The sequence below is a fragment of the Columba livia genome, chromosome 2 (assembly GCF_036013475.1).
Source record: "Columba livia isolate bColLiv1 breed racing homer chromosome 2, bColLiv1.pat.W.v2, whole genome shotgun sequence".
In the NCBI taxonomy this organism is placed as follows: Eukaryota; Metazoa; Chordata; class Aves; order Columbiformes; family Columbidae; genus Columba; species Columba livia.
In genome coordinates, this window is record NC_088603.1 from 140830921 (window position 1) to 141984353 (window position 1153433).

The window sequence follows — 1153433 nt, forward strand, 5'->3', positions numbered from 1 at the left end:
TTTTCTGAGTAGAAACAGATGCCTGAGCAGCAAGTTACTGAACAGCACACCAGAAACACACAAATAATGAGAAAAGGTGGTTTCACACTAACAATATCTGCTCTTACCTGATGACTGCTCTGAGTCAGCCTCTAAGTTTTATTAATGCAGAGATACCCATGCAAGTTGCTCAATATTCACATCCAACAACAGCTCTACTCACTGGCATCCTGACTACCAGGGATTTGGGTTTTGGCCCAGAGCAAACAATTAGATTGACGTAGAGTAAACCCACCTGACCCATTAACACTGACAAATTATATGATGTGTGTAATGCAGAGTGTGCTGACAGCTTGAGGGACATGTGTGAGTTTCTGGGCCAAAACCAACAAGCAGCAAGGCTCAAGCATACTTAAATGACATTGACCTGCCTATCAGTTGTCTTAGCCTGCTAACCTGATTACCCTGGCCGCTGGTTCAAAATTCACCAAATAAGGGATTGTCCTATTTGACAAGGTTTAAGAACTATCACAAATCAATATAATTAGCAATAGAAAGGCATTCAAGTACTTGGGAATAACTTCTTAAAGTCACACCTGCCCTTTTACAGATGCACAGCAAACATCTACTTACATGGTGCCTAAAGATTACAAGAATATACAAAGGAAAAATAGGGCAAAGGAAACGTACCACAAGGGTTAATGAAACAGCAGTTGGCTGTTCTTGCACCTCCACAAAAATCCACCAATTACTGTTAGCTTTGTTTTATAGAAATTAATTACATCATGTACATGATACCGAAATACAGAAAAGCACTTGTGGAACTGTAAAATAGTTTACAAGCAGAATAACCATGCATATGAAATACAGCATTATGCAGGACTTTGCAGGATTTCAGATTACTCAGGTTTGCCTGTGATGTCGGGTTTAGAACAAGCTCCCTGGCGGGTGGTGGGAGCTGCATTCATTCCTCAGCTCCGCCCTGCCCGCTGGTGTGGCCGCTGTCCTGCTGTCCTGCCGCCTCCCCACGGCTCCTCACCCAAAACACACGCGCCAAGGAGCTGGGGAGGTGTTTATGCATGGGGGGGACTCTGATTAATTGCAATTAATGGAGGTGCAGCAGCAGCACACACCTTTAGGATGCCATCGGACAGTCCTAGACCCTATGGGCTTACTAGCACAGCTTTGCATCCCCAAAGCTTGCTCTGTCCAATGGAGCAATTTTGACCCACTCAAAAAAAAAGGCCTGTCCACATTCTCCTTTGGAAATACATGAACGAGAACAATCCGCAAGTTTATGCTGTATTTAGTAGTTCTGAAAATAATAAAAGCAATGAAAAAATGCACTCTACACTAGCATCAATTACAACTTTTTGGGAAAAGTACTCTTTCATGACAAGGCAAAGAATGTTACTGATACAAATTGTGTCCCAAAATTTAATCTTTTAAGGCATCCAAGATGCAGGTATCACAGCTTGAACTACAATGCCTCTTTCCTCCTTCCCCAAAAGATGCTACTTATTTTGGGAATATGTAGCTTACTTTCAAAAATGCTTTATAAATACCTTTCTTTTTTTTCCTATGAAGAATGCTATTTCAGGTATATTGAAGAATTTTAGTTTATAAATTAAAGTGAAATCTGCTTTTTCATCTTAAAACTGTTCACTGTATGAAAATCAATTTATGAATCATTTCAGTGGGTCCAAAATGACTATTTTCCTAAAAGAGTGTCCTTGTGGAGAAAGAAACCTTACCACAGGTTGTGGCAGCAACTTATTTTCCAGCAGGCTCGCACAACTACAGTACTCAAACATTTGCATTAGCTGCCATTGTCACTGCACAAGGGATACCAAAAAGTTTCACCATGATGGAAAGAAGTCCTGAAACACTTGGGAACAACTGACTGCTGCTTACTATAATAAATGGTGCATTACTCTAACAGTAACTTGTGGTGACATGTAATGACAAAACATACCTTTATAGTAGGAAAGCCATGAACAAAGGGGGAGAACAGAAGTCTCACTTACAGGCTTGTGTTTCAAGCAAGACAAAGTTATCCTAGTAAAGGCAACTCCACAGATAATCCTTAAAAGCTATATAAAAATTTAAAAGCCCTCTGCGCTTCTCAGTTCAGCAAATCCGCTCAATGACAAGATTCTCAAATAGCCACAAACGAAAACCACGACAGCAATTTCCCACCAGGTAAGGGCCGGCAGGTGCTGCTGCTGATGCAAGAGGTCCGGCCGGGCAATACCTGCGCTGTGACGGAGTCCAGCTGTGACGCCATTCGTGTCCTCCCCACGCAGACCCTGCAGGAACTCCGGCACCGTGAGTTCCAGAGAGACGCTGAAGCTTCCCATGACCAGTTCACCTACACATTTCAATCTGTGTGCGGACATTCAGACCTCGGGATAAGCAAATGCCAAACGCACTGAAATGCAGTTAATACAGACTTGCAGAATTTTCTATTTGATTTTGGCAGAACTGTTCTTAAAAAGGAAAACTGAAGAGTTTATAAAAAAGGTCAAATCATACAAAGCTTAAAAAAGAGGGAATCAAAGCTACTAAGCTAGTTATCTGCAGTTTCCTTAGAGGAAGCCAGAGAAATGCAAGTGTCAATGAAGCAAAGAGTACGAATACAGAAAAAGCTCAGAATGGCATTTACAGATTCACAGAGAGAGACATGATCCACAGCTTGTAAGAGCATTATGAAGTTAGAGTGAGGAGCGCAGGGAGATTCCTCCGAGAAGGCTACCACCGATCTGCTGAACAACCATCCCCACGGTGCCAGGACTGCCAAAGAGGGGTGCTGATGGGGGTCCCCGCCAGCCGCACAGTGGGTGCTGGGGGTTGAGCGCAGACCTCTCCCGCCCCTGTGCCAGACACCCCCAAGGGCCCGCACCCCAGGTCTCTGCACAATCCTCTTCGGGTGCACGTGTGCAAGTACACTTCCAAAACACAGCAGCTCTGCATACAATTGTGCAAATGATACAAAGATAAAGGTAGGTTAAGAGATTAGAAAATTTTCTTTCCTCCGCCACCCCGCACAACTGCTGCCCTACAAGAAGGGTTATTGCCTTTGATTCACGAATCTGCCAGTTTACAGCTTTTACACTGCACATTGTCTGATGACCAAATGACTAACTTGCAGGAAAGAAAAGTCACTCCCAGACTAACCAGACGACAAGTCCATACAATTTTTCACTTCTGGAAAACTAACAACACTGGAGCAAGCGATCTACCTTCTGTGTTGGATACAGTCAGCTAAGGAACAGAAACCAGTGCCGAGAGTTAGCCATGGAAGTTAGCACTAAGGTGTCAGTGTTCCCTAGATTCAGAATAGGAGCTAGTTTAGTAGGTGGTGATAATGTTTTATTAGTAGCTACCTTTATCTCCTGTTTCAGCTAAGGATTTAGACTATTAAAAACATGTAAACATTACAGAATTTTCCTTTTAACTAGTTTCTCTACCACATCTTAAAAGTGAACTAACAGAAGGGCTTAAGTCAGAGGGAGATGAAGTGTATGATTTTAATAAACATTTTTCTTATTAAAATCTTGATATAGTTTAAATATACCATACAGAGGAAAAAAGCTATTTATAAAGCTACATACACATTTCAAGTCAATGACGACAGCACAAATCATTCTAGATTCCCTCTCCACTTATCAGAATGCCTTGTGTGTGTATATATGGTGGGCTACGGTTAGTTACCTGCGTAATTTTTGTCTAGCTTTACATTACAGGACTTAAAAAATGTTTAAGCTATATACAGAAATATATATACATATAACATATATTTATATGTTATACATACACATACACTTATATACAATATACACACAATACATATATATATACACACAGTACTTTACATTTATATATGGCCTTTCATCCAAGGGCCTTGGATACTTTTTAATACATCAAGCCTCACAAAGCTTTGTGAGGGAGGGAGCTTTATTTTTTACAGACTGCAGACTTGATGCCTATTCTAGACAGTTCCTTTGTTGCTTTATACTAACTTCACACATTTCAATTAGAGGCGTTTTTGGTAATGGAAATAATTACACCAGTTAGAAATCCAGGCATAAGGTATACGTTGCTTCGTACCTTTTAAAACTATCCTCCTTAGCATATGAGAACAGCCGTACCAGTACACATTTTCTCTATACTAACACACCTATAGCTAGACTTGTGTAGCTGTACTGCTTTTTGTTTTTAATTGATACTAGCATAGTAAAATCTAATAAAGTCTTGAACTTAAAATACACTGGAGGTCACAACAGGAAATCCAGAACAGACTCCAATCCTCATACATTCAAGCTATCCTTTTCTAGGACAAGTGATTTAGGAAGTATTAATACATGCAAAAAATAATCCTACATCTGTTTACTTGATTTATCTGCAGTTGAACTACACAAGCCCGAAACAGCCTTATTTAGAAAATAGGATTTTCAGCATCAGTGCTGAAAACAATGAGAACTGCTGATCTCAACTGTCCTCTGTACCTCTAGCAACTAGATAAATGACGAAAATAGAGGCTTTTTTGAAAATCACAGCTGTAGGTAACTTCTGGTCATCATCGACTAGCTGACAGAAATGAAAACCCAGTGGAGTTCTGGCAAAGGTGAATTCTGTTGTAAGTTTAGCTTGTCCCAACAAAAGGAAGAAAGAAAACAAAGTATCACTAACATGGACTCATGGGGTTGGAGAAGCAAGAAAGACAGAGAACACCACAACAAAAGGTTTAACCTTCAATACTTTCGTCTGCTAAGCTCTTAGAAATTTGTTTTGACGCAGAAAAAGCAGCTCCTTCCTTTTTTAATCACTTCCTAACTCTCAAAAAGCCTCTCAAGCATTAGGGAAAACACGTCCTAGGTTACGGTCAAAGACTGCCCCCCCAAAAGCAACCAGCCACTTCCAAAGTGAACATACAGTAGAACCCCCTACAAAGCAGTTTAAGAATTTTATTCTAAGCTAATTACCTCGAGGTTTTTCAGAACAAGCCACTTTCCCTTCAAACCAATTCTGTGAAAAGAAGGGGTTGCCTGGCCCGTTTCATTCAGGATTCTCTGCTAACTGTAAAATGTGGGCTGAACGTCTTCTGCAGGTCAATTTTTCAGTTACAAAATTCAGAATTTTAATGAACAACTGTGTTTAGTGTATGCTGTTAGATAAAGTATAAATGGCTAAATAAATAAAAACTATTGTTTCTTCAGTATGACTTTGTATTTTGTCTGTAATTTCTTTATTAAAAAACTGTAACAAGATACTTAAAAAAAGGCTAGATACAAAAGAAGTTAAGCTGCTCACGAACATTGAAGTTTCCCAAAATGTATCTTCAATAATCATGATCTTATAAACATTTTACAGTTACCAGAAAGTGCCCAGGCTGAGTTTACATAGTTAGATAATGTAGTACAAGTGTCGGGTTAGAACTGGTAGTGGAACAATCTCCTGACTGTCTGTTCACTGAAACAGGGATACAAAAATGTTGATTGTGAACTAGGAAATACTGTGCATTGGCCTCATCATATGTACAAAAAAAAAAACAAACCCAACACAACCCCACTAAAGGTACAGATTACATGCAAAATATTAGTGATGGTATCTGATGCACCAGAGTTCAATGCAATCAGAACAAAAATTGCAAAGAAAGTGGTTTCGTAAGTGAACGATCCCAACTCCAGGATCTGAGCTGTCAGGAACTTTTTACAAGTTCAATATACATGATACACAACTGCAGCCAACCACAAATTAAACACCATAAAAAAAGTTAAAATAAACCACAGAACATACTTAATTTTTTATTTCGAAATTCCCTACTCCCTCTATACAAGAACCTTTGCTGAAACACTTTCCACAAAGGCAGCAGTGAATTTTCAGAACATTTTACATATTTTCCCTCAGCAAAAAGATAAATCACAGTGTAAATTATATTGTTCTGCTGTCATCTTTGGCTGGGGTTAGGCAAAGGAGGTACTGACCAGCAAACTGTTGCAATCAGATATTGCCAGAGCTCCTTAGGCCTTTACGTTACAAATTTAGTACAGGAATGTTTGCATTTAAATCTTTAAAGTACCACCAGGGGTATGACAGCATTAACTTTCATAAACTTTTATAGACAAATGGAAAAATCTACAAAACTTAGCTAGTAATATTACACAGCAATACACACTTTTTATACTCTACACAAAACCAAAATTCTTGGTCTTAATGGCGAGTAACAATTTCTGTTTCAAAATCTGCTTAGAGGAATAGAGTGGGACATAAAGGCGAGAAATGCAAGTGTTTGCTGTAGGAAGATGTTGGTCATCTGGTGGTCTTATTGTGATTGACGGCATAGGCTGGAATCCCTCCTCACTGGCAGGCAATGATGGACTTGAGGTCCAAAAATAAACCTGAAAAAAGAAGACAGCATTTAAAATTCACGTTACCTCCATGTTGTCTAGAGATGGGATAAAGAAGAACTGCACAGTCACAGCAAGCTGGATCACACGACATTGCGTTCAATACGCCAGCGAAACTCAGTGCTCGTGCTACGTGCTTTTGTGGTAGCTTCCTTCTCTTCCTTTCCTCAATTACTCATTACATTATATACTTCTCTTAAAACTGACAAAAGCAGCACTCAAAATGATCCTGTCTCAAAAAATCCTCTGTAAATGAAATGTCCCCAAATCCATCACGGAAGATGGTGAGTGCAATCAATACAAAATGCAGGAATCTCTCACAAATAAAGTACTTGTACAGACAGAAGGCAGCAACATACAATGTTTGATTTTTGTCTCAAGTGTGAAATATTGACTTGCATAGCATAGTCATTACCAAAGTGTAACCATAGATACTCCTTAACAAATGTGCTCTAGATTTTCTGCTTTTCAAATTAGTCCTTGTTTCCTTTTATCAAACTGTAAAAGAAAGATAGCACCTTAAGTAGAAGGAAGATAAAAGCAAATAGTTTTAAGAAGCATGCAGTGAAAACAATTTACAGGCAAGTTTTCCAAAATGAAACTCCCTGAACAGTATCTTGATCTTTCATGCTTCTCATCAACTATTCCTGAAGGGCTCCAAGAAAGAGACAGTATCATTACCAACATCTTACAGAGAGGACACGGGTGTTGCCCTCAGGATACACAAGTCAGGAGAGCAGGAGATCCAGAGAGAAAACTCAACCTCAAAACTCTCCTAGCCCAAAACACAGTTGACTAACCAGAGTTACTCAGCTCAAGAATGACTGTGCAGACACTGTAACTGTGCTTCCATCACAGACCTGTCAGTGTGGACAAAGACACACCACACTTACTTTCAGTTGCAAGGAGGTCTAGGATTCACACCTTGTGTTTCCAGAACTGAAAGTCTAACCAATCCCTACTCCCCTGCACCACCACCTTAACTCTTCACATACAAAGTCTCTGCAGGTAGACACAGTTAAAAACAGTAGTTATGTCAGTTATTCTTCTGCACATTTCCACTGAGAAACGACAACTTACTAGATCTTGTCTTTCTGTCATACTCATCTTCTCAACAATGGACCAAAACCAACGCTTGAACTGCAAAAGCTTCTCAGCATTTTCTCCTGTGTGAAATAAAAGAGATATGTAATTCAGCTGGTACACTGAACAAGAAATATTAAGAGATCTATTTTACATGTACTGCAAGTTGGATCTCAGCTATAATCTTATCATAAAGTTCTGATATTGGACACAACAGTAATTTCAAAACTAATACACATACTTCCGAATGTAAAGACTAACTCTGACACACCTCAGTACAACTCCCATCCTCTCCATCCCCAAAAGCCCACCAACAGCAAAATGTATATAAGAAATTAGACTGCATTCAGCACATTTATAGCTCTAAAGTTAGGTCAGAACTTTCAGAAGGAAAGATATGGTCCCAATAATACAACCATTGTATTTAACATCAAGTGACAACGAAGTTGGAAAATGTGGCTGTCCCCCCCAACTGAGGGTAAATATTTTCAAAGGTATGTAAAAAACACAGTAATAATTTTATTAGGACTTTCAGTGATTAGCTTATGTCAAATTAGAAGAGGTAGTTTAATGCTAGTAACTCTACTCAACACAAAACAAACATTGTGTTTGCAACGCTGTTTCTGAAGAAGTTATTTCATACCTGACTCATCATTGAAAGAGGTAAAGCTGATTAGCATTTGCACATTTACTTCACCACAGCCATTTACCAAAAGTCTGAAATCTTCTGCTGTCAAATCTTCTAGTGAATTCTTTGGAAGTACATCCAGGAGACCCTTCCTCATTGCCTTAAAGTGAAAACAACAAGATTTGCATTATAGCCGTATCACTTTCAGACTGGGTTTAAATACATCACCGAGAAGTTCCATGTGAACTCCCCTATTAACTTCAAAATTCATTATTCTCCTAGCTGTTCTGTTCTTTCAAAGCTTTGCCATCCGAGATGCAAATTTTCCAAAACAAAGGACTGCACCAATCTGCTAAACCCTACCTATTATTGCAAAAGAAAGCAATAATGTTTTGAACTAATATTTCACCAGGAGCAGAAAAAAAATGCACTCACTAGTGCTAAAACGTTCAGGTATTTTCCTGAGCTACGCTGAATCTGATGAGAATTACAAAACATGCATCTTGCATGTTACTATCGCTTTGCTTCCTCAGACACTTACATGACAACTCTGCTTGAAAAGATGTTATACACAAATACATATATTTTATATAAATAAGCTGTATCCTGAAAAGACTGGAAGTTCCATTTTCAAATGGAAAAATATGAAAAAATTTGTTTTAGTAAATTCCCAAATTAATACAAATGTTATGGTGATCAACTCTTTAAGTAAACAAGAGTCAAATATTAATGTAGGCAGACATTGAGACTAAGTAGCTTGACTCTAGGAACATGTTCTGTGACAATTTTGGACCTGAACTGCAGAGAGGTAATCCAGCAGTCTCCTGGCTTATCTCAGAAATGCAGCAGGAAACCACAGTGAACAGAAATGAACGAGTTTAGATGTAGTATCCTATGACAGAAAGTGGTTCTAAGTACTGGACCTTCATTAACTATTTACAAAAATATATAATTCCACAGCTCTTAATTAAAAATGTCTTCAAAAATAAAATAATTTTAAATATAGTTTTATAGTCAATTGTTAGGTTTCCTGCCAGGCTAGTAAAATAAGAACAAAGTTGTATGTTTCATAACTGATTTTTCCTTTTAAAACAAAGACATAAGTCAAACATTCAAGGTGATTTATGTAAATATTTTGAAATTTCTTTTAATCTTTGTAAGGCTAAATAAATCAAAGGTGACAGATTATTAGAACAAAGTAGCTGCTAAATACAAAGCAAAAATTCCAAGAGGATATATGCCATTTGAGCTCAATAAATGAACATTTATGTCTAACCAATTCGATCAAGTTTGAAATACATTATCTTTCATTCTATAAAACAGCGGATTTGCTCAAAGTACTCATTCTTCACAGTACTGCATAAACAGCTATACAATTATAAAAAAATTAGAAAATTAAATATTTTTAATCAAGCTGTCAAGACTTCAAAAGAAACCTCATTAGCAATAGCAGAAGAATTAACTGCTTGAAATCTTACATATTTAATTTTTTTTTAAAAAAACACTCCACCAAAGACTTACATGTAGAGGCTGCTCTGCTACTACCAACATTCGGTGTTCTGCGTATTTCCGGACATACTCATATACATTCTGAGGAGTGACTGGTATATTTACACCATTGGAAATAAGTTCAACCTATGGCGAAGTAACAAGGACCATTAAAAAAATAAGTTGTTAAAAAAAAAAAAAAAAGAATACAAGGAAATGAGATTATTACAACAGCCACAGTATGCTGCACAGTGGTTTACTGCTTAATTTCCCTCTAATAACAGACAACATTTACTGCGACAGGTTAGCTTTAAAGGTCCCCTGGGACAGGGGACGTCAAACTCATTTTCACCAGGGGCCACATCAGCCTCACAGTTGCCCTCAAAGGGCTGAATGTGATTTTAGGACTGTAACTACTCCTCCATTTATACAGTCCTAAAATCACATTCAGCCCTTTGAAGGCAACCGTGAGGCTGATGTGCCCCTCAGTGAAAATGAGTGACAGCCCTGCCCTAGGATTAACTATACTATCCAGGCTTTATGGTAGGCTCTACATCACCTTCAAGGAAAAAAACCCACACCTAGTTATCTAAGTAGAGAACTATATTTGAATCCAGGAAGGGTAAAACATTATCTCTGCCATCTGAGAAGAGCATGGATGATGTGTACATTATAACGCGCATAAGCTGTGGCATTCTGAAACTGCAGAGAGACAGAGTTTTAGCTGTGCTTACCTGCCCTCCACCCTCCTCCTTACACAGGTCTATGGCAAAGGCCAAGTCCATCGCTGCAAACACCGCATCAGCATCTGTGCTCTGGGAAGCCAGGATGAGTTGCCGAAGGCTTTCATACATAACCGGGTCAAAAAAAGCAAAGTCATGCCAGTTCACCTATAAAAAAAGAGATGTAAATCACGTGATCTGCGCCTATTCTATGCACTAGCATACAGCAGCGCATAGCCCAGGGAACCAGGCATACAAACTCTTGGAAATAAAAGCAGTCGAACTCCTGTTTTCAACCTACTTTTGAAGGTCCATTAGAATACTCAACTGAAGTGCATTATCAGAATGTAAAGACAGACCTGTAAAGCCTTTCTTGCTATAAAGGGCATTGAGGTTATAAAGAAAATTTACACATAAAAAAAAAAAATCATCTACATATCACCCAGTTCAATAGAGATTTGATGGAGGTTGACTGAAGCTGGAAACTATTTGCATTGGTGCTCCAAAATATTGAAAGTTCCCCTCCACTTAAGCACATGCATACTGCTCCTATATGGACACATTAAATGACTGATGGCGCAGTAGCTGCATACCAGTTCCCAATGGTTCAAATACAATGTCTACTTCTTGCTGTTTTCTATAGTTTCTTCCTTCTTTGTTCACTATCGTCCTGGAGAGAAAAGAGTACTAACTAAACTAAACTAAATCTAACTAAAATATTCTTTGATGTATCCAACATTTAATGGGAAAGAATACATATTCAAGAAGAAAAACCCAAATAAAAGAATTAGAAGGTAATCTCTCTTGGAAAATATATGGGGATATTTGGAGGCATATCTTTCTGCCATGAACCCTTTTTCATTTCATATGTATGCTGGATAACTGATTATGTGATCTACATAGTCTTTAAGGAAAGACTAGCAGTAATAAACCTCAGTTTAAGTTTGTTGCATCAGGTAGAACTGACAACACTATTGACTAATGCATGAAATGTGCAGTACATAACTAGTGTTTATATAAGGAAGCATTTTTACCAGAAGTTTAGGTAATTATTACCCTAAATTAAATTATCCCTACACTTAAGAATAACTTTTCATTACAACTGAATTCAATGAGTTCTCTCAAATATCATTAAGCTGAGATGCTATTGCCTAGTACTGTCCAACACTGTCTTTTAGAGCCTTCGGTCTCAGGAAGAGGAAAAGGAAAGGCAGTAAGCTGTTTCTGAAGAGAGGCAAATGCATTTAACCTGTAACAAATAATTCCATCTTAGTCAAATACCTGACCTCTACTCACTTCAAAATTTAAGTGATGAAAAAATTCATACTCCTCAAATTAAATTTAACACACCCTTACCTTCCAATATCAGCTCTTCTTGTCAATACATGCACGTCAGGAAAAAAAGCCATTTTTAAATATGAGATATTATGTAATTAAAGGAAATGCAAGTTTCTATATTCAACTTACCTTTCTGCCAAGAAGAACTTTGATTACATGTCTATTTAGCGTGATGGGACATAGTTCATTCTGCAACAAGCACAATCCTAGGATTCTGAAAATAAATGTTTGGGTTTTGTTACAACAGAAATTACATTGGAGATCTTTCAGCAAACTCACATTTTAAAAGTCAAAATATTCTAAGAAACAATCTGCAGGTAGCTTTCCAGCCCTATCAATCCCCAAAAGAAAATCATGGACATCTATCATTTCAATAAAATATTTCCTGCAGTGTAAGAGTTCTAGACTGTAAAAAAAGAAAATAATAAATATTTAACAGGAAAAGAAACCTCAAGATGACATGTGCAAATTCCCCACTATTTAGCTCCACGTGAGAAATACAGAGCATAAAAGTAATGAAGTTTTTGCAGCTTGGATCATTGATACTCTCCGTGGTATTTCGCATATTCATCTTTTACAGTTTGTCAGACTAGAAAGTCAATAGTAGCATACCTGCCAATGTTTCTGAAACAATTCAGCCTTGCTTCTGTGTTTTTACCAGGTCTTGGTGTATAAAACCCTCGTTTTCCAGGTTGGTAGAAAAGTGGTGCATTATCATCCCCATCATCTGTATCATCTAATTCCATATCTACTACGCTGCGGCTGGAACCATGTCGCTTTCTATTTTCCTGTTTTGAAAGTCAGAACAGCAATTAAGAAACATACTTCTAGTTACTGACACACATCCACAACCTATTTGCTACTAGACCCAAAGATTCAAGTTCCATTGGTTAAGAATTTCCATGATATTTCCTAATGGTAAAATGTAATACTTTTGTGTAATTGCTGCTTAATCTTTTCAAAAGAAAAACAGAAAGAAAACAAAAAAGATAACTCCACAAGATAATTAAACAGAACTTTGTTTTGCATGATAAAAAAATGATATAAAATTAAAATGATATAAAATTAACTGATACAACTGGATCTTATGTAAATTTAATTTCTGCAACAGCTTGTTACCTGCACTTTATCTGAAGAGTCCAGCAAGCCAAGATCCAATATACTGTCAGCACCATTCTCCCTTGACAAGGGAAAAAAATAAAGGCAGATTTAATTTCGCAATAAGGAACTGTCATATTCTGAAACTAGACAGATTAAACCAAAGCCAGCAAGTCATTTGTCCAAATAAAAATAACTAAAACAAAGCAAATAATAAGTTTCGTGTATCAGAGTTAGATGTAGCACAGTACAAGTGCTGTGGACACAAAATTGGTTTTCAGTTCTTATCTAAATCCTTGATACCTTACCTGCCATGTGCAATTATGAGTTCCATTGCTTCATCAACTCTTGCTCTAAGGGAATCTTCACTAGCTAGTAACAGAAGCAGCTGAGCAGGGGACAATTCCAACAACATTCCTGTGATTTTACTTGCAAATGCCTGAGGATAAGGAATGACACGTCTTACTGTTCTCATCCAGTTCTCTCATTTTCAAATACAATTTTATGAAAGTATTTTAAATATATAAGGCATTACAAGATAACTCCTAAACTGCCAAAGAATATGAAAATAGCCCTACATGTTCAAATATTTTCAGTCATGTTAAAGAATAAGGGACTTTTTAAATGAAAAGATGACAAGAACAATGTATCATTAAATGTACAGACAGATCAGTCTTACTGGTTGCATTGCCTGCACTCGAGGGTAGAGCCTTTCTCCAAGGGCTTGTCTGTGCGCTGGAAGGGGGTCAGGGTCATCGCTGGGATTTCCTTCTGATGCCGGTCTAAATGGCCGTGTGTCAATGGAAAGTTGTCTTCTAAAGTCCCTTAAGAAAATTAGAGCAGTTTGTACTCATTTCAGAGGAAATATGCAAAAAAAATCCTCTGGAACAATATAATTTGCACACAGATTGAAAATAGCGTTAGGTTTTATGCTGGAATAGTAGTGTTGTTCACAGCTGCTTGGAGAGCATGATTCAGAAACAGAGAATCATAATGAACCAGTGATTTTAATAGTACGAGTATTTTGGATACAGCAGTCAGACATGCCACCAACAATGTTGTTTCTAAACCACCTCACAATTTTATTGTAGCACACGTTTTCATTGTTTTAGCAAGAGAGATTGATGGCATGTGGTTGAGACATAACCTATCAATGCTAAAGTAAACATAATTATTCTTTGAAGAATTAAAGTATATATTGAATTTAAAGAAATTACCCTGTAAATTGCTCCTGAAAATGAAAGAGACAGACACATTTACTTGAGGAAGTATTTTTCCTGAAGATAACCAAGGTAGTTGTTCTATTTGACAAAGTATCTCCAACAAATAAAAAAATGTATCACTTACCTATCCCTATCTCTCCGAGAACCAGCTCGTAAGCCACTACTTCTCCGCATTTCTCTCTCTCGCTCCCTTTCCCGATCTCTCTCCCCTCTATTTCGCAATCTCTGCATCAGACCTGAAGGGGACAAAACCTCATAAGCTTAAACATCTTTGTACTTCTCTCTCCTACCCAAGTTTCAGTGTAAGGAGGACAGCTTGAAAGACATCAATGAGACAGAACCACTCCACTTAAAGTAGTGATCAGAGTGCAGTCCAACTTAAGAAAGGAACCTGAACTGTTTGTACCAACTTTCAAATGCCAAAATTCTTCAAAAGTTAATATATACTTTAAGAAACATGAAAATGTATTTGTAACAAGCCAGATAGAGCAGTCATATTAAAACGTATAGGCTCTCACTAGCTAAAATCTTGACAATTATTACCTACTGGAGAGAACGATGCTCAAAAAAGCTGAGAGCATCCAAAGTAGACTCTTGTTTCGAGAAAAAACAAGATTGTTTCTGAAAGCAGAAAAAGCCATTTCTTTGTCTCACAGACGTAACATGCACAATTTTCAGTTCTCATTATGAGCTAGCAAGAGAAATCTCTGAGACAATGCCAAGTATTTAAACGCAAAAAAGCATACAAGGCTTTTAAAGTTGTCTGTAGATTAACAACCATGCTTCACTTACTTGTATGAGTACCCTTGTTGGCATTCTGAATACAATCTAGATTTGGCAGTTTCTCATTTGACAGAAAAGCCTGTGCAATAGCAGTATAAAAGCTTCGTGCTACACCGCTGCCTTCGCCTGGCTCATCCTTAAAAGTAACTTTTACTCTGTGTACAGCCATGGGAGTGGTAGCACACCTGCGACCAAAATGATTGTTGAGCTGCCTCATGGTCTGCTGGATTAGAAGATCTCTGTCTCGATCAACCTAGTAAAAACACAAAAAGGTTTTCTTCTCTTTACCAATCATCATACAGAGAGAATCTCAGCTTCACAAGAAGTTTCTGGACACTTTTTCATAGACTCGAAAATACCAATTAGACTGTGGAAAACCACAGAGTAATTGCAACACCGCTTAACACAAAGTAAAGTTTAAGACACCTGCTTGCAAACTCTGAAACATAACTTCTATCAAGTTACTGCAATGTGTGATGATTCAACTTCTAATGAAAACAAATTCAGAAGATAAACTAACATTTTTTACCTCCAGCGTTAAATCCCTGGATTGCTGGTTTCTAAGTTTTTCCATCTCCCTGCGGAATTTTGATTCCTTTACTTCAAAGCCACCTAATTCAGTCAAGATCTTAAAATAAAAAAACAACAAAAAAGTCAGAATAATGAGGGAAGTAGACAATTTTGTTGTAAGAGGAACTGTCCTTGCACTGGGAAATACATACCGATCCAGGCTCTGCTCCAACATCTTCCATGAATACTCTACCGAACAACTCTAAAGAAAGGCGCCAACGTCCCAGCAACATGTCATGAGATATAACCATGCCCATGAAGCTACACTGTGGCCTGCAGGAGGGATAAAAAGGACAGACAAGCAAAATCAAGTTAAATTTCAGACGTTTTGTGTACTCCTGCTTTTTCTCACTCTCTGCCTTCAAATAAGTTATTTCTGAAGAACAACACCACAATACAGTAAGTTTGTGGACAAAAGCACAAGAAGCTGCTTAGTCACAGTTGAAACACAAGTTTTGCTTCCAAAGAGAAATTACTCTCAAACCATGTATCTTCACTGCCACATGGAACTCACTGTTAAGGTTTTGATTGATGGGAGACCAGTAATATTAAAAAAAGCTGTAATTCAAAGTGTGGGCAGTTCAATCCCTAACTGCACAAAGTGTGGTCAGTACTACCAGACACGGACAGCAAGCTGTCAATCCTAATTTTTAAAACTTGGCTACCCAGGACATCATAGTAGGTCTGCAGCAGGAGTCAGGTAGTGAAGGACATTCACTACAGTTTGCACAGACCTCTTTGAAGACTGTTCAATTGTTCTTTTTAAAAGCTACCAACCACAAACTACAAATTCAAACTAAAGTAACCTACTCAGTTTAATTTAAAAGAACTTTTCAGACTCCCAAATATCCTTTTATTGGTTCAGTAATACTTCATAAAGTAATTTTTAACTCAAACTACCTGAAAGATGTGAGAGGTGGCCCTTCACTTTCTGTCAATCCTATCTCTGCCAACAAGCTGCTTTTCAGTTGTGCTGCAAGATCATGAGCTGAGGGCCCTGGCTTTGAACTCTCAGATTCTTCCGTAGGCACATTCTGTTCCTCCCCTTCCTTCTTCTGCCGATTTTGCATGCTCATAACATTTTTTAAGTTGGCTGCGTAAGACATTTTAGTTGGAAGAACCTAAACAAGTAGAAGTAAAATTTAATTGCACTTTCAAAGCAGTCTAGAAAGCTTTTTCAGGAGATTATATATATATATAAAATTTTTAAACCACACAAAAGTGACCTGTTAAAACACAATAAACTCAATCATTTTAACCAATACAGAAATCCATCTTCCTACGTCATCTCTGCATTTCATAAACTTGCCATTTAATGCTCAGTCTGTAGGCAAGTCAGATCTACTGGACTGTAAGGAGAGTCAATTCTATTTATCACAAATAATTATACAACGGGCATTCCACAATTAACTCAGGATTGTACTGTAGCCTTAAAAAATATTGCCTGAAACCTGCTATACATCAGTAAACATAAAAGTTCCTACACTTTAAAAAAAAAAGTCAAGCATACTGTTCATAAAAAGTCCAAGTTTTCACACTTACTAGGCTTTTAGATTATCATTCTGAAAGCTACTTAAAACTATCTCTGAAAACATCCAAGTGTCTTTTAAAGGAACGAAGGCACTGGCTTAAATTACTCTATTATTTAAAATAATAAAACCTCTACCTCAAGGCAGTTTCTATCCACTGTAACTTCCATTAAGCATTTCCCGCTGTTGGCAGAAGATGAATACAGACCCTGGCTTGGTCGGCCAAACAGATCTTCTTTGCGAGCATTTGGCTGAAAATTAACAAAAGCATTCTGGGTAAATAATATACTTCAGTTAGAAATGAAAAAGCAAACTGCAGCTTTCTTCCAGAACGCCCTCTCTGATGTCACCTGCAATAGATGGGGCTGGTCTGCCAAGGGGATGGCCTCTGCCAGAGGAACCTCAAAAGGGTTTGGTGGAATGCAGCCAAGGAACGTCATGGAGTCTGACCGTCTGAAAAATGGATGGTTTTGGCCAGTCTCTGCTGGGAGGGAGTCATCATCTTTGTCATTGAGTGTAGCACCTAAAGATCAGAGAAAATTTAAATTTGACTTTCACAGTTATAAAAGCAAAAGATTTTAAATAGCAAAAATAAATATGCTTCCCTCTTAGCTATCTGACCAGAGGAGCATCTCTGCAAATTTAATAATTCTACGGGATACTTCCACAAATCCCATATTTTTAAGTTGCTTAGTCATCACTTTTATTCTTTTTATTGTAACTAGATTTACCAAACATGCACTCCTACACTATACGTACATAGTATAGATTATATATTCTACCATTTTCGGCAGCAGTTTCATCAGATTAAAAAAAAAAAAAAAAAAAAAAAATCAGTTTAACTCCAATTCAAATTTTAAATTCTGTCACTCTGTAGAATGGTAAGGGCAGGCACAAATTCTGCAGTTTAGAGGGAAAGGAGATAAGAAGTGGGCTCCAAAATGAGAACAGGGCAATGGCAGGAAACATTTGATAAAGTAACAATTTTAAGAAAATCTTACTAAAACCCAAGTTTAAAAGGACATTTTTTCATTGTTTTAACATAATATATACAAATAGCAAAATTTATTCAAAGTCTCAGCCAGCTAAAGCAGAAAATACACTAAGTGTTACATTCTGGCACACTACAGAAGTGTTTCTGTTTACTAACTTTGATTGGTGTCATCATCGTTTTCATGTTCTGAATCTTCATTGTCAAGACCCAGTTCTAAAAGTTCCCTAGTTCTTAAAAAAAAGAAGAGGGAAAAAAAACAAAAGAAAGGAAGAAAGTCAATCCTCTTGAAAAAAAACAGTTACACTCTAGCAATCAATAAAAGCAAGAGTATCATCAGTAAGCGTACTTGAGAGTTATACACCACAAGAATAAACTCACTCTAAATCCAAGTACTATAGAGTACTTCGCATTCCATATTCACTCTCTACATCACTTGCAGTTATCCTCATAGCCATCTGGCCACCTACCAAATTTGATTTTAGAAGTTTCATCTTCTGACAGTGATGGGTATGCTAGTTTTTAGAGTCTATGTCAATATAAAAAACCTCAGAACCCTGCATTACTGGAAGAAGTACGTACGTAAATACTAATTAAAAATTCACTGGTGTAAAATATGTTTAGTCCTATAAAAACAATGTCACTGATCACATTTCAGAAAGTAAGTCTACAAGCTGCATATTAAATAAATGTATTTCACTGTATCATAAAAGGGATCAAGAACTTTGATCAGTATTAATTTCTGGCAGTTTGTGCATGTTCTGAAACTAGATGAAGTCCAACAAAATTTCATTTCATACAGGCTACTAAAATGTCATCTAACTAAAGCAAGTGACTGTTTGAATTTGAAACACTCACTTTTAACTTAAAAGGTCTAGCCCTTCATAGTTTTATAAGCATTTCATGGGAATTTTGCAATTCTTTCATGAACAGCTGTTTGACAGATTTCAATATGTGAATTTCTGGGGACAAAGCACATTCCAGAAGTATGTTATTGCCTGGAAAAGGCTGAAAGCCACAGCTCTAACTACTCAAGTCAGCCAGCACAAAAACTCCATCAGTTACTGTATTCAATCTTCTCTACTTGTGAGGAAACTACAGCAACATCCTCCAATATACATTTTGAGGCCATAACAAGCTTACATTTCCAAGATATACTGAACATAACATTGGAACTAAAGCAGCAGTCCAATAAATGTCTAGAGTATCACTACTTTGTATTTTAGAGTCACTGATTTGTAGAGAAAAGGAAAAGTTAAGTTTGACCTGCTATACTGAAAATTAGGGGCAGGAAAGGGCAAAGATTTGCATTTATTTATCTGTTGACTAGGACTGTTTAGGTAGATTATCTCAGAACTTAGTAAGAAATGAGAAGAGATGGTGTAGCCTACCAACATGAGGATATTTCTATGATCATTAATTGCCATGTCAGATTAAAGAACACTTCCAAAAAAAAAATCTTACAACTTTTAAAAACTAATCAATGCACCTTGAAGAATATTATTTTCAACTTAGGAACATCTTCAACAATTTATTTCCTTATGGTGCTTTAGATCATCAGGTAAGTCTCCAATATCCACAACCAAATGGAAAACAGAACTACTATGCCTATCATACCAGACTTTGACATTTTCTCCCGTGTCATCCTTAACATGTTTGACAGAATTCTAAATAAGTTATGTTAAATGTGAGAAGCAGATTGTATTTTTCAGCCATATAAGTTGTCCCAGCTACATCTTTTAGAGGCACTACCCTGGAGTTAAAAATCATACTAAGAAAAACTTTTACAGCCATCAGCATAAACCCATTTGAACGGGATACTGCAACAGGCTTATCAAACATACGTGCACTATATACAATTACAGATATTATTTTTATAATATGCATGTTACTACACATAGATATATGTATATATTTGTATTAGTCCTGAATAACAACACCAACGACTAAAACAAAAGTGCATATAGCGCTTTTGCAGAAGTTTTTGTTTCTACAAGTTGGTGACGATACCTTTTCCGTTCCAGCTGAGGAGTGTCCAATGTTGTCTGTTGATTCATTGCTTTAATCCAATAAATAAGGGCTTGAAAAACATATGCAACGTGCTTCAGTGAACAGACATCTAGAACCGGAAGAACATCTGAGTGCTCATCATTGTGAGAACGCATCAAAGACAGTGCGTAGTTCAGGAAATCACCGCGTGCTGACATCATTCCCTGACGGGCACTGAGCAAAGTAGCGCGTCTGGTGAAAGAAAAGGATTGAATAGAGATGGATTAAGCATCACAGCAGAATGCATCTTTTACATATTAGTCTCTATATTTGAAATATGGATGTAAAAACTCAAAAAGGCCCACAAAAACAGTGTGATAATAGGAGTAACAATCATAGTTTTATGCTTTACTACAAGCAGCTCAGGTGCAATATCTTATAAACAGTTAATACTCAAGATGAATCTAGCCTGTCAGAATAAACCAAACAGTAGCAACAACACAGAAAGCCAAATTAAAACAGTAACTACACTGCTGCATTACAAAGTTGGATTCCTAAAAAGTCAGTGAACAAGAAGATTTGACTGTAAAACTGGTAATTCATATCACATGCAGTAATCAAACTATTTTCTTACCGTCTTCCCTCAAGTGTTCTCAAGCTGGCTTCCTCGCGGGCTGTCATCCTTTCCCTTCTGGCTGAGTTCTGAGAAGCATGGAGAGGATGATTTGGATGCCCAGGATCACCAGCAGATGCTAACGCAGAACCATAACGCAGTTGAGCTTCAGTAGAGTCCATGATACTAACCATCCAATTCCAAGTAGGAATAAGCTTTTCTTCTACATAATTCTATGGAAAATGAGATTTAATGAGTTTTGCAAACAATACAAGCAGATGATGAGAATGTAATCTCAACATAAGCCTCCATCACAGATTTTACAGTTACACCCAGTTCACTACAAAGAGGCTGTAAAAACACATTCAGGAATGACCAATGAACAGTCTTTGAAAGCTTTATTGAGATTGCTGAGTTACTGTAGCTCTCTTCACTTAATACCTTGGTGTCTGCAAAGCATTGTCATCATTCCTATCTCCCTTTGGGGCATCTCTTCTCCTCCTCACCTTATGACCACCCAGCACCTCTCACATGTGCAGATCTTGGGGATTTTGGTCCAATTTCTGACTTTCTGGTAGCTTTAACAGCCCTCATCCTGCTATGCCATGCACCAGACAGATCTTTCGCAATTCTTCATCCCTTGCCACTTACTCAGTGAAGGTGACAAAGTTAAAACCTGCATATAGAACTATTTTTGCATATAAACCTCTCCTCCTGGTTCAGTCTTTTCCTCATCTGTGCCCAATACTGGCTCTGGAGCCTGCTTTTCTTGCCATTTGCCAGCTCCATTGACCTGTTCTTTTTGGTTGGTTGGTTTTTATCCAACACTAGTTTGCTTTCTTCATTCCTCTGCATCCTGGTCTTCTAAAACATCTCTCATACTTCAAATGTTCTTGTATCCACTAAACTACTAAAATGCTGTCTCAACTCCATATCTGTACCCAAATGACACCTCCACTGTCAGACTTTCACATGCGGATACAAATCTCTTGCTGTCTGAGCTCTGCTGTGCACTCATATGGCAAAAAGGTAACCTCTACTCAGCACAGACAATATCTTCCCACTAAGAATCTCCTGAACAGAAATTGATTTCAGCCTCCTCCATAATAAAACTATTTTGTCTTATTTCTTTGCCTGCATATTTTTCCCTTTTTCTCCCATCACATTGTGAAACTAGAACCATGCAAATAGTTTGTGGGTCAATTACAAGTAAATATATTGTCATCTGTTTTTCACACCTCAGCACACAGTTTTACTAACAGAAAACAGCATCACCTGACTTCTTGGACTCCCCAAAGCAGCGGTATTATTCTGACAGTTGATTTTTGCACTAAATCCAGTGGAGATGATTTCACTTTATACACTATGCCCACATTCAAGTTGATACATACTTTCTGAACACACTGAAGTTCCTTCCGTGTCCCTGTAACTTCTTTTTATACATGCCAGATACCAGTCTCCCCTTTCACCTATTTTCCCTGAAGACGCATTTTACATATACTTTCAAAAACCGACAATCAAGAGCACTGTGCCAAAAAATATGCAAGTAACAGGGAAAGAATGATCATGTCCCTGAAAAAAGGACAACAAACACTACAATCACCTGTACAAATCTTTTCTCTCATTTTATTATTTAGCCCTTACTAACTTTCTTCTCCTATAGACTCAACAGTTCAAGTCAAAAAGAACAGAATTATACAATGTCCTGAGTTGGAAGGGACCCACAAGGATCGTCGAGTCCAACTACTGTCCCTGCATCTGGCAACCCCACAGTTCACACCATGTGTCTGAGGACATTGACCAGTCTTTTCTTGAACACTGTCAGGCTTGGGGCCCTGACACCTCCCTGGGGAAAAAAGGCAAAACATGTCTAGTAGAGATCACTAGTATCTCCAAAGCAGTCGATACTGACTTAACTATTAATTAGGTACCAACCAGACTTGGTTGAAAAAAATAATCAACTGAAATTCACTTTTAAAAATAATACATGATATATGACCAATTTAATGGCATCAGTAATTACAGATACTTCAGCCTACACTGTCTCTCTTCTGAAGAGAGTCTGAAAGAGCCAGGACAGTTTAGACTCCAGAAAGGCTCAGTAAGATCTTATTAGTGTGTATAAATACAAAAAGATATAAAGTATAGTGAGCCAGACTGTTCTCAGTGATATCCAGGGATGGACAAGAGGCAATAGGCAAAAATTAAAATACACTGAAAGTCCATTTAAACTCAAGAAAATAAAATTTTACTATCACAGTTGTCAAACACTTAACAGGTTGCTCAGGGCTGTTGTGGAGTCTCCATCCTTGGAGATATTCAAAACCTAACTGGACACAGTCCTGAGCAGCCTCTTCCAGTTGACCATGCAAGGAATTTGGACTAGACGATCTTCAGAGGTCACTTTCAACCTCAGCAATTCTGTGATTTTACCTAAAAAGCCTAACTGTAATGAAATCATGTTTCTCTGTGGAGATCTGGATGTTCTTACCTGCAAGTTAACTGCATCTTGATAAGTCAGCTTCACAGCAGCTGGGATCTGGGAGTACACTAAGTGATTGTACTTGGGAATCAGCCCCATCAGATCAGATATCTGCCGTATCACAATACTGTATGCTCTTGCTAAACTGCTTGCAGATGTTAAATAGCTGCTCGCGTTGCTGGCTTCAAGTGCTGCAGCTGCTGCTGCGGCGCTCGTACTGATGGTACCGCTCCGACGTAGGTTTGATGGATCAATGTAAATCAAGCCTGCTGAACTTGCTAAACATAAGAGAAGGTATGATAACGAATTTATTTCATCTTTGCTGCATATTTTCTGTATTGACTTACATAATTAACGTTTATAGAAATAAACTTGTAAATATTACTGACATCACAACTGTAGCTAGCAAAAAATTACTAGCAGTAAGCATATTCATATCTTCTTAAGAACTAGAACAGATCCTTCCTTTTTTAAAATTTAAAATCAGAACTGGAACAGTCAAGATAGGACAGCAGTGTCCTTCTAAGACAAACAGATAACATTTCATCCTTAAGAGAACAAATAAAAACAGAGGAAGGAACAAAGCCAGAGCTAACTGACATTCATGCATGCGTTTTACTCAGACTTGCCTGCTGGGGCTGATGTACTAGAAGGAGCAGTGCTGGTAGTCCTCTGGTTTTGAGTATTCCGTACAGCCCACTGCATGGAACGGGGAGCCTGGGCAGCACCATTGGCATGAGAGCTATTTGTGGTTCGTTCCAGAGGCTCATCGAGCATGAAGGTCTCCTGCTCTATGTCATCACTCTGACTGCTGCTGCTGTCAGAGTCACTGGAATCATTTGATTGAGAGTCGTCTTCAGAAAAAAATGCTGGAACACTGCTAGCTCCTATTGAGGAAAATTAGCAACAAATAGTAACTGACAATTGCGCTGTGTGTACATATACATGTATCACCTTAGTGTTGTAAACTTTTTCCATGAGAAGAAACTACACTAGTTTCTTCTAAACTACTTCTAAACTAAACTACAGTTCAAGTACCACTACTGAAAATCTTTTCTAACTTATCCTTGTAACATACTGCTAATTTTCCACAGGTTTCACAAAAAAGCAGTAAGATTAATTACATTTCAGAAGATAAATTAAATAATAATTTGATTTGAAAATTTTCCACTGATTCTGCCCCCAGGCAAAGAATTCTAAAAGCTATGCTTCCAAACTGGACCATAGAGCAGCTGCTTTCAAAGTCTTAAAATGATTCATCAGGTTTTGTGTTTTAAACCATATCAAACTTTTATATTAAAAATGAACGAAAACATTTCACTTCACAAGAGCGCAGAAGCTACATAAGAGCAAAAAAGATAGGGCACATCTTGGCACATCTCCTTGTCCAAAAAGTCAGTGTAGTACCTTACAATTAGAGGCAAAGGAAAAGCAACGGAAAAACAAGAAATGCAGGGAAGGTGGAGGCGGGACGGAAGCAGCTGGATGAAGAGAAAAAGAAAAGGAAAATAAGATTACAAGGAAACCTATTTGTTAAAACGTCATAACCAGGTAATCCTTGCTCTGTTCAATCTAGTTGGGAAGCAACATTCTCCAGTATACCTCTGGAGTGCTGGATACAGTCCAGATCCAAAGGCAAAGAATAGTATTTTTTTTAGATGAAGCCAGTTCTGCCCTAATTAAAGCCATAGTCAATCACTGACACATTTCTTTTCCCTGTACAACTTCATCCTAACATCTAAATTTAAACAGCTAGGCTAAACACAAGATCAAGTGGCATACCTGCTTCTGACCCAGCAGTCGCTGCAGTGACGACACTTCTGCGCCCACTAGCATTGTCCTGATTACTGTGGTTGCTCTCACTGTCACTTTCTGTTTCAGCAGCAGCTAGCAAATCCAACTCCATATCGCTGCCTATGAAAACAACATACAAAACATCCCACGTTTAGAAAGAAGTCACTGCTGTGACTCACGTAAGACACATTAAGCAAAACTCAGAGCCTCTTACTATAGCAAAGGTTCCTGGATATGCAGGGAGAGGTCATAAAGGCAGAGCAAACATGCACCAATACTTGGAACATATTTTCTTATTTTCTACCAATTAGCAACCCCCTCTCTCTGTACTGCACATACATTCAACACACACTGAAAATTAAGACTTCAAGGATTCACTATTAGTCACCCAAGACAAAAGATTCCACAACTCTTCATGCACAGGTATTAGGACAATTAACCATGTGCTGCTTCAAGTGAATATCTAAGGAATAGTGGAAAATTAAAAAAAAAAAAAAAAAAAAAAAAAATCTAATTAAAAAATACAAGCTCTATCCAAGCTTAAATTTTAAAAAATAAATGTTCTGAATACTCAGTAAATGAATATACAGATTTCCTGTACTGTAAATGGGTTGGCTGGAAATACAAGGCATAGTCAGAAAGAGAATAAGCTATTTTTTTAAAAAAATCATAGCTTTGACCCATCTAATCCCAAACAAATACAAGATAAGTCATATTAATGGCAAGAATTTTCATACATAATGGATTCATTTCATCCACAAAATACTGAACCATAATTTAATAGTTTGTGATTGGATTGAAAACTGGCTCGCTATGATTCAGATCCCTTTTGATAACAACCTATCATAACCACTATTCTGTCATTAGCCATACAATAGCTAGGCTAGTTTTTAGTCCTTCAAATGGCTTATGTCAATAACATGTTATGGTAACAAAGACAAAAGGCAAAATAGGTATTGTTAACCAAGCATATAATAACATTTGGGTTTGTGGTTGGTTGCTGTTTTATATGTGGTGGGTTTTGTTTTGTGGCGTTTTTCTGTTTGAATAATTCTTTGGTACCTTAATATTTTTTACTTATGCAGAAAGAGAAAAATAAGAATGTTCATGTATTTGCTTGCTACAAGTTCTCTATAATTGCACCATCTCCTTTTGTAAGATGTGTAGTCTGAAACCCTTTGATTCTCTCTACTCATGCAAGTCTCACAAATCCTCACTGGTGACTCCAAAGATGCCTTTTGTTTTTGATGCACAGTTTGTTAGTCCAAGCAGTAATGTCCATGGTGTACGTTATACACACCGTCTTCATCATGCTCATCATGCTGTCCTTCTGCTTCAGCATTTTCTTCACCGTGTTCTTCCTGTTCATCATGATGGTCTTCTTCACCAGCTACCCCCTCAACCACCTCCACCTGGCAAGAGCAATACAGTTTAGTGATAGAATATCTTCTACATCAGAGATAAACTACACATTTTTAAAAACTCAGTGCAAAATTCTATTTTAAAACTATGACATAAAAAACACATGTAAGAAAGATGACCTCATAACTGAACTGATGTGAACAGAAAATAAATTTACAGCCATAGCAGTTGTACATGATTGTACAGCCCACAGTCTTGTGGAAAAAAATCAGGCCCACAAATAAAATACAGCCTTGGACATTAGATTTTGATGCTGAAAGAGTAACACTGGCTACAAAACCAGGAATTAGTTCTGAAATATTGAAGAGCTAACATTGCAGTAAAAGACCCTGTAGTTCTCTAATAGAAGCCACATCATAGCACCCATGTGCTGAAAGACTTAAGAAGTGTTTTAACAGTAAGTTATAATATAGCATAAGATTATATCTAAAGGAAATTACAGATGTATTTATCAGCATTCTAAATCATACTGTAATTATATCAAATGCAAGGCACTTAGCATACTCTGAAATGACTAAATATCACTGAATACAAAACAATTACAAAGCTCTTTTAAAACAAAGTGCTTATGGCACAGTAGGACTTCACAAAATACTAAGCAATGTCTTCTGCAAATGGGAGGTCTTGATGCATGGATTTCTGCTTCAGACATTAAACCTCATGCTAATGCATTACATAACACCCTGAGAAGAAAAAAAAAAATACGAAAAAAAAAAAGAACAACTGACCTCTTCCACATCTGCTGAAACGATATCATCTTGTTCTTCATCCCTGCCACGAACTGGCTGTGACTGGCTGATTCGTCTTTGCTGAGGATTCCTTATGATGTAGGATGACTGAGATTGACTAGAACTTTAAAAAAAAAAACAGAAAAAGTGGATTTGGACCTCTGGACATCATCAAACCTAAATTATTATACAAATTTGTCAGTAGGCAAATGCTTCCAAAATGCCTGGCCAGAATAAGAAGCCTCACCATACTTCTGCTAATGGAAAGCTAACAAAAACAACAAACAAAGACCACTTTTAAGAAGTCTTTGAAAAGAAGGATTAGAGAGATTTAGCAAATTTTACCTGCTAGACTGGTCAGATGATGGTCTGGGTGGCAGAGGCTCCACAGAAAACAGTTCTTCACTTCCCTGCATGGCATCTATACTTGTGCTAGCAAGAGTAAAGGGTGCTGTAGGACGTGCAATTCCCATCCTGACTGGAATAATGAGAGATTCTGCTACATTGCACAACTCTTCAACAGCATAGGGCAATAATGCCTGGAATACACGTTTACATTTTCCAATTGGCTGTGGAATGAAATTGCTACAAGAAAAAATATTAAGAAAAAAAAAGGTCATACATGTATTTTTTTTTTACAAAAAAGATTTATGGCAATATTAATTCTTTTTCAAAAAGTCAGGACAATTATCCTTAACAGATACATGCATTTGAGCATGTATAGTAACAATATGCACAGCTATTCAAGTCAGTTAACAACATTTATCATTTAATAATTCAAGTCTAAGGCCGGATATCTAAATCTACTACTGGCAAACAACCACAGATTGTAATTTTGATTAACATGTTAAAAAACTCTCCTTCCAAAAATCCTAACATTTTAAACAGAAAAGCTCAGTACGAACATGTAAGTTTACTAAGGGTTGTATTAAAAAACTACATGACACACCAGCAGCTATTGTGCAATCTTGAAGTTTGCACGTTTGCATCTTTGCACACAATGCTGCCTACAGACTGCAAATTGATTCAGATGTTTCTTCCTATTGTTGATTCGTATCAATTAATTTATTAAGAGAATAAAGATTTAAATTTAAAAAACCAAAACCACTATAACCAAAACACACCAACCCCCACCACTCACTTTTTCTTTTTGGAGGAAGCCATTTCCACACTAAGAATGACAAACACTCTTGCCACAGAACGCAGGAATCTCATTGTGACAGCAATAGCTTCTTCTCTGCGTCCTGGAGTGTACTTGTTTTGTAATTCCTTTACCAGAGTACCCAGCAAAGTATCTAAGAGCTGTAGAAACACGTCATTACAACCCAATAATGGTGTATAATTTAGAAGTATGAAACAAGACAGATTAACATTCAAAGGGAGACCACGGTCATAACAGTATAAATTCACAAAACCACAACTAATTCAAAGTTATTTTCAAATTAGGCTCCAAGAGTATCAATTGAGATATGCTACAATATCACACTATTCAGAAAATCTATGTAAAACACCACTGAGTGCTCACCAAAATATCTGCTGTACACTTGACAATAAGGCAGTGCGTGAAACAGTCCAGGCGAATAGTTCCACTTTGCTGATTAAGATAAACTTGTTCTTCAGGTAGAAGATGACCTATCCTACTGCTTGCACTAAGACTTGGAAAAAACAAAAAGAAGGGAAATAAATTTTATTTAAGTCAACAGGTCTCAAATATCAGATCAAACTTTGCATTGACAACTATTTGTAAATACACACGGGTCTTTATTTTCCTGGGAGCCAAACATGATCATGGACTTCAGTGCATTCCAGTCTTGCAAAACACGTTCCAAAGCAAGCTGGGCAAATCGAGGAGGTTCTAAATCATGATCAGGCATATCAGAATCTAAAGAGACAAAAAAGCAATATAAGAAAGAGATACCGAAGTATGGGATTTGCCATTTATTTCACTGTAATAGCTCTTACCTTCAGGATTTGCAGTTTTACGATTACGATCTTCCCTAATTCTAGGTGGCCTGTACTGGCAGTGTTCCACAGTTTGCCTGGCAACTGTCTGCACTAAAAACAGCAAAAGATGTTCTCCCCTGCAATGAAGAATTAATTAGTGGGCATACGATACACCACATATTTAAAAATAATAAAAATTATTCTGCCATTGTAAATAAGAACTTGCCTGCTATTTGGCATGGTAACAAGATTAGTGGTGGTAAGCAGACGGTAAAGGAGATCGAGGCGAGCAGACTTTTGTCCAGCAATTAGTGTTTTACATTTGCACTTTTCCCAGCAATCACAGTAGGCTGTTGGAGATGTTCGTTTGAGCCTACAAGAAACGGAAATGGTGAGATGCACCACTGATCAGTAATGCACCAAGTATTTCCTACACAGGCTGAGGGTGTCTGGGTACACAATCAGATTCCCGCTAGATTCCTGTTTATTATAGTAGCAAGATGTCAAAACCTAGCTTAAAAAAGAAATGCAGAGTTTGTATGTGGCAACACTTGGCATTTGCTATTCTTGTTGCCTATTCTTGTTTTAAGATGGCAGTTTCACTACAGAGCAGAGGTGTCAAACTCATAATAAATGTAGGAGTAGTTACATTTGTACAGTCCTAAAATTACATTGGGCCCTTTGAAGGCAACTGCAAGGCTGATGTGGCCCCCGGTGAAAATGAGTTTGACACCCCTGCTATAGAGCTTTTGATAGCGCCTTAGTAAAACTCACCCATGACCATTCATTCTTCCCCAAAATAGCCTCCAGCCAAGAAAGTAAAGTTGGAAATTCTTACAATATGCAGTAAAATCTCAGCAATAGTTACAATACTGAGAATATCTTTATAGTTGTGTCTGTTAGCTTCTTATGGCTAGGGTATTAATGCTGTAACATTTACACCCCCTAACAGTGGCGCAAAACATCTGCAGCTTAAAAGCTTTTGCCATATTGATCAGATATATCCTGAGTGTTCATGTGACTGCTCACTCACTTCTCCCTTTATTACAGTTGATTTTAAGAGATTAATATGCTATGCTTCTTCCAGAGAAGTTTACAAGAATGGTCTGTCATCAGGATTCACTGGCTTCAGCAGACTCCTGGAGGCATCCAAAATGAAAACGTGGTATAATTTAGATAAATTATTTGTAGAATATTAAGCACTTTGAGGGTATTGGACTTACTCATTTACTCTAACTTCTACAAAGTGAAAAGTACAAGACTGCTTCAGGTGACTCTTCCAACTCTGACCCATAGAATAAATCTTACACAGCAGAGGGGAAAAAAGATATTTTAAATATTTTATTAATCTACTGCTCTCTAATAGCTGAACACTTCAACCAAGGAAAAAGCCTATTAACTATCAGTAAATAAATGAAACCACAAAATATTAATTTAATTAAAAGAAACAGAACACAATACTTACTTGCAGTCATGTCCTTTGTGACAGACCCTTGCACATTCTGTACAACAACAAAGAGATTCCAATAGGCCACATGTTCGGCATTCAAATATATCCTAAAAAAAAATTACCAAAAATATTAGAGTTTTCTCCCTACAGTGCTGGCAATATCACAGCATTACAGGTTATAACAAAATTACACTTGTGAAAACTGATACGTTCACTTAAAAGAAAGTCAATTCTAGAAAGTGAAAATCTGTTGTTATTTAGAATACTCAGTGTTTCCAAAGAGCTGTTTCCATAAAAATTTTTGCCCAAGCTAGCCAGAGGGAAAAAGCCACACTCACAAACAGCCGTATTCTGACCAGCACAGCCAGCTTTGAGCGTGCAAAGCAATTACAGGAGGCAATAGCTACACCAGACTTAAATGTTACAGTAATTAAAACAATGCAACATTAATAATTTAAAAATTAGATTAGTAGACTAACACAATACACAGTTGAAACACATTACTATTTACTTGAAAAAAAAAGGCGCCTTACTTGATTAATATGTTCTGCACCAGTCCATGTAAAACTGCATGTGTCATTACAACACAGAACATACAATGGAGAGTCATCTGGATTTGTACCAGAAGGACAAACCATTCCCATAAACACATCGTCTTCTTTTTCACTTGAAGTTGCTTCAGCTAAAAGAATAGAATACCAGTGTTTAAAAAAAAAAACACAAAACACCCAAAATAAGAAAAACCACCAACAGAAACCATACTTGACAGATGTTTGCCATTATTAAATCCCATACAGACTTAGAAGTTTGAATAAAATATCTGTCAGTTTTTTTGCGAAAGCTTTCTGCTTGTCATGTTACAGGTATTTCTTATAGAAAGTGCTGCAAATTCCTGACTGAAAAACACAACCACCAACTCTTTCCCAGTTTCAAATTCATTGATATTCTAATCAACTCAGTGAATCACCATTTTGATGGATTAAAAAATAATTTATGGGTAATATCCTTATAAGAAACACGCACAGTCCTACCGACCTTGTTAGGTCACAGTTCTAATCATCTTAAGTTTCTCCCTCAGTTCAACTTCACATATTTCTCCTCAACAAATACCAATGTCAAAAGAGAGTCTCAAAACGTGTTTGTTTAGAAGTCTTTTCAGGAACAGGTTCTAGCTTGGCATACTGCTTTATCATATCTTTTTTTGCCAATCCAAAGAAGTTCCAGGCAATACCTTTGTGCTACTGAAAAATGGTACCTCTATCCACTGATGTTTGTAAAGCAATGAAACATGAAAAGATTATAAAGAACACAAAAATAGTGATATTCATAGAAATCTATGATAATATACACACTACAGAAGAGGCAGATACTCCATAACAGCAAATTTTCCAAAATATGCAGCAACACACAGTGTTTTGGAAAGAGGTGTTTATCACCATCACCAGTTGCTCAAGCACACAATTTCACACAAAAAAGCAGTGCTGTTAATAATGAATCTCCACACATGCGAAACTTTAGAGGGAAACCACACGCTAATAATCAGTGAAACTGGTGTACCTTTAGCAATTTTCTGTGCAGTTTCTAGAATTGTAATTGCAGCAGGATATGCCCGGCCACTAACTGCTGACATAAACGGTGTCATGCCTCTTGCATCCCTATGAATAAAAAGGACAGACAAGTCAAAACACACTGAAAGTTTTTGTTATAAACAGGAGAGGCAGGAAACAGACATGTGAAAACTTAGCACTGCTAATCCTGTGCAAACAGAAAAACCATGGCCTGAATAAGCATCCTTATGTGTTTTACACATTAGACCCAACTTTAAGGGATGGCAGGATACAAACATGGCCATTATTCTAACATTTTCCATTTTAACTAATATGCCTTCAAATAACCTTTTCAAAAAGGGTTCTATGCAATAAAATTCAGGTGATAAAATATTACAAAGGATAGTGAGAATTCATATGAAAATCCTTACTTGGCTGACAGCAATTCTCGAAGATAAGGTTGTAAAACAACACTATCACATAGTAATTTCAGTATGAAATGAGCATTTGCCTTCCGATCCTTTGATTCCACTACAGATGGTTCAGTAGAAGGACCTGTAATGAGAAAAAAAATTGCAGAGAAACTGTTTTTCCTTTAAAAAATGACTACCTATTAAAAGCAAGTAATTCTATGTTTCACTGGAGTGATTAATCAGTAGCTTGACTATTCAAGGTTTGCCATTTTCAGCAACATTTCACTGAAGTACTGTAAATTTCATTTGCAAATCATATTCTGAAATAGAGATGGCAATCCCAATTTCATGCTGATTACCATATTTTACATATTTGTTGTTCCCCAGGTAAAAATAGTTTTTATATAAAACACAGCATGGGGCTTCATGTACTTTCTGCACAGTTGTGAAATTCTGCTTCAAGCCAACCTTCATTTGGTAAGAGGCATTTTCATATGCAGAAAGTCCGTTCAAGCAAAGAGAGCTTTTGAGATCATTCTCCTTCTAAAACATAATCAGAGAAGCCGTATGTCCTCACCTGGTATCGTGGAGGTGCTAGGTCCTTGGCCGGTGCCAGTCGCTGCTGTGGTAAGAGATCCCACAGCGGGGGCCAGGATAAAATCAATGTCACCATCTTTCAGTAAACAGAACAGCAGGATGTATATCAATACATAAAAACATCCCTAACAACATGCGCTTTCTGCAATGTCTAACACACTGCAGGTTGTCTGTATTTCATTGGTACTCTGTCCTACAAACGGCAACATTCCTAGATTAGTAACATAACTCGACTTTACAAAATACACTTTAGAGAAGTTTGACCCCAGTGTTAGAAAGACACATACTGGATTTAAAAATAGCTTTTAAGTCTTCAGTAAATTCATAAAGCATGTCTTGCTAACTCAATGACAATAGGTATTTTAATCTCACACTGAAATGTAAGTGATTCACCTTAAAAGCTATTGATTCCTTTATTAAATCTCTTATTCTACAGTTTAACGTGATACATGAGCAGACTTACCCGGATCCATTGCTGGAGGATCTGGAACCCAGCTGGGAGGAGCTATTGGTGGAGAAACCGGGTCCTGATGATCACTCGACGAAGCACCAGCTTCATGTCTGCCCAATCCAGCAGCTCTCAAGGATCTCCTCATCATTTCCCTTAACCGCAAACTGAATACAAAACCAATGTAAAAATACTATCTCATTTTCATTTACAATTAGAACACTGAAAAAAGTAAAACAAACTCTTCTCATCTCAACTTTTCTTCAGCATGGAAAAGAATAAGCAAAGAGGTATTTTTCATTCCTGTATTCCATTTTGTTGCAAGAGAAAATAATGGCCTTGGAAGAAGAGTCAGCCAGCAACATATCAAGACAGATTTGAGCCCAGAACACACCTCTAGTCACCACAGCATCATCTCTTGCAGGGAGGAGCACCTGATGGGCATTATAACCACTATTTGACATTCCTTTTACCCTAGAATGAGGAGCATTTCCACTTTACCACTGAGGACACAATGCCCCAGCCCCAGAAAACAGAAGTAGTTTAGAAATAGCCCACTATCAGGTCTCATACTAGAAAAGGCTTCAAAAAAACCCACTAGAGCTCTAGTTCGGTGCTTGAAGAACTGAAATTTGACCTTAAACTAGCAATAGAGTCCATTCTTAAACTAGAATGAAGGAAAAAATAATAAGAGATCGGTAATTCATAGGGAAATGGGCGCACACAAAAAACAACAAGAAAGCATTAGTCATTTTACCTTCTACTGCTTGAAGATCCTGCCCTGTTTCCTGGACCATTACTCGACACAACAGAGATTGCATTTGCAATAGCTTCCACAGCTGAAAGCCTTTCAGCAAATGTATTCCTCTCAGAGCGCTCTGCTTCTGAAACATTAAGAAAAGCACTAGTGGCAAAATTTCATTTGGGAAAATTATAAAGGAAGGAGTATAAAGAATGAAATGTCACTAATCATGAAATGTTCCCACTTTTTTTTTTTTTTTTTTTTTTTTTTAATTTTATTTTAAGATTTAGAGGGACAGAGTAGGTTCACATATGAATTTTTTTTTTTGGATGAGCTTAACCATGATTCTGACTGGGTTTTGTTTCTAAAAGGCCATCAAGGAAAGAAATGCAAGGCACCTAAACTCCAGAACAAGCTTTCAGCTTTCACTGTCATTGAGAGACGAGGATTTACACATAGCTGAGTCCAGGAACTTGCTGAGTCCAGGCTTCAAAAGTAATGACAACCAAAAAAACCCCAGACCACCACAAAAAACAAAACAAACCACACACACATACACCACACTTTACCATGAGCAGCTATGAACAACAATGCAAAGTTGTGGGCTTGTAAGATGTACAATCTACATACGAGCATGCTTAGGAAAACTGTGTTATGAGTATAATAAGGCAGCACAATCAGTTTACATCAGAAGAAAGACCATTTCTTCTAACATTTCAAACCCTAAGTACCGTAACAGGTAAAGGTCCTAGTCACAATGATGGCCAAATTGTACCAAGTACTATACAGAATACAAAAAAATGCCTAGTTGTACGGTTACAGGACAACTTGAAGCAGGCACATGAATCAAAGACCTAATCTATTCATCTGCAAGATAAATGCATAGATTAAGCAGCAGTCAGCTGTGCAAGGTTTGCACAGAGTAACAGTCTTCTTTAGGAGTTATTGACAAAAAGAACGCATAGCCACTACACAGCAAATTATGAATCACTAAAGCCAGGGATCCAAGAAGAACCAAAAGAAAATTAACTTTCAGCATGATACAGGCCAGGAGAGAGGCAATCTTCCTTTCAAAAGTTAACAATTTTTGGTACAAAATAGAAGGAAAATGTATATATCTGAAAGAAGAAAAAAATTCCTTAAGTGACTCCACTTATTCTTTCTAGACATGTCTCAAGGTTGCTACGCCTAGTGCTCACTTTGCCTTTAAAGGGTTTTCAAACTGACAGTCAACATCTGCATTCAGATTTCCTCCACTGCCAGTACTAAGACCTGAATAATTTGCCTCCCCCATCCATGTTTGTTGAACTGGAATGCACCTATTAATACCTTTGAGTTGATAGAATAAGGTAATTTGATGGTGCTTGTCAGCTTTTACAGCATGTTTATTCTTTAGATCTTTCTATTCATCACCACCTGAAGTAGCAGAGATCTTAGGTTTTGCTTGTTCTCAAGCATGTGCAGGTTTCATAAACAAAAATCACCTACTATCCACACCAGGTGACTATCAGGCGCTCAGCATAATATTACTCTTGTGCTCCCCACTTCTGTACTAGTCAAACCTGTCATTCTAAATGAGTCGCCATTCTATCTGTGTCATATTGCTTTCTAAGATCCACTAGTTCTCTTAACTCATGACCCATCCCATCGTACTTCTGGACTCCTTGCAGGGGGTCACAGCTCTTTGAGAGTGATTCCTCAAGCAACACAACCGTTCTCTGCAATGGAGAGATTTCACCTACCCTTGGTCCCACACTGAACTGCAACTAAATTTAGCTGTTCCACTTCTGAAATTAGTATTTGTTTTTGGAGACCCATCAGCTGTAATTTGCTGTTCTGTTGTCTTATGAAATCTGTCTCAATTCTCCAGAAAAATCTCAATTCATAGGTAAAGTTCAGTAAAGTTATCTGAAACTTAGTATCATAACTCTTTAACTATTTCACATGCTATAGACGTTTTTTTGGACCTGTCTTTTCCAAGATCCTCTCTATTGGTAAGATGGAGGAGATACCAAATCACAGAGAAACAGAGCAGCCTTCCCCCAGCTCTGCAGGTCTGGGGCCACTCTTCCTGCAACTCCTTTCTCCAACACTGCACATGGCACAACTAGGGACAGGATCAGAGAACAAAAACACCTTAGGCCTGCCCTCAGTATTCCCTTTCCAGCACTTCAGGAAGAATCTATACAAAGCAGAGTGAAGGATCTCAGGCAGGGACTAGCCCGGAAGGGGCAGTATGTTCTCTAAGTCTTAAGGAACATCATATTTGGAGTCTGGAATTGAAGCCTTTACTCCTAAATCAAACATCTCTTACAGTTTAACAGATAACTGTATAACTTACAGACAGTAACAGTAGTCTCCACTGACCTTCAGGTGATACACAGAAAATAAGCTTGTCCTAATATCCATCACTAACAATTACAGTGGAAGGTGACTATAATTTGGACCTAAATGTATGAATCTCTTTTAAAACAATTTTTGTGAGGTGAAAGAGAGAGGCAGAGGGATGTTAAAAGTATCGGGTTCATATTTTTCATTTTTCAGAAAGTTAAATTATATCCAAGGTTGCAAAGACAAGCACTCAAATTAGGAAAAGTCAGATTACGTTTGCCCATGCATCCTTACTTCAGCTCCCTTGTGTGCTTATAGTAAAACAATCTTCAGTTACACAGCTGGGTTTTGTTCGTTTGGGTTGGGTGGGATTTTTTGGCTTGGGTTTTTTGTTCCCCCCCACAACAAGACCCCTGCCTCAATCAGTGCACAGGATGGACGACACACTGAAGATGAAGAGTTGTACAATGAGCAAGCTGTTCATGCCTTGTTTGCTGCAAAATCTGGAAGGCGTGTAGTAAGGTAGCAACAGCTTGGCAAGGAGAGGAGAAAGCATTGTCTTGTGGTAAATGCCACTGGACATCACTTTGGAGAACTGGAACTTATTTCTGCCACATTTAACAGCACACAGAACTTTGTGAAACAGGTTTTTACAGATGATTGCGAAACATTTTACTCATTTCTGAACACCAAAAGGTGTCTGACACACAGAAATAATTAACATTCACAGAACAGCTCTGAATAAAAGGTTTTGAAATAACATCTACTCCAAAAATGAGATCAGGCCCTACACTTCTCAAACAGAACCCTCAAAAATCAGTTAATAGCTTTGAATATACAAAAACTTCAAGCTGTACCACCTTCAAGAGATGAGGAAGCTGCAGCATTACCCCCATTTTATAAATAGGGATATGTGAAACAATTAAGGTCTATAGATGACTAAACTTCAATGACAGCACCATACAAAAGTCCCACAAGGAAGTTCATTCATTATTCAGTGCAGGGTTTGTATGGTGTGCAGTAAGTAAGGAATGGGGCCACACACTGAATGATGAGGATAAAAAGAAATATTGAATAGCTACCCATTCGGTGAGCACCGTCCATCTTGTGCACTGAATGAGGTAGTCCTGTGGAAAAAATAGTATGATGGTGTAATTAACGACCATTTCACAATGCATACCCATGCATAGCACATGGGTAAACTTAATTCTGGCATTTCCTAATTTTTGAGTGCTTGACTTAGCAACCTTGTTCTGCTAACATAGTTTTTACGTAATGGTATTTAATTGACATTTTAAAATGGTGTCAGTAACTGGCATTAACAGAAAGTCATTCTTTCACATTTCTTAATACATGACAACTGCAAGTAGCACTTCTTATTGGAGGAATTAACATACGTTATAACACCTGAAAAACATTAAATACCATTTATCTGAAAAGTTTACTAGAGATATAATGAGGATACTAGTGATATCAAGGCAGAAAACTACTGGTTTTAACCTAAAACTAATATGTGGATGTGAAAAGTTTGTCTTTTACAATCACTAAAAACAGCTTAGTATTCTTAACAATTGAATTCTTATAAAACTTCATAAGAGTAATAAAAATGTCTCAGCACCTTTGAAAGGCTAGCACACATTTAGGTGCTAAACTTTGACATAACCATATAGGAAGAATGCAGCCTTTATTTCAAACACTCTTGAAAACGCATAAAATCTTTATTTTCAAATTATTTTCATGATATTGTTGAGCTCACCCTCTTCCTCTTTAGTTTCTTTGTTGCTGGTTGGAAAGCACACAGAAACACAAGCATGCAGAATATTACGGTTTCCGTCACATCTATGGCCAAGGAACGTCTGCAGCATTTGTGGATTCTGATCCAAGACAACTGCTTGTTCAAGATTCATCAGGTACTGTCTGCAAGCCTCATAGTCACATCGGAGAATGTGCTGCATTAAAGTTTGTTTCTGTACTCGAAAGAATAAAACATTTTAACAATTTAAAATACATAATGCAGACATACAATTTTCCTAAGTACTTCTAGTTTTCCTTTTTTGAAATTAATGGCCAGGTCTAAATCTAGTACATTCACTGGAACTCAGTACAGGAACTGCTGAGAATACACATCACCTCAATTATAGCACTGGTTTTTAACAGAAAACAGCACACGTTCAGGCACAGGCAAGTTAAAAGTCAGGCTTAAGCAGCAGAAGCTACTGGGCTCACAAAAGTATGCCTTTGGCTTCACAGCTGGGTTCTTAACATAGATCAAATCTATTTAATGGCTCCATGTAACATGGGAAACATGGTACAACTGAAAAATCTAAGGTGTTTACATTAAGCAGCTTTTACGTATTTATCTTAAAGAAGTCATACACAGGCTGAGAAGTGAACAAATTGAAGCTGTTCAAGGTCTGGGAGGCTCACTCCATATATAAGAAGCTTTTCCACAGTGGTTGAATACTCCTCTGTGAAAGCAATCTTGGTCTAACAGGTACACAATACCTCCTGGTGGCAGCACAGCACACAGTAGATCTAACTGAACTGCACCAAATCACTGACAAGTTTCTACAAGCGTGATATAAACATTCACAGCAGAACAACTCATACATCACCACATATGAGTACAGAACTCTACAGGTGATCAAAAAAAAAATTTCACTTGACTCTCAGGTTTTCCTAATATATGGTCCATATATAAGGTAAAAAACAAGAGGTAAGTAAAAAAAGCAGTTTAAAAAAGTTTTTAAAAAATAATGCATTCAGAAGAAAACATGTTGGATTTCTCAGAAAAACTGTGCACCTATAAAACAAATAAAATTGTGTACTGCTAGTACCCATAAAAAGGTAACCATTTTAAAAGTAATGCCTACAAAAAATACTACTGTTTAAAAGCCTGATATAGAAGTCATGTACTGCCAAAAAGGAACTTTCATTTTACTACATAAATTTGTTTGTTCTTTCATGTTTCTAAGGGAATCTTCTGCTGAAATTAGCTTCTTTGAAACCATGAAAATACAATTCCCTATCTAAACACAAAGCTGCTTTAAGCATAACTTTATAAAAGCAAAAGGAAAAGTTCTGCAGGAAATATTTTACCTCAACAGCCATAATGATAATAGCAGCTTTCTTTTTGATGGTCGAGTTAGCAGGAAGATTTGTTAAGGAATGAACACCCATTCCAAGACTACTAATAGGTGGAAGATCAAGCCAGTCAGGGTCTCGTATCCCACCCATACAATCTTTTGCCATTGGATAGATTGTACCGTTTCCATCTCTAAGAATAATAGGAGATTCCTATATTTGGGGAAAAAAAGTTTTAACATTGAGTCTCCACAATTTATAAATATTAACCTTCCCAAAAGGGAAGTTCCCAGTTCTGTTTGACTGACAGCAATGAGAACCGTTTAGCTATAATTCTCATTTACACCATTACCTCCTACCATTACAAGTGGCACAGCATATCAGATCCCCTTTCTGAAATGCCTGAAATGTGCTCAACATAGTAAATACTATTAAGAATATCATCTTTATGACATTAATTACTAAACAGACAGTGCCTATACTTTTAACTTACTTAAATGCTCCAAAGAAAGTTGAATATATGGAAATGATACACACAAATTAACTACTTTTGCCAAAAAAACATTTCCTTCAACTATCCTAAGCAAAGTATATTGCATTTGTGAAAGTTACTAAAATGACTTTGTATTTTTCTCAGCTCTTCACATGGATGCCTGAACTATCAAGCTACATAATCAGATAAAACAGGATACTTAACACTGGATAGTAGAAAGAGTTGCACAAAACCTTGATATATCATTTTTAGTACCAAATACAGAAGCTTTTTGTTAACCCTTCCATCTGTTCTGAAGAGTGGATTTTGATCTGACCCAGTTCCAAAACATAGCTACATAACAAGTCTACATTAACACAGGAACTACTCGGTCAACTTTTTTTTTTTCCCCTTTTTACCTTTAATTCAAAGTAGAATTTGACTAAGGTTATTAAAAGTGCTTAAGTGACTTAGATTGCTATTGCCCTTGGACCTTCAAAATATCACTTGTAGCATCACATCTTTCATGACCCATTTGAAGAACTACTCTTTGACAGTCTTTGGAAAAGCCTTAGAAAAGGCTGTACCATCCCATTCAAAGATGACAGAAGTGAAGATAAATTATTTGAGATACAAAACCACAAACCTGACCAGCTGTGAAAATAGCGACACTTCTCTCATTCTGACCCAGGAAAGCAATGCTACTAGTAGGGAAGTTATTCTCCTGTTCAGCCTTTCCTGTGGCAAGGTCAAATATGCAGTATCGAACCCAGTTCCCAGTTTTCAGAACAGCATGCACTCCTTCAAAGATACACAAAGAAAAAGTTAATGTCTTTTACTGATGGCATCCAGTAAAAGAACCCTAGCTAATACACTTCTAAGGACTTACTAGTAATATCAATGGAAATGACTGTTTATGTTTGACAGTAGTTGTTTTCCACTAAGAGAGACAGGTAATAAAGGATCCAACAGAGTATCTTACAGGCTAAGTCCTGCTTACCTTTTGAATCTACATTTACTGCTAGGATCTCTGTTTTTTCAGGAATACACAGCTTTTTAGGTGTCCTTTGAAAACAGTCAGGAACCTTTGGAGTTCCACCAGTTTTTACAACCTGAAAACACAGGTAAGATTTTAAAGATGCAATTAAGCACGCAGTGCTGATGTTTCAAAATACTGTTTGTTTTCTCAATGTTTCACAAAGATGTACCTGCAATTCATCTATTCTGAGCAGCCTACAGTCTTGAAGAAGAGAAGAAGGATCTGGATCTGAATTAGAACTGCTCTGACAGTTTGCATTACTGGACGTGCCTGGAAATTTCACAGCAACGTAAGCACCATCCACTTTTAGCACCTACAAGAAGAAAACATCACAGTTTTACCAAAAGCTTTGTATAAAGACTGTTTAGGTCGATTTGCCTCAAAACAAACCAGACCATCAGGAAAAGAAAAATTAATACAATGATCAGTGATAAAGTTCTACAGCTCTTGGTCATTAGCCTTGTTGTTTTGCTCAAACTACTGAGCTCTTAAAAACTTGAATTTCTTAATGACTTCATAGGCATCATGAAACAGATCAAAGGTCCCTCCACTTTAGTATCCTAAATCCAACAGGAACAAACATCAATTGACTAGAGAAGCTCCTGCTGATATTCCTCTGGTATCTTTCCAGGTTCCACCTACCAGAAACAGCAGGACAACTTCATGTTTAATAACCTGGATAAACCTTTCTCTTATTAATTTGTCCAGTCACTTTTGGAAATAAACACTCTTCTCACAGCAATGAGTTCCAAACATGAGCTAACAATCAACAAAAAATATCGACGCTGAGCCTCTTACTTCTTTAAGTGCCCATTAGTTTTGTACTACAAGAAACAGGAAATCACTCTTTTAATCTTTACTCCTTTTCTTAAAGCCTCTGTTGCAGAGTCCTAATGCTCATTCCCCAATATGACTGTGCATAGTGAAAAAGTGTTGGTTTATGGGTCTATTACTTACTCCTTACACTTGATAATAAAGTTCTCCACGGTCCCTTAGGACTGGAGGATACAGACAACTCTATCCAGACACACGCCATGCATCTGTGTCTTTCTCTGCCCCTCAAGGAAATAGAAGTTATTCAACCCACACTGACACAGTCATTTCTGAGACTGTAAGCCTCTCTAAAGAGTTGCTGCCATGCATATCTAATCAGAACTGTCAAAATAGGTTTCCTTTATATAGAAACATCTTATGCTATCACCAAACGGCAAGGCCCTTAGAGTTTCCAGGGGAGACTGTACTTTTCTCAAAAGGAAAACAAAGCTAAGAGGGGAAAAAGTGGGGTGAAGGACAGAATGTTTTGAATATAAATAAGACCTCACTATGCTCTCAGTCTTTATCAAAACCAGATGAAAGCAACTATCAGTCTTGATTAGATCCTAATTTCTCAGTAGTTTCTACAGAGAAAATGCTTACAAAGCAATATTAATGATCTAGATGTAATCAAATTCATCTACAATGTGCCTGACAATAAAAAACATCTCTCAAATTTTCAAGACATTGTAAGTAATAGAAATCCAGGCATTTCCATGTTTTCTCCCAATTTCTCTAGCTAGGTGCAGCCTACCAAGTGTGCTAGAGAAAAGGATGTATTGACAGTATTAGCAGATTTTTGTAACAAAGATTACAGTGGACAGTCAGAGCACTTGCTCTCCATATGCTGAAACCTCACTCTAGTAGCAGAGTTTCTCGTTCTAGTAGTAGAGCATCACCAGTGGCTGTAATACTACCCAAATTTTCAAAATTCAGATCTAGTCAAAAGATTCATGAAAACGAACTCTGATCTAGACTATACAAAGACATTTCTATTGAGACCTGCAAGACAACACTCTACTGAAAAATTCTGATTTGGTCTCAAAATTCAGTTAATGTACACTTAGATTTTTTTAAGGTAATCAGACTAACTTGTAACAGCCTGAAGTCTCATGCCAATAATTCAACCAGCTTCTAGTCTGACATGTGGAATTTTTTAGGGTTTTAATGATAAATGTTGCTACAAAAGCTTTGTAAATTTGGGCTGCTTCTGAAAATGGAAGATTCTAAATGGTCAATGTCTAGCAGGGCATATGAAATCTTGTTTATGAAGTTTCACATTTATAACCAGGGGAAGGGAAGAGAAACAAACCTTAAGAAACAGCACAATCCCCAAATATTTAACATATCCTAGGAGACCCAGAAGCTAATATAGTCAAGTAGAATACCCTGCTTTATTTACAATGCATTCAGTCTATTACTACCATTGTGTTAATGGACAAATAAAAGTGCAACAACAGTCATTCTAGTTCCAAACATTCTCAAGCATCTGCAAAACTATGACTCTTTTTACACTCAGCTTATCTAAAAGTAACTTTTTTTGCTGCCTCCCCAAAGAGGGTGGGGCAGCGTATTTTAGACAAACCTTGCCAACGGGAACATTCTTAACATCTTCCACAAATACAACTTCCCTCAGGGACCACTGCTCTTCATTCACCTTCTCCTCCTCTTTTGGGGCAGGAGTAGATCGTCGTCGCTCTGAGACAAAAAAGAGTAATTAGCAAAAAAAAAAAGCTTGAAATATTTAATCAAAACATCAAAATGCAATGTTCAGGAAACACCACACCTTCATACCCAACAAAAATTATCAACATTCAAGTCTAGAAATTAGCAAGAGGTTAACAAGAATCTCACCTTAAAACTATGGAAAGTCAGAGCTACCTAACAGTATACCACACCACTTTCATGGTTTTGTATGAAATCAGCACTAGTAAAGCCTATCTGATAAATAAAGGAATCTTTAAGAACATTTAAGCAAAATCATTAGAATACAAGAAACTGTTTTCGCAGGGCTCAGACATCCATGCTGTCAGTGACAAGCCTGACACAGTAAGACCTTTCATCCAGCCCTGCTACGGTGCTTCATATCACCCTTACAAAAAGTCTGCTTGCCCACTACATATGGATTTTTTTGGTAAATGCTAGAAGAGTAGCAAACGAGGCAGAAAATAACTATTTGGGCTAATAGCAATACAGTTAGATTTGCTACAAAGACATGATCTGAACAGTAACTGTACTATACTCAGGATCAAATTTAAATACATAAAATGGCTACAAGAACTTTTAATCTCCTGAATTGAGCACATGATATCATTATCAATATATTTGAAGTAAGAAGCAGAGAGCTCCTAAGCTAACTGTGAAGTGAACTTCAAACACTAGTTTAAAAGCCCAAACGAAGTTATAGTCAGTGAAAAATGACAGGTGAAAAAACTGCAAAAGGGGAGAAATCGGTAGCAGAGGACTCTATTAGTAAAATTAATTAGTACTGCAGTTTTAGGCATATGAGATTCTCTGTCATGGAATGAGGCCATTTGATTCTCTAGGTGAATACTTTTCAAAATTGCTGCATGCGAACAATTTGAACAAACAGGAGCAGAGAGAAGATTTCTTCAAATGACGGCATTGTAATTAACTCTTTCTAAGTGTATGGGTTTAAATGGAGAAAAAAGTGCTTAAGAGGTCAGCTACATGAATTTTCATGCAGCCTTTTAAGTTTTCAGTACAACCTGTACTATAAAATTTCTCTCACTGCTTTTGTATGTTAGTAAAGAACGTCTGGTTTTGAACATTTTATTTAACAGACAACTAATGACTGCTTTATGCACTGAAGTCCCCCTGCAAGGCAAGCTGCCCAACAACAGCTTAATCTGAAAAGAAATTTTCCCAAACAAGTCCAACTTCGGGGCTGTAAAGAAACACACTATCATACTGCAATTAAATGTAAACAAATTCATCTTCTGACTTCCCCCTGATCACCTCCTGAAAGATACTTCTGATTCTGAGAACCAAGTGTTATGCTGGCTTAAATATCCATTATACCAAGTAGTCACTGCTTACACTACATTTAACACTGACAATTCACTGATTAGTATCTAAAGTCTATTACAGAAGTCTTTATCGCAGTTCAGAATGAAAGACCAAAAAGGATTCTGAAGTTAATAGAAAATCTTTGTAGAATTGCCCTTTATGAAAACTTCTTATATATACAAATATTTTATGTTACTATGAGCTACACATTACTTACTATATGGCATTGATGCACTGCTTGCTATTGAAGACGCATCACTACAAGTGGAAGCTGGAGATGGCGGAGGACCCATCTCAGTTTTCACTGGTTCCTGTTTGCTTTCAGGTCTAGAATAAAAGGCATTACTTACAATAAAGAAAGAAAGAGGTGAAATCTTTTCCATGACAATGGACAAAGTGTCAGCATCCCAGCCATGGTCCTTTAATAATACTCTTATGAAATAACTCCATACTTGTGAACAACCATCCTAACTGACAAGGCTATACATCCAATGCTGGGAATGGTGCTATTCTGCTTCATCAGGGATTAGCTTCATAACATAAACTGAGCAAAGATACAATACTACAGAGAAAAAACATTCTTAAGTGTGCTTCATTTGAAGTTTGGAAGAAATATTACCTTTATAGAGTAACCTGAAATTCTAGAACTGCTGAACTTGTTCAAGCTTTTGTTTAAATCTGTTTTAAGAAAAATTTAACTGACTATTGTCAACCCAATGATTTTTTGCAAACTATGGAAGGGCTGAAACAGGTCACTCAATGCTATGAAGAAGGGTCTGAAAACAGTTCCATAATAAAACCACTTTCAATTATTCAAATACAGAATCTTGGAAAATTTATTAAATGCTGCAGGAAAGTCTTCATTTAATATTCCTTCCGCATTTCACATTTCCATCATTGTTTCACACAACGAAGATGCCTCTCCTGCACTGAGCATTTCTGCATATTTAGCAGCATTTAAGAGAAAGCTAGAATCTTGTAAAGAAGTTCAAACTGATAAAACCTAAATAAATGTTCTGCTTGTACGCATTGTGTTCTCCAGACTTACTTTGCCTCAGTAGTTTTGCTAGCTTTCTCCATGTTTTTCAAGCTCTCAGGTGACCGAAGTTGAAATCGACAGCTGTCATTCATGTTCCAAACAGACTCCATTAACACACCCACTTTAGGAATTCCAGCACTGATTGAAAAAGCAACTGCTCCAGCATGATAGAGGGGGTTATTTCTTAAACACACCTACCGACAGAAATATTTATGTCTATGAGAACAATGGATTATACTGAAGGAAGTCATATATGCATGCATTTTCTTGGTGACATATGTAGTAGTCAAAAAATAAGACAACTTATGGAACTAGATAAAGCGGAAACTCAGCCTGATGTACTATGCACTTTTCTAGGAAAAAAAGAGGCTGTTATGCAATTTGCAGCCGAGAGCAACAGCTTTAGCAGGGCAAGTGTTTAATATATAGTGTTTAGCTGCTGAATCACAAAAGGAACAATTCATCCAGTTAAAAAAAAAAACTCATCCCATAGCTGATCAGAATGGATGGGGAGCCAGAAGAAATATTCTCCCTGGGAAAAAAACTGGATTGCCTCACACTAGTTCTAATACTAATCACAAAAAGAATCTCAGCACCTCTGTATCAGCTATTAACCTTTTTGGTAAAGGCTTCAAATCAAAGGCCTATCCCACTCCCTAAATAAATCAAACCCAGATGCTAACAGAGCAGGGACTTAAATGCTAAATCATTTACTAAGCTATGTGCTCTACTGAGGATTGTATTTCTACGCTTCCTCTCAAAATACAAAATCAGTAGGTAAGTTAAAACAGAAGTTTTTTGCATGAGCACATTGTTTCTCCATGTTTGCAGCAATAATCATACTTGTAAAACAACAGCAACACTAACAGAACCTTTTAAGAACAGGCTGTAAGCTCATCATCATATAGCAGTGTAAAAACGCCAGTTGTGACAGTTGCACTTGCCTGGGTTCCAACAGTTATGTTTGGCATAGAGGAAATACCAGCACTAGACTTCGGCTTTTTATTTTTCGCTCTGGCCTTTTCTAGCATTTTCTTCCTTTGGCTGAAAGGAACTACCCCCCTGTGGAAAAAACAGTATTTTAAAAACGGAAAGAAATGCTTTGTTTATAAGTTTGAGCAGTTTATTCCTTCCGCTTAATGTAGTCATGATCAAACATACATGACTCTGTGCCACCTTCTCCAAAATCTCAAAGCACTGTAGAAATGACACCTTTTTCTAAATTCACCTCCACTTTTGAAATTCATCTCAACTGGCCAATTAATTAGGAGGAGGAAAAGGGGCAACATGTAAAATATGCCACTTCCAAATGGCACTCCTTCTAGTCCAAAATGCTTCAAGACCCTTCTCACAGACGGTACACTCCAGTCACAGCTTGCAAGTTGTGAATTTTCCCCTCTGAACTTGAGGACACCTTTCCTGTGACTACTGACAATTTCCAGAATTTGTAGTCATTGGGGCACAGCACGAGCATTTTTATTTTTAAAGTCTATAGGCCTCACTTTCTCTCCGGGAACATGGCTGAAGGAATCTAGGACTTCTACGACAGACTTAAGCAGCCAAAGGGGGAAAAAGGGACACTTCTTTTGAAACTGGATCCACGCAGTTTAGCTGAAAATAATGCTTACGCACACAGTTAAGCACATTCATTATTTTGATACTTCATGTTTTAGCCAGTGGGTTACATAGGTGAAAGCTTTTAAAAGAAAACTTCCTTCGTGTTAAGTAAAGCAAAAAAAGCATCAATCCTGTGCAACACTGGAAACTGAAATCCTCTCCCAGGGTGCTACAGACCATTGTAATTAAGGATATCGATAGTTACAGAAGCTTCTGTCTACATCCATCTGATTAACCACTGCTGACATTCAACCCTTCCCAGAAAGGACAGGTTGGTTAATAAACTGCTTTCAAAGACTACATATAAATGCTAATGTCTTTGTATACATTAAACAGATTGTTCTAAAAGTGGTAGAAATGGCAGGTTTTAATAGCCAGGTATCTCCAAAGTTACAGATCATTTGCTTCCACATGAAGAGTAATTACTCTTGAGGTATGTCAGTCTGACATAACAAAAGGGCCAAGAACCAGAGAGCTGTAATTTAGAGATTTGGGACTAGGTGTTAAAATAAAATATGGCTGTGTTTAAGTTTACAAGCATACGTACAATTCTACTTAAATATTTTCCAGAGAGTTATTAGAATTTAATGAGAAAGCTGTTTTATAGAATCAGTTTTCAGTGCTCTGATTTTCAACTCATCATCGAGTATTAACTCACCCATGCCTAAAAGCTACTTGAGCTTTGGGCATCATATGTAATACGACTCCTGACACACTGACCAAAAACAATGAATCCTGACAATGCATCAGTAATACTCAATTCATTCACTCGAATTCAAAATTAATTTCCGAACTCTTTTGGAAGTGTTATTTTTGAGGTTTGGTCTCTCTTTTCACTTTATAATAGGCTTATTAATTATAAAATTGTTAGTTAAAATATTTTAACTAATGTTTCATATTTTACAACATTTTAAAGCATTACATTTTAACAAGCAGCTCCAGAGGAAGCATCTGACATTATTTCTCCCTTCTTTAAGATTTGGATCATAAACCAACAGATGAAATTTTCCTAACAGAGACTGACAGAAGAATGTGGACCTCATATGTGAGTAAATTTGTTAATCTGTAGATATTTATAATCTGGAAAAGGCCTGAAAGGCATAAAGAAGGTTTTTCTCTGATACTGTGTAGTACTGATATATTAGAATGCTAAAGCATGTATACACATCTCCAGAAAGAATAACCTTATTCTCTTAAATACGTTAAAGCATTGAAGGAGATAATAAATATACTTTAAACCACAGTATTAAAAGAACTCAGAACAACTGTGGTTCAGTAGTTTTGCAAAGCTTCTCAGAGCCAAGGACACGAAGATGTCCAGTGGATCTGCACTGTTGTAAGTGAACACGGTATTTACTTACCACCAATACAAGTTGTTCTCTAGCTGAGCACACGTATAGAGAGCACAACAATGTAAAGAAACAATCCGTTCTCCCTGGAGCTCCGAATATGTCTGTGCAGTGTGTTCTAATTTAGAAGCTACGGAACTTAAAGTTTCATCTACCCACGTAGCAACCTAAGCCAGAATGGAAAAAAGGAACGGGGGAGGGAAGGGGGAAGAAAGAAAAGTTGCACCTTAGTCGCACCTTTAATGTAGTATTTACTGATTTTGAAAAGGGAAAAAACCCAAAACAAATGACAAAGCAAAAACAAAAACAAAAAACAACCAAACAACAACAAAAACAACCAAACAAAAAAGAAAAACAAAAAAAACAACCAACACCAAACAAAACAATCACAAAAAAAAGCCACTAACAATTATTCCCTGTGGGATTTTATCCCCCACCACCTTTTCCCAGAAAATAGCTTTCCAGGATTTTTTTTCCTGTTTCCAGTCCCAAACAAAAACATGAAAGCTAAATAAAAGCAGAGAGGTGTCATAAAAATACTTCAACAAGTGCATATGCTTTACCAGATCAGTTTCAAGTTTTACTCTTAACTGGGCAGAAAAACATATTTAGATAACTTATGCTCTTAGTTTTTCTAGTAAATATATACAGAAATTTAACAAGCTTCTCTATTCTTAACACAGTGTCACGTTCTATTGTAACAGCAAAAAGTCAAGTATTTCAGATAATGAGGTAAAACAGATGTCGCTGTTTCAGCTGTAAATCTGCCAGACTTTTTTCTTCCCTTTTTGCATTTTTACAAAACACCATTTGGGTTTCTGTTTGTTTTTTACATCTGTATATAGAAGCAGAATGAATGAACAAGTGAGGTACTTTCTACTACTGATGAAGATCAAGAATTAACTTCTCTATAACATACTGCAAGTAACTGAAAGTAACTGTCAACTTCAGCAACCAGTTCTTATCTCATACCTTGTTATTTTCAGTGGCAACAGTTGCTCTAATACTATTTGCAGAAAGGAGCACTATCTTTTCATTGGTTAATCCCAAGAACATGGCTCGTGGATGATGTAGCGAAGGATTCTTTGGAAACAAAAGAATATTTTAGATATTCAAAGCATATAAATAATTCGGAAGGTGAGCATTTAAAGAGGTACAGTACCTGTGCATTTCTGTAAGGCTCTGATTCGCTCCACTTCCATTGATAGAGTTCTCCTTTACTGCTAACAGCCACAAGCTCAGAATACAGAGCTCCAATAGAAATAAACTTTGTTCCATCCTACAAATACAGAAATATGAAGCCTAAGACAGCAGTATTATAAAACCTGCATATCACAACTCTAAAATGGCAAATATAAATACAAAAAAAGAAACTTGTAACTGTTAGGTTTTCTTTAGAGTTCCCACGAATGCGAATGCTGAACTTGAAAATAAAGATATACTCAGTTTGTTTCAAGTTCAGCATGCCCTCAAACACACATACACAAAAGCATTATTGCTGCTGAAAGAGTGAAGGAATAAAGAGATATTATTTTCCTGAAGTTTAGCAATGACATATAGATGCCAGTTAACTTGGACAGTCTACTAAGAGCTTCCACAATATTTTAAGAATACAACATTGGTCACAAAATTAAAGATGGGAAGATCTCTTGACTTCTGACATTAAAGTTTCCCTCTAAAATTCTGGCTTTTAAAAATGAACAAAGAAGCAAAATAATTCCATTGTTCCATTCCTAGGCACACCTCTGAAGATATCTTCCAGCTACCAGAGAAATCAATTATCAAACTCACTACCTCATCAATATGACAAATACTTTAAAAAAAAAAAAAAAAGTCATCACCATGCAGTGTGTCCCATTAATGCATCATTATGGCTAGATATGCTGGAAAAGCTCCTCATTGTGGGTTATTCTTTTCTCCTTTTTCTCCTTTTCAACGTTTTACAAAACTCAGATGGCATCTTTCTACTCATGAGACTGTGCCACTTTGCTCAACTGCTTCATCCTATACCTCATCCGGATCTCACAGGCCTGTCTCCCCTCTCTGAGATTTGGTTATGTATCAATGTTGCACCAACTATGCAACAGTTACAATCTCACTTTTTCCAAGTTCCTGCTCCCCCTTGCATGGAAACAAATCTCGAACTACAGACCTGTGAATTTGTGTGATTTCACAAAATATTTACCTGTGTTTACTGAGAAACCCTTGCAAGGCCCATCCATTTGCTGCTCCTCAGCAAGTGCAGCTATAGGACAACCATGTTCTTTCTAAACTTCTTTACTGGTAACAACTAATAGTACCACTCCACTTAAGGGAGAATTACAGCTTTAAAAAACGAAATAACTTAAACTAGTACAAAATCAAATGCTGTATTCTACAGCTACAGATCTGAAATACAGGTATATGACAACCAGTCTTCTCTGTGAGCGTTATCTCCCAGACCAATACTTTCAGCTGTCTCCTTTAGACTACAATATACCACACTTAAGCAATTCAGCCATCTGAAGAGAAACTGAACTCTATTAATAAAGCCCCTAACCAGTACATTTAACTGTCCCCTAAATTATAAGGCTTTTCTTTGAGCTACAGAAGTTCACAAGTGGAAACATTTTTAGCTTCATAAATCTGTATTCGCACTATTTTTTACAATTTCCATGGCCAGAAGTGCATATTTCAAGAGGTGCCAGTGTGTCCTTGAATAACCCAGGATTCAGTAGATGTCAGGAATAGCGCAAAATTTTTAGTGATATTTTGGGAAAGAAGATAAAGAAGGCAGCAGGAAAGGACAGAAGCAGTTACAAGTAATTCTCTTTTATACCCTGATAAAAGAATCTAGAATTAGTTAAATCATAAGAGAATTATTTTGCTCTGGGAGAGCACCTACCAATGTCGTGCAGAAGTAGCATGAATGCTAATCTGTGTCATGATTAATACTTGCCATAGTATAAATATTGCTTATTCTAAGAAAGCACTGCCATCAGAACCTACTGTAGTCTAATGAGATGAATGTCTACTTCATCAGCATAAATGAATCTTCAGAAGTTATCTGGCCTAATGCCTCAAAGTACAGGAAGCAATTAATTTTTTGCTCCAAGACAGTATCATTATGACTTTTAATCTTGCTAATAACTTTTTATAAACAAACAGTTTTATACCACAAGCTCAGCACTAAAGAGACCTGCCATTCAAAATTGTTCTCTCCCTTCTATCAAAATATTAGCAGTTGTGATCTAAATGCTACAGGACCAATGCTACATAAAGCTCCATAAAGCCATTCAAAAGACTCACAGCACAAAGACGCACAACTGATGTGACAGCTCTGGTCCTGTAAGGGGAGTCTTACGTGTTCAATTATAAACCCTGACTTCAGAGAAATCATATACTTGAAGATGATGCAGATTGATGACAAAATCTTAATAGCTCAATAGCTAAACAGAATATACCTACTCCAAACAAAATAAAGGCTCAGCTTGTACCTAACTACAGTCTACCAGGGAAAAACCAGCCATACTTGCCATGCTGTAGAGTGGCTCTGATACGCATGGTACAAAGTTGATGCGTGGCAGTGCAGACTCATACTGCTACAGTCCAATGAGACCTGAACTATCAGAGGAATTCATTCATTGACTAGAATTCCTGAGCAGCTTATTTCACCTATTTGGTGGAGAAAACTCAGTACCTATGCACCACGTCTCAGCGTCATTAGTTTCAGACTGTGGGTGAAATTGGTGCACTTGGGAACACTACTAGCTTTGCAAAAGTGTTGTCCATTCTTCAAGTTGGTATTTTACCTCCCATAAACGCAAGTTAACCATCCTCATCACGGACTACTACAGTTCTGTGTCAAATGCTAAACACCGAAATAACGAAAAATGAAGGAAAAACATTTACAAACAAGATGGTTATTTTGTAGCAGTTCTTCACACACTTTAAATCTCTCCCCTAGCTTACTTTCATTTTAAATTAATATTTCAAGATCTCCCTTCCAATTTTCAAAGTAGAAGCAGCATCTGAACTGGTGTCTCAGCTAAATCATCTCCTTCATGCTTCACCTGAGAGAATTTCTGTTGGAAAATACCACCAACAAAGCTTCAGAGTGGGGCTACAGCAAGAAAGATGCTGAACAATTTCTTACGAATGTTGAGTTGAAAGACAGGGTGAAAAGTTCAACTGCTTTTGGATAAAGATGAAAGGCCCTTCCAGTAAGACACTTTAATTAACTGGAAGCTAGGGTTTACACAAGTGCATATGAAAACAGGTACCCTGGAAGCAAGTTCAATTGAACAAGCATGCAACTGGATATCACAGCAAGTTAATTCCATAGAAGATGCCCAATTAAAGACTGCAATTACTGTCCTAGGGCAGGATCTGCTGAGTTTGCGAATAACAAAACACCCCATCCAGGAAAAACAAACAAAAAAAAACCCAAACTTCACTTAGTAACTAAGTTTCAGGGCCAGAGAGAAGAATGGGGTTAACAGGAAAAACATTCCTGAAGTAGTGAAGTAAAAAAAAAAAACAAACAACAAACAAACAAAAAAAAGAAAACCACAAACACCCACACACAACAACAACACACCAGAACAAAACAAAAACCAGAGCAGTAATAATCGTCATAATAATGTCAGCAAAACACAGCAGTGGAAATAAAAAAGATAAGTTAGTATTCCAAATCTAAGCTATATTTATTTTTTGAAGTCAAAACCCCTGAAATCTCTCTCTACCCAAGCAAGATGACTCTCTCATTCTGCCATTATAACAATGCAAGAGACACAAAAGCTGTCAGTTTTAAGTGACACAGAAGTTCTATGTTACTGGCTGGGGAAAAAAAAGGAGGGAGGGGTGGGGATCACACTTTACACCTAAAAGGTCTGGTTAAAAGAGCAATTATTAGACTGACATTCTATTATTTTTACATATCTTCATTTCTCAGTTTGAATGCCACAATGAAGACAATAGTTCCTAAAGGTGAACTGCTGTAAGCAGAAATAAGCCTCTAAACTCACCACCCTCTTCAAGCTCTCTATCTATACTTAGCCTGAAAGGAAAAAAATGACATAGAGAAGGAAAGCATGACATATCAAAATAGTAATCTCAGATACTGTGGACAGACAGAAATGGGAAGACTAGAAAGACTAATCTAACAAACACAGATGTTTACTTCCATTCCTGAAAAGACTGATTGATTGTTTTGGGGTTTTGTTTTGCTTTTGAGACATTTCCCAGAGCATCTTTGGTAATTCATGAAGAAAATGACCTGAATGGGTTACCCAGTTTGCAACATATAGCTAACATTCCTATTATTCTTTTTTCTCATGTGGGACTTATTTCTTGCCTTGAAAATGGAAATAGAGTTACAAAGAAAACCAACTAATCAAAGCCAAAAGGATTCTGAAGGAGCAACCAATACTCACTAACATCATTGGTCAACTCAAAACACAACTGCAAATAAATGTCAGCTTTCACTGTTTTGGCTTAAAAGTCCAATCCACTCAAACTGAAAGTATCTCCTCAAATAATAATGACAATCAAAAAAAGGGTTCCTTGATAAAGCATAATTGTGTTTAATGAGTTTCTTATTGCCTAGAAAATGCTTTGAGAACCTAAGTAAGAAAAGAAAAAAAAACACAGTAGTGCCTTCAAAACTCATGAAGGAGAAAAACAAACAAAAAACAGTAATAACAGAAGCACAGCTATAAGGGTATAACTAGTTATTTATAATTTTCCTATGTGCATAATAAAGAATATGCTTTATTACATTATCTCACGAACTGAGACGCAATATTCAAAAAGGAAACACAAGAGTACTTATTTGAAAAAATACCCACAGATCTACTGCACAGCATGCAAATAAAGAGTAAAAAAAAAAAGTCAATACCTTATCTGGCCACCACTGCAAGTCTTCTCCTAAAGAAACAGGACTTTGAACCGGTGTGTTCTTCTTGTCCAGGTTCGGTTCCCCTTCCTTACTTGTAGAGCCTCTTTCATTATCAAATGAGGCTCCATCAAGCCACCTTCGTTCACGCAAACGTAAAACGGACTCACGTTCACGCAACAGCTCAGAGTCTCTCTCTAAGGGAAGAAGGAGAACTGGTATGCAATTGGGTCACACCAGTGGGATAAAAGTAAGCCACTCTCTAGTAAAGACCCTTCAGGATGCAACTAACAGCAGTTAAATCTACTCACACAGATTAAAAATAAAGTCCTGACATGCAACATTCCATGTATTATCCCTTTCAAGCATATGTACTTTAGAATTACTAGACATAAAAATAAGCTAGAAATAAAGAAGTCTTACAGTTTTGCGCACTATTAAAATGCTAAAGCATTTTCACTTACGTTGTACGAGGCCAAATGCATTTAACATTGCAATTTTAATTTTTATAGTACAATATGCAGAGTTTCGAAGAAATGTTTTATCAATGTGGTAACAACAAAAATGTCTGAGTCTATATAGTCCATTAGATATCTTTATGCAAACCAAAAAAGAGTATTTATTAGAGAGTTTCATAACAAACTTTCCCCAAAAAAACACTGCTTTGAAAAGGTTAAAGAAGCAAGCATTAAAAAAAGCTCTCGTATACATGTTTGATAATCCAACCCCTTTTGTTTAAGGCAATATTCCATAGGACTGGATTTAATAAAGTGTATTTGTTTTGAGTAGATCAAATGAAAACTTTTTAAGAGTCAGACAAGTTTTAAAAAGGATCCTTTGTAGGAAATGTTCCTTACCAAAATGCTTCCCCTCCAATTGGCCTACAAACTGTCTAAAGCCAGTACTCTGCAGTTCGCTCATGCAGACAAATTTTTTAAATCAGGTAATCAAACTAACTTTCCAAGAGTCAACTATGCATGGAAAATAAGGACTATTAAATTCGTGGTAACGTCTTATATAGAATAACCTTAGGAAAGGAAAAAAAAGGAGGAATTTAGAAGGAGTTACGTCAGATGCTGAATATTCGTACATGCACATAATGCATTTAACCTATTAAATACTTATGCTCACAAAAATCAACTGGAATTACATGTATGAGATTAACCACATTACTATATCATAGTTTCAACAAAATATGCCACGTCTTGGGTCTCCTGTTGTATTAGACAAATGGGAAAGTTTTTACAGAAGCCAAACACGACAGCTTGTCTTAAAGATACATTTCATAAATTACTGTACTCATTTGCTAGCAAACTTCACACTGACCTCTAATAATTTTGTAACAGGAACTTATGTGTTCAGCAATTAATATACTAAAACATGTTCACGAAAGGCAACAAAACTGCACTAAACAAACAAACACAGCAGAGGTTGGATTAACAGTTTGGAAATACTCTAAGCATTCACGCAACAGCTTCAAAAGATAGGAAATTGCTGCATGGTCTGTTACATATCTTTTCAGGGTAATGCGCTTTTTAAAAAGGAAAAAGTAAAATGCCTTAACACTGTTCAAGGAGGGGGTTTTTTTTTATCAGCTGCCAATAGTTCTCTTTATCCAACTATAAATATGCTTCCAAAAAGTAAAATTTAGATTTCTTCTCTCTCTTTAGTACCTAAAACTTCTCATTCCATAAAGGTAACTTCTGTCATGGAACAATTAAGGAAATGTTGAGAAAAGTGAACAAAGGGAAAAAAAAAAAAAAAAAAAAGATTAAGAATGCTGCATGTCATCAATTGTTACTCATTTCTGAGCCAAATATTTGTAATGCAATCTACGTATTCATAGGTACTTACACTACAGTTCAGAATAAACTTAGCATGCAAAAATTGTATAACACCTTGCAACACCAATGATCAACAATCATTTAAAATACATGACTATCAAAGTTCTTGCAGAACTTACCTGCTAATATTCAGAATTCATTAATAATTTTGATAATGAGTAACAGTCTACTAGTCTACTCTATATTTGATAACATATCACAGTCTACTTTTGCATTAAATCAGAATCTAAACCACCAGTGTGTACTATCACTAGCTTTTTCCACAGCAAACTACTTATTACAAAGAAAAAAGGTGCAAAATTACCTCTGGATGAGCCTAGCCTGGAAAGTGATGAGCGCCGAAAGGATGGATAACCAAAGTAACTAATATCTTCTGAAAACATAGCATCAGCATCAATAATGACACTTGGGTGAGCAGAATGTATGTCAGCATCCAGAAGAGACATAAGATCCTCTATAAGAGGAGACAAGGGTCTTAAGTGAATAATCAGCTACTTAAAACATCAGCTAGAGAGACCATCAACTAAACAAATATCAAATCAAAAAAAGGTCCTATCTATTAATTGAATTTCTGCTCTTCAGATTCACCAGTGCAAACTCATGTGCCTCCTATGCAACCACATTTACAATCAAGCTTGGCGAACTAGTGAACAAAACCAGTTTCCCTACAAGAACTGCTCTGTCACTTTATCTAACCACATTTCCCAAACAAGACTTGCCCAAACCACATTTTTCTGTGACCTAGAAATTCAAACTTTAGCCTGTCGCTTGAAAGAACAAAGCGCTAGGATAAGATAGATACATATACATACATGTGCACACACACTCATGCACCTAATGCAGAACTCTAAAGATGACCTAGAATTCAGGGAGGACAGAAGTGATGGTGAAAGCTGTACTGCACAAAGCCACTTCTTTCATGTCAAAGACCATGTTCACCCATGGAATGCTTCTTTCAGAGAATGATGCACTTGTGTAATTCACAGGCTAGCAGCTTGCAGCTCTCAGTACTAAGATTTTAGTGGCAGCCACATTAAGAACAACAACAGTTATCTGGTAAAAACATTTTTTGATACCATGTATTTAAAAAAAAAAAAAAAAAAAAAAAGGAAAAAGATTATCTTAAATACCATGACTGCCCTAGCTCTATTTTAGAAAAAATGAGTTTCTCTAAAGTACTGATCATTGCTAAAGTCTAAGACAATTTTCTTCTGTTTATTAAACCGCAGCTACTATCCACACACAAAGGAGGCTACTGAAAATTCATGCAAATTTGTTGAAGTCCAGCAATACGGACTGACAAAACAACTAACTCTGACTACGACCTTGCTGCTACAGAAAGGACAGTCCTACTTCCCCTCCTCCATCATGTGGCAGGCACCTCGCTGGGGCAAGGTGGGACTTCTAAATCCACAACCGGTGCATTCACCTGGCTTGAAATAATACTCCATAGGGTCCAAAGGTAAGGTAGGAAGCAATCTCCAGACTGACTAAACTGGGTAGCCAAGCAGAGCCCCAATGGTGCTGCCTCATCACATGCAGCAAAGCTGACCAGACCCTTCTGCTGCAAAGGAGAGAGTTCTGCCACTTGTCAAAATTTCATGCAAAACTGACTGGAAAGAGGCTCCCCAAATGAGGTTTCAGTTAACCCATGCAGGCACACAAACCTCAGCACCATGCAAGGGAACAGCAGGATAGCTCCTTCTGGCAGCAGGACAACTTCATCTGCTGGAACTGCTCATGCAGCAAGCACAGGGCTGCGCAAAGTCCCGCCAGGACACACACAAGGAGCACATGCAATTTCAGCACATCCAGTTCTCAGCCTCTACATCATAAGCATAAAACACAATAGTGACTAGAAATCAAGGTCCGAAATAAAAGCATTCTTAACAGTACAAACTGATTATTATGGGTCTTTTTCTTAGTGTCTAGAATGAAGTGGGGGGAAAAGCGGGGAGAAACACAAAGGAGAAGGCATCCAGAAACTTAAAATTAGCCAGAAGTTCACACTTACAGCCGGTATTAATTCACTTAACTGTTCCACTTACTGATATTCAAAGTGTTAGAGACTTTCACATCACTGAATATCAGAATATTCATCCTTAAATTTCTAAACTCTCATTTCCAGAGTACGTAACACATACCAACTACAACCAGCTGTCCCTACTACAACAGTGCTGTAACTAGTGAGCACTGTGGATTTCGAAGCAAGCAAGACCTACACAGATGTTTTTTTGCATTAAATGAGTAATCCACTCCACTCAAGTGTAGTCTGCACTTCTAAAACTACATCATTTGAGAGTCAATGGTCCACGCAGTACATTTTGGGAAGTCATCCTTGACAGACTGCTTGGAAATCCTAGTAAAAAATCAGCTTTGTCAAACAGGCTGTGTCTTACTACAACACCTTGGATCACTCAGAGTGGCCTTATCCTGCCTGATACTTTATTTTCCACTGGCTTACCACAACAGTACAGCAGCAGCGCACCTCACCTTAAGAGTATCACATTTCTAAGCACCAAACTTTGATAGCTGAAAACACAGATGAGACTCTGTTCTATCTCTCAACACTCACACTGCTCTTCTCCCCTCCCACACCCACCACAACCACCTCTTCCTCTGCAAGGAACAGGACTGGCAAGTACAGAAAAGAACTCTCCAGTTTTGTTCAAAATGGACAATATTTTCTTTTAAGGTAGACTAAGCCAGAAATACTTCTGACATACATGCTAACTTGTGATGCACACAGACTCCTCCAACCATTTCAGGCATTTTGAGTTTAGCTGCCTTTCCAAAAAGGAAAGCAAAAATTCAAGCCATCAGACTTCAGAACCAAAACTTTGCGGATTTTGGATAAACGTGCATTAAGATGAGTGGGGAAATCAAGCCTTTTCTTATCCGTTTACTTCAGCTTCAAGTAAGATTTTAGTTCTCTTCCAGTATTTCTGTAAGAGATCCCCTTCTTCCATTTTCTATATCAGCAAACAAAGGTGCTACAACCAGTAGGGATAGGAGCCAAATCCACTCCCCTTGAAACATAACTGGAATTTTTTTAGTGCTGTGAAAACACAGATACTGCAAGGCTACATCCAGTGTAAGAATCCAGGGGAAAAAAACATTCCCTATGACTTTATTTTCCTGCTTTTCAGAAAAATCCCATGAGATGATACAATTCAGCTTTTGTGAAGTGACAGATCAGAATGAGACTGTGCCCTTCCGCTTAGAGAAAATACCTACTATTCCCTAGAAAACACCATAGCATTGAAAATTGGAAGGGAAAGGATATCTAGAGCACAGGAAATAGGGGAATATATATATATATACACATATGTGTGTGTGTGTGTGTATGTATAAAACAACAACAAAAAACAAATGACACTATCAGGAATTAAAAACAAAAAAGTTTCAGTATGCACTGAATTCATTAACTGAAGATGTTGCCTAGATCAATTCAGATCTCAAGCCGAGCTCACATCAAACCTTTCCCCTTAAGGGGGCAATCAGAAGTTCTCTCCCCCTCTTCTTGGCTGCATATTTTTATGAAATATTCAATAGTATCTCCTCCTCTTTCAAGTTTGGATTAAACTGGCAAAACTGTGACAGTGAAGGGAGAGAAACATATATTTTGGTTTCCCAGGAAACCAGACTCAAACAGAACTCCAGAATTCATTTCTTGGTAAGACGTATTTATTCAAAACATTACCCAACTTTAAGTTCACCTTAAAAAAAAAAAATTAAAAAAAAATCAAACCACATCAACAAAACCACAGACAAAACATCCACCTAATTGTTTTCCCAAAGGCAAGCCACTGAACTGATGCTACACTATGCTCTGATTCCCACCTCCCCTCACTGCAAGCCAACACTGTAAGTACTGCTGCAATACCAGCCTGTCCCTCTTCTCCTCTTAAAAAAACAAACACACCACACACAAACAATTTTTAAACAAGCTCATCTCAATTCCAAAATCCAAAGTAGTCTGGATGTTGCCAAACCTACGTTTTACAAGTCCCACTTTGCAAGAACCCACTATACCACGCAGAAGTTACTGAGCGAACATGCACACATCTGAACTATACAAAGAACAAAACATTTTCACTTCTGTAGAACCTCTACAGAGAAGATTAACAGAACAAAGCCCAGAAGAAGCCTCTAATACAACTTAATATGAACTAGAAAATTAATCTAAAGACCTTCAAGTCTCTTCTATGCTAAATATCTTGTTCTGTCATTTCTACCTTGAATATTTTCCTTATGGACTTGTTATGCATCAAATGAACCCACATTCCTCTCTGCTAACTATCATAAAACAAAACGAACAGGAGTAGATTAGAGAAGTCTAAATCAAAGCATGTAAGGTTCCAAAAACAAATATCTAAGAGACAGTTATTGAAGGCAATCTGTACAGAAAAGTAGAGTCCTGCTCCTCACTTAAGACATTTTGAAGAATTCCAGGAGAACGAATACATGTTTTTTATTACCTTAAAAAAATTCAGATGCATAACCTTTACAATACTAACTGGAACTATCACACTTAACATATTAATGTAATTATGATGTATCAAACGTGAACCTATTAATTTCACAGTGGTTGGAAAGGATCTTAGGTTTGGTTTGTTGTTTTTTTTTTTCTATTTTTAAAATCAAATGTAAATCTTAGTGTTTTTTTAAAAAAGCTTCTCTGTCTTGGAAGGCTTAGAGGAATAACCCCTAAATTTAAGGGTCAGAAAACATCAGATATGTAGAAGGGATAAAGTAAAAATTAGCATATGCTTTTAATCAAAATGCAAGAGCATCAAAAGTCCTAAGGCAAAAGCAGTCTTGCCATTTGCTTTTTTTTGTGCTTGGAAGGAACAAAATCAAAAAGCTTTAAAGCATAATTTGACATAACTTAAAAAAAAAAAAAAGTAGAATTTATCTTTCAGAATCATTTATAAAAACCTGATTAAGAACTCAATGCATTTCTCAGTTATCTACAATTTTATTTTATGAACTCTAAGTTATAGTTCCAAAGGAGCATCCAGAGGCAAGATGACAAATGAAAGCAGGAAGTGTTCAAATGTCTTTACAGCAAAAGACTTAAAAAAAAGATTCTATGTAGTTCTGAAGGACGGAATGTTGGTATTTTTCCAGAGAGCTAGAGGCAAATTTCTCTGGCCATCAGGTTTTCCTGGAAACTCGCCTGCAGAGTTATGTGACACAAGTGAGGACTGGTAATTTGTACTATTTAATGTACCAACAGCAGAGTCATGACAGCACTGACTACTGTTCAGCTACATTCTTCCTACTTTTCTGATCACATTCAGATACCAAAACTAATTCATCTCTATGCAACAAACTTATTTTTGCCCATAAAACTCAAAATAACCTAAGACAGACAGGGAAGGCATAGCATATTTCACAAATTGCAAATCACGTATTTGCAGACTGGAGTTAAAGGCATCAAATTTCATTTCTGCTGTCATTTCCATGTCTTTTCCCACAAGAACTGGGTAAAAGCCCAGTTTCTGTGTGGGGTAAAAGAAAAAAAAGAGAAAAATATACTGATATTAGGAGGTTGTAATCTCCTTAGAGGAAAGATTAGACTAAAAAGGAGAGAAGCTTTAAAAATTAAGCCAAGGACAAAATTGTCTTCTGGACAACTAGTGAGGACAGCAAAACTCCGCAAACTAGTTTAACCTATCTCAAATACAGAAGACTCAGAGACTGTAGTGCAGGCACCTTCAAATAAAAGTTACCAGTCACAGGTTGTCCAATGGTCCTGTTAATGGATCCTTATGATCTCAAGAGGTAGTAAGAGAATAGTTAATGCAGTAGAAAGCTGGTTAGTATGGTTAAAAGAAACTTGTGTAAATGATTACTAATAGGGATTTGTCTTGTGAACGGTGGTTCTGGAAGAATGCATTCAGGTCTGCTTAGAGTAGAAACTCCTGCTTTGAATACCTGGAAAGAGTTAGGAGAATTTACCTCCTCCAATGTATTTGTCTAATGCTATTAAGCTGATCATTAAAAGACTAAAATTAAAGATTTTTTTACCCCTTTCACCAGAGTATTCTTAATTCTGCAGCAAAATAAAGAAGCTTGACAGATGCAACTAAAACTAGAAGAGGCAAAATTAAATACAAAGCCTTTGCTGCAGAACAAAAAAACCCTTTGTCTAATCACGTGATTGACAAGATAAAGATGGAGGAAGCCCATGAACCTTCCTGGTGAACCAGATGAGCAGAAAAAAAAAAATTAGAAAAATATCAAAACATCATTTTGACACACAGAAAGAAAAGCTAATATGTAGTCAGAGTTTAGATGAGTTTCCTTTATGCAGCGCACCTAACAAACATCAGATTTGGCTGCTATGTTTTCAAATGTTTACTCCTCAAGAAAAAATTATCTATTATTTAGCCAATGCAAATGAAGACTCAAAGTATTTTATAAAAAGCCACTATATGGGACAAACAATATTTTAAAACTAGCTGGACTTCAATTACAGCATTTTACCAGAACAGCCAGAATACTACGGCATTCTGAGGGGAATTTGAGATAAAGAATTAATTCTCAATCTAACTGTAATAACTGTAAGCTGGTTTGCCCTCCCTTGAAGCATTTTGATTAAAAAAAAGCTGTAAAATTTTTCTTTAAAAACTGCTGTATCTTAAGAATATATGTTAGTAGTAAAAAACATGCAAGTCACTAGAAGGTTTTAGAATTAGCTTTTATGAGTAAGCCACACAGCAGTCTCAGCATCTCATTGAGCGGCGAAATACAGATATAAGTAATGCTGATGTTACAAAGCCTGGAATCCTAAAAAAATAACTTTAATGCCACACACAAACAGGGTCAACAACTATCCTTCAACACCTAATCTAATCCCTCAAGACATTCCAGTGCATCTTTTGTTTCGCACATCTTTAGACTTTGGTCCTATAAGCATGAACTGCCTTCACTGCATACTCTGCACAGCACAGAACACACAGTCAGTGCTTCAAACGCAGAAAAATAGGAACACATTGGCATTTTCTTATCAAAAGCTGCAGGATACAAACCTCCAGGAAGATATGATTCACTTGCTGTGTCATCCCCATCATCTCCATCTTCATCATCACGACTCAACAAATTATTTACAGCAAGGTTTACATCAAGATTTGTTCGCTGGAGTTCCCGAATAATAATACTTCTGGACTTTCCTTGTAAAACAACTTGAGCCTGTAAGAGCAAAGTATAAATGGTTACTGGTCTCAGCTCAGCAACCACCATTCGTAAGAAAAGAATGCTTAATTCTAAAATAAGTCTAATAAAAGCCTGAAGTCAATCACAGTACTTACAGACAAGGGCTCAGATAGATTTTTTCACACTGTCTTCTACTAGATGGTCAACCTCCTCTTAGTTCTAAGTTAGGACACAGAATTCCAACTTTTGGTGCTAAATTTCCTAATGAAATCTACTTCTTGAAATGCTTAATGCTGTAGTTGAAGTATAAGCAAAATCTGTTTTTGAGAATGTTCTATATGTTTCTGTAGAGGTGTTTAAACTTACTATGTCAATCAACAGTTTTGCAGTTAACTGTTGTTCCAAAACCACACCTCAATTCCTGCTTTTTTGACACTGGTTTCTCTTTCCACTGCCCTTCAATAGGTAATCACCTTACTTCTTCTGATTTTCCTCGTCATTCTATTTCTAAAGGTTTATCTTCAACAGTTTCTGCAACATTTAGATGTTCCTTAGCAAAGCACAAATACAGAAAAAAACTTCCAAATGTTAAACAGATGCAATGAATTTACAACAACCAGAAGCATTCTGGTCTATTTCATTAACCCTAGGACTCAGAGCATCTTGTTTTTCCAGGCAGACTACCCTCTACTGAATGCCAGAGAAGATGACAGAGTTCTGAAGATCATAAACTGTACAAAGAAGGTAAGAAACCACTAATGAATGTTTTCAGAACACATTAAAAATGAGGCACCAAATAAAATAGTATTTTGACATGGGAAAAAATAAAGGGACATTTTATCAGCACACAAATGTAAACTTTTTGTCAAAACAGCCTATGCCAGAAGTTTACAGATTTTTGAGATGCAGCAGAATCTATGTTATATAGACCAGCTGTGAAGTTCTTTTCCATTGGTTTGCTTTAGAGTTACCCCAAAAATGTTTTAGATATGTTCTGTTTTAAAGTAAGACAAAGTATGGTATATTTTTTTTAAGCAAAAGATCACAGCAAGGGAATCAAAGCTACAACTTAACCAACACACTTGTGTATTAGTTTACAGAATGGAACTGTCTGTTTTTCTGTTTTGTGTAAGGTATAAAGGATGCCAGTAAACACCCTCGAAAAAAACTAAAGGTGAAAAATTATGTAAAAAAACCCAACTAAACAAACAAAAAAAACCCAAAAACCCCATTATTCCACATCTGAGGGACACCACTGGAGGTCATCTAACCAAACCACCTCCCAAAAGCAGGGCTAATTTCAGAGTCACCAACACCTCCAGTATCTTGCCCCGTGAAAGCAGAGGCTCCCAGCTTTTACTGGGTTTTGAATTCAAAAACAAAGGAAACTAGAAGCCTGCCTGTCCACTGGTGGGTCTGTAGACACCTCGCCTGCTGGCTCCTATCTTGTGCCAGTCATCCATAGGCCATTCAAAGCATGCAAGCAGATTATCTTTGGCCTAGCAACTAGGATCTGTATTCAAATGTAGACCAGCAACTTGCTTTGTACTAAGAATTAAAATGCATTAAGTGGTCAAATAATTTGAATGTATTATTTTCTTCAAACATGGAGAAAGACATTTTTTTTAACAAACTCCATTTAATCACTCAATGCAAATCCCATCAGCTTATTCAAGCCTTAGTGCTTCAAGAGGTAAAAGCAGAGCAATTAATATCCAACATTCATCAGTTACATTTATAAAAAATTAAGTAGAGGTGTCCATGAAGAAAAATTATTAGCATTTTAAAGAGGTTAAATATGTTTAATGTCTTTCATACAAATCTTGAATGGATCACTCCTTTTATCAAACAAATAAAAAAATCAACCTGCCTCCTTTCCTTACAGTCCTTCAAGAAACTTATTAGCTACATGCTTGATAAAATTCTCAAATATTTGATTTTGCCACTATATCTTCCATCTACAAATCAGGCAGTTTGGGAAATGCCAATTCTGGAATCCAAAAAAAATCTGTCACTCACACTATACATTTAAGAATAGAAGCAATTCAGATAGAGAAAGTCAATCTTTTCAATTATATGCCATTACTCCTTGGAGAAAATGCACTACTATTACAGCACGTTCCTGTGTATGTGCTATGAGAAGCTCTCCAGGTTTTTGGCAACAAGCAGTTTCTATTTCTAGCTCACGTACCTGTGAAATGAGTTCCTCTGGAATGACTGACGCTGGAATCACGGGTTGTGGTTGACTCCCGAGCAGTCCAGATCCTCGATCACGCCCTGTGCGTATAACTCTGGTCTGCCTCCGAGAATCTCGAGCCCCAGCAGATGATCGACCAGAAGATCCTCCTCCACTTCCACCAACCCCTGAACTCCAGCGACTTCTAGAAGATTTAGATTGTAATTTTTTTTTTTAATATGGCAGCATACTCTGAGGACTACTTCAAAAAGTCTTTGGCTTTATTAATAATAACTTGTAGACAATATCTAAAAATTACTGCAGATTGACTTCACAGACAAACTACGAAAGTATCTCTCAAAACTAGTAAAAACAAGAGCATCAGGATAACGTTCTGAATTATACAGAAGAAATACAAAACAGGACTCCAAGTGGAAGTTGCACACTTTCCTACTCATATAGTTGTGTGGATGTATACATACATAAATACATGCATGCAACAATTCCTAAAGTTTCTAAATGCAACAGTATCAGCAGTGTAACATCTAACACTCAGCTGTTAACTTCCTACTATAAAAGCACATACGCAGCAGCTTCTTGGTCAGCAGACCCTGACAGAAGGTCACTATACTCAGACGGGTATCCTAAAATTTCTGAGACTTGATTTAAACTAAGAAGTTGCTTAAGATTACACTGGAAAAATCAACTAATCTTCTTTACTGCAAAAGAAATCTTATGCCAGATAGTTCTCTCATCCTCATGGATGGTTTTCAAGAGATAGTCTACTTCTACCTGTTCCTACCAGAGAAATCAACATCAACTGTACACACTGCAAAAACATGCCTCAACTGACTGAACATTTTTTTCATTTCTAGAAGCCAGTACCAAAACAAGAGAATAGAAAGGCAGTGACTTGTAGAAACAAACAACTCACCATCATTACAACTTTCCACTAATCTTAACACCACAGAGCTGTGTCAACTGGATCTGTTCTGGATTTAAGACTAGGCACTCTTGTCATAACAGGCTAGAAGACACTAGTTTGTTCTTCAAGGTTAACTAAACTTTGTTGTACAAATCTACCTTAAAGAATATTGAACATAGTATTATTGCTATTTAATAATCAGTATCAGCAAAACTTCCCTGCTCTCAACCACTCTAATCTTCTATCTCCTTTCAAGAAAAACACTTAAGAAAAGGAAAAAGGGTGTGTTCTCTGAAACCCTACCTAATAAATTCACATTGAAAGTACACCACATGTAGCTATAAAAGCTAATTAAGGATACTTGTCTTATATTTTATGGCTTAAGTTGATTAATAACATATTAACATCCTTCTCTTTTTTTTTTCTTCCTCCTGACAAGACCATGCAACCACAGAATAACTGAAGTATCTTCCTAAAAGCAGCCCCCGTGACAGAGACACCTACATTTTCAGGATTCTAGCCAGCAACCCCATGACGACAACACAAAAAGCAATTCAACGATGGCTACAATAACTGAAACGGCTAATCTATTTCTAAAGGTGGGAAGGGGGCTGAAGGGAAGTCAAATTCTTCCTACACAACAATTCTCAAATCAACTCTCAGCAGGTAAGGGTTTAAAGAAAACGTTATTTATTAGACTTTAATACTTATTACAGAAGCATTTTCTACTTTAAGTTGTGAACTATTGATGACAGACTTAAGACATCTAATAGCTAAAGCCATTTTTATTCATATATTTCAAATATTCCAAGTGTGTCCTAATTTGTTCCTGTTACATAGACAAAAAAAAACAAAAAATCAGAAGGACACAGCTATTCCTATTAAAGCTGTCTGAACCTCGAATAAATGTTAATAGAGAACGGAAGAACGAAAATATTTCAGCTCGCCTAACTAATTTTCCACATCTCTTCACTGCCCACTAGCATGCTAGCCATTTTTCAAATCTAGTGATCTAATCTAAGTTTTCCACAGTTTGCATGTTTTTAGACTCAGTTTATTAAGTATTCCCTTCATTTAACAGAGCAGTCAATAGTGTCTACTGCTACTCTAGTAGTTCAGTGACTTTCAAGTACCTAGTTATAAAACATGCAAGGGAAGAAATTAGGAACTCTTCAGGTCTCCTAAAACACATAGTTTCAAACAATTTTAACCAGTTCTGTTCAACCAAAAACAACAAGGAAAAAAAAGTCTTACACTTTCCATAGTATTTTTTTTTTTAACATGACAATACCAGTTTGCCTTTAAAGTTCAACACATGCTTTTTTAGGTTCAGATGCACAAAGGTTTCCCAAGAAGTTTGGAAGAGTAAGGAGGTGCGTTATCTTTCATGCAACTAAGCCCCAGATGAAATTAGCATATTTGGTAACATAAACAAAACATCAAATTCACTTTCATGGAAAAGCTGTAGTTCCTCCCTCTCAACAAATCATTCACATACAAAAATCACAGTTTGGAAATGCAATTCTCCTTACTACAGCTAGTTACCTTAGGAGAAGCACTGTTCCATATGTCTTACAAAAGCACATAAGTAAGAGTTCACTGTGATTATGTAATTTACATTGCTATATAAAGGGACACCATCAATTTTAAAGGTAATGATAAAACAAATGAATCTGTATAGTACCTTTAGTAAACAGCACAATTGTAAAGGTTCTGAGCAACAAACTTTTCCAAATGTTCCCTTCCTATACTATGCATAAGACCCCAACTAACAAAACACCATATTACTTGGGGCAGGAGAGAAGGCGGCACAATAAAACCGAACACACAAAGGCCTGCAAACATAGATAATGAAGATTCTTGCTGCATAAATGAGCTCATTTTATGTAATGCTGCTAGCCTATCAGGGTTTAAATTGATAGTGTCCCTCTAAAAACATTCTTTTCAAAAATCAAGGAACTAAAAAGCATTCAAAAAAAAAAAAAAAAAGACAAGATAGCCAAAATCATATTATTCTTCACACCTTATATGAAGAATGCTTTGTATCCTAGGTACTGGAGGGTCACTTGGCATATCTGTCATTTTAACCAAGTCAATAAAGTTGTTTTTTTATTATACCCTACCTACACAACTGCTGTAATTGTACGTTCCCTTATACATACTGCATACAATTTATATATGTGTATACACATATACTGAAATATGGAACAAACAGATTGCAGCCTCAGTCCTAGCAAAACTTACCCAAGGGTGTTGCCTGCCAGTCTGCCCAGAGTTTCAGAACCAGACAGAAACCATGGGGAGTCACTAGTCCTGCCTGGCCTGGATGTCCTTCCTGCCCCTGAGCCACTGCTCAACTTTGAACTGAAAGTAAAAGATGGTAAATCAGTCACAAAACAATCCCAAATGGGTTAAGAACAAAACCTGGAATCCCAGGTCTAAATTCTCAGGGACTTAGTCTGGTAACATACCAGCTTAAGCAACACCCTTGGGGAATATTCCAAACTAATCTAACTGTATATTAAAAGGTACACCGGAAAAAAGAAAGTGGAAAGCATGCCTAACAGATCTTACGTACATCGGCAATCCATAATAGCACAGTTGCAAATACACATTAAGCTAATAGCGATTTGAGTTAGCCACTGCAGTAAGTTTTCAGTTAGCGTATGTGTACAAATTGTAATCACCAGGTGTTCTATCCATAAACCTGAGCATGAGTATGCCACTTCGACATCAAGTGGTTTACATTCAAATATGAACCATTAAATAGTCCTATTAAGGGGACTTACCTGGATTGAAGACATGTCTAAAAAGTGAGCCTCTCCAGATGAGACCACTTTCAGAGTGGATTCTACATGAAGCTTAACAATTTAACACAGTTTCTTTCACAAGGATTACTTTTGGAGGGTTTGTTTCTTGAAGTTAAAGAAATCCTATCTCACTTCTTTTAGAATAAAATCTACCATTTATTCCTACACCAGTATGTCAAGCTAGGCTGTTTGGCTGCATCACCGTAAACATTATGTATCTACTCAAAGTACCCATTCCAAAGGCAATCTAATTTAAAAACAAACAAACGCAAAACCAAAAAAGCAGCAAAGCTGCTTATCCAGTTCAAAATAATAATATAATATGAAGAAAAGCATTTCTTACCCATCATTATTATCAGGTTTACCCAATTCCAATCTGTCTGGTTGAACTGAAAAGCCAATCCTGCAGACTCTACCATCCTATATTTAAAACAAGAAAACCAAGTGTCTAAAATGGAAATGTAAGACAAGTTCCAGGAAAAAAAAATACAAACAAACCCAAGTCTTCAGTTACTGACGAATGTTAAAAACAATTATTTTAACTTCAAATTGTTTAACTGTATGGTTGCAAGTTTGTTATCTGAAGAGATTTAAGTAATTTACCTCAAGAAGAAATGCAGCATGATTTGGTCCCACCACACACTGTTTAATAGTGGCCTGTTCCAATACATTCAAAGGGGGGTGGCTGAAAACAAAAAGTGAGCATGTATAACATTTTAAAACTTCTGAAGTCTGAAAAAAATAAAAACCAAGTCGTATATGGAAGGAACAATGTGCAATAACAGCTACCAATATAAAAATTAAGAATCAAGAATTACTAAACATACATTAGTTGAAGCAACTACAATGTATTTTTAAACATTAAGCACAGAAAATGCAGGAAAAAAAATTTTAAAATGTCATTTGCAATAAACAACAGGGGTTATACTTCAAATTAAAGGAGTCATTTCATAAGAAGGGTATTTAATAATATAATTTATCATAACTGAAAACCTCCCATTTTCTTCCTAATATAAGCACTGTGTTATCTGAAGCATTTCTGAACTTTAGTATTAGTAGTATTGAGGCTAAGGCCATATCTACAGTACCATCATTTGCTTCTTGTTGCTGTCAAAAAAATGGTATTTTCCTAAATGATTTACAGCAGCATGCGATACACCTTACCTGTTTAAATTATATTTGTTCAGCTTCTCTGAAACTTCCCTTAATCTGAAAGAAAAAGAAATGAAGCTGTTGCTTGAAACACATCCTCCACAGCATACCACATCCACTTATGCAGCATATTTATGACATTATGAGAATAACTTACCACCACATCTAATGAAGCTTGATATAAACACTATTTGGTGTTGGGCACCTGTATAAGAACTAGATGTTGTTCAGCTTCAAATCAGGTTTTTGTTTTGGATGGTTTTTTACTTTAGAGTTCTACCAGTCCACCTACTATCTTGCCATAAAACTCATGTTTTCTTGCACTCCCATGTGTTCTGGAAGCCACTATTAAAAAGCACTACTCCTGCCTTCTTACCATCATTTACAACTTTACACACAAAACAAGCAGATGAAGCAATGAACATTAACTGTAGATATACTTGTGTTTCCTCATATAAGCTTGAATACAGTACCCTAGAGCAGACAGGATTACAATTTTCTAGAAAATCAAAGTATGTGGCATAGCACCCAACAACATGCCAGTAAGTTCCCCACAACAGAAAAGACAGGAGAACAGATGCACAAAAGACAGCATCAAAAGGGATGAACAACAAACTTTGACTAGTAGAAGAAACAATCCAGAGAAAATTCACTATATATAGGGTTATGTAAAACATCACCTTATTAAAAAGGAAAAAATGTTTCCAAAAGTACTTCCATCTCACTTTCATGGCACCTCACCAAATGGAAGAACAGAATCCAGAATCCAAAAAAAAGAGCCAACCCACAGACCACTCCTGTTTACAGGGCATGGTGCCCAAAAGTAGAAACCAAAGCAATAATTTCTAAGAGAATTTCTAATCCGCTTAGAAAAGATCCTTTCCAGGCAGCAAAGATACTCTTCTATATTAAGCAGGCATCTCAGGTAAAATTTGGGCTCCTTTCTTCCCAAAGGTGACAAGCAATCAGAAGAAGTCCCTAAATAGTTTCCAATTTTAGTCAGAATATTCACATTATATTAATATATAAAACAAAAATGAATCCTGTGAAAATAATGCAAGGTCTTCCTAAACAAGAAAAATAATCCCAACTTTGGTACCGCATTCATCCTAGCATTCCACAAACATCCTTCTTAGCCAGCAACACCTTTCAAAACCTAACAAAAAATACATGCACATCAGTGCTGCTTTCCTCTGTTTAATCCATGCCTTTAACCCTTTTTACTTGCTTCACTTCAATTTTTGCACACAGACTACTATGAACAACAGACCAGTTACTTGCAACCCTTGAGTGTGAGAAAGAATACAGATTAGAGGTCCGAAGATCCAAAACTTAAAGTTATCAACAGTGTTTAAAGCACTTGTCCTGAGGGGAAGAAAGAAGATATATGCCTGTTTGAGAAACAAGATAATTTATACTGATAGAAGTAACTTTCAAGCACAAGAAGAAAGAGTCACAGTGAAAGGACAGCAGGAAGGCAGTGAACGTGCTTAGAATCGCCTTTTGCTATCGCAGGCAGGCTGCTGGTTTGTCAGTAAGCAATTTCACACTCCTGATTTCCAGCCACAACCACTCCACACAGGCCAGGAGTAATTACACTGCTAAGGTTTCTGTGAAGACAACCCCCAAAAGGGAGAGAGAGAACACAAACTTCACAGACAATCTGCATGAAAGGCAGCCCACAAGAACGAACTACTGTGGAAGAATGCAGAATGAACCCTGAAGATGAATGGCATATACTCCATAGCTTACCATACAGTTTTATAAAGCAAGAAGGGATCTGCTGCATAATATATCAGCAGTTAAACATCCCTGAACTTTCATGTCTTAACTATATCACCTACAGGAATTTTGACTAGTTTTCCACTAACACTTCTCTTGGCAAGCATAAGTAATAATTATAGAATAGGAAGACCTACCCTTAAGTTCACTGCACTGCCTATATGAAAAGCTGATGGCAAACAGAGCAGTGCTTTATTGGACATGGCTACTAGACTAGCCTTTGAGCAACATTTAAAGCTTCTTTATCTGAGCTTTGTGTCACAAAACCTGAGCACAAAGAAACAGACATTTTTCCATTTGTAAAAAATCATAAGCCTTTTTTACTTGTAAAAAAATAATCAAGTGATGGGCAAGAAATATGCACAGAAAGCTAAGACTTGCATACTCAGTTAATCTATTAGTAATGCCAATCTCAAGAGTGCAGGTCTACTGCAACAAGCACAGGTCAAGTGAGATCCAATGTTATTGAAAAGGGGTTCCTGCCAACATTTAAGCAGCAGGAGCAGAGAAGGATATAAGTGACCATGCTGAAAGTACTAAACTCTTCTACAGAAAAAAAAAAAAAAAAAAAAAAAAAACAAGTAAAAATTATCTCATCGTATGCAATTGCTGCAATAGCAAAATTACTGCCCAATAGCCTAGAGATCTATGAGGAGTTTAATCTGACACAAAACACCACCAAGTAGAAAAGGAGTAGATCCCCAGCACCACATCCCTGGTTTCACCCCACCTCTCCGCCTGCCTTGTGCTGCCACCAGCATCTGCATGAACACCAGTCACAAAACTAAACCAGCGGGAAACAAGAGTAAAGCAGAAAGATGTGTTTGTATACTCTATATGCAGAATATGTTTGTGCCAATAAAAACTCCACATAATTTCACCAAAAAAATTTCTACAGCAATCTAAGCCTTTCTCCTTGCACAGTTGCATGGTATCTTTCTACTGACCTTCTGAAGGAAAAATATGACACCCATATTCAAGATCAGGTTAATTTTAACAATATCATTCCATAATTTCAACTGAGAGAGACTGGAGAAAGAGGTACAGGCACATATGATTTAATCAATTCTCACATTAGGGAAGGTCAACTCTTCCACTGAGACCATTCTGTGGTAAAACAAATCTCCAATATGAATGCCTGGACAATATAAGCTTTGAAAAATTCTCATTAAAGGCAATTAAGCTATTTCAAAGGACGAAGTTGAATGCAACATATATTTTGTTCACAAGCAAATTTCTGGGGAAATGCACTAGCTTGCCACACTTTTAGACAAAAAGTTTAGTGATTATGGGTCCTGTATAAACACACACATTCTTTAAATATCCCTATCAAAAATTACCCAAAAATAGTTGTGAGGAAAACAAAAAGTCAGTTTGTCCAATCCAAGTAGGGATTGCTTCGATTTTGTTTTACAGCTACAATTTCTAGCCTCCCCAAGCTGAGCAGAATAGAAGGGAATTACGCTCACGCTAATCACTGAAGAAATTCAAACAAAGCATTTAACTGTAAAGATGTAAAATAAAATATCTGCATGCTGCATGTCTCCAGAAGGAAGGAAGTCTTTCTGTACTCAGCAAGTAACACCAAAGTCCCAGACACAATGGGCGGGACCCACCACAAGAGTGTTCATCGTTTTGGTACAAGTTGCAGAAGATGAAAAGGAAAGGTTAATTTAAAAACAAACCAGCCAACCAACCAACCAACCAGCTTGGTAGGAGAAACAACTTTGAGTAGGGAAATCAAGAATAAAAATAATTTAGCCCTGGTAGATTTTTGTAAGTGATCAGACCTCTTTAAGACAACTTAATACATCAATGAAGTCCGCAAGCCAACGAACTTATGAGACTTGATAGGACATGAGAAAATGGCCTCAAGTTGCACCAGGGGAGGTTTAGATTGGGTATTAGGAAAAAATTCTTCATGGAAAGGTTTGTCGGTTTGTCAGGCATTGGAACAGGCTGCCCAGGGAGGTGGTAGAGTCACCATCCCTGGAGAAGTTTAAAAGGCATTTAGATGAGGTTCTTAGGGACATGGTTTAGTGCTAGAGTTAGGTTAGGTTACGGTTGGACTTGATGATTCTGAGGGTCTCTTCCCACTGAAATGATTCTATGATTCTGTGACTTTCATACCAGAGTAGAAAGAAGCATGCAAGAACTGATACAACGCTTTTCTTAGGGAAGGCTAACAATAAGCAAATATTCAAGGGGGGAGAGAAGGAAACAAACAAACCAACCCCAAAAAACACACACACACACCCCCACACACACAACAACAAAAAACCAAACACCAAACAAAAAAACTCAACCACTAGAAAACAGTACTGAGTAACTTACCTATCAACACTTGTAAATACAACCTTGATTTCTGTCCATCACTTGAGACCCTGAAGCGCTCAGAGCGCAGCAAGCCAGAGCCAAGGAGGCAGCTCCATGGCCAGTTGCCAGGTGTCAGCCCAGCAGAGCTGCACAGCCTCCAGCTCAAAGCTCTCTCACACTTGCCTATCCGGAATCACGTGGAAAGGAACTCCTGTGCCTGTCTATCAGTGCCATGAAAACAGTCTCAGGAATGCAGAAAATGGACACCAATGAGAAGCTTAAGCAAATGTATTATCTTTGTTTCCTGATCCCAGGATGTCTTGGCACTGGATGCTGTCATTCATATAAAGTCATATCCAGCTATCTTCCATGCCATAATACAGCATGCAAAAGCATCCCTGATTGTCATGTCCTGATTGCCACCTCAAACATTAGAAACCAGTTTCCAAAGAGGAAGCCCTCCACAGGTCCTGTACCAAACACCTTTCTCCTAATGGAACAAATGAAGAAATGAAGTTGAAAAACCACTTGCTTTAGAAAATGTAAATAAATGCACATAAGAAAAAAAAATGCCAAGTGCAAGTACATAATGACAGCCTCCAAGGTAACCAATACTACTCAGCACTGGAGTGGGATGATGTGTTTAGAATATAATAATATACAGGATCACTGAAACAAGATGACAAAGAAAGTCATTACTCTATTCAGTCAGTAACCAGGTGTACCAAGGCTTACACCACGTCCTCTCCACACTTCATGAAATATAAACTACAACTATTCAGTTGTCACATATTAAACCAACACCTACTGCTCAGGAAAAATTTGAGCTGCAAATTCATAGAAGCTGGAAAAGCATCACTATGTTTGCCCTATTCTAACACTCCTCTGTCATCTAGCACCGGTCACAAACAGGAAGGAAAAAAAAGATGTACCTCTTGTCTGACTGGAACAGCTATTCTTATGTTTCATGCTATCAGCTGACATGGGTTTACAAAATACGGCTCCCAAACTTTATTTTCTATTTTGTAAGGCTGTCAGTTTGCTTGATAAAGGTAGTTCTGACCATTTAATAGTCTCCTCTGGGGCAACGGTAACACGCTGTGCTGAATCAGTAAGCTATAGTAGAAAGCTAATATGGCAAACATCAAACTAATCAATCTCTTGAAAACAGTTTTCTGCAATATCACTGAAATGTCTTCACACAATACAACAATTGCAGAAAGTAAATTTCCTTACAGCAGACCATTATTATTTCATGATACCACACCACATACAGATAATGACCTATATCTAAAGTATGGTATACACTAGTCCACAACAAGGTTAAAGCAGCACAAGAAAAAACGGCAAATATAGGATAGTGGCAAGGATGTCATAAGGTTAAAGTTGAATACCCACCAATATCTAACATCCAGAATTAAACACACACTGCACAGGTGGGTAAAATGACTTAGCCTTCTTCTTTACCTTACAAAGAGGGAAAGCTTATCTTTCAGCTCTAGTTTTTAAGAAATCAAGGCAGATTCCATACCACTGTATAGGAGAACAAGGAGTAAGCAATGGATTTTGTCTACCTAGACTTCATCGGCTTTTCATCCTGTGTCTCATAAGATCCTCACAGGGAAGCTCATGAAGTACAGATACAAGAGCCAACAGTGACGAGAACTGAAAACTGGTTCAATGGCTGGGCCCAGAGGTTGGTGGTCAGTGGCACCAAGGCTAGTTGGAGGCCAGTGACTAGTGGTGTCCCCCAGGGGTCAGTACCAGGTCCTTCAACATCTTCAACTCTTCAACATCTTCATTAATGATCTGGATGAGAGAGGTGATCCTTCCCTTTATTTCAGCACTGCTGAGACCACACCTAGAATCCTGCATCCAGTCCGTGCCTCCCCAGAACAAGACAGACATTGACATACCAGAGAGAGTCCAGTGAAGAGCAATAAAGATAATGAAGGGTCTAGAGCATCTCTCCTATGAGAAAGGGCTGAGAGAGCTGGAACTGTTCAGCCTGGGGAAGAGAAGGCTCCGGGGAATCTTATCAACATATATAAAAAGGAGGGTGTAACTCTTTCCAGTAGTGCCCAGTGACAGGACCAGAGGCAATGGGTAAACACTGAAACAGAGGAGGTTCCCTCTGAATATCAGGAAACTTTTTTTTTACTCTGGGGGTAACCAAGCACTGGCACAGGTTGCCCAGAGAGGTTGTGGAGTCTCCTCCATACTTCGGAATTATTCAAAAGCTGTCTGAATATGGTCCTTGGCAACCAGCTCCAGATGGCCCTGCCTCACCACAGAAGTTAGACAAAGTGACATCCAGAGGTCCCTTCCAACCTCAGCCATTCTGTGATTCTCAAGGCTTATTGCCTTCAGGATGTGATTTCCACATATTTGTCTTGGAGGCAGGGCAACAAAAGGACTATTTTTTTGCCACTGAAAAGCGGAGAGCTCATATTTTGCTATAGAATCCCCATAAGGGCAGTGGCTTAGAAAAAAAGTTACACCAAGGAGTTAGGGAAGTGTCTCAGAAGTACTATCTAGACATTCAGTAAAAATACTGATAGGTAGTAAAATATCCAGATGGAAGTACCAGATTTCTCTAACAGGAACACACCCCCTTCAGTAAGACCAGGGAAGAGCCACATGTAGGATTTATGAAATGCATCATCAGGTTTGCCAGAACTGGATTCCTCTGATTAATGACAAATTTCTAGGCAGGCTGGCTGACTGGTTCCTCTAGTTCAAAATCTACTTACACTCTTTATTCAGATTTATCATTTAAGCGACACTGAAGACAGCACCTTCTGAATAATCTAGAAAAAAAAAAAAAAAGACAAAACAAAACAAAACAAACAAAAAAAAACCCACAGTGCAAAGTACAGCCATAACTTAGCACAAAAGGAATATAAAGTAAATTACATTTTTTAAATAAGCAAACACCTACTCCTAAAATAGCTGTGACATAGCATGGCTCCTTTTCGGGGCAGGGGCTTGGGGGGGAAGTTGTAATGAAAAGTCTGATTATAAAGGGAAAGAAATCACAAATGGTATGATCCTGACAGGACTAGCACACAGCACTTACAGCAAATCTCCACGTTACTTAGCACAATATCCAGATGATCCAACAGTAAAGTCGATCTACAGCTACAGCTTGTCAAAATGTCTAGTGGTGTTTCAGTGGAAAAAAGAAAAATATACTACAGGAGAATGAGCCAGTCTCAATCTGATGTTATTCTATGGCAGCAGACTTCCAAAAACATGGGTTGCAGATTCAGGCAGTACAAGACAGAAATCTGTTCTCTGGTGTAAAACATATCATCATTCTGTGTTCCCAGATTCTGTTCAACTGCACAAAGTCCTTGTAAGTTGCAAAGAATTTCTGTTTAATATTTAGCAGAAGGCTGTTTCTTCAGCCAGAAGACGACTAAAAGCTAAACAATTGGATCAATCAATTCAATCGGGTGCAAGTTCTGAATACTAAAACAATGAAAGTTGTAAGCTATTTAGCCATCCATCATTTCAGTAACTATATCCTTCCATGATAGTAAAATGTAGAAAATGGAAATTTAGAAACTCATAGTTATCTTCAAGGATACTTGAGAAATATTCACATAAAATAACGTGACTCAGTATCACTATGTTGAGCAACATATGAATACCAGCTACCAAAATGTAGGTAGGAAGCTGTACCCTTGTTTGACTATGAGTGACACTCAAAAGACCATGTTTAGAAAAAGGGAAAAAAAATCCTATTTTCTACTGTCAGATTGTTGCTATAGTGACTCCAATAAAAAAATTGCTATCAAAATAAAAATTCGGTCATTGTAAAATCTTAAAACCTTTTTGTGTCCCATAGTGACAGATTGTTAAAGCTCCTTCACAAGTTAATTATGAGCCACCAGGGAGGCCATGTATTTACCAGCACACCAGCTTAAAGCCAGGAGAGCAAGGGTATGGTCCCAGCTGAGGCTATTGCGGGAACTCAAATCATAATCTCTCCACCATTTTCCCTTTCATGCTTGCTCTAAGCTTTCGGAAGCCACAACCACTATGTGCATCTCTGGAAAATGGCCTTTGATTAGACCTTTCAAATACTATACAAATATTTTTTATAGTAAGAACTGTCATGATATTAAATACTTTGGCAGGAGTAAAGCTACAGTATATTTTGTACAAGTGATTTTATTAAAAACAAAGCACAAACAAGATACGGAATTCTAATGGCTTTGCAATAAAGTCCAGCATGCTGACTTACAAGCTAAATTAGTTTTAGCAAAAGGGAAAGATGATTTAGCATGTCCAGTCCCTTACTTGCAAATTCCTCCAACTCCAGGGCTTGAAGTCTTCAGCAAAAATGCTGATATCACAGTATTATCTGCATGTCACCTTTTCAGACTTGTTAAAACTGCCTTCTAAATACCATAGACTCCCTCTCCTGACACTGCATTGTCTTCTACTCAACATACATCTCCAAAACCATCTTCTCAGACACTGCATCTTTGATTTAGATAGGAGTGGAATGAGGCCTGGCATAGGGAAGAGAAAGCAAGCACAATGCCAGAAAAATAAGCAGCCAAATCACTTTATCAGATGCACACTGCAGGCAAAGTAACTCAAAAAGCCCCCCAGCTTTTGAGGCACACAGCTCATCACAATACTGTTTTTGCTTTGCCAAAAAAACAGACTCTCTCTTTTTCCACCTGTCTGTACCACAGCCACAAAACTCCAGGTGCTTCCCCTCAGCGTAACTAGTGTTTTGGTTCCCCTACAAGAACACATGAAACAGCACATTGCGTACCTCCTTCACATTTTGCCTACAGCCATACTATTTCAGGTAACACTCCTGCCAGATACAGATTTTACACCATAAGAGAAAGAAATAAAGCTTTTGCTGTTGCACCACCCAGCCTGTTATCACCCCACACTCCCCATCAGCAGCAGGGCAATCCCAGCCAGATTACATTCTGCCTACCCAATCTGCCCTACAATGGCAAGATGCCATGATTTGTGTCATTTGAATGTTTTATTAAGGACCTGTAAGACTTTGCTCCAGAGACAGATACGTTGTGCCAAAGTCAGAAAATTATGTCAATAAAGATGAGGAAAAAAAAAGGAAAAATAAAAAAGGAAAAGATGCTGCTACTCATGTACAAAGTGTGATCAAAGCTGAAGAATTTCAATAGCCTAAAAAAGAGATCTTCATTAAAGGTCAGACAACAATAAATCAGTTATATTAAAAGGAAAGACAATATAAGATGGATTAAAAACCATAAATCCTTTTTAGAAGAACCCTTTTTGATATTTACTATAAAGAAGAAAAAATGCAACTCAAATCATTTTCAGGCTGGATAGAGAACAGCAAAACTTCATACTATAAATGAAAGGAAAAACACTGAAAAACACACTTAAGAAAATTAACTCTGTGAGATGAAGAAGAAATTAAAATATCACACTTACAGAAGGAAGTGACAAACCCCAATGACTCCAAATGGCAACAGGGTAAGGCCTACAACTCTCATTCAACTGCATCCATATAGGTTAGTATTCATTTTCCAGTTAAGGTTTTGGTGAGAACACTGTAGCACAAACATTTCTCCATATTAAGTCAATGCCAGACTCCACACTGGAAACTATATAGTGAAATTATAATTTTTAGTAGAATAAAGATATCATAATCAAGATCCATCTCACTGTATCAGAACTACCTATGCATATAAAGAGATAATCTACCCTATAGGTGAAAAAGGTGAGAGTTTGAGGAAACCTAATGGAGAATAGAGAATGAAGCATAACAAAAGACCATAAGCAAAGTTTTAAAATGCCGTTTCAACACAGGCTAATCTAGTCAACTACCACTTCTACACAGGATAATAAAAAAAGCCAAATACTAGCATCCATCTTAACCAGGTATTATGGCAAACATGCTGTAGAAAGTAATACCACCAAGCCCTACATACAGAGCAATTTCTTTCTGGCCTATTTTCTAGTGAAGAGGCAAACTACAGCTGCATGGGTATAATCAATCACACAAGACTAAACAAGATATTCCCAACTGTCCACAATACTGATTATGTTGAGTAAAACGCAAAAAAAATCCAAACAAAAACCACACCTTGAGGTCTGTTTGATTGGGGTTTTTTGTTTGCTTTTTTCTGAAGATAAATTTTGTAAGACTATTGAGGTATTCAGCAGACTTTGTGCTTTACTGTTGAGTTACACTATGGTTGACACAAATTAAATTGACAGACCTCACAGCTGGCAATAAAATGGCAATAGTTAGAAGTTTGAACACAGTTGATGTCCAAAATAGTACTAATCATGTGAATATTTTCAAAGGTTTTTATTGTATATTCTTTAATAAAACACCATAATGTAAAACTACATCAGCAACATAAGGGACCAAAGCTATTTTGGGATATCTTTTCTGATAAAAGGTAGTAACCAGTTTAACCAAGAAAAGCTGTCCAAAACAAAATTACAGAAAATACACGTTTCATCTCCATTGCAGATGTAAACAATTTCAGAAATTGCTGAGAGACATTTTAGGGCATAACACCAACAGACCTGTGATTACAAAAACTAGCCAATGAAACTAACTTTAACATGCTATGCTAAAGATAATTTTTAGAACTGCAACAAAATAATCATGCTGGGGTGTTCCAAAAGGGTAGTAAATTAATATTCAAAACTCTTCTGTACCAATGTGGATTGGTACTGTAAAACATATCATGCTTTGAAGCACAGTAGCTAAGCTTTGCTGAAAGATGAGGTGAGGCATATTTACCACGAGACTTTCCCCTGACAAGCACCGGCAGTAGCAGTGAGATTTGTGAGAGGAAGACAAAATTTTCAAAGATGGCAAATTCAATAGTTACATCACTCCTCAACAGGATCCAACCTGGCAGTTTTACATAAACGTAGATGACTAGTGCACCAACCTTATGCCATTCTATTCAGTTTTACAGTGTGTTTTGAAGTGTTCAGAATAGACAAACTTCATACCTTTTTATCAGTGACATGGTACACATTCTGTCTCAAATGTAACAAAAAAGTTATTTGAACAAAACAGTTAATTTTTCTTGGAGGGGAGGGGTAAGAGAAAAGGACAGCGTTGGCTGACCACTTTTCTTAAGCGCAGAAAGACTTTCAAAAGCAGAGCACAAAGTGTTTTGTTAAAACAGTTCTATGCCAGAAAGAAGAATTAAGATCTGAAACCTGGATAATTATTGCTGTCATGGACTAACCAGTGCTGTGATCATACTCATTTAAACTGACAGGCTTGCAGCTTTGAACAAAATACATGCATACTTTGAAAATTACATTGGCACACTTATTTCAATATTTTTCTCCTAATTATTCCTCCCAATTTAAAATCCTCCAGCCACAACTAGGCCTTGTCCCCATGTTTTCTCTGGGGCATATACAGACGCCCACTACTGCAATCTTCTCTGTGAAGTTATTACTAGGAGCCAAATCCTTTGTGGACTTCACTGAATTCAAGCTTTTAAAAAAAAAAAAAAAAGTTTGTGCAACTGAAAAGCACAAGTAGTTCTTATGTACACGGTTTTCTTCTGCATAAGTGACTGTTGAGATAATGCAGGTAAAGACAAAACAGAAGTTTTTACTGCAAATTATCTTGCAAATTTAACTACCTAGATTGTTGTTAGTGTAATCACTACAACAAAAGCTACCTTGAAACCCCTTCTTCTTTATGTAACTTTCAAATAGATACTACCTTCTATATCATTTAAGTCACAAACAATTAACTGTGCCATAACTGTAAAAAGGCAGCTACAACACACTGCAGAGCTTTGCCAGCCATGCTTAGGTACATTCTTGATAGTATTTCCTTACATGTTAAGTAATTTTTCACATAAATGTAATTGTGTACTGAACAGTTATCTACTTAAACTTTAGACAGTTCAAGAAAAAAGCATCATACCCTTTACGTCTATTTTATGGTTTAATTACAAATTTTGTTAAACATCATTTTACAAAAGTATTCTACATGGCAACTATAACATCTAATACACACTATACCAAAATTACCTTAAAAGTAGGCTATTGATTATAGATTTTAACTTTTATCATTAATTAGGACATAAATGTCATTGGCCAATACCTTGCTGTTCTTAGAATTAGAAAAGTTGTTTTCTGATAGCTCTGACATGCACTGCCAACACTAAAATACAGCTATTAATATTTTTGTCCATTAATCTTATTTTATCATTGGTCTAAAAACAAATAATGCTCAAACCACATAGATAATTTGAGAAGGAAAAAAAGAGGCAACATTTGTGCCCCAACTACTGTTTTACTAAATTCCTTGTGACAAGTCACAACTACTCACAGCCCAGATCACATACACAGTACAGTTTCACATTACAGTAGCCAAAATAAACTTGCTGCTTTCAAAATGGAAGGAACTCAACCCTGATTGCTCCTCCCTGTTCCTCACTCCCAACTCTCCCTCCTGCACCACTTCTCAAAATCTCCCCTTATTCATCTGCTCTGATGCTCACCCAACACGGAGATACACCAGTTCAACTTTCAAATCCACAAAACTGGATTTACTTCTCTTCACCCAGGTTAGCTTCATATTATTTTAGCAAATTAAGTCAGTTTACTGTGGGATCAGGCACTTAAAAGTTAGTGCAAGGTAAGAAGTGGGGAAAAGAAACCTCCCCCCTTCAGAAGAGAGCAATCACTTTGACTTACAACATTTCGGGGAAGTTTCAGCAAGAACATTCACAGACAATTACATACATGCTCTCTAAACAGCAATGTCTGGGGCACAGCAAACAATTTTAACAAGAGGACTCTGGCAGAGCATGTGCCTAAATAACCTTCCACACTCAACCAGATATAAAATAAAGCTTATGTATAAGTTCTGATGCTTAATATCCCAAATTATCATCCTTAAATAACAATACTGAAATAAGATCAAATCTTAGTGCACTGCTCCTCTACGTATGAAACCTATAATCTTTTGATGCAACTAAAACATCATATTTTTAAAAGGTGTTTCCAACTTCAAGTCTGATGATAATAATGACGCCATGATAGTCATGTCATTCCCTCACTCTCTTCTAAAAGAAGTCAATTTAAATTTTGCTATGCTTTCAATAAATTAATCCCAAAACCAAAGTCACCACTTCTCCCATTACTAAAGTATCATCAAGCAACTGTAACTCAGGGAACTAAAGTACTACATAAGCAACGGTTTCTCTGTAACTTAACCATCTCCTCCTGTTTGAGACAGCCTAACTTCACTCTTGCTGAAGTAGATTAGGAAATGGTTTAAAGTGCATCAAAATAAATAGACCACTTGAGCTAAAAAGTACTGTATTGTCTGCACACAACTTGCAAGTTTTGCGTTTAGAAACAAGTCTATTAATCCTTTCTTCCCCCCAGATTCGATCAGCAATGCAGATTACATGCAAGTAACACCAGGGAAGTTCATGCTGGGGCTGCCTCCTTCTGCACAAGAGGACAGGCACTCTCCCAGCGCGCCTGCAGACACAGCGCGGCAGTTCGGGGCTGAACACCGGCGTTATCAGCAGCTCCCTCTCCACGCACGGCTCCAGCAGGCATCTGGGGCCAGGACACCAGCTCCACATCCCTGCTGGCTCCCTGCACACAATCATACCACACCCTACGCCGGCTCCTTCCAGAAACATCTGCTTGGTATTTTTAACAGATTTGCTCATCAGTAAATGCAATGTTGGGGTAAGAAAATCTGCCAGAGTAGCAGCCAACACATCCACTGATCACTTGGCTGTTACCTCGAAATAATGTTTGCATGTACAAAAGCTATGAGATACACAGGCACAGACTAACAGGCTATGTTCTTGCTAGGTACTTTTTTCCACAGAAATTGATTATCGGAGGGTGCAAACAATGCAGGCAACATAAAGTACAGAAGTTAATTTTTCAGTGCAGACATGGCCTAAAGTAAGTAATATTCAAATAATAGATAAAAGCACTGAATATATTATTAAGGAAAACAAACGTAAAAGCAAGATAATCCTTTCTTCCCTTGGCTGATTGTATATACACACTGAAGCTTCGAACAAACTTTTCTTGGTCACATTACTTGTTTCAAAGAGTTTACTGTGAGAAAACTTACACACCACTTCCTAACACCCATTTTAAATTCAGAATATCTTCCATTAAACCAAATTCATTACATATCATTTTCAAGAGGAGAGAAAAAAAGCACATTAACATTGCATCAATGACCACTTCAAAAATGGCATCTTAGCCTATGCTAGGCCATAAATGGCTTAGCTGACAAGAATTTGCTCAGCATAAGGTAAAAACAAAGGCAAAGCCTTGAAATGAATCCTGTCTCTGAAGGTTAGTTCATGTACAGTAAGCCACTCACAGAGGGTGAAAGACTCCTCATTCTACAGAGTAGCAAGTTAAACTGCTCCTGTGAGGTTTCGTAACAGCCAAGAAATGGTTATTTGTCATGGTTACACCCACTTCCTAACCCGATAGAAAACTTAAAAATATACTAAGTAGAATGTACTAAGATTCACCTATCTATGAAATTACGTGTCAAACTTCTGTCACAAAGCACAAAGTCTCCAACCCTGAAACTCACACAAAACAGGTGAATACATATCTAACACCCACTGCAGCAGAAGCTGGACATCTCTTTTGAAAAAATAAAGCCATTTATTAGCTATATCCCAAATACTTTATGGAGTTGTTTCTCAAACTGCAGGCCATGCCAAATTTTTTTCTTGTTAAACTTTTCAAATTCAGCTTGCAGAGAACAAACTGCTTGGGAGAAAAATTTCAAGCCAACACTGCTTCAACTTGAGAGAGGTCTAAAAACTATCATCAAGGTACAACATTAACTAGCGTTTTTGAAAATACTAGTTAAGTAGTACTTTCAGATGATGAGTAGGCATGCTCAGGGGCCTTCCCAATTATTTCTGGTTCTATAGTTACTTTTTCCTTTTTTCTTCAAAGTGTTTTACCATTCTCTGAGTCGCTGCATGAATAACAGGGAAAACAAATCACACAGAAAATCTGAAAAACACTGTAAAACAGAATGACACAAACTGCACCAAAACGAACTGGAAAAAAAACCTGCCTCCTCACCTTTTGGAGACTGCTTAACAGCAGAGCAATACTTCAGGAGAAGGATGCTTTCCTATACACTTCACCCCCTTCACACATCTACACTGATTATTAAGCTTAATGTATAAAATACTTGATTATAAAAATACAAAACTGTCATGCAACCTGAACACACAGGAATTGCACTGATAAACCCCATGTGTTTTAAAATGTGATCACTCCATAGATGCACAGATCCATTACTGAAAGCAATACAATTGATCATGTTCTACATACACTACAAATGAAAGCACACCATGCAGAATTACGGGCCCAAAAATCAGATTTTGAGAAGCAATTATCAATCCGAATGCAGACAGGAAAAAACTAACTTGGGCTACTGACCACTGTCTGCAGCACAGACTCAAGAAAAGCCTATAGAGCACGCAAGGGCAAAGAAACATCAGAGAGAGATATGCTCAAAAATCCCAACTTTTTGGAGCAAGTATATGAGAATTTATTAAGCTATCTAGATCCTGATCTGTATTGACAGAACAGTAATAAGCAGCAATGCTACTGATGAAATTGAACTGGCATTTCTAGCACATATGTGTGTGCCTCAGCCCTACTGATGAATCATTCTGATTTCACTGCATTACAAGTTCTGATATACAGCTATCACACTTCTAGTAAAATTATATTTCTGAAGTGGAAATTTATGACTTGCAGCTCAGATCAAGGAGCCACTTGATTTTTCAGCATAAGTCACTACTTAATAGCACTTCTGCAGTTTTCTCCATATATTAATTACCACACATTATGAAGCTTCCTGTATCAAATAGAAGTTGTAACAGCTGCTGCTACGGTAAGAAGTGAAAAAAAAAATTAGGAAGCATTATGAAGACTGAAGGGGCATCACATTTAACATCAATAAGCCAACAAAGCAGGTGACACTAAAGAAAAAACAGATGAGCTCTCTCTGAGCAAAGTGTGATAATTGCATGCTAAATGTTTTCTAGGGGCCTATCAATATTAAAAAAAACCCACACACCAATTACACTGGGACCCTTTCAAGTTCAAAGTCCTAGATATCCTAAATCGAAACAGTGCAATGAAGAAGCTGAAGAACTCCTAGTACAGCATCACCCCTCTGTCTGCCACTCTAAAGAAAGATGATGTGTGCCAAATCTGAATGTATTACTGTGGAGAAAGCCAGTCAATCCCGCTGGAATGAGTATGCCTCCTAGAAAGCAGGATCCTGTAAAATGTATTATCAGGTTAAGGTACAAAATATACTCCACACTAACAGACTTCAGGTTTCAGACCCACTTTATACTAGAAGTTTCTATTCTCTGTTAAGGGCACGGATGATGTAGTCGGCAGAAAATTTAACTTTACAACGACCTATTTTCCTCATCATGAGTCCTCAAACCTCAGCTGTTTTTTAACAGAGGCATGTTCAGCGAAGAGTGGTCTAGGAAAAGGGACCTAACTACAAACAACAGTGAAGTGAGCTGTACCCTGACCTGCTCTGAAACCCTATAAGATCAAAACCAGAAGAATATAGCCAAGAGCCCATACTTTTAAAGACTTACAAATATTTAGCTATTTAGAAAAGTTAAACAGCATTTGTCTATAGTGTAAAAATATATGTAGTTTCCTATCCAGTGAAGATTAAAGACCTCAATTTGCTCACACAAATTTATAAGAAACTGAAGATGAATAATTACACATTTCTTAGGAATTTCTACATAAAAGAGCACAGGTAAAATTTTAAAGCTATAATACATACCATTAGTAATTGCTTCAAGAGAAATATTTGACAGCCAGAGTGCTCAGATATACATCGAGCGGAGAAGAAAATTTGGTTATTTTCTCCCAAGCATTCTAGTTCACCCTCAGCCTGCAATTTCTCTCCCCCAATCCAACATAAAGTTAGCTACGAGGTTTCCACGCAGACTGCACTCCCATAATAGCTGTCATTCCTACACCAGCCAAGCCGCACACAATCGGTAGCCCGGAGGTCGGGCCTCCTTTTTATTTAACAGAACGTGTGCACGAAAGGGACGGCAGAGCACACTGGCGGTACGTGCGCGTGTAACGTCCCCGCCGTGCGGCTCCTTTATCCTCGCTCCCGTCATTCTCTCACACACCGCGATCCCCATCCGCATTGTCTGCCTCGCTCCGGGTCTGATTAATATGGACACATGCTCGCTCCTCCTCGCCCTCGATCCTGGGGAACCCACTTCCTCGGGCAGGCGCCGGGACTCCCCTGCCAGGCCGGAGTCCCAGCCGGGGCCGGGAAGGGGCGGCCGGGCCGCGGCGAAGGTCACGGCCGCCCACCCCCGCTCCCCCGGGGGGCAAAGTTTACGGCGGAGGCCGCCCGGAGAGACCGGGTGCGTGCGGCGCGGCCCGCACCGCTCCTCGCCCCGGCCCCCGCGAGAGGAAGCGCCGGGGCCCGGCCGCTCCGCGGTGCGGCGGCGGGGCTGTCAGGACCCCTCCCGCGGCCGACGCTGCCCGCTCCCCCGGGGCTCTCCCGGGGCGCCCCCGCCGCCACCAGTCCCTCCCCTCACCCACAGCGGCCCGACCCCTCCAGGCCCGCCCCTCCCCTCCGCCCCCCGCCGCACGGCCTGCCCCTTACCGGTCATTGAGCTGGTCCTCGGTGCCCGGCAGCGGGTGCACCACGAAGTGGATCGAGGTCATGTTCCGCGCCGCCGCCGCTGCCCCCCCCGGCGGAGGGAGGCGGGCGGGCGGGGGCCGGGCACACAATGGGGGCGGGGGGGGCGGCGGGGGAGGGGGCGCTCGGCCTCCGACCCTCCCCCGGGGCTGCTCGTGGCCACCGGCGGAGTCCTCAGCTCACCCGCCGCGGCGCAGAGCGCGAGGAAGAAGGAGCCCGCCGCAACGGCGCCGGGAGGAGTCTCAGCCCGCACCGCACTCACACACGCGCCGCCATCTTAATTTCCAGCGGGCCCTTCTCCCTCCCTCCGTGCGCCGCGCCGGGGAGGGCGGGGCGCCGGCGCGCGGCCGCGATGTAAACCTCGCGCTGACTGGCGCGCGCGCCGCCGCGCGGCGCCCCTTCACTAAGCGCGCCGTCGATTGGTCGGGGAGGCCCCGCGGAGCGCGGTGATGTCATGCACCAGGGACGTAAAAGACCACGTGCCCCCCACAGCGACTCCCTGGCGGTTGGGCGGGGTGATGCACGCGCGGGGCTCCCTGAGGCGGCGGCTGGAGCCCCTCGGACCGGGCGGGCGTCGTCGCTTTTCCTCGGCTGCTGGCGGGCCGGGCCGGCTCTGAGGCTGCCGACCCGGCCGCGGCGCTGGGAGAGCTTTCCGGGCACAGGCCGCAACGTGCCGGCCCGTTCCGCCGGCCTTTTCCGCGCCGCGGCCTTCCCGGGGCGGCGCAGGTCGAGCGGCTACCCGTGAGCGGCGCGTGCCTCGGTTGGCGGTCCCCGCCGGGTCCCTGCGCCGCCCGGGGCTGTGACCGGGAACGGCGCGAGGCGAGGCCCGCCGCGGCGCCTCCGGGGCTGCAGGGGAGGGAGCAGGTGTGCCGGGCCCTGGGGGAGCCCCAGCGGCTGCGGCAGGGCCTTTGCCCCCGGTGCCCGGGAGGCCGCAGGTGCGCTTCACGTGCGCGGCCCTTAATCACCTGCTCTCCAGAGCTGTCTGAGACCAACAGCCAGGGTTATCCACCCTTTTTCGATAAGATTGGTGGTATATCAGCATAAAAAGTTGTATCCCAAGCAGATTAGGCTGGCTGCGCACACTCCTTGCAAACAGGGTTTATCCGTACTCTCCCAAGAGAGCTTACTTTGCAAATGGAGTTGTTTTTTAACAAATTAGCATCTCAATTTGCTGAAAGGTGAGCAAAAAAGTCAATAAACTAGCCATTTGTTTCTATAGAAACTAACACCTTGGCTGGGATTGTACTTTTCTGGAATTTGCTGCTTTTGCAACCTGCTCTTGCTTATTTTCAGGAAATCAGGAGTTTAAAAACTGGGTTGGAATTTTTTAGCATGTGAGGAATGCTGGCAATCGTGATAATGATACAAAAAACTCTAAAACCTAGTTCTGAGAGTTATAATCCGTATCTGAAGCTGTATGATTATGAACTCTTAAAAATTTCAGTTTGTGCCTCCACTGTCACATGTAAGGAATTTTGCAACTTCCCATTCTCCGTTCCGTTTTCTTCCCTGGCTCTTTCTCCAGTACAGCCAAAAGGAGCTAATCCAAGAAACAGCTGATGTCACTGCTTGCAACGCAAAGATTTGGGGAGTTTTTGAAGTTCTTTGTCAATACAACTGTCATTAGCATTAGGAAATGTGGTAAAGAGAAGAAATATTCAGTTGGTGTGTTCCGGGTTTCTTTTAGACACTGTTTACCCATATGTTCTGTTCTCAAGTGACAGTGTTTGTTAAATAGATTCAAGAATACAAATAAGTAATTTAGCTTATCCTAGAATGAAAATTTTAACGGGTTTCTGGAAATACAGAAGGCATGGAGGGGGACATTCTGTTTGATAGTGACACAGTGAAGCAGCTGTGCTTTTAAAAGTGAGTAGATCCATTATTTGCTTTTTTTCCCCTCTTCTAGGACACAGCTAAGAGTTTTTGGATTATTTAGTTCTGCGTTTGGTTGTACCAAAGTTTGTTAGTTTTGTTCTGCCTTTTTTTTTAGATTCTTGAACATGAGCCTCTGCTTTGCCTGAAAACATTTGTTGTTCATTGCAGTGAGAGTTTCTTCTAAGCTGTCTTGACCTCAGCCATTTTATCTGAATCACTTGCCTGTTTTGATATTCACCTGAAAAGCCTTGTATCTCAATTTTGTTATTTTTTCCAGATAGAAAATGAATATTTGCCTTTGACAGTCTTTTCCATTGAACTGTAGGAAAATGGGTCACATTAACTCCTGCAGTATCACAGAATCACAGAATGTTGGGGATTGGAAGGGACCTCAAAAGATCATCAAGTCCAATCCCCCTGCCAGAGCAGGAACACCTAGATGATGTCACACAGGAATGTGTCCAGGTGGGTTTTGGATGTCTCCAGAGTAGGAGACTCCACAGCCCCCCTGGGCAGCCTGTTCCAGTGCTCTGTCACCCTCACTGAGAAGAAGTTTCTTCTCAAATTTAAATGGAACCTCTTGTGTTCCAGTTTGAACCCATTACCCCTTGTCCTACTGTTGGTTGTCACCGAGAAGAGCCTGGCTCCATCCTCATGACACTCACCCTTTATATGTTTGTAAACATTAATAAGGTCACCCCTCAGTCTCCTCCAGGCTAAAGAGACCCAGCTCCCTCAGCCTTTCCTCATAAGGCAGATGCTCCACTCCCTTAATCATCTTCGTGGTTCTGCACTGGACCCTCTCCAGCAGTTCCCTGTCCTTGAACTGAGGGGCCCAGAACTGGACACAATATTCTAGATGTGGTCTCACCAGGGCAGAGTAGAGGGGAAGGAGAACCCCTCTCAACCTACTAATCACCCCCCTTCTAATGCACCCCAGGATGCCATTGGCCCTCTTGGCCACAAGGGCCCAGTGCTGGCTCATGGTCATCCTACTGTCCACCAGGACCCCCAGGTCCCTTTCCCCTATGCTGCTCTCTAATAGGTCATTCCCCAACTTATACTGGAACCTGGGGTTGTTCTTGCCCAGATGCAAGACTCTACACTTTCCCTTGTTATATTTCATTAAATTTTTCCCCACCCAACTCTCCAGCCTGTCCAGGTCTCACTGGATGGCAGCACAGCCTTCTGGCGTGTCAGCCACTCCTCCCAGCTCGGTGTCATCAGCAAACTTGCTGATAGTGCACTCTATTCCCTCATCCAAATAATTGATGAATATATTGAATAATTCTGGCCCCAGTACTGACCCTTGAGGCACTCCACTAGATACAGGCCTCCAGCTGGACTCTGCCCCATTGACCACGACTCTCTGGCTTCTTTCCTTCAGCCAGTTCACAGTCCGTCTCACTACCTGATCGTCCAGACCACACTCCCTCAGTTTAGCTGTAAGGATGCTGTGTCAAATGCTTTACTGAAATCAAGGTAGACCACATCCACCGCTCTACCATCATTCATCCACCTTGTTATGTCCTCATAAAAGACTATGAGGTTGGTCAAACATGACTTCCCCTTGGTGAAGCCGTGTTGATTGCCCTAATGACCCTCTTATCCTTGATATGCTTTGAGATGGCACTGAGAATAAGTTGTTCCATCAGTTTCCCAGGGATGGAGGTGGGGCTGACCAGTCTATAGTTACCCGGGTCCTCCTTCTTGCCATTTTTGAAGACTGGAGTGACATTTGCTTTCCTCCAGTCCTCAGGCACCTCTCCCATTTCCCAAGATTTGGAAAAGATAATGGAGAGTGGTCCAGCAATGACCTCAGCCAGCTTGCCTCAGCACCCACGGGTGTATCCCATCCAGACCCATGGATTTATAGATGTCCAGATTGCCTAATTGCTCCCTATCCCAGTTCTCATCAACCGAGGCAAACTCCTCCATTGTCCCAACTTCCTATGAGGCCTCAGCAGTACGGGGCTTCTCAGGACAGCCTCCGGCAGAGTAGACAAAGAAGGCGTTCAGTAACTCTGCCTTTTCTGTATCTTCTGTCACCAGGGCACCCACCTCATTCATCAGTGGGCCTACATTGCCTCAGTAGCTTTGTTGCATCCTTGGGAATGCTTTCAAGAATTTTTTGTAGGGTTTGGGAAGCTCCAAGTATTTTTGTTTGCTCTCAGGATCAGTATTTAGTTCTCCAAAGCATTTACATTTACAAATAACATGACTTGTTCACTGGAGTTCTTTTAAGGGCTAGGCATAATGAAGAGGTATCCATTACCCTCATCCTTCCACTCTTGACACACAAGCTTTAAAAGTTAGTAGGTTTTGGAAACCTCTTAGATAAAAGACATGAGAAGAGCTGGAAAAGCCCAAAGGGGGCACATGTCTGTTAGGGCTCAGCAGTCAGCTGCTGGCAGTTCCAAGTAATCCTTTTCTGTAGCTTTATTTACATTATGACTGAACCCCAGTTGTAGCCATTGCCTATGGCTGTGCCAGTACAAACACTCAGCATAAGCAAAAATTAAAAAAAAAATTATTCCACTGGAACTCATGCTTGGAGCCAGGATAAATTTGAGTAGTGCAAATGTCAGCTTTCGTTCATACCGGGAGTTTATACTGCTGTCTAAAATGGCAACTAAGCCTAAGTGTAGATGAGAGCACACAAAACCATGTGTTCAATTGATGATGTTGTTATTCTGACAGGAGTTTGTAACATGGTGGAACTTCCAGTGCACTGTCAGGAACACCTGTACTTCTCTAACAAGGATGCAAGGCTGCATCTTGCTGGTTGGATTTTGGAGTACCAGTAACATGTTGAATGCCTGTCGTGTCCACTGGTGCATTTCTTAGGAGATAATCGCACAGGTAACAGAGTTTGGTGATCCTTTATTTATTTGAAATGACTCCAAATAGACTTGCTTTTTGATAGTAGAACCACTTATTCTTACAACTTATGTTTTCTAAGAACTCTAAAATAAAATACTTTTTATAAGTCCTTTGGATTGTGTTAAGTCTGTTGGATTACAACATCCAGTACTGAAATAATATTTAAAAAATAATGTTTACAAAACCATGAAAAAAAGCAAGAACCAAACAAGATTTTATTTCTTTAAGAAATGGATCTTTAAGACAGGACTTCTGTCTTGGCCTAAGAAATTTAGTTCCCTGTCTTGCACAACTCCTTGGTGTATAGATGGTGCTATTTTTGGGCCTACTGATAAAGCAGCAGCTTCCTTATGAAGGTGCAGCTATAAATACACCAACACCCAACTAGCAGAACAAGTTCCTTGTTGGTATATTTGTCTGTGTGAGAGTTTTTGCCAGCTTGGAAATACCATAAAAAAATACCTCCCGTAGAATCATTGCTGTTGTGTCTGAAATTGAGTTTTGATGAGAGTATTTCATGAAGTTTTCAGACTGGTAGAAGCACATGAGTTGGAAGGAACCTCTGGGGGTCATCTCATCCAGCTTCCTGCTCCACAAATGTCCAGTTCTAGTACGTCAGGAACTTTCCCATTGGAAACAGCTTCTGAGTAATGTGCAGTGGGACAGACTCATTCTCGCTAAACTCACTTGGCAGCTGCAGGCCTGGTAGTTTGCAGAGAGGTCTGTTGGTCCTCCAGGCAAGGGACCTGCTGGAGATGGGAGAGTTTGGGTAGAGGGTCTGCAAGGGACTGTGGGTGCACCAGAGGCAGTGGTGCCGGCGGGTGTTGGGGAAGAGGCCCCGAGCAGAAGTAAAGGCCTCAGGCAGCTAAGGAGAGGCCAAGTAAGTACTTTCCAGGCTGTTAACTCCAGATGTCAAGAGAGATGACATCAGGCTGGCAGCATAAGATTGTATTTTGCTGTGGAAGAAATGAGGCCAGCATTCTTGGAAATGTCAACAAGAATGCTGTGCAGAAAACTGCAGCTTCTAGATTATTCCCAAAGCTGAGCAAAAGTTCCTATAGTGAGCACCAAAGTGCATTGCAAAGGAAGAAATTTTGCTTCCAGCAGCTTGTGCCACAAACTGAAGCAAAGCAGAACCTTGCTACTTCTTGCTCTCTGTCTGCGTAGGTATGGCGTAAGAGGAGCTTGTTTGGGGCTGGGAACATCAGGTTTTTAAACCACATCCGTGTGTTTTGCAACACAAGTACCTGCATAGTTTGCAACTGAACACCAGAAATCAGACAATTCCAGCAGAGGAGGATCGCACTGCCAGCCGTTTGCTTTCTGCTGTCCTGGGCTACATTTCGTCGTGCTCATATCCCAGGTTGTTATAGCCTGATTTTTTTATACATTGCTTATTTATGATAGCTGAAACTTCATCTTGATGCCAGATATTGTTTATAGTCTCTTGTTGTCTAACTTGTACCTGGCTGTCAAGTGAAGAAGAGGTCACTGTAATAGAAAAATCATTTGTCTTGTGCACAAAATGACACTGGTCTTTAAGAGATATTGTTTAAGGCCACAAAAGAGCAGGTAGCTTTGTAAGGTTCAGAGCTGATGAAAACATATTTCCCATGGATTTTTTTTCTTACGGTGGGTGCTTCGGTGTCTAACAGTGCACACACCATTTTTTTCTGCCCTGTGGATTCTCCCATGACTAAAAAAGGTTGAGTTGTGCTGCAGTCTCTCCCTTAGCTGCAGTACTAATTGGTTCTTCTGCATCCTCTCTGATGCTTGGGTCAGTTAAGCCAAGAGAGACCTCTGAGATGAGAACCTTGTGTGAAAATTTTGCCAAAAGAGACTCAGATGTTCAGAAGTTAATATAGTGAGCTAGACACTTTGACACACAGCCTGCCGATACAACACTTGCTACCACACACGGACTGAAACATACCCATTTAAAATCAGACAATGCTGCAGGTACCTGATCTCCCCTCTCCTTTCTTGTTTGATCTGCTTGGCATTTCATTTCCCTGGCTCTGCAGTGAAGGACTCCTGTGCTAGAAATTAGGATTCTGCATTTGTTTCTCCTTTAGAATACAGTCAGGGTAACTTTCTTCTGTTTAGGGGAGTCAGCACAGTATGCCTGGGATCAAGGTGAGGTCTCTGTCCCTCAACTCAGTGGAGTTTGTAGATTCACTTGTATCTGGCTGACTGAGATTTAGTTTGGGCAGATACCTCGCTTCACGTTGCTCCTCAGCCCATTTTTAGCCCTTTACTCGCATCCTTGTTTTCCAGCTGCCACAGAGACCCTTCTGAACACTTTCTTCTGATTAGGCATCCAGGGCATCTCTTCTTGACCAGGGGCAACCACAAAGTTTAAGTGTTGGCTTTTGTATGTGTAGACCAGACCTGGCTGCTGATAAATGCAGCTGAGCATGACAAGAGGAGCTCAGCCGGCATCCCGGGCACTGTGCAGGAGCTGGACGTCCTGGGAACAGAGGCTGTGGACAGCCACCTAGTGCAACCGTCCCTGGAATGCGGTGTGGGCAGAACTCACGTGCACAGTGTAGGTGGTGGGTGTATCTCTGAGGCTTTGTGTTGGCTGTGTCACCTGGGCAGGTGTTCCTGTGCAGGCAGCTGAAAAGCAGAGTTGTGCTTATTTGCGTCAGAGTAGCTTCCTGTAAGTTCCTGGTAAGGAAATATGGAATTTGCTTGAACTCCAGCAACCTACAAGGTGGGCATGTAGCCCCAGCAGGTTGTCTGGGTTCCCCGTGGAATTGCTTTCTCCTGCTTATCTGTCTGCAGGCTGCCAGGGGAGTTTGCTTGATTAACTGGGAGAACAAAAAGGTTTATTTCCCTCTTGGTTCCATTTTATTGGGTTAGTTACTCTTGCCTTAACTGTATTTACCTTCAAAAGAGGCCGTTTTGAAAAAAAATCACCTTTATAAGTTGTGAGGGTGAACTGCATTCACAGCAACAGTGCTGTATGGCCGTGATTCATGTACTATCTTCAGAAATCATTGCAGAGTAAGCTTGTTGCTGGCAGGGAAAGGAGGGGAGACTTTCCAGGGCAAAAGTAAGTGAATTATTCCATGGACTTCAGTGGGGCCAGCATTTACCTTTCTGTGTAGTTGCCTACTTTTTAGCTGCTGTTCCTCTGCCATCAAATAGCACCTGTCATGGACAGCTATTTATAATACAGAAAGAAATAGGAGATAGTTCTTTCATTTGGTTTTAATTCCACTTGAAAAATTATTAAAATTAAAGAGGAGTCAACTGTAGCGTAAAGCAGCAGGTGCTGAGAGCCCAAGCATCTGCAGTGCTGCATTTTGAGGGGGTTTGTATTGGCCAGCTCCAGGTCTGCCTCATGGACTGAACATCCACAGCTTCCCCAGAGATTGTGCTGCGCTTTGGGAGCACAGGTTTCCATTTGGTTTCACCCCAAAGGAGTCCAGGTGGTGTGTTCTCAGGCTGCTCCACAATGTGAACTGGAGGGTGGTGAGAGGGAGATGAGTTTTGAGCCCAAACTGCTGCTTTGAACGATAACACAGGCAAACAGAGAGAAAACTGAGCTGCTTGCGAAACAGCTCCAAAGCAGCCTCCATTGACAGCTGGCATTTTAAGCAAACCAGAGGCTATGTCATTTGAGAAGTGATAAACAGTGGCTGTTCAGGAGAAATTTGGCCTGTGGAGAATGAGTGTACATAGAGACTGCAAATTTACCGTCCCTTCTGAAGCAGTTCTTCCATGTTTCCTCAGCCAGAGGCTCCCATCGCAGATGTACAAGCAATTTCAAGCACAGCACCCCAGGAGTGAAAACATTCTCATCTCTTGGACCACCCCATTCCCTTTAAATGATGGGCTTTGCTTTCCGGAAAGACCTCACCATTCTGGTAAAAATATTGTGAGCTTTTTTCTTCTTTGTTTCCCCCCCCAACGTAAATCACTAAGGACATTTACCTAGAACAGGACGTCTGCTTTTAAACTGTTCCTTCATCTCCCTGTAGCATATTCCCAAGCTGAGAACATAATTGCAGTGCGTCGTCACAACTCATCACAGAAGTGATTAAACGTCAAAAAAAATAGATGTTGACTTCATGTGAGAAGAGGCAGATCTAACAGATGAGTGTCCCATGAAATAAAGTTTTACGATTTTTATGGTGATGGAGCTTCAGTGCTGAACTGGAGAAAAAAAATGCCTTGGGGACACTGGTCAATAGGAGATGTAGTTGGGAACCGCTTCGGTAGTTAACATTTAGCTGCAATGAAAGTAATGGAGGAAAGAAAATATGAATAAATAGTCTGGAAGGCTTATTTTGTTCCATTGGAGTGTAAGAGGAAAGGGACATAGTTAACTGATGGATAAACATGTTATTGTAACAGCAATTACAACACTTGTCTGTTGTATAATATATGCCTGTGTATGTGTTCATATGAGTATTTATATAGAAAGGTAAGTAGTTAACATGAAACTGCAGGCAGATTTACAAATATGGAATTACTTGCTACTAACTGAACATAAGGTAGTTTCACTTGTAACGAATGTTGCCTACTGCTATAAATCAAGGTGAGCTGGAGTGTTTGTAAATTTGTCAGGCTTTAATTATTTGGGCTGAAATGTTCAATGCTGCGTAGCTGCCTTTGTCAAATTTTAACAAAATTGTCAAGTAAAAAGTTTAGCTATTGCAAAAGGCGAAGATGAAAAAGATTGCCCGAAGTAATCTTCAAAACATTTGATTGAAAACTGTAGTGCCACTAGATTCTGAAGGAGGGCAGTCAGTGTATTATCACTTGCAGAAAACTTCAAAGTTTGCCTCAATTTGGGTTACGAGCACTGGACAAAAGAAAAACTGAATTAAACATGCTAGTTAGAAACTTGTTAGCATTTGGCAGATCTGTTCACTCAAGATTACATAGCTACACTTGTCCTTTTCCCTATACAGCTTGTACAAGCTACCTAGACCCAGCTAGACTTGCCCAAAGCTTTCCTTGATGCAGGACTTCCAGTGGGCAAGAGAGGAGGTGGTGATGAGCCCTCCTGCTCCTCGGCTGCTACTGTGGGCATGGTGACTGCCGGGCACGCTTCCAGGGGAGCTGGTGTTGAGAAATGTCTTCTGGTGTCACCGAGCTTTTGCAACTTCAAAGTCAAGAGCACAAGTGCATTGCTTTGGGATGTGCCATTTAGGAATACTGTAAATTTTTGATGCAGAAATTGCAGGTCTTTGCCTGAGGAATGTGCAGACATTTGCAGTACATAAGGCACTAGGGCAGCAGCTCAAGTACACTTCAATTGTAGAGAAGACAGTTGAGTTTTCTATTAAATGCATATCTTATCCATTTGGCTTCTTATTTCCTAGGATTTATTCTACTGCTCTGATAAACTATGATTTAAAACATGCTGAAGTGCCAGTGCAGGCTAACAGCCCCTTCTGAAACACATCACTGCAAGTAGAAGACACTGTGCTTTGCTTGTGTCTCCCAGGACAAGGGAGAGAAGAGCTGAGAGGTACGGGGCTCAGCCTGCAAAGACCAACTCGCAGGCTGTCAGCTGAACTTGGACTGGGAATCAGACCCAGACAAGAAATCCCTGAATTTAGGTGTTTATATCCCACTCTAGTCAGTGGAGGTGGGAGCGTGGTTCAGCCGACATGGCATCTGTCCTCTGGTGAGCCAAATCCCTTGTTGCAGTGGGAGGTGGGACACTGAGCTCACAGTGGTGTGTGGACGCTTTTGGGTGCATGTGTACTTCCTGGAGGTACAGCCGTCCCCAGCGAGGCTGTGCTGATGTCAGGGGTTCAGTCTCCAGCTGTTGGCATTGTTTCTCCAGTTGTACGTGAGGGGCGCAGGCTGGACCCCCCTCACAAAGGCTGGAGCTACTCAGCTCTCTGGATGGTCTGAGCTTGTGAAGACAAGCTGCAGCCCCTCCGTGTGGGGTGCGTGAGCACTTTAGACCTCATTTAAGGTGGGCAAAATGGCACCAGGAAAGAACATCCAAGGCTCTGCCATAAAGAAACAACATTGCTCTGTTAAAATTATTTTTTGCAATCTCAATTGACGAGTTCAGACAAATCGACTTAACCAAACCTTCTTAGTGTGTGAAGCATTAATATCTACCACTAATTTTTGAAGCTATGTTTTAGATTTTATTTCTGAGACAAAAGAGTAATTTAAAATTATGCAAATGAGCTGCCAAATGCAAGGCATTATGCAGATTTGTGGAGGCAGACAGCAGAGTGTTAACCCTTGGTGCTGTGGCTCCCTGCGGAGGAAGCACAGCCACAGCAGCTCTGCCTAAATTCCTTTCAGCCCTTGCACTCTTTAATTCCAGCGCTCCTGTGGCAGGGCCTGTGGTGTGAGGTGAACCCTCCTGCACACCCCATTTACCTAGTGGGTTTAGGCTGATGGGGGAGGTGTGTTTGCTGCAATGTTCATCTCACAGTCCTACCTGGCACGAGCTTTACCCAAATTCCACCTGGGTGTCTTGGTAAAGAAGAGCATCGTGCCTGTCGTGCACTGCTTCATACAAGTTATTTCCAGAGTATTTGAAGTCACTGTCATGGGAGAACTATTAAATTGCTTTTCAAATGTCAGCAGTGTAGTAACATTTTAGAAACAGTTGACGCTGTCAACTAGAAGTCCTCCTCACTCTGGGCTGCCTGGTGTACACAAGTTGTGGTAGCAGCCTTGCCATTCTGGAGACCAAGGCTATTAAAAGAGCTCCATGTTGTGCTAATTTGTGGGTTCAATAGCTCATTATCTCACCCAGCTATAAAGGTGGTGGGAATAACTCTCAGCCAGGAACAGATGGGTTTTGATAGAAATCCAAGGTCTGATCTGCTCTGGAAGTTTGCCCTGATCTCTGCAACCGATGCCAAAAGCTCACAGTGTTTGCATTGGGGCAAACAGTGGTGCTGAGCAAGAAATCCAGTGCTTTTTAGCAGTCGAGTACGGCAAATGGCAGGAGCTGGCAGATCCCCAACACACACAAGGGTGTAAGTGCAGCAAATCTCTGATGAAGGTGCCTGATCTTGGGTTAAGATAGTCACAGTGGCAGCCAAGCCTGGGGAGAAAGAGAGAGAGTTCACCCAGGGTGGTTTAGGAAGGGCTGGCTTTGTGCCTCGGACATGCCTAGGTGGGATGCCAAAGCCTGTGAATATGGGGTTTGTTCAGCACCAGGTGGGGACAGATCCTGCTGCAGGCAGGAGCAACACGAGAGGACTTAATTCTACATTTCCTCCTGCACTTCAGTTGCTCATGGCTCTGTGAGAGAGCTCACAGGGCAGCGCAGGTGCCAAGGAAAACACCAAGGCACTTGGCATTCACTTTCTAGTTGCTAAATGAGGAGAGGGGAGTAATTTTTTTCCCCTCTGCTATCTTTGAAGAAATATGTATTTGTTTAGTGAATTCCTTCAGTAACAAATAATGTCTCAGTGCTGCTCTAGGAGATGGGGATAATCTGGGTTTCTCTCCTGCGTCCATTTACACCCAAACTCTTTCAAGCTTGCTCTGCTTACCAAATTGCTCCATCGCTTCTTTTCTAGTTAAGGGTGTCATTTCAGGCTGACTGTCTGAGCCAGTACAAAATACTGAATAAACACTTCAACATATTCAAAGCTGGATGCTATCAGTGAATTTACAGACCTAAAACCTATGGCCAATTTTAAACTGGATACATATGCGTGCTTATGAAGGTTGGCATGGTTTAGCTACTTTGGTTTTGCTTGTTTTTAACAGCATTTTTGGCTCAAAAATGTGGTGTCTCTCATGTATTTGGAGTGAGTTGGCCAAAGCACATGATCAACATCTGTTGGTTTCAGATATGCCAGAGAAGCTCAGCAAGAATGTAACAGAGTTGGAGATCAGTGAAAACATTTCTCCTGTGTATTTTTTTTTAAAGATGGATTTGGAGTTTTCTTATTGCTTGGCAATTTGAGCAAAAGACCGGTGACCTGGTTAGTGAGAAAAAAAAAGGCAAGAAACCCACCTACATTGTTTTGGGTTTTCGTTAGTTTTGGAGAGAATAACTGACAAGGATATAAATCAGACACTGCTGCTGTACTGTGCCTGCCTTGCCAGCTTAAAAACACTAAACTAGTTTAAATAGGCAGAAATACTGTTTTAAGATGGCCCACATCTCAAAACAAATCTGAGCACAAAGATGGTGGAAGGCAGTTGCAAGGAAGCCTCTCAGTGTGCTGGGCAAGTTTTGCAGCACAGGCACCTGTACGAGAGTCATCACCACCTGCCGGCCCGGGCGTTTCCCAAAAACTGCCCTGCAAAATTGTATAGTCCACATTCATTTCCAGAAATGAAGCATCAGGAAATGCCTCACAGCCCATTTTAAATCAGTGTGGCTTGAGGGGACTGCAAGCTGTTCCCAGGACCACCCCTGAAGACTCAGTGCTCAGGTCCTGTCCACACTAGCGCTGAAGCCCTGACTTCTGTGCTCAGGCAAGATCTGAGCAGACAGCTTTGCTAGCACATGCCTGCAGTCATCTTAGGTTCTTAGGAAAGATCCTTGCTTGCTTGGGCTCTAACCTAGCCCATGCTTAGATTTCAACAGGTAACTTTAAGCCAGACTAACCCTCTGGAGTCAGAGCCACCCCATCTCATCTCTTCTACACTAAGTCTCAGGGCAGCTTTTGCCAGCAGAGATTTCATGCGGGCGTGCTGCTGCCTCATGCAGTTTCTCTGCAAGGGGATGCTCCAGAAAGCTGAGGTGAATCAACTGAAAATGTTAAAGTGTTTGGTCCACAGTTTCAACGTGCACATGTTAAAGCCCCCATTTCTGTGCTGTGTAGCCATAATTGTGATATCTTAATCCTCTTATTACTTTATTTCTTTCCTATGACTACTACATAGCTGAACACAGCTGTTTGTAGAAGGAAGCTGGTAGCTGAAATTCGGGGTGTCATCAAGGACACGTTTTTTTCATTTGTCATGAAGTAATCTGTCAGTCCAACTTATGACTGGCATAAGACAGGTAAATACATCAGGTTTTGCTAGGATTGTTTCCTCAGTAGCTTTTTCCAAAAATGGGTGATGGAGTGACAGCTGCCGTGAGCATGATGAGCAAAGTAAGCTGGCCATAGTTTAAGAGTCTCAATGAAATTCCCTCAGCATGGGGATCCCATGATAGTGCAGCACTGGCAAATTCCTGCCTGCCACCACCCTTCCTTGCTGTGTTGTAAAAACCTGCCCAGCACATTCCCCACTCCTCCATGCCCACCTGTCCGGATGACCCATCATGGCTAAAAGCTGTTAGCACCCAGAAGATGGACCCTGGGATCGCCAGTCCTTAAAAAATATGCCGTAAATTAAGAGAAACCAGGAATATGTGTTCAGCCTGAGGATGCTCCTTTGAAGAAAGATTCACTTTAAAACAAGGATTCATGACACAGCGAGGAGGCACTCCGGAGAAGATGTGATGCTGATCTGCGAAGCTGATAAGCGAAGTGTGGCAGTTACAGGATTTTCCATTCTGGTTTATCAGATCCCTCGACATTTAAAAAAGAGAAAGATCCAGATCTTTAGTTTAACTTTAAAAAAAGCTCTTAGGAAATCCTTTTTTACACAACATATAATTAATATATGGAATCAGCCCTGGGTATTCCTGACAGGTTTAAACTAGCTTTGCACTCGATGGTCTAGCAGTGTTCATTAGCTGTGTCCCTGTGTGATGCTGGGGGAAGAAAGGTTCCAAGGCATTCTGTCATGGTGGAAACTCCGTTGTTAATTTAAACAAAACTGTTTTCTTCCAATACAGTTTCTGGAACAGGAACTTTGTGAGAGATATAGCAACATCTGGAGCTTTCCTGGTTCAGAGCGGGTTTTCTGCATCTCGAAAAGGACTGCATACATGCACAGAAAGCATTTCCAGTGGTGTTGGCTGGAGTATAGTTACATCCAGAGTCTCTCAGTTCATGCACTTTGGGACTTGGAAGGCAGCACCCATTTCACCTGCTTTTGCAGTGTGGATACCCACACCTGAGCTCGTTCTTTACAGCCAGTGGGGAGAAACTGGGACCTGAGGGAGTCAGCTGTAGAGATGCTGGTGGGAATAACTCTGCCCTAGGAGCACTGCAGAGGACTTTTAGAGGGGAGTAGATGTGTTTGCTGTGGAGGTTTGAAGTGGAGTGAACCTCATCAAGGTGCCTGCATGTTCCACTTGGTGCTGAAGCCGTCACCATTCGCAGCCACTCACGGTGCCCCTTTGGTAGACACAGTTGCCCTCAGGCAGGGATGTGGTCCTCCTGTGAATCATCTCCTCAGCTGCAGGTGTTAATGTGTCACCATGCATCTGTTGGATCCCTACATTCACCGCCTGGTGCTGGTGCAGAGCTGGACCCGGGCAGGTCCTGCTTGGATGCAGAGCTGCTGAGTAGTGAGGAGAAACAGGAAAGGCAAGTTCAAAGGCAGGTGTGACACAAAGGAAAAGGTGATGGTAGGAACACCGAGCCAGCAGGAACATCAGCTGCACATGGCAGACACAGCTCCATGCAACCCACCTATGTCCACTGGACATCCCATCAAGACATGCTGTGGAAGGACCATATCTCCAGGTGGAAATGAGAGAGGGTCTTCTCTTCCAGCACAGGCAGGACTGTTAGAGGCAGGACACCAGAGTGAACCTAACCCACGCTCGTCACCACAACGTCCATGTGTATAGATAATTGCCTCTTCCAAAGCAGCAGCCCTGACAGACCTGAGCCTGGGAGGTGCAGAGCATCTCCCACTCCGCCTGACATGTGTGGGCCATGTCAAAGATCAGTGCTTCTGAAACAGGGTGTGATCATTGCCGTTCATCAAAGGACAGGCTTAATTTTAAACTCCTCAGTCATATGAGAAGTTACTGTCAGACCCTGTGTCACACCTTAGCAGTGCTGCCAAGGGAGGAGGGGAAGAATTGAAATTTTATGCAGTGGCATATGGAATGATTCAGAATTCATCTAAAATGAAGATGATGAGAGAAATGGTTTTGTCTGGTCTTTGGTCCCTTTTACAAATAAAACCCCCTGGATGTGGTTAGAAAAGGCTCATGCTGTGGGCAGGAGTTTTTGAAAACACCGCTGACTGGAAGCACTTGCAGTCCGATTTGTGCATTTTTCCAGTCTGTTTTGTAATACAACTGAATTACTGCTCCCACATTATAAGAGATACTTCGCAGGTTCCTTTGGAGAGGAGGCCAAGCTCCGGGTCTAACTATTTTTGCTCTTGAAGAATAATTTTTCCAGTTTGCATTCTTAAACCATTTAATTTGATAATTACCCGCGGAGGATGAAAATCAATTCAAACAGATCTTGGATAATAATACTTCACAGAGATGTCTTGTGCTCTTCCCCCTCCACATGCAGCTGCAGGTCAGTGACATGTTCAGCTGTGCTGCCATAGCTGCTCTGAAGCTCCAGCCCCCTTTGGTAAGAGCCTTTGCAGCTTCATGTACCCTGGAGAAGTTTACTTGTAGTTTCAGAACTGGCTTCTTTTGGGGTTGATTAACTTTTTGTGCCCAGGCATCCCTCAAATTGGAAGCCAGCCATGGGAAAAAAAAAAAAAAAGGAATGAAAGAAAAATCCATAAATTGAGGAACTTCACATTTCACAAGACTTAAGTGGTGAAAGCGTCTCATAGAGTGACATGTCAGGACGTACCTGGTGCCTAGAGGTATTTCCAGGTAGAGGTTCAGATCCCTGTGACTAGCTCTAAACCAGCCTTCTGCTCGCCAGTGTTGCTAGCGCTGCAGAAACAATCTTCAGTTTTAACCACCAGGTTGTTTACATCTGCTTGGATGACACTGTAGATAAAATCTGTGAGGCCCTGGGACAGACTCACTGGAGAAAGTAAGGTTGACAGAGCTTCTGTTTCACCACTGCTGAAGGTGGCCTGTGGCGGTTGCAGACCCCCTGATGAGATCTGTAGCTTTTAATGGGGCAGTTGATGGCTCTTTAGCACATTTTGTGCTCCGCTGTGCCTGTCCCCATGTCCCCACCTAGGATGGTGCTGACAGGCACGTCCTCCCCACTGGGGCCAAGGTGACTTCACCTCCGCCTGGCTGGGGGGCAGGAGGGGTGGGACCCTCAGTCAATTGACAGGGTCCTGAACAAAGGAGGTGCCCAGAGAAGCTGAGAAGCTTCTGGACCGTCTCATAATGACCACAGCCAGATCTGACCAGGCTATAAAGTGGGGTCCCTGTCAAAGTCCGCTTTTGAGTGGTCTTCTCAGAGCAGCAGGTCTGTGAACTGGAGCCCTCCCCTTAGACTGGAACGCTGTCTAAGGAAACTTCCTGGGGATGTACCTCACCTTCTCGTCTGGTGAGTGGTTGTTTTTCTCTGCTGGATATGCTTGAACGAGTCCTGCCTAACCCAGGCAAGTGATTATTTCTTCTGGGTACCCTTGAGTGAGATGCCTCTGGTTTTGTTTCTTGTGCGTGAACGCATGCATGTTGTCGACCCTCATTATTCTTGTGTAGTCCTACCCCAATAGTCTTCTCAACTGGCATCTGAATCTGTAAATTATGTTGTCAGAGTGATAAATAATTGTATAAACCTTGTTTCTAGTCGGTTTATTGGTTATACTTTTCTGGCCAGAAAAAAGTCTGTTTTGGAACTTGTTGTCTGCCTAAAACTGACTTTGGGGTGCCTCCGTGACATGGCCCACGCTCAGTGTCATGAGGTAGGACCTGTACAGCTGCACAGCTCATCCTTCTGGGCCACCGCCATTGCTGCACCTTCCTGGAGAGATCCTTGTTCCAAACAAGAACTGCTCATCCTTCTTCAGACAAGGAAGAAAAGCTTGAGAGAAGGAAAGCAAAATTAGGGTTGGGGTTTTCCTGTTATCACCAGAGCCCACACCTTTTTCCATCCATGCAGAGAGAAGCTGTCGCACAAATGAACAAAGGTCAGTGGTGAGAAATGACCACCAGAGAAGGACATCTTTAGTAGGCTGGAGTGTCCAGCCACTATTTGTGAGTGGTAAAGATTTACTTGGTAGCTCATTTCTGAGAGATGTTTTTCTTCCTAGCAAAACAGATGAGAGTGGAAATATTTTGCATCATCACTGATTTCACTGAGATATGACAGAACTATCAAGAACTTTAGATCTTTTTCAACTTGATATGAATCCCATAAAATGTCAGAACATCAGCATGTAAACTAAGGACTTCAATAAGCTCAGTTTTGATATTTCTATTATGTTCCAATTTGTAATGAAAGGAGATTTGAAATAATCAGCTTTCCGAAGAAAACCTGAAACTCACGCAGTTCTAGACATCCTTGCGTAAGCCTCAGGAAGCCGGCTGATCCCTGCTGGCAGGCAAGTCTCCTCCTGTGCTCAGGGATGCTGCAGCCAGTCTAGCACTCCTGCCACAAAGGGAATTCTCATTTGCATCCTATCAGATGCTCAGGGTCATCTTCCAGGGCAGCAGCACTGATTGCCAAGACCATCTTTTGGGGAAATACTTTGTTAGACACACTGATGGAAATACAGAGGACTTCACCCCCGAGTAACCTTGTTGTATCTCTGGCAAGTGGGTAGGCCTCACCTTCATCCTGCAGAGAGGAAAATAACAGCTGGCCTTGGCGCTTACAAACTATATTCTGTTGAAGTGAACATGGATGTTGTAGAAATAAGAGAGTTCTCATTAAAAGAGTTCCCTCTGCCATTGCACCAGCACATTTATTTCTACTCCTGCAGCAAAGCTGAGTTTCATTTGTAGAGGACTGTCCTGAACAGAAGCTATTAAATAGCAGCACAAAATGCATTTTTTTTATACTGAATAACATTTGTTCTTCAGGTAGACAAGACAGGTAACATGGAAGAACAAGACCCAGCAAATGTACTACATGCTAACCTGCCAAGTGCCACTGCTGCCCCACCTCTTGCATTCATTCACCTGGGAGCTGGGAAGCACAGATAGCAACCGTCTTCAGCTGCTTCACCATTTACATCTCTCCTGTGCACCAGACTCACTGTTTGCTGAGCTATTTGATCTAGATGGGAGCAGCAGGAATACAGTAATGTTGGCTGAAAACAAAAGTCGAAGCAAGGGGATTTTTGGAGCTGCTTTAGGGCCTGACAACTACTGCAGTCCTGTTTGTGCTGTGGAAAGGTGATGCAGGTGCCTGGAAATGACTCTGGTTGCAGCAGAGAGAAGAAATTTCAATTGATGAGCAAGTTGTTCTCTTTAAGCACTGCAGCAGCTTTCAGATAGTACCTTTGGAAAGGGTGGATGGACTTGATGGAGGGACAGAGGATCTCTTCCATAGCAGCACCCCTTCTGAATCCTCACGACGTGCCACTGGCAAGCAGCTGCTGCTGGAGCATCCCCAGGCAATCTGCACTGCCCCGACAGCACAGGGACAATGGCAGGGCCTGCACATGAGAGGAGCAACAAGCAGGCAGAAAGCCAGGGTTGTGGGAAGGTGTTGGGACATTTTGGGGTTAGAAGAGGCTCTTGGAAAGGCAAGCTTAGTGAATGAGCGCAGCTGGCATGCCATGACACGCATACCATTGGGCTTCTGCTCTCCAAGGCACGGCGCTGCAGGGTGTTTCAGTCAAGATCCTGTGTACATAAAGCATCTTTAACTGTGGTGACCTGAAATGTGCTGGGGAGAGACCTGTCACTGCTTTAATTGTATTTGAACATGCAGAGCTAGAGTGAATAACACCATGAGCAGGTCAGCAATTAATTAACTGGTTTGCTATAAAAGGGAAGAGTAACACTCATTTTTTTTCCACCTGGCTTGTTCAGATCAGACCTTGTTAGGAGGAAGGACATTTATTCATTTAGGTGTAAGGAAGCGTGGCCCCACTCTCAGGTCCTCATCACTAAGGGCTGGTGGGAGAGCAGAAGTGGAAGAGAGCCCAAGGTGCTGCAGGAAGCATTGTTTGGAAGGAAGACACCTTAGAACAGCACTAGGAAAACAAGGAAGAGGAAATCCTTTTGAAGTTGGCTGTGTCAGTGTGTCTGAGCAGCAGAGTGAGAAAGGAATCAGTGTAAAATATTCAACAAATCGTTTAGATTCGAGTTGAAGGAACTCAATTGTTCCATTATGAGCTTCAAGTGGAGAAAGAACTCCTTGGGGAAAGATGTAAAAACCAGTTATTGATGTAACATGAATGTCTTTTCACATGAAGGTTAGAGAGTGTTAAATATGATAAAACCAAGGTGATATCAGAGGATTGTCTCATTTACATAAAACGTGTTGGGAATTCAGAAATACCATCCCTGGGAGTTAATTTGACAGGTTTGTGTGGGAAGTCAATGCCACCCCAAAGAGCAGGAGGCTGAGCTGGAGCCTGATGCCCTGGGTCTGCTCCAGGCTTTTCAGCAAGACTTGGCTGGACATGTAGGTGCACAGTTGCATGGCTAATTACTTCCATTCCATATGGAAATTAGGAGAGGGGAAAATGATTATTATTATCCATCTGAGCACATAGTTACCCGATTTCTGTATGTGGCTGCAGTGCCCTGTATGCAATTGCGATCTCAATTAAACAACATCTGCCTGTCTGTACCATGGTTAGTCGAGGCTGGGTTTAAAGTGATATCCTTACAACACACTTTGTAACATGGTTGGGTTGTTAAGAGATTATAGCTGATAATTGTAAATCAACAGGTCAGACACTGTCAAAAACTGCTAGGTCTGAAATTATAGTGACCACACTTTGAACTGATTGATACTTGCTGTACTTGGTCTGTTCTTGCTCAGCAGAGACCAGGAGATGCTCTGAAGGAACAGGCTAATTCAGGCGTTATATGTGTAAGGGCAATGAAGGCAGCAGTGCCTCCAGCATTTAGGGTTTGATTTTGGGCTTTTGGGGGTTGGCAGGTTTTTTTGCAAGTTTCAAGTCATTTGGAGTATCTTAAAGTCCGTCTCCATGGACTCCCCTGACAAGGTGGCCTCTGAGTGGCGGGTCTCCATCTCCATGCTGAGGACAGGGAGAGGCAGTCACACCTGGCAGTAAGCAGTAGTCTGAAGGACATCTTCCAGTTTCCATCCTTCCACCCTGAATTTACATTTTAAGAGAAAGGTTCTCAGCTGCATGGGTGTTGGGTAGATCTTGAAAGCCAGGGACTCTAAAGGGTTCAGAAACAAGAAGCCAAAGAACCTGTACTATGTTTGGCCTAGCTGTGTTGGGATGCTGTTGCTTTTAAGGTCACCATGGGAGTGAGTTCAAGACCGTGTGTGAGGCTGACAGGGGCCAGATCAGAGATGGATATGCACTCCTTCATCCACCTGCTCCTCACACCAGATTAGATCTGACTGCGCGGGCACCCTAGGGATGCAGCAGACTAAAAGCAGGAGGATCTATTATTCCACTGATGAAAGACAATTTCAAAATAGCATTTGCAAATTAGGCTTGATAGTGGACTCACTTCCTTGACAGCCCCAAATATATTTCGTTGACTCATCTTAGCAGAAGTCAAAATTCACCTTGACTTCACTGGACAGGAACCTGATTAAGCTGAAGCTTTACCATGATAATTCTTCGTGTCCCGGTAACATGCAGCATCCACTATCAGCTTGTTGCCAGCAACTCACACATCACATGTACAGCACCACTTGACCTGCAGTGAAGCAGAACCACAAGGAGACCCTCTTTGCTGGGGGTCATGCTGGGACTACCTGGGCAGTAGCCTGTGTAACAATCCATGTGACAGAAGTCCCTCCTTCCCCTAGGGAAATGGAGCTGAGCTGGCTCTTGAAATGGCAGGCAGCACACCTTCCAGGTGGAGCTGACCTGTGCTCAAAGCACTTCCCATCCATCCACACACCTTCTCAGCCACGTTTGGTGCCCCTTTCAAGTGGGGCCAGCTGGGCAGCCCCACACGAATGTGGGTGCCACTTCCCCGTGCCTGAGAAGTCACAAGCTCCGCAGTGGTGATGTTGGCCGAGTCACCTGCATGTGGTTGGTTACTCCTCCGGTGTCTGTTCGTAATTAACCATCCATGCCCAGAAGGGCAGGCAAGCTCTGCGGCAGCTCACAGGAAATAATTACAGAGCAGCTCACCTTCCTGCACCACAAAGCTCTTCCTGATACAGCCCAGGAGCACCAGCAGCATTACTCATGGTGGGTGACTTTTCCCAGCGTGATTCTCATGTCCCAGTTCAACCACCCAGCCCGCTCCCATCGGGGGCTGGTGAAGCCCAGGCTGGCACATTGCTGCTGGGGAGCTCAGGAGGAAGCCGAGGAGTGGATGCGGCTCTGGCTGTGGGAAGTAGCCCATCAGGAAATGCTTGTTTAACGCACAGCAGATTAGCCTGCCTCAGGACTGAACTGCTTCTGCAAATTAAATGTCTCCTCATGAGTCAGGAGCCCAACCCTTCATTACAGAGTTGCGTATTTTCAGAAATTGCTGAAAAAAGTTGTGGGAGGTTTGAAGAAGCTGTTTCACCCTGGTATGGCCCACTTCCCATTTACATGGCTGGTCCCTGTGCCACCTCCAGAGCTCACCGGCTCCATACATGGAGCAGCTGGAGGTGGTCCAGCATGGTGCTGCCCTGGAAGAGGTGCTCTCCCACCCTGATAAAGTAGTGAAAGGCAAATGCTGGTGATCTCTCATGGCAGCTTTGCTGAAGTGATGCCTTCTTAGCAACTCCACCTGCAATATTCTTTCTTCTCTTCACCTGGAGATGCCTTGAGTCCCCCTTGCTGCTTTGCAAGAGCTGATGCAAGTCTCTAATGGAGACTCAGCAGCCTCAGAAAGTCTCCACCTGTTTATGGTGTTACTTTAAGATGCAGTACCTGCCTTCAGGGGGTCAGCCTCACAGTTGTGGTGGAGAGAGAGAACTTGTATGTTGTCCTTGTCTGGTCATAGGTGGTCAAAGCACAGAGCTGAGGGGTTGCACTCACCCCAGCTGCAGGTAGAATGGAGGAAGCTGGGGAGTGGGACCTTCATCCTTCACCTACCTCTAGCCTTTCTTGGTGGAAAGGGGTGAAAATCCCCCTGATAGAATCTGCAGTCACTATCTCTCCCACAGGTCACCATGTGGCCTCTTTTTGTTTGTGTTACTTAGCACAACAAATGCCGTGATGATTAGAGTAGCCCATAGCCCACTGTCACCCCAGAGGCCCATGGGCCTTGTGTGCTGGAGCCCACTCAGTGACAAACCTGGCATGTGGGCTCAGCAGGACATTTGGGGCTGGGGGAGTTTGACTGAGCACTGGCTTGTTTAAGATGTCCTCATCTGCCTCACCAGTCACCTGCTCATGGTGACGTTGCAAAAGACGCCAACTAGAGCACCATCTTTTCAGGGAGAAGCAAGACCATGAAAGAAGGCTGGGAGAAAATGCAGAGAAAAGGTCAAAAGGGGCGGGACCCACATTCTGGATGGATTGCAGAGTTTACCCAAAAACTGAAACCAGATTATGGGTCATCTGTGTACCTCTCTCTAGCCTACTAGAGGTATGTCAAGCCTGGACTCAGAAGGACTCACTAGCATCTCCATTCATCACAGGATCCCACATTGTTAACTTGGTATTCATAAGGAAAAAACTTGCACCATCCAATCTGTTACTGTTGTGGTATCAATAGTGAGTCTCACACATTCCCACTCAAAAGAGTGTTTGGTGACAAAACTTATCTTTATGGTTGATGACAAATCTTATCTTTATGGTTTACCCACCTGGGCAGGCCGCTCATCTCCTGAATACCAAGGACTGCTACCTGTCCCCCATTTCTCTCACTGTACTAGGATTAGGTGACATCAGTAATTCAGTGATTTTTATTGACATTTTCTGGCACTTATGTAGCAGGCTGAGGTGGGATCTGACTCCCGTGAACCATTAAGACCATGGGTTTCTCTGTATCACCAGGACCCAAAGGAGTGAAGCCAGGAAAGGGATCCCAGGCAACCTGTTCGCTGCCTTCGTTTGCCAAGACAGACAGATCGTGCTTTCTGCTCTGGATACTTTTGAGATCTTGTTAAGGAACCTTTCCTAAAAATTATATCCATGGACAGCAAACTCTGTGGGGACACTACTGGAAATTATTTTGTACAACTGAGAATGCTGGAACTAAATTCATAATGCTCAGCTGCTGTAACCTGCAAACAGTGCTAAATGCTGGAAAGAGGCAGCAACCACCTTCCAAAACTGTTTTCAAGTACATACGGTCATTTGTCACAGCCAAAACAGCTGCACCCTTCTGCTCAACCCCTAGGAAGTCACTGTAAGGATGATCGTCATATAGATCATAAAACATCAGATGAAAAGTAACTATTAAGTTGTCTAGTCTAGCCATCCCTCTGGCCCTTATAAATGCAAAGTTACTTATTTGCATGGAGAAGAGCAAAGGTTTAGTGTGGGGGTTTTAAACAGAAAACAGCAATAGAGGCAATGAGAAAAGCACACTGCCAGCACGTAATTCTTGCTTAGCTGCTGCAGCAGAAGCAAGGCTACAAATTACTTTTAGAGCTGTATGTTTCTTTGTGGTTTAAAACCTGCAGCCTTGTTTTCAGAGCATAAAAAAAATGTCCTGCCTGCAGATAGGTTTTTGTGATTTTCAATACTGATTGAAAATATGAATGAAGATGTGTGGTCAGTGTGACAGTGGCCTTGGGGATGAGCAGCTCTGTGCATAGGTGTTTTGGGAAATCTTTGTAAACCAGCATTGCTACCCCTGGGTTAGTTGATTCCACGGAAGCACTCACTGACATGGCGTTTCATCCCAGTGCAGGACTTCTTGGCAGGTTTCAGGACACGGTAAGACAAGGAAAAGCATGTACTGCTCCCAAGGCAGGGCCGCTGCTCACCAGGAGCCGTGCTGCACTCTGCGCTGCGGTCTGAGGTGATGGGATGGAAAAGACGGCAGAGGAGGAGGACAGCAGCTCTGCAGATCTCTGCTTGGCTGATTGGTGTCCACAGACACCTACTTATCCTACATAGGATGTGTGGTGATCCCCTCTGAGTTTATTTTGCACGCAGGTCCCTCTGCTCATGCTCAGGGTCACAGGCCATGCTGATGCTCTCCAGGTCTGGGAACACCTCCCTGGGTGAGCATGTCTGCAGGGAACAGCTCACATCTCCTGGCAGAAAGACACATCCCAAAAGAGGCAGCACCCCACGGGCACCCTGCCTGAATAGCCTTCCCGCTCTCCTGGGGGCACGTGGTGGATCCTCAAACCCCTGGATGTCATGCACCTGGGAGGTTTAACTTCAGATCATTTTCAAACTGTTGCTTTTCGTGCAGAAATTTCATTTTGACATGTGTCCTTGTGTGGGGTATATTTCATTCATAAAGGCTCCTATGGTCCATACCCCCAGGACTCTGTCAGGAATATTTAACGCAATGCTCAGTTCGAGTGGTCTGCTCCAGATCTCATTGCCTGAGATGGGACTTTTAGCAAACAAGACTTCCTCTGTGAAATAAAGTATTCGTGCTCTTATCATGTGAGAGAGACCTGAAAAACTCTTTCATATGGAGCCAGAGAGACTAGAGTGTCAGTTTTAAAGACAAAATACGGCTGTCAGAAAAGTACACAGACTTCATACAGGAGGGACCCTTCACAAGTTGGCAGCCTTTGAATTCAGCTTTTAAATAAAAGATTTGTCTTCAGACTGAAAAAGTGATGCCTTTTATGAGTAATAAGGCATAAAGCTTTTTTTTTTTGTCTAGATGAAATTACCATTCAGTATAAAATAAGATGGCTCTTGATTTATTGAAAAGACCAACTCATATTTTGCCTTGGGAAAATAACACATCATCCAGCTCACCAGCGTGCAGATGCCTGAGAGGTGCGTGTTGGTGCTGCTGAGGTTTGGATCAGCCTTTGTGTCGCAGGCCAGTCTGAGGGATTATGGGCTACAGCTCTTATCAGAGGTGATGGGACAGAGGCTGATGGTATCATTGCTGGGAACTGCGGGTTGTTAAGAAGTTTTGTCTTGTAAGTATGTAATTAGCATTTGACTTTTAACAAAGGTTTTTAATTGCTGGTATATGTAGAGGTAATTAGGTATGTAAAGTTACATTTGAATTTTTGAATTTATTCTTGCATCTGACACACCGATGTTTGAATGTGAGTGATGTCCAACAGGAAGCCTCATGTATTTTTGTGCAACATGGGATGTGACCTGCTCCCTTTTGTGGTTCTTGGGGTCCCCCTTTCCCACTCTCCACCTGCTGCTGGCAGGTCCAGCTCCACCCAGGCAGCCCGGGAGCAGCCCCGGGGCCAGCTCGGCTGTGCCTCCCTGGAGGCTGGAGGGCATATCTTGTCCTCTGGGGCTACTTGGGCTTCTGGATACAGGTGAGAATCATCCAAAGCACTTCCTTCATGGCACAGTGCCAGCAGGGTAGAGCAGTTCCAAAGCTTCCGAAAGGTCTTCTCCTGCTTTCTTAAATACACAGGGACTATGCATTACCGCTGATATTCAATCCACTGCAAGCCCTTAAAAACCAGATTTCCCAAAAATACAAAGCACTCCCCACTCCTTGTAGTCGTCATTAGACCCAGGAGGTTTGGTGTCAATGCTGCTTGTGATTAAAATACACCACAAGTGCCTTTCAGGGAGCCAGGCAAAGCCACCCGTGCCATGAACATCACTGACATCAAAACCCATGCGGGTCATTCTCAAGAAAAACTGATGCAACAGCCAGACAGGACAATGATGGCTTCAGAAGTCCTGAGGCAGGAGCTGATGCCTGTGGCACTGAGCTCAGCCATCACTGAGCGAGCAGGCAGCGCCTGGCACCCACGGGACCTGCAAAGGTAAAGCTGTCAGCTCAGACGTGCTGGCAGCAGTGCCATGGGTGCCTGTGGTGTGTGTGCTCTGTCTCCTCTGCAAAATAATTGCAGGATGCAACATGCTTTTGCTCTGTCCCACCAACCAAAATCCTCATGTTGCCCACTCTTGCCAAGGCAGCACCTCGTTCTGATGCACAGGCAGCTGAAAGCTGTGGAATAACATCTGTAAGGGAAGGAAGCAAGTAGCTGGATCTGCTTTTTTTAGCACCTCGTTTGCTTAATATGGCACTGGAGCAGGGACAAAAATCTTTTTGAAGGTGCATGTTCTCAAAGTGTTCCCAGAAATACCTGAACTGCAGCTCTCAACTAAGGCTTGTAAAGAGAGCCTTCAATTTCTGCACATTTGTAGTCATTTGCCATGTCTTTCCCTGGGGACTGGGGATGCTCTGGGGATGCCAGCACCCTGCAGACCAGCCTGACACGTGTTCAGGCCAAGGCTTCTGGTAGCCTTCACCTAACACCATGGCTGTCCATGCTGGGTGTCTGCAAAAAACGTACGCAGGCATCACACATCCAATGCCTTGTGCAAAGCACTTGAAAAGAAGGAAAAAAAAAACATAAAGAGTAATTGCAGCTCTCCTTAATTTACACATTTTCATTAAGGCTGTGGTAACAGCAGCAAAACAGTGAGGCAGGGAAGCTGCAGGGGCTGCAGTTGTGCAGCAGGCTGGCAGCAGCCCACTGCCGGGTGCGGGTTTCCCTTCTCCCAGAGCAGTTGTGATCTGGACCTTGGAATGAGAATCCCAGTGAGTGTCAAGAGGAGACCATGCTTAAAACCTTGAGTGGAGACCTGGCCCTTGGTCCATGGGGATTTGTGCCTGGGAGGGAGGGGGGTGGCTCACGTTCCTGCTGCCAGGGCCGGAGATGGTGGCAGCGGGTGGCCGTGCTGAAGCAACATTGTGCGTGAAATTGCACCCAAGTCGTGCTGCCAATGGCCTGTGGCTCCGCTGCCTGGCCATTGCACACGCACCCCCACCATGCCCCAAGCCACCCATTGTGTCCCCCTGCCATGGGCTCCCCCAGTCCCCGAGTGGGAGGCTGCAGTGGGGGGTGCAAGTTGTGCATGGACCAAGGCTGCACTTCTCATGGCAACTGTGGAGCTGTGATGTGTCATTGGGCCCATGACGTCATAAGGCGCCCGCTGGAAGGCTGCAAGAGCACCTGCGCCTTCACCCACACGCTCTCCTCTGGACAAAACTCTCGAGGCAATTTTTCCCCCCACGAGTGCAGGCTGCCACGGCCGTGCTCGTGCCCTGAGGCACTCTGCAGCATGACCATGTCCATGCACTGTTGCCTTCTGGAAGACGCCAAGTGCGATTTGAGGCAGGCAGAGAGGGAGATGCGGAGGCAGATGAAGCTGATGCACTCGGAGGTGCAGCAGCTCTGCGAGGAGCTGCCCGCGCCCTGCCTGCGCAGGCTGGCCGGCCGGCACTGCTGCCTGCACCAGCGCGACACCTGCCCCTGGGAGTGCTGGACACTCACCAGCAGGGTGGATGTGGAGCGAGAACCGGCCAGGTAACTGCTACTTACCTGCTTTCCATGGGCATCGGCACAGGGTGGAGGGAGGTTTGGCATCAGTGCCAGGAGCCAAGGTGGAAACAGATAAGCAGGATGGGAGAGAAATAGCCATTTTCAGATAAAATTAGTTGAAAGGGGAATGGGAGGCACTTGTTGTGCATCCAAGCAGCCCGAGAGGAGCCATGCAGGCAGTGCCCATGCCGGAAAGAGTTAGGACAATGGGGGTGTGACATTAACCATCTCGCAGACTGCATCTGAAGTAAAATACACAACTAGATCCAAAGCTGTTCAGCTGGGGAAAAAAGCCCATCTTCGATGTAAATTCAGTGTAAGTTTGTTAAACACATAAATATCTTCATCAGTAGCCAAAATGGGCATGTATGCAATAGAGTGCAGCACTGATGCACCACAGATGTTTGCCCATATTTTTTTACCTCATATAGTAGGAGGAATAAGTGTCAGGATTTCTACATCTCCATTTTGATCGCTGGTGTGACAAGTTTATTTTGTTAATGGAGTTCAAGATGGACTCTAGTTGGGCTAAACCCCAAAGGTACCTCTACAGGTAGGGAGTTGGTGAATGATAAAACAGAATGATTTCTGTTAAGGCACATTGAAATATTGAGAGGCTAGAGGGGATAAGAAGTCCCTTCATCATCATCAGCTGTGGGAGTCTCTTGCTGTTTTTGTGGAATTGGTATTTCCTCCCCAAACTCAAGTTCTGTTTGAGCTCTCTCGTGTTGCACACGGAGATGATGACACCTTCATCTTGGCAATTAAAAATGTGACATTTTTGTTACCTGTAGAGCAGCAAGTATCATCCCACCATCTGCCATGTGTGTTATCTTCTGGGTGCAATAAAGTTAGAGGAAAAAGGAAAAAGCCTGACCTCAGGTTAATTCTACACCAGCTTCAACAAAACCAAAAGTTGCTGTGAGGTTACTTTAAACTTACTCAGTAGCTGCAGCTCACACAGGGCTGTTGAGTGGCAGATTTCAGATCCCAGGTGTTACCAGACTGGTGTCTGTGTTCAGATTTTCGTCATTGCATTGGGCGCCAGAGCTGGGCAGGCACAGCGTCCCCTTGCAGAATCATTGCACACCAAAGTCCCAGTGAAGGAATAGAAATTCAGTATGGATGGAAGCTGGGAGGTCTCAGGATGGGCCGTGGGATGCCAAGACATGCTGTCCCTGAGCGCTAGGCTCCCCGGCTCTGCCGCGCTCAGCACAATATGCTGTTCTGAGCACGAGTCCATACCGCTGCCATCTGAGACCTCAGCACAGCAGCATTTCAGCCGGTCACGCTGGGGAATTCAGCCATCCCCTTCCCAGAAAAAGTGCTGTGAAGGACCAGCTCTTCTCAGCATATTTATTCTCCTCTGACCAGCAACATAAAAGACTAAAGGGGCAGGTGGAAGAGCCACCCCTCACAGAAAACACATCCCCAAATCACCACGCCAGGCTAAATCATTGCAGGTTTTAAGCAGGATTGCTGAAATGGGTGTACTTTGCTAACAAACCACTCCTTAGGGATTTCTCACCTTAGCTGTCACGTCCATTCCCTTATTGTTTGCCCTATTTCCTCTTCCGTCACATCCATTATCTTTTTAATTTGGCACCTTGTGTACAGTTTAGCTATTATAGCTGAACTGACCCTTTCATTGTCTGCTTTGCAAATGGTTTGACTAAGAGCCAGCTTTTTGGTTGAGCAGAGTCACTGTTTGACAGTATTAGAAATCATTTTAATGGCTCAGTGACCCCCAGCCCAGCTCTGCAGGAGCATTTGGGGATCTTTTGCCAAATGTGTCTCCTTTCCACTGATTGCTTTAAACAGAACTCCTGACTGAGAAATGTGATCTATTGTAAATATCCATTTAAAATGTAGGACAAGAGGTAAGATGGGCACACGTGGCTTTGTGGGTGTATGCACACATGAAGGAGGAGCACTGGCTTCTCTGTATTTAGGTGAAAGAACTTTTCAGCTGCACAATTGCCCCATTCCAAGAGGGACGCTAAAATAATCCCGACTGCTGTGGCGTGCAGGTGGGAGCTCCTTCTGATGGCACAGACACCATCCCAAGTTCTGTGCATCAGCATGAAGATGGACCAAATATTTTCCTATTTACCTCTCTTGTTCTTCAGGTGGTCCACCCATTCCACTGTGAGTTGAACTGAAAGGCTCTTCTCTTGTTTTTATTCTAGCATGCGAAAAAGACTTCGCAGGTTGTGTAAGTGTTCCCATGACCATGAGCTTTTGGCTTTGATAGACGTGGAGGGTTTTGACCCCAACGACGTCATTGTAATGGTAAAAGACAGGAAGGTGAAGGTGTTAGCGGAGCACGAGGAGGAGCACACCACCGCAAGAGGGAAGGAGTATAACTACAGGAACATAACGAAGCAAATCAGCCTGCCGCTGGGGGTGAGCGAGGATGAGGTGACCTACTCACTGGGACCAGATAACATCATGAAGATTGAAACGACACACAACTGCTGCCCTTGTCTCCTGGGCCGCTGAGCTGCAGCAGGGAGAGCACCAGGCACAGTCACTGCTCTGCCATATCCCTCCTCCCCATCGACTTTAGGTCTGTCCCGCTATCCGTGCGCCAGCATCTCCGCGGGCTTCTTCTGAAATAAAAGTCAGCATGCCAAGCAGATGTGTGTGAGCCTCCTTTTGGAGGGGTTTAGTGGGCAGAGCGGGGATGCCAGCAGGGAAATACAAGAATGGTTTTGGGCATACATGGCTGCAGTCACTTGCTGGGTACCAAAGGCACGGCTGGAGGTAGCGTGGTGCAGGGAAGATCCCCCACGGGACCCCAGCGCTGCTGGGGCATCGTGCCTGCAGCAGCCAAGGGGTCCCTGGTGTCAAGGGCTCCCACTCGCTGCTTCTGCAACCAGGATATTACCCTGGAAACACGCCTAAAGAGAACAAAGCCAGTCCTTTATTTTCAGCCTGCTAACAGCCGACCCTGCTTTCACAATTTACATTCATCGTATGAAGACAGTGAAATCAGAGGGGATGGGTCACAAAGCTGGGAGCACCACGGCTGGGGGAGACCCCAGCTCCACCACCCCTGCTCCCCTTCTTCCAGCTGTAGGCATGCTCCAGTGAGAAGCAAGGCTGTCCCTGTACCTGCATTTAAAAGGCTCAGAGCAGCCCTTTGCGTCAGTTTGATGCCATCTGGACACAGCTGATGAAACAGCTCCTCAGTCAAACAGCAAGTGTCTGAGGATCAGTTTGGCTTGGCAATAATCAGCTAGGTGATTTAACTTCGGTGCAAGAAATGCGCTGCTTCTGGCATGTTTAAGCTAGCACTTAAGAACCAACTGCTAACAAATTTCAAGCTTTATGGGCTTGGTGTGGAGCTGTGCCAGTATGGAACCATAGAGCTATGAAATGGTTTGTGTTGGAAGGGACCTTTAAAGATCAACTGGTTCCAGTCCTCGTGCCATGGGAGGGACATCTTCAACTAGATCTGGTTGCTCAAAGCCCCATTTAACCTGACCTGGAACACTTCTGGGGATGGGGCATCCACAACTCCTCAAGACAACCTGTTCCAGTGTCTCACCACTCTCATCATTAAAAGTTTCTTATGTCCAGTCTAAATCTACCACCTTGCTGTTTAAACCCCCTTGTCCTGTCACTATAAGCCTCTCCATCTTTCTTATGGTCTTCCTTTATATATTGAAAGGCCACCCATGCTCAGATATCCTGATTATGCTGATGCTGGTCAAGGACATTTAGAAATAAGCCATACCTAAACTAGGAACCTCCTGTGAAAGCAGGTGTCAGGGACAGGAACTGGCGATGCTACAGACCCACAGAGACCATCTTCTTACAAAGCAACCCACTGAGTAATAAAACTGAAGGCTCTTTGGCATACAGTTTTCTCACTTTGTAGTTATTTCTACAGAAACTGTCTAAGCGTGCAAAAGAGAAACATATTTCAACACCTTCTGTCTACGCGTGACTTCAGACTTGCAGAATATATCGAGTCCCACAGCGATCACAGGGCTGGCTATGACTGCTCTGATCCTTATTGCTCATCCTTTAACATATGTTTTTCACGCTTTTCTCCTAAATTAGGCTCCTAACGCCAAATCACACTCCTGAACATCAAGACTTTATTGACAGATATGACTTCAATCCCAGATTTCAAGACTAGAAGGCACCATCAGATCACATAGCCTCACCTCTTCTTGTCTTATACCACAGACAAACTGCCCAAAGCCTAACTTCCAGGAAGATACCTAGTCTTTATTTGAAGATCTCAGGAGACAGACACCAGCATTTCTCTTTGTATTTTGCTCCAACTGGTAGTTTCCTTGTAATTAAACATCATGCCTTGTTACCAACAAGAGATTTGCATCCGCAGTTCACTTTTTTCCTCTGCAATGACAAAAGCCCTCAGAAGCTGACTTTGTAGTAACGCAGCAGCTATGAACTTCTCCTACATTGCAAGCAAGTCACTTCTCAATCTTGAAATTCTGAAGTTTCTCATTGTAAGACCTGATGTCCAGCTCTTTAATATTTTTAAGCTCATTCTTGCTCCCTTTTTCAAGTTTTTGGTGCCCTTGGCAAAAGCAACCACCAGGACTGGCTGCAGTAATTCCTTCTGCAGCACACCAATGCAGTGTAGGATGGTAGAAACACAATGTTGGGTGCTTTGTCATCTTCTCTGTCTCTTTCTGATGCTGCATTGCACTAGGTTCTCCTGCTGAATGGCCATTTCACTCCCATCTCTAGGGCTTGCTGAGGGCGTCACGTCCCCTGCGAGCGTGGCCTGTGCTGCTCGTCCTCACGCTGCCAACACAGAGGAGGTTGGTGTGGCAGACCAGGGGACGTGAGAAACACCCAGGGGAAGAAACACCCTTCAGATGGCAATGATTTAGGAAAAAAACTGCTTGGTTTATATTTTTTTTTTGTACAGAAATGAGCCACAAATAGCCATTTATTTTCCTATTGATGAGGTCTCCTAGTGTTTAAATTCAAAGAGGACTTGCAGGCTGGGGATGCCAAATCTTAGGAGGCATTGCGAACAAAGTTCCTAACTCATTTTATTTGCTGCGAAATGCTAGCTCAGGCTGGTAGGAGCATCTTTAAGACTTTTTCCATAATAGAAGCAAATCACTCAAATAGTCAGTTTTGTGAATACTCACATGCTGTAAATACCTTGGGCCATAGCCAAAAGCACTCTCAAAATCTGTACCCTCTAAATACTGCTTAGATGAGCGTTTGATACATGCAAATGACTTTAGAAAACCTCCACTAACACAGCAAGACGTGCTTGCTCACATCAGCATCTCTGAAAAAAACTCATTTGCCACTAGGTGGCAGCTTTTTTTTTCAATTTACCGCTGTGCAGCATTTTTTGACAGCGAACCCGGGGAAGGCGCTGTCACAAAGCAGTAGCGTTGGCACGCACTGCAGCTGGCACTTTTCTCTGCAACACTAATGGCAGATGGTGAGGACAGCAAGAGTCAGAGCTGCGGTTTGTGATCTTGGGTGTGCAGGAGGCCCTGTGACAGACCGCCGTCACATTAGGTGTCTGCACTGGATTAAATTAAATTGACCTTTGATCCTGCAGCTCTTCTCCCCTGAGTACAGCTCCTGGATAAGGCAAGTTTCATGTGTTTCAGCAGCCCAGCTCTACTGCAACTATTAGCCTGAATGGGGATTTCCAGGATTTAATGCGCTCTTCAGCATATTGTTGCAACAAATTATTTTGAGAGCCAAATTTGACCATCGTCATATAGCAGATACCCTCTCTGAATTCCTTGGCATGAGGAAGATGGTTGAGAGGGCAACTTGGCTCTGTAGTTGTAAATGTTAGTGCATTCTTGAACTCTAGCCTTATCGGGGCATTTATAAATAGCCAAAGCCCTGGGAATCTGTGACAGGAGGTCATCTGAGGATGCCAGCCCCAGGCACCTCTTTGGTCACGAGTTTCTAGGGGGTTTCCTACAGGCAGACAGTGCTTGTGTGGAAATGCTACTTCTCTCCCGCTATTGCACAACCGGGGAGAGCGGTGCCTCCGTGGGCAGTGCCAAGCGGTCCCAGGCTCCTCTGCTGCTGTGCCCGAGAGCTCCAGCGCTGCCCCAGCTCCCTCCCCGGCGGGAGGGCTGCTCCTCCACAGCAGCAGGTTGTGCCTGTCGCGGGGGACAGCCCCACACCAGGGGACAGCCCCACACCAGGGGACAGCCCCGCGCCTCTGTCCCTCATCCCTGGCAGTGGCATCGTGAAGCCGTTGGGACCACACCAGCCATGGGGGGCTGGTGTGGCTGCCCTCCCCTGCACCTCCACACCAGGCAAGAAACTTCATCCATCCATTTTATTTGTGCCTAAGTTAAGTTTAACCATTGTCCCTGCTAAGCCATTTGGCACCTCAGTCTCTTAGATAAACTTTCCAAGCCTGTTTTCTGTCATCTCTCTTGAAGAAAGCACTAAGAGTTTAGAAGACAGAAGCTTGAACCCATGGCTTCAAGTAAGCCTCTGTACCCAAGACTTGGTGGGTTTGTTGTCATCCTGGACTCTGCACTTGTCACCTCATCAATAATCCTGCACTGGATTTAGGTTAGGAGTAAGCTGATCCTTCCTGTGCACTCAGTGTGACCATCAAGAAGCTGCAACCTCCATAAGCATGGGACACTGGCCCTCACTCCCCCTCTTTCATCCAGCAGGTCTCTTCGCTGGCTACTTGAATAAAAAGTTATTTTTCCATCTCTAGCTGTATTCTAATTCCCCCCACCATCCCGTTTACACTCCTCCACTTCAATCACTGTAGGTTAGTCCTTTCTTCACTTCATCAAGTGCTGTGTGGGGTTTTCCTCTTCTCCTGAAAGATAGGTCTGTTTGCTGGGGCTAAAATACCAGTGTAGTCACACAAAGCGTAGCTGTCTCTGAGGTTATCCTCTCGATTGCTTTATTATTTGTAGGTGGTGTGAAATCATACCCCTGTAATTGTCCTTCTTGATTTCAACATTAATTACAAATAATAGAAGGTCTCTTGGCTTTTTGGTCCCTTGTCCTGGCCCCTAACTTGGGACATTACATGTCGTCTTTAAAGACCTGCAAGTTAAAATAATTCTATAATTTAAAAAAATGCAAGCCACACATCAAATACCTTGCACATCACTAGAACAGATTTTAACTTGCTAGAAAAGCAAAATGCAGCTTCTTTTGGTTTGTTTGGGTTTCTTTTAATATAGATTTGTGCATCTAAGCCTGTGTGTGCAGAAAAGCCTGCAAAAAGGACAGTGGCCTGCCTCACAGCCACCTGAGTGGATGTGGCACTGTGAAACATATTGAAAGAGAAAACAGAATCTCCTCCCCACTGAAGTCTGGGTCCCAAAGCCCAGGTGGGTCCCAGATTCAGAGCTGAGAGGGGCCTGCAGCAGCTGGGGTGGGTGTCCAGGCGATGACAGCACTTGCCCTTGTGTCCCTGCACTGCCCTGGGGTTGTCACCTGGGGGGGTCACCAGCCACCATGCGGGTGGCTGTTTGTGGGGCATAGGGTTGTGTTCCTGCAGGCACAGAACCAGGAATACCACCCAGAGCATCTGGCTGTGGCCTGAGAAGCATTTTGAGGAGAATTTGAGCCAAAAGTTAGGTCAGCGGGAAGGCACAGAGACCAGGAAACCTTCCAGAGTGCTCACAGCCCAGCTGAGCCCTGCGGGACCCAGTGCCCCAGCTGCCACTGGGACCAGGCCCCGCCAGAGCCCAGCACTGGGAACAGGAGGGCAGGCTCTGTGTGCCTGAAGGGGACAAAAGAACAATGGAGAAGAGGAGGAACTGAGGTCAAATAAGTTCATTGAAGACACTCAAGCCCAGGCACAGTTCCCATCAAAGCATCGTCAAGGTGCTGCAGAGCCCACTGCCTCCTGCTGAGGCCAGCAGCGACATCCACACCGAGCAGCGACTCTCACTGCTGTGTGTGCCCTGGCTTCTCCCTCTCGCAGCTCAGTGTTGCTGAGCTCCTTCAGTGCTGGCCCACTCGGAACATTAGTGACAAGAGGAGCAAGGTCCCTGCTCCTGGCTGCAGGGTTGGGTACCACACCAGGAGCTCACTCAGCCTCTCCTCCCGGAGTGCCTGCAGCCTGTGGAAGTAGGATAAACTGCTTCAGTCCCACTGCACACACCCTTGCATGGAGGAGCTAGCAAGGGCAAACACGCTTCTCATGTTTGGCGGGGGGATTTTCCAAACCACAGGCAAATTCTCAAAGAGGCACTCCATCACCCTGACAGCAAATGGAGAGGGCTGAGCCGGGAGCCAATGCAGTCCTGGATGCAAGCACGTGCTCTGGGAACCTCAGCACATGGAGCACCATGTATGGGGTACAACCAGCCAGATGGTTTTGTCATTTTGCCTAAACCCTTGAGCTGTATGGAGTTCTGGGAGAAAACACATCCCCACAGCTCAGCCCTGGCCCTTCAGCGTCATGCACTGTTGGGAGCTGGAAAACCAGCGCAGCAGAGCTTGGCATCAGCCAGAGGCTCACTCGGGCAAGATACACATGCAAGGTAAAATCTAGTTAAAAAGAGATTTAAAAATTAACTCACAGAGGACTGTGCAGCAGGGAGCAGAGGGATGTATTGCCTTCTGGTGTGTGGGGGTCAGCAAGGGCAGCTCTGCAGGCAGCACAAACAAAACTTCCCCTCTAACAGCCTATGTGAAAGGAATTTATCTGTCACGGCCTGTTCCCAGGGTGCTGGTGACCCTGAAACAAAAACCACACCTCGTTTGCAGCCAGATTATGGTGGCCCCTGCTCCATGCCAGGTAGCACCCTGGGCCTGTGCTGTGCCAGCTGGAAGCAGGTGTCACCCAGGACGGGGAGCAGTGACACCTGCACTGTGCACAAACACAGGACAGCACTGGGACCTTCCTGTTTTTCTGAACATCTCTTTGGGGATATTTTAATGACAGAACAAGGATAAGGTTGACCAACGGTGTCAGAAACAAACAAAAAAACCAAATAAACCAGTTTCAGATCAGAATTCCCACAGAAAAGCCAAGCACAGGCTTGACAATGTTGGAGTCCTCGTGTTGGGAGATGCTGTATCCTCAGACTGCCTGAGGACCCTGTGCAATACCTAATTGTTCCAGCAGAAAGTTTATATGTCCGAGACCCAGCATGATGTGGTACAGAGTGCTCAACTCTGTATTTCATCTAGTGAAGAAAAACTACAAATGAAATATTAAAGGAGTAAAGAGTACAGGTTTCAAACAACTTCAGAAGGAATCAGAGTGAGGGACAAATTTAAAGCAAGAACATTAAATTTCACATTGGGAGGAGAGTTGACTTTGGAGCAATGTGAACAGGAAAAGCGTGTGCAGGGACATCACCGCAAGGACTGCACAAATAGCCTGCCCCCAAAACAGGCAGAGGCACCGGTTTGGGGTTGTAGCTGTAAATGGACCCACGCTGCACCAAAAATGCTTCACTCCTTCAGCAGTCACTCTTCCCTAGACCACAGCAAGGTGCCATGTTTTTGGCCAGCCACCCATATCCAAGGGTGAAAACAGGTCCCAGCGGCCTTTTCAGTCCCTGGCACACAAGGCAGAGGTCCAAAGCCAGACCAGGGAGCGATGTGAAGGCAGGCAGTGACTGGGACCTGCTACCAACAGCTTTGATGGGATTTCCCCTGCTGATGATGTGTCATGGCAGCAGTGGATGCCTCTCACCAGACACCAGCTTGATGTACAAGTTGTAGCTCAGCTCAAGGACAACCAGCTGTAGTGGTCTGAAATGCGGTGTATGGAGCTAGATGACCTGATGATGTCTGCTCATCAGAAAGGCTGGTTAGCTTCTCCTGAGCACACACCCACCCTGGGGCGGTCCCACCACAGGGTGCAGGAAGGAGCTCCCATCCATCCTCTGCCAATGACAGAAGTAGCTCGAATCCCAGCAGGGTTCATTTTCTGTAAGGGAATTTTTGTCTTTCAAGTCAGAAATAAATGAATTAACAGTTAAACACTTGCCTTCTTGCACAACAGATATCTCCACACAACAAAGCATAGTCACTTCATGATTCCTAAATCACCTCAATACCTCTTGTAGCTCTTTGTGAAAGCCTCTGGTTTCTCTAGGATTTGGATTCCAGTCCTTGAGCTCTTTTCTTGCAGCAATACTCGGTTAGTCCTGGGGCACTTGTGTTTTGGAAAGATGTAAATCTGAGGCTCAGGATCTCTGCAGGAGTGTCTCCTGATGACACCCCAGAGACCTGACTTCATCCACCCCATCATGGAGCCTGGCTTGGAAGAGAAACACTCTGCCGCACCTTTCCTTCTTGTCTGCTTTGTTCCGCCTCAGCAACCCAGGCTTTCCACTTGCATCCAGGTGGCTTTCAAGACCTCAGCTTATTCTTTCTGACCTGTTAACAGCTTTCTACCCATCGACCTCTTCCACTTTCAATTTACAAACAAAGAGCAGTTTGCTTTCAACACTTCATGAGGGTAGATCCATGAGATCTGGCAGAAACAGCAGCTCATCACTTCTGTTCATTGCGCTGGAGCACAGTATCACAAATAACAAGTAGGGAGATGAGTTTACCTCTAATAATCTAACTTTTTAGAATATTCTTTTGATTATTACAGAAGGAAGGGTAACTAAACATGTTTGAAGAGACAGAGGCTCTCTCCCTTGCCTAGCATTAGCATCAATTTCTCTGACATTATTTGTGCTACTTTTCTCCTGGGTATAGAGGTTTAACTGGATTTCAAACATTGTCAGGAAGACTTGAAAGGTAAAGGCCAAACATTTTTATGCTTGCTGGCTGGAATGGTTTTTATTCCATCTCCTTGACTGTGATTATAGAGACACTTGCTCCTTGAAAACAGTGTTAAAATCACAACTGCTCGCAAAGCCATATAAAAGTAATTTATTGCACATCACTGAACACCCTCAAGAGGCCTGAAGCAGAATTAGCATTTTTATAGGGAGTGCTGGTATATCCTTCTGCACATACCCTACCTGTTCTTTTGTTCCTACATGATGTTTATGAAAGGCACATAATACTTGCACCAGCACCACATAAAAGAGACAAAGCCTGGTAGAGGAGTCTCCGGCGGGATGCAGCGGGCAACATCGACTTTCACATCAGCCCCAGGGAGACATTTTAGCTCCGTTAAGTGCTGAGGACTGAAGGCACATGGTTACCCGTGCTGACCACAAAAAGCTGGTTACTCCCAAGCAGAGAAGCTTTGACTCATGTCACCTCCCGCTGGGGCAGTGACACCAGGTCGTGGCAGGTGGCACAGGGAGGACCTGAGAGGAGGAGCAACTCAGCCTGTCAGCAGGCTCTCCAGCAGGTTTTAAGACATGCACATTTCAGCTGAAATAAAGGTGACCATCACCGATGTCACTGATTGGGCAAAGAAATAAACTTAAAATATCCAAATAAAGAAAAATAAAGAACAAAAGCAAGTTGCATAGGCTTGTGCTTTCTGCCAGCCACACCAGTAGATGCCACAGTAATTCTAATTCAAACCACCAAGACAGTTGGGATTTAGAATTCTTCTATCAACAAAGCAGTAGTAAGAGAGTTTGATATGAGCTAGTACAGACAATGCAGATTGAAAGTCACTTGGCCCCAGAGAGAAGCAAAGCAATTGCTTAATTTTTGGCTGAGGTTCTTGGCAGTTGTAAAAGCTACGTTAACAAGTGGTTTTGTTACTTTTTCAGCTGACGTTCCCCCTGATCAAACTGCTGCTTTCCTCTCCACCTATTTTTCACTTGTTTATTTCAGGGCATTCACTCCTGGTACAGAAGGGCAGGGGGTGCTGTTTCTGGACTAGTCTTGGCACAAAGCAGCCACAGCTCAGATCCTGGATACCAGTACATTTGCCTGCAAAAGGAGCATGCAAAAACATCTGCAGGACAAGATGATTTTCTGCTTATCCTATGGACCTAAAATGAAATAAACAAACAAACAAACAAACAACACACAGACAAAAACAAAACAAAACAAAACAAACAAAAAACTCCAAACAAAAAAAGTCCAAACCAAACAACTGTCCTTTGCCTGGGCTGCTGCTCCAACTGGCTCCAATTTCTGCCTTGAGGAGATTCGGAGTTTGCAGTCTGTCCCCAGTGAGCACAGGGATGTGCTCATTCAGCACACTGTGGGCATCCACATGTGAGGGAGCACCATGTTCGCCTGGAGCTTCCCCACAAACTCCAGTGTTTGCTAAGAAGCACTATGGTTTGTGGTGCTCTGCTCCAAGCTCAGGTCTCCTGGGTTTTGAAGGTGGCTGGGATGGCGCCGAAACTCTCAGGGAGGCTTCAGCCAGACTCTGCTGAGCACTGACCACAGCCAGCTAAAGCCATTTTCTCTCCAAAGCTCTGCTGTAGGTGCTGGCAGGGCTTTTTCTGCAGCAACGCCTCATTTAACATACAGAGAGGAGGTTGCAGATTTGGTACTAGGCTGTCTTCTGCCCCAAATGGACCAGCCTTGCAGCCCATGTTTCTCAGGGAAGCCCACCAGACAACAGCTGACAGTGGGCTAGCCTAGAGCAGTTCTTCTCCATGGCAGGAAGGGCTGAGCTGGGCAAGTAAAGCCTCACAGCAGGGAACAAAGTGGTCCTGACTGCAGCCTTGGGGCGAGGAGCTCTCCCATGTTTGTCATTTAGGAGCATCTACACTAGATGCAGAGTTGTCATCAGAAGGGTGTCCTGGCTGAGGAGTCAGGGTCACTCCTACCCTCTAGAGCTGGCCTCTCCAGGTGTGCAGTGACCAATGTGAACAGGAAACAGGAGAGAGCCACCATGTCTTCCTCACTGCTGCTCCAGCAGTTCCAGCATTTACCTGGGCAATGCACCTCTTGGGCTGGGGACTGGCATGCACAGAGGAACGCACCAGGCCCTGCCCTGGGCAGGCTGCAGCCATCCACCACGCTGTGCAACCCGGACCCAGCCCAGCCCTCTCAAACCCCAAGTGTCCACTGTTGCGTCCAACAGGTCTCCACACCGATTCCTGCTGCAGACATCATAGAATGATAGAACAGTTTGAGTTGGAAGAAGCTTTAGAAATCATCTAGTTCCACTCTCCTGCCATGGGCAGGGACACTTTCCACTAGACCAGGTTGCTCAAAGCCTCATTCAACCTGGCCTTGAACGCTTCCAGGAATGGGGTACCCACAGCTTCTCTGGGCAGCCTGTTCCAGTGCCACCCCATCCCCAGGCTCCCAATGCTGCAAACAGCAAGTGCGGTGACATGGGTTGTACATGAAGAGGGATGCAGCCCTCGCTGAGGGGCTCTTGCACTGCCCTGGAGGCAGCCACCTCCTCTCACTGGAAAACCCCCCTGCTGCTTATGTGCTGGTTTATATTTGTTCCAGCAATGCAATGGCAGGGAAATCGGTGTTGCTGGGCTGTGTGAAGGTCTGCCTTTTCATCTTTTCCTGGCATAGACTTCACTAGAGAATTAACTCCGTAAACTCAGACATTCATATAATTATCAGTGCTCTTCATGCCTTTGGGGGTCAACCATAGCTAAAAAGCTACCTCTGTAACAAACTTTCCGAAAGGCTCTTGTTGAATTTATGATCTCCTAAATGTCCTTGGACACTCCAGGACAATGATAAGAATCAGGCTGGAGGCTTTTTGTCAGCTTTGACTAATGAAAAACCCACTTCATTAAGTGGAGTGACCTTCTTTCCAAAATACTGTGGCCATGTCCCAGACACCAAGGTCTAAGGATGGGTGAGTTCATAGTTTATGGCTTCGTTTTCAAATCAGTACACATTCAGAAAAGTGGGTTTGTTTTTGTTTTTTTTGGGTTTGGTTTGGTTTCCTTGGTTTGTTTTTAAAAAGAATTAATTCTCAGAGCAGCTACAGGGACTGAATAATAAACCTCCCAAATTTCTCAGTAAAGCAGAATTTTTCCAGCTTGTCGCTGAGTTACCTCAGGTACTGCCATCAGCACAGCAACCGCTCAGAATTTAATCAGATCAGTTCAATCTGCTGAGAATTGACATTTGCCTTTCTAATGACCAAATAAAAATTAAAACAAGCAGTTATCCTGTGATTTTCTTCTGAACTGCAAAGTGGGCCATCGCACGGCAAACCGAAGGGGAGGAGGGAGGCTGTTTGCGTCCAGGCATCGTGCTCAGAGCTGCAGGCGGAGGTCTGAGGGGTGCAGAGGGGCCCTTTCTCAACAGACATGACCAAAGCTGTTTTGTCTCACCACAGCAGCTCATGAGGACAAAAATGCTGGCAGAGGCAGTTGCAGCGAGAACGGGGAGAAAAGTCTTGACAGCACAGCCTGTTACCTGCTTTGCACAGATGCTGTGTGTTACAAAAGCCCCTCTCAGCCCCTTTCTGCTTCATTTTAGGATTACCAGGGTGGGCGGGGGGAATGAAATTCTTTACCTGATGTGGAGGGGAAAGAGAAAAAAGAAGGACATCAGAGACATTGCTGAGATGCAGCTCCTAGCTGTGAGTTCTGTGGGACCTGCCACAAAGCTGGGAGGCAGGAGGTTGCAGATGGTGTTAGAGAAGCCACAGGCAGCAACTTTTCCAGCTCAAGAGCAGCAGAAACAAAGCTGCTTCTCCTGCCTTTGCTGTTCTGTTCTTCCTTCTTGACAAGTATGTTCAGCCCTTCTTGCCCATTGCTCCCTGTGCTGAGGACATGCAGATGTTCCCATCAAAAGTTCTTAGGTCCCCGCTGGAAGAGTTCATGCCCTTGATTTCATAACTCTGAATGCGAAAAAGGGAAGAGCAGCTACAAGTGATCTCTGAAGAAGGATTCTTCCCTACGCTCCTTTCCAGAGGGAGGGATGGACAGGAGCGGGGACGGCACTGACGTGCAGCCCTGCATCGCAGTGCTGGCCTTTGCCGCTGCGGAGCGTGGACCACACAGCGGCTGAGACCCCGCTGCTGCTGATCTGCAGACGGTGCAGCACTCACCCCAGCCTGGCCCTCTCGGGCTCTGGCTCCCAGGGGCCTGAGTCAGCTAGAGGAATGTGTGGGGAATGCCAACATGCTGAAGTAGAGCAAAGGAAAAAAACAACAAAAGGAAAACATTATTTGGGCTGCTTTTTTTTTTTTTTTTTTTGCATGAAGCTCATTAAAAATGCCATAATTACAGAGGGAAGCAGAGTTACACCTAAGTTCATAATTTCTACAGTTTTCATGTTTTGCATGGTCCAAGGGAACCACATTTTCAAACCCTGCGAGCCACCACTCCAAAATATCAGCATGCCTGGAGACACCCCCTCCCACCACTGACCCTGAACTCCTCAGGGACCAGCTTTCCCCTCGCAATCCCTGCCCCCAAAGCCTCACGTTTCTGCCTTCCTCCAGCCTCCATATCAGGATGTGCAAGCCTCCTGCACCACGATCACACCTCTGGCACCTGAGCAGCCTCCCTATCCCCAGCAGCTCCCGGTGGACCTCAGGCTCCCATCCCCACAGCCACAGCCGTGGTTAACATGAGCATCTTGTCTTTTATGCCTGCATTAAGAACAGCAAACTGCCTGAGGCTACACCTGCAGAGGCAGGTGTGCGAGGCCTTTGAAGACACTTGATGTCTCCTACTCCATCATGTAGAAGAACTGTCCCTTTCAGGCACGTCTCAGCAAGGAGCTGTGCAAGTGTTTTGCTGTTTGTTTGGGGTTTTTTGTTGTTGCTGTTTGTTTTGTTTTGATTTTTAATGTGGGGGAGGGACTACTATATGTTTTTCTCTGAAACACTGAAATACAAGCAGGCTCAGTCAGTCCTGACTCCCATATGCTGGTAACACAAGAAGGTAGAGCTGACGGGAGCACCACCTTTTGGCTGAAGGAAATGGTGAGGGGGAAGAATTAAATGGACTTAATTTTCTTCCTGTGGCCTTACAATCAGGAGGGTTTTCCAAGATCTCCTTAGAAATTTGATGTAATGAAAATGTCACGGCATCATTGAATTTCTGACCCTTGTCAGCCAGAAGGCAAACCAAGGCCGGAGAGCTGGCCTGCAGCTGGGCTGCATGGTGACAAATCCCGGGCTGCCTTGACAACCTCTCCTTTGACAGCCATTCATTTTAATGCATCCATGTTTCAGGCACTAAGCGCCCAGATCTGAAACCCGCTGGCCTGCATTTTGGGAGGTGGGGGTGCTCGCTGCCCAGTGGGACCCAGAGCGTGCTCAAGCAAGGGGGACTTTCTGGGGGAGGTTTCTGCACCAACTAGTGTTCTAGGAAAAGCTACAAATCCTCCTTTTTGCAGAGTTTCAGGTCACATCCAGCAAATTCAGCTGGTTAATTCTGTTGTACCCAACACACCCCTGGGGCTCCCCCCACTCTTCCCAGGCCCCAGGACCTCATTTCATATCTCATCTGCAATTAAACATCTGCTTAGAAAGGAAATGACACTGTAGAGCTACATTTGTTTCTGCAAGAGCGAGGTTTGTGCTGGGTGCTGTACCGTATGGGGGTTGTTGCCATGGGAAATATCAGTGCTTGTCAAAACTTTAAAATCCAACCCAGCGTATGAAAGCATCTGGCTTCCCCTTGCGCAGAGCACCCACAAAACTGGGGACAAATCACAACCATGGCAAAGCGATCGCAGAGAGCATGAAGAATTTAATTTTCTCGATAAAAAATTAAAGAGAGAAAAAAATAGACAGCAGTGAGGAAAGCCGAGAGTACCAGCATGTAAGGAAAAAGTATCAGGGAAAAACAGGCCAAAAGGCAAAGGAGTTAATAGCAACATTTTATTTGGCTTCAGTGACATTAAGAGAGATTCCTGTGGCTTCGAACCCAGCACTGAAATTACACTGCAATCAGTGCTCAGGGTTGTAAAGAGTTCCTGTTACATCAGTATTAATTACACTAATTAGTGGCAAGGCCGTGCCTTGCAGTGCAGGCGGGTGAGGGGGTGGTCCCGTCCCTCCGCTCGTCCTGCCCCAAACCCCTTTTTGTGGGGTGTTAGTGCAGAGGCTCGGGGCGGGGAGCACGGAGCGCTGCTCCCTCCTCCCCGGCCGGTCAGCACCCAGGGACACAGGAAGGGGTGGGAAAGTGAAAACTGCCCCACGCCCTCGAACCCAAGTGACACGTCTTACCGACACTCCTCCAAAAACGCAATGCTCTGCCAAGCAAGCCTAGCGTAGCTGTCAACAAGACATGAACTGAAGATTTCACAGAGTAACAAAATCCCAAAGTCTCAGAGCTCAAGATGAGCATCCAGGAGAAAGAAACCCTCGGTCATCACCCATCAGCTACCAACACCAAGATTTGTCACCAAATTGCAGACTTAACCATCACAAGCTGTCCTGCCTGGCACCAAAATGAAGCAATGGTTGTCAAAACTTCCGAAACCCAGTTTGAAGATGCCAGACCCAGCAAGGCCTGCTTGGCCTTTGTGAAATAAGGCGGCTCCTTCTCAAGAGCTCCTGGGCATCGCAGGCTTTTTTTTATCGCAGGTTTGTTTTATAGACTGTTTAAGCCATCCAATGACATTAGCAATGCACAGAAATAAAGCGGATGGATTTCTTACTGCAGGGATGATTTTTTTTTTTTAAATTATTCCAGAAAACACCCCATTTGAGGACAATTATAAGTTTGCTTTAGTGTTGGAATGGCTTTCAACATAGGCTCAAAGCTTTCAGAAGGCAGGGCCTGTATTTCTTAGATAAGACATGATGAAGCCAAGACAGCACCACCTTACACTGTGGATGAATTCTCTTCCTCCCCAGCAGCAGTGTTGCAAAACTAAAGCTGTTAATACTTAATTGCAAAGTTTCCATTGTTGGTGGTGGTAAAAGCCACCAAAATACCCTCGCGGGAATGGTTTTTTTTCTCTTTTCTTGTTACCTACTAGCACCAACAATACTTTAAGCACATACAGACATACAGTTTGGGTGCCCCCTTTGTTTTTTTCCCTGAAAAGCTGTAGATAAGTCTCACGGAGGCACCCCAAAAGTCAATTTAGGTGGAGAACATGTTCCAAAACAGACTTTATTCTAGCCAGAAAAGTATACCAAATAAACCAACTGTAAATAGGGTTTATACAAATTACTTAGTACTCCAACAACATCAAACACAGATTTAGATATCAGTTGAGATGATTGGGGTATGACTACATAAGAATAATGAGGATCCACAGCGTGCAAGAAACAAAACCAGAGGCCTCTCACTCAAGGGTACCCAGAAGAAATAATCGCTTGCCTGGGTTAGGCAGGACTCGTTCAAGGACATATCCAGCAGAGAAAAACAACCACTCACCCAAATGAGGAGCTGAAGCACACTGAATCCCAGGAATTCTCCTTAGATAGCGTCCCAGTCTAAAGGGACTGTTCACAGACCTGTTGCTTTGAGAAGACCACTCAAAGAGGGTCTTTGGAGGAGACCGCATTTTATAGCCTGGTCAGATCTGGCTATGGTCATTATGACATGATCCAGGAGCTTTTCAGCTTCTCTGGGCACCTCCTTTGTTCAGGACCCTGTCAATTGACTGAGGGTCCCACCCCTCCTGCCCCCAGCCGGGTGGAGGTGAAGTCACCTTGGCCCCAGTGGGGAGGACGTGCCTGTCAGCACCATCCTAGGTGTGTACGTGGGGACAGGCACAGCGGGGCACAAAAGGTGCCAAAGAGGCAACAACTGCCCCCTTGAAGGCTCCTGATCTCACCAGGGGATGTGCAACTGCCCCAGTAACCAAAGTAGCCAACTCTCTCAACTTTAGCAAAAGAGAGCTAACTTTCTTCGAGTGAGACATCACTTTGATTCCCTCCAGATGCACATTTATTTGGGTGATTCCTTTAAAGATGCACTAGCTGAGGAGCTGTCACCCATCTCACACTATTTACTCACTGAACTGCTGTCCATTCGAAGCCTGAAATGGTGTGCAAATAGTACTGACCATTTTTTCACCATGTGTACACTTAGTCAAGAGAAATGATTCCTAAAACGCTGAAGATCCATCTTCCTTCCTCAGATCCAGGGATTTATGAAACTAGTGCCTAAATAAACTCCTAAACACATTAAATCTCATTAATTAGGCACATATCCCGCAAACTGGGACTTGTGTTAAATATCAGCACCAAACCATGTCTTCGATGAAAACTATGAGGGCTGAATCAAGCCACCAGCACATAATCCTTGTCTAAAGCGATAAAGAAAGCTCTTCACCTTCCAGTCCATGTGTCCCATTCAGCGCCTGTTTAACCATGCTGTGACACAGTTTTGTGACAGGCTTTTGGATTTTGACCCAGTGTTGGAAGTAGGGACAATGTGAGCACAGGCAGGGACATGAGGGCAAAGCTGTGTTGGCCACCCAAACAACCCAGGTGGCAGACCCCGCTCCTCTGAAAGCATCAGGTACTGACATGGTCTAACTCCATCGTACAGACATCAATCATGTTTTGCAGGTGCAATTTTCGAGATCTCAGGTGCTCTCTCCCTTCTTGGCAATGGGTCCTTCCCGCCACCCTCGCCCAGCTGCATCCCAGAGCAGCTACGATCACCCAGGATTTTAACTGCCAAACCCCAGGGAGATGTGTGATCACCTAGTGCACGAGGAGGCCATGTCACGTTGCTTGCAAATGCCATTGGAGACAGCTCTGGCAGTGTTTGTCAGAGGTGAAGCTTCTGCTGCTTTCCAATACCCAAGCCTGGTGTTGGGCAACAGTATCTCCAGACCATGGGACCACCTAGGCCAGTTTCCACACTTGGTAATGCCAAAGCTTCACAATAATTGCCAGATAGCTTTTTTCCTTGTTTTCCAAGCAAGCATCCAATACTCACGTCATGGCGGTGGGAAGCTGGGGCTGGCTGCCCTCCCGTCCCGGCCCCCAGCACCAGAGCAAAGGCGATGAATGTGGGGAGCCCGGCAGCACGGCCGTGCCCCTCAGGGAGCTGCCAAGCTCTCCACGTCAGGGGTGAGTGACCATGGGCTCTGCAGCATGTGCTGCTCTGTGCACCATCAGTGAACCCTTTCCCAAAGGGCATGTACACCCTGCCAGAGCTTCCCCCTCCCTCCTGGGAGGTTTGGTGTCTGGCGCCTGGGAATACGCAATTGCACAAGAGAAGCTGGAGTCACCTTCCAGATCTGTCTGCATCTAGAATATATTTCCTTTCTTTCTTTTATATTTTATAAATAGTGCAGCCTTCCTGCAGCTTTTTTCCTGGCCTGGTGACTCATCATCGACTCATCATACTTGTTGCTTCACTTAAATAGGAAATTGAAAAGTCTCTTGCATAAATGTAAAAAACCCAAAAAATATTAAAAAATCCCCCCAGCTGCAGATTAGCAACTAACCACTTTGGATGTTTTCCTGTGGAAAGATCTGAAATAATTCCTGCTGTGCCATGGCTGGGAGGGTTATTGTTAAGATGAATCAGTGCGAGACACAAGCGATGCCGTCTAGGCCAGCTAATCTGTGAGTACCTGTCCTTTCTACCCGCTCTGCTTCCCTGTGGGTATTTCCAGGCAGTAACGATTTCTTTCTCCTTCTTAGTTCAATTATGAGTATTTTTCACACTAGTACTGCATTGAGAATTTCACAGGGATGCCACAGTTTCTCCTTTACGTCAGAAAATGGCAAAACTCTTTTGCCAGTGTGGTTTCCTAGCGAAAGCAGATGGAGGTGATCACATCACCCTCCTGAGCAGCCGTCAGCATGGGGCAGCATGGGGGGTTTGCAGGTCACCTCAGCCAGGGCTGAACAAGGAGGTGAGGTCCCAGAGACAGTTCTCCCAGGGTTCATGAGGAGAAGACACCCGAATTAGGACTGCTGCCAAGCAGGGCTGGGGCCCGGAGAGTGCGGATGCTGGCGGGGAAGGCGAGCCCGTGGGTCAGGGTCAGCGAGGGACACGGCCAGGCACTGGCATGGTTCCAACACGGGGTTCAGGCTGTTCCTGAGCCCCAGTGAAGGCTCCCACGCAGCGGGGCCACTGCGGGTGTCTCATTTCCCGAGCCCTGCTCTTGGCTGCGGAAGCAGGTGCAGAGGCAGGAGCCAGGTGACAGGTGACCGTCACCGGCCAGGTGGAAGGGCTGTGGTGCTGGGAGCCCCTCTCCCGGAGGGCAGCGTGCAGCTGCTTGCAGGCAGGAACTGGCACAGGAGGGCAGGGAGCCTGGCAGCTCTGGGGAGCCCAAAAGAGCCCCTGAGCACCTGTGTGGCACAGTGCAGGCAGGTAATGCTGGCAGGGAGGAGAAAAGGAAATAAAACTGCTTATGGTCATCCAAAAGCATGAAAGGCAACTGCTCCCTACACCTGCGCAGCAGCCGGACCCCAGCAGCAGCACCGGGACGCACAAGCACAGCGGGGCAGTGCACCCCGGGCAGGGGGAGCCCCGGTGGCCACCAGCCCTTCCCCTGCAGCCAGAGCTCTGCGCTGCGGCTGCAACCCCCCCAATCTGCTGCATAACCCGGCCCACACTTCTGCCCCGGTGCTGCCTCTTCACACCCAGTCAGGATTACCTGATGAATACTGACTGCGGCTGACCAAGAATTATGTCCTCATTAAGCTGATTGCAGAGCTTGTTCGAAGATGGCTGCTCTGCTCTCTTGCAATGCTGCAGCTTCTGACTATCTTTTTGTTTACTGGCTGCAATGATTGGTGATGTTCCATCATGGCTGAGGGGTGGTCTGGGGAGTTGCTTTATTGTTTGTTTGATGAGGATTTCATTAATGTTTTGATCACCCTGCATTTTATGTACTATTAATGTACTCTCTGTACTCTGTATTTTCTTTAATGCTGCTCAGGTTGCACGTGGGGTTGTACTTTCCAGCTGCCTACTGGGCAATTAAACATTTAAAGCTCTATTTCCCAAGCAGAATTGTTTAAACTACCTGACATTGCTGTTCACAGTAAGTACACTGTGCTAGTCCCCTAGCTATTGCTGCAAAGATCCCAGCCCTCACAAATAAGCAATGAAAACGGGATGGAATACAGCCCAGCTGGAATTAACAAACTGAGAAGTTTGTGAAGGTTTTTAAAAAAATAGGCTTGACGAATGTCAGTTTCTACTGCATGTGTTGGAAGCAGACAGAGACGTGCTGGGCGGAGAGGAGGCGCTATCCGCCTCAACTACTCCAAGCCATTTAAGTTTTGGGAGGCCCTGGGGAATATTCAGCCGAAGCAGGGTGTACTTGTGCCTCCCACAGCTGTTGGTGCATGGGCATTCCCAGCCAATGCCACATCTGTTTATTTGCGAAGTTGTTGCCATGGGAGCACCTGATACCTATTGAAACCTTCTGGGCGGCTGAAGTAGCGGTAACAGCAGAATTTTTTTCACCAGACAATTACTTCGACTTTCAGAGTAGAATACACAAGCAAGTATAAAGTTTCATCAAAATTGTGGTAGCCTAACAAAGCTTCTGAATTACTCTAACACTTTTTATATGGTTATTGCCTGATTTATATCACAACACAGCAAGTGTATTAGCAAGTTTAGCTCGTCTTCTTGTGAGTATAATGAGATGGCTAAAGACATGTTTTGCTCTCATTTTCTTATTGCTTAAATGTTACATTTTCTTTTGGTGATAACAGAAAGTGTTACAGATCACGATATCCCTAGAAAAGACATGGAAGTTCCAAGTGACACGCTCGATTACATTGTAAAATGTATTCCAAAAACATTTTTTCTAGCTGAATATTTACCCCACCCCAACCACATGCTTCAGGAGAAGCAAAGTCTTCTCCTGCAGAATATCTGTGGTACGGAAGAGCAGGGAGCTTGAGCTCATAAGACACATTCATTCATTCATCATTTCTCTTGCCCTGATTTTTTGCTCTAACTTTTCTGACCGCCTGCAAGTGTTTCCTTGGTGATCTAAGTTTGTTGCCAAAGCAGACAAATGAATCATCTATTTACAGTAAAAACGGGGAGCTGCCAGGGGAATACCTGATGCCTCTGCATGCGGTGTGCGAGCCTCAGGCCAGCCAGTGACAAAGCCCTTTGTCTCGGCTCTTGGGCATGTGCTGCGCCTGCGATGTGGCACCCACCCTGGCTCTGAGGCCGCGTGGACCCTCTGCCAGGACCACAGGACTGGTTGGTTAAGGTTCTCTTGAAATGGCACCGCTGGGCGGCAAAGCTTGGGAGGGAAAGCCAAGCTCTGCAGGCAGGATGAGTAGACAGGCTGCCCTGGCTCTCATCTCAGCCATGTCTGAGGCTCCAGACAAGCTGCCTCAGCTCAGGACCCCTCTTCTTTTAAAATACACATTAGTTCACTCATAGAACATCTAAGCTTTCCACAAATACTCCTGCTGTAATGGAAATTATTCTTCTCCAGACCACAAGGGAAAATGCTTGCTTTTTCCAGCCTTCACTCCATCCTCTCTGAAGAGCTTAAAATCCCCCAAGTACTGGCAAACGCATGCTCAGTGCATGTGTGAGGTGCCCAGCACCACAGTCCCCTACCTCTTATCTGTGCTGATTTAGACAAGGGGTGGGATAACCAGACCCCAAACCCTCCCATGTGTGCTGCTCAGCCCTGCTGCTTCCTCCCTCAGGGCAGGCAGGCACCCTCTGCCCCCCAAGCACTCTTCCCAAATGCTTCCGTCTCCCTCCATGCCCATCAGCAAGGTAGGCACACCAAGAGTGCGGTTATACCACTTGGCTTTGGACATGGTGTCTCACTCCCTCCTTTCCCAAGACATCTTGCTGTGAGACCCCAGCTGCTCTTCCCCACCCACCGGGATGGGGAACAGCTCTTACTCCAACTCGCAAAATCAACGTCACCGCTGCAGCATTGTTTTTATGTGTGCACATCACTTCAGAGATCAGTGCTAAGCAGCAGGATGAAGGTTTATAGATACGTCAGAAATCTGCTTCCAAGAGCCTACGCTGATCTGGAGCAATTCAGTTCGGATTCCCAGAGCCAGGTGTCTGCACAGCAAACACCAGCCGGCACCAGCCAGGGCTGCCATCCCCATACCAGCCATGGGGGTTTGCTGAGAGCTTTTGGGTTTACGTTCCTGTTTGGCTTCATCATTGAACCCAAATAGGACAAAACTTGAGATGTGGTTCTGGTTAACACCAAGGAGTAAGAAAACCCTAATTTTTCACAGAAATCTGTGGAAATGTCATAAAAAGTTTCCTGCTATGGAACCAAATTTGATTGCACAATAAAGACATCCTTGAAAAAGGTGTCTAATAATGTCCTTTCAACTACATTTTTCAGGCTAGTCTTGGATTAAACCCTCGAATGGCTGGTTTAATTTCCAGTTGCCTTCCACGGTTAAGCTTTAAAAAATGGCATGTGAAGTAAACTCACAATTACAGCTGTGCCTTCGGCTGGAACCAGTCAGAAGTGCACTTCTTACTGTTAAATTCTGTATTTAGAGTGAGAAACTGCATTTTACTCAGCTGACAGCAATGCCAGAAACAGGCTTTCCCCTGCAGCCCCCCCAGGGTTGCTGCCAGTGGGTGCTCTCAGGGCATGCCCCACACACACCTCCTCGGCTGGGTGCCACACGACAAGCACCAGCAGTCGATTTCCTTTGGAAAACAGAGGCAGCAGAGATGGCCCAGCACAGAAACTCTCCTTCTTGCCCTCTGATTGCACAGCCAGCCTGAGACCACTCACCTGGGAAGTCGGACTTAAACTCAGTTCCCTGCTGAGCTAGATGGAGTTGCAAGCCCATCACACGGTAGACAGGCACTTTCTTCATGCCCTCCTTACAGGGAGCCACGGCAAAAAACTGAATTCAAGGTTCAGTGGGTCAGTCAGAGCTGGCAGGGAGACGCAGCTTCCTAGCCCAATGGCTAGCTGCAGATCCAGAAGGGCTTCAGACCCAGAGCTGTTAAATTGTTTTCTCTATGCCCATGAACCAAAAAATACATCGAAGCAAGATGGGGGAGTGGGACTCGGGCTCCTGGGAAGCGTCTCTGTTGCGTTAGGCTGCAATGGCGCATTGCCCCTGGAACAAGCAAGCAGTGACTCAGGTTTTCCCTGCACAGGGCACTGCGTCAGCAGGGTAAGGAAGGAGTGGCCCTGCCCCAAACAGCCCGCAGGGCAGGGCCCTGAGTCAGCAGCCAGGCAGCTGGGAAATCTGGGCATCCCTGCAGGCAGGGCAGGGCAGGAGCTAGAAGAACCCCCAAGACAGTTCTGCGTGGCCACCCCTGCATGCAGGCAGAGGAAGGCAGAGAAACCGCAGGGCCCAACCACTGCCCAGAGAGTGAAGCCCCAGCCTCCCTGCCCTGTCAGACAGCTCTGGGGACAGGACATCTCCTGGCCGCCCGCCAGCTACCCCTGGGCCCTGTGAGCCAGGTCCCACACTGCTGGGTGCCACACTGCCGCAGTCGCAGACACCACTTCCACCAGCCAGCCAGGCCATCGGAAACAGGGGCCGGCCTCCATCCTCGGGAGGACTGCAGTTCCATCACCAACAACAACAGAAATATCTTTACCAGTGTTATAATGGCCCACATAAGGACACTTATCCTTGGGTGCTTGCAGAAAGGGAGGGAAGATGAAGAGTGCAGAGAATAAAAGCCCACAACAAAACAGAGACTCAGAGTAGTAGGTGCAGACTTGAAATTGCAATCCAGTTGGCTCTATAAAGCTTAACAAAATATCAGAAGTTGAGAGACAGCGTTTCATAGGTCAAGACACGTAATGGTGGACACTAATTTTGTTTTGAGGTTATTTTCCTTGCATGTGACTAAGTACCACTACGAATTTAAAAAAAGGTCAATTAAAGATAGTTGGTTTTATTGTAAACAAAGTATAAAGTACAACATAAGAAATGTGCAAATCTTTAAAGTAGTCACAAAAAGCGTATCTAATACACTATTTTCAAACTGTTCACTTTCTGATACGTCATCAACATATGATAAAATAGAAATAGTGAAAGTTGATGCATTATTTGACACAAAAGCTATAGTTCAAATTCCAGGCCGGTGTCTTGACTGCCTCATTTCACTTTTTGAATCACAACTTTCTAATTTAATACAATACATAATATACCCATTTCATTTTCATTATAAACTGTCTTTCAAAGAATAACATGATCAAGAAGTCCAAGATACTTGGTCTTCTTCCTTAATCAACCCAACCCAGTTATGATATTTCTCTTAAAAGTGCAGTGTATCCATCTGTGAGAAATGCAGTGCTACAGAACTGTGAGCAGGTGTAAAGGAAACAGTAAGCAACACAAAAGCAGAAGCATCGTACGATGCCCAGGTACAACCAATTGCAATAATTGCAAAGCTTGCCAGAGAGGCTGGGAAAATATTACAAAATTAACAAGGATTCAGAAACATTCCCACCCTACAGCTGCCCCTTCTGAACCCCCTGGACAGCAGATGTAAAGCTGAGTGTGTTCAATACCCCGTGCAGGGGACAGCCCTGAAATCTCCAGGAGTCTGGCACCAAATCACCACCTAGGATGGGGCTGGGGAATGGACAGGATGATAGGATTCCTACCATGAAAAGCTGGCAGAAGTAGGAAAACTGATTTAGATTATCTTACCTAGATGCATTTTGGGCTTTCAAGCCTGCGCCTGTACATTGCTGTCTTCCCAGTCTGTCTTGTACTAAAGATTGACAACTGGAAGTTAAAATCAGAGTTGGTCTCAAGCATCAGCAGCAAACCTTCAGTAACACTGATGTGTGACTGATCTAGAGTGTATATGAAAAATTTGCAGAGTTCGAAACTTCCACAATGTGTGCTGCTCTGCTCTAGAACCTTCCCCTTTTCTCCCCCCTCACCAGTGCAAAAGACACCCGCTATTCCAGTCAGCCACTGGTTCTCGCAGCAACATTATTTGTGACCGAGTGCAGAGTGCCTTTGCCTCTCTGCTGCACCGCCCCCAGCAGCCAGCGCGGGAGAACCACAGAACGGCAGCAAAAGCCTTTTTTCAGCTGGCGTCTCCCAGTGACAACAGTTAATTCCACAGTCTCCAGAGCAAGTCCTTTCACTGGGTGGTCGCAGATGTTTGCGGCACGGCAATATCGTTTAACTTGCTCACTTCCATTTGCCAGTTTGGTAACTTCTTAGCCGATAAGTGGCGACGTACGTGCTTCGTTAAGTGGTCGCTCCTCATGAACCGCCGCTCGCACATTGGGCAGGCAAACTTCTTCTCCCCGGTATGTGTTCTGCGATGGCGAGACAGTTCATCAGACCGTGCAAACCTCCTCTCACAGCCTTTCCAACTACAACTAAACGGCTTTTCTCCTAGAAGAAAAAAAACAAAACCAAAACACATAAGTACCAACTTAATAACTGAGCAACAAACACTGTTACCTTGACCAGCAGGATTTGACTTCTGTTAAGATAAGTTTCTATTATGACAATTGAGGCAAAAATCTCAATAAATATTAATTATTTTATGTATAAATGAAATGTGAAAAAATGTTTACATACCAATATTAAACATGCAGACTCACTATCCTCAAGGCTAAGTAGTACCAAGGGTCAACAAACCCCTGGAAACCAAGTAGTTTGAAATGCTCTTTACATCTCAAAACAGCAGATTTTAACTCTCGGCTCCACATAAATGGCAGATTACAACGACTGAGCATGCCCAAAACTACCCATGAAACACAACCTGTAATATAACGTTTTATGTAACAGAGCTCTGGCTGTGAACTGTGAGACTATGTGAAAATATATATGACTCTCTTTGCTACTGCTGAAGAAGAGCTGAGGTGTAGAGAAGTTACTCTAAAGTAAATAAAATGGTCATTAAACCTGAAACAGGAATAGTTTGGAGTGGATCCTTATATTCTTTCATAAAAGACTCTCTGAGTTTTGCCCATTTCTGACAAAATCATTCCTGTGGAGAAACCTAATAAGGTGTCTTTGCCTCTGGAAAAGCACGCTCTACATTGTGCAAGGCCTTGCTTCCACGCTGGTAAGAAACATTACTGAACAGCTTCTGACACGAAGCAACACCAGCACAAACAAACCGCTGAGTCAACTCCCTCCTCCCCCCACCCCGGTGATTTCCTGTCAGAGATTAGGCAGCACTGTAACACACACTGACAAAAAAAGTACTTCATTGCTGCCCCACAATTTGTTCCCTCAGCAAATCCGGTCATTGCTAGAACTAACAAGTTGTCTACATAGCTGCAATTTTCCACATTCATTTTTAACATCCAGCACCAGTGACCAACCTGTGTGTGTTCTGACATGAGCCTTCAAATGGGAGCTCTTGAAGTACGTTTTCCCACATCCTGGGTAGCTGCAAATGTGACTTCTTATTCTTGAAGAATCAACCGGAGGAGTGTTTTTTGCTGCAGAAGGTACAAAGCCAGGAGCAGGGGCAATGGGAGAGAGTCTCGTGCCATTTGGACTAATAATGGGAGCCTTTGTGCTCTGCACAACTGGCTGGGGCACCACAAACATAACAGCACCTTTGGGAACCTGGGTGCCCATGAAGACCATGGGCTGACAGATAGCCGGCTGCGGGCTTGGCGTGGTGCTGGGCACTACGGTCGTCACAACATTGTTGTTTGCAGGCAGCGGGACCATCTGGCAAATCACTGGCACGGGGGGGGCTCCGCTGCGTGGGACAGGGCACGGCGGTGCCACCGGCACCAGCTGCTGCGCCGAGCCAGAGACAGGCTGGGGCCTGCTGACCGATGGCTTTGTCCAGGGCACCGGGCTGGCAGCTGCTTCTGCAGTTCTTCCTTCTGCTGCCAGCAGCTCACTGCTCCCATCGCTGGCTCCGCTGCTCTCCACCGACTGCTCTGCTTCGGCATCTTGTTTACTGTTTGTTTCCCTCAAAACACTGTCCTGGTATTTCAGCAGGCTGGCTGCTCTCACCGGGCAGGTTTGGCGATTACAAAGCTGGGCATCAGCCGTGTGGCGGATCACACTCGTCGCTCGAGCCTTTGGAGGCCTCTCCACCTCCCTGCACGGGGCAGCAAGAGGCGCTTTGGCTGCCTCTGACAGTGATTTGCCGGGGGCTGCGGCGGGTGTCCCTGGACCGACCACCTGCGACACCTCCAAGTCAGATGGGCTGTACGGGGGGGTCAGGCACTGCGCGGGGAGAGAGACACAGTGAGAGGGGCACGTTACCCACACATTGCCACACTAATTCCTGAAAACAAGCACGCACACATACACAAACTCAAAAACTTACAAATGCTGGTATCGTATTAAAGTCTGCTGCTCCAGGAAGCAAAGACTCGTCACTCTCTTCTGACACATCAGACGCTGGAGTTATAGGTCTCATTTCTGCCTGTTTTTTGAAGTCTGATTTCCAGTTGCAACTCATAGAAATAAGGGCTTCCACAGCCTCATAATCACTTTTTTCAGGTGTATTGTTCCAGAAATATCGAGTATCTCTCTGTTTCTCAGTCATAATCTCCATTTCTTCCTCCTGTTTCAGTCAGAGGAAAAAAGGAAACTTTAAACCTGATGCTAACTTTGAATACCTTGCATTTAGTTAGAAGTCATCCTAAAAACCAAACAAAGCAATTTGCACAAGTTAAATATGCTCAGTCACGTGGGAGGTATGCCTGTATTTTCCTGCCCTCCTCCTTCTTTGTATAATATTTTTATGAAGTTGTTGGTGGGGAAATTTGGCCATCTGGTGAAGATTATATATTTTCATGAGACAAAAGAACTCCCCCCCAAATCTTAAGCAACGGTTTAAATTATTCCATATTGCAAGTGTTGTGTCTGCAAGCTCAACAAAACACTCCACAAAAACCCCAGAACTTCCTCCTCCATCCCACCATCCTTCCAGCTTTGCTTATTTTTGACACATGAGAAAGGACCATATTGGGACTGAGGAACATTTTCTTCAAAAGGTATTAGCTACCAAAAACATTCCAGAAAACATTCAAAAGGTCTTTCTCACACACATATGCAAGGAAAATCACCAAGCTGGAGAACTTTTTTATGTAAATATATTTATTTATTTATTTTATATATATATAAATATGCATATTCATCATCTAACGGACCACCTCACAGAACCAGCCCCCTCAGAAAGCCTCCTAGCCTGTGTGTGCCACTATTATCCTAACGCAGCTTTCGATTTCTGGGCATGGCGCCGCCGCCGCTGGTGAATTCCTGCCCCCGCCCCGCTGCGCTGCGCGGGCGTGGGCGGCAAAGCCTCCTTCCCGGCGGCCGTGTGCGCAGGCAGCTGCAGTCCCGGCTGCCATGCGGCTCCTCACGGAGGCGGGCGCAGGGGCCCGGGAGGGGCGCGGCCCTGGGCGCGCGCCACCCTCACCTCAGCGGACCCCGCGGCGCTCCCGCCGCCCGCCCCCGCCCTCCTCTCATTGGCTCCCCGCGCCGGCGCCCATTGGCCGGCGCCGGGCGAGGCGCGGCCGGGGCGGCGGCGTGTGAACAAAGCGTGATCAGCGCCTGCTCGGCGCGCCGACCTTTCCCCCAGTTTCCCGCGCGGCCGCCCCCGCCCTCAGCCCGGCAGGAAGGAGCCAGCGGGGCCGCGCCCGCCCCGCCGGGCGGGGGAAGCCCGGCCGGGGCAGCCGCCTCGCCTCGGGGCGGGCTGGGGTCAGTGCCGCCACATCCGCCGCGGGGGAAGGGAAGCGACGCGGCGTTCCCGCGGGAAACGGGGCCGCGACACCGGCGGGGGTGTGGGGACTGCGGCTGGATCTTCCCCGCACCGCCGGCTCGCTTGCCGCCGCCCACCCGCCGCGCCGGGCGCGCCCGGGAACACGGGCTGCACGTCGCCGGCCCGGCGGTGCCAACAGGTTCCCAGCAGCTCCCTCCCTGCCGCGGCTTTGCCCGCCCGCACCCCGCGCAGGGTCTCCCCTCCGCGCAGGAGCTCCCCTGCTTTTTCTCCTCACCCCGCAGCCCCGGTCCCCCCGCCGCGGCTCACCGCGTCCAGCCGCCGCCTCAGTCCGGTCTCCCGCCTGTTCCGCTACCCGTGGTCTCTCCTCCCGCCCGGACCGCCCGCTGCCCCCGTCCGTCCCTTCGGCGTCCCCCTGCCGCGCCACCCCCGGGGACTCCCTCCCCACTTCGGGACACCCGGTTCTCCCCGCACAGCCCCGGGGACGTCCCCGCAGGGCCCGCAGTCCCGCCGGGCGGGGCCGCCACTCACCGGTGGCGGGAGCCGAGGCTGACCGGAGCACGCGCCGCCGCCGCTCTCCACCCGCTCCTTTATTTTCCTCTTTTTGTTCGCCGCTCCCCATTCAGGTGGCGGCTCCCCCGGCCCCGCGCGGGCGGGGGCGGGGCGTGGCTCCCGGCTGCCCCCGCCAATCGCCGGCAAAGGTGTGTGAGGCGGCGGCCAATGGGCGCCCAGCCCCTGCGCGTGATCGGCGGCTGCCCCGCGGCGTGGCCAGAGTGTCAGCGCGGCGTGCGCGCGGTGAGTCCCCGGCACCGGCTGAGTCAGTGCAGCCTCCTCCCCTCCCCCCCGCGTCCGGGTGGGAGCGGCGGGGGCGGCCGGCGCTGCCTCGCGCTTCCTCGTGCATGAGGTCACGCGGCCGCGGGCGGGAGGGGGAGCGGGAGCGGGAGCGGGAGCAGCCGCAGCCTCCCCGGCGCGGCCCCCACCCGCCCGCTCCCCGCCGCGCTGAGCCTGTCTGGGGCCCCTACGGGGGAAGGACGAGCCCGTTGCTGGGCGCCTGGGTACCTGTGGGTGCCGCCCGTCCGGACCCACGCAGCCGGCGTGCTTGCGGGGCGGTGGGGTTGGGTCTCTGTCACGCATCGGGCCGGCGTCGGGTTTGCAGCCGCAGCCCCCCGGGCGTCCCGGGCCTGCTCCGAGCGCTGCCCCGCCCGGGCGGACACCCTGTGGCGCTCCGGGGAAACCCCAGCCCCGCGGGCACACGGCTCCGCAGCCCGGGCGGTGTCCGGCGGATCCTGCCGCAGCCCCGGGCCCCGCGCCCCCCGGCCCGCGCTGCCGTCCGGCTGGCCGCCCGGGAGCTGGGTCGCTGCAGCCCGCGGCGCTGCGCAGCCGTGAGGGCTGTTCCGGACCTTCTGAGCTTAGGGCAGATTCCTTGTCCTGTCTGAAAGTTTTAACACAAGCAGAAGCGGTGGCTGCGCGTGTCAGCACCCGAGGAGTGGGATCCTGAGCCAGGCTGGTGCCAGCGTGCCGCTCCGCTCTGGAAATACCGATGATGCTTCCTTATGGTTCGGTTCCATTTCTCCTATTTGTTCGGCTTCCCTTCAGAGATCTCCCCTCCTCCTAGGCAGTCTAGCCTCGTTCACTCAGAGCATTTTTCTACTTTTTTTTTTCCTTCTAAGATACGTTTTCCTGTCTTTCCCCTTTTCAGTGATGGTGTGGTCCAGTGTTCTCTCATTCTGCTTAATTCTTCCCCTCATCAGCAGTTCTCAATTGACAGAAGGGGTCTGGCAACAGGTTATGTCCTCCTGTAACTCGCCTGGAAATCTCCCAGAATGTTCAGTTATGTCTGAAAGTGAAAAAAATACTGCAAGAATATCAAACTAGCAGTTTCTTCAGCCTGAATAATGAGGATATAACAGTTGCAAAACACAGAGGGCAAAATGTAATTTAAACCAATTCTTAATTAGTTCAAATACTTGTGTATTGACAGAAGACTGGTAATACTACTCTCAGGAAGACACATTCTTTTGGTATTGCTTTAATTCCAGTGTTTCCACTGACACGTACAGCTGGAATTTCTGTCAGTCGGCTTCACGCGGTACCCCATGCACATGTGGCGGGATACTCTCCCTGCTGTGCCCCTTCACCAGACTGCCAATGGCGGGATCCCTCTCTCCTCGCTCCTGCAGCTTCCAGGGTTGTCACGGCTGAGAAAACGTGCCGCTTGACGGAGGGAAGCCTGCATCTCCCATCTTCTGTTTCAGTTGTGTAACCTGAGTTGCCTTTTGGCCACATTTTATGAGATCCCTGCCGAGCCTGCAGGGAAACTGGCTGGCTTGACTGTCTCTTCTAGAGGGAATTCCCAAAAGATAATTCACTTCAGGGTGATCCAGATCCTTTTTGCTAGTAGAAGCAAATAGTTGTTTACAAATTACTCCACTGGATCTCACATCTCTGGGTGTCTTAACAGGAGAAAGTGTGTTTGCTGTGTGTTTCCCACTGAAATCAGGAAAAAACGTTGTAATGGTTGCTTGACTCCGGGAACATGCTCTCCTTTGCCAAACAGCGCTACCGTCACATGAGGCACAGCTGGGGAAAGACTTCCAGGCTCTTAAGTGCACCTGTCTGCATTCGCTCCAGCTGAAATAAAGGTTATGAGACTAGTACACAGTAGTTCTTGGTGAAATTCTGTGTTTCATGGCAGGTTCTGTCATGGTTTTTGTGATTGTAATTGTTCTTATTTAAAACGTTTTGAAATATCTTTCAAAGCATATTATTGCCCCTAAAACTAAATCTCTACAAATTGCACCAGCATTACAATTTAACCTTGTATGATAACTTCACTCACAAAACTAAGAGCCACTTCCTGCAACTCAGCAGAAAATTGGGCAGATCATTGTCACTTTTTTCACCCTTACGTGTATGTAATGTATATACACAAAAGTTTCACTGACTTAATGAGAACTTCAGTGTTAAAAATTCAGTTACCAACATGAAATAAAGTCTGTATCATGAAATACTTTTATCATTTTTAGTTGCTTGCAACATAAGCTGCCACTGGGGGTGGCCTGTGCTGTTGAATTTCCAGAGCCGCCCTCTGCGGCAGCTCTGCCTGTCAGTCTCTGCTGTGCCGGTCCCTTAGGAAACCTCCTGCTCCTTCTCCTGTGTTATTACCTCCCCTCACCTGTGGGCTCTGTTCCCACCACGTCAGCGCGTGTCTGCTGCTGCCATCCAGGTGCCATGGGACCTTCTGGCCCCACAAGTTCTGTGTTAGGCTCTGAGCAGCTGGAGTCAAAGTGCACAGAACGGCTGGGGCTGGACTGGTGGGTCAGAATCCTCTTCCACCTTCCCCCTTCAGGAGCTTAGGCCACGTCTTCAGGTGAGGTCTGGATGCTGAACGTGGTACTTGGCAGGAGTGTGGGCTCTGCAAGAGACTGCCTGGTGCCAGGAGGTGACAGGGATGCTGCCAGGGCTGAGGGACTTTGTTCGAGAGAGGGGAGAGGGACTTCCCTGTGCCCGTCCTCCGCAGGCACGTCACTGTCATCTCAGTGGCACGTCCTGCAGCAGCACTGCTGGCAGCCGGCCTTGGGCTGGGAAGGAGCAGCCCTCAGAGTGGGGAGACGTAACTGCTCCTTGACTCCCGTACCCCACGGGAGCTTTGTGTGTCCTTCCAGACCTCCAGCCCCTTCTGAGGGCACAGCCTGTGAGTTGAGCTGCTGTGCCCCCGCCGCCTCCCCCTGCACAGAGCCTGCCCTGTGCTCTGCCCCCGAACTGCAGCGCAGAACTGTCAAAACCACCTCTCCCAAAAATAATCTCTGCTTCAGGGGCTGGAAAATGTGACAGCTCATTTTCATATGTAGAGCAGTGCAGTGGGTGTCTGAAAGCAGCTGAGGCTGAGGGGGTGGCCAGGGAAAGGCAGCTCTGAAATGACAGGAAAGTGGCAGCTGGGGAACATGAGAGGAAGGATGGAAGGACAGAAGGAAGGATGGAGGGACGGAAGGGAGCAAACTGAGAATAAGGAGGGGGCAGAAGAAGGGGTGGAGGCAGCAGACAGCAAATTCAGGGCGGGAGAGAGTTGTACAATATGGGGCTATTCTCTTCTCTGGTACATCTACTGCTGCTCATGTTAATTTATTGATAATTGGGAAAGTGTCTGTGCTGCTACAGACAGCAGTAGGGGTGCTAATTTATACATCAGATAACTGAGGAGGCAGAGCACATAATCAGCAACAAGGCACCTTGTGTCCTTTTCTAATTTCTCTAAGTTCTTTCCCTTCTTCTTCATACCCCATTTTACTCACACATCCCAACTTTTAGGAAAAACCTGCTTTGTCCTGGTTTTGCAATTTCTTATTAGACTACCAGATGAAAAGCAGAACTAACTTGTCATTAAGACTTCAGTTTATGGGGTTCATTTTGCTTTACCAGTCTGATTGCCAGACAGAGCAAGTCCTGTTTGGCTGGCAGCGCCGTGTTCCTCCCCAGCCTTACATGATACTAACCCCAGTTTCTGTCTACGTGCGTTTTACACAGTATTGCTCATGGCCTTTTTCTTGGGAGCATTTGTGGCCATATCTGAGTCACCGCAGTTCCAGCCCTGCCGTGCCTGCCCAGCGCTGTTCAATGGGAGGCTTCAGAGGCTGTTAGCAGCGCTGGTGTTTGCACTGCTGCCATAGCAGACAGCCTGGTTAGGGGGAAGAAAAAACCTCAGACACCTATAATGAAGTCTAGGACAGGTGAAAGAAGCTTCTTTTTGGCAATTGAGCAGATTTCAGTGAAACTGATGTTCTCTTTCCGTCACTGGAAGCAGCTAAAGGATTACTGTCCATTCACATGTATTTGTATTTTCCATTCAGTTTCCCAGAGAAGCTGGGAATGCGGTTTTTGTGCTGCTCTGGAGAAAATGGACATGTCTGGGTTTTTTGTTGGGAAGGTATTTAGGATTTTGACTTTAAGTACTTGTGGGTTATTTATGTATGCCTATATCTTAAGTTTAAAAACCATTTATCCAGACTGCAGGTCATATTCTTCCAATGTGGAAAGCTAAATTGTCATGGGGTTGAGAAGATAAATTAGGGAAGAGAATTTGCTACATGGCTGGTAAATCACTGGCCAGCTGTGTAACTGCAGTCCTGGCCAGCAGTCTGGGCACTGAGGCCAGGTCAGGCGAAACCCCGTCTCCTGCATTTCACCCTGCTTTTAACAAACACGGCTTTGTTATCTGTGGCTCATCTCAGCTTGGGCACGCAGAAATAAGGAGGCATTTTAACTTTCTCCTTTATCATAAACTCTTGGCTTCTACATACTACTAAGCAAGATTGTTTTCTATGTCTTGTGATAGGACATCAAGGGACCTATACCTGTTAGACCTATACCTGTTTCACAGAAAATGTTAGACAGTTGTTTTAGTCAGAGCAGAAAGAATCCAGGTGAACAAATGATTGCTTCGGTATCCACTCAAGATTGTGAGAGGGTTTATATTTGATTTGGTTGTGTGCCACCCAAAACTTTCCTCAGGTCCTGTGGCTGTCCCGAGAACTGTGTTTCTTCTCACAACAATGGACAGGGTGATGGTACTGGCCACAGCCCTGTTTCCCATCTATCTTTTGGAAGGGCAGCCAGAAGAGGTGTCTGGTCATCACAAGCCAGCCAAGTCACATAATCACTGCATGTTATGGTCCAAGGAATCCTGGGATTTCTCTATAGTGGAAATCAGGAGTTAATACTGGAATGATTTGTTGATTCTTTCCATGTAGATCATGCTTACTTCACTTCACATGGTGTGAGCGTGTGTTTATTTTTGTTTAGTATCATGTGTGGTCTTTCTTCACTAAAGGATCACTGTCAGTTCGAATGTATTTGTATTTTCAGTTGTTGGGCCCTGTGCCTGATGTGGAGATACACCATCTCACAAGAACGTGGATCCACAAGAGCTGTGGAAGAGTAATGCAAAGTGGCACTGTTTGCAGACAGAGCTTGGAAAGTATCAGAAAACACAACTGAGAACCTTTTCTGCTTGCAAGGATGACACAGGGGTCTGTGTGTTCCACCACTTTGAATGGTGTATTTATTATATTCAGTTTTCCCGGCGTCATAATTTGTTTAACTATTTAATATAAAACCTAACTGATCAATTTGAATTTCTGCTAACAAAATCAGATACTTAGAAACTGAACTGTCAGCCAGCAGGGTGAGGAGACAGCCTCTAAGCGTTATGGAATGAGCTTGTGTAGCTAACAAAGCAACCATATGTGTTAAAATCAGATGTTTCTTTTCCCAATAGAAGCGTTAGAAACATATCTGTGTGCTTTTTCATGCCAAAATGGAATATCCTTGTTACACAATGACTTACTGGCTGCTACATTTCAAGAGTTTCTCTGATGGGCTAAATCCTGGAGGTATGAAGGAGTAGAGATGGTGGTATGGCCAGGGCATCTCATGAGACATCAATTTGATATAGAAATCAGCAGGGACAGCTTTGCCTTTCCCCCTAACATGGGTAACAGCATTTCTACACCTCCCATTATAGGTATTTTGACAGAAGTCATGTGAACAAGAGTCCTTCTTTTATTTAACCCTATCTACCTTTAATAATTTTTGAACTATTGACTAGTTTCAGCCCTATATGACAGATGAGATAGAGATGTTAATAGCTCTTGCAGTGTTAATTTGTTGATCCTAATGCTTGATCCCACCCCCACTACATAGCTTTTAGCAAGCAAATAGCCTCTGGATAGGAAAATGCAGGTACAAAAATGCAGGTAGCATGTCCTACATGCAATGGAGAGTAAACTGCGCCCTGTTTGGCTCCCTGCACCCCCTGTGCTCCTCCCGAGCGTGCTCGCAGGCCTTGGGCTCTCCCCTGCCCCGCTGCTGGCTCTTGCCAAATGCCTCATTCGCATACTGTGCCCTTGGCACCGGAGTACAAAACACACCACTGGCATGCTGTTAAGCAATCTACTCACTATTAGTCATTGATTTCTTTTTTTTTTTTGTCCTTAGCATGTCGCAGGAACTAAGGGCACAAGGCACACTTGAGGGACCAGTGGAGGTCAAGGCCTTGTGTTTCATTTGAAGAGACGTAACCCGAGTCACAGCCTTGCTGCTCACATAGTCTCTTGGCAACAATGTGAGGATTGAGCAATGATACTCTAAATTTTTAAAGCAAGAGCCTATGTGAAAGCCAACTTTGGTGCTGCTCAGTGCAAGTATCCCTGCTGTGATCTCAGATCTACGCGAGGGGCTGCAGAGGAGATCCCTGTTAACTCTCCAGATGCACAACATGCAGAGACAGTGTTGGCTTTGTCAGAGACCAAAGGGAGGGACCCCCCGTCACTGGGGTTGCCCTCATGACCAGAAAAACTTGCCCAGAGATTTTCATCAGCTGTGCCAAACCCCTGGACTTTGCAGATCCCTGTGGAGTGGTTTAGCTGGAGATGGCACAGGTTAGGCAACGTGCAACCCATCCCAGCCACCTGCATGGCAGCGGGGTGCTGGCATCTCACTGCTCCCTGAGTTCTCCTCTGTGCAGCTTACTTTGTTCCTGCAGCTCAATGTTGGGGACATGCACCTCATTCCTGCAGCTCCCCATGGGAGTGAGTGCCTCAGCCCCACAGCTCCCCATGGGAGATACGCACTTTGGCCTTGCAGATCACCCTTGGAGAGTCACCTCTGTCCTGCAGCTGGTCCTGGCAGACATGCTGCACGTGGTCACACAGATGTTCACCCTGCAGGAGCCACAGTAGCAAGGAGAGGGACAGTGTGGGCCCTGTTTGAGGTGACATGTAGAGTGGCACCCTTACCTCATGGGTGCTCTCCTAGAAGAAGAGGGCACTGTCTTGTCCATAGCAGACAGGGTGTGCATTACCAGTGGGATCTGCACTGCAGACTGAGCTTGTATAGCTGGTTGTGGTCCCTGTGACTCCAAAGGGTGGTGGTGATTCTCCAGTCCATTGAGATGGGGATGCAGGGGTGACGTGCTGGAGTGAAAGGGCTGGTAGGCAGCCTTGTAAAGACCTCCTCAGCCTGAACCCACCTGGGACTAGTGTCTCCCTGCTCCAAAGCCTCCTCTCCATGAGAGGAAGGAGCGATGGTGGGTGAGGTCAGCGCCTGGAAGCATATAGATGTGTAGGCACGTGTCTGTTGCAAAACAGCCACAGAGGGCTGTGGAGTGTGGCTGGTGCTAGTGAGTGTGAGGTGAGGGGGTGGGAGATGCACTGGCGCACTCCTGCTCTCCTGGTCTGCGGGTACAAATCATTTGCTCCAGAGGCCCCTTGTTGTGAGCAGCTGGGAGAGAGCCAGGGCACTATTTGACCCTGGGATCATGTTCGTCCTTAGGGTCAAATAGCAAAGTGAATACAAGTGTCCCCAGAGTCACTGAGGGTGGAGTTCACCTGAGATTAGGTGCTTATAACACAAGTGTCTGTTTTTATAGCTCTCTTTATAGTCAGTGAAGTGCTAGTAAATATAAACCACAGGGTTCGGGCATGTTTCATTTTTCCTTGATGTGGGATGAAACACACTCTGAGCTCTGTTGACTTCATCTCCTGTGCTGATAGTGGGAGCCTGGCCAGCAGCCATAGGTGCATGAGTCTACAAAGCAGGTGGAGTGGGATGAGGTGGATCCCACCATGAGTGCCTGCAAGGCCAACAAGAACCGTCAGCTGGGCAGAGGAGAGTTTTGTGGAGGGACAGCCTGAGCGAGCCCAGGGCTGCCTGGATTCCTGTTCACATGCACGGCTGCAGCTTGGAATTGGTACTGAGTGACCTTGGCTGCCAAGAGACCTGGGTAAAAACTATAGGGAGAGAAGAGATCCTGTGATGGGGACTGACATTTAGGAGAAGCTGAGGAAGCCGGAGGATCTTGCAAGGGCACCAAGGAAGCGGAGAAGGAGGGATGCTGCAGCTATTGAGATGGGGCACAGAGAGGGTGGTTTCAGAGCCTGCAGGGAACAGGGCACTCCCAGAGCAGCTGCCCTGGTGAGCAGGTTGGTTGCCTCTGTTCTGTGTCGGAAGCTTCTGTTTTCCGCGTTTCCTCTGGAGGAGGTTTGCAGTGTGGCAGCTGGCTGGCAGGCTCTCTAGGGGGTTACTCCGCGGAGGAGCAGCGGTTCTGTTCTGCTGGTGTTTTAGAGACGTGCTTGTCCACCATGAACCTCTCCTTAGGCCCCTGGGTCTGCCTCTTCAGGTGCAGCCGTAAGACTGGCAGCAAGAGCCTTGTGATCCCTGTGGTTTTCAGAGCTGATTCAGAAGGGAAGCTTGTATTTAAAAATATTGTTTTTAAAAAGTCAGGAGAAAGCGTGCATATGACTAGCTCCATTCTCACAGGAGAGAATTGACCTTCGGTTCTCACTAATTCCTGACATGTTTGGTTTTGTGAAATATTTTTTCTTTCATTTTGAACATTTTTATAGTATTTCATGTTGCTGAGTAAGCTTCAGCTGAGTTTTGCAGATAAACTCTGTTTCTACACCAAGAGGAATGGCTGAAGCTTGACTGATGTCCTCATTTTCAACATGAACTTCCATGAAGCCTTTCCGTGGGTGCTGTTGAAAAGTAACTGTCTGGTTTGCAGTAGTGGTAAGGCAAAATGATTCTGGCAAAATACCATTTCATCTCCCTTTGTTTAGGAATGGAACATGCAGATACGGGGCAGAAAGACTGATGGTGTGATTCTGCAGTTGTTAATCCCAGTGCAGTGAATTGAGCGAGGACCAAAAGGTGGAAAAAGAGATATTTACCAGAAGAAAGTTTGCACCTAGTTGTTGGTTTTGAGAAGCACTCCTGAAGCCCATCTTCATTTCTTTGATGGCACCAGTTGTCAAAGGAACATTGATGTTGTAACAGCTGTGTGTGTGTGTGTTTGTTTTGCAGCTGGGACAGTTTTAACTATTGGAAAACAGCTCCATCCTGCTCTCTGTGGTCAGGATCATGCGCTTACCAGGAACTGTCTTCAAAGCCCTTCCAAAAAAGAGCATTTCCAGCATCCATGTGAGTGTGGGTGGAAGAGAAAGCAGCAAATGAAGGTCAGGACGTTCTTGTACCCACAAAAGGCTTAGTCAGATAAGGTGGGTCACATTGCCCATGCTTTAATTCTGCTCGTGTGTTCAGCCTTCCACTGCATGAACCTGGATGTGCAGGCGGTGCTGCCATCCTCACGTGTCTTGTTTGTGGTCAGTGAGGGTTGGCTGGGACCGGTGCTGGAATGTGAGTACACACGTTTGTCCTCAGGAAGCTTTGATGTTAACCTCAGATCCAGGTCAACCTCATCAGACTGTGTATGTTATAAGCTGTAATGTATAGTTCTCTGGAGCAGGTGACATCCATAACAGTTCTCCAGAAATCTGCCTGGTCCTCGGTCAGGGAAAGAACTTCAGGTTCCCAGGGCTTCTGGAGAAGTCCTGGGAACTCCTAAAGCTGGTGTGACAACCCATTCTCCCTCACCCCCATATTTTCTGCCCTGTGTGAGATGCGTTTTCACATACTGTCAGCCTATTGCAGTTTGGATCTGCCTCCTTATGTGCAGTGGATTAGAGGCTGAGATTTCACATAAGAGCAACTAGAGGCATTGTGAAGGCTTGCAGCCACAGTGAAATCTGTGATACGCCATCCTGGTGAGCACGCCTGGGGAAGGCAGAGTTGTAAAATAAGACCATGTCTGTAAGCATCTGCTGAACTGGGGAAACACAGCGTAGCAACCCCTGCTGAAGGAAGCTTTATGGGTCTGACTTAGGATGACACAGATGACACAGCAAAACTGTGGGGTTTAGGACCAGATCTATGTGTGGCCCTGTATGCACAGACCTCTCTCCCCTCTTCGGGATGACTATTAATAGTCCTGGGTCTGGCCAGCCCAAGCTCAAATAGTGCGTGGGTCTGTTTGGTTACTGCGGAGTTATTTGGCAACTCTGGGTGAATACCATTAAATAATCCTGGGGGTGCTGAATGTCAGAGAACTTGAGGCTTTAGAAACTTTGGGGTCAAATTTACTCTTGTTAAATAAACAGTGAGTATCGATTAGATCATACGACAGACCAACTGAGCACTCTTTCAAATACCACAGCTCATTGGAGTCATTTCTATGTATTTATCTGCTCAGAATCTCTTGAAATAGTGGCTTTGTTGAAAGGAATATTAAGTCTTTTACTCATGCAACTCTATGTATTTTTCTGTGCACAGCCCTGTGCACATGGACAGGAGGATTTTCAAGACTGCTTAGATGTTTTGGATGCTCACTTTGGTTGGTTTAGTTGGAGACTTGAATCCCTTGGGCAGATTCGAAAATTTCAGCCATAATTCTTTGCTTATGATTAGTACATCAGGGCAAAACCTTTTCCCTTTCAAAATAATTTCTAAGTACTCATTTCTTGCTGCTATAATAAAAATAAAAATGTGTTTAAGAAGCATTTGTTTGTCTAGACGTATCCATTTATCTTACTCATTTGCTGTTTTGTTTACTGAGGAAGTTCTTCAGTCACAGTCTGTCTATATTTTGTACTGAGTAGGGTAGCAAGGAGCTTGTCAGAACTAAACATACAGATTTATAAAGACATTTTATTATGATTATGTATACAGCTTAAATGTCCTGGAAATGTTTTCTCATCTTAAATCTTTCAGCACTACAGTTACATATCTGGCCTCGAACGTATGTCAAGGAAACTCTATATGGTGCTGCCAAATGCAGCTCCCACACATCACACATACAAAAAGGTATTGGTTTGCAGCAGGGGAGAAGGGTGAGGAGTGAAATTAGGCAGAGGAAGGCTGCAGGGGTGCGTGTGCCGTGTTTATGTGGGTCCCGAGCAGGAAGCACTTGTGTTGCACAGGCAGTTTTGAAGAGGAAAGCACGGCCCGCCTTGGTGCTGCTTCCCGAGGCGGCTTGCTACGCTTATCCTGGTGTCTTGCATGGTGCTGCTTTCTGCTCAGAGGAGCTGCAGCTGCGGGACATACCATCCGGTGCCCTCCCAGCTGCTCTGCTGCAAATAAACCATTGGCCCTGACTGCAGGGGAGGCCGGTGCAAGCAAGAGGCTCCTCTTCACACATTCTCCCAGTTGTTTTCCAGGTGGAAGCAGCAGTGGTCGGGTGGACATCAGTCTCCTTGCCCTGCCAGTGGGGTACGCAGTGCAGCCTTGGGCAGCGCAGGGTCAGCGTCGCCTTTCTGAGCTGCCGGGGGGATGGAGGAGCTGAGCTGCCGCACCACGCTACGCTGGAGCAAGCACACGTGTGCAGAAAATAAACCCATCCTCAAACCTGACTTGGCTCTTGTGCCACTCTTTTAATATTGGGTTTGACCTCTGGTTTAGGGTGACGTTTTCCTGTTTCACTCCCACCGAGAAGGGAGTTTCCTTGGGAGGGACACACCGAAATAAACAGAACTCTGTAGAATTTGCTTTTACTCAGGGTGAGCAGCGCACTGGTTGTGCTTCAGGCACACGTATGCAAATATGCAAATGGAAGGGTTTAGACGGGTTTATAAATACGACTTTTGCTTCCCTGTGAGCGTTGAAATGCTGTGGACCTTAGATTTTGTTTTGCTTGCAAGTGCTGGAAATGGTGCAGGTGACCATTGTCTCCAGCGGTTTATCAGAGGGGGGTTTTTTTACCCCTCATTTCCTCTGCAGCTTCAAGAACAAGAGCCACCAAGTCAGACTCCACGCTCTTGAAGAACTGCAGCTGCCCCTGCCACGGGAGGAGCTGAGTGCCCCCGTGAGTGCCAGTCGCCTGCCTGGAGCACAAGCACCTTCTCCTATACTCACATGCTGTAGCCTTTTTGTGGTTTTGGTTTTTGTTGTTTCGTTGTGAGGTTGGTTTGTTTGTTTGTTTTTTATTGTAGCCTGGCCTGTGGCCCCAGTGATGCTCAGGAATGGAACCTGTGGCTGTCCCGATGTCTGTGGTACCTGCTGTGGGTGTCAGCCCCTCGGCAGGACCCGTGTCCCCAGGCTGAGGATGTGGTCACTTTGTGTGTCCCCGGACACTCTCTGGTTCCACGCTGGTTGAACAGGAGCAGCCACAGAGCAGGTTGGAGGGGTCAGCCCCGTCCCCAGGGCTGGCCCTGCTCCCCCGTGCCCAGTGCAGGAGCAGCCCCACATTCTGCCAGGCGATGGGCAGCGCTCGGCAGCTCGGCTCCGGCTGGAGAAGGTTCTGCTCTGGGCTGAGCGCACCCGCAGCAGAGACGGGGAGTGACAGCCTGGTGGCTGCGTCCGTCGTCCTTCAGGAGTGCCTGCAGACATGGTTACTCGTCCACAGCTCGTGCCAGCTCTGGAGGGGCCTCCGGGAGATGGGCAAACCACCAGCTAACCCGCCTCCTTTGCTGTTTCTCTGCAGGTGCAGGACAGCCTGAGAACCACGGCAAAAGGACCTGTTGGAAATCTATTGCAAAACTCCGCAATCTCTAATTAGAAATAAATAAAAAGGCACAAAAGAGAGACTCATTCAATAGGTCTATCTCTGCTCATCCTGTCTGTCAATTTATGGCCAACACAGAAATTTTACATGAATTATGAACAAGGTACCAAGCCAAAGACTAGGTTTTCATCTGGAGCGTTACAGTTCTGCTCCTTGCTTTTCTCAGTTTGCTCAACTAGCCAAGAGAGCCGATTGCAGAAGCTGAATATTTTGATTTCCTTGAAAAAAATTGACTCTGCTTCATGCTGAAACAATGTCTTCTCACTTGCTGTCAGGGCCTTCAGCTAGCGCGAGCTTAGCTTATTCCAGACCAGGCTGCTTTGTCTGTCATGGCACGTGTCCTCAGCTTCACCCATCCATTGCATGCCTTATCTGAAACCCTGCTCCTGGGACCTGTCGTCATTTGTTCAAAATTAAAAATGAGACAAATAACCTTAGATCTCTTTTGAGTGCCTAAGTGGTGAGAAGCTGGGAACTGTTCTGGATAAAGAAATGACTAGTTTATCGAGTGCCTGTCACAGGGACATGCCACAGAAGTGTCCCAAAGCCCAGCATTACGTGTGTGTGTAGAACACAGGTATGAACAGAGACCTGGCAAGATAACATGTTTTAAGGTGAAGTTGCTACAGTGTGAGACAAACCCCAGAAGCTTGAAGGGACAATGTCAATCTGAATTTGTGGGGATCTTAAGTAGCCGCTGGAAAGGCAGGAAGAGTTCACCCACAGCAGGCAGATGTGGTCATAGGGGACCCGGCAGGTGAAGCGAGCCCAGCCACCCTCTCTCATGCCCTGCTGGTGCCAAGGGCAGCATGGGGGGCTCAGCCCACCGCAGGAGAGGCTGCGGCGTGGCAGGGAGCACCGGTGGCCCCATGTCCCCTCTCTCCTCTGCCCCCCTGCCCCACTGCCCGTGGCCTGTCCGGAGTTGTCTCCTGCAGCCTCAGCCTGGTCCTGGCGAGTGCACGGCCTGGCTGGCGGCTGCAGAGGATGCCAGACGTGCTGCTGAGCTGCAGGGCTCCAGCATGCAGGCCAAATCTGTTCCTGCACACGCGGGCTTGTGGACATCGTCTAGTGTGGGTGTGTGATAGGGACACTTGGCAGGTGAGACAGTTACCTCCTCCCAAACTTCTCTAACTCCGGCATCCTCTGGTGTTTTATGCTGGGACAGGAGTTTGTTCCTGCCTAAGCTGCATCCAGCGCAACCAGTCTGCAGGTTTAATGGAGGTTTGATGTCAGAGAAACTCCCCACTCTGAGCGGGGGGCGTGGATTGCATTGTGGTTGCCAGTGCCTGCGTGGACAAGGAGCCGCTTTGTGTGGCTGCTCAGGGCTGGTCCCAGCGCCGCAGCCCCGCCTGCCTGCAGCCAGGTGAGCAGCACCAGCAGGTTGAGTCCTGAGCACCGAGGTCCGGAGCCAGACCTGTGCGTGGGCAGTGGGCAGCAAGGGTACCCTTGGGCTTTGTGTGCCTGCCCTTTCATAGCTGGGCTGTGGATGACTCCTCTTAGCTTACTAACAGCCTTGTTTGAGGTCCGAGGTGGTCGGGCCCCACAGAAACGCCCGAGCAGGTGACAGCAGTTGCACCCCAGCTGTGCTGGTGGAGCGGCAGCGGCTCGCGGAGGTGAGTGCGGGGGCGTGTGTGCCGCGGGTGCTGCGGGACCGGGGCTGTGGGGCGGCTCTTCAGCAGCACAGGCGACAGCAGAGCCCCCGCTCCAGGGAGACTGCAAAACGGGTTTGGCAGGAGCAGAGGAACAGCACATCAAAATGCACTAAGCTAAACCAGCTTTGCTCTGTGGACCTTTTTCACAAGCCACCAAATAAAACGCTGCTTTGGGAGGTGAGCTGAAGCTGGGAATCCCTCTTCTGTTCCTGCCTTTCTGCTGCCAGTGACAGCCCAGCCCTCCCCGCGCCCCCGCCGGGTCCCACCCGGCCCAGCAGCTGCTGCAGCAGCACCGCGGAGAAGCCGCATGGTGGCTGCCAGGACCTGGGTCACCGGCCCGAGGGACACAGGGCTGGAGCTGCCAGGGGAGCAGCGGCTGAGCTGCACCCTGAGCCTGGCACACTGGAACCCGAGGGGCTCTGCCCTGTAGGGCTGCTCCTGCAACACAGACTCCCAAAAACTGTCTAGAGCATGTTTTAAAAGCAAAATTTCAAAGCGTTGTCTGGCCTTCCCCTAGCTAGCAGAGGGGAAAAGAAAAACAAACAAACATACAAACAACAAAAACCCAACCCTGAAAATCTATTCTGGTCTCACATGTGTCTCAAGTGGAAAATTTCAGCGGAACTGCTGTGTGCTGGCGGGGTGAGGGGAGGGGAGGCCCGGCCGCCGCTGGCTCCAGGCCGCAGGAGGGACGATGGCTCCTGCGCCTGCCACGCGGACAGGGCCGGCCCTGGCAGCAGTGCCTGTGACACCAGCCAGCGGCTCCAGAGGGGAGAGGAAGGGAACCCGAGCCCGGGGGAAGGCGGGAGGCCATGCAGACTTCAGACAGCACAGCAGCTGCTGCTTCTGTTACACCGCCCAGCCCGGGAAATACACGTCCCGGACTGCTGGGGTGCCAAGGTGTCTTTTCCCCCATCTCACCGCCCGGCTGCAGCCGGTGCAGCCAGCAGAGGTGCAGCAGCACGGCTGTGGGTGCGGTGGCCAGCGGGGCTCTCCTGTCCTGCAGGAACAACGTGAAGTGTGTCACCGGCATTGCTGCACCCGCGCTGTGGACGCTGCCAGCCCGGCCCTGCTGACGGCACAGGCAGTGAGCTCCAGCCTTGAAGCTGCGCCAGGGCAGCTCTCCTCGAGCTGGGCAGCCTGCGGGACAGCGACAGCGACAGCGACAGCGACAGCGAGGAAGGCAGAGGAGCAGGTGGCTGTGAGCACCTCAGGGCAAGGGCAGCTGGAGAGGGAGGTGTTTTTGCTCCTCGGCCTTGCCCGCAATGCCAGTGTGCCAGGGCTACCCACTTTGGGACGTAGAGCTGGCTGGCAACTTGCTGTTGAAGCATTCCTTGTTGAAAAACAGTAAGAATTTGTTGAAAATCTAAACTTTCAATGGGATGTCCATGTGGATGTGGGAGACCAAGTGTGTCCCAGAGTCTGCCTCCCATGTCTGTCTCCCTCTGGCTGGTACCAGCATGGGTAGGTCAGTCCTCATCCCCACACAGAACAGGAAGGTTTTGGACCCTCAGACACTTTGCAAGAGAAATGGCTTTTCCAGGCAGCCCTGTCCATGCCGACTGCGAGCGCCACTCCAGCCGGGTGAGCCAGCACTGCTCAGGCACAGCTCAAGCTGAGAGAAGGGTTTGTGATCTGGTGTCACAGGATCACGGCGTAATTCAGAGGAGAAAAGCCCCTGGGACGTTTCCAATCCAGCTGACGGCTCAGAGAAGGGTCAGTCATAAGGTCAGACCAGGCTGCCCAGCGCTTCATCATGTTGGGGCTGGAAAAACCTCTGGGGATGGCGACCAGTAGCCACATGGGACACTGGCTGTGATGGCCAACACATCCAGGCTGCTCCTCTTGTCTGAATTTCCAGAGCTATTTAGGGAGAGGGTTAAAATGTCAGGTGGAGGTTCCAGTCTGTGTAAGCAGCAGGGTGTGAGTCTGCAGGCACACAGCCTGCACCCTGGCTCCGCCGGCCTCACCGCCCGCCCGGCACCGTGTCCTTCGCAACGCGGCTGCCGGGCGCCAACGCGCACGGTCGGTGCCGAGTGCCGGGGCCGGGCTGGGAGCAGCGGACGCGCGGAGAGCCGGCGGGACGGGCAGCCTGGGGAGGGGCGGAACGGGAGAGCCTTCCCGCCCGCCCCCGCCGCGCCTGTCCCGGCCGGCTGCCCGCGGCTCCCTGGAGGCAGGGCGGGCGGGTGGAGCTCCCTGCCGGCCGTGGCTGCCGCCGGCCCCGGCTCCTGTCCCGCTCCATCCGCGGCTCCCGCCGGCCCCGGCCCCGGCCCCGGCCCCGGCCCCGGCCCCGGCCCCGGCCCCGGCTCCTGCCCCGCTCCATCCGCGGCTCCCGCCGGCCCCGGCCCCGGCCCCGCTCCGCTCCATCCGCGGCTCCCGCCGGCCCCGGCTCCCCGGCGGTTCGCCCCGGGAGCTGCCGAACTCCATCATCGGGTTGAAAAAGCGGGTACAGGCTCAGCCCTGATGCTCCAGTGCTGCACTGTCAGATGCTGCCTGGAAGCATACCTACATACACCTACAGCAGGGGTCGACAGGTTTCGTTTGGTTGTTTTTGTTCGTTTTGTGGTTTGTTGTTTTGTTTCTGTTTTTAAAGGGATCTACCGGGAGGGCCGTCTCAGACCACAGCACTGGATGTATCACTTCTGCCCTTTGCCACCTCTGCGTTCACCAGACTGGGCACAGACATGGCTGCAGGAGTGACCTCAGGGTGCATTCCTGCTGCTGAGACCTGAAACATCAGCTCCCCACTGCTGTCACCACCTTAACAGCAGGCTTTTCCATGTCAGAAGTGTGATAAACTTGTGACACAAGTATCTGAGTGCTTTTCTTAATTGCATTAATTTGTTAAATTAATACAATAAATTTAATTTTATTTCTTAATTGTAGGAAGGGTCGTGTTCAGAACGAGACTGTGTAGCTGAACAAAATATACAATCAAGTATCTAAAATAATGCAGGTACTCGCTAAATCACAGTATCAATTCTTGGGCCTGAAATTGTTTTCCCTCCCATTTTGGAGCGATACTAAGTATCTGCCCTCTACTGACACAGCATACCAGGACACGTGTTGTTACTTGATGCACAACTGACAGAGGTTGTGGCCTGCGCTGCTGCAGCACTTCAGTCAGAAAACATTAACATAAAGTATATTCAACAGAACTTGAGGAATGGCAGCACAGCCCCACCTGTGACTGGGAGCTGCTGGCTGCCAGGGCAGCAGCCGCTCACACTGAAGGGAACCAGCTCCTGCTGCCTCCTCCCCAAAGCTTCTTTTCTGACTCAGCCTGACAAGTGCAATTAGCTTTGTCCTATATAGCCCATTAATGCCCCTAACTCAGCTTAAAGACCGTGGAGATGCAAAGAGATTAAAATATGAAGTGAGAGAAAGCTTGTTACTCCAAACAGGGGACTTTAACAAGGGGGATCCACACCACTCTTGCACTCCCACCACTCTGGGTCAGACCGGCCCCTGTGTTTGTCAGGCCCCACAGTCCTGGGTTAGAAAGCCCTTCCCCTGCCTTCCCTCAGCAGCCCCGGTACCAGCACCGCACACAAGCCCACTGCCCTGAGCACGGCCCGGCTGGCACAGACAGCAGCAGACAACACTCTTCTTAACCTTCAGGGCAGATGCTTAAAGCCCACAACCCTCATCACATATCACAGCAATAAATGGTAGTAAATCACGGTAGTGAACTGCATGCCACTATTGAAATTTTGAATTTTAATAAAAGGAGGAAATAAGAATTCAGAGAATGAGCAAGAAGCTTGCATTCAGCATAGTGCTTCCATCACGCAGAAAAATTAAATGCAAACCTTCTCACACCTTCCTCTGGTGCATGAACTGGAGGGCTGTGACCACCACAGAAGTTACCTTCTCCTTCATCACTGTCAGGGCAGCTGAGACAAGCCACCTTTGAGTACACACCCACCGCTTCTCCCAGTTCCCACAGGGCTGGGCACACAGCACCAAGCCTTCCAGCAGCAGCTGCAGGGCCTGGCTGCCCGCTGCGGCTTCTCCAGAGGGGTGTACGTGTGGTCCAGCTGTCACCTAATGCCTCGGCAAAGCCCCCAGAGCACCAGTGCCTGGCTCCTCCCGTGAGACTGAAGGTTTTGTTCCCCAGGGTGGTTGTGCGAGTCAGAGTGCAGAGCAAAGCTCACCAGCAAGGGGAGGATAGATGAGAGCACAGCTCTTAGCAGCTACCACAGACTAAAGGTAGTTCTCTTAGGGAAAAAAAAAAAGCAGCTAAGTAGAGCTACAAACCTGATTTTTCACTGCATGCTTTATATTTTAAAGTATCTGCTTCTATTGAGTTTTGGATTTTCTTTTTTTTAAAGCAGGGTTCAAACCTGTAGGAGCTTACTATGAAACACTATCAGACTACTTCACTGCCCCCGACTCCAAAAGCAGCAATAAAGGGCATACATGAAGTGGCAACACATCCAGCAGTGGATCTAGGGCACCCACTTTTATTTTGAGATGCAAGGCAGTTGCACAGCTGCTTGGACACACAAGAGCAAGGCAGAGCCATTGCCTCCCGTTCCTGAGGAGGACAAGAGCCTGGTCCAGGGCTGCAGCCCTGCAGCATCCCCAGGAATGGCGCACGGGCCCAAGGGCTGGGGCAGGGAGGCACCTCCGGCAGAGCAGCTACCTCACACTGGAACAGTTCGTGTCAATCGGCATCAGAGAAACTCCAGCTACACCAGCAGTGGCCTCGGTCAGCAAGAGGAAGCACAGATGTGTGTTGAACATGACAGAGCTACGTTAGTTCCAAGTACCATATAGAAACCTTCCAGCTTTTATGTTTTCAGTAAAATTCTGAATTGCAATTACAATATCAATAGTAACACTTAGCAAATCAAATTGATAAATACATACTGTGTTCCAACTCCAGGTTGTTTTTAATGGCAAACCATCTTCAAGTACAATGAATATTTCTGCTCTGGCCGCTCTTTAGATGATGTTTTCAACTGTGTCGTAATTTAACATAGAACAGCTCTTCTTAAGACCTTGACAGAATCCTTCATTATCTTAGGCAATTATAATTTGTATTTTTAGCCAAAACCCATGCACAGCAGTCTGTCTACAGAAATACCTCAACTGGTAGCCTGAAGTGTGTCTAACTTCTTGAAACACAGGGATGGGTACTAACTTTAGGTAAAAAAAGAAAATAAATCAGCTTTCTTGCTATCATTATTTATTCCCTTTCATACTTGCCCATTTAGTTCCAATAGTAAATATTTCTTACACTGGATCTTCAAAACATAAGCCATTTCATACCTCTTTAAGGTGGTCTGTAAAACTGTTCTGACAAGGTAAGTATCAACTGAGACTTTCAAGTTAATAAAATTTTACGAAGTTAAGATCTGCCAGCTGGCACTCATGTAAAATACATTTGCAACCAAAAGGTAGAGATTTTACCTCCAACTAAAGGGTTAAAAGTCTCCTTTGATTGCAGGATCCAGAACTTAATGCACTATTTCAGAACCCTGCCACCCCCATCTCCTCCTCCCCTCAACTTTCAAGTAGGGGAAGAAGTTAAAATAAGAAAGTAAGAAAAGGACCATGAAGAAATCAAGAGGCTCCAGTAACAGTAGAGAAATCCTCTGAACAGTTTCAGCTGCTCCAGTTATATAACACAGTTGGCATTTGTATTTCTAGCAGTGTGCTTTACCTTTACTTTGGGGATGTATTCAGATGAAGTCAAGCACAAGAGAGCATCGAGGTTTCTGAAGACTTACGTAGCCCTCCTGTTAGGAGTCAGAACTATGCAGAACTAGCTGAAATCAATAAACACCATTAAAAACAAGCTAAAGGTTCTGTGACAACTTGCAGAGCTGGACTAACCCGTGGTCTCGGGGGCACTACATGCACACTAACTCAAAGACAACTTCTCTTTTGTGTACCTCTTTATCTATTGCAGGTTTGGTGTTTGGTGTTAAGAATGGAATCTAAGGTCATGCTCTTAAGAAAAAACAAAAACACCACACATTGCTTTTTAGCCTTCTAGGAACTTACAACTTACACTTCCTACAGGTTTATCACACTTAAATTATTTATGGTTTAATACAAAGCTGAAATAATGGGCTAGAGAAAAGGCGGCTTCTCAAAACAATCCTTTATACATCGCTTCTGAAGCTACTTCTTCTGCCTAGCCTTTCCCCAAGTTAGCCTGAAAAACAGTAAATTCTACACAAAGGTTTATTGCAATCATACAAGGGATACATCAAGGGTCAAATACAACAAATACTATGATGCAATTTTACATTTATTAAACTACAGTTCAAAGCACAAATTTACACATTCTAAATACACTAAACATCTAATGAAGTCACACTGGTCTCCCACTGACATTTGATATATCTGGGCGAAAGACAATAACTTTACAAGACTTTTCTAACAGGAATCCTTAGTATAAAAACTGTGTACTTGTATGTAAACTGTTGAAGAACCCAAGTGATGGGTTTCCATCTCCACTAAGTCATCCATTTTGTTGCATATTTAAACGCTCAGGGGTTGAATGAACTTGATTTTAAATTTGGATGCCATCATCTAACCCTCCCACCTCCCAGTGAATTGTAGCTGTAGCTTGTTTTGCCTGGTCCCCATTAGGTATTATTATTTTTTCAAGTTTTGAAAAGAATGAATTGAATTCAAGATTGTTCCATTTCTTCCACACTGGAATGTTGACCAGACAAACTACAGACTTGCAACTGCAGGTCTAAATGAAGCGTTAATGCCTGTTTAAGCTGCAGTGGAAAAGCGGTCTTCTGGGCTCAGCTGAATGCAAGAAGGCACAAAGAAGAAGTTCTTCATCAATGTGTCTGAAGCAATTCCAGCATCTTGCATCTCATCCCTGAAGCAGAAAAGGATGAGACTTGTAGTAACATGATTTCATGTACAATTTCACATCAGAAACCAGCCCTAAACACAGCATTTGAGGTGTGCTGCCCCCAGTCTCAGCAGAAGGGACAGTCAGCTGTGCAAGCACTTGGCAGCACAGCAAGGCCATGACCCTCCAGCAGAAGAAGCACAGGGCCCTGGCTACCTCAGAGTTGGAACAGGCTACCCAAATCCCACCATCAGCACAACAGCATTACTGCCCTTCCCACCTACTGCAAATGTTGTACACAAGATCACAGTATCACAGTATGTTTGGGATTGGAAGGGACCTCAAAAGATCATCTAGTCCAATCCCCCATGCAATTACTAGTGTTAGGAAATCCCAGCAGCTGACACTGAGTAGTGAAAGGCTGTTACTCAGCAACAACTACCATTAAACTCATTGTCCACATTAGGTATTTTGCTTTCCTTTCTCAACTCTAAAGCAAAGTCGGCATTTTATCATAGCTCAGTTCAGCCTTAGCAAAGTCAGACTGAACAGTAAAAATTCAAACTAAAAAGCCAGAGTCTTGTGCTCAGTTGCATCTCCCTGTATTTGCCACCAAATCCAAATTCTATTTGGCTGCAAGTGAAGGAAGTTAAAACAATCTCACCACTACCAACAGAACTTTCTTACCAGTCACTGAAAGACATCATGTAGTAAATCAGTGGCCTCTGATAGTCGTTAAAGGTAGACTGTTCACCCAAGGTACCAGAACCCATATTATCAAAGAGCAGCCAATCTCCAACGCTCAACTCAGGAAGAAGACAGTTTTCCACAATTTGATCAAGCTCATCACAGGATGGACCCCAAAGGCTGCTTGCAAACAGAGGCTCATCTTCCTTGTATTTCTATAGGGAAATGATCCAGGTAATTCAGGCTTTAGTTTATTTAATAAGAAAATCTTCAAACACACAGAAGGATAATTTTATAAACAATATATAATTATGTACATACGCAGTGTTAGATTTATATAAAAATAAGGATAGTAAGGCCTATCTCTGAAAATATAGAAGGACTCACCTTGTGAACCTCTGGGATAGTATTCAATTTCTCAGACAATTTACTTGCAAATGAACCATAAACACCATCATTTATGTAATACGTAAATATTGGCTCATCATCATTCCCAGTTTGCTCCACTGAAAGTAAGAAAAAAAGTTGTCCACATACATTTTTTTGTCATAAGTAGTCCTTTTGCAACCTAACTTAAGCTAACTGCTTTTTCCTGACAAGGGGATTGCATATATACTGGAATGGGCGAATTATAAGCAGAGTAATCTGTAGGAGACCAGATTATAAATTCAGTTGTAACATTAAGTGTAAGGCTTAATAAAATTAATACTTTCAATAATAATCACTGTTAAGAATATAAATCAAATTTGTACTTTAGCAGAGAAGCAGCTAGATCTACGATGTGTTTTTTTATGTTCTTCTAATACACTTTCTGTAAAGCATCCAATTTAGGTTTAACCACTGGGAAGTCAAAGCTAGTAAGGAAACAAGAAGTGCCACAGAAACGTGACCAAGAAAGTGAGATACATAGATACCACCTGGTCAGAACCCAAAAGTCAGGTTACAATGCAAGCCATCAGGGAGCCTATTAACTATAGGCTGAGGCAAACCAGTGCATCCTGACTGAAACTGGGCAGTTGTCCGTACCAACTCATAACAGATAAACACACCCCTTACCTCCAGAAGGAAGAAGTTTATCACACTCAACAGTCTTCTTTGCAATGATGTTGACTGCTAGTGTAAATGCAGATGAAACATAGTAACATCCAGGCTCTGCAATCACGTTAACACCAGATTCCTTAGGAAAGTAGACATCCAGCAATGGCCTGATGACATGATTAACCTAGGAAAGTGAAGTCAGAGGTAAGACTAATGAAACTTTTCTTATATGTATATCAGATACACACACTCTGAAAGTGTGTCAACAACAGCCTTAGTAAGCACACCAAAAGCTTGCTCTGCTCTTCTGTTCTCTAAGCAGTGCCCTCACTAGTGGCCCAAAATTTACTGCAGTGTTTAATAGGTCATTCTGGTAAACACTGAAGACTGAGCACCATGAGCCCAAACACTACACAGTCCTTCCTCCCAAAGCCGTGGTACACTTAAGACTGCATAAGTGATTTCAAAGTTTGTTAGCACAAGAGATGATGAAAAATTACATACGAATCGAGAAGAACAAGGAAAGGGCCTTTTTGTGATCAGCTCTGAACACCGTTGTATTAGAAACAGAATTAATTATTTAATAGCAATGCTCAAATCTCAAGGCATATTTGAAGATCAGCAAGTATTTTGGACAAGTAACAGAAAAGTTAGAATTAAGAAAAGCCCTGAATGCTGTTACTTTCACTGTCCTGCATTTGAGGAGTTGGTCTTTAAGACAAGATTAACAGTATAAACAAGTTATTCTATTTTATATGCCACTGCATACTGAAGACCCCATCTAGGCCAAATCAAAGGCTTGCCAAAGCAAAGATAAAAGCAGGACCTTTAACCTTCAGTTCTAAAGCAAAGTACCAGAAACTTCCATACAGCAACAACATGTTTTATGATCCAAAGCATGCTAAAGCAATCCTGGCCCTAACCATGCAATAGCATAGCCAACTGGACAACAGTAAACTGCCAAAAAATCGAATTCCTACTGTTAAGGTGGTTTAGGATGATAATGTAACACATGAAATGCTTCATCTGATATGAACAGAATTAAAAAAATCATGATCACCTCCAAGAACTGATTACACTACCCATGATAAATAATATAAACCAAATTATTTAGATCTTATGAATTACAATCTAACATGGAACTTTGAATAGGTTTCAGCTACCAATGTTAGTTGCAGTTTTAAAGTTAAACACTTCAGCTTCCTAAATGAAACTCAGTTTCAACTTCCAATACATTGCATACCTCTTCCAGCTGAAGTTCTGAACCTGTGAAGCCTCCACCAATATCCAACATGTTCATCTTAAAGCCAAATTCTTCCTAAAATGCATAGGCAGAACATAAGTATATGGACAACTGTAACTGTAAAAATATTTTTGTTGCTCCTTACTGTGGTTGGTTTTAATGTACTTATACTTCTGAGCATATTTAGCAGAGTATGTCTAGTGAGGGAGTAACAGCATCATAAAAGTTGGTATAGCTCTATTAAACCTAGTAGTAATAGCATTGGAATGTCAACAGAGGTTGGTTACACAATTCTCAAGTAGGTGTCCCTCAATTCCCATCTTGTGGGACCTGGCATATTCAGACAATATTTGCTGAATGGGGTGGTACATTCTGACAAAGGAAGTTTTAGGAATTTAGAAATACGTATAATGCAAGTCTCATGTAGCACTTATGTGACAAGACTGCTACAACAAATTTGCACCAAGATCAGTAAGAACTTCAGTTCTGTTGTCCTCCACGTGCTAACAGTCACAGCTAATGCACCGACTGCAGTAATAAGAGTAAAGAGTTTTGCAGTCTTCTCTATGTAGAGTTTGAGTTTCTCATTTATAGGAAGACAGATGTTCAGAGAAGGGATTCTTGAATTTTGCAATATGAGAAGTACACATAGAACATGTAAGACTCACAAGAGTCACCCGAAGCATCCAGCAAATCCATTCCTCTTCATCCAAATTTGGATATTCCTCACACACACCACAATACGACCCCTTTATTTCCTATGATACTTTGTTATTAATCTCGCAGATCACATGCACCAAATTAGTGTATATATCAGGGCTGCCTGGGTTGCAGTGACCATGAGATGGTGGAGTTCAGCATCTTGGGTGGCAGGAACAGAATAGCAAGTAGAATTGCAACCCTGGACTTTAGCAGGGCTAACTTTGGCCTGTTCAAGCAATTGCTGGGGGAAATCCCATGGGCAAGACTGCTTGAAGGAAAAGGGGCCCAAGATAGCTGGATTGCATTCAGAGATTGCTTCTTCCACGCTCAGGATCAGAGCATCCCCACACGAAGGAAGTCAAGGAAGGGAGCCAGGAGGCCTGCGTGGTTGAATAGGGATCTGTTGGGTATGCTCAAGCAGAAGAGGAGAGTTTACAGGTCATGGAAGCAGGGGCTGGCCACTTGGGAAGAATATAAGGCTGCTGTTAGAGGATGTAGGAAGGCAGCTAGGATAGCCAAGGCCTCCTTAGAATTACAGCTGGCGAGAGGGGTCAAGGACAGCAAAAAGAACTTTTACAAATACACAGCTGATAAAACTAATACCAGAGGCAATGTAGGCCCACTGATGAACGGGGTGGGTGCCCTGGTGGCAGAAGATACAGAGAAGGCAGAATTACTGAATGCCTTCTTTGTCTCAGTCTACTCTGCCGGAGGCTGTCCTGGGGAGCCCTGTACCCCTGAGACCCCGGATGAAGCCAGGTCAATGGAGGAGTTTGCTTTAGTCGATGAGGACTGGGTTAGGGAGCAATTAAATAGTCTGGACATCCATAAATCCATGGGTCCAGATGGGATGCATCCGCGGGTGCTGAGGGAGCTGGCTGAAGTCATTGCTGGACCGCTCTCCATCATCTTTGCCAAGTCTTGGGAAACGGGGGAGGTGCCCGAGGATTGGAGGAAAGCAAATGTCACTCCAGTCTTCAAAAAGGGCAAGAAGGAGGACCCGGGTAATTATAGACCGGTCAGCCTCACCTCTGTCCCTGGGAAAGTAATGGAACAGCTTATCCTTGGTGCCATCTCAAGGCATATCAAGGATAAGAGGGTTATTAGGGGCAGTCAGCATGGCTTTACCAAGGGTAAGTCATGCTTGACCAACCTCATAGCCTTTTATGAGACTGTAACAAGGTGGATGGATGATGGCAGAGCGGTGGATGTGGTCTACCTTGACTTCAGTAAAGCATTTGACACAGTCTCCCACAGCATCCTCACAGCTAAATTGAGGAGGTGTGGTCTAGACAATAGAGTAGTGAGGTAGGTTGCAAACTGGCTTAAGGAGAGAAGCCAGAGAGTTGTAGTCAATGGTGCAGAGTCTAGTTGGAGGCCAGTATCTAGTGGAGTGCCTCAGGGGTCAGTACTGGGGCCAGTATTATTCAATACATTAATTAACGATTTGGACAAGAGAATAGAGTGCACTGTCAGCAAGTTTGCTGATGACACTAAGCTGGGAGGAGCGGCTGACACGCCAGAAGGCTGTGCTGCCATCCAAAGACCTGGACAGGCTGGAGAGTTGGGCGGGGAATAACCTGATGAAATTTAACAAGGGCAAGTGGAGAGTCCTGCATCTGGGCAGGAACAACCCCAGGTTCCAGTATAGGTTGGGAAATTACATATTAGAGAGCAGTGTAGGGGAAAGGGACCTGGGGGTCCTGGTGGACAACAGGATGACCATGAGCCAGCACTGTGCCCTTGTGGCCAGGAAGGCCAATGGCATCCTGGGGTGTATTAGAAGGGGGGTGGCTAGTAGATCGAGAGAGGTCCTCCTTCCCCTCTACTCTGCCCTGGTGAGACCACATCTGGAATATTGTGTCCGATTCCGGGCACCTCAGTTCCAGAAGGACAGGGAACTGCTGGAGAGGGTCCAGCGTAGGGCAACGAAGATGATTAAGGGAGTGGAGCATCTGCCTTATGAAGAAAGGCTGAGGGAGCTGGGTCTCTTTAGTTTGGAGCAGAGGAGACTAAGGGGGGACCTCATTAATGTTTATAAATATATAAAGGGTGAGTGCCATGAGGATGAAGCCAGGCTCTTCTCGGTGGCCAACAATGATAGGACAAGGGGTAATGGGATCAAGCTGGAACACAAGAGGTTCCACTTAAATTTGAGAAGAAACTTCTCCTCAGTGAGGGTGACAGAGCACTGGAACAGGCTGCCCAGGGAGGTTGTGGAGTCTCCTTCTCTGGAGACATTCAAAACCCGCCTGGACATGTTCCTGTGCAACCTCACCTAGGCGTTCCTGCTCCAGCAGGGGGATTGGACTAGATGGTCTTTTGAGGTCCCTTCCAATCCCAAACACACTGTGATACTGTAATACAAGTTAATGTCAACTGTGTAGTTGCAGAACTGAGCTCTGAATTTCTAGAAGCCTCTACCAAAAGTGGGAAACTGATTTTTTTATTTGAAAATGGCACACAAGGCTACAGCCTGTCAGTGGGACAGTATTCATTAACCTTTGTCCACAATTGAGATTCTGAAGTTTATTTTACCTCTACCACATGTCTCACAATGGAGAATTCAGTCCCTTACTAAAAGTTTCATTTCCTGCATTGATATATAATATTTTAGAAATAATGTAGTTGGCTTATTAGTATGATTAGAATAGAATGGACCGTCTAACACAGCAATTGCATGTGTGTATATATTTACTTACAGCCATGTCAAACACACACCGAGCATCAGATATAGCATGAATATACGTTTGCAGTTCCTTGCAAGAGCCTGAAACATCAAATCTGAAAGAAATAAAACTGCAGTTAATGCACTGAACCACGCAACTTTCAGATCAAGCAAACTGTTTAACCATATAAAACAGCAATGGAAGCAATTCATTCCCCAAGTGGCTCAAGACAAGCAAGATAATACAGCAACTGTGCAAAGAATAAGTGCAGAAAATAATCGCCTTCTATTCCACTGAATTTGTACTTGTGGCCTGTCTTGCTCTTAACAAGAATGTTGTACAATATTGTCATATTTAAGAGACAACAGATTTACTGAACCTTTCAGTCTTCTCTGTTAAAGTGGTTAAAATTTGTTCTTCAGTGGGCGCCAATGCTAACATAATACCTGTATTCAGTCTCCTCTCCCTTACCCCACTTTGCATTTTGTCTTGATATGATCAAAGAGTAACACAGGACCTAACTCTTTGAAAATCTAACCCCATGTTTATCTTGTTCAAAACCCATCCAAGCTATTCCATGCTACACCAGCACTTAATCTGTTATGCTCTTTATTGCTGGAAAGATACAAATGAAGTTACCACAGAAGTTCAAGAAAACAGCTAGAAAATAGGAGAGGCTTCTGAACTTCACTTTTATGCTGACAGAAGGATTTCTGATAGCCTATTTCAAATTGCTTTGATGTCTGTAAATAGCCACTCTGCTTCATACTAATTTTTGCTTGCAAGGAAAAACTCATGATCCAAAAGCTGTTGGTGGTTTTTGTGTTTGTTTTTTAACCCTGTAAAATAGTGCCAAAAGGGGGGGAAATTATTTTGCATTCTACCTCTTGAGTACATCCTACAAACATCTGCTCAGCCAGCAGAGAACAATAAAGTTACTCACTTCACACCAACTATTTGGACTCCCAACTCCTTAGCACATTCCATGAGGTGCCTACAGTTCTTCAGGGTGGTGCCCAACTTCATATTCACCTCCTCATCAGCAGTAATGTCTTCTGTGGCAATGTGCAGTAAGAGCCTAAGAGAAGGGGAAGATGATGGGGCAGTTGGTTTACATCATCAGCACATGTGAAGCCTGAAGACTGTCAGAAGTGTGTTGATTATGTTGTCAATACTCCAGCTCCATCGGTGGATGAGTCAAGTGAACCTAATAAAAACAATCCTGTACAGAGAAAAAACTAGCCATTAGGGGCTAAAACATGGAGCCAACAAGGACAAGGGATTTCGAAATGCAGCAACTAAGACTCTTGTAGCAGCAAGAGTCTGTTGAGTGCTGTAATAAAAGAGAATGTTACCTTCTAATAAAGTACACTGCCTCATAAAACCATTAAGACTGTAATATGCTTTTCCCATCTCTGTCCTCCTTCCCAGTCAAGAGGAGAGCATGGAGATACTGCTTCAGTCAGTCATGTGCCAGATTTGGTTGAACTCAGCACCTGGAGAACCCCAGGCTGACTCACTGAAAGCACACCAGGGCTGTGCCTCCACCTCCCCTCCCAGCTGAGCCTGCAGGCTGGAGAACAGGATGGGGGTGTCAGTCCCTTCCCTGCCCCTTCTTCCAGGACACTTGTGGAGCAGGGAGGCAATGAGCACCTTCTCTTACAGTCTCACATTAAAGTGACACTTGAATAGCAAAAGCAAAACCTCTAGAGGTATATCACCAAAACTCACAAATTCAAACTGCTATCCACTAAAAAAAGTCACTGGCTTCCTCTTCCCCCCACCCCAACAATACAGATGAATTAATTAGTGGTGTGGTAAACTACACAGAAGTTGTGTCATAACATACATGCAGTCTGCACACAGTACATTACAGTAAACCGAGATGAAGAGCATCAACAAGTGGCAGAAGCTCTGCACCCAAAGTGAAATATTTTCAAGACGTGCAACAAGCAAAACACTACAACATACATGTTGGCCTAACTCCTAAAAGGCCCTTTCAAATGCCTCATGATGTGTTTAAAATGCATTTTAAGAGAAAAAAAACCATGCTAAGTTCTCACACAGTTTGCCCAACAATCCTTGTTAATTTTAATTTATATGACTTCATCTTGAGAAACTGTGACCAGCCTCTCATTTCCTGCTTCTCCACTAGCACAGACAATTCTGTTCAAGGAACCAAACAATATTTTTGGAAGCATCTGGAAAAAGTACTAGATAAAAAATGGTCAGAAGTTAAAACTCCTCAAAATGGAAAAAAATTTCAATCCCATAATACTATGGTTTGTAACCTCACATTAAGATTAGGCAAAACCATTTCTTACAGACATCCAAAGGTAAAATTTTACTGGCAAATGGTTATGGCAGCATTTGAAGTAAGGCAAGACATTTTTCTACTGCAAACCACTGGAAAACTGCAAATCTGATTTCTAGAAATCCAGTAGGATTCTTCTTGAGTTTCAACCAGTTAGAGCAGGGATGATGTGTGTGGATTTGTTTTGGTTTTTTTAAGGATGCCTCCTCTTACGGCACCAACAACCTTAGCAGTTAAACTTTGCCTGGAAAAATCCAAAGGTACAAAAGTATATAGAAACAAAAGACTAGGCACTCCTGACATTTATTCTCTTTCTTTGAAAAACAAAAACAGGGGGGCAATCATTCGAGTTACTAAGATTTCCAAAGGCAGAAACATCAATTATAGAAAGAGACCTACCCTTAAGCATGTTCAGCACAGAAAGTTAGAAGAATTTTCGGAAAATGAGACTACAGCTTTCTAAGCAGGATTTCCTCAGCCAAAGCATTATTCACTTCATCTACAAAAAGACAACCTTGCTACAACAACTACACACAGGAAGAAACCTGTCAGCCTCACCTCTGTGCCTGGGAAGACCGTGGAACAGATCCTCCTAGAACCTATGCTAAGGCACATAGATATCAGGGAGCCAGCATGGCAAGTCCTGCCTGACTAAGCTCACGGCCTTCTATGGTAGAGTGACTACATCAGTGGACAAGAGATAAGCTATGGATATTGTCTTTCTGGACTGCTGTAAAGCCTTTGACATGGTCCCCCACAACATCCTTCTCTCTAAATTGGCAAGATATGGATTTGATGGATGGACTGTTCAGTGGATGAGAACTGGCTGCATGGTCACACCCAGAAAGTGGTGCTCAATGCTAGGATGGACACCAGTGACAAGTGGTGTCCTGCTGGGCTCTGTGTTAACTACCTGAAGGGAAGTTATAGCCAGGTGGGGATTGGTCTCTTCTCCCAGGCAGTTAGCAACAAGACAAGGGGGCATGGGCTTAAACTCTACTAGGGGAAATTTAGGCTGGATATTAGAAAGAAATTCTTTACAGAGAGAGTGGTCAGGCATTGGAATGGCCTGCCCAGGGAGGTGGTGGACTCGCCGTCCCTGGAGGTTTTTAAACTGAGATTGGACATGGCACTTAGTGTCATGATCTAGTAAACGGACTAGAGTTGGACCAAGGGTTGGACTCGATGATCTCTGAGGTCTTTTCCAACCCAGTCGATTCTGTGATTCTGTGTTAGGACTAGTACTATTTCATATCTTAATCAATGACACAGATAGTGGCATTGAGTGCACCCTCAGCAAGCTTGCAGATGACACCAAGCTGAGTGGTGCAGCTGACACACCTGAGGGATGGGATCCCATCCAGAGGGACCTGGACAAGCTCAAGAAGTGGGCTCATGTTAAACTCATGAGGTTCAACAAGGCCAAGTGCAAGGTCCCACACCTGGGTCAGGGCAACACCCAGTATCAATACACACTGGGGGAGGAAGGGGTTAAGAGCAGCCCTGATGAGAAGGACTTGGGGGCACTGGTGGATGAAAGATCAGACATGGGCCAGCAACGTGTGCTTGCAGCCCAGACAGCCAATTGTATCCTGGGCTGCATCAAAAGGAACGCAGCCAGCAGGTCAAGGGAGGTGATTCTGCCCCTCTGCTCTGCTCTGATGGGACCTCACCTGGAGTCCTGCATCCAGCTCTGGAGCCCTCAGTACAGGAAAGACATGGACCTGTTGGAGAGGGGCCAGAAGAGGCCACAAAAATTTGCATCCTTACTTCTCTTGCTGTGGATGTTACCATAGACAACATCTTCTAAAAGAAGCTGTGAGGACTCAAGGAAATAAATGAATGTAAAAACTAACACACTAAAAGCACCAGAGATAACACTGGTAAAACCACTAATGATTTAAGAGAAAGCTACAACTATGACCACAGTTTTGGGAGAAGACCTAACAGTTTAACAAGGACAGTCTAGAACCCAGGGCTTTGTAAAGGATGTCAGCAATTCAGTTTCTTGGTGTGCTCTGATGACATTGGGGGAAGCTGTATACCTCATTCATCACTGGAAAGCACTGCAACGTTCACTTGGGCCCCAACTCCAAATTTCTTAAAGGCATGGCCCACTGCCTAAGTAAACATGTGAGGGATGTGATGCTTAATGAGGTGAGCACCCATCAGTCCAACAGATACCACAGTACACTGGCAACAATATAATTGTTGTATTTAACAGCTCTGATCACTTCTCCACAGAAAGCATCTGCATTTGGGCCAATACTGAAGTGACTACAAATAGAACTGGAGCCAAATTTCTCACTGTTTTAATAGCTGAGAACTACATGCAGTCATTTAACTGCAGAGTATGCCCAAACCCTAGATAGGGCTCAATGCACCTACTCATTTATTTGCTGGTAGTTCCAGCCCTGACTTCAGCTGAAGCTACTAATGTCAAAACAAAACGCTCTGAAAGAAAACACTGAAGCCACAACAGAGCAGGAGGAAGATGTACTTGCAGCAGATGATGAGGTGACAGACTTCTGAAGTTTAATCACTGAAAATTTTACATGAAGATTGCCCTATGAAATCAAAATACGAGATTTCTCCCAAAACAAGGGCTGAGGAAGCTAAGACCCAGTAGGGAAAAAAGTTGCAAAAAAGCTACCTTCAAAAGAGACAAAAAGAGAAAAACAGATACAAGTGAATTATGTAAGAGAAGCTATGTACTTGCTTGCAACTCAAGCAACCAAGAACACAGGCAGAATTAAAATTTTCGCCACATAAAAAGCAAAACTAGAATTTTGACACTTACTTAGCATTTGGATGGTTACGTGCAATTTTCTTCAGCTCAGTATCATTGTCACAAGTCATGATGTTTATCCCAGCTTTCGCTGCATACTTTATCTGAGAAGCTTGCTTGCAAGGATTTGTATATATAATGTTTTCAGGAGAAATGCCCAGGTCTTGTACCAATGCCATTTCAGACTGAAAAACACAAACATACCAACATTTGACACATCTAGTGCACTGTCTTAACTGAATTTTTATTACATGTGCTCTAGTTCTGTACTAAAGAGTCAAATACATGAAAGAGAAAACTATCCACTGCTTCTAGGGTAGAAATACAAGTTTTCAACAGCCAGTTACATGAGTTCACAATTTAAATAATATTATTTATAACTATGGCACTTAACACCGAAAAGCCGATTTAAAACTAGCAGACACATAGAAGAAAATAAGGCACATAGATACACAGAAAATGAAAACTTACTTTACTGAAACATGCAAATCCAACACCAAGGGTTCCCAAAATTTCAAGCACACCTGGAGTAGAATTGCATCTTACAGGATAAAATGGCTTTATTGGTGCCATCACATTCTGCCATTGTATATTCTTCTTCACAAGCTTTCCAAGATCACCAACATAAAATGCTCTTTTTCCAGTCTAAAAAATGAGGAAAGAAGGGAAAATAAAATGTCTGAAATTGCAGGTTTGCTGTCAAAACCACCCATGAAACAAAGTCTTAAAGACTTATGTACATTTTTTTCTTCTGTTATTAACTTTTAGGTTTGACCTTCAAACAATCCTCTTGTTTTTACTGTTACCTAACAATCTGAACTACTTTTAAAAAGTCAAAGGGAATACCTACCACTTCATAGATATGAGTGCTATTTAAAAAATATTCTGAGATTCCTGAACAAAATACACTACTCAAACGCCAAATGCGGACTTTATCTAAAAATACAGAATAGGTTACAAATCTCTTCCAACTTTTTATTTTCAGAAGTCTGCAACTTTTTGGAGGAAGAAAATCCACTGGGACAAAAGCTTCCAGTCTCAAGACGGTTTATAGCTTATTATACCAGGAATAAAATCTAAAGTACTGCCATTATTTTAACATCTATCTAAACTCATTTCACTGGAAATTTGCTAGTGTTTTAATTCCGGAAGTCAAGTTTGAGACTGTTCTCCACATCTTGTGGAGCACAAAGTTCAAACAGTTATAAGTGTGTTAAGGTTGCAGAGTCAAGTACATAATCTATGAAAATGCACAGAGAGTTTTCTGGAAACTGTTACTGTCCCCCTATTGCATCTGTTACCATAGCCTTTCTCAATATCAAGTCATGATGTGGATGTAGCGGATCAAAATCCAAAGAGATCATTCTGGATTTGTTTATAATGAGCATCCAGTAAGATATCTGTAAGTGAGTTGCCTACTTTATATCAATTAGAGACCATCACAAATATATGATCAATCTGAATTAAGACTATACATCAAACGTTTATTTTAACACTTGACTTTCGCAGACATGAATATGTTGTGGCTTATTGTATACAATGTCTTTATTTCTGTTTAAAAAAACACAAATAGAAATTCCATCGGGTGGAAGCATACTGACCCCCTGTACGGGTCACCAGCAGGAATGGGATCTGGAGCTTTAGATCCATGGCACAGGCCTCTACCCCTTGAGCTAAAGGAGTAAATGAAAGCAGCAGGAGGCAGCTATCCTCTGTGAGCCAGTCAGTGGTTGGAGACATGACATGTTGCCAGTAGTTTACCTATTTATTTGCTAGACAGAAAAAGAATATTAGGAATCAGGATTTGGGAATCCTATGCCTGACTTCAGAAGGCCATGGGAGTTAACTATTTGCTGTACTATAGTTAAGCACTTCCATTTGAACATGAGTTCTGATAACTCAAGGGAAAAGCGAACAACTCACAGGTATGGCATATTAAGGATACAGGATTTGCTTGATGAAACTTTTTTTAAAGCTCTTTCTTTCTACAAGCTTGTCTATAAAAAAGGCTACAGCATCTTTCTGCCTCCTAAGAAGTCACTGAAGCCTTACTCAATACAACTATTATTGCATACACAGAATTATTTAAGTTTCTTTCCAGTAGATTGCTCAACCTTAATAGATTTTTAGACCAGTTTATTTTCTTGAAAGAAAAAAGGTAGCACTTCACAACATGCTTGTACCCGTATTTCCAACAGAGAGAAGGGTAACGAGAAGATGTATAACCATACAACTGTGACTGACCACAGAAATTTTCAACATGGCTTAAACTGGCTCAGCGTACACATTTGTCTAAACAGTCAGGGAGGTAACAATTGTTGCCCAATTTTCCCCAAGATAACTCAGCCCAAGGCATAAAACCAGCAAAGAAACAGAATTAGAACGGGAAGCTACTTTACAAGTTGAGTTTTAGCCAACTGTTCCTCTGTTGCTGTCAGCTCATCACTGGTAAATACCTTGACCTAGTTTGGAGACTTAAGAAAACTAAACCAGAAGACTTGGGGAAAAAAACTCACAAAACTTACATGGGTATGTTCATAAATACAGTTGTCAATAACATCTGCAAGAGTTGCTCCTTCATCCAACAGGCCAATGGAGTAATTTGCATCCTCAAGAAATCCTTTCATCTCAGCCGTATTCCACAAAGCCGACAGTCATAAACCAAGAAACACAAGGGATGGGCTTCCAAGCCTTATATCCGGGTCCTTAAATTATGCAACAAACTGTACAAAAACAAATCAATGAGAAAAGAGGCACAAAGCATACTACACCACTATTTAAACATTGGAAAGAGCTTTCTACATCTGATGTACTACAAACAGTAACAGACAAAGTCTCTACAAAAGTTAAATATATTTTCACTCTGTCCACTCTCCATTTGCCAGGGATAAGCATAGTACAATTCTACTGAAGCCAATAATAAAAAAGAAGCTGTGTAAGACGAGTGAGAAACCACACATGCAAGGCTGCCCTTGTGAAGCATCCCAGGCTGTGTGCACACTGATCCGTGTTGAGCTTATGCAAACTATGAAAATACTGCAAGTGTAGCATACTTGTACAAACACCTGAGCTACGCTTAAGTACAGCATCTTAAGTGACATTAGTATTCAACTGGAAGGCTGCCTGTAATACAATATTCCTGAATTTGTTAAAGAAAACAGTTTACTGATTCAATTTTAAAATTCTTATGTTATTTCAGATTTCTGCTATCATGCTGAGGCTTTTTTTATATGGTAATACATATCCACTGCCTTCACACATTGTATTTACTAGACATTTATTTTGTTGTTCTGCTCAAAGTTACCCGCAACACTTAATCTTCACTTCAGTAGAAGTTAACAGAAAGAAGCCACTACCTTGAAGTAGTTTTAAAAATTGCAACTAACCTCAGTAAGTACAACTGGTATTAAAAGAAAGTAACAGTTCTAGCCCAGGTTTATTTGCATCTTGTTTATGGTCAAACTTTTACTGCAAGTTACGTATTGTTTATAAGCAATGTTTTCCAAAAGACAACCTGAATCAACAAGGTCCCAATACAGAAAATGTTAATATGGATTAAATAGTCAGGCTCAAGTGCAAATTGGTAGACAGCAGAGAACTACCAACAGCTGATTATATACCTTCATCCACCTTGCTTGACGAATACAACAGACTGCAGTTTACATTGCACTGGAGTCATAGCTCTTGTTTAAAAGCAATTCATTACTTACAACTTCGTAGCAACTGACCAGACTTTTTTTTGTTTCAACTGTCATTTTTCTGACTTACATAAGACTGATCAAAACCAGCCCGCTAACTAGACTTTCTTTAAACAAGCACCCATGACTTATTAATATCTCAAGTTACATAGTCTTTATACAAAATGATGGATTTTTTTCTAGAGCCACCTGTTATTTGGCCTTAACATTTTTCTAATTAAAAGTTTTGATAGAAACCAGAAACATTACAGCTGAACATAAATTGCTTCACTAAGACTTTCAAAGCTAAGAAGATAATTTTGACCTCAAATGGTCGCATCTGCTCTGTCCCATCTTTTTTCTACTACATCCCTATTGGCAAGGTAAGCTTAGTTAACAGTTAGTTACATGAGGAAAGTGACTTTTGCTCAAGCTAATACTAAGACAATTAAGCAGCAGTTATTTGCTCCTGCTTGTCGATACATCCAATGACAGGGTAAAGAGCTAGAGTGTTTTGTATGCTTTCTGCATAACTCAAGTATGCCACCTATGTTTGTAAGAGAAGCATTTACTATCAGGTGAATTTAACTCAGTGGCTGCAAGAAATGTTCAGTTAAATGCTGAATGATAAAGACAAGTATGCTAGGTAAGAACATACTTGTCTCACACATACAATGAGTCATATGCTTATTTAAGGGAATCTCAAAGACCTGAAACAGTCATACAAGAGCAGGATAAATCCTTACATCAATGTGATAATTAGTAAATTACAACTATAAAAACAATGACTAGGTGGTAGGCACTATAATAACCAGGAAAAACATCTTTAGGCAGTTACATCTCAGTTCAAGTTTGTAAGTGACAGCTAAAATTCCTTAAACAACACGAAACAAAGAGTAACTTGTGAATTAAGTTTGTCTCAGAATCAGTGAAACAAACATGAACACCACAGTCACGTCTATGTAGCCACTGTCACCCTCTGAACAGGAACTTCATCAGTATCCTTGATTTGCTAGCTGATTAGCAAAGTCCTCAACACCTTCACCTCCATAAAACAGCCAGGATTTTCAAGATCAGAGCGCCAAAAAGGGGTTTTGTGGGGTGTGAGGGGGGGTTTCTGGTGTGTTTGTTTAGTGTCCCCCCCAAAAGAAAAGCTAGCATCAGCACTTGGCTGAAAATTTGATGTAGTTCTGGAGTATCTGAAAAGTGAAGATTAAAACAAGAAAAAAGCTAATAGCAGGGTTGAATTCTTTTAGCATAATTTCTTTATAATATGACTTAAACAGCCTAATTTTTAACTAAGTTTTAAAGTACTCTACACATCCTTGGGAACTCGATGGTTGTGCACTAAACACATTAAACTTTTATCCTACAATAACAGCTCTTCTGTTGCCTTCTTGCAAGAAAAATAATACCCAAGGAGAGGATTAAGTAAACAGCTATGTTGAACACATGCAAGCAAAGAGCCAAGCAATTTCCATTTTCAGCAGATTATACAAGTGTAGCAGTTTTATTAATCATTCAAAACCCACTATTTTTTTTAATCCTTTTGTGACACAGAAGAGAAACATCCTTTATGCTTCATCTGATATAACATCTTTTAGTACACATCTAATCTGTCCCATAACTTCAGAAAAAGTCAAACAAAACTCAGTGGCAACAAACATCTTGACATATGCTCCTCTGTCCTCCTTCCTGCTCACATTTGACCAGTAAATACTCTAAGAACCTGCAACAGAACGCATGTCAGTGATGGGCTGGCAGAAGCCTCATATCTGAACTTCTTTTTATTGTTTATTGAAGTTGGACAAATCCTGTGGACAAATCACAAGCTCACAATTCCCAACATATTGTACACACCTGTAAAAAAGTCCAAGGCCAAAACTAAAGCATTTCAATGATTTACTGTATATATAAGGGTACTACTAAACTAGATTTTAAAGTTTTGGTGCTCGAAAGCAGCCCTCTGATCTGCCCTGCTGGGAACTCTCAGTACACGCAGTGGAACCAGTCATAGCACTGAATAGATTTTTAGTCCTACCAGACATACACACACTCTTGCAGACTAATTGCTTGTGCTTCCTATTTCAAATGAAGCAGCTCAATCTAAAGAACAGCTAGCTTTTTTCTTTGAGCCTTGGTGTTCATCTGAGTTACAATGAAGGAGATTTAAGCTAATTTTGTATTACTCTTAAATAAAAGATTTTCATAGTTAATGACTGTGGTGTCTATAGCTTTCAGACAGAAATGGTGTAGAATACTTTCCTCTAAAAGCTGCACTTTTACTGTTGGGGAAATCCTGTGGGGAAAGGGATAAAACTGGTTTAAGTAAAGCATGTGGGAGGAGGCCTCTTTACCACTAACCCCAACCAAACAACAACAAAAAACCCATTTATATGGTAAGTGAGCTTTGATGAAGGTAATTTAGTAAAACAAATTCTTTCTTGTAGTCCATTCATCCAAAAGCATCTTATGGTCAAGAGGCAGGGATGAAAAGCGGTAATACAGGCTTAATAAAATAGCTTGCAACAAACCATAAACAACCTAGTACAACCTCTCCAAGGCTGCTAAGCAGCAACTGCTTTTTCTAAGCATGTTCATAACACCGAAGCTTTGTCATTTAGCAAAATTCATCTACTAAAAAAGCTAACATCAGCCTACCAGCTTCTCTCCTTGCACTCACAGCCTATTCCTCTCCAATTTCTCCTGCTCTGGAAGAAATAACATCTTTTCAGTCTGGTTGAGAACAAGATAGGAAGAATACTCTACAAAGGGAAAACTGAAATGCCTACCAGCACCACCACAAAACAGTGCACACTTGAGAAAGGTTTCTTTAAGGCAGGATCTGGGATTGTACTATGACCTCACTCTGCTCTGACTGACCCCCCTCCTGAAGGAGGGGAGAATCAATGATAAAATTAATGAAAGATCAAATAAAAACACAGAGAAGGAAACCAAGAGGGTGGTTTAAGACGACTTCTGTGTAGGATGAGTCAGAAATCATTACAGCACAGAGTTCAGTCCCTACTGGAAGTGCTGCCTTGTTGCCAGTCATGATTTGACAGACTTAAGCATGGTAACACCACCCAATTTACCACCTGAAATGTTAGCCTGCACAATGCTCCAGGACATATATTTTAGGGCAAACAAAAGCTGCCAAGTGGTATGAGACTTCTACATAGGTATGCAATTTCTTTCTTTGAAGTAAGGTTACATCCTCAGGCTCTTTAGAGCTTAACACTGACTTCCAAGATGAAGATAAAAGCTTACATATTTAAACACTGCAATGAATGCAGACATCCTGAATAGAAGAAAAATAAAATGCTTTGAAAAGTGATTAACAAAACACATGCTTGTCACATGCAAGCATCTATAACAAACACATGATTTTCATTTTTTTTCTTTACATTGACAAAACTACATATTATCTGGCCTCAAAGAAACCAACCTTAAGGTCTGTTTTTTCATTAAAAACTTCCTCTGCAAGGAACAAAGCCTCTGCAAACCAAAGAGGCCCCCAACAATGCCTTTCAGCTACATGTCTTATTAAGCGAAATAAATATGAGATTAATTATGCTGATACAAAAAATGATAAGGAGTTAAAATACATTCATCTCACTTTTTTTACCATAGTGGTAACAGATAAAGTAGAAGCATTTTGCCAATAATGTGGGCAATTAAGTACAGAACAGGTATACCAGAAAAGCAGAAACACAAGTCTTCTGTTTTCAGTGCAGGAAATGCCTATTTATAGTGGGTACATATTTGAAAAAAATATTTCAAGATGCCTTTTCACGAATTTACATCCTTACCATTCTGTTAGCTGAATGCAGCCACTAACCAACTGATGGAAATGCTGAAGCAGGTGTCTTAATTTACAATGGCAGTGGACATCGTGCATCACCCAAGCTGCCTCTCAGCACAGATCCCCTGAGTGTCACAACAGAGTACCTGTACAGCTCAGGTCAGTCACATCCTACCATTCTCTCGGGAGTGTTCCACACAGTTAACAGAGCAATGTAACGGGAGCATCTCTGCTGAAGTGATCAATCAAAGCAGGTACATACTAAAAAATAATGCTCCATCTGACATCTTCTACAGGAACCATCCTTTCAAGAACCTCCTTCTTCTTGAAGTTTGAATACATTAATTCAAAGTTAATAAGCTAGCAAAGCTTACAAAAAAAATTGCACTCTTAAGTGTATATATACTTCCGTGGTACTATGCCAGTACTTCTCCTTCATGACAGGGCAAGCAGTTACTTCCCTATCCCATCCTCTCACTTGCTTAGTCAAGACTAGTGTTTGGCCTCCCCATTGACCCCAGCCCTCCTGTTCCCCAACTGTCACTCAGCCTCATTTAGACAAAGTCCAGGCAGCTTTCAAGTCCAGCCAGTCCAAATAACTACTGCTTCCACTTGACACAGACAGAGCTTGTCAATAGATAGATTTCCATTGCTAATTCCCTCTATTTCTGATCAACCAGATGTGGCAACAAACAGAACAGATTTTCAAAGGAGCAAGACTTCAGGCCATAGTTGCCAGACTTGTTCACAAAGCCAGAGCTGGAAGAGCAAGACAGAACTAAATCCCATGTTCTTCCTTGGCCAATGTAACCCAAGGACAAAAGAGGGAGAGAATTATAAAAAGGAAGCAAGTGTAATGGGAATGTAAGTACACCTTCAGACAGAAGATTTTTATTTGAGTTCCATTAAAATATAGTAATTATATTTAAAAGCTCAATAATCCTTTTTACCATTAAATCGCTTTAGAAGTTAAACAGGACTCACACTACGAATTATCTGGTTAACTTGCATTGCAGCCAGGTTAGAGGCAACCACCTGTGCTTCAGCACACCAGCACACATACAGATTGACTGGCAAACACTTGCAGACTACTGCTACCCGTATCGCCACTACATTCAATACTGTACTACTTATAGTTGTGTACAGTATATTATTACTGAAAACATAATAAAAAAACCACACTGATCATCTGAACATTCAGCTACAAATACAGTAAGTCCAGTAGCTTTTCCATTCTAGGACAAGCTATACGTCACACAATCTGCCACAGCACATCAATCCACCAGTTAGAGAAAGAACAATCTCAAAGCAGCTACCAGAACAGCCTTCTCCACAAACAGGGAAAACTTGAGTCAAGGCCAAGATTTCTTCAGAACAGTTTCAGAAATTAACATGCATTTATATTACCTTAAGATTTTATACTTTGTTCAACTCCTTCCTCTTAACAACTCTTCCGCCTTCCCAATAATTTTACTACTTTATTCCTGCTGAAGTGCAAAATGCCGTGCAAGAGTTCTACCCCCATACAAGAGTGAGCCGAAACTCCAACTGAACAAGAAAAAATTTTTCTCAGATCTTTTGCTTGTAAAAATCATGTGACAACTGCAAAAGTGATATTCAGACAATTTTCAGTGTTAACTGTATTCACTTGCATCTGCACAGAACCAGATATATGCAGTTGATTCAGTACATTTTAAACAAAACCAAAATAACAGCCTCTGGAGATAAAGCCAGAATTCATGGTAAACCACACTCACCCTGTGCTTCCCTTGCTGCAGTATTTTCAAATCTATATTAAGTACCTTATTAGGACACATACTAACAACTGGCATCTGGGCTCTGCGGTCTTCAAAAAGCACCTGGCTCAGTTAGATGCACTTACCCATTCTCATTCTCAAGTTTTACATTAAAAAGCATTATATAATTTATAGGTACACTAAGCCAAAAGTGCCTTCAGTCAGACAGGAAAAAAGTAATGCTGTATAAAATCAGCTTAACTCAGATATTATAAATGCATTTAAGCCTATTGTTAAAACCACATAAAGCTATTTCTTTATGTTAGCGCAACAGGATAACCACACACATTCCAGAGTTTTCTGTGTGCCTCAAGATCAGCTATGTGCATTCATTTGTTTTCAGTTATCATGGAGTTTGTTTTTCTTTAATTACATTTTTAAGAGGCAAATAGTTAAGGCGTTTATAATTTGTATGCTATTTCCATCCAAGACATAATTCCACATTCTACTGTAGCTGAACTACAACTATTTGTGGAAGTGGATAGTAATTAGCAAATAATGGACATAGGCATTTGGGAAGGCACACCCTCCACAATCAGCAATAGTTACTGTTTACAACAGCGAATTTTAACTATTTCAGTATAAAATACCCTAAAAAAAATAATCACGCTACTCAACAAATCATGATTTGATGTTAACAGTCACACAGCACCAATTCATGACTTCGGAATTACCACTGAGAGACTGAGGTTACAACATTTTATTTCAGGATTTCTTCAGCCAACAGCCCTAATCCACAAAAGTAAGTCTATTTACAAAGTTTACTCACACAAGTCTCTCAGAAATTCATCAGATAACTGTTGAGGAAAGTATTAGGTGAATAAAAATTATAGTCCTCCCTTGAATGAAAGCCCCACATAATATGCACACTATCTTCAAATTTTGGTCATCTGTAACAACAGTTAACTTGTTTATCAAAAAACCAATACATGCTGTTTGTATTTCTGGAAGTGCTTATTCTCCTGCATGCAGATGAAAAGAGAAGGAAAAGAGACTTACATGGACAAGTTAGGAGATGGAACCCTACTATCATCAGCTAGGTTCCCAAGGTGGCTCAGCGTTGAAGTCGAACTGTTCTCTATAAAGCACTTCTCCTAAGCCCTCTGGATAGTTGTAAACTTGATCAGAGATTTTGCCCTGTGGGAGAAAACACATACAAAAATAAATTTCATAGCCAGAGCAAAATAAAAGTTTTACCTTAAAACACTAACAAATGCATTTTCAGCAGTGCTTTTTAAGGAGGCTTGCAACACCTTAGCATGAAAGCTTTTAATCACATTAAATACCCAGTTTTCAAGAGCAAATGTAAGCTCTGAGCCAGATCAAGTCAGATGTATGAAGAACTGCTAAAACACATGAATTAGGCACATAAAACTGCTTGTTTGTACTTATCTTTCACAGTCTGAACCGTAAGATTTTCAAAACTAAAGGCAAAGAGCTCTGCATGATCCTGCTTTAGAGTAGCACACCTTAATACTGGTCTGCTCTTCCAGAAGGGTTTTTAACCCTTGTAACCACTGTGATTCTTCCCCTCCCCACCTCCTTTCTATTTTAGAATTCCCTTGTAATGTTCTTTCTTCCTCTGCTGTGAATGAATGCGGCATGTGGGTGAGAAAGCTATGTGGGTGAAAAATAGTGCTTTATATAGCGAAACAGAACACCATAAAGACAAATCCAGAGATGACCAAGACAGTAAAAAGAAACTTATACTTGCCTTCAGGAATGAGGAAACATTTCAGCTGGCCCTTAAAGGCTACTGCACACAACACCAAAGCAGCATTTAAAGTACAAGGCTAGCTTACTCAAATTAAGGTAAAGCAATCACACAAAACAGTACAATGAACATAAAAAGCAGTCAAGGAAACATTAACCAGCCCTGCTGAGAAGTTGTTCCTTCTGAAAGGAACTGTCATTTTCATTGAATTAAATATGGTACAGAACTGGTCATGTGTAAACCCAATATACAACAAAGTTTCTACAAATTCACTGTGGTCTATGGCATGAAACACAGGAGGTACCAACCTATTGTAAAAATAAATTTTTGCTGCTCTCATTATTTAAATGACACCTCATGCGCTGACTACTAAAACCTGGCTTCTGGGAATCACCTAAACCAGATGATCATCTTTTTGACCAAAGCTCAGCAAATTACTGAAGTGTATTTTTCCACTTATTCTTGCTACTAGAAAACCGAACTAGTTTATAAAGTACCGAATTACAAAGAGTGAATGCAACTTCAAGGCAACTGTTTCACAGTGACTCCACAGAGCAATCTCTTCAGCTTTATCATATAAATTAGCATTCAGTAGCCTGCAATATTAAAAATAAACCTCAGTGCCTCAAAAATAATTAAGACATTAGGAATTTTGCCAGCTAGAATTAATCTATCCGCAGTATATTTAACTTTACCCCTTTCTTCAACTAGAGCAAGAAGTCAATTACATTTAGTTCTCAGAGTACACACACAAAGCTGGCAACACTTTCCTTTTGTAAAACTAACTAGTGGCTCCACTATTTTCTAGTGCTGTTCTGATTATACTCAAGAACTCATACAAATTTTCCAATTATTACAAGTTCACCTTTCCAGCAAAACAAGTAATTAAAAGCAGGTGCATCTAGAAAGAGCACATGACCTTGAGCACAGAATTTTAAAAAGTCATGTTTCATACAGATATCACCTGTAATACTGTTCCAATAAATATTCTCACATGTCCCAAGAAGAAAGTGTGCAATGAAAGCTCCCATGGAGCCAGAACGAAAATTGATCATCTTCTGTACTAATAGTCAACTCTGAGCTGCACTGAGTTCTAATTGTCCTTCAGGAATTTCTTTTAAATGAGAATTATCTGAAGGATCTACACAGATGTACTGCCCTCTTTCGTGCAGGTTTGCCAATATTAAATATTCAGAGAAGAAAACAGTACAATTTAAATCTTTCAAATCATAGTAATTTTACTCTGCTTTAACCAGCATAAAGAGTTAGTTTGCTGTACTGTGGCAGAGCAGCACTACCATTTTAGGCAGCAGGAGTGTATTAGACGTCCATAACCCATATGGACAAACCCAGTTTAAAAAAAAAAGTCACACATGTAATCAGCCACAATTAAGCATTCATTGTTTGAGGGTCTTGAAGTAGGTACAAAAGCATCCTGTGCTAAACAGTGAACTTTGAGTTGCAGGAATAACCATCAAGGCAGCTTTGCCTTTTAATACTGAAGTGACACCTCTATGTGTGTATTTATGTATCATCTGTTACTATACTCTACTAGCAGGTGCCTCAAGTTTGTCTGCAGCTTGCCCAGCAACGCTGTACTTCATACTTGAATAGCAACACTCATCTAGGGAACAAAATAAGCCCCCAGTCGTCCACAGCACATAGTTTTGCCAGAACAACTGCATCCCTGCAGCAAGCCCCACGCACACCAGCAGGCCAGCTGGGGACAGACTCTTTCCAGCTCACCGACCCCCTCAGCTGCCCACATCTAATGCAGACATGCCTACAAAACCAGGCACTGATTCATTTTCTTTGAAAAAATTATTCACTGCATCTCACTGTTTCTGAGAAGAGACCCTTCAGTGACCTGAGCTAAAATATCCATGAACTAAGCCCTAAAAATCCGGCAATATGATGACCTCGCATATTTACACCAACTGACAGACTTAGAGGCACCAAAGTTACTCTGGTCCACTAAAAAATGCAGCTATTCTTCTGTTACAATAGGCCTTTTCCAGATCAGGGCCAAGGCGTTGTGACGAGACGGTCCCCAAGGGATAGCAGGTCCCTGAGGAATTCTCCTGTCATCTGCACTCTTGCTCCTGCACTACATCAACAGCATTTTGAGCTGAAATTTGCCACTATACTCAAATTAGTCCATTACACAATTAAGCCTTCCTTTCAGGAAGGGAAGGTCTTAATTCCCTTCCAGAGGACTCTGTCCTTTAATTGGAGAGACAGAATAATTTGCAGGCCATGCAGCCCAGCATTGCTGCAAACACACACCTGCACCAGCCTGCACCACCCTGCACAGGCTGCAGTACAGTGTGGTACACCTGCTTCTTGCCTCCAGTAAAACCATTCCCACAGGACAAACATCTCCATCGCTGTTCACCACTGAGCACCCCCCACCCCCGTCTTATAAAGACCCCTCTTTTTCTGGGGTTAAACAACCTTCCCCAGAGCTCAAGGCCTAACAGGGGGGCAGCAGGCTGGCTGGGGGGGGCTCAGCCTACAGCAGGCAAAGCAGGTGGGGAAGGGAGCTCCCCACAGCCCAAAGCACATGGGGAGGGGGCTGCCATGTCACCAGCATGAGCCACAGCAGCAGCAGCATTGTTCACACGGTGACAGGAAGGAAAGAACTAGACTGGACCAGTCCAGACTGGAACAAACCCCTCCTACTATCACCATTATTCACAACCCCCACCTCCCCCCCAGCACTGCTGCCTCCCGCATTTATCTGAGGAAGAATAGCAGACAAGTGCAGTACCCTCCAAACCAAAAATCCAGCAGCCAGGGCAGAGGCAATGGGGCAGCCCTCCCCTCTCCCCCCATCACACAGGAGACCCAGCCACGTATCCGGGTGGGAGGGCAGGCTGCTCTAACCCGCTTTATTGGACACCACACAGTGTTTTCGTTCAAGACAGCTACATTTGAGTGGGACTACACAATCAAATCCTGCTCGGTCACCAGAGACTGCTGCAGAGGTCTGAAACGCAGTGCTTCTCCTGCCTACTGGCACATGTCAGCTGTGCAGGATTTTGGACTGCAGGAGACACACTTCAGAAAGGCTCTAAAAAAGATTTAAGCTCACTTCCCTTTCACAACAACCGGGGTGCCCCCAGCACAGACACACATCTTCTTGGGCTGTGAACAAGCCCAGACTGATGCTTGGAAAATACCTGCAGTGCTGTCTAGTACCAAGCATAACAGCATCATCCTTGGCCATGCCAGATGACCCACACTCCTGCACTTGCACTATCTCACTTACACATGAAACCCCTGCTCCCATACCGTACTTCCAGCTCCCCTACAACGAGTAATGGGCACCTCTGCTGACCTCTCATCAAACAGGGAACAGTACCACAACACACACACACACACACAGAACACCCCAACAGGCAGATGCACACACTTTACACACACACAGAGCCAGCAGCTGAGCTGTGACTGGACTCTCTTGTCTGTACTTCCCAAAAGCCACCAGTACAGCAGTGGACCACAAGTACAAGGAGGCTGAGGCTCAACCAACAGACTTCCCAAATGACTGGCAGCACCAGACCTGCTAGTGCTACACTAACAGGCTGCCCAAGGGGAGGGAGAAAATGTGCGTCCTTGAAACAACCAGCAAACACCCCTGGCAAAGCAAGGAGTCTACTAAGAGGAAGGAAAGGCTCCACTTTCTGTAACCCAGAGGACCCCCCCGGCTCTCTGCGCAAAGGCAATTTGCCTTATCATCCCAGCGCTCGTACCAGAAAGTGTCACTTGTGCAATGCCCTCTCCACTTGCGCAGCGCCCTGATAGCTCACTGCTGCCCCACTGCCCTGTGTGCCTCCCACCCACCGTGCCGAGGGAGACAGGGTGAGGCTCTGTGCAGTTGCCCACAGGCACAACTGGGGTGAGGAAGAAGAGGAGCATGTAGTGGGAGCCTGGATGGACAGCCACGGTTACAGACACACAACATGGCCTCTGAGAAGCAGGAGAGCACAGACGCTGCAGCCATGCCACCAGCACTTCTCCCGCCTCTCTGCCCACCAGCAGCCAGGCTGGCCTCGAAGCCTGTCACAGCGGCTTCCTCCGGGCCTGAGGGGGGTTCCAGTGTGCGGCTGCACTCCTGGGGAAGGGATCCGCCGGGACCTGGGCGGCAGTCAGCGCTGCCGAACCCGGGCAGCTGCCACAGGGGGATGGGACAACACGCCGGGGAGCCCTTCACGCTACGGGGTCTAGGCGAGGACACCCCTCGCCGCTTCCCCAAGAAAAGACACACTGCGAGAGGCGGCACCGCCCGGCGGGAACGGGTCTCCCGCCGCGGGGCACTGCCCCGGCTGCTGAGGGGAAAGACACCACACAGCCCCCCTCCGCAGGAATCCGCCATGTTAGGGCGGCCGCCGAGCCCCCGCTCCCCGCGGAGCCGGCAGCCCCACAGCCCTCCTGCGCCCTGCGGGGCTGGCGAGAACCGGGAACGGCGGCGCCGGCGCGGCCCTGGCCTCGGTTCCCGGCCTCCCCCTCCCGCTTCGCCGCCTCTCACACACAGGGCTGTCCGCCATGTTAGCGCGGCGGCCGCTGACCCCTCCGCCCGCCGCCCTCCAGGGCGCGGGGAGCCCGGCTCCCACTCGCCCGTTCCCCGGGCGGCGGTCCCGCATTGCCCGGCGCCTCGATGCGCGTCGGGGCGAGAGGGAGCCTCGGCTCTGACTCATCCCGCCCGCTCTCCATCTGCCGCCGCCGGTAGCAGCCGGTCTCGCCCCACGCCACCGTACGACCGGAGAAAAGACAGCAGGAAGAACCGGCCTCACATCCCTTCCCGCCCGGCACGGCCACGACGGCTGTGCCCGCCGGGAGCCCCTCCGCCCTTCCCGGGTGCCGCGGCCACCACTGCCTCTTCCCCTCCTTGCACCGAGGGGAACAAGGGCCTGCTCCCCTCGGAGCCCTGTGAGGGAAATCCCCTTCCACTTCCTCCCACCGCCGGTGTCCAGGGACGCCCCGGCCCGCTCCGGGACTCAGGGTGGGCGTCGCCGCCTCCCGCCCGCCCGCCGCTACCCCCGTGGCGGGAGCCCCGGCCCGGCGGGAGGCCGGAGACGCCGGGACCCCCGGTACCAGTACTCACGTGAGATAACGGCCCGAAAGATTTGGTAAATCGTCTTCTCTTTTTAGGCGGAATTTTTAAAGAGGGATGTGGGAACCTACAGCAGAAATACAGGCGGCGACAGCGGCGCCTTCCAGGGCCATAGGCTGCGGAGGCGACCGGGGGGGAAAGCGCAGCTCAGCGCTGGGACGAGAGGGCACAGGCAGAGAGAGACAGAATCGGAGCGGGCCGGGGACGCAGGGCTGCGGCAGCTGGGGCTGGAGGCGGGAGCGCGGCCACCGGGTGGCGGAACGACACGAGCGGCGAGACGAGGAGAAAAGGCCGCTGTGGGCAGCGCGGCTCTTATAGGGCGGGCGGGCGGGGTGGGATCCGGCGCCACGCGTCACCGCGCCGAACCCGCCCCCAGCGGCGCCCGAGGGGCGGTGGGCGGGTATTCGCCGGGCGCCGCCGGCGGGCAGGGGGCGCGGGCAGCCGCACCACCCCGGGCCCCGCCGCGCAACGGGGAGGCGGTGCGGCGGTCCCCCTCATGCTGCGGGCCGGGCCGAGTGCAGGTGCGGGCGGGGCGGGGCTGTGCCCGGGGCCGCCTGCCCTCCCTGGCTGGGACCGTGGCTTCTGCAGGGGGATTTCTGTAGGTCCTGGCACAACAGGGCAGGGACCACGTAGGATTCAGCTAAAGGCGTCCTGCAGGATCCAGGGCAGGCGCTTACTCATACGTGACTGCATATGGCAATGTGCATCTGTGTTTTGGTAAGGGCTTCCACAAAACCAGGACCTGTCCTGGGTCAGCACAGCTCTGAGCAGGTGGGTCTTGCTGGCCAGCCAGAAGCCTCGTTCTCTGAGTTAAGAGCAGCACGCTAACTCACACTGATTCATGGGGCACTGCTAAGCTGTTAATAACGCTCACTGGAGGAGACTAATCGTACCGCATACCTGGCAGCCTTAGTCTTTAATGAATTTCAGGCCTTCAGACACTTATAAATAAATACATGAACTGGGGGATTTAGCTGACCTGTATATTTCACAGAGTTCCACTGAAGCACCGTGACGTGTTCTGCACATCCCAAAGCCTTCAACGCTTCTGTAACACCCTTGTGAGTAAGCAAAGCTCAGCTATGAGTGGAAATCGGAGATCAGGTGCCTCAGTTAAAGGTCACAAAACTGTTCCATGGTGGAGCTGAGGATGAACCATGGTCTGCCAACCCCAGTCTACCATGTCAACTTTACCGAAACACACAAGGCTGTTTTCTTAAAATTAATTCCAGTAATCACAGTTCTTTCTGGACACTAAAATGTGTGGTTATCCACTTCACCAAGACCCACCAAAAGATAGGCTTGTTCTGGAAAGTATTTTTTCATCTCAGGACACATTAATTTTATTTTTAAAAAGGTATGTTAGTACAGTTTGGATATTTTTTATTTTCTAAAGCAAAGCTGGGTCTGGTTAGTTTTATAGCAGAGAGAATTTAGAAAAGTGGCGTATCGATACACACCTGTCATCTCTTCAGAAATAAACCAGTACTGAGGTTACACAGCATGCAGGGATGGAGTTTGTTTACTCTTTTCATCTGTTGTCACCTTCTCTTTTGCAAATCATTTTAAATGAGGAGGAAGCGAACTGACAAATATGGGCAGTCTCATTACAGTGTCTCATCTTTCCTGATAACAGCGCTAGTAGGTTATGGATGAAGTCAGTAAAAGCAGGCATATTGATTACAAAGTCAGAAGACCTCTCACATACATTTGCAACAAACCCTGAAGACTAAAAATGGAGTGGTTTACAGTGCTGTTTTCTCAGGTATGTTCTGTATCTATCGCACCCTTTGTTGGTCACTTACCTGTTCATTTGGGTTTCTATTCTAGAACACAAGTGCAGGAGGAGGAACCAGGGTATGTAAAAAAACCCCAACAAGCCAAACCAAACAACTTATAAGGAGATAGGAAGAGAGATTTGGGCAGAGCTTGGACACAGCACAATAAATGTGAATCATTAACAAGCAAAGAAAAGAGGAAGGGTTAGAGGGGAGGACAAAGGTTATAGTGATATACGCAGAGGAGCGATACAGAAAGCCATATTTTTAGGAAAGCAGATTTTTAAAAACACATTTTTGAAAGGGATTTAAACCAGAAAAGGGACTTGACTACTTTGGAGGCGCTTAGGTGTAGCCAAGAAGTCATTCGGGAGGGAAAAAGCAAAGATCTATCCAATACTAGTTCTGTGTAGAGCTGTATATTTTATCTATGTTCTTAGATGTCTCCTGATGTTAACATACAAAGATATCCCAATGATGTATGGGTGATGTAACTGCCACATCAGTTACTGCCACTTCATCTGCATTCATGTTCCCAGAGGAGTTTTTGTTTTGGTAGGTAGGGGATGTTTTCAACGTTCTTACTGGGAGTAAGAAAACAGACAGACTATTTAAGAGGGGAGGACAATCATGTAGGACAGGAAAAAGAACTTCAGTTTGATATGCAATTAACTGGGGGCACTGTCAGCTATTTTAAAAATGTATGGAGGGAGAGAGGATTTCCTCCTCATGTGGAGGAAGCAGCACTTGAAAACAGACACATTAACTTCATCCTCTCAAATCTACTGGAAAAAAAGAGCAGCACACTGTTTGAGAGAGTAGAAGACTGAAATGTGTAGTCACTGTATACAAAATGAGAAAAAATTGATGGATGAACACTCTGTACAGTGTTTCTGCTAGCACTGGTGATATTAATGCAGAACTAGAAAACTGATGCCACAGCTCAATGTATATATGTATTTAGTATAGTGCTACACAATACAGCAGTCCTGTTTTGTCTGGAGAGGCAAAATGTAAAAAAGCTAACATAAAATTTCTTTCTGCTTCATTCACATTTCTCTACACTCAGTTTTAACACTTAGGTTCTTAACCTTGTATGGCTCCATATGCATATTTCATAGATTACTAGAGTAACAATTCACATTTTGTTCTCAAAAAAAAAAAAAGGCAGCGGAGCACAAAATCCATGTCCAGCCCTCAATTCCCCTTACTTTCAGCCATGAGGCACTTGTACCACATTTCCTTTTTTTTTTTTTTTCCCCTCCATGTTTTCCTTTCAACAGGGTTCACAGCTGGATGTAGACAAAATCAGGTGTTATCCCTATGACGCAAATAAACTGGAGCAGGAAAGACACCCTTCCTCACCTCATCTTTTGGAGTGCAAAAAATACTCATCCAGTGGTCAGGGGCTTCAAATTTGTTTGGACAAATGTCTGAAGGCTGCATAGCCCAATGACCTTCCTTGCTAATCCCAAGTATTTCCTTCTTTTTATGTCTTCCTATGAGCTACCTCTTCTCTCCTCTGGTTCTCCCATTTCCTCTCCCTCCCTGATGGACCCTCTATCACCAGGCATCAGCTGCAGGGTTGGATTCCTCTCCTGCAGGTGAGAGAATGAGATTATTTCCTCTTATATCTCCTCTTCCTCTTCCCTCACTGCTGCCAACTCCTGCAGCAAACAGTGTTTTTTCTTGATGCCTCAGGTGCAGGAATTATGTGATTATGCAGGAATTTCATCGTCCATTGGGAAGAAAATTTCCCTAGCTACTGAAACTCAGCACAACAGAAGACAAATACAAATAACAATCCACCTTTGAATGTGGGGAAAATGTTGCTTCAGTTTCTGAACACTTGAACTTGACAATATGGTCTGTGTCCTGGCTCCTCTTACACGTACCAGCACTCAGTGCCAGGTATAGCTAACAACCGGTATCCATCCAGCCTACACAGCAGTTGCAGTGGGAGGAAAGAATCAGTCCAAATTGCATTTTTGTCTGAGCCGCTCAGGGAGGAACTCCCGTGTGAAGGGAAGACACACAAGAAAAACAGAATGAAGGCTCTGACAACTGTGGATCCCTCATGTCCACAATGCTGTAGAAGTACTAGAATGCAAATAGCCCCTCTTTAGTAAAACGACCTGTATAAATAGGACCTTGTGGAAGTAATATTAGTTGATATGCTGATGCTCAGACCTTTTTGATTGCTGTGTACTTTGGAGTGATCAATGTTCCTGTCCAGTTGACAGAAATGCTGATAAACAGCTGGAGGAATGATTCATAATTATTAAAAGCCCAGAGGCTGTGGGAGGAAAGACATCTTTGCTTTAACTCCCATGGAGCAGTAACCTCTCACCTATATTTACTGAATCGTTTACATGTTCAAAACAACTGGGACAGAAATAAGGTCCCAGCTTCCTAGTATGGATTAGTTTGGCTTCAGAAGAAGAGTAAGTTTAAGTATAATTTATACACAGAACAGTTACAGAATAGATCTCATGGTCATCATAAGTCATTTCCACAAAAAAAAGGTTTAAAAAGCTGTGTCAACCAGCATTATTTTAACTCAGCTTCTTTAGATGCCCATGGGGTGGTGTCACACATGAAAAATTGCTGGAAACAGTAGCTCAAAGCACTATATAAAGGCATCACAAGTAAGTAAAATTAAGTTGGGGTTGTTTTACAAAATCAGTGGTAGAAGGAAAGAGCAAGAGAAAATTCAATCCTGTTCTAGGGTACACAGCAATATATCATAAGCCTAGTTTTACTTTTTACAGCTATAGGCTTTTATCAGTCCGGTGCTAGAATGCTTTCACCTCCAAAAAATCTAGATTGGATGGAGAGAGACTAGTAGAAAATCACTGCAAACTAAGTATCTGAGGTATTAAATAAAGATTGTTAAAAATAATATTCAAATATGAACATTACTTGAGAGTCTAGCAACCTGCATGCTTACACCACATTAACTAGTAAAGAAGCCTCAAAAGTTTTCTGTATAATATCTACCAAAGGCTATGGACTTTTTACTCTTAGGAAATGTGCCCAAGTTCAGCCCAGGTTAGAAATGACGTGGGCTCATTACATGGTAGATACTGAGTTATGTATTAATCACACTCTAGTTCCTGGTATCCATGTGTCACAGATCATCACTAAAACCTAAAGGATTAGGTGGAGGCTGAGAGTTAGGCCTTCGTGGAATTTATAATTTCTCACTACAAATTTCTCTGGATTGGAGGGGTGGCATGTGGTTTCCCTCTGTGGATAAACAGGAGGTGGTGGTTCTCCTAAGAGTGAGCTAGTCAACAGTGGTAAGACTATATCAACTTAAAAATGCAACAGTCCAGACACTAAAGCAGGATAAATTGGTCTGTGTACCATGCAAGGAGGTTAAAAATATGCATATGATGTGCTGTTACTGGTGGTTACCAAATGAGGAGATCCTTTTTTTATTAACTTGGTGAGAATGAATGCTCTCTTTGTTGTTTGTAGCATTTGCAAGAAGTTTTTGTTCCCAGATGTTTATTCCTAGCCCTGTCGTTCTTGTGTAAGGAGTCTTCCCCGAACGTGGTCCTAGCTCTGCAATGATTAAGAGTGTTTTTGGGCTGCTTGGCTTGTTAGTTGTTCTTGTCAGTCACCTTCCAGCTTTCCAAACGTGCACGTGTTCTTCTCATTATTTCTAGATACAGTGTCCCCCAGCAGCCCCCAGTTCTGCTGACCTCCCCCTGACTGGTAGAGCATTTTGTCAAGAGTGAAGACTCACAGGCTTCGAGAGGAAGATTTCCAGCTAACCCCTGGAGAAGGACTTTCCACTTGTTAATGTCTTTCATCACCCTCCCAGCTCTGAGAGGTGGTGGTGATCTCCCCCCTGTCATCCAAAAGCAGCAAGAAGGAAAGTAGTCTCTTGAGCTTGCACTCCAGCACCATCTGAGATGCCTTCAGATGTGCGCCTGCATTTTATGTGCCTTTGACAATGTTGTCTCACACATTTTGGGGATGAAAGAACCACAAGTCAAGGCAGAGGCTTTTCCCACTGGGGCAAAAGGGCACCCTAGACAACACCCTAGCAAACTCCTTCACTGCTTTCAAAGCAAGTGACAACACATTTGAAAAAAAATATTTGACCCATTTAAGATAAATCTTGTTTACTTTGCTTGCATGAATAGAATTGCTAATGTTAGCAGGAGGAAGATGAGCAGAATGTGGCACTACTTGCTTCCCTATGCATTCGAATTTTCTGTAATGAGCATTTTTCACTTGAAATTTGGCAGACCTTTTCAAAAAGAAAATAAAAGAAAAAAACCCCCAAACAAATTAAAAAACCTCAACCCAAACAAGCGAACAGAAAGCCCATAGATAATAGGCTGACAGTAGTGACCAATATGGAATAATTACCCCTGTAACACAGTCCAGAGCATGCATGAGGATCTGCATGCCAGGTATATGCAGGAATGGACAGGCTCTGGCCCTGTGCATTTGGCTGTCAGATCACTGCAGCAGTGACGCTGTTGGTACTCGGGGCCTTCAAACAGGTGGTCTGTCAACATGCTTTTGAGTCCCTAATCGTGTGTGTGTACGTATTTATGATCTTCACCTCTAGGAAACTGTGTTCCTGTACCAGCCATTCTTTCTCTTTTGGGGCTAGCCCTTAACTCCAAGATTTGTAGCTTACAATTTCTTTTTCCAGACTCAGCCTTACTGTGGTCCTCAAAAATGGGGAAGGAGATCCCTTTTTAATTTTGTTTCCATTGAGGTCCCTGATCTTGCTTAGGACGTTAGTCACCCTTGGCTCAAGGATGTGGAGCAACCTCCTGAATCAGACATAGCATTGCTGGAAGTGAAACAGTAGCTGCAGATACCATCTGCTCAGGATACTGTGTCAGTGCTGTCCCCTGGCTTTGTTATTGCCAGCCAGATTTGCAGAAGCACTAGGCAAGTTAGCAAAGCAAAGCAACCAGGGTTGGGTTATTTTCATTACCCTCTGTTTCCTTGCAGCTGGTCAAAATAGTCAAGACCTTCCAAATCCGACCAGATTGACATGGAAGTGAAAGCTGAACATGTGAGGTACCTGAACCTGGTTGTCATGCCCCATTTCAGCAGCAAGAATTATAGCATAGTTTGGGTTGGAATGGACCACAGGTCATCTATTCCAACCTCCTGCAATGAGCAGGGACATCTTCAACTAGATCAGGTTGCTCAGAGCCCCGTCCAGCCTGGCCTTGAATGTCTCCAGGGATGGGGCATCTACCACCTCTCTGGGCAACCTGGGCCAGTGTTTCACCACCCTCATGGTAAAAAATTTCTTCCTCATGCCCAGCCTGAATCTCGCCTCTTTTAGTTTAAAACCATTACCCCTTGTCCTATTGCAACAGGCCCTTCTAAAAAGTCTGTCCCCATCTTTCTTATAGGTCCCCTTAAGTACTGAAAGGCCACAAAAAGGTCTTTCCAGAGCCTTCTCTTCTCCAGGCTCAATAATCCCAACTGTCTCAGCCTATCCTCACAGGAGAGGTAAAGAACATACAGCTCGCTGTGCCCACTCATACCAGAAGACAAAAGTGGTAAGCCAGAAGATTTAACATCTCCAAAGCCCTAGGGCGAGTCCCCAAAAAAGACACCATGCAGGGCAGTGGGGTCACGCACAGCCAGGAAGCCTCCAGGACAGTGGAGGGTGCAGCCGGGGCCCCACTGGGTTGCTGTGAAGCGTGAAGACCAAGCTGCTGCTGACAGCTGCTGAGCTGAGCTCAGCCCTCAGCCCTGGGCAGTCCTCAGGGGTCCCAGCCCTCTCCCCATCACAGTGTCCTGCCAGGACTGTGCCTCTGCTGCTCGTCTCCCCACAGAGAGCTCCCAGGCTAGGGACAGCGAAACTGCCCAGCCCCTGCAAGCTCAGCCATTGCAAGGAGGGGAGAGATGGGCTTATTCGAGGAGTTGTTACTGGTACCAGTAAGCACAGTATGGTGGCTGCTCTCTGCCTGCTTACCCTGCATCTGCTCTTGAAAAACACCACTGAAAACAGCCTTGGGCCATTAACTTTGCCTGGTGTTCAAAGACTGGGATTCTTACTGTTAGGGATGATTTTCCAAAGGTGCAGATAATTGCTGTTCATTGTTGAAATTTTAAAATTAATTAAATAAATAATTTAAAAAATCTTTCTTGTTATATATAATTTTCTTGCATAATTTAGAATTTGTTTCCCTCTTCTCCACCACCTGGCAGTGTGGGGCTGGGACCCAGCACAGAGCCTGGGAAGCTGCTGTGGTCCCACATCAGCTCAGGTGCTGCTGGAGCTGCAGGGAGAGGAGGCTGCTCAAGTCTCATTCATCACGGGAAAGAAACACCGCAAACAGCATGTTCTTAATATTACCGTCTCCCAAGCGGTCCTTTACTCAGTATTTTTCTAGTTATGGAGCAGGGCTTTGAGCTTAGGCTTACTCATGGAGGCCAAATAAGTGCTTACCATTTTCTGTAATAGAAGCAGAGTTTAAATGAATGATTATAGTAATATCTGCGAACTGTGTTTCTGAGATTTTACCACATGTAAACACAATCACAAGTGTAATCAATGTCAATTACTTCCATTTAATTATTGGACAAAGTTTGCTTTTAAATACCATACCAGATTTGACACGGCAAATGATAAATGGAATGCAATTAGTTCTACTATTTGCTTTGATGATATGCTAAATTATTTCTTACAACAGACCATTTATTATCCGAAGCTAATGGTTATATTCTTGCATTTAACAAGTCTAATATATTGTAAACCATGGCAAACTGATAAGTTTCAAATTGAGATATTAAGGTCTAGAAAAAAAAGTTATTCTATGAATGAGTTTCATCTAATAAATCCTTGTCAATGCCCAAGTCATCATTTTTCACAAAGAAATCTTAAACTGTAAGAATTTTGTATGTATTTCACATAATTACATAAATGAAAAAATATTAATTATGCTGTCTCTTAGCAATTTACAGTCATTTAATGAATATATATTCTTAAGGAAAATGTCTGAAATTAAATGTTCTTATGGCTTTTTTAACATAATGCCTCTTGTAATTGTTAATAAGACAATTAGTACTTTTTCTTTTTCCTCTGAAATTTATCATGAGTTTGTAATGGTAATTGCAAATAATTGAAGAGAGTGCAGCCCCTGTGCACACAAATATTTGATCTTATGAATTGTTAGTCCTTATACTACATCATTCCTTGCCATGGAGCTTACTCAACTGCTCTGCACTCTGAATTTCCATTATCACTCCTTTCCTTCCTTCTTCATGTGGACATAATCCAGCTGAGGCATGTCAATACCTTACAAAATAAAAAGCTGAAAACAGGCAGCAGCAGAGCCTGATCCCAGAAATTATATTTTTCTGAAGATATATGTGCCTGGACTTAGAGAAACATTATTTGGCCAAATTTTATCATTTCTGCAAGGTATTAAAGCTACCTTATGAATATCAGGCTTTGATATTTTGATGCCTGTTGAAATTCCATGGTGGCAAAAGCAGGGCACACAAAAAATAGCAGATCTCCAAGACTGTGGAAAGTCTTTCTGTAGAGTTAACTGCTGCAGTGGAAAGAGCATTGAGTATTCTAATGTGCCACACTACACCGACACCTTCAAGTCTGGAAAGAAAAAGAAAAAAGCAAAACAAAATTACCATGGGGACTTTAAAAATTCAGCTGCAAGGTTTATAAAAAATAATTTCTTCATATTTGTTAGCCATATTAATATTTCTTCCTATTATCAAAGGACAGGTCTGTCCCACCTTGATTTGTTTTATTCCAGGTTTCCAAATAATGCAGGCACAGCAAATTCTGGTTGTTATTTAGAGAAAATTATTTCCTTTTGTAACATGTGGGATTACAGGAGGGAGCATTTAATTCCTCTTTCTGTGATTACCTTGCTAACAACCAGCCAGGCCCTGGGCTGGGGGTGCTCTGCCCCAATACCCCCCACCTCACCTGCCCCCTCCCAAGCCCCCTTTGCTCCTTCCTCCCCTCTCCCACCCACACCTGGCTGTAGCCCTACCAGGCATATCTCTAGTCTTGCACTCCTCTGCAATTCCCTCGGTGTTTCTTCTTCCTTCTGTTTACCTAATTCCTCTGAGGTTGTTTTCTCATCCCAGTACCTTTCCCCATTTTCTGAGCTCTGTGTTTTCTTTCTCCTTGTTGTGCAGGGAACTCTTCTTCTCAACAGTTTAATCCCACCTGAAGATGGTAGGAAGACGTGATCACGAGGGATAAAGGCAAACTCAGAAAATGTACCTTTTCTCTTTTTTTGGTGATGAACACTTAAAACTGCCTTAACTAACCTCTTGTTCTCAGTAAAATCTTAAAAAATAGCAACCATGGATTGTCCCTTCTGCCAAGGACTATGTAGAAATGGGGATGTAAGGGCATCCCAGCATTTCTCCTGAGAAAAAGAAATGGACTAGACATTAAAATCATCCTTCTTATTCTGCTGTCTACACAATGTGTTCATAAATCTGTTCCACTTGAATTAAAACAGCAACTGCAACAGGGAGGTTTGACATGGGTAATCCCACTTGCAGGACCACAGCTGAGATGCTGCTGCGTTTGATACCCTTTAAACTCTGCCTCATTATTGTCTCTGTAAGGTGTCTGGTTTCTAAATTCTGATCAGAATATTTTCGTAATCCGCATGACATCCTGTCTCCTGTCAGCCTTTTGGCTGAGATAACATTTCCTTGAGGTTCTCTGTCTAGATAAAAGAGCTCTCAACAAACCCCACATGACTGGGCTAGGGCTGCCTGGAACAGCGAGCTCTGCTTCTCTGCTGCAAAACTTCATAGTACATATTAATCATCTCTGCATTTAGCAGCACAATATTCATAAAGATCTTTGACAGATGATAGGTGATTTCTAAACTTCAGTTTTCGTACAGAAATACCAGAAAGTATCAGACAGCTGCTTCTTTTTCAGTTTGAGGCAAGGTTACAGGTACCAGTAGTGGCAGTCTGTCCTTGCATCAAAGGCAATCCATCATACTCGCTTGGCTCTGGTGTGATACAGCTCTGTGATTTTAGGACTCCAAAGTTTCTGCATTTCTCCGGAGTAGCACCTGTCTTCTTCTAGGGAGTCATGTTAAAATTTCCACCTGTGGCAGATCTCATCTTCTTCTTTTTCTTCAAAGTAAAAAAGACTTATTTAACAAATTGAGTCCTCTTGTTTTGGTGGGAGGGCACTGGATAAAAGCCACATTCTGCTCATCATTTTTGTCCGCAGCAGAGTGGCCACTTGCACCAAGATGAAGCATGAGCAGGAGCTCAGCAGTCATCTGCTCTGTTTAGCTGGACAGCAGTGGCTTGGACCAGCCAAGGTGCTGCCTCCTGGCCGGCCCTGGGCAGGTTCCTGTGGGCAAGCGGTGTTGGAGAGATGGAGAGTACCTGGGGCTGTGGAGAAGGAGGGAGATGGGGGCGTGATAAGGTGAGCTGGGATTTCTGAAGTATGAAAAATAAGGTGCAAATCATGAGAAGCAGACATGGTTACTACTGGTGTCCATGGAGCAAATTGTCTCTTCCTACCGCAACCTCTGTGAGCTTCTATGGGACAGTGACACCACAAAGCTGTGGGGCCCACGTCACATTTCCCTTTGGCAGATTCCCCTATGGGCAATTGAAATCACACGTTCACATGGCATTCCTAATGGCCCAATGAGCGATGTATAAACTAAAGGTAATAATAAAGCACTGCAGTGAAATCCCTGCGGCAGTGCCAGATGAGCCAGCACGCAGCTCTGCTTCCCGCAAGACAAGTGCTGATTTCTTGCGATGGCAGCACCGAGCTGTCACTGCGGCTGCTTGCTCTAGCACAAGATGCCAGCTGCACGGTACCATTAGCATTCCTCATCAGCCACGGCTTATGCCTCTCTCTGTGCACAACGCTGGAAAACCAGGTCATTCTCTTGGCTCATCCTCCTCTGATAACTCCTCTTTTCTTCCACCGCCGGGAAGCTGAGGACAGCATAATTAGTTTTCACTAATGTTCAGCTCTACGTGCAACTGCTTTTGGCTGAAGCCAGAAATGAAGTTTTCACATAGTTTGCATGCCCTAATAGGAGGGAAACTTCAGACAAATTTGAGAAGTACCTATTTTCCTTGTGTTCTAATGATTTAGCTGATATTTTTCAAAAGACTACAAAGAATACTAGTGACATGTTAGGCTTCCAGCACTCGCAGAACACAGAATAAATGAGATTCCAATGAAAATACAAAGTTATATACCTACCCATGCTAGATAACTGGTACTGTGAGGCTGTCATAATGAGCTACCTGAAATCATGCCCTTAAACAGAAAACCCACCTGAGGTTGTATTTAACTGCTTGGGGTTTGCAGGCAGATCAGAGTCCTGATATTCCACAGGAGCTGCAAGGGAAAATAGAAAGAAAAGTCAACCCAAATCCCAGATCAGAAGTTCAGGTTTTCATAATACAGTGGAACATAAACAGTGTTTCATAAACAGTGGAAATGATGGCTTTTAAATCTGCAAGGAATAAATTTTGAAAGGACTGTATGGAGCGTGGTACAAAGATATAAAGCAACAAACTTCACTAAAGGTGAAGTGATTTTGTGCTGTGGGTAAATATATAATCGTAAATGCCCGTGGACAATTATCTGGATGATACAGTGGAGCTTTTATATTGTCAGGGCAACCGTAACAGTAATTAAACCTGCATTAATGTTCTTGAGTGATGCTCTGAAAGTGTCACTGTAATGACAGTCACAGCATCAACTGAAGCAACTGAGCTGTGAGAGGAGGAGCTATGAGCTACAGGGACTCCTTGCCAGGAACGTGCTTAGAATTTCATGTGCTGGAACACTATTAAAAATAACTTGATTTAAATAATAATAATAAACCCCTCACAATATTAGTATCCACTACAATAATTGCAAAATCAAACAAATTATACGCAGTTTTTCAGGAGACAAAATAGGAAGCCCATATTTTATGAATGAAGCACATGTATGAATGCATTAACAGACATTCATTTCCCCTCATCAGCAGGTGGGCTCTTTGGAAAGAAGCACAACAAGTTTCAATGAACTATGTTGTATTTTGTATATCCTGGATCAGAGACATCCTGAAATTACAGTTGGAATTGGCAACCCTGGAAAAATTTTGATTCCTCTTTTATAATGACTTAGCTTAAAAAGTCCTAAACATGGGGCATGAGCTGTACAAACCTCTGCAAACAGATATGGATCCATTAATTCAATTAGGTGATAGCTACAACTCACTGGGGGAAAAATATCAACCAGAAAAGGTTGAAGATGGAGTTAGAGGGAATGCTTGTGCTTCTAAAAGGAGAGAAACATTTCCCAGAAAATTCATACTTAAGCATATGTGGTCCTAGCTGCTCAAATTGAGCAGAGTAATTTTACAGAAGCTTCAAATACATTAATTTTACTATCAACATTATTCAAATAGGATTTGGCCGGAAAGGCCACACAGCAGTTAAACGTGCTGTAACAATTCCAAATATGAAAGAAACCCAAGTTCAAGGTATACTTCAGACATGTGGTGTTAATTGCAGCTATAATTGTCTCATTTTTCAGCTTCATCTCTTGCAAGCTATCAGGTTACAAACAGAACATGGAGAAATAACTCATTTTGATGAGTCCAATCACATATTACCTGTTTCCTGAAGTGGTTTACTTAATAAAGGCTATTTCAGTGGCATCTGCAACCAGTACCAATGTGATAACGACTATCATATCAATCCTCTACGCTGTATGAAAGCATTGCTTTGGTTCACAATGGGGCAATCACAATTTCATACACATACAAGACCAATACTGAGGACTTAATCATTACACATGATGTGCAAAGAATTAATTCAAAGAACCCCAGGACAGAAATCCTTCTTTGAGCCATTTCCAGATTCATACCTTGAATTTTAATTGTGACTAAAATGTAATTTACAGCAAAGAGCTTTTTACCACAACTAGGTTTTTCTTAGACATTGCAAGAAGGGAGATAAAGGAACTTCAGTGATGCTTTTACATACAGATTCTTGAAGCCTACATCATTTGGTGATATTTAAACTATGTAAGTATGAGCAATATAAATGCTGGTCTTATTTGTAATGCAGGTACCGAGCTGTTAGAAGAAACCTGAACCTGGCAGTTGCCTCATCCCACCACAGAAGCAGTGGGATAAATCCCCTCTGGTTAGATCCTGTGCTGAGGAAGATCACAGTGTAAAAAGTACTGTTCTAGGAATAAGCTCTGCAAATGAAAAAAAACACAACAAGCCACAAATGTTTTTATATGTTTTAATACAGATCTCCAGGGGAAAAATAATAAAAGAGATTTCCAGATTCACAACATATTGCCATAAATGCCCTTTTGAAAACATTGCATAAGAGGATATTGTAATGGCTCTGGTTTGATTCGCTATTCACACCCTATGATTTTCCTTACAGACAGAGGGACACCTTCCCACTGCTGGTGCTCAGCCAGCTGCTGCGGCTGGCGCTTTGGGGCTCATCCTGCAAACAGCTCACATCCAGGCTCTAGCAGGTCTTTGATCAGTTACTAACGCTTACAACTGAGTAGAGACTTCTAAGGCAGAATAAAGTGACAAGAGCAGAGGCAGCAGATGGTAAAAATCCAACCAGCCATTGTAACACACGGTGGAGGACAGCTTGAGTTTGCATATTAGCTTCTTCGTTTGTCCTTTTCTAACAGATGATACTTCTATTGCATAGTAAATGAGCAACATTATTTGGTATTTTGTGTGTGATTAAAAGCTAAAAAAAAGCCTAAATCCTCTTTTATTCTTATTTCTTGTGGCAAGTTTTCACCAAACTGTTGCACTAATATTCTTGTAGTCACATACCAGGAAGTGCAAAAAGTAGAATCATAGAATCACACAATATCCTGTGTTGGGAGGCACCCATGGGGATCACTGCGTCAAACTCCTGACTCCACACAGGGGAACCTAAAAGTTAAACCTTATACCTATGAGCATTATCTGAATGCTTCTTGACTATGAACAGGCTTGGGGCCATGACCACTCCCTGGGGACCTTGTTCCAGTACAGGCCTCTGAGAATATGACCCAAAAGCTGTGCAAAGAGACCTTTTGTTGACAGCACTGTCATGGAGAGCACAAACCTTTGCTATGGTTGTGCAATCATGTTGCAAGGGCTTAAGAGGATAATAATTAGTTGTGTAGGAAAAGTAGGCCTGTGGGTCTGAGTTGAGGCCCCAGGCTCTGAACACGAGCCAGGGCGGTGGAGCTGCTTAAGTAGAAGACTTTGCTTTGAAGCTGGTGGAGGCACTACCCTGGGAACACCTGCGGTTGCTGGATCTGGTCCAGAAGGTTTGGCTCCAGCACCCATGGCCCATTAAGGTTTATGCAGTGTAATATATTACAAATAAAAAGCAGTTCTGTATAGGTCCTTTGTCCTGTTGGTGACAAGCAGATTCTTTCCACGGTTCCACCCATGCTGGCATCCTTTATAGGAAGAATGGCTTCCAGAGCATTCATTTATCACAAAAAAATGTTGCAGAAAGACCCTGTGATCCTCCAAAGCATCCTAAAAAGGTAGCTGGAACAGAACATGATCTGCCTTTCTTCATCTGCCTTTTCTTTAAGAGAATATTTTGTATGCAGATCAGCTTTATTATCACAGGTATACATCTAAAGCATCACTGCCCTGAATGTTATCCATGCATTGTAGTCTTCTACCCAGTTGCATGGAGCACACCTCACTCACCTCATAGGTATAGCCAAACTGAGAGGGGATATTCAAGGGCCTTCTTTTTAATAAAATAAAACTATGGGGCCGCTTCCCTCTGCCTGAAGCTATATTTTAAACAAGAAAATACCCTGACAAAAACATTCTGAAAAAGATAGGACAACAAATGACCTAGTAGAGTGCCTGGCTCTCTGGGCAGTAGTACTGCTGAGCAAGGAACTGTCTTCTCACCCTGTGCATCATAAATCCTGTCTTCAGTTCTTAAAGTGTTCACAAAAGAATATTTCAAAATAGAACATAATGTGAGTTCCTGCATAACTGTGCTTTAGGTTACAAACAAGGGCTTCGTCCAGCAGCAAGCCTCTTTTCTGAGGGGCAGTAGCTTTCTCTAGCATCACCATAAGTTACCGTAAGCTCCTACACTTCATGGACCATGCCTGATGCTGAAAAGAAAGTTTTATTACTGAAAATATTTTTCTGAATATTACTGAAATTATTTTTAAATGCCATCCCAAAATACTTACATGGCATGGTCCTAAAACACATATGGCTAGTACAAGCTGTATTTGCAAGCACAGAACAATTTGTGTGCTTTTGGGAGTGAAAGAATTTAGACCAGCACCTGTAAGGTCATAGCTGATCCTTCACGGATGATGTAGTCCTTACAGAGCAACAGGTCATAAACTGCTATGCATTTTTCCTCTGAAATTTAGGTCCCTTTAATGTCCTCAAAGTGTCTTTAATGCTCAGTGATATGGAAATCACGGGTAGGCAGACACGGAAACGTCACTGGCTCTGCTCATCTCGCAGAAACCCTGTGACACCTTTGGCTGAGGTGTGTTACAACGCAGACATTTTCAGTTTTTTATTTCTCCAACTAAGACACCAGCATGACAGTGCCAACACCTCCAGGACATTGGAGGATGTGACCTATGGAGCAGGACTGATGCTGTGTATCCTCTTGCAAGCCCCAAATGGCCGGGGAGCTGCCAGTCACCCTCCTCTGGCCTCTTGCGCTGCCCTGAAGCTTAGTACAGTCTTCTGTCTTAGTGGGGTTCAAAGGAGGGCCAAACTAAACCTCAATCCAAACAAACAAGCCCTGTGTGCCCCTACAAGCTTATCAGCATGGCTGAAGCTTTTCTTCAATTTGTCGTTCACTTGTTTGCATGTAGAAGTTTGCAGTCACTGAACAGGCCTGGCCCTGTGCATGACTCCCTGCACCAAGAGCTGGGTCGGCTGGTTGGGTAACGCACTGTACCCCCGCAGGCTCCCCCCGCTCAGCCAGGGCCTGCCAAGGATATTTTGGGAGTTAGCGAGGTGGAAGAGAATGTCCTCCTGGGCATGTGCTGTCCTGAAACTTTAGTCCGTTTGCACGAGTCATTTGAAACCTCTTCTTGGTCCCAGCTGAAAAGGTGCTAAATCCACGGCAGCTAAAGCAATACTGAAACCGTGGAAAGTTCAGGGGGTTTCCCTTCTCCTTCCCTCTCTTCAGCACTTGTAACTACCTGGTAATTAGTTGCCTTTCCAGCACCCAACACTGTACAAGGCTTGTGCTGTGTTCAGAGAGTATCAGCTTTCCAAAGTGCTGCAGATAACTCTTGGGTAAGATAAAAGTGAGAGGATAAAGACCTAGGATATTTTTACTAGGACTATTTTTATTTGCCGTATGAACATAATTCCTACCCCTGCCTTAGGCGAAGACAAATAAAACGGCAAAGATGACAGCTACCCTTACGCTTAGGCAGGCAGAGCGCTCCATCCTGCCAAGGCGTGGGTTTGCCTGCTCCGTCTCTAGCGGAGCTGCCTCTGTTGTAGTGCCACCAGTGTGGAAACACTGCTGCAAGAACATATTTTTGGCAGTCACTCAGAAACTCCTGCCAGCCCTCCGCAGAGCCTCGGAGACCTTTTACGCTGCGAACTTGCCTTTAATGGGAAAGTCCTTACAGAATATATGATTTCTGCATCACTCTGAGTTCAAATGTGCAGATAATCTGCAAATGAAAAAAAAAAAATCCACAACCAACAAATAAACCTGACAGCCCTGCAGAGTCCCACCTGGGACATACTACTGCTCTAAAAGCTGAGGAATTAAATCCAGCTTCCTTCCAAACTCACCCATATGATCAAATTCTCCTTGGACCAGGACAACAGAGAGTTTGTGGCTGCATGGCAATTGCAGAGACAACAAAGAGGGACACTTCTGTCCTACCTTCTCCTTTTTCATCACCTTAAACCTAATCTTACAAACACATAGTTTGTAAAATTGCAGCCAAGTAATCTACACAACACTCTCCGCCCCACCTTTTGCACTGTGCCCAGCCATCCCTACACACCTGATGGCAGCACTTAACCCCATTTTGGGAACTACAGAGTCAGAGGGGCTTAAAGGAGGATTTGGGGAACATCATCAACGACCTCCTGAGGAGGCTTCCTGCACCAGGACAGCAGTGGAGGTTGCCAAGGGACATGGTGTCCTGCCGAGACAGTATTGCTGTGCGGTTGCACCTTGGCATGTCTGCCTTGCTTGCTGAGGTATGGTGGGAAAAGGTCTGAGCTACCGGGAGTAAACTGGGACTTTCGCAACATGTTCTCTGTGTGCAGCAGAAGTCAGCCGGAACACAAAGCCCTCCAAATGCAGAGCAGAGGTGGCCACACAAGAAGATTGTGCAAAACGGCATAGCACTTTGAATTCACATTCTCACTTGAAAACAGTTCATTTCCAGGGTGGATAAGCCCAAAGATGGAAAAGACTGCTTAGGCGCAGAAACCTGAGTAGCAGAAATGCATCAGATAATGACAATACAGAAAGGTGTAGAACAGATTTCCATTTTCTCTCATGATGCAAGGAAAAATGGACAGTTGGAAAAAATAAAAACATGACACATGCAGACGCGATGTGAAATAAGGTTGTTTCTCATGATGAATAGTTCAGCTGTAGGACACCTGGCTAGTAGTTGTTACCAATGAAAAGCCCCATAGGAGCCAGTAAGGGCATGAATACTAACATGAGTGTTTGGAGGTGCAACAGTTTGAAATCAGTCAGAGTTTACCCTTATCCTTAAGTAATCAAGATTAGGACATTTCTTGCTCCTTCCTCTGCTGACTACTGTTAGGGAAAGGATATAAGACTGTGTGAGCCATGCGGCTACTCCAGCAAAACAGCTGGTGTGACATATACATGGATGTCACACTAAAAAATGGTGTGACTTGGTAATAGTTATAGCCTCGGTGACAGTGGCATTCTTCTTAAGTAGTTTCTCACCCACTTGTGTATTTTACTTCTCATATAAATTCATTAATAAGTTGAAAGTGAAAATCCAAAAAATGTTGAATCTAGTGAACAAACTACCCAGTAACTGGATGGGAGGTAGAGGCTCCCAGGAGTGTTTGTTCACTGCCCTTTAAAAACAGATAAATGTCTTAGATTACAAATATATTATGGCCTTAGGTATATGCTAATTCTCAGTTATAATTAGCCATGCACACTTTGTTTCCACAAAGGGACATACATGGGATATATATGAACTCTCTGTAAAAACAATCTACTCTGAGTATTAAGAAGTGAAATTTAAAAAATAATCACATAAGCAGAAATATCCAGCAGTCTGTGCACATTGCCAACTCGGCAAAGGACACATCAAGTATTAGATCTCACCCCAATACACGAGTTCCCTTGCAAGCACCAGCTCTTATCAGATCACAAAGTCTGGATGAATCCATTGGGCTGGCAGCGTGACATTAAGACCAGCAGGATGTGCAAGCTGCCGAGGCAAAAGGTCTCTGCAAACACAGCAAGCCAGCCGCAGTGTCGTGACACTCACTAAGGGATTGTGAGAGCCTGGGATATTATGAGGGTTTTCTGCCTAATTGCCGCAGTGAATAGATCTGCATGTTCATGAAAGGGAAATATCATAGAAAAACTTGAAGGTGGGAATTGTTAGTGGCATCAGAAAGGAGCAAATATCTGTAAAACGCAACCCTAAGATCTTCTGAATTACTTATTTTAAGGTTTTTGAGTCTGACAACACTGCAGTTTGTGCATTGCTATCAGTATTTCGGTTCAGAGTGATGAAGCACAGAAACGTGCCCTACTGTTCCTGTCCAGCCAGCCCTTGCTCAGCCGTGTGTGCTCCACACAGACACGAGATCTGCTTCACCACAGAGGTGTAAATAATTTACTTTTATCAGAAACAAGCTAACGTGGCAAAGCAAGCTGATATGCTCAGTGTACCCCGGACACCAAGCCTGGCTGCCTGGACACCTCCTGATGCTGCTGTGGCTCTGAGCAGGGCACTGCAGGGCTGGATCAGCCCAGGGGCTATAGGTACACCCATGTAAATGACCAGCGGTGCCTGGATATGGAGGAAAGGGAAGGTAGGAGAGCAGAGCCACCCCACAGAGCAACTTGCTGGTTTTTGTCAGCCCCTTCCCCATCACAAACCCCAAATTTCTGCTTTCATTCCTATCATTGTCTTGCTCTAAAAAATACACATCTCCTCAGCCTCACTGCTGAGGGCCAGATTTCCATGACTGTTAAGCATTCGTATTCCTAAATGAAATTAATGAGAGCCATGGATGCTCCAGATGTTGGGAAGTGCGATGTTAATCCCTCGATGCCCTAGGGCATGTCTGTAATAGAAAATCTGCCCTGCTTTATCTAGATCAGTTTTAAAATCTGAGATTTTAACAGTGAGATTTTTGCCACTTAAGAAGTTCAGACAAGGCTTCTTGTTCCCAAGTGTTCTTGCCATGTTTGTTATAGGGCACTTTGCAACGGATCCACAGTGTTTGCAGAGAGCTGGGAGGCCACGGGGCTCCTGTTCCCTCCCTTGGGTTGCAGACCTCCAGCCCTGATCCCCAGGCATCTCACTTCTGTTTCATCTCATCCCATGCTGCCTTCAAGCAGGTATCAGACCCTGGACCCACAGAGGTCCCTGCCAACCTTAATTATTCAGCATTTCTCCCTGAATATCTGAGCGGACTTCAGCTTTTGTTTCTCTAAAAGCCATAGAACCAAAGAGTGGGGGCATGTCCACAGTGAGCACATTGTTTTGTGAGGTTAAGGCAGTATAAATATAATTCCAAACTCGGGGGTGCAACTAGAGGACCAGACTGGGATAAACTGCATATACAGGAGATCAAACCCAGGCTCAACTTTTGCTCCCGGTACCCTGGAAACCTGTGAGCCTCTGGGCCAAAAGCTCCCAGGAGCTGTTGTTATTTAAGAGGACGGGTGAAAGAAACTCAAAGGTCATCTACAAATCAGGGCTACCACAGCACACAATCAGAGTGGTCCCTGACTCATAGGAGAGCATTACCCTGGAGGGCTCATGGAGGAGACAAGCAGATCCACGTGCAATGTGTGAGGAGGAGGCTTGAATCTGCAAATATAACAGAAAAAAACACACTGAGAAGAAGAAAAGCAGACGGGAAGGAAGAAGTCAAGAGTAATTAACTTGCACAAAGAAGAAATAAAACACATAAAACACGCTTAAAGCCTAGTAATTGTTTTATAAGCAGTTGCTGCAGTTAGCAAAGGGTCGCGGTTCAGCTGCAAAAGAAGGGAAGTGATCCACCTAGCATTTTTGTGAGCAATCTATGTTCTGCATTGCCAAAAAGTGTCTTTTTTTTAATGTGGAGAATCAAAGCTTTCCATAGAGTGACCATCCAGCTATTAATTGCTGACCTCCCCCTCCACCATGGCCAAAGAGAGGCCATTTCTTTCCCATTGACAATAATGCCCTTTCTGAGCATATTTTTACCTGAAACACAGATAGTAAGACAGTATTTAGACAGTTGGTTTCAAACATGATGATTCCAAATTGCACTGTACCATTGCTGTCCTTTCTGAAGCTCTCCTGTGCTCCCCCTCTTCCTCTTCTTTGCTGAGAAGCGCATCCTTTCAGCCAGCCTTGCTGTGGTAGGAACCAGCGGTCCTAGCAGAAGAGTCACATTTCAAATTAAATCTAAATTTCTGCTGTTGATGAGCAAAGACAGCCTGGAGAAGGCAGCCATTCCCACAGCGGGGCCATTCTCACCCTGGGCTATGGGCCTGGATGCAGTCTTTGCTCTAATACAGCTTCACCAGGAGCAAGTCAGGTCCCTTCCCAATGCTTCACTCTCCCCATCCATAAAACAAAGACATACAAGTAACACACCTCACTTTGAGATTTACAAATGAAAACGGTATTAAAGATAAATTGTTGCTCTTACTGTTTATTATTATACACACTTTCACATCTCATTTCTCACCCGCAACGTGAAACTTGTAACTGCATCTACCAAATTTGATTGTTTGCCATCCAAGTTGTGCTTTAGGCAGGAAAAGGTGCTTCCTTATCTTACAGCTGCCTCAAATTAATGTAGCAAGTGTCAACAGTTCTTCCAGGTATCTTTCTTGTTCTCAATGCATGCCTTATCATAAGAAGGTCTTGTTTCGTATTGTATTTTCCAAATCCAGGGAATTCAGTTCAAGTTCATGTCTATCTTTATTGTTTAATTGAAACATAGTCAATCCAGTTACTAATTCACCTAAGTGGAATAAATGTGATTCAAAGGAACGTGACATGGAAGAATCTAGTTCATTATTTAATCCAAGACCAGAAAAGCCCAGTAGAAAGACAGATCTTTAATATTTTCAGCTGCAGAATAAACAAAGGGCAAAATGATGAAAAAGAGGGTAGTGGAATTAACTGAAAGATGTCTATTGTGTTCCTGCATTCCAGGTGTAAAACAGAATAAAAAGCACTCCTTGCCTGATTTGTGGAATGTACTTGTAAAGATGTAAAGATGAAATATCAAAAAAGGCCACTGCTGAGTGATCACTCACCCTCTTAAATAAGGGGTAAGTGCTACGGTAAACTCTGGTGCCTCCTGTGAGGTCATTTCATTCCAGTAAAGGAATGAGTATCTTTCCAACAAGCAATGTTTTACTGGGAGTAAACGTCCTGCCAAGACTCTCAAACTCTGGTATGAACATGCAGTAACTCACCTCTTACCTTTAAAACAATCTTTTTTTAATCTCACTTTGGCTAATACACAATGCTAAACCACTAGTCTGGCTGTGTTTCAGGTCTTCTTTTCATAGGAAAATCAATATAGTGCTACACGGCATTAAAAAATCAGGTCTGAGATGACACAGCTTGTGACTATTATCAGGCTGGATGGTATGAACGTTTGTTTATCTGGGCCTTGCTGCTAAAACTCACCTTCTGCACATACAGAGATTGCAATTTTAATATGCTTAAATTGTATCCCCAGGGTATAATCATATTCTACACATTCAGTGGCAGCTTTGCAGCTGAGTTAGTCTGACAAGATTTGGCTTTATATTTCTTCAAACACAGCAAAGATAACAGCCTTCTCCTAGACTCAAGCACTGTTTTCAAAACCAGGCTTTGTTTCCATGCCTGAGACCTAACTACTGCCAATTTCAGAGTACACTTGTCACCTTAACCTTATCCCTGAGCTTCTTATCCCCAACAGCCATGCAAAACTCACAGAATTTAAATGCTATATTGGTGAAGACTATACATAAGAAAAGCCAGTAGACCAAGCAGCATTTTCATTTGAATGTCAGCTTAAAAATGAGTCTTTTTCTGCACATTCATTAATGTGAAACATAACAACTGCTGCATTAACCTGCAATTTCTCTAAGAATGGAAAAACAGAGCTGTGTGTTTTGATTTTTGTGAATAAAACCTCTGAACTCTCCTTCCTGGTAACAGCCAAGAGAGAAAAAACATCCCAGAAGAAAGCAAGCGTGAGATGGAGGGGTCACCTGTACCTTTGGAGACCATAACACTGTTAGAAACCCAAAGTTTTGATGATTCCTGCTTTTACCAGGGCTGGAAACATTGGTTCCAAGCTCAATAAACACTAGACAACAGCAGTTTTCATTAATTTTTCACTGAAGATCCTACTTGCACCCCCACTTCCCCCCCTGAGACAAGCCCTTCCCAAGTCTTTTCCTGCAGGTTGCTTCTCTTACTGAACAAGATCAAGAAATCCTGAATAATACAAAGATGAGCAGAAGAAATCACAGGTCATCAAGTCTAGCGAAGATTTATTCGTGCTTTGGACAGAGGCTTGGCTGGTTTTAACTGACTTCGCTATTTTGTCCGTATCTAACATTTTAAATATACTGCTCGTATTTCAGTACTTCTTAATTCCATCTGCTCATTGGTAAAGAAAAACACTGTGAGAAGAGAGGGAAGACTTTCCACTGTCACTTGGGGATTATACTTGAATATCGAGATTTCCCAGCAGGTAAATCACTGCCCTTTTGGCAAATTAAAAATAAACAGGCAGTGATACATAAGTGTTGCTTAGTCAATGTGGTTGCTTTGGAGGTATGCCGGGCAAAATGGGACTTCAGCTCCTGGGAACCTCTAGTGAAATATTAGCTTTGCTGCACATCTGCGAAGAGCCAAACATACTGTCGTTTATAGACTGTGAGAAACAAGGGCAAAGCTAGTAATCACAAGATAAGCTGTACTAACATTGCCCTCTATCAGAAATTTTTAGTAAAGATGAAATAATTACATTATTTATGAGTTTTGTTTTAGGCAGATTTTTTTGTTGTAGTTAGCATAAGAAACATGTAAACCTGTATAAACCACAAACACATACATAATTTTCTGTGCGTGAGGACGTGACAAGCCATTCAGTGGAAGTGCTGCACGAATCAGCCGTGCAGCTCGGTGCTCCTGCACCTGCTGAGCTCTCGCACCAGCTCTCGCCTTCCAAGTGCTGGCACATTTACAGCCACTGTAAAGATCAGGTTAAAGAACTGATTCAACTGAAAAATAATGGGAAGGGGTGAAAAAAAGGTTGTTTTTCATCCACATGAGTGCACTGTGTGGCCGCAGACTGCTGGTGCAGTGCTGGGCAGGAGGGGAGGTAACACAGGGCATGGACCAGCAGGCAAGGACACAGGAGGGAGGCGACGACTTTGACTTCATAAGCCAACTTTGATGTCAAATAGTTTCTTATAAAAGTGTGCCCTAAAATATTTGCTAATATAATTCTGTGATGGCAAAAATATTTGGCCAGGATTATAACCAAAGGATCTGAATGAGAGGAAACTGAGAACTTAAGATAATACAGTAAGTTATTCAAACTGGTTTCTTAAAAATAACTTTTAAAGGAAAAATCTCAAGAATATAGGAGTGAGATCAGGCTTTTGTTTTTTCCTGTCAAAAGCACTATAGTAGTAGCCTGTATTATCTCTAGCCAGCAACTTCTATGTTCAAAGGTAACATCTACAAAGGCACAAGGGATGTCCTGCTCAGTTAATGAGTGCTTGCAGAGCTGGGTGCCAAGTTATAACAGTTAGTACTTTACTGTCACTCGTATCTTCAGAAAATGTAAGTTGTCAATCCATTATTGCTATTACTGCTGTGATTATATATTGCTGCCATTTTTCAGAATATACAGACATTTAATTCATTTAAATAATATTCTATGATACTGAAATAGCCTAAACGGAATTTTAATCCAGTGAAGATTCACAGGGGTATTCAGGTGTTTAACACCAGTGAAGTGACATCTGGCATTGCTGGTGTCCACAGACCTTATTCCTGGCTGCTCCCACAGCTCCCAAAGCAGCCAGCCATTCTGCTGACAGTTCCTCTGGCTGTCTGCTGGACAAATTAGTAGCTGTCTGAAATACTGTGCACCCCACCAGTTCTGCTGGCATGGACAGCCCAGCCGAGTCCAGCCCTGGATGCAGGTGTTCTGGCCAAAGAGCACATCGCCTGATGAGCAAAGATGCAACCCCGGCCTTATTTGAGAGTGAGGCTAACACGAAGGCTGGTGCAGCAGTGTGGGCATGGAAGTGCCACACAGCTACAGCACCGAACTCGTCCCCAGGCATTGCTGACCATAGAATCATAGAATGGTTTGAGCTGGAAGGGACCTTCAAAGGTCTGTCCAAGTACAGCCTGCCCCACAGCTTTTTGGGCGTGCTGGTTGAAGTCTTTCTGTACCCGTCCTGATGCTGCCCACATTGTGTAGAATAATTAAATGCTCATATGCATAAATACATACAAATGGTGACTTCAACTTCAATTGAGGTGTTCCGGGGATTTTAAACATTTTTGGAAAATTCAAATTTATCATCTTCCTCAAGCCCTTAATCTGCAGCTGAAAGCCAAGGACGCAGTTTTTAAAACAGAGAAGCAGCCAGAGCAGAGACATTCTGACTCCTTCACAACGCTTGGCTGAAGAAAATATACCATTTCTGCTCCAGTTTGCAAACATCTTTTTTCAAAGACTTCCATTTCAATCTTAAGGTTTGTGTCTCCCAGGCAACATCAAGAAAGATTAAAATGCAATGTGCTTTCATAGGTATCTTTTATTAAAATGCTTTCCAAAAGCCACCTTCAGGAAAAATACAAGTAAATAACAAAATAATACAAGTTTATTTTCTCTCCACTTTCTTTGAATAACTTTGGGAAAACAATAATATTTTTCCTCTCATATTTCTATCAGCCAAACTGATGAAGGCTGGACAATGGGATCTTATACAACACTTTCCCTGTGTTACACAGAACATCATTACTTATTTTTCAGATATTTGAATGCTGTGCAACTTGCTACTAGGACATATGTATAGCAATTTTATTCTTTTCTATCTTTTGAACTACAGATATGCTCAAGCTTTAGAAAACTTAGCTTTCCATTTTTAGGGCTTTACCCCTGCAAATTGTAAAGAATCTTTGTTCTAGCACCTTTATCACCAGGATAAAAAGAAATCCCAATAACACATTAATAAAACTGTGACTAAAAGTCTGATCACGTTACAACTGATTATAATATTTCCATTGTCACCAGAAAGTCAGTTTGTCAGCTTTCATTTGTATAAAATCTGAAGAACAGAGCTTCAGAGAATGCCAGAAAGCGAGGCAAATCTATACCATCTCTGCCAACCTCTGTTCTGTATGTCATCTACTTGCCAAAGAAGAACACATAGCTCTGCAGAGATCACTGCAGTAAAGTTGGCTACACATCAAAACAAATAACTAGAAAGAAAATGGGTAGATAATCAGAATCCAAATAAAATCTGAATTTCCCTCAGAAATGCTTGGAGATGTCGAGAACGAAAATGAATGAAAAGCTAAAATCATTTCACCATGTTCATTTTAGAAACACTTGTCGCCACGAAGGAACATGGAATGGAAACCTCGACTCACTAGGCAAACGACATGGTTTTGGGGGGACAGAGCCCTTGGATAGCATCTGCCAGCAGCCTGCAAGTGGCTTGTTGTCTGCGGCTCCTGCACGGCCAGTGTGGGTTCCCCAGCCGGGACTCCTGGTGCTGCACACAAGGAAGCCCCGTGGGACTCTTCTCCAGCCCCAGGTACCGTCACCTTCATCACCAGAATCTACTAACAGCTGCGGCTACTTTCATAACCCACCTCCCGTGTCCTTATTTTCACTCTCTAAACCTAAAAGAGTGACTGCTTTCCACAGCAGGTAAAAGACCAGCCCTAAAGGCAGCGCAGCACCTGCCATCTCTTGCCCAACTCCTGGGTGAGCTTTCTCAATCCTAAATAGTTTTATCTGCAAATATCTTTGTGCACTCTGGTGCACGCTCAAGTCAGTCTGTTTAGCCTGTGCGTAAGAGTATTTCAGAACAAAAATGAGTCATTTAGATATTCAAAGCATAAAGCCTACGTGGAGAGCTGGTCCAGGGTCTTTTTTGACATGAATTTGGGTTGTAGAATGAGATTTCTATGCAATGATTTAAAGATATTTTATTTTTCAATAAAAGACAACAGAAAACAATCTAGGTCCAAAAGATCCATTACGTTTCCCCCCTCCCCAAATGAAATGTCAAAAAATACATTTCTCAGACCATTAAAAAAAGAAGTGTGTGCTACTTCTTTCAGGCTTCTGAGTCTTCATAAAAATATCCCTGTCAGGCCAGATGGAACAATGTTACAGGCAAGTAAGTTTATAAAAATATTAGTGAACATATCTGTTTAATCTACCATATACCCACTCATAATGTAGCAGCTCTGGTTTTAAATGTTATTCTTTACAGTATTCTCCATGAGACCATTTATAATTACTGCACACCTGGCTTGGGTTTTTAACCAACAACTCGCTTAAAGACCAGGTCGCAGCTCACCATTATTGTGAGTTTATTCTGAGGGTGCTAATATCCCAATTATTTCATCTTTGTTAATTGTTTTCCCCTCTTCTATTTTCTATTGAAGAGCTACAGATTGCCTACAGGGCTGCTTTGTACCTCATTGATCTTAGTTTACCAAATGGCAATGGACTTTAAGTGGCAGATCATATGTCCTTTTTCTCAGAATCCCCTCCTGCGGTTTTACAAGCATGTTGTCATCACGCAGGTTAGAAATGCTTGTTATTCTTCTGTTAAGTACTGATTTTATAGAATCATTTACTAACTACTCTGTTTATTTATAGAGGTTAATGCCAAGTTTCCGTCTGATAGCTTGCAGCTACGGATCACTCAAAAAAATCTTATCTTGTTCCAAAAATAACATAGACAAGGACTTGCATTTGGTAGTGAGTGCTGGCATATGGCATATATTGCCACATTTTGAAGAAATGGCTTGCAATAATAATGAGAAAATGTGTCTATTGTGAAGTTTTACAATAATTTCCACTGAAAATTGAGTGTTAATAATTCAGCCATTAAGAAATGATTCTTGGTGGAACTCGTAATGTGGGTATTTAAAAATAAGTTTGCCCACTTTTAATGTGGTTAAGTTTCTGTTTTAGTGAGTTATTTTAGAGTAAGCTTTTTTTTTTTTATATATATATATACTGATAGGAGCATTGTCTCCCTAACTAAATTGTACCAGTTTGAACATGTCGAGAGCATTATAAATGGCTGTGGGCAGTTCCGTAACAGGAGCGTTTTCAGAAGCCTCTTGTGGTTGAAGAACAACATAAATGGCTGAAGGAAAACTGAACTGCCATATTAGGGGTTGTTTCACAACATCCACACTTTGAACTCGACTAAGCAGAGTTTGGATGTGCTAGATCCACAAATACTTAAGGGGAAGAAGATCACTGGACTAGAGGAGTTGCTTCCAGAGACACAAAGACACGTCAAGTCACCTTTCGGTGCCTGTGTCCCCTCTGAGCTGCAGCTCCTCACCAGCCACCCACAGCTATAGGATGGCCCTAACTTGTGCCCACTTCAGAAAATAGAAGAAAAGTGGGAACAAATAGTTAGTTTCAGCAAAACCAGCAAAGCAGTTTTCTCTTTGTACACGGTTCCTGCTTTCTCCAGATGATATTGTAAATTAAAACCGTACACAGTTGCAAACAAGGAACTGACTTATCTAGTAACAGAGCAATTTACAGTCTGCTATTTTTCATTTAGCAATTACTGCATAAAGTAAGAAAAATGGGGGTTGGTGCCAAAATAAGACAACTGTTTCTGAGCCCACCTTTTCGCACCCTTCACCTGCTGGGAAGTTGTCTTTCCCAAATCCTTCCCTGCAGACCCACCGCAGTGGAGCACTTGAGGACACACACACCCCGATCGTTGTGCTCACAAACTACCACTGTGTTTTCCAAGACTGTGTTTTCCAAGAGCTGATCTGAGGAAGATCACCCAGCCGCAGCCAAAACACACACATTCAAACCTGACTATCGTCCTCAGCCCTAAGGGCAAAATCATATAAAGCCTTCTTAACATCATCTGCTTCCTTGAGGCGGAGAAAGCCGCTATGTTCCACGTGTGGGTTTCCCACAGAGGCCCTGGCCCAGCCCAGGTTTATCAGCAGGGGCTGCCGCTGACCAGGCCCTCTGCAGGCCGGTGCCTTGAGGAGCCTGCGGAGGCCGCGGGAGGCTCGGCTCCGTGCCCCGAGGAGGCTGCTAGTGTCCATGACCGCGGCGATACCCTGGGCGAGCGCCGGCCGTGGGGTGAGGAGGAGCGAAGGAATGTGCGCACCAGTCCCGCTGCGGCCGGGTCTCGAACTTGCGATCCCGAGACCGCCCCGGGCGGACCTGTCAGTCACCGCGCCTCTGCGTCACACCTCCTCTTGCCCCGCCCCTCCCCTGTCTCGTGACCAGCGCTGCGGCGGAGTCAGCTGACCTGGCGCCTCACGTGACCCGCTGGCGGGTGTGCGGGCGGCGCGCGGCTGCCGGCGGGGGATGGAGCAGTGACGGTGAGTGCGGGGCAGCGCCGGGCCGGGCCGGGCCGGGCCGCGGAAGGGGCGAGGAGGAGAGGCGGGAGGAGAGGCGGGAGGCGGCCTGCACCCGGGCACGACGTTCCCCGAGCTCTTAGCGCAGCGCTCCGGCCTTCCTCGGCGGGCCGCGCTGGGCCTGGCGTGAAGGGCAGCGCAGGTCGGGCCCTCCCGCCGCCGCGTCTCCCCGGGGCTTTGACAGGACTCGGCGCCGCTCCGGGGCTGCCGGGCATCGGGGCTGCCCTGCCGCCGCTCCGCCCGGCCCCCGCGCCGGGGTTTGGTTGTGCGGAGGACGAAGCGAAAGCGCCGCCCGGGGAAGCTCCGGTGGCTGCCGGGGCAGGTGCTGCCTGCCCGGGCGGTGGGAGCTGTCTGCTAATCCCCGTGATCCTGATGGCGGCTCGGGGAGGGTGAAGGCAGCTCCCCCGCCCCGTGCGCCTGCCGCGGATTGCGCCTGCACCGGCCTGGGAGTTCTCCGTTGTGAAACCGCCCCGTGCGCAGCTCCGGCTTCCTCTGTGCGGCCGCCGCTGTTTATGAAATGTGGAGGCAGCGGAGGCCGAGCTCCGAGCGCCAGAAGTGACTCCTGAGAGCGAGTTTGAAGGAGTAACTCTCGGGGACTTAGTGCTGGATATTGGGAGACTTCAGAATCACATTAGTAGATTGAGATTTCGTGTTGAGCTAAACAGGAAAGAAGAAACAATTGTTGCCTTCCCCTAGCCCGGTTGTTTTTGAGAAATGCAATGCAAAGTGTCTTAGCTGAGGTTCTGTTTTGACATCATTATATGTGTTTCCAGCTGCAGCTTTGAAACAGCTGTTTGGCAGTTGTGTTGTTTAGATTATAGTGTACTGTATGGAAGATTTTTCTTTGGAAATAAGTGTTTCCTAGTAGCATAGAAATTACTCAGTATAAATTACTAGTAGCAATGCAGAATACATTTTGAATAATAAATCAGACTTTGGGCATTAGAGCAGTTAGGGATCAAAAACAGGTACTCCAGAGTAAAGCTTCAAGAGATGGAATGTTTCAAGCATTTTAGAGATGAATTGTGCTTGTTTGACTAGCAGAACATCTTGGCAATTTATTTATGTTACTTAAATCTCTTCGTAACAGCACATGGAAGACTATTACACCTCGAAGTTATGTTGTGGTTTTGCTTATGTGTAAATGTCAAGGGAAGCTTAGTGGGATGCTGCCCAGTTGTTGAATCTAAAATGGGAAAAGTGTGTTTTGCAAGGTTAAATGTATTTTTTTGGAGATACGGGTGTTTTGGTTGATCAGCATTAAAACAGTAATTTCATGATCTGTGGGATCATAACCATCAAGGTAGCTAGCTCAGTGACATATACAAAGCTGGAATTCTAGAACCTGTTCTTGAAAGCCCTGAACTTTGTGTTAGCATGGTTTATAGAGAGATTCTCATATAAATGTAGTGTCTCATTTTCCTGACTTTTTTTTTTTTCAGTTGTATAGCAAACACCTGATGCTGAAGTTGGCCAGAAAATGCTTACAGTGACATCTCAGAAGCAGTTTCACTCCGTAACAGGTGGCTTTACCCATATTCAACAGAACTAGGACCATAATTTCTACTCAGTATCATGGTGTGGTAGGGTTTTGCATGGGCAGTGTTTAGGAAGGAAAAGCCCACTACCTTGAAAGCATTAGCTTGATTAACTAGTGCTGTAGTACTGAATGTTTTTAAGTTGATAAATTTATGTGTTATATGCAGGTATCCATTTATTAATATGTATTTTAATAAATATGTCAGAAACAATTGAAATACTAACAATCTCTAACAATGCTTAGGTGAAACTGTACTAGTACAAATTCTACTCAATAGTGCATTACAAAAACAGGCTGGTCATAAAGGTACATGGTGTAAACAAGAGTTCACTTGTCCGTTCTTATTGCATATTTTAGATTTTATACTGTCTACATTTTTTGGTTATTCCCTTGGTTTGTTGTCCAAAAACCTAAGAGCAGGAAAGTGTGAGAAAATTTGGCTGGGATAATGCAGCTAATGGTCTCTGGGAGTGAGGAAGGTGAGATGGAAGCTGGTAGGCAGCTTCTTGCGGTTATCCTCCCTGATTCTGCTTTACATTCTCAGCTTTAACTAATGCTTTCAGTTGCAATCATAATCAAAGTAGAGAAAGGAAAGAAGTTTAATTATTGGGTTGTTAGCCAAGTACTTGAAAACTTGAACTGTGCCTTTGGCATTGTCTTGAGATATGAGAAGACTAAAGCTCAACAAGGCTTGATTCTGCCAGCACACTTGTTGTAACTTTGTTTTTATTGTGTTTGTTTTTCCCTCTGTAACTTACGTTTCAACATACAATGCTTCTGACTGCAGGTGTTTAAGTTAGGGCTGTATCCCTATATAGGCAGTGCTTAGTATAACGAGATCCCAGTCTGCATTTGATTAGAATCTTTGGCTGATCACATAATTGCCATAGTGTAGTTTTAAAGTAGTGTCAAAAGTACAGATAAATCTTTCCAAGGCAAAGTGCAGCTTATAAATTATAGTATCCGTGAAACCGATGTTCTGATGTTAAGGCCAAAGAGAGACTGGTGGTGGGTGTTGTGCAGGCTGCTGAGGTGCAAAAGCTGGCCAATTTAAAAACACCTGTTGGCCTAAAGATAGAAAAAAAATCACCACAGTGGTGAATCTGAAGGCAGAGTATATACCATTATTTGCAGATCAAAGGAATAAAATAATAGTTTGCTGGAAAAGTACCTGTCAGTTTACTTAGGAGATTTGAACAGTTGATGTTTCCTGCTTTATTCTGTGTTCCTCTTTAAATTTAATGGCTGTCATTTTACAGTGGGTCAGTACATATTTTTTGACTGATGAGCATCTATTTCTGTTTTTCTTACCATTCTGTAGCACTTCTCCTTTTCCACTTCTTGTTCATTGTTCTGTGTAGTTCCGATTCAGTATTCATTACTCCCCTTACATTAAAAAAATCCATAGAAACAAACATCTAAAATTTTTCTACCGAGCCTTTTTTCTTGTATATATTTGAAAATACCTCTATTGAGTAGGCAGCTGAAACAAGGAATTGTCTTAAGCCCCCTGGCTGTTGGAAATGTAATGGAGGTTCAGGAAAAGCAACCACACAGACAAAAGAGGGAGGAAGGGAAGTCAACAAGCTTAATGATTCCTGGGAGCTACAGCTATTCCATCTTTACATCTTTGCTTTGAACAGTAGAAAAAGATCTTGGTTATTCAGTTGAACAATCCACTTTTGTCTCTGATATTAAGGAATTGTGAAGTGTTCTAGTACATTGTTTTTTAAGCATTAAAAAGGTTTGCTGTAAGTCTGTCAGGTGTTTGTTACTTCAGTTTTCTTTGTGGTAGACTTGCAGTCGTTGTATGAGGACTGAACAGTTAGTCCTTGAAAACTAACTTTCAAAGATTAAAAAACTTATTGAAAGCAGTTATTCTTCTCAAAGGGTCTATTAAAGTGTTGTGTTGTTGTTTGCATTTTTTTCCCCCAGGAAAAGTTGTTCAGATTTTTAATGGTGAGCCTAAATTTCCCAATCTGTAATGCAGGGAATGAAACTCTTGTCATTGTAAACATGTAACTGTTTCCTTAGATGGTATGATCCCTGGAAACTTTATATTTTAAGGGTTATTTATGTTTTAATGGAAAACTTGAGAATGCGATGTTCCATATGTCTTACTGAATAGGAGTATAAAAAGGATATAAAGCTACTGGAGAGTGTCTAGAAGAGGGCCATGAAGTTGGTGAAGGGTTTGGAGGGGAAGCTGTATGAGGAGCAGCAGAAGTCACTTGGTTCATTCAGCTTGGAGAAGCTTCCTCACAAAGGGAGGAGGAGGGGCAGGTGCTGATCTCTGTGATGACCAGTGATAAGACCCAAGGGAATGTCAGGAAGATGTGGCAGGGGAGGTTCAGGTTGGACATTGGGAAAAGGTTCTTCACCCAGAGGGTGCTGGAGCACTGGAACAGGCTCCCCAGGGAGGTGTCACAGCCCCAAGCCTAACAGCATTAAAGAAGCAATTGGACAACACCCTCAGACACATGAATTTTGGGGTTGTCCTATGCAGGGACAGGAGCTGGACTCAATGATCCTTATGGGTCCCTTCCCACTAAGGACATCCTATGATTCTGTGAGTCTGGATTTCTACCTTATGGCTCTTCTTTTAGATATTTGCACACTGCTGCTGCCGCCACCTAAACTGTTTTATTTATTTGTTCCAAAGACTCTTCTAGTCCCGGTTTACTCAAATCCGAACAAAACCCATTTTAAAGCTTAAAGACTTTGTGTGTGCGTGTGTCAGCTGTAGTGGTGTCTCCCTGTGTGGGTGAAGTTTACTGTAAACTTGGCCGTGTCCTTTATAGGGCCAGAGTTCAGCGAAGTGTAGGGAAACATCACGTATGATGGATCTGCCCAGTTTGGCGTGTGTTAAGGAAGATAATGCATTAGGCTAATCTGAATAAAAAGAAATTTTGTCTCGTTCCAAATTGTTGATAATTAGTAGACCTCCTGTGGAGACCTGTTGTTTGAGATAATCCGGCTAGTGCTTCCATAAGCGAAGAGGTCCCATATCATGCTATGTTATATTGGTGATGACTAATGTTGCTTTGATTTTTCATGATACCCCCATACCAAAATCATCAGTATGATGTGACCAAGGATTGTTACAGTACATGCATTTGAGTGCCAGGGCCAGTGGTGCTGTTGGGGTGGGTTTCACCTCATCCCTGGTTCTGCTTCCCCCAGCAGCCCGGGCCACAGCATGCTGGAGGAAGCAGACACAGTCCTTTCACCCATCCTGCTCAGAGATAGGACCCCTTTTCTCACCCATACTTTCAGGAAAAAATAACTCCTTATGACATCTCCTTCCAGCCTGCTTTGACAATATTTTAGGGGAGGAGAGAGAATAGTGCCAGTGAGGAGAGCACAGATAACTTCCAAGTCTCTGACCACCTTCTGTTGAGTAGAACCAGATGTGCAGGTGTGTGGCCCCAGCTCTGGAAAGTGTCCAGAACTGGGTTGGGTCAGGCTGGATAAGCTTTTGTGGAGTGGGACATGTCTGGTCTTGTAAATACTCTGATTTCTCAAATATGTGTACCTGCCTTGGCATTGTCTGTATTGAGGACTATAGCACTGCTGTGCACTACCCCGTAACGCAGTGTCAGCCATCCTGGGGTGTGTGGCATCAAGAGCCTCAGTAACTGGATGTCATCATCTCTTGTTATAAACAAGGCCCCTTAATTGAAGGAGAATGGCTGTTATGCCAATGACAAGATGTGCTTCATGATATTAGTTTAATGGTTGGTAAACTTCAGCTTTAGGCTTCCTGAGTAGCTGAACAAATGAATCAGCTAACAGGCCTTTCTTTAGCTTGTCTCTAGCTTAAACACTCTTTAACTTTTTGAGCCTAGAATGATTAAACAGGTGGAGGACCTATATGTGTTGTTTTGGCTAAGGTTTGCTGCTCTGTATTCATTCGGACAATATTTTATTCTCTCAAAAAAAAAATAAGCTGTAGAAATGCTGTAGTCTGTGCTTGTTATGAAATGTAGGTTAGTCTCTACGCTTTCCAAGCTGCTACAAAAGACATTGCAAATATCAAAATTTGACATTTAGATTCTGTCAAGGTATGCTTTGATTTTGTTCTTCCTTATTTAAAAAAAAAGCCAGTAACTCTCAGCCAGCTTGTTCTGTTTCTTAGTGACAGAAGAACGTATATACTATGAACTTCTAGAGCTCATTTGCAAAGTACTGAGACTCTCTTGACTAAGGCCAGTATGTATAACATTAGTGAAGGTCTGCGATGACAACAGAGATACCAAGACTAGAAAATGTCCTTTTTCTTCAAATTTTTAGCTGCCAGGAGAATCTTCTTTGCTTGAAAGAATAAACAAAACCATATCGGATTTAAACACTTTCTAGGCATTTACTCACTTAAAAACACTGTCCTAATCTGAAAAGTGATTGGAAAAAGCTATATGTGGTCAGAAAAAGTTGTCTGTTGTATGGATGCTGGAAGATATAACAGCTGTGAAAATAAGATTCGTATCTGATCTTATTGGATTTGTTTTCAGTTAGATTGCTTAAAATCTTTTGTGGAATTACACTTCAGAGATGCTAATTTTGCCAACTCAGCCCTCTTTGACTTGCAGGATGGGCAGTTTAAAAAGGCTTTCCAACTCTGCAAATGTGATTTGGAAGATAGGAAAAAAAAAAAAATTTTGAATCATGTGATACTCTTAGTAAAATCTCTTATAGTGGCTGAAACTGTACTTTAGTAACATGAAATTAGATGGTTTTTCTTCAGGCAAAGCTTTGGATTCTGAATTAATGGCAGATATTCTTTCTCCCCACCCTCCCCGGCTTCCCTTCTACCTAGCGTCTTGCCTCCATCTTCAGAAGCAGAAAGCATCAATATAAATATAAAGACACAAAAATGACCGAGTTTTGGCTGATTTCTGCTCCTGGGGAAAAAACCTGCCAACAGACATGGGAGAAACTACACGCAGCAACTACAAAAAATAACAATCTTTCTACTAATTCAAAGTTCAATATTCCGGACTTGAAGGTATGTAAGTCCCATTTCATGTCTGAAGAAGTATGTTTGTTTTTCATCATCTTTGTTTCTTTAGACTACAGCTGTAGATGGGGAGTGCTTGCAGACTTTTTAGAGGGGACAGCTGACTTCTTTCAATGACTGTGTAGATCTAAAACGTAATTTGGACAACAATTATATTTTTCTGAAATTTTAAGTTAAAAATTCTTCACTCTAAGTTTTAAGGTTCAGCAAACTGTGTTCTTTCAGCCAATACAGCAGTTTTTCCAGGGAGTAGTCTTGACCTCATACCAACAGCAGTTGGCTGGAGAAGAAAATCAGAAGAAACATGGAAACTTGTTATCTGTGTATTCATATGATACCATTTCCTTTGGTGTTTTGTTTTGTTTGTTTATTTTTCACTTATGAATTGTCTGCTGCCTCTTTTCTGGATAAGAAGCAGTGAAAAGGCTTGATTTAAAATCCAAGGGTTGATCAAACAGCTGCTGCCTTTTCTCCATCCAAAAGTACCATTCATCTGTTAGAGCACTGGTTGTCTCCCACTGAGCATGCCAGTGTGACCTGCTGATATGTGTTATAAAAAAATGGAAAGAAAACTGTTTGAACTATTGCTGTGAAAAGAGAAACCAAATCTGAAAGCAGTTTCTCATGGTTAAACATGATTATCAGGATATGGAAAAGCTATGAGCCAGAATATTTATTAAGAAAATGTCTATCTTGACCCCTGAATGCTTCTTGAAAAAAAAATAAAATTGTGAGCTCAGTTTAGCTGAGTGAAAGCTCATCAAAGCTTATCAAAATGAAAAGGAAAAAATGCCACCAGTCCCTCTCTGCAGCATGAATCACATTCAGGTGGTGTGATGCCTTGTTCCTGTCCCTGCTGAGGAACCAGCCCAGGGCATGAAGTGCTTCAGTGTTTCTTTTAAGAGGATGTTCCAACTGCCATAACTTACATTTACATTTAGACTGTCCTGAGTTATTTCAAAATATATACTGGTAGAGGTAGGAAGAGGGACTACAGCAAATGTCCATGTTCTCCCAGGAGATCCGTGGACATCAGTCAGGATGGCTTTCAAGCTGTAGGGTGCCTACAGCAGTTAGAGAAGTTATCACTGGAAACCGATGTGGCCCGTTAGGGTTAAAAATGATTGGTATTTGTTTCTACTCCCTGAAAAGGGCAGAAGCTGAGTGTACTTTATATACAATGGGAAATCCTCTGGCTTCTGTGGACCAGGTAAAACTGGTTAAGGAGTGAGATTATTTAGCTAGAACTCATTGAAACAGTGTTTTATTCTCCACTGAACAGCAGTCTTATTGCTCAAAGACTGACTTGCCCTGTGGCTTGTGACTGGTCAGAACATTCACTTCCATATTCTGTGTGTAGCTCAGAAGAAGGTGGAGATGGAAAGCGATTTGTTTGTGATGCTACTTAAGTAATTGTGCTCCTTTTTGTTTCAAGGCTAAAGAGGACAGGAAACATGCAAAGTTGAGTGGTCAAATATATAGAACAAAGGTGCTGGACAAAAAAATAATGTTAATAGCATCTTGACAGAAGTTTCACTTATGCCTAACAATATTTCAGCAAGAAATATAAAGTGGTAGCTAAAATATTAGAGATAAGAAGAGTCATATTTTTGGAGCTATCTCCTGCTTTCATTGAACAGAATGAACGAATGTTTAAATACTTGGAGAACCAAAGAAAACTGATATTATATGACCTATTTAAAAATAATTACCCTTTGGCTTTTTAACTTGAGCGTAGCTGTACTGGTTTTATATTTTCTGGTGTCTTAGACCCATTTGAGACTTGTGTATGAAAGAGCTAAATACAGAATATTTCACTGTGCTCTAATTTTCTAATGTTCGAGTTATACAGAGTCTAAAATTTTTGTCATCCTTGGCCCCAGAAAGGTTTACATATTGTTCTAGATTATCACATGAAATTAGCGAAGAAAGTGGTTTTGGGAGGAGGGGGAAGAAAGAGTTAGGTCTGATAGAGTGGTACTTTAGAAGTATCTTGAGCAAATGAAACACGTTGTGAAAGTCTGAAATCTTAGAGTACAGTATTTTATGTAGTTCTGAAAAGCTATCTGTTCAGGAGATGTAGTGCTTTTTGTAATTTGTTTTTGTCTTTCTATGTTTATACACAATTGCTAATGCATTTTGATGTTTCCTTCCAGGTTGGCACACTGGATGTTTTGGTTGGTCTGTCAGATGAGCTGGCTAAACTGGATGCGTTTGTGGAGGGGTAACAGTTTATTTTTACTAGAATGCAAACTATTAGAATAATGACGTGATGGTTTGCTGAGTCCTAGCAATACATGGATTATTTTCAACTTTTATTTGTTTTCATAGCGATCCCTGTAGGCAGTCGACAAGCTGGGATTTCAATAAGCTAAGCTGTTGTTTTTCCTAGTATCTTTACTTGGGGGAAAAAAAAATCTGAACTTCTTGTGGACTAGTGGGACATTATGCATTGATGAAAGGTGCTTCTCCCTACACTAGTGCTGTGTGCTGCTGGGTCCTGGACAACTGTTGAGAACTGAGCCTGGCAGCTGCAGGAAGTGCTAATGAAATGGAGTAAAAACTGTTCTTTTAGCGCATTAGGGCACTGTTTACAGACTTTGAGAAAGTAACCATGTTGTTTCCTAATCCACAGAGGGATTAAACAGCATTAATATTAAAATGCAAAACCTATTCATTTTGAATAAACCAGTGATCCCTTGAAAGTGTTTTTGATCAAATATAACAAAATTTCACGTGGCCGGAACCTGTGGAGCCATCTTCTGTTTCAAAGAGAGAAGTATTAAGTAGTCGTTTTTAAATAGAGAAGGAAACTATTGGGCATGGCACATGTGAGCAATATTAAACATAGCTTTTGTAGTGAGGAAGGCAGGTCTTATGTGTCACATCTCATGAGACCTTAGGGCTAGAATTTCTCTATGGCTCTTCAGTTACCTTTAGTATTTCATTGTCACAGTTGTCTTGTGTTTAGTTTGGATTATTGGTGATTTCTAACTTGCTGTCTATTTTTAAAAAGGGTTTAGGATCTTGAAATTGCCACAGACTTCAAAAAAAGACTGGAGTATAGTGAGATTACACCTGAAGTCAGCCCTTATTACTCAGAGGCCAGGAAAGTAGCCTCACCTTGTTGAGAACTGTTAGAGAAGATTTTAAGTTCTGGCATGTATTTGAGAAGTTGGTCTTCTTTACATACTGATCCCAGTTTGTGCTCTTGGAAAGCTTATATGGAAAGCAATCAACTTTTCCTTTTTGATCCAACCAAAAATTTTTTTCCCAGACAATTTCAGATCAGTTTCATGAATGGTATTCTCAAAATGGCAGGTTTTTTCATTCCTTTTTTCATATATTTATCTTTCATTTTTCAGTGTTGTAAAGAAAGTGGCCCAGTATATGGCTGATGTTCTAGAAGACAGTAAAGATAAAGTTCAGGAGAATCTTCTGGCTAACGGAGGTAAAATGTTAACCATAATATGTGCATTCTAAAAGTAACAGGAAGGAACGCAATGATCCTGAAACATAGTGAATGCTGCTTCTCTGTATGACACTCTGAGAACCTAGTTTAGCTACGGAAGTACTTTTTTTTCCATGAGTCACTTGCCCTGAAACAAATTATAGGATCCAGAATGACAAGAAATTAGATCTACAGGTTAAATACTCACAGAAGCCTCTGGTCCTTTAGGGCTGTATTTTGTCATCATTGGCCTCTGGTGGAACATGAAAATTAATGGTCACTGTAAACATTCTTCATTTTAGTCTGTCATCCGAATAAGTATGGTTTTATGTAAGTTGTGCTGCAATACCCAGTTGCTCCCAAATTGTGATAAAATGTCTTTATAAAACTAGTTGTCTCATGAAAATATTTGTCTATTTTATCACAGTAAAGAGTTGCAGTGGTCTCTAAATGAATATTTTGTTTTCAATAGCCATTTCATAATACCTAACGCAGCTTGTATTGATGTAAGAGAGGCCAATATGAGTGGATTAGCATGAAGACAATGCAGTGGTCCTAATTAACACTGTTATTTTTAGATAAGGGCTTGGAGTAGTCTCTCTCATAGACAGCTTTACAAAACTGTTGCTTCAGTTGAGCCATATAATATTTGCCTTCTTTTTCCATTGTAACACTCCTTTCTCCCATCCATTTTTCACACAAAACTAAAAATAGTTGGTCTTGTCTGTACTTCTCCAGCTATCATTGACCTCGACCCTAAATGATATTTACTACTACAGAGGTGAAGAAACCAATATCTGGAGGCAGAGGTCACAGATAACTTACAACTTGATTGTGTATTTTCAAGTCCCTTAAGCAGCAGGATCCACACATGTGAAGGTCCACAGTCTCTTATGGTACTCTTCTGTTATAGCAGTCCTACACGGAGTATAATACATCAGTCTTTTTGTTGTCTGTCTTTAAAAAGTTATTCTTTAAAATTTTAGTTGACTTGGTCACCTATATAACAAGGTTCCAGTGGGATATGGCCAAATACCCAATCAAGCAATCTTTGAAGAATATTTCAGAAATTATTGCAAAGGTAAGGTAGCCTGTTTTATAAAACTTTCCTACTTGAACTTAAGGTATTTGTGCACAAAACTTGGTACTCAAAGCTATTTGTCTCTTTTTGTTAGCTTTATGTAACTTTGATAACAATAGCAGTAGTAGCAGTGTCTGTGTTTTAGCAACTGAAGAAGTATATTAGAATTGGGAAAGGATTTGGAACATGCTCTGTGAAAGCCATCATGTTGTCTTTGCTGATTTTTGTTTTCTAAGATCACTGAGTTAACCAAGAAATAGCTAGCAAATTGTGTCACATTTAAATTTTGCTACGTGCATGCCATTTGTCTGATGTTCTTAAACTCTGTGGACTATTAGCAGTAAACCAAGGAATTTGTTTACCTTCTGAAAGCCATGGCGCTCAGTCGTGGGGGGAAAAATAAGCCTTCAATGGCAGGTGTAAGGAAAGCCCATTTCAGTGTTGTCATGGGTTTTCCCCCTGTCTTTACCTTGGTAAAATTTTTCACACTTTGGGGACTTGGTTTGGTTTGTACTTGCTGTGAGCTTAGGTGGGGTCCTCAGCAGTGACTTCCTGCATTCAAGCAGCGAAAGAGTTCTCTGTGAGCTACCCTTGCTTAAGTATCTTCTCAGCTTTTTCAGTTTTTCACTTTTTTCTTTCTGTAATCTGCAAACTGACTCTTGAAATTTTCTGTGTCAATAATACATAACCTGGAAAAAAGCAACAGCTGCCCTGGGTGCCTGTAGAGGTAGTCCTTGGTGGCAGATTTGTGTAAACTGTAGTTGGGGTGGGGATGGGAGTTACTGCTGGCAACTCGTGCTTTGCTATAACTGGAGATTTAGTGGTTAGTTTCTCTCCTGAAACTGTTAGTTTAAAATTTTTGCAGAAATTGCAAAATCTTAATAGGTGGTACATAGCTCACTGAGAAGGAAACAAACACTTATCGTTTTGATGTTTTCTTTGGGGCTATCACTGCATCTCGAATTTACTCCACAAATTACATTCAGTAACTACTGGAAAACATCTGCAGCGTGGAGTTCTGTTGGAGGAAGACTGACTGGCTTAGGACTCTTAAGATTTGCACATTAAAAACATCCCACAGACATAAAATTATAATCTTAATATCTGACACTCCTTAAGTACATAAGCTTTGCTTCATCAGAAGAAGGTATCAAAATGAAGCGTTCAGCTCTTTACAGCAGGTATAAGCACAAAGTTTGAGTTGGGAGAAGATGTTGTTGGAGAAAGGGGGATAGAACATAAGAAGATAGGGTGAAGTGGTTTCTGCAAGTCTTATTAAGGAAGTGGCTCTTGAAGAAGTTTGGTTTGGCTTTAGAAAAGGAGTGAGAGTTACTGAAAAAAGTTGTCAGCTGTGTTTTGTCTTATTTTTGGAAGTTAACTGTTGCCATAGTATAAAACTTGTTTTTGTAGCAATTAAGTTTGTTGGAAAAAGTATCAAAGAGCATGAAGGGATATGCCTTTTACTGAAATATTGTCAAGGATTCAGTGCACGTTCTCCTGTGTCCTGGAGTTTGCTAGATAAATCATCTGCTTGCAGCAAAGTTGTATTTCACAACCTGAACCTTAAGTTAAATAACTGGCTTACTACATTCTTCTCCATCTAATTTAGGGACCTCATTGGGTTATTAGGCTGAATAATAAATGCAGAGAAACAGGTCTGCTGGAGTTGAGCCTGAATCATTATGTTGAGGGTTTCCATTTCTATAAGGAGAGCTTCAAGGACACCTGTATATTAAATCTAATATCAAATAGTTCAACAACTGTTTTCAGCTGTGAGCCATGATGTGTGTCCATAAAGTGGAAAAGAGGAGGAAGATGACTGAAATTGCCTTACATTCTTGTGGAAGTGGCACCTAGAAGACAATGTCACAGGACTTGAAGCAGTTTTGTCCCTAACAATATTAAAATCTTCACTTTGATATCTGATTAACATGAAGATACAGGAAAATTGATAGAGCTACATTGATTAAAATTGGTTAAGCCTCTTGACATGTTGATGTTAAAATAACTTGTAAAGCTTGTCAAATCATGAGATACTACTTTTCCTGTATGGCTTTATATCCCCCTCACTCACTATAGCAGATTCTGATATTTGTCGAAACAAGAGTAATGGCAACTGCAGTGGGGGAGTTTCTCAGTTGAGGAAAAATTATTGCAGTGTTGAAAACCTTTAAAATAAAAGGAAATATACTGAAACTGTTAGTCAAGTTTTTTCAGCCTTTAACTTTCAGAAGTGTTGTGAATGCCAGTGTCAGTACTGAAGACTTTGAAGATGGTATCTGTGCCATGTGAGAGCTGTCACTTAATCTAGTCATTCTTTGTGTTTGAAATTATGGTTATAAGACTGCTATGCAAGGAGGCAACCTCAGTATCCTCAGTGCTCTAGTGCTTCAGCAGCCCAGGTATCTACTGACATTCAGCTCATTGTACAGTTACAAGACGACACTTGTGTATTGCCAGTGACTATATGAGTGGTTTAAATATATGGGTTTTGCTACGGGTAGAAACAGGCCAACTGTGTTAGACTGGTACTTTCTTTAGCAATATCATGAGTCTGCCTCATTTTACAATAGTGTTTATGAGTTATCCATCAATTCTACTACTAAAATAAAGGCTGTATTGTCATTTCATTTCTCATTTTTACACAAATATATTTTCAAGAGCTCTGCTGTGATGTTGAGATTCGCAGTTCTGCATTCTCTTAATGTTTTAACAGGAAACAAAGTTGATTCTTGTTTACAGTAAACTGCAGTTGGTGCAGCAGTAACAGGCTTTTGTCTAAGCAATCATCTTTTAAAAGACTTTACAAATGAGAGTATTGACAATTAGGAACTCATGAATGGAACTGGTTTGTAATGGCAGTGTTTGGTATCAATGTGTTTTGCTTTTTGACATTAAGCAACGTATAGTTAGACTTTTGATGCTTGGAAAAGGCAAAAGAGAAGTTTGTTGGTCTGGGAAAATGTCCAAATGCACAAAGGTACTCGCTTAATAGCTTCTAATTATTTTTTCCCTAATGCTGTCTTCTAGCTGTGAGAAGGAAAAATAAAAAGATAAAATTAGTGCATTAAAAGTTTTCTCGAAAATGCATTCTTTGTGATACCTACTGAAATGTTCTACATGCTTTGCTAAAGGTTACATTAGCCAAAGAACTTCAATAGTCTTGAATACTCATCTGTTTTAAAAATAGATTGTCTTATTTTCAGAGTATTTTGTATAAAGCATTGCTGCATCTGTAAAGATGCAAGCTGAATGAAACTGCCAGAATGTTCAGGCTTTTAATGACTCTTTCCTGCTACAGCCAAGAGAACTTAGGTGTTACCATAAACAAGAGCACTATATAACTAAGTGACGTAGAGATTTATTTTGTGGAAATAAAACCGTATCTGCATCCTCAAGCTGAAGTGTTGTACACAAACAAAGTATTATGTCAACGGCCTAAGTCCAGGGAGGGTCCCTTGACTGTGTTTAGTTGCTTGTCCCTGGAAATTCTTGTGTGCTTGTACCTACACAGGACAGTGAGGAGCAGTGAGTAGGCAGTGTTATGGTGCCAGACCAACACTGCTCCACATTCTTTCAGTTATCCAACTGTTACTAAGTATATTGACTTTAAAATACTTCCTTGTATAGGGTACATGCTGATAGGAACATAATGAGCTGCTTAGGACCTACTAACTGCTTTATTTGTTTTGTGTTCTTCCACTTGCTGCCCAGTTACCTAGCTGGGAATGAATCATTTTTGGTAATCGCTCTAATTAGTGCTGGAGGATGGATTTGAGAAAGATGACTTACCTGAGCAGCAATGGCCAGCCAAATGGGAGAGTCTGAGTCGGAACAGTAAAATAGTTGGAACTTTCATATGAAAGTTTGAAAGATGGTTGAAGGCTGCCAGCGACATTAAATGTAGAATGCTGCCTCTACTTTGATTGGACATGTATGTTTATTGTCTGAAATAAACAGTATTTCAGACTTGTATCCAGTTTCTCTCTCTAGCCCAGAACTGACCTTGTGCAACTTCAGATATTCCAAAATATCTAAGTTATTACTAAATGAAGAAAGTCTCTGTAAAAGAGATTTTTCTTTGTAGTTTTAAACCACTGCCAATGTAAAATAGCACAAAAGATGGTTTTGTGAAGGGAGATGATGGTATAATAATTTGTATTTTCCTTTGCAAGCATACAGAATTGGGAATAGCTTTGCGGGGGGGGGAAGGACATAAGATTGTTGCGATGATATTTAGAACCTTAAATGGTAACAGCCATTTGGAATTGGGCAAATGATGCATTGAGTTGATATTCTGTGTTTGAGTGACCGAGGCTGTTCACCGCAAGGAAAGGTGAAAATTGCAGTAGGTAAATACAGTGTGACAGAGTCTTCTCTTAAGCTGCAGATGATGCAAAGTGATAAGGCTTTGGGTTACTTAATTCTTGATTTGCACCTCATAAAACTGTTCATAGTTTTTGTCACTGGAACTCTAATGAGGGAAAAGTATAATGAGAAGTGAGGTAACATGTGGAGGTGGTACCCAGTATTCACAGGTGTATTTGTATCATGGTAGAAAAGCAAACGTCAAGTGATCTCTCTTGTCAGCTGAGATGGAGGGTGGTAGCCTCAAAGTGATGGAGTAATGATCAGCTGCATGCAGCAGAATGTCCAGATGAGTCCAGAAGAGCATGTGTAATTTCTGTTATTGGCTGATCTAGAGTTTTCTGAGTTTTGAGTGAAGATTGTCAGACCCTAGAGAAATAATAATTTAAATTTGTGTATTTTTTATTAAGTTTTTGTTGGCAGATCTAAGCTTTGTAATTAGGAAATGATTTAAAAACTATTATAGTTCTTTAGACACTGTTCCTTTTCTTTTTATCTTTAAGGGCGTAAACCAGATTGACAATGATCTAAAAGCAAGAGCCTCAGCCTACAATAATCTGAAAGGGAACCTTCAGAATTTGGAAAGAAAGAATGCGTAAGTCACAATGTTTTTTGCTAATGTAGCACAGAAAAGCTATCTAACCATGAAAGCTTAGTAACATGTGAAAAGGTATGGGCTCTGAGCCCATAATGTGTTTTTGAGGTGTTTATCAATCTTGAATAGCAGCTGTCATGAAAGAACACTTATTAACAACTGACTTGCTGCCAATAGCTCACTTGTGATTGATAAGCAATTATGAGATACACAAAAGCATGTGCAAAAGTTGCTGGAACTTTTGAGAGAAGCTTGTTGTTAAAGGGGTGTGTAACGCTGCTACTTATGTGTCTGTCTAAACAAGGAAATCTTTCCCTTCACACCCATTTATGCATATCAATATTACTGGGTTTCTTCCCCCAAAATTAACCATCAGAGAGACAGCTGTTGTATATATGGAGATAATAAAATAAGCAAGGACTGCATGCTGTCTTGTCATATACATGATGATTATCTGAAGTACAGTTGAGGTACAGTAGTTCTTCTGTGCAAAATACAGTTGATTAATTTGACTCAGCCCTACCATTACAGTAATGGTACAAGCCTACTGGCTGATTCAGAACCACGGGCCATTTTATGAGTAAGCCTTAAGTCCTGTCTTAAGCCATCGTAGTTTGTCAGCTGAGGCCCGTAAAATCTGTGTGTATTCTTAGTCTTTTGTGAATATGAGGCACTATACTGCTTTAAACTTTTAATGAAGTTTTGTATGTAAATCTGTACAAGGTTAGTTGTAACTCTGAGGCTCTGTATCCTAGACTTCACGATTAATGGTTTTAATGGTTCTTGCGTTTCTAAACTGCCTTTACAAAGATAACTAGGCTGCTTAAGTGTGTGAGGTATTTGGCATATGGAAATAACACACAGCAGTGGAGTTACTGATTCCAGTGACTTTAGACAGTAATGTATAAAATACGTATAAGGACATTTTATTTGCTCTGCTAATAGTGGATGCTTAGGTAAAATATATTTTTGAAAATGTTGTACTGTCTGTCAGGCACTGGAAACTGTTGTCCAGATTAATCCAATTCTTAAACATGTATTTACTCTGGCTGTCTTTGTTTCTCTGCAGGGGAAGCTTGCTAACCAGAAGTCTTGCTGATGTTGTAAAGAAAGAGGACTTTGTACTCGATTCAGAATATTTGGTCACGTTATTAGTGATTGTACCGAAGTAAGTTTATTATTTGTCCTAAGAACAGAATAAAATTTAAATCAAATAATAGATCTCACAATCCTATAATACTGTAAGAAAGGACATCTAAATTTGTCCAGGGTTTTCCTGGATGAACTAACTGCCAGTGGAACACTGCTTATGTCATGTGTCAAAGGTTTGCTGCAAACAAGTTGCTCCTGTCTGAAATGTTTAAACAGCAAAAATCGCACCTTTTCCCCTGTCCAAAGAAAGTGGTAGTATGGATGTTCTTAAGACTCTTGAGAAAATGGCACTAGGCTGTCTTTCTGGAGCTGGGAACAAAAAGAAATTTTAACTTGTAAAGACAGCCAGCAGGCTGATATCCCATGAAGCAGTAGTCTCTGTCACATGTAAAACTCTGGTGAAGAGTTTTGTAGTGACTTTAGCAGAAAACAGTTGGATAGTGTATCTTGACTGTTGTTTTTCTTTCACCTTTGACTTTTTTTTTTGGTGTTGAAAAGGTGGGACCTCTTCAACACCAACTACTGAAAGGCAAGGCTTCCAAAATTCTCAGCAATCCTTCAGGCAAGTGCAGGACTCTGGGGAACCCGTTCGTAATTGTGGAAAAAGTATTCCGATTAGTAAATCAGAAGAGCAGATTTGCATAATGAGTTTCTGATAAACCTTGACAGTTAAGTCCATGTGGTCCCCTGAGATCTGTACGTAATCATGAATAATTTAATTTCATAGTTCTTAAATTTCAGAAATTTTACACTTGTAAACTTGTATGAAGACTGAAGATACAATATGTTACTTTTGCTATCATTATAGTTTATTTAGCAATAATAAAAGCAGCATGAGGACTGTCCCTTTTGTCTTGCGTGTTTCTGACAACCTGCACGTGGATTGGAAGTTGTGATGGTTAAAGGCTTTTAATATTTTTTTGGAAAAACTTGATCCATTAATCTGGGATTTGTTATTACAGTAATAGATGTCTAACCATAACCTGTGTATTCTCTAGGTTAAATTATAATGACTGGGTTAAGCAATATGAAACACTAGCAGAGATGGTTGTACCACGTTCCAGCAAGTAAGTTGTTAAATGCTAAATCTCATATTTGCATGTTCTATATTTTATAGTTTTTCTTGAGCTGTAGTGACTTTGAATTTTAAAGATTCATTGAAAGTTTTTAGAATGTCCAACTTTATAGCTTTACCTGACCAAGCTCGATTACGTTGTACTTGAGAAAAAAATTCAAAGGATCTCTAACTCTAGAGTTAACGAAGTTCTCAAACTAATTTATTTGGGAAGAGTAGAAAAATTGAAAATTTAATCTAGTTCAGGTCAGGCACATTCGGCTTCAAGGTAACACATGGTGGGGTTTAGCAACAAGTTCTGCTGCTAGCCTGTAAACTTTATGCCTGCGTTCAGAGAACTTGTTTGAAGTTACGTATACTCTTGGAAAGCTGCTAAAGAGTGAAGAACCTCAACTGTAGATGGTTTTCCTGTGTGCAAAGAAAAGTAACTTGTCTCTTTTGGGCTAACACAGATCCTCTGTACCCAGCTGGTGCTCGGCGCCTGTGATGGGCATGGCTGGGGCCAGGGTTTGATAATACTGTTAAGCCACTTTAGCAATCTTGTAACCACGTTGACGGTAAAGTCACCATGTAGCACAAAGCATTGCTGCTTGTTAATTTTAACTGACTGAGGGAGGTTTTGCTCAGGCAGATCTGATATTACCAGCTCTGTGCCAGTTACAAAATCTGAACTTGCTCTGGCTAACTTCACATTTGAGTTAGATCAACTTAAGCCTGCTGGGAGATCTGCTAATGATTCTTATTTAATTACTCTGAAACCATGGCCTAGGGATAGCTTGGGAAGAGGTGACTTGTTAAACTGTTGGATAATGCTTGTGTTGAAAACTGTATGACACTGAGGGACAGTCTAAATCTCTTCAAGATTTTTTGCTAAGGTGTAGTCTCTAATTAAGCAGTATTGTTTTGAACAATAAAATAATAAATCTGGGGGTCATCTTTACAGCCTAAGAAATGCTTTTTTTACCAACCTTTGTCTTTTTAATTTTTGTCCTTTTCTATTTTAAATCCATTTCCCTTTAAAACAGGCATTTCTATGAATTCTGTAGTCCAAGCTTCAGTATTAAACGTGCCCTAGTTCCTTTTTCTGTAAAATAATTTTAACTTGAACAAATATCCAGACATGTATGAAGTGTTTGAGTGGTGAAGTCTCTGAATGGGAAATGGAAACTGCCATCCTTTGTGAAGAGAATAATAAGAGCATTTGCTGAAGTCTCAGTTACTTTCTGTATAAGGCATTTAATCTGGGAACTAATCCAGTGTGATTATCTACATTTATGTGCTTGCCTAGTAGTGATGAAGTACAATTGAAGCTACTGCATATCTGATCTGTGGTGACTTGAACATTATCAATTCTGACACTTTTTTTTCTGTGTAGTGTACTCTTTGAGGATCAAGACAGTTACCTTTGTAATGTCACCTTGTTCAGGAAGGCAGTGGATGACTTCAAACATAAAGCCAGAGAATACAAGTAAGGCTTATTTTGTGTGTGTTCTGTCTCTCACGCTTTGAAGGAAGTCTAGGTAGCCACTTCTGATTTTATTCACTTCCAAATGCAGGTTTATGGTCCGTGACTTCCAGTATAATGAAGAAGAGATGAAAGCCGATAAAGAGGAAATGAATAGACTGTCAACCGACAAGAAGAAACAGTTTGTAAGTCTGTATAAACTAGTCATTATAGAAACATGAGACATCAAAGACTTCTTATTGCTACATAACAATTTAATGAACTTGTGATTCTTAGACAACATTGCAATGATGATGTGACATAGTCAGCCTGCCACCCAGCTTATCTGCTCAGGGATAGCTGAGTTTCCTGTAGCCCAAATGCTCCTCACTGCATTGAACCAAGTGCTGATGATATATCAAGTTTGAAAATGGACAAACATTTGGGTGAAATAATTAGATATTGCTAAAATAGTTAGCCCATAGAAGCTGAGATGGTGCACTGAAGAGACAACGGAAGTCTCATTACATTTCTCTTGACTTAGTGTCGAAACACCCTTGAGCCATTATGTCCATAGTGAGCTCTGTCTTTTAAGTTGTCTTTATTATCATGGTACAGATATTGAGTATCTGCTCAAACATTCTTGATGGACTGAATCTTTTTCTGAAGTTCGAATAACTTTTGTTTTTTCCTCTTCCCTTTCACAGGGGCCTCTGGTTCGGTGGCTGAAAGTTAATTTCAGTGAAGCTTTCATTGCATGGATCCATGTGAAAGCACTGCGAGTTTTTGTTGAATCTGTTTTAAGGTAATGAGGCAGACCTGAATATGGGCTTTTCTTCCTAGACTTTGTAAGAATTTACATCTAGCTTGGGAGTTTACCAGGTTGAGGTGTGTGAACGCTGCAGGAGGGACCAGGCAGGAGGAAACAAGGAGTAGGGCAGTAGGAACAGCTGATGGCAATAGCTCTTGTTGCCAGTTTTGAATATTTGAGGTAGGTAATTGTGTATCTTGCCCCTTGGATAGTCTTGCCACCAGTGCTTTAGGAACTAAAGGTACTCTGTAAGTTGCAGCAAGGCATTTCTGCTGATTCTTAGCTTGCTTCATGCGCTGCTTGTAAAATAACCTTACTGTATCCTCTATTTAAGTGGGAAGTGGGAATAGTTCAGAATAAAGAAGTATCCAGGCCTTGAGAAATGTAGATTGACATCTTGAAATGTATGCTTTTTCTTTAAAACATGCCTAAGAATTTTCTACTCTAAACTTTTCAGTATTATACTGTTCAACACTCTTAACTAAAAAATTACTCTGCTTTTTTTCTTCACATCTATCCAGAAATATAGTTACTAAGTTGACTTAAGAACAGCTGTAGTTATTCTGCAGGAGGGACCCGGGGGTTTTTTAGCCTTTTTGATAAGTTATCATAAAGGAGACAACCAGAGGAGGAAAAAAAATGTATTAATTTGCATTTTAGTCTGTTCTGTAGTTGTGATGGGTTTATTTTGAAGATAAACTTGAGTAGGGAAGCTGAACTTGATTTGAATATTGGCAAATGCTTCCACACTTCTAGAAAGGAGGATTGAGTGGGTTCTCTACCAAGTGGCAAAAGTGAACTCTAGCAAGTAAACTAACTGGAAAGTTCAAAACTTTGAGACTCCAGGTAGTTGTGCTGAGTACTGAAGGGTTTAAAAAGATTTTAAAAGCATTTAGACTTCTGTTTTGTTATTTCAAACTTGAAGGAAGAAGTTATACATTATTGATGCCTTCTGAATTGTGGAAACAGAATGATCTCACAAAAATGAAAATGAGCAGAATTTGCTCTTCAACAATATATTTTTCAAAATAAAATTCTGCTTTGAAAGATAAAAGAATGCTCATTTCAGCATTTTCATAGTTTTCTGCTTGACTTGCTCAGGTATGGTTTGCCAGTTAACTTCCAGGCAATGCTGCTTCAGCCTAATAAGAAAACAATGAAGAAACTGAGGGAGGTTTTGTATGACTTATACAAACACCTTGACAGCAGTGCAGCAGCTATCATTGATGTAAGTATTTTTGTTACTGCTATTCCCCTTAAATATTAGGTTTAGTCTGTTTAAGCAAAAAGAAGTTTATTTATTAAAAAGCTACACGCCTCCATATTCTCCACCATTTTGTCACAGTACAGAAAATTGTCTCCTTGTGAAAATGACACTTCTATTTTACATTTTTGCAAAGCAGATGGTATTTAAGGTTGCAACCAATGCATTTGGCAAGCTGCCTGTTATAAAAGCCTAGCGTAACTTCTTACTGCGTTCTTCCCTACTGCCGATGGAAAGATATCTTATAGACTACATACATATGTGTATCCTCAAAGAATTCAAACGAAGTCAACTTTTATATTAAACTAGCCTTAAGGAACTTGAACACATTTCATATATTTTTTGAGCCCAGAAGGAATATGTGAATTTTCCACAGTCTATGGTAACAGTGGCCTTAATACTGAAACAACGCTTTTCTTTTTTTTTGTCACATTGCTATCTCTAAGTTAACATAGTAATCCGTCTCTGTTGAAGGAGGTTGAATTGATGTCAAGATGGAGTCATCCTTTCCATCTGTCAGTCTCATTTTCATGTTTAAAGCGGGTTTGCTAGGAGGCTTATTCTACTAATTTGTTTCGTATTGAAAAGCAGTGCTTTCCATAGTTAAAGATAGACCACACAACTAGATTAGCCAAATTTTAAAAGATTAAAAATAACCTTTCTCAACATTGAAAAAAACACTACATTAAATACAAAGTATTTCCAGGCCTTTTTGGGGCAAGGGGATGTGAGACAATTCAGGCAAAAATTAAAGATGCTGAACTTCTTGTAACTTCCTGGATCATTCAGCACCCTATAACATTATTTCATAAACTGTGTTTAGAAGTAGTAAAACATAATTGCAATACTTTTCCTTCCGTTTAGTGGTTCACTAAACGTTTAGTATGTTCACTACAGCAGCAGATGTGAATTCTTGATAGAAAGCTACTTAGATTTTTGGGAAAGCATTTGTTTTTCATTTGTCAAAGTTCTAAATTTGTTGCTTAAACAGTCACTTGAACATGAAAAATTAAGCTTAAGTCTTGGCTGGCATATTTACTTCTAAAACATGAATGTTTCATCAATTTCTGAATAGGAGTCTGAATTGTAAGAGTCTAACTGGTTTCAAAACTTTATTTGCAGGCAACTATGGATATTCCAGGCTTAAACCTCAGTCAACAGGAGTACTACCCGTATGTGTACTACAAGATCGATTGTAACTTGCTGGAATTCAAGTGAAAGTTCCCTGACATGACAATCTTCTCAGTGTTGATGTAAACAAACAGAAGGGAGGTTGAAGTAAAGTAAAACTTGCATCATTCTACTAATCATATGCTTGCTTCTTCTGTTAGTGGAATTTAACACACAGTGGTCCATCTCTAGGCGTTTTCTTTTTAAAGAACAGCGTAGGTAATCTGCTTTAACCAATTATGTCTGTAAATGTATATTGAGAGAATTGAAGTATTTATAAACAGAGTGATTTATTTAAGGAAAAGCTCATTCCTCTTTCATATGGTGGTCTATGTTAATTCCATGTACCATTGTTTATAAAAAAAACTTGTTTACAAAATAGTGTAAATGTTCATGGCCATTTTGCTCATTTGATTTACTAGATACAATTGTGTTAATGTTGTTGAACTGTGATGTAAAGTATGTAAAATTGGTATGAAATTGTGCTTTCTGAATGGTTTAAAATTACAATTGAAGCACTGTAAACACAGGAAAAAAATAAACGTACCTGTGCAAATGTGTCACTTCCTTGTGCCACATGTAACTGTAGATACCTGTGTCTAAACTGAAGCAATGTGCTAAGTCTTAAAACCAGTGCTTCATCCTGCACGCAGTGGTACAGAAATGCAGCCGACATCAGCACAGGTGCTTTTAAGAGATGCAGGTATTTCTTTTGCTTTGTGCAGGAACACTCAAGTCTGTTCTTTGGTCACCAAACGTATGTATGAATGTTTTTCGTGTTTAAATCTTTGTGACACTAAGGCGAAAATATGAAACAAATTTTGCGAAGAGGGGAGTAACCTGAAATGCTAACAGGCTATGCTGGTCTGGGATTTTTTTGATAGTTCTTTGCTCTTTTCAATCAGCTGAAGCGTGGGGCTACTTTACAGCTTTGAATACTGTACTGCTAGATGCTCACATCTTTTTTTTTTTAAGTTTTGGCAGCATCTTTTCTACTATGCAGGTAATATAACAGCTTCCATTTAATGTTTGTAGAGAGGGGTTGTTTACTTCTGTAGCGGTTATCACAGCTATTACAAGTATTCTGCATATTCCAGTAGATAAATATGCGGTAAAAATTGCAGTACCTTTTAAAACTGACTCGAATTAAGACTGAGTGGCAGAGCACTGATTTGTCCAAGTTAGTATTTGAAGTACTGTAACCACGGGATCTTTTTATAATTTGGTCTCTAACTCAAAGTAGCACTGCTGTGAATCGAAGCAGTATAGAGCTTTCCGCTATAGAATCTCTAATCCTGAACCAGAAGCACTTTTGAGGAATTTATCTTTAATAAGCCAACAGAGGTCTCTAATTATTAAAAGGGAAGGCTAACTTTTGAGTGCAAGAGTTGCATCTAACTACTGATAAGAGAATAGGCTTTGAAGTCTATGAAAAATACTGTATAAAATATTTGCTTCTCTTACTGTTTTTATAAGTGAAAGTGGAAAGGGTGAGATGAAGTGTTCAGTTGTGCTCACACTCCCATGCTTGCTCTCCTTTCCTTACAGAAGATAACAGCTGCTTATTGTGCTGACAAGGCTGTTAAAGTGTGTGAGCAAGTGGAAGGGGTTTTCCCCTTTATCTCCCAGCTCCGGCCCTTCCGTTGGCTTTCATTATTACTACGTATGAAGATAGTAGCCTTGGTTCTGAGCCCAATGTGACTGAGATAAGGCAAAAGGTTTCTTTTGGTTCACTGGAAGCATTTAATCCTTCACAGATAGAGTCAGGCTACACTGTCTCTGTTCTTCTTAGTTCTCTTTTGATTTTGTTTTCAAAGCCCTCCTACAAACTAGTTTGTTATGAAGGCTTAGGATTCCAGTAAGTATTGTACAGACTGCTTTGCTGTCCACTTTACCCTGTTCAAGGTACCTGGTGCCTGCTAAATCAGCATTAGATTCTTCTCAAGAGGCAGCTGGACAATAAAATGACACCACCACCCAAGGTGAGGGAAGCAGTCAAGATGCTGAAAGACGGATTTGCTGTTTGGAGCAGTGTGGATATGTTGGAGGAAGGGGCTGATGGGCACCTCATCAGCTTCAGCAAAGAGAATTGCAAAGTCCAGCACTTCTGCACCAGTATGGGCTGGGGGTTGACTAGCTGGGAAGGAGCTCTGCAGAATAGGACCTGGGACTGCTTGTGGAAAACAAGTTGCACTTGTGGCAAAGGCCAGCTCTCTCCTGGGGTGTTGTGAGAGAGTAGCCATCCCTCCCCAATACTGGGCACTTGCGAGGTCATGCCTGGGCTCTGTAGTACAGGAAGTGGAGTACCACAATGGAGCAAGTCCAGTAGTGGCTACTCAAACTGGTCAAGGGGCTGGAGCATGTGCCACCATGACAAACTGGGAGAATGGTATCTTTTCTTACTGGGGAAGAGACTGAGAGAAAGCAAAAGACAGAATTTACCAATGTTTACAACTGTTTGAGCAGAAGATACAGGAAGATGGAGCCTTCTGGTGTGCCTGAACACTTCCCAGAGGTACCTGGTAATAAGATGAGAGGCAGAGGATACAAGTTTGAATATAGGAAATTCTCATTACAGGCTGTGATGGGTTAACCTTGGCTGACTGCCAGTCACCCACCCAACTGCTTTCTAATTCCTCCTATTCAATGGATGGGGGAGAAAACAAGGTGAAAAAGCCTGTGGGTTGAGATAAAGATGGGGAGATTACTCACCAATTGCTGTTATGGGCAAACCGGACTTGGTGGGGAAGATTTAGTTCATTGCCAATTAAAATAGACTTGGGTGGTGAGAAGCAGACAAAACATAAAACACTATCCCCCCTGCTTTTTGTCCGAGGCTCAACTTCGCTCCTTTATTTCCAGCCTCCTTCCTTCTCCCCAGCAGCACGGCGGATAGGGGTTATGGTTGGTTTGTGACAGTTCTCTGCCTCACCTTCCTCCTCACACTTCCCCTGCTCCAGCACGGCTCCTTCTACGGGCTGCAGTCCTTTAGGATAAACCTTGTCTAGCATGGGTCCTCTATGCGCCACATTTCTTTCAGGTCATGTCCACCTGTTCTCATGGGGGATCCTCCAGAGGTGACGGTGTGGATATCTGCTCCAGCATGGACCTCTCCATGGGCTGTGGGACAACACCTACTCCACTGTGGTCCTCCCTGTGGGCTGCAGGGAAATACCCACGGTGCGTTTCCTTTCACTGATGCATCTCAACTAGAGTTGTCTGTGGCTGAACAGACTCAGAATTGCTGTTCACAAGGAAGGGAAGGTTATAGAATATTAAATGTTAGTGACTAGCCATGAAATGGAAAATGTCTGATACTGTTGGGTTTTCCTGGTGGTGAAGAGATAGGGAATTTGTCTGTGCTAGATTCGATTTACAGGAGAAGGCTAGAACCAAAACTTTCTCTTTGTACAGTTGATTATGTTTCTCTGGTTCTTAAAAGATTTCTGGCAAATGGAGCAGGGTTTGAACTGTGTAGAAATGGAAAATTTTCATTCCATTTCTGAGAAGCATGCCAGGTGATTAAGACAGTAATTTGTGGAAGAAATAAAGAACATAGTCTACTTTAGAATGTGAAGGAATATGGGAATTTTATTTTTATTATAATAAGTAGCAGCAGATTATTTATGTCCTAATGGGAAAAGCAGGCATAACTGGATTGTCATGATTTGCATGTCTGTAGTCAGAATCTGAGAAGGGGAGACAGCTGCTGCACAGAAGTATCGAAAATACTGATGTACTATCATTTTATTAAATTTAACATAGGTCTTGAAATATTGGTGGATACCATTTGAAAACTGACAGAAGTGAGTAATGAAATGGTATGAAAAAATACCTGCAGTGATTTCCAGGATCACCAGGTCTGAGGATAAGAAAGAGCAGAGAACTGGACAGAAAAGGAAATGTGGTAGCATAGGAGCTTGGTTAAGCAGATGCAGAAAAGAGCGAGGAACTCTGGTGAGCAGGCAGGGGTATGAGGGAGCATTGCCAAACCTGAAGACACAGTAGGAGAGAATTTCTGTGAACTTAAGGAAAATAAACCACAAACTTGTTGCGAGAAAACAACTATCACACAATCTTGAATAACAGCAAGAATGAGGATCTGAGGAACTACTGGCTGGTCAGCCTCACCTTGATCCCCTGGAAAATGATGGAGCAAACTGTCCTAAGGACTGGAGGGTGATTAAGAGTAGTGATTGGGGATTTGCGCCTTACCAAGCTGATAGCCTGATATAATGCAGATGACTAAGCTCCGTGGATGTTGTTTATCTTGTGTTCAGTGAGGCCCTTGACGCTGTTGCCTGTAGCATCCTCATTGACAAACTGATGGAGTACAGACAGGTAAGTGGACAATGAGGTGGACTGAAAACCAGGTGAACTGATAAGCTCAAAGGCTTATCACCAGTGGTATGAAGTCCACCCAGAGGCTGGTTACTAGTGCTGTACCCCAGGAGCCAATACTGGAAGCAGTATTGTTTAGCATTTTTATCAATGCCCTGCATGATCAGACAGAGTGCGCCCTCAGCAAGTTTGCTGGCAATGCAAAACTGGACAGAGCCGCTGAAAACACCAGATGGTCCCCATTCAAAGGGCCTGTCGAGGGTTTATGATCGTGGGATGATAATAAAACTCTGGCAGATGTATTGTTAACCTCCTCTCCCCCCGCTTCCCCCTTTTGCCCCTCCTTCTCCCCCCTTCCCACTAAGGACGGGCAATCGAGAGGAAAAGAAGGACAGAGAGAAGAGTTGGAAAAATTAAAAATGTTTTACTAATGCTACTAATAAGAATAGAGAAAATAATACAAAATATACAAAACCAATCTTGAAAGTCTCAGCAACTGCAGAGCCGGCAACCAAAGTCCTGGATTAGACTCTGCAGCCAATCGGAGCTGGATTCAGTCTGTCGCTAGGCCTCAGTTCGCAGGGACGACTAGCAAGGTCCTCTCCTAATGTCGGCCATAAGCAGAAGGGATGAAAAAAGGGCAAAGAGGGACGAGATCCTCGTGATCTCGAACTTTTATATGAAGTATTCACGTGAATGGAATGTTGCACACTGTTGGTCAATTTCTTGGTCACCTCTTTCTCCTTGCCCCTCTCGTGAGGTGTGAATCTGTCCTTATCAATAACTTCTCATTCCATTGCTATGGTTACCAAAACATGTATCTGGTTCTCCAGGAAAATGCAGCTAATGTGAAGGCTTTAGCTGACAGGCAAATTCACTAAAAGAGAGACTTGTTTTTTAACAAAACCAGGACAGAGCCCTTGACACACTGGAGAAATGGCCAAGCAGGAGCCTCATGAAGTTAAACAGAGGGAAATGTGAAGTCTTGCATCTGAGGAAGAATAATCCCGTGTATCACTACAGACTGGTGGCCAACAGGCTGGGAAGCAGTTTTGCAATAAAAGGACGTGGGGCTCCCTTTGGAAAAGAAGTTGAGCGCAGGGCAGCAATGTGCCCTTGCAGCAGAGGAGGCCAACAGTGTGCCTTAGGAAGAGCATTGCCAAGGGGTTGAGGAGGGTGATTACTCCCCTCGGCTCAGCACTGATGAGACCACACCACAGAATGACAGCAGTTGAGGTTGGCAGGCACCACTGAAGATCATCCAGTTCACCCACCCCTGCTCAAGCAGAGTCAGTTACAACAGATTGCTCAGGGCTGTGTCTATGAAGGTATCGAAAATCTCCAAGAATGGAGACTCCATAGCTTCTCTGGGCAACCTGCTCCAGCGTTTGAGCACTCGTGCAGTAAAACTGCTTTTTTATGTCCCAACAGAATATGCCATGTCTCAGCTTGTGCCCATTGGCTCTTGTACTGGACACCACTGAAAAGAGTATGTCTCCCTCTTCTTTACACCCACCCTCCCATCAGCTCTTCATAAACATTGATAAGATGTTCCTGAGATGATGACGTATGTTCTTGGGCAGAGAGTGGCTGAGTGCTCCTGCAGTATTAAAGCACTTGCTTCTGGGGTTGCTTTTGTTTCAAGGAACAGAGCTGTTAAACGTGGTAATCCACAGAGACCAGTGGATGTGAGATCTTTGGTTTGCTTCTGTTTTTTTTAAAATACAATAGTTTTGAAATGCTTCAACTTTTAAACCTCTATTAGTTTATTTTTCATAAAGATTTTAATGATTTTTGAAAGCTTTCGAGAAGATAAATGCATCTATGTTGTGCTGAACTATCAGATATAGAAAAACATTGCACACAGTGGCTGATTGCTGAGCAGAAGTATGTAGAAGGTAGCTTCTTCCCAGATACCTTTACACATTAATTTGGGTGGTTTTGGCAAAGTTCCTCCTGCAGAGTAAATGTTTGAATTCTGCTTTACCACTTATGTTGACAAATGCGGTTGTTTTCTTCTTCCTACCTGAGACTGGATCCTTAGAGTGAAAGACTTTAATGTTTGCCAGCAGCTTGGCATTTGTTTCCAGGCAGGCAGTATATGGTTTATCTCATACTGACTTAAATTTATTTAAGAGCACAATATGAGAGATGAGTCATAAGCAAATGGCATCACCTTTTGCTTTGTGGGGACAGGATCCGCGCCTGGAATCTTTTACTGTTGCTTCAGTATAGACAAATGAACTCCTATACTTGGTGCACTGCAAGAATCACAGATAATTACAGCAAATAATGAATATTTTGTCTTCCAAACGTCTGGGGTTTGTGTGTCACCAAGAAGCTCACATTTCTTAGGGTCACGGGAAATACAAGTGTAGTATTTGAATTCCCATAACTTCATTGAATTGAACGTCATTTTCCTGAGGTTCATTTGAGCCCACAAGCTAATTTTTGCAATGTTATATTTCACTGAGAGTTTGGGGCTACACGGTGGGGCTGGTGGGACCCGAGGAGCTGTGGCTGTGTGGACAGTTTTGGAGATCCCTGCACTGGACAGAGCAAAGAGGAAAACTACAGGGGAAACTAAATTAAGCAGAAGTAGGTGCTGGAGAACCAGAATAGACAATGCTGTTCGACAATACTGTACTTTTATTTTAAAGCATTACAGCACAAGTGAGCATGCAGTGTTGTAGGGCTGTTTGCTCTTGATTGGTGCCAGTATCACTCTTCTAAAAAGATCGGTGGTTTTAGCTGTTGTCCTTTATGGGCTCATTAAGAGCTGCTGCTGTCTTGCAATATGTCTGTGTGTGTGCTCTTTAAGGAATTCTTGGTTGTTTTGATTGAAGAAAGTCTGAAGAAATGAAATACTTATTTTTCACCTCTAGAGAGCGAACTTGAGCTACTTTCAAAAAGCTACCGGGGTAAAACTCTCATTAAGCCTTTGCTGTATGATTTTGTGTTTGAACTAAAGCATCTGATTTCTTAATGATTTCTTCTCATGGTCTCACAATATGAAGGAAATTTTGTGGGTAGTTTTTATGCTTTGCTTCCCCACGCTCCCTAGAGATTTATATGGTCCCACACATATTCAGCATCTCGTTGAAGTGATGTACACAGCTGACAGTGAAACAGAATGCTGGTGGTCTCAGAATTGTTGCCTAAAAATGTACATGTCTAATTTTTTGTACATTATGGGATTTAAGCATGGATTCTTCACTGTTCCCATTGATTTTGCCAGATATTAAATGAAGGGATTATTAGGAATCGTGCTATTTCATTCAGAGCAAGTCTTCAACTTTCGAACTTCTGTACCACACAACCTTCCTTCACACCCACAGCAACACAGGGAAAGATAGAGTGATCCTGCACTTGAAGGCTGTAAAATGTTGTCACTGGCCTTTTAACCATTTTATCTTTTTCATATAGATTTCTGAATTTTTTGATGTGCAAAAATATTCCTGTACTTCCTGAGATATCAAGTTTTCCTTCCACAACAAACTAGAATTTAAGTTAAATACTCAAAATTTAGGGTTTTGATAACTCCTGTCAGAGGCTTACTTTTTACTTATAGATTCTTCAAGAGAAAAGGCTACTTTATTCTTGCATATGTCTGTTTTGCTGTTCTCTACCTCGTGTCACTAATAGTGTCACTCCAAGGCAGATCTGCCAACTGGTCCAGCCGAAACCCACCTGGTTTTCCATGCACCCGTTACCTGCTTTGGCTAACAGAGACCCTGTTTTCAACTTAACTTCACCTGTAAACATGACGGAGAAAGCAACTGTAAGAACAAGTGTCAATCTGAGATACACGGAACAATCTCAGTCGGTGAGGACCCGCTCTCCGCACTGGAGCAGACAAGCGCGATGGCTTTGCCCTGCTTGCTCCCTCATCTTGTTCTGCTCTGTCTTATCACCTTGGTTGCACCACTCTGTCACAGGTTGTTGCATCCTCTTTATCTCTTAGTTCTTTGTCCTTCACCTACTCTGACTTTCCCATCTTCCCCTTGCTCTCACTCTTTTACACTATTCCACTGCTCCCTTTTTCCTCTTGGATTCATACACTGCCACTCTACCAGAACCTTCAGTTTTGAAAGTTTTCATGTTTCTAAGTGACATCCTTCCTCTCTTCACAACAGCCTTTTTTTATTAGAAGTATTCAGTATTTGCAATCCCCACTTGGTTGCCCTAATTTCAGATGAATCCTTGTCTTTATCTCCCATAGCTGAACAGCAACCTAACTTGCCAAATCCACCCATGTGAAACTTCATAGGCATTAGTAAAGCTATTTCTTGGATGATACTGTTTCAGAATTTGTTGTATTTCACAATGTACTTGTTGACTGTGTTGTTACAAGAGATTTGTAACCTGCTTTTAAGTGCTTATCCAACTTGGAGCAGGTGCTGGAACTTGAGGCCCATCATGCTGGAGCAATTGTCAGTGTTCCAAAGCATCATAAGACAAAGTGTATACTGACCAATTATTTGATTAATCTACTCATTATGCTCCATTGAATAATCAAATTACATATGGATTTTTCAGTTACTGATAGTACAGAACATGTTTGAAGAGGCAAGACGAAAAGACAGTTTTGACCAGCTACTGAAGCCAAACCACTCCCAAGATCCCAGTTGCCCCTTGTGAAACTCTGGATCAGAATTACCTATGTTGGTGTTTTTACAGCTCAGTTCAAGGTTAAGGTTCAGTAAATAGGTGCCAGAAAAGAACATGAAAACAAGCAATAGGAAACACACAGCAAAGGTAACTAGAGGGTCATCCTGCGGGGCCAGGACCGTCCTGCTGCTGGGACTGGTGTGGGAGAGATGTCAGCACCAATGTGGCACCACAGGCTTTATCCGCCTTTCGTTTACACAGTGGCCATCAAGACTGCCTGGAAGTGCTCAGCACATCTAGAGACACTGTAAGGCTTAGATCTAAATTTACTTTTTCAGACCACGACAAGTAATCTTTGCCTTAAATGCCCATGATGCAGAGCCCCACCCTGTAGGAACTCCTTACTGTCATTTGGTCTAAACTAACACATTTTTTTGGTTTATTTCTGCCCGCCAGCAGATACTTTCCTATTAAAAATGGATTAATACTGAACAAGTGGGATGCGGTTACTCTGCTGCCACTCCTACCTGCACACAAACTGTGCTGTGTGAGCTACATCGCTGTGAAGTGACAGGATCTGCCTTAATATGCCATAGTTATACTTGCCGAGTTTATTTCCACATGCAAAAAATATTACTTCTGATACCATTGCTATACTGGTGTATCATAGCTGTACTAGCATTCACGCCAATGAAACTATTTCAGCAGAATATGTAGAGTTGATCCATGTAGCAGTACTTACAGAGAAACGGTAAAAAAATATCAATTTTAATTATAGCAGCAACAAAATCTGAAATTAATAGTAATAAAAAAATGTGCTGAGTAGTAAATCAGTTGTATTTTAAACTGGAGTACATACTCTGAATCACATGATTTAACATGATTTTGCTTCAGCAGAATGAAATAGGAAGTTTCTTCCCAAGTACCAAACTGGTGTAATTTGAATTCATCACCTGAACTATCCAAAATGGTTAGTTTCTACAGATGCGTAAGTGACCCACTTGTAGTGACTTTTCATAAGAATTTAGAAAAGTGCTTGTAAGTGTGTATCTATGAGCATCTTTGTTACCAGGTGAAGGTGCTTTCAATCTATTTTTCACTCTACTCTCAACCTGCATTTCTCAGCTTGTGGAGATGCTGCGGCTTAGAACCAGCTTCCTTCCTCAGCCTTTGCAGAGCAAGTCTGATTGACTCTTTGCAAAGTGGATACATCAGCAATACCTTCTCTGAAGATACAAGGTGGTCCAAAGGCAATATAACTGATGCCTCCTATTTTCAGATGAATGAAAGAAGAGCTAAACCTCTCAGAACTGTGTCCCTGAGACAACAGTGTTAAAGCCATCTTGAAACCCCTATGCAGGTGGTTTGCTGTGGCATTTCTCTTAGGTTCTGCCTAGACAGTTGCTGCCATCATGTTCAACAGAATGACTGATGTAATAGTCACTGTTAATACAAACAACAATTTCAAACCCATTACTCTGAGTGTTTTCAAGTGGAATTCAGTTCTGTGGAAAATTTATAACTAAACTGTTGCTGATACTGGAATGGGTTATGGTATATACTATACATATTGGCATTTTTCTAATAATTAATGTAGTTAGTACTGTAAAGTAACTGTTTCTAATAATTTTCTATTTTTTTCTAATGGAAAAATGTATTAAAATAATTATTCATGTAGAGACTAAAAGTAACTTTAAATTCTTTAAAAACTGAAAGCTTTAAATTCTTAAAAAACAACTTTAGGTCCATTAAACATTTTAGCTGACCTTACTAGGTATTACTTAGGAAATGAAGAAAAGGATTATTTTGTATTCAGGTAAAAAAAGCTGTTCTAATACTAAAAATACCTTTATTATTTAAATATACAAGTGCTTCGAAACTGGAAAAGCTAAAATGAATGAATTAAATACTGTCCCTATTTCCGTTAATGACAGTCTTGCCACTTGCGTCAGTCAGGCTACAATTACACTCAAAATGCTGAATCAAACCTATAATTTTCCTGTTGCTCTGCTTTGCTGGGAGACAACTGAGGTTCCTCATTCAGGCCGTTGTGTTGCTCGTTGGGTCTCACGCAACTGACCGCAAGGAACTGAGCAGTCAAATCTGAACAAGAATACAAAATCCATTAAAGTTTAAAATAATTATGTGGGACAGCTGTTCCTCTGAAACTAGTTCCTAATTGAATAATAATAATAAACCCACAAACAAACAAAAGAAAATGCAAACCAAAAATAGCAAAAAACCCAACAACTATGAAATCTGAGTTCTAGAAGAAGATAATAGTGAATTTCACAACATCCTTTAGGAGCAGGTCAACTACTTTACAGTGCTAAATATAGTCAGTTTTTTTCATGTAATTACTGACACCTTGCTGTATCTTTAGTAAATCTTAGCAAATTGTAATATCTCAAAGTTTCCAATTTTTTGCATAACATGGCAAAGAAATCAGGATGCATGAGCATCTCCTGCAAAAGAATGGAAGGAGCGGAGTTAGCAGACAGGAGGCAGCTTAAACAAGCAAGACAAGGTGCGAGATCCAGCTCCAGACAGCAAAAATCACATTGTCCACTTGTCAGCTTGGTGTCTAAGCTGTCACCATAGACAACCCGATACACAGTTTGTTACAGCTGTGTAAACAGTGGTGTCCAGTGTCATTTCACACCATGAGGCAGCTGAAATACCCTGGTAGGACTGGCAGGTAAGACATGGGGCCAGCAGGAGGCCTGTCTCCTTCTGGATCCTACCCAAATCACCAGGTCCTTTGCTTATCTTCCTGACTTGGCCACTCTCACTGGGCAGCTGAACTGCTCTCCAAACTATAATATTCCTTAGATCCCCATGAACTGCACTGGGCCATAGACAGGATTACATATCTCTGTCTCTAACTGAATCCCAAGGGCTTCACGTCCATTCTGTGATGTCCCCAACCTCACGTCTCAAGCTGCAGTTCTTACAAGGAGCTCTCTGAAAGTCACTGTTTTGCAGTGTCGTGCTCGGCTGCTTCAAGCTTTTTTTTATTGCTGTTGCTTTTTAACTGTTCTCGAAGCTAAATAAATTTGTGGGTTTTCTTCCTATCCTTGTGATGGATTGCACACAGAGCATGAAACAAAGGCGCCACCGTGCTGTTGCGTGGGAACCCAGCTGAACACTGAACACACTGGTATCATACTGGTGATAGAACTGTGGCCAGTGGAAGCAAGTTTGAGCTCGTGATTTTGTCAAACCATTAAGAATACAAATGGCAAACAACAACTGATGCCCCCCCCCAGCTGTCGGTCTTCCATCCTCTGAGGGCGGCTGACTCACACTGCTCTGCTTGCACAGATATTGTGTGATAAACCCGCGGGGCACACTGAGGGCTCCCAGGTGCAGAGTGAAACTGTGAATAAAGAATCTGTCTGCTGAAATGATGTTGTGGACAGATTTAATGGCCGAGCGAGGCCTTGCCCTCCGGCAGTGTTTTGGTCTGTAGCGCAGCTCCTTCTGAAAACAACAGCTGAGTGAATCCAAAATTCAGGGAATATTCTGGGCATGAATGAGTGGACTTTGCCTGCATTAGGTGACATCTGGAGAAGGCTGATTTTTCAATAAAATGACTGTTTAGTTTGTCTCCTTGTTATACTCAGGGTAACTTCATGATTATGACTGAGATATAAATTTTCTGTAAGTATACTGGGATGAGAGCTCTTGTTCTCCAGCCTCTCTTCTTTACCCCCATCTTTCTCCTTCCTGAAAGCAGATGAAAAAAACATACTGATTTCATCCAAAATCGCATCAGCAACAAAAGATTTTATAGAATCATAGAATGGTTTAGGTTGGAAGTCAACTTAAAGATCTTCTAGTTCCAATGCCCCCTGCCACCAGCAGGAACACCTTCTACTAGACCTGTTTGCTGAAATCCCCATCCAACCTGGCCTTGAACACTTCTAGGGACAGGACATTCACAATTTCTCTGGGCAGCCTGTTCCAGTGCCTCACCATCCTTATGGTGATGAATTTCTTCCTTATATCTAATCTAAATCTACCCCCTTTCAGTCTAAAGCCACTACTGCTCGTCCTGTAAAAAGTCTTTCTCCAGCTTTCTTGTAGGTCCCCTGTAAGTACTGAAAGGCTGCAATAAGGTCTCCCCAGATCCTTCTCTTCTCCAGTCTGGATAACCCCACACCTCTCAGCCTGTCCTCACAGGAGAGGTGCTCCAGCCATCTTATCATCTTTGTGGCCTCCTCTGGACTCACTCCAACAGGTCCATGTCCTGCTTATGTTTGGAGCCTCAGGGCTGGATGCAGAACTCCAGGTAGGATCTCATGAGAGTGAAGTAGAGGGGGAGAATCACCAAGGATGCAGTTAGCTTTCTGGGCTGCAAGCGCACATCATCAGCTCATGTTGAGCTTCTTATTGACCAGCACCCCCAAGCCTTTCTCTTCAGGGTTGCTCTCAATTCATTCTCCATTCAGCCTGTATTTGTGCTTGGGATTGCCCTGGCCCATGTGCAGAACCTTGAACCTGGCCTTGTTGAACTTCATGAGATTTACATGGGCCCACCTCTCAAACCTGTCAAGGTCCCTCTGGATGGCATCCCTTCCCTCCAGCGTGTTGACCGCACCACACAGCTTGGTGTCGTCAGCAAACTTGCTGAGGGTGCACTCAGTCCTACTGTCCAAGTCACCAACAAAGATGTTGAACAGCACCGGTCCCAGTACTGACCCCTGAGGAACACCACTCATCACTGGTCACCACTTGGACATCGAGCCATTGACCTCAACTCTCTGAGGGTGACCACCCAGCCTGTTCCTTACACACCAAATGGTCTATCTATCAAATCTATGTCTCTCCAATTCAGAGACAAGGATGTTGTGTGGGATGGTGGCAAATGCTTTGCACAAGTCTGGGTAGATGACATCAGTTGCTCTTCCCTTATCCACCAATGCTGTAACCCTGTAGTAAAAAGCCATCAAATTTGTCAGGCAGGATTTGCCCTCAGTGAAGTCATGCTGGCTCTCACCAATCACCTTTTTATCTTCCATGTGCCCCAGCACAGTTTCCAGGGGGATCTGCTCCATGGGTTGTACCCAGGCTGCAGTTACAGAAGGTTATATGGCTACCTGACGCAAAGTGCTCATGTCATCATGTATAAAAATAGGCCTCAAGGACTTTGCAATTGTGACTAACACCATGTTCACACATTAATTCCTCTTCCCTTTCCTGGATCATTTCTTACAGGTGAATGCTATATGCACACAGTGATTTCAGCATGCAATCTTGCACAAACCTCTGACTCTACTCTTTTTGAAGGATGGGAAAAGAAAAATATTCCTTTAGAAGGGCCAGAATTGACTTTACCAACCTCTTCTCACAGACATATTGATTTATTCTGAGCAGGACTCCTCATGTTTTTTGCATGAGGGTCTTCACTGCCAGGAATCACTAGAGCTTCCGTTCCCCCCTCCCTTGCCTTGAGGTCTGAGTCTGATCAGACTCTACAAATCTGTTATTTTTCTCCTTATGCACTAGGCTAGCATCAAAGATGATCTTAAAGAAGATTATTATTATTTTATCTTAATCTGCAGTCATTGATGCCCTCTCTAGGGAAGACCTCTAGTGTGGTGAGTTCAGCTCATGAATGGAGAGAGACAACTCGCAGGAGACCCAAAGTGGAAGACAGCTAAGGCAATGCCTGGGTCATGGCTGGACAATTTCTCCCCAGGCAGCTCTCTGATGATTTTGTACATGGCTAATACAAACTGCGTTCCTTTTAAAATCAAGTAGCAATAGAATATAGGGATAATCCTTAGCAACAGGTGGTTTTCCAAAGCTGTCAAGATTTTATATTACATATATGTTGTATTCATTCATTACTAGAATTTTCTCTTGATGAAGACCAGAGAATGGATGTGTTTAAGCCCAACAGGACAATTATGTACAGCAAAACTCCCGGAATTTTAAAAAGCAACTGCTGCAGCTGGCTTGAAATGGCTGATCTTACACAGCTAAATAGACTAACACATCAGTGAGCCATGGTTTTACTTAAATTATTGCATTGCCATCCTCTCTGTTTAAAAACTGGCTGGAATACAACTTTTGGCTGTTAAGAAGCTCTTACACAGTTTAATCTTCTAGTTAGTTGTAATTACAAACATGTGTTTAAAGAGGAAATAAGGCATGAAGTCAGAGTAGGAACACCTGTCTTTCACCTGCAAACAATTCATAGGGAAATGTAAATATTGGAATGTTTTAAAAACATCTATTGTTTTATGTGGAACCGAAGAACTGGAAAGTTACTGGAGAAGATAAACTTTCTGACAGTTCAAAACTGGCATGAACTTAGACACATGCAAGGGAAAGTGATGTGTGGAGATTATTTATCAGATATTTATCAATTATCACATTTCAGTATGCATGGCCTGGATTATAGGATGGATGACTGAAGCTTCCTCTAGAGGGTTTTTCTTTAGGTTTGGGCCTTCATACTTGAGCCAGATCTGAGTGCTCCACCAGTGAAGGGGAAAACCAATGAAGGCAAATTTAAACCCAGCCGGGGATCCCTGGGATCCTAGGAGTGGGACAGATGGCTCCGGCTCCGCAGCCGCTGTGGAAGCCAATGCTGCCTTGGCTCTGTCTGCCCACGCCTCCTCCCGAGCAGCCACTCTCCTTCGCAGAAGACATCTTCCTCTTGATAGACCTTTTTGCTTTTACACACTATGTCCTAGTTTGTGCACCAGCACGGCATCTCGTATAATGTGTGTGTGTTTATTTGGCAGCAACCCAAAGGCTGGAATATTCCCTTTTCACAGGTTTGAGAAATGAGGCACAGAGCTAAACCTCCAGATTCCCAGAAATGTTCAGATTTGTAAATCCATCCAATCCCGATTTAATTTAAGCCCAAATATTCAAATACACTTAAATGTCATCAACTTACATTTAGACACAAAGTACGGCAGAGCAGCAAACCACAAAATTCAACATTCAATAGAATTCCTCAGATAAATAAGAACTCAGTTAATGATTTCATATCATTAACAGTTAATGATTTCATATCATTAACAGGTCAAAATCAGATATAGTGCTTGCACAATACGGAGGTAGCATGTTACACTGGACAATAGCTAGCTATTCATCTTCCTCTGCCAAATTGACTGACTTCTCACTGCAGTTTGCTTGACTACGGTGTTGAAAGAAGTAGAAAATTTAAACTGAGTCAAATGAGTGTGTCTTAAGTTAAGCAGCCCTTGAGTTGTCATCAGTTACAGACTGGCACATCACGGCAAGCGGAGATCAGTGCTACCTCACATTAACTGACAGATGAGTCAACTCTTTACGATACAAATGAATGGACATGCTCTTAATTGAGGCAAAAAATCTTAACTGAAGAAGAAGAAAACCTCCATCATAGGAAAAGCACTTAGTTATTCAGTGGAGAGGCAAGATGCAGCCCTTGCAACAGGGCACTTCTGTTCCGTCCGTAGGCAAGAGACTGTTGCTTCTGGCAAGCAGAGCTGAACCGGCCGGGCGCAGCTGCCAGCCCTGCTCTGCTGCCGAGAGGAAGACGCGTGGCCGTGTTGTCGTCATTCCCAGGAGTGGAAGGAAGAAATAAATAATCTGCTGAGACGGGAATGGATAACAGAGATAGATATGTTTTGAAACAGATGTAAATCCTGTTCAGTGACGTGCTGGTGAGTCACTAGGGTGGGTGGAAGTGATTTTGCATAACGGTATCATCTGCTTTCCCCCCTTGCACTGACACACAGAAGCAGACACAGGCACAGTGCAGCAGCCGCTGAGTCAGATGCTGTGTACCAACCGAAAACGGCTGAAACCTCAAAATATTTACAGTTGCATTTCACATTGTTGTGTAAAAAAGCATTGGTAGTGGTTGCTGATCAGCTGCTATTTTGGCTTCCCCTGGGACTGGCCACCTCATACCAAAGAGTCAAAACTTTGGAGGAGTCTTAGGAAAAAGGTGCTCCACACTCCACAGTGTTAGAAAGAATAAATCAGGAAATGAACAGGAGGACAGGTTCATTCAGAATTCAAATTTATAAAGAATGAGATTGAATTCAGAACAATTGCACTGAGGTAAGTTTTCAATTTGTTCTTTAAAAAAACTCAGCAGAAGCACTGGAACTAAAAGCAAGACTCATACATCAGGAAATAGTTTTTGAATTAAGATGATAGTTTATCTTTTAAAAACATTTTAATTATTAAATGACAAAACATGACTCAAAAATTTAATGTTTGCACCTAATTGAACTCCCACCTGACACACTGGTAACACAAAGGTAATCAAACCCTGTCAGTTTCCCTCTGCTTATTTTCCATCCTCTTGGCTTTGTAGGGAATGGAAACAAAGCCTAAGAAGAGAAAAAAGCAAAATATTGTATTTTGTCAGGTTTATAGCTGTCTGAATGGACCCTGTATGTATAGGATTAGCAATTCCTCAACTTACAGAGCTTTCCTAATGCAGTACACAACTAATGGAGTGCCTGTCCACTTCCTTTTTAATAACATCTGGGTTTCCTTGCACTGTTGCCTTAAGCTGTTAGAGCATCTAGTCTATAACAAAACAAATGAATTACCTATAAGCAATTAAAATGTGGCAGTACCTGCTTAATCTTGTAATACTCTCAGAGAGGAGAATGCACGTGAAGGAAAAAAATCAAAGCTATTTTAATTAAGATTTAGGTGTTAGAGCCATAAAATTTCAGAATCACTCTGCCAGGAACAACTTAAGTGATAAATGTTTACCCAGTCTGATATTAGTTACATGAAATACTGATTTTATAACTAGGTTTTATGATTTACCTTCTTAATTAGGGACAAAGTGTAATCTTGGAACAGAGTACAAGGTAAACAGATTTTATGTGGAGGAGCTCCACAGAGGCATGGGTAAATAAGAATAAATCCATCACCACATAATGCTACAATTCGGTTTGCAGCCTGAGGTTTCCAGTGATGTTAGAGTTGATGCCAATGCCAGATTATGCAAGGCAGCAGCAGTTGCTTTGCACCCTGTTAGAGATAAACTCAATAGCTCTTTCCTCTGGGGAGTGCCACCCACAAATTCCCTGTGTGAACAATTTTGAGTCTCTCTCTGTACTTGCCGCACTTACACTTAATATCTTTGCTGAATATTACACTTGATCTGCTACACTCAGGCTCCTTAGCCAATAGATATTTAAATGCTCTCAAATCAAGCCTGGTGCACAGCTGACAATTTTTTTTCCCATAGAATAATTTGATTTCACTAGCCGCAAGTTTATTTGGACAGGTGTGGGACACCAGAGGGGACTGGAGGAAGTTCTACATTGTTTAAGAAGGAGGAGATCTCATCTTGGCTGTCACTGTCTAACAATACTTTGTAGGATGTGTTCCCATGGCTGGTTATTATGCTCTTTGAACACTTTGGTGAAGGGAATGGCTATTTAGAACAACTGGCAGCTCTTGATGTTACAAAGTAATAATACGGCCAAACCTCCTTTATTGCATCGGTTTTTATATCCCCTCCTCTTACAATCCTTTCAAACTATTTGAATTCACAAGAAAGTATCTGAGATGTCATTTTCCCAGTGGGCAAATACGTCTAGCCATCAAGAAGCACATATCTATCCCTATATCTAGCATCCCACTTCCCTGAAAACCACCATTCACCATCACCCAACACCACATCTCTGCCTCTGTTGAGTGGTTGCAACCTGCTTTCCATCCTTGACTTCAAACAGGGTGGCACTGTATTCAGGTGCAGCAGAGGATCCTGACCCTCACTTCCCAAATTAAGCAGACTCTCAATGTTCTAGAAGTTTGATGAAGGCAAACCTAAGATCTTATGTTTCCATGTACTGGTATTGATGATTTCTTCACACACAGCACACCAAAAAGTCAGGATGGACACTGTGTGAATGTGCACATCTGGCCCAATTTTCAGTCATAAAATGCCAGTAAGATGCCACTCAGTGAGGACACTTAGATGCCTGCTACGTAATGGTTCTCCACTACTTGCTGGGAAAGCGAAGATGATTGTACTGATCCTAAACCTCCTGCTTCTGCAAAACTTGAAGTGGGATCACTAGGAAACATCGCTAGAGATGCTGGGAAGGGGACTTTGCTGGGAAGGACTTCGAGAAGCACAGATCAGAGTTAAAGTCCAGCTGTGGTTCAAAGGTGTGGCTGAGAAATCTGGGAAGCTTAAATGACCGTACAGTTTTCAGGGTAGTATTATACACCATCATGGAGAATTTCCATGCTGCTGGGGCATGATTATTCACAAATAGATATCTAGAAAATTATTCTTTTGGGGGGGTTTAATCCAATTTAAAACTAAACTGGCAGGTTTGGATGGGGAAATTCAAAGTCTTACTCTCTGAATATGTGGATGTCGGGATTTGAGATTCTGTTTCAGAGTCCACTTCAAACATGAAAAAGATGCAATAGAAGAGTTAATTAACTCATTCCTATTTATCAGCTGTTTGGAGACATCTGACAAAACCCTCAGCTGTAGCTAATATCAAATATCACATATACATTTTCAGGAAGCTGTGAATACTAAATTGAAAACTTTCTTGGTTTGAATGGCCACATGAAATAAATGAATGCTATTGTTTCATTGTTGAAAGAAATGCATAATTAATGCAGAGCATCATGCAAATTGTATGGTATACATTTGAAAATTGTTTGAGAGAAATATTTGAACAATCAAGCCGAGAAAATTGTATTTTTCAAGTACTCACAGCAGTAAAGGTGAATGCTTTTTCGTTTACTTGAAGTAAATATCTGCTATCAGGAGGAAAGTTGACTCAAATATGCGGTGTGAAAGCTTTGGAGGCAATTTTGCTTACAGGCACATTGCAGGCTTGGAGTGGTGATGTCAAATGGATATAACAGTGCTTCTATACTTTTGTAGCTTTAATTCTCCTCAGATACACAAAATACCTGACTAGAAAGAACAAGTTTTAAACATGAACTCTCTCCCCACTCTAACGATGCCCTTGAGCCATAGAGGTCCCCAGGCAAGAGCTGTCAGCCTCTTCCTGCTCTACCCGGACCACTCACCACCCAGTTTCACCAGCAGATTAGTTCCCATCTGATGACACCATGGGTGGAGATGGGCTCTGGCCAAGCATTCATCTGATTCTGGGTATTTTCTGTGTTTCTGAGGGCAGATATTATTTTCTGTCCACTTTCTTCCCTGATCTGATTCTCAGTGCAAAATTAATATTATCAAATTAATATTCTTGTATTGCTACCTTGCTGTATTGAAGCTGCCACCATCTGTTTCATGTCAGCCAATGTACAATGAAAAACACATTTCATTGGCATAGGTTATGATACTTTATAGCTGCAGCACAGGCCCACTCGCACTCACACTCACACAACCGCTCCGTACCTCAGAGATTGCTCGTTCGCTCAGGAGTGAATCAGAAGGGTACAGATACATGGACACTGTGCCCTGAGCAGCTGCTGGTGAGAACTAATTTTCTTAATTAATCAGAATGGATTTTGATACAAAGATGACTGTGATGGTTTACGTTTGGCTCTTTTAACAGAAGAATACAAAACTCTGTTTTTCTTTTAGTCTCTTAAATTAATTCAAGAGACAACAAAGAATAAAAATGCTTTTAGCTGTGGAAAGAAAATGCAATTTCAAAAAGTGATTCTCAGTTCCACTAGGAATTGATGAAAATAAGATTACACCATTTACTTACTAGAGGTAACAAATGTATTTTACTTGTGTGCAAGCATTTTCATTTTGAAAGATTTTTCATACTTCATTGGAACCTTGTTGAACCTTAACATGTGAGAGAGAAAGCTATCAGGTCTTACTGTTGTCCAAGTGATTTTATAAACCAATCAAAAATGAGACCAGCTGCTTAAATATGAAAGCGGTAATAGTTATAATATTACTTTTCTTCATTAATTTGCTCCATGTTCCATGAAACGCAGAAATGTGAAAGCTGATGTAAAGTACAACTGTAGAACAGGCACCTCCATAAGGCTCAAGGAAAATGAACATGGTTTGATACAATGCTTTAAGAACCTACTTTACTTTTACAGCCTAATTCCTCTTTGCTGGTGGCAGTAATAACAGAAAAGAAAGAGAAGGCTTTTGTTGTTCGCTTGCCAGTGGCTTTTCAAGGGTTTGAAAACTGTGCTAGGAAAAACATACGGCAGAAGATGAAGTGTCTGCAAGTACAGCTAGAACTGAAATCTAAGTGATGTGGAAATACACGTACAAGGAAACAGCATCTGTCGGAGCCCTTCCAACTTTTAAGTTAAAATGAAACAAAATAAAAAAACTCTTCCAAGGTTCTATTCCATCGTGTGTGCTTCTGTTCCAGTGCTGTTAGTCTAGAAAGTTGCTTCACACAATTACAGTGTGAGGCTTTGTGTCACTCAGGTTTTCATTTGGAGACTCAAGCATATCTGGCATCTCCTGGGCTGTGCCCTATGCCCACCCAGGGCACACACAGTTCCTGGGAAGCTGGACATGTGTTGGACCTGTTTGATGTCTTTTAGATACCACTGTATTCCACTGCCCTGTGGACTCTGTGCTGGTGGGGCAGCCTGATTGAAACAAAATCTTTATTTGAACACTCTTTTATTAAAAAAGTCTTACTACTACACAAAAAAAATTATTGCGGTCATGAAAAAGTAGCTGCTTCCTCTCAGATCACTGCTCCACTGACACAGGGACCTGGGTGGCACAAAGTACGTGGGTTATAAATGTCAGCAGCAATCCCATGTTGTAAGGGATCTCAGCAGATCTCAGTAGGAAAGTAAGATCATCGTGAGTCAGAACATGGCTGAGCAGCTGCTTCGAAATGTCTCAATAGTCATCTGCTTTGGGAAGTGTAATGGGTGATTCAGCAATCCAGGCAGGACTCTCTGAACTGAATCACTTCAGAAGCAGAACATAGGACCTACCAGCTGGGATGCAAACCTAAGGCCTCTTGGATCCTCTTAAAGATCTTCTAGCAGCCTTCAGGAACAAGAGCTTCTAGCTCCTGAGGGTTTGTGTTTCTACTTACAACTCTAATAACAACAGTAGACTGAGTTTTTCCAGATTTCAGTGAATATATCCTTTTTTTAGCCAACAGCCATGTTGTGTAACAACATGAAGTGCAATACACATGATCTCGGTACCATTGCGTAAGTTGTCTTAGGGGAAAGAGTCCTACCTGCTACTCTACTAAAAATGATTACAGGAGAGGAACATTCATTTGGGATGAAGTCTCCTCTCATGATAGGATGCCACAGTACCTTAGTGTCCCTGGGGCTTGCTCCAGCCCTGACAAGGGCCTTGAGAAGCAGCTGTTGCAATACAAACTACAACCACTATCAGTTTGACTCAAAACAGTGTCAAATCTCTGTGTTTGTCATTTACATTACCCACAATAGCATAAATTATAGTCTGTTTTGCAGGAACCTCATGCTCCTGGTTGCTTCCCAAAGTGTATATCCCAGAGGAAAGAGTGCAAGTTCCTCTGGAGTTGAGCACTCGGTATTGCATCTTCATTTCCCAATTGTACAGCAGCAAATCAGCCAATGCCAAGGATGGAAGCAAGGCTCTCCAGGCTAAATCAAGGAAGTGGCAGATAGCATTACAAAATGGGGTGCAAGACCCAGACAGGATACATAAATGGGGTGCAAAACCAGGCCAGGAGGACTGCTAGGCAATGTTAGCTATGGCAAAAATTTCTAAATCCTATACGTATAAATCCCTAACCCAGGGGAAAGGGAAAGCCGGCCAGCCCGAGGCGTGGGTCAGCTCCGGCTGTCCCCGCCAGCGGGGAGTGGGGGGCTCTGCAGAGCAGAGCCAGCGCCCCAGCGGGGGCAGCGATGCCCCACGACCGGGGGGCTCCGTGGAGCCGGGGATGGGGAGAGAGCGGGGATGGGCTGGGAGGCGGTGGGATGGAGAGAGGAGAAAAGCAGAAGGGGTGCGAAGGGGGTAACGGGAGGAGAAGGGGAGGGGACAGCTAGGAGGGGGGCGCTAGTGGAGATGATAAAGCCGCGGAGGAGGGGGAGAAGGGCGAGCGAAGCCGAGGAGAACTGGGAGAGCGAGGATGGGGCTGAGGGCGTGAGCTGGGGTGGAGGGGCAGCCGGCAGCCGTGCCCGGCGGCGGAACCGTGCACGGGCGGTAGCAGCAGCGAGCGGGAGCCGCCATGGGCTGCGGGGGCAGCCGGGCCGACGCTATCGAGCCCCGCTACTACGAGAGCTGGACGCGAGAGACCGAGTCCACCTGGCTGACCAACACGGACTCCGAGAGCCCGCCGCAGGAGGGCGGCAGCGCCGAGGCCGGCGGCCGGGAGCCGGCCGCCCCGCACCCCGGTGAGTGGGGACCCGCCGCGGTGGGCACCGCGGGCCGGCCGGCGGGGAAGGGAAGAGACTGTCATACACATATATATATGTAGTGTGTATGGGTGTGTATATCCGCCTATCTATCCGCGTTACCTGCTTTTCGAACGTATTTTTCTATCCGTGCCAAGAAATGCAGACGCCAAAGTCTGTGCTTGAAAACACGGCGGGTTCGCCCCGGCAGCCGGTGCGTCCGGAGCATCCGCCGTTCCCTGCGGCCCCGCAACTCCCGGGCAACGCGCCGGGACCGGCCACCCGCGCCCTGGGCTTTCCTCCCACAGAGCTTGTTCGGTACCGAGAGACCTTCTCACGGTGGTGCTCGGTTACGAGAGGGGGCATATAGATGTCATCAACTATGTAACGATGTCACCAGAAGGGAAGAGAGGTTGGTTGTTGAGGCTCTTGCTTGTGGAATACATGGACATGGCTGCTTTTTTTCTTTTTCTTTTTTTTCTTTTCTTTTTTTTTTTTTTTCCAAAACAAGTAATTTAGGAAGTAGTTTTAAAATAACAAAGAGGTTGTGATATGCCAGCCTTCTTCCACACTACCTCAATTTAGGATGCTACACAGAAAACTGATCAGATGATGGGTTGCACAGGAGCTAACCTGCAAGTTTGAACTTCCCAGCTCTTGCCAGTGTGGCACACTTGTAGTTGTGCACCTGAGGTATTACAGTAGGGACAGAGATACGGAAGCGAATGAGGAGCTCTGCTCTCGTGTGGGGTTTAAATGTTTTCAGAAATACTATGTTTTACAGTGGTATCTAGAAGTCTCAGCCTCAGTCCTGAAATTCGTCGTGCTGCATGTTGTACAAACATAACATGAAAATGGTCACTGTCCCAGATAGATTACAATTTGCTCAAGAGGCAAGTAAATGCCTATAGGCAGCTTCTGAGGAAAAGAAGTAGCTTTGCAGACTTTTATAGAGAGCTACAAAGAACCAGGAAGAAATCATGAAAGTGCAGGAGTGAAAATTCACAAAGATGGGCATCGCTGTCCAACTGGAACAGGGAGATGATGACTCCATGCTGACTGAAATATGACAGGGAGGGAGAAGGGTTGTGTTGTACTCCTGAAGGCTAAAGAAAGACTTCGTAATAATCACATGTGAAACTATGAGAATTTGAAGGCAAGTTGATATATGAAATGCTGTATTAAAGAAGACTATATAAGGAATTTAAAGAGGTTCAAGATGATACTGGGTGGAACGGCTGAATCACAGGTGAGAGTCTTATCTCCAGCAATGAAGGCTAAACACAGCAAGCATTAGCTCTGTACCCAGGCTCAGTATTATCTTAACCATGTTTACTTTGAGTTGGTGCCTAAACATCATAAACAGAAGCCAGATAGTCCAAGATTTTATATTGAATAGGAGGTGGTAAAGAGGTAGATCAGTAAGTATTCTTCCTAGAAACATGTGATAACTGACTTTGTGTTTACAGATGAGAATACCAGAGATAAGGAGAACAACACTCAAGTCCAATAGAGACTCATTAGGGTAAGAGAAACTGTTACAAGAAAATCTTGCAGAAGATATTGTAGAGGAAGAGTACAGGAGAGTAGGAGCAAAGGAAGGATTAGTAGGGCTTCAGGAAGAGTGAGATAAATCCTTCAACACAGCCATGGTGGCAGCAGCTTAAGGAACCTGAGGAATCCACCACACTGGTCCTGATCAGTCCCTTGAAAGTCATAAAGAAAGTCACTGAGAACTGTTGTAGGGTAAGGCCAGAGGTAGGAAAGGAATAAAGAGAGGTACCCCAGTGAATTTACAGATGAAAGGGAGAGGAAGCAGCAATCGGAGGGGAAAATGAGGTCAAGTATGGGTTTAAGACCTGAAGAGGAAAACATGCCTTTATTGTGAGAACTGAAAACTAACCAAGAGTGAGAGACAAAAGGGAAGAGTAAAGGGGGGGATAAGTGCAGAATGGGGGAGATGAGGAGATGGTATGTGAGGCTGGCCTAAGTGGAGGTAGTAAATTTCTGTAACTGGGACATAGAAAGGGAGGAAGCAGCTGGGGAAGGGGGAACCAGCCAGCGGTGCTGGGGATAAGAGGATGAAGTTGTTCTTTGTCACTTTTCACTTGGAATACATCAGTGAAATTCTGTAAAGAGAGAGAATTGGAGGCAGGATGAAGGAAAGATTTCAGAAAAAAAGCCAAAAGCAGTGAAAAGTGTTTGTGATTGTCAACGTGTTTCTATTAAGTGGAAAAAACACCACCAGATATTGATCAAAATGGAGAGAGAGAGGTCAATCACTCAGGGATAGTCTGCAGGATCAGCAAGCATATCAATGAGGAAAATGTATTAGTCTTAGTTATCTCATCCCACCTCAATATATCATTATATCCATCTCTTTCCGTCAGTCAGCATATTTAGCTTTCTGTGTCTGCTCTCACTTGAACTATATGTATTTGCATAGCCAAATGCTTGTATCTTTACTAAATCATTTTCAAAGCTAAAATATTATTAAATCAAAAAAAGAAGCAATGAGTTTTTTTAATTTTACCTTTGCTTTTCCTTTATTCCTATTTCAACCAATTCCTTTTTAGAATATTTGTTCACTTCCCTACATTTTTAAAAATACATCCATTTTAATAAAATATATTTCAATCTCCCTATTTTTTACAAGAAAACATACAGGAAAATACAAGTTGTTATAATATAGCTAAAATAAGACAGACAACTGTTCCTATGTTCATGACAAGTCATTAAGGGCCATGACTATAGCTGGTAGCAACTTGTTGCAGTACACTGCTGAGGCTTTGACAATGGCGAACAGGGTAAATTGATACAGCTGAAGAGGGGTAGAAAAGTAACAAATAACTTAATGAAGCACTGCAGGTGGTGAAATTGAAAGACATCTTCTAAAAGATAAGCGTACATGCTGTTCATAGGGTGAGTGGCTTCCAGGAAGGACAAAAAAAAGGGAAGACTCACGGTGAGCCCATACAATAGAGCAGTTTCTCTTAAGAACATCTATTGCTATGTTAGCGGAGAACTTTTCACAGGATTCAGCTATTGCGTAAGCTATAGCTGGGGAAAATAATAGTCTACATTTCTGCCTAGTAACCGTTCCTTGATCCTTGCAGCCCTTTGCACAAATTGCCTTCCCTTTTTGGGGGACTGATTCAGCTAAGTGGAAGTGTTAGCACAAGTAATGATTTTCTGGGGAAATAAGAATCTGTAGGAGCAGGAGAGTCCCCAGGGCAGTCACCATGGATTACAAGTAAACCACAGGGAAAAGGTTGAACTAACACAAGAACTGTTGAGTATTTTGGAACACATTTGGATAGCCTGCTATGTTGTATTGGGATAACTTGCTGATATATATGTGCAGATATACTTGCTGACGTATGTGTGTATATATGTGTGTAGGCTAGTAACTTAAGATGCACAATTTCCTAACGGAAACCAGTACTGTAAAAGTGCTTTATAAACCCATTCAATATCAACTATAACAAAAATTAACTTTGTTTTGTTTTAAAGCAGGCTTTAACTCACCTTATTACTACTTTTCAGTGTCTAAGTTAGCTGCTGTATTAAATTATTTTTTAAAAATTTTTTTATTATACTTGAAAGTGCCTCACAGTGAATAAAGCAGCATGTTACCTCACGGTCAGAGAGACCTTGCAATCATATTTAGCTCATGGGCTGCGAACTCCTTAGGACGGGATTTGTTCTTACTGTTTACCAATAGCAATCAGCACAGTAAGGCCCCAGTCTTGGCTGGAGATTGTTACTGAAATGCAAATAAAAATAATTACTTTTTAAATGTTGTAGCAAGCAAGTAAAAAATAATTATTTTGCACCAGAACTGAAAGACTGCATATTGATTGCCTTGGGACCCGTTTGTTCAGTGACTCAACTAATAAAACGTTTGTTTATTTTTTATTATTACCTGACTCACAGTATCGGCTAAGGCTTTGAAAGCAATTGTTTTTTTTTCTTCGTACTTTGCACTATTTGTGTAGTAAAGTCTTTTCTCCTGAAGCATATTAAAGAAAAGCATTATCCAGTTTTCCCACACTCACCAGATGCACTTGGGAGGAAAACTTGCTCATGGCATCAGCAAATGTACCTGCAGTCAGCGGTCTGTCAGGAATGAAATCTGCAATTTAGGATCGGTTCAATCCCCTAGCAAAGACATCTGCAAAACAGCTACAAAGTGGGAGTAGAATTGAGTCCTTTGTAAAATAAATAAAGAAAATCAGAGGAATAAAGGAGAATTTTTATCAGTATCTAGCAATCTGGCTGGCTAACAGTATCTTACATAGTTGCCTTTAATATAGTTGAGCATTGATGGATAATTCTTGGCTTAGATGACCCGCTATGCTGCTGCTCTGCTCTCCTGTGACAACTCTGTGAAGTTTTATAGACCAGGTTCATCTTTGCAGTTAGACTCCGGTCAAGACCCAGGGTGCAGGAGCTGGGGTTTCAGAGGTAACTTTCCATGGAGAAGTTTTTGAAAATCGCTTTTCCATCCTTTGCAGTGGAGAGGCCGGCAGCGGCCACAGCCAAGGAGCGCGGCTGTGGGAGCACAGGTTGCCATGGCAACCGGGCCTGGCACTGCAGCCATCTGCGCTTTCCTTTACCAGGTATACACCACACTACGGGCTGCACAGAAATGAATAAGCAAGCATCAGGTTGTAAATGAAGAACTTATTCCGTGCAGCAGATGGTTTCTCTTAAATCAGACTGCAGAGGGGTATTTAATAAAAAAACATGATTTTCATTTAAGAGCCAAAGCGGGATCACTTTTGCTAGTGCGTAATGTGGGTATAACAGTATCGCTTTATGCTCTTATGCCCATTTATTCTTGTTCTTTTATTAACGAGTTAGTTCAAAATCTGGTATATCTAAGAAACAATTATAGCAGTGATTCTGACATGTGATCTTTTAAAGAGATAACCATATTACAGCTTTACAGTAAAAGTGAATAAACACAGCCTTTTCCTGTGCTGTAGACGTATTACAGTAATTCCCTATTCCGCCTTAGTCCAGACCTTGGATATAATGACATGGCATTTGCTAAAGGATCCCATTTTAATATTGTTTCTGGATTTTAATTACATGATCTCTGCCTAGACTCTGTATGGAGGGTCGTACTGAGGAATCATTTCTAAATCACACAAAAAGGGGAAGAAAATCTAAAATAGCATACTCTAGTAGGGAGAAAAAGCTTTTGGATCTTTTACCATCTAGCTTTCAGAGAGCAGCCTTCTTGTGTGTCTGCTCAACTTTGTACACCAGCTTTCCATGTGTTAACATTTATATGGATGGGTAACAGACTTTTTATATGTGTAAAGTGCCTCTTTAGAGTGGGTTTGTGTAGGTGCTTCCATCTGCACAAGAAGATGATTGGCTTCAAAGCCCCCTGAAAATCACTTTCCTAAAAGCATGATTTGGTAGGGCTATTCTTCAAAGGGTTTCTTTCTGAATGGCACCTAGTTTTGTGCCATTCCTCTGTGACTCTGGAAGACCACATAAACAGCAAACCTTGCTGTCAGTGTGGCAGGTACAAGCTCAGTACCAAAGCAATGGAAAAGCCCAGAGACCCTGCAGCTTCAGAAGAGTTCACCGTTCCCAAATGCTACAGGGACTTCTACTCAAACTTTTCCCAGCACTTCTGTGGGAGAGGAGTGCAGGATAGAAGGGAAATAACATGGATGCACCGCCTAGCTGTATGGCTCCCTCAGAAATAGAAAAATAAACATTTTTGCCAGTAAAAAATGACATTTCTGCCTATAGATTAGGGAATTATAAAGGACCTTAGGTAGCAATAGAGGAAAACAATAGAATTAAATGGATAATCTCTGTAACAAACAATGGCTGTCAACCCACTGACTTGAAACTACTCAGGATTGCTATTCTTCATTCAATACATATACTTGGGTTAGAAACTAATCAAAGATTCCAGTATTGGCCTAAACCAGTATTTATTCCACTACAAGACAGCATTAAAATTATTGGGAAAATTAGACTCAGCCAATAAATATATCTTCTTGTAATAACCACATTTTTTCAGCCCAACTATAGCTGTTAATTCTCACTCTCTGTACATTTTCACCTTTGCTGTTACTTGGTAGTTTAATACTGTCTTAATTTCACATAGGTACAGATGTCATTTAAGAACAGAAGCTGAAATACCGATTGGAAGCAACAAAATATTTCAACATATTGTCAGAGAACTTTGGCATTTTCATTTTATATCTCTGAGTCATCCCGCCCTTCCATCTCACCCCCCAAAACTAAACATCCCCTTATTTTCAAGCATGGAAAAGTCCTGTTGATATTGAGACCACTCGTGCTTCAGCTTTTTGCAATAAGAGAAGGATTGTTACAGATGTGAATGTTGTTTGAAATAATGTGTAGGGGTTGTCATTAATTTGGATGGGACTGTTGCTGCCGCTGTTTTTGCACTATGGCCATTCTGTGTAATCATATGCTTTGTGGGTGTTGTATTTATTTCATTATGTTGATTCAGTTGATAAGTGTCAGTGATACTTATTTGGCTTATCAGAGCATACTAAGCAACCTCCTTCCACTACCTCTAAAAGTATTTTTAAATGAATGCTTTGTTAATAAATATCAACTGTGATATAAAAAGGAAGCGTCTATAGCAAGCAAAATTTTTTAAAGTATCATAAATAATTGACAGATGAGAAAATTTATTCTATTATGAGCCTCCAGCTTGCTATCTTGTTAGATGTATTATACTCAACTGCTGAAAAACTTCAGTCTCGTTTAATGGTAGGCGGTTAGTGACATTCAGGTGCTGTGTGAAGCCTCCTGCAAGGTCCTGGTGGCTCAGGTGGGAGCAGCCGCCCCGTGTCCCTGCGGCAGGAGGAGACGGCAGGGGCTGGGCAGGAATCTCCAGCTGCCCGCTTCTTCTTTGGTTGCACTTTCTCCCTCTGGGATTCTCTCAAAGCATGGCAAAAACTGGGAAAAAATAATGTAAAAACATTTTTTAAAATATACTATGATACCTTTTCTCTTGGTCTCTGATTAATTCCTGTTTAACTAATGGCCAACATTCTTGCTAAATCCCTCTTGCAGTCTAAAGCAGATCTACTAGGACTGATCACCCATAGCTTGCCCCAATATAGTCATTTACCTGCAAATAAAATAAATTCACTAAAAATGCGATGTGCATGAACACTTGAGTTACATAAAAGGCTTTCCTAGCCATCATGATACCAGGACATTGAGCATCAATAGTGATGATTTGCTAAAGAGATGATTTGGAACCTTCTCTCTGGACAATTTTCCAGTGGAAAAAAAAATCCTTCTTGCACCATTGAAATCCTTCATGAGAAAAATTTCCTTAGTTACAGAGTCAAAACGATGTTGTTAACTGTGTGAAGAGCTGTTCCCTCCGCCTCTGCAGCAGTGCTGGGGAGGAGGGATGGTGAGAAAGGGACACTGTCTGAAAGGCTCTGAGCAGGAAACCTGAGTCGTGGTTTTTGTCAATGACGGGTCCTGCCTGGAGGATGCTCAGGACAAAATTGCTCAGCAAAATACTCCTTCTTGCGGAAAAAGTTCTCTCTCTTCTCCTTTTTATTTTTTTTTTTTTTTCTCCCTTTATATCCTGATTCAGGACATTTAAAAATTCTTTGTTCTTTTCCTCAGCAATGAATTTATACTTTCTGGCCAGTTCTAATCCTGTATTTTCTAGTTTAGGAATGTCTAGTTCAAAACTAACACTTAAAAATGGAATTAGGTTTAAGTGAAGACTCCTGCTAGTCTCAAAGTAGAGGTGTAATGTATTTCATACAGGAAACGCAGTTCAGAGTGCAGTTTACCTCATTGGCCATTGATTAAAATTTCCAAAATTTCCACAATGAGCACATATTACAGTAATGCAGCATTTAAGTGGCAGAAATCCCTCTTTTCTGCACCTGCAGTCAGGTGTAGAAATATATTTCGTAATAAAAACAGAACTAAGTTAAGACTCAGCAAACGAATGACTGAAGCCACAAGCTTATTGTAAGGCTTTTTGTTTGGCTCACATAAAGCAGCGCTCTCTTCTAGATTATGCAGAGAATATTTTGAAAGCTGTGTGATTGTGTGCATTTCTCAGCAGCAGCCTTGTATGAAACAAGTGGCTTGGTCCTCTACTGTATGTAAATAAATAATGCATTCCTATCCTGATTTTATTATCTGATGAGTACAAGCATAATTCCATCTCTAGATTGTTACATTGCCTTTTCTGTTTAGGAAAATACGGGTTAAAAGTAAAACAAACAGGTAGATAGAGGAGCAACATTCTACTGATCAACCAGCATGAGCAGCTGGAGGCTGAGGGGCAGGATTTTCCATTTCAAATTTTCCTGAATCCACCGAGCCCATCTGGATTGTCTCTGCATTGCTGTTTGCTTGACTGAGCCTTATATTTTAAGCAGCTGAAGAAAAAGAAGTAATGCTGAGCCTCTCGTTCCTCCCAGAGGATCATGGATTTAGGCTAGTCTGTTCAGGGGATGCTAGCTACTGAAGCACAAAATAAACAGCCAATCCCTTTATTGATTGACTGATTTTATTTTTTTTTTTACCAGTTTCCTAGCAATGCATATGGTTGTGTTTCTGTCTCTGTATATTTCATCTGAATATTGTCCTCGTGTTGCAATTGTCATTCTCATAAACTGCTAGTATCTCCCAGTGGGGCCACCAGAATTGTTTCAGGCACTTGCAGTGCTGAAAGTATGAATTTCTGTCAGTTGCACAAGGCTGGTGCCCCAGTGCTTTCTGAGCATTTACACTGTCTGTGGAAAAGACGAAAAAAATCTCATAGATTTATCTAGTAGATTGTTAACAGCTGATGACATTAGGTTTTAACACAGCTAGTGCCCTCATTTTAGGATGAACACTAAATGTGAGTGGTAATTTTTTAACATGCATACAGATACCTTAAGCCAAAGGATTTTATGATTGCAGTCACGGTATCCTTTCATATATTCATAGACTTTAAGGCTGAAAATGTCATCTGGCCATACAGCCCACTAGTCTTTCTTGAATTATTTCCCATACGGAGCACACCTTTGGGACATTCAGACTTAATTTACAGCTTTTCAGTGGCTAATACTTTGCCTAAGTCTTTGTAAATTAGGGCAGTAACTAATGACTCCTAGTTAAAATACATGTCTAATGTCTTACCTGGGGCCTGTAGCTTCAATTTCCAGCTGCTGAATCTTGGTGAGCAAAACTGAAGTCATTTCAGCTCAAGTTTCATGTACATTTAGATGCTTTTCATGAGGATTTCTGTTTAGTCTGCCTAAATATTTTTGATGCTCCTCAGTATGATTAATTGAAATGATACTATCTAATCATCTTAAAATTCCATGCATGATTAGCTAGGTAATGAGAATGATAATAATACTTTGCATTTCTGTGTTGGAAATTAGTCTAAAGCATAACGAATGATGTTTCATTACCGCGTCCTGAAGGAGAAGGAAAGACCATGTGAACATCTACAAATCTAAGCCGCTCCTCAGAACCTGTCTGCACACAGGGTGGGCACAGCTGTGGGAAGGATGGCTGAGAGAGGGCCAGCAGCCTGCCGCTTGTTCTCCCTCTCACACAGGGCTTTCCTGTCATGGGAACTTCTTTCTTTGAATCTCAGTGAAAGGGTCAGACAGGAACTGAGCCAAAAGCAACCACCGTTGGAAAACAGGCTGACCTTTGGTGTGAAGTATTGTGCATGGAGGGTGTCATTTTAATGCAAATTTTTCATGTACTGAAACATAGCCTGTACATGCATGTGGAGAAGCAGATCCCTGCTCTGCCTGTTCTTCTAAAATGCAGTATTATGAAAAGCCTTTCAGCAGTTTGCTATTTGTATGTTAGTTTTTCACTTAGGAGGAATGAATGATCTGTTTCTGGCACTGTTTATGTTCCTTGATCCATTCCATCTTGTGATGTTCCCGGGCATAAGATGTACTCAGCTTTCAATGTCTTCCAAAATTCTTATTCCACAATATAATGAAAATTCAGGTGTGTTTTTTTTTCCCATTCCACTTATTAACATTTGTTTCTTTGTCCATCAAACCCTGTTGTCTCTCTGCCATTATGTCCTTCCCTAGCACCCTGATCACTCTCAAGTTTACCTTTTCTATCTTCCCTTCATGGTCAGACCAATTCCTTCTCATTCTGCTTCTGGAGACTGTCTTCCATGTAGTATCCTTAGTCTGGAGCTTTGACAGGATCATGCCTTGTTAAAGGGTGTTGCACTGCGCTTTTTCTATTTGGAATAAATATGAATTTTATATTCACCTTTCACTTCACAGATGTGGGTGCAACACCATTAAGTTTGTTTACAAGACTGTCGTATCATGACACTATACCATAATTTGAAATAAAAATATAGCAATATACAAAGATTTAACGTCTGCCTGTACATGGGAAATTAGGCCATGTAAGAAATATCAAGGTTTGCAGCTTTAATGCTGCCCTTCTTGTATTCTATTTGTCTGCTAGAATCCTTGAACGCTCTCTAATAGAAATCTTCATATTACAGTAATAAATCTGGCCAGACTTTAAGAGCTATTTATCAGATGCTTATTTATGCATGTGCATGTTAAATTACAGTTTTAAAATCTTTTAGAAATTCCTTTTATCTAAAAAAGAGGAGCCTCTTGCCTCATTTCAAGCTGGCAATGGTAAAATAAGTTTTGAAATACAGAAATCCATAGGTATCCTCTTTGTTTTATGCTCAGAAACGAAGTGGCAGGAAATCCATAAATAAGCAAACCTCCCCACCAAAACTGTCACAAGATGTAGTGCTTGGTCTCCAATGTGAGTAAAGTCATTTAAAAGCATTAAACATATTCATCGTGAGCCAGTTCTTTTTGTACTGAATTTGACATTTAATACCATAATCTTACAAAATAACGTAATTCTGTAAGGCTCCTGAACGTGACAAAACCATGGCCAGATCAGGATCTCAGAGTCTGATTTGCCTTCTGCTATAAGCTATTACCTGAGCACCCTTGTCTTGCATAGATACAGAATTTCCTCTTACTTATCACCTACTTCCCTTAGCGCTGAAAGTAAAGCAGATACCATCTAAATGGAGAATGAAGAGACTGGTGGTGCTCTAGGGCGAGCAGTGGGGAGGGAGGATCACAGCATCCCCACGCCTGCCACACACCAGCACACGTTTTGCTTTGCTTCACCCTCTATAGTTTATATTGAATTACAGTTCAGATAAATACTTCTGGATTCTCTGAATGTCTGGGCAGTAAATGTATTGTGTTATTGTATTTGCTGATTCAATAAATACAAAACATTGTTTCTGATGATATTTTCCTGCTGCAGCAGGTCCTCCCTCTGCAGATCTTCTGGATCCTTCGTCCTGCCTTACAAAACCACTCTCACCTATGCCTGAAAGTTTCTAAATTCTTCCTCATTAAGAAAAAAAACTATTGCACTTTCCTGAGCAATTTTCTGGCTTCATCCCTGAGGCTTCTGTTTTGTAGGAAATGACTTAAACTTTTATCACAACCTCCACTCCGTTCATTTTTTATAGGATCCATGCTATCTTTACTTCTGCCCCTCAAGTGCATACCAGCACTCAGGCCTGCAGCTACGTTGTTTTCCCAAACACGAAATCAGGAAAACAGGTACAGAAAACAGGTATTTCAGTGCTCTCTATACTTAGCATTAAAAGTAAGAAGGTGATGGTAACAAATACATATTTCCTCTGGAAGCAGCTGCATGTTGTGCTAACATGGTTCATTTGTCTTTACTGTGAGTTTTCTCAGAGTCTGTTTTTACAATGCAGTATTTTATTATGCAGGCATTTTCTAAAATGACATTGTCTGCATTATTCATGAGATAACAGCCAAGATAAATAAAAAAGGGTGTTGCTGAACCAGAAAATTGAACCTTACTGGTTTGTTTGTAGTCAATTCCAAAGATATAAATTTAGCATACTAATCAACAGCTACTCACTTCAACCAAATACGTGCTTGTTATTCAGTAGCAGAGCCCACAGCCCTGTGTCAGATCTATAGCGTGTTTGGGTCAGAATTCATGTCCTGTTTTGGCCACTACCTGCTGCTTTAAATACAGGCGGGAGAGTATTGTGGCAAGCACATGTGCAATGATTTTCTCCAGAAAGGTCTGATCATTTTGGCCAAAAGTAATTTTGCCTCTGTGCTATGAGGCTTCATACCATCTCGAATTTCTTGCCAGTATTAGCTATTGCAGCATTTCTAATATTTGTTAGTCAGAGAAATTTCAGTTTGGTTTTGGATCTTACTGAGATGTTGCTCTGTCGACAAGGTCTGTGCAATGAGATCCAGGCAGACCCACCTTCAGTGCTGCCTGTGATTTGAAAAGTTTCTTGTAGTCCTGATAGTGAAGGGCTACACCAAAATGTTGCTATCTGGTTCCTTTCTCCTATACTTGATCATTAGCAAATGCACATTAGCTTTCTAGTACAGAGTTAAGGTCCAGCAAAAAGCCTTGGGGAAGCCATATCTCTATCTTTTGTCACGCACAAAATTGACCTCCCTTTTTCCCTTGTCTCTCTGTGCCAGCTGTTCATCCATGACACTATTTTGTTTTTTACTCCAGTTTTAATTTCACCATATGAATTAATTATATAATTTCCCCCTTCTTCATGTAATCTTTATTTCCATGCTAAAATCTGGTTGGAAAGAGTTAAATCTTAAAAGTAAAAGTACCCTCTCCTCTTTATGAGTCTCATAAAGGATCATTTGAAACCTTAGGTGTAACCAGGCTGTATGAAGAACTATGGGAGTGTCTATGCATTGGTTATCCTTGTTTGTTTTGTTTGTTCATTGGTTTGTGGTTTGTTTGTTGGTTTGTGGGGTTTTTTGTGTTGGTTGATTTGGTTGGTTTTTTTTGGTGGGGTTTAGTTTGGGTTTTTGTTGGTTGGTTGCTTTTTTCACTAGTGTTGTCATGATATAATTGAAGATATCAGAAGTACATGTCTAAAATCTCTATTCCGTATTTCCTTTGATTTCTCTGTGATGAACATCTTATTTACTAAAATAATTCATTGAAATTTTTTCTTAAACTGTTTTTTCCCCATTTAAATGGTTTTAGAGATCTACAAAAGACGACTTAAACATACATTACTTTGAATGCATGCAAGCTTGCGAGCCTGTGAGCAACTTTTTGGAGTGCAATTTTAATTATTTATCTCCTAAAATACAAAATGCCTGAGGTATTAAGAACTTATGTACTTCGGTATTAATAAATTACTTTTAAGTACCTAGTGCTTACAGAAAACAAACGTTGCAGGGATGCCCTTAGTATTATGTAATTCAATTTTTGGTGATATGTAAGTGAATCTTATCTGTACTATATATCTTGTTTTCATTTTTCACTGTTGTAGGATGCTGCTGTCTCGGAATTTCTGAAAACTCATTACAATTTAAAAATGATTGGGCTTGTAGACAAAAAAGCACATGCTAGCACAGATTAAGAGGTCTTGTAGAACATGGAAGGAGATGGGAGGTGGCGACATTTGCTTTTAAAGAAGTGAGGTGCAGCCTGCAGGAAGAGAAGTGAGGCAGAGAAGAAGATCATAGGACACCTGGTTGATGTTGAGGGACAGAAGTTAGGGCATAAATTACAGCCAGCGGAGGAAGAAAGGCATCAGGGATGGATTTCTCTGAAGGCATTGGTGAATCTGCATCAGATTTCCAAGTGGCATTTAGGAAGCGAAGGCGGCCTTTGAAAGTACTGTTTGCTGCTTACAATTGTTATGAAGAAAACTTCTGTCTTCTTTACAAAACGATCATGTCTTATCTGTGATTAATATTTGACTTAATACTCTGAAACACAAGGAATTGTAATGATAGTAACTATAGCTAATTAATAAAGACAATTTTAGAAAATTAAGGTAACAGAAGCATTGAAGTGCTCCAAGTCTTCCTTCTAAAAGCTTATCTTGATATTTGGTTGGGTATACTGAATTTTTCATTATGTTTACAGCAGAGAGAGTAGGAGGTTATCCCAGAAAGACTGGAAAAACTTGGTGTCTTACTGTCAGTTTGAATATTCAGCGTTACAATAAACTATTAATTTTGAGTAGCAGCAGTTCTTGGAGAGTTAATTTTATTTATACTGCTTATATGAGCTACTGAAAAATACATGTGCCTTTATTTTTGTGTTACCAGTGACAATTGTCATGTTCTGTTCTCTTTGTCCTCTTCTAGGAGTTTATATCACCTTTAATATGCCTGTTGTTCTTTACCTAGGATACATATTTCAGACAGATTTGATCTGTTTTGCTGGTCTTGTATTGAGATATCTCTGATTTTACAATATATAGTTTTTCTGTTGACTACATAGTGATGTGTGTTAAAGTGTGCTTAAATACCCTTCTTTAAAACTACGGAACAGCTAAAACATATCCAGATATCCTAGGGACCAATTTTTAGTTTGGTTTGTAAAATTCAATAAATATTGTTGATTTTTATCCACATCCAAATTTTCCAAAACTTCTGTATTTTTGGAACTTCAAACAAAAGGCAATAATTTAATGCCAGCATCTTAGTGGAAAAAAAACTCAGGCAAATTTATTTTTTCAATATTCAAATTTTGAATGTGAAAATATGCAAAACAAAAGATTATTTGAACTGCCATCATTTGGTCTAAATAGTCAGATTTCTCAGTGAAAGAGATTTTAGACATACTTTGTAAGTTATTGGTAATCAGTCAGTCACATCACATCTTGTTCTGGGCCAGGAACTTCTTTAGAAGACTTTGGGACACACAACAAGAATCCTTAATGAATCTGGGCAAAATGGGTGAAACAATTCTATGTTCCCTGCCACAGAGGCAGTTTGGAGCAATGTGATTGTGTCTCCAGAGGAGTCAGAGAGCTCAGCAAGGCAACTCGACGGGAAGAATGAGTGTAGCTGGATGAGTGGGGTTGGGTTTGGTTTGGTTTGGTGGGACAATGCACCAACCTTAGCTGCCTTCTGCTGCTTGTTTCAACTCTTGCGCTCCCTCCCATGTTGTGCCAGTCCAACTGGTTGCATCATCGGGTGATGAAGAAAGTCTGGGGATTGATTTCAGTTTAAAATAATCCTTTTCTTTTTTTTCCCCCTGGTGCTGCTGAAAGATGCATTTGTCAAACTGCAGCCTAAAGGATTTCTATTGAGCTGGCAAGAAAGACAGCACTAAGGTCGGCTGTGCAGCCCAGCAAGCCCATTAAAAGGAAGATGACAATATGCATTGCCATGGGACAGCAAATTCTTTGAAGCATGTTTCTTGCTGGAATGATAGACGTGGATTTGAGAGTAATGCGGCTGCTGCTTGGGTATTCTCCTCACATCCATTGAGAGAGAGCTCATGCATGTTCTTTATAAATAAACCTGTTTACATGCAATGAAATACCTGCCCCTTGTCATCCATTCCTCCCCATAATGGGAACGGCCTGGCAGTCCCCCAAACCCCGACTACCATTCCGACTACTAAGGGAAAGGTCACCACCACATTATTGGGGGTTTGATGATCACCCAGAAACTCAGCTTTAGGAACGGAGCCATAAGAATACTCTAGGCTTGCCAGTTATTTTAAAAATAAAATATATGGATTTGACAGATCATTGTGATGGGATCTGCTGTTTTCCCTGGCCTCAGGATGCCCACAGACTTTTGGCAGGGTTCGTCCTGGCAGAGAACATGAGAATGAAAACTAAATTACTGAACCATTTGTTTAAACTTCTAGTGAAGCTCTACAATGAAAGACCAAGGAGGCTATTTACCAAACCCATGCTGTGGGGATAACATAAATGTCTCTAAAGTTAGTTTGGTTTAAATGACACCAAAGCAAGACCCTGAGCATTACCCCCCTGCTAGCTTGCACATTCTAGATTGTACAGAAGAAGAAAGTTAACTTTTCCATTTTTGTATACTATGGCAAACCCCAAACAGCAATGCAAAAATACTTGCTATTTAAAAAGCAGTCATGTATTCCTAATATCTTCTTTAACATCATCTCTGTTTTGCAATCAGCATTTTGTGTTATATTTCTAGTCTATAAAATAGCTGTCACTTTATGAATTGCCAACAAATCTTGTGCTCTTACTTACACTGCTCAGGCATTCTCACTGTAATTTCTGCTCAGTGCTCATACATAAAGAACAAATCACTGAAGCCTCTAAGCTGTTGCTTACTCTGTAAATCACTTGTTTGCCAATGAAAAAGAAATCTAAAAGTGTCTTAACTTCAGCAGTGCAAACACATTTCAGAATAAAACAAAAAAGCTTTTTGACTGCTAGGGTAAGCTAGTACTGGTGACCACTAGGTCACCTGTAAAACTGTAGTGGGAGTGACAGCAGAAGGCTCAGGTGCTGATATCTGGTTCATTTCTGACAAGTATTGCAGAAAAATGTCTCAGCCTTGCAAAGCAGGATGCAACAAGGATGCTTGGGCTGCAAACTAACAGAACACAAACACTGACCCAAATATACCATTTTCAGGACTGAGATTTTCCATCATCCTCCAGAAATGAACTGATGTAAGAAAAATTGTTCTGTGAGAGAGAAAAAGATGCAACACAATCTAATACATGAACAATTGTCCTTGAACAAAGTGGTTCTGCAGCTGACAGCTGCTTCTCCAGACAACTTACTTAGAGGCCAGATGGCCAAAGGCACACATGATGGAAAGTAATTTAGTAGGATGACTCCACAGAAGGAAAAATTCGCAATTTATGTGTGTTTGAAACATCCAAGATTCAATTAATGGAATTAGTATGTAGCGCTTAGGGAGTTTTGCCTGTTCAAAGCTGTGCTCAAGCCTGTTCTCACAGCTCCGCTGCAAGGTGAAGCAGTACACCGCGGCCTGACTCCTGACTCACACATGCCTAATTGCCTCTCCCACTCCCGTCCTGACAATTTATTTTATCCATTATACCAGTCTGTGCCACTTACTGTTCTGCACCGAGTCATTTTTCTGCCTCACATCTTCCACGGTAGAGTGGTAGGAAGAGGCAAGACCAAAACCAGAAGTAAGTATGGACTTTCGGGAGATGCAGAAGAGGCGAGGTTTACTCTTGTCTTACAGGAAGTTGCCCATAGATTTAGATCAGAGAATGACATTAGGTTTTACATCCAGCAGAAAAGGAATCTTCCAAAGACAAATATTTTTAAAATAAACTCTAATGTAATTTTTTCAACTTCCAACTCAAGTTTTTTTCTATCAAAAATCAGATGATTTAGCACTATTCTTAGTGACCACCACTCCAGGTTAAACTCTCTTAGGAAAACTCTAACACCATCTTCTGACTGCTCAGGGAAATGCACTGACTAGTTTTGTGTTCAGATGTTTTAAGTCTTACACAGCTTTAGATATTTTCAATATCAAGACTTTATTTGATTTCAGTCATTGCCTTTGCAATCTGCTACTGATGTTGCTTTCTACTGATAAAGCAGCTTTTCTTACAGATATGTGGAACAGAATTCAGGACTTTATGTCTCTTTTAATACCCCTAATACTGCGCTTGAATTGCCACCCAATTCGCAGCAGAAGGTTTTGATGACACAATGCACACTTCAAGTAACTATAAATTGTTATTGCTTTCCCTCATATTTATTTTTCCCTTAGTAACTGGGACTCCTTGCTTCTTCCTCCGGTTTTGATACCTGCATTGCCAGTTAGTGAATATTTTTTTTTTTCTATTTGAACATAAAGCTTTTTATAAATGAGCTTTGCAAAAAATAAAATTGAGTGTTATAGTCATGCATCCCACTAGCTCTTTGTATTTTTATTTGAGACCCAGTATTGCAACCAGATGTTTAGTGCTCTGTACTCACCATAAATGACAACAGACTTTTGTGAATGCAATTAATATTGTACAACACATGACTCATTTGCACAGCTGAGAAGAAAGCAAATTAGTAATTTATTCAATTTCTGACAATCAAAACAGTATTAAATATATTTTTCCTTAATTTCTTTCCTCAACTTCAGATTAAAAAAAATGTTTAAGGACACAAATAGAGCAATCTCTCCATTCATACCAGTCTCATCTGTCAGGCTCACATCTAACCCCTTCATTTACCGGAACTGAGACAGATTTAAGAGAAGCCCCTTTGGGTCCTTCGTTAAATCCTCTATCAAGCCAGCAGCTGTGTGGAGAAGCCAGTGGAGATCTGCAGGTGACCAAAAGGCCACTGATATGCTGCACTCATTAACTGGTTTTACACGTTTTCTGAATCAGTGTTTCTAAGAGCAATGGGCTATAGGAAAAAGGCCAAATAATGTGAAGTGTGAGGATAAAGATGACAAAAGCAGGTAGGCTGTTCTCACTGTAGTATCGTACAGCACTTTCCATGACTCGTGCTATCAAAAAAAGTGGAGAAATAAAGGGAAGACAGAGCTGCCATTATAAAATTCCCCGCAGTATTAATTGCCCAATTTCATGTGTCACTGCTAGGTGTTCTGGAGGATGGAAAATCAGCTCAGACAGGTGTAACTGCAGCATCAGCCACAGCGGGAACGCTGAGCACCGAGAAGAGGAACAACAGTGCTCCTCAGTGTGCAACCCCCATGGTCCATGGCACAGGAGCTACAACGCAGAGACAGAACGGCTTCAGGGCAGCAGAGGTAAGAGCATAATTATGTTCCCCAATGCTCAGCACTAGCTTCAACTAGACCAAACTTATTTTTGTGACAATCTTTCTCGCTGCAGCCAAACTGTATTTAATGTGTTGGGATAAGGAAAAATGGCTTCACCACAGCCACAGTATGATTGAGCCCAGCACCTCTGACAGTGCTTCAGGCCTGAATAGCCACAAATTGATGTTTTATTCAGCAATCAGAGTAACACATAGATTTGTTACAGGAAAAAAATACCCTACACTTATTTTTTGTCAGGTCAGTCCAGCTGTGGCATGAATTGTGCAAACCGTTTAAATTAATTAACAGAAATGGAACGTGTTTTTCCTTAATTGCTGCTTTTCTTAAATTGTGTGCACTGCACAATCTCTAGTTCATTCAGGGCTGGATGTGAAGTCTGAGAAAGTCAATGGGAGTCTTTTCAATACTGTCAGTAGGCTTTGGATCAGACCCTCCCCGCTTCTCCCCTTCACCTACTGTGTACGTTGCAGAAGGATCATCCAGCGTAGCAATAACGTACAAACAACCAAGGCTTTGGGGCTAGACCAAAGCCCGAACTCCTTCTGTCATAGTTGCCTACCTGCTTGTGTCCCACAGGTTTCCATATACTGCCCTGTTTGTGTAGCAGCTGCTGAGCTGCTGCAGATTAAAACAACTGAAACCCTATGTCTTTTTAGTGCTTCCTCAGTTTCTCAGACAGGAAGACCTCTCAGCATGCTGTGTGGTGGAACTACTACACCCACCCCATAAGAAGCTGTCCCCTTTTGGGAGCCAGGTCCTTAAAGGAGGCAAATTTAAATCCAGGAGGACTGAGCAAATGAAAAGGGGAATTTGATTGAACTTCGCCTTGCATTTGCCTCCAAACAACATGTTGATACATGTATTTATATCTTCTGTACTGCTGTAGTACAGAAATATTCCCCAGTGACCTCAATCCTGCTGTATCCTTCCACGAGACACTGGAGCCCCAGATGTATAGGGACATTCTACAGGAGCATGATATCTAGAGCCATGGATTTGCTGTAAATGAAAAACATAAATGCTTGTCATAGCCAGTATCCCACAGCGAAAAATGAGTTGGTCAGATTGGATATGGTTGAACAGAACTAACTTAATTATTAATCCAATTTGAAAATGACTTGGCCATACTTGAGAATTATAGTGTACACTTGACATATCATTCAAGAAAATTGTCTAATTTTGTAAGTGATTGGAAAATTACTTCTGTATTTAGACTTACAAGGAACTATGGGCAAATTCCCACAACATATTAATAATGTGAGTGTTGACTGTAATGGGACTTCTCAGTGAAGTGTGGGTTCCTGACCTGGGGCCCTATGGCCCTTCCTGCCCTTTTAGTAGCTAAGATACATTTAGTAATACATATCTGTACTGTTGCAACCCACTGCAAAGAACATTTCTGATGATAAGTAGGGCATCTACATTATTTTATGTACCTAATACAGGTGTCTAAGAAAGGAAGTTTAATTTGTCTGGACTTCTTATAGTCAAAAAATAAATTTATTTTCCTACAGGGAAAGTGTAGTATCTAAGTTAGGGTCCAGCTCTGGTTTGCCAGTGCCCATTTTATTCATCTGGATATTCATGTTGACTACAGTTCTTTTACTTCTACATGTTGCAGAATAGAATGAGATGCAACACCCAGTGGTCTCAGGGTTTTGCCATTGGTCTGTGAGGCAGCAGGGGGTAAACTGCTTTACATCTTTGTTTCTTGTTCTATTCTCAGGCGTCAAGCTCTCAACTTCAGAGTCTAAAGCATCCTACTGCCTTACCTATACCATTGGTTACATGACATGGCACAGTTAATGGTGTCAAAAGGGAAGAGAAAGGGTTTGACACAGGCTGCATCTGGGAAATTTTAGTATCCTCTTGTGGGGGTCATAGAATCATAGGATCATTTTGGTTGGAAAAGGCCACCTAGATCATTGAATCCAGCCACTAACCCAACACTGCCACTAAACCACGTCCCTAAGAACCTCATCTATAAATCTTTTAAACACCTCCAGGGATGGTGACTCAGCCACTTTCCTAGGCAGTCTGTTCGACTGCTTCACAACCCTTTTGGTGAAGAAATTTTTCCTACTATCCAATCTGAACCTTCCATGGCACAACTTGAGGCTATTTCCTCTCATCCTATCAGTTGCTACTTGGGAGAAAAGACCAACCCCTTCTATGCTACAACTTCCTTTCAGGTAGTTGTAGACAGCAATAAGGTCTCTCTTCAGCCTCCTTTTCTCCAGGCTGAACAGCCCCAGTTCCCTCAGCTGCTCCTCATGAGACTTGTGCTGCAGGCCCCTCACCAGCTCTGTTGCCCTTCTCTGCACTCTCTCCAGCACCTCAGTGTCTCTTGTAGTGAGGGGCCCAAAACTGAACACAGGATTCGAGATGCAGCCTCACCAGTGCTGAGCACAGGTGGACAATCACTTCCCTAGTCCTGCTGGCCACTCTGTTTCTGATACAAACCAGGATGCTGTTGGCCTTCTCGACCACCTAGGCACACTGCTGGCTCATGTTCAGCTGGCTGTTGACCAACACTCCAATGTTCTTTTCTGCCAGGCAGCTTTCCAGCCACTCTTCCCCAAGACTATAGTGCTGCATGGCGTTGTTGGAAATAAAATATGCTGCTGCTGAAAGAAGTTGTAATACCAGTGACGACAATATAATGGTCAAGCACCCTGAAAGCAAAGGTGGTATCCAGATTATGTCACTGACTGACAATGACCTGGTTTGATTTTCGTGATGTGTGTAGCCTTTCGAGAGTCCTTGTGTGAACAGGAGCACTGGGGGAGCAGATAGCAAGGGAGCAGCTGTATTCAGGCTGCAAAAAGTTGCAGTAATACACAGCAGCAAATAAGGAGCAGCTTTTGCTCTCAGATAAATAGGTACTTTTCACTCACGTCAGTGGAAGTTTATCAGTTTTATCACCTGGCACTATTACCATATAAACGATGCCTTATTTACCTGGCATTCTTTACAATTACTAATTGTCTCATGAAACACTGCAAATGTAATAACTAAATCTACCTAACTCAGCTCTGTGTCTCTGCCAGCCCAGTTTTGAGTGTCCTTTGCCAGACCTATCCTGTTTACTAGGCACTATAGTGTGCAGCTTATGGCAATAAGCAGACAGATTGGGCGACGGAGAAGGATAAATTTAAATTAGGGATCCACTTGCATGCCTTAGATGGAATGACTTCTTTAATATTTGCAAATAATCTGGTGAAGCTCTGAAAGGTAAATACTGTACTTGTACCCTATATGCAGACAGAACTAAGTGTTATTTTGAAACTGTATTTTCACTTAAGAAATGTAAAATAGAGAAAATTCTGTCTCAGGCTAATCACACTCAACTCCCAGTGACATCAAAAGGAACTTCTAATTTCCACTTCTGGACTGAAACCAGATCTATTTGCTCCGCTTTTAGAATACATATGTGCAGAGGTGCTAATGATAGCCAAGAGGGTTGATCCAAAGCCAACTAGAGTCCACTGCCTTTATAGCAGTTATAAAAGCTTGCGTCCATGCTGAATGAGAAAGTTGCTCCATATCACAGCACTGTGTGAAGAATACTGGAGTCTTTCTGTATATTAAGTAGTCCAGTTTTCATAAATTAGGAGGTAATCATCAATGTCTGTTTGTGCTGTCAGTGTGGAATCACTGTGCTGTTTAAAACTTTCACAGAGTAAACGGGACACACAGAAAATGTCCGCAAAAGAAGTCACCATTAATATTACAAAAAGCATCAGACAAAGCGACAGAAGGAAAACAAAGAATTGTGCCAATTAACAAAACGAAGCGCAGGTGAAGATGGACCTAACAATCCGTCACTGCACTTTAAATGTCGCCAGTTGCTGAAGACATGAAGATCTCTACATGTTCCATGCTGAACACAGCAGGCAGCTGCTGCTGAGTGCCTTCAGAAATATGTCTTATAGAAACCAGCTGCAGACACTGCAGGATGTTCACATGTCACTTGTCTGAAGCAGTGGCACTGCACAGACATAAGTCAAAATTCATGCCATTTGGTTTTTACTAAGTCATGTTATCTCCTTGTGTATGTCTTGTTTTGCGTTGCTGTTAGAATGAAGCTGAATGATGGGCGGTACAGTTCTTCCCAGTTTAAACCGGGAAATGAGCACATGAACCTGCATTTTTAGTCGTGAGGGGTTTCAAGTGTGTACATTCAAACCCACAGAGTTAATTTAAAGCACTTGCTTTCATAAAACTCAAGCCCAGATATCTCAGAAAGAGACACACAGGTGGCTTCCATTAAGTCTCTTTTAAACTATATATATCTGTTATATGTAGTTAAGTCATATAGTAACCTTTTTATGTATTAATCTTTTAATTACTTAGTTTTAATTTATTTTCTGTATTGACAGAATTTAGGTCTTAAAAACAGTAACTTTCATATTGATCAGCCTTACTCGAAGTTCCTAGTCTTAGCTGGCAAGTAAGGTTCTGGCCACTTGGTTGTTCTATACATGCTCCTTTAATTGTGTTGAGGTTCAAACTGATCACTAGCATTACATGAAAATAACCATGATTTTTAAAACAATGACAACTCCAAGAATTAGCTTTATTTGATCAGATATAGTTGATTTGCCTTGCAAAACTTATTTAATTGCATTGTAAATAAGTGTCCTGTATCATAGCACTCCATGTTCATCATAAATATACAGCTAAAAGAAATATAAATGTTCAGTGTAGTAAAGACCAGGAATTAATTCAACATATTACTTCTTAATATAGAAGTAATGGTATATATTCTCTGTGAGTTTGTTTGTTTATGAAGATAAAAGTGGCAAATTTACTTGCCTCTGCCATCAGACATATATGAGTATCTTCAGGGGGCCATTTAAAATAACTGTTCAAAGGTCGTTCATAACAAACTAATGCTGTTGAATAGAAAATCCGTGTATGAACTGCAAGAAGTCTTTTTTACATGTATGCAAATAGGTATAAACAGAATAGTGAGACTGAATCCTAATTTATTCTGTATTAGGATAATGTTAATAACTTGCTACTGTGTTACGAGTATGTGATATTTTACTTGGAGTGCAACAAGTTTATGCAATAGGGAATTGTTCACTGATTATTGTGACAGAAAGGCGAACTGAAATCCAGAGGCAGTGTGAGATTTTTGCTTACAGCAGAATATATGTAAGAACTATGTATTTTTAGATGTCCTAAAAAGGGGTAAAGAACTTGTGCTAATGTTCCTGTGGGTTAGTGTGTTATCTGGTAAGTGATCCTGTACGGCAGAAGAACTGAAATACATTGACAATAGTGTTGTATGGGTAAGATAACCGCAGTCTGGGCAGGTTGCTCCAAGTTGTGGCTTTCTGCCAACTTGCTGGCAACATTATATTTCATATCTGTGCCAGACCCATAACCTGCTTCTGTTTCAAAGGATTTACTGGCAGAGAGTGCAGCATAAACACACCTGATACAGGGAAACTACAGAAAGAGATCAGTGATGCTGGTATGTGAAAGAGTAGAGGGGATTTTGAAGGAAGGCAAAAGGGAAGGTTCATTGTGTAAGAAGCTGTTCCATAGCTCACCACGTTAGTGTGAGCAGGTGCAAGGATGAATGAGCTGTGGCAGATCATTTACTAGCAAATAAATTTCTTTTGTAATGACGTGCTGACCAGACATATCTGATAGCTTGGGTCACACAACAGAAGAAAGCCTGCAATGCTGCAGAGAACACCGGTATGAGAAACAAGCCTTGCTGCAAGTGAGCAGCAATCAGGGAGGCAGTTCTTGAGTCTCGTATTCAGAGCATGAGATGTGACAGGATGGCTAGTAGGAGATGGCCTTCGTATGTAATGACCCGGACAATACTGGAGAACTTGCTTATGGTGACCACATCCCCCATCAGGGTGGCAGCTGTGGAGTCATGAAGGCTGAGGGACCTGGGTGACTCCTCTGTCTGCCCCTGATAACTTTCCTCAGCTACTTTAAGATCTTATAAACCTGTTTATATCCTGAAACTTAACCTTAGGGCATTCAAAGGCTGGATCCAACTTCTGTGGTAAAATCCATGCCTAACTACCGGCAACTTGATAAACTCTTCTCATGTAACACTATTCTTATTCATTAAGTGCTACCTTAAAATAAATTACATTGTCTTAGGTAGCGTCTTAGTTGTTGATGCGCAAGCTTCCAAAGACCTTACGTGTTGTGGAGATGTGGATCCTGCCTATGCACATAGATAGGGTTATATTTATGTTTTCTTCACTTTTCTTCTGCTAGAGACAACCACCAGTAGAAACAACCAATTTGTTTATGAAATAATATACCACTGTGTATAATTAAGGGTGACAGAATATAGTCTAGACTGCTTAAAACAATTTGAAGTCCTAAAAATAAATTCCTGTGCTGGTTTTAGTGGAAGAAGCAAGCTCAAAGAATGATCTGGACATCTTCACTCCAGGTGACCTTCCTAGGAGTGAAGAGTTTTACTTATAGGGTCAGTTCTTTGAGTAGCATCTTTCAAATTTAAACAGCTCAAACACATGAAATAAAATAACCATGTTATTAGATAAAGGACGTGCAGACATCTGTGTCTTCATATATGAGAGGATTTTTGAAATGCAATTTTCCCCAAAAAGGTATTATGCCACCTGATTTGCTCCATGTCCTTCAGTCGCACTGGAGGATTTCTAAAGCTAAACTGAAATAACACACTTTCTGCTGAAATAATTTGCCAACATCAAGTGAGTTTCTATGATTCGGGATTTAAATAGAAACAAACTTACTTTGCTATGTTTCCACAATTCCAACACAACACATAGATAGGATCTTCCTCTGATATGTACATATATATAAAATACATTTTCTTCCAATATGCAAGAAATGGAGTCACTCAAAACAAAGGGGACATTGGATAAAGAAGAGAGAGAATTTACCCTTACCAATAGACATCATTAGGCAAATTCATCTTCTCAATGACTCAGTGCAATTTTATCTTTCAGTATTCCTTCACTCTGTTCCTTATGCTTCCTTAATGTATTTAATCATTTCACCATTAGTGTATGACATTGAGTGGAAGACACACAATTTTACTGTGTGACAGAAATTATCTTTTACTGAAAAAATTGGAAGGTATAATGTGTGTGTAAGCAACATATGAGTACTGGGTTAAAATGTATTGTTAGCTAAATGGCTAAGATCACATACGAAACAGAAAACAGATTTTTTTTAATCTTCCTAATATGTTCATATACATATATATTCATATAAGCATGTTTCTGTGTGTGTACAGTGTAGTGTCTTGAGTGTGTACTTCTGTTCTGCAGTTCAGGCATGGGTTTTTGTGAACCTTGTAGTTATATTTTTAATTCTGACACCCAAGTATAAAACATGTTAATGTTTGGACTGAAATCTGTTTTACATGCCTTATGAAAAGAATGAGCTATATAACTTGTGCATAGAAATGGTGTTTGAAAAAGCAGGCTTAATTTTATTTGGAAATGATGAACACTCTACCTACTCTCAAACTAGACTAAAGGGAGAATTTTTGTACTCTCATTTTATCTGCAAATTATTGAAAGCTGAACTTGGAAATTAAAATAAAGAACATTTTTTAAGTGTCTGTTTATTATTCTGTGCACTTTACATTCATGTGTTTGCTGCTGATTTATCTTTTTTAAAAGCCAAGACCAAAGACTGCAAAGGTATGATGAATGGTTCCTGCCTCCTCTTCATGGAATCAATTATTTTTGTATCTGATGTCCTCAGGCTGTGGCTCATGGACTGTGCAGTCACATCAAAGAAGCTAAAATATGTGTATTCCCCATAAGAAATCGCTGTATTTGCCAAAGCAGGCTTATGAGGTTAAAAATGAGAGGAATGGTAGCTCTGTAATTATGAAGGGGAGTGTTTGAGGTTGCTGTCATGGCAAAAGTGGAAGAAACTGGCAATCCGAGACATTATCTCCAATAAGATGTCATGTTATTGGGGGGGAGAAGAGACCAAGAGTTATAACTCAGAGCTGGCTCTATGAATAGCAAATTTAGTACACACTGAGGCAATCCTTCCCTGTTATGTAGCCTCAGGAAGGTCCCTGCTGAAGCACTCGGCCATTTCTGGCACCTCACTTTAAGAAAGTCTGGAAGAGACCAGAAAAAGCACTCGGCAGCCTCGCAGGCACAGTCCCCAAGAGAGCCCGAGCAAGCCTGCCTACTCCGTGCCCAAGAGAGCACTGATGGATGCATTCTTGTGGTCTTCCTTTATGTTGACCGAAGAAGGTATTGAAGGCAACAAGAAGAAATGGACTTAAGGGGGAGCTGGAAAAATTAAATGCTAGGAAATAAAAGACACTGGGGATCAAAAATTATTTGAGAGATTGTCTAGGAAAGTTTGTTAAGATCACAGTAGATAGATAGCTGTTGTGTGGGGTAGGGACAACTGATTCTTCATTTCACGTGTTGTTCTATCACAGCTACCAGAAAGCCCGGTTCTACTCAGTTTTCTAGAACCTTTTGTTCTCCAAGGAGGTCATCCCTGAGGTAACCTGTGAACAAAAAAGACTTTTGACATACAGTATTAGTCTGGTACTACTCAGGGCTCATCCAGATATAAAGTCTGCAAGAAAAAGGGATGACATGCTCATATCAGGCACGACATGCCCATGTAATGAAAACCCACCTCTCCTTGTGTTGTAATGATTGCTATTTGTCATTCTTCCTCTCTTGTCACTGTTACCAATTGCACCCAGCAGATTCATTATTGAGGTCGCTGTGTAAGAACACAAGATGAGACAGTCCTTGTCCCAAGAGACACAGAGTGTTCTCTGACACAAGACATGGGAAGTGAGGATGATTGACAGAAAACAAACAAACAAAAAGAGCTGGCTGAGGAGAAGGATGATTCTGTACTTCAGTCATGTAGGAGTGTTCTGCTGGCGAGGAATTTTTCAAAATCTTGATAAAAATCCATATGGCATGGCTATAGATCAAGAAGGTATATATTCAAGCACGCAAAAAGACAACATTTACTTCTGAATCATGGGAAACACTTCAGTGCTCAGATAGAAATTACTGCAGTCCATGTTATATTTGTCAGAAAGGAATTATAAAAAATGCTACTGTGAAAAAACAAGTAGGACAATGTATTGAGTTAGTCCCAGTTAGGCTTCAGGATACAGCTACATCCTCTTCTTCACTCAAAAGGTATTGAGCAATTCTGATATGTTTAATATAGCTATATCCTCTTCTTCTTGCACAAGACATTGATAATTTCTGGTGTGTCTGAGACCCTCTCAGAATGTGGTAAAGTAGGCATGTGACTGCTACAAAAGTAGCCAATTATGAGAGGAGGATTAAAAAGTACCACAAGACAGAGCAAGAAGTGAATCCTGCTTGAGTGCCTCACCACTAGACACAGCAAGTGCAAAAAGTTCTTTTATATACATCCCCAGTGACATACCAATATAGGCATGACCTTAGTGAGGGCTGCGTATTTGGGCCCCCATTAAAAGCAATGTGTCTATGACACACACACACAAAAAAAATCCATGAAATAATGACAAATTCTAGCCAGTAGCTGTGCAAAAAATAATAATAATTTAAAAATGCACTAGTGTGGAAAGACTGGCAGCCAAGTACAATGTTGAAGAAAACAGCACAATGCTCCTGCCAGAGAAATTGCATGGGCCCTGCTGGCAGCAAAGCTGTTAACTGCCTGTTGAAAAGATCCGCGGTCTCCAGGAGTCCAGCAGCCAAGGATTAGCAGCCGGCAGCCTGGTTCATGTCCAGCAGGAGAAGCAGGGAGGGCAGAGAACAGAGAGGATGCGGTTTTGTTTATTTGGTGCAGGTCCTGTAAATGTATGAGGCAACTAGAATACATAATTAATAAAATACTCTCACTCCTGTCTGAAATGGAAAGCACAGGGTAGAGAAAGTAGCTGCTACACTGTTCAACCTAAGCCATACAAATGAACTCCTGACTTTTAGATAGTGCTTTTTTAAAAAAAAAATGCACTAAATTTTTAAGATCTTTTTCCTTAGTGCCAGAAAGGGTTATCTTGCTGAAATATCATCCCCATCCTAATTGCCTATGCCTCGGGTGTTGTCTGACAAGTAGCTTGTTCTCTTTCATTCCTGGCCAAGATGCTGACACAGCAACGTTTTTGTTTCCTGTGGAAAAGGAAGAGTAGTACAAAGGAACAGCTTTCAGATGTGCCAAAAAGCCAGAGGATTTGGGGACAGGAGGAAGCCACAGTCCAGCAGTCAGGCATGTAGGGGACCCCGCAAAAAGGATGCTCCGAATTCGAGGGTCAGACTGCACCTGGCAAGCAGAGTCCTTGTTGCTGCAGGGAGCAATGGAGGGGGAGAGCTTGTTGCAAGCAAAGCCCCCAGAGCAGTTGGTGTTTAAGGGACTCTGCTCCTCTCGTGCCTCCGGGGAACATGCGCTGAGGCGGCATTTCTGAAATTAAAAGCTTAGGAGGTGTTACGTGATCTGCAACATTGTGTGCACACTGCCTCCACAGTACTTTTTCTTTCCATGGTGAGGCAAATTTGGCTTCATATTTTGAAGAACTAGATATGCTGTGATGTTTCAAAATTAAATCTTCAGTATCCTCAGGCCAAGCATCCCTCATTGCACTGGTGCCTTTCCAGGTGCATCCTTTCCAGATTATCTTGGTGAAAGATGTAGAAGAGGTAAAAGACAGAAACAAGATGTGGTTGTCTAGGATGCAGGGCTGGAAGACCTCTTTTCTATTCCATTATCATCCTGGGATTTTCATGTCCTCCTGTCTGATTTCAGATCATAGAATCATAGAATAGTTTGGGTTGGAAGGGAGAGGAGGTTCAAAGGTCATCTAGTCCAGGCCCCTGCAATGAGCAGGTACATCTGCAACTAGATCATGTTGCTCAGAGCCCCATCCAGCCTGGCCTTGAATGTCTCCAGGGATGGGGAATCTAACACCTCTCTGGGCAACCTGTGCCAGTGTTTTACCACCCTCATGGTAAAAAATATCTTCCTTATATCTAGCCTTGATCTCCCCCCTCTTAGTTTAAAACCATTACCCCTTGTCCTATCGCAACAAGCCTCACTAAAAAGTCTGTCTCCATCTTTCTTATCTTCTCCCCACTTTTAAGTACTGAAAGGCTGCAATAAGGTCTCTCCGAAGCCTTCTCTTCTCCAGGCTGTACAGCCCCAACTCTCTCAGCCTGTCCTTACAGCAGAGCTGTTCCAGCCCTCTGATCAAATGATCAGAGCCTCCTCCGGCCCCTCTCCAACAGGTCCATGTCTTTCCTGCACTGAGGGCTCCAGAGCTGGATGCAGGACTCCAAGTGGGGTCTCACCAGAGCACAGCAGAGGGGCAGAATCACCTCCCTTGACCTGCTGGCCATGCTCCTTTTGATGCAGCCTGAGATATTATTTGCTTCTGGGCTGCAAATACACATTGCCGGCCCATGTCTGATCTTTCATCCACCAGTGCCCCCAAGTTCTTCTTTCAGGGCTGCTCTCCATCCCTTCCTCCCCCAGTCCTCTCCATCCCTTCCTCCCCACTTCTTGAGCTTGTCCAGGTCCTTCTGGATGGCATCCCATCCCTCAGGTGTGTCAGCTGCACCACTCAGCTTGATGTCATCTCTAAACTTGCTGAGGATGCACTCGATGCCACTATCTGTGTCACTGATGAAGATATTAAACAGTGCTGGTCCTAGTATGGACACCTGACAGCCTATGTATATTATCCAGAGTTAAAAGCAATTCTCCTGCCTGGAAGTAAACTGAGTGCAAAGCTGGGTCACTAACGTAGGGGAAAAAGTGAGCTGATTGAGCAGAAAATACATTTGGTAACATATGCCTTTTTTACAAGATAGAATCCAAGTTTATTTGCAAGAGTTCCTGGCACAGAAAAAATCAGAAAACACTAAAACACAGGAAATACTCTAATCTTAGTGGTAGAATTAGGATGTTCATAAGCAAGAAGGAAGTAGGGAGAATGTTCTTTCTTTTCTTTTGGGAGGATTGAACACCATCTAAGTCCTGAGTGAAAGAAGTGGGATGCCTCTGAAAATCCGTCAATACCAAGCTTGCTTGGCTGTTTGAAACAAGAGGTTCTAGATTGCTGTGTGTGGCTGCTGATGAAAAAATAGGATCGATGGAGAAAGAAAGAGAGTGGTGTCACAGGACAGGACTGAGCTGCGTTGTCAGTTGTATTAATTAGCTTTGCTTGCACACTCTTGCATTATGATCAGTATTATTCAGCTTTAATTTAATTTCCATTAACCTCTGTCAAACACCCACATTTTTGGATACAGGGAAGTATGTCTGGGGCACTAACTGCATGGATAGGATGAACAATTTGCTCACAGTCAAAAAGCAGCTTAAGAAAAGGCACCATAGCTAATCAGCAGCCTATTCTTTATCAGCTGTGAGGAGCTGTCAGATGCAGAGGCATAAAAATATTTATGGTCATCTTTATCTGCTCTTACCAGGAAATAAAAGTATTTCGCTTGTTCATGCAAGGCAGACAGAACTTTCCAGGTCACACTTAGTAAGTGGCTTAACGTTCAGTTTTCTTGACTCAAGGGCTGAAGGGCTGATTTGATCCTAAAACACCAGGTGCTGAGTCTTGCCTATGTCCCTGAACCAGCTCTTCTGCAGTGCTGGGGGCATCCACCTTACCCTCAAATTAGTTCCTCATCCTCAATGTTTTTTTCCACTTCATTCAGAGTATTAATATGATACAATTTTTGAAGCATGTTATTAGACACATTATTATGTTATATAAAGCATAATTTTACCAATTCAGAATCAGACCTGGGGAAGCTAAAGCTCATCATCAACACTGCCAAGCACAGGAGCAAAGTTACTTCTCACTGTTTCACAGTCCAGCTAAAACCCCACACAAGCAGTATCACCACCTCTGAGAACCACTTGGATGTACGGAGTTCAGTACTAATGGACAGGTGTGGCAGATGGCAACCCCCCTCCCTCTTTTAATATGGCACATCTTCCCCTTTCTCTGCTATTTGAGGCTAACAGCTTCTTTTGTCTGGCCCAGAGCACCCTGGCTCCTGGGACATTAGAAGAAGGGAGTGCCAAGGCACACTGGGCCGCGCCCAGTGTGGGGGATGTTTGAGGGCTTCAGGGGCACCCACACTCAGTGTGGGGGGTGCAGAGAAGCTTATACAATGCCTACAGTCAGGTCTGATCAGATAACAAAACGGGACTCTCGTCGAGACTCCGCCCATTGCCGCGGGTCTCTTGGAGCACGAGCTTAGCCACTGCCGCCACGAGAGCCCCCCTCCCCGGGATGGAGACTCCGCTTGCCTCGCCGCCACGGTGTAAGTAAAACTTCTCGCAGGATTGCGAGTATATTTTCTTTCCGTGCACACTTGCACAAGTACTTTATTTCCTCGCACAATCGCGAGTGGCCGCCGAGAGCCCCTCGCACAATCGCGAGTATATTTTCCTCCCGTGCTTCCACATAAGCACGTGTAGGATTCCGTGCACATTTGCACGTGTAAAATAACTCTCGCAGGACTGCGAGCGTATTATAAATTTACTCTCGCGACATCGCGAGTGCACACTTTCCGTACTCACTGCGAGTACGTGTATCTCTATAAAAATAATCCCACACCGTGCTTAGGCAAGTGTGTACTCCTCCGGGACTCGGGGACGGCTCCGGCATTGTTTTGGTGAAGCCACGTGCATGCACTCTGTGGACCTCCTGTTGTATTAGTGGCTGCCCCTCTCAATAATTTCCTCCACTGATATCCGAACCTGTATTTAAGTCACATTTGGAGTGCTAAAACCCTGTGCCTCGCTGGTCTAATAAAAGTTGGTTTTGGACCTTGTGGTCCCTAAAATTGACCTGTGGGTTGCTCTGTGACATTTTTGGCGTAGTCGTGCAGGATATCAGAGATGGAGGAATTATTGTGCTTCCTTCTTATGATTATGGGGAGCGCGGTGTGTTTCAGTTTGTGTGTAAAGCTAACACAGGCTCTGTGTAAATCTGAGCACCGAGGCGAACGGTTTGATTCTTTGGAGCAGGACCTCTCTGCGGCGGCTTGGCGTCTCGGGGTGTGTTTCCTTCTGGCCGTTTGCCTTAATTTAGTGCGGGATGTGCGTAAACTTGACTTCCAAAGAGAGGAAGAAGTTATGCGGCAAAACAAACGCGCGGGCTTTTTAAGCGAACGCCCCTCCGCCCTGCCGCTTCTCGACACTGAAAACAGTGTTGATGAAATAGAAGGAGAGGTTGTGCGCCCTTTCATTGAGATGGAGACGTGTACGTGCTTTGTTTGTGTTGTCCCGTATGCCGAGGGTGATCGGATATTGTTAAGTGGTAGTTCGAACGCTTCCCCGTACCGGCAACTCGGGGGGTCCGGCATAGCAAAGCCCGACCGCGCGAGTGCTGGCGACTTCTCCGGGACTGATGGCGCTGCGACCGGTTCGTGGGAGCCTTGGTGTGTTTACTTCTGGCCGCTCCCCTCCCGACCGGCTGGTCCCGATCGCCCATCGCGATCGAGACCACGACCTGCCCCTAGCCGCGGTGTCCAGACGGTCCCTTCCCCGTACCGGCAACTCGGAGGGTCCGGCATAGCAAAGCCCCACCCCGCGAGTGCCGGCCACTGCCCCGGGACTAGCGGTGCGAGACGGAGCAGCCTGAGAAAGCTGCTAGAAACACATGTCCAGTACGGGCATAACCCGAAAAACGGAGGCAAACCTCCCCCCGTAAAACTTCTGTCGCCTCCCGGCTGGCCGCCCCCCCCGCCACCATTCCTGGCATCCAAGTCCTGGTGGTGTGGGGCGGGGCAGCCCGGCCTCGCGAGCGCTGGCAGGCAACCACCTTCCCCGGGTTGGCCGCCTCCCCCCCGCTCGCTGCGGGCGGGAGCGCCCCCCCCCACTCTTGCGAACTGGAAAAGAAAAAAAAAAGGGAAAAAAAGCCGAGGCTTGGGACCAGTGACCCCGCCCCGGCTCAGTGCTCTCTGAGGGTCAGAAGCAGCTCCCATTAGGACCCGGCAATGTGCCTCAGCACTGCTGCTTACTAAAAGTAGCTGCTAATATTACTTGCTATCAAAAAATTTACTGGCACTCCACTGCAGCTAAATGGGGCATTATGGAGGTCATTAACGATTTTGATAAAGAGTCAATAACAGGAAACCACTCGATAAAGACCCACCCCCAGAACAAAAGGTCCAAGAGATATTTTCTGCTCAGAACCTTCTGAGCTAGTTCAACATCTTAACTATGAAAGCCCGGTTCCAAAGGGACCGAGATCTGTTTTTGTGTTTTCTTGCAGGGCGAAGGAAGATGACAGGGTGGAAGAGAAGTACAGATGCGTGTGACGGGGTGGAATAAGATTCACCTAACACCAGCAAGGGATGGAAGAGCATCCAGATGCCTTGGAAACAACACCAACAATGACAGGGTGGAAGAGGATCCAGCTAACACCACCAAGCCATTCAGAAGGAAGGCAGCCACAGGAATGGAAACACTAACGAACTGTGACTGATGCTGGGACTCAATAATTACCTTGGGCAATTGTTGATTGTTGTAATTACTTCAATTCTATTTTTGATTGTTATTAATAACTGTTTGGAGGGGTAAGTCAACATATGTTATATGGTGATCCACAGTGGACATTAAGGCTCACTGGCAGAAGTGTCCTCTTTTTACTTTGGAGGCAAGAGGTAACTGTCATACCACTCCAGAGTTCTGTCAGACCATGACTGTAGTCACAGGGTGGGATTGTGGCAGATGGCAACCCCCCTCCCTCTTTTAATATGGCACATCTTCCCCTTTCTCTGCTATTTGAGGCTAACAGCTTCTTTTGTCTGGCCCAGAGCACCCTGGCTCCTGGGACATTAGAAGAAGGGAGTGCCAAGGCACACTGGGCCACGCCCAGTGTGGGGGATGTTTGAGGGCTTCAGGGGCACCCACACTCAGTGTGGGGGGTGCAGAGAAGCTTATACAATGCCTACAGTCTGGTCTGATCAGATAACAAAACGGGACTCTCGTCGAGACTCCGCCCATTGCCGCGGGTCTCTTGGAGCACGAGCTTAGCCACTGCCGCCACGAGAGCCCCCCTCCCCGGGATGGAGACTCCGCTTGCCTCGCCGCCACGGTGTAAGTAAAACTTCTCGCAGGATTGCGAGTATATTTTCTTTCCGTGCACACTTGCACAAGTACTTTATTTCCTCGCACAATCGCGAGTGGCCGCCGAGAGCCCCTCGCACAATCGCAAGTATATTTTCCTCCCGTGCTTCCACATAAGCACGTGTAGGATTCCGTGCACATTTGCACGTGTAAAATAACTCTCGCAGGACTGCGAGCGTATTATAAATTTACTCTCGCGACATCGCGAGTGCACACTTTCCGTATTCACTGCGAGTACGTGTATCTCTATAAAAATAATCCCACACCGTGCTTAGGCAAGTGTGTACTCCTCCGGGACTCGGGGACGGCTCCGGCATTGTTTTGGTGAAGCCACGTGCATGCACTCTGTGGACCTCCTGTTGTATTAGTGGCTGCCCCTCTCAATAATTTCCTCCACTGATATCCGAACCTGTATTTAAGTCACATTTGGAGTGCTAAAACCCTGTGCCTCGCTGGTCTAATAAAAGTTGGTTTTGGACCTTGTGGTCCCTAAAATTGACCTGTGGGTTGCTCTGTGACAACAGGCACAGTGCTCCATGGAAATAACATTCATTATTCATGTTTCCCATTCAAAACCATCTTTCAGATGAACTAACACATTTAACATCATTGCTGAGGCAAGCGTTTGTCACCCACTCCTGAAACACAATACTTTACTGCTCTAGCTGGGATTTCACACCCAGCAAATAAGGATTTTCTGTCCCTTGACTGTGGCTGATATCATGACAATTTTTTGACAATTTGGAAGAATAATTAATTAAATACAACAGTTTAACTTCCAGAATATATACTGAGCCACATCTCCCAGCATACATGCAGCTGAAATTGCAGTCATCACTGCTTATCTGTCTGCATGCTGTTTTCTTACAATGCATTAATGACGTCCATCCATGGTAAGAAAGCAGCTTCTTAAGCCTGCACTATATAGGTATTTTTCAGTTGCCTCTAAGAAGCTCTCACTGGCATTTCATATTACAAATGCATTTTTATCACAAGGTGAATCTATGCTGCCAGATACTCAGCTCCAATACCAGTCCCAAACCATCTGCACTGCAGATGTGTATACACATGTGCATGTGCAGTCCCAGTGAACACAGGCACAAAACAACCAGCTCCCTCTGCAATAAACCCGGGCTGGCCCAGGAGCTGCTCTTTGAAGGCAGCATGAGTTCCATTGTGTCCCACTTCCTCTGCCCTACAGAGAACTCCAACACCCACAGGCATCCCAACCTGGCACATCCACAGGCGCCCTTGTGTTAGGCCCCAGGTCTCGTCTCACAGAGCATTGGCAGCCTGTCATAAACATCTCCTGTGAGCTGCAGAGCAATACTATCACTGCTCTGGGAAAGCTGCTTTCACACACCATGAAAGCCAGTTCCTATCAGCTCCTCCTTTCCAGCTTCCTGGGGAACACCACCTGGGCAGCCCAACTGCCGTCCAAGCCCTTAGCTTGTGTGTCTCCATCCTCCTTCTCCAGGCAGAACAACCTTACACATATTCCTTGTTTCTTCCCCAGCTCAGCCCTCCTGGAATCTTTCATTTTTCCACACCACTCTTTCCACTTCCATCCATCACACATTCCTGTCCACCTCGTACACATGCTCAGCACATGAGTGCTCTACATTCAACTACACAGGCACCATGCTCGAGTGACAGGTACTGCCCCACCCTATCAGAAATCACAGTCTGGGTAAAATCAGTTGTTATAATACCTTGTGTCATCACTGCAGGCTTTTGTCTACAAAGGGCTGTTCACAAAAACACCACAGGGCTCTTGGAAGGGCTCTCTGTGTTAGTGGCCATACTGAATTTTAACTGCCAGGTAGCCTGCTCTAGAAGGCACTAACCTTGACATTTTGAAAATAAGCTACAATAGGGCTGATGCCTTCAGAACTATAGCTGCCAGCTGCCCATAGCTGACTTTGGACCTGGACAGAATTTGGACTAAAGAGAGTTCATATCATACTCCTCACATGAAAGGCAAAGTCTTTCATTTAGCTCCGCTCTTATAAATGTGTAACACTTGTGTTACATTTAATTATAGACCTAGGAAAATCGACAAAGTAATCCTCCTAGAACTGTCCTTATATAACCCCTTTTTGATCAAAGTGACTAATACAATTCACATCATTTGATTTAGGAACAGAGTTTGATGACAGATCCAGATATCTCTGATGTATCCTGTTTATTTATAGAGAGTATACAAAGTCAGGCTGCTCTGGCCATAGCAGGATGCAAGCCATGGGAGATAATGTCTCTAATGTTCCAAGCACTTCTGTGACCAACATTTGCTGAAAAGTTTTGTCCCAGCTCTTTCTCCCGGTTGTGTCAGCACTGCTTCTCTGACTCAACACCCTTAGAGTTAAGCATGACTTATGACAGAAGCAAGTGATCCATACTCACAGTCTCTATGTCTTCCCTGGAAGATCCTGCAGTGATTCAGAATTTGACTTTTTCATACATGAGAGAACCTTCCACTGGTGGTTTAAGCACAGAAATTACATCGCAAAGCAATGAGAAGTTCCTCTGGCGATGGTCAGACACCCTGTCTCAGGTGGAACTTTGGTCTTTCAGAACCAAGGAGCGGTAATTTCTGAAATGCATTTGATTACTTGTGGTTATCTATTTAGATTAGTGGAAAAGTCTTTCCTACTGTCCCAAGTACACTGTGTTCTGGAAATCTACTGTCACAGGTATTAATCACTGAGGGTTTTCATCTTGGATGTTTCTGAGGCAAATGGAAGGCTGATGTCCAAGAGGAGATACTGCTAGTTCTTATTCACCACATTTATCATCACCTTGCGGACCTCTCTAGTGGTAAATTAATGATATTTTATTATCAGCTTAGGCTATCCTGATTTATAGCTGCTCAGTTCTTTGAACTGTTTTTCTTCAAATTCAAATGGTGCTTATTCCCCATACTTGAACAGTCAGTGCTACTGAATTTTTAGATATATTTCTGTCCTCTCAAAAACCTCTTGGAGATCTGTTTGAGCAAACCCAGGTGACCACTTCCTTGACATGAATAGTACAAGAAATAAATATATCTTGACACTGCTCTCAGGCTGCCTGTCAGAATCCCAGAGAAGTAACAGCATCTTCCACCTCTGCTGGGTATTTGGGATATCTTTGAGGTCAAAAGAAATAATGGTTTCCTTCTTCACATGACAGACAGGTTCAAGCTTTGCTTAGCCACACCAGTACAACTTAGTATAAATAATTTCTACACTATGATTTTCTTCCTATATCTAAAATAGTAGTTCAAAAGTCAGTGGGGATAGGCCTACGTGAACATCTTTCTTCCTCCATTGACTGACTGCTTTGGTTGCACTTACCAAAGGTAAATTTTGATTCAAGGGACACTGATCTTATTCTAAGACCATTGCATAACACACTATTAGCATAAAGGCTTTATGTATGAGTGTATGTTGCATATTCTCCCTTTACACTGCCAGTGTGGTATAAGGTGACATAACTGCAGGCAAAAATCAGTGGGTTTGTATTTTTTTCAAAGGTTTCTGTTTATAAAATTTTATACAATAGAAAAAGAAATTACTTTTGTGCATGTTCACAAGTGAAAGCAGCCTTTCTTTATTCATTCTACATGTATCATTTTGCTACTGTTCTCCCACAATAACCTATAATCTAGAGTAAACCATGTTGCTTTGCTGTGAATTAGTACGAAAGGAGAAAGCTCCAGCAATGCAGGTTTGATTTTCTTCTGTTTCATTGCTTTCAAATTCAGAAACAGGTTAAAACCAGCACTTGAACTGACACAGCTAGAGTTCTTGAATATAAAGCAGCTTTAGATTCTTCCAAATTGGTAGAAATTTGAGAATTCTTTCCTGGCATCTGACAGTTCCACTCACGCAATTCACACAGCGCTCAAACAAAAGCTTAAATAAATTATTCTGTTTACTCCCAGGACTGTAGAAACCTTGGGTTTGCTGGTAGCCGAAGAAAAGACACAATGCAATTGGCAGAGATGCAGAAACATGTATATCTCACCAAAACAGGAATTACAATATTATGGAAATGTCAGTCCATTGGATTAAATCCCGATGCTGGTTACAACAATGTAAATCAATGAATACATTAACATTTTCTATATTATAAAATTATACAATAAGATAATTTGTTCTTTGTCTTCTATTAAAAATGTTAGTATCTGGTTTTTATTATAGATTACTCCACAACACTTGCCTAAACACCTTCACCTGAGTTTTGCAAAGGACGTTGAATGAATTTGCTACAAAATATGAGGCACATGATAGTATAATGCTAATACAAAGAGGAGAATAGAAATGAACCACTATCTTTGTCTGTTATTACTAATTTGAATTTATTTTTGGTCCCTTTGTGCAGGAGCAAATAACTATTCTTGAGTGGTGAAGAATGAAGTTCCTAGATACTTATTGTCAGTTCTTACTCTATGCTAGCTGATATGACATTTGATGCACAGAGATAGTAAAATTGGATTTATGAATTTAAGGGTCAGCCTGAAAAATCCTAGCTGCATTACCCCAATTGCATTTCCAAAAGAAATTGAGTTGGATGAGTTAAACTGATTTTGGTCTTGTCTCTCCATTTTGCTGTACTGACACTTTGAAAAGGTCCCAGGAGCTCTGCTACAATACTTCTGGTACAGAACTTCCATTATTTTTCTGACCTCTGTAAACAGGGCTGGTTGTCCCTGTTCCCTTCTTTAGAGACTTGGACTGCCCAGCTGGCCTAGTCCCTTAAGTGCTGTCAGCACCCTCAGGTCTGTATCAGCTACCAGCCATGATCAGCCTCTCCGTCTAGATGCTCAGTAGACCTAAGGCCTCTACTACCACGCCAGGGTTGTTTTTTTATCTTCACTCTTCACCAGGAAAGTCATCAGTTCTACAGCATGGTACCACTGCAAAGTTGGACCAGACATAGAACCCCATCCCAGACTTATCTCTAATACAACCAATAAAAACAATGTTCCAGGAGAACGTGTCCTTCTAGCATATCGTGATCTCGATTGAACCTCTCAGATGGTCTTTAAACCGCCTGAAAGTTTGAGTATAGGATCATCAGGGCATGGGGTGACCACTGGTGGCACAGGGTGACTCACTGTGGTCATTTGTGACCAGGTGGCCCAGCACAGCTATAAATGCAACTTATAGCAGGGCAGAACTAAAATTAAGGCCCTGAGGCAGTTAAAAACAATAACAAACATTTAGCCGTTGTTAATTTATTGTCTTTTGCTACTGTGAGGATCTGAACTATGTTCTGCTGTGGGACATGGACATCATACTAACATACACAAGTGCCTCCATGGAAGAAGACATGGGTATCTCTATCACACAAGGGGAGTTTGGGTTCTCTGAGGATAAGAACAACCATGACGATTTGGTTGCTGTTGGCAAAGAAGGTCCAGAGAAGTCTCTCATGAACCCTAAGTGTCTCTTTGCCTTCCAGAGGCTCTCTGAGATCCAGGAGAAGATGGTATGAGTGCCGTCCACCTTCCCTTTGCAAGAGGAGATGCTTTATGGATACTTCTCAGACATATTCCCAGTTTGGAATCCAAGACCACAGGCCTCCATGAACCTGTGCTCTGAGAAGAGCAGGTTAGGATTCTTGTGTCACAGACACACACAAATCCCACTTCACATTTCAGGGTTCTCTTATTGCTAATATGCCACATTTTTCTTTGCATTGCCATTTTGGATGCTTCATAAGATTCTTAGCAATTACCCAGAGGTGAACTCTGTATGTTCCACCTCCATCCAGCAAGTACATTCTTGCCCAGCCTCCTGTCTGCCCTGCTCAGAGAGCAAAGAGCCTCCTGGCCTTTCTGCTTTGCTTCTCATCCCATCGCCTTGGAGAAGCCTGGCCAGCTGCCCCTTCCCCCTTGCCTCCTGGCTTTCCTTCTCTGTTTGAAGCTTTACCTTTTGGGTTTTGGCCTCCTCTTTCCCCCTTCAAGTTGAACACATCCAGTTACATGGCAATAAGTCTGACAAAGAAAACAGGAGCATAAACATGGAACCAGTAGACTGTTACAAAAATAATGTAAAAATACATAATGGAGTAGTGGTTAGCCCCTTCTCTGGCCCTCCTTCTCTCAAATTGTCAGTCATAGCTGATGGTATCTGTGAATTACAAAAACTCTGCTATGCCAGGTGCGAAGACAAATTTGAATTCTAACTAGATATAGTCAAGAAAATGTAGTTTTATGCTTAGAATCAATCTCTTGCAAATTAAGCTTTTTTTTTTTTTCCAGCTATGAGCTACTGAGATTACTGCTGACACATCTTAGAGCCTTTTCTTTCTCATTCATTATTTGCTTTGTCTATATTTTTTTAACGTTTGTCTAACAATATTTCACCTTTCATTTTTCAGCCATAATTTGTATTTGAGATGCTTTCACAATCACACAGTTGGCTCCACAATCTTTCTGACTACAAAGTCTTGGATGGAAAGGCTTCATTTCCAGACATTGACTGGTGATATAATGGTTGATCCTAAACAGTAAGGATGAAACAACACGGAAGGAGACTGAGAAAATGAGGTTTATATAATTTGTAAGTGTTAACAGTGGTCAGCACTATCTCCCAGGATGTGGTATGACTGGTTCCATAAGTGTATTTGCAAATCCTAGTTTAAAACTAATGCTGACACAAGTCCTGGAGTGCTGCAGAATTTAATAACCTGAGAAATGAATGGTCATGTGGTTACAGTCACCCTGAGATCTAAAGTGTGACTCATTTTTGTATTCTGCATTGATCTCGGGCAGAACTGTACATCTCAGCTGAAAACATATTTAGTATTCTGCATGCTGTTTCCATTTTGTAATAGCTTGGGAGTAACTGTCAAGAAGCTTAAGAAAAGCAGGTCCATCCATTATTTCCGAGTACTAAAACTATAAAATTAAAATAATTTTATCAAAACCAGATTAAAAAAATGACAAAAAAATTTACAGAAAACAACCTGCAGTTCTATTTGTAAAAATGATGGATACAGTGATCATGATACTTGCTACTTAATTGTGATACATTAACAACAACTTTACTCCATAAAATTTCAAAGAGATGCTATTAAAGACAAATATGAAATTGTGAAACAATGAAAACCATTTTTAAAAATTTCCTATTGGCACTTCTTCCTTCACAGTTTAGCAAATAGTGAATTCACCAATCCAGAAATCCCACTGGAAGATGTCAGGAAGAGGTATATACAGACAGATCTGTTTTTTTGTACAAGGTACTCTGTTACATACTTCCCCAGAACCTGGGAAATCCCTGCAGCACAGGACTGTTATGATGGGAAGACAGTATGCATTAGCTGGGTATGGGATGCATGTAATTACGAATACCCAGGAACAGTGCTGTGGATGCTTGTTAGTCTGCCTTTAACATGTTGATTAGTACCTTTGAAATCACCCTGTAGTAGTTAGCACCTGAGCTTCCAAAACTTTTGTTTTGTTGTAACCTTGCCATTCTCATGTTTCAATAAATATCTTGAACTAACAACTTAAAAAGCAGCATTTGAAATGTGTGTAAAGTCAAACCCACGTTGCTGATCACACATCGTATTGATCGGGACAGTTCAGCTGAAGTTAATGCATCAGTGTTTTTCAGGGAGTGAAGCACACAGCTACAACATACACCATCAAGGCAGGACTTTCTGATTTGCCATCAGTGTCACCTGTACCTTTTCTGCCCACCCTAATAGAGTGCTGGCTTTGTATCCCTCTTTTCCATTGGAAATGACTCACGCCATGTAGCAGAGATTTCCTTTCCCCCAGCCTTTGTGACATTGTCCAAAGCCAGGAGTGCCCCAGCTGCAGAAATTAAGAGATAAGAGGGGCTCGGTCAGGAAAAACACCCACGGTCCCTGCTGTTACTGTCACCCAAGCAGACAGGCTGCAAATTTACCAGCAGTGAAGGTGGCTGCTAAAAGCCCACAAGGAATGAAATATCCTTGATCATTCTTAGGAAAGTTTACTCTTTACAAGCTTATTTCCTGTTTAGTTTACATTGTGCTTAATGTCCAAGACCAGGGGAGGTAACCTGTTGGGAAAGGATACTATTAGTATAATTACTGTTTTATTAAAGCAACGCTGTGAAGGCACGGTGTTGTCATTTAGAGACAAATGAAAGATGAGAACCTTCTAGCATAAAGGAAATCAGCATCTTCTTATGTGTGGGTGTCACAACCCACACAGCCATAATACTTGGAAGGACTAAAGTCTAAATAGGTCATACTTTGTTCGGGGAGGGAGATGACATGGGTTCCAGGTACCCAGCAATGTGGTCAGCACAGGGCTTTGCAAAAACCTGCTGGCTTTCTCAATATGCTTCCTTCTCCAGTTTTCACTGCTGTTGGGCATTTGGGGGGGGTTACAGTTTAAAGGATTTATGGAAGAAAATGTATTGTAAAGAAAGGTTTGAGATGAAAGAGCTGCATGAGATTAGAGAAGTGCTCAGAAGTCATTAACTCATCAAAGACTGCATTTTCTAAATAACTAGGAAATTACTGTAACACATCTATGCGTTCTTACTAAGCCTTCCTCAGGAGTTTATGTGTTCAACTAAATGGCAGAGTTTTGACTTAGAAAACACATTCTGTTTACAAACGGAAATGTTTTCCCTATTACTATAAACTAATAAGAATAAAGTATATCAGTAATGCTCTTTTGTCCAGCTTTTCTCATTCCCAAAATGCATTCGAGAAAAATACAAGAATTATACTTCTCAATTTTAAGTCTCACAACAGGATTTATTGGTGCCATCTACTGGCTATTTAGTCCTTTGAAATTTCACCAAATTATGAATAATGTGTTTTAAATGCAGAGTAATAGGAACATTATGAACCTTATAACTCAATCAGCCCACATCAAACTATGTAATTGGCAAATCTGTAATATTTAAATTACATTAAGTTAAACTTTGGTACAATGTTCCAACAGTGTAATTCATTTATGAAACTTTCAGATGTGCCAAGAGGAGAAAGCTCGAGCTAGTGCAGAGCTGCTCATGTGCGGACTGTGAGTACTAAAGCCACACACACACGTCCCCCTTGTGTCACACAGACAGGCTTCTTCCCAACAACTGCTCTTTTAGATCTTGCCTTCCTAGGGTATGAGCATGTGGGACACTAACGTGTTCACAGAGCAGGTAAACGCGGTCACGTTGCTGTCTGCCTTTCCTGGAGGGATGTCCACACAAAAATTTGAAGAAGAAAATGGTGCTTCAGTACATAGCCCAGGCAAGCCGTCGCCATTTCTGCCAAGAATAGGTTTAAGCTAGGTGGATGGAGCGTGGGTCTGGAGGGGATGGCGCATGGTCTGTTCTACCACATCCATCACAAGGGTGGAAGGAGCCAGCAGAGCTTGGAAAGGAGCTGCCATTGGCCTCTGCTGAAACCTCTTCTGTACGTTTGTTGAAAGGCATCTGAAGATGACCTAGGATTTGAACAAGGCTCTAAATCCCTTGAAGTCTTTGTAGCAAAAATTGCTAAACTATAATAATTTGAAGAGGTGACAGAGAAAGGTCAGCAAATTAATATTACGTTAACTGAAATGTAAACAATATCCCCAGTGCCAGGTGAGCAAAGTACTTACACATCCGAGTAGTTGCATCCCTAATCAGCAATATACTCGAGCACATGCTTAAAATACTTAATGATACTTAAAGGTGCTTTGCTAGATACCAGTGAGGGCACTCACATTCCTCACTCTGGTTAGTCAAGACCTTTATGGCACCAGACACAAATATATTTAGATCATGGCTCTGAGAAACAACCTCTGGAATAACTTGCTTAGCAACTAGGTTGTGAGCAAAGAAAGTATATTAATAATGTGATTGAAGAAAGGGCTCATCCTTCCTTTTCCTTGTCTTTTCCCATCATCCAACAAAAACATGAGAACCTTTAAGGAAGGAAAAGAATGTTATTTAGCCATGTCTGTTTTTCAGAGATTTAATTTATTTATGAAAAGGCTTTCTGATGGAAGGAACTAAGCCATTACTTTATATAATGCCATATTCATACAGTATGATCCTAGCAGTGCTTACAGCTGAGGTGGCTAAACTCCTTGCAATACCCTGATTTCAGATATGTGTTACTGTGACAAATTTCTGTGGTTTGGCTGAAATTTCCATACCTTGGATTTCTGCCCCATTGTCTTCAGCAGAATTTCTTATTAAGCTTCCATGAAAATCATGTAAGACACGATGGTTTTCCCATATTAAAATTATAACAGAAGCTTGTGTGAGAATTTGTCAACCCTACATACTGGGAAGCAGTGACTTTTCGCTTGATATGGATGGTCCTAGATAGTTCTGCTGCTGTTTCCATGAAAATGCCTATAGGCTTAGTCAATGAAACATGAAAGAGATTTCAGTAGAAATCCACTTAAGTGTGAATCTGCACTATGTCCTGTCCTGCAAAGTTTCAGCATATCTGAGGAACTGAATGTGTTCTGGGAGAGGAGAGCAACTCAGCGGCTTCATTAAGGGCTGAGTGAGAACTTCCCTAGAATGGCTTCTGTAGACACGGAGCAGGAAGACGCTCTCTTGTGCGCTCATGGTGCTCTCACTGCCAGACCTGTACAGCGTGCAGCCTCTCAGAGCTCATGAAAAGAAAAATTTCATATTTCTAGGATGGAAAGGAGCTACTGAGAGAGACTAGGACAGGAGCCAGCTAGAAAATGAGAACCGGAACAACAACATAGGATAATGTAGATTTCTTTGTACACTTGAGCACATTCACTTCCACAACCTGCAAACAAGAAGATTTCATTAATGTGATCTGTAAAATCTGCTGGGAAAATGTTGGTCACCTCTCCATTCAGTTGCTTGTTCATACAGCAAATTCCCTCCCATCATGTCTATGTGGATCTGCGGCAGGTAGGTATCATCCTCCCCATGAATCATACAGGTGCTAGAATGGTTTCACATAAGGGAGTCTGCAAGGGTTTCATGTTTCTGTGCAGTGACACAGGGAACGATACACAAAAGATCTGCATGAAGAGATTGTGGTTCTCTGAATAACCATGTGCAGCTTCACACTCTGCACCATCTATGGACAGTTTGTCTGGGTAAATGCGCCTGACTCTGCACAGACTGCCCTGGAGCACACTGGCAGAAAGGCAGCACAGCCTGAACGTCACCAAACCATTTCTAAACCTGGTTTGCATGTCTCAGCATCTGGTGTTTCCTGTTCCAGTCCTGGAGCACAGCACGAGTTGCATGGCTGAAGAGCAGCCTGATGAGACCTCAGGTGGCTCTGTGCAGAGAAATTTGGTCATCTCTGCCTCATAACCTCCAGCATTTCTACAGTTGGGTCTCATTAGCTCAGGCCTGCACTTGTGAACTTAGCTAAGTGCTACCAGACGTGTATTTGTCTGATGTGCATGGTCTCAGCCACCAGCAGAGGTGGGTGCATGGAAGACAGTTCACACATCGTTGAGCTGGGTCTCTGGAGGACAGCTGTAGCCTGAGCACCAGAGCCCAGTGGGTCTCCTTCATCTCCCTTTGTTCTCACCTCATAATCTCTTTTCTTTGCAAATGCCCAAAATCACTTCCCTTCCTTCGTTAAATTCAATTGTTCCACATCGACTTCTAGTATCAATCTGTTCCTCAGCATTAGCCTCATTTAACGAGCACACGCAGCCCTCACCTCATGAGGACTGAGGCATTTTGCAGGACGGTGGCAGCGAGGGCCCACAGACCCCACTCACTGCCCAGGTGTGTTTGGGAACAAACCTCACAGCCACTTCCACGGGCAGGACGTGGCCATTTCCTAACGCCTCGGGGTCTGTAAGTCGTCTTTAAATAGTGTATTGCAGAGTTAATATTGAGTGTATTTATGAAAACCTAAATACCAGGTACTGTTCTGAAAGATTTTTCATGCCGTTCGTATCTGTGCGTTCAGCCTCGGGGACTTTCTCAGCCGAGGCTGAACCTGCACCTGAGGGGCGCTGGGGCACGGACGGGCCTGCGCGCCTCGGGACGGCGGCCGGGCAGGTGGTTGGGGCCGGGCAGGTGGTTGGGGCCGGGCGGTCCCCCCTCCCCGCAGAGGAGAACCCGCCGGGTCGAGCCCCCAGACCGCACGGCGGGGCGGGGCGGAAAGGTGCGGGACGCCCCGCCCCCGCCCGCCAAGTATCGCGCGACCGCCTCCCCTACCCCACGCACGCCACATCCTGTCCGTGGCGGAGCGGCCATCGGCGGCGCGGCGCGGCGGGGAGGGGCAGAGCAGAGCAGAGCGCGGCTGCCGGGCCGGCCCCGGTGAGTGCAGCGGCGGAGCGGGGCGGCGGGTCCCGTCCCGCTGGGTGGCGGCTCCTCCTCGGAGCGGCGCGCGGTGCCCCACGGCGGCCGCCAGGGGGGAAGCGTCCGTCGGGAGGCGGGCCCCGATCAGGGGGCGGTGGGGGCGCGGCCCGGGCGTGGCCCGGGCGTGGCGGGGATGCGGCGCCGAGGCCGCGCCCGGCGAGTCCCGGCTCCTGGGCCGGCTTCTCGGCCCGCTCCCCGCCTGGCCCCGCGGGCGCCGCTTCCCAGGGCGGGGCTGGGAACCGAGTGCCGACAGCGGGGCGGTGGGAGCAGCGGTGGGTGCGGGAGCCGGGGCCAAACACGCCGGCCCCCGTGGGCGAGGCCGCGATCTCTGGACGGGGCGCAGCGGGAGCGAGTTCGGCCTTCGGACGAGTGGTCGTGGCCGGGTTGTTTCTGCTGTTAATTACTCTGCTCTTGTGCCGCGTACAGGCTCGAGGAAGACGGGATTTGGTAGAATCGCAGTCAGCCCAAATGGGGAACTACCTGAAGCAGTGGTGAGGATTCTGATTGTCTGCCCTGCAGCCTGCATCCTTGCCCTGCACTGGAACCAGCAGAAGAAGATGTGTGTTTTTGTCCTTGTGCAAAGCTGGTCTGTCTAACTACTGAACAGAGAGCTATGTGCTGAAGTTGGAGATCCTGACAAAATGGGAGTACTTGTGTTCTCTGCAGCCTGCAGTTTACTTCTGACTCTGGTGCGAGGGCACAGTTTATTCACATGTGAACCAATTACTATTTCGAGATGCTCAGGAATGCCTTACAACATGACTTTTTTCCCCAACATCATGGGGCACTATGATCAGGACACAGCTGCTCTCCAAATGGAGGTAAGTTCTTCCACCCTTACTATAGTATGTAAATACGAACACTGTGAAACAACATTTTTTTGTCATTGAGAAATGGTTTGTGGTGTCTGTTGCACTGAATGTGAAGGAAGGAAGCATTTAGTGACTAGGGGTTTTTTTGTGTTTTTTGTTTTACATCTTTTTGGAGTGCACTAGAGCCTCTTGGTTGCTGTAGACACCCTCCCTCCCTGCCTTGGATCATGTAATAGAGTGGAAGAGGAATGGGTGTAGCACAGCAATGTGCTATTTAGAGCTCTTTGGCAGAGCTGATGACGTACAGCCCAGGCACCTCACTGATACAGCTGAATTCTTGAAGCTCGCAAGGGACATTGCTTATCATATCCTGGCCACCCTGGAAAATAATGTTTAGAAGTTGTTCTTTGTTCCTCTCTTAGTTTATATTTGCTAAGGAGAGGTACCTAAACTTATTCTTAGCTCTCTGTTGTGGCTTTTGCATTCTGTTGTCTTCTGACTGGATGCTGAAACTTCTGATTCAAAGAGAATCTCTTTTTCTTTGTTTAACTGGAAACAAACACTTTTCTTACCTGAACTGACTGCAACATGGCTCCCTTGAGAATATGCCACCTTGTGGAAAGGCTTTGCCGGCAGCAATAGCTGGAAAGGGCGAGAGCCTCTCTGGGTGAGAGGCTTGTAAAACAAGTTTTAAACCTGTTTTAATAATGGCTTTTCAGTGGTAAGAGGAGGGGGAACATCTTAACACAGGTCTTGAAAAGCTTACGGTCTTATGCTGTGCAGAGAACAAAACCGAAGTGAGATGAAAATTAAGAAGCTTCTGATTAAAAAAAAATAATTATAGCTGCTATTGGAGGTGGCTACTATTACTAAAATCTTATTTACATTTTCTTTACTGAGTTTGGAGGAGGAGCTTGGTTCAGGTGCCAAAACATTTTTTTGGTGTTGCTTGGGATAGCCAGGATTCCCTGTTTGGCCTCTGGTTGTCATCCTGGAAGGGCACAGGCTTTGGTCTTGCATCTTTTTTGCCAGCCCAATGAAAATATATGGGAATTCTGATATCAAATGTTAAGACATGCATATGCAAGCAACTGAATTCAGCTGCAGATCTCAAATGAATTGTGGGTTTTTAAAGTGGAAGGTAAGCTGTAGGCTTCAGTTGTGAACTTTGTGCGGTGCCTTCTCCTGTCATCATTTGTCAGGAATCCTTTCTACAGCGTCTGCCATTTTATCACATCAGGTATGCTGCTGATTCTTGCTTGCTGTGTCTTACCTGCATTTGTTGAGCCAGCGTTTGTCAGTATTCATGCCTGCTAGTCATGCTGCTGTTAGAGCAGAGACCACAGAGCCGTTTTTATGAGTATGATTTGACTGACTTTGCTGAACTGTCAGTAACTTGTGCCCAGTGCATACCTTCTGTGTGGAGGGAGTTCCTTGTGGAAAGGATTCATGGCTTACCTGTTCTCATATAGCTAATTAATAAAGACAGTGTGGTAGTGAGGAGGTTTTTTTTGTTTTCTTTCTTTTTCCATCCTGTCTCCATTATAACCAACTACCACAGTGGTTGGTCACTACTCACCCAACTGACTGGGTGGTTATGTGGAACAACATTGTCTATTAGGGTTTGATTTCCCTACCTTGTTGCGTTGGCTTCCTAGTGTCCTGTCATTGCCACTGTCTGGCCTCTAATTTGGTAATGGTTTTAAACAGGAAGAGGGGACATTCAGGTTAGACATGAGGAAGAAATTTTTTTACAGTGTTAAATTACTGCAACAGGTTGCCCAGAGAGGTGGTACATGTCCCATCCCTGGAAACATTCAAGGCCAGGCTGGATGGGCCTCTGAGCAACCTGATCTAGTTGCAGATGTCCCTGCTCATGGTGGGAGGTTAGACTAGGTGACATTTATAGGTCCCTTCCAACTCAAACTATTCTATGGTTCTGTGATTCTATACCTCACTACTATTAAGGAAGTTTCTTTTGCCTAGTTGTCCCACGGAAGAAACTCAGGCATGGATTATAGAAATTATTCTAAACTAAATAATTTATTTGCAAGGTTCAGTGTAGAGCAGCTTGAGCTGGGTACCTCCTGAAGAGGGACCCTCACAGTGCAAGCCTCTACCCCCTGTGTGTCACTTCAGGCCAATTGCAAAACTGATGTCTGGGGTCTCCCTGTTCATCATTGGATCTCCTCATTTTCGTCAGGCAGGCTTTTAGTTAAAGTTCTGACCTTCAGTTGCTGGTTTGCACCCACAGTTGAAGAAAACAAGTTCTTGGCCAAAGCATTCTTTTGTTAGGTGCTGTTCTGTTCCTCTACTTACCTCCAAGGATGCAGCTCCCCAAATCTTCCAGCCTGAAGACTGTAGCCTTTTTCACTTAGTGAAGCAGAAAGTTAAAGGTTCACACCTTGCAGAAATGATGCTAAGCAAACTTATTTATGCCAAGGGAATTCTATATAAGCGGTTTCTAACCAAGTTCTGTAAGAAGCAATATACCAAATAATTCTACAAGCTTAGGCAATCCCTTTCCTGACACACTCTAGTGTTGTGCAGACATTTCTAAATTACGTGCTGTGTATGTGTGCTGATCTGCCTGCCTTTATTTGTGATTCAGCAGTGCTGATTGACTCCTTGGTCAAGCTGAATTTTTCACACAGCTGCTTTATTGGTAAAAGTGTAAGGAAGCTTCCTCCCATTCTGTATGCAGCTTGTGTTGAAACTGTTGCTAGTGGTGAGATTTGAGTTAATATGGTAAGTTTGTTCATTGCTGGGCCTTTTTTCTGTGGGAGACCAGTGCATACAAATGTCATGTACATATTTTGATGTGATTCTACATGGTTTTCAGTAGTGGCACCAGTACAGTTTGTCCATGGTTGATTGTAACAAGGACCCTTCCCAGGATTGTCAAAGGATTCTGCTTTGCAGGGAACTTGGTGTTGCAGCAGGGGAGGAGGAGCTCATGACTTCTGGAATATTGTTTGATTTCATTTTGCAGCTTTAAAAGGCAGTGGGTTGGGAGGTGGAGGAGACCTCTGTTTTAACAGCTTGAATTTTTCTGTAATTGGTAGTCCAAACTTTGTTCATATCAAAGAAAGAATTTTAATAGCATGTTGGTTAAAACTTACTTCTTTTGATCTGCAGCAGGAATGCTTAAAGGCTTTGGTTTTTAATTCCATCTCCCTCTTCTCCCCACAGCCTGTTCTCAAGACTGGGCATGGTCTTAGGATGTAAACACTGGGTTTTGAGATTGAGGCTTGTAATATTTTCCTCAGTTTATCTTAAGTGACTTTGAGCAAGCTGCTGAATCGTGCAGTCTCATGGCACATGGTGGAGGCTTGAAGAAATCCAAGTATTTTGTGCAGAAGGGGCCTTGATGTTAGTTCTGTTTCCTGCTCCTATCCCCTCTGGAAACCTCTTCCCATTACTTACTTGGAGTGTTTACTCCCAGAAAGAATGAAGATTTGTCAAAGGGACAAGTCTCACCTGAAGGTGAAGTTCACTATCTGAAACTGTGGTAACTCTCTGCTGTGTCCCGCTTTCAAGGCTCAACTGGTGTCTTCTGCTGTGGGGAGCCCTGTGTAGCCAGAAGAGCTGTGCTTACCGTCTGCTGGAGCACAAAGGCTTCTGTACAGTTTCTCTGCTTTCTGGAAAGGTGTTAAATTGCCATTTCTTGGGTGGTGTTTTCACAGTAATTGTCCAGGAGAGGATGATGTGGAGCCATTGTCTTGGGTGGTGGTTGTTCTCCAGGAAATCAGCTGATCTGTGGTCTTAATTTCTGCTTCATGTATCAACTCTTCTTAATGATGTGTTATAAACCAGAACACCAAACTAATTAGAAGAGGAAAAAGGACTAACTCAATCTTATGGCCTCTGTTACGGGTGTTCTGGCTGGTCATGGTAGTCCCTCTGGGTTCTTATTTTCTGCAATAGAAAACTCATAATTTCCAGTTACTCCCTCCATCCCCCCTGTTTTATTTATTTATTTAATTCTGAGCTTTTGAATTTAGGCTGCTTGAGTTTTACTTTATATTTGGATTAGTTGTGTTTATACAACAAGTGGTGATCTTATGAAAGTAAAACCACATGGCTTTGTGGTGTGAAGTTTTGTGTTAGCTAAACGGCTGCATGACAGTGGAATCTAATTATTTGCAGATGTGCATCTCAAAGCAGTTTAACAGTACCGCTGCTCATGTTGCTGCTAGCTCAGATTGGAAAGCTGAAGGGCTAGGGTTTGTGTAATGAGGAAAATTGATGAACACAGCAGAATAGCTGGTTTATTACAGCTGTTCTTCAATTGGTGTAACTCCCCCTCGTGGTCATCTGCAAAACCAAGTCACTTCTAATTCCAAATTATAATTCCTACTTCAACTACCCTGGAGAAAGTTGTCAACATAGGCATTATTCCAGCAAGGCAGATAATATTACAGTGTCGTAACTTTTAGTTCGTATCTCTTAATCAGTTCTGCTGCAGTTCTGGAATGTGTCCACCATAGACAAGCCCTTAAGACTTCCTGACCTGGGTAAGATCTATGGGTCTGTGAAAGTACAAAGGCAAAAAGTTTGCCAGTGAGTTTTTAAAGCAGACTATACAAAGCATTGGAAAATGTTCCACAGAGAACAATAAAGTACCTCAGAGAGACTGGAAAAATGACTCAGTAGTGAGTTTTCCATTTACCTCTGAGTTCATGACTGTGTGCCAGAGTATGTGTGTGTGTCTATGGAGAGTTCAGTGCCACTGGCTGCAGCAGTGGGGGAAGTTGAGAACTAGGGTCAGTTTAAACTAACAAAACCAGGTTGAAGTGAATTAAGAAGTACCTTCAAAAGCTTAAAGCTGAAGTTCTGTGAGTTAAAATATTTAATGTAATCACTTAGTTAGTTTCCACTAAATATAAATTTACAATTAATTCAATATGAAGATACTTCTGAAAACTGAAAGCCTGGTGTCTGACAAGCTTAAATCAGTACCTATGTTTGTGTATACACACAGGGAGGAGGAAGCTGTCCACCTTCTGTAGGTTGGGAGTTTTGGGGAAATAAGTGATGTTTTTTTAGAAGTTGGTTACTGGGATGTTCTGCAAAATAGCACAGGTGTGAATTTACTAAAACCTTTACAGACAGGCGTCTTACTTCTCCCTCTTACTCCATATGAGCAGTGCTTAGTGTAATACATGAACCTCTACTACTTAAAACTTGAAGCTTGAATCCCTGATGCTGCCTTGGAGCATAAGTTAGAGAAAGGGTGCAGAGGTGTGGACATTGGCCCAATGGAACAAGCACGGGGGCTTGTTAATTCATGTTTTACTTGTAACATTTTTGGTGTTTACCATACACCACTGGTACTAATGAGCAGGGAAAGTTTGTGTGAAAAGTAAATGCAGTGTGCTGTGCATCAGATGTTACTTAGGACAAACTAAGATAACTTTTCTAGCTTATCATAACAAAGTGGTGGTCACAAAACTTTTTGGTGAAACAGCTAAATTGCTGCAAGTTGGCAAATGCCAAAGTATTTTTTTTTAATAGACACTTCATACAGATCAATGGAAATACAAAGCAGTACAACTGACTGTGCTGTAGAAGTCTCTAGAAACACAGAATAGTTGGACATGAATAATTCTGTTTTAAGCATCACCATGTAGAAAGCTTTGGCTAAGGGGTCAAAACCAGATGAATTATACACATTTGTGTCATTTTGTACACTGCCATACAAATTTGGGAGTGTGTGTTCATTTTGGCACTCTTGTTCTCAGGTGTTCCAAAGAAACATGTCATCGTTAGTTCTTACAATGATTCTTACAGCAACATATACGTAAACCATCTTTGCTGATTCCTGTGAGTACATTAAACTACAGCTACCAAAAAAGTGTTTGTTACCTGTAGTACTGAGGCCTGTCGTCAAGGGTTAAATAACTTGTGCAGATTGTCTGAAAACAGGCAAATGTGTGTAATCCTATTATGCTGCCTTTAAGCATGTCAGTCATCTGCAAAATCTAATGCTGCTGTGTCTGAACAGCCTTCCTTGTCCACTTGATAAAGTGGCTAGTACTGTCTTGCTTCTTGTTCTAAAGGGATGCTGCTCAGAATGCACGGAGGGCCAAAGGAATGCATGCTTGATGAAGACAGAGAATTTTCCTTATGTTAACTGGGGTTCACTGAGATGGTGCTGACAGTGTGATTCCCAGAGCCTCATCTTTGTCTGTATTCACAGACTATTTTTACACTAGCAAGTAATTTGGTGTTACAGGAGTAGATCACTAGTTGAAGTTGTTAGTCCTGTGGCTGTAGCCTGTTCCAGGAGGACACCTGTGAATGAATGCAATCATGCAAGCTTCCATAAAGCTGTTTATATAGAGAAGGAAAACTGGAACTGGTTTGCCTTCATTGATAGGAGGTGGTTAGGGCTTGGGAGCTGAGCCCAGGCTGGTGGGAACATATCAGCCTTGGGAACTGGGGAAAGGCAGCAGTGGGTACAGAGCTTTCAGATATAGGAAGGTATATTTGAAGCTGGTATTTGCCCTTCACCATCATCACACTCAATTTCAAGATTGTCCTCATGTTTTTAAGGAAGTGGCTGTTGCCCTGTGGAACCTTGTGAACTTCACCTCGTCAGTAGCAAATCAGGTTAGGGAGGAGAAGTCTGCTAAGGATGACATGACCACAATTTCAAAGGTTATTCTTCGCATTATCTTACTTTGAATAGTGGACAAATGGACAAAATTGTATACTGTGGTGTACAGGTGACCCACCCTGTTTTCCTTCTGCTGTCCATGAGTTGTCAAACTGTGGGATCAAGCATCTCATTAACAAATCCAGCACATTGGCCCATGGTAGCTCTGGCAACAGCATCTTGGTTGTCTTGTGGGCCTTGGTGGAGCACCAGGGGACCTTTGTGGACATATTTGCAAGGGTCGTGGTGCTTATATCTTCTACAAATCTAGCCTAAGAATGGAAGAGGATTCTGATGCCTTCATTCTGAAAAGGGCTTTGTGGTGGTTGGATGCCTTCCTGCCACTGTGAGAGATGCTGTTTGTTGCCAGTGCTGCATAGTCATAAGGCTGTATGGAGCCCAGGCCCTTGTTGTATGCAGGTGGAGGTTGAATGCAAATTTAGTTTTCTGCTTGCAAGATGAATGTGATGTTCAGGATGACAACTTGGCTGCAGGATGTTGTCTGTGGATCGTGCTGACTTTGTATAGGCCTTCATGCATCTACCTGACCGGTTGCTGCTATAGTCCATAGTTTGGCAGTTCCGGAGGCAAATGGAAGCTCTCCTGCAGAAGTTAACACCCTGTCACATGTCTAAAGCCTCCTGATCCTTAACCAGTTGGGCAGCAGGGTGGGCCAAGAGCTGCTCTGGTCCTTTTCCATGTCCTTGGTGGGCCTGTTAGTGACTACCTGGAGAGCATTGTTTCTGTCTGCCTTCCCCAGTGCCACCTCAGCTGCAAGGTGCTACAGCATCACCTCGGGGTGACCCTCAGAGCAGCTGCTGCATTTTGCATGCAGCAATCTGGGAATGAGATGCCAGGGGAGAAGAGGTGCCATTACATATGCCTCTTATATGGAGGTGGATGCATCCTCCTCTTTATCAGAGGCATCTGTGAAAGAGAAGAAAAGCAAATGTGAGTCCTTGACTGCCTGTGAGGTTACAGTACAATAATGTGGCTTGTGAGCTCCCTACAGCCCACATCTTCTAATGGATGTGGATTCCTGCAGTGTGGTGGAGGTGCTGGGGACGTGCCTGTTTGTTTAGATGGGCTCCTGTGAGGGGCGGGTGAAGGCTCATACCAGACTGTCCTGTAGAGCAGTGGTTAGTTACTGCTGTGCTACAGCAAGTAATTAACTGTAGGGAAACTCTCTCTCCTTTGGCTCTTTGACCTCAGTAGCAGGAGGCGGCAGGGTGTTTACAGTGTCAAGGATTTTGGTGGGATGGAGGAGAGACTGCATGAGGCAATGCACGCAGAAAGAGGCTTCTGTAGTAACGTCATTACCTTGGTTATGAAAGCCCTTTCTTATATTTACATATCTCGCATTTAGAGGAAGTGATCATAAAGTAATGGTGTAAAGGAATTGGCTTCTTAACAGCTACCTTATCAATCCTGTAAAATTTGGATTTTTTTTTTTTTTAATTATTTAAAAGCACATTGTCTGCCTTGCTTTCTTGCCTCTCAGGTTGGCCTGTGTCTCAGAATAAATAACATGAGTAAGTAAATGTTAATAAATAAAAGTAATTTTATTAAGGTACATATATCTATAACTGCAAAAATCTCTAACTACTTAGATTCTAGACATTTTATCTTCATAAAAATAAATAACTGAACAAAAATGCCACAGAAGAAATATACCTTTGTGGCAGAAAAGAACTATTTCCCACAAATACTTAAGAATGAAGTATCACATTTTTTTCCAAAAAGAGATTTTATGTATATATTTTTTAAAAATCTTAAGTACCGTTTTTCCTGTTAGAGTAATTATCTGTTCTGAATAATAATGATGATGATTATTATTAATAATTATATTTTTATGTTCTGAAGCTATAGTGAAGATGACAACTATAGAAGTGAATTTAAAGTGAAAGGCCTGTTTTTCCATTTTGCATGCACACTCATCTTCCCAGAAGCAGTGATTTTACAGAAAATTACTCTGCGTCAAAATTTATAGCAGATGGTGGATGCTAAGTATATAGAAAGTTGGCTGCATGGTGAAAGCTTCCCAAACAAACAAACTGAGGCTGCCATCCAGTTTTCCATTGTTCTTTTGAACTCTGTCTGGTTTGTGGCTCAGACTCTCAGGTCATTTATTTCAAGTGTTGTGTCTGACTTGTGTTGGTCTGTGCTCCTCTATTACTGAGAATTCATTCAGAAAATCCTGTCCTTCTTGTCAACCCATGTGCTTGACAGAAGTGACTTGTGCAGATTTTCTAGGGACTAAGCCAGTCTATTTGAATTTCAGGGAAGCATTTGATACTGTACTACATTACAGAAATGAGTAATTTTAGCAATTTTAAACTTTTAACTAATCCATTCAGTTTGTTTTGATGTAAGAGACATCAGTCAGGCATGTGCAAGTCAGATAATGGAGTTGAAGCCCATGAAGTTGCAGTTATCTGCCTCACCACCTGCAGTTCTTGCCTCTGTCTTCTGATTTCAGTAGGTCCAGCTGGTCGTACCTGGAGACATTGACACTGCTTGGCTGGCCATGAGACAAGTGATGTCTCATTTTTATGATATATGGGCAAGAAATCAACGTATACAGTTACTTTTCATTCTGTTGGATTTGGGAGGCTGAGGGTGGTGGGTTTTTGTTCTCTGTTAGCATGAGAATTAACTTCATGAATCAGGAGAATTTCCAACTTACGTACAATATCTATGTCCCCACCTAACCAACAGCAGGACTAGCCCAGGTCTGTGAAGAGTGGAAAAACTGATGCAGGCAACAGTGTGGCTCCTTGCAGAAGTTCTTCAGGTCTGATGGGGTCAGTTTTGAGCCAAAGGTTTTTGTGCCATATGACTGTTCCTGGGTGGACTCAGAGCAGGACCAGCAGCCATGTAGAAATGGCACCTGGCTGGGCCGGTGCTGGGCTGTGCAGAGCTGGTTCAGGTGTCTTCGCATCCGCAAGGCTTGCTTTCTTGCCATCTTGGTGACTCTGTGATGGTAAAGGGCATCTGGTGCTCTGGTATTGTCCTAGCATTGGCATGGCTGAGGTTTAGAAAAGGGAGTTAAGTAACTTGTGGGGAAGACGACTGACTGTCCCTTCCCAGCTGAGTTGGCAGCAACAGTTACATCTCTAACTGCAGGTTATATGGCTTTCTGGCACAGAAATGTCTATTGTTTTCTTCTGTTTATCCTGTATCACAGTATTTAAGATACTTAAATACTTATTGGAACAAGATCCCCAGTTTCTCTCCTATGAGCAAACCAGTCACTGAGCTAAATTAACTGAATTAAACTTCTCCCCCTCACCTCCCCACCCACTCCCCCCCAACTTCTCAAGGCTGCTTACATTTTCATTTTATAGACTGGCAAAGGAGGTGTCAGAACATGGATTCCTGAGCATTATGAGAAGCAGTCTGTTGCATAAATGCTGCCCCGGATCTTAGCGTTAGGCAAGTTTGGGAAATACGTGCTATTTGAATCCTGCTCCTCTTGAGCATTTTCTCTGGCCATGAGGTTCTCTCTGCTTCCTGAATTCTGTGCATGTTCTCAAGTGCCTCTCTGTGAGGACATCAGATAGGGAAACTGCTGTGAGGATGTGGTGAAGTGCCTGGAAAGTTGGTGTCACCAGTTTCTGTTGTCATAGGCGGTCCCCTTTGTGAATCTGGCTCTTGATTGCTTTGTTTGATGTTGCAGAAGGCTGACAGAAGGTTGCTTGAGAAGATCAATCCTGCCATGACTGAGATCTTCCCAATTTAGTTCAGGTGTGAAGTAGGCAAGGAGGAAAGCATGGTGGAGCATTCCTCCTGTAGTAACTTGTGTGGTGCTGTTCCACTGAAGTGCATCTCCACACACACAAAGATGGGGAGAAACATGAATCTGACTCTTCTGGAACTACAGCAGTAACATCTTCTGCTGGCATCCCCTTCAAATGAGGAGCTCTTTTATAGATAACAGGCAGTCTGTCAACAGGATTACTGGTAATCTTCTGAGTTATATTCTACGCAAAAAGTTCAGTAATAAATCCTTTTACTCCTGTAATACATGGGAAATACATCAAGAATTTAAGAGTATTTTGAGGCTGTTCTGCTATCACAGTCTAGATGTAATGAAGCTCTGTCTAGATTTCAGATATTTGAGGCCCTGTAGAGTATTTGCCTTCAGTTAGCTTACATTTGTCTGTCTTTTATGCTCTGTATAGCATAAATGGGGATAAAAACATATGTAATTTAAAACTTTGTGTAAATAGTTGAGTTCTGCAATGCTTGGGAAAATTCTCTCATGTTTGTTTGGGACAGTAAATTGCAGAGGCTGGAATATCTATAATTGAAGTCAAACTGTAATTTAGGTTAGAACCACAAAATGCAGTGAATTTTGCTAATAAGCTATTTTGGAAAGTATTGGTATACTTTAGTTTGCTTCAGAATAGCTTCTTAGTGAGATGTAATATTCCTGTTTATATTGTTTTTAACCTTTGATATAGTTAAATATTTTCATTTTGCACTTAAAAATACTTAAAGGGAAAACATGGAACTAAGTTGTTTTACTACAGAAATAAATGCATTCACTAGTAAACACTGAAATGGAGCCCATAGAAGTAAAAAGCAGAATAGGCTGCTTTATCTTGCTGTGTATGTGTCTGTGTATACTGGCAATGGCAAGTTTAGTGCCTAGTTGTGCTATTGGAGTAGTTCTTTGGAGTGTATTGGGGGGTTGTGTTTGTTCGGGTTTTTTTTAAGTGCATGAGTGCCTTGCAGCCCTACTGACCTTTGAAAACCTTCTCCCGTGTTGGATTTCTAATTAATATTCCTATCAACTTTGAACAGCTAGTATGAGGGTTCAGACATGAATATATATATTTATATTCATATTCATATATATATATATATAAAACCCATATCAAACTATATTGTATGTGTAGGGGTGAATGATGGTGAAGAGTTTGCAAATATACTCGTGATTTTGTTGCAAGTGTATTGAACCTGTAGCTGATGAGTAATTTGGCTCACTGAGCAGTTGCACAGTCTGGGATCTGCACGGATCCCTGGGTGGTTCAGTTGGAGGCTGGTGCTGAAGTTCTGGCCCAGCGAGCCTGCACTGCCTGGACATGTGCCTGCTGGTCAGTCCCTGTGCCGCTGGAGTTTACAGCACAGCGGTTTTTGGGGTCGACCGCCATCTGACTTGCCTTCTAAACCACTGTGCTTTGGGTGCTGACTGGTTGCAGCTCCAGGACCGGTAGGGCCGTGGGAGGAGCAGACTGCTGGGAACAGTTCAGCTTATCAGCTCTTGCAAGTTGAGTTGTCCCCAGGCTTTGTTCAGAGCCCTTGGAAAGTCGAAGTACATGCCTGGCCTTTGCTGTTCAGTTGAAGGGCAAAGATGAAAGCTCATATCTTTGCAAACATCTTTTCATTGCAGAACAGCATTGTTTGGTCCGCTTGCTTGTTTACTACCTTTTTCTTCCTTTTCTCCTTGAACTCCAGATTGTTCTTGAGTAGGAAACTGAAACTATTTTGTCTTTTAAACTATGGAGGTAACCTACTTTCTACTCTGACAAAAGATTACATTCTTACCTCTGTAAACATTTAAGTGATTACATTTAAAAAATGTTTGACAAGCCTTTAAGTTAAACATGACTGCATTTGCTGTAATTCTATTGTGAAAGCTGCAGAAAGTAATGCTGCTTTCTTTAAAAGCACCTTATTAAAATAAAAGTCAAATTCATCTGCTTTTGATGGTTTTCTTTTACCTCTGTCAAATTAAGTTACAGTAGTGATGAGTATTATATTTATATGTATTCATACCTAAAATATTCCTATCAGTGAATTTTCGTCCTGAAAAACTTTTGTGGAGGAGTTACCTGTGTAATTTTAACCAGGTTTAGAAAATATAGATTATGACTGATACTTGCCAGTAGCAACAATAGTTGATTATTACTCCCAGCTCAGGTAGTGACATGGAGTACATGGGCCCCCAGATTAGTTCATACCATCTTCATTGGTAGCTTGAAGGATGGTTGACATTGCACAGATGTTCATGAGCTGCGCCCACATTTCTGTTTCACTGCTCTGCTGTCACGTAGCAACCTCTAGCAGGCATGTAGCAACAAGATGCTGACACTTAAACTGCCATAGCCTCCTGCAAAATAGTTTCTAAATCCTTACATACTAACTTAAAAATGCATGTAACTTGCCTTTGATCTAAATCCATCAATGTCACTTCCAATAGGAAGAACCAAGTCTTTTTTCAACCTTTCTTTGAATCTAATTGAACTTGAAAATTTTGTCCTTCGTTTAGTTTCATGTGTTAGGACATTTATTGATCATGACTTAATTGTGCATGAATTAGAATTCAGAGTTTCTTGGCAGCTGATCCACTGTGGCCATCGGCGAATTACTACCCTTGCCAGCCCATCTGGGAATTGTTTGAAGGCATTAATCTCTCCGGGTATGATGCTAATCTTGTTCACATCCAGTCCAGAATAATTCTGTTGAAACAATAGTGTAGAGTTAAATAAACTGTACTGTGCCATGCTTGTTTCACTGGTTTTAATTGAAACAGATTATCATTATAAAAGTAGCTAAAGATACTGTGAAGATTAATTGTTAGTATAGCTCTATGAGTATAAAGAGTAATTACTGCCATTCTTTTGAGACCATTTATATTCGCCATAGGTGACAGTGGCTGTATTTTCTAAATATCATGTATGAAAGTGTATATGTAAAATATATTGTGTTTGGGCTTTGAGGTTGTACATTAATTCTATAGCAACACTTAGAGGACAGTAGTTGTGTTTAAGTCTGGTACTGTAAGTTATTAATGATTAATTGGTAGTTAATGATTAGTAATAAAAGTGTCCTGCAAGGAGCAAGGGAGATGGACTCAGTGATGGGCGCAGAGTGGCTGGAGAGCAGTCAGACAGAAAGGGACCTGGGGGTACTAATTGACAGGAAGCTCAACATGAGCCAACAGTGTGCCCAGGTGGCCAAGAAGGCCAACGGTATCCTGTCCTGTATCAAAAATAGCGTGGTCAGCAGGACAAGGGCAGTGATCCTTCCCCTGTACTCTGCATTGGTGAGGCCACACCTGGAGTATTGTGTTCAGTTCTGGGCCCCTCAGTTCAGGAAAAACATTGAAGTGCTGGAGCGGGTCCAGAGAAGAGCAACACGACTGGTGAAGGGACTTGAACATAAGACCTATGGGGAGAGGCTGAGGGAGCTGGGGTTGTTTAGTCTGGAGAAGAGGAGGCTTAGAGGTGACCTCATCACTCTCTATAACTACCTGAAGGGAAGTTATAGCCAGGTGGGGATTGGTCTCTTCTCCCAGGCAGTCAGCAACAGGACAAGGGGGCATGGGCTTAAACTCTGCCAAGGGAAATTTAGGCTGGATATTAGAAAGAAATTCTTTACAGAGAGAGTGGTCAGGCATTGGAATGGCCTGCCCAGGGAGGTAGTGGACTTGCCATCCCTGGAGGTTTTTAAACTGAGATTGGACATGGCACTTAGTGCCATGATCTAGTAAATGGACTGGAGTTGGACCAAGGGTTGGACTTGATGATCTCTGAGGTATTTTCCAACCCAGTCGATTCTGTGATTCTGTGATCTTTATATGCGTCCCTTCCAACTTGACATATTCTATGATTCTAATTATTAATCATTTAGGTGGGGTGTTATTTCCTGTAAAGCAGGTAAATAGTTTTATGAATAACAATTGGTGTATTTAATATAGGTAGCAATCTTGGGTTCCTACTTCGGCAGGGGGATTGGACTAGATGATCTTTTGAGGTCCCTTCCAATCCCTAACATTCTGTGATTCTGTACACAGTGTACTATTATTGTAGAGATTCAGATTTAAGCCCTTTTGTGCTTCCAAGATTGAAATACGTAGTTATGTGAGTGACAGGGTTGTAATGTTGTTGCTTTACAGCACAAGGTTCATATCAAACCATGAAACAGGTACTATTGCTTAACATTGAGACAGTGTCTCTCATTGTTTAACTTAGTTAACCTCAGTGTTAACTAGATTAATTAAGCTAAATGTTTTGACTTGGTATCTAGACCTCAGTGGTTAGGAGAGTAAGTTGTTAGTGTCTCAAATAACTGGCTCCAGTGGCTGAACAAAGGCTCTGATCCTTTGTATCTCAGCAATTCAAGATATTTCCTGTCGCTTACAAGTGGAGTTTGCCATAGCTGATTGCACCAAAGATCACCTTTTCCTCTATTATTTAAGTATTTTTCGTTTGTTTTGACATGTGTTAGTAGTAGTTGTACATGCCAGCCTTAGAGACATCTGATCATCTCTGGTGATACTTTTCTGTACAATCCAGCTGAGATGAGGGAGAATGGAGCATGTGCCTGTCTGCCAGGAATCATGAGTTTGTGTCTGTTGTGTTTTGGACTTGTAAGCCTGCTGAGCTCAAAGCAGAGAACGCTGAGCATGAGATTCACGTACAGTTCTAGGTTGCAATTTACTTGTTGGCAAAGCCCATTTAAGAGTGCGTTTGCACCTAACCATTTATTCTGTACTCTGCACCATTCGTTTTCACTCATCTCAGGTGTGTTAGTGTTTGTGGGACCACAACAAAGCTGGGTTTCTGAGACAGTTTGGCTTTGCCTCTGGAGAAAATAGAACATGGACATACTTCATAAAGAACCTAGGGTTTATTAAATAAGCTGTTGGCATTTTGTTCAGTGCAGAGAATATTCCTTTCACTGGCTAGTGATCTTCTACTCCCTTTGATTGTTTGACTGTATTGATGGCCCACAGTGGGTGCATGGTTGCTTCAGGGGGTTCAGTTCAGACTGTTTTGCCCTGGGGGTTTTGGCACAGGGCAACTGTGCCTCTTGTGCTCCGCACTGGCACCACGGTGGGGAGTTTGTGTCCCACAGTCCTGCACTGCTATTGCTGTTGCAGACTACATCAGTGTGCTTTACAGTTTGTTGGGAATATTTTTGGTAGATTGTTAGTGTGTTCTAGTTTGCCTCACATTTTCTGGGTTTTGGTTCCCATTGGCGGGAAGATGAGGATTTATGTTTTAGGCCTTACATTGGCTTTGTAAGGCTTCATTCTTGGTTTTAAAGGAGTCTGGTTTCCCTCTGTTTCTAGCACTGCTGTCACCAAATCTGCAGGTTTTCATCTTGATTCTTCATGTGCCAGGGCAGTCATTGCTAATGCTAGAAATGCCAAGTGCCTTGGTTTCCTGGAAGAGCCTGTTTCATGTGATTGTGCCACCTGCAGATCCTGAACTTCCTGCAGAGGAGAGGACCATGGTACTACATTCTGTGTTTAATCCCAGACTTGGATGCTCAGCACATCAGCATGTACATGTGTGCAGGTTACCCAGCTAACCACTTGGGTAAAAGACGGTTGGTGGTTGGGACACCCGTGATCCAGGTAACGCAGCCTTGAAGCAACTGATTCTCACTGTCAGTGAGCTTGTGATCTCAGCTTTGTGCATTTTGCAGCCATGCAGCTGGAGGAGCAAATACTTTGGTAAGATTTCACTTTTTTGGTCCATCAGGAAATACAGACCTATTATTTTCTATAATGAAACATTTCCAAATTGGCTAGCTGGAAGTGAAGCCCATATTTAAAGATACTTAATTTTTAGCAGAGTTCCAGGTGCAGTTCACTACCCATTTTGCTGTTCTTAAATGGTAAGAATAGGCAGTTTCTAAAAATAAATCTGTGTTTTTACAAATCCCATTTGTATGGGCTTGAGGCAAAGTTTCACATCTTATAGAGGTTTTTTTGGTTGAGGGGACTCATTCCCTGTAGAATCAATTAGAGTTTTTGAGGCATTTGATACATTTTTTTGAAAGGGGTGATTCAGCCAGTATATTATGCTTCAGTTTTCAAAATGGCTTTGACATGGTCATAACCGACGTTTTTTTTTTAAAGAAACTATTCTGCTAACCCAACAGGGACTTTCTTTTCTAATACCTACCTAAAGAACAAGAGGAAAAGTAGGAATAAATAAGTATTTTTTCACAATGAGGAGTATTGAATCATTAGCTGATAGTTTTGTCCTATACCAAATAAATGACTAGAGTGGTTCCCCCTCATCAGCTGTACTGGAACCTCTGATACAAAGCTAATTCCTATGTTACCTAGAGAGGGATGGATAGTGAATTTGCTGAGAAAATAAAGTCAACTAAACAGTTGCAGAAAGATCTGGTGATAGATGCAACCATAAAATGGTTGGTGAGATCTAGGGTTGGTAAACACAGAGTAATGAACAGGGGGAAGAATAAGTCCCGCTATCCATACAAGTAGGTGGGCACAATTAGTTACTGTCACACAGAAAAGAGCCTTTGTTGTCACTGTGGAAATATGAGGTCAGTGTTCAAATGTAGTCAAGGCAAATAGAAGGTGAAGTGTATTATGAAGGGAACAGAAATCAAAATTTAAAACATTATTATGCTAATGTATACATTTGATATGTAAATGATAGCAGGATAGCAAAATTCTATGGAAAAAGTAATCTGTTAGCTGTTTGTCAAACACAAGCTGGGCTACAAGACCAGGACTTACAACAAACAAATAAAAAGCAGTATTTTCTCAGCAGTGCCTGATTAAATTGTGCAGTAAAAGATACCGCTGCAGTATTTTACAAAGAGTAAAAACATAAATGATTGAAAAAGAGATTAGTTGTGTTCTGGGCAACAAGGAGATCTGTTGGTGTCTTTTGAGCTTGGTGCTGGTGGTGTAACCCACAGCTGGTTTCCCGACACGGGAAGGGCTGGCGGGTTGTCTTCTGATGCCTCCCGTGCTGCCAGCTGGGTGAGCGTGGGCTGACCACGTAAATGCACATTTGCTCTGACTTGGAAGGTCTGCTCGTGTTTGCAGAACATCAGACTTTCTGCTCTTGTGTTCCTACTTTCCTGTGTCAAAAGGTAAATATTTTTAGCAAGCTGAAAGAAATACTTTAAGAACAATTACTCTTGGCAGCCAAGTGCTCGGATTTCTACTGTGATTGTATTACAGGCTGAGCATAGCTTTCTTCCTGAAATTCTGCAGGTTTGTGTTTATCTGTTAAGGTAGTCTTGCATTTACATAAAATATGTTATTAGAGCAACAGTACTCAGCCAATGACAACATGCTGTAGTGAAACTCCTGCAAATGCTTAATTTTCATGTGTCATTATCTACCTCTAATATACAGTATTATGGTGTAGTGATTCCTCTGATATTGTTGCTTTTACACATCTTCATATAACAGAAACTCTGTTAGAATGGTAAAGGTTGGGTTTATGTCCCAACTTTCTCCACCAGAGATCGCTTGCTTTATACTAATTTTTGGTATCGGGGATGGAGCTTACAATATGTGGCCTTATTGTTTAGAAATTTCTAGTTGCTTATCCAAAATAGCTTGTAAAATAACTGTGTAGATAAATTTGGTTTCGTAGGTATAAATATTGTTGTGGTTTTGTTTTGTATTTGGTGGTTGTCATTGTTTTTGATTGGTTGGTTTTGGTTTTGTGGTTGTATTTTTTGTTTGGTGGTTTTTTGTTTGGCTTTGGTTTTTTAGTTCTTACTTTCTAGAGAAAATATTGCTGGTTTACCTACATCTGCAAAAGTTCTTGACTGGCATCCCAAAACTTGCTCTAGAAAATTAATTTTATGTTTTATCAACTGAGACAAACATTGGGTGACAAAAAGGAGGAATTCATTACAGCCAAGATGATTTCTACAAGACTTAATTTCAAAAGTAAACTCAATTTCTAGAGGAGTTGTATATGACTATCCAGGCTATTATCCTTATCTTTTCCTAAGTGCCAGGACGAACAGAACTAACACAAATTAACCGTTGGAGCAAATAAAATTTAATTGAAAAGAAAACAAGCATCATAATTATGCAAAGAGAAAGTAATTAATTTAGGGTTACCTCCTGACTATTTTTTTCATCTGAAGCCACGTAGCATGTAGGAAATAATCCAGTTTGTGGAAGGGGAGCGCACTGCACCAGAGCTCTTCTCGTCTCCTTGTTATAACCCCCCGGGTGTTGGGTTCCCGCAGCTGCGGTGCAGCCCCTGGGGTCGGTCAGACCTGAGTGGGATGGCGTGGGCAGGTGCAGCACACAGCCGGGTGCCAGCCTTGGTTTGGCTTTTCAGAAAGCATTTCTATGTTATTCTTGCTCTGGCTTATCTTCTGCCCTCCCCTCCCTCCTCACACATTCCTGTGTTTATTGCTGTGGTCCCTTGAGGTTTAGTAGATACTCCATTTTGAAGGGGAAAATGTATTTATCAGCCTTTTCTTTTAAACTGCATGCTCAGTAGTAAGACTTGCTCTTTGGGTATGGGGATATATATATATTTGGGATACTTAAAAGATGACAGAAGTAAAGAAGCTGATCTGGACTCAGAAGATACTCCTTCCTTTAGCAGTCATTGCTTGGATATTTGAGAGACATGGCTGTTAATGGCAAAGAATTAAATAAAATTCTTCCTAAATAAAAATCTTATGAAAAACACTCTGCCTACTTGAAAAATTTTGTGCAGTGTCCCTGTTTATCAGCACATTTCAAAGTGTGTTAAATGTTAATTCAGCTTTCCTGTTGCATGAATTTGACTAAATGTGAAATGGAGATTCCGTTCTCCTGAAACGCAAGCAGTTTTTCATCAAAAAGCCTGCTTAAAAATGACTTTGGCTGACGAGGTCCTGCAGATGGGTGTTACCCTCAGCACTGGGCTAGGTCCCTTGGAATGGTGTTTAAATTCACTTGTTTGACTCATGAGCTGGGTCGGGAACGAGTGCCTGGGGTGACGGGACAGTGACAGGCAGCCTGCAGTGGATTTCAAGGCTGTGGACATTTTGGGAATGGGGGGTCAGGGCTGTTCAACACAGAGCCCCCTGGGGAGCGCAGGAGCATGCCTGGCCATGCTGTGAGCACCTGTGCCTTCACCTGCTTCCTTCAGGAACCTGCCTCAAAAATGACCCGCAGCCTCTGCTTTGTCTGAAGCTTTCATACACGGTAGTATTTCAGCTAAAATAATTTTCCCTAATAATAATGTTGATAAAATGTGGAGTGTGTGTTTTGTTTTGGTTTCTGACTGTAAGTAATGGATGGAATGAATTGAGCGAGGAAAAAAAATTGCATTAAAGATCATTCTGTGAGCTCTCTAGTAATAACCATTGTCAGCTATTCACTGCCTGGTGCTTGGTAACACAGAGAAATTCTCAGTCATGTTGAGATTTTGAAATACAATGTTTTGGAAATGAAGAATAATGATATTTGGACCTCATTAATCAAAAAAGCCCCAAACCTCTCTAGCATGAGAGAAGTTGATGAGTGCAGCACACCATTTAGGACTGAAAATGTGATTGAACAGGAACTACAATGAAAGACACACCTTTAAAAGTCTCAGGACAGTTATTTAGAAGCTGACTGATGGACACTGGAACATTACCCAATTTTTAAAAAATCTTGGGCATTCATAAAACCTTTCAAATTTCTAATGTGGTCAACTAGGAAAAATGAGGTTTGAATAGTTACAGATTGGCCAAGGTTCCGGGTGAGGGATTGGGCCAGAAATGCGAACAGAACTCACTGCTTGGGCCGCTGAATTGTTCTCTTTCACAGCTGCTGAACAAACACTGTTTTCTAGTATCTTTTCAACCCAAATGTAAGCCTTAGCGATGAAAGTTAGTTTTGATGCCTTGAGTTATCTTTTTAAAAATTACTAACCAAAGCCTTGTTCTTCCTCATAGCCTTTTTTTCCGCTTATGAATCTTCACTGTTCACCAGACATCCACTCGTTTCTGTGCAAAGCCTTTGTCCCTGCCTGCCTGGAGCAAGTTCACGTGATTCACCCTTGTCGAAGCCTCTGTGAGAAAGTGTATTCGGACTGCAAGCAGTTGATGGACACTTTTGGAATCACATGGCCTGAAGAGCTGGAATGTAGCAGGTGGGTATTTTTCATGCTGACAGGTGTTAAGGGTGGTATTTTCATATTTGACCTATACTGACTTGAAAATCTGAGGCAGAATGTTAAATATTAGTTTCCTCAGCACTGGTGACCCTACAGTGCTTGTGCATAGGACTGTTTTTTTTTTATTAAAACTTTTTTATTGTTTAAATGACCACCTGGATTTGCTGCTTGCAGCTTTTTGGCAGCAAAGTTCTGCAGCAGTTATTTTCAGTATTCAGATCCCTGCAAAAAAGAAAAAGAAAAAGCTTTTTACTACAAGTTTCTTAAAACTTAAAATATTAAATGTTACAGCACAGATTTTGCTTTGGTTTCTGATCTCTAAACTAGGGATGACTATATTTAATTCACATATGCTTCATAAGTAGTTGCTCACAAAATAGTGAATTATAAAGTATCACGTATTCGAACAAACACAGAAATAGAAGCCTTATCTTACTCCCAACTACTTAAATGTGCAAATTCTGTCATGTTGTTTTTCCTGTACTGTCTCCCAAAAGTCTCTATTTTAAAAAAACACAAACAACTATTTTCTCAAAGATGTTCACATGTCTGTTCCAGAGAGAAGACAGTTAATACTACATTTGAGGAAAAGATGAGTCTATATATATTAAATGGAAACAACTGAAAACACTCCAGTTTAATCTTCTCAAGATTCTGACCTTCAGCTGCAGATATTTATAAATTATTAAGGCCATTTTTTTAAAAAAATACATGTCAGGGTAAGAAGTACAGGAATAGAGCAGAGAGTGGAAACTCAAATCATTTTCCAACCCCCCTGTGCAGTTGCTAATGTGCGATAGGGCTGAGGGAGAGCTCAAACAGCCATCCTATGCCATGATCTCAGCTAGAAATCTGTATCGAAGTGAATATGACAGATGGCATTAATGCCATTTCCCTTAGCTCTGCAGAAAAAACCTGAAGTTGTGGGGTTTTAAAACAAGAAGGCATCAACTTTTCCCATGTAATGTGAGCTTCTATGCAACCATAATGCCACTCAGCACAGCATATGTCTTCAAAAATTGTTTTGAGAAATTAGGAAAATTACAAGTGAACCAAGTTATTTAATATATCTTTCAAATGACATTTTAAGTCAAATTATGTTTTAGCAGAAATTACTACAGCTTTAAATTGTTGTCTTACCACTATCATTTGCTGAGCGTGAACCTGCTCTGTTCATGTGTGAAATGATGTCTCCCCAGTAGCCGATACGGAGAATTCCATGTAATGTGGGACATGCTCACAGCAGCAGAGATCCGGCTGCAGGAGCCCGTGGAAGAGGCACTGGATGAAGATGGGCAGTGACTGGAATCCTGAGACGCACATACTCATATTCTTACAGACACACATAATGCCTATTAAGACATGGGTGAATAAAATCCATACTGTTCCCGTGCATGCTACTGCAGCCCATGGTTAATGAAAGAATGTGCTACAGAATCGGTTTTCTTTGTGATTAGTCTGGATTTATTTGGACAGCGTGAGAATTCAGAGAAGCAAAGAACTGGAGGGTTTTTTTAGCTTGCAAACTGGCATTGAGGGACTCATTTTATAACAGTGTTTGACAAAGAATGCTTTGAGATAGTAGAATCGTAGTTTAAAAGCTAGAATGCAAAACTTGTCTTTTTAAATATATGCCTAAACTCACGTCACATATAAATCCTATTTTGAGTAAATGCTTATCTATTTGAGTTATTACTTACATAATCTAGTTTGAAGATATGTCCAACACTGCTAATACTATATTCACCATATAAAAAGGTCACATATTGTGCCCAATTAAACTCTGGAGCAATTGAGCCTTGAGCAATTTTTAAATGAATGTTATGGAGCTAGAAAAAAAAAAATTACTGAAATAGCGATCATTTTTACAATGCTTATCTTTTCTGGTTTTGTCTTTTTCAGTTAGGTAGTTTTATTGTTGTCAACAATGAGATATCACTGTATCACAAAAAATACAATAATAATCATATACTAGTCATCAGTTAATTCTAGATAGCGTCACCCTTATTTCTTTGTTCCTTGACTGAAGCTTGCGTTTTGACAAGATCACTTGCTGTCTCCAACAGTCTATTGTTAACCAGATTTTAAAAATCCCTACTACTGTAAATACTTTTATGTACATATGTAAAACTTTACTAGAATCTAAGACTCTAAAAGAACAATTGCAGTTAGGGGTGCTGTTTCATAAGCAATAAAACAACAGCTAGAGAACAACAGTTAAATAGATGTATTTGAATAGTCTTCTAAACTGAAAATATTTGAAGTCTGTTTTTTAAAATGCCACCTGATTATTTCATATGATGCATATTTTTGCATTATCTACAAAACTTAACAGTGCTTAAAATCAGATTTTTTGCATATTTCTAAGAAATAATTCTTGTTGAGAATGAAGAGTGTTAAGTTATTTTCGTTTCTGTTTATTCCTGTAGACTAGTCAATTGTGATGAGACTCTTCCTGCCACTGGTGCTGTAACCACTAATGTCCGTGGAACTCAGAAGACCCCAGGCCAGACCCGGAGGGATTATGGATTCTGGTGTCCACGGCACCTCCACACCACCAACGGACAAGGCTACAAGTTCCTAGGAATTGATCAGTGCGCACCCCCGTGTCCCAATATGTACTTCAAAAATTATGAATTGGATGTTGCAAAAAGCTTCATCGGAATAGTTTCGATCTTTTGCCTTTGTGCTACGCTTTTCACATTCCTGACTTTTCTGATTGATGTTAAAAGGTTCAGATACCCAGAGAGGCCTATCATATATTACTCCGTCTGTTACAGCATAGTCTCTCTAATGTACTTTATTGGATTTTTACTTGGGAACAAAACTGCCTGTAACGAGGCAGATGATAAGTTAGAAATTGGTGAAACAGTTGTTCTTGGCTCCCAAAACAAAGCCTGCACTGTCCTTTTCATGGTTTTGTATTTTTTCACTATGGCAGGAACTATATGGTGGGTGATTCTTACCATCACTTGGTTCCTTGCAGCGGGAAGGAAGTGGAGCTGTGAAGCTATTGCACAAAAGGCCATGTGGTTCCACGCGGTTGCCTGGGGAACACCTGGTTTTCTAACCATTATGCTCCTTGCGATGAACAAAGTTGAAGGGGACAATATCAGTGGAGTTTGTTTTGTGGGTCTCTACGATCTGGATGCCTCTCTGTACTTTGTGCTTTTGCCCTTGTGCCTTTGTGTTTTTTTCGGTCTCTCTCTTCTTTTAGCTGGTATTATTTCTTTGAATCACGTGCGACAAGTCATACAGCATGATGGCAGAAACCAGGAGAAGCTAAAGAAATTTATGATCCGAATTGGAGTTTTTAGTGGTTTATACTTGGTGCCACTCGTAGCACTTCTTGGATGTTATGTATATGAACTGGTGAACCGGAAAATCTGGGAAACTACTTGGGTATTTGACCACTGTGACCAGTACCATATTCCTTGTCCTTATCAGGCAAGTAGCTGTTTCCTTTGTAAACAATACTGGAAAGTTGATTAACAAAAGCCTTTATGCATCACCGTGTCTGCCATGCAGTTAGTAAATAATTTTCACATTGAGTGATGAGTTCAAGAACATGCAGTGATTAGTTGCTTTTTAAGTCAAAATCGGTGGTATGATAAGTCTGCTTTGAAATCAAATTGATAGCAGTCAGTAATTAACTTCCAGCTCACAGCTCTGAAGGGAATATGTAATCCTTATGGTATTTGAACTTGATGTTACAAATTGTGTTGGGGGAGGATCATTTTTCTCAGTGTCTGTTCCTAAAAGTAGTTGCTCAGTATTTGAGTACTAGCTCAGTATCAAAGTGAGTTTTCATCAATTTCAGTTGAAGCTGAAGTAATGATTCTTGAAAATTGAGCCTAAATTGGATTTAAAATGTTGCTTATAACCGTATATTTAAAATCACTTCAGTATTTTTCTTCAAAGTATAGAAGTGTAAAACACTTGAAATTACAAAACAAATGTGCAGTATATTTTTCCACAATAGTTGCCATTTGAAAGCTGCTTTTTCAGTAATGTGAAGAAAAAAACCAAACAACAACCAAACAAAAAGCAAATAAAAAAAGCAAAACCACACAACCCTACAGCACTTTAAATTGTGGAGGTGTTTGTGTTTAATGTTTGACTCTTAAAAAACCAGCTTCTTTGGAAAGGCTTTTAAAGTAAATTGTTCATGTTCAGCACTCTCTGTGGATTAAATCTCTTGTAAGTACATAAAACTCCAGGAATCACAAGTAATTTGTGGTTTATTTCTTTCAATTTAAGAAAAAATATACAAGACAACACCATCCCTGAGAGAAATGCAAGTGTCTCATGACATCTTTCATTGCTTTGCACTTACCAGCCATGGTTTTACTGCAATAAACTATCATTAAAAAGAGGAATATAAACACAAGCATTATGGAATAATAAGGCTTGATCCTTCTACGTTCTTAAACATCCTCTGTACTGAAGGCAGTGTAAGCTGATAGTAGCACAGCTCACAGACTTCTTGCTTATTTTTGCTTCCATTACCATTCCTAACAAGTGCACCTTGTCTTCAGTTTGTTTTACAATGAGTTCTGTATCAGCCTAAATGGTCCATAACATACAATGTTGAAAACAAGGCTTTTATGCTTTAAAAAACAAAACAAAACAAACAAAAACAAACAGAAAAACCCCACCTTGTTTTGTAGTGTTTATATAACAGCTTGGCATAATAATGCAGAAAGAGCATCTATTCTCAGCCTTTAATTAACCCATTGGAAAGAGTAAATAGCAACAGGGGGTGTTACACAAAGGCACAGTTAATGGGATCTGTCCCTGTAATAAACAGCCTGTGCTGACTGCAGAGCAGCTTAACTCGGTGTGCTCAGCCTTGGCTTACCTGAGCCAGCTTGTACGCTTTTTATTACATTGGCCAGAACAAAACCAAACAAAACCAAACTTCAGTTTAGGTAGCTAATGTTGCCTGGCTAACAAAAATAGTTAGTTTCATGGATGGGACTGGCAGATAAGCCAGATAAAGTAAATTGAATTTGCAGCATGGGAGCAGAAGATAGTAATCTCTTGCTGAGTTAAATGTCTTAGCTCCTATGATCCTGTTCTGCAAATAGGTGGATTAATTTTGCAATAAACAGAAAACTACTGTGGAGTTCCCTGCGGCTCCTTGAAGATGCTGTTTAATCTGATTAACTCCCAGCTCATCCACTTACTGTTTCTTTTAAGTTGAAGGGATAAATCTTATACATACAAACTATCTCTGAAGAACACGGTTACTAATACTATTACCCCCCCCCAATTATCTTTCCCTTCAATTTAAAAGAAAAATATTCCCTTCTGACTAATCTCTGTGTATTCAGCTGTAGACATTAAGCAGGTCTGACTTGACTCTACACGTCTAACATTTGTCTGCAGTACAAGCCTCAACAAAGAACAGCAGCCATAAGGAGAAGGTCTTTCTTTTACATAATCTGTTTTCTGCATCTGAAAAAAAAAAAATAGCAAGTATATTTTCTTTTTTGCATTTATTAAATGTATTAAACTTTGTTATCTTCTAGGCAAAGGTACTAGCGAGACCAGAAATATTTTTGTTTCTGATGAAATATTTGCTGACATTAATTGTTGGCATATCTCCAGTCTTTTGGGTGGGAAGTAAAAAGACCTGTTCTGAATGGGCCAATTTCTTCAACAGAAACCGCAAAAGAGAGTAAGAACAATTTTTTTATTCCTGTTTTTTTAAGTGTATACTTTAACATAAGTTGGATTTCAGACCTGTTTCTTCAAATATATAGCTCAGGTGATCACAATATCCTTAGACTCTTTCAGAGTGTAATTGCTGCATATGGGCATCAGTGAAATTTCACTGGACTCTGTGGAAGTTTTACATATGCAGTGACTTTTTAACAGCATTCTCAGAAGACAGGAAATATTTTCCTCTGAGTTGTTGTCTTTCATTGAGCAGAAGACACGTTGTGTTTAGCGTTGGCTAATACACATCTGGTTTTCAGTCCAATGAGGGAAGATAATTTCAGTTATCAATTTAGATCCCTTCACATGTTCTGACTACTTCATTTGGCACAGTACTTAGCTGTGTTTACCATCAGGCCATAACAACTTCCTCTTTTTTTGTTTTTGTTGTTTTTTTTTTCCTCTGCCAGGCTTGTCTGTCTTTAAAATTAATTTTCCTTGATCCCTCCTTAGTATCACTTTTATTGTATTAATCTACTGTTGCCTTTTTTCCCCCTGAAACAGAATAATTCAGTTTTATTACTTCATTTTAGTGAATTTATATCTATGGATTGAAACATATTATGAATGTCATTTCCATGTCTTGTAGCTGTCATTTTTTCCATTCCTTTTTATTCTTTGATTATTTATTTTTAGGTTATCTGTGTTACTGATAAATTACACTGTGCTTTTAGATCTTTTTGTTTCTCTGGATTCCCCAAGGCAGCAGTCTTTAAGCTCCTTTTATTTTACATCCGCATTCCTTGATGGTGAGCTTATAGCTTCGTTTCCCTTTCCCTTCTTTTTCCATTTCCTTTATAGTTTTTCTTATATTTCAGATGTTAACTGCTTTCAGCTATAAGAATTTAAAAATAACAAAGTCATTTTTATAATGCTTACCTTTTTTCACTTGGACCAAGTTTACTTTCTATAAAGTTAATTTGGTAGTACAGCTGCTTACGAGCTAATCCTGCTTTCCTCTCTTAGATGATTAATCTACTGAAGTAATTGGACCTACTTGCAGAAGTAAGAAATGTATAAATCTGCTTTATTAAATTGTTCCACAGACATAATTACTTTGGAGCCATTATGATCCGGTTTTGATTTTTCTCCTCTTTTCACATACATTTTTTTTCCTAATGTTCATTAACATCCAGCTCAGATTGCGTCATTAGTTGGTCTTTCACGAAGCTATATTACGTTATATCTAAGGTTATCCTCTTCGTTCAGTTACCTGCTTGTATTTTCTTTCAGTCCCATCAGTGAGAGTCGAAGAGTGCTGCAAGAATCATGCGAATTTTTCTTGAGGCACAATTCCAAAGTTAAACATAAAAAGAAGCACTACAAATCAACTTCACACAGACTGAAAGTCATTTCCAAGTCAATGGGGACCAGTACGGGTGGCACAACAAATCACGGAACTTCTGCAGTAGCGATCACGAACCATGATTACTTAAGCCAAGAAGCTGTCGCCGAAATTAAAACCTCTCCAGAGACATCTGAGAAAGAGATAGAGGGAGATGGAACATCAGCCCGACGAGTCGAGGAAGGCGAAGACAGTGGAGATCAAATGTTATCTGGTTCTAAACTGACCGTGGATCAGGTGGAAAAAAGAAACAAAGCAGATAGCACGTGTGATGTGAGCAGCGTGGCCGAGAGTATGAAAAGAGCAGGTGAAGGAAGGTAAGGCGCCTTAACTCAGTCTTTCGCTTGTTCACGTGTTTTACCACTAATTTGGTAAGTTTTCCGTGTCTTGTCTCTGTGGTCAGTAGCCGTCAAGAGTACTGTAATTTGTACGAAATATTTCACATGGCCACTTGTCTTTAGCATATGGGCTTTTTGTAAGATCCTTATTTCTTTTTAAGCATTGAGTTTCAGAGCTTCAGCTTGTAGTAGCGTATTTTCGTATTGTTGAACAGTGATCCTCAAGCAATCTGTGGCTGCAGTGCGATGGTGACCTAAGCTTGGAAGAGTATACAGAACTGTATTGTGTTTTCTTGAAAATGATATAGCTTAAGATATATTGTAATTTTTGTTGCTAAAAATGTCTTTTTTCCAGTGTAATGCTGTGTGCTTAAAATGAACTTCCTGTGTTTTATTTTTCATTACTTACAGAATAACTCCTAAAAATGATTTTATTGAATCTCCTGTGTTACAAAGCAGCTGTTCCCGAATACCTGATGCCTCACAGTCAGCTTCTGTGTCACTGCTCGTCTACTCAGCTTCAGATACCAGAAGAGAGCTGGATTCAGTAAACAGTTCAAACCCTTGAAAGATTGACACTTTATATGAACACTTTCAATGTATAAAACTGACATAGACTCTGTGTTACACTGGAAATAACAGATATTCTGTGCCTTATTAAAAAGCACACATCCCTTGCTTTGCACTTAAAAAAATAAATCTAAGTTTTGTTGTGGGGACAGCCAGCAATAATGTACTGTATTGAATCCTATCCAGGAATAAGGGAAATTGAAGTTCTATAGGACACAGCTGGATTGACTAGCAGTAATTTAAGAAAAAGAGAAACAAATAGTATTCCCAGTATAAAGAACACTTTGTAATGAATTGTATTAAAATAATGCTTAGAAAGCACTGTTACTTTTTAAGGCGTAAAAATTCCAGCTGCATATCTGCATCTTTGAGATAGATATATATATATATTTTTACTGTTATAAACAGCAGTGTCACTTTAAGGGATACACAAATTTATAAATGCTCTATAAATTATGTGTCATGTTGTATCAGTTATAACACTGTTTTATGGTAGCTTGTACACTGAATATGAAAGGGAGCCTGGAATTACAAGTGCTTTATTTTGTACATAGAAATGAATTTTGTAAATAACTGACTGCTTAAGGTCAATATTTAGAACTACTGGTTTGTATGTGTTGTACAAACTTGGTGAAGTTAACGTGCTTCCCGTAGGTTGTTCCTGAGGTCACCAGTCCTGTGGTGCTCAGACGAGGTTCTTTAGCTCTGAGGAAAGCAGCTTGTACCTTCCTGTACCCGGCACATCGGGGGCGGGGCTGGTCAGACTCCCGCGTCCTGTTGCAGGGATAACGCGCGAGATGCAGCGCGGCCTCCCAAAATGCTGCCTCGAGCCCCTCCTGCTGCGGTGTCCCAGCGCCTCGTGCCAAAGAAGAAAACGCTTCAGATCTCTCGCGGTGTGGGGGACAGAATCTGAAGTAGATACACTTCAGGGCTTCTGGCTGAGCTGCAGTGGAAGTGTACGTTTCATGTTGTTTCTATGCAAGTAACTTAATTTTTTAATATTCTGTAGAGATATATCTTGCAGAAAACAAACTTGTTGGGTTATTGATATACAGGCTTAACAATATGTTTACTTAAAAGACCTTACAACTTTTTCTACAAAGCTCTATTTTCTATATGCTACAGCAGTCTGTTTTCTTTAAATCAAAAAGGCCTTAATACATGTAGCCTTTGTTTTGATAGGGTGGTTCTCAGGAGCAAGTACTACTGACATGAATAAGAATTTTGTCGTTCGGTTCTTGAGAAGTCCTGACTCCAAAGAAGTCAATGTGCTTTATTGCTTGAGATAATTTGGAGCCAGGATTTTGCTGTTTTCTAAACCTAAATCTCAATGCATTTTGTAAGACTGTCCAGCATCTTGCATTTGATTGCTAAAGAGAATATTTCTCAGTATTTCGATATTATGCAGATATATCGTTGTGTTCCGATGTGGGCAGCTTTCATGGTGATGCTTTGAACAGTCAGGCAAAATTGCGTGGCACAAAGGTTATGTAAATGCTGAATCAACAGGAACTACAGTTCTGATAAACCAAAGTTATTTGTTTTATCCATCGTGTATTAAAAATTGAATGTATTTACTTTATATTGCAGTGTCTGCATTTTAGCATTTATAATTTATTGCCTTAAATATGACATGGTGGGGTTTTTTAATAATTTCCCTATTAAAAATATGCAGCATTCTTGTTGCTGAGGACAGTGAGAAAGCTCTGAAAAATCTCCTGTGAAAATGCAAACTAAGTACCCTTCATTCTTGTAGTCGTGTTTGTAAATGGGTAACTTTATACACATGTTCAGTTCTTTTGTTATTACTGTCTTTGTTAGTAATAAAACATACTGTTGTATAGTAAGAGTTCTGAGTTGATATTTCTTATTAACTAGATGTAGCATGTTTGCTCTATCACTGGAGAATTTTTGCACCTAAGGCACTTTAATGTCTTTTTTTCTGGGAGCTGTGTGAGGTAATAAGCATTGCCGTGTTTTGATCCCTCCTGTGTAAGTGAGAAACTGAGACAGAACAATGGTGGGAATTGTTCACATGAACACAGAGGGTCATGGAAGAGTGAGAAACTGAACTAGTTCTTTCATCCTAATGTTTAGAATTCTTTCTTTAATGACTTCTAGCTAAAGACCTCATTTAGATTACATAGACTATGTATTTCCACATTGTGTGCTTGCTGCAACCTTCCTAAAATGTTGGTACATGTTTTTAATAAATTTAATATTATTCCCTTTTTTACGTAGTCCATAAAAAAATCACAGTTTTGTGGTAAATGCTCTAAAAAAAAAAAAGATGAATACAAAGTAATTTTGGAGTTACAGCAGTACCGTGGGCTTAAAAATAGATTCATTTTCAAAGAAGTGTGAAATACTGAGCAGTAACCACAACATCCATTGGAAGTGAAATGCAGCAGTGGCAGAGACTGTGGCACTTGTGTGTTCAGTGCCGCTGTACCAGAAACAACATCTGGACTGCGAATTCCCAAGGTGACCTTGCAGCTAAAGAGATAGCGATCTCTGGATGCTTTAACCTCGAAATACCAGAGTCGGATCTGTGAAGTTAAATGGCTATCATCTGAATGCCCACAACCATGGTGGGGGACAGCAACCCGAAAGCAGAGCGGTGCAGTGACGGGTCAGGGTAGGGGCAGCTGCCTTACTGGGGAGAAGGTCACAGTCAGTTTCTCTTAACAAAAAGTGTTTGGGTTCTTGCTTTCATGTGTTACCTGAGCAAAGTTAAAACTGAAAATAGACAATTCATGTTAAAAGGGCTTTTTGTAAACCATAAAAATAAATTCCTACTGAAACACCTCCATCAACCGAAGTAATTCAATCGAGACTGGCTCTTCTGAAAAATGCATTGTCAGTCCAACAATTTTAAATCATAGAGTGTCCTGAGTTGGAAAGGGACCCACAGGGATCATAGAGTCCAACTCCTGTTTAGTCTTGTTTTCTGCCTTTGTTTGTAGGATAAAGGATACAGACAGCTTCTCCGAGCCTTGAAATACATGTGCCAGAAGGTCGTCTTTGTTGTAATGGATCTGTCACAATCACTTCAAAGTATGCATTACACTGAGTGATCAGGTTGCATAGAAAATCTTTCAAAGGACAAGATAAATTTAACATACTAAATCATATTTTGTTTGTGATGTAAACAGCACCTGAAATTACCAATACAGTAGTTTAGTGGTACGTGTTGTGTATACTGTATTTTACTCTCCTATTCTAAATTTTATTTAGTGAAAACTGGTGTAAATCTTAGGTAGAGTATAAAATAAATCTGTGTACATATTTGGAAAAAAATACTCCAAGTTTGCAAAACTAACCCTGTATATGGAAAAATTGTTATTTTGTTTATATTTATAACATTTAAAAGATGCATTAGCAGATAAGACGAAAAATATCTACAGTATTTAAAACCTCTCTAAATCCTTTTGCTTTTTCAAACTTAAAAAAATATTCAGGAATGGAGCACTAACAAGCAGAATCATCATGCTATTTGTTTTGACAATTGTCCAACTGATTTACAGGGAACTGTAGGTCCTTTTTCTTTACAGGATATAGAATATACTTGGTTTTGGAGGTGGTCAATCCAGTTGAATTTCAGAAGCAAAATAAAAATAAAAATTTTAAAAAAAACCACCACATTTAAATCCAAAAAGTTGAACTTTGATAAAAATAAGTTTAGCATTCTGCAAAGCACTGAGAAATGTGGCAGCCGAATAGGATGAGGAATCCTGTTTCCCTTTGAAGTCTGGCCACCCATCGCACCGTGTCAGGCTGCGCTCCAGAGGGGAAGAGCTGCGCCCCTGCCCTGACACCGGCCACTCGATGAATCGGCCTTGGAAGGCGTCTGACCGCTCCGGCTGCGGCCACCGAAGGTCTCTGCCAGTGTTAACCACTGGTGTTTGCAGTCATTTAGATGGCTGGCACCAAAGGTATTCTGTGACTCTTATGGAAATAAATGCTATTTCCTGTGCATTTTTTTCTGCACTTTCTAATTTTTGTCCCTTATCATACACTTTGTTTTGTTTTGTTTTGTTTTTTTTTAATATGGACTAGAGTTTAATTGTAATTAAAAATAAAGAAGTTGGACAACCTATACTGCACCTTGATGAGCTGTCTGCTTTGTATCTGTAGAAGTGAAGCTGAAACTATCTTTTTGATGTACATCTATGAAATCTGCTTCTGTATATTAACTGGATTTTACTTCCTATTAAAAACCACTTGAGATGCAAAGTATAATTAAAAGATTAAAAACATGCCAGGACATTTATATCTGAGCTGTTCATTAATGCTTATTACCTGTATTTCAACTTTGTTCATCAAAACTAAATCTATAATAAAAGTTTGCTTTATTTCAGGTCTCACTACTTAAAATGTAATAACGAGGTATCTTTAAACATACACCAGTCTACCTTCATTAAATGGCTCATAGCTGGTTTCTCAGCACAAATGGGAGCTGGAAGGAGAATAGTTACTGCAGGAAGAGCTGTGTCCAGAGAGCAGGTATTGTGAGGGAGGCGCTAGATGGGCGCCGAGGAACTGGAAGGACACTGGTCTCCAGCCTGGAGAGCACATGCTCAGGTACGGCACTGTGGGCATGAGAAGACAGTGGGTGTTGTGAATGAAGAGGAACAGGCTGATATTTTAGGAGCCACTCTCGACATACAAGGTGAAGAGAAACAACAGGAGAAAGTTTTACTTCCATTAAGTAGGTTTGTAAGTTACAGAGGTGATGCTGGGATCATTAGACATGGCCACCTAAGGGATCTTAACAGGAAAAAGGACGTTCGGTGTCCGTTCTGTATGACGGATGAGAAAAGTGTCTATATTTTTAGTAAGATAATGTGCATCCCAGTTTATCTTCCTGATGCTCTGCTTGACCACATACAAGTGGATAACAAGAAATTACATGGGGATGAAAATAAGTCACTGCCAGATAAGGTCCTTGAGAAAATAATTAGAAAGTTATTTAATTAGTTGATGGCCTGAGCTAGCCCGGAAGCTGCATTTGTTTCAGACTCAGCTCTAGTAGTGTCAGACCTGCTATCCAAGAGTGAACAGAGGTCTTGAATGACCCAGATGAAGATGGAAGATCTGAGGGTGCTGAAGCAGCTGAGCAGGCTTGTGGTCCTGGGTTTGAGTCACTGACGTTGCCCACTGGACACAGTCCTCTCTGGGACTTGCTCTCTTTCCAGATTCCTACAGGCAGGGTTGTGATCCAGACTTCAGCTAAAGAACAAGTGTGTACATTACATGGATTAACAGCCCAGACACCTATTGTTCTGTGAAACGTGAAGAGGTGGCGCTGACAGGGGTGTGACGTGGCACTGAGCGTATGAGATGCAAATGTGTTGGGCTGGCTGAAGTCAGGACTCAGCATGGAAATTAGTTGCAGCTGTTTTTCTTAAAATGTGATTTTAGTAGGCAAGATGATCCTGAGATAAGAAGCTGGGTCTCAAGGATGCCACAGGCTCTGTCACTACATTCAACAGGCAGAGCCACCGGGACCATGAGTGTTCACATCTGCCACCGCTGTTGTGGCTCGGCCCCTCTGTCACTTCTCGGAGACAGGAATTTTTGTGCAACTGTCCTGGGCCAATTTACTTGTTTCTCTGACGAAATCCTGCTGCATTTACAGGCTTCTATGTGTTCTGTGTGTTCCCACGATGGTGGCTCTAGAGCTCTGGTCCCTGTAAGCCATGCTGAAGTGCTATGCAGCCCTTCCTCAGCCTGCAGCCCGCTACGCATTGCTGCCTCGCTTATCCTGAGGAACTTGATACAAAGAAAAATGAACATTTCAAAGTTCAAGTTAATTCCTTTAACTTTAGGATTATCATGAATTTGAGGTACTATCTTCCAAAACTGGAAGGACAGACCCGAGGCAGTGTATTTGATGAATGGTGTAGAAAATCCAAGATTGTTCCCTTCATTGAAGAAGCTTTCCTGTCTGGAGTATTGCATTTCACGTGTTAGTAACTATTTACTAGCGCAGCATTCAAGGAAAGTTAGCTTTTCACTTCTGCAAAAGGCCTTTCTATTCACTGAGGATTCATGAGGCAGCCAAGTAATTTTTCTACCATTGACTAATTCACAGCCGCTCTAATGAGTGAATGTTTCTCGCGAGCCTCAGCTCTGCCCTTGCACATGATGATTCACTGGAGGCCCAGTGAATGTAACTTAAAGCTGGACTGAATTAATTTTCCCGTTCCACCCTGCGCACAAGTCCTTGAACAACCTGATCTAACTGGACCTGCTTCGACCAGATGTGCTCCAGATGCCCTTCCAACCCAAACGTTTCCATGACTGCAGCCAGGGTTGCACCGCCTGCACCTGGGAGACAGTCTTGCAGAGCTACAGACCAGACTCCTCCAGAGTCAGACATTTTCAGCCAGCAATCAGTGAAAACAGGTCTCAGTACGGGCTTTGCCTCATAAAGTTTACACTATGGAAATGCCTGGATATCCTCTGTTAACCTGAAGTAGACGGTTGTCCCAAATAGTTTGATTAAAGTCTTTCTAACTCTGACAATTTGCGAGTGGTGTTCAGTTCAAGATGCTGAATGCTTCAGTTACTATTGTAAAAGCCACAGCTATAGGGACATGTCTTAGACAGACAAAAAAAATCTGCTTACAAGCCCTATCAGGCTATGACAAGAGCTGTTTCCACAAGATGAGCTCTTTGGTATCTTACGTATGTCCTGGTCTTGACTTGTTGGTAACAACATTGAAGATTTAGCTCAATAGAAAACTTAATTAATCTGAGTAACAGAAAATGTTAATCCTCTCTCATGCAAAACGACGATGTTCCCTATAGTAATATTGAGAACCGCCATGTGCTTATTCAGCAGTAAAGAATTAACACCTCCAGGATTTTTCTCTCGCACTCAAAGCATGTTGTCCTCCTGTATGTGGACACACAAATCTTCCGCAGCCAGGCCTCCCAAGAGCCAGCATATGCTTTCCTGACAGCCACACCCCTCTTGTCTTTGGCAAACCCTGTTATTATGCTCAAACCTCTGCCTGTTCTGGCTGGTTGTCATTCAGACTATTTTTTTTTTTCACGGCTTGCACAGTGAACTATTAGTAGGACTTGACTGTCACCTGGAGGTACAGAGTCTCAGCAAGTAGAATACTGATATGACTTACACCGTTAAGCTTTTCTTTAAGGCAGAAACAGGACATCACTGAGTATTATAATCCACTAAAAAATCTGCCCCAAACTAGTTTTTAAGATTCAAATGTTAATATGTGTACCTCCAAAGCACTATTGTGATTATAATGCCATACTTATAGTTTTATGTAAAAGCTACTAAAAGATTTTTTAAAATAAGTGTATCCATGCTGGTAAAGCAACAAAATAGAGGAAGAGAAGTTTTGGATTATTTTAAAATAGTAAGCATGCTATATAAATAATATATTTAAATTAAAATGTGTTAGAAGGGATCAAGGCCATGATCCCATAAATTTTTATGCAATTCCAAAGTTTGTTTTGTGGAAGAAAATGAAATCTATTTCTTAAACCTGTACTAAATGTCCCTGAGAGCTCTTAGTTAAGTTTTCTTCTCCAGCAGTACAGACGGCTCTTTGTCTCCTTGATCAGACAGGCAGGCTGCAAAGAGCCATTCAAGAAATTCAGCAGTCTTCTCTAACCTCAGCCTTTACATCGACTTAAAACTCACCCTCACCTATCAGCAATAAAGTGAACAAGACTTAAATTATGAACTCCACAATTAAAAGCACCAAGGGTAGATGGGCAAAGAAGCCGCGTATTGGGATGCTGAGCACAGCACTGCTGAGCAGCTCGCTGCCGCTGGCCTGGGGGTGCTCGTGCATTCCCCACAGTGATGCACGGAGAGAACTGATGGTCAAAATCACCAGACATCACCAGAACAGGGAAATATATAAGGCAGTAAGAGTTAAAAGCAGATGAAATGACCAGGTCTTGGCACTTACCTTGCTGGGCCTCTTTTGGCTCAGGATTCTCAGCCCTGAACCTTCTGTAATATTTAGACACCTAAGCCTGGTTTTCCTGGTTGTGAAAAGCCACAAGTAACATAGTTCCCATATGAAAAGAATGTATTTCTGAGTGCTTAAAGTTTCTCCCCACTGTGTAAGAAGACTCTTCTGCCAGATCTAGGTCTGTTCTGCCAGATCCGGGTCTCTTCTACCAGGTTTGAAATATGGACCTGGCCTTTCACTCCCAGGCTCTACTTTAACCACGGGCAATGCATTTCCCATTATGAAATGCTCTTTTCCTACTGCAGTTGTTTCATTTTGTGAAGATGAAGGATTGAACAGCAACTATTTACTGGTTGAATCCAAACAGCTGCTGTAATAAATAACATTCGCATACTGGAAGAGCTTGCACAAGAAAGGCAGAGAGACCCAGTGTCCCAGTGGGTAGATCCTTGAATGTAAACATTTTATAGCTGAGGTGAATGGAAACTCATGTGCATATGAATACATCCTCCTCTCCAGGCTTGTGTGGCTGTTTTTTGGGGTGCTGAGAGGCTATGTTTTGGGGGGGGAAGCAGCTCAAGTCACAGAGGGAAGAGACTGCACTCGTGGCTCCAGCTGGGCGGTGTGAGCATCTGCAGCGATGGCACCACGGCGACCCTGCGTGAGCCTGCCTGTGTTGTGCAGCAGCACAGCAGGTTGTGCGGAAGATTTTAGAGGCATTTAAACACTGGATGTATGTACCTCATCATCTTTGCTGGTGTGTTTGTAAAGCCACATATAAAAGATAAATTCCATGTCATATGGCAGTATGGGTAAGATCAAGGAATCACTGGTTGACATAATGTGGTTCCTGGTTTGAAGGTGCTCTGGCATATTCATTATAACAGCTCCTTTTGTCCAGGAGATATTTAAGGCAAAGTAGATCAGTAGTTCTGATTCAGTTTGAGTATCTCATCAGCATTCAACAGCGGTTGCTGCCCTCAGAAGCATTTAAATGCATCAAAATTCCACAGAGCATAAGCTCAGCAGATGGCGAGGCTTTTCGGACTGACACAGGATAAGGAGGATGTTGATGTTTCTGTTTTCCAGATAGCAATACACATTGCAAGTCAAATGAGCTCTAGGAACTGCACAGTGCACTTAGCAGAGCCAAAGTAGATCTCCCTCCTTTACCTGGTAAGACTGTCTTCACCACGCTCCTCAGTTTGCTTCTCCCAGCAAAGCCAGTCATTTGCCATTTAGAGACTTCTAGCCCAGACCCAAACTCTAACAGTAAGCAAACCCAGCTGGGGAAATTCATATGGACATATGTGCAAATTTTGTTATTTGAAACACTGAGTAATTTTATTAGGAAGATGTACAGTGCTGCTGTGCTGTGTGCTTCAGCTATAGCACATCTCCTGAAGAAATTAAATCTGTGAGACAGAAGTTTGGCCATCTGGGAAGGGAGGTGCAACAGCACGTGTTGATGGTGGGGATCCCCAGCCACCTGGTAACGATGCTTGTGTGCACATGCATGGTACAGAGAAGACAAACATTACCATCTTCACAACATTACCACCAGCCTGGGCCAGAGGCAGGAGAGTTTGCTGGCAGCAGTGCACAATTGCACAATGAAGGTTCTGCATATGTGTGTTCATGGATGTTCACTGAGAAGCAGCAACAGTTGTTGTAATTAAGGATTTACATAATTCTATAAATTTTCCCAACAGGTTTAGGAAAGCGTTATTATTTACTAGCTGTTCCATGAAGTCGGCTGGGTGTACCGCTGTATCTCTGCACGAGGCTGGAGTACACATTAGCAACACTGATGTCGGGCCCAGTTCTTAGGACAGTGCGTGACAGGGTAGGTGATGGCAATGTCACCTCTGGTCCAAATCTCACTTCGCTGCTGTTGTTCAGCCAGTATGGACATGGAAAGGGGTGAAGAACAGGAGCTTTAAGTCTAGAGGTAGCTACAGTCAGAACAAGATGAAGACGTTTAGTGTAAACAAAAATCTGGTTCTGTGCGGTCTGGTGTGAACAGCTCAACATCTTGTAACGTGCATTCCTACAGCAGAAATGTGTGGTTTTGTTAAATACTTCAGAAAAAAAAAATGTATTGAAGCTTATCTCCCCCTTCTGGAAACTTCACCTCTACAAATGCCACAGCAATTGCAATATACAAAAGTTGCCTTTCAAGTATTTGTTACTTTTATTTTTAATGCCTAAGGACATACAGTATTCTTTATTTTATGGTGTTTTCATTTCCAGTATGACGAAAAATAAAATTTCATTTTAAATTAAAGTAAAATGAAATTGTTTATGCTGGGTTGCTGAGGGCTCTTCTTGTGTTATTAAATAGACCACGTTCAATCCAGCAATGCCCAAGTTGCTCAATAGAAGTCTGCTGCTCAGAGGGATTTTGTGCCCTTACCTCGTACTTCTGTTAAAATGAAATCAGTGATTTACACCCAGCTGCTACTTTATTACCGTTTCCCCTCGCGGTGCATCAGGCTTCTGCTGGGCGTTGTGTGCTTTCTTGGCAAAACAGCTCTTCCATCGGAAAGGTGTGATAATCTGCAGAGCAAATTCTTGCAGACTTGGAAGAGCGTTCTTCGGCGCTCCGAGGGGGCGGCCCTGCCGTGCCCGCCCCATCCCTGCCGCCGCTCGGGGGCCCGGGGCTGCCGGCATCGCCCGGCGGCAGCTCCGCGGGGCCCGGCCCGAGGGGGCGGGAGCCCCCCGGCCCCCGTGCCAATGGCTGCGGGGGGATGGCTCTGCCTGGACGTTCCCGCTCCCTTACAGGATGGAAATTCCGGGCCTCCCCGGGGAGGGAGCTCGGGCTCCGCGCTCTGAAAGGCTCATTTATCCCCGCGCTGCCGCGCAGAGCGGCGGACAGGGGCCCCTGCGCCGCCGCCTCCCCCTGCCCGGCGCATCCCGCGCCCCCCGCCCGCACCATGCGCCGCGCCCCGCCGCTGCTGTTGCTGCTGCTGCTGGCGCTGCTGCTGCCGGCGGCCCCGCCGGCCGGCGGCTCCGAGAGCCCCAAGGGGAAGCAGAAGGCGCTCCGGCAGCGGGAGGTGCTGGACGTGGTGAGAGCGGCGGGGGCCGGGGCGCGGGGCTGGGGCGGCCGGGGGCGCCGTGCGGGGCGGGGGGGCGGCTGGAGGAGCGGCTCTTTTATTGCAAAGATCGAGGGAAAAAAAACAAACCAAACCAAAACTACGAAAAAAGGCCGGTTTTCGGAACACCTCGCTGCCGCGCCGGGCCGCTCGGGACCGGGCACCGCCGAGCTCGCCCTGTGCCGTTTGAGTTCTCTCTTGTTTTTTTTTTTAATTTCGCCCTGGTTATGCTGAATCAGGAAAATGCTGAGAAGGGGTTGGACGGGCTTTGGCAGAAACCGCTGGTTTTCGGCGGCTGGGTGGGTGTCTTCGTGTTTTCCTGCTCGAGTCAGAGTCTGTGGGGTTTGCGGTCGAGCCGCCGCGGGCTCCGCGCCCCGTCGTGTCCGCCCGGCGGAGCGAGGCCGGGCCGGGGGATAAAGGCTGCACTGTGAGCTGGTTCCTGCCCTCTGCAGAGTGCCGGGGCAACGCGGGAGTCTCACAGCGCCTGCAACAGAAGTAGTGAATGCAGTTTAGTTCCTAAAAGGCTAACGAATATATGATGGACTACAAAAAGAGAAATAAAAGGACTGCCCTTTAGCAGCCATTAGATACTGTGAAAACTGTTATCTGCACTCTTACTGAACCAGCTTTTCTTTGGAGCTGCATTAATTTATTATTCCCTTTGGCACATGGACTGCATACCGCTGTTTGCAATTCCATTGCAACTGGAAACCTGAATGTGTTGGGACTATCCCATCTCAGGGATAGAAGAAAGGAGGGAGATTTTCCAGTCCTTGGAATGCAGAAAGCAGATGTGAAGCTATTTCTGTGAGCTGCTGGACTGCCATTCACCTCCTATAGAAAATCAGTGGCATGCCCATTTCTTCCACGATCTCCAGAGAGATCCCCCAAGTGATGTGCTGGAAGCACCACGGGTGGCAAAGCTCCTTCCCTTTCTCACCACTCATTACCCTTCCACTTTTGCTGAGGAAATTTAATTGCATTGAGAATAAAGAGTCTGCACACATGGAGGAGCTTCTCTTTTCTGTTGGAGTGGTGTTTTAGGGTCCTTTGTACAGGGCATTCCTCTGCAATTGCTTTGTGCTTTCAGGTGTGGCAGAGTGGGCAACAAAGTGCAGGTAAATAGATGGCAGTCGAGTTGGGCACAGACTGGTTGTACAGATGGCTTCAGTTAAAGCCCTTCCAGGGCAGACTGAGGGCTTGCCCAAGAGGGGATCCTGCCTTCAGCAGGCGTTTTCCTATTGAAAGATGTTTTATGCATTTCCAGCTCAAGAAAGCATGAAAAAGATTTGATTTGGCAGGCGTAGATGAACTTAGTTGGAGTGAAGCCTGAAGCACAGGTAATTCTTCCACTCACATCATTTTTTTTTGGTGTGCAATGGCTCAGCTGCTCTCTCTGGAAGGAGGCAATGCAGCTCTGGGTGGCCTCTTGTGATGCACCTCCGGACTGGGGGCGACAGCGAGACAGCACATCTGAGGTTTGGCCACCCCCAGCTCTTGCCCATTTCCATGGCTGCGTGATTTCTGTGGTGAGTAACTATGTGCAAAAACCAGACCAGTCACTCTTACAGATGGAGTCCAATGGGAAAATAACAGCAAAAGCAGATAACCAGGGCTGTGTGAAACAGAAATGTCTTTGCATCATTCTCAGGGTCCCTCGGTTGGTGTGTGCTTTGCCAAGCAGTCTTCTCTCCAGCTAACTATTTTTGAACATGGCCTTCTTGATTGTGATATCCCACTAGTTCCACTTGCCAACAGTGTTTTCTTTGGTGAAAATAGTAAAGGAATGGCAGCGTTCTTTAGTTTGTCTTACTTCTTATATAGTTACTGATTTTATTTATAGAGTGGCCCCAGCTGAGCCTCTGATGCCCATTCTGTTTTATTGCATCAAAGCACAGGAGAAGGAACAACCCCAGATGAAGAAAGTTCATGAGTCTGATAGAGGAGAGAGGGCAGGGGCTGTAGCTTACAGCTCCTGTGGTACAGATAGTGGCATGGCTTGCAGGAGGGGAAAGAGCTGCATGATCGTTTCTTTTTGAAACGGATGGCGATTAGGTGGTTTAACAGGGATTAGAGAAATAGATGTGAGAAAAGAGGAAGAGAGGAGTATAGCTATTGGTGAGGATTTGGGATGAAGACTGGAGGAAACATTCAGTCATTAGATGGGAAAGAGCATTTGGAGTCAAAGCCTGGCCACCACCAGCCCCTGTGGGCTTCTGCTCCAGGTTTCTGTTCCTGCTCTGCCAGCTCCACACATGGGTGCTCCCCCGGCATCCAGCGCTCGTGCTGCTGGGGAAGGAGCTGTGGGCTGCACAAACCTGCTCTCCAAGGAGGAGAAGCCCAGATCTCATAAGGTATGAAGGCAACATGTGTTTACGTGTTGTTGGGGAGAGCAGCATTTGACCATTCCTAAGAGTGTGGTGCTAGGGAAAATGTTGCTGTGCTGTCCTCCCACTGCTGTGAACAGGGATCCCGAGCTCAGGGTTATTCCAGGGTGTAGCTTCCCACATCTACATCAACGCTGACACACTGCGTGTGTCCTGGAGTCTGACTCGTGTGGCTTGACTATCGTGACGTGGTACTGTCCCAGAGGAGTGGTGACAGAAGAAAACCGGAGCTAACCTCCACTGTCTGTGAAAACCGAAAGTTTCTCTCCTTTAAAAAAAGGGGAAAAAAAAAGCAAGCTTATTAGCTGTGACAGTTACACAAGCCATGGTGTGTTAGGAGAAAGTAACTATTAATATACAACTTTTTTTTTTTTCCTGAATTGGAATGTTTTGAGTCTTCTGAGGTTTTCCAATAGGTTTTAATCCTTAGACTAGAAAAATTTTTAATTCTATGATTCATGCACCTTTTCATAAAATAATTGGCATCTTAATTTACAGGAAATTCTGCTGCAACTGCTTATCTTTGAATTATTTTTCCTTTTTCACCACTTTCGTGGTGCTCCAGAAACAGCCCATTAGTTTCCGTCACAGGAGGGGGTTTTTGTGTTTCATTGTTGTTGTTTGTGCTTAACTTGGTCAGCCTTGGAGCTAATGGACGGAAGCAGCAAGATCTGTTCTGTGTTTCAGTACAACGGCATGTGCTTGCAAGGCCCCAGTGGCGTTCCTGGTCGGGATGGGAACCCGGGAGCCAACGGGATCCCCGGGACGCCTGGGATCCCGGGACGGGACGGGCTGAAGGGGGAGAAGGGCGAGTGCATGCGCGAGAGCATCGAGGAGTCCTGGACGCCCAACTTCAAGCAGTGTTCGTGGAGTGCGCTTAATTACGGCATCGATCTTGGGAAGATAGCGGTAAGTGAGCTCTGCCTGGATGCTGTGCTCCACCAGCACGGCAGGCTCTACATCTGCCTCTTTCGGCTGGGGAGCACCAATTGCACAGATTTTCTATTGGAGCCTTTATCTGCATATAAGGGTGAACTTCTCAAAGGTTTAGCTACTTTGAATTCATGTCAGCTGTGTTCCACAGCTATGTGCCCGTTTCATTTCTGTAATAGTGTTTCAAAAGAATGTTGTGGCTGGTGTAAGAGTACTTTTAGAAGACTAGATCTGTGACTGTAAGGTTGAAAGTCACATTACCAAAAAAGTACCTCAGGCTTGCCCAAAACAGGGCAAGGCTTTTGCCGTTTCAGTCATAAGGAACAGTAGAGATGTACTACTTTAATCTGTTAACTGTACCTGTCTTTGTAACTCCTGCTTCAAAGTGGTCATTCACTGAAACTCAGTTGCAGGGTGCTGCTGCAAAAAGGATCAATGTTGTTCAGGAGCAGAATTACCAAGTGTTTCCCTGATTAACCCAAACAATCTGTCCTCACTGCAACCCTGAGTAAAACAAACACAATGCTGCAAGCCTAGAAGAGAGGAAGAAATTCCAGCTATGAAGCAATGCCCAGACTGGCTAGAGAAGTGTAACTGCTATTGCTGTGGCTAGAGGGAAAATCAACTTTTTTGAGTAGACATTTCTCACCGCCTTGTACTTCCAGAACTGTCCCTAGCTTTCTATCAATCAGCATTCTGGAGACAGAATAACAACTTCTTCAAAACCCGAAAGTGTTTTTCAGTTGTGGAGCTTTTATCAGGGTTTAAGCCTCTCACAAATCTTGTGATAATTTTTAAATCCAGGTTGTATTTGCCACCCTCTACTTTGTTTTTTTTTTTCCTTCTTCTCTATTTTTGTCTTTTTCTTTCAGAGGGAAGTGACTAAAAAACATTCTGAAAACAGTTATAGGAAATAGGTTCAAAACCAGAGGTTGCTACCAAAGCATTTTTGTCTCCTCTTAGGAATGTACGTTTACAAAGATGCGCTCGAACAGTGCTCTCCGCGTCCTCTTCAGCGGATCGCTTCGGCTGAAATGCAAAACTGCCTGTTGTCAGCGCTGGTACTTCACTTTTAATGGAGCAGAATGTGCTGGGCCACTTCCTATTGAAGCCATAATATATTTAGATCAAGGAAGCCCAGAGCTGAATTCTACTATTAATATACACCGAACTTCTTCAGGTATGTATGCCAAGCCCACAGGAAGAGATGAAGTAGAAGCCAGTAGCAAATCTCATTACCAAATGCAGCGTAGAGTCTGCCGTAGAAAGTCAGAGGCTGAAAGAAGTGGCAGACGAGTGTCCAGCCAACACTTCATGCTCTTACTCTGCTTTCTCACAGTTAACTACCAATAGTAACAGTATTGGAATTATTTATTAAGTGGTACTTTATTACCGTGGTATTTTTCATGGTACTTAACATTCTGCAATTTTGAAATGGTAGAGATTTCTCTCCAGAAAGTTCTACTGATCTCTGCTACAACATGAATCCAGGGACATTCTGTGCTGTATTAGCACATGGAGAAAACGCCTTACGGCCAAGTAGACAGTATCATCCTGGCTTAGAATACTGATATTTGTGCATTATCTGTGCATAAAATGAGGCTTATTCCTCCTGGAATTTATACTATAATTTCAGGTGCAGCACAGAAGTACCTCTGAAGTGAACTATCTAGGAACAATTATTCAACTGCTAAGCAAAAGGCAAATTAGCGAAGTAATTGAACATAAAAGGAGGTGACACTAGGAAAAGGCAGCTAATGTCAAGTCTCTACTCTTCCTCCATTTTCTTCCCTGTACTATGTCATGACCGCATGAAAACTAACATCTAGAGATAGGATGATAGGGTTTTTTTCATCGAGGGTAGGACCCATCTGTCTTCATTAACCCACCTCCAACTGGTGGTGCCAGTGGGGAAAAAAGTAGGCGAACTTTGTACAGAAGCAGTGAATTAGGAGTGGAAAAGATTACAGGGTGGCAACCAGCTTTTCAGGGCTGAGCTGTGGGAGTTACGGCTGTATCCCAGCCCCCTCCCCATCGCTGCTAAAAGGGTGGCTGGGTGGGATTGAAGCCGTATCCCAGCTACCAGTTTGTAAATGTGGACATTTAGAGAAGCAGAGAGACCTCCCATGTAGCCATCGTGTGGGTTGTGATGTGCTTCAGGTTCAGCCACAGATGTCAACAGTAGCATGGATAAAGGCAGTGCATGCCTCTGTAACCTGTGCTGCCACATCTCTAAGTAACAGTTTTTATTTCTAAAAATGCTGTTCAGGTCTAACTGCACAGCATGAGCTTGTGTCCACCTTCAGTTGTGAAATACAACGCGGCTGTGGCTGCCGAGGTAACCCGATTTTTCTCTTTAACCAGTGGAAGGTCTGTGTGAAGGGATCAATGCCGGCTTGGTGGATATTGCCATCTGGGTTGGGACTTGCTCAGATTATCCACGGGGAGATGCTTCTACTGGATGGAATTCAGTCTCCCGAATCATCATTGAAGAACTGCCAAAATAACTTCATCTCCCTTTCTATAATCACTCCCTTTTAAAAAAAACTTTGTACAATTTTCTTCAGAAGTTATTTCTATAGAGCTGGATGCAAGTATTTGACTGAAAGGCACCAAACTCTTGCATCTGTAGTCTTTGTCTAGCCTTTTTTTGTACATTGCAGAGGCTTTTTGTAATGATCATTTTAGAATATGAAACACAAGTTCATTAACTTTTTTAATTCCTTGTTTGATGTATGAAAATATACCACCACCATTTTAAGACTTAACTGTTAACTTTTTGTATCAAATAAATAAGACCTTTTACAAAAAAAAAATCCAGGCTATTTTATTGATCATCAAATTGTTTAAGGTATTTTACACGGTGTTATGATACAGTTTTTTTAAAAATACTTCATAGAAAGTTCTAAGACAGTAAACTCAGGTCTTGCCTTTAGAAAACATACATAACAGCTACTCCTGTAAACCTGACTACAGAATAGGATGCTCTGCTGTTAGTCTTAAGTATCTCCACAAACTCCCGGTGACTTAACTGTGACCTAGATGATGTGCAAGTGTGAAACACCTCATAAAAATAGACTATCTAAGCTCTCCTTCCTCTTTTTGCTCCTTGACAGACTGGATGTCAGTATAAACATTTGGTCTCCACTATTAGCACACAGAAAATAAATAATTTTACAGTTACACAACTTCATTGCTCCAGTAAAATGATTGTCGTGGATTTAGCCTTTCAGATATATACCATCACTTTGGTGTTAATTAAAAGCTAGCTATATTAAATAGTTTGGAAGGTATAGAAATAAGGCAGGTTGAAATGCCTTGGTGTTCAAAAAGTGTTCAGGTAAAGTGAAAGAATGTCACAGCTCTTTGACTGCAGCCTCCAGACTGGACAAGTGACAACAGTGGCCGTGCCAGCACAGCACTAACTTCAGCCTTCTAAGTATTTTCTCCCAAATGCAACAAATTATAAATATTTTTTAAAATTGTACAGATTCTAAAAGGAAACAATAGTCATGTTTTTATTACAAAATCGATTTTACATTAATGAAATAAAAACAACAAACAAGAAAAAGCATGTACAACATGCAGAAATCTACACTCTTCTCATAAATTAAAAGGAAAAAAATTACATCTCAGATAAGACATTTATTTCAGCCATTTAGTATTAAATATCAGCTTTTATTCTGAACAAGTTATAAGATTTCAGGCTTTCCCTGCTGCAAGCTTATGTGTGATATTGCTGCAAGCCAGCAAGTTATACAGCTGGTGTTTTGCCTCTGAAGAACTGTACTGTTTTTATTGGCTTGGACGATGGGTTTTAAGGTATCTGAACACAAACAAGTTACTATGAGCTAAGCTATGGTGTGACTTTACAGAATGTCAGTTAACATACAGTGACTGTGTGCATGCTTGCAGCCTCTTTTGCATCTATCTTGGAGCACGAGTAGCCTGTTCTGGGCCTAGAGCACACTAATCCAGGGTAGTAAGTGCACAGCTTTTATTCCTTTCTTATGATTTATTGATATGTCTTCACAATATTTTTTGGACCATGGGTGGCAAGAGTTAACTCAGTGTTCCATTACATTCATGTTGTGTACTAGAAAACACACAAAACCAAGTAAACACCCTCCAAAGGCAGAAGAATTTAGTAGCTGTTGGGGACCTGTACAGTAATTTGCATGGTAAACTTCAGCAAATTTGATTGTCAGCTAAATACCCATGGAAGCTTCCATAACAAAAACCAAAGCCAGCCAGAACGGCCACATGCCCTTTTCAGATGAGATTACCAACTCTATCCACATAGGAGATGGGATCGTGGAGGAGAAAGTGTAAATTATTAATAAAGAATATACAAAATGTAGTATGCGGCAATAGTATCAACATAAACAAGCAAGTGGATTGCTGAATTAAGATTCAAAATATTGAGCAGTTTCTTCAGTCTTCCAGATTTTAATGTAAAACTGAAATCAATTTGCTGATCTGTTAACATTTTATTTAAAAAGCCTTATTTCTGCTTTAGGTTAGCCTTCTGTTAAACAGGAAGCTTCTCTAAGTGATTATTCAGGTGTTTTGCTGGATACTATTCTCTGCTCCTTATGAAACTGATTATTTCCCCCTAGCTGTTGAATGCTTGCTAATTTATGTCCTCCTTAGTTACGTGATACTTTCTAGATATTTAATACCTTCCTACTAAAAACAGAAGGCGGATGTTATGGCCAGTAATGTATTTTCTTAAAGAAGAACTAAACAAACCCAGACCTCCAAAAAGTACATGTCCTTGACTGCAATTATTGGTATGCAAACGAACAAATTTACTGAGGTGTACTGTAATTTAGTTTATCGCTATGTTAGCAATCAATATATTCCTACAGCCCTTTCCTCGAATCAAATGAAAAGACATTCATGGATTTTTTTTTAATAAAGTCCTGTGCACAATATTTTTTAGACTGCTTATGGATTTTATTTTTTTCCAGAGAATATTATTGAAAGTAAGCATGCTCTTATTTGTTATCACAGTGGTTAGAAAATTGCATCACTATGGGATTATTAGAAAAAACCCATGTTTTTAAAATGTAAGCCTACTTGCAAATATGCATTTACTTAGTAGTATTTGGTCAGATGTATCAGTAATGGAGATGGAGTCTCACAGAGAGAGAGGGAGGGAGAGAGACAGAGACTGGGAGAGGGCAGGCAGGGAAGAGGGAGAAAATAAGTGGCCAGCAATGCACACAACATACACTTTGGTCTGGTCCTCAAAGCAAACCAAAAACCACAATGCAAGTCAGTCCTGGTATGAGACAAGAACAGGGTTTCATCAGATTGGCAATTATTCAAACCCAAGAATGGACAGCTGTTTTACAAAACGATTTGAGTTTCCAAACTGCACCCCACTGAGGCAGCATTTTTGTGTTGGATGAGCAATGGAATTTGGAGCATTCCATATTCTAAAATCTGACAAATAACACAGAGGTTAATTCAGAAGACACTGCTGTAAACAATTACATACTTTCTTCATAAGACTCAGAATTTAAAAAGTTTCGACAGCCCCCAGAGTTGCTTTTACATGAAGTTTTCCACTTCTGTAGGGCAGAATCTGACCAACTGTTATCTTGAGATGTGTCAAAACAGATTAGTCCGATATTCCAGGCAGGCCAGGATGAGCTGAATTGCTGCACAGCTGCCTTCACCCAGTCACAGTGCTATTATTTCACAGTTGCGGAGACATCTGGTGCAAGCAGACACAGCTGATTCAGAGGGAAGGCAGCAATGCAGGAACATTCAGCAGAAGAGATGCTGGCAGGGTTTTACTATCTCCAGGTTCTTTACTCAAAATACTAGATGAATTCAGAGTGTCAAAAAATACTGCTGAACTAAATCTCTCGCAGATCATAAATATAAAAAATAAATGATATATTCCTTATGAACACAAGCTCATACCTTTAATTATTTCCTTTTCTAAACCCAAGTAAAAAACCAGACACGTTTTCATAAACAACAAAGGTAATACAGCAGGCAGGAGTCACTCTGATCACATTGGGGACAATTCCTTTGTAAAATCCGTGAATTCCTTCTTTCCTTTAAAGACACAGAAGAACATTTAGTTTTAATCACTGTCTTTCAATAGAAATCAGACATAAAACAAAGCCTGGCATTTTTCTTCTTATGCTCTCACTAAGAGAAGTACTTCAGGTCAGAAATAACAATTTCAGAATTATTTCTTACTAGTGTGTTTAAAGAGCCGTAATATATCAAACCTTCTCTTCTCTTGTAAACATACAAAGGTATTCTGTGGGTCAGGTACTTAGCCTAGGGCTTGGGTGGTGGGTTTTGGTGGTGTTTTGGTTTTTTTTTGTGGTTTGTTTTTGTTTGTTTGGTGTTTTTTTGTTTGGTTTGGTTTGGTTTTGTATCATCTAAGTAGGAGGCAATTTACTATCTTTCTTCATGCAACAAGAACGGATTAAAATAATTTAAAATTTCTGTAGCCTGTTACAAAAAGCATTTATAGATTTAATCTCACTGAAGACAGCAAGGCTGAAAGACTTGGTGGTTTTGGGTCATGTAACAGCAAGTGAGCTGAGGGTCAACGTACCTAAGGAAAGTCACCATTTATGTTCAGAGAAGTAAAGCACCTTTTGATTCTATGGGCCAATAAATGAGAATCTAACTTCTCCCACTTGGAATCAGAGTATTCATGTTAGAATTTTCCAAGACTTTTACTCTCAGCTCCCTGTTTTCCAGCCCCACAGGGGCCTAGGCCACCTGGAGCAGTGAGTACACTTAACACAGGTCCTGGAGTGCGCTTGGGTGCGGTTTCCACTACCCTCCCTAGGGCTCCAGTTGCATTTGTTTCCTAATGAGCACAGCAGTGGCCCCAGAATGGCTGTATACATTCACACTTTGTATCAGAGCTAATAAGCCTTCCTATGGACTGCAGCACTGAAAGGCACAGTGCTGAGGGACCAGAGCAATTTTCATTTTGATGGTTGTACTGTCTCTTGAACCAGAGGTCCTGGAACAACACAGCCCCTTTCCCTCATTTCGGTGGCACCTCTTAATACCCCAGGAGTTAGCCAACCCAGGCATGGCTCTCTAGCAATATGCTGCAGCCCAGAAATATTATTCAAAGGAAGCTTAATACTGGTTGCATACTGCTAAGGTGGCCAAGCTTACTAACTACAGAATTCTGTGTTAAAACTCTAATGTGCTTTCTGGAGCTGAGGGAAGAGGTTTATGAGAAGATAGGCACAGGTCTGAGGTAACAGTTCTCTGAAGGCCCCACAGGATGCTGGGACTAAACTACAAATGGAGCCTGGCCCCAGGGTAACCCAGGACATCAGTGTGAACAGCTCCGGCTAACTCCCTTCCTCCTGCCAGGAAACTGGATTAGCCACAACCCCCAGCAGCACAACTCCCCTGTGTATGTGATGATCTAAAGTGAGAGTTCACTGTTTAAGAGCCTCAAAATGGCCAACTCAATGTTACTTTTTAACCTGTGAGATTTGTTGGGGAAGAGAGGAAGGCGGCAGAACAAACAACAGAAGCGCGCAGGCTAGCGTTGACCCTCTCCTATCTCCTCCTTTGTCCTTAGATTATTGCTATCAGTGGCATCTTGCACAAAACAACTTCGTTCAGCTAACAGTTTATTTGCTTCAGGCTGCACTGGTTCTGCAAGTCAGCAGCATGGGAGTTCTGATTCTGTAAGACTCACTTTCGAAGACGTAAGCTTTTAATTTTGCATGCCTACCTCCATGTCCTGCCGATCACATCAAACACACCAGAATATGTATTATGCTGATCTTGAAGACGAGCTCGTACAACTTGATAGGGATATGTTGCTGACACAGCGAATATTTTGGATACAGCTGCCATCATTATGTATTCCACAGTGTTCTAAAAGCAACAAAAATTACCAGGCTTGCCTTAAGTATAGTTTAAATTAGACAGTTTCCTAAAATCCTATTTGATTTTCCAGTGTTGAACTAAAAAATACTCCAGACGTTTTCCTTTTGTAACACACACATTTAAAAAATGGCAACATTTATACAGTGCTACAGTCAACTAATTGTAAATTGTGTTGTGCCCTCTCATTCCTAACAAGTGAAACACTTTCAAAAGTAACTGGCTTTGTCCAACTTGCACCTGACCAGTTTTCCATGTAAGTGATTAAGACTATCCCCACGGATTCTACAAGTACAACAAAAAAATCATTCCTCTCTCTAAAATCCTCAAAACACTTGCCAAAACAAGAAGTTGGTTTCCCTACAAGAAAACAGCACTAACTAGTTGTGAAAAAGCATTATTTCCCTCTGTATATTCTACATTCCAATTAGTGTATAAATACTTTGTAAATGTGGCTGTTTTATGACCTAGACAAATGGAATGAATTTCCACTTGTTCACATGCAACAACACATTTTTCTCCTCACTGATCTTACCAGTTTTGTATCTGATACTCTGTTTCTATAATTGTTGTATCTCAGTTTCAAATCCTCATATGCCATGAACTGAAGTGCTCCATGTGAAGTACCAAACAGACCAGGCACAAATCCCTAAAAAAAAGGAATAAAACAAGGTTAAACAGCAACCCACAAGAACTACATAACTTGAAAGAGCTCAGCTGACACACACATATGTCCACCATTACTTTACAAATTGTGACAGCACACATTTACTGGGTGGTATGCCTCAAAGCCCATCCTGGGTTCCTATTCTTACTAGTAGGCATCACACAGAAGTGTAATAAATGTTACTTTTCTCCAAATGACCTACAGGGTAAAGACATCTAATGAGCGAGCAAGATAAAACAAGCGGCCTAGGCCCTCCACCTCACAGAGCACAAGCAAAGCTGGTAACATGGATCAGATCGTAAGAACACAGATCAAACTACAGTCTTGCAAATGTGCTGCTCAGTGCCTGCCCCTTTCCAGGGACTGGCATTATGCTGTTTGGTCCCAACATGAGTCTGGTAAGGCAATGACAGAAGCTGGTGTCACTTCAGTGAGGAGGGCTATCAGGAGCAGAGGTACAAAAAATGATTGTGATAAAGTCCTGGAGATAGGTATGTATGTGTGTGTGTGTATATGGACTTATAGACGATCTACATTAAAGACTCTCAAATCCTGTGTTCAGTTTTGGGCCCTTCACTACAAGAAAGACATTGAGGTACTACAGAGAGTGTAGAGGAGGGTGACGAAGCTGCTGAGGGGCCTGGAGCATGAGTCTGATGAGGAGCAGCTGAGGGAACTGGGGCTGTTCAGCCTGGAGAAAAGGAGGCTGAGGGGAGACCCTATTGCTGTCTACAGCTACCTGAAAGGAGGTTGTAGCATGGAGGGGGTTGGTCTCTTCTCCCAAGTAGCAACTGATAGGACAAGAAGAAATGGCCTCAAGTTGCACCAGGAGAGGCTCAGATTGGACATTAGGAAAAAATTCTTCACTGAAAGGGCTGTCAGGCATTGGAAAAGGCTGCCCAGGGAAGCGATTGTGTCACCATCCCTGAAGGTGTTTATAAGATTTATAGATGAGGTTCTTAGGGGCAAGGTTTAGAAGCAGTATCAGGTTATGGTTGGACTTGATGATTCTGAGGTTGTCTTCCAACCAAAATTATCCTATGATTCTATGAAATAAATCTAAGATTCAGATCAGTTTGAGTGCATTCCTCACACTGCTCAGAGCATATCCCAAGGCAGCCCAGCAGAGGTGGCCAAAGGTGAAACGAAGCAGATTGGGAAATGGTACCCATTTATAAGAAGCAGTAATGGACAGTAAGAGTATAATATGAAAACATATAGAAACCTTTTCCTACAAAAAAGTTGAAGTGAAGGGGAAGACAGGTGTTTTCTGAAGTGTCTCAACAAGAAAGAGAAGGCAGGAACTCCTTCAGGAGCAGGAATAGCTCAGTTGAAAATGAGCTGACAGCTGCATGGGTTCTGAGAAGCACTAATTCTCTTTTTGAAGAGTTGGTCACTTACACTGGAAAAATACAAATAAATGGAGAATTAATCTTGGCCAGAAATTACTTAAAGGAGACAAACGCTTGCTGAAAACTGTTGCAAAGGGACAATTATTATGGAGCAAGTGATCAAAATGTGGGTTAAAAGTATTCAGTTTTATCTTATTTCCCATGATCCATTCAGGTAAAACAGAGAAATTAAAAGATGTGTCAAGACATAAAACTCGGTATTGGACTAAATTGGAAGCCCAGAATGTTGAATAAAGACCTATCAATATGCTGCTAAGACCCTGAAGAAGGATAAGAAAAAGAGAAGGGACCCTGGTAAAAGTCCTTTGGAATGTCTATTTTAACAGGAAAAAACCCAATAAATTACTTCATGAACTCCTAACTTGCAGAAAAAAAAACGAAACAACTAAACAGCAGGCATAAAATTTGCACAGAGCTTCTACCACCTCAGAAATCAGCTCTCTAGATGTTATAGATTCCTTAAGTTTAGGATAGCACAGTAATAGAGTAAGTGATTTTTAGGATCTTTCTGATAAATGAGGATGAATTTCTTCTCCTGTGAGAAAAGAATGGTCATGAACTAATTATCAGTGACCATGAACTGATGAAATGCACTAAGGGCTAGCTAAAGTCCCAGAAAAAACACTTTCCCAAATGAGAACAAGTAGAATTAAACCAAACATCTATACAGAGTCATAGAATTTCGTGGAGTTTGAAGCCACAGGGCAACAACAGAGGCAAAAGGACAACTCAGAAATCCTGGATCAGAAAAGAAAAATAACCAGTAATATAAAAACTGAAGAGAAGGAATAGAAGAAAAAAAAAAAAAAAGAAAATATCAAAGACAAAATTTTCTGGGTCAGCAGAACAAGGAATGGTATGAAGTTTATGTATAATGATAGGAAAATCTTCACAAACATTTGCTCATGATTAAACAGTAAGAGTGTTAAAAGAGGAAATAACTGCCCTCTGCTTGGAAAGAATTAGAATTACATTTTCATATCACAGGAGAATGAAGTAATATTTTCCCCACTAACAAAAGAAGAATGTTAAACAACATTTAAGAGCGCTGAACTCTTAAATTTAAGCCAGCAGATTTGGATAACTTGCACCCAAGAGTCCTATAGCATCTAGGGATGATATTATACTTGCTAAAGGAGTACCAGCATGCTCTAAGTCTTCTGCTGATGGGGAAAGCTTCCAAAGACTGAAGGACTTCTAATGTTGCACTAATATTAAAAAACGCAAAAGGGACTGAAGCAACTGTTGGCCAGTGCACCTTAGTAAAATAAGAGCTGACTCAGGCTTTCATTGATCATAGAAAACAATATGTACTTATGGAAGAATGTTTCAAAGCAAAACTGATTTCTTCACAGTAATGAAATAACTTGGCAGAGGAAGTTCTTGAAAGATATTCCTACTCTATTTTCTTATTCTTACAACTTTGCACAAGAATATTTTCTTGCTCAAGATTTGATAGAATTTTATTTTTTATCTACAATATGACTGTGAAGACCAATGTTAAAATCATTTCACTCTATGAACTGTTTGGGTTTTTTTAATTTAATATTCAAGTCTATCTTTAGAAAATATTTGCCATGAGGGCTTGACAGGATCAATGGTTGTTTAAAAATGTCTTGTTTGAATTATTTTTTGAAGGATTAGAATAATAGAATTAAATATATAATTAGAAATGGAAATGGTAAAGCATATAATCCTGAACAGCAGACAATGGGAAAAAATTGTATTTTAAAGTTGGCTTAAACAGCTGTTAAGTGCCAAAGATCCAGGACAAGAGAAAAATATCCTGTTGGCTAGTGTTTCAAAGGTTGCCCATCACAATGAAGACAGGCAGATGTGTACAATGGAAAGCCTGTGCTTCTTAGTAAAGAAGGGAATTACGGTTAATTTGGTGATGTGGTACTCACATCACTGCCTGAAGTGTTTGAAAGCTCATGACAGAGCAGCTTCTGCTACACTTCGAAACAATGCAGCAGATTCCTCTTGTAATCTGTTTAGCATTGTCTTCATTTGGATTCTCAGTGTGCAAAGACCAGTAGTATCAGCGTCCTGCTCTGAAAACTTGTGCAGAAAGACACTGGAAGTATGTTGTTGTCTCCCTACGCATCTTCAGTCCATCATGATGAAAAATGACACCATCTTTTATGTGCAAGTTACTTGTACCTCTGTCTCTCTGTAGAACCTGGGACTAAACTGAAGTCAAGATGGGCAAAGCTCAGTGGATGTTGCTATATACAAGTACGAAGACATAACAAACAATACCCAACAGAGCTAATAAAGACAGCTTTGATCTCTGCTAGAAAGATCAGATGCATCCTGACATTACTAGCCTTGTGCCCCAAAGGACAGGAAGAAATTGCTTGGACCACTAACAGCATCTTGTGCAGCACAGAGAAAGACACAGAATTGCTTAGACAGAAATACCATTCTTTAGAAGATTAATCTCAAAATTAATCAGAAAGAAACTACTTCCAGATTTTGTTTCCAACTTGTGGTATTCTCCAAGATGCCCTTATTTGCCATAAGGAACTCTATCTGAAATTAAGATTTTGAGGAAAAATAAGACATTCATATGCACTACAGCTCCTGCAACCCATGGCAATTAACAAACTTTAGCTGTCAAATTTCAAATAAAGCAAGAAAAAGAAAAAATGAAAACTCCCTCAAAACCAGAAAAAGGAGGAAGGATGAAGTATGGACAAGTCAAAGAGCCACCTGATGAGGTGTCTTTTTCCCCAGTATAGAGAAGGTTGAGAAAATCCTGACGTCAAATGAAAGTTGCTCAGTGTGCATAGTTATATAGGTCACTAAGGACCTATTTAGGTCACCTTCTTTGCAGACTTAAGCAAGTAATTTGCACTTTGAAAGGAAGTAGCTGGTTTAGTTCCCCACTTACAGATTAACACTACAAAGAAGTGTCTAGTGCCAAAGGCAACACATCTTACATGCATTAATAATCTGAAAAGTAACTCAATGGAAGGATATTTTAAACCCTAACAGATGCAAGAAATTAGAACTTATCTACGTGGAACAGAGCAGATATCCAGGCAAGCAAGTCAGAAATCCTGACAATTCCAATTTAGGAATAAGTAAGATGCCTTGTCCCTGGTGTCAGAATTTGGCGTTCACCAGTATGTGGCAAACTAGTCTTTCGGCATAGGAAGGATTATACTTTTCACTGCAAATAAAAAGTTAATGTTCAGTAATCAGGTCAATCCCTAAGAGACAGTGTTCTTGTTCTAAAGCATTACTTGCAGAAGAAGAGCCAGACTGAATTAAAATAGGCTTCTTCACACCTTCCAGGCACTGATGAACACATCTTGATGTCATGGCCTGAAGGAAGGAGGAGGCAAAAAGTGCAAATCCAGTTGCCATCTGTTTCCCTAAATTAAAGGGAATAAAAACCCCACACATATGCAGACCATATTTAGAAGTCTGCAAATTTTATGGATCTAGAGATGAAAGATTACAGACCTCAATAACTAGAGGGCAAATGAGCAGTTGTGAAACCGTCCATTGTGGAAGAAAAAATTAGCAACTACTTGAGCCATATGTTATGTTCCACAAGATGTCAAAAAGACAGAGATAAGGGATGAAATGGAAGAAAGCACTAGCAGCAAGATAGATTACACTATTGCTGCCCTCCTTATCCAAATTCTAATTATAGGAAGACTCCAAAAAAATAAAAAAGCAGCTTGTAGTTTACTTTCATTTCAGCATTATCACCCAATAGAAGGCCTAGTCATAAAACTTAACACTCTGTTCCTTCAGTGTCTTCCTACATTTCAACAGTATAATAGTTGTTCTTCTTTTTGCTGCAGCTCTTTAGTGGGAATGAAGACTCACAGAATAAAGACAAGTGAGCTAACACAAAAAAATGACTTGCTTTTTTATTTTTTGTAGATGAGTATTTACAAGCCCCACCACGCTACTAAGTGGTGCCAGCCCATCCTGGAATTTTTCTTAAACTTTATTACCTTATATAAGCCACGTATGCCCTCCGTCTTGTATATCTTTATAAGAGCATCAAACATTCCTCTGTATTGGCGCTTTGATGGATCAATACCAGCATTATACTGTAGCACAAGTCGTGTCTTCGTTACCCATATTGGGTTCGTAATACAGAGAGTCATGGCTCCTGAGAACAGATGGAAGTTAGATTGATTGTTATGCCAACTCCAAAGCTAGTCCCAGTTTGCTCAGTCCAGTGTAACACGGGCTTCTACAATGACAAAACTACTTATCCTATGAGAGTACTCATATTACTTAAAGCAGGTGAAGCATATGCCCACCCATCATTCTCCCTCTGCCTTCAAAGCTCACAGCCATGTCCAAACCACTGCCGCTGGGAGTACTTCTATAGAGCATATGACTTTTTGCATATTCTTAGTATGCACTTTTTTTGCCTCACCTTTCCACAGTCAGTACTGTAATCTGTAGTAGATAGGAAACACATATAATTTCCTAACATACTCCTGATTATCTGAGTTATTTTTGGCGTATACAACTGTCTAATGGACACCTCAGTCATGAGAAATACGCTTAATCATCTTGACAGGTTAATAGAAGCAGCCTGCTGTAGCTTTATAGGTTATTGAAAACTCAGTTGTAAAATAACCCACTATTATTTTTCACACCAAACAGTATGTCTTATATTTCAACGTTAAATGAATGTTCCAACAACTAATAAAAAGTCTTCTCAATGGCCTAGATTAAACACAACACCGCAGAACGTACAAGAATGTATGTTAGAAACAACGTAGTACAAGTCTCACTGATAGAAGTTGTATTTTTATTTTGTATCTTTAATTTACAAGAAAACTTAGACCATAGATAAAGATTTTCAAAGACCAATGACCAATTCACTTATTATATTTACTTCAATAAGCCTTCTCCTTTCCAGGTCTATGAGTTAAACATTTTATGAGTTAACAAGCCGCTAGCAGCAGATTCATAGTTATATTTTGGGACTCAATATAGTACTTAATAAGGAAAATGCTTATACATGATTAAAACAAAGTCAGAAGGTATTTTGACAACTGATACTTCTAAGCAAAACTGGAAAGATCACAGTGACCCAACTATTGACCTCAGACATGATTAATTTATTTACAGACAATAAATGATTGTATTTGGACTGAACACTTACACTTGCCACCTGTAAGAAAAAGCAGCACTGACACAGGAGCAGCATATGGAAAGGCTAGAGGCAAACAACTTTCTTTGCATTCAGACTCACCAGCCTCTGCAGCTGACACTAGGTGTTCAGTTGCACTGAGGGTTTCCAGCTTCCCCTCCTTCTTGTAAGCTTTGATGGCATTGTAACTGGAAAACATACAACATATTTTGGTAAAGGTGAAAACAAACATACATTACTAAAAAAAGCCCAAAATAAGTCTTAAGATTACAGAAAACATTAGGCAGTACACAACTTTTGAAACACATTTAATCAAACTGTCTTTGTTTAGCTGATTTATTGATCTCTGAGCAGGTAGCTCTTTAAAGTGAACTATGGCAATACATATTTGAATTGAAAAAGTATTACTGTCTTGAAGCAGCTATCTGATTTCAAGAATTAACTTTTAAGACAAAAACTATTAGATTGCCTTCTTTTTATTGAGAGTATCAGTGACAGGTATCTTATCTTCTAGCTCAGAAATATATGGAACTTTCTTCTCTTGATCCAGTTTCCAGTCTTTGCAGATTGAGAAACTGTCAACAGGAGCTGAAATGTCAATAGGAACCTATAGCAAAGCTTGAGGACTGTGGTCCAACAATAACAGAGTCTAGACAACTGACAGGTGAGGTTTGCATATGCATACCAACTAATTCTTTCCTAACATATTCAATTAATAGTGATCAGCAGTAAATCAGGTCACAGTTACACAGCTAATAAAGTAGAAAAGATTGAGTACTGAAAACCAGGTTTTATTAGCAAAGCCCATTAACTCGCAAAAACAATTAAAGAACTGACTGTCACTACTAAAAATCAGAATGATAGAATACCAGGTTGGAAGGGACCAGAGGGATCCACTGGTCAAACCTTTCTTGGCAAAAGCACAGTCTAGACAAGATGGCCGAGCACCTTGCCCAGCTGTTAAACATTCAGCTTTAGCAGAAAACTTTATCGTGTTCTTTAATTCTTAACACATCAGTTTAGGTTTTTATTTTTTGTGAGGTTTTAAGCACAGAGTATTGGCACTTTCAGAGGATTCTTCATGAATGATGTCACCATCTCTCAAGTTCCTTATTGTTTTTTCAGAATCAAGGGAATGCACTGTACTTGACAAAGTAACAGGTCTCTGATTCAACTTGCTTAAATTCAAAAACAGTAAACCACAATTTAAAGGGTAACAGACCTGGACTTACTAAAAGAAACACAAGTTTATCAGCCACTTCGTAGATTTTTATAACCCCCAAAGTAGACGCAGTGTATATCTGAACATCACATTGCACACAATATGACACATTTTACGTTCTACTTACAAGAAAAAGTAAAGTCCCCAGGAAGCCCCTGCTCCCAACATGTTTGGAGTTACCCCTTGATATAGGCCTCGTAGCCCTTCATGCTTCCAGACAGTGGTCATACAGTGGAGAATCCCATTATATTTTGGACGCAGTTCCAATCCATCACTTACTATGGAAGAAAGAAATTAAACAGAAAAACATTTCAGGAAGCATGAAGTTTGGCTGTGTAAAAGCCACCACAAAAGTACATAGCCTCCAAAGCAAGCTGCAAACAAACATGAAACCTAACTGATCAACTGCGTTTTAAAAGTATGAAAGAGTTGGGGTTTACAGCTTCATAAGTATAGAGGTAAAGAACATTAAGGAAAAAAAAAGGGGAAAAAGTAACAAAAAAAGAGAAAAAGAACTTTTAAGTCCTGCAAAAATAAAGTTCCCATCAATCTGACAAGGCTAACTAACTTCACTGCTACACATTTTTAGTGAGCAGCAGCTTTGAATTGAAGATTTTGTCTCTTTTTTAGCACACCAGCTATTTTGCATCATATTTCAACTGAGACATGTGGGGTCTTTGACAACACATTTCTGTAAGGAGTTTAGACAAGCCCCAAGTAACAACTCCTCCTCTTTAAAATGTTCTTCTAAGATCCAAGTATTTTCAATGGGTCATGTCTTACTGATTGCAAAGTCAGTTTTTAACAAATGCTCAAAGTTATTTCCATCAAAAATTCCTGTGTTCTCCTTCTATTCTCATTGAACGGATCTGCAGTGTAACACCAAATGTTTTCCCACCCAATAACCAAACAGCTTATTTTCTAAATATTCAGAAAAGATCACTGTCAAAAAGATTTTAAAATGCAAGTTTTTGTTTGAAAGATTTCATTCAGAACACAGATATTCATGCAGCTTACAGTGGTAACTACTATTGCTGCTACCGTAACAGCAAGAGTGGAAGTTGGTTACTGATCACACACATGACGTAGCACATGGTGAGATGAAAAGAGGTAACAGACACAAGCTGGCACAGAGAGAATTCTGACCAGAGCCTTTTCTCCGTCAGAGTGGTTAATTACTGGAAAAGGCATCTTTGAAGCTACTTGGAACTCCAGCAGATGAGACCCTGAGCAATCCGATCTAAGCAGAGGGTGAACTCCATAGATCTCTTCTGAACTAACTTAGTCTATGATGCCAGCATAGCAGCAGCTTTCATTCTTAACGTAGACATACGGCTAGATTGCGGTTTTACTGAAAATTAATCTTAAAGTTTTAAAGTCAGCATAGTTTATGTGTACCCACCAAGATTAACCCTGGTAATCATGAATTTCAGATGTTTTCTGTTCAGTGCCACATTTATTATTGATTCTCCTTTGTGTACAGTACTACATGTCATGACTTCGGGACTCAAGACAAAATGCTTCTTCTGAGCACATTGTCACAAAAACACCAACACCTTGACAGTCACTCAAAACTTGAACACAAATTAAATGCCTCTCTTCTACCTACTGAATGATCATTGTGAGACCTTTCTGAATCTACCATGCTGCCACTGAATAAGGTTTTAAAACATATTAAAGAATGTGGGAAATAAGACATATGAATACAAGTCTGTCTGCCAAGGATGCTGCTGAGAATCTTCACAACATCAGTTTCTGATCTCAGCCCTTATTTCCTGGTTGAAGACAAATCATTCTTTTCCATCCAAGCAAGCATGTGAAATTATCCTTCTCTCTCTGTATAGCCTGGAGATAAGGCAGAATAAGTTTAACATTGGAGTACTAGCAAAGAACTTAGGTATCGTTCAAAAACATGCTAGTGTGGCCTCAAACAATGGAAAGGGCGGTTAACCACATTCATATGGAGCAAGGAGGAAGAGTCTACATCCTTAAATGACATCTAAACTCAGTGCATATCAGCACATTATTTTCTCCTGTGGCAATAGGTGTATTTTGCAGGTAACAAAAACCAACACGTGAGCTATTCTGTTAAAAGATGGGGATCAGATCGCAAGGACTCAGAAAAAAGTTTTGTAAAAAAAGCCATGAATGTTGGTGAGTCCAACCAGAACCTAACAGATGGAAATTGGGAAGAAAACTGAAACCATCATACAGAATCACAGTGTAATTTAGCCTGGCAGTCAACTCCAGAAGTCATCAAACCCAACCTCCGGCTCAAAAGCTCTGATTAGTTGAGGTTACACAGAGACATATCCATTTGGTTCCTGAACATTTCCGAGGCTGAAGAGATTACAGCCTCTCTGAGTAACCTCTGCCAGTATTTGACCACTCTCATGGTAAAAATTCTTCTTCCTAATAAATAATTTGTGCGTGTTCCCTCTTGCCCTACAACTATTCACCTTCTTTGTGTCCTCCAGTCCCATAGTCACAGACTGCAATAATATCCCCCCAGCCTTCTGTTCCCGAGGCTAAACCGATCCTGCTCTGTCAGCCTGCCCTCCCATGTCACAGGCTCCAGCCCCTTCACCAGTCTGGTGGCCTCCACTGGAATCACACCAGTATGTCAATGTCTTCATCGGTCTGGGGAGACCCAAACTAGATACAATACCTCAGATGTGGTCTTACAAGCGCCAAAAAGAGAGAAAGGAGCACTTCTCTCAGCTATGCTCTTCATAACACAGCCTAGGATGTGCCCACGTGAGAATACACAATAAAATCCAACTTCACAAATAGCCTGTTGGGAAATGAAATGCTTTAAATTTTGAAAAAACTTCTCTGTGACTGTTCACTGGTTTTGGTACCTTGAACACCCATGCATCCATTTAAAATAACAATCCAAAGATAACAGCAAAACGTTTCAAATTCTATAAAAGAGAACATGATAAAAAGGCAACATTTTTCTCATATTAACAGCAAAATCAATAGGGAGAAGCTGACATGCTCTGCTCTGGAAAAATAAAGAAGTTAGAGTTCTCTGCAAAGCAATGCCACTACTGTTAATAATCAAGTTTATCATAAAACTCTTGTTACGCTTCGAGTGCTTAAAATCTTTGGCACCAAGGTGAACTTTGTACACTGGCTTGAGGCAATCCGACTGTTAAAACCAGGCAATCTTGCTGTGTCCTGTGGCACTGGTGGTCATGGAACAGAGGGGAAAGCCTGGCAGGCTCTCTGTTTCACCTGAAAACAGCCCGAGGCACACGGCACATTGTATAGACCCTAGAAATGACAGGGAGTTCACGGTTTGGGATAGAAGGCAAAGGAACACGAGGCCGCCCCTTTCGGCCCGTTCGTTCCAGCAGTGCCAGGGGCCGAGTCCCGGCACACGGCCCGGGGCAGACCCGCGCAGGTTCGCCGGGCTGCGCTCTCCTCAGGTGACCGCCGCTGGGGCTCTGGCTGGGAGCGGGGGAGCTGCGCCAGGGTCGTGCCGGGCAGAACGCCCGCTGTCCGCGCAGCCGCAAGCCGGGGCAGGGGACGGGCTCGGGGGCTTCCCTGGCGGCGCACACCCCGTCCCGGCCCCGCGGGGACCTCCGGGAGCCAGCAGAGCCCGCGGCCCGTCCCGGCCTCACCTGCGAAGCGGATCTTGACCAGGTCGAGCGGGTGCAGCACCAGGGTGGACACGACGCCGCCGCTCAGCCCGGCGGCCAGGTTCTCCAGCTGCACGTGCCGCAGCACGGACCGCGCGCGCGACGCCGGCGCCTCCACGGCGCACGCGGGCCCCGGGGCGCTCATCGTCATCGACACCGGCGGCGGCGGCGCGCGGGCCAGCGGGGGGCGGGGCTGACGGCCGGGCCCGGCCAGCGGGGTCTCGCGAGAACAGCGCGCCCGGCGAATCCGGTCACGTGTGCGTGCGCGCGGGGCGGGCGGGGCTGCGCTTCCCGGCGGCGGCGAGGATGCGGGTGAAGGTGCTGAGCCGGAACCCCGACGACTATGTCCGCGAGACCAAGCTGGACCTGCAGCGCGGTGAGCGCGGCGAGCGCGGCGAGCGCGGCGGGGCGACCGGAGCGACCGGAGCGGGGCTCGGCCCGGCCCGGCCCGGCCCGGCCCGCCCTCGTCTGCCGCCCGCCCGGGAGGGCCGAGGGCAGCGGCGGCGGAGACAGGGAAGGCGCTCGGGTGCCTGCCGGCCCTGCCCGCTGCTGAGCTGCCGGTGGGGGAGGGTGTCAGCCAGCTGCGAGCCGCGGAGCCCCGGGCGGGCTATGCCTGCTCTCCCTCCCGCCGCCGGGCTCGGCCGGTCGGTAACCGGCGCTGTGCGCATGCGCTCGCCCGCTCCTCGTGCAGCGGGCCCTGACCCGCCGTGCGGCGGCGGGGGCCGCGGGGCTGCGGCCTTCCCGCCGGGCTCTGCCCCCACTGCCCGCCCCGGCGGAGAGCGCGGGCTGCTCGGGGTCTCAGAGCGTGGTCTGGAGACGCCGCTGGACCTGGAGCCCGGGGCTGGGGCGCTGGTCACCGGCCTGGACCTCCCAGGCTGCTCTCAGTGTTACCCACGGTACCCTTGGCACTCTGTCGCATTTACTGCTGGTTGTTTCCCGCTACATCTTATCCTGCTTCCTGCATATCCCTTATTAAAACTGGCAAAAATCCTGTACGTTTTACACGTTGTTTTTACACGTAGTAACTGCAGCCTGGTAGCTGTGATGGTGGCTGTCCCTGCTCTGTTCTCATCCTCATCATCTCGCACAGCCCTGCAGTTTCACCTCTGTAATGTGATAGAAATGAGGTTTAGTTTCTACCTAGTGTGAGAAATATTTTGTAAAATGGCCACCAGTCATCAGAAAGAGCGGGAATAAAACTCTGTGTGTCTTGGATACACAAAGTCAAACTACTTTAAGCAGGACAGTGCACCTATAGTATTTGTAACTGCATATACTTCATTATTTGATTGGAGGCGGGTGGCTATGATCTATGAAGGAGTATTCTCTAGTTATTTAGTTGTAGTAACACACTTAGAACGTGGAAAAATATTGAAGTTACCCACTGCAACAGTAGCTGAATATATTGTAATTTTCTGAATGTGATTTGTGTATGAGAGGTAAAGTCAGATTCTGTGGTGTCTTACAGAGTGATATCTAACTCAGTTTCATCAGAGATTTGAGAGATTTTAATAGGCATCAAATAATCCTTGAAAATCAGCAGATGGAACTAAGTATCTGTTCTTAATGAGTGATCTGATGGCAGTTACTTTTCTGACTTTTCAACCTTTTTGCATGAAAGAGACAAGAACTAGAAGTGCAATGTCAATAACCACTGTCTGTCAATTTATTGTAAGGTACAGCTGTGCAGGTGAGTGCAGAGAGACCCTTCCCTGGAGTTTGTTGGGTGTAAATGCTCCTCTCCAGGAAACCAGATAGAGCTTGCAGAGGACCGTGATAATGAAACTAATGAGTCTTATTTCTGAGTGAGGGCTGGCTTGCAGCTGACTAAACATGAGGAGTGTGAGGTTGCCTCTCTGTGCATGTCCATTTAACTGTGTTCTTTCTGTGTATATTAGAGTTTAGCGGTAGGAAGCTGGTATTGTGTGTTTTTTTAATGTGTGGATTTCATGTGTATGTGTGTGTTTTGCTTTGTAGTAGTTGGCTCTTTTTTTAAAGCAATAGTTGCAAGGTATCTGCGACTTCCAGTTTATTATATACATTAATATCTTTGTTGGTTTAGCACTATACCCTTGAAAAGGACATCAAATAATTTCAGAGTTATTTCAGACTGTTAACTTTGAGTTTGTTAAATGAGCATACTAATGATCCCATGAACCAGTTTCAAAACAGTAGGAATGGCAAAAATGTTGGTGTTGCAGAAAATTCTCCCATAGCAGGAAAATCAGATAAAAGCTTCTGAATTCAGTGTACCTTGACCTATACTACATACAATGGGTTTCTAATGTTTGTGTTATTCTTACTGCAGTTCCAAGAAACTATGACCCTGTATTACATCCATTTGAGGTCCCAAGAGAGTACGTAAGAGCTATGAATGCAACAAAGCTAGAACGTCTGTTTGCAAAACCCTTTCTTAGCTCTCTTGATGGCCACAGAGATGGAGTTAATTGCATGGCCAAACATCCAAAGAGTTTGTCTACAGTGCTGTCTGGAGCTTGTGATGGAGAGGTAAGCTGCAGTTACAGATCACCTTTCTTCCTTCTTTTTTCTTCCTGTGTGTGGCCTTTTTTTAATGCCCCCTGCTTATCTCTCTGTGTCTTTGTTCAGCTATGACATCTCTTGGAAGGTGCAACATACCCATTTTGGAGTAGTGTTTCTCAAACTGCAGTCAGTAGCTTCGCAGTGCGCATAAGAGTTTCAAAGGCGGCAGGTTTTGGTTGTGAGCAGAGGGTGTGATATTCTATTCCTCAGGATGGAGCAGTGAATGTTAATATTTACAGTCCATAGTGATTGCTTTTTGCTGCCCATGTAACCTCCGTTTCCTTTGAAGAAGTTAAACTGTTGCAGATTAAGAAGACTACATAAAGTCAGATGAGCTAGGGGAAAGAGGCACACAACAAAAAACTTTGTCAAATAATTTAGCTTATTGCCTAGAAAATGCTAACCCTGTATCAGTTTGATTATTTTATGTAAATATGGCAAGTAGCAAGCAAGGACACTTTTACTGGAGTTAGTTGCAGAAAAAAAAAATCATGTCTTTTCTGCCTTCTCTGTCCTCTTTTACCCATATATTGTTCATTTGGTAGTACGTCTGTATTTTAAAGGTGACTTGTGGGTAGCTGGTTGCTTTCTGCTTTTTACAGAAGGTATGTGTGTCATGCAGTAGTGTAAAGGAGAGTAACCTTTTCAGAGAGGAGGTGAATAAATTTAAATGAGACATTGACCAGATTTCTTATCCACTGGTAGAGTGAGTAAAGTCCTGGATACTATCAGTATAAACAAATCTAAAAACCTCTGTGGTTTTTGTTGTTGTTTTTTTTTTAATTTTTTTAATGGGCCCAAATGCTTTGACACCAAAACCTCTGAGAGCTGGATATCTCTACAGAATATAATGCAGCAACTGGACTGAAAACATTGTGTTGGTTCCAAAGGTTATTTCTGTGTGCTTTTTTTTTTCTTTAGAGAGGTATTTTTTGCTCAGATGCTAAGATTATCGCTGCTACTGTCTTTTAACAAGAACTCTATTTCAAAAATAAGGGAATGCAAAAATATGGTAGGTATACAGTTTGGGTGGGAGGAAAGGGTTAGAAGGAAAGAGCAGCACTTCAAAATTTTTTTTTTCAAGAAGGGAATAATTAAGTAGTTTTAACATTATAAAATCTGACCAGTGTTCAAGCCAGCTATGCCATTTTGTTACCATGTCTGTGATGTCTTTACTTGAATTATGAACGGCAGTTTTGGGCTATAGAAAACTTAACAACAGAATACTTTTCTGTTTTTAACAGGTTAAAATTTGGAACTTGGCCAAACGACAGTGTATTCGTACTATACAAGCCCATGAAGGCTTTGTTCGAGGCATGTGTGCTCGTTTCTGTGGTACATCATTCTTTACTGTAAGTATAATGTGTCTCTGTAATACAGTGCAGCCATACAGTGTACCTGTTTGCCATCTGTTTTCCAGTGAGCAACTTACCCTCTGGCATACAATATTTAAATATTGAATGAACACATATATTCAACTTGTCAGTGAACCTGACAATCCTGTTTCTGATGAAAATTATTTTGGTACTGTGATATGGATGTTATTCAAGACTATGGAAGGAATAAATAGCAAAAAATTGCTAGTGGATGCTCATGTAAATAGAACTTGAGTAAACTAATTTTCATTAAAGAAGTAGATAGATCGTGTTAGTTGAAGAAGTAAGTAGATTGTGTCCATTGAAAGACAAACAAACACTTAGAAAAGTAACCGTTTTCATAACCTGTGATTAAAGATAAGATGATTAATTTGAAATGGTTCTGGTTCAATAAGGTTATGTTGAAGCTCTATTAACTTATTTCAACCACAACTGATGCAGTTGTGTATAAACCATCTAGAAAGGGTATGTCTTCATGTTTCAAGATGATACAATACAAAAAATGGGTTTTGAAGAGTAGAGTGTCCTGAGGTTTTGCTTCTTGTAAGCTCAGCGTTGAAGAGCTATTTTCAATACTATATGTTTTTCTATTCTGAAATGTGTACCAGGTCACAAGGATAGCAATTAGGATGTAGAGAAAGCCATAGCAAAAAATTCTAAGTAACTCCAGATTAGAATCCCCTGTTGACAATACCTCTGCCTGAAAATTGAGAGAGGGAAAGAAGAAACATAAGTAGTGCTATCAGGAGAGGAAGTTAAACTTTTATAGCTTTATAGCTTATTCGTGTGTTGGGCTTTTTTGTTTTTTTGTTTTTTTGTTTTTTTTTTCAATTTGCCTGATGCAGATCACTGCACAGGCAGGCAAAAGTTTGTGCTGCCGTAGTGCAAGAGGCAGCATGGGTTTAGGAACAGGTGACAGGGGCACCTGGAGGTGGAAAGTGCCTTTTAACCGTTTACATGCTCATCAAAATGACTTTGAGAAAATAATTTGCAGTTTAAGGTGCTATTTGATAAAAAATCACAACATGTAGCCTAAAAACATAGTCATCATTCCAACTCACCTTTTTCATATTCAGTCCTGGAAGTACCTCTTTTGAAAACTGGAAAAGATTCATGGATTGAGAAAAAGACAGTTGAATAGGTGAAGGAAAGGTGGGGAGCACTAACAGTGACAGATGGGAAATCAGTCACCTCCTTTCACAAGCAGACAGATCCCCAGAGTGTCTCTGAGCAGCAGCCACTTGACAAGCCATCTCTCTTGCAGCCTTCTTCTGCTACTGCAGTTTTTATTGCTGTGCACAATGTTACATGGTATGGAAGGAATACTCCTTTGGCCAGTTCAGGTCATCTGTTGTGCCTGCATCCCCTCCCAGTCTGTTGCCCACACCTGGCCTACTCGCTGATGGGGAGGCAGGAGTGATGATTGACAGAGTCAGGGGGAAATGCCTCGACACCGTGCAAGCGCTGTTCAGCAACAGCCGAGACATTGGTGGTGTTTTACCTGCAAATCCAAACCACAGCACCGTATGGGCTGCCGTGAAGAGTGTTAGCTCCATTCCAGTTACATGATGTACATGTACCTTCGCAGGTTATAGTGAAATAGTATGACAAGGAGAAACCATCTTCAGCTTGGAGGTATAAAAGGGAGCAGTGAATAGGCAAGAGAGGGAACTTATGTGTATGTCGTAGATCATTCTCTTATGCAAGGCTGCCTGTGCTTCATTGCAAAGCTTATCTGGTAAAATAAACCAAACATATTCTTGTGAAACTGTACAAGGTTTCTCCAATATTTCCAGGTTGGCGACGATAAAACTGTGAAGCAGTGGAAAATGGAGAGCCCGGAATATGGAGAAGAAGAAGAACCTATTCATACAATTCTTGGAAAGGTAGTAAATCCATGTTTTGATTTTTCCCATGTTTCTTCTTTTGAATTATGTCTGAAGCAATTCTTGTGTAGCTTTTGGAGGAGAGACAAATAGTTTAATATTGCCTGTTATCACAATGGGATGTAAGGTAATGGCATCCAATTTTATAACGGCACTTTTGAAGTATCTCCTAAGTATTTATTGTATTTATTCTACATACAACCAGAAAGGAATATCTCAAGTGTCATCAGAGACTGCTTAAATCTGCTTCTACTAATCATCACTTTCTTAAGAGCTGGTCGGATCTTTCTGTAGTCTCTTTCTCTTTAGATGTGTGTTGTCAGTGCTTAGTCTGCACTAAATAACTGTTTTCCTGCCAATGCCTTGCAGCCATTCAATATAAAATTTTTACTTTGTCTTTCTTTTTGGCAAAAAGCTAAAAATATGTACTTCAGTACTTTCAATTTATGATAAGCTTATTTTATTTATATTTTCTTTATATTAAATACTTTTTGTAAATAGATAGTTTGAAACTCTTTAATTATTGTAATGTCTATGGAATCTGTTCAGGTCCTCATTGAAAATTTGTAGCTGTACCCTTGAAATTCCCGTTTGCTTTGAAATCAGCTAGGACTTTGTAAATGGGCTTCTAATGCTGACCCCATTGTAAATTAACAAGAAATGCATGCAAGCACATTGAGTATACAGAAGGCTGGTCTATTGTGTAAGGGTGCATCTGATGATAAGACTTAGTTTCTGGTAGCAGTGGTGACTTGGTTTTCAGTTATATAAGTGAATAAAAATATGGCAGATGTGGTATGCAATGATTTGTTGATTTTATTTTTTTTTTTAGTAATAATATACTTGCATATTTATATATAAAATTGATTTTGTAAATGTTTTTACTTTTTTTGTGTTGGTTGTTTTGTGGTGTGGTGTTTTGTTTTGTTGTTTAAGACAGTGTATACAGGAATTGATCACCACTGGAAGGAAGCTGTTTTTGCCACCTGTGGCCATCAAGTGGACATTTGGGATGAGCAAAGAACGAGTCCCATGTGTTCCCTCACATGGGGTTTTGACAGCATAAGCAGTGTAAAGTTTAATCCCATTGAGGTAATGTTTCTGTTATGTATTGGAAATCAATATTCTTTTTGATCAGTATAAGATCTGAACTCTTTTAACAAAATATTTAATGTCTTTTTGCAAATTTATATTTTGATATATTTTAACATAATATTTAGGAGGGTGTATACATGTGGCTGTATTGCTTTGGAATGTAGTTCCGTATATTTTCATATTTTTATCTTTTGTTTCTGTTTGTGGGGGAGAGGAGAAAGAAAAATAGGGCGGTCTCTGTTCCACCCACAGCAATACGTACCTCAGCTATATGGTGTAGCAGTTACGTGGCTGTGGAGCTCTCATCTGTTCCAGTTCTGTACTCCCTGTGACCAAGACTTCTCCCCTTCTCGTTGGCGAACAATCGCGTTTGATCAGCAGTTGCCATGTGCCTCTTGGCTGGACTGTGTTTGTAGATGAATTGTTTATGAGGAATTGCTTGTTATTTGTGAAGTAGAGAGGACTGGGTGGATTCTAACTCTTACAGGGAAAGCTATTTAAAATGTTTTTGCTGAATGATTAGCTGCACAGAAAGAATAATGGATGTATTACCTTGACCGAAAAACTAGCTGTTTGTCTATCAGCTTTGTGAAATAGCTGGGTATCTAATATAAACTGTTGATCCCATGCTCTAGAAGTGTTTGGAAGACCACACATGCCAATTTTCTTTCTTTCTTTTTTTTTTTTTTTTTTTTTTTTCCCCCAGACATACCTTTTGGGCAGCTGTGCTTCTGACAGGAATATTGTGTTATATGATATGAGAAAATCAACTCCATTAAAAAAGGTAATCTTTTTTTCTTTTAACAGAAGCTTATGACACTAATAATCATACTGAATATGTAAATAGTCTGTAACTGTTGATGACAGTAGAGAAAAGGAAGCTCTGAACTGTGAGTTCACTGAGGTTTTTGTTGTCTAATTTTGAGTCTTTTAACTGAATTTTGAATTGATGTTGGGATTTTAAACTATGCAGAGTTAGAAGGGCCCTTTTCTGCATTCAAATGGGCTGTCATGCTCACTGTGTTGTAATTCTTGATAAAGTGCCTGACCTGACAGTAATTTCACAATAAGAACTTTATGTTCCTGTATTGGATTCTGTCTGGGTATGTGTGAATTTTTTTTCTTTGCTTCCTTCTGCCAAGCAGGAGGATATAAAGTAACTTCTAAGGCATTTCGTTTTCGCCATTGGAGAGCCTTGCTCTGTATTTGAAAAAGTGTTTTACTTTTACATGATGATAGGACCCTTCCTTGTGCACCTAATGTAAACCTTTGTGGTGGAATCAAAATTGTATTTATATGTGGAATTCACCAATGACATTAAGTTTCTTATTTATCTTAAGAGAATGTATTTATTTAAAACAAGAAGCCAGTAATTCATACACACTTATTAATCTTGATCAATTTCAGTAGTTTTGAGCCCCAGAACTATCTTAACAATTTTCATCTTGTGATACAATATTTTGGTTTGTGAATACACACTCAGTTTCCTTCTTATATGTTATGTACTGTCTGCAATAACAGTCGTCTGATACACACTAGAACACTATAGTGGTATTTAAATTAGTTATAAAATAGGAACGCTGTTGGCATAACAGTATTTCTTTCTGTCTCTGTGCTCCAACCATTTTTAATGAAGTCTCCTTTGGGCCACTGAGACAGGGCTTATAAAAAACTGTCAGCGATGCCAGCCAGAGACCTGAAGGTTGAAATGAACACAGTCAGTGCTGTAGATCTCTAGTTAAAAGGGTGTAGTTTGAGCTTTTGTGAAGTAAGTTCAAGCCTAACAGAATTTTACATATGTACATATATTAAATATAAAAAAGTATACATACACGCATGCATATGTACCTCTGTGTTCATTATTGTAAGAGTTATAATTGTACAACTATATTTTGTTATATTTATGTGAATTTATGGTGTTTGGTATAGTAAGCTGAGAATAAAAATGAGTTTGGAGTACCATAGCATTCAACACCCAAATGTCAGAATTTTCAAGTAGGATAATGCCTGGCCTAGAGCATTGTGGAAAATCCTGTTTAGAGTTGTTTAGGTTGTTAATAAGTTGCTCTGTAATTGTACATCTACTTTGTGTCAGGCATACTGTATGGGTTTTATTTTTAAATACAGTAGCTGAAAGCTCCTCTGAGAGTCAGCAGAAGGCAGAGCAGTTGTGTCTGGGATGTCAGGACCCTCTTTGCTGCCTCCGCTTCTCCCACCGCTCTCCCCGAAAGTGGGGGCATCCGACATACAGCTGCTGAATGCCTCTTGGCTTGTCTGCTGTGAGCAAAGCACAAGGGTCTTGTTAGGCTGTTGTCAGCTGCCTTCCTCCAGCTTCAAGGCAAACTGGCCTTTTGCAGCCATCTGCTTACTAGTATCAAGCAAATCTTGTGAATGTGTAGCAAATGATTTGTGGCTAATACAGTGATAGTGGTGAGTAGATTATAACACAGTGACTTCTGAACATGTTGCTTGGTGCTTTAATAAGAAATGGCAGCTGTCCTGCAACATTCACAAACTGCCATTTCAGAGATAAAACAATAAAGGGGTAGTAATAACTGAGAGAACATTGAAATTTTATAATGGCTTTGCAGATGCTGGTTCACAGTGTCAGTTAATGACTACATCCTTTGAAATAACCATTCAGTTAGGCGTGTGTATAGATTACTTAACTTAAAGCTCCTTTAATTATGATGAAGTTCTGGGTTTACACATTGACCACTAACATGTTTACATGTTAAATGACCACTTAGAAGAATGTGCTTCTGAGATGACCTACAGGCCATAACTTAATTGGAGTGTAGCAGAAAGCAGTGGGCGTATGATGGGGCAGAGGAAGTTCTTGAGCTCCCATTCTAATACTGCTAAAGAAACATTCTGTCATGTCACTATTCCTCTGCCATAGTTCTGTGTCTAGAAAGTGCTTGTCTCCAGTGGTGTGGGAGGCTTTGAACTATAGCAAGTATTTTACTGTCTATAACAAGGTAGCAATGTGTAAATATTCTTCAGGTTATCTTGAACATGAGGACAAATACACTGTGTTGGAACCCCATGGAAGCCTTCATTTTTACTGCAGCAAATGAAGATTACAAGTAAGTGTGACCTTGCTTTTTAATAATCTTGATCATGTTATGTTTTTCATCTGTGTCTTATTGATTTGTCATCATGCTAAAATATGTTTTTTAAAAAGCACTCTATGTCTAAATTTGAATCACTCAAGTAATAACCTAGAGAATTATAGGCTTACTGATCTGAAAACAAACAAACAAAAAAAGCTTGATAGTATACTTCTTCTTTCTATGTATTTCAGTGCCTGGGGGGAGAAGCAGTGTAACTTAGAAAAAAAATGCAGCTGAACCAATGCAAATGTAACTTGCAATGAGACCTGGAAAATGAATACTGTTGCCTCAGACTGGACCAACAGGAGTGTTTATTTTCTTGCAGCCTCTTGTGAAGCTTATATATTGTACTGATCAGCTATTTTGATGAGAACATTTATTTAAAAAATATGTATATATATATATTTTGTGAAATGGTTCCAGAGGCTGCAATGCTTATCCTCTCAATGTCTCAGTGTTTTACTTTTGAACAATGCTATTCATGTGAACAGCTAATCTGATATTGAAAAAGCTGTCTCTTCAAAACTAGGGCACTGTAAAATGTGTTCCATATCCTTTTGTCCAGGAAGTTGGTGATCTAACAATAGATTGCTGTTTTCTTCTAGAACACAGGAATTTTATCACTTATCTTAAGACTGTTTTTCCAAGGAAATGGAATCTGGCCCACGCCTTGAAAGTGGGTGTTGTATTTAATGTACTGCTTTTCATCTATTTTGGTTATAGTATGATAAGGCTACCAAGCTACGTTATCTATTTTTTTTCCCTTTGCTAAACTAAAAGCTGTAAGCTGTTACTCTCGGGGCAACTATCCTCTTGCAAACCAGGCAATCAGTATAAGCGCAATGCAAAACGCACATATCAACAATGCACGTGCAGCTGTTGGCTGATTATATGGACCAGAGGTTTTGAATATGATGCTACCATACTTGGGGAATTTAGAATTAAAAAATAATAGTTGCCAGTAAACTATTGAATAAGAGCTATTGAATTAATTCCAGTTATGCATTCATCTGCAGCAAGGAGGGTGAGAAACTTGCTAAATTACAAGTTTTTAATATAGTAGTTCTACTAAATAGTATATCTTAAGCAGGTTTCATTCAGTGTTTTGTCAGTAAAGCACTTTTGCATATCGGCACTAGCACGTTAATGATCTACTCGGTTGTTATGCCTTGCTGTGTATCAGTGGGCCTGTTGATTCAGAACAAGTACAGGTAGATCTCACCTGAGCTTTGCAGTGCTTAAGAGTGAACCAGCTGTGGTCCAGCAGCTGTGTGTTTGTTTTTAATGTAATGCTTTTCTACAGATAGTGTGCTCTGCTGAACTGGTATCTCCATGTATTGAAGGACCAAGCTTTCCTTGGGCTCTTAACATTGTCTCGCCCAAAGACAATTAGGCAGTAGGAAAGGGGCCAACCATGTGTGAGCTTCCCAGCAGACTCTGAATTATTAGGTGTTCCCAACACGGGAGTATCTGAAAACCTTGCAGATTTGATAGGCTTGCTGTAATGATTCAGAAATGTTTGCCCTATTTCAGGTTATGTACTTGTATCTGAAGATGGAGTAAAGGAGGACAGTGTGGTCATTGCAGAAATAGGTTTGGTTAGTGACCCATGAACAGATGAGGTAGGAAGTAGTGGAGACTGTCTGTTCTTTGACAGTGAGCAAGAAACCTAGGTCTGATCTAATAACCAAAGCCTCTGCATAATAAACTGTTTCCAAAACCCTAAACAATATGTCATTCTTTATTGTAATGTGTTATGACCAGTTTTAAAAAGTTCCCTCTGCAATATGGATCTGTTCTTAAGTATGGTTTATGTGTGATTGAAGTAGCAGTTCAGCAAAAATGTGCTATTTACTTTGGAGTTTTGAAGATATTAAGCTGTTGTATTTATTTTAAAGCTTGTATACTTTTGATATGCGCTATCTTGAATCACCTGTGATGGTGCATATGGATCATGTGTCTGCTGTTCTTGATGTGGATTATTCACCCACTGGGAAAGAATTTGTCTCTGCCAGCTTTGATAAGTCCATCCGCATTTTTCCAGTAGACAAAGGTCACAGCAGGTGAGTGATTTTACTCCTTTCTTGCTGTCATTCATTCCAGTGATATCCCTCCCTAGTCCTCAAAATTCTTAATTCATTCATTAACATCTTCATTGAGGCATTTACTTTTGGTGAATATTGAAATCTTAATCTGTATATAACTTGAAATTGACATGTCATGTAGTTGACAGATAATTGTGGAGTATGTATTAGAGTAGAACTTGTACTTAACTGCAGTATTCATGCAATTTTGGATTAATATTGCAGTGGGTTATTGTTCTTGGGTGTACTCATTTGTATTTTACCAAGACAAATCCCATCTTATTTCCCTCTGTATGTTATCATTAATGATTTTAGGTCACTTTGTACTGTATCTGTTGCTGCTTAAGTTTACAGCGCCTTACAATATTGTGGCACTTGGTTTTCTAGGGACTGTCTTTGTCCTATTTGGACGATTGCTAAAGGCGCTACATGAAAAGCGTTGTATGAATTCTGGAGGATCAGTTTGGGACACTTATGTGATCTGTTTTGTTACGCTTACTACTTTTTGTTCATATTTGTCAACCACATTCTGATTCATGTGACAATGCTTTCAATGCAGTTCACTTTGAATTAGTTTTTCATGTAAGATTTCATAAGGCAGAGTATTAAATATTTTGCTGAAGTTCAGATTGGATCTACTGTGCCTCCATTATTATTTTTTTCAGTTTGATGAAAATGGAAGGAAGTTATCAGATCTGTCTGATACCACTTGTTCTTCATAAACCCACCTTCATTATTCTCTCCTGTCAATTCTTCCTCTTTTTTTCTTTATTATTAACTTCGTTTTACTTCTAGTTGCCTTCCTCTCTCCAACCTCAGCTCCCCAAGAATTTGCTACTAGGTCATGTTCTAAGCGGTTTTGGGGGTAGAAATGTTGTTTGGGGGAATAGTATATTTTTATTGTTGATTGATGCAGCTATGTGTGCATTATTCAATGTAGCTTTGTATGCTCCTGTACTCTATTAAAGATTCAGAGGGGTTGTTTATATTTTCCTTTATAACTAATCTACAGGCAGTTTTCATTTTCTTGCTGCCTTGCAATATTTTAAATGTAACTAGGTATTGCAGTTCCTTTGTGGGTTTGTTTGGTTTTAGTGGGAGGTTTTTTGTTGTTTCGTTGTTTTTTGCTTTGTGTATGGTGGTGTTTTTTGGTTTTTTTTTAATTCTTATGTTATTAGGCAGCTCTTGTGTTCTACAGGTCTTCCTTTCTATGGAATAGTAATGTTCACAACAGTGATGTGCTTTAACTTTGCATATCACCATTGAGGGGATGTTTGCAGACCCCTTAATGCAACAGTAAAAGGTTTCATTCCACATTGTAGCAGGTTGTTGCCAAGGCCCATGGAAGGAATTTTCTTCTGTCCCTCCTTTTTTCCCCTTCTGTGTGGGGGGCACAAGTCTAGTGAGGAGGAGCCTTACAAATGAAGAACTTAACTTATGCAAGCTGACTAGGGCATTCTTGAACATTTAAAATTCTTTGGAAGCTGGACTTTTTCAGAATTGCACAGCTGAAATCAATCCACTAGAATGGAGAAAAGTCTTCAAATGAGAGATCTGATCCCACCTGGAAAATTGAGAGAACAGTTAAGAGTGTCTCTAAAGAAGGATCCTGACAATATTCCAGTTTTGACTTTTGATCTTGCAGCAGTCTGAAACTCCTAACTGTCAATTCTTTCTATTTTATTTTAAAATGAAAATTGAAATAAGGGAACGGATTAGCCATAAGAAATAACGTTTATGAAGTTGATTAAATTTAATAAATTCTTGGTAAGCTGAACTGGATGTCTGTGTAAATTTTTTAAATGACAGATCCAGGTTATTTGGCCATGTTTTGTGTTTTTCCTTTCCCTGAGAATGGTATTTAATAACTTGTGATGACAGCAACAGGAGAGGTAAAGGCTGAAAATTCAGAGTGAGAAAAGGAAAGGTACTTAGTTCCCCAAAGGTGGGTGAAGAAAAGCTTTGTTATTGAGACAAATAGTAAAATTAAACATAGACACACTTATGAAAATGCATATGTGTATGCACACTATTAAGCATAAGCATCAGTAGAGAGGTGATGTGAGTATTAATGTTTTCTGAAGGTATTCATGCTCAGTCTTCCACACGGTTGTTCTTGTAGAGCATTATCTGAGTGTGAATTACGAGAGGTGGTTAAGCTTATGTAAGGTGCTGTATTGATTACTTTTGCTTTTCTCATAACCCCTCCAGCTCAACCCCAGTCTAGTTTTTCCACAGATCTTGAATACGTAGTGTTTCCATATTTTCTTTCCATTACTACTTGGATTTTACTTGTAAAAATAACTGGGTAGAAGAAAGAGAATGGTCCATAAGCTGCAGAGCATGACTAATATTCCAAAGGAGTGGGTATAAGCAGAAAATAAGTAGGCCTTGCTTATTCTTCTCCTTTAGAATGCTAATAAATAACTGAAATTACCAGAAAAATGTTCTTGGTTCTGTATTTTTATAGTAGAAATTAAATAATAACTTTATTATTAATATTGTTTCTTGTTTGATATGTTCTTATATGAAACTCTTAATGTAATTTTCATTGAATATTGGTTTAAATGTAACATGAAGGAACATTTTTCAACAGGTGCCAGGACTTGTTGAGCTAGAGTCTGATGAGAAAGTAAATGTAGTTTGTGCTTTAATAGCCACACAGCTGTTCTGAATGCTTTTTTACTAGCTGATATTTACTGTTGAGCTTGGTTGCAGGACTGGAGACTTTTCTTTGAGCTTTTAGGGTTTCAAAATTTTTCCTAGGGGTCTCTTAGGCAATGATAAGGAAGACAATTTTATGGAAAGGAGGGAAATCACAGTGAAGAGTAGCCAGTCCATTGCCATGCCATAAGCGGACAGCTGGAGGTGTTTATTTACTGTTCTCTTTCTTGTTTGTAATGGTGCTGTCAGATTCTTTGGCACGAGTTCTTCTGCAGTCCCATTCTGTAATGCTTGATCAGTGTAACAGCGTGTTAGTGAAAATCATCTTGAGAACAGTACACATATCATATTGTATACCCATGGCACGTTTTGAAATAATAGTTATTCTTCAACTATTTACTGTAATTTCTATGAAAACACGTATTTAAAGAGCATCCTATCCTAGGTGGTCCTTTATCAGTCTGATCATCATACTTTATTTGAATCTCTCTATGTATAGATTTAAGTGTTTAAAAAAACAAGTTAAAAATATGTTTTGTCTTGAACAGAATGCTTTCTGCTATTTGAAAGGTAATGTTGGTGGGAAAAGTGATGATCATTTTAAAATGTTTCTCTTCTTCAGGGAGGTATATCATACAAAGCGAATGCAGCACGTCATCACTGTAAAATGGACTTCAGATAACAAATATATTCTCTGTGGTTCAGATGAGATGAATATTCGGCTGTGGAAAGCTAATGCTTCTGAAAAACTGGGAGTGGTAAGAGTTGCATTTTATATTTTTTAAATTGTTATTACAACTGTTAGCCTGTTCAACTTCTAAAAATTTGTTTATAAAGGGAAAATGTAGAACTGTAGTTTGACATTTGTATTTAATTTGAACTGGCATGCAGTATAACTCATTGTGTTTACTGCAGCTTGTAATAATAAAATTACATGCCTTATTATTGCTACACAAGGTGGGGTTTTTGGTCTTGTTTAATGTTAACAATAATGATCAGTTCTAACTAAACAAGATGAGAGTTTTTTTACCTGCATGCTACAGGTGAGAATTCATCCCTTTGCACTAGAGAAAAAGCAGTAAATTGTGGTTTGCCATACGTAGGTTATTCTTCTGAAGCTCAGGGCTAGTAGTTTTAAAACATTTTGGCTGGCATGCAACTGGTTCATGGTCAGTTGTACATATTATGTGCAATGATAAGCATATGTGTTGTGAAACAGAGCACTTGCCCCGGTGCATAACTGAGATTGTCATTAGCCTATGTAACTCTCAGATATCAGGTACGCAAACTACAGGCTGTTTCAAAAAGATGGACCCAATTTGAAATCACTGTATCTTTGAAATCAGGTCCATCTTTTTTGAACACCCTGTAGTGTGGTGTCTGTAGTGTAAGTCAGTTTGGTTGAAGTGTCCATAGAAGGAACAGTCTAATTGCATACAAATCTCGTCAGTTACACTTGTTCAAAGGTTTATTTATAGACAAAGCCAAAATGTTCTGCTACAGCTACCACTTGCATGTATTCCTCTGCACAGTTGTATTAAAGTACTGAATGACGTTAGAGAATTGATTTGACACTTTGTCCTCTGGGAGTAATCCCTTTATGTAGCTTTATATTGTCAGGTTGTTTTGGAGTTGCTTACTTTGCCTTTTCTGAGCCTATCAGCATAGCTGTCAAATGATTCTCGGGGGAGTTTCTACTTGATCTTGTGAAGAATGAGGGGAGAGGAAAGGGAAGCTGTAATTCATGGAAGAATATTGTATAGTTGAGGGGATGGATCTATTGGATAATTCTGTCTAGGACTGCTTGTGGTTACCTGAAGCTCTCTCAAGTGATAGTATCTGCGTAGGAGTGGAGTGGAGCTGGGAGAGGTGACAGGTGAATAGGAGTGGCAGGAGTACTTGGGGCTACAGTGTGGAATGGGTATTTCATGGACTGTTGTGCCTTGTGAGAAGCACTCGATACAGAGTAGCACAGCGAAAACAGCATCTGCATCTTGAGCCATGGCTTGCCATAGGTATTTGAAAGTCCTATTATTTTTCTCATCTTTGTTATAGAGCTATAGATTAAAATATATACACATATATCTTGGTAGCCTATACAGTATTTGAGGTTACAAACTACTATTGAAGTTGAATTTCTGTAATGGAATAACTTTTTTTGTTGAGGATGCTATAGCATGGACCAGTTGAAGCAGGCCCAGAAGAGGTCACAAAACTTATCAGAGGGCTGGAACACTTCTGCAGTAAGGACAGGCTGAGAGAATCGGGGTTGTTCACCTTGGAGAAGAGAAGGCTTTGGGGAGACATTATTGCAGCCTTTCAATACTTAAAAGAGGCTTGTAGGAAAGATGGGGGCAGACTTCTTAGCATGGCCTGTTGCAATAGGACATGGGGTAATGGTTTTAAACTAAAGGAAGTGAGACTCAGGCTGGACATGGGAGGAAATTTTTTACCATGAGGGTGGTGAAACACTGGCCCAGGTTGCCCAGAGAGGTGGTAGATGCCCCATCCCTGGAGACATTCAAGACCAGGCTGGACAGGGCTCTGAGCAACCTGATCTAGTGGCAGATGTCCCTGCTCATTGCAGGGGCCTGGACTAGATGACCTTTGAAGGCCCCTTCCAACCCAAACTGTTCTATGATTCTATTATTGTTTTTTCCTTTTCTGAACTGATTCTTGGGATTTTCCCACATGGTCCTCCAGTCAAACATTTAACATTTAAATATCAATCCTGTACTTGCTAATTCTAGGGACTGTGCAACTCATTATAGACTTTACTTTCTGATTTATCTTTTATGTTCAATTTGCTTAGATAGTGCGGTATTGGGCAGAAATATTACCTCTTTTTCTGCTCTTGTGTCCACATGGTCATGGCAATGTCCTTTTCACGTGGTTTTACAGCATTAGCTGAAACATTTTTTATTCATACTTAGCACAGAAGGAGCATGCTGTTCTTATCTAAGATGTTCTGCAACAGAATTTTCTGGTATTTTTGACATAGAACTTAACTCTGTACCCTTTTTGTGAAGGACTAGTGGATAGAAAGAATGTCAAAAATACAATTTTCATATAGAATGACTCCTAATCTTTTCAGATGTGAACAGAATATTCACACTATTGACTACTAGCTGGCATTGGCTCCTTTTCTTATGAAAGAGTAAGGATACTTGGCTCTGGGAAGTAATATGCAAACCCAACTACTCCTGCATTGTAGAAATATTACATACCAAAAGGACAACTTGGATATTTTTCAGTGTTCAAAATGTAGAGTGGTAAATGACATTCTGTTGTTCCATATAGTATTTGCATCAGTGAAAAGTGACCATGGGTGGGCCTAAACAGGAACTACCAGTCATGACTATCAGGTATTGGTTGTGGTCTGTGCATTAATACTCCTTGTGTTCCCTGACCAGACAGTGTATCCTATATTAAATTGCCCGTCTGTGGGGTTTTTTTTCTGTTCATAATCTTGGAGGCTGCACATACCATTCAGCTCTGCTGTTGTGGGATCGTGCAAATAGAGCTTTTGTATGTACCTGTAAGAGTTTGTAAGGATTTCTGACAAAGCTCTCCAGCTGTCAGCTCCCAAGACAAATAGGTCAAGTGGCACGTGCCTTTTTTTTTTTTTTTCATTTGGTGTTTTGACCCTTTTTAAAGAAAAAAAAGCTATGAGAAATGAAAGTCATCCCGTAATTTAGAATACAAAACTTGTCATAGTGAATTATGTAGAAAAACTGCTTTCATTTCACATGGGTGATGCTAATGAACTTGTAAAAAAAAGTTATAATAAGAAGAGATCATGTTTCACATCCCCATATCTTGTGTGGAAGTGTGTTCAAGCCTGATGCTGTTGAAATAGCAACACACGGAATTTGGATATCAAATTAGTAACCATCCAAAGCTGCTGTAATTGTTAAGAATTTTTTTAGAAGCACTATGAAGTTTTATTGTTCAGATGTTTAAGAGAGTAACTGTTGCTCGTGGAACTTAAGGGTGGAATCTTTATGTCTTACCACATTCTTGGACATACCTTGGAAATGTTGCTTCAACTCAGGCAGCTGTGCCAATCCTTGTTCGATCCAACCTGGTAGTTCCTGTGATTCTTAACATTGCAGTTGTTAACGGCTGTTTAGCAGGTTCCGCTGGTTTTCTTTAGTACCTGCTCCTTTTTTAGAGGATTGGTGTTCTTATCTTCATAGGCATATGCTTGCTCGTTTTATAAATGTCCAGTTTTCCATAGTCTTTGGCTATTTTTTGACCATTTTGAATATTCAAAATTGAACACTCAGTAATTCTGTCGGAAGTGTCAGAATATGTCTTAAACGCTTAGTTGCTTGGTCTGCTGTTTTTCTTTGCTGAGAAGATTTGATTGAATGACTCATCCAAAGGTCACTGTATTTCTGATATAATTCTAACATCTTGTAATACATTGTATTGTAAGATGGATATTTTTGGGATGGGAGTGAATGGAAACCAGCATCCCAAAAGGCGAATGGTAATCAAACTTTTTTTTTTTTTTATTCCTTTGGTGAGTACTTAGTCTTGGTTTTAGCTTTACTGGGTTCCAGTGAAGCTGTAGTGAGTACATAGTGCTTATGTTGCGAGTGATGAACATTTATCTGCTTGGAAGGTTATACTTTCTGAACCGTGGCTGCCGTAGCAGTCATCAGTTCTGGCATGCATGTTTCTATTGTTTTTTAATGTATTTGGCATCACACTCATTATTTAAAATCAGCGAAACATTAAAGAATAAGTCTCAGGAGGAGCCAGAGGCGTGCTGTGTCTCCATTCCACTGACAGTGAAGTCTGTATGGTTTTTACATAGGGGTGGCAAACCTCAAATCTCTGTTAGGGCTACTACAGAAGTTGCATTAAAATAATTTGCAGTATTTAGATTTTTAATAAAAGTTGATTAAATAGTAAATACTATCAAATAAGACTTAGAAGTTTTTATTTTTAAAGCAATAAGCATCTAGCTTTGCATGTCCAGAAGCAGAACTCCCAGTTAAACAAGAATTTCAAGATACTCTGGACTGTTGTACTTAAAATGTGATGTTATGTATATTTGAGTCTTCTGTACCTCTGCTTTTGGAGAGGTTTGGCATTTCTGAAAAGGTAAATGATTTTTGGCTTTTGAGGAAGAGAGGAAAACAGAGCCTCATCTGAGTGAAAAGACTGGAAATGCAGCAATAATAGAGTAAGTTTCAATTAATAAAATAGAATTAATCTAATTGATACAAAGAAATGTGTAGATTGAGGTTTTTTAATTGTAGTGAAAGCAATGAACCATCAGTAAAACTTCAGAAAGCTGTATCGATCTTCAGTCTTTTGACACATGAGAAAAAATCTGCACCTGCAGTTCTTATAGTGTAAATGCTAGGTAACATTTACTTCTGTGAGTAACAGCTCCAAATTTGGCTCTGTTACATTTCCAGAGTAGTTAAGAATTGGAACAGAGCACTGGACAATTGAAGAAGAAAACCTTCTGCTCAGGAATGATTTATGTTTCAGTAAAACTAGTGTGAGGAGTGTAGCAGTAGTGTAGCATAGGTTTGCTGCTTTCTTACAAGATGCAGAAGTAACAGCTTTAGAGTAAGGACTGAAAAAATGGGAGAAAGTGCAATTACAGGTCTTGATTTTGATCTAGCAAAGTGTATTAGCAGGAGCATATCGAAACTGTCTAGTTGTATATCCTTTCGGTCTGCTGCTGGCACACCATTTTGTGACATATGGCTGATAAGCAGTACCAGATATTGTATGACATGACAATCTTTTCATAGTGATTTTGTATTTTTGATTCAATGAACATGTAACTTCATCCCTTTAGCTATGATTTTGTGTTCTTAACATCTGCATTACCTTTTCTGTTGTTTTTGATCCAAGGAAACAATGAGTAATAAACTTCATGTCAATAAATTTTAAAAGGTGTTTTCGGCAGAGCAATGGAAAAAAATAAATTAAGACAAGCTATGGTGTAGAAAATTGCTGGAATATGTTTGGATTCTAAAAATACATTGCATCTGTGCTCTGTCTGCCCTGCTGTATAAGGGCAACCTGGACAGGATAGATAAACAGCTGTTTCATATTCTCATGCTGAATTACAGGAGTCTAATAGTGTGGAGTTTTAAAGACTGCACAGTACATAGCCTTTAAAAGGACAATTTTTTGTTAAAGGTGGTTTTAGCTCTTCAGTCGGAGCTCTGGAAAAATGCTTACTTTCCTTCTGCTCAGATGGGAAAAATAACCAACCTCTCTCATCTGGAGGGAAGAAAGGCATAGGCAGTTTACTCAAGTTCAAATTTTCCTGTTGCTGACAACTTGGTTGCATTTTAGGGTTCTTTTTCCCCCTTTTTACTCTAGACATTTGCTGTGAAGTACCGCTGTGGTAATGGCACAACTCAGCTGTCTTTCTGCCACATAATTTCTGTTTCCCTCATACAGGAAAGAAGTGGCACATTTACTTTTGGAATGTATGAAAAATGGTCATACTTCGTCTTTGAGCATCTTCCACTCATGCTGTTGTATAAATCCTAATTTATTATATTGTGGAGTGTTCTGGTCCCTACAAACGAAATCTCTAATCCTGCTGCGTTTACAGCATCTTCTCCAGCTCGAAGCAGGATGGGAAGCAACACTGTTCTGTTCAGCTGCTTGGGCTGACCTCTGGAAAATGACTTGCAAGAGCGACTGGAATTCCATGCGTGCTTGCAGTCTGCTTTCTTAGCTGTCTGCCACCTTTTGTAACCAGACAGAAACTTGTCATTACTGCAGAATTTTTTTTACCATCATGTAGATAAGAACGTGCTTAGCCCAGCCTGGTATATGGGGCATTGGCATTCAGTAGCTGGCCTTTCTATATACCTCTTTATATATAAAAATGGAATCAGACTCAAGCTAACCACTGCTTAATCTGTATTAATTTTTTAAATAAGATATGCTGGATGTATCTTTAATTTACAGATTCACCTCTTGTCTGTAGGATCATCCAGGCTATTCTAAATCAGCAGCAATTTGCTCTTCTTAAATTAAAGGAAAATCATTGCATTTAATTAAAATAAAAGCTCTTTAATTTGGATTTTGTTGGCAGTTTTCTGCAGCGTGGGAACACCTGGGATTTACTGAGAGTGAACAGGCTATTCAGGCTGGCTCGCCAGGAGGAATTTCAGTAAAGGGCAGGGGGATGTTAGTTTTAGTGGGTTAAGATTGTTAAAATTTACTCGTTTGCAATTTGAGAGATCATGATAAATGTAAGTAAAGCAGAAGGATTTGGTTTTACTGATAAGGGTGTGTGGAGAAACAGAGGCTGAGAGTATTTTGTGTTTGTGATGCCTGAATAAGAATTTTCTGAACAATGAGCAACTCTGCATCTGGTACCTTTTTTCTTTATTGTCCCAAAGGAGAAACACCTTTGCTATATGTATTATTAATACTTGCTTTCAGACCATTAATGGTATTTTTGGACCAATATTATCTGAGTGGGATATTTATTTTTTCAGAATTTATGAAATATTCTAAAAGAAGTCACTTTTAAAAGTGATTTCCAGAGTGGAGAACAGCCAATTGCTGATTTCAAAGGAGGGGGAAAAGCATGTTGCATAATAATGTAGGTGGAATTTCCAAATTTCTGTGTGTGTAATAAAGTTGTTGCTTTCGTTATTGCTTTTTTTTTTGTTAGTGTCTGAAATTCAGGTTTGTTCAGTGAGTCAGTTGCAAAGCTGAGTATATAGAAACTGAACTATTGTTTTGCTTTTAATACTTGAGGTGCAGGTAGCAGCGGATGAAACAAATGTGGGAGAGCATAAGGCTTGTGCCACTGTGTGTTTGAGAATATGAAGGGCTTTTAAATGTCTCTTGAGTTAGTGTGTTTTGGGCGGGAAGGTAGGAGGAAGAGGGCAGGATTATCCTCCGTTAATATTTAATATTAAATATTTAATATTAGCAGACTTTCTGTTCGTATGAAAGCTCACTAGACTGAAATTCAGCTGAAATTCCCAAAGATCTAAGCAAATTCAAAGTACATAGAAACAGAAATTCTTTGTGAAGCAGTGCATGCTTTAAACAAAAACACAGCACACAGGATTTTTTTCCCTTTGATAAAAAGCATTAGGACCAAAGGAAATATGCCTAGTTTAAAAAATATATATATATCCTCTGTAGGTTAGCTGTTAGGAAAAGACATTTCTTAGTTTCAGTGTTGTTAATGATGGCTCAGACATAATTTTAAAAAATAGCGTCTTTCGTGGTAATACTAGCTCACCTCTATTTCATCTGTGTTTGATACAAAGATATTGTTAGGTGCATGATGAAAGTTGGAACCCCCTGTGTACCATATAGTCAAGCTGATACTTGAAGCCCAGTGTACTTACCAGATTTCCTAATGTATCAAGGCACTGGGTAAGATTTAGGCCACCTAAAGAGCTGTCCGTAAAGCTGTTCATAAAGACAATTCATTTATAGCATTTGTACTTACACTGGCTAGTGATTAAAATGCCTGAAAATCTTTGTATCACAACAGAAGTTGATCATTGTCAGGGGTTAGGAAAGCAGGCAGACTCTGATCAAAGAGGTTTTACTGTCAGCTATTTCTATAGCACGTGAAAATCTGATTTTCAGGGGGTAGTCAGTTACTTCACTGAGCTTTGAAAATGCGATAATGCTTTGTGTTTGAGCATTGGGGTATTGTTGAAATAGTAAGTTTTTAATACTTACCTACCCTGATTCTGAAGTTTCTGTGGTTATAGCCATTTGTTGAAGGAAGCCAATTGAATGAAAAGTTATTTTTTGATTTTTTGTAGAGAAATTTTGCAACAGTTAAATCCCTGTTCTTTTACAACATGCTTGCCTGTGTTGTTTTGCCTCTAGCTCGCACCACGAGAGAAGGCAGCTATGAATTACAATCAGAAGCTGAAGGAGAAGTTCCAGTATCACCCAAAGATCAGACGCATAGCTCAACACCGGCACTTGCCTAAGAGCATATTTAGCCAGATCAAGGAGCAGCGCATCATGAGAGAAGCTCGTCGGCGAAAGTATGGCTTCCTCTTCTGGCTTTATTTTCTCTTGATCTGAATAAAATGCATCACTGCCGTGCTGTAGCAGCGATGTGTGGGACTGACAGAGCTACGGGGTGTGGCAGGAACAAGTAGAAGCTACTTTTAACATCTGAATAAGTGATCATGAACTACTGGATTGATTAGCCTTTGATTATAAGGAAAATGCAGATGAGTGCCAGTATCGATGAGGACTGGCTGCTTCCCAAAACTTCACTGAAGAAATGGGAGCAAATACTATGTTGGAAGGAGCCACAGTGCTCTGTTAAATATGACATGATGCAACATTGCAATGGAAACAAAGTGGCCTGGTTTGGATGTGAGGAGGTTGTGGTTTTTGCTGGAGTGGTGTTGGGCTGTTTTTGTTTTATTAAGTGCCAGGCTCTATGATGAGTGTTTACAGTCACCTGGATCATTGCCATATTGGCATATCTAGGAGCAGGCGGAATACTTCGTAGCCATTAAATTAACAGTACAATGAAAAAGTAGTGGGTTTTAGTCATCTTTCTGAGCTGAAAGACACTACAAACTTGAGCAGCAGATGTTGTTGGCAAGAAAACAAAGCAAGCTGAGCTCCCAAGAAAAGGCTCAATTTCAAACTTCTAAATTAGCCCATTTTAAAGTTATTTTTCAGAGGGACAGTCCTCCTCAAAGGAGGAAGTACATGGCTTTTGATTAATAAAAGCAGAGCAGTTCTTAAATATATGTATATTTTATTTGAATTGTAGCATACATCCATTAGTAGCTTAAGGAGGAAGCTAGTGTTTGTTAAATTGTTGGTGTGACTACTTAACTTCATTCTTCTGTTTTTTACTTCTAGGGAACTGAATCGTCGTAAGCACAGCAAACCAGGATCTGTGCCATTTGTGTCAGAAAAGAAGAAACATATTGTGGCAGTAGTGAAATAACTGTTTTCATCTGTGCAAAATGTCACAATGAAAGAAAATGTCACTACTGAATGAATCCACAGTACCTAATTTGATGGACATTGGTAAGATGGTGTATGGCTCCAGAAACATGGCCTTTCTTCCAAGTATACACGTGCTCTGATGTCTGCTTTGGGTAGTTCTGAGAATTTGCCCTGTAATTTTTTATTGCTATTTGTGTGTCTGACGTTACTGGCCCAACACTGTATATTGCAGTGGAGTTTGACCCTTCTCATATAAGCAGATGATGTGGTAGTTGGTGGAGGATATCTGTAGTTCTAATCCTGCTCTGTGGTACTCCTACTAAAAAAGAACCTTGAACTTTATTCAAATTTGTCAGAGGCAAAAAAACCCTTTGTTCCAAAACTAATCAAGTAAGCAAGTGACCTTAAAGCAATGAAATAAATCTTGATTATTCCAACTGACAAATATACTGCGTTTTACTTATTACAGTTCATTCTTTTATTGAAAAGGAATTCAACAGAAATGTCAGACATCTGTAAACATATTTATAGTTTTGTTCTGTCTTCTTAACAATTGTTATATGACTTGACAAAACTTGAGACTATTGCTAATACTGTGACGTAGTTGAATAAGTATATTTTCCCTTTAGCTTATTTAAAACTTCTAAAATCTGGATGAAAGATGGGAAATCACATAAAAGCCGGAAACTTCTTTAGATGAAATTTATTATAAACCTTGTATTTTAAGTTTATATAAAAAAATAAAAGCTTCAGATTTCACAAGATATATGTAGTCTGAAGTTCTTTTACTGTTTGTCTGGGAAATGTTCCTCTTCTGTTCCAGTGGGACAGACTTAGCTGTTTACTGAAGATGCCAAGGTGATCAGAAAACAATGTTGGAATTCAACTAGGCCTCCTACGGTGAAGGCTTCTCTTGCAGAAATATGATATATTTAACAACTCTAAGTGTTGCTTAACATCTTCCATACAAAAGGATTTCTGTAAGCTTTTGCACTGCAATGCAGTCTGTAACTACACCTGCACCTAGTTTATGCACAAAAAGAAAATGAGTTCAATTAAAATAAACTTTATAGTTTAACTTTTTAATCTGGAAATTGAGCACCTTGAGCATGTGCCTTCATATAGCATCCTGTATCTACTGAAGCTAACATTCATGTGCATTTCTAGTTCTTGCTCTTTCAGTTCTCTTCCAGCACTGTTTGGGCAAGATTCCTGGATCACCATGGTAAAATTATGGCTGTTTGGTAAGAGGCCATAATGTATCTTTTACTCTCTGGATCACTTACCTTATGGGGTGATGCAGGAGGAGAAGCAGATCAGAAGAGCTGTAAGTAGGATGATGAAAAGCAGGGGAACAGACCAGGGAATAGACTGGTGCTGGCTGTGTGCCTGTTGTACTAACACAGTGCACTCTGTGCCAAATACAGTTTATTTCCTTCCCGAAACACAGAAAATTCAGGGAGAATGTGCAGTCCAAAGTAAGGCTTGTGACCCAGCTGTAGTCCTGCACAATTTGCAAAACTAAACTAATCTTCTGGAATGTAATTAAAAATTTTCAGCCTTGTCAGTTTAGCTTGAGTTGATGTAGTTGGTGGTTGCATTGTCTGCTGCGAAGGAGTCCTGCCTCTTGGAATTCCTTAGCCTTGGTGCACAACTCTGAAGGTAACTAGAGAGCTGCCAGTCCTGCAGTCGGTGTGGTCGCAGTGTGGGGCTGGTGTGGAGCTCTGCTGCCTGAGCGTGTCCAAAGGCCTCTCATGCTCAAAGGCCTTTGTGCCCTGTTGCTTTCAGACAGGCCCCCAAGTGGAGAAACTCAAAGGATTGGGGTTGGCTAAAAATGTTGCTAGAGAGATTGTAACAGCATGCTGAAAAAAGGATATTTAAGATTGGGAGGGTAATTGAAAGCTTCTGTATTTGGGTGTGAATTCCTTTTCGGTATTCAGTGAGTGTGGTCTTGTACAGAGATCTTAGTCTTGTCATCAAGTACAGGTCTGTCAAGTGGGGTGCCCTCTCTTAGCATTCCAGGAAAAGGTCTGTTTTCCAAAATAAAGTCATGCTATGACTTCTAGAAACATGCTAGTTGTCAAACCAGTGTAGGTGTGGGCCGGGGATTTCTGGTTGGAAGTCAGTTGTTTGGAGTTCTGCACTCTGTCTTTTCAGAGGATCCCTGGCCATGGATTTAAATGCTATTGGTATGGCTGGTGTTGATTTGTCCCTTTTGGAAACTCATACGGTTTGGTCTTCAACACTTCTTGTGGCCGTGCACCAAAAATACATAATGCTACAATACTCAGAGTAGAGCTTTTACATTTATTTAATTAACTACAATAGCTGTATGCTTGCAAGTAGTGCACATACAAGTCCGTCATGGACCATCACTGAAATGGTTTAGAAATTGTGTTAAAGTAGCCGGAGCTCTTAAGGTTGTGGGGTTTTGTTTGTGTCTTTTTTCTATAATGGGTTGTGGGTTTTGTTCTTTGTTGTTTGGTTTGGTTTTTTTTTTCTGCTCAGTGACCTGAGATATGTGATCAGGCCTCATCTTAATCACCTTAAAGGAATTACCGAGATTTATCTAAATCATTATATATGAAAATGATATGGATACATGCAAATGCATGTATCCATGCTCTAGCCAATGTAGCATAAAATCCTTAGCATCACATAAGATGCAGAAAATAGAAGGAAACTGTTAATGATTGTCTTCTAAATTTTGGTGTGGTGGATTTAAAATTAAAAAAAAATTAAAAAAAAGGGTGGGGGTGAGATGGTGGACTATTTTCTAATCCAAATACAGTGGCTACATACCTGCTAGTTGAAAAAGATAACTTCTACACGTGTCTTACATTGGGAAGACACTTAAAAACTGTTTTGAAAGAGAAATAATGAAATATTTTGATCAGTATTCATAACTTGATATGGAGTCATCAAAATTTTATTCCTGTTTCATCATATATAATGATACAGATATTTGAATAAAATAATTGCTTTTAATCTATGTATATTCTAGATATCTAAGACAAGTCAAACTGTCAGTTGGGTTTCTGAGGTGTATGCGGAAATAGCAAAAAGTTTTAGACCAACTAAAAAGCTTCCACAGGAGCTGGTATTTTTGTTTGTTGTTGGTGTTTGGTTTGGTTTGGTTTTTTGTTTGCTTTGGGTTTTTTTGCCATTGTCTGTGTGGCTATTTGTCACTTTGTGGTTCAGCGAATCCCTTTGGGATAGGAGGTCTATTTTCCCTCTTGATCCAAAGCTGCTGTAAGACTGTATCCCCAATCCCAATAACAATATAGAACAACACTCCTGTGTGCACCTACACATGATGAGGACCATAAATGCGTGCCCAGCACAAGTCAGCCTGGGGAGAGGGCAGTGCCTTTGCTGGCCCCTGTGCAAACACGGGCTGCGCTCAGCTGTCACAGGGTTGAAGTTCACCACGGGCTGTGCACGCACTGTGGGGTGGGTCTCTGGTAGCTGCTGTGAGACAGCCCACCCAGCGACTGGCAGCCAGCCCATCTCTCCCAGTTGCTGGCCACTGGGCCATCAGGTCCCTCAGGCTCGTGGTCCCACTCCAGTGGCTCATACCAACTCTTGTTGTCCCACTCATGGGCCAGCCCCAGTTGAAGTTTGCTGTCCCCTGTTCCATCCCTGTCACCCTGTGTCCTGTAAGAAGGCTTATAGCCCTTTAGGTAGTCCCTCAGTTTGCATAGCTTTTGTGGGAGTTTACTACCCTTTTAGTGGGTTTTGCACCAGGTATAATGAACTGAATTATTCTCTGTTGATGGTTTTGGGTCCAGTGAGTCTGTGCTCAGTTTTCACTAACTGTTCTTCTGATCCTTGCCATGGATTAGTGTTTAGTTTGCTCTAGCCTGTAGTCAGATAAACTAACATGCTCTGTTATGCAAAAAGATCTCTCCATTGCCTTCTGATCCTATAATAGCCATTGGACCAAGAATGTGGCAGTTGGAGTAGAATTCGTCTTGCTGAACTTCCGAGTGCTGCAGAACAGGCACAGTGAGCAGCTTTGCGTACCTGATCTCGCTCTGTACTCGGTGAAGATAAATTGTTACTTTTGGAGGACATTTCTCCCATACTTCTGACATTTGTATTACAATTTAAAACTTTGTTTTATTTTATAATGAACATTGTGATGCCAAAGGCAGCTGGTTAACTTGTGAATATCTGCCTGTGTTTGGACAGAACTGCATGTCGACGCAGTTAGGTTTAAGATGAGCAAAACCAGTGACAAGTGAACACCTTCTGGAAGTTTTGGTCTGCTATTCAGCATCACAAAAGTCTGAAACCATTTGAAAGAAGATGAATGAGGTTCTGTGAGTGAGGACAAAGACATTTCTGTGGATAACAGTCTATTGGAAATGTGAAGAGCTCAGTGTTATCCTAGAGAAAGATGCAAAGGCATTTGAAGAAGTGGGACTTTAATCAGAAAGAAAAGACTCTGATGTGCTCACCTAAGACATCTGGTGCTTTCGAAGCTATGTGAAGAATTCTAGGACAAAATCAAAGATCATAGTTCAAATGCCGCCAACTAAAAACTGCAGAAAGTGTCATTCCTTCCTATATTAACTACAAATACACACTTCCTCTGGGTTGAAAATCATATTCTTTATACGTGATTTGAAACAAACTTAAGGACTTATTTTCAAAGGTGATGAGAAATTACTCTTACACTGACTTTAAGCAGAACTGATGTTTTATGGCACCTTGAAAATTTGATCTGAGATCTCTGTGGATTTTAGGAAATAAAGTGGAAAATAATGGTTTTTCAAGTTTTTCTTATATTAATAAATGTTAGTATACTTAGTGATTTCATTTTGTCCAAGCCTGGAGCAGTTTCATCAGATGCAAACGATGTGTTCTCAGTGGGTAGATGGATATAATCAGGAGTTTATAGCATGTTGCATCATGTTTTCTACTTTTAGGGCTTGTGTGGGCAAAACCAAAGATCTTTCAGCAGACAAAGGAGCAGTGCTGATTATTAAGAAGATAAATGGATGGAGATCGCATTTTGACCGTCATTGTAAAAATGTGATTAAAAACCACAATATGATAGAAAGCCACAGATTTAATATAGATTTAGTAACCATGCTGCACTCAGGTATTTATTACAAGACTGACATCCAAGCCTTTAAGTTGTGTTCAAGCAGAGTGGAATTATTTGAAAATGTCAGATTTTTTTTCCCCCCTTATTGCAGAATAAGACAATTTTTTTTCCAGCGACCTGAAAAATACAGTTGATTGACAAAACGGTGTAGAAAAGTTGTCATGGCATAGGGTAGGATGAATGGCAGGAGGTAGCAAGGGGTAGGGGATCTCTTACATCTGTTAGGAGAGGCCATTGCTTCAAACAGCTGCACAGGGCAAGTCCACTAGTTCGTGCTAGAGCCAAACCTTATCAACAGCCACAGTCTCAGTCTGAGCCCTCCGACCTTTACTATCCGGGGCAAACATCCTTGGGTTTAGGTTGTTACTCATTTCTCTTTCACTGTGTCCTGTGAGAACAACAGCCTTTTGCTGGCTTTCTGCACTTTGAGAGCTAGGGTAGAGATTAAGTAGTACCTGAGGATGAAACAACTTCTTTGTAGTTGTAAAATTGGTTTGATCAGAGGATTACAGATTTCCCAGTAGTATGGCTTGCTTTCTCTTCTGTTTTTGTTCTCTTCACACAACTTCTTCCCTAAATAGCGCCTCAAATATTCTTCCTTCCTCTATGGTCATCATTGACTTTGCTATATCAGTTAGCTTTTGCTAACCAGAAAACAGAAATAACTTTCTTGAGGTTATTTCTACCATATTGTATTATCTGGTGGGACATTGCCCTGAATCCCTTCAAAATGAGAATTATTAAGCTCCAGAAGACATATGGTCACTTGAATAATTTATGCCCACGAACCTACGCTATGATGTGCTTAGTGTTTGGGGAAGGAAACCTGGCATCAAAAATGCTTGGAGGATGAGAAGAGAGGAGATCCAAAGGGGAAGGATTATTACCAGAACATAACAATAATTTGCCAACTGGCCAAAGGTGTGGGGTTTGGCATGGCAGGAGTTGGGGGAGCTGCAAGGCACAAATGGAGAAGGAAGGATCGTGTCAGCAGTTTTCTCACTCAGTTTGAGTAAAGACAACAGGGAAAAATCAATCTCTTATGCCACAAGTATGTAAGGTGAAATATCTAAAATACCTACATTCTTTTATTCCCCACATGTGATAATCCAGCGCTTAAGTCTGAAGGCAATAGATTCATTGGCTCAGCTAGAAATCTAAAGGTATCATATTTATAGACCAGCTATTTCAGGAATGGAGCCTGTGTTCTTTTGCATCACTTAAGGCAAAATATAACCTTGGCAAACAAAACCACTGGCAATATTTGCAGTTGCGTCATTCTCTAGTGAGTATTTAACGTTAGGACATTCATGATAAGCCACTGTTTTTACATAATCCTGTCAGTTATGGCTGTCCAGTGGCTGCAGTACAATATCTTGAGCAGAAAATGTTCACTATCACAAGTTAAAGCAGTGTGGAGTAGGTAACTGGATTATGATATTGATGTCAAACTGCGGAATAAACTTTATATGGTAATTTGGTGTCTAAATGTGATTTGAAACTAAGGTTTAATGAGAACAGTGCTGTTTTGTTTCGTTTGTTTCACTCCCCCACCCACCCCCAGGAATAAAAAGAATAAAACCAGGAATCAGGCTCAGTGACAATTCTTTAAACTGTGAACAATGCATAGTAACTTGCTTCAAAAAGCAAGTACTCTTATGGGTTTTGTGCCTTATTCTATGGAGACTCATTTATGGGACCTACCCTAGACAAAGATTTTGACTGAGAACTGCACTTTGAACAAATGTCATAGTGCATTTCAGGCTGAGTCAAAGTTCAATTGGGTGGTCACGCTAAGGGATGCGTTTGTGGTGGCAGACACAGAAAAATGTGGAAGAACGGATCAGAACTCAACACTGGAAAACCCACTCATTAAAAAATGTTTTGTTAAAATGTTTAGTAACCACAAACATTGTTTGCAAGACGGGAAGAGCTGAAATAGTGTGCAGTGGGATGCTAAACTAACCAGTTAAGCCTTTCAGCAAGAGATATCTGAAGGAAGAAACCTCAGATCAGTCAGTTTCTCATTTTATCCATCTTAATTCCAGCCACTTTTCATGTCATCAGAAGCATAAAAGTTCAGCTGCCTTTAAGCTGTATATCACAGCCAGTTTTCCAAATCTTCTTGCAAAGCTGCTTCTGCAGTTATTGCCCTGCTGAAAATGACCCCTTGGTTTCCTTGGCTTTGGGGATGCCAGAGTTGATGGCGGTGGTGTAGAGGTGTGTCTGGTCCCAGAACAGAGCCTGCCTCACTCTGCACAACCACATCTCTCCCAGGAACCAAGGGGAACACCAATGCCAAAAGCAGTTTTCCATTCATCCGTTCCTTCCCGACCCGCAGGTATATGTTTAATGCATAGGTACAAAAGACTCCCAGCTTGTCATGGAGGGCATTAGATTTCCCCGCTGGAGGCCAGCCACAGAAAAGCAAGGCTTTCCACTTGAGTCATTTACTCACAGATGCAATCAAGCAAAAGTTGCTGTTTTAGTAAGTGAGCTAATAAACAACACTTCTCAAGACTTCCCTCTTATGAAGCAATACAATCATCTGGGGTCACACTGGTTTTCACCACATTTGTTTTTTGACTTTCCGATTTCAGGACATTTTATTCAGTTCCGACAGTTCTTTAGTGACGTGGTTTTTATCAATGTCTCCAGGAGGCAGATACCATCAGCAATGTCCAGGCCTACATGTCCGTGACCTGCCCACAGAATTTCGCTGTCTGGAAGATCTGTTACCTCCAAAATGCAGTTAACGCAGTATTAACTCCAAACTAACTGGTTAGAGATATTGGCCCATCTGGTCTCTTAATGGAAACCATAAAATTTTCTGGGTGTTGTGCAGAGTCAGTGAAAAATTTCAGAGATCCTCTTGAAAGCTTTCTGAAAGTCAACACAATCCAGGTTTGTGCCCTATGTTGCTAGTGTGCATTGGCTGCTCAGTGACAGTGCACAGCCTGAAATCATGGTCAAGATCAGATCAGGCTGCCAGAAGTCATCTATTGTTCTTTAAGTACCTGAAGATGCAGCGACATTGCAAATCTAATTCAGTGTAAGTATGTTGAAGAATTTTTTGGAGAGGATGGTGATGCTGTGACATTTTTACAATCACTAAAAGTGGCTTTCAGGGAGTTTTTTGAAGGTTTTTCTTCTACAATGGACTCATAATCTTTTGTGCTCGGTTCAATATTTAGACCGTCATTTTGTGTTGCTTTTTCCCACCTTCTTTGAGCAGGTCTGATTGTTTTTACCCCACACTGTGCCCTCCTGTGCTTAATTTTTAAGCTACTTTCAGCTTAATGCAAGATGATTTTCTCACAGTTATTTTCTTATTTTAATTATCCAAATCGATATTTTTTTCAGGTGACAGGGCAGTTTTAGTGTGCAGTGAAAGTCTCCTTTCTTTATTTTTTTTAGATGGTAATAATATTTATTTTTTTATTTTTTTTTATTTGTTCATTCTAGCTGTTATTAAAATCACCTGCAAGCTTTTTGTGGTTGGAAGACAGAGCCTTCTTTTGCTGCATGCCAATGTGATTGTCTTGTCTTCATAACTCTTAATGCATTTTCTCTTTTTCTATTTTGAATGGCATGTTGATGTGAGTATTTGGGGGGTTCTGCTTTGCTTGTCCCTCTCTGATGATGCCCCTCAGCAGCACTGCAGTGACCCACCTCTCCTTTTTCTACCCATTGAAAAACACCAGAAAATTCTTAGTTCTACTAACATATTTTACTAAAGATTTTTTTTAATGTGAAAGCTGAAAATGATGCCTGTTTATGGAAAACTTGTTTTTTGAGAACTGACATTTAATTTCCATACATTTGAGTGATTATTTGCTTCCTATGAAAGTATTTGCTTTTAATTTATTTTCACAATGATTGCACATATGTTGTACTCACTGTCAGGGCACGAAACTTGCATGCCCAAACATTCAGAGGAACAAACAAAAAATTCTGTGGGTCAGAACCTGGTATGCCTGTGTTTTTGTGACCTCCAGTCTGATGTGATTTTGTGGATCAGAAGAGCATATTCTTGCCTTCAATGAGTGATTTAGTTATCAAAGTTGGGTGAGCTCTTTGTGAGTGCTGCTGTGTGAACAAGTTCCAGGTACCTAGGTTGTATGCAGTCTGTAATTAGCTGTCCCTACTCTCCCATTTGTGCCCAGCCATGTCAACAGGGGCATGCTGCTGCTAGTGAGGTTCTGTAGGATGTTTTGGAAAGTGGGTTTATATTGTGGGAGTGCTTGGAGGGTTCTCATTCTCACCTACTACCTTGCACTGTGTACCTGCTCCTTTGCTGTTAATTGGTTCCTCGTCTGTCTCACGGGGCTCTTTACATGGCGTCACTCACAATCAGCGCAACTCTCTCTTTCCCTCCAGCTGGGGAACCTGAGTAGTTCATTATTTTATTATTGTTCTTCAATTTGATACAATCTGTTCCTGACCATCTGTACCCACTCATGCTGAGAATATCAATACTGTAATTTTCCATCTCCCTCATAACTTGAGCTGATTTTTCCAGCTTGCAGCATTGTATGCACATGCCAGAATCTCATCCATAACATGGAGTGACTCTGGAGCAGCAGCTACTTCAAGGTTTGAGCTCCTTGCTGAGGCAGGATTGGACCTATGCTTGTTGCACAAATTCATCTGGGACTATCCACTAATCCAAGAAACTGAGATGGAAATTGTCATGGAGACAAAGTGAAGACTTAGCCAGTAATATTTTTGAAGAGGGAGGTGGTCAGCCTTGCATCCAGCTCCCACGCTTGAAGAATCGAGAGAGAATCTTTTCTCTGGCCTCTATCTTTGATATACCCAGCCTTGGTAGACCTGTCGGGAATTTATATAATCCTGCTGACATAACTCTTTGGATCAGAGTCTCCTAAGCAACCCAACACAGCAAGGTACTGGTTTCAGAAATGGGGAAAAATGTGGGTTTGCCTCTGGCGGGGTGTGAGTGCTCGCATGTGTGTGTACCCCGCATGATTCTGGCAATTTATATTCTAGTATACTCAGAATTAAGCAGGTTAATTTGGCTTTTCCTCTATGTCTTCATATCTGGTGCTTAAAGGATTTTGAAAATCCTATTCTCAGCCATCAACTAATTTCATTTACATAGAAAATACTACAACTGTTACATGTTGTCTGGTGGACTACTTTATTATCATTTTTTTAATGCTTTTTTCCTCACATAATGTCTTGAAGTAAAATGCTCCTAAGTATCATGTGATTAGAAATCTGATAAATTAGGTCCTTTCAGTATTTAGATAATCCTTCAGGTCCTACAGACTCCTATGTTTGTGTGTGTGTGTGAGAATATGAGGGAAAATAGAGATGCAGAATAGACTGTAATGAGAGGTTTCAGTGATGTTATAAACTACAGGAGTGAAGTTCAGATAGTTTATGGTCCAGTTAACAGAAACTCTCAATAGAATTACATCTTTATAAATCAAAATTTGTCTGTTGCTTGGTTTCTATATGTGGTTCTGACTCATGTATCTATGCCCTGTAGAAATTTCTATTCCTTCTTGAGTCATGCAAATGTTGCCTCCTATCACCCCAGATCTTGCTATCTCAAATGATTAGCCCTGTTGCACCCTACTCTGTTGTCATGTATTTTTTACTTCATTTTTGGGAAAAAATAGTGTTGATTTTTCTTCTTTCTCAAAAAATAATACAGGATTCATTGTACCAAAACTGGAGAAGTACAAGAGGCAATCAGTGTATACATGATGTAGCATCAAATAGGAATAAAGTCAATGTGAACACAGAGTACTTTATGCTACTTCCTTCATGCATCCTGAGAAGCAGGATGAAGGTCTGGACACAGCAAAACATAATTGATAAGGACATATGGGCATTATCAGATAGCAACAATATATTCCTCCCTCTGAAATGGTTTGGTCAGGTAATTAATAGGTTTACCTTTCTCCTCTTCAGGCTATTCTGTGAAAGTGTAAAGCAAAGCTGAGACGTCTTTGCATATGCTTCTTATCCTATGTACCAATATGGGGAAAAATCATTACGTAAAGCAATGAAGTTAAATAGTTGCTGGATGTGAAATCATGGACAGCATCAGCATAGACTTCAGTGTAACAGCAGATGAATATATGAAAGCTTAAGATTCGACATCGGGTGGACAAGGTCACAGGAGGCAACATTCTGACTAGAAATGAGAAACAGTTCCTTGTGAGAGAAGCAAGCAGCCATGTGTCCAACGTGGCTCCATTGCTTTCAGGATGTGAGTCAGCAGTGCTGTTGCTCTCTGGCCTGCAGTCCTCTGCTGCTACGGGTTGATGCTGCTCTTCGGTTTGTGAATCTTAGGCTGCATCTTCCGAAGGACAGAAAGAATTCAACTTTCTTCTCTAACTGAGAGGCTGAGGTGTTGATCAATGGAAGTGTTGTTTTCAGTGAGAGCCAGATCGGCAAAATCTGACTGCCTATTTTGAAATGAGGTTGTCAATGTTCTGCTGCAGACAGTGGCCTGAATGACTTCTTTTTGTATTGAATTGGGTTGTCTTTGAAGTCAGATCAAATGTCTTATCTGTTGGCCAATGAAGGGCAACTAAGCTGGTGAAAGGGCTGGAAGGAATGTCCTGTGAGGGGTGGCTGAGGACTTTGGGCTTGTCTAGTCAGGAGAAAAGGAGACTGAGGGGTGACCTCATTGCTCTCTGCAGCTTCCTGAGGAGGGGATGTGGAGAGGGAGGTGCTGAGCTCTTCTCCTTGGAATCCAGTGGGACATGTGGGAATGGTTCAAAGCTGTGCCAGGGGAGGTTCAGACTGGGCATGAGGAAGCATTTCTTTATGGAAAGAGTGGTCAAACACTGGAACAGGCTTCCTGGAGTGGTGGCCGATGCCCCAAGCCTGTCAGTGTGTCACAGAGGCACCCAAAAATGACCCCGAACAAATAATAAGCTTAAACTAACTTTAATTTGGAACCAAAACAGAAAACAGCAGATTGAAACCAAATGACAGAAACCAATGCAAAATGCGGCGTAGGTAATTCCAAATCAATCATCACTCCAAAAACGTTTAACAAACTGCAGGCTCGATATACCACTTGGAGATATGACCATACAAGAATGATGATCCACAGTATGCACACACTCACTCAAGAGAAGCTTCTCTCACTCAAGGGTACCCAGAAGAAATAATTGCTTGCCTGAGAGGGCAAGGGCTCACTCAAGGATATATCCAGGAGAAATAATCACTCAGCAAGGAGAAGGCGAGGGCTCCCAACCCCAGGAATTCTTCTTAGATGGTGTCCCTATTTAAGGGGAGTGCTCTGTTCACAGTCCCACTGCTCCAAGAAGACCACTCCAAGGGCATCTTTGGCAGGGGGCCCATTTATAGTCTGGTCAGATCTGGGCTGAGATCATTACAAGGTCCAGAAGCTTCTCAGGGCCTAGGGCACCTCAATGGCTGAGGACCCTGTCTGTTGACAGAGGGACCCACCCCTCCTGCTCCCCCAGCCGAAGGGGTCACTGTGCCCCAGAAAGAGGGGGAGACCTGAGGGTTGGAATCGACTAAGGTGTGTCCGTGGGTGGGGACTGGCACAGTGGGGCTAAAGGTGCTAAAGAGCCATCAGCTCTCCCATTGCAATCTCTGGACCTTATCAGGGTGTGTGCAACTGCCACACACAATGCTTAAGGAGTATTTGGACAATGCCCTTAACAACTTTACAGCTTTAACAGCTTTAACTTTTGGTCCACTGTGAAGTGGTCAGGCAGTTGGATTAGATGATCATTGCAGGTCATTTCCATCTGAAAAAGTTCTGTTCTATTTCCTATTCTATTTTATTCTTCTACCAAAGATATCACTGGTAAAGCTTGCAACCTGGAGACTGGATCCGTGTTCTGTATAGTTGTGGAAAGCAAGGAGGGAAAACCCCCGGGTCACTGATGTAAATCATTATTTCCTTGGAAAAGATATGTTGCCAGGTGCGCTAAAACTAGATGACCAGAAAAGTAGCCCTTTTTGACACTGGTTTGTAAAATGTTGACTTGTCCTACAGTCCTCTTGGGGCACGGTGATTTTTGCATAAGTAGTAATGCTTTATTTCTATATATTACTAATTTTTTCTGCATCTTTCGTGACTGAGTTTTGGATGTGGGTCTGTTATGGGCTACTCCTTATAGTTTTTGAGCAGCTGACAGCCATTAATGCTTTTGAAAATTATGGTGGTTGATGGGCAAATACATATGAAATCCATAGCATCACCAACAAAATGCCATCAGTTGTTATTGATGGTTTCCTGCTTTTTGTCCTTTGAAATAGCTGGAACAAAGGAGAACATATGCACAGAGAGGTTCACTCATCCAAACATCTCATATTCAAGACAGAAATATAGGAAAGAATGCACCCAGATAACCAGAGGAATTTATTTGTATATTTACTGTTAACACATTGGTGGAAAATAAAAACTATTATTAACCTGTTATGGAGAGAAGTGCAACAGTACTGAGACAAGCATCGTAAGGACAGGACTGCGTTACTGAAGCAACTATAAACACCTGACCCTCAGTGCAGCACATGCAGCATGTTTATTGCACCCCTAAATTCACAAGTGGAACAAACTCAATCTAATGGTGTGGCTGGTGCTGGAGAGCTTCAATGCCTGCTCTCTGTGGGAAAGCATGTACATCTGCCATGGAAATCTTCCCTGCGCAAAAGTAGAGACGAGGCTGGGAAGTCCTTCTGTGCAGCTGCGTCCTGCTTGGGCTTTTTGGTATGCCAAGTTTGTAGCGGTAACCTTAATTGTGGTACGTTAATGAAATCTAAGCTACAGAGCAGTTTTAGCTCAGTGTTATGGGCTTTCTAGGTATTAGGGTAGTTGCTGGTTCTGTTCTTTTCCTTTCCAACTAATAAGCCCCCTGCTCTTGAAAGTGTCATCCACTAATTTGATAGAGGATGTAGTCCCTGTTATAAGGGCAAGGCAGGCTTTCATAGCTGGTAGGCTAAAGTACTGTCACACTAAGAGATTCCTTGCACACTGAGATTGAAGTAACTCCCTTTACACTCATAGATGGAAATTCACAACATTTCCTTTTTGATATGCATCTTTGAGTGCAAGATGAAATGTTACAAATTAGCTCATATTTTATTACAGTTTCCTTTCCATCCCTTCCTTTGCAAAACAATTCTTCAGAAAGACTGTTTTTTTTTTTTTTGTTGGCCACTGTGAAAGCAGATAACTTTTCCAAGCTACTGCTTCTCCCACCTCACTATCATCAGGAAAAACTGGAAATAAAAGTAAAAATATAAATTTATGATCCATTAATATTAGTAACTATCTTTGCTGTCTGTCAGCAATCCTAACATATATTTTTCATGTCAATTTGTAAGATACTGTATACTGGGGAAGGTAATAGTTGTACTCAAAGGTAGTATATTTTCTTAGACTAATATGGCTAGTAAAAATAGCCAAGCTTTTGTGCACATTAATCTCTTTTCAGAATGTTTCAGTTTCCTACTTATTAGGAAATCATTATGAATTTAATTATATGAATGTCACTAGTGAATGAATCTTGTTTTAATCATACTTGTGCTTTTAAGCATGGCAGAATCCTGTTCTGGAGAGCAGAACACAAAGCAGGCATCGTCATGTTACCATGCATTTGCTGACTTTCATTTGGCCTAATGCAATTTTTCCCTTAGCCTAGTAAAATGCCAAATGTGATTAATGTTGATTAATACTGTTCTTCATAAACTTTTCATGCTGCACATTTTGATTTTATCTGAGGTATGTCAACTAGTATCATGAAGAGCTTTTTCAAGAAAAGAGAACTAGAAAGTGTCCAACTAATGATCTCAAGACACAAGAGAAAAATTGTTTTCCAATTAGACATTAACTTTTGTCATTCTAGTGCCTCCTGTCTCCGGAGTATAAAATGAACTTTCACCACATACTGGCTCCTTTTTTCATCTACTGGAGCTAAAATTTCAATGAAAGAGTGTTTGCTTAAATTAGAAATTGAAAAAAAAAAATGCCTGTGCCCTTATGCTTTTAGAAGCAGTTTAGCAGTGCTATCACTTCTGCCTTTACCTATTATTTGAATTAATTTAACTTCCTGATTATTTTTTTTGTCATTTGGCAGATGTGAAACCTAGATAGGTAGATTTCTAGATAGAAAATACCATATGCTAAGCTTTAATTATAATCTTTTTCAGGCCTGTTTTCATTATCAAAGCTGCTATATTCTGGGTCTGCAAGAATTAACCCTACTTGAAAATCCAAACAGCTAAAGCCCAGCTGCCTTTGGATTTTGAGGAAAATGAGCAGTCAAACCAGTGGTTTCTTTCTCTTGCCAAAAGAGAGGCCACAACTTAAGCTGGGTGCAGTGAAAGAAGGAGCTCAGTAATGGGCTTGTTTTGCACGGATGGATGTTGTCACCTCTGCTGAACAGATCTGCAGCACCTTGAGAACTTTCCACTTGTGTGACACATTAGGAAAAGTTTAAGCAGTTCCAGCAATACCCCTCCACTTCCAAAACCCTCTCTCCTTGTTTTTTTCAAAGATCAATTTAACCCCATCTTACTAAAATGTTCATAAAAAAAAAAAGTCATCTACAATTTATTTAGTGTTGCCAACTTTATCTGATTGCTGTCTTTTCATTTCAACCCACTGTGTTTACCTGAGTTACCCACCTGATGCATTTCATACATGGCTCTCTGAGCCTTGTGTGGCAACAGGCTGTTGTTTGTGCTACTTTTTCTATCGATAGATAGGGCACTAGACTATTCATACATGACCAGGCTTTCTAGGCGCAATAATATTAACGATAAATCCAGGATAGTATTAGTACTTTTAATAATGAATAATTAATTGAGAGACAGAATTGCATAGTAGGCACCATTAAGGAAAAAAAAAAGAGCAAACACTCATTTCTGTCTTGTAGGAAATCAGGAGATTTGGGACTTTCAAGCTGTGACTACAATAGGAATTAATATATTCCGGAGATCTGGTACAGGATACTCTGTACCAACTCTGGAGGACACTCTTGTGACTGAATGAAAAAAAATCACTCAGCACTTAATACTGGTGTTTGTTCTGAAACAGCTTGAGTTTCAGAAATGTAGGAGGGGTCAGGGCAGAGGGATCAGAAGGCAGCAAAGAGGGAAGGCAATGCTGCATCCATCCGTACCTCACAGGAACGTGTGATAATGTTCTATGTTGAATAACATCAATTAATAGCTCATTATTTCATATTTGAAACCTGTATAGTATCTGCCAACTCAGAACAGTTAAAAAGAAACCAAGGTGCGCAAGTTGAGGACAGTTTTTAATATTAATGAAGGTATTAAATACCAGTGAAGGGCTTGTGGGTGTCCAATAAAAATAGACTCCTGTATGGTTTTGGTAGGATTCTTGAAACTTAGCTGGACAACTGCTATGCTGTTGAAAACAGAACACTTGATTTATTACTATCTTGGCCTGTTAGAGTATAGGGCCTCACTTATTGCCCAGTTACTTAGAAACATTGATGGTACAGGTCAAGAGTCAAACAGAAATATATAACCTAAGAACTGCCGTTATGCAGGAATTTTTAGCTTCTTTCAAAAATTCTTCCTTTGAAATTTCAACTGACTAACCAAACAACAATCAGAATTGAATTGTCACACTGAGACACAAAATACTGAGTAAGTTTAAGATCCTGTAAAGACTATTATCTACATCTTCAATTCACAATAGTATGTTGCACTTCATTCAGTCAGAATATTTCAAACTGAGCATGTAAACAGAATTACAGGAATGAGGATTGATGAAGTTATTAGAATTTATCACATTTATGATCTTATGAATTGTACGTCTGTGTATAATTGGTCTGAACAAAACATCCCAAGCTCTAGAAATCGTATTTCTCAAGTATCCCATTCAGAAAACAATCCAACTGATCTAAGCCTCTCTTCAAGTTTTCAGCCAACTGTGCTTAGCAAACACTCACGTGTCAGGGCTCTCCCACATCCCATGCCAAAATACAACCTGGGCACCAGCTCCTTGGTCCACTCAGAGGGGACAAAACAATCTCCTGTCACCCAAGCTGATTTAGTAATCAGGTCAAAACTTCTTCGTACCTACAGCAACCACTACGATGACCATGATGAGCCCCCATTCCTCTAATCCGAAAGGCTTTTCCTGAGCAGCTGAGCAAGGAAGGTTTTGGAAGTGGGTAGGACTTCAGCACAACTTAAGGACTTGCCCCTTCTTCTGAGTCTGTGGAGATACTGATCACATGCATGGAGAGGAAGAAAAAGTGGTGGCACTAGCTAAGAGACCAACATTTTTCCATCTACTGCAGGTGTTGAAATGGGAAGGGCTATTTTGTCAAGTATAGCTGACACAGAGGTGTGGAAAGTACTGTGTAAACTGTGGATAACCTTTTATGAGAAGTGAGAGTAACAGTTAAAGAAAACTAAATTTTACCTGTAAATATCTATCATTCTTCAAATCAGTTGTTAGGAAGAATCCAAGTAAAATAAATATGCTAGGAGCAGGAAAAAAAAAATGCATATAGAGTAAGCAAAATCCTCCTGAAATAAACCAAATTAAAATGTCGGTAACATTATACAATATTATTAGCTTCCTCAATTTAGACAGGGGAAATCTGGGAGTGATCCAAAGCTGCACCAGTAAACCACTCCATGATGGTTTGATAGCACTTAGTATAGGACCTTCGAATCACAAATTGTTGTAATGTGAAGGAGTGTCTTACAAAATGTCTCCAAGAAGGGTCCTACCAGATGCATTTCTTGCTGGTTAGATAACTGATTTGATCCATCAAGAATCTGAATACTGGAGGTTTTCAACCAATAACATGTTTTTCATTTTCTCCATTCACTGATCCATAACAGAATGTTTTCAAGTTCCTCTTGTGTCAGCTACATAAAGATGTTTTCCAAATAAGTGTTTCAATCTGGGACAAAAATAATGGCAAGAATTAGTTACACTGGATTTCTTCCTTATACAAAACATTATAAAGCAGATGTTAGCATTACGTTTTCAGGAAAGAACTACACTTAGCATGCTTGAATGATAAATCTACCAACTCATTTACTCTTGTAGTTGCTATGAGAAAGGAAATAAGAGTAAGTATAATGTGACCCTTAGTGAAAGACAATTTGTGGTGATACATAAAACCAGGTTAAAAACACTGTTTTCTTGGGAATCCCTCTTGTCTAACAGAAATGGAAAGGAACAGAAACAAAAAGGGTATCAGAAAACTTATATTAATAACCCTGCTGGTGTCAGTACATTCAGATGACTTAGAGAAGCCACCAAAAGAGAGTATCACGTACCTTTGATGTATGACTGCTGTCAATTTTGAGTTGCAGCTTATACAGTGGAAGAACAATTCCAATGGAAGAATGTAAAACAAGAATGGGAATCTGTCTTTTCAGAGTATGGTATTGAGTTTGTAATGAGAGGTGAGATGAACAGGAAAGGCAGGTACCTGGAGAGACATGAATGTGAAGGCCAGAATTTATAGATGTTTCACTGCTGAGGGAATTACAAATGAATGCTCCTTAAAAATAAGTTTCTTAAATGAACATACTACCAGATAATTTGTCTTGTTGGTTGATTGTAGATTATTGTTGACACAATTACTCTGAAGTAGGTAGAGAAGTCTGTGCTCTGCTTATATTTTTATCAGTATGTCACCTGGGTAATGTAAATAACAGTAACAGCATGAGACAACTCTGTGTAGGCTGACAGGAATGTGAACAAATAGGGTTTTGATTTAATTGCAGGAAAATGCATGGAATGATAGGTGAATTGATGAGGAGAAAGAAAGGCAGAAGAAGACAAAGGTCAAGTTGAACCATTTCTTCGGTGAGTCACAGAATATCTTCTATTCTGAATCTGCTCCCTCTTTTCAAAGCAAATAGCTAGGTAGCATATAGGGATTACAGTTACTGTCCCTGGATTGGTTTGTTTATAGTTACCTGCTTAATGGTACCGGATTTAGTGGGAACAGAGCAAATATCAAGGAGAAAAGAAAGCTCTTGAAATTCTACAGTCATGCTGAGAGTAGGTATTTGTAATTGGATGAAAAATCACAAGCACATTGAAATGATTACAGAAGCAGGCACTGTAAATCCAGAAAGCTCAAAGGTGAACATCTATTGGAAAGAAACTCAGATGAATGAAGCAATGCAGAAAGAATAGTAGCAATGTCTAGCAAACAAAACTATGGTCAGAATACTGTCAGTGTTTATGATTGCGACATGGCATGAAATATTTTTTAAACAACTGTGTAACCTGACAGGGTGGAGGGATTGCCTTCCAGTGGGCTGGTTGCTTTTAATTACTCTTAAAAGTGGTTGAGTGATTTCTCTCTTTCCTCACTTCACCAGGATAAAATGTATTTTCCCAAAGGGATCATTCCAGTTAATTCTTCCATTCCACATTCATAGATTGATAAGGACTGTACTATCTTCGGCAATCTGATGACACACAGTTCTACATTTCCTCCTCTTTTTGACTTAGATGCCAGATTTATCTAGTGCCTGGAAGAAACAAGGAACTGGGTGAGAGCCAGTTGGCTAGAATCCAGTCCGAAAGGTGAAGGTGATGTTGACTGGAAGAGCAGAATGCTTTGAGGACTCGATGAAAATCACACAGTTTATTTTACAAGGGTATCTGCTCAAATACATTATGCTCAGTTTCTCTACAATAGTTTACATGTAATAGCAAAGGGTCTATTATAGATAATTTTGCATCAAGAAATGGAACAGGCTCCTTTCAGCTAAGGATACCAATGGCATTTCTTAGACAAAATTATTAATAAAATTTAATGGATATATGTGCATGACAATATGCATGGATCACTATTAAGACTTGCTTTACCACACCCAAACTATCATGTCCCTCTGCTGATGTTCCTCCAGAACTTGTTTTTCCTAAAGGAATGTCTTCAGCCCAGCATCACACGCAAAGCTCTTCAGCTAATCAAGGTACATCCTAGAATTCATCCTCTGTGGAACTACAGCTAATTAGGATCAAGATGCTTTCAGGATGATGACTTTTTTCTCAGGTCTTTGTACCTTGTTTTAAGTTGGTGTCATAGTCCATTAGAAATAGCACCAGCTCCAGAAATGCATGATCCATGGTGGAGATTTCAAACTACCTTACAAAATGACTTTATTATTGCTACACACACTTATATGATATCCAAAAGCTGATGTGAAATAGAAGTTATGTCTCATAATGCAAGTGAAGAGCAGGTTGAATTTTACTGTCTGTAAATAGACTGAAAACCCACAGATATGGATTGAATAGTCTCTTTGTCATTTTTGGGCATTTCCCAAGGATGTTATTTCTCCTTTATTTGGACTGGATGACATTTTGGGCATTGTCCAGAAATTATTCCTTGCCATCAAAATGACTGCTTGGGTGGGGGGTTTATAGGTAGCAAAAGCGTTTTGAGAGGTTTATTCCACCATCACCTGGATTCTAGGGTGGGAGGAGGCCTTCCACCTCCGGTCTTCTCCCAGCAGTGTCACATTCCTGCTCTTCTGGGTTGGAGGAATCTATCAAGACAGAGGCTGGGGCAAATTTCCCGCCTCGCATTGGCAGAAGGACACGCCAGCAGGATGTTATGTAGCGCTGGTGGAGCAGCCGCTGTGTTGGGCTGGTCCCTCCCGGCCGAACAGCGGTCCTGCTCCAGGCCGGGAGAGCCGGAGGCCTGCCTGGCGCTCCCTCCTTCGCGCCCCTCCGGCCGCTGCTCTCCGCTTCTCAGCCTGAACTGCAGACCGCGCCGTCGGGCCTTCGAGGGGACGATGCTGTGGCGACCCTGCAGCCCTCCCGGGCCGCTTTCCCCCTCGCCTTTACCAGTGTATCTTTCTTCTCCCCGAGTCCTGCACTCCCCCCGACAGCTCTTTCGCCCTGAGGTTGCACTCCGGGCTGGGCGCCGCCGGGCGGGCGCACCTCTCCGCCCGCCCCCCTGGACAGCCCCGGCGGCGGGGGGCGGCGGGAGCGATGGGAGCAGCGGCCACGCAGCGCCTCCCGCCCTCCCCCTTCGCCCCCCCGCGGTCGCCGAGCTCGGTCCTCCCAGCGCGTCGCCAGCGCCTTGGCTCCTCCTTGTCCTTCCTCGCGTGATTTTTATCGCGTCCATTTTTTGTGCGGGGACAAATAAATAAATAAGGACCACTGTCGACCGCCCCCCAGCTCGCAGCCCGCGCGGCGCCGCTAGGGGCGGCAGCCGGGCCCCGCGCCGGTCCGCTGAGGGAGGCGGTGGGGCGATGCGGAGCCCCCTCCCGTGACTCCGGCTCTCCGCCATGCCATGGGTTAGGCGGACTCCATCCCGCAGCCGAGAGGGCACCAGCCAAGCGAGGCGGCAGCAGGAAGCGGCGCGGCCCAGCCGAGGAGCGGCGGCGAGAGGCGGCGGGAGGCGGGCGCGGCGCTCCGCGGCCCCCTCCATGGACAGCGGCGAGGAATTATGAGCCGCGGTCGGCGGCCGGGACTGGCGCTCGCCCGCTGGGGTTTCCCCCGCTGCGCGTCCCGGGGCGCCGAGGCTCCGCTCTCACACGCCCCCTGCCTCGCCCCCCCCGGCAGCCTCTGCCCCCGTCTCTTGCCCCCTCCCCCCCCTCTCGCCACTGGTTCCGTCCCCGCTCTCCCCGCTGGGTGCTCGGGGTTAGGATAATCTCGCTCGCACCCAAACCACAGCGCTCCCACGGCTAATCCTGCCCTTTCCCCTCTCCCTCCCCACCCCGCCTCCGGCCCTTCCTCTCCCGGCGCTGCCCTCTCCCCTCCCCTTTCCCCCTGCTCGCCCCCCGGGCCCCGCCGTCCCCGTCCTCCCTGCTGCCCCCCGGCGCGCCGGCGGCCGGGCGGGTGGGTGCGAGGTCGGGGCTGCCAGCCACCCCGCCCCTCCCCGGCGGGGCCGTCATTAGGCTGCCGGTTGATTACAGGGTATTGATTTGTATGTGCTTCTCCCGGCGCCGGCGGCGGCCGCTCCCGCTGGTGCCGCCGCGGCCGCTGGAGTTAGGGCAGCGCTTCCCGTAGCGGCGGCGAGCTCCCACCAAACATGTCGGCTCCCGCCGGGCCCCGGGGTGGCCCCGCCGCTCCTCAGCCTCCTCCGGCTCCTCAGCCCGAGATGCCCGACCTCAGCCACCTCACGGAGGAAGAGCGGAAGATCATTCTGGCCGTCATGGACCGCCAGAAGAAGGAAGAGGAGAAGGAGCAATCCGTGCTCAAGTAAGGGCGGGCGTATCCCTTTCTCGTCCTCTGGGCCCTCGGTTGCGGGCGCGGAAGTCTCTTCCCCGGCCTCGGGGGCGGCACAGCCGGGGCGGGAGAGAGGAGCCGGGCGGCCGGGGGCGGGCAGGGGTGTCTCTCGCCTCCGGCTCTGTCCCGGCGGCTGCTCGGCGCCGGGCGAGTGTGGGGCGCGGGGAGGGGACTTGCCGCCGCGGGAGCGGGCAGAGAAAGGGCCGGGAGGCTGCCGCGACTCGAGCTCGCCGCCTGCCTCAGCCGAGCTCCGCGGGGCGGGCGGCGGCGCGGCGGCTCCGGCTCCGCACGCCCCGGCGCTGGCGGGGGCAAGGCGCCCAACATGGCCGCACAGGTGCCGTTCTCACCCGGCGTGTGCCATCAGGAGGAAGGGGGGTGGGTCAAGGCGGCGGTTGGCGCCGCCGGAGGGGGCGGATCGGCGGCATCGGGCCCCGTCCCAGGGGCGCGGCGGGCTCCGGGCTGGTGGCGGCGGCCCTACGGGGCGCTGGCTCGGCCGCCCGGGTCGGAGAGGGACCGCCGGGGCCTAGGCTCCGGCCGTCTCGCTGGGTGGGTTTGCCACAGCCGCCATCTTCCCCTGACAACGTGTCTGCCACCCGCCCCCGCCCCGCTGCTCTTTCCAAACGTGAGCCCCGGCGCCGGGGGAAGCGGGAAGCCCTGCCGCCCGCCCCGCGGAGCCATGGGAGGCGGCGGCGGCCGGGCTCCAGCACCGGGAGCTGTCCGGGCGGCCGGGCTCCAGCACCGGGAGCTGTCCGGGCGGCCGGCTCCAGCACCGGGAGCTGTCCGGGCGGCCGGCTCCAGCACCGGGAGCTGTCCGGGCGGCCGGCTCCAGCACCGGGAGCTGTCCGGGCGGCCGGCTCCAGCACCGGGAGCTGTCCGGGCGGCCGGCTCCAGCACCGGGAGCTGTCCGGGCGGCGCCGTCCCTGCAGCCCCGCGCGGGGCTGGGTGGCCCCGGCCCGGCGGGTCCCGCCGCTGCCGCCCGGGCGCGGGGGCCGGGCAGGCGGGAGCTCTCCCCTTGCTCTGTGCCCCAGCCGCCAAGGGGAAGCCGGCGTTGCTGGACGCGCGGGGCTCCGCTCTCCTGAGTGCCGTGGGTCGTGTCCTTCCCCAGCTCGACTGGGAGACAATGAGTAAACTGAAGAAAACTGTCCTCTCTCTGTGGCGGAGTAGTCACGCTTACAAATAAGCAAAGATACTACTATCGTGGACATGACTGTTGTGAGTGTGGTGAAGCTGAAGCACTAAGTATCTTTTTACACCAAAATAAGCATTGTGTCCTGGACATGTTAACTGCAGCTGGCCCTTCACACTCCATACCCGGCAGCTCTCTTCTGGGCTTTAGTTGCTGACTTTGGAAGTCTGTTTCCAAGATTCATTGCATTATTGTTACTGTCATAATGAAATCTTCAGATATAATTTGTGGGACAGCTACTGAACTGTGAGATGATCTCCTAAAACTGTTTCAATGTCTGTTTAAAAAGATATTTTATTGGGTGAACATTTTGAAGAATGACGGTGTGATGTGAGCACTGGAAATAAAGCGCCATACCTTGTTTTATCACTAAATACCTCACTGTCTCATGCTATACAATTTGATTGCTGTTGTGATACTTGTATTTTAAAGCAATTTAAACTCACATTGAGAAATCATGTGGCTTATCAAAATAAATGCAAGTTTTTTGTCTAAAATCTCTGTACTCTTAAAAATAATTAAGAAAGAAGGAAATGGAAGATCATTCAGGCTGCATTTTAAGTATACAATAGTAACATTACAGTTTTAAAGAAGGCTCCTGGCAACTTTTGTTGTGGGCAGTAATTTTTACAATCCAATATGAAGTATGATTTCAGTATGATGCGAGGATCAGCTTGAATCGCCAAGCTCACAAAGAGTAAACTGTTCTGAAGTAGTGACAAGGTAAAATCAACTTTAAAAATGCAACAGAACTGTTTTCATTTGTAATCTTCAGAATCTTGGAAGCAGACAATGGAAAAAATAAAGGTCTTAATCAAATCTAAACTATAAACTTCATGTGGGGTTTAATTTCTCATTATGTTTCACTAAAGCTTCCTCTTGAGTTCTGTGTAAGCTGTGGGGGAAATGGTACAGCATAATGGATACACAAAGGACAGCCTAAACCAGCTCTCTTAGGAAAATGCTGTTGTCAATGGCATTTGGATAGATGGCCCACAATATTTTACAGGATACTGAGAAGTGAAGTCAAATGAATAACTCAACAGTTTCATTTTTCTTAAGGTGAAGTGGCTCCTTGAAACATCAGGTACATGTTCATTTTGAAAATATCTACAGATTTATTAAGCACAACCCTCCATCAAAGTCATGAGAGAGCTTATTCTGCATTTTTAGCGAGATATTACTGAGTTTAATTCCCCTAAAAGATGTTTTCCTTCTGTCAAGAGTAGAGAAAGAAGAAGAAAGAAAAAACCCCCATATTTATATGAATGAACTACTGTTATTGCATAGAGATAAATATAGAGCTAAATCCTGCAGTCTTTGTTCAAGTGTAATTCTCCTCGAAGGCAAGCTCCTTTTGAAGTGGAAGGTATTTTTGTCTGACTAAGCAATAAATTTGTGTCATTTCATTCCATAGAGAAATATGAGAGGATAAAAAAAGATGCCGAAAACAAGAGTTGACGTTTAGAGATATTATCAAAAGAACTGTACAAATATTTTAAAAAGGGACAAGGATGGATTTCCTCATTTTTTAAAAAATATAATTTATGATGAGTGTCAGTATGAATGGCTAGTCCCTGGGCTCTATTTCCTTTCTCCATTCTATTTCTGTTTTGTGCTTTTCAAATTCTTATGCTGTGCCCATCACTGTGGTATTTGAGCATCTTCCAAAAGTGCATTAAGTAGTGTGACTCACATCTGTAATGTGGACTATTTATTCTTTTCCCTTCACTCTCTGGAGTAAATATGTGTGGATTTAAAATAGATACATAACTTCTTCTCCTTATGGTTGTTTTACTCTTTTTGGGGAAAGGAAATGCAGATGGTATTGAGTTGTAATCTGTAGCAACTAATAGTGGTCAGGTCAGCATGAATTCTTGCCAGGATTTGCTGGAACATGATGGCATGGAAAGCAGAAGCTTTCCAGATTTGCTCTCTCTGTTGGCCTGGTTTGCTCTGTGAAATACATCTAGCTACAGTTGTGCACTGTGTTCCTGTGGTGGAGCTTCCTCTTTAGAAAGGAGGATGGGTAGCAAAATCTGCTGCTTTGACTGTCTCTCTTCTGAAATTTTTGAGACCCATGGCATGCATTTTGAATATTGTGTACTAGGAAGGTATCTTTTTGTCAAGGTTATTAAATGTATATTTTTCATAATATTTAATAAGCATAATGCATGGCACTCAGAGAGAGTGAATTTATGTCTGTAAACTGAGTGTAAGCACTTCTCTGCTGTTATAGGAATATTTACATATTTTCAACTTTTATCTTTGTGGGTGTTTTACTTTCATGCATATAGTGTAAAACTTTCGGTGACAGCTTTTCCTTTACATTATGCACCTCCTTCCTCTTACAAATTCTATTTTTGTTTGTGTAAGCTTGCTGAAAGATTTTAGATAGCACTATCCCCCATATGGATTAATTTATGGGATCAGTCTTGTGCGTTTTTACCTTTAATTTGTACTTTTTCTATATCAAAGGACTGGCTTGAGAGGATGCACACAGAAAAAAAAAGATTTGTACAAGATGTTAGGATACTGACATTATTTGTAGGCTTATGTTTCAGCCTGTGTGATGTGCATATACAGTTTTCTACTTACAGTATCATGAGTTTCTATCTCCTTTGCCTAACTATTCTAAAGATAAAACACTCTTCTTGTAAAGTCGACTCGCGGCTCTGAAAATACAGGCATTTCAGCTTTTCATGGGTATGGACAGTTTGGCCCAGTAGAAGATATGTTTTCCCAGGAGAAATTCATCATCCAGCTTTCCATATATTTTCAAAGCATCACAGGTTTACCATGAGGTCCTTATGAAAGATCTCGTTTGTATGTGTGTGTGGCTGAAATCGACTGGCATTGTCATCTGTTGTATCCAGGGGGAGAAGACAGATGGAAACACAGTGGCCTGGCTAGAGGGTGGTTGCTCTCTGTCAGCCACCACCGTCAAGTCCATAGTTAGCTTTAGGAAGGTATGACTGACCACAGGCTTGTGTGTCCTCAGTTGCTCTGTGTCTGTGGTTGCCCAGCCACAGTAATAACTGGGTGGCTGCGGTGACTGAAACAAAAAAAGCAGACCTCAGAGAAGCTAAACTGTGTGGGCTCTGTATGGCACTGTGGGTAAGTGAGATGTGGGGCAGGATGCTGGGCCTGGGGGAAAGCAAGCAGTAGACTGATGGCTGTGAGTCACAGCAGTGTAAATATCCGCCTCACAAAGCTATTGTAGTGCTTTATAAATAATTATCCTGGTTTATAAATAACCAACTCTGATTTACGCTGCTTTAAAAGCATTGCATATTTAGGATTTGGCTTTTGGGGCTGGAGGGATGACAGAGATGTAGGTGATGATTATTGGTTTTGTGTTTTTTTTTTTTTTTTTTTAAATAGAGAAATGTATGTGGGAATTTACAGAGTTTACTGCAAAAAAATTTGCTTTGGGCTACATCATAAAGTAGGACTCCAGGTAACTAGTTATTTATTTTAAGTTATGGTCCCATAGCTTTACGCTGTGTTTTGCCAGAATCTGAAGCGCTGATCAGAACAGTCCATTGCCACACCCCTGTCATTTGGATTTTGTTTCTATGTATTATAAAATTAAGTATGGTCAAGAGGACTTTAAAAGTAATAGCTTCATGCAGTGTAAATAAGTGATAGTGGAAGTTATATGAAAAGATATAATTGAGGAAGACGGTTGTCCCCTGTCCTGGCCTCCCCTCTTTCCGGCCCTTTTCCCTTCCTACTACCTCATTCTCTGCTTCCTCCTCATATTCTTTGTCGTCTCCCCTTTCTTTTGTTTTAACCATTTGTACTGCTTTTTGGGCATCTCTCAAAACTGTCATTATCCCTTGCTCTTCTCTCACCACGTGCTCAGACATTTCATACTGTAGATAGTACTTGTCAGGATGTTACAGCTTATACCATTTGCTCTTCAAGAAGACCCAGTGTTTACAATTGTTCTGTAAAGCATCTAGCACACTTTTGGGTACTCTCCACAAATAATAGCAGTAGTACTTCCTCTTAGTGACTAAGCAGAATGTATCTGGAGATTATACAGTCTGGCAGTTACACTGATTACTGGGTTTGCTAATATTATTGTTTAGTAAAATTTCAGAAGGCTGCAATAGTGCACTCAAAAAGTACAAGCAGGATGGGTTGGATTTAAAAAGGCCTGACACCATATGGGGCCAAAAAATAGAAAAGCCATTAGAAGATTTAGTCAACAAAGAACTCCCAAAATAAGTATTTAACACGAGCCAGTATGTGCTTTCTGAAAAAAAAAATCTTGTCAAATAAATCTGCTTTTACACTGCTTTGAAACAAAAGAAGAAAACATTTAATTTTACACTTTGAAGACAAGACCATAGACCATACTTTAAGGCACTGAGACTGTATCCTAGAAAGCAGTGACTGGGTGAAATTCAGTGGTCTCTGGAAGTGAGGTTAGGGGGCTGAATGGTCCATTCTGGATTTTGTACGCATGCATTTCTGAGCTGAGTAATGTTTAAATAACTGAGAATGTCAAATAATTGATTTTTCCATTGAAACAACAGCTTAATTAATGTTTATATTGGAAGTGTAAAAATACACAGAAGGTTACTACAGAACTGATACAAACTGTTTTTTTACCCTGCCAATGAAGTTTTAAAATACTTGCAGCATATTCAGTGTTCCATAATAAGGAGCAAAAAGTAAGATAATGCTTTGAACATTGAAATTTAATCCAGTGAAATGTGAAATTAGTCATGTGTATAAATGTTCAATTTTTATCTGTAAGGTAAGCTTGACAGCCTTGGTAATTTTCTTCAGTGAATGCCACCTCTAACCCTCTGCTCTACTGGCTTCTTTAAAGTTTTACTGCTGTATTCACAGTCGGTCAGAAGGCTATGAAAGTTTCTAAGTCCATTGGGCCTGCCTTTCCCAAGAAGGATTTTTGTGTGTGTTGCCATCTTTTGTTTTTTCTTCAATGTCTTCTCTGATGTGTTTTTTTTTGATAGCAACTTGGAAGATAAAACCCAAAAGAACACAAGAAATGATGAATTACGATATCTTCTATACTTGTTTGACTGCAACAGACATTACACCTTAACAGTGAGCTTTGAGGTGGGGGTGATTTTTCCAGTTAAGATTAGATCGTGTGGGCTGTCTTAATTACGTCTCACTATATCCTGGTTAACAGCTACGAGTTATCATAGACAACGTAATCTCTTTAAAAGTGGGCAACAGTGAGTCCTCTTAATTTAGACTCGTAAGAAGAATCTCTTTAAATACTTATTGTTTAAAAAAGTCATTCAAAACCAGATGTCTCAGGCAAATTAATTCTTGTTAGAAATCTTAAGTTCAAATCAAACCATGTTGTTTTCAATTCTTACTGAATATAGATTTTGTCTCTTGCGAAACCACGTGGTGTAACAGGAGGAACTGTTATATTCTTGAAGTGTAACTGTCTGTTGAGGGCATATTATAGTTTATTTGTAAGAACAGTTTGCATCTAATCTGATAGTGCTTTTGTAAATTCAGTAAACCCCAGTAATTATGTCTCGTGATCTGTTAAACTTCCGATGACACAATGAAATTGCAAAATCAGGGCTATGCTGAAAAGCTGCTTATGCACAGTATTATGTTGTGACTGTTTCCTCTTGTTGTTTCCCCAAGGTATTGTCTTGAAGCTGCAAAGGGATCAGTCAGAACTGAGACGATAAGAGTTACTGTAACAGCACAAGATTGTATAGGGGACTAGCAGTGCATTTAAGAAGTTAATACGTATCATTTCTGGAGAGTAGGAGTTTGAAGTAATTTATACTGTTCTCTGCTGTTTTCATTGAAGGTGGAAGACAGTTCTTTTATAGTGTCTAATTAAAATATCAGCTGTCATCACATTTCTCTGCCTAAACATGTTTACAGAGTGATCTTAGTTACTTTTTAATAAACTGAAATTAAATTCATGCATTTTGGGAAGGAGTTTATAATGGTGTACTTTAGGTATGTTCTGGAGTTTTGAAGTTTTGCAACTAAAGAATTGTCCCTTCCTGACAGATTGGATGAGGGATGAGTTAACTGTGAATGTGACACATGCCCTGACCCAACAGATGAGACCAGGTGTGAGTTAACTCTGGGTATTTCTGTGTGGTTATGCAAAGCGAGTGACAGACAATCACGCCAGAGGTCCAATTCAATTATGAATTTACTAAAAGCACATGCTGGAATACAAATTACAGCAATTAGTGACTTGGCAAAAGTACGTTATAATATCACAAAACTTATCAATACATTGACAGCAAAAGTCCTTCTAAAACAGTGGATTGGCAACAACTAGTAACTATAATCCAAAACTTAACAAGACTTTAGTAGCAGGACTTACAATGATATTACTTTTATATGTTCAAGAAAAGGAAGGAAAAAAAAAGAGAGAGAAGAAAAACTAAGATACCAGAGAGAGAGAGAGAGAGAGTAAGATATCACCACTCTACAGGTTATTGGTCCAGCAATGAAGTCCTATGGAGGGAGGGTGGTTGCACTGAAGACTTTGGTCACGCTGCGCAGCATATACATGCCACACCTGATGCCACACATGGGGTCATTTTATAACCCAGTTCGTTTACATGTGGGTGGTTCATCTCCTCCCTCTGTTCGCTCTTCATGCTAATTAGGAAGACTCTTCTGGAAATGGGTCTGGGGTCTTCAAACTAGGGGAAAGTTCATGGTACTGACCAGAAGTGAGTTGTTTTGCCTGTCAGGTGTAGCTGTTAGTTCGTGGTTTCTTCTGATAACTGGTTGTCCAACAGATGGTTCACCTCTATAATTCCAATTAGGCCATGGGGCCTTCACCTGATTGCCTTTATCTTACAAGATATCTGCCACCACAGCCATCTATCTCTTCCACCAAACACAAAATAAAACCTTGGGAAAGATAAGACGAGATGTCTGCCTCCACAGCCATCTATCTTATCCTCCCAAAGTAACAAAACCTAGATGTTTAAGGCATAACACAGTCCTTTGTTCTGCTAAGGATGGGGGCAAGGTTGGGGAGCTCTTCAAGGTTGTCATAAGAACATCTTTGATTTAGACTTTCCACTCTTTTATTAAAACCATAGTGAAATATCCTGTTTGTTTTAACAGGAGCTAGTGAGAGCTGAACTTGTGTTTCAAAGAAGTCCTAATGCTTCTTATTTAGAAAATTTAGAAAGAAAAACTTTAAACTTTAAATAAAACATAAAAAAAATTTTCCTTTTAACTGTCTCAGTGGGGCTGGTTCTTTCTTCTTCAATCTCGTATCAAGTTGTTTAGATATTTTCTGATGACTGATTCTTTATTTATTTAACATTAATATTTTTAAGGTGAATGGTTTCTTATACCAAATATTATATTTTATTTCTACATAGAACATCTCACAGGTCATAAAGCATTACTAGGTATTTGATATAATGTGGCGTTTTGGTCCTATGCATTTGTGACAGCATGCTTTCTTTAGAATGCATATTATCTTAAGCATATGAGGGACATAAAATGTTCAGACCTTTAAATAAAATTGTAAGTTAGAAGCAACCTTTTTTTGAAAAGGTTTTGCTATTATCTTTCATATAACTTTTCAGAAACAAGTACTCCAGTGTATTAGCAAGAAATCTTTTTCCGTATACTGTTACTCTGAGTCTTGGTGCATTTATACATTTTTTCTCTTTAAAGAAAGGATAAGTGAGAAGCAATGCTTCTAAAGCGCAGCTAACATGTAGAATAATAGAAAATAGGGCTAGTTGGGACCTCAAGAGGTCTTCCAATTCATCCTTTGCCTTGTGCTGTAACCAACTATAAGACAGCAATTCCTGACACTTATTTGTCCCAACTGTGAGGGCCCACCTGGCCCGTGGAATAAGTAGGATTCATGGCTGAGGCAAGGGCACGTAACAGATGATAGACACAACTCAAGCTAATCAGCTCTGCAGAGGCTAAGCTGCCTACACAGTAGAAGGTGACAAGTGGACCAAACAGATCTTAGGGTAAAGTTCTTGGATCCAGTATGAAACTTGTACAGATTTTTCAATTACAGTTTACTGCTGAAAGGTATGAGAATGGCTAACCTGACTAGTGACCTAACTAGGGATGGAGATTCCTTGATCTCCCTGGATAATTTGTCTCAATTACTCAGAGTCATCACCCTTACCATTACATTTTCCCCCTCCTGTTAAACTTAGATCTCTTTCCTGCCTTTTTCTCCTTACTTTGTACTCAATATAAATGCAGAGCAGTCAGTTGCTTTTGTCTTTGCAGCAGCCTTTTATACATTTCACGTATGTGATCATATCACCTACTGTAGATTCTCATTGTCTCCTTTCTGTAGACTCAGCAGGTCATATTTTCTAGGCTTTTGGCCATTCTTGTTGCTGCTCTTTATATACTTTCTAACTGATCTTTTTTGAAATACAATATCCAAAACCAGACACATTATACCAAACAAAAGTGTGTGGGGGGAGCACGAAGATAACATCATGTGTCTGGCGCAGAACACTTTCCTTGTACAGCCAGTGTCATGTGTGTTCAGGTTTTGTCTTGTGGTATAGCATTATGAATTCATGGTCAGCTTGTGATCTACTATATTTTCAACATGCTTTTCTGCAGAACTGCCGTTGAATCAATCATTCCTCATTTGTGTTTTGAAGTTCATTACCTCAGCTATGCATAGTGTTTGCCTTCATCCCCAGTGAGTTGTATTCTGTTTGTATCAGATTCCTCTTACGCAGTTTGTATCAGAGTGCTTAAGTGGAATGCACAAACAGCCCTTGGAGCAAGAACAAGGATTTGCCTCTAGCGAGTATCCTGATCACAGAGCTATTTAGACTTTCTCTTGCTTGTCCATATATTCACATTCCTGACTGCACAGTTGCACAGCTTCACTGGTAGGATGCAGAATAATCTTATTCTAGTTTCGCCCATAGCTTGTTTGTTAGGGAAGAGAGTTGTGTTCAAATCTCAAGCTGAGAAGGATCTACAACACAGATCTGGCACCTCCTTGGAAGGACATAACTGCTACAGTCTTGTAAGGGAGACAGATGTGTCCTCTGGTAGATTTATTTAGTCTGTGGAAGCTGTTAGCTGACTTATAACAAATTTGACAAAGAAGTTAAGGTCCCAAAGGTACTTAATTACTAAGGGCCTAATGAAAATAGATGGGTAGTGGAAAGGGATTGTCCACACTCCTGACTGTGAAAAGTCAGTTCACACCATATTACATCCCAAGGAGTCCTTATGGGGAAGAACAATAGAAGACTTCTTTAGGCTCAACTTCATTAATGAAAATGATTGTCACAGTTTTGGTATCTTTTTCATTCCCATGTTACAACATTTAGAGCTTGGGTTAAGGATTGAGCTCAGATTCTATGGGATTCCTCTGACCAGATATGAATATCTGCAGTGTAACACAGCTACATCTGAAATCTCTTCGATTCAGTTTAAAGCAAATGGAAATAAAAAGGCACCTTTAGGATGTGATCAATCTCATCTTAAATTAGACATTTCAGGCAGGCTGGATGAATTGCAGAGCCAGTTTCTGGATATGGACTTCAAAAGAAGATAGAGTGAATGTGTCAGATGTAGAGGTCTACTTTGTAGACATCTTGAGCTAGGTAAATTGAATCTCACCCTCAGAGTTCTGGCTTGAGAGTAACTCTTCACAATTTGGTCTTATAAGAATGCCATAGCCACTTTCCTTACTGGCACTGACTTCTGTGGTTCTCCAGACTTCTTTAGAAGCCTGTTTGTCAGCCCGCATCTTTTGCGTATATTTCAATCAATTATTAATTAGGGCATGCTTATTTATCCATAACTTTACTATTTAAAACTCACTTCTGGGAACCTGAGCATGTTTCCTTTCTGGTCCAAGGTTATTCTTAGGAGTTGGTATATCTCTTATTCTAAATTCAGAAAGCCTTCGAAGAATGAGATATAGAAGAAGACCTTGGAATACAAGATCATTCCAGCATGCAGGATTAAGCATATCTATCAACAAAAGTACATTGCAAAGAAAGTCTTCACATGCCATTCACCAATAAGAATAATGAGTGAGTATTTTGAGACAGAAGATAGAATCTCATAGCTGAAGCTAGCCTGATTGCTAGATGAGAAGTTACAAACACAGGATTTGTCTACTACTTAGGACAGTGTAACATTAAGACTGAAAGAAAAATCTATAAACTCAGTTTAAGCTGATAATTTCTTTCCTTAACTCACACACCATCTCTCTTGCTATGTATTAAGAGAAGTTCTAGAGATTTCACATATGCTTTGAATATCTTCTATGCTTTAAATTATTTTCTGCCAGTTAGCCATTGGTTTAATAATATTTATGTAGCTACTGTGTATTTACAAGTTCGTAGGTCACTTTTGATAGTAGTCTGTTAAAAACATGCTATTGAATTGCTGTGTGTTCTGAGTTCAGCACTCCCTTGCTTTAAAAGCCTGGATAAACAGGTATCTGTGAAAGATGTTGTGTGGTATAGAAATCAAGTATGTTTTTGCTGAATCAGGCCCCAAGACAGTTCGGGAACATGGGTTTTGATTCAGCATGCTTTCATTAATTTGGTTAGTCATTGCGATTATGATTCATTTCATTCTGTGTAACCGACTGCTGCACAGTAAGTGACAGCTGAACCATGTATTACCTAACAGCTAGAAAAATAGCATCACTGTCACGTTTAGAAGGCTGAGGATTACACTTCTATTGAACACGTGTTTTGTACGAAAGTTAAAATGCTTTGGGAAAATCTTGCTTTTTCTCAAAAGACTTGCAGCATTACAGATAGGAAATATCACAGTAAACAATGTGAACTGTTTAAAAATAAGAGCTTAATTTTAATTTATGAATAGAATGAGGCTTCTTGTTCTGATTTTTAATAATTTATGGGCTTTTTGCATTAGTTGTAGAAGTATGCTTGTGGACACTTTGCTGATAGTCTGATTTACATATAAGTGGTAGGTTTGAGGAGCTAAATTTAACTGAATGGGAAATATTCCTCAGTGCTGATTTTACCTCCATACTAATATATATAACATCAAAAGATGTTTCAAGTGAAGCAGTAATTTTAATTATTCTGCTGAACTTTACCAAAAATGCCAGGAAAATTCAAAAGTTAGCAGGTTGTAAAGATAAGCAAAAACCCAATATGACTGGAATAAAATTGTATTTTTACCTACTATCCACATTTCTTTTTACAAATTGTATCTTTCATGTTTAAACATACATATCAGAAAATCCAAATATATTTTTTCCTGCCTTGTTTATGGTTTATCTGAAAAAATGCTGTTGAGGGTACTATGAAGGCACTGAGCCAAGAAAAGGTATTTTCAGGGTAGAGTACAGAGAAAGTACTTGGCATTTGAAAGTGTTGAATTCTTCTGTCTGCTTGATATCTGAACATGCAGGTGCCCGAAGATAAATGAAATTTGATGGACTACAGCTGAGCACTGATGTACATTTATGTATTTTGAATTTATTTAGGCATGGTTGGAAGATAAGTGTTTTAAACTACTTTGTAGTGTTTCTATTAACATGTCTTCCACAGAATTTGAATGTTCTTGTCTAAAATTTGGTCTGAATCATGTCTTTGAAAAGTCTTTCTAACAGATATTCTTCTGTATAGAAGAAGCTTTTATTTGGTGAAGGGTAGAATGAAGATTTGGTTAGATTTGTAACTATTAGTATGAATGGTCATATTTGTTCTGCACAAACAATAGAATTAGGCCATTACAACACTGACATTTGTGTCCAAACTTAACTTCTCAGAAGTAAATAACTATTTTTTAACTCAGTAGGACCAGTTATTTACAAGTGAGAGAACCATTAATTAAAAGGAATATAGGTTAAAATAGTGCCTTTGTAATAAAAAATAAATAAAAAATCAAAAGCATTCACTGAAACTAGAGTTTCACTGTGGAAGCTGAGTTACAGCTCAATAGTTAATAATCAGTTTGGTGTTTTTTTCTTTTTTTTTTTAAAGTTTTTAACCATTGTGCTTTGCAAATTACAACATTTGCTCTTTTAATAAGAAAGGATTTCCTGCAGTTTTACCAGTGAATTAATTAGTTCACTGCGTCCTGAGTAAATGACACTATTGTATGAGTAAAGACACTATTGAAATGTATAAGACACTATTATGAGTAAAGACACTATTGTATATTTGTTGTTGTTTTTATTGAAATAATTGAATTATATACACCTGATCTTATTATTAGGTTAAATAAGAAAGAGTAGTTTACAGTTGGTAGATTTTTTTGTCACCCTTCATAACAAGGTTTTTCTTTGACAATGGCTTAGGAGTTGTTTATTATAGTTATCTGTAAAAACTTTGCCTTTTGAAAGGACTGCAGTTCCTAACACAAGTAAGACTAAGCACTTCCTTAATAACAATGACCTATTTTAAACCAGCTCCTGCCTCCCATTGACGCTGCTGGGTGTTCAGTAAAGCTGCCCACAAGAAAGATGGCGGCTTATGTTAAAAGGGGGAAATTACCATTTAGTATCTTCTATCTTGGACATAAATATCTTTTATTCAGTATTTGTAAACTTACTGAATATTATTATCATGATGTGGAAGGAAATTTATACAAGAGCTCTACTGTGCATTTCTACTGCTTAATATGTTCCATTGTCATTAGTATATTTTTTAGGGATAGTCTGAACATTTGCATAATAGTTTTTGTATTTACATTAGTGAAATATATTCGACCCTTAGTTTCAGTTTAATAAAGTTTTTCTTCAAAAACCTTCTCTATGTGTGAAATAGAGGGAAGGATTGTTATTGAACTCTTGCCCATCAACCCAATTATTCTTTGCCTTTTAATTCATAATTAGGTTCCTATTGCCATAAAAAATGAAAACTTAGAGAAGATTTTATACATAAGCATGTAACTTACTAGATTCAAAACTAAAAATTATATCACTTCTTTTTCATATAGAGCAAGTATTTGCATTTGCTTTACATGTCCAGGTGTTGGGAGAAGCTGCAGGGGTGGCTTCTGTGAGGAGACACCAGGAGCTGCCCTCGTATCAGACAGAGCTGGCTTCAGACAGCTCCAAAATGGACCCGCTGCTGGCCAAGGCTGAGCCCATCAGTGTCGCTGGTGGCATCTTTGCAATAACGCATTGAAGAAAAGATAAAAAAGTGCTGCACATGAGCTGTGAGGGAGAGGAGTCAGGAAAATGTGGGTGAAACAGCCCTGTAGACACCAAGGTCAGAGAAGGAGGGCAGGAGGTGCTCCAGGCACCAGAGCAGAGATTCCCCTGCAGCTCGTGGTGCAGACCATGGTTAAGTCACCTGTCCCCCTGCAGCCCATGGAGGTCATGGTGGAGCAGAGATCCACCTGCAGCCCATGGAGGATCCCACACCAGAGCAGGTGGATGCTCAAAGGAGACTGTGATCCTATGGAAAGCCCATGCTGGAGCGGGCTCCTGGCAGGACCTGTGGCCCCATGGAGAGAGGAGCCCAGGCTGGAGCAGGTTTGCTGGCAGGATTGTGACCCCTTGGGGGACCCACACTGGAACAGTCTGTTCCTGAGGAACTGCACCCCATGGAAGGGACCCATGCTGGAGCAGTTCATGAAGGACTGGATCCCATGGCAGGGACCCCACACTGGAGCAGAGGAGGAGTGTGAGGAGGAAGGAGCGGCAGAGACCAAGTGCTATAGACTGACTACAACACCTGTTCCTCATTTGCCTGGGCTGCTCAGGGGGTGAAGGCAGAAGATTCTGGAGTGAAGCTGAGCCTGCAAAGAAGGGGTAGGGGGAAGGTATTTTTAGCTTTGTTTTCATGTCCACTGCCCTACTCTGTTATTAATTTGCAACAGTTTAAATTAATCTTCCCCAAGTGGAGTCTGTTTTGCCTATGACAGTAACCAGTGAGGAATCTCCTTGCCCTTATCTCAACCCATGAGCTTTTCCATCATTTTTTCTGCCCTTTCCTGCTGAAGAAGAGGAATAAAAGAGCAGTGTCTGCCAGTGTCTGACAGCCAGCCAAGGTTAACCCACCACAGTGTTTTTAAATTTAGTGACACCACTCTTCCTGGGTTCTTTGCAGAACCAACACAGCAGGAGAGGCTTCTCCAGAAGGTACCTCTGAGGGGCTAAATTCAGCTCTGGAGCCCTGGGTAGTTCTCTGCCGTCAGTGCAGCACAGGCTGCTCCATCACCACCCCAGCTGCTCCTTCCTGCCTCCATGACACCATCATGGCCCCGGTACAAGTGTCTCCTGAACTGTCCAGTGAAACTGCTTCAGGGAAGTTAAGCTGATCAAAAATATTTTCCCCTTCACCATTTTGACAGCATTTTTTTAATCTACAAAATGGAACTGATCCAGTTTACTGTACAGTCCCACAAGCTGCTGAGCTAACACAACTGAGGAGCTGGGAGAGATTAGCTACAGTACTTTTGGAGTTCCTGGAAGCAAGGGACTTATTCCACCATTATTTCCACAGTCTGCAATGACTGGTCATATTGCAGTGAAAAGCAGCAGTCAACACTCATGAAATAATTTCTGGTCTTGAAGGTGCCATTTGAGGTCTGTGAGCGGATGCAGCCAAAATTATTGTTCAGAGCTTTTCTCATGAAGAAAACAAAGAAAATGCTCAAAAATTTTTGCTGTTAAATAACTGGAGGTGAATGACCATTGCTGGTGTTATTTCAGATAGAACTATGATTTGTGTCTCTATATCAAACAGTGTATACATTTTTTTTCTCAGACACTTGAAAAATTCTGATTTTCTGATGTGATGGAATAAGTTTGTTCAGCTTATAGGACATGGAAAGAAAGGAGAGAGGAAGCAGCTTGGAGGAAGCTGCCTAAGTGAATGGGCTCTAGGAAGCTGTGTTGTTGCATTTTCCGATGTGATCTGGGACATAAATAATGAAAGATGTGTAGCAAAGGTCCTGCTTGTAATTGTTGCACAAACAAGCTCTTATATTTTCACAGGTGACTGGACACTCTTTTTATTGTGTGAAATTATAGGACAGCTGCTTTGCCCCTAGTATTTCAGTTTTTGTATGGATATATATGTATATATGTGTATATAGGCCTATGTATATGCCTATGTATATAGGCCACATGGATATTTTAAAAAAGAGGACATATAAATTATTTTGTTGCCATTTAATCTGTTATTAAAACATAATTTTAAACACTGAATCCTGTAGATGACAACAACTATGATTGAATTTCAATATGCCAGAGTCATGAACTCATGAATTGCCGAAGTTCATAAGATTGCACAGGCAAACACCAAGTGTGAACTCACCATTGCCACTGTCTATGTCAACACATAAGAAAAAGATAGACCTTGCATCAAAGCACTTAATTTTTTTCTAACTCTAATAAGAGTAATTGATCCTACTAAGTTATATATTTGAAGGCTTACTTGTGCATCAGATCTGTAGCCTTATTGACTTAATTGAATTTTTTGAAAAAATGACTGCTTAAGAAATATAGCAACTAAAAATATTACCATGCTAGTAGCAATTTTCTGAATGCCTATCAAGCTGTCTTATTTTTAAGTGATGCTATATTTAGAGGGATATTTCATTCTTTCAGAAGAGAAATAAATCTCTTAGGACTAGGACTATTATGCAGGACTATTAAATATTCACATATTTTGTTGTACTCAGTTGCTAATATTAGCCCAGTATTCATTAGGAGCTACATTCTACTGTTGGTTACTTTTTGTTTTTGGTCTCAGATTGCTACAACAGTCATCTTTGATTTACATTTTCTTGAAAAATAAAACAGCTGCCCCCTTTCTTATGCCTCCTCTCTAGGATGCTGGTTAAAATTACTACAGAAGCAATATTTTAACATATTAACGTGTATTATACCCCCAAATGAGTGTGGTTGTTCTACTTTCAGGATCAAAACCCACTCTTCTGGAATGATTTACTGCCCCTAAATATGAATAAATTATATGTTTTTAAATGTCATATTTACTCAGAAGCCAGCAATTTTGTTAAAACGATCTTCCTTTTGAACATTTTTTTCTATAAATATCAGACTTAAATTTCTGGAGGGTATAGTAGGCTTTTACTTTTTCACAGGTTAATATTCAGACTGTCTCAGTGGCTGGTTCAACAAATGTCCAGTGTCTGACTGGATTACAGTGACTCCATTACTAGTTTGTACTGCTGGCTTGAATGCATGTGTTACTGTCCAGTGAAATTCTAAAAGGTCTTTCCTTCTAATGCTGTATATAAAGAAGACACACTCATACTAGACATTTCTCTCTGTAGAAAATGAGGATGGAACTTTGATAGAGATATGTGAGAGACAATAATATAATTATTCTGAAAAAAAGGAAGATATTATGGAGGGCATGTTCATCTTAAACAATCCCTTTTTTCTATCCAAGAAGTGAGATGTATTTTCCAGTGCTCCAAATATATTTTAAATTATATAAATGCTACTTTAATATTTTTCATTTCACTTATATTTAGGTTATGCAAGATAGGATTTCTCAGTTTTTGTAATTTTACATAGAAGTGTTCTGGGAGATGATCATTTAAGTCTGTTAGTCCTATAGATTTTAATACAGATCATTTCAAATTATACACATTTCATGGCTGATTTTTTACAGATGGAGTTTATAAGAAAATATTTGGGTTAAACCATGTCATTGGCAAATAAAACACTTTATTGCTTTTTTGTGGTCCTTTCCTGAAAATATTCTTTCCATAATAAAATGATTGAGCCTGATTTTGGTCTGACTTGCATTCTTGTTATCTGTTATAAGTCTACCGATGTCATTAGATCACTTCTGATTCAATCTTATTGTCAAAGAAAAAAATGAGGCCCTTTATTCCTCATCATTTATGTCAAAATCTATAATAGCCATGTGGGAGTGAGAGACTGCAGACAGCCTTGCTCCTCTCCTATAAAATTTAAGCTATAAACTTGTAGTTCCTGAGCTAGTGTTGCTGACTGTGGAAGACCGGAGAGAACAGCAGTCTGAAGTGAGGTGTAGTGCCCAGTGTGTCCAGCCTGGGGAAATCTTGAAACAAATAAAACCCCATTCTGTCATGTTGGAATTGTATTCTTTAGTCTGGTAAGAGTTCCGTTCTCACTTGATACAGGGGACCCTCATTGTATTGTCATAACCACTGTAGAAGTTTCCAAATTTTCTTATTTTTACTGCTAGTACTGCTTGAGCTGGAGGTGCTTGTATTGAAAGCATGGATTGTAGATTGGCTGCTAATATTTTGCTGATGTCTCTATTATTCTTACACAGTAAGGTGTTTTCTGGTAATTTCTTCAAAAATTAGTAATGTTTTCCCTTTTTAGAGGTGAATAAATATGAAATTTAGTGTTCCACCAGATGCAGACAAGTGGATAAAATCTGTAAAATAAATACAGAAAAGTGATTCAATTTGCCTGGAATGCCTAAGCAAGCAAGTAAAATGATGGTTACCCATTATAAATATTGACATTAAGCAAGCTATTCACTCTACCTGTTAAAAATGAATTTATGAAGTAGTGGAGAAGTTAGCAAGCCTTGTACTTTCAGTACTTCTTGTGTTTACTGTTCATTCTAGGGTTTATTCCTTTCTATTTTTTTTAATGTTAAATACTTGGTTAATCTCATATATCTTTGGCTGCTCTGCTATCTCCAAATATTTTTGTGCAACATCAGTTTGTGGAGTGCACAGAGTATAAAGGTTAGCATTTTAATAAACAGTGAAACTAGTGTACCTTCCACAAACATGTTAAAGCTTTGAGGTTAAAGTTCAGAAATAATCACGTGTAGCAAGTATTGTGCTTACAATAGTGAAAAGCAAGGGAGCTGAAGGAAATTGCAATTTGATATCTACACTTATGACATCATCTTGTATATAGATACAACTTCAGGTTTTTATTTGTTTGCAGTAGATGAAGGGAGGACAATAGGGCTTTCAGTGGTTACCATTCTCTCTTCTTTATACCCAGTTAACTAGCCTTTAAGAGCATACTCATTATTTGACTTACTTGAATCAGTTTTGATACAAATTTTTCTGGAATTAAAAATATTCAAAGAACAATTCTAATTTAAATCTGGAAGTTATTTAATTAATAAAGCACAATGAAGAAACTATACATGTAGTTGTCTAATATTAAACATTGAAAATGTCCTCTGTATGTTTTTATATAGGATTTTTATGAAAAATGTATATTATTTTTAGAAAATAAACAGTAACAAGTCAGTATCATTTGGGGTCCCATTAAGAAAATCTTTCTGATCAAAAGCTGTTTACTCTCTGTGTTACACTATAAAATACTAAAGTGCTATTTTATCTGTCGTAGATAATATGTTAAATAGTTGACTTATTGTCTTGAATTTTCTTTGTCCTGATATCTTTCTTTTAGCTCTTTTAGGTGGCAAATCCCTATGCAGAATCGTAGAATTATTTAGGTTGGAAAAGACATTTAAGATCATCAAGTCCAACCATTAACCTAACACTGCCAAGTTCTCCACCAAACCACATCCCTGAGCACCACATTCAGCCTCCTTTTCTCCAGGCTAAACAGCCCCTGTTCCCTCAGCTGCTCCTCATCAGACTTGTGCTCCAGGCTGCTCACCAGCTTCATCGCCCTCCTCTGAATTCTCTCTAGCACCTTAATGTCTTTCCTGTAGTGAGGGACCCAAAACTGAGCACAGCATTTGAAGGTGGCCTGACCAGTGCTGAGTACAGGGGAGTATGATCACTTGTCCTTCTGGCCACACTTCCTGATACAAGCCAGGAGGCTGTTGGCCTTTTTGGCCACCTGGGCACACTGCTGGCTCATATGCAGCTGGCTGTTGACCAACACCTCCAGATCCTTTTCCACCAGGCAGCTTTCCAGACACTCTTCCCTGAGCCTGTAGTGCTTCCTGGGGTTGTTGTGATCCAAGTGCAGGACCTGGCACTTGGCCTTGTTAAACCTCATTCAATTTGCCTCAGCCTGTTGATCCAGCTGGTCCAGATCCCTCTGTAGAGCCTTCCTACCCTCCAGCAGATCAACGCTCCCTCCCAGCTTGGTGTCATCTGCAAACTTACTGAGGGTGCAATCAATCCCCTCGTCCAGGTCATTGATAGAGAGATTAAACAGACTCGGCCCCAATACTGAGCCCTGGGGAACATCACTTGTGACCGGCCGCCAACTGGATTATGCTCCATTCACCACAACTCTTTGGACCTGGCTGTCCAGCCAGCTGAAAAGTACACCCATCCAGGTCATGAGCAGCCATCTCTCCAGGAGAATGCTGTGGGATATGATGTCAAAGGCTTTACTAAGGTCTGGGTAGACAACATCCACAGCCTTTCCCTCATCTACAAAGGAGATCTTAGGGAGATCAGGTTAGTCAAGCAGGGACCTGTCTTTCATAAACCCACACTGACTGGGCCTAATCATCTGGTTGTCCTAAATATGTCTGTTTCTAAAGGAATACATGTTCATGAGTGCTAACAAAATTAACTCTTGTCTGTAGTTAAATTTATCCAGCTTAGTCAAGTAAGAATCAAAGTACAGAAATTTGGTAGGGGCGTATTTAATTAATGTTATTTCTAACAGTTGGTGTTTGATAGCTGAAGGGTTTTTTTGTTTTGATTTGTTTTTTGCTATCACCTGCACCATTTCAAACTGAAGTGCTGTTTTTAATTTGCTTATGATAGACAGCTCTGCCAGTCAAAATGCGAGAGCCTGTATGCTATCAGTTTCTATTCATTTGCTTATTCACTTTCTTGCTTTGATATAACCTACTTGTGCTCTCTCAATCTGCCAGGCACACTTAAAGGAAGTTGTAGTCTACACTTCAACACTAGTTTGTTTTGCCATGTTTCCGTATTTTAATAAGCTGTTTTATCCAGTTTTATTTAAAGCATATTGATCTAAATTCTTTGGAAGATGGATGGGTTGAGTGAAGGTGCCTGTAAAAATGATACCAAAATGCTCAACATACAGTGAAATCGCCCAGCCCTGTTTCTGACTGTGTGTTGCAGAGGGTAACCAAGCTGTTTTCGGGGCCAGAAGAAGGCCTGCTACTGTGTCTGCAGCAGCTGTGTGGGTGTTTCCTGGGCAGAGGTGGAGAGGGAGTTGACCTTAACATTTGTTCGCAAGTTTTGGGATTGTCTGCACTCTCACAAAGAAGGAAGTGATTAGAAACAAGAACAAATCTGACTTAGATTATCCCTTTGCACTCCCAAAATACATTTTCACAGCCTTGAACAAATGTTGCCCCTGAAGCAGCACAAGTAGGTTTTGTTCCTTTCTCTGGGCTTTTAGTAAAAATAGAGCAAATGTGCATCATCCACGAGACTCATATCTTAGTGTGTTCATTTTTTTCTGTCTCTCTCTTTCTGCTTCTGTTATTTTCTGTCCTTGAGGAAGGATGCCATTATTGCAGAAAGTTTTCAATGGGAAGGCAGGCCATTCATTTTAAGGGACATATGAATTTGAGCTCAGTCTAGTATTGAAAATAAATAGTTGCAAAACTTGTGTTTCAAATTGAGAACACAATTTTTAATACTGAGAATCTAAGAGTTTCTTGGAAAACATTTCCAACTATCTGCAGCTTGGTAGACATCCCAGTTCTCTGGATCCAGGTGTGCAACTCGACTTCAGGGTTTTACATCATAATAGGACAAAATTAAAATGTGTTCACATTTTCTCTATTTTCTCTGTGCCCTGGTTTCCACAAAAAGGAAGCATCGCCATGTGCATCAGGTGAGAGCCATGGCATACTATGAAATATAGCTGGTTTGGATGGTTCAAAGGTAAGGATATCTGGGTCTTGATGCATAATGAGAGATTTGTTTAGGTTCACCCTAGGTCCTGTCCTGAATTCCATTGCCTGCAGTGCGCATTGCCTTGTAGTATCTACTATCCATATATTAATAGTATAGCAGTATCTATAACAGCAAAATCTACAGTTTGACCTGCAGTGATGTTTTTAACCAGAGAGTGTGTGATGAGCTGTTTTCTCACAGGTTATTCCTGTTTGACAGAGAGGTTACTCAGTTTTATACAAGTTATGTTTTCTTATCCTCATTATAAAAAGTTGAAGTCTGATCAGGAAATGATTAAATTGTGAATCAGAGTGACACTGTCCTCATTTGAAAAGAAAAAGTGCAGCCTCCTGGATACTTCAAGTTCTAAAAACACTCTTTGCCATCAGTATGACTGTGCCTCCAGGAGAAATGAAGAATAAAGTATGACCCCATGACTGTGCACTTGATAATCATTTCACTCTTAATAATCTAATCCGTCCATTGTAATGAAGCAATTAGCTTGCTGTGCCTCTAGCTGTAGTCTAACAGTGAATAATGACATTTATTCTTATTTTAACACTTTTACCGTTGAATACTGTTAGGTTGGGTTTATTTGACCTGTCCTTTCAGGCCTCGTACACAGCAGAAAAAATCTTTTTATAAGTCAGGCTATCTGTTGGGACGACATTTATGATGGATGAATTTAGCTCACTGCCATAAATTTATTTGGGTCAGGAATAAAAGTAATATAATATTGGAAGAAAAAAAAAGGGGAAAGTATGAAGAAAAAAAAAGGAAAAATATAAAGAAAAAAAGGGCAAGGAAAAGAGAAACAACAGCACTAAATCTGGCTGCTGTTAGTTCCTCTGGTTTCATTTGAAGTGACCAAAGAAGTGATGGAAGTATTGCTCATTCCTGATCTTGTCTGTGAGCCTCAGAATCTTCCCTATATTTTTCAATTTCTTTTACGGTCTAACACTCAGTTTCAATATAGGTTATCTTCTTAGGGCTCTCATTTTAAAATGGGAACAAAAAATCCTTGTATATTTTTAAATGGGATAAGAGAAAGAATTTATTTGATATGTAATAGTTAATGTTAAAGTATGTTTATTTTGACTTTGCTGGAACTGGGTGACACTTGTTTTCTTTCTTCATTCACTGTCTCAGGGCTCCTTTCACTCATGCTTTTTTTTTCTTTTTTCCCTGCAGTGCTTATTCCTAGTAAGATCTTTCTACAACACAGGCAGATTCTGTCCAGTGCAACCATTACTCCACTCCTACAATGACTTTTTCTTTGTAGGGATGGCATGCAGTGTCAGACATGGCAGTCAGGAGCTGTGAGGAAAAGGAAGGCAGGGGGAGTGTCGAAGTTTTGTTCAGTTTAACTGCCAACAGGCAGGTCCAGGTGGAAAGTGACATTAAGAAGTTTTAGACGGGAGAAAGCACCTTTTTTTGTGTGTAGAGCTTTCAGGGTTTTACCTAAGATTTTCTTTATTTTCAAATTCTACCAAGACAATTTCCTACTGCAGTGTATTATGCAGAAGTAGTACAGCCATGTATGTTATAGTGGGCTCCTGGGCTTGTTTTAACGTCCTCTGTAAGGTCTGGGTGTACTCAGAGCTTCATTAGACTTCTCAACTTTTGTTGGGATTTGCATATTCACTGAGGTAATGAAAAAAAAATCAATTTTAGTTTTTTTTTTTTTTTTTTTTTTTTTGTCAGAACTTCCCATGTGCTGCTAGAAGCCAGACAAGTTTTGATATCTGGATTCTGCTGCGAGAAACCAGAATTTCTGCCAGCTCCTCTCCCCAGCTCCTTGGCAGCCTTGCTGGCAGGCTGGTGGGAAGCCGTATTTTGCATCCTTTGAGTCGTTCAGTCCCTGGTTCTTCAGCAGCGGAGACAGCTGGGGCTTCCAGGACCCTTAGTTCTGGGCAGCATGTCAGGTGGCTTGTTGCAGAACCCAGACTACCGGTTAAACTAGGTCAAAGACAGTAATTCCATTTGGTGGAAAGGTGCTGAATTTCTGGTGTTCATTCTTCCATAAAACGGAATCACTGCTAGGTTTGAACTGTGTATCTTCCTTTCCTTATGTGGATGTTCTAGCTGGATTTTTTTGGTATTTCAAATTAATATAACTCCTTTCTTTCTTTTACCTTTCCTCAGTCTGTATCAAAAATTATTATGAAACAATATTTATGCCTTTAGAGTGCTCTCACAAGTATGAAAGGGAATAGTGAATTGTTAAGAATGTGTGATCTCACATGTTTTGGGGTAGGAAAAACAATTAATCCCAACTAATCTGTACAGTTAGAGATTATTATTTACTCTGACTACCTCTCTCTTTTCTGGGGACTGGAATTTCCCAGCTAAGTGCTGAAAGTACATAAACCAACAAAATTTTGACCCAGAACGGACATACAGTGTTAAATTATTTTTGTTCTATTTATCTATTTGATTAAAATCTCTTGCTGAACCAATGCTTTGTCATTAAATGGATCTGGCACCATAGCAGGCTTAGCCTCTGCTATAAAAACTCCAATATTACCTATATTCTATAGTGTTTAAATATTATTTTCTGTATCTTCAGCACAGCCAACAAATAAAATGTACTTCTAATCATTGTTATCGCTTTACAAATAGCCTTCTGTTATCTCATTTAGAACAAGAAACTTGTTTAGCTCCTCAGAAAACTAAATTAGTCCCATGCATAGAGAATAATAGAAAACAAATTTAATTGCCTATTTTTCTCTATTCTTCCTTATCTAATTTATAATGTGAGCATTTGGGGGCAGCTCACAGGACTTTTTCTTGTTTAGAAGTGCATGTCTACTCTGGATTACGCTAAAATTTGTAGTTCTGCAAGTTTTGTTAAAATGTAGCTGTGATTAACATTCCCCAGAGGAACTGCTCTGAAATATGCCTTTTTGCTTTCATTAATTTTTCGAAAACCTGGAACAGGGCTCATGCTGAGAACATTTGAAGAGGCAACAGTAAACGTTTATAAATGAAATCGGAGAACAGTAAGTAACACTTAGAACTAACAGTAATTTCAAACTTAAATTTGTTCGAAGGCTGCATCTTTGTTAATCAGTTTCATTAAATACAATTGGAGCTAGTTTTTAAGTCAGACACGTGGTGGATTTGTTTTCTTTTTTCATTTATCACCACATTTATGTAATTTTTCCTGTACTGTCTTTGGACTTTGCTCCAAATGATGAAGAGTGACTGTCTGTTCTGGTTTGACTGAAAGAGAGTTAATTTTCTTCATGCAGTTAGAAACCTTTCTTTTTCATAGCCAGCACGGTCATTGTTTGGATTTAGATTCAGAACAAGAAGATAACACCCCAGAATAGAGTTAATGTTTTTAATTGGTCTGAGAGCCAAGACCTCTGAGCTCTGCCCACTGGTGTGAGGCATCAAGGAATTGGGGCATGGATGGGGCAGAGCTTGACTGACATCCAGGCTGATCAATCAGAATATTCCATGCTGTTAGCGTCATGCTTCATATTTCAGGAGAGTCGGGATCTTCTGGCTAGTCTTGGAGCAGCTGGGACTGGAGACCTGTTTAGGAGGGTTCTGTTCGGAACTTTCTTTAGTTTGGCCTTTTGCCATTCTGCTGTTTATTAAACTGTGTTTATCTCAATCTACAAGTTTCTTCTTTCCCTTTTGATTCTCTCCCCTGTTAAGGGGTGAGAGGCAGAGGTGGGAGTGAGTGAGTGAGTGAGCAGCTATCGTGGTTGTATTGCTAGCTCGGGTTAAACCATGACAGTGTCCTAGCCAGAAAAGTATTTTGGAAGGTGCCGATTTATACTAACTGAGGATGTGCCCTTACGGCTTTATCATAAAATTAAATTACAGTCTACTCTCACTTCCTATGCTGGCATTGAGGAGATTATACTAAGAAAAGCTGGAAGATTTTATTTTTATATTTTCTCTGGTGTTTGTTTAGCATTCCAAATGAAAAAAGCTTGAAGCTTTACTCATTGGTGAAGCAAATTGCTCATCTGCACTTGGGAGAATATAAGTACTTCCCATTCTTTTTCACCATTCTGGCTTCAAGCCTGAATGATTTTATGGCAAGTTTTTCCAGAATTGTGTTTGTTCCTTGTTTCAGGCTACATGTGCAAATCTGTGTGAAAGCATGGTGTGCTATGGTGCTGTTGATAAAACAGCAAATAAAAGCAAAGTGATTTGCCGAGACTGTTTCTTACAGATGGAAGGTCATTTTCTTGAAAAGGTTGGTTGTTTTTTACGAAGATCCTTGAAACAGAGGAGGATTTTTTTTTGAAATAGTTTGTGGTGTGGTGATCAGTTTTGATGTTCTGGAAGTTTTGGCTTCAATCGCTTCGCCTGATATCTATGATAGACTGAAAACATATAAAGAAATTTGTGTCAAACTGGGCTTTTTTACCTTTTAGCTTGATACTTTATACCCATCTTGAACTCTTTGCTCATGCTAAGCAAGAGTTGGACTTTCTGGGAAGGGTTATGTGCCTAGATGGTGCCTGACCATCAAAAGCTCATTGTCCACAGGGATGACAAGTCTGTGAAGAAGATTTCCAGGGCTTCTGTCTGGAGTAGAATCTAGTGATGAAACTGCAAGCATGTTCTTTCTGTCCTTCAGAAATCTGGGTTATTCCCCCTCTCCCTTTCCCTCATCCCTTCCGTGGTTCTTTCCAAAATGTCATTTTGCCACTTCTGGGATCCCTAGGGACCTAATTTCACTTGTGTATTCTAGTGTTTACAGATTGGGTGCGCTGTTGTACCTCTTTCAGGTTAAGGAAGCAGAAAAGTTGTTCTGTCTTTACAGAAGATGCAAAATGTGGGAGTTGGGCTTGCTTTGGTAGGCTTGCAGTACCTGTGATAAACTAAGGTGTTAAGTTTTCCTCAAATGCTAAAATAATTATGGATTAAAAATTGCAAATTCATGAGGCTCAAGCGTCTCGGGAACAGTAGGAATTTCAGTTTGTGTTAAACAGAGGGTCATATTACATTAAATATTCTTATATTACAGGGATTTTTGTAAGTAATCATTTCCCAAGCTAAGGGTATAAGATGACACAGAAAGCAATCACATTTGTTAGCATGCGTGCTTGAGACAACTGTCACAGCTAGGAATTTGGTTTATTGTTTCTAGTACAGTGATTTCTGAAGTGTTGAAGAAAATATATGAAAAAGGATATAGCAGAGTCAGAGACTGAAAAATCTAAGGGGTAAGCTGGAGGGCTTTTTTAGAGAACATGACACACAAAGAAATGTTATGACATCTCTCAGACTTTGCAGGATTTGCTATGGTAAAGGCCATACAAGAAGCTAGTGTCGATGGGACACAGAATTGATTCATAAAGCAAAATAGTCATAGATGGGTAAATGCACACTAAGAAAATGTATGCTAATTCTAGGCTAGTATTTTAACTTCCTACAGGTAGTTTTACAAGAAGGCACTACAACTGAAATGATTTTGCAACCCAAATATATTTTACATTTTGTAATACCTATCAATCGATCGGTTTACTAGCCATGAGTCATGTAGCTTGCAATAAAGTTTGGTATCGGGTGTGTAACATTAGCCCCTGTTGTTCCACTGGTTGGTGAGGAATAGAATTAAAAATAATGTTAAACCTGTTGGATGAAGCTGGGGATGTAGATACCGATCTGTTTTATTATTTTAAAAACACAAGGTATCTGGAATATTATTTTCTATGGAATAATATTTTGTTCAAGAGAAATACATAACAGATGTGTCAAACAAGCAGAGGTTTTGAAGAAGAAGCAAGTAAGACTTTGTTTTGATTTGGGGCCACAGGGGGCTATCACCAATTCAGTAAATGATACAGTCATGTGTACCAAGGAGATTAGCAGCCTTTAACATCAGGGATGTCATGTGAGTGTCTCCTTAGGCTTTTAATATTTTCACCACAAATAGTGGTGGAGAAATAGGAAGTATTTTTCAGCTTCCACAGGACTATGAGGTACTAAGTCTGCCATTCTCTTGAGAAAATTCTGGACAGGCAATAGTAAAACAAGGTTAAGACAGACGTGGTTTTGTATGTTGATAAGTATTTGAAATTCTGTACTCTGTAATTATTGATTGTTCATTGATAAATATACCGGGGAAGAAACAGTGCACTGTGCATTTCTCAGAGGCTTCTGATGTGTAACTTGATGTACATATTGCAAAATTCAGAGATATCAGGACTTGAAACAGTAAAGGAAACTATCGTTTCGCAGATTTGCAGCACCCTGACTTAGTAAGAACATAGTGTAATTCAGGAACTAATCATTAAATACTAGAGATGTGTCTTTTCACCCCTCTCCTCACAGAAGAGGTTAACAAATAATTTTTTATGCTTTTCTCTAGATTTTCTGTAAGAGTTGGAACAAAGTTTCAGTTGTTCTGTCTCGAGAGTTAAGGAAGCTGAGCTACAGTGGTTTTACAGTTCAGCACACAGTGGGGAACTTTTTAACCACTCCTATAAGTTCTTTTTCCTGAAACATAATAGCTAATTCATTAGTAAGCTTTATATCTGTAGCTAGGGTTAGTTTTCCCCTGTGCATTTCTTTGAATTACACTGAATATTATTTAACATGTAGTTACCTGTCTGGTCAGTCTTTTAAGATTTCTTATGATTCTTCTCAATGAACTTCAAATTCCAGTACGGTTGGTGGATTTTGTTACCAAAGTTTATTTTTTCATATTTGTCTCATGTTTAGATGACAATATCCAAGCTTTGGGAACTGCCATTTTAAACTGAGAATGCACTAGATACAGGATTAAACCCATATATTTTAATCACAACTTTTTAATACCCCATCCCATATGAATGTTTTCTCAGATTTGTTTTGTACAGTACAGATGAGGAATTCCAGTAGTTTGATAGTTTTATTAAACTGATACTATCAGAAGTTGATTTGAATATAAATACTACTCATCTGCTTTCTAATGTTCCAGTTACTGAACTTAAATCTTTTTGCACCTCAGAACTACAAAAGAGAGTTTTCTTGTTGCATGTTTGACTGTAACAGTTATATATGCAAATGTGTGAGAAATTATAAAAAATGTGTTCTAAACGTGTTTATAACCTTATGTAATAAAATTTGCCATATTTTTTTTGTTCAGAATTTTTGTAATTAATTTATAGTTTGCCTTAAAAGCAGTGAAGCATTGCTAACTGGGACAATTTAGAGAATATAGATATATGTGTATATGGTCATAGTACAAGATTTATTTACTTAACTGGAAATCTTATTAAAGTGGTATATGCAACTATTATTGAGATAACAGAACAGATGGATTGCTGCCCTTGCCAGGTGTTAATGTTTTAAAATGTATTTATTGAAATCTTTAGTATTCATGTCCATCTCTCTCTCTTTTTTGGTAACATTTAGAAAATTTGGCATTACAGTGTTTCCTGATAGCTTTGGAAGCTTATAATCCACTGTGCTGCATTTGCAGTCTTCTGGGAGTGAAAAAGTACAAGGCTCCTGCAGGCCAGAGAATTCCACATAATGCCCAGAAATATGTGTTGAAGACTATTTTCTAAGCTTCAATATCCAAGGCACTTTTATAACCAGCTACTGAAAATGAACATATTTGTACGTGTGGGGCATGCGTACGTAAAAAGATACGGAAATGTTTGTGGCAAAATGAGAAATACCAAGTTTCTACTGGCGTCCTCATGTTTAGTGCCAGATGTTCTAATTACAAGACATGGATTGTTTCGCTTTTAAAAAGAAAACTGGTAATTACTCTTCATTCCTGTTTATTTTAGCATGTAGCTGAACAGAAGGTGAGTCCCTAGAAGGAATGAATGATTCTTAGGTCACCAAGTCCAAACTCTAGCTCTCAGATGAGCATGTCATAATAGTCCATTTCATAACTATTTTATAGGTAGAGCTTGCTTAGTTTAACTGTATTTTGCTCTCACTTTTCTTATTAGAAGGTGTCCTAGTATCCTGCTTTCTTTAGAGTCAGAAACTATCCTATTTCCTGCTTAAACCAGTCCCAGCTGATTTATACCTGTTGATTAACATTTTCCTTCCTTCTCTGATATTTGCCTCTGCATTTACTCCATTTTTTTCATTTCTAGTTTTACTACGATTCAAGTATCGCATCCTGTTTCTTAAATTAGATTATCTGATCATCCTCCTAACTCTTCACATGTAAGTTCATCTTTCTTGAAGAGGGATAAATAGGACTGCGTGTGCTGTTCAAGAAGTTTGACATCAGCGTGTTGGCATTAACACTCCTTCCTTTAGCACTGGTGGCTGGACTGGTTTTCTTTCTCTGGTGACTCTCATCTTTTAGTCTGCAAATTATTGGCCGCTCCTAGTCATTGCCTGTCGCTGTGTGGGCTCAGCCTGCCTTTCTGGAACGTTCTCCACAGGCTGCCGGCAGCAGCTGCTTGAGGCTGTGGGTCCCAGGTGGGTTCCCGGGGAGTCACTGGAGAGTGACAACTGTGTCGGTTGTCCCAGCCCAGTGTGACACTGCTGCACTGGCTCTCATCACACCCCTGTTGTGGTTTTACCTCAGGTCAGCTAGTTTATAGCGCACACAGTGTCCATGTGCCTTAGTCCTAGTGCTGCAGTGGTGTGCCTGACTTGGGGTGTCAGTAAAAATATGTGTCGTGCTCTTTTATATAGGAGATTAATGACAAAATCACTTATTCCCAAGATAGATTCCAGAGGAACTATATTATTTATGTTCTTCAGCTTAAAAATTCTTCTTTTAATAGGGGGAGAATATAACAGTCTACACAACTTTAGAAGCAAATCAAGGAGAAGAAATAAAAAAAAAAAGTACAAACTCTTAATAAAAATATTTGGGGAATGAGGATTTATTAATCTATTGGATAGTCAATTACAGGAGTTGCCAGACCTATTGTTACTTGATTCTTTCAAAACACAGCTAAGCTTTGCATCTGTAGGTACACAGGAAAGAACAATACTGATGACTGATGGAAGAGTTATTTCCTTTTGGTTTATGATTCTGCAGTTCCTGATATTGACAGAGTGATTCTTATAGTGGTCTCAAGAACTCTGTTATCCTTAATGATTTCTGTTCAGTGCACTCCTGTTCAGCCCCATATACTTTCCTCAGAAATGTAAATGAATGAGGCACATCCTGGATGCCACATGTTTAAGTTGAAACAACCTCACTTTGTTTTGAATCTCTTCTATTTTTGTTGTTTTGTTTGTTTCTGTATTTGCTTTATTTATTTACACTTTATTTACTCTTTATCTTTTCCTGGCTGTTCATGTTCAGTGGGGAAGTTCATTTTTTATAACTTTTTCTTGGACTTCAGTTAATTTTCTTCACAAAGCTGCTTCTTAAAAAAATCCTCTGGCTTCAGGCTTTGCTTGGCATGCAATATAGCTTCCTTCTGTCTAACAGCCATTCTTACCTTCTTGGGTGTCTGTCTGGGTGAAGACATGTTTGGAAGAACTGTAGTGATTGCCAGACGTTTGAGCTCAGAAATAGGAAGGAACGGAAAAAAAGTCTCAAAACTACTTGTCTGAGAGTTTCAGTAGACACATTTCCAATCTGGCAGTTTAGGTCAATCTAATTAGAATGTCAGATGGGCTTCCCTCTGGACTTGTGCTTGAACAGGAAAGGAATTTTCAAAGTTAGTCTAGTACTTAGAGTGTGTCATCTACAGAACTGGTCTTTAGAATATTGTTTTGACCTTATCATGCTCTTTCCCATTGCACAGAGGCACTAGAGAAAGCTCTTCCTCTTCTGCTTCAGCAGGCATCCAGGATAAGTTTTCTTTAAGTAATGATAGTTCTTCCTTTTTTTAATATATATTGTTCCAGAACTGGAACATTGCTTTACTTCCTGGATGTCACTTTCCATCCCGGGTGTCTAGAATAATTTGCTTTTTATTTACATTAAACAAAATTCTGTTGTCTTTCTTTCTCTGAATCAGAGGCACACAAATACCTTCACAGTAAAGGCTATCAAAATTGTTTCTTGACTGGTGTGAAAGCACTAAGAAATAGCCAGCTACACTGGGGGTGTGGGTCAACTGCCTGAGGCAGTGATGACTATCAACTGCGAAGAGAACCTTAGTCCTTGACATCTGCAGGTCAGCCACTCTTACATTACGCCTTAGTGACTTCCAGGTGTGAGGCAGCACCTGGCAGAGAAGTTCTGTCATAAAACTATGGGTGAGTAGCTGTGCTGGTTTGACTGAAAGTGGATTATTTTTTTCATGCAGTTAGAAACCTTTCTTTTTCATAGCTAGCACAGTCATTCTTTGGATTTAGTTTGAGAACAAGAAGGTAACACCCCAGGACAGAGCTAATGTTTTAAATTGTTTTTCTCTGAGACCCAAGGCCTCTGAGCTCTGCCCACAGGTGTGGGGCATCGAGGAAGTGGGGCATGGATGGGGCAGAGCTTGACTGACATCCAGACTGATCAATCAGAACATTCCACGCCATTAGCATCATGCTTCATATTTCAGGAGAGTCAGGGCTTTCTGGCTGTGGAGATGGAGTTATGATGTAGATCTGTTCTGGTTCTTCCCTGTTTTGATGGAGTTCTGTTTGGGAGTTTCTTTATTTTGGCTTTTTACCATCCTGCTGTTTTGCAGTGTCCTCTGGGCCTTTCTGCCTTTTTCTCTCTTTTATCTCTCTGGGATCAGCTGTTGAGACCATGTGCTGCTTCCTGGGACTGGCTGCTCAGTGCAGATGGAGTTCATGAGGAATTGCATTGAGTATCTGTTATTTTATATTATATTTCCATTTTATACATATTATTATTAGTGTTATTTTTTTTGTTTTATTAAACTGTGTTTATCTCAATCCACAAGTTTCTCCCTTGTCTTTCAGTTCTCTCCCCTCTTCAGGGCTGGGTAGAGGGGAGTGAGCGTACAGCTGTTGTGGTTATATTGCTAGCTTGGGTTAAACCATGACAGTAGCACAGGAAATAATGGAATGCATATGAGCTCTCAAGCTAAAAAGTTGGATTTTGAATGTTTAAATGTGGTTCTCACACTTGGTGGGAACCTATCTGTGATTACATATCTTGAAGAATTTCCTATTAGTGGTAAATAGCCTTCCTTTGTTAAAGGTTCAGATGATAGCAGCAAGAGTAAGTGGAAAGTCTGTTGCAAATACTGAATTAATGTGATGAGAGCAGGATTAGAATAGTGTACATTAAATTCAGCATGAGGAAAATGAGGAGATCTGAAATGAGAAGAACATAAAATACTGAATAACTGCTGCTGAGCTGAACAGTGCTAAGTGAGGCATAGGATCTTTGGTAAAAATGATGTGTGATCATGTAATTATTGTAACACATATATAGAATCTGAGTAGAGCTCACAGAAACAACACTAAACTTCTAATATATTTTCTAACTCTTCAGTTCTTCATTTTATAAACAGAAGTGATTATATGTGAGCGTAGCACATCAGGTTGCCTTGCACTGATCCACATAAGGATGGAACCTTTAGAATGACAACTCTTATCTCTGTTACAGGAGCTAATAAAAGTATTAGCAGTGACTGTTCATTGGTTTCTGCCTGAATGCATAGAAAGAGCGTGATGAAATATGGTGCCACTGACTGTCAGCAGTGTTAGCAGAGGAATGCCTGATAGTTGTGGGTTCTGTTTTTAGCTGAGGTGGGAAATAGTCGTAATACATATTAGGATTTATTGAGGATTATAATGCATCTCCTGTAAGATGCCTGATCCCAGCAGGGATCTAAGGAGAAAGAGCCTTTCTGTTCTCATTTAAAGTGTCTGGATCAGAACCTGATATGACTCATAGAAGCTCAGAACTGTCATTTCAGATATGGTTTTGTTCAGTCCAGGTTAGGAGGTTTTCCTTGCAGATGAAATGTTTGGAGGATTTGGCTTCTAAACTCTGAGAATTCTCTTTAGTTTGTGTGATCTGAAGTTATTCTCAGACTCTTTTTTTTGGTTGGTTTCCATATGATGATCAATTGCACATCAGTTGCAATATTGCATATGATGACCAATTGTCAAATGCTATGCCTTCCTCTGAAGTATGTTGCTCAATATGATATCATCAGATGTCTTAGTTATTTTTTGAAAAGAAAGCAGTTTGTTCTCCTGCAGCTTTGTTTATGTAAGTAGAGAAACATTTATATATGTCGTTAAAGAAATACAGAGTGAAGAAAAACCTGTAATGTGGAATATCAGGCCAAACAGTTGAAAAGTGAAAAAGTTTTATGCAGTTGAAAGCAATATTTTATAATGGAAAGGGCATGGTCATTCTTGTCTATTAGTAAAGAAGAATATTAATTGACCTATACCTATACCTATTTGTGGGTATACATTTTTTAAAATTTTAAATTATTAACATTTGAGTTGATTCATTTTGGTTTCTTACCATAGGAAAACTGTTTATGGGAAAGTATGGCACACACATGGCTAAAAATAAAATCCAAAATCTACTCTAAAAACTCAATGAGGTTAATTTTACGTTTGTTACGCTATAGGCGCTTGCGCTTTCTGTATGAAATATTATGTCTTTACTGTAGTCTATGGGTACAGTAGAGGCTAAAGGCAAACCATCTTGTGGCTATGCTTTGAGAAACTGCAAAGTTCAAATGTCAATATGGAATTCCATGTACATGTGCTTAAATCTATCGTGTTTCAGAAAGCAGCATAAAGACAAAACCCTTGAAATAAAACCTCAGTACTTCATAGTTGCTACACTTAAAATTCTGGGAATTTTAAATTAAACTCATGCCTTCCCCCCTCCCCACCCCCCCCCATGTTCTTCATCATAAACAATCCAGATATCAGGAAAAGGAATTTCAGTAAATAATTGTGCTAAAAATGAATAAAGGTTAAAGGTAATATAAAATGGAGCACAGTAAAAAATCAGCCAGTAAATGGAAATAAAATTGCTTTCATTGTCAGAGCAACAATACCATGGCAATACTATTGGAGGTGAAAACTCATGAAAATGTAGTTATTTGAGTAGGAATATGACTTAAAAACCCGAAGAGAATGTATTAAGACAGTAATTTTAAAATTTTAAAAGTTTTATACACTATAAGCGAAAAATTGCTCTACTTTGTGGCCTCTGGCAGCGCTGGGAGAACTGTAGAACAACTCTCAAGTATAAAGGAATTTTTTTTTTTCATTGAAAATATATTTGTGGGAGAATCAGAAGATTGTTTGCTGTGGTTGCACGCTTCTACTGCAAAAATGTCATGCCTCACGTATTACAGGGAGTTGATACTTAAATTCATATAAAGGGAATTTCAGTTTGTTTTTAACTGTACACTGATGACATGTTTTTACATCCTGAAATTAGTTTTTATTGAGAATAGGTAGGATAGTTTGCTTAACTGTCTGAATTTGATACATGAATTATTTATGTTTTATGTAACATTTTCTTTCATGTTATTAAGGAGTACAAAGCAGAGAAAAAGTGGCAAATACAGTAGTGAATTAATTTTTTTAAGTATTCTAAGTGAAGCAGATTTAATCTGATTTGAATTTAAGAGAGCATCTATCTTGATTGGCGTAAACATGGAACAAAATAATTGTCTTGCTGACTTATTATGTCTGTGAAATGTGTCAGTGTTATTCTCCACAGCAGCCTGTGCCTGTAGAGGACCGAGCTCTGTGCACGATGGGCTGGGGACGAGCAATGGCCATTTCCCAGGGATGGCTCCTGGCTAGGGGGGCAGTGCTGGATCGCAGCTGTGGTGCACACAGCCTGCCTAAAGCACAGAAAGAACCAGCATATGAATTTGCAGCTTTTCTTTCTAAAATTCTAAATAATCTCTTAAATTATATTGAGTAGTTTTTGCAGTAAATCAAAGGATGGCCTATTTTTTTTTTTTTTTTCTGAGATGGAAGCCAGGTTTTAACTTAAAAAAAATATACAGAGCATTTATATGAAAATTAAATAATATTGTGGATTGGCTGTTTACTCTGTATTATATCAGTGTGCAAACTGATTATTTGAATACAATGTGAACATTGTAGCAGTCAGTGAAATGGAAGGCTCAATAGCTGTAGTTCATGGGCCTTTCTGTCTTTGCAACAAACCAATAATTTTGCCAGATCACAATGTAGTTGATAGTTAAAAAAATAAATTTTAGTGTACTTCTCTGTTCATTAAATGATGATTTTTCTCAAATGAAACTAATAATTTTGCTGCTTGATCTTGCAAAACCCTGGAATTAGCAAGATGTACTTCTGACCTCATGGTGGTTCCCTACCCTGTCTGTATATGGTGTTCCTGACTTGTATGTTGTATTACTTTTCCCTGTCTTTTTTTCTTTTTAATGATTCAAAATTCTCATTTGATGTAGGAGAGGTCATGCTGTCTTATACTTCATATGTCATTTAACACTCAGGAGGCTGCCAGAGTGCAGATTAATATAACAGATTAGTTGAGCTGCAATAGGGGAGTGATATTCTGTCAGTTTTGAGGGGATGAATGAGTTTAGCAAGTAGTCTAACAGCATAGCTTTCTATTGCTGAACAGCTAAAATAAATTCAGAATTTTGAGAAGAGAGACCTGGGCCTGCTTAATCCTATGACAAGGATGACCACAAAAATATATTAAAAGCTGTTAATTAAGTGACAGGGAAAGAAGAAAAACAGAAGACTTTAGAGTGTAAAATGCTAAATAACACTTTTTTGGTAACAATATATCTAAATGTTTTCATGCTAACTAGGGAGTTTTTTAAAAAAACAACTCTCCTTCACAAGATCTGACAGTCCTTGAAATGTCCCATTAGGAAAAGGAAAACTAGGCAAGTTGGGCTTTAGCAACTGTTGTTAGTTTGATTCTTTTTCCTTTTACTGACAAACACACATGAAGGGAAGGTAAAAGAAAGCAAGAGAAAAGATGTATCTTTGTGTTTACTTTTGTTTGCAGCTCAGTGCTGGAGGAGCACAGGCAGAACATGAAGTCTGGTCAGCCTGAAGCAGTGAAATCATCGCTGTCAGCTGCCTTGATCGTGGTCGGTTCATGGGGGGCTGCAGCCGTGGGGCTGCTGCCAGGAAGGGAGGTTCTGGTCTGGTGGTGGCAATGGGTGGTAGACGAAAGACAAAGTAGAAGGCACAGAAGAGAAAGAACCATTAGATGGGGTTTGAGTCTCACCTTCTAGGATTTTTCTGTGATTTAGGAGTAATTGCTTTAGATGCCTTCTTAAAAATTTTGGTCCATTTGAGATATTTCTTAGGATCAGGCCAGTGAATGCTTGTTACTGTTGTTTTGGTTTATGGGCCACAGGAGATGAGGGCATGGCAAATTGTCATCCTGACAAAATAAATAATCCAACACAGCCCATTCTACAATTGTTTTTTTTTTTCCATAATCTAAGGTTCCTTTCTGACATTCATAATTAACACTCTGTCCTTTGGTGATAGTAGTATTTTTTGAAATTAAAGTATTTTTCAGTTGCTAATTCACTTTATCTGCCTCTGGTATCTTCTTCTGTCAGTACTATTTGTTTTAAGATGCTTGACATTTTAAGAGTCCTTATAGTAATTCAATATACAAGATTGCTGATTTATTGCAAAAGTAGAATTCCTTCCTGTTCACTATATTCATATCCTGAGTTGATTAGGAATGAAGCCCAATGACAGACCAACAGAGGCTTCAAGAAGCACATTTCCAATAAAATAACCCAGCTGGTATCTTAAATTGAAGTTAGGTCTCCAAATCTTGACAGACTCTTGTAAACTTTGTTAAACTTAGAAAGCTTTTTTATTTCCTTAAACCCACGTTTACTGTTGTGACAGTTAAGATGTCAATTAACCTCCTATTCAAGGCAGGGAAAACCACATGATTGCATTTTCAACCTTGAAAATACCTTCTTTTTACTTTTGTATAGGTAAATGAAAAGGAAGATTAAAATAATGTATGCATTAATCATATATAGTGTAATAATTGCTCGCTGAAAGTGGCATTGTTCATTTTTTTTGCTAATTTCAATTTTATATTATAGACATTTTCAGAGCAAAAATAGATACATTTTAGTGGTACTAAAAACATTCTATAGAAATAAGTTAAATGAACCAAACATTTAGAGGGGAATAGTTGTGCTGGTTTATTTATTTATGATAAGTTCTAAATATTCTACTTACTGGCATCATTATTTTTAAGTAGTCTTCTGTATTAGATTCCTACTGAAAGATCAGTATATTTGTATGTGATCACTAAATAATCATGAAAATGAAGAATGACCTGTTATTGTAGGAGAGAATAGAAACTTTTAAACCTTATTTTTAAAAAATAATGCTAATGAAACAATAGTCACTATTTGATATAACAACTTTTTAATGTGTGTGACATTTTAGGCTTTCTCTTTAGAGAGAAATTCAAAATTGCTGTTACTGGTCAGTTCTATTCACAATGTTTCAAGCTGTCTTAAACCTAATGCAGCATGCTTTCTAATAGTTCATAGTTAAAATGTTCAGCCATAGATTTTAAAACTCTAAGGAGCTCTTTCTCAAGAGGAGTCACTACAACCATATGGTCTAACTCCTGTATAACAGATTGCAGAATTTTTGTAGTGGTCTGTGTCAAAAACTTTGGCTATGAGAGCTAGCTAGAAATACCTAATCTGCTATATCTTCCACTTATTTTTAGATGTTAATCTTTGTGATTTGAGAACTCAGAGGATTTGTCTGCTTTTGTTGTAAAATTAAAAAGAAATAGTGATAATAGCTAGTAATCTTGCTATTATCAATACATATCACATGATTTCTTGTCTTCCAAATGTGTATTAATGTGTGGTTTTCAATTTTTGGTCTATAGGAAAAGTTGTGTAGCATACTCTGCCATAAATTTTGTCCAGATTCACATTTCTTGGGCATGTTTCATTTGCCTTCTTACTTTAATCCCCATAGTGAAATGACTTTTCATGGTGGGACAGCTGTTGGAACTGTAACTCTCTTGTTTTCTGTGCATTGAAATATCTTAGGTAACGTCTGTGAGCTTCTGTGACCTGAAAAAGTAGAAGTGCCTGTCTGATATCCGTAGACATTGAAATGATGATTTTACCCCTTTTGTACAGTATGCTTTGAAAATATTAAAAACGTTAAAAGAATGAAAGTAGCCAGTCCACTTGTTGCCACTTGTGGTAAATCCTCCAAAAAGCGAATGTCAGGGATGTTATGTTCACTTTGTCACTTAGTGACACCTTGTTCTGTATTAAACAAAGAAGAATCAATGGCATCTGTCAGATGCCACCTGTCATGTTGCTTGATGTGTTTTGCTTTAGGTAAGAACAACTACAGGAACTGTGTTTGCACATTTCAGTACAAATATTTATTACTCAATCTATTTTTTTTTTTCTTACAGCTAGTACATTTTGTAATAAGTTGCAACAATCACAAAAATGGAACATGAATAGGTTTTGCTGTTTCAGCTTTTCAAGTGGCAAAGCTAAATTGATCATTTGTCTCTTTTTTGGACAGTATTTATGTAAATGAAAACCATAATTGTTTTTTTCACACTAGTACTTACCTAGCACTTAGCAAAATGGCAAATCTTATTTGTCCAGAAGGTTCTTTGAATCCTCATTCAAATGTTTGCTTTTGTAAACTGCATTACGAATTGTAAGTGAATGGGCAGTGTAATGAATGATGACAATAAAATATAATGTAAAAAGGGGAGCCAGTACTTGTTTGTGGAATGACCCATTTCTGTTTGAAACAGAATCAAAATAACACTGATACTAGCAATGAACACTTAATGTGCTACTTTGCCTTGAACAGCCATGATTAACTTTAGTAAAGTGAATAAACTGCTAAGGTTACTCACAGTCATAGGAACATATGGAAGATACAGATGTCTGATAAATTTATCTTCTGACATGCACCTAACCATCACTATGCAACCAGGTATTTGTTCTAAAGATCCTTACATGGCTAACTTTGGGCACTAGCATGTGCACAGAAGTGTCTTAGCATGAAGAAACAGGAGATCAATTCTCTTAATAAAAAAAAACTAGTCAGAGAATTTCCTAAACTCTGTCTGAGATAGTGAGTTCATCTTATGAATACCTATGGCTTTGAGTCTGTTGTAAAACACAGCAAATGTGGGTATATTTAACTGAAAATCTTATATTTTTGTAAGGGAATGAGAGAAGGTGGTCAGAATACAAGCCCAGGCAACAGACCATGTCATAGCATCACAGGATTGTGCATGTTGAAAGGGACCTTTTGAGGTAATCTGGTGGTCCTGCTCAAAGCAAGATCAAGTAGGTCAAGTGGTTTAGAAACTTGTTGAATCTCCAAGGATTGAGATTCCACAGTCTGTCTGGGCAACCTCTTCTGGTGTGTGACCACCCTCAAAATATGAGATGTTTTCTTATATATAGTTGGAATTTCCCATTTTCCAAGTTGTCTGCCACCTCTTGACCTATACCTGTGCACCTCCAAGAAGAGTCTGGCTCCATCTTTTCTGCATCCCCCACTTGTCCACACAGCCAGTTATGTCATCACAGAAGGCAATAAGGTAATTCAGGTATGTTCGCATTTACCTTCTTGTCCTTCCTGTGCTTAGAAATGGTTTCTAATAGGATTTGCTTCATAACCTTCCACCCAGGATGTTTGAGACTCACACCTGCTACAAGAATGAAGTGAAAAGTCCGATAGGACATCAATTATCCCAGCTGCTGAACCTATGATATTATTCAGACAATGCAGAAAACCTTGGAGGCTGACAGGAAAGCAAGCTGGAGAGTTTGGCTCTGTAGCCCTACAGATACAGCCTTCATCTGGGAGTGTAAAAAGGTCTGGATTTCCATTCTGTTCCTTTCATTTCTGTCTGGACAAGCTATTATCTAAAAGTTTGGTATCATGTTTATGAGAAGAATGAATCCACTCAGGTTTGAACTTCTCCAAGAATATTCTGCGAGAAGAAAATTTACGGTACTATTGCACATAATTTCAAATGTGTAGAGTGTTCTCAGTCAGGTACGCAAATTCGTGGAAGAGACAGAAGTTCAGAAGAGCAGTGTCCTTTTCCTTCTGTTGACTAGATCTATAAAGTGTTTTTGTCAGTTTTTCAAGTGTCTGGATTCTGTTTTGAGGATACTTAACTTCATTAACTGTACTTCATGCATAATTTAGACATTTTAAATAGTTTCCTTGGGGTACTTTTAGGCCATGTAAGAATGCAGCACAGTAGTCACTAAATCTTGTCATTAGTCCTTGCCTGTGCAGAGACTTGTGTAAATGAAGTTAGGCATCTTCATAAACATTTGCACTCTTTGAACATATTTGAAAACAGAGCTCTCCAGCTTTCCCTTGCTATATGTATGGACACAAAAGCGGTGGGAAGGAGTTCTTTCAAGCCTGTGTGTGCTGTCATAATGCAGAGAAATAATAAAGTTTATTGGAAAGGTAACTGGGCAAGTTACTCTGTTTCTTGAAGGCTGATTTAGACTTGCCTTGTTTGACTGCCTTCTATAGTGATTCTCCTAATTTCAACTAGTAGTTAGGAAAGCAGTTAGCATTTTTCAGATGTTTTAAATTACATTTAAATACATTCAAACAAGTGCTCCTTTTATGGGAGTTTTGGTTGAACTCTGAGGCTTTTAAGTAAGTGGCAATAAATACAATTATAATACTTTTTAAAGATGTCACTTCTAATAGTTTTTAATTATAGCTTTTTTTTTTTCCCCATAGCTAGTGTCAGTGATGTGCAGAACAAATATCCTGTTTTGTTTAAAGAAAGTCTAAGTCCACATTATTTTTTTCCCTGCTGTGATAATGCCTATAATTAATAATACAATAATTATAGGAACTTTGGCATTCATTTGTGGTTTCAGTAACTAGTTTGTGTAGTGTTTATAATGAAGTCACTCCATTTACATCCTGAAATCATGCACAGGAACAACGCAAGACGTCACGAATAGAGTATTATTAGTATAGATCGTTTTGACCACAGTGCTGTGTCATCTGTGGCTGATTTAATGTAAATTTTCGGTCATAGTCATCTGGGTTTTTGGCAGGCTTTACAGCAAATTAGAAGTTCTGAAGTATCTTTGTTGGAGCATTCTATAGTTTTCAATTTAATTAAATGTGAAGAAGATAATTATCTTTGTTTTTATTTTACATTGCTCCCTCATTTTTAATGATACTGAAGTGCTAATCCCATTCTGTTCTGCAGAGGTTTGTATGTTGTCCTCATCATCATAGTATCTTCAGTCTTTCAGTCATGCATTAAGTGACATGACTAACATCTGTTACATTGGGTTTGTTCTCTCACATTCTCTCCCTGAGGGAGGAATTTCATGAGCAGTTCATGAGCAGTCACTGGGGTTTATTTTAACATTTTTCTTTATAATATTTTTTTTTTTTTTTTAATATGTATGTTTCTTTGTGTTCATATTAGAAGAGGTGAGATCAGTACACCTTGCATCTAGAACAAAATACAGGGTTGTTTAGTAGTTGAGGATTATTGTAGAAAAGCTATGTCTCCTTTCATGTAAACTAAACCCATTATTATGCCTGAGGAGTGAAACTGTTGACCGTGATCTTTATCCTGGATATGTTGGTCATACAATGATGAGCTTTTTGAAGAAACGAAACTTTCCGCTTGGTGTTCTCTTCTGTTAAAAATCAATGCGGAGTGTAGAAAACTAGGCTACAGCCTTTGTGGTGGAAAAATATAGATGGCAGTTTGATAACGGCCGACAGCTTCTTGCTGAGGAGTTTTGCATTACTGTGGTTGAGACAGTAATGATAATGGTAGCTGATAAATATGGACACCCATAAAGATGAAATGGAATATCCTGACACGCTAGGAAGAGCTGTAGGTGCTGTATGGTAGGCCATTATCAGGAGGAATTCCAAGAGAAATCTTACGTCTTTGACTGAGCTGACAGTTTGAAGATATGTATGTTCAACAAAATAGGGATACAAAGATTTCCAAGTGGTTTCTTCTGCCCAGTCACTTCATCTTGTTCGTCTTCCACCAGCTCTTCTTCATTCCTGAAGAGATCTTGTTCAAGTACTGAAAACCTCTTATCGTTATAAATTATAAAAATCAGCACATCCAGATGCCAAGCTGGGCTTTGAAACATCATGGAAAAATTAGGCAAGATTTCTAAAGCCATGATCACTGTAACTCTTGTGCTTATTTGCAAAGATATAAATAAATTTTATTTATAGAACGTCATTTTATTGAAATCAAAAGAGCTTGCTCTTTCTTTATAAGAACTGTGGAAGAAGGCAGAGTACTTCCCATCACTGCATTCTGTTCTAAAAGCATTTTGCAAATCAGTGTTATTCTGCAGCATTGTATTAGCAGTAAAAAACCTTATGGGTAATTAATTAGGTAGTAATTTTATGTGCTTTTTATAGGTCAGTCTAGAGTGTTTTTATTTTGTACAGAAATGAGGTTGCTCTCACACATCCATTTTCTAAGTGTTTCTCTTCTGGATATAAGCTTGTCTTTGAGCTGCATTACAAGCCACTGTATGCAGGTTCTCCAGAATCATTTTTCACACAAGTTGGAAGAATTTTGCTATTTTCTCCTTCTGAAGCTCAGTAATCTTGTATTTTTATAGTTTCATCTAGCCTTATTGAATGTAGCCTTTCCTTTTTTCCACAGTGCTACTTTTTTTAGTCACTGCAGCCGATGAGATAATATTGCTATATTTTTAGCATTGCTTGTATTACAGCTGTTATCAGAGATGTTGAAACAAAATTTTAGGCAAACTAAAAAACTGACTTCTACAGGTTTAGCAAAGCAAACTACAGAAACTTGTTTGACAATGCATAAACAGAATGGACACATAAACCCCCCATTTTTTTAGATAATGTTATTCATTGCTATTTAAATAGGAACTGTATAGTATTCACTTGAAATAACATTAAAAAGGTGTGATGTTATTGCATTAACTTGAAATATGCCCTGTGCATAGAATGCAACCTCTGTTTTTTCAGTGCATGTTATTATTAATCCTTTTTAAAAAATGTCTAAGAAACTGTAAAACTGCTCACATAATTTTCATTTCAGATAATTTTCACACTTCAGTTAGATGGTTGTTAATAATATATGATTAAGACATAATAGGTGATGGCTTCTCTTGGAAGGGGTGATCAGTTGAAAAAGGCTACGTGTTTGGATTCACACAAATAGGAAAATTTTTGAGTCAGAGGAGGGGCCACTATGATCTGACTTCATCCATTACATGTAATACCACCTCTTTGAGCAATTATTGCATCAAGTTCCAGAAAGTGAGATTGAAATATTTAGAAATGCACCCAAAATTAAAATTCTGAAATTTTGCTACTATTGTGAGTAAAATGTTTAAATATTTAAAAAACCTCACCTTTAAAAATTTGCCTTTTTGTTCTTTCCCCCCTTCTATTCTTTCAGAATAGATTTTTTGTCTATATCAATACTGTCATTTTATATGTTAGGAAACAAACCCAGGCTTCCAAGCCAGATGGCACTTGAATTCCCTGTGCAGAGCAATCTTATCTTATAATTCATAGCTGGCTTTTCTGCATCAAGATGACTGCTTGGTTCAGCCATAATGGGCCTGGCTGCAAACTAATATGTGTGCACTTGGGATGATCAAGGAGCCGGAGAAATAAAGTGGAAAAAAAATGAACCAACTTCACAGACAAAACACTCTTAAAGAGTGTCTGTGTCTCCTGTGTATACAGAAGTGGATAAGGCTGAAATTAAATTACTGATTTTATCAATTTTCTAGTAAGGCTAAATCCTGAACTCACATCTCACTGACATTCTCCCCAGTTCTCATGACGTTCTTGCCTATATGTTCTGAACTCTAATACTGCAATTTTGCTGGACACTCTTTTCACCCCTTGTTTAGTGTACACTGTTTGGAAAGAAAATATTAAATAAGTTTTTGAATTATATGCCCTCATCATAAATTTGGGGATTAAATATAGCTACTTAGGTCCTTCTCCTTATAGTTGGTGTCTCTTTTGAGTGGGGAAAAAAAAAAAGAGTATTATTTGCTGAAGGGTCAGTTTCAAAATGTGTTGTTTCTGGAGCTGTGACAAGCACATCCATGTCTCTGTGCATTTTCTGTTCTCCATCAGGGTCACTTCTTGAAGTACGAATTCAGCTGTGACTAAGAATCCTGAGATCTTGAGGGAATAGGCCAGAAAAGTTAAAAAAACCCTGGAATGTTTGATACAGGCAAGTAGTGGCACAGGCAGGCCTGGCAGGGCTATGACAGATGAACCTTCTGTGTTTTTGGTGAATTGTGATCACCTGTGTTAGTAAGAAACCATTGTGCTTTCCAAGACACTGTTGCCTAGAACTATTAAACAGTTTTAAATTTTTCTTCTTGGTTAGAACAAGTGTTTTAACTGTAGGAGGGAGCATTCAGTAACTGTACAGGACTACTGCATTTTTTTTCAGGAATGGGAATGAGAACAATTCTGAAAGCAGTCACAGATATTCTATGCCTTGTTCTAGAAGGTCAAGATCAGACTTTGTACTAATATTTGTGTTCAGACAAATGGTCTGAATAGCCTGGGCTTTAGAAAATAGTTTTCTGTTGGCTAAAGTACTATTTATTTAACAGAGATGCTAGGATTGTCTCTAAAATTGTGAATTTAAATGCACTTATGAGTCAGAAGGTAACGATAAAATTACTAATTCGTTGCATCCTGTGGATTTTATTCTAAGCTATTTTAAGAGTTGAGGAAACGTGATGGAATCTCATTCCTAGATACGCTCTTAGGGAAGACTAGAAAAGATCAAACACAGAATCGCCCTTTAAAAAGTGGGGGTGGCATGGGTGGAAGAAGAGCCAGAGTATTAGAAGTGAATCAGCCCACTTTAATTCTCAGAAAAACACTGGGAGAAATAAGCAAGTTCTTATAAGTATCTAGATGATAAAAGAGAAATGAATAACAGACAATGTGGATTTATCGAGATCAAATCATTCCAGAGAATCTAATTTTGCAACAGGTATCAGGTTCTGTAGGCAAAGCAGTAGCAATAGATAACATATCTTGACTTGAGGAAGGTTTTAATATCATTTTACAGAACATATTCCTAAGCAAACCAGGGCAGATGATATGGAGAAAACTGCTGTAGAATGGTAATAGGCACCAATGAGTAACAGTCAGAACGATTTACTTAGTATTTATAGATGGTTTTCTGTCTGAACAGAAAGATGTACTGAATGAAACAGTTGAAGTTGTCAAGCACATTTGGTAATGTCCAAAATGATGAAATAGGGTGCACTTACAAGCGTGTTGGAAAAGAGGTTTGAATGATTTTGATAAATTAGAGATAGGGTCTAAAATTATTGACTAATATTAAACAAAGACATTATTCAGTAAGTACTACACTAAGATGTAATAATACATTTAAATTGAAGTTAGCAGCTGATTAGGTAGCAATTCCCAAGTGCAATATCTATACTTTAAACTGCCTCTTATGCTGAACATGAACTTTAATTGTCTGTGGTGTTTTGCAAAGCGTATTTGCCACCATAGGTTGCATAAATATCACTATGTCCTACAAATCTGTGAGGCAGTACTTCAGTTCCAGCACCAGTAAATGCCCAGCTGAAATGTGTCTAGTTTCGAAAACTGCAGCTCAAAATAGCGGTGGATTAGTTGACAAGAGTCCAGGTGAGATTTCCAGAAAACATGCTGTGAGGAGACGCTGAACAAATTTCATATGCTTTAGGGCAGAATACCGAGGGGAACTTTAAGATTTCCAAAGAAATGAAAGGCTGCTGTTTGTGCCTGTTGTAGGTGATGGGGCAAGAAGTATTGAGCTTAAATTGCAGTTTGGGAGATTTAAACAAGATAGAAGATAGTAGGTCTATATTTTTATCACACACTAAGCTATTTAATGCATTGTTCTCTTATTTGCCCCTTACACATGACTGCAAGTATTGAACTTGTGCTTGGGACAGACAATGGCTAATCAGAATAACCATGACTGAAATGTAGCAAATTCATCCTTGAATCAGTAATTTCTGCAGTTTTGAAAACTCTGCTCCTTGTGCTGATTTTGGGTGAGTTTTTAATGTATGAAGTACATATTTTTCTCTCTTACTGTCTCTTTAAGCAAAAATGCATGTACCTCCTTCCTCAGAAGAAAGGGGTTAGTGTTTTCCGTACAAAAGAGTAGCATACAAATACACTAATCTATGAATTTGAGAATCACTTTCAAACTTGTTTTCTGTAGATTGCCTTTACTTCTCATTATACTACTAGTGTGGATTTAAGAAAATACTGAACTTACAAAATTTAGTTTCATACTCCCAATTAGAAATGGATACTAGTGTTGTAGCTGTGCAAAGTGTGTTAATGAGTGAATTTTTTGTGACTGTTTAGTATGTGCTACATTTGAAATCATAGGACTATTGTCTGAGCTGTGTTTGATGTCACTTTGTATATACTAATTTTCATTTATTTATAGTGTCTTCATGAATGGTAGTTCTATTCATTTTAAATGCACCCTAATTGCAAACAGACAGGAATGAATGCTTGTAATTAGCTGGAAATGAGAATGAGTGTCTGCATTACAATAAAGACTTAGGAGTTAAATGGTCATCCAGAGCTGCGCTTCAGAATTCCATGATTAAACATTTAGAACGCCTCTTCAAAGAAGAGTTTGAATAACATATGTTTATAGAGAACATTGCTCACAAAAGCAAGTATTTATAGAAGCAGCATTCCACTTATCCCTCTAGGACAGGTGTAGTTTTGCTGGAGCAAGAATGTGGAATCTGGGGGAACTGAAGTTCTTTTTTTACTCCTCCCTTTCCTCCTACAAGTGTCTTTAACTTATTACAGCCAATCTTGAGTTTCTGGAACTCAAAAATGATCACTGTTACAAGGATGTAGTGAGTGCTCCAGATAACATGTATGTCAGAGAGAGTGTTCTGGGTTCTTAATTGGTTCATAAATTTATTCCAAGGAAACAGAAAACAAAGAGGGCAAACTTCAGATTCTTCTTTGTAATGCCATGCAAGAGACATTACATCCTCTCACGAAGCTTGGGTGTTTAGTCAACTTTGAAATGTTAATTGTTGAGAGAATAGTGTAGTTTTCCTTAATTACAGTATGATCTTTAATTGTGCACTGAAGATTTGCATTGGTATTTGGTGAAAAGCTTTAAAGCCTACAAACCTAGACACCTGATTCTGCCTCTGAATGTTGGAAGATTTTTTGCAGCCTGACTAGGAAAGTTAATCTTAGGAAAAAAAAGAAGAAAGCAAAGTCAGAAAACTCTAAGACCATTACAGTTTCAATTATACTTTATTTATATTTTTTAAAATCTATGTTAAAAGTAATCACATGTTTAAAGTTTTTCACCACTTTGAGGAAATAATTTTGATTTTTACCAAAATGTCTTTACTACTTTCAGGAACCACCGTGATATATTTTGAACCAGAAGAAGAATGAAATTAAATGTTTGAACAGCTTCTATTGATTTAGACTTTAATTTATGTAAGGTCTCAGAGTTTACATTGTTTGCTCAGAGGAATAGTTATTCGTGTGTGTGAGTAGTTGTCCTATGAAACCCAATTGAGGGACTGTAAATAAACATAGAATTTACTAAGTAGTAATACAGTTTTTGTTTGGTTATGATCTTTCATTTTTGGATTGCAGAGTTCTTTCCTGGAGCCTATTTAGAGAACAGATGATTTGCTTTCATTGAGCAATGGAAATAGATACACATATCAGATTCTCATTTCATTCTTCATTCTACAATGCAGAGAGAGATTAAATTTAAGATTTTTTTCACTGGCTATTAAACCAATTTGCTGAATAACCTGTGAAAAGACACTGAAGAAAATTAAGATGCAAAGAGAAAATAAATTTACATGGCAGTACATCCTTGAAATTTTGTACAGCCTCTGCATCAACCTGTATGGTACTCTGGAACATCAAGTCTAAATGACACAAGCCATCACACTTCTCAAGTTTTGGTGTAGCAAGATTTTAGTAGGCTGAATAAAAACACAGCTCACTCGACCAGGAAATGTCTCAGTTAGATTCAGCCTCTGGCCACTGCAGAGGTTTGTATGTGGCAGAGTTAATGAAAATTAATCAAAATGAAATAGTTTTAGCTTTTAAAACTATTGATGTTCTCAGCAAAAACAAGATATTTTGGAGAGGCTAAGTAATTCTGATCAGAGGCTGTTATATTTAGTTTGAAAGAAATAATTTTCCTTAATTTTTATAGCAGATCATTTAAATGCTTTTAAGCTTCTGCTTAGTATGCAATTTGTGGTATAGAAGCTATTTGAAAGAATTTTAGTTCCAGGCCAAAAAAATCAAAATCATTAAAGATTAATCTCTGTCATGTCTTCTACAGAAGGTGGTTTGTTGGTTTCTGTTTAGATTACTTTTACCAAACCAGTTCCTCTTTTAATGCAGATAGTATTGAACATCAGTATTGAAACCTTAAGAGTCGAAACTAACTGTGAGAGAGTAGAATGTAGGCAAATTGTGTTCATCTCCTCAGCCTAATGCCTAGTCACTAGATAAAAATAATTGTAAATGATTACAAACTCCAGTTTAATTGGTATCTGTGATAAAACATTAGAATCACTTTGCTTTCTAGGTGTAAATACATCTGTACAACATAAGAAACCAAAATTTCTAAAAAACTTATCAATTTAAATGAACTCCTCAGACTAGGAGAGCCTTATTCATACAATGTGTACAAGACAAAGAATCAGAAAAAAAGTCTAGAAAAATCTGCTGAGTTCCAAGTATTATCTAACTTCAATTCACTTTAAAATAAAGATGCAAATGGCAGAGAAACCCCAATAGAGTGCTGATCAAAGGATACAGGTAGACAGAACTAGCAAACCGTTCTGTAAAAAAATAGGCTGGTATCTTTTGTTTCTTAGTGGAACATTGATTCAGGCTTAGAAAACAATGGAGAAGAACATTTCCACTGTTGTAGACTATAACTAGTTATGCAGTTTATAATAGTATTCTATTGATTATTCTAGCTCTTCCATGCCTCAAATGAATGACCAGATGACAACTGCTTTTAAAGAAAACCATGTGTGCTTTCTTTCAGTAACATATAAACTGGGTGTTGTATTTACCTCAAGTATCTCATGTAGCTTTATAGAGGTTATAACACAGATAGATGAGATTATATCACAGGAATTTCCAGTGATTTCCCTGATATAAACTAATAAATTCTGTAGAATACATGAATAGAGAATCCATGTAGCTAAAAGTATTCCCATTTATCTTTTCATGCAATTAATTATTTTCTCAGAAAAAAAATAGTATTTTATGTTTTATTATCATAACAGGTCTTAAGAATATTGGAATTATTCCCTCAGAAAGTATTTTAAAATTTTCTTTAATAATAATGACATAATTTCTACCTTCCAAGATTTATGTGAACAGTACCAGCAAATCAGCAAAAATAAATGATTTCTTGATAAATTGGCTATTAAGCATGGCAATATCTATATTATATATAATTACATTTTCTGTTCTTTAACAAGAAGATGGCACAGAAAAGTTTGTGTCAGTACAAACAACACTTTCCTAGATTAAAAAATCTGTTTGAAAGTATTGTCACAAAATTTGCATGGAACAATAGACTCTGCATTTATTCTCATTTATTTTTCTTCTCCTGGTTTTTCATTTCCTGTTTAAATCAAAATCAGATTCTAATCTTGTTTTCATAGTAGAAGCTGTGCAGTGGTTCTTTTTTGGTAGGGAACTTGTTTTTTTTTATGTTATTTAGTAAGCCGGACTTACTGATGAAATACTTATAATGCCAATACCATTGTTTGTTCTGTGATGGTCATTCAGAGCTTCATATACACATGGAGGCGGGACATAAGTCCACCCCACAAAGGGGCTCCCCGCAAGGCTTATTTTGAAGAGGCTGAGAACAAGAAGAACAAATTAATGACATTTCTGTTCCTGTTATTTCCTCTGCAAGCCATCCTTCTGCAGGGTTGTCTGCACTCTGAGGAAATCTGAATCCATTTAATGCAATTAAATACTGCAGTCTGAGAAACACTAACTTACTATCTGTTGTGTAGTTGTTGAGCTCTTTAGTGCGTGTGACTTTCACCTGGTGAAGATACTATGGCTAATAATGTTATAAAATCCTTGTTTAACAGGCAAAATAACTTATCCAGGCTGAAATAATTACTAACGGATTTCAAATTAATTACAAAGTTAAAATGAATTTTATTTAATTCACCTGCTAGCAGCTGAGCCCAGGGTTGCATATTTCACTGTAACAGCTGGTGACAGTACAAGCATCTAGGAAAGCACTTTCTGCAAGAGATGCTTGGAATGCCATCTACTGTTGAAGAAGAAGAAGAATAAAATGCAACAACAACCAAAGAAACCAACCCCATCATAAAACCAAACCCCTAGCAAAACCTGTCTTTTTGGAGTAGTTTATTCTAAAACAAAACTCTACTTACATTGTTGTGTCTGTACGTTTATTACTTCTGAGGCCATATTTTTTTTTTTGCAGAATATTTAAAATGTATTACATAGATTTCAACTAATGCTCTGAAAAGGGACTAAAGCTGTTTGATTTCAGTATCCTATATTTTGTATCTATTTTAAAACTAGGCTTTCTGCTTTGTTTTATGAGTTCCCTGAAAATTTCAGTTACTTGCAAAACAGAGTGAAGCTTAAGTAAAAAGTAAAATCTCATTTTTCCAATATAGATTCAGTTATATTAAATTAGGCAAGTTGCAATCCAGACAGTGTAATAAACAATCCTTAAAATTCCTATGATTAAAATTTTCATTTAAATTGAATGAAATATTAAAAGACCTTTCTGTGGAAAAAAATAAAAAAGGTGGGTTTTTTGTTTTTTTGTTGTGTTCTTTTTAAGAAAAGCAAGTGTAGGACAACAACTAAAATGTTATCTGATTATCTGCTACTGAAGTTCACTCTGGTAAAACTGTGCATGGAGATTACAGACTCACTCAAGCTTGAATAGTCTTGTAAACCTGTATGTTACATTGGGATATATTTGTGCATGTGTTATTACTATCAATGATATTGGTAATGTTTGCATTTTGGTCATGAACAAGACAATATAATACACAGTAGTCATGTTATAGTCTTCTTCATTTCCTGAAGTAAAGTATAGCTTACTGTGACGCAGCTCTTGTGATGTGTTTCACAGAGCCTGTAGGCAAGACTATGAAACTTTTTTTTTCCATTACACAAAATATTAAAAGATTATGGTGGTAGACGTAATACCTAAGTGTTTTGCAGAACTCGTGCGCTGAAACCTGATTTTTTTTTTAAAGCAACACGAGTAGAGTGTTTGTCTCAAGGATTGTATTGGAGGAAAATTTTATTTCTAATTGACTGTTTGTTACTGTCCTTAAAAATTTAGGAGGCCAAACAAGCAAAATCAAATCCTGGCTAAATTAAAACTAACAACAGCAATAAAGGATGATTAGAATTTTCTTAAATTTTATTTTAAAATAGATACATTTGATTGTATTCTAGCTGTCAAAAATTGATCTTTGTTAGGAGGTTGGGTTATAGTAGTATGTGTAACTCAAACATTTTTCAACTCAAATCTCACCTGAGGCTTGCTATGGGGTCTGCATAATTACACAGAATTACATTTAGGTCTTAAATGACCATTGGACAAGTTTGCCTGTGTACTTTCTTTGAAAATGAGAGGAAAGTCCAGTATTTTTTTCTGATTTGACTCTTGCTATTTTGGGTTGAATACTTTATTCTCTGTAAATCACCTGTCTGAAATATCCACATATCTGCAGGAGTTGATGAGAGTAACAGTCATTAGATTGCAGAAAAGAGATTAAACCTAAATAATTCTTTTTTTTCTTGATGAATTTAAATATACATGCTTTTAAATCTTAACCAGCTAAAATTTTGTTAAAATAGTTTAGAACACACTGAATGTCCTGAGTGAAGGCAGTTCCTGCTACTGTAGAGGCCTTGAAGTGTCAGGCTCCCATGTGAGGCTTTTCAACCCGTATAACATATGAGCACTGAGATCATAGAGAAGTCAAGGATTTTCAGATTGTGTGAGAGAGACAATAGTGTGACCAAGTACTCCACAGGACATATGACAAATTATTAAACTATTGTCTCACAATGTAGCTTCTTAGAGAGAAGAAAAAGGGTATTCATAGCAGCAGAGTATTTTTTTTTTTCTTGTCTAGAAAGGAGTCCACTGACAAAACAAACCAATGAAATTCAAGGAGGTATTTACCTATATCTCATGACCTCATAATTGGATTTGGAAATTCATTCTCTTGAAGAACTATGTTGTACTAGCTGGTCTTTAAATGAGCCAATAGAAACTGAATAGGTGAACTTCTATTTGAGAAACATTTACAAAGGCTCAGGGACTCCTTGAAACTTGCTTGCTCTTTTTAATTTGACAGCCTTCATGTGCATTGACTGGATCCTTGTTTTGCTCTTACTACGTTTATAACACAGGCTGATTTTTGATTTTGCATGTTTCAAGCTAGCTGCTCTGATGTTGTGGCTGTTATATATGGTGTCAGAGATGAACAACTAACAGGTAACGGATAATTCACCCAGAGAAGATCAGACTGGTGAAACCCCGAGTTCAAGAAATTTGGTAATGAAGCAACCTGAAAAAAGCTTCTAGAGCTTTAAGAGTGGAAGACATTTCTTCACTGAGTATATTTTCTTATGTTAATATTATTTGTATGAGTTGAATAATGCTACTGTCTTCTAGCTATTTTTATTGCCCTTCTTTGACAACTTTGCTTGATCCAACACTTTCTATTAATTAGTGCTTTATAATTTTTTTTCCTAGTTTTTGTACATGCCTTGTTCCCTCAGCAGACACAAGATACCCAAGTGGGAAGCAGCTGGCATGTTCCACATGGCAACCAATCATAATGCTGACGGTTACAAATTCCCACTTAATCTGTGATAACCAAAATACTCTCTTGTTTGCTAAATATAGGAAAAAGCCGCAGTAGCCCATTTGAAGCAATGTGGTAGTTTTGGACAAACATTAGATTTTTAACATTGACCTTTTAATATCACCTCCTTGGTTGAGGCCTCCTGCTTGCAATTTTGGATAACCTTCAAAAGAGAGCATTGATCCATGAATTAATTATTGGAACTGCACATATCAGAGTGGCTACCATTCAGTGTAGTACTTACTTCTTATTATGGTTGTACTACAGTCATTTTCTCATGTGCTGATTTTTTATTTTGCCACTCATTTTATGGTTTTACTATCAACACCATAATGGAAAGGAAAAAGTCTGACTAAGCTAGGAAATGTGTGAGAGTATGGGAGATTTTATTTGTAGAACACAGTGTCTCTATCTTTTGTCCCAGAAACAAATAGTAGGAAATATTTTTGCCCTGAAGAGTTCATATCCTAAGATAAGCAGAGTGTGATTTATTTGCTGGTTCTGAAATAATAAAAACGTACTGTCAGTCCCTGCAATTTTAGAGCTGAAAGTACAGGGCTGTTGAGCAGTATGTTTTCAGTTGCAGTGAACCAGATTTCAGTATAGATTTTCTAAAAAATATTAGTGTCAAAATTTCACCTTGAGTCTTGTTGGTCTGCAACTTTGGATAAAACCATCCTGTTTCTAATTAGCATCTAAATGTCAGAGTAGTCTTAATCTTACGGAATTTATGATGTTTATGGGTGGTGTTCACCTGGGGTTCATGCAGCGAGCTCATTCAGCTGGACCTGTTATACAGGAGCATATGTAGGTCTGTGCTTATCAGTGAAGTGTGTATGGTGCTTTCTTGTTTCTCTTGTATCTTTAACATCATTTCAGATTGTACTTCAGGATTGTTTAACCTCTTCAGCTTGGATTTACATAAGTTTAATATTTATTATGTGTTACAGATATCGTTTCTAGCCCAAGCACCCAAATTCTCCACCTGCTTGTTCACTAATATCAAATGTCTAATTACCTCTCAGCTGCTGATCTTGGAAGTGTTTTTGTGGAAACTGCTGATATTTTTGTTACAAACAGGTCAGAATTAGTCAGGAAAATCATCTACACACTTCTTCAGGAAAATCTTTCACTTGAAAAGACATTATTGTCCAAAATATGATCCTTCCTAATTCAACAACCTATACTCTCTGAATTAATAAGATTGGAGCAGTCATGTAAAATAATGACCAATTTTGATCAAAAGATAATTAAGCTGAATGTTCTAAGGTGAATGTTCTTATAACATCAATAGGATAATTAATGCAGATAACCACTTCAGCTAATATGTAAATATTTTACAGTTATCCAACTGACATGGCATTTATATTTAACCTTCTTCCATCTGTTTCTTGGAGTTAAACATACTTGCGTAATTTAATTTAATTATTCAGTAGAAGTGCCCTCTTTCAAGGAAATAGTTGATTTTACACATATTTGACTGTGTGACTGTGTTAACTCCGCTGTTTTGTCAAGAATGGGTGCAGGCAAAGTCATTTATTGTGTATGCGTCAGATGTCTTCACTTCTGACGTGTGAGCACATAGTCACTGCATACTAGGACTTTTATTTTTTACTGTTTGGCATTTGGTGCAGTGCATATAATTGGGATGCTATTACAAACATTCAGAAGCAGAAAATAAATAGTCCACAGCAGGCAATATAGGAAAATGGATTAATGGACCTTGCACTCTAAGCCAGGGTGGTGGAAACCTCTGAATGTGGCTGGAGCTGATGATCTTCCCCCTTCTTCAGCACCAAGGGAGCAGGCATCCCCGCAGTGGTTTTGACATAGTTACGCACTGAATGCCATTTCTGGTGAGAAACGGGAAAGGGGGAAGGAGAGAGGAGTAGAATTTTATCATTGTTTTTTAAATCCCGTTTTATTTTCAGTGCTGTTTCCAGGGTATATTGGGGAGGAAGTTTTTCTATATTAAGAAATATTGGTGATGGTAAATACATTTAGAAGTTTATGATCATGTAGTATGAGAACAGGAATATATAAATTCCTGAGAAAGACAGTTATATACCTTAATAAAAGTATTTTAAAAGTCTACAGCTCAGTTCATGTTGAGTAATGCTGTATTTTTTTAACATTGTTGCAAAGTATTAATTTAGGAATTACATTTTTAATCTGTGTAAATTTTTGTGGGGAGATTCAACAGTGATCTCCTTTTTACTCTTCTCCTTTAATGTGCAATCAGGATTTTGGATGGAAAGTAATGAGCCACAAAATACAGAAATTCCAGCTTTTTGAAGATATGTAATTAAACATTTCCAATGGCAAGGGTAATTTCTTCTTCTTTCTAAGTATTTTGAGAGTTTACCTGTAACCTGAAGTTTTTCCAGGCTTTCACAGACATTTGGTAAGCAGCATGTGTCATCACAGAACATGAACAAATTTGTTCAACTAGTGTATTTTGGCCACCTAAACAATTTAGTGTAATAAGGTAACTTAAGTTGGGATTTTTTCGATCTGGTTATGAATTTGTGTGTGTCTTTCATTTAAAACTTTGTGCCCTAAGGGATGTGGGGATCTCTGTGTTTCGATGGGTTGGAACTTCCTTTGTCCAGGTAATGGAAGCATCAGCTTGGAAGTGATGGCTTTAAAAATACCTCATTGGTAGGCATTTGTTAGTAGTAGGTTTTTCATAAGATTTTTCATTTTTATAGCAACTATCACAAGCATCACAAACACAGAAAACTCCTCTTTTTACCACTTACGAGAAGTGGCTTCTGCATAATCCTTTTTACTTTTCAGAACAGTCTATAGTGTGGTGTAGTCACAGTAGTCCTCTGCATTAGTAGTATCTCTGTTTGTTGACTTCTGTGCAAGAAAGAGCAATATCTAATTTAAAATCCAAAACCTGAATTTACGCTTTTGTCTTCACTCTTTGCTTTTAACTAGTTTTGCATTGAGAAACATTTGCTAATTATCAAATGATTTTGGAATAATTAAAAATCTGCTAATTATTGAAGAGAGAGAAACCTGTCTTCTCTTCAAAGACTGCGTGTTTGATCTTGACTTTTGAGAGAGCTGCTGGCTCTGTACTGGCGTCTGGGCTGGTGGGGTCTGGAATGCAAAGAGCAAATGCAAATCCTGAGGATAGTATTCAGTTTAATTCACTTTATAATATGTGTTGGTGTCAAGTAGTTAGCATTCATGCTGTTGGTTTTATTTGGAACATATCAGCTCTATGGATGTTTTTTATGTACATAACTAGAAATCTGTATTTGAGAAGAAATTATTTGCTGCAGTTTTCTCTCAATTATTCTCTGCTTCTTTGTTGTGACCACAGCTGGAGGTCCATGTCAGTATTGTATCTGTAGGGGAAGAAAATGTGAAGATTCTTTTTATAGATCTGAGACTATCTCTCCTTGTTCCTGTATGATTTGCTTTAGGAAAATCAGATAGTTTTGCATATTAATATTTCTTCTTAATTCTTAGTCAAGTTTAATGTAACACACATTACTCATTGAGACTACTGTACATATATTCTGCTTTGAGTTTTGGGCCAGTAGGCTCCATGTTCTCTGAACAAAATTTCATACAAGTGTCACACTCTCTGGACTTCATAGGCATAATATTTAATAAAAATGGCTACTTTAAAAGTATCAACAACTTTGTGAAATTGATACAGACAGCATCAGTCACAACATTAATTGCAATAATGAATAAAAATTTAGAGGTTTTTATTAATGGATGAAGGAAATCAGAATCCCAAAGAAAAGATTGATCTGTATTTCCAATCCTCTTAGCTTCAACAAAAGGTCTAGGAAAAATTTCATCCCAGCGTAGCCTCTTCTAACTACCTTGCTGAGGCAGTTCAGAGATATGGGGTGTCCTTTGATTCCCTCAGGCCAAGGAGAGCTGAGTCAAGGACTTTAACTACTGGCCTGTAACATTTTTAAATGGAAGTGACGTGGTATGTTGTGTGCTTTATACTCAACTCTGTTTCTAGGAGACATTAGGTGCACCCAGACTAGTCCTGCAGGTCAGATTTCCTGTGCTTGTAGGTCCTTAGATGGCAAAGCTGTGAATCTTGAGAGCACTGTTGGATTTGAGATAGATATTAGAATGTTTATCACTGCCAAGGATGGCTGATCCTGAAATCTGCATTTCCCCAGACTTCACTGGAGAACTAGATACCTGTTTCATTTCAGATATCTAGGAGGTGTAGAGTGTGTTTTATGGGTCATTTTCATGGATTTAGGCACCTGAATTCTGCCCAAATGTTTTTGTGGATATGCACCCAAGTATTTAAAAGTACAGAAGAGGTCTGATAGCAGAGTGTGGGTTTACCTGTGACCAATGGATCTTTTGGGAAGAATGGCTTATGGCTTCATTGTAGCAGATTTTAGAGAAGAGGTTTTACTGACAGCAGTATATTGAAGTATAGAAAATAATTAGGAGTTTAAAGCGCTAAGAAATTTTTTGTGTTAATGTTTTTGCTACCTTTTTTCCTGCTTCTGTTTTTCTTGTCCTCTTCCCTCTTCTTGTGTTCTGTCCTATTCATTCTCTGTGCCAGTGGGACTAGCCATAATCTTTCAGGAAATTTTTTATTACACAGAGAGGATCTAACATCAAAAACTGCTCACTGAGACTTCAGATCTAACCTAATGATGTTGGCTCCTGGATGAGATCAAAGGGATCTGGCACTTGCACTGTGTAGGCTACAGAGGAACACAAGACAAATGGTCCTATGAATGTTTCAAAGCACAAAGTGCATGAATGTTTCCTGATGACAAAGTGCAAGGTGCAAAAATTCTTTATTGTTGACAAGCAGAAAAATCCTGGCTCGTTTTCAAGTGAAGCAGCATATGGAGTTGTGATCTGTGCAAAAAAGAGGTAACAAAGGCTTCTGACTCTTCTAACGTTTTAGAATTAATTTGGTCCTTGTACAAAGCATTGAGTGAATTCAGGTAATGCCAGAAATAATAAAAATTGAAAATAGGTGGTAAAGTGTTTAATATTCTGTTAGAATGCATTATCCAAGTCACTGTCAGTCAGAAACTTTATCTGCAGCCTGTTGGTGGTTTTAGTAAACAAATATTGATCAGAAAATGTTTCTAGTAAATAATGAGGACTGGCATTGTTCTTGGCAGAGTTTTTAGAGAAGATTGAAAAGATGTGGGAAGGTAGTCTGGAAGCAGCAGCGTGTGGTCATTCTATTTGGTGTTTTTCAGTTAGTTGAAGAAATCAAGTTTTGAGTGTTTTAGGATCTGTCAATCCAATCCTTTTAAGCAATTATTAGTTGTTGATTTTTGAAAGGAAGGGAGAAAGCAATGCATATATATATGAGAGTACATGATCTATTAAAACACAAAGCAGTTCTTGTAACCAAAGTAAATACAACTGTATGCATCTATGTAGAGAGGATTCAAGAATCAATAGTGTCTTCAGTCCTCTTTTGTCTAGAAAAAGCTATTTAAACCACAGTTTTATTAAAATGCATTCTGTGTATTTCATTTAATATGTCATTGTTTCTATCAGTTAATACAACTTCTACTCCTGATTTCATCTGATTGAAGAGTCTTGTGGAAAGAGAGTAGCAGGCATTAGGCTGCGGTTTGCTGGTTTAGATCCAGAATCTCTATTCTCTGACCTTGAAAAATAAATATCTGTGCTGTATGCCTGAAAGGTCCAGGCCTGTTGATCTACAATGTCACTATTAGTTTAATTTCATATGGTAAAATCTATTTTTTTCGTAGATTTTTTCATAATTTCTTTTCAAATTGTAGCTTACCCTCCACTCCTGTTATAAAGTCAAGAAAGTTCATTGCCTAATCCGAGGACTGATGGATGTATGGAGTGTGCTCGAGGAATGCGTCACATTTATATAGTAATGGAAGTTGTTGTCCTCACATAACTGCAGTGTTGGAAATTGTATAGTTGATGAGACACAGAATCATAGGAGAAGATGATTTGATAGGAGATATATTTTGAATTGTAGGGTCATAGACTCCTGACTTAGAACACAGTGTTCCAATAAAATGCTGGGAAAATAATTTTAAATGCAGGCTTTCAAAGTGTCTACTAATGGGCAATGTATTTTTATTTAATTGTGCTGAACTAAAAATCTGACTAAGATTTTCAAAATTGCCAAGGGTTTACAGCTGCAATTGAAGTCACAAAACATATACTATTACGTAAAACTGCTAGATCCTCCTGAAAAAAACATACCAAAGATTTAAAATGACACACTCAGGATTAGTGTACACTATTGCAATTTTGATCTTACTCTACTTTGATCTCAGTTCCACATGTGAAAAAAATTGACCATGGTGACTATCCAAAGGAAATACGTTGATTGTAATCTGATTAGGTGAAGTGCTCAAATTTCCTTTGTTTAGTTCAATAGAAAAATTCGCAATGAAGTAATAACTTAATAGTGTCCACTAAATATGTTTGGGAGTCATGTATAGAGAGGAATATAAGGAGCCATGGATCAGCTGGATATTCAGTTTTCTTTGTCCAAGGCAGTGGTATTTACACTGTCGAGCTCTAGAAATGCGACTGAGGAGTTCTGAGCCGTTGTTTGGGGCTGTTTCCTTCTCACAGTTGACCATATAGAGCTTTTAGACTCTTAATGGTGGGGGATCTGAATTAAATGTCCTAAGCTGCCTAGTGAAGAAAATATGGATATACTTTTGATTCCCTACCCGCCTTTTGAATTTCTTGTGTCAAAAAACTAGTATGGAATCCCTTGGTTAAAGATAATATTATAATTAAGATGTGTGGTAGAGTGGAATTGCAACTGTATGACAAAATTTTATTTTAATATTTCTTAATTTTGGAGAGTTCTTTTCTTTGTTTGTGGTGTTTTTTTTTTTTTTTTTTCTTTTTGGTACTGGAACATGTCTTTGTATATAAATTTCAAAAGTACTGAAGAGGCAAAACCATGCTAGAAGACTTTTTACTGTGTGTTGCACGTTCTGTTTTCACTTTCTGTAGTCAGTTTTAGAAAGTTTTTAGTGTGTCTTAGTGTCTAGTTCTTTTGGACCCTGTTTGTAGAGGTATTCACTGTGATATCACATGGAGGAAGAGGCATAGAGCTAATTTGCTGAGTTTTAATCTTTTGTTTAATCAATTTAAGCATCTGCTTAAATTGGAAGCCTGCACTCCCTGATTAGTCAGTTAAGGGAGTATTCTCCATATAGACATTCAGAACATCTATTTAGGAACTTTTTTTTTTCTTTTTTTTAACATATAGGTAAGCTAGACACTAACTTGATATTTAAGACATATATCTGCAATTTGAGGATATAAATATTCTTGTGGGTATATGTCTCCATTCTTGGGTTTGATGGAGAGGAATTGCATAGAACATTGGCTTGTTCACTCAAATTAAAGCTTGTACTACAGAGAGAATATTTCCCTAAAGACAATGAACAACTATTAATCAGTACTATACAAACCTACTGTGTGTATTATGTAAGTATTTCTTTTAGCAAGTCCTAATACATTTTCCTCAGAGTAAAATTACTTAGCTTTCCTTCCTTAGTTTTTAGAGTTGTTGTATGCAGACCCTGACATCCCTGTAGTTTAATAAATATAGTGCAGGTTTCCCTTTGATCTGTTAGTTCAGGATTTTGTATTTTAAATGGCTTGTTACATGTTATAAATTCACCTTGAATTATGATAGGCAATTGGACTGTAAATAAAAAAAAATATTATAGTTAGCACAATCAAAGCACCTTCCTTTGCATTTATAGCTGAATGTGTTGCTGGAAATGTTCTAACATGATATTCTGGCCAAAGAATTGGAACCCAGTTGTAAAACTTTACTGATTTCACTTTGTAACTAAAACTTTTAGATACTTGGCATTCCCCATTTTTAATCCTAAATGGAAATAAGCACAGAATACAACTTAAGGAAAACTTAACATATGAAAAATATTAAATTAACTCCTTTTAACTCAAAGTAAGAACTTTCTCCTGCCCATGTGATACAAGTTATAGAAGTTCAGGGTAGTTTTTTTAAAACATGTTGCACTCAGTTGTGCAAACTTATTTTTTTAGGGTCAAAGAAGAGCAAAAACCACAGCTGACACAGTAAGTAAAATACCTTTAAAATGCAGTAGGCTTGACTTTTCTACCTTTGCCATGTTCTGCTTTCTGCACCTTTGATGGTATTGGCTTTCCCTAATACCTGAGAGGCTGCAGGCAGTTTGTCATCTGCTTCCTGACTGGCTTGTAAGAGCTGCCTGCAGCTTCTTACTTCATCCACACATTAGCTGGATGTAGGTTCTTGCTGCCTGCTTGTGAACTGGTGAACTATAAAACTTTATTTCCCTTACATCCTTAGTGGCTGACTTAGTATTGCAGCTAGCATTCCCATTGGCTCTAGCTTGTCCGCCTGTATATTTCTATTGACGTTGGCTAAGAAAAAATTTAAACTAGTGTGGTTTTATTGGTTATTCAGTCACATTATTTGCTTATTTAAACAGGTGGTTTCCCTTTAGTGGGATCACTGAGCTGGTAAATAACGTTCTTCAACCACAGCAAAAACAGCAAAATGAAAAGGAACCCCCGACGTAAGTAAGCTGCTCTCTGTAGACTAAGTAATGTCTGTATAGCGTTAAAACATACTGGTAGAGTATGTTTAAAGTAATTCCCCATTTAGAACATCCTAATGAAGGCGTTTTACAAGGTGACACTTTGCTTTCCAATCCCTCATTTGCAAAGGGAAAACTGAAAGTCAGGTGTTACTTTCCTTATCAGTAACTTAAGTGATTACGTTAGAATCCAAGCTGAGGAGTTACTACTGCTCCATTTGCCTTTCCCTGCAAATGCTCCACACATGAAACTCCCAGTGATGTGATGTGTTTTCTGTGCATGAGGAGCTGGAATGGTAAGACATGTAGTATTATATATAGCATGTCTATACACATGCATGGTATTTGTGAGATTGGTCATGTATAGAATGCTATACAAATCTGCGTAATATGTGTGAAGAGCTTTTTAAGGACCAGGAAAATGTAATGTCATTTTTTTTTTTTTCATGCTTCTTAAATATCTGTGAAGTTTCAAAACTTTAGCGGATATAAGGTGAAATCTTGGTTCTCTCAAGGCTGAGGGAATTTTGACTTTGATGGGGCCAGTATTTCATCCATGGACCTTTCGTGATGCGAAGCCAGTATGAGTGCCATATGAAAAATTTTACTTTTCTTGCTATCTGAAAATGTTAAGATTTAACAGAAACTGGCAAAGCTAGGACATTCAGTATGATCGTAGATCTTTAAGCATGGAGCTGACAATATGATTTTCATAATGAGAAATTTAAAAATATTTATGATTTCAAATGTTCAAATTATTAAAATGTGACTTCTGCTGTTACTTAAGTTTTAAACACTTAAGTTGCTGTCTTTTCTTTATTCTAAAGGGGAATGCCTTGTAAGTGATAAGTGTAAGTGATGCCATGATAAAATAAATGTTTGCTTTTGAACCCATGCATAACTAATTTGAAACATGCATATTATTTGTTAATTATTTTCCAGGCATAATCAATTTTAGTTGATTTTAAAATTTGTATATTTAAGTGGGGTTTCATACTTGCAGGCCATGAAAGCTGTGAATTATTTTCTGAGAATACACAGTGAGAAATTTTAACGAAATTAAACAGAGAAATAGACCATAAACCTGATATTCTGTAAAGCGATGTATTATTTTGAGCTCTGTTTCTGATATTCTCATAAAATTGCACACAATATTAATAGTGAAGTTTTTCTTTATTGGTTATTTTTAGATACTGGCAATATTACATTTTCTTCACAACATCCCAGTACATTCTTTGTATTCCCAGTTTCCTTAATGCGAAGTTTGTTCTGCTTACCAGTGTTGTACTTGTGAAGCATATGGCTTTGAAGAAACTGAAAATACTGTAGACTTAGTGTACACGGTTGAGTTATGGTTGCCAAAAAGTATTTATAAATGGTTGCTGTTATTATGGAAAGATTTTTTTCAAACAGTGATCTTTTTGGGAACTGGCTTTGTTCAGTGTTTGTATTAAATAACTGAGAAATTAATTAAGTTGTATACTAATTGAACTTACATATGGCACAAGTCTGGGAGAAGTGTAACATCTAACAGCAGGATTATATTTCAAAATTATCCCCCCCAAAAACAAACTATAGTTACGATGCCATTCAAAAGGATAAATGCAAGGTGGTGTAGTTATATAGAGATAGTTTATGTGGTTGATGTAGGTGAAATGACGTAGGTAGAAATTCTTTGGCAGAGAATTTGGGAGCCATAGTAGTATGTAAGCTGAGCAGGAGCCAGTATTGTGAAAGAGAGAAATATTGTACTGGAATGTATAGACAATAACCTGGACTGCTGTGGAGAAGTTTTCACTCTTCCAAGCTTTGGTGAAGTCTTGTCTGGAATCACATGCCTGTTTTTGGACACTATTCTTCAATAGTGCTATGGAGCAATTGGAATTCAGTGGAGAGTAATGAGAATGAATAATCAGATGTCTAAGAAACATGGCATGTATAAGAAGAGATCAAAATACATTAAGTTGTTTAGCCTTCTGAAGAGAAAGTCGCAGGGGATGGAGCCAGACAAATCTTTAATTATGCAGAAAGATGCCAAAAAATGGAAGGAAATCATCTTTTCTCCATGCCTCTGGTCATGAAGCAGAAAGGAGTTAATCAGCTTGGTGCAGAAAACTTTTTAACAGAAGGAAAACTTAAAATACTTGCATAGTTTGCCTAGGGCTTGTGTGGAAATCGTGTCACTGAAAATCTTTAAGAGCAGGTTTGGCAAATATCTGTTAGAAGATATATTAGTCTAGCTGATCCTGTGCTGGTACCAGAAAATGGACTAAGTAACTTTTTCAGGTGTCTTCCAGCACTGTTTATTTGTGATAATTTCCTTAATTTATTAATGAACAGGACTTTTTTGGTTATTATAGCTTTCAGGGAGAAAATAAAACAGAAACACTTATGGTGAGGTTCTTTATTTAAATTATTTTTCTGACTTTAGTGGCTTGCAGAACATGGTTGTACCTGAGAATACTGTGGCACATTGCAGACAGGGTGGAGCTCCATATGCCTGAAGAAATTTTTACCACTATCCATTACATATTGGCGTGTTTTCCATTTGAAATCACTTCAGTCTCTGAGTCTGTAATGGATTTCAAGAAACATCTGGCTGTCCAAATTTGCTGATGAAAAAACTTATTTACAATTAACCTGGGGAGGACAAAACATGGTGGGAGAAGGCAAAAAAGGAATAATAGTGGTGGTTGAAAACATAAAGTATCATGTTACAAATTTTAGTTTTGCTCTGGTGAAAGTATTTTTGAAGAAGAATTGAGCATGTCTCATTATAGGTAGAGGCAGGATTAATCTGACTCCCTTGGACACAAATTTTGTGCGACAGCATCACAGAATAGTTGAGTTTGGAAAGGACCTCTGGAGGTCATCTTATCCAAGCCTTGCTGCTCAAGCTGGGTCACCTAGAGCCAGTTGTCCAGGACCATGTCCAGATGGCTTTAGAATATCTCCAGGGATGGAGACTCTAGAACTTCTGGGCTAGAGATACACGTGACAGTGCTTGGTCACCCCTACAGCAAGAAGTGTTTCCTTATGTTCAGAGGGAACCTCCTGTGTTTCAGTGTGTACCCATTACCTCTGGTCCTATCACTGGGCACCACTCAAAAAAGCCTGGCTTCATCTTCTTTGCATCCTCCCTTCAGGTATTCGGACATATTGAAAAGATTCCTCCTTGAACTTTTTATTCTCTAGACTAAGCAGTCCCAGCTGTCTCAGCTTGTCCTCATATGAGAGTTGCTCCAGTCCCTTAGTTATCTCTGTAGCCTTTTGCTGGACTCTCTCCAGTAAGTCCATGTCTCTCTTGAACTGGGAAACTACAGGTATGACCTCACCAGCGCTGAACAAAGGGAAGGATCATCTCCCTCAGCCTGGTGGCAATACTTTGTCTAATGCGGCCCATTAACTTTCTTTGCCACAGGGCTTGCTGGCTCACGTTCAACCTAGTGTCCACCAGGAATCCCAGGTCCTTTTCTGCCAAGCTGCTTTCCAACTGGAAAGTGCCCAGCATGTACTGGTGCGTGGGGTCATCCCTCCCCAGGTACAGGACCGTGCACTTCCCTTGTTGAACTTCATGAGGGTCCTGTCAGCCCATTTCTCCCACCTGTTGAGGTCCCTCTGGATGGCAGCACAACCTTCTGGTATATCAGCCACTCCTCCCAGTTTGGTGTCACCTGCAAACTTGCTGAGGGTGCACACTGCCCCATCATCCAGACCATTAATGAAGATGTTGAATGGGGCTGGATCTGGTACTGACCACTGGGGGAACCACTAGTTACTTGCCTCCAACTGGACTTGGTGCCACTGACCACCACGCTCTGGGCCCAGCCATTCAGGCAGTTTTAGATCCACTTCCTTGTCTACTCACCCAGCCTGGACTTCATCAGCTTCTATGGGAGGATCTTATGGGAGACAGTGTGGAAAGCCTTACGGGAGACAAGGCAGACTGTTCACCACTCTCCCCTCATCCAGTTATTTTGTTGTAGCAGCTTATCCAGTTGGTCAAGCATGACTTCCCCTTGGTGAATGCCTGCTCACTACTCGTGGTCACATTTTTGTCCTTCATGTGTCTGGGAATTGTTCCCAGGATTAGTAGTTTTACCATCACCTTCTCAGGGATCGAGATGAGGCCGACCAGCCTGTGGTTCTCTTGATCCTCCTTCTTACCTTTCTTGGAGGTGGGAGTGACATTTGCTTTCCGCCAGTCATCATGCACCTCTCCAAATACCATGATCATTCAAGGATTATTGAGTGGTCTTGTATATCTGGCCTTCCTTGATGAAGAATACTTTTATTTCCAGCTCCTGTGTACTTCATCCTGATTTTTTTTCTGCAGTGTTCAAGATATTTCCATGTTGTCATCCTTACAGATCAGAAATACTCAGCTGCCCTCTGAAACAACTGCTTTTGATGCTCAGCAATTAGCCTGTTGATTTTTATTTCTTTAGTTTCATATGGTATATCTTTTGTAAGAGGTATATTCAGATAGTTCCTCCTTAGGATTTGGTGATGTTTTTTGTGCCTAAGGGTTTGACTTGGAGTTTATATTTTAGTTTTGTATGAATCTTGGAACATTATGTGATGGTATTAAGCAATCAAAATAAAGGAACTCCCAATATTGTGTATTGGCAGTGCCTGGCAATGGATGTCTAATGCACATAAGGAGGAGGGCATGCATACAGTAATTCTGGTACAGCCACTTGACTCCAGATATTTTAGTGGCTTGATTTCTGGTTAAAATACATTGGCATTTCTCAAATACTTGACATAAATCAATGGATTATTATTTTTGTATTCTAAATTTACAGTGTAAACAATATGTCTACCAACCACTAAGTAGCTTTGAATTTCTTCAGATTATCTACCCCATGTGTGATAGCAAGCCCACATAAACAACTATTGAATAAAATTTACACTATATATAGTCAGCAGCTTTATTTACAGTATGTGTAGTTCATGTTCTGTGTGGTTTTTAATAGAATCTGTTGAAAATAACACACTCCACTTGAAGGAATATTTTTCTTAAAGAGAAAAATATGTCTCTGCAGCCAATACACTTGTGGAATGGTAGTCATGAGAAATCTAGTATTCCCCTGTGTTTATTTTCTTAGGCAGTAAGATGGAAACAAAATGAAGAGTAAAAGAACTAAAAATAAAATTAGAATTTGCAGTATGAAGAAAACAGGAAGATTATAGCTTTTTCCAAGTAAAATATAAATTCACAGAATACCTTCTTAACTATACATCTGGTTTTGTCTCCATAATAAAGTAAATAAAGTACTTAAAGAACTTCTGTTGTGTGATTCTGATGGCTGACTGATCGTGACTCTTACTATTATGATACTGTTAAATTTATCATTTACAGCATATGATTATGCTTGCCTGGCTTGTAAAGATGCCCTGGACTTTTTCAGATCTTTTGCTCCTAATATTTAATACAAGAAAGACTAATTTATGTTGGCTAGATTGTTCACAATATTAGTGACACCAAGATAGTAGACATGAATATGGCGGAACCAAGTTTTATCAGAAGGCAATGAGAAACATGTTGGCAGCAGGTAGATGTAGTGATCATAAGAAACATATTTCTATATTTAACTTGGAATCCAACAGATCTATTTTAATCCTAAAATACATACAGATTTGTAATTCTACAGATGAACCCACAGAATGCAATAGTTCAAAGATAATAGTTTTCACATTTTTGCTAAATTAAGAAATCTTACTGAGGAATTAAAGAATACTCAGGGAAAATGCATGGAATCTATTGTTTAAAAAATGTCTATTTGTGAAAGAAAATAGTTTTCTTTAAACAAAAATTTAGGTAGTATGGTGTTCTGAGGAATTCCTCAAGAATCTGGGGTTAAAAATCAGACTTGCATGTAGGAAGAAAAGAACACAACCAAAAACACTTAGCTGGCAGTTAGCATAATGGGCAAGAAAAAGACAAAAAAGCCTTCCAAACTGAGATAATCCAAGTGTATATACTTTACTCAAATAAGAAAATGGATATAATAGTAATAAAGGAAAATAACTCCACTTATGTATAAGGTAGGGCTGAAATGGGGCTGTAGCTGAACTATTTAGTGTACTGAAATCTCTAGGTCTTTTGTGTTATGCAACATAAGAAGTAAAAAAAAAAAAAATCAGTATGACTGAAGAACAGAATGTTTCCATATGTATATACGTATAGGTGTAAATAAACCCATCGCTATCTAGACAATATAGACTGAAAAATGTAAAATAATTAAAGCAGCTCGTAAAAGCTTTGTGTGAGAGTATTTTCCCTCTGTTATCCTTTTTGAAATTTCTCAGTCTGTGGATGTCATGGGCTGTGGTGCTGCTAATATGCTGACAACATCCTGCTTTGAGCTGCGTTCCAAAAGAAATGGACAGTACCCCTAGAGGGATGACAGGTTGTCTGAATGAGATAAGCAAATAGATTTAGAAAATGCTGGTTTAAGCTTAACTTAAACAAGACAGAAGTGATACTCATACTGTAACAAGAGGAAAGCACGTAGCTGAATCAGTGACCTCAGTCTCCAATGGAACCTGCCTTTATCCACCTATTTTGGCATTGACCATAACCATAATGGATTTTTTTTTCTCAAATAAGAATTGTGCCTTTCATTCTGTGAAGAACTGATGATAAAGGTCTTACAGCAAGTTTAATTTGTATGATGTTTATCAAACTGTCTGAGGAATGTCAAAACTTCTAGAGAGGAGCATATCACAGCTGCTGCACTCTACTGGCTATGCGTTATTCTTAATGATTTAAAGCCTTTCTCCTTAAGGTTACAGGGCAAGCTACATTTTGTGAGTAAAAGTAATGTGAACCTTATTTTACTTGCAATATTACTGGTTCCAAGACGTCTATTTTTCTCAGAAATTATTCAAAAAAATAGAACGATGTTTTTGACTTGCCAAATGAAATTTGAACCTTGTGTTCCCTAGAATTCATAACTGTCTTAAACTGCAAATTATTATTTACATGTGTAACAAAATGTAGCTATTCAGTATAGTTTCTTCGCTGTCTCTGGCTCTAAGTGAGTATCTTCCTTCATGCTCCTATGTCTGGAGGCTGCAAATATCCATTACTTAGATTTTTGTTTCCCTCCTCTAACATGCTTCTATTTTTTACAAAGGGCAAACTCACTTTCAGGGTAGAGCATATACAGAAATTAATTGTTGAAAATACAGATTTCACTGTAGAGATGTCTGGATTTTTATTTAGAAGTGACTGTTCAGTGCACCCATAGCTGCTTCTATGTGTAGACTATTTTTTCATGCACTGTGCCTCAATTCTTAACCATTCATGGTGTGTTTCTTTTGTATCAACGCAAATTTTGACCAAAATCCAAGGTTGCAGAAGTAACTTCTAATAACTGTTTTGTTTTTATTTTTTCTCTATCCAATGAAATATTGTAGTAAGCGATATATTCTTAGCTCTCTTTTAGACCTACTATTTTGTTAAAATAATCTCTTATTCAAGTCCATGGAGATGACTTGACAGAGACTAAGCAAAAGAAAAAGAGAATACCTTCTGGTTTTCATGTTTTCTTTGCAGGTTGATACAAACTATTATCAGCTTTTAGCTGCTTTTAGCTTTCTCTTCAGGTGGGGAGCATTTGTCATCTGATACTTGGGTAGATAATAAAGAATACAGGAAATGGTATCATACTGATGAATAGTGGCCAGGTTCATGATTCTCATAGTGAGCATAATGAATACTGAAGTCTGAATTTCCAGGGGCGTTATATTGTCTAAGTCACTTGCTTTAAATAATTCTTTGCCCTCTAGTAAATTTTTCTTGCTGATTCAATATTCCCATTGGGAATATAGTCTCAGTACAAAAACTTTTTCATATGGGAATACAGTGAAGGTGCATGAAACTGAAGGGAAGCTTGGGAACTCAGCAGCTCTTCAGCATTCCTGCACAGTCAGAATCCTAGCCTGAAACCCAAACCTCATAGTCCAGCCAGACTGTGCCTGGTGCATGATCTGAAGGTGTAATGATGGGATTTGGTGTCATGGTTTAACCCCAGCTGGTGACTAAGCACCACATGGTTGCTCGCTCACTCCCCACTGGTGGGATGGGGAGATAATTGGAAGGGTTACTATGTTCTGTTAACAACTTTTGATCCTGCTAGAATTTAAAGACCAGCTAGTAATGGTGATAGTACTTTCAAAACCAACTTAAATCAGACCGACATGTGGTGATCAATCTGGTAAGAAATATCCCAGTTCCCCATAAGGGATTCTTTTTTCCCCACACATAATGCAACAAAACTCTTTACATTTTGAGTGTATCAAAAAAGGGTCTTATATGTCCTTGTAAATAAAAAATATAGCTATGTAAGAGGAAGGATCTGAAACCAGAAAAGGAGTATGAATTTGTTTGTTTTATTTTTCACTTTGAAAGCTGAAACAATTGTCTACTGTTTCCTTATATGCTGACCTTTGACAGGAATAGTCAGTGTGCACAGGCTTCTGTGCTGTAGAGTAAACATACAAATAGGACCCTTACAGTGTGTGGAGAACTGAGATCGTGTATGCAATTGCCATCACTAATTGACGCATTTCTGAGCTCTGGTTAGAAAAAACAAATTCATAGAGCATCTTCTTCAAACTTAGGATTTCCCTTTTTCTAGTTCAAAGATTTATTTTGGCTTTCTGAACTTTTCCACCCTATTACAGTTTTCTTCTCCGTGGAGATCAGTTATTGTTGTCAGTATTTTCTCTGATGGGTATATATGAACATAGCATCATGAGGTTGAATTGCGTAAAACACTAATTACACAGGATTCATGTATTTCAGTTACTCTAGGGGCTCTCACTTTTATCATCAGGGACACTGATGTTCATGAACTTTTGAAAGCAATTAATCCCCAGTGGTAGGTTTTTTTTTTTTTTTTTTCCTTCATTTTTTAAAATTTCTTCAGCCCCCAATATTTGCCTTAGTGAGATACTTAGCATTTTGTGATGTTCTAAACATTTTAAATGTCAGTTGATGCTAGTGGATTTGAAGAACAGATCAACATGTTATGGTGTGGTCTGTATTGTCTATTTTTAAATAGAATCATAGAATCATTCCAGTTGGAAGAGACCCTCAGGATCATAGCGTCCAACCATAACCTAACCTAACTCTAGCACTAAAGCACGTCCCTAAGAACCTCGTCTAAACGCCTTTTAAACACCTCCAGAGATGGTGGCTATTTACTAGTTAGTGTTCTTTTAGGTTGAGGTTTCCAGGAGAAAATAAGAAGCTTAGTGGTCAGAATCACAACATCAAAGGATGTTAGAACTAGTTAGTGATTTCAGTGGAGCTCATATCGATACATATATATATGCACACACATATGCATGCACACACACACACACATATGGATATATATATAGTGTCTTAAGTCTCTTCCCTAAAAAGATGCTTCTGTGAGTTATGTTGCTACCCTAGTAGCCCTGCAAATGTAAAGAGTATTTTCAGGAAGCACTCACATAAGACAGGACAGATACAGGTGTTTATCTTCATCATTTGGGAACTATTTGTATGGCACAGTTGACTTGGGCTCATTTTCACAGTATCACAGTATGTTTGGGATTGGAAGGGACCTCAAAAGATCATCTAGTCCAATCTCCCTGCTGGAGCAGGAACGCCTAAGTGAGGTCGCATTTTGGCATTACAGCTTCTGTTTTCACATGAAAACAGTTGACTTGAGCTGCCTGTTGTGTTCAGCTCTTGTGAACAGGCTCACCTGGTATTGTAGGCTAAGAGCTACTTTCTTTTGGCATGGTTCTCTAGATCTTTTGCTTGAGGCTGTAAATTAAAACAGTCCTTCAGTACCTCTTCTGAATTTATTCTTCTTTCTCACCTTCTTTCAATTTCTTTCATTTGCTTAAATTTCACCTGGATAAACTCAGAATGGCTTTTAAAAATGTGGAATAAAAACCCAGAATACTCAGTATCACACATGAATAACGGTAGGACTAATGTAGAGATGGTGACTTGTTTGGTTTTTGCAGAGCAGTATCTTCCTCCCAGAGCAATCCCTGGTTTTTCTGGGTGAGAAAACATGAACAAAAGATACCCTTATTTCTTTTGTTGTACCTGTTACTGAGTGATTGGAAAGTTTCTGAAATTAACTAGGAGACATTTCTAATTATTAGATTGGATTGAACTGGGAAGCAAGCTGACCAAGAATTTGAAGTCAGAGATGTATAAAAGGTTATTTGGAAGTGGAAATAACATTTCCTGGAATAATTAGAGTGATTTTACTGAAGACATGTAACTATCTTTATCAAATACATCAGACTTTCAAAATCAGTAGTAATTGCTGTAATAAAAAGGTCTTTCAAAAGGGTAGTTTTAATGAATAGTAATTCAAGATATTAAAAATTCTATTTTTATTTTGCACGAAGGGTAGAGATTATTCTTAAGACAAACACTGAAAGCCCTTTCTATCATGTAGATTAACATAAAGACATGAGAAGAGCATAATGAACAAAGTTGAATAAGTACTGAGAGATTTTGTGATCATGGTTGAATCAATTATAATGTCATAACTACATAATTACCCTCAAAAAGTTGGATCGAATTCTTAAAGAAAAAAAAATCAGGTTCATGAATTGATAACAATTTCAGAACCAAGAAGTAGTCTCTAAACCAGTAACCCTGGAGGTGCTGATGGACACCTTATAACTCCATCAAGTTTCTTTGGTACTGAAAGAGGTTTGGCACTTCACAAAGGCTACCTGTGTGGCACACCTTAATGTTTGCTATTGAATGAAAGTACTGAGAGTAGTTTGTACCTCTTTGAATAACTCCTACAAATGACCCAGTTGAAGGTAGTGCTGGATGCTACCATGAAGTATTGTGAACTTCCAGCTGCTAATGATCCTAGTGGAAACAGCGGTTGGTTTGCATGCTAAATTTCACATAGCAGTGAGTATTTCTGCTTACTTGCAGGTTGAAAGCAGAACCAGACCTGTCAGTCATCAGTATCTGGGGAATTCCCATCCCCTGGAGTCAGGAAATATAATTAGGCTTGCTGGAAATACAATTAGGCTTCTCTGATGCACTGTTTTTCAGAAGAAAGGTGAAATGTTGCTTATGTGCTTTTAAACTCACAACTCCTTTCAATAACATTTCTCTTTAATTGATAACTATAGATCAGTGTTGTATTTGGAAGAGTTTACTCCCTCAATTATATGCTTTTATTTTTATGTATTTGCGGTGGTTGATTGTATTACAGGTTTCAGAGTGAATGAGGGTGTGTAAAGTGTTCTTTTCACTGTTGTCTTGTTTTGTTCCTTCAATGAGGAATAGTGGGATTATTTGGTCAATCCATTAGATAAAAATAAAATGAGGTATTCATGCCTTAAATGAAGAGGTGTGAAGGGCAGCAAAGCCAGAGGAACTTCGTGTCTCTTTATCCTCTGTTATTTATTTATATCCAAAACATCTCAGGTATGTTCCAAAAGGAGCATTTTCCTCAAAACATTTGTATCATTAAACCCTCAGTCAGGTCTTTTATTTTACAGATGACTCGAGCTTTTAAATTTTTCAGTGTAATAATTCCCATTTGCTTTTACATGTGAGTGAACAGGTGGCTTTCTGTGATCATAGTAGAAGTAATAAATATTGTTTTTACAGAAGAAGGAAATTCACTTATCTCTTCCTAAAGATATTTTTCTGATTATGTTCTGTATAGAGAGAAAGCTGAAGTAAATTCATAGTGATGTGTCTCCTGGAGTATCTTGGACTCAGAACAAACATAGACAGATGGTGCTAGGGTGAGTTGATCAGGGGCCTGGGGTGAGGATGAGTACTACTAGGTACAAAGTCTCATCTATGAATAACATTAACAGACGGTGAAGATTGTCACAGAGGAAAAAAAAAGCAGTCTCACAGAAACAAAAATCCAGTTTTTATTGTGGCCTATTGGGAATTTTGTTCTGTCACAAACATAATTCAATGTTTCCAAAATTTGAAAGCCTGTCACTTGTTCCAGTTATCTGTTCTGCATGTCACCTTTTTCTCATCCTTTAGGAAGCTTTTCCTGCACTTGTGTATTCCCTCCTTCCACCGCTGATTACTAAAGATAGTTTTATTGTAGGAAAAGGATATTCTTGGTTCAGTGCAAGGCTATTCAGTAGAGCAGAACTTGAGGTCTTTCAGCAGGAGCACAGTCAGTCTTCTCTCTTCTCTCTTCTCTCTTCATCATGAACTTTGTCCATGGGTTCAGTTTGTGTCAGGAAACAGTTTTGGAACAGTTGTGGACTCCTGTTTTCCAGTTATGTACCTAAGAGCAAAACACGTGTTATTGTTTCCAGCGCAGTGTTTACCCACAGGATGAAAACCACCTACATTTGTGTGACAAAAATCTGATTAACAGGTGACTTCTGAAACAGAAGAATGTTGTGTGTTTCAACATTAAATGTATATTTAAGTTAACAACCATATTCCAGCTGTGTTTCATCATATGTAGTGATGGCACTGCATTCTCCTCTTTGTGGTATCCCTATTGAATCTCATCACAAAATGTGATGCTATGTGTTCTGTTGAAAACTGTTCTGTAAAAGATTTACTATTGAATTTGTGACTCCATTGTTTATATCTCTTAGGTATTACTATATTAATTACCTATGTACACTAAGTAAATATTCTTTCTTTGATTAAACATGTAACATTGATGAGTAATGGTAATTCTAGGATTACAACTCTATCTCCTCTGGTGATTTGTTCAAGTGTTGTTTGTTAATGTCCTAGCCAAAGCCTTTGCCTCTCTTTTGGCCCTACCTTTACAGGCCAGGGAAGGATGAAAGAGAGATGTATATATAATCAGCTTCTTTTTTTGGGTGTTCATATTCAAAGAAAGATCCTATTTCAAATGCTGGAAACTTACTGTTAGAAAGATCCTATTGTAAAAGATTAGTTACATTAGCAGGGGAAGAAAATTTATCAGTGTTGATAATTGTGCTTTCCTTGAAGTTGTAGTGTCTGTAATATCTGGTCAATTCTGAATACAGAAGACTTATCTACAATAAGAGCGGCAATTGATTTTGGACATCTGGATTTATTTTCTTTAGGTGGAATTGACCATGTTCTGCAGTAGAGTTAATAATATGTATTTATTTTTCCAAATTATATTCTGCAATGTCTTTAATTTAGGATAGGAGATTCGTTGAAAGGCCATGGCAGTTGAAGATACCTCAGTGAACAGAGGCAAAGGAGTGCAACACTACAACATAAACATTTCTCTTCTGCCAGAGTCTGCCGAATTTGATTTGCAGTGAACATCTGAGGTGGGCTCAACCCACTCAGAGGTTACGTCTGTAGATCTTACTTTTTAAATAAAAAGATTTCTCAGCAATTTAAATATCTCTGATCCCTGCTCAACAGTATGAAAAGAAAGAATGCATGAACATGATAACTATTATATATAAGGAAAAAAATTGGTTGATGAAGAGCAGAACTAAGACTTGCAACTTAATACTTTAAACAAACTTGAGCAGAATCTGTTTATATTCACTGTTTTTCCAAACAGAAGTACTCCAGGACGTGGATTTAATAAACCGATATTAAAATCTTGGCAGAGAAAAGTGTTCAAGTGTTATAGAAAAGCAGAATTTCACAGAGTTCTCTCTAGGACAGTTCCTGGCTTAATGGGTGTCACAGTGTCCTTGCTGCCTCAGCTGGTTTATAGGGTCTGCTGCTACCACACACTTCCGCTCTATGGGATTGTGAAGAGCAGAGCAGGATCAGCAGGCCAGCTGCTGGCCCACCATGGCTGTCTTACAACCCTCATTTATACCCAGTAGCTCTGAGCTTTTAATGGTTAATTAATAAGCTTTAATGAAGAGGTTATAAGATTTAAATGTACGATTGAATTCTGATCTTTTCTCTGGTACTGATTTTTTTGGGGTAGTTTTGCAAAGCTCCAGTTATTTGGAAAACTCAAACATTATCTCTCAGAAGTAGTACTAGATTAACTACCATTTGTGGAGTTTTTGAGGCTCTTTTCAGTCATTATCCAATACTGTTTATCTAGATTGGAAAAATACTGCTGGAACCTAAATTGACATTATATTTTACTTCTGAGAAGTAAGGTTTGAGTTTAGTGCACTCCTTGAATAAAGGGAAGATATGGATGCAAATATTTAGATATAATTAGCATGGGGAAACTTGTTACACACCTTGTTCATGCACTTATGAAAAATTTCTCCTTTATGTGACAGCATCTCTTACCCTTTGTGAGCTCTTTCGTCATAAAAAATCATGATTGTGGTTTGTATTTGATTTTCCATTTCAAGGCCCGTTCCTTTTGTTTGTTTCTAGCTTGATGTTTGTTTTCATTAGCATGATGAAAATAATTTGTATTTTGGCCCTACTTCCTGTTAGTTAAAAATATGAACAGTATGGAAAATAATAGTGTTTTGAGAACTGGGAAACTGTTTCAAGAGGATCTCCCCCTATAGCGCTTTTAGCAGTATGGCTCCCCTGAGGGTACTTTTGGTGTAAGAGTACTGATACAAACCAATGCAAGATACACCACAAGTAATTATTACTACCAGTTCTGGTGGTGATAATTCAGCATCAAGCATTTTGTTGTAGCTTGCTTAGGTAAAGTTCAGGCAACCTTATGGTGAGCACAACTGAGACTTGGTTACGCCAGCTTTCCTAGCATTGCTCAAATTTGTTTCCTGTTTGTTAAAAAGGGAAATCATCAAGATAAGAACAATCCTGTCACAGAGGTAAAAAGATAGGGGCTACTTAATAATTGAAAATGCTCATGAATGTTGTAAACAATATGGAATGAACTCACTCTAATCATGATACTGTAATGTCAGGAGGTGTTACATTTCAGAGCCAAGACAGTCTGACCTATTATTTAGCATGTATTTATTTTGACTGTGTGTGCAATTGTCTAATGAAAAAGTAATTTTGCCTTTCATAGTAAGGATAAAAAAGTTTAACATAGTAACTTAGTTATTTCGGGTGTTTCTAAAACTACAGGTGTGAAGTTAAAGCCTTCCTTTTGTAAGTCAACTGATCATGCAAATAAAGTAACCCGAGTGACTGTGAGAAATATTATCTCTGCTGGAGATGCTCTTTATAAATGTAATAATGCTGCAATGCGCTTAATTGCTAGCAACTGAATTAGCCTCTTTTTAAGATACATTCAGTAAGTATTGTATACCTTTAAAAGTATGATTTATGAAAACAAGTCAAATATAAGATACACTGTGAAACATTTTTGTGTGTGAATTATTTGGATATAACAGTAATTTATATAATTTTTAATAATGAAGCTGCTTAAAAAATGAAGGTCTAGTAATTAAAAAGTTCATAGGGGTGGCCTAGCTTTCTTAAAACTGATATTTATTTGAATTCCTACACAAACAGTATCAAAAAAAAAGGAGAAATAGCCAACATGCAACTATATCTCTGATGTTTTTAGACTAATATAACGTTGGTGTTACAAAACATTTCAATCAAGTCGGTGAATCAGGTAGAAACATGTAACAGTAGCTATAAAAATCAGCATGGTTTTTAAATATAAGAAGTAGAATGATAGGATACAGATACACTGTAAAAGGAAGTCTTATGAGAGCCTCAAACAAGTGTATTCATCAGTGATTAAGATTTCGGATGAGAACTTTTGCATAGGGGATGAACGTCTGTGTATGTCTGTGTCAAATATGCATAGAAAAAATCCAAATAGGAGTTTTAATTTTTGCATTAGGGCCATAACATAATAGGGGTGCTGCAATAACTGCAAAATAATCCTAATTCTTTTTCATAAAGTAGTTTTTTGTTGCAAAACAAATAATGAGAAATTATCTCCCTTCTCATTAGCATGGAACTCTGACTCATCTTTCTACCTTTTTACCTGGGAGTCTCTTGTGGCTCGTTGACTTGGAGGTCTAAGAAATTTGGGTTTCTCATTGGGGTTTTCTGATACCCAGATTACTACAAGTGGAGATAGTTGAGAGGATCATGATTCTAAATGCATATGATGCTACATTTGATGTGCTTATTTTACAGAAATATATGCTGCAGATTTTTCCTGTCTTTTTTGCCTTCTCTCATAGAAATTAAGGACAGATGCTGGTCATCAGCAATAGTAGACTGAATGCTGAAAAAAAGACTCATGCACAGTTTCTGAAAACTCCCTACCACTTGTCCAAACTACTTAGCAGCAGCAATATGTGATGATATTATGCTATCAATACAGCTGAAGATTCAAATAGTGTCACTATCGTAAGGTATCACTGATTGTATCCTTTCTAATATTCAGTAAAGTTTGAGCTCATGATGCATATTTACCCTTAGATGTGACAGTCCCAAAAGTTCTCTTCTGTCACTATGACCATTTTTCCAAGCTTGAAATCAAATTGTCTTTCAGGCAATTGTTTTTTCGCACCAGAATTGGCAGAAATTGTTCAAGTGAATTTGAAAGTGTCTGGAAATGTAAGGCACACAGTAACTGCTTGCATCTTGTTTCGTAAGAAGCTAGTAAAAACAAAGGTTGACCATAACAATCTGCAATATTTAATCTGCAATCTTGTAATTTCTTTTGCTTACTATAACTGTGGTGAAATAGACATGAAATGACAGTATAGCCCGTCTTTACAGACCCTATTCTTTTGCTCTGCCACGTGCACTTCCTGGCAGCCTATTTTTACTGGAAGTTCAACTACTTGCTCCTGAACTTCATTGTCAGCTGAGGATTAGTACTTACAGTTTCAGCACTTTACCAAAGCAGCTCCTTTGGGACAGTGTGGATTGCAGACACAGGGACAAGGCCCATGGAACTGGAGATAAAATATCTTTAATTGAGAGTTGTGGAATGAACTTGGAGAGCTTCCCTGGAGACTGAGGCACTGGAAGATTCCCATTTTCAATTACAACTGGCATGGTTAATCTAACTTTGAATAAGACCTAAAATTACCTAGGAAGTGTCAGCCTTGTCACAAGGGTAAAGAGCAGAAGGAAAACTACCACTGTTTTGTATAACAATATGGATTTAATTTACCTGCTTCATGCTTTAACATTAAAAAAGGAGTTCTACTGATATTTCTAGTGTTGGTAGAGAAAGTAGAGTAGTAGATGTCAAAATTTATTAGAAGAATAATGGAGACTTTATGGATAAAGAATGAAAAGTTTAGCTAGGAATGTTTTTTAGAAACAAATGAGAAAAATATAATGGGAACCTATAGACTCATAATATCTTAAAGAAACTTCTTTTTTTTTTTCCCCCTAATACAAGAGCAGCTAATGAGAATGAGGGAAAAGCACCAAAGCACCCTGGTATAGCATCAAAGTATTTGTATGAAAGTTGTGGAAACTTCCATTGTAACTTAAGATTTTAAATAGGATTCAGAAAAGAATGATTGGAACCTACTCATGTACATTGAAATGAAACACAGAGGGTTATGAAGATATTCAAAGGTGTGAAGTAATTTCATCTGGAGTTAGGAAGGAACCTTCTTTACTTTATAGGCAGCTATTCTCACAACGATCAGTTACAGAGAAATCAGGTAGCTTTGACTCTGCCCTGGTGAGACCCCATCTGGAATATTGTGTCCAGTTCTTGGTCCCTCAGTTCAAGAAGGACAGGGAACTGCTGGAGAGGGTCCAGCGTAGGGCAACAAAGATGATTAAGGGAGTGGAGCATCTCTCTTATGAGGAAAGGCTGAGGGAGCTGGGTCTCTTTAGTTTGGAGAAGAGGAGACTGAGGGGTGGCCTTATTAGTATTTATAAATATATAAAGGGTGAGTGCCACGAGGAAGGAGCCAGGCTCTTCTCGGTGACAAACAATGATAGGACAAGGGGTAATGGGATCAAGCTGGAACACAAGAGGTTCCACTTAAATTTGAGAAGAAACTTCTTGTCAGTGAGGGTGACAGACACTGGAACAGGCTGCCCAGGGAGGTTGTGGAGTCTCCTCCTCTGGAGACATTCAAAACCCGCCTGGACATGTTCCTGTGCGACCTCACCTAGGCGTTCCTGCTCCAGCAGGGGGATTGGACTAGATGATCTTTTGAGGTCCCTTCCAATCCCAAACATACTGTGATACTGTGAATTACTTGGCCATTGTTAAACTACTGGGGGAAGGTAGTATTCTCTTTGTTTCTAAATGCCCCTCCTATTCATTATAGCTAAAAAAGAGTGTTGAAAAAAATCTAGATGAGTTGCATGCGTTACTATATTTTGCCACTTAAACCTTAACTGGGATTTCATAGGTTTTTGTGTATTACAGGTCATAAAAATACAATAAAATATTCAGTTAAAGATTAATTTGAACAACCAAGAAGAAACAGTCACAAAGATACCACTTCTGAATTTAATCTTGAAATTAGTTTGAACTGCTGCAGAAAAGGTAGAAGCAAGTATCTGTCTGTTGTTCTGAGGAAACTTGGAAGTAACAAGTACAGCCAGGAGTTACCTACTTCTTTTTTCCTTTACATATATACATTCTAGCTTTATCCTAATATCATTAAAACCACAAAGAAACATGGTAACATTAATTAGCTCAACCTTTAAGTGGCCATATGCTCATCTTCTCCATGTTATCTTTTTTCTTGTAGCCTTGCACAGGACTGTTGTACTTAGCTATTGTTGGCTGCTACCTTGCCAGCAAAGAGCAGCCTCACTGCTGCTAATAAACCAAGTTAATAAACAAAGGCTGCAGTTTTATTCAATACTGAGCATTATAAACAGCAAAATTTAGACAGCTAAAGTAATCCTGCCAGTTCCAGTTAGACTCTAACTGACATGTAATTCGTTGATTCATTGAGTCATATTCTACTCATTTATTAAAAACAGTATTTTTTTCCATATCCCTTCTTGTCTTTTTTACTGAGTTTATGAATGTATTAAAATAAGATAGATTCAGTGGCATGACTTCATCTGTAGTTACAAACTTACTTAGTGTCATACCAGATCAATTAAGTAATTCATTAAGACATCAGAAGAGTGTGATGAAAGGAATATTTGTTATTTTTGTGAAGGAAGTAAAAAAACCTGAGAACGAAATGTGGTAAAGTGTGAACTGGAAGCTTTTGCAGCAAGCCCTCGTAAATGGGGAAAGGTGACCCATCATAGGCAAATGCTGCTAGGGCATAATAGGATGTCTTTATGATGATCTCTTCCATGACAAGGAGAGACCAAAACAGCGTTTTGGATGCTGATTAGCTTTGCTGTAGTTGGCTTTTCCTACTTGAGTTACAAGTGAGCAGCAGCTCTGGTATAAACCAAGGGCAAGATGACTAGCAAGTACACTCCTTTCTTTCTGTTTTCTTAGCTCTTTTTCTTCTGTTCAGCATTTCAGGCAGTCAGTGTAATTCACTTAAATTTAGAGGATACATATTGCAGAATCAAAGTATAGGTTTTTTACAATAGTTCTTTCTGCGAAATTATTGGAAAACATTATGTCCCATATGTGTGAACTGCAGTAACTTATTTTAACTGCATCTGTGTCTTTTTAACCTAGGATTCAGATTTTGGCCACTTTGTGTTTTTAATATGAATTCAGTAAGAGTATTGTATTGATTAAAAATACTTCTGTGATTTGAGAGACAGGCAGTATTTTTCTTACTGTGAATGAAGTGATTTCTTTTGTAAGTCTGTCAGTCTTTCACCATTTTTAGATCCTCCATGAAGTTCTTATTCTGTGACCACTCTATTTTTCTAGGCTTTTTAAACATGTTATTGTCCCTGAAGTTTCATCAGTCTTGCTCTGTTCTTATTTCAAGTTAATGAATATCACAGATTAATTGAAGTACATATTCCTTAATAAGTTAGAAAATGGGAAACATGAAAACCATGTTTTGCCAGTTAGCCCCATCTGTAAAACAACTTAAACCATATGTAGGTGAAAAAGCTAAAAAAAATCAGAGATCTATTTCTTCTGACAATTTTGGAAGGGTTTACTGTAGGTTTAAAAAACCCACTTACCGTGAAAACTTACATGATTTGACACTGCTGAGCATGGCTGTTATTGTCATTATATGGCTTATATTTAACCTCCTTGTTCTTAAAGATATACTTAAAAAGCTAGGAAAAATCTCTGTAGCTATTAGCTATGAAAAAACTAGTGTGAAGTTCATTTTCCCCAAGATTCTTCACTACAATGGATTAAAAAATTTTGGATTATTTATACAAAGTGCAACCACTCCCATAGGAGGACTATGCATAATTTTGAGATAAGCTTGTGAGTTACTGTTCCTGCATAGAATGTGGGAGACTGGGATTCAAGGCAGGTAGAAATTAAAATCTAGGTCTCTTACATGTCAAGTAAACACCCAAACAAATTGGATTTTATGATCTCTTCTCTTTTTTGGACATTATGTCTGAGATCAAAAAGACAAGTCAGTGAAGGTTCGGCTATTAATAAAACTGGTACTTTCAGCAGGAAATCAAAGTAAGTGTCTCAAATGAAAAGCCATTTAATTCAAAAATTCAGGCTAGCTCTTCTCGATATCTTGGACTTCTCCCAGTTATTGTAAATTCCAGGGCATAGATTAAAAAGTAAGAGTTTAACCTACAGTTAAGACTTTAACCCTTTTCAATTTGTATTCTCTAAATATTTTTGGTGGGATTTTTTTAAACCAAAATTTAAGGTTAGGCATTTCACTTCTGTAGATGGCTCTGAAGTTAAACCTACTGAGAGTAGAAAATAGTTAATTATTGTTTATTCGAGGAAACCAGACAGTTAAAATAGTTTGACAGTTCTAATGAGACAGTAGAGATTTCATTTTTCCAGCAAGAAAATTAAAGTGTTGTGGATTAAGTGAATATTTGTGGAGATCTCTGCTGACATCTAGTTTATGTCAGTATTTCATCTTCAATGGTGTGAAGCCTGAAAACCAAAATGTGAATAGCATCAAGACTGTAGTTGTGTTATTAGCCTGGGTATGGTAATCCATTAATTTTAAACAGAATTGGATGTAAGATTCTTTTTTCGAGGTGGAGTCTTTAATTGCATTATAATATTTCTTTGTCTGCTAGACTTAAGGTAGAATTATGGTCTTTTGAAGAGGAATTTTATGTGGTGCCCATTTCTTATTTCAGTTAGCTACTGAGAAACTGTCATGTGGTGATTAAGAAAAGTTCTGTTTTGCATTGCTCACCATAGTGCTTTTTTTTTTTTTTTTTTAAAATCTTTTTTATAGTATCCACACATCAGTATGAAAGTATAAACTCAAGGTTTTTCTGCCCTTTGCATTACATGAAGCTGAGAGTACATGTGAGGTCTTTGGTTAAACTTTGAGAAAGTTAACTATTTTCACAGTATTTTATAAAAAGAATGAAAAGGTTTGTTTGTTTGTTTTCCCCTGTTGGTGAAAGTTAAGTCAGTTCTTTGTGTTCAGCACTGCTGAGCCAAATAATTGTTGCTGAATACTTTCCCCTATGTTTCTGCGTGATTTTAGACTTCGTGTATTCCATCTTCCACAAAGCCATTGTCAAGTAGATAATAACAGAAACGATGTTTGAAGGGGATCTGTGAACCAGCTTCCCACTCAAAGCATGCTTATTGCCAGCACTAGATCAGGGCAGCCTGAGCTTTTGAAAACCTCCGGTGATGATGACCCCACAGCCTCGCGGGAAAACCTGTTCCAGTGTTGCACTGCCCTCCTAGTGAAAAAACTTCTCCTAATGTCCAACCTGAACCTCACAATGTGCTATTACAGTGCCTTTTGCCCCTTCTTTTGGATATGTGACTACCAGGAAGAATTTGGCTATGTAATTTTTTTTCAGGTAATTTTTAGATTAGATAACTAGTTTCAGGCAGATGTTGGATCACTCCTTAGTTCATTCGTCTTCACTGGATTGAACAAACATGGCTCCTTTTATTTCCACCTTGCAGACTACATAGTCTAGACTCCTGACTAGTTTTTTTGGTCCAATTTGCTAACATCCCTCTTGACTTGCTGGACTCCAGTCTGGACACAATATTCCAGGTGCAGCCTTGCCAGCACCAACTAAAGGGGAAAAAGTAACTTCTCTCTATCTGCTGCTCATACTCTTGCTAATGTAGCACCATATGTAATTTGTCCAGTTTGTAATGAGACCACACACACCAGTGGCTCAAAGCCTGTTTTTTGCCCTATTTTCCATGGTATCTTCTCAGTGGAGATGATGTTCAGCCAATTGTTTCCTAACCTCTACTAACACATGGGATTATATGTATAAGAATAGTATCCATTAAGAAGAGAAGTGGGTGTACTCAGTGATAGGTTAGCTAATACTATTGTAAAAGTAGAAAGCATTAAGTCTTTAATAAAGTACAGGGAAGAACATTGTATGTTACCAGATAGTCATTGCCACCAGGCAGAACAGTCATTGAATGAACTGGAAGAGAACAAACCATTTTTCAAACCTGGATTCAAGGGAGACCTTATTGCTCTCTATAGCTACCTGAAAAGAGGTTGTAGCAAGGTGGGTGCTCATCTCTTCTCCCAAGTAACAAGCAATAGGACAAGAGGATATGGCCTCAGGTTGGACCAGGGGAGGTTTAGATTGGATATTAGGAAAAATTTCTTCATGAAAGGGGTTGTCAAACATTTGAACAGGCTGCCCAAGAAAGTGGTGGAGTCACCATCCCTGGAGGTATTTAAAAGATGTGTAGATGTGGCACTTAAGGATGTGGTTTAGTGTTGGACTTGGCAGTGTTAGGTTAACTGTTGGACTTGATGGTCTTAAAGGTCTTTTCCAACCTAAACAGTTCTTTGATTCTGCGATTCCAGCCACATCCATGCTCTGTGCCTGGGAATAGGAAATGAGGGTCAGGCTACAATCAGTAGTGAAACTTCAAGAGAACTGTAGCCAGGAAATGAGAAGTGGCTGCTATGCTTAGATCTGGCCTCAGCTTCCTGGATACTTGCTTAACAGTCCCATTTCTGATGGCAGACTTCAAGCAGCTTTGGAAATTTCAGAAACATTTAAGTGAACTTTTGGAAGGCAGGAATGGCTTTGGAACTTCTTCTCAGTACTAAGGACTATTTTTCGTTAAAGTGCTGCAAGTGTTACGGGCATTGCTGAATGACAGGAGAAAATAAAAACTTCACAATAATAAGAGACATCAGATTACTGAACTTGCTTTTCTTACTTGCCTTTGGCAGTAGGTCATGGGTCATGAAAGACCTTATGGATTGTTGCTTCTTTTTATTGATATTGAATTTCTCATTTCCAGAAAGGCGTGGGGAACCAAGAATAAGCAGAATTAATTTAACTGCATTCCAGAACAAAACAAGTATTCCAATAGAAACTATTTATTGACCTTGACAGAGCAACCCAAACTCTTACAAACAGTTGCTTTTGACACTGAAAAGTCCTCTATGTAGCTCTCTTGGATGCGAAGTTTTGCAGTTAAAAAAATTATTGACTAGTCATATAAACCTTGTGAACTTTGCCACTGTAACTTCCAGCAGATATGTGTGATTCAGGGAATTCATTCTCAAAAGAGATGAAAATGAGCAGAACTTAAATACCAGTTTTCCGGCCTAGCTTTTCATTATCATTTGCTCTTTGGATAAACTCATATCAACTTCTCCTTTTCCTCTAAAATTTATAGCAGTTATTAAAGTGGATACTTGTATTTTTGGAAACAATGAGGAAAAGGAGAGAGATTTTGCACCAGTACAGATAGATGGCATGTGCTATTGAGGTTATTGTCAAAATAGGGTTTATAGATATTGGTTGCTGAGTTTTCTACTTAAATGTTCTTTTACGCTATGGTCTGATGTAATTATCTGGGTTTACAACCAAAAAAACCGCTATCATGCCTAAGGATGAGGTTTGTGTAATGGATAATCATTTTGGCCTAAAATGCAGCTCATCTGCAGAGCCTGTTTTTCAGTCTCACAGCATGGATCTTGGCCACTTGCATCAACAGAGTAGTTCACTAGAGTATAGGACCTGGGTGCTGTCTTGGGATATGCAAGTTCAGCCGCAAGCTCTGAAGTTGGCCTTGGTACTGGTTCCTTTCAGTTCGCTGGTCGCTGAACTCCCGAGCTCTTTCAGGTAGCAATGTTCTTAGTAGAGACATGAGTACAGACAACCTGAACAAAATGCAGCTTTATTTGTGTTGCATTTTCTGAAGAATGTTATACATATATACTGAATGTGCTTCAAGTTCTCCACTATTCTAAACACCTCATTATTGCTGCATGTTATTAGTTTAGTTTGTGGCTAAACCCCTTGCATCTAGAGAATTAAAAAAAAAAAATCTATAAAATAGAAAAAAAAATATTTTCTTTATGGAATTCCTAAAATGAATACTTTGCATTTTTTTCAAGTACGTATACTCATCTCAAATGATTCTGCTCAGTAAGCAGAACACATACAGTGTGTAACTGATTATTTAATAGATTTCTGTCTTCTTTGTTCAGCTGTCAATACATGTACTATTTTTCTTGGAACATAAAAAGATGTAATAACAAATTATTTTGGCAGATAAGTTGTTTGCTACTAGAACAAGGATTTTAGAAAACCGCTCTGTATAACTTTGAAAAGTTTATTCTTTGAGGCAAAAGTTGTGACCTTTACATAGATTCTTGTGCCCAAGGGGAAACAAAATTGAAATTATTTCAGGCTTAAGAACTGGCAAAAGGCTTGCGCTTTTTATGCATCAGTGAGACTGCTATGCAAATAATCATACAAACAAAGGCCATAGATTATAAGGAAGCCACAAAACTGAATGTAACCTAAAATAAACTTGAAGTTCAGCATAGATAATATGCTTTAAATGAAGTATATGCAACGTTTGGCAAAATTAAAAGGCAATCAAGGTCTCAGAGATTACATATGTTATTGATGGAAATGGGCCAGACTACTAACTACCAATTATATATTGTTGTCAGTGTAAAATGCAGAAATGTGCCAGGTTTCCAGATTTCCAAACATTGTTCTCAACTTCATTCAGCTCTTTCTTATTAATAACTTGTGTCCTGCCCCACTCAACAAAGAACAGCCAGCAGTGAACTCTTTGAAGCAGTGAGTAGGCAGAGGAAGGCACTTACCCCTGACTCCACAAATGTGGGGGAGAAGGGCTGAAAGTGAGAGAAAAACAAGCAACTGCTATTTCCTGAGGACAGCACGTGGACTCAAACTTCAACTCAAGTGACAAGAGCAGGTAGATTAGAAAAATGAAGTAACCCTGTGTTCCCTGATTCTGGAAAAGGGTCAATGGCAGCTGAGAGCTCAAGGCAGCATTTTGACACACAGAAGAGGCGTGCCTCCTGACCCCTATCTTGCCTGATGGAGGGAGGAAGCTACCTATTTGTTCCTCTAATTCCTCCATGCAATAATGTAAAGTACGTTCTTGGGGAGTAGATCTCAACAATTTTTGCCATATCTGTGAATATATGATCATGGGATCATTTTGGTTGGAAGAGACCCCCAAAATCATTGAGTCTGATCATAACATAAATCTGGCGTTAAACTGTGTCCTTAAAAACTTCATGTATACATCTTTTAAACACCTCCAGGGATGCTGACTCTACCACTTCCCTGGGCAGCTTGTTCCAGTGCTTGAGAGCCCTTTCTGTGAACACATTCCTTTCAGGTAGTTGTAGACAGCAGTAAGGTCTCCCCTCAGCCTCCTTTTCTCCAGGCTAAACAGCCCCAGTTCCCTCAGCTGCTCCTCGTAGGACTTGTGCTCCAGACCCCTCACCAGCTCTGTTGCCCTTCTCTGAACTCTCTCCAACACCTCAATATCTTTCTTGTAGTGAGGGGACCAAAACTGAACACAGGATTTGACGTGTGGCCTGACCAGTGCTGAGTATGGGGAGATGATAACTTCCCTAGTCCAGCTGGCTGCACTATTCCTGATACAAGCCAGGGTGCTGTTGGCCTTTTTGGCCACCTGGGCACACTGCTGGCTCATGCTCAGCCACTGTCAATCAACACCCCCAGATCCTTTTCCACCAGGCAGCTTTCCAGCCACTCTTCCCCGAGTCTGTAGCGCTGCCTGGGGTTGCTGTGACCCAAGTGCAGGAATTGGCACTTGGCCTTGTTAAACCTCATACACTTGGACTCAACCTATCCAGCTGGTCCAGATCCCTCTGTATGGCCATCCTGCCCTCCAGCAGATCAACACTCCCACCCAACTTGATGTCATCTGCAAAATTACTGAGGATGCACTCGATCCCCTCATCCAGATCATTGATAAAGAGATTAAACACAACTGGCCCCAATACTGAACCATGGGGAGCACCATTTGTGACTGGCCATGGTAAATAATTTTTTGAGATAATTTTTAGCTGATTCAGTGTAATATTTTTTGTTGTAAGAGCCTCTGACACTTCTGATGAAGTAGTTTTTTATCATTAATTTTTATCTGAACTATATAAAGAATATATTTCTGCATTAGAGCCTCAAAGATGATTAAGGGAGTGGAGCATCTCCCTTATGAGGAAAGGCTGAGGGAGTTGGGTCTCTTTAGCTTGGAGGAGACTGAGCAGTGACCACATTAATGTTTATAAATATGTAAAAGATGATTGTCACGAGGATGGAGCCAGGCTCTTCTTGGTGATAACCAATGATAGGACAAGGGGCAATGGGTTCAAACTGGAACACAGGAGGTTCCACTTAAATATGAGAAGAAACTTCTTCTCAGTGAGGGTGACAGACACTGGAACAGTCTGCCCAGGGGGGTTGTGGAGTCTCCTACTCTGGAGACATTCAAAACCTGCCTGGACACATTCCTCTGTAGCCTCGTCCAGGTGTTCCTGCTCTGGCAGGGGGGTTGGACTAGATGGTCTTTCGAGGTCCCTTCCAATCCCTAACATTCTGTGATTAAGGAAGTTGGTATCCTGGATTTAGTTTTTTCCAGGAGATATCTTTTGTTCTATCTTAGGCTTCATGTGTGTTTTTAACAATCTCATCTCAAGAATCTCCTGAAGAAAATTCTAAAGAAAAATAAATCTCTTTTGCGCTTTTTGACTTAGTAAAGCATTAGTATAGTATTTCAATGTTTCATAGAAAATGCTTCATTTTGGGGTTTTGCTTGTGTCTGTTCAGGGAACTAAATAAACTACTTAAACTAGATTAATAACGTTTAGATTCCTAAAATTTACAGTCTCTATTAGCAATATTAGGTGACTTGAATTCCATGGCAAGAATTTAAAGATCAGTGTTCAGATGCCTTTAAATCACATGGATAAAAACAAAAGAGAAGGCAAAGTTCTTTTCTCTTTGGATTTGAATCTCTTACAATACTCCATGTCACATTTTCCAGCTTTTTTTCAGCTAAAAAAATTATAACTTTCAAAAATGAAAATGGAATTTCCCATTACATCATTTACCTTCAGAAATAGGGGCATTGAGAAAAAACTGCCATTACGGAGCATCCAGTGAGTTGCAACTTTGGTCCTAGTGAGGCAGTTTTAACTATCATGTATGGAGATTTGGTTGTAGTCTCAGAAATACGAATGAAGTAGCATGCCTGAAGGAATCATTGCAGTTCTGTATGCACATGGAAGCTGACTATGAATGTGCTTCTGGTCTACTGTAAATGGAAGGTAAAATATATGTGTGTGTATCTTAAACTATTGTCTCTGGATTTTACACCTAAGGTAATCTTCTACCTTACATTTGGTGTGTGATGGCCGTGCCTATATAATGATACAAATGGCTTAAACGATTTGTAACAACTTGTTACATGGATGTAACTTTTTATGGGCTTGCACCCAGTGCTTGAAAAGTGATTGAAAAAGCATTTTTGAATCATTATTCTGTGCAGTATTTTAGGATAAATGAAGATAAGCAGTATCAAGAGAAGATGTTTCCATCTGTCGGTGGAATTAGGTAAAAGTACACTTGGAAGAATAAATTAGATTTTTTTTTTTTTTTTTTTTCTGCTATTAACCAGTTTATTGTTTAGTGTCATAAGCACCTGTATAACTCAGACCATGTTTCTTACTGTTTTATTTGTAGCTAACAGCTGGTTACATCCTAAAGCAAAGTTACTTCTCTTTGCAACGACTGGACTGTGCTGCATGTTATTAGTGTTGGGCCTCCTCCTAGAGTTTACCTATAATGAAAAGGAAATCATTATTGAATGTTACACATCTGGAGCATCATAAATTAAATGAATTTACTTTGCTACAGTATTTCTCTCTGACTTGTGTTTTGAATTGATTGCAATTTAGTGATTGCAAAGTATTTGTGAGCTTAAATAAAACAACAGTTAATGATCTCTTCTCTTCTGCAGAAAATTACATCAGCAGTTTGAAATGTATAAGGAGCAAGTGAAGAAGATGGGTGAAGAATCACAGCAGCAGCAGGAACAGAAGGGTGATGCCCCAACCTGTGGCATCTGCCACAAAACAAAGTTTGCTGATGGCTGTGGCCATAACTGTTCGTATTGCCAAACTAAATTCTGTGCACGCTGTGGAGGAAGAGTGTCTTTACGGTCAAATAAGGTATGGAGTTATGAAAGTTTAGTAACAAACTTCTAAACTCAGTATCTTTTATTAATTTCTTATGCACCCAAATCACGTAGCTATTGAAAAGGATTTTCTTTAAGAATGTGATGATATCTGCTTTAGGGACTTTTAAGACATCTGTTCTCATTTCAAATAACTTCCATTTGCAGATAGATTTGTGACTATGGCTTTTAAGTTAATACATGCTACATTTCCGCTAACAGACTCCTGAAAGTACAATTTTTTTGACTGGAAGACTGGTGCTCTGTATTGGAGACGGGTGGGTGTATCTACAGATGCTAATGTTGAAACACCAATTATTACAAGTCAGATAAAAGATTTTTTTTCTTTTCTGCTTGTCCAGGGTCTTCTGTACAAGATTATTGTAAAATTAGTGTTAAAACAGTATACACAATATATCATGGAGCTTTTCAGTCTTTATTATATATTGCACAGAGGCACATAGGTTATGTATATGTACATATAAATATGCATGCAAACATCAAAATATTTTTAGAAAAAAAAATAAATGAAGTAACAACATAGTTACAGCTAGTATACTGCTGTTTGTAACAATAGGTAAAACAGCAATATGAATTTTTAAGAACTTGAACCATAGAGTAAAAAATTCAGCAGAACTGAAGTAGTCACAGAAGACAGTTCTGAGGTCAGTTTATTCAACATTTCAGATAAGGTGTTCACATCTGATACACGTCTCAGATACTGACAGACAATTGTAGAATACTCATGACGAGACTCAACACATCTTATGCTAATCTTCTGTTGAAACACATCTTTTGTAAATCAACACAATAATTTTTTAATATTTATTGATGTTATAATTTTTCAGTGTAATTTGTTTCCATAAATCTGTTTTTTTCTGTAATATGTTCATTGTAAATACCATGCAATCTGAAAATATTACCTTAATCTTCTGGAAGGTAGAACACAACGGTATAGATGTTATAAATTTCTTTGTCCAAGATTGAAAGGTAGGCTTAAATAATAGAATCAAGTTTTGGATTGACACAGTATAAAATAATCTGGTATTTCCTGATTATTAAAGTAACCAAGATCATGTGTAAATCTCTTAAACTGCCTTGGATTTTGTTAAGGTAATTTTAAAATTTTGTCTTCAGTAAGCTCACATATTTTTATTGTTTTTTAATAACTAACTAACTAATGTCTCTGGTCATAAGAGATACAATACTGTCTGTATTAATTTAAACTGATTATAAAAGGCAATCAGGACAGATATTTGAGTGTATTAGGAGGAAGGCTTCATCTCCTAATGAAGCGTTCTGATATATCGTTTGGACTGTCCCCACGACGGCTCATGTAAACCAGGTATTTGTCTGACTTCTTTTGACAGATTTCCAATGAGATTCTTCCACACCCTCTTAGATAATTCATTCCACTGCTTCACTGTGCTCATCATAGAAAGCTTTTCTTACTGTCTAACTTAAATCTGCCTTTCTCTAAGCCAACTTCTCCATTCAGTTTTATGAGTCCGTTCTGCAACTCTTCTCAGTTGGCTTTTTTCCTACTACTGTTGATAACTGAGTATGATAGATAAGCTTTTCTGTTTCTTTTTAATTTTTTTTTAGATAATTTATGAATATGCTGGACAGGGAATCTCCAGACAAATCCCGCTTGAGACTTCACTAGTGATACCTCTCTCTTAAAAGACCCCCGACCATTTATTCCTGTACTTCTTGTAATGTAATCAATTAAGTTTTGCCACCTTTTATTCTTCTTGTCAATGAAAGACTTTGTAATACGTATTAGTTATGTAGTTACGTATTTTAGACTTGAGATGTTTTACATTGAATATCTTCTGATTTTAAAAATTTGTTACTGCTTTTTTGTTGTTGTTGACTCACTTTATAACTTCTCTTTCTGAAATATCAGTTTCAAGTATATCCTCTGGTGCATTTTGCATAAAATAATATTCTAGAGTAAGTATCTCTCTAATCACCATGAACTTGAATACAATAGATTTAATTCAGACACAGACTGTTGTAGTCTTCTATTTACCATCTGTTTTATGCCTATACACATTATTCCATGAAAATAATTTTTGGTCTACCAGAATTCACCTGAATTCCTTATTTTCTGTTTTCCTTAATGGAGACAACTTCAACTTCTTGAAGGATGACTTGTAATAACATCCTGTTTTAACTGTGCTAGATTTTCTTTGGTCTTTGCAGACATTTTTTTTTGGCAGGTTACATATGTCTGATTTGGACCTTAAACTGCTTGAAATGTTCTTTGATGGAGCTGTTTGATCAGTTCATTATTTTTATCATAATACTAAGTTTCAAGCCAAATTCCTGACATTTACACCAGATTCTGCCACTAAATAGTTTAGTATAGATCAGTGTTAGCACCATACATCTCAGAAGATGTAGAATTGCAAAGAACACTTCTCTTCCAAAGGTCACAAGGAGGACTACTGCCTACAGGGTTCATTCATGGTCATGAGTAGGGGCAGAGCATAAAAATGTTTGTTGTCAGAGCATTAGATTAGGATTCTCAGAATGATTGGATGATTTATTTGTTGTTTGGTTACAGTGCCTGAAATTTAAGCATTAAAGCATTAAAATTCAGTTCAGGCTGTACAAAATTTATCATTATGTGGGAGTTCCTTCTAGATCAAACAAAACAATAAAGGGTGGTGCTGCTGCTCTCTACTGCTTATCACCTTAGTGAATGGGGTGTTCAGCCAGGATGGGGGCTTTAATTTCATGGGAGTAAGGGGGCTTGAACTGTATTCTTTTATCTTTATGAACAATTTTGGATTGATTGAAATGGAAATAACAAATCAGATGATAACAAGCCATAATTGTTCTTAGTAATTTAAGTACCACTTACATACAAAATATAATACTGTTCTTTTTTAATTACATACTGATTTATATAGGTAAATGCACACTGAATGAGGCAGTAGACAGCAGAATGAAGTTAATGCAGCTGAGAAATTTACATGCTAAAATATTGCACAAATACAGCTCCCAGATAGATACAACTTTGTATGCAGTGAATATGAATTTCAACAGCTCAGAACGCCAATTCAATAAGACCACATTTCACTTGAAGAGGAAGAAGACAGTACTTGCCTGAAAACTTAATTAGACACATGCTGAATGCAACCTGCTATCACTTGCAGCCACGGAAACATCCTTCTCTTTTTATCTTTGAACACGAAAAGTAAGAGATTTTCAGTTTTTTTATCAGACATAGCAACTGTGTGTGTAAAACATAATATATAAGTGGGGAAGTACTCTCAGCTCCCTCTGGTTCTGTGAAACCTTTGCATTCTGATTATTTCTCTGGAGCTATGTTTTATTTTCAGAAAACCATCAAGTTCTCTTTGTTGAGTGATTCTAACTGCAGGACTTGCAGTGTGACCTTTCATATGGAGCCACAAACCAAAATTTTAGCGTGCTTGTGATAATATGTAATCCATTTCATTCTGTTAACAATTGACCAGCACCAAAGAATTAGTCTGTCACAATGAGGATTTCTAAGTCACTAGGATTTGATATAAACTCAGTAATTTCCTATCTTTTTCTTTTTTTTTTTTTTTTTTTTTTTTTGTTTTTTTTTTTTTTTGTTTTTTCCCTCCAGTTTAGTCCTTGTAACACCTGTAAAATCTGATAACTTACAAATGTTTTAATCTTTCAGGGAAATCTCAGTACAAATATCTCTGAAATTCAGAAGACAATCTCATAATTAGAAGTTTTGAATTCACAACTGGAGGCTGTAAAAGTTATCCTCCTAATTAGAGTGAATGTCGCACCTCAGTCTCTGCATGAATAGAGTTTGTATTATCAAATATATTAAAGATTTCCAATCTGAAATCTGATCCTGATTATGTGAAAACAATGTTAATGGCTTAGTGAACATCTGTGGTTGTTAAGACATCTATAAACAATGATCAGCTCCATCTTATTTGAGGTGATCACCCTCTTTAGTCGTTCCAAAGTTATACCCACATCGATCAGGACTCAGGTACTTCAGCTGCTCTACATCATGGTCTTTAGTACTGTTCCTCCTTCCTTCCCTGGAACGGGGTTTGGCTGCGTGTGCTGCTGGGCAGCTCTGATGTGGTGCAGCTGTGACCTCAGCTCAGCCCTGGGGAAAGAGCTGTGGGAGACAGGGCTGCGATGAGCTCTGCCGGGGCCTTCAGCCCCTTGCTTGGGAGCTGCTCCTCGGCTCAGGCCTCAGCCTTGGTCCCCGCCTGAGCCACGGTGCTGCTGTCCTGGTCCCTTGCTGACACAGGTCCATAGGCTCAGCATTCCAGCTGGCCTCATCACCATGGAACTGCTGGGGACCTGGATTCTTTGCTGACCCTTGTTACAGTCCTGGCCCCTACCCTGCTCCCCTTGCATGTGTGCTGTGGGACACAGCCCTGCTGGTGGGAGCACGGCCCATCTCGTATCACCTCTTGTACCCTGATCCTGGCACTGGCCAAGCTGCTGAACCTGCTTGTGCCCAGACAGTGTAGAAGTAGTGCGCTGTCCCAGCAAAACACTTCTTTAAATTGCTGCATTTAATACTAACAATAAAAGCCTTACCACAACAATCATTTTAAACCAGGGGATATTGCACCTTTCCAGCCTGTAAACTTTTCTTGTAAACTAATGCCTATCAGAACTAATATTCAAAGTCTGCATTTCTGTATTGACAGCTCCATTTCTATTGATTCTTCAAGAGAACCCCACGCTTTTCATACAAGCTGCTTTTCATGACAACTGCACAAACTATTTCTGTTTTTAATTCTATTTATTTGAAACTTTTAATTTGGTAGCTGTTTTGAACCTTATTAAGCAGCAGATGATGGTCTCACTTTAAGAGAGGATAGGCACACTTGAACTCTTTGCTCTATTTCAAAGCTTTCAAAAATCTGAGAGGTTATTATGATTACAGAATGAAGAACTGATAATTTTAGACAAACTGATAATTTTAGTCACTTAAAGTGAAAAAATACTGTCTTGAAGAGTGGCTTTGACTCGTGAAGTCAGATGCCAGATTGACCTTCTGACAGATTTCTTTTTTTTAAAAGGATAGGGTGTAGATATTCACTCATTCTAGATTTGAGATTGGGATGGAATTCCAGTCATTTTGCTAACATTTCTATATGTCTGAATATTCATATTTCCCTGTAAAACTAGTAGTAAAATATACTTGCATTTTCAAAGGGAACAGAACAAATACTGCTGAAGTCTAACCAATATGCTGGTTTTTTAGAGAACTTCTTTGAGAACTGAATTGAACAATTTCTTAAATGTTTTTGGTGTTGAAGTGACGGACTAGACTGTCTCTCATATGGTCAGTCATGTCACTACTTGCATTGTAGTTCTCTGAACTCAAGAATGTTTAATAGCAATGTGCAGGAGGCAGCTGAGAAGCTAGAGGTAGTCTGAGGTGTTCAGTGAAGTGTGGTGGCTTGTCTTGAATTTCCCATGTCTTCATATTTCATAGCCTGTTTCTGAAAACAGACTCTTCATCCTGGACGTTATTCAGCATAGGTAGATTATGTGAACCAAGTCTTGATTACTGTTATGACCACAGTGTGAATGACAGGATTTGGAGTCTTAACTGCGCTTTCAAAGCCACCACTTTTTGGAATTACTGCTTTGTGCTGGAAAGCTTACACTTATATGGTGAAGTGTTTGAGAATCTTCATCATGCTATTAATTTCTGAGAAAAATCTTTCATCTTCTTTTAATATATAGTTTATAAATACATATATATGTATATAATTTTAATTGTTGCTTGTACTTTGGGATAACATTTGTGCTAACAGAGAGTGAGACTTCTACTGATAATATCTTTGATATATGATAATTATTGATTAGCCATGATTTTTACTAATGTAGTCTGAGGTTCTAGGAAATGTGAGTCAGTATATTCTCCTTGCTTACAGTCTTATGATGCATTTAGTATCTGTTTTATCTTTCCTGTGATTGAAGTTAAGTCTGAGTTTTGGAAACTCTTGATTTGAAGACAAATTAAGATTTGGCAAAACGAGTGATGCAACAAAACAGTATTACCAGACCAATATTTATGAGCCATTAGTTTCTAACATTAGAACCTCCTGGCACAAGACTGGACGTTAGAAAAACTGTCTTAAAACTCTTAAACTGTCCTTTCTAAAACATACAGCAGTGTTGCAGTGAGTTTTTTTTTTTTTTTTTTTTTATTTTATTTTTTTTATTTCTGAGTCATCCCTATTATGGGTCTGTATGTATACACCATTATGTTGTTATTTGAATTTGCTTTTCTGGTGTGAATTTACATTTCTTCTTGTGTATTATGGTTTTACTCCTCAGAAGTGTTTTAAAAATCCTCTTATCTTAGGTGAAGACTAAGTGAAGAAATCGATTAGAACATAATTCATAGTGTGAAGAGATGCAGGTCATTTGTGTGCTTGCAGAAGACTATTAGAATAATTAATAGGAAAAATTTTCTATGCATAATTATCACTTATGATTTGGCTAGACTGGAATACTATGATAGAACAGCATAAAAGTAGTCAGGTCAATGGGTAAATTATATAAGCCATTTTTGAAATAGAGGTAAAATTGGGAAAGAAATCCCTATGAATGACAAAACAAAATGTTTAGTTGTACTGTATGTAGGAGACAGTTATTTTAAAAGGGTAATATAGCTAGATTTTCTTCATGATTGAGAAATAACAGAATCATAGAATAATTAACCTCTTGCTCAAAGAGTGTTGTATTATGAGTTTTCAGAAGGTCTTGCCCTGTTGAGTTTTGAATCTTCAGGGATGGAGACTCTGAGCAACCAGTTCCAGTTCTTGACCACTCTTATGGCTAAAAAATAGAAGAAAAATTTCCTTTTATTTAGTCTGAATTTCCTGTGTTGTAAGTTGTATTTATTGCCTTTTATCCCATGTTTCAGTGTGTATCCTTGAGGAGAATACTACACATAATACTAATTGTCACAAAATGACCAGACTGTAGATTTTATGTAGTGAAAATTATAAGGAATTAACACTTTCAAAACAGCATAACTTCTAAGCATTTTCTTCAAATATTATGCACCTTATTTATTTTCTACTCTAAAGTGTTAGGGATAGTGGTGCAGCGCAGAAGGTGAAAAGAAGATAAAACTGAAGACATCAAAAGTTATTACAATGTTAAGGATGTTTTCTTAAGGATCTTGCCCCTTTTGAAAATTTGTATAAGTTTTAACCTCTTTTACTTAACATTTACATTTTTCATTCATTATTGATTGTTTTAGAGATGCTCCCATTTACTAGTTTGAAATATCACTGTCTCTGCCTCTCACTTTTGTGAAAACTGCTACCTTTTTAATTCAGTTTAATTTATTTAAAATCTTTGTCATGTGCTATTTTGCCTACTGTGTCTTGGAGTTTATTTAATATTTTCACATTATTTTGTATTAAAATGTTGTATTTAATTGCTGTCTGCATCCTTAAAGTGGGGAGCTGGTATATTCTGACTTAATTGCTCTTCTGTGCTGTTACTTGCCTCTTCCTGCAGCTGTGAGACATTCACTAAGAAAGCAACCTAATTAGGGATTTACAATTTTAAAAGTTTCTTAGCCTCTGTGCCAAAAATACCTGCTTATGGATTACACTCCTCTTGCATAGTAGGGTATATTTCATCAGAGGTGAGGATGAGAAATTGGGGCACTAGATGTTTCCATTCAAAACATCTATGAGCAGCTAGTGCCACTCTTATTGCAATGAGACAAGATGTGCTGCTAGGAAAGCAGCAGAACACCTGATGCTGTGCAGATAAATATGTCTTTGCACACAGAGTGATAATAATGCTTACAAGTCCTGTGATTTAGATAACTTTCAATGATACATCCTATTTCTATAATTGAGACTGCGACCAAAACCGCCAACATATTTGAAAATACTTTGATCTTTTACCACTGTACATAAAATCATAGAGTAAGTTGGGTCAGATGGCACCTGTGGAGGTTATCTAGACCAATAGCTTGCTCTAAGAAGGCTTAACCTTGAAGTTAGACCAGTTTTTCAGGATCTTGTCCAACTGAGTTGTAAAAATCTCCAAGGATGGAGAATTGTCTTTGGGCAATCACTTTTAGGGCTTAACCACTCTTGTGATGTTGTTTTTACTTCTGTCCAATCCAATCCAATCCAATCCCCTGATTGTTGTGTTTTGTCATTTAGCTGTGCATCTTCAAGAAAATTCTGGCTTTGTCTTCACTATAGCTCACCTTTAAGTAGTTGAGGAATGCAAGTAGTTCCCCTGTTCCCGCACCCTTCCCTACCCCAGCCTTCTTCTGGCTAGACAAGCCTATTTCCCTCATCTTCTCCTTATATATTGTGTGCTCCACTGACCTGACTGTCTTGGTTGGCCTCTGTTGTATTTTCTCCTATGTGTTTGTGTCTCTAGTATTAGAGGGAACCTAAAACTTCTATAAGAGCACAAAGTTATATGTCATATACGTGTCTGAACAACAAAGCTATAAAATGAGTTGTCACTCTTTCCTGGTGAGCAGTTGTATTTCCAACATGGCTAAGTGCTTAATTGCATGCCTAGATTTAGTCTCTGTGTTGGCATGTGAAATTAAGGTACCAGAAAAAAAAGCATCATTCACAAAAATGGGAAATAGTTTTGACTGAAAGCATTTTGAATATTTTTGTTTTCAAAAGTATTTTTCCATTTTACAATGTTAGGCAGCTAAAAAGTCAATTCCTTCAAGGAAAATAATAATACATGGGAATGTTTGTGTTTAATATTTATGGATATGAAAAAGTGTAACTAACACGGATCTGACATGACATACAGTAAACACTTGTGACAAACTCTGTCACCTAATGCTTTGAAACTCCAGTATTTTAAACTGAGTTACTAACATGCAGTTATGCCATTATGCACAGCCCGTGTCTGGCTGCAGTGAACAGACGTTCTTCATTTTGCTGGGCTCTTTGCAAGTGCCAAGGGTTGATGCATGCTAATCATTTGCAATGCTGGGGTCCAAGGCATGTAGAGCTAAATTCTGCATCCTTTTTATAAGACACTCCATTTGTTTTATTAAGGTAATTAGAAGATGAATCCCAAATTATTTTAATGAAAATAATTTTCTTTGTGCAATTTTTTTTGTACAAATATTTTCTTTGATATCTAAAATAATCTCAATTTCACCTATGAAAGGATTAAGAAGATTATTAAAATGTCACATTTTTCATGAGATCTTCACCACTTGGGGAAATAAGACAGATATATATTAATTCCTTTGATATTTGTTTGTTTGTTTTACTAACAAATACTACTGCTTACTTTCAAAATGAAAGTGACTCTTCCCTTCTTTGTCTTTTTTCTGTCCTTTCTTTCTTGCTTTCGTGGATATGAACTCCAGGAGGACAAAGTGGTTAGAGCCTTTTTTCTGTCTAAAGTTCCTTTCTTTTATGGGTAAACTGATTTCCTGGCCCACATTTGCTTTCATTTACACAGGTGTAATTCCTGCTGAAGGCAAGGGGAGTTACTGTCATTGAAATGAAAGCAATGTTTGGCATCAAAGGCTTACCTGTTTTTCACATAACTTACTAATAACCCGTGAGTTGTTGTGAACATTATGCATGATATCCTGCTCTGTTTATACCTTTTGTGAGCTTGCTCCTACTTTTCCTTTAGTTTTGCAATATGATATGTGCACAGTTTAGGAAAATGAAAGAGGTAATTGTCTTGTAGGTGTTTCTTTTACAAAAATACAAACAAATTTTATTGAAGTGGGATAAAGTTTTTAAACTTAAATTTTATTAAATTCTTTCACCCTTTGGTAGGGATGTTTGTATCACTGATATGTATGCACTCAACATTTTAGCTTGTAACTTTTTTTTAGCGTGGTAGTTTGGGTTTGATTTTAATGACAATACAATTAGATACCAGTAAGCATTAAGAAAACATTTATTTTAAACATTTAGGAATATGCCAGCAATGTCATGAAATTATCCATTAAGATATAAATTATTTTATAAATTAAATGGTATGTAGTCATTCCTAAAATATAGTGCACGTATTGTATTGAGCATAATGTTGAAATAATGTTAGATGTTATGCATGTCACTGACACTTCATTTGTCTTGCTAATGTTACACCTACAGTAAATATTTAAATCAGATTTTATTTTAGCCATGTTTAGAAAGGGTAGTATAAAGCTGAATTTGAGAATAAGCCTAGATATATTTCAATATTTTACCAAATTAAATGTGATTTTTTTTTTTTTAAATAAAAGAGTTGAGAAAACTACCTGAGCTAATGTAGATCTGCTCTTCTATGGAAGTCTCTCCTGTATTCTAAAGAACTGCAGTTACAAAAGTGACTTGCCCTGTACTGGTTGTAAAATAAGCTCCTATTTTAGATGGAGAAAAGAAATTCTTTATTGTTCATAGGCATTTAGTGAATGTATACACAGCAAAGTATTTTACTACAATAAATAGATTTTTTTTTCTAACTGATAGCACTGTCAAGGCTCATGTTTAGCTCACACGTATGGTTCAGAAATACACTGCGTTAATACAGAAGCTGTAAGTCACCTGCTGCTTTTGCCCTCTAGGAAAAACATCCTAAATGGTAAACCCACATACTGGTTCCCCAGTCTGTTAGAGGGTTACATAGTTTTTTTGGCCTGCATCATTAGTTTTTCACAATTAAAAGGCTGTGAACTCATAGAAGCTATGAAGTAACACCAATTCTGAGAATATAGAGGTAGCTGTAAGGTATAAAATGTAGATGAATAAAAGGAACAATTTTCTTCTTGAAGAATTTACATTTGCCATATAATCTTGTAAGTAACTGAGGCATGCTGACAGTATTCCCCAGTCGATTCAACAACTGGTGTCTGTAAGGTAGTCAGTTACATTGTAGCAGTATCAAATCCTAAATTTCCTTGGAGAATAGAAGGAGTGAAGGAGGTAACAGTAAGAAGGTTGTATGATTATTTAGTCTTACCATGTACATGTGTTAAGGAGGGAGGGGACAGGAATTTCTCTGGCTAATCAACTAGTTAGGTTTTTCCGTAAATAATGATGGTGCCTCGAGTTGTTTTATGTAATATCTGTTTCTGTTGATTTTGAAATAGATGTTTTGGAAGTTATGAAGGCAGAAAGAAAATAAGTATTTTAGGTCAACTTTTTCTCAACTCCATTGTGAAGGAGGGACAGCAGTGGTATCTATCTTGCTATTTTAGTGCTAAGAGGAAGGTTAAAAACCCTGGTGTATTTCATGAAGATACCATCAAAATAGGTCCTTCAAAATAAACAGGATTTTTGAATTTTGTGTGATGCATCATTTACCAGTAGGTTAAGACAGTTAGAGAATCCTTAATGTTACTGGTTATCCTTCATTTTCCAGTATTAGTGTATCAGAGAAGATGTGAGTTGTAGTATTTCTTAAGAGGTCTGTTCTGTATTTCGTAACCGTAGAATGGCATGTTCAGTCTACAGGGATCCTAGATAAAGCTATAGAAACATAGTGACTGGTATGTTGTCCCAATTAAACAATATTGATTTGGAAAATGAAGTGTATTCAAAGCAACACATCTGTGGGGAGTTAGAGAGCAGAAAGCCATTTTAGTATGTCCCCTGCGAAAGTCTTGTCACATCTTTTGATAAAGATTAAGATTGCAGGGAAAAGCTGGGACAGTACAAGGTGTTGAATGATTGGATCAATCATGCACCAAACTACTGGTGCTATTTATGGTGGTGGGGAATGGAGCTGGATGTGAATTCTGACTGTGTTGTGATGTTGCAAAGGTACCATTAAACATGCACAGAAAACCATTTTGGAGTGTAAAGCTCACTGTGCCTTTTTCCACAAAGAACATGGGAATGACTAATGAATGTCCCAGTCCTTTGTTAGTCTGGTATCACAGTATATAAAGAAGTAGTTTTGCAAAATGGAGACCCAGATATGCCAGAAAGGAATAATTTATGTTAAGTTATAAAAGAGGAAGATCGTGTCTGAGAAGGAAACAGTTGATTTTTTTTTTTTTTTAAATAGTGTGGTTAGTGAATTTTTCCTATCTTCTGGATTTTTTTTTCTTCAAATAACACAGGTACATTTTCAAGATTTTCCTACAGTTGTGTCACTTATTCAATCAAAATGTGACTGTGAGGTATAGGAATATGCTTTGAGAAACTGGAGACAATTAAGGATGATTGAAATGAAGCTTATTTCAAAAAATATTCACAGGATCATCTTCCTTTTACATAGATTTTGATGATTATATTCCTAACAAAATAACTTTATTAAAATGAGAAACACCATTAGCTAGAGTAGTGAAATTGTATGGCTATATCATTGAAAATCATTCAAGGTCTAATTAAACAGATGAGGAACTAAGAAGTATCACAGTATCACAGTATGTTTGGGATTGGAAGGGACCTCAAAAGATCATCTAGTCCAATCCCCCTGCTGGAGCAGGAACGCCTAGGTGAGGTCGCACAGGAACATGTCCAGGAGGGTTTTGAATGTCTCCAGAGAAGGAGACTCCACAACCTCCCTGGGCAGCCTGTTCCAGTGCTCTGTCACCCTCACTGAGAAGAAGTTTTTTCTCAAATTTAAGCGGAACCTCTTGTGTTCCAGCTTGATCCCATTACCCCTTGCCCTATCATTGTTGGCCACCGAGAAGAGCCTGGCTCCATCCTCATGGCACTCACCCTTTATACATTTATAAACATTCATGAGGTCCCCCCTTAGTCTCCTCTTCTCCAAACTAAAGAGACCCAGCTCCCTCAGCCTTTCTTCATAAGGGAGATGCTCCACTCCCTTAATCATCTTGGTTGCCCTACGCTGGACCCTCTCCAGCAGTTCCCTGTCCTTCTTGAACTGAGGGGCCCAGAACTGGACACAATATTCCAGATGTGGTCTCACCAGTGCAATACAGTTTGTGTGAAAACATATTTTCGTTGCAAATAGTTGAAAATGAGGAAGTAGTAGCATATTTTAATTCTGAGTGAATGTTATCCCGAATTTAAATGGAATTATATACTACATAGCTTTACTTGGAGGCAGTGGCTTTAAAGTAATCACTGGTATTTCTGGGAAAAATGAGTAGGGAAGCAACCTGATAAGGAAAGTTTTTTGGAAACTGTTGGCAGCAGAAGACATGGTTCCTTCTGATTTAGGTTCCTTTACTTGCTGGTCATGATCAGGCTTTTAAAAACTTTGATAAAATCCCTGTACAGTGTATAGTTATGAACATTTGAGGTTTAAATACGTCAGTTCATGTATTGTTTTTCAAGTGTTCATTTTTTTATTGTTTGCTTAATAACTGTCTCAGGTACAGAGCTAAAAGGCCCAGTTTTATGATTCCAGTTAGATGCAACTTAATTAAACTACATGGAAACATTGCAACAAGTGCTGTTTAAGTCAGTTCCGATGCGTCTGTAGGAGAGTGAAAATCTCTTGCTGGATTAGGCAATGCCTGTTGCTGATTGATAGTGAAATACAGCGTGTTGTGGGTTTGTTTGTTTGGTTTTTTGTTTGTTTGTTTTTGTTTGGTTTTTGTTTGTTTGTTTTTGTTTGTTTTTTGTTTGTTTTTTGTTTGTTTGTATGGGTTTTTGTTATTGTTTGTTGTTGTTTGGTTTTGTTTGGTTCTGTCTGTTGTTTGTCAGTTTTTGTTTTTGTTTGCTTTTGTTTGTGTTTTTATTTTTTGTTTGTTTATTTTTTGTTTGCTTTTGTTTGTTTTTTCCCTCCATCCATGAAGTTGTTGATTGTTTCTCATAAAACTGGAGTCAACTGAAGAAAAAAAAAAGAATGTATATGTGTGTTTATGATACAAAGAAAACATGTTTTTTAAAAGCTGAAGGAGAAAGGGGACTTCAGAGAAACTGTGATTCCTTCATATTCCTGCTAGTGAGAGGAAGTCATTATCAGTTTTCTTGCACCCCCTTCATTCAGTGCTAGGAAGAATAATTTCCTGAGAAAGCACTGGTGGCACTGGAACCTGACTGGAGTCTGTTGGAGAAAGTGGAAAGACTGAACTACTTGGTATCAATCTCACAGATTCTAACGCAGACCTGTTACTCAAACTGGAAGCAGAAATTTTCTTTTCATAGCTGTATTTCTGCATAAGCAATGAAACATTTTGCTCGCTTGTCATGATCTGGCTTCTAAAAACTGATAAAATCCATGTGCAGTCTTTAGTTATGGGCATTTGATGTTTAGATACATCAGTTCATTTTTTTTCAAGTGTTGATTTTCAAAGGACATGATTTAAAGTGACATGAAATGGGCAATTCAGTGCAGGTTCTGATATTTTCTCTGTTCCTTCATCTCTCTTACTGGGTTCAGGAAGTTGTTTTGAGGGAAACTGTTTTAATCTGCTACACATAAATCAAAACCTTCAACAGAACTATTTATAATTCTGTAAAGGATAAATCTGAGGAGCAGTGCTAGGGAACTGCCTCCTTGTTCTGTCTTTATCTCCTGTGCGAGTGGATTAAACATTTGAGACTTACCTTGACGTAAGTCTGCTACCTTTGTAATGTATACGTTTTGAAATACTTCCGACACAGACCAATAGCTTGTCTTTAAAAATCAAGTCTTCAACCTTCACCAGTCTTAAGAACTAGCAGAATTTTTTAAATGAAATCTCAAAGAGTTCTCTAAGCAAATTCAGAATCAAATGTATTTACTGAATAGTTTATTGGGTTAATTTCCCTAATATCTTGACTGACTTTGTATTTTTATTTGAACTTTAATCATTAAATGAAATTTTAATAACTTTTGAGATTCCTAGACAGAGTTCAGAAAATGGCAGTTAATTTTAGCAAACTTTTAGCAGAAGAACTTTTAGCAAATTCTGTATAAAATTATATCAGAAAAGGTCAAAAGCAATCATCATAGAACATTATTCTCCCTCCCTTTGTCTTACTGCAGTCCCCAGTTTTCCTTCACCATGTTCCTCTAAAAGCATTTTGGAGACTTGGCAACTTAGACCTTCATGTCTTGGGCCACTTGTCCCAGGCTGTTCTCTGATCCTATTTCTCATGTATCCATTTGCCTAATATTGTAATTTAATGTAGTCAATACAGACACATCTTGTTAAAGTTGCAGATTTAAAGTTGCAGATTTAAACTTGCTTGGTATCCTTATGAAGACCACACATAGTCAATGCTAACTATTTCTCCTATTCTGAAAACACTAGAAATTTATCTTCTGATTTCAAACTGTGCAAAATAAATCCATTTCAATTTAAATTCTTCTTTAAGCTATCCTAAAATAATCTTATCTTGAATAGTGTAAGGAAGCAGTGTAACAACAATATATACTTTACGATGTCAACAAATTTTCACTTTCATGTTTGTTGAAATTAATAGAGCTATTTGCAGTTTTGGAACCATAAGATGAAACAGTTCTTGAGCAGTAAATTATTTTTGCCACCTCTTGCAATATTCAGAAACCATATCATGTGCTATTAAGTTCCAGGTGTAGACCTTTATCAAAGGTAGCTCAGCAAATTCCTTGTCTCAGTCCCGGGTGTGTAACAGCACACCTAGGACTCTTTGGACACAGTTAGACATTATGGCACAGCGGGGGATGGTATAAATGTTTAATTACCTAGATTCAGCTTCAGTGGCTGGAAACCAGTGCCTATATATATAAATAATGAAGACATTGTTAGTAATAGAATAAAGCAGCAAACCTTTTCTTTTCCCTCAACTGTTTACTTAGAGCTTTATTTAACTAGTGTCTTTAAGGAACAGTTTATTGAAAGGTTGAGGAATTAAATGAAAAAGGACTTGTTTTGGGCTTATATTGTCTGTTGTTTAGATGAAAAAAGAAATTTGTATGGCAAGCATCTGTTGATATATCAAATATTGGATGCACAGGCAAGACAGTTATTCAGCATATTATGAGTGACTTTATGTAGACAACTTCATCAAACATTTGACTTTAGCACATTCATGGATAAATTTAAATAAATGTGAAAAATACTGTCTTTAAACAAGATGTCACCTGTGAAGTATAAATAGCAGGGTATTTGAAAATTAAAAATTCCTTGAAGTATCGTAAAGATGCCTTCATTCAGCATCAAGGAGATCTATGAAAAAGCCAGGATTTCAGGTAGCTAATTCAATTTCAATCAATTGATGTGTGCTAATGTTTGTAGTTTTTTTGAGTTTTAGTTTCATGTAGTTCACAAGTCGGGATCATTTTAAATCTGTAAGAAAAAAAAAACACCCTATGCTTTCTAAACCAAATACATTAAAAAATTAACAGAAGCTCTGTTTGATGTTGTGGATAATACGCTTTCACAAAATAGATCCCTGGAATCTTAGATGTATCTTTATTAAATGAAATTAAAATAAATTACTAAGATTCTAACTGTACAGGTACACCTCTCATTTGTCTTCACATGTTTAAACTTAGGCAGTGTTAATCACTAGTGTTCATTTAACCTGTTCATCTTTCAGTTTCAGTGTAATTGCTACATAACTTCAGAGTCATGACCTGGTTAATTAAGGTGTTCTTGCTCTCAGATACTTGGTCATGTGATTATGAAAGATGATATTTATTGTTGTTAACACTTTGGATTTCTTACAGTTCAAGGTAAGGAACGTGTGGCATCTTTCCAAGAGGTCAGAATAGTTTCACCTCTACCTTGAAAACAGGGTTCAAATGCTTTTTTTCTGCCAACGTGTACAAGTGTCTAGTTGTCTGTTTGCATTCAGCATTAATAATTTTTTAATCTCTGACACCATGATGATTATATATATTTTTTTAACATAATATTTTTACTCTGTACTTGGGGAGGAAATTCCTCTAACTCCGCTTCAATTCTTTTAGTTTTATCTAATCCTGGCTTTGCTTCTTTTTGTCATGACCATCACTGGGAGAGCCCAAAGAAAACTGTCACTGTAGTGGATGTCTGGCCTTAGTCATTTGGGGAGAGCATAATTGTTTGCATTGCTATTAAAATATTTGTAGCAAAAAAAGTGAAAATCTGGTTACAATTTAGCCTACAGAACCAGACAGCAATCTGAAGTGCACATTAAAAATGTCTAAAAAAGCTAATTTTTGTTCAAGAGAAAGTACTTTATTATTATGGACCATGTTGCAAAGAGATTTTTTTTTTTTCTTTTTGGTAATACATGTCTCTGGGCTCTTTCTAGATGAATATGATTATTTTTTGGTTTATAGCTTCTTCATGGACCTATCTTAAGTAGCTATTTATAAGAGACTTTGAAATAAACAGCTATGGTCCTGCAACAGTAGACTTCTGTAATTTTGTTGTGCTAAAAGCTTAATAAAATTCCATAGATACAGTTTGTATTGTGAATAGCATTCTGATACTTCTATTGTAGTTGTGTCACAAATTTAAAGTTGAATTTAAAGTAAGAACAAATCCGAGAGTATTAGGCTTTTCTTTCTCCTATAAGTTTTAGCTTTTATTAACATTATTTATTAATCCTTCATTTTAATGTTTAGTACAACACTACTAGCACAGATTATCTGGGTATTATTTAAGGAAAACGTTGTGTAAATTAAACACGTTAACCATTTTAGTAAAGATAAAAAGACATGATCCTTGTTTTCAGTTATCTTTAAATAGATATACTTTTATTTACTGGTTACCATTCAGATAAGTATGGGATTCTGTTAGTCGAAGCCTCCTATAGAGAACAGGTGACATACTGAACAAAGAAGGCTTTGAACTAACTGGTCCTTCAATGATAAAGATCCGGATCTCAACATAAATGTATTTTATTGGCTCTGTGGAGCACATCTGTGCCGTGTACGTCCCTCAGAAGTGATCTGCTGCAAGGTATTTTAAATCACAAGTGTTGTAAAAGTTCTGTGATCAGTCTTTCAGATCTCTGTGGTATTTTGTCAAAATTATTCCAAAATAAATAAATAATAAAAAAGATAACTAGAGAAGTATGCATTTAATTTGAAAGCATGCAGTGTCTAAGCCAACTGATAATAATAGTGCTGTAAATCTGAATGTAGTCTGCAGTGATGAAATTAGCAAGCACAGGAAATACAGCATTCAAGGACGGTGACTGATCCAAACCCACAGCCCTAATGTGCCACCTTGTTCCTGTCACTGTGATAATGCTCTCAACAAGTGAAATGTTGTACTGATCTACTTTTCTCTAGCCTCTAATTAGCTTGGGAAAGTTTTCTTCACATCTGTTGGTGTGGAAACACAGAGCTAGATGACATGCGCATATTGTAAATTTGTAATTTACATTGTAAGTGCGTGTGCGTATGTCTGCAGTAGTTCTCACAGCTGATGCTGAATTTAAAGTGTCTCTAGGCCAGAAGGAAGAGAATTGTGTATAAATCTGTGAGTTTCCTCTTATTGATCTCTCCAAAGCTAGTATTTCTCACCTTGTTACCAGCAGTCCTGTCACATGAGAAAGAATCCAACACTGAATTTTGGGCATTAATAGAACTCAAACACATTTTATTTTTAGACAGCCCTGATGTAGTTTGGAGTGTTTTTTAAAACTGCTAGACATGAAGCACCCTTTTTTGCTCAAAGTGAAAGTACAACTCTTTAAGGGTACAACTCCGTGTACAACAAAATAATTTGGTCCATATCTGATCATATGCTTCTATTTTGTTACAATACACCTTAAAGCCATCCTTCAGAAAGTTCATGATATCATATGAAATGTAATGACTTGTCTAGTTAGTTCTACCACCCTCCCCCCACCCCCATATGAAAAATGTGCAGTGAGATCTTCGGTATGCCTGGTCCAGCCAGGGAGCTGTGGCTATTATTCTTAAAGCCTGAGGAGATACTGAAACTTACTGAGACTTGCCCCATATATCCCAGACTTTACTAGATTCTCTATAGTTAATTAGAAAGCAATTCCAATCGTGCTACTTATGGGAAATTACCTTGTCAAATAGGACTGAAGACATAACTGATCTCAATAAATTCTACAGAGAAGTCTATAGTAGTTAAAAAATATTTGCCTTTCCAATCATGTCAGCCCAGTTCCCAAAGAATCCTTTAAGTTACTGAGGTTTGATTTCATCTTCATCGTGTTTAACAATCAGTGAAATTGCATAAGTGTGGGGTTTTTTTTGCCTGTATATAATTTGAAGAAATCATCCATCAGAACTCTGAAATGAATGCTATGTCCATGTGAGGACCCTGATCTGAAGGGATAAAAATGATGAACATAATTAGTTTTCTTGGCTTGTTTTTTTTTACTAGGATGACTTTGGTGAATTTATAAAAAGTCATAGAAAACTTAGAAAAGTGCATATCCTTACTCTTTAGGCTTTATAGAATGCACACTCCTCTGGTCATCAATTTAAATATTTTACTGTTTTCTGACCCTTAAAGAAGTCTTTTTGTCTTTTCTGATAGGACATTTGAGGATGCTCGGGAATCTACCATGAATACATGAGAAGAAACTATGCAGTGTTTTGGTTTTTTATGTTCCTCTTGTAAAAGTTGCAAGTGTGCATACTTTTTGCTTTCAGAAATCAGAGCAGGTGTGCATTTACTACAGTGAGGTTAGCTATCTGGGAGTTACTCTCTCAAAAACAGTGTTATTCAACAGACATTTTTCAAGCAATATAATTCTGACCCAGATATAAGAAAAAAGGAATACTATCATATTGCTTCAAAACTGATGACAGAGTTTCCATTCTTCAACTACTATTAGCTGATTTGGAGTTACAGCAGGATACAGCGGGCTATAAATCATATATCAGCCGTGTCATGAGAACATGTTTTTCAGATTAGGCACATTAACATTGGCAGCCTTTTTGCTTTAAAATTTAACTAGTATTGATGTAATTTTTTATATATCTCTATCTGTCTATCTATCTATCTATCTCTGAGTGCTTTCCTTCCCTCATTTTAAAACTTGAGTCACATAGAATCAGTCTTTGGGAGTTTTATCTCTTAGTGGCAGTTTACTTGAAACAACTTTGCCTTTGCAAATACAGACTGTAGTGGGGGGAGTCCTTGATCTTTCAGATTTTCTTTTTTCCAATTTACCATTAAAAAAAATCTTTTGAAATACTATCGGTGTATATAAGTGTATTTTGAAGGATGGGCTGGAATTTCAGTTCTAGAATCCATGATGGTGAGCTCATATTTATAGGCTCAGTTATGGTCGTCCATTGCATTAAACCAGAAGGCAGTTTACTGGCCTAGTCATCATCTGTCAGGGACTTTTTAACATTTTACTATAACTAGTGTACTAATTGTAAAAAACAAAAACCAACCAAAAGACAACACAAAACTTTGTCAATGCTTTTATGACATCAAAATTAGGATTTCAAGCATTTGATTTCTTTGTACTGGCAGATGCAGGAAAAAAGAGAAAGAGCATTCAAATTAGGGAATAAAATTTAAATTATTTAAGTATATTTTTAGTCAATTACAGAAAAATAAACCACTTTCTTCGTTCTAATTTTGAACTTGAAGGTTCCTGCTACTGAATACTCTGATAACATGAGCTGTGCAACAGAAATATAAAGAAAGGTCTAATTTTTTTGCTCACTTTATTATACTTAAATGAGTCTTTTATTTGGAACCAGCTATTTTAAGGAGAATCTGCATACTATTGAGATGGAAAAAATCTTTAAAAAAATTAGGGGGAAATTGTTCTAAGAATAAAAGTAGTTAAAACATCTTTATCTGTGGCTGATGTTCAATGTTAACACAAGGGATTTTGCAAATTCAGGAAGATTCAAGGACTTGCAGTGTGAAAATTTGTACTTCACAGATTTGAGGAAATCCTAAAGTACCTAAACTTAATTTTGTTTGTAGAAAAGCTGACTCTATGGCATGAACAATTTCATCAGAGAACACTGTAATGTGAGAGACTATTCAAATACTCAGGTATTAGGTCAGTACAGGGCCTTTATGCCTTTCAAGTGTCTAGATTTGAAATCTAAAAGAAAAGAAAAATAAAATGAATTAGTATCTGTCTGTCTTTAGGGGCTGTATTGAGGCAGGACTATAAAATTGGTGTTACACCTTTCAAAGCCTTTTACTGCTGCTGCCCGATGAGAACATTGCGAACATGGAGCCGGCACAGCCCACTAGAGGGAGCTGGAAATCTGTTATTATGATATTGCCAAGTGTGTATGTTATTTTCGTTTCTGCTCTTTCTTGAACTCTAGGAAATGTGACATAATGCTGTGTCCTTTATGGTGCATTCTCATCTTCATGCCATATAGTTACCATAGGCAAGGGTTTGTTCATGCCCTAAGTTCACAAAACTGTGTAAGGCAGTTACCTGAGGGACAGCACGCCACCAGTTACAAACTTACATGTGATGGCTAGGTGAGAAAGGGGTGGCTTCATCAGAGAGAGATAGCCTGCTGTCTTTGTCTTTCATGGAGTTAAACGTGGGTTAGACCCGGTCCAGAGTTGGGAATGAAAACACATAAATCTTCACATCCTGAGAAGCCAAAAATTCTTTCATAATGAAACCTTTGTGTCAGGATTTGGTCTCAATGAAAATGCCTGCTTAACCACTTTTCTTTCTGAAGCCTCAAATATTTAAGCTACCCCATTTATGTAGGCTGCATGCAGTGTCTCCACAGACCTTGACTTGCTTCACTCAACATTGTAGTGTATGCTGAAAAAATGAAGGAAGAGGCATAAGCTACAAGGAGTTGACGCTAAAGATATGTTGGTTTATCAAGGTAAATTTATAAATTTACCTGTGAGCTGAAATGTAATAACTGTACAGCCTATTTAAAAAGATTTTCTAACAAACTACATAGTCTTTGTTAGGCAAACTGTGTGTAATTTTTAAGGCTTAGACATGGTTTCCAGGACATATATCTAGAAAGCATTCTGTTCTGCTAAGAGCTTCAAATCATGATGCAAAGTTTGTCAGGACTAAATTATCTTTATAACAGGATAAAATACTTTGTACAGTCCACTAGTTGTTAGCTGCTGACTGAAATCATAGTGCGAACTCTTTGTTTGAAAAGTTATTGGTGTTCTTCAAGACACTTCATGCATGACTTGTTTTCTGATGTTACTTCATCTGTATTCTCTTAGTATGAGTTTTGAAGGACACAAAGGACTTAAGTGTGAGACTTTGCATTGTTCTGCTTTATACTGGCAGTTCCAATACACATAATGTGTATATGAAGACTTTTACCACCTTCTACCTCCTTTTCCCCACAGGGATGGAAGGATGCAAAATAATAATTAAGCAGGAAGTGGTTGTTAAAGTGTAGATACAATTATCTGAGTGAAATGTGAAGTAGTACTTATTTTAGGGAAGGCAGTAATTCTCACTAATAAGACTTTCAAATGCTACTAATTTATAGTAGCAGCGAAGAGGAGGGACTCACCTAGCTACCTCAACAGGCTGCTGAAGTAGCAGAAGGACTTTGCACATGTGGAATTTGCATATGTTTTAAAGGGTGAAATAATTATGAAAGTACAGAGAGCTGTCAATATAGATAAAGAAAATACATAGGCAATTAACCAGATGTGTTTCCTAGCAAAGAGGATTATTTGATGCTGGAATTAAAAAAAAAAAATAGCTTTATTTCATTGTACATAACTTCCTTTTTCCTTTCATAAAATATAATTGTTCTCAGGATATTGAGACTATATATACCTGTCTATGTGAGGTGTCACTGAGTCTGTCGCTTCTTCTCATTTTCTATTTTGAAATTTATTAAACTGACATACACATAAAATATTTTTTTTTAATCTTCCTTTTTCTGACTGTTCTGTCAGCTATAACTGTGACTGACTCTCATACAGGCATCGGATGTGTAGCTGTTGCAGGATGCAGCTCAGGGTTTCCAGCCTGGGTAGCACAGCATTGCCGGCTGGTGGAGGGAGGTGACTGTCCCACCCTGCGCTGCACTGGTGCAGCCCCACCTTGAGTGCTGTGTGCTGCTCTGGGTGCCTCAGTGTATGAAGAACATCAGACTATTAGAGTGTGCCTAGAGGAGGGAGACCAACATGGTGAAAGGTCTTGAGGGCAAGACTTCAGAGGAGCAGCTGAGGTCACTGGGTTTGTTCAGCTTGGAGAAGGCTGAGGGGAGACCTCACCACTCTCAGTATACAGAATTTCTGTTTGCTAATACACACATCCTTTAAAATGCATGGAAATATGTTAATCTCATACTAATATTGTAAACTTTCCTTCTTTTATTAACTGATGTTGGAATCCATATGGTATTTAATGCAATTTTGGGGGATGTGTGTTCACGTGTCATTAGCAGTTTTGGCAGTTTGTCAAACTGATAATAACTTTATTACTTGCGTGAAAATCAGTACTATAGCACAGACTAGTGGCATAGCAAAATATTGAAAAAATAAGTAATCCGTATCAATTCTTACAACAGTCACAAATTCAGATATTGTCTTTGCGTCTATAATATACTTCATTGACTAAACACATTAATTTCACAGGGGAAAATGGTGTGACAAGAAGGTTGAAGGTATCCCACAGGTATAGTTGAATGAATAAGATAGAACTGAATGGATAAATGCTAAGATATAACCTCTGTTTGCTATAGTGCAGTATCAAAAGAAGCTACCACACAATGTCAATAATGTTATTAATTTATTTTAGAGGACATGAAATCTTGCAGATTCATTTTGCTTTGAAAGAGAAGCAGTAAATTTGATAGATGTCAAATAAAAAATGAAAACATCTTTAAGGACTATTTCACAGTATTGCAAGTTTTTGTTTTAGTTACAATCAAATAAATCCAAATTAGTTCTGTTGACCTTGAAACAGTTATTTGGGATTTATTTTTGTGTAAAAAAATAATTACCGAAATGCAGTTGTGACTCGTGTCACTGAGTGCTAATGCTGATTCAGCAGCATCTATTCCAAGTCAGTGCAGTGACTAATGGAGAGGTGAAGTGCTCCTTCCTCGAAAACACTTCCTTGGTACAGGCTGCCTTCAAACATTGCACTGCTCCATGATGTGATGAAATTGCTTTCCATTTGGGACAGATTAAAAAAAGAGAGAGAATAATTTTAGTGTGTTAGTAAACATGATTAGTTACCTTGATACTCTTCCATTTTTCTCCCCCTTGCTTTCAATGTTGTATGCTCTTTACCTTGTATATTGTTTAAGGAATTGTTTATTACATAAAATACAAGGCCAATAACAATAATATATATACATTTAAACCAAGTGAAATTTTCTGAAGACCTCTAGCAGCAAGCCCATGTGTTAATATAATGCAAATGTATTATGTGCTTCTGCCAAGCAGAACTCTAAAAGATTTGGTAAAACTGTAATAATAAGCCTTACTGTCTTATAGGAACTTTCCAGTATGATTTTGCACCACTGCATATCTGTAATTCGAAGTAATGTTCTGAAGGCTTATGAGGATTTGGTGTAATTATTTCTTGGCTTGTGGTGTCTAAACTATCAAACTCAGGCTGATAGGTAATCAAATGTTCTGTGTCATTTAATCTAATATTTAATAAAGTAAGATTTCCATTTTGTTCTTAGAAGTTAGTTCTTTGAAAAGAACTTCAGTAATTCTTATCCTAAGCACTAGATGGTGTTTCAGCCTTTTGTACTGAAATGTGCATCTTGTTACAGTACTGCTAGCGCTTTATATTCTAAACTTAGTACTTAAAGAATAATTAGAGATGTTGGAGAGCGAATTTTGTCAGTTTTTTCCTTTTCATATTGGCAGTGTTCCCGTGCTGAGAAGAACTGACACCCACAAATTGCAACACTGATGTTCATGTACAACATGTGTTCAGGAGAGTGGAACTCTGCAGGGTGGAGCAGCATGCAGAGTTCACCTGGAAGGGATTTGCTCTTTTTTCATTCCTGTTATAGAAGGGAAACATCTGCGGTTCTTCTCTGCAGATATGCCAAAATGCATGTATTAAGCATGCAGTGCCCTTGGGGAGTTTCCCCTTCCCCTCCTCAGTCACATGAAACGCTCTGTCCTGGCTGGGACATGGTGGGGACAGAGCTGCTTGGTGTGTGTGAGCTGCTGAGCACGCGGTCACGCGGACCTGGGGGAAGAAGGAGAAATCTTCTCCAGGAAAGTGCCACCTTCTCACCTGTGCTCTTATGAAACTATCTCACATGTGCGTCTGTCATTTAATTGAGAGGTCTGCACTCTAAATTACCAGTATTTTTTAATTTGCAAGAAGAATTCTATATGCTATGATAGGATTGAGAAGTCAGTTTATCCCTGTACTAACTGGGGGTTTGAACAACTTGGTGCTCCCTGAAAGCACAAAGATTTCTATGTCTGTGTGACAGTTGCTGTTCTGCTCGTTGTGTGTGATTATTTGAAGCTAAAATTGTAACTGCTTGGGTCAACACTACGGAAGTTTACATGTTGAAAGCACATTGTAAATTAGGCTTTATCAGAAGTGTTAGCCATAAATACTATAAAACAATCTTAGAAAGGCAGAAAAAAAATCTGCAAAATACAGGAAACACCGTAAGTGTTTTTGTTGTTGTTGTGGGTTTTTTGTTTGGTTGGGTTTTGTTTGTTTGTTTGTTTTAAAATTTTGTTTCATGAGGAGCTTTCAGTTTAAGTGATCATATTATTTCATGTAGGTCTGACCCAAGTACTTTGGTAGTCTGTAAGAAACATTGTGCAATGGAAGCAGAACCAGTTTGACTTCAGTGGGGCCTGGGAGATAGTATGTCTTTCTTGAAGTGTCACTGACAGTAAAAAACAGCTTCCAAGCTGTAGAGATGGAAGTACAATACCAGATGATGATACAGTGGATAGCAACAACAAAGATAGGCATAGCATCTTTAATCAGGGACTGGCTTTGGTTGAACTTTAATCGTAAAATGTTTGCTTGTTTCATAGGGGTCTGACGGCGCTGACAATTGCATTGCTCTGTTCTGCTGTACATCTCCCTAGTTTGGCAGGAGCTCAGATTTGTGGTGAAACAGATCACTAAATTTTGTGTGTCATGGGGAAGAGGTTAAGTCAGGAGTACTCTTCCTGATTCTGCTTTTAGAGGAGGAGATATTAAATCATATTCATTCAAAAGGACCTCTCTTTCTGTTGTGTACAAAATAATAATACTAGTCATCCTGGAGTGCATTGTCCTGGGACAAAATGTGGCTGTCAGCCAAGGATGTAGTTGCTCAAGTGTTTACATTGTGATATCTAGTTTTTGTGACTTTTTAATATCTACTAGTAGAAGGAAAAATAGCACACAAAAACTTTGGGGGATATTATCTCATTCATTCAAGTTATTGTATATTTGTATACTTAAATAATTTGTTCAGATCTGGTCCTTGCAATGTGCTGACACATACATGGAAAGTTTAGAACTGCTTCCAGCTGTGTAGAAAGCAACCAGAAATATTAAAGGCTTTTAATTGCTATTGATTAAAGAGGGCAAAAATACTTCTGTCTTTGCTGCTGAAATTTCATTTGGAGGTTTTGTGTACTTTCTAACTTAATTAGCAGAGGTAAAACAGACCTGTTCTTACATTTGTATTTGAATGATGGCCAGGCCTGAAGTATAAACAGTATTGACCTTTGTTCTCAGGACATCTAACCTGCTTCAGCAAGTAAGCTGCTACTCAGGGAGCCTCTCTTTTTTACTGGCGCTGATTTGATAGTTTGTTCCATCTTGTTGAGACAAGCAGACATGAGTTCTCACAGATGGAGTATTAGCACTGTGAAAAGTAAAGAAGGAAGTTTACCAGGATGGGGCACATTGCCACCATTAAATGGGCAAGCAATGCCTCCTTTTCCTGCCCAAGCCTGGCAGTTTGTGAATGAGGCAATCAATGAGTTTAATTTGAATATGAACTTTGCATCCATGTAGCCTTCTATATGAAGCTTTCATAAAAATATTTTGGTGAGACTTGACTAGACAGCATGGTCCGAATTTTCTGTTAGATAACTGCCTGGAGAATAAAAGTAATATACAGATCACAGCTTCTGAAGCCTTTTTTGGTGGACTGAGCTAGATGCATTGTGGAGGTAGAAACTACATTTTCTGTGTGATCCAACCATCCAGCTACCTGCGTTTAAAAGAATACTGAAGATCATTAATGTAAGCCTTTGAATGTCCTGTACTGTAAACCCTTGAAAAAGAGGCATATTGCTCTAGGATTAGAACGGGAGGCATGATAACTAGATTGAAGGCTGAGTGTAGATGTTCAAGGGACATGCAGTAAAAATGACACCATTTTGTCTGTGAACCAAGACAATAATATGTAAAGAACAGAAGAGCAGTGTTAAGGCTAAAGAAAAGTGAAGATTAAGGGGTGAAGGACTAGGTTTGTGGTGAATTAATGCTATGTACAATCCAAATTTTAAGGTAACATAATAACCAGTTTGAATGTGCTATTGTATTAATAACTGGTCTGTTGTATTTGATTCATTACATTCTGACATGTAACATAAGAACTGAATCAGAAATTAATGTACAGATAATTGTCATTGGCAATTTCCTGCACTGCCATGTGACAAAGGTGATCAGATACAAAAGCTTTTCAAGCCAGTACACTATAGAATATGAAAAAAATCTCATTACTATGTGCAGAATCTCACAACTGGGAAGTTGTAATCATTTAATAATTTAGTAAGCATACACTGAAAGCTAAATTTTGGCTATGAGACACTCACCACCTTATATATTGTGTTACTTTATTTATAAAATGGCTTTAATTTACAACAACTGTGAAAGTCAAGTCAGTTCTTTAACTCTCTTCATGTAAATCTAAGATACAGACCACCGCTGAAATAAATCAGCAGAGCATTTTGGAGAATAATAAAATTACTTGTTTGCAACAGAAGAGGATCTATTCCAAAATTCCTTACATTTAGTAAGAGGATGGATTAAATGTTTAGATTTATTTTATTATTTTTTCTATAGTCCTGTCATCTTCAACTTATAATCTTCATTTTCAAATCTTACATTTACTCCTATTAGAATGTCAATATATAGATACTTTTCATTTATATTGTCTTTATCTGTGGTTTTCCATTCTATAATAAATGGTGTAGCAAAGGTAGAATAAAAGTTATGTTTTTTTTTTTTTTTTAAATTTATTTTATTTTTTTTATTCTAAACCAGTTTCCTCCAGGCTTTATAGACATGTTTTACTGTGCTGTAGCTAAACCATTATAATTTTAATAGAAAGAATTAAAATAGTATTCTTTCTGTCTTTGGAAATGGCAACAATCAGTTGATGTATGCTTGATGAAAACTTCCTCTGGAGTATTTACACGCTAACAGTTTTTCCATTTAAATGTGTCTGAACAGGTAATGTGGGTATGTAACTTGTGCCGAAAACAACAAGAAATCCTCACAAAATCAGGAGCCTGGTTCTATAACAGTGGAACAAATGCTCCACAGCAGCCTGAGCAAGAAGGTGTTAGAGGTTTGCGGAACGAGGAAGCACCTCAAGAGAAAAAAGCAAAGCTGCAGGAGCATTCGCAGTACCAAGGACCATCAGGTGACATATCCACACAAGTTTCGGATAAAAACAGATCTCAAGGGCTCACAAGACAAGACTCAATTAAGAATGGCTCAGGAGTAAGGCATCAAGTAACAAGTGACACAACTTCAGACAGGTAAGAAACTATTCAATGTTTATACTGATAAGATCTGCTGAATTTATGCTACAAATTTTATCTTTTTAAGTTTCATCTTATTTTCATTCTGTAGCCTATGAAATACATACTAGGCTTTTTGATCTGACGAGTCTCTTATTGTATTCAGATGGTCATTTACAATGTGTGTTCTTCATTCCTTCTCCTTAAAAAAACAACCCGGAAATGACAGTTGCAGTGTGACAGAGCTAGTTGCGTGTGCTTGCAATGTTGTTGAATCGTAGTCATTGTGCTGTACAGAATGTTACCATATTTCTTTCATGGTCACTACCTTTATGGCAGAACTTTAGCAATCCAAAATAGGGCTCAAAAAAGCAGATTAATGGAAGATGGTGGCTGTTGAGGCTACTGAATTAAAGCAGCTGGTAGTACTTGTTGTACACAGTATAAAAGATGGTGAAATCTTTGTGTAATGACCTGAGTCTTTTCATGGTTTCTCAGTTTCTTGCTGTTAGTTGTTGTTGTTAGTATGAACATTTTTTCGTCACTGTTTTAGCTCATTGTTACTTGGCATTGGTTGAAACTGTGTCCCTCTTACTGCTAATGTAGAAAGGCCCAGTTTAGCCAGAGGCTGGATCTGGAACTTCCCTCCCTTTCTCCTGATGTGATTATATCAAACGGCACCAGAAGGCTCTCAACCTCTGTGGCTATATTTTACTAGAACCCAAAAGTAAAAACTGTTTCATTGAAGAAATGTATTTTACTTCAAGGTGTGACTAGAACAGAACTTTAAACATGGTGGGAAGGCAAAGAGGAGAGTGAGCTTGCTCACGTGTTTCCACGGCACTGATACCCTCTCTCTACAGAGTCCTCCCCCTGCCTTGGATTTTGGCAGCCAGAGCAGTATAGTCTGGCAGCCTTCCTCTGCTGCCCAGCTGTGACCTCCTTACAGTACTTATTCCACAAACTTGAAACAAGTTAGAAGGCTATAGTAACTTTTACGGCTAATATAATACAATTGTTTTCCTTTCCCCTCACTTCCTGTATTCCACCATATTTTATTTCCTATTTTTGGTCTTATTTGATAACAAATCTAACCCTTTTTGTTTAACTTATTCTACCTGTTGCCTCTAATTTCAGCTGGTGGGTTCAGTAATTAATGGTTCTGAGTGCTCCTCAGTTACATGCATGGTGTCTGAGAAATACAACTGGCAGCTTAACTTGATGCTAAGGAGCAGGAGAGAGACTGATTATCTTCTGGTTGTTTTTTTTTTTTTTTCCTTATTTTTGCCAGGAAAATAGTATCATACATAAATTGATGTTCTTTTTCTCAGCTATCACTTAACTCTGAAAGCATTTTTATATTATATGCATGCAGAAATTGAGAGGGAGAGAGGAATGTACAAATAAATACATAATTCAGATGTGTAATATGCATTTACCCTAAGCAGAGTTATATGATAAACATGGACAGTATGAAGTAATATTTACCCACAGGAAGAATGTAGATTTTGTGCCTGAAATCAGAATCATTCAGCTGATTGTGATCATTTCTACTCAGCATATTGTTTAAATCCAGATTGTTTTTTTCAGTCATTATCGTCTTCCTGTTTTATTTGGATACTAATACTAGTGTATATTAACATATACAAGTATGCTCAGAATGCTTGGAATGTATTTATTTTATATATTACATGCTACTGAAGGTTAGAGGGTCTTCTGAATAATTTTCTTCCCTAATTTTCCTCATATTAACTGTCTTTCCTTTGCTGGGCATAATGAAAAAGTCTTCTGCTTGATGCTCAGTCAGTGTCTGATTGGTCAAATGAGCTTTTAGAGGAGAATATCAACATCTCTGAGAGAGATTATTACAGAACTCAAGGATAGCGATAACACTTAAGTTTGAACCTATATACGCTGTGGTGCCATTGGTGTTCTCAGCAATAATACTGGGAAGGCTTAGAATTTTTTTACATTTGACCACTGTTAGGAACAGAAGATAATATATATTTATCTTTATAATGAAGTCATGCATAGAATAGGTATAAGAATTTGATGTAATTTTAATAATAAAATGTATAAATCCATATATATTCTGCTTATTATTATTGTTGAAGTTAACAAAATTCATACAAAATTCATATGATCTATTTTAAACTTGCAGTTATTGTCAGGCAATTGTACATAAGTTTTCCTAAAGGCTTCTGGTCTTCTGTCTTTTCTGAATGCTTCACATGATGGGATTTTTTTGGTGTATGGTGTGTTTTTTATTGTTGTTGTTGTTGTAGTTTTTAGATTAACATAAAGAACTATGCAGTAGCGAAACCTGTTATATGGGAGATCATCATGACAGGTTTTTTTCTGTTCTTAAATTAATTCCATGCAGAAATTGAGCCACTCTGTTATCGTAGGACTTTTTTTCTTGTATTGGATCCATTACAGAAAAACAGAGAATTCAAAAACTCTTCAGGGGGAATTTGTCCTTACCACCACCAGAACAGTTTTCCATTATTATTTTTTTTTTTCTAATTCATATCCAATCTTTATAATCTGCCTTATAGTGTTTTTATTGCTTTCTGTGTAGTAAATCCACAGAGCAGGCAGAGGCAGCAGGCACGCCATAGGATCCAGCATTCGATTACTTTCGATAACTGACAGTCTTATTTTTGACATTGTTTGAGGTGAGACGAGCGTAATTTGTATTGCATGGAGATTTTATGCTAAGGGCAATTGATAATTAACTGTATGTAGTGTTTTTCCCAGACTTACCCTTGTGAGCTGAGTATGGATGCTGATGTAGTGTAACACTAGACTCCCTGAAAATTCCCAAATGATGTGAATCAAAGAAATGCAAAATGTTACTCTATGTAATCCACAGACTGAGAAGGTCCATTCTGAGGTCTGCTGTGCACAGATGTTAGATTTATGGCTCTATGCACAGCAGTTCTTTGATTTGTACTATCCAATTTCACATTAATTCTGGATTATACAAAAAGGTTCTTTTTATTTTGATCAAAACCATTCATGTACTTTATTGTTCCCAAGACCTATGCTACTCATCATTCAATACATTGTGTTTTCTTTCTAGCAGCAAAATTATTTGAATAGACATAATCTTTTTTCAGTCATTTTGTAGCAGGCAATCAGCTTGTGAAATGGTTGATTTCTTCATTCCAAAGCTTAAGCCAAAGCAAATGTTTATAATGTCCTATTAAAATGTGTACAACATCCTAATAATAAAAGCTGGGGAACAGGGAACATTAATGCTGATACAAAGCGTTTTTTTATGTGTCATTCTGTTTGCTTGAATTGTTAGATCTTTAGGTGGTGTTGCTATGCCTGAGTTGTAAAATAATTATTTTTCTTGCTCTTGGTAGGATCCATTGCAAAGCCATTTCAGTCATTTTCCACTTATGAATTCAGTGGTTTAAATTGTATATCTTTGATGACATTCCAGAAGTGTTGCTTTGCAAACCTCTTTTCTGTGGATGTGGCATTTTACAATCCTTTTTAAGCAATAGCGCTCTTGAAGTAGGAACCAACCCTTGTTTGTTCCCAGTGCAAGGTTATGATGACAGAACTATTTCTAATATAATGCCTATTATGTTATGAAGTTTGGGTAGATGTGACTGATGAATTTTTGTGGTTTTGTTTTTGTTGTAATTTTTTTTTTTTTGCTTTTCCCTAATCTATCCTGTATGAATTCAAAATCTGAAAACGTTAACTTTGAATTTACTATATATGTTTGTGATGCATTCTATTAGTGTAAGAAAAGCTGTCCTTGAGGATATTTTTCATGAGATTCAATGCAAAAAAACCCAACTGAAAATGTTATGAGGAAGTTTTTTTTTCCCATGTTTCATGTAAAATTATTATTGCTGCATCTATCAGAGGGCAAGCCATGTCACAAAAAAGAGACTTGGTTCTTGTATCTGTAAAGATCATGATCTATAGGATCATGATTTAAAGCAAGATTAATGAATAAAAGTGCCTGAACCCTTTTCAGATTAACTGTAAGGATATGAGACTAAATCGTAAAAAACAGAATGAGAAAAACGAATTGAAAGAGTGAGCAGCTGCAGAGTTGCACAACAGCAGTATTTATTTTCCAGGCGAGCAGACACAGATAAAATATATCCTACTTCCCTCCTCCTTTCAAAGATACATACCTATTTTGGGGGTTCATTTTCTATCTTCCCTTTTATCTCAGGAAAAAAAGATTTTTATGGTGGTTCCCACACACTATAGTGGGTTTGGAGGTTGCATTTTATAAGACTGTTGAGGCTATTTGGGTCTGAAGATGGAGATTTCGTGCATATATTCTTTACGGAATGTATGCATGTGTTTACCACATATAAAGGTTTTATTCTGTTGCGTTACCAATGGAAGTAGAATGAAAGTGGTCCCCCGTGTCCCTTGGCTTCCGTTCTTGGAAGGAGCGCCAGTATGAGCTGGCAGCGTAGGCTCTGTCTTTTGGGAATGCAGTTGGGGATGTCAGGGTGTGAAGAGAGAGGAAAAAGAGACCAAAATAAGAGGAGGAAAGAGGAAAAGGCAGGCGTAAGCTAGCTGAGAAACATCAAAGAGCAGCATGAATTAAATAAATAAAAATGTGTGTCCATCTGCTTCATGTTACGTATTTTTCAAATGGCTCTTCTTTAATTGCACTATTATGAACAACTGATACTGAGAACATCACTGATGGCAGTTTATAGCAATTTACAAAATGACAATGTGACATTAAAGAATCGGTCAATTATGTTTCTTTCTGTAAGGCCAGAAATTTGTCATTTCCCAAGATAATCCCTAATTTTCGTCTGAAACACTTACGACACAGCACTATAGTGCCACATCTGATTTTGGTTGTTTCTATTTCTAAGTACCTGAGTTGATGTATCTTTAGCCCAGGTGTCTTAGAAAAGTGTACAATCTTTACTTCAACATGTGGGAACTAAGAATATTTGAAAGTATCAATAATCTCAAAGCATTTTAACTTTTTCACTTACGTTTTTCTATACCAGATGGCATATTTAAAGACAGTGAGGAATGTTAAAATGATAGTATAGTGGTAGTGTTTAAAGTAAGGAAGTTGGTATCGAAGACTGACAATGGTATGTGCAGATTTGTTTGTGTTCAGAAGTATCTGTTAAGGACAACAGTGTTTCTAAACTTTTTAGAATTCTTTATGTAAGAATTAACTGACATTATTATTTTTTTTTTTTAACATTGTTGCCCACTGTAGTAGAAAAACCCCACAACTGTTGAGAAAGAATAATGGTATTCTTTCACTTCATTAATAAATCTAATACTTTGTACAAGTATTTTGCAGGTTGAGTTTCAAATTCAATCACTATTTTTTTCCATGCATGACTGCAATGAGCTGTCATTGACTTTCCCTGTACCCTACAGTATTTTTAATGTATTAACTAAAGATTTAAATTTTACGGGATTTGAACTTCATGTGAATAAGGTTTTATCTTCATCTTCCTGCTTCTCTTCCAGCATTTTTCACCACTTTGTTAGTCAGTCCTTGAAGCTGTAAAGTAAAAACAATGTCAATCTGAAAACAGCAGTCTCAGTAATTTTGCTTTTGTTTCTTGTGCTGTCTGTCTTCCATTTCACTGTATGCTTCATATGATTCTGGAGGTAATAACTTCAAACAAACGAGTTAGTTTCTTCTCCACAGAACTCCTAATTATTTCATTCCTTTACATATAGATTTAATGCTGTGGATCAACATTTCTTGGCTATTCCAGTTTTCAGGAAGAAACTAAAGCTATGCTTATGTGCTTTCTCAATCTGGAATGGCATAAAAAGGATATTAATAATATCTATGGCCAGAGTAAGTAACAGAAATTTATGGGAAATGAGCCAGAGAAAATGCAGTATTTAATTATTGAAAAGAAGTACCTTGGGTCCAAGAAAGTCTGAAAACCTTCAGCACAGAAGTTTTAATGAAATAATTAGACACTTCTGACAAGGATTAATCTACATCTACAAGGATGAGTAAGGAGTTTGGTATCATCTGTAATGCAGAGTCTCTGTAAGAAGTTCCTGAATGGTGCTGACATTATCTCTTAACAGCCCAGACTACCTATAAGAGGTATATTATGTTTCTGCCTATTACTAATAGGTTGCAATGGGTTATGGCATTTACATTCTGCTCTAACATCCTGGAAAAAGGGGAAATTTTTTCTCTCTGTTGCCTTTGCAGAATTGTCTGTCTTCTGAGAAACAAAACTGCTTGTGCAATTTTGTTTGTCTCCTAATGTCGATTTTGTGGGTCTCCTGCTCACAGGAACAGTGACAATGCTAACACAACACTCAGGACACACAGCCACACTGTCACTTCGGTGTGGTTTTTCTGAGGTGTGCATTGCTTCCCTCTCTACACTGTTATTTTACCCACAGCAGCAGAACAACCAATGAGCCAGCTGTTTTTATTTTTTTTTTCTGACGATGTTTTATCAAAATAAATAAATAAATAAAGATATATATATTTTTAAGGCCAACCTTTATTTAGTTGTAGAATCTGTACTGAGTAGCGTTGAGGCTCTGACCAAAGGTAAATACAATTTACAATCCTTTTTTTTTAGAGAAAGCTCATCTCTTTGGAGAAGAGAGAAAGAGGAAATTTCCGTAAGCATTGCAGAACTAACCTACCTTAACAACTGCTACAACTGCTGTGATTATTTTCAAACATGAAAGAGTGTTTTAATTAAGCACATAACAAAGAGATTGAATTCCAGCTTTAAGTGACAATCTGAACTCAGCTGCAGTCATTCTCTGCATTGAGCAAATCTCATGTCAGTGTTAGGGAATTTCATTTTCACAATTTACCATAGAGTACCTTTTCAAAAATAATTCCATTGCAACATGATGTTTGTATTTGCTTACTGTTACTGATTACTTGATTTTTTTTTTCTTAATTATGTATATATGTTGCATACTTCTTACTGAAAACTAGCACTTACTACTTGATTTTTCTCATTCTTATGCGGAATGAACTTAGGGAAGTCTTGTTTTTCAGTGCTGATATTTGGTATCTTAGAAGGAGAGTTTGGCCTTCCATTGCAGTGTTATGTTTCTGTATATCACAGCTATTTCTTTAACTGTGCTAGAAGACCATTAATGATCTATATCTTTAAACACAGATTGTGGCTGTCTCTGAATATGGAACATTTTTTGTTAAGTACTGACTGCAGCTAACATTTATGGAATTAAATGTAGTTTTGCTTTTAGCTAAATTGGCCCTGAAAGAAAGCAATACCAGAGCAAAAAAAAAAAAGAGTAACATTTTTAATTCAATTTTTTAAATTAATGAGGCCAGTACCTTTCTGGGTTGAGCAGGTCTTCTTAAGTGCTGTTTTATTGACCTTGCACAAACATGACTATTAGATCTCACTGTGTGTTCATAATCCTTAGTTGTGCTGTGCTTTGTTCTTTGGAGGCTAATTTCTCTTCAGAAGTATAAATAACAGGTTTTGTTTGAGTTTCATACTTACAAAATTGGTGTGTAAAGGTGAATAAGTTACATCTGTGGAGCACAGCCAAGGGAAATGGGTAACATTTAATAAAGGACTCTGCTAGCTCAAGTTTGTATTTTCTGACAGCAAAGTGGTTCTGGAATTTTCAGGATGCAATTAAATGAATAGCCTTTTATTTTCGTGCTTTAGCATACCTATATAGATGGAATGAAAATTAATGACAATGAGTAATTATTAGTGGTACAAATTTTTTCTTTTGCTCTTTCTTTGTGCCCATAGCAGTCACAAAAGATGAAGCAATTACTTCTGTAGTGCAATTTAGTTGTCATTTATTTTTTACATGACAAGTTTAATAATTTTAGTAAATGTCAATCTATTTTATTAAGTCAGATTTTAGGAAAAATATAACTGAAAATAAATTTAATAAGACCAGGATGAATGGGTTTTCATAATGAAGAATTAGATTATTAAGTGATGCCATTTTGTTTTCTACCTTGTATTTAGCATGATTGTTCTGTTTTCTGCTCCTTCTTCAAGCCACTTCCTTGTTTATCAGTTTGGCTACTCTGAAAAGTCTTTATCTGGTTATTTATTTATTTTATTAACTCATTTTCTTTTGTATATCATCATATCTTTCTCATTGATGTCAGTTCTTGCCAAACTTGGGCTAGACATTGGAAGTGTTTTTGAAGATGTACTCATGGAAGACAGACATCCTTTTCTTCTCTAGCTGAGTTCTTTTTCTTTCCTCTAGCTCTAGCTCACCTCTGTTCCTCAATTTCCAACAATTCTGAAACCATTCATAAGTGTCCTTTCAGATTTGTGCTAAAATAAGTGGATGCTTCTCTCCCAAGCTATGAAAAATGTCAATTCACACCTTTCAGTAAAAACAGGCCTTGCTGCGTTCTTTACTAACCAAAAGGAAGACAATCACAGGCATTTTAAGGGAATAGTTACCTGTTCCAGCAAAGTAGTGCGGTACAATGTCATTTGAAGTTCAATAGAAAATGTAGGTGACCTAAAGTTAATGCCTCTTAACTTAAAGTGGAGTTTTAAAATTCAAGGTAATATCTATGTATGGTATGCAGTGGGTTGGGGATATGTGACTTGCTCTGACATCTCTGCCCTGTGCAGTGCTGTGCCTTGTAATCACGCCCTGGTGTTTCATAAAATGACATCAGAAAGTGCCCATTTCTGCAGCACTGGCCTTCCTGGAAATGCTATTAGGGACCTCAGTAAGTGTGTCATTTTCAAAGAATAAAATGAGGTTAAGTCACTCCAAACACAGTTTTCCTAGTTTCTGGTCCAGTGTTTTGTCAGCTGATACTATGTCCTTGAATGGGTCCCTGGATGTAGTTTATCTGCCAAAGTAAGTTTTTATTATGCAGCTTGTAGCAGGACAAGCCATGAACTTTGCTGCAGAAAACCTATTTTCTTTGTCAAAAAGAAAACAGCAAGGACAACAGTTCTTATGGTAATGAACTGATAGAAAGCAATGTATCTTAGCTGCAAAAGGTATTATTCTGTAATGACTTTGTGAAAATCCTAGACTTTAAATGATAGATTTCCTTGATGATCACCTGAAAAAAAATAGCCGTTAGAGCAGATAAAATTAAAGCAGAAAGCATCTGATTTTCTTTGTAATTCCAAGTAAACTGGGAAGCTTCAGAGAGACGTTGCATTCTAAAGTTCCAAATCAGTGCACAAAACCATTTTTCCCAGAGGTAGATTAATTTTAATTAAATCTTGTTGACTTTGGCATGAGGTACTGGGCTGAAAAAAAATGGACCTGCCTCAGTTGTATCTTTATACTCCAGTTAGGACTGTGAAAAATATTTAAGCTAGAAGAGGAATCACAATTAGTCCTACAATCACACCTCTTGAATATAAAAAAAACCAACAACTAGACAGTTAGGTTCAGCAATTTCACGTCCTCAAGATGCTGAGATAATTGCATTTTATTCTGAAAATGGACATATAACGATTCGTCTTCCTGTACCATTCAAAAGGAATTATTGAAAGAAATTCAATTTAACTGGTGTTTCTTTTTCTTAAAAAAACAATGTATATTTTGGGTGCTTCTCATGCCTCCTAGCTCAAGTAAATACAATGACTGGTGAATTTATTTTCCTTTAGAAAATATGTATCAATATTTGAAGCAAAAAATTGGATCTTTGAATGAAATAAAGTTGAAAGCAAAAATAATACAGTTGCAATGCAGCAGATTTTTTTTTTTTTTTGATGCAGAGATTCTTCCATGATAATCAGAGTGAGAAGGAATAAAGGAAGATGTGTCACTTAAACAATGGAAAAGGAAGGAATATTTTAGAGATGAGACTCATTCAAAAGAAACTCTGGATACTACTACCAATAGTAGTAGTATCTCAGCTTCTCCTCCTCAACAAACTTGTTCTGGATGATGACAGACTACATTGCAGTAGTGACTGATGGACTGGCTTAGATCAATACCATTTATTCTTACCTACTTTACTTCTTTGCTCCTTCTTCAAGTAATTAAACACATTTATAAGAATGCTCGAGTCTCATTTGCAGATTTTCACAAAAGCTGTCAGTTCTTTTCAGAGTGAAGCCCAGTGAAGCTAACTAAACCAGGAGATTTCCCTCAAGACAAGCATTTTAAATTTCATGCTCTATGTGGCATATGGGTACTTCACTCAGAAGTATTTTTTTCTCTCTAAAAATGGGATTTATTTGGAAATTTATACTATGGTATATCATCGAGTACCATGAAGCCTTACAGTTATTATAACAATCATTAATGAAATTAACACTAACCCCATTTCCGAAGCTTTTAACATAATGGCCAGCACTGCCTTTACTCCACTAACATAAATCTCCGGTATTAAATGGAAATCTTTCCGAAATAAGATAGTTACACTGCCTTAGTTCTGATAAAACCCAGGCTCCATGACACTGTCAAAGAAAATGAATTCCAGAGGTGTGTGATCATCAGGAAAATATTCTTCTGGTATTCCAATCAGCTGAAGATAGGAGCAACCCAGGAGACCATAAATCTTACAGTGACATGAAAGAAAGATAAATTAGTCTCTTTGAACTCGTTACCAAGATATGGAAGGCTCCAACTTTTATCCAGTGTACCGAACAGCAGAAATTAATAAACAATCCAGTAGATGTGTTCTCTTAGCTCCTGTTTTACAAAATGAAAAGGCTAATTTTAATCTTACTGTCATTTGGAGAATGATCTGTCTTCTAGTTTACACATATGTTAGCCTTTGTTTCCATCACAGATCACTTGGACACATTGACACTCAACACAAATTTGGAGACCTTTAAAGGTCCAAATCAGTCATCTGAAAGTAGAGATACTGCAATAAATTTCTTAAGATATAATTTCTGCAATGTATAACCACCATGAACTTCAGGATCAATGTAGCTGTTACTTTACATACTAAGGAGCTTTATGATGAGCCTGCTCCCCCAAAGAAGTGTTTGTGTAAAGGATCTCCTCCAAAGAGGATGATAACTGTGTATTTCACAAAGAGAACATCATCTTTTTACCTGAGCGTATCTATTGAAATCATTACTGTGTTGGCTGCACTTATGTTGTTGGTAATCATCAGTGGGCTGTTGTAGGACTTAATTTTTGCTGTCTGCTTTGTGCTATTAATCTTCTCTCTTAAATTGTTACAATCTGGAGAATAAGAGATAAAAGTACAAACTGCCTGTGAGCACTAAGGAAATCAACTTTCACTTTAGTACATCATTCTGAGGTAGAGAGGAAAGAATAATGCCTCAAAACTGTTAGTCCATGTATTTTCAGCTTCGGTTTTCAGTATTTTGCATTATTAATCATGCATAATACTTTGTTTGTAATATTTTAAATCACTTTTTTTTTCTTTCTTTTTTTTTTTTTTTAAAGATGGCAAATAATAAGTTCTGATGAAGGTGAAAAACAGAAATCTCTTTTGTAGCAGATGAAGTTTTCAATGCATTGTTTCAAAAATCAATTAAATCTCTGTTCTAGGCCAGCACTTCTTGACTAGTGAGACACATCTCATTGGTGAACCATCCAGAACTGCAAATGAGGCATAAAGCAGGATTCATGTACTGTAATAAGGTGCAAAGAAATATCAATTGATTGTGAGTCAGCTGAAGGTAAAATTGGTTGAAATATACTACTCCACGCATTCTGCAAGGTGCAGCATCTACTGCGTATTGAGCCTGCTCTATCAATGTGTATTACGCATAGTCCTCTGCTTATTCAACTAGAGTATAACAGCTTTCTGTTCCTGTCAGGTAAAGCAGCTATTCCTTTATTCAGGGAAATGAAGTCTCAGTTAGACCTTTTCTAACTCCAATTGCCCAATTCTCCCATCTTAATCGTATTTTTTAAATACTTTAAAAAATATTATTTATATATTTTATACCCCATGTATGAACAGGCAAAAATGTGTATTATTTAATGGAGAAAACCAGATATGTTTCTCCTGTAGGAAACCTGCCAGTCCTGTAGGCATGAAACAAAATTAGAAGCATGTGTGAATTGTGGTCTTGCAGGTTGAAGAAGCAGTTGCTACACTTATTAGACAAATAGGTTGTTTTTGTTTGCCAAATGTAAATTCTGTCACAGCAAATTTATCTGTCCCAGATAAATTATGTCTTAGGTCAGGGTAGTGTGTTAAAAACCATGTATCCCTAGATTTTAGGTATTCTTTTTTAATATGGGAGATTAACCATCACTGGGAATTTTGCTAGAATACATGCAGATCTGTAAAATGTGTGGATTGTTTGCTGGGACAATGCATGGGCAGGAAAAAGGAAGAGAATGTGCACACCTGGATTTTTTTTTTTTTTTTGCATACTGTCAGAAAACAGCCAGGGCAGGAACTGGAAAGTGCTCTCAGATCCAGCAATAGAAATGCAACCACAGAGTTATATTCATACCTCCTAAATAAGGTACTTAGACAAGCATAAGAACACTTCATTAAACCTATTTTTGGGCACTCATGCAATTTTTGGTCACATGATTTTTTTTTACTTGCTCCTTTCTATTGATTATAGAGGAAGAAAAAGATAGCTAGGCTTCTAAACTATGCACCATAGTCATCTGTATTTAAGTGGAATCTAGTGATCTGTGTTGATAACTTCAAGCAATGATTCAGGCAATCTAAGTTCCAACTCTGAATTTGCCTAAAATCAATAACATCTTCCTTTTTAAGCACAAAAGTCCCTAAGCAAGGAATACTTAGAAATGCCCAGATCTGGTGGGGAAGGAACTGGGCACTAGAGCTTTGTTGCAAACCAAAGGTAGGCAACAATGTACTTAAAATTAGTGTTCAGAGTTGTTTTTGTGATCATGTTATGTAGCATATGATATTATTATCAAAATAGCAAAATTCAAAGTGCCTTACCACTTGTGCTGGAAAAAAACCCTCAAACTCCACACTATATCACTTGATGTGTTCGACTCACAAGATGCAACTTGTGCTTTTTCTCTATTTTGTGGTCTGCCATAGAAGTAGAAGCCTTTTTTTCACCGTGCAAGTTGTATATATTGGGTAATATTCAGGTTGTATATATTGGGTAATATTCAGAAGTGTGAGACAGAGAGAGATAAGAGAAATAATTAAAATTAAACATTTCATGTAATTATTTTCAACTATTCTATGCCTTGTCACATTTAAATAAAATTTCCCATATTACCTCTCAACTAATGCATGAAGGAGAATTCCGTGGAGAGGTTTGAGAAGCCATAATCTATATTGAGCTAAGGAAATTAACCAATAAGTCAAAGTTGTTCATTTTAAAGATAGCTTAAAAATAATTATACTGGGAGGCATACCTGGTTCTGAGGCATACCTACTGAATCATTTCAAGAAGTAGTACTGTTGAGGTATAGTCTATCACCATTACTAACAAAAGGACAAATGATAATTTTTTTATTTCCCTTGTCCAATTTATTTTTTTTTCTTTCCTTTATCTTACTCATCCTGGAATGCGCAATTTGGAAGGTCAGTGCCAGTTTTTGTGTGTGTCCATACTAGGCCTAACAGCAGGATTTTTCAAGTGAACATATGGCGCATTTCCTAGTATGTGCATCAGGAGCAAAATCTGACCTTTCACTGTTTTATCTGAGTTTTAAAAAATGTAGATTTTTTTTTTTTGACACTGAAACTTTATAATACACAAGTCATCTAGCATTTAACTTTCACAATTCTTTTTTCCTTTCATACATTTAGAATTTACTTAAGCCATAGCTGGTCAAAATAGGGTAAAATCCCAGCTTCCAAATATTTATTTGTAAAATATATTATTTTCAAATGAATAAAATCTCATGTTTAACTTGTTTGTCACCTTTTAAAAAGTTTTAGAGCCATACTGATCATGATAATTTCTCCCATTTACTTAGATGATGATTAGACACAGGGAAATGTAAATGAATTGTTTGGTCTCATCACAGAACTTCAGCCCACTTTTCTGTTTAGGAAGGCCAAAGCAGATCTGGAATCTCTCATCAGGACTCAGCCTTTTGGGCTGATGTAGTCTTTGATCCTTGACTTTCTTGGAAATCTATACATGTCAAGGTTAATTTTGTATTTCATTAAAAAAAGACATTTGCTTGCTTCTTCCTCCCCCATGTTAATGACATTAGTTCTGAGAATTTTCAGAGATAGGAATATCCAGTTTCCCGTAAAGGTGTAAAATGTAAACTGACAGCTTATCTTTGTATTTTATCCTGAATGTAAGTAGATCAATGAGAGTGTCCTCTTAACCATTTGAAGTGTAGTGGTCCTTGCTGGGTGAGCTCATGGCTGAGGAGCAGCACACTGACTGCTTCTATGGGCACCGGAGCAGTTCCAAGATCTGGAAATGCGCTAGAGGCTGAGTGCTGAACTGTGCTTCTGGGCCTTGATCCAGAGGCTATTGGCATGGAGCGTTATCCCTGATTTCACTGGAATTAGGCTACTCGGCAGTGGCTGCTACAGGGAATGGCAGCTCAACAGATTTTGGAACAGCAAAGTTCTAGGACCCTAAACACAGCAAGTAAGAGAATGGGTTTGGGTTCATACATCTTCTCTGGAGCACTGTCATTATTCTTATCTGTAACCTGAACTGGATCACTGAAGCTTCATTTCCTGAAGTATTTAATAGATCATGTACTTACAAAGTTTGTGATGATTAGATATTTTTGTAAAGCTCATTCTAAGGATAAATTGTTATTATTTAATTATTTTGTATTACTGCTGGTGGAACATGAGATAAACTTTGGTTACTCCTTTGTGCATGGAATACCATTAGCAGCAAGTCCACTGGAAATGGAGGAATGAGGAAGTTAAAATACTGGAGAGGTGGTTCTATGAGCACCAGAATCAATACAGCCTATAATGTTTCCTCTGTGATGTGGAGAATCACAATAAGAACCTTTTCCTATAACTTAAGACGGTATCGTCAAACTTAAGATGGCAATGATGTGGCTATTTATTAACCATATTCTTACTGTCTTTCTACTGCCAAAATCAGTTGGCTCAGTTCTGCCCGCCCTTCCTCTATGTGCACTGACTTTCTCCTGCTATGATGATGCTGATTTTCACACAGTTTGCTGGAATTTAACTATTTTGGTATTTATGCCTGTATGAGATTAACCACTTTCCTCAAGCATAATAACCATGGTGATAGACAGTAATGTGGACAGAAAAAATGGATAAACAGACTGTCCAGATTTCTAAGTCTCACATCCTTAGTTTAAAACCTGTACCTTAGGCTAAAAGGAGAATCTGGATTACTGTTAAATGGCTAAATAGGAGGAAGATGAAGAGGGACATTGAAAAGAAATATATGAATATGGATACAATGCCTCAAAAATGAAACTAAGGAAACAGGGAAATGCAAAAGATACTGAGATAAAAATACAAGCAAGAAAAAACAATATTTGGTGATTAAACACAAGGATGAATTTACTTTATTTTACATTACTGTAGTTTGTTAGTGGATATTTTCTGTAACAAGGCTTGATCTCTTAGCTGGAATTTCAGTATCTTCCATTGTAGATCTGTGACCTGACTACCAGGGAATAAAATCAGTATCACTTTTCTGTTCTCAATGAATGTTTAACTCAGTGAATTAAATAGTTCTTTCAATATTTAATTATTTTAGGGGAGAGAGAACAGCCTCAACAGCAAAGACAAATTCCCTTTGGAATAGCTAAGAGGGTGTTGATGAGGACTTTGTGGGCATATTTGAGGAAGTCAGGAGAGGAACATGGGACTCGGTTTTCCATGTTCTTAGACACTGTTCTAATTGCCAGACTTCCTGTAATAAAAAGAAGGGTGTGTTTTGAATGACTGCTCAGGCGCCTGCTTAAGAAGAGGATTCATTCTTACAGTTCTTGGGCAGAGACCGATGCTTTGTTGCAGCCTGGATTTAGGTACTTTTATCATTTTGGGGTTGGGGCTTTATCGGCATCCCTCTCTTTATAATTTCCTATCCTAGGTATTGAAGATACTGGCTTCTATGACTCCTTTTCTTATGTGATTAAATTGACAGTTGTAGATTTTGGCTTAGTTCTTGTTAAACTTCTCTTGTGAAGCTGAACGTTGATGTGAAGAAATACAAATGAATGTGTGCTTTACTGCCAAAGGAATTCTGGTTGCATTTCACTTGCAGTAGCAAAGTGAAATATCCAGCCTTGAATTTAATTTCAGTTAGTCCTTTAAAATCATGTCCCAGCTCAGGGCATCAGCTTGCTAATCTGACCCAAAATGAGTAGTTTTATGAACTGCAGTAATATAACATCATGCAATGTGCAAGGCCACCATTAACTTACCTGTCTGAAAAGCATTTGTTCAGATATGTTTTCTTTTTATAATGAGAATGCTTAAATGGTCAATTTTTTAAAAAACCTAAATATTTAGCTAAATGCTTTGGTAAGGACATAATGAAGAGCAATGGTAGCTGTATTACAGGCATTTATGTGTGGCTAATTACCCAATTTTATTTACTGTATAGATGAAAAAGTAGATGTTTTAATCCATGTGCATTTAGAAAAACTCACTCTTACCCTCATACTCCAAGTGGCTCATCTCTGCCATTTTCTTCTGTGATTCCATTGAACTAAACTTACGTAATATCCAATAAATTATAATGGAATTTAATCCAAAATTGTAGTCGATAGTATCTTTTATCACAGGACAATCTTTGCCTTACGAGCTGTAATATATAGCTTTAATGGGATTGCTTGACTTTACCTTGTTTAAGATATAACTTTCTGTGAAATGTCTTTTCTGTGTGGCTATAATAAAGAAGTGATACCTTTAAGTAATGTTTGAGATAACATATTTGTACATATTGTCAACTTTGTACAGTAGGTTTACCTTAAGAGATTTCTGAATCCTAGAATTATTTTCAAAGAAGTTTAATCTTATATTTGAAACAGAAATGTTTTATATAAATTGAAAAAATATCCACACGTACTTGGGAGCTTTCTAGAATAACTTTTCTTCCAAACTGCTCTTAGCTGGCGGGTTTTTATTAAGATTCCGCTTGGCTAGAGAAATAGATATCTGTATAGATCTCAGTGTAGCCTGGCTTAATGGATCCAATGATGCTTTCCCAGGCTTGTCTTTTCATTTTGAAATAGGCTGTCAGCCATGTCTGATATTTGCTTTGACTATTTGGTAATCGTTTTTCCTATTCTGTGCAATATCTTTAAAGCACTTTGTGTTCATGACTATGAAATCCTTTGTAAAACTGGTGTAGAAATGAAATGTATCATTATCAAAGTATAATTAGCAACAGTGTTTAGATTTATATGTAAGTATAAATACACAAAATACAATAATAAAAATCCCTATAGAAATTATTTTAATCGGGCCCTCATATGTTAGGAAATGCCAGAATTGCAAGTGCTTGTGTAGTGCTTGGCTTACCTGGTGTGTGTTGAAGTACACAATTAGGGATGTTTTGTAAAAATAAGCCTGTACAGGTAGGACTTCTTTTTCTTCTAATATGGATATTGAAAGGTGTAGAGCGAGTGACCTGAAGAACAGAATAGGAAATCTCAAGTGTAAGTAAGTTAAATATCAAATAAGAAAAAACAAACAAACAAACAAACAAACAAACAAACAAAAAACACAAAAAAAATCTGTCTGTTCCAGAATTCTTATGTGAGTCTTCTAATCTGGGGATGCTGAGGATATAATTTCCTAAACCTTAAAAATGACACTAAATCACTGCGCCCTTCACCACAGTAAATTTTTTAATATAAAAAGCACTGACACATTTGAAGATCACTAACAGGATTGACATAACGTAACTAGTTTCTGTACTGTTTTGTTCTCAGACAGTATTAATGCACAGGAAGTAAATTTTGTGTGTGGTTCCACAGAGTTCTTTTGATTGTCAGTTCCATTCTGGTTCTGAAAGGATCGGTACTCAGCTCATGCTCCTTCATTCCATTCCCTCCTCCAGCCTGTTCTTGCCAGGCCTCTTTGCTTCCTTGATTCTTCTCAGCCGAAATGATTACATTTTGGAAAAGGTGCAAGTAACTAAGAAAAGGGTTTAGGAATAAGTCTAGATTATAGTGTTAATACCATAATAATAATCCGTATAGTAAATATGGGAAGGAATTGTTTGTTGGCCAAAGGGTCTCTTGAATAACAATAGAAGGGTCAGGAAACAAAGGCAATTCTGTTTATTTTTCTGTAGCATTTATTTCTTGAAGTAACCACCCCTATACTTCTATCAACAGTAAGTTCAATCTTGATGAAAATTCCAGGTGTCCAAAAATGTGTGTATTTGCACAACCCCCCTGTCATTATAGATGAATTTTGCTGCTAGTAGCAGCTAAGGAGTAGTTGCCTTTAAAAGTATCCTTTTACTTTTATGTCTTCCATATTAAAGGTTTTACTTGCCTGAATAGCTACAAAGTACTCTCCATTCCTTACCTCAGAATTAAATGAAAAAAATATAGAAGTTTTGAATACGTTTCCCATTTTGTCGCTAGTTTTAGAACAATTTTACAAAAAAAAAATAAAGAATGTATGTCGTAACTTCCATTTTAAATATCTGAAAATTAAGACATAGAAAGGTGAGTGTCAGATGTTTAGACCTTGTTTGTAACTACAGGGCCATTTTGGCTTTGGTGACCATTCAGAAGGCATAAAGAAAAAAGGTGATATAATTGAAATATGCAATAAAATATTGGTTCTCCACGGTCAACATCATCTCTGAACTGTTAAGCGGTGCATATAAGTCAAATAATTATTAGAATAAGTTGAATCATTTGTAACGAGATGATTCTATTTCCTGCCATGGATACAAAAATTTTGTCTTTGATGGAACGAATGTATAGGCAATTTTTTTTTTTATGTTACAAACATGAATATTCTGTAATGTTAGTAAAGTGGTTACCAAATATTAAGTTTTATTTTTGTTATAGAAAGGTAGTCATAAGTACTCATTAGCTCCGAATCCAAGATCTCAACAGTTACCACCTTTGCCATACGTCTAGCCTGGTGCTTTTTACGACAAACTGTAATAGATTCGTCAAATGCAAATGTTTCCATACTGCGCTGTGTGCTATAGGCATAAAAATAGATAGTAAAACCTGTTTTATGTGGTACTTTGTAGGTTTTCACATGAGTTTTGGGAACAGTTTTAGTAGCAGATTTTTGTATGTGTGTGGTTTTTTTTGTTTGTTTGTTTGTTTGTTTTTTAGTATTTACCATGGGTGTTAGTAGGGAGTCTTCTATAGCTCTTTTAGAGGGGCTTGGAGATGAATTTGTTCTTTTTTTTTTAATTATTATGGAAAGTCTGAGTTGTTGCTGCCATCCTTCTGGCCAAAGAAACCTGGATGAGTACTCCCTTCTGAGCACATCAATACAACACTTTTAATTAGCTGGAAGGTTGCTTATTCCCAGATCTTCTGGGATTAAAATCACTTTCAGTGGAAGAGCTTTAGTAATGGCCCTCATTTTATGTTGGTTTATTTGGAGATTTTGTAATTAGTGCTAAGATGTTAAAAGCTGTGGATAGAAAATGAGATATTCCAAGGAAAATCTTTTTAATTGTTATTTTTCAATTTGCCTATGATAGAATATATTCTGTACTGTGCCACGTTACATAACAAGCATTGAAAGAAAAGAGAAAAAATACGTTTTGTAGTCAGGGATGCTTATTTTCTGTACATTTAATGGTATTCACTGTGCATGTTATGCTGCAGAGTCTCGCTGTATTCTGTTAGATGACTGATTCTGCTTCTTGCTCTTTGACTTCCTGTGCCGTGTGTGTACCGGAGACGCAGGCTCGTAAGGCAGTGGGTTTTCCTGGAAGCAGACAGGTGTGGAGCACCCAGAGAAGTGATTGATTTTGCTTGGTTGCATCATGGCTGATTCTGTGTAATAAACTTTTAAAAGATGCCGAAGACTTCTTAATTTTAAATGCAGTACATACATAATGCAGCTGTTCCTTTTAGTGGTTGTTCAAGTTAGCGTGATAAATCATTGCCTTGATGCTGTATGTACAGTACCTGACAGAGTAGTTATGTATAGGATGTATACTGTTTGCTTCAGTCATGAACTGATATTACATTTAAATGTTTGCACTGAAAAACATGTTATCTCATGTGAGGTATGGTATAGCTTTTCAGATATGAGATGGAAGATCTACTGTTAAAGTCTCAGTGCTACATGTTATTTATTATATGAAGAATTTTTTAGTGTGATCTTTCTGTTCTGAAGAGCTGCCTTTACATTGAAAGAAAAAAACCAAACCCTACATACACAGTCAGTGATGTTAGTCATTTTTAGAGGGGAGGGAAGGAGGAGGGGAAGATGCAGAAATCCTCCTCCTCTTAGACAGTAGTAACAGTGTGAGGATGCCTTGTCCTCATTTTTTTCTACTTCTGAGATTTTATTGCTGGCAGCCAGATGTGCTGAAACTCCTGACGACAGCATCTATTCACTGTGTGTTTTTAATAGGCTTAGAGAAATATGAGTAGAGTACATGAAAGCAGCTCAGCTTCACACTTCAGCTGGGAATGCCCAAAAAGCTCACTGCTGTTTAGAATTCTTGCTACAGTCAGGAGAAAGCCGCACGGGTACTAAATCTTCTACGACTGAATTAGAAGAATAATGACTGTACAATTAACCATCAGCCCGTGCTCATTTAGGCACAGTTTTTACAGAGATCAGGAGAAATATGGAACTTGATTGGCATGTTTGCATTTGATGGTGTGTACAAAATAGATGACTTTTAAGACAGGTGGTGAAGAAAAATAGAAGGTAAAGAAACAGAGAAAATGCAATTTGAGACGCTGCGCCAGGTCTGCAATTCTGTTTTATCTCATTTTCATGGGGTTTTCTCATCCCCTCCAAATATTTTACAAAATGATATTTTTGGACAAACGTTGAACAACACTAGGTGAGTAGAAATGAAACATTTTTGCCTTACTATTTCTATGCTTCTGCTGATAGTAATCTATTTGCATGTTTTCCAGTGAAGTACTTTTATAATTGCACTGTCAGATACTAATATTTTTATGGTAGCAGTGAGTCTCTTCTGTTGGTGCTTTTATGTTTTATGTAAGGATTTAAATGAGAACCCAATCTGCAGAAATAAAACCAGCAAAGATAGAATAAAATATTTAAGATGGTTATGTATCTTTCAAATACATTAGCTACCATTAGAAGCTAGCATTATTAGCTGTAATCCTTAAAGCATATTAAATATTCATAAACAAATTTGTCTGAGAAAATCATTCCTGTGTGGATGTGGCAGTGAAAGGATTAAATGCTCAAAGATGTGTCTGTTTAACCATACACAATTTGCTGGAAGATGTAAATTAGTAGCCCTGCATACCATTTGCAAAATAGGCAGAAAGGAGTTTCTTATTTTTACAAGACTTGGATACTGTGGGCGATGCTTTTCAATAATGTTTTTAACTGGCCAAATTATAGGTGACCAGTGGCTGCTTTGCAGCAAGTCCGTCAGCTCTGTAGGCTGTCCTTTTGTGGCATTATTCAGTAAACATACTGTAATACTGATTAGAACTTATTCATACAGCTGTTAAGTATTAACAGTAAAAACAATTAAGAATTTTATCTAAAAGAGTGTGAGTGCAGATGAGGGAGGAAAGAACCCTGTAGTTTTTTATAGAGATAGTGCACTGATGGAAACATTCTGGAAAAAGGGTGGAAGTAATATTGCAGAGTCTATGTCCAGCATTTCTTCTTCTCTGTATCTGTCGGAGAAATCCCATTTAAATGGGATATTATTTCTAAAATGCAATGATATTTGCACTTAATACTCAGAAGACTGTTACCATTTTACTTCCCGGAATATTACTGTAAGGATTCTCTCCCTTACTGCTCGTGTTTCCTTTATAAATATTTTAATATTTATTTAATGCTACTGTGTTCAAGTTCTGACATCTTGGTTATGAATTTCTAATTGGGCATGCAAAATTATGGAGGTAGCTTTAGTAATCACAATAATTTAAATGAACTACGTTTTATATATATATATATATATATATATATATATATATATACACACACATATATCTGTCAAATCTGTAGTCAATGAGTTTTTTCTTACATCCCTTTGGTGTACTGTGAAATCTTTGAAGCTCTACAAAATGGAGCAATAATTTATGTATCATCAACTGTGATTGTAAAACAGTGCATATTTCCAAGTGCATAGTTTCAGGCCTGCAGCAACCAACAAAGCCCTTAGCAACTGTTCTAATCAGCTACAAACCAAGTCCTGATTCTCTGGATCTGTTTTTGTAGATCAAAGTGCATGCTTTTTGTTGATTTTTTTTTTTTTTTTTCTTTTTTGAGATACATGCGCATGGTGCTTTTAGGTGTGTATTTTCTTGTGTGTCTCTGGCAAAAGCTGCATATGGTATCAGTTTCAAATCAAAAGACATCAGAGAATTATTTAATTGCATTTGCTGTGCCTGAGATTTAGAATTATATTTATTCTAGAAGACTGGCAAACAAGAAAGGATTATTAGAAAGCCCAGCCTTCAACCTGGTGTGGGCTCTCTTGTTGAAGGAGCAGAGTCGTGTTTTTCTAGGTAGCAATGCTGTGTGGCCTCAGTTTTTCAACAATATGCAGCAGTAATAATGAGCGACTAAGTAATACTTTCTGTGTCTTCTCAAGTTAAAGTTAGTTAAAAGTTATTTGAGGTTATTGAGTAAAAAGATTCTGTCTTCTGAATAAGTACCAGTATTTTAAAGTTGATCTTGATAAAAGGACTTTGAAGAAGTCATCTATTGAATAGCCACTAAAAATCTTCTGACACTTACTTCAGAGGCTCATCCTTCTTGTTTTACTCATTTTAAAAAAATCTATTTTATTTTTTTCTAATTAAATCAAGGCAGTTTATATTTTAGGTAGATTATTCACTTAAAGCATTGCACAATTAATGTAACACACTTGCTAAACACTGGTTGTTCATGCATTAAGAGTTAATGTTTCAGAACTGTGGTAAGGAAAACAAAAATACCTCTAGCATGTAAAAGATTCTGCTTTGGTGAAGTATAATGTGGTCTGTTTCTTCAGACTTTGAAGTTATATATTTTGTCGGACTAAAAAGAAATGATGCACTTTCTTTTTAAGGTTTTTCTTTCTGGTTTTGCATCTAAAAAGTAAAAGTCAAGAGTCCAGAAAGATAACAGCTGACATTAAGCACAGAATGATCAACTGCTGCTTTTACAAAGTAATAATGTGAGGAAAACAGGATCATGCATACTAATAGCATAGTAGATAATGGAATATAAATCAGAAGGTCATAGGGAACTCGGTAGTATGCATATAACTGTAACTGAAAATACGTTCCCATTAATTTTACATCATGTATTCTAGGAGTTCTTCAGTTCTTCTGGAAATTTAGATACACTGTGATTTTGTTGCACGAGAGCCAGTTATTTCAGCCTTCGATTTCTGATATTATGCCAAACATTATCAGGAACATATATTAAACTAGTTTTTTTATCATTTCCTATATAAGCCTTACATGAGTTGGGTTTTTATTTGCTTATTTTTTGTGTTATGGTAGCTGGTGTGAGAGGACCAAAATGATATTCAACTCCTCCTGAGTTAGATTGATTTTACCATTTAAATGGGTTTAGTTATCTCTGCTAACAGCTTCAGTTGGAGGAATATTGCAGTTTCGTTCTCTTTTGCCTGCTACGTGTCAACACTTTGCTGGAAGATGCTATTGCGAGTATAAAAGAGAGAGCTGGTTTACTGGGCGTTCTCCTGGTCCTGCACGTCTGTCTGACATTACCAGCTCCAGCCACTTGCAGCAGTAGGAGCTGTGACTTTACCTCAAAGTTGTGTTTCACCTGCGCTGGGGACTGTAGTGCTATTTCCTGAGTAATAAGTGACGTTCTACTGAAAAATGATTAGAAGTACCTCAGGTAGGAATTCACAAGAATTGTTTTTGCATTCTGGGCAACTGGCAAATAGCTAGTTTGGGGAATAAATTCTTCATGTGTCTGGGAACAGAAAGTATGGAAAAAGAAACCAGGAGACCTTTTCTGAAAACATACTTGGTGCTTACAATACATCTGAATTCTAAAGCAGCATCCGAAGGAGCTTCAGTGGTTTTGCAGTCTAACATTTTTCTGATGACTTTCAGGCTAAAAAGACTAAAGAGAATGAAATAAAGTTTTTAAATGTCTTTAAAAACCTTTAGTTATCAGATAAACTGCCATTCTTCTTGTATAGTGTACAAATACTGTGCTGTCAGATGCTCTCTTTGTAGCAGCATGCTTTGCAAAGACACAGTTGCTTTGGGCAATATTCAGATTAACACATCACTGCATAATGGTGAGTCTCCTTTGTGACTAAAATTGATACAAACTGTAGAGAACAGTAGCAGTCCAATTTTAACATTGCGGTATATATTCACAGCTTGTCTCTGAGAATGGAAAGCAATGGATTTACCTAAACCTGGTTTCTCCCACGACACGTTGTTTCTTCTTTGTTACAGCTGTGTGAAAGTGAATTTGTTGTCTAGGTTGGCCACACAGGGGCATAAGATAACTAATATGTTCAACCCAAAAATAGTACAAATGTTGTTCACAAATTCTATGGACAGCAGAGACTTAGGAATGGTGCATGTTTTGAAATTAGACACACTTAGTTTAAAAAACTAAACTGTATTTTCTTTCATTAAATTAAACCCGCATATTTTCAAAGATTCTTAAGGGTTTCCACTTTTTTAATTCCTTGGTAAGCATCTGTTGCATAAATGCATTGATTTTTCAAAAGGTTACTAAAATGCCTGATAAATTAGCCTGTTTGTGAAACCAGATATTTACAGAGAAAATATAATTTTAGCTAAAAAAATTTATTTTCATTATTTAATTTTCTGTTTTATTTCCTAAATATAGCTATGAGCTATTTACTAATGCTCTGTTTTATAATGAAGCCATCACATGATGTCAAGAATTACTGGCACAGACAATTGTTATTTGTCATGGCGCAAGTAATGATTACTTTGACATTGAAGGAAGCAGATCATTTTCTGTTGCTTGTTGGGAAACAATTTTGTTGAGATATTTCTGTAGAATAGATTTGATTTTTTTTTCCTGACTCTGTATCAGTTCAACAAAGCACAAGGTTAGCTATAATCCCAAGAATATGTTGCATTTTCAAATATTTTTAGTCTAAGAGCCAAGAATAAAAACACACCGTTGATGTTAGAACTGACAGTATATTGTCCATATTCTGAACATACAATACTGAATAATAACTGAAACTGCCTCTTCTCACTTTCAAAAACTAGCTTGTCTATAACTACCTTTAGAAATTTAGTTTGTTGGGATTTTCACATCGGCACCCTTTTTACCTCCATACTAGATTAATATAATCCTGTTTTAAATAATTTCCTGAAATTTGCAGCTGATATGCTTTCTCAATTGAAAAAAACACGCAATATTGGAAAAAAAAAATCCAGGACTTCTAGTTTTATTCCTACTATGTATTTTTTCCTTAATGAGTTAAAGGCATAGTAAAGCTATTTCCTCCCCAGATTCTTAACTTTGTCTTGCATCAGAATTCCAACACTAAGTTAACACCAGCCTATATATCTGTGGTACTTCAGAGACATTATTCCTGTCAAATGATCCTCTGTCTTTTCTTTGTTCCTAAAATTAGAGGCATAAACCATATTCAGGTGAATCCCTATGCGCATATATATAGATATATAAATGCCAGTAAACACAAGGGGGAGACTGGCTGGCACAGTAAGTTGTGTGTAAAAGGCAGAGAGAGACTCTTACAGCTGTGCATTTGGTCGTCTTTGCACCTTTGCCACGTGTGTCTCTCATGGAGCATTCTGTGTTCTCTTTGAGCTGTGAATAAGTGTATGTAACACCATACAACCTTTGCCTCTTGATTTGTTACTTTGGGAGAAAGTGGGACAAGTAGCATGAGTTTTTAAATATTCTTCTCATATTTCGCTTTGCCTTGGAGGAGGCAACTGAATGTACTAACTTGCCCCAGTGCCATTTCTTTCTGAGGAGTTCTGCATTCCGTAGTGTCTTGGCAGCTGTTGTTTTTTGGGGTTGTTTTTTAAATCCCCATTTCTAGGAAAAATGACCCCTGTAACATCCTGTTACAGATATTTTCAGAGAGAGAAAAGTAAGAGATTTCCTTACGGAACCATTTCTCTTCCCATTTCTTCCAGCTCTGGAGAGAGATACCTTCTGTTACTTCCACATCAGTTGCTACAGATTTAATAAGTTGACATATGCTTCCTCCATGAATCTCACAGAGCTGTGGATATTTGCAGCCATAACAGGCTTTTCTCTGTTCTCATTGTACGTCAGCTGCTGTTATATGATGATGGTAATAAAATCCTGGCTGGCATATGATCTTAACCTCACGCCAGGAAGAAAAAAGAGGATGGGTCAGAGGTCGATAATTTATCTCAATTCGGATAGTATGTTAAATTGGCAAATTGAAATAATCCTAAATTTGGAAATGATTAACCATGCCTTTCAACTTGATTTTTTTTTTTCCTCACCTGGGTGAGAGCAACAGAAATATAATTTATATTTGAGTTACCCAGTACAACATTTTTGATCAGAACATATAAAAAAAATATTTTTCCATTCTCAAATGACTCCAGTAATTTCTGTCATTCCTCAGAACATCCCCATAAGAAGTGGGTATTATCTTATTTTTCTGGAAGAAGAAGAGACAGAGACCATGATATTAAAAAATGACTAGTGATTTTGTGTACTCAACTTGAAACATTTTGAAGAGATTTGTTCGATGACAAGATCCCAGTAGTTTATGAAAACTGCATGTTCCCACATGGGCACCCAGAGATCAAAGTTGCTAGCGGTGACCCTTGATTAAGTGATAAATACATTTGGGGATAAATTGAGCTCTGATGACTGAAACAATAACTAGCCCCAGCTATCTATTTTACCCTTCTTCAGGGTGCTGTCACTCTGGTAAAACTGGCATGAACACTATGTGAATCTGCTCCAGACTGCCCCAGTTTTGAGTTTACTGTATTGGTATAAGGCAAAGTCAATACACCAGACCATTAGCTGTAGCTGGTCAGACTCATAAAGTTTTCCCACCTGTGTGGTCAAAACTCATGGAGAGAGTGTTCACCGGTCCTGCTTTGGTCAGTACCAAGTGTGTAAAAAATGGTTAATGGCAGTCATATGGTCCCTGACCTTGTTTTCACTTCTTTCTATATACATGAACCTTCAAAAAGCAAAACCTTCCTTATCAGAACTAAGATACGTCTTTGTGTTTCTTGATAGAGAATTTTTGCCACCTGTTCATGCCTCCATTACTGTCTCAGTGTCTTCTTTTGGTGTGGACCCTGATGTTTCGTGATTTTTTTTCCTTTTTTTTGGTTCTTTTTGGTGTAGTGTGATTCTGGGTAGGGAAATAATTAGAAGGGAAAACAAATCAATTTAGATGTCTACTATCACAACTTAAAAGTGGACAGAATAGCACAAATAAAATCGAGAAATTTGGCTGTGTAGGTCTGGTGAAACTGGTGAAGGTGAAAGAGAGTAGTGTTGCAGCTGCACTGCTGCTTTCCTTCCAGGTGAGACAGGGCTGTCCTTCCAACTACGGACCTAGTGTCCCTCTAGATTTCTCAGGAATACACTCTTGATGTCACACTGTAAAGGTTGAATGCAAGTTTACTCATAGAATCATAGAATGTCCTGAGTTGGAAGGGACCCACAAGGATCATCGAGTCCAACTGCATGTGACAACCCCGCAGTTCACACCGTGTGTCTGAGGGTGTTGTCCAGTCTCATCTTGAACACTGTCAGGCTTGGGCTGTGACACCTCCCTGGGGAGCCTGTTCCAGTGCTGCACCACCCTCTGGGGGAAGAACCTTTTCCTAATGCCCAACCTAAACCTCCCCTGGCACATCTTCCTGACATTCCCTTGGGTCTTATCACTGGTCATCACAGAGAAGAGATCAGCGCCTGCCCCTCCTCCCCTTGTGAGGAAGCTGTAGCTGCGATGTCTCCCCTCAGTCTCCTCCAGGCAGAACAAACCAAGTGACTTTAGCCATTCCTCATATGGCTTCCCCTCCAAACCCTTCACCAACTTGGTAGCCCTCTTCTGGACACTCTCCAGTAGCTTTATATCCTTTTTATCCTGTGGCACCCAGACCTGCACCCAGTGCTCCAGGTGAGGCCGCACCAGTGCAGAGAGAGCGGGACAATCACCTCCCTGCCCGGCTGGCCATGCTGTGCTGGATGCACCCAGGACACGGTTGCCCTCTCACTGCCAGGACACACTGTTGGCTCAAGTTCAACTTGATGTCAACCAGAACCCCCAGATCCCTCTCCACAGAGCTGCTTTCCAGCATAGAAAGCACTGTTTCAAAACAACTGAAGAAAGATTGGTATCTGGACCTTAAGGTTCTGGGAAAAGGAATAACAAAATATATTATTGGCCCCTGAAAAACTGTGAAATCTGAGATGAGCATTGGAGGTAACAGTATCGTTTTAGCTTTACTCTGAGATAAAAGGTTTGAAGCAGAAGTTGGAAGTTTTTCAAGTCCTTGGCTTCACTTCAGCATGTGCGTTGCAATAGGAGGCAAAAGCAGCTTTCTGGTATCAAGAAATGAGGAGAATGAGGAATGAAATAAAAATGCTGTGTATTGGAGAATTTTGTTGCAAATTTGTCTAAGTATGACAAGGATTACAGATTGAATTGCTGAAACGTAACTTTTATTGATTTTAGAATAAGAATTGGGTTGGATTTATTTTACAGAATTCAGGCTGAATTTGCATGATGTCTTTATTCAGAAGAATGAAATTTATCTTGATTAATATACTTTATCCCGCTGCAATTTTTTACTTATCTTTCTGATTAAGATATACTTCCAAATTCATATCTTCTGGTATTCCAGATAATTTTTTATCATGAAACTTCATCAATATTTTCAATAAATTAGTTTTTATTCCAAGCCTTTTAGATACTGATAGCCATATACATAATAATAGAAACAATAACCTTTACTTGTTAAAAGGTGCACAAAATTCAGTTGACAAGCAAGGTAATGCAATTAAGATAATTGCTTCAAATTAGTTATAATTTTTAACCTATAAAATAATATATAAAATCAGAGATAGATACTCTAAACTGAAGAAGTTTAGTATGTGGTTTAACTACTGTGGACCAAAGATGGGGCCTTTTGGCATATATTACACATGCATATTTGTAAGTAAATAACTCATTTTATTATTAAATAAGTAGTAGAATAATGAAATGAGAATATTTGTTGCAAATTTTATTTTTTTTCCATATAACACATTCAAAATGTTATTTTTAAAATGACTTAGAGAAGATGGTGAATAAAACATCACTAAAAGATGGAACCTCAGCATTTCAAGATTTTGTAGTTTAATTAGTGTTTTATTATCTCTGGTCCTACAAAATTTATTTGCAAGTATAGTTGTACAAATATAACTTTAAAAAATCTAGGAGAACATTAAAAACTTTGGCTGAAACATCAAGCATAGAATCTCTCTTCCCCTCTTACCCCATCCTCTTCTATATACTCAGCATGGGTCTTTATAGTTAAAGTATACTCATTTGTAGGACACAGCAGAATCATTGTGTACAAGGAGTAGCTGTAATAGTAATTAAAATCTTTTACTTTAGAATAAAGGATGAGAAGCAGGTTATAGTGTCTTTCAGTCAAAGAACTTGGGGAGCAGGGGTCTGAATTGTACACCTGCCACTGTCAACATGTCCTTTGTAGTGCCAGGAAAATCACGTATATGTCACTGCTGGAGTTTTCTGGGATATATTTCATATTTAATACCTCATAGGAGTCTCTGAAGTTTATATAAATATTTGCAAATGTCTTAATGATCCTGGGTTTGCAAGTATACACAAGTGAAAGATCAAATTAAATTTGCATTCTGTTTTCTGGGAAGTCAGGTTCATCTTTAGAGTTTAAGCCATGTGGCACATGCACAAGGATTTTGTGCCATACCCTTCACTTGTACCAAGGATGCCTCCTATCATACCAGCTGCAAATTGTATCATATTACTAATTACATTATTTCTCTACACACTGTCAGCTACACAGCTGGTGTGGCCTCACTACAGTGATTTTTTTTGTCTTGGGATAGGTCTTTCAGAAGCTTTTTTCATTAATTTAGGAACTGAACTTAATTTCTCAACTCTGTAAACACGTGCAAATAAAACAAATGTATCAATTCTAAATGGTGTGAGGATATTGTGCTGTGAGGATGTTTGATAGTATTTGCCAAGTGTAATAGAGACCCTAAAAAACTGGGTAACTGTATAAGTTACTCAGGGACTTTGCTCGCAAGATTGCTCCAGTGTACAGAAATAACCTTGTTCTCCTGTTTAGCACAATAAAAAACTCATTAATTCTGCAGGGGGTGCAGTGTGGCCTCCTGATGGTAAACTGGGCAAAACCCTGCAGATCTGCTTTTTTGTGGATTTCATTGTTGCAGTACTTCCATGCAACTAATGCAAAGGTATCTTTACTGGATTCTAGTCTGTTGTAATCCACTATGAATAAATCTGTAATTTAGAGTTCACAGCTAAATATAGAAATAAACAAAGCTGAGAAATTTGAACATTGCCCACTTACTTTTAGTTGGGAAGCCTTTTGAATAATCACTGGTGTCTAAATGCTGTCCAAATAATCACTTTTCTACTGAACTTATGCAAAGTATATTGATCAGTATTTCATTTTGATCACATGTGGATTATATGTGAACTGTTCTTGTCTCATATGGAAAGAAGTCTATTGTATATATTCACCTTTGATTGGAACAAATGGATATTGAAACAATAGTTTAGGTCAAATTGAGAACTAATCTCCAATCTACTGGTACTTCAGCTGAAGTAAGATGAGCTAGGTAAAAAGAAAAAACCATATTTTTAATAGGTCTTTGGCAATGCATCAGCTTTGCTTGAATTCTAGGTGTTTCATATTAAGAATTTTGAATTTGGAGTTATGTGTTAGTGATGGGATATGTTTTTTTCTGCAGAAAATTATGTTAGTTCATTCTAATTGCCAAGAAAATGTGTGGGAAAAGTATACTGAAATCTAAGGAGTGCAATAGTGTGGAGATAAGATAGGAAATGGAATCTATCATATAGATCTATTCATTGAGTTGCAGTGTTTTATTTCTGTCTATTGCCTATCTGTATTTTTTCCTTTTCCTCGTTCTGTTCTCTCCCCTGACAAGTAAATGCTGCAAAATAACAAAACATCCTCATTAGATCATATGTCATGGATTCCTCATGTAATGAAAAATTTAAACTATAGCAATAAAGTGGAATATTTAATTATCTCCATGTACTTAACACATTTCAGAAACTTTCATTTCTTTCCTAGCTACCTAAGATGGGGATGAATCTCATTCTATTGCATAACAAAAGCACTTCATTCAAAGTTCATCATCTTTCCCTGCTCATAACGCTAGCCAAAAACAAAAAAAAATCTCCTTATATTTGGTTCGGTTTTTCAAATGATTTTGCACTAATGGCCATTGGTGGCTATTTTTATTTTCCAGAAGAGAATGCACTGCTTTAAGTTATATAATCAAAACAAGAGAAGGTAACATGTTGTCAGGCCAATATATTAATTTCAGATTTTAATCAGCACTGTACTGCATTAGCCTGTGTACTGAGCAGATCTAGAAAGAAAGTTTTATTTTCTATAATTTTGATAGGGTTTGTACTTAATCATTCTATGCAGTGCATTTTTAGAGTGTACTTGAGCAAAGACAGAGCTGGATGCACTCAAAAAGTATAAGAAAATGCTACATTGATTGATTTTAATGCACTTTATACTAATTGCAAACTGCCTTATGCCAGCATGAAACTGATACAGTCATAGTAGGGACCTTTGTTTATAGACCCTAACCCGGACTTTGCCTGTATCAAAACATATGGGGCAGTCCAGTGTAGAAGCATTGCTGCACTGGAAGAAGAGGTTTCTGAGAGCAGCTGTGAGGAAGGAGACTGTTGATGCCACAGCAGACATCTGTGTTAACTCTGCAGTGAAAGCACAGCCTCCATTTCGCCTGATTATGTTTTCTGTCTATGATACACTTCGTGCTGATTAGCTGCACTTTCTGCTGCAGGGCTGCTGCATTTCATTTGTGGTATATAATCATGTATAATAAATAAGGCAGCCTGAATATTTAATCAGGAATGATACTACATTTATACAGGTATCTATATTATCACGGATTAAGTATGGTTCTGTGGTTAATGTTAAATCTTGCCCTTATTTTTTTTTCCCCCTCTTTTTTTGAAGCAGAAAATTCAACTTCTTTGCTTGTATGAAGGAAAACAAAAATCTCAGGTATTCCTAACATTCTCTCAGAAAAACTAGGTTTGTCTGTGTATCTTGAAGCATCTCTAATCCTGTAAAATAATTTAAATATGTGCATACTGGGTCTTATTTTTTTCCAGCTCTATACAAACACTAGAAGGAATAAGGTACAGCCTTTTTCAATTTCTTTGGAGCTATATGATCTCCTAACTGAAAAAGACTGAAACTGAGCAATTGAAGATCACTTTTCATGAATCTTTATTGATCTTGATTAGTTGATAGAGGTGGGTTTTACTCTGGTGGTTTACTTATTTTAAGCTATATACGCAGAAGAAGTTTATTTTTTCAAGAGGATTACAATGTCTACTGCTGTCTTTAGTAAATCTAATACAATAAAACAAGTATATATTTTGCAATGAAAAGCTCTTATACTATCCCTCCCAAGCATCCTTATAGTCCTTCTCTAAACCATCTTTCTATATGTTGGTGAGAATTTTAGCTTCTAGTGAATTAGTTGGAAAAATGAGCTTTGTATTTGAACTTCTAGTGATGAACATATGTTTATGGCATGTTACTCAGGAACTAGGATTGAGACAATATAGACTTTTAGAAAATAGCAGTGAACTTCAGATAAACATAATCTGTAGAATGGAAATTTAATGTTTTCCACATAAAGCCCACAGGTGCCTGTTGGGGCTGACCAGGAGTGGCAGGTTATCACCCAATTTAAAAGTTTGGAACACCATGTTGTATTTTGAGTAGTATTTCTAACTGTTAAGTAGAAGGTGGAACGTGCTGTCCTAAACAGCTTTGAAACACTGACACTGGGATCACTGTGCATAATTCTACACGAACATTTTTAGCAAATCTAGATTTCAGAAAAGCAATAAAAGGGGTAAAAAAAAATCCATGAGAGAATAATGAAGAGAAATAGAAATATGTCCAGGTGAGTTTAGTTAGAGTTGAAAGGAGACAGGTTAGCAGCATAGATATGTATTAATTACTTAAACAACAAGAAAGAAAGTGATTTAAGAGATTAAAAAAAAAATAATCCAGAAATGTGGTGTAATTAATAGACAGTTTGACTGATTTCTCGTGCAATTTCTTAATCTACCACATTATGCAATGAATCACATAGGAAATGGTATAAGCCTTAAAAAATAAGACCTTCTGAAATTAGATGGAGAAAACTCTCGAAAATGTACTGTAGGGAAAGATCCTTCATTGTCATGGAAACAAACTAGGTGATCTAATAAGTGTTTTCCATCTCTAGCCCTATTCTATTTCTGCCATTTTTTTTTTTCAGGTGAAGTTATTATAGAGAAGGGAGGCATTTTTGATTATTTTTACTGTCTGGCAATGCAGTATAATATACTAAGAGCTGAGATTTCAGTACTATCTCTGGAAGTTTATCTTTCATTAAGTAGAAATTATTGTTTACTGTAACTGAATGCCTAATTAAAGCTCAAGCACTAAATAGCATTATTAGCAGAACAAATACTACTGCTACTACCTCTGTTTTCTCCATCATGCCGGCGTCACTTCTGTTATATTTTGCTAATTCTTCTGTCTTTCAGTTCAATGCAATGTAAATCAAAGAACTGAAATTAAATTAATTAATTTTATTTATATTTTATCTAACATCCTTTTGACAAGGAAGACCTTGTTTTCAGAAAAATCTTTGGACCGAGTTTGTATGTTACCTTTTACACTAGTTTTTATGAAGTAAATTTTTGTTCGGAATATTCTCTAAAGAATAATATCGCATATAAAAATCATGCTTCTTCCCATAAGGTTGAAAATTAATTTGACCTAAACCCAATCTAACAGCCTTTTTTTTACAAAGAGGTAACTGTCACCTGATCACTTAGAGAATTTTGTAGCTAAAACATTATCAGGAGTTGTGTTTGCTTAAATTCCAGTTTTATATTTTGTCTTTATTTACAAGACTTAATTCAGAAGTCATGTATCTATATAAAGAAATAACAAGAAACCCTGGGGACAGAATGTATAGATTTTGAAGGCATTTTTAATGCTTGGTGCACTTATCTGCAGTTTCTAAGTTTTCAGCAGAAAGGTTTTACCCTTTGCATTGCTAAAATGGAAAGCTATTATATAAAAACCAGTTATATAAACTTTTTGAGTCAGACGGTATCTTTACAAACACTTGACATTGAGCTTGTATTAAAAGTTCAAAATGTAGGAGGAGTATTTCAAAAGCTGACACTGAGTTTAAGAGGCTGGTATCAGGCACCCAGAACATCTTAGGCTGCAGAAGGAAATGCCCAGCTCTGCTTTGCCTCATGTGAAATCAGTGGCAAGACACAGATATTTTAGGGCAGAGACCAGTTGACATGTTGTAGGCAGCTGCATTAATTTAAGTGTATTGCTGACCAGAAAAGGTGAGGTAGTAGTAGCTTCAGCTTTTTGGGGAGCTAGGATTGGTAAGGAGATGTGAGTGCAAGGTTTACAATTACTACTATTCCTTGAAAATTTCCTTGCTGGCTACATCCCACCTTAATGCCTCTTGCTCACATTGCACACCTAAGGTTTTACATGCTGAAGATAATTAACCAGTTAGTGGTAATTATAATGAAACTCAGAGCATTCTGAAAAAGGGAGTGTGAGACAAATATGAATATGACTATTAGATGCACTCAGATTTCAAATCAGTTGTCTAAATGAGGTCAGTGTATCCTTGTTACAGCAGTTTGAATGGTTATTTTGGCATTATAATGTGTGGAAATATTTAATGATGATATAACTTCTAAAGAAAACAGAAGTTGCTAAAGAATAAATATTTGTTTGTAGCAGTGATTTCTTTATCTTTCCTTTGGCAAAGGCAGTTCCTTCTACTTAGATTGTACGAAGATTCATATGTAGAGAAGGGATCAGTCATTGGTATGATAAAGAAATGCTATCCTTTTCTTTCCCTTAGTAGTTGAGATGTAGTGTTTATATAAAAAAGACTTATTCTTTCATCTAACTACCATGGTTGTTGATTGGAGGAACAGTGCTGCTTAGAGAATAAATACAAAGCCTTAATGACGTAAAAATTACACAAAATAAATAAGATTAACAAAATTTAAATTACCACAGCCTGAGTCTTAAAACTAAAACTTTGATTCAGGCTACTCAAATAAATTCATTGAAATACAAACAAATCTTTGAGTCCCTTTTTAAGCAGAGGTCCAAGCCTACAGCAATGTTTGCTTATCCTTGTACACTCTGACAGCAGTGGAATCCTTCAGAAGGTAAATTTGTTAGACAGTTCTCTGCAAATGCAGTTTAATGTGATTTGCCAAAAGTAAGCTCTATACTGTATCATTTTCCGTAGAAGCTTATTTCCAGCTATGCTAATTATCAATATCCTGCTTTCAGACTTGGAGTTATTTTTTCAAACACCTTCACTGTTTAATTAAACACCATTCAAGTTCCTGCACTTAAAAAAAAGTATGATTTCTACAGTGAAAATATCAAATATAGTCTTACATTAAAAATTCTCTGAAAATATTGCAGACTCATTAAAAAAATCATCATACTCCCAAAGAAGGTACATTTGAAAATAATGTATTTCAGCATATTCACATTTCACTTAAATCTGTCCTGCATTCCTGTTAGTCTAATGAGAACTACAGTGCTGCCTACCTTTTCTTCCCTTATGGCTGTCAACAGCAGCTGCTGCAGCCAAACCACTGAAATGAAAAAGAATCAGCACAAAATACAGCCACATTTTTCAGAATATAAATTTAGGCTCTGCATGCCAAAAGAAAGAGAAGAATATTAATTCATTAAAAGTAATAAGCAAGGCTTGTCAGGTACCTGTTTGTCTAATAAGATAGTTACGTTGATTCTGATTGTGTTTAAAGAATAGCTACAGGAGAAAAATTCAATATAAATGTTTAAAATTAAAACTAGATTTATCATTAGCTGTTTATTTCTGTTCTTTGTCTTTTGTGCTACTGTCTCCAGAATTTCTCATTTTATATATTTTCTTTAGTAGAAGCCACATAAAATTTAATTGAATAGCTCTGAAATACTGTACAGAGACAACTACAATTAATTATGTAAAAAACATACTTCTCCAAATGCTTCAGGGTACATATCCAACTGCACTGTCACTCTGACGGGTTCCAGATAAGTTTCCTGTTCAGTCATCCACAGATGCAATGTTAGACTATAAACTGTTGTAAAAGTACATCAAGGATATTTTTCATTACATATATATATGTATATGTACATATATATGTACATATATATATATATGTATATACATACACATGCATTTAAAAATACATTTAATAATTAATACAAATTTATGGTTGTCCACAAGAAGAATTGCTCTTTTTGTTTGTTTGGCTTACATTTTGAAAAATAAATCCACATGCATCTTGTAAATTAAGCAGTTCATGGAAATCTGTGGAGAATTACTTAGGTAGCTGATAGATCATGGACACCCACATTTTCATGACTACATTGATATACTGCTTGCAGTTCTGAGCAGGTCCTACTGGTTTTGTGGAGCTGAACATCTTGTCATGCAACAAAGGCGTGGCACAATGTGGGATTCCCAGGTGAGGCGCAGAGACACACGGGACAAGCAGGGAGCCCCAAGGCCAGGAGAAGACACACCGACAGTGGACACGCTTGCTCAGAAACACAACTTCCTCCTGAGAATCCACAGCTGTGGCCTGGGGTCGTTTGTTCTCCTGTTAGTGAAAGCATAAGGACCTCCTAGAAGGTTACTAAAGTGAAAGACGCATCAGAAAAAAGAGACATATTGTGAGAGTCACGGTCTCATAGTTGGATCACAGAGACACCAAACAGAGCACTCCATGTAGTAGCCACTGCTCCCTGGAGGCAACCAGGAGGTGAGGGATACCCCAATCAGAGATGCAGTTGAGTGAGTGGAAGTAGAAGATGAGGAAGTGGGAGTAGATCCCCAAAATGCCAAAATCGCCCCAAAATTTTATTTGCTGGTCACATGGGTGATTTGCTTCACCAGGGCTGGAAACTTGGTGGAGTTGTGGAGGAGAGCATCTATTTATTTGCTTACGTATCCCACATACAGCTTAGAAACATAATGAGTCAAATTCTCAGATTCCTAAATCTTCTCATTTGCTATGTAAGTACAGTTAAGGATTAACCTAGGATTTTGTTTCCCACTTCATGAACTACATACTTATGAAACATTTGTCATTGTCCACCTACATAAGTTCACATAAGGGAGCAAGATTGTCTTGCCTTCTCAACTTTGACTCTATACCACTAGTATAGCCAGCTCCTGATTTCTGATTTTAAGATATTTTTAATCAGAAGGTAGAGCAGTTACACCTATTCTTCTCTTATATGTTTTATGGGTAGTTATTTAGGCACATATGTAATAAAATCTAGCAGCAGCACTTTTAAAAATATATTCATTAGCTCATTAGAATCAAGTAAACATTTCTATTTCAGTTCATTTCCTGTAAATGTAAAGCTTACAAAATTTCAGACCACAAAGTAAGTATTAAAAGCAGTATGCTGTAGAAAGATCCTATAAAACTGGAGAAGATAAAGGGATATTTACAGATTAATTGAAAGAGTATATAATTAATAATTTATCTGTTATTTGGTTTTAGTTTGATATATTGTTTTTTATGCCCCCCATCTTTTACAGGAAATGCTGAGGTTTTTGATAATTGTAGCTAAAAATCTTCTGTTATCAGCAGCTTTCTTCCTGGTTCTCAGCTCTAGAGGGTAGTGTGGTAAGTTAAGGCTCTAGCAAGAGATACTGGAACACGCGGAGTTGTTTTGCTTCTGTCTTTCTCTCTTTAGTGGGTTAGCAGCCAAGGCCGAGGATTGGAGGAAGAAGCACTGGTTGGAGTGCTTTGACATCTCATAGCGTGAGATTGGTCTTGAAAACCTGAAAAGGGGGGGTTGTTGTCAGAGGCAGTATGAGAGGCAGGACTGATTCAAATACTTTAAAGGAAATTTTTTATCTGAAATTCATTTTCAGACTACAATCAAACATATTGATTGTGCCACTGTACTCAGCACTGGTGAGGCCCCACCTTGAATACTGTGTTCAGTTTTGGGCTCCTCACTACAAGAAAGACATTGAGGTGCTGGAGAGAGTGCAGAGAAGGGCAACAAAGCTGGTGAGGGGACTGGAGCACAAGTCTGATGAGGAGCAGCTGAGGGAACTGGGGCTGTTTAGCCTGGAGAAAAGGAGGCTGAGGGGAGACCCTATTGCTGTCTACAACTATCTGAAAGGAGGTTGTATTGTGGAGGGGATTGGTCTCTTCTCCCAAGCAGCAAGTGATAGGACAAGAGAAAAATGGCCTCAAGTTGCACCAGGGGAGGTTTAGATTGGATATTAGGAAAAAATTCTTCATGGAAAGGGTTGTCAGGCATTGGAACAGGCTGCCCAGGGAAGTGGTGGAGTCACCATCCCTGGAGGGGTTTAAAAGGCATTTAGATGAGGTTCTTGGGGACATGGTTTAGTGCTAGAGTTAGGTTACGGTTGGACTTGATGGTCCTGAGGGTCTCTTCCAATCAAAATGATTGTATGAGTTTATATTTTGGGGGTTTGATGTAGTGATCTTAGAGACTTTTTCTGTATGACAGAAATAGCACAGGAGTCTATCCTGTTATTGTAAGTTATGTATTAGTTAGGCATTTGTCCATAGATTACAGATGGCAAGGTAACCATCAGCAAAAGCAAGGACATATTATGCAAACTTTTCCTTTTATTTAAAAATATGTATGCCCTCTATTTTCATCATTAGGAGCTTAATTTCTAAATTAGAAACAGACTATGTCCTGAAGATTTAATTGTAAACATAAGCAAAAAATTGCCATGCAGTTCTCTATTTTAAATGACTTATGGCCCAGTGTAAGAACTTATTTTACTATTACTTTGTAATCCATAAATATATTATTAATTATTAATTAGTGAATACATAAGTACATTATTATGGTATAAGCCTACAGAGTACTACTGGTCTTGTACAGTTCTGCAGCTTGAGTTGATCAAACCCTGACAGAAATAGTTACAGGTTGTATAGGAGAATAAAAAGTTACATCTTCTTCTAACACAGTATACTGTGGGAAGAGGTTAAGTGGTGTCCAGCTGGCCTCAGAATAGCACATCAGTTTAATCAACCTGATGGATGGGAAAGGACGGGTTAATGAGAGGGGATGGGAGAGTCAGGGAAGAATCAGGAGCCTCTTCCCTGTGGCTTTGGCTTGAGAAAGAACCCTATCTGTGGATTTCACAAGTGAAGGGCAAAAAACCTGTCACTTTCTCAGCAGTGTTTGACTTATTATCATAATTATGGTTATTGTGTTATGTTATTATGGTTATTGTGATTAAGAGAAGGAGCTGAGAAGGCTCAAGCAGAATTGGAGATGAGGTATAGTTTGGAGGAAGAACATGAGTACCTGAAAAGTTGAATGGACTGCTTACGTTTCATGAACTGCTCATGTAAGTTGCGGTCCCAAAGTTGACTCATGACAGAGATTAAATTGTGGGTCAATTAGTCAGGTAGTAAAGTAATACAGGAACAGTAAGAGTTTCAAATGGGTGAGTTCCTAATGGCTTGGCAAATCAGAACCTTTTGTTGACTGTAGGCTGGTGTTTCATGACTTTGTCTTTCGTTCAGACAAAATTTTGTCTTTCAGAGAGGTGTGAACATAAATCAAGTGTGATGAGATTTGCCTATGTGGGAGATAAGTGAAAAACATTAGTAAGATCATTAACTGTATCCAATTTTAGGTTCAGGTCTTTCAAAGGGATTTTCACTCCTGAGAAAAGCTTAAAAAAGTTCTACAGTGGGTCTTCAAAGTCTGAAAAACCTGCCTTAAAGTTAAAGAGACTAAAGATGCACTATATTTAAAGAAGGTGAAGTGTGTATTTGATAATGGTTGATAGGTGCCTGCTCCCTGAAAAGTTTTTTTTAGATGCAGCAAAATCCATTAGCTGAAAGGAAAACAAGATCTTAGACTAGAAAAGGGTAAAAAATTTGTTCTAGAGTTGGGGCATTTTACATCAGAAGACTCTAAATAACAATTAAATGTTTTTAGGAGCTTATTTTTCAACTCAAATGCAATTTATGGTCTTGATGTAAGAAATATCATTTTTGTCATCTAGGTGACCATATGGGTTGACAAGAATAATTCCTTTAGAATTTAATTTATGAACCAGCTAAAGGCTAAGTGGGGGATAAAATCTATAACATAAGCCACAAAGATCTGAGACAAAGGGAGATAAGGAAAGTTGTAGTAAAAGTAAGGGAGTGTCCGGGTGGAGATAAAACTATGTTACATAGGAAGAGAGTGGAATTGTGCACAGAAGTAATCTGGTCTGCTTATGGACATCAGGGTAATGCAATAGATCTTTTTTTTCCCCCCAGATATTCCAAGGTGAAATGGTCTTAATATTTAGTTCTCATGAGCATAATATTATTTCAATTTTTTTTTTTTAATCCTTATAGCAGATCTTATGTGTATTTATCCACAATAACATGTGAAAACAGCAGTATTAATTGGCCACAAGCAGGTGAACATTGTTGCAGTTTTGAAACAAGCTTTCTGAATTAATTTTAATCATTCATACTGGTAATAAAATATTATATGCAATGTTGTTATTTAATTTTTTCATAGACATTTGTTTTATATTATGTTTTTCTTTCCCAATGAACCAGTTTACTGAGTTTCAAAAATATTTGCTTTTCTTTTGACATCCATTAGTAATGCCTTTTGTGGCTGCAGTCAATCAATAAGAGATATTTTAATTCAAGCAAACTTCCGGTAGTGGGCATTTCAAATAATATTGATTTTAGTATTAATTTTGTTTTAAAATAAGTATTAAAGACTATTTTACCTCAGAGTGTAATTTAGATACGTACTACTGTATATTTTTTATTGTATGTATTGCATGTCTTATCTTCAATTTTAGCAGTCCAAATGATAGGAGGGTAGGTATGATATCTGTGCAGTTTAAGCAGATTACCCAGGTGGTGGGTATTGCTGATTCACCACTACAGGTAGCTGTTTTCTATGACCATCATTGAAATATTTATCATGACTCTCATCAATTTATCTGTATGCTTATCAATTTATCCCATAAATTCTGAGGTTAAATGGACTCATGGCTTAAATAATATATTTTGTTAAGAAAATATACATCTTTCAATCAGCAGTTTTCATTTCAATCCATTGTAAAATCATTCACATTCTAAGAGTGTTGTTAAAGGAGTCCACCTCATTGTTTAGTTTCAAATATCATCTATTAGGTCTTGTTACTGTTTTTCCTAAATCAAGAAGGTACCTGTGATGAAATTTAATTCCCATTTGATAAGCTAAATAGTCCATATTCATTGAGTCTTTGTTAAATGACATGTTCCCAGTGGTTGAACTTCACCTGTTTGTACTTCCTGGAGTTCAGTCAGTAGACTCAGACATGATCTACAGAGTCAGTTGCAATATAACTTTATAGCAATAATGGAGGTAACACAAATTTTATAATGAATTCAATTTCGTCAGGTCTGTATTTAGACATTCACGGGTTATGTTAGCCTCTTTCCCCCGATTCTTTCTTGAAAATGGTAGCGACCACTTTTCACTGTGGAGTCTTCTATCCTAACGATATGACTTACCTGTTTTTTCCTGGCTGTTAGGATTCCATGTATCTGTGCTGCAACATAATTTTTGAAGTTATCCCATTCCTTTAGTCATTCAGTCAGTGTCATCCTGACAAGTTCATGTGTACTTGGAAGACACATAAATATAAATGTGTAAATAACTATTGGCACAACACCTCCAGTGCTTCAGGATCTTGAAAATCACTTTTAACACGTGACCTTGTTCTTTGTTTTGCCCTTTGAAGCTACTGGGTACAAAACTATAAACTCTGTATCATTTAAGAATGTAAACCAATCATTACTAAAATTAGAGATTTCATTAGCTATTGATGGAATGGGAAATATTTATGTTCATCACCACCTAATATCAATATGTCATCTGGCTTCCTTTCAAACCCCGGGAGAGCAATACCTGCTGACATTTCTGTCTATCAACTGAAAATTTTCCATTTCATAACAGATTCATACAATTTTTGGAATTTCTGTGCTCTTAGTATACTTGGAGAAATACTTCATACATTTTTTGTTCTCATCTCGTTTGACAGGGGATTTTCCTTATATATGTTTTGTTCCATTACTAGATTTCTGTTAACTTCTAGCTTTATGTTAATTATTCTCAGCTTCCTCTCTTTCCCACTTGTTATATTTGTGTAACTACTTTCACTTACTGCTGAAGTGAAGGACAACTGCTAAAATGTTCTGAAGAGTACTCGAGCAGAATTTCCTCTTTTGAGTTCACATTTTTTTCCCTCATTTGCTTTGCATCCTTATTTGGAATTGTTTTCAGTTTTGGGGCACAGATTATTTTTAAAAACATTGTGGGTATATTGCAGGCTTGGACTTGACTGTGAGTCACATAACAAAGATGAAGTAATTGTGCTAATCTGAACCTAGGGTGTTACTCTGTTTTGGTTCCGGTTTCTCATCCTCAGGATGATGTCTGTAAAGACTGTCTTTTGTTGATTTTTTTTTTTTTTTTCACTATTGACACCTATCTTTCTAAAAAAATTGTAGGGACATTTTGCATTGATAGCCTGAGACTTCTAGTATGTGTGACATATGTGCGTCTACTAATATCTTCACATCATGAAAAAACTTTTACTTTGTTACCCTGTAGGTGAGCCTTAATGAATTTGTCAGTTACTCAGCTAGTGTGACCAGATGCTTTGTAGCTAGTCTGATTCTTGGCAACTGCAATCTGGAGGTGGAACAGCTGATTGATCCTGTCACATGATGCAAAGTTTGTGTGTATTAGGTGATGCTCAGGGGTGGCTGGAAATTATAGCAAGCTTGTAGTCTATCTTTTGTTTTTATATGTTAAATCATTTATTTAAAAACATTTGAGATAATTTCACTGAAAGCTTTTCAGTGAACTTCCAGGTAGGTAGGTTAATGAACAAAAGGGACATAATTTAGTAAAGTGAATTTTCTGACCCCCTTTTAGTGACATAATTGTATGAAGATACGAGTCTTTTTAGAAATGGTGCATTTATGTTCTAGAATTTCACACCTAGACAAATGTTCACTTCCAAGTTGTGATTAATAATGCCTTTAAGAATAGTCATTAGTTCTTAGTCTTCTGAAATCATCTGTTATCTGCAAAGGTGTTGTATGGCAGTGTCATTAATTCTGATATGTGCCATTATGATTAGCAGAACCCATCAGGCAATAAAAGAAATAGGCAATACCTATTTCTTGCAGAGCTTTTTTTAAGTTTTCATTACGTTCTATCAACAGAGATCATCAAGGACTATATCTGTCTCTTGGATGTTCTCTCTGTGAACATGTTTATGTGTCCTGCTATTTGGGCTGGGTAGCCATTAAAAGTCCTTTAAGCAATTAAAAGTCCTGTAGCTTACTCCATTCCAGTGAGCAAGGTATGGTTACATTCTTTGGCAGTTTTCTTCATTGACATCTTGGATAACTTTGTCTGACAGTTTAGAGGCTCTCAAAAGACCTCGTCTATACTCTACTAGTAAAAAAACCAGCCCCTTCTTTGAAATTAAACTTGATGAGTTAAAAAGTGACTGCAAGCAGAATTTGAGTCTCCAAAACATTGTTCCTTTGTATAATTGTTACTTAAAGGTGCCTTCCTATAGCCATAATAATATCTGGCAGGTATTTTGCAAGACTGAAGTTCTTAGTGGCTTACTACTCACTACAGAACATACAGATGAAGTGTCCTTTAGGTCACTTTCTTACTTACTTCCCTAGTATTCGCACACTTTCAAGTCAAACAGTCTGTTTTTCTTTTCCTTTTCTTGTCCTTTTCCTTTAGGCTCCTGCCGCCTCAGGAAAACAAACCAAACCAAACCAAACGAAAAACGCAATAGAAAAGGCAACAACCCACCAACCTTTGCATGCCCTTAATGTGAAAAAGAATCCTTTATTGAGAGAGAGAGAACAAAGACCTTTAAAAACTAAAACGTAATGTAGCCTATGGGGAAAAGTGCAAAGGTGATTCCTTTTGAAGGTTTTCCAAATGAATGAGATCATGTAATAAAATGTAGTAGAACACATAAATTCTTAAAGTATAAAGAGCTCAGCCAGGCAGGGCTATAGTCACATTTATTTGAGGCACATTCAATCTTAACAGTCTTTAGAACAGTTCTTTGTAGCTGAATTCACTCATTTGCTAAATATACTTACTGTAACTTAATGTCTTATTTCTGATGTGGGTAAAGTTATGTTACAGTCTTTGGATGAGAATCCTTTGGCTCTTGTTGGCTGTTTGTGCTGCTAATGAGCATCTCACTTTCAGAAATTTATGAAGATTCTCAAAGGAGATCATATGTCCTCAGAGCACGGGGAAAAGGTACTAGAATTGAGCCCAATCCCTTACATTGCTGTTAAGGATGCAAGCAAATACTTTTGAGAGGTTTACAAAATATCACCTACTGCAAAGACTGACATTGTTTTGTTTGTTTGTTTGTTTTTTCTTTTCTTTTTACGCTTAAAAAATTAAACCAATAACATAAGATTTCAAGAAAAGGGAAGAAATGATCAAGAGCTTTACCAGTATCTTATATTTTTACAAAAGGAGTAACACCCACAGATAAAAATGCCACATGACCTTAATAAGTAGACGATACTTTATATTCCAGTGAAGACAAAAAAAAATAAGTCCGTGCCAATCTGACATAGCTAAAATTCATTCTTGACCTCAACTGCATCAATTAGTCTATCCATGAAAGGGTAACGAAGATGCAACAATGAGACAGCTGATATTTTTTTCATGCCATCTGGAACATGCTTGTCTTCCTCTCAAAAATCTGTTCCTGGATAGAGCCAAATTCTCACACATCAGTGAAAACTAAAGTCTAGCAAATCTAAAATGAAATCATACTTCTGGGAAAACAAGACTGTACATATGAGCACTGAAAGACACAAAGCACAGGACTTGTTAAACAAGATGGTGGAACAAGCAGGACCTAAGCCTTGTTTTTCTACATTTCCTTATGTGTGGTAGTTAAACCCAGTCCTATGCACTCATATCTCAAGCTTATATTTCTATCTCATGGTCAGATGGCACCTTGTTAATAATTACTTTTTCTATCGTAAAATAATGTAGGTTTTGAGCCTCTGCTACAGTTTGGGATGCAATCCCAGAAAAGGACTTCATAGATGGTTAGACACCTTTTCAGGTTTTAGTCTTAGTTTATTCATGACTGATTTGTAGCTATTGCATCTTGTTACAGAATTATTCTGTAGCTTAGGGTGTTATTTTCTCTCTCTGTTTGTCCCTAATTAAATACATAGAGTCATAATATTCCCTCTTGACTTTCATTTTGCATAGCTAGATAAGGAAGGTAAACCAATTTAGTATTAGTTTTTAGTGAAATTCTCCCTTTTTCTAGTCCTTGCAGTATGTCTTCCACCTGATTTACTTTGTTTTGAAGATAAATGACTTAAAGTATCTAAGTTAGTCTTACAGTATCTCCTACAATGATACCAATACTTATTTCTGTTACTGAGAGTAAGTTTTTGTTTAGTCCTAGAATCACTGTTGCCTTTTTCACTATAGATCACCTTTGTATTATACTCCAGTCATGCTGTGATCCATCACTGCATGTATCTTGTATTTGATTTAGGAACACCACCTGGGCCTCCTTGAACAGCTTCAGTCAAGGACTGCATACTTTGCAGCAAAAATTTTTGCATTTAAGCAAGATTATTATTAAAGTTTCCCGTTTCTGTTATTGTGTTTTATTTTGTATGTCTGGAAACTCTCAAATTCAGGTGATGAATGTGGGTGCTTCTGGGCTGCACATTTCTGTGTTTACTTTCTGCTACACACTATAGAAGTTTGCAAAACAGCTTTGTGGCTAACTTTAAGGAGTAAGACCAACCAAAACTGTATTTCAAAGATTCAGGTCAGGCTTGTTGTGAAATCACAGCTGTGGTGATGTGGTGGTGGTTGGTGCTTTTTAAAAATTCTATTCTATTTTTTTTACCTGTTCCCAAGAATGGATGTTGTAGATTTCCATTTCAGAATCTTTAGGAGTCAGGTTTTCTACTTTTTCTCTCCAGCTGAAAGGGCTAGAAACTTACTTTATAAAAAAATATGTATTTGCTTTTTAAATTAGATGAGATTACTTTTTTTCTGCTTAATGTGTAGATCATCTAAGTAAAAGTCAGCTTGCATGAATTTTCGTATGAGTCAATGAATCCATCAGTTAATGGAGGGCAAAGTGTGATACTACTACAGAGAACTCACCATCTTTTAATTTAGTGGCAAAAAGATTTACTAGGTATCTCATTGGAAAGCAAACATATTATTTACAGAAAATAGAACAACTGTTTTGGCTATATAGTTGCCACTCACAACTGCCCACCTAGTCTAATGGTATGGACTATGATGTATAAGGATAATGTAAAAGTTGCGCGTGCTGAAGCACCACCTTTGTATTTTCCTTTCCCATCCAACTGACTTTTTCATGATGTAAGCAAGGCCATATGGGTCAGATATTCATGTACCTCAGTTTGCCATCTCTGACTCTGTTTAGGGAGCAGGATGAAAAGCAGTGAAAGTGTAGAACACCTTACCTGCCAACATGTAGAAGTTCAGGGATTTCTTGAGGCATTATTTCGGCTGACTGTTTCTGATATATCTGTCCTCCCATTTTTTAATAATTTTCTTAATCCAGTTAGTGTTTTGGCATACACATGCTATTATACTATTGTGACATATGAATTATGTCCTTTGTGGAAAAAAAAAGTTTCATTTTTGTTTGTTTTAAAAGCTATAATCTGACAGTTTCATGGTATACATGCAGTTTTGTGAGATACAGTGAGTGAATGTTTCCTGTTGATCTTTCCATTTTCATACATGATTCTATGAAGTGACATCTTCAATCAGCCTTCACTGTTTCTTTTCAACATTTCAAAGCATTATTTCTATGCTTTTGGCCACTATTGATAACGAAGATGACATTTCAGAAAGCTATCCACAATGCCTCTGTTTTTTTTTGTGTAGATGATAGCTAATTTATGGTCTTCTACAAGTTAAATCTGGTTAGGTTTATTTTTGCTTTTTTATGCTTTTTTAACATTTAATATTATGTGCCAGCTTATCCTCTGATTGTTATTGTAAGATCTCTTGTAATTATTAACAGTCAGTTTTCATTGTATTTTAAATAACTGTGAAAACTGTCATGTCAGTATGTAAGTCTGTTTAGAAGTCATCTATAAATATACTGAATATTATCAGCATACATCTTTTGTGCCCATGAAGGAGAAAAAGGAAACTTGGAACTGGGGTTTGTATTTTTACAATTCTACAGCCATTATTACCAACCCAAACTTCCCAAGTTCCCATGGTGGATTAGTTTATCATAAGGTACCTAATACACATTTTGCTTGAAGATGAGCAATCTTTCCCTGCATCTGCTTTCTCGAATGCTTACCTTTTCTGTGGCCTTTAAAGACCCTTTTTTTTGAGTATGTATTCTGTCTGGTAACCTTCCAGCCACCCTGCAAGCACTGTCTCTAAGGACTGTATAAACCCCAGATCTTTAATGTGTCATGTGATGAAAGGAGAGAGAAAGGTAGCGAAGCAGTGCTTCCTTCTTCCTTCAAATGTGGTCACCAGACGCCCAGTCCCTGGTAGTATAAGTGCTTCTTCGAGGTCCATTATGCTTAGTACTGCCCCTGTCTACTTTAACAACTTCTACTGAGATCAATAGAAAGCCTCCTACTGACTTCACTAGGAGATGGATCAGATCCTGTTGTTAATTGTTTCGCAACTTCAGCGATTTCAAAACATCCAAATGGATTCCAGCTTAACTTGCATAGTTGCTATATTTTTAATTTGCACAGCTTTAAAAGTTATTAAAAATATGTAGGAGGATGAGGTAGCATAGGTAGCATAAATCTTCAAAACCATGGTGTGTAACCCTGCCAGATTGCATGTCCTAAATCCTGCTTCAATTCCTAGTAAAATAAGAAGAAAAAATGTAAAGGAAGAGATATATAAATCTGTATGGGCCCTAAAATCAATTGTTATTTTGAAAGCAGGAAGAAAGAATATTGCTTAACTCACTATTTTCTTTGACCAACGAGAGTTGTTGCTAACACCAGAGTTGAAAAGAAAGGGTAAAATAGGATAAGCCCTGGAAAAATAACATCTATAACACAATGCGTATGATGAAAGATGGCTGTAAAAATGCAAGTGACTATCTCTGTGCAGGAAGATAATGAAGTGTGTGCCTAACATTGAATATGTGAATGATCAGTGAACCCACTCAGAATTCAGTTTAGATGACACGTTGTCTTCGAGTTTTTCGGTCCGTTCTCATGTGTCCCATATAGTGGGTCACACATTCCCTGCACACAATTTACCATCCCTTTGGGCAGATGTGCTGCAAGTGCTCATTCATAGCTCCTTCAAGTCAGGCAGAACATCCTTGAGTAGCATGTTGGATGACTGAATAAATGAACAGTAGTTGAGTCAAACTGAAGGCAGAGATACTCAGGACCCTGTGCTTTCTGGGCTTGCATTAGGGTTTCTTCTGGGCCATAGCTTTGTGTTCTATTATTTAATAGCATTGATCATGGTGAAGAGAATATCTGTTAATAAACATCAGAGATAACGTGCTTTGCACTACTGGACTTCTATTTATTGTAGTGAAATTACAGTATAAAAGAAAGAATTTGGTTTATATTGTTCTTCCTCAAAAATCTATGCCCTAAAATTTGAGGGTTTTGTTTTCTTAGGGATATTTTTTTAGTTATGCTTCTGTACATCACATATATGTTTTATTTTACCTTTAAAAAAGAAAAGTTTGGATTAGAGCTGCCACCCAATTACAAAAGGAATTTTTACTAATTGTTCAGACTTCTATTTTTACCCTCAATGCCCTTAAACACCTACACCAACTGTCTTTGAAGGCTATGTAATTAGCTCCCATAGGCAGCTTGAGCTTTTGTTTGAAGCTTCATTTAGGAGAAAATCCCTTGTGTACTACTGTAATTTTTTTACTTCATTTGCCAGGCTCAATTACAAACTGCTATACATATATAATGCTTACACTGCTAAAATAGGTGTCTCTTACCTTCTCCTGTTACTTGTCTTGTTTTTTTTCTTTGACTAATGACAGACTCCTAATAGTTATACCTCTTAAGTAAATGTGGCAAAATGGTCACTGCTTGCTGAACTATTATTTCTGGGAAGTGAAATTTTAAATGAGATCACACTGTAAATTAATTAGTTCATCATGTTTACTGCTTGGTAAGGTATTCATGTAGCCTCTGGCTTGAATGTGGATATTCCTACTCATCAAAACATTGCTTAAAAACAAAAGCATAATTATACCTTTTGTCTCTTACATTTTTTCTGGTTGCAGAGTGAATTTTTTCACTTGACAAGTCCCAGTATAAAGGACAAAAGACATTCTGCATAATTTGTGAAGACATTTTACTTTGCTCACATTATTTCTGAGTATCTGAATGGTTGAATAGGCTTTTTATCTGAGCTACAAGTATGCTAAACTACAATATTAATATAATATGGTATAGAATGTAGTAGGGCATAATACAGCACACAGTATAATATTCCATTGCCAAAAAGATAGGGCTTTTTCCTTACCAGTAGAAAAAGATGAATTTTAATCAAGCTTTTACTGCTTTTTTTCCCTCTTTTTTCTATAAATTGCTTTACAGTGAGTTAACACTTAGTAGCTTGAAAGAACAAAATGTATATGCTAAAATTTTAGCTGAAGCTGATGTTATTTTGAGATGAATAGCTGACTTAAATTGCAGTGAACTGTAAAAACAGTTGAGAATGTTGAGAATGATCAGAAAGGAAAATATTTCAGATTCCACTGTACCATAACTACAAGTTTTTCCTAATTTGGAGTGACTGGATTATTTGAACAGCTAATATGTATATATTATAATTAAATTCGACTCTACTTTCTTTACTGAAACATCTTTTTCTCTCTGAATGAAACTGAATTGTATTTCTGGAATGTTTATGTAAAGTATTTGAAATTCAACATTGAATCATGTACCCATTCCCAGTAAATGACTTGTGGACCACTCTACCTGCTGGAAGTGTTACTAGAAATTGAGCCTTCATTTGTCTATAAAGAAATAATTTGTTCTTAAAATATTCCTTATTCCTTTTTTAGGGTTCTTGTACAAGCCTTTATTTTCCAACAATTTAATATTGACATAGTTTTTGTTTGGTTGGGTTTTTTTGTTTGTTTGTTTGTTTTTTAATTGGCCCTACGTATATTGTTCTGGTTTCCATAGTTTTTCACAACAAAGGTTTAAAATTACCATTCTCTAATCTGATTTTAGCATTAAAAATGGACTATTATGGAGTTTTAATTTTCAATTTTGTTCTACATTCCCATAGAAATGTGAGTTGCCTTTGAAGCACAATATATTTTTTTACTGCGAAAGTCTATAGGCAAATAATATTGGGGTATATTTTGACTGAGGATGGGGAAACAAAGGTTTAGCTAAGCTTTTTCCCAGGTTTCTGAATATTTGCCTTTCTCATCCTTATATCTGGTGAGTGTAAAAGTAGATGCTTACATAACTTCCCATTTTCTCTTTCAAAAGCCAAATAAATATTTAAATTTGGATTCTGAGGCCTGTGTAAGAATGCAGATATAAATTTTCAGTAAAGTTCTTTTGGAACTAGAGTAATACCACAGTTTCCTACCATGAGAATGTGTTGAAGTTAGGGAATAAGGTGTTGCAGTCTGACTGAAGGGTGAAAAGTAAGTGGAAGTTAAAAATTTAAAACCTTTGGCTTGGTGTACATCAGATGAAAACAAAATTGGTCTTTCTTTGTAGCAGCATTACTCATAGGAAGTATGCAAATGGTTTGCATTTGTTTGCCTTAGGAAGTTTGCAAGATATCTCCTCTTACTAAATAATTTGAATGAAGAGAAAAAATGGTGACCTATCGTGCTTATTAGGGAGGAGATATAGCACATCAGGGGTAATAGCTAATCTTTGATACAGCTGTGTTACCAGATGTAATCTTAGTAAATAAAAATTATAGGTGGTAATACAGAACTGATTCCTTAATGACTGTATGTGACTACATAAACATTGCTTGTTTAGGGAACACGCTTTTCTTGACTCACCAGCTGAGAACCTCTTAGCAAGTGCAGAAGTTCAGATCTTGTAATAAAGTGACACAGGTTCTATTGAAATTGAATTTACTCACACAAGAACCCCTTCTTCTCTCCTAAAGTGTTTAACCATGTGTATTTAGCACAGTCCTACATTTTGACCTTGTGAACATGAGACAATCAGTCTGTGAGCTCACATTAATGCTTAAAATAAGTCAAATTTCTTAATGAAGACATTCAAGCTTTTTAATTTTTAATTTAATGAAGACATTCAAGGGAATGGGGTTTTCAAGACTGACTGCAAAAGATACCTACTCAAGGCAGTAGGTAATGAATGGTACCTGAATGTCTCTTATGGATATAATTAGTTTATATTTCTCTAGCAGTTACTTAGCTGAGAAAATTGTTATACTCTATAGCATTTAAATATAACTTTTGTAAATTGGCTGGAAGTGTTCACTCAGAGTGGCTATTTTATTTGGGATAATAATATAGTACTTCAGCATACTGTTTAAAAGCACATGTTGGCAGGAAAATGTCATATTAACTAAACCCATTGACTTTTAAAGTTTAGTCCTCTGTAATAAAACAGAAAGCAAAAGTGTCTTCTATATGCAGCAAAAATCTAGAATTTCCCATAAAATGTAACGTAATGGGCTTCAACTAATTTTCTTTAAGCTGGTATCAATAAACTGCCACAGCAATTTGGATTGTTTCATGAGGCACCAACACACCTTACTAATATGTATTTTTCTCAGCGTTGAAGGCAATGTGTGCTCACAACTCAGAAAGCCAGTCATATCCTGGGCTGCACCAACAGAAGTGTGGTCGAGGGAGGTGGTTCTGCCCCTCTACTCCATTCTAGTGAGACCCTACCTGGAGTGCTACATCCAACTCTGGAGCCCGCAGTACAGGAAAGACATGGACCTGTTGGAGAGAGGCCAGAGGAGAGCCAAATAGATGATCTGGAGCTGGAACACCTTCCACATGAGGACAGACTGTGAGAATTTGAGTTGTTAATCCCGGTGAAGGCTCTGGGGAGACCTTATTGCAGCCATCCAATACTTACAGAGTGCCTACAGAAAAGATGTGGAGGGACTCTATTTGAGCAAGTACTGAAAGGACAGGGGGAATGGTTTTAAACTGCAAGAGGGTAGATTTATATTAGATATTAGGAAGAATTTTCTTACTCTGATAGCAATGAGACACTGGAATAGGTTGCTGAGAGAAGTTGTGGATGCCCCATCCCTGGAAACATTCAAGGACAGGTTGGATGGGACTCTGAGCAACCTTGTCTAGTATGAATGTGTCCCTGATCATGGCAAGGGGTTGAACTAGATGATCTTTAAGGTCCTTTCCAACCCAAACCATTCTAACATTCTATGATTCACTTTGTATGTCATTTAAAGCTCTGTAACAAATCCAGAATGCTAATTTTGACTAAATTAAATTGAATTATTCTCATATTTGTGGACAGGGCCTTGAGACGTTTGTCGTTTAAGGTTAGAAACTGAAAAATTGGGTAAATAATGCAAAATCATGCTATTAAATATCAACTTAAAAATCAGAACCCTCCACAAGAACTTAACAATACTGCGGTTATTTTCATTTTGCAAAATATCTTTAGGCTTAGAGACATTTTCCAGTAAAATTTTATGAATGTTTGATAGAAAGACGTAACTGAATATTTGCCTCCTCAGAAGTCATGACGTCTTGTTAATATGGACTAAAATGATACATTTTAAGTTTAAAAACCTTTACTCAAGATACATCTATCCTATAATAATTTTTTTATTAGTCCTCCAGTGTTTCCCGACATTTCAATTATTCTGTGAAGCCACTTATTAAAATGAAGTCGGAGTGTTGTGAGTTCTTTTGAAAAAATTCTTTGACACTGTTTTGGAAAATAAGCCTAAACCAGCTGAGGCATTATAAAGGAAAAAGACCTTACTTTCAGATCCTGCTGCAAACCTGGCAAGGTCTGAGTCAATCCTCTTTTTGTCTGAAAGTTCAGACTGGACATTTGGAGGGCAATGTCGTCATCCTGTCTGTCAGTTATTGAGAGAGAGAGAGAAAAGAACATTCATGCCAGATGGTCTCATCCTTTTTATCAGATATGTAACGGTGATAGACAGCATGTGAGTTAGGCAGCAAGAAGAGGAACGAGATGGAGGAAAGAAATATAGATGTCAAACAGATACTTTAAGTCTTCTTTCTGCAGAATAATGGAATAGATATCAATGCAGGAATCCTTTGTGTCTGAGGAAGCAAGGAACATGTTAATTCTGGGCTTTACAGTGTACAAAGATGCAACATTAGGGTAATAGTGGTGCAAAAATACACTATATTTTCTCAAGTATAGCTCTTGTTCTACAAGAGATTTTATGTTTTTCTAAGACTTTAGTTAATCTTGAAAAAGTTAAGACAAGTGTTAAAAATACATGTAAAGATGAACCACAGAGCATTGTAATGTTGTCAGTATGCTCAGACTAGTTAGCTTGAGGACTGTTGATGTTTTGAAATGCTAGTTTTCCTGAGTTATTACATATCCAATACTGGAAGTGTAATTCAGAAGATCAAATACACTGATTTTGAAAGATCTTCTGATTAGCTTTTTTTTGGTAAAATAATCCTATATCCTGACTATTTGCTCTGGTGTTGCACCAAGTCTTTGAGGCATCAGAACAGCTGTGCCAACCTTTTAGTGGAGCTGTGTTAAAATAGGAAAATCTGTGAGACAGTTTAACATACCGCATTTTCCATTTCAGGTAGGATGGGGATTGATTATTCAGTTCTTGCAGGGTGCTGTAAGGATTCAAATCGTATCCTGGGCTGCATCAAAAGGAGCGTGGCCAGCAGGTCAAGGGAGGTGATTCTGCCCCTCTGCTCTGCTCTGGTGAGACCCCACTTGGAGTCCTGCATCCAGCTCTGGAGCCCTCAGTACAGGAAAGACATGGACCTGTTGGAGAGGGGCCAGAGGAGGCCACAAAAACGATCAGAGGGCTGGAACAGCTCTGCTGTGAGGACAGGCTGACAGAGTTGGGGCTGTTCAGCCTGGAGAAGAGAAGGCTCTGGGGAGACTTTATTGCATTGTATAAAGGGGGTTGGACTAGATTGTCTTCAAAGGTCCCTTCCGACCCAAACTGCTCTAGGGTTCTATGAAATACTGTCTGTCCTGGTAGTAAATAAACAGACTGTGGAATTCCCTTTACTTAGTGAAAACAACATCAAGACCACGATGCAGATGGGTCCTATTGAAGAGATTATTTTGATATTATTTCAATGTATTTGGACTTTTCATGTCATGAGAAGTTATATAAGCATTGGTGGAGTACTAGCAATATAAAGATTCATAAACATAATACAGAACAGGTAAGACTACATGTAGTACTACATTTTGAGTTTCAGGTCAATATGCTGTTGATTTAATTTCATGATGAAGCAGCTGTATCACACATGCCCCACATATACCGTAATGGTCCTAAAGACAGTGATACGGTTTTTCTCATTCTGTGATCCTAGTAAAACTTTTTTTTCCCCTGTTACTTATTTCACAGTTTAGAGTAGGGCTTTTCTATTCCTATATTTGCTATTTTTCTCCATGACTGGTTTGCCTTTGTGGTTCCTTTTTGTTGGGATAGTGCTTTTGGTATTCTTAATTTTGGATTAATCTCATTTGGCTTTAAAAGTCTACATTGTAGAATGCTGTATCTTAATTGTCTAGTCTTCCCTTACAGTAAATGGCGAAAAATAATACTCCTAGGGAACAATCTTTTCCCATGTTGGACATCTAAAATTTCTTAGACTTTACAGTGCCGTTTCTTTCTAGTGACTCTTAAGGGAATGACTGATGACTTAAGGATCTTGCTCTGAAGTGCTTTAACTGCTGTTTTCTCAGATTAGATGAGATCACTTAGTCCCTTGGGTCTGAGGTTTGTTATTTCATTTGTTTTAAAGAAAATATACTTTAAAAAAATAAAATTAAGTAAATGTTTTGTTTTAAATAAAAATGTAAAAAGGCAGATCTATTCAAAACCATGCTGATAATGTCTTTAGGCTGCTTTGTTTCTGGATTTACAATTGAGTGTTAATGACAACAATGTTCATTGCTAGTTTGAACATCTTAATGTGTAATATTCATTATCCAAAAGGCAAAGGTTCCGATTTCATTTAGTATTTTTGGAAACTGCCATAAATAAATGAATGATTCTTCTGTTTTTCACAAACCATTGTCCAAAAGAGACATAGATGCCAGTTCTTAGCCAGGAGGACTGTGATAGTTCATTCACACTTTACACAATGTGATATTGTGCAACAGATTCCTAATAGCTGACTTGACCTTGAAGTTCCTCTCCCTCGGCTTCCTTCATAGTCGATGGATAGAGATGGGTTCTCTAGGGGATGATTCAGAGAATCTAAACTTTGTTTTCTGTTCCCAGTTGCCCATTAGAGTCATCTGCCTCTTCTCCACTGACTGTAGAGGGAGCCTGGGGAGAGCAGATTCCCTGGGCTAACTTCAAGAGTGTTTGGATATGCACATGCAAGTAGACAGACAAAATCCAATGATCTGTAGGCACTTGTAAGTCAACGTGCACCCATTAAGATATCTGTGGAAATTAAGGTTCTTGTCCTGTATTATGTAGAGATAGTTAACCTCAATCTATTTTATTTGCATCTTTAAAAGTAGTATCACAATGTAGCATATCAGATGGAGCAAAATCTGTTAATTCTAGAGTAAAATATGCTATCTTTGATTTTTATTTTAAGGTACAGAATAATGTGGTTTCTGGTATATGCGTTATTTAGTGTTCTACTTCTAATTTCTTCTAGATATGCTGAGTTTCAGATTGGAGATTTTACACACAGACATACACACAGAGCAAAAATACATCTAGTCATGAATTTTATCTCGAGAAGAATTTTATCTTTATGTAGTCTTGATAATGTTAGGCATAATATTTATTCACTTTCAGGTAGTAAACATGGTTTACTGAAATGTGATTATATAAGTATCTCATCTAAGTATTAAAGTAAAACAAAAATATAATCCCTATGTATGCGTTCTTCACATATTTTGAGCTAAAAATTTACATTTTCCAATATAATTTGGCAGCAAAATGTAAATTATTTTAAACACATAGGGATAACAGGATTAATGCAATATAAGGCACAATGAGCAAAATAATATAGAAAATAATTCTTTGCTTTGTTAGCAAGACTGAAATTTAATGTCCCTTTGACAGCATCAGTTTTGTGGTCAAGTCTAGTTTTGTAGTGAATTTGGGAAGAAAAAGGTTTTATTTATGACTAAGCTTTTTTATCAGGTTTATTAAATCCTGAGTTAAAAGATACTCTGTATTTCCCTGTAATTAATCCTAAACAAGCTTACAGAAGCAGAATTAACATTTGTTCCAAGTTTTTATTTATTTTTCCTTTCTGGGAATGCACTCTGCTCAGAATAAAATAGGTGATTTGATATTTTGAGGGCAGGGGGGTTGTTTTATAATATTTCCCTGAATTATTTTAGATGAAGACAAATATGCTGGAACTTGAGTCCTCACTTTCAGGACTGGATTGTAGTTTTCTTAAAAAGCTGCTTTGGGGGTTAATATGAACATTTAGGGGATCCTGTTTCTCTCTAAAGGCTTATAGGTATGCTGCTCATTGTGGCAGAATTGTGTGAGTAATTTTTAGATAGACCTGGAGCATCTAGATTCTGCATATCAGGTTACAGTTTGTGAGTCAGCAGAAATGAGGTGCTGATGACCAGTCATTTGAAAAAGAAAGTGGATGTCAATCCCTGTGGTTCCTGAGGCGTCCTGTGCATAAGGAGCCATGGAGCTTCCTCCGTCCTCACCACTGAGGAATCTCCCACCCGGATTCTCTGGTGGCCAGGGAGCTGCGGGTCCTCACGTCGCCCTTTTCATGCCTTGTAGGGAGTAGAGTGGGTGCAGTTGGGTACAACCCCAACAAATATCCGTGGCCTTAAGATTACATGTTTAGTGCCTGAGGTGTCTGTGCATCAAAACAATACATCTCAAACAACTCCAGTTGCTGTAAGGTAAGTTTTTTGTTTGTTTGTTTGTTTGTTTTTTAATTATGGTTATTCCTACTAAACAGGCAAACTGCGAAAGTCTGCATATATGAAAGAGTAAAAGAGATTATGTGCAAAAGTGATGACTGTAAAAGCTAGCTGTAAAAACAAATTTTGCATCTTATTGTTACCCTTTACTCTTAAAAATAAACTACCAAACAGTCTGTATGCCTCTTCCTGTGAAATTTTTATCTCCCTGATCTTAGGTGGCTAAACAATAAGTAGATAAATTAAATATTTGTTATTACAGACACGGGTGGAAGAACTACGTACATTTTAACACAAGAGAGCTATTGTGTAATATCTGGTGATTCACAGAAGTGTAAAGATAATAGTTTTCAAAAGATCTCAGTCTTGTTTTGAGGTTTTAAAATCTGTGGTCATTCTAAATGGTCTTGGAATATAATGCTCCTGGATAACTGATCCGGTACCTTAATTACTGTAGATATTTATTCTCTTTTGGTGTCTGCACCTTGGGAAATAAATAAAGAACAGGTTGCTTATGTATTATTGTACCTTTTCTTCTGACGTTTTTCTTTTCACTGGGTATTTCTGAGAATTCTGCTGAAAATCTGTGTGTTTGTACAGGGCACTGAATTCTCTGAGAAATCCTGCTCTGATTAGATTCTTCTGTTGTTTCTTGGCCAGTTAATTACATTTCTTAAGCACAGTTGCAAATATAGACTGAGAAATCTCACTTTTATGGTTTACTTGGTAGACTGCATTGCATATTTTGAATTGGTTAGCTGTGTCCTTTTGTTAAAAGAGTCTGTAAAGGAGCGTGTCTTTGTGAGACTAAGTGTGCAGTTACATTTTGTATATTCAGTGACCCAGTACTTTGTAGCGTTTCGTATGAGCCATAAGAGAAAATGAACGAAGACTGAATGCATGGGTCATTATTTGTTGAAAGGATCTTGTATTGTTATTTTTATTGTGTCCCTCAGAGTGAACATGTATGTTTTTTATTTTGCACGGATTGAATGGGTGTTTTTTTTTTCCTAGTGAATATCAGAGTAAATGTGCAGTTTTTTTGCTGTTCTTTCAACTGGAAAGTACAATACCGCCCCAGCATCTACTCTCTAGTTCTGGTAATGGCATGAAAAGTATGGAGCTCTAGAGAATATAAATTAAATACTACAACTATTTTTAAAAACTGTCCGTTTCACTGAAAATAACAATAAAAACACCACCACCACCTTTCACTTAAAAAAAAAAAGTGCATTAGTAGAATATAAAACCTCTCTGACACTAAACCACCTATTGTATATGATATTTCATGATATAATGAATTTTGTTGAAAGATAGGTAAAATTAGTTGAATAGTCTATGCCAGAATTCTAGAAATTTAATAAAATAATTATAACAATTTACTTATTGTAAAAATAATTTTGTTTCAGAATACTAGAAAAATATAATCTATTTGCATTTCGTTGTTTTGGCTATTCTAAGCTTATAATAGAATTTTGTCCAAGCTCCTTGGCTTGGAAGTAAGGCATGCTATGGATTTGAAAAGCCATGATGTGTAGAACTCACTGAAGCATGACTTTCAAGAGAGAAAACATAAGTAAAAATTTCCAAGGCTTTCTAAGCCTGAGGATCATACTTCAGGGGCATACTGAATTTTGGTAATTGAGAAATTTCCATGTAAATGTCTGTGGAAATGTGACAAATGTAGGTGCAATATTCCAAAGGAGATAAATAGTATATTGTCTTCCTCTCGGGCTTTTGATCCAGCAGTCATGTTGTGCCCTGTACAACATCCCCATTAGATCCTGGCAAGAGAAGCAGTTGCACTTTTAACTACAAAAGCATAACATGTTTAAGCTTACCTTCATTTATTTCAAAAGTATTTTACAAATACTCCTAAATTGTTTTCTATTTCAGAATTAATGTAATCTAAGATTTAGGAAAAGATATTTGAATTCCAAAGACATTTACTTGCCATGTTTGCTTTTAGGTTCATTATTGAGCACATCACAGAAATATCTGTTTTACTGAACAGAATGGTGTAAAATAGCAATATTTTTATTTATATAAAGGTATAAATCTTGATCTATATGGAATGGGCCAGAGAGTTCAGAAACGTGTGCTTTATTGAAGGTTTTGGTGTTGGCTCTTTAAGCACTGAAAATTGGCTTAGAGTGAAACTGTCATAGGGCATTGTCAACCCTACTGGTTAAAAGATTTGAAACTTTATTAAATATATGGCATGGTTACTTATTGTCTCAGCCAGTTTTCACCTCTCTGACAGGTCTCTGGATGTGTTCTAAAAATTGGCAGTATCTGTTGGTCATGCCTGGAATTACAATTGAAGTTATATTTCTCTGGAAATCTTTGTCCTTTTAAAAATCAGGCCCTGCACCAATACTTAGTTTTAACCCCATTAAATAATGGCTCAAAGGCTCAAGTGATCCACATATAGGCTTTTTTCCTGGTATTCTGGTTTTCATCAGAAACTACATCTTAGTGTGAGATTTAGCAATGAGATATATATATTTTTTTTAATGGCACTTTTTTTTTTCCTTCAGATTTAGGCCTCTGGATTGCTTTAGGTGTTGCCACATTATTGTTAACAGTGATCTTCATAGATCTTTAGCATAAAAAAGTTGTCTTTTTTTTTTTAATAAATATTTTGTTAAAACCCTAGTTGGAATATAAGAATAATTTTTGTTTCAACAATCCACTTTTTTTGTTAAATTTTCCATACTGAATACTCCAAAATAATGTTATGACTTATTAGTGTTTTGCTATATTTTGATTTCATCTGAAGAAAAAATATAATATTATAGGCAGGGCTTATTATTTTAAGAAGCATTTATTTTAAGTTTTTTTCCACATAGATTTCTCAAGTTCAGACTGCTATTTGTCTGAGTGTTATGGAAAAGTTATAAATAGGTTTTAAATCCCCAACAGCAGCATTTCTACTGAGATACAAGTAATAGGAGGAAAACAGCTTTTCTGAAGATGATCTGTCATAAAGTAATGGTTTTGGGAAAAGCCATGAAATAGGGACTCATATGTTAGGCACTTTTGAGAATCTCAGACTCCTAGCTGGAGTAAATTTGGTGATATCAGAACCACTAAATAGGTCTCTGAATGTAATGAAGGGAACCTCATTTACAGTAGGTGGAGGTTATGCTACATGTGCTTTCTTGCTTCTCTTTATATGTCTTTTTCCTGAGCCTTGTCTTTGAAGATATATGCTTCCCTCTTTATTCTGTCTCACCATTCCTTGATGTGCCGAAGGCATAGAGGAGTAATCCGAGGCTGATCACATTGTGGATGTGCAGTAGCCCACTTAGTGCATAAGTACTTTTCTGAAATATTCAGGAAGTTTGAGTCATATAACCTCTTATTCCTTTGCTTTATCCATCTGAATTCCAAATAAAGGTTTTATCTTTGTTATGAACCTATTTCTTTTTAATATATTTATTACTGAAGTAATAAATTCGGAAGACTTATATGTTATTTCTAATCAGAATAAGTGTGCATTGGTGTTATATGCATTATGCCTTCCATACAAGAGAACATGGACAATGAGTGTTAAAACTTCTTCATACATCTGCAACGCTGGAGGCTTTGCAGATCAAACTGCTCCTTAGGTTTTTTCATATTTGTGATTTCACCATGGACTTCAAAGCTAGGCACCTTCCGTTCTGCAATCTCCAACACAATATTGTGTAAGAATGGTGAAGCTAGCACGGTAAATCATTTCAACTCTAGAAGTAATTGTTAATAATTATGGAGTAATTGTACCGCTATTCCTTAGTGTGCCACTTACTGTAAGAAAAATGTGTGGGTCACCTCAAACCGAGAAATCTGGGAATCTTCTAATTTAAATTGTCTTTTTAAAAACCTTGCTATTTGCTTTTTATCCAGTCCTGATAGCAGTGCATTCAATTTTATCTCACATGCTGATCTTGAATCATTACTTGAGAATAGCCTCCATAACTGCAGTTCATATGAAGAGATACAAAATCTGCTTTTTTGTTGCCTAGCCTCATAATGGAGAGTCATAAAAGATGACCTGAAAAGTTTTCTCAGAAAAAGGCTCTGAAGATAAGTGCTTTAAAAATATGTTTTGTTGGAAGGCCTGATGCAAACAGATTCTCTAATGGAAGACATCTGATTTGCAGTTGGGCACGATCACGGCACTGTGCCTGATAGCTACATGCCTCTTGTTAAAAGGTGGTATAGGAATATATAGCTACTGGATCCCTGGTGTTCATAAGGTTGTGATTTTGCCATGGTCACAAAGTACTTTTGATGACAAAGAACAGGAATATACATGGATTCAGGAAGAGTAACTAAAAAAATGTTATATATACATATATATACGCATATGTATATGTAATGTGTGTTGCTTTTTACTTGCTCTTTACTATCTTGCATTGTTGGCCTAAATGTACTAGTCATCTATGGAACAACATGCGAAGAACTGGAAAGTTAAAAAAATGCATCAGCAGAAAACAGGTTTTGCAATAAAACTGGTGCGCAGGTTGTGTTACTGGAACAAACCTGTGTTTGTTTTTTCGGGACCAGAACAAATGAACCCATGTACTAGAATAGTTGGAGTATTTATATTTTGCTGTACTGTATGAAACACCGGCACAATTATTAGACAGCAGTTTGCTTGACAACAGAGGAAATTGGGAAGGGAAATCATGTCTGTGTCAAAACTCCCTTTAATGGTCAGATAATTAAGATAGAAGTTCAGAAGACTAATTTTCTCTTCATCTTTGCGAGTAATTTACATGGAAAAAAAGTCTTTTGTTATGCTGGTGCTTCAGCTTGGTCATTGAATCAGGTGGTAGAACTGCTTTTCACATGTCCTCATCAAAGTCACTTGGGATTCTTCACTTCCAAAGGCTGTTTTTATGAGCATTTTCATAGGGACACCTAGCACCGATGTTCTGGCTCTAACCTTAGTCATGCAGACATTCCTTTTTTTTCTTTTTATGAGATAATAATCCCAGAGACATTTTCAGGCACCTTCAAACTTGCCGTAAATAATGGAGCATGGAGACTTATACTCCGACTTGTTAAACTCTATTCAGGATATTTATTGAAAATTAAAGTTTGTGAGTATATATGATAAAGCCCTTGTGATCTTGAATTCTTGATCTTGGCCATTCACAGGTTTCTAGAGCATGAAAATGAGTGGATTTATTTATATTTTTTTAAGGTGAGGAAGAAATGATTGCTGTTTTGCTAGTCTAAGGCTGATTAGGACATACATTTCACACATAACCCTTTCTTGTCCTTTGAGTTCATAAGCAAGGACGTATCAAACACTGCAGGCAAGAATTGCTGTCCCATTCCAGACTAGAATATTCCTTGTGGCAATATCCATTTAGAAGGAAGAAGAAGGGGCAAATCATTCCTAACCATAGGAAGCCAGAAGACAAAGTTTATGAATAAACTGACAAAACAATATTTTGAAAAATGTGGAATGGGAATGATAAGAAACATCTTGAAAGCAGAAATATTTCTGGGCTTGTGTGCAGGAAAATAAGTAAACAGTGTACAGGAGCAATGTACAACACTCCCTTCTTGTTTCCCACAAGCACTGCTATTACAGAAAATGTAAAGTGACAGAAACTCAGATTAGAAGCATCCTGGATTGCATTTTGTTTTGTATCCGTCTCTCCTAGTACTGATTTTTTTTTTTTTTTTAATTGTTACTGCTGGCAGTATTTGTAAAGCTGTAATGTAGATTAATCTTTTGTCAAATTGTTATTAAGCAAAAGTTGATTATAATTTTGAGTACAACTTAATTATATTTAGCATTTATCTCATTCTTCATTCCTTCATGAGCTTCTTTGCCCATTCTATCAACTAGTGCAAAACACTGATTGCAAGTCATACAACTTCCAAATAAAACAATTAATGAAAGCCTTTTAGTCCACTTAATTGAAATGCATATCTCTGTTGCTTGCAGCTCCCCTGTATTTTTAAGACTATAATAGAGCAGTCCTGATCGAATCCCCAGTCCAGCTTATTGCAGTATTTATAGGCTCCTATGTTAGTCTCTATGCTTATACATAATTTGCATAAAATACCAATCACGTCAATGTTTCTGTTACCATCTTTAATAATTTTATTTTATGTGATGAATAGATCCATTATCCTTGATAATCTGGTACTGTAATGTCAAGTACAGGTTCCTATATAAGTGAAAGACTCTTTTGTAAATCCAGAATTTTTGAACTAAAAAAGTACTGTTTGCAGACATTGAGACAACATGGTTCTACCAGTGTTAGAATGACCTGACCTGAAAATGCCTTTTGAATGAGTAAGTGTTCTCTTAAGGCAGCTTGCTGAGGAAGAGAGAAAACATTATTTTGTATTAAGCTGAATTAAGTTGAATTATATAATTGCCAGTCTTTGCCAGCCCTGCAAAGTCCTCAAGTATTTTGCTGGGCCAGCCTTTGCCTGGAAACCTGTATATTTGATGATTCTTGACAAAGAGATTTCAGAATAGCTGGCAAAATGTTGGATCTCTTGCCTCTGAACGTGTTTTCTATGTTAAGTTTGCTGTCTTGCAGAAATGTGTTATTCCTAATGACTTTAGAAGTTTGACTTCTTTTTCTGGTATTTCTTCCAGTAGCGTAAAAAATTTCAGCTTGACATTCCCTTAAGCCAGTGCTTTAAGGAAGAGCTATGGCTAAAGTACGCATAGAATAGGGCAGCTACAGTGCCTGTCAAAGTGGAGGAGGCGAACCACTTGTCTCTAAATGTCTCTAGGGACGTGTGTGGTTAAACTGTCTGGTGGAACAGAGTTGTCACAAGGCACAAGAACAGTCCTAGCACAGAATCAGCAAGGTAAAGTAGGTAAATACAGCATAAAGTGTAGATAAAATGTTTCCCTGTTAGTTTAAATAACTGAAAAAGAGGGGAAAAGTCATAAAGTTCCTCTGTTTTCCAAAAGAAATTTGTGCTTTACTTTTCTAGTTTTATAACAGGAAATATCCTTTTGAAATCATAGGTACAGTTTCTACTTTCAGTTTTACTGATATAATACCTTTTCTTCTCAAGTTTTTGCTGAACTCGAATTTTTCTTTATATGCCAAATATTTTGTTAATGTTGGGCAAATGCTAGCTGGAAAATGCTTCTGTATCATTAATGTCAGTTTTTAGCCTTTACACTATTGATAAGCGACTGCGCTTGAATTTTGCATTCAGAGATAGTCTCTAATGCATTATCAACGTTATTTCTAAACTAGTCTAAAAAAGCAAAAAAGGGCTGAAGAAGTATCTATAACCTCTAGCACAGTAATATCTTTCTGTCCACTTGTCACAAAACTGATTTTTAGAAACTAATTTTTTTTCTATGAGGTATTGACGATGGTAATTCTCTCAAGATTTTATCTGTATTTTAAGTTTTTATATCTGCAGCAGTAATTTTCCAACATGGCTATTAGTATCCACTTTCCACATTTGCCTTGCCCTCCCTGCCCCAAATTTCTACGTATTTATAAATCAAACTCAAAATTCCAGTTGGGTACCATTGGTCTTTCTCACCTTGCTACAGGGCCAGATAGCGGAAAAGTAAACGTTCTCCAGGCTTTGCTATTAATAGCATATCATCCATATAAACCTAAATAATCTAATCCATTGCTTTGAGAAATATCATCCTAATGATGAAGATAAATGAGCTTGGTGCCACAGGAAGGCCAAATTCAATTTTATATCTTCTTCCTTCTCAGTGAAGTTTTACTTATATCTGGCATTAATTTAATCCTTGGAAAAAAATTCTGTGGAGGAAGGACATCAAACTATGTGACCATGGTTATCCATCTCTCATTATTACCTATGAATCTGTTAATCTTGTAACTGATTTGTGTTCACCTGGATATACATTTCAAAACTGCTATATACCTTGAAATATTCTTTGGCAATTGTAAAAGTCAAATCTCTCCAACTGTTTTGATTGTTTTTCTACTCTAAAATTACAGAAACTTGATCTTTGCTTTCTGCTTCGTCAGCTCAAGTATCCTGAATGTCTTTTATAGTGTCTTGCAGAACATGGCTCCCTAGCCTGACATCCATTTGCTCTCATACTTAAAACGTGCTTCAGTGAGCATTCATTTAAACTTTCTTGTTGCTTAGCTCAACAATGAAAGGTTAACTTAAAAAATACTACTGATCCCAACAATCTGACAATAATAGTACTGAGAGTGATGAAGTCATCACTAATCTCCAAAAGCTTTCATGAATGTCTTCACAAAATGTTTTAAATCATCACTCTCCTTGATTACTTTTTTCCTGTTCCTTTACTGTGTTTTATTAGCTGACTGCTCACATTGTACTTGACTGAGTTATTGAAAGTACTCTGTAATTTTCACAATAGACTTGTGTTATCAAAGGTACTGAGAACCTGTATGACTTTAAAAATTCTCTCTCAGTGTTTCTCAGCTATTTGCCAACTGAGTCCAGTTGCCCTTCTTTTTATTAGTACTCATACTTTTTCTAGAAATGCTGTTGTTGATGGAAGAAGCGACCAAGGTTAGGTCCAAAATCTTCTAACATGTAGCCTTGGACTTCAGTCAGAATTTCATAATTTCTATCTTGACTTTGGAGAATCCCACTGAAAACTAGTCTCTTGGGTAATGCAGCTTATGCTGGTGACAGGAACTGTAAAGCATCAGTTGGTTGGGGTGTTTGTATACACATGGAGTTACAAAAGGAACATTTGTTTCTCCTGTGGAATATAAAAAAATGGCATTTTCTTTTATTTTTCAAGTAAGGTTAGAGTAATTAAGTCTATCTTCATTGCAGTAGAATTCAGAATACACCTCAGGGCTTGTTTGCAAGACTGGTTTTATTTTAGTTGTTTCATTTTGAAGTGCCTTTGATTCCCACACAACGTTCTTGGAGGAGACATAGTTATGTATTTCAGTGAATTTTCTTCATGGCTGTTGTGTTTCTGGTAGCTCTGCAAGGACTAATCAACATTGGTTTGCTTCCTGCTAGAAAAGGTCAGTATTTTCATTGCACTCATTTTTTAAAAAGTTAGATAGGAGGAACTAGGGAACTACTGACCTGTCAGCCTCACCTCTGTGCCTGGGAAGATCGTGGAAGAGATCCTCCTAGAAGCTGTGCTAAGGCACATAGAGATCAGGGAGGTGATTTGAGACAGCCAGCTATTTAATATCTTCATCCATGATGTAGGCAGTGGGATCATGTGTACCCTCAGCAAGTTTGCAGATGACACCAAGCTGAGTGGTGCAGCTGACACACCTGAGGGATAGGATCCCATCCAGAGGGACCTGGACAAGCTCAAGAAGTGGGCCCATGTGAACCTCTTGAGGTTCAACAAGGCCAAGTGCAAGGTCCTGCACCGGGGTCAGGGCAACACCCAGTATCAATACACACTGGGGGAGGAAGGGATTAAGAGCAGCCCTGCCAAGATGGACTTGGGGTACTGGTGGATGAGAGACTGGACATGAGCCAGCAATGTGCGCTTGCAGCCTAGAAGGCCAATTCTATCCTGGGCTGCATCAAAAGGAGCATGACCAACAGGTCAAGGGAGGTGATTCTGCCTCTCTGCTCTGCTCTGGTGAGACCCCGCCTGGAGTCCTGCATCCAGCTCTGGAGCCCTCAGTACAGGAAAGACATGGACCTGTTGGAGAGGGGCCAGAGGAGGCCACAAAAATGATCAGAGGGCTGGAACAGCTCTGCTGTGAGGACAGGCTGACAGAGTTGGGGCTGTTCAGCTGGAGAAGGGAAGGCTTCAGGGGAGCCTTTCAGTACTTAAAAGTACTATAAGAAAGATGGGGACAGACATTGTAGTAGGGCTTGTTGCAACAGGACAAGGGGTAATGAATTTAAACTAAAGGAGGAGGAAATTCAGGCTGGACATGAGGAAATTGTTTACCATGAGGGTGGTGAAACACTGGCCTAGGTTCCCCAGAAAGGTGGTAGATGCCCCATCCCTGGAGACATTCAAGGCCAGACTGGACAGGGCTCTGAGCAACCTGATCTGGTTGCAGATGTCCCTGATCATTGCAGGGGCCTGGACTAGATGAGCTTTGAAGGCCCCTTCCAACCCAAACTGTTCTATGATTCTATGAAATAATTTTTTCTGTAAATTCATGTTCTGCTTTTATGTTGAATAGAGTTAGATGCTCCTTTAAAAATATACACATTTATTCCTGTCTCAAGAGCATGTTGAGAATGAGAGTTGAATTGGAAATTTAAAGTTTTATGTATCATGGTAATTTCCAAGAGCTGTTGAATGCACCTGTCTCATTTCATAGTGGTCCAGCTGATGTTCCTGGCATGAACGCATTTAGCCTGCCAGCTTTTTGTTGGAGAAGCACAACCCACCATTCATTCATGAGGTGTCACTGATTTAATGCACTGAATTTAATAATGGGCCTTTACCTCACATTACTGAGGAAACTGGACATTTTCACAGCAGTTATTTTTCGCTTGCTCTTTTGTGGAGGCATCAAAACAGCTCAATGCAATCTATTTCATCTCTTCCAGACTGAAATGTGAACCGTAGAGATACTTTAAACCTAAAGTTCATTTTATGATATCACATATATAGTATAATTGTGGATACAAGAAAGAGAGAAAAAAACGAAAAGATACACTGGCTCACATTCGTTAGTAACATCAAAGTTTTAGGAGTTCTATAATCCAAAGTACCCTGCAGAGATGTTATTAGGAGAAACAATTCTCATAGGACTGTCCATGTTGCTGATATTTTCTTACTGTATGATCATTATTAAAGTAGCTATTTTTTAATTTAATGGTTTTAATATCCTAGTAATGATGGAGTGTTTCATTGAAAGAAAATCTTCCTCTTCATTAGACTAAAAGGTTTCCTTTGTAAAACCAGGATACTTTTAACTGCTGGGAAAAGAACCTGCTCAATGATCTCTGTGGTAAGAAACTGAAACACCTTAAAAAGATTAGACTCAAAATTAGATGCAATGATGTATAGATGAAGTGTATTATATTCTCTGTGATGGCTGAAGGAAAAAACTTTGGTGTCAGAATGCCTCTTCCAGGAGTATGAACTCACTATTATTGAGGTGGAGAAGACCTGCTAAGTCTATATTATTCCCATGTAATGCCACTTTATCATGGCTTAAATTTATTATAGTTGAATTTTCCTGGAGTATGGTGCTTTTGTCTGCAAGCTACCACGTATAGCTAGAATATACCTTACTTGTGAAATTGTGCAAAGATGTGTTTATAATTATTTTATAATTGTTTAATACAAGCCAGATTGTCTACACATTTGCTTTCTGTTATTTTCACATTCTCACCATATTTTGAAAGTGAGTTCTGATGTCTGCTGCTAGAAATAATTAGTTGATTATCACTGTTCTTTTTTAAATGATATGTAAAAAAAACCTATTTTCAGTTCTACAGTATGTTTAACACATCAGACTGAAGTACATACTATAACTACTTTAACCTAATGGTTGAGAACTATGTCAAAATTTGTCTTGTTACAAACTAAAAAGAATGGATAATATGTAATTTTATTGGAGACCTAACACAAAGAAGAGACTGTGCCTAGTAACACAAAATGTGAAGTACTGGAACTACAGAATTTTAAAAATGGTTAAAATTAAATGCTGTGCACGTACATTTGTAGGCAATAGTACTGTAGCAAGGCACTAATCAGCTAAGTACCATAATCCTCCTTATAGGGCAAATTCTTACTTGACCTCCAGCTATATACAGCACATGATAAAAGCATTAAACCATAACACTCCTCTCATGCTCTCAATAGCTTCCCATTGGGTCAGCTCTCTGACTTGAATTGCTGTAGTTTCATATACTAGACTTTTTTTTGGTTTTGGTTTTGTTTTTGTTGTTATTTATTTATTTATTTATTTTGTTCCTAGATGCCTTATATTTTGTAATTACATTTTGGGGGAAGGGAAAGGATTGTAAAATATATCTAAAAAATTGTGTCTCAAATTAAGAGACTATTCATATGATTTCACTGAACCTAGAGGATTAAATGAAAGACCTAGCCAGCACAGAAATTGATGTATTCTCATGAACCCGAGGCTTCCTACTTCCCAGATGTGCAGTGGCTGATCAAAAGGTAAAGCAGGGAAGAAAGATGCTGAATGTCTTGTGTGAAAACAATGTGTAATGCTCAGCATTTTTTGTTCTTTTTAAGAATGATTAGGAAGGTATATTTTACTTTTAGCAAAAAAAATCTTTATGGAAGTACTGAAAAACTTTTTACTGTGCTTCAGATATTTGTGAATACTATCTTTATTAAAGTTTGTGCTTTTGTTTAAATTAGTATTTTAATTTGTATTATATTTTCTGTGACAAAAATATGTATTGGAAAGTTGGATTTATTTTCATAAAAATAGTATATGTAGAATTGTGGAATTTTCTTGTATGTTATATTATTCAAAGTCCTTTTTAGTTAGAGTTCAGTATTGTATTAACTCATTCGTATATTTTAATGTTTGTGTGACCCACTCTTCTTTTAACACCCCATGTTTTAAACTAATTTCAGTCCTCCTCAGTGGCAGCTGTTGATTCCACCCTTCTGCAAATTACTTCCCTGGTGTCAGTACTGAGACAGAAAACCAGAATGCACATTCTGACCAATTATTCTTGAAAATTATTTAAACCCTGTAGCATTGTTTTTATGACTAGCTTTTTTCACAAAAGATTTTACTGAAAAAGTAGGTGATATATTTCTTGTTTATAAATTAAGTGGAAATAATTAGCAAACTATTCATTTTGAAAATGTTCAATAGTAGAAGTAAAGAATAATGTCAAGTTGTTTAATCTAAAAGGTAAACATTCATCAATGTAGCTGAATGAACTAAGATTAAAATATAGTTATTTTACTTCTCTCTTTGCAGTTCTCTAAAGTTATATGATATAAGGACTACTGAAAAATCAGTCAAAATAAGAGAGAACAAAGCTATTTCTACTGGTAGTTCCATTTTTTATCTGTGATATTCTCGGTGTAATAAAAAACTGCGAAGCAAAATTATTACCTAAACATATGAAGATTAGCAAGGGATACTTAAAATCACTAATTCCTTGTTTTTTCCATGTTATGACTCTTTTTCCCAACAAAAGTGAAATTAGCCCTTGAAAGCTGCAATGATGATTTTTTGCTGAATTGCTTGTACAGAAAACGTGATTCTGAAGTAATTGTATTGTTTTAAATGCCATCCATTCATGTCAAGTTCAAAGCAAAGTTGTTATCAGTGGTGAATTCAGTTATTTTAATGTTTTGTTACTGCAGATTTCTTTTCATTCTGTTGGTACCAGCCTGCAATTGGTGAAATTATATTTTCAGATAAAGTCTAATACAGATCAGCATCAGCAGTATCACTCTCATGGTTCACTATATTTTGTAATCAGCATTGTAAACTTAATTCATTATTGTTTGGAGATATTTAGCTGGAAGGTATTTTAAATAATCCGAAATATGGTTGCAATAAAATAAAATTTGTAAGGCATGGCTGAAAAGAGAAATGAAGTAATGTTTCTGATGAATTATATTGGGTGAATTGCTTAGATATCTGAGTGTTAGATGTACTTCAGGACAGCCTGTTTAAAACTGTAGTGGCCAAGAAATGCAATAAATACCTTTTCTTTTTATCAGAGTAGGCTGTTTAAATGAATTAGCTTGCAAATTGTGCGTTGGTTGCTTACGTTCTTTCTTTTTTGGGGGAGAGGCGGTGACAAGCCAAGGAGAAGGGAACAGACAGATCAGAAGATTAATTTAGTATAAAACTAGACAGCATTGGAGAACTGCAGAAAGAGATCTTAGTAGAAATTAGGACTTCTTAGAAGGCATTATTATTTTTCAATAAGTTGGAACCGTAACTGCTTCGGAGAATGTGTAAAATGATTTCTACTGCACAATGTGACTCAGCAAAAGCAAAAGTTATAAGAAGAGAATGCGAAAAGAAGTTACATCAATACCAGCTAGTCTCTTAAAAACATTGCCAAAAATAGGTAAACATTTTGCAGATTCTTCAGTATGGTAAAGGAGGTCGTTGGAAATGCTTTCAGAAGAGTACCTAACAGTGAGAGAGTAGGACCCTCCCTGAGAAAGGCAGCCAGGGCTTAATTTTGCACAGCAGTTTTCTGGGCTCATGGCACTCAGGCAGTTCTGGTTGCAAGGTCCGGAGCGTGTTCAGCTCACCTTCCTGCAGCTGAGGGTCTTGATAATGTTTTATCTGCTCCCTGTCACTGTTCTTTTAAACCCAGTGGCTGGCTGTTAAATATAACGCACAGAAGTATAAAAGTTTAGAATGGCAGAACTATTCTTTTATGATCACTCAGGAACCAAAAAATGCTGTTTTTCCAACAGGAACCATATAGTGAAGGAGAGACAAAGCTGTCCTCAGTGTATTTGGTGAGGTCTCTAACAAGAAGCCCCGTCTCTTGCATAACTTTCATGAGGGAGTTTCAGTGTGAAATATGAATTTTTACCTACTCTGAATTATTCTTTCAGGTACTGAAAGGATCACATTTTGAAAACAGTTGAGCAAAACTACAATATGTGCAGGAGAAATATTTTAAGTTTTACTTTTTCAGCCAATTTTATTCCTTGCTAGTCTATAGGGAACAGAGAAGAAAATATTAAAGTATTGTCTAGTAAATCATAATTAGGTCTTACAAGTAGGTGACCAATATTCGGTTTTCAAGTAACTGATGATGGCTCAGGCCCACTGACCCCTTACTGTTTTTTAGTTGACCAAAAAATTCTTAATTATAAAAATTTCCAAGTAAAGGTAGATGAATTCAGGTACCCATATGTTTGAAAGTATCTCTAGAATGATATTTTCTTGGAAGTTTTTTCCAGTTCGAAAGTATCTCCTATTGGTCTAAGAAAAAGATTAGTAGCCAGGAAGACCTGAAATCTAGTTTTTCCTGTAATGTAAATACTTTACATACTCTACAGAGTGTTTTCATATCCATGGCTTCTGAAATTTGAAGGAAACTTACCTTTAAAATTTCCTTGGGTTAATTTTCAAAAAATGTAAATCAAAACAGAACAGTGTTTTCTTTTCAAGGAAGAATACAAAGGAATGTCAAAGACTTTCAACCTATTTAGTTCCATTACTGAAATCAGAGCCATCAAAGCAGGATAGATGTCATATTCTTCTATGCCATTTTTTTCAATACTTACTTCCTGTTGTAATGTGGAGGAGTTGAATAACTTTAGGAGCAGGAGGTCAGGTTACAGTCCAGCTGTTTGCTTTTCATAGTACTGCTGTGTCCTGTTTTGACTAAGAACCGATTCTCCTATCAGTAATTTTCCTTTCAGTTAAGTTTCTTCTAAGTAATTGAACTTTCTGAAACTAAGTACATTTTTCAGTCAATATCTACTCCTAGAATTAATAACGCTTGATGTTTACAGTTGTTACCAAGGTAATGGTAGGAATGGCGTGGAGAAAAGCTCGTGTTTATACTTATCCCTATAGGAACCAAGGTCACTGCTAAATCTCCTATACTCCACAAGTGAAAAGATGTAGAAGGGTTGAAGCTGTGGGGAGGAGCAGACAGAGCAGTGACCAAAACCTGACCAACAAGGTATTCCATCCCATACACATCATACTCAGTGTAAAGCCGAAGGATTATGGCTGGTGTTTGTGAGGGACTCTGCCTATTCTTCTGCCTCTGATCCCCATCCATGTGTTCTTGAATCCAGTTCCCATCTGCTGCTGAGTGCAGTCTGGGACTGCCCAGCACCTGTGGTGCTTATGGGGGAGTTCAATATTGGTTTTGTATGTATTTCATTATTTCTTTTATTTTAGTAGTAGTATTATTACTAATAGTACTAATGTTGTTACACTCTTTTTCATTGCTACTTTTTTATTAAAGCTGTTTTAATTTTTCAAACCATAGGTCTCTGTACCTTTTCCTCTCTCCTTTTCCGTTCTGGGCAAGGAAAGGTTTAATAGAGAGCATCTGTCCTCTGTTTAATTGCCAGTCCAGCCTTAAACGTTAACATAGCGATATCTGTAGTGCACTGAAAATAAGGTTTCCATCAGTGTAAGGTTAAAAGATGTGTATTAAAATATCATGTATTGATAAATTGCAATTAAAAACATGGTGAAAATTAGTAGAAAATAAGTTTCAGTTTCTATATTAAAAAAAAAAAAGTATAGAATGTGCCTAAGAGATTTGTGTAGTTTCTGGAGTTTTCTAACCATAATAGAGATTTTATTTTATTATTGTGTCAAAGAAGCGGTAAACACAGTGGCCTGGGGGATTTTTCAGTGCTGTGGTAGCCTTTGCGGAAAGGGTGGTAATCCTTCTGGCAAGAGATATATAGTGTTTAGTTGAGCTGGCAGCTGGAGGGTGCGTATCACAGCTGTTGACATACATTTAAACTTCTCTTAACTTTTAATATACCAGGAAAGTCCTGGAAAGGTGGGAGTAGCCATTTTCCATGGTGTATTTAGCTGGAAGTACACGAAGAAAGGGTTTTATTGGTGTATCTTTAAGGTAGTTAATGGTGAGAAATGGATTAGACAAAGGCTCATGAAGGTGAGTGAGAATTAGCTTGTGATCTAAAAATAACAGCAGATTTTTAATAGTAGTGACTGGCCATGTTTTCACAAGTACTGCTCCTCCTACCATGATTTAATAACACTGGTTTAAAATGTATAGCATACACGGTACAACTGTGTTTGTAGCAGGTATTAAAATGAAAAAAAAAATGATTAATGCTAAAGGGGGGCTAATTGTAGTGTGGTGACCAGTAAAGAGAATGACAGGCTGGACTGAATGCTATGGTGGCTGCTCGGCAGGATGAGCCCCCTCCTGCCAGTGAGGCTTCTGGCTGATCAGGTGTACAGGTACAGTTAATTTATTTCTGATGGATAGGCTTACAACTTCTGGCATTTGATCCCAGTAGTGAAGTTAGATCCCTTCAGCAGGGATGAAATTAATTAGAAAGGGAGTTTGGTAGTGCCAATCAGCATAGGCCAGGCATTAAATTATTTACTTTTATCTATCAGGCTGCTTTCTCTGAAGAAAAAGGTTGCATTTTCAGGAAGGTCATTATTCTTCCATGTGGTCTGGTAGCTGCCACACGCTGGACACCTATGTAAAGCTTTTTCCTTCGTGAAAGGTTGGAATAGATTGAGGACCCAGCTGATCTTTACATTTCCGTCAGACGTAGGTGGTGTTCCGATATTCATGTCTTAACAACAAAATGAAGGAAAGGCAATGACTGCTTCTGGTAAATATAACAGACAAGGTTAGAAAATGCTTGTCTAAGAGGTATAAAAATAAAATGCTAAATTGGCACATCCTCTTCTTATTAACATAGTTCATGCCAGAAAAAAAGGGTGGACTTTTTAGTAAATCTTGTGCCAGTTCCTCAGACGATGTGCTTTCCTGACAGAAGTACATATCCCTCAGTAAAAAGTCTACAGTAAGTGTTTGTACTCAAACAGAAATTCCACCTTATTTATCCCCTCAGCCTCTCCACCCATGACTTCGTAGCAGCAATGTTTCCAGAAGAGATTTGTACACTATTCTTTGCATCCATATGAGGACACTGTGACATGGAGTCATACATATATATATACACATGTAGCTAAAACAATTCCTGCTCTTCTTTTGTTTATATTACTATAGATACATGTACACATATATTTAGTCCTGAAGAATGTGTAGACTCAGTCTGCTCCAAGGCATGTGTGCGATTTGTCGAACTAGATTCTATACAGTTTTGTGTGTTACACGGTTCATGATGGGGTTGATCTTATAAACCATACTCACTAGAGTGTTTTGATGTCTTATAATAGTTACATTTATATAGTCCTAAAATTACATTCAGCCCTTTGAAGGCAACCGTGAGTCTGTTGTGGCCCCTGGTGAAAAGGAGTTTGACACCCCTGTCTTAGAGGATCAATCTATGCAAAAATCTGTGGCTGTGAACACAACTTGATCCATATGTCATACAGACTGAGTGTACACAGTATGACTATTAACAGCAGAGTATGTGTACATTCCACGTACACATGTATTTTTCTCAATCTGACAATGAGATCCACACGGATGAATGCCATAGCTGTTGAGTGCCATTTATTCTGATTGGATTTGCAAAGAGATAAAAGATTTTGTCAACGGGGGGGCAGAATTGGGGAGGGTAAAATAGGCACATTTTTATTATAGACATGGCAGAAGTTTTCAGTGATTTACGTAATTTGCTATTGGAACAACTTATTTTGGGATAAGGTATATTTTTTTATCAGCTGAAATATTTAAAATGAAAATATCTTTCTTAAAGTAAGTTTCTACAACTAATCTCTGTTGTCTTAGTGAAAATTACTATGTCTTTGCAAACCGTCTAGGTTCTGATTGTCCTAATTGTCAGTTGACCACTCTGGTTTTAGAGTTATGGAACTTTGTTCACATCACATTAGAACAATTCAACTTGAGTCCCAGTAGCAGAATCCATAGAGCTTTTGTTAAACTTGCAGAGGTTATAATTTGTGCTGGTACTAACATGACACTTTAATAAGACAGATAGGATGTCTTAGCTTCACCATAAGCAAAAAGGCATCCAAATGATGCTTATATTACTTGTCATGCTTCACAAGAGGAGTTGCATTTTTGCAAGACTGAATTAGTTTCCCCATTTGCAGATGCTATTGTAAGGCTACAGTACTTTAATATTTACAAGGCAAGACTGGGTCCAAATCTTTCAGGCACAGTTTAATAACCCTGTATGGTACCCAAGAGAGGATGCACGTTTGCCAGTCACCTCCGTGTGCACACTCTGGTCAGACGGTTGTGGTTTTCCTGTGCTGAGCAGAGACAACGTTTCCTTTCTGGCTGTGAGAAGAGCATTTTCTCTCCCACTAGCTAGGCAGAGGCCTTTCTATCTTACTGAGCACCAAGGAGAACCTTTTTTTCTTCTCTGCCTCACTAAGTTGAAGTCTTTCCTTTTCTTATCCTTACTAGGACAACTGTGGCAACAACAGGGCTGTGTCTTTGCTCTCCTTTTTCCCGTCCCACACTAGGCAGGATCTCTTGGTTCCTTCCTGCAAGGCTGCCCTGCAGAATCAGTGGCCATTTGTGAGGGTAGAAAACATGTTCAAAGGGATCTTAATTGTAAAGATAGAATTAAATATAATGGGAAAGGGCCGATAATGCAAAAATAGGTTCACATACATATTTTCATTACTTAAAGCTTGAGCTGATATATCTTATTCCAGAGAAGGCCCACCTCCCAGTCTCTTTTATCCACATTCGGGATCTTTGCTCCACTTTCCTGCAGGTAAATCCTTCAGTCCATCTGGGGCAAAAAACTAAGTAGGAATCTGGGCATATCTGGAAGTAGCATTTTAAAGGCTTTTTACCCTGTTAGGATTGATAAAGGCAGGATCTGAAGCTCCAGCTTGTTTTTTCCCTATGAATCACCACTCCCTATTGAATTGATCCCTTCTAATCAAGTAGCAAAGAATGTTGTATCAAAGAAATAGAATATATAAGATTCATAATATATTCCAGACACATCCTCTATTAAAATATTGCATATAATAAAATCATGTGCTCCAGTCAATCACTTGTCAGTGTCAGGAAATAATTGAAAAATGTTGATAATTTTTTTTTCACCCACCTCTGAAGCCTCAGAAGTTGTCTATGGCTAGATATTGTCTATGACAAAGAGTCAATGCTTAATGTGCTACAGGAACTCCATTTTGGTATCTGGCTGGTGTGTCTTGCTCAAATGCATGGACTAATATCATTGCCATCTCTTTAGGGATGGGAAGGATTTGTTTGTCAAGTCAGACAGGCAGGACTTTGAAGCTCTTTCCCTTCTTATGCAACACAAAAAAAATCTTCTGTTTTCTGGCTTCATCTGATTTAGACAAGTGCTGCCATTGGATCTTTGTTTGTCCTGTTTTCTGCCCTTGGCAAACACTATAGATTTGTGGGAATGGACATGTATGTTTTTAAGCAATAATGGCTGCTAAAAGATCAAACTAACTGCATGATGCATCTTGCCTTAATTTCTATGGTGATTATAAAAGCCTATGAAACAGAAGTACATGGTCGAGTTTTATAGCTGTAAAATGATTACAAAGGATTATAAAATTTTGGTACTTGTAAAGCAGTTATGGCTACAAAATAGCGTAAGTATTTATATTCTATGTTTTATAATGTTGCATTAACATTTTTTCTTTAAAGCTGTTTTTTATTTAAACTGTGCACCATAAGCAGATTTGTAGCGTGACCTGCTTTCTTTAATTTAGTACAGAAAATGTGTTAGCACTTTCACAAAGAAATGCAATCAATGGATTTTTTCTTTCCGTCAGCTGATCATTCTGTGGTTTAATTAGCATTAACTGTATACTTATGCAATAAGAAATATTCACAGAGTTCTCTTTCTTCTTTCTTGTCATGATTATTTAGGAAAAGAAGCCCATCAATATCAAGAGAACAGAACAGAAGATACGACCAAAGGGACGAGAGAGACGAATATTCACAGTATGCTACATCAGATAGTGCGATGCCCAGGTCACCATCAGATTATTCGGATAGGCGGTCGCAGCGTGGGCCTCAGTTATATGAAGAACCTGAACTGGGTGATTATAGAGATTCCAACAGAAGGAGTCGCAGGCGTTCCAAGGAGTATCCGGTAGAAGAGGAGGATGCACAGAACAGGGAAGAATATGAAAGACAGCAGAGGGAAGAGGAATATCAGGCACGATACCGAAGTGATCCTAATTTGGCTCGTTATCCAGTCAAGCCACAACCATATGAGGAACAAATGCGCATCCATGCTGAAGTGTCCCGAGCACGTCATGAACGGAGACATAGTGATGTCTCATTGGCAAATACCGAATTGGAAGATTCTCGGATGTCTATGCTGAGGATGGAACGACCGTCGAGACAAATATCTGTATCTGAGCGCAGAGCTGCCATGGAAAATCAACGTTCATATTCTATGGAAAGAACTCGAGAGGCTCAGGGACCAAGTCCCAATCGTCAGAGGACCACAAATCATAGCCCTCCTACACCTAGGAGGAGTCCAATTCCTCTGGAAAGACCAGACATGAGGCGCTCTGATTCTTTAAGGAAACAACACCATTTGGATCCTAATTCTGCTGTACGGAAAACAAAACGTGAAAAGATGGAGACCATGTTACGGAATGATTCACTCAGCTCAGACCAGTCTGAATCTGTCAGACCTCCACCACCAAAGCCCCATAAAACAAAAAAGGGAGGTAAAATGCGCCAGGTTTCATTAAGTAGCTCAGAAGAAGAATTGGCATCCACTCCAGAGTATACGAGTTGTGATGATGTAGAGATTGAAAGTGAAAGTGTTAGTGAAAAAGGTAAGATTTGTAAATTTTTGACTCTTTCAATATAGAGCTGTGGTTCAGTTTCCATTCCATTGTATGTTTATTTTACCTATTAGAATTGATTGCAATCATATATCTGCAGTCCTCCACAAGTGAACTCAAGTTTGTTGTGATGGGAGATGTTTTTTTCTGATTTTTTCTTTAATTTACTTAAATCTAAATTTAATGGTTTACATAGAAAAGAACATCACCGTTACTATTTGGGTATGTTAAAGGAAAAAACATGCTTATTGAAAAGCCTGTCAATTAAATCTGCAAAATATCTAAAGCTGGACTGTCATATAAGGCCATGGTTTCATGTCCATTAATACCAGATTTGGGTACTCCTGGATCACAATGAGTGCAAATTGGATCTGGATCAAGTGTGGGCGCATGACCGCGTTTCTGTTGAATTAACTAGAGCACAAGATACAGAGCTTATGCCAGTTTCATGCCAGCTGCTGCAGGTTAAAAAGCATTTGATCTGCAAAAAACCTTGTGTGTATAAAGTTAACTCATTTAAATTTTAAACAAATTTGAAATGACTGAGGTGGTTTATATAAATGGAGGTTTATTTTTGTTGTGGGGATATGGTGCTTTTTGGCTTTAGCGCTTTTTAGAATTCATGATGTTGGAGTTACAACATTGTCAGTAAGAAAAGCTAAGACTAAGTGAAATTATTCCCAGTGTAACCAGAAGTAGTGTGTGACTTAAATATGAAAGCATTGGGGACCATCACTTTGAACTGAATCAAATGAATAATATTGTTTCTCTTATCCTTCACGTATGTTGTTGGTCTAAAGTACAATAGTTATAACTTGTTTTCAGTTATTACGCTTATGCTAATGCATCTTTACTAATTCTCATGAATGGCTTGTGCTCCTTCATAGCTCAAGGTATGAAGAGCAAGGAAAAAGAAGTACAATAGTTAAAACTTATTTTCAGTTACTATTATTGTTATTCCAGTGCACCTTTGCTAATTCTCACGAATGGTCATCTGCTATTGTGGGCTGGGATCAGAAAATTTGCTAGTATTTTTTATTAATATTGCTTTCAAATTGGTTCTGAACCAAATAATTCATTAGAATTTGTTAAATTACTGTGAATTTTCATATGTTGGTAGCAGCAACTGTGGTCTGACAAATAAGGAGCAAGACAATGTAGAATGGAAGGAAATTTAACCCAGATCAAAGTAGACAGTTACATGCACTTACCTGTAACAACTGTGATGAAACCTTGACCGACTTAGTCTTCATGATGAGCAGAAAAACTATCAGCTTCAGGGTGTTCAAGATTTTGATCTTAGTAACAAACTTGAGGAAACTAGACCAAATCAATATATGGGAAGTAGTAACAAAGTGTTTCTTTACTGAAATTCAGTATAGGAAACATAGTATACAGAATAATTATAACATACAAAATTGTACGTAAGAACATACTATACAAACAATGTTTGATTCTCTGTCATCATAGTAATCTGGCATAAATAGTAGCTTTCACTTAAATAATTTTGTATTTTAACTGTCAAAGAAAACATTATTATTAATAACAATGGTTAATAATAATGAGAATGATAACATCATATCTGTCCTGATTTCTGAGATAGTGAATTAAGCTAAATTGAGCATGTATTTGATACATGAATGAAAAAAGCTTGCAACAGTGAATCACTGTAAGCAGTTTTCATGACATATAGAGTGTTTCAGCATGGCCCAGTGGTGGCCTGTGGCTGGAACCAACATGGAACAGCCTTGGTTTTTCATAGAGGAAAAAAGCAACTGCTTGGATGAGAAAGAGGTCTGGCTGCTTCTGACTGTGCCTGCTTCCAGCCTGAGCTGCAGGGTCCTGTTTCTGCCCTTGCTGATGGGCCAGGAGGCTGTGACCATGCATGGAGCAGTCAGCCAGCCCAGCAGTAACACCTGTCCCCAGAGCCAAAGCCAGCTGGTGCCAGCCTCCACAGCCCAGCTAATGTTATTGGACAATATCCTCAGCCCCAGTTGTACTTCTCCCCCACTTTTTAACCCTAGAGCTCCAGAAAAGTATTTGTTTGAGTGGATTTGGGAATACTTGGCTTCTGCTAGGCATGGGGGAGGTGAGAAGAAATCTTCAAGGATGAAGAGGAAGAGGGGGTCTCACCACCTGGATCCACCGCTGCTATGCATACACCCACAAAGTCCTACCTAATTCTTTTTATTTTCATGAATCTCTCTTACCTAAAAGCAAGCAGTTTTTCATGAATACCACAAAAATGAATCCAGCACATAATCCCCCCATCAGTCTTCCTTGTATTGCAACACATTATTTCCTTAATTGATAAAGTACAATTAAGTGTTTTAAACACCTCTTATAAAAATGGATTTCTCCTCCCCCCAAATTACTCAGTTTCTGCCCTTAAAAAACACTCCAGACCTGAGGATTTCTCAGCTGTACTTTTAAGCCACATACAAAGTCTGTTTGGCCAAAGATATAATGCTAAATATAAAACACTTGGCCTTGGAGTGATGAAGGGTGGCAATGTTAGAGTGAGATTTTGGATGCAGTAATAATGACTTCTCCAGAAGAGGAGAATAATTTGTTCTCCATCTCTTTCTCTATGGAGTACCCATGTCTTTTCACAGATTCTGCAAATAAATATTAACAACTGCTCAGCTGTGAGGAACAGCCTGGGCCTGAGCTGCAGCAGCAGCTGTTCACTGAATTACATCTGAGATTTTACAAGGTCCTGACATTGGTTTTGAGAAAATGGTCTGAAAATTGTGAAGTGTCTGAAAACGTAGGAAAAATTACAGTCATGTGCTCTTGAAAGGGCTGAAAGATTGCCTTTTGAAGCTTGTCTCCAAAATGAAAAGCATTTTTATGTATATATGGTTAGAACATATATATGCGTACAAATGAAGATTAGCCATTTCATTATCCAAGTCCAACAGAGACATGAACCAGCTGCTGGATTAAGAGCTCTGGGAAGAGCATCTGTTATTACTGAATGTCTTTGACTTTAAGTATTTGGATCTGATCTCATTTCAGTAGCTGTGTGCTTTAAGGTATTTTTTCCCTTGATTTTTAAAACTGGAACGTGATATTTTCTGCATGTTTCTGGTAATGGTCTGAGAAACCTTTGCCTTGGAATGCCCCTGTCTCCTCTCCATGGGAGACAAGGGAAACTGTGAGTGGAGAAAGCTGATGAACACCCAGGCAGCACTCAGGCACCCAGCAGGCAAGCCATGTGAAACAGAGACATGGTGAAGAAGCATTGTAAATGGAGATTCAAGTGTGGAAGAACTAGATTCTTAAGATATTGCACAGTATTTGTAATACAACTATATTTGGACAGGAAATTTGGGTTATAAACTAGACTGAAGACTGGCATATTGGAATGGGAATCAGGAGGCTTCAGAAGGATGATCAGACAAGGGAAGTAAGTTTAGGAACTGCAAACCAAAATGTCATTGGGTGGCTGGAAACCAGGGGGTTGAGATGGAAACAGGCTGAAGAAGAGGGGAGAGAAAACTGGTAGATCAAGTAGGACAAACCTGTGAGCTACAGTTTGGGAAGAACAGATAAAGTGAAGAAAACAGATCTGATAAAGATAGCTGGGAAGGTGAGAACTGGAGCTTCCTGAGCAGTAGGTTAGAGGATTCTGATATGGGCTGAGAAGCAGAAGCAGCAGTTTGGGAGAGACGAGTGGCTGGGGAGAGAGTTGTGGTCAATGGGATGGAGTAGAGTTGGAGGCCTGTATCTAGTGGAGTGCTTCAAGGGTCAGTACTGGGGCCTATATTATTCAATATATTCATCAGTGATTTTGATGAGGGAATAGAGTGTACTATCAGCAAGTTTGCTGATGACACCAAGCTGGGAGGAGTGGCTGACACACCAGAAGGCTGTGCTGCCATCCAGCGGGACCTGGACAGGCTGGAGGGTTGGGTGGGGAAAAATTTAATGGGATATAACAAGGGAAAGTGTAGAGTCTTACATATGGGTAGGAACAACCCCAGGTTCCAGTATAAGTTGGGGAATGACCTATTAGAGAGCAGTGTAGGGCAAAGGGACCTGGAAGTCCTGGAGGACAGCAGGATGACCATGAGCCAGCACTGTGCCCTTGTGGCCAGGAAGGCCAATGGCATCCTGGGGTGTATTAAAAGGGGGGTGATTAGTAGGTCGAGAGTAGAGGTAGAGGTCTCCTCTACTCTGCCCTGGTGAGACCACATCTGGAATATAGTGTCCAGTTCTGGGCCCCTCAGTTCAAGATGGACAGGGAACTGCTGGAGAGGGTCCAGCATAAGGCAACGAAGATGATTAAGGGAGTGGAGCACCTCCCTTATGAGGAAAGGCTGAGGGAGCTGGGTCTCTTTAGTTTGGAGAAGAGGAGACTGAGGGGTGACCTCACTAATGTTTACAGATATATAAAGGGTGAGTGTCACGAGGATGGAGCCAGGCTCTTCTCAGTGACAATCAATGATAGGACAAGGGGCAATGGGTACAAACTGGAACACAAAAGGTTCCACTTAAATTTGCGAAGAAACTTGTTCTCAGTGAGGGTGACAGAACACTGGAACAGGCTGCCCAGGGAGGCTGTGGAGTCTCCTGCTCTGGAGACATTCAAGATCTGCCCGGACGCCTTCCTGTGTAACCTGATCTAGGTGTTCCTGCTCCGGCAGGGGGATTGGACTAGATGATCTTTCAAGGTCCCTTCCAATCCCTAACATTCTGTGATTCTGTGAAAAGGGCATTCAGAGAGAAGGACATGAGGTGGGCTTGGGAACTTTGGCAAAGAGGAACAGGGACTCCCTGAGCAAGGCATGTGGATCTGGTAGCATTGACCTGTAAGCCTGAGAGGGGGGTTTGGACAGGTGAGAAGTGCAGGAGGATGGTGAGGAGCCAGTGGTGTGGCAGACCAGTTCATTCTTTAAAAGGCTGGGAAACAATGCATGACAACAGTGTTAGATGTATGTAACTGAGATCATAATTGTGCTTACTTGAAACTTAGGTTATGCCATAATTAGATTTTGCAGACTGAATATTGTACAGGTCTTCATACACATTAAAATTGTCCTTAATGACATAACTGAATACTAATTTACCAGGTGACTGTATGGTACATTTCTGTTTTCCGTAACACTGAAAGAACGAAAGTGCTTAAAATGTTAGAGAAAAACACTTCTTGAAATGCCAGTGCTGTTATGAAATCATAAATTTTAAATGGCAGTAAAATGGATCCTCAATCAGTAAACATAAAGATCATAATGACTTATTTTTTATGTTCTAGATTGTTCAGTTGACCAACTCTTTCTCAAAACCATTTCAGTTTACTTGGATCAGCTTCAAGGCTCTGAGAAACTTGGTTTATAAAGTAAGAATGGTTGTGGTGTTAATTGCAGTAAAGTGAACACTGAACCATCACCTACAAAGCTCCAAATGAAGTTATGGTTTTTGTGGTGTGCAAGTTAGGCCCAGCTGTCTCCATTGCTTGTCCAATTTAAGTGTCTTCTATTGTGAGGGAATATTAAAGTATTTTTTATTTACATTTTCAGTTAGATGTTTGTCAGTGCAATTGTAATGAATAGACCTTAGGGCAGGTTTGAAAGGGCCTCATAATTTGTCAGCCAGCATGAAGCAGATGTGAAGCTACAGGCTTATTTTGTGTGTCTTTAGGCTTTCCAGGTAAAGTCAGAAAATCAAACGCTACCAGTGCCCATATATTCCTTGTGGCAATGCTGTCACACCTGCAGTCTGCCAAAGTCCCAGTCTGAAGAGACTTGCCACAGCCATGCTCAGGAAAGCCAGTGGTGCCTGGGGCTGTCCTACCCCCACTCAGAACACAGGCAATGGAGAGGTGACCTGCGCTGGAGCTGGGGTTTCGTCTGCTTCTACAATTCTTCACAAATCTCTCAAACTCCAGAGTTCCAGCAAGGAACAATCTCTACATGGAAAAAGAGAATTCATTGAAGGAAATCTAGGTGTTTGATAGCTCTAAATACTGCTCTAATTTGCTCTAAGTAGGACATAGTAGATTTTCCAACGGTGGTAAACAGTTCAGGCATATGCACATATCATGCTCCCAGCCACTTTCCAGAGCACCATGTGAGAGGTATCTGTTTGCACAGACGGTGGCTGACATCTGAGGTGGGTGGAAGCTGTGGTGGGAAAGGCAAATGTGTCCATGCTTTGTCAGAGGTGCAGTTCTTAAGTTTAGTGTTTGCTTTCTCTGGTCTTTTATAAAACATGATAGCCAGATGGATGCCCATTTTTTATCAAGGAAACTCATATGCCTAGAATGATAGAATCATTTAGGTTGGAAAAGACCCTTAAGATCATCAAGTCCAACCATTAACCTAACGCTGCCAAGTCCACCATTAAACCATGTCCCTAAGTGCCACATCTACATGTCTTTTAAAAACCTCCAGGGATGGTGACACCACCACTTCCCTGGGCAGCCTGTTCCAATGCCTGACAATCCTTTCTGTGAAGAAATGTTTCTTAAAACCTAATCTACAGCTTCCCTGGCACAACTTGAGGTCATTTTGTCTCATCCTATCACTTGCTACTTGGGAGAAGAAACCAACCCCCTCCATGCTACAACATGGTAGCTGTAGACAGCAATAAGGTCTCCCCTCACCCTCCTTTTCTCCAGGCTAAACAGACCCAGTTTCCTCAGCTGCTCCTCATCAGACTTGTGCTCCAGGCCCCTCACCAGCTTCATTGCCCTTCTCTGAACTCTCTCCAGCACCCCAATGTCTTTCTTGTAGCGAGAAGCCCCAAACTGAACACAAGATTTGAGGTGCAGCCTCAGCAGTGCTGAATATGGGGAGACAATCACTTCTCTTGTCCTGCTGACAACATTATTCCTGATACAAGCCAGGACGTTTTTTCGCCACCTGGGCTCACTACTGGCTCATATTTAGCCAAATGTCAATCAACAACCCCAACAAAACACATGGCAAGAGAGGTTGCAGTGATCTTATATACTTCAATGTCCCTGTGTTGTTGATTGAAATCTGCAGAGCACAAGCTGTGTGAGCAGAAATGTGTGTATGCAGGATAAAGGGTTAATACATTGTTCTTTGTCACTAAGTGCGTTGAAAACATGGACATATAACATTGTCTTGGCTGTGTCATGGTCTTTTACAAACATTAAAACAACTTCATTTCTTCATTATAGGAGTTAAAAGATCCTTATCTCTGGAGCAGCTTGCAGGAGCTATTTGTTTACTGCAATGATGAAACCAATCTACTAGAAGTACAGTTTAGTTTTTGTCTATTTGGAAACAATATACTCATTGCAAGTTGGAAATGTGTGGTAGCTCATGGTGTGAGGAACAGAAAGCACACCGAGTGTTACTGCAAGAACAGTACATGTCTTACATGAGCAGAGATGCCAAGCAAGTGGGATACCATCATAGTGCTCTCAGTTTTAAATTCTGAGAGCTAAGGGACCTGATTTCAATCCTACTCATGCCAGTTTTGTATATTTTCCAAAACTTTGGCTTCGAAGTTGTTCTGAGCTAAATTAGATTAGAATGAGGTCATTGATTCTAAAATTTGCTTCATTCAGGTTAGAGAGTTCCTGAAAGTCTAACTTCTCTGGAAGAAATTGTACTAGAAGGCAAAATTTCAGGACTGAGCTGCAGCACTTGACTTGAACACAAGAGGCTTTGAAATCCCACACAATTTCAGCATGGATATATCTTAGAATTCAAAGTATGACATTTTGAATTGCCATAAGGAGAATAATTGACTATTTAAATACTGAAATGTGTGTCATATTTTATTAAAAGCCAGATTTGAGGGACTCACATTTTTTATTGTTATTAGCTCACTTAATCTTGCAGTCTAAGAGACTGTGTTTTGCACCTCTGCATCTTATATAAGGTAAATGTGGTTCTAATGTATGAAGAGTTTGACTGGAAATTCTTCCCCCCCCGCCTTTCCCTTATGAACTACCTATATTTTAAGTGCAAAGATAACAAATATTAAGAGAGAAGTATTAGGCTGTTTTTCTTATATGTTCAAGCAATAAAAAAAATCACTGATTTTAAAGCACTTCTTACAACATTAAATGAGAAGTATCTTACTACTTTAAAATATTACTATTAGCCATGACAGAGTTTTCCTAAAAAAATACTTTTCATAGATGATAACAGAGCTAGAATGTTTAAAGTTGCAGAGATTTCTAATGGTAAAGAATATTTTTCTATATCTTTGCCAAACCTTCTTTTACTTAGACACTTCTGTGTTCCTTAGAAGATGAAGGGAAGGGATGTCATATTCTGCAGCATTTGGAGGAATCTACTGTTTAACATTTTAAATATGCAGTCACTTAAATTTGGTGTAAGCCAATAATATCCCTCACAGAAAGAGCCCTGCCTTTCCCAAATTCTTGGCTGCATATTCACATCCTTATATCACTCCTTTCGCTCTGCTGGCAGAAGCATTCAGGCAGGTACACACTGCATCAAGCCAGGAAACTTTTGCGAGGTAGCGCTAATTAGGCATAAAGATGGTAAATATTAACATTTAAAGCTTCTTGATAAAATGATATTGAATGTCTTCTTAGGTATTATAATGCATGCTGAAAAGAGGGTGTGTAACTGATTATGCCTTAGTGGAACCTGAGGATACATAAGGAATTGCTGAAGTAAGGAAGAATAAATATTTTCATATAATAATCAGAGAACACAGAATATTTTCTCATCAGTAAATGAATGTGAATAATTTCATAGCACTTTGGTTCCAACAAAAAAGTCTAATACTCAGTTTTAGTCATTAAAACCTTGACTACATTACAACCTGAACCTTCTATAAGCAAATATACACAAACCATTAAAACTGTAATTTTTCAATCACATTTCCTGGGGCTTTGCTGGAACTACAGCTATAGCAGAAGTCTTGTGCAGGCACCAGATTAATTCTCTATGATGCAGTGCAAGAACTATGAGTTATTATTGAAGTATTTTAGTACATTAGTTGTAGTTATTTATGGTTCCAGATGGGAATAATGATTAATTATTAATAGGACAACATTATTTTTAATATTTTTAATTCAAGGAAAATTCCTATCACTGGAAGTTAGCTTCAGCTTAACTCCATATTTTTAACACTAATTGCAATGTGTATTATGCCCTGGAAATTGTCAACATTTTGTATTGTGAAATGTTTTGTTTTTCAGTTGAAACAGTAAGACATTGAATTTTCTGAGTGACCAATCTTAAAAATATCATAAAAAGCATTGTTGTTTCTCTGAGTACTTTAAAAATATTTTTCAAATTTAAACAGAAAACAAGCAAAGAAAATTCTGTTATAGTTTCAAAATAATTTCCCATTAGCCTTTCACATCTTGGCAGCTGGAATATTTCCTGAATAAGCTCAATAAATATTCATTAACCTTTTACTGTAAGTAGCAATGAAATAAACTGCTGTCCAAACATGCTTGGAAAGGGGTTCATCCTAAGAAATGCAAAGCTTCCTATGGAGATAGTTACAAGGAAATTTTGGTTAGAAATAGGTGGACCAGGTTGGATAAAATAAGAACTAAGTTTGAAACTTGAGACTTGTAATATAAGACTTGCATCAGAAATAAGAGCTATTAATTCATACAGATTTGGCAGAGATATGCCAATATGAAGACTTGCTGGATTCTGTATAGAATGTTTCTGTTCTTTGTAATGCTATGATAGGAGAAAAAGCCATCATGGAATTTTTCTCTGAAGTTTTCAGAATATTTACCTAGATACTGTGATGTTTTTAGTTTTTTTCAGAGCTGAATCCCAGCAAACACAAATAATGACAGAAAAAAAATACTTCCAGAATACAAAGCATATGTTTTTCAAATTACAATTTTCTTCATACTTTGATAAAATAATTATTCTTCTAGTAAAATAAAACACTCAAACCTATCTGTCACATATCTAATGACTACATTTTAAATTATGTTAGTGCCTTTAAATAATATTAAACTTATTTAAACTAGTTTTGCAGGTATTTTTTCTGCTTCCGCTGTTAACTACCAGAAATGAAATGGGCCATTGTCCTTTTTATTTTATTAATTAAAAATAATTATTTAGTTGGAAGTATTCTATCAATAATACATTATTCTTCTTTTTTTTTTTTTACATTTTCTTTCAAAATGTAAGCATCTTTCTTGTTCTGCTGCTATTTTTATGTGTATTTCATTAAGGATAGGGTAATCAGAAGGGAAGAAGTAGAGAAACGGAAGTGGAGGGGAAATAAGCAGAATGGGCTGCATATATGTCATTCACCTGAAAACTGGATGCATCCTAGGATGCTCTGTCCTTTATCCCTGCTGCCCCAGGCTTCCCCAAATGTGCCATCCAAGACCTTGGGCTGGTCACAGAAGCTGCTTCAGATGAAACTGAATATTGTCAAAGATGAGAAACAGAAGCACATGTTTGCTAGAAGAAAGCATATCCTTCCCTTTTTTCCCCCAGTTGTCTCCCCATTCAAGCCTCATCCATTGCAATTATAATCTAAGCACCAGAAATATTTGCCATGAACAATCTACATAAAGTGGCACCAATTTCTGTGTCCTTTAAGTGGCTGGGCTCTAATTTCAACTGCAGCTGTCCAGGGGCTGCTCTATAACACGGGAGCTGGGTCTGTGATGAAGGAGACAGCGCGAGTGTGATGGGTGAGCTGGGCAGCTTAGGGCAGGAGCTGTCAGAGCTACAGTCCTACAGAAATCTGTCCCCACGTCTCACTCAGAGACTCGTGGAGCTGGTCAAGTGTTCCAAAAGAATGAAATACTGCGACTCCCCACTCCCCCACCAATGAAAATCCACCTGGCGAATGATGAGAACCTTTGAAAAATCGGGCCACCTGCCTAGGAATCTGATTATTGATTTAAGAACTGATTTTCACCCTAATTGTGGAAATTCTAGCTAACTTTTCCCAACAGTAATATTTTCTTGAAAATATATCTAAAACCCTATAAATGTATTTTGAAGTTTTTGGTGTCTTTCATTAATTTCAAAAGATCATTAGTGCATTTCTCCTGTGATGGTCCACTGTTTTGATATTAAAATCCTCATTTTAGGGGCAAGATAGAAAAACTGTGATGCAATAATAATGACTTTTCTGATAACTGAGAAAATATTAAATAAAAGTATCTGAAGAGTATTTGGTCATTACAGTCTATCAAATTGATGCTCAGTGGTTCTGTTTTAAAATTGCATTGAGAAATTTATTTTGCCTGGAGATACAAACTACTTACATCTCTCCTAAGAGTAAAGTGTTATGATAATATGTATGCTAACACTTTCACCTTTTCTATGGAACTAATCCTGTTTGTCATGGAGAGGTTAAAGACTGTTGTGAAGAAAAAATAAGACTGTTTAGCCCAGCATTATTTTTTCTTGGCTATAGATCATCATTTTTTTAGTTATAAAGTTCTCTGCATGGTTTTGAAGTGTGAAAGCATTTGAAAAATCTAATTTTAACATGTTTCTGAAAATATTTCCTATAAAATGTATCATGTCCTACTGTTAAAATATTTGCATCTTAGAACATCCAGCTGTGTTGATGACAAAACAAGTCTGCAGGATTTTGGTCTTAACTACTAGATGATTGTGGTTGGGCATTGCTACATTTTAAAAAAAACATTACAGGATAAAAGGGGAAAATGGAGAGAGATCACATAAAAATCTGACTGAGTTTCTTGTGGCTAGATCCCCACTCCTTACACAGCAGCCAGCTCTCGCTTTGTATAACCCATCAAAATGTTACTCAGTGGTGCTTTTTGCCTTTTCTGAATTTTTAACTTTTCTCATACATTGTTTTTTTTTCTCCTTCTCTCTTTTTTGAAGCCACATTGTTTAGGCAATGATTTTATTGATTATGCTGTAGCACTTACAGGCTTTCAGAATTGAAGAGGCTTTTAAAACAGTTTATTTTAGTTAATATTTAACATGCTAAATTGGCACATGTACTCTGTGAAGTCACACATACCTGATTTCTTCATTTCATCTCGCTGATTAAGTAACTTGTTCTAAAGAAAAGTTTGAGTAGCATTTATGAGTATGGAGATATAGAGGGTATGTGGTAATGTGGGTTCTGATTTATGTCTCATCTGTTTCAATAGAAAAGAAAACTTAATGGCCTGTATTCATGCAGCAGTATTCTCTACATTCTCTTAAGATATTCCTTAGAGACATGTAAAGACAGATGAATTGAATTAATACGTATGTAAAAAATACCTGTGTCACACACTGGAGTTTAGACTAGATTGAAGATGGCAATTCTTAGGGAAAAGTACTCAGATCAATGGTATTCTAGAGAAACATTCTTAAAGAAATAGTTCCAGTGTTATACTTTCTAAACATTTAGATTATGAATATCTTTTAGGGCCATAGTTATATAATCTGTTTACTTGGAAAATTGAAATATATGAACATTAGTTACATAATATAAATAAGAATAAAAGTTTTTATCACAAATCTCCATGACTATTTACCATTATGCATATTTATAGGCTAATTTTATATACATTTTTTAAGAACAAGGAAAGGCTTGGCTTGAGACGCACTCTGCGGGATGTGTAGACGCTGCATGATACCTTATCTAAGAAGGGACTGCATGTGTTGCTTTTCATTGGATTTTATAATTTTTAAGACTTTTAACAAGTTTTCTGCATATTATAGTTTGCATTTAAAATTCAGTTCTGAAAATCTCTTCATACTGAGAGTTTCTAAAAGCTGAGTTCCTTTGAAAATCTTCCTGTTCTGTTTTCATCATGCAATTTCAATACACTTAAAAAAGATGGTTACAACAAAAAGCATTTTTTAAAACTAATATGTTGATGAGTTGAAATAATTGAATTTGTTCTTGAAAGATTTTGACTGATGAAGGGCACCAGAATTAGGTTTGATTTTCAGGCTAGTCATCTGAGAACATTTTAAAAGGTTTCTATTATCTCTTCCATGTAGAGAATATATTTATGTGATGAAAAGTTCCTTGTTTTCAGCCATGCATAATTCACTGCTTCAGATCAATCACTATAATCCTTTACAAAAGCCAGGGCTCATCAGTAGTTGAAATCTTCATAAATGTAATTCAGCATAACTAAGGCAAGCTGAAGCAGGTTTTCTGCTATTTTTTTTGTGTACGCAGCATTGCAAGAAAAGATAAATCCATTCAAACGCCAGGAATTTTATTTTAAAAGTATAAAATTATCATGGAAACTAAGGTCAATAGGGTGGCCGAACCAAAAGCTGAGAAGACAGCAAGTGCTAGTGTCTCACTTTAAGCACTGAGCAGACAGTGAGCAGAAGGTTTCATCCTGACGCGTGTTTGAGTAAAGCGAGCTGTGGTGAGCCAGCAGCTCATTGCCGTCTTGAATGAATGTCACGTTCCTCATCCTCTCTCATGCTCAATGATCTGGACCAAATCCAAACATTACCTGACTTTCAGTGTCTAAAGATAGGGCTGCACTGCAGTCCTAAATGTGATTGCAACTCATCTTGAGAGATGAGAATTGTTTTTGAGGGTGGTAGTTGAAGTACTGGTAGCGCTGGAGCTGCAGAGGACCCTAATGGCTGAAACCCTGGGTGAACGTTCACGTGATGAGTCTGTGCCCGAGCTGCTGTGCTTGTGGCCTCATTATTGCAGAGGCTGACTACTGGTGTTTAGATACCCTGTGAGATAAGAGGCTTTTCAGCCCTGGCCTCTGGAAGAAGATGAATTCTCTAAGCAGTGAGTTTGAGCAAATAAGAATCTGTTATGACACCTTTGTAAGGTGAGAAAAAGCATCTATAAAAATGGCAATACTTTGTGTTACTGCTATAGGTTAAGTTGACAAAGATATTATGGTTATGGCAAAGTTTGTGACAGAAAAATATATGATATGCTCATTACCTTTTTCCCTAATATATGCTCAATGCTTTTTTCACTAATAGTTTTCTATGAGAAAGGAAAAAACAGTAAAAGCAGTTATACAAGAAGGCATCTTGACACAATTCCCATTCAGCCTTCTCAGAGCCCGATTTTCTGTTGCTCCAGAACCTTTTTATCTGTACAAAGTGACTGAAAAGTGAGTATAAAACATTACTTTTCCAATTTGCTAGCATTAACATTAACACTTTCCTTGTATTCACTTTACAGTATATCAGATGACTAGACAAGATGCCTCTCAGTGCAAGATAAAAGCTTCATTTTTCAAAAGTGCTAAAGTCTCAGTGTGCCTGTGAAATTCAATGAAAGCACAGAGTGCTTAGTGAACAGCTTTGTTCTTTCTAAATATCTGGAAAGAGACTTGTATACAGTGCCCTACCTTTGAGCCATTTACATTTGTGTAGGGTGAGCATGAAATCCCATCACCCTGTGAAGGCAGTGACCTTCAGTGACTGCACAGATACACATCACTGAGCACTTCACAGAGCTGGGTGAAGCTGAAGTTGCCTTTTTATTGACAACGGTAAAATGTGCTGTAAGTACTATGAAAGTACATTGTAATTCTATAAATGTAGTTGCTAAATATACATAACAGTTGCAGGTCACCTGGACTGTAAAAAGCAGGTTGTAGCACTGCCTTACATTGAGACTTCCTCAGTCTTCCTACTTGGAGACTGTTTTATCTGTAATTTCCATCTCAGTGAGATGTGGCTGTTTGTGCTGCAGTTTTCCTTGCTGCATTTGTGCTGCAGGCTGAATAAGAAAACAAACCAAACAAAAAACAAACAAAAAACCCCCAAACCATAATAATTCTTAAAAGAAGTATTTCAATCATTCTGAATGGTAAGTCCAGATGAAAATGTTTTGTCCATCTTATACTACTTAAGACACTAATTTGAAGTGGTGCATCACCTTCATTCTGGGGATGTGCATTTCATGTCACCATGAAAACTGGCTCAGTGTTGGCTGCATTATAAGCCTCTGAACAAAAATCACAGGTCACAAAGGCTTCGGAGAGGGTTGTTAGTATTCATTTTACTTAAATCTGTGGCTCTACTGAACTCGTTGAAGCTCCTGTGTATAACCACAATATGTAAGGACCTTTCCTAGGGAATTCTTAACTAGTTTTCTCCTGGGTACTTATAGGCACAAGAGGATTTTCCCTCTAATTGCTACAGACCAAGGCAATACAGAGTACAAAAGAGAGACTATATATTTTGTAATCTTGACATATCTTTCACATCCCGCTGACCTCAGGCATGAAAAAAACAGATGACTTATAAAGTCGACTAAAGGTAATTTCAGGAGGAAACCCACTAAACTGGGACAGGAACGCTGTGGCGCAGACACGAGATGGAGAAGTAGAAGCTGTCCCTGGGAGTAGATGGGTGAGCCAGAAGCTGGTGGGCAGGAGAGGGGCTCTGGCAAGGGCAGCCTGGGGCTGGGGAGCTGAGCAGGGAGGAAGGGGCAGGTCTAGTGCTGTTCAGTGGGAACCCAGAGCTGGTAAGGAGCCTGGGGTTGGTAGCATTCACTCTGCCATTTCCCAGTTTTTTGAACACTTGATCTTACAACTGTATCTGTGATTCTTGTTCTTTTCCCTATGCAGATCTTCATTATTATTATTATTACTAACACCAAAAAGATCTGACATCCTGAGAATATAGGTGATACATTTTTTGCTCGAAATTATCTTGTGATATGATGATATTCTGCAGGTGCATAAATCCATTATTTATTTAGTTTTCCCTTTTATCTTATTTGCTCCACTTTTCTCAAAATACTTTGTTTTTTAAACTAGAACAAACCTTTAGCCTTGTGGCTTTCTGTTTCTCTTAGCTGTTGTGTTGTTAAGAAGAGCAACATAAATGCTTTGTTTACCTAGATATTTGACTCCATTAACGTCACTAGAGTTATGCAGATATGAACTGAACAGATGGTCCAGGGTTTCTACGAAAAAGTACACTCTTGCAAGGCCCAATTTCCTCAGTGATCTTGAACACGTGTTTCTTTTACTTGATTCCAACCCCTGCTATATGTGGTTTTTTTTGTTTTGTTTTGTTTTTCATATTAGGAATTTATAAAATATTAAAAATGCCTCTTGCTCAAGGGAAACCAAGGTTGAGGAAGGAAGCAATATGCAGGGAAGAATGAGATTCATTCACCCAGAATACTTCAAGAGTAGTTAAACACTTTTCCCCTCTCTGCACAGTTGATGGTAGATCCTTTCTGACACATTGAAATATGCTCTGTATAAGAAGTTTTATACAGTTATACCAAATAATTAAAGAGATTTAAGTGAGTGGTCTGTATTAAATTCCTGTTGTATTGAAGAAAAATAGTGTAATAGCCTTCCAAACAGCACCTTTTTCAGCCAAAGCTATGTGTTAATATTTTGTTCCTTATGGAACAGATCATCACAGACCCATACTTGAGTTGAGCTACTCCTATATTTGTTGGGGAGAATTATAATGTGTTAAATATTGTTCAGATAGTACTTTCTGCAATTTACTTAGGCTCATGATCATAATTTCTTTTGACTTAAAAATATTGTTCCTTGACTAAATTCCTACAGTTCAGGCCTCTGGTACAGATGAACTAAAGAGCATTATTAAGTGATTTTTATGGCAATAAATAACCCTAGAAACTGTTTCTCCTGTTCACTATGACATGGCCCTTATCAAATTATAGCAATAGGATCAGCAGGCTTACAAAGCAGAACTTCAGATACTGCAGTCTGAGAAACAAATTTAAATATCTTTTTAGTTAATGTATTTTGTCATTCTTCTTTTAGCTGTTGTGTACAGTTTTCTGAGTATTTGTTGTTCTTTAGATCTTTCTAGCTAGATGTTTTTTCTCCAACTGCCTTTTGAAACCTCTGCTGCTGCAAGAGTGAAAGTTATTAAAGATTTATCCTTGTATGAGAACAACTAGCACAGTTAGCAAATCTTTTTTAATCATATTTGTCAAGGTGGGTTGTAAATAATTTTGAAATGGCTTGTCTAATAGTGAATGACTCAAGGGAATTCAACTTAATTGTAGAAGTGAAGTTTATAGATTTACATTTTTCCCTCCAATTCAGGCTTCAGGTCGGTATTCATATGTAGATCTTTACTCATTGTGTTTATTTAATATGTAACTGATATTCTGTATACAACAACTCCCTAAAGCTGTACGGTTCTTGGGGGACAGAGTGGATGGGATCTCAGTGTGACTCATGGGGGACACAGCTGCAGACTAACAGTGGCACAGCTGTGTATCAAATCAGCTGTGTATCAAATCAGTTGTGTATCAAATCAGCTTGTGATGTCCTGGTGTTCATACTTTATTAGGTAAGGTGTTCTGTGGTGCAGAAATCTTTTGGTTCCACAAGTATATGCCAAGTACCTGCCATTTTTGTTTCTATGCTACCCCAAAGCTTTCTCACACTGGCCAATTGTCTGCTGGCAGCTAAGCCCACTCTCACGGCTGAGGAGTGCACAGCAGATCTTTTTCAAGGCCAGGGATCTGGCCTTCCTATTAGAGGTTTAAATTTGGTATTATGTAGCATAATCCACCAAATGCTTTGGCTATCATAGTCCCTGTAAAAATAAAGCAGATTTTCCTGAAGTAGACAGCCCCATCAGATCATGTATTTGTGAACTATTTATGAAAAAGCATAAGCATAAAATAGTAGCTGCATTTCCATATTACAGGCTGAGGCATACTCAAGAGGGCTCTAATCCTTGACTGCTGCTTATAGGTACTATTGCAATAGAACTGATGTATTGCTGTCTAGAGGCTAACTTGGTCACGTGACAGTGCTTTATTGGGCAGAAAAGCTCTGCTTTAGTACTTGTGTAGTATTTCAGGTGTTTTTTCTAAAACATTTTTATAGCCTCACAGATTTTAAGATGAATAATTGCCATTACAACATCTAATACAGCCTGCTATATATCACAGTCCATTCATTGTTATGCTGTTAATTTGATATTGAGCTCAATAACTTGTATGGCTGAAGAACATCTTGTGTTTGATCACAGGGAATTTCTTGAAAGGCATCCAGCATTTGTGTGAAGGAGAGATGAGAAGCTATGACATCTCTTAAGAGTTTGTTTCAATAGATGATTTCTGTTATCATTTATGGTGAGGGTTTAAATTCCAGACACTCATCTAGCTTTGCATGTGGTTTAAACTTTCATCTTGAAAGATATAGAGGCTTATTTTTTGCATTCTAAATCATCCTGGTAAAGTCAGCGGTATTAATCACAAATTATAAGTTTCTGCATTTGCCTAAGGCTGCGTGGGAACAGAAACGGAGAGCAACGTTCATACATATATGTAATCTAAGGTTGCTGCAAATGGCAAAACCTCATCTTATTCAATTTGGATGCATCTTCATTAATAATTATGAGGACTGAACCTAACTAAAAAGATTAAATATTCTTAGTTCAGTCCCTAAACAGATCTCCAAACTGCCCTGCTCTGGAGAGGTTTTTCCACCTTTTAATATGAGGAGTTTTGAATTTAAAATATATGAAGACATGAGCAGAGAAAATAATATTGTGTTTTAATTAGAGAATGACAGTTCTGTTTGAGAATATGCTTTGTTGTGTCCTACATATTAACTGGCTGACTTGCTTTAGGTTTTCAATGTAGTCATTTAGATGTTGTGAGCCAGCAAACCTGTAAATGAATTAATATTATTTAAATAAAAATATTATCATTAAATTAAAATAGGAAAGGATCTACAGAAAAAGAGGATGATAACCTTTATTGGAAGAAAATTTAAAAACCAATTGAATTTAGATTAAGTACTTTCCTGCCATTTAAAATGAGGATCCAAGATATCAGAGGTAATGGTTATGTCTGTCATTATCATTCCAGTAATAAGAGAATAAGTTACACGATGCTGCGATTTAACTATTCATTTTATTAAAAAAAATATGCTTAGTGAATTTAAAATCAGTGAGAGAAGGCATTCCTAAAATGAGATGAGGAGAAAATATGGATTCTAAAATTAGACTCAATATATTACTCATTAAAGATTTATTATATACTTGAAAATTAGACATTTACTTGGAATTATTTACTGGTTGAAATTCAGTGTCATATTTTGCTACATACGAATCTAAAAGCTGTTATAATTTGACGTAACATGTTCACATAATATTTAAAAGGGAAAAAATTAAGTTTATGATAACTGGAAGTCAAGTATCAAAGAAAGAAAATATAAGAGATAGATTTCATAGTGCATTTCTCAATGAATGCATTTGTAAAAGAGTGAGAGCAAACATGAAGTACTTTTCCTCTGGAATGCAGAAGAATTTGTGTTCTTTCAGACTTCTTTTCCTCCTCCCAGACCTTTTGTTGCTGAGCTCAATACTATGTGGTATGGGGGTAGCCATACCATAGTGGTCAGTTGGGGTCAGCTGTGCCAGCCGTGTCCACCTCCCAGCTTCTTGTGCACCCCCAGCCCACTTGCTGGTGCGTGGTGTGAGAAACAGGAAAAAAACGTCTCCTGCTCTTGTGGGGTGATGCTAAGCTTTGGGTGGCAGAGGGGATCCCATTGCCAGGGAGGGTTTGTGCTGAGCCCGTGCACCTTTTTGAATGTGTGAGCAGCTGTAGTCATTTCTGCGATGCAGCAGGTAACACCAGCTTGAAGGAGCAGAGGTTGAAATGCTTTCTAAAGGTATTCTCTATCCTAAAGTACTTTCAATGAACCAAAGCAAAGATTAGAGTTTAGGTAAACTGTGGATACTCAATAAACTTGGCATGACGTACTCTGCAAGTCCTTTTCACATGGAAGTAACATATTCAGACTATTAAAATAAATGTGGCATCAAGTATTTCAGGTTTGCCTCAAGGAGCAGAATTTTCTGTCTCTCTGAGATTGATGTATTCTGTGACCTGGATTGGCTTGAATTGTTAACAAGATGCAAATGAGTAAAATTAGCACTTGAACATTTCCACAGAGCTAAGTGCTAGCCCCTTCTCTACTCTGAACTGGAGGGGCGTTTGCCAACCCCAGTTCAACAGCTGTTTCCACGTGTTAGTGTGTGACTGATAATAAGCTCAATAGAGTGGGTGGTTTTACTAGCATTATCACAGTTTGCATAAATACAATTATGCCCTTTCCAGCTGAGGGCTTGTTTATGCATCTTTGGTAGAGGTGACAGAAGAAGTAAGCGTGTAGGACTTTGCAGCTGACTCTGGAGATAATGTCCTGGATGGGTTTCAGGACTAATCTAAGTAGGCAGCAGCCCAGGATAATCAGGATTGGTGACATTGCCCAGTTGATTATTTTGCATGCTGAGCTTGCTCATGCTGCTGCAAGAGAGGGTGGTGTTTGATGCAGTGGTTGCTGCTGGAGAGAGGGAAAGGGTGAGCTGAGCGATCTCCTCAAGCTGCAGTGACAGTCATGGCCTGGAGGAAGCAGGAACAACAAACCTGGCTCTGAATGCATTCACGTCTTCTGCCTCCCTGGGCCTTACTACAGGACATCATTAGCCCTCAGTGCAGAAAAATTCAGTTCTGTCTGCAAAGCTGAGAAACTTTGCTTTGGCTCTGTGCATATCTGCTAATACTGCTAGTCTCGCTCAGGACAGAGTGGATTAAAGTGCAAGTAGATGTCTTTGTAATGAAGTTTATCAGAACATAATCTAAAGCAGTATATTAGCCTTGCTCCCTTTGACTCTATAGATGATACCTGTTATTCAAATGTGAATAATATGTGTAAAGGTACCACTTTACTTTTACTATTGCAGCAGGAGAGCAGTTCATGATAGTTTGTGGGGCTTTGATAAAGTTTTCTTTCATAAAATTAATTCTTTCAGTATTGCTATTGACATCTGTAACACCTACAAACAAACAGAAAATAATTAAATGATGGGAATATGAAAGTTGAGTAATGAAAAACTGACTTTTTTTTTCATATGATGTAACATCCTCAGATGGAAAAAAACACCAACTTTAAAGGGACTCTCACAGGTGCTAAGTGTTATTGCTGGGGAAAAGGAGAGGCAATTAAATGAGATATTTTGGCTCATTAACATTTGCTAATGTTATTTCTGACAAAAAAAAAGAAGAGAGGTGAAAAGGAAATAGGGAAAGCCTTTTCCCCTATGGTGATTGCTTTGTTCGGTGCAATAGGTACAGGACTATGTAAACATACCATATGAGAATGGGTAGGCTTTAATCTCCAAATGTTAGTTTGGGGCTCTACTAATTGCCTTGCCTTTTCTCCTCCTTTCCTTTTGTTATCAGTTTGGACAACATTGCGTACTGTATCTGAGCTTCTTGTACTGGTTATGATGATGGGGAGAGCACAAAGCCAGTTCAAAAGCTGGAGGGTTTTGGAACTGGTTATATAGAGGTTGAGAAAAGTGACAGATGAGAACACCGAGTGCAGTGAGGAGAGAAAATGTACTGGGAGACTGGAGAGCATACGGGAGATTTTGGCCTGGAGGCTGCTTCAGATTCAGCCAGTCGACCAGCTCCCAGGTTTCTGGTCTGGCCCATGTAGCTAATCAGCAAGAACAGCTGGGGCATGAGTCATGGTGAGTAAAGCAGCCTGAAAGGAAAGTTTTAGTTTCGAGGACGGCAAGATGAGAGTGCCTGATCCCCGATGGCTGGCAGCATCTCTCAGTTGCTCAGCAATGGTGAAATCTTGATTCTGCTGCTCTCAGTGAGAGTTTTCCTATAGTCTTAAGTGTAGCCAGGTTTCAATCTAAATGTTGAGAGGGGCATTAGCACTGATTATAATGCCAGCAAAGCATCCAGTTCTAGTGTAAGAAAGTACGTTTCCTCTGTTTTGTTTGTAAATAAATTTACACTTTAATTTGAAAGTTTGTGCAAAGATTTAGACATTGAGATTATTTTCTGTTGAATTCATCTGCTTAGAATATTTTTGGATCCCCAGAGTTTAGTATGAAATCTCCCATATGCATTAGTTGGAATGAGAATTTATGTTTTAATTACAAAAAGGAATCCAGTTAATCTAAGGCCCTTCAAGTTAGGCTATTTTAACAAATGCAAATGCTCAGGCACTTTCTTGGAAAGATTAATGCACACAGCCTAGATTTTTCTGGTAGAAGCCATTAGAAGCTGACCTTGACAGTAATACAGTTTGTGAAAATGTTAACTGGTGATTTGACTCAGATATTTTAAGAAATCGTCTTCTCATGTAAAACAACATTAAATTAAAGCTGACAGAAAATTATAATATTGGGTGCAAGCATAAGTGGAAAAATATTGTTAGGTGATAGACAAATATTTAAATATCTGAATGCAAGTGCACATTTATGTGGGGGATCCCTATAATACCTGGAGTTTATTGTGTTTGATATTTTTAATCCTATAAAACTTTAAAAGAAAAATAAAGAAGAAGGTATTCTTCTTGCTTGTGCAATTTCAGTGACAGTGGTTTTTTTTCTTTTATTTTGAAAAAGTCTTGAAAATAAAAACTTTTTTTTTTTTTTAGGGAGCCACAATTTTGAATAAAATGTTTGTTGTTTTTAAGAAAATTCTAATTATTTCCTTTAAGAGAAAAATAATGTGATTAATTAATCGTATGATAAGCCTTTGTTAAGCAAATGTAGTGAATTGGCATACCAGATTAAGTCTATTCTCAAATGCCTGTGCAGATGGGTCTAAATAAAGCATTTGTACCTCTGCTAGGAAAATCATCTGCACATAATTATTACTTGCATCTGTGACAGACTGCAATGTGTTTGTAAAGCTATGTCTCATCTTTGACTGAAATTTTTAGTCTTCTTTTCAAGTACAACAATACTATTTCTAAGAGAAAGTGTTTGAATTACGTTTGGACAAATATTCCAATATGATGGCCCTGGGGAGTTATCGTAATGATTTTTTTGATAATTTCTTTTCATGAGAATAGTTAGAAAAAAGCATCATCACAAATGTAGTTTCAGCAGTGCAGAGAGAAGTATATTGGTGGAAAACTAATATTCAGGCCAGGGCAATTCAAAGTGATGGTGGATGGCAAATGCACTTTTGAAGTCCAGGGTTAAAATATCTCACTGATAAGAAGGTTGTAAGGATTACATCTTTTTATAGCATCACACATATGACTAAGCAGTAAAAAGCATGTCATCTGCATTCTTTTTTTTAAAGTAAGTCACATCATTAAACTTGATTTATGGCATGATACAATGTAGGATTTTAATACAGTTGAAAAGTGCGCATATGACATGTTCTGCCTCCTTGATGTGCATTCCTCATAAAATAAAATGCTTGCAGTTTGAGTGAATTGTAGAGGAAAAAAAGGTAAGTAAAGTTTTGCTTTTAGCCAGACATTTTAACTAGAAAATAATAAAACAGTGTTTTAGCATGACAAATTCTTAAATATTGTAAAGCTAATATAATGTGATTGTAGACTTTGAATTTTTAATTGTATGTTCAAAGTGACAATGAAATATTGTGTTTAATCTAAATTAATCTCCCATTTTTCTGTTCCTGAATGTATTTTGCAGTTGTAGATGTTTTTATCTACAGGGACTTTTATTTTTCATAACTAGTTTCTTGCTTAAACTTTATTAATAAACTATGTACACATTCTTATATTTTGTTTTACATTACTCACATTCACAGAAATTGTTAATTTGCGATGGGGTGCTCTCCTAAGGCAGTGAGGAGACCAGCACAACACATTCTTTGTTAAGAATGGAAAGGCCAAGATAATACAATCATTATGATGTAGTGCGTGTGCACTGAAGTGAACTTGTTCGTTGTGACCTTCTTTCTATCCTATAATTTTTCTGAGAGTTAATGATTTTCTTTATGAATGCAAATTCCGAAGATTAGCCACATGACAGTTGCAGTATAACAGTTGTAAACTATGGAAAAGAGTTGGGGAATGTAAGTGAAAACCAACAAAACAAGACTCCTTAGTACCTTTACCAAGTCTGTAGTCAAACCAGAGTTTGCTGAGCGGTTTTGAAGACTGTCTTTATTACAAGATGTATCTAGGATGTACAACATCTGTAGCCAGTGAAAAATTATTCATTTTCTCCCACTGTTTGCTTTTTTTGTTTCGTGTAATCGATAAACAAACATCTGCCCTACAGGAGCCCCATAATCCTCTACAATGCACGTCTTTGGGATTATGCGTCTTTTGTCTGATCATATTTCTGTGTCTAATCTTTATTCTTCTCTACGTTGTGTTTTGTTGTTGTGGGGTTTGTTTGCGTTTCCCCCCTGCTACTCTTGGATTAAACATTGCCCTTAAGAAAAACACTCTTAAAGTAATAGCTGTGTGTAAAATGTACGTAGCATTATTAAGGTTTTATTTTTTCTTCTACAAATATTTGTATTTCTTAGCAAACAGAGAAACTGGAGCTTTTAGGGAGGGGGATCAAAAAAAAGGTTTGACCTAACTAAATTGCAAAAAGTCACTCTGCCACAGGATAAGATTTGATCAAGCAAAATATTCATATTCACAAAAGAAATTAAATTAAATTGCATCCTGGTGTTGAAAAACTTGGAAAACCTTTATATCATGGGCAAAAATTCACGTTGGTTTGCTCACAATTTGTTCACAGTGGATTAATTTCCATGGTATCTTAGTGGCAAAACATTTGGCAAGTTATTTCCTAACAGTGGGGCTAGCATGGTCCAATACTGTGAAAAAAATTGGATAACAAAACAGTCAGAAAATGTCTGCCAACTCGAGGAGGCAGACTCATACAGCGGAATCAGTCTTTGCTTTTTCTGGTACCTTAGTAAAGAAAAGGGGATAAAACAGTTGGAATGGAGAGCAAAGAGAGAAAAAAAGAATAGCAGTAGCAAGGAAGAGGTAGGAAAATGGGAACTGTGTGGGGCTGACAAGAGACGTTTGCAACAAAGAGAATTTGGACACAGGGCTGATCTAGGTCTGCATAGTAGGATAGGAGAGCAATAAATCTGAGCTAACATGAGATTACAGAACTGCAATGCAGCAAATGGAGTGATTGCGACATTAACACCTGTGATTGACATGAGCAGGACTGTTAAAAAGGCTAAAAAAGCTAAAAGGCCTTCATTGCAAACTTTGAAATTGCAATGCAAACAAGTTAAAAATGTAGAAGCATCAATGAATTCAAGAACGACCAGAAAAATCCAACGTTTTACAAATATGATAAAACTACCTTTCACATTTCCTAAGCAATCATTAGAAAATACGCAGAATAGGTACTGTGCAATAATCTAAGCTTGCTATACAGTTTATTTATGTGTCTTTGCTTATACTGGGTATATCTGCAGTGTTACACAGAACTCAGACTAAAGGAATAGAAAGAAAAATAGGGACAAAACAGAGAACTTGACATGAACAAAGCATCCTCCATTTCCTAGTACTTTGTTTTGTAGTCTTCATGATTTATAACAAAAATTATTTATGTATGTAACTCATTAGGTTACCGTTAGTGGTAACTCTATTATAATTTGATTTATATGGCATATAAGTAAATTAGAACATGAAGGAAAGACAAACTCTGAAGTTACAATCCCAATGTAGAAATTCAGTAAAGCACAGTGTTCATGCAGCTTATAAGATTGTATTCTTAGCACAGTATATTCATTTAATATTATCAGATGTTTTATATCTTCTTTGTCGACAGCTGAAAGTACTGAAAGTACTTCTTTTCCTGGAAAATTGGCAGCTTAGTGAAAAGACCTGTTTTCTTTGTCAAGTATCTTATTTCTGTTAACCTGTTTTTTGCTGTGCTTTTTGTAAGCACCCCAGAGAGCTGTGAGAAGGAGATGGTTTGCTTCTCATTCCCAAACATGAGCAAAATGCTACTTGCACAGCAATTTGTGGCTGGAGATTTACAAGCCTGAAGAGGCTCTTGAATTGTAGGTTGATTTTCCTGGGAAAACAGTGACAAGAACTGCCATTTAAAACTGCAATATGTGCAGATTTCATTCTGAAATCACTGAGAGTTCAGTGTGGAGCTCCACGTCTTTATATTCCCTTTTAGCTGAGAAATGACCGGAAATCTCAGTTCTAGTTGTGATGTTCATTGGCAACTTTTACTTTTCATGCTGGACAGTGGACCTTTGCCTTTTTCTGGTGTATTGATTGCTGAAGTTTTCATTTTGAAATAAGAGTTGTATAAGAGTTCCTAAGAAATTAGATGCTTAATTCTTTTTTACCCAGCATCCTATTGAGGCATTTAAAGCACTGCAAAGAAAATGCCTGAAAAATACCAGCAACTGAGGGTGGAAACTCAGCATGGGAAACGCATGTGTTATCTAATGTTGGCTTATGAGGAACTCGTTATTAAAATATGGAACTTGCTTTAGAGAAATGTTTTAACATATGTGGAAGAATACTTTTTGCCTGTAGCTGAAAAGTATTTTCACTGGTAGGAAAGACTACAAAAAACTGAATTCGCTTTGCAATTTGAAATGTTAATGTGTACTGGTGTTTGTTAACCTGAGTCATGGACAATGAACCATGTTCCAAACTGCTGCTGCTTTGGCGGGGGGGGGGGGGGGTTGACTGCATCTGCCATACAAAGCAAAGGGCAGAATATGCAAGTCATGAATTCAGAAGTCAGCTGAGAATTTCTGCTTCATTTGGAGGCATTTGTATGGATCATGGTTATCTTTTTCAGTAAGTATGATGTGGATGTATAATCAAATCTAGGAATTTAATGAACTAGCTTATATCTATAACTTACTCCTTATTCTCCCAGTAGCTGACAATATGAAATAATATGGTAATTTGAAACATGTGAAATGTGTTTCCAGGAATAAGTATTGAAACAGCGTGGTAACATTTTAAAATGCTGACTGTTGATAGTAATGATGAAGCAGACAGTTAATAGTATCATTTTTATTTATCAATTGCATTGTGTTCTCCATAGGCTGCACAATATAGTGTAGTCAGAAAGTTCTAATGAGAAGCAAGCTGCGGACTTACACAAATTTTGTGTGAAAGAGCTAAATAATAGAAATATATTTGATGTTAAACTGAGTAACAAAGCTGTATTCAGTGTCTGGAAACTGGATATTGTTTTACTGTAATCAGTAATCATGAAGTTCTGGAACAATTAAATTAAATGCAGCATTGTGTGCTTACAGAAGGACCAAAAGGTTTGTGAATATTAACATATTAACAGTGCTGCTTTACACATTTGAGCTTAGTATGACCCCATATGACATGAGTCACCCAAGGCAAATTTTTTCAAACTACAGAACTAATTACTCTTCACAGATGAAAGTGAGGTATTCTAATTTTTATACTATTTTATAAATTCTAAAATGAGAATTTTGTATATGGACAAACACATTTTTCTCCATATTCTACAAAAAAGTGTGTTCATGAATATGTTTAGTGTATTTAATGTAATTTAATTAATGAGGATAATTCTGTCTGTATGATTGTTTTTTCTGTGATGGTAGCAGAAAACAAAACAAAACAAAACAAGACCCACCAACATTTATAATGTATGCATTTAAAATGGCTGTATTTACATAACACAAAGTCAAGTATTTTCCTAAGCCAAAAGAAAAATCTACTGCATAACTACAATTTGAGAAATGCTGACCAAATTCTCCCTTACATTTGTATTTGCAGTGCCAGCTGACAACATTCTGGCTGATGTCAAATATAGACTGAGAACAGTATTTTGATATTGTTAAATAGAACAGGTATAATGAAGATTTTAAAATATTGAAATAGATAATACCCAAATTGAGTAAAAAATTATGTATGTATAATCCCAAACATCACAGCTGCAAGTATTGGTGTAAAAAAATTACTTTTGTAAACTAAATCCACAGTGTGACCAAATAAGCTCCTGCACACCTGCATGAGAAGTCTCAGCTCTGAGCGTTTGCCTTTGAGAAGACATTTGCACCTTTGTGCATCAGAGCTCGTCTCTTATTGCTTCTTCCCTTGAACTGGAATTGACACACTGCATTGTGGTGTCTCAGAATCAAATATGAATTAAAAAATTGCATGGTCAGCTGGACTTCACATCCTCCACATCCTTTGTACCAGGATCTTTGATTACCCCATGGTACTTTTTCAACAGGAATCTGCCTTTTCATTGTAGAGAATGGATGATATCTGGAGAAATGTGACAGATATTTATTCTTTTAATTCTTATTGAAAGAGCCTGGATTAATGTAACTGTCCATTTTTTTTCGTGGTCCTTTGCAGCATGCTCATCACAGTAGTATTTTAGTAGCTCACATTCTTTCCTTTCTCGGTAGGTGGAAGAAAGCTTTATTATCTTGATTTTGTGGACAGGAAATCAATGGACCACTGTCAGAACAAAGCCTAACATTCAGGTCCCTTGTATTTTGAACTCATTGCTTATTACTATTATGGGAAGAACTGAAGAATCACTTTTCAGTTCATTATAATTGTTAGATTTCAGTTGGGGGTTGAAGTGATGTTCTATTCAGGCATAAAGCATTTAAACAAAGCAAGAAATGTATTTGTTTTTTGTTTTTTGTTTTTTTCTGCATTCAGTTAACTTCCATCTAACCCCCATGCTTGTTTCTTCGACTTCTTGTGTGTTAGTTTTCTTCCTTTGGTCCACTCTGGGTTTTGTAAGACTTTGCAAAAATCAAAATTTTCTAAATTCTCAAACTGTGATACCCCTTTGACTTTCTTCCATTTGCACTACTAGCATTTGTTCATTCCTGTACAATGGCTTCATAGCGCTTTTGCTAAGTTTAAAGCTCTCCTACATCTACTTTTTAAATGATTTTTCTCTTCTATCATATTAGGTAACCAAGACATTGTACAAGGCCAGAGCAGGGAGCAGGACCTGAAATCTCCAGTGTGGAATATGTGCCTTTGTTATAGAGTGTTTCAGAAATAACAGCCCACGCAGGTATTGCTTGCCTTGGCTCTGCCTGTTGGTTCTCCTGATGGGCACCTTTAAGCCAGGGAAAGAACCGCAGAGTCGTGACATCCACCATCCCCAGTTTGCTGGTAACACAGCAGTTCTGAAAGTGTTTATTACCAGCACAGGCAGCTTCCACAGAAGTGAAAAAGTGCATCAGTCTTACAGAGTCAACTATTTGATTATGCCTCTCATAGATGAGAGAGCTCCTGTTCCTCAGTGTACCCAAACTGTCAAGAAGAGGTCGGTGGTCACTTTGGTCTTCTGCTACACCATGGATTGGTAACTCCTAAGCTATGGCTTACAGTGAGGTGTTGCCTGCAATGCTTCCTTGTCTTGTCCAGAACCGCATAAAATTGTGAAAGGACAATGGCATTGCCTGCAGCGTAACACTGGCTCAGGAATTTCTCTCATGGTTTGACAAAGGCTAGGACAACTCCTGTAGCTGTGTCAGTTTGTTCTCAAAGTTGTCTTTTCACCAGCATTGCATTCACCTATTTATTTAGTTCTCATGTCTGATTTCATGATGTTGATTGCATGTGACAGAGTTTTTGGAGAAAACAGATGATAAGACAAAGTGCAAAGGGTACAAACTGGAACACAGGAGGTTCCACTTAAATATGAGAAGAAACTTCTTCACAGTGAGGGTAACAGAACATTGCAACAGGCTGCCCAGAGTGGTTGTGGAGTCTCTTACTCTGGAGACATTCAAAACCCTCCTGGACACATTCCTGTGTAACCTCATCTGGGCGTTCCTGCTCCAGCAGGGGGATTGGACTAGATGATCTTTTGAGGTTCCTTCCAATCCCTAGCATTCTGTGATTCTGTGATCTTGGAGATAAGAGAATATGATTTTATGGTTGTAAAAAGTGCAGTGAATTTTTTACCTTTCCATTATTGAGACACTCTTACATTTGGAAATATATAAAGGCCAGGGAGTAGGGGATATTCGTATGGTAAAATTTTGTTGCTTCTGATTTTACTAAGAAACAACAAGTTGGTTATTATACTTTGCTTATAAACTAAAGGATTTTGTAAAGACAAACAAAATTATAAGAGACTGATCTTAAGAACACAGTCATATATGAAACATGGAAGCCATATTTTGCATAAGATCTCATTTGAAAATAACAAGGAAAGGAAAAGAAAATATGTTGAATTGTGGCAGTGAAGCAGTTAAATTCTATAACTGTTTTTGTTGAGACATGTAGTTTGCCAAAGTTATTATTCCCAAAGCATATCATACTTGCCAGTTCTTTATCGGATTTGACAGAGGATGATCTAAAAAAAATAGGCAGGAAGTGCAATGTCACCCTAAAAAGTCCTTAACTGCTTTAGTTGTTTACAGTGTGTAGCTATGAGCATAGCCTATCCTACATTTGTGAAAACCTGAGTTATCTCTTTATTTCAACAAATCAATCCTAGAAATGGGAATTACAAATCACAGCCCATTATGAAATGTATAGTGATAAGTGTTAATAGTGTCATTGTGTTTGCAGTATAACTAATCAAGATTTCATTTTAAGCTAATTTTATTTTCTTTTGATAGATACAAATAGTCTAAATTTACTTGCCTAATAGTAAGCAGCAACAGAATACTGAGGTTAAAATTATTTATAATCACAGTTAAATAACAAAAATATAATCACAGACTTTTAAAAAGTGACAGATTCAGGTACTAAAATGTTGTAAGCGTAATACATTTATTGTCTTGTAGCTTATTCAAGGCCTTGCTTTTTTATAAAACCTTGAGGTTTTATAAGGACTGCAGTCCTTACCACACAGCAAACGTGCTCTATGGTATTTTGTCTGTTCTGAGCAGACACAGGCAGAGAAGAAGGGTGTTTCAAAGAGTTCTAAGAAAAATTTGGTGATCACTCTTTCAAGGGACTAATAGGTGCATTTCCAAGTGTTCACTGCCAGATTTAAATCAGTAGAATGATCCTTCTGTTGTTTACAAGTCAGCTGGCCATATCTATTAAGGTCGTTGTGATGACACCTGTGCCAGCTGGATACCACAACTATTTTCACAGCTGAGTCCTGTACAGAGATATCAAGAATGCATGATGAGGAAAAGAGGCAGCCTCTGCCCTGCTTTCCTCTCCTTTACCATAAAAGCCAACAAAAATTTCTTCCTTAAGAGTAATGTTTGAATAATGGGAATCCCCAAGAACTTAATTTCAACAGGTTTCTGACAATTTAAAATAATTTTTAAAAATTGTTTATGCAGTTTTCATATTTTTTTGTTAAGTTTCCCTTTCAAAGGCTTTAAGTTTCATAAGTAGTGAATAAGTACTTCAAGAGTGAACTGCATAAGCCTCTGAAAAGGACAGGAGATGGAAAGAACATGATGTATTTGCTGCTAGTCTGCCTTAGGTAGTAGTGGGTTAGTTACAGTAGCAGTTTATCTGAAGATAAAACTGATGTGGATAGTCACTGGGTGAATGTGAAAAGTCTTTTATTGGAAAATCTGTGTTAACCTGGATTAATTATATTGTCAAGTACAGCGAGCATCTAAGGAAATTATGGAACCATAGGATGGTTTAGCTTGAAAGGGGCCTTAAACATCATCTAGTTCCAACCCCCCTGCCATGGGCAGGGATACCTTCCACTAGACCAGGTTGCTCAAAGCCCCATCCAGCCTGGCCTTGAACGCTTCCAGGGATGGGGCCTCCACAGCTTCTCTGGGCAGCCTGTGCCAGTGCCTCACCACCCTCATGGTGAAGAAACAATGAAATGAGCAACTGACGCAAGGGAGAAGAGGATGTTTTGAAAATGGCTGCACCACAAGTGTCTTATGCAAGCCTATCTGGTCAATTCATGGCCTTTGCGGCATTTTTGTTTGTTATCCTTGATATATTTGTAACAAGAATGAGTTAGTAACATCAACATGGAGCAGTATAGTTTCAGTATTTACACCAGAAATGTGCAACTTGTATTCTGTGAATATAATTCTTCTACCTGGAGAAGAGAATGGTGGTCCAGTCTCATCTGTACTTTTCGTTTGCTTCTGAAAAACTCTTTTGGTGTGAGCTAAAGAAGTTACACTGGCCGAAGGACTGCTTTGTGCAATGAGAGTCTCCATAATGTAGGACCTGGCCCAATCTGAGGTGAAATTGCCTGCTGTTTTTGCAGGCATTAATTCTTATGACTTTTTTTCTCCTCTCACTGCAGCTTTCCAGAAAATTAAAGATGAGCAAGTAGAGGATGTGAAGGAATTTTCCTTAAAAAGTAGTTAAAAATACTGACCTTTTGTCTAAGTACATTCTGGAAATATTTAGCCTCAGGAGATATATTTTTGGATAATTGTGATCATATAAAAACAGGAGACTGAGATTAAATCCCTTATGTAACTTTTATTACAGCTTCAGCTACCATGAAGGCTATAATTATGGGAGTACTTCTTGTTGACTGTGGAAAGGTCCCTGAGCAACATGCTTATTTATGTATTCAGCTAAATGAAATAATTACAGAACATCAACCAACTATTCTTTCGTGGAGCCTTCTTCTATTGTTCTGTATTCTTTTAAAATCATGAAGAGACTGAAAAATACAATTAAGAAATCTATTTTTATCATTAGGATTCAAAATTAATTTTGGAATGTTAATGTATCTACATCTCTTCATATTTATGGCTTTAACAATCTTACCCTTATATCTCCCCAACATTTTGCTAACTGTATTAGTTCTCTTTGAAGAACATCCTTAGACAATTTCTATGCAAAGGAGGTTTCCATCCAGTTTGTACACATAGACATGAGTGGTCCTGGATGGACAGGAAGAGGAATATTTTTCATTTTAATAATATAATAAAATAAAATAAAATGCTTGTTTGGTGAGTAGATTTTGATAAATTCTTGTCATTTACTAAGCGTGAGTATAACAGAGCTAGAAATAGGCAGAACTACAGCCCTAGAAATGACTGAAGAAAAATCAAGTTCTATATTTCTCAAGTTTGGCACAGAAAATTGCTTGAAACATTTCATGGTTTTCATTTCTATATCTGCATTTCAGCAGCTCATTTTAAAAGAGGGTAGTTGTAGCATCCACTTCATTTCATTATGCAGGCAGGCTGCAAAGAAAAATTCCTTGAATGTAACCCTGATGCCTGCAGAACTAACATACTCTGAGACCATCACAGAAATATTACCAGGAGACAAATAATTTTGTACTTAGATCTGCATTTAGATTATGTTCAGTAACTAATGAAAGGGGTCATTAACTGAAGAAACAAAGCTATTGATTTGTTACTTATTTATTCTATACCCTTTTTTCTGTGCACAGAACATGATGATGGTCCTGGAGGATGGGGGAAGTTTGCCATCATATTATGAAATATTATATTAATACACATTAATATTCTGTTAATACACATTTGTATAGAGACTAAATGCTCCATGGCAAACTATGTTTCATGTAATTCTTGCCTTCTGAATGTTTCATTTTGCAACCTAACCTTAATATAACACATATGTGAATTTTCCTGTATGCACATATGTACATATAAACATCTATAGGCACAAAATAAGATGGTGGTGTCTTAAAAAAACCCCTGCAATCTTTGGTATTTTATTTTTGCACATCTTTTCTTTAAACTGTAAACCAGGTATAACAGATCATTGCTCTAAACTAATTTAATTCTATAGTATCAAGCTGTCAAGCCTTTGAAAAGAAGGTATGAAACTAAATTAGACAGCTCATTATGATCATTACTGATGGAATCCACTGGAGTTTCATTTTCAGGCTTTTTGTTCCTCTTTAAGGAGGTAATTAATTTCCTTCAAAGAAGGTGGTTTGAGAAAAATAACATGTAACCAAACTCAAAAAATTAGATGTTTTTACATATACCAAATTACTTTCCTCATTGTGATTACTAAAAGGGACATCAATAATTAATGGTACAATTACTAGTTTACAGAGTCTTTTATTGCAGTGTCAAGGTGATGAAAAACCCTCTCACACTGTTTTTTTTGCTGCCACTCCAGCTTACCAAATCACAGATGCACTGACTGCTTCTAGACCATTTGCAGCACGTGTGCTGCCAGGAATGGGTGATACTTTGTGATTTACTGCTGTGATTAAACTCTTGTTACTTAAATCAAATAATTTTAACAGTGAAGTGAGCCTGCATTGTGTCTGCTGCAGTTTAGAAATCAGTTTTAAGAAGGCAGCAGGTTGCATTAGTTAAAAATTATACTTGTTTAGACAATCAGAAAAGCTGTTATTAGTATTCCACTTGTGAAATGTTAGATCAGCTTTAAAGAAGAGAACTGCTATGATTTCTGTTGAAATGCTGTATTTCCATGTTACAAATAGTTTAATCTTAAACCGGTGATGTATATCAGAGTAGCCGTATTTTCCTCATGATTGTTAGGTAGAACTTTAAAATTTGCCTATCGCTTTTTGCATAATGCAAACTGAGAAATACAAACAAGAAAACAACTCATCTTAACTCCTGTATGGTTGTTTGCTATTCAAAATGCCTAGTTGTTCAAGTATGTAATACAGAAAATTTTGGGTTTAAGGTTATTCTTATTTCTGTTCTAAAATATGTTTCCTCATCAGTGACCAAGACATTTCGAGTGAATTTAGAGTTCTGTTCTGTGCCCACTGAGAGCTTGTAATCTTTTTGGAATACCATGGTCAAAAATATGGACCAGATCTTTTTTTGCCTCCAGCTCTCCTTATAGGACAACAGCTATGTCCAAGGATCAAAGTGGAGGGTATCTTATCTTTTCCTTCCAGACAAAACCTAATAACTGAAACAGAAAAAGGCAATGTTGAACTGAAACTGAGATACTTGATAATTTTATAAGATTTTTTAATGTCAAAATTTTAAATATTTATATTATAAAATAATAGTTATTGTATTATTCTACTAGATGCACAGATACATTCTTTGTTCGTTGGTTATCTCATATTGAAAATCACAAGATGAGTTATTTCTTACTATCACTTTTTTTGTAGCAAGATGGTAGTGATCCTGACTGGAAGCAGTGGAGAGAAAGGAAAAAGATGTGATCAATGAAACAACTGGCTGATCCTCAGTTGTAATGTAAGGGTGGCTGTTGGGCTGATGATGGAAATTGATTCTAGATAATGATGTGTCTGTGATAGGAGGTATCACTACGTTGTTAGTAGTGTCTCCTTTCATTAGGCTTATCTCTATGTGACTTTGGGGCTGAAAATATAGAAGGCTATTATGAATTAATATATTTATGTTCTTTAAAACTAAGCTAAGAAGATTTTCCTTTCCTTCCTCGCATGTTCACCATTTCAGTTTTATTTATGGTTGTTTGTTATCTTGATGAAGTTAATACAACTCTGTCATGAGTACAACTGTCAGGCTAAGTTTATGATCTTGGTTGTGAATTTGACATCAGGTCTCACAAAGAATCCATTCCCTTGCTGTCTTTCATGGTCTCCTGTTGTCTTCCCTTTGTAAATTCGAGGCTTACTTAGTAATTAAGATATACTGATTCAAAGTAGCTTAGTTATTTGCTGTAATAATTAGTGTTGACATCAAAGCACTAAAGCTTAAAAGTAAATAAGTACACAATATAAGGGGTTAGTTTTTATGTTTGTTTTTTTTTTTTTTTTCTGTTGTTATTAAGTATTAGAAGGTTCTATGCATATGTTTGCATGTTGTTTATGATTTGCATTGGCTTCAGTTGTTCTAATAGCCTTAAATGTATTATTTGAAGAAAACATTTGTATAGACTCCCTGTTAACAGATGTCCGTTTCTAAAAGAAGTTAAAATGCACCTGGTTAAACACTGCCTCTCAAAGGTACAGAGCTCATATGTCTGTCCCAAATGTCCAAATAGAAATAGGTTCACATTTAGGATTCAATGCATGTGCAGTAAATCCTATGCCCCTGAGATTTCCAGATGCCAGGCAGCCTTGTTGGAGCTACTTTGACAGTTATTGTGCCAAAGTCACAACTTCAGGATGTAAAAAGTGTGTATCTGTTGAAAGCTGAATATAGGGTAAGCCAGCACAAGTGAATTGCGTAAGTAAATATGTCTACTAATGCTAAATAGAGTCTTTCTGAAGCTGCTTATTTCTTCAGTTTAACCAAGCTTCTTTCACTGAGTGTAAATAAAATGGTAATGAAAAGAAAAATCTAACGGAAAGAGGTATCACGAGCACACAGAACCCAAACCTGTTTCTTAAACATTGCAGCTGTTCCTCACAAATTTTCGTAGTGCTCCAATTATGAACTGTGTTCTCTTCCAGGGTGCTATAAGGCTCATTTCCAGCTGGCTTGGCAGGTTTTACAGTTGCCTTGCTCTTGGCAGCACGACAGTTGAATTTGCCTGGACTATTTTCAAAGTCTGAGGAAGGAAATTGTTGTGCATGTGCAGATTAGTTCCCAGTTGTGCAGCAGCTCCAACACATCATAGAACCATTGGATCTTCTGTGCTTGTATAACAGAACTGTAGTTCCTTAACAGTCATTTTCCAAGGTGATTCATTTTTCTGAGCCGGTGATTTTGAGAAAGTTTTGTGTGTGTGTGTGTGTGTGTGTGTGTGTTTTGTTTTGTTTTTGTTTTCCTCACCTTACAGACACCAGTGAATTCCTATGTGCATTGTATGCAAGAGCTTGTTTAACTTCCAGTAGACGAGTCTATGAGGAGAGGTAGGCTCACTCAGGACACTGTGCTAGGCTTTTAGTTGATGGGAATATCATCACAATGTTAGAGAGGACTCAGCTGCTGAAACAAGGGCCAGATGTGGGATCCTTTAGTGTTATTAATAGGTTTTATTCTCCCTTGCATTACTAATAGTGCTTGTTTCCTCTTTAAATGGGTCCCTCATAGGGACTCTCATAGGCAAACTGGTGTTGCTGATACTGTTTCCAAGCCTGAGGTGATGAACTTGCAATGACGTTGTCAGTTGGAACCCTGGGCTGGAGGGTTGCATGGTAATGACAGATAAACAAGGAAGACATGTGAGGTCATCCTGTGAACATACGTATGGTCTTTGCGGAATAGGGATGGAAAAGGAAAAAGGCGTATCCTGCAAGAGACTGAAAATTTAGACTATTTAGAATAACAGTAAAGAAGTAATAAATTACTTTTGATCGTGATACTGGGCATGATCCTGAAATACTGTCTTATCTAAGCTTTCCAAAGGTTGTTTTCCTTTGTATTCTGCTCAAGGAATTTCCTTCTCCAGGTATAGGCTCAAAAATTCCTGTGGAGAAGAGAGAGAAGGAGGAGAGGAGAAAAAGTGGAGGAGGAGAGGAGAAGGAGTTGAAAAATGAAAATGCCAGAAGTAGGGTCAAAAGTGTAATTTGGAATAAACATCTTCCTAAAACAAAATTTTAAAGACAATCGCACAAGAGAGAAATGCATAAGATAGAATGCTTAGTTAGTTCCAGTTTTCCCTGATCTTATGTGAAATAGAGTAGCAGAGAACATAGAACAAAAGTGTGCAAATATGAGAAACCTGAATATTGATAAGATCAACTGGCAGTGGTGGACTGGGTCCCCAGTATAAAATATTTGGCTGTTTTCCATTACTTCTTAAAACTACTGGTCCATTTCCTTGATGGCCCAGAGTGTGAGATGTGTACTCGATCACATGATAGAGGCCATGGTGTGACATACAGGGATACACTCCAGGTGTTACATGAGAGGCACGGCTTTAAGTGTGTGAGGTCATCCAGTACGTGCATTGTGCTGTGACTGGATGCTCCTCTTCCAGTGGGTGTCTGGTGAGTGTGGACTTCTGTGAGGCATTTATGGCATTTTGGTATTTCTTTTTTTCTCTCTCTCTTTCAATTCCAGCCCACTGGTTTTAATATGCCATAGCTTTCTACAGGAAGTAGGTAATTTATCATTTGGTATATTGATATGATTTGTTTCAATTTATTCCAAGCAAAAACATTTATCAAAATATATTTAACTAATAGAGTAAGTCTAATTTTGTTTCAGAAAATGTAATTTTGAAGCAAGTATTTCCTGTAATTTAAATTCTTCCAGGAAAACATACTTAAGCAAATACTTCCAGTAAATATTCTTCTATCAGCAGTGGTGCTGTCTCCATTTCAGAAAGAGAGCCACAACAAATTAGTCATGCTGAAAACCTTTAGCCCTTTACATTAGATAATCCTTTCTGTTAAGAGTAGTTGAAAACAAGGTTACGTGTTGTTTGAGGTTAAGCCAGGGTCTTCAATTTTAATATCATCTTTCCCTAAATGGTGTCACTTTAAAAAAAACCTTCCAACTCTGTAACTTCTGTTTTTCTTTCTTGGCCATAAGAACTTCAGTTGTTTACAGATGTTCACCATTAACAAGGATGGTTATGCAGGGTCACACAAAATCACTCTTAGACCCTTTAACACATGTAGTGGTCCTATAAATCTCCATATCCGTATATCAGAGCTGTGATTCTGTCTGACTTAATGCAGATATCCACAAACAAGGCATCTACATCCTAGCTAACCATCCTGACTTCTTTTGCAGTCATTGAAGAAAAACACACACTTCTTGAGTACAACTCATGTCAGCCTTAAAGTGGATGTATAAAACAAGTCGGATGAATGCAGTTACAAGTAACTTGTTCAGATATAGAAATCTAAAACTGCTTGAGATCAATTTTGGGTGTTTCTACTTTTCAGGCAAGGGACACTTAGCTACTTCTTACAATATCTGCTAGTATTCTAAGCTCCAAATCAGAAGCTTCTGCTGAATTGTGCACAGTGATTTTCTTCTTAGTGCTTATAACTGTCAAGTTCCTGTGGAGAAGTATGGTTGCACTTGTTAATCTTTGACTTCTCTTGAGAACTTCAGCAGTGAATCTCCCAAGTGGGTCAAGGTCTGCTTTCTAGGGGATTTGACAAAAGATCTCCTACATCTTTTGTATTTATTTATATGGTTGCTCTGAGATTTCTCAGCTGCTATCCGTAAGGCTCTTGAGGCCTTTGAGTACAGCTCTTAGTATAGGTGCCACTGGTTTGAATAGTCAGGGCTAAGTGCAAACATCAGAGTGTGGTCCACAGCTTCCTTATCTCTAATGAACACTGATGCATTTTTCCCCTCATTACTGCATTTCTCTGTATTTCACACATTAAAAGTCAAGGCTGTACTTCATCTCCTTTACATAAAGAACAGCATCTCCTTTGTGTTTTGGTAGGACCAGAGCCTTCATTTTTCCAGGCTGTTCCATACTGAAAGCTGACAAATCCAGAGGAATAATTATTTCCAAACAAGAAATGTTGAAATGTGTGGTAGGAAGTTTCAAAGCCTGCTAGAAGACCTGCAAGAAGGGGCTTCCTTTTGTCATCAGTGCTCAGAATGCATTAGTGACTCTGCTGAAAAATATTTCTGTACTTTTCATGTGCCAGGCAACTTTGCATTTGTTCCTGCACCAAATGCTAGCATGGCACAGAAATGTCAGAGCTGACAAAGAAGTTGTTTAAACACTCATATAATCACCTCCAGGCAACTCTGTCTGTGTAGCTCCTCTTTGGAGTCACCCACTGTGTGGCAGTCTAGATGGACAGTATCGCAAACACAGAAAGTAACCTTCCTAAATGAAAGTTCTTACACAGCTGTAGTCCACTTTCCATTTCTCTCTAGAGTTGTTGTGGTGTAGGGCTTCACTGGGACTTTGCAGGTAAGAGAAGGATCAAGTGACATGGGAGGTACTCTGCTCACTGTAGCCTTGTGCTGAAAAGTTGTATGAGGTTCAACAAGGCCAAGTACTGGGTCACAACAACCCCAGGCAGTGCTACAGGCTCAGGGAAGAGTGGCTGGAAAGCTGCCTGGCAGAAAAATACCTGGGGGTGTTGGTCCACACCTGGCTGAACATGAGCCAGCAGTGTGCTTAGGTGGCCAAAAAGGCTAACAGCATCCTGGCTTGTATCAGAAACAGTGTGGCCAGCAGGACTAGAGAAGAGATTGTGCCACTGTACTTGTCACTGGTGAGGCCCCACCCTGAATCCTGTGCTTGGTTCTGGGCCCCTCACTACAAGAAAGACATTGAGGTGCTGGATAGAGTTCAGAGAAGGGCAACAAAGCTGGACCACAAGTCTGATGAGGAGCAGCTGAGGGAACTGGGGCTGTTTAGCCTGGAGAAAAGGAGGCTGAGGGGAGGGAGACCTTATCTCTCTCTACAACTACCTGAAAGGAGGTTGTAGCATGGAGGGTGTTGGTCTCTTTTCCCAAGTAACAAGTGATAGGACAAGAGGAAATGGCCTCAGGTTGTGCCAGGGAAGGATTAGATTGGATATTAAGAAAAATGTCTTTACGGAAAGGGTTGTGAAGCAGTGGAACAGGCTGCCCAGGGAAGTGGTGGGGTCACCATCCCTGGAGGTGTTTAAAAGACATGTACATGTGTCACTTGAGGAAATGGTTTAGTGGTGGACTTGACAGCGTTAGGTCACTGATTGGACTTAGTGACCTTAAAGATCCTTTCCAACCTACATGATGCTATGATTCTATGACACATATGCACAATTATTGGCTTAGATGGTCAGTATGTAGTATGTATTCAGCATGCAGTATGTAGTTAGGTAATCTCCACAGCCTGAAGAATTTAAAATTGTATGTCTTGTCCTTTTTGGCAGTGAGCTTTGAATTTGAGGAAACTTTTGTTTGTTTGTTTTTCTTGGTTTGAAACAAGGTGCTTTTAATTTACCAAGGGAAGAACTTCCCAGTTTAGATAAGTGCTAATTTAGATAAGAAGTGTGTGGGACATGCAGAAATCCTACGTGAAGGTTTTGGGCACCTTAGGGCATCCCAAATTACTTCATGTGTAGAATGGCAAATTAAATAGAGCATCTTATGTGTAAACTGTTTGGAAGATAAGTGGTTTTGCACTTGACTGTGAACATGGACAACACTCGAGAAAGTGTAGATACGTGCTGTGTGGGATAGGTTGAAGTTATTTAACGCCTTTTAAAAGTTACTTAAGTGCTGTATTTTTCAGTGGAAAAGCTGTTTTAAGAAGTGAAAAATACATACTCAAATATTAATATAGAAGGGGAATGGAAACTGACTGGAATTCTTTTAAATATACACTGTTATTCAATGTTCCCATCGCAACGGGAAGTTCCCATTGCTGCAGGTTCCTGAGTGGAGATGAACAAAAGCTTTTCTTCTGCCTATTTGCTTTTGGCTAAAGAAAATGAGCAAAAGAAAGTAAACATCAGTAAACTTACAAAGGCTTCAATTTAACAACATTTATACAGAAAGGAATGGTCACAGATGTGATTTTTTTCTCAGTCTGATTTGTCCATGCAAGCTTTCCATATACACACAGAGTTCAGTGGCACCAATAGGAGCAGACCTCGCATATGGCCTTTCTCATATCCAGCTGCATTCCTGAACTCGAGGCATCTGAACGCTGTTATGATGACATTAGCTAAGATTGTACCTAGCTTATTAATATATTAGTTCCTTTTTCCATGAAAGATGGCTTTGATATTATAGCTTACATAATTTATCAATGAGATGACAGTTTATTCCTGAGTCTTTTTCTGCAGCACACCATAAATCCACATATTCTCAATAATAAAACATCTGTTATTGTGGAAGAGAAATATCTAAGAGACTGGTAGTCAGAATTAAAATTACAGTGTCCTTATTACAGAAAGATTATGGTTTAACAATTTTTCTTGTAAGGAAACAAAAACCTATGTCTTGCATGTATTATTTTTAATTTTACAAGATTTCACAAGTTATTTACTCGGCCAAGATTTTACTGTTTATAGAACTTGCACTGAAAAAATTATGTCCAGGGATTTTATCAAGTCATTTGTTGTACCTCAAAAAAGTGTGGGTGTACTAAGCAATATATGTCTCATAAAAATGTAATATGCTATAGGGCTCCCAGGCAGTCATTCTGGGTGTATTTTTATAAGTTTAAATATTTTATTAATAATAACTCAATTGCATTTAGTTAACTTCTATAGCATTTAGACCTGTCATTTAGATGATTTGATCCAATATTAAGGGCAAAACCTAGATGACCTACAAAGACTTTATAGTTTCTAATTTCTATGACATTTTTAAACATAAAGCAGCATATTTTAATGGAAAAGAGAATACAAATATGGACAAAACAGTCTTTGGGTAGAGTTATTGCTTATTTCCTTATAATTTTAATTTTAGAGTAATTGGTATTTACTGTGAGACACAACTAAATTAAAATGAAAGTCAGCTTTCTGCATCTTGACTGAAAAGGAGAGGGAAGAATAGTAGAGCAAGAAGTGGGAGTGCTTTAATCTGGCTACAGGCTCAATTTTGCATGTGTTCCTCCATGCAGGTTTGGGTTCAGGGCTTATCATTTGATACAGAGTAACTGTTGCTTCAAAGTAACTGGATTTTTTAAAATGTAAGTAATTTCTGTGTGCGAATGCGTTGGGCATTCTGGGTTAAATGTGTCTAATTGTGGACACAAATAGTACGTGGATGCACCATATAGTAATATATGTTTGAGAGGACTCTTGGAAATCTTTTTAGCAAGCAGAATTCAGTTACACCAGCAGATGAGCCTGCAACCTGTGTTTAAACACTTGAACAGAGAAACTGGTGCAAAAATCCTTTCGGTCTCCATTGCTACTGCTAGGCTGAAGAGCAAAAAATGGAGTATATGATATCCCTGTTCAAATGACATGTTAAAAAAAATATTTGGTGTTTCTAATTGTATAAAATCAGTCCAGTTGACTTGCCTTCCGTGAGAGTTTGAAGTCTCCTGAGTCCTTATGTGCTAATTTTTGTATTTTCTTGGATATGCAAAAATTTAGTTGATGCTGTGTCAAAAGAGTAACTTAGGGTAGTAGGATCCTCCTGATAAAAAGGTGGTGATGGTGTGAATGAGTCACTGAGATCTCCCTTATAAGCAGTGGAGGAGAAATAAGTCATTTTGGGTATGATGAAGGTATGGTTTATCTCACCTGGAAGTACACATTTAAAACAGATCAAATGAACCACACCTTAAAAAATTCTGTTTCCTTTCACTGATTGTAGAAGGAGCATAGGCTATTTAATTCAGGTGTACAGGTCTGTATAATAAATATCCAAAGTTTGTGTAGAAGAACTTGAGGTCTCCAGATTCAATTTTTTGAGCGTTGTCTGTAAAATTTCTCTAACAGGATATAAAAGAACTTACCTTAAGAGATTTTTTTTCCTGAGAAAGTAGACAGAAATTGGAAGTTCCATAGTAGGAAAATAACCAATGCATTTTATTTTTGCTGCATAATGGAAGTTTAAAAAATTTTAAGTTATTCTAAATAATGTATCATTCTCAATAGCTTAAATAGTATGTGTTATCAATGTCACATATTATTGTATGTGTTGATGTGTGTAGAATAACATTTTGGATAGCTCTATTTAAAAAAAAGCAGAAATAAAAAATATAGAATTTCTCTATCTGAAAGTCAGTGTGTATGTTTCAAATGATGATTTGCATATGCCAGACTGTTATACCCCCACAGTGCTCAACATTTACTCACAAAATACCTATAGGATGAACTCAGGTATGTACAGCACACCTGTACTGTAAAGTACAGTTACTGTAAAGCTAATTTAATTTCTGTCTTTGAGTATGGGCCTATAAGCACATATTGTGGACATGCCAGTAGCAAGTGAAGATTGGACCGTTTTTTGGTGACTAGGTATATGCACATTTGCAGTGGGAGTGTGTGCGTGCTTGGTACATCTCAGGCGACTCAGCTTTTCAATAACTTGTTTTCCTATTTTTAGGAAGTTGTTTTCTATGTAGACACAAAAGTGAAAGTTCATCTTGATAGGAAACCTTGCTCTTCACAAGCTCATACAAAACTATAACATGGGAAAAGGCATGAACAAGAGAGTTGGCAAAGCCATGGTGGGTTTCACAGAGTACAGGTAAAGCGCTGTAGAACGGCAAGGACATAATAGCTGTACTCCTGGATTCCTTTCTCGTGCCTGCTTTTGGCTTATAAGTGATAGTTGAGATTGCTGCAGAGAATTTTAATACCTAAAATAATGGCCAGTAATTTGCTGTGGTTGATTCTTAATGCCTAATGGTAGCTACCTACATTTAAATTTAGTCATTTCAATGAAAATACAGCATTTCTCAGCAATAGTCAGGAATTAGAATCAGTAAAAATGAATGATCGGTTTGAACTGTTCTGCTTATAAAACCCATTTTATTTCAGTGCTCTGCTTATAGAATTAGGTACCAAATTATAGGGAAGCAAAAGACAACTTTTTTAGTTGGACTTTGCTTTTGAGTACAGCAGTTGTATCAATGACACAGAAAGTAACCGCTGGGACAAAAAACAATATGGGCTCATGTGCCTTTAGTTCATGCAATTAAAGATGAGAAGTCATCATTACTGTAATGAGATGGGTTTCCTCACCTAACATCGCTTTTAAAATGTATTTTAAACCCAAGATTTGTAGAACGGGCAATATGTAGACTGGAACTCTTGAGATCTTCTGCATATCTCTAAATGTATATTTATGCAGTAAAGGCTAGATCTTTATGAGCTCACTAATGGTTTCACTCAGTTCCTCCGAAGCAATGTCTTTGGAAGCAGAGGTAAGACAGCACTGAAAATTCCACGCCAGAAGCACCTTGTACAAAATGTTATTAGCTTTCAGGAGAATATTTCTTTTCCCTTTAGCAGGATAGCCACACTTTTATCTGTAATATAGTCAAGATGTTAACTATCAGGAGAAAGCAGTTTTGTGCTTTCAAGAATCAAGAAACACAGTTAAAACATTTACAGCAGGCCCATTTATTACTTAGAAAATGTGAATGAATTAAAGCTTCGAAATAATTTAATGAGGTCCCTTACCACGTTTTTTATGAAATCAGAGGATATTTAATATGCTACAATGTTTCTCTAGAATGTGTGGGACTAAATTCAACAAGTGTTTTTGAAAATAAAACCTTTATATTCCATACATTTCCCTCTTTAAAATGAAAATGAGACTTTCCCACCCCCTCTCCCCCATCTAGCATATGCAAGTCTACATATTAGGAGAAAACATGAGAAAAAAGATAATATTTCTCATTTTACATAATATCCCTCTGAGGAGACTATATTTTACTTTTCTAAAGCATATATTAGCTTATTTTTATGGGGTTCTATCTTCACATCCTCTCTAAAGTTTTCTAGACGAGTGTTAGGGCTGTGAACAGATCTGTGTTATATTTCACCAGCATACTGATGTAGTTTCAGAAGAACAGGTTATGCAATATCAGAGCATCTTCAGAGGAACTGAAGTAATGGAAATATTAGTAGAAGGATGTCATTTGTGGTCTGTATAAAAAGAGCACAAGTACTTTAATTTAGTGTTCTTTTGGTCATAAAATTTGATAGAAAGTTAACATTTTTCCCTGCATACAATAATATCAGCATATTACGTACCATGTAGTTACAAAATATTTTTCACGTAACGTGTAGTGACAGTGCTGAAAACAAAAGAGAAATGTAATAATGAAAAATGTATGGGCATAATTTGCACTTTAAAGTACCTACATAAAAGAGAATGTTTTATTAATATACATGAGTCATTCTCCAGTTCTGTGGACAGCAGCATTAATTCAGACCATTTCTTTAAAACTGTGTTTTTAAACCTTTCTTCCTCCCATGTCTCTGCTATACAGATTAAATTCTGATTCTATGAAAGATATATCCACTTTGTCAAAACTCACACATATTTGTTCCCAGTTATGAGGTACCTGTACTTACTAGAATTCTCCCTGATATTTAACCAGTAGACATTTCTCATATAATTTAACCTTCTTTAAAACATTATCTACTGTACAGCTGAATATAGAGTACCGTTGTTTTAAGTATTTTATTAAAGTGATTAGAATAAATACTAGTTTGTATTAGAAAAGCAGAGAAGTATGTTCCCTAAGACAGAACTGTGTATTTACATTATGATGAACACTCATTCCATATTCAAATGCTTTCCTTTCTGAAAATTCTGGTAGGAATACAACAAAAATTGCCTTTTAATTTTATTTACTGTAAGTAATTTTAGAGAAACAGTTATGAACTCTGAAGCCATGATTGTTTGCACTTGTACAATTTATGTACAAGTAGACACGCTTACACATGTACCGCCTTCCTCACTGTATTTCATGTCCCGTATACTCTGTTCTTGTAGCCTTAACTTTTTCGTGGAAACACTTTGCAAGTCCTGCTGGCAGAGGTTGTGAATCAGATAGGAAAATCAGAAGTCTTTACAATTTTACTGTATCTTTGTCTGTTCTTTCTTTCACCTTTCCTTTACTGCACTATCTTGTCTGTCTGATTCTCACAGGAGACATGGATTACAACTGGTTGGACCATACGTCTTGGCATAGCAGTGAGGCATCCTCAATGTCTTTGGTGAGACATGTGGAGCCTTACCTTTTAGATTCCTTTATCATTTCACATTTCCTTTGTTTTATTTACACCTTTGCATGTTTTCTTTTTTGTATCCTTTTTTTATCCCACACCTATAGGGTACAGTCAAAGGGGAAAAAGAAAAACTAGTGAGCAGGCAGTTCTGTCGGATTCTAACACCTTATCCGAGAGGCAAAAGAAAATGGTGTGCTTTGGTGGCCACTCTTTGGAAGAGGACTTGGAATGGTCTGAGCCTCAGATAAAAGACTCTGGGGTAGATACGTGTAGTAGCACAACTCTAAACGAGGAACATAGCCATAGCGAGAAGGTACTGAGAAGCCTGCATTTTAACCTGCTCATTTGGTCTTTGTTTGCTCTCTGTCACTCATTAAAATAGTGTATAAAATAAAAGATTGGGTGTTTCTAGAGACAATGTAGTGTTTCTAAAGGTGCAGAAAAGAAAAACAAATGAAATGTCTCTGCATGCTTGCAGATTTTCCTGTTTGGCAGCCAAAGAAAAAAACTGAGAGGCATAAAGGATGTTGTTCCTATGGTTGCATAATAGCATATCATGGTATTACCTTCAAGTATAAAGTAATTAACAATAAGGATTCTACTGATTGGCTTATTTGATTTACTCCTGGGGCTGAAATTAAATTAATGAAAAAGGGAGAAAATTGAGTCTCTTTGCACAGGAAAGTTGTTTTTCTTTTTTTCCCTTTCACTGTCATGGTTGTTCTTTTGTTTTGTTGCCATGCCATTTTTGTGCAGTATTGTGCAGAATTAAAGGCTTTGCCATCTGCTTTGGTATTTTTTATTTTTGCTTTCTGTTTTGTGGAGATTATGATAAATCTTTTTAGAGTTATTGTTGTAATGGGAGCAGATTTGTCTGTGCCTGCTAATTTTGCATGAAATAGAGCATGAAATAGTATTTATCTGTGAAAAAGTGCTATGATTACACTAAATAAAATGTTAAAATCTTACTAATTGTACCAATGTGCAAGTATAACTGTGCTCATATATAGTAATGGAGTAACAATGTTCACCATGCTTCATATGTGAAATAATTATTCTAAGAAAGAAACAGTATGTTTAAATAGAGTAATGACTATACCTTTTACTATATTCTGTAAGTTTTAATATACTGCTACTGAGAGAAAGTAAAACACCGAAAACGTTTGTCAGTCTTAGAGAAAACTGACATTTTGGGAACAGCGGAAAAAGAAAAAATGTCTTACATCCAATTTCTGTTTTGAGTTAAATTTATTTTTCAGTATTACTTTTATACTACACCTCTACGGTTGGTTTTTGTCAGTATTCAGGTATGATTGTCATTGTGTGTAGATAACTATGTATAGTTGTCTGTATCTGTCTAATCATCAAGAGGCAAAGATTGTTCTAAATATTAACAAAATTTGATTTAGTAAAATAGATAATGTTATTATATATTAGAAATACATTGTGATGGACTATACATCCGGATAAATGTTTGCCAGCACAGTTTTTTGTCATGTTATTACATTAAATATTAGTGTAATCATAATACTTTCATGGCATTTTAAAAATATATCGGACAATGAAAAGTATTACTGAAATATTTGTCTTTGCTATCCTGTTCACTGTATTTTCCATTAACATCATATGATAGCATCCAGTAACCTGGCAACCATCCAAAGACGGAGACCGTCTCATTGGTCGGATTTTGTTAAATAAACGACTAAAGGATGGAAGTGTGCCTAGAGACTCAGGAGCAATGCTTGGATTGAAGGTTGGTAATGAATAATTTTGGAACTATCTCCTCACAGTTAAACTAGCTACCTTTATAATGTAAGTATTCTCATATCATAGTGTTTGTATACTGATATCTATAATGTCTTATCATTCTCAAAATTACAATATAGAGACATTTTATATTCAATTACCGAAAGTAATTTTACAATTCCCTGATAGGCTCAAAAAATGTATATTTTCAGAAAGATGAGACATGTTTTCACAATTTTGTTGAGACTGTCTGCTCTGCAAGATACTAATTGTATCCTTGCTGGGCAAGCCAAGCCTTGTGTGCTTTCTTCAGTACTGAGCATTGCACCATGGTGTAACTTCTGTTCCTCAAAAGAGGGGAGAGAGCTTAATGAGGATTGAGTGTCTATGGATGAGAATCAAGGGGAAGGACAACAAGCGGATATCTTGGTGGGGGTCTGTTACAGACCTCCCAACCAGGATGAAGAAGCAGATGAAATATTTTGCAGGCAGCTGGGAGAAATCTCCTGATCACTAGCCCTTGTCCTTATGGGGGACTTCAACCTACCAGATGTCTGCTGGAAATATAAAAAAGCAGAGAGAAAGCAGTCTAGGAGGCTCCTGGAGTGCATGGAAGACAGCTTCCTGACATCGGTGGTTAGTGAGCCTACCAGGGAAGGCACCCCACTGGATCTGTTGTTTGTAAATAGAGAAGGACTTGTGGGCAACATGTCAGTTGAAGGTCGCCTTGGGCATAGTGACCATGAAATGATTACGTTTTCTATTCTTGGAGAAGTCAGAAGGGTCATCAGCAGAACTGCTACTTTGGACTTCTGAGAGGCAGACTTTGGTCTGTTTAGGAGTCTGGTTGGCAGAGTCTGAAGGACAAAGGAGTCCAGGAAGGCTGGTCTCTCTTCAAGAAGGTCATCGTAGAGGCCCAGGAGCAGGTTGTCCCTGTGTGCCGGAAGACAAACCAGCAGGGAAGAAGGCCGGCCTGGCTGAATAGAGAGCTGTGCCTGGAGTTTAGGAATAAAAAGATAATTTATAAACTTTGGAAGGAGGGGAAGGCTGCTCAAGATGAATACAAAAATGTTGCGAAGTCGAGCAGGGAAAAAATTAGAAGGGCCAAAGCCCAACTAGAGCTGAGCCTAGCTACTGCTGTAAAAGGCAACAAGAAATGTTTCTATAAATATATCAGCAACAAAAGGAAGGCTACGGAGAATCTTCATCCCCTGATGGATGCAGGAGGAAACATAGTGACAGAAGGTGAGGGAAAAGCTGAGGTACTAAATGCCTTCTTTGCCTCAGTCTTTAATAGTCAGAACAGTTGTATTCCAGGTACCCAGCCCCCTGAGCCAGAAAACAGGGATGGGGAGCAAAATGAAGCCCCAATAATCCAAGGCAAAATGGTTAGTGACCTGCTACACCACTTGGACACCCACAAGTCTATGGGGCCAGATGGAATACATCCAGGGGTGCTGAGTGAGCTGGCAGGGGCAATCACTAAGCCACTTTCTGTTATCTATCAGCAATCTTGGCTAACTGGGGAAGTCCCAGTTGACTGGAACTTGACAAACGTGATACTCATCTACAAGAAGGCTCAGAAGGAGATCTGGGGAACTACAGGCCTGTCAGTCTAACCTCAGTGCCTGGGAAGGTCATAGAGCAGATCATCCTGACGGATATCTCGTGGCACATACAAGAAAAACAAGTGATCAGGCCCAATCAACATGAGTTTGTGAGAGGGAGGTCCTGTTTGACCAACCTGATCTCCTTCTACGACAAGGTGACCTGTCTAATAGATGAGGGAAAGGCTGTGGATGTTGTGTACTTAGACTTCAGTAAAGCCTTTGATACCATATCCCACAGCATTTTCCTGGAGAAGCTGGCAGCTCATGGTCTGGATGGGTGTACTCTGTGATGGATAAAGAACTGGCTGGAGGGCCAGGCCAAAAGAGTTGTGGTGAATGGTGCCAAATCCAGTTGGTGGCCGGTCACAAGTGGTGTTCCCCAGGGCTCAGTATTGGGGCCAGTTCTGTTTAATCTCTTTATCAATGATCTGGATGAGGGATTGAGTGCACCCTTAGTAAGTTTGTAGACAACACCAAATTGGGTGAGACTGTTCATCTGCTGGAGGGCAGGAAGGCTATATATGAGGATCTGAACTGGCTGGATCCTTTTGCTGATGCCAGTTGTATGAGGTTTAACAAGGCCAAGTGCTGGGTACTGCACTTGAGTCACAATAACCCCAGGCAGCACTATGGGCTCAGGGAAGAGTGGCTGGAAAGCTGCCTGGCAGAGGGGGTTCTGGGGGTGTTGCTTTACAGCTGGCCCAATATGAGCCAGCAGTGTGCCCAGGTGGCCAAAAAGGCCAACAGCATGCTGGCTTGTATCAGGAGTAATGTGGCCAGCAGGACTAGAGAAGAGATCATTGCCACTGTCCTTGGTGGTGGTGAGGCTGGTGATACTGTGTTCAGTTTTGGGCCCCTCAACGTAAGAAGGACATTGAGGTGCTGGAACAGGTTGAGAGAAGGGCGATGCAGCTGGTGAAGGATCTGGAGCACAAGTCTTAAGAGGAATGGCTGAGTGAACTGGGGCTGTTCAGCCTGGAGAAAAGGAGTCTGAAGGGAGACTTTATTGCTGTCTACAACTACCTGAAAGGAGGTTGTAGCATGGAGGGCATTGGTCTCTTCTCCCAAGTAACAAGTGATAGGACAAGAGGAAATGGCCTCAAGTTGTGCCAGGGAAGGATTAGGCTGGATAGTAAGAAAAATGTCTTCACGGAAAGGGTTGTGAAGCACTGGAACAGGCTGCCCAGGGGAGTGGTGGGGTTGCCATCCCTGGCGGTTTTTAAGAGATGTGTAGGTGTGGCACTTAGGGACATGGTTTAGTGCTAGAGTTTGGTTATGGTTGGACTCGATCCTGAGGATCTCTTCCAACTGAAATTGTTCTATTCTATGTGAAAAATAGATTATCTTTTTAGGAGATCTGGGGACATCTGGAAGTTAATAACATTTAAATCCCATACAGAGTCTGTCAATGAAAGATTTTTTTTCCCCTTCTGATTGTCTGATTTGTTACATTTTAAATACATATGACAGAAAATTATTATCACAAAGTCATGTGTTTGCATATTTTTTTGTGATGCAGTGGTTTTTGAAAACATTAGGAAGCTATTGCTATCTCATATCTCCGTCTCATTTTTCTTTGCTGTTATTTTCAGTTCCAGCAATACTAGTACAAGAATGAGAATGAATTATACACAGTAAAAGAAAAAAGCATATATTTATTTTGGATCAACATCCTTGTGAGAAATCCTTAAGAAGTTTGATTAATTCTTCATTCTCTATTTAGCATGACAGTGATTTAACTTCGACTACACAGATTAGGCTACAGTCATACACTGTAAACAGGGATTAAATCAGTGTAGTTACTTATAAGATTACTAACATGCTTTGGAGATTTTAAAATTTTTTATTTAATTGACAAATGATCATATTGTAAGTCCGTGGAGAAGGCAGCTGAGCATCACTTTAGGTATGTGTATTATTGCCTTAATGCCAGAAATTGCAAGAGGAGAGTCTAACAGTGCCATGTTGAAATATTTTTCATTTAAACTTTTATGTTTAACATCTAAAATTATCGATTATGAAGGTGAACTCTTCGCTGAGATGCATGAATCGTTTAGATTCAATAGTAACTTCTTTTTAATCTCAACAGATATCTGAAAAGAGTGATTTTCAGCAGTTATTCCTGACCTGAATTTTCAAAGATTTACGTTATTGAAAGTAACCTAAACTGGATTTAGTATTACAAATTTTAAATCCCAATATGAAGACCTTAAGAATTTGAAGATAATGCAGATATAACCAACTCTGATATTTGGATCTCCTGATTCTAGGATAAATTATAAGGTCAAACTTGTTGAAGATTACTGTAGAGAAATCTTCAGTATGACAAGTATTTTAATCTGACTTGTCCAGCCATAGTGGGTTTGATTAATTGATAGAGACATTTGATGCTGAGTGTGAACATTGTGAGTTCTGTTACATTAATATATATTTTCATTTTAAAAGTATTGAAGTAAGGAATCTAATGACCAATACCTTACTTTTTTGGGGGTGGTAATTTATGATGTAGTGAAACATACATATATTTGCTAAAATTTCAAAACTTTAGCATTCTGTATTTGCACTGTGTTCAAATTACACAAATAGCCAGAATAGACATAAACGTAACCTGTCATAGCCAAAATTCTGTGGTGTTTTTTTCAAGTGTATCTGTCTTACCTGGGCTATCTGAAAACCAAGGAAATAAATGAATTATTCTTTCAATTTCCAGGACACTTAAGGCATTTAAAATAATTTTCATTCTATGAAAATACTTCCTCTTTGAAACAGGTAGTAGGAGGGAAGATGACTGAATCAGGTCGACTCTGTGCATTTATCACCAAAGTTAAAAAAGGAAGCTTAGCTGATACAGTGGGGCATCTTAGGCCAGGTATGTATGTATCTACTTTAGATCTATACTGCTTAGTTACTTTTCTAAATATGATAATAAACCAGTGAGTTTAATTAGATGTGAAAATATGTAAAATAGGCATGATGAACTACTGCAGAAATCAACCTGACATGTAGTTACTAGATTATTGACATTACTGCTTTTGTGAAATATATAAATTCTCATATTGTTCAAGATCATATTTTAACATTTTAATTTGCATTTTTATACTCAAAATAATATTCCAGTGATCTCCTGCCCAGTTGCTTTGTGGTGCATGTTTTATTTAGAACAAAGCAAGCTAATATAAATGTGCCAAAAGAAGGAGCTCAGCTGAGAAAATGCTTCTATACCCACATGCAAACCACGGATCGCTAGATTGGAGAAGTTGCAAGAAATATAACTGTTAACATAAGAACCATCCGAACCTTAAATATTAAACTTGTAGAGGTAAATGGATCTCCAAAATAGTAAATTGATGAGATATGCTATTTTAAAGAGCATGTTGTGGTTTCTTTAAAGCCAAAACTGCCAAAGCAAGTAAGAGCTATATCTAATTCAATAGTTGTCCTACTGATGATATTACTGTTTCATTGAACTTTACATATTTGAAGCTGAGCTGCAGAAAAGTTTTAGTACTGAGGATCTTCCTCTATGAAGAACTCCAAACTTGTTCTATATCACAGGTTTAACAATTTAGTAAACTGACAGTAGAATGGGTTAAATTATCATTTTAAGTTCAGTTCACAGCAGATATCCTAAGCAGAGTTGTATTACTGAAATTATAGGTGATGAAGTATTAGAATGGAATGGAAGGCTACTACAAGGAGCCACCTTTGAGGAGGTGTATAATATCATCTTAGAATCCAAGCCTGAGCCACAAGTGGAACTTGTAGTTTCAAGACCAATAGGGTAAGTAATTTCAGAAATATTTATATTAAATATGATGAAAATGTTGCTAAATTTCACTTCTAGGGCAGAGCATATCAAAGAGATGAATAAATATAGTAAAGAGTAAAACTGTGTGCAAAATTCTGTAAAAGAAAAGCATAGCTAGAATGAAAGATCATGCCAATAAGTAGAAAGAGCTGGTGTGAAATCCTGTATTGTCTGAGAGGGTCTCAGGCATTATCTGCTAATATGGTCAAAAATAGGTTCCCTTCTGTGGTAGTTTCATTAGTGATTCAGCCTATATTGGCCCTGAAACTGTTGTTAATCTCTATATTGTTGCAATTCTTGATTAATAACTTCACTCTTGATTTTTATTTCTCCATTTCCATTTTTATAAAATGTGCTGAAAGATGAGCTGGCAGGGGCAAAAAAACAGCCTGGTTGAACAGAGAGATTGAACAGAGAGATTTGGCTGGAACTCCGGAAAGAAAAGAGAGTTTATGTCTTCTGGAAAAAAGGGCAGGAAACTGAGGAGGACTACAAGGATGTTGTGAGGTTATGCAGGGAGAAAATTAGATAGGCCAAAGCCCAACTAGAGCTGTATCTGGCTACTGACATAAAGGATAATAAAAGATGTTTCTATAAATACATTAGCAACAAAAGGAGGACCAAGGAGAATCTCCATCTTTTATTGGATGTGGGAGGAAACACAGTGACAATGGATGAGGAAAAGGCTGAGGTACTAAATGACTTATTTGCTTCAGTCTTTAATGGTAAGACCAGTTGTGGTCCAGGTACCCAGACCCCTGAGGTGAAAGACAGGGAGTAGAATGAAGACCCCATACTCCAAGGCAAAATGGTTAGCAACCTGCTACACCACTTAGACACACACACAAGTCTATGGGTCTGGATGGGGTCCCCCCAAGGGTTCTGAGTGAGCTGCCACAAGTGCTCATCAAGTGGCTTTCCATCATTATTCAGCAGACCTGGCTGCCAATTGTATCAATTTCAACAAGGCCACTTCTGTGTCCTGCACTTGAGTCACAACACCACCATACAATGCTACAGGCTTGGGGAAGAGTGGCTGGAAAGCTGCCCAGCCAAAAAGGACCTGGGGCTGATGGTCAACAGGTGGCTGAGTATGAGCTGGCAGCATGCCCAGCTGGTCAAGAAAGCCAACAGCATCCTGGCTTGTATCAGGAATAGTGTGACTAGCAGGACGACGGAAGTGATCATCCCACTGTATAGGACACTACTGAGGTTGGACCTCAAATCCTGCGTTCAGTTTTGGGCCCCTCACTACGAGAAAGACATTGAGGTGCTGAAGCAAGTTCAGAGAAGGGCAACAAAGCTGGTGAAGGGTCTGGAGGACAAGTCTGATGAGGAGCAGCTGAGGGAACTGGGGCTGTTTAGCCTGGAGAAAAGGAGGCTGAGGGGAGACCTTATCTCTCTCTACAACTACCTGAAAGGAGGTTGTAGCAGGTGGGGTCTTGGTCTCTTCTCCCAAGTAACAAGCAAATAGATTAAGAGTAAACAGCCTCGAGTTGTGCTAAGGGAGGTTTAGATTGAATATTAGGAAAAAATGTCTTCATGGAGAAGGTTGTCAGGCATTGGAACAGGGTGCCCAGGGAAGTGGTGGGGTCACCCTTCCTGGAATTGTTTAAAGGGTGTGTAGATGTAGCTCTTAAGGACTTGGCAGAGCTATGTTAACAGTTTGACTCAGTGATGTTAAAGGTCTTTCCCAACCTAAATGATTCTAAGATTCTGTGATTCTGTATTCATATTTGTTCTATGAACTGATGATGAACTCTATTTACTGAGAATGAATAATGTAGAATTTTCCCCAAAATACAGTAAGTTAATGACATAATAAATATACTTTGGAAAGTCTCTAATCCACATTCTCATAATCTTAATCTATGAAATTTATTAAATTGGTTTTTGTTTTCTAATACAGACCATAGACCATATTTGAATGATTAGGTAGCACTAGTGCTTGTTTTTCTTAGGTGCTTTATATTGCCCACAGAATCATAGAATGGGTTGGGTTGGAAGGGACCTTAAAAGTCATCAGGTTCTAACCCCCCCCTGCCATGGGCAGGGGCACCTTCCACTAGACCAGGTTGCTCAAAGCCCCATCCAGCCTGGCCTTGAACTCTTCCAGGGATGGAGCATCCACAGCTTCTCTGGGCAGCCTGTGCCAGTGCCTCATCACCCTCATGGTGAAGAATTTCTTCCTTGTATCTTATCTAAATCTACTTTGAGTTGAAAAAACAGTTTTCTTATCTTTCAGACTTACCCCTCAATATCTGAATTTAAATTTTTCTTGCATAGCAGTAGGATTTTTCAAATTCCTTTTTTATATTAGACTTTTTATAGTAGAATACTTCATGTCTTCTTTTTCTTCCAAATTCCTACAGCCTACAGTCACATCCATCATTTTTTTGCTTTTCCATTGGAAGTTCCATAGTTGATCAGACCAGGGCTATGAAGAGGAGGATTCTTACCACTAAATTTGAAGAAGCATAGAGTTGTTAAGATTTTTTTCTTTTACTGAATTTATTATGATGTATACGACACAACTGCACAGGGTACTAGGTAACCTCATCTTACCATGTGGGGTTGCATAATATGGTCTTTCAAGATCCCTTCCAACCTGGGTTGTTCTATGGTTATATAATTAGAAATAATTATAAATAATATTTATCCCTTTATTTTGTATGAGGCACACAATTAATATAAGGTGCCTTCATATGTAAAAGCATGGGTAACACAACTAGAAAATAAGGAGTACTAAAAAAAATTCCAGAACCATGTAATGTGAAGATGGAATTTCAGCAAGGATAATTTCTTATGGGTTCAGCTCTACTAGGAAATTAATGTGTTTGATACATCAGGAACTTAATGTGTAGGAACTTAATTTGGTTTGACAATTTCAAATGAACTTGACAGCAACAAAACCTGCTTTATCTTTCAGTGAGATGAGTGGTTATCTCCTACATACATACTGAATCCCTTTAGGTTAAAGGTGGTATCATCTCCCTCATCTTTAAAAACCTTTGCATAACTTGGGAGTTGTAGATATAATAGTAATGCTAAGGGACAGACTACATTGCTAGAAGAATATTGTCTTGGAAAAGGAGGTTTCAAATTCATTTAATACAGGCACAGTTTTTCTCGAACAGCACAAGTTTCAGGGAACTTCTCACATCTTGAAAATATTTTATTTTTTTTGTCTCTTTCTGCATTCCCTTCTTTGTGTTAAACCTCCTGTATTTTTCCTAGGCTTTTATATTTACTGTTTGTTGTTTACCTTCCTTATCACCATGACTTCTGTTGTACTACCACGTGCTCCAGTTGCTGTCACTAAAGCAGCTCATCTGTAATTCCTGAAAGAAAGTGATGTGGGCTCTCAAGATGCCTTCTCGAGTATTAACTGCTTGCTACATAATCTGAAGAACTGAGCCAGATCAGGGCTAAAAAAGTTGTTCTGTGTACTTGATTCCCAATGTAGATGTAAAAGAGGGTTATCACCTCCAAAACTGCAGTTACTAATCTAAATGAGTTTATAACTGAAGTCTCAGTGTTGAATACTTTCTGCAAGTTGGTAAGATTTTGCATTCTTGTTAGATGTAACTTGATTTTGACATTAACAATACAACTTCAGAAATGTTTTTGAGCTGATGAACTGAAATGCATTTTATCTTCTCAGTTTAGGAGATTTCTGGTCATAATCAAATGGACGATAGAAATTAATATCTTATGTTTACCCAAGGAAACATAACACCATATATCTGTGTTCTGCCTCAGGGAATAAAGTTTCAATGTATTTTAAATCATTACATGTTCAGATTTATGAAATAACTGAAGTGATAATTATTTTGATTGAATAATTGATGCTCGCATGAAGGATTTCTCTCTTGCATTGAGGTGTACTTTAGTACTTTGAAACAGAGTCTCTTGATGGTCTTTGCACCCATGCACTAACTCATGCCAGAACTCTTCAGACAGTTACTAGCAATTAACTTAGTTGAGAAAGAGAACCTGTTGTCGTATCCTGCTATAAAAACTGGAGATGACAAGTTAACCTGATAAAAGAAGATAAAATGGAAAGCTCCTTAAAAAAAACCAAACCAAACCAAAACTAAACTATTTTGGCTTGGAATTTATCCCTTTTTCTATCTTAAAATAAAAATGAATGACCAAATTGCTATTCTATGTAAGCTGTCTGTCTCATACAAAAAGAACTTATCTATTTTCTGCTTTTTAATTTTCACAAAGAGTTGTTTTAAAAACGCATATTATTTTCATAGTTACTACTGGTTTGAATTTGGAAGGAATGACACATTATTCTCCACTATCTGCCTGTAATGGAACATGAGGGAAAATTTTTTTACAAATGAAACACTGGCCCAGGTTGCCCAGAGAGGTGGTAGATGCCCCATCCCTGGAGACATTCAAGGCCAGGCTGGACGGGGCTCTGAGCAACCTGATCTAGTTGCAGATGTCCCTGCTCATTGCAGGGGGTTGGACTAGATGAGCTTTGAATGTCCCTTCCAACCCAAACTATTCTATGTTTCTATATCTTAAAATGTAATGAGATAGCTAAAAGTACTTCTGCTTCTCCATCTGTTTATCTCAGTGGGAGGTCTTTGTAAAAAATACAGTACTGTGAAATACTGTGATCTGTATGCTTTAGGAATATAAATGGTAGTGTTCAGAGCTTTCAAGTTTATTGTTTTAGCGATCTATAGAAAACATACTCGATCTATTAACAATGATACATATTTTTAAGGTTTTCTTCTCATGCTCATATGACAGAAATTTTTAAAATGACAGGTTCAGGAGTGTATTTCAATGTAAAGTAATAGGCCAGTATTGGCTCCTTTTATAAATTCTACAGGTATCAAAATTCAAACTTAAATATTTATGTCTTCAATAGCTCTTGTAAGTTTCTGGCAAGTTTTGCTTGCTAACAACAGAGACAGTGATTATTTTTTTTTTGTCTATAGTGGGCAGTTACACCAGTTGCATGCCTTCTAATTAATTTGAATTATTGGTACTGTCCATCAATTCACTTGGAAAGATTCTTCCATCTGCTTAGTAAAGCTGTCTTTCTATTGAGTCTTGAGAAATGTTTGGAAAATATGTACCAAAAAGGAATTAGATAAGTTTTTTTTAATATATAGTACAAACCTTTTTTTTTTTTTTTTATAATTGTATGAGACAGTAGATATCCCTGAAAAGATTTTTAACTTTCATTCCTTAGGACATACCTGTGTAGTGGGTTGACATTGGCTGGCTGCCAGGTGCCCACCGAGCTGTTCTCTCCCTCCCCCTCTTCAGCAGGACAGGGGGAGAATATAAGACAGAAAAGCTCGTGAGTCGAGATAAGGATGGGGAAATCACTCAGCGATTACCATCATGGGCAAAACAGACTCCACTTGGGGAAGATTAATAATTAATAGCAGAATGGGATAGAGAGAAATGTACAAAACAAAACTAAACCCACCTTCCCCTCATCTCCCTTCTTCCCAGGCTCAAGTGCTCTCCTTTGGTCCTGCCTCTTCTGCCTCCCACCCACTGAGCGGTGCAGGGGGATGGGGGTTGCGGTCAGTCCTTCTCCCCCTCCTTCTTCTCTGGTCTTGGTGTCTTCTGGGGCATTTCTCCCATGTTTTGTTTGTTTGTTTGTTTGGGGTTTTTGTTTGCTTGTTTGTTTTTGTTTGTTCCCCCCCTTCTCTATTACAGCTGCAGCACAATTTTTTTTATCCTTTCTCAAATACCTTATCACAGAGGCACCACCACCTGGGTTGAGGGTCCCAGCTGTGCCTCAGGGATGGGTCGGTTTGAGGTGGCTGGGACTGTCTGGAACCAGCTGTGCCCAGCGTGTTGCCCCATGGCCAGCACCTGGGCACCGACACCCAGTGCAGCCTGAAGAATACAACCGCACTCAAACACACAGAGTAATTTTAAATGTTGTTCTTGCCATGACTTGGAGCTGACGCTCCATATTGCTTGGTTTTGCTCAAATACCTCCGACATGATTTATTTAGCATATTTATAGTTTTTATTAGCATACAGTAATGTTTGCTCCTCATAGGAAGAATCTGTTCCTTTGCGGGGCGGGTGGGCATCATGAGGTGCTTAGTCATTGCAACCAAGTTCTTTAAAATTACAGAGCTGTACATACAATTTAACACAGGTGATGCAACATCTCATGTGTATGCAACTATGCAATGTTGCCAAATGAAGCTGCTCATATTACTTAGTCATGGAAGAGGTAAGATTGTCCAAATTTGAGGTTGAAGGATGGTAAAGGACATATTGGGATAAGCATTATTGACAGTCAAGTATGTTTGAGTGAGGGTCCAAAAAATTTAATGAATGTGTAATGTCATAATAAAGTACTTCTCACAGTTTTATTCTTCCATTAACTCTGAGATTGTTTTGTTTGTTTGTTTGTTTTTAAATTTATGGAATGATTTTATTTGTAACTGTGCATCCTCTCTCCTGCATTCACCAATTCACTTGTTCTGTAGGTTTTAATTTACCACTGAAATTACTTGTACCGGCTAAAAGATAAATCTTCCCCGTGGCTGAAGACAGCCAGTAGATCATCTGCCTTTCCTGAGGCATTAAGTGGTGGCTTGAGAAGTGTTATAGTGTAACTGAATTTTGAATATGCTTGTTAGACAAAGGATGAGCCTGTCTTAATTTTCCTGATTTCAGGGACATTCCCAGAATACCTGACAGCACGCATGCACAGCTGGAGTCCAGTAAGTTTCAATTGTGGGGTAGGAAAATCTTCTCTCTCTTTTATGTAAGCACAAATAAATGGAAAATGTAATCTATAGTCAGTATAGCTCTCATCTCTTTGTCTGTATTTGTCTCAATATGTCACCTTACTGAATTATCTGTCTACCTTTGGTTAATAATAAACTATCAAAGTCAGGATATTTTGATTTAGGCTTGACATTTGACTATAAGTTTAGACTATTTTTTTTTGATTGAAAAATATAATTCTAACTAATGTACAGTAACATTAATAGTAATTTTTAATTTCCTATTTTATTGTCTTGCATTTCAATTGTACCTTATAAACTCAAAATAGGGATCAAATGTTCTTTATTTGCAACCTGAGAGACAGTTAGTTTGAAATCAGAACACTTCTACTTTATTAGAATCCCTCAGCACTCTTGAAATTGGCTAAACCGGTATTTCATGTGGGGAGAAATAACTTGTTCTTTGGCTTAGATCTGATAAGATGGATTTCAGCCTGGAGTTATTTTTTATCATTGTTTTAGAACTCCTTTATGATAGAAGCCATGAATAAATGCAGTGGCATAAACTTGATTATAATAATATGAAAAACTCCTCCAATAACTTTTCACTGATCAGCCAAGTCTTAAAATAAAATCCATTTAATGTTTTGTGAGATGTGTAATGTCTTTTGTATTTATAAAAATACTTTACTTTTGCTCTGTGTTTTATATGTCAAAACTTGTCCTCTGAGAGTTTGCAGACCTTCAAAATTTGAAATAAAATGCACAAAAAATATTATGTGCATTTGATGTTTTTGTAAAAATCTAATTAAAAATTAGTCTGATTGTACAAAATAATAAGTGCCCTTCAGAAGACTGAATTCCTCTGACCACAGTAAAGTATTCACTTGACTATTCCAAAATATTGAGCCACCAACTTACTGACATAATTACAGTTGGAAATATCTTAATAAACTATTTTTCATTCTAAATGCTTCAGATGACATTTTGCAGCTCTGATAAACTTGGAAAGCTTTTAATTGCATCTGAGCACTGAAAGATTGAGTATAATTATTTGGTAATTACAAACAGATAAAAAAGTTATATTTATCACAACTTTATTGTATGTTTGGTTATACTTGTACAATTTTTCTTTGAAGAACATTGTGAAATATCCATAAGTGCTACTGTTTATAAAATATTTTCACTTATAATTACAGGTTCTAGTTCATTTGAATCTCAAAAAATGGACCGACCTTCTATTTCAGTGACTTCTCCTATGAGTCCTGGCATGTTAAGGGATGTTCCACAGTTCTTGTCTGGACAACTTTCAGTATGTAAATATTTCCTTAATATTAGTGTTGTACTTTTTGCAGCATATATAACTCTCACTGTAGGGCGCGAGCTACCTCTAACATAAATTTGTTGTTAAACTAGTTACATTGTTTTGTTAACGCTATATATCTCAGTGTAGGTAGGGCCATAGTTTCATGAGGACTGTCAATTTTATGTGCTTTTGGAAATGTTATATATATTTATCTGGTAAGCTGGACTGGTAGAATCAAATTTTCAGAAAGGCCTAATCCTGGGCTCCAGTTATGTCTGTGCTGTTGAGCGTATACACTTTTTCAACTGTAACATGTACAGTTGGTAGATTTTATTACCTGTGTGCTTGGACATTAAAATTGCTTATTTCTTTTGCACTACCTTTCATATATACCTTTCCCCAGATATACCTTTGATTGTTTACTAATGTTGTGTTCTTTGTACCACTGTTTATTCAGTTTTGTTCTTCATTCTCATTGACAACAAAGTTCATTACCTGAATGTTTTCTTTAAAAGAGGTGTTTTTTTTTTTTTTTGTACTAAAACAAAGAACTTGAGTTTTATACAACTTTCTGTGTCATTTACAACTCCAAAGTGTGATTTTTCAAAAGTGCTCAGTTGTGGCCTGCTACACATTGAAAAGGAGAGGAAAATGGAATGGAAAGAGTGAAAAACTGGTGTTAAACAAGTTTGAAAAGGTCACATTCGTATTTCTTCCAAGTTGTTTATGTTATGTTATGAGTGTGCCTTAAAAATATACGTAAAATCTAAGCAGACTATAGGTCTCACAGAATTGGTTTATGGTGTTGATAGAGGAGGGGAAGAAATATTTTTCTGTCTGTTCAGCAGCCATGTTGGTTCCATTTTGCAATGCATGAGACATTATTTGTTTTGCTCATCAGACCAGCCATCTACAAAATACAATTTTTAATTATCTGTAATTGTTGCAGTTAACTACTTTGAAAGACTCAGTCCTTTGGATAAACGGAAAACTGGAAATCTTGACTGTAGAGTATGGAATGCTTTGCACAAAATACAAGACACAGGAACATGAACTGTCAAAATACACAGACCGAGGATTCTAAAAACCAGTTTAGTTTTATAAGACAGCAAAAACTGTTGATAGTGGAAACAGGGTGGAAATAAATATCTTTTGTCTGGATCTCATAAAAATTAGGCCGTTAAAAAGTTTTGGTTCCTAGCTCCCAGCGTGAAATTCAAGATCTAGAGTAAGCAGCTCACATATCCCATGCACAGACACTGTGGAATGACGATCCAAATAGGAGCCACACAGAAATTACTTCCTCTCTTTCTCAGTTTCAGAAACAAAATCTTCAGGAGTTTAAGATTAGAATTTATTAGTAAAGTCAATAAGTCTGTTGATTTTGTGCTTATTGGAGTCTGAAGTGAATAAGGATAGTATCAGGGATTACAGGTATTTTCTGAGAATAACAGAATTTGCAAGGTTATGTGTCTTAGAATGGCATAGACATTTAGTGTTTAACTGCAGTGTTCCTATTTTTAATTATTTTTATATGTTTCAGGAGATAAATGCCTTTATAAATAAGTCCATAGCATTTTTTCCATCTAAGGAAACTAAATAATGTCAGAAGACATTTAAAGATCTTTCCTACATTTTTCCTCTTTGTACTCCCTTATATACTGTATGCAATTATATACAATACTCCCTACTACACAATATCATAGTTTCCCTCAGAGAACAGCTGATATCTGAGAATGCACAGCTCTGGTTGACTGACAGTTAAGTCAGAAATTATGAGTAACTCTCTAACTTAAAGTACCACTGTCTCAATGTGGACACCTAAAATTGGTAGACAGTTTGAAAATGTGGAGACCTATCTAACATCAGCAGCTAAAGAAAAATTGGAAATAGCTGTATTTCATGTTAACCAATTAATGGCTCAATCCAGCTCCTGCTGCCATTGGCTCAAGGCTTTGGGAGGTTCGTGCTAAACCTTTCAGTTTGCGAGGAAGGGTGGCTGTCACAATGTCTGAAGATGGTGTGGATGCATAGCAACATGGCACCTAGCAAAGCACATTGAGATGTCCAGACTAAAATACATTTTTAGAAAAAGATTATTGTAAAACTAGTAAACTGTTCTACAGGAACAGTTTTTTACAAAACAGCAAATATCTGTAGTTTCTTTTTAATCTGATACTTTAAGTTGGTTTTGAATGATCACAAGGGGTTTTTTTACTTTTCAAATTTGGGGTTTATATGTCTTAAAGGTAGTGCAATGAATAGATTTTCCTTCACATTTGAAAATGTTGGTTTCTCATTTTACAGCTTTTAAAAACTTTGAAACTTTGGAAGAATTAGTGAAAAAAAAATAAAACCTCTTTGTAGAGTTGGAGATGTTTTGAAAAATTAGAGTGGATATGAGATTTTCTGATTTTGGACCTTTAGCAAAGGTGAAAGATTAGGGAAAAATTGAATTTAAAAAACTCTCCGCAAGTTCAAAAAAAATTTTTAGTTAGAACATGACAATACGGACAAGACTCAGTATTTGGGTTTTCCATGTTTTTAATCAGCTCTTTTCTGACAGAACAGTTGATGGAACACTCATTCATTCCAAATAGCTGAGTAAGATGGAAATGGAAAGAAATACTAAGTTGTGAATATAATTGGGAATGTGCTTTTTATGGTGAGCACCCAGGCAGGAGAACAACTGCAGAGCCATGGCAGTAGTTGGAGACAGGGTGCTCTTCTTTGCAGAAATGTAGAGTCAGTTGACATTCTGGGCAATGGCGGCTGAATTCAGACAGGTGTGGTGAATGAGAGGGAACAGATAACAGGCAAGATTTTGAAAGTATTTTCTGTAGTTTCAGACAATGCCATATAGTCTTGTTGGGCTGTTGTTAGGGCAGCTGTAGTTAGTAGGCTGCGAAATACAAAAGTTGTGGGCAGAACTGGAGATACCTGCAGCTCAAGTGGAGGTCTGAAGTATCTGAATAAATACTTGGGTATATACATCCTTATTCAGATAGTGCTACATATCCTTTTTATATTAATAGTGTTTTGGAATGTATTTCTTTATGTTCAGTATGGTTTTAGCCAGTTTAGCTGCAGTGATGCCTTTCTATCATTCAGGGATGTCTTTGTCCATTCAGTCTTCTGTGTTTTCCTCTGTATTGGCATTGGTCTGTGTACCTTTTTTCTGCTGTAGAGGTTGTTGAGGTTACAATGACACTCCAGAGCTGGCTAATAGGATTTCCTATGAAGCAAACCATCTCACATAGCAAGGGAATCTTCTTTCCTTTAATAATTATTCTACCCAAATACATATTTAATTGAACAAATTACATGCAGTTAGAGGGAATTATTGTGTGTTATAATTTACTAAGGTATATAAAAAATTCATCTGTATTCTGTGCCATTTATTTTATGGCATTTTTGATCCATGTTGTTCTTTCAGGGGAGTATCTGTTATTGCAATTATTGTTTTATTATTATTTGCTTTGTCTGTTTCCTGGTTTTATGTTGTTTTTCACTGATTTCTTTTTCCTTTAATATCATTTTGAAAAAGTTAATATTTGTGTATTGGTGCTCTTAATTGCTGCATTCTGGCTACTTTTTTGATACTGTATGACAAGTATTACTTGGAATGATTTTGCAATAGTTAGATTAAGAGACTGATAACGTGACTAGAAGTCTGTGTAAATGGATACAGGTATAAAATTATAACATCATTTTTTTTTTGTACTGGTGGAAATTCTAGCAGAAAAGGAATGTATTTTATAAAATTATTTCCTTGTGCAGCTGAACCACAGAATCACTTCAATAGATTTTACATACATATTGATTTTATAAAGCAATAAAAATACAGTATATTAATTATAGTTGTAATATCTCTGACATAAAAGAAAGTTGACATTGTACATTGTCAAGGACATAGTATGTCAGCATATTGGGGTGATAAGGTCAAGTGTGAGACATGCTCCACTTCCCTCTTCCACCCTTTCCTTTTCCCCTTTCTTTTCTCCCCTTTCTACCTCTACACAAATAAATTACTGTTGCTCTAGTGTCAAAATCTGGGAAGTTTGAGGTAGTGCACACAATGTGCTTATTGCCCTCCATTTTCCAAGGCACAATATGGCAGCTGAGGATCCTCAGTGAATGGTGGGAGATATTGTGCCCCTATTACGACTGCAATATTCTGGTTTATCTGTATTTCTTTTGTAATATGGAGCAGAAGCAAACTGAAGAGCTACTTTTATTGTATGTGAGTAGGTCACATTCTGGCACCTACACATGGTGCTATGCAGTACTGCCTGGGCAGAGTGGGGGCAGCTGCTGCACCTCACAGAGTACAGGAACACATCAGACAAAACCTGTGATCCAGACTGTCAAATTTTCTTATATAACCTCTTGCTTTGGTGTGAGAACAGATTACTTCACACATTTTATGGAACAGATTTCTCCAGCACATGTGCATGCCAAATAAGCAAGGAGGGTGGCAGCAGCATCATCACACCCCGTCTCCATACTTTGGGTACATTTCCTATGGGAGTGAATATTGAGTAGTAGCTTTTTTCCATCACTTTGAAACAGACCAATAATCTCAGGAAAACTGGGCAGGGAGATAAAGATGATTCAAATCTTGTCAGATTGCCATAGTTGTTGTGACCTACTCCCATGCTCCTCTTCCCCGATTTACTGGTCCTCTGAGCTATCAATAAGTGCTCCTGTTCATGTCCATTCCCAGTACTCGTACCCTCTCTGTGCCACTCCAGTAGCTGTTGCCCTAAGCTGAAGATGGAGAGTGGTTAGTTGGAGTTTGTAGTTAGTCCAGCAACTTAGGAATGTTCCCTGTACTGGTGTAGTCTTGATGTAGCCACTGGAAGCCACAAGGCTGTATGTGGTCTGAAGTGTTGCCTCACAAAAATATGAGTTATAAATGCATCTCCGTGTGTGACGCAACTACTGAGTTTGCTAAATGCTCTAGTTCTGATTTCATGCAAGGGTTTTCCGTGTGTACCATTTGTCATTTCTGTCATGATTGACAGAGAATTTAAATACATTGATCATACCTTCCCCCATGTAATGCTATTACTGGATAGCACTAAGTTCCTTTTTTAAGTGTTTAGGAGGGCTTTTTTTGCAGAAATGCCTCTTAGAGTTGCAGAAAAGAGAAAACCTTTTACTTCACTTGCTTTACTCTAGAAAGCAACCAAGCTGTCAGTGCGTGAACTGTACTCGTGTCTGTTTTTTAATATGCATCTACAATCTTCCTGAAAGAGATGATCAAACTGAACTTATGTTTCCTACCCCACTTTTAAATCACACTTTGCTGACCTGCTCCTTTTGTTAATGTTATTTCTAAATCTATTGTGAATGTTATCTGTATACCTGTAAAGTGAAATCCTTGCTCCTGGGGAATCAGTGCCAGAATTCCTACTGACTTCCCGGAGGCCAGAATTTCCATCACAGGGTTTTGATATGATTTGGTAACAGATTTGCATATTTAATTTATGCATTGCATTAAAATACTTTGTGTTAGACAGATACGTTGTTGGTGTAAAGCTGTGTTTAAAGTAATAGTTGTGTGTCTTTGTTTTTACTTTCGGTCTTTTAGTTTCCAGCGTGTTGTCCTTTTTGGTTTTGTTTTATTGCTTTTTCTTTAATTTTGCTTACCAGAGCCAAAGCCTTAGTAGAAGAACAACGCCTTTTGTTCCTAGGGTTCAGGTAAAGACTTCGTCTGCCTGACAGAAACTAAAGTTGTGTTTTTTTCTTTCGTTTGTTATGGAAAATGCATAGTAGGAAAACGCTACATTATAGTCCGTTTTCCCATGTTTTAGTGTGTTGCTTTAAACCATATTAACAAGTTTCATGTCATCTCATGAGAAGCTTGTAAAATTCTGCATGGGGTAAAAATATTAAATTAAAATTTAAAGAGACAACTAGTTTTTTGTTTGCTGTTTACCCAATATTAAACTCATACAGGTTTCAATAGTGATGGTGGCTATACATCTCACAAACAAAATGTGCTTACTGTTTAAGCAATAAATAATTTTGTGCTTGAGGTCATTGTATAAAGGTGATGTCTCTTTAAATCATTCATTATCATTACTTAACACATCCTTTTTTGCATTTTCCAAGTAATAGTAGCTCCTTGAGTGGAAGACAGGCAAAAAATTTGTACCTTGTTTAAAGAAACAAATTTCTTGTGTAAGAAACTTGATTCTTGCATTCTAAAAGTACCGTGAAATAACCAAACCTCTATTTAAATAAAAAGGAATTCTCCCATGGTGTTACTGAATTTATTTAGCTTTGGTGTTCTGTTTAGGTACAAGTTGTTTGCCTTTTTTCATTAGGAAACTCCTAAGGTACCGTAAATTTATGCAAAAGTAGGTTTTACTAATATGTTACAATGCTTATCTTACTTTACTGCATGTTTTTCTATTTAAAAATAGAATACTATCTGCTTTTCTTACAAAATATTTTTATAGAGATGTTAATCTTTTGTGTGGAAGCTGTATAAATGTTTCTATTGTTTGATCAGTTGCTCAAGGAAGGATATAAAGGGTGATCTAAATGATCAGAATGAGATGACAAAATTTCATATTGAAATGTAAAAAAGATCATATATATAAATATACTTATAAAGGAATTATAAATAAGACTGTGGGAAGTGGTTTGTCTATGACTCATATTTGATAAAGTACAATTTTTTCACTATATATTGTTTCCCAAAAGTAGTCCTTGCAACTGCTTAAATGTAAATACAAAAGAAAAAAAACTAAGAAAAAAATTTAGATTAAAAATGTAATGTCTTGGTAGTATTGTTTTAGGTTAACATATTATTATGTGCTACTGACATAAACTGGCTTTGTATTACAAATTTAAAACATCCTTTAGCATGATTAGGAAAGTTGGCTTATGCTCATAGTAGTGAAATCAAAGAGGGGTACAAATTTAATCACAAGTTTTTAAGTACTTCATAAAGGTAAATGTTGTATATGACATAAGTAGATTTTTAATATTTATTTTCTTTTTAGATATGCAAAATAAATTAAGAAATTATGTGACAGTTGATTGATAAATTTGAAAAGGAACCATCTGCTTGAAACCTGCATGTTTCATGAACTACTGTAATGTAGAAGTAACATGTAGTAGTTCCGTATTTAAATATTACATAAAATAATGAAATAGGCATAGATTTGTGAGTTCTACTTAGAGTAATGTCATCTAATGAAAAACAATATTAATTTGATCAAATGACTATGGAGCCATTGAAGAAAATAAAATAAATGTAATGCTTGATAGAAAATATCCAGCAAGAGGTGAAAGTCCATGATGCTTACTCTATCACCTCTGGGTAGATTACTTTTGATACTGTAGATGAGAATTGTCTTTAGCACCATTTTTGTTTCTGCACAATGTCTGTGGAGTCATTGTGGACCTCTCAGTTATTTGCTGAGCTCAGTAACAAAGCTAAATAAGTTTGTGACAAGAGTCAAACTTAGGACCTTGGCAACACCTTTCTTTACAAGTGGACTGAAAGAAAAAGTACCTCATCTGGCCACTTTTAGTAGGGACGGTATATAGTTTAAAATTGTTGAATTTAAGTTTACAATGCAGACTGCAGAGAATGGAAATTCTCCAGTGATCTTTAAACAAGGGTATTAGAAGCAGTTCTGCAGCAGTGCACAACTCTGGTTACTTTTTGGCATGAGAAACTAGTCAACTCAGTGCTCTGAGCTGTTGTTTTTAATTGTCAGGAAGTATAAATTACATTGTGGGCTGTCGTACAGCTGTGTCTGTAGAATTCTCTACAAGAATGAGGATCTCCTAACATTTCTGTTTATACCTATTTGTTTAATTGCTCTCAGCAGCAAATACACATCTTTATTCTTGCTTGCATCTTCTTTACTTGTTAGTCTGAAACTGATCCTGGTGATAAATGTCCCACACTCTAGCACAAGTTCCTCTTCCACACTTCACTCCATGTTGTTCCATTCATTTTCTAGCTCTTGTGTCACTGAATGATTTTAAAACTGCAATTATTATTTTATAATTTTTTTTCCCCTATCATACATGTTCTCCTGAACTTTCACTAATTCAGTTACCATACCAGCAATTTTGTAACTTGCAGAGTGCATCTTTGCAATATCTTTGTAGGGAATGATCTGCTCTTTAATTTGTGTTTTCCATACAATATCTCGTTTACTTGGTGGAACCTCGTTTTTGGAAGTGCCGCAAAACCACTGTTTTTTTCTAACTTCAAAAATTTCAGACATCCTTTTTGTTTTAATACAAATCAGTCTATAGATCATGTATAAAAATATATGCATGCGTTTATTTGACATTATTGAAATTAAGATTAAGCCACTAAAAAGAAATTTTTTAAAGAAATCTAGATTAAGGCAGGCTGAAACCTCCATAATTTTCTGGCCTTCATATCCTAGAAACTCTTCAATTTGACAGCCTTTTCTTGTATTTTTTCCAGCATATCAGACAGCAGCTGAGTCAGACAGCAATAACAGTTTGGTTTAGCAACCCTCAGTAGTCAGGAAGCTCGCCTCAGCTATGCTGAAGACTTGACCACCTCAGGGCAGTTTCTGCATCTACATAAACTTAAGTCCAAATAAAACAATTGCTGTAAGCATTTTTTTAAATAAGCAGATCTTTTTTTCTTCTACAATGGCAGATTCTGCTGGTGCATCTCTTCTTTCAGAATAATGCAAAAAAGAAAGAAAAATAGTATCTCAGTTTTAAAATATTACACAAATAAACAGCAATGTAGATTACATGAAGAATTATAAAGAACAGAAGAACAAAATTGCCTGGCCAGCACTTTCTCAAACCCAGTGGTGCTTGAGTGGCCTGTGGTGGTAGAAATCAAGCTGCAGGGCAAGTGGTCTCTCCCATTGGCAAAAGCTTTCTCTCTTTTCCATGAAATTCATGAAATAACCCTTATAAAACAAATAAAGAAACAAAATGTAGCATAGAAAGAAAAAATATTCTCTGTTTTTAAAAGCCACTTGTCAGTTAGAATATGGTGTGCCTGTATGTGCTGCACACAAAATGGCATTAGAATTGCATTGTGAAGCAAACAGTCAAGTATTCATGAGACAGGAATATAAGAAGTGACAATAATAATATTATCTATATTTTCTTATACTGATTTCCCTTATGCGTATGTATTAGAATATGGGTCCTAATTACATAATTACTTCTTTTCTAGAACTCTGACCCCAGTCAGAGCTCTGAATAAAATTTCTAGTTAAGATGAGATCTGAAAGAAAAAGGATGAAATCTAGTAAAAAGAATTTATGTGCTTAATTTATATAACTCAACTTATGCTAACTTCCAGGAAGTCTGAGGTGCCTTGGGGAGGCTCTTAGACTTGTACAGTTGAAGGAAAGTGCTAAATACTTCAATATGTGACCTCAATTCACAGTGTGAATTGTAAGGTTGTCATATGCAGGGACAGGAGTTGGACTCGATGATCCTTGTGTGTCCCTTCCAACTCAGGACCTTCTATGATTCTATGATCTGCTATGCGTGATCCAGACCAAATAAAGGACACATATCCCCATTAACTCTGTTTGGAACTTGGGCTACTCCAGAGGGTGAGTCAATTCTCCAGAGGGTGAGTCAATTCTCCAGACGCAGGTGGCATCTTCTGAGGCTACAGAGGACCAAACAGGAATACATGATACCTGCATCCTCACTTCTCAGAATGCAACACCAGCTTTCAAGTACTGTTGTATGGGTAGATGGCTTATTCCAGAAACAGGACATTTGTGGTTTAAGCCCTGTTTAGACTGAAGAGACTGAACCTGTCTCTCAGAAGAGGGCTTTTATCCTGGACCTATTGCACATTCCTTTCTTCTCTGGAATATGAAGTCTCATCTGAAGCTGAGGTACTGTGTGGCTGTGTGATAGCAAAGAAAGCTAAATTTTAGTGTAGCAGATTCCAGACCTGCTACCCAGAACATGTCTTGATATTGTGTTAGACTACTATTGGTAAGAAACCCACAAAGAATCCTATGGAACTGTGACCAGACCCTCATCTCTATTGCCCTTGATGACTAACTTCATCACCTAACTGCAGAAGAGTTCTTGTTTCTTGTGCTCTGCATGGCACGTATTCTAACCTGGCAGGCTTTCTCAAGGAGTCCTGCAGATGAACCACTTTGTGGATGACAGACCATCTCACGCTTTCAGGATGTATTGAATTAAATACCTGTTTGCCTGAATGTAGGTTATACTGGAAGTTTAGTAAAGAATTAGGTGCACATCTGCCTAGGGAAAGAAAGTATTACAAACGTGTGTGGCAAATAAGTTTCCAGGACCTCAACAGTAAGTGGAAAGATCTTTGGAAAGCATTCAAGTTGGATCACATTCTAAGTGAATTTTGGGTGCCTACATCCTAAATTTTCTAGGTAAACAAAGTCCTATTCAATATGTTTTTTTGAAGGTGTAAGCCTCCACATTAGCAACAGCCAGCAAGGTTTTCCTGTGGCTTTCCCTTTCCTTCACTGAGATCAGAATTGCATCATTGAAGTTTCTTAGAGTGTCTTTAAGAGTGCCATTCCTGCATGTGTAAATAACTGCTGAATGGAGGGTTTGTAGATTCTGCTCTGTTAGTCAGCTACTTAAATCTTTCAGTGCTGAGCATCAGACCTGTACATTTCTGTGGGGTTTTCACCCTATGGACTGAATAATTCAATGTTCTTCACTTTTTGGTGTTAGGAATCTTTTCTTCATACAACTCAACAAAGTTATAAATGAAAAATAAAAAAAACCTCATCAACTTTTTTGTTATAGGTGTGCTATCCTGTGTTTATTTCACAACGTAAAATATACAGAATATTCTATAGGTGTGGTAGGATTGTCCTGCATTTATTGGTTAGGAATGGAGAAGCTATGATAAGAGTCTGAGACAATCGGTTTCTATCCAGGCATAATACACACCTCAGACTTCGGTTCCAGTGCTTTACTTAGCACTCCTAATCAAGATCCAGGGTCTCATGCCAGTCTCTCAGACAATGAAGAACATGCAATTAGTAAATACCTTTTGAAATATTTTAATCCACCTGTTGATACACAAGAGCTCTGGTAAAGAAGAAGGGATGGAATCCCGTCCTCCTGGACTGCCTCTGGCTGTCTTAAATGGCTATCCTTTCTCTCCTTGTGAATAGAAAGTACAAGGTTCTTCTTGGAAAATACCATACCATCTGAATATTGTCATAATAATTATGCACAGGAGAGTCAGAATTAGATCAGTCCTAATTCTTATTTTCCATGTTCTGTGTGCTAGTCTAACTCCTTGTTTCTCATTTCCCTTTCTAATTTCCTGCCTTGACTTCTTTGCCAGATTTTCTTTCATTCCATTCTCTCTGTGCAACATGTTCAGAATGGCTTTTTTTTTTTTTTTTTTTTTTTTTGTCACTGCATTCCATTTCTGTCGTTCAGTCTGTTTTTGTCCCTGTCAAGGGACATCCATGCTTATCAATAAGTTTACATTCCATTGCTAGGTTTACCAGGTTCTCCAGGAAAATGCAGTTAATATGAAGGCTTTAGCTGACAGGCAAAATTCACTGAAAGAGAAACTTGTTTTTAACAAAACCAGGACAGTCCCTCTTCCATGGTCCCTGACATTAGTGACTCCATTCTTCATGTGTTTCACCAAGAAGCATCCTGTATCCTTAACTTTCCCAGTAATTCTAAAGCAGTTTTTGATTTGTCCCTTCTTCCTTCTTCTGTAACCCCATGAGAATCCAGTCCTGTCCTTCCCTCTGTGGGGTTCTTTGTCCATTCTTTCACTCACAGTTTCTTCCCTTCTTTTGCATCCAAATCAAATGACATCTGAGGTTATAAGGGTCTGTGGTGTATATTGGAGTGCTAGCAGTATGAACACAGGAGAGAGAGCCTTTTGGTGGTAATTCTACCTCCTGACCTTTCCTGTAACAAGCCAAATTACAGGGAAAATATGCTTGTTATGTACAAGGTTTTCCAAATATTTTCAGAGCATTAAGAGAAAAGTAGAAGTTTTGAGTCAAAGCAAATTTCAAGTTCTTCCAAAACATAGGCATTAGATCATCTCAAAGAAGTGGTGTCAGATGATTTAAATTTCTTCTTAGAGTCATTCTTCAAATATTAAGCTGAAGTTTTTCTGCAAAAATCCGGTCTGCAACGAATGTGGCTAAGAGTTATTTAGCCTGAATATGAAAAAATAATTCAGCTTATATTTTAGACACCCATGTCTGGATCATCTCACCTTCACTCAGACACAGTTTGTGATAGTCTCTTGATCACAAAAATATTGCATTCTGTTTAAGCAAGGATTTTTTTCTTTCCCCCCCCAAAAAAGCAGATGAAGAAGGTTGCCTTCAGTGGTGTTCCCCTTGGGGTATGGGACTAACCAAGTCTGACCTTTGCTTAAGGACTCCTAAGGAAGCCTGTGGGTGGATACATTTAGTGTCAGAGAACATTTAAGTTGACTTGCACTTGAGAGGTCATTAAAGCTTTGCTTTGGATTCATACAATTGGTGCAAAGCTTTCTACTTGTGATCTGTAGCTGGATGGAGATACCTATACTCCAGATACCTCTCAGCTGAGAAAAAATACTGACAAAGCCTCTTGCTTTCCAGGGATGTAGAAACAGGGTATCCTCCCCTTTTTAGTATCAATTCCAATGCTGCATTCCAATGTTGGTGGCTACAGGAGTTGCAAGATCCACAGTAATGCGGAAGGAAGAAGTACACTGCCACTATTGATTGATTTGGTGTGTCTTAATGTAATCTTGCTTAATGAAGGAATGATAGAAAGCTAAATCAACCTCTTGTTGGTGGCTCAAAAGTCTTGAAAGTTTTACAAAGACCTTTCTTTAAGTGGCTGAAAATCTCAAGATGAGGAGCTATGACAGCAGATGGAGACCCTGTCTCTGAAATTATGTGAGGTTGGCTCCACAGAAAGCACCTTTCCTTGGCCGTGTTTACCTTAGCCAGGGTATATTCCTGCCTAAAGGTGCACTGCTTGGTTAGCTGTGGGACTGGGCATTATCTTGTCTGATTCCCCTAAGTTCAGGCAGGGTCAGTCTTTCCTTCAAATGCCCTTGTTTGTCCTTTGTCTCAAGCAAACTCCCCAGGAAGAGAGTCTCCTCTGTCAGCTGTATTGGTGCTGCAGTTGTGCCACTATGTAATGAATCCTTTATTTTGTCCTAACTGCACCATTTCCCCCTTCCACATTGAGTGCTCTAAAGCAGGTATATCCTCTCCTTGAATAAGTAATTTTCAGATATAGTATTCAAACCAAAATAGCTAAATAGCAACTTTTAATGACTGTAGTAAAAAGGGATAGATCAAGTCTAAGACTAATTAATAATTTCTGCAGATTAGTAATAGTTTTTGTCTTGTTGTTGCTGAATTGGACTGTGAAGAACATTTAGAGATTGAAAAACATGTATAGATTTGAAGTATTGATGATCTTATCTCATAGTCTTTCCAGCAAAACAGGACATGAATAATGTATTCATTCATTGTGCATAAACTCCTTAGAAATGTATATATATGAACACCATACATCAGTACTTCAAGTAATACAATATCACTGCCAAGAGATAATACCCCTAACCAGACCACTGTGTGAAAAACAATTAGTATAAAATAATGCACTTATTGTACAGGGTTTTAAAAATATAGTAACTCCTGGTACATATTGAAGCTATTATAGTAATAATTTCTTTTTATGCTTTGTTATAAGTACAAAGTAGAACATAGTCTTTTCTGTTTAAGTAACCAATACAAATAGAAGCTTATGATCAAAATTAATTTTAAGGATAAATATGCTGCTTTGTTGTAGATATGAGTTCACTAATTAATATTTTCTCATTACAGATAAAACTGTGGTATGACAAGGTTGGTCACCAGTTAATAGTGACAATACTGGGAGCAAAGGATCTTCCTTCGAGGGAAGATGGGAGGCCAAGGAATCCTTATGTGAAAATTTACTTTCTTCCAGACAGAAGGTATTTTATTAACTACTCACAAGTATACAAATACAAAAAGTTACGTAACATTAAAGTTTATTCTGCTGCAATGGTGTATTTATGTGAAGCATTCAGAACTTTTTCTTCAATTACTGTGTGTGTTTTCTATCACTTATATAAGAATCAGCAATTTGTCTTACTGAGTACTTTTTTTTTTCCTGACATGGAAATTCATTTTCCTTTCCTTAGAGGTAAAAGCTAAGTAAGCAACAATATATTTCTTGTGTAGTAGAAGAAAACATGCTAGAGGTAAAATACACTTACATAAATCAAGCATTTGATTAGATGAAGATACTGAACTCTCTTTGATTAAACAAATTTCAATGGAAAAGCTTGTCTAATATAACTTGTTTCAGTTCTCAAGGGTAAACAAACCTTTAGTGTAATAGAAATAATTACATTATTTGTTTTAACAGTGTGTCTAAAAATATTATTTCATTGTTAATATTTTCTTCCAGCTTCTAAGTAACAGTTCAGAAATACAATAAATACATTACAATTGACAAGTAGTAGCAAAAAGACAGTATCTGCATTGTCACATTAAAAAAATCCACATAAATTAGTACCACAGCTGCATTATGCAGTAATCAGCAGGTCTAAAATTAAACATTGTTATGAGAACTCTTGTCAGTATTCTCAGTTGAAGGAGTGTGGGTGTTTCCCAGTGAAACTTGTTTCCAGCAGAAAATATTAATTCTTTCAAGCAGAATTATTCTGCAAAACACCTTGCTTTCAACAACAGCCTGGAGCCAGAGGCAGGAGTTCCATGGTAGCCTTGCTTGGAGACCTCATTGTGCTCCAATACCTTAGGCCAACCTTGTAGTGGAGATCCACCTTCAACCTGGGTGGATCCTTGGGGTGACCCAAAGAATTTTAGGAACTGTATTGAGAATTCTGTTCCTCCCATTGTTGCTGGAAAAAGACGTGTAACTCATTCTTGGGGCTCCTGGTTTCCCCACTGTGGAGCCCGTAGTCAGGCAAACCCTGCAGAGAGGGCCCCATGCTGCCCACAGCTCCCTGGCCATTCCTTCACTTTGGCCAGCTGCTCCCTCCTGCTCTGCAGTTTAAGATTCAGCTGCTGTAGGACTGGAAGTTTGAGTGAACCAGCTGGCTCTGTTGTCTGAAATGCAGATTTTTGCTGTGCCCAGTGTTGTCTGCATACATGTTCAACTGTTCGACTGTGCCTCATGTGATTCCCATTTAGAGAAGTATGTTTTGCTTTATAAAATGCCATTTCCAAATTAAACATATTAAAATATTCCTATTTTTTCAGGGAACTTCTTAAAATTGGAATTGGCACGTGAACTGGAAATCACCTAGCTTTAGTTTTTAATATGAAGTTATGAATTATCCTCAGTATATGTGCTGAACTTTATTTTATCATAAAGGGCTGATCCTGACATATAGTGCCCATAACGCTATAATATGTATTACTGATTAAAGATTTCCCACTTTCCATGATATGCTAATTACGGTATGATGGTCTTTTGAACATTTTTAATATTTAACTGTTTTTTGCAGTGATAAAAATAAAAGAAGAACAAAAACAGTAAAGAAAACATTGGAACCTAAGTGGAATCAGACATTCATTTATTCTCCAGTTCATCGGAGAGAATTTAGAGAACGAATGTTAGAAATTACTCTTTGGGACCAAGCACGAGTTCGAGAGGAAGAAAGTGAATTTTTAGGAGAGGTATACAATTATTGGTAGTTATTAGAGAAATATGGTAGCTCACATATTCTTGTCTATATTCAGTATTTTTTAGAAAATAATCAAGTATAGCAAAGCAAAACTGTTTTAAATTGTTGCATTTGTCCTTATTTCACTTAGTAGTAAACAAATAGTGATCTCACACTTATTACATAGTACTGATATGAGATTCTTTTTGTATTTATTCTGGTTTAGTAACAGCATGCACATGATTTCTGGATTTCTTTTAGAATTGTTCATTAAAATCTATATTATCTGGTTTTGTATTTTACCAAAATGTTGTAATGTTGCTGACAAACTTGCTACAAGATACTTGAATGCTGTGAAGGTTGTTAGAAGGTAAAAAAAATGTTTGATGAAATATTTTTGATATCTTTAGTATTTTAAAAGGCACAGAAACTTGTTTCATATTAAATGCAAGATTTTTATATAACTTCACATGAAGTCCTTAACAATAAGAGAATAATAGAATAAAATTTATGAACATACTTATTTTAAATGTTCTGTTATGTAATGCTTTCCTACTTTTAACCATTTTTTCTTTTTTAGATTCTTATTGAGTTAGAGACAGCATTACTAGATGATGAACCTCACTGGTACAAGCTTCAAACGCACGATGTCTCTTCATTGCCACTTCCCCATCCCTCACCATATTTGCCACGCAGACAGCTCCATGGCGAGAGTCCCACACGGAGGTTACAAAGTAGGTTGTTAGTTTTACACACTGTATATAGTTCATTTAAATTGGCCATGTAAAGTATATTAAAATCCTGTAGATGGGAAGAATTTGTGTGTTCATTTGTAGACATTATGAATGAGGTCATGTATGATTATTGATGAGAGTCTGACATGCTACAAATGGTAATACTGAACACTGTGAAATACACCTGTTTGTTCTTGTGAGAGTACCTGGTTCAGATCCTGAGCTCGAGCAAATTATCTTGATCTTTTGGAATGTGCTGTTTTTTTCTTGAAGCCTTATCTCCTATATTGTGTTTATAACTGAATTGTTTAACCAAAACTGAACGTGCAGTACCTTTCTCTTAAGCTCACACTTCTTAAAAATAAAGTGGCCTGCATATAACATCATACGTAGCCGAATTAATACCATGGCCTGTTACCCTGTTTTGTTACTACTTTACCTGGTTACATTCACAAATAGAATTTATCTTAAAATTACGTTTTGTAGAGTTTGGTATACTTGATGCACAGCAGTTTGATGTTACCAGTAGATATTTGGAAAATGGAGTATATACAGTATGCTTACAAAAATCGATACATAGGAATAAGTAGAGTGTGAAAATCTTTTCTCAATACTTCATTGTTTCTCTAGTTTAACTGCTCATTACTGCCAGTGATTTAAGCTATCCTTCACTGAATTAACTTCGTAAAATATCAGTTGACACTGGTATAAAAACAAAACAAAGCAAAACAAAACAACAAAAACCTCAACAAACCAGAAGCTATTTATAAGAATTCTTTGGGTTTTTTGAATGATTGTATGTGAGTGTGTGTGTGCATACGTTACATGCAAACTCACAGAAACACAGGCATTTGTAGCCATGCAAACAAACATTGTTATTTCGTATGTTCTGTGTGGATTCCCTATTAAATAATCACTTGTGTATAAGTATCTCAAGTAGTTGACAGATTTTGTGTCTGTGCACTGGATGGTGAGAAGGATTAAAATGCTCCATATCATAATATTCTGAGATAGAGTAACAGAGTTACAGTGCATAACCTTCAAGCTGTTAGATTATACTTTTCTACAAAAGGAGGAAAGAAATGATAGTTAACAGGTAAGGAGTTCTGTTTCAATTCAGTCCTTTTCAGTCTTCTTAAGTACCGTGAGTATTAAGTAAAGTTTTAAAATTATTTTTCTTCTAAATTATCAACCATCTTGTAAAACATTTTAGGAAATTTAATTTTCCATGTAAAATTACTTTTACAGACCAGTTGGACATTGCAGTATCTGTTAGTATGTGAATTTTGTGAAATTCTGGTTTTAAGGAAATATTCAGTCGTGCAAAAACCCCCTATTTTTTTAATATTTCCTGTCTGTGAAATAAATAACTGCCATGGAGAATGAATAAGACAGTAACTGATTTATTTTGGAAAAGATTATAGTAATACTTGACTAAAGATTTGTTAAATGATGCTGATTATCAATGAGGTTTTTTTAATGCTAGTGCTAATGCTGTTACTAATACTGATACTAATATTATGCTCAACTGAAGAATCTTACACACCTGTCTGTAAATGTAAAGGGAAGGACTTATCATCCCTTCTGCTTTGATGAAACAGTAAGATTTGGTGTAGAAGTCCCGTGTTTCAATGAAGATGAAAGGAGTACTTTCACAATATGAGGTTCTAAAAACTTCAGCCAAATTAACAGTGTTAGATATTTGCTGTGATTTCTGAAGAATTTCCATACTCCTACAATAAATTATACTATTTGCATTTCTACTGAGACTGGGATCCCTTAAAGAAGAGTTTTCCTTAGTCTCTTGGGAATAGATGCACTTCTTGAGTTCTTGTGTGTTATAAATAATTTCCAGTTTAAACAGATAGTTTTCCATGTACAGCTAATAGAGAAAAAGGTCTCTTGGAATAAAAATGTCTCCTTCTTGGGAACAGGAAAGGCATCCAAATGGAAGTGTAACGTCTGGTCCAAGATCTTCAATGGTAGCAGAATCCTTTTAGCAATTAAATATAAATTTCTAATTGGTGTCACACCTCTGAAATGGAAATGAAAATATTTATTGTTGTCCAGAGAGGTGATGGAATATCCTGTTGGAGATATCCAGAACTCAGTTGGACAAGGCCGTAACAATGCAATGTAAGTTGTCCAAGCCTGAAAAAGGCGTTGCACCAGGTGACTACCAGAAAGCCCTTCCCAACCTAAATGTCATCACCAGGGAACTGGTGAAGGGCAGACAGCTCATCTTATGACAGTTTGACTTCACTAATAATATATTAATAACATATAGAAGTCCGGTTCTTTTACTTTTTTTTTTGAGGTTTCAGAATGATATTAAGTTAAACTTAATATCTTAGTTTCTTGTGTCTAAAGTTCTTGATGAAGCAGAAGATGTTATCCAGTGGCACCTTACAACAAGGTGAAAAAAATCTCCAGAATGAAGACCAGGCATGTCTACAAAGTTTGTCTTTTCCAAAGCACATTTTAGAACATTTCCTGTGCTGTTACACAGGAAGCTGATTTCAATTTCTGGGGCTGCAAAATCTGAGCAGTTCAGTCCTCCCACCTTTTGTTCATTTCTGTGATGCCTCTGTGTGTAGAATTAGTGAGTACAGTATGAAATACTTTATTGCATGCCCCCAAAAATTGTTAGTGTGAGAAATAAAAAGAGATTTTGAATTACAAGATGATTTGTTGTTTGTATAAATACACATCTACACATCTAAACTTGCTTATCTTCATGATTGTCAAGTTGCTATAAATACATATATTTGAAGACAATACTTAAATGTTATTCTCTGAAGGTATTTTAAAAGAACCACCTACACTTACCACTTACTTCTATTCTCTTTTAATATCACGGAATTGTAGTGTTCTTGATGAATAGCAGACTGCCAGCCCTGAAGACTGTTCTGCTGTATTTTCAGACAGCCAGTAGCAAAGTGCAGGCTTCCTCCATATGCCATTTTCTTAGGAACCAGCTTTCAGAGATAATAGCTTAGTTTCTACATGTATTTGTCTCTCAATATCATTGAATGGGCATTACGTTGTGGTACAGACTGATCTAAGCCACCTGGCCACCTTCTCTTGCCCAGTCCTCTGATCCACACAGTCCCTTAACTTCCTAGTGATGAAGGATCATTACCATGCTTTTTCCTTTGTATTTTTTGAAAGACATCTACTTAGGAACTGGAACTAATACAGAACATAGGATTATTACTTACTAGGTCTTTCAGATAATTACATTTCAGATTTTCATAAACTGACTGATTTTTGTCGAGTGAGTGTGTTCTAAACTTATGTGAAATGTGAGGTAATGAGTAGGTCTATTTTACTTATCGTGCCGAACTTTTGAAGAAAATTTTTAAAATGGCTTCATTTCCTTTAGCATTTGACGTAAAAAAAAATACATTAAGAATTTCAGACAACATTAACTAGAATTACAGACAAACTGAAGTTCTTTTTATATTGCCTCTGAAAAGAGATTATAAACAGAAAATTAAAGATTATTTTTAAAAAGAGTTGGGCATTCCTGTTTTATGTTAGGCCACTGTATTATTGTTCCATCTCACATTAGGTAAGAGGCTTACTACAGATTACACAGAAAATTGAACATGGTTTGAATGTTGTGTTTATAGCTGTTAGGATCAATGGGATGGAAGTTAACGTTGGTATTCATTGAAGAACTGAAACAGAAATCAAGCAGGGGTTATACCATGGGACTGCAAATCAAAAATGGCTTCCTCTCTGTGCAGCCCAGAATAGAGTGATAACAGACACCAAACTGGATCTGAGACATTCTTATTTAGTCTTTTACAGTTACGTTCATGTATTATGTGCAGTGTGAGCTGGTCCTGTTCAACTGATAAAGAATACTGGGTTATTGTGTATTTGAAGAACAATAATGTTTTTAGTTCTATACTGACTCTGAATTTTTTTTGGAGCAGCGTTTGTTTTACTTCAAGTGTTTTAAGAATTCCCCAAGTAACTGACATTACTTTTCCAAGTCAGATTTTTAAAAAACCAAGCTGTCTGAATCATTGATCTGTAGACCAGAGAGTGGGTGTACAGTGTACACAACAGCTAAATAGCAACACAAGGGAAGAAATGTGAAAATAATAGTAAACCCAAACATTTTCAGGTCTCTAGTTACAGCATAGGTATGTACAACTGTGTAAGGAGAGCTTTTAATGGCCATGAGAATGCAGAAAAGTGAAGTTTTATATTTTAAGCATCCTCGATAACAGAAAAGTAGTAAATATTTGTGAGATAATCTCTGCTGAAAACTAGGTCTAAAAGACTTTAGAAATGATGATGTTTGTAATCAACAAACAGAAGTCCAAAATAGTGGGTCAAACTGTATTTTTACAAGACCTGAATGCCAGAAGCATCAATCAGGATCAAAATAATTGTAAATAAATAGACTGTGAAGTAACTTTCTTTTAAAGGGAATTTGACTTTCATTACATTTAGAATTAAAGTTGTCAATGACTCCATTCACTGAGTTTCATGATTCTTCAGGCTTATAAAAAACCTGGAGGGAGAGAAATTATAGTAATGAATATTTAAACTGTGGGGCCAAATTTTGAGTACAGTTATGTTCTACAAAAAACACCCCTGCATATAGTATGAAAAAAACTATATATAACTTTCCTTTTCCAAATTTTATTTCTTCATTCAGGTGGGATTAAAAATTCTATTATGTGTGAGCAAAGTATTTTTAATCACATGAAAAGGTTTAATCTTTTTTTCTGTCAGCTTTGCACACTTTGCTGAGTCAGACTATATTTTCTGGGGAAATGCTGAGACTTTAACATGCTAAAAATTATTACGTCCAACCAGAAAAAGCAAATTGATAAACTGAAGTAAAGGACCCCATTGCTTATTAATTTTTCAATAATATTTTCAGATGGATTTGTCATTGCTGCGTGCTTAGGGTTTTTCCTGAAATTCTGTGTCTGTACTGTCAAATTACAGATGAGTTGAATGTTATAGCTGTTAATTGAAGTCCTCTCTTCCATTATTTAAATCTTAAAATTTTCAAGTCTATGTTGTAGGACATTAAGAGATACACTTGGTAGTACCAAAATCATTAACATTTAATAATAATTAATTACAATGTATCTGAAACTTTAGCCTGTGAAATCTGAGCCCCTGCATTTCAAACCTCAGTCATCCAATGAAAACTGTTGATTTCCTTGGAGCTCTGTAGAGTCTCATTTTACTGCAGAATCAGGATCTTGCTGTCTCAGCAATTTCCTTTTAGTTTATCGTGAATATGGTAAGTCAGTACAATAATTTTAAACCAATGTCACTGAAACTTACTTGAGGGAATTATGATAATGCTGTTCACTAGTAGGTAAGTGAGTTATACTTAAAGGAAACATGCATCAGTGACTTTTTTCAGATTATAATATGGAGCATTTTATGGTCAGTGGCACAGACTATGAATGATTAATATATTGTGAGACTTTTATCCTAGAGAGCAAGAACAGCACTTATTTTTCTCTTTCATCCTTAATTTTTCTCTTTCTTATATGGAGCACAGGCTTTGGGCATGTTATCTTTGTTTGCATACATTGATGTTTTGTTCATAGAATATGGATATATATACACCAGTATTTATTATACGTCTATGATTTATTTATTGTATTTATTGTACATCTATGATTTATTAAATACTTTAATTAAAAGGTATTTAACATGATACAGGGGTGTCTCAAAAAGGCCTTAAACTATGAAAATACTTTTATTGTTCCTAATAAAAGAAAATTATTTGAGATATTAATTCTGTGCTGTTTGAAAATTTTAAAATAAACTTTATTAAATTGTAGCTAAACTACAGAAATACTTAAAATTCTGTTGTGAAGCAGTTGAAGGGAATTTGATTATTTATAATGCTGTTGCTATGGTGACTTCATAGAATCATGTTATTAAACTACTCTTTGTCATGTAATGATGACAGAAAAGCAAGGTCCTTAGAAATAACTCATTGGATAGGGTAAAGTAACTTTTCTGGCAGTCAATAAATAGCAAGTCAGGTGACCTTTAAGAATATTCTAAAAGATATAGGTCCGTACAATAGCTTACTTTCTGGCTAAAGGTAGTGTGTATTTATTTATTTAAATTGTTGAATCATAATAAACTATCATGTAAGAGTGTGATGGTTCTGATAAAGTTTTCAGATGGGTTTAATACTATTCTTACATTTTCTTTCTGTTTTGCAACCATACAGAAACAAACATGGCCTCCTTAGTTGTCACTCCCATTATAATCTCAGTATTTTTATATTCTTGTGCTTTAACAAGAACCCCTACCATTTTACAGATCTTTCCAGAAATTAAATTAAGAAAGTCCTTAATTTTTAATAATATAATTAATTTCTAGACTGTTTTAATTTATTTATTTATGGTACTCTTAAGCCTTTGGTGACTTTCTGATGATGGAGTAAACTAGAAAAATTCCCTATAGTCAATTTTTTGTAATTTTGTAGCCAAAGAGGGATCAGTTTTTAATGAAATTCATAACTGGAAGACATTAGTACCAGAGAATACAAGTATTAGAGAAGTTACGCACTAAAGCTCACATCTAAAAGGTTGCAAATGATGCTGAACCTCCTGTCCCCACCCACGGCCTTTATTCGCTTTGTAATTATATAGCTTAACAGAATTCTAGAACTGGACCCTAAAAGTGAATTATGTTTATCAAGAAACCCAATTTGAAAATATAGAGGGTTAGAAATTGTAAGTAGTAGATGGTTTAGTGATATGGTCTACATATTAAAATACTTAGTAACTGGATGTCAGAAAAAGTGTGACCTGCCAGAAGGGAACTATTCATCCAATGAATTCTTAACAGCACTAGTTGGCAAGTAATCAAAATTTTTGTTTTTCCTTTGACACTGTCATATCTTGTTATCTGAAGTGCATCATTTACTCATGGACTGTCACTCTTTAATATTGAAGTTGATGTCTGTGAGCTGTTCAGCTATAAGGAATAAAAACATTCATAATGTCTTATTAATGGTAGGATAGTATTAATGTTATCCTGACTTCCTGGCTTCTTCGTATTACTTTATGGAAGTCACATTTACAAAATCTGCAAATGCAAAGTAACATTTCACATTTTCATAGTTGTCCAAAAGTTTGCCTACTGTTATATTGTCAAGTTAAAAAAAAAATTGTATGGTTTTATGGAAAGCTAAAACACATAAACCAGGCAGACTTAAGGAATGCAAATGATAAAACAGATATTGCAAGTATTTAATTATTGTGCTCACATCAGGACTCTTAAATTCTCTGGTAATGATATGTAGATAAGGTATTCATATATGTACATATTTACCTAATCAGTCAGGACCTAACTGGAGACAGAAGATCGACTGGAACATCACTTCTGAGTCTGTTAAATTTAAAGCAGGATTCCTCTCTGCATTTCAGGAACATTCTGCTAAAAACTTCCTGCCAGCAGCAGTGCGCAGTAACTTTAAGAGTAGCTGCCCATATTGTGTGCTTAGTTGAATATACATTTTGCAAGCTAAACGCTTGCTTGTAGTAAATGTGCAGTTGTATTTCAGAATTGGAAATGGCTGTAATAGCTCTACTAGTCCTCTGTGACTACTAAATATAAAAGTTGATCCAGAAGTGACTGGAATTTTTGTGGTTTAATTTCTCCTAGCTGCTTCAGTTTTATTGTTTTGAATGAATGTGGCCTACAATTACAAATTCTTCAGTCTCCAGAAGCAATTTCAATGAAGTTTAAGGTTCTAACCACCCCTGTTACATGTATTGATTCATCTATTTTTCCCTGACACTACTTCATTTCAATATTTGTTTTCCAGACAGAGGCTTATATTCATATGATTCAGGTAAATTTTCAGCATGCCAGGAATGCTTAGTGCTTCCATATACATGCGGAATTTAATTCAATATTTTATTGGTGTGCTTTTGCTATGTATTGTGCAGTGCTAAATTGCTTAAATGTTCCTTGGCTTTTTTTGTCTGCTTTTCAGTCATAGGTCTTTTGTTGGCTTTCGTTCTCTGTTCTCAACATCTCAGTATTGATATTGGAGCAGTATTATAACACTATACTTGCTTTGCCTGCCTTTTTTTTAGGTAGAGGAGCTTTGGTAGGTAAACTGTAGTGAGCTTTATTAACTATACTAGGAAAATGCAATTTGCTTAAGCTATGTTACAAGGAACATCGTTGTATTACAGCTTTTTGAGAAGCAGTGTAAGTATTTTTTAAATACAGAAATGGGGTAAGTGGCAAAATCAGTAGTTATACTGATACGTATTTTTACAGTTTCATATTGATTTAAATCCCCAGTTACAAATCCAGTTGCTATTTCTAAGCAGTTTGCGCTAATTAAATATAGATAAATTCATAATGCACAATTTTTACAAGCTTAAATTTTGTAGTGCATTTCATGAGGGACTTTTTGCAGTTCTTCCAGTTTTAATTATGGGGCTTCCTTCTTCCAGTTTTAATTATTGGTTTATCTAATTATCTTTCAGTTATGTTTAAAAAATGAAATGCATATTGTTAAGAAAATGGATTCAATACCATGGTGGAAAGAACCAAAACCACCACAGGATGTTTCTTGAGAGTACTACTAATAAAGCCCAGTTTTAATTTCATCTACCTTTAGTCTATCATATTTCTTCTATTCCATTCTCTCCTGAAATAATTTCACATTAATCTCATGTTTTATGATATCTTCACATAGGAAGCGACCATGTTTGCTGTGGTGACTATGGATTTGTGCACGTAGGGATTAGCCACAAATATTGGCTTGATAATGTTTCTTTTTCATTAAGGAGTTCTGATTTATATCTCTCTCTTCTATCCAGCAATAATTTTCAAAGATCTGTAGGAATTTAATTATATTTTGTATTTATAACCCTCTGTCAATGTAGATGAAATTGCTCAAAAACTTAAAAAACCCACTATTATGTGCAGGAGGATAAAGTGACAGATTGACATAGCGACAGTGGGACTGCATGATAAATTAGCTCACACTAAGAACCCTTGGGCATAGACTGGATGAATTTTAGAGAGCAAATTCTTAAGACAGTTGTTGTGAGACTGATTTTAGGGTTGCTTATGTGTCAGCTTTGAAGACAGAACAATTACTGGCAATACTGAGTTACTTTAAGTGGTTGTGAAGGCCTTCTGTGAGCTTCAGGGAAGGAGCTCATAAGCATGCTTCACTGCCCTTCGTTCCCCTAAGGAGCCCACAAAACCCTGTAAAAGATTCTTGCATTTAAGAGGCAGGATGCTCAGGAGCTTGGTCTACTTTCTTTTTTCTTTTTACTTTTTTTTTTTTACCCCCACAAGGAAAACAAAGAATTCCTGACCCATAAATCTGGCACTTCCTTCTGTATCTAAGCTGATTCATCCTAGTCAGTCCTGATAACTATATTGCTTGGTTGGTCATATAGGCTTTGGTAGAGTTTTGAACCTCACATGTTGGTCTTCTCTTGAGGCCCATATCAGAAATATCAATGGGCAATACATGAAGCACAGAAGGTGGAGCACAACGCTGTGCCAACTTCAGTTGTCATGGAGAAGTCAGAAGATCTTTCAGAACTCTCCACAGATTTAGGTTGCCTTGCAAGGAAATAATTGTGATTGTATATTTTCTCATTCAATTGGAAAAGTTCCAGTTATTTAGAACGATGTTATGGAGAGAAATATGATTCTGTAAAAATAGAATAGAATAGAATAGAATAGAATAGAATAGAATAGAATAGAGTAGAATAGAATAGAATAGAACAAAACAGAATATTTCAGTTGGAAAGGACCTACAACGATCATCTAGACCAATTGCCACTTCAGAGTTCACCAAAAGTTAAAGCATGTTATTAAGTGCATTGTCCAAATGCCTCCTAAACAGACAGGCAGGGGACATCCAAAGAAGATTCTCCAAAGATTTCTTCAGTGATTTCCATATTATTTTTATTCAGAAGTTGTTAGAGCCTTCCATGGCCACCAACACTGCAGCCCGTAAAAAGTTAACAGAAAAAAAAGTATTTGATTCATAAAATTGAATAAAACACCTCATTTTTTCCATTATTGCTAGCCATGAAGATGAAAAATGGAAAGATTTTTACACTAAGGAACTACCATATTTAAAATTCTTTTTCTACCTAATAGAAAGCAAAAATGCAAATAAGAAAATCAATAAAACAGTAAAAATTTAAATAGAAAGTACTTTTTAAATAGAAAGTGAAAATAATGAGTCTAATAGCTTTTAGGTTTTTCCCCAACCCTGCAATGAAATCTACAGTGCGAGTGCCATAAAGTTCCAGCGCTGCTGTGTACATGCTCTTGCAGAGCTGTCGTGTGGGGTGGGATGGTACCTTGTGCAGCTGAGGTAGGGAAGGAGTAGGAAGAAGTGGGAGGGAAGGAGAATGCTGAAGGTTATCAAGTCCTGATAGGGAGGTTCTCCACTGTCCCCAGTGTAAACTGTCCTTGAAAAACAGTTTTATTGATAGTTGAAGGTTATTAAACCAAAACCTGCTGAAATGAATGAGAATGTATCTTTTCATTTCACCAGGGTTGGGGTATGCTGAATTAAAGCTTTTTTTTAATGTGGTTTACACCAGCTAATTGTACAGCATGAGATCTATTTTGCCTTCAGTCTGTAACCGTAATAACCATTAATCCAAGTGGAAAGCATTCAAAAGTCAGTATTTACCATTTGTAACCACCCAGTTAGCAGACAAAATGGTAATAATATCCTTAAGAATGTTTCATTAATAAGCTATATTCCAATGCAATAGCAGTGAGACTTAATTAATCCCATTCCTCATGTCTAAAATCCATCAAATAAAAGTTAAATATATGCAAACCATCAGCACCAATGCATTTATTTGACACACCCGGTGTCCCAGGTGTTACATGCTTGAACTTTTTACTGAATTTTGCATGTTAGAATGGATTGTTGATCTCTAAATTAGTACCATGTTTTATAATGTATTTGTCAAACACTTTAAGATATCCATCACAATACTAAAGAACAGTTTCACTAGCAATAGTCCTTTGCAGTAATTTGTGAGAGGCTTCATTGTCACCTTTCCCAGATAAACTATGAATTGTTCATTCTATTTGATGATAAGTAGTTCAAATTATTTAGATAATGAAGTCGTATTCTGAAAAGACACAGCTAAGCTGGGACTGAAACTTAAATCTTCAAATTTTCGTTGTCAATAGGTTAGAAAGAAAGTTACCATCTGAAATTAATATATAGCAGATGAAATTACTCTTGCAAAAATGATAAGAAATATTAAACTAAGCTGCCAGCAATTATACTGGTATTTCCAATACTCTGTTCAATACATGATTTTGACCCGTGCACTTTATAGTATGTTCCATTTCTGAAGTTAATGGAAGACATTTAAAATAAATAAATAAATATAATCTGATTCCAGGCAGTATTTCTTGACATTATATATTTAGTTGACATGCTTTACTTCTGACTTCTCATAAAAACCACAGAACTAGAAAACATACAAACAAATGCAGCAGGAACAATCAGAAATATGGAATGGTTTGCATGTGCAAAGGAACTAAATGATATTTCAGCTCAAAAAAAGAGGCGGCTATGGGAGAATACAGAATGCTCATTCAAGTTTCTCAGAATACAAAAGCTTTGTATTGTCTGAAATAGCATAATAGAAATAAAACGGAGGGAAGACTATTTCACACAATGCAAAATTAAACTGCAGAACTTACTGGCAGTGTATTATAGAGGCCAAGGGAATACTCTGACTCAAAAAGAAATTATATGAATTTGTGGACAGTGGGGTGATTAGTGACTTACGGTAAACAGGATGGGTTGGGAGAAGCCTCAGTTGCCAGGACCCTTGCCTGCTGAAAGCTAGAAAGGTGCAACACAGAAAACTTTTTCCATACGGATCCTGTATGGACACTCTTTCTGCTAAAGAAGGACCTTCCATTATCCCTTGGTGGCTAGAGAGATGTTAGGCAGTCTGACAAATGACAGCAGTTCTTATGATTCAAATATTTTATAAAATTTCTGTCACAAAACCTCTTAGCATTTGTTCTCCCAATTTTCTTTTGGGAAAGGAGAGTAAGCATCCTCCCGTGCCAGTCATCTGGATAGAATATTAATCCTACTTTGTCCTGGCCTTCTTTAGCTTTACTCCTAGTTTTTACTGGTATTTTTGTGTGTGCATTTTTCAGAATAAATCATCCTGTGGTGAGAATAAAAAATCTTGCAAATGATTGAAGATTTGGTGACAATTAGATTAAATCTTCTACTGACCAGTTACCTATTTTTATGTGGCCAGAGGATTAGAACAGACACACTATCGTGCTGACAAACAGGAACTTTCACATCTAAAACAAGGAGATGAACAATTATGATTCATATGCCATTGGTTAATCCTAATGTCAGGAATCAAATGCCATTTAAAAGATGCCACAGAAGACAGAGGTAAAATTAGGCTAAACAAAAACTCACATATATATATATGTATATATATATATATATATACATATATATATGTCCTACGTCACCAACTAACCTCTAGCTGTTTTGACAGGTGTAGTCTCTTGGAGCATTTAATAGCTTGTTTCCTCTAAGGTATCACAGAGAGATTTGGTTTTTCAGGACACACTATATGTGTGAAGCTTCCTGTTCTCCTGCTAATGGCTACTAATAACCTAAAGAATATATTACATCCATTTAATATTATTGCTACAAGTTATTTTTCTGGTGTTCCAAGACTTTGTGGGAGGTTGGTGCCTTGGAAGATGAACAGTGTGATGTCAATAATTCACTCTGTATGGGATGAATACATATAGATATGAAGTATATGAAAATATTTCATAAAAGCAATGTTGTTGAGCTGTATTTCAGATTTTCATTGCATAGTACGTTAAACATTTAGATGAAAATTGATGGTACACCAAAACATTTGCAATAATATAAAATCAATAATTTCTGTTATGCACTTATATTAATGCTTCATTGTCTAGTATGAAGTCCTTATGTTTATCTAGATATTGTTGACTGAGAATAGTTTTAACTTACAGGAAGATAAATGATACATGTCTGATTTTATTTTTTTTCTTGGCAGGGTCCAAAAGAATCAGTGACAGTGAAGTCTCTGATTACGACTGTGATGATGGAATTGGTGTTGTTTCAGGTATTACTGTCTAAATTTACTCTTCTGTGTTCAGTAGAAATCTTTCTTATTTATAATTTATTATTATGAATTTTCCAATTATTTTCTGGTGAAAAATAAATGGAACCTGAGTGTGTATTTTTCCAACAGACACAAAGTGAGTATTATGGGTAATGTATATTTAACCACAAAAATTACCAACAGAGTGAAAAAATCAATATGTGTGTTTCCTTGTGTTTTTTTTTTTTTTTTTTTTTTTTTTATAAAATGATAAAACTAGCCCAAAAGTGTTGTGTTGTTTTGTTTTGTTTATCTGAAGATGTTTTTTGACAGACTTTTGGGTTTGATGTATTTTTTAAAGCTTCATAGTGGAATAACAGCAGCATTAAAGGTCTGAAACCTGAACATTTAAGGCAGGAGGCACCTTAACAGATAATCTGTTTTACTAAGAAGCATTGGAATTGGTAGTTTAACGAATATTCGAGATAAAAGTGATCATAGGAAACAGTATTTCTCTTCCTCTTGTAAGAGAAAAGATAATACTGTAATCATAGCTTAAAACAATAAAATCAGAGCATCATATACTTTTCCTGACTACAACAGAGAATATATTAGGCTGCAGCCATGCCACCTCTAAACCAGTTCCGATGGCTACTGGTACCAGCACACAGTTGGCTGCACTGCTCAGTGTATACTCTGTTATCCTACTGCTCTACTAAGCTTTTTAACCTGCTCAGAGTAGTCTGTGTTAGGCAGTTCCTGGTTCCCTTTGGTCAGGCTTACCTAAAGTGTACATATATAATAATTTGTGTACCTTACTCAGCAAAGGTGGAGCAGTATATGTTGCCTGGTCTATGCAGCAGCTGTTGAGACTGATCAGCTGGCTGGTGAAAACGTGTTCCTGCCACGCAGCCACCCATCAGCATATGTGCAGCTTTTACATCAGGTATAATACGTCACTGCTGCTGGCAGGATAGGGAAGGGTATATAGGAAATAGGAGACAAAGGAAATTTACTGCAGCTGGGCCTGGCGGTAGAGAGAAAAAAAGAAGATAAAATGGGCAATCCTGGATATTGCTAGATGGGGTGCACCCAAGTATTGATAAATCCAGTCATTTGGTGAGCTACCTAATAGCTTAAGTTTTCACAGTCCTGTCTTCAAAACTGTTACCAGTCTGAGCTCAGGTGCATTTCTGTGTTGTCTGTGTAGTCATCCTTGTATTCCCAGATATGTCACAGTTCTCTCTTAGGCTCTGCTTGCTTTTGCCCCTGCTATACTTCTATTGCCTTTCCATGGGTCTTGTGTTTGCTGGGAAAATGGAATAACAGATTTTTTTATTAACCAGCATGTAAATTTTATCAAGCATCCCTTTTTTAAACTAATATAAAGTTATACGCAGTTTGTGGTACAAACAAGGCAAGTTATATTCTTAGAAAGCTAGGGATTGGAAGGGACCTCAAAAGATCATCTAGTCCAATTTGTTAGCGTGTTGATTGACTGTGGTTCACTGTAGGTCTTTTACTAAAATACCTAGAAAACATATATTTTTAAGTGCAAGTTGTCCTTGTTTGTATTGGAACAAGAGAACTTTGCAGATATTCCGCAGTAAAACTTATTCCCTCCCAAAGGAAAATTTTTATATTCCCATTCCCCTGTTTGCTTTACTACAGTCAGAAGACAGGAAGGATATGCAACCGGTGTGGAGTACAGGAACCAGAGGGACAGTGGTGTGGAGAGTTTTTGAGCCGTATGCTGTGAACAAGCCAGGGCTTGGGGTGGCTGTGGTGCACTAGGACCACACGGAAGTAAACAGAAGCTGGTCTGCCCTCGACCCAGGCTGCAGGAGGGGCACTGCCATCGTCGCTGTGCGTGAATAGCATGTGGACAGTGCCCTGCAGCTAATCACCATCGTGGAGGGGGAAGAATGACTGCAAGTGTAACCAGTCGTAGCCTGTGCTTGCCGCATGGCCTTTCGGTATAGAGTATATAAGGGCTGGAAAAACGTGGTCTCGCGGACATTGATATTCAGTGTTGTTAAGAGTTCATTAAAGGGTATTGATGTTAAATTCATATTGAATTAGGCTCATTACTCTCGCCGGCCCGCCCGTCGTGCTCAAAGAGGTCCTGCCGGCAATTTTGCATTCTCCACATTGTCTCATGACACAGTGGTGCTCAGGAGTCCCTTGTTCCTACTTATTGTACTTTCAGTCTTAGGCTGGCATGAGGGCATGGTGGATCCCACTGGCTGGGCACACGACATGTACTGCCTCTGTGATTCAGGCACAGATAACTGTTTTATCCTGCTCACAAGCTAAAAAAGAGGAAACATAATGAAGATGATAACCCTTCTACTTCTGAATCTCTTCTTTTCAGACAGCTATAACATCTGATTCTCTAATGCAATATATGAAATGACCATATATTCTTCAGTGCTATTGAAGTACTTTTTTTTTTTTCTAGCAATATTATAAATTCTCTTGAAAATTCTCTTAAAAGAACTGATTTTCTTTACCTGTTTTCCGTTATCGCATTTTGTATTGTTCACGTGAAGACTGTAAAAATGGTCATTAAAATCTGCCCTATGTTAGCCAGCCTTTTCACAGGAAACAGATTGTTTAATCACTCTTTTTACAACTTGTAAATTCATTGTCTTTACAGTTCACTTCCCTTACCTGAGTTTTTGAAGTACCTTTAGTTCCTTTAGGATCTTTTAGCTTTTGGATTTCTGCTGACAATTCTACAGCTTAGTTGCATTTTAATTCAGACTGGCTGTGTGGGTGGAAAAGTTTGATGTTCTCTTGGTTTTGATATTTTTGATTTTTTTTTTTTTGTTTCTTTTTTTTTTTTGGTGCCGCTGTCACTATTTTTGCAAGTCTTTTGATTTATCCTTGTCTTATCATCCACATCGTGCTTGAAGTGTAATGTTTCAGCCGTTTGTCTCTCTTTGTTTTCTTTCTTTCTTACATCAGTTCTTTCATTTTTTATCTTCAGGTTTCATTGAACATGACACTTCACTTTGCTCTTTTTCCTTCTGCCATATAAATACTGTATCATATCAAGTATGTTTGCTAATACCTATCAGGTACTCACAGTGTTCCTTTTTATGAAGTTAATGCTTGTTCGAAGTATTTGATCTGACAACTAAACTCCAAAAACGTTTAAGAAGAGCAAGAATTTTCTTTTGGTTCTTCTTTAAATAGTGGGCTAGATGACCTTTAAAGGCCCCTTCCAACCCAAGTCATTCTATGAAATCCGTGGACCTTCCTTGATCTCATTATATATTTATTTGTAGTTCATTGAAAGATATATGCTGTCTGGCTTCATCACGTCCCTGATCGTAATTGAGATTTTCTCCACAATATCTTTTTACATAGCTTCTCTGGTATAGGTCCCATAAGGTCAGTTGACTTTGTCTTTGGATAAGCTGGTGATACATAGAAATTCAGCAGTGGAAGATCTTTCTTAATGTACATCTGTAAGCAAGATTGTGTTAGACCATATTTACTGAAACAGAGGGAACTCCGTAAACTACCATTTCTTGCATCATAATCAATTTTTACTAAATCTGCAGTTGCTGTTTTTCGCTGCTGTGTTATTTTTGATGCACTGATTTAATTTCCTGATTATAAGAGTCTTAAAGTGTGTCTATTTCCAATTCTATTCTTTCATGAATTTTTACAAAAAAGTTCAAACATCTTTTGGAAAAATTATCTGTAAAAGCTATCCCTTCTGGTGTCTTGCATCTTATCAGGCTTAGACAAACATAAAAACATCAGTCTTATTAATGAGAATGTTGTTTCTGTCAACTGGAAAAGCTTTATAAGAAAATAGTGATAAACCAATTGAAAAACTTTGTATTTTTTCTTGGGTGTACGTGTATTCTACACCAGCTGCTGTCAGAAGGGGTTATAACATATTTAAACAAGTAGGCAGAAGTGATTTTTGACAAGATTTTAAATGAGCTCTCTTCATATACAATATATAATACATGCATTTAATCTTGGGATCAAAAACACTAGAACAGAATCTCTACTATATATCATGTCTGCTGCATTCAGTCTTAACACAGGATAGCAGAAGAAGAGGCACTAGCAGTTCTTTTTTTGTCTTTAGGTGGCTTGTACCTAGCCTTCAAACCATTTAAAGCATTTGTTTGGCTGTCCTGAATGATAAACTTTGGCCCCCATAAAGTTGTCTGTGATTAGCAATTCTGTGTGGGTGCACATCAGCAACTTCACATGTCCCTTAGAATGCTCTTCCATGGCTATTGATAAAAGCAATACAGTATTTTTATATTGATTTTAGAAAAATTTAGGAGCACTTTTCAAAACACCATTTAAATTGTCATGATACTAAATACAATTCAATGAAAAGTGGGTTGGGTTTATTTTTTCTTTCTTTTGACAAAAGCTGAATGGGCATTACAGTTAATGAAGTTCAATGAATATGGACCGTAATTTCTAAGTAGTTATCTGACCAGGTACTTCCTCATAGGGAATGTTGAATCTGCTGTAACCTACTACGTACAAGTAACCTACCAACTCTGATATTATGAAGAAAAAGATACATGTATTGTCAAGACCATTTAATCATAAAAAGTCTCACCTATTGTAAGACTTCAATATTAAGGGAGATATTAATGCTTAAAATTCAGTTCTACACCAATATCTCACCTGCACTGCATTGTTTCATGAGATACTTGTAGTCTCAGATTTGTTCCAACAGATGAAGCCTGGAAGAATTTAAGGCAGTGAATTCTGCATAAACTACATTGCAAGTCTCTGTAGAGAAGAGCTTTTCCGAGTAAAAGAATACAGTCTCTAGCCTTGAGAAGAAAACCACTTATACTGAGTTTTTCTCATTATGCAAAAGATAGCAAGATGTTTCATGAGCAAAATAAGAATACAAATAAAATATTTATTCAGAGGATGGCTAGTGCCAAGAAGATTAGGAAAAAAAGTAACAACCAGTAAAGAAATGCTTACTGAACTTACAAAAATGATTCTGTTTTTGAAGAAGAATGAAAAGCAATTATTCATTTTTGCCTCACTTCTCAAAACACCCGAGGAGTCCTTTGTTAAAAAGAATTCTTTCACTGTCGTGTTGCAGCTTTCCCTGCAGAGGAAACAAAAGGCTCTCTCTCTACTTGCTGTTAATGTGATCTGAATTTTTATACCTGGGTCCTGTTGATGATTGCTGCTCAAAGCAGATATAGAACTCACAAATACTTTGGTTACAGCATGAAATCAACTGCCTGTTAAAAGACATCTTGCAGCATTTGTAGACAGAGTGGATGTATTCTACCCCAACTAAATTAAAGGATTGCATTGCAGATCACCAGCCAGCCCTAAATGGGACTCTGTAGTGCCCCAAAAGCCCAGTAACAACACACACAAACGCTTTATTCTATGCTGATGTCCATTCCTCTGCACTAATATCTCTTCTCTGTCGCTTCTTTCTTGAGTAAAAAATACCTTATTGTCTGTGTATCTTGAAAATTCCCCCAAAAATGACATGTGAAATTCAACCAGTGTTAAAATAGTCCTTATGCTGACCCCTTAGGTTAAACGGTCTTTAAGCATTTTCCTTGGTTTTAAACAAGGGAAGTGTATATTATGCACAACTTCATGCCTACAGCTCTTAACAGAGGAATTTTGATTCTCATTCTTCAATCTTTTCCTTGTATTTTTAGTTTCATTTTCAATGTATGGAAGGTAAAGTATGGTAATACTTTTACTATTAAAAATATATAGACATTTCCTTTCCTCAGCTGACAAAACATCTTCAAACATCAAAATCTCTCAATTAATACATTTAAAAAACCCCCTAGTTTTATATTTTTAAATATAAGCTGTATCACTCCACTTTGAAAGTACAGATGTAATTAAATTCAAGTTTTCTTTGAAGATTATCAGTAGTACTCTCTTATCTGAGTATGTTTCAGCATGTCAGCTCATGTTCTACCACAGTCCTAATATCTACAGTGTGACAAAGATACCTGATAGATTATGGAATGCTGCAAGGAAGTTGCATTCCTGTCAGACACTCTCATGACAGACACATCACGTAAGGGAAAGCCTGGTTGGGGTGAGTTACAAATGTAGTGATGAGCACTTCTAAGAAGGCAATGCTCCATAAAAGGACTGATAAATTCCAATCAAAAGTGTCAAGAGGAGGTTAATTTGGGAAACTTGCTTGACAGCAGAAAATATACCTGGATGAGTACTTCAATAAGAAGAAACATTATCTGTGTAGCACCTGTGGTATTTTTAAGCTTTGTATGTCATACTGGGTGTAGAGACAATGCTGAAAACTCAGCAAGCTTTGTTTTATTACTGTATGGGAACTATCTTCACACACATTAATAATCAAAAAAAATTGTCTCAAGTGTAATAGGCCCATACAGACAGTTAGTGCAGTAGAACTAGAAACACCTCTTGAGGAACTGAGTTAAATGCGCAGAAAGTAACTAGTTGTTCCTTCTATTTTTTTTTCACTATATATTCATTCTTCCCATAGTTGTAGAATAATACTTTGATGCAAAAAAATCCCCAAATCCATCTATAATGTATGTTCAATTTATAGAGTATTCAGATACTAGTAATTCAGTAGTATCGTTTACTGTCAGTACTTTTTCAGAGGACATCCAAAATCTGCATTTAGATGTTCAAATCAGCACAGAAGCTGAACACATTTGTATAAAAAATCTGAACTGTCTCCAAAGTGCCCATGTGTGAAATCTTGGTATGTTAAGCATTTCTGGCAACTTGATTATATAATTGTTTTTAATTAGTGCTTGTTCTAAGACCAGCCACAGTGAGTGTTAAAAATTAATTTTTTGATAAAGAGAAAGCTTGACGCCTCAATCAAGTACAGCTGTTAAAGTGGAGAAAATGCCATTTAGCATCAATGTCTGAAGCAAGACAATTATTTTGCCTGTGATGAAAAGCAATTCTAATATTATTTTTCTAGAACACTTTTAACACAAAGAGTTTCTCTCAAGTCAGTAATGCAGCAAGACATATAGATTAAAAGCTTCATTAGTATTTTTCAGTGTTTATTTTTTTTCAGGGTTATTTTAGTGCTATTGATGTGAAACTAATACTTGGAGGTTTGTGATTCTCTGAAATTTTGTGCCTAAATGCTGCAGAATTTGATAACAGTTCATTAATGTTAGTTTTTACTGTGCATATACCCTGCACAGCATATTAGCACAGTGCAGCTGTAATGTGTGCATGAATACTTGAAGTATTAATGTATTAATATTCTCTTAAAACAGATAAAATTAAAACTTCAGCTCAGCAGAAGTTATGTTTAGTGAGCCTTGTAAAATACTTCATTTGATGTGTATCATAGTTTTTAATGAAACTCTTTTATGAAAAGAAGAAGGTGGTGGCATTGCAGATACCTTTGTCATGTGCCCATCTTTGAAGAGTCTGCAGCTCACAGTTGTTTATTGCTGATTATCTCTATACTGATTATCAGGTTCTGTGTGCTCTGTATGTTGATTTAAGAGGCTTTCTATAGTTACAGAGCCTTTGATTCTGTGATAATGACTTTATATTTACAGCTGCAAGCAGATCCACTGTTTATCCTGTTTTTACTACTGCTATAAATAACTATCTGCTTTGCTCAACAGCAGCTCCTTGGTCAAGTTGCACTTATGACCTGTTTTTACTGTCTATAATTTCTTTCCACAATAAGATATTTTTACTTTCTCTAACCTTATCTCCAGGACATGGAATGTTTTTTAAATTGGAAGATAAATCATACCTTTTTTCAATTGAGAATATCAGTCTCTTGAGAGAGACATGAATGTTTCAAGCCCTGGGCAAGCAAAGCTTCTCACGTTCTATTAGAAGTTCTCAAATTAGAGGTACCAGAGTTCATATCCCATGGTCAATCAATTATCAAGAGCAGCTTTAAAGTCTGTTTGAGGGTTAGAAGAACTACAGCATTGATTGCTAAACATGTTTGTTAGAGTCTTGGCCACTTCTGGGTTGTAGGGATTGGTGCTAGGTGTACCATGTCAGCTTGGTGTTACTGTCATCTTCCTGAAGCTTTGTAGCTGGGGAGCTGGCCCATTGCTCTCTCTGCATCTCTCATGGCTGCAGAGTAATCACAGACTGCTTGTCTTTCCTCTGAAGTTCATGTGTCAACGAAAGGCACACATTTCCTATATATGGAAGTATTTTATTTGATAAATAGTAATTGCAACAAAAGCCATTGATATTCAATGAAAAAGTGAACAGGTAAAAGATTATTGAGTCAATTATTTTGGTATCGGTATAGTCTCAATATACTTTTATCTTGTGAAGTTAATTCTTGAACACCTTAGGTACTTTTTATATTGTTACTGTATCCCATTGTATCCCAGGTGGTTTCTTACACTTGCCAGATTTTGGGTTGAAAACCCGCACCAGGTGAAATCTTAAAGTGGAGTCTGGTATGTGCCACCTTTTTCATCTGGTTTCAGCTGGAGAAAAAAATCAGTGCATAGGTGGCATAATGACATGGTAGATCCCACTGACTGGGCACACAACATGTGCTGTGATTCAAGCACAGACAACCATTTCATTCTGGAACAGCAGTGGTCACATGCTAAAGGAGAGGAGGTATAATTAGCTATTCTTTTAACTATACTATTCTGATTTCTTCGTTCAGAAAGTAAAATATTAAACTGGTCCTGAAGCTTGGACATCATTTATTTGTAAAAATAAAACAGTAAATAAAACAATAAACCAATGACATTTTTCGTAAAACACTAATACTTAAAAAAAATCTCCAGTATTACAAGTAAAGAAAGCTTGTTTTAAAACAAATATAAAACCTTGAAGACGGATGAATAAACTGTGATGTACTAGGACCAAGTGCCTTTGAGACTGATACTGTAACTCCAAACTGTTTGATATGCCAAAGCTGGCTTTAGGTACACTTGCTTAAGTCCAAAGTTGATCAAGAAACTTGCTAAACTCTTAGCTTTTGGAGCAAAAAATTTTGTACATGATTATACTTTTTTTCTCTGAACTGGCATAGACTGAGTGACTAGTCAGCTAGCTCCTATATGAGCCTTGCAGTTTTCTTAGATTCCCAGGAAATGAAAAAAACCCCACATTTTCACCTTATCCCTATTTATTTATTTATTTATTTATTGATTTATTTTTAAATTCACTAGGATACAATCTGTCAGGAGAAAATGCAGGGCTTTGCATCCTGAGTGGATAGAAGCATCCTGGATGTTGGCAACTAAGTTCAAAACATGGCATCTTCTGCAAGCTGTATCTACGTGGCTGTGTTAACAGCATGTCATTTTTTTGGTTCATTTTTCTGAAATACCTGGTTTTCCTCATGCATTTATACAGTAGAGAATATGAATCTAATTCTTCAAACTCAGCTTAACATGTTGAGTTTTGTTGATGCAAAATTATTAGGAGCACTGATAGTTCCTGCTTTTTGAACTTTTTATAAGGAAGCACTACCAGTTACCAGAAAGCATTGCATGTGTGCTTCTAATTTAATGTAAAACATTCTTTGATCAGGACTATAGTTGACAATTTAATTAGATAGTCATATATTTTAATTTACTGCAACAACATTGTGCAAGTAGTCAACTACAATAACAAGTTAGAGCTGGAGGAGGCTTTTTGTTTCTAAGTAATTAATATGTATATGTACACAGATTTAATATATTCAATTATTCTGATTTACTAGTTCTCATTTTTAGGAATTTTTTAAACAAAGTAGGGTTTTTATTTGTTTGCTTTATTATTTGAATTCCTTGCCTTTCAGTATGTTTATTCAAGTAGAACACCTTATGCTGTCACTCATTTCCCTTGTACTTTGGCATCCACTGTACATACCAAATATTATATACAACTGTTGATTTAAATGCTAGATTTTTTTAAATATAATTTTTCTATTAATTCATATTACTGCTCTTCATTATGATTTTAATCTCCAAATGCTACAAATTCTCCCCACATACGCAGAATACTAAGACCCACCTCTGTGTTTTTCATATATATAAATATGGATCTTTAGGGTAATAGTAGACAATATTCTGTCATGTGTACTTGTACCATAAATAATATTTTCTGTTTCATTATATATAAGCTCATAATAACTTGCTATTCACCTATGTGTTTTCAGATTATGACTTAGTGGAGATAAATACCAATTTTCCCCATGTGTATCAACTTGTCTTTTAAAGATTAAAACCTTTCTGCCACTTGAAGATTATTTTTAGGAAATTGTTTATTTCTTTTTACTATTTACTACACTTTTCAATTAATATAACTAAAAATCCCAACTGACAAGTCATTTTCCAAATTTTTCAATTTTTTAAGGAAAATATTGTCAGAATATTTGTTCACTGTGAAATTAGAAAATATATGTTTAGCATTGTAAGGATGTTGTTTGCAATTAATCACCTATTGACATAGTAAAAAAACAAGCCTTTCTAAATTATTCCAATTTCAGTTGGGCTTCTGTGTAGAAATTATGGATTTGGGGTACTATTTTATTTCACTATGTAGTATGATATCATAGCATAATAATAACTGCTGTTTGTTTCAGTGCATTTCTTACTCTGTACACAATGCTTTTTAGTGAGTTCTGTGAAACACAGAGCTTGTTGTCTTAATGATATATACCATAAACAAAAATTAGTAAAATACAAAGAAATAACACTTAAGAATAGAGAAGATAACTTCTAGTCTATCCAAAATCAGTCTGCAGAGCTCTCACTTGTGGTCTTAACTCAGAATCGCTTATAGCTCTTTTGCTTCCTGGGGTAGCAGATGGTGGCCTGCAAAGCTTTTCATGGGGCTCGTGTATTCCCTTGGTTGCCCGTTTCTTACCTGTAGTTCTTCTTTTGGTGACATCTTGACCAGAGTCTTCAAAGAACCTGCAAAATGATCCTCCTAGTTTTCCTGCCTCTCTGTTCTCTGCAGTGCATTTCATGTTCTTCCAGCTTCCAGGCAAATTAAAATATCTCCTATGTCCTTTCCCTGCTTTCTCTAGGAATGCTGGTTTTATCAATGAGAAGGAGTTCTCTGCATTATTTTTTGTATTGAGGATAATATTTGCTTAGTGTATAAAACTGGCAAATATCTCATGGATTTTCTTAGTTAAGAAACTTGTCATTGCTTTTTTTTCCTTTTTTATTTCTAACATTATTGATTTTTCAGCTGTTAGTTTAACTCTTTCTCTTTTGGTTAAAGAATTGTACAATTGCAGAATTGCAGAGTCTACTGATTTCCAGACTGGCTTGCAAAAACTTCATTCAAGTATCTTCTGCACTTTACTAACTGTCCATATATCAAGGTCGAAATTTCTTGACCCTTTAGTGAACGTTCTGTTCAAGCTGTGCCTCACACAATAAATTTGATTGTGCTCGCATTAAGATTACTTCCTACTATATTCATTTTGCTGTGACACACTCTACGGAGAAAATGAGCTGAAGGCTACCTTGATAACTTGCCATGTTCTAGAAAGTTTTCCTATATATCACCAATTGCTGAGAAATACTACTGACCCTGTGGTGCCAGCTTTCCACCTCCAGTGGATGTCTTCAGGAGTGTGGTTAACTGCCCCCTTAGTAGACTGGGGTAGCCTTGGCTGATGAATACCTTGTTGATAACTGGTTGCACTAAAGGAAAGCAGTATCAAGATTCAGCTCAGATGAAAAGATTCAGTTACAACACCTGACGTAGATAAACAAGTCTAAAATATTTATAGGATACACTGGGCAATAAATGAAAGACAAAATAAGCTATTTACATGGTGAGCTGGTAAAAAAGAAAAAAAACGAAGAGCTGGCTCTTTATGTATTGGCCTTGATCACAGTTCACTTTGTTTCTTCCAGCTAATTTCTCCTTTAACTTGTCATGGGAGAGGAGTCCTCTAAACTAGCCTAAGCTTGTATTCCTTTTTATCCACCAGACTTTATGGCCTTTCGTCTTAATTAAAGCAAGCATTGTTTCTCTTCTTCAGATGTCAGAATGCCTTTGTTATACCAGTATCTTCGCAATTGACTGGTCAGTGAATAACAAACATCTTGTTTTACTGAGAAAATTCCCTCTGCCTCTCCTTTGGTGGTTTCACACAGAATTGTGTTGTATCAGTGCGTATGCTGATAGATGTATTTCGTACATGGGATAAAAGTCTGTAGTTTAGTACTGGCTCTCAACTGAGACTACATGTAACATGACTTGATTGCTTCAAAGTTATGAAGGAGTATTTGATCCTCAGCATCTTTATGTTAATGTTGTGTTATGATGTGCTATTTTTCCCCCTTATGTACATATGTACACACATGCACACACAGCTTACAACCTCAACATAAGAGGAAGAGGTTATTTATGAATTAGTGTGGTCCATATATATCCTGGGTCCTAAAGCCATACAGTGAGTAGGGATACTTGGTGGGAAGTATCAAACATTCTTGGAACCATAAAATGGACTGAATTAATGAGGTTTTGCTTAGATGGTTACCAAACTTTTTCCAGGAAGGAAACTATGAACAATCTGGAGTAGAAGACCAAATACTCTTAGACTCTCAGAAGCTTCTCATGGGAAAAGAATTACAGTTTTATGAGCCAGAATTTTTCCAGTGCCAGGTGGATCTCTAAACATTTGTGACTTGGTTACTGTCTTCAGAACAGAAGTCATTTGTATCAGTTGACGTATCCATCAGGAGCTGTTTGGAGACCTATTTCCGATAAACATTGTCATCAGTTAAGATTTGCAATTCTTCCATTTCTTATCATTGCGTATTCAAAAAAAAAAAAGTGAAAACTTCTTTGAAACTGCTGTAGATCTGCCATCTTTTTTTTTTTTTTTTTTTTCCCAGAAGGCATTGTACCCTAGGACAGTGAATTAATCTTTTTCAATTTGATGCAGACAATCACGTTAATACATCCAGCTTTTTAAAAAGATTTTTCTTAAAACCCTATGTAAAATGGCCATGTGGTGGCCTTTTAAGCTATTATAATTGGGAAGGATTTTTCTTAGACCATTTATGTCAGGGCTGTCAAACTCATTTTCATTGGGGGAGTAGTTACATTTATACAGTCCTAAAATTACTTTTGGCCCTTTGAAGGCAACCGCGAGGCTGATGTGGCCCTGGTGAGGATGAGTCCGACACCCCTGATTTATGTGTCCTGTTGCCCTGATTCAAGATTAGCTCCAGGACTTCAGCAGGTGTCTGTGTAGCATATATTTGTGAAAGAATCACGTTGTTTAAGTTCAGACCCATGGGTGAAATCTGATGTCACTGAGTCATTATTTCTTTAATTGCTTCTGAAACACAAATATTTTTTGAGCCCAAATTCTATATTTAACCACGTAGTAGTTTCCTATCCCAAATTTTTGAACTGAATTTTGGATTAGTTTTTAAGTGTGGGCGTTTCTGCTTGAAGTATATGATACACAAGCATTACAATACACTTTTAATTAGAAAATGCGATAATCAGTTTTGTATATTATTCTAAGGGAAAAAAGGTAGTTTTGTTAGTTTTCTTATTAATGCGTCATATTGACCATAAATGAATGATATATTTGGATACTTTGATTATTATAAATCCTCAGTTTGGTGCATGGCAATTTATTTCTATACTTTTAAAGTATGACTGTAGGAACTATAGTTGTACTTAAATTAAGCATAACCAGAGGAATCAACTTTGCATATGTATTTTTTATTACAGAAAACAAGAAGACATGATAACATTATTGATCAAATTCAATTTTTTATCATGCTTGTAACTGCTACAGGTATGGTAGGAAATTAAAAAGTACCATTTCAGATTCATTCAATATTTGCATTTCTTTTCAGATTATCGACATAATGGGAGAGATCTTCAAAGTTCAACGCTATCAGTGCCAGAACAAGTTATGTCATCTAATCATTGCTCTCGATCAGGGTCCCCTCACCGTGGAGATAGTATAGGACGGACTAGATCGTGGTCTCCCAGTGTCCCTCCCCCACAAAGGTAAATTGTTATTTAACTATGCAGGTATATGAATCGAAGTGGTATTGATCCTGTAACAACACTGGAAAAAATCTCCAGACTTTCAAAATGTCAATGAATTAATTAGATCTTATGAAATTACGTAAAGCAAATAGTGCTTTTTCTTACATTACACTGATGTGCAAAGATCCATCTAATTTTGTCTTTTCATCAAAAATCAGTAATTCCAATCTAAGGAAAGAAAAATATTTCCCCACATTTTCATTTTCCAGAGCTATTTAGAAGGTGCCATGTTTTGCATCATGATGGTTTGACATTTTCTTAGAGTTCATTTGCCAATGGTTGTTTTCAACCCTTTTGTCTACATAGAATTAAGGAAGCTTTTTTTTTTGTCCATAATATTCACTATTCCCATTTAATACTGAATATCTCATATCCAATGTTACCAGTCACATACATGTGTGTATGCCTTTCTTCTACAGCCATTCTGATTCTCTCATGTTCTGCTTTCCTTTCTGTTATCATTGTTCTTTTTGTTAGCTTAAAATTCTCTTGACTTCATATTCTCTCAATTATGTGTTTACTTACCATTTCCTTGAACAGATACAGACTAAATTATATCCTTTTGCATTAGTGAGGTATTAGGATCCCAAATTATTCCATATAATCGCAGACATCTAACAGGTAGAATCTTTACATTTCTACTTGAAACATAAAACCATATGTAAATACAGCTTGACTTTAAATGAGACATAAACAATAGAAACAGTGGCCTGTTCTAATTTCTGATTTCTGTCTACGTAATTGCCTATTTGTTTTGGATGTAGACATAAATTTGAGCAAAAGCTCTTTTATGTGTGTGTGTGTCTGTGTTTGTGCTTGAATGCTGTGTTCATTTTGGGGAGAACTTTTATCCAAGCTAGTAATTAACACTGGTTACCATTGAAAAGACTTCTTTTCATTTTCATGTAATTTTGCATTTATTTATGTGTATGAAATGTTTCTTGCTTCCTGAATTTCCTAAAGCTACATTTTTAAATACAATTTTAAACTTACAGAGAAAAATGTCTCAGCTGTTTCCTGCATTGTCACATTCAAATACATTATTTATATATTTCCCTGCACGCACACACCAGATCATCTCTTTGAGGACTTGTTGAGCCCAGCAAACTGGGTTGCCAGAACTTGAGAGCTTGTAGAAAAGAGGCATAATCCTTGGGTTACGGAAATGCCTTTTTTCTATTATTATTATTTCTAATGAAAATCTGAGTGTATTTGGCAAGGCTATGAGCATTGTTAATCACATTTGCACCCTATTGAGTTGAGTTTGTTATACATGTGCTGCTATAGCCATGTTCTGACTGCAGTAAACGTGCCCACGCCCAGTTACTTACTGATGCCTCTGCAGGCAGGAGCGCTTGGGCCACAGAAGTGCAGGGTACATCACAGAAACCATTTCACAGTGCTCAGTCCTTCTACTGGACTTTGTTAATAAACGTTGCATAGTAGCCGGCAATAAATTATTACTCCACTTGTAATGTTTTCAGCAAATATATTTAATGGGCTGTTATTCTCTCTGTATATCAGAATGGAGTTGATCCTGTGGCATACACAGGATTAATGTTGTTCACAACATTAAGTTTAGCCTTTTCTAAGAGCGCATCTGAAAAAGCAAGAAGAAGGTGATTATAGAGACTGGCTAGGCTGAAAAGTTGTGGCAAATTTAGTAGGATGCTCATTATTCCCTACCATTAGCACCTGAAATTCCACATTTTCACCTGCTTACCTGTTACTCAGTTGCTCTGTACACGTTCTGTCAACTGCAAGAACCTCCCAAAGGAGTGAAGACACATGTTATGAAAGCAACATTTCTTACAGAACAATTTTAATTAGAGAAAGTATGTCATTTTCTGTTAAACAGTTAATCTGGCTGACAAAGGCACCCTTAGCAGGTTGAAATAGAACTGAAATAGTAGTAACACTTTGAAGCAGTAGAAATGCAGTTGTGTAGGATGTTAAAAAGCAGCATGAAGTCAGAATCTGATATAATAGAGAAATTTAAAGAAGAAATTATTCATTTAGAACAACATGTCAATAACACAATCTTACTGAAAGTTATTTGAGCAGACAGGATGCTACTGAGTTTTCAGGAGTAAGGCTTATAATCAGAGTTAAGGCAGGAGTTTTGATTATGTTGGCAGATAGCAAAGGTCAGGGTGTTTTGTAAACAAATGAGAGCTTAAGAAAGCTTAAATATTTAAGTCAAAAGATAAAGATGAGTAAAATAAGATTATAATACTACAGACAGAAAAAAAAAGTGTGGGGTTTTTTGGTGGGTGTTTTTGTTTGTTTGTTTGTTTGTTTTTAATCTGAACAAAAGGAGACCCTGAGGAAAAGCGTCAGACAGGAACTAGAATTCAGAAAGGTGGAATGAGAACTGGTTGTTTGGAACAGTAAAAAAGTTAACAAAGAAATGCAGAGGAGCTCTGTCAATGTGCATTTTAGAGTACAAATGTGCATGAAAGAGTCCAATGGCTGGGTAAAGGCTATAGTCTCGTTTTGTTATAGATAAGGTAGTTAAAACACATACAGAGAAGACATTGCAGGAAAGAGTTGTAGAGTGAAAGAATTATATCCGCTTTTAATATGGCAAACATAAAGTTTACTAGCCAGAGTAAACTCTATATTTGGTGTAATTAAAACCAGAGTGGAAAAATGCTTTATGAGAAATGAGGTAGAGCTGAAGGAAAATTTTATGTGTAGTGCAACATCTTCATATCGCTTATATGCAGAAAAATACAAGAGCATGGCAGAAGCAGTGAAGGTTACACATACAGCTTAATGCTAATGAGGGACTGGCAATTGACAAAAGGTAAGGATGACAGGTACCAAAAGACAAAGTGATGAGGAAGGACACAGGAACTGAACGGTATAAAAGTGAAAAAAAAAGTGAGGCCCACATTAGGGAAGACTGCACAAAAGGACAGGAGGCAGAACAATTTATTTATCTAAAATTTGAATTGGTGTGGAAGGAAGCGTGCAAACTGTAATTTTCAAATCTATACAAAAGAATTATTTTTTAATTATCCAATAATTATTACAGCTAACTGTTGTCTTTCTGTCTTCCTCTTCTTGTGGATTTGTTTTACAGAGCAGAAAAAGTGAAGCTAGTGTGTATCAGTAGTGATTAATGGTTAAACTGAGTAAAACAATCAACGGGCAAAGCTTTGGTCTCAGTATACATCTGTAAAGGTGATTGGTTCTCTTCAATGAGGCCTGCACTGTGTGTACCACTGATACCTAATTAAACACTTCTGTCTTTTGCAGAGTCCATGCTAGTGAGATTACAGAATAAGATTTCCAGTGCAAAACAAGCATCTGCTCTTTAATTTAGATGACAATGATTTCAGCAATCTGCACTCTACCATAGCAGCCAGAAGTCCTCATTGTGTATTACTAGAGTTTACATCTTTATGGTATAGCCAAGCTCAAGAGCTCATGGAAAATTCTTTACAGTGTACATTTCAGATAGAAAGGAAATTTTCCTTGAAGGTACTCATCTGGAAAAACTAATGAAATTTTGTCTAAAATTAACCTTTTAAAAGAAAATATAAATATTATATCCTCTCATCTCCAGATCATGCAAACATTGGAAGAAAAAAAGAAAAAAAACCCCTATACCTAGTATGGACTTAGCACTCTTTCCTGTAGGAGAATTTCTTTTACTATAAGATTTAAAAATATGTAAGAGTAAAAGTATACAAAAGACAGGTCAGCTAACACATCTTGTTACCACCACGTTTGCTAATAATTGTCTGTACAACCCAATGAAGGGACATGGTACAGCTGCAATCAGAACTCAGAATCTGATGTCTTTTATCCATAGTCGGAATGTGGATCAGGGACCACGAGGGACTCGATCTACTCCTGCGCATTACAATACCCTGAACCGAATGGATAGACACCGTGTAATAGATGACCACTACTCTCCGGACAGAGATAGGTAAATATCTGACTGCAATTAGAAACAGCTGTACCTTGCACTCATCAGTGTGAATTACTTCAGCACAGTAGCTCCTTTAATAAATAGCAAAATTACTTAATCCCACAGATAAGCATTTTCTTACGTGTTTATCCACTGGTTACATGATATACATTAAAAAATCTACAGTGCGCGCAAGGCTCACAAAACTGTCAAGTTATTTTATCTTTGCCAAGAGGGAATCTGAAAAACCTGTGAGAAATTGTGCAATATAAAAGACAAATATCTTAGTTGTCCTTTTTTATAAAAATATTTTTATGTATGATATTAATACATTATTTAAGTGCTTAATATATTGAAAAAAAATCTACCGGTAGATTTGGTCATTTTTGCTGCTGAATAAAGAGGCATAAAAATAGGTAATTTCAGCTCATTGTTAATGCAATTCTCCTGTTGGATGCAGTGCAATTCACAGCCATAACGGAAGTACCTTCTAGCACTGTGTTTGCCTTTTCTCAACTTCATGGAGAATTTCTGTGAGAAAAAAGAAGAACAAAAGTTGCAACAATGTGTGTTACAATGTAATCGGGGTCTTTGTGTATAGAGACACATCTTACCGTGGCTGTTTTGTCTAATGGGGTTTTCCAAAGAGTGAGCAGAGCTGTAGCAATCTCTATGAATTTTAATCATATACAAAAGAATTGCAGGCAATAGGTGGCTAATGTCGTTAATTTTTCTGGATTAATTTTGGTAGAGCCTTTGTGACATAAAAAAAAAAAAAGTATTGATAAGTTCTTTCTCACCTCATTGTCTTCAGGTGAGAAAATTGAAAGATTTTTACCATTAATTTTGAATTTTTTCCCACTTTTTATAGACCAAGATGAAAACCAGCACATTATAATCAGAGAGTTATGATTGTTAGATATTGTCCCATTTCATAATTACATATGGCAAGGAGTAATACAGATTTATTTAATAATCTTATTGAGTGCTGTGTGACTAGTATTTGAAGTTAATAGCTTCAGATTGTTATTGCAGGCTATTCTTCAAGTGACATCAAAGCACAAAATTGGTGTTGCTAACTGTAATACAAAGAATTAAGGAAATCAGTGACTTTTTGCTAGCAATGTTGAACAGAAAAGGTGAATATGTCTTAAAAGAACATTAATGTGGTGGACAATGGTTGTAAGGAATGTAAGATAAAAACCAAAAAAGATAATTAATTGTTCCTTATTAGGTATGTTAGAAAAAAGAATACCAAAAGAAAACAAACAAACAAACAACATCAACAACAAAAAACACACAAAAAACCTATTCAAGTGTTTTACAATTTGTTTGGCCAAAAAAGTTCAAAGGGGAAAAAAAAAATAAGATATTGAAAAGGAATCAAGTATTCATCATCGAGAATGTTAATGGTATACAAGTATAATAGATCATAGACATGCCTCATTTTTACGTTAAACTATTTGATATTTCTGTTTATGTTATAGAAAAGAACAATGCTATTTTTAGCTCATGAGGCTATTATTTTCATACAGAAGACAATAACTTAAGGTTTCTGAGCTCTTTCCCTAAAAGAAAAGTGCAGAATGCTTTTGAGATAATATTATGTTGGATTTTAGACTGGTCATCCTTGAAATAAGATATAAACTTATCCTTAGAGCCTATATATGCCTTATGGCAGGGGTGTCAAACTCATTTTCACATTTATACAGTCCTAAAATTACATTTGGCCCTTTGAAGGCAACTGTGAGGCTGATGTGGCCCCTACTGAAAATAAGTTTGACACCCCTGCCTTATGGAGTGCTCCTGGGTTTGTTCACTGTGCGAGTTTGCTTGTTGTCTCCCAGATAAGTGCATAGCAGTGAAAGGCAGCCTGAAGTGCAGCAGCACAATCTTTCCCCATTACTTCAGTCAAATAACCCCTAGTGGACTGGCTTGGCTTAGAGAGAGAGAATTGATTTTTTAGAACATGTCAGAAAAACAATATCAGAAAGTTTTTGGTGATGAGGTTATTGCATTTACACATGACCATTTTAGATGAAGAGATATGTGTTTGGTAGGTGTACTCTGAATCTCTGAACAGAGGTTCATGTGTTGGTACATGGTGAGTGGTTCCCTGTGTAATTAGGTTAGTGACTAGTTACGCCTCTATTGCAACATGCAGTCTCTGAAGCCTGTTTGTCTTAGGCAACACTGAAGAGAATAGATAAATACTGATAAATACTATTTCCAACCACTATCAGGTTTTATATTCATTTTTAGTTTGACAGTGGTTTTATGAATTGACAGATTATTAGATTTCAAATTTTGTTACTTCATATTTGTGATGCTGTGTTACATAACAAAAAAAAAAAGGTGCATACACATGTGCTAAAGGAACTCTTTAACGGTATTGATACTGAAAACTGCTGGAACTGGAGGCCGTTTGGATAGGAGGAAAAAATGAACCTTTGTGTATGCTTATAATCTCTCTATTTGTCATCCTTGTTTTGTTCCACATTTACCTCTGAAAAAACCCACACTTTGCTTTCACATGGCTCTGATGGTTTGCTGTTTCTGCGGTCCATTTATTCCTTGGAGCTGTTTGCAAAAAAAGAGACTTTGAAAAAGTACTTTCTTCAGACATGCTCAGTTAAAATATGACTGAGAATATGAGTAAGAACATTCTTTCCTTCCTTCTCTTCATAATTCAACATAAAGTTCTCTAAGGTATATGGCACTAAGGAGTTAGCTGAAACCACATACAGAAATGTCTAATGACTTCAATTCTAATAGCAACATAAACATACCTTCAAAACTGCATCATTAGAAGTGAAAATCAAATTATTAAAAAAAAAGCTGAAAGATTTTTTGAAAATTTCATTTGAGATAATTTAAATTTCAAACAACAGGCCTTTAAATATGTCAAATGTTGCTGGCAAATCACATACTGATCTTTGTTGGTAGGGTAGAGTCACAGTTAAAATTTATATCTATTGTTCTATTATCAAAAATGTACCGTGTATACTGGTAACTCAAAGTGGGAAATCAAGTTAATTTCTTACCAATATATTTAAAATAGATGTACTAATTAATTTTGTCAAAATGTAAGGAGTTTTTTTGCAAGTACCCACATTCTTTATGAAATAGCCTATATTTGTAATGGTAAGAAATATGAATGCTTATGACCTAATATAATTCCAAGTTCCATAAGATCTTTTGTCTATAATGGGAAACTGAAATGATCAAATTGTAGAGAAAAAATTGGAAACAGCCAGATTTGACCTCAGAGTTTTATATTTAAGCTATCAACATAATTAGGTGAATTAGAACCTTAGCATAGTTCCAAAAACAAGATATCTGCCAAAACTAAATTATGTATTAATTTCTGAAATATGTATCAGCAGTTAACAACAAACACTAAGACAGTGTAAGGAAATTCTACATAGAAAACATTCTACCACAGAGCACATTAACTCCTGCTTTGTTCAGATGGGAATCTAAACTTTTAGAACTGTATCGCTGGTCTCACTTGTTTGGAAAAAGTAACTGGTTGTAGCAGTTGCTTTGTTGGAATGAGTAATCTGCCAACGGAAAGTGTAGCATATCTTTTCTCTGAAGCCACACCATTTTATGAGTTCCAGCCTCCTCTTCCCTTGAACAATTCTGCATTCAATCTTGCAATCCTAATTTGATCCCACACCCGGTTTTTACTTCATTTCTTCCTACAGTACTTATGCTAATTTTCATACACCAGCCCTCTCTCTTCTACCACTTTCAATATCTCTTTTTCCCCTGTATTTCCGACTAATTGACCCAAAGAACCACTTGCTTCTTACTCTGTGGTCTGAATAAACTAATTCCCATTTTGTTCATATTGCTAGATTTTCAGAAAATCGTCACTTTAAGAGTTTGGGAGGATTTGGTTAAGGGTAAATTCATACCAGTAAAGATTTTTTTTTTTTCCACTCTTTAATAATTTCATACTTGTCATACATTTTATTTGCTATTTCATTTTTAAAAAGTGTAAAACAGTGTTACTAAAAATGGATGATCGTAGTGTTGCCAATTATACAATGTATTACTTAAATTACAATCAGATAATATACTGGAAAAAGCTGACTATCAGAATAGATAAACAGTAATACAATGGTAGAAGTTTCTTGTGTCAACTGAGTTTGATTCATGCAGGCTCTAACAGTGGAACAGAATGTCTTGTTTTGCATTCTGAATTATTTACAGGTATTCCAATAAGCACAAGATTGTCAGAATGTAATAAATAGTACTCCAGCACTTCATCCTTTCCACAGAAATACTTGGGAGTCAGCTTCCCACTTTGATAGGGAAGCTGAAGTGTTAATCAAGTTGTGGGACCTGGTCACAGAGAATGAAAATTGAATATGTTATCTTCTAATGCCTCATCTTTACTATTGAATAAAATATCCCAGGAAGTAAAGACCAGGTTAAACTCCAGGTTCCACAACAAGAAGAATAGAAAGGTTTGCCATGGACAGGTCAAGTGAGGCACTCTGTGTGTATGTTCTCAAGTGTGCTTCTGAGATCATTCTCTTACACCAGGCCTGGTCCTGGATCCTAAGTACCTACAATTAGGCAATCATTGATCACTGAATTACTGATCTCTGTTTTGTTACCCTCGTGGTTCGTTGAATTTTTAGGAAGGTGAAAGAAAATGGACAAATAGGTGAGCAACCAGAAAATTTTAAGTCGTCATTTTCTGTTCTCTTAAAAAAAAGGAAGTTATCACGCTTGCCTATGTGTCTGGAATCTTCTTGTGAGGATAGTGGCAATCTGTTTTCCCTGATGCTGGGGTGGGTGGGATGTATGTGTGTCTCTGTGTGTGCATTAATCATCACATTGTAAAACCAATAGTTTGGTATTTCAATATAAGTTTCTATCTATGCTATCTGTAAGAAATTACGTAATGTTTCAGAAATCTGTGAGGATACAGACTAATATTTTCATTTTGCCATACCCTCATTTGATATACTTTTGCCTTCGACTACTATAATGTAGCAAATAAAGAAGGTGTGATAAAATGCTAGAAATCTAAATGAAGGTTACAAAAAAGAAAGTATCTTGGAGATATTTTGTCTTTTTTAAAATCTGCTATATTTAAACCTTATCCATCTCTCCATGGTCTTTCAAGCATTCCCATCTACATCTGCATATAAGATCATGGTTTTCATGACTGTCTCACAAGACTTGTTTATTTTAGATACAGATCTGGAACTTTTCTGGAGTTCTTTTGCATTTAGGTGATGCAAATCTTAATGGATTTATTACATTGTGATTTATTTTCATTATGATTTTGTCTTGTTTAGACTGGCTATTAGCTAAATGAAAATTGTGCATGTTTCAGTTTTGGACAGTGAGCATTAGGTATGTCATAGGCATTTTTGGTGTCAGCATATTTATAAAAACATAAATAAGTGATTTTAAGCTAAATAAGTAAAGTATTAATAATAAAGAAACAAATAGCAGAGTACTGACTGTTTGCTCAGAAGACAGATGGCATTTAAGCCTTTTGTTCTGCATGTCGAGGTACATAAAGCACATAAAAATATGCTGCTTCCTAATGTACATACATGTGATTTCAGGCATTCTCTCTTCCATGTGTATATGGCATGCACCTTTCCTTTCTGTTTTTACCAACCATGCATTTTTAATGAAAAATCTTACTGTTCTTCAACAGAAACCCTTTCCAGGCAGAGAGACACTTGCTTACATTAATTATATCCCTGTAACAATTAATATTGTAGTTAGAGATATTATGAAAATGTACAAACATTATTCGGTTATATATTCGTGTTTTAAGATTAATGTGTTGTACTATAGTACTCTAGTACTCTGTGTTAATTCATGTTTGGAACTGATTTTTCTTCTGAATTAGTTCAGACGTAATCTTCTCACTTTTTACATTGCACTCATAAGAACATTTTATAGTGGGTTACTATCTATTATGAGTTAGATCGCATGGATGACATGGGCTCTAAAGAATATGGGAAAGTATAAATATCTGGTATTTTCGGAGGATCAGGCAAAGTATAAGCTAAGGATTACTTCACTTCTCTATAGAGACAAGCAAAATTATGGGTGATAAGGAAGCATATTACAAACTTGTTAAAAGTTATTATCAAATGGCATAAGACATTGTATATAAAAGCCAGCTTGCTGTGATTCTTAACTCCTGAATTTAAGGAAAAAAAAAAATAAAGGTGGAACTGCCTGCCATACATTCACAAGCAAAAGTCTCAGAACTTGCTAAGAACACTAGAACTCCAGGTTTCTAGAAGTGTTAGGACAAAACCTGAAACTATTGAAACCAGATGTTGGGCACTTTAAATAGTTTAATGGGCATTTAAAAAGTAGTTAGGACTCAAATCCTGATCAGAGCATTAGCTGATGATGTTCTATTCACATACAAGTAAGTGAATGGAACAGTCTGGGGTGTTCCTTCTTACCAACAGTAAGTTAAACTGCTTGCAAATGGCAGTTGCATTCCCATAAAATCCATGTTTTGCAATGCATTCAGCTTGAAATCCTAGTTTTGTTTAAAGCTTTACTTTTTAAAAACTAGTTGATTATATTATATTTATTTGCTGTCTTGTGTTTTTGAAAGACCATCAAGAAAACTTGTCAGTAATTCACTGGGAGATAAAAGGGGAGGTGAAAGTGGATTCTTAAAATGTCATCTACCAGCTGGAAGCACTTAATTACTTATTAATACTAATGTAATATTTGCAAGAGCTTTGTGGTGTTAATTCCAGGGTTACATGTAAATAATTTGAGGGCACATTCATGTGGGCATAGCCTGAGAATGTCACCATGTTGTGTGGTGTAAGCTGGTATGCAGTTGCTTGCTGTCATCACACATCATAGCTGCTGTGGGGTATACTCCTACATTTTCATTTAATTGTTTTTCCTGTAGGTGTGCATATATTCTACAGCAAATTTGAAGAACATAATGAAATAGTTTTTTAATGCTTCTGGGCAGCATGCTGACTGCCAGACTGTTACGGGTAGACTGCTTTTGGTATTTGGGTCTGTGCATTAGTTTTAGAAACCTAACTCTTTTTGCAGCCTGAAGTGTAGCTCTGTGGTTATTTTCTCATTTGTTAGTCCTTCCTAGGACCTCATCTTCAAACTTTCAGCATACCATGTCAAACTGGGCCCTGCCAAATGGCTCCTTATTCTTGTAACAAATGGCAAAGTTTAAATTGCATAATCCAGGACTTAAGTTAGAAGCTTTTTATAGTGGTGACTATGCTTTTGCATTTATTTGACAAGAAGTAAGCACAAAGATCTCTTGTACTTTATATAATTAACATAATATGCTTATAAATAATATTTATATGTATTGTGTGATATATGTAATATTTATAAATATCCACATGCAAATGGGGAAAAGATCATAAGTGTAGGTAGGATAGCTACCTGTAAAAATGTGTTTGATTACTAGAAAGAAATTAATTATAAGCAAATTAAGACACGATGGATAAAAGTGAAGGGTAAGCCTGTGGTTTGGTGGTGAAATCGGTTTACACATCCAATGCAGACTTTTGTGATTAGACATTGCTTTAAAACAGGCCAACTTCAGAGGAGCTGTAGACCGGGGATTCCTTTGCATTGTAATAATTCCTTGTAAATTGCATCAAAAAACTATTTTCAAAACAAATTTTCCTCTACCATGTGCATATATTTATACTAAAAGAGAAATAGCATTCTTGTACTTTTTTATAATTGGAAAAGATATAGTGTTGTAACCAATATAAGTATATCAAAATATATACATTTTGACATATTTTCAAAATACAAATAAAATATAAATATCTTGTTTTTATTATTTTGAAATGCATGCATTTGTTTTTTGGCATATTCTGTTACAGGTATGATAAGTATTAGGAAAACAAACTCAGTAATGGGAAAGCTCTGCAGCTTTGTGAGGGCAGTTTTCCCGATGGTGGTAGCCTTTCAGACAGATTAGGTAAACCTCTGCCATAGATATTATTCATACTGAAGTTATCACTGCCTTCAAGGAAGGGAAGAGGCAATCTGGCTTCTTGACATTGTTTTTGAACAGAGATTTATACATTTTTTCATCCTAACTGAACTAATGTAGAAAATCCCAAATTTTAGCTATCCATTTAATCTGTAGTCTCCTGCAGGCTTCTTAGAACAAATATGTGAATCATCTAGATAATTTTACCTTTAGAGCTGTTTCCAATTTTGATAATTTCAGTACTCTGTGCAATACTTTTGTAGCTCTTATATTATCAGATTTTTATGTCTTTTATTTTGTTATGTGTATCATTCCTTTCCCATCTTATTGTCTCATATTTCTATTTTTCTTTCTGCCATCTACTCAGTCATTATGTTACTTTACCTCGTTCCCGGTACACCCAGTCCACAGATCACCATTACAGAGATGCCAGGTATATGTTTTCCCTCTGTGTGACTCTGTGTGGATAATGCATGTACTTCTATGTACCTGCATGTCCACTTCTGGTTTTATTAGTCTGTGTATAGTGGTAAAAAACTTAGAAGTGTTGAGTTAATGTCAGCATTAGCTTTCTTACTATAGCATGTAGACAATCACTAGATAAGTTTTTGTATGTTTAACTTTTTAAACTTTTTATCACTGCAAGTAGTCTACAATTGGTGGTGCAGGAAGATGATGCTATCTTTACATTATCCTAATGTCTTTTTAAAAGTCAATAGAGAAAATTATTGAAATCCAAACCCACAAATACCTGCTATCAGTGTGATTTACATATAAAGAATGTCATACATACATGACTGTGTTAAAGGTTCCAATAGACGAAACCAGAGTGTGATACCTTTTTCATAGTCTCAGCTGCAGGCCAATATATCTTAATTTTTAAAAGTAGCTCTGTAAAATTCCCCAAAGTTCCAGCTGAGTTTTGTCTTAGTGTTTTGTTCTGTTGCTGGCATTGCTTGCTTTTCATGTTGTTTTGTCCTCATTTCATCTTTGTGTTGCTTTTCATTGTACTCACCCTTTATGTTTTGGCAGCCAGGATCACCCAATGTATCCTCTATTTTGTGAAGATGCAATCAGATTACTTCGCTCCCGTAAGATGTGCCGTACCTATTCTGAGGGTGCTTACTATGATCATGAGAGGTATAATTGATGTGGAGCATATTGTTAGCTCTGCCACTTATACTTTGGCAGTACTGTGTTTGGTTTCCAAACTGCAAATGGGATCTGTGTTTAAAGTGAACACATACAGTGAACATTTTTTATTATACTCTGTGAGTATGTATGTGTCTAAAATTGACTACTCAGGACTATGGTAAATCCCAAGAGAAGCTGAATAGCTTTACAGAAGACAGTTCATAAATTAGGTTACATGGATATTATGTATAAGTGTCTTTGTATAACACTTATTTTACTGGAATTTTCCGAGGGCTTATAATATCTATTATTCTCTTTGAAATAATGAGGAAAAGCTAATCTACTTCAAAGTATACAGAAATAGAGTCTTTCTGAAAGCTCATATGTTTCTTAACTGAAAAACAGAGTGAAAACTAAAGGTATAAACCTATTTTGTAGTTATTTGTATAGTGCTTATTCTGTAATTTATGAGTACTTGTATATATTCACAATGCCTGTGCATGATTACAGAATATCAGAGTTCCTATTCATGTATGAAATATATGGCAGAGAGAAGTTAAGTCCATAATAATTTCTATGAAATAATTGTGCTTGAAACACAGTGGCTTTTAAGAAGCGTAATAAGACATATTGTGTACTACTGTGATTATGACATTTTCAGAAAATATTGCAAAACAGGAAAAAGTCTATATGGTTGTGTGTGAATAGAAATAAGGATATAAATCTGATAAACTGTGAGCAAATACAAAGGACATGGTGGCTTCAGATCGCAAATGTTGGAATGGCTATAGCTCTGCAAGACAGACGATGCAAAATTTTCCACAGTAGGAACTAAAGAATTCTTCATATTTTAAGTTCATGGCTGCCTTCTGGATATGAGTTCCTCTGAGAAGTTCTTTAAGGTTTGCTCTGGATTCAGATAATATATAACCGTAGTTTTACTAAGTGTAAAACTACTTTTGTGTGCAGAAACAAATAGAATCTGAAACTTCTATAGTATCATAGCAGTATTCCTTCCAAAGAAATATTGCTTTTTAGAAATTCTCCAAAGCTACAGTGTATAGACATTATAATCTTTAGAACTCAGTTAAATCTTTGTTTTGAAAAGATGCTGTTCTACATGAGAACTAATATAAAGAAAGTGTGTAAATAAGTTCAGTCTGCAGGTAGAGCTTTAGTAAGGAGAGGAATGTTTCATTTCTTTTCTGAAAATACGTGATGAAATGTGCTCATAGATCAATAGTTAATTTTTGTATACTGTTTTTTTCCTTAGTTATATACTCACATGTCCATTAGTTTATCTGAACCCATTTCAGATTGCTGGCTGTATCTGTGACTGTTCAGATACTGCAGAAATTTGGAGCTATTTATCAAATTGCCTTAGTTTGAGGATCTTGACTTGCAAATCTAATCTTTGCTTCTACAGAGATTAATTTCTCAAAAATAAAGTAAAATAAATTAAAATACATGGCAAAAGTTACAGTACTGCATAAAGATGAAAAAGCTGGGATTTAAGCAGTGAGATGAAGTAAATATGTTCCAAGCCAATTCCTCCAGGGGTCAGAAAGGAAAATCTGACATGAAGTGGAATATCTCTAGCTCAGTTTTAGAGCAGTATCTTGAGATTCCTTGGATCTAGAAACTGATCCTGGATTTTCCGGTCCTCTTGAATCCAGGCTGCCTGCAGGTAACACTAGTGTTCAAGTTACTTGAGTCACCTTACCAGATAGGAACTACTCTGAGTACCTCAAAGCCACTATAGTTTCTCCTAGTTTTTTACTCTTTTTACCTTTCTGTATTCTGGCAGCAGTTCTCTAGGTATTTAAAGACCATTTAAAGCATAATCTTTATCCAGTTCCTCCTTATCCATTGAAAAACAAGAAGTAATTTCCTCTTCCTTATTTTATTTTGTTGGAAATATGTGAAAAACTACTATTAAAACAATATTTCCTCATTATCTTTACCCATTTTCCCAGTTTAATTCTTACCTTAAATTACATTGTTTCTGTAGATCAAAGTGTCAGTCCCATCTTCTGAGTTCCATCTACTTAATCAATGTCTTGTTGATATCAAGCAGCCACCTCTCTACCTGTCTTTCACTTTATTAAGCATGTGAAATAAGTTTCCAGTTTCCATTATTCATCAAAATAGCAAACATTGTTCTGCACAGTCCAGCATTCAGGGAAGAGTCATCTTGGACTTTGTATCTTATGTCACTGTGAATCCACCAGTGTGGGTGTCCTGTGGGCAAATATGACATACAGGTACCTCAGTAAAAATTACTTGCCTTTGTTATTATTCATGGCTCCTTTCATTGCTTGTCTTGTAGACATTCACAGCCAGCTCATTAACTCTTGTGGTCTCTTCTAGCAGTTTCTTCTCTTTTTTTTCCCCCACAGAGTGACTTCTTCATTCTCTCTCATCTTTGCTGAAATTTGTTTCAGCTACTGCTTATCAGATTTGATAGTCTTTAGTTCATTAGTTCTAGGACACATTAACATTATCAAAACCCTTAATTTCTGAGTACATTCTTAGGCTATGGCACTTGTCATTTTATCTTTGTGATAGTTTTTTTAGAAGAAGTCCAACTGTTTCCCTCCTAACAGAAGTGGAGGCTGCTGTGACAAGATACTCTGGCTTATGCCTGAGACAGACAGTAGGCACATGTGCAGCTTCATGACTTCAGTGCCCTTTGGACCCTGCTCTTTCTCAAGACTGTCCTGCTGCTCAGTACCCCGCATCAGTTTTCGTTGACTCTTTAATGTGATAATCACCATGGTAGCACTACTCAGATTGAACATATATAAGACATTGTGGCTGGACATATAGAGCTTTACTTATGCTTTTATTTATATGGCCCAATTCACAGTTCTATTGAGTTATACAGGTTAGTTCATAATTTCACCTTAATCCATTTTACATTGGCTGACATACTCATGATCTCAATGACAGGGCAACGTTCTCAAGATTTTTATCCCAGTTGGTTTTAAAATTAAAATATTAGTAGTCTCTCCCAAATAAAAATCTGCTGGAAACATCACTGAACAGAATTCTTTCTCAGCTTACCTTTCTCAGAGCTCAGCTTTGTCACTGAGAACAACACTGTATGTGCTATTTTCATGTAGCCTGTGAAGTTAATGTTTAGAAGGCAATAAAAGCTGATTTGTGCACATTTTGTGCAGGATGAAAGGTTTATTTCAGGCAGAATTTCTGTTGCTTCACTTGAGAAAACAAACTTTTGGTTCCATTTTGTTTTCTGGCTTCCGTTTTACCACTCAGACATTTTCTAACATCCATATGATCTTTTTGGTGAAATTTCTCAGTTGCTCAAATACTGTTTTCCTATTGATGTAATTTTTCACTCTTATGAAATATGTTTGTATTGGTCAAGTGTTCTTAACATATTGTTAATTATTTCTGAATAGAATTTTAAAGTAGAAGTGTAAAATGACATGTATATGAAAATATATGTTCAGGAGATACTGCTGAACTGTAGATAAATGTACCCTATGTTCATCACTATGCTATTAGTACAGTGAGGTAAAACATTATGAAAGAAGCACCCTTTAAAATGTCTGAAATATCTGTGCTGTTTATTCCATATTCAGGAGGACTAGGCAGGAGAGAAGAGTGCCTAATTCATATTATGACGACACAACCTATAGTCCTGAAAGGTATTTTAATTTATATAGTAAAAATAGATAAAGTTGAGTAATACATTTTTTCCGAAGCATAGTCTAGAATTTTTAATTGGCCTAGACTAATTATATTTAAATTTACAGTGCACTTTATGCAGTATTTCTCTAAATACGGAACAACTAATCTCCATAGTTTTAAGTACCTCATTTTCTTTTAGCTCTTCATTAACTTGACATTGGATTTTTTTTAAGCATAATTTTTGAAAATTTTTTATTCATTAGATGTGGGAGGAAAACCGAATAGAGCAGAGGAGAGCTAGGTACAATTGAAAGTCTTTTCCCCACTTAACTGCAGCATATTACCAATGACTAACCTTTTCAGTCACTAGGAGTGATTACAGGACAATTTAGAATCTTTAATTTCGTTCTTTAATACCCTGAATCATTTAAGAAGCTCCTCAGCTTTTGACATGTTACTGCCCATATTGACTTAAAGATGACTAAAAAAATGCCTTCAAATTGATTTTGGGTGCTTGCTGTGCTGGTACCAAAAGTACTACTGTTCCTCCTAAATTTTGGTATGCAAATGGTGCATGACAGTGAACATCTTATAACTAAAATTGGACACATAATCTAAAAACTTTTGGAGTGTCTCTGGAAATAGTTATTTGATAAGAGCATTTCATGTTTAAAGAGCTAGGTAAGGTCCAGAAAGAAGGAAGTGTGCAGAAAGAAGCAATTTTATGTTCTTCTCCTTTTGCACAATTAGACCTTTTATATTTCTCTGTTCATTTTTAAGTCAGTATCTGATTTTTGTCTACAGTACAAGAGCAGGAAAGCAGAGATTATTTTCTAACTAATGGCAAGAAATTTTGTTTTAATTTCCTTATTATGAATAAATACAGTCATTAAAAAAATAAAGTGCACTGAAATTTTAAAGGTGTGTTTATATATTTATGATGTCTATAATACAATACTTTTACAGAAGAATCTTATCTAAAGTACTGGCCAACTGAAGAGACTGGCTTTAGTTTTAAGGATGCGAATGGTCAGGGCAAGTGTAAAGATATATTTGTCATTCTCAAACTGTATTCTAATTTACATTAAACAAAATTTAAATCTAATTTAAAATTAGATTAAACTTAAGTAACTTTCCTTCAGTCATTTATCTGTCTACATGCAAAAAAAATGCCATTCCCCATACCATCCAATTTGATACAGAAGAAATAAGAGCAGATGAGTGACATTAACATCTACTGCACTCCATAGGGTCTTCCCTCAGCCTAATGATGATGACATGTGGGGTCATTTAGTTTGTAAACTTATTGAAAAATTTCAGATTGGGAAATCTGAGAATTTTGAAAAATATGGAGTTATGCAAAAAATGCTTTATGCATCCTGCCATAATTCCTGGGAAGGGGCTGATGAAAATCCTTGGATAAATATATCCAAGCCAGTAAAAAGTTAATTCTGCAGACCTTGGCTAGGATTTTCAGTACAGCCAAAGGAAGAATTATAGTCAAGTTGATAATAAGGTGGTCCCTTGATCTTTTCTGAAAATCCCTGCCTTGCTTCTCACTCACTGTCATGTGGAAATAGTTGAGCAGTGAAACTATTGCAGTTCCAAGGCTTCACCCATGCAGGATCCTGAAAATCTGGAACTGCAGAGATCCTGTTGAAATCCCTTAACCAAATTTTGGATGATTTGCATGGATTCTTAACATATTGGAGTAACAGCACAGAAGGAGTTTATCCCCTGGTTTCTGGAATGAAAGCAGATTTTTTTGTCTATTTATTTTCTCCATGGTTCTGCTTAAGATAAAATATTTCTACATCTGCTTTATGTTGTCTTCAACTGATTTACTGAAATGATGCTGCAAATGTTTAGGTAGCCCATGTTCAGTATGTGGAAGAATAATACAGGTATAAAATGTAACTAGTTTTCATTGTTTGATCTGAGTTTTCTTCTGCATCTTAAATAACTGTAAAAACTAACCACCCTATCAAACAGAAAAACAAGAAGTTAGATACTTGAAGTTAAAAGCAGTATTTTTGTTAATATTAAATCTATCTCCACAATTATTTTTAAATCATTCCACAAACTCAGTAACAATTGAAAATATGAAGACTTTGTATAAGTAAAGGTAAGGGAACAGTTAGTCTGTATGGAACTGAAATTTATGGCTAAACTGCTGAGAAGAATAAAGGAGAAATGTATTAAAAATTATATAAGGAAAAAATAAACAGAAATTGCTTGGGTTTTAATTTAAAAAGATACGATTTTCTTCATACCTAAGAGAAAGAACAAAATTTACAAAAAGATTTGGACACATTTGAAAAGCTTTAAATTGTATTGAGAAGCGGTTGTGTCATATGAGAGTGTTATTAATAATACATGTTTCTTTATAACACTTCTTTATTTTAACTGCATTGTAAAGGTGGTACAATGGTGCAAGTTCATGGGCAGATCATGTAGTCAATGGTTCAGCTGAAAACTATGGGTAAGTAAAGAGTGTAGTGTTACAGATACAGCTAAAATGTATTTCTAATCTTTATCATAAGAGTTCATTTTTAACTATGCCAAAGTTATTCCTAATGAGTGTATTTTTCTTTATGCCTATCTTTCTTGACTCAGAACTGAGGCTCATTTATGTGCTTCTCTTTTTTCCACAATTAAGATGTTTTATTTAGTCACAAATAGAAAAAGAACATTAGTTTGAACTATTTTTAAAACATGTTCTCACTGTTCAGGGCCATTTTATTGGAAAAAGGCTTTTGACTGATGATATCTGCCTGCATTCACAGACACAGAATGTGTCTTTGAGATCTAATACTTTTTAGTTTTAGAAGAAATCCCAGTTCTAACTGTCTAATCTACCTTCCTGTGTGATAGATGCATAACCCATGCAAGGTGCTGTGTCCCTTACAATCCTCAGTTCTTCCCAGCTGCACTTGTCTCCTGATCAAGGGAGCATATGGATTTTCTTTGCTGTTAGTTATTTAACTTTACTGATTCCCCCTCATTTTCTTCTTGAGCTTGCAGCATTTTTCTTCTTTATTTTTGCTTATTTCTTTTATTAATGTGCACAAAGCTTGCTTCTTTCTGCCCTTCCCTATCTTTTAAGTAGGAGCTGGACTATGCCAGTGGAATATTTTAGCTAAGTAAAACAAATATATGGCATGGGTCCAAAATGCTGGTAAATCTTGAAGTTCTTAAGTGAAACTCCTGCAGAGTTACCAGGAACTTTTCTTTCATGAAGACCAAGAGTCTCTCAAAAACATTTGTTGTGAAATTATACAAAATAATATTATAGTTTGGCTTCTCAAATGCTATAATTTCTCTGTACAAATATTTACTAACATGTAAATTGTGCATTAATATTGAATTAATTACTTATTAGTAAATTAATTACTGAAGATACTTTGAATTTTGTGTTTCTCTTTATTCTTTTGCGGTGACACAAGTCAATAGATCTCTCTGGAGAAATAGTTCTGTATCTAAAACAAATCACTGGAAGGCTATTAGACTATACTCAGCTGAATATAAAAAATCATATGAAATGTTACTATATATTGAAAATAGAAGATAGATATGTATATGTAAGGGATTAGTCACAGTTCACCTGTAGTCCTAGGGCCATTTAAATAAAATTGTGATTCATATTTGTCATGTATATGTTGACTAATACAGGAATGCTGTTTAAGAAAGTCCAAGACTGAAGGAGAACATAAGTGACTTTGTCAACTTGAAACTAAAAAAATCTGATAAAAAAAATAATCCTTCAATATTTTAATGCGAATTTCTCTCTTCTCTAGAGAGAAGAGGTTTGTAAGGGTCTTTTTTCTCACCATGAGTGCAGCCACAGAGACTTACTTGAGACCATATTTCTTCCCTAGCTTTTTGAGTCAGTGGGCCACTGCTTGCTGGCTCTTCAATTTTAAGTGTTTGAAGTATACACTTAATCTGTGCTTATGGCAAAGACCATGCATATCGGTTCTTCTAGGAAGGTGCACAAGCATGCTGAAAGTGGACAGCATTTGAAGAAGCCTGGAAAGTGCTTAGAGTAAACAAAGCTTTTGTATTTGCTTTTGATGGTCCATTAAATAGTTCTTCTTTACTTAATTTGTCCTATATTTAGTACTGTATAGATGCTAATGTATGCAAATATATGAGGGAGAAAAAATACTGTAATTTGAAAAATAATCTTATTTGTTAGTACTCTCTGTCCCCATTTAAATTTGTGGAATAAGAAATAAAATATAAGAACTTTTGTTGTCAACCAATATGACTCTTAGGTTGACCGTAAGGCATAGAACGTGCTTTAAAAGAATGAAAGCTACTTAAATGGGTCAAAATCTGTTCAGATCAGTGGATTTATAGAATGCTTTTAACAGAAACCTTATGCTATTTTTCTCATTTGTAATTTAAGAGCTGAAAGGATAATAAAGTCTCACATAACTGCTTATCTTGAAATGTTCTGATTGCAATCCTGCCTTCCTCAAGTGGCAGAACTCTTCTTGACTTCAGTGAAGTTAGAATTACAGTTCTGTTGCCAAAAGTTAAGAAGGCAGAAAAACATGTATTTGCAGTATTAAACCATTTGTGATATTTTATTAATTAAATGGCTGCCATATTAGTGGTCTTTTAAAATGTTATTGCAAAAAAAGAGGCCAACTAAATACAGTGTGCCATGTACAAATGAAGTTTTATTTAAGATCTGAGGAAAAAAACAACAAACCAACCAAACAACAAACAATGAAAAACAACACAAAACCACCAAGAGCCAAATACTTTTCAAATTTTGAATTCAGTCATGCACTATACAAGGGCATGTTTAGGTACATGCTTAATTTTGAGCCTACAACTAATCTACTTGATTAACCTGTAATTTAAGTGCTCATTTGAAATGCATTTGAACATTGATGCCCTGCTAGGAAAATGCTTCTCTCTCATTGCTTCTCTCTCAAGATTCTCTATGCATTGTCTTATTTACCACTTACTCTTCAGTCATGAAATAATACATGCTGATTAAAACATTTGGATAATCCTGTCATTGCTCATCCATTATGATACAACATTCAAGTTGAGTGGGTGAAATGTTGTATTCTGAAATGGGAAAAAATGTTTAATAAAACTATAATATGAAGCTGAAACACTTCTACTTTGGAATATTTCTAATATTTTTATTGGAATTTATATTATTATTATGGAGTGAGTTGCAGCACTATATTAAGTTATAAAATTGAGCTGGGGGAGAGGAATTCAACTCTCTTTGAGAATTTTGAGTTGCCAGGTTTAGAGTGCTAATCAGTGAGTCATCACATGAAGATGAAGATACTTGTTCCTACAGTGTGATCCTTTAATATATGTCAGTTGAGAGTCTGTGTTAAAGAAGATAAAAGTTGGAAGCAGTTGGCAAAATACAGAGTACTATAAAAGGCAACTGGCTATATAGGTGAAAATGTGTCATAATTACCAGAAACAATAATTTAAAAACAAACACCTAACATATAATACTATAGCAAAAAAATCTACTGAAATCTCTCAGACTTTTAAATTAGTAGTGAAGAAATGCCTCCAAACATTTCATATTGCAGGCACAAAATAAAAATGTTAATAAATGTTAATATGATAAAGTTAGTGCAAGCTAAATAAATTGGTAAGACATAAGGCAACATATATGTTGTTTGCATGGTAGCCTGGAAGGTTCATTTTTTGAGAAATTACCTTTGAGTAAAATACTGAAAACTGATTTTTAAACTAAAGTTAACTAGTTAATAGAAATTATTATTATTATTATTATTAGCTGTGTTTGTTTTCATTTGAATGCAGTTACAAATAGATCGGTGACAAATGGCAGTGTTAACTGGAAGTTAAGAAGCCTCTTTCTTAAAAGTATTCACCACTTCTTTTTGTTTAATGTTAAAATTTTCTATGAAGGAGAAATTGCTTACCAACTTCTACTATTTTCCCTTCAAATGTAAAAGTTGCTTTTCTATTCCTATAAAATGCACAAAATTAATTGGGTCTGATTTTATAGATAAAAAAGATATGAAGTATTTCAGCACATTATTTCAGTCTTAATTCTTCCAGTATCAAGACTACTTACTGGTTTTATTGATATTTGATTGTAATAGCCAGCATAAAACTCTGACTGCATCCATTGAATCATAAACTAATTTGGATTGGAGGGAACCTTGAAAAAACGATCCAGTCTACTTAAAGTAGGGCTTTGCTACTCCTCTGTAATTAAACAATACAATCTATTGATGATAAAACGTATTTTGGAGACTAAATCTCTCTAGACATAGCTATATATGCATTCTTTAAGTACTTTTATAATTGTATCATGCTATCATGTGTTAGCATGATTAGAAATGCTGGAACAGAATCACCACAGTGACTGCAATGCCCTGTACAGGTACCTGATCGAACTGTAAGCACCAGAGTTGCTGTAGCTGTAGCAGCTGCTCATGGCTGTGCAGAGCACCGTGTGCCCGGGAGCACGGCCGAGCTCACTGCTTCCTCTGTTCAGCTGAGCCAGCTGGTAGAAAAGTAGTTCAGATCCTGGCGTGTTACAGCTTAGTCATGCCTGTGGCTGTCACGTAGATATACCTGCAATTATCACATACACCATGGCGTAATGTGCACGTGCATAGATCATATGAGTGTGTGCATGTGTGTGTGTAAAGATATATATATATAAAGCAAAATAGAATAATACTGCAGCAAATATATCTTGCTTTGCTTCCTGTTTTTGTTTATTTTGCAAGAGTACCTAAGAGCATTGCATTGCTGACTTTTCTAATAGGAACACATAATATTACATGTGTCTTTATAGGTATAGATGAGTAGTTTGGTGAGATAGCCAGTCACCATTTTTTTTAGATATTTGGCAGTATACTGCTCCTTCCCATTTTCCATTACAACACTTATGACTCAAATATAAGTTTGCTTGGTACTAGAAATCTCAGTTGTTTGTAGACATGCTTATCTATGTTATGCTAACAGATCTTGTGTCTGTGACTAAACAGCAAAGTTCCTATAGCTAGTAGAAGAATAACATGTCCAAGGATTGAAATCCAGCAGCCATCCACAGACACTGACAGGTATTAACGTTGTGTATTAGCTGGAGTTTGAAATTACGATCTTTAGAAAACGTGTCACTGCATTTTTCTTGTTCTGTGCTCACTGTTTCTAGATGACCAAAAAAAAAAAAAAATGCACTAGGAGCTGAATTGTAATGTACTGTAATTCTACAGCAATTCCATTTTTATTTCTTCAGTTTCTTGTTACAAGAACAACCTAGTAGTAAAATTGTGATTGGCCTGATCTCATAACTTGTTTTTTCAGTGTTGCGCACAGTAAAAGAATTTAATACATGGGCTTTCAAATAACCTGTTTTCAGTTATTTTTGGGGAAAAAATAACTTTTACTTGTATTGTAAGCTGTTATGATTCCTTACTGTTGAAAAATGTTCAGCTTTTATAAGGCTTTCTTAACATAAGGAAAAATAAATATAAGAATCGATCAAAAAAAGTATTTATTTATTGAAAATCCTCCTATTTATTTGTTAAGAAAAGTAACAAATCTGAAAACTTAAAAAATGGAAATGGTTATTTTCTGCATTGGGAAGAGTCAGCTTTTGACAGTACTAGAATATGAATATAGAACAATGCAGATAAATCAGTAGTTAAAACAAAATGTTGTAGCATCTTTGGTTAGATATTGTAGTTACTAGAGTTCACAGTGGTACCTAAATAGTATGGGATTCTAATTGTAATTTTTGATGGGTTTGGAATACAAAATTAAGTTGTGACTACTCACAGAGCTTTCTGTGTGGTGGCTTACAAAAAGCTCATGCAGTTTCAGAGTGATAGGTGTGTTTGGTTAAGAAGGAAGCACTTAACTGCTCTGTTTCTTCCTCAGTGTAGGGAAAGTTATGCTCACACGTCTCACAGACGTTGACAAGGGAATGGGCCACAAAAATAGAAGGATGATATTAAAGGCAAGAGTAAATGGAGGTCACTATCTGACATTTCATTAACTGTATTTTTTATAACAAAAAGTCTGTTAGCAAACAGCTCTAGCATGCATTAAAACATTATGTGGGTGCTGATTACTTAGACTATTATATTTCCCTCTTTTAAAAATCAGTAATTCATATGACATGAACTATAATGAGAATAGAGGAAACTTTTGCTGAGATAACTTGGGAGCATAAGCCCTCAAGAATTTTATCTGAAAAGTTATGAACTTCTGGTTTTAGTTCCTCGAGGTGTTTTAAAAACTCTTTCTCCATGCTTATGTCTGGTTTGTGACATTAATGCACAGTTGTATACTGCGGTAGAGCCAAGGAGCTTCATTGTCTAAACATGTTATTGAAGTGATACTTTTTCATTAGAAGGGATGGTTCCTTTCTGAAGACCTGAGTCATATAGCACATGTGTTTACTGTTAAGAGAATAAAAATACATGAGGACAATCAACAGGACTGTTTCACGCCAGACAGTAAAACTGTCTGTTGACTTGCTCTTTATATGCATGCGATCTAAACCCACACGGTGAAGCTTTTGAGTGGACAACTGTCTGTATTCTTATATAGCCCTCCATTTGCTACTGGTGGTACTGAGGGGTTTGCAGTGTGTAGCTTGTAACTTGAGGGTAACAACTCAGTCTGTCAACTTAGTCTTCAAATCCTTCAGTCTATAAAAGCGTGGTGCCAAAGCCAAAACCAAAGGTTCACTTCCACATCCATGTTCTCCTTTACTTCTGGGAACTCCTTGTTGTTTTTCCAGCTGAAGTAAATGCTAGCTGGGGATTGAGGCAAACTGAATATTTATAGTAACTACTGAATATGGAATTTCTGAGGCCTTTATCTGTTAGCATAGTGGTTAGCTATAGTAGCTCCATGATGCTCTGTGGAATAAAAAACCTGCCCACTAAGCAGGTCCTAACAGTAAAAATGCCTCCTTGCCTTCTAATACAGGCAATGGGTCATGTCCCTACCAACCAAAAAAAACACTTTTTGTACAATGGGTCAGGTCCCTAACAACCAGAAAAAACCTTTTTATACAACAGCTAAAGTGAATGAGGCCTTAGGAATAACAAGTGAAAGAGGCTTAACTTCTCATGAAGTGTTTATGTGTGTCATTTGGTTGCTACTCGCCTGTTCTTCCATGTGTCCTACATGCTGCTGGAAGGAGAGAGAAATAGACAATGAAATTGTACTTCTTGCCATATGGCCCAGTCCCTGGTGCTGTGTGCTCCAGCAGTCCCACTCACTGGCAGGAGAAGGCTTATTCTAGCTCTCTCTGTGTGAAAGACCCAAAGAAGAAAGTCTCTGAGGGTCACTAATTTTCTTAAACATGTGTGTACACAGGGTGGGGTGGGTTGTCTGGACATTGGTTGTGTTCTCTTTTGCAATGTTACTGAATTTAGGAATATTTTTTTCTTAGAATTTATAGATTTCTTTTTCTAAGAATTTATTCCTGTGGTTGTTTTTTTAATCACCATGCAGACGGTTGACACCTTTCTCACCTACAATAGCACAGAAACCTCTCTTAAACAGTTACGTAAACTAAGCAACTTTCTTACCAAAGCTAAGGTTGTGTTTCTTTGTCTATCCACAATGTAAAAGAAGCGAGACAGTGGATGTTTTCGCTGATGAAGCTTCCTATTCAGAAACAGAACTGATAGAAGAAGTGAGGTAATTTTGTTGTGGTTTTGTGCCAGGCTCATTGTACTTTTTCCTCCAATCTTTAGTGCCTCAGCTTTTAATTATCATTATGAGTCTCACTGTGGTGTGTTTGCTTGTTAGGAGCTTATAGATGTAGGTTCATGTGAATGGTGTTATTCTGTCTGTGGCAATTCCTTTGTATGCTCTAGGAGTCCAATAATTACCTCATGGAAGGCCTGAAGAGACATTCATTTTAATGAATCTTTTATCAACCCATTCAGCAAAGTTAGCCACCCTAGAGACAGCTCTACTCTGTCTCAGTTATGTATCGTATGTTTTTTAGAAATAAAATGCTCTTAATAACATCAGAGTCTTCATAATGAGACTGTAGTATGTCTCTCTTTTTGGTACTAATTAAAATTCAGCTTCGTGTTACACTTAATCACCATCAAGTCACTCTTTGTATTATCTGACTTCATTGTAAAAGGCATGACTTAGCTCAAGGAAAAGTCCTGAAGGGTACATGTTCCCCATTTATATTTTATGGCTGTTCAGTTACTCAAGGACAGCTGGGAGGACTGTGAATTTAATAAGTAGCTCCATCAGGTATGGATTTTACTTTTAAAATTATTTTAGGATATTGCTAGCAAATATTACTCCTTGCAAACAGACCAATTCCATTGTGAAAAAAAGCTGGGACTTGATTAATTTCTCAAAGTAATGGCATGATTAATTGCCTGAGATAGCAGAAAACCAGACTGCTTGATCAAGAGCTTCTCTTTCACTTAGTCTACTTTCTCCCCGTTTTTCCACTGCTACTTTGGCACAATTCTTCAGGCTGTGGGTTAGAAGTTGTTGCTTCATTTTTTTATTTATTTTTTTAAATTATAAACCAGAGCTTGTCTAGTTGGTGAAACCACTGCAACTAATAATGACGTTGAAGAGTTTCATCTGACTGCGGTATAAGCATCGTGTATGAATCCATCACTATAGCCTAGCTTATATTTTGACAGACATCTTGAGTCTAATACTACTTAATAGTACTTGGGAATTATAAGATAACTTTCCTACAAACAAGATTACTATCTCTAAAGATAATGCAGTTTATAAAAATCTAATCATGTGAGTAAAAATGCTCAATTAAACTACACAATTGAATGAGTCCTCAGCTTTAGGGAGACTTAATATTATGTCAACTAGTCTTTTCCTCCAAGGTTTATGTATCAATTAACAAAATAACAATATTTTTACCCAGAAATTGTCAGGAAACAGACTATTGCATGGATAGTCATTACTGAGACATTGGAAACATTTCAGCCCATTTATCAAAAGTATGAAGCAAGTCAAATCATAAATGTATAAAAAACTCTATGCTATCAAGAAGTGAACTAAGAAAATTCCCTCCCCCCCCAAAAAAAAATGTACATAACAAAATTATTTGCTCCAAACCATTATCATGCATCATATTTTATAATTAATAGAAAAGTCAAAGGTCAACTAAGCTGCTTTTTAACTAACATTACAGGAATTGTGAAGCAGCAGATAGACAGCCATATCAAAGATCCAGATCAACAGAGCAACGTCCTATGCTAGAGCGGACCAACTCCCGCTCCCGATCCACAGAGCGTCCTGACTCAAACCTCATCAGGTCGATGCCTTCATTAATGACGGGAAGATCTGCCCCTCCTTCACCCGCCTTACCGAGGTGAAACAGACAAATCAGTCAGACTAATCCCCTGCTGCCCCACCAGCTCACCGTTTTATTTTCCCAGTAGCTAATTGGTATCGCCTCATCCTTATCTGATCACTAGTAGCAATAGATACTAACCCTTTCAGTGTCAACACACTATTTATATTCTGCTCTGGATATAATGGTGTGGCTGCCATTGCGAATTGTTTGCTAACAGTATTTAACTACATTTGTTTGTGATTTCTCATTTATCAGGAATCCTGGATGGTTTCCAACATAAACCACCTCATAACTATCATATTCTTCTCTTACAGAATAAGATTTTTTTTCGTGTTCATCAGACATTGCTTATGGAACAACCATCATAACAGCACCAAATGAAACTATTTTTTTTAAAAAAAAGTTTCTTTATATGGACTGTGCTAACTTTGTCTGTTGATTACCATTTAACCACCATTTTCTCTGACTACATTTTACTGTGCCATAGTCTGTACTGTTCCTGTTCGAGTGCTGTCCTTTACTGATTGACATTTTTAAAATTTCTATATATTACTCTTAGTTTAAATAAAGATAATACAATAAAAAGTTGAGTACATTTTGGTCTAGTTGATGTTCAGTAAAGCCTCCCCTTATTTGAGAACTGCAGAATACATTATTTTGTTTTCTGAACATTATTTTGTTTTCTGAGAGTTAGTAACATCAAATCCCCAGTGAGAGTTAGTAAAAAACTTATGTATTTTCTCAGTTTATTACTTTGTTTAGATAAATCCCTGTAATTTCATTGCCACTCAGTGGTAATTTAACCAACTACAAGCTGAGTAAAGATCATTGAATTTGACTTTATGTGTATGTGGCTATTATATCCATATGCACATGAATATACACGCAATATCTTTTCTGGCTTGACTGTGCAAACAAACCTCTTACGGATGTTCAGCCTCAGTTTGGCTTTCTTTTCTTCTTTTTCAAAGAGTGATTTCTCTTTTTAATGAGGACTTTTTCTGAAAAGAGATAATAGTTTCACTATGGGACTGCAAGGATCCCAATTGATCTAAAGCCTACTTAGTCATGTTTTCAGTTCTTGATGGTGTTTAAGTACGAATTTGTCATTTAATTGCTATGGTTTGTTTTGATATATGTCTCATAGGTCACATCCTCGAACTGGGTCTGTTCAGACAAGTCCATCAAGCACTCCAGTAGTAGGGCGAAGGGGCAGGCAGTTACCGCAGCTCCCACCAAAGGGGACGTTGGAGAGAAGTAAGTGTATGTTTTTCTCCTTAATGACATTGCAAAATTACTCATGAAGGTCAATTATATTTATTATTTTTCCTATGGAATTACAGTTCAAATCTCTTCAGTTTTTGTGTACAGAATTAGAATTTGATAGTAGTATTGCCTTTTATACTGTGTTTTCTTCTATTATGTTTTAATATCGACAATAGTCTTGACTAAAATGTATCAGCGTCAGTACAGTAATCAGCAGCAGTGCAATACACACAAACTGAGGTGGGCTATTAGCATGATCCTGTTCCTTTTGAACTTAATAGGTGTCTTGTCATCGACTTCAACAGGCACAGGAAACAATCTTCTGTATGTTTTTTAGTGCTAAAACTGGCTCTCTGGGGAGTTAGGAGCACAGCTGAACACTTGTGGGTTCACATGGAGTGTGTTACATATTGCTAATGTAAAACCTCTGCATCGTGAAACAGGAAGAGAAAGAAGAGAGGTAGCAATCTTTAAAATAGGAAAGGTCAGCAACATATTTAATGTTTGATGTTTCACTGGTACTATGATTGTGCTTACCTTTAATGTCTTATAACAGCACTAGTCAATGGAGAAATTTTCCAAAATGTTTAGAAACAGAGGAAATATATTTGCCTAATTCCACTTCTGATAATTAGATGTGCTGTGCAAAATCAGTCTAAATGGCCATATACTCTCCTTTTTTTTTTTATTATTTTAATCCTTCTTAACATGTATATTATATCTTTTATAAAACTTCTATTGTTTTTAACCCCTGTGCTTTGGTTCCTTTTTTTTTTTTTTCGTTTGTTTGTTTTATTTTTTTTGTTACTTTCCCTAGACAATGGAGACAAGGAGATAGAATCTTATGAAGGTCTGTACATAAAGGAGGGTTTGTTTTTCACCTGAAAGCCTTTTGGAGAGGCTATATAGGGAAAAATAAACACAACTGCAATTGATGTTCCTTGATTGCACAGAGATAGTTAGAATTATTGTCAGAATCATTTAGTCTTTTTTATATTCAGACCTGTGGCTCATAAGTTTTACATAGTTCTACATGAAAAAAAGAATGTATACATAATACTGTCTAAATATGATGATCATTATAGAAGTACCTAGGCTTGTACCCATTTTAAATACCAAGGGTTTACACAGCAGCAAATAAGAGTATTTCGGTTAACCTATGTATGTATGTACTTTTTCAGGATTAGTACTTCAAACACATGTTTAAATTTAAGCATTTGAGGCTATTTGACATGTTTAATGTTAGCCATGCATTTAATAGGGAAAACATTTTTATTGCAAATATATTTTACCGTTATACAGTTGCTGATTAGGTAATTTTTCAAACAATATAGGAACAAAAAATAATTGGTTCTTTCAAAAATTTATAATATTTTTGCTTAAAATTAGATCCCCTTATATTTTTCACCATTAAAACTATTTAACTTGCATAGTAGCAAGCCACAAGATATCAATTGCAGTCCTTGGTTAAACCACTGAGGGTCTATATGTAGTATTCTTGTATCTGTCTCATCAGACTTTTAAATTTGTTATTTACAATGTTCACAGTGTTTATTTCCATTTTGGAAGCAAAATTCCATGGAAAGAAAACTCTGTATTCTCAGATTATCACCCTGGTATATTAATTTCTTTGTCATCTTATGTGTGAACTGCTTATATGAAATACAGTGTAGATGTGCCAGGAAATAATCACATCTAATCATGATGTGTGCTGTCATTGCTGTATATGCTTTTATGTTTTACCACTCCTCCTTGCTCTTTGCCTGTATATCTATTTAGACTGTGAGCTTTTTAGGGCAGCAATTGTGCAAGTACTGCGTATTTTTACTGTGTTTGATTAGAGAGGGCAGCAGTCTTATTTACATCATAGATTCTTTCGAGAGAAAGATAATAAATACAATGAAATAATTATTTTTTATAGGAGTGCTAGAATTGTTTGCTCTGGTAAGTACTGCTGGGACTTGAGGGACTCTGTTTTTACTTGAAGACTGCATAATATTGTTCTGTACCTCTGTCTAAAGTAGTCTTTTGGAAAATCTGGGTTATGGAAAATCGTCAAATCCACAGATATCAGAGTTTTAATATATAATCAAAGCACCATCAGTACCTAGACATATTTCGTGTTGAATTTTGCACCTATAAAGTTGGTAAACACTGTAGTTAAAAACATAATCCATAGATATAGCTTTCACACAGTATTCTATATAATTTTCTGTCATTAATTAAGAGCTTGTATTCTTATAACAATGTAGTTCTACTTTGAGGCTTTTTCTATAATTCTTTAGGATTTTCTAATCCTTTTCTTTAAGGCTTATAATCATTTGCTTTAGAAGGAATAATGCTCTACAAGAACAGCAGATTACCTAACTTAAGTTAGTGACAGAACATAATTATCATTAATAGAAGTTTTTTTTTTTTAACTATGGACAATTGAATTTAACAAAAAATTATTTTAAGTAAATGAAGTATCAGTGATAAAAAGTGAAATTCAGTAGGACAGAGAACACTAACTGTAATAGAAGGGGTTTATGTTAGTATTTAACAAATAAAGCAGCAAGTAAACCTGAAAACTTTATAGACATTTGAGTAGATTTATATGTGTTATTGTATGCCCTGGTGATAATCAAAACAGTTGTCTGTTGTTGGGAAGGCTATATGACCGTACCGAAAAATGTCATTGTCGCAGAGTAGTCCTTTCCGTTCTTACAGAAGGATATACTTGACTTAAATGGGAGAGGCGATTTTATATTGCATGGAAATATGCTGTAAAGATTAACCTTTCTGTATTTTGAAATCAAGGATTTTATTGTTGACCAGATTAAGTTACAATCATCTTGAAGAAAAGAGTTATTAAAAGATACATTACAGACAAATAAGTCATTAGTTTTTGTAAAAGACAGAAAACATTCTGTGTTTCTAACTCCTACAGTAGTCTCATTTAGTCTGTATACAACATTTGAATAATCTGTATTTGTTATAGGGCTGAAAGTGCATACCATTTCTTAAAATGTAGCAGAAATGAAGGGATTTAAGTAATTTGCAGTTGGGGAGATTTTTTGTTATAGTGCAGCACTCAGTGTAATGCGGAGTATGGTGTACTTATGTCTATGTGACTAGAACTGGAAAGTAAGCAATCTACAGGGAAAAAAACCAACCAAACAAACACACACCACCACAAACCTCTGGGTAACTGCTTTCCAGATTAAGATTAGGATCAGAATTAAAAGACTTTGGTTTGAGGTACATTTAGTTTAGTGAACTGAGTTACGTGGTTGCAGGTTTTTGCTCCAAGACATCTAGATTTCCACAGAATAATTTATTTCAAAATTCTGAAATAGCCAGATAAGTTTGTTTTTAAGAAATCAAACCTGTGAGTAGCTATTAAGGACCATTCCTAACAGTAGTGTATTGACCTATATATGTTTTTCTCAGTGCCCCACATGCTCAGTAGAAGAAAATATATATCATTAGCTATGTTGCATTTGGAGTCTTTTATGGCCATGCCAATTTGGCTCATTCCTTAGCTTCCCACAGATGTCTTGCTGCCAGTATCAGATTTACCTGTTCAAAAGACTGTGTATCTCTGGAATGTATGTCATTATCCTGTCTTAGCCAGAATATACCATAAGCACTTAGGCAGTTTGAGTTTTCCTTTTTCATGTTAGATGGCTGGAAAATAGTTCTGAAAAGAAGTCTGGGACCACTTAAGGTTTTACCGGATTTTCGCTACTGAAATGCTGGAAGACTTTTGGGGCTTTATAGCTGAAATTTTGCTTGTATCTTTTTAAATTATGCTAGAGATAGAGACACCTTGTTACTCATGAAAATTTGTAGAGAAACAGTAGTATTAAATTGAACTTGGTTTTAGCAGTGAAATGGTTATGTACTCTTAAATGTTCTGTGTCAGTAGTGCTAGAGACAGTAAGTGCATAGTGGAATATTTGTAGTTCTTGAGGTTTAAGAAGAACTTTTTCATTTATATGTGGATATATTTCTTGGTTCTTACTTGCCTTGGTGGAAGGATGAACTCAACAACTGCTTGCTGCTAATTAAAATGTAACACCATGAAGTGTTCTTGAAAGTATTCAATATTAGTCTTTGCAATTTGTTGTTAATCACTAATCAGAGAGAGAGTATTTTTTCCTAATATAGAATTTTTCTTTTCCCTTGAAAAAAAACCAAACATAATCCTTTCCTTCTTCATCCCCACAAAAAAGCCCAAAAGACCCAAACAAAAAAACCCAAAACCAAAGACAGGAAAATAATAATAATTAAAAAAAAAATCCACCCAACCAAAAATACTAGAAAATTATGTCAGGCCAAACAAATATAATAAAACCTATAAGTAAATAAAGTGCCCAGAAATCCAGCAAATACTAGAGCTCAGTGAGGATTTGCTCTTCTATTTATGCTCTATAGTACAGACTTCAATTTCATGATCTCATAATAATCTTGTGTCTTGGAAAAGTTATTTCAGATGCTGTTAAAGATGACATTAAAGCTGATTAACTGTCCTCTCTTAAAATTATCTATGAATAGAATTAACCGGTGTAGTTGATTAGGTTTAATCAGGGATAGCTATCAGCCATAACTCCAGTTTTTATATCTCTCAGATACATTTTCAAATCTTTAAAAAAAGAATATATATACTGTCAATTGTATCGTGTTGCAACAGATGCAGTATGGAGCACCACTTACTGAGGCACTCTGGTTAGGAAAATACAGACATTGTTGACTCACAGAAAGACATGCTGTTTATTTTAAGGGGTTTTGACTCATTCAAAATATAATTTCTCTGTTAAATGAGACAAAATTTTCACAATGGGAAGGAATTTCATTTTGTTTTCCAGTGTCCTATCATAGTTTGATGGGAGACAGACTATTGTAATGTAATTGCAGAGAACCTGGATTCACACTCTGTCAGCTGTGATTTCACAGATTTTTAAAAATATGTGGCATACCAGCAGTTTGTTTTGTAAAAAGTGATTGATCACATCTACGTAATCTAGGACAGGAACTCGGACTACCTACACCTTGGCTAGGAATTTGACAGTCAAACATAGCAGTCTAAAAAATGAAGATACGTATCTTTGCACTCATCCCCTTTTCCTGTGGCTATTTCTTTGGTGCTGACTGTATGATGTTAGACACCTTCACACCTGCATGGAGTAACGTGCATGATGTGCACTTGACAGGAAAGTAAAGGGAATAGCTTAGTTAACATGAGTAACAAGGCTGCCTATGCATGAATCTAGCTTGGGTTTTTGATTTTAACTAGGAATTTGCAAAAATAGACCTTTTTACTTGTGGATGCTTAGTTCACTCTCCTGAGAGGTGGCAGAGTTCTCAGGTGCTGAAGAACATTAAAATATTTTATTTGCATTAGTACAATTCCCATAGAAAAGCTTGAAAAAATGTTACCTACAATACAGGGCTTGGGGTGCTTACTTCAAAGGTTCTGACCTTTCGAGCAAAGTAATGTTTCATAATTTTATCTTGGATTGGCAAAAGGAGGAATTAAACACCTCTTTCTTTATGCTGGTTTAAGGTCTTACCATCTAGGTCGGAGACTACGAAGAAAAATTATGAAAGATTCATAAGACTGTGCTCATAACAGCCATGGTTTATTTATGTTTCAGGGTACCAACATGCGAAAAACAGTTTAATTCTACTAGAATCCATTAACATTTTTTAAAGTCTTTCCCACACCTTCTATACGTTCTTTTCCATGAGAGAAGACTGACTGTATAGATGGTGTCTCTTCTGAATATTTTAATTGAAATTTTCAATGTCATGACTTTATCACAGAATTATAGAGCAGAAATCTATGTAGAGGTTCATTTCCATTACTTTGGCTTTGGAAGAACCTAAATCTCTCTCTGTATTACCAATAACCTGTTAATATTAGTAGTTTTTAAATTATTATTACATACTAACTAAACCTGAAATCAAATCATTCAATGAACTGTTTAGTTGCACATAAACTTATATAAGTAATGAGAGAACTGGAAAAAAATACAGGAACAGAGAGAAAAAAAAAATCAGTAAGTAATCAAAAGCTGAACCTTGAAAAACTACAGTATGTTGCATCACATCCAAACTATTTTATGAATACCTGACATTTAAATTAAAGCAGGCATATGGTACTCCTGTTATTTGACACAACAATCTTCTGGATCATTACTGTTGTTACCCTGGTGTTAGATGAGATTTGTCACAAAAGAAAGTTATGATTCTTTATTAATGACATAACATCAATATACTTGTGTCGCTTATCATTAACTGTATTGTCATAATTGTTTCTAACTATTACAGTGTTCTCTAATATATAGATATGGTCTAGGCAACTGTAGTTACTCATGGAAAAGTTTCTTTCTTTCTGAATTCTAACTACTCTGAAATCAGGGTAAAAACTATATTATCTGGCAAATTGAAGATTTTTTTTTGAAGCTGAAAAAACATTTGCATTGTTTCTTCTGCACTTATTAAGGTACTGAGTATCCCCACTTTCTTACGATTTATACATTATTTGAAAAGGCTCTGCAAGAGTAGAGGCTTGGACTTTTATTTCTGGATAAACTAAAGCAAAACCAAGCAGAAGATGTTTTTAAACCAATTATATACCAATATATATCTGCTTTCTCTGCTTTGGAACTTATTATCTACTTTCCAGTGCTTCAATAATTTAATAAGAAATTTGCAACGAGGGATATTAAGGGCTGCATGTGGCCATCATTTCTTGCAGAAGGATCTCATTGGCATAAACCAGTTATATTAATGAAAAACAACACAAGCATTTATGTAACCTTTGATTCACTCGAAAAATAATTTATGCCAGACTGAGGGTTTGTATGTTAATTGTGAATGTCTTTTCTTTGACGTTTTTAATTTTAATAGCTTGTAACATAGCATGCATGTTTTTGTCTTGCTTTTTCCCCCTGTCGTACCTTGCTCATACAAATGCAGCAGAAGATGAAGAAAACAAGCATATTGGAGTTGAGGAATCAGAGGTCAAGGCAGGTCTGTCTGACCACAAGTGCCTGTCTCCTTTAGAAACATTTTTCCCTGAGCATGTAGGGAAGCTTTACCAGCTAGCTTGTAAATCTAGACAATGATACCATTTTATGTAAGAACAACACAATCCAACGTAGCATAGTCTATTTACCAGTTTGTGAATGCTTAAAATACTTCAACCTGCAAAAATCACTTCTCTCTTTTTTGCTTTTTTTTTTTTTTAATCTCTCTTTATGAAACTTCTCTTTCACTATGATCAAGTTACAGCCTTAGCAGATCTGGGTGGACATCCCTTAGGTGTGGTACCCTCCACAACGCATTTATACTTTTTACAATCAAGGAAGTGAACATTATCGTATCATGACACTTTTTCTTCCCTAGTTTGTGTAAGTGGACTGATGATGCTGACCAAAAATAGTAGGAAACTGCATTACTTTGAAATACTTTGAATATTTTGTATAATGTCCCTCAACCTGCTTCGAAGACAGTTCAATTGGTAAAAAAAATAAGTTAGTGGGAAGAGAACTGATAGATGATGATCAATTCAAGCAAGTTGAAGTGTTTTTCCAACTCAAATACCATGTGATTAGATATATATAACTTTACGTTCTAATTTCAGAAAACACCCACCAATACAGGCTCAAAGACATGCTGAGATCTAATGATTATTTCAACCATCATTTTTCTGCTCTTAAGCTTCTTTCTCAAAGGAAGAATTGTAAAAGCATAAATGTGCATTTACATGCACTGTTAATAGGTTTCATTCTCTTAGCTCTTCACGTTAAATATTTTCTCGAAAATAATTTGTTATCCCTATTAATAGTTGTTTGTGACAACACATCAGCTGTGGTGGATGTGGAAGAGCAGCACAGATAAGCTTTTCTGGTTACGAATTCCTGTGGCTAGACCAATGCTAAACTGAGCTGCTTAGAAGCAGGCAGTGAGATACGTACCTCGAGGCCCATGGAATGAAGCCCAGAGAAGGAGAATGAACTGAGGGTATTGCTGCAGTTGTGTGAGGAGAATTAAGCGCTCCAGAGGGATGGCCCAAAAAAATGACAAGTTGAGCAAGAAAGACACCTAGTGCTAGCTGGTAGGAGGAATTACTAGCTAAACATAAGTATGCCTAAAATGCCGTTCCTGCTTAAAAGTGTGACAGGGCTCCTTACATGTTCAGAAATCTGGATGGTATAGTAAATTCAAGGTTTGGCAGCTGGAAAGCAGTATTATTATATTTTTAATTGTAGTTTTCACTTAAGTATCCAAAGTGTCCTTTAAGATCTTTGCCTTCTCGTTTTTCATTGTAGTACAGTTTACATTTTTCTTGCTTTTGTTGCTCCTCTGTCTCTGCATGTGTACTGCTCACTGGTGTGTGTGCTGTGTATTGTTCACTCTGTGTGTTTTGTGATAACTCAAGCATAGTGCATGGAATTGTGCTAATCTAGCTTGCAAAATAATTGTGTGTGCTATAGTTATATTGTTTGTCATAGTAGATGTTCCAATTGTTAATTGTCATTATCTGTTTTTAATGTTGTAAAGATTATGAGGAAAAACATCATACCCCACCTGTTAATGGGCGAAAAGGCAAGTTGATGCTGATATTGCTAGTGAATTGTGGGTGTTTTGGTGTTTTTTGCTGCATGTATGCGTGTCTTGTTTAGTTCTACTAGTTCAAAATTAGTAAGTTCATGTATGCTCAGTTCTAATGTGTTATTTCTTGCACTTAAAGTTGTAATTTTCAACTATGGTTTTCAATTCTTTGAATCAAAAGCTCTAGATTTTTTTTTAAATTGTATCACTGAAGATACAGTTTACACCATCTAGATATGTGATTGTGTTGCCTATTTGCAACTAGTGGGATAGTTTTTGTATTTTTGCTCATGTAGTTATTCCTAGTCTGCCTTATCCTGAGAGATCAAGTATAGTTTACAAACATCTAAAAAATTGTCTGCATTTTCTTCCAGCTTTTACTAGGTCTGTATACTTTTTTGTCACTTTTGGCACAGTTTTGCTAGTCATAGGAGAGCTGGACCATTTTATTTGGAATATACTGGTAGAGAAATGCTTCTGTTACTAGCAATCGTCTCTATTGTCGTTCTTATTATGCTCTATAGTCTCTTGTATTTCAAATGCTGTAGAAACAAGATTAATTCAAAGCACTGAAATGTTACCATGGAGATTTATATTTATTATCTAAAAATAGAACAGGAAAGTTGCAATGAACAACCACAACTTACTTTGAACTTTTATCCAAGTTCATGGTTCTAAACTGTTTTGATAATTTGAATAAATTTGTTATTATTTTTCCATGTACTTGTAAAGCCATATTATATTTAGGCTTTGTCTCATCAATAGCTTTTGCCAATGAATGAAATATCATCTATGTAGTGCCTTGGCTTATTACAATTTGAATATTCCCTCTTGCACTCCCATCTCTACCAAGAGCCCATGTGGGGATAGCCCCAGTCACAGTACTACAGGCTATTCCTACCTTCCTCTCCCCTAGAATGACTTAGCAGAGGGAATACAGGTTACAGGAGAGCAGGGACTCAGGTTTGCCTGTGCTAGTTCATTGTGCTGCAGGGAAAACCAGTCTGCTTTTAATATGCCACTTATTATCCAGAGTCGACAGACTGAAGGAGGTGCCTCTGCAGAGAGGGTGCTGTGTCAGCAGCCTGGTAGAGCAATGCACAGGGTCCCCTCCCTCACTCTAGTGGCTGTGCCAGCATAGTCCTGAGCGAGTTCAAATGCTGTAAGTCTGCTGCTGTAACTGTAATGATGCTACTTACCAGATAATTCAGTGTCTTATACTTTTAAGATCCAAATTCCAATACCGGTAAAGTTGGAGACTTTTGCCACTGACTTGACAAGGTTGACAAACCAATCGTAAGGGATTAAGTCAGGCTAAAGCTATTTTCATTCTGAATTTATCTTCCACTCCTTCAACAAAACCAATATTTTACTTATTTAGGTACAGAGCCTGAAAGATATACTTTGCACAATAAACTAAGTACTACTAACCTGTATTTAACAGTTTGTTTTCACATATTTCTTAATTTCTCTAAGGTGTCAATTTTGTGGCTTAGAAGTTTCTTCTTCACAGCTCTTTTACTCCAAAAGAATGGTCTGTGCCTAATATTAATTTTCAAATATTTATTATAAAACCACTGCACTTTTCAATTTTTCTTCAGGTCTTTTGCACTTCTTTTCATGTATTTTTTATAACACCTTTTGATCATTTGCATTTGTGAGAAAAGGCTCCTGGTAATTCTGTCTTTTACTGTCTTAATTGATGGAGCATAGAATATGATACAGTTACTGAAGCAGAATTTTAAGTCTTGCAGGTTATCAGTTCCCTCACTAGTTCAAATATTTTACATAATTACACAACAGTTATGTTATGTTATGAGAATCAAGAATGCAGTTCTCATCTCCCAGCTTGAGAAGTGTCCAAGACAAGACCCAAGTCACTGAGTGCTCCTCTTTCTGTGCCCTCTAGTTTCTGCCTCCATAGGAGACCCACCACTCCCTGAGCAGTCTGGATGCCTAGAGGACTAGAATTGAAAGCATGCTGTATTCCAGACTTGCTGTACAGTTTAGACACAATATAAAGAGTGTAGGTGACTGAAGTGCAAACTAGGTATAATAAAGGGACCCCAGTCAAAGAAGCGATGACAGATGGACCTGTTTAAATGACTGACAGAAAGAGTGAATACATAGGCTCTTTTGAAAAACAAGCATGTGGCTCTCATGCCAGAGGGAACTTTCACCCTGCTGACTGACCTGAGCATCTGCTTCCACCTAATAGCGTTTGGGATTCCTGGAGATGGGGTCTAAACTTTGCCTGAACTACTAAACGTGACTGCCATGAGTCTGTTGTTTGCTCTCTATTCTCCTGGCCCACTGACTTTGCTAAGAGACCATGACAGCTTCTGAATTTTGCATGAAAAATTATACTGAATATGTGTTCTATGTGTGCTGTGAGAATACTTAACATAATCATCTGTGTTATGAGTACCTAGAGTAGTAGTATATTTTAATTAAGTTCTAGTTCAAGCAAAGTAAGGTATAGACCTGTTGAGGTTGTGCTAGTTGTAGGCCGGCACGTAACTGCAATCTGCAGGCTGGGAAAATGGTGAAATGAAAAAAAATCCACAACACAACAAAACAAAATAGGAATACCCATAAGATGCAAATTCTCCGGACTGGAGTACCTACATTCTGCTGAAATTCCTTATGACATACATGACTATTTTATGTATTTAGCTCTAAAACTACCAGGGAAATATGACAGATGAGAAAGAATCTAACTACTAACTTGTCCATAAATAGCTTCAAATTTAAGTTATACAGAATGTGAGGTGGTGTCTTTCAAAACGACCTCACAATATAAAATGACATTTATAAAACTGGTACATGACAATATGGTGTAATTTTGCCTGCTAGCCAAACATAGTTTTTCTGGTTACTAACCTAACATTTTATAAGTAATGCTGAAAAATAACACAGGCATTTTGCATGAATGGTATTTGCATGTCAAGGTGTATGTAAAATTTGCATGTAAATTTGAGCAATAAGAAAACTTATAGGATTCTAATTAGTAACACTTGATATTCTGAAGAACCTAAAACTTTCTGAAGAAACAAATCTATATTTTTCATCTTTCTGTAAGCCATTTATTGTATTTTCTTTGTTGCTTAGTATTAGTACTTAAAACTAGTGGCTTATTTTCAGAAACATTTTGTTGACTGAATAATTTTTTAACATTTTAGAATTGTGCCATAAGCTTCAACCTTAACTGCACTTAAAAAGGGTAAAATGCCTGTGATTGTTTGCAGAGCTTTTTTTAATGTGTGTTTTTTTGAGATGTATGGTCATGCAATAATAAATTACCTTTCTGATAAAAGATAAAGATTTGCTACAAATTATACCATTTTCAGTAAAGAATTAAAATAACCTGGAAAAAAAAACTACAGCCAAACCAAACAACCAAACAAAGCCCGCAAAATGACAACACAAACAAAAGAAAAAACTCCACCAAGACCAAAACATTCCAAGCTAAACCTTTAATTCTGCATTCTGCAGGGTAGATTTGTAGGCTGTTCACATTTCCTTGTGTGCACAGATCACTTGCTGACACCAAAGGAATGGGAATGCAAACTTAGCAGAGACTGTGAGAGAGAGGTGCGGAGCAGAAGCGTGCATTTTGCTCCACATTTATGTTGAGCATTACTTGTAATATGCCTCATTTAAATTTGTTAATCATTAGACTCTGGAGATACTTTGACTTTCATTGTATTTACCTTTTATAGCTGAGTCTGAACAAAAATCCATCCAGCCCAGCGTCTGGTCCCCAGCACACCAGGCAGGGATGCAAGGGGAGAGGAACAAGTGTGTCATTGTGCTTGTCTGGGATACTGGATCCCCAGTCTCCTACAGCCTGTGCCTCAGAAACCTGCAGAGCCATCAGTGGGATCTTTATATAGTATCCTCATCTTCCTCATAGGCTGTCTCCAGCCTTTGTACCACCTTAAATCAGTCCTGCCAACATAAACCTGCAGTGCTTATCCAAACAGGTGACTCAGTAGAGCTGTTTCTCTGAGATATTCAAAATCTGCCTATTCCAGATAGGCCAGCGGGCCAGCTGTATTGCATTCATTTCTGATGTGTTTCAGGCATACACCCAGAAGAGGGAGCAAAACTGCCATATTTTAGAAACATGTAAAGACATCTGAAACAAACAAATAGATCCTCCCCCTGCCCCACACAGTTCTGGAAAAAAAAAGAGCTTTGAAAGTGACTTAAAAATAATATATTTAGTTTATGATATTTGAAAATACTTTATCAAATATGAGTATAGAGATATTTAATGTACCATTAACTGACTGTATTTTTTCTTCTGGATTTTCTGATATTTCTTTATGTTCTACATCTCTATCATCTTTATAAAAGTGGCAACTTTGATGTTTAGCTAAAGGCAGGCTGTGACTTTACTAAGTGATATTGCAACAAGTACTTTCTGTGACCTTGCTTGTGTACCTCTACAATTTTCTTTAAAATAAGCAGCAGAAGACTCAAGTTGATTTATTTCCCATATAGAGGGATTCACTAGTAAAACATTTAAAATTAAGTTTAGAGTAGAATTGATGGGATTTGCAGGTAGAGAATGAGAAGAGACTGCTACAGGACTAGGTTTGTTAAGTGCTTCAAAGCTGCAAATAATTAATGTAGCATTGAAGTCAATTTCAAGAAAGCATTTCTGGAGTAAAGGAATAACCTACAGTGCACCAGTAATGATAATATAGATATGTAGCAATATTTTTTATTACCTACATAATGACTTCCATTGAAGTTCTTTGAATGTATTCCTGGTGAAGCCCCAGGGAATGAATATTCTTCCAGTGTCTGGAGGAAGAAATGTAGATGAACTGTTACTGTGTCAAAAGGGGAAGATAAAAAATGGTGTCCTCAGATTTGCTGTAGAATGTTACCTGGAGAGACAGCAGGTCTTGCTCTAAATTTGTCAGGAAAACACTATGTGTGATGTTACTTATCTTCAGAAATTGGACAAGTCTAGTTCCTGTTACAGCAGGGTAGTGGAACACCAGCTGAGGCATCTGAAGGTTTGTTTCTCTCATGTGGGAGCAGCAGCAGTCTGGCATAAGGCCTTCATTGCTGACTTTGGGTCACTCCAGGCTGGCCTTGATGCCATTAGGAAGATGCTGGTGGTGCAAGGTGGGGCTAGATTCATTCCAGATATCATGTAGTACGTTTGGGACGATTCATGTATCATGACTTGAAGCTGTTTGCTTTCCCCAGTAGAGGTTTGACAGAGCTGAGAATATTTCTGTGTGAACTCTTGAGACCAATGTCTTTTTCTGTATTCTTGCTTTGTAATTTAAAACTTGTATAACATGAATTTAGCCTTTTTTGTGTCTTTAATTAATTATTCTTCTTGTCTTCTTCATGCATGAGTCTAAAGATCTTGTGTGTCTAGTTCCAAACATAGTTTCTCAGTTTTTGACAGTTTATCCCACAGTTCTAATGGCTTGTTACTGTGCTGTTTTGTGTTTAAGACGTACTAGCCAAATCCACTTTGACTCATTTTTACAGTAGTTGTCACCATACGTTATTAAGAACATAATTCCTTTCTGAGTGTTCATCTTATAAAACAAAAATAGAAGGCAGTTCTGAGGACTTTTCAGTTGCAGGAAAAGCTGACTAAATTAAATATGTCCCACTGAAAAAAGTGAAGACTTTATGATAACATAATTTAAAGTCTAAAACTAGAAATGGACTGATAAATACTTGTTCACAGAAATTTTAGGAGCTGAAAAGGATATAAAAGCTGAGTGGATTTAATAAAAAAAGACAAATTCCAGTAAAAGAGAAAGTATATAAAGATGTTTCAAGGACAGGGGTCATTATGAAAAGGGCTATTAGTGTCTGCAGTGTGGAGAAAAGAAAGGAAGTTTTCTTTGCATAAGAAAACTCCTCATCATTGGCATCTGGTATTTTGCTGCATCATCTTGTACTTCTGCAGTTTGCTGCATCGTTTCAGTTCACCTGCAACATTCCCAGTGCTAAGTTGCCATGTTTAGAAATTCAGAAAAACTGGAGATATGCAACTATTCTTATAATGTATTGTTTCCCTATTTTTAATATATTTCATATTGAATATTCTAAGCAAGGATATAAGAAATGCTGAGATTATACTTAACACTAGATGCACTGGAGCACACCACCCCCCTCTCCCAGGCAGTGGGTCGCATTCTCCAGAGGGAACAACACACAACCAGGGGCCATCCAGACACAGCGGGGGGAGCCTGGCTGCCTAATTCACTGTGGTGGGGGCATGAGCAACAACTGCATCTAATGAAACAGCTACAGCTAAAGACTGTATCTTTCATACTGGTGGGAAAAATCTGGATCAGTGCATCTGTCAAATCCTTCTAGCCCCAGTTCTTCTGACTCAAGAATCTCATATTCTTATATTTTATAAAATTTGTATGAGGTCTTTTTGTATAAATATACAATAATTTTCCACCTTTCTTTACACATAAGTCAAAACTGATTATCAGAACAGATTGAAGTTCATTTGTATTGGAAGTGTGTGTGGTAAGAAGTATACAAATATTTACAATTTGATCAAAGTTGACTTTGGCTAAAACAACAAATGGATAGATGGTGGCCTTTTGCCTTGGGGGGAAAAAGAGATTTTAGACACTATAATGCGTATTTATCTAATCAGAGAGGATATATGGAGCACTGACATTTTGCTTTTTGCCTGTTCATCAGCATATCTTACTGGTTCCCAAACAGAAAGCTCTCATCTAACAACTTATTTTCTTAGCTTTGTAGAGCATGAAGTTGGAAATGGAATTAGAAAATGGTGGAGGTTAAATGTTGAAGTAAATCTGATGGATATATCTATTTTTATTTCTCAGTTGAAATAATAACCAGTACTAGTCAAACTCTTGCAATGTTCTAGAAGTCAGTCAAACTTTTCACCTGATCTGGAGTACCTCCAGCCTGCATATACTCAATCTAAGAGTTGTACTTGACTGCTGATAAAATTAAGCAGCCATTTAAATTTAATGCTGACATGCTGTAAGAATAACTAAAGGTGTAGAAGGATGGCCATTGGAACCTTTTCTGGAAGTGTTTATATACTCGTACTATCACTTTCAGTATAAACATAAGACAGTAGCCTGTCTTGCTTTGTATTATAGGTTTTGGTTGTAGGTTTTTGTTTGTTTGTTTTGTTTTGTTTGTTTGTTCTTATTTTTTAAGGTTAACAGGTCACAAAAATATTTATTCAAAGAGTTACATTTTTATTCAATATTTATTTTTTCATGCTTGTCAAACCAAGTGTTACTATAGAAGCACTTCTAGAGTGCTCCTGAGTGGGTTGACTGTTTTCTAGGTACTTAGCTCTCAAAAAATTAGCAAGACTTAGGGAAGTTTTTCTTTTGGTAGGGAACTTCGGTATGATAAGTGATTTTGTTGACTAAGGAAACTACAATTTTTACATTAATAACCAAATCAGGAGTTCTAAGAAAGAACTCTGACCAAGAAGGTCCTGTCTTCTAAAACTGCCGTAAGTGTGGAAATCACTCTGGGTTTCCTGGTATTCTCCTATATTTAGGCTATTTGTTCAATATCCTGACAAAATCCTGTGTTTGTGATTACTCTCTGCCTACTTTTTATCTTATTCTAACTATCTCCACTATTTGACCTAAATGATTGACTAATGTTTTTTCCTAGAGGTGCCTATTCCTTAAATTCAAAGGTAGTTTTACGAAGGTCATTGAAATTTTTTGTGTGTGTTTTTTAAGAAGACTCTTTTGGACTCATCCAAGAAAAAGGAAGCAGAGATGGCATCAGTGAATTGCTAAATGTGTATTTTCACAGAGAAAAAGAAAGAATCACATTTTCATTAGGAAAAAAACAAAAAAAGATTTTATTTCCATAGTTTGAAAACAGAATGTTTCTTTTGAAATTTCTTATTTAGTACTTAGTACACATGGCACTTCAAAGACGACAGTTCCTGTTTCAGCATGCATATATGTGGTGTCATGAAATCATTATGGTGACAATTTTATTGATGTATTACTTGAAGCCTACAACTCCATCATTTTATAGGACATTTTATAGGACATCATTTTATAGGACAGCAGCCTGTGATAGAACAACACAGATAAGAAAGCTGCAGGATGACTATAGATAACACGTCTACATGTTAATATTTTGAATGAGAGATAGAAGAAAAAAAAATTAACAGTCATAGGCTAATATCACTTTATGTCAATTTATTTTGAATTTATAAGGTTGAAAATGTATTTCACATCTATCATATTCTTCTCCATCACTGGCTATTACTGTGACCATAGAAGTGGTTGTATCTGTGGGCAGTGGCTGTTAAGAACTTTGCAGGTTCAGCAAAATAAGCAGCTTCTTAACAATCCAAAGCAAAAATGGAGTTTAGAGTGTTGAATCTATCTAGTTAATTGGTCTAGATTTGGTCTTCACAGGAGATACCAAAAGATTTAAAACCTATAGTATTATGCTAACCAACCCGTTAATTAAAGTGTAGACCAAAAAAATCTGACAACCTCAGAAAGACTAATGTCTGGCGAGTGTAGCAAATGGAGTCTCTGTCTAGACGAGAGTGTACGTGCTCCTATTCATAGCTCTTTTTCTGAGTGGTTAGGTCAGAAATGCTGGTTTCAGGGTACAGGGTCCATAATTAGCAAGAAAGATTTTATTGAGTAATTTAATCCTAAAATAAAAACTGAATTGAAATCAAATCTGAGATATAGAAATTAAATGTAACCTAGTTGTGGCTTAACAATTCATTGTTAAAAATACTTTGTCAATTTAAAGTAAACCTACATGATTACTGATTCAGTTTTGTTTTGTTTGTTCCTTTGAATTATACCTTTGCAAAGATTTTTTACCAAAATATTTTTAACTTCCTTTTCCATTCACAGAAACATAAAGATATTGTAAGAAACTATATAGAGCACCAAGTTTTAAAAGCAGAAGAAATGATTGTGTAAATAACCTTGTTTTTTTAATTCCAGTTGTTAAAAATCAAAGAGATCAGAATATTTGACAAATTACATAGATGCTAACTTTCATATAGTATGTTTTGTTCAATGTTTAAGATGTTTACTAATTCTCTCCACCACAGGCCTCTAAATTGAATAACTAACCCAAATTTTTTGCCATGTTAATGACAGTACATTTGTTTAGATCAAGTTGCCCCAAGTGGTATTAGGTGAGTTGTAATGTAAGTTACATAATATTTCTGATTTTTTTTGGTTTATGCTAGAAGTTACATGGGAGGACCAGCAGAAAAAGGTGAATGGTACAATAACTGATGACAAACCATTGCCGAAAAAGAAACACCATTCTGAGCCAGGTTTGTCAGGGTTTGGAAAACCACATGAAAGCATGAGACTATAAAAAACACATTTCATGCTTTTGTAATGCGTGTGTGCTTGGTGTACCTTATTTTTTTTCAATTTGGTGTGAAATTTTTAGTATGTAGAGACCATTTAGATTACATAGTTCTGTCTTAGCCAAAATAGATCTGCTTTTGTAAAAAATTGTGTTAGAATGCACATGCATTAGAAAAAAGTGTTCTGGCACAATACTAGACTTAGCTTGCTTTTCAGTTTTGAATTTTGTAATGATTTATCTATATGTGCAAGCCTCAGGAATCCAAGTATGAGTTATACTGTTTCTTATTTAGTTGACCAAACCAAGGTGTCTACTGCATGTATGGTGGGAAAGTCATCTCCTAAAGACTTGAATCCGAAACCTTCTTGCACCATCACACGTGGCAAAAATAATGTTCCAATGTAATTTTAATACAAGCTGCATTTTATATCTCCATACCGCTGCAGTTCTCAAATCTAAGAGCACTCTTACTTCCTCAGTCCTGTACATGAATTAATTTCTTCTGAAACTAGAAATTATCAGAAACTTTCTTCACTCCCACACATAAAATGCAATTCTTTGACTCTGTCTTTATTCCTACAAACACATGGCAGTAAAAAGTAAACCTAATAGTGATCATTATAATGATGATAATGATAATAATAGTATTGTTCTCTCCTCTGAATCAGAAAATAAAAGGACCTAATCACATTAATTTATGCATTTGCAAAAGGCACGTGATATTATGTTGATAAGCACACTGCAAGGAGTAGTGAAAAGGAAAGGAAAAGAAAAGAAAGGATCTTTAGGTTTCATGATGTGTTTGAAGATTGGTCCACATCCACTCAAGTGAATGTGAATTTTTCAGTTCGAAGAATACATAGTCTCAGTTTTGAGCTGTTGGGTGTATTCATTATCTTGCTTTATCTAATAATAACACTTTTTCCCAGTCACACAAGTTTGACCAACTGTGCCACCTCCTAAATTAGTGCTGCAATCTCAGTTTTAGGCTCACCTAGTTTTTTGCTGAAGCTCAACTGCTGTACGGCTGAAAGTGCAAGAGTCAGAACTGAAGAAGAGCCACAAAATCTGGACTGACTCTGCATCCTAGGAACTGGGGAACCTGGCTGCAAAAGGCCAGATCAGCATCTCCTGTTTCCTGCCTTTTGACGCGTCAGAGGAAGTTACAGGATAAAACCAGTACTGCTCATAAGAGTCAGGATCAGAATGTAATGTATCTTCTTTTTCAACTGAGCATTTCAACTATCAGATGACAGATTCAAAATGCAATGTCTGCAGACAGTCTGTCCAGACTTTTACCTTACAGAGTAGCTAGGTAAGAACATTAACTCCATCTCCCAGCTGGAGTGGGCTTAGAACTGCAGTCTAGGCACATGGCACATTCATAGTTATTAGCAACACTTGTCTAGAGCCACCTTCCCCATTTTCTTAGAAATGGGAGCTGTATTTTGTTAGTTGCCTATTCTTAGGGCATTCTGGATTTTGGAAAATGTGTGAAATCTTGTAAGACAAAACCAAAACAAAACAGGTAGAAGAACAGAAATCAGAAGTAAATATCGGCATTAAAAAGTTGTCACATTAGAAGTGTTTTGTATATTAAAGCAAGATTTATCTGATATTTATCTATTTTTCCATCTGGAACAGCACTACTGACCTCCAATGCTTCAAGAAATACACAAAATTGCCTCAGAAAGCCACAGTCTCAACTGCCAAAATCTAGAATAGACACGAAGTTGAATAAAAATTGTGTTCTGCACTCTACAGTCCTAGGTCTTTCTGTGAGGGCTGATGCCTGATAAGAGCACAACTCCTGCTCTGATTTACATTATCAGTAACGTCTTTCATAGTATGTTCATGTGGGACGATTACACATGAGGCAGGAATATCTGAGGTGGTTCTGAACACGCTCTCCAATGGGCACCGACTAGTGCTTATCTGTATTCCTAGGATGCTTTTCCAAACCAATTCTCTCTCTTTGTCAAAAAACCCCATGTACTAAAGTGGTAGAAGTTGAGCAGTAACAAAATCAATGAGTGTAACAAAATCAATGCAACTTCCAGGATTTGTGTTACCTGCTACATGTGGCATACGTCTGTCCCCTATAGACATCCCTGTATCATTACACTTAGTTCATTTGCAAGACGTAGGAGTCAGGACACCTGGAAGGAGGTACCGTGACAGTGTACTCACCCCTGGGTGTTAAGATACATTGTATCTCTGACCATAGTCTACCAGTGATGTAGCCTGATGGAACGTGCCTAAATAAGCTTCAAATTCCTTGAAGATTTCCAATATGGGATTTACTCTCTGCACAGGACTGTGCTTTTGTTCATCTAAGAATGCTTTAAATGTTCTCTTTGCACAGAAAATAGCAATGTGATACTGATACACCTTAGTCCCTGGTTGCAGCTGGCAGTCTGCAGGGAGAAGTGAGGAAGAATACAGGCACCTCATATTGCTGTTGCTTTTGATTGCCTTTTCATACAAAGATTTTTCTGCTATAGGTTGTCTTGCCCTGTCTCTAAGTTTGGTTTGTTTGTTGATAATTTAACCAAACCAGTCACATGGAAAAAGCCATGACAGTATTATAACTAAGAAAATCTGTGAGAAAAAATAGATGTTGAATACACAAAATAGATACTAACTACACACATACACAAGAACTGAGACTGTGAGAAAATTATAGATGAAAACATAAATAGATAAAAAATAATTCTAAATAACAGAAACAATAACAGTAATGCTGTATCATATGAAGCATTAGTATTAAAGAAATATGCATGACTAGAAATGATATTAACAAATTTGTTGAAGGACAATTTAAGGTCATTAAATAAAATAGTAAAATGGTTCTTATTTTCAGGCTTTTCAATAGAAGATGCTGATAAAATTCCTGTTCTTGAATATCAGAAATCAACAAGTTTTCTTACCTGTACTGTAATCTCTAAGTTCTGAGACAATTTGCAAAATGATTGTTCAGTATTTTACAAAGAGTCAGTTGTATTAATGCGGAGATTTGGAAGGATTGAAAAGGCAAAATTGCAGAACTCTAGGTAAGCACAGCATCAAAATTCAAGCCGTGTCTCACGTGAGTGTGCCCTTCCTTTAGCCAATGTGAACACTCTGTCAGAGAACACCATGTTCTCAGGACACCACCAAATCAAAAAGCGTGTGGAATAGTGATTTGTTCCTATCTAATATTCTTAAGCATTTCTACTTTTAGCACCCCTGTCTCTGAGTTGTAATAGATGACATGCGAAAGAGAGTAAAGCTATAGTCTTCTAATCACATTTTCTTGGTCAGTAAAGAAAAAAAAACAAAAGCACAGCATGCTAATAGTTTCACAAAGTTCTATATTTTGATATCTGATGCCTTAAAAGAGGTTGGAGAAAAAGTAGGCTGTGGGTAGGAATGTCCTGTACTGATACTCCATCAGGGAGAAAGCACATAGTTTAGAGTACCAAGGCAGCAATACTCGTTTCTTCTTCGTCAATTGTTTCTGAAGTGTTCAATCAGTCTCATTATGCAAAGTTTTGGAAGCCGAATGCAGTCTAGCAAACTGTGTCTCCATCCAGAGATGATACAGCTAATGCAGAAACTACCTTCATGAGATAGCAAAGGAAACGCTATTGCTTTTCTCCTTTTTTCTACTTGGAGACAATAGATTTGACGTTCTTTCCCTGGATACTCTCCTGTCATGGTTTCATTATCATTGCCTGTTGAGAAGATTGCAGTGTCATCAGACATACAGTCTTTGCCAAAGACAATTTTAATTTCAAAGCGACAGTTGAAGAACAGAAACATGGGCAAGTGCTGGCATATTTGAATATGGTTGACTAAAAGGAAACAGAATAGTTGAAATAGATTTATGCATCTTGGAATGGAATGAAGTGAAAATGGAGTGTTCTTGTACTTATTTCTGGGAAAACCGTATTTCTTTAATATAGTACTAATTTTTTAGAGGAATCATAACCACAGTAGATTAAGCATATCAGAAAATGCATGCCTACAGATGGTAAGTCATTTTATGTACTGACTGGCTTTCAGTTTGAAGGGTATGCAAATCCTATGAAAATGCTGAGTTTTGAAAAGCAGCAAAGTGGGTAGAATTTACAAAAAGAGCTACATGTTGCATGTATGCAGATTGTTTACCTGTGACAAGTGAGGAGTAATGGCGATTGAATATATGGCATGACTGATTTGTTGAAAAAAAAGAGCAATTGCACCCTTACCAGAGACTATTCTTGCACTTAATAAATGGTGTATTTAAAGCAGATAGTCCTCTAGTATATTTGCTTCTTTTAAATTCTACTTTTATCTTTTCCTATACCACTTTGAAAGACAGTATGTCTAGTCTGTACTGAAGAACAATGAACAAAGAATTGGATTCAAAAGAAAAAAAAGGACTCTGTGCTTGGGAATTGCAATCCCAGTGTGAGTAGGACACATATGTAGTCAAATATTGCACTTCAGTGTCCTAGCCAAATTGCATTAAGTCTGGGTATAATTGTAATTTAAGATGGATCAGAAATAGTGCAGTGTCCTGAAAATGTCTAACAAACCACATACCTTTTTCTATATAACCTTTTATTTTTTTTTTTTTTTTTTTGTGTGTGTGTGTGTGTGTTTTGGAGACCATTCCTGCAATCTTAACTATGTGGTCACTTGGACAATCTGATTCTGTGGGTGGTGAAACTTCTTGACATCACTAGAACGAGAATAGATTTAGAATAGGGAGATATCTGATTTAGGATAGCTTATCTATCCTTTCTTGACAATAGAGGGTGTATTTGTATCTATGCTGTTAAGTATCTTTTCTGAAGTAGTACTGATGTTTGAATACCTAAATCACCTAACTTATTAGTGACATCTATTGTCTTTTCAGGATTTATTCTATTTCAAATTGAGTGTGTAACTATAGTGCATTAATGTCTTTATTTCATTTTAAAATTATGTGAACTTTACTCAGAGAAACAAAATCCTAAAAGCGCGCTCTGAATTTCTCAGTTTCTCTCCTGAGACTCGTGAAAAAGTAATGCAGTCCACATGATTTCTTTTGGTTTATAGAGTTCATGATACTTAGGATATTTAATATTTCTTGTATGTTGTTTTCTACCTTCTTCTCTATCATCCTTGTCTTTTGGTAGTAATAACCCACATTTTCCATATTCTTACTGTCTTTAGTTAGCATATATTATATATAGCATATATTATATAATTGCAAAATTAAATGTATTGCTTCTGTCTTTTCTGTATTTTATTTGTCCTAGTTAGTCTTCTGCTTATATTTTTGAGGAAAAATGTCAGCATTTGTTCAGTATACAGCTGTGATTTTGTGTGTATGGATTTACACTTCAAGAAAAAGAACTCACCTTTAACTAGTTATTACCTCATTAAAAAAATGAGAAGTGTGGAATGGGCTCTGTATCAGCAGGAAGGGTAACTGGATGATGTGGCTTAATGCTGTTAAAGAAGATTAAGGAAAACTGATTTTATTCATACCCCAGCATAGTCAGCCTTTCACTCCAAATCTTCTTTTAGCAAATATTTCTGCTCTTAACTGTTCTGCTATATACTCTTCCTCTTTTCTCTGTATCCTTAGCTGCAGAGTTTGAATGTTGCCAGGGAATCTCTCTTCTGAGGGTTAGAGGTATTATGTCATTCTTCAGGTTTAGTCACATCCAGACTAATGACACAGAGTTATGAAACATACTGACTCCATGAAACATATCTTAAAGTTTCCTCCGTGTTTTAAGATTATGCTTATTTGATTGTGCTATTGCACATCTTATTTTGTGAACAGTATACAGAAATAAGGTTTTTGAAATCTAGAACTCACAGAAATTTCTGAGAACAGGTATGAAAAAAACTCAAGGGAAAAAAAAAAAAGAGTAATTAACTCACATCTCTTTGTCATATGCTACTTTTAGAATTTCAGACGAGCATGTTCGATGTGTAAAGTTTTAAGCGTGTTTTTTGAACACTAAGTTCCTAAATAGTTCTCTTTAATGAGTGACATTGCTTATAAGGAAAATTCTGCATCAAAGCATGATAAAATAGATGGTAGTTGTTATATTTTATTCAGACTTGCAGTACACTACCTGGTTTTCATTTACTTTATAAGTTTATTCATTGAGAGTATAATTTGTTTCTAAATCTGTATATAGTACCCTCATACATACCACTTTCCTGCGTCAAAATGAACAATTGATCCAAATAAATTCTAGTTCCACAACAAAGCAATGACTATGCAAATGAAGAATGCCTGTTGATGTGATGTAGATTTAATAGAATTTTATTCCATGATTTTGTTCTGGGATTTTAATATATTTCTGTCAACAAAGATCTATTTTAGTGGATTACAAGCTACAAAGCCAGAGAATTCTCAAACTATTGTTTGGGATTTATGGCATAATCAGGCGGAGATTGGTTCACATAAGTGCTATTGTGTCTAAATTAATCGGTCTATTAGTACTTCCTTCTTATCATCATTAATTGAAAGAAGTCAGTGCATTACCATTGCACAAATATTACGAATTTATTAATATTTACAACAATTAATTCAAAAATATTACAAGCCATGTATCTCAAGAGATGAGGTATCAGCTGAACAGATAACCAGAGTGAGAAGATACCTATTATCTTTTATTTTCCTCTGTGGCTTCTATTGGAATTATTCTTCATAATTAAAAACTTTTTTGTTTGACAAACACGTACTTTGCATGAGGACTTTTAAAAATATAATTTTTAAAAAATATTGGTATATGTGACTGATATGCAGCAAAATAGTGACCAGTTGGTTCTAAAATCTTCAAAGGGAGCTTCCCTGGTAATCAGTTGTGTCTGCACTGAGCCTCACTGATAGTACTGGAATGCCTTTCATTACCATAGCAGGCAATTCAGAATTTGGAAATAATATTATTCTACCCATCCTTTGAAAATTTCTTCAGAAGGATTTATCTTAATGCAGTATATGTCTTAAAGTTATGCATTCTTATGGACAGTAAAAATAATTTTTGACCTATATAAGGATAAAGACCTTTGCATGACTGTTTTTGACATGGTAGGAGTGCTTGCTTCAGAGCTATAGATATATAATACAAAACATTTTCAGAAATTTTCAAGTACTTCAGCTAGGGTTTTGGTGGTGATAATAATGATTGATTTATTTAAGAGTTATAACAATTATTTCTACACTATATTAATACAAGCTATAATACATCAAGGTGAAGTAGATCTTTGTATTCACTTATTTCAATCTATGGATTCATTGTACTTGCCCAAATAAAAATATATTTATATGCCATTACTTCTTTATTTTTTTTTAACATATGTGTACATCCTTTTTCAAAACCATTAGCTGTTTTTCTTTTGAATTGCATCTCATATTCAGCACTCACATATGTTCTTTCTGTAAGCAAACTTAATTGCTTAAAATATGCATTCTAAGTATACATGTGATGAGCTGCTTGTGTTTACAACAAAGTTTTGGCACAGTCTTGGCATTTGATAGTAGATGAAAATTATAATCTACCAGTTATAGAAAAAAATTGCTTAATTATAGAACACGGTGTTTATCAGATGAAATTTACTGTTGTCTTTAGTTGCATTTTATTTATTTATATTGCTTATTCTAATTCCGCATTTTTCAATGGCATCTTGATATTGACTGTAAAATGTGGATAAAATTATGGTGTGTGAACCTTTTTGGAATTCTTAATTGAATGTATGCAGTGTTAATGAATCAAGGGCAATGTTTTCTGACTCATTAACAAACTGCAAGGTGAAATTAGAGCTTATAGATATATTTTTTAATTAATATTTCTGATTATTTTTGGAAGAATGCGTTCATTTTGCTAATGATGGTTGCTTCACGGTTCTTTGTAATTATTATTACTTTTCAAGATGAATTCCTCCCATTCTTTTGCTACAAATGGATTTTCAGTACAGAGAATGACACTGTCCCTCAGATGTTCTCCATGTCTGAAATGGCAGTGTGTTTTTGAATGTGAAGTAATAAAGTAAGTAATGAGACAGTTGCTTTGGCATTTGACTTGCATGCATTTCCAGTAATTTAGACTTTTGAGAGATGAGAGTAATATTTTGTTCTGAAAACGTATCTGCTGAATTGACCGTGAGAGTTAATATCTGTACATTCTCTTTTCTCACATTCTGTATTTTGATCTTGGTAATAATACCTTTGGCACAGTGTGACAATAATGCAGTCCTTTCCAGAGTGTGTTATGTGGATTCTGAAATTCTTGAGCTTGTATATCCTTTTGAAAAAAAAAATCTGTTTCCTTTTTGCTTTCTGCTTTGGATATGTGAAGTTTGGTTCAGCATATATTACAACAATTTAAAATTGAAAAAAATAATAATACACTTCCCATTGTTGATGTTAAACTGAATGTTCGGTACTTTGAAGTAAGATGATACTTACGTTGAAGTAGATAAAGTTCCACAAGGTTGGACAGTCATGAATGAATGCATTTATGCTAGTTAACATACCTTTTACTATCCAGCTTTTTCTTCAGCTTCATTACAAGAATTGACTTTGCTGTCAATTATAATTTTGGTTATTTCCTCAGCTCCTATACTAACCCTGTCTTTACTGTTCCTTTTTAACAACAGTCGTTTAACCACTTCTTCCTCAGCTTTTTTTCCTTCTGGTGTCTGTGTTATTTTTTTCCACACTTACTAACTCTGCTCTGCAGACTTCTCTCTAAAACAATTTTTGGCCCTTTCCCTCAGTGTCAGTTTTAACCTTCTGAATACATCCTCTCACGCCCATCTCCTTTGTCTATGTCTGTCCATTACACGATGTGATCACAGAAGAAGCGGAATCATCAAGGAGAAGAAACTCAGGTCTGTCTCTTCTACTGCTTTTCTCTGTGTTATTTTGGTTCATTTTACCTTTCCTATAGATTTTGTCACTGCTCACCTCACATACTTTTCACTCTTTTCTGCCTCAATATATGTAAATATTGGCAAACTACAAGTATTTAAGTTTGAGATACTCATGTAATTTTTATTAACTATAAACTATGTACTCTACAAAAAGCATTAACTGATGACATGTGTGCTATACCTTAAGACTTTAAACTGATTCGATTTCTATCATATCAGGGTTTATTTCCCATCTCCATAATCCGTAAGTTAGCCATTAAGTTTTCAACTAGCACATGAAAACAATCTATAATTTGTTTTATCTTTGCATTTGAAAACTGCTGCAAAAATTATGGAAACTCTGATATAACTATTTATTTTTCACCCTTGGGAGGATATAATTTGAGAACTGAATAGTTTTAGCATGTTACATTTTATGGACTGGAATTTCAAACTTATCTTCATTGAATTAAAACTATTTTGATTAGAAGTAAAGTTGTTAGTTATCAAAAGCTATTGTCTCATGCCAAAAAGGGGAAAACATAAGGTTATGGTAACACCAGAGAGCAAGAAGTCAAAACATTGAAGGAACTCTAACTTAGAAATATTGATCATGGCTTTTCTTTTGTTTTGTGCATTACTTGTAGTTTTGTCTTTCATACCAAAGTTTAATCTGCCATTTTATTGAATACTTTATATTACTGGCAGAGAACTTATATCTAGTAAGGCATCCTAGCTCTGAAAATGCAGTAGCTGTTCACACTTCCTTACTTGTTCCATTGTGGTATGTCAGAACAAGAACAACAAAATTCCCCATATTTAAGTTAATTAAATTCACCTATAAAATTTTAATTTTACAATTACTGTGTTCAAGCTCTCATTAATTTTCTGTGCCTCTGCTATTATCCCAACAAATTAGATAAGCCACTTGGATGCCGTTTATCTTCTCAAATATGAAGCATTTTTTTGGTACATTGACCAGTCTGTTAAACTTGGGTGGTATTTTGTCATTTTTCCTGTTTTCGCTGGTATGGCTGGCTCCTTCAGATCTCAGTTTTACCTTTGGTACTACTCCCCTAGAGCCAGATGTTATCTTTATGGAATTTTGCAGATGTTACTTTCTGTGGTTTTTATATTAAACAAATCTCAATACAGAAATCACTTAAATTACAGGGGAAAAGAAGTTGAGTATGGATAAAGAAGACAATTGGTGGTGTGATCTAAATTCCATCTTCCGTAAATCATCACAATTAGAAATTAATCAATTATGCTGTATAAAGACTGAGTTAAGTAAACTTGTGCTTAAGATCCATTCCCAGTTCCTCCATGATTCTGAATCTCTTTCATTACAAAAATGAAATTAGAGGTTTGGGTGATCCGTTTCCTATTTGTTCGTAATAACAGAAAAGGAATCTTGTGGACCTTTTTATTCAAGAACCTTCGTAAGTTATTGATTGAATCAATACGTTGAATCAAAATATCAAATCAATACATCAGACTCCTGGGATTGGATGAAATCAAACCTTAAAATTATATCTAGCATCTCAAAAAAACACATCTTTTCATGACCTATGTTAATTTGATATATATGAGAAAGCAGTATCTGTTTATTATTAAGTTTTCTAGACTTTCCTATTCAGATGCACTTTTGCAAAACCCTCACTTACCAACAATAACAAATGTATTAGGCACTGATAAATGTAACTGTATAGCACAGAAATGCAAAAACATGATCAGCAGTTCAGTTGCAAAAGTTATTGTTATTGCCCTTAAGCTCAGGAGCAATTAGGTTTTTTTGTGCATAGTTGTAACTGTTTACTGCAGGGTGACAATAAACCGTGGCAAATGCTCTCTGTTAACCCTCCGCCCTCCCCACCACGGAAAGGCAATAGGAGGAAAAGGGAGAGAGACTCGCAAGTTGGAAAAGTTAGAAATGCTTTACTAACGCTACTAATAAATAGAGAAAACAATACAGAATATACAAAACCAGTCTTGAATTTCCCGGGGTAGCGCAGTGTTGCCCGCGGTGGAGCTGTGAGCTGGCCTGGCTCCTGTGGCAGGGCAGGCACCTGGAGGACCTGGGCTGGACTCCCAGCAAACTGGAACTGGATTCAGGGATGCCAGGTCTGGAACCAGGCCTCAGATCGCAGGCACTACAGGAAGGGTCCTCTTCAGATCCCAGCCATGGTCGAAGAGAGCAAGACCCTCGTGATCTCCCACTTTTATAGGGTGTATGACGTGAACGGGATGGAATACTTAGTTGGTCAATTTTTAGTCACCTGTTCTGTCCTCCCCTCCTTCTAAATACACCTCTCTCACTTACAGGATGTGTGAAATTTATCAGCAACCTTGGCTGCCATAGCTATAAGTCTAAACCTGGGCCTCTTCTGCATACCATTGCTACCCTTATCAGCTCTGGAGTGAACAGTGTCTGAGAAAACATGCAGAAATTCAGAAAAGTGCAGTTACTTAAAAGAACTTAGCTGAAAGGAAAATTTACTAAAAGAGAAGCTGTTTTTTTTAAACAAAAGCAGGACAATAGTAACATATTTTCAGATGTGCATTTAAAACTGGTAGTCTTCCATGTTCTACCTCAATGACAAAATAGCTTACCCATTTCAGTACAAGGCACTTGGTGCAGCTCTGAGCCCAGCTAAAAGCAAGGGTGACATTTCAAAATCACACCTTTAGAAGGAGGTGTTTTCCTATTCTTCTAGAATTTGCTTTAAAAAGTGTGGAATTAGGATTATCCATTTACAGGCTTTGTTAGGAAATGCTTTTCACAGTATTTAGCATGCTACCAAACATTCTTGTGAATTAAAGGATTAGCTATTGATTTTAGGTGTTATTAGACCAAGAGGTGTTGTGAGAGCTAAATATCTAAATATGTGAATATATTATTGAAATAAAAATATTGCCATTTCCTCTCTTCGGACAGTATAATATTTAATTGCAAAAATGAGAACATTTTATTCCCTGAAAAAATCTAGATTTTGAAAAATTGAACAGTCCTATGGGAGTGCATACAAAACTTACATTGTATATTTCCAGTGCACAAAAGCAAGTTCAGAAAGCCAATAATAATATTTTTATATAAATTTTTTAATCTGATAGCAGTGCAGCTTGATAGAGTCCTTAATGACTAAATGCTGTTTTCCTTGGGTGAAGGAGAAGCTTTGCAATTTAAAGTTTTCACATTTTGTTTCTAAAATAATATTTTGGAAATAATTTAATATGTTTCCTAGGATTTAAGTATTGCGAAAAGTGTCATGGAGACATACGCTTGTTCACCTCCCTATGTGTTCAGTATGAGCAATAGAAGTAAACCCCTGCCTGCCAAAGAACTTGACTGATGAAGCAGATACCTTTCTTTTCATCAATGAGATGGTTCAGCCCAACCAGTTACTGTTGTGCCAAAAACTATTTGCAATTGCAAGTAATACTTACTGTGGTCTTCAAACATAAGAGATACAGTAAACATTCTTCAGCCTAGGCCACGATGTGAGCTGAGTCAAGTAACTGTGCCCAAAAACTGATTGCCAAACTTTTGGAAAGGCTGATCGTAACCTTTTAAAGGTAGTCATTGTACACGTAGCACAAATACTGCTGGCTAATTAATTCTAGTTTTATCCCAGGATGAGAAGGGATGGAGTAGCAATGCCCACTCATTGCTGCTTTCTAAGGAGGCAAATGGAAGTTAGAAAATGGAGTAGTGGGGACAGCTCCATTTCTAAAGGGCCATGAAAGACAGAGAAATAGACATTACAGCTCTTTTCTGCAACATCTGGAGCAAAGCTCTCTTGTTAAGAGCACTTGAAGGATTGATTAGAGTTTTTGCTAACTTTGAGAATGAAATTCAAATAGACAAGGACTTTAAAACTTTTTTTAATAATTTTTATGGAAAATGGTGTTTCTTTATAGTAATGTGATTGCTGGGGATGAAGCCTACGAAAACTAAAAAAATCCTATTAAAGATAGGTGACCAAACTGGAAGAGCTCATATGCCTGAACAATGGAGGAGCAAACAGCAGAAAGGTCTTGCAAATAAACTGTTGGAGAAAGCAAAGGCAAAAAATTTGTATGACTGAGAGAGTTTGAGATCAACAGCAGTAGAAGACAAAAAGAACAGTTATTTGGATTTTTTTCTTATTTTACAGCATCATGAGAGGTTTTTCAAGCCTTCCAAGAGTGAATCTACTGTGATATCCTTACGCTTTGTAAACAGAACATGACACCCCTCTATTTTTAATTCATTGTTATAGTCAGTACACACCTATTGTCGGTGACACACAGTGTGTCACCTATAGTCAGCTACATACTTGTCTTTAAAGACCAGAATGGAGGTTTGTTTTGTTTTAGTCTTCCTTATGTTGAAAATAAATTTCTGGATGGAATTTGTAACATTTTAACACAAATATTATTAAATGTCTTGTGGATCTCTGTAGGCTTCTGTGATATTTAGTTTGACAGGCCTGTTTAAAGTCTGATACCTTGCACTGACTGAGACTAAATTTAATGTCTAACTCTGTATTTAGTTAACAAAAGCCTAAGGGATAGGTAAATTCAAAATTCAGTTTAAATATATTTAGCATGAAAATAGATGTATCATGTTGGATGGCTGGGAGGCTGTTTGTCCTTATTTTTACTTTTTATTAGAATTAAAACCAGAAACCAAAGGCCTCAAAATCCAACCCCTGAAATAGCCATCTGTACTGAACCACATAAATGAAGGTTGATGTTCAGTCTGCTGAAGAAAAAAATAGTAAAAATGTCAGATTATATAATTACAAATGAGAGCATAATTGTGCAAAAGACAGATTAGTGTTACATATATTTTTTTTAAATCAGTAAAGGTTTCCTAGTTGAATTTTTAATTCTCCTGAGTTGTACATGCAGGTGCACACACCAATCACCACCATTGTTTTTCTTTTTGTTTTAATCTTTGACCATATTTCTCATTCTTAAGATGCTAATGAAAATGTCTTGCATTCTTAGGATGGCTGAAGAATCTCTAGTAACAGCTGTTTGCTTTTCTGGATGCAGAGGCATAGTTATCATCAAGTGTTTGTGCCCATGTTTTCAAGTGGCTGTGTCAGAATGTGAATTATTCTGTGGTTGTACTGTGGAGTACACCAGCAGTGGGACTCTGAGGAGCTTGCACGCTTGGCAAAGAGGATGTTGGAGAGCCTTACAATAAGACTGTGCTCTGGCTTTCCTGAAGACAATGCAAAATTTATAGCATGGCCAATATGAACAGATTTTTATGAGGACAGAATGTAAGCACCCACTGACTCCTAAGATATTTTTTCTTTTGTATTTTCAAAATCCTATTGCATAGCATTTGTATGGGAAAGATGTCCTAGAACTCTTTGGAGAAGTGAAATGGGGTGGTTTAGGTAATATTCCTCTTACTGCTTCTTTCTTTTTCCATCTTGACACTCAGTATTTTTCAAAAGCCCCAAAAATATATGTAAATATTTGTATGAGGCAGCAAGGACAAATACCACAGAGCACCCTGCAAAAATCACTTTGGAAAAGTATCCACACCCCAATAAAAGAGAAAAAAAAGCTGGTCATCACCCTAATCATTACTTTAATAAACATGCAAAATGGAACTTCCCAGCATGCTTCAAAAGACCTTTGAACTTTACCTGCTGCCCTGATCTAACCCTAGTGATGAAGACCTGAGCTGACCCGTGATTCCAGAGATTCTTTAACTTTCTGGCCTAGATCGCCACACCATCTTATTCAATTCTTTTACTAAGTAGTGCCACGTATTCTGCAAATAATCCGAAGTAACATTGTTAACATGGTTTAAGCATTGTGATTAAATTTTGTTTAATTGGTGAGAAATGTCCTCCGGGTTTCAGGCATTGTTTAGTGTGTTAAATTTGAAGCCAAGAAGAAAAAAACAACAAACCCATGAAGCAATTCTCAAATAGAAAACAGGAATGCAAAGCATGCTCCCCCACTAGGAAGCTGGCTAACTGAAATTGTCTTCATTCTAGCAATCCCTTTTATGGACAGTCATTGACAATTCATTCTCATTTAAACAGTAATAAAAAGAAATTTAAACAACCTTTTATTTTTTTTTTCTTGTTCCACTTTTCTGTAGGTGTCAGCCATATTATTTTCATTCAGATTGTGACTTGGATCACAGACTTTTTGGAAAGGCCTTGCTTACTGCAACGATAGTTTTTTTATATTTGCCACATATTGGACATAAAGTCCTGGAGCAGAGGTCAGCAACCATTTATATCACACATCACCTGGTATTTTGCTTGATCTGTAGCAGTTAGACAGTTAAATTTTTCATATTGTAGACAGCCAGAATGACAAAACTTAGAGGTAATTTCTTAGAGGTAGAACTGGAATTGAAGGGCTCTGGAAACAGGAGGAAGTGGCATCCTTTGAGTGCAAGACCTTTAACTGACAACTTCTGATGTTCAAAGCAAATAACTTAGATTTTGCTTTTACAAGTCAATCTTGTTTCCTTTGCCTGTTTTGATAAGAATATTGTTCTAAGGATTTTTTTTCAGTATAAAATCGGCTTTCCTGTATTCTCATAAATAGCACTTCCAAAGAAATCTTTAGTAAGAAATTTGGCTACCAAAAGTTAGGGTCCTATATATACATTTGATTTTTAAAATAAAATGTTAGTTAATAATTTGCACAACTTTGAAAAATCAGATTCAGTTTTCAATAAAGCAGGTTTATTTTAGGCCTCTGCTTGAGCTGATGCAAATATCTTTTTTCTGGTGAAAATCTCTTTTTTTGGGTGAAAGTACTATCCTGAACCAACCTGTTGAACTGCTCCCTGCACAGCTAAAATTCATTGCAGGAGAGACAGTTCAAGAATCATAGAATAGAATCATAGAATCATTTCAGTTGGAAGAGACCCTCAGAATCACTGAGTCCAACTGTAACCTAACCTAAGTCTAGCACTAAACTATGTCCCTAGAAGCAGGCTCTAAGCTCAACTTTGGGGCAGTCAGCTGTGAGAGAAGGGAGAAACCCTGGGAGGAAGACTATTAAGCCCAGCACCTCACAGTTGTAAATTTAGGGATGCAGAGTCAAACTTCCCATTATTTTCCCAAGGAAGCCAGCAATTTTTTGAGCAATTATTCAACACTGCCTTCAGTATCCATGGCTAGGGAAAAGTCTCCTATCCTGCTTCTTCTGTGGAACTGTTACTCTGTTTGGACATGTACAGAGATGGTCATGTTCTGCTGCAAGGTACATGGGGTCCCTGCTCTATAGGACTTTTGGGGCGAGGTGGGTGAAGCCTGCTAGGGTGCTTTGGCCATGGCACCTCCAGGTTCCCATCAGAACAGCAGAGCTCATTGAGTTAAGGCATTTCCAATAAAATATCAAAGCCATTTAAAATCAGTTTTAGTTCTTGCTAAGTCCGCTCTTGTATGAGTCTCTCGATCAGAATTCCTTTGTGTTCATTTTATCTTCCAGATACATGTTAGATTTTTAGATACCTATTATATATATTAGTACCTGTTGAAAAGAATAGACCCTTACAGGACCAGGGGAACATAGCTGTGTCTACTATTTTATGAAATGTCAGTGGTCATTATAATAGCAATTTCAACTGTGATGGTGGAAGAAGGTTTTGGGATAAGATCTTTCATCATTTCAATCTCTCAAATCATATAGTTCATCTCTGTATTTCATCAATATCTATATTCTGATTAAGCTGAAAATATTTAGTTATTTTCTATAATATACAGAAATGTCTCCTTCATGAAAGCACCTGTTTTTTTTCTCCACCTTGTTTACTTCCAAAAAACTTTAGTTCTTAAATTGATGTAATTACACACAGGATACAGTATATGCTTTTCACTTTGTAAACCAAGGTTATTTCAAGTGATGCCAAAAAATATTGACTAATGTGATGTTATTGAAGAAATCATGTAAACAGAAATACATGAAGATTTTTAGGAATGACTGGTGACTGTCATTTTTTATTATTCAGTTTGAGACATTTTAGAATGATCTCATGGTAATTTATTGGTTTTCAGCATTTTCAATACATTAAGACTCTATATACTTTTTTTTTATTTGAGCACTTCATAATTGGGGAAACCAAAAGCATTAATTGCTTTAGTATCAGTATTCTGAACCTGCTCTTAATTCTTTTAAGAGGCAATGACTAGGCCCATAGCTGCTGTGAAGATCTTTGCTGTTGAGAAGTTATAATAGCAATGTTTTATTTGGTCAATGGACAAAACCAATATTGTTCAGTTCTGCTGCTTCCCACCCAAGTAAGATCCTTCTCACTTCAATCTTCTGTTCATTCTTGTACTTCTTCAGACAGCTCTTCACAATACAACAGAAACCTCAGTTTGGAGAATAGGATCCACTGTGTGGACCTTTCTTGTAAAAATCTAAAGGAATTGTTCACTGTAGAGATTTCTAATAAATGTCACAGCATTTCAATTACACTTTAAAATTCAAAAATGTAATTGAATTTTATGCTTGTTAATACTATGGTATTCTTTTTTTTATAAGTCAATTTTGCATTCTTTTTCAATATACTTTTTAAATATGGAGCAAGAACAAGTGTAAGTCAAACAGGTTTCAAGTTTTGCTTATTTTGACAATATCATTATTTAAAGACTCATGGTTAAAAGACTTCCAGACATATGGATGGATGGACTTCTAGGCATCTAACAAAAGGAATTATCCTATATAGTCTTAGATTTCTGTATTAAGATGATATTGCAGACAAAGTAAAGATTTCTTTTCATCATGTGTATGAAATAACTTAGAAATGTCATCATTCTATTTGAGCTCAAACTCAAGGGTATTTTAATAACTTACTTTACTTTCACGTATTTTGCATTGTGTTAGAGCAGGGGTATTGCTATAAAATTGCTTTCTGCCTTAGAAAGTAGTGAGGCAATAGAAGACAGTGGTGTATTTGTAGCTTTTATATTGGTGACTACAATTAAAAAAAGCAACAACAAAAAAAAAGCTTGAAAAGCAAACATGACTATCTCTCTCTTTTTACTATTTTCCTAGCAATATCCACAACCCACACAGATAAAATAGGCCAAGATACCTAAAGCCGAAAGCAGAAGAATGCAAAAGGCCTTAATTATAAAATGTACAGGATGGGGCAGGAAAGGTCAGGGAATAAGAGAGGTTTCAAGAACCCATTTGGTATCCACTCCTTTTCAAAAGCATAGGCTTATGACTTGCCATATCTGTTTCCCATTAATTTGCCTAACAGTTCCACTAGGAGTTGCCAGCAGAAGAACAACTTTGATCCCGTAAAGGATGGGATGCCAGATCCTATCAAAGTGTGGTACATTATTTATGCTCTCTGTGGGAGCATATTTTTCTTTCTTACACTTCTACCTTGCCCCAATATGATTTCTCTTTGAGTATCACTTCATCCTCTTTTTTGATACCCATCTACAAAATGGTATTTCTTTAAAATATAACAGCTCTGTTTCCCTCTTCAGTCTGTGTTCTGTAAAGTAGATCATAATTTTGTGAGCAACCCTCAATAACCAAAAATTCTGGAAAAAATTTTTGATTCTTATAATACATGCTATTTTGGGTTTGTAGCTTGTGGGTTGTTGCTCCATATTCATGGGATTGTTTTAATTGAATTTAATATCATTTTGGCTTAGAGTAAGAAAAGAGAGTCTGTTTAAAAGTTAATGTATTTCTAATTAAATAAATTTCATTTGACTTAAAATTCTTTCACATTAATTACCAAACTTGGATTTCGAAGTGCAGTATTTATGGGCTGCCAAACTATTTGATAGGGATCCAAAGTATTTTAGTTTCTTTCTGACAGAGAAATGCCCTGAGCCATTTACAACCTTTGATATGCATTCAGAATATTTGTTGGCATCAGTTAGCTGGATTTATGTGCATGAATTGGGTTCTGAGTATTGCTGTTAGTGTCTTTTGTTCTTCATCATTTTTTAACTCTAAGACAAGCTACCGTAATATCATCATTAAACCTTTTAACCTTTAGAAGCTATGAGAATATATTAAACCAATGAAGATTTAAAGTAATTATTGGAAACCATTCTGACACATTCAATTTCTATGCTTGAACCATTAGACTGCATATTGTGTGTGCACTGCATAAAACATACAGCACAAGCAAATTCTTTACTTTTATTTTTATGTCATCCTATTCAAGGAAACTGTAAAGTAACTATGTCTGACACCTGCTTTGCTCTGTTTTGTGTTGAGTGTGTTAATGATTCTGGAAGTGCACGAAGTACCCAATGAGTTCCCTCTAATAAGTCTTTCATAAGAGCGCACAAAAGTATACACCAGCATGCAGTGACTATGCCTCTGGATGTAGAGCACCATACTTGGTTGGTTGACTAAACTCATAAATTTAAATTAATTTGTTGGATTTTATTCTTTTTTCCTTCTTAATGCATGATTTATATTACTTTTATTATTATTTCTGCATTTTCTCTCTCCCCCTCTTTTTGTTTTACATATTGCTTTCATTTGTTTATAGAAGAAAAGAAAGCAGATCCAGAGAATGGGGATGCAGGTAGGGTGACTTATTAAAAATATTTTCATGGTTTTGCCCTTAAGTTCTTTGATTTTTAAGCAAATGTGTGCCATAGAGTTGGATAACCATTTTAATGTATTTTGGCAATTTCATAATAGACACTAGGAAATGGAAGAAAGAAACCAGAATCAGGCTCTCGTAAACCTTCTGCCCTCCCCACTCCAGGCACAGAGTGTTCCCACCAGCACACTGTCTTTTTAATCTCTATTACAGGTTTCTGACTTCTAAAATATCAGTGATTCTGTAGTCCCCTCATCATTAATTTTCCTCCATGGCTGTGCTGCTGTGCCTCCAAAATTTTGTATCTCTCTTGTCCATGCCTATCCAAAACAAAACCGGTCCAAATATTTTAAGACAAACTCCATGCTACTTCCATAACCCAGATTTCCCTTTTACTCTCTCTGTGCCCCAGAAGCCCCACTGTACAGCCAACTCCTTCTCCAATCACATCGCCATCACCAGCATATATAGTACCCAGGATAATTTAATAATTCCCACTGGAAAAGGCAATGAAAGAATGAAAAAAACCATAGCTCCCAGGTAGTTTCAGTTTTATTTTTTAAATAGGTGGGTTTGCTTAGGCTGAGCCGGATAAGGCCATTTTGTTGTACCTCTTTCCTCTGGTGTTAACCACAGGCTATCAGCCCAAGAGTCTTACCTGAGCGAGTAACCAATATTTGACCTGAGGAGCAAATAGCAGTCTTTAGCTCCAGACTGAACTGAATGACTGCTTACCTCCACTGATTACAGCCCCTTAAAATAGCAGGAAACAGATGTTTAGTTTTCAGTTATGAGGAAAGCTTTAAAGGTGAAGTAGCTAAATCTTATCTCATTTCAAATTAAAACATGAAAATAACAGTTTGCATTCGAAGCTGGAACCTGCCCTGAGTCCTGCTGTAGGAGTTATACAGCCCCCACCTAGACCACAGTAGGAATTATGCACATGCCACCTCAAACAGGCCTCATGCCTAGGTTCTGCTTTAATAAAAGAATCAGGGCTCCTTTTTCTACTATGTATGATATGCAATAGTAGTTACGACTCGAGCTGGATGTCTCTGAAGAAAGGCTTACCTGTCAGTTGTTACTGGGTTTTGGTCTCTATAGGTTGCTTGATTTCCTGGTGGCACTTCTGCTTATTCATTCCTGTTCGTGGCATCTGGGCTCTTTTGCTCTTCTGATTTGCTCCTGCAGCCTCAAGGCACCCTTTTTGTCTGTGCCTTGAGACATTTTCTCTTCTTTCATTACTGAATATCCTATAGTTGATGTTTTACCTGCACTTCCCTTTCTACTAGTTACATTTCCATAGGTAAAAAAGGTTAAGGTACAATTCATGCGACCTAAGGCTTAATTTGCTTTAGTCATTAGTGCTAGGCTCTGACACAGGGTTGCTGCGCACAGGACTTGGGTGCTTTACTCTGGCATTTCAGGACTGTGTTTGCACTGTAGTTGTGCTGCTTACCCCCAGCACATTCTCTCCTACAAATAGTGGAGAATGGCTGGTATTGAATCAGCAGCTGTCTTTTTGTCAGTCAGGAATTTCCCTGTACAGATGAAAACCCCACTGAGCTAACCTTTGGGCCATGGGTTTTAAAACGTTAGAGAGTTGTTCAAAATAAGCAAAGCTCCAAAATGTTGCCTACAGCATAATGATCACGGTTGAATTTGGTGAGTAAAACCAGACTTTGTTCTTCCATCAGTCATTCATAATTTTTGTGTTCCTGTGGCTGAAATTTGACTGTGTCATTGGATATTTCTGTTGAAGGCACAGCTACTATCTAGAAGTAAAATTCTGGAAGGAAGTTTAGGCAGAAATATACAAGTGAACTCACTTTTGCCTGGCCAAAATTTGGTTGTATACTCTTTGGTACATCATGGCAGTACGTGAAAGTATAGCAGAAGTAGCTTTAATTTTTCTAGTGTCAGTCTCTATAGTCCTGAAAATGTTTTGTTCTGGGCTGTAGCTAAGGACCTGAGTAACACAGAGGCTCAGTCAGCATTGTTCTACTGTTGCAAAAGCTTATGCTCCTATATTTTCAGCACTATTGATAACTAATAGTTAGACTGAGGTTAGTTCTGATTTGTCTACACACACTCTATATACAACTCCTGATTACAATGGAGTCCTTAGTATAGGACTGATGTTCAGCCTTGCTTACCAAAATCTTGTTAGGAGCTGAAGCTTCCTAACTCAGTCACTGAACTCTCTGGAAGTACCTTCTGCTTCTGCTAACCATCCTCACATAGGTTTCAGCTAAGTGTAGAATTGCCAGCAGAAGTGATGATGATAGCCCTGCATTTCCGCCACTTAGTGTGACATGCAAGCATGCTGACCCCATGAACGGCAAGTGCTGTGACACTCTCACCACCTTTCCTACTACCATCCAGATTACAGCTGTGTCTCGCTTTAGTTACATCGAGATCAGCCGGCAGCACCCGGTCACCCTGCACACTTGTTCTGCGTGTCAGCTCCATGCATAGTACAACCAAAGCTAATCTTCTGCACTATGAATTTCCCATTGCCCTCAGAATTCCCTCTTTTTGCATGTAACTGAATTAACTTTCCCGTTGAAGGCAGTTGCAAAAATACATAGCAAGTTACATTCACTTACGTTTACTTACAGTTACATAAGCATTTATGAGAACTGAATTTTTTTCCTAAATTTTGTGAACCTGTTTTTCTCCGAGATCAAAATATGCCACCAGTTTTGCTTATTTTGCTGCAGAGGACTCACACTAAGGGATTTTGAGTTATACTTCCCTTTCAACTGCATATTTCGGAGTGCTTGGCTTTGTAGACCATGAGCAATTGTCAACCTAAATTTCACTTTGCCAAATGATCATAGATAAGAATGAATATTTTCACAAGTAATTGTGAAATTTCTAATTTATGCTCAGGAGGTGTTGTTTCATCACTTATTGTAATTTCCTGAAATTTGGCAGAATGTGTATGATTTTTTCTTAAAAACACTTCATAAGAACAATAGACAGAATTTCCCTTTAGGTGAAAAACATCTCCTTTGTTACATTATGGAAGAAGGACAAGTAGATTTGCAGAATGTTATGATTTCAGCAAAAGATGATTTCTTTCTTTAAGCAAAAGTTAGAGTATTTTACTTCAAAACTAATTATGTATTACTTCTGTCATTGAAGAAAGAAATATATTTTCCAGTTTAAAGCTTTTGTTTGCAAGAGAGAAAATGTATCTTTGGAGCTTTTAACTAGATCCTTAAAAAAATTACTTCATCTTAAAGATACATTAGCAAGTCTTGCTTTGGGGCCTGTAATGGTTGAGGACAATTGTGACAGGAAAGAATATATATTATTTTAGGAATTTTCATCTGCTTTTTCTTTCTTCATTTTATTTCTCCCTATAAAGTATTGCTTTTTCTTTTTCATTCATTTTTGTTTATTTTCATTTTTCTTAAAAGTTCTTATGAAGGTTTTTTATTCATGTTGTTTGTAGGGAGAAAAAATTGAAAGTTCAAAAACAAAAATCAGAAGCCAGAGGGTCTATAGATAACAGTACAGTTTAGCCTTATTGCCTTCCCTCTTCCTTTCACCCTCTTCCTTCTAGATTTCCCCCAAAGTGCTGCAAGATTTAGCAGGCAGGTTTCCTTGTATGCACTACCACCATTACTGTTGACAAGAAAGAAAACACAAAGCTCAGGGGACCTGCAGAGGCCCCGTGCAAAGCATCGCTTTACTCTTAGATTATGACTTAGAGCTGAGGTTTACAATTTAAATCAGATTTATACACTATACTGAAATCTATTATCTCATTCTCAGTTCCATAAATAAAAGTCCAGATTGTTCATATGTATAATATACAGAAACTTTGATTTATGACTAGTGGGATTATAAAATTTTTATCCTATACAACTTTTGTGTTAAAATTATGGAACGTTTAAGACAAATATCAGGCAAAATGAGTGCTTTTTAGTATTCAGTGGATAATGAACTATTATTGGCTTATGCCATGTAAAAGTGGAAGAGAGTCAAGCCTGTGTGTGTATAATAGTTAATCATATTTTGTTTTAAGATTTTTTTTTTTTTTTTTAATTCTGGTCTGTTGTCTTCCTCTCAATTTTCTATTTTTCACTCTTCCACCTCAGCTTAGGCACTTAATTCCTCATTATTTTACATAGTAAATTGTGTTGTTACATTACCGGTTAGCTGAAACCAGCCTGCAGTCATATAGTAAGAACTCATCTCTAACTGAGACTAATCATGCATTTGGTCCAAGGAAAGTGAAACCTGAAATCATTCTTGAAGCTGTGTGTCATTAGAATGTAATACAGTGATGCCACTGGGTGGCTCTTTAGCATTCGTTTGTACTTCTTTAAATTGTTTTGAGCATACTAAGAATATGCTCAAATGGTAATTGAAAAGTCTGCCAGACTGTGGTTGTTACTTGATTAGAAATTTGTTATAAAAATGCTGGTATCACACTGTAACAAATGCAGAACCAGGATCTCCACCAAAAATAAGCAGGTTGTCTTTCCATTCCTTTTAATTTTTATTAAAAAGAAAAAAAACAAACAAAAAAAACCCTCAGTTTCTCTTGAATTTTTTGAAATAGTAACTATCTATTCTGTTCCATTTACATTCATTTCTTCCACATAGCTGGTTTCATTTGAATTGTGTAGAAAATACAACACTTATCAAGATTCTGCTGAAATACTTATCTACTGTGTTCCTCCTCTTACAATTTTTATGTTTTCTGCAAAATTGTAATTCAGAAAGTAAAATTATTTACACCGTAATTTAAGTAAATCAGGTTTCATCTCTTTCTGTTTAAACTTCCATGAGCATAACTTGAAACCTGGCATTGAGAACTGCTTGTGTATTTATTTTCTTTTTTTTTCTTTTTCTTTTTAACTTAACAGGTGCAATTGATGTAGAAGAGAGGAATCGCCAAATGAAAATCAGCAAGTACAAACAGGTAGCAGGATCAGATTCCAGGCTGGAACAAGATTATCATTCTAAGGCAAGGGAGTTTTGTTTTGAAAAGCAACAAAATATGCTAAACTGAAATATCCAATACCCTTTTAGAAAGTAATAGATGACTGGCAGGTTGTTTCTTCAGTGAAAGTTTCTTGTGTGTCTATAATAAAATTATTGGAAATGTGCAGGAGAACCCTTAACACAGAGTGTTCTTGATTATTAAAATTTAAGAAGGGGAGGTTAAATTAAATAAAAGTAGCAGTGTAATTATCCAGTAGAATGAAAAATAGAGCCATGATTTAAAAGCTCAAAGAGAAGGAAAAAAAAGAGGTTTATTGAGTGACAGATGGAATGAGAGCTATTGAAACATGTTCATGGCTTTCATTTTGTTGAACACAGCATTATTTTGATCTATTGAATGCTGGAAGATGTAGTGTTACTTAGTTTTATAGTGGCAGTTTAGCTTTTAAAAAGTATTTTATGCATCAACACAAGCTTCCACCCCAGCTGTGGCAGTTTGCCAAAAATCTGAATCATTCATAGTAATATAGCCCCAAATATACTACCCAAAATTTCCTGCTATCTGGAACAGGGTCATGTCATATACAGTGTGTTAATTAAAATAATCAAGATATTTTCAATTTAAACTTCTATTATACAAAAATAATTTAGTGTCCTCTAAAGGACTTCATTAATTGAGGTCAGATTGTAAGTGGGAAACGTGAGACTTCTGACCTATAAAAGCTGGCTGAGGAAGAGAATTCTGATTTAGACTTTTATTTCCAGGATGTAGTTCCTTGCACCAAGGATGGGCAAAGTTACTGTATACTGACACATTTCATATTTGAAGACAAGAAAAAGATCCCATTTATTAAGTTTTGTTTATTATTAGTTTTGCAGATAATGTAAGCTAATATACTTTACATAATTACTTTCTAGAATGTACATTTCTGTGTGGGAAAATAAAGAGCTTTAACGAAACCCATGACAAAATGGAAAACACTGTTAATGAAAATAGAACTGACAAAAGAAAAAGAACCATGAAAATGGCTTAGAATACTTAAAAACTCTGTGGATGTGCTGCATGATTATTTGGGTATTTTACAAATGTAGTTTTTACTACAGAAGGCATAGGAATTTTTATGAACATATAGGAGAGACTTGGTATACTGTTATGTTTAGATGCTTGTTTTATGTTGACATTTATGGCAAAAATATTTTCAGGTGTGTCTATATTGTTGGCTTTGAAAGGTGTTACATTTTAGAGATGAGCATAATACTGTGAACAGACCCCTCATAAGTGTTATGATTGTATGTACCACAAAAAGATGACTTTATGTATTGTATGTATAACCAGAGTTATTCTGCCAATTTTCGTGCTCCCTCAATGCTGGACTGAAATTTGAATCAGAAGTAGGACTGATATGGAGTATAGAGAAAATGGGCTCTCATGTGAAGGAGCTGGATAGAGTATAACTACCTAAGGAAACATTTCCTATCTCTGTTTTTCCATTTCAACTACATCATATTATTGGGCCTCACTCTACATCTTTTATCTTTTTAATTAAATTTTACCTTCAGTATTATTGGAATGTATTAAAAAGGAAAATTATAAATGTAATTATTTTATGAATATGGTGATTTATTTATTGCACACATCAAACAAACTGTCTCCAGAAATAAACAGTTAATTTACTCTTCAGCCAAAGTGTAGTTTCAGTATTTGAAAATGAGTCATTTATTCTATCAATGAGCTTGTGGAACTAGACACTGAATATTCATATATATGTATTAATTCAAAATGCATTCTTAAAATTGTGTAATTTTAAAGCCATATGAGAACTATAACTCTCATAAACCATGTGAGAGTTCCATCTTCACTTTTTTACCACCACTGCTTCAGTTCCCCTTAATTAAGTGCTTATATTATCTAGAGACAGAAAATTAGTAAGTTCAGTTTATCTACCCGGTTTCTACAAAAATTATTCTGGAATCATAAACTAAAACACATATGTCAAATGCTGACTGAAATCTCATGTTCTGCATACTATACAATGACTTGAATTTTTTAAATCTGTCAACAGGCACAAGCAGGCATTCAAGCCTGACATGCCTGAGAAAAACGTCATTAAGTAGGCATTAAGTGATATTCAGGAAAGCTACCACATGGAATTCTCTTTTACCTTTCTGTTCTATTTCTTTCTTTAAATGGAAGTCAACACCAACTGTATGTTGATTCATGATTACTTTGAGTTAAGAAAAAAGATCCTTCCTTGCTGAGAAAGCAAAAACTATACCAGTAGAAGCTATATTAAATATTAAAATAGGCATCCTGTATTATAGCCCTAGTTTTGTTCTACCTCTGGAAGTCAGTACTAGAGGCTTTAGAGGAAGGTACATACAATTCTATGGTACATAGTCATACACTGAGAAGCCTGTGGGAAAAGTTTACTTGCAGGCATCTCTATTCTTAGAAGCTGCTGATAAATAAAATTGAATTTTCCCATGAAATTGAATTTTTCCTCATGACTGATAAAATTGTAAACTTTTTTAAATTAATCCTATACATGTCTCATTATTTTTAGAAAACTAAGTATTCTGGTTCCATAATACTTTGTATACATTGAGTTTCACAGGCTATCTATTGTGTAAAAGAGAGATTCCCTTAAATGCAGAAGTTGCTTAGTATGTTTTCAGCACAGACATAAAGAAAGCAAGCAATATATTTTATTTCATGTAAACATACTTAAAACTAAGAAGACATGAGTGGAAAAACAGTGTGGGCATTAAGGATTAGGTAAAAGTATTTCTGGTATCGGAACACCTGAATATTGAGTACTAGTAGACTTGTACTAAATAGGATATATACTGAAGTCTGAATGGCAGTGTTGGTAGAAGCTGACATGCAGGAAAACCTGAGTTCTGGTAATGCAGAAAAAAAAAGCATAGTAACACAAGAGTGTTCCACCAGAGGAAAAAAATAGCCATTTATCATACTGTAGCCCTGCAACAGCAGCCTGATCTAGGTAATTTTCCTCAAGAATCTTTCTAGGACTAGTTTATTGTTAAACATAAAACTAAGCTTCCTAGTTTTTAAGTGTTTAAGCAGGAGGCACTGTGAAGAGGGAAGGGCTAAGATAGGAACCCAGAGGAGCCAAGCAAGCAGCATGGTAGATTCACTTTGTTCACATTTGGTTGAACTGGCTTTTGAAATCAATTCCCAAACTACCTCTTAAAACCTCTTTGAATCTCTCTGCCTTGGTTCTTGCTTGGTGCTGCTGCCATTAGCTCTTCTACCAAACAAATCGATAGCGGTGTGTTTGGTGAGTTACTCCTTCCCCTGGCCATTCCCACCACTGCTCAGGTTCAGGGATCCCTGCTGACCAAGGACGGATGAAGGGTGGGAGGAATTGTGCTATTCCTCCTCCTTTGCCTCCATGACTGGAAATGTGCCCAGTGGGTTTACTGGGGAGAGTTGAAAAGCTTTATTACTACTTTATTCTCAGTAGTACATGGAGTCCTAGAAGTGTTTGCAATCAGTGTGAAATCAGTGTATAATCAAGAGAGAATTCCATCAACTCAGGCCATAATAGCCACTACAAAAGGGTCTGAGTAACTAAAAGCATTGAATGCTAAGGTAAAGGGGGCTGGATTTATGCAGGAGTTAGAACAGTGAAAAATGTTTGTTTTCTTTAGGAACAAAGGTAAGACAGAGACTGGCAAATAGCTGATACACATTTAAACCTCAAAGTATCATGAAGCTCGTTTTATTTGTTTTATTAGGAGAAAATAATGACCTACAAAAAGGCAGAGAAATCCAGTTATATAATATAGCAATTAGTAATAGTCAGTAATGTAGTAATTAGGAATATAGTATATTAGAGCAACAAGGACTGAAGTTGGGGTAAAAGACCAGATAAAAACTGAAGTTTTTGCAGAAATACTCATAAGATTATTTGGCCAAATGTAGAAAAGAGTACACCAAATAGAGAATAATACAGAAGACCAAAGAGGGCTTTTCTACTCTAATGATTCATATTGATGATCAAATTGAAACTTTATACATCATCTGATGTATGTTATGTTACAGTTACTGTTAATCAGTAACCACAATTCAAGTTTTAGATATGAGCATCATTGTCTGTGTTTGGTGTTGGAGACTAGTATATTAGGCACGCTAGAGTGTTACTTTGTGATCTTCTAACCTGTTAGCAAAACCAAGACAAGCTGTGGAAGAGTTAAGCATGCACTTAGTTTATCAGAGTAGTGTAGATGCAACTGAAATGCCCTTGGAGCATGCGGACACTGAAAAACTGCAGTTCTTCAGGCTGAGACACTTTGATTCAACAATTAATTAAGTACCACCTTGTGGGTAATCTTTGTGACAGAATGTGGAAAAGGTAAGAGCTGTAACACTGGAGGTGGAAGATCTTGAGTTTGAATACATCAGAAGCAGATCTCCTTAACTCTTAGTTGTGTCATAATGTCCAAAAGTGTCCAAGAACTGCCTTTTTCCTCTGAAACCTGCAGTAAGTAGTTGTGTCATAGATACAGCTGCTGTGGTATGCTTTGAGCTGTGTTGTTGATTAAAAAATCTCTATCCCCTGATGGATGTGGGGAGAAACATAGTGACAGAAGATGAGGGAAAGGCTGAGGTACTAAATGCCTTCTTTGCCTCAGTTTTTAATAGTCAGAACAGTTGTACTCCAGGTACCCAGCCCCCTGAGCCAGAAGACAGGGATGGGGAGTGGAATGAAGCCCAAATAATTCAAGGGGAAATGTTTAGTGACCTGCTACACCACTTGGACACCCACAGGTCTATGGGGCCAGATGGAATAAATCCAGGGGTGCTGAGTGAGCTGGCAGAGGTGATCACTGAGCCACTTTCCATTATCTATCAGCAATCTTGGCTAACTGGGGAGGTCCCAGTTGACTGGAAGTTGACAAATGTGATGTCCATCTACAAGAAGGGTCAGAAGGAGTATCTGGGGAACTGCAGGCCTGTCAGTCTAACCTCGGTGCCCAGGAAGGTCATAGAGCAGATCATCCTGAGTGACTTCACATGGCACATACAAGCAAATCAACTGATCAGGCCCAGTCAACATGGGTTTGTGAGAGGCAGGTCCTGTTTGACCAACCTGATCTCCTTCTATGACAAGGTGATTGGTCTAGTAGATGAGGGAAAAGATGTGGATGTTGTGTACTTAGACTTCAGTAAAGCCTTTGATACCATATCCCACAGCATTCTCCTGGAGAAGCTGGCAGCTCATGGTCTGTATAGGTGTACTCTGTGAAGGATAAAGAACTGGCTGGAGGGCCAGGCCAAAAGAGTTGTGTTGAATGGTGCCAAATCCAGTTGGTGGCGGGTCACAAGTAGTGTTTCGCAGGGCTCAGTATTGGGGCCAGTTCTGTTTAATCTCTTTATCAATGATCTGGAGGAAGGGATCAAGTGCACCCTTAGTAAGTTTGCAGATGACACCAAATTGGGTGGGAGTGTTGATCTACTGAAGGGTAGGAAGGCTGTACAGAGAGATCTGGACCAGCTGGATCAATGGGCTGATGCCAGTTGTATGAGGTTTAATAAGACCAAGTGCCAGGTTCTGCACTTGGGTCACAACAACCCCAGGCTCAGGGAAGAGTGGCTGGAAAGCTGCCTGGTGGAAAAGGATCTGGGGGTGTTGCTTGACAGATGGCTGAACATGAGCCAGCAGTGTGCCCAGGTGGCCAAAAAGGCCAACAGCATCCTGGTTTGTATCAAGAATAGCGTGGCCAGCAGGACTAGGGAAGCAATCGTGCCACTGTACACAGCACTGGTGAGGCCCCACCTTGAATCCTGTGTTCAGTTTTGGGCCCCTCATCATAAGAAAGACATTGAAGTACTAGAGAGAGTGCAGGGGAGGGTGACAAAGCTGGTGAGGGGTCTGGAGCACAAGTCTGATGAGAAGCGGCTGAGGGAACCGAGGCTGTTTGGCCTTGAGAAAAGTAGGCTGAGAGGAGACCTTATTTGCTGTCTACAACTATCTGAAAGGAGGTTGTAGCATGGAGGGTGTTGGTTTCTTCTCCCAAGTAGCAAGTGACAGGATGAGAGGAAATGGCCTCAAGTTGCACCAGGGGAGGTTTAGATTGGATATTAAGAAAAAATTTTTCATATAAGGAGTTGTCAGGCATTGGAACAGGCTGCCCAGGGAAGTGGTGGAGTCACCATCCCTGGAGGTGTTTAAAAGACGTTTAGACGAGGTTCTAGAGTTAGGGTAGGTTATGGTTGGACTTGATGATCTTAAGGGTCTTTTCCAACCAAAATGATTGTATGATTCTATGATATTTAATGGTGTTTTGAGAATGCCCTTGTCTCTTCCTTAAAAATCCAAACAGAACAACAAAGATTGCTAGAAGAAACTTGCAACTTTCCTTCTCAAAATCCTTGTGGAGAGGGAGTTGAACAAACATCCAAGGTAATAGGACAATGAGAACTTTGGTATTCTTACTGTATACAAGCTGCGGTTGATTTATGTTGATTTTGAAAATAATTTGATAATTTATAGTGATTATTAATATACCTCTTTGATCCTGTAGTTGTTCCTTACAACTTCTGTTGTTATGAATGTAAATAGAAATATTCAAAATATTGAATAAAAAATGGAGTGTAGTTTAGATAGCCATAGTCCCTCAAAACAGTGCAGCAATTGGAAATCTGGTTTATATACATTTCTTTTCCACATACCAGTATAAATTTTAAAATTTTAGATCTGGACAAACCTTGGAAAGAAGAAATAATTAGAAGGGAACTATGCTGAAGAATAATTGAGAGGGCAAATATTAACACTGACAATATTACACACAAATATTCCATGCAGGTAATTTCTATAAAATACCTGTAAAACTAAGGGCCTAATTTGATAGGCTTAGGAATGGGAATAGCTGTGCGTAGTTTTATGGGGTCCCTTCGTCTTCCCCTTCATCTTCCCTTTCCCCACCTCCACACCAATAAGTTCTTTGCTTCAGGAAATAAACCAAACACCAATTAGGCTGACAAAGAATTCTTCATATGAGGAAACTATTTAGTTATTACTTGTTCCATAGCTTTTGTGCTTTCCTATGGACTAGTCAGTAGCTGTGTTTTTGGACAAGAAGCTTGCTTGATAGCTAAACCAGCTGTCTCGTCTGGATGGACGGGTCCTGTCACTCTCAGCAGTCTGTGAGCTCTCAGATTACCTGATCAATCATGCTCATTTGTGGTAGGTAAGGAATTTAACTACTCAGTGGCAGAGAGAATCTCTCTGGCCCATAGTGCTGATAGCATTTATATTTTCAATCATTTCAATTATTATATTTTTAATGTAAAAAATTTTGTGGAATAAATTGTTTATGTTGCGGTTCTGATTCCTACAAATACAGGATTTAAGTTTCAGTTATAAGGCTTGAAAATGTAGCTAGGTCAAATAAATTCAGAATTCTAGATTTGAGCTCTATAAACATGATAATGTATAAAATATCTTTTATTTCTATTCTTATCGAACTATTTTGTTGATGGGTTAAAAGTAATTTAGTGACTTGAATACAGGTATGGATTGGTGTGATTTCCAGTATTTTCCTCTTTAGTCAATGATATGCAGACTCTCAGAAAAGATATCTGTTGCTGTCATTTTTCTTTTTCATTTAATTCAAGCTCTCTTTTAATTTATTTTTGTTTTGATGCCTTTCTAATTTATTTTTTAATCTTGACTGTCCACGTCAAGACAGTCCACATCAAATCTCTAATAGATTATTTCGGGTATATTTAAATGTAATACTGTGGTTAAGACAAATACTGCATTCTCATATCATAATTACAGCTAAAATACAAACATCTCAAAACAGACTGATACTGGCTGTCTTTATCTGTCAGCAGGTACTTTCTGTTATCAGCCATTTTCTTAGTTTTTGTGTAAGCTTCTATTGCTAATCATATATCTAGAAAGCAGAGGTTTAATACATTATTAAGTGTTTTTAAAGAACCTTACAATTTTACAATTGAGGTTTAGTCTTACAGTAATAAGTTAAATATTCTTTTGCATAAAGCAAATAGTTTTCAGGAAAAAACAAACAAACAAACAAAAAACAACACTTTATCGAACACTTATAGATAAAATATATGTCAAAACATATCAAAAGATTTCTATCGAAGTCAGATTCAAGTAAGTAATTGTAACCATTCCATTAATAATCACATTTTTAAATCACCTGGGTACAGTTTTGACCAACTTCCATCCAGAGTAATCACTGCAATTTATTTTAAATCCTTTTATCTGTTTTGTAATAGAAGATATTTTCCTTTCAGAACTGCTTTGTATGGACATGTGAATTGCTAAACTGTTAGTCTATTTTGGTTTACAGGGGCTATCTTTTCATAGTAAACTCAATAATTTCTGTTTACAGTTCTTATCTGAATTTAAGACGTACAGTTCCAAGATGCTGATGAACGGAGTAACAATTAATGTATAAAATAGTGACTATGCTTGAATTAGTTATCTAAGATATACTGAAACTGATGCTATTCTGATAATAAATGATAAAATTACAGAAAACAAAAAAGAAAAATAACTGGAAAGTATGTACTAAATATCTGGGTGCCAAAGTTTGACATTCAGAAATAGAGAATATATGAAGTTAATTGAATTGCTGCAACAGTCAGGTAGCTCCAAGAAATATAAATAATAATCTCTAATATGATAACATATCATACGACGCTGCAGTTTGTGCTACTTAATTCTGTGCCAGGCAGAATAGGTGCCGAAAGTACATTATTCAAATTTGAAAGATAACAAGGGCAGAGCAATGGTTCCAACTAGATGGAAACATGTTTTCTAGATCAATTTGCTAGGCTATTGACCTTGAAAAATCAAGGAAAGCATGGCACGCAAGTAGAAAGGATAGACCTGAAGTCCCAATGGAGTGCTTGCATGGAGCCTGCTTAAATGTGTAGGGTTCAAAATAAGGAAGCAGGATTTTTGGCTGCTTCACAGGGGTGGTTCAGAGGCCACCGAGCACTGCAGGCCTGGGGCAGGAGAGCTGCCGGCCCCTCGCCTGGTGCATCCCCTGCCGGCCCGGCTCTCCCGTCCCGCGGTGGGCTGAAGAGGTTCTGCTGGGAGGTCCTGTGGGGAGCTGCCCCCGCGGTTCGGCCAGGAGGATTCCCCCAGAGCTCACTGCTACCATTTCTAATTGTGACTAGAGTGATGAGCCCTGGGAAGTGGTGTTAGCAGTGGGCATGTTTTCTTCAGTTCAGTCTCTTGTCAGTGCTTCTCTTTATTAGATGGGTTGATTGTTTTTGATAGAAGCCCCAAATTTATCAGCAGAAATTTTCCCAGTTTATCAACGTTTTTCCAAACAGCAGATTTGTGGTCTTGAGGAACTTTTGCCATCTGTCCTGCAAGAAAAAAGCTAGGTATCTCTATCAGATTTCCCTAAGACATTGCATTTGTTTGATTCTTTTTTTTGAAGTATCTTAACTACATAATCTCTTGCAGTTAATTTTATGAATATACCCGTCACTTCAAGTATCCATATTGCAAGTAGTACGTATGAAGGATTTGGATGGGTATGTAACAACCACCATTATTCTGTAAAAGCTGTCTCTGCACAATGGAGTTAATCAAAGTAGCATTAGGACCTTGGGGTCTCAGCATAGGGAGGTCTTTCGTTAAGCCTCTAAGCCTTCAGCAACGCTTCAGTAACAGAGATGTTACTAAAACATGAATGTATCTCTGTTCTCTCTTGAGTGACACATGCCATCAGGTAATAAACAATTATAGTCAGTTTAACCTTAAGCAACTATATAATTAATAAAATATGCACTTTGCTTATTCTAAAAACAATATTCAAAAGACTGTATCTGACAGACAATAATGTAAATTCACTTCTGGTAAACAGGCTGACTTTCGGTTTCCAGAGTTGTAAAGAAGTAACTTGGGTGTTTTTTAGGAGGCAATTAGAAATGTTTCCTTTTCCACTTCTAAGCTATTTTCTAGTCACATAAATTTAGGAAATGCTATGCTAGGGCTATGGTAAGCAGTAACCTGTAAAATGAAAATACCTTCAAGAGTTCTAATAATTCATAGAAATTAATGGTCTTAAAAATGTTCACAGAATTTTTTGACCCCAGAACAGTTCCAAAATAGATAACTATTTTGTGAAATGATCTAAATTTCTCATATAGGTTCAATTAAATTATTTTTTTTCTTTATTTTCGGGAAATGTTACATATTATTATCCTACTGTTAAAGTGGTTTATGTGGTGAAGTTGAAGCTGTAAGTAATGTTAATAGGTGTCGCATATTTTCTGTAAAAGTGAATTCAAATTAACCTTACAAGCAAGCAAAGAGGTAAATTATTATAGTATTTACAATGCATTATGACAGACATAAGTAATACTTGTTTTTGAATTACTTCCTCTTTGAGAACCAAAGCACAATGACTAAAAAGAAAAACAGAGTTCAGTTCTTCTGTTCCCTATAAATGATTTGCATGCTCAGGATCCCCCTGCAGTCTTTTTTCCCCTAGTTGCAATATGACGAGGGTAAAGCTGCTGAAGAAATACAGCTTAGGGAAAAGTAAGATTTTCTAAGCAGTTTAACTTGCCTATGGAAGGATAAGGAGATGGTGGCATCTACATCTCGCAGATTCGTTTCCTCTTTAGCTAGACATGAATAGGCAGAAAATTTATAGACTAATTATTAGCTGAGCTCATGTATTTCTTATTGTACAGGGATTTTCCAAGATGTATGCCAATAATCAGTGAAAATGAGATATGAAGTAAAAAGGTTATGGACCTTCCCTCAAATTATGCTTGATTTTGGAGGCTACCCTTTAACATCGATGGATTTGAGGACTTACAAAGTGGAATCATACAAAGATGTATTTATATCCTGTTCTTGAGTAATTGTGTTATTTATAGTCCTTAGGCAGTGCTGCTTACAGCAATAAGCACTCACCAGATGGCCCATGTGTCAATCCAGATGTTCTCTTCAGCATGAATTCCTCTGAAGGTGCTGTGTTGCAGGATAAATTTGGTGAAAGTCATATATGGATGTTACATAGAGAAAGTTCATATCTCTGGTCTCAAACCATCAAGTATACTGAAATACTTAACAGGCTTTTTGGGTGAAACAAAGTGTAATGAAAAAAGAAGTTATGTGATAGGAAAAGATGATGGCCTTTCCATCTTTTTTTAGTTGTTTTTTGTTTTTACGAGAGACTAAACACAAATGAGGGAAATGTAGTTTAAAATCCAAGTTAAATAAGACCTCTTTAAAATGCATACTGTTTGACTTCCTAGCTTGTGTTTGCAAAGTAACATCTCAAAGAAGTCCAAATCAGGTAGAACAATCAGAGACAAAAGAGGATTTCTTAAAATAGAAATCCTGCCTTGATACCCTCTTTAAGAAAATAAGCTCTTGCCTGAATGGCGAGACTGTATGAAATGCAAGAGATTCTGATGAGTGCACTGGTGACTGAAATGGCATGTGAAGCACTTGAGAAACAGAAACAAGTACAGGAAGCACACTTTGATTCTGTTTATCCAACATAAGTAGGACTCACTACAGTTAGAAGACAAAAAGGACCAGAAACAGAATTAAGAGTCATCACTGAAACCGTACCCATTGAACAAGTGAGTTAACTGTAGGCAGGCTCACCAGTTTGTCCTAGAAAACATGCTGGAGTTCACCAGTAGATAAAGCACTGGAGATGCTATTAAATACAATTTCACAGTAAGATTGTGAAGCCCTGAACACCTGCATTTTTGTAATCACCCTGACTTGAACAACTCAATATTTTTACAGTGAACAGTGTCCATGATGATGCATCTTTGGAAGACTTGGCACAGTGCTCTGGAATGCTAACAGATTGCTGATCTCTATATTAAATAGGTTTTTTCCTTTTGTGTAAGACAGTCAAAAAGTTAATGAGTGGTAGTTAAAAAGATGCTGACAAGTTTGAGAAAGTCTACAGGAAGAATTAATTACCCACCATCACAAAGCCAGACTGTGGACCTGTTTCTTAAAAGTAAAATTTGTTGACTGACTATACCCTATTTTAAATAGCAGTTAAAATGAGGAGAAGGTCAGCAGTATGAAAGGGAATTTGAATAGCAAATGTTTCAAATAAATCTTAAAAAGAGCTTGGTTTTATTTACTGTTTTGCCTGCTTTCCTGAATTACTTTCACATCAGAGAGGGAGGACTGATTGTTGGACATCCTTATGCCCTTAATTATAATTCAAGAGTTCTTCTTTCAAAGCTTTTATTTATTTACCTTCATATTATATATGTTGGGAATTGTTGGGAATATGCTGGCTACATGAGAACATTCTGTGGTTCACCTAAAACTCATTAAGGCATTTTGGAATCATCAGATCATGTTACAAGGTGAAGTCCATCCACAGAACACATGAGATTTTCTATTCATTCCTATTTAAATAGTAAACCAAAGCTGTTTCACTCTAGCTGTATGCTATACATGGATCTCTTTCCTATTGCATTTAATCTGTCAGAATCAACTAGAACCATGGAAAATATAATCTTTAATATTCAGACTATGAAAATTCTTCTTAAAAATCTCAGTTACTTTCCTTGAGAGATAATGGAAAGTAGTTATCTTCATTTTTTAAGTAAATGTCTAGTTATATGGTACATGAGGCATACTACCGAAGGACAGTGGTGGTAGCCTCTTTTTATTATGAAATGTCATGTCCCAGAGTCCTGTTCCAATTAACTGTTGGACTAGAAGCTCTCTCTATGAATTATGACTTTAATGTAGCTTTTCATGTGATATTATGAGATATCTGCTTGGCCATTATAAACCTTGTATTTTCACACCAGTGTATAACACATCTTGGATTGCCTTTTAAGAACTTTTTGAGGTGATGCCTGGAATTTTTCCTGTGTTGTTTTACTTGTTTTTTACTTTACCTTAAACAACAGTTTTTTAACCACTGTGGTTTTCATAGGAGAGATGGGATTTTAAACAGTGTCTTTGTGATTTTGAAGTGTCTTTGGAAAAGTTTGATAACTTTATATCCCCCAGCAGAAGGTTTGCAGTGCTCTCTCCTTTCAAAATTTGTAAAATTTGATGCTGACTTTAAGATTTTTTACTTTAAGATTAAAAAGGAATGCTTAGTTCCCTAGACTGGATGAAGCTATCATTGTGAATTAATTCTCTATCAATAAGAACTTGATTTCAGAATAGATATCAGTGCAGCTGAAATTAGAAACTGACTGCAGGAACAGATTTTTTTTGTAGGAAGACAAACTTGTTGACAAGATAATTCTCAAGCTCATTAAAAGACCCAAATACTTCTTAAGAGCTGCCTTACTATTTTCTTCTTTACAAAATATTTTCAGGTTCTGTAAATTCTCCTTGCTGTAATCCCAGAATATTTTCTAGTGCTCACCTATATTTATTTTATATTGTGCACTTAGGGATTTCTTAAAAAAATTGCTCCATATGCCAATATATGTGAAGCAGATGATTTTTGTCTTTTGATTTGGCTTGCCTCTGGACTACCTCCCTCTAGATTTCCCGTTGTCCTTAGACAGTGATCCATTGGTGGCTTCTGCATTATTGCTGCCTTTGCACTTTCTTCCTCAGCTCCTGGATCACATTGACCCACAGGACGACAGAGTAATTTGGGTTGGAGGGGACCTCAGGAGCTGTCTAGTCCAATCCCTAGCTTAACGCGAGGGTCAGCTTGGAGATCAGTACAGGTTGCTCTAGTCAGGATTTGAAAACATTCAAGGATGAATACTGCACAACTTCTCTAGGCAACCTGATCCACTGCTTCACTGTGCCTATGGTAAAAAATGTGCCTTCTTACACCAGTCAGAGCTGCTGTGAATTGCTTGGCTCTGTCTTTTTGACACCCTCCCTGCATGACCTGGCAGGCTGCTGTTATGTACTCCCAAAGCCACCACTTCTCAAGGCAGAACAAGCCCAGCTCCCCCAGCCTCTCCCCACAGGGCAAATACTGTAGCCCCAGTCATCTTGGTTACACTCCCAGAAACTCATTCTAGTTTATCGATGCAATTGTTGCACTTTGGCTCTAAAACTGGATACAATATTCTAGTTGTGGTCTAATGACTGCTGAGTAAAGGGGAATAATCACTCCCCTTGATCTACTGCTCATGTTACAGTCAATACAACCCAGGCTGCCTTTCTCTGCTGCCAGGGCCCGTTGCTGACTTGCTTGATCTTTTTGATTGTTCATTTTTAATTCACTAATTTAGCAGTAGGATGCTGTTTTGCAACATGGCATAGGCCCATAGCGAAATCAGGTTTTAGCATCTCCTTTGTAAGAATGTATATGTGAGCAGTGGTTACAGAAATTGATAAACAGATGGCACCAAGCCAGTAAGGCTAAGATGTGGGAACTTTTGAAGTAGGGGTTTTTCACATATTCACTAGAAATATGGATGTTCCCTTTGACCAACATGTTTAAATTTGGTGCTAACTGTATTGGAGGTTAGGACTAGTTAGAAGGTGGGCTTTGCAAATCAGGTTACAGTCAGTTCTTTTTATTCAAAGTAGAAGTAGACTGGGGTGGTTTTAATTATGGGAAAATATGATGTTGAATAAGGAATGAGAGTAAGGAATGGATGTACAGAGAACCACTGTACATCCAGCTACATTTGCTGGTTCAGGCACCATGCGGCTTGGAATTAGCAACACCACATGTTGCTACTGCGAGACAAGGGACATATAGCCGGGCCAAGGTCAGAAGATCAAGGGGTGCCTGATGCAAAGCAAGAACTAGATGAAGGGAGAACAGGGTTGGAACAGTGCTAATGGGACTCACCAGAAGTAAAATATAGGGCTAAGAAAGCAGGATTCAATAATTAGGAATAAAAAGGAGGAAGATAAGACAGGATCCAGGATGGCAAAGCAGAAGTAAGGATTGGCAGCCAAGAATGAGTCTGAGCTAGAACTGGTTGTATCTCCATACTCAGAAGCCCAAGGCAACTGTGGAGCTTATTATATACCTAATACCAAAGCAGTGCAAGAATTAATCTCCCTGGTCAGTCCTTAAATCTCCCAAGGGAATGAGGGATGCCATGTGCAGCTGACAGCTAAAGCAGGGCTGGCAGAGGCTGACCTGGCCAGCTGTACCTCCGTTGCTTTGATGGAGCCTGACAGGAGTGGTGAATGTAAGCACAGGTTATTGAGTTGGCTAAGTATGAATTACGTGCAAAGGTAGATTCATTGTAGCCTTCAGCTTGGGTTTGTGCATATGCAAGCTACAGCTCTCTACATATTCATTTCTACATGCTATTTTGTAAAAGTGGCTTATAATCTTTTGCTTTATAGAAATGTAACACTGTTGTTGTAAATATTATTTAGTTTTACTTGCAATGGCGGACTTCATGAATCAGCCATGAACAAAGGTTTTAGAAAGAATCAAACAATCCATTAACATTTATTCAAATTATGAATAGTAACTAAAATTTGTAATGTCTTTAGAGGCTGTCAATGTACACTGAAAGCTACAGTTGAAATTACAGAACATTTCATAAAATTTTGTGCTCTGGCTGGTTGAGAGCTTTTGTCAGCACAGCAAAGAACTATTGAAGCAGTCCAGAAGGTTCTTTAATCTTCTTGTGGTACCACAATGAACAATTGTCTGAAGCATCTTCTCAGCATTTTGATCAGTAAAAACATTGGCCAGATTTGCATGTCCCTATGTAAATGCTAGCAAAAACACCCTGATGAGTAGACTATTAGAAAGAAAAAAACAAAACCCAACCCAAATCAACCAACCAAACAAAAACAAACAAAAACCACCACAACAAAACAAAAACAAAAAACCTCACACAGTTGGAAATTGCTGATGATTTCACTTGCTTGGACAACTGTGCCTGTATAGTCCAAGATGGAAGATTGGTAACAATATATTAAATAATATGACTCACTTTAAAACTTACTTTGAATCAGAAGTTCCAAAACAGTTTCTTTCCAGAAATAAGTATTAGAGCAGTTGTAGCTTGATGTGGCCTTTCAATCATATAGTGGTAGTTCACAAAAAGGTCAAAATATTTGCAGAGGTTGTTGTATTTTTCAGCTTTATGATCTTGAATTCATCACAGAAAGTAACGTATTGCAGTTACAAAGTATTGGCACAATTGCTTAACTTTCACGTTGTGAGGGTCTCCAGCTGAATATTTTACAAATGCAGAGGAAAGGGCTTTTAGAAACTTTAAACTTGTTTGATAAAACCTGTATTAACAAGATTTATCCCATTCTTCAACACAGCAGAATAGGACAAAATCATCTTACTATTAAAAATACAAAAGCGACTTTTAATCAACCCCTCTGCTTGCAGCAGACTTCCTACTGTTGAAACAGCTTGAAGTGGCTGGGCAGTCTTAGTGCTATCTGGGTTGTAAAGTCCAGAAAGCTGCCTATATTATATGAGTCTTGATTGGGTTGGAAATTAAAATTTAACCTTTTTCCGGTAAACGAGACATATATTTCCAGCATGGGGAAAGTCAGCAGATAATTTTCCTACTGCTGTGGCTGTTACTAGATAGATAAAAGAAACAGTATTTCATTAAACTTCATAGGGGCAGGTATGCTTCACCACAGCCTGGACATTCTGATTGTCCAAACCAGGGGAGCTACTAGCACACATGAGGCTTCCTTACTGTCCATGCGCCTTTGCTTTCTTCTGAGGGAAACTGGAGTACACCGGGTAGCTGCTGGATCTGATAATCCAGACCTATGGCCTCACTACAGCCCAGTCCCAGCCCCGGGGCTGCAGTTACCCAACTGGGTGCATTCCAATGGTGCAAACTCCTATGGCATGGTACGGTACGCAGGTACAGCAGTAGAGATGGCTGGGAAATGGGAGTCGTGTTCCAGATGTAATGGGGGATGGCACTTGGTTAGTAAAGACATGTTCAGTGTAGTAGTAGATTTTATCATACAGTTGATGACATTCAGGAATCAAAAAAAAAAAAAGAAAGTGAAATTTGGAAGAAGAAAACAAGGAAGTATATTAAATATGTGAAGATATAATGCCTTGGGGCAACTGTAACCACACAAAAACTGAAGAAAGAATAGTGCAAAATTGTGTGAAAATGTTTGCGTTTTACAGTCGGGGTATATCCCATGAAAGAGCTGAATACTTTAAAAAAACCCAATATTCACACAATGGAATTGTGATTTTACTTTTGAGGCAGAGAACAAAAGACCACTTCAGAAGCTGCCTTATGTAGAATTGCAATATAAGAAACAAATACTGAAACTGAAAATGCCAGCATGGATTCTGTCAGACAAGCAGTACATTTCATTTGTCTTCTGTACTGCAGTTACTGAAACACTAACATGCAATACACTTACTATTATAATCCATTTCCTAAACCAAATTAAGTTAGATATAAGGTCAAAAGTAAACCTTAGCTGCAGAATAAAGAGCGATTTGGAGCAGAGCTAAGGAATGAATGTGAGGTATCTGAAGTTTGTCCAGCACGATAGAAAATGTAGTTTCAGTTTCTAGATGTTACTTTGGTAGGCATTTAGCAGATGCTGAGACTGTAACTCAGACGATATGTAAATAAAACTTTTAAAAACAAATATTGCATACTAAGACCTTCAGATTTAATGAAAGAATCAATTAACCTTCCCAATTTCAAACATAAAACATCCTGAAATAGCAAGGGTCAAGTAATATTTCTGGGCCATCTGGCCCAACTGAAAACATTTGATGGGAAGTACCTTTGCATACAACTGAGAAAAAAGAGACAAGGTAATGATCTGATGATCTTTTTTCACATGACATTTCCAAATATTAACCTTTAAGCTGCTTTTTTTACCACAACGATTCTCAATCTTGACTATATATCACTTGATTAATACTATTGCATTAGCTTTGAAAAAAAAATACAATAAGGTTGTTTCATTTATGAAAATGTCTGATTTGTTATATATAGCACATTGCTGTGAAAAATGTATTTTAAGAACTGAAGTTGTCCAGGTGTGGAAATGAAACAGACAAAATCAAAACTATAGGTTTTTGAAACTTTCAGTGTGCTGCAGAATGGCCCTGTAGAATAACTTTATGAAATGCTGGTACCATTTCCTGCTTCACATTGCTTGCATGGATTTAATTCAGAAGGGTTCATTTCTTGCTTGGCAAGCTCAGTGTGGGATCTGCAGGTCGAGGTCTGTTCTCCTACAAATCACCACAAGTAGTATCTGTCCCCCAACTGGACTGTAATTAACAGTTCCATCAATGATTTACATCTGACACTATGGTCTATCTTACTTCCCCAATGGGCAGTGTCATTGCATCAGTGATGCCAGTGGTGTGTCTGCCCCGAGGTTGGGCATGGCCAGTGCATCTGCTCAGGGGCCTTGGCAAACACTGACAGTCTGAGGGCAGCTCTTTGGTGCCTTTTTCCATAGTGCCTGCTGGTAGCCCCATACACCAGGCTGTGCTTCCCAGTCTCGGCAATTTTAGGCTAAATGAACACAAACTACACTCATAACTTTGTCTTCGATGCAGAATTATTCTGGGGAGGATTAGGTGGGTGGAACTGAATAGATAGGATTCAATATATATGCATTTCACTAGGTATAGTTCTTTTTTTCTTCTCCAAAGGGCTAAGTATTTGCTCTCTTAAAAGTTGTTGCTGCAAAAGAACAATCCTTTTATTCTGGTATAATGATCCATTATTTCTGATGATCAGGACAGCTGTTTAATCATAGTTTTTATGTTCCCCAAATGAATACATCGATAACGACATGTACTGTCTTCTTTATCAAGCAAAAATATTAATGGCATCAATAAAAACAGTCATCAAATATTACAGCATTTAAACATTGTAATCACAGAGAATCTCTGCAAGTTTATGGCTGGCTAAATTCACTCTCAGACATATGGTCTGGGGAAGGCTTGAGTGATTTGTCAATTAACAGAAATACTGTAAAGTAGCACAGACCAGGGAGACAGCTGCAGCATGTGCAACCCTTTCACATAAGCCTGCAGTTCAGGCTGTGCTTGGTCGCTGTCTGCAACAGGTGTACAGTGCAACCTGCACAAGCATTTTTTCTTGTCTTTATTTCATTTCCCTGTTTTAAAATGGGCAAAATAACTTACTATTTCTAAGTGTAAACAGGCACTTAAATGCTATTCTGAAACGTTGTTTAGACACTGCACAGTCTCAGAATATTCTCCAGTGTAACATTTCTTGCAAGAGAACAGAAGCAAATGATCTGTGTACTCCATGAAAGACAGTTATTCTAAAAAATTGATAGCCAAGTCTGGACACCTTTTCTGCAGGACTACCCAGGTGTGCCACTTTATGAATTATTTTCTCCAGGTGGCTGAGTCCAATGTTCGTACCCCCAAGAGTTCGCTGACAATTTATCTTGCACTGGTTTTCTGAAAAGATTATCAGTAGTAGCCCATCAGATTTCTGTATACACTGAAATGTCTGTATATGAAGAAGACAGGGAAAAAGTCTTTCTGCTGTTTATTATATCTGCACAGAGTACAATGCAGAGTGTCACAGACTTAGCATTAATTTAAAGCTAACTTGTGTAACAAGAACATATAGCCATAGTATTTTGTTCAGATCTAACCTGAATACCTCTGCACAACACTGCTTTATGTTGTATAGGCTTACTGCTGGCCACCAGTCACCTGCCAGTTCTGTGTTTGGAATATACTGTTAAAACACTCAAATACTATTGTTTTTTTTTAGTTTCTGAGCCACGTATTTTATAGATAGCATGAAGCACATTGTGTTTCCTGTTCAGTCTTTCGTGAAATCAGTAAGTATGGGCAAGGCACTTAATTTCTCTGCTTTGCTTTCTGCCCTGGTGAAACAGTTGTGGTAAGAATATTGTGTAATGGTTTAGATGTCTTTGCTAAGGTTTTTGAAACATTTGGAAGAGCTGGAAGTTCTGTAGAAGCCACTCTATGGATTAAGCTGAGGAGCTAATATTTTAAATGGGATAGCAAAGTAGAGTAAAATTAATAGAAACCAAGACATAACTTGTATTCTGTGCCAGTTAAAAACGTCATTATAAAAATTCAGACAGTCTGGTGACAAAGGCAGTTCAGATAGCATCAGGGACCAACTTCATAGTTCATTTGTGGTGGTATGTCACTGACAGCATCTGTATCTTTATCCCTTTCCTCTAACAGTATCGGTCAGGACGGGATCCTCAGCGAGGCTCAGACAACGTTTCCAATAAGTCTTCAGACAGCGATGTCAGTGATGTCTCCGCTGTGTCACGGACGAGCAGTGCTTCACGTTTCAGCAGCACGAGCTACATGTCTGTCCAGTCAGAGCGCCCACGAGGAAACAAGAAAATCAGGTGAGCACAAGGAGCTGTAGTGCCAGCCATAGCCGTGTGATTTAAGTAACTGAATGTTTGTCAATTTTTCTATTTGAAATTAATATTTTGCATAGGTTAAAATTTGCAGGGAATTTGCAAAATACTGGTTTAAATGTCCTCTTCATCTAATGCTTTTTGAAGACTTCATGGTATTTATTTTTAGCCAAGTTTTGTCATTTTGAGCTATACTAAAATACATACAAACATATGCTGTCAGCAAGCATTAGACACATTTAGATTTGGACTTTCTGAAAACCATTTTGTAAAATAGTATGGCTGAAAAGACAATTTAACTTGAAAATTCATGCCAGCAATATTAGAGGCATCTTCATTTCCTTTTAAACTAGATCTACTGAACTTCTATAGAAGTCTTATTTCATACTTACAGAGACTAATTCAATTTATTTAATCCTTACACTAGTCCAATATAACTGTAGGCATACAGCTGTTGAGCTGCTCTTCAACAAGGTGGACATAGTGTATCTGTGAGCAAAATGGCATCTCCTTTGCCTGTGCCCTGTGCACACTCAGGGGAGCTATGACTGTGACTGCAGAAGGAATGAAAGACCATTTTTCTTGGAAAGTGTAACCCACCTGCATTCTCAGCAAAATTCAATGTCAGCCTACGTTAATCCTCAGAAAATTGTCCTCTTGAGAGAAATGATGCGTTTGAAAAGATTGTTTAAACATTTGCTTATATGATCGTTGTTAGGACCACATTGTTTCCGCCTTACAGTTATGTATACATTTCCAAATGTGATGTATTGCCATGCAACTTTTATTCAAAGAGAGACTTAGAGATTGTCCTAAGAAAACATCCCAGGGTTCTCCAGTATAGTCTGGAATCTTAACCAGCATGGTTTAACTTATGACTGCTTTAATCTTTTAGTTTTTATTTCATTTATTTTGCATTTCCTTTCTTGTGAGTTCATGCATGCTTTTCTCCCTGACCTTAACTTTAATTTATTCTTTTCTTTCTTCTTTTTGCATGCCTATTTCAATTTTTGTTGACTTCAGAAGGACAAGGGATATAGAGGGGAAAAAAGAGGGAGGGCTGGAAGGGGATGAACAAGATGGAATATTTCCTGAGGAGGAAGAAAAAGAGGAGGAGGAGGAGGAAAGAGCAAAGGAGCAAGAAATTGATGAAAAAGGGGAAGGGCAAGAGGTGACAGAGAGCTGTGATAAGGAGGAAGTCAAAGGATCAGGGAATGATGAAAAAGCTCAAGAAGACCAAACTGAGGAAGGGAAAGAGGATGACAGGTAAAATATATTTCTGTTTCTGTAGACCTACTCTTCTTCCTCCTGTGCCAGGACCCTACTTGTCTTCCCCCCCATTTTTTTTTTTCTTTCCATTTGCTTAGCTTATTGTCTATGTTCTCTGCAGCTTTATTTGCTTTCATTCATGATGCTTTCATATTTAAGCAAGTTTCACTCTCGGCTTCAGTGAACTTGTTCTGCATACCAAATTATGCAGCACACTAACTTGACTAATTATTATGCAGGCAACTACAGCATATTAACTTTAAAAAGGTTTAAAGCAGAGTTTGGGTGTGACTATAATAAACAATAGAAATTGTAAGTTTCCTCTTTATATTCCCTGCTTGAATTATCATTTCAGTGAAAAATCTTTTGTTGAGTGATATCTCATCAATATCAAAACCATCTTTACTTTCATTTGTGGCAGTATTAAAAAGAGAATTTGGATTTTTTTTTTTATCCTCTTTGTGTAGGCTGATAAATTGATCGACAACCAATGTGGATAAGTAGAGTCTTACCATTTTTTTTGTCACATGTGAATAGCTGTCGTGGGTTGCCGTATTGTGGAGGGGTCATGCATCTCTGCTGCTGTATTGTGTCCAGAAACATTTCAGCACAATTGGATCTGGGTTTATCAGATAATAGTTTAGATGGATGCAATTTAGCACAGATCCTTTGAAACATGACTTCAATATGAGTGACATTTCATATTGCAAAATCTATGTAATTTGCATTAAGAGAAATACAATATTCCTTCTTTCTTCATTAGCAAAGCATGTGTTTGAGATTTGCTGAATGTTCTTGAACCCCTTCTCACCTACACAAAAATGGCAGAAAATCTCAGGAAAAAACCCTCTCTTTTAACCTGCTAATTCTGCACTACCTATAGATAACTTATTCCTGTAATACTATCTTAATATATACAACAGCAAGCACAGAGCACTCTTTGGCAATCCACTTTCTTCCTTTGCTGCAAACCTACCTGTGTATGTGCCTGTACATACACACATGTGCGAACATGCACAAACCAAAGGTGATACAAAAAGAGAATCAAAATGTGTAGTCCCGGGGTGGTATGAGCCAATATAGCCATACTACTGCTTTTACACATTAAGTACCATCATTCCTTCACTCTTGAGTGCATTTCAGAATTCAACAGAAATAGCTGTTCAGAAACAGCTGTCTTTAAGACTGCCTGTTTTCCAGGGACTGATAAATGGTAGTGTGCAAAAGGAGGTTTTAAAGACCTTTTTCTCTCCCAGCTTACACTAAGTAAGGGACTTCTGTTTGCATTAGATTTTGGGTCCTAATAAGGAAATCAGCCTCTAGTATTATTTGTGCACTTATTATGACCACTCTTAATATGTAAGTTGTGAATAAAAAGGAACGTCTCTCTATAGCCACCTTCCTTCCCCATGGTAAAATAAGTGCTTATCTTTTTAATATTGTCTGAACATTCTTCTAGGGTAAGAAGCAAACTGAAAAGCACAGATTGATCCCCATATGGCTACACGTATAGGTGTATATACACATAGTTGTGCATCATTAACATACTGAAATATTGAAATATCGTGACTTGTGTGTTCAGCGGACAAACCTGAAGGCAGAATTGATCCTAAGCATTGTTGTAAATTCAGTGCCTTCTGCGTGCTTGTTTGACAATTCACAAGATACCTTACACCTGGCAATTTATAAGATAACAACTTCAGCTTTCCAAAAAATGTTTTCAGACCCACCGCCAACATTAAACAATCACCCAGTCATCACTGAATAATTAAACATATTGATAGGTATCTGAGACACCAAACAGAACCAAAACAGCCAGTTCCTCTGTTACAGAATAGTAGTAAATTATCACCTAGTTCTTGAGATCTTGGGTGTCAAGAAAAGCTTTATTGCAGATGGCAGTTTTCAACATACATTTTTACTTCAGAGGTGGGTCTTTAGTTGAACACCATTCACCTTTCCTTTGGGCGATCTGGAATGCAGGGCTGCACTCAGTCACTCCACCATCAAAAATTAGCTTGTTAAGGATACGTCATACCTCTTGATGTCACTGTGCTTATATACTTTATGAGAAATGATAGTAGTTGCACTAAGGGCTTCAGCCTGCTGAGATCATAGGTGGGTTCAATGTAACTTAAATGACCATGAAGACAGATATCCATCATGGATTCTTCCCATGCCTACTTTAAAGAGTCCCTCGGTGCAATAAACTGCATTAGCTTTTGAAGCACTGGAGCACAATAAATCAATACTTGTGTGTGGGTTTTTTTGTTTGTTTTTTGTTTGGTTTTTGTTTTTTTGTTTGTTTGTTTGTTTTTCCAGAAATAGCTGCAGCATCAGATTTTACCTTCATTAAACCTTGTAAAACTAAACTTTGGCATATGGCTGACCTATAGGGAAAACATAACTGTGTTTTTTTCTTGGCAACACCTGTGAGTAAACAGAAAGCATGGAACAAGGATTCCTTATATACAGCTCCCTGATATTATTTCTTTTTCCAGCTCTCTGTTGATATTAGGGACAAAAAAAAAAAAAAAAAGCCCTCTTAGATCTAATGTGTTAGCATTTTTTATTTTTATTGCAAGAAATCTCTCTAAGACTGCTCTAAATCTTAACCTTACTTAACATTTTTCTCAATATCAATCCTAAACATTAATTCTGAAATTCATGGTAATTTTGTCATATTAATACACAGCAACTGTAATCGCAGAGCAGGATTTCACTGTGCCACATACTGTTGAAATACACAAGAAAAAATACAACCTCTGTTCCAAGCACACAGAGTCTAAATCGTGAGATGACATATGAATCCAGAGAGGGAAACACAGGAGAATTAAGAAACCTTCCACATGACAGGAGATAGTTACAATACTGGGTTGGGGACACCTCGACAACAGAGAGTACTAAGGGCAGATTTGAAGAAAGAAAATAAGATAGCTTTGTGCATGTTTCTGGAGAGGTCTTTTGAAGCATTAGAGGCAATGAGGAAAAAACATTAGGTGCTTACAAAAAAATACATCAAATGGATGAAGGGCCAAGTCTAATGAGCAGCAGGAGCTGATCTGTCAGTCATGAATGTGAGAAGATAAATGTGATAAGGAACAATTGCTAAAATACTAGAAAATAAAGAGGAATTATGTACAACTGGATAGAAGAAAGTATAGCTTTCTACTGATGTATGGAGAAAGATGACACAGCCAAATTGAAAAGCTATGAAATTCATTTTTCCTACAGTATCCTGGAAAGGTTTAGGGCAGGTAAATTCCCAGGGCCAGAGAGAAGCACTGCAGTAGGCGACATCTGAAATGATGAGAGAGTGGACAAATCAATGAGCTGTGTGGGTGCACAGAGAGGTCAAAGACGTGAAATAGAAACCATGTACAAGCCACCAAAAAGTGGACCTAATATGAAGCCTGAATTACAAGGCCTGCCCAAACAACAGGTCTGAGTGACACACATGATCCACATGTCTGGGAGAAGATGCAGAAGGGAGGTTTTGGGGGGAAATACTGAGTTTAATGATACTGAATTGAGATCAGTGATTCACAGGGAGGTGCCATAGAAAGAGTGCAGTGCAGGCAGGAGGAGACAGGGCAGATGAGAGGGAGTTTTTATTGCAGAGACCATAATGCTTTGATATACTGTTGATGAAGAGATGTTTGAGGGATAGCAGTAGAGGAGACAGTGCTACAGCCCTGTGGGACCATCACAGTTTAACTAAATGGGCAGAAAATGGGAATCTACTTGAACACATTTTGAGTGAAAGGTTACAGAGAGAAAGAAATTGAGAGGGGATGAACTGTGGGAACTAAGGGAAGTAATAAATTAAAGCATGGTTAATTGCAGCAAAGCAAAGAAGAAAAGAGTGTACTTTTGCAATCTTAAGAAATCATTGAAGACTTTGGCAGGAGTAGTTTCAACCAAATGGAAAAAGGGGTAGTTACTTGGAAAGAGTTTGAAATGTAATTGGAAAGCAAGAACTTAAGAGGTTTACTTAAAAAAATATGGTCCATTAATTCAGGATTGAAAAAAAGAAAGGAGATGTGACTGTGGTTGCAGAACTGATGAGAGCAAGACGTTCTGCATCAGTTTCTAAAGTGAAGCATGTTTCTATGATTTGGGGAAAGAGCCAGTGACAGAATCACAGAATTGTTTTGCTTGGAAAAGGCCTTTAAGATTATCAAGTCCAGCTGTTAACCTCGCACTGTCATGACCAGGTGGCTGGAGGTAAGAATGAGGAAAGCGGTATGAGAGGAAAGGAAGTCGGAAGACAGCATACGATCAGTTAGCCAAATCAAACAGTTGAGGAGGAGATCCAGTGAGAAATTTCTGCATCCATGACAAGGGCAAGGGGAGAGAAGTATACAAACAGGCTAATGCAGAGACAGCGCAAAAGAATCAGTGTTTTGCTGTATATCAGAAGAAATCAATGACATCCCATGTGCAGAAAAGAAGTGAATGCTAAAGGACAGTAAAAGAAATAGAGCTGATTAAGTAGCAAGATGACACAACTGAGGAAGGAGAATTTGTAGTAGAAAAAGGCAGCTGGGGTATAATTTTGCAGAGGCACTTGAAGGTACAAGAAACAGGGTGCAGGATGTAGTATTAAGTAATGCTTCCATGATTTTATGATCCTATGGCTTGTTCAGATGCAAAACTTTTGCTTTTCCTATTGGTTCTACATGCTCTCTGTGCCATTTCCCTTGTTGGATATAAATATTCATTTCAAATTCACTTTCTGATTGTTGTCTGTATCATTCAGTCAAGAAAATCTTTAAAGAATTTAGTTTGTAGGTTTTAAAACTGATTCCTGATGGGTATTTGTTCCTTAGTTTTTCATTATATTGTGACCTTAGTATTTCAGTTTTTATGAGCCTTCCACTGTGATTGCAGCTATTATCAGTTAAATGCAGTGTTTTGCAAAGCTGGATGAATAAGCATGTCAATTCAGTCTGTGCAAGCTCCTTCACAGGCATGAAAGCCAGTAACATTTTTTTGAAAAATCTATGTTCTGGTAACAATATCAAAAACTGTGCAGAAGATAACAAGCATCGATAAACCATTTTCAGTGGGCACATGCTGTTTGTTTTCTTAAAGCTATTTCAGAATGATTATTATGATTGCTCCGACGGCAGCACAGGATGAAAGAAGTTAATTGTGCCTAACTTTTCTGGCCAACAGGCCATATGTTTGTAAGGAAAAGCTGTAGCCTCAGACTCTTTCCCCACCGCATGATCAGTCCTTTAGCAAAATTGCAGTACAGGCAGACTGTGCTCCCAATAGCTCTATCTATATACACATATATAATGTTCACTCAGTGTAATTCCTGCCATGGGGAGAGAGAGAACTTATGCACAGTTATGTCCAGGTAATTTTTCAGGGAAAACATGTCAGTGTGCTGTTCCCTGCAGCTCTCAACCCAATATTTTGGTGTAACAAATTTGTTAATATCCCAACAATGTGACCTCGCCATTACTGGAATGAGATAGATAGGTTGCAGTACACCATTCACCAGCTCTTTTCAGCTGTAAAATGTTTCATTATTCAGGCAGCTGGGGCAGGTATGATGGAAAGAGTCCTTGAACAAAAAGCAGCAACTTTATGTTCCTCTAACATACTTCTTTTGCATAGTCCTGACTATATCAGCAGAGAGCTGCTTATACTTTGCCAGTCTGTGACTGAAATCACAGGACCAAAAATAAACTTTTTTTCCAGTAAGATGTCATTAATATCATTGGGCTGTGTAGTCTATTCATGTTCCTGACAAACTCCTGCCCCGTTTGAAGCATAGATTCAAACCCACTGGTTTTTAACTTTAGTATCACATGGTGAGGCAAATCTTCAAAAGCTACAAATTCTTACAGCTACCGGGTCTGTAACACAACAAAGTCAATAATTTAACCATTTGGCTTTTTACACTTTCATAGATTACATGCAGAAGAAAATTATCTGTGGCTTCTGGTAAAATATTACAGAAAGGATACAAAATATCAATGGTTCAGAAAGGAATTATATGAATTCATATATTTCTTGTGAAATCTGTACTGGGAATACAATACAATCATTTAAGAAATTTAGCAAAGTCACCTGTTTCTAAGTTATTTGTCACCATCTATCCAACCCTTAGAGAATAATTTTTCCTGTTACTTTGGAGCAAGTACAAAAGATGTATGGACTCTTTTACAGCTAGTAAACTTATTTTGATCCACTAGGAAATAACAAGGTAATGAATTTGGAAGTACGTATTATTAACAGGTGAACAGTGAAAATACCTCATTTGAAACAGTCTGCAGCTTTGATATATGGTGCCCAGCAGGGAACTCAGACATATTTTCTTAGGCAGCGGCACAATATCTTTGAGACCACTTCGCTCTCCACAAAATGCAGCCTGCACTTCAACCTCTGTTGAGTCAGCTCTGACCTGTGATCCAGAAAGCATTGATGTACTCCTGTTCCTAGAGATTATTTAATCAGCAGCTAAACCAACCAACCAAACCAACCATAACAAAACAAAACCAACAAAACCAAAATAAATACAAAACCAATCAAAAAACCAAGATCACCACCAACAAACAAGATGTGCAGATGGAAAGCCCTGTGGACATGCAGAGAACTAGGAATGAAGGGAAAAAATAACATAATGCTTTGAAGCAGATACAAATGTTGACATTAGTTTTTGCACTTTTAAGTGTGTTAAAAAACACTGAAGATATTTAGAACTAGATTGAATCATAAGTTCTTCAATAGACAGACTTTTTATCTTTATTTGTGTAGTACTAAGCACAATAGGTCTGTGGACAAGAATAGCAATAGCAACAACTAGATGTAGGGTAGGAGCTTATAAAAACAAGGAATTGAATGTTGAAGCCCATTAGGCTTTTCTTTCTTTGATATTGTGATTCTGTGGCTCTGTCTCAGTACTGTGTATTTTCATTATTTTTGCCTGAGTATTATATTAACAGAAAAGTTAAAAGATTCTGTAAAAATAATATGGTTCCTTTAAATGTACTTAATTAAAAATAATTAATAAGCTCATCCTTTAGCCTTCTGAGAAAAAAACAGAAACTCCTTTTTGTTACTTCATGAAAGTATTTCTAAAATAGGTACTGGTTTTGTGCTAGTTTTACTATTGCTTACTTAATACCTATTGTAAGGTGATGCTCCATCAGTTTGGCATTGCCTATCTGATTTTACTGCTATTTGACCAAGCACCTGAACATTTCGGTTCAGTACTATCACTGTATCTGCATGGTGTTTGTCTATAAAGTCCATGAGATGCTACCTGAACAAGCTGGAAGATTCTTCATCAGGTGAGCTCTAGTAGGAAATAAGCCTATATATCTCCCTACAGCAATAACATGAGTACGATTCCTATGGAGCTCCAAGGTAAAGAAGAGGAGCCTTTGCTCCAAACGTGCATGGTGTACAACATGCACATTGCCTTAGCAGGGACTTCTGGTCATAGACCTGTCCTCCCCAGGTCAGAAAAACAAAGTTTGCCGACTTGTGTTCAGAAATATGTAAGACAAGTTTCCTCACAACATTTTCTTTGTTATGATGGTCTTAAGTTTTCAGTATGCTTTTTCTAATTTCCCCCAGAGGCTCAAAGTGACTCAAAGTCATTTTGTCAAACTGACAGAAGTCAGGCAGGCAAGATCATGATGTCCCAGATAATGTCTCCTTGGTTGAGGTAATTATGGCTTCAGATCTCTTGCTTGTGTCCATTTAGCTCTCAGTCCCAGAAGATCAATTCAGAAAGATGCTATGGGTTTGTAAGATGTTAGCAGTGTCTATTCTGACCCTGATTTTTGGAGTCCTGAAGCAACCTGAATTTATAAGGAATGAAAGAAACATCAGAGTTACTTTATTCTTTAGATGCCCACTGTCGCACACATTCACATAGGCAGTACAAGGACAATTGAGCACAATACAGTACTAATCAAAACTCTCCCATCTTTCATGAGTGTAGATGCAGCTATAGTGAAAGCCATAATGACTACTGCAACTTATTTAAATAAAGTCCATTCAGGACATCTGGCTCTTCCATGTGTATTTTGTGATTTTTTCCCCTTAATGTAATCTCAGTAGTGCATCCTATCCAGTTCCTGCATGTCTATCTTTCAAAGTTTTCTAGCTGTCGATGTGTTTTCTAAATCAGAAAATCTTCCTTATAGCTAATTTCAACTTGGCAAGTAAAGATGATAAATCATGGTTCATCTTATTCTACGGCAATACATGATGTCTCTTATATCTGTATATTTTTGAGAATTTCTGCCTTCCAGTCTGAAATTTTTCTCACTTTCCAGACTTCATTTTGTATTATTTCTCTGGTGGTTTCAGGTCTGGGACACGTAGTGGATTTAAAGTATGGCTTATCAATTCAGTGCTTGCTTTTCATTTCACAGAGATCTTTTCAGCCCTTCAAAGAACAAATTTGGGCAGCACTAAGCAAGCTTGCAGTGTAGCTTGTGTCTTAGTCAGCAGTGTCAATGTAAGAAATAGAATGACTCCTCTCTTCCATCTCTGTTGGATGACTGTAGTTCGACAGTATGTTTGAATAAGTACATAACATTTAACTTCTAGATTAAGTACATGCAAGGTGTATTTCTGTAAGACAGTCTCAATTAAATCAGGTTGCCTACTGTTTTAATTTGGCAAGCTGGTTGTTAACCTGCTTTTCCAAATGCAACTGCTCCTTTGCCAGGGTGGGTTAAAGAACATGCCTTCTAAACTCAAAGACTGGATGTTATTCTAAACTGATTCTGTCTTTGTTTGAATTGTACTTACTTTATTGCCAAGCCTTCAGAGCTCATATGGACTGCTTGTATTTACAAATAAACATCACAGTAATATGACAGCTGGATAATGCAAGACTTCTGGACCTCAGCTAATTTTCTTGCTAGCCTTCTTTTGAATTCACACATAGTAAATGGCTGGTTTAGTTCACTGTATCAGAAGAAGGGATTTCTGCAAAGATTTACTACTGTTAGCAGGGTAATAAAGCCTCTCTGTATCTATGCGAAGGTAAATTTGAAAGTTTATCAACAGTAGATGAATATGGGTATAATGTTTTTGTTATAAATTTATTTTAAATTAAAAAGTTGTTATAAATTTAAAAAACGGTTATAAATTGTATTTTTATATAAAAATGGCCAATTATTCTCACAGAAATGGTGAGAACTTTTATCAAAAATCTTGGAAGCTCTGTGAAGAATTCAGTTGCTAGTGTTTGGAAAAAGTAATCTGTTACAGTGTTTTTTCCACATCCCTCATTTGTTGTGTCCGTGTTTGGTAAGTAACCCAATCGCTTGACTCCAAACAATTTTGAAATTTGTTTCTATTTTTAAAAAAATATGCTACATGCATACTTATATTGATGTGTAATAATAAAGCAGTGTGCAGAGCTTGTTATCTAGCAGAGTGGGGAAGACCCAGGTCAACTCAAACTATGTACTGTGACATGTGAGGTATTTCTGATTTGCAATGAAAGATACCTTTGAAACAGATACTTCATATAAAATTATTCTTACTTTTACTTTGAGCTGTGCAGACAAGCTTTCTTTGAATAGTAATACAAATAATAGAATACATCATAACTGCTTTATTGTTTCCCACCGACTTACTTGTTATAATTTCAATAAAATAAACCTACTGAGTCAGTCCATTAGCTATTAGAGGTTTATATCACAAATGAGTTAATAGGATAATTTTTGACCAAGTGAATTGCAGGAGACTAAGTCATTATAATTTTGAACCTGGAGTGTCTCTCTTTGATGTGAATTGGCAGATGAGTATGTTCATTGGCCAGAAGCATTGTTACCATGGAAATGTTATTTCCTACATCACAGCTGTCCCCATAATGCTGCTTTTGTTGAATTTCTTCTACAAATTAATGAAATGAGAACCTCTCCAAGTGACTTAAGAGGTCTGTTAAGAATGGCATTAAAATTCCTCTCCTGCTTACAAAAAAGCTGTAAACAAAATCTTTAGTGAGGCTTCCAGTCTCACAAGAGATGTGCATTAGAAAATATCTCTTACAACAATTGAAAAAATAGTTAAAATCCCTTTACTAGGACATCACAGCACACAGCTGTACTCTACAATTGGCTGAGTGGATTTTTATTATTGCAGGTGTTTTATTTTTGTTAGGGATTATTACCAGAGAACTAAGCTAAACAACATGGAAGTAGTAATACTGACTTTGCATTGGGAAAAAAAGAAACCTGCAAGATATGCCAAATGACTTAAGTGTAAATCTGATTCTCCAATACATACGCTTTTGAAAGAGCAACAAGATTTTATGTTTTCATTTCTAATTCTGCTGTAAAGAAGACTGCAGAAATACAAAAAATATCCTCAAAAATCCCATTAACAATATACAGTACAACAGATAGTCTTGATATCTTTCCCTTCACATTTATAAATACTAATAATATGGTAGATTGCAAAAATGCCTGTGCTTCATAATACTGGTTTTAATAAAGTGTGTTTGTTGGAAAGTGAAAAACAAACAAAATCAAGATTGTCATCATAATTTTACTGTATCAGCCTTAGAAACAGATAGAATAGCATTTCTATTTATTCCTTGTAGAATAAGTGATATTCTTTGTTATTTGCTGGTGATTGTGGACTCACTGGGTGTAAGGAATCTATACTGCTCCCTGTGCTGCTTTCTGCCACAGGCTGTTACAGCCCAGGACCAGGGCCTGATTTAAAAGTCAGTTTTATATAACATTATCAGTACTTTACTCCTGCAGAATTCCTGCTAATGTATTGCCAACTTACCAGGTTAGTGAAGACAGAAGAGGAAACTTTTCTACATCTACCAACACAAAAGATCTGTCTTGTTGTTAGTAAGGAAAATGGCAGAAGGAAGAGCAGGGAGAGGAAGAAACAGGAGAAAATGCTGGGCAACAGTTATGGGTTATGGGGAATGACTGTTCAGTTCAGCAAGTCACTAGCTGAGCTACAGAGCTGGGGTTCCTGGCGCTGGGACTTATTTTGAGCTGGCAGGTGGATTATGATATTTAACAAACGAGGTGCAGGGAGAGAGCTGTTCACCTTACAAGAGTCTGATTATTGTTTTGATAAATCAAGGAGAGAGAAATGAGATGGTGGCAGAGGATGTCCGAAATAATATGATCTTTGCTTTTTGAATGACTGTGGTATTCTAAGGTTTGGGTTTGAGCCCATTTGTTGTTTGTATTTCTTGTCTGTGGAGAATGACTGAGTCAGTGTATTTTTCCTAGTTTAGCCTTTCTTGTTGCTGCCTATTGGATTGTTTAGTGTACAGAAAGAACAGGAAGTACTACCCTGTGCAACAAAAAAGGATGCCTGAAAAAATCCTGATCAGGTTCTTTAACCCCTGGGATGTCATAATTGCTTTTTATAGCAGTAACAGCTTTCAGGGGACTCATTATCTTTAGTTCCTCCATCCCCATTCTGGTTGGTTCGCCACATATTTTACATCATGAGGAAGCATACGGACTCCCAGGTGTCAGTGTGGTTTTCTGGTTTGTGTTTTGGTTTTGTTAGTTTCTTTGGTTTTCTGGCCTAACCAAAGACTCCTGAGGAAATTTCGCACTTACTGTGCTAACCAGCCAGTTTCTAAAACAAGTTTGTTTCTGTAGGCAAGAATCTGAAAAAATAGTGAGATGCCATCCAACTCTAAAACTGGTTCAAAAGCTGCAGCCAAAGATTGCAGGTTTTTAACTGTGGAGACAGGATGAGACTTTCTGTTTGGTACATACAAAACAATGAGGATTCAGTGTGTCTGCAGCTGCTTCATGGCAAATATCACAGCAGCCAACCATATCATTATAATAAATTAATTCTAAAATTAGTATTTTCCTGTAAGATTATTAAACACCTTTAAAGCATGAATAAGTCAGTCACAAATTGGGAGAGTCTGGATGAAGTTTCTGACTTGTTTTTTACTACTTCAAGCAAAAACAGGAGATACAAAGACTGAAACAAAGATCTTACAATACTTCTCTGCCTCTCTTCTGGGAGGATTTCATTAGCCACTTTATGGTATTCCCCCTTGGCTATGCATCAACTGCAGAAAGCATTGCCCAGTTTTGGGCATTGTATTTTGGAAGTGTTTATCTGCAAATGTTTTGTAACATTTCTGTGATTCAGCACAGATATTGATAAACTGTAGTTTCTGATTATCTGCTATAGTTGGAGTCCGGAAAACCTTGACAGCAAATTTGATTCCAGAGAATAATTGCACTCCGTGTTTTGAAAACAAGTGAGTCTCTGCAAAGAGATCTTGAAGATTAGTGCCTTTAAGAAATCCAGAAACTCAACACTGTGTTTTCCAGAAGGCTATATATTAATATCAATTTTGTACTTCCTTACGATCTTTCTTTAAAAGCATAAAGAAAAAGCTTACAGGCTAGAATTGGTCTGTAGAATATCAATTTGAGAACAATGTCAGATTTGTAGCATCATGGAATCATAGAATCATTTAGGTTAGAAAATACGTTTAAGATCATCAACTCCAAAATTTAACTTAACACTGCCAATTCCACCAATAAACCATTTCCCTAAGTGCCACATCTACATGTCTTTTAAACACCTCCAGGGATAGTGACTCAACCACTTCCCTGACCAGCTTGTTCCAATGCCTGACAACCCTTTCTGTGAAAGAACTTTTTCCTAATATCCAATCTAAACCTCCCCCGGCACAACGTGAGGCCATTTCTTCTTGTCCTGTCACTTGCTACTTGGGAGAAGAAACCAATGCCCTCCATGCTACAACCTCCTTTCAGATAGTTGTACACAGCAATAAGGTCTCCCCTCAGCCTCCTTTTTTCCAGGCTAAACAGCCCAAGCTTCCTCAACCACTCCTCATAGGACTTGTGCTCCAGACCCCTCACCAGCTTTGTCCCCCTCCTCTGCACTCTCTCCAGCACCTCAGTGTCCTTATGATGAAGGGCCCAAAACTGAACACGGTATTTGACATGGGGCCTCACCAATGCTGAATACAGGGGGACAATTACTTCCCTAGCCTTCTGACCACACTATTCTTGATACAAGCCACCTTTTTGGCCACCTGGGCACACTGCTGGCTCATATTCAGCTATCTGTCAATCAACACCCCCAGATCCTTTTCCACCAGGCAGCTTTCCAGCCACTCTTCCCCGAGCCTGTAGCACTGCCTGGGGTTGTTGTGGCACGAGTGCAGGACCCAGCACTTGGCCCTATTGAATCTCAAGTTCTGCTTTAGCTTTGAGAAACCCCTGTTTGGGGAAGGATGTAAACTAGCTGTGTGTATGTAAGCTGTCAAGGTCAGAGAACAGGCCTGAGCCGTTTTATTAGCTACAAGACGTGTGGCACAGGGGGCTTCAATGACAATGAGGACCATATTAAATTTCCTGTCAAAGGTATCTGTTGGTCTGACTCCACCTGAGTTGGTTAGCATGATATATTGTTAAGAATAACATCTGGTGCTTAGCATTGTTGTAGTCCACCATTGGCTTTAAATTACACAGGTTTATAGACGTCTTACTCTCATTTTTTTTCTGATGTCTTATTTTTCTCTTGTTTGTTTTGAAGAACTTCCTGCTTTAGCTTTGAGAATGTATTCGTCTAAATTTTTTCTGTAGTGTAGGTGGTCTCAAACAGTTAAGAAAATATACTGTAAAATACGTAGGAAGCTGGCATGCCCAACTTGATCCTGATTATCTGGAATAATTATCACTTGGGAAATGTAAATATGCTTAAAACCTGGCTTGAAATTGCTTTAAGTGGACTGTTTTAATTGATTATCAGATTTCAGGGTTTGTTTCACACCTAGCAGTTATTATTCATTTAACTTGAATTTGAGTATTCCCTCTGCTTGTTTGTGGAGAGATTACATAGAAATACTATATTTTAGGAAGGGTGTTCAAAGTTAGTTCTCTCAATTTAGAAAAACTAGAAAAGAAAGTGATTGAAGTGGAAGACTGAGCAGAGAAATCTTTCCTATTTCTCTGTTCACTGGAAAACTGAAGCATCTGACTTGAGTTTCTAGCATACTTATGCGACAGAGTCCTGCCTGTGGTTCTCAGTGTCCTCAGGTGGTTTCCTGGATTTAGCAGTAGCTCAGAAAGCAATATTCCCACCTGAACTTTGCCCATCACCCTGCCCTTGTTTGTCCCCATAAGCCATAGTCAGTGGCCTGGCTGTCACTCTCACCCTGCTGTTGCTGTTGGCTGCCACTCAGCTGGGGTTGTGTGATGATATTGTTCTTGTTTTGATTCTAATACGGGTGATTATTATGCCATTGTATACATGTGATTGGGACTAGCGTAGTTAATTCTTTTATTTAATGTGTTGTTTGTTTGTTCTTTTGTTTGTTTTCCCTACCTGGATGATATTCTCTTTGAGGGGGATATTTTTAAGATGAGTATCTGATGAGACACCTTGAAAAACCTGGGTTTAATGCCTTCTCTGTTCTTTGACTCATCTCATAAATGACTTTTATTTAATGTCAGTTTTAAAATATTGTTGTACATATTTAACTGGGTGCATGTGTGGTTATGTTTGTGTATATGTGTAATACACACAAAGAAAACTTGAAGTTATTTTTGTTTCCTGTTAAGAGAAAAGGCTGTAGTATCTACTCTTTCTTACTCTGAAGTCCATCTTATATTTCTGTTACTCAAGAAAGGAACCAAACCTGACATACAACTCCCTATTTTTCTGGGAATAATAAATTTCTGTCACTGTGAAAAGGTAGTCTGGGTAGAAGGATAGTTTTGCTGGTAAGGATACCAAGCATCTACCAAGAATAATTAGTGAGTGAGGGTTGGATGGCCAGGATGAGTTCAGCATGCTGATGAAGAAGGTGCTCATAACCACTGCAGATTTACTATGACACACTGTAAGCCACTCAGAACTCTCCTAGTACTTATTTCTCAGAGATTTTTTGTTGAGAGAGGAGCTGGGACTTTCTCCGGGAACTTTTTGCTGGTTGGGAAGCATAACAATAATGTCTTCTCTGCTGCTTTTAGGAGGGAGCAGGGGGTGGGCAGAACTCAAAGTTTTAATTAAAGCAAATATATTTAGAACTCTATGGGAAAAAACAGAGTTTTGCAAATGAACTTTCAATATCAGTAATTTGTACTAGTATTTGGTATATCAACACAAATCTAAATCACTTTTTTTTACTTGAAAACTCTTTCATGCTTTCCTTAATTGGCCAAAATAATGTGGCTCAATGAAGTCTACCTCATTGTTGACAGGTGTACACAGCAAAGCTTCATTTTGTGATACAAAAGCCTGTAGACAGCAGGCAAGGGGCAAGTTTTTGTAATACATAGTACTTTCATAGTTAAATGAATAGTGAAATTATAGCAACTTTGTTTGCATGCCAACGTTTTTAAGCACACTGATTTCTTTAATAAGGGTAATTTTTGTAATGCATAGTACTTAAATAGAATTATACATCTTAGGAAATTACACATGAAGCACCTTAAAGGCATATTAAACTCAGGAAATGGGAACCTTCTTCTCAGTGTAAGTTTTATGAGAAAATGGAATCTTTCTGTTTTCACTGCTATGACAGAAGACCTTTCCTAAATGTTAATAGCACTTATAAAGCAATGCCATAATTATTACTTGTTACTAGATATGACAGGAACCCACTGATTTTCTGGATATCATTCTTGAAAAATGGATCATTGGAATAGGTTGTACTGCAAGCAGGAAAATTGTTAGTATACTTCCACTATCAGTTTGTGCTGTGTGAATGAGCTCCCACGTGAAATAGCAGAAATTCAGTAATGACTTACACAACACTCTTTCCCCAAAGGGGAATTCATAAGATCTCTCTCCAGGGATATGTTTTCAAAACAGTTTCAGAAACTAAATACCTCTGCGTTTCTACTCCTGTGTAAAATTTGAACTGATTTTTTTAAATATTAAAAAGAGAGAGACCTGTCAGAAAACACAGTCACATTAGTAATATTTCCTTAGAGAACTAGGTTACAAATAGCATTACTGGATAAGGGCCTCTAATTTTCTGATTGTTAGAAGAATTTTGCATAAGATAAAGTTAAAGATACTAGCTCTTCCCAACACTGTTCTTCCTGGATGTCTCTTGCATTTCTTATGTGCAAGGTAGTCACAGTGTTGAAACTGAGAACTAGTTTCTGTGGCATCTTGTTTCTGTGAATCAGTCCCTGTAGTTGTTAGTTTGAAAGCAAATAAAGCATGTGATGTTATAATTTTACAAGTTTGTTCCTATAGTCCTAAAAAGCCCCAGAAATAGAAATCCACTTTTTTTTTCCTTCCTTGCCTTCCTCTTTACTCACTTCCTACCCTTCTCCTTCCTTAGTGTTAAATGTACCAATATGAGTCAGTGTGAACCAACATAGAAAAACAAAGAGAGTTAAAAAAGGATAAGAAGAAAACTGTGAGGATACCACTGTGATGCAGTCTTCTGCTATTGTCTGTTCACAAAAGGCCACTAAGTCTCTCTCTCAGCTTTGTTTTGTGCCTCTCCATTTCGTGATCCAAACTCTCATTCATATTTGCTCTTATATCTTCCTTCAGAAGCACATCCAATATTTTTTTTACTTGATGGCAGAGGTTCACTTCTACGAACTATTTTCCTCTGTGTTGTGGCTTAACTCCAAGCATTTTGTGCCTTCATGCACATGCAGTTGTCAACTAAAGAGCAAAGCATTTGATGGGTACCTCCCAAATATCTCAAATAGTTGCATTGTTGTTCCAAATCTGACACCTCATCCTATTTCCCCTTGAGTCAGTGGGGAGAGACCCAGTGATCTATTTGGTTTTAAGGACACTGCATTAAATCCATAGATAAGTTTTGTGTGACAATATGTGTATCATAAGAGCTTCATAAAGAAGCAATAAAACCTTACTTTTTTGAAGTAGATTCAGGCCACTATAGAAAAGTGGAAATGAGTACGGCTATACACACTAAAATTTACTCTAGAGCCATTTACTGAACAGTAAAGCTCTAGGAATAGCCTTTGCATGTTTTTGAAAATCTGTTTAAAAAATAGAAATATTCTTTGTTAGCCTCTACATACTGGTTATTTAACACTAAAATGAATAATTTCCCCTGGTTTCCAGAAATATTCCACTGTTTTGTGGATTGTCTAAGACTGTATCTAAGGGGGACTTTCCAGTGAGATACACCGTACAGAACAGAATAATAAAGGTTTAAGTCCTGTGCGAGAACTTCACTGAAATAGAAACATTCTGTATGTATTCTCAGGCCCACATGAACTCCAGAGTTTCCAGGTCTGGATGTTTGTCCAGACACCTACCAGTTAGATGTCAGGGCAAAATTTGGATAGGTACTGCTGCCATCACTGTATATTGTCATTTCTGTGCAAATGACAGGTCCCTTAGTCTTCATGTTGTGAAATGCAGCAGCAGGTAATTTAGATACAGCCACATAAAATGTGTAGAAACAGTCTATAATGAGTACAAAAGGTATATTAGAATTAAATGCCATTTATTGGTAATGATGATCTATGTCACATAGCAATAAAGTGTTGTATGAAACACATATAAAATACATGTAGTCATGGCTGAAGAGGGAGAACAAAAAAACCTACCGTTGTTCTTGACTAAGCTAAAACAGATTACTGAAAACATCCTTTGAATGTCTGAGTGTTTAGAAATGAAAGCTAGACTTCAGAGCGATATCCTTATCCACTGGGTATTGAATCAAGTATCTGTTTCCAAGAGGAATATAGATTATGTGAGAAAAAGAGTGGCAGAGCATTGAATACAGAATTTAAATTTCCCAAGCAAACAATGTATATAAGATGTACTGATGTATTAATTCTTAGATATGCTTTTGCTAGTAATGTCTTTTCAGACAATCAGTAAATAAGATCTTGTTATTTAAAACAAAATTTTAAGGAGTCAAATATGTTTACAGAAGACCAAACAGGAACCTAAAATTAAAGTTTCTGCTTTTTACCTCTCAAGAACCGAACCCTACCCGTGTGAATTAGCTGCTTCTACCCTCCAGTCTCCCAAAACCTTCCATCTGAAACCTGTCCTTTTCTGTCTTCCCCTTTTTACTCTTCTTTGTCTGCATCGTTTACCCATCCACTGGCTGACAGTGTCTTTACATCCAAAATGCAAAGCAGACAGATGGGCGCCTCAGGAAAGAACATGACTAAGAGCACCAGCATCGGCGGGGACATGTACACGCTGGAGAAGAACGATGGCAGCCAGTCGGACACTGCAGTGGGCACTGTTGGTGGTGGTGGCAAAAAGAGACGCTCCAGCATCGGTGCAAAGATGGTCGCCATCGTGGGTCTCTCACGAAAAAGCCGTAGCACGTCACAACTCAGCCAAACTGGTAGGAACTGGATTTTTTTCCCCTCACAAATTATCACTTAAATGTTTATAATGTTTATGTATTATGGTTTAATCATTTTGATATCTTGTTGCCTAATCAACACTGTTCTACAGAATGAAGAATATAGTCAAACATCTTTTTTCTCTGGACATTTACCAAACTATTCTTTTCTTAGCAAAGATCCTTTTCAGGTTGGACTCAGGCTTTTATTTTCTACTTGCTGAAACCTGCTTAATGCACTAATTCCTTGCTTCTCAGGAGACAACATGAGCTGCTCTACTTCCGTTTGGGGGGAATCCTTTCTGTGAGTTTGTGAAGGGTTGCTGAAATGTTGCAAAAGTGCTTTGCTTTTGTCACAAATAGTGTTTGCGTATTTCAGTGTTTTTTTTTTTCTTTTTATCATTTGAAAATGCAACCTTATTTTGAAATGAAACAATTTTAATTAACAAAATTATATATATTATTACTCTGGTACAACTGTTGTATTTATTTTTAATTAATTTCTTTGCAGCATACAAGCATATTCACCATCAGTATAAATTTTCCTCATTTCTGTTTATCTTGGTTAAAATTTGCTGTTAAAATATTCTACCTAGGAAAAAAAGGAGAGTTTTTCTGCTTCAATGCCTAAAGCATTTAAAATCTTATGCATTTTTTTCTATTCTTCCTATTTCAGGGAAAATCCATATAATGCACTCTGAAAAGCTCTCATTGTCAATTAAGAAAGCTGTATAGGACAAGTGTAATTAAATGGAAAAAGATCACTTGTATGTAAATGACATATACATTAAAAAGTGTTTAAGCAAATTCTATAGTTATACACATATATGTATTTATATATATTTCAAAGTATATACATAAGATATATAGTATGTTCAATGTTTAAAAAAAACCTGTTGTAACATTGTCATATGGTTCAACGTATATGTATGTATATATATATGGTTCAACATATACATGTGTGTACATATATATATACATCCAGCTGTGTGTGGTCCCATCTGAAGCTCTCCATTGTGCTAACCACCATTCAAACATTGATAAGAGATTTTTCAGTTCTCTGGAAAGTTTATATCGTGAAACCTAAGTGATAAGAGTTTTAATATATGAGTAAATGGAACAAAACAATTATTTGCAATGTCAGAAATTGTGGTAAATTTTTAATGTAAACTTTTGCAGGAGGCGGATTTAAAGTACCTGGAAAGAGTGGAAGTAAAAAAGAGGGTAAAGGAAGGGTAAGGAAGAGGGGTGACAGTGCAGATGAAGGAGGAGTACAGAAAGAGAGGAGGGAGCTTGAGTGTGCACCTCTGAATGTGATACGAGACAAGAAGGAATGAAGAAGAAGAGAGGAACGAACGTATACAGTGAAAGCTCTGAATATCAGTCAGACAGTGATGACTCCATCAGTAGGCAAGTCTTTGCAGGAGTGTCATGTTTTACCAGCTCACTCACAGACTATGGAAATGCTAGTTTCATATGCATTTTTATTTTTATTGAGTTCAAATGCATGCGAGGCAAAAGATGGTCATTTTTATACAGATCTGGGAAGTGTCTGGTTGGGCAAGAAATAAACTTAGCCACTTGCTCACCTAGAAATCTAAATTTTACTCATGTGACAGTACATAGACATGTAACTGTATTGCTGTGTTTGAATATCAAGTCAAATACAACGCACTAGATTATTAGTTTTGATCTAATATTGTGTCTCTTACTGTAAAAGATATCAAATGAAGGATGTCAGCTCTTTGCATGCTGTTCAAATATGTCTCAGCACTAGAATCTGTACTGTGTACTGTACTGTACACAAATCTAGGCTCACCTAGATTTGATTGAATACCATTCTCTCTTAGTTATTTGGGACTTTCACTCTGAAGTTTTTCTCTCTGTTATATCCAATGAGTTGTCCGACAACTCATTAAGTGCTCAAGTCAGGGACAAATGTGAAATACAACTCTTTCAAAAGTACTCGAGGTCTCTTGACCCATTGAGTGTGAATAGGATGTTTTGAAAAACTCTTGAAAAAGGAGCTGTATTTCAGTGCTGTTAGTGGAGCAGCAGAAACCAGGCGAGCTGGCTCGACTCTGGCCAGCAGCCTTTCTCCCTCGGCTGCTCCCTGGAGAGGTCTGTGCTAAGGGGTGGCCGGTGCCTGGCCCCAACAAGAGCAGCCATTGCACCTCCAGCTGCCACCTTCCAAAAAGGCCTCTTGTGTATCAGTTGGATATGGGTTGTTTTGTTGAGCTGTTACAACACTCCAGCTCCTGCTGCCCATGTTGACCATGCTTCTGAGGGGCCACATTGTCTGGTGACCACATGTGGCTGCACCTGGCAGGACAGGCATGTGCACCATTCAGATATTTGGGTCATGCAAGCACGCTGATGATAAGGTGAGCAAGCCTGTGGCCACAAGTCAGCACAGTGAGGAAGTATGTGTATGATGCTGTGTCTCCAGTGGTGCAAGGTGATGGCCTGTTGGTTGGTGAGGGTGAGCTCACATCGTGAAGTGTTTTGGGTGTCTTAAGCATCCATCAGCACATGTTAAAGTAAATATTGGACACTAGTGTTATACATGAATGCTGGAGGTTTAAAACTTGCAGTTGATGTATTTAATGAATTTATAAATTTCCCCTGTCTGTCTCATCATGTTCCTGTTTTCACACGGTAAGTGCCTGCACCAGGAATCATCTTTTGGTACAAGCATTGATACAAGGGCAGGGATCAAAACACTAATGTGCTGTAGATACCCTGTAAGTACAGTTTTCTGGAACTGAGAGTCAGGGGATACTCAGGTGGCAAGGCACGAGGACCACATAGAAACTGGTCAAAATATAAAGGGTTCTTAGGTATTTTTTTAAAGAAGTTATTTCATTCAGGTGAGAGGCAAGTATCATCTCTTTACATATCAGGCTTGAAAAAGCATACAGATATCATGAGATAACAATACTACTTCTATAGAAAGTTGTGATTATATTTATAGCAACTGGGCTTTTATAAACTGTGTGTCATATGGAAGTCAGTGAAAAAATGCCTATTGGTATCTCTGAAGCTTTTTCCAAGTGTTTTGTAAAGCATAGTTGTATTGCAGTGGTTTTCTTCATTCATATTTTATAACTAAATCTATGCCAGAAGTTTTTTTGAAAGTAGGCCATCATGACTGCTTTCAGAACCATGAATCAGATTTACCATAAATGCCTTAAAAGGTATGTTTTTACTGTCTTTTTGAGTTAATTTTATGTTTTTCTTGTTCCTTGGCATGGTATTATAAATTGACACTCAAAATACATACAACAAAGTAGTTTTTATTCTGATCTGGAATTCTTTCAGTATATTCAGGTAGGAATGGTGGTTTGGGTTTTTGCAGGCAAAAGGGTATGTTGATTGTTGTTACAGGTGAGAGTAAAAGGAGTAATAATAATAATAATAGTAATAATAGTAAAAAAAATTAACACCTAACGATGGTATTTGGATTTCATTCAACTATGGCTAGTGCTTATTCTGTTTTGGGAGGCCTCCAGAGAGAGAACTGAATACATCTGAAATATGACAAAAACCTTAATAAGCAATGCTCTTTTCTCCTCAGACATATACAGTCTTAATTTCCTAGAAAATTGCTAATCCAGTAACTCTGCTGACCAAGCCCATCAAAGGTAATTTATGAAAGTAAAATGATAACTCAAGAAGTTGAAGAGATCTGACCTCATCAACATAGGCCCCAGGAACTGGTCTTTTCAGATTATCATAGCAAGAGAATCCAAGTGTGTTCTCATACCATTACATGAAAAGATCTTAAGTGGTGCTCTGTTGATTACTATTGTTATGTGAAAAGAATGAGCAGAAAAAATGCCAGAGTTAACACCATGGGAATACTGAAAACATGAATAAAAATAGATGAGACTCATTCTCTGGTTTCCATTTGGGCTTAAAGGAGAGTTGTAATTTATTTTTTAAAAGTTCATTCTACTTTTAACAATGTGTATCACTGCTGTGCTATTTCTTTCCTATTATTTATTTAAATGTAAAATTGAAGTGTGAGAATGTACAGGGTCAGTATTTTGTGAACTGTTTTGATATATTTCAAAGCAATTAAGAAAAAAAAAAAGCCTCAAAACTCCTGCAATTTATTTAACCTTGAAATCAGGCTAATGGTTGGATGACACAAAAGTCATTTTACTTAAAGTAACTATTAGATAAGACTTTAGAAAAAGACAATATACAATAGAGCAGCAAGGTAAATTAAATATTATAGTTCTGGTTGCTGTACCTTTTCATTGCTACAAAAAATAGCTAAAGCACCACTCCCTACACTTGAGTGAAGCAATCATTACTATAAGCTAAATTTGGCAGGTTAGAGAGAGCTTGTGTTGTAACATTCAGGTCCTGATTCCACAGACAAAATTGACTTTCTTTACAGAGGAAAGCAAAATACAAGATGCAAATCCAAACCAGTGTCTTAACTGTGCTTGCTTGGCTATTCCTATCTGGAATGCAATCCTTATCCTGCAACAGCCCTGAGGGAATGGATCATCAGGCTTGCATCCAGGTGCAGACCTGTAACTCTCAGTTGTATTTCATTAATGAGTGAAGTCTTTGTCCTCTTCTAATTGCAAGATCTTAGATCTCCCTTTCAACTTACATGCACTGCCTCTGGCAGGTGGATACCTGAGTGTCTTGACTTCCCTTATTTAGCTGACCTTTCTCCTTAAGCTGGGAAAATATTTTGTCTTGTCTTTAGTTAGTGAAGACTTACTGCATTTGCAGGCTGATTATATCCAAAAGCCTAAGCAGTTTATCTTACATTTTCAAGACTTTTTCATAGTCTGGACCATGTCATGGACCATACATACTAAAACATTTCCTCTGTGTGTGTGCATACAGTCACATGGACAGGGCCCAGCGCACTCTCAGAGACTTAGTCCCGTGATCTCTTTGCATATACAATCACAATAGGTGGCATCTATTAAAATAGTTAACAAAAAGCGTGTAACAGCATGAATGGAGAGTGACCAGTGCCTGCAGAGACGTGTAACCATGTGGTTGAGCGTTATTCCAACAGCCCTTCATATGAAAACAGAGCAGGGTCAACTGACACTGCCTGAGCTCCAGCTTCTCTGTGGCGACATGTTGCTCCATGTAAGCTAATTATTTATTCTAATAGGTGAATTCTTCCAAGATAAAAATCACAGGAAAGCTACTGGTAAACTATGCAAGGTCAACCAAGACACAGACAAGTATTAAAACCTATTAAAATCTCATGAGAACCAAAAAGCCTTTTTTTTTTTTTTATGACCAAGATAAAGGCTGTCCCTCCTTTAGCATGAAGATAAACTTTGGTAAGATGCCATGTGTGGCGTGGCATTATAGGGTTATAAAAGTGGAGTTTTGGGACAGTGTGTAATAGTGTTCTGAGCTCTCTTAATATCCTTTATAATTTTGTTGGGGATAAACTATGACATTACATTCTTGAAGTTATATTTCTCTGCAGAAAAAAAAAAGGGCAAAAAACAGTTGACTCAGTGCAAATAAAATGATGATTGCTCTTGAGAGAATTGAATAACATTCATCATAAAGAGGCACTTCAATTTTAACAAATTCTGGAGAGGTCCAAAAGATGATCCCAGTGAAAAAGGTTGAAGTATTTTGAACTATTGATATTTTATGGCTACATCTTTTCTTAGAAGAAATGAAAGAGAAGTAGGACTCTCAGAGAAAAAAAGCTTGAGTGGGATTTTATTTTCTCTCTTGGTGCATGTGTTTGTGTGTGTGAAAAGCCAAATTTTTGATTCTGTATGGTTTGTTTGTAGGGTGTTGAAATTACGGTCTAAAGTACTGTATTCATAAGTAGAACAGTCTCAGTTATGTCTGTCATGAACCAACCATGTAGCCTGTAGAGCAATTTCCTCAGTTATTGAAATCTGTAGGGAACATTGGTCTTGTATGGAGTTTCATATTTCTCAATTCAAAGTTCAGATTTACATAAAAACAGTCTTCTACCACACATACAGTACATATGTTTCCTACTAAAAAGAAGATGATTAGTCACTTCCACCAGTGGTAACTAAAAGAAAAACTACGTTGATTGCCTTTTAGTGTTAAAAAGGAGATCCAATATGGCAAATAAGCAACTTATGGAACTAAAAGCATTATTTGTTTTCATAATATACAGTGTTATTTTCTATCCCTAGAACAAATTTATGTGGCCAAAATGGCAACTGAAGTTATCATTCACTACTTTAAATCTGGCCATGTATTTTAATTTTTTTTTTTTAAATCACATATATAATTCAGGTGATTCGAAGCTAACCATTGGTTTGGGGTTTTATTTCCTCTCCTATTCCAGAGAAAGATTGCTTTAATGTGTTGTATTATGTTTGTACCATTATTCTTGATGTGTAATCTCTTTTAGTTTCAACATAAACCCATATTACATTGATAGAAATATAGGATTAGCAGTTGACAAGAGATTAAGGCTAATTTGTCCTCCTGATTAATTGAGGATTGTGAATTGAATCCTTTACCGAAGAGAAAGTACCATTATAATAAACATATTACCAAGAGCATTAATCAGCTTTTACTAAATAAATTCTGGAGAGTAGCTAATAAATAAATAGACTGTAATTGCCATCTAAAAAGGCTGATTACACAGGCTTTTAACTATATTTTATTAAGGTGACAGATTTTTGCTTTTAAATTGTTTTCTTCCACATGTAGGAAAAGACTAGGAGAGAAGATAAGGCAGTACAAAATTTATGCAACTCTCCCACGGGATTTTCTGTAGAGGAGGTAGGTATATGTTTGAGTCCTCATATTTTCATAAAGCTTCAGTGAGAGATGGATGCAGAGAAAAGAAATACATAGCTGAGATGTCATAACTGAACTCAAGGCAATGCTAGTTATGATCTTATAGAAGTTCTCTGGAAGACACTTCTCATACAGAAAGTTTGGGAGAGACCTCATGCCATATATAAGTGGAAATTCCAGGTAGATGGGGAGGAAGTCCTGTAATGAGAAGAAGGAAGTCTTGTAATGAGACTCGGAAGTAAGAAGAAATTGTTTTATATTTGGACAAAATGTGCAGGTCGTTACACTAACTGAGCAAAGCTGCCCCATTCACAAATTAGTCATTGAGCTCTCTAATATGTAGCTACCAGCTCAGTGAGATTTGCACCTGTGAGATTTCCAGATGACTGTGGCAGAAGTAAAATTAAAAACCCCAGTTGTAGGCATTTGAATGATTAAAAAACTCTACTTAGATTTCCAAGAATGATTTTCTGTGTTCCTAAACCTTTCAATAAAAAGCAACTTACTCAGATTACCACCTGATTTCAGTAATAAGGGGGAAAAAAAAAGGAGAAAGCTGTGAGATCAGAACATTTAGCTTGACGTTCCATGAGTTTTCTTCCTTTTCATAATTAGAGGTAAAAATAGAGAGAGAAATGTAGGGTGATCTTTCATGGTAAGAATGCTGCTATGCTATCTTCTTATTCAGAACAGAAGAATTCTCATAAGATCCTTGCTAAAAAAATATATACATATAATTGACAACCTTTAAAGATATTTTACTTCTGCTTTCACAGTAAACAAGTTGTTTTTCTTTGTGTTTTTACATAAGGAAAACCCATCACAGTACTTCCTGAATTAATTCAATCTGGAGAACATTTCTTTTTTAGGCTGTGTGAGAGCTATTCAAAAGAATAATTTAGACTTTCCTTCAAAAAGTTTCAGTTTGAAAAATCCTTTTGGGATTTTATAATTCCTTAGTTAACATGTGATATATGCGAATTTCTTGTTGAATATTCTGTAAAAAAGGGCTCTGACTTCATAATAGTGAAACTGGAGAGTGAAAAGAACTCTGTAGGGCAGAGGTGTCAAACTCGTTTTTACAGGGAACTGCATCAGCCTCACAGTTGCCTTCAAAGGGCCGAATGTAATTTTAGGACTGTATAAATGTAACTACTCCTACTCCCATGCTGTAGAGTAATTTCATGCTTTTACTCCAGCAGTTATTCAGTTTTCAGTTTGCCTGAAATGTCTAGAATATTTACCTGTTCTGTGTATCTATGTAGTTCATATTTTAGGCAAGAAAATTCAATTTTAGTTGTTTCCAGTTGAATTAATTTTTCCACTATTGTCAGGTTTTTACATAGCCACCTCAATGACTACTGTTTGTATTGTTACAGAAGGATAATACCAGTATTATTTAGTGTTTTTGTGGGGAACACAGACAGTGGCATTGAGTGCACACAAGTTTGTGGATGGCACCAAGCTGAGTGGTGTGGTTAATACTCTAGAGGGAAGGGATGCCATCCAGAGAGACCTTGACAGGCTTGAGTGGTAGGCCTGTGTGAACATCATGAAGTTCAACAAGGCCAAGTGTAAAGTCCTGCACCTAGGCTGGGGCAATCTGAAACATGGATATAGGCTGGGTGATGACTGGATTGAGAGCAGCGCTATGGCAAAGGACTTGAGGGTACTGGTGGATGAAAGGTTGGACATGAGCCGGCAATGTGCACTTGCAGCCCAGAAGGCAAATTGTATCCTGGGCTGCATGAAAAGAAGCGTGGCCAGCAGGTCCAGGGAGGTGATTCTGCCCCTCTGCTCTGCTCTGGTGAGACCACACCTGGAGTCCTGTGTCCAGCTATGGGCCCCCCAACATAAGGAAGACATGGACCTGCTCAAGCAGCTCTAGAGGAGGCCACAAAGACAATCAGAGGGATGGAACACTCCTATGAGGACAGGCTGAGAGAGTTGGGGTTGTTCAGCCTGGAGAAGAGAAGGCTCTGGGGAGACCTTATTGCAGCCTTTCAGTTCTTAAACGGGGCCTACAAGAAAGATGGGGACTCTTTATCAGGTGTGTAGTGATAGGACAAGGGGTGACAGTTTAAAACTGAAAAAGGATAGATTTAGATTAGATATTAGAAAGAAATTCTTCACCATGAGGATGATGAGACACTGGAACAGACTGCCGAGAAAAGCTGTGGGTGCCCCATGCCTGGAAACGTTCAAGGCCAGGCTGGATGGGGCTTTGAGCAACCTGATCTAGTGGAAGGTGTCCCTGCGCATGACAGGAGGGCTGGAACTAGATGATCTTTAAGGTCCCTTCCAACACAAACCATCCTACAATTCTATGTTTCTACACATTGCTCTGTGAAGCACCTTCACTAAATAACAATGTGCTGGGAAAGTAGGTTTACTTCAGATCTCCAAAGGCCAGCAGGAAGAGGGCTGTTGTACTTTACTCTTGGACAGTTATCAAAATCATGGATTTAGCACCAAAAATAAATAAAAATGACATTTATATTTACAGATTAATTAGGGCTGCATCTCTTTTTTTAAATTTAATATTTCATAATAATAAGGATTTTCTTCATTATACTTAAACTACATGAAATATTAAGGGTCCCTTGGCAAATCATATCTCAATATTGAGATATTGTCTCTAACACTACTCATGCAATCAAAAATACTATTAATACCCTTTTGATAAATGAATGTTAAAAATCATTAAAATAGCCCTGAAACTAAAGGTGGTGTTAGCGGCATGCTTTTCAGACTAATTCAGAATGATTCTCTGGATTTAACTGATATGTAACTTACATAGAATTTGAAGTATTAAAAAAAAAGAGTTTTACTGCACTCTCATATTGCCATTTTCAGCTGGCTTTCGTATGTCTGTATTACAAATAAGGCTATTCTGTGCCCTCCATTGGATAAAACGGGGAGGTAAACATTCTAGTACTTTTGCTTTTGAATGCTGCACAAGATATATTGCTCATGGGAAGTCATGCAGATACTGAGAATACAGTTGTGGAGGTCTTTTGTGCTTCTGGACTCTTTGTGCAGGTGTCCTTCATAATGAACTGGGATATTCCCCATTTAGACTGGCTTTTTCTTCCATGGATAAAGTGTGATCTTATCAATGTTTATAAATATCTCAAGGGTGGATGGCAAGAGGATGGGACCAGACTCCTTTCAGTGGTGCCCAATCATAGGATGAGGGGCAATGGGCACAGACTGAATGAAGCACAGGAGGTTCCATCTGAAGATGAGGAAAAACTTTACTTTGAGCGTGACAGAACACTGGAACAGGTTGCCCAGAGAGGTTGTGGGGTCTTCTCCTCTGGAGACATTCAAAACCCACCTGGACACATTCCTGTGTGATCTGCTCTGGGTGAACCTGCTTTAGCAGGTGGGTTGGACTAGATGATCTCCAGAGGTCCTGTCCAACCCCAACCATTCTGTGATTCTGTGATGATGCTATCACTCAAAATTCATATGTGCCACTATCAGAAAAATCTTATAGGAGAAATTATATAAACAACAGCGTAACTTAAAATTAGCTAAAAATACCAGTGGTGATTCACAGAAAACCTACAGGTAACCATTGGATCAGGGAGCTGAACCCTCTACTTACAGACAAATTAGCCTGTTAGCCTATAGTCACAGCTCCCTTTATCAATGCTTTATTTGGCCTAGGATTTCCATTTTTGGGGGTGCTAGCAAAAACTTCAGTTTGCAAAATAGTGCATGTCAGGTATGTTTCAGATGGTGTGTGCCATGTACTCTCCACAAAAGTAGGAAATATTTTAGTCTTCTACATCAGGAAAGCGGCTGTGAATCCAGATGGATACATCCTCTTGGTTGCAACGTAAAACTGAGATTTATGTTCTGCTTCTCTAGAGATCCAGTAAAGAAAGCAATGACCTAAACTACATTTCTTAAGCAGGCTCCTGTAACTGCAGTTTCTAAAGCTTAGCAGATTTGTCCCTGAGGCAGAATGTAGGGGACCTGTGTTTTCTGAATGCTGATGTTGGCAAGAGTCAGTAGCTTCTTAACATGCACAGAATCAAAATCAGAGAGAAAATTAGGATTTAAAAAGCTGATTTGAGAAACTTAGGCATCACTTGGGCTAGTAGCAGGATTTTTCAGGTTTACTTCTTTGAATGAGATGTTCTTCTTAACTACGCTATTGGATAACTTCAGGGGGTTTTTGTTTGTTTTGTTTTCAATTTGTTGAAGTAAAACATCCTTATACTTAGCAATTATCAAATGCTTTAGCCATGGATAGTGAGTGTTTTGAAGACATCACAACTGCATCCAAATTCAGTGGAAACTTGAGAATCTAGTTCTAGGAGTACACTGGTGAACTGTGTATTTTTTTGTACAGCTTTTGTATGTTTCAGCAGCTTACAACTGAGGAATTTCTCCAAGATTTTTCTTAAATGTCAGTACACACTTTATTAGGGCATTTTGATTACTGCTTGAACAAACTGATAGGATTTTTTCTAATACTGTTAGGCATATGTGAATTTAATTAAACACACTCTTCCTGCTCAAATAACATAATAAGAAGCAAAAAACTATCATCGTGAACATGTCATAGAAGGAAGAAAACATGCAGGTTGTTCTCAAACCATTTCTACTGGAGCATGGTTAGGAAAACGTGAATGATTCTTTAACAAAGGCAAAAATGTATTTTTTTCCTCATCAGTTAATTAATTTGTCTGTTTCTCTGTGTATCTCCACAAGATGAAGAGAACCTTTGGGAGATATTTTCTTAGCAGTCCTACTTTTTATTATAAAGTAAGCAAAACTCAGTCTCCTTAACGTTGCGAGGGGGTTGTCTTTATATACCTATTGTTAGGAATTTTTCCTATGCTTGAAAGTGCTTGTGTGAAAGACATAGAATTTTTTTACTGTCATGATCTTTTCATTACAATATGAAATGTTAATTTATATGTGTTATCTGACATGAATTAAAACTCTGCTCCAAAAGTTACATTCAGATTCTATCCTCTTTTCTAAGCATCCTACTCTAATATTTAGGTTCTGCCATTCTCTAGGTAGAATTTAGTGTCAGCAAAAATTATTTTTAGCTCAGTCTATGAAATCACATTGAGACTTAATTGAAAATATTCACAGTAATAAGTGCTCTTTTTGCTATTTGCTGCAGTAATAACTGTCAAGAAAAATTTGTAATGTGAAGGAAAAAATTCTTCCTGTGATTAACTAAATTAATTAATAGTTAACAACATCACTGAGTTTTTATCAAGTAGATATCTTAAGTATTTTTCAAAATGCAAAATTAATGCAATATTTTGTGTGAAACCTGCCATTATTAAGGCAGTACCATATTTAATTAATGTTAATTGGAAAAGATGACATAGTAATACCTTACAAAATAAAACTGATTTTTATAGAAACTGTATAGTAAATGTTCTAAAATCTGTAAATTATAATACATGTTCTAGCAAGGCAATATTCTACTTTTGTTTTAATACAGTATAATAGAGTATGCAAGATTGGGTAGTATTAATATTTTTATTAATATTTTTGAGACCTTAAACTCACAGATTGGAATAATTATCTTGTGAAAATTCATGCATCCTGAAAGGGTCTTCAAAACTAAAATAGGACTACTATTGGCTTTGAAAGTCTAGTTAGAAACATTGCCTGTGTTTCACCAAAATGTGCTTTTTCTTGAATAGGGTAAAGGACCTCTTCCCCCTGATACCAGCTTTATTTCCTTGTTGTTTCAATCTTTCTCAGGTAGATACATCCTCGTCGTTTCCCAGGTCATACTGAGCTCCCCACTGTTCTCAGGTATTTCTGCAGAGCAGGCATTTCAGTTGGTTCCTTGGTGGTTTGTAGGTGACTGAAAAGTTGTTTCAGTCATGTTCAGTCATGTTTCAGTCACGATCTCTGGATACCGTGAGTTGCATTACTTGACTCAAAATTGAGCTCCCATCCAGAGAATGCAAATAAAATTGTTTTATATGAATATATGTAACTTGGAGGAAGAAAAAGGTTTGGGCAGACTTTTTATTATTTGCCTGCTGTAAAGACATTCTGATTTTATTTTTGCAGTAGAATATTGTTTATGAAAGTTGGAAATTATGTGAGTACGTGTGTTTGCTATTAAGCATATGAGTAGTTCCACTGAACTTAGTGGTACATTTGAGGGATACCAACCCTCACAAAGGGAGGGAAGACATGTGAATCCACTTTTCACACAAAACCAATCCCTTTTTCTGCTTCAGCTCTCTGGCTTTTCTAGGACCACTCCAGGATGACAACTAGAGAAGCCTTTAAGCTGTCTCACTGCTGCTGTTGCTACACCTTGTTGTTTAACTTCACCAACAGCCAAAATCATGTCTTAGTAAAGGGACAGAAGTGCCAGGAAGTATAGAAAATCACTTGCAGTTAAATAGGTTAAATACATAAAAGTCTGGAGAATTGGACTTTGTGAGGCAACAAGAACTGTTCACTGTTCCATGCCATGCACAACCCAATGGCTGAAGACCATACTGCCATAGGGGTGACCTCTAAAAGCACCACTTCTCAGCTAGCACACAAGCCGAGACTCATATTCTGTTAACGTACTGACGGAAGCCAGGTGCCAGCAACAGCCGCTCTTACAGGTCAGGCTGTGTGAAAAGGAAGAGATCGGTCAGTTCAGCAGCTTCCTTACGGAGAGGTCTGTAAATGCTCAGTGCACAGTAGAAGTCAACTGGCATGCCTTTTGCCTTCTGCTTTTCCATTTAAACAAGCGCTTTCATGCAGCGTGTTGGCAGATTATAGGAACTGTTGAACAGAAGCCCACTGGGCAAAGGATTCTTTGCAATTTTGAAATGAATTTTCTCAGATGGTTCAAGCTGAATCTTGGCTTTTGCCACCATGCTTGTCTCTCCTCGGTGGGAAGATTAATATAAACATGTGCCACTTTTGTCCATGTTACGTATTCTCAGCTTTCCTGGATTGAGGAAAAAACTTTCTGTCATCTGATTTTACCTTGGTGCCATCCTGTTCTCATCTGGCGTTTGAAGCTAGTCAGTATATACGGAAAGGAATTTGAAGCTCTCCTTCTAGAGAGACCTCCAGAGCTCTCATTTTTATGATCACTTAAGGTTACATCTGCACAGATAAATAAAACAGACCAGGGTATGTCTCTTGTTCTGAGAGCAAGATCTGGCTGATGTCCACACAGCTAACCTGTTTTAAGCTTTCCTCATAACAGGATTGCCTCATCTCTAAGATCTGTTGGAATCCTCCCATGCCCATGCTGTCTCCTGAACCGCTTTTTGGGAAAGCTCTGCTGGCTTGGGTCAAAATAGTGGCAAGGAATGGGGTAAGAAGTCATGAAGGTGGTTATAAGTTGTATCCTGCCCCTCTAGATGTTGGTACTATAAATATAGGCCAAGAAAATTAGTTTCATGCAGTCACCCCTCCATGTTGGAGGATTTATTTGCCTGTGTGCACCCTCCATTGCACCTTGTAGTTTTATAATTCCTTGGCTAATTTCATCTACGTTTCAATGAGTAGACCACAAAGATAATTAAATTCAGGAGGATAAGATGGATGGCAGAGTAGTGTGCTCATACTACTTACCTGCATGCAAATCCAAGTCTTTATCTCCACATTAATTATTCTGAGTTTTATTATTTATTCTGAGCTTTGTGTTTTATATTTTTACACAGATATATATAATATGGATGGGATAGAACTGACTGAAATCACAGTCAGTGATCACACAGATAAAACTCATTAAAATCCTTGAGCTTATATTCTGTTTAATTTTTGGCATATCACCAGGAATTCTGTTCTCATCTGAAAATACTTTCTAGGGAGCTAATTAGCCATTTTTAGCTAATTTGCATTCCTTCCCTTTAGCAGAGTTAACTGGATTTTTCCAGTCCCACTTTCAGTCCATCAATTCCTACTTTTTCTCTACCTCTCATCCTGAGTTATTGCATGTCTGTCCAGTGTCTAAATACCAGAGAACATGCCTTTTTGCTTTTTTTGTTTTTAGTGCAGAGTTTGGATCTCACTGAAAGTAAGCAGCCTTGATTTGAAAGCAGGCATGAAAACAGTGACCTCCTAGGAGTTTTCTAGATTTTAGAAAAAAGACTTGAGAATTAAAAATATTAACAAGAAATTGTTCCATCAACCCTTATGAAAGCAGAGGCCCAGAAGACACTAGTCTTAAATCAGTATGAAAAGAAGGTACTAATATAATAGGATAATAGTGATGTTGAAGGAAGGTAGCAAGGTATGTCTGCCTAGTAAAAATGTACAGATCCAGGATGAAGGGCTCAGTGTCTGTGGCTGGTAGCAGACAGCCTGTTGAGAAGATTTTCATCAAAGACGAAGCACATCTTAAAGATCTTTTCCAAGAAGAATGATTATATGATTCTATGAAAGAAGGAATTGGTGAGGATGAGCAGCAGGAGGCAAGCAAGGCGGACTTTGATGTCAGAGAAAGAGTCAAGAGGTGAGGGAAGATGAGTATGGAGAAATTTAACAACCATATCAGTGAAAGGAGAAGTAGGCACACACAAGAGAGGAATAAATGACAGCATGGTGCTGTCTGAGGGAATCAGCAACAAGGGAGTTAGAGGAAGAATAGCAGCTGGGGAAGAATATAGCAAGGGAGAAAAGCTTTTGTGAAGGAGAATTGTGTAGCACTGCTTGAAGTGACTAAGAAAAGCCTTCTGAGAAAGCAGAGGATAATACATGAGCAGCTCACATAGAAATTTTTTGTTGTTGTTTTCAGGTGTCATGCTTTCTTCTCTCCCTGCCCCTCCTTGTGATCCTTAATTTTACACTACATTTTGGGCTCAGTACTCAGTTACTGTTAGTGCATCACCTGTTGGTTTTTAGTATCAAACATTTATAAACGTGTTGTAGTTTCTAATAAGCAAGAATAGTAACTGAAAATCATTGCTTTGTTGGGAACACAAAATCAGATTATAATTTCACAGGCCCATACTCAATGCAATAAACAAAAGTAAGTCAGCTATTTTAAAAATTCTATTTATTTTGATTAAAAGTTTGTCTGGATTTTTATCTGTTACATTAAGATGCCTTTTAAGATGCCTTTTCAAAATATCCCTTTAAACTTGGTAATGAAAAGTAGAGAGAAAATGTCCAATTCTCTGAAAAAAATTTAAGTTCAACACTCTCAAAGAAAACAAGCCTGATTTAAATATCTGTTTTATTTAAAGCCAAATGTATGTAAGTGATGCTAGTAGATTAATTTCTTCCTAAAATGTAATAGTATATTGTAGACATGCTGACTTATTATTTTAAAATGTAACTTGTGTAACACACAGCAAGTAATAGCATCATGCCAGCAGGATTTTTGGTCTTTTTCTGAATGGGCTGCCTGAGAGTGAACACCCTGGCTCTGGCATTGGTAATGGCTAGCTGGATTAATAGAGTTCTCAGTTTCTAATTTCTGTAATTCTCCCAGTGAAAACTGATATTCTCTATATATGTGATAGGGTTTATTCAGATGTAACTGTTTCCTTCCCATCTTCCAAACTGAAACATGATGATAAAGTCACCGTGTAACAGTGCCTATGCTGATGCTTTCTTTGGCAGCCAAGCAACAGCTTGACTTGTGTGTCTTTTCCATGCAAGTTCTTCTGCACTATGATAGTCCTTGAGTTAATTTTGTAATAAATTTGTAGTAACAAGGGTATAGAATGTTCTTCTTTTGATCTGTCAAGAGACAGCTTCAGAGATAATCTACAGGTCCTTCTCCATGTGCAGAACATGTGCAAAATGTAATACATTTTAAACATGAGTGAAGAAGACCAGATAACTCCTCCAAGAGAGAAGGTATGGGAAGGTATGGGAAGGATTTCTTAGTGATGGCTATTACTCCCACCAGTCCTTACTGGATTGGAAGCGCACTACAACTTTGTCATGAAAAAGCCTAACCCCTAAGCAGGAAGAAGATCAACTGAAAGAATGGATGAAATGAAATGAAATGAAATGAAATGAAATGAAATGAAATGAAATGAAATGAAATGAAATGGAAGACTTTACCATTGATTATTCCCTTTTTTCATGGAGCTCTTAGAATCAGAGGATCGTAGAATGCCCTGAGTGGGAAGGGACCCACAGGGATCGTCGAGTCCAACTCCTGTCCCTGCATCTGACAACCCCACAGTTCACACCATGTGTCTGAGGGTGTTGTTCAGTCTCCTCTTGAACACTGTCAGACCTGGGGCCGTGACACCTCCCTGGAGAGCCTGTTCCAGTGCTGCACCACCCTCTGGGTGAAGAACCTTTTCCTACTGTCCAACCTAAACCTCTCCTGGCACATCTTCCTGCCTTTCCCTTGGGTTCTATCATTGGTCACCAGACCAACCAGTTCTGTTAGTTTCTTCACCAGTTTATGACTGATCCTTGCTTAGCTTAGTAAGTGTGGAACACTTATTTTTACTAGACAAGAGTACGACTTAGGAATGATGAGACTTGATACAGCTGTTCTCTGGGCAAAAAGAGAAGATTCTTGGCCCGCCTGTAAAAGAAATTGCAAATGATGTGGTTTTTTAAGGCAAAAACTTTTATAGTAACTCCCTTGCCCTAAAGTAGATGCGTCCTATTCCTACACTATACAGTTCTATGCCATATGCGTTCTTCTCTCCTGCAGCCCAGGACATCTTGATTTCTCCTGTATGTCAGCATACCCCCACATACTCAGTATTAAAATAATCTTTCTTACCCACTGCTCTGACCAACTTTCTCTCTCTCTTTTTATCCCTGCAAATTTTACCCCAGAATCATGAACTTCAACTTCCTTCAAAATTCTTTCTCCTGCTCAATTTTGTTTCTCATCAAGTTACTTCTGTTCCTTTCACTCTGACAGCAAAGTTAGATGCACAGAGGACATTTGGACTGAATAAAAATTAGCAAATTATGTTTGTTCACAACTCTGGGAGGACGATGGCAAGGAGTGTATTATCAATATTGATTTAGACAGGATTTATGAGTAAATTCCTTTGCTTCATTACAAAACACAGTCTTGAACACTTAGAAACTAGATATCTCTTTTACAATTTTAGGCCCTCAGGCTTGGGTTAAATGGTTGTTCAGTGGCTAAGAAACAAAACTGGGCATGTCAAGTGTTTCTTCCCCAGGAAAGAAAGGAGGGGAAATGTAGAATGTTTATTATGGGACAAGAAAAGGATTGTGCTCTCACTCACTCTGTTTATATATAAATATACAGCACTATACTGCATGGAAAGAAAAAAATAGTATTCAGATTACTATGATTCAGTAAGGGAGGCAAGATAAACATTCAGAAATTTTTTTTTATGGAATGCTGTTCAGTGATGGAGAATTGAACAAAAGCTATCAGGCAAGGTAGAGCTTGTTGGAGGTAACTTTTATCAGAAGATTAGTAGTGTTCTGTACTTCTGTGTATGGTTGATGTGTAAAGTGCATTGTGTAAAATGATGGTTGATGGTTGATGGGTAAAATGCCCAATTGGCACTTCTATTATGTCATCAGGTCCCTGACTGCTTTGAAAGAAATGTGGTTTTCTGCACACTTGGCAATTTCCCTCTTCCTGAATGTATGTTGAACCTTCATTCATATAATCTGATGGGCACCAACAGTATGCCAGTAAACTCCTTTCTCATACATCTGTACACAGTATTTTGTGTTTTAACATACATACACACACACACACACACACACAAATTAATATTTTGGTTTTATCCTAGCCATTAACGGGTGATGTTTCAATACCTTTCTGAATATTATTGTAATTTACTTCATCTGGTAATAATAAATGCTCAGAATTAACAAGTAATGTTACAATTAATTACATAATACGGTCTTAATAATTTAGAGAGCAACTACTGTGTTTCCTTCTATTTTCTGAAAGCTAACAGTACTGTATTTAGAAACACAATATAGACATACTGCTGGAAAATTGTATCAGCAAAGGAGCAGGCATAAGCAGAGTGGAGCCATTTCACAATACGAGTGTTATGCCAGTGAATGCCATGTGTGCCTTTTAAAACATTTTAAACACAATAACAAAACTGTTAGCATAGAAGGATAATTACAATGTTACTTCTATTTGTTCTGAAAATAAATCGCCAATACAGAGAGACATTTGAGAACCATAAAAGGAACAGGAATGCGACTTCATTCAACTCTCAAATTAATCATTTAGAGGTTCTGAGCATGTACATTATCTTTTGATTTTGCAGAAATATTTAATACAATGTTAAATAATAAATATGCGGTCTTCAAAGTACAGCTTTTTAAAGAAAAGGTCACTAAAAGTATCTCAGTCATGAGGAAGAACAGATGTGTTCCTTGCTATTGAACTCCAGAGCTCTTTTAGAAATATGTTAACCTGATTTTCATATGACTGTTTACCCAGATTCATCATATTCAGTACTTACGATGCTAATATATTATTTTGCATCAGCATCATTATTCCTTAACCCAATTGATCTGCATTCAACTGTTTCCTCCCACCACCTTGCTGACTGAAAAGATCATTTTGCAGTCAGATCAAAATAGTCTCCTTAGTTAGTCTTCTGAAACAGTATTGTTGTAAAGAATCAGATCCTGAGACTTACTGCAGCTTTGTCACTCTTGTAGAAGTACAACGAAGCAGGGCAGTTGACACAAAGCATCTAATCCCTCTTGATGAGTGACTGAAAAAGGAAGATGTTAGTATGGCCACGTGCAAATGCTAAGTTTCTTCAACCTTGATGGATTCATAAGTCCTACAGAGAGGGACCTGCAGCCTCAATGACCCAAGAAGCCCCTTCCAGGCATGTGTTCTGGGCTGCCCATGCCCCACTCCCTTCAAAGTATGAAGTCAGGTTTTTTATTCAAACTGAACCTGAAATAAATTGAGGCTTAGGAAATGAAAGATATTTTTCATAGAGTGCTGTTTTTAAAAATTAAAAGTTGTTTTATTTTGTAAATTTCAATCATCTGATATTTGAGTTAACAATAGTCTTTTACAAAGTCTAAATCAAATTACTGTTTTTTCTCTGAGCTCACTGGGATGAAAATGTACGATTTCTTCCCTCCTAGCTTCCCTTCTCCAAAATCCTAAGGAGGAAGAAAAGGTTCACAGATTCCCCTAAAAGTCAGCAATTTGTGAGCTCTAAGTGGAACTAGATTTGAAATTGAAGAATCCTCTCCTAAAAATACCCTGCTCTTAACGTCTTTTCTGTTTGATGGATTAGGTAAAGCTGATACTCATCAGTGGAGTCATTACAAAAGGAAGAGGCAGTTCTTGAGGTATCTATGACATAAAATGCATAAGTCTTCATAATTCAAAAGTGTCTGTTTAGGTAGCTATTGGTTGCTAATTCATGTGTTTGAGTTAAAACTGCGAATCAAATATATGATGTCCTCTTATAAGATATAAAACAGCCTTCATGTGTATATAAAACAGGCTTCTAGCAGTAACCTTGGATGTGATACCAAGATGTAGGACCAGGGTGAGAAAGCACAAGCAAACAAAATAAAATATTAATCTGACTAACAGAAAATCATACAATTATAGAATGGTTTGGTTTGGAAGAGACCTGAAAGATCATCTAGTTCCACGCCCCTGCCATGGGCAGGAATACCTGCAAAAGCACTTTTGATGACTGTCAGTATCGGACCTGATAAATCTTAGGTGCTGAGTAAAGAACCCCTCTTCTGTGCCTTTTTACTCCTGCACAGCAATTGACTTCTCCTGTTCTAAATAATTTCTTCTCTATAAGAAAGCCCATCCTTGGTCATACTGAATTCAGAAGAACTACTGCACCCATTATTTGTCTTTCCTCTAGTCAGTTTTCTTAGTTGCCTGTAGCAAATAACCTTTTTTTTTTGTGCTGATCTCACAAGTGACCATCCAAAGAGCCTTTACATCCCTGCAGACTTTCATTGGTATCACCAGGACTCCACAGGCATCTGGGTCTACAGGACTCTGCAGGGTTTGTGTTTACAGGTTCCTTCATGCAACCTGAGCCCAAGATTTTACTGACTACAGCCATCCTTCTAGTTCAGTCTTATTGGGCTGGCCTGAAGTACCACGAAAGGGGTTTCTTTCCCTTCCAGTTAAAATCTGGCAGTGATGATCAGTGTTTTTTCCAAGTCCCATATAAAAATTAATTGCACAATTTGCATCAAATTCCAGAGCAAGGTGTTTTCTAGTAAAACATGTATATCTTTTACTCTGTCATTTGATGGTGTGTGCCTAAGAAGCAGCTGCTCTTATTTTGTCATTCATTTATATATCATCTTCACCTAATATTTCAGTTCTCTCTCCAGGCCTGTTTGCTCGTTTCCTCTGATGGATCGCATTACCTATTTGCTAAATTCTTAGCCACTCACCATCTTAGTCCCATTAAAAATTTTTACCATCTTCAAAGACTTCCCTATTTAGGAAGTCTAAAAAAACTTTCCTATTTTTTTCTCTATAGTTTCATTTTGTCATATGGCAGTAAAATGGTCCGGGTTTATAACTGTCTATGTCAATCATACATTAACTTGAAATTAAATTATCTGATACACCTCAGTCCTGCTGGATGCAATACAAAGCAAGCATAGAACCTGAGTCAAAATTTGAATATTGAAGGAAGCATGGCTTCCTGAGTTCAAGCACCTGGAGTTGGTCAGTGCTTTCTCAGACCACTGCCTGAACATGGATTTTTATGTGTTGGGGTTCTCCATAATAGAAGGAAAATATTTTCATCACTCTTTACAGCTTAGAAGTTGTTAAAAAATAAGAAAGTTCATTTCTGGTTAAGTCATCTCATATTGAAAGTGTGATTTACTGTTTTATTGCCTCTTTTTTGACTCCATGGTTGAACTCCTATGAGTTTTTTTTTTCTCACCCAAATATGAAGTTACAATTATTAGGAAAATACAACAAAGAGGATCAGAAAATATCAGTATTCTGTTGTATGCATTTCTGATGGCCCCACAGCCTCAGAAAGGGCACGGAGTGAGAGCAAGTAGGGAGAGACACAACGAGACTGATAAAAATATGGCACAGGGTTTTTCAGTTCAGAAAAAAAATGACTAAAGGAGATGACTGAGGGCTGTAAAGTCGGGAAAGCTGTGAGAAAGGTGACTACAGAATGACTTAATCACTGCTCTCACAGTGCAAGAACCGGGGCACTACAGGCAATTACCAGGCAAACAAGCAAGAGGAATTGCTACTGCACAGTACAGATTTAACCCGTTGGACCCGTTCTATAGGATACTGGATGGGCCTGATGTATATACTGGCTCAAAAAGAGATTAGACAAAATGAGGTGGCTCAGACCTCACAATGGCAATTAAAAAGCAACTAACTCAGAGAGCCTCTAAACCAGGGGTCAGTGAGACAGGCATTCCTTCCTATACTTTATTTTTCCTTATGTGCATTTCCTAGGCATTGGTATTAGCCGCACTGACAGAAAGGTTATTGTGTAATTGGACCTTTTAGACTATATAGATGTTGGAAACCAGAAGTTTGTGTGATTTAGCCAGCATGGTAGATTCAGTTCTATAAAGAAACATCTCTTTTTTCCTCACTCTGAAGACTTCATCCATTATAAGTTTTATCTGGCTTTTTGCAAAAGTCTGAGTTGCTCATATCAAAGCTGTTTTTCATTATCACAGTTAAACAGCTTAACATTGGTGCTAAGCTATTTGTCTTTAATCCTGTTTAAGAATACTTATCTTTCTCCTAATAACAATATTCTAACCATGTTCTTAGCTTAATTATGAAAGTTTTAAAGCAAATAAGTGCATAACTCAGCTGCTTTCTTTCCTTATCTGACATACTTCCATGAAACCTTAATTTTAATGTTAATCTAGAGAGGTTCATGAAGTAATGCCATACTTGCACAGGTGTAAGTATAGCCAGAAGGTGGCTTTGTTTAACTGTGCATTCTATACCTTCCTGTTATATATTGCATTGCACAGAGTAAAATAAGATTTAAATTAAAATTTAAAACATTCTCTAAATGTTCACAGGAAAAAAGTTCTCTTATGGTCATTTGTCACACTTGTGCTTTGAGAACTTTTTCCCTCTTTTTCATGTGTACAGGACTGAACTCATTGATATATTAAAAGTCCCTGAATTTAAAGGTATTTCCCAAATTAAACATGATTATATTAAGATTATTAAACATGGTTGGACTGAATGAGGGTAGCATATAGAGAAAATTAGATGAAGTTTATTAACTAAAACATGTTAAAATGTTAGCTAAAGGTCCACATTGTAAAATTCAGAAAAGAGTCAGCTATCTTTGATGTACTACATAATAGGCAGATGTAGAAAAAACATATTCAAATAACTCATTTGCATTGGTGGGTTGCTTCTATTTAATTGAATTTTGTAGAGCTCTCTACACAAGAATGCTGGTGCAGAATCCTGATGAAAGTCTGACATTTGTTAAATCCACAAAAGATTATTTTAGAAAGTAACAATAGCCAGTATTCATACAGGAAAAAAAAAAAAAAAAAGGAATTTTAATTAACAAAATGTGTATCTATTTTATTTTGTTTCTGAAACAAAAGGAGCAGGGTAGGGGGGAAAGAAATAAGCAAAGAATTATTGGCTTGACTTTTAGGGTTCTGAGAACCCAGGGTTCCTGACAGATCCCTCCAAAAGAAGTGGGAGGGAGAGTTTCTCAGCTCTTCTGCAAAACAGCTTATGTACTACTCAGCTGAAATTTATGGAGAAAGGCTTAACAATCACATTTTTAATAAAAACTTAGTTATATTGATTATTTGGGGTTTATTTTTAACACATCGTTGACATATAAGAACACTTCAATTTAAATATACATAGTCTGGGAGATATGGTAAACAGATGAGCTGTCGTCCCGATTGCTTTTTTCAGCCCATCATCAACTCCTACACTTTCTGCAGTAAAAAACCCATTAAAACGTGATATAGATGCAAGTGTGTGTGAATAAACACAAAATAGCATTTCTGTGTGCGTATTTTTATATATGGATATAAATATACATGTGCATATAGACAGACGCACAAGTGTGTGCCACAAAGGAGCAGTCAGAGCGTAGCTTTGCATCTCCATCTGGACTGGGAGGTGGGAGGCAGCGGCCGATTTGATCTGTCTGTCACTGGGCCCATGGGCTTCTGGGTGGGTGAGTCAGAAGAAGTAGTGTGTTGTACTACCTTGCACTCTGCTGAGCTCAAAACTTGGTGTGTCTTAACTACACTAGTCCAGAAAAGTTTGAGAAACTCTTTTATATAGCTGACAGTCACCAGCAGCTTGGATCATTTGGGATTCTGTTATCTTCTAGATTTGGTTCTATTATTTACAACAGCACAAGGAGTAATGGTTTTGAAGAGGGGGAGATTCAGGTTAGACAGGCATTGCAAACTGCTACAATCAGATGGTTTCAAACTTTTGTCTGTTGACTACAGAGGGAGCTTAGGCAGCAGGCTTAAACTAGATTCCTACTTTTAATATGCAGAAGTGAAATCAGATGAATCTTGGTGCATGTCAGTGTCACAAATACCTAAGCTGACTCCAGGCAAACAAGTGACATATTCTGCAAAACTATTTAGCCTGTCCAAACCCAGCACTGATGCAGTTTCCAGCACCCAAGCTGGGGCTAAAGTACCAGCTCCATTGTACTACATTAAGTAAACACATTATGTCATCAAGCATGAACCATTCAGATCCTTTTTGTTTGAGGTTTTTTAGAGACTCTCTTTTAGTCTCTAACCCAGAGAAACACCTTTGCATTTACATGAGTGATTTACCACTAGCATCAGGGACTGCTGTGACCCTTGAAAATGAATACAGTTACTGGAGGTTATCCAGACAACATGAAGTTTTTACTGACTTACCGAGAGTGGCGTAACTTTGGTGCCATTTCTTTCTGTTCCGCAGTCTGTGGTTTTTATCTGCTGTACCTTTCAGACTGTAAGCTCTTTTGAGCAAAAACATAAATAATGAGTTCATACAGTGTTTTCTATATTCAGGTCCAATCTCGTCTCGATCTTCTAGCATTATCATTATGCAAACATTGAATAAATACAACAACAAAAAGTAGCCAGCTGAAGCTAAAAGACCAACATTTTGAAATACAGACAAATAGCAAATATAGCATAATCCTAGGAAAACTGATCAAAATTTTGAACATTATTCATAGACCCATGCTCTCTATATTGTGCTACAGATTTAAATTTAGAATTGGGCGTGTCTGAAAAACACACATAATTTAAAGACCATGTCTATACAAAAAGATAAGGCACACAGTAGAAAGGCCATGAAAATGTTTGTTTTCTTGGAGGAGTGCCATGAAAATGATCAGAGGGTTGGGACACCTCTCCTCTGAAGAAAGGTTGAGTTGAGGCTGTTGGAGAAGAGCAGGCTCTGGGAAGAGCATATAGCAGCCTTTCAATACTTACTGGAGGCTTATAAGAAAGGCAGAGAAAAATTTTTACTAGAGCATGTAGTGATAGGACAAGAGATAACAATTTTAAACTAAAAGAGGGTAGATCAGATATAAGGAAGACATTTTTTTACGATGAGGATGGGGTGAGACACTGGACCAGGTTGCCCAGGGAAGTTGTAGATGCCCCATTCCTGGAAATGTTCAAGGCCAGGCTGGATGGCACTTTGAGCAACCTGATCTAGTGAAAGAAGTCCCTGCCCTCAGCAAGGGGCATGGAACTAGATGATCTTTAAATGCTCCTTCTGACCTGAACCATTCTGTGATTCTATTATTCTATGAGTCTATGATTATGTTGTATAAATGTTTTAAATCATTTCATTGTAGGTTATTGCAAATTGTAACCTATTACACCTTTATGACGTAATTCTACACTATTTTTAGGCATTCTCTGTGTTTGATTATATTTTTAGATCATCTTGGATGGAAAACCGTACTAGCTGGAGAAGTAAATTTTATTTCTTAAAGGCCAATGTAGATAAAGAAGCTAACTGGCTTTCAAACAGCTAAGTTGTTTCCTAAGTTATTTGTAGCACAGCAATTCTGAAGCCAAATAAGCTGTTTGGCAAACTAGCTTCATGTTTTGTACCTGCAATCCAGTTCCTGCCTGACAGTTTTATATCTGTAGGAGTGTTATATCTGAGAGAAATAGGTTTCCTCTACATTACAGCATTAAAACACACACCGAGTCCAGTTGGCACTGAATTACTCGAATCCACGCTGTGACACTCTCCTACCCTCCAAAAGAAGCCTTTTGGAAGTAATTTCTGGCCCATGTTAACTCCCGAACCAGGACTTTATTGAGGAGCACTAGAACTTCAGGCTGATACTGTGCTAGACACTGTTCTAAAAATGTAGCAGTAAAATAGTCTAGTTCCTGTGCATCAGAATTTGTCTTGGTCTTGTATTTGTTCATGTAGACATAGCTATAGATTACCAGAATAAAAACAAATGAAAGAGAAAAATAAAGTTGTTTTTCATCAGCAATGGCATTTTGGGATTCATGTGATTGTGATCATGGCTGAAGAGACACTGCTATGACTCAAACACCCTGGAAATGAGAGCAGTATAATGACAACAGCGCATGTTCCTCTGACAGAAATATAAACACTGTGAAACTTATAAAATAAAACTAAAATTTGTGATTTTGTCAGTTAAACATGACATCAGTAGATAAAAATACATGTCTTTCCTCTCAGTTGTTTATACTTTGCTTGGAGAGCATTTTTATTGTTCTTTCGGGATGGATCCCAGTGCACAGCAACTGACTCAGACTCTAGTCAGTGGGTTTAGAGCTGACCACTAAAATGAAGGTATTTCATTAGTGACTTGGATTCTCTAAACATGGTCCCCTTATAAAATCTTCATTAAGACTTGAAGTATTCGCGCCACATATATTTGCACCTGTTAGAAGTGAAATTCATGATCTCGATAAAATGGTGTGGCTTCCACTGAGGTTCTGGCACTTTCAGGCACCCACAGTCTCCCACCTACCAGGCAGCACTATCCATAAGGATGCAAGTGGAAGCCAGGCCAGCTGGCTGGGGTGGAGCTGGTTGCCCATGGACTACACAGTGCAGGTGATTTGAAAGCGCATGCTTTACAAGATAGATGTGGCAAGTCTCTGAAGGGCTTTGCATAGCAGAAGCAGCCTCAGAAAACCAATGGTTGTTCTGCACTGAAATAATGCAGAGGACTGTGGCATGTAGTGTTTCCAATAAATGTAGTCTGTGGTCTGAAGAAAAACAGATAACCTAATAGGCACAGACCTTTGCAAAATCATCCCTGCTTAATAGACATTAACCTTCTACAGGTTATGTCAAGATTAGGTTACGGACTTGAGGACAAATATCTCTTTGCAATGCTGACATTTGGACTCACCAAAGCTTTCACCAGTCGATGATAATGTAATACTCTTATACAACAAACATATTTAGCCAGACCTGCATTTTAGTGGAAATGTCCTCAGCAAACTTTGTGCTCTCTGGTCTTTGCAGTCCCTGAGTGCAGAGAACAGGGGGTGACAGGTACATACCCTGCTTTCCATCCTGGTGTTTTCATTTGTCATCTTCACGTGTGGTTTGCAAAACACGTTTCATCTCGGGACTTTTTTTTTCTTTCATCTTTTATTTCTGGAAAAATAAAAGCATAAAGATCATAGGGTGCTATTCCATAGTGTATCTTCTTAAATAACACCAGCAGAGTGCTGTATGGACACGGGTGCATCAACTGGGCGCATCTGCTGTGCAGTACAGTCTGCTCCACGGGCTGCCCAAGTGCCAGGAGTTCTGTACTGGTTTTGTCCCTCCTGTGCCAAAGGACTGAGTTATACAGGGGAACAAATCATGTTTCACTGAAGTTACAGTTTCAGAAACTAATTACACTGCCCTCGTCTATGACATTTTGAAAACCTTCAGTGGAATACACAGGCAACTGAAATAAGATTTGAGAGGGTACATGAATAACCGCAGCTTGTTTCTAAGCTGATGGGTCTGATGAATTATAAAGAAGGTTACTCTCAGAGACAAAAGGTGGATTGGGATCTAAATAGAGACAGCAGACAGCAACCTCGTATGCATTAAAAACAAACAAACAAGCAAATGCCAAAGCAATACGAACAAACAAAACCAAAACACACACACACAAACCCTCTTGGTTTTGTTTTGGTTGTGGTTTGCTTTTGTTGTTTTGTTTTTTGTTTGCTTCGATTTTATTTTTCTTGTTTGGCTGGTTGTTTTTTGTGTGGTTTTCTTTTTTTTTTTGTTTGTTTGTTTGTTTGTTTGTTTGTTTTTAATTTGATATTGTTTCCTGTGAGTTTGTTTCTCAAAAACACTTTTTCCTTAGAAAAGCAGTGCATTTTTATTTCTGTGCTCCTTGTTTCTCACCCTGATGAAGCATTACAAAGTAATATATTTTGCCGAGCTCTAAGATACCTTGTGGTTTGCAGATGGCCTTGTGATCATGAAGGTGTGAAATTATTTTAATTAAAATAGAAATACTAAGCTGTGAAAAGCTTTTCTGCTCCAACTCTGACCTCTTAGTTACTTGTGAGCTACCTATACTGCATTGCTGCATGCTAGTCCATTAAAAACTCCCCTTGTTATTTAGAAATAATAAGACTTTAGTTTGGTTTTGTGGTCTTTATATAAACATTGAAGGGAAAAGTTAAATATATTTTATTTAAATAAGAACAGACAGCTTTCACATGTGACAAATATTAGCGTTAAGACAAAAGAGAGACTTGTTTTTACAGATTTCTTTCATGTTCGTTAAAGAAAGCATAATGCAGAAGAGAATGTCAACTGCAGGACAACCAATCCTGCTATGTTGTTTAAGAAACTAAAACTAGTATCGCCATGGCTCTGAAAGCATATTACATTTCCAGGAAGACAAATCTTAACTGCTTTTCTGTTTCTACCTTTTAAAACATTTTTTATGTTAAAAATTCCGTATTTCATTTTCAGGAATTGAAATCTGTGATTTTGGAAGAGACATAAAATAGCAATTTTGTTTCAGCTCTTCAAATCTCTATCCTCTGAAAATGTACAAGACTTTGAAATGATCCATGTAAGGGCTAAATTGCTTACAGGTAGAGTTTCACTGGCACGGACTGTTCAGGTGATAAGAACAGTGCGAGCACATCTCCAGTGTAGGAATCCTGGAATGGGTACCAGCAAACGAGTCCTAACGTGGGCATGCAAAACAAGCAGTGCTAGGAGAATCCTGTTTTGCTGATATAACTGCACTTGCCCTAACAACTAGGGAATTTTCTCAGAACAGCTGTGTCAGTCAGCAAAGCTATTTTGGTAGAAATCTGTACGGTGTACCTAGCTTGATATTTGAGGTGGAGTTGACCTTACAGTAGAAAATGCTGAAAGAATTGGGAGAATGGAAAAATGCACTGTTGCCATGTAAGCAGAAGGAAAAGTGTGGCTCTGTGACCGCTTAATAGGGAATGCTAAGAGAATCCAAATTTTGCTGATTTTTTAAAAAGTAAAGTTTAGAAAACTTGTATCTGATTCCTGGGTATAGAAATTATGTAGGAGTGGTCATTATGTCATGAAACTTCAGTCAGGGTAGGAGACCACTGAAGGTTAGTGTTGCATGGACTGCAAGCCATTGTGCTGGGACAGTGATCATGATCCTGTTAGTCATGAATTGTGACATGATGGGAAACAGTAAAAACAGTCAATACTTTGTGAAGGGCCTTGTAGCTTTCTGTAACCTGCCCCTTCCGAGTGCTTGGCTGGAGCTGCCACGTGTCCCTCTCTGTAGCATGTGGACAGCCAGCACAGTCCCAACATCTAGCAAATTACAGTCATTAATGGCTTGTTACTACATGTTACAGGTTTCACACATAAACCCTGTTTTACACAGTCTGGGCAATACTTTCAATGACCTTTTCAGGGTATTGTTTTAGCTTTGCAAAAAGGAAAAAAAAAAAAAGTAATAAAGTTTAATTCAGTAATAATTGCAGTCTCATATCTCAGTGACCTGGACAAATTACTGGAAATTCCTTGAATAATAACTTGTTTGGAGAATAGCATTTCCTCCAACTAATACTGGTATTTATTTTCCCTTTTCTATCTTTCTAGAATTAGATAAATGGTGGGGTTTCATACTGGGTTGTTTTTTGGAGGGATGGATAATTCAGTTAACCCTTTTTCTGAGGCTCTTGATGTTTATCAAGAGTTTGTTCTCTATTAACGTGTGTTGGTTGTCTCTGCTTGGTGAAGACTGAGGGTATGAGAGGAGGGCAACACTCAGCTAAATATTAAAAATAAAACAAAATACGGTCTGGGTTGCACCTCAGCGGGAGGTGTGGGGGAATTGTCCCTCACCTTGTAAGAGGAAGCCAGTCGCCCTTCTTGTAGTGACACATTACACAGAGACTTTTCATATGCCTTTGGGTGGAAAGTCATTAAAGAGTTTGAATTATACTTGTAATACCTTATGCCTAGTAGTCGATAGGTGCAAGTTAAAGATAATTAACATGTGTAAAAAGCTAGGCAGCTGCACTGTCTTTTCTGAAGACAACCATGATCAAAATAAATCCCTTCTGTAGCAAACAAACAAACAAACAAAAAGAAATCTATGGGCAATGACTGACAGAAGAGCAGAAAAGGTGATGAAGAAAGGAGCACTAACTGCTTTCCAGTTGCATTCCCAGAACACCTTTCTTAATCACAGATTTAAAATGGGGTGTTCAGAAATTTCAGATCACCTTTCCATCGTGACTGCACTGAAAAATCCTCTCCGAGATCTGCACAAGGCCTTAAGAAACCCCTTTACGGCAAAGTGTGCTTTTATCTTGTGTTTGGGAGCCAGAGCAGGCTTTAGGAATTAATCCATAACACAGGCAATAATTAAAAAAAAGTCATCTGCACAAACAATTTTGCATTTTTCAAATCCAGGGTATTATGACCTCCAGGTTCATTATACAGCAATAGCAATACGCAGTAAAGAAACGTCTTAAATCATTATTTTTCCTAAGCATTCCAATTTAAAGTGTAATATTTTGTGTTTACTTGGAGCATGCTTGCTGAAATACACCCAGTCACAGTCTAAAGATGGAAAATACATTAATTTCCATATTGTTTTTCAATTTCCACACATAGTATATCTATGTAAAAAGAGAAAGATACATTTATTAAACCCAGAATCCTATTATTGACTGTCTGTATTTAGAGAAGGTTGGCACTGAAGATCCAGTGCTGCAAATTCATGTTACATGGTATTATTTAGTAATTTCAGGGAATACAACCAGTAAGCAGTTCCCTTCCTACCTTGATAGACAAGCCACCAAAATATTTGATAATATATCCAGCTCTACAAATAGAATTGCCTCAGGACAGTACATACATTTATAGCAGATGTTTGACCTTGTTCTGTTTGACCTGGATTCTTACAACATCCTGTTCTTTCAGCAAACCATCAGAAAATGTTAAAGAAATATGATACCTGGGAGTCCCATGCTTTGTCTTGATATTTAGCACTGAGATATGAGTTTGGATGTAGTTCCTTTAACAGGGATTTGATTCACTTGCAACACAAATCAATGGGCAGCAGTAAAAATTGAAAAAAATCAGGAAAACAACCAGGGGATGTTGTCAGTGTCAGGGTAGTGATCTTGTTTTCTGCAGCCAAGGCATGTGTCCAGATTGTTGTCAATTAGATTATTTGTATAATGCAATCATTAGCAACTGTTCAAAGAGAGACGACTCAGATTCCAGAATACTGACAATTTATGACTTTCTTATCTCAGTGCTTTGTCACTGTTTCTTCCCTTTAAACCTTTATTTTAAGGAAAGAAAATCAGGACAGAGAAGCATGTTGAGGAAGCTTGGACAGGATCGTGATCTGGTGCTTTGTCAGAGATCTGCTGAATAGGTGTTTTGTATTGCAACCTCTGTTTGGGGTAATTTGGAATTGACTATGGTTTGTGGAATATTTGAAATGATGTTCTTGGTAGGGGCTGATTTTATCAATGACAGCAACAGGTTTTTTAATATACTGTGCAATATTAGCAAAAACATCAACTTCTTATAATCACTGGGGCTGCTATGTCTCGTTCAGTGCTAAGCAGGTGTTATTTCTTCTACAAAGGATACTTCTAAAGGGAGCACTTATAAAAGGAGTATTGAGAAACAGGAATGAAAGTAGATTAAACAGATGTTACAAATCAGTTTCTCTTCTTTGAATATTTATTCTACAGTTTTCCTGTATTTTTGTAAATATCGCCAAGTCGTCCAACTGTTGTTTTTCCTTTCTCTGCACCCTGGTTATCACATTCAGCTTTATTCAGCTGTTTTTACCAAAGTCTTCAGTAATTCAGGTGAAATATAATGAGCATTACCTTTTTTTTCCAACTTCTCAAAAGCTGTTGTGAATTATTATTAAAACAAGCCACAGACATTTCATTTTCTGCCATATCTTACACAGCTAAAAATATTGAAGGAAGCTATTTTGATTGCTTTAGTGTTTATAGAGAATTCTGTAGTCATCGGGTCTTTCACAGATATCTTTAGCAATTACTTCAGCATGTTTTATTTTTTGCCAATTACATGATAGTTGTATATTAGAGATTTATTATTATGACTATCACTATAATTATAATTGATTTTAGAGTTGTTTGCTTTATAGTCTTTTAGTAACATCTTTTTAGGGTAATCTGTAAACAGCAAAAGTTCACTCTGCAACTCAAATATATTTAAATATACTTTAATGTGAGGTAGCACTGGTACAAATGCAAAGGGTGGTTTTAGAGGGAGTGCTGGAGGTGTTGTAGACTAACCAGGTGTCCACCTCAAAACAGAGTGGCAGGTTTCTGTGATCATGGCCTCCCCACAGACCTGCCTGCAGCACACAAGGGGGATGTCTGTTTGTCTGTCTGTCTGGGCAGCTCACTTTCTTGATAACCAGCAAAGAGTCACAGATATGTTGGGAGGTGAGAGCCTTTGGCATGCAGCCCCAGAAACATGAATTTATGTAGAATGACCAACTAAATACACGTATTGGAAGATGGCCTGAATGAGACATCTGAAAGATGTTAAAGCCTAGATGAGTTGCCCTAGACGCCATTTAGTGCTACTGCAGGGGAAATGAGTATCTTGTTCTAAAATAAGTGCCTACGGTGTCACATGAAACATGTTTTATTACGAATACTAGATTATAATAATCTAGAAATGAAAATATTGTGCATATTGTAAAAATAGCTGTCAAAACTCGGTGTTTTCCTGTAGATTGAGTGACGAAGGGTACCATCCCTGAGTGCTGAAGTCCTGATTAGTTTTCATTCCTTAGCAAGGCATGAGAGTAATGTGTTGGCTGTTTATAATCTCTTATTATTATCCAGGCACAAGTATTCCTTTCCAAACATCAACTCAATGAAATACACTCCAGATGTGTGATTCTTTACACATTCTTCGTGAAGAGTTTCAGTTGGCTTCAAACTGCCATTCTATCTGCAAAGTTTGTTAGATCAAACTCTAAATATTGTTTTGCATGTTTTTAGAGTAGTTAAAGACCTTTGAAAGAAAAATGAAAAAAAAAAAACAAAACAGCAACACATTTACTATCATTACTGCTTAAAGGGGCAGTAAGAAAGCAATGGCCATGTGCAAGGTTTGATACCGCTTTTGCACTATCATGAACTATAGTGGAATGAGTTCTCTGTATTGCAAAAGACTGCTACAGTAGCGTGTAACTCTTTTTTAACTATGTCCAGTGCTTTAGTTTCCTATAATTTGGGGGGAAAGGTTGCCATATGCTATATACTCCATTAATATAGTGCATGAACAGAAAAGAAAGGTAATGTCAAATAGTGGTGAGGAAAACACAGACATAAAATTGAATCAGAAATAAAAATGTGTTGTGGTTGTGAGCAAATTCTGCTAATTCAGAAAATTTATACCCACATTTGCTAAAGAGGCAGGTGTGCTTCAGAGACAAACAGCTTGCTTAAACTAGAGGAGAGGTGAAGGATTTGCCTGTGGCTTGTGGAACAGATTCCTTGCCAGATGCTGGGCCATTGACAGGACCAGAGGCAATAGGCACAAGCCAAGACACCAGAGGCTCCCTCTGAACGTCAGGAAACTCTTTTTCACTTTGAGGGTGACTGAGCACTGGCACAAGCTGCCAGAGAGGCTGTGGAGTCTCCATCCTTGGAGATACTCAAAGTCACCTGGACCCAGCCCTCGGCAACTGGCTTGAGCAGGGGCGTTGGACCAATTGATCTCCAGAGGTCCCTCCCCACTTCAACCCTTCTGTGATTCAGTGATTCATTCCTTCTCCAAACAAACACTTGCCCGTTGGCTGCAGGTTTGTCCTGCTGGCCAGAAGTGCTGGCAGTGGTCACTAACCTGAGCTACCCCCGGTGCCATCAGGGCGCTCCGGCCCGCCCCAACGCTCCCATCCCGCCTCCTGCCGCGCTGGAGCCACCCGCGAGCCCAGCGGGGATCGGGCGGGGAGGAACAAAGTTTGCGGGCGGTGCCTGCGGGACGGCCCGCCGCTATCGCCCGGCGCCGTCTCCCGGTCCTCCCTCCGGCGCTGTCGGTATTTACAGGCCCGCCGCCGAGGCTCGCACGACGGCTGCCGGCCCCCGGCACGCACCCGCCCGCCCGCCGCGGTGACTTACGCCGCCGGCTGACGGCTCACCCCGCTGATAGGCGGCCCCGTGCTGGCTGCGGCGGCCCGCCCCGCCGAGAGCAGCGGCGCCGGAGCCAGCGGGACAGAGCCGGGCAGAGCGGGACAGAGCGGAACTCTGCGACTCGCAGCCCGCCCAGCGCTCCCCGCCGCCCTCAGCCCCCCGGCGGCACTGAGCGCCCGCGGAGGGCTCCGCGCCGCTCCGCTGCTGCTCCCGCTCCGCTCCACGCTGCTCCGCGCCGCCCGCCGCAAAGACGCCGCGCTTCTTGTACCGCGCCAAAGGCGGGTGCCGCTCGGCCAAGATGGGCCGGCAGACCGCGGCCGGCGGGCGCAGCATGCAGCGGTCGCAGAGCCGGAGCAGCCTCTCCGCCTCCTTCGAGGCGCTGGCGGTGTACTTCCCTTGCATGAACTCCCTGGAGGAGGAGGACGGAGGTGAGATGCTGCGGCGGGACGGGACCGGGGCCGGGAGACGGCGGCATTTGTGCGAGGGGCAGTGCCCCGGCCGGGGTCCGCGGGTGTCTCCCCGGGATGGGGCGCGCACAGCCGTGGCAGCCCGGGAAGGGCAGCGGGACCCTGTCCTCTCCCGGAGGGCGGCGGTGCGGGGATGCGACTCCCGGACAGTTACTTTTGCTAAGGGGGGGTGGTGCTACAGTGCTTGTAACTGGAGAATTATGTTTATCATCACATTGGAAATGAAGTTATTTACTAAGCTTTAGTTATGTTAAGAAAAGGGAGGCGGGGAGAAGTCGAGGGTCTTAACATTTTCTGCTCCTTCATAAGGAAAACAAACCACACTTCCTCACGGGTGGTTTTCCAACTCTACATGGACTTGCTCTGGTACCTCTTGTCTGTTATTACAACATAACTTATAAAGAATGCCAGATTTGAACAATTAAATACTGGCCCTGTTTAACTTTTTCTTAGGAACGGCAGTGTAGGTACAGAGCTATGTGTACAAGTACACCTTGCAGGTCTTACTGTCAATATGTACTCATAAAAGTCCAACAAGTGAAGTGTTTGCGTAACTTCCATATATTTGTTATAGGACCAGAACTTTACGTATCAAAGGAAAGATGTGCAATAGATTTTCTGTATAACTCTGGCCAAAACACCACAAAACTTAGTGATCAGAAAGCCCTGGATAACAAGCGTGTACATATAGTTAAGCATGGCACCATGCCCTACCCAGGACAGAACTTAAGTTTCAGGAGCTTGTTTTGAAAATATAGATTTTATAAAGAAAATAATCTGCTGCTGTTAAATATGTTTCCATATAGAATGAATGTATGGCCTTCCTAGTGTTTATCATGACTAATTCAAGATTTCTAATTTCATTAACTGAGCGTATTACACATTGTGTAGATTTCAGCATTAAGATAGCAGTACTTGTACAATGCTGCTAGATGAACGCGTATCAACTATGTATATACGCTGCTCATAATCTGTATTTAAAGTATCTATGTACGCATATATCACCTTCTACATCTCAGGCCGAGAGTTCAGTGGCAAATGTTTGTCCCCAGTCTTCACACATCTTGATTTATCTTTTGATGTGCAAAAGTCTCTTCTCCAAAGCACCTTTGTATTTCTGATGCAGATGCTGAGGTGTGATCCCTCGCCTTTCCCCTGGACCCTGCTCTGGGGCTGGACAGGTTGCCCCGGTCAGTAGAAAAGAGGCAGCTGCTCCCTGGGGCGAAATGTGCTGTCTTTCAGTACCCTCATCTGTTCCCTGCCCTGAACAATGAAGTGAACTGCAAAATATTGCCAGTAGACTGCAGGGTAGGCTTCAGAGGGCGTTTTTAATCTTTTGACATGCTAATAAACACTATGGCTGAAAACACACATTTTTAAAACACAGAAAATATCGTAGGTTATGCTAAACATGTGTAGGTATTCTTTAAAAGATTTCTTTCTCCGTCGTTCCAGAATAGTTGTCTTTTTAGTCCTGGTTATTACTTACAACAGCTGCATTAATCCTATGTGAAATCAGAGTGTTGGTTTGTTTTCTGTTTTGTTTTCTCTACTTCTCTAGGAAACACTTAACTTATTCCTCATTTGAGATCTGGGTGTGTTAAAAACTGTTCACTAGTTCGAAGAAATATGAAACCTGTGAATTTAAGGATAATGGTGATTACTTATTTAGTTTGTTCTGTCAAGTTATTTAAAGAGAAATGTTAAAAGAATCTATGCTGAGTTTTTTTACACATTGTGCTGATTTACATTATCAGGTCCTATTTAGATGTAGGCTACTCTGGAAAATCCACTCCATTTAATTCCAATGAAAAAACAAAGATGTAATTGCTATGCAGTTTTCATGGAGCTGAGTTTCTGGTACCTGCGTTTTCAGACATCTCAGGTTACAGAAGGAGTGACAGGCATGACAGCTAAACTCCTTTCCCAAGTGCTTGGAGATCAGAAAGAAAAAAATGCATTTTTTTAATAACAAGTCACCTCTGCACTCAAATTGGAATTTGTGGTCTTCTGTACAATTGCTTCTATGCAATTATGTTTATGTACCACCAGTGTCTTTAAGTGGGTGTGGTACATGCACTCCCATGTTTGTGTAATTAATGCTCTTTTACAGTTTAATCTGAAAAAGATAGATGTTAAACCCACCTCATAAGTAATCGATCCCCAAGATGTAGCTATGTCTGTGTGTGATCGGTAGGTTAAAAAAAGATAACCTGCTACAGGGGTGCTTTTACATTTCCCACTCAATCATATTTTTAGTACAAACAGAAAATTTGACCTGTTGAGGTGTTTATTTGTTATATTCCCTTGAAGACTTCTGTTCATTAACTGCTGAAATGTGTACACTGGCCCAAAGCTACATCTTTGGGTATCAAAGAATATGAGTAATGTCAAATTCAGAAGTAAATGAATAGTAAGTAACTCAATACAGTGTATTAATAAGAATAATTTTAGAAACCATTTTTGAACATGAGGATTGAGAAGACGCATTTGAGTGTCAATTGATTGAAGTAAGAGGCTTCTTAAGCCCTGGCATACAAGCTGTGATGTACTGAAGAAATGTGGAAAGGCTGCAGTTTTCCAGTGGGCAGCCATGAGCTTGCCATAGGTAGGCCTGAACTTGCCACCATCATCCAGGTTTGCAGCCCAGGGAACTGATACTCTTCCATTTCCTACTTGGTGAGCAGTTGGATGAGTCCTTCGAGTTAATTCACATTTGTTATTTTTAAAGAAGTTTATTAATCTTAGCTATGTCTAGCAAAAGGTATTGAAAATAATTTTTTTCATCATCAATTTACTTCTGGAATATGCGCATATGCACACACAGAAGTAACATGTGGTGTGGTACCAAAGTGAATTATGTATGTTGTCAAAGTATAAAGGTTATCAAAGGGTGTATTTTGCATTTTTTGTTAAATTCATTGATGAGAAAGTGTACAGCCTGCATGTTGAAGTGAGAATTGGCATATAATAATGCTTGGATCAGATTTAAATTACATGGAAATTGTTTAAGAGAGGTGTGGGGTACAGAGGGCAAATCAGTATCGATCTGACTTCAAGCTGTGCATGAAACATCCCAAGCCTCACATTTTGTCTGAAATCCTGGCTTCGTTGCAATTAAAGGAAATTTTGTCATTGAATTCAAAAGACCAATGTAAATATGTGTGACATTCTTTTAGATGCCTGTGTAGTCATAGTGCAAAATTTCTTGCACATACTGTGTTTAAAAATAGTGGATTTGACCTTACCAAACTTCCCTGTGAACAACTGAAAAATGTGCTAGAGCAAGTGAATTCTTATGTACTAGAAGAATTACATTTATCCAACATGCAATTAGAAGATACAAGGGAGGCTCAGATCGCATATGGTCACTAGAAAGCCTGCGTCTGTTGTGATGAGTGGGACTGTTATCTTGGTGCTTCCTCAGATTACACTGTGTGTATTGTAGCCTGTAATAAATCTGTGCTACAGTTTCCTTTTTATACGCTATTTACATTCCCTTCTGATTTGCATTTACAGTGAGGTGTTTATATAAACAATTAACCAGCAGGTTGCCAGGAGCAGAGCTATGAAAATGCTGGTCATGGCAAGATCTGTGTGCAGAACTATGCTCCTCAAAAGGGGGCATATTTCAATTTAATGTCTTCTTTTGCCAAAGTTTTTGGGTGGTAGTGAAGCTATGAGATTCAAGGGGAAAGTCAAATGCTTTGCAGGTGCTAAAGACAATTCAAGAAATAATTTATGATAATTTAAGACAAATTAATTCAGAAAGAACTGGAGAGCATCTTGGTCTCCCAGTATGTCAGGAAAACAAAAGCCAATTGAGAAAAAAAGCGCCACAGAATGTTCTTCAGCCGAAGACAATCATGCCAAAAATAGCAAGAATTAGTTGTGTTAGCTGAGGAAAAGATACATTACAGTTTTGCATATTGAGGTCTACTGAAAGAAGTATCTGAGTGTTACTGTAGGAGTTCGGCAGGAATGGAGGCACATGATGCACTCCTGACACCTGGCTGATAACTGTCTGGGAAACTTGCTTGAGGGGTTGTTTGATCCCACATAGATATCAGCAGAAGTGTTGTCATTGATGCTGGTGAGGGAAAGATCAGGACTTATTTAAATGCATCCTGAATTGCTCATTTGAACACTATTATTGGCTTCAGTGGTGTTTCTCACCAATTAATCATTCCCCATTGGTTGAGCTGGGATAAAGCTCGGCAGTTCCTGGATTCTGTTCCTGTGGTTAGGGCAACCAGATCACACTGTTCCTCTGGAGCTCCCAGTAGACAACAATAAGCAGACAATAAATTAACCAGAAATAGAAAATAGGGGAAGTGGTAACAATAAATTCATTAACACAGTAATTATTAAAGTGAAGAGAATCCTGTGCATGAAGTAGTTATGCTTTTAAATTATCCTCTTAAAAATAATAAAGTAATAGTAGGAGTAGCAGGCAATGAAGAAAATGAGAATAACTACATCTTCTTGGGGGAATTGGCCTACTTTTTGGCCTTGGTGGTAAAGATGACCTTGTTTACGTGGAATGTTCATAAGCAGAGCCAAGGTGGAATATGAATGAAGGATATACTGCCCTGTGGCAGAGTATCCCTGTAAAAGGTGAAGCTTTAAAGACCTTGGCTTGATTGATGTTAACATGCCAGGGATTGTCTCAGGTGCATTTCAAGCAGTGATGAGGTGGCTTATCTTAGAGGATAAAAATCACTTCGAACATGGAATAGGAATCATTCCATACAGAATCTGCACAACATTTAAGGGTATGGTCGATATTTTTTTACATTTGTTGCTAGAGCATTACTCCAGGGCTGAGCTGAGCCTGCCTGTCCATCAGTGCGGTGGGGCTGGGTCTCTCCCACTTGCGCAGCTCCTGGTGCTGACTCCGGGGTGGAGGCAGTACAGAAGGCATTTCCAGTAATTCCGTCTCTCTTTCCAGTCCCAAGTGTTTCTACCAATTACACTGTGATACTGCACTGGTGAAGCAGATGCAGATGCCAAGTTGGATATAACCTTTAAAAAAAAAAAAAAAACACAGAAAAAAATGTACAGTTACCAGTGAAGGAAAGAGTGTGGCAAACAAAACACATGTATTCTGGGAAACATCTGGAAAATCATCAGAAAAATAGAAGAGACTGCAGAAGGACTGACATTCAAAGTACAACATGCTTCAACCTGACTATATGATGGAAATGCCCAACGGAATTTTAAGACTGTATTTCTCTTACATTTGTTGCATTTCTCTTCTGGGCTGCTAGTTACACTGCGGCATTTACCTGAATAAGTTAACAGATAACTCAGGTGTGGCTATAACAGCAGCAGTGAAGCTACAGTGTATGCCAGCTTTCATCTCTGGTGGTACCTACAGAAACCTGAAAAAAACTGTCTCGCTTATCTCTACATACTGTGATTGTCATTGTTCAAAGCAAGGTCAACAGTGTACTCAAAGCAGCAGAACACTGTGTAGCTGTTTTTTCAATTGGAGAGGTAAATGCTTAACAGCAGTAGTTTGAAAACAGGTCATTACGGTGTGAAATTTGCTCAGAGTTGTGGGAACGGTGGTTATTTAAATAATGATATTTGCTTAGTATCATTACTCACCTTAAACAAAGCTAGGAAGAAGAATTGTTTCTAATTTGTGTAGTTTCAGTAGCCATCCAGCTACTTGGCACCATCTATCTCATTAAGCCCTAATAGAGAATGGTAAGTTATTTCAACACATTTGCTACATCATTCAGAAATGCTGTACAGATCCATCTGATAGTGTGTATAATGACCCTAACTATACTAAAAATAATCAAGATTGGGTTAAAGAATGGTGTTACTGTTATTATTACATATTTTGAAAGTAGCTCTCAATTCACGTAATACAAAAATTAAAAAGCAATTCTAAGCTCCTCGATATATACACCCTTCACTACTTAAGAAATTTTAATGTCCTTTTGGCACTTCATGGAGTAATTGTTATTAATAAATGCATAAGAATGTTCTATATACAGGAAATTAAAAGTACATAGAAACCTCAAACCGTTATCACTCAAAACCACAGTGGTGGTTTCTTTTTACTTCAGATGGTCAGCCTTTGTCATAGGCAAAATCAAAGACTGGGTTTAAAGATTTCCTGTGGTGAAGATGTGCACCTATTTAGTAATTCCTTATGTAAACGGTATATAAAATTAGAACGTAATTCCACAAAATACCTTGCTCTATTTTTTCAGGATTTTAATAGCTTGGGGATGAGACTGATTTCCCACTGCTGTGCATTTCTTGTAGTCACGTAGATTGTTGTACAGAATGTACAAAGTGGATAGAAACTGCTACCATTCTGTTTTGACACATGCAAAAATAAGTACAAAGCCAGACCTGTTATATTTGAATTATAAGAACATCTACCTGTTTGGAGATCGTAACTGGTCTAAATGAGGGTTCCTGAAAAATTCAGGTCACTTGGCACATGGGAAATACAGCTGTGGGCTGCAAAGCCATGTGCTTCTTCATTGTCATCTCCCTGTGTTCAGTTTTACAGCAATCGTTCGAGACTTTTGGCAGCTGTGTCCTCTGACCACACTTAGAAAACCAATGGTCTTATCAGTAACAGAAACAGAGATTTCTGCAGAAGTGGTGGGACGGCCTGAGTGGCTCTGTGCTATTGTGCTCCCAATTCACATCTCACTGTCAGGAGTTGCACATTTATAAATAGAAGTAATAAGGATAATATATCAATTCTGCAATTGATGTTTGCTATTTTTTATTGCATCAGAACTTGGCTTTTCTTTTTTTTTTTTTTTTTTTTTTAATCCCATGTTTGAGACATTTAATGTGTATTTTTCCATGTTAGATTTAAACCTTTATGGATCTCTGGTTAGACTGGCTAGTCAAGGGGTAGTTTACTAGCTCAGTAAATCTCAGTATAGCAGCTGACTTGGAAATACATCTCACACATCTATGAAGAAAAGCATTCCTGATGGCTGCATCTTGGGTCCTGTGAGGTGGATTTGTCTAGAATTGGGCCTGAAAGCTTCAAACCAGCCTTTGACCAGAAGCCCAAGGAACAGTTTTGAAGCTGATGGTCTAATTCAGTTCTTTCTTTCACTTTTTCTTAGGTGCTGTCTTAATTAAACTTAATCTTAAGTAACCATGCTTCCAGTATGGCCAGAGGAAAGTGAGAGGAGGAAACATAAAGACACAGGACAAAAAGTGAAATGAAAATGAAAAAAACTAGTGAGGCCTCCCAAGGAATTTAAAAATTCATAGTACAAACTGAGGCTGTCAGCCCCAGCTCTCTTTTCCAAACCTGGCTGCTGCCATATTTAACAGCTTCCCTACTGAAGACACCTCTGCTTTTGGGCTATCAGGGCACGCCATTAACGTCCTGGAGCAGGAACTGCAATGCAGGTCTTCCCTTCTTCCTTACAAGTGCAAAGTAAGGGAAAGCCCCTGGTTACAGTTTCTCCCTGGCCCTGCCAGTGCTCTTTGGGCTCCATAAACACTGACAGCATGCGCTGTGAGAAAACTTCATCAGAAGGACTGTGACACAAGGCCTCCTAAGCTGTTGGTTAGCACTGGCTTCTGAGACTCAGAGAGATGGGCTGAAAGCTTCTCAAACTGAGGTGACTGTGGAATCTGGGTTTCCAAAATCCTGCTTAAATGAATAGATCCTAATCCGTGTCTGCTGTTTGGGCTCTGTGGGAGATGCAAGGAAAGAAGCAACTCAGGTGTGGCTCCCAGCAGTGCTTCAAGAGTGCGGCCAAGAGCTGTGCGGTTGCAAGGGCATCTGGGACCTACCCTGACCCCCTTTTCCTAAGTAGGATCAAATGTTCCTAGATTGGCTCTGATGATTTTTTTGACCTCTTCTTAACATGCCCAGAGCAGATCTCTAGATGCTCAAAGAGCTTTACTCCTGAAAAGTGGTCGTTTACAGGCAGCTTATTCTCTTTGTGGATCTAACAGTGAAAATACTGAAGCAGTTTTTATGCAGCCTTTTAGGTGAGGTGAGGGGAGTAGAAAAGCACCACTGCAAGTACTTGAGCACGTTTCCAAAGCCACAGCTGCTCTCTGCTCAGTAGAAATCCTACCAAGAGGTCAGGTACCAGCTGGGGACTGGCGTGGCCAAGCTGCCCCTGCCCATTCCAGCCACGTCCTGGCTCAGCGTCTGTGCCCAGGGCTGGGCAGGTGTCGGAAGCTCTTGCTGAGAGCTTTTGCTCTCCCCGCCAGAGGCAGATTTCATCTGTCTAGATCCAAGATTATGGAGGGTAATCTGTTGCATTCACTGCACTTTTTGACTTGTCCTCATCTGATATTGAAGATCATATCAATAGTTTTGCGCTCCTAATTTGCAAGTGATTTGCACTCCAAATTGCGGGAACAAATAATTCCATGTATGATTGATTTAGAAGATGTGGCCTGTGGAGTCTATTTGCAGTAACCATATTAGTTAAATTACCAGTGTGATTAACTGTAAGAATGAATGTGCTTTCATAAATGCCAAAGCAATTATTTCTGGTAATTTATTCCACTCCTTACAATATGGCCACAAGAATCTGAATTAGTGTTTTCAGATAATGTATTCCATATTTTGTGATGAGGACTTGAGAGAAATGTCTTCTTTCTAAGGCAATTAGATTATACTAATTTTGAGAACGTTTTCAATGTTCTTTATTAGAGTTTAGTAAATTGCAAGTAAAATTATTTTCAGTGTAGGTGGTCAGCAACTTACTTAGCAACAAAGTACACTACTCGACTCCCTTGTTTCTGCATCCTTTCATTTGGTAGGAATAAAACAACATGCATGAGGTGAGTGTGTATGTATAGGTATTTTATGATTACAAACCCAATCTCCACTTTTAGAGTTACATGTTTACTTCTGTGTTAGTGGCATTCCCAAATTATTCAGCTGGTTAGAGATTAACATCACCTCAGTTGGGCTCATTTAACTGTCTGTTTGTTTTCACAAATGTTTTTGGGAAATGATCTGTCTTAAAAAGAAAAAGAACAGCTTTAAAACATATTGTTGGTTTGTTCCTTTTGGGCTGGGTCCAGTACAGAATGCAGCCACACAAGTAGTTGAATTAGCACAACAGAAGAGGTTTTAATTTCCAGGCAGGAATGAGGGAAAACTGTCTGAATTTACTGGAGTGGTACAACGGTCTACCAGGTCTTACACCAGCTACGGCGTGGAAGTATGGCACCAAAGTCTATTTCTTTGAGTTGAGAAACTGCTTCGCATTTTTATTGCTACTTGCCACCTTTTAAGTATTTTAATGTTGAATTTAAGAAACACAAATTATGGATTATATAAATACTGTCTTTGCCTTTAAATTGTTTGATGGATTGTGGTTTGATTTGTTACATTTTTCCAGGGACCAATGTGTTGCTGGGGTTGTGGGCAATCAAGTGTAGGTATTTCTCATGCGTATTACTACACGTTAGTTTAGCCAAGCTTGATTTGAAAGAATATTCATCTTTAAAGCAATGGTTCAGGAGTCATGACTGTGAACTGAGGCTTCTTCTGTACTTCTATTCCAAATTGCCATTTCGCTGTTAAGTCTTCAATTCTTGTTTCAAAGAACATAAACATCATGATTAGGAGCCTCCTTGCTGAAAGGTCAGATCTTTCTCTTTCAGGACAATCAGAGAGCTCTGCCTGTTCCTGTTGAAAACTGGAAAATTGTTATTTACATAGTCTCTTAAATTCAATGTTAAGGTCAAAATAGTTTCTGTTTACCACCCACACTTACACAGAAGTTGGATGTACTGTGGGTGCCTCACTTACATGCTGTATCAAAGTTGTATTTTTTTCAGCTGTTGGCCTGGCTTCATGTGAACCAGGGCACTTATTTCAAATACATGGGGGAAAGTAAAACTGCTTAAAAATAAGATTCAGAGGGATGCTCAGAAGAGCTGGTTAAACACATGTGCCTCTATGAAGACGTGAATGGCAGTTGCACCAGTTCCGCTTTAATTTCTCTGTAAATTGATGTGCAACAGATGTGTTGATTTTTTTTTTTTTTTTTGTGGTAATGTTCTGGTACAGTAAAGGCATACACACTTAATTCTAATTCAGAAAAAAAAATCTGCCTTGATAATTATTAAAAGTTACTATATACTCCTTCACATATCATGTATTCAAACTCATACCTATGCCAAGCCCCAAAATCTTTGAAATATATGACATGAAAAGACTGAAGACTCATGTAGAATAGAGATTTTCTGTTAAATTTGCATGAGAAAATTCATGTTTGCAACAAGGAACCAAGAACGACCATCATTCAACAAAAGACTGAACAAAAATGAGTGCTTACTAATCAAAAGAGCTCTTAAAATTGAAGAGTAATAACCTGTAACAATACTTTAATGAAAAGAACATGGGACTTTGGAAGTTGTTTGCCTTTCGCATGTAACTATGACACAGTGTACCTTTTTTACAAAACTATAGCGTGGGTTTTTTTCAGACAATTTTTGGGGAATATTTGTTTGATATGAATAACTGGATTTTAGAACAACTCTTGACCAGTGTTGGAAGTCAGCTGCCAGTTTTCATTAGTTTGATATAAATAATAAAACCAGCAGATACTTGGAACAGTGCAACCCAATAGAAATGAAACTGTAGACTTCTGCCCTTCATTTTTCATGTCATGTTAGCCTTTTAGCCTTGTATCTTTTTTTGTTTGTATTTATTGCACCAGATATTGATGGGGATTTTTCAGAAGCAGTTTTGACATAATAAAAAAAAATATTTCACTTGTTTACTAAGTTCATGTGGGTAGCTGAAGTTTTAGAGCAAAATTATTACTTTTGTAATTTTTTTATACTGATTAAAAGTTATGGTCTTAAGGAAAAGTAAGCTTGTAATAATGGCAGGACCTGAGGGAATGGCAGGAGGATATGCTGGGGGGAGTTAGGTTGAACATTAAGAAAAGGATCTTCACCCAGAGGGTGGTGCAGCACTGGAACAGGCTCCCAGGGAGGTGTCACAGCCCCAGGCCTGACAGTGTTCAAGAAGCAATTGGACGAAGCCCTCAGACACATGGTGTGAACTGTGAGGTTGTCACATGGAGGGACAGGAGTTGGACCCGATGATCCTTGTGGGTCCCTTCCAACTCAGAACATTCTGTGATTCTATATGAGCAATACGATTTGAACAATTCATGATACTGCTGTAGAAATGTCTCACTACTGCTAAATATTTGAATGTTGTTAAATCTTCCTTGACAAGGAGCCAGTGGGATTTCAATGTGGTTTGGATATCTATTTCCCACTTCACTGAAATTCCCATGTTCTTTATCTGACCTAATATTCCCCCTGACTTGAGCGCCTGGGGTTTGGACCCAGCAGACTTCAAGCCACAGGGCAGTCTGTAGGACAGAGGGACACTGTGGGGACAGAGAGATCAGTGCCCCTCTCCAGTTCCCTGTCCAAGGGTAGAGGTCCTCTTGCTCTAAGCCCCTGTGCTCCTCAGGGTGTTAGAGTCCTTATCCCAGGACGGTCTCCTCCCTTTCTCAAATCCCTAGAGCTTCACTGACCCCACAGGTCAAACAGTTCTTCTGCCATCTGGGATGTAATAAGCCAGAGGTGGTGCAGGGGCAACAGAGGCTACAAATAACTGCAGAACAGGGCGAGATCTTGGATGTTACTCTACACTCATCAATATTTATGATTTCTGGTATCATTTGGTGGTGTATATGTTTAGAGTTTTCCTTTTTTATGGTATTATCAGTATATCATGCATTGCTGTGCTGAGGTCAGGGGGTTTTATCCATTGAACAGATAAAAGAAATTGGAAGACAGAACTCCCTGCACCATTGCAGGGAACAGCATCTAAAATCAGAAGTGACATGGAGTGACAGTCATATTCATGAAAGAAAAACTGAGGCTTCACTCCCACTCAGATTTGGTGTTTTTTTTGGTGGCACCTTCAATATACCTTCCAGCTGAAGTCTTCGTCAAAATTCCTACACTAAAATGCTTCTGTATTAAGTTTGGAATACTTCTTCCCGTGTCTGGTACCCAGCTATCTGTCACTGCTGTTTTTACAACTGAAATTAAAACATGCAAGAAGGTGCAAAAATTGTTACTCTTGGAGGTGGAAATAAAGTTTCATATTGTGCATAAATCAATACTGTATTTTTTAGTTACTAATTTAAAGCAGCTAGTGAAATGAGAAGAGCATGAACAGAGAAGAAAGAATGGGAAGGGTTCTTGATTTGTTGTTTACAGTCCTCACTAATGGATATCTGGAACTTGATTTAGCAGATAATGACCAGATGTTTTTAAATCAAACAATTCATCTGAATTAGAACATTCCTCAGACCCTGCAGGTTTTGACATCATGGTGACATTGTATCTGAATTCCTAGGGAGGATGTATTCATCCAGGGAGAACATGTTTTAAACACACTAGACTATGGGTAATGTAAATCTGGTTACTTCTGTGGGCAGACTTGTGTTTTGCGTATGGTGGCTGTCCTTGCAGAGCAGGTGGTGACAGAAGTATGGTCCTGTAAAAGAGATTTACAATGCTGCCTGCCTATTAGTAAAAAATGGTAATTTTAAAGTGGAAGTTTTGGTACAGGTCACTAATTTCAGTCTGCGAGGTGTGGCGTGGTGGTGCGGTGCCTGCAGTCATGCCCCACAGCACAGTGCAATGGGGACTTGGCTTTTGTCTCCACAGAAGCAGGGGGTAAGAAGCTGCGCAGCACGGTCCAGAGGAGCACAGAGACAGGGCTGGCCGTGGAGATGAGGAACTGGATGACCCGTCAGGCCAGCCGGGAGTCGACGGATGGGAGCATGAACAGCTACAGCTCTGAGGGAAAGTAAGCAGCGGTTATGACTGTGGTTACCTGGCGTTTTTCTCCATGAAACTGGTAGTTGATCCTGATAGTCAGATTTCCCTTCACAAGTTAATGCCATCGATGGACCAAGCCTGTCTTCCCCTGTGACCAACAGAGTCTCTAGTTGTTGGTGCAGGAAGGACAAGGATGGTTTCTGTGGTGCCATGAGAAGGCACCTGGGCGTCAGAGCCACCAGCCTGCGGTGTGGCAGGAGGGGCAGCAGCTGCAGGCCAGGGGGTAAAACACAGAAAAGGACAGTTTCTCTTCAGAAAATTGTCACTCATATCTGTACTTTGCAGAACAAAGCATTTCCAGAGCAGTTCCAGGTGCTGTTCACTGTGCTCAAGAGTTTTTCAAAGATTCTGCTAATTAGTCCTGAAGAAATTATCTGGGCAGAAGTATGAAACTGTCATGCATCACGCTTGTCATAAAAGCCCAAGTTGAAAAACTTCTGAGTGGTTTGTCCAAGACACTGCTCAGAAAAACCTTATTTGGGATAGATATATTAGTGGTACTCACAGCACTGAACAATACATCTTACACGTCCAAGTTGATGCACTATATGCACTTGAGATGAACATTTATTTATGGTTGATCATTACAATTCTCATTAATTCTTGTTGCCTTCTAATGGGTCACAGATAATTTATGGCAAGAATTTGAATTTTAAGTTACTTTGGTCATTTGCCACAGTGGATTTAAGTTCCATTATTGAATATATGTCATTCTCAAAGACACTCCCAACAAAATGTTTATAATGGATGCTGAGTTTAAAGGCGATTTTAAAAATAGTGACCAGTATTCAGTCTAATGGACTAATTTCACTTGATACAGTTGATATTCAGCCACCGAGTTCACATTGACTGAGAAACATGAGCAATTTTACCTTCATGTAACTAACTTACTGGTAAGGGCATGTATTAGTATCTTATTAAACCAGTCTCATATGAATACTACAACAATTAACAGTGGTCTTTAATATACTGAGAAAGAGAGCATGGTGAAAAATATTACTGTGGAAATTAGACACAGTAGGGATTAGCACTTCCTTCACCTGTTTGGTTATATGCTGGAGGCTGAATTACTGCTGTTGTTGAACACTGTAAAGTTTTGAAAATTACAGTAATTGTTTTGTAATTTTGTCAGTGTAAACAAGTTCCTTGTGACCAGTAGTACCAAAACCACAAATGCTAAATGCAAAACATCTAGAAAACAAAAAAAGGGCAAATTCAAGTGTGTTTATTGTTGGTGTTTTTCGACTTTATTTTTTAGTTTGATTTTCCCTGGTGTGAGGTTGGCTGCAGACAGCCAGTTCAGTGATTTTCTGGATGGACTTGGTCCTGCCCAGCTTGTAGGACGGCAGACTTTGGCAACACCATCGATGGGTAAGCATTTATATCCTGTAGATATAATATAATCTACTGGGTCTGGTAATTAGAACATAGGAATTATCTAGATTCTAGTTCTTTAAATATGAATTTCCCATGTGGTTTTGAACAACTCAGTTAAGACCAAAACTATATTCACAAGTTATATTGTCATTCTTGGTCTTAAACTAGATGCCTAATGAGGAGATTTCACACAGCTTTACAGAGTTGCTTCATACTAATTTCCTTGGTGCTTTTTTTTGTCTGAAATTCTTAAGACCATAAAAAAAAAATTTGATTTGAAGTGATAGGGGCATGCAAAATAGGAGACAAAAAGCTATTGCAGGGTTTTAAAATTGTTTACTAATGTAAAAAGTAGTGAAGAGGACAAGTATTAAATTATCTAGTAGTGTTTAAATCTGGATCATACCTATTGGTGGAATGCGGAAGATACAAGTCACCACATATTCATCTGAGATCTTCCAGTAGCTTTCCATATATTTATGTATTTCTGAATTACAGTGCCAGGATTTCTTTTTGTAGGAGATATCCAGGTGGGAATGATGGACAAGAAAGGACAACTGGAAGTAGAAATAATCAGAGCTCGTGGCCTTGTTGTAAAACCAGGTTCAAAGACACTGCCAGGTGAGGAAGAAAAATCTTAGCAACATGAACAGTGTTTTACCAAAAAACTCCCACAACATTCCCCCCAGATTCTAAAGCTTTACTGTTCAACTTACATAAACTCTTTTAGCAAATTCACTGCTCAGTAGGTTTCAGTACTGTACACTGAAATGCAGAATGTACTGAAATGGCATACAGGCTTACAGTATGTACCAAAAATCAACCCTGCTTTGTGAGAAAAAAACCAAAACAACTGATCTCTGTGCTACCACAACACACAAAAGAATTTCAGTAATAAACAATGAATCCTTGGTTATGGGGTTGAAAGAAAGGTATACACTGAAGATGTGATACAGGAATGTTAGGGGTGAAGACAAAATCAACAAGAGGTGTGCAATAGGTACCTACTTGAAAAGTAGACCAATATTTGATACTTGCCCCTTATTTTATAGTCTGATGTCCTATAACACTGTACAAAAAGGACAAAATAGTGATATTTTTAGCAAGCTCTTCTGCCAAAATAGAAATCGTGTCACAGCCTTTTCTTCACTGAATTTCACCTTGTAGATAATTTTAAATTATTAAATTATTTAAATTAATAAATTTGGAGCATTGATCCAAATCTCACCAAAGTCAATGCAAGTAATTAATTTATTTAACAGGCCTATTTTGCATACTATACAGTATAGGGATACTATATATATAGGATTATCTAATTTTTCCAGGTCAAAATCTGAATTGTTTTATGGCAAAAGAAATATAGAAACAAAAGTAAAGAAAAAATTACGCCAGGGAAAAAAGTAAAGAAAATGCATGGATGCTTTGCTTTTGGGTAAATGTTAATATTGCTTGTGGAGATTTGTTCATGTAAGTTATATGTCCAGTAAAAGGCAGATTTTATCATATGGTGATAGAACATTGCATCTGCTAAACAAAAAATCTGGGCAACTTCTTTACTTACTGTTCTTTATTTTCTTTCTTTTAAGCACCATATGTAAAGGTGTATCTATTAGAAAATGGAGTCTGCATAGCCAAAAAGAAAACAAAGGTAGCAAGAAAAACGCTGGAACCACTTTATCAGCAACTTCTATCATTTGAAGAAAGTCCCCAAGGCAAAGTTTTACAGGTAACTTGCATCAATATCCTTCTGAATCTGAAAGTATCAGCTGTACAGTTTGCACTGAATGAGTTTCAGACTCCTTTAATGCTTCATTTGGCAAGTTCTGCTATTTCAAATCCTTGTTAAGCACACAAATACTACAGTAACAACTGCTGATGCAAGTAGACATTGCTGAACAAAAGTTAATTCTAGATTATTTTGCCTCTACCATGTGTATAGGCTCATTAGTGTTACAGATAACTGCTCTGTTACTGCCCAGGTCGTTTCTGTCACTGCATCGTGGTTTGTATGAACAGAACTAAACTGTTCCAGCAGTCAAGTATCTCATTCCTTACTATAATTAAATAAGTAGAGGCATTTGAAGAATCAGATTGAAGCTCTCATCATTTTTTGCTGATTTTTTTTCTATTTTCTTGTGTTTCTTTTGCTAACAGATAATTGTTTGGGGAGACTATGGACGTATGGATCACAAATCCTTTATGGGAGTGGCACAGATACTTTTAGATGAACTGGACCTGTCCAACATGGTGATTGGGTGGTTCAAACTCTTCCCTCCTTCTTCCCTAGTAGACCCAACTTTAGCTCCTCTCACTAGAAGAGCTTCCCAATCATCTCTTGAAAGTTCAACAGGACCTTCGTATGCTCGCTCATAGCAGCTGTGAAACTGTTGTCATAGCAACCAGCGTTACAAAAACAAAAAAATTACAGGTCGCAAACCCTGGTAACACTGCATGCTTAATGTTGTGTCTTCTGAGCCTGTTTCTAGGGCTGCAACGCGATCCTGTGTTCTCAAGGAAGTTGCACACATTGTGCCCTATGGAAGGCCCTCAGGTGAAGGACTTAAGTCATGAAGAACTGATAGGTTTGGAGTTCAGGGACACTCAGTTTCGGTCCAATCTGAAGCCATGGACTAAACTAAAAGAATCAATCTGTTTCATGCAACAGAAGTCCTTTTAAATGGCATATCTGTTTTGTTGCTCCTGTTTCTTTATTTATCTGCCCTCCCCTCCTAAAGCTTGATTATGCCACAGAAATGGAGTTACCCTCCCATGAAGCCATGTTACAAGTCAGTGGATTAACAGACATTGGAAGAAAAAAAGAGTGTAAGGATGCTGGAAAAGTCAACTGGCATTTGAAGCAGTTGCTTGAGATCCGAAAACTCTTCATACTGAGAAGGTTCAAGACTTAAAGTGGTGGGCTTCATACCTCCAGCTATAGATACAGTGAAACCCCAGATGTGATGGACTCTCTGAAAAATAAAATTCTGTGGATATACTGTACTGTATGAAATTAAAGAAACTTTTTTGCATGGACACAGATTTAGCTGAACACTTAAATTATTTTCTTGGGGCTGCAACTTGCAAAAAAAAAAAAAAAAGAATAAATCAGCCATTTTCGATAATTTATATTATTTTTAAAAATAAATTTCACTAGTGCATGGTTTTAAATGGAAGAGAATGCAACAGGGTGATACAAAGACACACCACGTTTATCATTCTTTAAACCAGTCATGGTCTGTATTTTTGCAGACGTATATTAAAAATAAAAAATAATTTCTAGCAAATATTTAAAATTCTGTTTATGTGACAAGAAATAAGTGTAATATATTAAATTTATTTAAATGTAAAAGGTACAAGCCTTGTAAAGTTCAACATAATGTGCAAATTGTACACTTCTTTTACCTCCTCCTTTCTCTATCTCTCCTCCCAGTCTCCCTTCTTTCTTTTGCTCTTTTTCCCCTCTGTCTCCCAGGATGATCATCATACTCTAAAATGGCTACCTTTTGACTTACTACTCTCTTATGCCCCATATTTGGTTCAGGGTTGCAGATTGTTCTGCATTTCTGAATTATTTGAGAAAAATATTGTTTAAGAACTTACTTTTTTTCAAGCATGTTGAAAAGGATTTTGCAACATGGCTTGGGAGTACATTAATGTAATTCAGCATGTATTTGATAAAAAAGATATTTGAACTTTTTGCAATTTATTGTACAGTGCATGGTAACTTATTTTCATTTTTTCTCACCTTCAAATTGAATTCTACAGCAAAATACTGGAATCTTGTGGCCATTGTAAGATGTCTTCAATAAATTTGTTTTCAGCACCAGCATCTTTCATTCAAATGTTGAACTATCATTTCTTAAAGGTTTTTGGAAAGAGGAAAAATTAAGTACATGGTTGATTTGGGGGAAATAAAGGTAAACACTTATTTGCACTAAACCAAATTAATTGCTACATGTCTGAGATTACAAAAGCAACAAAGGTTATTAATTCATACGGTTCTTCTGCTGTAAAGTTCAATTTTCATAAACTACACATTTGTGTTGCAAAAGACATAATTAGGTAATATCAGTCTGAAAAATGTCAGTCTTTGGTTGGTAAAATAGCCTTAAAGAAAGCTTATCAATACCACTCTGACAGCTATTTCATACCATTACCAGAACCCTCAACTGCAGTCAGTCAATGGATCCTCAAAAACCTGGTTTTCATAGCAGACAGTAACTACCGTTGGGTGGTGCTGCAAGTTCAAGCTTCTCATTAAATTAAGTTATTTAAAGGGAATGTCACTGGCTAACATTTAATAACAAAATGTCCTTTTTTTGTTCTGGGTGTTTGTATGCCTTTAATACCTATTTAAGGTTTAATATTGAAAACTTGCAATAATTTTTGAAATATTCTTAACATCTACCTTTAAGGCCACACAGAATTATTCTGATTTTATTTGAAAGTATATTAAAAGTTTCCCATTAAGAAATTGTACATGCCTCATGAGATGGCAAAAGTAATAAAATTATCACTTAAAATGCCTTTTACTTTGTGCAATATCATATAAATCAAGATTGTGTCTTGTCTTCAGAGTTCATATAATGGATTATTGTTAAGTTAATGGACAGAATGGTAAAGTTATATTTATTGAAATAATTTAGACACCTGTCTACCAGCAGCAAATAAATACTACTAACGTGGTCTATAATATCCCCCAGGATATTAAACAAAAATATGTAACCACTTTCTTGATACTGTGAGATGTGCTCACACATTCTTGAATACATAGTCCTATATAAATTATTTCGAATTTTAAAATCAAGGACATGACGCATGGAAGGTTTGTACATACTTTTCATTATGCAGTATTTATTTTAAAAAATTAATGTATTTTTTTTAATTTTCACATGTCTGCAACTCTACTTATGGTTTAGTCATGTAAATAGCACTATTCCAGTGATCACTGCTGTCTTGTACATAGTACGTTTTAAAAAGTTAAAAGGAACTACAGTTGGGGAAAAAAAAAAAGGGGGGCAGATTAGGCCTGTAATGAACACCAACTAATGTAAATCAAACTCATTCTGGTGATGATATTTAACACTTTAAATAAAACATTTTCTTTACAGAACTTGTGTTGCTTTTCTCTGAGATGACACTGAGGTGGTGGGCAGCGTCCTGCAGTGGACTTTGTGGAAACAGCCCCATGCAGCTGCAGAACAAACAAGCTGTTGTGCTCGGAACGGTGCTGCAAGTGAAGTGCCGTTTGTCAAATAACACGTTCACTGCCAGAGGTATTTGCACCGTGTGTGCACACAGGCAGGGGAGCAGGGGAAGACTGGGGCTGCCTCTCCCCTAGCCCAGCACCATCTCTGTGCTCCAGCCGCTCTCCTGCTCCCACCTGCCGAAACAGGGGCACAGCTCCAGGGATGGAGCTGGCTCTGAGATGCCAGCCCAGCTTAAGGGACAAGCTCAGACTTTGGTGTAACTGGCGCACTGAATGTGCTGGGACTGGGAAGTGCTACTGCATAGTGTGGAGTGGCCGTGCCACTCAGTTGGACTTCCAGCGTCTGCAATGGGTAGCCTCGCTCAGAGTGGCTCTTAAGGATGGTTGTGGATTGAGCTCCCATCCTGTTCCTTGGTCCTTTGGGAGGGCACTGCCCAGCCACCCTGGAGCAAAGCCAGTGGTGTTCCCTGCCCAGGTATGGTTCCTGCCACTAGGAAAGCTGCAGCCTTAGATTTTTGGCTGTCAAACTATAATATTAAACAAGTTGGACTGTACAAAGAGTAAGTTTGTAAGCTTCTGCCCTATCCCTAGATACCACCTCATATTAGTGGCTCTCTTTTGATGAGCAGAGCTCAAATGAGAGCAGAGTACCCAGCTGGCAGCAGTGGCTGCTGGGGCTCATGCAGCCTCTGCAGCAGGGAGCGGGCAGCCATCCACACCTCCGCGGCCACGTGAGTGGTTGGGAGTGGAGATGGGGATGAAGCTGGTGGGAGTGGAGGCTTCTCTCTCTGCCTGACTGCTCAGAGGCAGTATCAGCACAGGCAAAACTTGAGCACTGCCACTAAGTCAGACACCTATGCCTTGTAAATGTACTGAAAACTGACAGGTTGGCTGGTTTGCACAGCACAGTGTGTGTTTTTGATTCCAAATATCTCCAGGGTTCTTTCCTTCTCTGAGATGGTTTCTCAAGGTTGCTTGCTTTTTCCCATCACCAACACCTTTTTGACTGCCTCCACTTAATTTCAAACAAAACAGTCCTGTAGACCATTTTAATCTCAACAGTCCTGCTTTACTCGTGACTACTAAACACTGGCTCAGATGGTTGATTCATACTGTTATTCTGGGAAGAGTTTGTGCCAATAAAAAGTGTGGTAAAATGTTCTGCCACCCTAATTGTGGGTTTTTTTCTGCTTCTGTGACTTTACTGCAGTTCTTCAAGGCTTGAGTAGTGAGATGTTCTTGCCATAATGACAATGCACATGTAGCCAGCAAACACTCATCAGCACACCTTTGCACCCTCATGGCCTCCTGCTACTATCAAATAGCCATTCACAATTGTATAACAAATGAAAATACAACTGGTTTTATATAGGCAGTTAAATACTGATGTTTAAATATGACATAAAATGTAACAAAGCATTAGATTTCACAGCTTCCTCACAAAGCTTGGTGGTGCTATGAGAGAGTCTAGAGCAGTTCGTATTTGTTTCCTTAGCTCATACCTCTGTGCAGTTCTCACCTCCTGTCACCCAAGTAGCAAAGAGCAGACACCAGAGCTGTAGGTCTCACAACAATCTTCCAGGTGTGACTAACAACTCAGTCCTTTCCTAGGTAAATATTTAGAGCGAGCCTTTGCCAGGTGCAAGCAGGTATGGGAGAAAGAAGCTGAACATTTTCCCAGTCAAGAATGCCTCATTTAGGACAGATAGTTAGAATGAGATTTAGCTGGTGAAAAATAAAGCTATATGCTAAAATCAAAGATAAATCCACTTCTAGAATTATTATCTTAATACTTGCCTATCTAGAGGTCTTGTTTAGGATGGGATTAATCACTCTGTGGAAATCAGCTTGTGTCCCTCTCTCCCTGTTGACCACAGAAGCAGAAAGAGTGATTGCTGGCTTGGATTGAATATTTAACTTCACAGCAGCTGAGCTTAGGAGAAGTGGACCAGCCTCAGCAGCCAGAAATAAGAACAAAGACTCCATGGTCCTTCATTAGCAAGTCCTATCTGAACTGCCTGTGTAATTATCAGGTCTGAGGGCAGCAGGCAGACAATGACTGATGAGCGAGGAAATGGCTGGGAATTAGTTTCCCAGATCTGACACAGTGCCCTGTCAGTTCACTTCTCAGTTCAGCCCCAGGGAGAAACAGAAGCCGCCATACTAATTAAACCATAGGGCATTAATGTCACTAAATACATTTGACATGAGGTCATATAGAATGAAAAGAACATCTTAGATCTGCAGAAAGTGCATGACACAAGTGTGAGGAAAAGTTTTCGTCATAAATGTCTGTCCTCTGTGACTGTTCCTACCATCAAGAACAGTTTATTAAGTGCCATCCAAAATTTGTGTATTGCTGAACCGGTGTTCACATGAACATGGAATGGGTGAGTGGCACTTTTAGCTTTATGAGTATGGAGGCTTAGGATACCTCAGCAAGGTGGGAGCGGGATTGGCACCAGTAGTCTATTTTGAGGGCAAGAGTTACGAGGAGCAGCTGAGAGGTCATTTGGTCTGTTCACCTGGAGAGGAAGAGAGGAGAAGGAGAAGGAGAAGGAGAAGGAGAAGGAGAAGGAGAAGGAGAAGGAGAAGGAGAAGGAGAAGGAGAAGGAGAAGGAGAAGGAGAAGGAGAAGGAGAAGGAGAAGGAGAAGGAGAAGGAGAAGGAGAAGGAGAAGGGAGAGCTGAGGGCTGACCTCATCACAGCCTACAACTTCCTCACGGCGGGTAGCAGAGATGGGGTGGTGATCTCCTTTCTCTGGAGACCATCAGTAGGACATGGGGCATTGGGATGAAGCTGCATCAGGGGAAGTTCAGGTTGGACATTAGGAAAAGGTTCTTCACTGAAAGGGTGGTCAGTTACTGGAACAGGCTCTCCAGGGAAGTCGTTATGGCACCAAGATTGCCAGAGTTCAAGGAGTGTCTGGGTGATGCTCTTAGTCATTTGGGTTAGTTTTAGGTATTCCTACAAGGAGCAGGGAGTTGGATTTGATGATCCTTATGGGTCCCTTCCAACTCAAGATATTCTGTGATTCTGTGATTTCTCTGGACAGCTATTAGCAGGGTTGTGTAAGAGGTGTTGGTCAAAGTCCTTCTGTCAAGCTGCAGTTTTGGTAAGGGAATGATCAGTGTTTCAGAGATTATATTTATGTTAAGGTGACATCACTCAATGGAATGAAAACAAAATACCAACACTTACTAGGCCAAAGCTCAGCTAGCAGGTCCAGCTATGCAAATAGCGCATGTGATGCATGAAGAAGAGGTCGGTACTACACTTGCCAGCATATGTCAGCCTAGTTTGAATGCCAAGAGTGGCCAAAATTATTATCCCCTTGATGAGAATAAAACACAGATTTAGGGAAGAATGAAGGATAAAATAGGAATGTGAAATTAAAAAGTAACAATGAGTAGATATTTCATTGTTCCTCCATTTTGTTTATGGTTAATTAGCACTTTAGCTGCAGCATCCTGAATAGTGGCAGACAGCTGCTCTGAGGATGAGAAAAAGTCATTTATATCAGACAACGTCTCCCAGGCACCAGCACACTGAGAGTGCTGCTGCATGAGAAGTAACTCAGTTAAGAAGTCTGGGGACATTTCGAGTGCCTTCTTACAGTGTGCCACACACTGGAAATGGCACAAAGATTTTCCTTATTTAAGTTTCTCAGCCCATCTTCTGATTCTATTCCAACTTCCAACCTGTGATTTTCCGATTCAGAGTCTGAACTCTTGACCTGCTTACTCTCAGATCTGCTACTTGGAATTTCAGAAGTCCTAGCTACCACCTGCCATGTGTCTGAGGCATTGATGCACATATTTACACAGCCACATGCACAAATAAGTGAGTTCTGTCCACTGTGTTTTAGCTGTGCAAGCACAACCTCCTGCAAGCCAGCAGCTCTGGCTCTCTAGGAATGTCCCTGGGGTAATATGGCACTTCACCAACAGATAACTTTATTCGTCACTGGCAAAGAAACAAGTTGGAGAAAAAACATTTTTTGTATGTCCTGATGCACTTTGGCCATTGAAACAAAGTGGGAGCTAAGAAGAGTAGATCTCAGAGTGAGCCAAGAAGTGTTCGGGTCACATGAGGGGAACCAGGCCACCAAATCAACTAAAAACTGCATTTCTAATCTGTTCCCTAAACACATGGGCCAGGTGCTACACAGGGAAATGTTGAGTGGAGACAATGAGGTGACATGTTCTTGCCAGCATCTTAAAGAACCTTAAACTGAAAAAACCCAGTCGGCACAACTCTCAACTCTGAAACTCGCAGTTAGATGAAAAAGAAAAAAAAATGAACATAAGAATCTCCATTTCAGATTTATGTGAACTACATTGTTTTCTGACCTAGTTTTTCTCATTTTCAATTGGCATGCTGAGGTAGCAGTAAAGATCACAGTATCTGTACAGCTGTAGGGCTAGTTTTCTTTAGTTACACACTTGGGTAAGAACTTATTTTTATATAGTAATTGTTTTTTTTTACCTGTGAAAGCACAGTTTTTCCTTCCTTGTTTTCTTTAAGAATGATCCATAAACTGAGAGCAGGACTGAGTTGCCTTCCCGTGACCTTTCCAGATCGAATATGTCTGGTTTATACCTAAAATGTGAGCAGATGCTTCAGGGAACAGATTCAGAATAATCTGGCATAGTTTTCTCCCTCCCTCTACTCCCTTAATGAGTGTTAATAAACAAGCTCAATTGTGACAGCTGGGTGTCAATGCAGTTCAGCAAGCCACACTTACAGCCTGAGATGGATGTCTTCAGACATCTAATTTAGGTGAAACTCGGAGGGCTAAAATTAAGAATCTATTTAATTGTACTCAATGGAAAGAGGCAGGAGGCCCTCTAGGGTAATTCTAATTTGGGATCCCTTGGAAAGCCATTTTGAGCACCTTTCACCATCAGCTGCATAGGAGGCCTAAGGCAGTTCAGCTTCCAAGGTAGGCCAAGCAAATAGCTCCCAAAATGACAATGCCACCCTCTGGATATGACATAAAAGAAGAATCATTGCTTATTCCCTTCATTAATTTCTGCTCCTGGAAGAAGTCTAGGAAAGTCTCTCTCTTGAGACCTGAATGACAATTAATTTGAACGTTGTGAAGGAAAAAATGTGGGGAAGGGAAAAATTTACCCACTGGAGCTCCTTCATGCTTTCATGCAAACCTCAGGACTTTGGACTAACACCTTAGCCTTGGTGACAGACCATGGCATGAGGGTTGGCTGTATTTCTGTACTTAAACAGATGCTTGAGTTTCACTTGCAGACAAGCAAGATGCCATCTGGCTGCTGGACCCCTGCAACAGCATCATCCCAGTGTCCCTGCCACACTCCAGCTTCTGGACCTTGTTCAGTTAGGTCACATCTGCACTGCTAAATAAAACTCACCAGATGCAATTTGCAGGCATGGAACCCCAGCACCATGGCTTGCTTTGCATCCACATATTTGAACTCTCTTGCTTCCTCCTTCCTCTTCCTCTCCTCAAACAGGATCACGTCTTCCAAAGTGCTGGGAACGAGGGCTGGCCTATGCATTTCCTAGGAGAGCCCTGTCTATCATGGGTTAAACCATGGCAGAGATCATGCCGGCAATGGCACAGTATGTTTGTTATATAAGACAGGGCTTTAGGGTATGGCCTGCCCTTGTTTACAGATGCAGCCTGGCCACCTTTGCATGTGGGCTACAGAGCCAGATGGGAATTAAAGTGGATGAGCAATGGATAGATCGGTCCTTTCCAAACTGGGAACATGGCACCTTTTTTGCCAGATTTGAAGACTGCCCCTTTATTCTAGATGGTCTTAAATAAATACATAAATAAATGTAGATCTGTTAAGGGAGAAAGGATGAACTCAACAAGGATTTCAAAAATAAAAAGTTGTTGTAAGACAGACAGGCTCCTAGGCACTGTGAACAAAATTGGAGATTTTGGTCCCAAGCATGCAAGGACCAATTCTCCACTGCCCCTGGAGGGCTAGGGCACATGGAGTTGAAAGAAACATCTGGATGGTGTTGAAGAGATACAATTTGCTGCTACCACCACAGGTGAGATGGGAGGTGTGGGAGCTGGAGGGGATACTACAAAGGGCTCCAGCACGTACCCTGCCCACCATCAGCTGGAAGGGTAAGAACCAGACAACTTGCTGAGAAGCTACTTCTCAGGATCCACTTCTCAGGATCCTGTAAGCAACAGGATCCACTTTCCACTTTTCCAGAAGTCTGCTGTTCTGACCAAATATTTATGTCTCTCAAGTTGGTCCTGCTTGTACCAGTTTGCAAAAAGAGAACGGGCTCATGGCCAGTTAACCATAATTAACAATGATAATATGAACAAACCAAACAAAGTAATTAAAGCCTGAGGAGAGGAGAAAAAACAAAAACAACCTCCTAAGCAAATTAATTCATTCCTCTCTGTCCCTTGGCCACAACCAGAGTGTTGTCTTTTCTAGTTCAGTACTTGTGATATTGGCCCATTAATCATTTCAACAGGTAAAAGAAACAAACCAGTATGCAGGTGTTTTTTCTTAGAAAGTGTCATTGTTGACCTCGATGTGACAACTACTCCTACCTGATTTTTGGAAGGGATGCAGTTACTTGAGTTTCAGGGCTGAAGCTGATCTCCAAGCACCGGAGATAAGGATAAGCTCTTTTGATGGGGCAGGTTATCCTACTCCTATGTACCCAGGAATGTCCTGTATTTTCTTTTGAAGCATTTAGCAGGGGTACTTGTCAGACCAAGGTTAAATGAGAGGCTGGGATCCAAGATTTTGACTCCCATAGTCCTAGATCTTGCTTGTGATCTGCAGTCTTTAAGGATGCCAAATAACAGTGAAATGAGATGGCATAAAGATGATGTTTATGAGTCTCTAATTGACACCCTCTTTCTTTCCCAAGTTCCCTTACACCCAAATGTGGTTTTGGTTTTTATTTTACTATCCTATTATTTACTGCACACATGTATCTGGGTCATAACTGTTAATACAGCTTAAGTTGTTAAAGACAAATTCTTCTCAGAAAAAAATAAAAGTGTTGTCTTGAGTAGAGGCCAAGAAGAAAATGGCAATCTGGAAGGAAACAGCTCACAATTCATTCAGAAAAGGAAAGTTATGGAGTAAGTGCCTGCCTTGCAAGGCTCCACAATGGGCCATTGTCAAATAACACCAAATTCCATACATCATCTCCCCTGGAAGTGAACAAAATGAATTTGTTTTAAGAAGAACTATTACCCAAAGCTCCACAGGAGAGAATAAGCTGGAAGAAGCTGTGATGAAGTTGTCTCCCACTGAGCCCTCACTGGAACTTTCTTTTGTTGGGAGCAGCGCTCAAGTCGGCCTCAGAGGAACTGGTTACTGGGAATGTGAAACCACACAGATCCCCTTCAGGGATGATCGGCATGGCTGAATTAGATGGTGATTGGCATGTAGCCAGGGCTGGGTTTTTCAGCAGTGTTTAGATGTCTCACTAAAAATGAAAATGCAGGTACCAATAATGACTAGTGAAATGGTGGTGAGGAGAGGCTGGAAGGACTCCTAGGGTCTCAAGTGATATGGAGGCACCATGAGCTGTGAGATAAGACCTGCTCTCTAATTATTGCTCCAGTTAACACTGAATTATGTTATACTGAGCAAACCCTTTCAGTACAGCATCTGCAAAGTGCCCTCTGGGAAGTGCTTCACTTCCCTGGCAGGTTGGGACTGCCTAGGGCAGGTAAATAAACTACTCATCGGAATCTGCATAAAAGGTGCACGTTATCTCCCTCTGATCCACGTTCCTGCGAGAAGGGACTGTTCTAGCTTTTGCATCTAATGGCACTGAACAGATTTTGCGTCTGTTGATCCCCACTGGAGGCTTGGCTGTCCTCCTGCTGTGGCACCAGGACCTATTCCCTGCTGCAAGAGTTGCCTGGATGCCTAATCTGGGGTTATGTATGCTTCATGTGTTACCACATTAGCTCTACCACCACCTTCCCTAGCCCCCTGCATTGTGTTTTTACAGTGCCTTCACCTAAACAGGCACCTTACAGTGCCTTCACACTAAAGCTCCCTTGGTACTAAAGCTTGAGGGTGCTCTGCTGTCTGGCAAGTCTCTAGGAACAGGATTCATTTCACCTAATTTCAGAGGTCAGCCAGGTGGATGTGTGTATCTGAGTGGTTCCTTCTGGTCTCCTTGTATAGAGAGTGGAAATGGTACATTTAGAACCTAATTTATCTGACATTTTAGATGTCTCCTTTAGGATGGAAATGGATCATAGCTTAGCTGTACCTATTCTTGTCACTGACTATGAAGGGAATAGCTCAGATGTACATCTAGTCAGCTGAATTCCATTAACTGAGTCGTACTATTGACTCAAATGGGCTTTTGACTGAAGCCTCCTACATGGCTCCAGCACAGAAGAGGCACCACTGTGCCATCCAGTCCAAGGCTGTTGGAGACAAGTGTTGAATTCTTTATGATGACAGTTGAAATACCCTCAGTGGCTGCAGGTGCCTTGAACTAACCCAGCAGAGACTGCAAAGACGCCTCTGGACGTGGCTGACATTGTAGAGGTTCAGGAGTTGTTTCTGAGATGCATGGCAAAAGCCCTCTTCCAAAGACAGGAGGCCACATCCTTTCTTCTATCAGGCAGCCAGTTCTGCATCAGGCTGTTTTTCAAAAGTGTGCTGAGGCAGCTGTATTGCCCAGTCTGTCACTTATAGCATGAGCGGGACAGTGAGATTGAGTTTCCCCTTACTCCTGAACGACTTCACACCCAAATCTCTTGCCGAGCTGGAAAGGGCCCCCAAGAGCCAGTTCTGAGGCTTGTGCTGGAGAAGGGACTTTCCCAGCCTGTGCCAAACTACATGACTGGGGAGCCAAGGCAGGAACAGACAGATGTGTGGGAGTGCTCTTTGAGCATGCCTGGGTTCTGATCCAGAATCTGAGGAACCTCTCAGTATTTGGATTTAAACAACTGCTGAATAAAATGAACATCAACATCCCTGTGTAGAGGCTGTCCACCTCTTACTGACTATTGTATTCACAACACAGGAACAGGCTTCAACTCCTTTCTTTTCCTCTGTGGCAGACTGAACCCTGTGCCTCCACCATGCTTTCTGCAAGTGTCATGGCTTTCACACATAAGCAGCCTATATCTGTTGTCTGAAAGAATACATCTTCTTTTAATCTCCCTAAATCTTCCAGTTTTTTATTTACTGTACTATCAATTATTATTTTAACCCTAAAATCACATAATTTTATTCCTCTGATGCATGTTTATTCCCATTAGAGAAACTGATACTCAGCAAGACCAAAGGCAAAATGCTAAGGGATTTGATACTTTCCGATGATGAAATGGCACCTTTTTTTTTCTTAAACACTGGAAAATTCTCAGTTAGTGCTACATCTAGCCTGCAGATATGGTGCTTTCAGCATCACTGTGAGTCTTTCAAGCCTGTATGTTGTACTACAAGATAACCAGGAGACTGGTGGCTTCAAAAAGGAATTTCAGGGAGAGCTTCTGTGGCCTAAATATACTCATCCCTTCTCACATTTAGCTCTTTTCCTTTGTACTCAGAGGAAGAGGAAATGATTATGGCATCAAAATCAGATTTGGCAGGTGTGTTGGTAAACAATGAAGATAATTGTTGCCTTGGAGAGTGGATTTGTGCAGGTTTAATTTCATTATTTTATATTATCTCGATAGCTGCTGAAATTAAGCTGAATGCTTTGTTTCTACCTGTGCTTCTCTGCCAGCCCATCTTCTGGCTCTGCTATTAAGCTTCAGTTGAACTTACATGTTATTTTGAACTCTAAAAAAATGTTGGGTAAAGGAAGAAACTGGAACTTGCAGGTTAGCCTCTGTGATTTCAGTACAAGCTCAAAACACAGAAAACCAACCCAGAAATGGTACTGTATTTTTTAAAACAATCTGTTGTTTAAACCTGAGAAGCCCACGCTGGAGGTGTCTGTCTCAAATCCTTATTTCACCAAAGTCAACAACAAAATTCCTGTTGACTGATGCTGTTAAAACTGTTCCCAGTGGACTTCTGTTCATTGACTTTTAAGGATTTGTCACTTGGGAATGGAAAAAGAAACTATGCAAATTTGGTCTTTTTTATATAGTGACTATTAAGCAACACAAAAGGACACTTTCTGGAATGCCTTCCCTCTAGTAAAACTCTCATTTCTGTTAAAACTTATCTTTAAGGTTAACAGAAAAAGGAGAGCGGGACGTGGTGCCAGTCAAGGGTGAGCAGAGGAGGGGCCAGATTCGGCAGTAGTTGACACCAGTCTGCTGGCTTCACTCCAGAGTTTGAAGAGCAGCCCTTAAACACACTTTTGGTTTAGGGCAGCTCACTGTAGAGCACTTCCATAAAAGTTTTATTACCTGCTATTAAATCAGCGTTGACAACAGCTGTTGAGTGTAACATATTATGTCTACCAAACCACTGGATTTCTCTAGGGTTTAACAAAGGTAAACAATGCATTACACTGCGAGGGGCAGAAGATTTCCAGGCTGACTGAGGACAAGGCCACTGAAAGAAGCAGTCAGCTGATGGTGACTGTTGGGAGGAAGATCTGCAAGCTCTGTTCTGAGTCACTGGGGCCCTGCAGAGCCCCAGGAAACCAGTGGGAGATAACAGGCTTGCCTTGTGCACCGAAGAGTGGCAGGAAACCAAAATATAAAAGGTTTTATCTCCAGTAAAGCCTCCCATTTCCTATGTTAAAAGGTTTGCTCCCTGCAATAAATTTCAATTTTAGTGGTGCTCTCAATCTTTTTGCTTTCTCTGGCCCAGGAAGGGGAAAGCGGAGAGTTATCAGTACAGTTTGTTCTGTGCTAATTAGTTCTGAGGGCTGTGCCTTGCCTGTGGAGAAAGGGTTTAGGTTCTCATCTTCATCCTTGCAGAAAATAGTGGTCTTGTACTGGAGTATTAATTTATTCCACTGCAGATCACAGCATACTCAAAGGAAAGAAGAAAAGCTCTACATTAGATGGTTGTGCTAAGCGCTATTGGCACACGAAAGCAGAGCCGCAGGCTGGCGGCAGCCTTCCCTGCCAGCACGTGCACAGCCCTTGCCTGCCTGGCTGCTGCTCCGCGGCAGCCTCAGCAGTCACGCTCCCAGGCACATGATGGGGGGGGACAGAGGTGAACTTCAGGTTGGATTATTTCACTCTTCAAGTGCAAGGCCCTGTGGAAAGCATGGCTGCAAGCAGACACTCAGCCATCACAGTGCTTCTCTGAAAAGCCTTATGCTGAACTGTGCTGTATCCACAGTTTGTTTTTTTTTTTCCAGCTGGAATAGCGCCTTATTTAGTGATGGCTTTCATGCCTCTCTTGGGTTTTTTTCTGTTCTACCTTTCCTTCATGGTCTGAATTATGTTTATGCATATATGGTGTTTGGGAGACAGAAGTCAGACATCTGCATACACAGGCACAGTGAAGACACCAGCATACAAACAGGCTATGCAGTGAAATTAATCTATTCAACTGGATCTCAACAACCTCTCTTCCATTCTCTGGGTCTAATGGCACTTTTCCTTTCAGTAGATATAAGATGAATTACTGACCAACTCAGCTTTGTCACTAGACTGCATGGATTTATATTTTGACCTTTTTCTTAGAAGAGAATCTGATATTAATATTTTTTAAAGAATCATACTTGTAAATGAGACCCATGAAATCGTGAGACTAAAAGAAAGAGAGGGAAGACAGACAAGAGAAACCTTTGCAGTCTGCTCAGGCTGCATTACTTTCTGCTCAATTATTCATCTCACACTCAGAGACAGCTAAATCCCAAGATCTACAAACCACTGAGGTTAAGATGGTGCAGTTGTTTCACAAGCACTGACCTCTGCTAATTGCAGCAACCAATTTCACTTCTCAGCAGTGTCTCCTGGCCTGTGAGGCAAGAGGGTTGTGTACAACACATGTGGACTGCTGGACTGGATTTCAGCTTGGGTTTTAACTTCCAAGGCTCTGGGGATCAAAACCTCAGAAATGCAGTCCTAGTATGGACTTTCAATGTTTAACGTGTTTCAGACTGATATATAGCCAGGCTATAAGACCCATGGCTGCTTGCCACAAATTGCCTTAAAGCTTTGCTCAGAAGGCAAATGCCAATTCGCTGCTTTCATCACTGAAAACGATGCATTTCTACTGATTATGCAATGGGGTTTTGTCCCTTTGTTATCTTGTTTAGATAACTAAAACTGATTTCACACACTCTTCTCTCAGCAAACACTGAACTGAGGTTACTGGATAAAATCTTAGGGCTGACTTGATAACCTGTGCAGCAAAGGTTTCCTTTTATGCAATAAAGCAGTAGTAATGCAAGCATCTCCACTCTGCCTTTGGGTAGACTTTAAACTGCTATTTCCAGAAAATTTCTCAGGCACAATCTTGCACCAAAACCTTGGTTCCAGACCTCCCAAATACAACAGGAATCAATAGGACTGTTTGTGACTATCAAAACCTTTTTAGGAACTGGATGAATTGTTAAGGCTGAGATATGAGACATGAAACATGAGATTTCCAGGTGCTATTCAGTAGCCATATAAAATATTGTCCACGTAAAATATTGTCCACGTATTTCCTTAGTGCCTAGAATATCTTTTATAATGTTAATACAATTAAAAGTGAGTCAGAATGCATAAACAGTCTCTAAAGGAACTGAACCTCTATGTCAAGAAGCAGGGATAGCTGGTTCAGTTTTCTGTAAATGGTGAAGTAATACTGTGTGGATAGACCATGAGAGGTTTCAGGGGTTTCTAAACAGGTTGATACAGTGCTGGTAACTGGAAGGACTGTACTCAGTGACCCATTCTGGGCTGCCAGCCTTTCACAAACTCCTTGTGAAATCATGGAATAGTCACTGAAGTCATATCAAAGGACACTAAACACATTCCTGTGCATCTCATTTCCCTGTTTAGAATACTGCTACTACTACTACTACTACTACTACTTCCATACCTTAGAGCAAAGAGCATTTCTATGCACCTTACTTTTGTGCATAGAGAGTGCTTCCCAAAACCACAATCCAATTAAAAAATGTTATGCACACATTTATTATTTCCTACCCCTTCTCCCTGTCAGCTTTCCACTGCTCCAATGGGTTCTAATGTTGGTGGCTGCATCCTGGTGTTGTTGGGGCAGTTTCCAGCATCTGGAGTGCCTCTCTGGAGGTGTATGATGGTCATGTTGGCAGCTTCCTCTTCCTCTCTCCAAGTTCTACCTGAAGTCATCCTTTGCTAGCATGCACTTGCACCTTTGTTCTTTCTTCACCAGTCTGCAGCTCCATGTTACACCCAAATTTTCTGTAAATGGTGTCTTTTACATATGTTTGATACTATTTCATGTTCTCTTTGTTACCCCTAAACTCGGTTTTCTCCAGCTCTGCAGTTCTTTAACTGGCCAGCAGAAAGCTGTTTATAGTTGGGAGATCTCCAGTGTCAACATATGCCCCAGCTGTCTTCACCCCTTGCCCATGCTCCTCTATGCTGTGTCCTGCGTGCCTGCTTTGCAAGGCCTCTGCTGTTACATTTCTCTGCATTTCTCTACACTACGTCCATGTTGAGTGGTAGATACCTTGTTCAGTGCAGAATAATTGCTTACTACTGCCTAGTGTCTACCTAAACCTAGGTTTGTGTCACACAAAATAAAAGACATTAGCCATAGACACCTGAACAATTAGAGAACTTGCTGTCACAACTAAACTGAGTAAACCAGAGCTGCAGGCAGAACATGGTGAGTTCAGACAGGGCAAGCCTCGCCAGCCTCAGTCCTGAGACCACATCTGGAATATTGTGTCCAGTTCTGGGCCCCTCAGTTCAAGAAGGACAGGGAACTGCTGGAGAGGGTCCAGCGTAGGGCAACCAAGATGATTAAGGGAGTGGAGCACCTCCCTTATGAAGAAAGGCTGAGGGAGCTGGGGCTCTTTAGTTTGGAGAAGAGGAGACTAAGGGGGGACCTCATTAATGTTTATAAATATATAAAGGGTGAGTGCCATGAGGATGGAGCCAGGCTCTTCTCGGTGGCAAACAATGATAGGACAAGGGGTAATGTGATCAAGCTGGAACACAAGAGGTTCCGCTTAAATTTGAGAAAAAACTTCTTCTCAGTGAGGGTAACAGAGCACTGGAACAGGCTGCCCAGGGAGGTTGTGGAGTCTCCTTCTCTGGAGACATTCAAAACCCGCCTGGACATGTTCCTGTGCGACCTCACCTAGGCGTTCCTGCTCCAGCATGGGGATTGGACTAGATGATCTTTTGAGGTCCCTTCCAATCCCTAACATACTGTGATACTGTGATACTGTGAGGCCTTGCAGACTCATATGGAAGCTGTTACTAGCAATGGTATGACTGTATTATAGAGATACATGGTTACACTGTCCCCTGATGTCCCAGTGCTGTGATATGGGCATGTGCTGCCTGTGTCAGTGAAAGCGGAGCAAAAGCAGATGTGTTTGTTTTTTTTTCCTGTTAAGACAACGTATTATGCTCATAAATTGCCTATGCTGTAAATATTGAAGACCAAAATGATGCTGGGAAAAAGATTTATGTGAAGACTCTAGAATGATTCCAAAAACATGTAGGCAAATGCCTCCATGACCTGGAGAGAGAACATAACTTGGAAAAAATCACCTCAAGTATCACAGCCTATAAAGTCCTCAGGCACCAGACCTTAAGTTTACAGGACTTTGCTCTGCAGCCTCTCCTCCCATGTTTATAAATCATTATTTCCATCTTTGCTAAGTCAGCCGTGAGAACAAAAACTGCTATAAAACAAACCTGAGGAAGATAAGGAAAATGATTCCTCCTAAACAGTGCTCTAAGGAGCCTAAAGCCATGGTTTATCTCCTCCCACACTCACATTTTGTGTGAAATACGTCTGGCTCAAAAATTACTTTCACCAGCCTCCCCCAGGGCTGTGAGAGCACCCTGTGCCTGGCTCCATGGTGGTGGTACGTGCTGGCACACAAAAGGCTTTGAGCAGTGGCAGGAGGTGAGCGGCAGGGCTGGAAGCTCTCCCTCATGCTGGTGGGAAGGTTTCTGAGTAACACAGGCTTTTGTGCTGTAGACTGGGGGCAGCGTCTTGTAATACTTGGTATTATACATTTGCTAACAAAAATAAAGGAATGTAATAGCTGAATACATAATATCCTGGTTTTAATGGGAAGGAAAACCACAACTATGTTGTGCAGCCAAACATGTTCTGCAGGCAGACCAAAAATGTGAAGATTGCCTCTCTGTGCCAGCTATTGTGTTTTAAAGCAAGGGGACAAAGATTTACAATCACCACCCCAATCTGTGAAAGCTTGTCTTCCTACAGTGTCAGGGTCAGATGAAATGAAACACTTCCATAACTGGTGTTTCTTCATAGACCATGAGAAACATCTAAAACCAAGTACTTGTCACTGCAATGTTTGCCATACCCTACCTTTGACTCATCCAAGACAGATCTGTATCTCCCACCACAGTAGTCATAGCTATCAGCAGAGACATTTTTTAGGTTCCTTTCATTGTGTTATTTGTCAGACACAACCATTAAGGGATCATTAGCAGATAAGTGCTACTCAAAAACATGTTCTGACACAGTAGAAGGGCTTACTTCAACTTTTGTGTATAAACTCGTATTTTTATGTTTACCTGAGTAACTGTGCTGTACAGATCTTACTCAGTTCCCTTGAAACTTAAAGCTAAGTTTTTCTTATAAGTTAAAGGAAGGAAAATCAGCCCAGAGATGCCTTATAAAAACCTGAGCAGAGAACTGAGAAAAGGACTGGCAAAGACAGCACATATGAGCAATCTGCAAATTCCGTTCTGTAAGTATTTTGGTATCAGGAAAAAAAAGTCCACTTCTTGTTCACACGCTCACCATGTGACTCCTAGGAATGATAGCAGGTCATTTTTACCCACTCTCTATTAGACTTGATATTGGATTTGAACAACCTCTTGTTCCTTAAAGTGAAGCATATGAATTTGCATGGGATTTCAGGACAAGGTAGGCTGAGCTGTGTCACACTGCCAATAAAAGTAAGCTGTACTGTGCCAGGATTAGCTCTCGTTATTTCTCTGATCAAACAACTATATAGTTGTGTGAATCTGGGGCTGGCAGAAAGTAGAATACATGGGCACAGGGTATGGGCAGGGAGGAACCACCTCCACTGGCCTGTGGCTGGGATCCAGGCTGCAGAGTGTACTTTGAACCTTCCCAGCTGGAGCAGCTCACATGTATCTCCTTAGCAATGGAGCAGAGCCTTGGTGCGCATGAACCCTTAGTCTTTGTTACTGCCTCTATAAACATCAAATCCCCCATCATGCAACTGCTAAGACTTATCCTCACTGATCACAGGGGTTGGACAGCTTTTTATCAGTCAAGTTGCATTGGCATCTGAAGATTTAGTTAGGCACGCCTGCAACTGCCTAAGTCCCAGGTGGATCCACAAATTAGGTGATCCTCTGCCTACATTGGCAGAATGGCATGAACTAAGAAGCATTTTCAGAATATACTACTTGTACTGTTAAGTGTCCTCTATTCTGTGTGTAACAAATTAGATATTCACTGCCCAAAGAGAAGCACCAGGTCAGGGCGCTGCTTCCACAAATCATGGAGTTATGGCTACCACTGCCTCTACACTTATTCAGTAATTCCCATTCACAGCTTCAGCCTCACAATACACACATGTACTTGTTCTGTGCTTTGTAGGAACACGTGCTTACACATCTGTAGCTCCTGTTGCCTGGAGCTAAGTCCAGAGAGCAGATGGTCTCCAGCTGTATCATTGTGCACTCTGGTCTCATCCATCTTTCCCGACCTGAACTATGCCTGTTCGAGTGGGGTATCTCAGGGTAGGCACGAGGCTGGCAGGGACTCTTTGAGCCACAGAGCAGAAAAGCAGCACTGTCAACACAGGATGTAACCTTTTCCCACTGAGAACCACTGCATCAGTCCTAAGTGTGGAGTTCAACATACCATTCTTCTGAAGGAGTAGGTTTGGTTATGCAGCGATCTGAAGGTGAGCTATTCTGGCCACTATGCTATGTAAGAAACATTGTGGGAACTCTGCTGTCCCAGGCAATTGTATCCTCCTGGCAGAGGGGCTCCCTGCAGCCTCAGCTGGAAGGGAGTTTTGCATTGCTTGTCTCCATGTGAAAAGGCTGATATAATTAACGAGTCACTTATTGTTCCAATTGAGCAACCTCACTGGTGCATGCCTAACTTATGCCACTATATCTGTTGTGCCTCACACATAAAAACTGTGAGTTTAAGCACTGTAGTAAGCTCTGTTAAAAATTAGGCCATAGTACCTGACATGACATTTCTGTCATTATTTTTTATATTTAGTCCTCACATGTTTGGTTTGTTTTTTTTTTTACTGTAATAGACTTAGGATTGATTGATTTCACAATATTTACTCTCACAGAGTGCAGTGTTTTCTCTGCTTGTAGTCAAAGAAAGAAAGAACTGCCATTACAATGCTCAGGCAGCACGTTGTGTGCCCACTAGGAATTTCACCCACTCTCAGAGAAGACCTGAAACAGAAACAACCCACATCATCTCTGGCTTTGATGTGGCATCACAGTGAACACAGCTTGCAACCCTCAGTGGTTCAGAAGATACTTTTGGATCACTTCTGGCCCGCTGCTGTCATAACCTGCAATCACTGTGCATCCTGCAGCCTAAGTCGTTACAGCTTATTCTGTGTGAGGAACTTCCACTTTCTAAGGGGTATGCCACCGTCAGAGCCTCAGCCTGACCCTGAGGTTTTGCAATGCTCAGTGGCTCATAATATTCCAGGCAAAAGACATCTGACCCTTTGCCCTTGGTTCAGTAGGTCTAGTCATTCCTCTATATACAGGTTCAGTAACATAAGCACTTTATTACAAGAATAGTCAGAAGGTAAGGAATTCTTCTTGGTAATAGCACAGAACATGTATTTATACAACTTGTATAGAAAGGTGCAGCTTCAGTTATCAATAATCATATTTGCAATTTATTTCTTTAAAATGCATTGAAAAACTGGAATTGATTTGCTTTTTGTTGTTCCCTGATGTGTTAAGATGGTGTTAAAGGAAGACTGAGAAGGAAGCAAATAGCATCACAAAACTGTGCATTATGAACCTGGAAAATGGTATTTGGGTTGTAACTTGAAATGAACTAACTTGGAATATCCTTAAAACATCCAAACATCCTTAACTCTGCCCTGCAGAGATGAAAACCCAGAGCCATCCCATCTGTCTTGAGAAGGTGCTGGCATCAGCATGCCAAGCATAGACAGGGAAGAAAAAAGAGTGATAAAGAAATTATAACCCTGAAGAAACAACTGATTTTTTTTCTCTGTCTTTCCTAGGCACAAGTGCCTACCTGCAGCCAGGAGGCACTTCTGTGGGAATGAGTTCTGCACAGCCCCGTTCTCTGGATGGGAATGACTGGTGTGTGTTTCTTTCCCTGAAAGTGAGACAGAAAGAAGCCATTGCGTGTACCTTTTTCCCAGTGGCCCAGTGAAGGGAGGCTTTGTGTTAGTTCCTTCCACTGCTTAAGGTGATTTAAAGTAATTTTTCTTTTTCTTTGCTAGAAAATGCCTTCAACACAGGGCAACTCAGTGAGAGGCTCAGGAGTGAAGGAGAAGAAATAAATTCTGGTGCCCCTGAGGCCAGACAGTTACAGCCACAGCATTAAGGGGCAGCATCACGCCTGAGGGATTTGGGTAATTTGTTGTCAACATGTGTCAGATGCTCAGCACTCCTCTAAAATCAGTCACTAAAGATTGCTTTGCTGGGGTGTACTTAACCTGTGATTACCTGCAGCTTCTTGTAGATCTGCTTCTGCTCATGCAGCTGCTGGTTTCCACCTTCCCCAGTGTGGATACAACTATTTAGGCAGAAACATAGCTCAGCTGAAAAAAATAACCATTTTCTGTGATGTGTTCTTTTCAGCCCAGATCAATTCCCTGTTCATCATCTGGACTCCCAAGCGTGGTATCCTCACTTGGCAGTGAGGGGTGGGATTCACAGGAAAAGGAAAGGACAAGAGTAGCATCATTTAGTGCCCTGCATTTTCCTGTGAAAGCATGGAGACTAAGGGATGGATTCATTTGGCCAAAGCAGTGACTTAAATTCAATTTATAGCAGAGGGAAGAACACAAACAGCTGTACCGTATGACCCATTTAATCCTAAAAGAAGTCAGGACACACTGTATGCTACAGGTGCACATTGTCCATAAAGAGAATTGTAAGTGGCAAGTGCACGTGCAGAGATGTAAAAGCAGATGAGGCTGGTTGCACTCCTATAGCCTCTCAGGACCTGAAGACAGTACTGGATACGCTCTCGGGACCACAGGTATGTAAGGCTCACTTAATTGATCTGAGGTGCCAGTGAATTTCAATGATGCCCTCAATTTTTTTTTTTTTTTTGCTTGGCAGAGTAGATTAAAAGGATTTTCACGCACCACCACATGCTGGAGGGCAACTGGATGGGAAGCAACTCTATAGAGAAAGTCCTGGGAGTGTGGACAAGAGGTTGACCATGAGCAAGCAATGTGCCCCTGTGGCAAGGAAGCCAATGGATCCTGGGCTTGTATTAGGCTTAGTGTTGCCAACAGGTCAAGGGAAATGATCCTTCCCCTCTGCTCAGCACTGGTGAGGCCCATCTGGAGCACTGTGGCCAGTGCTGGGCTCCCCAGTACAAGAGACACAAGGACATATTGGAACAAGTCCAGAGAAAGGTCAAGATGATTAAGGGACTGGAGCACCTGTCATATAAGGAGAGGCTGAGAGAGATGGGGATGTTCTTGGTGGAGAGGAGGTGGCTCAGGGAGAGCTCTTCAGTGTGTATAAACACTTGATGAAGGATGAGCATAAAGAAGAGGAGCCAGACTCTTCTTGGTGGTGCCCAGCGCAGGGACAAAGGCAATGGGGACAACCTGAAATAAAGGAAACTCTATTTCAACATAAGAAAAAAATATTTTAAAACCAAACACTAGGTTTCTGTGACAGGTTATGAAGTCTCCATGCTTGGAGATATTAAAAACCTGACTGGGTACAGCCCTGAGCAACCTGCTGTAGCCAGCCCTGCTCTGAGCAGATGGTTCCACTAGATGATCTCCAGGGGTGTCTGCCAGCCTCAGATATTCTTTGATTCTGTGATTTTTTTAAAGACGTCATTTTAAAATATTTTTTCTTTTGCATTGTCACTGCTGGAAGCATTAAGCTTTTCTGACTCTGTCAATGATACAGGAGTAAAAGTTAACATGGTTCACTCTGAGAGTTAACTCAACTTTGAATTTTCTAGGCTAAGAATAGGTGATTTGGGGTATGTGTTTCATTTCTACCCTTATCTTCCTGATGAGCAGCTTTATCTCCATTTTAATATGTGTGTTTGTCTAGAAATATCTTTGGGCTTTAAAAGTTAGCAAAGAGTTCATAAATAAACACTCAATTTGCTATTTTTAATGTTTTGCTGTTATGGAGCCTGGTGGTAAAGCCACTTGAATTTTTTCAACTTTTAAGGACAGATTCAGAACAGACCAAAGCAGCAAAACCATGTTTGCATTGCCAGAGCAGCACAAAACCAGCCAAGCCTTACTCATCTTTAGCTCCCAAATGTCTCATTTCCTTAACACACTCTGTTATAAAGATCAGTATTTTGTGAGGGGAGAATGGTTCTAGTTCCTCTTATTTGTATGTCCCTGATTCATTACAGAACACACAAGCACTACAGGTCAGTGATAGCAGTCAGACAAGACAAAATTCCCAGCTGCCAGCCACAATGTCATATAAAGTAATCAGTGAAACAGTCATTATTTAGGGTGATTGCAATGTGATATTTTTCTAAACCTAGTTGACACTGACTTTAATCTCCAAGTTAGGTTTGGATGATCTGTGTTTTTGCACTGCTAGGCTCATCCGAGACACATTCAAGACAAGGAAAGGATGTGATGAAGCTCTTAAAGGCTCTCGGATTGACACAAAAAATGGATGAACTGACTCACATGGCAGTTCTTAGGAAGCTCAAGAAGAATGAGCTGGCAGAGCATGTGCACTATTTTCCAAACATTAAGTCCTTCAAGTATTAATGCTAGGATGTGACAGTCTGAATGGATAGACAGCTAGATGGGTAAAAAACTGGTTAATGGGCCATAATCCATTTAGATGCTGGTAAGATGTAGTGTGCTGCAGGGGTCTATCCTGAGACCTGACCATCTTTACTGATCACCTGGGGGAGGTGGTAGAGTCTGGTCTCATCAAGTTTGTATACAACACCAAACTGAGGGGTGGGAATCAGCCAATATGCTGGAGGGCTTTGCAGCCATTCAGAGACACCTACAGAGGCTGGAGAAGTGAGCCCAAAGGACAAATGCAGCAAAGGCAAATGCAAAGTCCCATACCTGGGGAGGAGGACAATTCAGGTTGGAGGGGACCTCAGTGGGGGTCTAGTGCAGAGTCCTGCTGAGGAAGGGCTTTGAGGGGATATGGACAGATAATGTGGTCTGGGGGCATGGACTGGCCTGGAAGGCTCTTCAGATTGACACAATACCTGTTCGAGAAACCACTCACCTTTTATTAGATTCCAGTTCTGAAGTGCAAACTGTGGTTAAATTTTAATCTACAGGATTATTGCACAAAAACTAGTTGGCATGTTTTATTGCATTTAATAGCTTGCTATAGGACCAGCTCCCAGTTTTAGCATAAAACAGGAGTATTCAAAATACTGTAGAACAGTAGGGATTTAGTGGTGATTTATTTTGTTCTGTTTTAAAGAGGGTGCCTAGCAGCCACTCCAAATAATCTGTAGACAGATAATCTGGGGTGTGCACTCTTCTTCGCCAACTCCTGGTAGCAAGTGGGGAAGCACCTCAGAAGGGCATTTCCGGGGCTGCAGAAGCAGGCAGCTGCCTGGCATGGGCCATGGCCTGGTGCGGCATGGGGCTGGGAGCTCAGGGAGCTCAGGGTGGTGGCAGGCTGCCTGCGGTGACGTGGGTGCTGCCAGCCCAAACCCAGGCTGGCTTTTCAGCAGGGTTCAGCCAAGATCACAGGCTGGCAGCAGTGCTGGCAGAAGCAGCAGCCTTGGGGTCCCCGGGAGAGAAACAAGGACAGAGAAAGGACGTGGGGAGGAAGCAGGGGTTCGGAGGAAGGGGAGCTGGAGGATGGCCAGAAGGAGAACTCGAGGATGTCTGTGCTTCCAGAGCTCCACAAGAGACTGTCAGCACAGAGTGAGCAGAGGGGCCACATGCTTGTCTGTGCCCCATTGAGCTGGTGGGGAACGAGGAGCACCGCCGGGCTCTCCAGCAGCCACAGTGAGCCCTGCAGGCAGCTCCCCGCCACCGGGTGGGTATCACTGCCCTGAGTCCCGCAGTATCACTGGGATCCAGGTCTGCCCATGCTCGCCATTAACTCAAACAGTGCAAACTGTCTTGTGCTGTAACTTTTACTCCCAGAGGGATTCACTGTAAGTTGATGGACTTGGACTGACCTCAGAGTTTCTGTCTCAGATGAATGTGGCTTTATCCACACCCTCATTTCTCGAAAATCATTGACTTGGTAGCTCATGAATGGCTGTGCTGTGCTGTCCTACCAGTTGCATGGTTGCTGGTGAAGGATCACTTAGTTATTCCCCTCTGAGTGCTGGTAGGTGGCACTCAGCATTGCTGCTCGTGCTGCAAACCCAAAGCAGGTAGCAAAATGTACGTTTGGATAAAACCTAAATCACTCTGTTCAGTAGAGTGTAAGTCAAGAGTAACATCCATGTTGACTCTGAGGACAATAGAACAGACTGAAAAGTCCTCAAAATATAAACATTTCCAGTGACAGCTGTCAATAATTTGCAAATTATTCTCCATCCACATTGACAACTAGCACATGAATAATAAAGTATACGCTTAAGACAAAACATTTTGTACAATTACTCTTTCCTCAGATGGTCGTATTGTGTTACTCAGAAATGTAGTCTATTCTGTTGCTTAACTCGGCTCTGCTGTGCTAACACAAACGACCACTTTTGTCACCAGTTGGCTAAACTAATGCAGAGCTTGGAAAATACATTTCCTGAGCTAATGGCAGGAACAAATAGCCACAAAAGAGTGAACTATTTACACGTTTCTCCTTTGGGATGCAAAGTTCAAAATAATTACCACAAACACAAAAGATGCTGTACTAGAGTTTTAATTAAAAACAAAAACAAAATAAAATACACACAATAATTTTGAGTTTGGAAAATAGAAACAAGTCCCATTCTTTTTTGCCACACAGGCTAATAGCTGGTTCTAATGTGATGCATTTGTATCACTGAAACAATTTATCATAACCTTTTTTAAGTGAAGAACTTAAACTCTGAGAGAAAATATCCACAGGCCATTTTGTATGGTATTCCAAGTATTGGCTAGCTGTTTGAAGTGAGGGAAAAAGTTAAATTAAATACTTCATATTTAGATAAACAAAATCATAATATTCTGCATAAATCATAAGTTTGCAGCTATATTAAAAATATTACTTAAGCTTGGGGTGTGGGCAGAACACATCCTGCCAAGCTGCATGGAGTTACACCTGCGAAGAGTTTTAAAATCAGTTCAGTGTAGTTTAATATCATGTTTTGCAATCGTGTTGGGGTGAAGGATGACCAGCAAACCCTGGGGTTCACGCTGAATAACCCTGTTTTCAGATAGGACATGCAGTGGACTCTTTTGAGATCAGATACCCCAGGGAGAACGGGTCTGCCCAGCCAAACGCACCTTAGGGCACTGTCTGTACCAAGTGTTTTCACTAATGTGTATCACATTGGCATCCACCATGTATGACCAGCTGAAGACATGTTTTGCTCTTTTCATTCCTTATAACACTCTGACAAATGGAAATACGACATTTCAGGCTATAAAAGTCTTAGGTTTCTCCTGATACACACACAGGCACACCCTGTCACTGAAACTGAAACTGAAAGAAACCCCATTAAATGCAAGGATGTATGAGAAAGTGCCATCCAAGAAGAGCCGCGAAGGGTAGGTAGCTATTTTACTGACAAAAAGCCAAGTAAGTTTAAAATATACATTGAGTTATTATAGAGCTTTACATACGGGTGAGGCAAAATCCTCCAAATGATCCCTTGGGAAGCCACCTCCTCTCTCCCAGCACAAGCCCAGCTGTTGTCAGGCAAGGCAGCATGTGAGGTTTCTTTACATTATATGAAAAAGGAAAAGTGCAGCCTGGACAGGGAAAAAAAAAAAAATTAAGAATCAAAACTCCAAGCCACCAAAACCCAAGGAAAGGAAGGAGTAACCATGATACTGAGCCTGCAAGATAAAGCAGAGGAGAGGGTCACCACCCCTTCCTTCCTTCCTTCCTTTTTTTCTGCCTGTTCCATTGAGCTGTCTTGCCCCAGGACTATCTGGTCTGCCCTTCACAGCAGGTCTGCTCATTTTTTTCTTCCTAACACACACACAAATTTAGTCTGAGAAGCACTGGCAATAATCACTAGATAATTAATCAACTGTCCATGGCTGACTTCTCAATTCCAGGATAGGTTTTGTTCTACAATTAAAAGTCAGTTGCTGCTAGACATCTGATTTGTTATTTGTATTAAAGTTAACCTATGCTAGACATTTGATCTATTATTAGTCTCATATTAAGTTACTAGCAGGCGTCATGGTCAGGTCTTTTGGTCTGTCTAGCAATGAGTAGACCAGGACTAGTGGCCAAGACTAAAGCTCTCCTTCCTGCCTCGAAAAGTTCTTAAAAATAGCTAGTCTAGCTTTTTCCTCTGTTCTGCTAGCTTTCCAACTAGTAAATCCTTTCCCACTGTGCAGGTGGAGCGCTGAGTGCACTGGATTGGTGCTGGGGAGCAGAGAGGAGCTGGTAGGGTGCTGCAGTTTGGGCTTTTGGCTGAAGGCAGAGAGGGCAATATCTGTGATGTACATAACAGTTCTGACCCTGTAGCGGGGTTCAAGGAAATCTTTCCACCATGGCATATCAGGCCTACATCATTTCACATGGACACGGAGACAAACCCATTTTCAGCCAGGTTCTAATATATCCAGGCTGAGGAATACAACTGCTACCCCTGCAAGGCAAATCTGTGATCTGTATCCTATTTATGGTGATATTTCCAGCTGAGGTCATGAACTGCAAATGCTATTTTGATTACTGGACTAGCCAAATCTGGAAGTTTTTTGCCTTCATCTTGGATTGAAATTCCTGTAAGTGATGACACAGATGTTTGTGAAGCTCTAAAACACTTCTGGTTAAATCTCTGGGCAAGGGAATGGCCTGACCAAGAAAGAACCTGGGTTGGCTGGTAGCTAAGCAGCAGGTCTGGTACAACCTGACGGGGGGTTCATCTGTGGCCTCACCTAGATTTGGAGGACAGAGTATACAGAAAGGAGGTTTGGGTATCTTAGAAAGGGGCAAGGATCTGAGAGACTCTGTGATTTGAAGGAAATGCCTTGTGTGTGGCATGGGGTCTCTGGGAGAGGAGTGGGGAAGCACAGAGGCATGGGACGGTGTATTTTATTGTTTTCTCTGGATCTATGATTTGTTTGGGTTTCATAAAGAAAAGAATCTTTAATTTATTAGAAATGTTAACATCGTTCGTGTGGCTATGAGAGATTGTGTGTCTTAATTGACAACTAGATTTTCTGCTTGGATGGAGGACTGGAGCTGTAGGAAAGGGTCAGTTCCATCTGCCTCGAAGTTTTACCAAAAAGAGGACAAAACAATTGGCTCAAACCAATTACCTCCTGCATAAATTCCACTGATGTAAAGAACTGGGCCTTTTCTCTTGGTAGAGACACTGGGGCTGTGGCAATTAAAAAATATAAAAAATGTCTTGACTAGAGATGTGAAAGGAACTAATTGTATCTTAAGACAATGAACATGCAAAAAACTGCAGGAAATGAAGAGTTAATATATAACAGACTTCAATAGTTACTGGGCTCATTATATTGAAGCAAGATTAAACTCTCCATGGGATTGGCATTCTGGATAAATGGGAGCAAATCAATTTGCCTAAAAGCATGACAAGATTTTTTTCTTTCCTAATCTGAGCTGTACTGTCTACCTAATAGTTAAGTAACTAAGATATCAATCTTCTTAAGAAGCTTCAGTGAAACAAGAAAGATATTCACTGAATTTACTGAGAAGACTTGGTTGCATTTCCTCTTACAGACATTTCACCTTGTTAATATTTAAACAACCTCCATATAAAAGATACAGAATATAGAATGAAATTTTTCAGTATAATTGTGATGAGGGGGCAAAATCCGTCAGGAACTGGTAAATCGGGAGAAAGGAAAAGTAATTACAGTGTATAGAGCATCTTTCTTTATTCCTGTCCAATTGACTCAAAGATTTACAGCATGCCAGAAGCAAAGAAAATGCAGCAATTCTGTCATAGCACTGATGTTTCTTTTGGGATCATTGAAAAGTACATAATAGGACATTTGTCAGCTAAGATCAAGTTTTTCAGCAGGAGTTATTGATTTTAATTATCATATGGTAGAGCTTTTAGCATATAACATAATTTACATTTCAGATTTTGATCGTATCCCAGGCTAACTTTCTTTGCAAAGTTACTTTTCTACTGCAGCAAGTCCTCCCGGGGCAGGAAGCAGCCTCAGGCTCCCTCCCTCTCCTGCTTCCAGGAGGTTTGGCTGGTGCCTCCAAACAATCCTTTTTAGCATCATGGTTATTACCAAACTCTTTCAGCACAGTATAATTCAGCACATTAGTGATTACAGTTCAACACAAATGTGTCCTCAAGGCAACTACCTTTAATGTCTCAGTTAAAAACAGGTTTTAACCATATTTTCTGAGTGCTGGTATATGATCTGTATTGTTTGACTACTTGGAGAAAAACTCATGCTCTGGCTGGCTAAGTTCAGCTGGAAAGTTGCCTTCCTCAAAGCTTTCTCACACCCTTATTTTCTGTTAAATGCCCTATTTACATAATCTTCCATGCTGCAACCTGTTAGCTGATGATAAATGTATGTTTCCCTCAGTTTTCCCATATTTACAGAATGTTTTTTCATTCTAAAGCAGTTTATCTCATCTTACAATCTTTGCTTGATTGCAGGAAAGGAAATAGCTGATTAGCTGTTTTCTTCCTAACAAAGTACAAATGTTGATAAACAGTAACTGAAGGTGTGATTACTGAAGAAAGGATAATATACTGGAAGCCTTAATGTTGCTTTTGATAGGAAAGCACAAGGAAGTAAATGTGCTAGAATAGAAACTCCTTTTCTTGGAAATCACATACTCGAGCATTTAGTGATGGTTTTATCTTTCTGTTCATTAGATGTATGCTAAGAGTGGTTACCTGTAACAATTTAGTAATTAATTGCTGCAATCATTGTACTAAACTTATTTCAAAACTTAGAATGAATTGACTTAAAATACCAAAAAATGATATGACCGCAGAAAATTTCTTCCATTCTCCCTCAGCCAACTGGCAATATTGTCCTGTGTTTTCTATCATCAATAAGAAAAGGTTTTTCTTTTACTTTTTTACTGCACCAAACTTCTTTGAAAATGTCATACAGTGAATTGTCTGATTTTATTATTTAATTTGGGGGGTCAAAAATCTCTGGGTGGGTCAGAAGAGAAGCGGCATCCTGCCTTTTAGGTTTTATCACTGGAAGCTCATTTTTCACTGATGTTGAAACATTGTTTATAAATAAACATTTAACTTCTCCACATTTGAGTTATCTTCTTCCTTTTTACCAGAACTGTCATGAGCTGCAACTTCCAGTTGCTAGAATGTATGCCGTCTCTCTTTGCTTGTTTCTATAAAGAATAATTTAATTTACTCCAGCTAGACAAATCAAATAAACTAACTAACTAACTAACTAACTATTTTAAAAGCCATTACAGAAGCTATAATGGCCTGATATGCATCTTTCACATCACACTTTGTCATCATTCTTGTTGCAGGTTAATCCCAGGATAGCTCTGCTCATATTTGTCTTCTCTCCATGCCCTTGGATGTCCTGCAGCTTAAGCCCCTGCCCAGGCAGAAATGGGAGCATCACTGTGCCCGTGGTGCTGGTTTTGGGTCCCCCTCCTGGTGGGTGCTCCCGAGAACCTGCCTGCAGAGGCAGATTGGCACAGGGAGAGAAGGTTACATTTTAGAACCGCGTATAGGCTTATCACTTCCTTTCCTGTCCTATGTCTTTCTCTTTTCTTTCTTCTTCTTCCTAAAATACTACCCCTTTCTACATCCATGAAGAAGCATCAAACTTCAGCATTTTGCCCTAATTCGCTGGGGAAACTGCTGGATAACTTAGTTCCTAAATAGTTCAGGCACAAGTATTTGTGTTTTTTTTTTCTTTTTTTACCTCTGAGGAGGTGAACTATGCTGTTAATTATTATATGGCTAGAGAACAGTTAATATTACTTTTGTAGCTGATACAGGCTGCGGCTGTCTGGGAAGATGGCATGTCTTGTAAAGTTACAGGACAAATGGGAACCCATAACACTACATATTAATGTCTAATGAAATTATAACTATTTCCATAACTCTGCAAACTTATATGAGTTGAGGTTTGTTTTATGGGTTTCATTCTGTGCCTTCCCCTTTGTTTTACCAGTTCTTCCTCAAAACACTCTAGTTCGATACTGGTTTTAGTATCATACACTCATTGTGCACAAGGACTAACTTCATTGCACCAACCACTTCCTCCATCCCCCCTTTTTTTTTAATCTAAAGAAGCCATTCTTTATCTAAACCATGTGAGAATCAAAAAACAGAAGACAAAGAATTCAGTTTTTGGCCAGAAGTAGGCAACACAAGGAATGGCTTTGGAAAGAACAGTGACAAGTATTGTCTTGTAAGCCTTAGGTTGCCTTTTTAATTTATTTTTTTTTTTGTCAGAAGGAACTTTCTTATTACTAACTAACACAATGAAAACACACAAGAATGGATACTTTATTGCGAGATTGAATCAAGTTAGCAAAGTTAAAAACTCCTTCAAAGTGACTGAGGGGTAAAGATGGAAATGCCAGACTTATTTTATAGCAACATTGCCAGATGCTTTGATAGATCTATTATAAATTCTACTTACATTATTCTAAGTGAAGATTGCTATCCAGTTGCTGTTCCTTGGCTACATTATTTCTTATTTTATCTCACTGATTCTTTTCACAGCATTCAGTAAGGAATTTATTAGTAATGTATCAGATTTCCTGGTAAGATACGGTCCAATAAATGCTGTTATTACAATTTTGTCTTTTTTCCATATAACCTTCTTCCTTTATCACTTTGGCTGTATTTGCTCTATGGGTGCCTTCACTGGAACAACGCTGACTTCAGTTATCTGGAATAGCATATATTGTGGAAAAATTAGATTGGAATAGTTTGGTATTTCATTATAGTGTAACTGTCTGGGCAAAACCTTTTTGTGGTGTACCTTATTTGTTTTTCATTAGCTTAGAGTCATTTAAAAGAGTCAGTTCTTTTGTTTGGCATATATTTTGCTTTAGTGAAAAAGATTATAGGGTATTGAGGGAACAATAGAGGGAAAACACAAAGGGAAAAAAAAATGAAAAATCATTTATCTATGTATGAATAGCTTGGGGTTTACTTCAAGCTGATGAAAATTATCTGGAATGCACTCCTGGAAAATGTGCTTTGTGAGTATCCCCAGGTGACCCCCAGCTAAGCAGCAGCTCACACAGCACCTTCAGCCTGAGAACTTGCCTTGTTCTCCCCACCCCATCCCCATCATTATGGCTTGGCAGAGATTCCTTCCCCTCTCAGATTTTCTGGAATAACCTCTTGTGCAATCTCTAGCTAGTGTAACAGTGTCAAAGTGATACCATTTGTTTTAAGTTTTTTTAATAACAGTCTTTTTCTGAGGATGAAATGTGTTAAAGCGGGAATACACAAGCACTCGGGCACGTAACTCTAAGGAGGGTGAGAATGCTCAGGCCAGGAACTCGCAGGAGTCCAAAACAAGGTGCATGCCTGCACCAGGGGAAGCTCCAGCCCAAAAGAATGTGTCCAAGAATCTGCCCCACAGTTCAGACTGTGGACTGAAGGGCAGGAATCCCACAGGCAGCCATGACCCAGCAAGCATTTATTTCCGAATAAGGTTGCTGTCACATGCTCCTTAACTCAGGATCTTACATAGGCTGTGTCCTACATTTTAGTAGAGCTAGTTAGGCAGGTGAAGCTCCTCATTGTAACTGTGCAACTTCTACCAGTGCTTTTTTAAATGTTTATTTTATGTTTCATTAAAAATGCCTATTCTCTATGCAGTTGGAAGTAGCAGCTGTAACTGGCTGCGTAATTTGTTGGAAGTGACATCTCCGACATGGAAGAGGTTATGAAACATAAACAAGGTAAAGTAACTCACAACAGCGAAGAGAGGCATTTCCAGCTTTCATTAAAAGAAGGATGTGACAAATCTGTGCCTTTGGCAGTCACTTCATGATATCTGTTGGGCACTCAATCAGGACTCTGTGGAGAGCTATCAAGATCTCATTTTCCTGGGAACAATTCAGGAGCATTTATGTGGCCTTCAAGGATGATTATTCAGCTGAAAACTCACTGTTAAACTCTTTCATGGACACTGTGAGGAACTTTCCCCAACTTGAATTACAGGAAGAGTTCTTTATAGAAAACATGAAGTCAGTGCTTTCATAATGACTCAAACACTACCTTTATATCATACAAAGATTACCTTCAGCTACTAGCATCAGATACAAGCTTTACCCAAGCTCAGCAGTATTTGGATCAGGTTTCTCGCTGGAGCCCATCAGAAGTGAGTTTCTGCAACCCTGATTCACATGGAGAATGAGTTACTCATGGCTGTTGTGTCTCTGGCTCCAGACATACTGCTCATCCGGTGGAGCTCTGCTCCCTGTGAGTTAAATCCACTGTCATTATTTCATTTCCTCAGATATTTAGAAAAGAAAATGCAATTGTCTTATTTTAATCTCAATTTCTGCTGTAGCAGTAAAACAGAAACAGTAATTAAAATCATGACTCAAAAACAAGAGCACAAAATTTACAAATGCTCGTCTTTTTTTCTTCCCTGGCTCTCTGGAAGCCAGCTGCCAGGAAGAACTATTAGTTGCTAGCGGATCTTTCTTATGTGGAAACAGGGAGAGCAGAATATTGAGTGATTTGAATGCAACACAGTATTCACAGCTCTGAACTTGTTTTGTTCTTGCAGCACACAGATATGTCCTACAGACAAACTTGAAGAAATATGCATCCAGCTTGCATCTTACAGTAGTTGAAGCACAGCATTATCAAAACTGTCTTAATCACGGCATCGTTATCAGTTGAAATGCATTAAGGAACTGCCAGAACAGCAGAATCTTGAGCAATGACATTTTAAATATTTTTTTTTTTTTTTTTTACGTGCAAGCAAATTTTGCTAGTCCTTCTGCAGGGATCAAGAAGAAAAATGGGAAAAGAGGTCAGAAATTCACTAATTCTGAAACCATCCTCACTTTTTTAGTGCAGACAAAAGGATCTGTACTGCACCAACAGACAGAGTGGAAGAAATAAACAACAGCTATTACCGTACTGTTGCTCAAATTAGTAAACTGTCAGTACTTCCCATTTTACAGTGGCCAATACTGAACAGCATCCAGAGGGAAGTTCGGGGCCCAGGCAGCCCCAGCAACTGCTGTTAGCTAGCAAGAGTGTTCCCCCAAGGGAGGCTTGTGCTGTAGTTTGTGACCCAGTGGTCACCCCCAACCAGGAGTCATCCACCTTGGGCCCAGAAAACATGGTTGATCCTTGCACTGGCACAAGAGTTTTTAAGTGTGTGCTATGAGTGGGACACTAAATAAAATATTCTGCTTTAAAGAGCTGCCAAAAAAATCAGTGACACCAGCACTCCTGACCCTCATTGCACTGTACGGGTTAGGCAAGACCTGCTGAGGCTTTTCATCAGCATACTGTATCACTGAAAAGAGCCGTGGTCTTAGGTAACTGAAATGTCAGGACACTTTTCAGGCTGCAGGGTTGATTTCTGCATTGTCTGTATATAATTGTAGGCTTATTTGTTTCTTTAGGAGACACTAGGAGCACTGCCAGTCACTGCCATGACTTGATTCAAATTAGTGAGTACGCCCACAACTCCTTGTTTTTAAAAACATAAAAGGTGGAAAAAGTCATTCCACTCAGACGACTACAAATTACATTCTTTCTCCTATATAGCCCAAGCCCATGCAAAAATTCCTTCCTCCCCACCTCCTCTTTGAGCCCAGTTCTTTGCCTAAAAGCTGCTGACCTATCCAGTATTTGGGTTATTATGAACAAACTCTTAGTCTCATAACTCGCTCCTCAGGGAAGAAAAGTCCTGTTGCACACTCCCACTGCTTGTAATGGTGCTGTGGGAGCCTCGTTTCTTCCTGGAGCCCCAAAGGGATCGTGCAAAATTTCCATAGCCAAGAGATAAAACCTGTGCCTATAAATTGTTTTATTTCACTCTATAAAAAATTACTAGGAGACAGACAGCATCCCTGGTGAGGAAAATGGTGCCTTCTACAGACTGCATGCTGAGATGAAGAAAGTCATTATCAGATGTTGAGAAAGACTTAGATCCCTTCAGAGATCTTGGAAGAATCCCATGGGTTATGGAACAGGATAGAAAAGGGTTCCAGGAAATCTGGTTGATGTTAAAAAGTCACCTGCTCCAAGCTCAAGGATTATCTTTCCCAACTAAATCAAGCAAAGGCAGCAGAAAGCCAGCATGGATGAGCAAGGACCTCCTAACAAAACTTGAACATTAAAAAAGAAGCATAGAGAAGGTGGAAGCATGGACAGAGTGCCCGGAAGGAATATAGAGGCTGATTTCGTAAGGACAAGGTCGGGAAAGCCAAAAGCCACCTGGAGCTGAGTCAGGTGAGGCAGGCAAAGTGCAGCACAAAGGGCTTCTACAGGTCCATCAGCAGCAAAAGAAGTCATGGGCAAATGCGAGCCCACTGCTAAGTGGAGTAGGAGTACTGGTGACAAAGGATGTGGAAAAGCCCAAGGTACTCAATGCAACTTTCAATTCTGCCTTTACTAGAAAGATCAGCCTTCAGGAATCCCAAGCCTCTGAGACTAGAGGGCAAGTGTGGAGCAAGAAAGACTTACCCAAGAAAGACTTACCCTTGGTGGATGAGGAACATTTAAACATGGGACCTGATAGGAAGCACCCATGGGTACTGAAAGTGGTGGCTGATGTCACAGTGAGGCCACTCTTTATTATCTTTGAAAGGACTTGGTGCCTGGGAGAGGTTCCTGAAAAGAGAGAGAAAGCAACTGTCACTCTCAACTTCAAGAAGAGCAAGGAGAGGGATTCAGGATGCTATCATTTGGTCAGACTTATCTTGATCCCTAGTAAGGTGATAGAGCAACTAATCCTGGAAACCATTTTCAGTGAGTTTTCAACATGGATTTACAAAGAGGAAGCCATATCTAGTCAACCTGACAGCCTACAATGAGGTGACTGGCTTGGTGAATGACAGAAGAGCTGTGGATGCCATTTACCTAGACTTCAGAAAGGTTTTTAAGTCTCCCATAACTTCCTCATAGACAAGCTGACAAACTATGGGTTAGATAAATGGATAATGAGGTGGATTGAAAACTGGTTGAACTGCCAGGCTCAGGGGGTTTTGATCAGCAATGCAAAGTCCACCTCGACAATGTTCACCAGCGGTGTGTCCCAGCGGTCGATACTGGAGCCAATACTGTATGACATCTTCAGTAATAACCTGGAAAGTATGAACCCTCAACAAGTTTTCAGATGGTACAAACTGGAAGGAGTGCCTGATACACCAGATGGTTGTGGTATCATTCAGAGTGACCTCACAGACGGGAGAAATGGACGAACAGGAATCTCAGCTGTCACAGGATCACAGGATGGCTGAGGTTGGAAGGGAGGCACTGTCATGGTCTAACCTGACCTAACAATTCAAAACCACAACAGCCTCTCACTTATTGCCCCCTTCACCCCCAAACAGGGGAGAGAATTGAAAGGGAAGGTAGCAACTCATGGATTAAGATAAACAGTTTAATAAAATATCAAAATAACACTAATATACCACTACACCTACTAATACATATAAAAAATGGAAAACAGAATATAAAATAAAAGATGCTCAATGCAGTTCCTCACAAACTCTGTCCATCCTGACGAGCCAGTCCCAGGAAGCAGCATCCTGATCCTGAACAGCCGATCATGAAGAGAGATGAGAGAAAAAGGCAGAAAGGCCCAGAGGCCTCTGCAAATTGGCAGGATGGCAAAAGACCGAACTAAAAGAATTCCTGAAGAGAACTCCACCAAAAATGAAGCAGAACTGGAACGGGTCTTTGTCTACCTAGCTGGAAAATCTGACTCCCCTTAAATATGAAGAATGACACTAAAGGCATGCAATATTCTTATTGATCAGTTTAGATATCAGTCAAGGTCTGCCCCATCCATGCCTGCCTTCTTAGCTGCCTCACACTTGGAGGCAGAGAGCTCAGAAAAGTCCTTGGCTCCCAGACAACAACAACAAAGATAACTGCAAGCTCTTACATTCTCTTTGTTCCAGCTCAAAGACACTGGAAAGCTACTTGATGAAAAACATTAACTCTGTCCTGGGGTGTTATCTTCTTCTTCTCAAATTAAATCCAGACAACAACCGTGGAACTATGGGGGGTGGGGGGGGGCGGGAAACAAAACCAAAACCACAAACAAGAAAACAAAAACCAGCACAGGGACCTCTGGAGGTCATCTGGTCAAACTCCCCCACACTCAAGCAGGGTCATCTAGACCACGTCCAGCTGACCCATAATCACTACTCTGCCACATTCTGCTACCAAGGCTGAGATGCTGGGCTCAATGGAGACTTGGTCTGATTTAGTATGCACTTACCTGGATCACTTTACAGAATTTTCCCCTATGAAGGATATGTTCTGCTAAAAGAACATTTAATTCATTCACCCTATAATGAACAGAGACTTTCTCCAGTTATAAATGGTCCACCGTATCTAATTATACCATTACATTGTGCATAATTTAGACTCTATGAACATTATGCTATGTTCATCTTGCTGCCTGCCAGCTTTTGGAACTTGTTCAGTAACTTCTTTTGAAACAGCTGCTCTGTGGAGGGGAAACCTGGTCTTATGGTGAGCCAGTGAGACCTGCCTCTTCAGTGCTACCAGTACCTGCTGGAAAAACAGCTTTCTGGAAAATTACATGCAGGGACATTTCAACCAAGGGCAAATGGATAATGTTCATGCCAGCACTTCAGTAGCTGCTGATGGCATTGGACTCTAGAAAGAGACCAAGGACAGAACTGAGCCTGGTGTACAGCCCTGGATGTCTGAAATTGGAGTTTAAATGACAGTCAGTCTCCAGTTCCATAGGTGTAGTAGGTAGCATCTCAGCAATGGACCTAACCACCTATGACATTTCTGAGAAAAGTAATGGATATATTTTATTTCAAAAATGGACCTTAAAGTTTAAACATAAACCGTAAAACAAAGTTGGTTCTGAAGGTGGTTGTAAGAGACAGTGTGTGGACGATGTTAGTGGAAGGGTATCACAGGTGCTTAGTGGGTTGTGTGTGAGAGTCCTCTTATTCTTTCTATTGCTGTTGTCCTTGTAAAGCAGTGTACCAGTCTTTGGTTTCCTTTAAAGTAAATCTATAGTCCTCTCTATCAAATGGTCCTGATAACAACTGAATGAGAGGTCTGACTGGTTCAATGGATCAATCTGATAACTGGTAAGATCCAGTGTCCAGAGGATGAGTGTCCAGAATTATCATCTTTCTCTCCCATACACACAAATATGCATAGAGACCATAGTGTCTGCACACCGACTGTTTATTTCAAGTAAAATTTTAAGTGCCAAAGATAAAGCAAAGTAAGATTCTTAAGTATTTTCCAGAAAGTTGTAAGAAATATGATGTTATCTGTCTACTGAATGAATTAGAAGTTATTAAAAGACTTTCCTGTGTGTTGTGTTCCCATATACTGTGATGATGAAGTCTCTCCCAGATTTCCATCTCTGTTCGTGTTTGAACACAAATTAGCACTTCTCACCATTTTTTTTCTCAGTACCATGAGTAAGAAGCAAATCCAGTTGCCACATTCAGTAAATGAACTTTTAATTTCTCTGCAGGAAAACTACTGTCTTGCAAAAATAAGAGATCGTATGTCTGCTTATTCATGTTACAAAAGCTGTGGGGTATTTAAGATGCCAACATTAATCCCTAAGTTACTGTTAGGTCCTTTATGCAGATAAACTCCTGGCAGACAGGCTGCTTTCACCCATTCTTTAGGACCTCAAAGCTACTAAATAATAATATTTTATTGCGGATTTTTTTTAATTACCAAGGTAGAATGATAGGTATGCAATATTCATTCACCTTTCGATAGGTGTGTAATATTCATTAAACTTGTCTAAAGCAAATGTAGAATATGAACACAGCACATATACATAGTACTTTCCAGTAGAGATCAGAGGCAAGTTTAAATGCATTTGATATCTCAGTCTTCACTGGAAAGGCATCTGGTGAAGAATAAAATCATTTAAGTTGGAAGAGACTCCTGGAAGCCATCTAGTTAAATTCCCCACTCAAAGCAGGTCCAGCTAGATCACATTGCTCTATTGCACTGGGATTTCTTGGCTGGACACAGCACTCCACATAGTCTCACCAATGCTCAGTCACAGTCGCACAGTCGCTTTCCCTGACTTGCAGGCAAGGCTCTTGCTGATAAGCTCAGGATGCCATTGGCCTTCTTTGTCACAAGGGCGCGTTGCTGGCTTATGTTCAACTGGTTTTCCACAAAGAGGTCCCGATCTTTTTCAGCAAAGCTGCCTACCAGCAGGTCAGCTCCAGCCCGTACTGGTGTCTGGAGTTCTTCCTCCTCAGGGGAAGGACTTTGCATTTTCCTCTGGTGAACTTCATGAGGTTCTTGCCAGTTCATTTCTCCAGTCTGTCAAATTCCTCTGAACATCATCTCTACTCTCCTGTATGTAAATTATCTTTATTAACCAATGACTTGTACATAATTTGAGTTTCTTTGTTGGATATTTAAGGTGGGTACCACTCGAAGGGCCATATTCTGACAGATTCTTTACAGAAATATTTACACAGATCTAAGTAGGAACACTAGTTAAAATTATTAGAGTTTCAAAGTTATTTGGGCACTGAATTGCTGCTGCTTGCAACGGGAAGCACCAAAATAGCTTAGATGTTCTAGACCTAAGGCATTACCCAAGATAAAATTATGTCTTTGAAATCTGGGCCCAGAACTCATTTGCTGATATCAATTACTCTGCCAGAAAAAAAGGTGGAAAGCGGCACTTGCAAATTATATACTATTTTGGTTTTGTGTATATGTTACTTCCTCATGAGTCTTTGTTGAAAACAGAAACATTTCAAAATTGTAGCGTGCCTGACTCATTGAGGGAGGGTATGGGAAACACATTACTCATGTGAATTTTTTTACTAGTGCCCATCTTGATTCCTCATAAAAATCAAGAGACTCACCGCACCGTGAAGATCCTTCATGAGCTTTACAGGAGGGCCTGTAAGTAATGCTTTAGGGTTAATATCAAGGAAATGTGGATAGCAGTCACTGACTGAGTTAGCTGTTCTAAGGTAAAAGAACTCGCTTTAAGTTAATTGTTGCCACATTACTAATTAGAAAGTATATTCCTGAAATTCATGAATCTGTTTAGTCCTCAGCTCTCTCAAAACTGTGTATAGTGATATTATGTGTAGGACTATGTAACCTCTCATGTTCCCTTCTGTCCCTCATACTGGAATTTTCTGTGTTTTGTGGAGTTGTTTTTGTGAATAAGAAAACTACCATTTGGGTTTCCCAGACTGTGCCTCCATTCCTGCCTGCGCATTAAGGGAATTGTCTGTCTGTGGGTCTCCTGCATCAGTGCTTCCGAATGCAACATGGCCTATAACAGTATAAGTGAGAAAACTTGATTTCTTGTTCCATGTTTCTTCCACAGGTCTCCAACTGCCCACAACACCTTTTCTGTACCCTGCTCTGAGTGCCCAGCTTAGTCAAATAAAACCTGAGCTTGCAATGGAGAAACATAGGGAGAAGTTCACCTCACTTGACTTTGGAAAGCTTTGTCTGAGTGATCCAGGCTCTTCATAGTCAAGACAAATAGAAAAAAAACTCTGATAGGATGCAATCCATCCCATGCAAGGGTGAACTTCTAAAACAGTTCTGAAGTATAATTCTGGGTAACTGCCCTTTTCTCTTAATTGACATAAAGACAGATAGCTCAGATGTGGACATTAAGCCATAGACATCTGATGTTAGATGACATTTAGCCAATTTGTGGCATCCTAAAGGCTTGATAATATTTTGCAGTGTTCAGAATTTTCCTGAGACACATATTTTAAACACATGAAAAAAAAAAAAAAAGAGATCAGTTATTATTTTTCTTTGTTTGGTTTTGCATGTATATAAACTGTTGTTTTATTTACTTAGCTGTGTTTTTCAGTATTTCAGGTTCCCATTTGCACACATTTGATTAGGTATTTCAGTCCTTGCCTGTGTTTGTTGTGTTTAGTACCATTTATTCTCCTTCCCCTTGCAATTTATAGCAAAGAACGTGAACACAAAAGATGACAGTTGATCTCAACAAAGCCCTGGGGATAGTTATAGTAACATTGCTGGATTTTTGATTGAGCTTTTATTTCTTTCCTCAATGCCCTGTATTGACCAAAGGACATAATGTGGGACTCCTTCCTGTATTTTTGCCTCTTACTAAACCTCTTACTAAACCATAGTTCAGCATTGTATTTTTTGATGGTATCCGAAAAAGGGAAGTAATTCTCTTACATTTCAATGCAACTGATCCAGGCTTGGAAAGAAGGCTGCTGAAACTGCCAAAAAAGGAAATATTTGTGTTTATATTCTTATGGCGTGCTTTCTCTTCCTTAATTCCTGTACAAAATCCAAGCAGGATTTATGAGGCAAAGATCACTGTGTAGCTGAAGCTTTAGCATCAAAAGGATATAAGTTTCCCATTTAACCTAATGTCTCTCTTAATAAGACTTTATTTTTATGTATGAGGATCCTGTGCACTGCACAGAGCGAAGTGCCTGCTAACTTGCCATGCTCCTCCTGAGATCAACTCAAACGATGGTGCTGCACAGAGAAAAGTTGTGTCAGACTTTTTGTGAAGCTGCGAAAACCAGGTGGCACTAATCAGTCCTAACTCAAGGGAACTGGTAGTCACCAGGCTTTATCTGAGTTAGGTCTGTGTCGAAACAGAAACTAGACTTAAAGATCTGTGTCCCTACTAGAAAAACTAATTATTTAGTAAATCCCATTATTGCTTTTTCCGTTATATTAAAAATTGGCAAAGATTTTGCAAAACTGGTTAAATCATATACCAGAAATGTAGGCCTGGTGATTGCCTCTAAGCAAGCAATAGCCTGGGTAGAGAAGGTTTTAGAAATACTGCCTGTAAATGGAAGGAGTTCCAATCTATCACAGTTGGACTATATGATCATTGTAGGTTACTTCCAACTGAAGTATCCTCTCCTCTAATTCTAACTGTAGCAGGCTATCGTCAGATAGGGGGTGAGCAAGGGACTAGGACAGGACCAAATTGGTAGTGAAGGTGGCCACAACTTGTCAGACAATTAATGTGGAGGAGTCTCATAGCAGGCAGGGAAGAAATCACACGCAGTGTAAACAGTTACTTAATAAAAATTACATAGTTCTAGTACAGGACTCATGGTTGAGCTGGAAAGACATTTTCTAGACGCACTTGATGTCATGTACTTATACTCTGCTTATTTAAAAACTGTGGCCAGTAACTGAAATATGACAAGCAGGATCTTAAAAACTCTTTTAAATTTTCCTCTTTCATTTTAAAATGAAATTAGAATAATACCCCTTAATTATATTGAATTAATTTCAGTACATCACAAGCCTTAAGAAGTATGGCTCAAACTCTTTGCTGGAGAGGTTCATTTTGAGAATTTGTTCTTATAATTACTCCTGCCAGCATGCCATATGGTAGATGATTATCACACTTCCAGATCTGAGCAAATATTTCTTAGAGAGGGGAACTAAGGCATGGAGTGGTTCCCCTTGAACTCTACAGAAAAATCAGGTTCAAAGGCAGAACTAGAACATAAGAGTTTCCAGCTCCCCTCTGTGGCATTCACCATGACAAAGAAATTGGCACTTAAGGGCAAGAAAATGTTTTTCCAAAAATAATTCTTTCCTTATGCTACATAAATAATGGTAGCAGCCATTAGGACAGAAGCAAAAATACTTTGCTTTAGGCTGCACTCGAAATGAAGGTTTTGTTCTTGTCAGCCTCCTGTTAGAGTTTGTATCTGCACCTAACAATTTCAGGGGAGTTATTGTGATTTATGTTTTCAAGAGGGATCATTCCAGAAAGATCTCAAAGTTTACTATTTCTTTAAGCACTGAATTAGCCTCAATTTATTTCTACCTCTCAAACAGAGTGCTGTTTTCCCTTCCCAAACATTCACAGCTGTTTAAGTGCCTGCTGATGCAAGGATTTTCAGCCTCCACATTTTTTTAATAATAAGTTAAGAGTTTTCAACCTTTGCATGATTCTCCTGTGCTGAATATCTATGTCTGTTGCTTGTGTTTTATGGGGGAAAATGGAGGTGTCAGACAAACCACGGAGATACAAACTGTGAGCCTGACTGACCTGGTGGTGGCTGAGCTCAGCGACAGGCTCTGCAGGGCATAGGGATGCTCCTTTTCCAACCTTTAGTGATCATGGAGAGACATCTGAGCATCTGTGACACAGGCTCCAAAATTCAGTGGCTCTTTACCATGTCTTTCCTGCCTTAGAACTCCAGGCTCATGGAGGTTAGTGGCAAACCTGCCATGTATCTGCTGAGTAGTGCAATGATCTCATGTCATGGCATTAAATCTGCCCATTAAAGGAGACTTTTTGATTATTTTCAAGTTCTGTCCACATTTTTCAAGTCTTCAGCCTCCTGGTCCAGAAATATGGGTTTTGTTAGTTCTAAGGCTTCATTCTTGACTCTCTCTCCAATACTTAGATGCAGTCATGACAAACTCAGTCACATATTGCAGCCATTTACCGAACACTTGTAAACATGAACAGGAATGCACCATACCCATGCATACAAACACACAAAACCATGCAGAAACTATGCTTGAGAACAGCTGTGAAGTTAACACTGCAAAAGAAAACTCAAAATGTGTTATTTTCTCACACTGATGGTTTTGTGTGATATTACATAAACGCTAGCTTTTTTGAGTTTGATTTTTTATGGCTTCTTAAATCAAAAGCAGAACTCCAGATCTATTCACTGTACATAGTATTTTTTCTTAGATCTACAATGAAGCTGTGGCAGCACGTACTGTTTAAGGATCCAATCTAGGAAGTTCAGGATTCACAGAATCACAGAATCAACTGGGTTGGAAAAAACCTCAGAGATCATCGAGTCCAAACCTTGGTCCAACTCTAGTCCGTTTACTAGATCATGGCACTAAGTGCCATGTCCAATCTCAGTTTGAAAACCTCCAGGGACGGTGAGTCCACCACCTCCCTGGGCAGCCATTCCAATGCCTGACCACTCTCTCTGTAAAGAATTTCTTTCTAATATCCAGCCTAAATTTCCCCTGGCAGAGTTTAAGCCCATGCCCCCTTGTCCTATTGCTGACTGCCTGGGAGAAGAGACCAATCCCCACCTGGCTAGAACTGCCCTTCAGGTAGTTATAGAGAGTGATGAGCTCACCTCTAAGCCTCCTCTTCTGTGCAGGGTTTGCTGATTGGTAGGTCTGCTTCTGCTTGGCTCCAGGATTCTGAATATTTCATTTGTAGTTACGTTTCATAAAAACGCCTTGTTAATTTCTAGTTCAGTAGGAAAAGGGTAAAGCAGACTGTCCACCTCAGCAGATGACTGCTCTGCTCATGGCAAAGCTGGGCTCCAGTGGCCTGTGTGCTTCCTCCCCTCCCAATTTCTCTTCCACCACTTTCCCAAACAGGTGGTGACTTCTACATAGTTTGGGGACATTAATTAACTAATTTTATTCCTGTAAAGGAGCTGCTAATTGCTGTTATACAGCTGACTTCACTGAGGAACTGGAGGAAAGCAACTCCCAAGCAGAATGATGGTGCCAGGGGCTGAGCCCACCTGGAGAGCTGCTGCCCACTATTAATCCCTGCTGAAGCACTTAAGCACCCAAAAACTCAGCATCCTTTAGGATAGTCCTCAGCACTAGAAAGGATCAGGCCTAAGTGAGACGGAGAAAAAGCAGCACACCAAGTACAACAGTCCAAGAAGGTGCCAGCTGGGGGCAGATGCCTGCTCTCATCACCCTCAGCTCCTGTCTCATGAAAAGCTAATAACAACGTAACTAATAACTAATGATGAGAGGAAGTGGAAAATGGTGCAGTGAATGCTAGCAGCGCTCATAAAGTCAAATGCCAGTAAAATACGGTATGTGTACAAAAGAACAGTTTAGTTCCTGGCTACCTGCTGTGTTCAAGCTAAACTGAAGACAAAGTAATATCTTCAGGATGTATTTGTGAAAAAAACTTTCCGTATTATAAGATAAAATTGCAACAATTTATTTTATTTAATTAGTATCTAATTTGTTCCAGTATGTTAAAAGGCTAATATGCATATAAATTGATCTTCCATCTTTGGACAAGTTGCAGTATGAATATTATATTGTAAAAGAAGAAGGAAAGATGTGATCACTGGACTGTCTCACATCAAACTGAATTGAATCTCACAGAAATACTCTGTAATTTACAGTACGGGCATGCTGGTAGGCAGGAGAGATGATGACCAGTACAAGCAATTAGGATTAAGAGTGTATATGGTCCAGTTTGTAGCTGTGCTATCCCAGGAGAGACCCAAAGGAGGACGGATGCCTCTGAGACACACTTTCTTACTTTCATACTGACCTACCTCCAGCGAGGCTGTGACAGCTGGGGCTGTTCAGCCTGGAGAAGACAAGGCTCCAGGGAGACCTTATTGTGGCATTTTAGTACTTAAAGGGGGCTTATAAGAAAGATGGGGACAGACTTTTTAGCAGGGCCTGTTACAATAGCATAAGGGGTAATGATTTTAAACTAAATGAGGGGAGATTCAGGTTAAACATGAGGAAGACATTTTTTGCCATGAGGGTGGTGAAACACTGGCCCAGGTTGCCCAGAGAGGTGGTAGATGCCCCATCCCTGGAGACATTCAAGGCCAGGCTGGATGGGGCTCTGAGCAACCTAATCTAGTTGCAGATGTCCCTGCTCATTGCAGGGTCCTGGACTAGACAACCTTTAAATGTCCCTTCCAACCCAAACTATTCTATGATTCTGTGAAGAAGGAGAGCTTCGTTCCCCATCCCAGGGCAGCACACACAGTCAGATCCACTTGTTCCTCCCTTCCTAACAGCTGCTCTCCACAGGTTGAGCTGCCCTCCCCTGCATCAGGGCACTGATGGGAAGTTTCTGTGCTCCCCTTTTTCTGTTCCTGGTGCCCTTGAAAGGCAAAGCTGACATCTGTGGGGAAGCACTGGGTGCTCAGGGAGGCTTGCGTCCCTCTCATTCTCTCCTCATACATACACACATATATGTACATACGAACCATTCTTTCTATATAGCAAATGAGAAATCAAAGTGCACAAAAAGTAGGAGGACAAAAATCCTTGAAAGAAGATAGAACACCTTTTAGAGTCATGCCTTGCATGTTTACATATGTGATATTGGGGATGACGCTTTGGGTCTCATGTGGTGCAGTGTAGACCACATGTGAGTCAGACCTGCTTATTTTGCAATGTGAAGAGGTATTTAAAAGCACACCATTGTCAATAGCATGACCCTGTAACTAACAGTATTTATGTTTTCTTTTCCTTTTAGTTTGAGCTTTCGCAGTGTCAGCAGCACTCAGAAGAAAATGCAAACATTTGTCTCAGTAGCCCAGAATGTTTGGGAAATTTTTATATCCGAAAGGAAGCCTGGCTGGAAGAATTGGATGCAGCTTTTTGCAGTTTGCTCTGCAGTTGCCTTCCTCTCAAGCTTTCTCTTATTCCTTGGCATGCACTTCTCACTGGTACACCATCCCTTGGGTCCCTTACTGATTTCTGGATTCATCTGGATCTCACTTTCTATTGCGCTCTCCTGTTTCAAGCATCTGCGCTGTTTTTCTGTCCTGTTCCTTCTTTCTTGTGGACTTCAAAATGGCAGGAATGCTCTTATTACAGCTGGCACAGGTGTCATTGTGGCCGGACACATCCAAAATATTTTTCACAACCTAAAGGTTCTGGCAGACAGTATAACCTGTCATTTAGAGTTTGAGCAATTTGCCTTGATAAAATATTATGTTGAGGCAGTAAAATGGATTTATGAGATGGTCAAGGTTTCCACTGAGCTATCTAAACATGTTGTGTTCCTAAGACATGAATTCACACCATCTTATTCCATTTCAGATGATGCGTTAAAACAAGAGCTAAATGACACAAAGCAAGAGATCCAGAGAGTTGCTAACCAAATCTCTTTTATGCTGACTATATTGCCCTATATAGGGCAGAAAGTACTGCCTATTGTGGGGATTTTTCTAGCTTCTTTTGGAACTGGCCTCTTTATGAAAAAATTTATGGGATCCCACAGTAACAAATTTAAGAACACTTATATCACAAAACAGTTCATCGCATTTGATGAGCACCAAAAGCAACAGCAAAAACCCTGTCTTCTGCCACTTAACAGAAAAGAAAGAAAATATTATGTGACAATCCCATCTTTCTGCCTCACAAAGAAGGACAGAAAAAACATGCAGTATTTTTTTCTCCCTGTATTTATTAATCTTTTCATCTGGCTTCTGTTTGCTGCAGTAGATTATTTGTTTTATTGGTTAATTATTTCTGTGAATAAACATCTCCAAGAAGTACCAGATCCAGAGATTCAACTCAGCCTCGTTCAGCAAGTAAGTACTTATCAGTACTTTATAGTTCTTAATTTACTGTTGAAAAAATTCCCCTCATCTTCAGCACCTGCCGACGTACAGCCAATGATCCATCAGTTCTATCATGACATTACCACAGAATCACAGAGTGGTTAGGGGTGGAAAGAACCTCTGGAGATCATCTAGTCCAAGCCACCTGCTAAAGCAGGTTCACCTGGAGCAGATTGCACAGGAATGTGTCCAGGTGGGTTTTGAATGTCTCCAGAGAAGGAGACTCCACAACCTTTCTGGGCAGCCTGTTCCAGTGATCTGTCACCCTCAAGGTAAAGAAGTTTTTCCACATATTCAGATGGAACCTCTTATGCTTCAGTCCGTGCCCATTGCCCCGTCTCCAATCATTGGGCACCACTGAAAGGAGACTGGTCCCATCCTCTTGACATTCACCCTTGAGATATTTATAAACATTGATAAGATCACACTTTGTCCATGGAAAAAAAAGCCATTGCCTTTACAGCTATGTGTGTTGAATGGAACCAGACAGTTCTCTGCATTTTTCAAAGTGTCATCATAGTTCTAGAGAATGGTGAATATAGGAAGAAGTACTTTTATTCCTCCATTTATATATGTGGAGAAGACCAGAAGCCTAAAATTGGAATGTCACAATGCTGACATTTGTGAAGCACCACTTTTATAGTCAAAATGGCACTGTGACACTGACGTGAGAGATGCCCACCTTTCTTTGGCTGAGGCAGCAGGCGAAGTCCACACAGCAGCCATTGTTAACGGTAGCTGCCCAGGTTGGAGGGACCTGTGCAACACAATTCTTCTCCTCAGACCTCTCTCCAAGTCAATGACCATCTGTTCTTTCTGTCAGGGCTTCAGTTCTCCTAGTCCCTGATGACTATGTTTCAGGCAAGTACTGTTCCATCTTCAGAACGACTCTTACAACAGTCTACCAAGAGAAATGGTGAAAATGCAGTCGGAAATATTTATAAATAGCCAAGAAATATGTTGTTATGAGTACAGCATATATAGACACTGGATAGACTAGATGATTTACGGTCCTTTGTAAATCTGAATGTCCAATGGAAGAAATATTCAGAAAGGAGGGAATCAATACTATAATCAGCTCTCTTTTTCCCGTTTTCTTGTGCAGAAGAATGAGAAGAGCTTTATCATTGATAGGAGAGAGCATATTGCAAAGACTGATGTTTTCAAGATCTCTTTGTTTAAGCATGACTGCATCCCTCAGCCAGAGCTCACTCTCTCCACAACATGGATCCAGCTTGGAGTCATCATCTTCTTCTTAATCATTTTTGGGTTATTCTCTGGCCTCCTGACCCAACTTAAGATACTTGTGTCAACTTCATTTTATCCTGACACTGAGATGAAACGGATAAGTTACTTGCATGCAAAATTACTCAAGAAAAGAGCAAAGCTACAAGCAAAAACTGTGAAGAACACATTTGCTAGAACGGTAAGCCATCAGCTGTAGAGAACAAAAAATCTCCCTCTCTCAGGGTGGCAGTCAGACCCAGGAAATGCTTAAACACTTCTTAACTTCAAGTATGTGCTAATAGATTTTCCCCAGTGCTCTCCTGCACAGGAGCCAGAGACGAGCTGCCTGTTGGTGAGATTAGGTCATAAAATGGTTTCGTTGTGTCCTTCAACACATGTGCATCAGACATGACATGGGTACACCCAAATGACTATGTGCTGGCAAGAAAATACCCTTCAGTCTTAGAGCTCTCCAGAGAAGAAACTTGGTTTTCACGAACATATGAAAAGCACCTCCAGCACAAACAGTACTCCTGCAACCTAGACAGCAAATATTAGACATTTGTGAGCAGCCTCTCCCTTGTTGAGAAGGATGTTCAGTGTTCAGTTGTTGCTTAGCAAAAAGGAAGCTGATATATTTCTGTTTTAAAACACAGTGGTAGTGCAACTGCTAATACCATTAGTAAACAACTTTTTGCTTGCAAAAATATTCACTCTGTATATATGTATATATACGCTAATGGAAATAACAAACACACATGCATATATTTATGGTGAATCCAGATAGATAGCTGCAGACACATGTAGTTTGTTTTGGTTTGTGTTTTTTTTAAGTAGCCTTCAATAATGATTGTACAGTATGTTAGTGTCTGGGTGATCTCTACCTCAGTCATATTATGATCAGATCATCATATTTCTGTCTTTTCAGGTCAGCTTTTGGTTTCCAATACTCAAGGCAAGAGAGGCAGTGAGGAAGAAAGAAAGGAGCGTGGCAAATGACAACATGGTGTGACAGAGACTAAATGAATCTTTGGATAAAGCTGAGGTGCTCTTTCTCCACAGGGACCTGTGTTTTGCACTCATCTTTCCTATGGAATTCCAATTTTAAAATGAAAAAAAATAGGATCAAAGGCTGATGATCAGTATTTCAGAAAAGTGCGGAAAAGAAGCCATGGGAGATACTATGCTATCCACCACAGAGAACTCCGGGTTGCATTAATACTTGTTTTTCAACTTGGGGCGTGCATCATCTGGTGTGTTAGAAATCTGTGTAAGAGCAATCAAACAGCTTGGATCTTTTAGGACTGTAGCACAAACCTCTTTGGGCTGAGCTAACAGAGGACATCATGGCAGGATCAGGTTTGTCTTCTTCACATTTGCCAGACACATAAGATAGAAGACACAGCAGAAGCTGTCCATTGGCTTCTGGATTGTCCAAGAACCTAATTAGAGGGCTTAGAGGTTTCTAGATATTTTTCAACCTTCAGCTGCCCCAAACACTTCAACCTGGTTCTTTCTCATCCCTAGATTCATATACTTCCTTCTGCCTCTGTAGCCATCTCTTCTGCAGGGTCAGTGCTCTATCTCCCCTGTCAATCTTCTAGCCCAGCCAAATTCTCCCTCCCACCATGGCTCTGCAACTTACTTTTGCTGATTTGTCTTTCAGAAGTTTCTAACCCTGGAATTCCTTACTTGGTCTTAGTCTCCCACTGTCACATGTCCATAGACTGTACAGATGGTGCAGATTATCCCATGTCTTTGACGTTCGTGAGAGAGGTAATGTAGCACATGCAAAAGTAAGAATGCTCACAAGAGCTAGAATAGAGAGGAATCAGGTGTTCTAGGTGCAAACACAGTAAATTGGTTTTGAGGTGGAGAGACACAAGAGCAGTGGTGAACAGTGCTTCAAATCTTGCAGTCCAAGGGAGCTTGCAGGAGTGGCAAAAATGGGCTTAATTATGTTGCTGGAGCTACCACTGACTTCAATGAAACAAAGCTGAGCCATTACTAAGTGCTTCACCTATACAACTAACAGGGTTGATGTGACCTTCATATGACACAAGAAAAAATGCTAAGAGCGGAGTGACATAGGAGTGGCTTGACTGGCGTGGCAATAGTGTAGAGCTAAAAATCACCCAACAGGCAGTATATTCTTGATTTTCAGCCACAGCCAACTTCTTTCTTTAGGTTGTATAATAATAGTGAACTCGACTCTGTTCCTCAATCACATGTGCATGGTCTCAGGAGAGCCATTGATCAATGTCTCTGTTATGTGAATGAATAAAGACTTATTTAAAACCTTCCATTAGCAAGTGTCAGAAGTAATTTTCTACCCAAACCACTGAAAAACACAAAGCCTTTTTTTCTCTGGGTCTTCCAAATGAAGCCTCACTCCTCTATGGACCAAGGTGGTTCAGGTTGCTGGTGTGCCAACAATTTATCTCTAGAAAATGGGGTGCTAGATTAATACCATGCAGTATTGAGAGTTGTGCTGAAAGTCTGAGTGGCCTGGTTATGTCCTCTTTTTTTAAAGTGGGACAGCTTTACATCATAGCAGAACATCATTTACATCCCAGGTACTACTTTCAAGGACCAGTAGCAAAAAGCTTTCCGGTGAAAAGAAGCAAAATGAAGGGTCCTATAAAAATTTTGTTTTCACAAAACAGATTAGATGTCCAGTACTACTGACAAGAGGATATGTTCCTTCACTCTGGTTATTATTGCAGATGAAAAGGGAAAATGAGTTAGATGTCAGCAAGAACTGAGCATTTTTGGATGAGTTCTGACAAGTTCATTGCTGATAGGATTCATTGCTAGTAGGAGTTGAATGTGCTCCTTTCAGTCCCAAAGGACAAGGTGATGAGAAGTCCTGATCTCCTACTGATTACAGTACCCAAAGGCGGGGGTAGGTCTGATTGACAACACTACAACTAAACATTGTGCGCTTCACTTGGCATCAGGAGGCAAAATTTGCTTGGAACACATCCCACCCTCCTTCTTCTCTGACCTTGGTGTCTACAGGGCTGTTTCTCTCACATATTCTCACTCTGCTTTCTGACTTCAGGTTGATGTGCAGTTTTTTTCTCGCTTCTCAAATATGTTATCCCAGAGGTGCTATCACCATTGCTGGTGGGCTCGGCCTTGACCAGAGATGGGTCTATCTTGGAGCCAGCTGGCACTGGCTCTATCAGACATGTGGGAAGCTTCTAGCAGCTTCTCACAGAAGCCACCCCGTAGCCCCCCACTATTAAAACCTTGCCATGCAAACCCAAGACATAGTGAAAATAGGCAATCCTGTACAAACTGCTGAGCTCTGGTAAACATTTTACCTAAATACTTGACACCATTCCTGGTTGCAAAGGTCATGGAAAAGCCCAAGGTACTTATTTGCCTTGGTAAGACTTTCAGCCATATGAGGTCCCTCAGATCAAAGGGAAAATCTGGAGCAAGAAAGACTTACCCCTAATGAAGTATTACATGTTTAGAGAGCATTTAAACACACTGGACATACTTACATCCATAGGACATGATGGGAGGCACCCATGGGTGCTGAGGGTGCTGAGTAGTATCATTGTGAGACAACTCTTGATTATTTTTGAAAGGTCATGGTAGTCAGGAGAGGTTTCTGAGGACGGGAGGAAAGTGAATGTCCCATCTCCCATCTTCAAGAAAGGCAAGAAGGTGGATCTGTGAAACTACAGGTTTGTCAGCCTTACCTCAGTCTGTGGGAAGGTGATGGTACAATTTCTCCTGGAAGCCATTTCCAAACACAGAGGCCAGGAACCTGACTGGCATATCAGATAAACATAAGAAAATCTCTTTTACTTTTTACTTGTGAGGTTGATCAAACACTGGAACAGGATACCCGAGGGGTTATGGAGTCTCCATCCTTGGAGATACTCAAAACCCAACTCAAGTGGGCTAATGCACTGTTTGCTTCTGTGACCATACACACGCACACCTGTGTGCTGGAGGTGAGCTGGAGGACAGGCAAAGGAGATAAGTTTGCTCTTCCCTATATCCCTAAACCTGGGGTACCAGGGAAAATGGCACATTCTGGAATTTTATTTATTTTTTTAAATTATAAAACAAATTCACTTTCAGTGCCTCAAAGACTGTGAGGTTTATCTCAGTGGCAGAACAGCTCTGACCCCCATCTACAGTATTAGCCCTATTCCTTCAACTGACCTGTGATTGAGAAAAGAGCAGAAGAAATACCCACTAAACTGTCCTCTTTAGTTGTACAGATGAAAATGCGGGTCTGTCTCTCACCCGGCTTTACACAGGGACACACCTCTCATTCTCTGCAGGCCGTACTTAGTTTGTTTTCTCTGTTTTTTTCTGTCCTGTGAGCTGGGGAAGTCTGGGGGTTTGTTTATCTTCAGCTGTCTCCTCTGCAAGTTGTTCAGCGCTTCCCTTGGCCACTCTGTTTACCATAACGCTCAACCACACGATTACATTGTTCTCCTTTTTTTTTTTTTTCTTAAAGCCTACAAGTACAATTAAAGAAAAGTATTCCATCCACAATTACTTCTGTTCCTCATCTTGCCAACCCTCTTCTCACATTTCCTACATTTTATTTTGGCTCTTTTCCCTAGTCCTTGCCATTCAAATTCTTCTTTCCTCTTTTGGTATGTTTTCTTCTGCTCAAATAGATCATTCTTCCCCATACATAAAAGCATGCATATTTTCTTTCTGCTGAGCATAAATGAACTACAGGTACAGTTAAAATTACAGGGTTTTTTATTCATTTATTGGCCTAGTGGAAATTTTTAATATCTTTCATGTTACCGGGCATTGTCTCTAACTGCCTCTCTAGGGCTTGTCAGAGACGTATTCATATACCACCAGCACACAGAACAAGAGTCTGAGGAGAAGTCTGTCTTTGGCCTTTGTCTCATTCATCCCTTTCCTTGCCCCAGATCACACCAGAGCACAACTTCCTTTTTAAACATCATTCACTAGTGTAGAAGCTCTTTGATTTACTGTGAAAAATCTCCCAATTTGTTCCAATCTGGTTTGCAAAATTAATGACAGGGTGACTTCATTGTCTGGTGAGGATAATGCAGGGATATGCTAAGTACTCCTGACCCTCCTGAAGCTCAATACAAATTAGGCCACTTCCTTTCAATATTTGTGTTTTTAGACTTCTCTTCATCACCACCCATACCCCAGAACTTGGCTTGCTTCATAGCTAACCTAAAGGCTTTTTTTTAAAAAAATCTGTGCTAGTTCTGCTGCAGCATTTCATATTGGTAGCTGGGTGTGCAAAGTCAGAGGACCCTGTGTTTGCGAATGCTTTCACCCTGATCCCTGCTCTGTCAATACTGTCACACTGACTCACTGTGTTTTCATCACAGTTTAAATAGCCCAGAGATGCTTGCAATTGAAGAAGAAATGAACAGGCAAAGCCTTTCCTCTCATTCCGTTTTACATCGCAAAAGTGGAAACTAAAGATCAAAAGATCACTCTCTGCTGATGATGAAATAAAGTCTGAAAATGTTATTGTCAACTTTATGGGCACAGAATTCAAAATACATGAACATGCTCTGCGGTTGCTGCTGCACAGGAGAGTAACTTCCTTCTCCTCGCACTCCTGATCCGCAATAGCAGCCCTGCCCTCCAGTGGCCCAGCAAAGCTGCATGTCCCAGGATCGCTGCTCTGCACAGGTCCCCTGGTACTTGAGGCTGGAGAGATGCAGGTGCAGGTGTTTGCACCGCAGCCATGAGTTCTTCACAGGCAGCGCAATGACAGCCAACACACAACCGGGAAATTAGCACACGCTGCCCATACGAGGATTTCTCTGGCAAATGATGGGGATGAAGGCAATGTTAGGTATGCCAGGATCAGATCTCCCAAATTCCTACTCTGCTCCTGCTCCTCGAATCCACCTCTCCAGGGAAAATGGGGAACTAAAGATCCCAAATATCCATCTGGCTGGGGAGAGCAATAAAAATATGGTTGACAGACGTTTTTCCTTCCTGTAAAAATGTATTTGAGTCCACGTTTCCATACAAGAGCAGAGGGGAAATCAGTCAAATTCCAATGAGAAGTGCAAAGAAAGGAAAGTCTGTTCTGTGTTTCACCCTTGACAAAACAGATCCTCAGATCCTCTGTACTGAGATACATTGCTTCAGAGAAAAAGGGTTTTAATGCAGCGATGCCACCTCTCAATCAGAGATAGTCATCTCTTACTGAGTGACCAACAGGCAGAAGGAAGAATCAAATAAAGCAGACATTTTTCTCAGTAGGTGCAGGGGAAGCTGGAGTAGTGTGGCTAAATTAGGTAGGATTCAAACATTGTGTGTAACCTCATCTAGGTGTTCCTGCTCCAGGAACACCTGGAGCAGTCCAATCCAGGGGGATTGGACTAGATGATCTTTCAAGGTCCCTTCCAATCCCTAACATTCTGTGATTTTGTGATTTGGGAAAATAATTATTGTGTTACCTCCCTGTGAAAGACTCAAGGAAACTGTGCTGCAAATGTCATCTCTAAACCAGCTTTCCAACCTAGTGTGGGGCATCTGTTGTTTTAGGACAATACTTGGAGTACAACATCAACAACAACTTTGTGAGAATGTAATAAGCAAGCAAAAGCAGAGATGACATGGTAGGATGAATTCAGAAGCCTTGTCAGGGTCTAGAAACTGAGGCAGGACTGAGAGACCCCTCAGTGCTCCTTCCAGTGCTCCAGTTCAGGACCTGCACTCACATAAATGTGTTTTGTAATCCCATTTCATCCCAAATTAACTACATGTCTACTAGAAAAAACATCCTACTGTATTTGGCTCATTGCTGGTGTTTTGGAATAGGGACTGGGCAGTTCCAAAATTATATCCCTGTGAAGATCCCACCATTATAGTGTGCTCCACCTAAGTGGAAAAAGAACAAGAACTTCAGGGATTTGGAGCTGGACAGTCTCAGCTTTAGTAGTAGTGCCTGAATAGCACAGCTGAAATGTTTTTGATGTCACATGGTTTCTCAAGGGCTATTACTTGGCACCTTGTGGCTAGAGGCAAGATTCATGTTCTAGGGACTGCATGAGTCATGGCAAAAGAAACAAATTTCGCAAACCTGGCAGGCTCAATAACTTGTTGCACTCAAGTATATAAAAATACAGCAGATGCTTTGGTGTAAATCGCAGTTCACAGTATGCAGGTAGTTTTTTCCATGACATCTGCACACAACAGTTAAAACAGTAATTGGAAATAGAAAGTAAGCATTTGTTAAGAACAAAATCCAAATAATATCCCCTGTGAGGAGTATAATTAATGGTACAGAGCAGTAAATACCAACAGAGGGATCAGAAACTCTTCATTAATTGTACAGGGAGAAGCTTCCTCATTTCCAATCTAATAAAAATTTGTAGGAAACCTAAAAAAGATTATACATTTTTTCCCCAGATAATACACTTCCATCGTTTGGAGAGCTCGGTTCACAAAATGGTTGTTTATATAACTCATAAAACTACTTGCTGTTATCACACTGTGAAAACATTTGTTTTTAGAAAAATCACTAACTTTGTTCCTTTGGGCTTTCATGGTCTGCAGTCTTCTGTATCATTTTGATCTCGGTAGGTGTCTCAAGAGCCCAAAGGACATTTGAAAGTCCTGGGCACATCCACAGTATCCAAAGGACTGGCAGCCTTTTCTCCTGGGCTTCATTTCTGTCATAATTGAGTCATTTTGGCCTTGAGCAACTCGCTTAAGCCAACACTGGATGTTAAACACCAGGGAACTACATATATTCTCTCACTTCAGTGATTTCAGAGCTTTGAGCATCCATAGTTCTAACAAATGTAAACTTATTCTAATTATATTTACTTGTCTCACAGGCATATCATGCAATTGCAGGGCTCTTAAAACCTGAAGCCTCAGATGAAAGACTCCACACAAATATAAGTTATTGTTAAAAGTAGAAATAAGTCCTTTCTCCCCATTGATTTTTCCCTTATTCTTCCCAAATTTCTGCTCCTCTTCCAAGATAGCAAAAGATTAATTAAAAATAATAGGTTAATGGTTGACATGCACTCTTACTGAGACAAAACATAAGAGAAGACAGGCATTCCTCATACCAGAAAGTTCCAGGTCTGAAAGGCAAAGATGGGCTAGATGGAAGGTGGCTGCAGAGAAGACATCTGCGCCATAGTTAATCACACAGTGTTCCCTTTGTAGTCAATGGAGACAAACTGACATTGCAAGAAAATTGCTCATCTCAAAGGAGAACAGCTCTGAACAGGTTCATCTAGCCTGTTTAACTCTTGATGCTGAGATGAAGAGAGTTCCAGAAGCATCCTTTTCTTTCTTCGTTACGGAGGGAGAATTGACAACAAACTCATATGCAGACCATTTCAATATAGAAATCTACACTGAACAGTGAACCCTGTTCCCTTGTAACAGTTGTTGTAATAGTACTGAATGCCTGGTTCTGCTGTTCTGTCACCCCAAAGACAACCTGAAAAATGTGAACCTGTGCTAGCTCTTCATGAACATCCCCACATTATCTTCCATCACCTTACAAAGAAAATTATCCTTTAATATTTAGAGACACAAGAATAACAGATCTAGTAGGAGTTTTTTTTCTCTTGCATGCTCATACATTACTGTATGCCTATGAATAGAGCAGGAACTACAAGTCTGCCTTCCACTACCAAATCCAAAGTAGCAGTAACTATTCTATGCTTTCTGTGTCTGTCTTAAAATACGAATCTCTTTCTGTGTCTGTTTGGCCCATGGGTTGCACAGGAGTATGGGTTATACTGTTTCTACATATAGGACAATAAACTCACTGTACAGGTGTTTCTGTGTTAGCCTCGTTTCTCTCTTAAATATTCCTCAGTGAAAGTTGTTTAAAATGATGGGCTATAACAAGTAAAAATGCAACCCTAAACAACATTCTAGGTTTCCAAGGCAAAACCTGTCTAGACACAGTAACAGAGTCGTGCTTCTAAGAATACCATTACCTCTCAAATGGGAAATTAGAGAAATTGAGGGAATCAGTTGTTGTTTTTTTAATTAGGAATCCTATCCTACCAAAAAAACTCAAGGCATTAGTTACATCAGGAAAAAAAATGCATTTTCAGTAAAAGAAGTTTTTTTCGATAAGCACGTTATGCTCTTACTCTGGCGATCCCAATTCATAAGCCTTCAAATTGTGGGAATATGTGCCTCCACAAAGCAAGAACACAGAACAGTATTGTAGGTAACTTTATCAGTATGGTTCATCATAGGATTGCCTATGATGTAACAGAGGAAACACTTGAACACACCAATAAATGCTTGGCTGTGCAGCTGGCAGGGACAAAATGTATAAACTCCTTTAAAGACAGGGACAGGGAGGTGTAGCAGCAGATCTAAAATAGTGACAGTTCCCCTGAACAAGCATTTTTCTGTACCTGACCCCTTCCAGGCAGGGAAAAACAAAACATCAAATTCAGCATCTGCAATCAGAATTCTCTGCATTGCTAAGCACAGCAGAGATCTTCCTAGCACATGAAATTAGGGAATTAGGGTTCACCTCCTGTGACCTAAAAGAGCAAGAATGTAGAAAATGTGCTTAAGGGCCATCACTCATTGCTTTTACTTTATAAGTTAGTTGATACCTTCTAAAGATAAATATTAAGAAATACCATCCCCAAACTTACCTACTCTTAAACACCTACAGAGCTGCTGCCACATTCTAACTGTCGTTATTATATTATTACTACTCCATTTTCTAAAAAGAATTTTCTAGTTCTTATTAAAAAATCCTTTTTAAAGAGAAATTGCAACGATAACTTTCATGCAGGAAGCGCAGTGTAATGTTCATTGGCTACTGTTGTTCCATGTTGGAACTTGAGAAGTTGATTGTGGATTGATTGTTGGATCCAGAATGCACTACTTTGACAGGAACAGCAGGGTCATTTTCATTTGCTTTTATCTACAGAGAAGAAAAAGACAATATGATATAATCTTTCAAAAGAAAATCTCAGCTTTGCAATTTGTCACTCAGAGAGGTAATAATGGAGAAAGAGTGCTAGGAGCTAGAAAAAATGGTTATTGCTCCCTCAGTCTATTGCAGCTTTAGCCTTTAGTCTTCTCTATTACAAAAGCTTTCTCCCTTATGACAGAGGAAAACAAATAGCATCCTGCCCTTTGTTGCTGCTACTGATGCCCTGCATGAGGTTCACTGTGAGGGAACTTTAAAAGAATGATACAATAAAATGTGGAAAATCTAACTTCACCCTCCCACCATTGCAGGTTTGTTCTTGTCCTCAGATTAATTAGCACTAAGAACAGACCCATTCTATGTGAGGTGTGAACTGCAGCTTTACATCCATCTATTGGGAAATCATTTCTCAAACTAGCTGATCTCATTGTTGGTACATATATGCACCCAAAAGCTCACCCTGGGTTTTCTCATGCTTACTGCCTCCCACTATGCCCTCAAACCATAGTAATGAACTCCCTTGCTCTAGCAGAAAACATTTTAGCTGCTGTTGGCATACAACAGCATTATGTTTCAATTGTGCTTGCTGAAGGTCTTACCTAGTTCTTCTACATTTTCCTGAGGCATTAGTTCTGCTTGTTAAACAATTAAAGAGTGAGGTGTTGTCTCCCAGTCCTTCTCCCCAGCTGCCCTATCCCACCCATATGTTGCATTGCACTCATCCTGGCTAGGTTCTTCTGAGGGACAGTTCAGCTCACTAAGCCAACAGTAAACTAGCCTAGAAAGAGGAAGCTCAATGTTTTCTGCAGGCTTAGTAAGTCAGACAGCTCAGAAAGATCTATTGAGCACCAGGGTGTACACAGGTGAGGGAGTGCCAATAACCAAGCTGTGCACTGCGGACACTGGAGTGATGGGAAGGGGAGATATCAGGTGTTATTTCACTTTTAGCAGAACTGAGCCTTACCACAGCTCAACCATCCATTAGACCACTGCTGGCATTGACTGCAGCACATCTATTGCATCAAGGTAGCTGTTGTCCTTGCAAAACATACATACCAGTTTAACCCAAACAGCACAGCTGGTGGACAGATATTGTCTGTAATACAGGGACACTGAACAATTTAATTTTTCACATCAAGCTTTTTTGTTGTTGTTGTTTCTGTAAATTCACAAGTTAAATATTTAAACTTTGTTTGTACTTCTGGTGCTAAGCAAAGTTGGGTTTGCTATAGACCTTAACACTCGTGTCTCAGTCTAGCAGTTAAAATCCATTTGCTTCTCTCAACTGAACTTTTAAATGAGGCTCCAATCAGTTTCTCCATACCTGGGCTGCCAAATATTTTCATCAAATTTAAAGATGCCAAGACAGCTCAGCTTCCAAGAGGGCTTATTTCAGACAAGCCTGTCACAAGCTGCGCTTCTGGTTTCTTGGAGTTTCAGAAAATCATTAAGTAATTTTCACTAATCAAAAAAGCTAGTTACCTGCAAGGGCCAAAACTGAGTGGTGAGCTTATTATTTTGGTACGATGGATGCTGCTGAGACCAGATCTGTATATGGTGCTCTCTTAACAGGAACAGGCTGACAGACCTGCAACAAAATATTTCAAATCTTTCATTATTATTTGTCTTCTCCTTGCAACTGCTAATTAGACACAATGAAAAAAAAAAAAACAAAACAGTCCTATGATAACCCAGCTTTGTATGTTACGAATCTCAACACTTTCATCAAGCCTCTCTTTTGAAAAGATCCGTCACACTGGGATTAAACAGTCCAGTTCTTAATTTTACTAAGGAACTGGGTTGCTCTATCAGTTCAGCACTGTAACAAATCAATTCTAAACCTATTTTTTAAAGAAGCAACTGACTATGTTCCATCTCATTGTATTGATGCTTCTCCCCTCCTTAGTCCAAACAGATATTGGAGTGGCAAGACCCCAGAGTGAATGGCACATAAATAATTAGGATATACTAAAACATGATCATAAATCAATCAATCTGGTTGTTAATATATACTTTTTAAAACTTGGTTCCACTACTTCAGGATACCTAGGAACAAACAGGTACAGACAACACACACCTGAACTGCTCTCCGGAACAGCTGACTCACTGTGTATTCAAGCTATAAGCTTGTTCTTAACTAATCACATTTTCCAGTGATGCTCTTAGTACAGGTAAGAGAGGTTAATGAATATCAGTGAAACAAAGCGAATCCTGCCTTGTGTGGGTATTATCTACCATCCACCATCCCAGCTTCTGGCTACAGGAGGTTGAGGTGGTTGAAAAATCACATCTGAAAACATTTTGCACTTGATGTTTTGGTTAATGGAAAATTATGGCTTTGATGGGAAATTGAAACCACCACATTCACAGAAGTCTTTCAGAATTCTATAATTATCAAATTTCTCCTAAATTTCAGTTTAGTTTTGATACTCATCTTCTTCTAATGTGGGATTTAAGGCTTTAGCAGAGATGCCAGGATCTAGAGTCACTAAAACTCAGCTATGCTTGAGGAAGAACCTAATTATCATTTAATAACTGCAGCATATTCTCTTACATTAAAAGTAATGCCACAAGTTTTGCTGGTGTAATGCCAGTACAAATCTGGTTTCAATAGCTAGTTTCTGTTGCCATTACATGGCATTTAATTTGCATTAAAAATCAAAGGGATCAATACTGCACAACAAAGAAAATGCTATAAATAATAAGCAGCCCTCATTAGCAAAATACCAAATATCTTTAATGTCCAGGGGATTAAATAGACTCACAGGCACATACAACTTTGTGCTTGATACATACCCCACTGAAGATCCAAGGGACTGTGATTTCTAAGAGAAACACTGCAAAGAAAATCTATCTAGATTAAAAATGCAGAATGAGTCTACTGCAGGTGAGCAGTTCTCACTCTTTAGCCTGTGAGACAATCGTATTTGCAATTGGCCATGGAATTGCATGACCTTTGGAACAACTGTTTCAATTCAGTTAAGTGTTCAGTGGAAGAGGGAAATCTTTTCTCTGGACAAATGCACAGTTAGGACTACTGGTTCACTTATCTACTAGGTTTGGGAAGCGCAGGCACAGACTATTTTCTTTGCCCTTTCTTTCCCCCAGAAACATTGACCTTAATTCATACTGGAAAGTTTAACAGAATAGATAAAATTTGCAGACAGATTTAAACGAGGAATCTGGTTTTAAAATAAAAAGTAGAAACATCATAGTTAGTTGCTAATATAACGCAACTGAAAATATCTCTGGTTTATCTAATTTACACCAACTCGTACTGGTACAAAAGAAAATAAAAAAAAAAAGAGGTCCTTTATGTTCGGAAAAACCAAAAATGCATTAATCTGTTTTCTCTTCTTAGTTCGCAGGGAAAAACTGTGGGCTCATGATGGGACTTCCCTGCCTATCCACTGTATTGCATGTATCAACTTGCAGACAGCCCACCGGATCATGTAAAAGTGTGGTCTTTGGAGGAAAGCCTCACTCAGCCACTTTTACATGCCTTTCTCAGTCCATCAAGACAACAGCAGCAAGAAATATACAGAATTATCTTGGAAGTATTTCAATGGGCTCTATCCCATATAGATGCTAGTTTGATTCATCTTGTAGATCCTGCAGTGAATCCCACTGATTCAGGTTGTGATTTTCAAATATATACAGTCTGAGTGTTTTGAAAATCCTACCCACAGCAAGTAACACTAAGGACTCAAAATCGTTCTTCATAAATGCTTGCATGGTAAATGGACACTGAAAATTCAATCTTCATTTATTTTGCAATATTTCTCTTTAAAAAAAAATATAGAAGAGCTTGAACAGAGCTATCTTGTGTGGTCCAGGAGTGCACTTTGCATATGTTCAGCTTTTAACAAGTTCTTACTGGAACAGAGCCAAGTGTTCACCACTCTGCAGGGTTTAGCTCCAAATATCTGTTCCACAAAAGTGCTACAAAATTATTTACCTCTTCCACGGTGCAAGATTTCTTCCTGCATATGATGTTAAGCCTTTCTGATTTTCAGTGAAATCAGTGAGGAAATCTGTCAGTTAGTCAGATTATCCATGAACAAAACTCTCCACTTTTATTGCAGGTGGGACATGTTCTTTTTAAAAAGTACCCAGACTTAACCTAAGAGCTATACAGACTACTCTAAGAGCAGGAACTAGTCTATGACATTTTTCTATAAGATAAAGAACAATAAAAATTGAGTCCTTAGTTTCATTTCCTCCCACCTTGGCAGATTTTGATTAGTAAGTGAAATTACCACTGAATCCCCAAACCTCTTTTCCCAAGAGCTAGTTATCCTCATGTTGTACGAAGCATTACAGAGATTTATTAGTTTAATTAACCTGCTCCCGCTGCCTGACTCGTTTGTAGACATATGGAGGGAATGGTGGACGGGAGACATATTTGCCTTCTCCTGCTGTGACATTGAAAGCTCCACCTTCATAAACCACTTTGCCTCTTGAAACTGTCACAACTGGGACTCCATGGCAGACCATTCCTTCAAATATATTGAAGTCATTGGCCTGGTGATGTGTCTTTGCAGATATCGTCCTGTGTTTGTGAAACAAAATAACACCGAAAATTACAATGATCCTTGCATTTTTCTTCATTATAATATTCTGATAAATTTATAAAGGAAGAAAGTTTAGCAGCGTTATTAAACTACGACATTGTACAGTACATCATGGAACAGCTGTAAAAATAGGATAGAGCATTAACATTTCATTGAACAGTAATTGCATTTCAAAAGAATGAAGGGAGAGTTAAAAGGACAGAACTTTGCAGCCTTGAAACGAAATTTTCCACTAGAAAGAGATTAGTGGGAAAAAATCAGGTTGTAATATTTTATTTTGGATAACATGATTTCATTCTGCCTTGTCAAGCAAATATCTGTGTACAATAAGGTCAGAAAAAGCTCTGACCTTTTAGCTAAAATGACTTGCAATTTCAAGTTTGAAAAGTACGGCTGTAATGTTTCAAAGACTGAGGCCCGTGAATAACACAAAGACTATTTCACTGGAAAGTCAGTGGATGGTAATGAATTTTGGTAACTCTTAATGTGAGTTGGATTGATCCAGTGACTGACCGCCCAAATATCTCGATGCTGCTAAATAATAATGACAACATCACACTTCTACAGACCTTTCCTCCAAGGGTGTTGCACAAATTATAATTGAGACGTCAACAGTACTCATTTGAGCTATGCTTTTCTTATGCACAAACCTCATGCTTTATGATCACCATTTTTCTAGCCAATGTCTCCAGTCCTACCTGGCTACAGTAAAGGCAGAGCTCATGCTAGAACTGACATTAGCATTTGGAAGTATGGGATGTGTATACTTTATTGTCTGTTTTCCCTTTTGAGCTACTTACTCTTTACTGTGTCTACAATGGGTCACAAGATTTTGAATTTTAGTTCATTATTTTATTAATTTTCTGTTTCCAATCTACAGATTTTTTTTTTAACAATTTAGAGAGTTTATATTTTTATTATCATCTGTAATTTCTTAAAGGAAGGAAGCTTCATGCTTTTGGCTAGCAGTCAGCATTTTCCAGAATGGATCCTCACACAATTAAAATCTATTATGCATATATAGCATGAACATTATTCCAGAGACTACATCTTTTGTGAAAGAATTATCGAAGTAAAAACTACTAAGAGATATTAATAGATTTAAATATTGTTCTATCTGGAGAAGAATTTTCTAAAATTTTAGTTAACATCCTTATCAAAATGAGAAAACAACAACAAAATCTCTGTCTTTCGTGAAGTATAGCTATTTTCAAAAATAATGACATATAAAATATTTCAAATAATTACTGATACAGAGGAAAAATAAATTTGTTGAAGGATACTCAGTTTTCCTTTCATATTGTTCTGTTGAACTAGGAGAAATTTGTTCTTCTAAGGGCTACATTTAAATCTTGGTGGCAACGGAGCTTTCAAAGGCTGTATATGTAGAAGTACTGCCTATGGCCAATCTGCCCATAGGAATAAAAACTCTTCCTTATTCAGCACATCTTGGACAGAAAGTTTATGCATGCCTGCTCATCAGTATCAGCATCATCTTGTAGATTCACAGTGGAAAGAGCGAGCAATAGAAGTCAGATGTCTCTTAAATTCACTGGTTCTATGAATGCTGTCGAACGGCTCAACCCATGAGTGTTCTAATAGCCCTACAAAGAGTTTGAGAAAATACTCCTCTAGCTTATTGCATTACCCTTATGAGTCCAATTGCTAGAATATTAAGTAAAAACAATTGTGATATAATTATCTTTAGCAGTCTCTGGGTATACATCATATCTATTTGTGCAATAGCACTGGGAGACCAAAAGAAAAATAGAAAAGGTAATTTGAGCAAATGAACAGAAAAATGAGCATGGTCCTTCAACTCAACATGTGAGCTGTTTAAATGTGCTAGAGCAGGATCATTAGAGTTAACACGCCTCAGGTGTAAGTACATCTTTCATAGAAACATACAAAATTATTGGAAGTTTGCACATTTAAAAGAAATATCCACTTATACACATAAAACCTTATAGTACAACAAAACACTTCTCCCAGAGCTTGTCTCAACAACAAACTGTATAGAACTCATTTATAACTCTTCTTTTGAAACAAGCTTTAAATCACGCTGCCCTTTCTGAAGGTGAAGCACATTCTCCTTGATGGAGATCAACAAAATTTGTCTGTGATTGAACTCTTTGACATTATCAATGGCAGTGAAAGTTTCGGGTAGCAAGTGAGCAACCAAGTAAAATAGAACTAGACGGTATGCTCCGGTCTGAAGCTCACAACTCAGCAACCTTATGCAACAGACTGTTTACTGCTGTACCAGCCATTTCAGTAGCAGGCAGCTTGCTGGGAATCTTAGTGAAACGCCAATGTTCACTTCGAATGACTTAACACTATTGACCAGTCAATTAATGGCAAAACCAGCTGTAAACTACTTGTAATCCAAGGAACCAAGACTGCCACCATAATGAAGTATAATGTAACAGCTGTCTCCAGCATCCTAAGGGTTTTCAGACATAAGGGATTTCTCAACATGACAAAGCAGATTCTGACTCCAGGCTTCAAAACCTGAATTGGAATTTTTTAATGGAATTTGTAAAATTCTCTAATTCTGTTTATAAATTACAGTGTCTTTTTTTTTTTTTTTTTTCCCAGGCAACCCTTTCTCAAATGGAGACTGAGATCAGATGATTACTTCAACACTTAAAAGAACATTGTCCTCTGCAAGGACCATACTGCAAAGACATCAGGCCCTGTTTTATTTAGGCCCTAATTTATTTAGGCCCTAATTTATCAGTGTTTCCATGTAATTCACTTCAGTTGCTTTTGATGCACCTGTCTTGCAGAGAGATTTTAGGCTATCGATATAAAAATGGATATTTCTCTAGTACCTTGGTACTACTTTTCTAGTACCAAAATGTTGCAAAAGAGAAGGCATGATTCTGAAATTGTCTTTTCTCAATCCAGTGCATCTGTCCAACTAATTTACAGGCAAATAGCAATTATATTAGTTTCTCTAACTGTGTGAGGATTCAGTGACTAATAATCTGTATTTATTTATGCTTTATGTGAGAAAGGGCTTTACTGCTAGTCATAGAATATTATATCTAAATAAACTGCAAACTGAATTTTGAAATTAAGAAAAAAGCATCAGGTCAGACTAACACAGCAAGCTGCAGGGTGAAATTCAAAACTTTACATGTGGCCAGCTCAAAAGTTATGCCCTCAAGTTTTGTTAAGAAGTTACAGATACCAGTTTTCATTTCAAGTCAAACACAATCCAGGAGCATCATGAACATGTCTGTGCCTCAGTCAGAGCCTGAAATACTAAATAGTGAGTTACAGTCAGGCAGGAAGGGGAACTGGATGAAGGGAAAACATTAGACCTTAGTCTTCTACCCCTCATATCGTGTAGGACATGAAGCTACATCAGCACAGTGAAGGTGGATCTGTCAGACTAAAGTGAGCTCTAGAACATAAACTTTGACCGCTGTGAAGATTATCACATTAATTTTCAAGGCAGGCATAAGAAATTGGGAATTTAATTACTTTTAATGGAAATTTCATGCATATCTCACACAGTTTTCTTAAAAAAAATAGGTACAGGAATATGAAGGAATTCTGTAATCCACAGCCCTTAGGCGAGAACAGCTGCTCAACATCTCAGTAAAGGGGGAGTCACCTATTTTAAAATTACTTAATTAATTTAAAACATTGTAATAATGGCAGCTAAAATGACCCAAGTCCATTGTTGAAGATAAAAGAACGGCCTTATTCACAGCTGCCATAGAAAACCAACTTATGTAAGAGTGAGTATCTCTGCTGTAAGCAACTTCTCCCAGTGCTTACAATGCACTATCTCTAAGCTTTTTAGAGCTGGGGGTAGGTGAGAAATGCCAGGTTTGTCTTTGTTGGTTGCCTCTTCACATCATTTTCAGATGCCTTTGAACTCTCCATATTGTTAACCCGCTTTTCTAAAATCTAGAAAAAAAATAACTAGCTCGTTCACTTTTCTGTGTTGTCCTGACCCATCACTATTTATAATGATGATGAAGTTGAACTTTGTTGATGTTAAAGAGTCAGTTTTATTAAAAAAGAAAAACTGAGAAGGAGAAAAAAGAGAGGAAAAAGAAGAGAAAGTCTTAAAATCTACGTGCAAAAATGGTACCTATATGCCTATAATGTAGACTTAAAACCCCATTGCCTATTTTATACTAAGGAATTACAATAACTGCACATGAAAATACATGCAGGCAACTATTTATGAAGTTGTATTCCTAGCCTCTGAAAAAAATCTCTAAATAAATATTGCATTTGAATAGCCATATGACATGAGGAGATTTGTGGATAAAATAACACATGTAAGAAGAGGTAGGAAGTTGGGAGCTCCAAGTCAAAGAGACTTATGCAAGGGATAGTACGTTCATTTCATGCAGTCATATCTCCCAGAAGTCATAATTTTAAGATAGGTAGAGAAGGACAACAAGATTATTTTTCTAATTATGGTAACTCATTTGTCAACAATACCATCAGTCTTGTCCTATCAGGCACTCCAAGATGATACATGACGGAAGTGAAAATTGTCTAACGGCGTAATGGGCATGAGGGAAACTGTAATAAGAAATTAAGCTTGCAGAAAAGTATAAAAAGAGAGGAAAATATAATTAGTCTATTCAATGACTAAAGAAGATCTGGAAGTGATTACCGGGGAGAAAAAGCCAATGTTACAAAAGAAGAAAATAAGGTAGATGCTTTTTGTAAGATTTCTAAGATTCAGGTCTCTAAAGTGAGCAGCTGACATTTTGCGAGAGCAAGTTACTAGGGAAACATACATCATGCTTTCTCAGAGAAGCTTATTGTGTTACAGTTCATGGAACCACAGAGTCATGGAGGTTGGAAAGCATCTCTGGACATCATCTATTCTCAGCTCTCTGCTCTGATCAAAGTAGGTTTCTCAGGGCCATGTCCAGTTGGGTTTTAAGTACATCCAAAGAGGCTCCACAATTTCTTTGGGCAACCTGTGCCAGTGTTTGATCACCCTCACAGCAAAAAAAAAGATATGTTTTATGTTTAAATGGAATTTCCTGTATTTTAATTTGTGCCTATGGTTTCTTTCTCTGTGTTCCCTTAATTTGAGATAACAGGCCTTTGACAGGAAGTCTGATTCTAGTGAATTAGTGCACATTCATGCATGCACAAGTTTGCACTTGTTCAACAGAGTATGAGGCTATTGAAAATGCCAGAACATACTTGTCCTATGCATACATATCTGTATGCCACATTATTTCATTTTGCCTCATTGTGTCTAGATGCAGTTATCCATATACTCAGTATTCAAAATTACCCTCATTCATCAAAAGAATAAGACAGTTGCAGCATTATTTATTCTAATCATCTACTAACATCTTGGTTTCTTCCTTTTTCATGTCATGAAAAATTACAGGCAATTGCTTGGCAAAGAGGGCTTAAATGTTGTAACTTGTCCCCACTTAAGACTCTGAGGTTGAAGACTTGACTACAAATGAGAAAGACATAGGTTTCAGATCTTGGTTCTAACAAATGCAAAAGATTTATCCACGTATATATTTACATACAAGCAAAGTCATTGAGGGAACATACATCAGCAGACTGGGGCACTCTGACTTCTCACTGATTAGTTTCCAGTGACAGTCTCCCCTAACATGCATAAACAAACAGGGACTAGAAACCATGTCTTTCCTAGTCACGTCATAGCAGGTAGATTACAAAGAAACATGTCCTTCTTCTCAACTCAGTTCTTCTGAATTCCCCGCTAATCTGGGATGCTGCTGTAGCTTCTGTGCAGATGGGGGTGCAGCCATCCCTGCTGCACGCAGGGCTGAGCCCAGCTCCATTGGCATACATGAGGCACAGGCTAGGCCTGCCAAAGCGGAGCCCAAAGAGGTTGGGGTGAGAGACCACTACCTGCACAGCCAGCTCTGGCTCTGCATTCAGTAGCAGCTAACTTTTAGGCTATATTTGGTGAGAGGAAAATACTCATGAGTGAAGCTTCTCAGACTGCATGCTGCTATAATGAAGTGGCTGGACTTAGAAAGTAAAATTCCATTTGAAATGTTTTTTTTATCCCTACAGGTGTTTGATCTTGCCTTTGGGGCCTGATCCAGTACTCATTTGCAAGACTTCGACAGGCTACGGTGAGTTTATTGAGCCCTAATGTCTCCCATGAGCTGAATGTCTCTTATGAGATCTTTAGCACCTTATGCCCCTGCTTTAAAATAAATGCTCAGCTCTTTCCAGGCCTGAATTGCATAGTGCAGTATTTAGATTCCTTGCTGAGCATTTCTGAAACAAGCCCTGGAGATTTAGTATTTTGCTTGCTTTAAAATAGCTAAAGGCATCAGCTATAGAGGACACTGGCTTGATGACAGGTGACATTCCCTTTTCCTTGTTTACTCTGCCCTCTCCTTCTGGAACAGTCTTTACAGTTGCTTTTGTTTCACAGACTTGGGGCTGTTATATTATTTTTGTGCAGCTGAAAGAAGTCAGTGAACATTCTTTGTCAAAGCACAGGTTAAAATGAGATGGTACGGTGAGCACACATTTGCTGCCTACCTGTGTTTTTCCAAGGAGTTCTCACAAACCAGTTCTGTGTGCACAGACTGTGCTTGGAATGCTGAGGGTGTCGAGGTTTGCAAGATGGTGTTTGGTAGCACATGGCTGCAACAAACCAACAGCTCCCTTTGGTAGTTGTGTGTTCTTTTATAAATACGTGATGAGTGTAAGGAAGCTAAGAAATAGACCTAATCTAGCAGAATTCACAACTCATCTTTTCTGATGCAGTTTCTACATTTACACAGTTAACGTGTTTCTTCCCAATGCTGCTTGCTTTCATGCAGGCCTGCTAAAACCAATATTTGGAAGCCTTTAAATACAGTAGAAAATCTGATTGCTCTTCATATAATATTTTCTGCAGAAATTACCAGGAAGTGCTACAGAAAGAGGCCAGTCAATGAAGCTGACCTGTAGAAAGAAAGCTTGAGCTTAAGTGACAGAGTGCTGCAAGTGGGACCTTGAATTGCAATTGCTCCCAGCCTGCAGAGATGTCATGTTGAATTCACCAGGTTTTTGCAACCTAGAAAGAGAAAATCCCAAATATCCAGATACCACACAACATTTTTCTATTGTGCAATGATGTGGGAGAGGAAATGCAGTTGATTTTGTAGGGACATAGGTTTTTGTATTTTGAAGAGCTTCACTAACTTTCAGAACGACTTCAGAGTCTTCACTATAGAATTTCTCTGACAGGTTGTAATAATCAGTTCTTCACAGCAATACTTCAGCAACTGTCTAACTCTTCAGGCTAATATCAGCCAGTATTTTAAGACTACAGCAATGCAGCATCAAATCAGAACTGGAAAACTGTGTTTTCCTCTCTTACAAGATTAAGATTTACAAACAAGAAAAAAGTCATGCTCAAAAGAGGAAGGACTTAGCAAGAAAGAGGAACAAGCCTATTGTGAAACTGATAATCATTCCCCAGAGTCAACAAAGCAAATGAGCTGCACCTTGTGTAATATCTTAAATGGCTGAGGTCCATCAGCTAGATCCCTTTTTTCTGCTGGGCTCTTTGTGCCCTCTTCAGGATTTACAGTGAAATGAATAGACAAGCACTGAGGCTATTTTTTTATACTTACTTATGTAGTTCACACAATAGTACCTGCAGAGAGGCTTGTTCCCAGCAAAGCCAAGGGGATAAACAATGGGAACACGACAAGATCAGGAAAAAAAAAAAAAGTACCAGCTGAACTTAAAATCAGCTTGCTCAGTAAGAAAATACAGTTTAATGTTTGAAAAAAATATTTGAAGAAAAACTGTACTTTCACAGCAGTAGTGAGCAAAAAGGCAATTAGAACTCTCAGGAGAGAGGGAAGGGAGGCAGAAGGAATGTTTGGGAGGCAAAAAAGAAAATAATTTCAGGAGCTGACAAGGCACCTTGAGAACAATGTCAGAACTTTGCTGTCCTTCTAGATTCAATTGTCCCCAGGCAGAGCAGAAGTGAGCCCAGAAAAGAATCCTTCATGTTTTGGTTTTTTTTAATCAGAGTTCATAGCTCCACTGTCCTGAAATAGCTCATTGCTAAGTATCTCAGAATATGCTTGCTCAACATGCCAGAAGGCATAATGCACATGAAAATCTCTCTGACCCAGCACTGGGCAGGCCTCTATGTTTATTGGGGTTGACACTCCTGAAACTTCTTTTGCTGGTGCTGACAGTTTTTGTGGCAATCTCATGTCCTCGAGCTTTGCAGCCTAAGTTGCAGAATGCTTTTCCTCTCTCACATATTTTTGGTACTCATTAATATACTGAAATGAGTGTGAGAACTGCATTAACAAAAATTCAAAAACCAGAAGGTGGGTCAAAAAAATGTTGTTTGTGTAAGGTAAACGTAGTATTAGGGCATTTTTCCTCAATTTGGCTTTCAAAATCAGATTTTCCCAGTTAAGTTTCAAAACTTGCCTATACCATCAAGAGAGTCTTAAGTGAAGGCTGAAAATCAAATATCATCTGTGAGTTACAACAGCTCAGGCTTCAGGAACACCAAACACTGTGAAAGCTAACCATACTATCATCACACGCAACAACCCACAAAGCTCATCAACAGTTAGTGATTGCCATATTCTATGGATTTGCTGACTATTTGGATGGCATTGATTTCAAGACGGAGGGTCAGTGTGTGCTTTCAGGGCAGTCATATGCTCACACTGCTCACAGGAGCCGAGCCCAAGACAAAAGCACCATCTCAGCTCACCTGACCTGCTGCTGCTGCTATGTGCAGGGCTGGTTGTGCTCACATGCAAGACTTGACTGTTAAAGTGCCTGAAGAGTTCAGCTAACCTGCTCAGGAGCTGACAGCAGAGATAGATACACTCACACAGCCCATGGGCATCTCAGCTGGGAGAGACACCGACCTGGTGGGCTGGCTTTGTGGCAACCTGCTGCCAGACCATTGCCAAGCAGATTAGACGAGACCAGGTGGGGCACAAGAGCCAGAGCAAGGTTTATAATTCTTGGGATGTTGATAGTGAACTGAATGTGGAGCTGGTTGGTGGAGTGAATATACCTGAAGACAGGAGTCAGCTGTAATGAGGGTCACAGAAAGGCACTGAATGTCCTTTATAGCGAAAATGCAGCAGGGCATCACGTCATTAAGGGTAAGATATCAGCACACCTTTTGTGCATATGTTGTCAGTGCAACAAGCTCTATTCTAGCAGACTTACTGCACACAAAATTAGAAAATTCCTTAAATAAAAGCATAAGCGTGAACAGCTTGAGCTTCAGAACTATGTTCACTCCTGATGCTACCACTATATTTGTTCTATCAACTGTGGGGAAGACATTAGGAGGGTAAGACCCCATGCTTTCACCATCCATCCTGGGCACCCTTGAAAATGTTTGAAGTATCTGCAAGTTCAAAACACAAGCTTGCGGTGGGTCATCCTGCAGGAACACAGGCTCCTGTCCTTGCTCTTTGCAGTAAGAGGAAAGCTAAACATACTCTAGCACTTAAGAAAGCTACTCTAACATCCCCAAGTGCTTATTTTTACTCCTAGGATACAAAGCCCTGGTAGCATAACGTACAGACCTTTCTATTTTTGCATTTGGTCAGCAATCCAGGAGAATTTTTTCAAGCCCATCTAGAGATCAGAGATCTCTGTTTACATACACTGTTGTAGGAGACACATAATCTGTAAATAATACATGAGAAGTGCTGCTGAAAAATGCTATAACCTCACTCCAGTGGCTTATAGCTGCACAGAGGCTTTGTGAGATTTTTTCTTGCAGAGAGGCTGGCTGAGAGGAAATAATTGCCCACACATACCTTGTAGCACTGGGATCCCAAATTACGATGTCAGCGTCAGAACCCACAGCAATTCTCCCCTTCTTTGGGTAAAGATTAAAGATTTTTGCTGCATTTGTGCTGGTAACAGCTACAAATCTGTTTTCATCCATTTTTCCACTGTACTGCAGAAGAGTACACAAAAGAAAATTCATTACTTTTTTAAACAAGGAATTAAAAAGATGTTCTTGTTTTTGAAAGGGTAGGATGAGCAACAGCTCTCTGCCAACATCCCATCACTATTTTTTTTAAAAGTCATACTGAAGAGTTTAAAAGAAATAAAAATAACTGTCTCAGATGCACATACTGCAATGTTCATTCACTGAACACAATAACTTTATCTTACTTTATCCCACAGCCAAAGGAAAAAGAAGACAACTTTAAAACCAAATGCTCTGTGGACCTAGTCCCAAGTCAACTGAAATCAAATTTTTTAGCTGACTTTGAATCTGCATTCTTGCTCAACAGATATAGCATCTCTCAAGTATCTAGGTTTTGGAAAATGGTGAGAGACAGTATTAAGGAGATGTGGACATCAGACAGTTGTAGTGGACATGAAAGCCTAGAAGATGACAAAGGAGAGGCAAGGCACAATGTGTAATAAAGGAAAGGTGATTTGCCAATCTCTTCAGCAATAACACAGAGGACAGTACTTTCAATAAATATTTGAGGACAAGTAGTATAAAAAACAGATTTGCCGATGTGACACATCAGCAAAATGATAAACAATAATGGATACATGTGTCTTGGGACTGTCAGCTGCTACATAACTAATCTAATCCAGCCTCCACGACTGTTTGCTCAGAAAGCCAGCTACACTGGCAGTAGCATTGTGCATTGGTCATTCTAGGAATCAGAATGTCTTAACAAACATGTTTATATGGTGGTCTGTGAGCAATCATCTGAGAAGAAACACATAATGAAAGTGGTGAATTTTAAATAATGCTGTGTGGGAAGTGAGAGAAGCTTTCCAGACAAACACTCACAGTTTTGTAATATTTTACAAATAAGAAAAGGGAGTATTGAAGAACTTTTTGAAAAACTATCTTGCCCAACAGGATATAATGTTCAAAAGCAACACTGATGTACATATTCATGTCTCACTTTCATACTGACCACAAGCTATGTTATATTCCAGTTTAGACCGCAAATAATCACACTAGAGTTACCCTGTTTGCCCGAAAATAAGACAGGCTCTTATATTAGTTTTTGCTCCAAAACTTATTACTTTTTTATATGTATAGTTGCCTGAACAGTATTTAAATTGACTTTTTTTATGAACTGTAACTAGGGTTTACTTTTGGAGTGGGGCTTATCTTTCAAGCATCCTCAAAAATCCTGAAAAATCATGCTAGGACTTTTATTTTCAGGGTAGGTCTTCTTTTCAGGGAAATAGGGTATGAATATAGGTGGAAATCTGCTTTGTACAGACCAGCTGGAGCTGACTCCCAAATGCAGATAAAGAAGACGGATTCTGAACCACATCCTTACCAAGTGTGTGAGGTAGATAATTCTACTGTAACAAATAAGTATGTTTCAGAGTGCATTATCAACAAGACTTCACTACTGTAAGAGAACTTAATATTAATTAGAAAGCTGACTGGATCCTCTGGACCTTAACTGTATTAGCAGCAGATCCCTCACCAGATTGCCTCACTGATCCCTCATCAGACTATCTCATGAGGAAGAAATTTTTTACAATGAGGGTGGTGAAACACTGGAACAAGTTGCCCAGAGAGGTGTTAGATACCCCATCCCTGGAGACATTCAAGGCCAGGCTGGACAGGGCTCTGACCAACCTGATCTGGTCAAAGATGTTCCTGCTCATTGGAGGGGAGTTAGAGTAGATGACCTTTGAAGGTCCCTTCTAACCCAATCTATTCTATGATTCTGTTCTATAATATCCAAAAAGCCTGGCCACTAGTTATCATATTTATTTGTTTAGAGGCTGAAGGACATTGTCCCAAGAAGCACTGAGCATTCTGGTGGTGGCACTGAGAATCTGAAGTCAATGGGACTTAAAGGTGCTCACCTCATCACATCACAGGACTGAGCCATACATTAGAGAAGCATTTCTTATCTCTAGCTTGTTTCATTTGGCTGAAAACACAAAACAGAAGTCGACAGGCACCCACCCAGTGCAGAAGCTCCTCCAACAGTTAAGTTTGACAGAGCAAAGGGGAAAAAATACAGAACTGACCAAGTTGAAATGGTGGGTTCCTCTTTCCTTCTACATTCCTTTAATCGTTTCAAAAAAATGCTTCAACTAAATGTACTATGCACTACTGCTGAAGAAATAGCAGTCCTTTGCTTCTAAATGATGAAAATTATTCTCTAGTGCTATTTTTTAAACACTAAGAATCCTTTCTATCTTCCAGGGCCATGAAGTAAGGACTCTGTCATGGTATTCGATCAAAGAGTTAACCTATGATAAATACACTGGATAAAAGTGGAGAACTGATAGTGCTCAGAGATTAAATTTTGTTGGAGAAATCAACTACCTCCATGTTCAGACACCTTGACATACTTACAACTCCTTTTTCCCATATGACTGACATCCTGTCTTCCACACCATTCACTCCATTAGGGATCTTTGTGAAATCATCCTTCCCCAGAGCTTTCTGGCATATGTCAAAGGTGCAATTGTCAGTCCCTGTCACAGATAAGTCATCACTATGGAGAAACAAAGTTCATTAGGAATCAAAGCACGTACCAGGCAATGCCACATACAAAAATCTGTTGGAAGACTGGGTATATCCAGACATCCACCCTGTGAGGAAAAACTGATATGGCCTGCCAACCTGTCTTCAGTCCCATCCTCCAAGAGTAGCTCCACAGTAACAGTCAGTTCCCTGTGAAACAGTTTCCTCTTCAGAAACCCCTCTTCAGAAACCAAGCACCAAAATAACACTTTTACTTTGGATGTGTCAAAGATGTCTCACAAACAGAGGAATGTCCCACTTTCTCCAGAGCAAGGGGCTTGGTTCTATCCTCACTTAGATCAATTTTAGACTGTACGACTCCATATACCCTGTGAAATCACTGCGGATCTGCACAACCATCAGCCAGTGTTCAGGCATACCTTCGCATACTCCTCAGTCAAATTCAGCCCTTTTGTGGAGTTAAGCTTTATTGGTAATGAAATACCAGCAAACCATACTTTTTTTTTTTTTTAACTGCAAGTATCTGAAGGATACTTTTGTTCCTACTTCCTTCTCAAGGAGATGTTATACATCTGCCTTCAGAACTCAGCAAGCTCAGTTTTTATGCAGCATCCAAATTTCAAGTGTAAAAGTCAGCTGACAAGAAAACCCAGAACCTATAGCTGTGACCCCACTTTTTACACATTTCCCATTCTCTTATAGCCTCAGCATCCCCCCGGTTATGTTTCAGTTTTTGCTGCAGTATTAGTAAGGCAAAGCTTATTGATTAAAATAAAATGGGAACAGAAGGCCACAAGAGTTCAGAGACACAAAATCTGAACACTTTCTAATTTCTATTACAAAAAATGTTTTTCATCTAAGGTTTCACCTTCTGTTTCTCCTTCCTGATAATGTAACATTCTGTACTTAGAAAATCTCAAGGGCATCAGCCTGTTATTATATACTCCAGACAGAATCTGCTGTGTATTTGAGCATCAGCTGTCGCTCTTTGTTCATCTGCTTACTTAGCCAGTAAGTTCATGAGGAAACCAGGAGTAGATGGATCTGGTCTCAGTGGAGGTCCCATGACATGTGCTGCAGCATGACCCCAGTCCTTATTCCAGTAGTTGGTGCCATCGGTGCCAAGACCAGCAGCAATAGGCTCCCCATAAACCACCTTTCCTGAAAAACGTAAAGCAATAGTATCATCATCAAACAACATAAAAATGCATATCTTGTATTTTCTCTGTTCCAGATCTCTTTGCTGGCAATGGATTCAAATTTGAATGAGTGTTTCAAATTAAACACCAGGTATGCAAGGACATAATAAACTAAGCTGTAACACAATGTCTCTGTTCTGAATATTCTGCTGGTGATCTCCCAATATATTTCCTCCTAAGAACATAACTTGGGCAAGTTTTTAATTAAATTTTTGACAGATATATTATAATGGGTTTTATACTTTGTTTACCAGGCATGTGATTGAGATTTCAAAAGGAACACAGTCTTCTGTTGCATTAATTATGTTCAAGATCCATATATTTCTTGGTAGCACCTGTTTGGTGCTCTGAAATTATTAACTATGTAACAATGTAAGTTAAAACATACAGCATATAGAGTTGACAAAGTGGTACTCTTAATTGTCAGGCTATAATTGTTCCAGGAAGAATATGGCACCAGACATAATTTTAAAGAGTGTAAATACATTTCACAAATCAGAAACCATAAATAATTTAATTTAAAAAGTTATCTTCTAAATTTTAATCTTTTATTCTCTGCTGGACAGTATTCTGGATTCCTCAGAAAAGGACACCAATCCAGACTGGCTGTTAGCCTTGGATAGAGATTACATTTTTAAACTATTTTTCCTCCTAGGAAACACAGGTTTGAAACTCATCAGAACAAGATGGTGGCCCAGCCACTTTGCAGTGCTGTAGGTGACATGGTAATGCCCCTGAGTCACCACAGAACCAGAGCAAGCTGGGATCTCACACACTCACCCATAGGCTGCTTGGTGCTGGCTAAAGGCAGCCTCTGCTGCATCCCAGTGAGGGCTTTCTCCCTCCCCTCTCCCTACAGACTGTGGGTATCTTGCTATGGATCCCAGATCTCACTCCAGGTACAATTTTTGTTAGAACTACCACTGCATTGCCCCAGCAAAGGCTCAGCTGGTAATTGCTCGGTGATAAAAGACAGTTACCCGTTTCTGGCTTTCTGTGTGTAAATCATGCATTCACTGCACTGTCAGAGAACAGCAAGACAAAACTTTGTAGATATTTCTGTACATTAGATTCTGGCACTTCCACGAGCTACTGGATTATAACTGCTATGCTACCATAAGTAGCTACTCAGGAGCTCAATTTTTCAAACTATGTTTCTCACTGCATGGCGCCATTCCTTAAATATTATGTGCTACGCTTGCAAAAAACACCTCATATCATTTAAAACCCATAGTCCTACAGTTATTTCTACAAGGTTTCAAAACCTGCTCTGACATTACTGTACTGTACATTTACTCAAAGTACTACATAGTGTAACTTCTTCCACAAACTAAAAACTCCCTTTTAGCACTATCAATTTGCCATAACCACCTGGGCATGCTCTGACTTGCTGAACATGCTTGTCTCATATTGATGCTTTGGCTTGGAGCATTCTAAGCTCGCCGTCCCACTTATCTGTATTTATTTACACTTGGGCTCTGAGGGAGACCATCACCATTTTTTTGACTTGAAATTATGATCTAATAAGCTGTTTCCTGTTTTTTGCATCTTATTTTCAAAACTTAAAGCACTGAATATATAGAAAAAGTCCTGCATATATAAGCTATCATCTCCTATACTTGCTTATTAGGCTTTTGACGGATTTTTCACAAGAAAAGTCAGTAGAAAGTGGGAGAGGGGCAAGTATGGTGTGTTCTGTGTCTTTCCTACTGTATCTAAACAAGCTAAAGAAACTTCCATCCAAAGGACACCTGAACTATAGGTCATTAGGACATAACTATAAATGATAAAAGTTAAAATGGTAGGAAAGGAGTAAATGTTTGGTTTCCACAATTTTCTTATCTCAGTTTCACAACATAAAAATGAAAAGAAGCTTCCAAGTTCACAGCTGTATATGCTGAGTTGATTCTAATTCATGTGCCATAGCTGATGACAGTATTTCCACAATCAGAATTTGACCAGAACAACTCCCCTTGTTCCCATGAGTGGTAAGGAGTACAAGCCATTTCTTCAAGTGATTTTGAATCTGAACACTGCAGCTTCAATGGACATTCGAACACTTCTGCTGGCTGTGCAATTTGTTGCATTTCATTTGCTTTGTGACTACCCAGACTGAAGGGTGCAATAACATCAAGATTCTGCTTTAATCTAAATAACAAGGAAATTCTGAATTAAGGCTCTTTTAGCTGAATTGGCAACAAGGAAATTCTGCTTTAAGGTTCTTCTAGCTTGATTGGCTTCTGCCTGTATGCATTAAAGTGGAGTAATACGGTAATAAATCAGGTCTTTCTATTTGTTATGTTTTCCTGCATTCAATAAAAATAGTAAGCAGAAAGTGTTCTGCTGCTTGGTCTTTTTGACATCTCTGAGATGCTGGGAAATAGCTGTGGATTTGGTGACTTCTTCATCAGATGCCCAAATTGGCTGGCAAGAGCTATTTTCACATAAATTGCTTTATAACAAAGAACAATCCACAATTGCAATTTATTTTACCACCTATCAGAACTCAAGAAGAATTATAATCTTGAGAAACATGAACTGACATTTACAGGCTTGAAAAACTGGTACCTGTGTGCTTATTCTAGTAAAAGTTTTAGAAGCACTTAAGGTCATAGGGGGCAAAGATACTGACCAGCTGTGATCTGAAAGAAGCAGAACTGCAAGGCAGGGTTATTGGCTCAAGCCCAACATTGCATCAGTTATGTTATCTATAGTCTGGACTTGATCTGTCCTGCATCAGCCAGCTAACAAGTTGGCATTTTTAGTTGCACTCTTGTGCTCAGGATCAGTTTGAGTCTGTGTGTCCACAGCTATGGACATGCCCTTCCTCTCACTAAGAGCAGACCTAACCTATGACTGATGGTAGGAGGTACCGACTTTATAAGTCTAAGTAAGCTTCTTGTAATCTGACCAAATACATATATTTTGTATGCATTTTTTTTTAAGGAGGAAACCTTTTAAAAACTGACTTTTTAGTAAGATGATGCTTTATAGTTCTGATCTGCACTAGAAAGTCCTATTTCCTCATCTGTAACAGCGCAGTTAAATGGGCAAAGGAATGTGATCTCTAGTCTTTTGTACACTTGGAAAGAAAACATTTTTAAGTGGGAGGCAGTATTAGTCATATATCCCTACATCATATTTTATTAGCCTTGCTTTCCTGTAAGTTTTAACTGGCCGAAGGAGTGGATGACAGGGTCATATTTGTTTTCCCCAGGAAGTTCACATCAGGTAATCCTGACAAGGAGAGGGAGCTGCACTGCCTGCCACCAGTGCTCCACAGCTTTGTCTTTTCATCGCAGGGAAAACTTTACACAATAGCAGAAAGAGGGTCCTCAGGGAAATGAGACTGAGCACACAGAGATATCAGACTGCCCTTCTGTGGAAGCAGACAGTTCCTCTGCCCTTCTTCCTATTCTAGCAAGATTCAAGATCCTGTTCTGCACAGGGATGAAGAAAGAGCCCACTGAGATGAATAAGAACAGTTCTAACAGAGAGGTGCTGTCTTTGACCCTCTTGGATAGAGGAATGGTGAACTTATGCTTTTGGCAAACAGGCCTAAAAGAACAGGATAGTGGCATGAATTGACCCCTCCCTCCCCAACACAGTCACAATGTGGAAATCTTGGATTTTCTGTTGAATATTCTCCAGCACTGTAGCTGTTGCTAATGTACATGAAAAACATCCTGCTACAATCTGGAGATTTCCTGTGGTGACTGGAGTTGCTGGAGATCAGAGCAGACATAGATGGTGGACTTTGGCATGGAGGGGAGAAGGGAAGATGATCACTCATGTGATTCTCCTCAGAGTATCCCTTTACAGCCTGTATGACTGATTTCAGTCATCAAGATTTGAGACATAGCTCACTGAAGATAACAGAATTACACCTACTGTCTTCAGCAAACTGGATCAGGCCTTTGGTCTCTAGCTCTAATAGTATTGTTCACTTTGTATAACTAAATGAGGGACAAAGAAGAACTGGGCTCTGACAAATTTTTTATCAGGTAAAACACCATCCCATAGAATCTCATGCAGTGCTTCAACTCTGGCATCACAATGTCACCCATAAAATGGATTATGCTCAATGAAGATCAGTCACTCCTCTTTTGAGGTCAGTGATGGAATAGGAAGGGATATTAATCTTTCTCTGACACAGGCAGGGAGGAATATGCACTCACTTTACTTCATGCTAAGTGCTTGGAAAAGAACATGAAAAATACAGAATTATAAATAGCAGGAATCTATCATCACAAGATGGAGAAATAATCTTGAAGAGATGAATAAGCCGCACTACAGTGAATATCTCAAATGCTTGAGAGCCACTATTAAAGAGCTCACACTGCTTTCACGTTAGAATGGTTTTTAACCTCTCCATGTTGAATACTTTTCAGCAACATACTTGGGCTTTAGTTATGGCATTCATACAATACTTTGAGAGTTTGGTTCTTTGCCTGGAACTCCTTGTTTTGCATTACTACTTTTAACTGAAAAACAGAAAGAAACTTTTACTGAAACTAAAAACAATTAATTTCTAATTGCCAGAATTTATACAGATCTGTCTCATTAAAAACTAGAATTGTTGTACCTGTCTTAGTGGTATTCTAGCTATCTTTTGAAATTTCTTAATCAAACCTAGATTTCTGTTTCCTAAACAGCGTACTTTCATGCAAACAGAAATTAATTATGGAGAGATGTTATACATTGCTGTGCACAAAGGCAAGCATTGATTCTGACTGCATGAACTCAGGAAGATACGCAATCCAGTACCACACTAAGCATAAGTTGTAACAATTTCTTCTTTTTACACATCGAAGAAGAATAGTGTTATCAAATCAGTTATAATACTGTCACTGCAGACTATTTTTACAATGCCATATGCCTAACAATATTTTACAGTATTTACTATCAGCATAGTAAATATCTATGCTGATAGACTTGCACTTGAACAGCGTGTTATAAAACACCACCTCCTATCTTAGCTCTTTTATGTTCAGAGGCAGTTTTTCATCTTTAAGCTGGGTATTTTAACTGTTGTTACAGCTTCTTGTATTTAATGTTGACACCACACCTGTGAATGTACAAATAACCATACACTGATGGAAATAGTCCATATTATCAGCAGCACTGTCATCTAGTGGAGGAATCTAACATAGCACAGTACCAAAAGATGTGCTAGTAGAAAATATTCTGGTAGATTCTTTTATAAACTTGAATTATTGCTAAATCTTACTAGAACTCATAATCAATATTTATTCCACATAAACACATCCATCTGTATTAGCACAATAATATCACACTGGGTTTGATTGCACTTTCATCAAGCTCTCATACTCTACATTTTGATATTAATAATCTACACCCCCTGTGTAAGAATTATCTAAAGTCAAAAAATAAAGCAAGTGCAAGATTTTGCACGTGGGACACAGCAACGCTGGCTGTACATACAGGCTGGGGGATGAGATGGAAAGCAGCCCTGTGGAGAGGGATCTGGGGGTTCTGGTTGACATCAAGTTGAACTTGAGCCAACAGTGTGTCCTGGCAGTGAGAGGGCAACCGTGTCCTGGGTGCATCCAGCACAGCATGGCCAGCCGGGCAGGAAGGTGATTGTCCCGCTCTGCTCTGCACTGGTGCGGCCTCACCTGGAGCACTGGGTGTAGGTCTGGGCACCACAGGATAAAAAGGATATAAAGGTACTGAAAAGTGTCCAGAAGGGGGCCATGAAGTTGGTGAAGGGTTTGGAGGGGAAGCCATATTAGGGATGGCTGAAGTCACTTGGTTTGTTCAGCCTGGAGAAGAGGAGACTAAGAGGAGACCTCATCACAGCTACAGCTTCCTCACAAGGGGAGGAGAAGGGATCTCTTCTCTCTGGTGACCAGTGACAGAACCCAAGGGAAAGGCAGGAAGATGTGCCAGGGGAGGTTTAGGTTGGACATTAGGAAAAGGTTCTTCACCCAGAGGGTGGTGGAGCACTGGAACAGGCTCCCCAGGGAGGTGTCACAGCCGCAAGCCTGACAGTGTTCAAGAGGAGACTGGACAACACCCTCAGACACACGGTGTGAACTGTGGGGTTGTCACATGCAGGGACAGGAGATGGACTCCATGATCCTTGTGGGTCCCTTCCAACTCAGGACATTGTACCATTCTGTGATTCATGCTAGGTCAGATGAACACAAGCTGAGATGATATTCCATAGAGTTTTAGGCCCTCCAAATCACAGGCCTCTGACCTGCTCCTTCTATCCATATAATGTCTTCTCATAGCACTGTGAGTCCACAGGCTGCTCTGGACAAACTTACAGACCTCTGCAACCTCCAGGCTACTTCTAGTCTCCTCAAAAGATGGTCAGGAGGGTCAGTTTCCCTTGGCTGACCAGAACTATTTATGAACCCTACAGTGCATGACCTGAGAAAAGTTTCCCTGGAGGGAATCAAGGCTTTCAGACATTGTCATCATCACCATGATGTGTTCAGAAGTCCTCGACATGTCATGGCACTGTCTGTAAAAACACGGTGTGGTCACTGTTGTAGAATTTCTCATCTAAATAGCTGGTGGAGGCTTGCAGGCTATAACTCAATGGAGGGGAACAGCAGAGAATGTATTGTCTTACTGGTCTCATCATTTTTAATGCAATAATACTGTCCTGGCCACAGCTTTGACTTTGGAGGTACAGTATGAAGGAGAAAAAAGTTTGCTCTGAGGAGAAGGGAAAGTCTCAATCCCAGCTGCTGTTCTTCCACAGTGCTTAGCTCTCCTTGCACTCCACAGTACACACACACAGTTCAGACATCCCACTCCAAGAAATTCACCCATATTGTGAAGGTTATGGCACTCATGACAAGTAGGACATTGAAGACGCTATGTTTGATTTTCCATGACCCTTCCTCCGATGCCATTGTAGAAGCATAAAAGAATTAGGATTTTACCTTCTCTTCGTGCATTACTTATCACCCTTGCTGCAGATTTACTCATTACATGGACTACAAAAAGGGGGCAGTTTACAGCATTTGCTATGGTAATTGCTCTCTGCGTAGCTTCAGCTTCCACTTCTTCAGGACGACACATCTCATGCCCCTCAGGGCCAGTTATTCCCATTGCCAGCATCTTCTTTGCACCCTGAACACCACACAGAAACATGTAAGAGTCAGTTAAAGTGCAACCATGGTGTCACAAACATGCTGCCAGCCAAATGGATCCTAAACCAAACACTGCAGATACTTTGAGGGGAAAAAAAAAGAAAAAAGGTAGGTATGATATTTTTTTCCAGAGAAGTTATTGTTGTGTTGTCTGAAATCCAGTCTCTCTCCCAATAAACACAGGTCTCAGAATATCTAAGTGACTTCAGAGAACATGCTCCACTGGCTTGCAGGGATAAATCACCACTTTTGAAAACCCTGCTGCTTTCTCAATACATACTCTGAAATTATTGCAGCCAGTAACTGAGATGACAATACTAACCCTTCATTGGAAAAAATAATTCAAAGATCCTTACTAAGGACAAATATACACATCCAGAGCCCTGAATGAGGCTCCAGGGTTTCAAGAAGCATAAGATTTTGTCCCTACTAAATTTGGGGACTTATGTGTTGCTGATTTGAGGTTATTTAGCAATAAATTCATTTCTGTTATGGGACCCGAGACAGACTCCAAGCACTATTGACTAGAATAGCTGAAGAAACTCAAAGACATCGGTGCAGCTACACTCCCAGTGCCTCCGCACAGCGCTAAGATGGCCAAGGCAAGTGAGAACTGAGGTGAACTATGCACAGGTGGACACTGAGACTTTTGTGCCCGGTCAGTGAAGCTTTCTCTGTACTTCTGAATGTATTCCTGTTACATGATCTAGCTATGTTTGGAGATCTAGCGTTAGGCATCACAGCTGACATCTAAATACCTGGCCAAGAGTTCCCCCTTTAACTTGGTTGACTGTCAGGCTCTGATTGATGGTTTCTGTGTCAAGGATACATATTACACTGCAAGTAAGTGTATTATACTGCAAGTATAGCTCTCATTATCACAGGATCATTTGCCTCCTGTCTACCCTGAACCCAGGACTCCAGGTTACAATTTCTTAGCCCACTACAAGCATCCTTTAGGATCTTGGACAAGATGTTTGTCTTCAGTTCCCTGGAAGTAAAATAGGGTAGAAAAGCCTTTCACAATAATACAATGGTGGCACTAATACATCTATTGAAGTGCTTAGATAACAGTATCATTTATGTTCCTGACTTTGATGTACAAAACATCAAATGCTCACCAGTGCAATTAGATCCCCATTCTCTGCATGGACTTGAGCAACTGCTCCAAGTTCCTTACAGCAGGAAAAGGCTTCATATAACTCCTCATCATTGACCATGTATAGATCTTTATAGGCCATAAACATCTTGAATGAGTTGACACCTTTGTTCTCAACAAGACTTTTCATTTCTTCCTTCACCTGAAACACAACCAGCAATTTTCAAAAACCAGCAATTCATATTTTACCTGTTAATAATTTTGTATAAAAAAATTAGTAGCATGAAGGGTGATCCCTTCCTCACCCATCAAACATATTTTCAGTCCAAAGACATATTTAAAGACTGACTTATACTAATCTTCTTTAACCAAATTGATTCTCAAAGTATATAGACCAGTACCACTACAGTGCAGATATAGGAAGCAAAAGCTAATTGCAGGAAGGGAATGCTTTTTGCAAAAGATAGTGAAGCAGAATTTTATTCCAAATAAACTTCCTGATGTTGAAAACACCCTGTTAAATATTAAAATCAATGTACCAAACTTATATAGAGATTATTGCAAAACTTATTTTCAAAATTAGATCATAATAGGTTTCAGCTTTGGGCAAATAACAAAGTGACAGAAAAGATCTCCTAGAGCTTCATCCTGACTCCAAACAACACAAAGGCTTTTGAAATATTTTGTGGTCAAACAAAATTACTCTAAAACTCTAGATGCAAGCCCAAGCTTGTGTGGCTTTTTCTTTTCTTATATTTCCTCCTTGATAGGATTCTCTGCTTCTGCTAAAGCCTGTGAAGCCCAGCAAAACATTAAGTCCCAAAGAAAGAAAGAAAGATGCAGATTTTAGCCCAAAGGTTTCTTGCACAGCTAGTTAGCTAGGACTATCCATTCCCTAACCTTGGCTCTCCCTTCCCAGCGAAATGGTGACAGTAATTGATGTTTATCTGTGATGCTCTTACAATTATTAAACAAATAAAAACCTGACATAAGGCCCTGCGCTGGCACAAATAAAGAGGCATGTCTTGTTTACTTCTTCACTAATTACTGTGACCAACGGAAGGCATTGGAAAGGATGCATGTTTTTAATCCATACTTTAAATTCGGAGGAGATTATAGCAAGGTAGAAAGGCATGAAATATCAAAGTATTCTTTACCCAAGTCTTTTACAGATACAAATATCAGACCTTTCTATTTCTTTCAAACTTGGCCTTTATAAACAGTTAACTTCTTAACATAAACCAGAACATTCCATTGATTTATGCCTCCCTAGTTTTATTGGATTTTTCAGTGCAATTCCACTGTTCTCTACTAAGGCTGTTTCAAGTGCACATTTCTCAAACTTTACTGGATAACTTATTTCATGTATTTGCTTTGAGCTAGAAGTTGGGCTCAGTCTATTTAGTGTTCAGTGCACGGAATACCAAAGATTAGGTGTTTGTAGAGTGAACGCTTTTGTTTATATATTTTGAAAGCTAAAAATTAGAGGAAGCACTCGTATTTCATATTTAAACATTGGATTTACTTATTATATCTATGCACTGATGCAAGTTCTCAGAGGATCCAAAGTGGTATTGTAAAACACAGGTTAGGTTCAGATAACTGTCAAGCACCTGAAAGGTTAAATTATTCAGTAAAGCCTTCAGGTTATCAGCAAACATTCACGCATTAAGGATGATTGTCCCGTTTGTAAATTCCAAAAAGGATTTTTAGATAATCTCACATTCAAGTAATTATTGACTGCAGTACTGCTTTTCTTTAAGAAGATGTTACTGCAGTCACTCAGGAATAAAACTCTTCCTTTACAAATGAAGTTAAATCCCATATTTTTCATGTATACCCTTATTAAAAAGAACAAACAAACAAACAAAACCAAAAAAACAAGCCAGCAAACAAAACAAACAAAAAAAACACCCTAAAAATCAAAAAACCAAACCAGAAAAACAACCAATCAACCAAAACCACACACACACACACACAAAAACCAAACTAAACCAAACCCCAAAAAAACCCCACAAAAATCAACAAGAGCATCGATAAGGAACTGGTGAAGTAGCAAAAGGTAAAATTTAGGCAAATATATCTTGCACCCTATGGTCTGCCTGGTCTCGGTCTTGCAAAACTGCTTCTTTTTCCTCTAAATTTGTGCAATATTATCCAAAGATGTAGGTTATCTCCAGGCTTTTATTATTTTGTGAAATACACATACTTTCAGAAGGGTATGCATTATTTGAAATGTAGTTTTTACACACAAAAATATATCAACTATAACACTGCCAGCAAGATACGTTTAGCAAGTGAGGACTAATTCAAAGCAGGTGTGGTACCAGTTCATGGAACGGAAAATCAGCTGTTGTGTCTACCTGGTTGCTCCACCATGTAACTGCCACGTGCAGTGCATAATCACAGCAGACTTTAGGGTCTGCCCAGCTTTTCCATGTATCAAAGGCTTCAATAAGAGAGCAGCCTTTCTGAGGAATGGCGAAGTCAATGATCATAGTGGTTCCTCCTGCTAGAGCAGCCTGAAAGTAAGAAAGTTAATATTTAGCAATCAGAGACAATGCGCATTTCCTCCCACCATCTCTGATTCCCAGTGCAACAATTAATCTACACACACTGAAAAGCCAAAAGCCACTGAAGGGTTTCCCTGAGTAAAGTATGAACTTGCAAAATGATTGCAGAAATTCATTTCACCTCCTTTGAGAAGGATATTCTCAAACAGGTATGCTGAAGAATCATAGGGAAATTCTCAGGAAAAGTTTGCACACATATACAAAACCTTATCAAAGATTTAGAGCTGAATCTGCAGCATTCATGCACCAGTGAGTTTCCTTAAGCAGGTGGGATCACCCAGAAAGAAGAGCACCAGAAGATCAGTCACCTTGAGAAACGCTTCCCCCAAGTCTAAGTAGCTGAAAATACAATCCTGTGTGACAGGAATGTATCAAGGTGCAGACACACAATGAAAGAAACAGACTTGTTTGAAAATCCAGTGTGAAAATCCACAAATTCTTGCCTAATACCAAAAGGATTTTTTGAGTTTAAAAATTATTTTTGTTACTGGGAGGATATAATTTAGTAAAACTGCATAGCGGGTTTTTAAATAGAATGAGATATTTACAGCCTCCATATAAATATTTGCAAGTAATGAAATAAAAAATCTTATTTCATGTATGTCATGCAGATAAAAAATTGGGAGTTTATTCAATAATTTTCATTTTCCTTTCTAGACAATTGAATTACCGCTTAATTTTTTTCCTTTGAAGGATCTTTTTTAGTCACTCCCAGAAAACATACCCTCAACTAACAGAAATTGATCCAATACAGAAATTATTTTGCTGTAGTTGTTGCCGTCTCCCAAATTCATCAGAGGAATCCTCTCTATTGCTCTGAATGTGAACCCTTTGCACAACAGTTACAACGAATTCAGATCAAAATATACACAGTTCAAGTTCATGCTATATTAGACTTCCTGTTCCTAGATCAGTCTCATTCTTCTCTTCACTTAGCAATCAGAAGCAAAATTGTAAATATGTCAGTATATTTTGCAAAAAGAAGAAGTTTGGAGAGTGATGTAGACATTTGTGAATCTGTGATGAATGCAGCAAAACATTTTCTTCAAGAGAAGTTGTTCAAACTGTCAATATTTTTTTTTATCAAGATGGATGGACTTCCTATCTGTTAAAAAGGATTTAGAATTAAAATTTATAAACCTCAAGAAAAAAAAAAAAGTCATGAGTTCCACAACTCCACACAAAGTCTCTTTCTTCCTCTAATATCTTTTTTAACCCTCTCTTTGTCAAGAGAGGTATTTCAGTGCCTTTATTTATTAAACTGAAAGGATAAATCTTAGCTAATCATTGAAGCATATTTTGCAACAGTTAGAACACAACTTTGTGTCCTTGATTCTCTTGCCAAAATATTTGTAGGACGACGACCTTGAGTAAATATCTCTGAACACGTTTCACACTTTGACTGTTGTTAAACAGGTCCACAATACCTAACTCTTGGACATCTGATACTAGGCTGGATCTAGAGTCTTCGTTTCGGCTCACCAAAGTGACTATCTGGACATCCTGGTCTGTGGGAGAAATTAGATACTTTTAGGAAATGTATTTGAACTGGACTTTCACGGAGAGACACAGTTAAGGACTGAAGTGAATGGCAAAATAAAAGCTTGCATTCCCCCATGCTAACACAGGGAAAAGATCAGATGACCACAGAAGTGCTCCCAGCACACTGGGGAATTGAACTGTTGCTTTAGTTAACCTTTGCTCAGAAAAGCAGGAAGCTCATTGCATTTACCAATGCAAGTTTGTAGTCAGCATGGGGACAGCCAAGGCAAATAACTGCACCAGCACTTCCCACCCCCAGCCAGAAAAGTCTCTGAAGGAACCCAAATAACATGCTCGTTGAAGGTGGACTTCTGAATACCCTAACTGCTTATTACAGTGTCCCAGCCAAGGTACAGTAACGATTGCTGGTGTTTGTTTCACACTCTTTTCTCTCTTTTAGAAGTAATATTGAATAACCAGCAGACATCCCTCTCTGAGAAACCTCAGGTGGACGCACAGACATGCATATGTGCACTCACCTTTGTTCCTGTATAGAAGTCATCTTTTGACCTGCTACCCATAAAAGGGAACTGCATGTGTGTATGAGTATCGATGCCTCCAGGGATCACCAGTTTGTTGGTCGCATCCAGCACAACGAGGCCAGTGGCTGGCTGAGGGTTTAGGTTGGGTCCCATCTGCCGCACCACTCCATCTTCCACATACACATCAGCCACCACAGAGTGGTCGTCGTTCACAACCTTTCCCCCCTTGATCAAAAGTCTCTGCTGAGCCAGGTTTTGGGGCGGCATGGGGTGAGAGTGAGGCCTCAGCTCGGAAAGTTGCTCTTGCCTGAGTGTTTCACTGCCCGCCCTTCTCTCAGAGCAGCTGCTATCTCTGAATGGCTCTAAACACACCGCACAGTGCTTTTTAAACAGACCCAGAACAACTGTCCCCTCTGCCCTCGGCAGCTCCACCTCCCACATCCAGTGGAGCGCCAATGCCTAGTGGTGCAGCGGCCAGCGCCGGGACTGGCGGCAGAGCTGGCCACAGGCCCGTCCTCCTCCGGGCTCTTTGCCTGGAGAACGCAGGCCAGGCTTTGAGGAGAGGCTGGCTGGGTTCTCACAGTGCTCACTCCAGCCTGCCTTGTACATCTCAGGGTTTGAAACATGCTGGGCTGGTTTGAAAATGTGATCATTCATCGGCTTGTGACACTCAAAGGTGACCCGAGTGCTTTGCAACAGGTTTTGCAGAAACCAAGGGTGACCTGAGCTCCCCACAGAGGTGGCAGGGGAGCCCAAGGGTGACCCGTGCTCCCTGCAGCAGTGCCCATGAGTCCTGCCTGTGTAGAGGGGCCACGAGAAAGCAAGGCAGTGGTGGTCCAAGCGTCACACTCACCCCAGCAAAGCCCCTACAGGCTGATGTGGTGGGGTCCACTTTGTCACCATGGGACTGAGCCACCGCCAGAGGACACCAGCGATCAGGAGCTGCTCCCAAACTGTTTCTCAGAAGATTATTTGGGACACAGAACTCTAAAGACCCAAACACAGCTCTCCCTGCTCCAATGCCACTACTTGGACACGCTGGCTTAGGTAGAGAATCCCCTTGAACGTCCCGTCCCCTCCCCTCCCCTCCCCTCCCCTCCCCTCCCCTCCCCTCCCCTCCCCTCCCCTCCCCTCCCCGCTCCAGCAGGCTGCTGAAGGACCAGGTGAAAATCACCTGTTGGCAGCAGTGGCTGAGCGCCATCCGCACCACCTCTCCCGCCACGCTCGGCCCGCTCAGCTCTCCCACTCTGTCCCCGCAGCCCCCACCACGTCCCTGCAACCGCCTCCTGCCCCGGCCCACAGCAAACGCCGTCCCTGCCGCGCTGTGTCCGACCCCTTCCCCTCGCCCCGGCCCAGAGCAGCCCCTTCCCCGAACCCCTCGACGGTCAGGTCGGGGCTAAACCCCCCGCCCAATGGCGGGCTTTGTACGGGGAGAGGCAGCTTGTGAGTTTCAGAATATAGATGTGGAAGAAGAGGAGGGAAAGTTAAAATTAAGACGGCTAGAAAATGAGGTAAAGCTTGGAGCAGAAGAAGAGGAAAGACCATCCCAGACACACCTGATATATGGATGTTCCCCACTTCTCTCCTCTGGTAACCCAGGGTTTGCATACTCAGTGGTGACGCTGCTCAAGTGTGTCCTGGAATCTGCTGAGCACCAGCATCTTCATGCCCACGACCTCTTCCAGATCAGGAAAGAAAGCTTCAGAAGACAGAGTATTGTCTCTGAGGGCTGTGAAAAGGTGCATGCTTATGCTACCGAAAAGACACTTGGGGAAATGACTCTAGATTTTAAAACACTCACCTTCCCATTAGCATGTCACCTTTGTTCTTTCTGTCTGAGTGGGTAGGAGAGCAGCACCAGGAGTTTGCTTTTGTATCTGCTGATCCCAAATTGGCTTGTCTTATGCCCCACCTTGTGCAGTGGGACAGAGGGTGATTTGAAGGCCAGGCTGCTGTAGCACAGCAGGTTGAGGTAAACACCAGGGGATCCCATTCCTTTGTTTGTGTCTTGCGTGGGCAAGAGCTGATATGACTTCAACAGCTGATTGCATGAAGAGTAGCACAGCTCAAAATCCCTTTTACCTCTGTTTCTGAATGGCATTGGGCTTGAGCTTCGCTTCTCCTCCTCTGATTTCCTCCTGGCTAATCGAGACTTTGTGGATCGTATTCTTAAGTGTCTACAAACATTCCTACCTGGAACTTCATGCCCAACTCAGAACTGTAGGTCCCACAAACCAACAAGGTAATTGAGCGTCTGACCTTATAATGCTGTGCTTAGGATAACTGAATCTAACCCACAGGTGGTTTTGAACACATTAAAATGTTTATTGGTAGATAATGACATTCTATCTAAGCAGTCCTTTTATTCAGTCCACTTGGACAAAAAAGATAATCTCACATCAGCTGCACTTACATGCATTTGGTAAACATTTGATATTTCAACAGCTCAGCTGTCCCTGGAGAGAATGGCCTGAAATACCACCTGTGGGACGGAAATAATCCTTATAATATTGTGATAAGACAACAGGTCTCATATTCTTGGTAATAACTGAATATGTATTGTTCTTCAACAAGGACTTGGGCTCCTAATTGGCTTTGTGACCTTCATTCACACACAAAGCTTTTTTACTCTTTTTATCCTCTTTTATACTCTGCATAGTTTAAAACAAATCTTTGCTCTGTGATCAGTGGCTGACTCTGCACTGTTGTACCTGTTTGGGCTGGGATAGAGTTTATTCATAGCAGCTTGCATGGGGCCATGTTTTGGATTTGTGCTGGAAACAGTATTCATAATACATGGATGTTTTAGTTATGACCGAGCAGCACTTACACAGCATCAAGGCCTTTTCTGTTTCTCACACCACCCCACCAGCAAGTGGGCTGGGAGTGCACAAGAAGTTGGGAGGGGACACAGCCAGGACAGCTGACCCCAACTGACCAAAGGGAGACCCTGTACCAGTTTCAGTTTAGCTGCGGGCTGGGGTTAAATAACATCTGTGCAGAGAAGTTTCCTGTTAAGAAATATTTAATCATACTAAAATATTACATAGTAGTTCAATGATTTGAGAGACATTGTAGAAAGTCATCAGTTGCAACTTGAATCTTACACTACTGCTTGTGGTCTGCGGCAAAGCATGTAATCCTGGAAATGTAAACATTGGGATGCCTTGTTTAGTGTAGCTATCACAGAAGTATGACCAAAGAGAACTCTCAGTAATCTAATGATTAACTTAATGGATTTAATTTTAAGATGAAGAACCCTGAAGAAAACCCAATCCATATCTATTACTTACCAAAATAAAATAATTCAGCAAATTAATGAATGGATTTTCAAGAAATGGATAATGAAGTTTGGAACATTCAGAAGATGTTGAGGACATCTTCCGAAAGTTATTATAATGAAGACACAATCAGTTTAAATCTTTTGAGATGCGCACATGCTCACCCACCTCCCCCTGGAACCTTTAACTGCTATCTCCCAGCATAAAATGCTATCCTGTAACTATCCCATCTTAGTCGTATCCTGCCTTTTCTTCCATTTTAACATCCTTCCTACTATACCCTATTTCTGAAAAGCTCATCTATAATCAGTCTTCAGGTTTTTCTTAATCCAAAGATTCTTACTGACATTAAACTTCAAATAAAAGTTGGTGAAACAGATAAATATCTCAAAATGCAGGGCATGCAGACAAACAAGCTTTTGGACAAACAATAAAGGATGTTTTGTGAAGGAAACTAGAGACTGATGATGAACAGTGGAGAGAAAGCTCAGCTAATGAAAATGTGTTATTAAACATATTTTCCAGTTTTGACAACTTTCCTCCAAGGAAGAAAGACTGGATCATGAACTGGATTTTCAACTTAAGAAAATGAACAGAAAGGATGACACTGACTTCAGTAATGCTGGATAAAGCACTTTGGTTTAGACACTCAGTGTAAAGATGTGTCAGTTTGATGTGAACTCTGGATTTACAGAAGGGAATGAGCAATTATCTTTTCCCATATTCAGAAAGTCAGAAGGACTTGGAATACTCAATAGGCATGTCTCTGCAGTTCTCATAAAGAACACATAACATCAGTTTACCTGGCATTTACTTTCACACCCCTCATTTCTGCAGTTGGAATTTAACACTCACTCAATAAAATCAGATGGTCTACATGGAATTGTACCTCATAATTGTAAGACAGGTGCCCCTCACCAAAACTTCACAACTGTAATAGTTTTCTGAACAATCTGGTGCTGACTACTTTCATGAGACAGATTTGCAGACACAAACAGGTGGTGATGTTTTAAAATTTAATCTCTAAAGACTTCTTCAGTTGTAAATGCTTTCCAAGCAAGTACATCCTATTGGTTTTCTATAAAATAAAACAGACTAAAAAAAAGATTGTGAATGGAGTTGACTTCTGTAGTTTCACATCATCTGTACAATGACAAATACACTCTTTTAGTGTAAGTACTGGGTCACATTGAAGCTCCAAGTGCCAATCTTTACGCAGATATATTGGAAGTGATGCTGCAGCTCATTAGCATTCAGCTGTGGATCCCACATCTGTGACATGAAGAAAACCAGCCAAAACTGTTGCTCGTGCTGAAGACCATACTACTTTTAAAAAGCAACAATAGGTAGTGAGTGTTCTGCCTCATTTTCGTAAGACTAAGTGCTTCTTGCTCTTTGAACTTGCTCAACATAAACAGATCACAGACAGACAACCAAGGAAGAGAAAAGATCAGGAACCTAGCAGAGCAGCCCCTAGGGAACTGTAATATCATGCTCTTTTCAGTATTCATTTCCCTTACTAAGCATCCAATAAAACAGCCACCTTCTAAAAATCCATGAGACCACAAAGGCAGTTCAGCTCAGGCATTGAAATTCTAGGTGTCAGGACATTCTGGGAAAGAGGCTGATCAGATGTGTCTGTTGCTTCCTGGTGGATAATCTCAGCCAAATAAAGCCAGTTCATAGGCGGGATATTTTAAATTCCAAGAAACATAACCACATAATCACAGAAATCAGCTTCTTTTGGAAACTGGTATTTTTACTAATGCATTATCTGGAAAAAACAAACAAACAAACAAACCCCCCCACAAAAAATACACCACCACCAAACAAACAAAAACCCCAACCAACCAACATCACTGCATAATATTATTTATATTCTTTTGGCTGATTCTCAAATTCAACATTTATCTTTTGAAGGAGTGTGAAGTCAGAGTTATAACTGCTGCTCAACATACCAGGCAACAGAGAGCAAAACCAAACACCTCTATCCCTTGCCATGCCACTGCAGAATTAAGCTATCTGTCTATGACCTTCCTCATTATCCTGTATATTGCTCCTGCCTTTGTTTCTCATCTGATGCTTCAGAACCACCACCTCTAACTGGAGCTGTCAAAGGTGCTTCTTAACTGACCATAGGAAAGGCAACAGGTTTAAACCAATAAATTTTACCAATCATTCTTGCTTCATTTTCTAGACCTGGAGAAGCAACTAAAAATTATTTCTGCATTTCTTTTGTCGTACCTTTAGATGCACAACTATTTGGTTGCAAAGCTACGAATGTAATTCTGCTAATTATTCTGTCTTGCCTCTGACTCAGATATCTGTCCCTGTTGGTATGTACAATGTGTCCTTATTTCAGGGATCTTATTCCTTCAAACAAGCTTATTCTTCTGTCCTTTACATTTTGCCTAAGAAACCATTGTTACTTGTTAGGAAGTGCACCCTGAACCAGAACTCCTCCTTTCCTTCTCTTACACATTCCTGATTTGACGTGCCCCACCCACTCTGACTTATTTTTGGGGGGTCTCCAAGTGCTTATCTCAAAAAAAAAAATCCTTTTCACAATGGAATAGATTATAATTATATTCCCTTAGAGCTTCTAGTCCATTTTATTACAACTCTCTCATCATTCAAAATCAAAACACAGTGACTCATCTTTTCATCTTAATTTTCTGCCTCCTGTGTTCCACCCCTTTCCTTCCTGCATAAGCAGCATACAGGGTCACTGTAATATGGAATAATCTTTCAAATTGAATACAAGTAAAGTTCTTTCAGGTTGCATTTTTTCTTTGGTACTTTGATAATATAACTCAGTCACAAGGAGGAACTAATGCTGAAATGTAAGCACTTCTGCTAGATTTCAGGACAGGGGGAAATTTTACAGACACTGATTTTTGACAGAATATTCACAAAGACCAGCTATGTTTTGTAATGCTGGCTTTCCCCAAATGCCCTTTCTCAAAATCCAATTAGGAATCACTACTAGGTTGCTTATAGAGCTGCTTCTCTCATTTTCCCCATCAGTTATGGAGATAATCTTGTCTATCAGAATCACAGAATGTCAGGGATTGGAAGGGACCTCAAAAGATCAGCTAGTCCAATCCCCCTGCCGGAGCAGGAACACTTAAATGAGGTTACACAGGAATGTGTCCAGGTGGGTTTTGAATGTCTGCAGAGAAGGAGACTCCACAACCGCCCCGGGGCAGCCTGTTCCAGTGTCTGTCACCCTCACTGTGAAGAAGTTTCTTCTCGTATTTAAGTGGAACTTCCTATGTTTGTACCCATTGCCCCTTGTCCTATCATTGGTTGTCACCGAGAAGAGCCTGGCTCCATCCTCATGACACTCACCCTTTATATATTTGTAAACATTAATAAGGTCACTCCTCAGTCTCCTCCCAAGCTAAAGAGACCCAGCTCCCTCAGCCTTTCCTCATATGGGAGATGTTCCACTCCCTTAATCATCTTTGTTGCCCTGTGCTGGACTCTCTCCAGCAGTTCCCTGTCCTTCTTGAACTGAGGGGCCCAGAACTGGACACAGTATTCCAGATGCGGTCTCACTAGGGCAGAGTAAAGGTGCAGGAGAACCTCTCTCGACCTACTAACCACCCCCCTTCTAACACACCCCAGAATGCCATTGGCCTTCCTGGCCACAAGGGCACAGTGCTGGCTCATGGTCATCCTGCTGTCCACCAGGACCCCCAGGTCCCTCTCCCCTATGCTGCTCTCTAGGTAATACTTCAGCTTAGTGGATACTATGTTCTCTTGCCCCAAGTTACTATTCACCAAATAAACCACTGGATGTGAATGGAAGCCTCAAGCAGACACATATATTGACAGGATAGGAATGTTCTTATATAATACACCTCAATATCAAGACCAATATGCATGAACTAATTTAATCCATTTTGAGGGAAAACTATCTACATTAGTCAAATCCCAGAAGAGGAGAGAGAAGGAAAACAGTTCCAACTATTAATCTGCTTATTTCTCCATACCTTCAGTGACTTGGCAAAAGGACAGGACAGACTTCTCTCTTGTCCTTTCAGGACATACCCTGTTTGGGGCAACTGGATTGTAGATGATATCGTGTACAAGTTTGGTTACCAAGTGCGTATTTTCAGAAAAGAGACACAGCCAAGAGAAAAAAAAAAATCACTTATCACAACTACAGGAACATTAAAGCTGTTAAAGATTTATGAAAATGTGCAGGACAACTGCAGCAGTCAAACAGCTGCAGAATAAAACAGGCCAGTAAACATTCACTTCTCAGAAAGGAAGAAAAAGCCTTGTTTCAACAGGAAAACCCATGATTAACTTTGATCTGAACTAAGTATTTAATGTGAGAACTCACTGAAAAAGTATTTGTGTCCCAGATTTGAATGGTGATTTTCCTAGACCGAATCCAAGCTTTGCCGGAAGTTCTTGCTTTGGCATTTGCATAGGAAGTGGAACACAAGATACTGCAACTAATTCCAGCATCCTCTCCGGGAACCTGTTTTGAAAGAAGAGCTATCAGCAATACTTGCTGAAATTGTACTGAAAATGGACTTGACTTTAGAAATAAAACAAGCCCTTGAAGCACTGGAGGTTCATTCAGCCCCCTTAATGTTTCAATGCAAATAAAGTGACAAGAAAAGCATGATATATGAAAAGAAACAATGACAAACTTCTTCCAATGCTTCTGAAGACTTACATGAGGAGAAAACTTGCCTCACAATAACCTACATTCTTCAAAGCTTTCAGATGAAAGTGATTTATTACAGAAAATAAGATAATTCCAGAGTGAATCATTCTGACGTTTCTTCAAAATGCCCTAACGCAGCTGAGCTAAATCAAGAACCATTTGAACAAAATGTTAATTCAAGCTCTCCAGAACAAAACAAAAGGGATATGACTTAACAGAAGTCTCAGTAAAAGCAAACCAAAATACCCACAATCACTACTAAAAGAAGAATTGTTCACTCCCTTTTAAAATCACAAAGAAAAAAAAAATCACTGCAACAAATTAGCCTCATACAAATATGAATTTTATTTACAATTTTCCAAATTCTCAATCAAATGTAACTTCTCAGTTAAATGTGTAGCATTTCTCCTTTAAAACAAATTAAACATTGTGTTCTTTTTACATCGGCAATATGGAGTCCATAGGTACATGCTATTTGGGGCATCTAATGGAACAAAGTTAGATCACTATGTGTGTGTATAACACCAAAGGTATTCTGTGTAGACTCTTCATCAAAATGTATCCGCCTCGGGGACAAACATTTCCGTAACCACTTTCTAATGACAATTAGTTAGGAAGGTTTAAAAACCCAGTATTTTATACCAGGACGTACTGTTCACATGTATTTCAAGGTGTGTTACCATGTTCCTATAGCAATGTTGCCTGCTCTGTAAGCAACGCCACTGAAATCAGACTAAAGATTACCCACAGATTCAGATATTATTCAATGTGAATAAAAATGGCCATTGATGACTTTTACTCAAGTATGTGTAATTATGGGCCAATCTGTACCTGAACTGGTACCAGTGTGATGCGATTTGTTCTGAAACTTGAAACCACATGGGTCATTATAATAAAATCTTTTACAACTGTATTGCACATAAGGTTCTCCTCAAAAGCACAAATCTACATAACCATGTCCTGAACTCAGAATTCACCTGCTAATTCTCATGAATCAAGTCAACCAGACGGTAAAATGATTTACTTTTCTCATCCCTGTGTCTGTGAAAGAAGAGAAGAGGGAGAAGATTTATAGGGTTTGGAATCCATTCAGCTATTTGTTTCTTCTGCATGTGATTTGTACTTCAGAGATGAGGGTTTTTAAAAACTAAAATAAAAAGCCAGACAGACCTTGGATTTATCTTTAAAAGTACCTCAAAAACATAACAAAAATTCAATTCAATTTTGATACATATTAAAACATTTTAGTCAGTTCTGCCCGACAGCATAACACGACAGAAATGCACAAGACTTTAAACATGCTTTAAAATGACATTCAACAAAGTATTTAAAATTTAATAAATAGCATACAATCACACACAAATACATTTCATACTGGATCTTTAAGCCTACTAAAAACAGACTGGCAAAGAATAAATAAAACAGTAGTTGACATTTTTGTTTTTAAAAGGTGTAGATTCTTGTTGTCACGCTAGTAGCCACGTATTAACCTGCTTTTCACAAAATTGGAAGTTAAGAGCTTTTTTCCACTGATCTGTTTTGCTCCAACATGTAATATAATAAAAAATACACTAAAAGGGATTTCTTTTTGCTTTTAAAACAACTAGTCTGCAACCAAGTAGACCAGTTTTTAAATACAACGAATAAATAGGGAATTAGTAAAGCAAATTCAATTGCAACAAAAATGCAACACCCCAAGAAAAGAGCCATGGAAATATATAGCCATTGCAATATTAGACAATAATAGTACTTAAAGTGATAGTGCTTGTGCACTAAGCTCATTAGAGACCTTAATATGATTTTAGTGCAAATCCCTTGAGTCCGAACAAGCTTTACACCCTACAGTACTAGGGAAAGATCTATTACCAGTTGGAACTTAATTCTGTAGTGTATTTGTACATATTGGATATTTAAATAACTAACACATATTGTAATATCATAGGCCCTTTTTTACTTAAAATCAAAAAGACTAATGACTGGGGATTTTACATACTATTTGGGCTGTACCATGTTAGATTGCAGTTTAGGAAAGTCAGTGCTATAAAAGCTTTTGCCATCAGTTTATCTATTATATCTAAATTTCACAAATCATTGCATTTTGTACTTCTAAGAGAAAAAGAATGCTCTTGGAGAAAGTTTCTCCTCCCTTTAAATAAGTTCACATTATGATGAAATTCAAGAATATTTAGACAAAGTGTTGTATAAACTCAAAGAAAAGTACATATTTTACATTAACAATCCTTACCAGCATTTAGTATATTAAGTTACAAGTATGTTGGCAATAAAACAGAGTCAATTCCTAAAGGAAAATTCTGTACAAATTCACCTGTTAATATGGGGTTAAACAGGCAGCCAACTAAGTCTTCGGCAGCCATGTTTCTGGTTTGAACTACAGTACCAGGATAAACTCAGTTTGAAACTAACGGGATAACTTCAGTTTAAAGAGTAATCGGATTATACTGGATACACACATTGTGTATTCAGAGCCATTAAAACATCACTCGAATAGTTCCATAACGTCATCCAGTATAAGAAATGTTTAATCAACCACACAGGCTAAAATAGTTTCAACATAATGCTGTCCTGGATTTTTTTAAAACTAAAAACTAGTTTTAACTGTGAAGTACAAAACAATGACAGATATTGCTCCAACTTGTACACAATCTTTCCTAAACAATCCGTACCTAGCAGAGTAATAATGCCTCATCGTCACTAGTTTCATTTTTCACTGTTGCTTCTAAGCAAGTGTCGGGTATCTGGGCAGTGTGTACGATGCCACAGCTCTCACAGGGGCCATCTCGACTGCACGACCTTACACCGTGATGTGTTGCATTGTAAGGCTGTCTAAGCCCTGGTCCTTGATCTGAGCTGAGATCAAGTAGAGGTCTTGAACAGTCATTCGTGTCAAAGTCTGATGCTACATCAGAGACTGGAATTAACATTTCAACATCATCATCCTCTTCTCTTCCACTTACCCCGTTATCGAGCTGTCTCAAAGGACTTTGGTTCTGATTCACCGAGCTTGATCTCCCTAAAGTAAAGCGTACCCAGCGTAAGCCTTGAGTCATACGACTTAGCGCACTAGAGAGCTGGTGACGTGCGGGACTTGTGCTTGGGGGCTCTACAGCCGTCACCTCTCTGCCACCATCCCTGGTACCGCTACCGCCGCTCTGCCCAGAGGAACTCCCACACGCGCCCACCGGTGCTTCTACTGCTGTTGCAGGTGGGACTTTCTGGGGCAAGGTGGCAGCAACACCACCGACTGCTCCTGCTGTGTCTCTTCTTTCGTTTTCTGTGTCTGTATCATCAGATTCAACTGAAAACAGACTTCTGTGAGTATTATTTCTTTCTGCTTCTCTACTAGTACTTTGGCTGGCAACATCATCTCCATCTGCCGAGACCAAAGCCAATGATCCAGAATGACGTGACCTTGCAAAATTGAAAATTCGATTCCAAATGTTACTTGATCTGCCAGCAATAGGAAGCCTGATCGAGGTAAATCCAAGCTGAGATCGTACTGCCAGTCTCAAGTTCTCCAGAACTGAAGCCTAAATAAGAAAACAAGCAACAATCAAGTGTTGACAGGACGTTGACACTGTTCTATCAGAAGAAAAATGACAAGTAATGTGAAAAATTGCATACAATCACGAAGTTAAATGTAATGTCTTTAGTTACCTAAAAAAAAAAATGTTTCTTTACTATAAAGAACTGGTGTATGTAGCAATATGCTATGTTAAAAACAAAGCATGCATGAATGAAGTCTAGATTCTCTTGAGGAAAAAAACAATACGAAGAGGGAAATTAATCAGAAATGTGTATGGATGAAAAGGAGTAATAAAAGAGCAATGAAGTACATAAGGTACGCTTCTGTCCAAATCAGGGACCTCTAAATAAACAAGTGAACTATAATCTGTATATGGAACACTGACTACAGAAAAGTAGACGCACAGACCCGGTGCAAAAGGTATAGTACAGCAGGTATGCAAGATCTATTACACACAATCTTACTAAGCAGATAAAGTAGTCATTGTGGATTTTAAAGTACAGTACACAGAAACATGCCTTAAAAAGTTTGGGATTTAAAAATGAAATCTTCCAGAACGATATAACAGAGATGACCTTTCCTTATCCACTACCATGGGGCTGCCTTGATTAGAGACTAAATTAAATATTCCCTCTAGCAGAGGCTTGTAGTTAGATTCCCAACCCCCCCCATTCTGGCATAATCAGTTAATTCCAATTTCAAAATGCTTTAATACTTTTAATACAAAATGCTTTAATTATCCTATGTATTCCAAACCATGCATTTCCCAAATTCAGTATGCATTTTCTAGTCACTGAGCTATAGAACAATGCATAGCTGAATATTTCCGCTTAAAACCCTGCATAACTTTTAATTGGTAAAACACCTTTGATTTGGGACTCCTTTCCCCAAACTTACAGAAAACAGTACCTCAGCTATATAGATCAATTCTCAAATACCAGGGCAGAAGATCTGCCAGATGCCAATGATTCTGAAAATATTCACTGATGTGTTTAATTACAGGATAAAATCTATATCCACAAAATACAGATTAGTCTTCAGAATAGCCCTTTCTTCCAATGAAACATTAGCATATACACATATATTTCACTTAGTTTACAAACGCTGAACTTCAGTGTGCTCATGCTGTCACCTTCTGCTCCCTTCCACAATCCTGCCGATGCTCCAGGATGCCCACAGCACAGTATCCAAACACATCATGTGCCGCCTAGCTCTTCCAATAGTTCACAGAATGAACTTTAGCTCATAGCTACTCAAGTTTTCAAGGCCACAAGTCGTATCTGAAATAGTTGTCTTCATAATAGGAATTTACTAACACTCTTTCGTTGTTCAAAACTATTGTACATGCATTGGTATTTTTAGGGAGTGTGAAACCACAGTTACATAGAAACTACGCTTTGTTATGTGCTGCTACAAAAGATTGCCACTTTCAGTAAGTCTTTCAAATTCCACTATATTTTTGTTCTGAAAAATAATTTAAAATACATGCAAAGAACACTGAGTGGTTAATTCAATTTAAGTCAAACAGAAAATAAAAGAAAATGTCAGTAATTGCACAGCTTTTTAGAAGCTCTGGCACCAATTTCTCACTGTGGCCACTACATGTATGGGTTTCCAGAACTGTCCTCTCTATCACGAGAATACATTTTAGTAAAACCCAAGACCTTTAGGCCACCTTTATGGGGTTTCCTGATAAAAACCAGGTCTGAGCAAGCTAAGTTTGTCTGAAAAATCATAATGGTACCTAAATGTCCTAATGCACAGCAAACCTGAAGTTTCCCATACAGGGTAGGGATGTGCAGGAAACACTGCTTTGTTCCAGGCTACCTGTACGGAAGGACTTGCACATCTGGGCATGACAACTGCACTGTCTTGCCAGACTTTCTTGAGCTAACTCTACCTGAGGAGGCCTGTGAGTGCAGCTGCATTGCAAACTGGTGAAGCTTAATTTCAGAAAAGACAACAGCAAGCCAAATTTGTAAAAGTGGAGAACTCATTTTTAAATGGAAACATACAGATCTTTATTATAACCATCATAACCCATCCAACAAGAAGGAGGGATTCTACAGTGTTCATTACATGTATTCATTAATAACCTCATTAGTAAGCTTAGTGCTAATTCAGCTACTGAAATATCTTCATGATGTTTTCTTTCCAATATATTTTCAAAGTCCCTTATGCAAATTGCAAATTATTTTCCTCTTTTTCTCTTCAAAATCCTTTGTGATAGATCACAGTTGCTGCTTGTGAAGGTGTATGTGTGAAAGAATAAGTGAAATCTATGGTAGAATCAGTGTAATGAAACCAGTTCTGTTCAAATTAAAAAAAAACAAAACAATTCCCCTTCTTATGGTCTTATAACTATTTTTGTTACATGCTCAGCAATAATAGCTAACTTTGCTTTATTAACTACAACACATAATACAAGTTAGTGTCAACTCTAATACAGCAGCACAGCAGGAGTCTTAGACAGACTTTTCTTTCACAAAAGACCATTATAACTAAAAGCCATTTTTTTAAATGAAAAAGTTGTTTTGATAGAAATTCATCAACAAAGTAAGAACTGTACTACTGATCCATGTGAGGATCAAGACGGCTAGACACCATCAGCTCCCATGTACTAGCTTTTATTTTGTTAGTCATTCCTGTTAATTTTATATGATGTTGCAGCCTTGCCTTTTCCATTGTCTCTTCTATGCATAATGGGCATGATTGTACCTAAACGCATTTGCACAGTGGATATGAACTACCATATTGCATTAGTAGTCTAAATTCTTCTTTCTCAAATTTTAAGGTGCTATCCTGCAGTCTTCTCTTACACCACATCATCAATACAGAACATACAACTAGATCTACTGATCTATTACTTTTCATGCAAGAGGGATTCTATAGTGTATGTTACTGGCATTCATTAATAAGAAAAAAAGCCTGCTAAGAAAACTGTGTGGTGCTACTATACCATCATTTTGTCCAATGGCTAATCCTTAGTATATTAGTACTGTCCTGAAGGGAAGAAAAGCAAATGCAAAACAATGCACATGAAAGTTAAAATATCTTTCTTTTAGCATCCTTAAAAGTTAAGTGGTGTGCCTGCTCTTTTGGAATCTTACCTGATTTGGTGAGCAAACAGGAAAATCTTCAACTGGTGGAATTAAACCCTGGGCAATTAACTGTCCATATGATGGAGGAGCTTCTCTTCTTAAGAGTTCAGCCTCAACTCTTGACAAATGAGTTTCAAATGATCTTTCAAAGAGAAAAGAAATTTCAACATACATAAGACTATGATGTGTATACATACATATTTAAGAGTAAAACTACATCAGACCATTATAATCTGAAAGAATAGATTTTAGCAGTTTAAGTTCTACTAATTTAATTGACCAAGAATACACAAGTCCCTGCAGTTATTCCTATGGGTCTGTCCAGCTGAGACAAAAACAAAACCAACCCAAGTTCTTGAAAAAAAGCATGGGCTAAATATAAAAAGCACCAAGAGAAATGCTTATATTATTTTATAAAAATTGAAGAATGTGTAATCCTGGTATGAAATAGTCTACAATAGAAGAAACATGCTGTTAAATACAGAACTGAGATATTTAATTGCAGAAATGCAGCTTTTCCGCTTTCCTTTTGATAACAACAACTGAATGCTTAACACTCAATAGTTAAGTGATCAGAATATTTCTATCCCCTTTTAACTAGCCTCTTTTTACTGTCAAAGAAGGAACAACACCTTTAGAAGTCACATGCAAAAATAATTTTATGCCAATAAAAATGTTTCAAGTATAACAACAAAATACATGAAGATATTTTAAAAATTAAACTTCAAGGCCATCTGTTGTTCTTACCTTCGCTCAAACATCCTGAGTGAGTACAATTTACAAGTACATCCCAGTGCAATGACAAGCAGCAGCCCACAAATAAGACTCCCAATGACAGCTGCAGTTATTACTCTAGTGGGCACAATGACCGGGCAATTCTCTTCATCACTGCCATCACCACAGTCATCCTGCGAATCACAAACCCAGCTCTCAAACACACAGCGGTTATTTTTACAATGAAAATTTCCTGGCTGACAGAAGAAACAATTTTTTTCATCCGAGCCATTAGGGCAATGGTTCTGGTAGTTGCAGCGATCTGAACGAGGGTAGCAAACACCATTTCGAGAGCAGGGAAACTCATCTCTTTGGCACATGGTGCAGTTGGTTTCATCCCTTCCATTTGGGCAGTGCCAGTAGCCATCACAGCGTTGCTGCTCTGTGTAGCAACCCCAATTTCCACCGCATGGGATTTCCCAGGGCAAACAGAAGCCATCTACTTGATAGGTGGCATTGAATCCTCTGGCAGCATTCACTTTGTCAGCACAAAAATGGACTCTTATCTGTCCCGAGGACGAAACAACTGTGAGGGGCGCATGGGAGTCAAATGCTGTTAGTACGCGCAACAGCCTCCGTGGATTCTCCTCCAATCCATCATATATTTTGACATAGTCTCCAAAACCTGTACCATCGAGTTTAAAATCCGTGAATCGCAAAATTACTTTGCGATGGTCACCAGTGTCTATCAGCCAGGTGCAGTTGCTGCCAGGTGGATAGAAGTCGGGATAGTTGGGAGAACTGAAAGTACCATAAAAGTATTTTAACCACTGCCCACATGTTGGCACCTCACAGTCTATTTCGTCTCCTAGGTTAAGACAATCAATGTTGCCATCACATTTTAAAGATTCTGGAAGGCAAGTATAAAGCTTGGTGAAACGAGAAAGACACTGGAACTGCTTGTCCCCACAAGGTGGAAAGGAAGGAGCTGCCGGAGGATTAGCTTTGGCGCAGATTTCTTCATCCGAGTTGTCTCCGCATTCATCCATATTATTACATTTCCAGCTTTCTGGAATACACTTCCCATTAGCACAATGAAACTGGTCACAATCGCAACTTGGTTCATCAGATTTCCCTGAAATATAAAAAAAGAGAAATTATAAAAATATTATCTGTTTAAAGTATAGCACTTTATGGTTTGCACTATTTATTTGCTCTACCAGTTAGTTCAGAATGGCAAAACAACTATTTAAAGTTTCTGTAGCTAATAAATTTCAGTAAGTTTCAAGATAAAACAGTTTTTTCAAGTTGGAATTCTGCCAGCACATCAGCATGAGCCTCATCCTTAGCTGCTTTCAGTCAAACAACTTTAACCCAAGCAAGAAAACAGCATTCTTTTACAGTGACTGAAAAATCTGGCTAAGGTGCTAAAAATAAGTCCAAAAAATACTGTTTCTCTCCTCTGTCACTTGAAATACAGAAATATTTTGTCCTGCAGTACTAGTTATCTCCTCAAATTCTTTCCAGGCTTCTCTCCTGTTTTTGTAGGTTCCTGCTTTTACCAAAGGATCTATGGTAAGAGAGAAGCTGACAGCTGAATATCACCCATTGCCACTAACAGTATCACAGTATCACAGTATGTTTGGGATTGGAAGGGACCTCAAAAGATCATCCAGTCCAATCCCCCTGCTGGAGCAGGAACGCCTAGGTGAGGTCGCATAGGAACATGTCCAGGCGGGTTTTGAATGTCTCCAGAGAAGGAGACTCAACCAAAGAGAAACCTCTGTCCTCACCTCTTCCCACTGCTCTGGTCTCACCCCAGGCTACTACCACACTAATAAGACCAAGAATATTTTTTTCAGGCCTTTATTTGTTAAAGTTCCCATCACGTTAAACACAGAAGTACACCTGGGAAACAAGCTATTTCAGCTCTACAGCAACTTAGCTAAGTCAAATACCGCTGTATCATTTAAAAATAATTGCAATTTCTAAAAACCAAGCTACAGACTGTAAAATTGGCCATAAAACAAACTGCCATGGTCAATCCTCCAAAAAACTTCCAAAAAAAATCTGCAATGCAGATGGTTCTGCACAGCAGTAGTTCTGGAAATAAATTAGATAAATACATACTAAATCTAAATACTGCCATACTTAGGGTTTTAAAAAAGAAAAAAAGAAAGACAGTATGATGTGCCTACTGTAATACAAACTTTCCCAGGAGAAACAGTTTCTATCTTGTTTTACAAGAGAACAATTCAGATTGGAAGTGATCTCTGGAGGTCACCTAATCAAATCATCTGCTCAAAGCAAGGCTAACCAAAGCCTGATTGGGTTGTTCAGGGCCTTGTACAATCAAGTATTTTCAAAGTTCCAACGCTTAACAACACAAAGTGGTTAAGGTCCTCATATCTAGTCTGAATTTCCCTTGCTGCAACAAATCTGCTTTGTTAGGTCAAGTCATATCACAGTTCTATTCTCCTTTTTACTATTTTAATATATTAACATTAAAAAGAAAAGCTCTACCTTGAAATTATTTTTCAAAAAACGTGCAACAATATCAGCATTTGAAAAAATTGGCAATTGCTAAGGCAAGGCTTTTTTAAAACAAATGCAGGAAAAACATGAAACCAACAAGAGTGGTAAATGTTACAAGTACTGCTGAAGAGTGTTTAAGTCAATAAATTCACTGACAGAGAATAAAAGGAAAACAAAAGTGCTGTCAGTGATTGAAAATGTTTATTTTGTTAAAAAAAACACAAGAACAAATCTAGTATAAGTTATATGATCTTGTTCTATTACATATATACATATGTATGTATTTTGTGTATGCACAGGCACACACACACATCATTCATAACACTAAGGTGGTAAATAATGAGTATAGATTTTGGCAGATTTTGTCCTGCCTAAATTGAATGACTGTGTGCCATAAGTGAAGGGGTAATATAGTAGAATGTGCATAGGAAGAGTCATTGTACTTGTTTCAGTATTGATTATACCCTAGCTCAATGCTTTTACTTCCCAGTTTCTGCAAGGAGGTTGGGTAGGAAGCTGTACCATGGAGCTGTAAATATTAATGGCAATCTTGTAGTAAAAAATCAGGCACTGGGTACCCCTGTGTGATGCTTACATGAAAAAAAATCACCCAACAGAAAAAATTGCTTTGTTGGAAACGTTACAGCTTCTTCCAACATGGGTTACATACTGAATTGCTCTGAGATATGAGGAAGAGAGAGAAAAGGATTTTCAGAAGAACTCTGCTGAGCCTGTAGCTCGCCTCCTTTGCCCATTCCACACCCTTGTCTATAAGGTCCTTCCTTCTCAAAGCCCTCAGGCAGGAATGCTGCCTTCCCTCTGTGCTGTGAGGCCAGGGAGACAAGCCGCGCAGATGACACCTTACAGAGGATAACGGGATGTGCGTGGGCAGTTAGAAGAAACAGCAGCAGATGATGATGGATTAGACAGTGGCTTTTTCCTCCCCGTCATGTTTTCTAGTAAGACAGTAAGCAAAACACAGGTAGAAAGTTGCTCTGAAAGTTGAGCCAGCACCAAATGCAAGGCTGCATCACTTCTCCCAGGACTTGCTAAGCTACAAGGAGCTGAAGCATAGGGGAAACTTTTTTGTAAGTTTGCAAACAGGCAATAAAAAGGGATGAGCTCATCTGGAAACCTCAGGTTTGTGGAAGAGCACAGAACAGAGAAGAGGGGCAAATGTGGCTTAGGCTAGATGAGATCAGGGTCCCTTTTACTGAATCTCGGTGGAATAGTTTTGAAGATGGGTGGCAGTGCATAGGTGTAAGAGAGTATGAATTGTTCTATGGAGGAGTTGAAATTAGTGCACAGAGACTTGGAGCAGGCCAGAGTGTAGAATATATGCATATACTGAGGAAGCAAGAGAACACGAAACCATTGTGAAACAAAGAGGAATCTGAGTGGTTTTGGTTATGAGGACATAGAAAACCATTATCATGCTATTATATAAAATCCTAATATTGCTTAAGGACAGAAAAAAGTTTGGAACTAGTCTTTAACCATGACTGCCTTCGTCCTCTCTGCAACAGTTACTCAAGCAAGAATTGCCCATAAAACAGTCTCAAACTATTACTCCTGCTAACTACCTTATATTGCATACTTGAATTATCCAAGAATAATTTTGCGTGTACAAAACCATGCCTATATTTGGCTACAGTAATCTATCCTGTTAACAGTTTTTTAAATAACAGGGGTTTTTTGTTTGATTGTTGTTGTTTGTTTTTAATAGTGAGTATACCTTCTGGAGATGGGGAAAAATGATGCAAATGTAAAAAAAAAAAAATCCCACTGTTTCTTTATTCTCTTGCCCTGTATTTATGCTTATCAGAAGTATACCCAACTATTTTAACAATTAACTTTATTCTCATAAAAAAATTTAAAATCTTAAGCTGTGTTAAAAAACCTCCTAAGTTGCCTACAATGAACAGCGAACTCCTCCCACCTCCAAATCATTCACTCTGCTTATTACTGTGAACACTAATTCCTGCTTTGAATAGTAGTTGTACTTAAGATCAAAATAATCTAGACTATATATACTTTCACTAAACCGTGAATCAACTATAGGAAATGCATATACTGTACCCTGGTAGAAGGAAGTAGCTCTTGAAAAAGAAAACAAAAAATAAAATCATAAAGCAGAACTAGATATCACTTGAAACATACCAGCAAAGTAGGCTAATCTGAAGCCTTTTCTGGAGATGCTGTCATCAGAATGAAATCTGATCCAAACATGATCCTGTGAAGAGATGTATGGTGATGGAATGGAGGAGCCACATGCTCTGTAGCCTTCCATGTTCTTGTAGCTTCCAATTGTTAACCAGTCTGAGCTGCATCGTCGTGATCCCTGAACATCGAAGTCTTGAAAGCTGGGAGAGAGGGAGACAAAAAACCAAACCAAAACAAAAACACACACACACACAAAAAAGAAAGAAAGAAGATGTCAAAATTGCTACTGAATTGGATATTACACAACCAAGCTGGTTAATTGCTACATATAAAAGCAGAAATTAGCTGTAAGTTATTTTCTGATCAGAAATAGATTGGCCTATCTACCCATGTAAGAATAGGATTTAACCTTGTAGTGATGGTACTTTTATTGGGACTGCAAGAATCCATTCCATTGACCAAAATATTGCATCCAGTACTTAAAGAAGCTCAGTTTTGCTATTAAAAAACCAACCAAACAAAAACAAAAAAAATCAAGCTGCAATCTTAAAAATAAATAAATAATTAAATAATTCTGTTAACGAAGTTGTCTTTATGTGTCTCACTTAATTATTTTCATATACTACTAAGTTGTTTTATTTAACCCAAATATCATCAGAACTTTAGCTAACCCTACACTTAGCCAACAATAGGACTTCACATTATAAATACAGGTAAATTGTTTAAAACCATGATTTCAGGTAAGATTTGCACCCAGTTGCACTACTTGGTTACCTACTGGGTATGTCACAGCATGACAACAGCTATATCAAGACACACTGTCACGGTAATGAAGTGCGAAGGGAAGACAGTCTGGGCAAAACAGGTCAGTGCAGACAACACAGCAGTAAACCAGAAATGAGATGTGAAACATATATGAGAATGGAGGAAAACCATGTGAGAGAACAAGAAATCAGTTTCACGAAAAATAAATGGTATTAAAAAGTTTTAGAAAGCTTTAGAAAGCTTTAGAAAAGCTTTAGAAAGCTTTCTAGTAGATGAACAGCTCTACTTACTTTACATTGCATTTACGCTAATTTAATATTTAGTAGAAAGACTGTTTACACTAAAAAGCAGTACTTTAGAAGACTAACTGATGTCAAAGCAAATACTTCATATTGAAGATCTGCTTCTTAGGTCAGCAGGTCTGTACTGGAAATTGAAGTAAATCTGCAGCTAAGGCAGTTCCAGAATCAGCCTGCAAAGCAATACTAATTTGTATCTTGATGCTAAAACAAACCTAGATTTCCCTTGTGGCAGTAATGGGCAATGAACTGGTGAGAACTTGAACATCCGATACTACCTTTTTACGTTACTTCTTTAGAACAGTTAAAAGGTACGTGAAACTGTGAGGAGTTCCCTGTGTCAAAAGTCAGCACTTCCAAAACCGCAATCATATCTATTGTTTTACTATTTACACCCTGTCACTTCTAAGCACACTGTGAGACTTCATATCAATGAAGCATTTAAGAATTTCCCCTATCGATTTTTAATGCAAAACTCTTATATTTCAAGGACATTACAAAGAAATCAAATAAATGAGCACACAGAAACTTTTTCTAGTCAGCAACTCTCCATGTGAAAACAAATGTAATGTGGATCTGTAAGAGCAAATCAGACAAAAGGAAAGGCAGAAATCAGACAAAACAGAAATCCTGCATTCACAGGAAGGAAGAGGAAACCTGCAGTTAAAAACGTCAACAACTGGCAGTTAAAAATGTCTAGTCAGTGCTTCTTCAATCCATGTGGTTAATACAGGAGCACTGTTACCTTATAGTAATGATCTCCCCCGGCTTTGCACGGATGTACCAGCTACAGTTGATTCGGGCAGGATACTCAGAGGGCCACCCCGGACTTGTGATTGTCCCGCTTGGTGATCGAATTTGTTCTGGAATATCTCCACAAGCTAAAAAAAAACATATATATTGAAAGCAACCTGATTAATGTCATTTTTTAAAAAGCCAGTAAGACAAAAATCAATCAAACCTTATCAGGGGAAATATCACACCAAGTTAGACGAGGTAGGAAGAAAAACAATGTTTAAAGGAGTTTGTAATGGACACGGGTCACCACAGGTCAGCCAAAATATATTTTCCAGTGTTGACAGTACAGAAGTTTATACTATTGGCAATTAGCACTACAGATTAAAAGAGATTACTCTACACAGACTTCTACTATTTATTAGTAATGTGAAAGATCTCGTATTTCTTAATTTTATTTTTAGCCTTCACAAAGACTCAATTCAATTTAACTATGCATTTACACCTTCTACTGACAAATGCATTAAAATGTGAAAAATAAATTAAAGCAAAATAATCAAGTAGTTGAAATTTCCTGTCTTAAGAAAACCCAGTGCCTGGCCGTCATTTCAATCCCCTCTTTCAGCCCTTGGCATGGAAATGATCATCATATGCATTATTCCAACGCTTGGAAAGCAAAGAGCACTTACTGCAGCACATTTCATTTAAAGATATTAAAAGTCAGGTTTACAAGAGATTATTCTTAAGAGGAACTTGCATAACTATATTTCTGATAATGGACCAGAAAGCTTGTATTTATAGGACTAATTCTATGCAACTGAAGTAACTCAGTCATTTGTATTCTTACTTTATTACAGGTGCAGCTTTTTTATTGGCCCTAACTCTGTTGTTCCTTTCACTGGAGTGTTCTCAGCTCTGCTGATTTTATTTCAAGTAATGTACTTATTACTTTTGCAGGTTTGTTTCACTGTTGTTTTATTTTCCTCCCTTAGCAGCCTTATATTCAACACCTGTCATATAATAGTCACAATCTTCACATAATTAGAAAGGCCAGAATACGCTACGGAGCCAGAAACTGAGGAAGTTTCGGAGGTCAGAAAGGACATGAAAAATAATTGCCCTGTGCTCTTATTTCAGTGTTTCCTCCCTGCTAGTCCAAAACTCGTGAGCTCTCAAAGTTTACTAGTAGCATAATCAGTTACACACAGCAGTTTAAACACAACAACCATTACAAATGAGAAGGCATTTTCATTATTGTCTGGTGATCAAAAGCTTTTAGAATTTTAAAATTTTGAATAGTATTTGATCAAAATAACAAATCAGAATTGATGCAGTGAATTAACAGGACGAAGAATGAACTGCATTTGTAATAGAGCAAAAGTTGTTTGTAATAATGTAATTTGTAAACAGGTTATTTTTTCTATTTTTACCCGCAATCAAGCTTTTAAGATCATTTTTCAAGACAACAGGGACCTGAAACTACTGACTCTCTCCAATACAATAAAAAGCTATAACCTTAAGTGAAAAATATTTCTGTATGGCATAATGCATTTCTAAAAATAGGTTTAAAAGGATTAAAAGACAAAAATGTTGGCATATGCCTGCATCTTCTACATTAGCTTATAGATATCTAGAAGCAAAAATAAAACTCAGTAAATGTACTGTTTTCACATACAGCTTTAAGAAAACATTGCTTTAAACAGTTTTTCACGTGTTTGTTATTAGAGCTGCACAGGTAAGTGTTAACATGCTTTGGCTACAGAATGTAGGACCTGTAGGAGGAAAAAGTCTCAAAATACAGAAAGATATTATTTGATTTGAATATTCAATCAACTATTCCCTGCAAACTGTCACCTTTGAATTTTGAGCAAACCCTATAGGTGGTGCTCTAACACCATGACATTTTGGAATGCTACTCCTGCGTGAATGATCTGGATACAGTTCACACCTGTTGAGACAAGAAAAGGAAGGACTGGAAAGAAAAACTGGTTATTTGCAACTAAATATTGAAGTAAAATAGCATTTTTAATAGGTACCAAACAAAAAACATACACAAAAAAGTAGAATTATGTGTAAAACAAGTGTACCAATCTAGCAGATACTGGCAAGCAATTCCATGTACTACTCGGTTACTACTGAAATAATGTTCAGCTTAAAATAAGTTGCCTTCAGGTGAAATTTATAATATTACAACATTTGTCTGGTTTTAGATATTTACAAACTGACATACAAGATTTTATCACTGAAAATTTCAAGGAAGCTTTTACATTTGCCTGACAAATAAAAACTTTACACTAAAAGATAAAAATAGTCCATTTGACATATGTTCACTCAGTTTTACAAAGCTCACCTCCAAAAACTTAAGCATGCTATAAATACATGTGCACCCTGTGTCTGTTGAATAGGAAGCTCCAAACACTGTAATTTACTATGCAACTAGATTTGCAATTTCCTATGCAGGCGCAGCGCACCCTGACCACTATCACACCATCTCCTCAGCCCGACCCTGCGGCAGTACAAGCAGGAACTTCTGCTTGTTAAATGAATTTGGAAGAAACTCCACATGGAAAGCCTGTATAACCAAGGCAGTATTTTTTACTATAAGTGAAACTTCTAGTTTTACTCAAATTCAGTTCTTTCAGCTTATGTTCGCAATACCATCAATATGGCTATAATTTTTTATATTCTTTTACTTGAGATGTTTTTTTCTCTGTTTCCACTAAAGCTCACACTACGGAGCTCAGGGCAAAGTGTCACCATTTCCAGCACCTTTCAATATGGGAAGAAAGAAGCAGATTAAGGAGGGCTTGAGGAGGCAAGAATGATCACAGCCAGGGTGGAGTGAACAATACTGTATTTCTGCTCCAGAAGAGAGAAAAATCGAACTGAAGAAAGTGTGCATATGACAGAGTCAGGGTTCAAAAAATAAAAGGGAACTTCCTTGAAAAGGGATATACAGCCTCCTGAACTTCAGGTTCTTGCATACTTGGTGCGCATTCATACACTGAAATCTCTTGTTCAGGAGACAATAGAAATCTCCTATTTGCTTAAAAAGCATATAAAGGTCAACTGTACAGAAGCTGCACTTCAGAAGTACTGTAATTTTGAAAGACAACAATTTCTCAGAAAGATTTTTAAAATCAAGGATAAACTTCTGAAATTAAAAAGTTTTAAAGGGAATCTACTTTACAAAGATAATACCAAGCCTTTTAAATCAATTCCTCACCTTCTGCTTAACTGGGATGTTCTTCTAAAGCTTTTAAGAATATAACATAACATGGATTTTCTTTGTATGTTTCTAAACATGGACAATGCAAGCAATATCAAGAAGGGCATGGGAATTAAAAAAACCCCACAATTCAAGTGAGAGTGCATAAACCAGACATGTATGAATAGAGGCAAACATCTTTTCACGATGTTGTGGAGAATTTGCACTTCTAATTTCCATTGCTAGTGGCCCTGCAGGCAGTTGCCATATAGGTCAACAATATCTATAGCAACTTAAAATTAAAGGAAAACTGACTAGGTTTAGAATAATTTATTAAAGTATTAAAATACATAAGAAAACAGAAGAATGAAAATTAGAGGAGTCAGAAAAAGGAGAGGATTTTGTAACTGAGGCAGAAGTACAAAATAAATGAGAAGTTTGCATAGCGAAGCAAATATACATAGGGATGCATGGCCAAGATGGTTTCCAATCTCATGCTGGTGGCTCTAAGGTTTTTGGGTGGGAACAACTCCCTCCTGCACAACCACACATGGGTGTTGCCTCTGCCTACATGCCTCTCAATTCCTCTATATTCTTTGGCACAATTCTGCCCATTCGTTTCCTGTTTTAAACTCTGTGAGCCTTTATCTTACTAACAATCTATTTGCATTTCTGTTTTCTTACTTTGGCATAACTCTGTTCAGTAGATTGCAATACTGTAATTAGGACTGAAGATGGTTCACAGACTGAAGTGCAAAATAACGGTCAAAAAATCCTGCTGAGCGGATAAGCTGTGCACATGGTTTTCTGATGTATATGGATTTCCTTGTAGACCTTCTAAAAACACATACAAGAGTTTTCCTTATTCCCTTCTTCCTGAAACTTGTTCACCACCCCACACTACAGAAAACGACTGTAAACTACTTACAGGATGTTGATTGGTAAACAGAAGAGAGCAGATGAAAATTTTACAGTACCAAATTCAACATGCAAGTTGTATTAATAACAATAAAATTATTAAGAAGCCTATGCAAAAATTCTCTAGCAAGATCTAGAGAAGTAAAGTACCTGTAGTAACACTGAACAACATGTCAAGGAAAAAAGTCACTTCAGAAAAGCAGGGAGAGGGAGATTAGGGATTTATCTTCACAGTAATGCCAGGAGATCACTTGAAAAGATAAAAGAATTAGCTTTCAATGTGAACCACAAGATGATAAGGTATGCATTATATTGGACATGGTAAGGACACGAATACAGCTGGATAAATGATCTGAAGGTGTTTAAAACAGCTTAGAGTAAAAAGAGAATAATGTTGCGATAAAGTCTAAACCATGAATAGTGAGGATAATTATTGCATTTGTAAATCTCAGGAGCCACTAAAAGTCTTATTTGGAGAACTACGGGGGAAGAAGGCATAGGAATCTGTGCCTACAGGTCAAACTAAAAAGCTTTAATTTAAAATGCCCTTTTCTCTGTAATACAGAGAAAAAATCTATAAAAAAGAACTTTTTTTTTTTTTTTAATTGCTGTGAACAACTGCTTTAACCAGTATAGACGTTCTTTAAAACAGGGGTGGGGAAAAGTGGTTTTGCAGTTGTGACAATTATGGTGCAACATACCCCAAAGACAGACCTGAAAATATTTCTCAATTTTTCAGATTTTAAAGGCATAAACACTTGTTCTCTAGTGATAGCTTATAGGCAAGAGACAACATTCCATTATCGCTATTGGTAGAAAAAGCATGCTCATATATTAGAGATGTACCTGCAACTTGGCAGATATAATGCACAGCAGAAGAATAAATACCAAAGACCACAGAGGTCTGTGCTATTAAAACATAATTTAGTAAGGTAGGTCATGTAGCCTTACAGCAGCCGCATGACAGGAAATCTACCATCAAGACAATCATTTTATTTTAAATCCCTTCTCAGTAACAACTGTCCAAGAAAATCACGTCGTTGGTTTCAGCACCAAGTTAAAGTTGGATTTAGAAAGATTAAAGGCCAGATGTCTTTGGTTCTATTTTACAGAAACTCTTCTTAAAATTGTTCTGATAGATATAAAGCTGTCCAGGTATGCTTGATAAAAATATATACTCTGCAAGTTCAAAAACATGTTCGGGAGACACAAATTCTTTCAAAGGAACTCAGAAATCATCTAGGTCCATCTCCATCGTTTATACTTAGCCATACACCTAAAATTTAAGACATACATGCAAAGAGCTGTATGTGAGAAAAATGTCGCTGGGTCTGCCTACACACTTTCTTCAGATTTTTCAATAACAGACCGCTCCCAACCCCATAATCTCAAAATTCTCCAGTGAAGAATATTCACTTTATATTAAGATAAAAGCTTTAAGAGTATATTTATTTTTCCCCAGCTGGAAAACTGTTTTAGAACACAGGACCACCAGAAATCCTTTAACATATTTTTACATATATATATATATATATATATATATATATATATATATTTATTTATTTATTTATTTTTTTTTAATACTTTTAAATGGAACCCTCACTGGATCTTTCATCTCAGTAGTTAAAGGTCTATCTACCAGCTGCTGTTATTTTGTGTACAAAGTACATTGTGTTCTCTTCTCCTTGGCACCGTGTATTCGAGCATGCTGGCCAAAGTTCTGCAAGCAGAGTCAAAAATTCCATTCACCTCCTGCCCAGCAGATGCTTTTCTGACTGTATTGTGACCTGGGACATGACTGTTGGAGCAACCAAAGGGGTGAAGGGTTGTTAAAACGTATGTTAAAACAAATCCAGAAAGCTGCAGAGCTAGATTTTAGGTCATCTGTGTATTTCGTACAATCCAACTGTTGCAGGAGTGGCAAGTACCAGTGTCATTACTTATAATTAGCAGTGTGCCATAATATACCATGTATGATGATACTTGGTGCGTTACTACTGTTGAAAAGCAACAACATTCTTCATTAAGCTGCACAAGAACAGGTAGCAAGGATCTATAATTAGACTTTGACAGTCTTTGATTAGGAAACAGTGGAAGGGAGAAAAGTGGTCATACAGTGTAACAGAGACCATCCACTGACTGTACATTTATCCAAAAACCTAACTGCATGCACAATTTGCAACATAATGTTTGAAGCTATCCTGCGAGGACAACTACAGTGAGATGTGCAAGCTGTTGTCAAAAAGGATGAGTTTGCATTTTGACTTATTTTACGAGAAGAGCATGAAAATCAGTTTGATTTCCAGGGATTAGTCGCAGCTTCCCTATTAAAATAATCAGGCTTGTATTCTTCTGCCCACTGAAAAAGAGTGTTTGTCTCCCTATCCACACACACTCTGAGTATCTGTATTACAGATGTGTAAAACACAAAGAGCAGCTTAGCTGGCACTGCTTAACATCTGAAGAACAAAGATCAGAGGCTGGTATCGCCAAATGCCTCAATGGACCGCCAGCCACTTTGCTAAGGCAGAAGAGGCCCAACCACGGCTGCTGCTCAGAGGAGGCTGAAGGACTCACTGGAAGGGAACACTGCAACCTTTAAGCAACTTGTGCTGCTTTTACGCCCCATGTTCTCCCAGCATCTCATCAGTTTCTCAGTTTCACAAGTTCTAAAATTCTTTTTTTTCCTTGTATTAAGGAAACCGTGCAGTCGAGTGTACAGTAGCTTCAGTTACTGCTTCAATCTAATCAGGTGAAACACCTAACTCCTGGATTTATATTATTTGATAGTAGCAGTGTCCAAAATTACATTTCAATAAATTTCATTTCAGAAAAAAAACTTTCCTGTGGAAAGAAAATATCAATTCAACTTAAACCAACTTTTCTCTTAGTTCAATGTTTGTATGGAAAAATAATTAAGCAGTCCACTTAGAAAGGCATAATCTGTTCATGAGCATGCAGGTATCAATTTTATCTTATGAGAATTTTTCCATGTTCCAGTTGCTTCATTCCTTATTACATGCTGCAAAAGGCAGTAATAATTTTTATAGCCAAATATCTCTTCATAAGATACCAGGTGGCTTTCAATATTTACTATTTAAGTCATGCATGAAATTTAAACATTACAAAAAATGACTTACCCGTTGACACTCCTGAAATATGCACATTTTCAGAATGTTCTGCAAGAGCACCATTTCCTAAAATTAAACATAATGAATAAGCTAATTTCCAAGATAAAATTTGTAAAAATTCTTGAGATACCCTTTTACAGAACAGAAAGAACAAAGCTGAAATAATTTTAATTAATATTAAACATTAAACGTCCTACATTCATTTTATAATAAAACGTATGAGAAAAACTAGAGAAAAAGTTACTATAAAGTGAAAATAAACAAGCCTCATTAGCATATTAGGAAAAATTAAATATACTAGAAAGTTAAGGAACAAGAGACAGATAGTAGTAAAGAGTTTGGAGAATCTTCAGGTATTTTATATGGTAGATTTTGCATCAAATGTTATTTTCTTTTCAAGAAAGGTTTATTTCAATGCATCTTCCCCACCTCTTCCCATATCAAGATTTATAAGTGAATCCTACACAAATAAACACACCCAGGGAAAGACGTGCATCTATTCCATAATGAATTGTAGCCTATCCCTTTTATCCAAAAAGACATTTCAGGTATAGCCAGGAATTAGCTACCTTCAAGAGTAACTCCCCAGCGATGTTCATTAAAACTAACTAAACTTGCAAGGATGAACGAGACCCATGTGGTCATCAAGAGTAACAGACAAAATGTTATTCCTCTGAATCTCATGTAATTTTTACTCCTCCAAGGTAAAAGAAGTCCATTAAAGCAAATACACTGGCTGACAGGTGGCAGCCCTATTACACGATGTGGCAGATCAACCTGGATTTGTGCATGTTTTTCCCACCAAACAGCTCTCATTCCCCTCTCCTTTATTCAATATCTTTTCTTTTAGCCTTTACAACAGATTTCTAATAAAATCGTCCAGGCATTTCAGGAGAGATCTGCTTTCCTAAGTAAGCTCACAGGCAGTGAATCTAAAATGTAAAATACATCACTAAGCAAACTCCTAAACCACAACTCTCAGTCCCTCAAAGCTTTGTAATATTGAAGGTTTGCCATGTCACACGGATTTTCACACACGTGAAATCAGTTGTTCAACCAGTACTGCAATGTAAGACTGGTATATTTGGTAACAAGAATGTTAAATACATGAAGAATATAAAAGTCATTTTATACCAAGGTTAAAGACTGTTAGAGTTGACCTTGATCATACACACCTAAGCAAGCATCTCAATGCTCTTCCACTGCAGTGAGTGCAAATAAAATGTTTCAGAAACTGCTCCCAGGGTTGACACCAAATGCACATAGTTTTTTACTTTCTAAAGACACAATAATCTTAGAAACCTGATGATCAGAATATGTAGAAAAAGGGCAAGTTGTTTTGTTTTGTTTTTTTCCCCAAAAAAACCCCAAAACCCACCAAAAAAAATCCCACCCACAACTAAATTGGTGGGCTCTTAAGTGATATGTTCCTCCCCCATTTTTGATGGATTAATTTCACTGCACACATTTACATACTAAGTTGCTTTGTCTCAATTTAAAGCAAAATTTCCCTCAACGTTCAAAACACCTGTATTTTAAAACCATATAAAATAATGTATCAGTGATAAACTGCTTTCCAATTAAACTATTTTCAAAAGTAAAATATACCCGTAAGTTTCAAAAAGCTGCTCTCCAAACAATTTATCCATTTTGCACATAAACCAACATGCTGAACGTCTTCAGTAACACTGAGCTCTAAATTTACAACATAAACACCATCCTTGCTCTAAAGTGATTTTACTTGTAACTTTTTCCAGAGAAGCATATTTCTGATTGCCTTGTTTTCGATTATTTCCACCAACATAAGGAAAACATTAACACATTTTGAGACCTCTTGTTTTAAGCTAAAAATTGCTTACTGATATTTCATCTATCAAATTACAGTAGGGATTATTCACCACTTCTGTATTTTCAAAAAGGCATTATTAGCACATACAATTATATCTGTAGCTGTTATTGAACACTGAAAATGAACAGCATGACAAGAAAGGAATTCATAAACATTTAGAAATATGAAAAACCCCAAAGTAATACATTGAAGACAGTTGGTATCTGGGCACTACACTGACACCCCAGAATCTGAACTATAGACAAGCTGACTATATGTAAAGACCAGGAAAACAAAACACTCAGAATATTGATGAAATTAGTTCTGATAAAATTACAATGACAAAACATGAAAATACTTACATAACACTAAAGAGACAGATAGGAATAAAAACAACGTATATATAAAAAAAAAGAGAAAAAACTATAAATCAGATGGGAAGCATGCTAAAATGGGAACTTACATCCAAATCCTGTACACATTGACTTAGAATTAATGGGTTAAGAAAAAAAAACCTTAAGTCAATATCCAAACCAGAATGCTTTAATGTTTCCATCTAAATAAATTTTATGACCTAACAATTAATCTCTTGACATAAAGTGGCTGCTTTTATTGTCAAACTAACTTCAGTGACTAGTCAGAAACAGCACTGATCTGTGATGATGCAGCCTCAACTCACATCAAAGTACCATAATATCAAAATAAGGTTGGTTTTCTAAAAAATTATTTCCTTCCCAATAATCCTTCACTATAAGAAAGATGAATCTGAGAAAACCTCTCAGATTATTACCTCCTTTTTTATTGGAAACTGTCACTGAAATAGAGTGTGTTCAGATGCCATGTGTTATTAACTGCTGACACCTTTATGAAACTTTTAGGCAATGATCTTTAAATTATTTCAACAATTATGTCACACGGTTCCATATAAACTGAATCCACTAGAATATCAAGATAACAGATAACAGATCGGCAATTTCCATTAAGATACGGGAACATAATTATCTTTGAAATTCCTGTTAGCCTATCTATTTAATACAGCAGAGTATATATATAACAAAAATCCTTAGGCCACTGGTAAATATTTCTTTAAAACATCAAGATTTATGGAAATTTACTATTCATTCCCATATGAACCTTAAGTTTTAAACTGAACCAGGTGCCACCTAACAAAGCCTGACACAAGGTTTGCCCCTATCAGTTACAGGAGCTGGTTAACTATAGTTAAAGTACAGTGCTGGAAGAGACACATCAAGAAGCTCCTGCACAAATTCATGCTGCCTGCAAGAAACAGAGGTTTGTTTTCAAAAACTGACATCTTCCATCGCTTTTTGTTTCAGTGACTTCTGAAAAAAAAAAAAAAAAATCACTTGTGTAACCAGGGCTATATCCATCTCCTTTTATAAAGGCTTATGACAAATGGACCACTTATTTTAAGTGATATTAAACAGAAATGTATGTCAACTTCAATCCTGCAACTTAGGATATGGTCAGCAATTGCATTTAAATTAAATATTCAAAAGGACAAGGCTTGAGATAGTAAATGACTATTTTTTCCCCTAAAAAAGAGAAATCAAAACAGAATCTTTGGTAAATAGGATATATGTTAAACGTCTGGTAATCTACACGTTAAACAAAGGTATAGAAAGTACTTTTAATGGCTTTCAATTTAAGTTCCCGTGAGATTGTTGTCATCGCTGCTGTTAATATCTCTTAAGATTCCTTGACTGCAATTAAAACAAAAAAAATCAGCCAATTGGTTAATTAATTAGTTAGAGTCTTTACCAATATGTTTACAGTATGGAACAATCTCCAAAGTCTGAGGTCTTTTTCTGTCTTTAAAAATCTCCTAAATGTTCAAAGTATAGCTATGGTCAAAGCTTCTAATTCTGATGGACTCATCCATAAAATTTTATTTTACTTTCACAGTCCAGAGCCATTCCCTTTGACCTTTGTCAATTTCTTCTGTCCCCCTCAAATCCTCTGGGTTGAGATGCTGTCTTGTCTTGGAAGCAGGCAGAAATAGACAACAAAAACCATAGCCTGGGAAAGTATTTCTCTCTCACTAACATCATCTGAATTCCATCACAGATAGGAAAATAAACACAGGCCAGGGGAGTGGGGCTGGCAACAAGGAAAATGTTGCCGCAGTAAACACTTCAACCAAAGTGCAAAGGAAAACGATGAGGGCAAAGCATGGAAAAACCATGCTTTCACACCTGAAAAGCACAACATGTTTGGAAAAAAACACAGTTGCCCTTTGTTCCATGTATTTGAAACCCAGGCAGTAGCTGCGATGCTCAGACTGAGGTGGTGCAAAGCACAAGGCCGCAGCCCTCAGGGCGGGACGGCCTCTGCCCCCGGCCTGCGCAGCTCGGCTCATGCGACATGGAAAGGATATCAAAATGTTATCTGCATATAACTGCAGAGTATAAAACTAAGCCTACAGTCTTGAATTAAGTTTCTCCTTTAATTTTTACTCAAATTCATACAGTTTTCAAAAAGCACAGCCAAGTAAATCCACACCCCCCAATAATTGTCTCTCTTAGTCAAAACATTCAGATTAAACAAGACAGGCTTCTGTATTCCAGATACATGAAGGTTTCATACAAAGACCGGTAATTTTATCTAAATACTGATATATTTGATAGCAAATAATGACTCTTAAATGAAAACCCTGTTCTAATTTCATTTTGACTAAAACTAGTAATACAGTGAAGTGATGACTATTGTAGAAGTGCACGCAAAATACTTGGTACATGCAACTTGGTCCACTGCGATTGTGAAATCAAATTTTATAACTTCAGTTTGGAAGAACATCATGTATCTTGGGTCTCAGTTAAAATTCAGATTGTGTTTTACAGAGAAGGTAACTTGAATGCTGAAATTAAAAACTAAAAGGGGAAAAAAATTACATAGGGGCAAAAACCACATTTATCTTTATTTTTGCTGTCAGACCAAGTAGTTACTGTCCACACACAAACAAACAAATGAAAAAAAACCTTGCACACCTATCGCCAAAGCTAAAATCTTTAGCAGCCAAATTACACCCCCCTATAAATAAAACTCTATAAACTGAAGAAAATGGCTATGAAGAAAGAGGTTCTTCTAAACTACCTGGAGTTAAAAGGTACTGTGGTACATAATGAATGCTACATAAGCAGACCAGACAGGAAATTTCTTTGGAACCACAATTATCAGGGACAAGAGATCAACAGCACTTCCTGTGCATCATCATGAGTTTCCAAACACCCTTTATTATGGTACGTGTTCAACTTGCTTTACTTTAGACAACATACTTCATGATCAAACTTCCTTTCTTCATCCTGCTCCCCAAATTCCTGTCCGCTCTGTACCTTACAAAGAGTAAGCTTGTTTATACTTCCTCTTGTCATCAGAAGTTCCCTTGCATTAATCTTCACCAAATTTTGCCTCTGACCAAGTGTGGATGATGCTACCAAAATGTGAATCTCACTATACACTTCCATGAACAAATTGGTTCTACCTTACCTATTACCCCAATAAAAAGCCACTTAGCAATGGTCCTATGATGCCATACTCCAAAAATAGCAATATCCTTCTTCATCTAAAGATGTGGGAGCTGGAAACACCCGCGATGCCTCTGTAATATTCCAGCATGCTTCCTGGAAATGACTCCTTTGCCAGCACATCTTGTGACAGTCCCAGCCAGTGGCCACTCCACCTCCTACCTCCTGTAAATATCTAAGCACAGTTGTGCAGAAACAAGCTCCACCTGAAGACATCGCGTGTCAGGCTGAACCGCAGTCACACTCGTCTGCCGAGTTCGTGGGAGAGAAGTGCAAAACCAGCCTTCCCATCCATCACACCCACGGCTGCCCTAAGGTTAAGATGGTACAGCTCAGAGCACATGGGAGGCTGCCCTCCTCCAGATAAACTAGATGATCTTCAATGGTCCCTTACATCTCAAACCATTTTATGATAAACACATTTGTTCAGTATGTAACCCAAAATACGATATTGAATTATTTACATGTAGGTCACACATAGCTAATGAGCCAAAAAAATTAGGCAGGATGCCGCTTAGTCTTCTGGGTCATTGTTCACGAGCTCCTCATCTCCTGAACGCTTTGAACATATATTTGTTAAACTACTGTGCATTTAGAATTAAATGCATTAGCTGCAGGGATTTAATTCTGTAACAACAGCAAAGAGCTACATATCCATAGGTATATGGTCATACTGCTGCCAAACTCTTCTGTACTGCAGGAGTAGTACACAGTAAATTGAGATTATGCACCTGAGGGAAAAAAAACACACTTTGTATAATCTCAAATGAACATGAGGGTACAAAAGGGACTAGATTTCGTTTTTCAGCCTTTATAATCTAGAAGAGTCTCTGAGACTACGGTTTCTCCTGTACTTTCTCTTCCATCTCTGCGAACGTGTTCTCCTACCACTAAACTGTATCACAGAAGTTCAGACTCTGCCTTCCTCAGAAGACAGGAACAGAGCTACATGTGCAACTAACACTGCAAGCGACAAGGAACTGAAAGTGGAGTAAACAGCAAAGAAGGAAAAAAACAAACAACCAAAAAAAAGGCAGCAGTCTAAGCATGTGAAACTTACCCTCCCAGAACAGCTCATGAAATAAACAGTATTATTGCTACAGGGAATGCTTCAAATGAAGGTGCGGCAGGGCTCAGAGTGCACAGTCCACTGAAGCCAGGCAACGTTTGTTATGACTCTATATTCAGCAACAAAATGAAGCAGCTGTGTCATTTCAGATTCCTACAGAACCCAGTCACAGCCTTTACAGGTGACACCACTTTATTACTTCCTGCCTTCTGATAGATTAGTTTGCAATCACTGCATCCTTTTGATTAGAGATATGCATAAAATCAAATTAACACATTTGTGCACCAATATGTATTTGGATTAGCTACTCAGGATTCATGATCCACAGCCATCTCATATTTTCATGTTCGTATTGTTCTTTTTATATAGTGCACTGCATCTTTGAGCAGAAGTTTTTGTCCTATACCCAGCTGCTGCTTACTTCCTTGACAAAGGGGCAACACATGCTTCTGCATAAATTCATGTATTTCATGACAAAAGGCAATTTAAAAACCATGACAAGTGACAGTATTGAATTTTAGGCATTAACTGATCAATAATCTCCAGTTTAGTTGAACAATCTTTGCAAGAAATACCGACAAAAATTGTGTTACTTATTGTTAAATGAACAGCTTGGCATTAACAAGCTATATGCAATTCTTTTCCGTATTTCCTTAGGGTTAAGTACTGGAGTCACAGGAATTTCAGGTGGTCATTTGTAAAACAGCACTAAGCTGTGCAGCAAGATGTAAATTATCCTTCAGGTAAGGGAAGGATTAAATAACCTTTTATTTCAATGTAAAATTACACATGCAATAGACAGAAACACTGAGATAAAGCCTTACTGCTGTGTAGACATCAGCCAGAATTCTCTACTAAAGGCAAGCTGAGCAACAGAGTGACAAGATTTATCCCAAATCCCTATAACAGAACATCTGCTACATAGAAGATACAGTAAATATATGTAAAATTTCAAACAGTGAAAGCTAATTTTCATGCAAAATAAAAGGTGTTGTATACTCAAATACTACAATGGCATAATTAATTTATTTAATTATGGAAAGAATAAAAATTACTAAGAGATGAAACTGTACTGAAATAGTGGCTTATTTACATGTGTTTATGATACAAAAGCAGGAAATAAGCACATAAAATTTCACCGTAAAAACAGATAAAGCACAACATTTGTTTACAATATTCAATGCTGTTATTCTATGTAGTACTGTTTTTATTTTAGCCCAACTGTGATGTAGTTTTATTCAGAAAATGAAGACAAGAACTAGAGAATCAATTTTGCAATCGAATTGTTTTATGTAGGTTTTAGATTCTTACTTTTTCTTTTTACGACAACTAATGTCTACCATTTTGTGCTTAGAAAATTATTGCTTGGATATAAAACAATGGGTATGGTGCTGCTGAAAGTCTGCACTGTATAGTTAAAACCTGTTGTCCAGCATTGTGTATTTGTATTGCCCCCTCACACTTACACTGTCCTTTCCTTCTCACAGAGGGACTTAAAATGACATGGAACTGCATGACACTTTTGAAAAACAGGTCTTTATTCATCTCTTGGTGAACAAGCACAGCCAGGAAATTACCAAGTCTATATTCACCGTACAGAGCCTAAACCCTAAGTTAATCAGTACTTGAGTGAGCAACAGCTCATACCTTTATTCCTATAATCGTGATAACATTGACTTAAACATCTTAAAAAAAAAGTCTACTTCTTTTACGTTCTTTAGCATTGCAATGTTATTATCGTCACCAAAAAGTCTCAGTTCATTCTTCAAAAATTGACTATTACAACAGGTACCCTAAAATAAAACAAAACACAGGTACCCTAAAATAAAACAAAACACCTAAGTTCACTACACAAGTCAATGCTTTGATCTGAAGAATATACAACTATTAGATCATAACAGATCTATTAACTTCTCTACCAAAACAAAATATATCTTTTATTCCTGATAACTTTATTTTGTTGACTTGGGATTTGTCTGTATTAGGATGGTATTTCAGATAAGGAGCATGCTTCTCAGTCTCCTGAGCTGCTCCTTTTCATGTGCTTTTGGTTCACATTACGCTGTGGCCTTGGAATCATCAAACTGGATTCCTTTTAGATGCCACCCTCCTACTCATAATGGGTACTCAGTCCTCTGGGTCACACCAGAGCTGGTCCAAGGAAATCCCTTCAGAATTGTACACAGTGCAAGCATTGGATCTTCAGCGTAACTTGTTTTAGTCCACAAATGCATTCCTGCCAGGCTGTGGGATGTGCTAGTGCAGAGACAGGTCTAGGTATCCAACAGCAGGAGTGGGACCTCTGCCCACCACAGCTCCAGTGCTGCCAGGGAGGCTCCACCTCAACTTCAGCCATAAGCTGCAGAGCCTCCGCAGTCATTCGGCATGAGCAACGCAAGTTCTCCTGGATTCACTAAGCACTGTGTACTTTATTCACTAATATTACACCAATTGTGAATGCTGTTGCAACACACAAAAGAAAATTTACAAAATTCCATATAAACCATACTGAGATGCTAACATAATTCGAAGTTTACATAGATGCTGTCAGCCAGATAATGCTGGAGTATCCAAACACCCCTGGCACCACTGGGATACATCAAGTAACCATTCAGAAGATGCTACAGCCTACAATGTGAGCTCTCCCACTCCTGCTCATCAAACACAGAGAGCAACCAGCAATAGTGTCCTTGGCTGTATCTCATGCAGCACAAACCTCTGCTCTGGGTGTACCAGCAGGAGAGACTCTTGCAAGAGAGAGAAAAGGAAACACCTTTGAAAGGGACCTTTGCACCCCGAATGAGCAAGATAACCCAAAGTTCCTTTATTCTATATTGCAAAAGAGAAGCTAGAGCAGTAACTATAGCAACTCTGATTTAATGCTGCACATGGAGGGAAAAAAAAAACCAACCACAACCACATTCAGTCACACCTGTAAATCCCACAAGACTATTTTTTCTGTATTGTCATTAAAATACAAAAACTTAATAACTAAACCAACTTGACTTACGAGAAGTATTTTTGTGTGAAAGTTTCAGCAAAACCAGTTCGAACTTCTCAGCTGTAGTTAGAAAAGGTGGGGACAGTAAAGAACCTGTTTTTTTTTTTTTTATTCTCACTGAAAAATACCACAAACTATTTATAGACAGCTCTAATATACTTGGCAGCAAGCAGTGGAAATTGGAAATCTAGCAGAGACACTGGCTCAGCTTCAACAAGATTCCTGATTTTAAGCACATAAGTAGTTCTATTCACTTCAAACCCTACACTTCTGCCCAGCCAGGTATGAGGGTAGTTATTCCCCTGACCATTGCCTGCAAGTTGTACATGTTCTCAGGCAGCTGTCCAGTGCAGTACTTCAGATTAGACTAAGAGGAGAAACAAAAAAATTACTAAAATCAACTAATCAGTTCAAACAGCAAATATTTTCTACTAAATTATAGCTAAATCTCAAGTAACTTTAAAAAAAAAAAAAAAAAAAGAGGGTGAATCAGAAGAAAAGAGAGTAGACCACAAACTAGGTAGGGGTGGCTGGGCAGGGGACACAAGGGAGACCACAATGCCTATCCTTAAACTTTCTCCTTTATAAGGCTTAGGTGCCTATTCTTAACTGTTTAGACACTACCATGAATGCAAACCTAATAATTTGCCCTCCTATTTGAAAACATTCCATTGCTGTATTACTTACAAAACTAGAAAACATCTGAAGTTTCTAGCTATTTTAAACGTTTAAAATAATAAAATTCAATTATTTAAACAAAGGACTGTTCAGAGCCTTCGTACATGTTCGATTGCAGTAACTACTCTTCTGAAATTCCATTTCAGATACTGAAAGTATTTCACATTTTAGAAGTGCCAGACTAGGGGAAAATTTCCATGTGTGGGCTGCATGGTGCTTATACAGTAGGGGGAAGAGTATTTCAGATTTGATTGATACTCTCCACACGCTTTATATTTTTGTCTACTACAGTTTCTTTAAATCACTGTTATAGTAAAGAACTTAGTTTTGGTTTTGCTCCATGCAGGTTTAGACCGATGTGCATCTTAATTCCTTATAGCTACAAGAACAAATGGCAGAAGGCAAGAGTCTACATACAGCTAGTATATTATATTAAGAACAAATGAGTGAACAAAATACACCACAGAAAAACCCCAAACAAGCATCTACAGCCAACCAGAAGGGTTTAGGCCTCTATCAGAAGCAAGATAGTTAAAGCAAGGCTCAGGATACATATTCTTAAAATGTAATACTGCTGCTTATCCTGTTTTCTTCAAATGATTTGACTCCGTTCTGTGTTAACAGAAGAAAGGAAATAATTATTCATAAACTAATAACAGCAGTCATCATAAATCTATTAAAAGCTTGCAGAAATGAAAATATTATCTGCTCTTACCCCATGAATACCTACCAGTACCTCAAAACATTCAAGCTTCTAGTTCCAGGTGACGGCATGACTCAGTTTTCAACTGATTTTTTTTCCAAAAAAGACTCAAGTAGTGTAGGAGTACTTGATATTGGGGGGTAGGGGAGAATCACGAGGATTTTTGAAAAGAAGGAAAACACTGCTCCACTGCTGCATCTTTATTATAGAGCCTACATCTCATGTGACCGAAAACTCAAAACAGAAGAGAAAAAGAAAAATTCTAGTCATGTTAGAAGGAAAAAAATAAAAATCACTGCCTAATATCTATCCAGAGAATAATGGTATTGAAATCCAGAAAGCTCATTGGATTCATAAAATAAAATTACAAAATCTATTTAAGTCTTTATTCAACAGATGTGCTAAAATGTCGCAGTTCAGGCATAAATCAAGGAGGAAATTTCATGCTTCTGACCGGAGCAAAAGCAGGGGGATCAAGAAATCTAACAGTAATTTTCAGATTTGCTAGATTTTTCTGGAATACTGGCCTGAGCAAACCAGGGAATACTGGAGTCAACAGTATATACCTGCTGAGTTTCAACTCTACCTTCATGAAGGCAATAACAATAAATCAGAATTAACTGCAAAGCATCCAAGCACATTCACTGTAATGACATAACTGAACTGAATGCAAGCCATTTACTAGAAAGAGTGGTGAAGCAACAGTATATTTACATGCACATTTTGCACATACATCAAATATAAAAATCATAAACGCACAGCATGTTTATTGCATCAGGAAAAATATCCTCACATGAAAGATAAAACTATGTTTTCTTCCCTTCTTGCTACTTATTGCTAGAAATAAAACTTTGATTTTGACAACCTTTTATACTCTCTAATGTGTTTTAGTTTCTTTCTGATAGAATTTAAAAGCACTATAGAGTTCTCAAGAAAGCTCGTTTTCTTTAATTTACAAAAAAAGTTCACAGAAACCACAGACCTTGCAAATACTTGTGCAGACTTGTTTATGCAAAGTCTGTCAACTGTGTTTTTAGACCATTAGCACCTATTCAGACTGAAACTGAATTTACATGAAACATCATACAATCTGCCCAGCTATCTTCCAGTAATACAGGAAAGTCTCTGTCTTTTATTAATGCTTCCCTAAATTAATTAAACTGTAGGAGTAACCTTGCACACATTCCTAACTCAGCATGCCACCATTCATATGGACTGCAACAACACAGTAAAAAGCACAGCCAAAGGAGCTGAGAACTCCTAAGGCAACGCACTTCTCGCCTGTGCCTTCAGCATCTGTAAAACAAAGTTTTTTGTTAATGTCATGCAAACACCCATGTGCAAAATTATTCAGAATAATGAAATTAATGTAATATATTCTAATTACAGAAGACAGAAGTAGAAATGTCACTGAGTTTCAAGGGAACCACAACATATAGATGCTTCCATTCTCACGATTTAAAAAGACATTCAATACACATAACTCTAGCGTTACTTTTCAGCTTCAAAATCTCAATCGCTATGATAGCAAAGGCTATTAACTAGCTGAACTAATTTTCTAGACTTGCCTAAACTATGCTGTTTATTAAATATCTTCAGGACTCAGGAAGACTAAGAGCTGAACGTGCTTTAACTTGCCAGTTATAACATTCTGCATTCCTCAAAATACACCATGAACTGCTTCTATTCAAAGACGACAGATTGCCTGCAAGATATGAAATTGATTTTACTCAGATTAATAGCTTCTTTAATTAAGAATAAGATCCTAAAATAGCCAAGGCATACTCCAGGTACGAACATGTGTGCACACATACTTGCATGAGTATGTTCCGCAACCATGCAAGAATTCTGTGTGTGACAGCCTTGCTATTTTAACATTCTTTTGTTCAAACAAATTCATTTTAAAACGAACAAATGATAAGGAAATGTCCAGTAAAATTTATAATCCAGTAAAACTTGTGTTTTATCCAAGTCCTGTGTGCAGTTTGAGAAAACTCTGCTACAGCTACTGCATTTATTCAAGTTGTTGAGTCTAAAATAGAAAGCTTCAGGAAGCTCCATGGGTATTTTAAGTCTAGTAGCAGCCTATATGTATTTATACAGGCTGTTTTAAAAAGATGTGCCCAATTTGAAATCACTACTGCTTTAAATTTGGGTCTATTTTTTGAAACACCTTGTATAATTAAAAAACAATAGAGAAACAGGTGTAAATCTCTAAGACCCAACCAGTATTTCTTTCCCTCTCTTTGGAAAGGAGATCTTTCCTTTTTCCCCCCCTTCATGTTATCTGCTATTAATCCTGTGATTCTTGTCCTGCAAGAATGATGCTGGTGCCATACCTCACACATTAGCATGAGTATACCTGTAAAAGAGTGTAACATCCTTTTATTTCAGACACTATACAGTATCTTAAAAATAAATTTTCAAAAAATGTGGAGTCTTCTTTACTTTCCTTATTATATCTGTAAAACATGGTAACATATTGCTGCAATTTTTCATAACAGCACAAATAAGCATTTATCATGATTATAACTTTATTGTGTCAGGAACTGTACAAAGAAGAAAACCAACTCTTGCTTCACAGAGCTCACTGCTTTGTGAACTGTACATGCTGCATTTTTTATCTAGTAAAGGAAAGGACAGTAAAAAGAGCAAGACACACAGAGCAACTGGACATCCCAGCCCACAAGGTGCCAAAACACAATCAGATGGCAGTGCTTTATAGGGACCACAGCAGAATCAAGAGGGTTTAAAGAAAGTAAATATGATGGCTTTGTGTTTCCCATGGACAGATCTACCCAGCTGGTGGGAAGCACAAAGGAAAGAATAGATAAATTTAAGTAACTTTAATAAGTGATAAAGATATCAGTACTAAAGAACCACTGCAGATCAACAGGATAGTAAAACCAAGTGAAACAGAACTTTGACTTAACAGGTGTCCTGTGCTAACACTCCTCATCGTGTCTCATCTTCCCTTTCTCCTCCCAAATCGCTCAGAGCAAAGTTCAAACTTCTGAACATCACGCTTGTCCCTTTCCCAAAGTGGAAAATTCAGGAAGCATTTAGAAAAGTCTCAATTAGATCAACTGTAATGAGGGCAGCTATAGAGGAAAGCTTATGCGAAAACAGTCGCAAAACAGTAACTGCAATATAAAGATAGTTAACACTTACACCTTAATATGTGATGAAAAGAAGTGCACATCTGATAGCCAGAACAGTTCTTTTCACATTGCACAGTACTGGAGGGTACTGGAGCCTCTTGCCACAGCGATTCCCAGTAGTTAGAAAAGATAAGCACAATCTTTTACCATGAGAAACTAGAAACAAGAGTGTTGTATAGTACTATGACTCCACAATTGCAAAATGAAGTGAAGAAATCCTTTCTGTAGAGTTGAATAAGCATTCGACTTGATAGCCAGTTTAGGCAGCTGCAGTTCAGCGGAGTGCGGCACTTACGAGACAGCCACGGAGTATGTAACAATAGTCAAAGAAGGCAGAACAAAGTTTTTTTCAAAACACTTAAGTATATCTTTTCCCCGCTGTCAAACTACATCCTTGAGACACACCAATTACCACGGGAAAACTTGGAATGCGTTAAAGTAGACACACAGGTAATTTACTACATGGATTCTGGTTTTGACTTTTTTCAAGGTATTTGTTACAGAAATTAAAAAACCACAATTACGTGTAGATGCCATAGTGTACAATAAAGGCTGCTTGTATGACTCTAAATGCACTTTCCATGCCTACCCTCTATAGAGCCAGTAAGAAAAAGTCTCACATTGTACAAGTCACAAAATCCCAAGTTTTATTACACTGCAGTAGCTCTAAACATGCAAGAGAAGTCCTGCATCCTTCACTTTTATCCCACTCTTTTTTGTAACATAGAATGTGAAGTGCATCCTGCTTTCCTTCTCAACCATGTGCAGATACGCCCTCCCTGACCCTCTGTCCACCCCATGCGTGTACCCCAGGGCCACAGAATCATCATTTCCATTGGAGCGCTTTGCAAGAAATTGGAAAGGTCTATAAAATTCATTATAGATTCACTGTGCTCTGAACCTTCTTGTTTTAGATGTAAGTTCACAGCAATTAAAATGAGCAAATAGATTTCCAAGAAATTAGATAATTGAAACAGGCACATTTAGAGAGGTGTGAACTGGCCCATTCACTTCTACCTAATGTTACCATCTTAATAAAAAAGCCCTAGGGAGATAACTGACAAAGAAATAGCCTGTCTCCTTCCACAGAAACATGGTCACAGTTGGGGCTGTACCATCCCTCTCTGCTTCAATACAGCTGGTGTGAGGCTCCCAATTTCCAATAGCCCTATTCGCAGGATTGCCCATGTGCCAGTCCTACCAATGGAGACAGGAAAGGGGGTTCATACACAGACACACTCCCCAGCCCCTCCAGGTCCTAGGATGTTCACCAAGTAAACACAGAGAGGTACACTGACAAACCTTACCAACCCATGAGCCCTTCCACGGGGAAAAGGCAGCTAGTCGTGTGTGTGCACACAGACGCTCTCTCCAGGACAGAGCTCCCATGACAAAAGCAGAAATAGGAAGAGAAGCTTAAACATAATGAGAGGAATTAAAACCTTGGAGAAAAGAATGTGACCTAACAGGTATTTCAAAAATCCTTATCGCTATTTACCCTGACATTCATATTTGTAATTACCTTCCTGTATGCTACCCCTACACCTAGTACACCTTATCTCCACTTTTGCCTTGACAAAAGCTCTTCCACTGCCTCCTCTTCTCATTTATTCCTTTCTTGACCAAAAAAAACATTCTCACTACATATGCTTACGTGAGTCATTAACTTCCTTCCTGAAAACTGTTAACTTTTTTTTTCTGCAGTCTAGTTTCCTAAAAAAATCTTATTAAATATAGGAGATACTATACCAAAACATGTTTCAGCTCTTCCTCCAAGGAAAGCCTTGCCAAGCATCATTCAGATAAACACCTTAACTGAAGGTCAAGTTACATAATTCCTGTCTATCCCTTTGTCCATCCAGTTCAACCCCATACTCCAAAAGCCACTTCAGCTGTTCATCTTGTGCATATTCACTGTTATCTGGTGATCTGAATATCAACTTGACCCTGGTTTCACATGGATCACACAGCATAAGAGCAGATGTGCACATCTGTACATTCCCCATAACTTCCAAGTATTTCGGACTATGTCTACCACATTTGGCTTAAGAGTAACAGTCCCAAAAATCCAGCTAATAAGAATTTCATTTAAAAAAATGCATTGTGTTCCAATATTAAGGTTTCATTGTACAATTTCTTGTTACTAAATGTAAGAGATTCCACATAGAATACAATAATACTTGAGAAAAAATGCTGTACTGTCTGTTTCCAAAAAGAGACAGGTGGTCTGAAGGAGCTCTCTAAGCAGCAGCTCATCACTAAACCTTTTAAAGCTGCCTGCATCCAGTCACTTAAGAAACAACAGCCAAAACACACAATGGACTGTGTTTCTTATGAGCAGAAAAGGACTGGCATTTTGGGGATGAGAAAAATTAATTGGTAGTCACACCTGTACAAACAGCCAAGGATAAGAGTTGGAGTTTTAAATAAAGCAGTACAGAAACACTGCTCTCAAAGTAGCCTATTTCCAGTTTCACAACAGAAACTCAGCAACTGCATCTTTCCCAAAACAGTGCTGTTTGCATTTAAATGCTTTAGGACGACTCTTCACCCTCAATTTTCCCGCTGAGGGACAGACTAGTCTGCCTGCATGGAGGACTGAGACTTCTCCAAAGAGCAGTTCAGATCAGTAAGTCACCCCCCTGCTGCCTCTCATCCCTGTAATAAGTCTGTCTTTTCCGACACTGATTCCACCTTGAGTTAGGGCAAACCAACACTCCCCACTTCACACTCCCACATAAAATCAGCATAGGGCCAGAAATGTGCAGTAACAAACTATTCATGCACAATCATGAACAGCTATTTATTTTCTGGGCTTCAGCTTCTACCCTGCGAACAACAATATTTTATGGGAATACTGGCGGCATGAGGAGTTATTAGTCTATCTTACTACTCTAACCTCAGATAATAAAAAGCTTTTAGGCAACTACACAAAAAATATTTTAAAAGAAAAATATTCATTGAAGGCTTGTTTCCAAGCATGTGACATCAGTAAAGCACAGTAAGTTTAGATATGACTTACGTTTATAATATTCTTTTGGTATAAACCTGTTTTTAAGAAGAAAGCACAGTACCAGCAAGTCACCACTTGATACCCAAGTGTTCTTCTACAAAGAGATGTCGTATATGAAATAACAGCCAACTAAGGAAATAAACTCAAACAGCAGCTATTTGTTGGGGGACTAAGATTCAACCAGTGTATGAATGAAACAAAATGGTTTCTTGAAGAAAGGGATGAGGAATGCTTTGGAAAAACAGCTATGTAAAAAAGATAGTAGTATTTTGTGTTAATATTATTTTCCAAACTCAATAGGAAGTTGTAGCTTCTTTTCAATTTGCATGAAAAGCACTGTAACACTTGTGCATTGATGAAAGCAGATTACACCCCTTAGAATTCCCCACAGGCAACTCTGCCTAATGAATAATAATATGTCACAGTTTAAGGGCACTGTTTTCACTGTGTGTTTGCTATTCAAAAAAAAGGAAGAGGATATCGCTACAAGAGGTACAGTTCTGGGAAAGAAGCATAAAGGAAGTCTGGAATATTTCAGGGTATCTGAGTTTTCCATTCCTCATCTTTTATTGATAGTATATACATACACCGCTTTCTAAAATTAGGAAGTCCTTCCAAGTTGGTATAGATTGCAAAACTGAAGAGCAAGTCTTGTGATAAAGTACATACTATGAAGAGAGAATACTTGCAAATTCCTACACTGTTTATACTTCACCACTGATTGTTATCCATTGACATTGCAAGACAGCTTTTACATGGATTTGGTCATTACAAGTGTTGTGGCACCAAGACAATGTGATTTCTCAAGAGACCTGTGTATTCACTCTTGAAGTATTTTAGCTGGTTCAGTCCCCAGAAGGTAACTGTTAGCCTTGCTGCAGCTAAAAGTGGTGGTACAGATGGCACACCTGATGGTCTTTGTCCTCTCAAAGCAAAACAATCCGTATAGGTTACTAATGTGGACCAACAACAGAAATACATGGTCTACAATAACACTTGATGGATAAAACTTTCAAACGTAGCTTTTTATAAAGATAACTTTGAGCTAATAAACATGCTACTGAAAATTCCTAAGGTCTAAAGTTAATTTAATCGCTTACAATTATCAAAGTGCAGGTAATAATCTTACTACTTTTTTAAAATCAGTTCATTCTGATTTGACTTTGATCTTACTGGTGTCAGCAGTAAAATTTAAACTGATCACAACAAAGCACCGCAAAGTCAAGGCTGAGAGTGGATTAAAATTCTACACTCACTCCCTCCCTTCCAAACAGGTATATACATACTCAAAGCAATCACAGGACTTAGTAGTACTTACAGAAAATCATACACTCATTGGAAAACCAAAGATTTACCCTGATTTTCTCAACTGCTGCTGCCACAGAATTATGGATTAAGTCAGTTGCTAACTTCACTAAGGAAGGGCTAACGCGGTGGTCAACAAAACAGGAGACAACAGAGCAAGTTAGTCTTGGCTTAGGAAACAAAGTTGTAGATTAATGACAGAAGTTATACACAAATATGAAAATTCTGTATCTTCAGAAGTTTAACTGAAGAATACAGTACTTGGTAATCCTTTTTTTTTAAAAATAATCATGACCATGCTACAACAGGCGATGCTTCACTCTACAGAAAGGTTCTAAGGCTCAAATAGCTATGAGTTTCCTTTAAAAGAATGTAGCTTGAAGAGAAAAATGAGTAAATTAGGCTTCAACACACTAATTCAGCTGTAAAATAAAGGGTAAAAAGTTACATACACAGGCAGACATTCCACTCTATTAAAAGCCAACCTGCTAACAAAATTCAGCACTTGCTCCTACGCCCTTTTTAAAGGGAGACACTGAATTTTAAAATAGCAAAAGATGCGACATAGCATTGTGACAAGTACAAGATCAATGTCAGACATAATGCCTACATGTTCGAATTTCTATTTCTCTGCTTTTATATAACAAAGTATATCGCTCATTTAAGTGCACATCTTTCTAGTTCTAAGAGCAGATTTCCAGATATAGGGAAAAAGTAAACCCAAAACAATGGAACTCCATAAACTACAAAACATAAATTCTGATTACATGTCTAAATATATTGACACTTCAAAAATACATCAAAAGTACATGGTATTTCAGCACAGGCATGAAGGAGTTCCTTAATCTGATGCCATGACCCTTACTTTAGTAGCAATAACTTATAAACTATGTTCAACAACTCACAACTTTAAAGCTGGTTCAGACCTCCTTCCCATGTTTTACTTGACTAACACACACACGCCTGGGAAACCTCACATGCTTATTTCAATTGAGGTGCTTTGAAGACTTCACTGGCTCCCAAATGTGCAGCATGTCAGCAAGCAGGATCTCAGACAAAAAATTTAAATTCAGCTTTATTTTGGTCATTGATCATTTCTGAAACCTATTGCATTTCATGTCAAATTCCTTCATGTCCAGTGCTCTAAATGGCTGTCCAGAGTTCAGATCCACCTGCTTTGTAAAGCCACAAACTAAAGACAGTTCCAGAAAAATGGCAAAACATTCAACTGTAGGCTTACTCACTTGATTGCCACATACATCTGCCTGGCCTCCACGCTTTTAATTAACATTTTAGACAGATGCACATCTGAATATTTCATGATACTCATTCCAAAAAGTCACTGTCAAATATTAATAGACCTTTCTGTTAGGAGTGCACAAGGGGGTGATTCTCAACTCCCCAGCCGTGACTTATTTTTCATTCTGAGCAGATCTGACTTGCAAGGGAGTCAATCCCTGGGAGATGTCATGGCACAGGACAGTTTGCAGCACTGCTGCTTATCCTCATCTGCACATTTAGAACACAGGACCTCTTATTGCAGGAAAACTCCTCATGGACCCCAAAGGCACCACCTGCAAGCTCTGTGGTTCCAACAGAGAGTGGGAAAAACAGATTGTGTTCCTCACTATGGCAAGCGGGTAAAGGTATAGTCCTTTTCCCAGTCTTATTCATCTACAGTGCAAGGGTGAAAGGGCTGTACAGTACTGCCACAGATTTCCACAATGGATGAAGAAACAGAAAGAGCTGCTATTGTGAACTTAACAAGAGAGTAGTAACATTATCACTTGGCTTTGGTATATTGGATTGCCATTTACATTAGAACTGTGATATCACTGAAGCTCTGTGACAGCGCGCACAGATGACAGACACAACAGATAATTTGAAATGAGGGACAGGAGTGAGGCAAGCTAGACAACACCTAGGCAACAGGCACTGGAAACAGTGTTAGCTGGATCAGCAGCAACACTGAGGTCAGTAGTAACTGGAATCTAGCATCACACAACTCCCAGGCACATCCAGCAGTGAAGCTGCTAATAGCGCAAAATTGCCTAATGCCACTATCAGCCAGAAAGAGGAACACACAGCAGGGTCACAAAAAAGGATGTTTCAAAACGTTGACAAAAGCCATACGCTGAGTTACAAAATACTCAAAAAATCTGTCTTTGTTCATCCACTTACTCTCTAAAGCACAGGTAAAATGCATGAATCCATAGCATCCCACTGCCTGAGAGTATGCACACAATTCCTGGGCTCCTCCTGCACTTAAACTCCTTTTCTTGCTTGCTGGTAACTCCTAAGAGTAGCCTCTTAGACCGATTAGATGCTCACTCAGCCACCGTAACAGCCCTTCAGATAAAAGGGCTGGTTCCCTTCCTCCCTTCCACTTGCACAGCCCAGACACAACAGCTTTTCTCCCAGACCACTTGGTTTCCTCTTCCACACATAAGAACGGTTCTGCAGCCTTCAGCTGTGAATGCGCCTTCCCAAGACGTCACAATCCTCCCCCCGCCCCGCCACCCCAGCTCTCCTGTCTTCATGAATACTCCTCACCACAGACACGGGCTAAACTTCAGCCATGGAACTGGTTGCTCTTTCAGTGCCTTTACACAGGAAACACGAACAACGGAACGTGCTTTGATGAAGAAAGCCATTTCTACTAAAGACACAACTACTCAAATCCATCCCAGTCAGTACTTTCAGCTGCATGACACTGTAATCAAGAGACAGGTGACTGATGATTTTATCATTAATTTTCCTAATTCACCAATAGGCCTCTCTTTCAGAATACTTAAACTGATGTTTGCATCATGGAAAAGAGAAATGTTCTGTCTCCATACTTTTAAATAATTATCAACTCAGGAAAAAAAAAAAAGAAGTATGTACTCTCCCAAGTCCAGTTACAAATACTTCCATACAGTATGAACACACATTTTGAGTTAAATCCTTATGTACTCTTCTGAACACTTCTCTAGAAGAGAGCAAATGGAAAAACATAATTGCTTAGTAGTATGATGAGCAGATTGGAGTAAATAGCAGAATATTATGAATAAAATAGCATGTTAATTAGGTCTCTGGATTAATTCTTTCTTTGGAAAGGACTCCATTTAGCTCTATGCCCAGGAAAAAAGAAGTGGAGGGTTAAAGCTTCCACTTAATACTGTATGATAATAGGAACACTGATATATATGGGTTCATCTACTGCAGGTGACCTATTCATTACCTCAGTCCCAGTTACTGCAATATTCCTAATTGAAGCTTTTTACTTTTTTACTTTACATACTCAAAACACAATTTCAATAAAAAGAAAACACCCTATTGGGGTATACTAATTCATTGGATTGTAATACACTTCATATTACAGAAAAAATGTGCTAAACAAAGTCTCATGAAAATTAATATATAGCTAAAATCTAGAAGCCAGAGCAGATAAATGTAAGCACATGCATTCCCCCTACCAGACACATCAACAAGACTTCCATCTTCTGCCATAAAGTGCTCACCTTCAGTAATGCACAAGTTCTTCCTAAAAAAGTAGTTCTCTAAATTATTAAGATCACTAAATTTTTAATAGACATTGTTGACTAGAACAAACTTATTACTTAGTACTACTGGATAAATTAGAGGAAAACAAAAATCCTGTGTTTTTTTCATGGAAGAACTATTCTCACAATCTGTGCTTTCAGAGGGACCTATCTACATCTCCCAACAGGTTCACACAAAGCTGAAGTAGTAAAACTAAGTTACAGAAGCCTCCACCAGAGTAATTTTTTCCTAAGTTTTTAACACAAACAACTTCATTATAGACTTGCACCACATGCCCAAGTGTGTGCACACTGCTTGTTAGAGGATCATTCTACTGTTTTCTGGATGAAACTGACTTAAAAAGTCTGCTCTGATTACCCAGAGTCAGTGCCAGGGGCTTCCACTTAGCAGAGGAAACATCTCAGAGGTTACTGGAAGGGTAGCCATGAATTACAGACACACAATCAGATGGGTGAAAACATGCAGTTCACATCCTAATACGTAGTTCAAGTGTACTTTCCACTTTCAGAGAAACACGACTTGTTCACTTTCATTGCTTTGTGGAAAGTTTATAGTTCACTAAGAGTGAAAAAGTTCAGTTTTCTTGCACACTAAAAAATTCCACAACCCACCAAAGGTATCCGGGAAAGTACCAACAAGTCATGAGATGCTTAAATGAAAAGTGTCTTACGACAACTCTAGCTACTAAACCAAATGTTTTCGTGTGACTTTTCTTTTTCCCCTTCAAAATATGCTCCACTTGTAAGCTTTCTTTCATTTTTGGGGGCTCTTATTCTTACTTGCTAACTTACTTTTGATCCAGTAACAAATAAGTCAGAGGGGTGGAACAAGATTGACAACTACTTTTTTTTTCCTGACTAGTTCCAGAAAGTTGTTCCTTGCAAAAGAGATGAGAAAGTTATACAGGAATTACCTCAAAACCTAAAATTCAGTGTCAAATAGAATAGCAAGAAAAAAAAAATCTAGCAGATAACTACTAAATATGCTTGTCTTGCTAAAAAGACACCATCAACATGGTAACAATATAGCAAAAGTTATAGTATATTCAAATTTAAAGCATCTGCTCAGAGAAATAAGTTGGAACTACAAATGAGAATAGTGCTTTTCAAAGTACTCACATTGATCTGTCAATTATATTAAATTTAGTAGTTTAAACTTAGAAACTGACAAGAATCAATACTATATATTTCGATGCAACTGTAAATCTTCATGTAATAAAGCATTAGTAAACTAACAACTGCAGGAAAAAAAAGTACAGAAAACAAAAAATGTAGTCAAAACAATACAATTTTCCAGAGTACCGTATCATATACCCTGCTATAAACCACTTGGAGATTAATCTGTACTGAGGGGATAAACACAGGAACTCTGATCTACAACCAACCTCCACAGTACTGAGTGCATCGGTACCCTGTATTCTGTTAAAACCACGTAAACCAAGCAGGTTGAATCTTGCTGACTGACACCTCAGAAGTGATCAGTACTGCAAAATCTTACAGCTAGTAATTCTGAAACACATACAAGCCAAAAAAATCACAGGTTGTTGACAAATCATACTCTTTCATTAATTCCTAGCTAGATACCTCAGCTGTCCTGGTATTTAACATCATCATTAACTATCTGGGACAATATGGAACATTAAAGTTGGAAAATGTAGAGACATCCACAAAAGAAAACCCACACTATTTTTACTGTACAAACAGTATTCATTAATTTAAAAAAATCATGGAAATTAATAAGTTATACTTAACAAGTAGGAAAATAATGTCTACAGCTTGGGAAACTGAAGTGTATGGTAAAGATAAATGATGTGTTGAGGTATGTACCTAACATAGCAAAGATACTAAGTTTAAAATACGAGATTGGGGAATGAACCACAAGACTGATCATAGCTGCAAGTTTTAGCCTGGATAAATATAAAACAATATGTTTAGGGCTTAGCTGAAAATAATACACATACGGTTTACATCTATTTGATACTAACATAGGACTAAAGCAAAGGAGTCAAACAGATTCAGCTGTAGGGCCCTTCAAACATTAACTCGACAGAGCTCCTCCTCTCCTAGCAATGACAGGAACAGTCAAAAAAGCCACACTAATTATCCGCGTTCCTTTGACGACAGGAATGGAGTCGGGTGGCTTCTGTCCTGATTTCGGCTACAGGTACCTCTCTGCTCTTTCTCTGGCTGACAATGTTCTCATTTAGTGCATAATAATAACCACACCAACTACCTTAGATGTAATTTTCATACTCTTTTTGCTACAAGGTTTTCTAGGATGTGGGTTTTTACTTCTTCTCTCAAATGAACACTGCTTTAAATATTGTCCATGTGACCTCAGAGATGTTTTGGCTAGAGACCTAACTGTGACTCTGCACAGCCAGCTGAATATGGATGTACTTGCACAACTTGACATATGATCAACTTATTAGAGAATATAAATTTCTATGGCATTAAAATTAGGACACTTCCACTTCAAGGACTACAAAACCATTCTAGCAAATTGAATGCAGCAGTTTTGCCAATAATGTGATTTACAGCTTTGCAAAATGTAGCTGTTCAATATATCACAAAAGTATCACTAAACAGTGACATTCAAGAGTTTAAGGTACTATTATTTTTTAAGCCAAGCCATTCCTTTAGGACAGTCTGTTCCGGCTTTATAGTTCAACTTCTTTAGAAAATTAAATAAACTGGCTGGCAGGCTTTATTTGCTTACATGATTCAGGCTATTATTTCAAACAAGGTGAACAAACCTGAAGAATTATTTATTCTTCCTCACACCATCATTAGCAAACTGATCTATAAGTAAAATCTGGGTCCTGACCAGTGAACTTTTATGACAATTTTGCCTGCCTTATCTTAAAACCAATTGAAGAATTACTCATATATATAGTCTCATTGTAATATCAAGCAACATTTGTACCACAGAAACCTGAAATGGCTCTAACCCAAAACTAAGTGTTTTAAAGCTCATATAAGGATAATATGTCTTTCTTTAATGGGACAGAATAATGTCAATAGCATTGCAGTCTCAGCAGTAACATACAACATTGTTACAACTAAAATTTTCGGCAATAATAATTTTCTGACCTCTGCTAATGTTTTTCAATCATCGGTGCTTCTAGAAGTACTCACTAATGCCAAACCCATCCTGGAGATGAAGAAAATAAAGACTGACCTTTACCTGCCCCTACCTTCTACCTTCTGACTGTTTTAGGCTTGCTGTCCCACTACTTTAATTGTTTTTACGTGATACTCATTACATCCGGCAAAGCCAGAAGCAGGGAAATTTACCTACTGTACTACTGCCCTGACTACTACCAACTGTACAGAACACAGCTCCCTGTAGCCCTCTGTTCAGTGGGACAAATTCAAGTTAATATATTGTGGTGACAAGTACAGTTAAGACTACAAAATATTCAACTTTCCAGAAATTTGAAGAAGCCAAGTACCTATACTTCCACACTCTGTTCCAAAGGAAAGCATATCCTACCTTTTGCACTGTGCCACCTCAGAGACCCTTTCGTAACTCAGCCTCTGCTCTGGAACACTAATCCCTCCCAACTGGTCCTGAAAATGCAGCATGACGGCATCATCCTGCTAAGCATTAAATAAAAATCAAACAAAATAGTAACATTAGGAATTATATTCTCTGTTCTAAGCTTGTGTTCTAACAAGAAAATGACTAAGATTAATTTGATTTCCAGTCGATCAATCATCAAACTTTGGTTTGAAAAACACTACCCTCAAGAGCAGGACCAATTTCTCAAATGAATTTTTTCCCCTAAAGAAACCACTTTCCACCACATACGGCTCTGTTTTGAACTCAGGTAGCTGCTAGGGCCTTTGAGTTATGCAGAAACATCTCCATATTTGTCCCACTAAAAGCCATGCCAAGATTATACAGATGCCCATACAATCAATTATTTCTTAGATGTAAGATTCTCAAGCCAACAGGAAGTCCAGACACAGTGAAAACATACACCATTGCCCAACACCCCACCAAGCTACAATTCACTTTAGTTGCTATTCCAATATTTCACTCATCAGTATTCCTCCTTCTCAAATTTTTGTAATTATAGTCATCATCAGTGAATTTTTAAAACCTTCCTTCCATCATCCTTCTAACTACAAGAAAACAGAGAAACATTCTCTGGAGAACTCAATGCCCACATATCAACCTTGGTGAATTTATTAATTTAATTAGTGGAAAATTCTAGATATTATAGCTGTGGAAACTGCATCAGCAAAGGCAACCCAAGTGATGCACTACTGCTTTTCCAAACATGCATTTACCTAGAGTACCACCTACTGTATTCAAAGCCTTAACAGGCAGTAACATCATGATATCTACAAGGCTCTGCTGAGGATCAACATTGTAGTCCAGAGCTCTGCTGTCAGCAGTACCTTCCATCAAATTCATGCTGATATCGGTTTAGTTTGGAAGAGTTAAAAGCAGTTGTACAGGAAGGTAAAATGCTTTAATAGGGAATAGTTCCCACTCCCACTTCTTTCTCCCAAAAGAAACAAACAGAAGAAACCAAAATGACAGCTCAATATAGGGCTACACTGCACAGCGAATGCTTACTTTCACTTTGGATGCTCTAGCATTCCTTTCCTTTGAGAAGTGAAACTGGTCAGAACTTCAGATATTTGTAACAAAACCTGTCAGGAGAAACTAATCCCTCACGAGGATGAGGCAGCACACTGATCAAAATAAGCAGCAGTTTCTCCTTCCCAGTAGTGGTGATGGATGGCGAAGGTTTCCCAGCAAGACAAAAGAAACTTACGGAGCCTTTGTTCTTGGTTGAAATTTGGAAAGCCTTGATTAAGGCCTAAGGAAAATGTTATTCAGCAAGAATTTTATTTTGTTGTTTTTTCTCTAACTAAAGATTGTGCTTGTGGTTTAATTTTTTACAGTGAAAATGCTGACAATGCTGCCTAAGTATCTATATACTGAAGTCAGGTTGATGAGGCACATCACAACTGTAATTTTTGCTTTTTACTTCAATTTTGTCATAGTAAACAAATACAGAGGCTGTTAAAAGCCCTTGCACAGAAGTTTAATTTCTCAAGTATATAAACATAAGGACAGCTTAATTATCCAGACTTGAGATTTTTTCCCTACCAGTTCCTGCTCTACCATAAGCCAAGTCCCTTCCAGTTATGTTTTTACTTTAGCTTTTGACATATCAAATTTTTAAAAGCCCACTAGATACTAAAATTATTTTCCTTAACTTTGTGTGTATTTAAAAGACCAGTTGCTATCTTGCTTGCTTCATGCAAGTAGGGCCCCTCAAAAACTAGCTTACACCAGTACAACTATTCAGTTACAGGTACTGATGTAGCTGTAGTTCTTTTCGAAGCAGTCTACCTTCTACTCATGTAAGTATGAAATGTTCTTACAAATTCCATGGTACATCTACACTTCGAGAGTTCACATGGATCTCAGCAGCACGGGCATGGGCTGGACAAAGCCTTCTGCACAGACAAACACAACATATTTCAAATACTCAACTATGTGTTTAAAGCAAAGGCACCTACTTAAGAAACTGCTAAATCCGGGCCCCTGTTACTGTCCTCTGTGCAAGGCACGTGCCCAGCTCCGTGCCAAAGGCTGCTTCCCACGTCAGGGGCCCACGGACACAACCTACGCAAACACAACTCTGTGAGAAAACATGCGACGTTATCAGTGTTTCAATTTATCGCGTATTACTGGGCCACTTATGTACTGTAAAAAGCAACGTAAGTACATTCCCTAACACATTTACACAAGTATTTTTCATTAGCAGTTCTGTTTCAAAGACAGGTTTATAGCCTTAAATGAAATGCCACTCAGGCATGAACTGAAAACAGGCTGAGCAGAAGCAACGGTCCCTGGAAGGGCTCCAAGGCCTGTGCTGATGTGTGACAAACTCAGCACACCGGGCCAGACCCCCGCAGCCCCTCCGAGGGGCTCGTCCTGTCCCCACACACCAGCCCGACCGGACGCGGAATATCTCCCAAGCATCCCCATTATGCACAGACTGCGATTATTGGTGACTCAGAGGATTCGGGGCTGGTTTGTTTGTGCGGCCGCACGCCAACTCCGGAGTTCCCGGCAACGCACATCTGCGAGAGAGAAAGCAGAGGGCAGCTGGGCCAGATCCCAGACTCCGCTTTAAGGACTTCCCAGAGGAGATTTCCGCCCACCTCCACAGATATGAGAAAACCCGGAGCGAGTCCCGGAGCAGCCGAGTTCGGAGGGGAGGACAGGGCTGGGGAAGTATGGGGACACCAGCAGGGTCGCCGCGGGGAAAGCGGCGGCGGTCCCGGGAGGCCGAGGGACCCCGCGCCGGCCGGGCCGCCGCGCCGCGGGAGGCCGGCCGGGAGAAAGGCCGCTTTGTTCCCCCTCCCCCGCGGCGGGCGGCCGCCTCCCGGCCCGGCAGACGGAGGCGGACGGGTGGCGTCACTGCCCCGGTACCTACCGCAGCAAGAGACAACCAGGAGCAGGAGCTGCGCAGACCTCCAAGCCGGGGAGCCTTCTGCGCTCCCCCAAGGGGCCATAACACCAGCCCGCAGGGCAGACGAGGAGCCGGACCTGCCCCCAACACGGAGCCGGAGCCGCCGCGGCCGCAAGAAGGGCTGGCGGCGCCTCGCCCAGCGGAGCAGCCGCCTCGGGGAGCGCTAGCGGCCCGCACACCCGCGCCTCATCCGCCCGCCCGCGGAGCCATGGGCTGCCGCCACCTCCGCCGGCCTCGGCCTCCCTCCACCTCTTGCCGCGCCGCTTCCTCCTCCCCGGCTGCGCTCCGCCGCGGCTGCGCACTGGCGGCCCGAGCGCATGGAGGCGCTCCCGGCAGCCGCGGGCCGGGCGGGCGAGCGGGGCGGAGCAGCGGCCCCCAGACGGCGGGGGAGGGACCGGGCCGCCGCGCTCCGCCCTCCGCCAGCTCCCGCTCCTCCTCCTCCGTCGGCGCCGCCAGGTTTCGGCCCGCCCTTGGGAGCGCTCCGCCCGCCCCGTCCCGGGAAGCGTCGCTACCGTCCGCCTCCGCGGAGGCTGCGTCCCCAGCGGCCGCGTCCCATGGGGCGGCCTGTCCGCCCGGGGCGCGCCTTCGTGTCGCTGACCCGTGGAGGCGACCTGCGGGGAGAAGGGTTCAGACGGGGGAGGGAAGGAGGGTGAATCTTCCCGTCAGTGCGGCGGCAGAGCTGCCGGATTCCCGGCTCACACGTGCAATAACCAAGCGGGTGTTTGGGCGTCCTGGCTGGCTGTCCTGAGGAAAACTCTGTGTGTGAAATCAAACCCAGTTTGTAAAGCACAGAGTCACCGCGGCAGCTGGCGTGTTTCTGACCTCAAAATCTGCACTTCACCAGTGAGACTGAAAAACTACTGTGAGAGCAAAAACCATAAATGCTGTAGATGCATAGTATCCCAAATTATGGACTCCATGGAAATTCCTTGTGACACTTTCAGTTCAATTACAATTGCCCGTCTTTCACCCTCTGATGACACAATTTTTCTGTTGCACACGGTTATCTGTCACACTCAGTTGTTAACCAAGTGTCACAAGCAAGTGGGATTTACAGCACAACTTCTATATTTAACTTGAATTTTGCAGTGCTGTTGCAGAATGGTAGGAGGGTTCATTGCCTCTGATCTACTGGATCAACTAATCTAGAATCATAGAATCATTTAGGCTGAAAAAGATCCTTGAGACCATTGAGTCCACCACTAAACCATGTCCGTAAGTGGCACATCTACACATCTTTTAAAACCCTTCAGGGATGGTGACTCAGCCACTTCCCTGGGCAGCCTTTTCCAATGCCTGACAACCCTTTCTGTGAAGAAATTTTTCCTAGTATCCAATCTAAACCTCTCCTGCTGCAACTTGAGGCCATTTCCTATCATTTGCTATCTTGATTTCTCCCACATTTATTTCCCAGTCCTTATCTGTTTGCAAAGGAAAAGAAGCATATTGAGGGGATGTCTTTTTTTGGGGGGAGAGAGGAGAGGTTTATTTAAGGGTGAACATCTGGATGAAGATGCAGAATTAGTAACAGTCACCAAAGAAGGAAAGTAAACCAGACAAACATGAATGCGTTCCAACTGTCTGAGTTGTGGTGCAGGAACACCCTGTACTAGAGACGGTATCGTTAAGTTTAATAATTCTCAATGGATTAGTCTTCAGTAAATTTGTCCAGTCATAGTTTGAACCTCTAGGGGATGTGACTGTTCAACTCTCAGAAGCCATGAGTACACATGCAGAATTAACACTTTAAGAGAGAAGAAAACACAGCCTTTGTTTATAGTTTTATACAAGTAAGTAAAGTATTCACAGCGTCTTAGCCAACAACCTTCTTGATTTCCTTCTACTTGCAAGTCTAACCAACTTCTTCAGTTAAACCTCAGCTATCCTTTTTTTCACCCAGTGTATCCCAATCCTCTTTTTGTTTTTAATTATTAACAATGGGGCACTGTGAAGATGTTCATGAAGTCTGGTCTGTAGCTACAGAGAGAAGGAATACTGCTTTTATGAATAGGCACCACACAGAGCCTGTGGCCACACATGGACTTCTAACCCTCCCACAGTAATTATAGCTGTATGTGCTGCATGCAAGTCCTTACTGGAACCTGTTAAACTCTCTGCCATAGAGACAGGTCAACATTAAACAAATCAGCATATGATCTATAGCCTTTCTCCACTCCACCCAAAGTTATTTTTGTCTATCTAGTTCAACCCAGTTTCTACCACCCAGTTGTATGCTGTTGAGATGCAACATGATTCTCTTTCCATAGATTCTAGTTGCATAACAAAGAAGACAACAGTAATTATCTTTCAGATTAAATGCTGTTCCAAACAATGCAAATATCTCTTGCCAAAACTGCTTTCAGTCACTTGCACAAACAGGTGGCTATCCTTTGCCATGTACCCATGTTGACCGTTCATGGAAGCAGAGAGCAAAACCTGAAGCCCTGCCATCATGTGCTTAATTTAAACATTGTTCTGAAAGATGAAGAGTGAAGGATGATATGCAAAAGAACCCTGCCTCAGCACTAAGTGAGCTTGGCAAGCAAAAGGTGAGATACTGAAGTAATGATCTAGAGAAAAAACCTCTGCAGGAGCAGTTTGCCTGCATATGAGATGAGCTGGATCTTGTAAGTCCAGGGAAGAGAATGTGTTAGTAGTCCAGATAAGACACTCAAGATGTCAAGCAACATCTTCCCATGTCATACCCTTAGCAAGTTCACCAAAGCTGTGAACTTTAAAGTATTTCAAAAGATCTTTTTCCTAGCAAAGTTATCTGAGTAAAAAGTCTTATGCCTTTTTTCTGCCCCCCCCACCCTGCTCCTTCTGTTGGCCTCTGCTGAGAGCTGTCTCTCTTAATCTCTTTGATGTTTGGGCAGAAGATTGTTTCTCCTATGCCTGAAAAGTACGCAGTAAATTATAGATGTAACTTAGCTATGACTGCATTTTTTTTCTTGTTTGCTTGTTTTTACTCTTATCTGAAGATGACTAACAAAAGTTTATGACTAGGAATCACTTTAAGCTGGTACAGAAGCTGACACCATCTTTCTTTTGTATTTGAAGGTAGGTGAAGACAAAATATCTTGAAAGTGCACACGATTCACCTTGAACCAAAGCAAGGTTGTAGTAACCAGCAGTCATTCTTCTGTCTGAACCTCAAGACTGGCATGTGAACCTACTGAAGCAGCTTCAGCAACAATTACCATGCACCAACTGGTGATATCAGCATGTGATTTTCCCCCTGTAGTTTTACTTTCAATGTTGTTTTCTCTTTAACGATTGGTTGTTTACAGTCAATTCAGCTTCACACCACTACCTGCCACACATGCTTTCTTCTCACCATCTTCTTTCTTTCTCTTCATACCTGTTCATCACCAGTTCTCCCTTTGTCACTTCAGACTATGCTGTTAGCAAGTACTACCCACAGATTTAACAGCAGTTTTATGACCCATTGTAAATGTTCTTCCTGGTTCATTCATTTCTCTCTATTCCTGCTCTGTCTGTAAAATGGTAGGAGACAATATTACTGTATGTATCCCTAATCCCAAGGCCTGGTTGGGACCTCTTGGCATCATTTTAATACACGAGAATGGGGACCCACTTAAGTTGTTGACTAGATTTCAGCTAAATGAAGTAACAGTAGTTCTGCTTTGCCAATCTCATTACTTTCTGTTCCATATCCTCCATTCAGGTGAGGTCGTAAGAAATGTTGGTGTATTCAGTAGCAGTGTTTAATTTTTGGTGAGACCTCTACCACACCTGAATTTTTCTTCACCTGTTTTTTGCAGAACAACTTGAGAACTTTATCAGAAAAAGGGCATCAATGGAATTCTAAATATTCTTATTTTGTGACATTAATTTTTCCAAAACAATTATTTATAAAGTATAAAAAAGTAGGCAGGAGAGGAAATAGATTTCTCTCACAGACTTGCATTTGTTTTACAGCACAGCATATGAAGAGTGGGACAAAAATTACTTGTTCAATCTATTCAGTGATCTTTATTTTTTTTTAACAACCAGTTCTTTGCACAGCAGTTGCCTAGAGTGCTAATAAACTAGATTTTTATTCTACATTATTTGTAATACGAGACCACAGCTATCTCAGATCTAGAGTACCCTCCATAACTTCACTGCAAAATGATGAAAGACAGGGGAAAATGATGCCAGAAATGTCTGGATCAAGGCCATCGCATTAAAAAGATATAGCATATATCAGAATCTGCTTGTATTGTGCTGGTGTACATATTAGTATTGCTGTTGTGTGCTGGAGAAAATATATCAAATGTGTTAAGTGATCATTTATTTCCCTGGTATTTATTATTAGTATCTCTGTGCAGTCTAGAGGCCAATCAAGAGCAGAGTCACATTATGCTGAGGACTGTACAAACATAGGACATGCTGTACATTGTACAGTGCAAACCACTCCAAATATAGGTCGGTTAACTGCAAATGAACTATGTCTGGAGCCAGTGATAATGTAGCTGCATCCTTGTAGCTTGCACCCAAAAAATTTTGCAGGGCATATTAGTTAAAGCAGTGTGGTCTGCTAACTGCTTCTGGGATTCAAACCACTGCAGAGCACTTGGAGTAAGTCCATGCTATTTTTCCATGATAAATTGCCTAGGGACTGTAGATTTGTAGACAGTTCATAATCTCTTTGCCTAGAATCTAAACAGAGTAACTGGATCCCCCACGGGAGAAAGGGATTTGTGTACAAGCAAATTTTAAGAACTGCCTACAAAATTTGTTGCCCCAATCAAAAGTAATTCATGTCCCTAATGTAATAGTAGCTATTTTTTCTTACTAGTCATCTGAATCTGGACTGTCTCTCTTACATGTATCAGATATTATGCTTTAAATATTATTACAACTGTTTTACGTTCGACTGACTGTTCAGATTAAATCATGAATTGTAGTCACAGATTCTGATGTTTCCCTGAAAATAATAGCACTTCTGTCATATGCTGCATGAATTGCTATTGACTAATTTTGTGGTTTTAGACATTTCTGGAAATGTTTCCCGAGCTTGTTCATTTATTAAAGAACATTGCTGCTGTTGCTGCAAGAACAATCAAACAGAAGGAACTTCAATTTGGAATAAGCCATGTGACAAAATGTGACCTAATTCAGCTGCAATTACACTGTGTAACATAATGCTTAGATGAGCACCTACAACATGGTAACACCACTGGTGTTAAAATTGCTTTTGTTCTTCCCTTACTGTTAACTAAAGCAGCTTAACTGGTACTGTGACAATGCAGACCTAGGTGGCAGGCAAAGATCAACAAGTATGGTGACACCTTCATTCCTCTGCTTCCATCCTTAATAACAGCCCCAGAAGTGGCTGAAAAACCATTATATTGGCATTCTTTTACTACAGGATTTCCAGTGCACTAAAGGAGCATCAGTGGTTATCTGCAGTGGTTGAATAGCATCAGAAGACAGAAGACAATCTGAGTCCATAGTCACATCACATCACATCACATCACATCACATCACATCACAGCAGGTGATCTAGTCCTTCACTCCAGTCATGAGGTACTTAAGGCTGCTGTTAGCAGCCATTCTCTTACATTTGGATTTAGGTTCTCAGGATCTGTTACCTGATACCTGGAAGAAGCTTCTATTACTACAATATCTTTTTAAAACCTATAAGCTTTTTACACATGTATACACATTATTCTATAAATCATTTATAATAAACCCACAAGAAAAGCCTGGGTTTAAAGTCCAGTCAAAACAATGAATTTATAGGCAAAGATATTTGCATAAGACTTTCAAATAATTTTGAATAATTATCCAATCACAGAAAGAGCACAACTGTTCAGCTGATTCATGGCTAGAATGAAGAACTAAACCATTAATACTATTTTTTATTTTAGAGCAGACAAACCCAAAGATCAAGGGGAAAAGAAAGGGAAAAATCTTGAATATGCCAAAGGAAAGAAAAAGCCAAGACAAAAGACTTCACGATTGAAAAAACAAGACAAAACAAAACCAAAAAATCTCTTCAATACTAACAGAACATTTCATGAGCAGTTTTCAAAACCTAAGAGGCTAATTAGCTACTGTGGAAGGAGCTATTAAAAAGCCTACAGTTTGTTGTTTGTTTTTTTTTTATGGAATTTTTCATATTCTGAATTCAATTTATTTTTTCTTACACACATTTTTTTGAAGCAATTATCTTTTCAAGCTCCATACTGACACTGGCAATATTCTTGATTTTTAATTAGTTTAAATTAGAACCTCCTTCATCTGGCCTGCACATGGACATCATGTCCCCACTGGTCATTAAGACAGAAACAGCATGAAGTCTGAAGTAGTAAACTGCTTCTAGAGCATAGCTCAAAGTTCAAAGAAACAGAACGAACTCTAGTTTTATAGCAGGAATCATGTTCTGCATGTTGACAGGGCTGGAAGAAAACACAACCAAAGTGATGTGTTAATATTTTGCTAGAATAGAGTTTTACTGTCTTGAGTGCAGCTAATCTTTAGCCACAGTTCCAGATCATCTGTTTGTCATGTATGCCCATAACCTCCAAACAGAGGACTTTGAGTTGCAGGGCAGGGTCTCAGCCGGAGGAGCTCTGTGGCCCTTTAGCACATTCAGGAACTTAAGGCCTAATATGTGCTAAAACCGATTTCTACATTTCTTCAAGACCAAGACTGAAGTGCTTTGTTTTTCTGACAAAATAGCTGTTGAGATGTTGCTGTTTTAAAATTCTTAATACATTTTGTTGGGCTTAGCCATAACTAATGCCATTTTGTAGATGTGAGTTGCAATTTGAATAAAACCATGGGGTGTCAAATTGTAAAGTTGGGCATGAGCATTCTGTAGGATAGCTGCTAGTTTCAAAGGGAAGAACCCCTACAGGTGCTAGATATTCAGAGAGGCATTATGTTACTTCAGTGTTACACCTCCTTTCCATTGTCCCATCCAGTGGAAACTATCTTTCTAAGTCATTATTTGGCTCCAAATGCATGTCAGAACTGGATTTCGCAAGAGGAACTCCAGTGTTAAATCTGAAAGCAATGATATCTCTCAGGTAAAGGTTCGTGAGAACTGTGAGTCGGACCATCTAATTGTAGTAAGAACGTAATAACACCCACAGGCTAGCCAAGGTTAGAGGAAAGGGCTTCTAAGAGCTTCTCTCAGGCTGCAAAATACAGACACAGTAACTGACAGGTACTGGCTTGAGCAAGAGTGTTCCAAGGACTACTACACTTTTCCACCTTAACTTTTGAACATGGCAGTTATTCTGGCAAAGGTCCAAAATGGTAGTAGACACACACATATACACACATACTTGTATGTGTGTATATATATATATATATATATATATGTATATATGTATTATATTCTTAGACACTGTTAAATCTTGCAGTCTTATCTACGTACCTTAATCCTAATAGTACCTATTCCAAACAGTCTAGGAGTCATTCTAGGTCTTGCCTTGCCTTGCCTCAAATCACATGATTATTAAAAAATAGTAAGACTCTCAATAGCACGTTGCATATGACTTGGCTCATAAAGCTTGGCAGTACCACCATATGCTCACCCATTCAAGCTAAGTCAAAAAGCATGTGATAGTACGTTAGGAGTGCCAGGGAACTGCAAAGCTCTCTAGTCCCCAGGACGAATGCAAACTTTTCAGTTGTGAGGCACGTGCAAAATACACGTGTGAATTAGAACTAAAAGCACCTAATTTATTTTTTCATTTGTTTCCATTTACAAAGGCATTTTATAGACCATTCTAGTCTAGTCTCACAAAACTACCTTTATTTGAAACCTAGTCTACAAACTGACCTTTATTTTTTAAAATGTTGTGAGCTTCATAATTCAATATTTTAATTGGACCTTGTGGTAATGTGATGTCTTGTGTGAAGAAAGATACTTTTTTATTTATTTATTTCTTCATCTTTTAATTAAAATACAAGAAAATGTGAAAGGAAGATTAAGATTATGGCATTCACATTCTGTCACCAGTTCTTCAGAGAACATAGCAACAGTGCATTTTATGTCTACTCATTAGAGCTACAGGAGTAAATTAAGGCCTTGGTGTCTAAATCCCATTTTCATCTTTCAGTGCATCTGCTGGGAGCGAGAGTGCGAGATCCACAGCAGAAAAGACTGCCTCATATTCCCTGTTCCCCTGTAGCCACAAAGATCGGTGGGTTAGAAGTAGCGTGTTCATTTGAAGAAGCGTTTAAATATACTAAAAATGCCTTTAGGACTAGACTCGGTTTACATTTTAGTTTTCTGCTATGTGAGACCGATTTGTGTTTCATTTTTCCTTTTTAAGCTTAGTCCTTCTATGTTATGTTGCTTATTTATTGGAATTATGTTTTCAATTTATTGCTGTCAAGCTTGTAGAAGTCTTTTACACACTGTAAGTGAGCAGTAGCACAGTAACACTGAAATATTTTCATGGCAATATTCAGAGCTTTTAGAACTGCTGGCTGTATCATGAACTGCAGGAATTAGTGTTGTTTCCCAAAGTAAATGAAGCTCCACTAATATAGGGTTTTCCTGAAATCACCCTTGGATCAAGCTCCGAATTTTCCATTTGTAAAAAGTTGCTTGTCTGCAAACAGACAGCTGGCTTTTTTCTTTCTTTTTTATTTTCCCACTGGAAAAAAGTGATAACGGCTGTAGACAAAGGCTTTTGTTTGTTTGCTACAAAACAGCTGCTTCTAATCTACCTTGGACTGGCACTGGTATTGCAGTATCAAGGAGGATGTAAGCAAACAAACAAGAGGACAATGAGATCCTGAAGGGCAGATTTCCAGCACCAGAAAACCCACTAGTAGTGGTTTCAGATGCAATCTGATGCAATAGCAATGTAGTTCACTGCAGTCATTTATTATATTGTCCTTTAGCTCCAAATGTGCAGAATAGTTTTCTACCGAGCCTGCATAATTGCATTGCAGGAGATATCTGGAACTCCTGGAAATGCTGGCAGCTGGGATAATTTTCTTCTGAGCTAGCACATGAGGCTTTTAAAATTCAGAAAGGCATTTTGTTATTTTTCTCAGTTTTCAAATTCTACTTGTTTATTCACAACTGTCCAGGGCAAAAGGGTAAAGTCAGAGGCTCTACCAGTAATAAACCGTCCATCACTATCTGCAATCCTGTCTCTGAGGACTGGTCTGTGTCACAGAAACCCAGCTAGCTGACACTGCAGCACCCGTCTCTGTGTGCCCTCCCCGCCATTCATCACAGATCTAGAGCTGGAAGGATAAAAATTGAGAGGAAGCCAATATTTCTTCACACTTAATCTGTGTGCCCAGAGACAGTATACAGTCTGGCCATGCTGTTAATCTCTAAATCCCCTAAATAGATAAAGCTTTCTAGAGAAGCTGCTGTAGACACTGAGGAGATGATAAAACTCACTTGGTTGCTTCCTTGGAAGACTTCAACTTCCTAGCCTGAATGTGGACATAAAGTGCAGGAACAAATCCCTGGTCTTGGTCTGGCAGTTTCTTCCTGTAGGAGGAGATAAAACCTGCTTAAAATTGGGGCAGAACTGTTCATTTCAATAATCTGGGCCATCAAGAAACCTATCAAGGCAACCTCCAGCTTGGCTGCTGTTTGCAGCAGACATCCTGGTTTCTGCTGGCCAGGCTTGGTACAGCCATGGTGCTTGTTGCTCTAAGGATTAAAATGTCCTTGACAAAAGAAAGCTCACAGAAAGTTCCACATATTGCTGCAACTTTTCTGTGGTCTCTAAAGCTCTGCTCATTAGTTACTAATTTCTTGCTCTTCCAACCAGTAGCACGGAGAAGTGGAATGAATCACTTGTATTTCACTTTGCTGCCTGCTTCACCTACTTATTAAACAGACCCAGACCAAAGTCTCACTCTCAGTACAGACCATTTTGCATGGGACAGTCCAGCCTGACTGTAAGATCTGCTTATATCTGTGGCAATTTGTGACATTTAGGCTTTGCCAGAAAAGACAAAAAGAAAGGACAAGAAAAATACAAGTCTGGAGTGCTGCTGACAGGACTTCCATGGGAGCTGGCACAAACTGGCACTAAATCAAGAGATAACTTTTTCACTCTGCCACAGTTATCCTCTGTGACCCTGAGAAAAACCAAAGTCTTTAAGAGTCTCAGTTTCCAAGGTATAGAGTGAGATAATGCCTCTTTGCCAGCCTTTCCCATTTAAACTGGGATTATTTTGATGGTGGATGTCTCATTGCTTGAACGCACAGCACCCGTAGCTCAAGGATTCTGATTTCAAGTATGCTATAATGTGTATAGTAAAATGAATTAAAGAACTGCCTTTATAAAAGACAAGTACATCCACGAAGTGCATGTCTGGAAATTCGGCAGGATCTTAGTGTAACTCATTAGTAGAAGGCCTATTCATCTGCTTTCTTTTCAAAAAAACAAAGAGTGCAAAAGTAGAAGAATCATCCATGAAGTAAAGATTCGCAGATAGCAGGGATGCAGATATCCTGCATCAAGATAAGGCCTCTGATTCATTTACTGCAGCCATTAAGTTTCATTTCATGAGAAATGTTCCCCATGTATAGGAGTGCACCAAACACCTGGAAATCTCAAGTGAAATTTATAGCTGCAAGTGCAAATTGCTTGCAAATTAGATTTCCCTGGCATTTCAAGCTCCTTCCCACCACCCCTCCCTTTATTTTCCGCCTTTCAAGAAACGCCCACATAAGGAACACACAAACATTTTGGTTAAACCTATTTATACATGCATAATTTATATGTTAAAAGTTCTTTAAACCATAGTGCATTCAAAAGTAAATAAATTTTAGCAATGGATGCACATACAGGTGTCATTCTGTCTTTGTGCTTGTCCATTACATAGCATTCTCCATATAATAAATAGGTATTAATTCTCCTACTGTTCTTCTTAGTGGACTAGAAGACAATATTCACAGTGTCAAATGTTTTATTTTTCAAACCTGTTGCTAATCTGTTCAACAGACTGCTCAGAAGCTATATGTCTGGGGTAGAAACCCCTTGACTAATAATTATAATGAAGTAATGAATATTATGTCACTACATCTGGTGATCTGGCAGGTAAGGGAATACATGAAGAAACGGAATATATAATGATGAGCCAGTCAAGAAGATATTCATCCTGTGGTCTTTGGGGTATTCACTAATAAAATTACTGAATGACTTGTAATTGTATTTTGTAAGCTAAGGGAGAGCTAGAATCACATCTAAGGAATTGGAAATGAAAAGATGGAATTATTAATTTTTTGTTATATAAAAAGAAATATTAGCAATTAAAATTTACTAAACGTATCTTAAACTATAGTAAACTTAATTAAGGTAATAAATAAGAAAATTTATATGTATCTACACCAGCGAGGACTAATGACAAGTCAAAGGATGCAGATGACACCTTCATATTTTACTTCAGAAGTTGATCAGATAGCTATTAGATACAGCTGTAAAATCTCATAGGACTTTAGGAGTCATGGAGAGAGGAGTGATTCCATAGTCAATAGCAACACGAGTTTGAGATCCCTCTCCAGGGAGACAGTACAATGCTAACAGTAAAAACGAACCTCGCCTTGTTAAATATAGAGAAAGCCCTCAGTAAAAAAAATTAAAAAATCGAATTTGACAGAAATTTTCAAGAAAACTTTCCAATTAGCTTGAAATAGTGTAGGTGGAATTTACATTAATTTCAAGTCAAGAGCAAAATACCCAGGAACTCTTGTGGGAGCAGACAATGTTTCATGTTCTTTTATTCAACATATGTTTTTATGCTGTATTTATTGCTGTAGTCTTTGAGTATCTTGCAGGGGATTAGGAAGATGACTGCCCTCTGTCACGTGTGGTTGCTCAGCTGCTTCCCTGGGACAGAAGTGAATGTGTGGTGGGTGGTGGGCTTTGCTCTGGAGGTGAAATGGAAATATCCTGCCAGGTAACTCCAGTGCTTCTTTACCAAAAAAACTGCAATGGATGTGGATGCAGGAGGTAAAGTGTATCCGGAAGCAGGCCCATATGCCATGTGGCAAGCACCCAGATTTGGCCGCTGTAAGGAGCTCTGTAATGATGCCGATGTACAGAGCCTGCCAACAAAAAGAAGGTCTGAGCCCACACATGTACCTCTCACCAGCTTGGCTGTTTGTACGATGGGCTGGCCAGTGCTAGCAAAGAGCAGCTGCAGGGAAAAGGGAATTCACAATCCCATTTCCATTTTGTAGCGTTACATTGCCAGTCTTTCATCTGCTGAGTTATCTGACCTTTATTTTATGCTCTCCAAAGTTGCTTAACTTGTAAGAATCTTCCTCCTCATACATTTTTAATTCAGAAGACTAGCTTGTACTACAGTACCTCTGAGTTTTACCACAGGTGGAACGACTACCTACATTTACTTAGCTTGCTCAGCAAACAGTCCTTTAAGAGTAATTACTGACAAATCTAAAAAGTCGACTTAACTGCTACAGAAATACAAAGGGATCATACAATGTCTTAATCAGAAAAATACTGTTCAAAACAAGACATCATCAAAGACTGGTAAACTGAAAAATGTGAAACATCTGTTAGATAACGAATTTACCATTTGATCTACTGTCATAATTCTTAAAACAACACAACCAACCCAAAATGCTGGTGTAGCTGCTCACTGTTTGAATACAGAAGATAGAATTTCAACGATCAGGTGATACAAAATGATGGAAACAAAAAAATAAAAGGTCCATTAATTGATTTCAGTAAACTCTAAAGGTATTCAAATTAAATACTCTGAAACTGTGTCTTTCTGCTAAATATTGAGTTGAAGTGATGTACTTAGAGATTGTATTAGCTCTGCAGGGCACCAAAATAACAGTCATCTTATATTTTATAAATTGGAGAATACTGATAATAGATCTGTTGTAGCATTTGCTGAAATGCTGTTCTTAATTGATCTGTATACAAAGAAAGCAGGCATGATTTTTTCCAGTGCAGCAGGCAATATTTTATAAAAGAATTCAAGACTAAACAGTCAACAAAGTCTCATTACAAATGCAAGAAAATTAAACACCATCATATTTAGTTGTTACTATTACAAAACATTCAGCTTGTCATACACTCCCTGCAGGAAAAACAAAGTTCAGCATTATGTAAACAACAATAATGTGCTTTGCAGTGTGAAATCTAGAGAAAGTCGCACCATGAAAATTTTCAGTGTAAATGAACAAGTGAGGTAGTCTCCTCAACTCCATTCATACTCTGTATTTTAAAAGTCAGTATTTTTCATACTGCATCTACATTGAAATCTTAGTCACGATATTAAAATAATAAACAACTACAGTATCACAGATATAACTCAGTCTGTTCATTACCACTAAATATCGGTATCTTCATTTTGAAATAAAAATTCCAGTTTTCTTTGCATAGCTCTTCGAATTACGAAAATGCCTATTCATTATAAATACACATGATGGCAACAGTCTCAGAAGTAAAATACAATGACAAAAAAGTAGAAGTAAAATAAAAATGACACCTCAGGTAGGATTTTAACTTGAATTAACTTAAGTTCTTTAGCTTCATTCTGTAAACAGTAATAGGTTAAATGATACCAGGTTAAAAATAATAAAAACAAATGTTTCTAAGTATAGGTCATTGATATTATTACCAAATAAGACATTTACTTCATTTCTCACGTAGAAGTTTTCCCATATTCCCATTTTTTCGCTCCCTAAGGAACCTTCATATTCACACTTGCTTTACACTTTGCACTATTTTCTCTTAAGTGATCCAATTGTGCTTTTTAAAAGCCTGGATATATAAAGCCTCTTGCATAAAATTAAATATGCCTCACTCTTTTGTATCTTGGGGAATTCAGAACTGTTAGCACTGGTGGTCCACACCAAAATTGTGTCTCTGACTTCAGGACACGCATATTTCTTCCAAAACTTGGTGTTCACATTGCTTTCTTAATCTGCACGTGCAAAGGGTCTCCTTTTTCATTTTGATGGCATACAGTGTGTCATGTGAATATAAATATACATTAAGAAATTCAATAAACACACCAACTGGAACAGTCAGTATGATACTTTTCTTATACTCCCTGCAGGTGCTAGCCAGAAGACAACATACACAAAAATAAAAGAATATTCCTAATAGTGAAATCATGGAATCTTAGGAGGAAGCCTTCGTGCTGGTGTGCTGGGAGAAGCCAATGTTTGCCATGAGCAGCACACCGGGCCAGAGCCCATGAGCTAGTGGGACGGCCTTGGTTCCTGTGTGGTGGGAGAGCAATGAAGCTGAAGCTAAAGGGCAGGAGATAGGATGGCAGGACCAGAGCGTGGCTTGGCCGCCCGGACCAGCAGATGGACTGACAGCAGATAGGTGCATCTGTTGATCCAAGGCACGAGGGACGAAGGGAGGGATGGCAGAATTGTCACCCCAAGGAGCCGTGTTTGCAGCCATGTGGTGACAGAGCAAACCGAGGTCCCGAGGTGAACCTGACTGGAGAGGACAGCTTGGAAAATGTGAGGAACTGAACTGCCTGCTGCTATTTGGTCTAAGTGTGTCCACACAAGCAGGACGCTGTGTAGATTTCTTTGTAAATAAGCTGAATTCCACTAAAGAAAGGCCTTATTGTAAAAATCAATTTCCCTTACCAGCAGAGTAATTGGGCACAGCTCTGAATACTGGCTAAGCACTTGAGTCAAAAAGCAACAAGATAAAGCTTTGAGCTTGAGAGAAAGGTTACTAAAAGAATCTTTTCAAGCCTATTCTGGAACATTACAAAACTTATTTCTTCTCCAGCCTTATCCCCAGCGCTCACTGCCACCGTTCTCAGAGGTTCCTTTCTTACTGCCAGTATGTGAAAAGCATAAACACTAGAGATAGTCTGCCTTCCTACAGCAGATTTCTTTCATGCCTGCTCAGGTTTCAAATCTAAGTTCAAATACAGATGATGTGGGAAAATCACCCCTAACAAACAGGAAATTCATGGCAAATAAATGGGTGGAGGCGTAAGAGGAATACTTGTCTCTTACCAAGGGTTTATTTATCTTTACATCAGTGTGGAAGACATATACTGGTCCTGACTGTTTTTAAAGGAGAAGCATTAGAAGGCCTCTATTGGCACAGAAGAATGAAGAATCAGGAGAGATTCCAGCCAAGCAATGGAGTCATTATCAACTTGCTTCCTCCAGCTCACAAACCACCCAAATTGTCCCTTCACACCTACTGTCATTATGCCAAAGCACATCACTTGTCTCTTCTAGCACCCCAATACCCAATTAGCCTGGGACTTAGAAGATTCTATGTACATACATATACATCTATATGACCTTTTGATAAAGCCCTATTCTCAGAATACATCACTAAAGAAATATTGTTATTGAATAAACACATTTCCTTGTGCTTTATTCCGAGATTAAGTAGACTGTCGTGCAACAGTCAAAATAGTACAGTATCACCTGAATGCATGAGGATTTAATAAGAACAAAAGATCTCATTTATACAGGCGAGAACACTAAGCAACTTCACTAACTGTAATGAAATTAGTCTCTGTAACTTAGGACAGTTTATATTCTTATGTGTTCAAATTTATGGATGTGTTTTCAGGCTTGAGACAACTGGTCAGTAAAATAAAACTTTATTTGTACTGCGTGTGGTTCATTTGTTTACAGGAAAGTACATATCTTTAATGAAAGGGTTCTTTTTCTTTAGAAACACTTAATACTTTGAGTTTGAGGCATGAGATAAATAATAGTATATGTGAACTAACTAAAAGTAATGTTTTCACTATGAATTATTTTATTTTCCCTCTTCTTAGAAACATACGCTCCTTCCCTGCTAGTAACCATAAATCTTTTTCTGTAATGCTCTGATAGCTTTAATAAGCATAGCACAGTAGCCAGTGCTGGCTTTCACTTACTGTAGCTGAATGTTAAGCAGCATTGCAAAATGTTAAGTTGCAAGATAACTGACTAGTTTTCTTAAGACTTTTTAGGGAGATGGAGAATTAACAATGCTTCTCACCTCCCTCTTCACACTCCAATAGGAAAATGCTAATTTACTATTAACCTCGTCACAGCTGTCTCACATTCCATTTTCTCCGTTTCACAATTCAGAGAGGAACATATGCGCTGGCACTGTGTGTCTGATGGAAAAGCAGTTGGGATTCCTTTCAGCAAAGATTTGACTCACAAAACTTCATAAGAGAGAGAGAGAATTTTTAGGGCATAAAAACCATATATCAGAATTACATCAGAATTTCTCATGTGATCCTGTTGATAACTTCTGATGCTTTGTGGCTAAGTTCCTAAGTACAGGTATCTATCACCTGACTCCTGAAAAACAAAATAAGAATTAAGTTCTCTTATTACTGATGTTGGCAATAGGTACTGAGAGGGTGTGTATGCTATTGGACTGAATTTCTTGCAGGAGTCCTCCATCCTGCCTATATGTTGATATGTCTGTGAGGAGAAGTTTGGAGGCAGGCAGATGGTTTCAGTGTGCCTGCAGAGAGTCACAGCACACCGCTGGATTTCGGTTTCCCTGCCTGCCTGCCCCCCAGATATCTGACCCCTCCTCGCCCTGTACCTCCAGGTGCAGGCACCGTGCCCGATGCTGTGACACGCACTGATGGACGGAGCAGCTCTTGCCTTCTTGGCTCTGATGGAACCGCAGCAGAGGTGGTGAGGATGAACAAAGACTTCCCACTAGTGATGGTTTGGTTGCAGTGGATATGCCCCAGGCCTGGTACGCACAGATCAGCAAAACATTTCACTTCAAAATAAAACTCCAGCGTGTAGTATGTTCAGTTCCCCTGACAAAAACCTTCTGCCTGGAGCAGCTCAGCAGATTTATCGTTACTACCACAAGCTGGACAAGACCTTTACAAAGTAACTATGACCAAGCCAGACCACTCATCCTGCTTATACTCATTTTCAAGACACTTTCAAAAAGATGGACCCAATTTCAAAGACATAGTGATATCAAATTGGGTCCAACTTTTTGAAACACCTTGTATTTCTCCCAAGGCCAGTCTGTGGCCACAGCAGTAACACTTCCCCTCCAGATCAAGTCAAAGCTAAGATGCCTGGCCCATGCAGTTCTGAGGCACAGCTCTGTGAGCGTGGTGATGTGGGTTTGCATGCTGCTGGGGAGAGGGAGCCAGCCTGAAGGGATGGCAATGTCATCTTTTGGGATGGGACATGCTCTGCACACCTCTGGTCATGGAGGGCATACTGGCAGCCAATGGGTAGACGTGAGTGCCTGGGGCTTGGAAGGCTATCCAAAAGACTCCCCTCTCCCAGTCACCTCCACTTACACAACTTTACTGTTCTCTATCGATCCAGCAGTAAAGCAGTCGCAGTAAAGGGGTTATACGCTTTACTAGTCACACTTGCAGCTCCTCAGACCTGTATTGCAAATCTAGTCCTCATGCCTCAGCCACATAACTCAGTAAATTTCAAGTTCTAGTAGCTGCAGGCTCTGGTCAACAGCCTGCAGTAGTTATAATGCTCCATGCTAGAACACTCTTTGGTCTAGTGTGGGTCAATATGGCATTAAGCAGGTGTACTGTAGTCACAGCACACCATCACTCCACTAATCTCAAAAGCCCGTTTTACATTCCAAGCACATATGAAGAAGCCACAGGTTCTCTATCCACATAGAAGTGGGTCAAGCATCTAAGACAGACAGCAGAGTGGTGTTGTGAAGGGAGTAACTAGGGTTCTGCTTGCTGCAGAACAATGTTTAGATTTCTTAGAGAGAAGCACGACTTGAAAGAGTTCGGTGGCGGGTTCGCTCTATTATTTACTGCATGGGGGAAATATGCCAAGCCAAATACTGCTTACCTACTCTCCAGGAACCTGATAGCTGTTCACAAAGCAAACCTTCAGGTGTCTTCCCTGCCTGATAACCGTTCACTCTGGAGTCTGTGTTTTGGGGCTCCGAAGACAAACTTTCATGCAAGGCCTGTATCCATTGCAGTGTAAACTGTCAGGATCCTTCTCTCCCTGATAACCATCTGCTTTGGAGTCTGTATTTTAGAACTCCAGTAGCAAACTTGCAGATGAGGCCCAATAACCATATGCAGAGCAGACCTTCAGGAGACAAAATTCCTGGAAAAATAAAAATTTAAAGGAGTAGAAGAGCAGGAGGGCTGGCTCAAGCTGAGTACTTGTGCAGAGGTCTGCCCAAGCACAGAAAACTACAAACTTTTATATCTTTACAGACCATTCACACCGTGATTCAGTCCAATAGCAATATTTCACCACCAGGTCCTTTGCTCCTCATTGGACTCTTTTTCCCTGACTCCACGTGGGCTTTTGTTTTGTGCAGTTGTTGACATTGTTTTTGGTCCATATCCTTGAACGTGGTGTTTTGTCTGGATAAATCCTTTTTTCTCAGCGAAGTGCAAAATAGGCCTCACTTTGCAGATGTTGTAATGTCTCTGCGTTAGCCCTGGATCGTTGTTTTCCCAGTTAGTTCCATTTTTCCCAGAAAAATGCAAGCTAGACTTTATCTTGCAGGCGTTTAGTGTAGTCTGCAGTTGCTTTTGGTAAATATGAGCTTAAAATTTTAGCAAATCTAGTCTACCAAGTAACATGAATCAAAGAGTATATTAAAAATCACAGAACCTTATATCTCTAAATAATCCATTACATTTGGTGTGCATCTGCCTAAGTTAAATGATTAATATTGAACTTGAATTGGGCTCATCCACTGACCTCTGAGTAGTAAAACCATTGATCATACAGCTCACTTATTTAGCAGGGAGAGCTCAAAGTGGGCTCATCCAGGCTGTTGTATTTATAGAATGAACTGGTTGATTTGTAGTCAGATTGCATACAGTAGGAAAAGTATGCACGAGACCCCCTGCGCCCACAAGCCCCCGGTGTTCAGTGGGCCATTCTGCTTCCCTGTGGGTCTCCTGGAAGGAGTTCTTGGCCTGGCTGTGGCTCAGGCCCTTCCCTCCTCCGGAGCCTGGACCAAACTGCTGCTGCTTTGGCTGGGGGCGGGGGGTGTGGGTCAAGTGTATCCACCACAGGTAGTACCGTTAGCATGTGCCATCGAGGAGACAGCTACTTCTGCCAGGTGCCCAGGTGTTGCCACCTGGGGCCAGAGGTCTTCTCCAGACAATTCTCTTGGGACAAGGTCTGCAAAGAAATGAGTCCAGCCTTGGCAAAGAAATGTGGTTAGTGATCTGGCAAGAGCGTGATTTCTAATAATGAGTCTACCCTTTTCTTTTTTCCAGCATATTGGGAATCAGAGCGGAGTGAGTGTTTGCTCCTGGGAGACTTCTTTGCAGCTCCAAGTACAGGCTCAAACTGGCAGGATAAGGCGATGAAATAGGAGACATAAAAAATATGAACATTAGTGCCAAGTTTCTGTGCCTGATTTTTGCCCATTCCTGTTAAACTGTCCATAATCAGAGAAGATGCATTGCAGCAGGTTCATGGCTTCTGTAGCCCCCAACCACCACGCCCATGCAGCAGCCTCCTGCAGGGAGAGCACTCAGATGGGGAGGAACAAAGCATCTGGGCCTTTTTAAGACCTAAAACAGTAACAGGCCACACTAAACATATGTTCCAAAATTCATGAACCTGATTTCCAGAGGGGATATTTTAAATGATTTCCAGGCCAAGAAGGAGAAAGAAGGATAATGAGATTTTTGCCTTTTAGGTACAGATGCCTCAAAAAGAACAGTTAAAAAGCACACATCCCTGTGGATAGGGCTATTTTCCTAAGAGGGACAGATACGTCTTTGCTGAGATGTAAAAGGCGGGTTTTTCTTTACGGGTAGTGAGACAGAGTTCTCTTGTTTTGCTGAATTGAGAGTGTTTGCTCTTTGGTTTTGCGTGGGAGTCAGCTCTTGGTAGAAAGAAGAGAGGACACTTTTCCCCTCTTGGGGTTTTGTGCACACTGTGGGTTGTGGCAGATGCAGCAGGACAAGTGGTCTCACTGATGTGTTTGGTTTCCCTGTTCTAAAACTGCCAAGAGCATCTGGAACACCAGCCCATCCTTAACTGGAGACTTTGGCCAAATACTTAAACTGTAAGCACTTACAGAACCGTAAAATACCTTAGGGCTTTTCTAAAGTCAAACAACAATAGTATAAGGTGCCAAAGTGAGTCAAAATCTATATGTGCTTGTCCATTCATTGCATGATCTAGGTGGCCAATAAACCTGTAGAAGTGGCAAAAAAAAAAAGAAAAGAAAAATACAGGTGCTGACATTTATATACAGAGAGGAAAACATTCTTCATGAATCTAATGGTACACATTCAGTTCTGCTGTCTGTGCACAAACCAAAAAAAAAAAAAAAAGAAAAAACATGGTAATTCACAATGGTGGTTGTTCCTGATGTAGAGGTGTGAGTGGTCAAATACATGGTCCTTTCAGCAGCTGGCGGTGTCTCATTACCCAGTAGCAGTTCCACACAGGGTGGCTCTCCAGAGCTGCTGACTGTGTAGGGTGGGCAGAAGCAGCTTACCACGTGGCATAACCTGCATTAGTTCCCTTTGATATTGAGGCAAAGGTAAGTCCAGCTGAACCAGGAGCAGGCATCATATGGCCTTCCAGTCCCAGGTCTCTTGTGACCTGCTGTCAGCTGTTGGCGCACTGGGTAGCATGGTGATGCAATTGCTTAACAGTCTGGTGAAAGGCTGGATGTGATTTGAGGTGATGATGGACTGTGGATAAGGCTGGGATGCAGATAAAGTTGGGAAAGTGAGGTGAGCCTGCAAGGCTTCAAGGTTTGTAGGACCCACAAGAGCATCTCAGTGTGTCCCAGTTGATGCAACCAGCATAGAAAGCTGAATTACCAGAAATAAGTGCATGGCAAAGATGAAATGTGAGGCCAGACAATTAGTATTATCCCCAAAGACATAGCCCACACTCTTGTACTTAAGTTTCAGGCTTTATACATAGTAGTCCCACTGTTTCCAAAAGTCAATGGATGCTTAATTCAAAAAATGACTGAATACAAACTCAGTAAGGCCTTTAGATTGTGGCCAAATATTAAACAGCACCCTCTCCCCCACCATAATTGCTTCCTCTTACACTTAGAAGAAATACAGGCTGAATATCTTAGCAGGCTTTAACAGACTTGTTCATAACATCACATTTCCTCAAATACAATAGGTAATTTCACTACAATTCAGACTTTCCTGGTGCAAATAAAACATTTAATTGTGCACATGTATTTTAATGGTTCTGTTTTTAACTGGCAACTCCATTAATGTCAGAATATTATAAAGACATACAAAACAATTTTACAAGAAGTCATTAGTCATTAAAATGTTCAAAGACAATTTTCTAAAGCACAAATGGATCTTTTCAATTTTTAAAAAAATCCAAACTGCACCAGCTTGCAAGATTATTTCAGTGACCTTAAAAATATTAATTCTATTAAAAACAACTTAATTTGATGACTTACAGACATTTTGTCAATGCCCATATCTTTCCTATTTTAAAGGCTGAAATCATATGCTAGTCATATTTACCATGTTATCATCTGTATCTTATTATTGTATTTTAAAAGATCACTTTAAATATTTTGGACTGCCAGATTACTGAAGCCAAACAATAACTTCAAAGCAAACAATAAAACAATTTTAAGAATGCAATGAGAAACAGATGAAATTACAGCAGGACTTCTGCTGTGGCTATAACCCAATTTCTCACTGAACATGATCAGCTGTTCCTCTCTTGGTGAAGAGTGCAACGGACAGGACCTGACGTCTTCTCTGTGAACAGACGCAGAGCTGGTGAGGCAAATTGTTTCTGGTGAGGACTCTTTTGGCTCACCAAAGATATTAGGACACAGGAATCTGCTAGTTGCAAAAACAGTGAACTGTTGCACTGATGGTCCCTTCTCCAGCAGTAGAGAGGGTATATCAGTGTTATCACCTGTTGCTAATTCCCTGCATTATACAGCACATGCAGATGAAGGTGTCAAAGCCTTTCCTTTACATCAAGCAATGAAATAATGAAGTGTACAAGTTAGATCGCTCTGTGCTGGAGGGAGAGGTTAAGGCAGTGGAAGGGCCAAAGGGGGGCAAGAGGTGGATAAGAGGTGAGCAGTCAAGCTTTCTCTTCTCATTCTCAAAACTCATCCAGTTGTAAATGAGATGACCTTTGTGCTGCTTCTCCATTTCCTTTTATTGGAGAGATTCAGAGAATCCAGTAGCCTAAAGCAAAAGCTTAGTGAGCCAGGCTGCAAGTCAGGTCTTGCTTATTGTTGCCATTACTCATGAAGACTTTCAGCACTTTCTGAAGTGGTTTACTTGTACCCATATGGTAGGTGTTTTCCAACCACAAGAGAAAATGCAAAATTTGTCCCAAAGTGCATAAAATTCACAAATAGTATTTGAAAAGATGCATCTCACAATAGGCTACATCTTGGTGACTGAACTTGGCAGGAAAATTTTCTTCAATTAAAATGTAGCTTCTACTCTGTAAAACACATTTTGATAATATCAGTTTGTATTTTCTTGACTCATAGAAGAAGGGAGTATTCAGAAGAGATCTGAGGCGTAAAGGGCAACGTGATATACGATGTGACAGGCATCGTACATGGAAGCCTGACTCACAAACACAATCAATGGGATGATGCAAAAAGGTGTAAGGTAAACAGAATTTGTTAGAAAGGTTCTAGTAGAGAAAAGGAAATTCAGGGCAAGAGGTTGAAAAGGGAGGCCGGCTTCAGACAGATGTGGAGGTGGCTGTGTCTGGTCTGTGCCAGAGGGAAGACATTTAAGGCTCAAGAAGGTCAAGCTGTAGCAAAGCTACCATAGCCAGGATGGGAGATTATGAGCACCTATAAATAAGTTATGATCTAAGAACTGCCTAATAGGATGTGAAGGGTGAAGTGAGGGCTTGATTCCAATTCAGATGGAAAACTGTAAGATTGCTGTAATAACTCCAAAATCTACTCCAGAACTGAAGTGCAAATGGAGCAATACATTATTCATTTCCCTCTTTTTCTGTATTTCTCCTTTTTTTTCCACTGTGTTGCCAATGTCTGTGAGTTCACTTTTGCTGCATTTTTCTCTTTCAGCAGTGATACTTTTGTTTCCATCCCTTCCATCCTCTTTCTTCCTCCCTAATTTTTCCCAGGCTTTTTCTTTCTTTCTGCCTTTTTTTTTCTTTTTTTTTTTTTGTCTTTTTCCTAGCTTCCTGCCATGGATTTCTACCTACTTTTCCCCATTCTCTTGCTTAGTCCAATGTCCCTTTTTTTCCAGCTCATTTCTATTGATTTCTTACAGTTAAAAACCATTTTAGATTCACCACGGACCACACGTGTTTTCAAACGCAACTCCTCTGATTTCAGCAGCCAGCAGCATTTAATAGGCATGGAGACAGAATAGCAACACAAGTGGGGAACTGGACTCCCATACTTACAGTGATTAAAATTGCAGACTCAGGCTCAAAAAGAGTTGAAACTCCACAGTTAGTTCTGCATCATGCACTTACACATGTAGAGGTGTCTCCCCTTCAGCTACACCTCCAACATATGGGATCAAGGTGCCAGAGGAAAGCTGCTGCTTGCAGCTGTGAGGACACATTTGGCACCAAGAGACACTTCATAAAGAGTGACTGGTTTTGTTTCCCATAACACGTGGCAAGCTGCAATACTACATTAGAATCAAAGGCTAAACTAGGACACTCTTGACTGTGAGCTAGGCTACCAAATGTCTGGGTTTTGCCAGACTTGTGCTCTATTCCAGCCCTCAACATCGTTCTGGGTGAACATCTGACGTATGAAAGCCCTTTGATGACAAAATTGTTGGCCCTACTATACTTTGTTGTCACAAAGTGACATTGGGCTGATGCTTCTCTTAGTGACTGTTACACAGCAAAAAGGACATATCCTCTGTGTTTGGCAGCACAGATCCTAATCCTGATCCTAACAACTGTCTATCAAAATTTTCCCTTGGCTAAAAGACCAAGAGTTGAATGCAGTGGTTAACAAAGAGGAAAACGACAATGATCCAGCTACAAACTGAGAATGGATGTACCACTGGCCCAAGAATGACCCCAATCTAGCACATGGACTATCCAACAGCATTGGGCAGTGCCACAGCCCTGCTCCTGGTTGTATGATGTGGCTGTGGTGCAGGCACTATGCTTGAACTCGAGCTAAATGCAGATCAATAGTCAAAAGCTAGTCAACCTGATCTAACATTTTCATGGATGTTCCAAGTGATAAAAGCGATGAACTGACTGTGCATTCCTTGCATAGTCACAGCACATCTATGAACATGAAGGAAGGATGAGCTGATTAGGCACCCCAAAGGCAGAATCTGCCTGTGACATGGTCACCAGCTGTTTGTGGCACAAAGGGTCACACAGTGGCAAGGGGCTGCTATACAGCTGGGAACTGTGCCATGCATCCACATGGAGGGGGAAACCCCTTGGAAAATCTAAAATACAACCAGCAAAATAGATTGTTTTGTATTTTTTTTAAGCTTTTGGCATATTTTTTCTGGTTGTATTGCAAGCTGGTTTCTTGGAATTTTTGGTACCATGACTATAAGGCAGCATGTGCCAGTACATATGTCCTTACACAGTAAGTACAGCTGATAAATATAATTTCTGCATAAATGCTCCCTCTAGAAAAGGGGTGATTTCTTCCTCTCTCTTTGTTATAAGCATTTGTACCAACTGTGAACAACATTTTTTAAAATGTCTGTCTTTTGAGCAGTATGCTGTCATAGACATGACACTGTCAAAAAATTAGGCACCCTATTTTCATACCTGGCTACTTAAACTTAATTGTGTAAACAAAACTGTGGTCAGTGAAACTTCTCACTGTCTCAGTCAATTAGCATCAGTGATAATAAGAAGTATCAGTTCTACAGAAGATTAAGGCTCTGTCAAGATCATCCAGATTTATCATTAATTAAAAATGCCAATAGCTGTTTTAATGATTTATTTTGATATCTGAATGTTAAAAGCAACATAAATGAGACAGTTGCAGGACTACTCAGTACCTAATGAATACTCAGCTGCTGCCCATCAGTTTATTAATAATTACCACATGCATAATTAGAGTTAAAAATTTATCTCTAAATTTTCAGCTTTATCTTGGGTTTGATAAACTGATTTACAAAAGGCATGTAGCATATCATCAGTGTAAAAGTCTCCTTTGCCCTGAGCTCAGTAAGAGTATTTTTAAACCCCTGAGAGCTTTCGTTGGTTCACTGTTAGAGCATGTGGGAGGACAGGACCAAGTGTACAATTTTGGAGAATACAGCTGCCATTAGTTAAGCACAGAGTGTGAATTAAAGTGTCTGTACTACTGAAAATGTTCAGAGCCTTTTAAAAAAAGCCTCCATTTTATATCAGTCAATTCGAGTACATTAGTTTTGAGATTTTTTTTGCTATTTTTCATCACAGGAAGTCAAGATATTTTATGCTCTTTCATATAGAAAAAGCATTGGATTATGTTAAGTACATGATATATACACATTCTATATAAAAGGTATCTTCAGAATGCATAGAGACTGCAAAAACAGCCAAAGTTAAATGTGTCTGCACAACCTCTTGCATATTCATTACATGCAGGCTTTTTGAACACGTACTTTTGTGCTACTGTCTATGGAATATTTTAGACCTGTTTCCTCTAGAAAAACCTTCCTGTTATATAGGAACAACCATAGCAGCACACCGTCCTGAAATAAGCTTTTGACATTTTTACACATCAGCCCTGCAGGCTGAGTGTGCTATCGCTCTCCCAGCTCTTTGTTGCCCGCTCTTTGCTGGGAGCTGTCTCCATCCCCATTCTGCAGGTCAGAAAATCAGGGGACACTTCCCTTCTCCATTTGCTCCCAGTGTGGCCAGTGGATTCAGTCCATCCAGGGCTCCAGTTTCAGGACATCCAGTTGGATCAGAAGTGGTGGCATGATTATTTTCACCTGCGGGGCTGTTGACAGGGGCAGGAAAACAAAGAGCAGTCTGGGTGCAATAATATCTCCAGTTGGTACAGTCCAGATGAAAGATGGATATCCACAACCTCACTTACACCAGCAAAAAAGTATTTTTACTCACATGGCTGTTATCATTCTCCAGAACATAATTAAGGAGCGTAGCACTTGTTCATATGCTTTATTTTTTTCCTCTTTTAACTTGATCTTTCATAGAATCACAGAATCACAGTATGTTTGGGATTGGAAGGGACCTCAAAACATCATCTAGTCCAATCCCCCTGCCAGAGCAGGAACACCTAGATGAGGTCACACAGGAACATGTCCAGGTGTGTTTTGAATGCATCCAGAGTAGGAGACTCCACAACCCCCCTGGGCAGCCTATTCCAGTGTTCTTACTGAGAAGAAGTTTCTTCTCATATTTAAGCAGAACCTCTTGTGTTCTAATCCAAACCTGTTATCCCTTGTCCTATCATTGGTTGTCACCGAGAAGAGCCTGGCTCCATCCTTGTGACACTCACCCTTTACATATTTGTAAACATTAATAAGGTCACCCCTCAGTCTCCTCTTCTCCAAATTAAAGAGACCCAGCTCCCTCAGCCTTTTCTCATAAGGAAGATGCTCCACTCCCTTAATAATCTTTGTTGCCCTGTGCTGGACTCTCTCCAGCAGTTCCCTGTCCTTCTTGAACTGAGGGGCGCAGAACTGGACACAATATTCCAGGTGTGGTCTCACTAGGGCAGAGTAGAGGGGAAGGAGGACCTCTCTCGACCTACTAACCACCCCCCTTCTAATACACCCCAGGATGCCATTGGCCTTCTTGGCCACAAGGGCACAGTACTGGCTCTTGGTCATCCTGCTGTCCACCAGGACCCCCAGGTCCCTTTCCCCTACACTGCTCTCTAATAGGTCATTCCTCAATTTATAATGGAATCTGGGGTTGTTATTACCCAGATGCAAGACTCTACACTTTCCCTTGTTATATTTCATTAAATTTTTCCCCACCCAACTCTCCAGCCTGTCCAGCTCCCGCTGGATAGCAGCACAGCCTTCTGGCGTGTCAGCCACTCCTCCCAGCTTGGTGTCATCAGCAAACTTGCTGATAGTGCACTCTATTCCCTCATCCAAATAATTGATTAATATATTGAATAATATAGGCCTCAGTAGTGATCCTTGAGGTACTCTACTAGATACAGGCCTCCAACTGGACTCTGGCCCATTGACCATGACTCTCTGGCTTCTTTCCTTCAGCCAGTTCACAGTCCACCTCACTTCCCGATCGTCCAGACCACATTCCCTCAGTTTAGCAGTAAGGATGCTGTGGGAGACTGTGTCAAATGCCTTACTGAAGTCAAGGCAGACCACGTCCACGACCCTGCCATCATCTATCCACCTCGTTATGTCCTCATAAAAGTCAATGAGGTTGGTCAAGCACAACTTCCCCTTGGTGAAGCCATGTTGACTGCACCTAATGACCCTCTTATCCCTGATATGCCTTGAGATGGCACCAAGGATAAGTCATTCCATCAGTTTCCCAGGGATGGAGGTGAAGCTGACCAGTCTATAGTTACCCGGGTCCTCCTTCTTGCTATTTTTGAAGACTGGAGTGACATTTGCTTTCCTCCAGTCCTCAGGCACCTCTCCCGTCTCCCAAGACTTGGCAAAGATGATGGAGAGTGGTCCAGCAATGACCTCAGCCAGCTCCCTCAGCACCCGCTGGTGCATCCCACCCAGACCCATGGATTTATGGATGTCCAGATTGCCTAATTGCTCCCTAACCCAGTTCTCATCAACCGAGGCAAACTCCTCCATTGTCCCAACTTCCTATGAGGCCTCAGCGGTACAGGGCTTCTCAGGACAGCCTCCGGCAGAGTAGACAAAGAAGGCGTTCAGTAACTGCCTTTTCTGTATCTTCTGTCACCAGGGCACCCACCTCGTTCATCAGTGGGTCTACATTGCCTCTGATGTTAGTTTTATCTGCCACATATTTGAAAAAGCTCTTTCCATTGTCCTTGACCCCTCTCGCCAGGTTTAATTCTAAGGAGGCCTTAGCTTTCCTAGTTGCCTCCCTACGCCCTCTGACAACAGCCTTATATTCTCCCCAAGTGGCCAGCCCCTCCTTCCATGATCTATAAACTCTCCTCTTCCACTTGAGCTTACCCCGCAGTTCACTGTTTAACCACGCAGGTCTCCTGGCTCCCTTCCTTGACTTCCTATGTGTCAGAATGCTCTGACATTGTGCCCGGTAGAAGCAGTCCCTGAACACTAACCAACTGTCTTGGGCCCCTTTACCTTCAAGCAGCCTTGCCCATGGGATTTCCTCTAGCAATTGCTTGAAAAGGCCAAAGTTTGCCCTGCTGAAGTCCAGGGTTGCAATTCTGCTTGCTATTCTGTTCCTGCCACACAAGATCCTGAACTCCACCATCTCATGGTCACTGCAACCAAGGCAGCCCTCAACCTCTACTGCTTCAACCAGACCCTCCTTGTTATTGAGGATTAGGTCCAGCAGTGCACCTCTCCTAGTCAGCTCCTCCGCCCCCTGTATCAGAAAGTTATCATCAAGGCACTAGAGGAACCTCTCAGACTGGCTGGCTGGCCGAGTATTCCTTCCAGCAAATGCCAGGGAAGTCAAAATCCTCCCCAACAACCATGGCCAGTGACTGTGAGGCCACTCTCAGCTGCCTGTAGAAGGCTTCATCAACTTCCTCACCCTGATCTGGTGGCCTGTAATAGACACCCACAACAGTATCTCCCCTGCCAGCCTGCCCCTTAGTTCTCACCCACAGACTCTCAACTCACTCCTCATCCGTGCCTGGACAATACTCAATACATTGTAGTTGCTCTCTCACGTAAAGAGCAACTCTACCACCACACCTAGCTGGCCTGTCTTTCTTGAAAAGGACTTAGTCATCCATGACCACATTCCAGTCATGTGTGCTGTCCCACCATGTCTCTGTAATTGCCACTAGGTCATAATCTCCTGCCCGAACACAGGATTCTAACTCCTCCTGCTTATTCCCCATGCTGCGTGCATTGGTATACAGGCACTTCGGAGAGCGAGATGAGCACACTGATTTCACCCTAGGGGTATGGGAGGCCTCCCAGCCTTCATCAACTCTAGAGTGCTGCCCCACTGATGCAAGCCCAGCTACAACCCCATCCCCCTTCGAGTCTAGTTTAAAGCTCTCCAAATGAGCCCTGCTAATTCCTGTCCCAGCATCCTTTTGCCCCTGCGAGGTAAACATTTCCTGCGTATCACTGGAGTCTTTGCCCACATAAACCAAAAAATGACAGTGAAATACCAAGAGATGTTAGATCTAGACCTGACATTAGACCGTTTGCCTTGAAGACCATCCACAATTTTGAAAGTGATTACCATATAGATCACAGGCCTGCATTTAATAATCAGTTTTTCTAAGAAGCAGTGATTAAGATGTGGATCACAGGTCTGCCTAGTAAATCTTATTTTAAAAAACAGAAATCAGCTCCCGAGGCAAAGCTAATTATTTACTTCTTGTACTTGCTGAAGTGAAGTTCCAGCTTTGATGTGGTGGGTATTTAGTTCTCTCTTGTATCGAGTTCTGGGAGTGTGCATGCCTCCCATGATTACCACTGTAATGATATGGTCTGAGATGTAAGCAGCATCCTAGAAACATTGAATTTCCCATGTCTCAAGTTCACCTCCTAGCAAAATTCTTGGGCCTTGGTTAATCAACTAGAAATCACAAACTTGGTATCATTTTTTTTTACCCCAGTGACTTGAGAGATTAGCTTTCATAAGAGGTAGGCATACCACAAATCTTTTCATATTTCTAATATTAATGTTCTTTACAGTCAGTAAGTTCACCTTCCAGAATTCTGAGTCATTATATTCACTGCTTCCTAAAGAATGATTCAAATTAGATAGTGCAGTTTTGTAGTTTGATACTTACATTGAGAAGGTAGTCAACTCCTGTTCTTCCTACATAACAATTTTTTATTCCAGACATACATGAAAAAATTGGAATAAATCTTTTGTTCTTCCTTCTTGACCTTGATAATAGGACCAAAAAAAATCATAATCAGCTACTCCTCTGTGACACATTACAATAATTTTCAGCTTGGCTAATATTGCTTGCTCACCTTGAATGTGCATTTCCATTGCTCTAATAGACACCATCGGCTCTGGGAATGAAAACTTTTCTTTAAATATGACCAAAAAAATCTAATTCAGATTTTCTACAAATTCCTTGGCTGCTGCAAGAAGAAATCCTCTTAGAAAGTAAATTATGAGAGTGCCAGCTCTCCTGCTCCATCCTGCCAATCTTTCAGTCATTTCTGTGAAAGACAGAGGAATTTGATCTCTAAAATCTATTAATATTTTGTCTCTTCTTTGGAGCTGGCCAGCAAATTGGGCCGATTAACAAAAATGGCAAAAGAGGCTGGACATCTGGGGAATGACACCAAATTCATTTTCTATAAACTTCCAAATAACCAGATGGCAAATGATGCAAAGGCCTTTCTTCAAGAACCAGCTGTATAGTCCAGTTACCAGACTGGTGTTAGAAGCCAACCTTCACAGTAAGAAATTACACCAACAACTTTGCCAATGACCTTGCATTTAGGAAAAAAAAAGAGTTACAATAAGAATTGCCACACTACAGGAATTTTTTAAGGAGCTGATCTGAAAATGAGGAATAGGCTATCAACAATTAATTGTATAAAGATAGTACTTTACAAGAAACTGGCTACTGCAGTGTACACATCTTACCTATGCAGGCTGTATATTCAAAACAGATTAATGGTAATTAAATGGACCATCAAGCTGGAGTGTGCAAAACCAATGAGCACTGACAGCAGTATAATAGAGATAAATCTAAGACATTGCCAGCTATGGAAGGAAAAGTTTAGACATTACACATAAGCTGTGGCATCCGAATTTTGATTTGAACCTCCTCATAGATTTAGTGTTTACTTTGAATGGGTATTAGGGTCAGTTCACAGTATAGATGGGGACTAACTTTCAATGTTAGTGTTTTTCAGATGGAGATAAGTACAAATCACCTTTGCTAATCTCACAATCTCTGAATTTTTGCCCCACTAGAAGCTACATGAAACGTGACTCTTAAAGATCTAAATCTCACTCAAAAGCTTTTAGCTGAACATTTACACTAAAATCAAAGTGACATTTGACTCAGCAACACCCATTGCTTAGTAATTTGTTATTTCAGCTCTCTTTGCAGAATATGTAAATTTAATTAGCACAGTTCTTATGGCATAGCATTGTTCCTAAAGAAAGGATTTTGGTCCTTCTGGGACTTCTACTCCCTGGTCTTTGTATTAATAAATACTCTGAAATGTCTTCCAGTTCTGAAACAAAGCTACGTTTTAAATCAAATTGTCATGGAGTATGAACGCCAAACTTTATGAAATGCAAGTATTTTAGCTCCTTCTATTTAATATCAGTCTGACCTAGAAATCCTATCTAAAAGCCTCATCTCTTTTTCCTCAGAAGACCTACTTGACAGCAGGATGTCAAAACAAGAAGGAAAAAAAACAGAGTTCATAAACCTCATCCTATTCAGTATCAACTCTTCTTTCTGTAGCAACCCTGCTCCAAGCATAGCACTGTGACATAAACCGAGACCAGAGCATCCCTTGATCACGTATTGAGATAGCTACATGGCAGAGTGGAGACAAATAGATTAGTTATACTTAACATGTATTCTTAGTTACTTTTCTTCTCTTTACATTTTCAATCTAGAACTGCTGCAAGGTGGCTGGAAGCTTCAAAGAACTGTGGGAACACAAATATCTCACAAAGACTTTTCTCTGTCATCTCCTTAATTCAGGTTCAGAACTCAACTGTTTGAATGAATGAATGAGTACCATGGTAGCATCAGAAAGAGGGGAAAAGAAACCCTCTCTTGAAACATTACAGGCACTATAATTGATGGTGCCTGGTTTCTATAGCTTGTCTCTTCTGTTCTACTTGTCTAGAAAGGTGCAAGGTCACCTGAAACTTCTATGGCCAGCCCATTTGTGTATCACCCTCTGCTGTTGATTACCTAGTGTCTAAAAGGGGGTGAGCTCACCCAACATCAATTCCTGAGGACATGTATGTTATCTCCTTCCTCTAACAAGTCACCTACTTTCACAGTGTAATTACCTCTGAGGGCTGATTTCCACAAAGACAATAAGCTCAACAGTTATTGAGAAGGAAACCCACATCTGTATATGCTTTCACAAAGGCAATATGATTTTGTTTCCATGATAAGCCGAAACTAAAAGTATTTCTTTGATAATGGTCCATCCATGCAGTTTCCCACAGTCAAAATTGTGATAAACCTTAACCAGCTACTTTCAATGGATGCTTTGGTCACCAAAATAAAATAATAATTAAACAAATATCTCAAGAGACTCAGCTAAATAAAATCATAGCCTAGTACAGGTATCAAAGGAGAATTTATGGATGTACAACCACACAGGAAAAAAGTGGCAGCACATCCTAGACAAAAGGCCAAGCAAAGATGATTTCAGTCACCCAGTCTCACCAGCTCTGCTGCACATGACCAGCAGTTTGCTGTCATTCACATAAATGCCTGATCCAGTTTGTGTATCCAACATTTAATGGTGCCGTCTCCGTCCTTCTGGAATTCCAGTTTGTGTATCCAACATTTAATGGTGCCGTCTCTGTCCTTCTGGAATTCCTCTTTCTCTATTTGTCTTCCAGAGCATTTCATCCTCTTTGGACTAACTGAGGCTCCCATGGCCATTCATTCAAATGTTTTCTAAGCTCAAATATTTCAATGTTACTTTTCTTCTATGAACAGCCTAAAGACAAAAATATTCTGAGAAATCGTTTGAAATGTTTTGGAAAAAAACCTTGTTTTTTCCCAAATCAGAAAGAGACATTTCTGCATTTTCATATCAACATGTTGAATTCTCTTGCATTAAAACCTACTGAAGGAAGGTTGATTGAAGACCACATGAAGCTGCAGCAGCCTGTGATGTTGAAGTTCCTCTTGGGATCTGCCATTCTAGCCCTCCCTCCTGCCTAAGGGCTAGGCAGCCTTTCCTGCAGTGCATGATTGCCATGACAGTATGCCATAGTGCATCATGAGAGAGCTGTAGACGCAATAAGCTCAGGCCACAGAGGAAAGAAAGGCCACAAAATATTTGCATAAATATTTGAAACCATCCATAACACTTAAAGGTTGAACTGACTTCAGATAAAAAGTTTTGATGTTGTTCCAAAGACACTAATTTAGATCAGAAGTATTCTGATCAGACAAGGCATTTTTTAGCTTAGTATTTCTTTTAGCTTAGTATTCAGACAAGGCCTTTTTTAGCTTTCTTCTTTAAAAAATGAAATAGTGCTATTTGAAAAATTATCATAGCTTCATGGTTTTGAGTAGAAATACCACTTTGGCTATTCCTACACTATGCGCAGAAATATGAGCCTGACAATAAAGCTTTCTTATGGCCCATCCCTACATTAACATTGCTGAAAGGAATTTTGTTTGTCTATTAATCCAGCTCTGCCTTTGCTGCACAAGGCAGCAAGCCCTTCTGGGACAGAATTGGAAAGAAACTTGTCTGCTTACCATGAAAGCCCACCAAAAGCCAGCACCTGAATAGAGGTGTCAAAATACTTTGCACATGATACTCATTTTGACTCAACTGTTCTCAGCTGAGGTTCTCAGGTTCACCTAAAAAAACACAACATAGATCTGCCCATAGCACACAAGTTTGGCAGATTTTGATGCTTCAAAAGGCCAATAGCAAATGTGACTATTTATGTTTAACTAAGGCCATAAATGGCAATGATGGAAATGATTACTTAGGGCCATTTTGGGTAAAGCTGTAGGTTCCTGTCTCCAGTCCGGCAACATTTTTTCTGTCTGTACCATATGAACTGATGAATGCTGTTTCTGACCATTACTCAGGGACATGCTTAGAATGTGTGTCTAACACAACAGCAACGTCAAGCACATCCTCCATTGTCAGTAGGTGCAAAAGACCAGCACAGAGTTTATCAGCTTGGCACCTGGAATGATTTTATCTCTGAGACAGAGGGCAGGCTGTTTGTGTGATAGGGAGGAATGCAGTGAACGGGGAGTGCTGCTGTGAGACGGTACTCACAGACCCCATGGGGAGGGATGAAGCTTCTCCCTCATCCTGGAGTGCATCCAAAGAAGGATAATGAAGCTGGTGAAGGGTTCTGGAGAACAAATCTTATGAGGAGCAGCTGATGGAACTGAGGTTGTTTAGCCTGAAGAAAAGGAGGCTGAGGGGAGACCTTATCAGTTTCTACAACTATGTGAAAGGAGGCTGTAGAGAGATGGGTGTCAATCTCTTTTCCCATGTAACAAGTGATATGAGAGGAAATGGCCTCAGGTGGTGCCAGGGCAGGTATTAGGATATTGGATATTAGGAAAACTTTATTTACAGAAAGGGTTGTCAAGTTGAAACAGACTGCCCAGAGAAGTGGTTGAGTCACCATACCTGGAGGTATTTAAAAGACATGTAAACATGACCCTCAGGGACACAGTTTAGTGGTGGGCTTGGCAGTGTTGGGTTAGTGGTTGGACTCAATGATCCTGAGACTCTTTTCCAATCTAAGTGATTCTATGATGCTATGAGAGGAGAGGTGGCTATGAAGGAAGCAAGACTAGAGCATCTCCTTTTTTTCTCAGTCATATCTGGAAAATAAATCACATGAACAAATAAAGTGTGAACTGAACCAACAGCGCTTTGCTAGGGCTCCCAAAATTGCCCAGGAACAGAGGACTGTAAATCCTAGTTATGTCATGCTCCCCCTGCAAGCCAGACAGCTCTTGTCAGAGGCTACCCATTGTCTGGACTAACATGCCAGTTTGCCTTCTTTCCTACAATTCTGGAAGAAAACTATTTCTGAGTCATTTACACTCACAAAATACCATATTGAAGATCCTTTCAGTTCCTGGGAATAACATCAAGATATAATCCTCAGGATATGAAGCTGAAACATGATCATCTATGCAATATAAAACTTGTTAGGCGAGTGTAATCTCACCTTCTGAAGAAAATGATCTTTTACGGAACTTCCTGAACCAAGAGACTGTCACACATAGGTTTGTAAATGGTTCATGTTTCACTCTACTGCTGAACTATAGTGTTGGTGGAAATCCAAAGGTTAGTTGCAGCACTTTAAAAGAATAACTCTGTTTTATTGATTGCACAGTGTTAGAGGAAATCAATAATTATCTACTAGTATGCATTTTAAATTATCTACTATTTACATATTATTGTGAGAATTATCAATGCATATGAAATTATCTGTTGTTTTAATTAACAAAATATTTGTGATGACAGAGGCTTTCCTGAAATAACTGATCCTGAATCTAGTAGTGTTTTAGTAAGCCAGAGAGATGAAAAGTCCAGAGAAGAATTCAGGGTTCTCTATAGCTCAATTTGGTTCTTTCTTTATTGGTATTGTAGAAGTTTATAAGCAGGAAACAAACTACCGAAAAAAATTAGTTTGTCGACACTATTTTATAGCAATATGAAGTTTCATTTTCTGTATGAAACTGTTTTCCAGTGCTTGAATTATAACTGTATTTGACATTTCCATAAGGTTTTCCAACTTCAAATCTCAGGCTGCTTCAGAGTGTTGTTATTATTAGACTCATGTGTGAATCATAAGTTATTAGGATCTTGTGAGGTCACACCTCAAATGCTGTGTTCACTTTTGGGCCCCTCAACAGTACTTGGGTATTCATTGAAATGTTTTAGGAGCCAACATATATAATAACCATGAAACTTGTACTTATTGAAGAAAATGCCAGAGATATCCAATGTTTCATTAAGATAACATCAAGAGTTTAACTGAAAGTCTAGAATAAACCACAATGGTTTGTCCATCTTTTATAACAGCACTGCTGAGCTTTGGAAAAACCCATGTTCATCAGTGTTTGACCCGCAAGAAAGTGAATGGAAAGTAAATTTCTATAGGAAGAGTTTCAGTTAGCTGTAATTACCAGCCAAAATTCCAGCAACCTAAACACATTCTGGGGTGATTTGCAAAGACACTGACCCCACACAAGACTCCTAGTTTTCTCTGGAGGTAGGTTTTGTTCTCAGAAATGTTGACTCTCCTCTGGCAGGGTATAACATTCTAGTCTCTTTCTGAACCAGTTTGAAAGTGTTAATAATGCCCCTTAGTTTAAAAAAATAATTCCTCTTTCTAAAAGGTGAGAAGATTCAGGCATCAGCCTTTAGGGACCCTTGAAAATGTATCATTATGTTCAGGAAAAATATCCATAATCTTGCACACAGAGAAAAAGCCTTAGAAGGGATTAGGAAATACCAGTGTTCTTTGCAGTAAGTACATAATTCATTCAATTTACTTACTGCTAATCTTTTTTCTTTATTTTTTTAGAACTGACCTGATGTGTCAAATTTACATACATTTCTATAGAAGTACATTTTCTAGTCAAACAGAAAAGATTAGCTATATAGCATGGTACTTACAAGTTGCAAACTGCTTTTAAATCCTACAAAGCAATAGTTTATAACTATGCTAAGTGATCTTTTTGTATAATTGCTAATAAGAACATTAGCACTCTTCCTACACTACAAGTATCAATTAAACTCTTACATTAAAGATAACTTTGAGTTAATATATCATTAGATCAAAAGTGCTGATTTCAGAAATTTTTTATGTATATGTATTAAAAAAAATAAACCAAACGGAAATAAATTTTGTTTTATAAGTGTCCTTTTGCATATGCTCATCATTATTTATCTTTCACCCTTTCCCAAGTCACACAAGAGCAGTGATAGTAAACCAGTCGATGACATTGTAGGAAGCGTTATCTATTAGGGTCTCTGCAGCAACTACTGCACAAAGTAGCCACTTAAAAATCAAAAAGACAGTAGTGAAGAAGGGGCTCTGTGTTAAACAAAGAACAATTCAAAGCCAGTAGAGAGACTGGCTGGATCAACATGTGATTGAAGGCCTGGGTTGAGAATTAGAAAACCCAGAGCCAGTTCTTGTATTTACCAATTCGCTTCATGTTTCTGTGCCATAACTCTGCATTTGTCAGATGAAAGGAAAGTACTTTGCTAGTTAAGCAGCTAATATGTTGGAAAGGGACTGTTTCGCCCTGTGCTTCTCTGCTGTTGCTACACAACCGCATCCTGGTGTGACTGGAGACGGGGCACCATTGTAGCACATGTTAAAACCCTCACAGAAATATTTATACAGGCTTTAAGATTTCAAAGCAGAATTGTTGTGCCATAGGTAGGGGGTGGGGCACTCCATAGCAAAATGAAAATGAACCAGCTACACAAGCATAAGAGACTACACTTAAGGTCACAGAGTGAGGTACAAAGAAGTTTGGAACCAATGTGTAGGTACCACACGGGTTTTGAAGCTACCAGAGCAAAGATTATCCTGACTCTGTGTTGCCAGTTTGGACTGAGATGTGCACAATCCCAGTCACACAGAGAGGAAAAGATCAGCTGTGTAGAAGAGTGTTCAAGAGCTGGAAACGACTTCAAATCTCACAAGGCAGCAGCAAACACTTTCTGTTTTTTCACCCCTTATGCTTTGTTTCCTTGGGTGGATTTCAGGGGGGAAGAGTAAGGATGAAACACCCTATGACTACTGACCTCGTGAGAATGGCTGATGTATGTTATTTCCCAGTTCGGTGGGAATTAGGCAAACCACATCTCTACCAGTTGAAAATCATTATGCACATCCTATTTTTAGTTCACATGGTATTTGTTTGTGTATCTTTTTCCTGTCTCTTTTTCTTCCCACTAGACTGAAAGCAGACATTGTGGGAAATTAAACTCTTGTTTGATACATAATAATTTTTCTTTCGTATGTTAAATAGCAACAAAATATTCCAGAATAAAAGGCTAGAATGAACCACTGCAATAATCTTTTTTTCTTATGGACAAGACCATAGAATATCCTTGAATAAACAACCACTTCACAATGTGTAGATATTTTTAAATGGTGTAGATCTATTAAAAAAATGTGGTAGGCAACCCACAGCATTCATTGGTTAAATGTTTACCTTCAGTGTTCAAACAATAACAAAGAAATGATGAAACAAATGATGGACAAATCTGGGTTCAATTTCTCGGATGGATTTTGTTGAGCATAAGCTACTGGCTAGCAGTTACATCTTCATCTCCAATGCTGAAAACCCCACACTTATCAATTTACCATCACAGGGTGTGGTTGGGAAACAAGTCAGCCCTTAGCTTTTTCTCTGTCTTGCTGAAATGAATGGCACCCAGAAATCTCACAGCCAACGAGGGATTAAATGATGGTTTCCAGACTCTTCTTTAAGCCTTCATTCAGGGAGAGGAAGAACACATTCCTGAGACATCTGCATGGCATTCAAGCTATCCGGTCCTCCCAGCTTCCATCTGCATTCTTCAACCCACCAAACAAAACTGAGAGACCAAATCTGCCAAGGTCTCTTCAATCACATGCACAGGACCTGCAGCTGCACTCCCAAGGTTCCCGTTGCCGCTCCCATCCTCCCCATTTGCTCTGGGAGAGCACTGGCAGCTGAGATCTCCCTAGGGAAAGAGAATTTTGTGTGTCAGCTTCTCTTAGAACTGCCACAACACATCATTTCCAGAGATGGATCGTGTCCATCGGGGGGATACAATGAACTATAGCACACATAAAAGCAGTTGGAAGATGTTATATGGCCAAAAGTTTTTAAGTACACAATTATACCCCTCAGGGCTTGTGCTGCATGATTTATAGCTTCCTATATCCTCTCATTCTGCCCCTTTCCAGTTAAGAAATTGCTTGGATAACTAGTTCAGAATTGTGAAGTCCAAGAACAGTTACACTAGACAGCAAAATAACTATACTCCATGCCATGCTCTGTCATTTGAAATCTCTTTTAGGCCCGATGGGCTGAGCAACCAAGGTAATTGCATTCAATATACACCTAACTGAAGTCAAGCAACTATTCTTTCCTAGACTGCAAAGCCATAAAGAAGGTGAGAGGCAATGCTGATGGCAGTAAACTCAGTGATAATTTTAAGGCTAAATATGCTTCTCTCTTTTTCATTTACAGGTTTTTCCTCCAGATGGGTCTTTGTATCATTTGCTAAGTGATTACTGGCTTAATTGAGACCTAGTTAAAACCAACAATAAACCCCCCAGATATCTCAAAGACATTTTGATACTTTTCATTGTCCAAGGAGCTGTCAATGCCAAGGTGGTGGGCCACCCATTCCAGGCCCTGGCTGGGTGACACAGCCCTGCCAGCAGCAGCCACCTGTACTGAGCGAAATCTTGGTGTCCCTCAGATCAAGAAGGAATTTATCACTACCTTCTGAAGAGACATAGCAAAATCCTTTCCATGGAAGTATGACGAGGATCAAAAGGAGGCCTGGCACAGTCAGCTTTCTACATCCATCAACTACCTGAACCTTGCAAGGAAGTGAATTACCCTCAGGCAGATGTTTAAGCACTCCACTAAATATGGAAGTTTGTTTGCATACATTTCTGCAAGACCACCTGAAGCATCTATATAGCTCTTAAACACTCAGTCGTGCAAAGGTTTTCAAAACTGCATGATAAAATCATATTGAATTATTTGTCTTATGGGCCTCTTTTGATGCCAAGCCATTTATCTATTTTAAGAGAATCTGGAATTTAACAATTTATGCTGAATTGTTGTGTCTATACTTTAGAGAACAAGGTGTTGAAAATTAGCGTACTTACTCTGCCTAGTTATCTTTGAGAAATAATAAGAAAGCAGATTAATGCCCAGGCTGGCTCTGAGCAAGTATGGACCTTTAAGGGTGTCTGTCTCTGGCTCCTGATTTAGAATCTGGATTTTATATCATCTGTCTCTTTTAATAACAGACCACAATCATGCACAAACATTAACAAAGTAGAAGTTAATTAAGTTTCTTCCCCATTAGCTTTAACAGGAAAGTGAAAAGTTGTTTGCATATGCAGTCTAACGATCTTTATGGCAGGGTAAACCAAACAAATATGTCAAATGAGCTAAAATAAATAGTTATGATGATCTAATCAGCTCTTGGTTAATTCTTATTTTCATATCCAGTCCTGTGTTAACTTTTTTATTGGTTACATTATGCAATTCAAGGGGTTATCTACCTAGCTGTTCGTACTCATTGAAAGACACTTGATTATTTTTTGTTAAGTACAACATCACCAATTTTCACACATAACAGTAAAAATGTCCATGATTTTTTTATCATCTGTAATGCTGGATGAAATCTGGATACTCTGCAGTTTAGTAATCCCTAGTGTGCTGCTTTCCAGGCCAAAGAAGCCATGCAGAAAATGTTGTGAGGTCATCAACAGAAACGGTTCTGTGTTGGAGAAGGATGAAAAAGAGATTTTAATAATAAGCATGGAGTTGCAGCACACAGAGACAGCTTGCATCCTCAGATGCATTAGTAAAATTTAATTTTGCCACTCCAAGGATTGGGGAACCAGGGCTTCAACCACAGGAAAGGGTCGAACTACCATGGGAAGCTGGTGAAGGTACAAAGTTTGGTGGGTTTGCTGCTGTTGGAGAGGACTGGGCACTCCCATGGGGCTGGGCTGCCTACCTGCACCCTCCACCTCATGTGGCAGCTCTGCTTCCACTGGTGACTTTCTCCATTCTGCCACAGGCAATGTGAGCCAGGGGGCACAGCTGTGTAACAGCCTCCAGCAGCTGCTGTCCCGAGCAAGCACCAGCTCTGCCCCTGCCCATAGCTGCCAATGGTGTTTAATTACCAAGATGTCCCCATGGCAGACAAGTTCCTAATCCTAGGATCAGTGCCTGGTATCACCTTTTGAATGCATCAAGCAATATTTTTGCAAGCATTGCATACATGAGCACAATAAAAAAAATAGAAGCATGCATAACCAATTTATAATAGAAAGATCCTCAATTTGCTTCCCAACAAAAGCCTTGTTTCAGGTATTAAGGGCAGATACGCAGTTGCTACAAATCACTACATTGTACAGACACTCAGAATTGATTTTAAATTCACAGACCTATGACAATTTTTCATTTTCAAACATATCACACATAGTAGAGCACAGTAACTGTAATTATTGGTTTTGTGGTGTACATAGATGGCTGGAGCAAGTGGGAGCTGTGTTATACAAGACAACAGGCAGGCACCCAGCTGGTGCAGGCACCATGCAGAATGAGACTGTGCAGCTGGTGAGACCAACAAACATCAATGCATGATGAAGACAGAACAAGTCAGATGATGAAGTAAGGTAACAGCAAGAACATGGTTTAATATCAGTGAGTCAGGTGTATATTTTATATAAAAAGAACCTTTGTTAGTAGAAAGTACAATGAATAATACAGCTGGGAAAATAAATACATTGTAGCTGATTTTAGGGCCTTTTTAATTTCCACATTTATTATCAAATTCATTTTCCCTGAATTTGCTCACTCATAGTTATATTTGCTTTCTAAAATAGCTTCACGAGAATGTCTGGTTCTCTGTTGTCAAATTGGCTATAGAACCACTCGTGAAAAGTGTTGGAAGTGGAGTTACACAGTTAGCTAACTGAGGTATTTGGGCAGCTAACCTGCTGACTTCAAAAACATATTTGAGTCCATCCTGCTTACTCAGCTATGTTTAATGATACTCAGATTCCCTTCACCTTCTTAAGTTTCAGCTGACCAGAGATTGGAAGCAATCCCATTTGGCAGGACTTGACAATGTCCATAACACAAAGTGAGGAACAAATAGCCAAAGCGGGGGAAGAAGCTTTGGGCTGTCATACATGCTACATGTCCTCACACAAACATTTCTCAGACGTAAAGATGATTTGTGGATAGTTTTCAAACAGAAACAACTGCAGACTGAAAAGATTGTTTATCATTAATAGCTTGATGGGATTTATTTACCACAGCAGCTGGAAAAAAAATATTATTTCTAGTATTTTAAATAAAATACTTATATTTTTGAAGTAGAATCAAAGAGGAAAATACTCAAGCTATGTAATAGTCTTCTACTTGTGTTGACTGAAAACGTCTCAATCTTTGTAATAGAAATAGATTTTAATTAACAACACTGTTTTTCTAGACTTGTTCAGACTACACTGTTGACTAAATATCCTCAGGACCCAGTAAGAATAAAAAATGAGTGTGTTATGACTTGTCAGTTGCACAAACATGACTTCCAGGTACCAGGAAAGGCTTTGAGCTACACAAATACTCACCAAGTTTCTGCAAAACAGAAATCACATGGTGAATCGCCTCCACTTGAAAAAAGAAAAAAAAGGCAGCAGAACTGGATGCAACTAGACATATGCTTTTTCACCGCTTAAATTATAACTTCTTAATAAACAAGAGGAAAAGCAGAGATATGCAAAGTGATCTACATACATTTGTGCATAAACTTTTGTGCCCACTCATTTATGCAAATACAATCAGCATCTGATTTCCATTAGTATCACTTTTCCCTTACATTGTTCCAGGGAATTCCTGAATTACTTTCTCAGATAAATAAGTAGTAGAAAAGGATACAAATAGTAGAGGAGACAAAGACTGCCAAATAAGGTATCTACCTCCTCTCTTGTACTCTATTACATCACAGTCCCAGAAAATATTTTCATTTGTTCCATATATCTCCTCCTTTCCAGCTAATACACAAATAGCTTATTCTGCTCTTGAAACACTTCAGTCTTGATATTTTAGCTGGTTCACACTGGAACATTTGTCTGGATCCATTCACATAGGCTAGAAATGGCAAAGATCCAAGCACAAATCCGTGCAGAACCCTGAAGAGTTTTCTTGCTGGGATAAGAGACCTTTTCTTTCTTTGTGCTAGCCATTTCTTAACCTAAGGCTATGTTTTCTTTTTCTAGTATGATGCTCCTGCATTGTGTGCATGAAGACAAAGAGACCTGTAAGAAATCATTTATACTACCTGCAAACTCAGGTGCACTGGACCACAGAATGTTCCTCTGAGTCATTTCCTCTGCACTGCCCTTTAAAATAAATTTTCAACTCCTTCTTGTCTGCTTCATTCTCTTTACTACCAGAAAAGTATGGTAACTTGTTGGTCTATAATACGTCGCACATCAAGAATTTGGACTCCATTGTGTTAGAAACTACACAAACCAGGAAGAAAATCCTTGCTCTGGAAAGCTTGCTGTTCTGAGAATTATGAATGCTAAGTTGCAAAACACTGAAGGAATAGACTGAAATAGCATTTGCCGTGTCTTTTGTTGCTTTTGTCCTTATGGAAAACAAGGAATAGTCTCAGTTCACTAGCAGCCAAGCTGTAATCAGGTAGAAGGGAGTAACAGCAGAGGTATATCTTGTGGTAGACTTGAAGAAGGCTGGATAAATATCTATGGAGAGCACAGAAAGAGCAGAAGTATATTTGCAGGAATTGTATGCAATTACCATAAATTTATGATGACAAAGGTATTATCCTTCAAATGAAAAAGGTTGACATAGCGTAAAGACCAGATGATGAACAGTCACAAAGATGTAAGATCCATTCAGACCTTGAGGCCCCATAAGCTTGTACCATTAAGACACAGTAACGGAAGGAGAGAGACGATTGCCTGTTTGTGTTGCTGCTTGCAATACCACAGCCCAAGGAACTGGGTCTCCATTTGCACTTGGATCGATTAAGGAGCTCTGTTGAAAGCTCAAGCTGCTCTCTGTAGAGCCGTAACACAATACATCAGGTTGTCTACCCCCACATCCTCACAGGGTCAACGGCACAATAAAATCAAGTGACAGCTTTTCTAGCTCATCTCCTTTCCTCTCATTCCATCAAGCCGTTTGCCTTCTAGAAACAATTCATGCAGGAACACTTGCTCCTTGCTGCCCAGCACTTTTCCTACTGCAGACATAAATCAGAGGCAGCTGCTACACCTGGATCTCATGGTCCAGGGCTCCAGCAGCCCAGCCAGGACAGCAATCAGGTGACCTCCAGGACATGTCACCCAGTTGACTGCCAGGCTTTGTCCTCCCATCCTGCCAGACCATCTGCTCCCCCAGCTTCTGCCTCCCCCCTTTTATTGCTGCCATGTGCAGAGAGCTGTAACTGCTCAGCTGATATTTCCTTGGATCAGCAGTTATTTCCTTGGAGTGGTTTCTTTTTTGGTATTATGGGGCAGGTCGCAGAGCATGACTATATAGAGGGCAGGAAATGGGGCACTAGCATAACTAATCCCCATGTTCAGGCAACATAGGAAAATGGCCTAGGAGCACTTAAAGGAGAAAAGAATTAAATTGGACACACTGCTTTTTGCTGCATGCCTCAGTAATTCTTTCCCAGAAGGCAATGTTTCCTACTTGATCGACAGCCAGAAGCATGAGTTACTTCTACATCTCTCAAGAAAAAAACTAGGAAGATCTTATTAAAACAAGCAAACCTCAACCTTTTTAAAAAGTCCTTATGCAAAGACTTCTTGGCAGAGGCTGTGCGGTGCCTCCACAGTAACTTCATACTGACCTCCACTGTTCACAGACAGTGAGTACAGACGGGCCTGGGACAGACTGCATTTCCCGTACACGCAGAAAAGTTAATGTACAGCACAGCTGCTGCTTCCTCAAAGTGCTGGCAGTCACTCCGCAGTGGAGTTGATCAGGATTTGGAGACACACAGCACACGGGCTGGAATACCTAAGGAATTACTCTGATTAGGTTGATGCATTACAGGAAATCTGGGACAAACATGAGAAAAAATTTAAAAATTCACCTGGGAAAAGTTTTCAGGCAGGAGGAGAATGCATCCTAAATATGCAGTAGCTGCAGTCTAGAAGAGAACCTTTCCACCCAAACAGAGGACCCAGGGATCACTCAGCCCATCAGGACAGGAGGGCACAAATCCTTCCAGCTTCCAGCCCTCTCTGAATTTCCCAATTCCACTGGCCTCTTCCCCCCCCCCCCACTTCTTCCTATGGTTCAGTCAGCTTTCCACCAGCTTCTCTCTCTACACACATCTGTGTTTATTTGCCCTCCTGACCTACAGAGGGTTCTGCCCATAGTGCACACAGCTCCTCTGTCCCATCCATGTTGTCATCTGTGTGCACCATTTCTGTCCTTTCTGACAACTGCACATTTTCTGAATTTTCCACTGTACACAGACTACACCTCTTTTTACACCCTCTGCCCTCCCCTTCTCACCGTCCCGAATCACTTTTCCCCCAGAACACAAGAAACGTATTTCCCCCACACTTATTTTCTGATTACGGCTCCAGCAGCCACTGCCTTGGGGTGAGTGCCAGGGTCATTCCCACTTTCCTGTGGAAAAATATACTCATCTTACATAAAAACTAGCAGGCAAAAGGTCTTTTGTTACCTCTGGGTAAGGGAGCAATTAAGTAGTCTGGACATCCATAAATCCATGGGTCCAGATGAGATGAACCAGCAGGTGCTGAGGGAGCTGGCTGAAGTCATTGCTAGACCGCTCTCCATCATCTTTGCCAAGTCTTGGGAAACGGGAGAGGTGCCTGAGGACTGGAGGAAAGCAAATGTCACTCCAGTCTTCAAAAAGGGCAAGAAGGAGGACCCGGGTAACTATAGACCGGTCAGCCTCACCTCCGTCCCTGGGAAAGTAATGGAACAGCTTGTCCTTGGTGCCGTCTGTCACAGAGCAACCCACAGGTCAATTTTAGGGACCACAAGGTCCAAAACCAACTTTTATTAGACCAGTGAGGCACAGGGTTTTAGCACTCCGAATGTGACTTAAATACAGGTTCGGATATCAGTGGAGGAAATTATTGAGAGGGGCAGCCACTAACACAACAGGAGGTCCACAGAGTGCATGCACGTGGCTTCACCAAAACAGTGCCGGAGCCGTCCCCGAGTCCCGGAGGAGTACACACTTGCCTAAGCACGGTGTGGGATTATTTTTATAGAGATACACATACTCGCAGTGAGTACGGAAAGTGTGCACTCGCGATGTCGCGAGAGTAAATTTATAATACGCTCGCAGTCCTGCGAGAGTTATTTTACACGTGCAAATGTGCACGGAATCCTACACGTGCTTATGTGGAAGCACGGGAGGAAAATATACTCGCGATTGTGCGAGGGGCTCTCGGCGGCCACTCGCGATTGTGCGAGGAAATAAAGTACTTGTGCAAGTGTGCACGGAAAGAAAATATACTCGCAATCCTGCGAGAAGTTTTACTTACACCGTGGCGGCGAGGCAAGCGGAGTCTCCATCCCGGGGAGGGGGGCTCTCGTGGCGGCAGTGGCTAAGCTCGTGCTCCAAGAGACCCGCGGCAATGGGCGGAGTCTCGACGAGAGTCCCGTTTTGTTATCTGATCAGACCTGACTGTAGGCATTGTATAAGCTTCTCTGCACCCCCCACACTGAGTGTGGGTGCCCCTGAAGCCCTCAAACATCCCCCACACTGGGCGCGGCCCAGTGGCCTTGGCACTCCCTTCTGCTAATGTCCCAGGAGCCAGGGTGCTCTGGGCCAAACAAAAGAAGCTGTCAGCCTCAAATAGCAGAGAAAGGGGAAGATGTGCCATATTAAAAGAGGGAGGGGGGTTGCCATCTGCCACACCATCTCAAGGCATATCAAGGATAAGAGGGTTATTAGGGGCAGTCAGCATGGCTTTACTAAGGGTAAGTCATGCTTGACCAACCTCATAGCCTTTTATGAGAATGTAACAAGGTGGATGGATGATGGCAGAGCGGTGGATGTGGTCTACCTTGACTTCAGTAAAGCCTTTGACACAGTCTCCCACAGCATCCTCACAGCTAAGTTGAGGAGGTGTGGTCTAGACAATAGAGTAGTGAGGTGGGTTGCAAACTGGCTTAAGGAGAGAAGCCAGAGAGACGTAGTCAATGGTGCGGAGTCTAGTTGGAGGCCAGTATCTAGTGGAGTGCCTCAGGGGTCAGTACTGGGGCCAATATTATTAAATATATTCATTAACGATTTGGACGAGGGAACTGAGTGTACTATCAGCAAGTTTGCTGATGACACCAAGCTGGGAGGAGTGGCTGACACGCCAGAAGGCTGTGCTGCCATCCAGTGGGACCTGGACAGGCTGGAGAGCTGGGCGGGGAATAACCTAATGAAATTTAACAAGGGAAAGTGTAGAGTCCTGCATCTGGGCAGGAACAACCCCAGGTTCCAGTATAGGCTGGGGAATGACCTATTAGAGAGCAGTGTAGGGGAAAGGGACCTGGGGGTCCTGGTGGACAACAAGATGACCATGAGCCAGCACTGTGCCCTTGTGGCCAGGAAGGCCAATGGCATCTTGGGGTGTATTAGAAGGGGGGTGGTTAGTAGATAGAGAGAGGTTCTCCTTCCCCTCTACTCTGCCCTGGTGAGACCCCATCTGGAGTATTGTGTCCAGTTCTGGGTCCCTCAGTTCAAGAAGGACAGGGAACTGCTGAAGAGGGTCCAGCGTAGGGCAACAAAGGTGATTAAGGGAGTGGAGCACCTCCCTTATGAAGAAAGGCCGAGGGAGCTGGGCCTCTTTAGTTTGGAGAAGAGGAGACTAAGGGGGGACCTCATTAATGTCTATAAGTATATAAAAGGTGAGTGCCATGAGGATGGAGCCAGGCTCTTCTCGGTGGCAAACAATGATAGGACAAGGGGTAATGGGATCAAGATGGAACACAAGAGGTTCCACTTAAATTTGAGAAAAAACTTCTTCTCAATGAGGGTGACAGAGCACTGGAACAGGCTGCCCAGGGAGGTTGTGGAGTCTCCTTCCCTGGAGACATTCAAAACCCACCTGAACATGTTCCTGTGCGACCTCATCTAGGCGTTCCTGCTCTGGCAGGAGGATTGGACTAGATGATCTTCTGAGGTCCCTTCCAATCCCAAACATACTGTGATACTGTGATACCTCTGCCTCCCATTATCATCTAGGTTTGCAAGTGAGGCTGATGCTCCCCTCCTTAGAGAACTTCCCTCTTCCTCTTTTGCATGTTTTTTTTTGTTTTGTTTAGGTTTGTTTTGTTTTGTTTTGTTTTCTTCATATTATTCTCCCTGTAGTGAGTGACAAGCTTTAGCTGGGGTAAGTTCCAGCCATGGGGAAGCATAATCAAAACACATTTTTATTTCTCTTGGTTTCTGGAAAACTGCATCAGAATGTGACAAACCTTAAGCAAAGCTGTTTTCAGCAGAGGGCTTTATCCCAGAAAACTTTTACCAAAACCATACCAAGCACACCCTGCTGCCCAGGGCACCCTGCGCTCCCCCGGTGCCCAGGCAGCTGTTGACCATTTCCAGAGCTCTGACCTTTCAGCAGAAGTCTACCGGAGCTGGCATTTTGCCCCAAGATGAGTTGTGATACCAAGGCTGGAGCAAACAGAGGGAGAGTCTTAAAGGTAAAGAGAAGTCTTTATCTAAAAGTGGAAGGTGTGATCATATTTTTTAGTGACTGGTATGTGCTGGGAAGGTTTTAGCGACAGGAGGAGCAGCAGGTACACCAGACTATAACTTCCTTTCTGAAGATAAGGTTATAAAATAAACAGAACAAAGGAATGCTGATATGTGAATCTGGCTTGTGAATATCAGCTTAGTCTTTCCTGGAAATAAGTTTATTTTTTTTTTGACATAATTTCATACAGGATCAAATCTTTCAGTGTTTTGCAGAAGACACCTGTTAGAAGAGCTCAGGCTGTCGCCTCTCTGAGGCGGAGTTCAGGATTATGTTGCAATTTGGTCAGTGGTCAGGCTGTGCTGGAGCCCACAGGATCCCTACCAAAATGAGAGACTGGTGGTGCACTGCAGAGCTGTTTAGCAAGGTCAGTTTGTTCAATTAAAGGTGTCTTTTTAAAACAGATTGCTTGCAATACAAGCAATCCCAAATGTTTTCTGCAAATCAAATTTATCATAAAAGTTCATGTCTCTGTCTATATTTGGTTCCAGTACTTTAAATATAACAAATACTAGGATGTTAAATCACCATAAAAGAAAACGGAAGGTTTTTTTATCTTCTATCAACAGAGCCTATCAGCTGCTTAACTAGAAACCCAAAGGAGGGGAACAGCTCACTGAAATTCAAATAAAACCAAAGACAAGCTGAAAAGACCGACACTGAGTAAAGAGAAACATGATGTACATATGAAAAGCAGCAACTATTTCTTATTTGAAAATTTAATATAATATTTCTGCAATATGACTGAGCTAAAAATTAGACATCTGTTTAGACAGATTACTTAGCACCTTGGCACAGATGTTCTGTGTTTTTTAATATAACACTTTAATTAAAGAGCATTCATCAGCATTCACTCAGTGCAGTTAAGTGCCACTTTGAATAGGGCTGCCCCAGGAATGAGCCCTGCATGCTGTTTGTAATAGCAACTTTAAATCAGATGGTAATAGTGAATTATTGCCACAAACCCAATCTTTTTGTCACTAGTGAGTGGAGGAAGAGGTCAGGAGGGGACTCACACCCTCACATCTGTGCAGCAGATGCTAACGCATCTTCCACCCCCTGCTGTCCCCAGTGTCCTCAGTGGGAGGGGAGCAGGCGCTGAATAAACCACCCTCAGCTTCCTGCTCCAGCTCTGCCCAGCTGCCTCCTCCTGCTGCTTTCTGCTCCCTTCCCACTGGCACCCCAGCAACAAGTGTGCCTTACCAGTAAGGGGTTTTCAAAGTAAAACTGGAGGTGAGCAGAAAAGGTCATGTCAAATATATCTTAGCCAAGCAAAGTAAAATGCAGAATCCTATTCAGGGACGGTATAGAACAGTCCTTCAAAAATATGTGCCAAGTGCTGTAGTCCAAAAAATACATTCTTAAACACTGTGAACTGAGGATAAAAGTTTACAAGTTTAATTCCATGTCCCTGGAAAATACTTCTTGCATTTGACTGTACTCGTGTCACAAATGTCGCACATCAGCGTCTTGCAGGTGCAGCATGCCTTCTAACCCAGGCTCTGCCTGGCAGAGACCTGCAGAGATGACTGCTGCATACTACAGAAATGTGATGGGTGGGTTTGATTTGTAGAGAGCCTGTAATTTGCTTCCTATCTCTTTTTAGACCCATTACATCCCTAACAATGGAAGCTGTCAGCTGAAGTGATTTTGTCAGCCAAATTTGAAAGACTGCACATTTTATGACCGTTAAAGTTTCCTGTAACTTCTCACTTGAATTTTTCCATGTCTAAGAACATGTTTTTTTTTTTTTTAATTTGTCGAATTCCAAAATAAACATCAGCAGTGATAAGAACTTGTCAGCTCAACAGGAAAATACTAAGGATTTGTTCCCTGGGTTATTTCTATTATTTTAACCTAATAAATGTTTAGTATAAAATGCATAGACAATCTATGTCATTATGTTACGGTCACGCTTTCTTACTGCACTCGCATTTTTGACCCCATGGGTTTGGCTTGCCTTACCCACAGAAGCAGTTCTTCAGAAGCTGGAGGAGAAATATGTTCCCCAAAGCTTCATTTCACCCCAGTGATTACAGTAGTTTTCTGGACCATGTCAGGTGCACACTTGTTTCAGGCCAGGAGGGTGTTGAACCTCTAATTCCCCTAAGGCATAGTGTCACCTTCAGCAGAAAACGCCCAGCTGGGTCTGAGTAGACAGCAGGCTTACAGCAACCTCAGACTGGTGTGTCAGCTTTCCCTACCCACACATGTTTTAAGTAAACCACATGTTTACACTGTCCTGATGCATTGCTCTTTTTGTTGGTAGGTTGCTCACCCAACAGCTATTGTGTATCTTGATGTCCACCTTGCCAGATGGGATCCTGAGTGATTTCTTTTTATTAAACCCATGTTTCTTCTCAAAGTCACTCTTACTTGGACACTTCCCTGTCATTTGTGGTTTTAAAATTGCTGTCTGTATCTAACCATTAAGGACAGCAGCCTCTCCTTTTCTCCTTTTCCTCTGTGCTAAGTAAAGCACGCAGCAAAGGCACGACCAAGAAGCACAGTGCTCCCTCACCATTCTGCTGGGACACCCTAGGATAACTTGCTGGAGCTTAGGGGAAACATACCCAGAAACTCTTTTTAGCATTGTTTCTGAAACAGTGCTATGAGTGCCCTTCTGCCTGTGTCCTTTCTTTTTACTCTGAAGGTTTTTCCTGTCCTATTTTATATCGGTACAGAAATACAATACCAGAATTCTGCTTATATACACTTTGATTCCTGCTATATGCTGATATAACAGAAAAACAATTTAATGGCTACAATGACCTAGTCTCTGTGGGTTTTGAAGACATTAAGAAATCTGGGAGATGTTGTATTTTGGAATGCATTTCTCATACTTCAATTCCTACTCTGCTGTCCATAAAAGACTTTCTGGATGAAAGGCAAAACCCTGTGTAGCGTTCTTCAAATGTTGCTGTTTACCTTTCATAACTACATGAATCAACAAGTTGGATAAATATTTTTCCATGAGGAAGGGATGAGAGAAAGATGGAAAGAACAACATGTGACAGGTCTCAGTGAATTCACTTAACATGTTACTGGAAGGCATTCAAATACTTCAGTAAGAAAAGGAGGCCAAGAGGAGAAAAAGATGGAGGTAAGAAGCACTGAGTGCTCATGAAGGAAAGAACTTTTCTGTAACTACTAGAAAGGCTGAAGTGACTTGTTGATTTTCTTATATGCAGGGCAGGATATTTTGTGAGTATGGCAACTAAAAACAGGGTTCCAGTCTTCAGTTAAACATCAGTGTGGCTGCATGTTAAGATGACATATTGCATGAGTAGGTACCATTTCCCATCAAAGTGTTCTGTTAAAAAATAAAGCATATAAGAGACCATTTTGTGCCTAATGTAGTTGAGGAACCTAATCCTACAGGAAGGTGGCCATTCTTCAGAATAATTCACAGTTCAGTAATTTTTAATTTTTAACATTCAGGTTGTTTGAGAATAGTGTTGTATTCCAGACTTGCTTTGTGCCTTTACAGCACAGTGGTACATTGCCCTCCTTTCAAATGCTAGGCTTGTTATCCCTTCTGCTTCCCACTTTTAACCACTTAATGAGCTGCACCCCTGGATTATATGCTGTGTGCACACTGGGATGAGATGATGCAAGCAAAAAACACACACTTGTTTTGGGTAAACTTCATTGTCCCTTTAGAAAGCTGAAGAAAAAATTTGATTAAAACAATTTTGTTTGTTTGGGGCAGGGAGGAAGTAGATTTGAGATTTCTTCCCTAAGTTTCACCCCAATTTACTTTTGATATTTTCAAGACAAACCAATTCTGAATTTAAAATAAAATCAGAGCATTTATCAAAATTTCCTTCAATTGAAGGCTGAAACTTGAAATTAAATGTTTTATTCCATCCACTTGAAATGTTCTCTGTCTCAGAATCTCTGTATCAGGAGCTGGCAGTTGAGATCCAACGTACACAGACTTCTGTCCTATCACCCTTTCTCCTACACTGTCTCACTATGACATTCCCTGTAGTTTTGCAGAAGCACCTTTGAGCCCAACAAAGTGATAAAACCAGAATTAATCACATGTAGGACAGAATTGTCCTTTTTCCTTCACTCAGTACCATCAGGAGCAGAGAAAGCTTCTTTGAAAGAGTGGATCACTGGTTTTGCTCCCTTCAAACTCCTCTGTCCATGACAATGATCTGGTCCATGTCGGCGTTAATTTAATTCTTCCTGCTTTCTGACTTAATTTTGAAAATAATTTTAGGCCTGTATGCAAGCTAAAAAGTAACTTGAAGTCACAACATCTAAAAGAGAAAGCGTTAAAAATAAAATGCAAAAATTTCTCAGTAGTTTTTCCAACTTGGAAAGAGAGAAGAGAAAGACAGTGATCCCTATCAGTTTGAATTAATGTAGAGCAAAGCACAGAAAAAGCTCTATCTGTCACAGAGATCCATCTTAGGGCCAGTACTCTTCGGTGTCTTCAGGAATGACTTGGACACAGGACTTGATGGAATACCAAGTAAGTTCACCAATGACACGAAACTGGGAGGACCTGTTGACACTCTCAAGGGCAGAGAGGCCCTGCAGAGGGATCTGCATAAATTGGAGAACTGGACAATCACCAACCGCGTGAAGTTTAACAAGGGCAAGTGCTGGATGTTGCACGTGGGACACGGCAACCCTGGCTGTACATACAGACTGGAGGATGAGATGCTGGAAAGCAGCTCTGTGGAGAGGGATCTGGGGGTTCTGATCAGTGGCAAGCTAAACATGAGCCAACAGTGTCCCTGGCAGTGAGAGGGCAACTGTGTCCTGGGTGCATCCAGCACAGCATGGCCAGCCGGGCAGGGAGGTGATTGTCCCGCTCTGCTCTGCACTGGTGCGGCCTCACCTGGAGCACTGGGTGCAGGTCTGGGCAACACAGGATAAAAAGGATATAAAGGTACTGGAGAGTTTCCAGAAGAGGGCTACCAAGTTGGTGAAGGGTTTGGAGGGGAAGCCGTATGAGGAATGGCTAAAGTCACTTGGTTTGTTCAGCCTGGAGAAGAGGAGACTGAGGGAAGACCTCATCATGGCTACAGCTTCCTCACAAGGGGAGGAGGAGGGGCAGGTGCTGATCTCTTCTTTCTGGTGACCAATGACAGAACTCAAGGGAATGGCAGGAAGATGTGCCAGGGGAGGTTTAGGTTGAACATTAGGAAAAGGTTCTTCACCCAGAGGGTGGTGCAGCACTGGAACAGGCTCCCCAGGGAGGTGTCACAGCCCCAGGCCTGACAGTGTTCAAGAGGAGACTGGACAACATCCTCAGACACATGGTATGAACTGTGGGGTTGTCACATGCAGGGACAGGAGTTGGGTACACATATATCCAAACAGCAACAAAGGACTAAGGCATCCAGATACTGTTGGCAACAATAGTTTATGAACTGTAAAACTGAAGCTGTCTCCAAAGGACAATTCCGAAATTCTAGATACAGGCCTTCGGCTAACTGAAATACACACAGATAACTTCAGAAGTAATGAATATCCCTCAGCAGCAACAGAAAGTATCTCTGTGCAAAGAACATCACGGTCAGAGCCTGACCCCTGAAAGAAGCAACAGGCTCAACAACAGCAGAGTGGCTCAAAGTTACATGCAGTGGCTTATGCATAACCCTTCTCTACCAATTCTGTTGCCATTATATTAAGATTCTGATCCATATTTATATTTACTGAACAGAATTATGTCATTGTAAAGGAAAATTCTGAAAATTAATAGATTTTTATATATTCAGGTTCACAGGAACAATTTCTAATCTGTTATGGTAAAAAGAAAATGGGGTTAACTTGCTTTTTTGTTAAAAAACGTAATTTTGGAGCACTGTCACACAGAGGCATTCATGTTTAGTTTAGTGTAGAGTTCACCGTAAATGTGTGAATAATCTTAGAAAAATTTGTCCTGAGAGAATTTTGGTTTGAAAATCAGTTTTCATGATGGTATCTGTATTGAACCGTTTAGGTTTGCTCATTAAAGCACAAATTAATTGTTTTTTTTTTCCTTTTATTTATTTTTAAAACCATAAGTGTGCACACAAGGCCCATCAGTGAGAGCCCTGTGATGTGCAGAGAGACAGGAAAGGCTTTTGCTCCATCAGCTGACGTGAAGTGTCTGAAAGGGAAGTGTCCACAAGAGCTGGGCCAATATGTAATACATAAACAGAACTGTGCCTGCATGAGTCACTGATTCAGGGGGCACTGCAGGGGAAGAAAAGTAATAATTGGGATGCGAGACCTGTGTTCTGTACATAATCTCGCTGCATGGGCTCTGTTTGCTCATTGTGTTGTAAATACTACACTGGCTTCAGGAAAATACCAGGTTGCCTAGATGGCATAGCTGATTAGAATTGTTCCGTAGGTTATACGTATATGCAGTATTTTTTTCAGTGCTATAGGAGATGGAATCTTGTACAGAAAAGCAGAAGTGCCGCAGTCCGGTTTGCTCTCCGCACCACCTCCCGCCGCAGCTGCCGCCGGCGCGCCTCTCGTGCCCCACCAGCGGCAGCCGCGCGCCGCAGCACGCGCCGCGCACCAGCCGCACGCGGGAGCCGCGGCGGCGGGAGCTCAGCACTGGCTTCACAGCGCCCTCTGGCGGCGACGCCTCGCCCCGCGCCCGCCCCCCCCATTCCGGGGGTTCCTAGCGGGGGTGGGGGGGAAGGAGCCGAAGCCGATGCAGCCGCTTCCCTAAGCTTGTGTTCTGCAACTGCGGGTTAAAATCTGCTGGCGAACGATTACACCCCCCTCCCCAAACACCGAGTGTTAACTGCCAGAAACCGGCTAGAGCTGCTTGCTGAATCACGTGGCTTTTAAAATAAAACAATAGAATGCCCACTGCCCAACAGACTTTTCCCAGCAAGCTTGCAGATGACACCAAGATGAGTGGTGCAGCTGACACACCTGAGGGATGGGATCCCATCCAGAGGGACCTGGACAAGCTCAAGAAGTGGGCTCATGTGAAACTCATGAGGTTCAACAAGGTCAAGTGCAAGGTCCCACACCTGGGTCAGGGCAACACCCAGTATCAATACACACTGGGGGGTGAAAGGATGGAGAGCAGTTCTGACGAGAAGGGCTTGGGGGCACTGGTGGAGGATGACAGATTAGACATGGGCTGGCAATGTGTATTTGCAGCCTGGAGGCAAATCGTATCTTGGGCTGCATCAAAAAGAGTGTGGCCAGCAGGTCCAGGGAGGTGATTCTGCCCCTCTGCTGTGCTCTGGTGAGACCCCACCTGGAGTCCTGCGTTCAGCTCTGGAGCCCTCAGTACAGGAAAGACATGGACCTGTTGGAGAGGGGCCAGAGGAGGCCACCAAGATGATCGGACAGCTGGAACACCTCTCCTGTGAGGACAGGCTGAGAGAGTTGGGGTTGTTCAGCCTGGAGAAGAGAAGGCTTCGGGGAGACCTTATTGTGGCTTTTCAGTATTTAAAAGGAGCTTATAAGAAAGATGGGAACAGACTTTTTAGCCGGGCCTGTTGTGATAGGACAAGGGATAATGGCTAAAGGAGGATAGATTCAGGTTAGACATGAGGAAGACATTTTTTACCATGAGGATGGTGAAACACTGGCCCACTTTGCCCAGAGAGGTGGTAGATGCCCCATCCCTGAAGACATTCAAGGCCAGGCTGGACGAGGCTCTGAGCAACCTGATCTAGTTGAAGATGTCCCTGCTCATTGCAGTGGCTTGGACTAGATGACCTTTGAAGGTCCCTTCCAACCCAGATGATTCTATGATCCTAAGCTTGTCTCAGTCTCGTTTTAGCCCAGTTCAGCAGTTCGTCCCTATTCAAGTAGGTTATGCCAGGCTGCTACTAACTTCACTCTTACAGGAAACAATTTCCCATACTCCAGCACTCCCCATCTGGAGTTTGGCTGTGTGCAGATGTAGAAACAGATCCTGATGGGGAAGGCTCACTGTTCAAGCAAAACAGGGGGAAAGGGAAACAGGAGCTGTGAGAGTGAGACAACTTGCTGAAGAGAACAGCAGAGGCAGCCAGCTGCTAATTTGCCAACAGTTTATCTCATGTCTCAGATTAGTGTCCCTTCGCTAATGTTAAACAGGTACATCCATATTCATCTGTGAATGAACAGATAAGCACTTTATAGTGTGTTCTGCCAGAAATCAAGGAAGATACGAAACTATGTTTTCTCTTTCAAAGAGTTTGCATTTTTCTGACCAAATTTAAAGTCTGTTCTGCAGATGTGTAGATCTGTGAATCCATGTGTTTAACACTTTGCTTTCATCATCTACAACTTATTGAGCTATTCAGTAAGTATTATTTACATGTGCTGAAGCAACTCGAGCTGCAGGAGTGGTTCTTCAGAAGTATATATTTGGGTAGTGGAGCACATTCTACAACACATGACATTATCAGACTCAGTGAAAATCTATACAATGACTAGCTCTGGATCAAGACCTCGAGGTATATTCTACAAACACACTAGTTTGGTCATCTGTTTTAGCATAGCAGACAGTGGCACTTGAGTTGAGAACAGGGTAGCATCATGCTGGAGACTGAATAACCTTTCAATAAGCATGATTTTTGTCCTTAAGACTGTAGAAAAATTGAAATCAAAGTGTGAGTAGTGTGTGAGACTAGCATCAGAGGCACACAGACTGTAGAACGAGAAATGAAACAGTAATAACCCCACAGTTTAACTGAAGTGTCATAGCAATGCTATAGCAGGCCTGTGTTGTCTGGATCTAGAACCAGACCACAACTTAAGTTTAATCCCAGCCAACAGTCCCCATCTGTGATGTCTCCTAAACTGTTGTGAGAGATCCTCTGTTTGTTATCACTGTCTTCAAAATTACTTCAATGCACTGTCCCTGTTCCCAGCCTCAGGGACAGAAAATGTGCGAAGGATTTTGCCTCCCACTAAAACATGGTGGAAACTCGAACAGTGTCCTGGGATAGGCCTTGTGCAATAACATGCCTCCAGTGTGCTGACATCTGCTTTGCTCATCACAGGTTGACTGATAGTGAACATGTTTTACTCCCAATCATTCTGCCAAGCCATTCCTGACAGTCCTGTACACTGTGTAGACTGAATCGTACAGGTTGAGTAGTGGTACAATTAAAAAAATGTGATTGTTTGAATGGTTTTCCATTTAATTTCCCATTTTCTTTCTGCATTAGAGGCTGAATATACTGAATAGATCTCTGTAATTTCTTTAATACTTATAAAAATTGTTCAAAGTTTAAGTTCCTGAAGCTGAAGAGCTTTAGCCAAAGTTGTGCAGCAGTACTCTGGGTACTTATTCTGCCCAAAGAATGTTTCCAGAGATTTCTTTCGTGTGGCCTTCATTTTTCCCCTGGACTTTTAAAGTTAATAATAAGCCATTTTTAATAGTTTCAGCTCATGAGTCTTGGTGTATTTATTCAACAACATAAAAGAGCTGCTCATCATCCAGTTTTGTTAGTGTCTCATAGCTCTAATCTTGACCTAGTTTGTGAATGTTTTATTTATTGACAGCGGGATATGCAAACAGCCTCATCTCGGAGGAATTCCAAATACAGGCTCAGTCCAAAAGGATGCAGTTTTTCCAGGGCATCCCTGCCGCCCCCATTTTTTTTTTGTCAGCTACATCCTCCTTCCTACCAGATCTCTCAAGCTTAATTTTTCCTTGACAGTATTTCTATCTTTCTTTCATCAAGAAACATTGCCAACAACATATACTTACAATTAGTTTCTCTCTTCTCCTACCAACTATGACTACAAATCTTGCACACAAATCTTGCGGCATTATTGGCAAGTGTCCATGATGATATGACTCATTTGTCAGCTGAGATTGCAAATGCTTTGCAAGCTGGGGCTTTTCATTTTTCTCATCTTCAAACAAAAATAATCTAGGAAAAGAGACAGTCTGGAGCATCAAGGAACAGAATCAGAGACAGAAACCGTGAAAGTAAGTTGAGTACAGAGTCTCTAGCTTCATCAAGAACCACACATAACGAAGTAAATTTGTTGCACTGGGCTTCCTGGTGCTTTATGACACTTCCAATTTAGAGAACAGAGAGAAGTATTAATCCCTCAATGCCAACATCTGACAAAGTCCTTCAGGGAAAAGACCAAAACAAAAAATTAAAAAATGTGTGTAGAACCACAGAAAGGTTTTTCCCCATGTAGTTCTAAAACATAACATGGAGTTTCATATTTGCATATGGAAAGAAACTAGCCATTTATATCCTTTACCTTGTGCTATACCTTTACAAGGAGCTCAGGTAGGTGGGCTCCCAGCAAAGTCTGAAACTACTTGGACAGAAGGTGTCTGCTTTCAAGATAGCCGTAATACTCTTCGCAATATCAGAGTAATGCTGTACCAAACAGCCACTGCCAGAGAAAACTGATATCAAATGAGAGGAAATAGAGACTTCCAGTGCAGGAGAAGTTATTTCAAGAACAAAACCAACAGGCTTTAAATGAAGCAAACTGGCTCAGGAGAAGTGACACACTCCTCTCTGGATCATGGCACAGGCATCCCCAAGGGAGCCACAAAGCCCACAGGCTCCCTGGGGAGGCACAGGTCACCATCCTGACACCCCAGCTCAGGCTCGGCCCTGGTGGCCCCTCAAAGCTGCTTCAGCTCAGAAAAGCCTCTAGCAAGAGACCATGGCTGCTGCAAATTCCTGCAAGAAAAAGAAACTGTGGCATGAAATGGGCAGAGCTTGAGGCCAAGGGTGGAAAAGAGAAGACAACTCCTGACTTCTCTAACCATCCTTCTAACCAGCCATGTCTGTTTTCACTCTTGGCTCACCATGTGGTCCACAGAATATTTACAGAATAAATTTACTTTATTATTTTCTCATCGTGTGCCCAAGGTCCACCTTCTGCGCAGCTCTTTGTTTCTACCTCTCCCCCAGCTGTTACCTTCTCAGCACTCATCAGCACACAGTTTCAATTCCCTTTGAGACTATTTATAAAGGTGTAAAGGAACATAAATTCACATTTCCCCAAAAATATACTAGAGATTTGACTACTTTACAGAATACTAAAACTGGACTCATACAAAAAGGCTTTGAAAAGGTAAAATTCTGTGAATATCCACTTTTTAACTAAGTTATATTCAGCTGTGCTTATACTCTTTTTGTGTTCATTTTGTCAGCCTATACTAACAAATGAGTTTGCCGATATTATTTATGGGATAGTAAATCTTATGTGCAACAACATAAAATTCATACTAATGAGCAGAAATCCATCACTGGTCTGTATGTTCAGCCAAAACAAAAATAAATATCTGAGACTGTGAATACCAAATTCTTAATAAGTCCTGGAGATAAACAATTTGAGGATTAAATTATTCATAAAATTTCCACGGACTTCAAATAATAAACATATTTGACAAATTCGTAACTCATTTGTGGTTAAATTGTAAATGGGAAAAAGTAAAATTTGCCATATATGTGATTTTTGTATTTTTATTTCAAATAATAACCTCCTAATTTTAATCAATTTAGACCCTTGAAAGTTTCATAATGAAGCCCACTTCATTCAGTTTCAAGAAGATTTTATCACATTCCAAACTGATTTACATTGATATGATTTCCCTGCAGTCACTGGAGCTAAACTGATTTATTCCTGATGAAGATCTAGCCTGTGACAAGGTAGTAGAGATGGGTTGCCCAGAAAGTGCTCACAGCTGGAGATGCCTGCAGTAGTGGCCCTGGGGCAGGGGAGCTCTGGGCTCACTGCATGAATTCTCTACAGCCCAGAGAATTTTGTTGGAAGAGACCCTTAGGATCATTGAGTCCAACCATAACCTAACCTAACTCTAGCACTAAATCACGTCCCTAAGAACCTCATCTAAACCCCTTTTAAACACCTCCGGTGATGGTGACTCCACCGCTTCCCTGGGCAGACTGTTCCAGTGTCTGGCAACAATGCCTTTCTATGAAGAAATTTTTCCTAATATCCAATCTAAACTTCCCCTGGCACAACTTGAGGCCATTTCCCCTTGTCCTATCACTTTCTACTTGGGAGAAGAGACCAACACCCTCCATGCTACAACCTCCTTTCAGATAGTTGTAGACAGCAATAAGGTCTCCCCTCAGCCTCCTTTTATCCAGGCTGAACAGCCCCTGTTCCCTCAGCTGCTCCTCATCAGACTTGTGCTCCAGGCCGCTCACCAGCTTCATTGCCCCCCTCTGAACTTTCTCTAGTATTTCAGAGCTCTTATGATGAGGGGCCCAAAACTGAACACAGTATTCAAAGTGGGGCCTCACCAGTGACAAGTACCATGGCACGATCTCTTCTCTAGTCCTGCTGGCCACACTATTCCTCATACAAGCCAGGATGCTGTTGGCCTTTTTGGCCACCTGGGCACACTGCTGACTCATGTTCAGTCACTGTCAATCAACACCCCTAGATCCTTTTCCACCAGGCAGCTTTCCAGCCACTCTTCCCCAAGCCTGTAGCATTGCCTGGGGTTGTTGTGACCCAAGTGCGGGACCCGACACTTGCCCTTGTTAAACCTCATACAACTGGCCTCAGCCCAATGATCCAGCCAGTCCAGATCCCTCTGTATGGCCTTCCTACCCTCCAGTAGATCAACACTCCCCATGTAACTGCTTCTCTGCACATCCAAGGAAAGAAGGGGCTGTTGGATGTAAACCCGACGTGCCATAGAGGTGATACTGTAGAATTCATTGCACCCATCTCATAATTTTATTTTGCACATCTGAGGGTCACAGAATGAGAATCTGTGCATTTCTCCATGCTCCATTCCTTCAGCACAGTGATATCTCGAACCTTGCAGTAAAGATGTCAGTCCTGTAATACATCCAACTTGTGCTAACATATAATTTCATCTTGTCAGGCACTCATTGAGGGATACCTTATTTTTACAGAAACTTTTTACAAAATCTTTGCAATCTCAGACAATTAACGGAACTGAAAAGATGAGGAAAAAGTGAAGATCAGAAAGCAAAAGCAGAAAAAGAAATGAAGAAATTAAATCCAGAAGGAAAATAAGAGAAAAAGGAGACAATTAATAAATATAATGAACAATGACTTGAAGAAACTAATGAATATAGTGGCACTGTGGTCATCAACAGAAGGCTATAGCATTCAATAGAGATTGTCAGCTTTTGTGATTAAAGTCTCGTAGAAAAGAGTTTGTCATTAGATGTCTGCCCTTGTTCTGCCCTTACATCATCTTCTCTCTTATCCTCACAGCCCTCAGCCATACTGCCATTCAGTTCCCTAAGGGTTTTGTCCCCTGTCCTCTTCTGCTCACTCACAGTCTCATTTCTCCTTCTTTTACCATCCCTATGGCTTGTGCATAGGTGCAGTTGCCCAGCCAGGACGTCTGCAGCCAGTGACAGGAGCGGGCTTGCCTCTTTGTTACTCACAGGTGACAATGAAGAGAGCAGGATGGCTGTAACACCCTCCCTCTGTTCCCACTTCTGCATGAACAGATCGCCAAAGGACAGGCAGTTAGTTTTGTCTGTTGGCTGCAAACCTTTCAGAGGCAAACATGGGGAAAGCAGCCAGATCCACTGCACTCCCCACCATCCCATGCTGGGAAATTGTGTGCATCCCTTAGGTGTATAGCCAGGAGCCACTGCAGCCTGTCAGGCAGGCTCTTTGTCTTGGAATTTATGATTAGTAGTAATTTGCACTGTAAGCAATCTCAGAGACTGAAACCTTTTTTAAACCACAGGCAATGTCCTTCCATCCCCAATTTAAATGCATAAAAAAAGGAGGGTGCCAGGACGCACCAACAGCTGGGGTGGTTTGCCCAGCACAGGTCAGTAGTGGTGGCACAAACAGAACACACTTCTGCCCTCCTCTGTCTATTTACTGAGATTGTCCCCCAATAAAGTGAATAATTTATAGCTCTGCATATTGCTAAGCTATTACATCCCTGGGCTTTTACTCTGGATCATAAAAGTACCTCAGAGGTTTGAATTGATTCTATTAAATGGCATATCATAAGATGTCTTTTGTGCCAATCCTCTCTTCTCCCCTGCTCTGTCCCTCACACCCCTGCCAATGACTCACTGATTTCCAAAGTAAGGGACAGGAAAAGAACGAGAAAGGAATAGCAACACTGCTTCCTTAGATCCTGATTACTAATGCAGACCTTGGATTTGTCTTATGGATGGTGTTTGGCTTCTAGCAAAGTTAGTGAGTACTACTGGTCTGTGTCGATGTGGGGAAATTCTGATTGACTGCACAGATCAATGACTCAGGCACAAAAGCCTTCTGCATGAAAGCTAAACAAATATCTGTTAAAATGAACCATATAATCCCTGTTCAGAGAGCTGAAATTCTCAGAAACAAGCCAGTATTTAAACCAGACCCTCAGTGTGGATAAATCTTGGTATCTTCTTCTGGAACTGACAGAAAAGATCTAGTGGATTTCCTAGAAAAATGACAGTCGGCTATTCGAGAGGTGCCAGAGAATGAGGATGTTTCCTGTATTGATTGATGCTGTGAAATACTCACCCAAAACCAACTCAAGGGTACTCCTTCCAAGAACACAATGCTTGTGACTTTAGTGGAAATGAGAGATAAGGAGAAGATCCTTCAGGCAGCCTGGAAAGAGAGAAGCACTGAATTCCAAGGGCAAGAGATAACAATTTCTCCAGACTTCAGCCAAAAGATACAAAAAAGACGGAATTGGTAGAACTTTAAAAAGCCTTTGTAGATTTTAAATCCAAGGCTGTCGTCTCTTCTGAAACTGGGAGTTATACACAAAAATAAAGATTGCCTCCTCTGGGATGTAGATTGAGGGAAACAGTTTTTAACAGTTATCACCCTTGTTGTTGCCCCGGGACGTTCAGATGGATTAATTCCTTGTGTTTTGCTGGCGATGTACTCTCTGTGCAGAGGGACCCGTGGGAGTTACAAGTAGCCCACCAAGTCTCCTCCATCATGAAGACTGAGACAGATGGTACAGCAGCCAAAGCTGGCGGGGCTGAGCATCTGGTGGACGTGTTGATTTAAAGCAGTTCTCAAGCAGTGGCGGCTGCTGGGACTGAGATGAGTATAGTTCAGAGCTGCTTCCCTGGCTGAGCCCATGAGGGAGCCAGGGCGGTGTTACCACCGCCTTTTCTTGGAAGCAAGTACCAAATACTTTGGAAGATGAAGAAAAGCAACTTCCCTTCTGGGCAATCTGTCAGGGATTGCTGATATTGGGGAGGGAGTCAGAGCCACAGAAGGTTACTACTACCACTATTTCACAATGATATTTAGATTCCTCTAGGAAGGCTCTGGTCAGGCTTTTATTTTATTTCTTGGCTTTGTCAGTATCTTCTGTCTCTCTCTCTCTCTTTTGAATAAACAATGTCTGTTTTAAATATAACTATAGTTCAGCTTCTGACTGTTCATAGCACGATTTGAGTAACAATTTCCCTGGGTTGTGAAGAGCACTCAGGGAGAGTTTACCAGCCCAAAGCTGAGACTACAGTTTTTGTTGCTGCACCCCAGCTAGTTTTAGACTGGCAGCGTGGAAGGCTGGGCATATTACTTTCTGTTTTTATTCGGAGTCTGAGACAGCTTTTGTCTGCATTTGTCTATACTTGTGTTGGTACTGCGTGATAGCACACTGCTCAAGGGGCACATAAGTATAATCTTAATGATACCAAGTCAATAGAAGAAGACCGAGGAAAATATTACAGGCTTGCAAAAAGTACAGCAGTTTTTTAATCTGCATGAATAATCTTAGAAAAGGCCATGAGTCTACTATTAAATACTGCTGTTGTGCTCAGGAAAGAGAGTACCCATGAGCTATGAAGCCATATTAGCCCAAATACCAAAGCCATTCCCACAAATACAATGGGATGCGGACCCTCAAATCCATAGACACTCTTGGAAATGACACCGCACCACTCTAGAGATGTAATTATTTATAAGAAGAATTAATTTCAACAGAAAACAAATACTTCTTGTATGTGTCAAGCCCACAGTGCCAGAAAACTACTGCTGACAGTGCTGTCAGGGAAACTATCCCAGTAGGCCTCCTATAAAAGGCTAAGCGAGACAGCATGCTTGGTGGTCAGATATTGAGGATACTGGAGAATCAATTTATAACTGTAAACATTGCCAGTTTTTACATCTGAAAGCTTCTTCACCAAGAAATCCTTGCAAAGTGGCTACACTGACAACAGTGGTGAGATCACTCTGCTCCTGCGAGCCCTTTCTTGGACAAAAACTTTGTGAATGAGGCCAGAATTTGCCCGTGCCTTTTAGTCATAGAGTCTCCTCCACCTTACATATCCCTTCAGTTCTGTGACTTTTGGTTTACCTAAAGAATGAATGCTTGATATAGTAGGGCCTGGTTTACGCTTTAAGAACTGAGGAAATTTTTGCATGTAGATAAAATGTGACATGTTTTATCTGTGCCCTGCCATCAGAGCACTAATGGGAATCCAAATGTTTTTAGAACTTTTTTACTGCCACACAAACCATCAGGAGAGATAGCCTATCTTTAAATCGGAAAATAGCTTCTTTCCTGCTATCTTATCAAACAGCACCACATAGTCCCACAAAATGTATCCTGGCCAAACTACTAATGGGGAGATGTTTACATACTAGACGGGGAGCTGTAAGACCTGATTTCGGTAATCATAGGAAATGAGGGAAGCAAAGTGTGGTGGAGAAGGAATTCCAGAACTCATCTGAAAAGGAAAGAAATCTGGATTTTAAGGCTGCTCTTAAAAGCACCAGGAGCACAGATAACAAGAGTTGATAAATATGGATGGAAGAGATGTAGTGGCCAGTGACCAAGTGACTATTTCAGTGTTACATAGAAAATCATGGGAAATTTGTTAATATTATTTTGATTTGTCAGTTTGACATTTCCCCATCATTTATGTTAAACAAAATATTTAATAGTTTATGCAAGTACAGACAAAGAAAAGCTAAGAATTTTTGAATTAAACACGCATGCACTATATGTATTTATATACGATATAGTACTTTGAGACAGAAAGATGGGAAAAGTCAAGAGATTTTGTCTAAAAATAGAAGAAACTAGAAAGTTTTGGAGATATTTATGCTTCTAACAATCCAAGAATACTGGTATATAGAATGTAATTACACATGAATTTATAATTTTCTGGTTACTCTTTAAAACATGTAGTTGATTCTTTGAGAAATAAATAACAGTATCAATAACAGCCAAAAGTACGCCTGATCCTTAGCTCTTGGTGTTTTAGTGACGCCATAGAGGAAGAAAGGCACTGCTCTGCCCCATGAAATGCATTGGCTGCACTAAGCTGATGGGTCTTTACCCTTCTCACCTCTTTTTGCTCCTGTGATTTTTGCATTTCAGCTGTCAGGTACTCATCCTCTCTCTCATCCTCTATGTCTTGCTTTGTTTTTGACATGGTGGATTCCCACCTCCATCCATCCCGTAAGTGCCAGCTATTGCTGCCTCTTTTTACCTTTTGCCAGAAACACCTCTCTTCTCTTACGCTGGCCTCAGACTTAGATGACTGAGAGAATGGTCTCCTTGAGCTCTATCTCTAAAGCCCCTTTACCTTCATGTCTACAGGACAATCTCACATTGTAAAGATGACTGATACATGGATAACTTTGTCCATCACCTGCAATAATTGTCATCTTCTTTCAAGCATCTTTATAGCTTTCTAGCTAGTAGGGATTGTGGGCTTCACTCCTATTAATTCTTTTGCATTTCTGCAGCTCTCGGGACAAGCCTCTGACCAGAGTGGGGAGGCACCGCCCCAGTAGTCTATATATTGCAGAAGTATGTGTTCTTTGTGCATAAGAAAGCTCACTCCTGATCTGAAAGTTTAAATATAGAAAAAACAGAGTATTTTATCCTTGCCTTACAGAATACCCACTTGGATTTAGGAGCCAGCTCAGAGAGACTTGTTCACTTGCTGAGTTCAGCATGGCTGTAATGTGCTTAGTTACGGTCCTTCTCTTGAAAAATTGATTCCACTTTCAGAAATATTACCAGTTCTAGGGGCATTCACTACTATAAATATAAGGAATATTGAAAAAACCAGGGAACTTCAGTGATCTTAAGCATAATTTCCAACCTAAATATTTCTATGATTCTATGAAATAATGAAAATTATTGTCAGCTTTGTAATATGTGCTTATCAAGTGTTCTAGGTCACATGAAGGGAAGGAGCACAAGCACCAGGTATCTGCAGGCTCATTTCACCCAGACTGCTCCAGTACAGGTGTACCTCAGAAGGAGAAATTTTCTTACAAATTTTTGTATACTTATTGCAAACCTGTTGGAAACAATTTAAAAAACCCCCTCCTTTCTCAGCAGCTCAGCCTTTTCTGTTTTGTTTTCAAGTACAACTGACATTCCCATAATGCTCTTCCTTCTGAGTTGATTTTGGCAAGCACTAAGGATATATCCAGAACTTCATACCTGAGAGAGACTGAGCCATGTAGTCATCAAGGTACCATATGCTCTAAGGCCCCTTCATCCAGGACCATAAAATGGAAGAGGAACAACCCTGCGTGTCCCTTGATAAACAAGCCTTTGTAGGAATCTAGCCGGCAGCCAGGAGGTGTGGGCCAGCACTTTTGGATCAAGCTGAGCTAGCACCAGGGCTGAACAGCTGAGGAGACAGTGTTTCTTTTGTGTGAACAGATGTGCTGAAGTCCACGCTGCTGTTTCTTCCTGTGTTGCTAGCTACAGGACACTGTCTGAGAGGTATGTGCTGCATACTGCAAAAACATTTTAAAAATGCCATCCATTTTCCTCCCCAAACTATAGGAAGCATAGAGGAGTAGAACAACCATGAGGGGAAAGGGAGAAATCCCTCCCTTCAACTCATAGTAGTATTTTTAGAGACTATTTTTAGTGTGTATGATAAGTTTTGATTAAATATTAAGGTTTTTTATTTTCGCGATTGTTGTTACTCTGTTGCTGTCTGTTGCTGGATCATGTGTTGGAGCATCCCATGACCATCGCACCCTGCATCAGGCCGGTTATTTCCTTGAGAGAGGAATGTGTCAGGTCCAAGTGGTAGCAACAGAACCCAGGAGCTTCCCAGACCATGCTGCCATGAGCACACAGCACTTTATTCGGATCTTGCTTTTTGTGTTAACATTTCAGACCAATATGTGCATATGCCGTGACAACAGCAGAAAGCAATTAACAGGAATCCAGCTGGATTTACAAGCCACTCTTCCCCATGATATAGCCTAGTTAAACATGTCCCTAAATATAATTTGCTACTAAAGAGAACATAAGAGAGAAAAATACATGGCATATGTTAGGCATATCACTTAGTGTACTCCTTAAAGATTCTCATAAGCAGTGGTGAGGAAGGCAGTATAAGGACATGAATAAAATAAAGTAGAATAGAAAAAAATAGAAGCAAAACGACTCATGAAATGAAGAAAACCAAGAAGTGACCATAAAATGAAATATGACCATGTCTAGATCGTGGTTTACCATAGAATGAAGAGACCTAAAACCTCAGAGAAAGATTATTTTTTTTTTTTTCATATTTCCAGCACTCGTTTTTAAAAGGTTCTGTTAATCTTCATCTGGACGCTAGATGGGGATCTTGAGTCAGCCATGCCAGAGACTCCTTTATCCTGCTTTTCCTTTATTTTAATCTGTTTTATCATGGACAGAGTACATACAATGCCAAGTTTACTCTCCAGGCATTTATATTTTTACTAAGTTTTCGTTGTTTTTTGTTTGTTTTGTGGCTTTTTTTTTTTTTTTTTTGGGGGGGTGGGGAGCTGGGGAGGCAAGGGTAATCTACAGCAAGTAAATATTTACTTTTAAACATTCAAGTCTAACTAAGGTTACACTGCATCTTTCAAGAGAGAAAGAAATACATCTGGAGCTCTTCTTCGTCCTAATTATTTGTTTAATTCCAATGGCACATTGCAATTGTTTTTTCACTTTTCAGCGTGGAATGCGGTTTACACTCACAATTGTTTTACTGCTGTGTAGCACAGATTATGACAAGGGGAAAGACGGTGCAGTCGCTCACTTGCAGTTGTACTAATGACCCAAGCATTGTTATTTCTGTAAATGGGACCTTTGTGTGCTAACTAAACCTGAGCAATACAACTGTGAAATCTGCTTTCCTTCAATCTTCCCCAAATCTCCCTATGACTTATACACATAATAAATTAATCTCTCTTGTTAACACGTTGTTGTGTGTTTAATAAGTACTTCTTTCCTTCATGCTATGTCAAGCTCAGCCACAAAATATGAAGCATATTTTGAGCCATTGTCTTAAGTAGTTCCTTTCTTAATGTATTTTTTTCTCCTCCCTTCAGTAAGCTGGGCATTTGTAAATTGCTTTGCGAAGTAGGACATAAGGCACTGACTTCAAGCCTTTGGACACTGCTATGGACTGGCCTTAACTAACATGAGCTCAGTTGTCTCAGCTTATTTTGTAGGGACACACTAGTCCACACCATATAATGTGCAGTTTTGGATTATCGTCAGTCTCTGCCCAGAAAATACCCAGAAACAAATTATTAAAAGGACTGAATGACTTCTTGCTGCATCTCTAGAGCCAGGGTATATCTAAGGTGAGATGGTATCATTCCTTGGGCAGCAGAAAGGAGAGACAGCAAAAAACCCCTGCAGTAGGCCCGTTGTTTTCAATGTCTCATGCCTTTACTGTTGGAACACTCTGTGCTGAAACATGCTTGTGGAGAAATAATTTGTGCTGCAGAGAAACGAGCTCAACACCGAGTCAGTTATTTTAAAAGGATCGTTTTTTAGAATGTATTATGAATAAACAATTGTTTCTCGATATGGGGAATGATTTTATTTGATGGCACACAGTGCTGCTTCTGCAGAGCAGATTGCTCTGTCAGAGCAAAGGGAAAAAATAATATATTAAAGACATGAGATGCATGAAAAATGTCATTAAATAAGTCTTTACTAGCCTTGAAATGGGGATAGTTTGCATAATTGATTAATCGTAAGGGGACATTTTTGGTCACAGAAATTATCATTAGTAGAGCTCCAAAGTTAAATAATCTTTATACTAATAAAATATGCCATTTTCCCCTCAGATCTTTCCGAGATCTCTTCCTTCTTTTAGTCTCTCTTACTTTTACAGGCCTTAATAATTGAACGATATTTAGCTGGAAGTGTGGGTGATGAAGCCCTTGTGAGCAAATTTATCCCCACGGGGCTCTGCAAGAGCAGCAGCACACTCGGGCCCGATCCTGCGACCTCAGCTGTGCTGTCCCACCTGCCTGCACCAGCGCTTTGGATCTGGGCTTTCCTTCCAGACTTCATGCAATGGGATCTCCCTCAATTTTCCTCTTTTATGAGGAAAAGATAATCAAGCCAAGCAGCATTTTTGTGCACTCTTTTTCATTCCAGTGTTAAAAGGCAACTCTCCTGATTGTTCCAAAATATTTTCTGACAGATAATTTCACCTCTTTGTGGAACTGTGGGCATGACAAACACATACACGTGCTTTGTGAGACAGATTGCAGTCCTTTAGGAATAATGTCACTGCATCTAATTCAGAGATCTAATAATAAGTATTTTTTATTGCCAAGAATTGAATTAAGTGAAACAGCTCTAAATACACAGTTCTCAGAAGGATTTTCTTTACCCTGCTTTCTTCAAGGCTGTTTTACAATGAATAAGCCAGGGACTGCATGGAGCAGGAATGGGTTAACCAGAACTTGCCGTACCTGATTTCTTTCATGAAGTAAATGGAGTACGGGTCCCAGCCTGTTCCCGCACAGTGAAGTGACCATCTTCTACTTCTCCTTTACTGTAAATCCTTCAGGAGGCACAAACAGTTGGGAATCGTGTCTATGACAAAAGGAGGGATGCAGATGTCTGACATCCTACAAAAGTCTTTCCTATTTGGTATTTTGCTATGGCCAGTTTAATTTGGTTTATTTAACTGGGAAATTGTCCCTAAATTGAGATATACAGTAAGTACCTTCTTATCACAAATGTCCTTCTCAGGAGATCTCTAATCAAGTGTTGCAGTACACTGCAGGCAGGAAAATGTGGTCAAAATCTCATTTATTACTCCAATTTTTTAATGTGAAAATAGGGAAATATTCATATACCCTAGTAACATATTGTCATGGCTTCCATACAGGAGCATAAAATTGGGGTAAAATTGATCCCAGTCTGTAAAATTTTCTGATTTGTGTTTGTGTATTTGTATACAGAACATAATATATAAGTAAACATAAGCTCCATAAGCTCACTATTCACACTAGCTTGTATATGTTCTGAACATAACTACATAGAATAGAATATGGATCCATATGGGGAATACATTGTGTGAATATTTAAAGGACAATGCAACAAATATATTTAAGAGAGAATTTCAATGCATTGAGATGGTAAATATTTTACAAAATCAAGATTTCCTTAATGAGTAATAGTGGTCGTATATATAACTGTATTGCAATGTGAGGAATGGTTTTCTAAATCCATAGTTAGCCAAATTCAAAGCTGAGTCTGAGGGTTTTGAAACAAACCAGATTTTCAGTTTCTTACCAGTTGTATTTAGTAGAGTGGAACCAGAGCAATGCAGAGATTTACATCTTTTAAGATTCCGTGGGGCAAATTTATATATGCTTTTGGCTGTATACAACACACATCGTGATTACTGAATACCATAACTAGTGCTTAAAAAGCCCTTACCATTCTCCTTCAAATTTGGTTCTATATATATTTTATTAGTTCAGTTTCTCAGTCTGATATATATATATATATTTAATTTCTTGATATTTATTTCATTATCTTGTAGCTATGTAAAGTCAGTGTATTTTAATCCCATATATGTTTTAAAAGATCTCTTCCATGAGCAGGGATTTGCAACTTAGTTAAAAAATAAATAAATTGTGTTCTTTTTTATCAAGCTTTAACGATGGCTGTATTGAAGTTCATCTCTTTCTGCCTCTGTTTTGGTATGCTCTTGTTCTATATCAGCCTGCATTGTCTGTTCACTATTATCAAATATTTGTATGAACAGGAACACATTACAATGCTGCAATATGCTCAGCCAGTGTGACATATATTTATTTTGCATTTTGCATCTGAGGTTTTGTGGTAATTTAGTCTCTAGACCTGCAGCTGAGATTCACTAACATGGTATGACTGTGTTAGAGGTGCAGAAACACCTCTGCCTTCTGAATCCACCTGCCAGTATGTTTTAATTGCAATCATAATAGGTCATTGAATGCTGTGATTATTATTTTTTTTTAAAGAAGTTGTTCAACAGATCCCTCCTTTCTTCTACTTTGTCTTTTCCTTGTGTGCTCCCATTCAAGACAGCTTCCCATCTTCTGTATTTACGCAAGTTCTGAAAAGCATACTTTTATTTTGACATGTTCAAGCATTTTTCTGAACTTGGTGTGGATATTCCCAGGAATTTAAAAAATATTTAGTATTTACATTATAAATGAAGGACAGCATGCATACTATCACATTTAAAAGTATTAAATATTTACAAACACAGTAGTGATTTTTGTCCATCTCTGAAATAAACCAGAGTTCAACTCAAGTTAAGGGGAACACTTTCTATTAAAAATACAAGGTTATCATGGTTTCAACCTATGTAGAGTACTAAAAATCTATCGGATAGCAATGAATTTCAATCACAAAAAAACAGGTTGCCTTCAGACTAGTGACCTAGATAAGATAGGATCTCTATTCTATTATCACTCCCTAAACTACCTAGTCATGCATGGCACTTTATCACCTTTCATAGCCCAGTGTGTTATAATATGCTGCCAGATCACATAGCACAGGATACTGCAGCTTAATGTGTTATTCCTGTATTTATTATGCTTTATATTTACTATGCCTTTATGAAAGAGATGTCTACCTTACTGGTGTTGTTGCAAAATATACTTAAAAATAAAATAAAAGGGACTATTCTTGAGACAGCACAATAAAACCCCCAAGAGAAAAAATTTCTCACCCTCAACACATGGAGCTCAATACAACCAAACAGGACTGGATCCCATCTACCTCATCATGCACATTCTCCTAATGTGTATTAAATGTACATGGATTCAGCCAGCTGGTAATTCAAGAGCCTGAGTGATATGCCCAGGGAGGGAACAGAATACGTTTACCTGGAAAGACCGGTGTCCACAACCTAGTAGGTTAACCTATTCATAGAAAGTCCATGTTATTTCTGGCACAATTCTGTTCAATACAGATACTTTTCATGGAAAATCTGTTTCCAGTATTGTGCACATGCCACTATCCCCTCTCTTGTCATAGTTGAATGCTGACACAAATCTTTTTCTAATAAAACGAACTATTCAAATTATTTCTTTAGTGAATGATGTCTGAAACAGATGTATTTTAATCTGCTGGGCATAGAAAATGAAATTTACATGTCAGTGAGGTCTTTCTGGTTAATAAATGTTTTAAAAGAGAAAAAGCAGGAAGCTAAATATATGTAAAACTGCTTTGCATAGGGTGTTTTTAGCAGAAAATATAATATTCTAATACTAAATTATATCTTATTTGTGAGACAAAAAGTACACATATTTTGTGATTGCAAATATCATCCCTGTAGGGGTATCATATAAAATTCTGGAAAGAGAATTCTGAATTCACCAGCAATGTTTTCCTTGTGCTACTCCCAGTAATTTTTTTTTTCCACGTGGGAATAGCACAAAGCATTTTGTTTATTATCTCTGTGTGTGTAATTTTGAACTCATTATGTTTTCCTATTATTTTAGCTGTTTACATAGCACCAATTTTAGTACATTATTGAAGCTTTCTCTTACTCTGAGAGTGGCAGATCCAAAGAAATCAGTGTAGGGGCCCCGTAAGCTGAACCTGACTTGCCATCGGGGATGGAGGTTAAGACAACAAAGAGTTTGCTTCAGTATTCCCTGGAGATTCAGATGAATTTCCAAATAATCACAAACACTTCTAAAAATAGTTGGATAAGTTGTTGAAATTTTACGTTCCTCACCACAATAATCTGACTTATTTTGTAACATTGTTTGGCAGACAGGAAAAGAGCATACCTGTTAAAAATGAAGATTTATACTCGATTTACGGTGCTGTCTGAACTGTTGCCAGATTTGATAAAGGTGCAATGGCAGAGTTAGCCTGAATTGCTTCTATGGAAAGCCCAGAGACAGCCCTGCAGTAGGATGGCTGCCTGGCTGGGCTCTGCCACACGCCGATATCCTTGACCAAGTCCTTCTCCCAGCCCCTTTCTCCCTTTCTCGTCTCCCTCCCTGATGGCTGCCTCTCTCATTCCAATAAACAGTAGTAATAATAATAGCAAATTAAAATATAATTAAATAAGTAAATAATAATAATAATATAAAATAATGTCCCCATGCTCAATACCCTGGGGGTTCATCCCCAGAAAATAAAGTGGTAGCTGAGGTGACATGAATTGTTTCTCAGAAGAACAATGCTGTGAGCGAGTCTCTTTTCATCAGAGTAAATGGTTGGACAGTGCAGGAATTCTCTCCCGAACAATCCTCTTCTCCTGTAAAAAATGGGACTTAACCACAACAGTAAAAATCATCCCTCAGGCATCTCAATGAAGAGCTCAGTTGTTATCTCATCCTGATTAAAAAGTGCTGGAGTCTGTATAAGTTTTCAGCCAGAGAAACTCAGCAACGTGTCCAGGTTCATTTTTTAACAATTAGCAACTCTGAGCCTCAGACTGACAGATTACGGCGGTTTGGCAGTATCACCAATAGACAGGGAGTTGTGAAATTGTAAGACATTATTGTATTGTTGGTAGCCTGAGTAAATCTAAATCTTTTCAAGCTTTGCTTCAGTGGGTTAATTCCAGGACCTGAATTACAAGTGCAATTTGAATTACATTGCAAAGACTGAACTTACTTCACTTTAGCAAAGTCCTTTTTCTTAAGACTTATGAATTCCAGTTATTTTGAAATCCTGAAATGTTGAAATCTTTTGATACCATTCTTATTATTTTCACGGAAAGACGGGTAAAGGTTTTCACTGACTTTTCCTGCCAGCACCTCTTTATTTAGGTGTATTTCTTTGACTCTACCTTTATTTTGTGGTATCTCAGCTGCTGCTACACACTGTGTACATCCACAGGGGCTTTTTATTCTCCCAGCCCTAAACCTGAGATATTAAAATAGCAGAAGGAAAAAACCTTAACAGAATCAGAAAATAATAAAATGAATATGACTCAAATAAATGTTCTATGTATATTTACTGCAACTGAAGACACCTGCAAAAAACAAGGATGATTTCAGTTTGTCTCTACACATTTTGTCTGTGAATTTTAAAGCACTCAACTGACTCTGACTAATTAAGTCTCAAAGCTTGATGCTGAGCTATATGAGGCAGGACAGAGGACATCACCCATTTTATAGGGGAATGAAGTGAGATGTGATTACATGATTTGCTGGGTACACAAGATTATTAAATATTGGATTTGTGAATAAAGATACATATTCCCGTTACAGTTTAACCATTAGGATTGATTTTTTTTTACCAAATAACAACAGCAGAGACAACAGAGAAAAAGATTCTGCAGCGAAGTGTCTTGTAAATTAATTTGTTTCATCAGTAGCTTGTTGTTAAAAGAAATCTGTATCTGACAATCATCCATACAAAATTTTACTTAGACTGAATGACTATTATTGAGTACTGTCTCGAAACTACAGTTTTTCAGGTTATCGAGGTGTTTATTATACATTCTTCACAACAGAAATACTGATGGAGTAATTGTTACAGAAGGCAAAAAATACAGGTTAATATTAACAGTTCAAAAGCTGAACAATTTTTTTAAGAGAAATAGCTAAATTGGGCCGTGGCCCTGGAATTGTTTGTGGTAATCAAGGACTTTCCAATAGACAAGTCCTTATTCATTTTTCATAATTGTATGGAACTGAATTATCAGACTGGAAATTGGGTACATGCCGTTCAGGTTTCAGGCTGGTTTCTGAAAGCTTCAGTTTTCTCCAGTGTAGCATCAGGATTTTTTAAATCTCATCAGAGAAATTCTGTCCGTGGAAAGCAACACTATGCTGTGATGCATATTTCTGCATCTTTGTATTTCTCATGCTAATAAATAAAAAATAACTGGAGACGGACAAGATGTGTTGCTAGAATTGTTTAGTCTTCCACATCTACCAATTGCAGTTTTCTCCTCCCAAAGTGTATTTGTGTTTTCCTCAATCCAGCCTTAAGAGACAGAAGTGATGGAGCTTTCTCTATTTTCCTTCAGAGAGCATTGCAAAGGATAATACACACCATTGTTCAATATTTTTTCATGACATTCTGTTCATGTCTAGCTTTTTCTATCAATCTGGTAAGAACCCCTTGTTATGTTGGAAAAACATATGCTATTAATTTTTCCAGCCAGTTATGCTAGCCTCCCTTAATTATTCTTACCGACAAAGATTTCCAATGATTTTAGAACAATTTAATGCTAGAAAAATATGTCTGCAAAACAAAATTTTGGTCAGAATATCTGAGGAGATTATTTTTACTTTATTCTGTCTGGAGATGAATTTAAGATTTCGCTCAAGTCAAATTATAGGTACAAATACCTCAGGTGAATTCGTAGGTTGTGTGACCCTGTGGTATTTCATATGTTTTTCTGTGCTGTTCTCTTCAGGTTCTCAGATTTCTTTTACAGTAAATTCCTGGACATTAAAGATATAATACAAACAGAGGTATTAAAAGGGGAAAACAAGATTCAAATTCAATACAATTTGGTTTATGTTGTTCAGAATCCATAATGTTGCAATATCTATAACGCTACATGTACTGTGTTCCTTATTTATTTGCAAATTCACTTAGTCCCCTGCTCCCTTCTCGTTATATGACATGCCTTAAATCTCCCAGTGTAGTGCATTGCAGTCACCGAGGTACTGCAAGAAATACCTTAGGCAGGCTCTGAAGAATGTATTGGAATCAGCTCATAATTACATTTAAACACGTATTCTTAGATCTCCCTCTGATTACACATAAACTGCCTTCTGTAACCACTTGAATTTGTGAAGCCAGAAGGGGAAGCCTGAATATCATAGATTGCAGTGGGATTTAGATTTCCAAAACCTTCACGTGTCCCAGATGTGATGGGCAGGAGGCTCTGACCAGGACTGGTGAGTGGTGTCACCGACAGCCACATTGCGTTATAACTACGCAGAACTGGGGAATGTTCATCATAGAGGACACTGTCACCGGGGCAAGGGAGAAACAAATGGAAGGTCATTATGTCATTCGGGGTTCACAATGCTACACAAATGCTTAATGTCCATAAAATACATCCTGGAGAGAGCAGCAAGATTTTTTTTTTATGCTTCCCTGAACAAAACCAAGGTTTTTTCAGAGTTGTTTCAGAATCTGTTTTTCTCATTAAGGTTTAAAATCTATGGCTTCGTACTTCGATCTCACTGGTTGACATTAAAACATATTTTAATCTTCTCTCTATCTTCCCCATCACTACTGCATCTGAGTAAAAGAAGCAAATGTTTCCCAGGAGAAGGCACAGGTAGGTCTGCTTTGCCTCAGGCAGGGAGGGAGGAAACATCGAAAACAGAACAAGTTAAACACCACTGCTAACACCTGGATGCAATCCCTGTATTCACTGCATCTCATCCTGGACTTTTGAAACTTGATTTGCACATAAGGCTATGAGAGAACAAACATTCAGAACTGCCCAAACTGCCCCTTCTCTGGTTGGCTCCACTCGGCACAGCAGTAGGCAGATGGGTTTGGAAGGAGAAAGGCACTTTATTCCAGTCTAGTGGGCTTTGACTGTTGAGTTTTGTATGTGAATGTCACCAGAAATTTCATGGCAGGTCATGGCAGGCACGCTGTGGTGCAGCCCAGGCAAAAGAGAAAGTATGGCTGAGAATGGTGACATCCGCCTCTGCCGTAAGTGCAGAACAGAAATGTATATGGACCCTTTTTATTTGGGGAGCCAGAATAGAATGAATTTAGCATGACCACATATCTACACATTACCTTATGAATGTGCAGGAAAATAGTCTTCTTAAATGGAGCAGTTGTATCTTTCCCTGGATTACCACTAGGCTTTCCTTTGCCAACATCGACTCCACGCCAGCAAGACCTTTACCTGGTAGAACTTAATTCAGGGCCAGAATCTGGAAAAAATAGTAGCCCAAATGGAATATCATAATCTCTATATTTGCAAATTTGCCCAATTTTGCTCAAATGACTTTCCTGCTTCTTAGCTTGCCTTCCCCTTAGCACAGAAAAAAAAATGATTGAGGCTGTCAGTGCTGTACTTCAGAGGCAGCCCCAGCAAAGACCCTACAGAGGGAAAGCAAATGATCATAACTCATCAAGATCCTCTCCAGTGCAAGAAAAGATACACTGATTTTTTTTAGCCCTCATCAGGTTCCACAGTCAAATAACAGCACCTGCCTGTCTCTGGAATCCAAGAAAGCACGTCACTAAGACCTGGAGTTATTAGTAAGGACACTGAACATTGTCCTATTGCCCTAGGGAGATTTTCAGTCACTGAAACTGATGCCCTTCAGATGCCATGTCAAGGTCTGAAGCCTGACTGATTGGTGTCTAAAAATTAAGAACAGATCCTGCTAGACACTATTTGCTATCTATCATCTCTTCAATAATATTGCTCAGAAATGGGAGGTTTAGCAATCAGACAATAGTTGGCAAGAAAATTAATGTCAGGAGAGGATTTATTGAGTAAGGACCCAACAAATACATACTTGAATGCTTCCGACAGTCAGTCTTTTCTTAAGGAAAAATTACCAATAGTAAGTATTTTCCCCTAATTTTCACCTTGGGAAACATGCTCCTCATCTGTAGAGTGCTTAAGAAATTTTCCTTAGAGTAGCTAGGACCTCTAATTGAAGCAGGGCAAGAGTGAGTTAACTAAATTATCTGATATCTTAATTCCTGGATATATGCAACGGTAAGTCCCATAAGGACTGGATTTTCATTGGAAGAACACAATAGTCCAAATGCTGTGGTGTATGCCCTGCAAACTTACTGCTCATTGTAAGGCCAATGTAATACGCAGCAGGAGAAAACAAATGTTAGATGTGTTAGATATGATAAAGAGGTCCTATCCTTAATCTGACATCTCATTTGCTGATTCAGAATTATTTACAACTTTTGGCTCAGTGAAGGACTTAAAGCACTTGTGAACAAGGCATAGATGAAGTTTGGAGGACTGGACTTCGCATTCATTAGGCTGGATGAGATTTCTCTTTTTTTGTCGAAATTGTGACATCTTTATGTGAGACAGACAGATGAAATATTTTCTTTAGATGTTTTAATTACATTTCATTTGAACTTAATAACCCTAGTTAGAGATCTGCTTACCAACTATAGACCTTGATCATCATTTAGGAGAAGAAAATGCAAAGCTTTTAAGTATAGTTGCAAACATCTGAAGTCCTATGAACTTACTGAGACTTACTTTTAAAGTCTGAAATCTTAATTCATCCTGCTTTATAAATGAGAACCAACCATAATGTTTGGATACAGAGCAAAACAAAACCTCTAAATCTAGATATCTTTGGGCTCATGTTTTTCACCTACATGAACATAAGCACAGGCTCAGTCCTACTGAGTTTTAAAGGGGTAAGAAAGGTGGGAAGAACAGCTAAAAATTAACTTAAAGAGCACTTGTAAGTTAGTTATTTGAAAAACTTAATCTCTGTGTCAAATTCTGTACTTTCTTTGTTTCAGCAGTGGCAGTTCTTTCTTTTCTTCTGCTACTCTGCATTAAGCATCTGAGCTTTGTTCTCTCATCTAAGTGAAATTGTAGTTCTGAGATTGCCAATAAAACATGTCTTCTCCAGGCAAAGAATTTTTTGTCAGAATATCTATATCAGAGTTCAAAGACAAAAACGTTGTTACTCTAATTTCTATTCTGAAATGCTCTTGCTACTTCTGAGCTGTCAGTTGCATCTTGACTTGTTACTTGTTACTTAAGAAGTCCAGTTATTAGTTCTCAAAATAATCTTTGCAGTGGCCCACCTAGAGTTCACCAAGAAGTAATGGTTTTTCTTGATGTTAGATGGTCTTCCCCTAATGTAAACCAAACATAGTAAAGATAGATCCAGCCTGTGCTCTCTCAGGTATGATGGGGGCCAACAAAAACAGACTTGCCTGTATAGTTACAAGAAACAGTCCAAAAGAATAGACATTAAACAATGAAGCTGGAATCAAGCTCACATATCGCAAAATAAAATGGTGAAAGATTTGATAAGTATAGGAATAAAACAACATTTTGCAGCAAAAGGAAAAGATGTAATTTGCTCAAATAATAATCTGCTCCATAGTTTCTCCTTTAGCAGCTCAAGCCTGCAATCACTGCTTTACAAAATGCATTTGAAACAATGATTTAAAACATATTATAGTATAATACATGAATTTTTAAGTGCCCTGGATAAAAAGCAATGATTCTTCAACAGCTAAGGAGGGCTTGAGTGTCTCTCATTTTCACTTGTTACACAACTGTGTAACTTTCTAGGTGTTGTGGTTGTTCTTTTTCATTCATGCCTGAGTAAGGACTTCATCCAGAGACTACTGTATCATTGCAAAAATTTTTATTAACTTTCACAGGCTTTAGGTAAGGGCATAAATGAAAGGTAAAGTCTCTGAATCATTGCCCTTCATTATTTCTTTTACAGTTATAGCCTTGATCATGCCGCTTCTCACATAGGGCATAAAAAGAACACATCCTCCAAATACTTGTTCATATGAAAGCAATACACAGTTAAGAGTATTTTTAAAATAATATCAGATCACAAATATTCCAGATCCATGTATTAATTTGTCCATTAAAGTAACTAAATTCACCTTGGTGTGGAAGAGGATTTTCCTTGGTTTTCTCCTACAGCTACTGAAACACTGGAGAGTCTTGGCTGACATTTCAAGCAAAATACCAAAGATAGGACCATCCTACTTGACATTGCATTCTGCCAAATTGCATTTGGATTTCAAAGTAGATATTTACTTTTTACAAGACACACAAGGAATTAGAAGTATTTTCTTCTTATAGAAAGTGACTACAGCTGAAGACATGCAAGTTGTCAATTTATCTCATGCAATGTATATTGCAGTACATCATAAATTATGCTCTTCTTGGAGAAAAGGACCTCTTTTAATCTTAGAAACTAATGCACTAGACTTAAAAAACCTTTCAATTATGCCTATTAAAGGAGATGAGTCTACAAATCAGTAATAAAAAATGGATTTCTAGTGATAGACTAATGGTGAAGAAGGAATTTTATAGAATCTCCTAAGTATGCGGATTCCATAAGTTGGATGTGAAACGGCATAAATCCTCCCTGGCCTGGGAAAAAAAAAAAAAAAAAAAAAAAAAGAAGAGTGGTTTTTTATGATTCCTGTTGTCATGATTTAACCTCAGGCAGCAACTAAACACCACACAGCCACTCACTCGTTCAACCCCCCATGGGATGGAAAAGAGAATCAGAAGAGTAAAAGTGAGAAAACTTGTGGTTTCAAATAAAGACAGTTTAATAAGTAAAGCAAAAGCCACACACACAAGTAAAGCAAAACATTCACTACTTCCCATCAACAGGTGGGTGTTCAGCCATCTCCAGGACAGCAGCGCTTCACCACATGTAACAGTTATTTGGGAAGACAAATGCCATAACTCTGAACATCGCCCCTTCCCTCTTCTTCCCCCAGTTTTATATGCTGAGCATGATGTCATATGGTGTGGAATATCCCTTTGGTCAGTTGGAATCAGCTGTCCTGGCTGTGTCCCCTCCTAACTTCTCATGCACCCCCGGTCCACTTGCTGGTGGCGTGGTGTGAGGAGCAGAACACTCTGTGTAAGCACTGCTCAGAAGTGCTAAAGAACTAAAACATCCATCAACACTGTTTTCAGCACAAATCCAAATCATAGCCCCATAGTAGCAAACATGAAGAAAATTAACTCTATCCCATCCAAAACCACCACACCTGTTGACTATGTTGCTGTGCATTTATAAATGAATATGCTATAGTTTTCTAAATACATCATTGTAACACACATTGCAATATTCAATTTTATATTGCAAGTGAATAAGAAAGTTTTGGTTTTATATTTGAGTATATATTGTAAGAAGAAGAGGTAAAATCATGGCTACTTTTGCTGATATACATAAGCAGTTAGAGATGTATCTGTAGAAACCCTGTGAACCAAGCAGAATTCAACTGAGGAATGTGCACCTGCTTCTGAAGGCTCATCCCTCAACTCAATCTATGGTGTGTCTGCTCTTTGTTGACAGCCTATACTGGGGCCTTGGTGTGTTATCTTCTAAGAGAATATATTTTTGTTTCATAGCATACTTATTGATACAGAAGAAGCCAATGAAAACATGGTACAATTCTTTACTTTATTCAGCAACAAAAGTGTGCACCATTATGAGGTTGGTGAGGTCTAGCAACTGATATTTAGTCCCAAAACCCAGCCTTTGGATTTGCTGGGTTGTTGACATTTGTGGACTGGTAGGTAGAAATCAGAAGTGAAATTTTATGAAAAAGCTAGCTGCAGCATTTGACAGTAGGTGAGCCTGTATATAGATTCTCTGAAGTGGCCAAATGGGAACACAAGTTTCTTCTGCAATGATAAATGCAGTGTGGGCTCTGTTATGGTGTATTTGTGCTGCTGTGAAAATGTCTTGCAAGTTTTGAAGCCTTGCACTTCAGTTTTGTTAGCCTCTTGGAAGAAATCTCATTTAACTGGCATTTTTACATCTACATTAATTCTTTTAAAACACTGAAGTGAGTGTTCTACAGCTATGTAAAGAAACGCATTATCAAAGCATTAAGATATGATTAAACTGACATTTTCTTAAGAAAACGAAAGGAGCAGGAAAAAGCCATTCTAAAAGGACTGAGTGCTACATACTCCAGATATTATCTTCAGTGCTTACTCAGGGATCTTTAAAGAAGCTTATTACCAAGTACCCTAAGAAGACAAGTGTGGATGTGTACAGATCAGAGGAATGCAAGTTAATGCACCTGCCAGATTTTACTATCGTACAAAGCATGTCAATCAGCACTCAGACCTTGCGTTTAAAAATGTGTTCCCTCAGATTTTTTTCAGTGCTGTATCTCACATAGCTAGAATTTCCTAGTCGGTAGCCATCCAGTGTTGTGAATGTCATAAATTATGCTACTGAATATATCACTGAAATTAATGTGAATACTCCTTCGTTAACCTCAGTAATGGCTTGTACAAATACCAGTAGATATGGTTGCTGTGGGTACATGTATTTAAATCTTCCCGCTCTTCTCGATAGGGCAGAATAATAATATTTGTAATGTAGAAAAACAAATCAGCTCTAAATATGTTTTCTCTAGGAAAGAGAAATTAAAATGCATAGTGAGTTGAACAGATTGAACAGTTTATAACTCATGAAAGTGAATTTGTTTGAAGCACAGCTACTTGATAGCTACCTACAGTTCATATTCCACAGGGCCATTTCTAAAGTCATGCATCAGTTTCAGCTTGATCTTCATTATGAAAAATATGATCATAAACTCCGGAGAGCTCAGAGGTCACCAGCTGGAAATGCCTGTAGCAGAGGAGGGCCTGGAGTACCAGATCATCCCAGGATGGCTGCAGACTGCTGGGATGATGTAGCTATGAAGAAGACAAATACAGAAGAGGTCTTAAAGGTAAAGGGTATTAGGGCCATCACACACTATGCTAATAATGTCACCTTTGTTGCCCTGTACAAAATTTAAAAAAATAATATGAACTGGAACAGGTGTTAAAGGTCTACCGGTAGGCTGTGGGGAATAGAAACTCTTTCAGAAGAGGAAAAGCTTTGTTTGCATTGTTTACAATATTTAGGAAAGATATGACTACTGCCTGTCAATGGGGTCAGGGAAAGGAGCCGCACAATTCAAGGCCACGGACTCCACAGGAACAAGGAGATCTCTAAGAGCAGATGGGTGAAAAAGCTGGTGGCATCAGGTGGCTGCACTTGGTGGCCTGACAGGGGCCTCAGGCTCAGGTTCCCCACCAAAACCAGGAGTCCAAACCTTGGGAGGTTCAGTGGCCACCTTCATGTGCTCATGCTCTCTCACCTGTAGTTCTCACTGACAAAGAGTGAATGGTATTCAGACTGTGCAGAAGGGCTCAGCACCTTGCAAACTTGTTTGCAAACTTTGTTCACAGTTTTAATTAGTTGCAGAATTTAGCCCAAATATTTTGTTGAGTGAGAACTCAGTATTTACTGAGTTTGAACATCAGGTTCTGGTGTTAGATGGAAGTCACTTCATGAAGAAACTAGAATAAACATAAAGTGACTGAAGATATTACAGTGACACTGTTGTACTGAAAATACAGTCGTATAAATAAATGGGCTTTATCAGTTTGCTGGTACCTCCAGCAATGTTGACATTTGCATTCTGCTCTACTACCTCTGTCAAACTTTAGTTCTATTAAAATAATGAATTCTCATACTGATATTTGCCTCTTAGCATGAGGCATTGAGAACAAGTCAACACATTTTCAGGGACAAACTTTGGAAGTCTATTAAGATGCACAGATTTAAAAAGGAGAAATCTGTACATAAGGCATGTGTTAGAGATTTCTCTTTTTATCAGTTCTCATAAAACATGTCCATATATGATGTGTTTTCCAATAGGAAAATGAAGCACAAATCCTATTGGGATCACCAGCAGGGTCTGATGTCCAAAGGCAGATATTTTATTTAAATTATCTTATACTGCTCAGTAGGAAGTACTATTTTCATTGTGTTTACAAACATGTTAGTATTCATTAAAATGTTTTTGTGCTGCCCGTAAGATATGTATTTTAAAAAGCACATTTCTGAGAAGCTTTAGAGAAGTAGAATTTTTTAAGACTGATTGTTTGACAGGTGTTACTTCACACTGAAGCTCCCACCATAGAGGACTAGAAGCCAGGTGTTCAGAACAGCTTCAATGCCAGAGAACAACTGGACCATAATGTACTTCAAAATAATCGTTGCTTTATAACTTTGTGGCTACTTTTGAGGTCAGCGTAATGGCATCCACCTGGGATGTGGCACATTGTGGTAACATGTGAGCCAGTGGTTTCCTCGGTCAACCCCATGCTCAGCTTGTACTTACTGGTATGTCAACACCATCATTGCCTCTTGGTGAGCTCTGCATATGCAGATCTTCAAATGCAAACAGTTACAGGCTAATTTGGGCATCATCAGTTTTTGTAAACTACTCAGTAAGTCCTTTGATAAAGTCTTGATATGTCATGCTCTGCAGACTGTTCATCCTCTCAAAATTGTCTATGGGGCAGAGACACACTTTGTGAAGTCAGAGGGAAGATTTTAAAGGCTTAAAAAATGGAATATCCCAGTCCCATCTTGAGACAGTCTGGTCTATTCTACATTTATTCTCTTCACTTTAACAGGCTTTTAATATGACCGTCTCTTCATTATGTGTTCACCAGCTGGGAGGTCAGGAGCGCAGGAGAATGATGATGCTGTAGCAGGCAAAGGAAAGCAGGGAGTGAATAAGAAGAGAAGGGTGAGGCTCATATTGAATGTGGGGAAAACTCTAGATTGCAGGTTATTCACCTTCAGTCCCTCAGAAAACATTACTGAGTATTGATTATCTGCATTGTGCTGCTGTCTGCAGGCACTAATCACCATTTTCGGGGAAGAGAGGACAGAGTTTAAATGCTACAAAGGAACAGAGTGGTCATCTTGCAGCAGCAAGAAAACGTGCAGAGCTGGGTACAGAGGAACGTGAAGGCATCTCCTGGGGTTTCATATAAAAGAAAAGCAGATCATTAATGAGGAGACCATTTTCTAAAATTTCATTAATGGGCATTTGAGTCCTTTTTTTCAATAAATTGAAAATATTTTGGATATCTTTAAAGCATATTTGTATTTTGAGATGAATATTTATGTACAAATTATTACAAATTAAAAATTCACACTGAAAAAATAAACCAAGCATTCTAAAATATTTTTAAAGTGTTTTTTCACCAAATTTTTATTAAATATTTGTAGGCAAATTAGCATCTGATGCAAGAAAACTGTCATATTTCTTATGACCAATTCTGTCTTCATTCGAAAATTTCAGGCCTCAAAAATTTATCCAACTTTAATATATTCTCAAGACAGCTCCTCCTTCAGAGGATTTAAGAACCTAACTTAAGTCACTAATAACTCAATTTTTCAAGAAGTGGGTATCCAGTTCTTTGACAGTGCCGTAATAAGATCAGTGGACATTTCTCTACAGTAGAGAAATTTTAGAGTGATATGCAACTTCTTTTCAGACCTACCCCAAAGCTGCTTGTTGAGAAAGGAGGGAATGATGACGGGTGGGGGGCAGTGTGTGGAGTCTTTTCAATTCCAAAAGTGATACTCTGAAGTAAGTATTCATGTGCAGCTCAATCAGCCAGAAGATTTCTAATAGGAGCAGGAGGCTGCTTTCGTAGCACTGTTGAAATATTTTTTTAAAAAGCTGGGAATTTCACTAAGTATTCCTCCTCTTCAAATCCACAAAAGGATTTTTTGAGCAGATATTTTTCTCAGTCTGTAATTATGGTACTTTAATCCTCTGGCTGAAGTGTTACGACTTTTTAGCAAAATTACTGCCACCAGCATTGTCTCAATATGGAGAATTTCCACAAGGATTGATCGTTTTCATGGCATAATACAAAAACTATTTGTTACTATCCCTTCTGACTCTGCCTGAAATTAGGGCCCTTGCAGAGTGTTTCAATAAAGAGACAATAATTATGGAGTTTGGGTATTTTTTTATTACAACCTTGCCTAATTGTAAAGAATATTAACTTTTGTATACCTGCCTGATGTGAGGGGTCAGATGACATAATGAACATGATTTTTTCTAGCATTACATTACATGTGTTTATTGGGAATGCATGAATTGGCCACCAAATTAAAATAATTTTTTGGATTTGGAAGGATGCTGAAAAGATTTCAATACTTAATTTACTTTGAAAATGAATATTTATTTTCAATCAATAAATATTGATCTATAGAATTTCCATTACAACACGCAGTGCTTTGAATTAAACCCATCTTACTGATACATACATTTGAAGAGACCTGTTCTCTCAGGTGTGATAAGATGGATTTCTTATCTTAGTACGTGTTAAAGTGTGTACTCTCTAAGTACTATTTTCTACTAGCGTATTGCACGTTATGAGTGATTGTTCAGTTGCACCATATTTTTTTATTTTAGGTATATAAAATTGATTGCCAAACTTTCAAACACAAATGCCTCTTATGAAAAATATTCCAAAAATATGGTTAATAAGGTTATATATCTTCCTTTTTATATTATCTTTCCAGATTCCTGGGCTAAAATATATGACCTTGAGATACTTTAAAGTAAAAGGGGTGTTTCCAGCTGTCAGAGATACCCAACTCTACCAAGACCTCATACCACCCAGCAATTACTCCACAGCATACTGAAAGATTATTATTGTATCCTGGAGATGCTAAAGGTTTTTTAGCCATTAGGACAAACAAAGAGCTCTGTGTAAAATACACTTTTTAGACCATAAATCAACTGAAAAAGAGCTTGAGCAATACTTAATACCTGACCCTCTGTTGGACAATGTTCCTTTGAATGATTTCCTCAAATCCATAATTTTCTCTACATTCTTTAAATAATTCTACTTTTTGAAAAGGGCTAATTAATGTACATGAATAACAATGAATATTCATGACTAGAGAGAAAGCTGCATCACCAATCTTGATTGCTTTACACTAGCAAAAAGTGGGGATTTTTTTGGAATAGTATAAGCAGGAGCAACTGGGAGTTTCCAGTTTTGGGTTGTTGGTGGTATGCAGAATCAAAGCAATCACTGTTACAAGAAGACTGTGAGCCTGATTATAAGCTCCTTGCTGGCAAACAATTACTCCTAAAAGTATTTCCAGTTGGCTCATCATGGTTCTCCATGTGCCATGTTCCTCGAAGTAAATTCAGTCTATTCGTGCAACAGAATTTCTGTGTGAGCCTACCCAGTGAACCCATTCAACTTCTTCTTGGTGTGATTTAAGAATGGATTATTTCATGTAGATAGGTTCATTCCAAATCTTAAATTATTTTACCTTCTTACCACCAAGGTCTGCTCACTATTTACTGGCAAAATTCCAGGATTTTTACAGTAAACTCTCTAATCCAACTTCTACTCAAATCTCTTGTCATATCTCTGATTTTAAACTCTTTGAAGATTGGAAAAATCTTTATATCTGTTCTTACCGGTCCAAGATAATAAAGACTTAGTCATGACTTGTTTAGATATAGATACAAATGAAATATTTAGTATTATTTTATTTGGTCCTCTTATCATTTATTCATGTAGTAAATGCTAATGTTCCTCTGTAACAGTAAAAGTTTTCTTGATCTTTCTCATGTCAACTTCATCAAATTTAGTTCTTAGCAAATAGAAAACTTCCTCTTCATTGAATTCTCTAACAGAAACCCAAAGAAGCTTTAATATTTAAAACAAAATAACCATGATCCAAAGCAACTGTCCCACAACAATTCCATTCTCACTCTAAAGGGAGTCAACCCATATGGAAAACATAAGTTTAATGTACAACTTGAAAAATACTGTGATGTATGTGATAGAAATAGTTAGATAAAGGTGATTATCTTTTATTCTCATTGTCTGTACAGAATAAAAATATGTATGATATAACATGTTGCATAACATTTTTCAAGCCCTAATTAATCTTAGAAACAACACTGATTTATGTACACAGTAACCATTTGCATCCTCCTACTTAGCAGAGAATTAAATAAGAGATTAGGACCAAGGGTCAGGATGAAGTTGCCTAAAGCCAAGTATTTGATTTTAGCTTTAGGACTCTAAATAAAAACGGCCTAGTTTTTAGAGCAGCTGAGCACAAATACCTCCAAATCAATCTTGTGATAGCTATAGCTCTTGCATGATGAGGAATCTGCTCACTCTATTAAGTGCCTAACATGGCTTCAAGTGTCTGGTTGATGTGTTTAATTTTGAAAATATTTGCCTAAGGAGCTTGCCCTAAAACATGCTAAGTGGTTAATGAAAGAGAGAAGGAATCTGGCCAGAGGGACAGGGGGCTCCTATTCCCATACAGAGCAAGAAAAACTCCATGAGGCAGGGCAGCAGCAAGGGCAACTACTACTGGGATTTCCCTCGCATCTGCATTGTCTACAGGATCTTAATGAACACTTGCACAACATGGTACAATAACACTGAGTGAGCCCATCCAGCAGCTGGGAGTTACCCCGGCATCAGGAGGGATGATCTTCAACAGTATCGATATTCCTTCTGAGTCCCAAAGCATTATCTTCATACAGCATCTTTCTTTGCTGCATGGGTACATGTCCCAGCTCATACTTAACACAGGTGCCTCTTGGATGATCACGGTTGTGCTAGAGGGTTCTACTCTTGGGTTTATTTGTTCTCATGAGTTGAACCTATGTAAAGACATTCCTTTTCCCTTTGATTTTCTCTACCTGACTTCAGTCTATTTCAGATTTGTGAACTCTTTTACACATGCCAGTCATGATCGCTATAGCAGTTTAAAGAAATTTATCACACATATGCGTATGAATAAATATTCATAGGTAATGCTCCCCTTATTCAACAGACTTTGCTTTTACCATATCCAGTTGTCACTCTGATGAGACAGAATCTGGGTAATGTGTCAGTATTTTGCACATCTGAATTTTTCAGCAGAAGTATAATTTACCCTTCTTTAGTCATTTCCAGTGGATACTCTAAAAATGCAAGTATGTGTGAGGCAACATTTTGTTTCTCCTGCTTTATGGAACACTTAATTTGTTGCAAAGCCTCTAAGTATGGAGAAGCCAGGGTTTCATTTCCTAAATTGATCTTGTTTTACACTGCCAAATGATCTTACTTTGCTGTGTCATTGTAATAATATGTGCATTAATATGCACAAAATCAGGCACAAAGATGGATTTGAACAGAAGGCACACTATTTTAACTTGATAATTATAGGGATGTTCTCACACACATCAAGCACTAAATAGATTCCAGTGAGAGCTGAAAGGTTTTATACCACATAACTGTTAAGTAGAGATTGACTTTTCTCATCCTGTCCCAAAGATTCTGTTAGTTTCTGAACACTCTGCCCTGATGGAATAGAGGTAAATAAAGAGGGACTTCTGATATACCAAATGCTACCAGCCCTACATCTCAGTTACCTCTGGCAACTGACCTCTTTTGTCTTCATTTGCAGGGGACTGGAATAGCAACATGCCTAATATCTTTATGTTCTTATGTATCTGCTAACATCAACATTCATTTAATCCTGACTGCTCCTTCACTTGTCATCCATGCCACATAGACCCATATGGGGAAAACAATCTTCCCAATCTCCAGACCAGATCATTCATCATGAAGACCATGCCCAGGGAGCTTAGATCTGCCGAGAAAGGGGGTCAGGCCAGTGATGGAAGAAAGAAGACTCTGGCTGACGAGATAGGAATGGAGGACATCAAGAGGATCAGTCTGTGTCCTGAGGAAGGACTTAGGAAAGTTAGAAGCAAAATCCCAAATGCCCAAAGTTAGCATGGTGCAGAGTAAGCACTATTTTTATCTATATACTGAAGTAGTCCTGCAGTTTAGTTACTGCTAGGCAATACTAGAGACCAGGGCTCTCTGTCTTTGATGCTGCATTTCACTGAGACCCAGGCAAAGGTATTTGGCCTTTGTTTCCTTGGAAGTAGGGGATAGTGCTGCTTCTTCACCTCACATGTGTTCAATATCCCATGCCTCAGGGACAGAAGCCATCAGCACATGGAGACACATGATGTTAAAGGATTGCCCAGGCTATTCCTGGGGCTGCATGTTTTAAAAACCCCTCCATGCAAACACGGTTGTGACTTGTAACTGTCACTTGAGGGGCCCAGGAGAGGTTTCTCTGGCTTTGTCTTCTTGTAATTCAGTAATAATAATAACAGCAGTTAGCACTTCTCTCCTACTTTACAGTCTGCAGAACACAATATAAATATTAACTAATTAGCCCACCCCAATCAGGACAATGATTGCCACATGTTTGCCCAGAAATGTACAATGAGGCTGGGATATTCACACGAGCCTGAGGGAGTTCCCTGCCCTAATCACACTGCATGTCACGGGGAGGTGGACGCTAACTCCCCGAGGTACCCTTGAAAAACCCAGCTTTAATAGATCATGTCTACAGTCAATTTAGCATACAATTAAGCATTTGCACAAAGCAAACAGCACCAGAACTGTTGAAAATGTAATCCTGCCCCCTTGTTAAAACACGCTTGGCTGTTTGGCATTATGCAGAATGACTGTCACCACAGTGCTTTGAAGTCACTATCGCTAATGCAAACATGCGCAGGTACAAATAATTCAGCGGCAGAACACTGATGCTACCCAAGTTTCTTACGCCATGTATGATCCTGAAATCTTCAGGATCATATTTTAGTCTATTTATCCTCCACACAAAAGGTACTTTACAAAATCTGCTAAATAGCTAGACCTACTTACTGGGTCCCTGGAATATGCCCTGCACACATCTCATCAGACACATCTGTTCCTCCGGCTCTCGGCTCTTTCTCTTTCTCTGTTCTCTTTCACCAGCAGCTGGTCTCTGAATGGATGTCGGAGACTGATCTCTTTGCTTTGCTTAGGCTGCAGGATTGTTTCTCTTCTGGTCTGCAGAGATCTGTCAATATTAGCTTAAATGTAGGTTCTTTTTTTCTTGTGAAAAGAAAAGATAATTCTTCCTCCTGATGGTGGCTTACAGCACTTCAGATTATCCCTTGTTATTTCTTTGCAAGAAGAAATGTATATTCTCTTTTCATAAGAATTATACCAGTTAACAATCCTCTGGCCCAAACTTTGTCCCATGAAGAACTAACGTCAATAGGAGTTAGCAATATCCGCTAAGGGTAGAATTAGGATTCTCACAGAAATCTTTAGGTTCAAATAAAACAATCTTCACTGGTGTAACTATAGCAGCTCTCGTGTCCTACATAGTACTTTTAAAAAATATCTTGGTCAAACAGAGCTTGTAAAGTAAAACATTTTTTCTGACTCTAGGACATGTGCTTTTTCTATAGGTCTATGTTCTACAGAGCACCAAATCTTCCTCAGATGTCAGGAGTCTGGGTGGATACACCAGCCTGGTTATTTATTTGTTCCTATCACAGTCTTTCTTTCAATGTTATTTCCCAGATTCTAATTTAACAGTTTAGGGGAAAAAAAACAAACAGAAACCGAACCCAAAAAAAAGCCCACCTCAATTCAATTATTAATGATTCGTTGTGTGCTGTCTTTGTATAGTTATTAGTTACTTGTGTAATTAGTTTTCCTTTTCACTAGTATTCTCCTTGGCCAACCTGAGATGCCTAATTTACCTGCCTATGTCAGGAGGCTGGTTTTCCTCAGCTTTCAATGTAGCTGATGAAGACAGTGTTTCCTCTAGAGGAAACTTCAGGCTGCTTGAGTTAATTTCCTGCCTGAACATTTGCTGAAGAAACTTTTATTAGAACCAAAGACTTTCAGTTTAGGTGCCTAAGGTACCTAGGTTTTGGTGCTAGGAGAGCCTCTTCCTTTATTGCTTTCTATGTCTTTAATGACAGAGGGTCACATATCCCCTTGCCAAGACAAAGTGCCCTACCTATGTAGACAGGAAAAACCCCTCCACATGACGTACCCTGCCATTTGGGTTTGCTCCTGACCAGAAACTACTAATGGGCTAGAAACAACTTGCTGAAGCAGGGCCAACACACCACCGGGCTCTGAATCAGGGACTTACAGCCTGTGAGCCAGGCTGGGACCTGGGCAGGGAATCTGCTTTCTAGTATGACCAGTGGAAAGGGTGTAACATGTATGATTCCTTTTTATTCCTTTTTATCACCACGTTTATTAATCCAAGCTTGGCCAGATTGTGAGATTTTTCAGGACTGAAGAAGCACTTGCTATACAGATTAAAGTTTCTGTGGCAATTTTTGAAGGCTAATGATGAAGTATGAATCAATCAATACAAGTGATTCAACAAGTGGAGGTGCTGGAATTGTTCTACAACACTGATTTTGTTTATCTGGAAAAGGAAAATACATTTAATTTGGGGGAGAGTTGAAACTGGTATATAATATATTGCTAATGAAACTCAGTATTCAGTTTTAATGCAAGTAAGTCACACTGCCAAGGGGAATTGGATAGATATCCATTTAATAAACAGCACAAAGACTTGGCTGAAATGTCAGAAGAGTATGATTGTGAGCAATTAACAGCTTTGTCTTAGATCGCTTTATATAATCTACTAGTTTCCAGGACCAGTTGTCCAGTGTGGGAGGAAGAGGTTGTTCTCCGGGCTGCAGTAGCAACTGAAGTAGCAATGGGGAGAAAATAGGCAGCAGGGTGAACTTTTCTTCAAAAAGAGATAATATCATTAGAATAAATTATAAGTCTTGTGAACTGGCTGAAGATTTTGCCTGTCTCAGTATTTTCTCCTTGATCTATCATTCACATTACAGAGCCATGGCAATAGTAACAATTTCTACTTGCCTTTTTTTTTTTTTAATGGATTATTCTAATTTTAGCATGTGAATATCCCAAATACCGTCTTTCTCCTCTTATTTCAGTATGTTACATAGTAGGCTGTAGCCTGACTTTTTGATACAGAGTGTACAATAAGCATTAACAAATGTGTTAAATCTCTACTGCACATCCCAGAAAAGCAAAAACACCTTTCTATATTTGAAATGTACCCTAAAGCACCTGGTTATGAAGAATCTACTGGGACACTGTATGCTTAGGCCACTCAGAGAGCTGAACGCCATATAACAACGTGCACTCCCCTCAGTGAAGATCTGTAGCAAAAAACATATATGCACATGTACAGTGCTGTTAAAATGCATCGTTCCCAAAATGTAAGTGTACTTAATTATGGAGCATATATGTCTGACAGGATCCCATTCAGATATATGTACCTTCCACAATGAAAAATGGATTTGCAATTTTCATTTTCCCTAACTATAAATATTTGTATACCACTTAATTTAAAGATTATACTGACAGATATCGTTTTCGATTAATATGCTGTATTTTACACCGTTTACATTCCATTTCAATATGCTTGCCTTATACAAAATGTATTTCAAGACTCCCTAGAAAAAGAGAAAATAGGCACACTTTAAGCAGTTTACAAGAGACAGATCATTATCTCCTACAAAGGAAAGGAAACAGGAAAGCTGTAAATAATAAGTTCTGAATAGGAATGACATAAACAGCCTAATCAATGTCTTCCAGAACTGGCAAGTGACACCTCTTTGTTTTTTGCAAATAAAAACCTTCTTAACATCACAATATAAACCATTATCTCTGCAGGCAAGGTATATTTAGAAATGTACAAAATGTACATTTCCTGCCAGCCACTAGATCAGTAGGTGGAGATCTAAAGTCATGCAAATATTACAGTAAATGCAGGCAACCAATTTCTAATTATTCCATATCAGCAGATTTGTGAGGAATATAATTTATTAAAAAAGAACAGTTTATGATCAGCAGACCTTAGTTATGACTGTTTAGGAATTCACTGCATTTTGATCTAATCACAAAATCAAAATATTCATGAAACACAATGATATCTCCCCAAAGCAGCCGGGCAGCCATTAATTTTGAAATTCGGGTAATTTATTAACACTTATCTGTAGCTGTAAAAGCTTACCTCTGTGTTTGTAATACGGGTAAAAGTGAAAGCAGTTTTAAAACTGATTCCTAATGATTTATAATGGTTTGCTGTAATTTGAGCCAGAAATTCAATTAAAATGTATGTCTAGTTTTGTTTCAAGATCTTTAGTTAAAAATTCTATTAAAATTCTATTTCCTTCTTGCATTAAATGTATCTGTTATCTGCATATATGAGAAATATAAGAAAATTCTATCATTTATTCCCCAGACTCCACAAATGCCTTTAAAAGCATTCATTTTTATTTCATAATTCTGCTAAGGTACCATTTAGAATTTATATACAGTAGAGGAGGAATAAGTGTGCATGCTATTTTCTTTTGAAGAAAACCAGCTTCTCTACTGACTGCTCATGCAAATATTCAAGTGACATTTATCAGTTCATCAAAGAAAGGAAAAACAAATAACACCGAGTTATCAGATGTTTTAAAAGCGTAATTACAATACCAAGGGTATAGATTCTTTCTGTATATTCCCCATTACAAATCCCTCTTGTAAAGGATATGTAACTTCACTACCAAAATTCCCTTCTGAGATAACACTTTGCATTGTTATTTATAAATAATGAGAAGCAAAACTGGCCACCGTCTTGTTCATTTATAGGAGTACTAAAATTAAAAAAAAAGAGACAATGCTTTGCTGATGTTGGTAGACTCACGCCAGGGTAAACCAGAAGTGAATATTACTCACTTTCCCTCTGTGATGGTCTTATCTCAGAATACTTCACTACTTGTAAAGGTAAAGAAGGAATGACTTTATAGATGAGCACATCTGTTAATATTGATGAGAGTGATGTGGCCGGTCCTAATTCTGTGTGTTGGGAAGTGATCTTTTGTAATGCAGTTAATCAGTAGCTCCTAGATAAAGAGAAAAATATTCAGGCACCCGAAGAAATGTTACCATGTGAGAAATACTTCCTATTTTCAAATTCAGTTATTCAGGATTTACCATTCTCCAGTATAATTGACTTGAAAGTGGTGAATCAGGACTATGTAACACCAAACTAAGGATATAGTTCAGAAGACTAAGTGGCACTAAGAGGGCTTTCTTCTTTCTTCTTTTTGATCTGGTTCAGTACCAGCTACTGACCCTGTGAAAGTGGGTTTTACAGAAGACTGGAACCCTTTATAGTCTGCAGTAAAGATAAAGCTGAGAGGAAGAAGGTGTAGATCTCTCAGTGTAGGATGATCACTGCATTGGATTTACAGGAGAATGGTCCACTAAATTATTTCATCAGCTTTAAGACTAAAGTGTTTCTAATTACACAGTAAGGCATCTCTGCAAGTGAGAATCTTCTAAAAAGTAAGCATCTCATAAGAACAATGAATGTTTACTCTGGAAGATACGGATTAATAGAGACACAGAGGCAAGTCACAGGAAGAAATTGCGTGATGCGGGCTTTCACAAGAAGAGCAAAGGATTAACATTTCTTGCTGCTGTTGATCAAGTGGGAAAGTTATGGAGGGAATATTCAGAATTACCCAGAAGCAAAAAAATCAACAGCCAGTTGACACTGTTGGGAAAAGATGGGCATGGTTTCTGAGAATCTTCATTCCCTAGGTTATCTCACCAATATGTGGAACATACCACTGTCATGTTTCTGCCTTTTCAGACCATTGCACTATCAATCAATGGTTTCTGCCAGATGAGATGAAGAAGACTCTCCATAAGGTGTGGCTGTTACAGAGATGGTATTTTGGACACACTTGAGTATGTCTGACATTCTCTCCTGTGGAGGGCAGTGGTACTCTTAAATAGTAGCTCCAGCCTTTAATAATGTAATTAATGATCTCAAGATGAAGCAGCAGTCAGCATGTTAACAATATTATTGTATACTAAGCTGGCTGAAAGATATTGCAAGAAACAAGAAAAGATACAAAGGATCATAGAGAGGTTAGCAATGTTGGCAAGAAAACAACAAAATTACTTTATCTTTCAAACAAAATGCATAATTTTCTAGTTGTTTCACACTTGCAATAGCAGATCAAAACACACAACAGACAACAGACAACAACAGACTTAAGGAGTGGGTGAAACTTGAAGAAACCTGCTATACCAAGAGATATTTAGGGGTGAGAGAACAAGATACCTTAGAGTGAAAGAACAAGAGATATCAGAGTGATAACATCAGAGACCTTATGGTTATAGAATAAGAGATGAAGGAGTGATATAAGAAAGTAAACTGGATGATAAGTGAGATGCACATAGGAATATGGGACCCGGGATAAAGAAAAGACTCCAGAAGCATTAAATGAAGAGGAAGAGTTCCTAGACCTAAGTATGTGTATTTCAGCTGCCAGTGGATGAACAAAGCTTTTACTGTTTTACTTGATAAAGTCAAAATGCCGATGAATAATTTAGGGGACTTACTGGGATTAAGAGATCCAAATGTAGCAAATTTGAAGGGACTGCAAGTAAAATCTTAACTCCCAAATTTATGGCAGTCAGAAAGTGTTTACAAGGGACCATCACAGAACTACTTAAGATATTCAAAATCAGCTAGGGTAAAACACTTATTTTTTTGACATCTAGAGGGAAAATTTGGGCCAAGGGCTTTTCTTGACTCTTACCTCCATTATTCTCTTAAGAAAATTGTCTGCATCTCATTGGTGGGGCACTGCCTCTGCCTGTGCTGGGATCATCATCTTGTCTTCCCTCTTGGAGCAGCCTCATGCTTGCTGCTCCTTGACACCAAAGACTGATATTTTTCACCTGGGTTAATATGATCTTTTTCTGCTCTTTGATTGGAAGACATTTTTTAAATAGAAACAATGATATATGAAAAATAGTGAATACAAATAATACAGTACTGATATTAATTTCCAGACAAGAGCTGTTCATACAACAATTTTAGAACTGGAAGCATTTTTACAAATACTAGATGATCATCTGGATACTTGCAAGAAATTAACATCATGACCCTATGAATAAGCATACGGTTGATCTGTTCATTTAGGAAAAAAAATGAATCTGTTTTTCATTGTTCTTCATTTCCCAGAAAAAAATACAAAGTACCATCAACAAATGCTGAAGATTGTGCTTTAGGCTGAGTCACATTCCTCTGAAGAAGGAATATATAACCACCATCTTTAATGGCATGCAATCCATAACAAAGAGTTTAGTTCTTTTATGTAACTTGACTAGAGAGACATGTCTACCCAGAAAATATTTGCAAAGTTTAAGTACAAAGGGTTTCACTAGCTTTTATTTACCAAATAATTTTCAATGACAAGAAACAGCAGGAACTCAAGAAAGGAGAAGGAGACCCAAAGCTCAGTTCTGCAGTGGTATAATCCCATCTAGGTGGGATCTGTAACGGCCTTCACCAGCTCTTGGTTGCTTATTCCTGGTCATGAAGTTGCTCTGTGTGCTGGTTCAGGGAATGAACTAATATGTTAAAAGAAAAAAAATCAGATTTATTATCATTCATATCACTGCTCCTTTCACTGGGTCACCATTGTTAATGATTCTGGATGTCTGTAATTATGGCTACTCCAACTTGAACAGTCCTAAACTGTGGCAGGGCTGCATCTGCAGAAACACTGACAGCTTGGCCTTGAGAAAGTATCTATGAAAGACCTCTGGGGAAAGCTACTAGCAAAATGAGGCTTGGGGATACAAGCAAAAAAATATTGCCTGTTGTTTATTACAATATTCAGTGAAAGTGGACCTCATACCTTCTTGATAAGTAGATGGGATAATACCAAAAGTAGCTAGTACTATAATCAATTTATTTCCCCTTGGGCAGAATTTATATGTCCCTGAACCATGATAATATATCATTTAGCTCTTACAGTTGTGCTAGGTGTTACAGATACATAAGAAACCCAGTCCAAAACAATTCCTGCTCCCTTTCTTCAAAGCAGATTCCCAAAGAGCTTGCCATGTCATCTTCCATAGGCCCACGGTGTAGCCCTATGGCTCACTGACATTAGTGGGCTAAACCCAAATCCCATCCTACTTGCTGAGACATCTTTCTGACAACATGTTAGTGTTTAACTTTGGTGGTGCCTGAAGCCTGTGGGAAGCTGGTAGAACTACTCACCTGACTAAAGTAAGTGTTTAAGTCTTTGTTCACATCATGCTAGCACCTTCAGCCTTCCATGCGTGAAAGCTGACAGTCACCCATATGTATGAAGAATCAAGCACTCCCACCTCTTTACTGTTTGTTCCCTGTTTGTCTCCACCTGATTTCAATGAGATTTGGAGCAAACTATGAGGAAACATAAAGGAAAGAATTGAAGGTGCCTTTCATGCTTTTATAAACACAGTTTACACAGGAGAACAGAGGTCTAAAATGTTTTTCACACCTCTGAATGCATGGTACTGGCCTCATCTTTGAATTAGCCATAATATTTTATAACTATACATAGCTGTGCTAGTTTCTGTTTACCAGCTGCAGTTATTCTCCCCCCACCCTGTAAAATGAGGACATGGCATTATGTCTCAGAAAACTTGTTTTCTCATAGAACTCTGTCTTCTCTGTAATGTATTAGCAGCCCTTTTGCACTGGAGAACATTTTGTATAGTATGTTTCCTAATTACTTATGAATTTGCTGCTTTTATTGTTCTATGTCACAGCCTTAACATCCCTTTTAATGTACTTTTGTGTGCAAATTAGAATAGCAAGAGTTAAGAAGTAAGACTTTCTGTACATGGTGGTGGATGTTCAGAGCAATTCAGCATGTCAAGCTAGGGTCAAATGGAGATGGAATGTCATTACTAAATGGTAACATTTTCTGTGGGTTTTAGAGAAATTCAAATCCTTTTTTAATCTAAATTTATTTTATCTCTTTTTTCAGGGTTAAGGGTTGGACTTCAAGTTCCTGTCAGACATTTGTATATTAAAATGACTTTACATTTAATTATTTTCTAAACCAACTTTCAAAATAGTTATTCACAGAATTGCCATACCAGAATGCAATCTATTTCAATAGGACCTTTTATCCTGACTCACATATATTTTGTATGATATGCTTGCCTACTTGTAAGGCACAGACTCACATATCCTCTAATTATTTTTTTAAATCTCATGCCTAGGCAGTGCCTACTGTCATTCTAGAAAAATCTGTGATATGATTCTGTATCCACCATGTATATTCTTAGCAATGCCTAAGTGATGCCTAAATCTCACTGATTTACTCTGAGTAGTTGGGTAGGAAAGTTAAGCCACAATTTATTGCATGCAAAGTGGAATGGCAAAAGTTAAGAAGAGTTTCTATCAGTGACACTCATGGCAGTGGTCAGCTGCCTTATTTTTATTTTTCTGCAGTCCTGTACTCAGTGTGCACTTAAAATTCCTATTTTCCTTTAATTCTTCAGTGATGTTGGAATGAGTTTGAAATGGGGTGATGTATTCAAAATTATAATGGTTTAGAAATTACTTTCTATTTTTTTAGCTGTTACCACAAGGTCTTGTAATAAATTATCATGAGAACCAGCAAAGAAAGGACAAGTCATGACAGGTTTGTTGTAACTTGGTCATAATTGTACTAATATGTGGGGGACTGTGTGTCAGTAGATTATCCAATATATCCTTCCCATTATTACCCATTTTAGCTAGTCAAGGGAAACTCTCCGCACCAGAACTCTTCTTTTTATACCAAAGAGGATTTCTGATGGCTTTTAATTTCCCTGCCTACCCAGTTTTGCTCTACTTCAGGCACATGCACCTTATTAACCCATGGCCAGCAAGTACTGCTGAGGCTCTACAAGACTCACTAAACATGACATGACATAATGAGAAAAAAAGGATTGTTTCCTTTCAGTACAATATGTTATATCATTATACATCTTCCAGTTATGTTCCCAGTTTCTCCTGTTCCTGCTTTGAATTCTGATTTCTCAGCAAAGCAAACCGGAGTGGAGCAGCTATCAACATCCCGGTCATGAAAAATGTGCTGGCGGTGAGAGAGAGACTTGGACCAAAAAAACAATCCTGTCTATGCCACTCTGTCAGCGAGATTCTTCCTCAGCTCAATATGATGCCCAGAACAAAGCTATGAATGCACAGTCCAACAGAAAATCTAAATATGTTGAAGACCCAATAGCAGATACACATGTATTTCCATGTACATACAGACATTTCTGAGGTAAAGTGAGGCTGCACTGCTGATTCAAACTACTCTGAATTGTGTCTGAAGCTTTTTTGAAGACTCTGTATGGAGAACACTCCATCACTCTCTACAATGACTGTTTCTATTACAAGACTTGCAATATTTAAGGTGTGTAGCAGGTGAGCCTTGCAAAAATAAATGTATTCATCTGGTCATTCTCCTGCTGGGCCTATATTTTATTGACAGTTAGCATTTACTCTAGCTATATTGTAGAAACTCCTTATTTTATTAGTAGCAGGAAAAAAATGAATTCATGTTGCTGGCGTGTTCAAATAATATATGTAACAAATTAAGTCTCATGGCTTTCTTTTGCAGATTACAAATAGCTTTATAGTTAGAAAAAAATACCTCTTCCAGCTTTCTGAGACAGTAATCAAATATAAGGAATTGTTTTCAAAATAATTATTCCACCACAGAAATGATTGACCAAGCATCTACATTATTTTGAAAATACTATGCAGGAACAATAGGTCTTTTAGTTCTCCCATCCTGATGAGTGGCATTTAAAGAGTGTAGATCAATATTCATTAGAAAGATAAATTCCCTGATGGGGGCTGTTTGAAGCCCAGGTGTTTCTGATTGTATTCAGCCTGGATTTCTGCACTTCCCAACAGTAGCCCAGACCTGTAGTTAGAAGAGCTGCTTTGATTTGCTGTAAGAACCCCACATGATACTCAGACTCCAACACTGACAACTGAGCTATATGATACAAGTGAGAAAATACTTCAATTTAAAATCATGAAGATGGCCATGGTGTCACTCTTTAGCTGAAAATTTCTAGTGAAAAAGAAAATATCGGCCAGATTTTGCACTCATCCTCACAGCTGTAAACTCAGACTGACTCCACTTAAGTAAATCCAGATGTGCATTGTGCTAATTCTGCAGTTCTCGTTAATAGACACACTGTTCCCTTTAATTGATTTCTTGAGTGTAAGTATCAAAGACAACATTGAAAATTGAATGTTCACAAAGAAAATGAAAAATTAATTTTTCTACATTTATACAAATTATTAAATTCTTCACACATTCAAACTGAGAAGTGATTCCTCTCCCTTGCTGGCAGCTCTAGAATTGACTAGAGTCTAGCTTTAGAGTTGACTCACTGAAGTAATAGGAGGCTTTGGACCTAATTTAATAGTTCCACTTTAGGAAGGAAAAGTGTTTTCTTTTAATAGCACAACTGGACACATTATGCAGGACCTTCCAAGCTTTTTAAAGGATGTAGCAAGAGGGATTGCTTTGAAACTTCCACTGTTACACTGAAGTACTGAAGCATCTCCCAAGGATCTGCATGCTATGCTATGAGAACACCATTGGTGCATGAAAATATCACAGCAAAATTCAAGTTTGGCTAACTCAGAATCCTCCTGCTTTAAATTGATTATATGAGTTCTAGGAGAAGGAATGATAGACTAAGGAAGATCAGTCAGTCAGTCTTCCTGTTATACTGGGTTAAGCAGGTACTGGTGTGATGGTCTTAGACGCCTGAAACTGCCCCCTCTCCAGGCTGGAGCAGCCCAGCTCCCCCAGCCTCTCCTCACAGGACAAGTGCTCCAGCCTGGACAGCCCGGTGGCACCGTGCTGAACCAGCCCCAGTTTATCAGTGTCCTTATTGAACTGAGGTCTCAAAACCGGATGCAGAGTTTCAGAGGTCTCACTAAGCTTCAGCTCTGTCTGTTTTTGAATAGAAGTTCTTACTGAATGTGTAATTTCTTCCCAGCATATCACCTTCTACAAACATCTATCTAATCCAGAGGCTGTTTAGAGAAAGTAAAATGAATCATCTGGTATTGAGGACAAGTCAAAAGCCTTCTGCATGATTTTAAATCTAGGAATAATTGTTCAAAGTAAATTTCTAATTAATAAAGGCTAGGCAAACACTCCAGTCATTGTGTCCTTCACCTTCTTTTGAGAGTTCACCAAGCTGAAAAGAATTGCTAGACGACTGTAGAGGGATAAGAACTGGAAAGTCATTTCCACATGGGTACATTAGAGAAACTACCTATTCCTTTGTACAGGAAAGAATCTGTTTTGTTGGGAGGTTCAGTACTTTGGTTTAATTCTCCATCCTGTTTTGTCCGGCTAGCTCTTTACATAGGGTACTCTGTGACACCTCTGAAATCCTTTTAGAGTCATTGTGATATTTTTTCCATTTCAATTGTATATTCTGATATTTGTGGAGAAAATAAAATACCAGAAGTTTCTACTGATGGAAGAAAAAAGTTTTATCTTCAGGAAGAATACCTAAGAGAACCGATTTGGATCTGGTGAATTTTTTTGAGCTGTTAATGAATTCTTTCTGTTTTCTTTCTCTGTGTTTTAGAAGTGTTTGTCATGCTTTGAATATTTTGATTCTGTGACTCTATTGTCTCAAATTTCTCTATAAGGTAAAGGGTTGATCCTGCATGTACCATAAGTAAATGCATTTTTCATTTTCCAGTAAAGATCACTAATTTAAGAAAAAAATCAGGTTCTGCATTAATTCTTACATTTTATGCAAATGTACATAAATTCTCCTGTTTCACAATGCTATTGGAGTCCCAGATATATTTTCTAGAAAATTTCTTATGGTTCCAATTTATTATCAATTACATCAATAATTACATTATAAGCATGAGTAACAAATTTAGTTATATCAAGTACATTAGCAGAAAGTATTCTATCCCATTAGTTAAGGGAGGTGTATTCAGATCTCGATGAATGGAAATGACCTAATTCTGTATTTGATTAAAAAAAGCCCAGCTGTATTAGGAAGAGAAAATTGGATCTTGAATTGCTTGAAATCTTGAAAGGATTTAAAATAACATGAATCAGAAAGATCACCTATAAAATTAACACCGCTTACCTTCCAATTTTTGAAATCTGAATTACTGTGGAAGAGTAGTGAAAAAGGGTTTGGCCACAAGTACTCAGGATGCCAATCTCTTTTGCTCAAGAAGCATAGCGCTTCTTGATCTAGGTATTTTTCTGAGGCTAAGAGATGGATTCAGTTCCATGGTGGTATGTTTGGCCCAGACTCTTCCAAGTCATGTCTTCCAGTTACCATAGTATCTACGGCCAAACTACTCATCTTTGGGGGGGAAATTCACATTGCATCCCTGCTAAAAGTTTTCTGTAGGGGGTGCTGGATACTTCAACCACAATGAAGCATGGAGGATGAAAGTTAGGAAGCCAGGGGAGAGTGGAGGCGGCAAGCATTGCCCACAGCCCTCACTCCTCTGCACTATTCTTTGCTGGTGGGCCCATGGAGTGGTCTTGAGAAGGATCCCTTACAAAGTGGCTCATTTTTCTTTTGAATGACAGGTGACAATATGAGCACAGGTACAAATACAACCACAGCGATGAGGAATGCTTGAATTAATTTCTGAAAAAAAGATCTGCTGTTATTTCATATTCAAAATCAACATGAATGAATGAGTGTTTCATGCTCCGCTAGCTTATACCTTTATACTAATGCCCCACTGCATAGAGCAGTCTAGAGGATACATTTATGAACTGGAATGTCTGAGGGTTCAATTTCTGTTGGAGCATTTCATTACATATACTTTTATTTTAAACTTGAAATAATGTGCTGGCAGCTATGTTTTGTTAGCTTCTCTACACTTGGTTAGAGAAATTTGGGCACTCAGGTGCCTTCATGCAGGGTGAAAGTCCACCACCTGCTTGACAATAAGCGACCTTGTCCTATTGATTATTGTGTTAACATAACAGCATTTCATGAACGGCTAAGTAGCTCTCTTTTCAACAGCTTTATAGCTATGGGGGTATGACACTTATTCCCTAACATTCACTGTTTAATGAAAAGCCCTGATTAGCGGTTCTTTTCCTCTGCCCACATAGGTGTTAAACTACCCCTCCAGCACTGGGCTGTGACAGGGCTGAATGCACAAGGCAGTAGGAAAGCAACACTATTAGTCAGCTCTGTCTTGCCTGACCTTAGTGACCAAGGCTGGATTTAAAAGCAGGGTAGTTGTGTATAAAGTAAAGTGTTACAGACATGTTAATAGCTTCCTGTCCCCACCCACTGGAACAGTGAAGATGCCATGTTCCCTAATGCTCTGGTGGAAACCTGCTGGCTTTTGACTTTACTTTGTATGCAATGAATCTCAAATTCGAGGTTAGTTTAAAGTTAATTTAGTGTCCTCACAGCAAAGGGCAAGTTCAAACAGCTTTCAAGAAAGGCTAAAACTGCTGTTGTTGAGAGAGGTGCTCTGGAGATAAAGAAGGGTACTGTGGAGCATACATATGTCACGTATTTTTGTTTGTATGTGTATGTCTATATCTAAATATAAAAGTGACACCAGTCTAGGTGTCTATGCATAACACTTACTTATTAATATGTTGCACATGGTTATATGTGATATAAATACCTTCCTTCACATTTATTCACTGTATTATCTTATTTTCTATATGAAGGCTGTGGTGTCCAGCTTGCCTTACAGACTATGATGTAGCATGGGAGAAGCTTAAAGTGACTTTTTCCTTCCTTTTTGAAGTAGTTGCTGTTCTTTCTCCCAGTAGCAATACTCATGTTCAATAAAGCTTAGTATGAAAATCCAGAGGTTAAATGCTGCCAGTGGGAGTTTAATGGTAGCAGGGTTTCCTTCTTATTTAGTTACATAACAGTTTAAGTGGAGCATTCAGCATCTGGATTTTGAAGTGTGCTGGTCACTTAGCTTTGTTTGGAGGTGATACACACAGGCTGTATGGTTTTCTCTTGCAAGTGAAATTTAAACAAAAGCACGCTATTGGTCCTCCTTAAGAATTTCAGCTTCTCTTCTGTTTTGCCCTGAGGCTGGTCATTGTATTGTCACATAAGCTGTGTCTAGATGTTGTTACAAACAAAGCTACATTGCATGAGAGGAAATTTTGCAAGGCAGTACCCTGACAGTAATGCGGTGTAGTTGCCTGCATCATGGTGCTCAAAACCAGGCTGTCACCATGTGGACCAAGGCAAAGCAGCTCACCTACATCTGGAAGAACAGTGAACTATCCCAAGAACTGGTATTGATTAAGATTTGATTGCAAAAATATATTTTTCCTTACTTATTTTCCTACTTCCTAAAAAACTTTAAAAGCTTATGAGTCTCTAGTGATTGTCAGAAAAAAACTGAAAATGTCATCTGGGTCCACGCTGCAGGCTCAAAACCCAGAAAGAAAATGAAACAAATATTTTAAGACAAATATTGTAATTTCATGGTTTTTGGGGTCTTACTCTTGAGTGTTGAGTACTTGGTATTGGCAAGACCGCATCAGGCATCCCTATCTGCTGATTTACCAAAGAAGGGCTATTCCCCCTTTGAGATCCTCATGGGACCAGTTCAGCTCTCACTACCATTAACGATTTTCATGATAATGCAAAAAAACCACTTACACATACTTAGAGCAAGCAGTTCTTAGTTCACATTCTGTCTCACATCACCCTGACTTTGTTTATATTTAGACATTCATCTGAACATGGCAAGAACAGTTATGTTAAGTCTCCAAGGTTCAGATGCTGCAGTGAATTCCTGCCATTAATCAAAGACAGTGGTGTTTGTCTTAGTTTATGTGGTGATTGTTATCAGCTACAAAATCACAGAATTTTATGGATATCTAATTCACTGTAATGAGAGAGGAGGCTACCAACCCAGTGGGAAATGTCTTTATGTTCATTTTAGACACTTATTGGTTCATGGTTTGACAAGCAGTCATTTTTCTTCCAAGGAACAAAGTATTTCTGTATTTCACATTTCCAAGAGAAATGTGTTCATTTCACTTATTTGAAGAGTAAATAGAACATCTTCTTACTCATTTTACCCATGTGCTTAAAGTCACATTATTTATTATTTGAAGAACAAGCATAGTAGAGACTTTTACAGGGAACATTTGAGCTCTCTGATTTCTGGGACACACAGGACAGTCCACAGTGCAGTCACACAAATGACTGTCCAGAAGCAGTCTGTAGATATATTCCACAGTATCCTTTCATGTGTCTGCGGAATCAATGCTTCATTGTCGTGGGAATCACAGATATGTAGGTCTAAAAGGTATCAACAGACATAACTTAATTCATTCCCTATCCTGACTGTCCATAAAACAAACATGACATACCTCCCTTGTTCTTAAAAACCTTCAGTGAAAGAGAATCTGCAATCTACCTCAGTGAACTATTTCAACTCTTAACTGCTCTTTCAATTGGAAACCTTGTAGCCTGAATTTCCTTTGCTGCAAATTATATTGCTTTCTTCTTGTACAAATCCAAGTCAGGCCCTGAGAATAACTGATCACCGTACTCTTTCTAACAAGCTCTATATATTTGAAGACGTTATCACACTTCCCCTCAGTCTTCCCTTTTCCAGACTAAACAAATCCGGCTCCTTCAACCTTTCCTTGTAGGTCACGTTTTCCAAACCTCTTATCGTTCCCATTGCTCTCTGGATTCTCTCTGCATTGTCTATATCTTTCCTGAAATGTGGTGGCCAAGATGGGGAACATTATATATTACTACAATCTGAGCAATATCCAAGGAGAACAGAACATCACCTCTAATAGCTTATATGCAACCCTTCTAAATTCCACTTGAGCTCCAGACTTTATTGCAACAGGAAGAAATACTTTAATTTGTGGCCCACTATGTTTGCTTAGTTTACATTAATAATGCCTATTTATTCCTCATTTAACAATTGTTCATACGACTTCTTTCAGTTTAGTATTTTGCGAGTATGTTGGCTGCATTCCATATTCACTTGTGGATGCCTTTTCCAAGACCTGAAGAGTAACTTGTATTCTGACTGAACTGCCAAAATGCTTTGCAGTTCTTGTCTCATTCCACTTATTCTTTGGACATTACTCACGAATGTCAAGAATAAAAAAATACAACTGTGTCCTCCATCCCACCTTCGAGATTGTCAGTGAAAATCATGCTAGACCAGAGGCACAGGGACAGATTCCTGCTTGATCCTATTTCAAATACTTTCCAGTCTGACAGAGAGTCAGTACTAATTTCTAAGTTGTGTACTGGTTTTCAGCCACTTGGTCACACTTTTCATGAAATCATCCAGACCACATTTCTCTTGCTTATGAGAACAGTATGCAGAGCAGTGTTGAAAGCCCTACTGAAGTCAGGATTTATCAAATCTTCTGCTATCTGCTCTGCTGTTATCCAGTCATCCTGTCAAAGAAAGAAATGAGATGGATGTGATCTGTTATTGACAAATCTATGATAGCTGTTTCTTCTTACCTTTTTATCTTCTTGGTGCTTTCAGTTGGACTGTTTAATAATTCATTTTTGTGTCTTTCTGGCTGTCTTTAACTGGGCTATACCTCTAAGGACCTTTTTTCAGCTTTTTTAAAAACAGTTACTATATTTGTCCTCTCAGTTCCTTGAAACCTCCTCCATACTTGACAAAATCTTGGACGCAATCACTGATGGTCTGGAGATTACTTCACATAGATCATTACAGCCTAGCGGCTGAATACCATTTGGCACTGTAAAACTGAATACATGTAACTTATGTAAATACTGGGTCTTTAACCTGATTTAATAAATATTTTGCTGGATTTCTTCTTACTATATTGCTGATACTATCATATGAATATGGCATTTTTATGAAAGAAGCATTGTTTTTATGGGGCTTATTTTCTGCCATGCTGAAGTGTATGTTTGAAAGAATATCTAAAATTTGTTTACATTTTAAAGAGGCCATATGGTACAAGCGCTAGTTTAAAAAAGCTTTGGCTCCTAGGAGTATGTCTATGCTCAAGCGAAGGTAGCATTCTAAAACTGGTCAAAAGAAATAGGATGGGGAAACTATTATAACAGGAGAAAAGTAGTGGAATTACTCAACTGCAAGGCTGCAAGACACCTTAGCAGATCATACAGTACAACCCTTCACAGCAGGAAAATCACAGAGGACTAGATAAGCTCCAGCTGACATTTTATAACCAGTTCATTATGTAGTTTCCATCAAAATCCAGTATTTCACAATTCCGATTATTGAATGTTTTTTCTTAACAATCAATTTTTTTTTCTTTTTTTTTTTTCTTTTTTTTCTTTCCCCCCCGCAAATTGAGGCAACTTCATCATACGTGAAGGGAGTATGCAAATAAGATGAAGCCAGGCTCTTTTCAGTAGTTCCCACTGACAGGTCAAGAGGCAATGGGCGTAAACTAAAAAACAGGAGGATTTGTCTGAACACAGAGAAACACTTTTATACTGTGAGGGTGACTGAGCACTGGAATAGGTTGCTCAGGGAGGTTGTGGAGCTTCTCTCTTTAAAGATGCTAAAAATATGTCTAGATGTGGTCCTGGGCAACTGGGTAGGTGTCCCTGCTTGAGCGGGTAGGTTGGACTAGATGACTTTCAGAGGTCCTTTCCAACCCTGACCATTCTGTGATTCTGTGATCTCATCTTTCTTCCAGAAGTCAAGGAGAACATTTGAACATTTTCACATGTATCCACAATTTAGGCTTTCGTGATTGATTTTCTTCTAAACTAAATAAACCGAGTTACTTCAGTTTTTCATTGTATCTGCTGCTTACTTCTAACTGTCCATAGATTTGGGGTGAAAAGATAGTTTGTCATCAATATTTCTCCTTTTTAGGAAGGTTTTAAACATTGTCTTACATGTCATGTTCATAAGCAATGAAAAGGTAACGATCACTGCTGACTTCAAAATCTCATTAGAGTTGATCAATTATATATTGCCAAGTTGGGAGATATTTCAAGTGAAACACAGCAGGAGTCTTTGCCAGGTCTAGATTTATTCAAAATTTTCACTCAGGAACTTCTCTAGCTCTGCCTATCTCCACATCAGCAGCACAAATAGTGATGTCATGCATTCCTGGGGTTTGTGTTCAAGCAAGGTGAGGAGTGAAGAAAATGCACAGTTTCATAGGTACTTCAGAAATAGAGTTAAAAAATGAAAGGGCTTTTAAAAGCAGATGTGTGGGGAAAAAAAAGCTTTTTTACAGTAAATCTGATGACATGCCTATAATTAAGTCAAATAGGTTAAAGGCTTGTTATGCTAGGATTAACATATGGCAAATGCATCCATTGAATTACACTGAGATTCATGTGATGATTACATATAAAATTCCATGTAATGAGATATATTTATCATCAAAAGGTCTTTGGCCTTTAAGAAAATGTTACGACAATTATCCTGTGAACGTGAAAAGTCAATAGAGGTATAAATGCATGTCTTTATGCCATTATTGTGACTGGATTAATTTCAACAAGACCAGCCCTGCTGACATTAAGCCATCAAGGGGGAAGCCTAGTGTTACTGATACAGCCTCTCAGCATGCCCTCTCATCTCTTCTTGACTGTCTGGACTGCCAGAACGACATTTTTTTCCTCAACTCCATCCTTTTAGAACCATGAACATCAAAATGGAGTTTCAGAATTAATATCACAAGATACACAGTCCTACAGCTCTTCCAAAGTTTTTTTTCTCTTAGATCTCCCAAGTTTCTCAATGCCAAATGCTGTATTTGACAG

General features: G+C 39.3%; 14 protein-coding genes and 6 long non-coding RNA genes across 102 annotated transcripts; 13 read left to right on the top strand and 7 right to left on the bottom strand.

The window, feature by feature from the left end:
- Nucleotides 1–5200: 5200 nt before the first annotated feature.
- On the bottom strand, nt 5201–88737 carry UBR5 (ubiquitin protein ligase E3 component n-recognin 5). 21 transcript variants are annotated; one of them, XM_065054143.1, is made up of 60 exons: nt 88541–88737; nt 70744–70788; nt 70183–70264; nt 69923–69999; nt 69014–69133; nt 65860–66049; nt 63545–63704; nt 56809–56958; nt 54664–54875; nt 49948–50064; nt 49758–49868; nt 48798–48952; nt 46764–46881; nt 45829–46013; nt 44998–45107; nt 43336–43448; nt 41107–41250; nt 40899–41010; nt 40545–40699; nt 39442–39639; nt 38099–38309; nt 37425–37469; nt 34027–34153; nt 33285–33436; nt 32802–32897; nt 32243–32366; nt 31822–31919; nt 30798–30946; nt 30280–30371; nt 29041–29187; nt 28833–28951; nt 28626–28752; nt 28396–28525; nt 28012–28172; nt 27216–27455; nt 26871–26994; nt 26021–26132; nt 24709–24840; nt 23556–23813; nt 22936–23204; nt 20466–20677; nt 19853–20083; nt 18002–18075; nt 17202–17374; nt 16989–17123; nt 16223–16443; nt 15475–15595; nt 15273–15380; nt 14762–15005; nt 14094–14205; nt 13426–13561; nt 13055–13185; nt 12768–12828; nt 12261–12436; nt 11778–11862; nt 10323–10478; nt 9622–9735; nt 8116–8260; nt 7470–7555; nt 5201–6380 (listed from the first exon to the last, which is right to left on the bottom strand). In XM_065054143.1, the coding sequence occupies exons 1-60, from the start codon at nt 88600–88602 to the stop codon at nt 6168–6170; spliced, it is 8463 nt and encodes a 2820-aa protein (XP_064910215.1). In that variant the 5' UTR covers nt 88603–88737; the 3' UTR covers nt 5201–6167. The 21 variants fall into 21 exon arrangements, with proteins under 21 accessions (XP_064910215.1, XP_064910216.1, XP_064910212.1 ...); XM_065054144.1 differs by having other exon boundaries at nt 13426–13570; nt 54664–54857; nt 88541–88736; XM_065054140.1 differs by having other exon boundaries at nt 13426–13570; nt 34027–34150; nt 88541–88736.
- Nucleotides 88738–89616: 879 nt separating this feature from the next.
- LOC110355204 (uncharacterized) lies at nt 89617–97457 on the top strand. The gene is made up of 4 exons (XR_002407699.2): nt 89617–89754; nt 93155–93316; nt 97079–97212; nt 97327–97457. It is a non-coding gene; the product is annotated as an uncharacterized LOC110355204 (long non-coding RNA).
- An 18729-nt stretch (nt 97458–116186) lies between these two features.
- ODF1 (outer dense fiber of sperm tails 1) lies at nt 116187–119228 on the top strand. Its single transcript, XM_013370198.3, has 2 exons — nt 116187–116577; nt 118782–119228. Exons 1-2 carry the CDS (start codon nt 116333–116335, stop codon nt 119092–119094), a joined length of 558 nt encoding a protein of 185 aa, XP_013225652.2. The 5' UTR covers nt 116187–116332; the 3' UTR covers nt 119095–119228.
- Nucleotides 119229–142188: 22960 nt separating this feature from the next.
- KLF10 (KLF transcription factor 10) lies at nt 142189–147646 on the bottom strand. Of its 3 annotated transcripts, XM_065054164.1 has the most exons (5): nt 147547–147621; nt 147404–147424; nt 145587–145826; nt 144616–145483; nt 143415–143674 (listed from the first exon to the last, which is right to left on the bottom strand). In XM_065054164.1, exons 1-5 carry the CDS (start codon nt 147604–147606, stop codon nt 143415–143417), a joined length of 1449 nt encoding a protein of 482 aa, XP_064910236.1. In that variant the 5' UTR covers nt 147607–147621. The 3 variants fall into 3 exon arrangements, with proteins under 3 accessions (XP_064910235.1, XP_064910234.1, XP_064910236.1); XM_065054163.1 differs by lacking the exon at nt 147404–147424 and having other exon boundaries at nt 142189–143674; nt 147516–147646; XM_065054162.1 differs by lacking the exon at nt 147547–147621 and having other exon boundaries at nt 142189–143674; nt 147294–147429.
- Nucleotides 147647–147655: 9 nt separating this feature from the next.
- LOC110355191 (uncharacterized) lies at nt 147656–164909 on the top strand. 2 transcript variants are annotated; one of them, XR_010470710.1, is made up of 5 exons: nt 147656–147779; nt 156846–157039; nt 160297–161990; nt 163036–164475; nt 164623–164909. It is a non-coding gene; the product is annotated as an uncharacterized LOC110355191 (long non-coding RNA). The 2 variants fall into 2 exon arrangements; XR_010470709.1 differs by lacking the exon at nt 163036–164475.
- Nucleotides 164910–166157: 1248 nt separating this feature from the next.
- Nucleotides 166158–167524, top strand: LOC135578680 (uncharacterized). Its single transcript, XR_010470708.1, has 2 exons — nt 166158–167345; nt 167386–167524. It is a non-coding gene; the product is annotated as an uncharacterized LOC135578680 (long non-coding RNA).
- A 685-nt stretch (nt 167525–168209) lies between these two features.
- Nucleotides 168210–196728, bottom strand: AZIN1 (antizyme inhibitor 1). Of its 5 annotated transcripts, XM_065050205.1 has the most exons (13): nt 196396–196684; nt 190577–190714; nt 182825–183022; nt 181901–182071; nt 180771–180944; nt 180312–180484; nt 176141–176275; nt 175231–175312; nt 171827–171901; nt 170602–170767; nt 169933–170051; nt 169546–169760; nt 168210–168882 (listed from the first exon to the last, which is right to left on the bottom strand). In XM_065050205.1, exons 5-13 carry the CDS (start codon nt 180870–180872, stop codon nt 168771–168773), a joined length of 1179 nt encoding a protein of 392 aa, XP_064906277.1. In that variant the 5' UTR covers nt 180873–180944; nt 181901–182071; nt 182825–183022; nt 190577–190714; nt 196396–196684; the 3' UTR covers nt 168210–168770.
- Nucleotides 196729–196860: 132 nt separating this feature from the next.
- On the top strand, nt 196861–204262 carry LOC135578681 (uncharacterized). Its single transcript, XR_010470711.1, has 3 exons — nt 196861–198169; nt 199753–199786; nt 201857–204262. It is a non-coding gene; the product is annotated as an uncharacterized LOC135578681 (long non-coding RNA).
- Nucleotides 204263–225913: 21651 nt separating this feature from the next.
- On the top strand, nt 225914–249623 carry ATP6V1C1 (ATPase H+ transporting V1 subunit C1). Of its 3 annotated transcripts, none has more exons than XM_065054166.1 (14): nt 225914–226056; nt 227535–227615; nt 232449–232637; nt 234806–234873; nt 236015–236100; nt 237087–237181; nt 242053–242144; nt 243214–243312; nt 244295–244363; nt 245747–245839; nt 245928–246021; nt 246523–246620; nt 247728–247854; nt 249013–249623. In XM_065054166.1, exons 3-14 carry the CDS (start codon nt 232506–232508, stop codon nt 249106–249108), a joined length of 1149 nt encoding a protein of 382 aa, XP_064910238.1. In that variant the 5' UTR covers nt 225914–226056; nt 227535–227615; nt 232449–232505; the 3' UTR covers nt 249109–249623. The 3 variants fall into 3 exon arrangements, with proteins under 3 accessions (XP_064910238.1, XP_064910239.1, XP_064910240.1); XM_065054168.1 differs by lacking the exon at nt 225914–226056 and adding an exon at nt 226132–226234; XM_065054167.1 differs by lacking the exon at nt 227535–227615 and having other exon boundaries at nt 225922–226056.
- Nucleotides 249624–271984: 22361 nt separating this feature from the next.
- Nucleotides 271985–298593, top strand: BAALC (BAALC binder of MAP3K1 and KLF4). The gene is made up of 3 exons (XM_065054169.1): nt 271985–272331; nt 290776–290945; nt 294660–298593. Exons 1-3 carry the CDS (start codon nt 272166–272168, stop codon nt 294762–294764), a joined length of 441 nt encoding a protein of 146 aa, XP_064910241.1. The 5' UTR covers nt 271985–272165; the 3' UTR covers nt 294765–298593.
- A 5023-nt stretch (nt 298594–303616) lies between these two features.
- LOC135578682 (uncharacterized) lies at nt 303617–307602 on the top strand. The gene is made up of 2 exons (XR_010470712.1): nt 303617–304288; nt 306247–307602. It is a non-coding gene; the product is annotated as an uncharacterized LOC135578682 (long non-coding RNA).
- An 8228-nt stretch (nt 307603–315830) lies between these two features.
- LOC110355186 (uncharacterized) lies at nt 315831–319547 on the bottom strand. Its single transcript, XR_010470713.1, has 2 exons — nt 319259–319547; nt 315831–316536 (listed from the first exon to the last, which is right to left on the bottom strand). It is a non-coding gene; the product is annotated as an uncharacterized LOC110355186 (long non-coding RNA).
- Nucleotides 319209–350609, top strand: FZD6 (frizzled class receptor 6). Of its 2 annotated transcripts, none has more exons than XM_065054170.1 (7): nt 319209–319360; nt 319829–320223; nt 340565–340761; nt 343215–344232; nt 346320–346468; nt 347743–348171; nt 348604–350609. In XM_065054170.1, exons 2-7 carry the CDS (start codon nt 320044–320046, stop codon nt 348758–348760), a joined length of 2130 nt encoding a protein of 709 aa, XP_064910242.1. In that variant the 5' UTR covers nt 319209–319360; nt 319829–320043; the 3' UTR covers nt 348761–350609. The 2 variants fall into 2 exon arrangements, with proteins under 2 accessions (XP_064910242.1, XP_064910243.1); XM_065054171.1 differs by lacking the exon at nt 319209–319360 and adding an exon at nt 319533–319674.
- Nucleotides 350610–359370: 8761 nt separating this feature from the next.
- CTHRC1 (collagen triple helix repeat containing 1) lies at nt 359371–368075 on the top strand. Its single transcript, XM_065054225.1, has 4 exons — nt 359371–359791; nt 362893–363114; nt 364102–364318; nt 365503–368075. The coding sequence occupies exons 1-4, from the start codon at nt 359474–359476 to the stop codon at nt 365643–365645; spliced, it is 900 nt and encodes a 299-aa protein (XP_064910297.1). The 5' UTR covers nt 359371–359473; the 3' UTR covers nt 365646–368075.
- Nucleotides 365939–383361, bottom strand: SLC25A32 (solute carrier family 25 member 32). Its single transcript, XM_065054226.1, has 7 exons — nt 383105–383361; nt 379603–379753; nt 378356–378441; nt 377094–377254; nt 371573–371686; nt 370883–371028; nt 365939–369213 (listed from the first exon to the last, which is right to left on the bottom strand). The coding sequence occupies exons 1-7, from the start codon at nt 383271–383273 to the stop codon at nt 369078–369080; spliced, it is 963 nt and encodes a 320-aa protein (XP_064910298.1). The 5' UTR covers nt 383274–383361; the 3' UTR covers nt 365939–369077.
- Nucleotides 383362–383364: 3 nt separating this feature from the next.
- DCAF13 (DDB1 and CUL4 associated factor 13) lies at nt 383365–408605 on the top strand. The gene is made up of 11 exons (XM_065054224.1): nt 383365–383498; nt 385431–385630; nt 386908–387015; nt 388836–388925; nt 389862–390017; nt 390727–390804; nt 393027–393109; nt 395035–395199; nt 398507–398642; nt 406747–406910; nt 407752–408605. Exons 1-11 carry the CDS (start codon nt 383429–383431, stop codon nt 407837–407839), a joined length of 1338 nt encoding a protein of 445 aa, XP_064910296.1. The 5' UTR covers nt 383365–383428; the 3' UTR covers nt 407840–408605.
- A 20880-nt stretch (nt 408606–429485) lies between these two features.
- Nucleotides 429486–899281, top strand: RIMS2 (regulating synaptic membrane exocytosis 2). 50 transcript variants are annotated; one of them, XM_065054186.1, is made up of 34 exons: nt 429486–430154; nt 492039–492071; nt 492467–492553; nt 520795–521005; nt 549240–549550; nt 627547–628472; nt 674499–674566; nt 676212–676331; nt 680704–680803; nt 681592–681715; nt 688424–688470; nt 689676–689788; nt 695441–695488; nt 703651–703781; nt 705324–705495; nt 706063–706216; nt 714054–714080; nt 719323–719391; nt 733206–733362; nt 737228–737344; nt 759738–759806; nt 761302–761481; nt 762614–762723; nt 763550–763582; nt 789547–789579; nt 800108–800143; nt 805051–805151; nt 825287–825459; nt 844842–845083; nt 892618–892759; nt 894050–894162; nt 894688–894789; nt 895755–895894; nt 896323–899281. In XM_065054186.1, exons 1-34 carry the CDS (start codon nt 429985–429987, stop codon nt 896539–896541), a joined length of 4878 nt encoding a protein of 1625 aa, XP_064910258.1. In that variant the 5' UTR covers nt 429486–429984; the 3' UTR covers nt 896542–899281. The 50 variants fall into 50 exon arrangements, with proteins under 50 accessions (XP_064910258.1, XP_064910244.1, XP_064910245.1 ...); XM_065054172.1 differs by lacking the exon at nt 674499–674566 and adding an exon at nt 674683–674891; XM_065054173.1 differs by lacking the exon at nt 674499–674566 and adding an exon at nt 674683–674891 and having other exon boundaries at nt 844866–845083.
- Nucleotides 899282–936661: 37380 nt separating this feature from the next.
- DCSTAMP (dendrocyte expressed seven transmembrane protein) lies at nt 936662–947825 on the top strand. The gene is made up of 4 exons (XM_065054228.1): nt 936662–936869; nt 943198–944260; nt 945396–945716; nt 946446–947825. Exons 2-4 carry the CDS (start codon nt 943235–943237, stop codon nt 946527–946529), a joined length of 1431 nt encoding a protein of 476 aa, XP_064910300.1. The 5' UTR covers nt 936662–936869; nt 943198–943234; the 3' UTR covers nt 946530–947825.
- Nucleotides 947826–950870: 3045 nt separating this feature from the next.
- DPYS (dihydropyrimidinase) lies at nt 950871–986938 on the bottom strand. 2 transcript variants are annotated; one of them, XM_005513506.4, is made up of 10 exons: nt 986529–986938; nt 984298–984456; nt 981957–982136; nt 980626–980815; nt 973508–973664; nt 972372–972513; nt 969823–969965; nt 959790–959997; nt 956928–957033; nt 950873–955436 (listed from the first exon to the last, which is right to left on the bottom strand). In XM_005513506.4, the coding sequence occupies exons 1-9, from the start codon at nt 986796–986798 to the stop codon at nt 956959–956961; spliced, it is 1524 nt and encodes a 507-aa protein (XP_005513563.2). In that variant the 5' UTR covers nt 986799–986938; the 3' UTR covers nt 950873–955436; nt 956928–956958. The 2 variants fall into 2 exon arrangements, with proteins under 2 accessions (XP_064910299.1, XP_005513563.2); XM_065054227.1 differs by lacking the exon at nt 959790–959997 and having other exon boundaries at nt 950871–955436.
- A 7882-nt stretch (nt 986939–994820) lies between these two features.
- LRP12 (LDL receptor related protein 12) lies at nt 994821–1044306 on the bottom strand. Of its 3 annotated transcripts, XM_065054231.1 has the most exons (8): nt 1043931–1044304; nt 1040957–1041063; nt 1015622–1015678; nt 1008366–1008501; nt 1006554–1006756; nt 1001892–1002993; nt 1001154–1001286; nt 994821–998047 (listed from the first exon to the last, which is right to left on the bottom strand). In XM_065054231.1, the coding sequence occupies exons 5-8, from the start codon at nt 1006681–1006683 to the stop codon at nt 997184–997186; spliced, it is 2229 nt and encodes a 742-aa protein (XP_064910303.1). In that variant the 5' UTR covers nt 1006684–1006756; nt 1008366–1008501; nt 1015622–1015678; nt 1040957–1041063; nt 1043931–1044304; the 3' UTR covers nt 994821–997183. The 3 variants fall into 3 exon arrangements, with proteins under 3 accessions (XP_064910303.1, XP_064910301.1, XP_064910302.1); XM_065054229.1 differs by lacking the exon at nt 1040957–1041063 and having other exon boundaries at nt 1043931–1044305; XM_065054230.1 differs by lacking the exons at nt 1015622–1015678; nt 1040957–1041063 and having other exon boundaries at nt 1043931–1044306.
- Between the last annotated feature and the right edge of the window lie 109127 nt (nt 1044307–1153433).

Bases quoted from the DNA above. Each gene is read 5' to 3' on its own strand.
- UBR5 (XM_065054139.1), bottom strand. From the start codon at position 88,602: ATGACCTCGATCCACTTCGTGGTGCACCCGCTGCCGGGCACCGAGGAC. The intron at 39,640-40,544 runs GTTTGTGGTTTT...CCCCAAATATAG, and splicing joins CTATTTTCACAGCTGGTCAG to GAATCTCCTATTATTCTTAG. The intron at 24,841-26,020 runs GTGTGTATAACG...TTGTTTTCATAG, and splicing joins TGATGAGCATGATGAAGACG to GCAGCGATATGGAGTTGGAT.
- ODF1 (XM_013370198.3), top strand. From the start codon at position 116,333: ATGACCATGTCCATGCACTGTTGCCTTCTGGAAGACGCCAAGTGCGAT. The intron at 116,578-118,781 runs GTAACTGCTACT...TTTTTATTCTAG, and splicing joins GTGGAGCGAGAACCGGCCAG to CATGCGAAAAAGACTTCGCA.
- KLF10 (XM_065054164.1), bottom strand. From the start codon at position 147,606: ATGGGGAGCGGCGAACAAAAAGAGGAAAATAAAGGAGCGGGTGGAGAG. The intron at 147,425-147,546 runs GTGCTCCGGTCA...CGAAGTGGGGAG, and splicing joins GTGGAGAGCGGCGGCGGCGC to GGAGTCCCCGGGGGTGGCGC. The intron at 145,827-147,403 runs GCAGGGGGACGC...TGACTGAAACAG, and splicing joins GAGTCCCCGGGGGTGGCGCG to GAGGAAGAAATGGAGATTAT.
- AZIN1 (XM_065050203.1), bottom strand. From the start codon at position 182,926: ATGAAAGGATTTCTTGAGGATGCAAATTACTCCATTGGCCTGTTGGAT. The intron at 170,768-171,826 runs GTATGCAATGTA...TCACTTTCCTAG, and splicing joins CAGAACTTCAGCTGGAAGAG to GTTAATCATGTCATCAGGCC. The intron at 169,761-169,932 runs GTGAGTCCTTCT...ATTTCCCTATAG, and splicing joins CTATCCCAGAGGTTCACAAG to AAATACAAGGAAGATGAGCC.
- ATP6V1C1 (XM_065054166.1), top strand. From the start codon at position 232,506: ATGACCGAGTTTTGGCTGATTTCTGCTCCTGGGGAAAAAACCTGCCAA. The intron at 237,182-242,052 runs GTAAGGTAGCCT...TTTATCTTTAAG, and splicing joins TTTCAGAAATTATTGCAAAG to GGCGTAAACCAGATTGACAA. The intron at 246,621-247,727 runs GTAATGAGGCAG...TGACTTGCTCAG, and splicing joins TTTGTTGAATCTGTTTTAAG to GTATGGTTTGCCAGTTAACT.
- BAALC (XM_065054169.1), top strand. From the start codon at position 272,166: ATGGGCTGCGGGGGCAGCCGGGCCGACGCTATCGAGCCCCGCTACTAC. The intron at 272,332-290,775 runs GTGAGTGGGGAC...TGTCACTGCTAG, and splicing joins GCCGGCCGCCCCGCACCCCG to GTGTTCTGGAGGATGGAAAA. The intron at 290,946-294,659 runs GTAAGAGCATAA...AAACTTTCACAG, and splicing joins ACGGCTTCAGGGCAGCAGAG to AGTAAACGGGACACACAGAA.
- FZD6 (XM_065054170.1), top strand. From the start codon at position 320,044: ATGGGAGTACTTGTGTTCTCTGCAGCCTGCAGTTTACTTCTGACTCTG. The intron at 340,762-343,214 runs GTGGGTATTTTT...TTATTCCTGTAG, and splicing joins GAAGAGCTGGAATGTAGCAG to ACTAGTCAATTGTGATGAGA. The intron at 346,469-347,742 runs GTAAGAACAATT...ATTTTCTTTCAG, and splicing joins AACAGAAACCGCAAAAGAGA to TCCCATCAGTGAGAGTCGAA.
- CTHRC1 (XM_065054225.1), top strand. From the start codon at position 359,474: ATGGCTCTGCCTGGACGTTCCCGCTCCCTTACAGGATGGAAATTCCGG. The intron at 363,115-364,101 runs GTAAGTGAGCTC...GTCTCCTCTTAG, and splicing joins TCGATCTTGGGAAGATAGCG to GAATGTACGTTTACAAAGAT. The intron at 364,319-365,502 runs GTATGTATGCCA...CTCTTTAACCAG, and splicing joins TATACACCGAACTTCTTCAG to TGGAAGGTCTGTGTGAAGGG.
- SLC25A32 (XM_065054226.1), bottom strand. From the start codon at position 383,273: ATGACGATGAGCGCCCCGGGGCCCGCGTGCGCCGTGGAGGCGCCGGCG. The intron at 379,754-383,104 runs GTGAGGCCGGGA...TTTCTTCCATAG, and splicing joins GGTCAAGATCCGCTTCGCAG to TAAGTGATGGATTGGAACTG. The intron at 371,029-371,572 runs GTAAGATCAGTG...TGTTGCTTTTAG, and splicing joins GAGTATCAGATACAAAACTG to AACACTGTGGAATACATAAT.
- DCAF13 (XM_065054224.1), top strand. From the start codon at position 383,429: ATGCGGGTGAAGGTGCTGAGCCGGAACCCCGACGACTATGTCCGCGAG. The intron at 390,805-393,026 runs GTAATCTTTTTT...AATATTCTTCAG, and splicing joins AATCAACTCCATTAAAAAAG to GTTATCTTGAACATGAGGAC. The intron at 393,110-395,034 runs GTAAGTGTGACC...TTTATTTTAAAG, and splicing joins GCAGCAAATGAAGATTACAA to CTTGTATACTTTTGATATGC.
- RIMS2 (XM_065054172.1), top strand. From the start codon at position 429,985: ATGTCGGCTCCCGCCGGGCCCCGGGGTGGCCCCGCCGCTCCTCAGCCT. The intron at 521,006-549,239 runs GTATGGAGTTAT...GTGTCTGAACAG, and splicing joins TGTCTTTACGGTCAAATAAG to GTAATGTGGGTATGTAACTT. The intron at 703,782-705,323 runs GTATTTTATTAA...TGTTTTTTGCAG, and splicing joins TACTTTCTTCCAGACAGAAG to TGATAAAAATAAAAGAAGAA.
- DCSTAMP (XM_065054228.1), top strand. From the start codon at position 943,235: ATGCAAACATTTGTCTCAGTAGCCCAGAATGTTTGGGAAATTTTTATA. The intron at 944,261-945,395 runs GTAAGTACTTAT...TTTCTTGTGCAG, and splicing joins AACTCAGCCTCGTTCAGCAA to AAGAATGAGAAGAGCTTTAT. The intron at 945,717-946,445 runs GTAAGCCATCAG...CTGTCTTTTCAG, and splicing joins AGAACACATTTGCTAGAACG to GTCAGCTTTTGGTTTCCAAT.
- DPYS (XM_005513506.4), bottom strand. From the start codon at position 986,798: ATGCCGCCCCAAAACCTGGCTCAGCAGAGACTTTTGATCAAGGGGGGA. The intron at 982,137-984,297 runs GTAGACACAACA...GTTGTGTTTCAG, and splicing joins TTACATGGTGGAGCAACCAG to GTGAAGGAAGAAATGAAAAG. The intron at 959,998-969,822 runs GTATGTGTGGGC...TCACAAACACAG, and splicing joins TGGGATCCCAGTGCTACAAG to GACGATATCTGCAAAGACAC.
- LRP12 (XM_065054229.1), bottom strand. From the start codon at position 1,044,009: ATGGCCCCTTGGGGGAGCGCAGAAGGCTCCCCGGCTTGGAGGTCTGCG. The intron at 1,015,679-1,043,930 runs GTAGGTACCGGG...GTTTAATTTTAG, and splicing joins CCTGGTTGTCTCTTGCTGCG to GAAATGGTGCTCTTGCAGAA. The intron at 1,006,757-1,008,365 runs GTAACAGTGCTC...CCTCTCTCCCAG, and splicing joins GGGGAGATCATTACTATAAG to CTTTCAAGACTTCGATGTTC.